The following is a 1,153,433-nucleotide window of genomic DNA, read 5'->3' as shown; positions in this document are numbered from 1 at the left end:
CCGCCGGTGTGTGAGTAGTGTGCGACCCCACCCCCATTTGTAACTTTAAAGCTCCCGTGAGCAGTGGGCTGACGAGCCTGGGATCCCGCACCTACGCGCCTGAGTGGTACTATACCTGGCAGACATTGGCAGCCATCGGCAACCCCAGTACACGGCCTACCCCAGCTGACGAGGGGTGATACCCCGAAACACGTGTCCAGGAATGGCGAAGACAGCGAAGATAGCAGAAGATCGAAAGATGATGCATCGCGAACACTTTACTACATTGACCAGAGTCCTTAGGGGTGACACCGCCGGTGTGTGAGTAGTGTGCGACCCCACCCCCATTTGTAACTTTAAAGCTCCCGTGAGCAGTGGGCTGACGAGCCTGGGATCCCGCACCTACGCGCCTGAGTGGTACTATACCTGGCAGATATTGGCAGCCATCGGCAACCCCAGTACACGGCCTATCCCTGCTGACGAGGGGTGATACCCCAAAACACGTGTCCAGGGATGGCGAAGACAGCGAAGATAGCAGAAGATCGAAAGATGATGCATCGCGAACACTTTACTACATTGACCAGAGTCCTTAGGGGCGACACCGCCGGTGTTTGAGTAGTGTGCGACCCCACCCCCATTTGTAACTTTAAAGCTCCCGTGAGCAGTGGGCTGACGAGCCTGGGATCCCGCACCCACGCGCCTGAGTGGTACTATACCTGGCAGATATTGGCAGCCATCGGCAACCCCAGTACACGGCCTATCCCTGCTGAAGAGGGGTGATACCCCGAAACACGTGTCCAGGGATGGCGAAGACAGCGAAGATAGCAGAAGATCGAAAGATGATGCATCGCGAACACTTTACTACATTGACCAGAGTCCTTAGTGCGACACCGCCGCTGTGTGAGTAGTGTGCAACCCCACCCCCATTTGTAACTTTAAAGCTCCCGTGAGCAGTGGGCTGACGAGCCTGGGATCCCGCACCTACGCGCCTGAGTGGTACTATACCTGGCAGATATTGGCAGCCATCGGCAACCCCAGTACACGGCCTATCCCTGCTGACGAGGGGTGATACCCCGAAACACGTGTCCAGGGATGGCGAAGACAGCGAAGATAGCAGAAGATCGAAAGATGATGCATCGCGAACACTTTACTACATTGACCAGAGTCCTTAGGGGCGACACCGCCGGTGTTTGAGTAGTGTGCGACCCCACCCCCATTTGTAACTTTAAAGCTCCCGTGAGCAGTGGGCTGACGAGCCTGGGATCCCGCACCCACGCGCCTGAGTGGTACTATACCTGGCAGATATTGGCAGCCATCGGCAACCCCAGTACACGGCCTATCCCTGCTGAAGAGGGGTGATACCCCGAAACACGTGTCCAGGGATGGCGAAGACAGCGAAGATAGCAGAAGATCGAAAGATGATGCATCGCGAACACTTTACTACATTGACCAGAGTCCTTAGTGCGACACCGCCGCTGTGTGAGTAGTGTGCGACCCCACCCCCATTTGTAACTTTAAAGCTCCCGTGAGCAGTGGGCTGACGAGCCTGGGATCCCGCACCTACGTGCCTGAGTGGTACTATACCTGGCAGATATTGGCAGCCATCGGCAACCCCAGTACACGGCCTATCCCTGCTGACGAGGGGTGATACCCCGAAACACGTGTCCAGGGATGGCGAAGAAAGCGAAGATAGCAGAAGATCGAAAGATGATGCATCGCGAACACTTTACTATATTGACCAGAGTCCTTAGGGGCGACACCGCCGGTGTGTGAGTAGTGTGCGACCCCACCCCCATTTGTAACTTTAAAGCTCCCGTGAGCAGTGGGCTGACGAGCTTGGGATCCCGCACCTACGCGCCTGAGTGGTACTATACCTGGCAGATATTGGCAGCCATCGGCAACCCCAGTACACGGCCTATCCCTGCTGACGAGGGGTGATACCCCGAAACACATGTCCAGGGATGGCGAAGACAGCGAAGATAGCAGAAGATCGAAAGATGATCCATCGCGAACACTTTACTACATTGACCAGAGTCCTTAGGGGCGACACCGCCGGTGTGTGAGTAGTGTGCGACCCCACCCCCATTTGTAACTTTAAAGCTCCCGTAAGCAGTGGGCTGACGAGCCTGGGATCCCGCACCTACGTGCCTGAGTGGTACTATACCTGGCAGATATTGGCAGCCATCGGCAACCCCAGTACACGGCCTATCCCTGCTGACGAGGGGTGATACCCCGAAACACGTGTCCAGGGATGGCGAAGACAGCGAAGATAGCAGAAGATCGAAAGATGATGCATCGCGAACACTTTGCTACATTGACCAGAGTCCTTAGGGGCGACACCGCCGGTGTGTGAGTAGTGTGCGACCCCACCCCCATTTGTAACTTTAAAGCTCCCGTGAGCAGTGGGCTGACGAGCCTGGGATCCCGCACCTACGCGCCTGAGTGGTACTATACCTGGCAGACATTGGCAGCCATCGGCAACCCCAGTACACGGCCTACCCCGGCTGACGAGGGGTGATACCCCGAAACACGTGTCCAGGAATGGCGAAGACAGCGAAGATAGCAGAAGATCGAAAGATGATGCATCGCGAACACTTTACTACATTGACCAGAGTCCTTAGGGGCGACACCGCCGGTGTGTGAGTAGTGTGCGACCCCACCCCCATTTGTAACTTTAAAGCTCCAGTCAGCAGTGGGCTGACGAGCTTGGGATCCCGCACCTACGCGCCTGAGTGGTACTATACCTGGCAGATATTGGCAGCCATCGGCAACCCCAGTACACGGCCTATCACTGCTGACGAGGGGTGATACCCCGAAACACGTGTCCAGGGATGGCGAAGACAGCAAGATAGCAGAAGATCGAAAGATGATGCATCGCGAACACTTTACTACATTGACCAGAGTCCTTAGGGCTGACACCGCCGGTGTGTGAGTAGTGTGCGACCCCACCCCCATTTGTAACTTTAAAGCTCCCGTAAGCAGTGGGCTGACGAGCCTGGGATCCCGCACCTACGCGCCTGAGTGGTACTATACCTGGCAGATATTGGCAGCCATCGGCAACCCCAGTACACGGCCTATCCCTGCTGATGAGGGGTGATACCCCGAAACACGTGTCCAGGGATGGCGAAGACAGCGAAGATAGCAGAAGATCGAAAGATGATGCATCGCGAACACTTTACTACATTGACCAGAGTCCTTAGGGGCGACACCGCCGGTGTGTGAGTAGTGTGCGACCCCACCCCCATTTGTAACTTTAAAGCTCCCGTGAGCAGTGGGCTGACGAGCCTGGGATCCCGCACCTACGCGCCTGAGTGGTACTATACCTGGCAGATATTGGCAGCCATCGGCAACCCCAGTACACGGCCTATCCCTGCTGACGAGGGGTGATACCCCGAAACACGTGTCCAGGGATGGCGAAGACAGCGAAGATAGCAGAAGATCGAAAGATGATGCATCGCGAACACTTTACTACATTGACCAGAGTCCTTAGGGGCGACACCGCCGGTGTGTGAGTAGTGTGCGACCCCACCCCCATTTGTAACTTTAAAGCTCCCGTAAGCAGTGGGCTGACGAGCCTGGGATCCCGCACCTACGCGCCTGAGTGGTACTATACCTGGCAGATATTGGCAGCCATCGGCAACCCCAGTACACGGCCTATCCCTGCTGATGAGGGGTGATACCCCGAAACACGTGTCCAGGGATGGCGAAGACAGCGAAGATAGCAGAAGATCGAAAGATGATGCATCGCGAACACTTTGCTACATTGACCAGAGTCCTTAGGGGCGACACCGCCGGTGTGTGAGTAGTGTGCGACCCCACCCCCATTTGTAACTTTAAAGCTCCCGTGAGCAGTGGGCTGACGAGCCTGGGATCCCGCACCTACGCGCCTGAGTGGTACTATACCTGGCAGACATTGGCAGCCATCGGCAACCCCAGTACACGGCCTACCCCAGCTGACGAGGGGTGATACCCCGAAACACGTGTCCAGGAATGGCGAAGACAGCGAAGATAGCAGAAGATCGAAAGATGATGCATCGCGAACACTTTACTACATTGACCAGAGTCCTTAGGGGTGACACCGCCGGTGTGTGAGTAGTGTGCGACCCCACCCCCATTTGTAACTTTAAAGCTCCCGTGAGCAGTGGGCTGACGAGCCTGGGATCCCGCACCTACGCGCCTGAGTGGTACTATACCTGGCAGATATTGGCAGCCATCGGCAACCCCAGTACACGGCCTATTCCTGCTGACGAGGGGTGATACCCCAAAACACGTGTCCAGGGATGGCGAAGACAGCGAAGATAGCAGAAGATCGAAAGATGATGCATCGCGAACACTTTACTACATTGACCAGAGTCCTTAGGGGCGACACCGCCGGTGTTTGAGTAGTGTGCGACCCCACCCCCATTTGTAACTTTAAAGCTCCCGTGAGCAGTGGGCTGACGAGCCTGGGATCCCGCACCCACGCGCCTGAGTGGTACTATACCTGGCAGATATTGGCAGCCATCGGCAACCCCAGTACACGGCCTATCCCTGCTGAAGAGGGGTGATACCCCGAAACACGTGTCCAGGGATGGCGAAGACAGCGAAGATAGCAGAAGATCGAAAGATGATGCATCGCGAACACTTTACTACATTGACCAGAGTCCTTAGTGCGACACCGCCGCTGTGTGAGTAGTGTGCAACCCCACCCCCATTTGTGACTTTAAAGCTCCCGTGAGCAGTGGGCTGACGAGCCTGGGATCCCGCACCTACGCGCCTGAGTGGTACTATACCTGGCAGATATTGGCAGCCATCGGCAACCCCAGTACACGGCCTATCCCTGCTGACGAGGGGTGATACCCCGAAACACGTGTCCAGGGATGGCGAAGACAGCGAAGATAGCAGAAGATCGAAAGATGATGCATCGCGAACACTTTACTACATTGACCAGAGTCCTTAGGGGCGACACCGCCGGTGTTTGAGTAGTGTGCGACCCCACCCCCATTTGTAACTTTAAAGCTCCCGTGAGCAGTGGGCTGACGAGCCTGGGATCCCGCACCCACGCGCCTGAGTGGTACTATACCTGGCAGATATTGGCAGCCATCGGCAACCCCAGTACACGGCCTATCCCTGCTGAAGAGGGGTGATACCCCGAAACACGTGTCCAGGGATGGCGAAGACAGCGAAGATAGCAGAAGATCGAAAGATGATGCATGCCGAACACTTTACTACATTGACCAGAGTCCTTAGTGCGACACCGCCGCTGTGTGAGTAGTGTGCGACCCCACCCCCATTTGTAACTTTAAAGCTCCCGTGAGCAGTGGGCTGACGAGCCTGGGATCCCGCACCTACGTGCCTGAGTGGTACTATACCTGGCAGATATTGGCAGCCATCGGCAACCCCAGTACACGGCCTATCCCTGCTGACGAGGGGTGATACCCCGAAACACGTGTCCAGGGATGGCGAAGAAAGCGAAGATAGCAGAAGATCGAAAGATGATGCATCGCGAACACTTTACTATATTGACCAGAGTCCTTAGGGGCGACACCGCCGGTGTGTGAGTAGTGTGCGACCCCACCCCCATTTGTAACTTTAAAGCTCCCGTGAGCAGTGGGCTGACGAGCTTGGGATCCCGCACCTACGCGCCTGAGTGGTACTATACCTGGCAGATATTGGCAGCCATCGGCAACCCCAGTACACGGCCTATCCCTGCTGACGAGGGGTGATACCCCGAAACACATGTCCAGGGATGGCGAAGACAGCGAAGATAGCAGAAGATCGAAAGATGATGCATCGCGAACACTTTACTACATTGACCAGAGTCCTTAGGGGCGACACCGCCGGTGTGTGAGTAGGGTGCGACCCCACCCCCATTTGTAACTTTAAAGCTCCCGTAAGCAGTGGGCTGACGAGCCTGGGATCCCGCACCTACGCGCCTGAGTGGTACTATACCTGGCAGATATTGGCAGCCATCGGCAACCCCAGTACACGGCCTATCCCTGCTGACGAGGGGTGATACCCCGAAACACGTGTCCAGGGATGGCGAAGACAGCGAAGATAGCAGAAGATCGAAAGATGATGCATCGCGAACACTTTGCTACATTGACCAGAGTCCTTAGGGGCGACACCGCCGGTGTGTGAGTAGTGTGCGACCCCACCCCCATTTGTAACTTTAAAGCTCCCGTGAGCAGTGGGCTGACGAGCCTGGGATCCCGCACCTACGCGCCCGAGTGGTACTATACCTGGCAGACATTGGCAGCCATCGGCAACCCCAGTACACGGCCTACCCCGGCTGACGAGGGGTGATACCCCGAAACACGTGTCCAGGAATGGCGAAGACAGCGAAGATAGCAGAAGATCGAAAGATGATGCATCGCGAACACTTTACTACATTGACCAGAGTCCTTAGGGGCGACACCGCCGGTGTGTGAGTAGTGTGCGACCCCACCCCCATTTGTAACTTTAAAGCTCCCGTGAGCAGTGGGCTGACGAGCCTGGGATCCCGCACCTACGTGCCTGAGTGGTACTATACCTGGCAGATATTGGCAGCCATCGGCAACCCCAGTACACGGCCTATCCCTGCTGACGAGGGGTGATACCCCAAAACACGTGTCCAGGGATGGCGAAGACAGCGAAGATAGCAGAAGATCGAAAGATGATGCATCGCGAACACTTTACTACATTGACCAGAGTCCTTAGGGGCGACACCGCCGGTGTGTGAGTAGTGTGCGACCCCACCCCCATTTGTAACTTTAAAGCTCCCGTAAGCAGTGGGCTGACGAGCCTGGGATCCCGCACCTACGCGCCTGAGTGGTACTATACCTGGCAGAAATTGGCAGCCATCGGCAACCCCAGTACACGGCCTATCCCTGCTGACGAGGGGTGATACCCCGAAACACGTGTCCAGAGATGGCGAAGACAGCAAAGATAGCAGAAGATCGAAAGATGATGTATGGCGAACACTTTACTACATTGACCAGAGTCCTTAGGGGCGACACCGCCGGTGTGTGAGTAGTGTTCGACCCCACCCCCATTTGTAACATTAAAGCTCCTGTGAGCAGTGGGCTGACGAGCCTGGGATCCCGCACCTACGCGCCTGAGTGGTACTATACCTGGCAGACATTGGCAGCCATCGGCAACCCCAGTACACGGCCTACCCCGGCTGACGAGGGGTGATACCCTGAAACACGTGTCCAGGAATGGCGAAGACAGCGAAGATAGCAGAAGATTGAAAGATGATGCATCGCGAACACTTTACTACATTGACCAGAGTCCTTAGGGGCGACACCGCCGGTGTGTGAGTAGTGTGCGACCCCACCCCCATTTGTAACTTTAAAGCTCCCGTGAGCAGTGGGCTGACGAGCCTGGGATCCCGCACCTACGCGCCTGAGTGGTACTATACCTGGCAGATATTGGCAGCCATCGGCAACCCCAGTACACGGCCTATCCCTGCTGACGAGGGGTGATACCCCAAAACACGTGTCCAGGGATGCCGAAGACAGCGAAGATAGCAGAAGATCGAAAGATGATGCATCGCGAACACTTTACTACATTGACCAGAGTCCTTAGGGGCGACACCGCCGGTGTGTGAGTAGTGTGCGGCCCCACCCCCATTTGTAACTTTAAAGCTCCCGTGAGCAGTGGGCTGACGAGCCTGGGATCCCGCACCTACGCGCCTGAGTGGTACTATACCTGGCAGAAATTGGCAGCCATCGGCAACCCCAGTACACGGCCTATCCCTGCTGACGAGGGGTGATACCCCGAAACACGTGTCCAGAGATGGCGAAGACAGCGAAGATAGCAGAAGATCGAAAGATGATGTATCGCAAACACTTTACTACATTGACCAGAGTCCTTAGGGGAGACACCGCCGGTGTGTGAGTAGTGTGCGACCCCACCCCCATTTGTAACTTTAAAGCTCCCATGAGCAGTGGGCTGACGAGCCTGGGATCCCGCACCTACGCGCCTGAGTGGTACTATACCTGGCAGACATTGGCAGCCATCGGCAACCCCAGTACACGGCCTACCCCGGCTGACGAGGGGTGATACCCTGAAACACGTGTCCAGGAATGGCGAAGACAGCGAAGATAGCAGAAGATTGAAAGATGATGCATCGCGAACACTTTACTACATTGACCAGAGTCCTTAGGGGCGACACCGCCGGTGTGTGAGTAGTGTGCGACCCCACCCCCATTTGTAACTTTAAAGCTCCCGTGAGCAGTGGGCTGACGAGCCTGGGATCCCGCACCTACGCGCCTGAGTGGTACTATACCTGGCAGATATTGGCAGCCATCGGCAACCCCAGTACACGGCCTATCCCTGCTGACGAGGGGTGATACCCCAAAACACGTGTCCAGGGATGCCGAAGACAGCGAAGATAGCAGAAGATCGAAAGATGATGCATCGCGAACACTTTACTACATTGACCAGAGTCCTTAGGGGCGACACCGCCGGTGTGTGAGTAGTGTGCGGCCCCACCCCCATTTGTAACTTTAAAGCTCCCGTGAGCAGTGGGCTGACGAGCCTGGGATCCCGCACCTACGCGCCTGAGTGGTACTATACCTGGCAGAAATTGGCAGCCATCGGCAACCCCAGTACACGGCCTATCCCTGCTGACGAGGGGTGATACCCCGAAACACGTGTCCAGAGATGGCGAAGACAGCGAAGATAGCAGAAGATCGAAAGATGATGTATCGCAAACACTTTACTACATTGACCAGAGTCCTTAGGGGAGACACCGCCGGTGTGTGAGTAGTGTGCGACCCCACCCCCATTTGTAACTTTAAAGCTCCCATGAGCAGTGGGCTGACGAGCCTGGGATCCCGCACCTACGCGCCTGAGTGGTACTATACCTGGCAGATATTGGCAGCCATCGGCAACCCCAGTACACGGCCTATCCCTGCTGACGAGGGGTGATACCCCGAAACACGTGTCCAGGGATGGCGAAGACAGCGAAGATAGCAGAAGATCGAAAGATGATGCATCGCGAACACTTTACTACATTGACCAGAGTCCTTAGGGGCGACACCGCCGGTGTTTGAGTAGTGTGCGACCCCACCCCCATTTGTAACTTTAAAGCTCCCGTGAGCAGTGGGCTGACGAGCCTGGGATCCCACACCCACGCGCCTGAGTGGTACTATACCTGGCAGATATTGGCAGCCATCGGCAACCCCAGTACACGGCCTATCCCTGCTGAAGAGGGGTGATACCCCGAAACACGTGTCCAGGGATGGCGAAGACAGCGAACATAGCAGAAGATCGAAAGATGATGCATCGCGAACACTTTACTACATTGACCAGAGTCCTTAGTGCGACACCGCCGCTGTGTGAGTAGTGTGCGACCCCACCCCCATTTGTAACTTTAAAGCTCCCGTGAGCAGTGGGCTGACGAGCCTGGGATCCCGCACCTACGTGCCTGAGTGGTACTATACCTGGCAGATATTGGCAGCCATCGGCAACCCCAGTACACGGCCTATCCCTGCTGATGAGGGGTGATACCCCGAAACACGTTTCCAGGGATGGCAAAGACAGCGAAAATAGCAGAAGATCGAAAGATGATGCATCGCGAACACTTTACTACATTGACCAGAGTCCTTAGGGGCGACACCGCCGGTGTGTGAGTAGTGTTCGACCCCACCCCCATTTGTAACTTTAAAGCTCCTGTGAGCAGTGGGCTGACGAGCCTGGGATCCCGCACCTACGCGCCTGAGTGGTACTATACGTGGCAGATATTGGCAGCCATCGGCAACCCCAGTACACGGCCTATCCCTGCTGACGAGGGGTGATACCCCGAAACACGTGTCCAGGGATGGCGAAGAAAGCGAAGATAGCAGAAGATCGAAAGATGATGCATCGCGAACACTTTACTATATTGACCATAGTCCTTAGGGGCGACACCGCCGGTGTGTGAGTAGTGTGCGACCCCACCCCCATTTGTAACTTTAAAGCTCCCGTGAGCAGTGGGCTGACGAGCTTGGGATCCCGCACCTACGCGCCTGAGTGGTACTATACCTGGCAGATATTGGCAGCCATCGGCAACCCCAGTACACGGCCTATCCCTACTGACGAGGGGTGACACCCCAAAACACGTGTCCAGGGATGGCGAAGACAGCGAAGATAGCAGAAGATCGAAAGATGATGCATCGCGAACACTTTACTACATTGACCAGAGTCCTTAGGGGCGACACCGCCGGTGTGTGAGTAGTGTGCGACCCCACCCCCATTTGTAACTTTAAAGCTCCCGTAAGCAGTGGGCTGACGAGCCTGGGATCCCGCACCTACGCGCCTGAGTGGTACTATACCTGGCAGATATTGGCAGCCATCGGCAACCCCAGTACACGGCCTATCCCTGCTGACGAGGGGTGATACCCCGAAACACGTGTCCAGAGATGGCGAAGACAGCAAAGATAGCAGAAGATCGAAAGATGATGTATGGCGAACACTTTACTACATTGACCAGAGTCCTTAGGGGCGACACCGCCGGTGTGTGAGTAGTGTGCGACCCCACCCCCATTTGTAACTTTAAAGCTCCCGTGAGCAGGTGGCTGACGAGCCTGGGATCTCGTACCTATGCGCCTGAGTGGTACTATGCCTGGCAGATATTGGCAGCCATCGGCAACCCCAGTACACGGCCTATCCCTGCTGACGAGGGGTGATACCCCGAAACACGTGTCCAGGGATGGCGAAGACAGCGAAGATAGCAGAAGATCGAAAGATGATGCATCGCGAACACTTTACTACATTGACCAGAGTACTTAGGGGCGACACCGCCCGTGTGTGAGTAGTGTGCGACCCCACCCCCATTTGTAACTTTAAAGCTCCCGTGAGCAGTGGGCTGACGAGCCTGGGATCCCGCACCTACGCGCCTGAGTGGTACTATACCTGGCAGATATTGGCAGCCATCGGCAACCCCAGTACACGGCCTATCCCTGCTGACGAGGGGTGATACCCCGAAACACGTGTCCAGGGATTGCGAAGACAGCGAAGATAGCAGAAGATCGAAAAATGATGCATCGCGAACACTTTACTATATTGACCAGAGTCCTTAGGGGCGACACCGCCGGTGTGTGAGTAGTGTGCGACCCCACCCCCATTTGTAACTTAAAAGCTCCCGTGAGCAGTGGGCTGACGAGCCTGGGATCCCGCACCTACGCGCCTGAGTGGTACTATACCTGGCAGATATTGGCAGCCATCGGCAACCCCAGTACACGGCCTATCCCTGCTGACGAGGGGTGATACCCCGAAACACGTGTCCAGGGATGGCGAAGACAGCGAAGATAGCAGAAGATCGAAAGATGATGCATCGCGAACACTTTACTACATTGACCAGAGTACTTAGGGGCGACACCGCCCGTGTGTGAGTAGTGTGCGACCCCACCCCCATTTGTAACTTTAAAGCTCCCGTGAGCAGTGGGCTGACGAGCCTGGGATCCCGCACCTACGCGCCTGAGTGGTACTATACCTGGCAGATATTGGCAGCCATCGGCAACCCCAGTACACGGCCTATCCCTGCTGATGAGGGGTGATACCCCGAAACACGTGTCCAGGGATGGCAAAGACAGCGAAGATAGCAGAAGATCGAAAGATGATGCATCGCGAACACTTTACTATATTGACCAGAGTCCTTAGGGGCGACACCGCCGGTGTGTGAGTAGTGTGCGACCCCACCCCCATTTGTAACTTTAAAGCTCCCGTGAGCAGTGGGCTGACGAGCTTGGGATCCCGCACCTACGCGCCTGAGTGGTACTATACCTGGCAGATATTGGCAGCCATCGGCAACCCCAGTACACGGCCTATCCCTACTGACGAGGGGTGACACCCCAAAACACGTGTCCAGGGATGGCGAAGACAGCGAAGATAGCAGAAGATCGAAAGATGATGCATCGCGAACACTTTACTACATTGACCAGAGTCCTTAGGGGCGACACCGCCGGTGTGTGAGTAGTGTGTGACCCCACCCCCATTTGTAACTTTAAAGCTCCCGTAAGCAGTGGGCTGACGAGCCTGGGATCCCGCACCTACGCGCCTGAGTGGTACTATACCTGGCAGATATTGGCAGCCATCGGCAACCCCAGTACACGGCCTATCCCTGCTGACGAGGGGTGATACCCCGAAACACGTGTCCAGAGATGGCGAAGACAGCAAAGATAGCAGAAGATCGAAAGATGATGTATGGCGAACACTTTACTACATTGACCAGAGTCCTTAGGGGCGACACCGCCGGTGTGTGAGTAGTGTGCGACCCCACCCCCATTTGTAACTTTAAAGCTCCCGTGAGCAGGTGGCTGACGAGCCTGGGATCTCGTACCTATGCGCCTGAGTGGTACTATGCCTGGCAGATATTGGCAGCCATCGGCAACCCCAGTACACGGCCTATCCCTGCTGACGAGGGGTGATACCCCGAAACACGTGTCCAGGGATGGCGAAGACAGCGAAGATAGCAGAAGATCGAAAGATGATGCATCGCAAACACTTTACTACATTGACCAGAGTACTTAGGGGCGACACCGCCCGTGTGTGAGTAGTGTGCGACCCCACCCCCATTTGTAACTTTAAAGCTCCCGTGAGCAGTGGGCTGACGAGCCTGGGATCCCGCACCTACGCGCCTGAGTGGTACTATACCTGGCAGATATTGGCAGCCATCGGCAACCCCAGTACACGGCCTATCCCTGCTGACGAGGGGTGATACCCCGAAACACGTGTCCAGGGATTGCGAAGACAGCGAAGATAGCAGAAGATCGAAAAATGATGCATCGCGAACACTTTACTATATTGACCAGAGTCCTTAGGGGCGACACCGCCGGTGTGTGAGTAGTGTGCGACCCCACCCCCATTTGTAACTTAAAAGCTCCCGTGAGCAGTGGGCTGACGAGCCTGGGATCCCGCACCTACGCGCCTGAGTGGTACTATACCTGGCAGATATTGGCAGCCATCGGCAACCCCAGTACACGGCCTATCCCTGCTGACGAGGGGTGATACCCCGAAACACGTGTCCAGGGATGGCGAAGACAGCGAAGATAGCAGAAGATCGAAAGATGATGCATCGCGAACACTTTACTACATTGACCAGAGTACTTAGGGGCGACACCGCCCGTGTGTGAGTAGTGTGCGACCCCACCCCCATTTGTAACTTTAAAGCTCCCGTGAGCAGTGGGCTGACGAGCCTGGGATCCCGCACCTACGCGCCTGAGTGGTACTATACCTGGCAGATATTGGCAGCCATCGGCAACCCCAGTACACGGCCTATCCCTGCTGATGAGGGGTGATACCCCGAAACACGTGTCCAGGGATGGCAAAGACAGCGAAGATAGCAGAAGATCGAAAGATGATGCATCGCGAACACTTTACTATATTGACCAGAGTCCTTAGGGGCGACACCGCCGGTGTGTGAGTAGTGTGCGACCCCACCCCCATTTGTAACTTTAAAGCTCCCGTGAGCAGTGGGCTGACGAGCCTGGGATCCCGCACCTACGCGCCTGAGTGGTACTATACCTGGCAGATATTGGCAGCCATCGGCAACCCCAGTACACGGCCTATCCCTGCTGACGAGGGGTGATACCCCGAAACACATGTCCAGGGATGGCGAAGACAGCGAAGATAGCAGAAGATCGAAAGATGATGTATCGCGAACACTTTACTACATTGACCAGAGTCCTTAGGGGAGACACCGCCGGTGTGTGAGTAGTGTGCGACCCCACCCCCATTTGTAACTTTAAAGCTCCCGTGAGCAGTGGGCTGACGAGCCTGGGATCCCACACCTACGCGCCTGAGTGGTACTATACCTGGCAGATATTGGCAGCCATCGGCAACCCCAGTACACGGCCTATCCCTGCTGACGAGGGGTGATACCCCGAAACACGTGTCCAGGGATGGCGAAGACAGCGAAGATAGCAGAAGATCGAAAGATGATGCATCGCGAACACTTTACTACATTGACCAGAGTCCTTAGGGGCGACACCGCCGGTGTTTGAGTAGTGTGCGACCCCACCCCCATTTGTAACTTTAAAGCTCCCGTGAGCAGTGGGCTGACGAGCCGGGGATCGCGCACCCACGCGCCTGAGTGGTACTATACCTGGCAGATATTGGCAGCCATCGGCAACCCCAGTACACGGCCTATCCCTGCTGACGAGGGGTGATACCCCGAAACACGTGTCCAGGGATGGCGAAGACAGCGAAGATAGCAGAAGATCGAAAGATGATGCATCGCGAACACTTTACTACATTGACCAGAGTCCTTAGTGCGACACCGCCGCTGTGTGAGTAGTGTGCGACCCCACCCCCATTTGTAACTTTAAAGATCCCGTGAGCAGTGGGCTGATGAGCCTGGGATCCCGCACCTACGTGCCTGAGTGGTACTATACCTGGCAGATATTGGCAGCCATCGGCAACCCCAGTACACGGCCTATCCCTGCTGATGAGGGGTGATACCCCGAAACACGTTTCCAGGGATGGCGAAGACAGCGAAAATAGCAGAAGATCGAAAGATGATGCATCGCGAACACTTTACTACATTGACCAGAGTCCTTAGGGGTGACACCGCCGGTGTGTGAGTAGTGTTCGACCCCACCCCCATTTGTAACTTTAAAGCTCCCGTGAGCAGTGGGCTGACGAGCCTGGGATCCCGCACCTACGCGCCTGAGTGGTACTATACGTGGCAGATATTGGCAGCCATCGGCAACCCCAGTACACGGCCTATCCCTGCTGACGAGGGGTGATACCCCGAAACACGTGTCCAGGGATGGCGTAGAAAGCGAAGATAGCAGAAGATCGAAAAAGATGATGCATCGCGAACACTTTACTATATTGACCAGAGTCCTTAGGGGCGACCCCGCCGGTGTGTGAGTAGTGTGCGACCCCACCCCCATTTGTAACTTTAAAGCTCCCGTGAGCAGTGGGCTGACGAGCTTGGGATCCCGCACCTACGCGCCTGAGTGGTACTATACCTGGCAGATATTGGCAGCCATCGGCAACCCCAGTACACGGCCTATCCCTGCTGACAAGGGGTGATATCCCGAAACACGTGTCCAGGGATGGCGAAGACAGCGAAGATAGCAGAAGATCGAAAGATGATGCATCGCGAACACTTTACTACATTGACCAGAGTCATTAGGGGCGACACCGCCGGTGTGTGAGTAGTGTGCGACCCCACCCCCATTTGTAACTTTAAAGCTCCCGTAAGCAGTGGGCTGACGAGCCTGGGATCCCGCACCTACGCGCCTGAGTGGTACTATACCTGGCAGATATTGGCAGCCATCGGCAACCCCAGTACACGGCCTATCCCTGCTGACGAGGGGTGATACCCCGAAACACGTGTCCAGGGATGGCGAAGACAGCGAAGATAGCAGAAGATCGAAAGATGATGCATCGCGAACACTTTGCTACATTGACCAGAGTCCTTAGGGGCGACACCGCCGGTGTGTGAGTAGTGTGCGACCCCACCCCCATTTGTAACTTTAAACTCCCGTGAGCAGTGGGCTGACGAGCCTGGGATCCCGCACCTACGCGCCTGAGTGGTACTATACCTGGCAGACATTGGCAGCCATCGGCAACCCCAGTACACGGCCTACCCCGGCTGATGAGGGGTGATACCCCGAAACACGTGTCCAGGAATGGCGAAGACAGCGAAGATAGCAGAAGATCGAAAGATGATGCATCGCGAACACTTTACTACATTGACCAGAGTCCTTAGGGGCGACACCGCCGGTGTGTGAGTAGTGTGCGACCCCACCCCATTTGTAACTTTAAAGCTCCCGTGAGCAGTGGGCTGACGAGCCTGGGATCCCGCACCTACGCGCCTGAGTGGTACTATACCTGGCAGATATTGGCAGCCATCGGCAACCCCAGTACACGGCCTATCCCTGCTGACGAGGGGTGATACCCCAAAACACGTGTCCAGGGATGGCGAAGACAGCGAAGATAGCAGAAGATCGAAAGATGATGTATCGCGAACACTTTACTACATTGACCAGAGTCCTTAGGGGAGACACCGCCGGTGTGTGAGTAGTGTGCGACCCCACCCCCATTTGTAACTTTAAAGCTCCCGTGAGCAGTGGGCTGACGAGCCTGGGATCCCGCACCTACGCGCCTGAGTGGTACTATACCTGGCAGATATTGGCAGCCATCGGCAACCCCAGTACACGGCCTATCCCTGCTGACGAGGGGTGATACCCCGAAACACGTGTCCAGGGATGGCGAAGACAGCGAAGATAGCAGAAGATCGAAAGATGATGCATCGCGAACACTTTACTACATTGACCAGAGTCCTTAGGGGCGACACCGCCGGTGTTTGAGTAGTGTGCGACCCCACCCCCATTTGTAACTTTAAAGCTCCCGTGAGCAGTGGGCTGACGAGCCGGGGATCGCGCACCCACGCGCCTGAGTGGTACTATACCTGGCAGATATTGGCAGCCATCGGCAACCCCAGTACACGGCCTATCCCTGCTGACGAGGGGTGATACCCCGAAACACGTGTCCAGGGATGGCGAAGACAGCGAAGATAGCAGAAGATCGAAAGATGATGCATCGCGAACACTTTACTACATTGACCAGAGTCCTTAGTGCGACACCGCCGCTGTGTGAGTAGTGTGCGACCCCACCCCCATTTGTAACTTTAAAGATCCCGTGAGCAGTGGGCTGATGAGCCTGGGATCCCGCACCTACGTGCCTGAGTGGTACTATACCTGGCAGATATTGGCAGCCATCGGCAACCCCAGTACACGGCCTATCCCTGCTGATGAGGGGTGATACCCCGAAACACGTTTCCAGGGATGGCGAAGACAGCGAAAATAGCAGAAGATCGAAAGATGATGCATCGCGAACACTTTACTACATTGACCAGAGTCCTTAGGGGTGACACCGCCGGTGTGTGAGTAGTGTTCGACCCCACCCCCATTTGTAACTTTAAAGCTCCCGTGAGCAGTGGGCTGACGAGCCTGGGATCCCGCACCTACGCGCCTGAGTGGTACTATACGTGGCAGATATTGGCAGCCATCGGCAACCCCAGTACACGGCCTATCCCTGCTGACGAGGGGTGATACCCCGAAACACGTGTCCAGGGATGGCGTAGAAAGCGAAGATAGCAGAAGATCGAAAAAGATGATGCATCGCGAACACTTTACTATATTGACCAGAGTCCTTAGGGGCGACCCCGCCGGTGTGTGAGTAGTGTGCGACCCCACCCCCATTTGTAACTTTAAAGCTCCCGTGAGCAGTGGGCTGACGAGCTTGGGATCCCGCACCTACGCGCCTGAGTGGTACTATACCTGGCAGATATTGGCAGCCATCGGCAACCCCAGTACACGGCCTATCCCTGCTGACAAGGGGTGATATCCCGAAACACGTGTCCAGGGATGGCGAAGACAGCGAAGATAGCAGAAGATCGAAAGATGATGCATCGCGAACACTTTACTACATTGACCAGAGTCATTAGGGGCGACACCGCCGGTGTGTGAGTAGTGTGCGACCCCACCCCCATTTGTAACTTTAAAGCTCCCGTAAGCAGTGGGCTGACGAGCCTGGGATCCCGCACCTACGCGCCTGAGTGGTACTATACCTGGCAGATATTGGCAGCCATCGGCAACCCCAGTACACGGCCTATCCCTGCTGACGAGGGGTGATACCCCGAAACACGTGTCCAGGGATGGCGAAGACAGCGAAGATAGCAGAAGATCGAAAGATGATGCATCGCGAACACTTTGCTACATTGACCAGAGTCCTTAGGGGCGACACCGCCGGTGTGTGAGTAGTGTGCGACCCCACCCCCATTTGTAACTTTAAACTCCCGTGAGCAGTGGGCTGACGAGCCTGGGATCCCGCACCTACGCGCCTGAGTGGTACTATACCTGGCAGACATTGGCAGCCATCGGCAACCCCAGTACACGGCCTACCCCGGCTGATGAGGGGTGATACCCCGAAACACGTGTCCAGGAATGGCGAAGACAGCGAAGATAGCAGAAGATCGAAAGATGATGCATCGCGAACACTTTACTATATTGACCAGAGTCCTTAGGGGCGACACCGCCGGTGTGTGAGTAGTGTGCGACCCCACCCCCATTTGTAACTTTAAAGCTCCCGTGAGCAGTGGGCTGACGAGCCTGGGATCCCGCACCTACGCGCCTGAGTGGTACTATACCTGGCAGATATTGGCAGCCATCGGCAACCCCAGTACACGGCCTATCCCTGCTGACGAGGGGTGATACCCCAAAACACGTGTCCAGGGATGGCGAAGACAGCGAAGATAGCAGAAGATCGAAAGATGATGCATCGCGAACACTTTACTACATTGACCAGAGTCCTTAGGGGCGACACCGCCGGTGTTTGAGTAGTGTGCGACCCCACCCCCATTTGTAACTTTAAAGCTCCCGTGAGCAGTGGGCTGACGAGCCGGGGATCGCGCACCCACGCGCCTGAGTGGTACTATACCTGGCAGATATTGGCAGCCATCGGCAACCCCAGTACACGGCCTATCCCTGCTGACGAGGGGTGATACCCCGAAACACGTGTCCAGGGATGGCGAAGACAGCGAAGATAGCAGAAGATCGAAAGATGATGCATCGCGAACACTTTACTACATTGACCAGAGTCCTTAGTGCGACACCGCCGCTGTGTGAGTAGTGTGCGACCCCACCCCCATTTGTAACTTTAAAGATCCCGTGAGCAGTGGGCTGATGAGCCTGGGATCCCGCACCTACGTGCCTGAGTGGTACTATACCTGGCAGATATTGGCAGCCATCGGCAACCCCAGTACACGGCCTATCCCTGCTGATGAGGGGTGATACCCCGAAACACGTTTCCAGGGATGGCGAAGACAGCGAAAATAGCAGAAGATCGAAAGATGATGCATCGCGAACACTTTACTACATTGACCAGAGTCCTTAGGGGTGACACCGCCGGTGTGTGAGTAGTGTTCGACCCCACCCCCATTTGTAACTTTAAAGCTCCCGTGAGCAGTGGGCTGACGAGCCTGGGATCCCGCACCTACGCGCCTGAGTGGTACTATACGTGGCAGATATTGGCAGCCATCGGCAACCCCAGTACACGGCCTATCCCTGCTGACGAGGGGTGATACCCCGAAACACGTGTCCAGGGATGGCGTAGAAAGCGAAGATAGCAGAAGATCGAAAAAGATGATGCATCGCGAACACTTTACTATATTGACCAGAGTCCTTAGGGGCGACCCCGCCGGTGTGTGAGTAGTGTGCGACCCCACCCCCATTTGTAACTTTAAAGCTCCCGTGAGCAGTGGGCTGACGAGCTTGGGATCCCGCACCTACGCGCCTGAGTGGTACTATACCTGGCAGATATTGGCAGCCATCGGCAACCCCAGTACACGGCCTATCCCTGCTGACAAGGGGTGATATCCCGAAACACGTGTCCAGGGATGGCGAAGACAGCGAAGATAGCAGAAGATCGAAAGATGATGCATCGCGAACACTTTACTACATTGACCAGAGTCATTAGGGGCGACACCGCCGGTGTGTGAGTAGTGTGCGACCCCACCCCCATTTGTAACTTTAAAGCTCCCGTAAGCAGTGGGCTGACGAGCCTGGGATCCCGCACCTACGCGCCTGAGTGGTACTATACCTGGCAGATATTGGCAGCCATCGGCAACCCCAGTACACGGCCTATCCCTGCTGACGAGGGGTGATACCCTGAAACACGTGTCCAGGGATGGCGAAGACAGCGAAGATAGCAGAAGATCGAAAGATGATGCATCGCGAACACTTTGCTACATTGACCAGAGTCCTTAGGGGCGACACCGCCGGTGTGTGAGTAGTGTGCGACCCCACCCCCATTTGTAACTTTAAACTCCCGTGAGCAGTGGGCTGACGAGCCTGGGATCCCGCACCTACGCGCCTGAGTGGTACTATACCTGGCAGACATTGGCAGCCATCGGCAACCCCAGTACACGGCCTACCCCGGCTGATGAGGGGTGATACCCCGAAACACGTGTCCAGGAATGGCGAAGACAGCGAAGATAGCAGAAGATCGAAAGATGATGCATCGCGAACACTTTACTACATTGACCAGAGTCCTTAGGGGCGACACCGCCGGTGTGTGAGTAGTGTGCGACCCCACCCCATTTGTAACTTTAAAGCTCCCGTGAGCAGTGGGCTGACGAGCCTGGGATCCCGCACCTACGCGCCTGAGTGGTACTATACCTGGCAGATATTGGCAGCCATCGGCAACCCCAGTACACGGCCTATCCCTGCTGACGAGGGGTGATACCCCAAAACACGTGTCCAGGGATGGCGAAGACAGCGAAGATAGCAGAAGATCGAAAGATGATGCATCGCGAACACTTTGCTACATTGACCAGAGTCCTTAGGGGCGACACCGCCGGTGTGTGAGTAGTGTGCGACCCCACCCCCATTTGTAACTTTAAAGCTCCCGCTGAGCAGTGGGCTGACGAGCCTGGGATCCCGCACCTACGCGCCTGAGTGGTACTATACCTGACAGATATTGGCAGCCATCGGCAACCCCAGTACACGGCCTATCCCTGATGACGAGGGGTGATACCCCAAAACACGTGTCCAGGGATGGCGAAGACAGTGAAGATAGCAGAAGATCGAAAGATGATGCATCACGAACACTTTACTACATTGACCAGAGTCCTTAGGGGCGACACCGCCGGTGTGTGAGTAGTGTGCGACCCCACCCCCATTTGTAACTTTAAAGCTCCCGTGAGCAGTGGGCTGACGAGCCTGGGATCCCGCACTTACGCGCCTGAGTGGTACTATACCTGGCAGATATTGGCAGCCATCGGCAACCCCAGTACACGGCCTATCCCTGCTGACGAGGGGTGATACCCCGAAACACGTGTCCAGAGATGGCGAAGACAGCGAAGATAGCAGAAGATCGAAAGATGATGTATCGCGAACACTTTACTACATTGACCAGAGTCCTTAGGGGAGACACCGCCGGTGTGTGAGTAGTGTGCGACCCCACCCCCATTTGTAACTTTAAAGCTCCCGTGAGCAGTGGGCTGACGAGCCTGGGATCCCGCACCTACGCGCCTGAGTGGTACTATACCTGGCAGATATTGGCAGCCATCGGCAACCCCAGTACACGGCCTATCCCTGCTGACGAGGGGTGATACCCCGAAACACGTGTCCAGGGATGGCGAAGACAGCGAAGATAGCAGAAGATCGAAAGATGATGCATCGCGAACACTTTACTACATTGACCAGAGTCCTTAGTGCGACACCGCCGCTGTGTGAGTAGTGTGCGACCCCACCCCCATTTGTAACTTTAAAGCTCCCGTGAGCAGTGGGCTGACGAGCCTGGGATCCCGCACTTACGCGCCTGAGTGGTACTATACCTGGCAGATATTGGCAGCCATCGGCAACCCCAGTACACGGCCTATCCCTGCTGATGAGGGGTGATACCCCGAAACACGTTTCCAGGGATGGCGAAGACAGCGAAAATAGCAGAAGATCGAAAGATGATGCATCGCGAACACTTTACTACATTGACCAGAGTCCTTAGGGGCGACACCGCCGGTGTGTGAGTAGTGTTCGACCCCACCCCCATTTGTAACTTTAAAGCTCCCGTGAGCAGTGGGCTGACGAGCCTGGGATCCCGCACCTACGCGCCTGAGTGGTACTATACGTGGCAGATATTGGCAGCCATCGGCAACCCCAGTACACGGCCTATCCCTGCTGACGAGGGGTGATACCCCGAAACACGTGTCCAGGGATGGCGAAGAAAGCGAAGATAGCAGAAGATCGAAAGATGATGCATCGCGAACACTTTACTATATTGACCAGAGTGCTTAGGGGCGACACCGCCGGTGTGTGAGTAGTGTGCGACCCCACCCCCATTTGTAACTTTAAAGCTCCCGTGAGCAGTGGGCTGACGAGCTTGGGATCCCGCACCTACGCGCCTGAGTGGTACTATACCTGGCAGATATTGGCAGCCATCGGCAACCCCAGTACACGGCCTATCCCTGCTGACGAGGGGTGATACCCCGAAACACGTGTCCAGGGATGGCGAAGACAGCGAAGATAGCAGAAGATCGAAAGATGATGCATCGCGAACACTTTACTACATTGACCAGAGTCCTTAGGGGCGACACCGCCGGTGTGTGAGTAGTGTGCGACCCCACCCCCATTTGTAACTTTAAAGCTCCCGTAAGCAGTGGGCTGACGAGCCTGGGATCCCGCACCTACGCGCCTGAGTGGTACTATACCTGGCAGATATTGGCAGCCATCGGCAACCCCAGTACACGGCCTATCCCTGCTGACGAGGGGTGATACCCCGAAACACGTGTCCAGGGATGGCGAAGACAGCGAAGATAGCAGAAGATCGAAAGATGATGCATCGCGAACACTTTGCTACATTGATCAGAGTCCTTAGGGGCGACACCGCCGGTGTGTGAGTAGTGTGCGACCCCACCCCCATTTGTAACTTTAAAGCTCCCGTGAGCAGTGGGCTGACGAGCCTGGGATCCCGCACCTACGCGCCTGAGTGGTACTATACCTGGCAGATATTGGCAGCCATCGGCAACCCCAGTACACGGCCTATCCCTGCTGACGAGGGGTGATACCCCAAAACACGTGTCCAGGGATGGCGAAGACAGCGAAGATAGCAGAAGATCGAAAGATGATGCATCGCGAACACTTTACTACATTGACCAGAGTCCTTAGGGGCGACACCGTCGGTGTGTGAGTAGTGTGTGACCCCACCCCCATTTGTAACTTTAAAGCTCCCGTGAGCAGTGGGCTGACGAGCCTGGGATCGCGCACCTACGCGCCTGAGTGGTACTATACCTGGCAGAAATTGGCAGCCATCGGCAACCCCAGTACACGGCCTATCCCTGCTGACGAGGGGTGATACCCCGAAACACGTGTCCAGAGATGGCGAAGACAGCAAAGATAGCAGAAGATCGAAAGATGATGTATGGCGGACACTTGACTACATTGACCAGAGTCCTTAGGGGCGACACCGCCGGTGTGTGAGTAGTGTGCGACCCCACCCCCATTTGTAACTTTAAAGCTCCCGTGAGCAGTGGGCTGACGAGCCTGGGATCCCGCACCTACGCGCCTGAGTGGTACTATACCTGACAGATATTGGCAGCCATCGGCAACCCCAGTACACGGCCTATCCCTGATGACGAGGGGTGATACCCCAAAACACGTGTCCAGGGATGGCGAAGACAGTGAAGATAGCAGAAGATCGAAAGATGATGCATCACGAACACTTTACTACATTGACCAGAGTCCTTAGGGGCGACACCGCCAGTGTGTGAGTAGTGTGCGACCCCACCCCCATTTGTAACTTTAAAGCTCCCGTGAGCAGTGGGCTGACGAGCCTGGGATCCCGCACTTACGCGCCTGAGTGGTACTATACCTGGCAGATATTGGCAGCCATCGGCAACCCCAGTAGACGGCCTATCCCTGCTGACGAGGGGTGATACCCCAAAACACGTGTCCAGAGATGGCAAAGACAGCGAAGATAGCAGAAGATCGAAAGATGATGTATCGCGAACACTTTACTACATTGACCAGAGTCCTTAGGGGAGACACCGCCGGTGTGTGAGTAGTGTGCGACCCCACCCCCATTTGTAACTTTAAAGCTCCCGTGAGCAGTGGGCTGACGAGCCTGGGATCCCGCACCTACGCGCCTGAGTGGTACTATACCTGGCAGATATTGGCAGCCATCGGCAACCCCAGTACACGGCCTATCCCTGCTGACGAGGGGTGATACCCCGAAACACGTGTCCAGGGATGGCGAAGACAGCGAAGATAGCAGAAGATCGAAAGATGATGCATCGCGAACACTTTACTACATTGACCAGAGTCCTTAGTGCGACACCGCCGCTGTGTGAGTAGTGTGCGACCCCACCCCCATTTGTAACTTTAAAGCTCCCGTGAGCAGTGGGCTGACGAGCCTGGGATCCCGCACCTACGCGCCTGAGTGGTACTATACCTGGCAGATATTGGCAGCCATCGGCAACCCCAGTACACGGCCTATCCCTGCTGATGAGGGGTGATACCCCGAAACACGTTTCCAGGGATGGCGAAGACAGCGAAAATAGCAGAAGATCGAAAGATGATGCATCGCGAACACTTTACTACATTGACCAGAGTCCTTAGGGGCGACACCGCCGGTGTGTGAGTAGTGTTCGACCCCACCCCCATTTGTAACTTTAAAGCTCCCGTGAGCAGTGGGCTGACGAGCCTGGGATCCCGAACCTACGCGCCTGAGTGGTACTATACGTGGCAGATATTGGCAGCCATCGGCAACCCCAGTACACGGCCTATCCCTGCTGACGAGGGGTGATACCCCGAAACACGTGTCCAGGGATGGCGAAGAAAGCGAAGATAGCAGAAGATCGAAAGATGATGCATCGCGAACACTTTACTATATTGACCAGAGTGCTTAGGGGCGACACCGCCGGTGTGTGAGTAGTGTGCGACCCCACCCCCATTTGTAACTTTAAAGCTCCCGTGAGCAGTGGGCTGACGAGCTTGGGATCCCGCACCTACGCGCCTGAGTGGTACTATACCTGGCAGATATTGGCAGCCATCGGCAACCCCAGTACACGGCCTATCCCTGCTGACGAGGGGTGATACCCCGAAACACGTGTCCAGGGATGGCGAAGACAGCGAAGATAGCAGAAGATCGAAAGATGATGCATCGCGAACACTTTACTACATTGACCCGAGTCCTTAGGGGCGACACCGCCGGTGTGTGAGTAGTGTGCGACCCCACCCCCATTTGTAACTTTAAAGCTCCCGTGAGCAGTGGGCTGACGAGCCTGGGATCCCGCACTTACGCGCCTGAGTGGTACTATACCTGGCAGATATTGGCAGCCATCGGCAACCCCAGTACACGGCCTATCCCTGCTGACGAGGGGTGATACCCCGAAACACGTGTCCAGAGATGGCGAAGACAGCGAAGATAGCAGAAGATCGAAAGATGATGTATCGCGAACACTTTACTACATTGACCAGAGTCCTTAGGGGAGACACCGCCGGTGTGTGAGTAGTGTGCGACCCCACCCCCATTTGTAACTTTAAAGCTCCCGTGGGCAGTGGGCTGACGAGCCTGGGATCCCGCACCTACGCTCCTGAGTGGTACTATACCTGGCAGATATTGGCAGCCATCGGCAACCCCAGTACACGGCCTACCCCGGCTGACGAGGGGTGATACCCCGAAACACGTGTCCAGGAATGGCGAAGACAGCGAAGATAGCAGAAGATCGAAAGATGATGCATCGCGAACACTTTACTATATTGACCAGAGTCCTTAGGGGCGACACCGCCGGTGTGTGAGTAGTGTGCGACCCCACCCCCATTTGTAACTTTAAAGCTCCCGTGAGCAGTGGGCTGACGAGCCTGGGATCCCGCACCTACGCTCCTGAGTGGTACTATACCTGGCAGATATTGGCAGCCATCGGCAACCCCAGTACACGGCCTATCCCTGCTGACGAGGGGTGATACCCCAAAACACGTGTCCAGGGATGGCGAAGACAGCGAAGATAGCAGAAGATCGAAAGATGATGCATCGCGAACACTTTACTACATTGACCAGAGTCCTTAGGGGCGACACCGCCGGTGTGTGAGTAGTGTGCGACCCCACCCCCATTTGTAACTTTAAAGCTCCCGTGAGCAGTGGGCTGACGAGCCTGGGATCCTGCACCTACGCGCCTGAGTGGTACTATACCTGGCAGAAATTGGCAGCCATCGGCAACCCCAGTACACGGCCTATCCCTGCTGACGAGGGGTGATACCCCGAAACACGTGTCCAGAGATGGCGAAGACAGCAAAGATAGCAGAAGATCGAAAGATGATGTATGGCGAACACTTTACTACATTGACCAGAGTCCTTAGGGGCGACACCGCCGGTGTGTGAGTAGTGTGCGACCCCACCCCCATTTGTAACTTTAAAGCTCCCGTGAGCAGGTGGCTGACGAGCCTGGGATCTCGTACCTATGCGCCTGAGTGGTACTATACCTGGCAGATATTGGCAGCCATCGGCAACCCCAGTACACGGCCTATCCCTGCTGACGAGGGGTGATACCCCGAAACACGTGTCCAGGGATGGCGAAGACAGCGAAGATAGCAGAAGATCGAAAGATGATGCATCGCGAACACTTTACTACATTGACCAGAGTACTTAGGGGCGACACCGCCCGTGTGTGAGTAGTGTGCGACCCCACCCCCATTTGTAACTTTAAAGCTCCCGTGAGCAGTGGGCTGACGAGCCTGGGATCCCGCACCTACGCGCCTGAGTGGTACTATACCTGGCAGATATTGGCAGCCATCGGCAACCCCAGTACACGGCCTATCCCTGCTGACGAGGGGTGATACCCCGAAACACGTGTCCAGGGATGGCGAAGACAGCGAAGATAGCAGAAGATCGAAAAATGATGCATCGCGAACACTTTACTATATTGACCAGAGTCCTTAGGGGCGACACCGCCGGTGTGTGAGTAGTGTGCGACCCCACCCCCATTTGTAACTTTAAAGCTCCCGTGAGCAGTGGGCTGACGAGCCTGGGATCCCGCACCTACGTGCCTGAGTGGTACTATACCTGGCAGATTTTGGCAGCCATCGGCAACCCCAGTACACGGCCTATCCCTGCTGACGAGGGGTGATACCCCGAAACACGTGTCCAGGGATGGCGAAGACAGCGAAGATAGCAGAAGATCGAAAGATGATGCATCGCGAACACTTTACTACATTGACCAGAGTACTTAGGGGCGACACCGCCCGTGTGTGAGTAGTGTGCGACCCCACCCCCATTTGTAACTTTAAAGCTCCCGTGAGCAGTGGGCTGACGAGCCTGGGATCCCGCACCTACGCGCCTGAGTGGTACTATACCTGGCAGATATTGGCAGCCATCGGCAACCCCAGTACACGGCCTATCCCTGCTGACGAGGGGTGATACCCCGAAACACGTGTCCAGGGATGGCGAAGACAGCGAAGATAGCAGAAGATCGAAAGATGATGCATCGCGAACACTTTACTACATTGACCAGAGTCCTTAGGGGCGACACCGCCGGTGTGTGAGTAGTGTGCGACCCCACCCCCATTTGTAACTTTAAAGCTCCCGTGAGCAGGTGGCTGACGAGCCTGGGATCCCGCACCTATGCGCCTGAGTGGTACTATACCTGGCAGATATTGGCAGCCATCGGCAACCCCAGTACACGGCCTATCCCTGCTGACGAGGGGTGATACCCCGAAACACGTGTCCAGGGATGGTGAAGACAGCGAAGATAGCAGAAGATCGAAAGATGATGCATCGCGAACACTTTACTACATTGACCAGAGTACTTAGGGGCGACACCCCCCGTGTGTGAGTAGTGTGCGACCCCACCCCCATTTGTAACTTTAAAGCTCCCGTGAGCAGTGGGCTGACGAGCCTGGGATCCCGCACCTACGCGCCTGAGTGGTACTATACCTGGCAGATATTGGCAGCCATCGGCAACCCCAGTACACGGCCTATCCCTGCTGACGAGGGGTGATACCCCGAAACACGTGTCCAGGGATGGCAAAGACAGCAAAGATAGCAGAAGATCGAAAGATGATGCATCGCGAACACTTTACTATATTGACCAGAGTCCTTAGGGGCGACACCGCCGGTGTGTGAGTAGTGTGCGACCCCACCCCCATTTGTAACTTTAAAGCTCCCGTGAGCAGTGGGCTGACGAGCCTGGGATCCCGCACCTACGCGCCTGAGTGGTACTATACCTGGCAGATATTGGCAGCCATCGGCAACCCCAGTACACGGCCTATCCCTGCTGACGAGGGGTGATACCCCGAAACACGTGTCCAGGGATGGCGAAGACAGCGAAGATAGCAGAAGATCGAAAGATGATGCATCGCAAACACTTTACTACATTGACCAGAGTCCTTAGGGGCGACACCGCCGGTGTGTGAGTAGTGTGCGACCCCACCACCATTTGTAACTTTAAAGCTCCCGTGAGCAGTGGGCTGACGAGCCTGGGATCCCGACCCTACGCGCCTGAGTGGTACTATACCTGGCAGATATTGGCAGCCATCGGCAACCCCAGTACACGGCCTATCCCTGCTGACGAGGGGTGATACCCCGAAACACGTGTCCAGGGATGGCGAAGACAGCGAAGATAGCAGAAGATCGAAAGATGATGCATCGCGAACACTTTACTACATTGACCAGAGTCCTTAGGGGCGACACCGCCGGTGTGTGAGTAGTGTGTGACCCCACCCCCATTTGTAACTTTAAAGCTCCCGTGAGCAGTGGGCTGACGAGCCTGGGATCGCGCACCTACGCGCCTGAGTGGTACTATACCTGGCAGAAATTGGCAGCCATCGGCAACCCCACTACACGGCCTATCCCTGCTGACGAGGGGTGATACCCCGAAACACGTGTCCAGAGATGGCGAAGACAGCGAAGATAGCAGAAGATCGAAAGATGATGTATCGCGAACACTTTACTACATTGACCAGAGTCCTTAGGGGAGACACCGCCGGTGTGTGAGTAGTGTGCGACCCCACCCCCATTTGTAACTTTAAAGCTCCCGTGAGCAGTGGTCTGACGTGCCTGGGATCCCGCACCTACGCTCCTGAGTGGTACTATACCTGGCAGATATTGGCAGCCATCGGCAACCCCAGTACACGGCCTATCCCTGCTGACGAGGGGTGATACCCCGAAACACGTGTCCAGGGATGGCGAAGACAGCGAAGATAGCAGAAGATCGAAAGATGATGCATCGCGAACACTTTACTACATTGACCAGAGTCCTTAGGGGCCACACCGCCGGTGTTTGAGTAGTGTGCGACCCCACCCCCATTTGTAACTTTAAAGCTCCCGTGAGCAGTGGGCTGACGAGCCGGGGATCCCGCACCTACGTGCCTGAGTGGTACTATACCTGGCAGATATTGGCAGCCATCGGCAACCCCAGTACACGGCCTATCCCTGCTGATGAGGGGTGATACCCCGAAACACGTTTCCAGGGATGGCGAAGACAGCGAAAATAGCAGAAGATCGAAAGATGATGCATCGCGAACACTTTACTACATTGACCAGAGTCCTTAGGGGCGACACCGCCGGTGTGTGAGTAGTGATCGACCCCACCCCCATTTGTAACTTTAAAGCTCCCGTGAGCAGTGGGCTGACGAGCCTGGGATCCTGCACCTACGCGCCTGAGTGGTACTATACGTGGCAGATATAGGCAGCCATCGGCAACCCCAGTACACGGCCTATCCCTGATGACGAGGGGTGATACCCCGAAACACGTGTCCAGGGATGGCGAAGAAAGCGAAGATAGCAGAAGATCGAAAGATGATGCATCGCGAACACTTTACTATATTGACCAGAGTCCTTAGGGGCGACACCGCCGGTGTGTGAGTAGTGTGCGACCCCACCCCCATTTGTAACTTTAAAGCTCCCGTGAGCAGTGGGCTGACGAGCTTGGGATCCCGCACCTACGCGCCTGAGTGGTACTATACCTGGCAGATATTGGCAGCCATCCGCAACCCCAGTACACGGCCTATCCCTGCTGACGAGGGGTGATACCCCGAAACACGTGTCCAGGGATGGCGAAGACAGCGAAGATAGCAGAAGATCGAAAGATGATGCATCGCGAACACTTTACTACATTGACCAGAGTCATTAGGGGCGACACCGCCGGTGTGTGAGTAGTGTGCGACCCCACCCCCATTTGTAATTTTAAAGCTCCCGTAAGCAGTGGGCTGACGAGCCTGGGATCCCGCACCTACGCGCCTGAGTGGTACTATACCTGGCAGATATTGGCAGCCATCGGCAACCCCAGTACACGGCCTATCCCTGCTGACGAGGGGTGATACCCCGAAACACGTGTCCAGGGATGGCGAAGACAGCGAAGATAGCAGAAGATCGAAAGATGATGCATCGCGAACACTTTACTACATTGACCAGAGTCCTTAGGGGCGACACCGCCGGTGTGTGAGTAGTGTGTGACCCCACCCCCATTTGTAACTTTAAAGCTCCCGTGAGCAGTGGGCTGACGAGCCTGGGATCGAGCACCTACGCGCCTGAGTGGTACTATAACTGGCAGAAATTGGCAGCCATCGGCAACCCCACTACACGGCCTATCCCTGCTGACGAGGTTTGATACCCCGAAACACGTGTCCAGAGATGGCGAAGACAGCGAAGATAGCAGAAGATCGAAAGATGATGTATCGCGAACACTTTACTACATTGACCAGAGTCCTTAGGGGAGACACCGCCGGTGTGTGAGTAGTGTGCGACCCCACCCCCATTTGTAACTTTAAAGCTCCCGTGAGCAGTGGGCTGACGAGCCTGGGATCCCGCACCTACGCGCCTGAGTGGTACTATACCTGGCAGATATTGGCAGCCATCGGCAACCCCAGTACACGGCCTATCCCTGCTGACGAGGGGTGATACCCCGAAACACGTGTCCAGGGATGGCGAAGACAGCGAAGATAGCAGAAGATCGAAAGATGATGCATCGCGAACACTTTACTACATTGACCAGAGTCCTTAGGGGCCACACCGCCGGTGTTTGAGTAGTGTGCGACCCCACCCCCATTTGTAACTTTAAAGCTCCCGTGAGCAGTGGGCTGACGAGCCGGGGATCCCGCACCCACGCGCCTGAGTGGTACTATACCTGGCAGATATTGGCAGCCATCGGCAACCCCAGTACACGGCCTATCCCTGCTGACGAGGGGTGATACCCCGAAACACGTGTCCAGGGATGGCGAAGACAGCGAAGATAGCAGAAGATCGAAAGATGATGCATCGCGAACACTTTACTACATTGACCAGAGTCCTTAGTGCAACACCGCCGCTGTGTGAGTAGTGTGCGACCCCACCCCCATTTGTAACTTTAAAGATCCCGTGAGCAGTGGGCTGATGAGCCTGGGATCCCGCACCTACGTGCCTGAGTGGTACTATACCTGGCAGATATTGGCAGCCATCGGCAACCCCAGTACACGGCCTATCCCTGCTGATGAGGGGTGATACCCCGAAACACGTTTCCAGGGATGGCGAAGACAGCGAAAATAGCAGAAGATCGAAAGATGATGCATCGCGAACACTTTACTACATTGACCAGAGTCCTTAGGGGCGACACCGCCGGTGTGTGAGTAGTGTTCGACCCCACCCCCATTTGTAACTTTAAAGCTCCCGTGAGCAGTGGGCTGACGAGCCTGGGATCCCGCACCTACGCGCCTGAGTGGTACTATACGTGGCAGATATAGGCAGCCATCGGCAACCCCAGTACACGGCCTATCCCTGCTGACGAGGGGTGATACCCCGAAACACGTGTCCAGGGATGGCGAAGAAAGCGAAGATAGCAGAAGATCGAAAGATGATGCATCGCGAACACTTTACTATATTGACCAGAGTCCTTAGGGGCGACACCGCCGGTGTGTGAGTAGTGTGCGACCCCACCCCCATTTGTAACTTTAAAGCTCCCGTGAGCAGTGGGCTGACGAGCTTGGGATCCCGCACCTACGCGCCTGAGTGGTACTATACCTGGCAGATATTGGCAGCCATCGGCAACCCCAGTACACGGCCTATCCCTGCTGACGAGGGGTGATACCCCGAAACACGTGTCCAGGGATGGCGAAGACAGCGAAGATAGCAGAAGATCGAAAGATGATGCATCGCGAACACTTTACTACATTGACCAGAGTCATTAGGGGCGACACCGCCGGTGTGTGAGTAGTGTGCGACCCCACCCCCATTTGTAACTTTAAAGCTCCCGTAAGCAGTGGGCTGACGAGCCTGGGATCCCGCACCTACGCGCCTGAGTGGTACTATACCTGGCAGATATTGGCAGCCATCGGCAACCCCAGTACACGGCCTATCCCTGCTGACGAGGGGTGATACCCCGAAACACGTGTCCAGGGATGGCGAAGACAGCGAAGATAGCAGAAGATCGAAAGATGATGCATCGCGAACACTTTGCTACATTGACCAGAGTCCTTAGGGGCGACACCGCCGGTGTGTGAGTAGTGTGCGACCCCACCCCCATTTGTAACTTTAAAGCTCCCGTGAGCAGTGGGCTGACGAGCCTGGGATCCCGCACCTACGCGCCTGAGTGGTACTATACCTGGCAGACATTGGCAGCCATCGGCAACCCCAGTACACGGCCTACCCCGGCTGACGAGGGGTGATACCCCGAAACACGTGTCCAGGAATGGCGAAGACAGCGAAGATAGCAGAAGATCGAAAGATGATGCATCGCGAACACTTTACTACATTGACCAGAGTCCTTAGGGGCGACACCGCCGGTGTGTGAGTAGTGTGCGACCCCACCCCCATTTGTAACTTTAAAGCTCCCGTGAGCAGTGGGCTGACGAGCCTGGGATCCCGCACCTACGCGCCTGAGTGGTACTATACCTGGCAGATATTGGCAGCCATCGGCAACCCCAGTACACGGCCTATCCCTGCTGACGAGGGGTGATACCCCAAAACACGTGTCCAGGGATGGCGAAGACAGCGAAGATAGCAGAAGATCGAAAGATGATGCATCGCGAACACTTTACTACATTGACCAGAGTCCTTAGGGGCGACACCGTCGGAGTGTGAGTAGTGTGTGACCCCACCCCCATTTGTAACTTTAAAGCTCCCGTGAGCAGTGGGCTGACGAGCCTGGGATCGCGCACCTACGCGCCTGAGTGGTACTATACCTGGCAGAAATTGGCAGCCATCGGCAACCCCAGTACACGGCCTATCCCTGCTGACGAGGGGTGATACCCCGAAACACGTGTCCAGAGATGGCGAAGACAGCAAAGATAGCAGAAGAGCGAAAGATGATGTATGGCGAACACTTTACTACATTGACCAGAGTCCTTAGGGGCGACACCGCCGGTGTGTGAGTAGTGTGCGACCCCACCCCCATTTGTAACTTTAAAGCTCCCGTGAGCAGTGGGCTGACGAGCCTGGGATCCCGCACCTACGCGCCTGAGTGGTACTATACCTGGCAGATATTGGCAGCCATCGGCAACCCCAGTACACGGCCTATCCCTGCTGACGAGGGGTGATACCCCGAAACACGTGTCCAGGGATGGCGAAGACAGCGAAGATAGCAGAAGATCGAAAGATGATGCATCGCGAACACTTTACTACATTGACCAGAGTCCTTAGGGGCGACACCGCCGGTGTTTGAGTAGTGTGCGACCCCACCCCCATTTGTAACTTTAAAGCTCCCGTGAGCAGTGGGCTGACGAGCCGGGGATCCCGCACCCACGCGCCTGAGTGGTACTATACCTGGCAGATATTGGCAGCCATCGGCAACCCCAGTACACGGCCTATCCCTGCTGACGAGGGGTGATACCCCGAAACACGTGTCCAGGGATGGCGAAGACAGTGAAGATAGCAGAAGATCGAAAGATGATGCATCGCGAACACTTTACTACATTGACCAGAGTCCTTAGTGCGACACCGCCGCTGTGTGAGTAGTGTGCGACCCCACCCCCATTTGTAACTTTAAAGATCCCGTGAGTAGTGGGCTGACGAGCCTGGGATCCCGCACCTACGTGCCTGAGTGGTACTATACCTGGCAGATATTGGCAGCCATCGGCAACCCCAGTACACGGCCTATCCCTGCTGATGAGGGGTGATACCCCGAAACACGTTTCCAGGGATGGCGAAGACAGCGAAAATAGCAGAAGATCGAAAGATGATGCATCGCGAACACTTTACTACATTGACCAGAGTCCTTAGGGGCGACACCGCCGGTGTGTGAGTAGTGTTCGACCCCACCCCCATTTGTAACTTTAAAGCTCCCGTGAGCAGTGGGCTGACGAGCCTGGGATCCCGCACCTACGCGCCTGAGTGGTACTATACGTGGCAGATATAGGCAGCCATCGGCAACCCCAGTACACGGCCTATCCCTGCTGACGAGGGGTGATACCCCGAAACACGTGTCCAGGGATGGCGAAGAAAGCGAAGATAGCAGAAGATCGAAAGATGATGCATCGCGAACACTTTACTATATTGACCAGAGTCCTTAGGGGCAACACCGCCGGTGTGTGAGTAGTGTGCGACCCCACCCCCATTTGTAACTTTAAAGCTCCCGTGAGCAGTGGGCTGACGAGCTTGGGATCCCGCACCTACGCGCCTGAGTGGTACTATACCTGGCAGATATTGGCAGCCATCGGCAACCCCAGTACACGGCCTATCCCTGCTGACGAGGGGTGATACCCCGAAACACGTGTCCAGGGATGGCGAAGACAGCGAAGATAGCAGAAGATCGAAAGATGATGCATCGCGAACACTTTACTACATTGACCAGAGTCATTAGGGGCGACACCGCCGGTGTGTGAGTAGTGTGCGACCCCACCCCCATTTGTAACTTTAAAGCTCCCGTGAGCAGTGGGCTGACGAGCCTGGGATCCCGCACCTACGCGCCTGAGTGGTACTATACCTGGCAGATATTGGCAGCCATCGGCAACCCCAGTACACGGCCTATCCCTGCTGACGAGGGGTGATACCCCAAAACACGTGTCCAGGGATGGCGAAGACAGCGAAGATAGCAGAAGATCGAAAGATGATGCATCGCGAACACTTTACTACATTGACCAGAGTCCTTAGGGGCGACACCGTCGGAGTGTGAGTAGTGTGTGACCCCACCCCCATTTGTAACTTTAAAGCTCCCGTGAGCAGTGGGCTGACGAGCCTGGGATCGCGCACCTACGCGCCTGAGTGGTACTATACCTGGCAGAAATTGGCAGCCATCGGCAACCCCAGTACACGGCCTATCCCTGCTGACGAGGGGTGATACCCCGAAACACGTGTCCAGAGATGGCGAAGACAGCAAAGATAGCAGAAGATCGAAAGATGATGCATCGCGAACACTTTACTACATTGACCAGAGTCCTTAGGGGCGACACCGCCGGTGTGTGAGTAGTGTTCGACCCCACCCCCATTTGTAACTTTAAAGCTCCCGTGAGCAGTGGGTTGACGAGCCTGGGATCCCGCACCTACGCGCCTGAGTGGTACTATACCTGGCAGATATTGGCAGCCATCGGCAACCCCAGTACACGGCCTATCCCTGCTGACGAGGGGTGATACCCCGAAACACGTGTCCAGGGATGGCGAAGACAGCGAAGATAGCAGAAGATCGAAAGATGATGCATCGCGAACACTTTGCTACATTGACCAGAGTCCTTAGGGGCGACACCGCCGGTGTGTGAGTAGTGTGCGACCCCACCCCCATTTGTAACTTTAAAGCTCCCGTGAGCAGTGGGCTGACGAGCCTGGGATCCCGCACCTACGCGCCTGAGTGGTACTATACCTGGCAGACATTGGCAGCCATCGGCAACCCCAGTACACGGCCTACCCCGGCTGACGAGGGGTGATACCCCGAAACACGTGTCCAGGAATGGCGAAGACAGCGAAGATAGCAGAAGATCGAAAGATGATGCATCGCGAACACTTTACTACATTGACCAGAGTCCTTAGGGGCGACACCGCCGGTGTGTGAGTAGTGTGCGACCCCACCCCCATTTGTAACTTTAAAGCTCCCGTGAGCAGTGGGCTGACGAGCCTGGGATCCCGCACCTACGCTCCTGAGTGGTACTATACCTGGCAGATATGGGCAGCCATCGGCAACCCCAGTACACGGCCTATCCCTGCTGACGAGGGGTGATACCCCAAAACACGTGTCCAGGGATGGCGAAGACAGCGAAGATAGCAGAAGATCGAAAGATGATGCATCGCGAACACTTTACTACATTGACCAGAGTCCTTAGGGGCGACACCGTCGGAGTGTGAGTAGTGTGTGACCCCACCCCCATTTGTAACTTTAAAGCTCCCGTGAGCAGTGGGCTGACGAGCCTGGGATCGCGCACCTACGCGCCTGAGTGGTACTATACCTGGCAGAAATTGGCAGCCATCAGCAACCCCAGTACACGGCCTATCCCTGCTGACGAGGGGTGATACCCCGAAACACGTGTCCAGAGATGGCGAAGACAGCAAAGATAGCAGAAGATCGAAAGATGATGTATGGGGAACACTTTACTACATTGACCAGAGTCCTTAGGGGCGACACCGCCGGTGTGTGAGTAGTGTGCGACCCCACCCCCATTTGTAACTTTAAAGCTCCCGTGAGCAGTGGGCTGACGAGCCTGGGATCCCGCACCTACGCGCCTGAGTGGTACTATACCTGACAGATATTGGCAGCCATCGGCAACCCCAGTACACGGCCTATCCCTGCTGACGAGGGGTGATACCCCAAAACACGTGTCCAGGGATGGCGAAGACAGTGAAGATAGCAGAAGATCGAAAGATGATGCATCACGAACACTTTACTACATTGACCAGAGTCCTTAGGGGCGACACCGCCGGTGTGTGAGTAGTGTGCGACCCCACCCCCATTTGTAACTTTAAAGCTCCCGTGAGCAGTGGGCTGACGAGCCTGGGATCCCGCACTTACGCGCCTGAGTGGTACTATACCTGGCAGATATTGGCAGCCATCGGCAACCCCAGTACACGGCCTAGCCCTGCTGACGAGGGGTGATACCCCGAAACACGTGTCCAGAGATGGCGAAGACAGCGAAGATAGCAGAAGATCGAAAGATGATGTATCGCGAACACTTTACTACATTGACCAGAGTCCTTAGGGGAGACACCGCCGGTGTGTGAGTAGTGTGCGACCCCACCCCCATTTGTAACTTTAAAGCTCCCGTGAGCAGTGGGCTGACGAGCCTGGGATCCCGCACCTACGCGCCTGAGTGGTACTATACCTGGCAGATATTGGCAGCCATCGGCAACCCCAGTACACGGCCTATCCCTGCTGACGAGGGGTGATACCCCGAAACACGTGTCTAGGGATGGCGAAGACAGCGAAGATAGCAGAAGATCGAAAGATGATGCATCGCGAACACTTTACTACATTGACCAGAGTCCTTAGTGCGACACCGCCGCTGTGTGAGTAGTGTGCGACCCCACCCCCATTTATAACTTTAAAGCTCCCGTGAGCAGTGGGCTGACGAGCCTGGGATCCCGCACCTACGCGCCTGAGTGGTACTATACCTGGCAGATATTGGCAGCCATCGGCAACCCCAGTACACGGCCTATCCCTGCTGATGAGGGGTGATACCCCGAAACACGTTTCCAGGGATGGCGAAGACAGCGAAAATAGCAGAAGATCGAAAGATGATGCATCGCGAACACTTTACTACATTGACCAGAGTCCTTAGGGGCGACACCGCCGGTGTGTGAGTAGTGTTCGACCCCACCCCCATTTGTAACTTTAAAGCTCCCGTGAGCAGTGGGCTGACGAGCCTGGGATCCCGCACCTACGCGCCTGAGTGGTACTATACGTGGCAGAAATTGGCAGCCATCGGCAACCCCAGTACACGGCCTATCCCTGCTGACGAGGGGTGATACCCCGAAACACGTGTCCAGGGATGGCGAAGAAAGCGAAGATAGCAGAAGATCGAAAGATGATGCATCGCGAACACTTTACTATATTGACCAGAGTCCTTAGGGGCGACACCGCCGGTGTGTGAGTAGTGTGCGACCCCACCCCCATTTGTAACTTTAAAACTCCCGTGAGCAGTGGGCTGACGAGCTTGGGATCCCACACCTACGCGCCTGAGTGGTACTATACCTGGCAGATATTGGCAGCCATCGGCAACCCCAGTACACGGCCTATCCCTGCTGACGAGGGGTGATACCCCGAAACACGTGTCCAGGGATGGCGAAGACAGCGAAGATAGCAGAAGATCGAAAGATGATGCATCGCGAACACTTTACTACATTGACCAGAGTCCTTAGGGGCGACACCGCCGGTGTGTGAGTAGTGTGCGACCCCACCCCCATTTGTAACTTTAAAGTTCCCGTAAGCAGTGGGCTGACGAGCCTGGGATCCCGCACCTACGTGCCTGAGTGGTACTATACCTGGCAGATATTGGCAGCCATCGGCAACCCCAGTACACGGCCTATCCCTGCTGACGAGGGGTGATACCCCGAAACACGTGTCCAGGGATGGCGAAGACAGCGAAGATAGCAGAAGATCGAAAGATGATGCATCGCGAACACTTTGCTACATTGACCAGAGTCCTTAGGGGCGACACCGCCGGTGTGTGAGTAGTGTGCGACCCCACCCCCATTTGTAACTTTAAAGCTCCCGTGAGCAGTGGGCTGACGAGCCTAGGATCCCGCACCTACGCGCCTGAGTGGTACTATACCTGGCAGACATTGGCAGCCATCGGCAACCCCAGTACACGGCCTACCCCGGCTGACGAGGGGTGATACCCCGAAACACGTGTCCAGGAATGGCGAAGACAGCGAAGATAGCAGAAGATCGAAAGATGATGCATCGCGAACACTTTACTACATTGACCAGAGTCCTTAGGGGCGACACCGTCGGTGTGTGAGTAGTGTGCGACCCCACCCCCATTTGTAACTTTAAAGCTCCCGTGAGCAGTGGGCTGACGAGCCTGGGATCCCGCACCTACGCGCCTGAGTGGTACTATACCTGGCAGATATTGGCAGCCATCGGCAACCCCAGTACACGGCCTATCCCTGCTGATGAGGGGTGATACCCCGAAACACGTGTCCAGGAATGGCGAAGACAGCGAAGATAGCAGAAGATTGAAAGATGATGCATCGCGAACACTTTACTACATTGACCAGAGTCCTTAGGGGCGACACCGCTGGTGTGTGAGTAGTGTGCGACCCCACCCCCATTTGTAACTTTAAAGCTCCCGTGAGCAATGGGCTGACGAGCCTGGGATCCCGCACCTACGTGCCTGAGTGGTACTATACCTGGCAGATATTGGCAGCCATCGGCAACCCCAGTACACGGCCTATCCCTGCTGTCGAGGGGTGATACCCCAAAACCCGTGTCCAGGGATGGCGAAGACAGCGAAGATAGCAGAAGATCGAAAGATGATGCATCGCGAACGCTTTACTACATTGACCAGAGTCCTTAGGGGCGACACCGCCGGTGTGTGAGTAGTGTGCGACCCCACCCCATTTGTAACTTTAAAGCTCCTGTGAGCAGTGGGCTGATGAGCCTGAGATCCCGCACTTACGCGCCTGAGTGGTACTATACCTGGCAGATATTGGCAGCCATCGGCAACCCCAGTACACGGCCTATCCCTGCTGACGAGGGGTGATACCCCGAAACACGTGTCCAGGGATGGCGAAGACAGCGAAGATAGCAGAAGATCGAAAGATGATGCATCGCGAACACTTTACTATATTGACCAGAGTCCTTAGGGGCGACACCGCCGGTGTGTGAGTAGTGTGCGACCCCACCCCCATTTGTAACTTTAAAGCTCCCGTGAGCAGTGGGCTGACGAGCCTGGGATCCCGCACCTACGCGCCTGAGTGGTACTATACCTGGCAGATATTGGCAGCCATCGGCAACCCCAGTACACGGCCTATCCCTGCTGACGAGGGGTGATACCCCAAAACACGTGTCCAGGGATGGCGAAGACAGTGAAGATAGCAGAAGATCGAAAGATGATGCATCGCGAACACTTTACTACATTGACCAGAGTCCTTAGGGGCGACACCGCCGGTGTGTGAGTAGTGTGCGACCCCACCCCCATTTGTAACTTTAAAGCTCCCGTGAGCAGTGGGCTGACGAGCCTGGGATCCCGCACCTACGCGCCTGAGTGGTACTATACCTGGCAGATATTGGCAGCCATCGGCAACCCCAGTACACGGCCTATCCCTGCTGACGAGGGGTGATACCCCGAAACACGTGTCCAGGGATGGCGAAGACAGCGAAGATAGCAGAAGATCGAAAGATGATGCATCGCGAACACTTTACTACATTGACCAGAGTCCTTAGGGGCGACACCGCCGGTGTGTGAGTAGTGTGCGACCCCACCCCCATTTGTAACTTTAAAGCTCCCGTGAGCAGGTGGCTGACGAGCCTGGGATCCCGCACCTATGCGCCTGAGTGGTACTATACCTGGCAGATATTGGCAGCCATCGGCAACCCCAGTACACGGCCTATCCCTGCTGACGAGGGGTGATACCCCGAAACACGTGTCCAGGGATGGTGAAGACAGCGAAGATAGCAGAAGATCGAAAGATGATGCATCGCGAACACTTTACTACATTGACCAGAGTACTTAGGGGCGACACCCCCCGTGTGTGAGTAGTGTGCGACCCCACCCCCATTTGTAACTTTAAAGCTCCCGTGAGCAGTGGGCTGACGAGCCTGGGATCCCGCACCTACGCGCCTGAGTGGTACTATACCTGGCAGATATTGGCAGCCATCGGCAACCCCAGTACACGGCCTATCCCTGCTGACGAGGGGTGATACCCCGAAACACGTGTCCAGGGATGGCAAAGACAGCAAAGATAGCAGAAGATCGAAAGATGATGCATCGCGAACACTTTACTATATTGACCAGAGTCCTTAGGGGCGACACCGCCGGTGTGTGAGTAGTGTGCGACCCCACCCCCATTTGTAACTTTAAAGCTCCCGTGAGCAGTGGGCTGACGAGCCTGGGATCCCGCACCTACGCGCCTGAGTGGTACTATACCTGGCAGATATTGGCAGCCATCGGCAACCCCAGTACACGGCCTATCCCTGCTGACGAGGGGTGATACCCCGAAACACGTGTCCAGGGATGGCGAAGACAGCGAAGATAGCAGAAGATCGAAAGATGATGCATCGCAAACACTTTACTACATTGACCAGAGTCCTTAGGGGCGACACCGCCGGTGTGTGAGTAGTGTGCGACCCCACCACCATTTGTAACTTTAAAGCTCCCGTGAGCAGTGGGCTGACGAGCCTGGGATCCCGACCCTACGCGCCTGAGTGGTACTATACCTGGCAGATATTGGCAGCCATCGGCAACCCCAGTACACGGCCTATCCCTGCTGACGAGGGGTGATACCCCGAAACACGTGTCCAGGGATGGCGAAGACAGCGAAGATAGCAGAAGATCGAAAGATGATGCATCGCGAACACTTTACTACATTGACCAGAGTCCTTAGGGGCGACACCGCCGGTGTGTGAGTAGTGTGTGACCCCACCCCCATTTGTAACTTTAAAGCTCCCGTGAGCAGTGGGCTGACGAGCCTGGGATCGCGCACCTACGCGCCTGAGTGGTACTATACCTGGCAGAAATTGGCAGCCATCGGCAACCCCACTACACGGCCTATCCCTGCTGACGAGGGGTGATACCCCGAAACACGTGTCCAGAGATGGCGAAGACAGCGAAGATAGCAGAAGATCGAAAGATGATGTATCGCGAACACTTTACTACATTGACCAGAGTCCTTAGGGGAGACACCGCCGGTGTGTGAGTAGTGTGCGACCCCACCCCCATTTGTAACTTTAAAGCTCCCGTGAGCAGTGGGCTGACGAGCCTGGGATCCCGCACCTACGCTCCTGAGTGGTACTATACCTGGCAGATATTGGCAGCCATCGGCAACCCCAGTACACGGCCTATCCCTGCTGACGAGGGGTGATACCCCGAAACACGTGTCCAGGGATGGCGAAGACAGCGAAGATAGCAGAAGATCGAAAGATGATGCATCGCGAACACTTTACTACATTGACCAGAGTCCTTAGGGGCCACACCGCCGGTGTTTGAGTAGTGTGCGACCCCACCCCCATTTGTAACTTTAAAGCTCCCGTGAGCAGTGGGCTGACGAGCCGGGGATTCCGCACCCACGCGCCTGAGTGGTACTATACCTGGCAGATATTGGCAGCCATCGGCAACCCCAGTACACGGCCTATCCCTGCTGACGAGGGGTGATACCCCGAAACACGTGTCCAGGGATGGCGAAGACAGCGAAGATAGCAGAAGATCGAAAGATGATGCATCGCGAACACTTTACTACATTGACCAGAGTCCTTAGTGCGACACCGCCGCTGTGTGAGTAGTGTGCGACCCCACCCCCATTTGTAACTTTAAAGATCCCGTGAGCAGTGGGCTGACGAGCCTGGGATCCCGCACCTACGTGCCTGAGTGGTACTATACCTGGCAGATATTGGCAGCCATCGGCAACCCCAGTACACGGCCTATCCCTGCTGATGAGGGGTGATACCCCGAAACACGTTTCCAGGGATGGCGAAGACAGCGAAAATAGCAGAAGATCGAAAGATGATGCATCGCGAACACTTTACTACATTGACCAGAGTCCTTAGGGGCGACACCGCCGGTGTGTGAGTAGTGATCGACCCCACCCCCATTTGTAACTTTAAAGCTCCCGTGAGCAGTGGGCTGACGAGCCTGGGATCCTGCACCTACGCGCCTGAGTGGTACTATACGTGGCAGATATAGGCAGCCATCGGCAACCCCAGTACACGGCCTATCCCTGCTGACGAGGGGTGATACCCCGAAACACGTGTCCAGGGATGGCGAAGAAAGCGAAGATAGCAGAAGATCGAAAGATGATGCATCGCGAACACTTTACTATATTGACCAGAGTCCTTAGGGGCGACACCGCCGGTGTGTGAGTAGTGTGCGACCCCACCCCCATTTGTAACTTTAAAGCTCCCGTGAGCAGTGGGCTGACGAGCTTGGGATCCCGCACCTACGCGCCTGAGTGGTACTATACCTGGCAGATATTGGCAGCCATCCGCAACCCCAGTACACGGCCTATCCCTGCTGACGAGGGGTGATACCCCGAAACACGTGTCCAGGGATGGCGAAGACAGCGAAGATAGCAGAAGATCGAAAGATGATGCATCGCGAACACTTTACTACATTGACCAGAGTCATTAGGGGCGACACCGCCGGTGTGTGAGTAGTGTGCGACCCCACCCCCATTTGTAACTTTAAAGCTCCCGTAAGCAGTGGGCTGACGAGCCTGGGATCCCGCACCTTCGCGCCTGAGTGGTACTATACCTGGCAGATATTGGCAGCCATCGGCAACCCCAGTACACGGCCTATCCCTGCTGACGAGGGGTGATACCCCGAAACACGTGTCCAGGGATGGCGAAGACAGCGAAGATAGCAGAAGATCGAAAGATGATGCATCGCGAACACTTTACTACATTGACCAGAGTCCTTAGGGGCGACACCGCCGGTGTGTGAGTAGTGTGTGACCCCACCCCCATTTGTAACTTTAAAGCTCCCGTGAGCAGTGGGCTGACGAGCCTGGGATCGCGCACCTACGCGCCTGAGTGGTACTATACCTGGCAGAAATTGGCAGCCATCGGCAACCCCACTACACGGCCTATCCCTGCTGACGAGGGGTGATACCCCGAAACACGTGTCCAGAGATGGCGAAGACAGCGAAGATAGCAGAAGATCGAAAGATGATGTATCGCGAACACTTTACTACATTGACCAGAGTCCTTAGGGGAGACACCGCCGGTGTGTGAGTAGTGTGCGACCCCACCCCCATTTGTAACTTTAAAGCTCCCGTGAGCAGTGGGCTGACGAGCCTGGGATCCCGCACCTACGCGCCTGAGTGGTACTATACCTGGCAGATATTGGCAGCCATCGGCAACCCCAGTACACGGCCTATCCCTGCTGACGAGGGGTGATACCCCGAAACACGTGTCCAGGGATGGCGAAGACAGCGAAGATAGCAGAAGATCGAAAGATGATGCATCGCGAACACTTTACTACATTGACCAGAGTCCTTAGGGGCCACACCGCCGGTGTTTGAGTAGTGTGCGACCCCACCCCCATTTGTAACTTTAAAGCTCCCGTGAGCAGTGGGCTGACGAGCCGGGGATCCCGCACCCACGCGCCTGAGTGGTACTATACCTGGCAGATATTGGCAGCCATCGGCAACCCCAGTACACGGCCTATCCCTGCTGACGAGGGGTGATACCCCGAAACACGTGTCCAGGGATGGCGAAGACAGCGAAGATAGCAGAAGATCGAAAGATGATGCATCGCGAACACTTTACTACATTGACCAGAGTCCTTAGTGCAACACCGCCGCTGTGTGAGTAGTGTGCGACCCCACCCCCATTTGTAACTTTAAAGATCCCGTGAGCAGTGGGCTGATGAGCCTGGGATCCCGCACCTACGTGCCTGAGTGGTACTATACCTGGCAGATATTGGCAGCCATCGGCAACCCCAGTACACGGCCTATCCCTGCTGATGAGGGGTGATACCCCGAAACACGTTTCCAGGGATGGCGAAGACAGCGAAAATAGCAGAAGATCGAAAGATGATGCATCGCGAACACTTTACTACATTGACCAGAGTCCTTAGGGGCGACACCGCCGGTGTGTGAGTAGTGTTCGACCCCACCCCCATTTGTAACTTTAAAGCTCCCGTGAGCAGTGGGCTGACGAGCCTGGGATCCCGCACCTACGCGCCTGAGTGGTACTATACGTGGCAGATATAGGCAGCCATCGGCAACCCCAGTACACGGCCTATCCCTGCTGACGAGGGGTGATACCCCGAAACACGTGTCCAGGGATGGCGAAGAAAGCGAAGATAGCAGAAGATCGAAAGATGATGCATCGCGAACACTTTACTATATTGACCAGAGTCCTTAGGGGCGACACCGCCGGTGTGTGAGTAGTGTGCGACCCCACCCCCATTTGTAACTTTAAAGCTCCCGTGAGCAGTGGGCTGACGAGCTTGGGATCCCGCACCTACGCGCCTGAGTGGTACTATACCTGGCAGATATTGGCAGCCATCGGCAACCCCAGTACACGGCCTATCCCTGCTGACGAGGGGTGATACCCCGAAACACGTGTCCAGGGATGGCGAAGACAGCGAAGATAGCAGAAGATCGAAAGATGATGCATCGCGAACACTTTACTACATTGACCAGAGTCATTAGGGGCGACACCGCCGGTGTGTGAGTAGTGTGCGACCCCACCCCCATTTGTAACTTTAAAGCTCCCGTAAGCAGTGGGCTGACGAGCCTGGGATCCCGCACCTACGCGCCTGAGTGGTACTATACCTGGCAGATATTGGCAGCCATCGGCAACCCCAGTACACGGCCTATCCCTGCTGACGAGGGGTGATACCCCGAAACACGTGTCCAGGGATGGCGAAGACAGCGAAGATAGCAGAAGATCGAAAGATGATGCATCGCGAACACTTTGCTACATTGACCAGAGTCCTTAGGGGCGACACCGCCGGTGTGTGAGTAGTGTGCGACCCCACCCCCATTTGTAACTTTAAAGCTCCCGTGAGCAGTGGGCTGACGAGCCTGGGATCCCGCACCTACGCGCCTGAGTGGTACTATACCTGGCAGACATTGGCAGCCATCGGCAACCCCAGTACACGGCCTACCCCGGCTGACGAGGGGTGATACCCCGAAACACGTGTCCAGGAATGGCGAAGACAGCGAAGATAGCAGAAGATCGAAAGATGATGCATCGCGAACACTTTACTACATTGACCAGAGTCCTTAGGGGCGACACCGCCGGTGTGTGAGTAGTGTGCGACCCCACCCCCATTTGTAACTTTAAAGCTCCCGTGAGCAGTGGGCTGACGAGCCTGGGATCCCGCACCTACGCGCCTGAGTGGTACTATACCTGGCAGATATTGGCAGCCATCGGCAACCCCAGTACACGGCCTATCCCTGCTGACGAGGGGTGATACCCCAAAACACGTGTCCAGGGATGGCGAAGACAGCGAAGATAGCAGAAGATCGAAAGATGATGCATCGCGAACACTTTACTACATTGACCAGAGTCCTTAGGGGCGACACCGTCGGAGTGTGAGTAGTGTGTGACCCCACCCCCATTTGTAACTTTAAAGCTCCCGTGAGCAGTGGGCTGACGAGCCTGGGATCGCGCACCTACGCGCCTGAGTGGTACTATACCTGGCAGAAATTGGCAGCCATCGGCAACCCCAGTACACGGCCTATCCCTGCTGACGAGGGGTGATACCCCGAAACACGTGTCCAGAGATGGCGAAGACAGCAAAGATAGCAGAAGAGCGAAAGATGATGTATGGCGAACACTTTACTACATTGACCAGAGTCCTTAGGGGCGACACCGCCGGTGTGTGAGTAGTGTGCGACCCCACCCCCATTTGTAACTTTAAAGCTCCCGTGAGCAGTGGGCTGACGAGCCTGGGATCCCGCACCTACGCGCCTGAGTGGTACTATACCTGGCAGATATTGGCAGCCATCGGCAACCCCAGTACACGGCCTATCCCTGCTGACGAGGGGTGATACCCCGAAACACGTGTCCAGGGATGGCGAAGACAGCGAAGATAGCAGAAGATCGAAAGATGATGCATCGCGAACACTTTACTACATTGACCAGAGTCCTTAGGGGCGACACCGCCGGTGTTTGAGTAGTGTGCGACCCCACCCCCATTTGTAACTTTAAAGCTCCCGTGAGCAGTGGGCTGACGAGCCGGGGATCCCGCACCCACGCGCCTGAGTGGTACTATACCTGGCAGATATTGGCAGCCATCGGCAACCCCAGTACACGGCCTATCCCTGCTGACGAGGGGTGATACCCCGAAACACGTGTCCAGGGATGGCGAAGACAGTGAAGATAGCAGAAGATCGAAAGATGATGCATCGCGAACACTTTACTACATTGACCAGAGTCCTTAGTGCGACACCGCCGCTGTGTGAGTAGTGTGCGACCCCACCCCCATTTGTAACTTTAAAGATCCCGTGAGTAGTGGGCTGACGAGCCTGGGATCCCGCACCTACGTGCCTGAGTGGTACTATACCTGGCAGATATTGGCAGCCATCGGCAACCCCAGTACACGGCCTATCCCTGCTGATGAGGGGTGATACCCCGAAACACGTTTCCAGGGATGGCGAAGACAGCGAAAATAGCAGAAGATCGAAAGATGATGCATCGCGAACACTTTACTACATTGACCAGAGTCCTTAGGGGCGACACCGCCGGTGTGTGAGTAGTGTTCGACCCCACCCCCATTTGTAACTTTAAAGCTCCCGTGAGCAGTGGGCTGACGAGCCTGGGATCCCGCACCTACGCGCCTGAGTGGTACTATACGTGGCAGATATAGGCAGCCATCGGCAACCCCAGTACACGGCCTATCCCTGCTGACGAGGGGTGATACCCCGAAACACGTGTCCAGGGATGGCGAAGAAAGCGAAGATAGCAGAAGATCGAAAGATGATGCATCGCGAACACTTTACTATATTGACCAGAGTCCTTAGGGGCAACACCGCCGGTGTGTGAGTAGTGTGCGACCCCACCCCCATTTGTAACTTTAAAGCTCCCGTGAGCAGTGGGCTGACGAGCTTGGGATCCCGCACCTACGCGCCTGAGTGGTACTATACCTGGCAGATATTGGCAGCCATCGGCAACCCCAGTACACGGCCTATCCCTGCTGACGAGGGGTGATACCCCGAAACACGTGTCCAGGGATGGCGAAGACAGCGAAGATAGCAGAAGATCGAAAGATGATGCATCGCGAACACTTTACTACATTGACCAGAGTCATTAGGGGCGACACCGCCGGTGTGTGAGTAGTGTGCGACCCCACCCCCATTTGTAACTTTAAAGCTCCCGTGAGCAGTGGGCTGACGAGCCTGGGATCCCGCACCTACGCGCCTGAGTGGTACTATACCTGGCAGATATTGGCAGCCATCGGCAACCCCAGTACACGGCCTATCCCTGCTGACGAGGGGTGATACCCCAAAACACGTGTCCAGGGATGGCGAAGACAGCGAAGATAGCAGAAGATCGAAAGATGATGCATCGCGAACACTTTACTACATTGACCAGAGTCCTTAGGGGCGACACCGTCGGAGTGTGAGTAGTGTGTGACCCCACCCCCATTTGTAACTTTAAAGCTCCCGTGAGCAGTGGGCTGACGAGCCTGGGATCGCGCACCTACGCGCCTGAGTGGTACTATACCTGGCAGAAATTGGCAGCCATCGGCAACCCCAGTACACGGCCTATCCCTGCTGACGAGGGGTGATACCCCGAAACACGTGTCCAGAGATGGCGAAGACAGCAAAGATAGCAGAAGATCGAAAGATGATGCATCGCGAACACTTTACTACATTGACCAGAGTCCTTAGGGGCGACACCGCCGGTGTGTGAGTAGTGTTCGACCCCACCCCCATTTGTAACTTTAAAGCTCCCGTGAGCAGTGGGTTGACGAGCCTGGGATCCCGCACCTACGCGCCTGAGTGGTACTATACCTGGCAGATATTGGCAGCCATCGGCAACCCCAGTACACGGCCTATCCCTGCTGACGAGGGGTGATACCCCGAAACACGTGTCCAGGGATGGCGAAGACAGCGAAGATAGCAGAAGATCGAAAGATGATGCATCGCGAACACTTTACTACATTGACCAGAGTCATTAGGGGCGACACCGCCGGTGTGTGAGTAGTGTGCGACCCCACCCCCATTTGTAACTTTAAAGCTCCCGTAAGCAGTGGGCTGACGAGCCTGGGATCCCGCACCTACGCGCCTGAGTGGTACTATACCTGGCAGATATTGGCAGCCATCGGCAACCCCAGTACACGGCCTATCCCTGCTGACGAGGGGTGATACCCCGAAACACGTGTCCAGGGATGGCGAAGACAGCGAAGATAGCAGAAGATCGAAAGATGATGCATCGCGAACACTTTGCTACATTGACCAGAGTCCTTAGGGGCGACACCGCCGGTGTGTGAGTAGTGTGCGACCCCACCCCCATTTGTAACTTTAAAGCTCCCGTGAGCAGTGGGCTGACGAGCCTGGGATCCCGCACCTACGCGCCTGAGTGGTACTATACCTGGCAGACATTGGCAGCCATCGGCAACCCCAGTACACGGCCTACCCCGGCTGACGAGGGGTGATACCCCGAAACACGTGTCCAGGAATGGCGAAGACAGCGAAGATAGCAGAAGATCGAAAGATGATGCATCGCGAACACTTTACTACATTGACCAGAGTCCTTAGGGGCGACACCGCCGGTGTGTGAGTAGTGTGCGACCCCACCCCCATTTGTAACTTTAAAGCTCCCGTGAGCAGTGGGCTGACGAGCCTGGGATCCCGCACCTACGCTCCTGAGTGGTACTATACCTGGCAGATATGGGCAGCCATCGGCAACCCCAGTACACGGCCTATCCCTGCTGACGAGGGGTGATACCCCAAAACACGTGTCCAGGGATGGCGAAGACAGCGAAGATAGCAGAAGATCGAAAGATGATGCATCGCGAACACTTTACTACATTGACCAGAGTCCTTAGGGGCGACACCGTCGGAGTGTGAGTAGTGTGTGACCCCACCCCCATTTGTAACTTTAAAGCTCCCGTGAGCAGTGGGCTGACGAGCCTGGGATCGCGCACCTACGCGCCTGAGTGGTACTATACCTGGCAGAAATTGGCAGCCATCGGCAACCCCAGTACACGGCCTATCCCTGCTGACGAGGGGTGATACCCCGAAACACGTGTCCAGAGATGGCGAAGACAGCAAAGATAGCAGAAGATCGAAAGATGATGTATGGCGAACACTTTACTACATTGACCAGAGTCCTTAGGGGCGACACCGCCGGTGTGTGAGTAGTGTGCGACCCCACCCCCATTTGTAACTTTAAAGCTCCCGTGAGCAGTGGGCTGACGAGCCTGGGATCCCGCACCTACGCGCCTGAGTGGTACTATACCTGACAGATATTGGCAGCCATCGGCAACCCCAGTACACGGCCTATCCCTGCTGACGAGGGGTGATACCCCAAAACACGTGTCCAGGGATGGCGAAGACAGTGAAGATAGCAGAAGATCGAAAGATGATGCATCACGAACACTTTACTACATTGACCAGAGTCCTTAGGGGCGACACCGCCGGTGTGTGAGTAGTGTGCGACCCCACCCCCATTTGTAACTTTAAAGCTCCCGTGAGCAGTGGGCTGACGAGCCTGGGATCCCGCACTTACGCGCCTGAGTGGTACTATACCTGGCAGATATTGGCAGCCATCGGCAACCCCAGTACACGGCCTAGCCCTGCTGACGAGGGGTGATACCCCGAAACACGTGTCCAGAGATGGCGAAGACAGCGAAGATAGCAGAAGATCGAAAGATGATGTATCGCGAACACTTTACTACATTGACCAGAGTCCTTAGGGGAGACACCGCCGGTGTGTGAGTAGTGTGCGACCCCACCCCCATTTGTAACTTTAAAGCTCCCGTGAGCAGTGGGCTGACGAGCCTGGGATCCCGCACCTACGCGCCTGAGTGGTACTATACCTGGCAGATATTGGCAGCCATCGGCAACCCCAGTACACGGCCTATCCCTGCTGACGAGGGGTGATACCCCGAAACACGTGTCTAGGGATGGCGAAGACAGCGAAGATAGCAGAAGATCGAAAGATGATGCATCGCGAACACTTTACTACATTGACCAGAGTCCTTAGTGCGACACCGCCGCTGTGTGAGTAGTGTGCGACCCCACCCCCATTTATAACTTTAAAGCTCCCGTGAGCAGTGGGCTGACGAGCCTGGGATCCCGCACCTACGCGCCTGAGTGGTACTATACCTGGCAGATATTGGCAGCCATCGGCAACCCCAGTACACGGCCTATCCCTGCTGATGAGGGGTGATACCCCGAAACACGTTTCCAGGGATGGCGAAGACAGCGAAAATAGCAGAAGATCGAAAGATGATGCATCGCGAACACTTTACTACATTGACCAGAGTCCTTAGGGGCGACACCGCCGGTGTGTGAGTAGTGTTCGACCCCACCCCCATTTGTAACTTTAAAGCTCCCGTGAGCAGTGGGCTGACGAGCCTGGGATCCCGCACCTACGCGCCTGAGTGGTACTATACGTGGCAGAAATTGGCAGCCATCGGCAACCCCAGTACACGGCCTATCCCTGCTGACGAGGGGTGATACCCCGAAACACGTGTCCAGGGATGGCGAAGAAAGCGAAGATAGCAGAAGATCGAAAGATGATGCATCGCGAACACTTTACTATATTGACCAGAGTCCTTAGGGGCGACACCGCCGGTGTGTGAGTAGTGTGCGACCCCACCCCCATTTGTAACTTTAAAGCTCCCGTGAGCAGTGGGCTGACGAGCTTGGGATCCCACACCTACGCGCCTGAGTGGTACTATACCTGGCAGATATTGGCAGCCATCGGCAACCCCAGTACACGGCCTATCCCTGCTGACGAGGGGTGATACCCCGAAACACGTGTCCAGGGATGGCGAAGACAGCGAAGATAGCAGAAGATCGAAAGATGATGCATCGCGAACACTTTACTACATTGACCAGAGTCCTTAGGGGCGACACCGCCGGTGTGTGAGTAGTGTGCGACCCCACCCCCATTTGTAACTTTAAAGTTCCCGTAAGCAGTGGGCTGACGAGCCTGGGATCCCGCACCTACGTGCCTGAGTGGTACTATACCTGGCAGATATTGGCAGCCATCGGCAACCCCAGTACACGGCCTATCCCTGCTGACGAGGGGTGATACCCCGAAACACGTGTCCAGGGATGGCGAAGACAGCGAAGATAGCAGAAGATCGAAAGATGATGCATCGCGAACACTTTGCTACATTGACCAGAGTCCTTAGGGGCGACACCGCCGGTGTGTGAGTAGTGTGCGACCCCACCCCCATTTGTAACTTTAAAGCTCCCGTGAGCAGTGGGCTGACGAGCCTAGGATCCCGCACCTACGCGCCTGAGTGGTACTATACCTGGCAGACATTGGCAGCCATCGGCAACCCCAGTACACGGCCTACCCCGGCTGACGAGGGGTGATACCCCGAAACACGTGTCCAGGAATGGCGAAGACAGCGAAGATAGCAGAAGATCGAAAGATGATGCATCGCGAACACTTTACTACATTGACCAGAGTCCTTAGGGGCGACACCGTCGGTGTGTGAGTAGTGTGCGACCCCACCCCCATTTGTAACTTTAAAGCTCCCGTGAGCAGTGGGCTGACGAGCCTGGGATCCCGCACCTACGCGCCTGAGTGGTACTATACCTGGCAGATATTGGCAGCCATCGGCAACCCCAGTACACGGCCTATCCCTGCTGATGAGGGGTGATACCCCGAAACACGTGTCCAGGAATGGCGAAGACAGCGAAGATAGCAGAAGATTGAAAGATGATGCATCGCGAACACTTTACTACATTGACCAGAGTCCTTAGGGGCGACACCGCTGGTGTGTGAGTAGTGTGCGACCCCACCCCCATTTGTAACTTTAAAGCTCCCGTGAGCAATGGGCTGACGAGCCTGGGATCCCGCACCTACGTGCCTGAGTGGTACTATACCTGGCAGATATTGGCAGCCATCGGCAACCCCAGTACACGGCCTATCCCTGCTGTCGAGGGGTGATACCCCAAAACCCGTGTCCAGGGATGGCGAAGACAGCGAAGATAGCAGAAGATCGAAAGATGATGCATCGCGAACGCTTTACTACATTGACCAGAGTCCTTAGGGGCGACACCGCCGGTGTGTGAGTAGTGTGCGACCCCACCCCATTTGTAACTTTAAAGCTCCTGTGAGCAGTGGGCTGATGAGCCTGAGATCCCGCACTTACGCGCCTGAGTGGTACTATACCTGGCAGATATTGGCAGCCATCGGCAACCCCAGTACACGGCCTATCCCTGCTGACGAGGGGTGATACCCCGAAACACGTGTCCAGGGATGGCGAAGACAGCGAAGATAGCAGAAGATCGAAAGATGATGCATCGCGAACACTTTACTATATTGACCAGAGTCCTTAGGGGCGACACCGCCGGTGTGTGAGTAGTGTGCGACCCCACCCCCATTTGTAACTTTAAAGCTCCCGTGAGCAGTGGGCTGACGAGCCTGGGATCCCGCACCTACGCGCCTGAGTGGTACTATACCTGGCAGATATTGGCAGCCATCGGCAACCCCAGTACACGGCCTATCCCTGCTGACGAGGGGTGATACCCCAAAACACGTGTCCAGGGATGGCGAAGACAGTGAAGATAGCAGAAGATCGAAAGATGATGCATCGCGAACACTTTACTACATTGACCAGAGTCCTTAGGGGCGACACCGCCGGTGTGTGAGTAGTGTGCGACCCCACCCCCATTTGTAACTTTAAAGCTCCCGTGAGCAGTGGGCTGACGAGCCTGGGATCCCGCACTTACGCGCCTGAGTGGTACTATACCTGGCAGATATTGGCAGCCATCGGCAACCCCAGTACACGGCCTATCCCTGCTGACGAGGGGTGATACCCCGAAACACGTGTCCAGGGATGGCGAAGACAGCGAAGATAGCAGAAGATCGAAAGATGATGCATCGCGAACACTTTACTATATTGACCAGAGTCCTTAGGGGCGACACCGCCGGTGTGTGAGTAGTGTGCGACCCCACCCCCATTTGTAACTTTAAAGCTCCCGTGAGCAGTGGGCTGACGAGCCTGGGATCCCGCACCTAGGCGCCTGAGTGGTACTATACCTGGCAGATATTGGCAGCCATCGGCAACCCCAGTACACGGCCTATCCCTGCTGACGAGGGGTGATACCCCAAAACACGTGTCCAGGGATGGCGAAGACAGCGAAGATAGCAGAAGATCGAAAGATGATGCATCGCGAACACTTTACTACATTGACCAGAGTCCTTAGGGGCGACACCGTCGGTGTGTGAGTAGTGTGTGACCCCACCCCCATTTGTAACTTTAAAGCTCCCGTGAGCAGTGGGCTGACAAGCCTGGGATAGCGCTCCTACGCGCCTGAGTGGTACTATACCTGGCAGAAATTGGCAGCCATCGGCAACCCCAGTACACGGCCTATCCCTGCTGACGAGGGGTGATACCCCGAAACACGTGTCCAGAGATGGCGAAGACAGCGAAGATAGCAGAAGATCGAAAGATGATGTATGGCGAACACTTTACTACATTGACCAGAGTCCTTAGGGGCGACACCGCCGGTGTGTGAGTAGTGTGCGACCCCACCCCCATTTGTAACTTTAAAGCTCCCGTGAGCAGTGGGCTGACGAGCCTGGGATCCCGCACCTACGCGCCTGAGTGGTACTATACCTGGCAGATATTGGCAGCCATCGGCAACCCCAGTACACGGCCTATCCCTGCTGACGAGGGGTGATACCCCAAAACACGTGTCCAGGGATGGCGAAGACAGTGAAGATAGCAGAAGATCGCAAGATGATGCATCGCGAACACTTTACTACATTGACCAGAGTCCTTAGGGGCGACACCGCCGGTGTGTGAGTAGTGTGCGACCCCACCCCCATTTGTAACTTTAAAGCTCCCGTGAGCAGTGGGCTGACAAGCCTGGGATCCCGCACTTACGCGCCTGAGTGGTACTATACCTGGCAGATATTGGCAGCCATCGGCAACCCCAGTACACGGCCTATCCCTGCTGACGAGGGGTGATACCCCGAAACACGTGTCCAGGGATGGCGAAGACAGCGAAGATAGCAGAAGATCGAAAGATGATGCATCGCGAACACTTTACTATATTGACCAGAGTCCTTAGGGGCGACACCGCCGGTGTGTGAGTAGTGTGCGACCCCACCCCCATTTGTAACTTTAAAGCTCCTGTGAGCAGTGGGCTGACGAGCCTGGGATCCCGCACCTACGCGCCTGATGGTACTATACCTGGCAGATATTGGCAGCCATCGGCAACCCCAGTACACAGCCTATCCCTGCTGACGAGGGGTGATACCCCGAAACACGTGTCCAGGGATGGCGAAAACAGCGAAGATAGCAGAAGATCGAAAGATGATGCATCGCGAACACTTTACTACATTGACCAGAGTCCTTAGGGGCGACACCGCCGGTGTGTGAGTAGTGTGCGACCCCACCACCATTTGTAACTTTAAAGCTCCCGTGAGCAGTGGGCTGACGAGCCTGGGATCCCGCACCTACGCGCCTGAGTGGTACTATACCTGGCAGATATTGGCAGCCATCGGCAACCCCAGTACACGGCCTATCCCTGCTGACGAGGGGTGATACCCCGAAACATGTGTCCAAGGATGGCGAAGACAGCGAAGATAGCAGAAGATCGAAAGATGATGCATCGCGAACACTTTACTATATTGACCAGAGTCCTTAGGGGCGACACCGCCGGTGTGTGAGTAGTGTGCGACCCCACCCCCATTTGTAACTTTAAAGCTCCCGTGAGCAGTGGGCTGACGAGCCTGGGATCCCGCACCTACGCGCCTGAGTGGTACTATACCTGGCAGATATTGGCAGCCATCGGCAACCCCAGTACACGGCCTATCCCTGCTGACGAGGGGTGATACCCCGAAACACGTGTCCAGGGATGGCGAAAACAGCGAAGATAGCAGAAGATCGAAAGATGATGTATGGCGAACACTTTACTACATTGACCAGAGTCCTTAGGGGCGACACCGCCGGTGTGTGAGTAGTGTGCGACCCCACCCCCATTTGTAACTTTAAAGCTCCCGTGAGCAGTGGGCTGACGAGCCTGGGATCCCGCACCTACGCGCCTGAGTGGTACTATACCTGGCAGATATTGGCAGCCATCGGCAACCCCAGTACACGGCCTATCCCTGCTGACGAGGGGTGATACCCCAAAACACGTGTCCAGGGATGGCGAAGACAGTGAAGATAGCAGAAGATCGCAAGATGATGCATCGCGAACACTTTACTACATTGACCAGAGTCCTTAGGGGCGACACCGCCGGTGTGTGAGTAGTGTGCGACCCCACCCCCATTTGTAACTTTAAAGCTCCCGTGAGCAGTGGGCTGACAAGCCTGGGATCCCGCACTTACGCGCCTGAGTGGTACTATACCTGGCAGATATTGGCAGCCATCGGCAACCCCAGTACACGGCCTATCCCTGCTGACGAGGGGTGATACCCCGAAACACGTGTCCAGGGATGGCGAAGACAGCGAAGATAGCAGAAGATCGAAAGATGATGCATCGCGAACACTTTACTATATTGACCAGAGTCCTTAGGGGCGACACCGCCGGTGTGTGAGTAGTGTGCGACCCCACCCCCATTTGTAACTTTAAAGCTCCTGTGAGCAGTGGGCTGACGAGCCTGGGATCCCGCACCTACGCGCCTGAGTGGTACTATACCTGGCAGATATTGGCAGCCATCGGCAACCCCAGTACACAGCCTATCCCTGCTGACGAGGGGTGATACCCCGAAACACGTGTCCAGGGATGGCGAAAACAGCGAAGATAGCAGAAGATCGAAAGATGATGCATCGCGAACACTTTACTACATTGACCAGAGTCCTTAGGGGCGACACCGCCGGTGTGTGAGTAGTGTGCGACCCCACCACCATTTGTAACTTTAAAGCTCCCGTGAGCAGTGGGCTGACGAGCCTGGGATCCCGCACCTACGCGCCTGAGTGGTACTATACCTGGCAGATATTGGCAGCCATCGGCAACCCCAGTACACGGCCTATCCCTGCTGACGAGGGGTGATACCCCGAAACATGTGTCCAAGGATGGCGAAGACAGCGAAGATAGCAGAAGATCGAAAGATGATGCATCGCGAACACTTTACTATATTGACCAGAGTCCTTAGGGGCGACACCGCCGGTGTGTGAGTAGTGTGCGACCCCACCCCCATTTGTAACTTTAAAGCTCCCGTGAGCAGTGGGCTGACGAGCCTGGGATCCCGCACCTACGCGCCTGAGTGGTACTATACCTGGCAGATATTGGCAGCCATCGGCAACCCCAGTACACGGCCTATCCCTGCTGACGAGGGGTGATACCCCGAAACACGTGTCCAGGGATGGCGAAAACAGCGAAGATAGCAGAAGATCGAAAGATGATGCATCGCGAACACTTTACTACATTGACCAGAGTCCTTAGGGGCGACACCGCCGGTGTGTGAGTAGTGTGCGACCCCACCACCATTTGTAACTTTAAAGCTCCCGTGAGCAGTGGGCTGACGAGCCTGGGATCCCGCACTTACGCGCCTGAGTGGTACTATACCTGGCAGATATTGGCAGCCATCGGCAACCCCAGTACACGGCCTATCCCTGCTGACGAGGGGTGATACCCCGAAACACGTGTCCAGGGATGGCGAAGACAGCGAAGATAGCAGAAGATCGAAAGATGATGCATCGCGAACACTTTACTATATTGACCAGAGTCCTTAGGGGCGACACCGCCGGTGTGTGAGTAGTGTGCGACCCCACCCCCATTTGTAACTTTAAAGCTCCTGTGAGCAGTGGGCTGACGAGCCTGGGATCCCGCACCTACGCGCCTGAGTGGTACTATACCTGGCAGATATTGGCAGCCATCGGCAACCCCAGTACACGGCCTATCCCTGCTGACGAGGGGTGATACCCCGAAACACGTGTCCAGGGATGGCGAAAACAGCGAAGATAGCAGAAAATCGAAAGATGATGCATCGCGAACACTTTACTACATTGACCAGAGTCCTTAGGGGCGACACCGCCGGTGTGTGAGTAGTGTGCGACCCCACCACCATTTGTAACTTTAAAGCTCCCGTGAGCAGTGGGCTGACGAGCCTGGGATCCCGCACCTACGCGCCTGAGTGGTACTATACCTGGCAGATATTGGCAGCCATCGGCAACCCGAGTACACGGCCTATCCCTGCTGACGAGGGGTGATACCCCGAAACACGTGTCCAAGGATGGCGAAGACAGCGAAGATAGCAGAAGATCGAAAGATGATGCATCGCGAACACTTTACTATATTGACCAGAGTCCTTAGGGGCGACACCGCCGGTGTGTGAGTAGTGTGCGACCCCACCCCCATTTGTAACTTTAAATCTCCCGTGAGCAGTGGGCTGACGAGCCTGGGATCCCGCACCTAGGCGCCTGAGTGGTACTATACCTGGCAGATATTGGCAGCCATCGGCAACCCCAGTACACGGCCTATCCCTGCTGACGAGGGGTGATACCCCAAAACACGTGTCCAGGGATGGCGAAGACAGCGAAGATAGCAGAAGATCGAAAGATGATGCATCGCGAACACTTTACTACATTGACCAGAGTCCTCAGGGGCGACACCGTCGGTGTGTGAGTAGTGTGTGACCCCACCCCCATTTGTAACTTTAAAGCTCCCGTGAGCAGTGGGCTGACGAGCCTGGGATCGCGCACCTACGCGCCTGAGTGGTACTATACCTGGCAGAAATTGGCAGCCATCGGCAACCCCAGTACACGGCCTATCCCTGCTGACGAGGGGTGATACCCCGAAACACGTGTCCAGAGATAGCGAAGACAGCGAAGATAGCAGAAGATCGAAAGATGATGTATGGCGAACACTTTACTACATTGACCAGAGTCCTTAGGGGCGACACCGCCGGTGTGTGAGTAGTGTGCGACCCCACCCCCATTTGTAACTTTAAAGCTCCCGTGAGCAGTGGGCTGACGAGCCTGGGATCCCGCACCTACGCGCCTGAGTGGTACTATACCTGGCAGATATTGGCAGCCATCGGCAACCCCAGTACACGGCCTATCCCTGCTGACGAGGGGTGATACCCCGAAACACGTGTCCAGGGATGGCGAAGACAGCGAAGATAGCAGAAGATCGAAAGATGATGCATCGCGAACACTTTACTATATTGACCAGAGTCCTTAGGGGCGACACCGCCGGTGTGTGAGTAGTGTGCGACCCCACCCCCATTTGTAACTTTAAAGCTCCTGTGAGCAGTGGGCTGACGAGCCTGGGATCCCGCACCTACGCGCCTGAGTGGTACTATACCTGGCAGATATTGGCAGCCATCAGCAACCCCAGTACACGGCCTATCCCTGCTGACGAGGGGTGATACCCCGAAACACGTGTCCAGGGATGGCGAAAACAGCGAAGATAGCAGAAGATCGAAAGATGATGCATCGCGAACACTTTACTACATTGACCAGAGTCCTTAGGGGCGACACCGCTGGTGTGTGAGTAGTGTGCGACCCCACCACCATTTGTAACTTTAAAGCTCCCGTGAGCAGTGGGCTGACGAGCCTGGGATCCCGCACCTACGCGCCTGAGTGGTACTATACCTGGCAGATATTGGCAGCCATCGGCAACCCCAGTACACGGCCTATCCCTGCTGACGAGGGGTGATACCCCGAAACACGTGTCCAAGGATGGCGAAGACAGCGAAGATAGCAGAAGATCGAAAGATGATGCATCGCGAACACTTTACTACATTGACCAGAGTCCTTAGGGGCGACACTGCCGGTGTGTGAGTAGTGTGCGACCCCACCCCCATTTGTAACTTTAAAGCTCCCGTGAGCAGGTGGCTGACGAGCCTGGGATCCCGCACCTATGCGCCTGAGTGGTACTATACCTGGCAGATATTGGCAGCCATCGGCAACCCCAGTACACGGCCTATCCCTGCTGATGAGGGGTGATACTCCGAAACACATGTCCAGGGATGGCGAGACAGCGAAGATAGCATGTTAGACGGACCGGGAGGGTCGGCCGAGGATAAGGGGAGAGGTCTCCGGGGAGAGCCGTCTCCAGTGAATCGTACAGACAAGTAACTTCCCCCCCACAGACGGACACCACACAATGATAAAGTTCAACGATATTTTATAGGCAATTCTTCAAGTACGGTAGAATGGTACAAGGAGGTCTGGACTCAGGGGTCCCCTCTATTCTGGTCTCTGTTTGGGAAAAGGGTAGCGGGACAGTCTTGTTACCAAAAAGATGGAAAATAGCTCTCAATCCTCGAGCTCGGTGGTGTAGATGAACGGGCCGCGGCGGAGCCAGCAGGTCCCGAGATGGATGAAGGAAGACGACGGTCCGCGGCAGAGCCAGCAGGTCCCGATGAAGGTGGTGGTTACAAACGGTCCGCGGCCACGCCAGCAGGTCCCGACGATGATGAAGGATAGGGTGGTTCCCAAAGCCGCGGCAGCGCCAGCAGGCAAGACGATGGTGCACAAGACAGAGCTACGGCAGCGCCAGTAGTCCGTCAAGGATGAGTTCTTCTTTGCGTCTCTCGACTCCAAGATACAACTGCCGTCCTGCTCTGGAGCTGCCCCAGTTATAGGGCGGGTGTGCTTTGATGTCCGGACCCTCGCACTTGGAGGTCGGGAGGTCCGGGATGAGGGGGTTCAGACACCCAGCAGGGGGGTGGAGCCAGCGCCCGGGGAGGCGATGGGCGAGCGGCACTTGGCGGGGGAGAGCCATCGACACCTCCTGCTCCCATTGACTGACCAAGTAGCCCGCTCACCTCCTGGGTGGATGTTGGTGCCGGAATGTCTGAGGCCTGGCCAGGCCCAGGGTTGAGGTCGATCGGGGGCCAGGCGGCCTCGTGGTGGAGTGTCCAAGATGGCGCCCAGGATGGGCGCGCAGGCCGGTAGTGGGTCGGCCTACGCGGTCAACAGGTTCGAGTGTAGGGGTCCCTGCGGGGACGGTGGACGTGCAATGGTGGTGTGTGGTACTTGCGTGGCTGGTTCGGGCCTGGTTGGGCCGGGGGAGAGCGGCCCTTCATGTGGCCTGTCCAACATGCGTCCCCCCCAGCTGAAGGCGGGGAGAGTTACCCATTCTCTTGGGGACTCTTCTCGTCGAGGCGGAAGAACCGGGACAGGCCATCTGCGTTGGCGGGATCGGGCCCAGGCCGATGTTCAACTGTGAAGTCCATCCCTTGTAGGGAGATGGACCAGCGTAGTAACTTCGGGTTTTCCCCCCGCATCTGCATCAGCCACTGCAGGGGTCGGTGGTCGGTCTGTACCCGAAAGGGTGTGCCAAAAAGGTAGGGCCGGAGCTTCTTGAGGGCCCATACCACCGCGAAGGCCTCCCTCTCTATGGTGCTCCAGCGTTGTTCCCGTGGTAGGAGTCGCCGGCTGATGAAGGCCACCGGCTGGTCATGGCCTTCGGTGTTCACTTGGGACAGGACTGCCCCAATGCCATGGTCGGAGGCATCCGTCTGGACGATGAACTCCCGGCTGTAGTCGGGGGCCTGGAGCACAGGGGCGGAGCACATGGCGGCTTTCAATTGTTCAAATGCAGCTTGACACTCTGGGGTCCAGTTGACTTTCTGGGGCTGATTTTTTGACGTGAGCTCTGTGAGGGGCCTCACGATAGTACCATAGTCTTTCACGAACCTTCGGTAATAGCCCGTGAGGCCCAGGAAGGCTCGTACCTCGGTCTGGGTAGTGGGGGGTTGCCAGGACTGGATGGCGGCAATTTTTAGCTGCAGAGGGGCCACCAGGCCGCTTCCCACCTGGTGCCCGAGGTAGGTTACAGACCCTTGCCCAATTTGACATTTGCTGGCCTTGATCGTGAGGCCAGCTTGCTGAAGGGCGTGCAGTACTGCTCGGAGGTGGTGGAGGTGCTCGGACCACTGGTTGCTGTATACAGCGATGTCGTCTAAGTAGGCGGCGCTGAATCCTTCGAGCCCCGCCAGGACCTGATTGACGAGCCGTTGGAACGTTGCTGGGGCATTCTTCATGCCGAAGGGCATGACTGTGAAATGGTAATGGCCATCGGGAGTGGAAAAGGCAGAACGTTCTTGTGCCCGGGGTGTGAGGCCGATTTGCCAGTAGCCCGCCGTCAGGTCGAAGATACTGAGGTAGCGGGCAGCTCCCATGCGGTCGATTAGTTCATCTGCCCGGGGGATGGGATGCGCGTCTGTCCTGGTGACCGCATTCAAGCCCCGGTAGTCGACGCAGGACCGGAGTTCTGGTGTGGTGCCGGGGGCAGCTGCTTTGGGGACCAGTACTACAGGGCTGGCCCAGGGGCTGTCTGAGGGCTCGATGACCCCGAGCGTGAGCATTTTGGCTACTTCCTCCTGGATGCAGGCCCGTACCCGATCTGGCACGCGGTAGGCCCGGTGGCGGATAGGGGGGCTGTCCCCCGTGTCCACATCGTGCGTACACCAGGAAGTGACACCTGGGGTGAGGGAGAACAGGCTGGCGAATTGTGACAGGAGAACTTGGCACTCCTGGTGTTGCTCTCGGGTGAGGGCCTCTGAGAGTCGGACCCCATCTACGGAACCGTCTTTCTCCCGCGTTCGTAGGAGGTCCGGGAGGGGCTCGGAGTCCTCTTCAGCCCCATTGTCTGTGGCCATCAGGAGGCTGAGTTCTGTCCGTACAAAGTGCGGTTTCAGTCTGTTAGCGTGGAGGACCCGGAGGGGGTTCCGGGAAGATTCCAAATTGATGAGATAGGTAGCCGGACCCTTGCGCTCGACCACTTTGAAGGGCCCTGTCCACTTGTCTTGTAGGGCGCAGGGTTCGGTGGGGGACATCACCCATACCTGTTGCCCAGGTTCAAATTCGATGGAGGAGGCATTCCGGTCATACCACCTTTTCATGTCCTCCTGACTGGCCTCTAGGTTGGCTTTTGCTAGTTCTCGGAATCGCCGGGTCTGGTTGCGGAGTGTTAGGAGGTAGCGGAAAACATCTGGTGGGTTCTTTAGAGGGGGCATCTCCCAGCCTTCCTTAACTAGGCTGAGCGGCCCGCGCACGGGGTGCCCATATAGCAGTTCAAATGGACTGAAGCCCAGGGACTTCTGGGGAACCTCTCGATATGCGAAGAGGAGGCACGGCAACAGTACATCCCACTGGCGACGGAGGGGCTCTTCCAACCCCCCGATCATCCCTTTGAGCGTGCGGTTGAACCGCTCAACGAGTCCGTTCCCTTGAGGGTGATAGGGGGTCGTGAACCGGTAGGTAACCCCGCACTGTTGCCAGAGAGATTTCATATATTTCGAAATAAAGTTCGTGCCTCTGTCACTGACGACCTCCCGGGGGAAGCCCACCCGGGAGAAGATCCCCATCAGAGCCCGGCCGACTACCGGGGCTGTCACAGTCCGCAGGGGAACAGCCTCCGGGTAGCGGGTGGCGTGGTCCACTAGCACCAGGATGAATCGATGGCCTTGTTTTGTGCGCGGGTCCAGGGGCCCTACGATATCGATTCCGACCCTCTCGAACGGGGTGGTGACCACGGGAAAAGGTTGCAGGGGGGCTTTCAGTTTGCGGCCGCTCTTCCCACTGGCTTGGCACGTGGGGCAAGATCGGCAATGCTGGTGTACATTGTCCCTCATTTTGGGCCAGAAGAAGTGGGTCACCAGGCGGCTATAGGTTTTGTCTTGACCCAAGTGTCCTGCCAGGGGGACATCGTGGGCCAGGTTTAGCAGAAAGTCTCTAAAACGGAGGGGTACCACTAGGACTCGGCTGGCCCCCAGCTCCGCGATTCTTTGCTCACTGTACAGCAGATCATTGTCCCAGTAGACCCAGTGAGTTCCGGAGGTATCCCCTGCGCTTTGGGCTAGCGCTTGCTGGCGGAGTCCCTCGAGGGAGGGACAGGTCTTTTGTTCTTGGCGAAATTGTTCTTGCGTGGGCCCCCCCTCTTGAGGCCACTGGTCGAGGTTAGCGAGGTCTGGAGGTTGAGCTGATTCGGGGGGGACGTCATGGTCGGTGGTTTCGGCGGGGGCGACCGGAGGCGGTGGCGCCGGCCATTCGAGTTCCTCTGGGCGGGTGTTGGCCCGGGCGGTCATGGACCGGGTGGTGACGCACGCCCAGTCCGGGACGCCCAGCATCCCCAGGTGCTCTTTTCGTTCGACTGCTGCCCATGGAGAGCTTTCCAGGTCATTACCCAGGAGGCAGTCTACGGGGGCATCATCTCGGACCGTCACCTTCAACATGCCGGAGACCCCTCCCCATTCGAAGGGGACGCAGGCCATCCGACACAGACTTTCTGAGTTATCGGCTGAACGTACAGGGCAGAGAACGTTTGGTAAGTATTGTTCGGGGGTCACCAGGTGACAGCGGACGGCTGTTACACTGGCCCCAGTGTCACGAAGGGCTTCAGCCCGGCGTCCATTGATGCCCACCCATTGGCTGTACTTCTGGGTATTAGCGGGTAGGGGGACCCGCGGGACCATGTCTCTCCCCCCTAGGCAGGCGAGAGCCATGGCGGCTGGCTCCCATTCTTGGTGTCCCTGTTCATATTCTTCTTGTTCCTCTGAGATCTGTTCCTCCCCCAGAGCAGCAGCGGCTACTTGGCGGGGTCTTGGGCTCTGGTACTGGGGGCAGTTTGGGTCGTTTGCATAGTGTCCGACTCGTTGACATCGATGGCAGGTAACATTGGCTCGATGTCCCGGTCGCGCTGGGGTGCTGCCCCGGTTGGCCGGGGGGGTGGGGCTGGTAGTGGGGGTGACCGGAGCGTTGCTTCTTCCGCGTCCTTGGCCTCCACCTCCTCGGGGACGGTGCTGACCATTGTTGTTCCGGTTCTGTTCGGAGGACCCATTTCGACTCACTCTGGTGATCTCCCACCGGTCTGCTTCGGCTGCGAGCTGCCGGGGATCCGTTAACTTGCTGTCGAGGAGGTGCTGGCGAAGTTCAATGAAGCAATTGTTCGACAGATGCTCCCATACCATAAGATTGAACAGTTGTTCGTAGGTTGTGACCTTGCTTCCTTTGATCCAGCCCTCGAAGGCTCGGCTAAAGTAATTGACATAGTCCACCCAAGTTGTACCTGGGATGCGGGTGCAGTCTCGGAACCTCTGACGGTACATCTTGGGTGTGAGGCCATAGCGGGTGAGGAGTGCAGCTTTCATATGGTCATAGGAGGTCATCTGCTGGTCCGGGAGTTGCAGCAGGGCGTCGCGGCCCTCATTGAGGAATCTCCCCCACAGACCGGCCCCCCAATCGCTTCTATCGATCCGGTGTGCAGTCATAGCGATTTCATAGGCCTTAAACCATTGCTGGATGTCGTCCTCTCGGAAGTATTCTCGAACGACATCCTTGGGGATGTGTACCTTCTTCTCTGTTGCCCCTGGAGTGTGGGGTTGCTCGGGCACCCCTGTTTCTTTATTCTGTTTGCGTAGGTCGATTTCAGCTAATTTCCGCTCATGTTCATATGCCAGTTTCTTTTCCTCGAGCTCCCTTTGTCTCTGTTTCTCCTCTCTTTCTTCTCGGAGACGCAGGTGCTCTAAGTTGATTTTCTGTTCGGCCAACTTTAGTTCAACGTCCATTTTGAGCCGGGCCATTTCCAGCTCGTGTAGTCGGGTTCTTTCTCGTTCCTGGATCTCGTCTGGCGAGAGACCCGTTCTTCGTTCTTCAGGGGCCATGGGGGTTTGTGCTGCGATGTCTTGATCGGGGGTTCCGGCAGCCCCGGTTTCTGCCCAAGATTCCAGGGCCTGCTTAAAGTCATCTTTGGTATTTAGTCCGGTGGTAGCGATACCTAATTCGATACAGAACTGTTTAAGTTCACGATGGCTGTACTCGCCCAATTTCTCCATCTGGAATTTCTCCGTTGATCCGCTGTCTTTAGTTGACATCGTGATTCGCCGTGGGGTGAGCTACTCTCTGTACGGTTTATGCGGTGATTCGGATCCCGTCGCTGGCCACCAATGTTAGACGGACCGGGAGGGTCGGCCGAGGATAAGGGGAGAGGTCTCCGGGGAGAGCCGTCTCCAGTGAATCGTACAGACAAGTAACTTCCCCCCCACAGACGGACACCACACAATGATAAAGTTCAACGATATTTTATAGGCAATTCTTCAAGTACGGTAGAATGGTACAAGGAGGTCTGGACTCAGGGGTCCCCTCTATTCTGGTCTCTGTTTGGGAAAAGGGTAGCGGGACAGTCTTGTTACCAAAAAGATGGAAAATAGCTCTCAATCCTCGAGCTCGGTGGTGTAGATGAACGGGCCGCGGCGGAGCCAGCAGGTCCCGAGATGGATGAAGGAAGACGACGGTCCGCGGCAGAGCCAGCAGGTCCCGATGAAGGTGGTGGTTACAAACGGTCCGCGGCCACGCCAGCAGGTCCCGACGATGATGAAGGATAGGGTGGTTCCCAAAGCCGCGGCAGCGCCAGCAGGCAAGACGATGGTGCACAAGACAGAGCTACGGCAGCGCCAGTAGTCCGTCAAGGATGAGTTCTTCTTTGCGTCTCTCGACTCCAAGATACAACTGCCGTCCTGCTCTGGAGCTGCCCCAGTTATAGGGCGGATGTGCCCGGACCCTCGCACTTGGAGGTCGGGAGGTCCGGGATGAGGGGGTTCAGACACCCAGCAGGGGGGTGGAGCCAGCGCCCGGGGAGGCGATGGGCGAGCGGCACTTGGCGGGGGAGAGCCATCGACACCTCCTGCTCCCATTGACTGACCAAGTAGCCCGCTCACCTCCTGGGTGGATGTTGGTGCCGGAATGTCTGAGGCCTGGCCAGGCCCAGGGTTGAGGTCGATCGGGGGCCAGGCGGCCTCGTGGTGGAGTGTCCAAGATGGCGCCCAGGATGGGCGCGCAGGCCGGTAGTGGGTCGGCCTACGCGGTCAACAGGTTCGAGTGTAGGGGTCCCTGCGGGGACGGTGGACGTGCAATGGTGGTGTGTGGTACTTGCGTGGCTGGTTCGGGCCTGGTTGGGCCTGGGGAGAGCGGCCCTTCATGTGGCCTGTCCAACATAGCAGAAGATCGAAAGATGATGCATCGCAAACACTTTACTACATTGACCAGAGTCCTTAGGGGCGATACCGCCGGTGTGTGAGTAGTGTGCGACCCCACCCCCATTTGTAACTTTAAAGCTCCCGTGAGAAGGTGGCTGACGAGCCTGGGATCCCGCACCTATGCGCCTGAGTGGTACTATACCTGGCAGATATTGGCAGCCATCGGCAACCCCAGGACACGGCCTATCCCTGCTGACGAGGGGTGATACCCCGAAACACGTGTCCAGGGATGGCGAAGACAGCGAAGATAGCAGAAGATCGAAAGATGATGCATCGCGAACACTTTACTACATTGACCAGAGTACTTAGGGGCGACACCGCCCATGTGTGAGTAGCGTGCGACCCCACCCCCATTTGTAACTTTAAAGCTCCCGTGAGCAGTGGGCTGACGAGCCTGGGATCCCGCACCTACGCGCCTGAGTGGTACTATACCTGGCAGATATTGGCAGCCATCGGCAACCCCAGTACACGGCCTATCCCTGCTGACGAGGGGTGATACCCCGAAACACGTGTCCAGGGATGGCGAAGACAGCGAAGATAGCAGAAGATCGAAAGATGATGCATCGCGAACACTTTACTATATTGACCAGAGTCCTTAGGGGCGACACCGCCGGTGTGTGAGTAGGGTGCGACCCCACCCCCATTTGTAACTTTAAAGCTCCCGTGAGCAGTGGGCTGACGAGCCTGGGATCCCGCACCTACGCGCCTGAGTGGTACTATACCTGGCAGATATTGGCAGCCATCGGCAACCCCAGTACACGGCCTATCCCTGCTGACGAGGGGTGATACCCCGAAACACGTGTCCAGGGATGGCGAAGACAGCGAAGATAGCAGAAGATCGAAAGATGATGCATCGCGAACACTTTACTACATTGACCAGAGTCCTTAGGGGAGACACCGCCGGTGTGTGAGTAGTGTGCGACCCCACCCCCATTTGTAACTTTAAAGCTCCCGTGAGCAGTGGGCTGACGAGCCTGGGATCCCGCACCTACGCGCCTGAGTGGTACTATACCTGGCAGATATTGGCAGCCATTGGCAACCCCAGTACACGGCCTATCCCTGCTGACGAGGGGTGATACCCCGAAACACGTGTCCAGGGATGGCGAAGACAGTGAAGATAGCAGAAGATCGAAAGATGATGTATCGCGAACACTTTACTACATTGACCAGAGTCCTTAGGGACGACACCGCCGGTGTGTGAGTAGTGTGCGACCCCACCCCCATTTGTAACTTTAAAGCTCCAGTGAGCAGTGAGCTGACGAGCCTGGGATCCCGCACCCACGCGCCTGAGTGGTACTATACCTGGCAGATATTGGCAGCCATCGGCAACCCCAGTACACGGCCTATCCCTGCTGACATGGGGTGATACCCCGAAACACGTGTCCAGGGATGGCGAAGACAGCGAAGATAGCAGAAGATCGAAAGATGATGCATCGCGAACACTTTGCTACATTGACCAGAGTCCTTAGGGGTGACACCGCCGGTGTGTGAGTAGTGTGCGACCCCACCCCCATTTGTAACTTTAAAGGTCCCGTGAGCAGTGGGCTGACGAGCCTGGGATCCCGCACCTATGCGCCTGAGTGGTACTATACCTGGCAGATATTGGCAGCCATCGGCAACCCCAGTACACGGCCTATCCCTGCTGACGAGGGGTGATACCCCGAAACACGTGTCCAGGAATGGCGAAGACAGCGAAGATAGCAGAAGATTGAAAGATGATGCATTTGCGAACACTTTACTACATTGACCAGAGTCCTTAGGGGCGACACCGCCGGTGTGTGAGTAGTGTGCGACCCCACCCCCATTTGTAACTTTAAAGCTCCCGTGAGCAATGGGCTGACGAGCCTGGGATCCCGCACCTACGCGCCTGAGTGGTACTATACCTGGCAGATATTGGCAGCCATCGGCAACCCCAGCAAACGGCCTATCCCTGCTGACGAGGGGTGATACCCCAAAACACGTGTCCAGGGATGGCGAAGACAGCAAAGATAGCAGAAGATCGAAAGATGATGCATCGCGAACACTTTACTACATTGACCAGAGTCCTTAGGGGCGACACCGCCGGTGTGTGAGTAGTGTGCGACCCCACCCCCATTTGTAACTTTAAAGCTCCCGTGAGCAGTGGGCTGACGAGCCTGAGATCCCGCACTTACGCGCCTGAGTGGTACTATACCTGGCAGATATTGGCAGCCATCGGCAACCCCAGTACACGGCCTATCCCTGCTGACGAGGGGTGATACCCCGAAACACGTGTCCAGGGATGGCGAAGACAGCGAAGATAGCAGAAGATCGAAAGATGATGCATCGCGAACACTTTACTATATTGACCAGAGTCCTTAGGGGCGACACCGCCGGTGTGTGAGTAGTGTGCGACCCCACCCCCATTTGTAACTTTAAAGCTCCCGTGAGCAGTGGGCTGACGAGCCTGGGATCCCGCACCTACGCGCCTGAGTGGTACTATACCTGGCAGATATTGGCAGCCATCGGCAACCCCAGTACACGGCCTATCCCTGCTGACGAGGGGTGATACACCGAAACACGTGTCCAGGGATGGCGAAGACAGCGAAGATAGCAGAAGATCGAAAGATGATGCATCGCAAACACTTTACTACATTGACCAGAGTCCTTAGGGGCGACACCGCCGGTGTGTGAGTAGTGTGCGACCCCACCCCCATTTGTAACTTTAAAGCTCCCGTGAGCAGTGGGCTGACGAGCCTGGGATCCCGCACCTACGCGCCTGAGTGGTACTATACCTGGCAGATATTGGCAGCCATCGGCAACCCCAGTACACGGCCTATCCCTGCTGACGAGGGGTGATACTCCGAAACACGTGTCCAGGGATGGCGAGACAGCGAAGATAGCAGAAGATCGAAAGATGATGCATCGCAAACACTTTACTACATTGACCAGAGTCCTTAGGGGCGATACCGCCGGTGTGTGAGTAATGTGCGACCCCACCCCCATTTGTAACTTTAAAGCTCCCGTGAGCAGTGGGCTGACGAGCCTGGGATCGCGCACCTACGCGCCTGAGTGGTACTATACCTGGCAGAAATTGGCAGCCATCGGCAACCCCACTACACGGCCTATCCCTGCTGACGAGGGGTGATACCCCGAAACACGTGTCCAGAGATGGCGAAGACAGCGAAGATAGCAGAAGATCGAAAGATGATGTATCGCGAACACTTTACTACATTGACCAGAGTCCTTAGGGGAGACACCGCCGGTGTGTGAGTAGTGTGCGACCCCACCCCCATTTGTAACTTTAAAGCTCCCGTGAGCAGTGGGCTGACGAGCCTGGGATCCCGCACCTACGCTCCTGAGTGGTACTATACCTGGCAGATATTGGCAGCCATCGGCAACCCCAGTACACGGCCTATCCCTGCTGACGAGGGGTGATACCCCGAAACACGTGTCCAGGGATGGCGAAGACAGCGAAGATAGCAGAAGATCGAAAGATGATGCATCGCGAACACTTTACTACATTGACCAGAGTCCTTAGGGGCCACACCGCCGGTGTTTGAGTAGTGTGCGACCCCACCCCCATTTGTAACTTTAAAGCTCCCGTGAGCAGTGGGCTGACGAGCCGGGGATTCCGCACCCACGCGCCTGAGTGGTACTATACCTGGCAGATATTGGCAGCCATCGGCAACCCCAGTACACGGCCTATCCCTGCTGACGAGGGGTGATACCCCGAAACACGTGTCCAGGGATGGCGAAGACAGCGAAGATAGCAGAAGATCGAAAGATGATGCATCGCGAACACTTTACTACATTGACCAGAGTCCTTAGTGCGACACCGCCGCTGTGTGAGTAGTGTGCGACCCCACCCCCATTTGTAACTTTAAAGATCCCGTGAGCAGTGGGCTGACGAGCCTGGGATCCCGCACCTACGTGCCTGAGTGGTACTATACCTGGCAGATATTGGCAGCCATCGGCAACCCCAGTACACGGCCTATCCCTGCTGATGAGGGGTGATACCCCGAAACACGTTTCCAGGGATGGCGAAGACAGCGAAAATAGCAGAAGATCGAAAGATGATGCATCGCGAACACTTTACTACATTGACCAGAGTCCTTAGGGGCGACACCGCCGGTGTGTGAGTAGTGATCGACCCCACCCCCATTTGTAACTTTAAAGCTCCCGTGAGCAGTGGGCTGACGAGCCTGGGATCCTGCACCTACGCGCCTGAGTGGTACTATACGTGGCAGATATAGGCAGCCATCGGCAACCCCAGTACACGGCCTATCCCTGCTGACGAGGGGTGATACCCCGAAACACGTGTCCAGGGATGGCGAAGAAAGCGAAGATAGCAGAAGATCGAAAGATGATGCATCGCGAACACTTTACTATATTGACCAGAGTCCTTAGGGGCGACACCGCCGGTGTGTGAGTAGTGTGCGACCCCACCCCCATTTGTTACTTTAAAGCTCCCGTGAGCAGTGGGCTGACGAGCTTGGGATCCCGCACCTACGCGCCTGAGTGGTACTATACCTGGCAGATATTGGCAGCCATCCGCAACCCCAGTACACGGCCTATCCCTGCTGACGAGGGGTGATACCCCGAAACACGTGTCCAGGGATGGCGAAGACAGCGAAGATAGCAGAAGATCGAAAGATGATGCATCGCGAACACTTTACTACATTGACCAGAGTCATTAGGGGCGACACCGCCGGTGTGTGAGTAGTGTGCGACCCCACCCCCATTTGTAACTTTAAAGCTCCCGTAAGCAGTGGGCTGACGAGCCTGGGATCCCGCACCTACGCGCCTGAGTGGTACTATACCTGGCAGATATTGGCAGCCATCGGCAACCCCAGTACACGGCCTATCCCTGCTGACGAGGGGTGATACCCCGAAACACGTGTCCAGGGATGGCGAAGACAGCGAAGATAGCAGAAGATCGAAAGATGATGCATCGCGAACACTTTACTACATTGACCAGAGTCCTTAGGGGCGACACCGCCGGTGTGTGAGTAGTGTGTGACCCCACCCCCATTTGTAACTTTAAAGCTCCCGTGAGCAGTGGGCTGACGAGCCTGGGATCGCGCACCTACGCGCCTGAGTGGTACTATACCTGGCAGAAATTGGCAGCCATCGGCAACCCCACTACACGGCCTATCCCTGCTGACGAGGGGTGATACCCCGAAACACGTGTCCAGAGATGGCGAAGACAGCGAAGATAGCAGAAGATCGAAAGATGATGTATCGCGAACACTTTACTACATTGACCAGAGTCCTTAGGGGAGACACCGCCGGTGTGTGAGTAGTGTGCGACCCCACCCCCATTTGTAACTTTAAAGCTCCCGTGAGCAGTGGGCTGACGAGCCTGGGATCCCGCACCTACGCGCCTGAGTGGTACTATACCTGGCAGATATTGGCAGCCATCGGCAACCCCAGTACACGGCCTATCCCTGCTGACGAGGGGTGATACCCCGAAACACGTGTCCAGGGATGGCGAAGACAGCGAAGATAGCAGAAGATCGAAAGATGATGCATCGCGAACACTTTACTACATTGACCAGAGTCCTTAGGGGCCACACCGCCGGTGTTTGAGTAGTGTGCGACCCCACCCCCATTTGTAACTTTAAAGCTCCCGTGAGCAGTGGGCTGACGAGCCGGGGATCCCGCACCCACGTGCCTGAGTGGTACTATACCTGGCAGATATTGGCAGCCATCGGCAACCCCAGTACACGGCCTATCCCTGCTGACGAGGGGTGATACCCCGAAACACGTGTCCAGGGATGGCGAAGACAGCGAAGATAGCAGAAGATCGAAAGATGATGCATCGCGAACACTTTACTACATTGACCAGAGTCCTTAGTGCAACACCGCCGCTGTGTGAGTAGTGTGCGACCCCACCCCCATTTGTAACTTTAAAGATCCCGTGAGCAGTGGGCTGATGAGCCTGGGATCCCGCACCTACGTGCCTGAGTGGTACTATACCTGGCAGATATTGGCAGCCATCGGCAACCCCAGTACACGGCCTATCCCTGCTGATGAGGGGTGATACCCCGAAACACGTTTCCAGGGATGGCGAAGACAGCGAAAATAGCAGAAGATCGAAAGATGATGCATCGCGAACACTTTACTACATTGACCAGAGTCCTTAGGGGCGACACCGCCGGTGTGTGAGTAGTGTTCGACCCCACCCCCATTTGTAACTTTAAAGCTCCCGTGAGCAGTGGGCTGACGAGCCTGGGATCCCGCACCTACGCGCCTGAGTGGTACTATACGTGGCAGATATAGGCAGCCATCGGCAACCCCAGTACACGGCCTATCCCTGCTGACGAGGGGTGATACCCCGAAACACGTGTCCAGGGATGGCGAAGAAAGCGAAGATAGCAGAAGATCGAAAGATGATGCATCGCGAACACTTTACTATATTGACCAGAGTCCTTAGGGGCGACACCGCCGGTGTGTGAGTAGTGTGCGACCCCACCCCCATTTGTAACTTTAAAGCTCCCGTGAGCAGTGGGCTGACGAGCTTGGGATCCCGCACCTACGCGCCTGAGTGGTACTATACCTGGCAGATATTGGCAGCCATCGGCAACCCCAGTACACGGCCTATCCCTGCTGACGAGGGGTGATACCCCGAAACACGTGTCCAGGGATGGCGAAGACAGCGAAGATAGCAGAAGATCGAAAGATGATGCATCGCGAACACTTTACTACATTGACCAGAGTCATTAGGGGCGACACCGCCGGTGTGTGAGTAGTGTGCGACCCCACCCCCATTTGTAACTTTAAAGCTCCCGTAAGCAGTGGGCTGACGAGCCTGGGATCCCGCACCTACGCGCCTGAGTGGTACTATACCTGGCAGATATTGGCAGCCATCGGCAACCCCAGTACACGGCCTATCCCTGCTGACGAGGGGTGATACCCCGAAACACGTGTCCAGGGATGGCGAAGACAGCGAAGATAGCAGAAGATCGAAAGATGATGCATCGCGAACACTTTGCTACATTGACCAGAGTCCTTAGGGGCGACACCGCCGGTGTGTGAGTAGTGTGCGACCCCACCCCCATTTGTAACTTTAAAGCTCCCTGAGCAGTGGGCTGACGAGCCTGGGATCCCGCACCTACGCGCCTGAGTGGTACTATACCTGGCAGACATTGGCAGCCATCGGCAACCCCAGTACACGGCCTACCCCGGCTGACGAGGGGTGATACCCCGAAACACGTGTCCAGGAATGGCGAAGACAGCGAAGATAGCAGAAGATCGAAAGATGATGCATCGCGAACACTTTACTACATTGACCAGAGTCCTTAGGGGCGACACCGCCGGTGTGTGAGTAGTGTGCGACCCCACCCCCATTTGTAACTTTAAAGCTCCCGTGAGCAGTGGGCTGACGAGCCTGGGATCCCGCACCTACGCGCCTGAGTGGTACTATACCTGGCAGATATTGGCAGCCATCGGCAACCCCAGTACACGGCCTATCCCTGCTGACGAGGGGTGATACCCCAAAACACGTGTCCAGGGATGGCGAAGACAGCGAAGATAGCAGAAGATCGAAAGATGATGCATCGCGAACACTTTACTACATTGACCAGAGTCCTTAGGGGCGACACCGTCGGAGTGTGAGTAGTGTGTGACCCCACCCCCATTTGTAACTTTAAAGCTCCCGTGAGCAGTGGGCTGACGAGCCTGGGATCGCGCACCTACGCGCCTGAGTGGTACTATACCTGGCAGAAATTGGCAGCCATCGGCAACCCCAGTACACGGCCTATCCCTGCTGACGAGGGGTGATACCCCGAAACACGTGTCCAGAGATGGCGAAGACAGCAAAGATAGCAGAAGAGCGAAAGATGATGTATGGCGAACACTTTACTACATTGACCAGAGTCCTTAGGGGCGACACCGCCGGTGTGTGAGTAGTGTGCGACCCCACCCCCATTTGTAACTTTAAAGCTCCCGTGAGCAGTGGGCTGACAAGCCTGGGATCCCGCACCTACGCGCCTGAGTGGTACTATACCTGGCAGATATTGGCAGCCATCGGCAACCCCAGTACACGGCCTATCCCTGCTGACGAGGGGTGATACCCCGAAACACGTGTCCAGGGATGGCGAAGACAGCGAAGATAGCAGAAGATCGAAAGATGATGCATCGCGAACACTTTACTATATTGACCAGAGTCCTTAGGGGCGACACCGCCGGTGTGTGAGTAGTGTGCGACCCCACCCCCATTTGTAACTTTAAAGCTCCCGTGAGCAGTGGGCTGACGAGCCTGGGATCCCGCACCTACGCGCCTGAGTGGTACTATACCTGGCAGATATTGGCAGCCATCGGCAACCCCAGTACACGGCCTATCCCTGCTGACGAGGGGTGATACACCGAAACACGTGTCCAGGGATGGCGAAGACAGCGAAGATAGCAGAAGATCGAAAGATGATGCATCGCAAACACTTTACTACATTGACCAGAGTCCTTAGGGGCGACACCGCCGGTGTGTGAGTAGTGTGCGACCCCACCCCCATTTGTAACTTTAAAGCTCCCGTGAGCAGTGGGCTGACGAGCCTGGGATCCCGCACCTACGCGCCTGAGTGGTACTATACCTGGCAGATATTGGCAGCCATCGGCAACCCCAGTACACGGCCTATCCCTGCTGACGAGGGGTGATACTCCGAAACACGTGTCCAGGGATGGCGAGACAGCGAAGATAGCAGAAGATCGAAAGATGATGCATCGCAAACACTTTACTACATTGACCAGAGTCCTTAGGGGCGATACCGCCGGTGTGTGAGTAATGTGCGACCCCACCCCCATTTGTAACTTTAAAGCTCCCGTGAGCAGTGGGCTGACGAGCCTGGGATCGCGCACCTACGCGCCTGAGTGGTACTATACCTGGCAGAAATTGGCAGCCATCGGCAACCCCACTACACGGCCTATCCCTGCTGACGAGGGGTGATACCCCGAAACACGTGTCCAGAGATGGCGAAGACAGCGAAGATAGCAGAAGATCGAAAGATGATGTATCGCGAACACTTTACTACATTGACCAGAGTCCTTAGGGGAGACACCGCCGGTGTGTGAGTAGTGTGCGACCCCACCCCCATTTGTAACTTTAAAGCTCCCGTGAGCAGTGGGCTGACGAGCCTGGGATCCCGCACCTACGCTCCTGAGTGGTACTATACCTGGCAGATATTGGCAGCCATCGGCAACCCCAGTACACGGCCTATCCCTGCTGACGAGGGGTGATACCCCGAAACACGTGTCCAGGGATGGCGAAGACAGCGAAGATAGCAGAAGATCGAAAGATGATGCATCGCGAACACTTTACTACATTGACCAGAGTCCTTAGGGGCCACACCGCCGGTGTTTGAGTAGTGTGCGACCCCACCCCCATTTGTAACTTTAAAGCTCCCGTGAGCAGTGGGCTGACGAGCCGGGGATTCCGCACCCACGCGCCTGAGTGGTACTATACCTGGCAGATATTGGCAGCCATCGGCAACCCCAGTACACGGCCTATCCCTGCTGACGAGGGGTGATACCCCGAAACACGTGTCCAGGGATGGCGAAGACAGCGAAGATAGCAGAAGATCGAAAGATGATGCATCGCGAACACTTTACTACATTGACCAGAGTCCTTAGTGCGACACCGCCGCTGTGTGAGTAGTGTGCGACCCCACCCCCATTTGTAACTTTAAAGATCCCGTGAGCAGTGGGCTGACGAGCCTGGGATCCCGCACCTACGTGCCTGAGTGGTACTATACCTGGCAGATATTGGCAGCCATCGGCAACCCCAGTACACGGCCTATCCCTGCTGATGAGGGGTGATACCCCGAAACACGTTTCCAGGGATGGCGAAGACAGCGAAAATAGCAGAAGATCGAAAGATGATGCATCGCGAACACTTTACTACATTGACCAGAGTCCTTAGGGGCGACACCGCCGGTGTGTGAGTAGTGATCGACCCCACCCCCATTTGTAACTTTAAAGCTCCCGTGAGCAGTGGGCTGACGAGCCTGGGATCCTGCACCTACGCGCCTGAGTGGTACTATACGTGGCAGATATAGGCAGCCATCGGCAACCCCAGTACACGGCCTATCCCTGCTGACGAGGGGTGATACCCCGAAACACGTGTCCAGGGATGGCGAAGAAAGCGAAGATAGCAGAAGATCGAAAGATGATGCATCGCGAACACTTTACTATATTGACCAGAGTCCTTAGGGGCGACACCGCCGGTGTGTGAGTAGTGTGCGACCCCACCCCCATTTGTAACTTTAAAGCTCCCGTGAGCAGTGGGCTGACAAGCTTGGGATCCCGCACCTACGCGCCTGAGTGGTACTATACCTGGCAGATATTGGCAGCCATCCGCAACCCCAGTACACGGCCTATCCCTGCTGACGAGGGGTGATACCCCGAAACACGTGTCCAGGGATGGCGAAGACAGCGAAGATAGCAGAAGATCGAAAGATGATGCATCGCGAACACTTTACTACATTGACCAGAGTCATTAGGGGCGACACCGCCGGTGTGTGAGTAGTGTGCGACCCCACCCCCATTTGTAACTTTAAAGCTCCCGTAAGCAGTGGGCTGACGAGCCTGGGATCCCGCACCTACGCGCCTGAGTGGTACTATACCTGGCAGATATTGGCAGCCATCGGCAACCCCAGTACACGGCCTATCCCTGCTGACGAGGGGTGATACCCCGAAACACGTGTCCAGGGATGGCGAAGACAGCGAAGATAGCAGAAGATCGAAAGATGATGCATCGCGAACACTTTACTACATTGACCAGAGTCCTTAGGGGCGACACCGCCGGTGTGTGAGTAGTGTGTGACCCCACCCCCATTTGTAACTTTAAAGCTCCCGTGAGCAGTGGGCTGACGAGCCTGGGATCGCGCACCTACGCGCCTGAGTGGTACTATACCTGGCAGAAATTGGCAGCCATCGGCAACCCCACTACACGGCCTATCCCTGCTGACGAGGGGTGATACCCCGAAACACGTGTCCAGAGATGGCGAAGACAGCGAAGATAGCAGAAGATCGAAAGATGATGTATCGCGAACACTTTACTACATTGACCAGAGTCCTTAGGGGAGACACCGCCGGTGTGTGAGTAGTGTGCGACCCCACCCCCATTTGTAACTTTAAAGCTCCCGTGAGCAGTGGGCTGACGAGCCTGGGATCCCGCACCTACGCGCCTGAGTGGTACTATACCTGGCAGATATTGGCAGCCATCGGCAACCCCAGTACACGGCCTATCCCTGCTGACGAGGGGTGATACCCCGAAACACGTGTCCAGGGATGGCGAAGACAGCGAAGATAGCAGAAGATCGAAAGATGATGCATCGCGAACACTTTACTACATTGACCAGAGTCCTTAGGGGCCACACCGCCGGTGTTTGAGTAGTGTGCGACCCCACCCCCATTTGTAACTTTAAAGCTCCCGTGAGCAGTGGGCTGACGAGCCGGGGATCCCGCACCCACGCGCCTGAGTGGTACTATACCTGGCAGATATTGGCAGCCATCGGCAACCCCAGTACACGGCCTATCCCTGCTGACGAGGGGTGATACCCCGAAACACGTGTCCAGGGATGGCGAAGACAGCGAAGATAGCAGAAGATCGAAAGATGATGCATCGCGAACACTTTACTACATTGACCAGAGTCCTTAGTGCAACACCGCCGCTGTGTGAGTAGTGTGCGACCCCACCCCCATTTGTAACTTTAAAGATCCCGTGAGCAGTGGGCTGATGAGCCTGGGATCCCGCACCTACGTGCCTGAGTGGTACTATACCTGGCAGATATTGGCAGCCATCGGCAATCCCAGTACACGGCCTATCCCTGCTGATGAGGGGTGATACCCCGAAACACGTTTCCAGGGATGGCGAAGACAGCGAAAATAGCAGAAGATCGAAAGATGATGCATCGCGAACACTTTACTACATTGACCAGAGTCCTTAGGGGCGACACCGCCGGTGTGTGAGTAGTGTTCGACCCCACCCCCATTTGTAACTTTAAAGCTCCCGTGAGCAGTGGGCTGACGAGCCTGGGATCCCGCACCTACGCGCCTGAGTGGTACTATACGTGGCAGATATAGGCAGCCATCGGCAACCCCAGTACACGGCCTATCCCTGCTGACGAGGGGTGATACCCCGAAACACGTGTCCAGGGATGGCGAAGAAAGCGAAGATAGCAGAAGATCGAAAGATGATGCATCGCGAACACTTTACTATATTGACCAGAGTCCTTAGGGGCGACACCGCCGGTGTGTGAGTAGTGTGCGACCCCACCCCCATTTGTAACTTTAAAGCTCCCGTGAGCAGTGGGCTGACGAGCTTGGGATCCCGCACCTACGCGCCTGAGTGGTACTATACCTGGCAGATATTGGCAGCCATCGGCAACCCCAGTACACGGCCTATCCCTGCTGACGAGGGGTGATACCCCGAAACACGTGTCCAGGGATGGCGAAGACAGCGAAGATAGCAGAAGATCGAAAGATGATGCATCGCGAACACTTTACTACATTGACCAGAGTCATTAGGGGCGACACCGCCGGTGTGTGAGTAGTGTGCGACCCCACCCCCATTTGTAACTTTAAAGCTCCCGTAAGCAGTGGGCTGACGAGCCTGGGATCCCGCACCTACGCGCCTGAGTGGTACTATACCTGGCAGATATTGGCAGCCATCGGCAACCCCAGTACACGGCCTATCCCTGCTGACGAGGGGTGATACCCCGAAACACGTGTCCAGGGATGGCGAAGACAGCGAAGATAGCAGAAGATCGAAAGATGATGCATCGCGAACACTTTGCTACATTGACCAGAGTCCTTAGGGGCGACACCGCCGGTGTGTGAGTAGTGTGCGACCCCACCCCCATTTGTAACTTTAAAGCTCCCGTGAGCAGTGGGCTGACGAGCCTGGGATCCCGCACCTACGCGCCTGAGTGGTACTATACCTGGCAGACATTGGCAGCCATCGGCAACCCCAGTACACGGCCTACCCCGGCTGACGAGGGGTGATACCCCGAAACACGTGTCCAGGAATGGCGAAGACAGCGAAGATAGCAGAAGATCGAAAGATGATGCATCGCGAACACTTTACTACATTGACCAGAGTCCTTAGGGGCGACACCGCCGGTGTGTGAGTAGTGTGCGACCCCACCCCCATTTGTAACTTTAAAGCTCCCGTGAGCAGTGGGCTGACGAGCCTGGGATCCCGCACCTACGCGCCTGAGTGGTACTATACCTGGCAGATATTGGCAGCCATCGGCAACCCCAGTACACGGCCTATCCCTGCTGACGAGGGGTGATACCCCAAAACACGTGTCCAGGGATGGCGAAGACAGCGAAGATAGCAGAAGATCGAAAGATGATGCATCGCGAACACTTTACTACATTGACCAGAGTCCTTAGGGGCGACACCGTCGGAGTGTGAGTAGTGTGTGACCCCACCCCCATTTGTAACTTTAAAGCTCCCGTGAGCAGTGGGCTGACGAGCCTGGGATCGCGCACCTACGCGCCTGAGTGGTACTATACCTGGCAGAAATTGGCAGCCATCGGCAACCCCAGTACACGGCCTATCCCTGCTGACGAGGGGTGATACCCCGAAACACGTGTCCAGAGATGGCGAAGACAGCAAAGATAGCAGAAGAGCGAAAGATGATGTATGGCGAACACTTTACTACATTGACCAGAGTCCTTAGGGGCGACACCGCCGGTGTGTGAGTAGTGTGCGACCCCACCCCCATTTGTAACTTTAAAGCTCCCGTGAGCAGTGGGCTGACGAGCCTGGGATCCCGCACCCACGCGCCTGAGTGGTACTATACCTGGCAGATATTGGCAGCCATCGGCAACCCCAGTACACGGCCTATCCCTGCTGACATGGGGTGATACCCCGAAACACGTGTCCAGGGATGGCGAAGACAGCGAAGATAGCAGAAGATCGAAAGATGATGCATCGCGAACACTTTGCTACATTGACCAGAGTCCTTAGGGGTGACACCGCCGGTGTGTGAGTAGTGTGCGACCCCACCCCCATTTGTAACTTTAAAGGTCCCGTGAGCAGTGGGCTGACGAGCCTGGGATCCCGCACCTATGCGCCTGAGTGGTACTATACCTGGCAGATATTGGCAGCCATCGGCAACCCCAGTACACGGCCTATCCCTGCTGACGAGGGGTGATACCCCGAAACACGTGTCCAGGAATGGCGAAGACAGCGAAGATAGCAGAAGATTGAAAGATGATGCATTTGCGAACACTTTACTACATTGACCAGAGTCCTTAGGGGCGACACCGCCGGTGTGTGAGTAGTGTGCGACCCCACCCCCATTTGTAACTTTAAAGCTCCCGTGAGCAATGGGCTGACGAGCCTGGGATCCCGCACCTACGCGCCTGAGTGGTACTATACCTGGCAGATATTGGCAGCCATCGGCAACCCCAGCAAACGGCCTATCCCTGCTGACGAGGGGTGATACCCCAAAACACGTGTCCAGGGATGGCGAAGACAGCAAAGATAGCAGAAGATCGAAAGATGATGCATCGCGAACACTTTACTACATTGACCAGAGTCCTTAGGGGCGACACCGCCGGTGTGTGAGTAGTGTGCGACCCCACCCCCATTTGTAACTTTAAAGCTCCCGTGAGCAGTGGGCTGACGAGCCTGAGATCCCGCACTTACGCGCCTGAGTGGTACTATACCTGGCAGATATTGGCAGCCATCGGCAACCCCAGTACACGGCCTATCCCTGCTGACGAGGGGTGATACCCCGAAACACGTGTCCAGGGATGGCGAAGACAGCGAAGATAGCAGAAGATCGAAAGATGATGCATCGCGAACACTTTACTATATTGACCAGAGTCCTTAGGGGCGACACCGCCGGTGTGTGAGTAGTGTGCGACCCCACCCCCATTTGTAACTTTAAAGCTCCCGTGAGCAGTGGGCTGACGAGCCTGGGATCCCGCACCTACGCGCCTGAGTGGTACTATACCTGGCAGATATTGGCAGCCATCGGCAACCCCAGTACACGGCCTATCCCTGCTGACGAGGGGTGATACACCGAAACACGTGTCCAGGGATGGCGAAGACAGCGAAGATAGCAGAAGATCGAAAGATGATGCATCGCAAACACTTTACTACATTGACCAGAGTCCTTAGGGGCGACACCGCCGGTGTGTGAGTAGTGTGCGACCCCACCCCCATTTGTAACTTTAAAGCTCCCGTGAGCAGTGGGCTGACGAGCCTGGGATCCCGCACCTACGCGCCTGAGTGGTACTATACCTGGCAGATATTGGCAGCCATCGGCAACCCCAGTACACGGCCTATCCCTGCTGACGAGGGGTGATACTCCGAAACACGTGTCCAGGGATGGCGAGACAGCGAAGATAGCAGAAGATCGAAAGATGATGCATCGCAAACACTTTACTACATTGACCAGAGTCCTTAGGGGCGATACCGCCGGTGTGTGAGTAATGTGCGACCCCACCCCCATTTGTAACTTTAAAGCTCCCGTGAGCAGTGGGCTGACGAGCCTGGGATCGCGCACCTACGCGCCTGAGTGGTACTATACCTGGCAGAAATTGGCAGCCATCGGCAACCCCACTACACGGCCTATCCCTGCTGACGAGGGGTGATACCCCGAAACACGTGTCCAGAGATGGCGAAGACAGCGAAGATAGCAGAAGATCGAAAGATGATGTATCGCGAACACTTTACTACATTGACCAGAGTCCTTAGGGGAGACACCGCCGGTGTGTGAGTAGTGTGCGACCCCACCCCCATTTGTAACTTTAAAGCTCCCGTGAGCAGTGGGCTGACGAGCCTGGGATCCCGCACCTACGCTCCTGAGTGGTACTATACCTGGCAGATATTGGCAGCCATCGGCAACCCCAGTACACGGCCTATCCCTGCTGACGAGGGGTGATACCCCGAAACACGTGTCCAGGGATGGCGAAGACAGCGAAGATAGCAGAAGATCGAAAGATGATGCATCGCGAACACTTTACTACATTGACCAGAGTCCTTAGGGGCCACACCGCCGGTGTTTGAGTAGTGTGCGACCCCACCCCCATTTGTAACTTTAAAGCTCCCGTGAGCAGTGGGCTGACGAGCCGGGGATTCCGCACCCACGCGCCTGAGTGGTACTATACCTGGCAGATATTGGCAGCCATCGGCAACCCCAGTACACGGCCTATCCCTGCTGACGAGGGGTGATACCCCGAAACACGTGTCCAGGGATGGCGAAGACAGCGAAGATAGCAGAAGATCGAAAGATGATGCATCGCGAACACTTTACTACATTGACCAGAGTCCTTAGTGCGACACCGCCGCTGTGTGAGTAGTGTGCGACCCCACCCCCATTTGTAACTTTAAAGATCCCGTGAGCAGTGGGCTGACGAGCCTGGGATCCCGCACCTACGTGCCTGAGTGGTACTATACCTGGCAGATATTGGCAGCCATCGGCAACCCCAGTACACGGCCTATCCCTGCTGATGAGGGGTGATACCCCGAAACACGTTTCCAGGGATGGCGAAGACAGCGAAAATAGCAGAAGATCGAAAGATGATGCATCGCGAACACTTTACTACATTGACCAGAGTCCTTAGGGGCGACACCGCCGGTGTGTGAGTAGTGATCGACCCCACCCCCATTTGTAACTTTAAAGCTCCCGTGAGCAGTGGGCTGACGAGCCTGGGATCCTGCACCTACGCGCCTGAGTGGTACTATACGTGGCAGATATAGGCAGCCATCGGCAACCCCAGTACACGGCCTATCCCTGCTGACGAGGGGTGATACCCCGAAACACGTGTCCAGGGATGGCGAAGAAAGCGAAGATAGCAGAAGATCGAAAGATGATGCATCGCGAACACTTTACTATATTGACCAGAGTCCTTAGGGGCGACACCGCCGGTGTGTGAGTAGTGTGCGACCCCACCCCCATTTGTTACTTTAAAGCTCCCGTGAGCAGTGGGCTGACGAGCTTGGGATCCCGCACCTACGCGCCTGAGTGGTACTATACCTGGCAGATATTGGCAGCCATCCGCAACCCCAGTACACGGCCTATCCCTGCTGACGAGGGGTGATACCCCGAAACACGTGTCCAGGGATGGCGAAGACAGCGAAGATAGCAGAAGATCGAAAGATGATGCATCGCGAACACTTTACTACATTGACCAGAGTCATTAGGGGCGACACCGCCGGTGTGTGAGTAGTGTGCGACCCCACCCCCATTTGTAACTTTAAAGCTCCCGTAAGCAGTGGGCTGACGAGCCTGGGATCCCGCACCTACGCGCCTGAGTGGTACTATACCTGGCAGATATTGGCAGCCATCGGCAACCCCAGTACACGGCCTATCCCTGCTGACGAGGGGTGATACCCCGAAACACGTGTCCAGGGATGGCGAAGACAGCGAAGATAGCAGAAGATCGAAAGATGATGCATCGCGAACACTTTACTACATTGACCAGAGTCCTTAGGGGCGACACCGCCGGTGTGTGAGTAGTGTGTGACCCCACCCCCATTTGTAACTTTAAAGCTCCCGTGAGCAGTGGGCTGACGAGCCTGGGATCGCGCACCTACGCGCCTGAGTGGTACTATACCTGGCAGAAATTGGCAGCCATCGGCAACCCCACTACACGGCCTATCCCTGCTGACGAGGGGTGATACCCCGAAACACGTGTCCAGAGATGGCGAAGACAGCGAAGATAGCAGAAGATCGAAAGATGATGTATCGCGAACACTTTACTACATTGACCAGAGTCCTTAGGGGAGACACCGCCGGTGTGTGAGTAGTGTGCGACCCCACCCCCATTTGTAACTTTAAAGCTCCCGTGAGCAGTGGGCTGACGAGCCTGGGATCCCGCACCTACGCGCCTGAGTGGTACTATACCTGGCAGATATTGGCAGCCATCGGCAACCCCAGTACACGGCCTATCCCTGCTGACGAGGGGTGATACCCCGAAACACGTGTCCAGGGATGGCGAAGACAGCGAAGATAGCAGAAGATCGAAAGATGATGCATCGCGAACACTTTACTACATTGACCAGAGTCCTTAGGGGCCACACCGCCGGTGTTTGAGTAGTGTGCGACCCCACCCCCATTTGTAACTTTAAAGCTCCCGTGAGCAGTGGGCTGACGAGCCGGGGATCCCGCACCCACGTGCCTGAGTGGTACTATACCTGGCAGATATTGGCAGCCATCGGCAACCCCAGTACACGGCCTATCCCTGCTGACGAGGGGTGATACCCCGAAACACGTGTCCAGGGATGGCGAAGACAGCGAAGATAGCAGAAGATCGAAAGATGATGCATCGCGAACACTTTACTACATTGACCAGAGTCCTTAGTGCAACACCGCCGCTGTGTGAGTAGTGTGCGACCCCACCCCCATTTGTAACTTTAAAGATCCCGTGAGCAGTGGGCTGATGAGCCTGGGATCCCGCACCTACGTGCCTGAGTGGTACTATACCTGGCAGATATTGGCAGCCATCGGCAACCCCAGTACACGGCCTATCCCTGCTGATGAGGGGTGATACCCCGAAACACGTTTCCAGGGATGGCGAAGACAGCGAAAATAGCAGAAGATCGAAAGATGATGCATCGCGAACACTTTACTACATTGACCAGAGTCCTTAGGGGCGACACCGCCGGTGTGTGAGTAGTGTTCGACCCCACCCCCATTTGTAACTTTAAAGCTCCCGTGAGCAGTGGGCTGACGAGCCTGGGATCCCGCACCTACGCGCCTGAGTGGTACTATACGTGGCAGATATAGGCAGCCATCGGCAACCCCAGTACACGGCCTATCCCTGCTGACGAGGGGTGATACCCCGAAACACGTGTCCAGGGATGGCGAAGAAAGCGAAGATAGCAGAAGATCGAAAGATGATGCATCGCGAACACTTTACTATATTGACCAGAGTCCTTAGGGGCGACACCGCCGGTGTGTGAGTAGTGTGCGACCCCACCCCCATTTGTAACTTTAAAGCTCCCGTGAGCAGTGGGCTGACGAGCTTGGGATCCCGCACCTACGCGCCTGAGTGGTACTATACCTGGCAGATATTGGCAGCCATCGGCAACCCCAGTACACGGCCTATCCCTGCTGACGAGGGGTGATACCCCGAAACACGTGTCCAGGGATGGCGAAGACAGCGAAGATAGCAGAAGATCGAAAGATGATGCATCGCGAACACTTTACTACATTGACCAGAGTCATTAGGGGCGACACCGCCGGTGTGTGAGTAGTGTGCGACCCCACCCCCATTTGTAACTTTAAAGCTCCCGTAAGCAGTGGGCTGACGAGCCTGGGATCCCGCACCTACGCGCCTGAGTGGTACTATACCTGGCAGATATTGGCAGCCATCGGCAACCCCAGTACACGGCCTATCCCTGCTGACGAGGGGTGATACCCCGAAACACGTGTCCAGGGATGGCGAAGACAGCGAAGATAGCAGAAGATCGAAAGATGATGCATCGCGAACACTTTGCTACATTGACCAGAGTCCTTAGGGGCGACACCGCCGGTGTGTGAGTAGTGTGCGACCCCACCCCCATTTGTAACTTTAAAGCTCCCGTGAGCAGTGGGCTGACGAGCCTGGGATCCCGCACCTACGCGCCTGAGTGGTACTATACCTGGCAGACATTGGCAGCCATCGGCAACCCCAGTACACGGCCTACCCCGGCTGACGAGGGGTGATACCCCGAAACACGTGTCCAGGAATGGCGAAGACAGCGAAGATAGCAGAAGATCGAAAGATGATGCATCGCGAACACTTTACTACATTGACCAGAGTCCTTAGGGGCGACACCGCCGGTGTGTGAGTAGTGTGCGACCCCACCCCCATTTGTAACTTTAAAGCTCCCATGAGCAGTGGGCTGACGAGCCTGGGATCCCGCACCTACGCGCCTGAGTGGTACTATACCTGGCAGATATTGGCAGCCATCGGCAACCCCAGTACACGGCCTATCCCTGCTGACGAGGGGTGATACCCCAAAACACGTGTCCAGGGATGGCGAAGACAGCGAAGATAGCAGAAGATCGAAAGATGATGCATCGCGAACACTTTACTACATTGACCAGAGTCCTTAGGGGCGACACCGTCGGAGTGTGAGTAGTGTGTGACCCCACCCCCATTTGTAACTTTAAAGCTCCCGTGAGCAGTGGGCTGACGAGCCTGGGATCGCGCACCTACGCGCCTGAGTGGTACTATACCTGGCAGAAATTGGCAGCCATCGGCAACCCCAGTACACGGCCTATCCCTGCTGACGAGGGGTGATACCCCGAAACACGTGTCCAGAGATGGCGAAGACAGCAAAGATAGCAGAAGAGCGAAAGATGATGTATGGCGAACACTTTACTACATTGACCAGAGTCCTTAGGGGCGACACCGCCGGTGTGTGAGTAGTGTGCGACCCCACCCCCATTTGTAACTTTAAAGCTCCCGTGAGCAGTGGGCTGACAAGCCTGGGATCCCGCACCTACGCGCCTGAGTGGTACTATACCTGGCAGATATTGGCAGCCATCGGCAACCCCAGTACACGGCCTATCCCTGCTGACGAGGGGTGATACCCCGAAACACGTGTCCAGGGATGGCGAAGACAGCGAAGATAGCAGAAGATCGAAAGATGATGCATCGCGAACACTTTACTATATTGACCAGAGTCCTTAGGGGCGACACCGCCGGTGTGTGAGTAGTGTGCGACCCCACCCCCATTTGTAACTTTAAAGCTCCCGTGAGCAGTGGGCTGACGAGCCTGGGATCCCGCACCTACGCGCCTGAGTGGTACTATACCTGGCAGATATTGGCAGCCATCGGCAACCCCAGTACACGGCCTATCCCTGCTGACGAGGGGTGATACACCGAAACACGTGTCCAGGGATGGCGAAGACAGCGAAGATAGCAGAAGATCGAAAGATGATGCATCGCAAACACTTTACTACATTGACCAGAGTCCTTAGGGGCGACACCGCCGGTGTGTGAGTAGTGTGCGACCCCACCCCCATTTGTAACTTTAAAGCTCCCGTGAGCAGTGGGCTGACGAGCCTGGGATCCCGCACCTACGCGCCTGAGTGGTACTATACCTGGCAGATATTGGCAGCCATCGGCAACCCCAGTACACGGCCTATCCCTGCTGACGAGGGGTGATACTCCGAAACACGTGTCCAGGGATGGCGAGACAGCGAAGATAGCAGAAGATCGAAAGATGATGCATCGCAAACACTTTACTACATTGACCAGAGTCCTTAGGGGCGATACCGCCGGTGTGTGAGTAATGTGCGACCCCACCCCCATTTGTAACTTTAAAGCTCCCGTGAGCAGTGGGCTGACGAGCCTGGGATCGCGCACCTACGCGCCTGAGTGGTACTATACCTGGCAGAAATTGGCAGCCATCGGCAACCCCACTACACGGCCTATCCCTGCTGACGAGGGGTGATACCCCGAAACACGTGTCCAGAGATGGCGAAGACAGCGAAGATAGCAGAAGATCGAAAGATGATGTATCGCGAACACTTTACTACATTGACCAGAGTCCTTAGGGGAGACACCGCCGGTGTGTGAGTAGTGTGCGACCCCACCCCCATTTGTAACTTTAAAGCTCCCGTGAGCAGTGGGCTGACGAGCCTGGGATCCCGCACCTACGCTCCTGAGTGGTACTATACCTGGCAGATATTGGCAGCCATCGGCAACCCCAGTACACGGCCTATCCCTGCTGACGAGGGGTGATACCCCGAAACACGTGTCCAGGGATGGCGAAGACAGCGAAGATAGCAGAAGATCGAAAGATGATGCATCGCGAACACTTTACTACATTGACCAGAGTCCTTAGGGGCCACACCGCCGGTGTTTGAGTAGTGTGCGACCCCACCCCCATTTGTAACTTTAAAGCTCCCGTGAGCAGTGGGCTGACGAGCCGGGGATTCCGCACCCACGCGCCTGAGTGGTACTATACCTGGCAGATATTGGCAGCCATCGGCAACCCCAGTACACGGCCTATCCCTGCTGACGAGGGGTGATACCCCGAAACACGTGTCCAGGGATGGCGAAGACAGCGAAGATAGCAGAAGATCGAAAGATGATGCATCGCGAACACTTTACTACATTGACCAGAGTCCTTAGTGCGACACCGCCGCTGTGTGAGTAGTGTGCGACCCCACCCCCATTTGTAACTTTAAAGATCCCGTGAGCAGTGGGCTGACGAGCCTGGGATCCCGCACCTACGTGCCTGAGTGGTACTATACCTGGCAGATATTGGCAGCCATCGGCAACCCCAGTACACGGCCTATCCCTGCTGATGAGGGGTGATACCCCGAAACACGTTTCCAGGGATGGCGAAGACAGCGAAAATAGCAGAAGATCGAAAGATGATGCATCGCGAACACTTTACTACATTGACCAGAGTCCTTAGGGGCGACACCGCCGGTGTGTGAGTAGTGATCGACCCCACCCCCATTTGTAACTTTAAAGCTCCCGTGAGCAGTGGGCTGACGAGCCTGGGATCCTGCACCTACGCGCCTGAGTGGTACTATACGTGGCAGATATAGGCAGCCATCGGCAACCCCAGTACACGGCCTATCCCTGCTGACGAGGGGTGATACCCCGAAACACGTGTCCAGGGATGGCGAAGAAAGCGAAGATAGCAGAAGATCGAAAGATGATGCATCGCGAACACTTTACTATATTGACCAGAGTCCTTAGGGGCGACACCGCCGGTGTGTGAGTAGTGTGCGACCCCACCCCCATTTGTAACTTTAAAGCTCCCGTGAGCAGTGGGCTGACGAGCTTGGGATCCCGCACCTACGCGCCTGAGTGGTACTATACCTGGCAGATATTGGCAGCCATCCGCAACCCCAGTACACGGCCTATCCCTGCTGACGAGGGGTGATACCCCGAAACACGTGTCCAGGGATGGCGAAGACAGCGAAGATAGCAGAAGATCGAAAGATGATGCATCGCGAACACTTTACTACATTGACCAGAGTCATTAGGGGCGACACCGCCGGTGTGTGAGTAGTGTGCGACCCCACCCCCATTTGTAACTTTAAAGCTCCCGTAAGCAGTGGGCTGACGAGCCTGGGATCCCGCACCTACGCGCCTGAGTGGTACTATACCTGGCAGATATTGGCAGCCATCGGCAACCCCAGTACACGGCCTATCCCTGCTGACGAGGGGTGATACCCCGAAACACGTGTCCAGGGATGGCGAAGACAGCGAAGATAGCAGAAGATCGAAAGATGATGCATCGCGAACACTTTACTACATTGACCAGAGTCCTTAGGGGCGACACCGCCGGTGTGTGAGTAGTGTGTGACCCCACCCCCATTTGTAACTTTAAAGCTCCCGTGAGCAGTGGGCTGACGAGCCTGGGATCGCGCACCTACGCGCCTGAGTGGTACTATACCTGGCAGAAATTGGCAGCCATCGGCAACCCCACTACACGGCCTATCCCTGCTGACGAGGGGTGATACCCCGAAACACGTGTCCAGAGATGGCGAAGACAGCGAAGATAGCAGAAGATCGAAAGATGATGTATCGCGAACACTTTACTACATTGACCAGAGTCCTTAGGGGAGACACCGCCGGTGTGTGAGTAGTGTGCGACCCCACCCCCATTTGTAACTTTAAAGCTCCCGTGAGCAGTGGGCTGACGAGCCTGGGATCCCGCACCTACGCGCCTGAGTGGTACTATACCTGGCAGATATTGGCAGCCATCGGCAACCCCAGTACACGGCATATCCCTGCTGACGAGGGGTGATACCCCGAAACACGTGTCCAGGGATGGCGAAGACAGCGAAGATAGCAGAAGATCGAAAGATGATGCATCGCGAACACTTTACTACATTGACCAGAGTCCTTAGGGGCCACACCGCCGGTGTTTGAGTAGTGTGCGACCCCACCCCCATTTGTAACTTTAAAGCTCCCGTGAGCAGTGGGCTGACGAGCCGGGGATCCCGCACCCACGCGCCTGAGTGGTACTATACCTGGCAGATATTGGCAGCCATCGGCAACCCCAGTACACGGCCTATCCCTGCTGACGAGGGGTGATACCCCGAAACACGTGTCCAGGGATGGCGAAGACAGCGAAGATAGCAGAAGATCGAAAGATGATGCATCGCGAACACTTTACTACATTGACCAGAGTCCTTAGTGCAACACCGCCGCTGTGTGAGTAGTGTGCGACCCCACCCCCATTTGTAACTTTAAAGATCCCGTGAGCAGTGGGCTGATGAGCCTGGGATCCCGCACCTACGTGCCTGAGTGGTACTATACCTGGCAGATATTGGCAGCCATCGGCAATCCCAGTACACGGCCTATCCCTGCTGATGAGGGGTGATACCCCGAAACACGTTTCCAGGGATGGCGAAGACAGCGAAAATAGCAGAAGATCGAAAGATGATGCATCGCGAACACTTTACTACATTGACCAGAGTCCTTAGGGGCGACACCGCCGGTGTGTGAGTAGTGTTCGACCCCACCCCCATTTGTAACTTTAAAGCTCCCGTGAGCAGTGGGCTGACGAGCCTGGGATCCCGCACCTACGCGCCTGAGTGGTACTATACGTGGCAGATATAGGCAGCCATCGGCAACCCCAGTACACGGCCTATCCCTGCTGACGAGGGGTGATACCCCGAAACACGTGTCCAGGGATGGCGAAGAAAGCGAAGATAGCAGAAGATCGAAAGATGATGCATCGCGAACACTTTACTATATTGACCAGAGTCCTTAGGGGCGACACCGCCGGTGTGTGAGTAGTGTGCGACCCCACCCCCATTTGTAACTTTAAAGCTCCCGTGAGCAGTGGGCTGACGAGCTTGGGATCCCGCACCTACGCGCCTGAGTGGTACTATACCTGGCAGATATTGGCAGCCATCGGCAACCCCAGTACACGGCCTATCCCTGCTGACGAGGGGTGATACCCCGAAACACGTGTCCAGGGATGGCGAAGACAGCGAAGATAGCAGAAGATCGAAAGATGATGCATCGCGAACACTTTACTACATTGACCAGAGTCATTAGGGGCGACACCGCCGGTGTGTGAGTAGTGTGCGACCCCACCCCCATTTGTAACTTTAAAGCTCCCGTAAGCAGTGGGCTGACGAGCCTGGGATCCCGCACCTACGCGCCTGAGTGGTACTATACCTGGCAGATATTGGCAGCCATCGGCAACCCCAGTACACGGCCTATCCCTGCTGACGAGGGGTGATACCCCGAAACACGTGTCCAGGGATGGCGAAGACAGCGAAGATAGCAGAAGATCGAAAGATGATGCATCGCGAACACTTTGCTACATTGACCAGAGTCCTTAGGGGCGACACCGCCGGTGTGTGAGTAGTGTGCGACCCCACCCCCATTTGTAACTTTAAAGCTCCCGTGAGCAGTGGGCTGACGAGCCTGGGATCCCGCACCTACGCGCCTGAGTGGTACTATACCTGGCAGACATTGGCAGCCATCGGCAACCCCAGTACACGGCCTACCCCGGCTGACGAGGGGTGATACCCCGAAACACGTGTCCAGGAATGGCGAAGACAGCGAAGATAGCAGAAGATCGAAAGATGATGCATCGCGAACACTTTACTACATTGACCAGAGTCCTTAGGGGCGACACCGCCGGTGTGTGAGTAGTGTGCGACCCCACCCCCATTTGTAACTTTAAAGCTCCCGTGAGCAGTGGGCTGACGAGCCTGGGATCCCGCACCTACGCGCCTGAGTGGTACTATACCTGGCAGATATTGGCAGCCATCGGCAACCCCAGTACACGGCCTATCCCTGCTGACGAGGGGTGATACCCCAAAACACGTGTCCAGGGATGGCGAAGACAGCGAAGATAGCAGAAGATCGAAAGATGATGCATCGCGAACACTTTACTACATTGACCAGAGTCCTTAGGGGCGACACCGTCGGAGTGTGAGTAGTGTGTGACCCCACCCCCATTTGTAACTTTAAAGCTCCCGTGAGCAGTGGGCTGACGAGCCTGGGATCGCGCACCTACGCGCCTGAGTGGTACTATACCTGGCAGAAATTGGCAGCCATCGGCAACCCCAGTACACGGCCTATCCCTGCTGACGAGGGGTGATACCCCGAAACACGTGTCCAGAGATGGCGAAGACAGCAAAGATAGCAGAAGAGCGAAAGATGATGTATGGCGAACACTTTACTACATTGACCAGAGTCCTTAGGGGCGACACCGCCGGTGTGTGAGTAGTGTGCGACCCCACCCCCATTTGTAACTTTAAAGCTCCCGTGAGCAGTGGGCTGACGAGCCTGGGATCCCGCACCTACGCGCCTGAGTGGTACTATACCTGGCAGATATTGGCAGCCATCGGCAACCCCAGTACACGGCCTATCCCTGCTGACGAGGGGTGATACCCCGAAACACGTGTCCAGGGATGGCGAAGACAGCGAAGATAGCAGAAGATCGAAAGATGATGCATCGCGAACACTTTACTACATTGACCAGAGTCCTTAGGGGCGACACCGCCGGTGTTTGAGTAGTGTGCGACCCCACCCCCATTTGTAACTTTAAAGCTCCCGTGAGCAGTGGGCTGACGAGCCGGGGATCCCGCACCCACGCGCCTGAGTGGTACTATACCTGGCAGATATTGGCAGCCATCGGCAACCCCAGTACACGGCCTATCCCTGCTGACGAGGGGTGATACCCCGAAACACGTGTCCAGGGATGGCGAAGACAGTGAAGATAGCAGAAGATCGAAAGATGATGCATCGCGAACACTTTACTACATTGACCAGAGTCCTTAGTGCGACACCGCCGCTGTGTGAGTAGTGTGCGACCCCACCCCCATTTGTAACTTTAAAGATACCGTGAGTAGTGGGCTGACGAGCCTGGGATCCCGCACCTACGTGCCTGAGTGGTACTATACCTGGCAGATATTGGCAGCCATCGGCAACCCCAGTACACGGCCTATCCCTGCTGATGAGGGGTGATACCCCGAAACACGTTTCCAGGGATGGCGAAGACAGCGAAAATAGCAGAAGATCGAAAGATGATGCATCGCGAACACTTTACTACATTGACCAGAGTCCTTAGGGGCGACACCGCCGGTGTGTGAGTAGTGTTCGACCCCACCCCCATTTGTAACTTTAAAGCTCCCGTGAGCAGTGGGCTGACGAGCCTGGGATCCCGCACCTACGCGCCTGAGTGGTACTATACGTGGCAGATATAGGCAGCCATCGGCAACCCCAGTACACGGCCTATCCCTGCTGACGAGGGGTGATACCCCGAAACACGTGTCCAGGGATGGCGAAGAAAGCGAAGATAGCAGAAGATCGAAAGATGATGCATCGCGAACACTTTACTATATTGACCAGAGTCCTTAGGGGCAACACCGCCGGTGTGTGAGTAGTGTGCGACCCCACCCCCATTTGTAACTTTAAAGCTCCCGTGAGCAGTGGGCTGACGAGCTTGGGATCCCGCACCTACGCGCCTGAGTGGTACTATACCTGGCAGATATTGGCAGCCATCGGCAACCCCAGTACACGGCCTATCCCTGCTGACGAGGGGTGATACCCCGAAACACGTGTCCAGGGATGGCGAAGACAGCGAAGATAGCAGAAGATCGAAAGATGATGCATCGCGAACACTTTACTACATTGACCAGAGTCATTAGGGGCGACACCGCCGGTGTGTGAGTAGTGTGCGACCCCACCCCCATTTGTAACTTTAAAGCTCCCGTGAGCAGTGGGCTGACGAGCCTGGGATCCCGCACCTACGCGCCTGAGTGGTACTATACCTGGCAGATATTGGCAGCCATCGGCAACCCCAGTACACGGCCTATCCCTGCTGACGAGGGGTGATACCCCAAAACACGTGTCCAGGGATGGCGAAGACAGCGAAGATAGCAGAAGATCGAAAGATGATGCATCGCGAACACTTTACTACATTGACCAGAGTCCTTAGGGGCGACACCGTCGGAGTGTGAGTAGTGTGTGACCCCACCCCCATTTGTAACTTTAAAGCTCCCGTGAGCAGTGGGCTGACGAGCCTGGGATCGCGCACCTACGCGCCTGAGTGGTACTATACCTGGCAGAAATTGGCAGCCATCGGCAACCCCAGTACACGGCCTATCCCTGCTGACGAGGGGTGATACCCCGAAACACGTGTCCAGAGATGGCGAAGACAGCAAAGATAGCAGAAGATCGAAAGATGATGCATCGCGAACACTTTACTACATTGACCAGAGTCCTTAGGGGCGACACCGCCGGTGTGTGAGTAGTGTTCGACCCCACCCCCATTTGTAACTTTAAAGCTCCCGTGAGCAGTGGGTTGACGAGCCTGGGATCCCGCACCTACGCGCCTGAGTGGTACTATACCTGGCAGATATTGGCAGCCATCGGCAACCCCAGTACACGGCCTATCCCTGCTGACGAGGGGTGATACCCCGAAACACGTGTCCAGGGATGGCGAAGACAGCGAAGATAGCAGAAGATCGAAAGATGATGCATCGCGAACACTTTACTACATTGACCAGAGTCATTAGGGGCGACACCGCCGGTGTGTGAGTAGTGTGCGACCCCACCCCCATTTGTAACTTTAAAGCTCCCGTAAGCAGTGGGCTGACGAGCCTGGGATCCCGCACCTACGCGCCTGAGTGGTACTATACCTGGCAGATATTGGCAGCCATCGGCAACCCCAGTACACGGCCTATCCCTGCTGACGAGGGGTGATACCCCGAAACACGTGTCCAGGGATGGCGAAGACAGCGAAGATAGCAGAAGATCGAAAGATGATGCATCGCGAACACTTTGCTACATTGACCAGAGTCCTTAGGGGCGACACCGCCGGTGTGTGAGTAGTGTGCGACCCCACCCCCATTTGTAACTTTAAAGCTCCCGTGAGCAGTTGACGAGCCTGGGATCCCGCACCTACGCGCCTGAGTGGTACTATACCTGGCAGACATTGGCAGCCATCGGCAACCCCAGTACACGGCCTACCCCGGCTGACAAGGGGTGATACCCTGAAACACGTGTCCAGGAATGGCGAAGACAGCGAAGATAGCAGAAGATCGAAAGATGATGCATCGCGAACACTTTACTACATTGACCAGAGTCCTTAGGGGCGACACCGCCGGTGTGTGAGTAGTGTGCGACCCCACCCCCATTTGTAACTTTAAAGATACCGTGAGTAGTGGGCTGACGAGCCTGGGATCCCGCACCTACGTGCCTGAGTGGTACTATACCTGGCAGATATTGGCAGCCATCGGCAACCCCAGTACACGGCCTATCCCTGCTGATGAGGGGTGATACCCCGAAACACGTTTCCAGGGATGGCGAAGACAGCGAAAATAGCAGAAGATCGAAAGATGATGCATCGCGAACACTTTACTACATTGACCAGAGTCCTTAGGGGCGACACCGCCGGTGTGTGAGTAGTGTTCGACCCCACCCCCATTTGTAACTTTAAAGCTCCCGTGAGCAGTGGGCTGACGAGCCTGGGATCCCGCACCTACGCGCCTGAGTGGTACTATACGTGGCAGATATAGGCAGCCATCGGCAACCCCAGTACACGGCCTATCCCTGCTGACGAGGGGTGATACCCCGAAACACGTGTCCAGGGATGGCGAAGAAAGCGAAGATAGCAGAAGATCGAAAGATGATGCATCGCGAACACTTTACTATATTGACCAGAGTCCTTAGGGGCAACACCGCCGGTGTGTGAGTAGTGTGCGACCCCACCCCCATTTGTAACTTTAAAGCTCCCGTGAGCAGTGGGCTGACGAGCTTGGGATCCCGCACCTACGCGCCTGAGTGGTACTATACCTGGCAGATATTGGCAGCCATCGGCAACCCCAGTACACGGCCTATCCCTGCTGACGAGGGGTGATACCCCGAAACACGTGTCCAGGGATGGCGAAGACAGCGAAGATAGCAGAAGATCGAAAGATGATGCATCGCGAACACTTTACTACATTGACCAGAGTCATTAGGGGCGACACCGCCGGTGTGTGAGTAGTGTGCGACCCCACCCCCATTTGTAACTTTAAAGCTCCCGTGAGCAGTGGGCTGACGAGCCTGGGATCCCGCACCTACGCGCCTGAGTGGTACTATACCTGGCAGATATTGGCAGCCATCGGCAACCCCAGTACACGGCCTATCCCTGCTGACGAGGGGTGATACCCCAAAACACGTGTCCAGGGATGGCGAAGACAGCGAAGATAGCAGAAGATCGAAAGATGATGCATCGCGAACACTTTACTACATTGACCAGAGTCCTTAGGGGCGACACCGTCGGAGTGTGAGTAGTGTGTGACCCCACCCCCATTTGTAACTTTAAAGCTCCCGTGAGCAGTGGGCTGACGAGCCTGGGATCGCGCACCTACGCGCCTGAGTGGTACTATACCTGGCAGAAATTGGCAGCCATCGGCAACCCCAGTACACGGCCTATCCCTGCTGACGAGGGGTGATACCCCGAAACACGTGTCCAGAGATGGCGAAGACAGCAAAGATAGCAGAAGATCGAAAGATGATGCATCGCGAACACTTTACTACATTGACCAGAGTCCTTAGGGGCGACACCGCCGGTGTGTGAGTAGTGTTCGACCCCACCCCCATTTGTAACTTTAAAGCTCCCGTGAGCAGTGGGTTGACGAGCCTGGGATCCCGCACCTACGCGCCTGAGTGGTACTATACCTGGCAGATATTGGCAGCCATCGGCAACCCCAGTACACGGCCTATCCCTGCTGACGAGGGGTGATACCCCGAAACACGTGTCCAGGGATGGCGAAGACAGCGAAGATAGCAGAAGATCGAAAGATGATGCATCGCGAACACTTTACTACATTGACCAGAGTCATTAGGGGCGACACCGCCGGTGTGTGAGTAGTGTGCGACCCCACCCCCATTTGTAACTTTAAAGCTCCCGTAAGCAGTGGGCTGACGAGCCTGGGATCCCGCACCTACGCGCCTGAGTGGTACTATACCTGGCAGATATTGGCAGCCATCGGCAACCCCAGTACACGGCCTATCCCTGCTGACGAGGGGTGATACCCCGAAACACGTGTCCAGGGATGGCGAAGACAGCGAAGATAGCAGAAGATCGAAAGATGATGCATCGCGAACACTTTGCTACATTGACCAGAGTCCTTAGGGGCGACACCGCCGGTGTGTGAGTAGTGTGCGACCCCACCCCCATTTGTAACTTTAAAGCTCCCGTGAGCAGTGGGCTGACGAGCCTGGGATCCCGCACCTACGCGCCTGAGTGGTACTATACCTGGCAGACATTGGCAGCCATCGGCAACCCCAGTACACGGCCTACCCCGGCTGACGAGGGGTGATACCCCGAAACACGTGTCCAGGAATGGCGAAGACAGCGAAGATAGCAGAAGATCGAAAGATGATGCATCGCGAACACTTTACTACATTGACCAGAGTCCTTAGGGGCGACACCGCCGGTGTGTGAGTAGTGTGCGACCCCACCCCCATTTGTAACTTTAAAGCTCCCGTGAGCAGTGGGCTGACGAGCCTGGGATCCCGCACCTACGCTCCTGAGTGGTACTATACCTGGCAGATATGGGCAGCCATCGGCAACCCCAGTACACGGCCTATCCCTGCTGACGAGGGGTGATACCCCAAAACACGTGTCCAGGGATGGCGAAGACAGCGAAGATAGCAGAAGATCGAAAGATGATGCATCGCGAACACTTTACTACATTGACCAGAGTCCTTAGGGGCGACACCGTCGGAGTGTGAGTAGTGTGTGACTCCACCCCCATTTGTAACTTTAAAGCTCCCGTGAGCAGTGGGCTGACGAGCCTGGGATCGCGCACCTACGCGCCTGAGTGGTACTATACCTGGCAGAAATTGGCAGCCATCGGCAACCCCAGTACACGGCCTATCCCTGCTGACGAGGGGTGATACCCCGAAACACGTGTCCAGAGATGGCGAAGACAGCAAAGATAGCAGAAGATCGAAAGATGATGTATGGCGAACACTTTACTACATTGACCAGAGTCCTTAGGGGCGACACCGCCGGTGTGTGAGTAGTGTGCGACCCCACCCCCATTTGTAACTTTAAAGCTCCCGTGAGCAGTGGGCTGACGAGCCTGGGATCCCGCACCTACGCGCCTGAGTGGTACTATACCTGACAGATATTGGCAGCCATCGGCAACCCCAGTACACGGCCTATCCCTGCTGACGAGGGGTGATACCCCAAAACACGTGTCCAGGGATGGCGAAGACAGTGAAGATAGCAGAAGATCGAAAGATGATGCATCACGAACACTTTACTACATTGACCAGAGTCCTTAGGGGCGACACCGCCGGTGTGTGAGTAGTGTGCGACCCCACCCCCATTTGTAACTTTAAAGCTCCCGTGAGCAGTGGGCTGACGAGCCTGGGATCCCGCACTTACGCGCCTGAGTGGTACTATACCTGGCAGATATTGGCAGCCATCGGCAACCCCAGTACACGGCCTAGCCCTGCTGACGAGGGGTGATACCCCGAAACACGTGTCCAGAGATGGCGAAGACAGCGAAGATAGCAGAAGATCGAAAGATGATGTATCGCGAACACTTTACTACATTGACCAGAGTCCTTAGGGGAGACACCGCCGGTGTGTGAGTAGTGTGCGACCCCACCCCCATTTGTAACTTTAAAGCTCCCGTGAGCAGTGGGCTGACGAGCCTGGGATCCCGCACCTACGCGCCTGAGTGGTACTATACCTGGCAGATATTGGCAGCCATCGGCAACCCCAGTACACGGCCTATCCCTGCTGACGAGGGGTGATACCCCGAAACACGTGTCTAGGGATGGCGAAGACAGCGAAGATAGCAGAAGATCGAAAGATGATGCATCGCGAACACTTTACTACATTGACCAGAGTCCTTAGTGCGACACCGCCGCTGTGTGAGTAGTGTGCGACCCCACCCCCATTTATAACTTTAAAGCTCCCGTGAGCAGTGGGCTGACGAGCCTGGGATCCCGCACCTACGCGCCTGAGTGGTACTATACCTGGCAGATATTGGCAGCCATCGGCAACCCCAGTACACGGCCTATCCCTGCTGATGAGGGGTGATACCCCGAAACACGTTTCCAGGGATGGCGAAGACAGCGAAAATAGCAGAAGATCGAAAGATGATGCATCGCGAACACTTTACTACATTGACCAGAGTCCTTAGGGGCGACACCGCCGGTGTGTGAGTAGTGTTCGACCCCACCCCCATTTGTAACTTTAAAGCTCCCGTGAGCAGTGGGCTGACGAGCCTGGGATCCCGCACCTACGCGCCTGAGTGGTACTATACGTGGCAGAAATTGGCAGCCATCGGCAACCCCAGTACACGGCCTATCCCTGCTGACGAGGGGTGATACCCCGAAACACGTGTCCAGGGATGGCGAAGAAAGCGAAGATAGCAGAAGATCGAAAGATGATGCATCGCGAACACTTTACTATATTGACCAGAGTCCTTAGGGGCGACACCGCCGGTGTGTGAGTAGTGTGCGACCCCACCCCCATTTGTAACTTTAAAGCTCCCGTGAGCAGTGGGCTGACGAGCTTGGGATCCCACACCTACGCGCCTGAGTGGTACTATACCTGGCAGATATTGGCAGCCATCGGCAACCCCAGTACACGGCCTATCCCTGCTGACGAGGGGTGATACCCCGAAACACGTGTCCAGGGATGGCGAAGACAGCGAAGATAGCAGAAGATCGAAAGATGATGCATCGCGAACACTTTACTACATTGACCAGAGTCCTTAGGGGCGACACCGCCGGTGTGTGAGTAGTGTGCGACCCCACCCCCATTTGTAACTTTAAAGTTCCCGTAAGCAGTGGGCTGACGAGCCTGGGATCCCGCACCTACGTGCCTGAGTGGTACTATACCTGGCAGATATTGGCAGCCATCGGCAACCCCAGTACACGGCCTATCCCTGCTGACGAGGGGTGATACCCCGAAACACGTGTCCAGGGATGGCGAAGACAGCGAAGATAGCAGAAGATCGAAAGATGATGCATCGCGAACACTTTGCTACATTGACCAGAGTCCTTAGGGGCGACACCGCCGGTGTGTGAGTAGTGTGCGACCCCACCCCCATTTGTAACTTTAAAGCTCCCGTGAGCAGTGGGCTGACGAGCCTAGGATCCCGCACCTACGCGCCTGAGTGGTACTATACCTGGCAGACATTGGCAGCCATCGGCAACCCCAGTACACGGCCTACCCCGGCTGACGAGGGGTGATACCCCGAAACACGTGTCCAGGAATGGCGAAGACAGCGAAGATAGCAGAAGATCGAAAGATGATGCATCGCGAACACTTTACTACATTGACCAGAGTCCTTAGGGGCGACACCGTCGGTGTGTGAGTAGTGTGCGACCCCACCCCCATTTGTAACTTTAAAGCTCCCGTGAGCAGTGGGCTGACGAGCCTGGGATCCCGCACCTACGCGCCTGAGTGGTACTATACCTGGCAGATATTGGCAGCCATCGGCAACCCCAGTACACGGCCTATCCCTGCTGATGAGGGGTGATACCCCGAAACACGTGTCCAGGAATGGCGAAGACAGCGAAGATAGCAGAAGATTGAAAGATGATGCATCGCGAACACTTTACTACATTGACCAGAGTCCTTAGGGGCGACACCGCTGGTGTGTGAGTAGTGTGCGACCCCACCCCCATTTGTAACTTTAAAGCTCCCGTGAGCAATGGGCTGACGAGCCTGGGATCCCGCACCTACGTGCCTGAGTGGTACTATACCTGGCAGATATTGGCAGCCATCGGCAACCCCAGTACACGGCCTATCCCTGCTGTCGAGGGGTGATACCCCAAAACCCGTGTCCAGGGATGGCGAAGACAGCGAAGATAGCAGAAGATCGAAAGATGATGCATCGCGAACGCTTTACTACATTGACCAGAGTCCTTAGGGGCGACACCGCCGGTGTGTGAGTAGTGTGCGACCCCACCCCATTTGTAACTTTAAAGCTCCTGTGAGCAGTGGGCTGATGAGCCTGAGATCCCGCACTTACGCGCCTGAGTGGTACTATACCTGGCAGATATTGGCAGCCATCGGCAACCCCAGTACACGGCCTATCCCTGCTGACGAGGGGTGATACCCCGAAACACGTGTCCAGGGATGGCGAAGACAGCGAAGATAGCAGAAGATCGAAAGATGATGCATCGCGAACACTTTACTATATTGACCAGAGTCCTTAGGGGCGACACCGCCGGTGTGTGAGTAGTGTGCGACCCCACCCCCATTTGTAACTTTAAAGCTCCCGTGAGCAGTGGGCTGACGAGCCTGGGATCCCGCACCTACGCGCCTGAGTGGTACTATACCTGGCAGATATTGGCAGCCATCGGCAACCCCAGTACACGGCCTATCCCTGCTGACGAGGGGTGATACCCCAAAACACGTGTCCAGGGATGGCGAAGACAGTGAAGATAGCAGAAGATCGAAAGATGATGCATCGCGAACACTTTACTACATTGACCAGAGTCCTTAGGGGCGACACCGCCGGTGTGTGAGTAGTGTGCGACCCCACCCCCATTTGTAACTTTAAAGCTCCCGTGAGCAGTGGGCTGACGAGCCTGGGATCCCGCACTTACGCGCCTGAGTGGTACTATACCTGGCAGATATTGGCAGCCATCGGCAACCCCAGTACACGGCCTATCCCTGCTGACGAGGGGTGATACCCCGAAACACGTGTCCAGGGATGGCGAAGACAGCGAAGATAGCAGAAGATCGAAAGATGATGCATCGCGAACACTTTACTATATTGACAAGAGTCCTTAGGGGCGACACCGCCGGTGTGTGAGTAGTGTGCGACCCCACCCCCATTTGTAACTTTAAAGCTCCCGTGAGCAGTGGGCTGACGAGCCTGGGATCCCGCACCTAGGCGCCTGAGTGGTACTATACCTGGCAGATATTGGCAGCCATCGGCAACCCCAGTACACGGCCTATCCCTGCTGACGAGGGGTGATACCCCAAAACACGTGTCCAGGGATGGCGAAGACAGCGAAGATAGCAGAAGATCGAAAGATGATGCATCGCGAACACTTTACTACATTGACCAGAGTCCTTAGGGGCGACACCGTCGGTGTGTGAGTAGTGTGTGACCCCACCCCCATTTGTAACTTTAAAGCTCCCGTGAGCAGTGGGCTGACGAGCCTGGGATCGCGCTCCTACGCGCCTGAGTGGTACTATACCTGGCAGAAATTGGCAGCCATCGGCAACCCCAGTACACGGCCTATCCCTGCTGACGAGGGGTGATACCCCGAAACACGTGTCCAGAGATGGCGAAGACAGCGAAGATAGCAGAAGATCGAAAGATGATGTATGGCGAACACTTTACTACATTGACCAGAGTCCTTAGGGGCGACACCGCCGGTGTGTGAGTAGTGTGCGACCCCACCCCCATTTGTAACTTTAAAGCTCCCGTGAGCAGTGGGCTGACGAGCCTGGGATCCCGCACCTACGCGCCTGAGTGGTACTATACCTGGCAGATATTGGCAGCCATCGGCAACCCCAGTACACGGCCTATCCCTGCTGACGAGGGGTGATACCCCAAAACACGTGTCCAGGGATGGCGAAGACAGTGAAGATAGCAGAAGATCGCAAGATGATGCATCGCGAACACTTTACTACATTGACCAGAGTCCTTAGGGGCGACACCGCCGGTGTGTGAGTAGTGTGCGACCCCACCCCCATTTGTAACTTTAAAGCTCCCGTGAGCAGTGGGCTGACAAGCCTGGGATCCCGCACTTACGCGCCTGAGTGGTACTATACCTGGCAGATATTGGCAGCCATCGGCAACCCCAGTACACGGCCTATCCCTGCTGACGAGGGGTGATACCCCGAAACACGTGTCCAGGGATGGCGAAGACAGCGAAGATAGCAGAAGATCGAAAGATGATGCATCGCGAACACTTTACTATATTGACCAGAGTCCTTAGGGGCGACACCGCCGGTGTGTGAGTAGTGTGCGACCCCACCCCCATTTGTAACTTTAAAGCTCCTGTGAGCAGTGGGCTGACGAGCCTGGGATCCCGCACCTACGCGCCTGAGTGGTACTATACCTGGCAGATATTGGCAGCCATCGGCAACCCCAGTACACAGCCTATCCCTGCTGACGAGGGGTGATACCCCGAAACACGTGTCCAGGGATGGCGAAAACAGCGAAGATAGCAGAAGATCGAAAGATGATGCATCGCGAACACTTTACTACATTGACCAGAGTCCTTAGGGGCGACACCGCCGGTGTGTGAGTAGTGTGCGACCCCACCACCATTTGTAACTTTAAAGCTCCCGTGAGCAGTGGGCTGACGAGCCTGGGATCCCGCACCTACGCGCCTGAGTGGTACTATACCTGGCAGATATTGGCAGCCATCGGCAACCCCAGTACACGGCCTATCCCTGCTGACGAGGGGTGATACCCCGAAACATGTGTCCAAGGATGGCGAAGACAGCGAAGATAGCAGAAGATCGAAAGATGATGCATCGCGAACACTTTACTATATTGACCAGAGTCCTTAGGGGCGACACCGCCGGTGTGTGAGTAGTGTGCGACCCCACCCCCATTTGTAACTTTAAAGCTCCCGTGAGCAGTGGGCTGACGAGCCTGGGATCCCGCACCTACGCGCCTGAGTGGTACTATACCTGGCAGATATTGGCAGCCATCGGCAACCCCAGTACACGGCCTATCCCTGCTGACGAGGGGTGATACCCCGAAACACGTGTCCAGGGATGGCGAAAACAGCGAAGATAGCAGAAGATCGAAAGATGATGCATCGCGAACACTTTACTACATTGACCAGAGTCCTTAGGGGCGACACCGCCGGTGTGTGAGTAGTGTGCGACCCCACCACCATTTGTAACTTTAAAGCTCCCGTGAGCAGTGGGCTGACGAGCCTGGGATCCCGCACTTACGCGCCTGAGTGGTACTATACCTGGCAGATATTGGCAGCCATCGGCAACCCCAGTACACGGCCTATCCCTGCTGACGAGGGGTGATACCCCGAAACACGTGTCCAGGGATGGCGAAGACAGCGAAGATAGCAGAAGATCGAAAGATGATGCATCGCGAACACTTTACTATATTGACCAGAGTCCTTAGGGGCGACACCGCCGGTGTGTGAGTAGTGTGCGACCCCACCCCCATTTGTAACTTTAAAGCTCCTGTGAGCAGTGGGCTGACGAGCCTGGGATCCCGCACCTACGCGCCTGAGTGGTACTATACCTGGCAGATATTGGCAGCCATCGGCAACCCCAGTACACGGCCTATCCCTGCTGACGAGGGGTGATACCCCGAAACACGTGTCCAGGGATGGCGAAAACAGCGAAGATAGCAGAAGATCGAAAGATGATGCATCGCGAACACTTTACTACATTGACCAGAGTCCTTAGGGGCGACACCGCCGGTGTGTGAGTAGTGTGCGACCCCACCACCATTTGTAACTTTAAAGCTCCCGTGAGCAGTGGGCTGACGAGCCTGGGATCCCGCACCTACGCGCCTGAGTGGTACTATACCTGGCAGATATTGGCAGCCATCGGCAACCCGAGTACACGGCCTATCCCTGCTGACGAGGGGTGATACCCCGAAACACGTGTCCAAGGATGGCGAAGACAGCGAAGATAGCAGAAGATCGAAAGATGATGCATCGCAAACACTTTACTATATTGACCAGAGTCCTTAGGGGCGACACCGCCGGTGTGTGAGTAGTGTGCGACCCCACCCCCATTTGTAACTTTAAAGCTCCCGTGAGCAGTGGGCTGACGAGCCTGGGATCCCGCACCTAGGCGCCTGAGTGGTACTATACCTGGCAGATATTGGCAGCCATCGGCAACCCCAGTACACGGCCTATCCCTGCTGACGAGGGGTGATACCCCAAAACATGTGTCCAGGGATGGCGAAGACAGCGAAGATAGCAGAAGATCGAAAGATGATGCATCGCGAACACTTTACTACATTGACCAGAGTCCTCAGGGGCGACACCGTCGGTGTGTGAGTAGTGTGTGACCCCACCCCCATTTGTAACTTTAAAGCTCCCGTGAGCAGTGGGCTGACGAGCCTGGGATCGCGCACCTACGCGCCTGAGTGGTACTATACCTGGCAGAAATTGGCAGCCATCGGCAACCCCAGTACACGGCCTATCCCTGCTGACGAGGGGTGATACCCCGAAACACGTGTCCAGAGATAGCGAAGACAGCGAAGATAGCAGAAGATCGAAAGATGATGTATGGCGAACACTTTACTACATTGACCAGAGTCCTTAGGGGCGACACCGCCGGTGTGTGAGTAGTGTGCGACCCCACCCCCATTTGTAACTTTAAAGCTCCCGTGAGCAGTGGGCTGACGAGCCTGGGATCCCGCACCTACGCGCCTGAGTGGTACTATACCTGGCAGATATTGGCAGCCATCGGCAACCCCAGTACACGGCCTATCCCTGCTGACGAGGGGTGATACCCCAAAACACGTGTCCAGGGATGGCGAAGACAGTGAAGATAGCAGAAGATCGCAAGATGATGCATCGCGAACACTTTACTACATTGACCAGAGTCCTTAGGGGCGACACCGCCGGTGTGTGAGTAGTGTGCGACCCCACCCCCATTTGTAACTTTAAAGCTCCCGTGAGCAGTGGGCTGACAAGCCTGGGATCCCGCACTTACGCGCCTGAGTGGTACTATACCTGGCAGATATTGGCAGCCATCTGCAACCCCAGTACACGGCCTATCCCTGCTGACGAGGGGTGATACCCCGAAACACGTGTCCAGGGATGGCGAAGACAGCGAAGATAGCAGAAGATCGAAAGATGATGCATCGCGAACACTTTACTATATTGACCAGAGTCCTTAGGGGCGACACCGCCGGTGTGTGAGTAGTGTGCGACCCCACCCCCATTTGTAACTTTAAAGCTCCTGTGAGCAGTGGGCTGACGAGCCTGGGATCCCGCACCTACGCGCCTGAGTGGTACTATACCTGGCAGATATTGGCAGCCATCAGCAACCCCAGTACACGGCCTATCCCTGCTGACGAGGGGTGATACCCCGAAACACGTGTCCAGGGATGGCGAAAACAGCGAAGATAGCAGAAGATCGAAAGATGATGCATCGCGAACACTTTACTACATTGACCAGAGTCCTTAGGGGCGACACCGCTGGTGTGTGAGTAGTGTGCGACCCCACCACCATTTGTAACTTTAAAGCTCCCGTGAGCAGTGGGCTGACGAGCCTGGGATCCCGCACCTACGCGCCTGAGTGGTACTATACCTGGCAGATATTGACAGCCATCGGCAACCCCAGTACACGGCCTATCCCTGCTGACGAGGGGTGATACCCCGAAACACGTGTCCAAGGATGGCGAAGACAGCGAAGATAGCAGAAGATCGAAAGATGATGCATCGCGAACACTTTACTACATTGACCAGAGTCCTTAGGGGCGACACTGCCGGTGTGTGAGTAGTGTGCGACCCCACCCCCATTTGTAACTTTAAAGCTCCCGTGAGCAGGTGGCTGACGAGCCTGGGATCCCGCACCTATGCGCCTGAGTGGTACTATACCTGGCAGATATTGGCAGCCATCGGCAACCCCAGTACACGGCCTATCCCTGCTGATGAGGGGTGATACTCCGAAACACGTGTCCAGGGATGGCGAGACAGCGAAGATAGCAGAAGATCGAAAGATGATGCATCGCAAACACTTTACTACATTGACCAGAGTCCTTAGGGGCGATACCGCCGGTGTGTGAGTAGTGTGCGACCCCACCCCCATTTGTAACTTTAAAGCTCCCGTGAGAAGGTGGCTGACGAGCCTGGGATCCCGCACCTATGCGCCTGAGTGGTACTATACCTGGCAGATATTGGCAGCCATCGGCAACCCCAGGACACGGCCTATCCCTGCTGACGAGGGGTGATACCCCGAAACACGTGTCCAGGGATGGCGAAGACAGCGAAGATAGCAGAAGATCGAAAGATGATGCATCGCGAACACTTTACTACATTGACCAGAGTACTTAGGGGCGACACCGCCCATGTGTGAGTAGCGTGCGACCCCATATGTAACTTTAAAGCTCCCGTGAGCAGTGGGCTGACGAGCCTGGGATCCCGCACCTACGCGCCTGAGTGGTACTATACCTGGCAGATATTGGCAGCCATCGGCAACCCCAGTACACGGCCTATCCCTGCTGACGAGGGGTGATACCCCGAAACACGTGTCCAGGGATGGCGAAGACAGCGAAGATAGCAGAAGATCGAAAGATGATGCATCGCGAACACTTTACTATATTGACCAGAGTCCTTAGGGGCGACACCGCCGGTGTGTGAGTAGTGTGCGACCCCACCCCCATTTGTAACTTTAAAGCTCCCGTGAGCAGTGGGCTGACGAGCCTGGGATCCCGCACCTACGCGCCTGAGTGGTACTATACCTGGCAGATATTGGCAGCCATCGGCAACCCCAGTACACGGCCTATCCCTGCTGACGAGGGGTGATACCCCGAAACACGTGTCCAGGGATGGCGAAGACAGCGAAGATAGCAGAAGATCGAAAGATGATGCATCGCGAACACTTTACTACATTGACCAGAGTCCTTAGGGGAGACACCGCCGGTGTGTGAGTAGTGTGCGACCCCACCCCCATTTGTAACTTTAAAGCTCCCGTGAGCAGTGGGCTGACGAGCCTGGGATCCCGCACCTACGCGCCTGAGTGGTACTATACCTGGCAGATATTGGCAGCCATTGGCAACCCCAGTACACGGCCTATCCCTGCTGACGAGGGGTGATACCCCGAAACACGTGTCCAGGGATGGCGAAGACAGTGAAGATAGCAGAAGATCGAAAGATGATGTATCGCGAACACTTTACTACATTGACCAGAGTCCTTAGGGACGACACCGCCGGTGTGTGAGTAGTGTGCGACCCCACCCCCATTTGTAACTTTAAAGCTCCAGTGAGCAGTGAGCTGACGAGCCTGGGATCCCGCACCCACGCGCCTGAGTGGTACTATACCTGGCAGATATTGGCAGCCATCGGCAACCCCAGTACACGGCCTATCCCTGCTGACATGGGGTGATACCCCGAAACACGTGTCCAGGGATGGCGAAGACAGCGAAGATAGCAGAAGATCGAAAGATGATGCATCGCGAACACTTTGCTACATTGACCAGAGTCCTTAGGGGTGACACCGCCGGTGTGTGAGTAGTGTGCGACCCCACCCCCATTTGTAACTTTAAAGGTCCCGTGAGCAGTGGGCTGACGAGCCTGGGATCCCGCACCTATGCGCCTGAGTGGTACTATACCTGGCAGATATTGGCAGCCATCGGCAACCCCAGTACACGGCCTATCCCTGCTGACGAGGGGTGATACCCCGAAACACGTGTCCAGGAATGGCGAAGACAGCGAAGATAGCAGAAGATTGAAAGATGATGCATTTGCGAACACTTTACTACATTGACCAGAGTCCTTAGGGGCGACACCGCCGGTGTGTGAGTAGTGTGCGACCCCACCCCCATTTGTAACTTTAAAGCTCCCGTGAGCAATGGGCTGACGAGCCTGGGATCCCGCACCTACGCGCCTGAGTGGTACTATACCTGGCAGATATTGGCAGCCATCGGCAACCCCAGCAAACGGCCTATCCCTGCTGACGAGGGGTGATACCCCAAAACACGTGTCCAGGGATGGCGAAGACAGCGAAGATAGCAGAAGATCGAAAGATGATGCATCGCGAACACTTTACTACATTGACCAGAGTCCTTAGGGGCGACACCGCCGGTGTGTGAGTAGTGTGCGACCCCACCCCCATTTGTAACTTTAAAGCTCCCGTGAGCAGTGGGCTGACGAGCCTGAGATCCCGCACTTACGCGCCTGAGTGGTACTATACCTGGCAGATATTGGCAGCCATCGGCAACCCCAGTACACGGCCTATCCCTGCTGACGAGGGGTGATACCCCGAAACACGTGTCCAGGGATGGCGAAGACAGCGAAGATAGCAGAAGATCGAAAGATGATGCATCGCGAACACTTTACTATATTGACCAGAGTCCTTAGGGGCGACACCGCCGGTGTGTGAGTAGTGTGCGACCCCACCCCCATTTGTAACTTTAAAGCTCCCGTGAGCAGTGGGCTGACGAGCCTGGGATCCCGCACCTACGCGCCTGAGTGGTACTATACCTGGCAGATATTGGCAGCCATCGGCAACCCCAGTACACGGCCTATCCCTGCTGACGAGGGGTGATACACCGAAACACGTGTCCAGGGATGGCGAAGACAGCGAAGATAGCAGAAGATCGAAAGATGATGCATCGCAAACACTTTACTACATTGACCAGAGTCCTTAGGGGCGACACCGCCGGTGTGTGAGTAGTGTGCGACCCCACCCCCATTTGTAACTTTAAAGCTCCCGTGAGCAGTGGGCTGACGAGCCTGGGATCCCGCACCTACGCGCCTGAGTGGTACTATACCTGGCAGATATTGGCAGCCATCGGCAACCCCAGTACACGGCCTATCCCTGCTGACGAGGGGTGATACTCCGAAACACGTGTCCAGGGATGGCGAGACAGCGAAGATAGCAGAAGATCGAAAGATGATGCATCGCAAACACTTTACTACATTGACCAGAGTCCTTAGGGGCGATACCGCCGGTGTGTGAGTAATGTGCGACCCCACCCCCATTTGTAACTTTAAAGCTCCCGTTAGAAGGTGGCTGACGAGCCTGGGATCCCGCACCTATGCGCATGAGTGGTACTATACCTGGCAGATATTGGCAGCCATCGGCAACCCCAGGACACGGCCTATCCCTGCTGACGAGGGGTGATACCCCGAAACACGTGTCCAGGGATGGCGAAGACAGCGAAGATAGCAGAAGATCGAAAGATGATGCATCGCGAACACTTTACTACATTGACCAGAGTACTTAGGGGCGACACAGCCCATGTGTGAGTAGCGTGCGACCCCACCCCCATTTGTAACTTTAAAGCTCCCGTGAGCAGTGGGCTGACGAGCCTGGGATCCCGCACCTACGCGCCTGAGTGGTACTATACCTGGCAGATATTGGCAGCCATCGGCAACCCCAGTACACGGCCTATCCCTGCTGACGAGGGGTGATACCCCGAAACACGTGTCCAGGGATGGCGAAGACAGCGAAGATAGCAGAAGATCGAAAGATGATGCATCGCGAACACTTTACTATATTGACCAGAGTCCTTAGGGGCGACACCGCCGGTGTGTGAGTAGTGTGCGACCCCACCCCCATTTGTAACTTTAAAGCTCCCGTGAGCAGTGGGCTGACGAGCCTGGGATCCCGCACCTACGCGCCTGAGTGGTACTATACCTGGCAGATATTGGCAGCCATTGGCAACCCCAGTACACGGCCTATCCCTGCTGACGAGGGGTGATACCCCGAAACACGTGTCCAGGGATGGCGAAGACAGTGAAGATAGCAGAAGATCGAAAGATGATGCATCGCGAACACTTTACTACATTGACCAGAGTCCTTAGGGACGACACCGCCGGTGTGTGAGTAGTGTGCGACCCCACCCCCATTTGTAACTTTAAAGCTCCAGTGAGCAGTGAGCTGACGAGCCTGGGATCCCGCACCCACGCGCCCGAGTGGTACTATACCTGGCAGATATTGGCAGCCATCGGCAACCCCAGTACACGGCCTATCCCTGCTGACATGGGGTGATACCCCGAAACACGTGTCCAGGGATGGCGAAGACAGCGAAGATAGCAGAAGATCGAAAGATGATGCATCGCGAACACTTTGCTACATTGACCAGAGTCCTTAGGGGTGACACCGCCGGTGTGTGAGTAGTGTGCGACCCCACCCCCATTTGTAACTTTAAAGCTCCCGTGAGCAGTGGGCTGACGAGCCTGGGATCCCGCACCTACGCGCCTGAGTGGTACTATACCTGGCAGATATTGGCAGCCATCGGCAACCCCAGTACACGGCCTATCCCTGCTGACGAGGGGTGATACCCCGAAACACGTGTCCAGGAATGGCGAAGACAGCGAAGATAGCAGAAGATTGAAAGATGATGCATTTGCGAATACTTTACTACATTGACCAGAGTCCTTAGGGGCGACACCGCCGGTGTGTGAGTAGTGTGCGACCCCACCCCCATTTGTAACTTTAAAGCTCCCGTGAGCAATGGGCTGACGAGCCTGGGATCCCGCACCTACGCGCCCGAGTGGTACTATACCTGGCAGATATTGGCAGCCATCGGCAACCCCAGCACACGGCCTATCCCTGCTGACGAGGGGTGATACCCCAAAACACGTGTCCAGGGATGGCGAAGACAGCGAAGATAGCAGAAGATCGAAAGATGATGCATCGCGAACACTTTACTACATTGACCAGAGTCCTTAGGGGCGACACCGCCGGTGTGTGAGTAGTGTGCGACCCCACCCCCATTTGTAACTTTAAAGCTCCCGTGAGCAGTGGGCTGACGAGCCTGAGATCCCGCACTTACGCGCCTGAGTGGTACTATACCTGGCAGATATTGGCAGCCATCGGCAACCCCAGTACACGGCCTATCCCTGCTGACGAGGGGTGATACCCCGAAAAACGTGTCCAGGGATGGCGAAGACAGCGAAGATAGCAGAAGATCGAAAGATGATGCATCGCGAACACTTTACTATATTGACCAGAGTCCTTAGGGGCGACACCGCCGGTGTGTGAGTAGTGTGCGACCCCACCCCCATTTGTAACTTTAAAGCTCCCGTGAGCAGTGGGCTGACGAGCCTGGGATCCCGCACCTACGCGCCTGAGTGGTACTATACCTGGCAGATATTGGCAGCCATCGGCAACCCCAGTACACGGCCTATCCCTGCTGACGAGGGGTGATACACCGAAACACGTGTCCAGGGATGGCGAAGACAGCGAAGATAGCAGAAGATCGAAAGATGATGCATCGCAAACACTTTACTACATTGACCAGAGTCCTTAGGGGCGACACCGCCGGTGTGTGAGTAGTGTGCGACCCCACCCCCATTTGTAACTTTAAAGCTCCCGTGAGCAGTGGGCTGACGAGCCTGGGATCCCGCACCTACGCGCCTGAGTGGTACTATACCTGGCAGATATTGGCAGCCATCGGCAACCCCAGTACACGGCCTATCCCTGCTGACGAGGGGTGATAACCCGAAACACGTGTCCAGGGATGGCGAAGACAGCGAAGATAGCAGAAGATCGAAAGATGATGCATCGCGAACACTTTACTACATTGACCAGAGTCCTTAGGGGCGACACCGCCGGTGTGTGAGTAGTGTGCGACCCCACCCCTATTTGTAACTTTAAAGCTCCCGTGAGCAGTGGGCTGACGAGCCTGAGATCCCGCACTTACGTGCCTGAGTGGTACTATACCTGGCAGATATTGGCAGCCATCGGCAACCCCAGTACACGGCCTATCCCTGCTGACGAGGGGTGATACCCCGAAACACGTGTCCAGGGATGGCGAAGACAGCGAAGATAGCAGAAGATCGAAAGATGATGCATCGCGAACACTTTACTATATTGACCAGAGTCCTTAGGGGCGACACCGCCGGTGTGTGAGTAGTGTGCGACCCCACCCCCATTTGTAACTTTAAAGCTCCCGTGAGCAGTGGGCTGACGAGCCTGGGATCCCGCACCTACGCGCCTGAGTGGTACTATACCTGGCAGATATTGGCAGCCATCGGCAACCCCAGTACACGGCCTATCCCTGCTGACGAGGGGTGATACACCGAAACACGTGTCCAGGGATGGCGAAGACAGCGAAGATAGCAGAAGATCGAAAGATGATGCATCGCAAACACTTTACTACATTGACCAGAGTCCTTAGGGGCGACACCGCCGGTGTGTGAGTAGTGTGCGACCCCACCCCCATTTGTAACTTTAAAGCTCCCGTGAGCAGTGGGCTGACGAGCCTGGGATCCCGCACCTACGCGCCTGAGTGGTACTATACCTGGCAGATATTGGCAGCCATCGGCAACCCCAGTACACGGCCTATCCCTGCTGACGAGGGGTGATAACCCGAAACACGTGTCCAGGGATGGCGAAGACAGCGAAGATAGCAGAAGATCGAAAGATGATGCATCGCGAACACTTTACTACATTGACCAGAGTCCTTAGGGGCGACACCGCCGGTGTGTGAGTAGTGTGCGACCCCACCCCCATTTGTAACTTTAAAGCTCCCATTAGCAGTGGGCTGACGAGCCTGGGATCCCGCACCTACGCGCCTGAGTCGTACTATACCTGGCAGATATTGGCAGCCATCGTCAACCCCAGTACACGGCCTATCCCTGCTGATGAGGGGTGATACCCCAAAACACGTGTCCAGGGATGGCGAGACAGCGAAGATAGCAGAAGATCGAAAGATGATGCATCGCAAACACTGTACTACATTGACCAGAGTCCTTAGGGGCGATACCGCCGGTGTGTGAGTAGTGTGCGACCCCATCCCCATTTGTAACTTTAAAGCTCCCGTGAGCAGGTGGCTGACGAGCCTGGGATCCCGCACCTACGCGCCTGAGTGGTACTATACCTGGCAGATATTGGCAGCCATCGGCAACCCCAGTACACGGCCTATCCCTGCTGACGAGGGGTGATACCCCAAAACACGTGTCCAGGGATGGCGAAGACAGCGAAGATAGCAGAAGATCGAAAGATGATGCATCGCGAACACTTTACTACATTGACCAGAGTCCTCAGGGGCGACACCGTCGGTGTGTGAGTAGTGTGTGACCCCACCCCCATTTGTAACTTTAAAGCTCCCGTGAGCAGTGGGCTGACGAGCCTGGGATCGCGCACCTACGCGCCTGAGTGGTACTATACCTGGCAGAAATTGGCAGCCATCGGCAACCCCAGTACACGGCCTATCCCTGCTGACGAGGGGTGATACCCCGAAACACGTGTCCAGAGATAGCGAAGACAGCGAAGATAGCAGAAGATCGAAAGATGATGTATGGCGAACACTTTACTACATTGACCAGAGTCCTTAGGGGCGACACCGCCGGTGTGTGAGTAGTGTGCGACCCCACCCCCATTTGTAACTTTAAAGCTCCCGTGAGCAGTGGGCTGACGAGCCTGGGATCCCGCACCTACGCGCCTGAGTGGTACTATACCTGGCAGATATTGGCAGCCATCGGCAACCCCAGTACACGGCCTATCCCTGCTGACGAGGGGTGATACCCCAAAACACGTGTCCAGGGATGGCGAAGACAGTGAAGATAGCAGAAGATCGCAAGATGATGCATCGCGAACACTTTACTACATTGACCAGAGTCCTTAGGGGCGACACCGCCGGTGTGTGAGTAGTGTGCGACCCCACCCCCATTTGTAACTTTAAAGCTCCCGTGAGCAGTGGGCTGACAAGCCTGGGATCCCGCACTTACGCGCCTGAGTGGTACTATACCTGGCAGATATTGGCAGCCATCTGCAACCCCAGTACACGGCCTATCCCTGCTGACGAGGGGTGATACCCCGAAACACGTGTCCAGGGATGGCGAAGACAGCGAAGATAGCAGAAGATCGAAAGATGATGCATCGCGAACACTTTACTATATTGACCAGAGTCCTTAGGGGCGACACCGCCGGTGTGTGAGTAGTGTGCGACCCCACCCCCATTTGTAACTTTAAAGCTCCTGTGAGCAGTGGGCTGACGAGCCTGGGATCCCGCACCTACGCGCCTGAGTGGTACTATACCTGGCAGATATTGGCAGCCATCAGCAACCCCAGTACACGGCCTATCCCTGCTGACGAGGGGTGATACCCCGAAACACGTGTCCAGGGATGGCGAAAACAGCGAAGATAGCAGAAGATCGAAAGATGATGCATCGCGAACACTTTACTACATTGACCAGAGTCCTTAGGGGCGACACCGCTGGTGTGTGAGTAGTGTGCGACCCCACCACCATTTGTAACTTTAAAGCTCCCGTGAGCAGTGGGCTGACGAGCCTGGGATCCCGCACCTACGCGCCTGAGTGGTACTATACCTGGCAGATATTGACAGCCATCGGCAACCCCAGTACACGGCCTATCCCTGCTGACGAGGGGTGATACCCCGAAACACGTGTCCAAGGATGGCGAAGACAGCGAAGATAGCAGAAGATCGAAAGATGATGCATCGCGAACACTTTACTACATTGACCAGAGTCCTTAGGGGCGACACTGCCGGTGTGTGAGTAGTGTGCGACCCCACCCCCATTTGTAACTTTAAAGCTCCCGTGAGCAGGTGGCTGACGAGCCTGGGATCCCGCACCTATGCGCCTGAGTGGTACTATACCTGGCAGATATTGGCAGCCATCGGCAACCCCAGTACACGGCCTATCCCTGCTGATGAGGGGTGATACTCCGAAACACGTGTCCAGGGATGGCGAGACAGCGAAGATAGCAGAAGATCGAAAGATGATGCATCGCAAACACTTTACTACATTGACCAGAGTCCTTAGGGGCGATACCGCCGGTGTGTGAGTAGTGTGCGACCCCACCCCCATTTGTAACTTTAAAGCTCCCGTGAGAAGGTGGCTGACGAGCCTGGGATCCCGCACCTATGCGCCTGAGTGGTACTATACCTGGCAGATATTGGCAGCCATCGGCAACCCCAGGACACGGCCTATCCCTGCTGACGAGGGGTGATACCCCGAAACACGTGTCCAGGGATGGCGAAGACAGCGAAGATAGCAGAAGATCGAAAGATGATGCATCGCGAACACTTTACTACATTGACCAGAGTACTTAGGGGCGACACCGCCCATGTGTGAGTAGCGTGCGACCCCATTTGTAACTTTAAAGCTCCCGTGAGCAGTGGGCTGACGAGCCTGGGATCCCGCACCTACGCGCCTGAGTGGTACTATACCTGGCAGATATTGGCAGCCATCGGCAACCCCAGTACACGGCCTATCCCTGCTGACGAGGGGTGATACCCCGAAACACGTGTCCAGGGATGGCGAAGACAGCGAAGATAGCAGAAGATCGAAAGATGATGCATCGCGAACACTTTACTATATTGACCAGAGTCCTTAGGGGCGACACCGCCGGTGTGTGAGTAGTGTGCGACCCCACCCCCATTTGTAACTTTAAAGCTCCCGTGAGCAGTGGGCTGACGAGCCTGGGATCCCGCACCTACGCGCCTGAGTGGTACTATACCTGGCAGATATTGGCAGCCATCGGCAACCCCAGTACACGGCCTATCCCTGCTGACGAGGGGTGATACCCCGAAACACGTGTCCAGGGATGGCGAAGACAGCGAAGATAGCAGAAGATCGAAAGATGATGCATCGCGAACACTTTACTACATTGACCAGAGTCCTTAGGGACGACACCGCCGGTGTGTGAGTAGTGTGCGACCCCACCCCCATTTGTAACTTTAAAGCTCCAGTGAGCAGTGAGCTGACGAGCCTGGGATCCCGCACCCACGCGCCTGAGTGGTACTATACCTGGCAGATATTGGCAGCCATCGGCAACCCCAGTACACGGCCTATCCCTGCTGACATGGGGTGATACCCCGAAACACGTGTCCAGGGATGGCGAAGACAGCGAAGATAGCAGAAGATCGAAAGATGATGCATCGCGAACACTTTGCTACATTGACCAGAGTCCTTAGGGGTGACACCGCCGGTGTGTGAGTAGTGTGCGACCCCACCCCCATTTGTAACTTTAAAGGTCCCGTGAGCAGTGGGCTGACGAGCCTGGGATCCCGCACCTATGCGCCTGAGTGGTACTATACCTGGCAGATATTGGCAGCCATCGGCAACCCCAGTACACGGCCTATCCCTGCTGACGAGGGGTGATACCCCGAAACACGTGTCCAGGAATGGCGAAGACAGCGAAGATAGCAGAAGATTGAAAGATGATGCATTTGCGAACACTTTACTACATTGACCAGAGTCCTTAGGGGCGACACCGCCGGTGTGTGAGTAGTGTGCGACCCCACCCCATTTGTAACTTTAAAGCTCCCGTGAGCAATGGGCTGACGAGCCTGGGATCCCGCACCTACGCGCCTGAGTGGTACTATACCTGGCAGATATTGGCAGCCATCGGCAACCCCAGCAAACGGCCTATCCCTGCTGACGAGGGGTGATACCCCAAAACACGTGTCCAGGGATGGCGAAGACAGCGAAGATAGCAGAAGATCGAAAGATGATGCATCGCGAACACTTTACTACATTGACCAGAGTCCTTAGGGGCGACACCGCCGGTGTGTGAGTAGTGTGCGACCCCACCCCCATTTGTAACTTTAAAGCTCCCGTGAGCAGTGGGCTGACGAGCCTGAGATCCCGCACTTACGCGCCTGAGTGGTACTATACCTGGCAGATATTGGCAGCCATCGGCAACCCCAGTACACGGCCTATCCCTGCTGACGAGGGGTGATACCCCGAAACACGTGTCCAGGGATGGCGAAGACAGCGAAGATAGCAGAAGATCGAAAGATGATGCATCGCGAACACTTTACTATATTGACCAGAGTCCTTAGGGGCGACACCGCCGGTGTGTGAGTAGTGTGCGACCCCACCCCCATTTGTAACTTTAAAGCTCCCGTGAGCAGTGGGCTGACGAGCCTGGGATCCCGCACCTACGCGCCTGAGTGGTACTATACCTGGCAGATATTGGCAGCCATCGGCAACCCCAGTACACGGCCTATCCCTGCTGACGAGGGGTGATACACCGAAACACGTGTCCAGGGATGGCGAAGACAGCGAAGATAGCAGAAGATCGAAAGATGATGCATTGCAAACACTTTACTACATTGACCAGAGTCCTTAGGGGCGACACCGCCGGTGTGTGAGTAGTGTGCGACCCCACCCCCATTTGTAACTTTAAAGCTCCCGTGAGCAGTGGGCTGACGAGCCTGGGATCCCGCACCTACGCGCCTGAGTGGTACTATACCTGGCAGATATTGGCAGCCATCGGCAACCCCAGTACACGGCCTATCCCTGCTGACGAGGGGTGATACTCCGAAACACGTGTCCAGGGATGGCGAGACAGCGAAGATAGCAGAAGATCGAAAGATGATGCATCGCAAACACTTTACTACATTGACCAGAGTCCTTAGGGGCGATACCGCCGGTGTGTGAGTAATGTGCGACCCCACCCCCATTTGTAACTTTAAAGCTCCCGTTAGAAGGTGGCTGACGAGCCTGGGATCCCGCACCTATGCGCCTGAGTGGTACTATACCTGGCAGATATTGGCAGCCATCGGCAACCCCAGGACACGGCCTATCCCTGCTGACGAGGGGTGATACCCCGAAACACGTGTCCAGGGATGGCGAAGACAGCGAAGATAGCAGAAGATCGAAAGATGATGCATCGCGAACACTTTACTACATTGACCAGAGTACTTAGGGGCGACACAGCCCATGTGTGAGTAGCGTGCGACCCCACCCCCATTTGTAACTTTAAAGCTCCCGTGAGCAGTGGGCTGACGAGCCTGGGATCCCGCACCTACGCGCCTGAGTGGTACTATACCTGGCAGATATTGGCAGCCATCGGCAACCCCAGTACACGGCCTATCCCTGCTGACGAGGGGTGATACCCCGAAACACGTGTCCAGGGATGGCGAAGACAGCGAAGATAGCAGAAGATCGAAAGATGATGCATCGCGAACACTTTACTATATTGACCAGAGTCCTTAGGGGCGACACCGCCGGTGTGTGAGTAGTGTGCGACCCCACCCCCATTTGTAACTTTAAAGCTCCCGTGAGCAGTGGGCTGACGAGCCTGGGATCCCGCACCTACGCGCCTGAGTGGTACTATACCTGGCAGATATTGGCAGCCATCGGCAACCCCAGTACACGGCCTATCCCTGCTGACGAGGGGTGATACCCCGAAACACGTGTCCAGGGATGGCGAAGACAGCGAAGATAGCAGAAGATCGAAAGATGATGCATCGCGAACACTTTACTACATTGACCAGAGTCCTTAGGGGAGACACCGCCAGTGTGTGAGTAGTGTGCGACCCCACCCCCATTTGTAACTTTAAAGCTCCCGTGAGCAGTGGGCTGACGAGCCTGGGATCCCGCACCTACGCGCCTGAGTGGTACTATACCTGGCAGATATTGGCAGCCATTGGCAACCCCAGTACACGGCCTATCCCTGCTGACGAGGGGTGATACCCCGAAACACGTGTCCAGGGATGGCGAAGACAGTGAAGATAGCAGAAGATCGAAAGATGATGCATCGCGAACACTTTACTACATTGACCAGAGTCCTTAGGGACGACACCGCCGGTGTGTGAGTAGTGTGCGACCCCACCCCCATTTGTAACTTTAAAGCTCCCGTGAGCAGTGGGCTGACGAGCCTGAGATCCCGCACTTACGCGCCTGAGTGGTACTATACCTGGCAGATATTGGCAGCCATCGGCAACCCCAGTACACGGCCTATCCCTGCTGACGAGGGGTGATACCCCGAAAAACGTGTCCAGGGATGGCGAAGACAGCGAAGATAGCAGAAGATCGAAAGATGATGCATCGCGAACACTTTACTATATTGACCAGAGTCCTTAGGGGCGACACCGCCGGTGTGTGAGTAGTGTGCGACCCCACCCCCATTTGTAACTTTAAAGCTCCCGTGAGCAGTGGGCTGACGAGCCTGGGATCCCGCACCTACGCGCCTGAGTGGTACTATACCTGGCAGATATTGGCAGCCATCGGCAACCCCAGTACACGGCCTATCCCTGCTGACGAGGGGTGATACACCGAAACACGTGTCCAGGGATGGCGAAGACAGCGAAGATAGCAGAAGATCGAAAGATGATGCATCGCAAACACTTTACTACATTGACCAGAGTCCTTAGGGGCGACACCGCCGGTGTGTGAGTAGTGTGCGACCCCACCCCCATTTGTAACTTTAAAGCTCCCGTGAGCAGTGGGCTGACGAGCCTGGGATCCCGCACCTACGCGCCTGAGTGGTACTATACCTGGCAGATATTGGCAGCCATCGGCAACCCCAGTACACGGCCTATCCCTGCTGACGAGGGGTGATAACCCGAAACACGTGTCCAGGGATGGCGAAGACAGCGAAGATAGCAGAAGATCGAAAGATGATGCATCGCGAACACTTTACTACATTGACCAGAGTCCTTAGGGGCGACACCGCCGGTGTGTGAGTAGTGTGCGACCCCACCCCTATTTGTAACTTTAAAGCTCCCGTGAGCAGTGGGCTGACGAGCCTGAGATCCCGCACTTACGTGCCTGAGTGGTACTATACCTGGCAGATATTGGCAGCCATCGGCAACCCCAGTACACGGCCTATCCCTGCTGACGAGGGGTGATACCCCGAAACACGTGTCCAGGGATGGCGAAGACAGCGAAGATAGCAGAAGATCGAAAGATGATGCATCGCGAACACTTTACTATATTGACCAGAGTCCTTAGGGGCGACACCGCCGGTGTGTGAGTAGTGTGCGACCCCACCCCCATTTGTAACTTTAAAGCTCCCGTGAGCAGTGGGCTGACGAGCCTGGGATCCCGCACCTACGCGCCTGAGTGGTACTATACCTGGCAGATATTGGCAGCCATCGGCAACCCCAGTACACGGCCTATCCCTGCTGACGAGGGGTGATACACCGAAACACGTGTCCAGGGATGGCGAAGACAGCGAAGATAGCAGAAGATCGAAAGATGATGCATCGCAAACACTTTACTACATTGACCAGAGTCCTTAGGGGCGACACCGCCGGTGTGTGAGTAGTGTGCGACCCCACCCCCATTTGTAACTTTAAAGCTCCCGTGAGCAGTGGGCTGACGAGCCTGGGATCCCGCACCTACGCGCCTGAGTGGTACTATACCTGGCAGATATTGGCAGCCATCGGCAACCCCAGTACACGGCCTATCCCTGCTGACGAGGGGTGATAACCCGAAACACGTGTCCAGGGATGGCGAAGACAGCGAAGATAGTAGAAGATCGAAAGATGATGCATCGCGAACACTTTACTACATTGACCAGAGTCCTTAGGGGCGACACCGCCGGTGTGTGAGTAGTGTGCGACCCCACCCCCATTTGTAACTTTAAAGCTCCCATTAGCAGTGGGCTGACGAGCCTGGGATCCCGCACCTACGCGCCTGAGTCGTACTATACCTGGCAGATATTGGCAGCCATCGTCAACCCCAGTACACGGCCTATCCCTGCTGATGAGGGGTGATACCCCAAAACACGTGTCCAGGGATGGCGAGACAGCGAAGATAGCAGAAGATCGAAAGATGATGCATCGCAAACACTGTACTACATTGACCAGAGTCCTTAGGGGCGATACCGCCGGTGTGTGAGTAGTGTGCGACCCCACCCCCATTTGTAACTTTAAAGCTCCCGTGAGCAGGTGGCTGACGAGCCTGGGATCCCGCACCTACGCGCCTGAGTGGTACTATACCTGGCAGATATTGGCAGCCATCGGCAACCCCAGTACACGGCCTATCCCTGCTGACGAGGGGTGATACCCCGAAACACGTGTCCAGGGATGGCGAAGACAGCAAAGATAGCAGAAGATCGAAAGATGATGCATCGCGAACTCTTTACTACATTGACCAGAGTCCTTAGGGGCGATACCGCCGGTGTGTAGTAGTGTGCGACCCCACCCCCATTTGTAACTTTAAAGCTCCCGTGAGCAGTGGGCTGACAAGCCTGGGATCCCGCACCTACGCGCCTGAGTGGTACTGTACCTGGCAGATATTGGCAGCCATCGGCAACCCCAGTACACGGCCTATCCTTGCTGACGAGGGGTGATACCCCGAAACATGTGTCCAGGGATGGCGAGACAGCGAAGATAGCAGAAGATCGAAAGATGATGCATCGCGAACACTTTACTACATTGACCAGAGTCCTTAGGGGCGACACCGCCGGTGTGTGAGTAGTGTGCGACCCCACCCCCATTTGTAACTTTAAAGCTCCCGTGAGCAGTGGGCTGACGAGCCTGGGATCCCGCACCTACGCGCCTGAGTGGTACTATACCTGGCAGATATTGGCAGCCATCGGCAACCCCAGTACACAGCCTATCCCTGCTGACGAGGGGTGATACCCTGAAACACGTGTCCAGGGATGGCGAAGACAGCGAAGATAGCAGAAGATCGAAAGATGATGCATCGCGAACACTTTACTACATTGCCCAGAGTCCTTGGGGGCAACACCGCCAGTGTGTGAGTAGTGTGCGACCCCACCCCCATTTGTAACTTTAAAGCTCCCGTGAGCAGTGGGCTGACGAGCATGGGATCCCGCACCTACGCGCCTGAGTGGTACTATACCTGGCAGATATTGGCAGCCATCGGCAACCCCAGTACACGGCCTATCCCTGCTGATGAGGGGTGATACCCCGAAACACGTGTCCAGGGATGGCGAAGACAGCGAAGATAGCAGAAGATCGAAAGATGATGCATCGCGAACACTTTACTACATTGACCAGAGTCCTTAGGGGCGACACCGCCGGTGTGTGAGTAGTGTGCGACCCCACCCCCATTTGTAACTTTAAAGCTCCCGTGAGCAGTGGACTGACGAGCCTGGGGTCCCGCACCTAAGCGCCTGAGTGGTACTATACCTGGCAGATATTGGCAGCCATCGGCAACCCCAGTACACGGCCTATCCCTGCTGACGAGGGGTGATACCCCGAAACACGTGTCCAGGGATGGCGAAGACAGCGAAGATAGCAGAAGATCGAAAGATGATACATCGCGAACACTTAACTACATTGACCAGAGTCCTTAGGGGCGACACCGCCGGTGTGTGAGTAGTGTGCGACCCCACCCCCATTTGTAACTTTAAAGCTCCCGTGAGCAGTGGGCTGACGAGCCTGGGATCCCGCACCTACGCGCCTGAGTGGTATTATACCTGGCAGATATTGGTAGCCATCGGCAACCCCAGTACACGGCCTATGCCTGCTGACGAGGGGTGATACCCCGAAACACGTGTCCAGGGATGGCGAAGACATCGAAGATAGCAGAAGATCGAAAGATGATGCATCGCGAACACTTTACTACATTGACCAGAGTCCTTAGGGGCGACACCGCCGGTGTGTGAGTAGTGTGCGACCCCTCCCCCATTTGTAGTTCCGTAGCATGTTGTGGGTTTTAGGGGAATAGGGTGGGAAGTAATTTAATTGAAATTAAAAAAATTAATAATTTATGATTAATAATGTTATGGTTAATAAATATTATTGGTAATTAAGTTAATTAATGTATTATTAAGTATTTAAAAAGTTATTAATAAACGTTTTAATTAATTGATAGATATGTAAAGTGTGTACATGTTTATTAATTAATAATTAATTAAATATTAATTATTAATAATTAATATATGAATATGTTACGCTATCCAACGCTTTCCCTACTGTTGCACTCAGTGGAGTGGGAATAGTAATTTTTACCTCTACGCTATCCAACGCTTTCCCTACTGTTGCACTCACTGGAGTAGGAGTAGTAATTTTTACCCTCCCGCTATCCAACACTTTGCCTACTGTTGCACTCACTGGAGTGGGAATAGTAATTTTTACCCACACGCTATCCAACAAATATTCTACTTTTGCACTTGGAGTGTGAATACTAATTGTATTCCCTTAGCTATGCAACATTTTTTATTTTGTTATATTTGATGTAGTGTAAATGATTAATTAACATTAAAGGTATTACTTTAATTTTTTTAATTATTACATGTTATTTATTTTTATATTTGTACAATAGGTTTATTTATATATATATATATATCTATATATACATATATATATATATATGTAAATATATTTGTAATAATGTTTTAAATATTTTATAATTAAGATTAATAATTATTTTATAATATTGTTAAGTAAATATATATGTAAAATAAATGATGTTTTTATTTAATATTACATTTATTATTTTTACATGTTAAGCTTTTTTACATTATTTTAACTATGTATTATTTAACTGTGTTTATTATTTAATTACTTTTATATTATTTTTAAAACATTTTAAAAATTCGATATTTTAGTTAACTATATTTTAAACATCGATATTTTGTACTCAATATTTTAGTACTTACCTGTTGTAGATAGGGACTCGATATTCTGTCCCTCGATATTTTGGCATTGATATTCTGGACAGTCGATATTCTGTCCCTCGATATTTAGTCACTGATTTTTACAAGATAAACCTACAGCAGATTTTGTTTAAATTAGGCAGCCAGACTGACGGTGTGGTAACGGAAAGCAACTACTCCTGCCTGTTGGAAATGGGATCCCCGGCTGGCCAGGGCTTTCGCCAAAGTCAGTCAGAGACCACCACACCCAAGTCAGGGCAAGGGAGTTACACGCCAAGATAACCCCTACTCACCCTCTAGGTAACGTGGCGCGAGCAGCAAGGCTAAACTTGGAGGCGATGTAGGTTAAGTATTTGCGCACGCACCCCAGCAACAACAACCAAAGGCCCACCACAAAGGAAACTCCACACAAGGTTATAGAAAAAATAGCCTTTGTATTACACCAAAACACATTAGATAAAACACACACTTTACATTGTGCCAGAGGCACGGGCAGAATTTACAAGGGATATGTACAAGACAGGGCCACCTGGACCACTGTCAGGAATCAGAAGTAGCACTTTCAGAAATAGTACTTAGTACATAGAATATAGCACAAAATAGCACACAACCAGTAATTACTGGTAACCAGGACCTCACTAGCACCACCTGTACTAGGGAGAAAACAACCACCTATGTATTACAATACCTGTAGGGGTGTAAGAGGAAAACACATGATGCAATGCATAACATTCATTCAGAGGTGTAAAGGCACATGACGCATAAACAATACATTCAGAGGTGCAAGGAACAGCAACACAATAGCGCAAAATCCACATTCGCCACCACCTGTGGCAGTCCCTGTGTCCCAATGTCAGGGCCTAAACGTGGCAGCTGCCCACAAAGTGCTGGGCAGCTGGGAAGTGATGCTGGGGGGGACAACGTTGGAGCCTCTCAGGCTCTGCACAAAGCACTTGTTTCCCCTTGAGCCTCGCTGGGCTCTTCACGCTACCACATGCCTCCACTGAGCCTCTCTGGGCTCTGAAACACAATGTGGGCACTCAGGGGCCTCTCAGGGCTCACACCCAAAAAGATGGAGCCTCGTTGCGCCTCGTGGGCTCGAAGAACAAATGCCTCCCTGAGCCCCACTGGGCTCTGCACACAAGGCCTGGAGCCCCTTTCCGGGCTCCGGACACAAAATGGGGGCGTAGTTGGAGTCCCCCTCCTGGGGACTCAGTGAACCAAGTAATGCCCACACGAGCCTCTCGGGCTCTCAAAACAACTGCTGCCCTGAGCCTTGCTGGCTCCAACAACAGGTAAGGCCCCCACGAGCCTTTTACTAGGGGGGAGGGGCGGGCACCGAAAATGCGCCCCGACGCCCCCTCCCCTCCCGGGCACTCACCGGTCTCTAGAGGCTGCAGCACTTTCTGCCTCTGACTCCTGGCGGGCGGGGAACTCCTCCTTCGCGCTCCGCCCGGGGCACACGTCCAGGCTCTGTCTCTCCCTCGGGGCTCGCCCTGCAGGCAGCAGCTTCCGCCTGCCTCTCTGTCCTGCCCCCGGCCTGCCTGACTTCCAGGTCGCGGGTGCGGGGCGGGACTTCCGGTCGGCCTACTTCCTCATTGGCCGGCCGGCAGGAACACTTCCGGGTCGTCGCGGGCAGCGCGGCGGCCCGTCTCCAGCACTTCTAGGCGGGGGACGAATTTACCGAGGGGTCGGCACCCTCGAGGGAAGAGCGAAAACGGGCAACAAGGTCCCTGGCAGGGTGGGCACCTGCCAGGCGACAAAGTAACTACAAATCAGCGAGGTGGCACTCGCTAGGGTAGGCAAAGCGCTCCCAAGCGCTATAGGCAGAATAAAGCGCTGTTAGGCGCTAGAAGGAAAACAAAGCGCTCCCAGGCGCTAGGAACCTCAGAAAGCGCTCACCAGCGCTAGCTATAGATAAGGGTCCACAAAACGTCCTTCAGCAAGGCAGGGGGGGCAAGGCTGGGCCCAGAGCCAGCACACTGGGTCTCCAGGCAGGGAGACACCCCAAGTGGCGGTCCTCTGGCCCAGCAGCAGCAGCAACAGCCCCCTCAGGATCCTGGAAAAGAACAACATCTGTGGGGACACAGCCCCATTTTTATACAGTGCATTCCTTTGTTCAAGGGTGTAGAGTGGGGGCGGAACCAGTCGCAGCTGGTTCTTGAGTACCCTGTTTACCTCAACCACCCTCTCTATTCACTGGCAGGGCTTGGGTCATTAGACACACCACAGGGGGGCGGAGCCAGCATTGTGTGGGGAAAACCCAGCCCATCCAGGACACAGGTACACTCCTCCCACACATCACTCATGCTAATCTCCCACTCACCACCGGGCAGACCCATCCAGACTTCCTGGAGCCTGGCATGCCAGCCAGCTCCAGCCAATCACACGCCAGCACCCTCACAGCACACGTACAGCCATGTCTAGAAATGGCGCTTCGCTACTAGACACATACAAGCCGCACATACCGTTGCGCAGCATTCATTCTCACGAGTTCACACATACCAGACTCAAGCCTGTACACCCCACGCATCAGGAACTACCAGGGACACATACATTCCCCATGCATTCCTATGGGCGGGCAGGCCTAGCTCAGCACATGCACTCAGAGTGCGCACGCACTTTCCACTGGGACACAGTGAAAGTGCGCAGAATCCCAAAATCACCATCTCCAGGTCACCATTTCAAGCAAAAAGTCTAGGGGTGAACCTGCCCTAAGGGCCAAAGTCCAACATAACCCCCTTCCAGCCAAAACGCAGGGGAGACCAATCACCACCGTGATGGACTTCCCTGCTTGGGGCGATAGAACACGGACGCGGGCCCACAACTGCAGGGACACCCTCCTGTTCTACGCCACGGTGAACCCATGGGATTCCTTCTAAACACACTGTCTGGACCAACTGGGCTACCCCACTGGTACTCCCAAGTTGTCCGCGGCCAGGACCAGGCCCTGGGCCACCCAGGTGCCACTGGTCCATGCCAATTCGCAGAGCGGGGGGTAGTAACCCCTGGCAAATAGGAGCCATTCTCCACTCTTCCTGTCTGCAAGGCAGGACTAGACTGCCACTGGTTCTCCAGCCTAAGGCCTACAACCTCAGGCGGACCAGGAGTCTCAGGGAAGGCTCTCCTCCCCCTACCTCTTCTCCTAGGGTTCCTCCTCCCTCTGCGAGTGGTACCCCTAGAACGCCATTCCAACCCAGGACTTATCCACTCAGGTTGCACCGGGGTCAGAGGTGGGCTCTCCCACCCTCTGCACCCCCTTCCAGAGGTCTGCCCTCTCCCACCTGGAGAAGTTCCTCTGGAAGAAGAACCGGTCAGGACACTGGTTACAGTCGTCCTACCCTTCAGGTCAGGCTGACCCTGAACCTGGCCTTCCAACCTCTGGTCTAAAACCTTCGGTGGAACAATTGCCTGGCACTCCAGGACTTCTGGGGACTTACACTCCATCCCCCTGAGGCTAACAAATGTCACATCTGTTGTGTGACTGTCTGTCTGGCGCAGATCTCCCGCCCTCTGTCCACCTGACAGTGCGTGACGATCCCCCAGACCAGAAGTGTTGTTACCATGGTCACTACACGGGAACCTAGCCCAACTGGGTAGTCCCTGACCCACTGGTCCTTCCACTGGGGAACTCCCCCAATCACTCCTCACTCTGGACTCCTGTACCCTCCCTACCGGAGCGGTACTGCCAGACTCTAGAACCACAGGAGCTCTGGTTACAGACACTCCAGGTCCTCTACTCACTAGGAGATCCTCCTCAAGTGGACTAACAGGACAGCCTAGGTCCCCAACCTGGTGTTCCCTCAAGAAACCACCCAGGTTCTGAGACAGGGCTTCGGGCCTCTGGGGGCTCTCAGCCACCCACTGACTCCTGCTCCACTGAGCCAGGCAGTCAGCCCCTACACCCTTCTCACTAACCAGGGACCTAGCTGGGCTACACTGAGCCTCTTCCACCACGCTGGGCTGGAAGATCCCCGACCCACTACTTTTGGAGTCACTCACCAATGACCCTAGAGAACCTCTGGCCCTTTCCCAGCGGTCGGCTTCCCTTGCCAGTAACTCTGTATCAGTAAATCCAACTTGCAACAGGTGTTGGCGCAACTCTGGCGAACAACCACTGAGCACCTGCTCTTTGACTATAAGATCAAACAAGACTTCAAAATCAGAGTCAGTGTGAACCTCTACCCAAGCCCACAGTGTATCACAACATTCATCCTGAAAGTCTACCCAAGACTGGTGAGACAGTTTCCTACTGTCCCTGAACTTCACCCTTAACTCCTCCTCTGGGGAAAAAGGTACCAGACTGGGGGAATTGGGACTGGGATTTCCTACACTGAAATCTAAATAGCTGCCACCACTGGACTCAACCCTCCCTGGGGAATCCAGACATTCAACACTGCGCGCAGGGGATAGTCTACCCTCCAGAGCTACTTTGCCTCTGGTGGCGGCCCTCTCAGCCTCCTCTATCCTTTCCTGCGCTAAGACCCTCTCGGTCTCCAGCTGTTGCTTTCTAATGCCCAGCTGTGCCATAGCCTGGGCATGCTCCAACCTGAGCCTCTCTAAAGCCAGCTGGTGCTCCCTTTCTCTCCTCCTATCTTCCAGCTCCTCTGGGGACAGGGAAAGGGATGAGGCGCTGCCTCCAAAACTGGACCCAGCAAGGGACTCCCTATCTATGGGGTCCTCACTATCTGCTGGCGTCCCTGTGCTATCATTTTCTTCCTCCTCTTCTGAATCTTCAGGGCTCCCCACAGACCCACCACCCTCCTGGTGTGAAGCCCGGGCCCTTTCCTCACTGCGCTCAAGGTCCCACTGACACTTTTGCCATAGGATCAGGCTGCTCCTAAGTTCGGACTGAGTGTCTAACTCATCCACCCCTATGTCTCTCTCTTCACAGAACCTTACCAACTCTCCCATACTGTATCTAAACAGATCACAGACATCAAAAGCAGGCTCCATTCTGGCAGACGTTCTAGAGAAGAGATCACACAGGGAACCTAGGGGTCTGAGCTAACACAGGAGTACACAATTCACAAGGTATCAGCGAGCTCTCTATCCCAGAGAACTCCACTCACTTGCCTAGTGCCAAACACCATTCATCCACACACAACCCCCCCCTCGGACTAGTAAGGCAGTTTCTACCACCCCTGACTTCTCAACCTGACCACAAGTGACACAGGTACCAGACTCTGGGCGCGGGGCAGGGGAACAAATGCACTGGACACAATTGCACAATGCTACCTTCAGGAGAAGAAAATATGAAACTTCCAAAAAAAAAACAATCCCCTTAAAATGTGGTCATCTAAAATGCAGAGTTTTGTGGTGCAGCCAGCCGCTACTAAGGTACAAGGCAAACACAAATCCTTATCCCACCGCTTGCCGCCAATGTTGGAAATGGGATCCCCGGCTGGCCAGGGCTTTCGCCAAAGTCAGTCAGAGACCACCACACCCAAGTCAGGGCAAGGGAGTTACACGCCAAGATAACCCCTACTCACCCTCTAGGTAACGTGGCGCGAGCAGCAAGGCTAAACTTGGAGGCGATGTAGGTTAAGTATTTGCGCACGCACCCCAGCAACAACAACCAAAGGCCCACCACAAAGGAAACTCCACACAAGGTTATAGAAAAAATAGCCTTTGTATTACACCAAAACACATTAGATAAAACACACACTTTACAATGTGCCAGAGGCACGGGCAGAATTTACAAGGGATATGTACAAGACAGGGCCACCTGGACCACTGTCAGGAATCAGAAGTAGCACTTTCAGAAATAGTACTTAGTACATAGAATATAGCACAAAATAGCACACAACCAGTAATTACTGGTAACCAGGACCTCACTAGCACCACCTGTACTAGGGAGAAAACAACCACCTATGTATTACAATACCTGTAGGGGTGTAAGAGGAAAACACATGATGCAATGCATAACATTCATTCAGAGGTGTAAAGGCACATGACGCATAAACAATACATTCAGAGGTGCAAGGAACAGCAACACAATAGCGCAAAATCCACATTCGCCACCACCTGTGGCAGTCCCTGTGTCCCAATGTCAGGGCCTAAACGTGGCAGCTGCCCACAAAGTGCTGGGCAGCTGGGAAGTGATGCTGGGGGGGACAACGTTGGAGCCTCTCAGGCTCTGCACAAAGCACTTGTTTCCCCTTGAGCCTCGCTGGGCTCTTCACGCTACCACATGCCTCCACTGAGCCTCTCTGGGCTCTGAAACACAATGTGGGCACTCAGGGGCCTCTCAGGGCTCACACCCAAAAAGATGGAGCCTCGTTGCGCCTCGTGGGCTCGAAGAACAAATGCCTCCCTGAGCCCCACTGGGCTCTGCACACAAGGCCTGGAGCCCCTTTCCGGGCTCCGGACACAAAATGGGGGCGTAGTTGGAGTCCCCCTCCTGGGGACTCAGTGAACCAAGTAATGCCCACACGAGCCTCTCGGGCTCTCAAAACAACTGCTGCCCTGAGCCTTGCTGGCTCCAACAACAGGTAAGGCCCCCACGAGCCTTTTACTAGGGGGGAGGGGCGGGCACCGAAAATGCGCCCCGACGCCCCCTCCCCTCCCGGGCACTCACCGGTCTCTAGAGGCTGCAGCACTTTCTGCCTCTGACTCCTGGCGGGCGGGGAACTCCTCCTTCGCGCTCCGCCCGGGGCACACGTCCAGGCTCTGTCTCTCCCTCGGGGCTCGCCCTGCAGGCAGCAGCTTCCGCCTGCCTCTCTGTCCTGCCCCCGGCCTGCCTGACTTCCAGGTCGCGGGTGCGGGGCGGGACTTCCGGTCGGCCTACTTCCTCATTGGCCGGCCGGCAGGAACACTTCCGGGTCGTCGCGGGCAGCGCGGCGGCCCGTCTCCAGCACTTCTAGGCGGGGGACGAATTTACCGAGGGGTCGGCACCCTCGAGGGAAGAGCGAAAACGGGCAACAAGGTCCCTGGCAGGGTGGGCACCTGCCAGGCGACAAAGTAACTACAAATCAGCGAGGTGGCACTCGCTAGGGTAGGCAAAGCGCTCCCAAGCGCTATAGGCAGAATAAAGCGCTGTTAGGCGCTAGAAGGAAAACAAAGCGCTCCCAGGCGCTAGGAACCTCAGAAAGCGCTCACCAGCGCTAGCTATAGATAAGGGTCCACAAAACGTCCTTCAGCAAGGCAGGGGGGGCAAGGCTGGGCCCAGAGCCAGCACACTGGGTCTCCAGGCAGGGAGACACCCCAAGTGGCGGTCCTCTGGCCCAGCAGCAGCAGCAACAGCCCCCTCAGGATCCTGGAAAAGAACAACATCTGTGGGGACACAGCCCCATTTTTATACAGTGCATTCCTTTGTTCAAGGGTGTAGAGTGGGGGCGGAACCAGTCGCAGCTGGTTCTTGAGTACCCTGTTTACCTCAACCACCCTCTCTATTCACTGGCAGGGCTTGGGTCATTAGACACACCACAGGGGGGCGGAGCCAGCATTGTGTGGGGAAAACCCAGCCCATCCAGGACACAGGTACACTCCTCCCACACATCACTCATGCTAATCTCCCACTCACCACCGGGCAGACCCATCCAGACTTCCTGGAGCCTGGCATGCCAGCCAGCTCCAGCCAATCACACGCCAGCACCCTCACAGCACACGTACAGCCATGTCTAGAAATGGCGCTTCGCTACTAGACACATACAAGCCGCACATACCGTTGCGCAGCATTCATTCTCACGAGTTCACACATACCAGACTCAAGCCTGTACACCCCACGCATCAGGAACTACCAGGGACACATACATTCCCCATGCATTCCTATGGGCGGGCAGGCCTAGCTCAGCACATGCACTCAGAGTGCGCACGCACTTTCCACTGGGACACAGTGAAAGTGCGCAGAATCCCAAAATCACCATCTCCAGGTCACCATTTCAAGCAAAAAGTCTAGGGGTGAACCTGCCCTAAGGGCCAAAGTCCAACACTGCCCATAAGGGGTCTGTCAGTAGGAAGCTTAAACCATGGGTCCAAAGGCTTTTATATTCTTCAACAGATGGTAAACATGGCATGGAATCTCTGGAATCGAATTTAAAGTCCAGATACAGTCCAAAATGTCAAATTGTGTCTAAACATGATTCAGATACATTCTTCTTTGTGTCCAAATAGCGCAAAGGTTTGTGAATTTTGATTACCAGGGAAGGTAAGATTGATGCATTCCTCCTACCTCAAATTATACTTGTCTATCTGCTCCCTTGGACCTCCTTGGGTAGCTTTTTAATGTCAGTAGTGCATCCTGAGCAGAAAGCAATGAATCCATTGAGCCTTCTCTAGACCTAATGTGCTTTTTCCTTTTGGCACCGCAACTTTTCCAATGTCTGTTTTTCCATGTGCGCACTCCTTCACTTCTCTTGCCGACCACATAGCAAGCTGCAAGAGCTCATCAGATAACTAACATTTCTGGAATTGCAATTTTTAAATATTATTTTAATAGTAGTGATCTGGAGTTTTCGAAATTTCTCTGTTGGAATGATGAAGCAACAGATAAAGATCAAACAAGTGATGATCCACACTTCAGAGGACAGTTGAAAGCACGGCTATTTCCAAGGTAACAACATAATCCCACAACTCAAAAATAGAACCAGAAGAGACAGTCACACCTCAAATCTCAACCTTAATCTTGCAGCCCATAGACAGGACATAACCCAACCAGAAAACTACCTTCTAAATGCAGGTAAGCTAAGAAGGACAGGTCTATGGCTTGCCTGGTATATAGTTATGTTAAGTCATTGTTAGAAGGGGCGACCTCAGAGGGCCAGGTTGTGCTCACCCAGTCACCCCAAGACCCACCTCTTCCCCAGAACTTGCCGAGTCTTGATTGTGAGGTCCTCACCGGGGAGGACTTTGAGTCTAGGATCGTACACACGGAGCTCACACCACACTATGAACAGACACCACACCGTTGGATTCTAGTAACAAGTTCTTTATATAAGCAATAAATGAAGAAAGCACTCTTATATACACAGTGATCGAGGGACCACAAAGTCTTTTAGGATTCGGGAAGGGGGAAGCGGGACAGTCTTTTAGTATCTGGGTCAGTACGAGGCGTACCCTGCGCACAGCTCTCAATCCTCGAGCCGGGGGATACGGGATGGTGGTCGTACCGACTGCTTCACCTCTGTTGGATCGGCTGGGTCGTGATGGGGGTCTCGATGGTCCAGCCGGACCAGAGTACTCCTCGAGCCGCGACGAGGTCAGTAGGGCTCGATCTGGAGAAATTCGCGAGGAACCGCGACAGCGTCAGCAGGGCTAGGGTGGTCTTAGAGGTCGAGCCGCGACAGCGTCGGCAGAGCTCCGATGGTTGCAGGTTCAAGCTTGAGCCGCGACAGCGTCAGCAGGGCTCCGGTGGTCTTAGAGGACGAGCTTCGACAGCGTCAGCAGGGCTCCGATGGTACGAATTCAAGCTCGAGCCGCGACAGCGTCAGCAGGGCTCCGAGGTCTTAGAGAGGAGGAGCCGCGACAGCGTCAGCAGGGCTCCGAGGGTTACGAGTTCAGTCTCGAGCCGCGACAGCGTCAGCAGGGCTCAGGTGGTTCAAGATGAGTTCTTCTTAGGGTCAGCCGCGATCAGATCAGCAGGGCTTCAGGTCCAAGATACAACTGCCCACTAGTTGTCGGGCGGGCCCAGTTATAGTCCTTTGGCTCTTTGATCTCCGGACCCTCACAGGCAGAAGTCTCCTGCCCGGGGGGGCTGGTCGTTGGCGGGGTCCGGTGGTCGGCTCTTTGATCCCTTTGAAAGATGGGTCCGGGAATTCCCAGACGCCCAGCGGGTCTGGAGCCAGCCCTCGGGGAGGCCAGAGGGGTGATCGAAACTGGCCCACAGGGGAGGGCCAAAGGTGTGACAGATACCAGCCCCTCAGGGGAGGCCGGAGGTGCCATCGAAACTCCCTGGCTTATCTCACTCGGGGAGCGCTTTACCCCCCGTCCGGGACTGGCGCGCCTTTGGAGTCTGGGTTTTGCTGGGGCCGGGGTCACGCTAGGCCCAGGGAGACAGGGATGTCGGGAAGGGAAGATGGCGTCCGAACCTTCTGGGGCATGCCATGTTAGGCGCTCGGAGCCGGACGTGGAGCGGGAAGGGCAGGCCTGGTCGAGGTTCTAGGGGGATCTAGGCTTAACTGGAATAGGACGACCAGGCTCGGGGTGCAGGCTACACTAACGGGGAGGCTGCGCCGGGGACTCGGGGTGCAGGCCTATGCTCACAGGGTGTGGAGGGACAGAGGTGAACCACGCCACGAGGCCGGGTCCAACACGCGTCCCCCCCAGCTGAAGGCGGGGAGAACTACCCATCCTCTTGGGGGTTCTCTTTGCTGAGGCGGAAGAATCGGGACAGGCCGTCTGCGTTGGCGTGGTCGGAACCAGGCCGGTGCTCAACAGTGAAGTCCATCCCCTGGAGGGAGATGGACCAGCGCAGCAATTTGGGATTCTCCCCTCTCATCTGCATTAGCCACCGGAGAGGTCGGTGGTCGGTCTGGACCCGGAAGTGAGTACCGAACAGGTAGGGCCTCAGCTTCTTCAGGGCCCAAACCACCGCGAAGGCCTCCCGCTCGATGGTGCTCCACCTTTGTTCTCGAGGGAGTAACCTCCGGCTAATGAATGCCACGGGTTGGTCTAGGCCGCTCTCGTTCACCTGGGACAGGACGGCTCCGATGCCATGCTCGGACGCGTCCGTCTGAACTACAAACTCTCGGGAGTAGTCGGGGGCCTGGAGGACTGGGGCAGTGCACATGGCGTCTTTTAAAGTTTCGAACGCCTCTTGGCAGGCGGAGGTCCAGCTGACTTTCTTCGGCTGGTTTTTGGAGGTTAACTCCGTGAGGGGGGCTACGATGCTGCCGTACCCCTTGATGAACCGTCGGTAGTACCCCGTGAGCCCTAAGAATGCCCGCACTTCCGTCTGGGTCGTGGGGGCCTCCCAGGCCACGATTGCATCGATCTTGGGCTGGAGGGGGGCTACGAGGCCGCTTCCGACCTGGTGCCCGAGGTAGACTACGGACCCTTGTCCGATCTGGCACTTGCTCGCCTTAATGGTGAGACCGGCCCTTCTCAGGGCCGTCAGTACCGCCCAGAGGTGCTGGAGGTGCTCGGGCCAGTGGGAACTGTACACTGCGATATCGTCCAGATACGCAGCGCTGAACGCCTCCAACCCCGCCAGTACCTGGTTCACCAGTGTTAGAATTGGGGGTCTCTGGTTGGCGCAAGTATGCACTTGTGACAAGCAGGGACCCTCTCCTCTAAGTCAGGACGAAGGATGACCCCTTAGAATTACCCTTGCTCACCCTCTAGGTGCGTGGCGTGAGCAGCCAAGGCTATTCTTCAGGCGTTATTCAGTTAAGCATTTGTAATCACACACACAGTAAAATGTACCAATCCCCCCACAAATGGACACCAGGCTGTGAATATATAAAAAATACGATTCTTTATGTAAAAATATATATATGTATCTCAGCAGACTTATCACAAGACCAAATAACGTTTTTGTTGCACCACAGGTTGTAAATAGGCAAAGGTTCTTGGTTGTAGCTTTCAATTGTTGTTTGTTTGTTCAAAGAAAATAGTTCGTTTTACTCTCTTTCTTGATGTCTTAAATTAGATAGTTCTCTCAATGCTCTTTCCTTTTCAAAGAAAGTCTCTCTCTGTTCTGGGGCTTTGGGACCCTCCCCGGGCCTTCGGCGTGCCTTGCAGCGCCTCTCCTGCCTTCAAGGGTGAAACTGACACAGCCCCTACCAACTCTCACGCATCGGGCGTGAGCACGCCTGTGCCGGCCCCGGCTCTTCCTCTCAGCTCGAGGACAGAGTTAAAGGCGGGCCGGCCCAGCGGTGCGGGAGGGCTCTGCAAGCAGTGCAGCAGGCAGGAGGCAGCTCGGGGTCCCTGACGGGGAGTACTGGCGGAGCACTCAGCTCTGACTCACCCGTGGGGGCTCCTGGGCACTCGGAGACTTCTCGGCTCGGCTCTCAGTCGAGCAACAGCTGGAGGGCAGGGAAGGAAAGCGTTGCGGGCCCCGAGCCCGAGGGAGACTTTGAAGAACACCTCAGTCACTTGGATCAGAGTTGGCACAGGCTTGTGCGACTCCAAGGATGGGGGCACTCTCGGATCTTGACGCCAGCGGGCGTATGCAGGCAGGCAGGCGCGGCCCGCGACCCTTGGCACGACGGTGCGGGGGTCTCCTCAGCGGGGGCGGCGCGGCCTGGCAAAACCTCAGGGATTGCGAAGCGGGGTCACAGGGCACGGACTGTGCAGCTGTCGACCCGGCGTGGATCACAATCCACCAAGGAAATTCCGGCGGGAGGGGGGAGAGCGCTTCAAGGCACTCCAGTAGCAGGCAAAGGGGCAGAGGAGCAGGAAGCCAAGCCTGGGGGCAGAGAGCGACTCCGGTCGGAGCGAGGCTCTCACAGGGCAGAGGCTAGCAAGCTCCCGAGTGCCACAGCCCTAGGAGGGGGCGATGAGGGGCGCAGTCTTCCTCCAGCAGGGAAGCACACACGGCTCGAAAATCAAGACGAGCAAAAGCACCAAGGACCCACTAGTCCTGGGGTCCAGGTCAGGGGGCAAGCTCAATCAAGCCCTTGGAGAATGTTTAAAGCACAAAGAAGCAAAGTCTTTTCTCAGCAAGTCTTCTCCTCTCCTTCCTCAGCAAGGCAAGCAGCAGGCCAGTCCTCCCAGCGTCTCTTCTCCTTCTAGTCGGGCAGAGGTCCTTCGTGGTAAAACAGGATTCTAATTTACAAGGAGCAGGGCTCCTACTTTTATACACAGTTTCTTTTGTTCTTACAGGCCAGGGGGGCCTTTGCATAACTGCTCCCAGCCCCTGAGTACTTGTGGTGGGTACTTCTGGCTTCTGCATTCAGTGTGAGGACAGGCACATCAGCCGCTCCCCAGGGGGGCGGAGCCAGCATTGTGTGGACAGGGGCAGCCAGGAGTACTTTGTTGACAAGCTTCGCCCTTCCTGGGCCAGATGCAGGCTGAGTCATCAGTCGCTCCCCGGGGGGGCGGAGCCAGCATTGTGGTGGCAGAGCACAGCCTGATGCATAGTTCAGGGAAACTCCCACCTCCCACTAAGGTGTCATCCTGCCATTCACCACCTGTCACCTCCCAGCCCTGTCACTCATACAACTCAGACAGTCAGATACACACAAAGCAGAGGCGGGCTGAAATGGTTAGGCAAGCAAATGCTATCTTTCTAAAAGTAGCATTTGCAAACACAGGATATTAAAATAAACTTTACTAAAAGAAGTATTTTATTATTCTGAGGTCAGGCATACTAAACATTAATTTCTACCATGTTCCCTGAACCTGCTGGGATTATAGAGTGTAATAATTCCAGCAGCCCATCTGGCCTAAAGGGAACAGGTAGCCTTACAATAGTGAAAAACGAATTTGGCAGTAATTCACTATTAGGACATGCCACACACATCAGGGCAGGTCCTACCTTACACTTACAATGCACCCTGCCCTTGGGCCTACCATAGGGGTGACTAATATAAAGTTAAGGGAAGGTTTAGGGGCTGGCAAGTGTGTGCACTTGCCCAGCCAGCATGACAGTACCAGACTGCACACAGGTTCTGCAATGGCAGACCCTAGATACATTTTAAAGGCTGCTTCTGTGGGTGGCGCAACCAGTGCTGCAGGCCCACTAGCAGCATTGGTATTTACAAGCCCTGGCACTCCTGGTGCACTTTACTAGGGACTGACAGTAAATCCAATGAACCAATCATGGACATCAATCACAGATACATTTTACAGTAGGGAGAGCATATGCACTTTAGCACTGGTCAGCAGTGGTAAAGTGCCCAGAGTCATTAAACCAACAAAAACAGGTCAGAGAGAATATTGGAGGAAGGCAAAAAGTTCAGGGATGACCCTGCCAAGAGGGCCAAGTCCAACACAGCTCTCCCACAATTGGATTACACAGCCCCCTAGCAGGGTTAACCAAACTATCCTTAACCTCACCATCCAGCGCCTCACACACATATTCCACACCATTCTCCTGAGACTGGCCAGACAGTAGCGGACTGTCTCTGTCACACAACCCACACTCCTCTGGGCGGTCCTTACACTCACCCACCAGGACCTCAACCATGGGGGAATCCCTCCCACCACTAGGACCATGAACTCCTACGCCAGCTACCCTATTCCCTTCAGGGACGCTGCGCACTACTGGAGCTACCTCATGCCCTTGAACCTCCTGGTGCAAGTTAACCCCCTCCAAGTCAGGTGCCAGATCTCTAGGTGCGCGCACTATGCTGTCAGCACTAGATACCTGAATGTTGCTGCCACCAGCTGAGCTGGACTCCACCTCCAACTCTGCAAAGCTCAATCCGCCAGCTACACAAATCTCTGGATGTTGGGCTGAAGCCCGCCTGGCTTCAAGCTGTAAATCAAGTTCTCTCATCCTCAAGTAGTGAGCTCTTTGGCGTTTTTGCGCTTCCATTGCCAATTTTTGCTTTTCCAATTCTATTTGTCCAGCTAACTTTGCCATCTCCATTGCATGTGCCCTGTCTGCTGCCCTGTCCGCCAACTCCTCTGGCGACAGGCATCTGGTTGCTGCCTTTTCCATCCTCACAGAACCAGGCATGACGTCTTCAAAAACACATGGAGATCTCCCAGCAAAAATTATAAAACAGAAAAGGAAATCTGTGGCTGCGTTATAGGTCTGCTCTCACTATGTGGTGATCAGCAATTCACTGTATGTCAACTACAAATGCAAATTCGCAAATCCTCACCGCTGCGTCCAATGTTAGAATTGGGGATCTCTGGTTGGCGCAAGTATGCACTTGTGACAAGCAGGGACCCTCTCCTCTAAGTCAGGGTGAAGGATGACCCCTTAGAATTACCCTTGCTCACCCTCTAGGTGCGTGGCGTGAGCAGCCAAGGCTATTCTTCAGGCGTTATTCAGTTAAGCATTTGTAATCACACACACAGTAAAATGTACCAATCCCCCCACAAATGGACACCAGGCTGTGAATATATAAAAAATACGATTCTTTATGTAAAAATATATATATGTATCTCAGCAGACTTATCACAAGACCAAATAACGTTTTTGTTGCACCACAGGTTGTAAATAGGCAAAGGTTCTTGGTTGTAGCTTTCAATGGTTGTTTGTTTGTTCAAAGAAAATAGTTCGTTTTACTCTCTTTCTTGATGTCTTAAATTAGATAGTTCTCTCAATGCTCTTTCCTTTTCAAAGAAAGTCTCTCTCTGTTCTGGGGCTTTGGGACCCTCCCCGGGCCTTCGGCGTGCCTTACAGTGCCTCTCCTGCCTTCAAGGGTGAAACTGACACAGCCCCTACCAACTCTCATGCATCGGGCGTGAGCACGCCTGTGCCGGCCCCGGCTCTTCCTCTCAGCTCGAGGACAGAGTTAAAGGCGGGCCGGCCCAGCGGTGCGGGAGGGCTCTGCAAGCAGTGCAGCAGGCAGGAGGCAGATCGGGGTCCCTGACGGGGAGTACTGGCTGAGCACTCAACTCTGACTCACCCGTGGGGGCTCCTGGGCACTCGGAGACTTCTCGGCTCAGCTCTCAGTCGAGCAACAGCTGGAGGGCAGGGAAGGAAAGCGTTGCGGGCCCCGAGCCCGAGGGAGACTTTGAAGAACACCTCAGTCACTTGGATCAGAGTTGGCACAGGCTTGTGCGACTCCAACGATGGGGGCACTCTCGGATCTTGACGCCAGCGGGCGTATGCAGGCAGGCAGGCGTGGCCCGCGACCCTTGGCACGACGGTGCGGAGGTCTCCTCAGCGGGGGCGGCGCGGCCTGGCAAAACCTCGGGGATTGCAAAGCGGGGTCACAGGGCACGGACTGTGCAGCTGTCGGCCCGGCGTGGATCACAATCCACCAAGGAAATTCCGGCGGGAGGGGGGAGAGCGCTTCAAGGCACTCCAGTAGCAGGCAAAGGGGCAGAGGAGCAGGAAGCCAAGCCTGGGGGCAGAGAGCAACTCCGGTTGGAGCGAGGCTCTCACAGGGCAGAGGCTGGCAAGCTCCCGAGTGCCACAGCCCTAGGAGGGGGCGATGAGGGGCGCAGTCTTCCTCCAGCAGGGAAGCACACATGGCTCGAAAATCAAGACGAGCAAAAGCACCAAGGACCCACTAGTCCTGGGGTCCAGGTCAGGGGGCAAGCTCAATCAAGCCCTTGGAGAATGTTTAAAGCACAAAGAAGCAAAGTCTTTTCTCAGCAAGTCTTCTCCTCTCCTTTCTCAGCAAGGCAAGCAGCAGGCCAGTCCTCCCAGCGTCTCTTCTCCTTCTAGTCGGGCAGAGGTCCTTCGTGGTAAAACAGGATTCTAATTTACAAGGAGCAGGGCTCCTACTTTTATACACAGTTTCTTTTGTTCTTACAGGCCAGGGGGGCCTTTGCATAACTGCTCCCAGCCCCTGAGTACTTGTGGTGGGTACTTCTGGCTTCTGCATTCAGTGTGAGGACAGGCACATCAGCCGCTCCCCAGGGGGGCGGAGCCAGCATTGTGTGGACAGGGGCAGCCAGGAGTACTTTGTTGACAAGCTTCGCCCTTCCTGGGCCAGATGCAGGCTGAGTCATCAGTCGCTCCCCAGGGGGGCGGAGCCAGCATTGTGGTGGCAGAGCACAGCCTGATGCATAGTTCAGGGAAACTCCCACCTCCCACTAAGGTGTCATCCTGCCATTCACCACCTGTCACCTCCCAGCCCTGTCACTCATACAACTCAGACAGTCAGATACACACAAAGCAGAGGCGGGCTGAAATGGTTAGGCAAGCAAATGCTATCTTTCTAAAAGTAGCATTTGCAAACACAGGATATTAAAATAAACTTTACTAAAAGAAGTATTTTATTATTCTGAGTTCAGGCATACTAAACATTAATTTCTACCATGTTCCCTGAGCCTGCTGGGATTATAGAGTGTAATAATTCCAGCAGCCCATCTGGCCTAAAGGGAACAGGTAGCCTTACAATAGTGAAAAACGAATTTTGCAGTAATTCACTATTAGGACATGCCACACACATCAGGGCAGGTCCTACCTTACACTTACAATGCACCCTGCCCTTGGGCCTACCATAGGGGTGACTAATATGAAGTTAAGGGAAGGTTTAGGGGCTGGCAAGTGTGTGCACTTGCCCAGCCAGCATGACAGTACCAGACTGCACACAGGTTCTGCAATGGCAGACCCTAGATACATTTTAAAGGCTGCTTCTGTGGGTGGCGCAACCAGCGCTGCAGGCCCCCTAGCAGCATTGGTATTTACAAGCCCTGGCACTCTTGGTGCACTTTACTAGGGACTGACAGTAAATCCAATGAACCAATCATGGACATCAATCACAGATACATTTTACAGTAGGGAGAGCATATGCACTTTAGCACTGGTCAGCAGTGGTAAAGTGCCCAGAGTCATTAAACCAACAAAAACAGGTCAGAGAGAATATTGGAGGAATGCAAAAAGTTCAGGGATGACCCTGCCAAGAGGGCCAAGTCCAACAACCAGCCTCTGGAAGGTGGCGGAGGCGTTTTTCATCCCGAAGGGCATCACCCGAAAATGGTAGTGACCATCCGGGGTGGAAAACGCGGATCTTTCCTTGGCTCCCTCGGTGAGGGCGATCTGCCAGTATCCACTGGTCAGGTCGAACGTGCTAAGGAAGCGAGCAGCCCCGAGGCGATCGATAAGCTCGTCGGCTCGGGGGATGGGATGCGCATCAGTTCTGGTGACTGCGTTGAGCCCGCGGTAGTCAACGCAGAACCTCAGCTCGGGAACAGCACCGGGGGCGGCTGCCTTCGGAACCAGGACCACGGGGCTAGCCCATGGGCTGTCAGAGGCTTCGACCACCCCGAGAGCTAGCATCTTTGATACCTCGGCCTTGATGCAGGCCCGGACTCGGTCAGGGACGCGGTAGGCTCTGTGCCGTACCGGTGGGCTGTCCCCGGTGTCCACGTCGTGGACGCACCAGCTGGTGACGCCGGGGGTGAGGGAGAAGAGGTCCGAGAACTGTCCCAACAACTGGCGACAGTCCTCGCGCTGCTCGGGAGAGAGGGAGGAGGAGAGACTCACCCCCTCTACGGAGCCATCTTTTTCTTTCACGCACAGGAGATCGGGGAGAGGCTCCGTTTCTTCTTCTTCTCCATCGTCCGTGGCGAGGAGCAAGCTCAACTCGGACCGGGCGAAGTGGGGCTTGAGGCGGTTCATGTGAAGGACCCGCAAGGGGTTCCTGGGGGACTCTACATCGATGAGGTAGGTCACCTGACTCTTGCGCTCCACTACCTTGAAGGGCCCTGTCCACTTGTCTTGCAGGGCACAGGGCTCCACGGGGGCCATCACCCAGACCTGTTGTCCGGGCTGAAACTCGACCAGAGTGGCATTCTGGTCATACCACCGTTTCATTTCTTCTTGACTAGCCTCGAAGTTGGCCTCGGCCAGTTCTCTGAACTTCCTCGTCTGGTTCCGGAGGGCCAGAATGTATCGAAACACATCGGGAGGGGGCTCTGGGGCCGCCGTCTCCCACCCTTCCTTGACCAGGGTGAGGGGTCCCCTGACGGGGTGCCCGTAGAGGAGCTCGAAGGGGCTGAACCCCAGGGACTTCTGGGGGACTTCGCGGTACGCGAAGAGGAGACAGGGAAGGAGGAACGTCCCACTTACGCCTCAGGGGCTCTTCGAGACCCATGATCATTCCCTTGAGGGTCCGGTTGAATCGCTCCACCAGGCCGTTACCCTGGGGGTGATATGGGGTGGTAAATTTGTACGTCACCCCACATTGCTGCCAAAGGGACTTCATGTACTTGGAGATGAAGTTGGTCCCTCGGTCGCTGACGACTTCTCGGGGGAATCCCACCCGGGAGAAGATGGCCATAAGGGCCCGCCCTACTACGGGGGCGGTCACCGTTCGGAGGGGAATGGCTTCGGGATATCGGGTGGCATGGTCCACCAAGACAAGGATAAAGCGGTGACCCAAGGTCGATTCCCACCCTTTCAAAGGGGGTACTGACCACGGGGAAGGGTTGGAGGAGGGCCTTGCGCTTCCCTCCGCTCTTTCCGCTGGACTGACACGTGGGGCAGGACTTACAATGGGCCTCCACATCGGAGCGCATGCCCGGCCAGTAAAAGTGGGTGACTAGGTGGTGATACGTTTTATCTTGGCCCAAGTGTCCCGCCAGGGGCACATCGTGGGCCAGGTTCAGGAGAAAGCCGCGGAAGCGTAGGGGTACCACCAGCACTCGGGCTGACCCTAGCTCGGCAGACTTTTGTTCGCTGTACAAGAGGTCGTTTTCCCAATAAACAAAGTGGGAGCCGGACTGGTCACCGGCGGCCTGGGCGGCGGCCTGCTGCCGCGGCCCAACCAAGGATGGACAGGAGGTCTGCTCCAGGCAGAATTCTTCCCGGGACGGCCCTCCTTCCTGGCGCCACTGGGCCAGCTGGGGAAGGTCGTCCAAGCTCGGTGTTGGTTCGACGCCAGGGCCGAGGGGCCCTGCGTCGGGGGTCTCAGAGGATTCAGGGACCTTGGGGTCCTTGGGGGTAGCCGGTGCGGCCTCTAGGGTCGCCCCTTCGGGGGTGGCCTCTCGGGCGGTCATCGACCGGGTGCTCACACAGGCCCACTCGGGCAGGCCCACCATCTCTAAGTGGGTCCTTTTCTCAACCCGCTGCCATGGGGAGCTCTCCAGATCGTTGCCGAGCAGGCAGTCCACAGGCATGTCTGAGCGGACCGCCACTCGTAACTCTCCGGAGACGCCCCCCCATTCGAATGGGACTTGAGCTATCCGGCAGGTGCGGACGGAGTTATCAGCTGCGATCACCCTGCAGGAGATGTGGGGAACAATCTGGGCTTCGGTGACTAGGTGCCGTTTGACGGCGGTGATACTGGCCCCAGTGTCTCGGAGCGCCCCTATGTGGTGGCCATTGACAGTCACCTGCTGTCGGTATTTCTCGGTGTTGTCAGGTAGGGGGGCTCCTGGGACCATCTCCCTATCACCCAGGGAGACCAACATCATAGCTGCGGGGTCCGCTCCCTCAAACTCCTCTTCCCCCTCCTCTTCTAGGGCTACTGAGGTGATGTGGCGCACTGGGGGCCCTGCAGCGGCAGGCTTCTTGAATAAAGGGCAGCGGGGGTCATTGGCATAGTGCCCTGGTTGCTGGCAATGGAAGCAGGCTTGGCTGACTCGGGGCCCTGGCTTGGCTGGGGGGAACCCTGCGAGCGCTGTGGGAGGTGAGGTGCCGGGCTGGTTTCTGGGAGGACTGCGCGGGGACCCTACCTGGGATCCCCTCTGTCTATTCTGATTCCCCCTTCCCCTCTGGCGGGACGATCCCTGTTCATTTCGGCCAGAATCACCCCCGGGCCCCCGGGGGACTCTGGTGCTCACCCAGCGATCGGCCTCGACGGCCAGCTTCTGGGGGTCAGCCAACTTGCTGTCCAGGAGGTGCTGTCGGAGTTCCACAAAGCAATTCAGGGACAAATGTTCAAATGCAATGAGGTTGATGAGCCCCTCGAAGGTGGATACCTTGCTGCCCTTGATCCACCCTTCCAGGGCCCGGCTGTAGAAATTGACATATTCCACCCATGTGGTGCCGGGGATTTTCTTGCATTCTCGGAAGCGTTGGCGGTACATTTCTGGGGTAGCCCGTACCTTGTGAGGAGGGCCTCTTTCATGTGGCTGTAGGAGGTCTGTTCGGCAGACGGTAGGTCGAGTAGGGTGTCTCTCCCCTCACTCAGGAATCGTCCCCACAGCCCGGCTCCCCAATCTTTCTGCAGAACTCGGTGTGAGGTCATGGCGACCTCATAGGCCTTGAACTATTGCTGGATGTCATCGTTTTTATAATATTCTTTGACTACATCCTTGGGGATGTGGACCATGGGTTCCACCGGGGCAACGGACTCTCGGGACGCTGCTGTTTGGTTGTCTTCATTCCGGGCCTTTAGTTCGATTTCCATTATGCTGCGCTCGTGCTCCAGCTGGAGTCTCTTCCCTTCATGTTCTCTTTGGAGTTTCTTCTCCTCTAGTTCTCCTTGCAGCCGCAGCTGCTCGATGGCTAGCTTCTTCTCGGCCAGCTTGAGTTCTCCTTCCATTTTCAAACGGGCTAGTTCTAGCTCGTGGTTTCGGTTGCGTTCTCGGTCGGTCATCTCTTCTCGAGACAGACCTCTCTCGTTGCTGTGAGTCCGCGTCGGGGACTCTGCTCTTTCTTGCTCTGGGGCGTGGGTTTCGATCAGGGGTGCTCCCCCTCCATCAGCTTCTGTCGGTGCTGGAGGTTGGGCTCCGGTCTCGACCCAGGCTGTTAGAGCTTGTTGAAAGTCCTCTTTGGTGTTTAATCCCGTTGACGGGATATGGAGATCTTTGCAGAATTGCTTGAGCTCACGGTGCGAATAGGCCTTCAGAAGCTCCATCTGGAAGGTGGTCTCGTCGTTTGTGTGGCTCATGGTTGTTCTTCGTTCGGGTAGTGTGTCAGTGCTGTACGATCCCTAGACGTAGGTTTTTATCGCGACGCTGCCACCAATGTTAGAAGGGGCGATCTCAGAGGGCCAGGTTGTGCTCACCCAGTCACCCCAAGACCCACCTCTTCCCCAGAACTTGCCGAATCTTGATTGTGAGGTCCTCACCGGGGAGGACTTCGAGTCTAGGATCGTACACACGGAGCTCACACAACACTATGAACAGACACCACACCGTTGGATTCTAGTAACAAGTTCTTTATATAAGCAATAAATGAAGAAAGCACTCTTATATACACAGTGATCGAGGGACCACAAAGTCTTTTAGGATTCGGGAAGGGGGAAGCGGGACAGTCTTTTAGTCTCTGGGTCAGTACGAGGCGTACCCTGCGCACAGCTCTCAATCCTCGAGCCGGGGGATACGGGATGGTGGTCGTACCGACTGCTTCACCTCTGTCGGATCGGCTGGGTCGTGATGGGGGTCTCGATGGTCCAGCCGGACCAGAGTACTCCACGAGCCGCGACGAGGTCAGTAGGGCTCGATCTGGAGAAGTTTGTGAGGAGCCGCGACAGCGTCAGCAGGGCTCGGGTGGTCTTAGAGGTCGAGCCGCGACAGCGTCGGCAGGGCTCCGATGGTTGCAGGTTTAAGCTTGAGCCGCGACAGCGTCAGCAGGGCTCCGGTGGTCTTAGAGGACGAGCCGCGACAGCGTCAGCAGGGCTCCGATGGTACGAATTCAAGCTCGAGCCGCGACAGCGTCAGCAGGGCTCCGAGGTCTTAGAGAGGACGAGCCGCGACAGCGTCAGCAGGGCTCCGAAGGTTACGAGTTCAGGCTCGAGCCGCGACAGCGTCAGCAGGGCTCAGGTGGTTCAAGATGAGTTCTTCTTAGGGTCAGCCGCGATCAGATCAGCAGGGCTTCAGGTCCAAGATACAACTGCCCGCTAGTTGTCGGGCGGGCCCAGTTATAGTCCTTTGGCTCTTTGATCTCCGGACCCTCACAGGCAGAAGTCTCCTGCCCGGGGGGGCTGGTCGTTGGCGGGGTCCGGTGGTCGGCTCTTTGATCCCTTTGAAAGATGGGTCCGGGAATTCCCAGACGCCCAGCGGGTCTGGAGCCAGCCCTCGGGGAGGCCAGAGGGGTGATCGAAACTGGCCCACAGGGGAGGGCCAAAGGTGTGACAGATACCAGCCCCTCAGGGGAGGCCGGAGGTGCCATTCAAACTCCCTGGCTTATCTCACTCGGGGAGCGCTTTACCCCCGTCCGGGACTGGCGCGCCTTTGGAGTCTGGCTTTTGCTGGGGCCGGGGTCACGCTAGGCCCAGGGAGACAGGGATGTCAGGAAGGGAAGATGGCGTCCAAACCTTGTGGGGCATGCCATGTTAGGCGCTCAGAGCCGGACGTGGAGCGGGAAGGGCAGGCCTGGTCGAGGTTCTAGGGGGATCTAGGCTTAACTGAAATAGGACGACCAGGCTCGGGGTGCAGGCTACACTAACGGGGAGGCTGCGCCGGGGACTCGGGGTACAGGCCTATGCTCACAGGGTGTGGAGGGACAGAGGTGAACCACGCCACGAGGCCGGGTCCAACAGTCATACATAATATTTCTGGCCCTCACTATTACTAAAACTATGATGCCCAGCTGGCGGCAGCCAAATGTGATTTACACCTCTTACAGTCACATGACATATCTGTTACAGTGCCCGTCCATTACCAGTATACTGCACCAGCCGATAAACTAACTATTATCTAATGAAGAGGCAGGGAACAACTGAAGAGATCAGTCAGACACTGCTGGGCAATTTAAGGACTTTAATCTAATTTACCATTGCAGGTCCCAAATAACTATACACTTTGACTGTTTCTTTATATATCACAATAATATGCAGAATTGAGATGATAGTAACAAAGCCATGTACATCCCTCCACGTTTTCTCTCTCTCCAGCCGGTTGTATGACATTACAACACATGCTAATACATCGTATTCCATTATATCGCGGTTTTTACAACGCAAGTCGTTACAACGAGTTGCATTGGAGGGCGCTGGATTTAGGAGTAGTATAATTTACTATTACAACTCCAGTCTACATACAGTAGGGAAGGTGTTCGATAGTAAATTATACTATTCCTTGTCCTAGAGCGCCATCCAGCGCAAGTCGTTGTAACGACTTGCGTTCCAAAAACCGCAATGTAATGGCATCGCGATGTAACGACCGCATTGTAAACGACGTTTCCCCTCCAGCCATGCCAGCTCAGGACTAAAACATCAAACAAAATTTCAGGTTGGACAACCCAATGCAGTAACCAGGCAAGAAGACTATAATCATAAACAATTCCATAAAGGCACCTGCAGAGCTGTTCTAAGCTACCAGCATACTAAAAAAACAATGAAATGCATGTCAGTAACACTTCATCTTTCATCACACTCCTACACGCTGCATTCCATAGCACTTCAGTGGTCATCACGCACGAGATGAAAACACTTCCCACATAGGATCAAAACAAAGACAAAATCCTTCCAAACAACCCCCCCTAAATGACGTAACGTGCTGCCCATATAGGTAAGCACTTTCTGCCCCACCAGCCTATAAGATTACTTCCGCATAGCCTATTAGATTGTTGCTGCATAGCCTATAATATTACATCTACATAGCCTATGAGAATATTTCGGCATATCCTTTAAGATTGCTTCTGCATAGCCTATAAGACTGCTTCTGCATAGCCAATACATTGCTTCCCCATAGCCTATAAAATTTGTGTCCGCATAGCCTGTAAGATTACTTCCACATAGCCTATAAGATTGTTTCCGCATAGCCTATATGATTACTTCTACATGGCATTACGTCCTCGTAGTATATAGGATTACTTCCGCACAGTCTATAAGATTACTTCCGCATAGCCTATAAGATTACTTCTGCATAGCCTATAGGATTGCCTCCGCATTGCCTATAATATTACTTCCACATAGCCTCTAAGATTGCTTCCACATTGCCTATGAGTTTACTTCTGCATAGCCTATAATATTAATTCTACATAGCCTATGAGATTGCTTCCCCATAGCCTATAACATTGCTTACACATAGCCTATAAGAGTACCTTCACATAGGATATAAGATTGCTTTTGCAAAGCCTATATTACTATTATACAGCCTATTTGATTTATTACGTATATCCTGCAAGATTACTTCTGCATAGCCCATAAGATTGCTTCCACATCGCCTAAAAAGATTGCTTCTGCATATCCTATAAGATTGCTTTTGCATAATCTTTACGATTACTTCTAGATAGCCTATAAGATTACTTCCGCATATCCTATAAGATTGCTTCTCCATATCCTATGAGATTGCTTCCATATAGCCTAATACATTACTCCTGGATAGCCTATAAGATTACTTTTGCATAGCCTATAAGATTACTTCCACATAGCCTATAAGATTACTTTTGTTTATCCCATAAGAATACTGCTGCATATCCTATAAGATTACTTCCACAAACCCTCTAAGATTACTTCCACATAGCCGATAAGATTACTTCTACGGAGCCTATAAGATTACTTCCACATATCCTATAAGAAAACGCCCACAATGCCTATAAGATTGCTTCCGCATAGCCTATAAAATTACTCCTACATAGCCTAATACATTTCTGCCGCATTGTCTATAAGATTGCTTCCACATAGCCTATATGATTGCTTTTGCATAGCCTCAAAGATTGCTTCCACATAGCCTAATACATTACTTCTACCTAGCCTATAAGATTACTTCTGCATAGCCTATAAGATTGATTTTGCTTAGCCTATAAGATTATTTCCACATAGCCTCTAAGATTACTTCCACATAGCCTATAAGATTCCTTCTGCATAGCCTATAAGATTACTTACACATATCCTATAAGAAAAATTCCACAATGCATATAAGCTTACTTCTACATAGCCTATAAGATTACTTGTACATAGCCTATAAGAGTATTTACACATGCCCTATAAGAAAACTTCCACAATGCCTATAAGCTTACTTCCACATAACCTATAAGATTGCTTCCCCATAGCCTATAAAATTACTTCAGCATAGCCCAATACATTTCTTCCACATAGCCTGTAAGATTGCTTTCGCATAGCCAATAAGATTGCTTTCGCGTAGCCTATAAGATGACTTTTGCATAGTTTATAAAATTGCTTCCGCATAGACCATCAGATTACTTATGCACAGCCTATAAGATTACTTCCACATAGGCTATATGATTACTTCTGCATGGCCTATAAGATTGCTTTTACAAAGCATATGTTACTTCCGCATAGCCTATAAGATGACTTACAAATCGCCTATAAGATTGCTTCTGCATAGCCTATAAGATTACTTCTACATAGTCTATATTACTTCCACATAGCCAATAAGATTACTTCCGCATTGTCTGTAAAATTGTTTATGCATAGCCTTTCAAATGAATCCTGTATTGCCTAATACATTTCTTCCGCATAGCCTATAGGATTGCTTCCACATAGCCTATAAGATTGCTTTCGCATAGCCTATAAGATTGCTTCCACATGGCCGAATACATTACTTCTGCCTAGCTTTTAAGATTACTTCCACATAGCCTATAAGATTGCTTCTGCATAGCCTATAAGGTTATTTACACATATCCTAGAAGAAAACTTCCACAATGACTAAAGCTTATTTCCACATAGCCTATAAGATTACTTCTGCATAGCCTATAAGATTACTTACACATATCGTATAAGAAAACTTCCACAATGCCTATAATCTTACTTCCACATAGCCTATAAAATTACTTCTGTATAGCCCAATACATATCTTCCGCATAGTCTATAAGATTGCTTCCGCATAGCCTATAAGATTGCTTTCGCGTAGCCTATAAGATGACTTCTGCAAAGCTTAAAAAATTGCTTCTGTACAGCCCATCAGATTACTTATGCATAGCCTATAAGATTACTTCCACATAGCCTATATGATTACTTCTGCATAGCCTAAAAGATTGCTTTTACATAGCCTATATTACTTCTGCATAGCCCATAACATGACTTACGAATTGCCTATAAGATTGCTTCTGCATAGCCTATAAGATTGCTTCTACATAGTCTATATTACTTCCACATAGCCAATTAGATTACTTCTCCTAGTCTGTAAAATTGCTTCCGGCTAGCCTACAAGATTGCTTCCGCATAGCCTATAAGATTACTTCTACATAGCCTATGAGATTACATACACATATCCTATAATAAAACATCCACAATGCCTATAAGCTTACTTCCACATGGCCTATTCAATTGCTTTTGCATAGACTATAAAATTACTTCTGCATAGCCTAATACATTTCTTCCGCATAGGCTATAAGATTGCTTCCGCATAGCCTATAAGATTGCATTCGCATAGCCTATAAAATGACTTTTACATAGCTTATAAAATTGCTTCCGCATAGCCCATCAGATTACTTCTGCATAGCAAATAAAATTACTTCCACATAGCCTATAAAATTGTTTCAGCATAACTGAAAAGTCAATTTCTCTGAGCAAATTGTAAGGTTCCATATCTTGATTTTCCAGTTCCACCAGGTCTTGCCCAGCACACAGATGGGGCTGTCCAGTCTTCCCCCCTTTCACAATCAGCAGTCTCGCAATTGCTGCGACGGGACATTTTATGAGGCATTCTTCTGTCGCGACAGATTTATGCCTAGCTTCTAGTCGTTTCTACAAACATACACGCCTTATCCAGGTGAATACGAAAGGTCCTTAGAGCTGCTTTTAATCACGTCCTACATTTCTGCTGAGAACAACCAGATCCGGATCACCAGGTATTATTTTGTTGGTTGTTTTTTTTTTAAGAAAAGCAATTAGTGGGGAATGCAGATATCCGCCACGCCTGTGAAAGCTATAGTGCTTGGTGCACCTCTTTTGCTCAGGAATAAATCCAGCAGCCTCGGCCCTGTGTCACCCAGAACCTGTTTTTTTAAATATGACGTGCCAGAGGCCAGAGGGGGCCGTTGTGAGCTCTGCGGGGAGCCGTTGGCTGCGTTGTAACCGGATCTCAGCGTGAGTTGTCTCGAGACGGCACTCTTGTCACAGTAGTATCTAAGAGCCCTCGGCCTTTTCCCAGCACAGGCCCTCTTTCTGTACATTCTAGTCAACGACAGGTGTACAACACACCCACGGCGACAATGCAGGTTGCTGATGGCAACGAACGGATTCTACGAGAGAGTTCCCAGGCTGTGAACTAGATAAGCTTTGGACCGGAAGTGTGCAATGTTTTGGTAAGGAGCCACCGGGGCGCTTCGGGATGTGCATGCCATATGCATGTGCATACAGTGTATGTAAAAGGGAATCCCTGACCTGATCAATGGTGTTTTCCAATGTCTGCCAGCGTTTTAGACACTAACATATTTGCCAATCCCTATTGACGTCAGGCAGGTCTCCCTAAAGTTACTTTTAGCTACATGTGCTGTTTACAATACCAATGCCTAGGGCCAGGTTTGAGTGGGTCGGCATTTCATACTGGGATTCCGGGAGGCCGGAATTACTGATTCTGGCCAGAATCTCCCATGGGTTAACTTCCAGGATACACGCAAAGCAATGAGGAATAACTGTGAGGACCCAGAATCACAGTGCAGAATTCCACACAGTATTCCCCAAGCTGTAGGAATTCCTGCATACATGCAGCACCTGCTCTGTGCGGGTGGTAAATGTGTGCATGGGGCCTGGAATAACACTGGAAGAGAGAGTAGGGTGAGAACACAGGAGAGGGAGGGGGAATAAGTGTTGTGGCAGGGGGGAGCATCATATGCTCCTTCCAGGGCCAGGATGGGAGCACAAACCAGCCCGGGGAATACAGCTGGACCGGCCGGGTGGTGCAGTGAGAAGCACTGCTGTGCCGCTTTAGCACTGCTGCCGCTTTTGTTACAGGAAGCCGATATTGCAGCACTGCTGCAAAACCAGCCCCCAGTAACCATCGCTCGGACACTAATGTTGTTCCACCGGATCATGACACACATGGATGGGCTTGACAGGTATAACCAGGGGTTTGCTATGCGGTACAAGACACAGTTGTTTGTAATGTTAGGGGCCGTCGTTTACAGACCCGAATTGACTATTTCCTTGTATTACAAATGCTATATAGAAGTCACATGCTATTAAATTATTATACTGATCGATTTATACTTCTGCTCCTTTGTAACATATGAGATTACTTTATCTGATGACTCAATAAAAAAGAGTTTAAAAAAATAAATAAAAGGCTACATGAATTTGCCCCCGGGATTCGGTCTCATAGAAGTCCCTCGTAAGCATCCAAAGTCCCTGTGCCTTTCGGACATTGCATTGTGCTCCAATTGCTCCTGTTGGTAGTCTTAGGCCCGAAATCCCGGATTCCCTCTTTGTTGATCAATTTCACAATAGCCATTTTGGGAGGCTCAAAAATGATTTCATTTTCTTCACTCACGACACCTCCTCTTGGTCCACCAGCTTTTACAATTCCCTTAACGTCACCTCCTCCTCCTCTATCCCTCATGGGAAACAGCTAAAAATCTCCCCCTCCACGAGTTTCAACGGTTACCTCACTATCTCACTCTATAACAACGGTACTGTCATGATCCAAGGCAATGACACCTGTCTTTCGCTCTTTGACCACCTCTTCCCCTCCCTACTCCCCTCCTCTGCGACCGGGTTTTCCCCCGACTCTCCTTCTAGCTCCACCGATTACTCCCTCTCTCCTCCCCTGACCCCCCTACACTCCTATTGGCTGCACTCTCAAGAATCACAGGTCGGCCCTCTTCCCGCCCCCTCCCCTGTGACCTCTTCACCTATTCCTCCCCCTCACAATATGCCCCCTCCCACTTTACTTCAGCCTCACCCTAGCTAATGCGCTCCTCGTTCAATCTGCATCATCCCGGTACTCCAATCTCTTCTCCTCCCCCATTTTCCTTCCAGTAAACCCCCTTTTTAGTCCACCTCTCCTCCAACCTTCTCCCCCAGTGAACTTTCCCTACGCTCACCCTATCCCTTCTTTCATACCTCCTATCCACCTCCCCCTCCCTTCGTTACTCACCCGGATTTCGCCTCAATCCCATTGTATCTCTCTCCTCCCTCCCACTCCTCCAGCAATGCTATGCTACTCCCTTTCCCACCCTGGTAACCCTGTCCATTTCCCTCCCTCGGGTCCAACAGTACCACTTCCTTTCCCCTACTTCCCTTTCTCTCAACTCCCCCACTCTGCCTGATGCCCGTTCCCTCACAGCCTCCTCTCCTACCTGACATGCCCTCCACAACCACCTCACCACTTCTCCTCCCAAACCTCCTTCATTCCCATGACTCCACACAGTCCTCTCCTCTCCTTCTTCCCTACCGCTGTGTTCCGCACCCTTCTCCCCCTAATGTTATCCCTAATTCCTCTCCTTCTTGCAACACCAACAAAGACAACTTTCCCTTAACCTCCGATTCAGTAACTCCCGCTCTCAACCTCCACCTTTCCCCACTTTTGAACCTTACACCCCAACACACCTTCTATCCCCCCACCTCTCCCTGCCTTCCACCACCAATTCCACCCCCACCTGTTTCCATCGATCCATCCAACCTTCCGTGCTCTGCATTACTCTCGCTGGAAAATAAGCTAGGTTCCCTTATCACCACCATCTCCCAGCTTACAGCTGCAATTTCACCTCTAAGCTCTAAGATTTCCACCTTTCCGTGCACCCCCGCTTCCTCCTAACTTCCCACGAGATGCACCTCGCCCCCTCACCTCAATTAAGCCAAGCTCAATCAGTCGTCTGCAAACTTTGTTAACTCGCACAAGCCTTTGAACGCCGCCCTTCCTCAACCTGCATACCCTAGCAACCCTACTATCTACACTATTCCAACCATCTCCTCTGTCAGAATCAAGCATCCACCTAAACCCTCCCGAGCACCCCCACATAAGCACAACATCCCGATCACCCTTCAGAGCCCAAGTGCCCCCGTAACCAAAACAGTCCTGACAGAGCTGCGCTGTATGCTCCACAACAGCAGATCTGCAGTAAAACACAAACTTGAAATCTCAGATACCATCACCTACCACAATATTGACATGCTCTTCCTCACTGAGACCTGGTTCAAAGATACCTCGCATTCTACGTTTGATCTCCTATTACCTACAGGCTATTCTATACTTAGGAATGACAGAACTGTCAACACGGGGGGAGGTGTTGCAGTCATCTTTAGAAACTCCCTTCAACTTAAGGCCTCTCCTATCAGCTCCTTCCATACCTTTGAATGCCTTTCTTTTGAGCTACAAGTGCACCACCGTTCACCCCTTAGATTCCATGTCATTTACCGCCCGCCTCATAGTGGCCCTTTGTTTTTGGAGGAACTCACTGACTTCATCAGTGACCAATACTCGCAATGTGACAATCAGACCTTCGTGGGTGACTTCAATCTCCACTGGGGCTCACCGCAAGACTTCTCCGCAAACTCCCTGGCCACCTTCCTCTCTGCTAACGATCTCATCCAACACTGCACAGAATCAACACACTCTAAGGGCTCAATCCTGGACCTTGTTATTTCTAAAGCAGGCATGCTTTCCATCACTACCCCTATTCATGTAGACTGGTCTGACCACCTCCTCATCCCATTCTCTTTTCAACTATCACACGCTATAACACTTGGCCAACCCAAGAGGGCTATCTCCTGGTTCCATGATGTTAAAAATATTGATGTTGGTCCCCTCTGTGAATCAGCTTTGCTATCTCTTCCAAGTCTAGACCAGAACCTAGACGTTGGCGATCTCACCTCCCAATGCCTCACAGGTCTTGCAGATGGAATTAACAACATCGCTCCACTCAAAAGCAAAAGGTTACGGCCCACCCCCTCAGCACCTTGGTTCAACAAATCCCTCTATGAAGAAAGGAAGCAGCTAAGATTCCTGGAGAAACAATGGAGGCAAGTGCCCTCCACCGATAACTTGTCCACGCTTCGCTCCGCAATATCCAAGTACCACAATCACATCTTCCTTGGGAAAGCGGCGCACTTCAAAACCCTCCTTGACTCAGCCAAAAATAGACCCAAAAAACTATTTGATCTCATCAAGAGTCCTGACTGCTCTCCCCCTTCCTCCAAGCTGGAGGATTCTGCAACGAGAGCAGCGTATTTCGCTATATTCTTCGACGAAAAAGTGAAATCACTTGTGGATCAGGTCGCTTACCCTACCCCTCCAGAGGAGTGCAAATCCTTAGCCATTTGGCAAAACTTTGATCCCATATCTGAAGATGCCCTTCTCAAGTGCATCCGCGAAACAAAGCCCTCCAACCATCATCTGGACCCCATCCCCAGTGCCATTGCCATTGACTTTTATACACTTTCCCTCTCCTACTGGACCACTCTGCTCAACCTCTCCCTCTATCAAGGCTCCCTTCCTGTCTCCTTCAAAACTGGGCAGGTCAGCCCGCTTCTCAAAAAACCAACTGCTGATGCGTCTGACCTCAACAACTTCCGCCCCATCACTAACTTACCCTTTCTTCCGAAGATTACAGAAAGATGTGTAGCGAAACAACTCTCTCGTCATATCAAGGACAATGATCTTCTTGACAATTTCCAGTCTGGCTTCATTTAAAACTGCAGCACTGAAACAGCCCTACTGCAAGTGGTTGATAACGCGCTGAGGATCCTCGACTCGGGGGGTCCTGTCTTCTAATTTTCCTTGACCTTTCTGCAGCCTTTGACACTGTCAACCACAACACCCTTCTCAACATTCTCAAACAGAGAATGGGCATGGAGGGCACAGTGCTTAAATGGTTTTCCTCCTTCCTCTCTGATAGATCACAAATGATCAAAATAGCGAACAGCCTTTCCTCTCCTGTGGCAGTAGGTCAAGGTGTTCCTCAGGGCTCGATACTTGCACCCACATTGTTCAACCTCTATTTAGAACCACTAGGAAATCTCCTAAGTAAATCCGGGATCCACTATCATCTCTATGCTGACGACACTCAAATCTACCTCAAGGTTGCCTCCACTCACAATCTCTCTATCCTAAGCTCTACTCTCGACTCCATTCATAACTGAATTGTTGGACCTGGCCTCGTGGCGTGGTTCCCCCTGTTCCTCAGCACCCTGTTAGCCTAGCCCTGCACCCAAAAGCCCCTGGTCATCCTACTCCCTGTACGTCCAAACTCCCTGCATGACCCCGCCAGCCGACGACCAGCCCCGCATGCCCCTGGCCTCCTTCCCGTTTCCGAGCGCCCAGATCTTGCATCACCCCACAGGGCCCCCGGCAGCCATTTTTCCTTCCCGAGGTCCCTGACTCCCTGGGCCTAGCATGACCCAGGCCCCAGCGAAACTTAGACTCCAAGGCGCACCAGTCCCGGCTGGGGGGTAAAGGGCTCCCTGAGTGAGATAAGACAGGGAGTTTCGATTGCACCTCCGGCCTCCCCTGAGAGACTGGTTTCTCTCACACCTCTGGCCTCCCCTGTGGGCCGGTTTCGATCGCACCTCTGGCCTCCCCGAGAGCTGGCTCCAGACCCTGCTGGGCGTCTGGGAATTCCCGGACGCATCTTCAAAAGGATCAAAGGGCCAACCGACGGACCTCTCGAACGACCAGCTCCCAAGGCCTGAGACCCCCGCCTGCGAGGGTCCGGACATCAAAGGGCCACTGGACTATATCAAGGCCCACCCAACAACTAGCAGGCAGTTGTATCCTGGACAAGAAAGCCCTGCTGATCTGATCGCGGCTGAACCTTGGGGAGAACTGAACCTCTGAACCCTTCGAGCCCTGCTGACGCTGTTGTGGCTCCTTCTCGTAACACGGAACTGGAACATCGGAGCCCTGCTGACGCTGTTGCGGCTCGTCCTCGCAAAGACGGAACAATTACCTCGGAGCCCTGCTGACCTCGTCGCGGCTCGAGCTTGAACTCTAAAGAGATCTTCGTGAAACATCCTGAGCCCTGCTGACGCTGTCGCGGCTCCTCAAGAACACCTCCGTATCGAGCCCTGCTGACCTCGTCGCGGCTCGAGGAATACTCTGGTCCGGCTGGACCATCGACGCTACCAACACGACCTGAGTCGACTCGAAGTGAGTGAAGCAGCCAGTACGACCATCATCTTCCGTATCCCCCGGCTCGAGGATTGAGAGCTGTGCGCAGGGTACGCTTCGTACTGGCCTAAAGACTGAGACTGTCCCGCTTCCCTCTTCCCGAATTCCTGAGACTTTACGATCCCTTGATCGCTTGTAAATAAGAGTGCTGATTCCTTTTTACTGTTCATAAAGAACCTGTTACTGAAAACCTACGGTGTGGTGTCTGTTCATAAGTGTGGTGTGAGCTCAGTGGGTATGATCCTAGATCCGACGTCCTCCCCGGCGAGGACCTCACGTTAAGACTCGGCATTACTTGTGGGAGAGGTGGGTCCCAGGGTGGTCGGGTGAGCATAACCTGGCCCTCAGAGATCGCCCCTTCTAACATTGGTGGCAAGCGACGGGATAAGAGCCTACGTCTAGGGATCGTACAGTAAACGACTGACACACTACCTGAACGAAGAACAACCATGAGTCTCATTGTGACAAGCGAAAAGACCACATTCCAGAAGGATCTTCTGGAAGAGTACACCCACCGAGAACTGAAGCAATTCTGCAAAGATTTCCATATCGCTACCACTGGGTTAAGTACCAAAGAGGACTTCCAAAAAGCCCTGACAGCATGGGTAGAGGCCGGAGCCAACTTCCCCTGCCAGAAGGAGACGGTGGAGAAGGAGGGGCACAGACCGAAACCCGCGATCAAGAGGGTGAGGGAATCGACTCCCTGACACAGAGTCCCAGCACGGAGAGAGGTCTGTCACCGGAGATGACAGATCGAGAACGCAACTGAAGCCACGAGCTAGAACTGGCACGCCTTAAAATGGAAGGAGAGCTCAAGTTGGCTGATAAGAAACTAGCCATCAAGCAGTTACGGCTGCAAGGAGAACTGGAGGAGAAGAAGCTCCAGAGGGAACACGAAGGCAAGAGACTCCAGCTGGAGCACGAGCGCGGCCTGAAGGAGATTGAACTAAAGGCCCGGAGCGGAGACAACTGAACCTCGGAGAACCGAGAAGCCGTTCCCCCGGCAGAACCAAAAGTCCACATCCCCAAGGATGTGGTAAAAGAGTATTACAAGAACGATGATATCCAGCAATGGTTCAAGGCCTACGAAGTCGCCATGACCTCCCACCGAGTTCCTCAGAAGGATTGGGGAGCTGGGTTGTGGGGTCGATTCCTGAGCGAGGGGAGAGACACCCTACTCGATCTACCATCCTCCGAGCAAACCTCCTACAACCACATGAAAGAGGCCCTCCTCGCGAGATATGGGCTCACCCCAGAGATGTATCGACAATGGTTTAGAGACTGCAAGAAGATCCCCGGCACCACATGGGTAGAATATGTGAATTTCTACAGCCGGGCCTTGGAAGGGTGGATCAAGGGTAGCAAGGTGACCACTTTTGAAGGACTCATTGATCTCATCGCCTATGAACATTTATCCACCAACTGCTTTGTGGAACTGAGATAGCACCTTCTGGACAGCAAGTTGGCCGACCCCCGGAAGCTGGCGGTCGAAGCAGACCGCTGGGTGAGCACCAGAGTCCCACGGGGGCCCGGGGGAGACTATGGCCGACACGAGCAAGGATCTTCCCGCCAGAGGGGAGGGAGAGGTCAGGGTAGACAGAGGGGGTCACAGGCAGGGCCCCCACGAAGCCCCCCCAGAAACCAGTCCGGAACATCTCCTCCCGCAGCGAGAGCAGGGTTCCCCCCAGCTAGACAAGGACCCAGAATCACCACCGCCTGCTACAGATGCCAGCAAACAGGGCATTATGCCAGTGACCCCCTGTGCCCCATGCTCAGGAAATCCGCTGCTACAGGTCCCCCAGCGCGCCAGGTAGCCACAGTAGCCTTAGAGGAGGAAGAGATCGAGGATCCAGAAGGGTGGGAACCAGCAGCTATGACTTTAGTCTCCCTGGGTGATAGGGAAATGGTCCCCGGAGCCCCCTTGCCAGACAACACTGAAAAATACTGACAGCAGGTGACTGTCAACGGGCACCGCATAGGGGCGCTCCGAGACACAGGGGCCAGCATTACTGCAGTAAGGTGTCACCTAGTCACAGAGGACCAAATTGTATCCCACGCCTCCTGCAGGGTGATCTCAGCAGACAACTCCGTCCGCACCTGCCGAATAGCTCAGGTCCCGTTCGAGTGGGAGGGCGTCTCCGGGGAGTTACGAGTAGCTGTCCGCACCAACATGCCTGTGGACTGCCTACTGGGTAACGACCTGGAGAGCTCCCCGTGGAAGCAGGTAGAGCGAAGAACTCACCTGGAGATGGTGGGCCTGCCCGAGAGGGCCTGCGTGAACACCCGATCCATGACCGCCCGACTGTCCACCCCCGAGGGGGTGGAATCCGAGAACCCTTGCCCGGTCTCTGACGACCCGGAGGGCAGCGGGCCATCCAGAGTCCCCGAGCTTCCCCCCAGTGAGAGCATTGACCCCGACGCAGATCCCCTAGGCCCTGTCGTCGAACAGACCACAAACTTGGACGACCTTCCTGAGTTAGCACAGTGGCACCAGGAAGGCGGACCTTCCCGAGAAGAATTCTGCCTGGAACAGACATCCTGTCCTTCCCTGGTTGGGCCGCGGCAGCAGGTCGCCGCCCAGGCCGCCGGTGACCAGACCGGCTCCCACCTTGTCTATTGGGAAAACGGCCTATTATATAGTGAACAGAAGTCCGCCGAGCTAGGTTCAGCCCGGGTGCTGGTGGTACCCCTACGCTTCCGCAGCTTCCTCCTGAACCTGGCCCATGATGTGCCCCTGGCGGGACACCTGGGACAAGACAAAACCTCCCCCGCCTGGTCACTCACTTTTACTGGCCCGGCATGCGCTCCGATGTGGAGGCCCACTGTAAGTCCTGCCCCACGTGTCAGGCCAGCGGGAAGAGCGGAGGGAGGCGCAAGGCCCCGCTCCAACCCTTCCCCGTGGTCAGTACCCCCTTTGAACGGGTGGGAATAGATATCGTGGGGCCTCTAGACCCCCGGACCTCCTTAGGCCACCGGTTTATCCTCGTCCTGGTGGACCATGCCACACGATACCCCAAGGTCATTCCCCTCCGAACGGTGACGGCCCCCGTAGTGGGGCGGGCCCTCATGGGGATCTTCTCCCGAGTGGGATTCCCGCGAGAAGTGGTGAGCGATCGAGGGACGAACTTCATCTCCAAGTACATGAAGTCCCTCTGGCAGCAGTGTGGGGTGACGTACAAGTTCACCACCCCATACCACCCCCAAGGTAACGGCCTGGTTGAGCGATTCAACCGGACCCTCAAGGGAATGATCATGGGTCTCGAAGAGCCCCTGAGGCGCAAGTGGGACGTCCTCCTTCCCTGTCTCCTGTTCACGTACCGAGAAGTCCCCCAGAAATCCTTGGGGTTTAGCCCCTTTGAGCTGCTCTATGGGCACCCCGTCCGGGGGCCCCTCAGTCTGGTCAAAGAAGGTTGGGAAACGGCGGCCCCAGAGCCTCCTCCAGATGTGTTTCGATACATCCTGGCCCTCCGAAATCAGACTCGGAAGTTCCGAGAACTGGCCGAGGCAAACCTCGAGGCCAGTCAGGAAGAGATGAAACGCTGGTATGACCAGAATGCCACTCTGGTCGAGTTTCAGCCCGGACAGCAGGTCTGGGTGATGGCCCCAGTGGAACCTTGTGCCCTGCAAGACAAGTGGACAGGGCCCTTCAAGGTGGTGGAGTGCAAGAGCCAGGTGACATACCTCATAGATGTGCAGTCCCCCAGGAACCCCTTGAGGGTCCTTCATGTGAACCGCCTCAAACCTCACTTTGTGCGGTCCGAGTTGAGTTTGCTCCTCGCCACCGACGACAGAGCGGAAGAGGACACGGAGCCCCTCCCCGATCTCCTGTGTGCGAAAGAAAAAGATGGCTCCATAGAGGGAGTGAGTCTCTCCTCCTCCCTTACCCCCGAGCAGCGCAAGGACTGTCGCCAGTCACTGGGACAGTTCTCTGACCTTTTCTCCCTCATCCCCGGCATCACCAGCTGGTGCGTCCACGACGTGGACACCGGGGACAGCCCTCCGGTACGGCACAGAGCCTACCGAGTCCCTGACAGAGTCCGGGCCTGCATCAAGGCTGAAGTCTCCAAGATGCTAGCCCTGGGAGTGGTGGAGGCCTCTGACAGCCCATGGGCCAGCCCCGTGGTCCTGGTCCCGAAGGCGGCCGCCCCCGGCGCTGTTCCCGAGCTGAGGTTCTGCGTAGACTACCGCGGGCTCAATGCAGTCACCAGAACCGACGCCCACCCCATTCCACGAGCAGACGAGCTCATTGACCGCCTAGGGTCTGCTCGCTATCTCAGCACTTTTGACTTGACCAGCGGATACTGGTAATTCACCCTCACCGAGGGGGCCAGAGAGAGATCCACCTTCTCCACCCCGGATGGTCACTACCACTTCCGGGTGATGCCCTTCGGGATGAAAAATGCCCCCGCCACCTTCTAGAGGCTGGTTAACCCGGTGCTGGCTGGGTTGGAGGAATTCAGCGCCGCATATCTCGATGATATCGTGGTGTTCAGTTCCCACTGGTCCGAGCACCTCCAGCACCTCTGGGAGGTGTTTATGGCCCTGCGGAGGGCGGGCCTCACAATTAAAGCAAGCAAATGCCAAATCGGACAAGGGTCCGTGGTATACCTGGGGCACCAGGTCAGAAGCGGCCAAGTAGCTCCCCTCCAGCCCAAGATCGATGCGATCGTGGCCTGGGAGGCCCCCACGACCCAGACGGAAGTGCGGGCATTCCTAGGGCTCACGGGGTACTACCGTAGATTCATAAAAGGGTACGGCAGCATCGTAGTCCCCCTCACGGAGTTGACCTCCAAAAACCAGCCGAAGAAAGTCAGCTGGACCCCCGCCTGCCAAGAGGCGTTCGAAGCATTGAAAGACGCCATGTGCACTGCTCCTGTACCCCAGGCCCCCGACTACTCCCGAGAGTTCGTGGTCCAAACGGACGCGTCCGAACACGGCATCTGAGCGGTCCTGTCCCAGATGAACGAAAAAGGCCTAGACCAGCCAGTAGCATTCATTAGCCGGAGGTTACTCCCTCGAGAGCAAAGGTGGAGCACCATCGAGCGGGAGGCCTTCGCGGTGGTTTGGGCCCTGAAGAAGCTGAGGCCCTACCTGTTCGGTACTCACTTCCGGGTCCAAACCGACCACCAACCCCTCCGGTGGCTAATGCAAATGAGAGGAGAAAACCCCAAACTGTTGCGATGGTCCATCTCCCTCCAGGGGATGGATTTCACTGTCGAGCACCGGCCTGGTGTTGACCACGCCAACGCAGACGGCCTGTCCCGATTCTTCCCCCTCAGTGAAGAGAACCCCCAAGGGGATGGGTAGTTCTCTCCGCCTTTCAGCTGGGGGGGGACGCGTATTGGACCTGGCCTCGTGGCGTGGTTCCCCCCGTTCCTCAGCACCCTGTTAGCCTAGCCCTGCACCCAGAAGCCCCTGGTCATCCTACTCCCTATACGTCCAAACTCCCTGCACGACCCCGCCAGCCGACGACCAGCCCCGCATGCCCCTGGCCTCCTTCCCGGCTCCGAGCGCCCAGATCTTGCATCACCCCACAGGGCCCCCGGCAGCCATTTTTCCTTCCCGAGGTCCCTGACTCCCTGGGCCTAGCATGACCCCGGCCCCAGCGAAACTTAGACTCCAAGGCGCGCCAGTCCCAGCTGGGGGGGTAAAGGGCTCCCTGAGTGAGATAAGACAGGGAGTTTCGATTGCACCTCCGGCCTCCCCTGAGAGACTGGTTTCTCTCACACCTCTGGCCTCCCCTGTGGGCCGGTTTCGATCGCACCTCTGGCCTCCCCGAGAGCTGGCTCCAGACCCTGCTGGGCGTCTGGGAATTCCCGGACGCATCTTCAAAAGGATCAAAGGGTCAACCGACGGACCTCTCCAACGACCAGCCCCCAAGGCCTGAGACCCCCGCCTGCGAGGGTCCGGACATCAAAGGGCCACTGGACTATATCAAGGCCCGCCCAACAACTAGCGGGCAGTTGTATCCTGGACAAGAAAGCCCTGCTGATCTGATCGCGGCTGAACCTTGGGGAGAACTGAACCTCTGAACCCTTTGAGCCCTGCTGACGCTGTCGCTGCTCCTTCTCGTAACACGGAACTGGAACATCGGAGCCCTGCTGACGCTGTCGCGGCTCGTCCTCGCAAAGACAGAACAATAACCTCAGAGCCCTGCTGACCTCGTTGCGGCTCGAGCTTGAACTCTAAAGAGATCTTCGTGAAACATCCTGAGCCCTGCTGACGCTGTCGCGGCTCCTCAAGAACACCTCCGTATCGAGCCCTGCTGACCTCATAGCGGCTCGAGGAATACTCTGGTCTGGCTGGACCATCGACGCTACCAACACGACCTGAGTCGACTCGAAGTGAGTGAAGCAGCCAGTACGACCATCATCTTCCGTATCCCCCGGCTCGAGGATTGAGAGCTGTGCGCAGGGTACGCTTCGTACTGGCCTAAAGACTGAGACTGTCCCGCTTCCCTCTTCCTGAATTCCTGAGACTTTACGATCCCTCTATCGCTTGTAAATAAGAGTGCTGATTCCTTTTCACTGTTCATAAAGAAATTGTTACTGAAAACCTACGGTGTGGTGTCCGTTCGTAAGTGTGGTGTGAGCTCAGTGGGTACGATCCTAGACCCGATGTCCTCCCCGGCGAGGACCTCACGTTAAGGCTCGGCATTACTTGTGGGAGAGGTGGGTCCCGGGGTGGTCGGGTGAGCATAACCTGGCCCTCTGAGATCGCCCCTACTGGTCAACCTCTCCCTCTATCAAGGCTCCCTTCCTGTCTCCTTCAAAACTGGGCAGGTCAGCCCGCTTCTCAAAAAACCAACTGCTGATGCGTCTGACCTCAACAACTTCCGCCCCATCACTAACTTACCCTTTCTTGCGAAGATTACAGAAAGATGTGTAGCGAATCAACTCTCTCGTCATATCAAGGACAATGATCTTCTTGACAATTTCCAGTCTGGCTTCATTCAAAACTGCAGCACTGAAACAGCCCTACTGCAAGTGGTTGATGACGCGCTGAGGATCCTCGACTCGTGGGGGTCCTGTCTTCTAATTCTCCTTGACCTTTCTGCAGCCTTTGACACTGTCAACCACAACACCCTTCTCAACATTCTCAAACAGAGAATGGGCATGGAGGGCACTGTGCTTAAATGGTTTGCCTCCTTCCTCTCTGATAGATCACAAATGATCAAAATAGCGAACAGCCTTTCCTCGCGGTAGGTCAAGGTGTTCCTCAAGGCTCGATACTTGCACCGACATTGTTCAACCTCTATTTAGAACCACTAGGAAATCTCTTAAGCAAATCCGGGATCCACTATCATCTCTATGCTGACGATACTCAAATCTACCTCAAGGTTGCCTCCACTCACGATCTCTCTATCCTAAGCTCTACTCTCGACTCCATTCATAACTGGATGTTTACTCATCAACTGATTCTGAATCCCTCCAAAACCGAATTTCTCCTCTTCTCCTCTTCAATCTCTCCTCCCCCGGTGCAATCATGGATGGATCAGTTGAATCTACTGAACACTAAACCCATCATTGCCGACAGCGCAAAATCACTGGGTGTCATTCTCGACAAAAAACTCAATCTAACCCCCCACATCAATTCCATTGCAAAGAATGCTCGATACCATCTGCGCCTTCTTTGGGGGATCCGTCGCTTCTTCCCGGAGCAGGACCTTATAACCCTGGTGCAATCGCTGGTCCTCTCCAGACTTGACTACTGCAATTCTCTTCTTACTGGCCTCCCCAAATCCCACCTGTCCCCCCTTAAATCTGTTCTCCATTCAGCAGCTCGTTTCATTTATGGGGCCAAAAGAAGCGACCACATCACACCGATGTTATCCAGCCTCCGCTGGCTTCCAATCGAGGCTAGAGCTATCTACAAGACTGCTTGTATCACCCACAAAGTCTTGCACTCCTCCTCTCCTCGCTACCTGGCGAATAAACTGAAACTCTCTGGAGGCTCTAGACCATCACGTAATGCGGAAAATCTTCTTCTTGAACCTCCCACTTTCAAGAAGGAAAGAACGATGGCACAATCCTTTTCAGGCAACGCGGTGAGAATCTGGAACTCCCTTCCGCCGCAGCTCCGGACCACCACCTCCTCCCAGGCCTTCAAAACTAACCTTAAAGTTCTCCTCCGTCTAAGACACTTCCAAATGTAATCTATGCCCTCTCTATTATCTGAAGGAAGCCCTTCCATTATTGAAAAATCTACTGTACATGACTTTGGAAGTGTCTTCCCAGTGTGTTCTTGTGGTTGGAGAGTCTGGCATTTATTGCGGTATTATCTCTCTACCTGTGTTTGTACTCATGTGTAACATGCACCCGTCACTTTCTCTTCTAACACACTGTTTTCTACCTCTTATATTTGTTTATGTTCGATACCTGCACAAGTGCCACCATGACCTACGTAATGTTTGTTTTTGTGCTTGAGGGTCTTCCATATATTGCAGTATTATATCTATGTTTACTTTGTAGGCTTTTGTAACCTGCACACGTCACTTTTTCCTCCTGTAATGCACCGTTTGCTACCTCTTATATTTTGTTGGTTCCCGATTGTCACTTTTGTATTGCACCGTTTGCTACCTTTTTTATTTTGTTGGCTCACGATTGTCATTATTGCTTCATTCAATGTAACGTTTGCTTTTTTTTTTTTTCTTCACTTGTAATGTTCTCATGTATCAGTTCTGTTCCTATTGTGAAGCGCTCTGACACCTCCGGGTAAAGTCCGCGCTATATAAAAACGCACAAATAAAATAAAATAAATACAATAAACTTTTAAGCTGCTTCCCTTCTCCCTGCTTCATGTTACGTGGGAGTCACGGAGTAGCCTACGTATCGGAGTTGCATCTGTAAGCACGCTTGTACTGCATTGCTATAGATGCTTCTGTACTTTTTTTACAATTGTATAAACTTTATACAAACACAGTTGTGGCTCTCATTGTAAGTCAGCGAGCGAGGGATAGTTTCTTAAGAGGAGAAGGAGGTGGCAGGAGATCCTTTTACCAGTTACATGTCTATGGAAGGCTCTCAGCACAACAAAGTGAAGCTGTGACTTTCCAATGCCTTAGAAAGGAGAGTGGTTTTAATCACAGCCATAACAAGCATTGGCAAAGCCAATAGATCGCGCCTATGCAAGAGCTATTGGCTTTGCCAATCTGTTTTAGCATTGTTGTACACCAGAGTGGATATAGTCAGCATGGCTAAAAGATAGTAGGGTAAAGGGGAGTGTTGTAAAGTGGAGTAGAGTGGAGTGTTATGGAGGGGTGTGTAGTGGCCTGGAGTGCTGTACAGTAGAGCTCAGAGGTATGGGGAAGAGTGAAGTTAAGTGTCATGGAACATCGCACAGTGTTTTGGAGTGTCGAGGAGGGAGTAGAGTGTCGTAGAGCAGAAGGGTATAGAGGTGAATGGCGCAAAGTGGAGTAGAGTGTCAGAGTTGAGTAGAGTGTCGTAGACTGGGGTGTTGCAGAGCAGCGTGGAGTGGCATAGAGGGTGTTGCATAAAATGGAGTAGAGTGTTGTAGAGTACATGGAGTGGAGTTGATTGTCATAAAGTGGAGTGTCACAGAGTGGAGTGGAGTAGTGTGTCTGTGAGGATGTACAGTTGTTGGAAACACCCGAAGAACAACTACCCACGTATTTCTCTCCCTCTTCCCTTATGTACTTGCAGCCTGCCACAGAGGGATACTTCCCCTTTAAATCCTTTGCTTTCCCGGATCACGGGACCCCGAGCCCTTGAAGACGGGAGACGCCGGAACAAGCTGGCGTCCTGTGAGCGAGGAAATACCGAAGAGAGAGGAGCGGCTCGTGGAGACTTTCACCGTGACCCCCTGGATGCTGACCGAAGACCGACAGGAGCAAGAGAAGGACGGCGACCGCAAGGAAGGGACCGCCAGCCCGGCGGCAGCAGAACCAGGAACAGAAGGGCAGCCAGACCCTAGCTGGCAACGCGAGAACGCCGGCCACAGCCACGGAGGCTCGTGGCTTTACAAGGTACGGGGCCGTTTAGGTTTAAACTGGGGCCGCGTACAGAGAGACCAGAGGGGAGGGGGTGTGAGAGAGGGCGAGTCCTGATGTCCTAACCACGTTTTCCCCTACGCCCAAAGCACTGGTGATGGTATCGGGTGATGTTCCTCCCACACCCCTTGCTACCCGCGACAATTTTTAAGAAGGAAATACCTCCCTTACGTTCTTCTTTTTCTGCTTTTCTTTTATGGTCTTTTGGGCATTGACGAGTTGCTGAAGCCAAGCCAACCCGTGTACTGGACCACAGCCCGGGATCCTGACTAAAGACCAAGAAAGACCTCAAGGGAAAGACTACATATCCCATAGTTCTTGTTTTTTTACTCTGAATAAAAGGGCCAAGTACCTGACACCACTCCTTGTCCTGGTCTGCTTCTCCACCGCGCTACAGTGTCATAGTATAGAGTGGAGTAAAGTGGCATGCAGTTGCACAGAGTGAATTGCGCAGAGCATTATAGAGTGGAGTAGTGTCACAGAATGGCATAGAGTGGAGTAGAGTGCTGTAGAGTGGAGGGGCATAGAGTGGTGTAGAGTGTCAGTGGAGCAGAGTTTAATGGAATAGAGCATCATAGATTCTAGTATCGTGGAGTGGAGTAGAGTGTTGTAGAGTGGAGTAGATTATAGTGGATTAGAGTGGCCTACAGTGAAGTGGCATAAATTACAGTGGTACAGAGTAGATTGGCATAGAATGCAGTGGCTTAGAGTGCATTGGTTTTGAATAAAGTGGTGTAGAGTATATTGGCATAAATTGGCATAGAGTGTATTGGTTTTGAGTACCGTGGTGTAGAGTCCATTGGCGTAGAGTGCAGTGGTTTAGAGTACAGTGGCATAGCATAGACTGCAGAGGCTTTGAGTGGCACAGCATAGAGTGCAGAGGCATAGAGTGGAGTAGATTGCATAGAGTGGAGTAGAGAGGCATAGAGTGCAGAGGCGTAGAGTAGATTGTTTCAGATATAGTTGAGTGGTGTAGAGTGGAGTGTTAGAGAGTAGTGGCGTAAAGTGTATTGGCATAGAATGCAGTGTTGCACAGTGGAGTGGTGTAGAGTGGAGAGGTGCAGAGTGGAGTGGCCCAGACTAGAGTGGTGTAAAGTCCAGTGGCAATGAGCACAGTAGTGCATAGCAGAGTGGAGTAGAGTGCACTGGCATAGAGTAGAGTGGTGCAGAGTAGAGCAGAGAGGCATAGAGTGAAGTGGCGTAGAGTGCAGTGCCCTAGAATGCAGTGGTGCACAGTAGATTAGAGTGGAATAGAGTACATTGGCGCAGAGTACAGTAGAGTGATGCAGAGGCGTAGATTAGATTGGTGCAGAGTAGAGTGGCACAGAGTAGAGTGGCGTAGAGTGCATTGGCGTAGAGTGGTGCAGGGTAAAGTGACAGAGTGAAATGGTATAGAGTGGAATTGTGGAGAAGCTTGGCTCAATGGTTAGAGCGGCAGACCCTGATGCAGAGGTCTGGGCCGGGACCAGGGTTCAATTCCCGCCTCGGCGGCTCTTGGATTCAATCTTCCCGGACCTGATAATTCTCGCCTCGGTGCCTAGTCTAATCATGGGTCCCACTCTGTGACTCTGGGCAATAGCTTGCTTAATCTCCACAACGGCCCCAGCAGTGCTTGGATGCCTGGCTTCACCTTGGGGGTGCCCAGGAGCGGACATTTCACATGGAAAAGCCAGGCAGGGTTCCACAGCGGTATGAGTGCAGCGCCGGGACGCCCCGTCGCATGGGCAGCCGTGCGCTTTACAAATACAACACATTTACATTTATAGTGTGCAGTGATGTAAAGTATAGTGGCAAACAGTGAAGTGGTGCAAAGTAGATTGGCATAGAGTGCAGTGATGTAAAGTGTATTGATTTTGAGTAAAGTGGGTTAGAAAGCATTGGTGTAGAGTGCAGTGGCATAGAATGCAGCAGTGTAGAAAGAGTGGCGAAGTATGAAGTAGTGCAGAGTGGACTAGAGAGACATAGACTGCAGTGGTGTAGAGTATCTTGTTTCAGAGTAGAGTGCAGTGGCATAGAGAGCAGTGGTATAAAGTAGAGTGTCATAGATTGCAGTGATGCAAAGTACACTAGAGTGGCTTAGAATTGATTGGCATAGAGTACAGAGGCGTGGAATGAAGCAGAGTAAATTGGTGGAGAGTTCAGTGGTCGAGAAAGTAGTGCTGCAAAGCAGAGTGGTGTAGAGTGCATTGGCATAAAGTAGAGTGGTGCGGTGGCATAGAGTGCAGTGGCATAGACTGCAGTAGAGTGGCATAGAGTGCAGTGGTATATAGTGCAGTGGTGTACAGTGCAGTGGTGTAGAGTGGTACAGAATAAAGTGGGGCAGAGACCAGTGGCATAGAGTAAAGTGGTGTAGAGTAGAATAGAGTGGCATATAATACAGTGTCATAGAGTGCAATGGTGTACGGTGACGTTGCGTGCAGTGGCATAGATTACAGTGGCATAGATGAGAATGCTGTAGAGTATAGTGGTGTAAAGTGCAGTGGTGCAAAGTAGTTGGTGTAGGTACATTGGTATAGGGTGCAATGGTTTTGAGTAAGGTAGTCTAGAATGAATTGGCGTAGAGTGCAATCATATAGAAAAGAGTGATGTAGCATACACTGCAGTGGTGTGCAGTGGAGTGGTGCGGGTGTGGTGACGTAGAGTGCAGTGGCATAGAGTGAATTGTTTCATAGTAGATTAAATGGAGTGGAGTGGTGCAGGGTAGACCCGAGGGGCGTAGAGGAGACTGGTGCAGCATTGATTGCAGCGGCCTAGAATGGAGTAGTGATGTAAAGTGCAGTGGCATAGAGTGCAGTGGCATCGAGTAGATTGTTTCAAAGTAGAGGGAAATGGCGTAGAGTGGAGTGGTGCAGGGTACAGTGGAGTGGTATAGAGTAGTGGCATATACTGCATTGGTGTAGAGTGCAGTGTTGCAGAATGGAGTGGCATAGAGTGGAGTTGTGCAGATTGGAGTGGCCTAGATTGGAGTGGTATAGAGTGCACTGGTGAGGAGTGCAGTGGTGCATAGTAGAGGGGGGTAGAGTGCACTGACATAGAGCAGAATGGTCCATAAGACATGAGAGGCGTAGAATGAAGTAGCGTAGTGCCAGTGTCACAATGTAGTGGTGCACAGTAGATTAGAGTGGAGTAGAGTAGCGTAGAGTGGTGCGGAGTAGAGTGGCATAGAGTTCAGGGCAGAGTGCAGTTTTGCAGAGTATAGTGTCTTAGAGTGCAGTGATGTAGACTAGAGTGGCGAAGAGTTCATTGGTGTAGAATTCAGTGTCATACAGTAGTGCAGAGTAAAGTGACTTAGAGTGGCATAGAGTGCAGTGGCATAGAGTAAAATATAAGGGCGTACAGTGCTATGGTGCCGAGTAGATTGCCATAGAGTGCAGTGGCATACAGTGTATTGGTTTTGAGTAACGTGACGCAGAGTGCCGTGGCATAGAGTGAAGTGTGGAGGTGTGGAGTGACGTAGAGTGGAGTGGCGCAGAGTGGAATAGAGTGGAGTAGACTGCAGTGAATTAGAAATGATTTTCTCAGATTAGAGTGAAGTGGCATACAATGCAGGGGTATTGAGTAGAGTGTTGCAGAGTGCACTGGTGCAGAGTAGATTAGAAGGGCTTAGAGTGGATTGGCGTAGAGTGCAGTGGCATTGAGTGGAGCGATGCAGAGTTCAGTAGCATAGAGTTCAGTAGCATATAGTGGTAAAATGTAGGGTTCAGTGGCAAAGAGCGGCATAAAGTAGAGTGGCAGAGAGTGCAGGGTTGCAGAGCATACTGTCATAGAGTGCAGTGGTGTATAGTAGAGTGGTGTGGAGTGCATTGGCATAGAGTGCAGCAGCACAGAGAAGAATAGCATAGAGTGCAGTGGTGCAGAGTAGAATGGAGTGCCATAAAGTGCAGTGATGCAGAGTAGAATAGAGTGGCATAGCTTGCAGTGACAGGGTACAATGGCGTACAGTGCAGTGGTGCAGAGTGCAGTGCCATAGAGTAGATTGCTCCATAGTAGAGCGCAGTGGTGCAGAGTTGAATAGAGTGGTGTAGAGGGGTTTGGCATAGCGTGCACTGGCATACACTGGAGTGATATAGAGTAGAGTGCAATGGCGTAGAGTAGTGCAGTTACACAGTGTGGAGTGGTGTGGTGCAGCGTGGAGTGGTGCAGAGTAGAGTGGAGTTGGGTAACCTGGAATGTGCATGGTATGGTAGCGTACTGCCATTACAGGCAACACATCTTCAATTCAAATGACCATTACATTTGCACTCACATACTGTTTTACTGATAAAAGTACACGGCACACAAACAATATGTGGAAATGTCATTACCCAATGTACGGATTTGACCATCCTTACAGTTCATTTACAGACATTAACATTTTGTTGTGTGCTAGAAAAAGAAATAACATTGTACAGTCTTCCTCAAGCAGACCCTCAGTAGCTAGCATGATTGTCACATAAATCCTCTCACTTTGAAGTCAGAGGAAGAAAAATAAACATTAAGCTCCATGGAAGACTCAGCCTTACATTTGACCATTGTCCTTGAATGCACAGCAAACGTGAGAAGATAAGAACAAGATTTAACCCCTCCCGTGCTCATGACGAGCTGAGCTTGTCATGAGGCACGGTGTCGCTGTGCTCATGACGAGCTCATGACCCACGAGGCGCTCACAAGCGGGGATAATTTCCCTGCTGTGCTGAGCGTTCTAAAGAAACGGGCGTGGTCACGACGAGCTCAGTGCCACCGTGCAGCGTGATGAGCCTAGCTCGTCACAAGCACCGTGGCGCTGCGCACGCTCCCACTCCCCCAGTGTCGTGGGGGAATTAGCCCCGCGACGAAGTAGTTAAAGGCCTGTTCACAGAAAGCGAGTTAATGGAATAATACAGTAAACATGGTTTGGGCAACGGCAGGGACAAACTCGAGCTGGCAAAGAAAGCCAGAAAATGTGTGTAAAGCACAAAGCCAGTAAGCAATGGGTGTAATGCATTAGTAGGTCAACTTTATGAATGTCCCCAAGATTTCTTTAGCAAACCGGACTGCTGCCCTGCCTGGTAGGCTGCAACCCAAAAAGGGCTAGTTAAGCATGAAGAGGCTTCCTTCAAGAGGCAAAGCTTGTAACTTCAGTGTAGAAGTCTTAACACCTTGGGTGCTTGAGAAGATCCTCTGCTGTGCTGGGCCATAATGAAAATGGGTGTGGTCATGAAATCTTTATTACCTGCACGCGCGTATATATATTGTAGCTTGTTTGCACAGCGCACGATCGTGCTGTCACACGGGCACCTTTGACATAAAATATTTCAGGGGATACAAACAGCCGTAGGACATACCCACACCATAATAGTGGATGCACCCGCACTTTGCGGGATTTAGACTGCTTGGCTGTTTGTTAGGCTTGCATCGCGGCGTTGGCCGCCATCTTGGGTAGGTGTTGTCTTGAACGGGCCGTTTGCTGGGCGCCATCTTGGTTGGCGGTCTAGAGGCTCGCATCGGTGGACTCCCGCGCTCAGAATCGTATTTAAGGAGTTATCCCCTCAAGTTCAGGTAGATCTTTATTACCTGCACGCGCGTATATATATTGTAGCTGCCAGTTTTTATCTTTTTAAAAAAAAACTTTTGCACCTCGCACAATGGCGCTGTCACACGGGCACCTTTGACATAAAATAATTCAGGGGATACAAACAGCCGTAGGACATACCCGCACCATAATAGTGGACGCACCCGCACTTTGCGGGATTTAGACTGCTTAGCTGTTTGTTAGGCTTGCATCGCGGCGTCAGCCGCCATCTTGGGTAGGTGTTATCTTGAACGGGCCGTTTACTAGGCGCCATCTTGGTTGGCGTTCTAGAGGCTCGCATCGGCGGACTCCCGCGCTTCACGGTGTTAAATAGGGATGGTGGGCCCAGCGCGCAGCGTGGGCGTGCAGCGGGCGCGGCGATGGAGCGCCGGAGGTGCGCCAGAGGTAAGCCCGTTTGCGCCCGTTCGCGCACAGGGCGCGCGGGCGGCCTGATTTGCTGCTCCTATGTCCCCCTCCCGTATCAGTTACATTAGCGATGAACTCCTCAGTCTGAAACCCCATGTTACTTCTGACCATCAGCCTCCCACAATCAGTAAGCGCCTGGAACTCTTGTCCTGTGGCCTGCTTAATGTGAGATCATTGAGTAGGCACCATGCGGAGATAGCTCTACTCATCGAACATCATGAGCTAGATGCACTCTTCATGACAGAGACTTGGACCAGGGTAGACAGCGCGGTGGAGTTAGGGCAAGCCTGCCCTCCAGGATACAAAATTAGACACAATCCTCGCGTTGGGGCTAGAGGAGGAGGAGTCGGACAGATATACAGGGAGTCACTGGACTTTTCCCAGTTGGAAATTAAGGAAATCCCGGGATGTGAGCTACTGGGAGTCTCCTTGAAGGGACAAGGTGGGGTTTTATACACTGGATTGTTGTGCTATAGACCCCAGGCCAGTGCTCTGTCTACCGTTACCGAGCTTACGGACTTGATTTACGATCTTTCGAACACCCACGCCAGATTTATGGTGTTAGGTGATTTCAATCTGTGGCCGGACGGACCGACAAACTCAGCTTTTAGTTATCTGGCTCAAGCGTGCTGTAACATCCATCTGGAGCAGCTAGTTCTTTCTCAGACCCACCTAAAGGGCCACGCCCTGGATTTGATCTTTGCAGACACAAGCCAGGTAATCGTAGGGAATATCCTACCGCAATGCTGGACGGACCATGCTCTCGTACAATTTTCCATATCGCTCCCAGCAGGCTACACTAAGAGCGGTAGTTTGGGAGCCACCAAGTTTGGCAGACAATGGTCCAGGCTCCTGAAGAAGGCAAGCCTGCCAAACTTGCTCTCTGGAGCCCTTACGTTGGGAGGCAGTGTGGACGACAGTTATAATTTCTTTAGCCAGCAAATTATCGTCTCCTTGGACACTCTGGCTCCGCTGCGGAAAACGCGGGACAGAACTAAACTCGCTATGCCTTGGTTCTCAAGGGATCTTCTTCAGCTCAAACTTCAGTGCAAGCGAGCTGAGCGTGTCTGGAGGAAGCAATACCTTGACTCTGATAAACTTCTTTACAAACAAGAACTGGCGACCTATAAAGCGCAGATCAAATGCGCCAAAGCTAGGTTCTTAGAGGAGACATTACTATCTGCCTCAAATAAATCTCAGGCCTTGTTTAAAATCGTTAAAGATTTGTCACGCCCGGCCTGCGCCGCAACTGCTATACCAGCTTCTCAATCGCTGTGTGACTCGTTAGCAAAGGCCTTCGAGGACAAGATCGCTACCATCTTGAGCAAGCTGAGTACTCCGTCAGATTCCAATCTCCAGCTGCCATCTCTTGTTGCACCGCCTTTTTCTATGGAGGTGGAGGCCGGGAAAGCCCGGCTTGATAGTTTCCACCTTCCTTCTTTGGTGGATTTCTGCGCTTTAGCGGACAGAGTATCCTCAGGCCCTCCCCTTGATCCACTCCCGCACAAATTTTGGAAATTGTTCCGTGACGAGCTCTTTCCTCCGCTCCATGCGATTTGTTGCCAGTCCCTGGCCTCCGCCCGGGTCCCAGATAGTTGGAAGCTTGCGGTGGTTTCCCCGCTCCTGAAGAAGGAAACGCTGGACTCTATGTGTCCAGCAAATTATAGGCCCATCTCATTGCTCCCCTTCCCAATTAAAATCTTGGAGAAACTGGCCACAAAACATCTGTCCAACTTTCTAGAGACCAATGCTTGCCTGGACGTGGCGCAGCTTGGCTTCAGACCAGCCCATGGGACAGAGTCGGCATTGGTGACCGTTTTGGACGACCTTCGTTCACGTGCCGATACGGTCAGCCATGCCATCTTGGTCAGGAGGCTGGAGGAGGCTGGGGTGTCAGGCTTGGCCCTGGACTGGCTGATCTCCTACCTTGGTGACAGACACCAGTTGGTCGCCTTGCCACCTTTAAATCTAACATCAAAAGGGTAGAACAGGGCGTGCCTCAGGGATCGGCCATCAGTCCCATCCTATTCAATCTTTACCTCCGCCCCTTGGTCAAGTTAATTAAATCTTTCGGCATTGCGGTCACCAACTATGCCGACGACACCCAGCTTATCTTCTCCTTTGAAGGTAAGAATGCGGTGTCACAGGAGAACTTCCACCATTGTATGACCACCACGGCGGAATGGTTGAGCAACAACTCCTTACAGTTCAACAGCTCTAAGACCGAGGTGTTGCACTGTTCGATGGACCGTATCTCCCGGCCTTTACCACAGGATTTCTGGACCCCCTCTTTTCAGGGTACGGTAGCGGTGGCAGACTCCACTCGGAATCTAGGGGTGATGCTCGAACCCAATCTCCAACTGGATGGCTTTGTGAATAAAATGGTGTCCACCTGTATGTTGTTGCTCCGCACCTTGCGAAAGATTCTTCCCCTGCTCCCGGCCCATGCCAGACCAGAAGTAGTGCGTAGTATCATCTTAAGCAGACTTGACTACTGCAACACACTACTTCTGGGGGCACCCATAACTTTGTTGGGCAAACTGCAGCGGGTGCAGAATTCTGCCGCCAAGCTGGCACTCTCTCGTCGGCGCTTTGATTCTTCCTCGGCAGCACTTACGGATCTTCATTGGCTGACAATCTCCCAACGTGTCGACTTTAAAGCCCTTTGCTTGGTCTTTCGGGCCCTCCACGGCCAGGGGCCGATCTCCCTGCAGGAGCTGTTCTCCTGGTACACCCCTACTAGATCCCTTCGTTCTGCCTCAGCCTACCTGGAGGTAGTTCCTAAGATCCTGAGGATGCGAATGGGCGGTCGTTCTTTCAGCTATACGGCATCAAGGCTGTGGAACGCGCTGCCATTGTCTCTTAGAAGCATGGGTGACTTATCCTCTTTTAAAAAGGGACTAAAAACTCATCTTTTCCCAAGGACATTGTAATTACAGCTGCCACTATAATATCGTGCTCAGGCCAATGAGGATCACAGCGCCAGGATACCCGTGGGGTGACAGTTGCGCTCTATAAATGTGCCATACAATACAATACAATGACGAGCTCAGCTCGTCATGAGCACATGAGAGGTATACCTCATTACGAGCTGAGCTCGTTATGAGCATCGAAGGGGTTAAACAGATGTATCATCATGAGTATAGAGGACTAGAATGGAATGGGTTTTGCACTAAATGATTTCTTATTTTGGCACCCTTACCCCGAGTGATCCCAGTTGCAGGTTATTTAGTACTCTGATCTGTTTCTGCTCAGCACTCATGCATGTACACTCAGACTAGGCTCCTCATCATGGTTCTGAGACCCCGAGCCAAGCTCTGTGGTTTGGAGTGGCACTCAGTTTGTGACCAATGTGCCACATTTGAAATTACACCATTTGTGGGGAGATAATTGGCATCATAGGGGTGCTGCTGCATGTTTTCTGGCATTAAAGAAACGATCAATGCTACATTGCTCTGTGTTATGAGAACCTAGGTTTTATTGAAAGAACTGGCTATTCCCCTAATAATTGTTTTTGTGGCTGGATGAAATGTAGTCTTTGGTGTAGATCCGTGATATCCCTTAGGGGGTGAGTGTTGCGCTTTATAAATACAGTAAATAAATTATAAATTCAGTAAATAAATAAAGGAGCACCAGACTTTGCTGCTGTCAATAGGTGTGACGTTGTCCTTAGGATAGTGAAATAATGTGGGATTGCCACATTTTTAATGCATTAGTACAGTGAGACTCTGAATTGTAAACGTGTAGAAAAAGCACAGACATCTGCTTACTGAGCATTTAACAGTGTTATTTGCTTACTGACCTTTTCTAAATGAGTGCCTTGGGGATGTCAATTTGATATTTGATGCCACCTACCCTTTTCTTTAAGGTCAACACCTAGTCAGCCTTTACACTTAAATGCCTTAGGTGACAGCCATTCATGATGCTAAGCCTGCACCAGAGAACTTTTGCTTTGATCAACACGTAAAATGCCTTTTTATCGATGGGAATGCCTCTCACTCACTGATGTTAACTAATATCATTAGCTTTTACTTCACATCAACACGTGTTCTGACAGTCTTTCAGATCAGTAGAGCTGAAAAGAAACAAGCACTGGGACAGCCATCAGTTTATAACTTTGGAAAGCATGTCATTTAAGTAATGTATTATTTTGCAGACAAATGCAATATAAAAAAAAATGCAAAAATATAATAAAATAATAATAATGTGGATGTCAACACATGTACACAGGCCATAAATCTTAGACAAGAATTATTAGCAATAGAGCTCCTTCAATTGGCCACGCTCCCAACTCATTCCAAGGGCCATAGTTTAGATCCTATTTTTACAAATATCTTGGCTATGATGGTGAAAGCTTCTTTGCCAAATCCATAGTCAGATCATTTGCTGGTTCAGTCTTCTATCCCCAGAACAGAAGTGCCCAAACCAATAGAGCTCAAGGAAAATCCACCAGACATTGGTCCAAATTGAATATCACGAGTTGGGAAGCAGCCCTGGATAATTCCGTCCCAGATTAGATGTTGACGCCTTTGCCTTGTATTCGACCTTCAAGGAATGGATCGACTTGACGCTGTATACGCTAATCCCTAAGAAAGCTTTTAACCTCCCCAAGCTAGAACTAGTGCCAAATGGTTCTCACCAGAGATAAGGGAGCCGAAGTAAGAGTGCAAAAGATATGAAAAAATTGGCGATACCAGGATGACGAGGGAGGTAAGGAAACGTATACTAAAGCTTAAAAAAACTATCAGTATACGATCCACAGAGCCAGGTTAAAAGATTTTACTGACAAGATCAGTCAGTCCTCACAGCCTTCCAAAGAAATATGCTATTGTCAATTATGTTTTTTTAACTTATATTGCAGGTGTGCCCAATTCCAAAGGAAGGTGTGAGCAGATGGCCAATTACTTTCTGGGAAAGGTCAGACTTATTTATAGTTCTTTGTTAGGAGCATAAAACCCAACATCAAAGTCAAATTCAGTGCTATAGTCTAAAAGCCTGTGATGGAACTCTCAATATTTCCAAAATTGAGTAAGAATGATGTTCTGACGGTAGCGAATACAGTCAAGTCTGGCTCGTCTTTGGACCTGGCTCCTATAGAGATCCTGTTAAAAGGGGGAGAAGCCATTATATTTGCTCTAACTGTCAGCTACAATTTATCCTTGGAGAGCGGATGTGTTCCTGATTAATGGAAACAGGTAATTATTCACCCATTGATGAAGAAACCTTCTTTGGACCATTACATAGTGGAGAGCTATAGACCCATTTCGCTACTACCGGGGGTCAGTAAAATTTTGGAAAAACTTTGTTTTCTTACAGAATTTTGGGATATTAACAACTTACTGCAACAGACACAAACTGGTTTTCAATCTGGTTGAAGTACAGAGACAGATCTCTTATTGGCCACAGAGGACCTTAAAAAGACACTGGGCCAGGGTGAGTCTGCTGCACTCTTCTTCTTGATTTGGGTGTAAAATTCGACTCAGTCTCTGTTAGAACTGGGGGTCTCTAGTTGGCAATGGTATACACCTTCGACCAAATAGGGACCCTTGCTTCTAAGTCAGGGAAAGGGGATTACACTACTGGATAACCCCTGCTCACCCCCTTGGTAGCTTGACACGAGCATACAGGCTTACCTCTGAGGCAGTGTGTTAAGCATTTGTGAACACACACAGTAATACAGTGAAAACACTACAGATGGACACACCATAGGTTTTATAAAAAAGAAGTATTCTTTATATAGACTTAACACAAGACCACAAACGACAAAAATCCACAATACTGTACTCAAAATAGACTTTTTAAAGATGGTAGAAGTAACTTAGTTCAAGTTGATAATAAATGCGACACGGTTTTCATAAAAGTACCTGGATGCGTAACGCAAAACAAACAAAAGGTTTGCAGGAATGGGAATGCGTTGGTTCCTTGCTTCAGGGGAGACAATGCATGGAGCCTCAATGCTTGCGCAGAGTAGGGTAGGTGTCTTGATCCTTACCGGAGAGGAGGTGATGCATTGATTCTCGTACTGCGTTCCGGTTACGATACGGCAAGATGGCGCCTCGATGCGATGCGACAATCCGGTGCGATGCGATAAGATGGTGCCCTTGATGCGATGCCACAATGTGAAGACGATGCCTGCAGGCCCGGCGGACGAGCGGCGAGCTCTGTAACTTTGGAGCCACGACAGGTCCTGCGACACACTGTCAGGTTTTAGACTCTCCGGTAAGCGCTGATCTGCCTATACTTGACTCGGAGGTTGAAGCTGGGTGAAAAAACTACATTTCCCAGCATGCTTGGGGTCACGTCGTGCTAGCAACATGTGGCACGCAAATGAGGAAACAAATCGTTGCAGTAGGGAAGCAGCGCTGCCGATAATTCTCGATGAAGTTCCTGATCGGTTTGTAGCAGCAAGGCGGTAAGAGCTTTTATTACTCTCTTTTGGATCCGCCATTCTTGAATCCGAATCGGAGCATCCTGGCCCCGATATTTCTATGGTGCGCTCTGTCTGGGGGCTAAGGCGCGTCCTGTTGGCCTCCATATCCTTGTTTACAGTCTTTTGGTTCGGTGAGCGCTTTCGGCTGAAAGTGCTTACATTTCCCCGTTGGAAGAGACCGAGTGCTTCCGAGAGTCTCATTGCAGGGAAACACGCTGCTCATCATACGCTTCCCCGTTGGTGGAGACATTGAAACTTTGTCTTTTGCGGGGAGGTATTTACTTTGGTGCATTTCTCAAAGGGGGCATTTTGGGCTCAAAATAGACCCTTCTTACACCACGGAACGCTAGGTGTCTAACCCAGCATATCGCTGTTACTGGGAACACTTTTGGACACCATAAACAATATCGTGGGGCAGACATCGTTAAGAATCATTATCTATGTCTGCTATTTCTGTTTGATTTCTTTCCACAATCCTTTATATATTTATCCAATCATAGGAGAAAGGAGCTTGGGCGTATCATATTGGAGGAACCTTACTGACTACTGCATTAGCACAGAATATGTTGGGTATGTTGTATAACCGAGTCTAGTGTGGATGGCTTGAGAAATAGTCAGTAGTTACAACGTGTTCTCTTGTTTTCCCTTTCTAGTTGGTAGGACTCCAGATGGCACTCTAGCCTCTCCTTAAACCTATAAACACCAGTATTTTTTCTTTACAGGTAGGAGAGTGGAAATACTCCATTGCAATCACAGGAGGGGGGGACTAGGTAGCATTTATGTTATAGATACTGATAGTGTGTGCCTTGTCTCTTTTGTGTCTTCACAGGTCTCCCTGCCTGCTGTCCCCATCCTTTCCTTCCCTCGCTTGACTATCCCGGTAGTCTGTGTATTTAAATTCAGACTCTGGGGCCGTCGAGAGGTGGACCCCTTATAGCATCGGCACAATCCCGGAGATATCTGGAAGGAGGAGCCTGACAGAATTATCGGCCCACGTATACTCATACTCCTTGATTGTGCCGAGGGAGTTCAATGGTGACTTTAGAAGATGTAATGGAGGCTCTGGCGTTGGTACAAAAAGAGTTAGCAGCTTCCCGACAGGTGGTGGCAGCGTCACGACCAGAGACAGCGCAGCTACAGAGTAGACTAGACCGGATACAAAGGAATCCCTTTGATGTTGGTAGCAACCCTCCCCAGCCGTCTTCCATAGTAGTGGAAATGCCAGCTCAAATACCCTTGGCTCCCCCTGAAAAGTTTTATGGGGATATTAAGAAGGTGCAGGTGTTCATGACCCAAGTGTTATTACACTTTACCTGCAAACCCAAGATGTTCGCCACAAACCAAGCCCGAGTGGCTTTTTTGATTTCCTATCTGGGGGGCATTTGCTGTAGTGAGACGTGATGACCCTCTTCTTTACGATTGGGATGAATTTTGCTTGGAGTTTGAAAAAAACATTTGACCGTAGAGCAGAAACGTTTTCTGCTGATCGTGATCTCCTGGAGTTGAAACAAGGTGCCTCTGATCTAGTGACATACCATAACAGTTTCCGTAGGTTGGTAGCAGAAACCGATTGGCCCGAATCTAAGCAATCCGCTATTTTCTATCAGGGTCTGACAGATGAATTGAAGGATGTGTTGGCACACATTGACCCTCAACCTCGCACTTGTTCCGCCCTCATTGAACTCACATTGCATCTTGACCACAGGATGAAAGAGCGGAAAGGCGATCACAAGAAGAGAGAAAGTTATGTTCAGCCATTTGAACGTTCCGGGCAAGGAGAAAAAACAGCAACGTCCACAGAACCTATGGACATAGGAGCCGTAAGAGCTTCATTGACAGTAAGCGAAAGAGACCACCGCAGAAAACAAGGCTTGTGCCTTTATTGTGGTAAAAAAGGGCACTACCTTAGGGATTGTCCTGTGAAACCCAAATATGGAAGATTCCGGAATGGACAATCCGCTGCTGGAATCACAGAGAAAGGGGTGGAAAACTCCAAAGCTTGAAGGAAGACGAAGGGGAACCCTAAAGCAAGAACATCATCCCTTCAATAACTCCGGTCAGTGTCCGGGAAGTGAATCATTTCTTTCTTCACATGTCCATAAATATAGACTCTGAGGAAAAAGACCTATGTGCTATGATAGACTCTGGAGCCACAGGATGTTTTATGGATTATGATGAAGCCCTTCACTTAGGAGCCTTCCTTATAGCTAAGAGTCATCCTCAAACTGTATATGCTGTGGATGGTAAAGAATTAGAATCGGGACCCATCCAATTTAACCCCCCTGACTATGATCTTACCTATGATGGTTATCACCATGAACGGCTGTCGTTCAACATCATCAAGGCTCCTCAATACGGAGTAATACTGGGGTTACCATGGTTACAACGACATGAACCCCTCATATGTTGGACTTCTAGATCAGTACGATTTACTTCCACATATTGTCAAGAGCACTGCAATCAAGACCTCAGCAATCCCTCTCGGGCATTGGCCTCGAGTCAACACATTGCCACTGCCTCGGAAAAGGCGGTGATTTTACCCGAGGAATACAAGGCGTACGAAGCAGTGTTCTGCGACGAGCAGGCTGAAATCCTTCCACCACACAGAGTATCTGATTGCCAGATCGACCTTCTCCCAGATGTTGTGGTCCCTAGTGGCCGGATTTATGCCCTCACAGTACCAGAAAACGAATTCCTACGGTCATATTTGGACAAATACCTAGCGTTAGGTTTCATACGACCCTCAAGATCCCCTGCGGCATCTCCTTTGTTTTTTATTCCGAAAGCGAATGGGGAAATGCGATGCTGCATCGATTATAGGGATCTCAATACTATAACTGTGAAGAATCAATATCCATTACCTTTGATTTCAGTTCTTTTGGAGCAAATAAGAGCCGCTAACATCTACACCAAGTTAGACCTCATAGGAGCTTATCACCTTGTTCGAATACGACATGGTGATGAATGGAAGACCACCTTTCAGACGCGGTACGGGCTTTTCGAATATCTGGTGATGCCCTTTGGGCTTTGTAACACCCCGGCTGCGTTCCAATACTTTCTAAACGAAGTATTGAGGGAATATCTTGATCTCTTTGTGGTAGTTTATATCGATAATATTTTGATATATTCTGCCACAAATGAAGAACACATCGGACACGTGAGCCGAGTCCTACAGGCTTTACAAGACAACCATCTATACTGTAAAATCACAAAATGTGAGTTTCACGTCACCACTGTGGAGTTTTTGGGGGTGATGCTCACCCCATCTGGTCAGGTCATGGCAGAGAGGAAGGTCAAGACTGTGATGGAGTGGCCTCGGCCCTGCAATGTGAAGGATATCCAAAGCCTGCTAGGTTTCGCCAACTTTTACAGAGGTTTATTCGGGGATTTTCTGACATGGTGACTCCTTTGACTCGGCTCACAAGGAAGAATACTCCTTTCATTTGGACCGAGACATCGCAGGACGCTTTTGATCGATTGAAGGCTGCTTTTTCCTCTGCTCCCGTTCTCTCACATGCCGATCCTGAGACACCCTTCATAGTAGAGGCTGACGCCTCCGAAGTTGCCCTGGGGGCCGTTCTGTCCCAAAGACAAGAAGATACTGGTTACCTTCACCCAATCGCCTTTATGTCTAGGAAGTTGAATTCAGCTGAAATTAATTATACCATAGCTGAGAAGGAACTACTGGCTATAAGGGATGCATTCGTCGAATGGAGACACTGGCTGTTGGGAGCAAAGCATCTTGTGACAGTTTATACTAACCATCGTAATCTGCAATTTATGAGAGCAGCTCGTCATCTCACGCCCCGTCAATTACGTTGGATGCAGTTCTTTGAAGAATTCCGATTTCTCGTAACCTACCGACCTGGAGCAAAGAACAAGAAAGCTGACGCGTTGACACGTCGGGAAAATCCTACAATGCATGCTGTGAAACCCGACAGAGCCATCATCGAACCTGCCAAGGTCTTGTGCGTTACGCAGACCATGGATTTCTTACAGGGGGTGAAGGCCGGAGTGCTGACTTGCGTGTGGAGGACTTGGCTACGACACCATAAGGAGTGGAAAATGCGACAAGGCCTGCCCATGAAGGGATCACAAGTGTTGGTACCTACCAAGGCATTGCAGAGGACTGTCTTTTCATGGTGTCATGACTCACCATGTGCTGGTCACCTTGGATACGTGAAAAAACTGGAGAAGGCGTTGAGACAATTTTGGTGGCCATCTATTCGCCCGGATCTTCGTCAATGGGTGAAGGAGTGTGCAACATGTGCTCAGATGAAACCTGATCGGCAACAACCCCAGGGACTGTTACAACCCATGCCTACCCCGGAAAACCCATGGGAGAGATTCTCCATTGACTTCATAGTTCGGCTTCCTAAAGACCAAGGTAAAACAGCCATTGTTGTGGTTATTGACTATCTCACCAAAATGGGACACTTTATTGCATGCAAGCAGGTTCCCACAGCTGGTCAGTTAGCCCATATCCTGTTGGTCAACGTTGTTCATCTACACGGTCTCCCAAGGGTTATAGTATCAGACAGAGAGGCCCAGTTCACAGCACGTTTTTGGAAAACATGGTTCAAGGAATTACAGATTTCATCCTCACTTTCTACTAGTTTTCACCCTCAAACAGATGGCCAGACAGAAAGGCTCAACCAAACACTCAAACAGTTCTTGCGTTGTTATGTACACTCTAACACAGATACATGGGTGAATTGGTTATGGGTGGCGGAAATAGTCTACAACAGCGCACAACACTCCTCCACATTACGCTCACCCTTTTTCTGTTCCTATGGATATCACCCTAGATTCAACCCTTTGTTGCTCCCAAGTGCCAACGCCAAGTTGCCGGACATTCAGGAGAGATTGTCATGTGTTCGCAAGATCTTGCTTGCCACACGTGGCAATCTCATGCGAGCCAAGGCTAGGTACAAAACGCAGGCTGATAGACATCGTAGGCCCTGTCCAGTGTACAAAAAGGGGGATCTGGTGTGGTTGTCCACGAAGAACATACGATTTAAAAGACACAGTGTGTTCAACCCTAGGTTTATAGGGCCCTATCGTGTCATTAAGCATGTGAACCCAGTAGCGGTTAAACTGCGTTTGCCGATGCATTTCAGGATACACCCTGTCTTTCATGTGTCCCTCCTGAAGCCTTCTCATAGCCCAGTTAGGTGAGTTCCTGTGCCGATCTGGGTCCAGCAGGACCAGGAATATGAAGTGCAGGGGATACTAGATGCCAAGCTAGTGAGGGGGCGGTTGTTGTACTTGATTTCCTGGAAAGGCTATGGTCCGGAGGAGATCTCATGGGAACTGGCTAGGGCAGTAAACGTTCCTCGTTTGGTGGCTAAGTTCCAGAGACTGCATCCTGGGTAGCCAGCCGCCGATCAACGCTCCTCGTGAGGGGGGATGTACTGTCAGGTTTTAGACTCTCCGGTAAGTGCTGATCTGCCTATACTTGACTCGGAGGTTGAAGCTGGGCACAAAAACTACGTTTCCCAGCATGCTTGGGGTCACGTCGTGCGTGCAACGTGTGGCACGCAAATGAGGAAACAAATCGTTGCAGTGGGGAAGCAGCGCTGCTGATAATTCTTGATGAAATTCCTGATTGGTTTGTAGCAGCAAGGCGGTAAGAGCTTTTGTTACTCTCCTTTCGATCCGCCATTCTTGAATCCGAATCGGAGCATCCTGGCCCCGATATTTCTATGGTGCGCTCTGTCTGGGGGCTAAGGCGCGTCCTGTTGGCCTCGATATTCTTGTAACAGTCTTTTGGTTCGGTGAGTGCTTTCGGCTGAAAGTGTTTACGTTTCCACGTTGGAAGAGACCGGGTGCTTCCGAGAGTCTCATTGCGGGGAAACACGCTGCTCATCATACGCTTCCCCGTTGGTGGAGACATCGAAGCTTTGTCTTTTGCGAGGAAGTATTTACTTTGGTGCATTTCTCAAAGGGGGCATTTTGGGCTCAAAATAGACCCTTCTTACACCACAGAACGCTAGGTGTCTAACCCAGCATATCGCTGTTACTGGGAACACTTTTGGACACCATAAACAATATCGTGGGGCAGACATCGTTAAGAATCATTATCTATGTCTGCTATTTCAGTTTAATTTCTCTCCACAATCCTTTATATATTTATCCAATCATAGGAAAAAGGAGCTTGGGTGTATCATATCGGAGGAACCTTACTGACTACTGCATTAACACAGAATATGTAGGGTATGTTGTATAACCGAGTCTAGTGTGGATGGCATGAGAAATAGAGTCAGTAGTTACAACGTGTTCTCTTGTTTTCCCTTTCTAGTTGGTAGGACTCCAGATAACACTCTTGCTTCTCCTTGTACCTATAGACACCAGTATTTTTTCTTTACAGGTAGTAGAGTGGAAAAACTCCATTGCAATCACAGGAGGGAGGGACTAGGTAGCATTTATGTTATAGATACTGATAGTGTGTGCCTTGTCTCTTTTGTGTCTTCACAGGTCTCCCTCCCTGCTGTCCCCATCCTTTCCTTCCCTCGCTTGACTATGCCGGTAGTCGGTGTATTTAAATTCAGACTCTGGGGCGGTCGAGAGGTGGACCCCTTATAGCATCGGCACAATCCCAGAGATATCTGGAAGGAGGAGCCTGACACACACTTCTCCGGTGATGCGACGGCAACCCTTGCAGTGGTGACACACTTCTCCAGTGATGCGTTGGGTAACAGCTTTGACGAAGACACGCTTCTCTGGTGATACGGTTCCCAGCAAGGAAATTCAGAGGGGAGCTGGTGGTTTAGTCTTTTGTCCTTGAGACTTCAGCAGGAGGCAAGCACAAGTTTAAGTCCTTGGAGAAATATTCTGCAAGATGATGAAAGTTCTTTGAAAGTTCCTGCTCCTTACCTTGGCAATAAAGAAACCACTGCAGGCCAACCCAGCAACACAGCACACTGGCAGGGGGGCAGTCCAAACTCCTGCAGCTTCCTTGGTTCTTCTTCTTTGCAAAGGTTTGTCTTGTTATTCCAGAAGTGATCTAAAGTCTTGGGGTCTGGGTCCCCATAGTTATACTGCAAAATCCTTTGTCCTCTGAAGGCAGAGGGTACTGTACCTAGTCCAACCCAGTTCTGTGAAGTCCTGGAACACTTTGTTTACATGACTCCTTCTTTCCTTTGGCAGGGTGGGCCAGGGTCATCAGACACACCACAGGAAGTGGAGCCAGCATTATGGAAGGCAGGCACAGTCCTATTCAGGCCCAGGTGCTACTCCTCCCACCCATCTACATGCAGATATGTGTATTCAACCTTGTGCTGACTCACCCTGTCTCCTGGAGCCACCCCAGCCCCTGTCACTCACAAAACCAGACACGCAATACACAAGCTAGCAGAGGCAGTCTCGGTGGTTAGGTAAGAAAATACCTACTTTGTAAAAGTGGTATTTTCAAACACAGAATGTTAGAACCAACTTCACTAAAAGATGTATTTTATCATTCTGAGTTCAGGCACACTAAATTCGAATTTCTACCACGTTCCCTGGGTCAGTGAGGATTATAAGATGTTATACTCAAACTGTCCATTCTTGCCAATGGGGACAGGTAGCCTTGCAATAGTGAAAAAAGAAATAGGCTGTAATTCACTATCAGGTCATGCCACACACATCAGGGCATGACCTACCTTTTGCATACAATGCACCCTGCCCTTGGGCCTATCTTAGGGGTGACTAAAATGTAGAAAAGGGAAGATTTAGGGACTGGCAAATGGGTGCACTTGCCAAATCGACATGGCAGTCACAGACTGCACACAGGCTCTGCAATGGCAGGCCTGAGACACACTTTACAAGCTGCTTCTGTGGGTGGCACAACCAGTGCTGCAAGCCTACCAGCGTGTCTCAAACAACAAGGGAACCCCAAACGAGTCAGCATAGGACCTCGGGGAGCAACTTTTTTGTAACAACAATGGTCCCATGCATAAGGGAATCAAGCGTCAAGATAAACACAGACAGAGTCGAATCTGTATTAAGTGACTTGTCCAGCCAGACAGAGGTCTAGATTTTTTACTTTAAACAGGAATACACAGAGAATTTCCTTCAACAATTTCACGTTGTGGGGCACAAGCCTGTACCCCAATTAAGCACAAACACCTTAGTACACTAAAAGTGAACAGGAAAGGGCTTTTTAGGCAGAAAGCTTAAGTGTTCTCAAAATCGCAGTTGGACATTTGGTAAGTGCCTCATTAGGCACTTACCAAATGTCCTGATGAGGATCCCTTTGAATCAAAAGTGGGGTCGAAACGCCGTCAACCAATTTATGTGCCTTATACAATGTTTATACCATGCACTATGTTGATGTAAAGGTGCATCTTGTGATTTCTATTCCAACTGCGATTTTGAGAACACTTAAGCTTTCTGCCTAAAAAGCCCTTTCCTGTTCACTTTTAGTGTACTAAGGTCTTTGTGCTTAATTGGGGTACAGGCTTGTGCCCCACAACGTGAAATTGTTGAAGGAAATTCTCTGTGTATTCCTGTTTAAAGTAAAAAATTTAGACCTCTGTCCGGCTGGACAAGTCACTTAATACAGATTCGACTCTGTCTGTGTTTATCTTGACGCTTGATTCCCTTATGCATGGGACCATTGTTGTTACAAAAAAGCAAGCCTACCAGCAGCATTTGAATTACAAGCCCCGGGCACACACGGTGCACTATACTAGGGTCTGACAAGTAAATCAAATAACCCAATCATGGAGTCACTAATCAATACATCAATTTAACATAGGGAGCGCATATGCACATCATCACTGATCAGCAGTGAAAAAGTGCCCAGAGTCAGAAAAACAGCCAACAACGGGTCAGAAACAATATAGGAGGAAGGCAAAAAGGATGACCCTGCAAAAAGGGCCAAGTCCAACAGTCTCCCATTCAATCCTACACTGTAGACTAGAAGAAGTTGGAATCACAAGAATAGTACTAAAATGGTTAACTTTATTTTCAGCTAATAAGAGCTTTCAAGTCAGTGAAGGGCCCTTTCTTTCGGAGACACATCATCAGTCGAGTGCCACAGGGCTCTTCTCTGAGCCATACGCTCTTTAATGTGTATGTTCACCCTAGACATCATTTGTGCGACAGGTTTTACCATGGTGTCATACGCTGACAACACTCAGATTGTTGTCTCCCTGTCACCGGACTGGGACTCGACTTTTTAAAGACTTGCAAGCTGTCTGGAACAGATGACCAGTTGGACGGTGACAAAGTGTATCAAGCTAAATGGGGACAAAACAGAGGTGAAGGTGATTGTTAACAACCCCACGCTTTGGGATCAACTTCTCTGGCCTCCGTATGTGGGAGAGTTCCCCTCCCAAACCTGAAGTAAAGAGTCTCTGAGTCATTTTGGCTAAAGATCGAAACATGGCCTCCCAGGCAAAGAAAGTTGCAGGTACTTTTATTAGCATCTTGAGATCTCTTAGGAAGACACACAAGTGGCTCCCTATGAAATGCTGTAGGATGGTGGTTCAAGGCCTTGTACTCTCAGGTCTTGGTAACAGCAATTCTCTCTATCTAGGCAGCCCCTCATATTTCATCAGAAAACTGCACGTCACCAAAAATGCCGCGACTTGAGCACTGCTGGGTTCACCTAAAATGCAAACAGCACGCACACAGCCCTCGCCAAACAACTCCAGTGGCTATTTATTCACAAAAGGATAGAATTTACGGCCTTATGCATTGCCCACATGATAAGACATTTACCTGGCACTCATATTCTTCGGCATCTTATTACCCCATACAGCGCCCCCAGAGGGCTGAGATAGAATGACCTCTCCCTTCTTGATGGCCCAAGAATCAAAAGAGCAAAAGGCAGGGGGTCGCTCATTTGCATATTTGGTCTCCAGGATCTGGAACTCCCTTACCATTCATCTTAGATCAAATGGAAACCTGTGAAGTTTTAGGAAGCAACTGAAAAATCACCTCTTCATTTAAACAATATATTTTCTCACTTTTCTTGTCAGCACTGGGAAGCCCGTTTCAGGATAGCCATGCACTCTGTAAGAACTGGTTATAAATAATAATCATAACTCTGGCAACACGTTTCGCCTGTCTAGTGCCGAACCAGTGCCTAGAAATTGAACTTGTATAATCAGCATTCTTTGATGTCCTATATGTTCATTTAATGACTGTGCAGAACCACTGTTGCCTATCACACCTATTTAGAATAATTTTGTACCTTAAGGTAATGGAGCGATGGCCTTGGTCTGGGTTTAATATTATGTTCACTCAACAAGTGTGCACATTTGCTGTGTAAAACATGCTGTAATAACAAGTAGAGCATTACATTGAAAGCTATAATATGTTTGGTGGGTTGCACAATGTTCCGAAAAGTTGGCAAACTTTGCACTTTCAAACTTTGTGAAGTTAGCTGAGTTTCCAGACTTCGCCCATTGTGACTTTGCAGGAGAATTCTTGCTGAAAATGTATTTTTTTGAGCAAACAAATCTATTTTGGTGGTACAATTTCTCCCTTTTAATTTTACAACCATACAATCTTTCTGAAACTCACAAGCACTACAAAGGCTTTAAAAGATAGAGAGACAAAAAGCTTAACAACTCTGCACGCTCATTGACCAGAAAAGTTGTCAATATTCATAATGCAATCACAATACAATAAAATAATGCACTGGAAAAGAAGCTGAACGAACCTGCACATTGAGATGCTGTTCAATGGTAAACGTATTCTTTGGTCACATTCACTGGAATAGACGTGGGAGTTTGTAGATTGATAATATGATGATAAGATGCCCTGTAAGTGTAAAGCAAGGTGTTACGCATGTCCCCTCCAAATATAAATAGGTAGCAAACATAGCATTTGTGGGAATCAAGGGACGTGTGCGAATCAATTACTAGGCAAATGCGCAAACTCTCTGTTTCCTGTGATAGGCTTTTTTGTTACAAATCATTATACCTGAGTCAAGGGAAGTAAGGAAAACCGTAGCTCTCAGAAACAAGCATTAGCAAAGCCAATAGGTCTCGCCTATACGAGAACTATTGGCTTTGACAATGTGTTTTCATGTTGTGCACAAGGGTACCTGCTGTTCAGCATGGCCAGAAGTTAGTGGCATAGTGGAGAGTGGAGTAGAGTGGAGTAGACTGTTGCAGAGTGGAGTGGCATAGGGTGGCGTAGGTTGGAGTACAGTGTCTTTGAGTAGCATAGAGTGGAGTGGTATAGAGTAAAGTAGAGTGTTGTGGTGTGTCATAGAGTAGAGTAGGGTGTCATAGAGTGGAGTAGAGTGGGGTGGCACAGAGTGGTATAGAGTGGAGTAGAGTGGAGTAGAGTTTCGTAGAGTGAAATAAAGAGTCATGGAGTGACGTAGAGTTGAATAGAGTGGGTGGGGTAGAGTGGACCAGGGTGGCATACAGTGGAGTGGAGTAGAGTGGAGTGTCGTTGAGTGGAATGGTGTAGATTGTTGTAGAGTGGAGGGACATGGAGTGGAATATAATGCTGTGGAATGAAGTAGCATAGAGTGTTGTAGAGTGGAGATACATGGAGTGGTGTAGAGTAAAGTAAAAAGGCATTGAGTGCTCTGTGGGCCTTGTATGTTATGGTATGGTATGGTACGGCTTGTCATTGTTTAATATACGGTAATGAGCTGTGCGTGTCCCTCAATTCCACAGTGGAGAAGAGGGAATCAAAGCCACAGCAATCCTTTGATTTGACTGTAGGGGCTGATTGGGATTAGATGAGAGACTGGGATTTCTTGGTGATCCTATAGCAAAGTCTATTTCAAGTTTAGGACTAACTTTTTGGGTTTGATGAATTGTTTTGCTTTAAAATCGTGAATGAAGGAATATTAGTGTGTGGGGTTAACTTTTTGAGAGGGAGTCAGTGAGCAGCTGAAAAAGACTGCTTGGGTTCGTGAGAATACATTGTTGACATTTATTGAAGAAGGACTTTGACTGTGTGGAGGAGTGGAAGGGGGTTTGGGGGGAAATGTGGGAATCTGGAGTAGTAGCTAAGTTGATTAAACAGGATTCATTAGGTTAAGGAATGGGATGTGCACTGTTTACACTATGAAGACAGGGAAGGGGCTATACGGGTGCATCTATGCAGTCACTGGCTCTCCGTACAGGGGTTGGATTTAGGCTAAATGATGTGTCTGCATTTTGTGCAACATTTGTGATTTAGTGCTAAAGCATAAAACAGATAATGAGCTATCTTTACATTGCATGTCACATAGGGAATTTAAAGTTGTTCAGTATAAAAGATCTCCTAAGAAAGAAGGCCATTTAGTCTTGGTGGTACAGAATGTGCACTCACCAGCTTGCAGGATAATCTACATGCAGCCTGTGTCCAGTAGGAGTATTCTGTGGCAGAACAGCAGTCTGACCCACCAGTGGGCTCCTGCGATGGTCCCCGTGGGCTTTTTAGGGGCAACTCACACTTCCCTAGCATCAGCAAGACGATGCACTGCAAGAGACTGGGTGGTGTGGGGTTCATAGAGGAGCAGGGATGCTATCATAGGATGAAATAAAAACAACGGAGGGTGGGACTAGAATGCAACACGAGGGACCTGAAAGCAACACCTCCGACGGTGAGTGAGAGGGGTACAGGGAAAGCAGCAGGAAGGAGGGTGCAATGGAGTAAGAAACACCATGAAAGCAGACCACAAGCATATGACTCCTGTGAATTTCAACAACTCCATTTTTTTTTTTAATTACCCTTGGAAGCCTTCAGAAGGTGGAAGGACATGGGCCGTGGACAGGAAGCTGTACTTGGTCCCTGCTCCACGATTGTACTGACAGGGGAAGAGGAAATGAAGCCAGAGGAGCAGGCCATTGAGATGCAAGAAAGTGAGAGTGATCTCAAGCCAATCAATAGTAAGAAACTGGTGGGGTCTACGCCCTTTTTAATTATTATTATTTTAGTGACAGCAGAGTTCCAAGGACAGCACATGAGCTGTCAAGGTGAGACCTAATAAGGGGTTGCCTAATGAATGGTCAAGCCTAGTAAACAAAGTATCCTGATGTCATAGCGTAGTATAATCCATGACACAGATATTGTGTCCATGGACTTATCATGGTCAGTAAGATTTAGTGGTTGGAAATGTAGATTTCCTGACAGTCAACTTGGTGGGCCCAACTAAAAAATGTAATACGGTGCGGAGTTTTAGTGTTTTATCTAATGATTAAGGCTCCCAATTTGCAGTTTTTACTGATTTTTACAATGTGGATCCTGTCTGTATTTTTTTTTAAGCGGAAAAATACAGAAATTGTGTGTCTTGTGAGTGACTCTCCCTGTCACCCTTCACTAATTTAAATGCAAAATGAACAATTGCTGGAAAGAATGTTGAACAATGTCAAACATTCACCCCAGTACATAAAACTGGGCCTAAATCCATAGTTTTTGCTCCCCATGCCATTTCAGTTTAAAACTCAGGCATATGCAAATCAGTTATGATCCTGCTCCCCATGGGAACAGTCCAGCCTGAACCACCAGGCCAGGTCCTCCCTGGACCGAAACAAGCATCCTGGGACCGTTTCTAAGTTTCACCCCTCATCAGCCAGGCTAGCTTGACTCCAGTGGCATCGAGAGCACGGGACCGACATCTGGACGTACCCGTCCCACTCGCGGTGAAAAGTGCAAAAAGTTTGTTTTCGGTTGAACAATGGCAAACATTTGTTGCCGCATAACTTTTTGCCCTAAGTGGGATGGGAATGCTCAGACGTGGGTCCTTTACTAACTGTGTCAGTGGATTTAAGCTAGCCTGTCTGATGAGAGGTTTTACCCAGAAACCGGTCTTGGGATGCTTGTTTGCGGTCCAGGGAGGACCCTGTTTGGAAGTTTGGGCTGGACTGCCCCCATGAGGAGCAGGGTCAAGACTGATTTGCATATGGCTGGGTCAAAACTGGTTTGGTGTAGTGAGCAAAAAACTATTTAACCCAGATCTCTTGACTGGGGTTGAATGTTTGATTAATTCAGCCTTCCATCCATCATTTGTTGCTGCAGCAGCACTTTAAGGCAACAGCCGAGCAGATAGACAGCACGGGGAGTTAAAAAACATGATATTTCTTTATATACAGGCTTATGTAAATATATATTTGGATATAATACTAATATTTACCTCTCTGTGTGTTTCTTTGTTATATTTGACTGCTAATTCGCTTAAATGTGACAGGCATCAAAGTATGTTTATCAATTAAATAAATGTGGAAATATACCATTTTAGGTCTCAATTTATCTCCAACTCACAAAATCAATCAATCAATCAGGGATTTGTGAAGCGTGCTACTCACCTGTGAGGTCGTCAAGGTGCTGTGGTAAGGGTGGGTTAGTGTAGCTTCGTCTCATCCGAAGAGCCAGGTCTTGAGGCTCTTCCTGAATGCTTTCACTGTGGGGGACCGTCTGATGCTGAGTGTGAGTTCATTCCAGGTCTTGACCGCGTTGTAGGAGTAGGCTCTGTCCAGCGTTCTGGCTCTGCGGATGCGTGGGTTTTCGGACAGGGTGAGGTCGGCGGAGTGGAGGCTTCTCATGGGTGCTTAGAAGGAGACTCTTTCATTGAGGTATTGCAGTCAGGTGTGGTGGATGGAATTGTAGGCGTGAGTGAGCAGCTTGAAAACTCTCTTTTCAACGGGGAGCCAGTGGAGGTCTCACAGGTGCTGGGTGATGTGGTCTTGTAGTGGGATGTGAAGGACAAGTCTGGCTGCAGTGTCCTGGATGGTCTGGAGTTTGCAGAGTAGAGATTTGTTAATCCCGGCATAGAAGGTGTTTCTGTAGTCCAGTTTGCTGGTTATGAGTGCGTGGTTGACGGCCTTCCTGGATTCAGGGGGGAACCATTTAAAGGTCTTGCGGAGGATGCGGGGGGTATTGAAGCATGTAGAAGAGACAGCGTTGATCTGTCGGTTCAGGGTGAGGAAGGAGTTGAGTATGATGCCAAGGTTATGGGTGTGTTCCGTGGGTGTGGGAGGGTTGCCAATGGCAGTGGGCCACCAGGTGTTGTCCCATGCACAGGTGGTACATCCGAACACGAGGACCTCCGTTTTCTCCAAATTGAGCTTCAGACAGCTGCTGCTCATCCATGATGCAACGTCTTTCATTCCTTCCTGGAAGCTGTGTCTGGTGATGATGAGTTTATTGGTGAGGGAGAGGATGAGCTGGGTGTCATCGGCACACAATACTATGCTGAGTCCATGCTTTTTGACAATGGTAGCAAGGGGGACCATGTAGATGTTGAAGAGCGTGGGGCTGAGCGATGATCCTTGGGGTACTCCTCAGCTGATCTCAATGGGTTCGGAGGGGAAGGGCGGGAGTCTGATTCTTTGGGTTTCGCCGGTGAGGAAGGAGTGGATCCAGTCTAGGGTAGTTCCCTGTATGCCGGCGTTGTGGAGTCTGGTGGTGAGTGTGGGGTGGGAGACAGCGTCGAAGGCTGCTGAGAGGTCTAGAAGGATGAGGGCCTCTGTGTGCCCCTGGTCGAGGAGAGTGCGGATGTCATCTGTAGCAGCTAGGAGGGTGCTCTCGGTGCTGTGGTTGCTGTGGAATTCGGATTCAGAGGAGTTGAGGATCGAGTTGGATTCTATGAAGTTTGTGAGCTGGATGTTGAACATCTCCTCCGTGACTTTGGCTGCGAAGGGGAGGAGAGAGATGAGTCTGTAGTTCTTGAGGTCCGTTGGGTCTATGGAGGGCTTCTTGAGGAGGGGCTTGACTTCTGAAAGTTTTCAATCATCAGGGAGCGTGCCGGTTTCGAAGGTGAAGTTGATGGTACGTCATAGCTCGGGTGCTATGGTGGCGGCAGCTCTGTGGAAAATGTGCAGCGGGCAGGGGTCAGTGGGTGGCTCCTGAGTGTATGCTCTTCATGGTCTTAGCTGGGTCTTCTTTGGTGACAGAGGTCCAGGTGGTGAAGGTAGGCTAGCTGGCATTGCTGGTGGTAGGTGCCGTGTCGGTGCCTTGTTTCTGTTAATTGAAGTTGTCGTAGAAAGACTTGATCTTGTGATGGATGTAGGAGCCGAGTTTGTAGCAGAGGTCATGGAAGGGAGGGCCGTCTGCGGTTTTGCTGGGGGGGTTTGGTGAATTCTTGTATGATGATGAAGGGTTCCTTTGGGTTGCGGGAGTTGGAGCTGATTCTGTCCTGAATGAAGTCCCTCTTTGTGGATCTGATGTCTTGGTGATGTTCTGTCATGGTGATTTTGTAGGTGGTGCATGCTTCTGGGGTTTTGCTGTTCCTCCATGCTTTCCCGAGACGTCTGCATGTGCGTCTGGATTCTCGGAGGTCGGTGGTGAACCAGGTGGCTTTCGTGGGGCGCTGTCTGTCGGAGGGGGCGAGCGTGTTTGCGCATTTGGCGATCCATCTGTGGAGTTCGTTGGCTGCAGAGTTGGCGTCGGTCGTGGTAGGTGGAGGAGAGTGGTTGAGGGCGGAGTTGAGGTGGTCTTCTGTGATCTTGCTCCAGTACCTGCGCATGGGGGCGAGATGCAGTCTTTTGTGCGGTGGGTTTTGAGAAGGAGAAATATAAGCAATGGTGGTCCATCCAGAGGGATTGGGTGGTGTGGCTGAAGCAGATGCTGTTTCCTACTGCGAAGATCGGGTCGAGGGTGTGTCTTGCCTTGTGGGTGGAGGTGGTGACGAGCAGTTTCAGTCCGATGTTGGCGAGGTTGTCCAGGAGGGCGTTGGAGTTGGGGTCGCTGAGGTTGTCAAGGTGGAAATAAATTTGGATAAACACCAATAGGATGACCAAAACATAAATATGGATAACTACAGGCAGAAATGATAAAACATATAAATATCACCAAACCAGGACTACTTATGATTAAAATGAATACCTTCACCATCCATGTCGAACCAGAAAAATATCCCATACAACTTACACCTAGGAGAGAACTGGGAAGATTTGTCTTTGTCCTGAAGAAGGTCGTTTTTGAACTACAAATATGCCACCAAACATGTGTCAATGTTATTTGTTTTTAAATATGATGTCTACCATCTGGTTAACAGAATGTAGCAAGAAGCATTTTTATATTTTATATTACCTCTTCTGCATTTGGGATTACGCTCTCGGACAAAATCATATGTTTTTCATATTTTTCAAATGCAGCTTATAGTGTGATATTTTGTAATTGATTATTGTAACATAGGTGTTAGACCTGGCACCTTGGCATGGGTCTCCCTTCCACTTTTTGTTGCGGTGCCTCATATGTTTTTGCTGGTGTTAGATGCTCAGAGCACTGTGCCACTGCCAACCAGTGCCACAGTGCAAGTGCTCCCTGTGTAAATTGCTATATTGATTGGATTCCTTGATTGGCTTATTTGGTTTACTGTCAAACCCTAGTACAGTGCACCTGGAGTGCCCAGGGCTTGTAAATCCAAATGCTGCTGGTGGGCTTGCAGCACTGGGTGTGCCACCCACAAAAGCAGCCTTGTAAAATGTGCCTAAGGTCTGCCATTGCAAAGTCTGCGTGCAGTCTGGTACTGTCATGCTGACTGGGCAAGTGCACCCACTTGCCAGTCCCTAAACCTTCCCTTACCTTCATGTTAGTCACCCCTATGGTAGGCCCAAGGGCAGGGTGCATTGTAAGTATAAGGTAGGACAAGCCCTGGTGTGTGTGGCATGTCCTAATAGTGAATTACAGCCATTTTCGTTTTTCACTATTGCAAGGCTACCTGTTCTCCATAGGCCAGATTGGGCTGTTAGAATTATTACATTCTATAATCCTAACAGTCTCAGGGAACATGGTAGAAATTCGAGTTTAGTATGCCTGAACTCAGAATGATAAAATACATCTTTTAGTAAAGTTTATTTTAATATTCTGTGTTTGCAAATACCACTTTTAGAAAGTAGGTATTTACTTGCCTAACCTATCCAGGCCTGCCTCTGCTAGGATGTGTATCTGCTGTCTGGTTTCTGTGAGTGACAGCGCTGGGGAATTCCAAAGGGCAGGGCTAGGTAGCCCAGTGGTGAATAGAGAGATTTACATCCAGATGGGTGGGAGGAGTGCACCTGGGCTCTGAATAGGACTGTGCCTTTCCACCACAATGCTGGCTCCACCTCCTGTGGAGTGTCTGATGTCTCTAGCCTGCTCCCTGAATATAAAGTCAGAGTCATATCAACAGAGTGCTCCAGAACTGGTTTAGACTGGGCAAAGGCTCCTCAGCCCCAGAGGAACAAAGGATTTAGGGGTATACGTATTGGGACCCTGCTCCCAAGAAATTAGATCCAGATCAGACAAAGATACTTCAGAAGCCTCTGTAGTTACAAGAAGAAACCTCTGCCTGAAGAGAAGGAACTGGGAAAGCTGAAGGGGGAATACTGTCCCTGACCTGGGGGATTGGCCTGCAGTGGTTGCCTTGCTGCTGAAGGAGAGGAGAAAGACTTAAATACTTTATTTTCACATGTGCAAAAGATCTCCAAGGACTTGTAATAGAGCTTGCCCCCTGAACGAAGTCCCAGGACCAGTAGACTTCACCCGCCTTGAGGAGAGCTGCTGGAAACGCTGTTTTCCGTGGCTGCTGAGGCAGGGAGCTGTGTGCTCCTCGTATGATCGACTTGTGTCCTGTAAAGCACCGTACCAAGTCCGTCCGCCTCAATCAACGCGGCTCTGCGCCCAATGACTCATACCAACGACGTCAACGAGCCGTAGCTCGCACCGTGACTGGCAGACAATGCAGCGTATAACGCTTCGCCTCATCGAATCGCACTGGTCGGAACGACGCGTACATTGCCCCTGATTTCAAGTCTACGATTGCACCTGGAGTTGGGTACGCTTCACACGTGTGCGTCGTACTGCCCGCCTCGCACCGCGTTCAAAGACTGTAAGACGCCGGCTCCCAAGGTACGGCTCGTACGCCGCAACGTAAACTGAACGCACTGCACCAAGCACCGTCCCCTCAATCAACACGGCTCTGAGTTCAACGACCCGCACAGACGACGTCAACGAGCCGTAGCTCGCACCGTGACTCGAGGACAATGCACTTTACAACGCTTTCTTTTTACATGGCGCCGTCCATGCCGGACGCACCAAGATAAGGTACTGTGTACGACTCGCACAACATTCTGAACGCATCGGACCAAAGCATCCGCTGCGCTTGCTAGACTCTTTATGTTCTTTTCATCACCGGGAGAGCGGACAAAGGGTACGAATCGCACAGAACTCTAAAAAATAAGCATTTTAACAAGAACTCTTTATTGCTGATAGTATCGTGGATTATTTTTGTCGTTATTTGGTCTTGTGCTAAGTCTTTATATAAAAGCTAACTATTTTTTATATACTACCAGTGTGGTGTCCATTTCTAGTGTTGTCACTTGATTACTGTATGTGTTCACAAATTCTTTACACACTGCCTCTGAGATAAGCCTATCTGCTCGTGCCAAGCTACCATGGGGGTGAGCAGGGGTTATTTTAGGAGTGTACCCCCTTACCCTGACTAGAGGAGAGGTTCCCTACTTGTCACAACTACCTACCTGTGCCAACTAGAGACCCCCAATTCTAACATTGGTGGTCAGCGGTGGGGATTCTGGACTTGCATTTGTGATTCATGTACAGTGATTGGTGAACACTACTTAGTGAGTGCAGACCATAACGCTACCACATATTTTTTAGGTCTCGACTTAAAGCATTGCTTTAGTAATGCTTGTTTGTCGAGATTTCTAGTAAGCGGTCTGAAAAGTCTGCCAACGGCGGATCACGCACAGTTCATGTGAGAAAGGCGCGTGCACAAACCAGCCACGTCACTAACCACCATTTGTCTGTGCCTCGGAGACTTCAAAGCTGCCGCTCCCCAGCCCGCCTTATCAGACATTAAAGGAATGCGCTCCCGCCCCACCCCCACCACAGCAATGCCGAAAGCTTGTTTACCATCCTTTTACCAAGCTGACTTTTACCAATACTCCTATTTCCCCTCCCACCTCCCCGTCCCCTCTTCCCCTGACCTCTCAGCACTGCCAATTTACAGCCCCCATCCCGCACACACACACACACACACCAGACAAAGCAGAGTCCTGAGCTATCCCCCATTCATAAATTCATAACGTAATTAGCTAATCTGTTTTTATAAAACACTGTGTTGATGTATGCTGTGAACATGTGAACATGTGAAATGATGCATGCTAAAAGCTTGGCTCAGAAAGGATAACAGCCTTCTCCCAAGACTAGGTCCATTTTGCTTGATTCATGTTCTGCACGTCTTAATTCAAAATATATTCTGATCAAGTCACACATAATATTCGCAGCCAGGTGAAAAAAGGCAGAAAGCAACAGAAAATCAAAGGACTGATGTTTCCATACATACCCGTAAAGCCGTTTTAAAGCTATAATGTTGAAGAAAGATTTGATGCATGCACCCGAGTCATCATGCCAGACTTGACTGTATTTCCTGACTTCCCTGCATCAGTTCCGCACAGCCTATTCCTGCTTGTTTACTTTTGTACTCGCACTCCGAACCTGCACTTCCTCCCAGTTTGCAAATTATTGCTGTCTGTGTATCCCCTGCACTGTGAAACGTTTGCATCACTCGCTACGTGCATGCATTGGAATCTGATGTTCAGTTCAAGAAACTAATGAAGGTCAGTTCAAGACACTAATGAAGGTCATATATCACAAAATGATCTCAAACACAACCCATTTAAGAAGAAATCGATCCTGTTTTCCAATTGTTCTCACTAAGCAGTTGCCTCTTCCTTCCCACACCAATGTGTTACTTTGCTCACGCTGTATTTTTATGGCTCTGGTTTTTGTACGACATGCAGTGCCCTCCCTCTATCTATCTATCCCCCCTCTATCTATCGCCCTCCCTCTATCTATCTATTGCCCTCACTCTATTGCCCTCCCTTCCTCTATCGCCCTCCGTCTCTTCCACCCACCTCCTTCTCTAACTCACTGTTCTATTCTCTTCTCCCGTGGTGATCTGCTACTCTCTTCCATTCTGCCTCCTTCTCTCACTCTACCGCCCTCACTCTACCACTCTACCGCCCTCACTCTACCACTCTACCGCCCTCACTCTACCGCACTCACTCTACCACTCTACCGCCCTCACGCCCTCACTCTACCGCCCTCACTCTACCACTCTACCACCCTCCCTCTACCACCCTCACTCTACCGCCCTCACTCTACCGCACTCACTCTACCTCCCTCATGCCCTCACTCTACCGCCCTCACTCTACCACTCTACCTCCCTCACTCTACCACTCCACCGCCCTCACACCCTCACTCTACCACTCTACCGCCCTCACAGCCTCACTCTACCGCCCTCACTCTACCACTCTACCGCCCTCACTCTATTGCCCTCACTCTACCACTTTACCACCCTCACTCTACCGCCCTCACTCTACTGCACTCACTCTACCGCCCTCACGCCCTCACTCTACCGCCCTCACTCTACCACTCTACCTCCCTCACTCTACCACTCTACCGCCCTCACACCCTCACTCTACCACTCTACCGCCCCCACACCCTCACTCTACCACTCTACAGCCCTCACAGCCTCACTCTACCACCCTCACTCTACCACTCTACCACCCTCACTCTATTGCCCTCACTCTACCACTCTACCACCCTCACTCTACCACTCTACCGACCTCACACCCTCACTCTACCGCCCTCACTCTACCACCCTCACTCTACCACTCTACCGCCCTCACACCCTCACTCTACCACCCTCACTCTACCACTCTACCGCCCTCGCTCTACTACTCTACAGCCCTTACTCTTCCGCTCTCACACCCTCACTCTACCGCCCTCTCTCTACCACTCTACCGCCCTCACTCTGCCGCCCTCACTCTACCACTATACCGCACTCACTCTACTGCCCTCACTCTACCACTCTACCGCCCTCACTCTACTGCCCTCACTCTACCACCCTCACTCTACCGCCTGCACTCTACTGCCCTCACTCTACCACCCTCACTCTACCGCCCTCACTCTACCGCCCTCACTCTACTGCCCTCACTCTACCACTCTACCGCCCTTACTCTACCGCCCTCACTCTACCACCCTCACTCAACCAATCTACCGCCCTCACTCAACCACTCTACCACCCTCACGCCCTCACTCTACCACTCTACCGCCCTCACTCTAACGCCCTCACTCTACCACTCTACCGCCCTCACTCTACTGCACTCACTCTACCACTCTAACACCCTCCCTCTACTGCCCTCACTCTACCACTCTACCGCCCTCCCTCTACCACTCTACTGCCCTCACTCTACCGCCCTCATGCCCTCACTCTACCACCCTCACTCTAACGCCCTCATTCTACCACTCTACCGCCCTCACGCCCTCACTCTACGGCCCTCACTTTACCACTCTACCGCCCTCACTCACTCTACCGCCCTCACTCACTCTATCACACTCACTCTATCGCCCTCACTCACTCTATCGCCTTCACTCACTCACTCACTCTATCGCCCACCCTCACTCTATCTATCTCCCTCCCTCTAACTATCTATCACCCTCCCTCCCTCTATCACCCTCCCTCTCTTCCACCCACCTCCTTCTCTAACTCCCTGTTATCTTCTCTTCTCCCGTGGTGATCTGCTGCTCTCTTCCACCCTGCCTGCTTCTCTAACTCCCTGTTTCCTTCTCCTGTGCTAATCTGCTGTTCTCTTCCACCCTCTTTCTCTAACTCCCTGTTCTCTTCTCCTGTGCTGATTTGCTGCTCTCTTCCACCCACCTCCTTCTCTAACTCCCTGTTCATTTCTCTTCTCCAGAGCTGATCTGCTGCTCTCTTCAACCCACCTCCTTCTCTACCTCCCTGTTCTCTTCTCTCATGCTGTTCTTCTGCTCTCTTCCACACCACCTCCTTCTCTAACTCCCTGTTCTCTTCTCTTCTCCTGTGCTGATCTGCTGCTCTCTTCCACCCCACCTCCTTCTTTAACTCCCTGTTCTCTTTTGCTGTGCTGAGCTACTGCTCTCTTCCACCGCCTCCTTCTTTAACTACCTGGCCTCTTCTCCTGTGCTGATCTGCTGCTCTCATCCACCCCACCTCCTTCTTTACTCCCTGGTCTCCTCTCTTCTCCTGTGCTAAACTGCTGTTCTCTTCCACCTGCCTCCTTCTTTAACTCCCTGTTATCTTCTCCTGTGCTGATCTGCTGCTCTCGTCCACCCCAACTTCTTCTTTAACTCCCTGTTCGCTTCTCTTCTCCTGTGCTGATCTGTTGTTCTCTTTCACCACGCCTCCTACTCAAACTCCCTGTTCTCTTCTCCTGTGCTAATATGTTGTTCTCTTCCACCACTTCATTCCTTAACTCTCTGTTCTCTTCTCCTGTGCTGATCTGCTGCTCTCTTCCACCCCACCTCCTTCTTTAACTCCATGTTCTCTTCACCTTTGCTGATCTGCTGCTCTCTTCCACCACTCCTCCCTCTTTTACTCTGTTTTTTTCTCCTGTGCTGATATGCTTTTCCCTTCCACCACCTCTTTCTCTAACTCCCTGTTCTCTTCTCCCATGCTGATCTGCTGTTCTCTTCCTCCCCCCTCATTCTCTAACTCTCTGTTCTCTTCTCCTATGATGATCTTTCTGCTATCTTCCATCCGCCTCCTTCTCTAACTCCCTGTTCTCTTCTCCTATGCTGATCTGCTGTTATCTTCCACCGCCTCCTTCTTTAACTCCCTGTTCTCTTCTCCTGTGCTGATCTGCTCTTCTCTTCCACCCACCTCCTTCTTTAACTCCCTGTTCTCTTTTGCTGTGCTGAGCTGCTGCTCTCTTCCACCTGCCTCCTTCTTTAACTCCCTGTTCTCTTCTCCTGTGCTAATCTGCAGTTCTCTTCCACCCGCCTCTTTCTCTAACTCCCTGTTCTCTTCTCCTGTGCCGATCGGCTGTTCTCTTCCACCCGCCTCCTTCTTTAACTCCCCTTTCTCTTCTCCTGTGCCGATCTGCTGCTCTCTTCCACCCGCCTCCTTTAACTCCCTGTTCTCTTCTCCTGTGCTGATCTGCTGCTCTCTTCCACCCGCCTCCTTCTTTAACTCCCTGTTCTCTTTTGCTGTGCTGATCTGCTGCTCTCTTCCACCCACCTCCTTCTCTAATTCCCTGTTCTCTTCTCTTCTCCCATACTGATCTGCTGCTCTCTTCCACCGCCTCCTTCTCTAGCTCCCTGTTCTCTTCTCTTCTCCTGTGCCGATCTGCTGTTCTCTTCCACCCGCCTCCTTCTTTAACTCCCTGTTCTTTTCTCCCGTGCTGATCTGCTGCTCTCTTCCACCCCGCATCCTTCTTTAGCTCCCTGTTCTTTTCTTTCATGCTGATCTGCTGTTCTATTCCACCTGCCTCCTTCTTTAACTCCCTGTTCTTTTCTCCCGTGCTGATCTGCTGCTCTCTTCCACCCCGCATCCTTCTTTAACTCCCTGTTCTCTTCTCCTGTGCTGATCTGTCGATCTCTTCCACCCCACCTGCTTCTTTAACTCCCTGTTCTCTTCTCCTGTGCTGATCTGCTGCTCTCTTCCACCCACCACCTTCGTTAACTCCCTGTTCTTTTCTCCCGTGCTGATCTGCTGCTCTATTCCACCCGCCTCCTTCTTTAACTCCCTGTTCTTTTCTCCCTTGCTGATCTGCTGCACTCTTCCACCCGCATCCTTTTTTAACTCCCTGTTCTTTTCTCCCGTGTTGATCTGCTGCTCTCTTCCACCCGCCTCCTTCTTTAACTCCCTGTTCTTTTCTCCTGTGCTGATCTGCTGTTCTCTTCCACCCGCTTCCTTCTTTAACTCCCTGTTCTCTTCTGTGCTGATCTGCTGCTCTCTTCCACCCGCCTCCTTCTTTAACTCCCTTTTCTTTTCTCCCGTGCTGATCTGCTGCTCTCTTCCACCCCGCCTCCTTCTTTAACTCCCTGTTCTTTTCTCCCGTGCTGATCTGCTGTTCTCTTCCACCCGCTTCCTTCTTTAACTCCCTGTTCTCTTCTCCTGTGCTGATCTGCTGCTCTCTTCCACCCACCTCCTTCTTTAACTCCCTGTTCTCTTTTCCTGTGCTGATCTGCTGCTCTCTTCCACCCCGCCTCCTTCTTTAACTCCCTCTTCTTTTCTCCCGTGCTGATCTGCTGCTCTATTCCACCCCGCCTCCTTCTTTAACTCCCTCTTCTTTTCTCCCGTGCTGATCTGATGCTCTCTTCCACCCCGCATCCTTCTTTAACTTCCTGTTCTTTTCTACCGTGCTGATCTGCTGTTCTCTTCCACTTGCTTCCTTCTTTAACTCCCTGTTCTCTTCTCTTGTGCTGGTCTGCTGCTTTCTTCCACCGCCTCCTTCTTTAACTCCCTGTTCTTTTCTCCCGTGCTGATCTGCTGCTCTATTCCACCCCGCCTCCTTCTTTAACTCCCTGTTCTTTTCTCCTGTGCTGATCTGCTGCTCTCTTCCACCCGCCTCCTTCGTTAACTCCCTGTTCTTTTCTCCCGTGCTGATCTGCTGTTCTCTTCCACCCGCTTTCTTCTTTAACTCCCTGTTCTCTTCTACTGTGCTGATCTGCTGCTCTCTTCTACCCGCCTCCTTCTTTAACTCCCTGTTCTTTTCTCCCGTGCTGATTTGCTGCTCTCTTCCACCCCACCTCCTTCTTTAACTCCCCGTTCTCTTTTGCTGTGCTGAGCTGCTGCTCTCTTCTACCCGCCTCCTTCTTTAACTCCCTGTTCTTTTCTCCCGTGCTGATCTGCTGCTCTCTTCCACCCCACCTCCTTCTTTAACTCCCCGTTCTCTTTTGCTGTGCTGAGCTGCTGCTCTCTTCCACCTGCCTCCTTCTTTAACTCCCTGTTCTCTTCTCCTGTGCTAATCTGCAGTTCTCTTCCACCCGCCTCTTTCTCTAACTCCCTGTTCTCTTCTCCTGTGCCGATCGGCTGTTCTCTTCCTGCGGGAGTTTGTCGACCGCAATTACGTGATCGCGGCTTGCCACCTTGCACAGCGAGATTTTGTCAACGCGAGTACGTCATAAAGGCCCGTGATCACGCATCGCGGGAGTAAACACTTGCGAACACGTAGATGCGGAGGGCAGCGACAATCTCGCAATTGCGAGATTGCAAAATTTGCAATTTCGCACAAGAAATCCACCAGCAGGCAGCATAAACCTTGAAAATGATGATTTTTATCAGAATAACTCCTCAGGTTGACATTTGCCTGCACTTTTTTTTGCAAGGAGTATATTTGGGGGGGGGGGGTGGGAGGAAGGAAGTGCCCCACAGTCTCCAACTTCCTGTTCTTGTCCAGCAGGCTCCTCCCAGTGCTTTGTTCATGTCCTGGTCACTTTGATTTGGATCTTGACCTGGAAGGATTACTTTTTGTGGATGCTGCTGGATATTTGGATTTGAGGCCTTTTTGACTTTCTTTGGATCACTTTTGGATTAGAAATTTCACAAGTAAGTTGATGTTGTTTGTTTGGGGCATTACAGTTGCTGCAACTACAATTTTGGAACTTTTTCAAAACATTAAATAAAATATATTGTGGGTAGCCACAGTATCCAGTGGGACCAGGGTTAGTTATGGGTGCATGATGCAACAGTTTTGTTGAATTTCAACATTATTTAGGGCATGGACTGAGTCTTTCTGTGGGGTCTCTTTAATGTAAACATCATGGAGGGCATGGATGGCATTGGATTGTGGTGATTTTGATGTGTTTTTCGATTTTTGGGCTGTTGTTGGGGCCTTTTGCCCAGGGGTACTCAGTGGTGCATGGGCCTAGTCTTTCTGTGGGGTGTCTTGAATGTATACACCATTGAGGGCATGGATGGCATTGAATTGTGGTGATTTTTGTGTGTTTTTCGATTTTTTGGCTGTTGTTGGGCCTTTTGCCCAGGGGTACTCAGTGGTGCATGGACTGAGTCTTTCTGTGGGGTCTCTTTAATGTAAACATCATGGAGGGCATGGATGGCATTGGATTGTGATGATTTTTGTGTGTTTTTCCGATTTTTTTGTGGTGTTGATGGGGCATAGCCATGTGGGTGGGGGCCATTTTGAGGACTGGTACAGGCAGGGCCTGGCCATGGGGTAGGGGTCAAGGGGGCATTTTGAATCCAGGCAGTGTGATTTGTGCCATAGGCCTGCATCCAATGTGCCTTGCTTTCATCCATTATGCCCAGGGGTACCCAGTGGTGCATGGGCCTAGTCTTTCTGTGGGGTCTCTTTAATGTAAACATCATGGAGGGCATGGATGGCATTGGATTGTGGTGATTTCGGTGTGTTTTTTGATTTTTTGGGGTGTTGATGGGGCATGGCCATGTGGGTGGGGGCCATTTTGAGGACTGGTACAGGCAGGGCCTGGTCATGTGGGTGGGGGTCTAGGGGCCATTTTGAAGCCAGGCAGTATGCTTTGTTGTGCCATAGGCCTGCACCCAGTCTGCCATGCTTTCATCCATTATGCCCAGGGGTACTCTGCCAGTGGTGCATTTTATTGGTCTTTCCATTTTGGGGGATGGGTATAATAAAAATGCTTACTTGCAAACTATTAATTGAAGCACTACATATGCAACATTTATTTAACTGATGTTCCTCTGGCTTCGTTTGCTTTTAGGTGCAGAAAGACGAATCATCAGCCTCATCGTTCCTCATCAGTGCCAGGAAGAAGTCCTGCTGTGGTGTGTGCAGCACAACGTCAGGTGTGGCTACAGACAACTCTGCAACTTGTGCAACTGCGGCCTGCTGTTCTGTCATCTGAAGAAGATGGCCCCAAAAAAAGTTGCCCATAGCTCCTCTAGCAAGAAAGTTGCCAGTAAGGAGCAAAAGAAGCAAGTGGCGCCACTTACCAAGGAGACTGGCGTGCCGACCGCCGCATTTTTTGGAAAAAAAAAGTACGCCTGCCGGAGCAGCGGGGTCTGCTGGGGACCAAGCTGGGAGCAGCACCTCCACTCCATTGGGCTCAGTGCCGCCACCACCACCACCACGCCAACTTAGGTCCAAGCCCTTGAGTGCTGCAGAGGCAGCCAGTATAGTTGTTCAATCACCATCGAGCAGTGATGTTGGCTCATCGCAGGAAAGTAGCAGCATCCCTCAATCAACACAGGTTTTTGTAACTCATCTGACGAGTGTTCAACAACCACAGCCGCAACAACAACCACATGTGAAAGTACAAGCCCAAGTACATGTGGAAGGAGAGGCGGCGCAAGGAGAGGCGCAAGCAGAGGTGCATGGAGCGGCACAAGTGCCCACAATAGTTGTTCCACCCGAAGTAGGGGCACATCAGGAAATCGACATTCAAGCCGAGGTATCATATGAGGAAGCCACTCCTCCTGATGATTCATTGTCTTCCAGATCCCCAGCAAGGAAAAGATCAAGGATGGTGTCTACATCTTCTTCAAGCCCCCTTCTTTCTGATGATATGGATGAAAATTGGGAACCACCAGTGCTGTCTGAGAGTGAGGCACACCATGATCTGACAAAGGTAGCTAAGCGTAAAAGGAAGGTCCCCGAAAGTCTCAGAGTTATGGAGTGTGATGATGACGCTGAACAAGAAGTGGCGTATACTCCTGCTGAATGTGCTGATGAAGACTCTCACGACGACGACGCAGTCATCATAGATGTCACTCCAGCCTCAGCGGGCATGCAGCAAACAGACATTTTTACCCTATCCCAAAATGCTGCTGAGCGTGATGCTGGTGACGTGTCAATGGGACCACCACCAATGCAGTTAACTAGTTCACCACCACCTACAGCTTCCATATTTTCTCGCCAGAAGGGACCTCCATCCACCTCGACCTCAATTTCCTCAATTAGTGGTGCTGTAAGTGCACAACGTACTAAATTTTGGCAACACACATCCTCCACTTCATCTGGCATTAGCAGCATTCCCAGTATTGCCTCCTCCACCCCCCACAGACATTTGAAGTCTGCAGTTTGGGACTTCTTTAGTGTTAGCCCAACAAGGGAAAACATAGCCATTTGTACCATTTGTAAGGTTCGAGTTAGTCGTGGTAAGCTTGGTACCAACTATGGTACCGGAGGCCAGAGAGGTCATCTTGAGAGACAGCACACTGTCAAATGACATGCGCACCTAAGGGAGATCAAGGCAGCCCGAATTGCAAGTCAACAAATTGTATCCGTTGATGTTTCATCTGCTGATGACGAGGAGGAAGAAGCGTCAAACATTTCTTCAGTTACACCCAGTACCCCTGTCAGCAGCACACCCCCTGGATGATATATGAGCCAAACTAAGAGTGTGGGAGAGAGTGAGACACCAATGCGAAAAAGTTCATCATCACTGAGCGTAACTGGGTCGAAGAAGTCATCATCATCCCGTAAAATGGTCCAGCCCACCATTAGAAGCATGTTGTTTTCAGATGCGCCATTTGAACGTAACCACCCAACGGCGCGTCTGTATAACACTAAGCTGGCTAAAATGCTAGCGCTGGACCTTCTCCCTTTTTCTTTTGTGGAAGGGGTGGGTTTTCTTGAAATGGTGGCAACGCTCTGCCCTAAATGGAAGGTTCCTAGCCGGTTCTATTTTGCCAGAGTTGCGGTTCCAGCACTACATGAAGATGTGCTGGAGGTGATTGGGGCAGCTTTGCAGAAGAGTGCTGCTCACACCATACATCTGACAACAGACATGTGGACCAGTTGCGCAGCCACTGATTACATGTGCATCACTGCACACTGGGTCTCTTTTTCAGGGGTTAAAGCAAAGCTAAACGCAGGTGTTGACACAGACAAAGTTTATAAAGCTGCTCGGAAACATGCAACAATAGCCATGTTTGCCATGGAGAAAACTCATACAGGAGAAAACATTTTGCATAAGTTTAACACAGAGGTCTTTTAATGCTGTCCCCAAGAAAACGCATGATTGGTTATGTTTCCACGGATAATGGCGCCAATGTCGTTAAGGCCATGGATAAGGGTAACTATTTCAGAGTGCCGTGTTTGGCGCACTGTATAAACCTGGTTGTTAAAAAATTCTTGAGTGAAAAAAGTCCAATTTCCGAGTTACTGACCACCTGCCGAAGAATGTGCACACATTTCAACCATTCTTTTACGGCCCGGAAGCAGCTGAGGTGCCTGCAACATGAACGTAAAGTGCCAGTGAAAGCACTCATCCAGGAGGTGGCAACACGTTGGAACTCAACCTTCTACATGCTTGAGCGTCTGTATGAGCAGTATGCGGTAGTCGATCAGTATTTCTTTAAACTGGGTACACCTATGATAGACATGAAGATACAGGTGGAGCAATGGGAGCTAGTTAAAAGCCTGCCAGACATGCTTCGTCCTTTTGAGGTCTTCACGCGTGCAGTCAGCAGGGAGGACTGTAATTTGGGAAAAGCTATACCATTGTTGCGCATGCTAGAGCACCAACTGAAGGCAGTGTCTTCTAGGTTTGAAAAAGATGGAAAGGAAGAAGCATTTGAGTTGGCGGAGAAGTTATTACAGCGCCTACTTCGCGATGAACGTCTTGAAAAGATCCAGACAGAACAGCATTACATTTCTGCTACTATTCTGGATCCACGGTACAAAAAGGCAGTGGCAGGCAGCGTATTCTTTCCTTTTGATGACGCAGATGTTACAAAGTACAAACATTGTCTAGCTGTGTCAGCCACTCGGTTTGAAAGAGAACGGCAGGAAATTGAAGGAAAAGGCAGTACATCAGCAGGCCATCCGCAGTCAAAAAAATCCACTTCTGCATATGTGGCTGTGGCAGAAGTGAGTGATTTTCCCTCTCAGCCGTTAACGACACCAGCAACCGTATCATCTGCACCAGACACAACAGTAATATTGTGTGAAGAAGAGGATTTGCTAACTGAGCTTGGGTTTGCTTCTCAAATGGTCCCAGAAAAAAGTAAGCAAAGTGGAGGAACCCTGGAGAACCTTGAGTCGATGGTGCAGGCCTATCTGAATTACTCAACAGAGGTCCATCTTTCTCATGACCCATTGGCGTATTGGCATGGGAAAACAGATGTGTGGCCAAAGATCACCAACCTGGCTATAAATTACTTGTCTTGCCCACTCGCAAGCGGGTCTTCTGAACGTGTTTTCAGTGCTGCTGGTGGCATTGTAACTTCCAAAAGGACCCGCCTCTCACCCAAAAATGTGGAGAGGTTAACAATGATCAAGATGAATCAGCACTTCATACCACCAGATTACAAAATACGAGAATGCACGCAGGAAGAAGACGAGGAGGACACCAACTTAGATGAGGGAAGTTCTTCCCTGTTAACTGTCCTACTCCCGTCTGAATTAGCAGAGTTTGAGGACGAGCTCTTCTTCCCTGACACCGAGCCCTGAAAATGAGTCAATGAATCACTAACTTTCTTTTTCGTCCTTATTCACTTTTATTCCTGTGTGTCTGTCTTTCTTTGTTTTGCAAAATCTATATAAAAAAAACTTTAATCACCTAATCACAAAAACAAGCCCATCAGCAGAACTGTCTTCACTTATTTGCTTATTGATTTGAAGGTGCCGCAGTCTGCATTCCTCAGGTTCACAAGTTCACAAGAACATGCTCCTCTATCCTCCTCCTCCAGACTCCTATTTCCCTCAAAGCAGATGGCTGGATTACGCCCAATGAAGAAAGACTCTGCACTTGTGGGGGTGTTCTACTTCTTTGCGGGTGAGTTGACGGGTCTGGGGCATTGCTGTGAAGGTCTAATACCGGCTAAAAATGTTTTGGAGAAAAAGTTTTTGCGCTTTTGATCACTTGACTGTCTCTGGGGTGCTGTTTGGGGGGCTTTTAGGTTGTTGGGGGTGGGTTTTGGGGTCTGTGAGCACTGCTGGCACATTCTAATGTTGATTGCATTTGTTTTACAGGAAATCCATGGTGGAAAAGGGGAGTTAGGGCCTAGCTGCAGAGCTCATTTGGACTGCATTCCAGGTAGGCCCACAGTTTCCTAAGTGTGGCTTTTCCCGGTTTTGCTTTTCGGCTTTTTGGGGGGGGGTGAAACTTGTTTTTGCCCGGGTTCACGGGTCTGGGGGCCATTGCTGGGAAAGTCTAATACCCGAAAGAAAGTGTTTTGGAGACAATCCCTGGGGAAAAAGTTTTTGCATTCTCTGAGATTTCGCTGTCTCTACCGTTTTCGGGGGGCTGTTTATGGGGGTACCTGGTGTTTGTGGGGGGTTTGCGAGTCTTGGAGCAATGCTGGGTATGGATAATTTTGCTTGCTTGCAAGTGGTTTGAATACAATCCATGGTGGGTAAGGGGGGATTTGGGCCTACTTTACTTTCAAAGTACGTTTGGTCACCATTTTCTACTAGGCCTCTGACAGGTAGCAGTATCGCACGTTTTTGAGATCTGATTGGGGGTCTTCTACATTTTTGCGACTGGGTTTAGTAAGGGTCTGGGAGCACTGCTGGGAAGGTCTAATTTTGTTCTAAAACACAGTTTACAGTACACCTAGCTTGAGGGGAAAGATCCGCTAAATTAATTCGCCCATACTTATTTATCCTTCAAAAGGAAACTCAGAGAGAGTACGCACTTTGAAAAATATTGTACTGTCTATTAGGAAACTCAAAGTGTGACTTTTTGCACTACACAGCGTACATACCTTATATTTATTTGTCAGTAGTGTTCTAATATAACTTCCTGTTTTTCCATCAATAATTACAGGCTGGGTTTCAGCCTGTGCAATGGGAAAAAAAGGATGAAGTCAGGCTTCACATTAGCGAGCCGCAATTCAGCATCCGCCAGGCAGGCAGTGGACAGGGTGTCTTCTGGTCACCAACATTGATGGACGGAGCGTCAGATGGAATGGAGGAGTCCCGCTAATAAGAGGAATGGTTGGATGCATGCAACTTCCCAAATTCAACAGGACAGCTACAACAACATACAGATACAGTATCCGTTCTTTTCTAATTATCTTTTAAGTAATGTTATTGCTGTGAACTTCTATGAGTGTGACTCTGCATTTCTTTGATCTCTACTTCTAAATTCATCCCTACAGCCATTGTATAGGTTTTACTTCTGCTATTTTTCAAACCTAATTTAATGTACGAAGTGTTACTCTGAGTGCAGAGATAGGCAAGTGAAAACGCATAATTACTGCAGCCCTGTACTGTCGCATTCTTTCATTCACGGTTGTCTAAAGTACTACTTACTTTTCAGTAACCATGCAGGCAGTAGTGCATGCACTTCCTTTATGTCACTTAAAAGATTTATGGATAGCTTTGTACCCAAAGATTTGTTTATCTTCAATTATTGTTTGTCCATGCGGTGTTTTTTTTCTTCTCTCAACAAAACTTTCCCCAAAAAACCCTTTCCCATCCATTTTCCAAACCCTAACCCTCTTCCCCCGGGCTGTGTGGTTTTGACTGATGTGTGACTAAATGACAGCAATAATTCCACACACTTGCTGGGGAGGATAAGGTCATAGCAACAGGCTGGTGAAGGAATCCGAGGATATATCTTACTCAGCTTGACACAGACCCATGACTATTGGCAAATGAAAGCAGATTTTCATGTGCGCCATCAACTTGATTGCTCATCAAGAACATCCTCCTCCTAGGCGTGGCAAATGATTACGCTGCTGTGTCCTTCACCTTCAGTACTATTTCTTGTAGTAGTAGCCAATGTCAAAGAAATTCAACGTAAGTTGTAGTTATACTTTCAATACTTTACCATTTGTTAGGCTACATTGTGGCACTGTTCTAGTGTACTGTCACCTGCTATATTCTCTATCGTACCGTTCTAATGCTACGGTAAGGACAAACAAGGTTTCATTTTCTTTTTTTTCAGATGCTGCAACTGCCACTGTGTAACACCACTAGTACCACCGCAATGATGACATTTCATCCGCCCAGGATTGCCAACCTTAATCGCCATTTCCCGTGCAGCCAGCCTTGTGCCTAGCCCTATTTCCAAACACAAATTACAGGTAAGATAAGCGTTTGGGGGGAGGTAGTATAATGGAGTATTAGGAGAGACGAGAGACTGACGGTCCTAGGACTATTGAATTCACATACTCTGTGAGAGGCACTTAGTTTTGAAAACATTTGGGCAATTACTTACACAACTTGAATCAAGATGCCACTTAAGTTTCAGGAAAACAAACTTACTGTTAAACCCCCACCCACCAGCCAGTCAAAAGCAGTAAAAAAGTAAAAACACGTATGCTAAGATAAAGTTTAAAGTATATTTATATCCCTAACATAAATAATCTCCCGCAAGACCCAACCCACCCCCCTCCCGAACCCCAACAAATGTCCGTGAAAACTAAGTCCAAAAAAGTAGAAAACCCAACACCCAATTCCCACCCCCAGAAGTCTTTAAAAAAGGGGCAAGGGACAGTCTCCTCCTACTGCTGGCTGCTGTTGACTTTTCGGGCCAGGTCGGCATGCTCCTTGCGGAGGGTCTCGAGCAGGGTTTTGGTGTTAAGCAGCTCCTGCTCGAGGTAGGACACCCTCAGTGAAAGGCGGTGCAACCTTTTTTTGGTACTGCTGTGGGGGGCAGCTGATTTTTTTGCAGCTCGGCGGTGGCGGGTGGCTGTGATACCCCGGCTCCGTACCGCTGGAGACCTGCACTGACTGGCTGACCCAGGGAGTGCGGAGGAGGATGCAGCTGTACCGGTCGATGTTGTGGTCGACTGCGTGTCCCCCTCCTCCTGGGCCACCAGCCGCCGATATTCGGCGACAGTCGCCTCCAGTCTCCGTTGCCGGGCCCTTTTAGCCAGCTCCTTCCGTGTTGGTTTGGAAGGAGCATCTATATGAAGAAAGAAAGACATAGTCTGTAACCAATGCTCTTTAAGATTAACACAAAATGATTCAGCAAAAAGTTGTCACAGTAGAACTAGCAACTTGCAAGCGCAGTACATAACTATTGTGGCCAGTATCTATCTAACCTCCCACTTCTTCATCCTTGCTCTAACATTAGTGGGAGTTTAAGGAATCAATTCTACGAGCACTATGGACTCACTCCATTAGAGTCGACTATGACAGTACACCAGTCTTATTCTTCTTCTTCTTCTCTCTTGTTTAGCAAAATTGGTACGTTAATTTCTGCAAGCCGGCATAATGCCAGCGCAGTCAACTTGCACCCGAGAAAAACAGACGCCCGCCATGATGAGTGAGACAGACTTGCGTTACTGTACCGGTCCAGTACATGCAGGTGGTGATGCTCTTACTTTTCTATTACGGGTGGCACTGAGAATACTCTGTTACAAGGGCTACTGCTTAATTAATTTAACTTTCACCCTACAGTGCCAATGAATACTAGAAAAGGAAAATGAAGAAGATAAATAATCTGATTATCTATCACTGCACATGGTATGTATTTGCTTACATATGGGATGACTTTAGGTGCTTTGCTTTTTATTGAGTGAACAGTGATACATCCACACATGAATGACCGAGTACTACTAAACTTATTAACAGAGGTAGTGAGTGGCCATCATAATAGCTGGATATATGCTGTGCTTGTAATACAAACTACTGCTACTATTCATGGTAGTATTCGGACAAAATTAAAACTTCTTTTCCTTGCCTTTCCTACACTGGAACGGACGTGCGGGTGCGGTGTTACATGCTCTTCAAGGTAACACTTACTTCATCCAGTGACCGCCTACTCTCTCTAGATACACATATGCTATCTAAGAGTCAGATAGTACCATGATCCAGGCATCCATCCATTCAAACTATATGTCAATCATTCTTCTTCATGTCTCTCATCTGGACAAACCTTACCTTTTCTCACGGGAAAACAACCTTTTCATTTTATTTGGGAAACCGCAAGCCATACATCCGTGCTTGACTTGCATTTGAATTTCAACCAAAGGATATATTGCGCACACATACAGTTTCTGTTTCACCCACCAAGGCTGTTCTCCTTCCACCCATCCTTGCCTCATCCTTCACCCAGCCATGCATCATATTCCTTCCCAGCCACCTCGGGCACCAATCAAACACGTATCATTCTTCTTTGTCAGTCATCATTACTTTTAACTTGCTCGTCCATCCACACTTACTTACACCCTTCTTTCGCTTTTCGTTCATCCCATCCATCAAGTTCATCTCAGATCTGATTTGGATTCTCAAAAAAAAATTCACCGCTGAGTTGAAGTACATTTAGAGGAGGCTACTACCTGGTTGATAAAAACTTTGTTCTAAATTTGAAAGTCTTCTTAACAGTATAGTAACTTAACTGTACAACATATATACTACACCCGTGCAGCGAGCACACTCTGCAGTCTGCAATCTCAATAAGTAAGGAATATAAGAGCTTACCACTGCCCGCCACTACCGTGGCAACCATCACAGCAGTTTCCTCCGGCACTTGCACCGCCTCCTCCCCAGAAGTGTCCTTCTCCACCTCCGCGCTGGCCCCGGCACCAGATGTTCCACCTACAAAGTACATTTAAGAATGTTAGATGTCATAGACATACACCACTCACTAGTATTTTGCCTAGGAATGAAGAAATGTGAATACAGAAACCAATCTAATAATTTGTGACTGTCTACTCTAAAGTAAAAACGTCCCTTTTTCCAGGGAAGGGTGTTGTCTTGCTGCACTTTTTGGCACAACTGATGAATGCTTGCTTTTTAATACGCACCATTTTTCTCATAACAGACAGAAGCTTCACCTCTAAGAACAAGAGGAAGATCAGATCATCATCACTAGGACGGAGTGACCAACGATTCAGCACCAAAAAGAAAAATTAAAGTTCAAACCAGGTGAGGGCTCGGCTCGCCCACAATAAATGTGTGAAATAAATCACTAAGCACTTTTCCATTTTTAATCAACCGTTTATGTTTTATGACAAACTTGATTTTTAATAAATGTTTTTACTTTTAATAAAGCTTTAAAACTTAAATAGACTCTGTGGTTTTGGTCAAGAGTGACTGAGCAAAAGGTTTTGCAATTTGCACGCATGAGTCCGTGCCTCTGACACTTCTGGACTCTGACTCCGTACTCTTGTCTTGCGTTGGATAATCATCATTGGGGATCAATCATCGATGAATTCGGGAGCTAAATGACTCTGCCACACTATCTAGTCAGTAAGGAGATTGGGGGTTCTTCAAAGTCTGTTATCACTGAGGTATGTGGAAAGTCTACCTGCGCCTATTATAATTGATAAACAATGCACTATTTAGTGTCCATAGTTCTGTTTGTGCAGATTTGTCCCTGCAACAGTAGTAGTATGGATTGTCCTCCTATCCAAACCAAAAGTAAATTAGTATCTTATTCTTTCTTGGTGGTCATTTGCATTTTATTGTTGGGAATTTTCAAAGCATAAACATTTTGAAGACTTGAAAAGACATTATGGACAATCCCAGAGGACTGCACTCAGTTCATAGAGCTATTGATGACTAGAATGGGAGTTTCGTTTGACACCTTTTGCCAACTGTGCAATCTTAGTTAGCTACACAGACAGACTAATAAGAATAATCTAGTAATACCACAGGGAGTCATAGTAGAGGCAGGATGAGAATTTAGATACAGTCTACAAGAAGATCAAAGACGATTTAGAAAAAATCGAATGAGGAACGCTAGGAAAAAATAGGTACTCTATATTAAAATGAAAACTTACTTGGGCCAGCACAGGAGCCCTCGCCAGACCGATCCTGGCCTTCTACAACAGCATCAGCAACCACCTCCTCCTCTGTCCTCTTGCCCCTGGGGGGAGCTGATGTACAACATGAACGAAAGAAAGACCCGAAAACATGGATAATTGTTGTCAACCAAATCAAACATTTCAAAAGAACAATAACAAAATATTTTGGCGAAATAGCAAATAGACAACTATTCCACAGGATATATTGACCTATCTCATGTGGTCTACTACGATATTAGTATTGCTTGATTTGCGGACCGTCGACTTGGAAAGTTATGTAACTCACTAAACAAAGTACTAAAAAGGTTCGCCTAGGACTGGCAGGCAGAAGTCCGCAGCACGCGAAGTGACATACAAACTCCATCGTGATTGCAGATCAGTGACAACACTAAAAAGTTTCCTACTAGATTACAGTCATAAAAATACTCAAACTATCAATCCACCACCACTATTTCTTCTTATTGCCAGGTGTACAAAGAAAGGACTGGACTTGAGTCTGTAGGGGCAGATTTACAAGCCCCTTGCGGCTCTTTTGCTCCGTTGTTGCGTGACTTTTGTGACGCAGCGGCAGAACAAAAGAGGCGCCATGGTGCGGCGTATATTAACAACGTGACGCATATGGGAGATGCATCACGTTGTAAAGCCCTGCGCCATCAGGGGGCGTTCCGGCGCAAGGGAGGGCGTTCCTGCGCAGGAACGTATCCTAAGAGTGGCTGAGGGAAATCTACAAGATTTCAATCAGTCACTTTTAGGACAATGATGCGTCACTCAAACCCTGCGCCTCCTTGAAGCAGACGTATGGCTTGACGCAGCATTGGGGAGATAGGGCACCCCAGAGCATTGCTGGAGCTGCGCCATCGTTGCGACGCAACTCCAGCAATGCGCCGCCTTTACAGCACAGATGCGTAACGCTTCGGTGACGTTTTGGGCCCATGTTGCGCCGCATTGTAAATACGGCGCACCATGGGTGGTGGTGGCGTGGCGCACAATTACTGGCGCATCCCTGCTACTTTGCAGGGATGCGCCGGTAATTGCAAATCTGCCCCTTAGTGTCTAGCATTACGCAGTTCTGTAAACTACACTCATACATAATTTCTCAGGCCAATGAAATTAACACAAAATCGAAAACAAATATGCATAGTAGCAACGCTACTGAGAAGGAGAGCAGTGCACCTGAAATGCACAGAAGATTTTGAAATATAATTTACCTACAATGTAATCGGCAGCATTAGTGCTCTTGATAAAAAACAAAAATTTGCAATATAATAACACACAGAGCAGGAGAAAACAGAGTAGTGATGAAATAGCTACTACTACTCACCAAGCCCGGGGATCTCGACGCCGAGCAGGTCGAGCAAGTCGCGTTCCCGGTCCCAGAGATCCGTCCAACGGTGGGTGGCCTGGTTGTAGGTGCGCCGGACCCGAGAGTGTTCAAACATGGCCCGGCACACCTTCTCCCACCGCTTCCGGCGCTACCGGAGCCCGGAGCCGCTTGCGATCTTGCCACCTGCCGCGATGGTCCTGGGGAGGCGGCGCTGTACAAAGAACACTAGTGCGGCCACCTCCTCCGCGCTAAAGATCTCCAGTGGCATCACTAGCTCCCCTCTCAAACGCCCGCACGGGAGCCAGGCACGGGGTACGGGACCCTTCCCCTTCTCGGGCTGCTTCCCGGCTCCCTTTACCATGGTCTGGGCAGAAAGGAAGGTAAATAATAAAGAAGAAATAGAATAGGGAAGAAGAAAAGAAAAGAGTTAAAAAAGTAGTTTAAAATTAACCAAAAGTAGCAGAAAACACAAAAATATAGAGCTAGAAAAATAGAGGGATAGATAATAAGTAAAATAGATTAAAAAAAACATAGATAGAGGATACAGAAAGGATGCCCAGAACCATAGCAATGAATGAAAAACAAGATGGCCTCACCCGTTCACGACCACGTGGGTAGGTTTGTGCGAGATTTCCCCCACGATCTCACGCGAAATTATACTAGCGAGCCGCACACTTTGTGAGATTACACATAGCGCCCGGAAACGGAAATACGTCACGCAAACAAGATGGCCGCGCACATGTACGACCGCTAGGGTAACTTCGCAACGTTGCGCTACAAGCGGCTTGCGAAAACGCAAAAAATCACACGAACTAACACGCCGCAAAAAGAACAAATCGTATATTCGCATGAATTCGCGGCTTCCGAAATCGATCTCGCGCGAATTTGCGCCCCGCGAATCACGCAAAATTGCAGAAAAACGATTTTTGAAGAACTGAAAGCACTCAGCAGGTGCAAAAGTTCAAGCACATCATTAGTAACCATTCCCTTCAGTGCTTCCTGAGGGGCCCCTCCAGAGTTCAGTTGCCTACTTGAAACTATTCTATGACCCTGCTCTGACCCTCACAGCAGGCTCAGAGAATAGGTACAAGTATGCCACAAAGGTCCTGTTAAAAATAATTACACTGCAACAGAAAGCAATTACAGATAAGGAATCAGGTGCCAGACCTGTAAGTTCAAATTCAGTGACACATTAATCAGCCCCTAATTTATTCATGTCAGTTGAGGCAGGGCAGGTGTGCTAACGAATTTTACAAAACTGAAAGCACTTAGCAGGTGCAAAAGTTCAAGCTCATCATTAATGAGGAAGCACTTACAGCTAAGGAAGCAGGTGCCAGCTCAAATTCAGTGACACATTCATCAGCCCCAAATTAATTCATGTCAGTTGAGGCAGGGCAGGTGTGCTTTTCCCCCCATAATCTACAGTGATGAACCAGAGGGTGGCATGGGTGAGCCAGAGGGTGGCAGTGGTGAAACAGAGGGTGGCAGTGGTGAAACAGAGGGTGCTGTGATGAACCAGACGTAGAAACAACATGCTACCCGACAAGTAAGTTCGCGTTTGCGAACTGGTAAAAAACCCTCGCGAAATGGCAGAAACACTTGCGAACACAAAAAAAATTCCGCAAAATTCGCGAGAGTTTGCGAATTTTGTGGATTGCGAATCCGTAAATACGCAATTTCGCGATTCGTGAATTCGCAAAATTCGCCCATATCTCTTCTCTTCTCCTGTGCCGATCTGCTGGTTTCTTCCACCCACCTCCTTCTTTAACTCCCTGTTCTCTTCTCCTGTGCTGATCTGCTGCTCTCTTCCACCCCACCTCCTTCTTTAAATCCCTGTTCTCTTCTCCTGTGCTGATCTGCTGCTCTCTTCTACCCCGCATCCTTCTTTAACTTCCTGTTCTTTTCTCCCGTGCTGATCTGCTGCTCACTTCCACCCCGCCTCCTTCTTTAACTCCCTGTTCTTTTCTCCCGTGCTGATCTGCTGCTCTCTTGCACCCACTACTTTCTCTAACTCCCTGTTCTCTTCTCCTGTGCTGATCTGCTCTCTTCCATCCGCCTCCTTCTTTAACTCCCTGTTCTCTTCTGCTGTGCTGATCTGCTGCTCTCTTCCACATACAGCGTTCTCTAACTGCACACACATACATAGAACCACGCACACACACACATACAACCACACACAACCACACACAATCTCTCACACAACCACACACACAACCACACACACACACACAATCACACTCAACCATACACACAACCACACACACAACGACACCCAACCACACACACAACCACACACAACCACAACCCCACACACAACCACACACACAACCACACACACACAACCACACACAACCACACACAACCATACACACAACCACACACAGCCACACACAGCCACACACAACCTCAAACAGCCACACACAACCACACACACACACAACCACACACAGCCACACACAACCACACACACCCACACACAACCACACACACAACTACAACCACACACACAACCACAAACACACAACCACAACCACAAACACACAGCCACACACCCAACCACACACACAACCACAACCCCACACACAACCACACACAACCACACACACACACACAACCACACACACAACCACACACACACAACCACACACACAACCACACACACAACCACACACTTTTATTAGCTTAACATTGCCAACTGTCGGTGTTATAAATCATTCTTGTTTTAATGCTCTGTTTAAAGCTATGCTGATTGAGCTTTTTAATCACCCATATGTCACAAGTAACCCGCATAACGCTATCTGGAAGATTTTCATTTAACTATTGCTATTTTACTGGTTCGGTTTTTTCTTGATAATGTGTATTGTTGTCAGAATCATTGTGGTGTTCTTTTAAGGATATTTTATATCCAAATAAAAATTATTATTATTACTACACCCAACCACACACAACCACACACATACAACCACACACACCCACACACAACCACAACCACACACAACCACACACACAACCACAACTACAGCCACAACCACAAACACACAACCACACACCCAACCACACACACACAACCACACCCAACCACACACACATCCACAACCACACACAGCCACACATACAACCACACACACACACAACCATACACACACACAACCATACACACACAACCATACACAAACAACCACACACAACCACACACACAACCACACACAACCACACACAACCACACACACGACCACACCCAACCACACACAACCACACACAACCACACACAACCACACACACATACAACCACACACAACCACACACACAACCATACCCAACCACACACACAACCACACACACACACAACCACACACATCTATCTATCACCCTCACTCTATCTATCTGTCGCCCTCACTCTATCGATCTATCGCCCTCACTCTATCGATCTATCTGCCTCACTCTATCGATCTATCTGCCTTGCTCTATCTATCACCCTCACTCTATCTATCTCTTACCTTCACTCTATCTATCTCTCGCCCTCACTCTATCTATCCCTTGCCCTCACTCACTCTATCTATCGCCCTCACTCTATCTATCTATCGCCCTCACTCTCTATCTACCTATCTATCGATCTATCTATCTATCTATCTATCTATCTATCTATCTATCTATCTATCTATCTATCTATCTATCACCCTCACTCTATCTATCGCCCTCACTCTATCTATCACCCTTACTCTATCTATCGCCCTCACTCTATCGCCCTCACTCTATCTATTGCCCTCACTCTATCTATTTATCTATCGCCCTCACTCTATCTATCACCCTCACTCTATCTATCGCCCTCACTCTATCGATCGCCCTCACTCTATCTATTGCCCTCTCTCTATCTATCTATCTATCGCCCTCACTCTGTCTATCGCCCTCACTCTATCTATTGCCCTCACTCTATATATCGCCCTCACTCTATCTATCTATCGCCCTCACTCTATCTATTTATCGCCCGCACTCTATCTATCTATCGCCCTCACTCTTTCTATTGCCCTCACTCTATCTATATATCGCCCTCCCTCTATCTATCTATCGCCCTCACTCTATCTATCTATCGCCCTCACTCTATCTATCACCCTCACTCTATCTATCTATCGCCCTCACTCTATCTATCTATCTATCTATCACCCTCACTCTATCTATCGCCCTCACTCTATCTATCGCCCTCACTCTATCTATCTATCGCCCTCACTCTATCTATCGCCCTCACTCTATCTATCAATCGCCCTCACTCTATCTAGCTATCTATCTATCTATCTATCTATCTATCTATATATCTATCTATCTATCTATCTATCTATCTATCTATCTATCTATCTATCTATCAATCTATCTATCTATCTATCTATCGCCCTCACTCTATCTGTCTATCGCCCTCACTCTATCTATCTTTCGCTATTTACAAAAGTTTAAGCTATTGCCATTATAAATTACAATAACTTTTATTTAAGTATTAATTATTTAAAAAACTTAAAAGCCATTGTTATTTGTAATATCTAAGTCACGTAAATACAAAACATGTTGCATTACAAATGCTATAGGTGTCACATTGGCAAAAGTTAACAGTATTGGCATTGTAAATGACAAAGCTAATAATTTTGCTTTTTTCAAAACCAACACATTAATAAAAAATGTGTCATTTACAAGACCAATTGCTCAAACTTTCCTAATGCGAGACCTATTGCATTGCAAATGCTTGTTTTGATTATTGCTTGCTAGAGATCTCCATTTTTACAAAGTCATGCCTGGTTCAGTCATTGTGGAGAAGGCAGCCTCTGTAGCCTCTGAGAGGGGTGAAGTAGAATGGGAAGAAGAGAGACTAGAGAGCTACACCCAAGCACAGCTGAAAGGCTTCTGCAAAAAACTCAAAGTTCCTCATGTTGGATGCAGAACCAAGTCAGGCCTCCAAAAGGCGCTGAGGGCCTGGATTGAGTCAAGGAGAGCACCTGAAGATTTGGTGGAAATTGAGCAGGCAGAGGGCAGCAATGGTTCAGGCAGAGGCCTGTCGCCAGAGGAGTTGGCAGACAGGAAGGAAACCTGGATGCATGAAACGGAGATGGCAAAGCTCAAATTGGATGGGCAACTGGAGCTGGAATGCAAAAAGCTGGCTCTGGAAGAGAGAAAAATCCAAATGGAGAATGACATGGCTTTGAGGGAATTGGAACTAAAGGCTAAGAGTTTAGAGCTTACTCCCTCTGGTGGCAGCACACCACCAGTGCAGGTAGAATCAAGGGTGTACATACCAAAGGAGGTGGTTAAAGATTGATGACATAGGGCAGTGGTTCAAGGCCTACGAGGTAGCCATGTCCTCCCACTGGTTCCTTGAGAAAGATTGGGGAGCGGGGTTGTGGGGACGGTTCCTGAATGAGGGGCGGGACACACTGCTGGATTTGCCCTCAGATTTTCATAATTCCTATCCCCACATGAAGGATGCTTTGCTGGCCAGGTATGGGTTAACTCCAGAGTTGTATAGGCAAAGGTTCAGGGGTTGCACAAAGATTCCTAACAATACTTATGTTGAGTATGTAACTTTTTTCTGCAGAGCATTGGATGGTTGGTTGAAGGGTAGCAAGGTTGGTGGTTTTCAAGGGCTTCTTGATTTAATTGCATAGAAGCACTTGTCCAGTAACTGTTTTCCTGAGCTACGCCAGCACCTCATTGATAGTAGGCTGACTCTTTTACATTTTGTCTGAAACCGTATAGGTGTCTATAGGTTTATAGTTGTATTGTTACATTCTTCTTTGTCTCCGTGCTTCTTATCGCAGTGTAAATATGAAAAGGATACTATCATACCTGAGATACAATCATACCTGACTGAGTGACCTGTGCTCCACTGTTGGACTTGGCCCTTTCTACAGGGTCATCCTCAGTCTTAATGCCTTTGCCCTCTACTTGTTGCTGATTCCTGACAGCTGCCACTATCCTCTGTTGATTACTGTCTTTACGGACAGAGTTTTCCCTGGGTTGAGGATAGAAGTTTGACCCAAGGGGTGGAATGGGCCATGGTGGTACTCTCTGCCTACTGGGAGGACGGTCTTTTCGCTATTTAGCTCCCCATGCTTGGAATGACCTCCCAATCTCTCTAAGGCAGGCTTCTAGCCTTCTGTCCTTCCGAAAGGCCCTTAAAACATGGCTTTTTCCTTAAATTGATGTTGCGCTCCTGCTTTTTGCGTGTCCCTTCAGTGTTATGTTCCCCCTTCTTTTGATGGGCACCTTCGATAAAGCGCCGGGATACTCCGTGGAGTGGCCGTGCGCTATAGAAGCACAAAAATAACATAACATAACATAACATCTGTGAGCAAGCTAAGGTTAAGTGCTGCACAGATGGGGTCCACAGATAAAGAGAAGGGTTCTCCATGGGTCAGTTCAGTGGCTCAAGAGAGTACAGACAGAGGGGTCAACTGAGTTGAGAGAGTCGTCGAACTGACAAGTGCCCGTACAATAGAGGGCCATTGGCCATGTTCTATCGCCAAATCAGGGATTCCATCGAGGTATTGATTAGTCTCCCCTGGCTTTAGGTTGGAGCTGCGTTGTGTTGGACTTGGCCCTTTCTACAGGGTCATCCCCAGCATTAATGCATTTGCCCTCAACTATTTTGTTGAATTTGTTTTTGCTGGCCTTAGGACCCTGTGTGATTTCCCACTGCTAACCAGTGCTAAAGTGCTTGTGCTCTCTTCTTAAAAATGGTATAATTAGCTTTCACCCAATTGGCATATTTCATTAACTTACAAGTCACTAGTAACATGCTACTACATGTACCCATGGCCTGTAAATTATATGCTACTAGTGGGCCTAAAACACTGATTGTGCCACTCACTTAAGTGGCCCTTTGAGCCCATCTCAAGCCTGCCACTGAAGAGACTGTGTGTGCAGTTGTAAAGTGCCATTTCGATCTGGCCAAATAAGCCTTTTGTCAGGCCTAAACCTTCCTTTTAATGCATATAAATCACCCTTAGGGTAGGCCCTGGACAGCCTAGAGGGCAGAGTGCAATGTATTTAAAAACCAAGACATATATATTTAAGTTTTGTATGCCCTGGTAGTGAAATTAATTATTCACTACTGCAAAACCTATCCCTCCTATAGGATTATCTTGAAGTTGCCTTATTACATTATATAAGTGTAATTTCCCAATGGGAAGAGATAACCAGTTCATGTTTGGTGTCTCTGGAATCACAATTTAAAATCCTAGCTTATGGTGATGTTGGATTTTGAATTGCAATTCTGACAATTACACGTTTAGAAAGTTGGAATTCTCTTGCCTCATCCACTTAGTGCATGTAGCCTGTCTCTGGTCACATGACTGGGTGTAGCTGACATCTGTGATTTGTGAATCCCTCCTAGACAGCCACACCAATAGGGAGCTTAGGTTTGCCTGGATGGGCCATCGCTGGCAGTATGAGAGGGAGGAGCTGGGCAGAGCCCTACTTTCACCTGAATAGTCTGTGTCCTAGCTTCACACAAAGGTCTGCATCCCCCCTGTTGTTAGTCTGGAGCTGGGACAGGGAAGGCATGATGTCTTGGGACTTCAAAGAGAAACCTCTAGAAGTTTCTCCCCCCTCTTCAAAGGTACAACTGGGTATAAATACTGGACCTCGGACAACAGCTCTCCAGTACACTTTTGGATCTGAGAATACTCTTCTAGGAAGAAGGACTTCTGTACTGTTACAAGGACAGCCACTTTGCTGGACTGCTGCTCTGAAGGAACTGCTGCCCTGCTGTGCTGACCTGCAGCCTGCTGCCATCTTGCCTGGGTGAGAAGAACTGGACCTGCAGCTCTTAAACCCTGAACCAGAGTAACCCCATGGGCTAGTTGGCTGGCCTCCTGATCTGAAGCCTCAGGGACGTAACAGGTTCGTAAGAACTTAGCATCTGCACATGGACTAAACCATCTGTAAGTCTTTTCTGCCAAGTGGTGCCATCCCAGTCTGGACCCTTGAAAGTAGGCTTAAGAAGCTTTGCCAGCATTTGTGGTACCAGTGGAACCAACATCTTTCCTCTGATGCTCAAAACTGAGCTGAACCAACGCATCTCTGTTGATGAGTGAATTGGACCGGCTGCAAAGACTTGCAACGCAACCACAGCCCACATTGCCTTTGGAATTGCCACTGTGGATGCACCTTGTTGAAGGCCCTTGCATCTGTCATTGACAGCCAGACTTTGCATTGCAAGCACAGTTGACAGGATCCTTGATGATGATGATGCAGGCCCTCTTGCCCCATCTCAGACAAGACGCATCACTTTTGGCTGCACAACGCATCTTTGACGTGGACCCCAGCAACGCTCTGCAAACAAAGAATAAAGGCACTCTGTTCAGTGGGCCGAACTCGGTCATTGTAGCCGTCCCATGCTCCATTGAAGTTAGTCTGAATTTTATCCGGGTTCGGCGCAACCAGAAATGCACAGTTGGCGCTTTACTCCTTTTGGTGCTATTTTCTGGAAAAACTCTTAAAATTCATAGCTCCGGTTCTACCAATTAGATTTTTGTTTGTTTTGATCTTGTTTTATTTGTTAAAAGATCTATTTTTTTAACCTTTTTGTGTGGTGTTGTCACAGTGTTACTGTTTGTAGTGTCGTGCAGTCGCACTAATATATTTCACATTGCCTCTAAGTTAAGCCTGACTGCATTGTGCCAATCTACCAGGAGGTTGAACACAGGCTAACTTGGGGTTTCCTTGTACTCCCCCTGACTAGGATTGTGGTTGCGGCTTGACCAGGGCTCACACCCCAATTAACAAGTAACCTAATTACCTACATCCACCTACCAAGTAGAAGACAGTCCCTGAAACTACAACCCTGAATATGCTTGAAAACTTCTCATGCCACAATAACCGTGAATGTGTTTTTGCACTCTGCCCCCCCTGCAAAAGGCAATTAATGATCTCTCTGTGCATAGCATAAATAACAACTGTAATCACCAGACATATCGTAACCATTAAGAACGGTGCTTAAGCTACACATCAGGTGACCTCTAGGAAAATGTAACCTATATGCTCATTTTATACACACCAAGGCCCGTATCAAGGGCTTTCTCGACATATAGAGGATCTAATCGGGGGCATAATAGTGGCCCCTGCAGCACAGGTGCCCCTCAACCCTTCAGAGAGCCCCTTTAAGCCCAATGCCAATGAATATCTGTAGGATATGGGAGACTCGGGCTCACCTCATCCCATTCTGCGGGGGGCGGTCATTCTGCGTTACGCCACTGGACTTAGATTGCGGCACCACTGCAGGCAGACAGATGGGTGTCTAGCGCAAAGATGCAGTACTGTGGGGCAGAGTTACAAGCCCCTTGCGCAACTTTTGCATCACTTTTAACATGAGGAAAGTGACGCAAAAGTGGCGCAAGGGGCTTGTAAATCTGCCCCTGAGTGTTTTTTTTCCGTCGTAAGGACTTCATTTAGTCTGTTTGCCACGGTCATGTGATGATAATGTGTAATACGAAACTTGCTCGGAAATGCTGCTCTGCTGCATTTTTGGCCTGGCCCGACAGTCGCGCGCTCAGCTGCGTGCTGGTGCTTCCCTTCCCCTCCCCCTCTTTGTTGACTTATGGTTCTCCTGGAGACTCAGCCGTGCAGCACAGCCAGCACTGTTCCTTGTTGCCTCCACAGAGGAATGTAGAAAACGTGTTACTGTCCCAATGGAGACATCATTTCTCAGTGCTGGCCTCTCTACTGGGTCGGACTGGCCAAAAGGCCAGCCAGGCAGAGCCGGATGGGCTGGTCTGTGAGATCACTGTGTGCATTGGTTTTTTTGGTTGTTTTATTTCTAGCAGCTTGAAGGCCTGTTTTATTGACAGGTGGGGCGCTTTTTCTGTTGATTTCCTTGATATTACCTGTTACTACCACAGGTATTGCCTGCAGCAAACCCAAAAGAATGCAATCTACCATACCTCGCAAATTGCCCATACACTGGTCTTAACAAGCTCAAAACTGGCATGGTGTGCAAAAGTGGGCCACTTCTTTTTTTTTTATCTATCTGGTTCACTTTTATTACTGTGCCCAGGCTTTTTTTTCTTTATTATAATATTTATATATTTATTTTATTTTATTTATTTTTTGTCCCAGTCGGACCCTGCCTCTCTACCGTACTCTTGCAAACAAAGAAAGCGTTTAAGTACACCACATGCTGAAACATATACGCCGATTCTCCCAGAGCCTGTCAATTGTTTTAAGAACAACAGGTATCAGTAATATATATTGCACAGCAGGTTCAATCAATCAATCAGTACTAGTTAAGCGTGACTACTCTCACGACTAGTGAGGGTCTCAAGGCAGGTTAATATTCCTGCTCTGAAGATGTACAGTCACCCTGCTGACTGCGACAGATCAATTACGTGTTTTACCCCTTTAAAAGTTGCTCAAATGCATTCATGGTGAGTTGTCTAATGTACACACTCTGTACAAGTTTTTGAGGCAGGGCAGTACAGTAAGTCACATTGGTGCTCTGCCCTGCTTCAAAAGGAAAGGGTAGGAAAGGTGTGTATGTATGATATACATTGCATTCCTGTCCTTTTCTACAGCGCTTCAGAGTTTTGGCTGCCCTGCTCCAACTCAGGCACCCGTGTACCATTATGCGAAAGTGCGTTGTAGATAATATTGGTTTTTTAGGGACACCTTCCTGCACAAAAACAATTGGTGTAGGCATTGTCCTCCCTCTATGTGATATGGAAAAAGGTAAAAAACGAGGAGAAATGAAAACACTTCAACTTGTTACACCTGCTCTGGGGAGGAGTAAGGGTTTGGCGCTGCCCCAGGTTTACTTGATCTTGTAAATCTGGGGCAGGGTCAAAATTCATGAGTGTTGCGTGGGTACACCCACGGCAACGCCCATGGAACACCTCCTTGATGCAGAGTAAGGCAACGCAGCACTTTGCGCTGCCTTGCCGTACTCCATATCTATGAGGCAATGGAAAGCCTCGCAGGGTGGCTTTGCATCACCCCATAGATATGACTGAAAGGCCAGCAGAACCAGAGCATCACAAAAAGAGATGCTCCGGCGTTGCAGGCTTCTTGTAAATCAGACCCTAAGTTTATACTACTGTCAAAACATGTGACTGTGAGTGCAAAAAAAACTATAAAGAAATAAGTTGGAATCATACCTCCTTACCTGTCAAAATTAGAAGTGATTTGTAAACAGGGTGCACGTGCGACTTATATACTGTGCATGTTGTAGGGTGCTGTGTCGTAGAATGTAAACGCATAGAGTGCAGTAGCATAGAATGGAGTAGAGTGGCGTAGAGTGAGTGGCGCAGAGTGCATTAGCGTAGAGCAGATTGTTTCAGAGTGCAGTGAAGTGGCGTAGGAGTAATGCCGGGTAGAGTGTAGAGATGTTCTGTAGAGTGGCGTTGTGATCGTGGGGTGATGGCGGACGGGATTAACAGGCGGGGAGGCCGTGTATATTGGGCGATGACTTCGCTTGTTTTATTGTTTTACACAGTATTTTTACGATTAGTACCGTTGAAAACAAGGAGGATGCAGGAAGGGAAGGGTCTCCGGGTCTTCGGTCGACTTGAGCCGGGCAGTGGGGTCCTCGCTCAGGGTGGTTCCCGGTGTGGTCCTCGGAGGTATAGGAAATGAGAGAGAAAAGAGGGCTGTTAGTTCACCTGACCGGGACTTGATCGAGTCCGTCTACCAACACCAGGGGTGTGCGGGAGGTTAAAGAGACTGTGAGGGAGTAAGGGAATCGGGTAACGGTTGGGAGGTGAAAAAAAAGTACGGGTGTGTTGGGGAGGTTAGGTGAAGGGATAATTACAACAGTGACCGTGTGACCCAATTCTGCTGTACAATGACTATGTACAGTGCACAAAGCGAACCCAGAAGTGAGGATGATTTGGTTTTAGAGGCTTATATACAGAACTATTTACACGACTATTTACAATCCCCTGTGGTGATAGAGGAGAAAGGGTACTCACTTGCCCCGCCGCAACTCTTCCGCGAGTTGCGGCCGCTCTCCAGCCACCTCCTGGGGACTCCACCAGTCCTCGCTCCAAACGTCCTTGTCTTCTCCTTCGGTCGCCTTCTCGGGTTCTCCGTCCTCTGCCACTCCTTCGGGCGCCTTCTCAGGTTCTCCGCACGCTGTCTCCTGCCACGAGTCCGCCGCATTGAACGCTCTTCTCTCCTTACTTCCTGCTTTTCCGTGTTCCGGCTCCAGGGCGTGGGCTGGCCTTCTGGGGTGACGGGAGAACACTTCCGGTTTTCCGTCCTTTCCGATTGGATCCTGTAAGAGGGGAGGAGGTCAGGCTGTCAGAGGTTTCTCAGTGTCGGGCCCCGAGGCCAGAGATCTTATCGGAGGATGCTGTTTCAGGGAGGTAGGGGACGCGCCCTTTCACATCCCCTTCCCCTAGCTGTCCTTCTTGTACAGGTTGGAGGGGGAGGGTACCGGGAGAGGTAGTCAGCGTTCCCTTGGTCTATACCCTTCTGGTGTAGGGTCCTGAACCTATAGGGTTGTAGGGACAGGAACCACCGGAGGACGTGATCGTTGTGCCCCTTGTTTCGTGCCATCCACTCCAAAGGGGCACGGTCTGTGTACAGAATAAAGTCTCGTCCCTCCAGGTAATAGCGGAGGCTTTCAATTGCCCATTTAATGGCAAGAGCCTCTTTTTCCACAACCGCATAGTTCATTTCTCTAGGAAACAGCTTCCTGCTGAGGTAGAGTACAGGTCGTTCGTCCCCGTTTTTGTCTTTCTGGGATAGAACCGCCCCAAACCCTGATCTGAAGCATCGGTCTGGAGAATGAACTGTTGTGAGTAGTCGGGGCTGATAAGAACAGGATCGGACATCAGGGACTGCTTAAGTCGATTAAATGCCTGCATCAGTGGGGGAGTGGGATTTTTCAGGGTCGCTTCTGTTTTTGAGGTCATCTTCAGGAGATCGGTCAGGGGAACAGCTAACTGGGAGAAGTTGGGGATGAATCGCCGGTAGTACCCTAAAAGACCTAGAAAGGCTCGGAGTTCTTTACGGGTCTGGGGAAAAGGGATGGACTGTATAGCAGAGATTTTGTTGTTTTGGGGGCGAATAACGTCCTCTCCCAAAAGATAGCCTAAATACTTCACCGTTTGTGCGGCCAGGGCAGTTTTGGAGGGATTGATGGTAAACCCAAACGAACCGAGGGAAGAGACAACTTTTTTCAAGTGATACAAATGTTGCTCCTAGTCGTCACTGTAGATGACAATATCATCCAAATACGTCCTGGCGTATCGGAAATGTGGTTGCAAAATCTGGTTCATGGCTCTCTGAAAAGTGGCGGGAGCGCCATGGAGGCCAAAGGGCATTACTGTAAATTGGAATAAACCATTGGGCGTTGAGAACGCTGTTTTCTTCTTGTCCTCTTTTTTTAAGGGGATTTGCCAATATCCCTTGCAGAGGTCAAGCGTAGTGATATATTTGGCTCTTCCTAGGCTCTCAACTATCTCGTCTACCCGAGGATGGGGGTATGTGTCAAAACATGAGATTTTGTTCACCTCGCGGAAGTCGATACAAAATCTTATCGAACCGTCCGGTTTAGGGACCAATATGATGGGTGAGTTCCAGCTGCTAACGGATGGTTCGATGATGCCCATGAGCAGCATTCGGTCTGTTACTTCATTGATAATGGCTCTACCGGCCTCAGGGACTCTATAGGGTCGTTGGCGTATCGTTTTACCAGGTTCTGTCGGTATGGCATGTTCAATGACAGTGGTGTGGCCCGGGAGGGAGGAGAAAACCTGTTGCAAGGGTAACAGAACGTCCCGGAGGTCGTGTTTCTGTCTCGCTGTTAAGTCTGGGTCCATACACATTTCATATGAGAGACTGGTTGTGGGTTTCCCACTAGACAGGACGGGTCGTGGTCCTTCCCATTTCTTTAGAAGATTTACATGGTAGATCTGTGTGGTTCCCCGAACGGGTTCCATTTCTACCTCATAGGTGACTGGTGTTACCTGTCGTAGTACTGAAAAAGAACCTTGCCATTGACCCAATAATTTATGGTCGGAGGACGGCATTAACAGGAGAACTAAGTCTCCGGGGTCAAAGGACCGGGCTTTCGTGCCTTTGTCATACTGGTGTTTCTGGGTTGTTTGTGCGGTTACCATATTTAACCTCACGATTTCTCGTATTTGTCCCAGATGGGTTCTGAGGTTATCAATGTACTCAGGGAGGAGTCTGGTTCGATCCGGCTCGGCCTCCCAAGCCTCTCAGGCCATGTCAAGGAGGGTTCGGGGAGGACGGCCATAGAGAAGCTCATAGGGAGAATACCCCGTGCTGCTCTGTACATTTGCAGCGGATTGCAAATAGAGCTAGGGGTAACATTTCTTCCCACCTCTTGCTCTCAAGTGCTAACAGTTTCTTTAGGGTGGTTTTGAGTGTGGCGTTGTATCGTTCGACAAGTCCGTGTTTGGGGGTGGTAAGCAGAGGTCCTTATTTGTTTGATGCCCAATTGTGAACACACCTGTTTCATAAGAGCTGAGACGAAAGGGGTCCCTTGATCGGTTAGGATCTCTCTAGGGAAACCGACCCTAGAGAAGATCGTGACAAGTGCTTTGGCAATGTTCTGGGTGGTGGGTTCTCGTAGGGGGTATGGCTTCGGGGAAACGGGTGGCGTAGTCGACCAGAACTAGGGCGTATCGGCACCCACTTCGGGAAGGTAACAGGGGACCTATGATGTCCATCCCTACTCGACTGAAGGGTATGTCAATGAGGGGCAAGGGTTGAAGAGGCACTTTAGGGGGGGCGATACCTGCTGTTCTTCTGGCATACAGGGCATTCCCGGCAGTATCGCTTTATTTGCTGATAGACGCTTGGCCAGTAGAACTTTTCTGGAATCGACTGCCCTGTTTTTTCATCACTGAAGTGACCTCCCACTAAGTGGCTGTGGGCAAGGAATAACACTTCGTCACGGAAGGGCCCGGGTATTATTAACTGAGGGGACTGTCGGGGCCCACCCTTTCTATAGAGTAGACCATTCTTTTTTATAAAAATAGGGACCTACTTGTAGAGGGTCTTCATTGTCTAGAGCACTGCCCCAGGCATCCTGTAGGACGGGATCTTCCTGTTGTGCAGCACATAGTTCTCTGTCCGTCTCCCATGGGTGTTCTTCCAGGTGTACCGGATAGGCGGACGTATGACTCCTTTTCTTTTGGGTTTTTGTTTTGTGGGGTCTTACAGTCGTCTCCGGGGAGGGATGAAACTGGGAAAAGGGGGCTTCCGACCACCATTTCTCTAAGTACTCCGTTGTCTCATGCAGAAGGTTGGGAAGTCCAGAGTAGTCGCTGCCCAGAATCGCCTGCTCCGGAAGGTTGGGTATGAGGCCCACTGTTAGCAGGCTTCCACGGTCGGAGGAGTGTTGAACCCGAACCCGGGCAGTAGGGTAACATTTGGTATCGCCATGTACGCACTGGATGGCCACAGTACCTGTTGTCGGGCCCACCGAGGTTGGCAGCTCCTGAGGTCGGATGACGCTTTGTCTGCATCCTGTGTCTGCGAGAGCCAGTACTGGGTGTCCCTCTATTCTCACCAGACAGTGAAATCGAGAAGGAGTAGCTTCTGGTGTGACGCAAACAAAGTTCCTGGCTAGTCCCACCTCCATAGGTTCCTCCTTCTGGGGACACACTCGGGCTATGTGCCCATAGCCCCCGCAATGGTAACACTGAGGTCCCGGAGGGGTAGGTCTGGGCATGACGGGATATGGGAGAAGGGGCATGGGTTCCGGTTTCCTGGGTAGAGGAGGCCTATGGGGCCGATTGATGCCGGGGTGTTGGGTTCGGGTGAGGTGGTCGTCCTTCCCCTTCTGGAAGTCTTGAGCGCGGCTGTAGGCGCTGGCGATCTCCACCGCATTTTCCAGGGTGAGACGCGCATGTTGTCAAACCCACTTCTGGGTGGAGGGGTGAAGGGAGGCCAAAAACTGTTCCAAGTAAATCTTTGAAAGGATTTCCTCTTTGGTGGAGGTGGCAGGCCTTAGCCAGTGGTTGGCCTGGTCCTTGATGCGGAAAGAGAGGGCCCGGGGAGTTTCCTGTGGTCCTTCTTTTGCTTGGCGGAGCTTGACCCTATAGGGCTCGTTATCGATTCCCAGACGCTCCAGGATACATCTCTTGATGTCCTTGTAAGGGGTCTGCCCCTGGATGTTAGCCTGTTGGTAAGCTGACTGTAGCTCACTGGTCAACAGGGGTCCCAGATACTGACCCCAGCAATCAGGGGGCCAAGAGGCTGCTTGTGCCAGTCGCTCGAAATTAGTAAAGAAATAGTCCGGGTCTTCCCCCCGGCACGTATTTCTGAAGAACCACCGAAGGGAGGGAAGCAACCGGTCTTTGTTGTCCTTGGACATCGGTGAGCCTCCCTATAGCCTGGTCTTGGGAAACACCCTGGCCCTTCAGGATATCATGCAATTGTCCCCGGTCGTCCTCGGCTGTTTTGAGGAACTGCTCCATTAGTTTCCCCAACTGTTCTTGGGTTTCCGCGGCCTCCATGCTTCCGGTTAATCCCACTTCTGACACCAGTTGTGATCGTGGGGTGATGGCGGACCGGAATAACAGGCGGGGAGGCCGTATATATTGGGCGATGACTTCGCTTGTTTTATTGTTTTACACAGTATTTTTACGATTGGTAACGTTGAACACAAGGAGGATGCAGGAAGGGAAGGGTCTCCGGGTCTTCGGTCGACTTGAGCCGGGCAGTGGGGTCCTCGCTCTGGGTGGTTCCCGGTGTGGTCCTCGGAGGTATAGGAAATGAGAGAGAAAAGAGGGCTGTTAGTCCACCTGACTGGGACTTGATCGAGTCCGTCTACCAACACCAGGGGTGTGCGGGAGGTTAAAGAGACTGTGAGGGAGTAAGGGAATCGGGTAACGGTTGGGAGGCGAAGAAAAAGTACGGGTGTGTTGGGGAGGGTAGGTGAAGGGATAATTACAACAGTGACCGTGTGACCCAATTCTGCTGTACATTGACTATGTACAGTGCACAAAGCGAACCCAGACGTGAGGATGATTGGTTTTTAGAGGCTTATATACAGAACTATTTACATGACTATTTACAATCCCCTGTGGTGATAGAGGAGAAAGGGTACTCACATGCCCCGCCGCAACTCTTCCGCGAGTTGCCGCTGCTCTCCAGCCACCTCCTAGGGACTCCACCAGACCTCGCTCCAAATGTCCTCGTCTTCTCCTTCGGTCGCCTTCTCGGGTTCTGCGTCCTCTGCCACTCCTTCGGGCGCCTTCTCAGGTTCTCTGCACGCTGTCTCCTGCCACGAGTCCGCCGCATTGAACGCTCTTCTCTCCTTACTTCCTGCTTTCCCGTGTTCCGGCTCCAGGGCGTGGGCTGGCCTTCCGAGGTCACGGGAGAACACTTCCAGTTTTCTGTCCTTTCCGATTGGATCCTGTAAGAGGGGAGGAGGCCAGGCTGCCAGAGGTTTCTCAGTGTCGGGCCCCGAGGCCAGGGATCTTATCGGAAGATGCCGTTTCAGGGAGGTAGGGGACGGCGCCCTTTCACAGGCGTATAGTGCAGTGGCATAGAGTGCAGTTGCATAGAGTGTATTGGTACAAAGTACAGTGCTGTGGCGTAGAGTGTAGTGGTACAGAGTAGAATACATTGGTATAGAGTGTACTGCGTAGAGTACAGTGGCATAGAGTGCAGAGTAAAGTGGTGTAGAGTGGCGTAGAGTGGAGTGGAGTGGCGCAGCATAGATTGTAGTGGCATAGAGTGCAGTGGCATAGAGTGAGTGGCGTAGAGTGCTGCATCGTAGAGTAGATTGTTTCAGAGTAGAGTGAAGAGGCTTAGAGTGGAGCGGTGCCGGGTAGAGTGCAGTGGCATAGAGTAGGGTGGAGTAGAGTGTAGTGGCATAGAATAGAGTGGCAAAGAGCGCAGTGTGTTAGAGTGCAATGGTGCAGAGTAGATTAGAGTGGCATAGAGTGGATTGGTGTAGGGTGCAGTGGCGTAAAGTGAAGTGTTGCCGAGTAGAGTGGGTGGACTGGAGTGGGTGTAGAGTGCAGTGGCTGAAAGAACAGTAGTAGTACAAACAGGGGTTAGGTACAAATTACCCAATCCAGGTTCTTTGTTGTTGTAATTTGAAAGAACAGTAGTGGCATAAAGTAGAATGGTGCACAGTAGAGTAGAGAGGTGTAGCCAGAAGTGGCATAGAGTGCAGTGGCGTAGAGTGGAATGGCATAGATTGGAATGGAGTGGAATTGTGTAGAGTGGAGTAGGGTAAAGTGGAGTCTGCATTGTGTGGTAGCGCACTGCAATTAAAGACAATACATTTTCAGTTGAAATGGCCATTACATTTGCACTGACATACAGTCTTACTGATAAACGTAGATAGCGCATAAATGATAATGTGTGTAAATATCATCACCTAGTGCAGGGATACTCAAAATATGGCCGAGGGGCCGCATGTGGCCCTTGTGACCCCCTGGTGAACAGCAGTACTGGACTGCCCCCATTCTGAAAACAATGCTATGAGCGAACCAAAAGGCAAGTCATTTGTCAGGTGCACCTTGTGTGTAGCCTTGTTTTTTATGTTTCGTGCCTGCGTTGCAGTGCGCAGCAGTGCTCGCGCAGCGAGGGACCTCTTGTAGGGAGTTTTAAAACAGAGCTAGGAATCGCACACGCTCATGCGTGTGCTTTCCTTTTGTGCAACGTTATTGGCCTTTCCGTGCGTCTTTTTATCAAAGACAGCGCGCAGTTGGCCAAAGGCGGGCGCATTGCACGCCCATGGCCTATTGGTGTCTGTTATGCGCACGGCTGCCATGTGGTTTCAATTATCGTGCCCAGACACGGGAGCGATAATAGAAACCACAGGTCTCGCTGTGGCGCGCGCGCACCTCTTGCGGGTTTTTTTTTTAATCCATTTCACAGGGAAGCAACTAAATGAAAGAAGGAAAGAGCGGTGGGCTGCTCGCGCGCATCACTCGTTTCCTTCATCTGTTGCTAGTTGCCTCTGCCATTCCTCCTCCCCTCTCTTTCACCCATCTCTGCCTGCACCACCCTCATTATATCTATCCACGCACATTTCTCTCTGCGTCTCTCCTGTCGCATCCCTCCCTGCGCCCTCCTCACGCACTCTCCCTGCACAGCTTTCTCCACGCTTCCAAACTGTCCCATTTTTCTCCCTCTCTATCTCCTGTTTTCATCTCTCTCTTCTGTCCTTGCATTAATCTCTCCTCCAATCCTTTTTAATCCATAAATCTCTTTCTCTGCCTCCACCTGTGTCTCCTCACCTCCTCTTCAAGGCTTCTCCTCCGTGCTCCCACCGTTCACAGACCCTCCTCCCCCCCAAGCTGTACTTCCTCCCCTGAGGCCCTCAGAGACCCAGCGTCTGAGGCTCATAATTAAAGAAGATTAGTGCTAATGGGTGGGCGGGAAGCGCCGGGGCCCGGTCTCCTGTGATCACCGGAGGGTCCCAGCTGCTCTCTCTGGCCAAATGCCACTTTCCGCAAGTTGATCAGTTGGGGCTGTGCCACAGCCTGGCACCCTCATTTGCACGGGCAGAGCAGGGGCCAGACGGGGCTCCTTTCACTGACTGTTTTGTGAGCCTTCAGTACAAACAGAGCCCTCTGTCGTCAAATAGCCTCTGGCCGCTATAATACCAGTAACGATCAGTTGCAGACTGATCTGAAGGGAAATAGGATGATTTCTTGACAGACAGGTGCCTCTACTTGTGCGCTCCTGACATGTAACTCGCTCGTTCGCGTCACACGGGGCATGGAACACCAGGGAGAGAGAGGTCTCCCATCAGGCCGTGGTGTAGAGAAGGTGCCATGGGCCCTAATCCAAGCAAGAAAATTGACCCTCCACACCCGAGTGAGTGAACTGAGGTACACCCATGATTGAGGTGCAGAGGGCCCCAAAGATCTCTGGCTCTGGTGCTAGTGCACCTGCGACCCCTTGTTTGAAGAGTCTTGGTTCAAATACAAAGGATAACAGAGCTTTCAGGTCCAAACTGTGTAATGACCGCTCTTGGCTTGAGGGATTTGTAATTTCAAAGTATTAAAATGTTAAGTCAAATCGCATGTTTTCGTCTTTTATTCATTTGCTCTCTGTATCTGTTACCAAGATGTCTTGGTGGAAGTAATACTGTGAAGCATTTCCTCCGGTCTGGGCACATCTAGTTAAAGCTGGTATTGCAATCATCATAGGCACCAGTGGTAATGGTTTAATCCGGTTCACATCATTTGTTGGTAATTGATCCGCATGTAAGCCACAGCCAATAGAAGGGTTTACTGCAAAACAATGTCTAATATCCCATGTATTGCTGCTGTTCCCCAAAGTATTTTGAGAGCTTTGAGTAACAGCCTGGTGAGCTGGAGAGGTTGCTGAAGGTTTTGTTGAGTCACACTTTAATGTCAAGAGCATCTTATTATGGACTTTGGCATCCTAAAAAACAAAAACAAATTTGAAAGTTGGAATAATAACCACTCCCGGTAGAAAAACAGGAAGTTAAGCCATTTCCAAACGTTTCTGACGTGTCTCTCACATAAATGATACAGAGTTTTTTGTGAAAGGAGGTTCTCTTGCCCAACACTTCTATTGGAGTAATTGTGAAGAGAGCTTATGTTTGCTCACAAAAAGTGCAGGTGGTGGGCGTACCGTTAAGGGCATTTTCTGCAGTGTTGATCAACCCAGTGGCAAGGGAGGTGGTTCCATGAGCACTTCAACAAAGAGGGAAGATGAAGATGGTGGGTGAGGAGACTCTTGTATTCTCAGACCACCATGCAATGAGATGGGGCCAACAAAGTCAGTGACCTGTTCATCATGGGAAGTAGGGGCATCTCCATGCCACGCTTGAAAGAGTGAAAAATATTTTTGACGGCAAAAACACGTTTTCCTCAGGAGAAATCTGTGGAATCTTCATGTTATATTGAGTGATAGGGTGGAATAGTTGGAGCGGGTATTGCGTAGTCCCACTGGACTGTTGCCATACAGGCTCTTCAGATTTGCATGATATTAGTTGCTGCATGAAAGTCGTGTTTATTTGATTGATGTATTCACTGATGCAGAGATCTCTGACTCTGGCTTGTCCCTAGCACTTATTTCCCTTGGCCCACAGGCACTCAACTAGTTCTGATGGGAGGGAGACAAATGCTATCCTAACAAGCATTTGCAATGCAATAGGTCTCGCAGTTTGAGAGTTTGAGCTATTGGCATTGCAAATGACAATGCCTTTTATTTATGCGTTGTTTTAAAACCTGTTAAATAAAAGGCATTGCCATTTATATTGCAAATGTGTCCTATAATTTTTTTTTAAGTGTTAGGAGAGAGCGTGTCCTGCCTGCAACAGGATGCAGGACAAAGCTATTTGAGAAAATAGTTCTTGGAAGCTGTAATTAAAGCCTACAGAGTAAAAACAAATGTAACAGGGGGTGTCGCCATGAGAGGTTACAAAATGAGAAAAGGTGGTACTAGGGAGGGACTGCTAAGCTATGAACAGCCACAATTTGCAGTTGACAATGACACAAGCCAATTAAAAATATGGGCAGAGCTTCAAGTGCCTACCTCAAAACAGCATGCCTCACAGAGCAGCGCGTGCGCTGCCCAGGCTCGACCTAAAAAAAAAATAAAGCCATTGCGAGACCTATTGGCTTTGCCAATGTGTGTTTTTAATGCACTTTGAGCACTGATAAAACATCACACATAACCATACTGAAAACCTCAAAATGTCAAACATAAACAGCCGGAAACTTGACACCTGGGTTGTTAATAACTACAGACAAGGGTAATTTTGAATGTTATTGTGAGTTTTAGATCAATTTATTTTTAATAGCTGGTTTGCTTATTTACGAATACAATAACTTACAATGATTTATTACATTAACACATTCAGTCGCACTAAAACTTCACACATAACCATACTGAAAACCTCAAAATGTCAAACATAAGAGGCGGAAACTTGACACCTAGGTTGTTAATAACTACGGACAAGCGTAATTTGGAATGTTATTGTGAGTTTTAGATCAATTTATTTTTCAATAGGTAGTGTGCTTATTTACTAAAATAATAACTTTCAATGATTCATTACATTAACACACTCATTTGCATTGCTGTTGCAAATAGGTGCAGCTCTTCCTCTGAAAGTCTTCTGACAGAGCGATGCTCAGTCAGAGCGCCGTTTGATGACGTATTATTAAGGGCGCGGGGCCAATCGAAATGCACGCTGCTTTGTTGCGACAGGATACGGCGAGGAGTCGGAGATGGCGTCGCAGCAGATGCAGGGACAGATGATGTAGATGAATGCTCAGATGATGAACGTAGCACCAGGTCCCAGTGGGGGTCCTGCACCCCCGGGGCACAATAGCACCTCTTCTCTGGTCCCATGGGCCCTGTTCAGCAACCGCAGCAGCTTCAAGATTTCGATCCTGTGCAAAAGTACAGGCTGCTTGTACCACAACTAAAGGAAAGCCTGCAGGTGAGAACCCTCGCTCGTTACGTTGCTGATTTGAGTTTTCGTTACTGGTGCATGTGAACTGTGATTTTTGTAGTCTTGAATCTATACTTTAAGCCAGTTGTACAAAAACTTTTGCTTACAGTTCATGTCAAATTGGTACCCCGCAGCTCGAAGCCTAATTTGTGGGTGACATGGAGCGTTCTGGTCATTTTAGCTAGAGTACCGCAGCAATTGCAGCCCCGTGGAAGGTACGAGGAAGACCGAGCGATTTAACATGGTGCATCTCGAAAGAAAACCTCTAATTTTTAACTCTCTTTTACAGGCACAGCCTTGTCAAACGAAATAACCCAGGCTAGAGTTGATGGTTAAAAATGTGACTTCGACTTATACATCTCCCTAACTTTACCTCTGTACTGCTCAGAAGATTTGTTTGGAGTTAGCCGCTTTAGAGAGTAGTAAGCCGAGAAAAGGGGTGCTAAAAGACTGCATGTCCCGCCAAGAACTCCCTTCTGTATAACCCAATGTGTGGGTTTAAACCTTTATGTCGATACGTTTTTCTTTTTGTGTGTTTCAGTAGAAGGTAAGGCAGAACGTTTTTGGGCCACAGTCGAGACCTGCCCGCGATTTGGGAAGGGGGGGCCGCATTGGCTTTCTCTCTATGTGTTGATGAGGGAATGGTCTAAGTGTTAGAGTCTCAAACCACTGTGCACGGTATTAACTTTGTTCCGCAAGTAGCAACGTCCAAATAAGTAGTTCAGTGTCCTAGAAAATATATCCTGATATTTGAAGATCAAATCATTCTGGGTGTCAGGATATTCTGAACGGATTAATCTAGTGATATTAATACGAACAAGACAGAGCGTGCTTGGATCGCGCGTGCGCATTACAAAAACGAAAGTGGAGCTTGCGATGACGGAAGGGAGATGTGCACATGCACGTGTTCACGGGTGCGTACACAGACCCCAATCGGCGCGTGCCCCGGTCTGTATCACTTGGCAGGCAAGACGGTAACAATAGGCCTCGCTGGCGACTGCGTCGCCATGTGCGAGACCCAAAAAGGGAAGCACGGTGAGAGACACAGATACTGTGTAGGGGTTTGGAACCTGCCCATGCTGTCAGATTACCTGAGTTGGTAAAGTTTCAATCTGTGCTTTTACAGCTTTTACACAGTTGTTGATTTCGGCTGTCCAGTCTGCGCTACCGAGGCCTGCGATGCGTTGTCCTGAGGATAGGTCTTTATTTGGGTGATGCTGGGTTGTGGCCCTAGATCCCTGGCTGTTGTGGGGTTTTTCCGCACAGTTTGTTTCCTCTGTGGTGGTTGACCTTCCCTTCCATGATGTCCTGTTGGACATCCTGACTTATGCATGGCTTACCGCAGATACGCAGGGTTTTCTGCATTTTTTGGGACGGCGGTTTCGCCTTGGCAGACTTTGTCTCTCACTTTTCTGCATTTCCATATGCTGCTTCTTCTTTTGGGGTGCGTGCTGACTCCTGTTCAGGCTGTACTTCACTGGTCCTTCTCATGGGTTGTGTGGAGTTGTTTGGCTGTTTACGGGCCCTCCTTCCTGTATTGGCTTGGTGGGTTGAGACTTCTCCTCGGCTGACGTGGCACTGGTGCCTTGGCCCACTGTCTGTTTTCTGTGGCTCCTTGGCTTTTTGGCTACCTCTACTGACAGTCTGTGTGGCGGTGCTCTGTCTTCCTCTCGGCCCTTTCGTGGGTGGGGGGGCTGTGTTCCGTTTGGTTCCCAGCCTCTGTTGCGCCTGCTGCTGCCCCTGGGTGTTGGTCATCTGGGGCTTTGGGTATTGTTGTGCCCTGGGGGGGTCTCCGTGACCTGTTGGTTGCGGTTGCGTCTCTTCTTCTTTGGGTCTGTGTCCTACTCTTGGTGTTCATCTGGTAGTGGGTTCCCTGTCTCTGTTGCTGTTGTTGTTGTGGTTTTGGGGGCTCGGATCCGTTGTTCATGGCTTGCTGGTCCGGTCTGATTTCCGACTGGTGTGTCCTGTCGGTCTTCACTCTTGGTTGCCGGATTCCTTTCCGGGCCGTCCCCCTTTTTGGGCTGTTTTCAAGGTTGCTCCGTTGTCCTTTGGCCTGTGTTGCGTTTTTCCTTCTTCTTTGGGCGTCGGCCTGTTTTTGGCTCTGGGCACTGTTGTGCTGGTTCCAGTGGCGGAGCGGGGCCAGGGTTCCTCTTCCTCTTTGTTCCTGGTCCTGGCGCCCGTTAGTTCCTTTCTGCACAGTTCTGTGTCCTGGGGCTTTATACCGTTTGGTGCTGCTGGGTGGTTGTTCGCCTTGCGGTCTGTCGTTCCCCTCTTCCTGGTGGGTGTTTTTTTTTGGCTTCCCTGGCTTTGGGAGTTGACTGTTTTTCACGTTCCATCCGTCCGGCTGGTCCGCGGTTCCTGCGGTTTGCTGTGGATGGGTTCCTTTCTCTGTTTTGTGGGTTGCCTTTCGGCCTCTCTCCTACTGCCCAGGTTTTTCCGCTGTGCTGGATCCTGCTGTGCAGGTTTTTTTCCAATTGGAAATTCCACCCTACTTGCACCTGTTCTTCTAAGTTGTGCAGGGTCAGGCCTGGTCAATACCTGGATGTGTGACCGTCTGGGATGGCGAGGTGCTGTAGGCTTTTCCCTATGTTTCTTTTGCCCGGTTTCTGCTTCCACCCTCCTTGTGGCTATTCTGTAGATGGTAGCGTTGATGGCCTTGTTCCGGTTTCTGGGGTTCGTATTGGTCTGGCCATTTTTCATCTGGTTCCTGTTCTGGGCCTTCGGTTTCTCTGGGCCTGTTCATCACTTTACAGGGGGCTGTTTTCTCCCTCTGGCTCGATTCTCTTCCCTGTTGACTCTTTTGCTAGTCGTGCTGGGTCGCCCTTCTGCCCTTCGGGGTTGGTTGTAGCTCCAGGGGGTGGTGGCTGCCTCCACGGCTGTGGTTCCTTGGGCTTACCTGCTCCTCCTGTCCTTGGTGTTTCTTCTGATGTACTCCTTGGGTCCTTTTCCATGCAGGTTACGTTGCTCTGGTTCCTTACTCCCCTGTTCTAGTTCCAACTTTGGCCTGGTGGCTTTGCTCTGCCAACCTGGTGTTTGGGGTGCGTTTCAGCTCCCTTCTCTCCTCTTGTTGTCCTTGGATGCCTGTCCTTGGGGGCCACGTTGAGGTCCTTGGTGGCCGACAAGTTTTTTGTTTCGTGCTGGCCTTCCTGTGCCTCATTGTTGCTTGGGCCTTCTTGGGGGGACCAGTTGCATGTCTCTGTTCCTGCTGGCTTTCATGTTTTGTTCCTACGACGCTATGGCTCCTTGGTATGTCTTGTGCCTCTGGTGGCACAGGCTTCCATGGCTCACTCTGGGCAGTGTCTACTCTGTTGGCTTTGAGTTTCTGTTCGGGAACGTCTGCGTTTTCGTTCGTAGACACAGCTTGGGCCGTTTCCTCCTGTCCTCTGTTTTGTGCCATCTGGTGCTCGCTTTGGTGGCGCATTTTCTTTGTTTGGTTCAATTTGGTATGGCCCCTGCACATTTCCTTGGCCTTCGGGCTTTCTGTGTGCCTTCCCTCCTATTTTTTCCTCCCCAATAGTCGGGGGATGTAAGGGGTGTGTGTAGGTGTCTGTATCGTTGGCCTCGCTGTCTTCGGTTTCCGCTCCTGCTGCTGCTGGCGGGGGTCGGGTTTGGCCGGACTCCATTGACTCTAGCTCCGCTTTTGGGTCCACAGCTGGTTTTTGCCTTGTCTTTGTCGCTTGCTTCTGACGGCCTGGCTCTTGTGCGGCTGTCGTTGGCGTCTTTGGGCTGTTCCTCTGTGGTGGCTCGTGGCATCCAGTTATCGTGTCGGCCTTCGACCCTTGGGTGCTGTGGTCGTCATTGGGGTTCTTTTTTCTCTTGGTGTTCTTCCCATTGGGTAGTTCCTGTGCTGGGGCATCTTACTTCTGTGTTGGATTTTCTCAGGAATGTTTTTTTTTACATGGCCTTCCCCCTTCCGCTTTGTCTTTTCAGTGGGCAGCGGTTCGTGCTTGTCGGGGTCCTGGGGCCTCCTTGGTGGTTTTTGCCCCTTTGGTGAGTCGGTTTCTTCTGAGCTTTCGGCTTCGTTGGCCGGTCTCTCCTGTGCTCGTGTCTTCTTAGGTTTTGCCTGCTGTTTTGGGGGGGTCTGATGTTGCCCCCTTTGAGCCCTTGCTGGTAGCGGACTTGTTCTGGTTGTCTGCTACTGTGGCTTTTTTGCTGGCCATCACCTCCGCTCGTCGGTGGGTGTGTTGGGTGCTTTGCTCGTTTCTTTTCTCTATTGGAAGTTCCCGCCGGATCAGGTTGTTTTGTGGCTTGTTCCGGCCTTTCTGCCTGTGGTTTCTTCCTGTTTCCTTTGACAGCTGGAGGTGATTCTTCCTGATTTGCCTGCTGGGGGTCCCTTGTTACCCCTTCCTTGGTTGTTTGCTGGACTCTCCGGTTTTTCCCTCCATCATTCCCTGGAGTTTTCGGTTTTCTCCTGCCCTGTTTGTCTCCTGTGGGGGTGTGGCTTGGGGGATGTGGTTTCCGATTCTACGGTTGGTCGGTGTGTGCGTTTGGCGGTCTGCCTGTCTTTTCAGTCCTTTGGATCTGCCGCCTCCGTCTCTGGTGCTGGGTCGTTCGACGCGTTCTGTGTCTGGTTCCTGGGCTGGGGCGGCAGGGGTTTCTATCCAGGGGTTTGGTGGGCAGCCACCTGGCTGTCCTGTCACGTATTTGTGCTACCTTATTGGCTTGATGTTTTACATGCCTCTGCTGGCTGTTTTTTTGTTGGCATCTTGAACGTTGCTGTTCGTTGATCTTTACAGATTTGTACTTTGCATGGATCCCTGGTGTCCTGCATTTTTTGTTGGTTCTCTGCTTGTGAGTTCCTCACGTTGTAAGGACTGGGACGGGGAGGACCCATGAGGGGGTAATGTCTTGTTACTTACTGGTAATCTTCATTACCCCGGTTAGGGTCCTCCCCGTCCCAGTCCTCTAACCTCCTGCCCTCCCGCTGTGTTTGTGTCGGAGTCTTGTTGATAACAGGCATGGCGGTAGGTGGGAGGGGCTTATGTAAGCTTTTGAATACTGGCGTTGTGATTGGCTGGGTGAAGGCAGGATTGCCCCACGTTGTAAGGACTGGGACGGGGAGGACCCTAATCGGGGTAATGAAGATTACCGGTACGTAACAAGACATTTTTCAATTGCAAGCCTTACGCATTAGGGATAATGTATAAAAAATGTGTTTAGCTACATGCGCAAGGTTTGCCACGTGAAAATGTAAATAAGAACAAAAAGACACGCAGCTTTTCAAATGCCTCTAAAACAGATTTCCCAATAAAAACAATTAGAAGAGAGACACGCAGCCTTTCAACTGGCCCCATTCATTTAACCTAATCACCATATGGCATCTGTGATTCACATCCTGTTTAAATGATGCCTTTCACCGGGCAAGTGCTGGTCACTTTTCTTTTTTTGTAACAGACTTTTAATAAGTGTTTTAGAAAAGGAAGTAAATATGGTATCTTAACATATTGTTTAAAGGCCTGGGCTAAATATTAGCAGTCACAGTCCTTTTAATGGGGGGGTCCCACACCAATCGCCACAAGACAACACTCCTCTTTCATTCACTCCAGACACCTCGAGTTGAGTGAATAAAGGGCAACAAATAGACAGTGTCGTGAACAATAATAAGCGCATAGCTTTTATTGTCTTGCTTATTTGAACTTAAGAGCAATTCACTTTAATATTTTTATAAATAACTGTCACACCTGCGCCAAACAGGATGTGTGTTTGGGAAAAGGTAGATGTATGCTGAAGTCACTGAATACTGGGACATTTGTTCAAAGTTTTGATCGTGTACTCTGCGCTATACACTAGAGTTGAAAGGCAGAAAGTGACATTTAGTCACGCGCATCTGCTCTGTAACATTAGTGCACTCCCAAGAGTGCACGAGCATAGACTGTACTATGGAGTCACCTGCATACATATAGCCAAGGTGCTATATGTAAAGACAAACTATAGCAACGGAACATACCAATAACGAGGGGTGCATAGTCGTTGCTTATGAGAAGCAAGGCTGGCAGTAATTGCACCTCTTTTATCCTCCACTTGCAGGTTTTCAAAACCTAAATAAAAGGAATTGTCATTTACAATGCCAATAGCTCAAACTCTCGCAAATGCGAGACCTATTGCGTTGCAAATGCTTGTTTCTAAAGAAATGACTAAGCTATTTCGATAGGTCGGTGTGAGATGTCCCCAAAGGGCATGTCTCTCGTCCCCTCGCTATAACAGACCAGAGAGTCCCGTGAGGTTAGACGGGTCTCAAGCAGATACCCGGCTTTGAATAAACGAGCTTGCCCTTACAGGCCCGCTGTTCACACACAGCACCCCGGGGGGACACCCTTTTATTGACGCACGTTGACAACAAGCTCACCTGCAATTATGCGGTCAAGTCATTGAAACCTGCATTTAAGACCACCTGCCTGCCCACCGACACGGCTAGGCCTGTGTGCTACATGTGCCTTAGACTACCCCCACACACTAGCCACTTGAGCTGCTTTCGGTGGCCAGGCAGAGACGGGCTCGTGCCTGCTCCGTTAGCAGTCATTTAACCGCATGCGTGCGGTGCAGATTTCCGCGCTGCGCTGAATTTTTAAAAAAACAGTGGTGCATGACGAGCTCAGCTCGTCATGAGCGTACGAGAGGCGTAACTCATGACGAGCTGAGCTCGTCATCCGCCTCGAAGGGGTTAATATACATGTCTGCAGGGGGGCAGGTGCCGCTTTAAGCAGGAATTGAGATGGAGACCGGTACACAAGTCTTCCTTTTAACAGCACAGGAGCTGATTACAAAATTCAGCATGTCCAGTATTATTGCGCGTGGTATTTACCGGGTGCGGTAATACCGCATCATTCAGTATCCTCACACTGGAAAGGTGTATAATGCAGTAGTATGGAATGTTTCTCTCATTCTGGGGTGCAAAATTTAGAATTTATTTTCCCCCAACATTTTATGCAAGGTGTAACATGCCAAAATTGATATGGGAGGGGAAAAAGCAGTATAATTATGATTTGGGAACCAACTCCTCTTGGTTTTCGCCTCTGGATTACTGCACTTAGAAAGGATGCCCTTAATGTGTTCTTGGGCCCTCGTTCTATCTTGCACAGGAAACACATCGGTAATCCTGTACCTGGAATTACAGATAATATGAGGTTTGATAATGCCCAGATACTGGACTACCACACTATTTCAGGTTTTCTCTAATTACTGGAAAATTATTATGGTTGTATATGGACACAATATCAGAAAACCTTGATGGTATTCAATTACCGCACATCTTGGAATAGCGCTTGGGCTGATAAGTCTTGTTACTGGCCATATTGGGATTTTCAAGGGTCTCATATCCTTAAAGTAGCAAAATTAGGACCATATTCCCAAGGAAGTGGCGGAGAGAGGCGTTAGCCTTCTTGGCTTAACACCCCTCTCCGCCACTTCAGAAACAAAAGGCTGCACCCTATTCTCAAGGATATGGTGCAGCCTGGCGTTTCCCCCTGCGATGGCGCTAAGTTTCACAACTTAGCGCCAACGCAGGCACCCTTGCACCAGAGTGCAAGAATGTCTGCAAGCAGGGAGGTTTGTCTATGTACAGGAAGGTGTCCCTTCCTGCACATAAACAAACCTTAAATGCCACTTTGTAACGTACATGTGTGCTGCTCCATGCAGCACACATGTAAGTTACAAAAGGGCATTTTAAAATAACGGTTTTTTTATGTACCTTCCTGTACATAAACAAACCATGGCTTTTTGTTTTTTCCATGTGTGATGCACAAGGCAGCACACATGGAAAAAGCAAAAACAAGGAGAAATAAAGCATTTCTCCTAGTTTCACCACCTTAAGACCAGATTTTTCCTGGTCTTAAGTTTGGCGCTGCCTCCTATTTATGCTGCCCTTGTAAATAGGAGGTAGTGTCAAACTTAATGGATATTGCGGTGGAACGCCCACCGCAACACCCACTGCACGCCCCTTTCACGCTAAAAACAGAGTGAAGGGGGCCCTATTCACAAGGCAAAGTGAAGCCGCTTAATGAGGCTTAACGCTGCCTTGTGAATAGGGCTAAGCCCCTATTGCCAATGTGGTGGTGATGGGGGCTTGAGAATATGCCTCTTAGTTTACGTCTAGTGAACCACCGAGAACACAGTGTTAGATTGTAATGATTATTAACGGGACTGCCCAAAATGGGAAAAATGAGGCACAAATCATATACTGGCACATGCATCAAAGCTTTTTGCGATCGCAAACGGTGCGATTCGCAACAATTGGCTATATGCATCAAGGGTCAAGGCCCTTGCAATTTGAGAATTCGCAATCCGCAAATTGAGAATGTCTTCCCATTCATTCCTATGGGCCTCTAGGCCCATAGGAATGAATAGGGAGGTATTCCTTAATTGCGACTCGCAATTTGCGAGTCGCAATTAAAGAATGTTTAGAAATCGCTGTTTTTTAAGCGATTTCTACATGCATAGGCTTTTGGGATTCCTTAAAAATCGCAATTAGGAAATCGCAAAAGCCAACATTGATGCATGTGCCTGATAGTCATTTTGTACTTATAAATTAGTAATGCTTGATTTATGGCTGCAAATATTCTTTAGAATCTCAGAAAACTTGAGTTTGCACTTGAAAAGGGATTTACTGCTGTGTAACACTACACAGGAATTGTGTAATTATATACATGGTGGCAGAGAGAGTGGCAGTGAAGGTATTGGAAGTCCAGCCCTGCTCCATTGGCTATTTAACAGGCACTGTTATTATGTCCTCACTGGATTTTACACACACTGGCTTGTGCCACTGTGGTTTCAGAAGAGAGGCCAGGACTTGAATGGGAATGGGGCATGAGATAGCTAGCTCACTTCAGGCCAGGACTGTGGAGACCCCGTGGTAGGGCAGTGTGCGCTGCTGGAGCCCATGCTGTACCAATACGTGCAAGGGCTGTTGTGTGTCAGCGCTGCTAATCCCATTGATTGCACGAGAAGCGTTTGTGTGTATTTTTTGTGATTTATAAGTACTCTCAATCAAAGATTAACTGGGGGAGAGAGGAGGGAAACAAACACTGCTTAGCTTTAAAAAGAACAAATTGCCTCTGCTATTCACAGGCCCAGCAGATGGCTTTCAAGCCTTTTGAATTAAATACTCAAAGTCATCTTAAGGACTTATTATCTGAGAAAAATTCAAGAAGAGAATTCGAGGGCCCTTTGGGAGTCACAAGTACTCAGGGCGAGAGCTCGCTGCAGAATTCTCAGGAATACGCCAAAGCCGCTCATATGGTGCAAAGAAGCAGCCTTTTCATGATGCATTCCATCATAAAAGAAAAAACACATATTTCTAACGTCATATTTACAGTGCTTTTTACACTTTGAAGCAACTTCAGTGCGCCCGCGTGCGAGAACACATGAAAAACACATTTAAAATACAAACAGGACTATAAAAGAATGAAGATAGGGAACATGTTTAGGAGTGGGGTCTAGTTATAGGCAGCGCCACTGGAATTAAGCAGCAGGAGATGACCAAATTAAGCGGCCGGGTTGACTAAATTATTCTGTAAAAAGAGCCAAATTAGGTGGCATAATACAGCACATTTTGTGATAGAATGACTTCAAAATGTTGTCATTTTCACCAATTTTAACACTGTTTTAGCAAAGATCTCACTTCAGTACCAATAAGCTACTGAAAGAGGACCAGTCAACCTTTGTGAAGTCTTTCCACTGCATGGCAACATGGGTTGCTGTAAGTAACGTGTTTGAATTAAAAACAATTTTCCCCCCAAATCTGTAAATTATGCAGCAGATTATGGATTGTGTTGCCCATGCGGCACATTCATAATTAGGTGGTAAAGGCTGAAAAAATTCATATAATTACAGTGGCCCTTATAGGAAGGTTTTTTGATCCTGATTAGTTGGATGGGCGTTAGAGCTGGGACTTTTTCATGGAAAATTCAACCTAACCCCAATGGATCCAAACACTAGAGTGTCGGGTGTGCCCTTCTCTGGCACTAAGGTGTGGGCCGCAGGCAGCCTCACTCGAGGGCTTGGAATTACTGCCAGTGGGAGACGCGTGAGCGCACCTGCGCACATAGAGAGCGATTTAGATTGTGTGTTAACGATGGAAAGCCCTAATACTTTGTTTATTCCTATTTCTTTGTATTCCACCTGGCTCGGGACCTCGTGATTGGTGTGCTTCCGGTACCAGGAGGTGTTCTGGTGTCAGATCTGGTGAGAGTTTGGCTGCTGACTCTCTGGTCCCTCGGGACGCACAGAGTGCAGTGTTGTGGAAACGGGCCACTTCCACGGAAAAAGGGATGCGCTGTGCGTCGAAGGCCGCGTGCTTCCTGCAGGAATGTTCGCCTGAGAGTCTTTGTTCACATCCATCCATGTCAGGGTCGAGGAGCCCCTCACAGGCTCTGAAGGGCCAGGCGTGCCCAGGAAAGGCGCACAGCACGCGCATTGACCCACACACAGGATGACACGGCTGCACTGCTCAGGATGCAGACATGCTTATACATCCAGGGTTGATGCTGTGTGGGACGCAAGGCGCGTTGACTCCACGTCACAGTGCGGCGCCGTGAATCACAACAAGGTCACAATCCGGGAGGCTGAGCAGGGCTATATAAGGCCGCGCAGGGCCCATAAGTCTGTCAGTCGGACATTGCGGTCAAGATGACCATGGGAGTCCGAGGGCCCGGCCCTCCTGACGAGGAATCAAGCTCTCCGGCCATGATGGGACTCTGCGCCTGCGGGTTTCGCAGGCAGATGAGGATACTGCAGGTAGTCTTCTGCCTGCTGGCCTTCGTGACGTGCCTGGGGTCCGTGATCTACCTATGCAGGCACTCACAGTTCCAGTTCCAGCAGCAGCAAGAGACTCTCTCTGCCCTGGTGGAAGTGGTGTATGAGCAGCGGTCCAGTCTGGAGCAGTCCCTTCAGAAGGAGCGTGCGGAGCACAAGACCAAGGAAGATTTTGGGGTACAGAACTTAAAAGCTCAAGAAGCCCTGAGCAAGGAGAAGGAAGGCGCCATGAACCACGACGCCGCCCTCCCCTCTCGGCACATGATCCCGAAGAACCAGTATGAAGGAGCCAAGAAGCAGCTCCTGGACTTACAGGCGCAGTATAACTCCCTAAAGCTGGAAAACCGGCGCGCCTTGGAGATCTACAACCAGAAATATGCCCAGCTCCAGCGGGAGAAGGAGAACCACGTGGAGATGCTGATGGATACGATATCGAAACTAATAGAAGACAGTACAGTTCTTCGCAATGCATTTGAAGAGGTCCGCTCTAAGCTGCATAGTGCGCAGGAGCAGCTGAATAAGATGCACCAGCTGAATGAAGCTCTTCGGACGATACCAAGCTACAAGCTGGTCCCAGCCCTGAGGCACCACCCATTGCAATTACAGACCCCAGATGAGAAGCCTTCCCGAGCCTTTGAAGCTGAATTGCAGCGCATTCGTGAACCTACTGGCCTACAAGCGAATACTCTGGAGACATCGACAGACTCTGGGAAGAAAACCCCAGACAGTGCTGCCCAGGCTTTTGAAACTATCAGAAAATTGCTTGTACCCCGGACGGGGTCTCTTGAAGTTCTGACAGTCCTACAAGCGAACACTCTGGAGACGCCGACAGGCTCTGGGAAGAAAACCCCAGAAAGTGCTGCCCAGACTGCAGTATCTATCGGAAAATTGTTGGTACCCCGGACGGGGTCTCTTGAAGTTCTGCCACAACCAGCCTTGCCTCTGTGGCTATCGAAGGATAGAGATAGCCGTGCTGTGCGTTTCTAGAGGACGGTGAATAGCGCCCAGGCTGGAGAGGAGCCGCTGAATGAATTAAAGAAACTATAAACTTCATCAGAAACAGCACCATCTACTATGATGAATTTGGGAACATGAATATTGGCTAAGACATTGTGACCTGGACAGTAGACAAGAATGGGATGCCTTTTACGCCCCGTTGGCGAGTACACAGGAAATCTGATGCCGATCAGATTCAGTGCCACACAGAGACAGCTAACAACCTTTGACAGCCCTATACTCCAGTGTGTGTGAAAGAGAAAGGGACTGTGCAAGCTCTCTATCAAAGGGGCCAAATTATGAATTTAAGGAACATTTGATTCAACTCTATTCTTGCAAGCCAGGTGCTGGAAGCAATATTACTCTCTCCTTTGCTGAAGACAGTAGTGGAACATCTCTTATTCCCGGCCAACCAGAAGAGACTAATGGAGGCCAGGCTACTCTTCATTCAAAGAGAATCCACTGACTCTCAGGCAGCAGAGATTAGTGGAAACCACTCTCCCTCTCTGTGGAGCATAATGGAAGCAATGCCATCCACTTCCACCCGAGAGAGAGTATTGGGTGCTCTTCTATTCTCCCCTTCCCGGCAGAGAGTAATGGAAGACATAGCTCTTTTTTCCACCCAGAAGACAGCCGTGGAAGTCACCCTACTCTTTCCGCTCAGAAGAGAGGAGTAGAATCTTCCTACTCACTCCAGCCAAGACTGACAAATGAAAGCCAACCACCTCTCCAGCCAGAAGAGAACAGCAGCAGCCAATGTAACCTTCTCTACCCAGCCGTTATACACTCCCCCTTCCTCACCATGGCAGTGCCAAGGGGCTTCAAATGTCCTTTGCAGACTTTTTGCCCACTTGTTTTTTTTAAAATTAGTTTAGCACTTTTTTGAGAAAGGTCCCTCTGCTGCCCTTTGTTTTACATTTTTTTGTCATGATGTCTCTCAGCACAGTGGTACCCTACACCTCCGCTATACTTTTTAAATACTAATTCTTTGTTACTTACCTTCATGATGGCTATTCCTTTCACCGTTCAGAGATTGCCGCTGGGCTAATGATCATCTCTAAATCTGAGGGACAGATCCATCAGCATGATGGAGGTAATGCTCTCCGCCACTCTGTCAAATAGAGCACCGTCTTTCAAATGCTAAATCAGCCCTCAGTAAGGAATAATTATACATGAACTCAGTTTGTGGAATCCCACACATTCAGTGATCCTTATGATCTTTAATAAAACATCAGAATTATTACTTTCACAGCCGCGCAGCCATTGCTTGTTTTATTTTAACTAGAGGCGCGCACGCGCATCTTGTTCCCGTATGTGGTGTGTCGTGGTGCGTGTGGAGGAGTATTGAAGTTTATTTTTAAGCCTTTATTTTCACGTCTGACTGTAGACCAGACCTTTACTTGTATCTTGCTTAATCTTCATAAACGGTAATGTTTTTCGTTTGAGACCACGGCAAGGAAGCCATGTTTTTTCCTTTCTGTCTACTGAACCAGGTACTCTGGTTTGAGCTGCAGATTTATGGTACACTAGAGCGCTCTAATCATGACCAGCTCAATCACCACAGTGCACTCCACTCCGCTAGATGGAGCCTGCTAATGGTTGATAACCAGAGATGTGGGATGTTAGCATAAACGCGATCTAAAATATAATATTTACAGCAGGTTTTTACATTTTGATTAATAATGCCTCAAAGTCAATCGCCATGACATCCTTGTCATTACATACTTCAGCACAAAACAGGGCTGGGGGTAACGTTGTGTTGAAATAGCTTAGAAGCCTTCTTTGGGTACCAGCCTGCAAACACCTGAACCTCTATGGTTAATTGCCCATGAAATTCTTGAGCCACGTGATGACTTTACAGTCTTCAGGTCAGAAACAATTACTTTGATATGTGTTCTTCATCATTGAAATGCTGTTTGTATCCCTCAAGCAGTAAAAGTAGTTATGGGTGAGATTTCCTACTTCAAGCTAGTCTAGTAAGCAAATGCTGTGCATGCAGAGTATTTTCACTAGATCCTTCACTTGTGATTATTTCATCTTAATATATTTTAGCCACAAAGTATTTCTCTTGCATTTTTGCTTCTTGGTCACTGCTGATTTAGCATATTTACATCCTTGGAGAGGGACAGATTTACTCCTCATTTTATTGTTGCCAAAAAGTGTTTAGTATTTACATTTACTTCCAGTGAATGCTTTGCGTGCAGGCTCACTTGCAACATGATGGACGTTAAAATAGATGCATATTCTTGTAATAGCCTCTGACTGAATGCAGTAAAATGCTGTATGGATAACCATTAACTTACTTGTGTCGTAGGAATCACTGTAGAAGGGCTTTGGGCATCAAGGTTTCTTCAGATGGAGTCTGGGTATCGGGGATGAGGGAAGGATTCATAGAAATGTTTGCTATACAAAGGGTAAAGTCAAGCAATCCGTAATAAGTGTATATGTTATATAGATTTTCATACCTGAGTCCCACAGTAGTAACAGTTTGGTTCCTAATTAATGCTGAAAGGTGAAACGAGAAAAGCGCCCGAGATTGGAAAGGTTGCGATAGTCTAGTAACTGGTGGAAGTCTTTTAAAAAAATCTTTTTGTGGGTGAAGTGGTAACATACATATTTCAGGCGACCGACCCGTAGTGTGAAAATTCCATCCTACAACATTGCATGTCGGGATTCATTCCTGACTCAAGGTTCTTTCTTATGACAAACCAATGGTAGGATAATGTGCTTATTATAGGAGAATGTATATATGGGAGACCTAAACACCAACAAAGGAGACTTTAACAGAGCACCAAAATATACTTTAACAAGCCTCACTTTATTTTTTTTTTTTAGATTTCTCTGCAATACCCCCTTGTACGTACTACAGTGGGAAATAAATGCTTTAGTTGTAATAGTGTGACCAAGATGAAAACTTTCTTACAGGTGTTGCTCCGGGAAAATGGGCCAAACGGATTATTGGTGCTTCTTTGCCATGAATATCTGGTTTAGGTGGTTGTTTATTAATTGTTTATGCTATTTTTAAGGCCCTTTTGCCTTCACTGTATGAAAAACAATATTGGTTTTCACAGTCCCAGATTACTTTTTTCTATTGGTTGATAAACATTTTATGCTGGTTGGTATGATTTAGAGACTGTTTAGTGTAACAGAAAACAAGTGTACTTGGTATTCTGACTATTAGGCACCTGCATATTTCTTATGCAATTGGCTGAGCGTTTCAATGTTAATGCATGACTTAAAAATCAAAAAGTCGTTGTATTATAATCTACTGCTGTCGTAGTACTACCTCTCAAATCAATTATACAATGTTTCAGAGTTTTAAAATGCTATTTTTGTTTCTTTTACCTGGCAGTTCTTTTAGTCATGTACCTCAAATGAAAATGTTATTTTCTATGTCTCTTACTTGATTGGTTACTGTCTCTTTTTGCAGTGAATGAACACATTGTTCAGTGATTTTGCTTCCCCGTTTGCGGGGAGTGCCTATTTGTGCGACAGGAACTGCATAATCACATTTACGATTTTTTATCCCCAAATTTTTCTTTGGTTTTAGGTCGAGTCTACTAGACTGCACATGCACTGTCTTGCAAGGCATATTGTGGCTACCAAAAACATGGAGGGACTTGGATCCCACCCATTGCTTAGCACTGGTTGGATTTCCTTGTCATTCTCATTTGCCTGCTTCTTATCTTGCCAGTCTTTTGTTTGTCCTTCCCATGTAGCATGCATCTTTACAATCTGCATCTTTACAATTGAAAATCACTTCTTTTTTCATTTTTATGAAGTACTGCTGTAAGTGAATGTGTTCTCATGCCTCTTCCCTCATGTACATATCTAACCACCCACTCGGTTAGCTCTGTTGCCTGACTGCTTCTCCACGCCAACTTTATCTCGCCCCTGTGCTTCAACTATTGCTTCCCCCAACCAGCACCCTCCTCTGTTGTGCTTCGACCCACCAATATGTTGCTTTCTGTTCTTCCCTTCCCTGTTGCTTTTGCTTACACTCCTGCCCTTCCCCTATTGCTTTTGCATTCCATCCTGTGTTGCTTAGCCGTCACCACCCCTTCTTCCTTCACCTTCCTACCCTCACCCTACCCATGTTGCTGTGCAGCATCACTCAGCGCCACCACAGCATCACTCAGCATCATCACACCATCTCTCAGCGCCACCACAGCATCACTCAACACCGCCACAGCATCACTCATAGCATCACTCAGTGCAACAGCAGCATCACTCAGCGCCACCACAGCATCACTCTGCACCACAACAGCATCACTCAGCACCACTACAGCATCACCCTGGGCCACCACAGCATCACTCAGCGCCACTACCACAGCATCACTCTGGGCCACCACAGCATCACCCTGGGCCACAACAGCAACACTCAGTGCCACCATAGCCTCACTCAGCGCCACCCCAGCATCACTCAGCACCACCACAGCATCACTCTGGGCCACCATAGCATCACTCTGGGCCACCACAGCATCACTCAGCGCCACCACAGCATCACTCAGCGCCACCACAGCATCACTCAGCACCACCACAGCATCACTCTGGGCCACCACAGCATCACTCAGTGCCACCATAGCATCACTCAGAGCCATCCAGCACCACCAAAGCATCACTCAGCACCACATCAGTATCACTCAGAATCGCCTTTGCACTAGTACACCAGCACATCATCATCACTCAGCAAGACCTGAGTATCATTCAGCATCACCTCAGCATCGTCTCCGCACCAGTCACCACCACTACCACCTCAGCATCCCCTCAGCCTGCTCTTGAAATCTGGCATCTGTTGATTCTCCCCTAGCGTCTGGCCGCTGCCAGTGTTATAATACGGGTACTAGTTCCCAACCTTCACCCTCTGATTGTTTATGCCTCCTCAAAAAAAAACTTTACCAAACAACCATTGGAATAGGCAGAAACAAGTTGCCAGCATTGCAAGAACAAAAGAAAACTGAGGACATTTTTTATTGTTAATACTTTTTTTAATATGCTCATTCAGTTCTACAGAATGCCTTCTTGGTCATATATAAGGTACAAAAATGCGTCTGACACTTTTTTATTAAACTTTTCAGCATGCTGCACAACAGCCACACTTCTCTACAGCACAGCTTAAAGGCATTGGTAAAGTCAATAGCTCTGGCTAAATACGTATAAGGCCCCAAAGGTGAGACCTATTGGCTATGCCAATGCTTTTCCTGTAATGTCACAACAACCAAAAAAAATTCTTGAAGAGTTTAAAGGGCACAGATATTCTACTCTGTATTTTTCAGACAATTGTATAAAAAATGCAGTTGAAAAAATCTGAGGTTTTGACTGTTAAAAATAAAGCAGGTGGATTTTCCATGAGGTTAATTCCTTTTTTGTGTCAAGATTGTGAGAAATCGTAGAAATGCTGCTGCTGAGGTTGATACTGAAGGTTTGAGTGCTTTCAGCATGATAAAAGCAGTATATGCACACTTGATTTTACTTTTACTTTTCAAGTAGTCCATATGACTTGCATATGGGAGGCAAATATCAATGGTTATGCTGTTTTGGCTAGCCCTCCCCATCATTCATGTACGATTGACTCTAAATTCCTCACTCCGCCCCATAATACAGTGATGGATCTGTATCCTTTGTCAGGAGGAGTGGCACCTCCCAGAAAGAGCGGGCATCCTTTGGTCTGGCCAATGGTATAAGACTCATCATGGCGGGCCTTGCTTGACCAACCAATCAGATTATTCCTCCGCCTATTCTCAAAGTCACTATCAAGGCTATGAGACCTCAGTGCTGCTAGAGAAGGAGGGTAATGAAGAACAGAGATATTAAGGAATGCACAACCAAATTCAATAATATTTAGAATATCTGAACATTGGAGGAGGACATGGGGGTAAACATAGATCAAGAAAACCTTCATTGAGTCCTCCAGCCACAAAACCCAGCTTGTTCCACTCTAAAGGATGTGTACATACAGCTGCTGTTTATACAGTTAAAGAGAAACCACTTCTGGTATTATTGAGTGAGACTGAACTGAAAGAATCCATTGCTATATGTCAGCTATATAAGGAGCAAAAGCACCTCTGTGTTCTTGTGTCCCACTGCAGGAACTAGTTTGTGAACCTTCCTAAAACGTTTAGTTTAAATTGGGTCGATTGCATATGAGTTGCATACATGAATACTTTTCTTCCTGCTAGGCATCTATTATGAATGATTTACTTTGATAAGTTTAGTATTCAATAGTTTTTGGGATGTTTAAAACACAGGACATAACAAAAACAGTGCATCCTCCAAGGTTGCTGTCACATTGGGAATATATATCTATGCTTGACCATAATTGAGATATGCATCAAGGTTGTTGATATTCCAGTGTATGTAGCCGGCTATCCCACCACAAATACTGCAGATACTGTTGGACCTCACATAGAGTAGAAATATCCCTAATGTCGTATATCATTGCACATTGACAGTGATATTACTGTAATCTTAATGTATCCATTTCAATATGTCAATTTAAAACAAAATATTAGTAAGTCAAACTGGTGGTCGCATCAGCCAATTAAACTGTTTCTATTACAGATTGAAAACATAATTATTTCTTGTGCAAAATCAAATGATCAAAGCAAACACACATTTTTATACCTTTGTCTAATGTCGATTAATGTATGTTAGCAATTGCACAAACAGTAAACTGGAAGTTTAGTTTAAAGTTCATTTTTCCCTTTAGGCTCTCAAACCTTCTTTTTTATAATTACAATTGTAGTACATGCTTATCGGTTTGAATGTTTTGTGCGATGAATGTTCAAAATGTATTAACTTATTTTGAAGAAAAAAATGACTGGACCAGTGCATATCTTCAATCAAGGACATCAATTAAAACATTTTTTTCCAAAGCGTGGCAAATTTGATGAATATTTTTTCAGTAATTTTTGCAGAAACTTCTGAAGCACGGTGTGGTGCAGAACTTAACATTACTAATAATGTGAGAAATTAGTTATTTAGAGTTGTCATATCGTGCTAAACCTGGAACCTTTTGCCAACTATTGAAAATGTTTTATTTGGATTCTCATAAAATGTTTTTGTTCTTTAAGTATCAGATCCCTGGGCTTAGGTGGATCAGAATTCTTGTTCTTGAAGTTGTGATTTGTGTTGGGCTACAAAAACACACCTCATGCTGTTACAACTTTATTCTATTCGACTTCATTGTTTAGGCCACAAGTTACTTTGTTTAAGGACCAGGCCACCAATTTACTTTGTTTCTGCACAAATTGTGTGTTGGATAATTTAGACCTAGTATTAAATAATCACTCTTGTAGGAATTTGACAACCAGACAGATGGAGGCATCAGTTGCTGTAATGCTGAATTTCTTTTCATTCTTTGGTGTACTGTACAGAGACACAAAAACACAAATGAAATTTCTTTCCAGGACTCACAATATCTGCAAATACATTCTGAACTGCATTTTTAACTATGTGTATTTGTTGTATCTTTTACTACACATTTAGATAATTCATAACACAAGTTAGGGAGTTATGCCTGTCATTTTTTCTACTTTAGTTAGATATTTTGTATTTGTTATATTCTTTTCCTCTGTCAACTCAGCAAGTCTGGCAGAAGTTGATGAACTCTAAAGGAACACACAGTTCCAACACTGCAGCTAGGAACATGCCATCGCTATGTTAGCCCATTTTAATTTGAAGTACCTAATTAACAAAATTAGTTTTCAACTGCATAGTCCTCTTGCGTCCTGATTTTGCAAAACTGTGAATTTTGATCTCATCCAGAATTGCAAACTGTAAAATATGCACAAATAAGGAATAGAGGCAAGCACACCCCTAATTGCTAAATTACCCCCTTATCCTTGTCTTTCCTTTACCTGACTCAGAAAGGACGGGGTGTAGGGGAAATCACAATGCATTAAGTGCAAATGTGTCCCCGACAGTCACTGTGCAAGCCCAGACAACAATACTCAGGCAAACGAAGGATGTTGATGTTTGATGTATAGTCAGAGAGAGAGAGAAGAGGATAGGGAACTCGTCCACCTTACCAAACAAGAACAAGTTTGCTACCTACTTAACTAAAGATTAGGAGATCAGGTTCTCATAATCCTTGCGGCAAGTGTGCCTTGGAACCCACAAGTTTGTTTTAAGAACCCTCACTCACCAACCTAGTTGGTGACATGCTTCATCAATATCGGGTTCCCGCCCCGCTCGCCAAATACTTCTAGGGTGTGCTATGCCACCTGATTACTGTGGAGCTGATTTTCTTTGTGATTGCGACAGTGAGTGTGGAGGTGGTGATATGTGATTTTAAATTGGTTCTGGAACTCCTAACATGTAGTGATTTTAATAATGGAAGCCCTGGTCAAACTTTAAAAACAGTGATGGATCTTCATGAGACTTAAATTGATCTCAATTATCCTCAACAATGCTTTATGTATATCATAGCACTGCCACCCATTCATAGGATGAGAAATTAAATTACTTGGAAGTGTAACCGCAGTGTTGGGAAATGCTTTCTACCATATATGTATTTGGGGTGGGTCCTCGCTTCACCAAAGTGGTTCATGGTTGTCAATGCACAGGAAAACACTGGATGTGGCTCTGATAGACACTTATGCGTCAATGCCACACTATGCACTGCATGTGCTACCAGCCGGTCACATACAATACACACTAAAAGCTTACAGGTCCAATTCGCCAAGTCTGTCCCGCTTGCTCCCGAAACCCAAAAAGCAACAGCTACCACAGGTGTTGAGAATCATCTAAGACTCAAAAAAGTCCTATCAGCCCACCCAATTGGCGGAGCATCGTCATGTAGGACCACATGGGACAAAGTCTGTGTGCCCTAGCCAAGATTGAAATGGCTATATAACATTAGACTATTGTCCAATAGATGGGCGATGTATTTTCAAGACTCGTGGTGCTGATAGAGTGCAGTGCAAAAATTAAGGAAACGTGGTGATTTTAAAATGACTGAGCAGACGGAAAAAAGATTTATTGGGATCCGTCTGAACGCCAACATAAAAACTAACTAACAGTGTACCAATATCACTGTTAATGTGCAATAGATATTGAAGGTCAACATGTTTCTGCCACAAAGGTGATTATTCACCGGCATTCGTCAGGACCATTATAGATAGAAAAAAAGCTACTGCAATGACAACACAATGTGTATGAATAAATCTTAATATAAAGAATATATATCACTGTGGTCTAATGACCACCCTACCATTACCTAGTGATTGGTGTATCCATAGAATATATCCTTTCTCAGCTTTATGTGGGAAGAAAGCCTCACCTCGCCCGGCAACAGCTCAGAGTAAGAGGGCCCCGCTCTATCCGTCGGTACCTCCGGTGGTGTGTCTAGCCGAAGGGGAGGTGACACCACTACAGACTGGTCACGCCAGTGAATAGAGAGCCCGTGGGTCAGGCAGGCATTCATCGCAAATAAATACTCATCACAGTTGAGCAACAAGTATGAAACACACCTGAACTATGCTTTTAATTATGATATGGAAGCGTTCCACTGCTTGGTGTCCGTTACTGTCCTAAAAATTTGAACATATATGACAACAGCATCCTGGTTTTGTGCTGGCAGCTACAAATGCAAATTCTGTATTTTTCAGACTTTTAGCAAAATGTCAGTAATGCAGCTAAAAGTGCTTCATTTTAAGCTTCTGGTTCATGGTTTAATTAGTCCGGAGGACAAACTAATTTCTGTTTAAATTATCGTGGACGCATTTTACTATTGTTTCATGGAACGCAGCACTGAAAGTTCTCCTGCTGGGCCAAGTTGCATGAAAGGGAGAGAGCAGAAATGCTCAATATATCAATCAATCAGGGAAATGTGAAGCGCACTACTCACCCGTGAGGGTCTGAAGGTGCTCGGGAGGGGGGTGTAGCTCCGAGTCAGCCGAATATACACAAAGATATAGAGGATTTCTGCTCTCTCTTTGAGCTGGCGCCCTGTGTGCAGCCTGGCACCAATGCAAGGGCACCGACTTTAAGGGCAGGATTCTTTTTTTGTGCAGAAAGGAATACCTTCCTGCCCAAAACAATCCAAGAGGCATTTTCCTCTTTCTACACGTGATGTAGAATGTATCACGCACAGAAAGAGAAAATGACGAGAAGGAAAAAATAATTTTCTTCTCGTTACGCCACTATCTGGGAGACGTACCGATTTTTTACAATCTCTGGTTTACAAACTTTATACATTTAGAATTAATTCAAAGCCATGGGTGGATGCATGGCAATGCCAATGCTCCACCCATGGAATGCTTCTGAGTGTTGCAATATGTTTTTACAAAGCCACGCTGCGCTAGTCACCCCATACGTTGTTTTGTAAATCTAAATTAAGGCATTGCCCTGTCTTGCGTCACTTTGTGTGTGAGGACAACACTACTATTCAATGAATCTGGCCCCAAATGTCTCAGGTCCATAGACCAGAGTGCTTGCCAATGGCACACTTAAGAGAGAAACTCAGTATTAAAACAATTAAATAAGGAGAAATGAGGGAAGAATTGACATATATATATAATTTAGACCACAAAAACCTTTTTTCGAACTAGTCTGTTCCTGTTTTACAATATTTTTTTTAGCTTTACGCCATAAAATACACTTTGGGCCTTTTCAGCATGAGTGACAGTGTCTCCTGTCTTCGGCATGAGTGACAGTGTTGCCTGTCTTCAGCATGAGTGACAGTGTTTCCTGTCATCAGCATGAGTGACACTGCCTACTGTCCTCTGCATGAGTGACAGTGTTGCCTGCCTTCAGCATGAGTGACGGTGTGTGACAGTGTCTCCCGTATTCGGCATCAGTAACAATGTCTCCTGTCTTCAGCATGAGTGGCAGTGTGTGACAGTTTCTCCTGTCTTCAGCTTGAGTGACCGTGTCTCCTGTCTTCAGCGTGAGTGACAGTGTCTCCTGTCTTCAGCGTGAGTGACAGACTCCTGTCTTCAGCATGAGTGACCGTGTCTCCTGTCTTCAACATGAGTGACAGTGTCGCCTGTCTTCAGCATGAGTGACAGTGTCTCCTGTCTTCAGCATGAGTGACAGTGTTTGACAGTGTCTCCTGTCTTCAGAATGAGTGACAGTGTGTGAGTGTCTCCTGTCTTCAGCATGAGTGAGTGTCTCCTGTCTTCAGCATGTGTGACAGTGCCGCCTGTCTTCAGCATAAGTGACAGAGTCTCCTGTCTTCAGTATAAGTGACAGTGTGTGACAGTGTTGCCTGTCTTCAGCATGAGTGACAGTGTCTCCTGTCTTCAGCATGAGTGACAGTGTCTCCTGTCTGCAGCTTGAGTGACAGTGTCTCCTGTCTTCAGCATGAGTGACAGTGTCTCCTTCTTCAGCATGAGTGAGTGTGTGACAGTGTCGCCTGTCTTCAGCATGAGTGACAGTGTCTCCTTCTTCAGCATGAGTGACAGTCTGTGACAGTGTTGCCTGTCTTCAGCATGAGTGACAGTGTCTCCTGTCTTCAGCATGAGTGACAGTGTGAGGCAGTGTCTTATGTCTTCAGCATGAGTTACAGTGTCTCCTGCCTTCAGGGTGAGTGACAGTGTCTGCTGTCCAGCGTGAGTGACAGGGTCTTCTTGTCTTCAGCGTGAGTGACAGTGTCTCCTGTCTTCAGCATGAGTGACCATGTCTCCTGTCTTCAGCATGAGTGACAGTGTAGCCAGTCTTCAGCATGAGTGACAGTGTTTCCTGTCGTCAGCATGAGTGACAGTGCCGACTGTCCTCTGCATGAGTGACAGTGTTGCCTGCCTTCAGCATGAGTGACAGTGTGTGACAGTGTCTCCTGTCTTCAGCATGAGTGACGGTGGGTGACAGTGTCTCCTGTCTTCAGCATGAGTCACAGTGTCTCCTGTCTTCAGCATAAGTGACAGCGTGTGACAGTGTCTCCCGTATTCGGCATCAGTAACAATGTCTCCTGTCTTCAGCATGAGTGGCAGTGTGTGACAGTGTCTCCTGTCTTCAGCTTGAGTGACAGTGTCTCCTGTCTTCAGCGTGAGTGACAGTGTCTCCTGTCTTCAGCGTGAGTGACAGTCTCCTGTCTTCAGCATGAGTGACCGTGTCTCCTGTCTTCAGCATGAGTGACAGTGTCGCCTGTCTTCAGCATGAGTGACAGTGTCTCCTGTCCTCAGCATGAGTGACAGTGTGTGACAGTGTCTCCTTTCTTCGGCATGAGTGACAGTGTCTCCTGTCTTCAGCATGAGTGACAGTGTCTCCTGTCTTCAGCATGAGTCACAGTATCTCCTATTTTCAGCATGAGTGACAGTGTGTGACAGTATCTCCTGTCTTCAGAATGAGTGACAGTGTGTGAGTGTCTCCTGTCTTCAGCATGAGTGAGTGTCTCCTGTCTTCAGCATGTGTGACAGTGTGTGACAGTGCCGCCTGTCTTCAGCATAAGTGACAGTCTCCTGTCTTCAGTATAAATGACAGTGTGTGACAGTGTTGCCTGTCTTCAGCATGATTGACAGTGCCTCCTGTCCTCAGCATGAGTGACAGTGTCTCCTGTCTTCAGCTTGAGTGACAGTGTCTCCTGTCTTCAGCATGAGTGACAGTGTGTGACAGTGTCGCCTGTCTTCAGCATGAGTGACAGTGTCTCCTGTCTTCAGCATGAGTGACAGTCTGTGACAGTGTTGCCTGTCTTCAGCATGAGTGACAGTGTCTCCTGTCTTCAGCATGAGTGACAGTGTGAGGCAGTGTCTCCTGTCTTCAACTTGAGTTACATTGTCTCCTGTCTTCAGCGTGAGTGACAGTGTCTGCTGTCCAGCGTGAGTGACAGGGTCTCCTGTCTTCAGCGTGAGTGACAGTGTCTCCTGTCTTCAGCATGAGTGACCATGTCTCCTGTCTTCAGCATGAGTGACAGTGTTGCAGTCTTCAGCATGAGTGACAGTGCCTCCTGTCTTCAGCATGAGTGACAGTGTGTGACAGTATTGCCTGTCTTCAGCATGAGTGACAGTGTCTCCAGTCTTCAGCATGAGTGACAGTGTCTCCTGCCTTCAGCATGAGTGACAGTGTCTCCTCTCTTCAGCTTGAGTGACAGTGTGAGACAGTGTCGCCTGTCTTCAGCATGAATGACAGTGTCTCCTGTGTTCAGCATGAGTGACAGTGTGTGACAGTGTTGCCTGTCTTCAGCATGAGTGACAGTGTCTCCTGTCTTCAGCATGAATGACAGTGTGTGGCAGTGTCTCCTGTCTTCAGCATGAGTGACAGTGTCTCCTGCCTTCAGCATGAGTGACAGTGTGTGACAGTGTCTGCTGTCTTCAGCGTGAGTGACAGCGTCTCCTGTCTTCAGCATGAGTGACAGTGTCTCCTGTCTTCAGCATGAGTGACCATGTCTCCTATCTTCAGCATGAGTGACAGTGTCGCCAGTCTTCAGCAAGAGTGAGAGTGTCTCCTGTCTTCAGCATGAGTGACACTGAGTGACAGTGTCTCCTGTCTTCGGCATGACTGACAATGTTGCCTGTCTTCAGCATGAGTGACAGTGTCTCCTGCCTTCAGCATGAGTGACAGTGTTGTCTGTCTTCAGCTTGAGTGACAGTGTCTTCTGTCTTCAGCATGAGTGACAGTGTCTCCTGTCTTCAGCATTAGTGACAGTGTGTAACAGTGTTACCTGTCTTCAGCATGAGTGACAGTGTCTCCTGTCTTCAGCATGAGTGACAGTGTGTGACAGTGTCACCTGTCTTCAGCATGAGTGATAGTGTCTCCTGTCTTCAGCATGAGTGACAGTGTGTGACAGTGTCTCCTGTCTTCAGCATGAGTGACAGTGTTGCCTGTGTTTAGCATGAGTGACAGTGTCTCCGGTGTTTAGCATGAGTGACACTGAGTGACAGGGTCTCCTGTCTTCGGCATCAGTGACAGTGTTGCCTGTCTTCAGCATGAGTCACAGTGTCTCCTACCTTCAGCATGAGTGACCGTGTCTCCTGTCTTGAGCATAACTGACAGTGTCTCCTGTCTTCAGCACGAGTGACAGTGTTGCCTGTCTTCAGAAAGAGTGACAGTGTCTTCGGTCTTCATCATGAGTGACAGTGTTGTCTGTCTTCAGCATGAGTGACAGTGTCTTCTGTCGTCAGCATGAGTGACAGTGTCTTCTGTCTTCAGCATGGGTGACAGTGTGTGACAGTGTCGCCTGTCTTCAGCATGAGTGAATGTCTCCCGTCTTCAGCATGAGTGACAGTGTGTGACAGTGTTGCCTGTGTTTAGCATGAGTGACAGTGTCTCCGGTGTTTAGCATGAGTGACACTGAGTGACAGGGTCTCCTGTCTTCGGCATGAGTGACAGTGTTGCCTGTCTTCAGCATGAGTCACAGTGTCTCCTGCCTTCAGCATGAGTGACAGTGTCTCCTGTCTTGAGCATAAATGACAGTGTCTCCTGTCTTCAGCACGAGTGACAGTGTTGCCTGTCTTCGGAAAGAGTGACACTGTCTTCGGTCTTCATCATGAGTGACAGTGTTGTCTGTCTTCAGCATGAGTGACAGTGTCTTCTGCATGAGTGACAGTGTCTTCTGTCTTCAGCATGAGTGACAGTGTGTGACAGTGTCGCCTGTCCAGCATGAGTGACTGTCTCCCGTCTTCAGCATGAGTGACAGTGTGTGACAGTGTTGCCTGTCTTCAGCATGAGTGAAGGTGTCTCCTGTCTTCAGTATGAGTGACAGTCTCCTGTCTTCAGCATGAGTGACAGTGTGTGACAGCGTCTCCTGTCTTCAGCATGAGTGACAGTGTCTCCTATCTTCAGCATGAATGACAGTGTGTGACAGTGTCTCCTGTCTTCAGCATGAGTAACAGTATCTCCTGTCTTCAGCATGAGTGACAGTGTCACCTGTCTTCAGCATGAGTGACAGTGTCGCCTGTTTTTAGCATTAGTGACAGTGTCTCCTGTCTTCAGCATGAGTGACAGTGTGTGACAGTGTCTCCTGTCTTCAGCATGAGTGACAGTGTGTGACAGTGTTGCCTGTCTTCAGCATGAGTGACAGTGTCTCTTGTCATCAGCATGAGTGACAGTATCTCCTGTCTTCAGTGTGTGACAGTGTCTCCTGTCTTCAGCATGAGTGACAGAGTGTGACAGTGTCTCCTGTCTTCAGCAGGAGTGACAGTATCTCCTGTCTTCAGCATTAATGACAGTGTGTGACAGTGTTGCCTGTCTTCAGCATGAGTGACAGTGTCTCCTATCTTCAGCATGAGTGACAGTGTGTGACAGTGTCTCCTGTCTTCAGAATGAGTGACAGTGTGTGGCAGTGTCTCCTGTCTTCAGCATGAGTGACAGTGTGTGGCAGTGTCTCCTGTCTTCAGCATGAGTGAGTGTCTCCTGTCTTCAGCATGTGTGACAGTGTGTGAGAGTGCCGCCTGTCTTCAGCATAGGTGACAGTCTCCTGTCTTCAGCATGAGTGACAGTGTGTGACAGTGTTGCCTGTCTTCAGCATGAGTGACAGTGTCTCCTGTCTTCAGCATGAGTGACAGTGTCTCCTGTCTTCAGCTTGAGTGACAGTGTCTCCTGTCTTCAGCATGAGTGACAGTCTGTGACAGTGTTGCCTGTCTTCAGCATGAGTTACAGTGTCTCCTGTCTTCAGCGTGAGTAAAAGTGTCTGCTATCCAGCGTGAGTGACAGTGTCTCCTGTCTTCAGCGTGAGTGACAGTGTCTCCTGTCTTCAGCATGAGTGACCAATTCCCCTGTCTTCAGCATGAGTGACAGTGTTGCCAGTCTTCAGCATGAGTGAGAGTGTCTCCTGTCTTCAGCATGAGTGACAGTGTGTGACAGTGTTGCCTGTCTTCAGCATGAGTGACAGTGTCTCCTGTTTTAAGCATGAGTGACAGTGTCTCCTGTCTTCAGCTTGAGTGACATTGTCTCCTGTCTTCAGCATGAGTGACAGAATGTGACAGTGTCGCCTGTCTTCAGCATGAGTGACAGTGTCTCCTGCCTTCAGCATGAGTGACAGTGTCTCCTGTCTTCAGCTTGAGTGACAGTGTCTACTGTCTACAGCATTAGTGACAGTGTGTGACAGTGTCGCCTGTCTTCAGCATGAGTGACAGTGGCTCCTGTGTTCAGCATGAGTGACAGTATGTGACAGTGTTGCCTGTCTTCAGCATGAGTGACAGTGTCTCCTGTCTTCAGCATGAGTGACAGTGTGTGGCAGTGTCTCCTGTCTTCAGCATGAGTGACAGTGTGTGGCAGTGTCGCCTGTCTTCAGCATGAGTGACAGTGTGTCCTGTCTTCAGCATGAGTGACAGTGCGTGACAGTGTCTCTTGTCTTCAGCATGAGTTACAGTGTCTCCTGTCTTCAGCGTGAGTGACAGTGTCTGCTGTCATCAGCGTGAGTGACAGTGTCTCCTGTCTTCAGCAAAAGTGACAGTGTCTCCTGTCTTCAGCATGATTGACCATGTCTTCTGTCTTCAGCATGAGTGACAGTGTCGCCAGTCTTCAGCATGAGTGAGTGTCTCCTGTCTTCAGCATGAGTGACACTGAGTGACAGTGTATCCTGTCTTCGGCATGAGTGACAGTGTTGCCTTTCTTCAGCATGAGTGACAGTGTCTCCTGCCTTCAGCATGAGTGACAGTCTCTCCTGTTTTCAGCATGAGTGACAGGGTGTGACAGTGTCTCCTGTTTTCAGCATGAGTTACAGTGTCTGCTGTCTTCAGCATGAGTGACAGTGTCTTCTGTCTTCAGCGTGAGTGACAGTGTCTCCAGTCTGCAGCATGAGTGACAGTGTCTCCTGTCTTCATCATGAGTGGCAGTGTCTCCTGTCTTCTGCATGAGTGACCATGTCTCCTGTCTTCAGCATGAGTGACAGTGTCTCCTGTCTTCAGCATGAGTGACAGTGTGTGATAGTGTTGCCTGTCTTCAGTGTGTAACAGTGTCTCCAGTCTTCCGCATGAGTGACAGTGTGTGACAGTGTCACCTGTCTTCAGCAGGAGTGACAGTATCTCCTGTCTTCAGCATGAGTGACAGTGTGTGACAGTGCCACCTGTCTTCAGCATAAGTGACAGTGTCTCCTGTCTTCAGCATGAGTGACCGTGTGTGACAGTGTCTCCTGTCTTCAGCCTGAGTGACAGTGTCTCCTGTCTTCAGCATGAGTGACAGTGTTGCCTGTCGTCAACATGAGTGACACTGTCTCCTGTCTTCAGCATGAGTGACAGTGTTGTCTGTCTTTAGCATGAGTGACAGTGTCTCCTGTCTTCAGCATGAGTGACAGTGTGTGACAGTGTCTCCTGTCTTCAGCATGAGTGACTGTCACTCATGCTGAAGACAGGAGACACTGTCACTCACGCTGAAGTCAGCAGACACTGTCACTCACGCTGAAGACAGGAGACACTGTGTCTCCTGTCTTCAGCATGAGTGACCATGTCTCCTGTCTTGAGCATGAGTGACAGTGTCGCCAGTCTTCAGCATGAGTGTCTCCTGTCTTCAGCATGAGTGACACTGGGTGACAGTGTCTCCTGTCTTCGGCATGAGTAACAGTGTTGCCTTTCGTCAGCATGAGGGCCAGTGTCTCCTGCCTTCAGCATGAGTGACAGTGTCTCCTGTCTTCAGCATGAGTGACAGTGTGTGACAGTGTCTCCTGTCTTCAGCATGAGTGACAGTGTGTGACAGTGCCTCCTGTCTTCTGCATGAGTGGCAGTGTGTGACAGTGTCTCCTGTCTTCAGCATGAGTTACAGTGTCTCCTGTCTTCAGCATGAGTGACCATGTCTCCTGTCTTCAGCATGAGTGACAGTGTTGCCTGTCATCAGGATGAGTGACACTGTCTCCTGTCTTCAGCATGAGTGACAGTGTCTCCTGCCTTCAGGATGAGTGACAGTGATGCCTGTCTTCAGAAAGAGTTACAGTGTTGTCTGTCTTCAGCATGAGTGACAGTGTCTCCTGTCTTCAGCATGAGTGACAGTGTGTGGCAGTGTCTTCTGTCTTCAGCATGAGTGACAGTGTGTGGCAGTGTCGCCTGTCTTCAGCATGAGTGACAGTGTGTCCTGTCTTCAGCATGAGTGACAGTGTGTTACAGTGTCTCTTGTCTTCAGCATGAGTTACAGTGTCTCCTGTCTTCAGCGTGAGTGACAGTGTCTGCTGTCTTCAGCGTGAGTGACAGTGTCTCCTGTCTTCAGCAAGAGTGACAGTGTCTCCTGTCTTCAGCATGATGGACCATGTCTCCTGTCTTCAGCATGAGTGACAGTGTTGCCAGTCTTCAGCATGAGTGAGTGTCTCCTGTCTTCAGCAAGAGTGACACTGAGTGACAGCGTCTCCTGTCTTCGGCATGAGTGACAGTGTTGCCTTTCTTCAGCATGAGTGACAGTGTCTCCTGTCTTCAGCATGGGTGACAGTGTCTTCTGTTTTCAGCATGAGTGACAGTGTGTGACAGTGTCTCCTGTCTTCAGCGTGAGTGACAGTGTCTGCTGTCTTCAGCGTAAGTGACAGTGTCTCCTGTCTGCAGCGTGAGTGACAGTGTCTCCTGTCTTCAGCATGAGTGGCAGTGTGTGATAGTGTTGCCTGTCTTCAGTGTGTGACAGTGTCTCCTGTCTTCCGCATGAGTGACAGTGTGTGACAGTGTCACCTGTCTTCAGCAGGAGAGACAGTATCTCCTGTCTTCAGCATGAGTGACAGTGTGTGACAGTGTTGCCTGTCCTCAGCATGAGTGACAGTGTCTCCTGTCTTCAGCATGAGTGACAGTTTCTCCTTTCTTCAGCCTGGCTGACAGTGTCTCCTTTCTTCATCTTGAGTGACAGTGTCTCCTGTCTTCTGCATGAGTGACAGTGTGTAACAGTGTTGCCTGCCTTCAGCATGAGTGACAGTGTCTCTGTCTTCAGCATGAGTGACAGTGTGTGACAGTGTTGCCTGTCTTCAACATGAGTGACAGTGTCTCCTGTCTTCAGCATGAGTCACAGTGATTGGCAGTGTCTTCTGTCTTCAGCGTGAGTGACAGTGTCTGCTGTCTACAGCGTGAGTGACAGTGTCTCCTGTCTTCAGCATGAGTGACAGTGTCTCCTGTCTTCAGCATGAGTGACAGTGTGTGACAGTGTTGCCTGTCTTCAGAATGAGTGATAGTGTCTCCTGTCTCCAGCATGAGTGACAGTGTCTCCTTCCTTCTGCATGAGTGACAGACATGAGTGACAGTGTCTCCTGTCTTCAGCTTGAGTGACAGTGTCTCCTGTCTACAGCATGAGTGACAGTGTGTGACAGTGTCGCCTGTCTTCAGCATGAGTGACAGTGTCTCCTGTGTTCAGCATGAGTGACAGTGTGAGACAGTGTTGCCTGTCTTCAGCATGAGTCAAAGTGTCTCCTGTCTTCAGCATGAGTGAAGGTGTGTGTGGCAGTGTCTCCTGTCATCAGCATGAGTGACAGTGTGTGGCAGTGTTGCCTGCATTCAGCATGAGTGACAGTGTCTCCTGTCTTCAGCATGAGTGACAGTGTGTGACAGTGTCTCTTGTCTTCAGGATGACTTATAGTGTTTCCTGTCTTCAGCGTGAGTGACAGTGTCTGCTGACTTCAGTGTGAGTGACAGTGTCTCCTGTCTTCAGCATGAGTGACAGTGTCTCCTGTCTTCAGCATGAGTGACCATGTCTCCTGTCTTGAGCATGAGTGACAGTGTCGCCAGTCTTCAGCATGAGTGTCTCCTGTCTTCAGCATGAGTGACACTGGGTGACAGTGTCTCCTGTCTTCAGCATGAGTGACAGTGTGTGACAGTGTCTCCTGTCTTCAGCATGAGTGACAGTGTGTGACAGTGCCTCCTGTCTTCTGCATGAGTGGCAGTGTGTGACAGTGTCTCCTGTCTTCAGCATGAGTTACAGTGTCTCCTGTCTTCAGCATGAGTGACCATGTCTCCTGTCTTCAGCATGAGTGACAGTGTTGCCTGTCATCAGGATGAGTGACACTGTCTCCTGTCTTCAGCATGAGTGACAGTGTCTCCTGCCTTCAGGATGAGTGACAGTGATGCCTGTCTTCAGAAAGAGTGACAGTGTTGTCTGTCTTCAGCATGAGTGACAGTGTCTTCTGTCTGAAGCATCAGTGACAGTGTCTCCTGTCTTCAGCATGAGTGACAATGTGTGGCAGTGTTGCCTGTCTTCAGCATAAGTGACAGTGTCTCCTGTTTTCAGCATGAGTGATAGTGTGTGACAGTGTTGGCTGTCCTCAGCATGAGTGACAGTGTCTCCTGTCTTCAGCATGAGTGACAGTGTGTGACAGTGTCTCCTGTCTTCAGCATGAGTGACAGTGTCTCCTGTCTTCAGCATGAGTGACCGTGTGTGACAGTGTCTCCTGTCTTCAGCATGAGTGACAGTGTTGCCTGTATTCAACATGAGTGACAGTGTGTGACAGTGTCACCTGTCTTCCGCATGAGTGACAGTGTTGCCTGTCTTTAGCATGAGTGACAGTGTCTCCTGTCTTCAGCATGAGTGACAGTGTGTGACAGTGTCACCTGTCTTCAGCATGAGTGACAGTGTCTCCTGTTTTCAGCATCACTGACAGTCTCTCCTGTCTTCAGCATGAGTGAATGTGTCTCCTGTCTTCAGCATGAGTGAATGTGTCTCCTGTCTTCAGCATGAGTGACAGTGTGTGACAGTGTTGCCTGTCTTCAGAATGAGTTACAGTGTCTCCTGTCTTCAGCATGAGTGACAGTGTCTCCTGCCTTCAGCATGAGTAACAGACATGAGTGACAGTCTCTCCTGTCTTCAGCATGAGTTACAGTGTCTCCTGTCTTCAGCATGAGTGACAGTGTCTCCTGTGTTCAGCATGAGTGACAGTGTGTGACAGTGTTGCCTGTCTTCAGCATGAGTGACAGTGTCTCCTGCCTTCAGCATGAGTAACAGACATGAGTGACAGTCTCTCCTGTCTTCAGCATGAGTTACAGTGTCTCCTGTCTTCAGCATGAGTGACAGTGTCTCCTGTGTTCAGCATGAGTGACAGTGTGTGACAGTGTTGCCTGTCTTCAGCATGAGTGACAGTGTCTCCTGTCTTCAGCATGAGTGACAGTGTGTGGCAGTGTCTCCTGTCTTCAGCATGAGTGACAGTGTGTGGCAGTGTCACCTGTCTTCAGCATGAGTGACAGTGTCTACTGTCTTCAGCATGAGTGACAGTGTGTGGTAAATAAATAATTAAATACCTGATCTATTTTTGACTAGATATACAATAACAGATAGCTCAATAAATAAGAGTCAAGATTCGAGGTAGCTGGAGTTTGCAGGTTTTAATACAGCATAAAGGACAGGAACAGGACAACCTGTACGGGAATAGGATGGCAGGGCCCGGCAGCTGCCGGGGCAGGATCTGGGATGAGCGTGCTAACTTTAATAACAGTGCACAACATATATATACTAAAACAATTGCATTAGAGTTCATACAGTAGGCGTAGCAGTGGGCGTATACATAGACATGTGATGCAAACGTAACAGAATATGTCATAAATGGGGCGGAAACATAGAGGGGGCTACCTAAGGAGCCGGGACCTCTAACCTAGTGGTGCGCGCAAGCTGGCAATGACGTGTTACTAGGAGGAACTGGGGGCTATGACTTCTGCGCTAGAAGGAGAGACTAAAGTCTGGAGAGTCAGAGCGACATGTACCTAAACACTATCTAGTATCTGATGTTTAGAGAACATGTTGATAGAATCCAAAAGTTATCAGGGCAAAGGCTAACAGACACTAAGACTGGTGCATGCATTATTCTACATGTAGTGCGTGTTGAGGAATATTAAATGACCATTAATACAGTATTTCTCTTACATGGAGACGTAAAAGCTAGACTGTGACGGAAACTATTGATGCGATTCAGTAGCTTAGGAATGCAGAGAAGGAGAGCTGGACTGATAACTAGAATCATAACATACTCTTGGCAGACTGGCAGGCAGAGCCAGGCCGAGCCGGGCACTGTGAGGCAGGAAGTAAGTGAAGGGTCAGGGATACAGGTGGGGGCTGTATCGCTCCTCGGAGAGGGTTCAGGAGACAGGAGCTGAATCTGAGTCCGGGCCCTTTTGAGGCCTAGAAACGGGGACTTTTATTGAATTAACGTGCACACTGTAAAACGTGGCAACATAACTTTACATAGGCCTAATACTCGTAGCTTTAACGAGAACTGAAAACTGGCATACTAGAGATGGACACAACTAAAATTGCGTCTTTAATCGATCATAAGGGAATACATATACATATTAATCATGCACATATAACATAAGATGGGGAACACGTAGGGACACAGAACATGGCAAAATTTACTTTTCCACATTCCCTCCTTGTCACTACGTTTCCATCAGGAAACATCAATATTCATGATACCATCTATCATTTCATACAGTATCATTTGCTCGTCTCGAATTGTCTTGGAACGGGACTTAGGACGGGACATGGGACTAGGAATACAAGAGGTAGCACAAATGCCGCAAATCGCAGGGCCACATTGTAAACAGAGGCAGCAACTGAATATGATCGCTACTGCAATACCTAGAAATGACAATACTTTCCATCCCCAGGCAGAAATTATACTCCAAAACCAACCGGACCATGTCCAGGTGCCTGGATTCTGGTGTAACTGATGGGCAATTTTATGAAGTCTGGTTATAGCTGAATAAACAGACGGCGCGTTATTAGGAATGAAAATGCAGCAACTAGGGGGCATATTATCAAGGGGCTTTATCTCCGCTTTTTTGGCTTTAAAAGCCAAGAAAGCGGAGATAAAATTATCTCCCTATTACCAAGCTGTCGCTAACACCAGTTAGCGACAGCTAATAGGAGATAGTGACCATCTTGGGCCCCGCTTTGCATGTCAGTGATATTTATCACTAATGACATGCAAAGTGGGCGTGCCAAGATGTTAGCGACTGAAAACAGTCGCTAACATCGCTATCTCCTATTACCAACTTTTGGAGATATTCGCGCTAAGCGCGAATATCTCCAAAAGCTAACACTTGCCCAGGAGCAGTTCTTAGCCATGTTATCCAATGGGAGGTGGATAACATGGCTAAGAGCATTTGCTCGATAATGCATGAATATCGCTGACTTTTCAGCGATATTCATGCATTGCGGCTGTTTTTTATCGCATTTGCGATAAACCTTGCTAATAGCAAGGTTTATCTGCGATAAAAATCGCCGATTTGCGGCGATAATTTTTGTCTCTAAATAAGTTAGAGACAAAAATTATCTCTATTGGTTGGTAATATGCCCCTAGATCCGATGACTCTACATGCTCCTCCTCTATCGGCCAGTATGACGTCAAGAACGAGACGATTTTGGAGCACGACAAATCTCATAGCAGATTGCTCTTCGGTTAAGTTACCTAGAGCAGAAGTAGTCTCATTCACTACTGCTTCAAGGGTTCTGGTTAACCTACGGATTAACTTACTATTCTGGATAGGTCCTATAAAGAAGAAGAAACCTCTATTGAAGTCTGTATACTGTTCTAGAGCAGTTTCAGTTTGATCGACAATCGGGGACTCAATCTCCCTTCTATGTCTAATGTGTACTAGATGTGTGTTTCTATGATAATCGGATGGGGCTAGGAAAACTGGTGGCAGTAGGAAGGCAATGTAACAGGTTCCATCCCAATCGAGGGGCAGACGAACATATGCGGTCTGACCACAAATAAAATATGAATGACGTGAAGCTTTGAAAATAGATTTCCCACTGTCACTATACTTAATAATGGTAATACAATCACTATGTCCTGCATGTGCGGAACCATTTTTTCTGACACATAATTCGCCTTTGACTGGTAGTACTGAAATAGCAGGTAAATCTGGAGTAGGATCAGACTGAACATTCAGGACCATAAAATTCGAAGAATAATTACCCAAATTATAAACTTCATTTTCTAGATCTAACCCTGTTCTGTGGGGAAGACCTTGCTTGTCTGGAAAACATGTATTGTTCAGAAGGGACATATCTGTTGAGGATGACGTTAACGTGGACCATGCTCCACACGAACCATTATGTGAAAACGGATAAGGAAACAGTGGCAGAACTCCCTTCGGTGTCTGGAAAGGGGGGAGTCGACCACACACCCAACAATAAGTGGCATTGCTGGTCTGGTGTGAATAATGTAACATACGGATAAATGTATTGTTGCGCATAGCAAGACGATAGGATAGTTCGTGAGGAGGCAGATCACTAAACGTGTGCTCTACTGTAGCATTAGAAAACATATTGACATGAGAAATTGGAAAACATAAATGAAATGCATAACTTGTACAGGTAATCATTAAACTCAAAAACAATATAAAACTTAGAAAAACGATACATCGGATAGAGTTTTGACTAACTCTCTCACTATGAGGGTCTATCTCATACATGTCAGATACCTGTCAAACCGTTTCACCCAGGGGGACTTAGACAATTAAACTGGCTGACTTATTTTACTAGACCGAAGCTTCTGTTTATACTCCTGCTGCGGAGTTTTCTCTAACAGGGAATCCTTTGAATCAGAGTCAATAGCGGGACAGTCCTTGATAATAGTATCTTGGCAGTCTTTAAAATCTTGACAATCCTTGGAAATGTTCTTGGAAACAGTTTTTAGTCGGAGTCCGTGAAATTTCTTGACATGCGACAGGTGCACCCACCCCTTCCTGCCTTCCAACTTGACGGCAGTACGGGTGGTCAGAAGGACTAACTTCGGTTCCTTCCAGCGAGGCTCCAGCGGACTTGAACGATCGAAATTCCGGATTAAAACCAGGGTGCCGGGAAGGACCTCGTGTGGCTTGACTTCAGTATTGTCGGGAAATGCAGCGGCAACCTGTGAACGACAAGAGTGTAGGGCAGACATCAAGGAAGCTAGGTAATCTGTCAGCATATTACTGGAAACATCTGTAATACTTCGGGGTCTAGGTGTACCCCACATATTCGGGGGCGGCCGAATACGACCTCATAAGGGGACAGACCTGATCTGGAGTGTGCGACCATGCGCATATAGAATAGGGCAACTGGCAGGGCTACTAGCCAGTCTACACCTTTCTCTTTGCATACTTTGGCAATACGGATTTTCAGGGTTTGATTATGTCTCTCTACAAGACCTGCTGCTTCAGGATGGCGTACACAATGGAACTTCCACTGGTACCCTAGTAAAAGGGAAACGTGCTTCATTAGTTCAGATGAGAATGGCTGGCCGTTATCAGAATACACGACCCTAGGGAGTCCATAGCGGGGGAAAAATTCACGAACCAACTGCTTGGCAGTGGTCGCGGCTGTGTAATCTGGGACTGGATATGCTTCTGTCCACCTGGACAAAGCGCATACAACTACAAGGACATACTTGAAACCTCGACATCGCTCCATCTGAATATAATCCATCTGGAGGACTTCAAAAGGGTGGTCAGGAGGCTGGAATCCCCCTTGTTCCACCGGGACACTTTTACCTGGATTGAACTGGCAACATATCATACAGGTACGGACTTTCTGCTTGGCTGCAGCTCGTAAATGCTTGTTAAACCAAATGTTCTGGATACTGTCTATCATGGCTTTTTCTCCTAAGTGTGCTGGACTATGTGCGGTATTAATAATGACTTGAACCATAGAGTCGGGGAGAAACCATGTGGCTTTTCCCTTCGTCACCCATCCCTGATCTGTCTGGACCCCTCCTTGTTCGGACCATTTCTTAATTTCTTCAGGAGTAGCATGTGACTGGATATCTATGACATCTTGAGTAGGGTCCTTAACTGTCATACATGTAGTCTGTTCTGGAGTGGATGTCGGTGTCTTGTTAACTGGAATGTCTGGTGTCTGAGCAGTAAGCTTGGCTGTTCGATCTGCTAGATCATTTCCTTGAGAAATAATGTCTGTGACTTTCGTATGTGCTTTGCACTTCATGATAGCGATAGCTGTCGGTAAATGTATTGCATCTAACAGAGCTTGAATAAGGAACCCATGCTGAATCTTGGTTCCATGAGAAGTCATGAAACCTCTCTCCTGCCAGAGCACTCCAAAGTCGTGTACGACTCCGAATGCGTAGCGTGAATCTGTGTAAATATTAACTTTCAGGTTCTTGGCACGTATGCAGGCTTGTGTCAGAGCGACTAGCTCGGCTGCTTGAGCAGACAGGGTGTCAATACGGTGTGTTTCAATAACTTCAGTCTCAGTAGTCACTGCATACGCGGCTACTAGTTCTCCTGTACTTGTTCTCATACATGAACCATCCACATAAAGTGTCAGGTCGGGATCTGGTAATGGAATATCTGTCAGATCTTGTCTTGGCTTTGTCATAGTGTTAACAACTTCCACACAGTCATGTGTGGCAGGTTTTGAAGTAACTGACGGTAACAGTGTAGCAGGATTTAGAACGTTGCAGCGTCTGATTTCTATGTGTGGCTGGAACAGTGTCAGTTCATAACCTGTTAAACGTGCAATTGTCAAGTGCTGGGTCTGTGTTCGGTTTAAAAGAACTTCCACAGAGTGTGGAACTTGTACTGTCAAGGAGTGTCCTAACACTATGGAATCACTTTGTCTAATAGCTAGTGCTGTGGCTGCAACTGACTTGAGGCACGCAGGCAGAGCCTGGGCTACTGGATCTAATGTACTCGAAAAATAAGCACAGGGCTTGTATTGTCCTGCTTGATCTTGTGTAAGAACAGATAATGCTGTACCATCACGTTCTGTGACGAAAAGTGTAAAAGGCTTACTGTAGTTCGGTGTAGCTAGAACAGGAGCTTGGCATAAGGCTTTCTTCAACTCATTAAAAGCAAGTGTATGTTCAGATGTCCAAGGGAGGACAGTCGATACGGCTGCCTCCTGCGTCGTTAACTGTATCAGTGGCTTGGCTAGAAATGCATACTGAGGAATCCATTGTCTGCAATAAGAAGTGAGGCCGATAAAAGCTCGTACCTCCTTCTGTGTCTTGGGCTGTGGAAGACTCGCTATTAACTGGATAAGGTCAGGTGTCAACTGCCTACCCCTCTTGGACAGTAAGTGGCCTAAGTAGATCACTTGCTGTACACAGAATTGAAGCTTCGAAGGGGACACCTTGTGCCCCATCTCGGCTAGGAAATACAGAACTGTAAGTGATGCTCGCTCGCAAGTACGTTCAGAACGGGCTGTGATCAGTAGATCATCGACATACTGGAGCAGGGCAGTGTCAGTTGGCATGTGAATATTGTCTAGTTGCCTTTTAAGTGCTTGACTGTAAATACTAGGACTTTCTGTGAAACCTTGAGGAGCTCGTGTGAATTTATAGCTCCTTCCATTTAAACAAAAACCGAAAAGGTACTGGCTGTCTGGATGAATCGGAACACTGAAAAATGCATTCTTGAGGTCGATTACGGTAAAGAATATTGCCTCAGGATCAATGGCTGTCAATAGGGATGAAATATCTGGAACAACTGGATACTGGGGAATGATACATTTGTTGAGTTCTCGAAGGTCAATCACTAATCGATATACTGGGGGTGCATTTGGATCAGTACGTTTCATGACTGGAATGATAGGAGAATTACATACATTGGAGTCAGTTTCTACAACTACTCCTTGAGCAATGAGCTCGTCAATAATTTTGGATAAGGCTGCTACAGCCTCAGGTGGCAATCTGTACTGTCTGATTCGTGGTAACACTACACCTTGCTTGAGAGTCACACGATGGGGTGTGATTTGCATAAAACCAACATCAGTTGGACCTTGCGCCCATAGATGCTGCGGAACATTAGACAATCTTGGATCAAAATCTCGTAAAACATAGTGACCCTTGAAGTCACGTAAAAACAAACGTATTCCCTCTGGGGAACAACAAATAACTGCACCTAATTCTTTCAGTGTCTTAATACCTAACAAATTTTCTGGACATGACTTCGTAAGTAATAGATCAGTAGTTCGGGACAATGGACCTACTTCTAGAGTAACTGGTTTGGAAATCTCGTTAACTATTGGTTTTCCTGAAAATCCAAGGGAAACATTTCTAGAGCCTGAGAGCGGAGCCCCTGGAACCTCGTCATGACTAATAGTAGTCCTACTTGCCCCTGTATCAATCAAAAAGTTTCTGTCTTTCCCTAATACTTGACTGTGAACATAGGGACCCTCTTGATCTACAGGTATCTCGATGAGAGGCAAGCCTACCTCCCTCTCTAGGCTGTTTCATGAATACGCTTGATACTCTGGATACTCTGTCTGGGCATACTGGTACATCTGCTGTGTAACATGCTGTGTTGCAGTGATAGGCTGCGGTGCTGTAACCGTCTGTTGTGCATTCTGTGGTGACTGAGAAGTCTGTGAAACTTGTTCTTGTCTAGGCGGACGTGGTCTTTCTTTAGTTTTACCAGTGGCTATATTGTGTTTCAGAACTGCACATTCGTTTATAAAATGACCTGGCTGTTTACAATAATTGCATGTCCCTTTAACGGGAGCTGTAGGATGACTGGCTTGATTCGGACCCCTCTTCTGACTGTCTTGTGGAACAGATTGTGCAACTAGTACTTTCATTTTCGTGTCTTTCATACGTTTCCTTTCGTGTTCTTGCTCTTCCCTGATTCTATTCTGGTGATACTGGAGCATCTGTAACATCTGGGACGGAGTACTAGCTTGCCATGTACTTTCGACTTTCAAAACTCGATTCTTAACTTGTGGACTTGAATTCTCGACTAGTTTAGTAACAAAAAGATGAGGGTATGACTCACTACTCGTCTTCAAACCACTGTTTATGCTAAAACATTTCTCAAATCTGGAATAAAAATCACTAGTGTCTTCGTCTTGTTTCTGTTTACAGGCTGAGATTGCATCCCAGTCTTCCTTTTTAGTGGCCAATAACCTAGGCAAAACTTGTATCAATAATTCTGGTAATTCTTTACATTTGTCTCCAAGACCGGTACCTGGTACTCGTATCTTATCTTCAGCTTCTAGAGCTGTCCAATCGATCTTTTTCTCTCCCACCTCCCAATCTTTTTCTTTGAGTTTTTCATATATGCCCGCAGGCAACAGGACTTTTAACATTTTAATAATATCTGGATACGTGTATTCTCCCATACGGAGCATGTCTTTTAATTCTCGGTGGAACCCTGCTGGATCTTTGTCGTGACAGGGAATTAATTTCTTCATCTCTAAGAGTTCCATCTTTGTAACTGGGGTGTAAACAAATACTCGTTGCATTTCACCACCCGTTGTCCTAACTGGGTGTACTTCTCGTAACGGATGCTGTCTATCTATGTAAAATGGTTTACTTTCTGGAGGTGAGACATGAACAAAATGTGGGTTCAGAAACGTTCTATATTTATGGCGCTGTTCTAGAATGACACTAATTAAATCGGTACCTAAACCTTTCCATCTATACTGGAGTAACTCGTTCAGGATATCATGTAACGGACCTGGATCAGAATGTTGACCCTCATACAGAGTAATGAGGTGCTGGATCATATACATACCCACCAGTCGCTGCTCGGCTGGGGGCAGTTTCAGAAACATTTGTGCCACTATTTCGTCTGGAAAAGTGGTAGAATCAGTAATCCATAGGACTGCTGATCGGGCTAGTTCTTGTTCATGCATGGTACTTAATTCACTATAACCGATTCGTGATTTCAGAATGTGATCGGTAGCTTGAAATACTTGTTCTAGAGAGCCTTGTTCTGGTGCTGGATGATGAAAGACTTTCTTGTGTTCTAGGCGTAAATGTCGGTCTGGAAATCTAGATTTACCTACATACGCTATTCTGGCGGTATTCTCGTCGTCTACCTCTTCAGTAGGAGAGTCATTTTCTTTCTCGCTTCCTAGAGCTTCTTTGCGTTGTTCGTGTAACCATATTATTTCTTTACGTATTTTCTTGTACATACTCTCTATACTATTGAGTGTCTTGTGCTTACCCTCGGCTATATTATCACTCCATTTTGTCAGGACTTTCATTTCGGTCGGATCTTTAGTCGGATAATCTTGTTCCCTTATTAAACAATTAATTAGAAACTTTAATAGCATGAGCTGAATCTCAGCTTTTCTTAGAAACATGACTTCGCCAATACTTTCTGGGTCTGTTCCTGTACGAATGAAACGATATATTCTGTCTAGATCTTCTTTCATATTTGGTAGGGTGTCCAAATACTCGGTCACCCGTCTTACACGTAATGAATATATAACCATACTATCATCACCTGGGACCGGATCATAACGGCATTCGGTAAGAGCTCGTCTGATATCTGCAACAGACTGATGTTTGGGCGTGCGCTGTAACGCACGTTCATGTAACTCGATTGACGTTACACGTTTGTGTGGCGGCGGGGTTCCCGGAGGACCTCCTCCCGCGGCCCCTAAACTGGAATCGTCGACTGATACTCTTCGTGCTGGCAGAGTGACCAGTGTAGCGGGTACTTGTAATGTAGGCTGGACCGGGGGTACCGTAACAGGTGCTGTAACAGGTGCCCCGGTGACTGGAGGAGCAGGATTTACATTATTTACAGGAGCTGGCGGAACAGGATTTGCATATTCTGGGACTGTGTCGTCCAAATAGGACGAGAGAAAAATATCAGCTGCGGTCGGTTTGTGACGTAGCTTGGTCGGAACTAAGGGTGGCGGAAAATTACTGGATGCCTCCGGGGTTGCTTTTGGCAAGCCCTCGGCAAGAAGAGGATACATACCCTTAATAAGGGCATTCCTCTGTCTGTCTGACTGTTCGGTTTTAACTCGTTCACCTATTTTGATTAGTTCCCTTTCTTGGGCTCTTTCTGAGGATTCTCTACTTAATTCTGACTTTCTGATTTCTTTTTCGGTTCTTTTATGAGATTCTTTGCGCCATAACTCGATGGCATCTTTCTGTGACTGTCTGGCTTTCTTTTTCCATAATGCTTCTTCTACTCGCATGATGCACTCGGCATCCCATGTACCCGATACGGGCCATCTATACTTTTCTTCTAACTGTTTGGTGTACTCCACCCACAAATCTAGATACAATATGGCACTTATGCCATGCTTTTGATACATAAAATGACCTGGACTGTCCCTAGGCGGGACAGGAACTGCTTCTTCTAACAGACCTTTTCTAGTTTTTAACTGACGTAACTTGGAAAACAATGGCATGACTGGGCTGGAGTCTAGACACAATACAATACACAATGAACACGATAATTACTGAAGAAACACCACTTTCATACCACGACATTGAAATACATGAATGACATTTAGGATAACAGTTCGGACAAAATACTACCTGGAATACTGAAAACAGAATACATGAATTTCTCGAGAACAGAACGGGCTAGAACAGAAACTAGATGCACTGCTAAAACAGTACGAAACTTACCGGTCTCATAAAGAGACACGTCAGGACCCGCATCCACCTAAGTGGACACTTCGTGTTGGATCTGTGTACCCAAACCCACGGACCAGAGACAATGCAATTGACCCTGTCTAGATACTACCCCAGCAACGGTACTCACCGGGCAGCAAGAACGGAAGGCCTCGGACTGGACTGGACTGCTACGACGACGGACGGACGAACTTCGGACTTCTGTTACGGGTGGGCCTCCGGATACCTCGGACTTTGGACTCTCGGCTTGGGCTCTGGTCGGGACTCGCCGCGTTCCTCCACCGCCTCGTCTGGATGCTGGACCGCAACCTCCGTCTCCTCCGTGGGCCTGAGGGATACTTGAAGCAGAAATATCTGCACGTGCACGGTATGGTTCCGTCACGGCTGCCGAGGATCAGGGGGCTTGCGTGGCTTCACCGGCGCGTGGGGAAAGGGCAAGTCCCTATTCGGGCGCCATTATGTGGTAAATAAATAATTAAATACCTGATCTATTTTTGACTAGATATACAATAACAGATAGCTCAATAAATAAGAGTCAAGATTCGAGGTAGCTGGAGTTTGCAGGTTTTAATACAGCATAAAGGACAGGAACAGGACAACCTGCACGGGAATAGGATGGCAGGGCCCGGCAGCTGCCGGGGCAGGATCTGGGATGAGCGCGCTAACTTTAATAACAGTGCACAACATATATATACTAAAACAATTGCATTAGAGTTCATACAGTAGGCGTAGCAGTGGGCGTATACATAGACATGTGATGCAAACGTAACAGAATATGTCATAAATGGGGCGGAAACATGGAGGGGGCTACCTAAGGAGCCGGGACCTCTAACCTAGTGGTGCGCGCAAGCTGGCAATGACGTGTTACTAGGAGGAACTGGGGGCTATGACTTCTGCGCTAGAAGGAGAGACTAAAGTCTGGAGAGTCAGAGCGACATGTACCTAAACACTATCTAGTATCTGATGTTTAGAGAACATGTTGATAGAATCCAAAAGTTATCAGGGCAAAGGCTAACAGACACTAAGACTGGTGCATGCATTATTCTACATGTAGTGCGTGTTGAGGAATATTAAATGACCATTAATACAGTATTTCTCTTACATGGAGACGTAAAAGCTAGACTGTGACGGAAACTATTGATGCGATTCAGTAGCTTAGGAATGCAGAGAAGGAGAGCTGGACTGATAACTAGAATCATAACATACTCTTGGCAGACTGGCAGGCAGAGCCAGGCCGAGCCGGGCACTGTGAGGCAGGAAGTAAGTGAAGGGTCAGGGATACAGGTGGGGGCTGTATCGCTCCTCGGAGAGGGTTCAGGAGACAGGAGCTGAATCTGAGTCCGGGCCCTTTTGAGGCCTAGAAACGGGGACTTTTATTGAATTAACGTGCACACTGTAAAACGTGGCAACATAACTTTACATAGGCCTAATACTCGTAGCTTTAACGAGAACTGAAAACTGGCATACTAGAGATGGACACAACTAAAATTGCGTCTTTAATCGATCATAAGGGAATACATATACATATTAATCATGCACATATAACATAAGATGGGGAACACGTAGGGACACAGAACATGGCAAAATTTACTTTTCCACAAGTGTGTGACAGGGTCTCTTGTCTTCAGCATGAGTTACAGTGTCTCCTGTCTTCAGCGTGAGTGGCAGTGTCTGCTGTCGTCAGCGTGAGTGACAGTGTCTCCAGTCTTCAGCATGAGTGACAGTGTGTGGCAGTGTCACCTGTCTTCAGCATGAGTGACAGTGTCTACTGTCTTCAGCATGAGTGACAGTGTGTGACAGGGTCTCTTGTCTTCAGCATGAGTTACAGTGTCTCCTGTCTTCAGCGTGAGTGACAGTGTCTGCTGTCGTCAGCGTGAGTGACAGTGTCTCCTGTCTTCAGCATGAGTGATAGTGTGTGACAGTGCATCGGTGCGACGGATGCCCATAAAATATATTTGTCTAGAAATATGTTTACTGAGGGTTTTGGCATAAAAGCGGGTTGTGAGGAAAAGCTTGGACAGTGGGGTGACTGGCCTCAGACTTAGGTATGTTGGTATTACAGAAGGGGCCTCAGATGCATGTGCGCCCCCTTTTATAATACAGATAGTGCTGGCACACATATGGCACCAGCCCTATCATTAGAGCACGTTCCCTCAGTTACATGGAGGCGTGGCCCCATGTAAACAAGGGAATCACTTTGCCTCTGGGCCCGCTTCATATTATGGACAAGGGGGCAGAGGCAAACATGCGTTTAGGAGGCGCACTGAAAGTGTGCCACCAAAAGATGCGGCACTTTAGGACGCCTCCTAAAGACAGCCCTTTGGAGAGGAGAAAGGGGGTCCCACTGAACCCCCCCACCCCGAAATCCCCATGCAGGTGGGTGCAATCACTCATTACACCCGCCTTCAAGGGATCTTTCTCCCCTCTTGAAAGTGTGGCTTTGAAACAGCTACTCCTTGTTTCACTTGAATGCGCCGTACCCAGCGCAGCGTGAGTTAACGGCTGCCCTGAGGGCATTACTTTTACCGTAATAGGATCACTTTCCCTGTTTGCACCCAGTGCACATGTTTGAAATTTTGCTGTGGCGCAAACAGGGAAAGGGTGCCCTGGAGGTAATACAGGCCCAGATATTTCCGGAACTTCTCACATGCAAGGCTGTTGATTAATTGTCACTGTGGCCACTGACATTATGTGACAGAGATGGCTCAAATGAAGCATCATGGTTGAATGAATTACATGTCATGAAAAGCCAAACTATTTGTCATACACAACTTATATAGTATACTTACTGGCATTAAGTACCATATTTGACCTTTGAACTCACAGTCAGTCCTTGTTACAAGAATAGATTGCAGTGCTTTAGAATATTGAGGTTTACTAAGAAAGACAGCTAAAGACATTCCGCTGATAATACACAAAATGATATTGTTCAACAAATGATATGTTTGTCTTACATTGAAGCACTGTAACACAATGTTATCACTATTGAGCTCGAAACTTCCCAGAGTACAGTAGTTTAGATACAATGTTTACAATCTTTCACTGAGCAGGAGGCAATTTACTTGCTTCATATACCCAAAGTTCTGCTTCTTTTATATTGCTCATCCAAACTATGACTTAAAACTTTGCTCCCAGAATTCCTTATGTGGTTTATTCAGTGCTCAGACCATGGGATGTCTGACAGACACCTCAGCTAATAGGGATTTCGCAGATTGCTATTTTACCACGAAATAGGTGGAGGACTGCAATCACCACAATTTCTAACACAAACTCAGCTTCGAGACATTCTGTCAGCTTTGAGCCCACCAATAGCTTACCATTGGTTGGGTTTATTGTCACTCTCAATTGTTTGCTCCTCTCTGGTCAGTGCATGCCAGCTTAACTTCCTCTTCTTGTGTTTGTCCTCTCAGAGAGCATGGCCCAAGTGCTGCTCCCTTGCCCATTGTCTTTCCAATTTTCACACACTCACAGCTATTTATTTCTTCTTGTAAAAGCACTTCATAAGAGTGCTCGTGTTTACTCACACTGTCAGTTGCGATGCTTGACCCTCTCACTCTCCTCCTGCTATCTGTCATGATACTTGCCTCCTCCCACCCTCCTCCAGCTGTCTGTTATGTTACTTGCCCCTCTTTCCTCCTTCTGTTACCACTGAGCTTCTTACTCCTCCCACTGTGCATCATGTTGCTTGCCCCTCCCACCCTCCTCCTGCTGTCCCTCATGTTGCTTGCTTCTCCCGCCAACCTTCTAGTGTCCATCATGTTGCTGCTCTCTCCCATCTTCCTATCTCTATGCAATGTGTTCTTGGCTCCTCCCTCTCTTCACACAATGAACCTTTTGTTGCTTGCCCTAGTCCTGCATTCAGTTTGTCCCTCCCTCATCCACAATAACAAACAAGCATATGCAATGCAATAGGTCTTTCATTTGTGAGAGTTTAAGTTATTGGCATTGTAAATGACAATGCCTTTAATTTATCTGTTTTGATAGTTAACATATAAATAAAAGGCATTGTCATTTACATTGCCAATAGATCAAACTCTTTTAAATGCGAGATCTATTTCTTTTCAAAGAAGCGACTGCCATTGTCTTAGGCAGCTTGGAAAGTGAAAGTGTGCATGGTGTGCTGAATGTTGTGGGAAAGCATGTCGTGCCTGCGGGAGGAAAAACTCATTTAAGAATAGTACTTATAGACTAAATAAGACTTGCCGTGTAACAACAGAAGTAAAAGGGCAGTCCTCATGAGAGGTTACAAATGAAGACAAGGCGGTACTAAGGAGGGGCGAACAAGCCTATTAACGAATCAGAAGCCAGCATTTACAAAGGAGAATGACACAAGCCAATGAGAAATATGGGCGGAGAGTGTGCGGAGCTTCAAGTCCATACTCAAATGCAGCATGCCTCACAGAGCAGCACATGCGCAGCCCAGGCTTGACCTAAAAAACCTTATGACTCAGCCATGACTTTTTTTCCAACTTTATTCTTAAATTTTTTCTTAAGCTGGGGTCTATGCCCCATTGTTGCTTGTCGCCATCCCCTCCGACCCACATTTTTGTGTACCCCTCTAACCATCCCACCCCATTAGGATTTCTTTAACCCCTTACTCCCCTCCCACATTTCTTGCTTTCTTGCACCCTTCGGCAGTGCTTTCCCCTCTCGTCCTGGATATGTATGTATGTGTGTGTGTGTATATATATATATATATATATATATCCGGCTCCTCCGTTCGCCATCAGCGGGGCACTTTGTTTGCTTCACCGGAAAAGCCCGCAATGCTGCCCCGGAAGGCATGGTCCAGCCGCACGCGAGCCGTCCACGTTCTGCTTGTCCTGGAGGGGGCGTGTGAACACTAGGAAGGTTCACGCATGGAGCACTTGGTGTCTGGTTCACGAGGGGGACATTTTCTCTGTCGAGAAAGAGGAAATACTACAGCCTGAGCTCTCGGGGGGAGCCGATAACAACTTCGGGGAGTTTGGTTCGTTTCGGACAGGAACTAAGTGTGCATGGACCGTCCTCCTGCTTTCTGGGTTGGCACCTTTCTGGAATTGGAAAAACCTTACACTGGGAACCCACAAATTGGAGGTCAAGTTAGCGGAAACATAAATAGCAGTGTGTCAACGTATACGTTTGTTTTTTTTACAACTGTAAAAAAAAAAAAGATGGCACTTAGGAGAAAGATCACAGTAAATTTGTTCCAAAGCAGACACAGAGGGGAGATCCCACCGGACCAGTCACTCGCCTGCTAGCTCCTGGGGCCCCAACGCTGCAAGTCTCGCCGCTACCGCTTCCCATCCCGCGGCTAGAGACTACAGCTCCCAGGGAGCATAGCGGCCACTTCCTGCATCCAGCCAGAGCGCGCCCGGAGGCGCTACATCAACGGACGCTCCCTCCGCGTCGCGGGACGCGCGCGGGTGTGCGCCGGGCTAAGCCCGGGCAAAGGGCGGGCCCTCTACGGCCCTCCAAGGCCAGACGAGGCTGATGACTGCGAGATTGTTGTTGGACTCTCGGACGGCGGATCGGCTTTCCGGACGCTGAATGTCTTTCTAAATTGCGGTGACCTGAAGAGCTGTAGCGACAGAGGTAGTTCCTGTCGACCTTAGTGAGGGTGTGTGATAAAGTCCAGGTGTGCGTTAAAATACACACCGTTGCAACTATCCGCTTTCACCCAGAATTGATAATTTTGAAGGAGAGCTTTAACTGATTGGCCCATAAGAGGAGGTCGCTTGTATCCCTCAGGGTGGTACCCCCGCATTCCCTCCGGGGGGGGGGCCACTTGCACTTCATTTCCCAGTACCCATGTCCTGATGAAGCCACAAGATACTACTGGCGGAAACGCGACCGCGACTGCGTCGACAGATAATTAATTGTGTTTTCTTTACCCCCCTGTTTTTCTTTTTGTTTAGGGTACATAGTTGTAGATTCTGTACATATTGTAATTACAAGTCTTGATTACTGTATATAGTTTGGTCACCTCCCTTTTTGTGATTCAATACTTGTCCTTCGGAAAAATCATATCATTTATTGTTGATAAAAAGATTGAAGAAAACAGGTTAATAAATTGTTTCCTGTTTTGAAGTAGCTTTTGCTTTATTTGTCCCTCAGTACCTTTTGTTCTACTTTTTCATCCATGTGATGCTCCTTGCCCAGGTATGGGAGGGTAACTTGGGCAGAACCCCTGTTCATTACGTAGTACCCAGGGAGCATAGCGGCCACTTCCTGCACCCGGCCAGAGCGCGCCCGGAGGCGCTACATCAACGGACGCTCCCTCGGTGGAGCGGGGGCCAAAGCAGACACAGAGGGGAGATCCCACCGGACCAGTCACTCGCCTGCTAGCTCCTGGGGCCCCAACGCTGCAAGTCTCGCCGCTACCGCTTCCCATCCCGCGGCTAGAGACTACAGCTCCCAGGGAGCATAGCGGCCACTTCCTGCATCCGGCCAGAGCGCACCCGGAGGCGCTACATCAACGGACGCTCCCTCGGTGGAGCGGGGGCCAAAGCAGACACAGAGGGGAGATCCCACCGGACCAGTCACTCGCCTGCTAGCTCCTGGGGCCCCAATGCTGCTAGTCTCGCCGCTACCGCTTCCCATCCCGCGGCTAGAGACTACAGCTCCCAGGGAGCATAGCGGCCACTTCCTGCATCCGGACAGAACGCGCCCGGAGGCGCTACATCAACGGACGCTCCCTCCGCGTCGCGGGACGCGCGCGGGTGTGCGCCGGGCTAAGCCCGGGCAAAGGGCGGGCCCTCTACAGCCCTCCAAGGCCAAACGAGGCCGGGCTGGGCCATACCACCAACCTTTGTCCTCCTACGAGGATTCGTCACACTGAAGGTACTGTCTGTTTGTTTGGTGTACTTTAAAGCGCAAGGGGAGACGGAAGTGGCATCGTCTCCAGCACCCGACCACTATTGATACAAATATATTTGTCACTACTAGGTCCACATAGTAGAGGGGGGTGACCCGTGTGTATTGTCGACCAACCATTTTTGAAATCATGAGGAGGGGGACCAAAACACACAGAATGCCCACGCTTAGATCCAACACCAGACAGAAAGTCGATCCACTGAAAATAGAAAAGGAGAAACAACCCTGCCTTGTGATATAAAGGTCCTAAAAATAGGATCCAAACAGTATATGCGGGGTGATTTATCTAAGGGCCAGCATTGCACATGACAAGAATCAGATCAATCCAAGTATACTCAAAGAATTTTTTTTAGAATATATATATATTTTTATTTTTTTTGTATTCCTAAAATTGATATAACAAAAGGTACAAAAATCGATTGCATTTTAAATCCACATAATATATTTTAGAACATCAACGAACATCCATTAGTGAGGGAAAAGATAAAAAGAAGGAAAATTCATCCTACATTGAGACCTACCCAGTAATTTTTCACACTTCATTCATACTCTCATACTTACTAATTTCAGTTCACTCGACCTAAAATTCTTTCATTCACCTTACATTCAACTTTCATTCATATAGTCCTGGTATATACAACACATAGATGGTACATTTGTTGTATAAGTCAGAATGTTATTCCAAGGGGCAGATAACATATACACGGTCCTGATGGATATAGGACAGTATGCCGTATTCCTGGAAACACAAGCCGACGCGCGTTTCGGTGACAGGCCAATTGGGCCACACCTTCGTCAGGGCTAGAAGATGTTTACTGGGAGGGAAACAGGTATAAAATCTATATTGGAATTCCAATCATAAGGGCCCAGTTACTTGTGGCTGGAGGTCCTAAGAACAAGAAGGGTAATGCTCTCTAATTCAATTCACACTGGGTGCTGGACGTTGTAGTCCTGAAGAATCCCTGAATGTACCCTCCAGTGGAAGTAGGTAATAGATAAAAATCCAGGGAACCGAACAATGTGGCTTTCGATAATAGTTCCTGAAGCACTATGTAGAGGATACAGTTCCGTGGACCACGGGTAAATAGTAGTGGGTGGGGCGCCCTGCCGACGTATGCTGCTATGTGGGTAGAACGCGAGTGGGTATAGATGGAGATTCCTTAACGAGAAGGAGAATCGTCCCTGAATTGGATTCCGTCAACTAGCGGGTCGACCGACCGCACCGAAAATTGCAATGGACACAATTCCGTTGAAGGCAGTCAGGTAGCAGTAGGTGGGGCGTCGTATTATCATTTGCTGCTAGGCGGATAACGAGCGAGTGGGTATAGATGGGAGTTCCTTAACGGGTAGGAGAATCGTCCTTAATTTGGATTCCGTCGACTACCCGGGTCGACCAACCGCACCGGGAGACAGGGCGCTCCTCAGAAAGTCGATCCACCACAGTCGCAGCCACTACCAACTTTAACTGCGATAGACAAAATGCTGCAACAGACTATTGGGGTCGTGGCAACCGCTATTCAAAACACCGAAAGGCGACTATCGATAGCACCTACAGTAGTTATACAGGATACAGAGGATGGCCCGGTGATAACTGTAACAGATTATCCGGATACAAGTTTTTCGCTAACATCCTCATTTGTAGATCTCCCATGTGCACAGCCAATTTCAGACACGCCCAAAAGCACCGCTAGAGAGGCAGACTCTGCAACTCGAGAGAAGTCACCCCGGGCTGCCCCACAAACTAGAAACCCTGGTAAAACTGCCCAGAGGTCTAGGAAGAACAGTGCTGGCAAACAGAGTAGTAAAAAGGGAGGGAACGATCATTCAAAGCCAAATCACAATCTCACAACCCCAGTGGCCAACACCTCATTTGGCATACCCTGTTGGGTAGCCAATATGGTGTCAGATCTAAAGGCAGAATTGGAGGAGACGATTAGCGCGCAGCTTAAGCCCCTAATGTCGAAATTGGACAGGTTAACATCTATAATAAATAACAGAGTGTTGGGTCCCACTAGATCGGGGACACAAGCACCAACTTCAATACCAGGGAATCAGGATATGGCTGGACAAGGGGCTGAAAAGACTGACTTTAACGGTAAGACAGCGCCTGATAAAAACCCTCTTAAACAAAACATAAGCGCTGCCCCACCCATTAAAACGCCAGCAAAAAATCATGATCATCCATCCTCCAGTGCAAATGGTACAGCCCCGCACGCAAGTAAAAATCAAGGAAAGAGCCTCCCACTATTAGGCAAGGATATAGAAAGGAACGCTAAAATAGGGAATTCCACCCAAGCACAGACCCCTTTTCCAATACCTCCAGTAAGGGCTAAAACAGGAGTGCGGTTCCATTCAATCAATCTACCGCCGGAAGCACTACCATACGTGGTTGTGCTAACGGGTGTACCTCCCCTTAAGGAAGGAAAAAGAGAAAAAGAAGTGGAGTTGAGGAACAAGTGCGTACAATGGCTAAGATCTAACCAACCACTGCCGCCACATATGTCTGGGGAAATATTGTTTGTCAGAAGGGGGCAGTGTGAAAACCATCGCGGGGGCTGTTATCACAATCAAATTTAGGGATACCTCTGTGGTTACTCACATATGTAACTCTCCCTCGGTGGGACCACACACCAACATATATCCCTTACCCTTATCTTACTTCTATCCCATGCCATCTTCACACAGTCCAATACAACCAAACAGGGTTCGAGCAAACAAAATCCCACACCCCCCGGGGCCACATAGAGCAGTCAATTGGCAGACTTCATGGCAGCCATTCCCCCTTTAGGATTCTGTAGCTGCTACACATGCACACTGGAATAGGTTCTCTGCCCTGGAGAATGTCGATTGACTCGATTGGAACAGTAATAGCCAACTTCATTTGATCGAGGGCAGCCCAGCGAAAAGAACCCGTGAAATAGGGTGCTTTCCACCTATGGCCCCAGTAGAGACAGTCTGTGCCTCGACGGCATCAACTGTCGAACCAAGAGTACTTGACACGAAGGACACATTGGGGTCGGGGCAGACATGTGAGCCAGGGAATGATCCCTTGCCAGATGGGACGGACCCCTCAGTGACAGGGGGGGAGGCACTAGTCAGCAGCAATATGGCGGCTGACTCAAAGAAGGTTGAGTCCAAGTCTGGCATAAGAGTTATATCCTGGAACATTGCAGGGGTGGCAGCCAAATATATCGTGAAGGAGTGGAGAGATTTCATAACCAGTTTCCACATCATCTGCCTCCAGGAGACCTGGGCTCTTGAACCCAACCAATTTTATTTGGAAGGGTTCAAAAGCTTTGGGGTCCCCGCAGTAAGGGCGCCCTCCGGAAGAGCTATTGGCGGTCTAATTACATATGTAGATCTGCGGATCTAGGGGCATTGGACAAATTTGAGCTGGGACTCCACAAATATGCAAGCGATCGGCTTCTCGCACAAGGGCTTAAACATCACACTGATAAACTGGTACAATGCAGTGGGCCCAGGTGACAGAAATAACACCATGAAAGAACTAGATGCTCACCTCAAAAATATGCTCTCATTCAATTATGCTAAGGGTTCACCATATACCATTTTAGCAGGAGACTTTAATTGTCACTTGTGTGAAATACTGAGACCAATAAACAAGGACTGGTCTCGGTGTACGAAGGCAAAGGGGCCACATTTTGCTCACACCATTGAAGGCAGGGAGATGGAGAAATTTATAAAGAGGCATAACCTATCATTTATAATGGACCTAATAATGATAGGCAACACAAGGGAACCTAATCCAACTTTCAAAGGCAGAGGTTGCCATTCTTACATAGACTTTGTCATGACGTCCCCAACCCTCAAAAATTGGATTACAAACTTTGAAATTAAAATTAGCCCTTTTAGTGATCATAATCCTCTGGTATTGGGTTTTAAAGGCATGAACCTTAGTACGGCAGAGGGTGTACCCGAGGCCATAGAACAGGTGACAGCTCAAGGAAGAAGGCTGAAGTGGGCTAAGACAAATGGAGAAATGTTTTACTTTAACCTTGTATCGAAGGGCCAAAAACAAATCCAAGTATGCCTGGATGAAAATATGGGTGGACAATCTGGGGTTAGGGCCTTTGAAGAAATCGCCCAACTAGTAGATTCCCTATTGAAATCTTCCCCCCGAAAAGGATTCACAGGGCCCACGACCCCACGCTGGTTCGATCATGACTGCACCAAGGCATTGAAAGACCTTAAGAAATGCCTCACTGATAAACCAAAGGACAAGGCCAAAATTGCAGGGTGCAGATCCAATTACAAAAAAACCCTGAAAATGCGCAAAAAAGCCATACAAAATCAGGCATGGGAGGATCTAAGAGAAGCAGCAGAAAGGGGCGACATGACAGCTTTCTGGAGAGTCATAAATGATCCATGTTTTAAAGATCCAAGGGGGCCAGATATAGTGAATGCCATTCTTCCAGATCAATGGTATAAACACTATCGTGATCTATATAACCACACTGGGACAGCATCACAAGAAGAAGGTGTAAAACCAGCAGTATCAGCAAGCCTTGAATTCTCGCTGGGTGAAATAAAATCAGCTATCCAAAGACTATCAAAAAACAAAGCACCTGGCCCTGATGGCATCCCCCCGACCTCTACCTGAGTAACACTGACTTATGGGCTCCCATTCTTACCAGAGTACTGAACGAGGCAGTAGTGGCAGGACTGCCCCGCTCTTGGTCCTCGGCAACTATCGTCCCAATTCATAAAAAGGGCAGCCGTGACGACCCCCAATGTTATCGCCCCATTTCATTGATAGACGTCACGGCTAAAGTTCTGGGACGAGTGATTTTAAATCATCTACAATCCTGGGCAGAGGACAATCATATTTTAACAGATGCTCAGTATGGGTTCAGGGAAGGGAGATCCACAACTGACCAGTGTTTAAATCTGTATCTCCTTACCACCAAATACACTATTGCCGCTAAGGGGACCATTCACATGGGGTTTATGGACCTCTCTGCGGCCTTTGATCACGTCAACAGACAGAAGCTATGGGCCCTGATGACTATCCTGGGGGTGGATCATGGGCTATTGGACACACTGAAGGCACTACACTGGGAGACCACAGCTGCAGTTCGTTATAATAAAGAAGGAATGAAGACAGAGCCTTTCCCCTGCACAAGTGGTGTGCGGCAGGGCTGCATTTTAGCCCCTTTTTTATTTTCCTTATATATTAATAATTTGGATCAAGAACTTATAAAGCTGGGAGTAGATTCCCCCATGATTGGTCAGCGTTCGGTACCCGTCCTCTTGTACGCGGACGACGCGGTGCTGTTAGCCCGCACTCCATTGGGTTTGCAAAAGCTAATCGATGGTTTTGTTAAATTTATGAGCTCACTGGACCTCTCAGCAAACCTGGACAAGTCCTTTGTCATGTCCACAGGCCTAAATTTAAAAAAGCCCTTTACACACAGCATAGGCTCCCACAGGCTAGGAAGAGTTAAGTCCTTCTCTTACCTAGGTGTTCTCTTCGATGAGAAACTGGATTTTAAAAACCTGGCGGAAAAACACGCAATTAAATTGGTGGCCTCAACGGGTGCGATAATGGCTTATGGAAGGAGGTTGGGCAGATGGTCACCAGAACAGATTCTGAACCTGTACAGGGCTGTTTCCTGTGCGAAGGTGTTATATGGAGCAGAAGTCTGGGGTTGCAAAACTAACCAAGTACACCAGATACAAGCTGAGGAAAACAAATTAAAAAAAAAAACTTTTAAAGGTTCCTCAAAGCACCCCCTCACACATAACACATAGGGAACTGGGCGAGCCATATATTGAGGACAAAATTATGGTTAGACCCATCCTGGCCTGGATTAAGATTTGGACAAACCCCGAGGCCAGCCTCAGCAGACAGATCATCAAGGATTGCCTGAGTCGGGATAGAGGGGGGCAGATCCCATGGCTCAAATACGTAAAGGACACCATGGAATGTATTGGCTGCAAGAACCTGTTCTCTGAGCCGGAGTTGATGACTGCCCAGAATAAAACTATGGCCAAAAGTCTTTTTAGTGCATGGGCAACAGCCAGAAGGGCCCACTCAGAAAATAGGAAAACATCAGTGGTGGCCCACGGCTCACTAACAACTACAAACTACAGAATGGAACCATATCTGGTGGTAATGTACAATGCGCAGGAAAGATTTTACATGACGAGGTTCCACCTAAATCTCCTTCATCATTTATTGGCCGTTCCCGCAGGTTTTACACGTACTGTAGAGCTGAAGGGTACCTGCGGCTGCGACACTAGGTCTCCGCAGGATACCCTTCACTTTGTTTTATTATGTCCTTTTTATTCAGAGCCTAGAAGGAAGTTTTTAGTAAGGATTTTGAAAAACCAAAGATTGAAACATGCGAAAGTAGCCCTTATGTTTTTACAAAAAGCCCCAGATCCATATACTTTGTTATGTGTTATAAGCTTCATTAAGGTTGCCATTAGACTCAGGAATACCAGGGAAATAAATGTCCACACTATCACTGCATAAAATGAACAAAAGTCAGCAGGAGACCCCTAATGATGAATTACGAACAATGCATTGCTCTCCTTTTTTAATTTTTATCTTTTAATCGAAACTTTTTTAACTGCTATTCAAAATGCTTTTAAACATTGTTTGTATGTATTTTCATGTTCTTTAATGGTATCTTTTTAAGTACCGAATAAAGAAAATTTGAATTTGAATTTGACTAAATAAGACTTGCCGTGTAACAACAGAAGTAAAAGGGCATTCCTCATGGGAGGTTACAAATGGAGACAAGGCGGTATTAAGGAGGGGCTAACAAGCCTATTAACGAATCAGAAGCCAGCATTTACAAAGGAGAATGACACAAGCCAATGAGAAATATGGGCGGAGAGTGTGCGGAGCTTCAAGTCCATACTCAAATGCAGCATGCCTCACAGAGCAGCACATGCGCAGCCCAGGCTTGACCTAAAAAACCTTATGACTAGGCCATGACTTTTTTTTCCAACTTTATTCTTACATTTTTTCTTAAGCTGGGGTCTCTGCCCCATTGTTGCTTGTCGCCATCCCCTCCGACCCACATTTTTGTGTACCCCTCTAACCATCCCACCCCATTAGGATTTCTTTAACCCCTTACTCCCCTCCCACATTTCTTGCTTTCTTGCACCCTTCGGCAGTGCTTTCCCCTCTCGTCCTGCATATGTATGTATGTGTGTGTGTATATATATATACTCAGTATACTTACAGAGAGGGAAACTCAGCATGTGAAAGGTTACCGCCTAAGCCGGCCGCCTCCGGTGTAATTACCTTGTCTCCCAATACACGCGCACAGCGTCTACACGAGGCATCAGTAACACTATGATACACAGGCAAACCAGATGGGCTACCATTGTGGGACCTTTATTGGGAACATCTATGGGAAGAATAGTATGAAAATTGTAGCATGTTGTGGTAACCACCATTATTTTCGTTTCACTAAATGATGTCACAGTGATTTGGAGGATGACCTTATTTCGGCTGTGAATTTGAACATGCTGTATATATAAAAAAATAGGTCATAATTATGCTGACACATAAGGGTTGGGTGATAATTGCAACAGTATAAACAATTTGAAAGTGAAAAATAAATTCTGAAGAAATGCTCGTCCTGGGTGTAAAAATGTAAAAATTAAAAAATGTAAAAATGTATAATAATTATATAAGACAGGTTTAGCCACATTGTAACCATGGCAATATCCAGTTTCAACCTGTACTATAATTGAATGACACGCCCAGTATGTGGTGCATATATAAACGCCCTAGATTCAAATGCAGATGTAGTGAACAAGGCGGCAACGCCGAAACGCGTCTAAGCAGACACTGATCTAGAAATAAAGTTTGGATTCAGACCCACGGAGTCAGCGCCTTCTTCAATCGTACGAGTATGGTATGAAAGAATAAATAGGGTGGAAGTCCTTGAAACCCAACGCTGACCCTCCTCGATGAGGCTGCTCTGAGCACAGAAGGACGCCTGCTGGTATTTCTTTGAAACAAGACACTCAGAGCCCCCCGGAGCCTGCAAGAGCCAAAACCCTGAGTAACCTGCCAAAACAGTGGGACGCTATCTGTCTGGAGATCCACGACGGCTGGAGAGTAGTCGGAGATTTCCAGGTAAGACGGCTGACAGCTGGAAGTAGCGGGAAGCGGGTGTGAAGTGTTCGGTTCATGGGAGAGGGAGACCCGGTGTTTGAGCAATATACACGCGGGCAGTGGATCTATACAAACTGGTACTATTAACAAAAGTATTATCAGTATGTCTGCCGAATGGGAAAGGGAGAGAGAGGAAGCAGCTGTTGATGTATTCACAGATACTGACACTGGCATAAGCGGCAAAAAAAAAAACCAATGCGCAGGCACAGCCTGTGACGCTGGATGAAACAAAGAAACTACTATTGGAATTGGAAAAACTCCGCAAAAAAGAGACCGGGAAGTGGTGGGAAGTCAAATCACTTACGAGGTACCTAGAAGTTGGGAGAATTCCCAGAGGGCTCAGAATCCTAGTAGCCCCCACTTATGAAGACCCCGACCCGGAAATGTTACAAAAGTGGGCAGATAACAGTGCTAAATCCTCGGAAAATATGCTGAAGATCTTAATTGAATTTGCAGTAAGTGATAGACAAAAAATGATATCCCGCATTAATGAAATAATGAAGTTACTCGAACAGAAACCAAATCAAGATGAAATCACTAAAAGCCTCAATGAAGTCAAAGAAAGAGTTCTTAAACTGGAAACAGAAATCAAAGAACGCAAAGCGATAAAATTCCAGCGTGATCGCAATGACTATATGAGCGGAAGAATTTATACATTCGCTAAAAAGTACGACCAAATAAGAAAACAACCCCCCCAAACCACAATCAAGTGAAGCAAATATGACAGTGGAAATAAGTGAGAATGAAATCAGCTCTGAGTATGAAACTGATGGGGAAAGTAACTATAGCACCGGCACTGGTACAGCGGGCCCGCCACCAACTCCGGCACAAGAACTAGCTTTTTTACGAACACAGCGCCTCAGAACGCTGAGGCCCCGTTTTCCTTCGAAACAAGAGTCAGGAGCAGACAGAGGGAAAGCACACAACAAAAACCAGAAACAACAACCAAAAGCCGGAGAAGAAAAAACCGACGGTGGAGAAAAACAAGGCCAAAATCGACAACAGAACAAGCAACAAAACAGACGATACAGACGCCGATAATGGAAGTACAAAATGAAATAGACAACACAGTCATTAATTTAACAGATATGGAGTTTAATGCACAGGAACTCTCAATTTTATCCCTAGGACTATCGTATTGTTCCAACACAAACTTTGATTATGCCCAGACTCGCATCGATTTGTTTCAATATGTTCGTAAACTAAAACTGCAAAAATACTTTATCAATGCTAAAAAACGCCCAATTATGACAGCACAAACGGAAGACCTAGACCGAAATCTATCAGTGGCTAACATGGAAGCTCTACAAACTTTAATTGATCTGGAACAAGAAACAGTAGGTGATGGTATCACACCTAGTGGAGCAGCCACCGTATCAGAATTTAGCATATATGAGTCAGTCAAAACAACATTCAAACCTAAATCACAATTTATGCCTTTGATGCCCAAAGACAATTTAGATCTATTCTCTGACAATGTCATAAAAGACCTCAAAGATTTGTCACTACAAAGTACAAGAGAGTATTGGAAAGAAAATGAAGACCACAGAAGGAAATACAACAACCTAATGACAAGAATTAAATCAAGATCAGATGTCGTGGTCAGATGGTCAGACAAGGGGGGCAATGTAGTACTCTGGCCCCTACAAATGTACAACATGGAAGCCCTCACTCAACTCCAAGACAAAGATTGCTACATGCGGGTAAGCCCCACCCACAACGTGGGCATCCAAGAAAAGTTTCACAATGAACTATACAGATGGAAAGGAATGGGCCTCATCAGTAAGGATGAGTTCAATTACCTGAAAAATGACTACCCGGTGACACCGCAATTATATCTAATTCCGAAGGTCCATAAAAATGAAGTGACACCACCCGGGAGGCCGATAATATCAGCGATTGGCAGCCTCTTTGAAAAAACCAGCATTTTTATTGACTCTTTCCTACAACCTGAAGTGAAAAAGCTGCCGGCTTACATTAGAGACACAAGTGATTTTTTGTCTAAAATCTTTGATATAGAATGGCAAAACAACTACAAATTCATGACATTGGATGTCCAATCACTGTATACCAGTATCAGACATATCGATGGACTCAAAGCAATGAAATACTACTTGGGCAGCAGACCTATTGAACTATATCGCCATACAGAAATGCTAATGGAAATGGCTGAGTGGTGCCTGACAAACAATACGTTTATCTTTGACAGATTACATTACAAACAACTACAGGGATCAGCCATGGGAACTTGCTTCTCCCCCAGCTATGCGAATCTGCATATGGGCTGGTGGGAGGAGCAGGTACTAAAAGTCCAGCACGCAGAAACTATGAAAAACAATGTAATGATGTACAAACGATACATTGATGATATTTTTATCCTGTGGCAGGGCAGTGTTGAAGAGGCAGAATGTTTTGCTTTGGCTCTGAATGAAAATGCCCTAAATTTGAAATTTACTTGTAACATCAATGCTGAAAATATCCAATTTCTCGATCTTGAGCTATATGTACAAAACAACAAGATACAAACACGCACATATAGAAAACCAACTGCAGGAAATTCCCTCCTGCATGCGCACAGCTTCCATCCAACACCACTAAAACAGTCAATTCCCTATGCCGAGTGCCTGAGAATGACTCGGAATTGCAGCACCACTGAGGGACTTTCTAGTGCCAAACAGGAACTTTTCACAAGACTCAGAAGGAGGGGGTACACAGCTAGCACTTGCCAGAGGGCCGAAGAGAAATGCAGAGGCAAAAACAGAAAAGATCTGATTTTCCCCAAACCTGTGGCGAATGTAGGGGATGAGAACAGTAAAAATCCCCCAAGACTCATAACTGGGTACAACAGATACCATAGCAATCTGAGAAAAATCCTGAGAAGACATTGGCCACTAGTTCGAGGTGATGCTAACATAGGCGACATAGTGGGAAAAAGCCCTTCGATAACATTTAGAAAGGCAAAATCAATGAGGAATGAGTTAGTCTGCAATGCGCCAGTTCTCAAAAAAACGAAAAACTGGCTAGATTCCCAGAAAGGTTTTAGAAAATGCTCTAAATGCAAGGCTTGCACGCACGGCGTAAACACTACCGCAGTGAAGGTTCCGTTTAGAACAAAACCTTTCATTCTGAGGGACTCATTTACATGCAAGACAGACTTTGCAATATATGTGCTGGTATGCACATGTGGCAAAAGATATGTAGGGTCTACAATTCACCCAGCACACGTACGGATCTTACAACACTTGAGAGCAATCGCCAATAATGATCCGGCATATCCTGTGGCTAGACACATACATGAGGCTCACCAAGGTAATGCCAATAACATACGATATTTTGTTATTGATAGCATCCCAAGGAACCCAAGGGGAGGTAATCGCCCATTGGCGTTACGCCGCTTGGAGTCAAGGTATATCTTACTCCTAAACTCCAAGATCCCATTCGGCCTGAATGCGGATGAAGCCCTAAGTGTCCACCTTTAGCAACAGCATCACCTTATGTCCTCTTCTCTCCTAGTACCATTCGTTTAACATCTGCAGTTCACGTACTACAAAACTCACGGGTATACACATGAGCACAACAGAGCACACTACTAGACATTTCATGCCAGTAGTACACATCACGTCTTCACATTCACTTTTAGTTTATTTATTTCCATTCACCAACACGTTTTAGTAAAATCCACCTCGTGTCTCTTAGCCACTTAGTCTTATATTAGATTAAACCCTAGATACTTTGATTCCCGAATATGCCCTTTTTGAAAACTCTGGCGAACTTACAGCTAACATGGATAGCATTGCTAAATAAGTTGACGCGCCTACCCGGCTTCGCACGCCCACTAGGGCAGGATTTAGCGATATGATTATTAACTGTCATTACAAACATGAGTCATGTGTGCCTCACCCACTCACACATTTGCTTCGCGGAACCACTGACCCAGAAGCAAGCTTATCATGCAGAATGTTTCCCGTTGTCCGGCGCCTGTGCGAGCGATAATTATTTGGTTAAACACATGAGCTTCGCATTCACTTGTAGCGGTATTTAAACTATCACGCACAAGCAAATCACTGTTTACGTTATATTCAGTACAATGTAAGTCAATCTACGCGCACATGTGCAGTACTCAGTATACTTACAGAGAGGGAAACTCAGCATGTGAAAGGTTACCGCCTAAGCCGGCCGTCTCCGGTGTAATTACCTTGTCTCCCAATACACGCGCACAGCGTCTACACGAGGCATCAGTAACACTATGATACACAGGCAAACCAGATGGGCTACCATTGTGGGACCTTTATTGGGACCATCTATGGGAAGAATAGTATGAAAATTGTAGCATGTTGTGGTAACCACCATTATTTTCGTTTCACTAAATGATGTCACAGTGATTTGGAGGATGACCTTATTTCGGCTGTGAATTTGAACATGCTGTATATATAAAAAATAGGTCATAATTATGCTGACACATAAGGGTTGGGTGATAATTGCAACAGTATAAACAATTTGAAAGTGAAAAATAAATTCTGAAGAAATGCTCGTCCTGGGTGTAAAAATGTAAAAATGTAAAAATGTAAAAATGTATAATAATTATATAAGACAGGTTTAGCCACATTGTAACCATGGCAATATCCAGTTTCAACCTGTACTATAATTGAATGACACGCCCAGTATGTGGTGCATATATAAACGCCCTAGATTCAAATGCAGATGTAGTGAACAAGGCGGCAACGCCGAAACGCGTCTAAGCAGACACTGATCTAGAAATAAAGTTTGGATTGAGACCCACGGAGTCAGCGCCTTCTTCAATCGTACGAGTATGGTATGAAAGAATATATATATATATATATATATATATATATATATCCGGCTCCTCCGTTCGCCATCAGCGGGGCACTTTGTGGTCGGGTGCCGGTACGCGGTGGCGTTCCGCGATAAGTATCTGGCTCGAATTTCCTTTTTTGGAAAGGAAAAGAATAGCACTCACGAGGCTTCTTTGGCTCAGCAGCTAAGGGCCAACAAAGTCCATTTTTTACCATTACCCCCATGTGACATGGTTTTCTTTAATAAAAATGGCCGCCAGTAAAAAGTTTTGGTAAACTACGACACTGACGAAGGATGTAATCCGAAACGCGTTTGTCTGAAATAAACTGCTGCTGAGCCAAAGAAGCCTCGTGAGTGCTATTCTTTTCCTTTCCAAAAAAGGAAATTCGAGCCAGATATATATATATATATATATATATATATATATATATATATATATATATATATATATATATATATATATATATATGTATTATCTTTTTATATATATATATATATATGTCAAATCAAGCGCACACAACAGATTCAATGATATAGGTAATCAAATTAAATGTCCTGAATGGATAAGATCACACAATAGTGTCCAATTTTCATTCTTGTTTTTTTATTTGGTGTATAAATGTTACTCCCATTCAGAGGAGATCCAAAAAAAAACAGAAACCAGCCGACACGTGTTTCGTCAGTAAGGGTGTTAACCCAATGACTCTTCAGGGCTGCACTATTGTATATAAATATGTTATCGGGGAACGGTGATAATTCCAAACCGCTCCTGTTCCGGGTGTCAGTTCTTACAGTGCAAAAGTCTGCACTGAGATAAGGTGCGTGGACCACGGGTGTTGATCGGCAAAAGGCGGGTAATGCCTATTGTCAGTATTCATGCGGCGGTTGGGCCGTAGTATGGATTTGAAGGTATTAACCGTTTCTGTTTTCTGGCTTTATTTGTTTTAGGTTGTCCAGCTTGAGTTAGTCCCTTCATGGAGCATAGCCTGTTTATTGGATTCTTCCACGAGTACTTGCATTCTGTAAACAGACCTTCACATTTTTTTCTTATCTTGGCACATTTGCTCTGCATTGAAAGACAGAGGTCACATGTCAGGCCCTGTCTCCTGAGGAAGCTTGGTGTTTCCTTTTCTTTCTCTGACTTCAAAGCAAGAGGCTTTATGAACAATCGTGCTGGCCACTGGAGTTGTGAAAGGAACTTCTTTTTTCTACCACACAACAAAATATAGATGTCTGGTAATGAATTGTGCAGATATTCCAGAATATATGAGAATTTGAAAGGCACAAAAGAAGCACATTATTTAGGAATTCTGAAGTATGGTGGAAAACAAATATTTGAATACGATCAAAACAAATCAATACACTAGGTGATGCCATATCCACAGATTATTTTTGTGCGCTGTACAGTTTTATCAGTAAAACTGTACGTCTGCGCAAACGTAATGGTCATTTTAATTGAAAATATGATGTCTGTTTTGGCAGTGCGCTACCACCCCATGCATACTCTACACCTCTCCACAACACTCTGCTACACTCTATGTCACGCTACACACCTCCACTCTGGTCCATTCTCCAACATGCCACTCCACTTTACAACACTCCACTCTATGAAACTCCACTCTACAATTCACCACTCCACTCGAGGACACTCCACTTCACGCCTAGTCACCCTGCTCCACTCTACTCTACGACCTTCCACACTACAACACGCCACTCCATACTATACCATGCCACTCCACCCTATACCATTCCATCCACTCTACGATACTCTACTCTGTGACATGCAACTCCACGACACGTCACTCTACTGACAAGCCACTCAACCACACACCACCCTGACATGCCACTCTACTGACACAACACTGCACTTTAAGCTACTTTGTTCTATGCCACTCCACTCTGCAACACTTTACAACATGCCACGCTACTCTACGACATGCCACTCTAATCCACAATACTCCATTTAGCTCTACGTGACTCCGTTCTACTCCATGGTACACTATTCTACTCTACAACATGCCACTCTATTACAAATCACTTCCTCGATGCCCATCCACTCTACACTCCTCCACTCTATGCCACAACATTGTACACCACTCCACTCTATGCCACTCTATGCCACTCCACAACACTTTGTTCCACTATCCAAAACTCCACTCTGCACTCCTTCACTCTATGCCACTTCACTATAAAGACACTTTATGCCCTCCACTCTACAACTGTACACATCTTTATGCCACTGTATGACACTGTACTCCACTCTAAGCCATTCTACAACACTCTACTCAGCTCCCTCTACACCACTCTGTCACTCAACTCCATGATACTCTATGCCACAGCACTCTGTGCCACTCCATGCTATCATGTGTCAATCCACTATCAATCAATCAATCAAGGATTTATAGAGCGCACTACATACCCGTGAGGGTCTCAAGGCGCTGGGGAGGGTGGCTGCAGCTAGCGGTCGAAGAGCCAGGTCTTGAGTAGTCTCCTGAAGGTCTGTGGGTCGTCTGTCTGCCGTAGGTGTAGAGGGAGGGCGTTCCAGGTCTTGGCGGCTAGGTGGGAGAAGGATCTTCCCCCGGAGGAAGTTCTGCGGATGCGTGGGACGATGGCCAGTGAGATGTCGGCTGAACGAAGTTCTCTGTTGGGTACGTATAATGACAGTCGGCTGTTGAGGTATTCAGGGCCGGGGTTGTGGAGTGCTTTGTGTGTGTGGGTCAGGAGTTTGAAGGTGATTCTTTTGTTGACGGGGAGCCAGTGCAGGTCTCTCAGGTGGGGGGTGATGTGGCCTTGGCGGGGGACGTCAAGGACCAGGCGTGCCGAGGCGTTCTGGATTCTTTGAAGTCTGCTGATGAGCTTGGCCGGGGCTCCAGCATAGAGGCCGTTACCGTAGTCGAGTCTGCTGCTGATGAGGGCCTGGGTGACGGTTTTCCGTGTGCCTGTCGGGATCCATCTGAAGATCTTTCGGAGCATGCGGAGGGTGTAGAAGCAGGATGAGGAGACTGCGTTGATTTGGTTGGCCATGGTGAGTTTCGAGTCGAGGATGACTCCCAGGTTGCGTGCGTGGTTGGTTGGTGTTGGGGCGGCGCCCAGGGAGGTGGGCCAACAGGCGTCGTCCCAGGCGGAGGGGTTGGGTCCGAGGAGAAGGATCTCTGTCTTGTCCGTGCTCAGTTTGAGCCGGCTGTCTTCCATCCAGTTGGTGACGGCCCTCATACACCTGTGGAGGTTGGCTTTGGCGGTGAGGGGGTCTTTGGTGAGGGAGAGGATCAGCTGGGTGTCGTCGGCATACGAGATCAAGTTGAGGTCGTGGAGTCTGGCGATGCGTGCGAGTGGAGCCATGTATATGTTGACGAGTGTCGGGGTGAGGGATGATTCTTGCGGGATGCCGGAGATGGTCTTGGTGATTCCTGAGTGGAACGGGGGGTGGCCGACTCTTTGGGTTCTGTCGGAGAGGAAGGAGGTGATCCATTCCAGGGCCTTGTCACGGATCCCTGCGTCGTGGAGGCGTGTGCGTAGTGTGCGATGACAGACGGTGTCGAAGGCAGCGGAGAGGTCCAGGAGGATGAGGGCTGCTGTCTCGCCGTTGTCGAGTAGGACTCTGATATCGTCTGTGGTGGCGATGAGGGCGGTCTCGGTGCTGTGGTTCTTGCGGAAGCCTGACTGGGAGGGGTCGAGGATCTTGTTCTCTTCCAGGTACCGGTTGAACTGGGTGTTGACGATCCTTTCGATGACCTTCGCCGGGAACGGGAGCAGGGAGATGGGCGGGAAGTTCTTAAGGTCGCTCGGGTCCGCCTTGGGTTTCTTCAGTAGGGCGTTGATATCGGCGTGTTTCCAGCACGCAGGGAAGGTTGCGGTCTCGAATGAGAGGTTGATGATGTTCCGCAGGTGGGGTGCGATAGAGCTATCGGCCTTGTTGGCGATGTGGTGGGGAAGAGGGTCGGATGGGGCACCGGAGTGGATGGTGTTCATGGTTGTGATGGTATCTTCGGTTATTACGCTGGTCCATGTGGTGGGGTGGTCGTGGTCGGTGGGTGATTGTGGTAGCGGTGCAATGGGGTTGGTGTGGTGCGTCCGGGGGTTGAGGCTGTCGTGGATGTCGGTGATCTCTACTCCTCTCTATACCACTCCACTCAATGTCATTCCATCCGCGACACACCACTCCTCTCTATGCCGCTTTTCTCTACAACACTCTACTCCACCCCATGTCACTCCACTTTTTGACTCTGATACACTCTACGCAAAATCCTCTATGCCAAGCCACACCACTTTACTCCACTTTACACGATTCCACAAACGCTATACCACTCAACTCTACGACAATCTACTCCACTCAATGACAGTCTACTCCAGTGTATACCCCTCCACTCTATGACAATCTACTTCCTCCAAGCCACTCTACTCCACTTGATACCACTCGATTCAACAACATATTACTCCTCTCTATGCTACTCTACTCTATAACACTTTACTCCACTATACACAACTTTCCTCTACATCATCACCCCAAGCCACTTTATGCCACGGCACTCCACTCTATTGCACTCGACCCCATTCCACTCTATGACACGCTATGCCACTCCACTCTAAGGTACTCTACTCAAACTCTGCAGCACTTCACTATACACTCTTCCACTCTACAACACTGTACACCACTCTACTCCCCTCTATGCCTCTACAATCCTCTCTATGCCACTCTCCTCTAGGTTGCTACCTTTTGGTCATGCTGAACAGCAGCCACGCTATTGTACAGCATGGCTAAAATACATTGGCAAAATCTACAGCTCTTTTATAGGTGAGTCCTATTGGCTGATATTACCAAGCCACTAAGAAACTTATTAACACAAGGTGCATTGTATGAATTGAATGATGCATGTCACAGTGATTTTGATAAGGTAAAATGGCACATTGTTGCTGCCAAACTCTTGAGAACATTCTTTATTAGGCATATTAGCATAATAATTATGAATGCTAGTTATTTTGCCTCAGGTGTGCTGTTCGTGCAAAAAAGTAGGAAATCATATAAAAGAGATATTTGGTTTTGCTTTTTAAACTCTCCGCAGTTCCGAACATCCATGTTCAGTAATTGAAAATGAGGCTTTGTGGTAGGGCACGCAGCATTTTTACATGCATGTTTGGGAAGTATCCTTTCTCCAGTATTGGGGTGTCTTTCATAGATTCACATGCTTAAATATTCCCCGTCGTCGAAGTGGGAGCCCCACAGTAAATAAAATAGCAATAAAAACCAATCATATATGTATATAAAAACATAATACATACATCCTAAAACCCATAAATACTCCTAAGTACCAAGGTTAGCATTAACACATAGAAATACATTAGAAGAAGAAAGGCACTGTAATAACATATCCATGTCATTATGCTAGTCCAAACTACAGCCAAGCACCCCTCTAGAACCTTCTCCTCAGAGGCTCAGGCCCTCAGATTTTCTACCGCACGTCTTGTGAAGGGAGTCTCCCTGAGCACTGCTCAGTTTTTTTCTACTTCCTTTGGATTTTCTTCAGCTTTTGGAATGTCTTCAAGTAAGAAATCTCTTTTTCGACCATGTGCTTCTTGTGGGAAGTTGCGGCTCTTCTCAGAGGACTCTCACAAGAAGTGTATTTACTGCCTCTATCCAGAACATGAGGTAGGCAACTGTAAAATTTGCAGACTTTCTCAACCAAGACCCTTAAGGACAGGGAAGGTCGTCTCCTTCTGTGGTTGCAGAGGTTGAAGGATAAGGATTCACCTCTTTCTGATGCAGAAAGCCTTGCGTCAGGTTTGTCTAGAGCCACTTCCAAGCGTAGCAGTGTGCAGGACTTGCCCTCTCCATTCTTAAAGAAGAGGAAGCTTCAGCTCCAGAAGACTCCTGCTGTGTCTTCACCTCTTCCTGCTATGCCTACGCCCCCGAGATCTGTCTCTCAGGCGTCCACGGCTAGTTCTGTGCATGTTTCTGCTAAGAAACGTTCCAAATCATCAACGGGAGCGTTGACAATCTGTCTGACGATGAGATCTGCCGTTTCTAGCTCTCTGACGATGAAAGTTATGACGACTTCTGCCAGCAGGTCGTCGACGGTGGCTGCATCGACGTCTTCAGTGTCGACGGTGGTGTGTGTGAGCCTCAAACCAGTCTTGTTGACGATTCCGATCTCCTCGTCGACATCAAAAAAGGGAGTCTCGTCGACGTCCAAATCTTCGTCTACGCCTTCTGTGAAAAAAGCCTGTTCGTCGGCGGGTGCTCCGTCGACGACGGCCCCGTCGGCGACAGTTTCGGTGGCTGCAGCTCCGTCGATGGTGGCTCCATCGACGGCGGCCTCGTCGACGGCGGTGGTCTCGTCGTCGATGGCTTCGTCGACGGTGGTTGCCCCGTCGACGGAGTTACGGTCGTCGACATCTACCTTCGCATCATTACCTCTGGTGCCGATTTCAATGTCCGTCTCCGTGACTCCTGCTGTTGACTCTCTGCTCCAACGTCAATGGGTCTTTGGATCGGCTTCCGATTCCACCACACTCTCAGCCTCGATCACCTCTTTTTACCACGGATTCAGAGCATGACTCTGCTTCTGATGAGGAGGAAGATGATAGATTTCGGGCAGCTCGAAGCCCTTCGGAGTTGGTCATCAAATGTCAGGACTATGAGGAGGATCAGGAGGAACTTTATTTTCATTAGGAGGAACCTTCTACGCAGGTTCCCACAGCACAAATACCGCTCTCCCTCATTTGTAATCTCCACTACATGTTGGAGGATTATAATAGACGATTTCCATCGTCTCACCATGGGTCTCCTCAGCCTAGGGTGCCTGCCACTACAGCGGCTCCTTCGTCTACTGCACTGCTGGGGCCATCTGCGCCATCTGTTCAGATTCAGGCAGCTGTTGATGAGGATGATGACGTTCACCCGGATCAGGAAGACGGCGAAGCGAATGATGATGATGGGACCATGGCAGATTGGGACGATTATCAGATCTAGACACCATCACCGCCTCCTTCGGGTCCTGGGGATTCCCCTCCTGTTGATATCGCTGGTTTCCACCAACTAATGGAAAGAGCAGTGCTACACTTTAAACTCCCTATGGTTCTGAAGGATTAAGATAGTTTTCTTTATGATTTCAAGAGTCAACCTCTTAAACAGGTCCGTCCAGTGCCCATAATTGACTTTATTTGGAACAAAGGTGTCAAACTGATGCAGACGCCAAATTCTATTCCAGCGCTTCTTCCACGTTTGGAGAAAAAATACAGGGCACCCCAGGATTCTCCAGCTTGCCTTGTAGCACAGCCTAATCCCGACTCCGTGATCACCCAGACTGCGCAGTGCCATTCCAGGAATCCATCTTCTCTTATTACCGTGCCTCCTGACCACGGGGGACGTCGTCTTGATGCCATTGGGCGAAAATTCTCCACTATGGCTTCTACCACCGTGAGGGCTGTGAATTCCCTTGCCATTCTGGGTCGTTACGACCGCCAGATGTGGTCTGATATGTCCTTTTTTATCGACCACATTCCTGAGCCTTCTAGAGCGGAGGCTCTCAAGATTCTTCAGGAGGGGGAGAGAGCGTAATCGGAGATTATCGTCCGCTCTGTGGACATTGCGTGTACTGGTTTTCATCAGCTTGCAGGGGCAGCCGTTGTACGTCGTCAGGGCTGGCTTCATTCCACCTCTTTTCGCCAAGAGGTTCAGGCGAAAATTCTCGACATGCCCTATGACGGCGAATCGCTCTTTGGCCAGCATGTGGATGACACACTTCAAACCATCAAAAAGGACACTGAGACGGCTCGGACCCTAGGCACTTTGCAGTTTCGCAAGCAGCCTTTTCGTGGTGCGCGCGGACTCGGCACCTCCTCTTCTTTTCACGACGGATCTAATCAGTACCGCTCCTACAGTCCAGGAAGTCAAAGATATTCCTTTCAATCACAACAATCTTATCGGCAACAGTCTACCAAGTCTTACAGAGGAAAGTCTTCCTACAGAGCCTCCACTTCTAAGAAGCAATGACTTGCCTCCCCCTCTCAAAGTTGGAGGTCGAATGTCTCTTTTCTTTTCCAATTGGTCTTTGATCACTTCGGATCGTTGGGTGCTAGACATTGTGTCAAAAGGCCATGCTTTGGAGTTTGTTGAGTTCCCTCCAAACACTCCTCCAAATGGTCCACCTCCAGCTCACCTCAAGGAGCTCTTTCAACAAATTCGACTCATGATTCAGAAAGGTGCCATCAAAGTGGTTCCCAAGTCTCAGAAGGGGATGGAATTCTATTCCCGTTTTTTCCTGGTCCTCAAGAAGTCCGGCGAATGGCGTCCGATCCTCGACTTAAGGGCCCTAAACAGGTACCTGAAACGCCAATCCTTCCGCATGCTCATGGAAATTCTCTGCCTTTTCTCGAAGGACGACTTCCTGACCACCATCGATTTCCAGGACGCTTATTTTCACATGCTGATTCTTCCAAGGCACCGGAAGTACTTGCGCTTCCGGGTAGGGCGCAGAGATTTTCAATTCAAGGTTCTGCCGTTTGGCCTTCGCTCCGCCCCTCGGGTCTTCATGAAAGTCCTGCCCCCGGTGGTGGCATATCTGCATTTGAAGGGTGTCCAAATTTTTCCCTACCTGGACGACTGTCTCATCAAGTCGCAGTCTCGTCATCAAGCATCTCTGGACACTCGATTCTGTCAGAATGTATTCCACTCCCTGGGTCTGTCCATCAACACCGAGAAATCTCAGGTCGATCCAGCTCCCTGCAGGACCTTTCAAGGGGCCACTCTGAATACCTCGCTAGCGATGGTATTCGTGTCTCATGAATGTCAGCTGCGGATTCTACGCCTAGTGGTTCTCATCCATTCAAAAGGGTCCGTTTCAGTTCGTGTATTGAAATCTTTTCTCGGGATGGCGTCCTCCTGTATCTCCCTGATACAAAATTGCAGTCTCAAGAGTCGTCCTATTCAGGGGGAACTGGACAAACAGTGGCGTCAGGTCACCGGCTCTTTCAACGATCTGGTCCTGGTGACCGCTCGAATGAGGTCCGCTCTCCGCTGGTGGGCTCAACCGTCCAACATCGCTGCCGATACTTTCCTGACCATCGCTCCAGAGCTCGTCCTTACCACAGATGCCTCCCTGGAAGGTTGGGGTGCACATCTTCAGGGGTTATCCATAAAGGGCAAGTGGACACTGTCTCAACGTTTCTGGCACATCAACAGACTGGAACTAATGGCCATTTTCTCACGCTCAAGTCTTTCCGTCTTCTTCTTCAAAGAGAATCAGTGCTCATTCAAACCGATAATACCACCAGTATGCACTATTTAAACAAACAGGGCGGCACCAAGTCACCGCTCCTCTCTCAGCTGGCACAGAGCATCTGGGATTGGGAACTCCGTCACCAAATTACCCTGACAGTGGTTCACCTACCAGGCATCACCAACATCCTGGCGGATTCCCTCAGCAGGTCCGCGTCCGCAACCCACTAGTGGGAGTTGCATCAGACGACTCTAGACTTCATCTTTCGGCTATGGGATCCCCCAAACCTGGATATTTTTGTGAGCCATGTGAACCGGAAATGCCCGTCTTATGCAAGCTGGCTTCCCCACCAAGGGTCGTGCGGGAATGCCCTTTTGATGGACTGGTGCAATCTATTCACCTACGCATTTCCGCCGATCCCGCTGGTTCCTCGAGGGTTGTGGAAGATACGGACGCAGCCATGCCACATTCTCCTGATCGCTCCCAGATGGCCTCGACACGCGTGGTTCTCGGAACTGCTGCTTCTATCACAGTGCAAACCCATCCTCCTTCTCACCCGGGTAGATCTCCTCATAATGGACAAGGGTCAGATCTGCCATCCGGACCCCTGCTCTCTCAAATTATCGGCCTGGAACCTGGGCACCTTGAATTTGCAAATTTGAACATTTAACTGGAATGTAGAGACGTTTTCGCCAATGCGAAGGCTCTATCCACAGTAAAGACTTACAAGTTAAAGTGGAAAAGTTTCTGTCACTGGTGTGCATCTGCCAACATACACCCCGTGCACTCTTCTCCTGCTCAGCTTCTGTCATGCTTTCTGCAGTTGGCTCAATCCAGACTTTCCCACTCCACTTTGAAGGTCTTCCTTGCGGCAATATCTCGTTTTTGGCAGGATGGGTCTTCCTCTCTCTACTCTTCCAGAGTCATTCGTCAGTTTTTCAAGGGGCTATTCAGGATGCTTCCGCCCATTCGGCATCCTCCTCCTACCTGGCATCTCAACATTGTTTTGGTGCAATTGATGAAGGCGCCTTTTGAGCCCCTCCACAAAGCGGATTTGAAATTTCTGACCTGGAAGGTTACCCTCTTTCTCGCCCTAACCTCCTCTCGTCGCGTGAGTGATATCCACGCCTTCACCATTCAGCCTCCTTTCCTTCAATTCAAATCGGACTGTGTTGTGCTTCGCACTAACCCGGCATTCATGCCTAAGGTGCCAACTGATTTTCACCTCAATGAACCAGTTTTCCTAAAGACTTTCTTCGCCAATCCCCAATCTCCGGCGGAGCAATGTTTACATTCATTAGATGTTAAGAGATGCCTTAAATTCTACATTGACAGGACAGCGCCTTTTCGTAGGTCTGATCAACTGTTCGTTGCTTACGGACGCATGCGCATAGGCCGTTCTGTTACCAAGCCAACTATTGCACGTTGGATTTCCTCAGCAATCTCATTCTGTCATCAGAAGACCGGCAAGCCTCTTCAATCTACAGTGAGGGCTCATTCCACCAGGGCGATGTCATCCTCTACTGCCCTGTTTGCTGGTGTGCCGATTCACCAAATCTGTCGAGCAGCCACGTGGTCCAGCAGGCACACTTTCACAAAGCACTACTGCCTAGAGACGATCAACGAAGCTGATAAAGCAGTGGGCCAAGCTGTGCTTTGCAATCTTTTTAAATAAGGTGAGCCTCTTTCCTTCCCTCCGCCTGTATGGGTTGTTATTATTATTATTGTCTGTCTGGCAGCGTTTTGTTATTTCATTGCATTTTATGCCACTGCACTGCTATTTTGTCTTGCGGCCAGCTATTACTGCTCACTACTCTATTCAAGCATGTGAATCTATGAAAGTCACCCCAATACTGGAGAAGAACAATTGTTACTTACCTGTAAACGGTGGTTCTCCAGTATTGGTGTCTTTCATAGATTCACATGCGACCCACCCACCTCCCCTCAGAGGCTCGCTTCTCCTCCTAGACTCTTTTGTCACTCTTGTGCTACGAATATCTGAGGGCCTGAGCCTCTGAGGAGAAGGTTCTAGAGGGGTGCTTGCGCCTGATTGGCTGTAGTTTGGACTAGCATAATGACATGGATATGTTATTAAAGTGCCTTTCTTCTTCTAATGTATTTCTATGTGTTAATGCTAACCTTGGTACTTATGAGTATTTATGGGGTTTGGGATGTATGTTTTATGTTTTTATATACATATATGATTGGTTTTTATTGCTATTTTATTTACCGTGGGGCTCACACTTCGACGACGGGGAATATTCAAGCATGTGAATCTATGAAAGACACCAACACTGGAGAACCACCGTTTACAGGTAAGTAACAATTGTTCTTATTGTCAATACTGATCACAATCCTTTAATTTACCTTTTCAGTACTAAGGGTGGTTTAAAAGCCATCCTAGAATTGCCAAACTCCAGTACTGTTAACAAGAATACAACTGTGGCATTTAATATGTGCCCAGGAAGAGGGAGATTGTTGGTGATTTTCTATCCAGGATGCAATTGGATGAATAGTATAAGTGGGAGTGTAAAGAAAATGATATATTATGTCAAACATATCATTGGGATGATACATTGCATGAGACTTTATCTGAAAATGAGTGAAGAGATGTTTAGGCTGAAGATGTAGAGCTGATGAAAATCATGGCATGGGTAGTTTCAGGTTGGCCAGGTGCAAGAATTTATCTCAAGATGTCAAACCATTTGCAGAAATTTTTTTGAATGGACATGTAAGAATAGAATCCTATGTAGGCTAGCTTAATCGGTTGTGCTGCCTTTGAGGAGAAAGGTGTTAGAACTAGCTAATGAGGGCCTTATTGGGATTCCTGCCTTGGAAAGGAGGGTGCGTGAAGATTTTTTTGCGGCCTGGCATTTATAAAGCCTTTGAAAATGTTGTTAAGGATTGCGGGCCTTGCATATTGAGTGATACATCTCAGGTGACTCTGCGATTGCCTGTCTTACTTGTAGATTTCGCTACTATATTTGCGTTGAAATTCGCCTTGCATATTACTGGTCCCATAAGTGGTTTGGGCAATAATTCTAAAGACGCCATAGTTTTGATAAGCTACATGTCTAAATGACCAAAAGTTAGCTTTTGGAGCAACATTAATACCAAATCTGACATTCAATATATACGGAAAATATGTATAAGGGAATGAATTGTAAATGATTTTGTAACTTCTTTCCACCATCCCAGGAGCAATGGTTTGGTAGAATAGTCCAACTACACTCTGAAGAATCAGTTACAGTTGGCATTTCCCAGCAAGTTAGATTGGAAAAATGTTGTGGAAGAAATGTTACGGACCTAAAGAACGACATCCAATATCTTCACCAGTGTATTGCCATTTGTACTATTGAGAGGTTGTATGTTGGGCTCCAAATCAAACAGGGAATATATGGGCCTCTGTTGTCTAGTATGTTGGATGTAGGAAAAAAGTTCAGGGTGCATATGCGCACAGAAGAGGCAGAAACCTGGGAATAAGAGGAATCGGGGGAAGGCACATAGCAGGCGGTCTGACTAAGGATCAGTCAGAGCATCCAAACCCAAGCCCATCCTGATGGGAGCAAGAACAAAACTGGGAACCTGTGCATTGTGCCGGGAAGCAAATAGGCCCAAGAAAGGCACACCAAACCTCTCGACAAAAAACCTCCGGGTTAGAGCCTGCTTGTGAGAGGGAGGGAGAAACTGACTGAGGGCATCCGCCACCCCATTGTCCACTCCTGGGACATGCACTGCAACCAGAGACTGAAGATTCTTTGCCCCGAAATGGAGTAAAAGCAGAACCACTACACTGAGAGACCTGGAACGAATCCCGCCTGGATGGTTCAGATAAGCAAGTTACCTGGTTGTCTGACCGGACAACCAGGTTGTGACCCCCCAGAAGATTACAAAAACTTATGACAGCCCTGTAGACTGTCATCAGTTCCCTCCAATTGAAAGAACGTCTCCCTTCCTGAAGAGACCAGTGTGCCTGCAGGGATCTGTCCCTCAGAGTTGCACATCAACCAAATGCACTGGCATGTGTGAGGAATGATTCAAGACATGTGTTAATTGGCCAGTGGGTTACGATTAAAAAACCTGATTTAGTGGCAAAAGGGGTATCCAAGTTTTCACCTCTTGTGCATGTTGAACGTGTTAGTTCTAATCGCAGTGACGTTAATGGGGTCACCGGCTTTGCAGACCTATACGTCCTTCCAAAGTGCTCGCTCTGATTCACCATATTGAACTCAACCTCTTAATTACCTGACTTCATCGGCATTTTTGAGTCAATAAGTTAATATGTATGCATGCATCCCCAAAAATGGTGTGTGTTTCCTTGCAGTTTCTAGCCAGGCTGGATAACTGGTAATTCTTCCTTCCAGCCAGGGCCGGCTTTAGCGCTGGTGGCGCCTGGTGAGATAATCATTCCTGGCGCCCCCACAACCCATGACCACCTCCTCGGATTCTCTCACTACCACTGGGCAAAAGTGCCCCTCATGTCTCCAATCATAAGTTATTACTAAACACAGCACCCCCCCCGCCCCCCGAGATCTGGGCCCCGTTCACAGGTTAGCGCTCAGTGCAGCCGCACCAGTCGCACTGCCCTATAGCCGGCCCTGCTTCCAGCCACCCCTATAAGGATACTGATCGTTTCCCCTCTGTCCTAAATGTGAAGTCCAGCCCTGCTCCATTGGCTATTTAACAGGCACTGTTATTATGTCCTCACTGGATTTTACACACTTCGGCTTGTGCCACTGTGGTTTCAGAAGAGAGGCCAGGACTTGAATGGGAATGGAGCATGAGATAGCTAGCTCACTTCAGGACAGGACTGTGGAGACCCCGTGGTAGGGCAGTGTGCGCTGCTGGAGCCCATGCTGTACCAATACGTGCAAGGGCTGTTGTGTGTCAGCGCTGCTAATCCCACGGATTGCTCGAGAAGCGTTTGTGTGTATTTTTTGTGATTTGTAAATAAGTACTCTCAATCAAAGATTAACTGGGGGAGAGAGGAGGGAAACAAACACTGCTTAGCTTTAAAAAGAACACATTGCCTCTGCTATTCACAGGCCCAGTAGATGGCTTTCAAGCCTTTTGAATTGAATACTCAAAGTCATTTTAAGGACTTATTATCTGAGAAAAATTCAAGAAGAGAATTCGAGGGCCCTTTGGGAGTCACAAGTACTCAGGGCGACAGCTCGCTGCAGAATTCTCAGGGATACGCCAAAGCCGCTCATATGGTGCAAAGACGCAGCCTTTTCATGATGCATTGCATCATAAAAGAAAAAACACATATTTCTAACGTCATATTTACAGTGCTTTTTACACTTTTTTACACTTTAAAGCAACTTCAGTGCGCCCACGTGCGAGAACACGTGAAAAACACATTTAAAATACGAACGGGACTATAAAAGAATGAAGATAGGGAACATGTTTAGGAGTGGGGTCTAGTTATAGGCAGCGCCACTGGAATTAAGCAGCAGGAGATGACCAAATTAAGCGGCCGTGCTGACTAAATTATTCTGTAAAAAGAGCCAAATTAGGTGCGATAATACAGCACATTTTGTGATAGAATGACTTCAAAATGTTGTCATTTTCACCAATTTTAACACTGTTTTAACAAAGATCTCACCTCAGTACCAATAAGCTACTGAAAGATGACCAGTCAACCTTTGTGAAGTCTTTCCACTGCATGGCAACATGGGTTGCTGTAAGTAACTTGTTTGAGTTAAAAACAATTTCCCCCCCAAATCTGTAAATTATGCAGCAGATTATGGATTGTATTGCCCATGCGGCACATTCATAATTAGGTGGTAAAGGCTGAAAAATTCATATAATTACAGTGGCCCTTATAGGAAGGTTTTTTGATCCTGATTAGTTGGATGGGCGTTAGAGCCGGGACTTTTTCATGGGAAATTCAACCTAACCCCAATGGATCCAAACACTAGAGTGTCGGGTGTGCCCTTCTCTGGCACTAAGGTGTGGGCCGCAGGCAGCCTCACTCGAGGGCTTTGAATTACTGCCAGTGGGAGACGCGTGAGCGCACCTGCGCACATAGAGAGCGATTTAGATTGTGTGTTAACGATGGAAAGCCCTAATACTTTGTTTATTCCTATTTCTTTGTATTCCACCTGGCTCGGGACCTCGTGATTGGTGTGCTTCCGGTACCAGGAGGTGTTCTGGTGTCAGATCTGGTGAGAGTTTGGCTGCAGACTCTCTGGTCCCTCGGGACGCACAGAGTGCAGCGTTGTGGAAACGGGCCACTTCCACGGAAAAAGGGATGCGCTGTGCGTCGAAGGCCGCGTGCTTCCTGCAGGAATGTTCGCCTGAGAGTCTTTGTTCACATCCATCCATGTCAGGGTCGAGGAGCCCCTCACAGGCTCTGAAGGGCCAGGCGTGCCCAGGAAAGGCGCACAGCACGCGCATTGACCCACACACGGGATGACAAGGCTGCACTGCTCAGGGTGCAGACATCCTTATACATCCAGGGTTGATGCTGCGTGGGACGCACGGCGCGTTGACTCCACGTCACAGTGCGGCGCTGTGAATCACAACAACGTCACAATCCGGGAGGCTGAGCAGGGCTATATAAGGCCGCGCAGGGCCCATAAGTCTGTCAGGCGGACATTGCGGCCAAGATGACCACGGGAGTCCGAGGGCCCGGCCCTCCTGACGAGGAATCAAGCTCTCCGGCCATGATGGGACTCTGCGCCTGCGGGTTTCGCAGGCAGATGAGGATACTGCAGGTAGTCTTCTGCCTGCTGGCCTTCGTGACGTGCCTGGGGTCCGTGATCTACCTATGCAGGCACTCACAGTTCCAGTTCCAGCAGCAGCAAGAGACGCTCTCTGCCCTGGTGGAAGTGGTGTATGAGCAGCGGTCCAGTCTGGAGCAGTCCCTTCAGAAGGAGCGTGCGGAGCACAAGACCAAGGAAGATTTTGGGGTACAGAACTTAAAAGCTCAAGAAGCCCTGAGCAAGGAGAAGGAAGGCGCCATGAACCACGACGCCGCCCTCCCCTCTCGGCACATGATCCCGAAGAACCAGTATGAAGGAGCCAAGAAGCAGCTCCTGGACTTACAGGCGCAGTATAACTCCCTAAAGCTGGAAAACCGGCGCGCGTTGGAGATCTACAACCAGAAATATGCCCAGCTCCAGAGGGAGAAGGAGAACCACGTGGAGATGCTGATGGATACGATATCGAAACTAATAGAAGACAGTACAGTTCTTCGCAATGCATTTGAAGAGGTCCGCTCTAAGCTGCATAGTGCGCAGGAGCAGCTGAATAAGATGCACCAGCTGAATGAAGCTCTTCGGACGATACCAAGCTACAAGCTGGTCCCAGCCCTGAGGCACCACCCATTGCAATTACAGACCCCAGATGAGAAGCCTTCCCGAACCTTTGAAGCTGAATTGCAGCGCATTCGCGAACCTACTGGCCTACAAGCGAATACTCTGGAGACACCGACAGACTCTGGGAAGAAAACCCCAGAAAGTGCTGCCCAGACTTTTGAAACTATCGAAAAATTGTTTGTACCCCGGACAGGGTCTCTTGAAGTTCTGACAGTCCTACAAGCGAACACTCTGGAGACGCCGACAGGCTCTGGGAAGAAAACCCCAGAAAGTGCTGCCCAGACTGCAGTATCTATCGGAAAATTGTTGGTACCCCGGACGGGGTCTCTTGAAGTTCTGACTGGCCTCCAAGCGAACACTCTGGAGACGCCAACAGACTCTGGGAAGAAAACCCCAGAAAGTGCTGCCCAGACTTTTGAATCTATCAGAAAATTGTTGGTACCCCGGACAGGGGCTCTTGAAGTTCTGCCACAACCAGCCTTGCCTCTGTGGCTATCGAAGGATAGAGATAGCCGTGCCGTGCGTTTCTAGAGGACGGTGAATAGCGTCCAGGCTGGAGAGAAGCCGCTGAATGAATTAAAGAAACGATAAACTTAATCAGAAACAGCACCATCTACTATGATGAATTTGGGAACATGAATATTGGCTAAGAGATTGTGACCTGGACAGTGGACAAGAATGGGATGCCTTTTACGCCCCGTTGGCGAGTACACAGGAAATCTGACCCTTGATGCTGATCAGATTCAGTGCCACACAGAGACAGCTAACAACCTTTGATAGCCCTATACTCCAGTGTGTGTGAAAGAGAAAGGGACTGTGCAAGCTCTCCATCGAAGGGGCCAAATTAGGAATTTAAGGAAAATTGGATTCCACTCTATTCTTGCAAGCCAGGTGCTGGAAGCAATATTAATCTCCTCCTTGCTGATGACAGTAGTGGAAAATCTCTAATTCCCGGCCAACCAGAAGAGACTAATGGAGGCCAGGCTACTCTTCATTCAAAGAGAATCCACTGACTCTCAGCCAGCAGAGATTAGTGGAAACCACTCTCCCTCTCTCAGTGGAGCATAATGGAAGCAATGCCCTCCACTTCCACCCGAGAGAGAGTATTGGGTGCTCTTTTATTCTCCCCTTCCCGGCAGAGAGTAATGGAAGACAAAGCACTTTTTTCCACCCAGAAGAGAGCCGTGGAAGTCACCCTACTCTTCCCACTCAGAAGAGAGGAGTAGAATCTTCCTACTCACTCCAGCCAAGACTGACAAATGAAAGCCAACCACCTCTCCAGCCAGAAGAGAACAGCAGCAGCCATGTTACCTTCTGCATCCAGCCATTAAACACTCCCCTTTCTCACCATGGCAGTGCCAAGGGGCTTCAAATATCCTTTGCAGACTTTTTGCCCACTAGTTTTTTAAAATTAGTTTAGCACTTTTTTGAGAAAGGTCCCTCTGCTGCCCTTTGTTTTACATTTTTTTGTCATGATGTCTCTCAGCACAGTGGAACCCCTACACCTCCACTATACTTTTTAAATTCTAATTCTTTGTTACTTACCTTCATGATGGCTATTCCTTTCACTGTTCAGAGATTGCCGCTGGGCTAATGATCATCTCTAAATCTGAGGGACGTGATCCATCAGCATGATGGAGGTAATGCTCTCCGCCACTCTTGTCAAATAGAGCACCGTCTTTCAAATGCTAAATCAGCCCCCAGTAAAGAATAATTATACATGAACTCAGTTTGTGGAATCCCACACATTCAGTGATCCTTATGATATTTAATAAAACAACAGAATTATTACTTTCACGGCCGCGCAGCCATTGCTTGTTTTATTTTAACTAGAGGCGCGCACGCGCATCTTGTTCCCGTATGTGGTGTGTCGTGGTGCGTGTGGAGGAGTATTGAAGTTTATTTTTAAGCCTTTATTTTCACGTCTGACTGGAGACCAGACCTTTACTTGTATCTTGCTTAATCTTCACAAACTGTAATGTTTTTCGTTTGAGACCACGGCAAGGAAGCCATGTTTTTTCCTTTCTGTCTACTGAACCAGGTACTCTGGTTTGAGCTGCAGATTTATGGTACACTAGAGCGCTCTAATCATGACCAGCTCAATCACCACAGTGCACTCCACTCCGCTAGATGGAGCCTGCTAATGGTTGATAACCAGAGATGTGGGATGTTAGCATAAACGCGATCTAAAATATATTTACAGCAGGTTTTTACATTTTGATTAATAATGCCTCAAAGTCAATCGCCATGACATCCTTGTCATCACATACTTCAGCACCAAACAGGGCTGGGGGTAACGTTGTGTTGAAATAGCTTAGAAGCCTTCTTTGGGTACCAGCCTGCAAACACCTGAACCTCTATGGTTAATTGCCCATGAAATTCTTGAGCCACGTGATGACTTTACAGTCCAGGTCAGAATCAATTACTTTGATATGCGTTCTTCGTCATTGAAATGCTGTTTGTATCCCTCAAGCAGCAAAAGTATTTATGGGTGAGATTTCCTACTTCGAGCTGGTCTACTAAAAGCAAGTGCTGTGAATGCAGTGTATTTTCCTTCACTTGTGATTATTTCATCTTAATATATTTTAGCCCCAAAGTATTTCTCTTGCATTTTTGCTTCTTGGTCACTGCTGATTTAGCATATTTAAATCTTTGGAGAGGGACAGATTTACTCCTCATTTTATTGTTGCCAAAAAGTGTTTAGTATTTACATTTACTTCCAGTGAATGCTTTGCGTGCAGGCTCACTTGCAACATGATAGACGTTAAAATAGATGCATATTCTTGTAATAGCCTGTGACTGAATGCAGTAAAATGGTGTATGGATAACCATCAACTTACTTGTGTCGTAGGAATCACTGTAGAAGGGCTTTGGGCATCAAGGTTTCTTCAGATGGAGTCTGGGTATCGGGGATGAGGGAAGGATTCATAGAAATGTTTGCTATACAAAGGGTAAAGTCAAGCAATCCGTAATAAGTGTATATAGATTTTCATACCTGAGTCCCACAGTAGTAACAGTTTGGTTCCTAATTAATGCTGAAAGGTGAAACGAGAAAAGCGCCAGAGATGGAATGGTTGCGATAGTCTAGTAACTGGTGGAAGTCTTTTTAAAACTTTTTGTGGGTGAAGTGGTAACATACATATTTCAGGCGACCGACCCGTAGTGTGAAAATTCCATCCTACAACATTGCATGTCGGTATTCATTCCAGACTCGAGGTTCTTTCTTACGACAAACCATTGGTAGGATAATCTGCTAGCAGTTAAGAATGTATTTATGGAAGTCCCACACACCACAAAGGAGACTTTAACAGAGCACCAAAATATACTTTAACAAGCCTGACTTTTTTTTTTTTTTTAGATTTCTCTGCAATACCCCTTGTACGTACTACAGTGGGAAATAAATGCTTTAGTTGTAATAGTGTGACCAAGATGAAAACTTTCTTACAGGTGTTGCTCCGGGAAAATGGGCCAAACGGATTATTGGTGCTTCTTTGCCATGAATATCTGGTTTAGGTGGTTTTTTATGAATTGTTTATGCTATTTTTTAAGGCCCTTTTGCCTTCACTGTATGAAAAACAATATTGTTTTTCACAGTCCCAGATTACTTTTTTCTATTGGTTGATAAACATTTTATGCTGGTTGGTATGATTTAGAGACTGTTTAGTGTAACAGAAAACAAGTGTACTTGGTATTCTGACTATTAGGCACCTGCATATTTCTTATGCAATTGGCTGAGCGTTTCAATGTTAATGCATGACTTAAAAATCAAAAAGTCGTTGTATTATAATCTACTGCTGTCGTAGTACTACCTCTCAAATCAATTATACCATGTTTCAGAGTTTTAAAATGCTATTTTTGTTTCTTTTACCTGGCAGTTCTTGTAGTCATGTACCTCAAATGAAAATGTTATTTTCTATGTCTCTTATTTGATTGGTTACTGTCTCTTTTTGCAGTGAATGAACACATTTTTCAGTGATTTTGCTTCCCCGTTTGCGGGGAGTGCCTATTTGTGCGACAGGAACTGCATAATCACATTTACGATTTTTTATCCCCAAATTTTTCTTTGTTTTTAGGTCGAGCCTACTAGTCTGCACATGCACTGTTTTGCAAGGCATATTGTGGCTACCAAAAACATGGAGGGACTTGGATCCCACCCATTGCTTAGCACTGGTTGGATTTCCTTGTCATTCTCATTTGCCTGCTTCTTATCTTGCCAGTCTTGGGTTTGTCCTTCCCATGTAGCATGCATCTTTACAATCTGCATCTTTACAATTGGAAATCACTTCTTTTTTCATTTTTATTTTTATGAAGTACTGCTGTAAGTGAATGTGTTCTCATGCCTCCTCCCTCATGTACATTTCTAACCCCCCACTCGGTTAGCTTTGTTGCCTGACTGCTTCTCCACGCCAACTTTATCTCGCCCCTGTGCTTCAACTATTGCTTCCCCCAACCAGCACCCTCCTCTGTTGTGCTTCGACCCACCAATATGTTGCTTTCTGTTCTTCCCTTCCCTGTTGCTTTTTCTTACAGTCCTGCCCTTCCCCTATTGCTTTTGCATTCCATCCTGTGTTGCTTAGCCGTCACCACCCCTTCTTCCTTCACCTTCCTACCCTCACCCTACCCATGTTGCTGTGCAGCATCACTCAGCGCCACCACTGCATCACTCAGCATCATCACACCATCTCTCAGCGCCACCACAGCATCACTTAGCGCCACCACAGCATCACTCAGCACCACCACAGCATCACTCAACACCACCACAGCATCACTCAGCACCACCATAGCATCACTCAGCGCAACAGCAGCATCACTCAGCGCCACCACAGCATCACTCTGCACCACAACAGCATCACTCAGCACCACCACAGCATCACTCTGGGCCACCACAGTATCACTCAGCACCACCATAGCATCACTCAGCGCCACCCCAGCATCACTCAGCACCACCACAGCATCACTCTGGGCCACCACAGCATCACTCTGGGCCACCACAGCATCACTCTGGGCCACCACAGCAACACTCAGTGCCACCATAGCCTCACTCAGCGCCACCCCAGCATCACTCAGCACCACCACAGCATCACTCAGCGCCACCATAGCATCACTCAGCGCCACCACAGCATCACTCAGCGCCACCACAGCATCACTCAGCGCCACCACAGCATCACTCAGCACCACCACAGCATCACTCTGGGCCACCACAGCATCACTCAGTGCCACCATAGCATCACTCAGCGCCACCCAGCACCACCACAGCATCACTCAGCACCACATCAGTATCACTCAGAATCGCCTTTGCACTAGTACACCACCACATCATCATCACTCAGCAAGACCTGAGTATCATTCAGCATCACCTCAGCATCGTCTCCACACCAGTCAACACCACTACCACCTCAGCATCCCCTCAGCCTGCTCTTGAAATCTGGCATCTGTTGATTGTTATAATACGGGTACTAGTTCCCAACCTTCACCCTCTGATTGTTTATGCCTCCTCAAAAAAAAACTTTACCAAACAACCATTGGAATAGGCAAGAACAAGTTGCCAGCATTGCAAGAACAAAAGAAAACTGAGGACATTTTTTATTGTTAATACTTTTTTTAACATGCTCATTCAGTTCTACAGAATGCCTTCTTGGTCATATATAAGGTAACAAAAATGCGTCTGACACTTTTTTATTAAAACTTTTCAGCATGCTGCACAGCAGCCACACTTCTCTACAGCGCAGCTTAAAGGCATTGGTAAAGTCAATAGCTCTGGCTACATACTTATAAGGCCCCAAAGGTGAGACCTATTGGCTATGCCAATGCTTGTCCTGTAATGTCACAACCACCAAAAAAAAATCTTGAAGAGTTTAAATGGCACAGATATTCTACTCTGTATTTTTCAGACAATTGTATAAAAAAAATGCAGTTGAAAAAACCTGAGGTTTTGACTGTTAAAAATAAAGCAGGTGGATTTTCCATGAGGTTAATTCCTTTTTTGTGTCAAGATTGTGAGAAATCGTAGAAATGCTGCTGCTGAGGTTGATACTGAAGGTTTGAGTGCTTTCAGCATGATAAAAGCAGTATATGCACACTTGATTTTACTTTTACTTTTCAAGTAGTCCATGCGACTTGCATATGGGAGGCAAATATCAATGGTTATGTTGTTTTGGCTAGCCCTCCCCATCATTCATGTACGATTAACTCTAAATTCCTCACTCCGCCCCATAATACAGTGATGGATCTGTATCCTTTGTCAGGAGGAGTGGCACCTCCCAGAAAGAGCGGGCATCCTTTGGTCTGGCCAATGGTATAAGACTCATCATGGCGGACCTTACTTGACCAACCAATCAGATTATTCCTCCGCCTATTCTCAAAGTCACTATCAAGGCTATGAGACCTCAGTGCTGCTAGAGAAGGAGGGTAATGAAGAACAGAGATATTAAGGAATGCACAACCAAATTCAATAATATTTAGAATATCTGAACATTGGAGGAGGACATGGGGGTAAACATAGATCAAGAAAACCTTCATTGAGTCCTCCAGCCACAAAACTCAGCTTGTTCCACTCTAAAGGATGTGTACATACAGCTGCTGTTTATACAGTTAAAGAGAAACCACTTCTGGTATTATTGAGTGAGACTGAACTGAAAGAATCCATTGCTATATGTCAGCTATATAAGGAGCAAAAGCACCTCTGTGTTGTGTGCCCCACTGCAGGAACTAGTTTGTGAACCTTCCTAAAACGTTTAGTTTATACTGGGTTGATTGCATATGAGTTGCATACATGAATACTTTTCTTCCTGCTAGGCATCTATTATGAATGATTTACTTTGATAAGTTTAGTATTCAATAGTTTTTTGGGATGTTTAAAACACAGGACATAACAAAAACAGTGCATCCTCCAAGGTTGCTGTCACATTGGGAATATATATCTATGCTTGACCATAATTGAGATATGCATCAAGGTTGTTGATATTCCAGTGTATGTAGCCGGCTATCCCACCACAAATACTGCAGATACTGTTGGACCTCACATAGAGTAGAAATATCCCTAATGTCGTATATCATTGCACATTGACAGTGATATTACTGTAATCTTAATGTATCCATTTCAATATGTCAATTTAAAACAAAATATTAGTAAGTCAAACTGGTGGTCGCATCAGCCAATTAAACTGTTTCTATTACAGATTGAAAACATAATTATTTCTTGTGCAAAATCAAATGATCAAAGCAAACACATTTTTATACCTTTGTCTAATGTCGATTAATGTATGTTAGCAATTGCACAAACAGTAAACTGGAAGTTTAGTTTAAAGTTCATTTTTCCCTTTAGGCTCTCAAACCTTCTTTTTTATAATTACAATTGTAGTACATGCTTATCGGTTTGAATGTTTTGTGCGATGAATGTTCAAAATGTATTAACTTATTTTGAAGAAAAAAATGACTGGACCAGTGCATATCTTCAATCAAGGACATCAATTAAAACATTTTTTTCCAAAGCGTGGCAAATTTGATGAATATTTTTTCAGTAATTTTTGCAGAAACTTCTGAAGCACGGTGTGGTGCAGAACTTAACATTACTAATAATGTGAGAAATTAGTTATTTAGAGTTGTCATATCGTGCTAAACCTGCAACCTTTTGCCAACTATTGAAAATGTTTTATTTGGATTCTCATAAAATGTTTTTGTTCTTTAAGTATCAGATCCCTGGGCTTAGGTGGATCAGAATTCTTGTTCTTGAAGTTGTGATTTGTGTTGGGCTACAAAAACACACCTCATGCTGTTACAACTTTATTCTATTCGACTTCATTGTTTAGGCCACAAGTTACTTTGTTTAAGGGCCAGGCCACCAATTTACTTTGTTTCTGCACAAATTGTGTGTTGGATAATTTAGACCTAGTATTAAATAATCACTCTTGTAGGAATTTGACAACCAGACAGATGGAGGCATCAGTTGCTGTAATGCTGAATTTCTTTTCATTCTTTGGTGTCCTGTACAGAGACACAAAAACACAAATGAAATTTCTTTCCAGGACTCACAATATCTGCAAATACATTCTGAACTGCATTTTTAACTATGTGTATTTGTTGTATCTTTTACTACACATTTAGATAATTCATAACACAAGTTAGGGAGTTATGCCTGTCATTTTTTCTACTTTAGTTAGATATTTTGTATTTGTTATATTCTTTTCCTCTGTCAACTCAGCAAGTCTGGCAGAAGTTGATGAACTCTAAAGGAACACACAGTTCCAACACTGCAGCTAGGAACATGCCATCGCTATGTTAGCCCATTTTAATTTGAAGTACCTAATTAACAAAATTAGTTTTCAACTGCATAGTCCTCTTGCGTCCTGATTTTGCAAAACTGTGAATTTTGATCTCATCCAGAATTGCAAACTGTAAAATATGCACAAATAAGGAATAGAGGCAAGCACACCCCTAATTGCTAAATTACACCCTTATCCTTGTCTTTCCTTTACCTGACTCAGAAAGGACGGGGTGTAGGGGAAATCACAATGCATTAAGTGCAAATGTGTCCCAGACAGTCACTGTGCAAGCCCAGACAACAATACTCAGGCAAACGAAGGATGTTGATGTTTGATGTATAGTCAGAGAGAGAGAGAAGAGGATAGGGAACTCGTCCACCTTACCAAACAAGAACAAGTTTGCTACCTACTTAACTAAAGATTAGGAGATCAGGTTCTCATAATCCTTGCGGCAAGTGTGCCTTGGAACCCACAAGTTTGTTTTAAGAACCCTCACTCACCAACCTAATTGGTGACATGCTTCATCAATATCGGGTTCCCACCCCGCTCGCCAAATACTTCTAGGGTGTGCTATGCCACCTGATTACTGTGGAGCTGATTTTCTTTGTGATTGCGACAGTGAGTGTGGAGGTGGTGATATGTGATTTTAAATTGGTTCTGGAACTCCTAACATGTAGTGATTTTAATAATGGAAGCCCTGGTCAAACTTTAAAAACAGTGATGGATCTTCATGAGACTTAAATTGATCTCAATTATCCTCAACAATGCTTTATGTATATCATAGCACTGCCACCCATTCATAGGATGAGAAATTAAATTACTTGGAAGTGTAACCGCAGTGTTGGGAAATGCTTTCTACCATATATGTATTTGGGGTGGGTCCTCGCTTCACCAAAGTGGTTCATGGTTGTCAATGCACAGGAAAACACTGGATGTGGCTCTGATAGACACTTATGCGTCAATGCCACACTATGCACTGCATGTGCTACCAGCCGGTCACATACAATACACACTAAAAGCTTACAGGTCCAATTCGCCAAGTCTGTCCCGCTTGCTCCCGAAACCCAAAAAGCAACAGCTACCACAGGTGTTGAGAATCCTCTAAGACTCAAAAAAGTCCTATCAGCCCACCCAATTGGCGGAGCATCGTCATGTAGGACCACGTGGGACAAAGTCTGTGTGCCCTAGCCAAGATTGAAATGGCTATATAACATTAGACTATTGTCCAATAGATGGGCGATGTATTTTCAAGACTCGTGGTGCTGATAGAGTGCAGTGCAAAAATTAAGGAAACGTGGTGATTTTAAAATGACTGAGCAGACGGAAAAAAGATTTATTGGGATCCGTCTGAACGCCAACATAAAAACTAACTAACAGTGTACCAATATCACTGTTAATGTGCAATAGATATTGAAGGTCAACATGTTTCTGCCACAAAGGTGATTATTCAGCGGCATTCGTCAGGACCATTATAGATAGAAAAAAAGCTACTGCAATGACAACACAATGTGTATGAATAAATCTTAATATAAAGAATATATATCACTGTGGTCTAATGACCACCCTACCATTACCTAGTGATTGGTGTATCCATAGAATATATCCTTTCCCAGCTTTATGTGGGAAGAAAGCCTCACCTCGCCCGGCAACAGCTCAGAGTAAGAGGGCCCCGCTCTATCCGTCGGTACCTCCGGTGGTGTGTCCAGCCGAAGGGGAGGTGACACCACTACAGACTGGTCACGCCAGTGAATAGAGAGCCCGTGGGTCAGGCAGGCATTCATCGCAAATAAATACTCATCACAGTTGAGCAACAAGTATGAAACACACCTGAACTATGCTTTTAATTATGATATGGAAGCGTTCCACTGCTTGGTGTCCGTTACTGTCCTAAAAATTTGAACATATATGACAACAGCATCCTGGTTTTGTGCTGGCAGCTACAAATGCAAATTCTGTATTTTTCAGACTTTTAGCAAAATGTCAGTAATGCAGCTAAAAGTGCTTCATTTTAAGCTTCTGGTTCATGGTTTAATTAGTCCGGAGGACAAACTAATTTCTGTTTAAATTATCGTGGACGCATTTTACTATTGTTTCATGGAACGCAGCACTGAAAGTTCTTCTGCTGGGCCAAGTTGCATGAAAGGGAGAGAGCAGAAATGCTCAATATATCAATCAATCAGGGAAATGTGAAGCGCACTACTCACCCGTGAGGGTCTCAAGGTGCTCGGGAGGGGGGGTGTAGCTCCGAGTCAGCCGAATATACACAAAGATATAGAGGATTTCTGCTCTCTCTTTGAGCTGGCGCCCTGTGTGCAGCCTGGCACCAATGCAAGGGCACCGACTTTAAGGGCAGGATTCTTTTTTTGTGCAGAAAGGAATACCTTCCTGCCCAAAACAATCCAAGAGGCATTTTCCTCTTTCTACACGTGATGTAGAATGTATCACGCACAGAAAGAGAAAATGACGAGAAGGAAAAAATAATGTTCTTCTCTTTACGCCACTATCTGGGAGACGTACCGATTTTTTACAATCTCTGGTTTACAAACTTTTATACATTTAGAATTAATTCAAAGCCATGGGTGGATGCATGGCAATGCCAATGCTCCACCCATGGAATGCTTCTGAGTGTTGCAATACATGTTTTTACAAAGCCACGCTGCGCTAGTCGCCCCATACGTTGTTTTGTAAATCTAAATTAAGGCATTGCCCTGTCTTGCGTCACTTTGCGTGTGAGGACAACACTACTATTCAATGAATCTGGCCCCAAATGTCTCAGGTCCATAGACCAGAGTGCTTGCCAATGGCACACTTAAGAGAGAAACTCAGTATTAAAACAATTAAATAAGGAGAAATGAGGGAAGAATTGACATATATATATAATTTAGACCACAAAAACCTTTTTTCGAACTAGTCTGTTCCTGTTTTACAATATTTTTTTTAGCTTTACGCCATAAAATACACTTTGGGCCTTTTCAGCATGAGTGACAGTGTCTCCTGTCTTCGGCATGAGTGACAGTGTTGCCTGTCTTCAGCATGAGTGACAGTGTTTCCTGTCGTCAGCATGAGTGACACTGCCTACTGTCCTCTGCATAAGTGACAGTATTGCCTGCCTTCAGCATGAGTGACAGTGTGTGACAGTGTCTCCCGTATTCGGCATCAGTAACAATGTCTCCTGTCTTCAGCATGAGTGGTAGTGTGTGACAGTTTCTCCTGTCTTCAGCTTGAGTGACAGTGTCTCCTGTCTTCAGCGTGAGTGACAGTGTCTCCTGTCTTCAGCGTGAGTGACAGACTCCTGTCTTCAGCACGAGTGACCGTGTCTCCTGTCTTCAACATGAGTGACAGTGTCGCCTGTCTTCAGCATGAGTGACAGTGTCTCCTGTCTTCAGCATGAGTGACAGTGTGTGACAGTGTCTCCTGTCTTCGGCATGAGTGACAGTGTCTCCTGTCTTCAGCATGAGTGACAGTGTCTCCTGTCTTCAGCATGAGTGACATTATCTCCTATTTTCAGCATGAGTGACAGTGTTTGACAGTGTCTCCTGTCTTCAGAATGAGTGACAGTGTGTGAATGTCTCCTGTCTTCAGCATGAGTGAGTGTCTCCTGTCTTCAGCATGTGTGACAGTGCCGCCTGTCTTCAGCATAAGTGACAGAGTCTCCTGTCTTCAGTATAAGTGACAGTGTGTGACAGTGTTGCCTGTCTTCAGCATGAGTGACAGTGTCTCCTGTCTGCAGTTTGAGTGACAGTGTCTCCTGTCTTCAGCATGAGTGACAGTGTCTCCTTCTTCAGCATGAGTGACAGTGTGTGACAGTGTCTCCTTCTTCAGCATGAGTGACAGTCTGTGACAGTGTTGCCTGTCTTCAGCATGAGTGACAGTGTCTCCTGTCTTCAGCATGAGTGACAGTGTGAGGCAGTGTCTCATGTCTTCAGCATGAGTTACAGTGTCTCCTGCCTTCAGGGTGAGTGACAGTGTCTGCTGTCCAGCGTGAGTGACAGGGTCTCCTGTCTTCAGCGTGAGTGACAGTGTCTCCTGTCTTCAGCATGAGTGACCATGTCTCCTGTCTTCAGCATGAGTGATAGTGTAGCCAGTCTTCAGCATGAGTGACAGTGTTTCCTGTCGTCAGCATGAGTGACAGTGCCGACTGTCCTCTGCATGAGTGACAGTGTTGCCTGCCTTCAGCATGAGTGACAGTGTGTGACAGTGTCTCCTGTCTTCAGCATGAGTGACAGTGGGTGACAGTGTCTCCTGTCTTCAGCATGAGTCACAGTGTCTCCTGTCTTCAGCATAAGTGACAGTGTGTGACAGTGTCTCCCGTATTCGGCATAAGTAACCATGTCTCCTGTCTTCAGCATGAGTGGCAGTGTGTGACAGTGTCTCCTGTCTTCAGCTTGAGTGACAGTGTCTCCTGTCTTCAGCGTGAGTGACAGTGTCTCCTGTCTTCAGCGTGAGTGACAGTCTCCTGTCTTCAGCATGAGTGAACGTGTCTCCTGTCTTCAGCATGAGTGACAGTGTCGCCTGTCTTCAGCATGAGTGACAGTGTCTCCTGTCCTCAGCATGAGTGACAGTGTGTGACAGTGTCTCCTTTCTTCGGCATGAGTGACAGTGTCTCCTGTCTTCAGCATGAGTGACAGTGTCTCCTGTCTTCAGCATGAGTCACAGTATCTCCTATTTTCAGCATGAGTGACAGTGTGTGACAGTATCTCCTGTCTTCAGAATGAGTGACAGTGTGTGAGTGTCTCCTGTCTTCAGCATGAGTGAGTGTCTCCTGTCTTCAGCATGTGTGACAGTGTGTGACAGTGCCGCCTGTCTTCAGCATAAGTGACAGTCTCCTGTCTTCAGTATAAGTGACAGTGTGTGACAGTGTTGCCTGTCTTCAGCATGAGTGACAGTGCCTCCTGTCCTCAGCATGAGTGACAGTGTCTCCTGTCTTCAGCTTGAGTCACAGTGTCTCCTGTCTTCAGCATGAGTGACAGTGTGTGACAGTGTCGCCTGTCTTCAGCATGAGTGACAGTGTCTCCTGTCTTCAGCATGAGTGACAGTCTGTGACAATGTTGCCTGTCTTCAGCATGAGTGACAGTGTCTCCTGTCTTCAGCATGAGTGACAGTGTGAGGCAGTGTCTCCTGTCTTCAACATGAGTTACATTGTCTCCTGTCTTCAGCGTGAGTGACAGTGTCTGCTGTCCAGCGTGAGTGACAGGGTCTCCTGTCTTCAGCGTGAGTGACAGTGTCTCCTGTCTTCAGCATGAGTGACCATGTCTCCTGTCTTCAGCATGAGTGACAGTGTTGCAGTCTTCAGCATGAGTGACAGTGCCTCCTGTCTTCAGCATGAGTGACAGTGTGTGACAGTATTGCCTGTCTTCAGCATGAGTGACAGTGTCTCCAGTCTTCAGCATGAGTGACAGTGTCTCCTGCCTTCAGCATGAGTGACAGTGTCTCCTCTCTTCAGCTTGAGTGACAGTGTGAGACAGTGTCGCCTGTCTTCAGCATGAATGACAGTGTCTCCTGTGTTCAGCATGAGTGACAGTGTGTGACAGTGTTGCCTGTCTTCAGCAGGAGTGACAGTGTCTCCTGTCTTCAGCATGAATGACAGTGTGTGGCAGTGTCTCCTGTCTTCAGCATGAGTGACAGTGTCTCCTGCCTTCAGCATGAGTGGCAGTGTGTGACAGTGTCTGCTGTCTTCAGCGTGAGTGACAGCGTCTCCTGTCTTCAGCATGAGTGACAGTGTCTCCTGTCTTCAGCATGAGTGACCATGTCTCCTATCTTCAGCATGAGTGACAGTGTCGCCAGTCTTCAGCAAGAGTGAGAGTGTCTCCTGTCTTCAGCATGAGTGACACTGAGTGACAGTGTCTCCTGTCTTCGGCATGAGTGACAGTGTTGCCTGTCTTCAGCATGAGTGACAGTGTCTCCTGCCTTCAGCATGAGTGACAGTGTTGTCTGTCTTCAGCTTGAGTGACAGTGTCTTCTGTCTTCAGCATGAGTGACAGTGTCTCCTGTCTTCAGCATTAGTGACAGTGTGTAACAGTGTTACCTGTCTTCAGCATGAGTGACAGTGTCTCCTGTCTTCAGCATGAGTGACAGTGTGTGACAGTGTCACCTGTCTTCAGCATGAGTGATAGTGTCTCCTGTCTTCAGCATGAGTGACAGTGTGTGACAGTGTCTCCTGTCTTCAGCATGAGTGACAGTGTTGCCTGTCTTTAGCATGCGTGACAGTGTCTCCGGTGTTTAGCATGAGTGACACTGAGTGACAGGGTCTCCTGTCTTCGGCATCAGTGACAGTGTTGCCTGTCTTCAGCATGAGTCACAGTGTCTCCTGCCTTCAGCATGAGTGACCGTGTCTCCTGTCTTGAGCATAACTGACAGTGTCTCCTGTCTTCAGCACGAGTGACAGTGTTGCCTGTCTTCAGAAAGAGTGACAGTGTCTTCGGTCTTCATCATGAGTGACAGTGTTTTCTGTCTTCAGCATGAGTGACAGTGTCTTCTGTCGTCAGCATGAGTGACAGTGTCTTCTGTCTTCAGCATGAGTGACAGTGTGTGGCAGTGTCGCCTGTCTTCAGCATGAGTGAATGTCTCCCGTCTTCAGCATGAGTGACAGTGTGTGACAGTGTTGCCTGTGTTTAGCATGAGTGACAGTGTCTCCGGTGTTTAGCATGAGTGACACTGAGTGACAGGGTCTCCTGTCTTCGGCATGAGTGACAGTGTTGCCTGTCTTCAGCATGAGTCACAGTGTCTCCTGCCATCAGCATGAGTGACAGTGTCTCCTGTCTTGAGCATAAATGACAGTGTCTCCTGTCTTCAGCACGAGTGACAGTGTTGCCTGTCTTCGGAAAGAGTGACACTGTCTTCGGTCTTCATCATGAGTGACAGTGTTGTCTGTCTTCAGCATGAGTGACAGTGTCTTCTGCATGAGTGACAGTGTCTTCTGTCTTCAGCATGAGTGACAGTGTGTGACAGTGTCGCCTGTCCAGCATGAGTGACTGTCTCCCGTCTTCAGCATGAGTGACAGTGTGTGACAGTGTTGCCTGTCTTCAGCATGAGTGAAGGTGTCTCCTGTCTTCAGTATGAGTGACAGTCTCCTGTCTTCAGCATGAGTGACAGTGTGTGACAGCGTCTCCTGTCTTCAGCATGAGTAACAGTATCTCCTGTCTTCAGCATGAGTGACAGTGTCACCTGTCTTCAGCATGAGTGACAGTGTCGCCTGTTTTTAGCATTAGTGACAGTGTCTCCTGTCTTCAGCATGAGTGACAGTGTGTGACAGTGTCTCCTGTCTTCAGCATGAGTGACAGTGTGTGACAGTGTTGCCTGTCTTCAGCATGAGTGACAGTGTCTCTTGTCATCAGCATGAGTGACAGTATCTCCTGTCTTCAGTGTGTGACAGTGTCTCCTGTCTTCAGCATGAGTGACAGAGTGTGACAGTGTCTCCTGTCTTCAGCAGGAGTGACAGTATCTCCTGTCTTCAGCATTAATGACAGTGTGTGACAGTGTTGCCTGTCTTCAGCATGAGTGACAGTTTCCCCTGCCTTCAGCATGAGTGACAGTGTCTCCTGTCTTCAGCTTGAGTAACAGTGGCTCCTGTCTTCAGCATGAGTGACAGTGTGTGACAGTGTCGCCTGTCTTCAGCATGAGTGACAGTGTCTCCTATCTTCAGCATGAGTGACAGTGTGTGACAGTGTCTCCTGTCTTCAGAATGAGTGACAGTGTGTGGCAGTGTCTCCTGTCTTCAGCATGAGTGAGTGTCTCCTGTCTTCAGCATGTGTGACAGTGTGTGAGAGTGCCGCCTGTCTTCAGCATAGGTGACAGTCTCCTGTCTTCAGCATGAGTGACAGTGTGTGACAGTGTTGCCTGTCTTCAGCATGAGTGACAGTGTCTCCTGTCTTCAGCATGAGTGACAGTGTCTCCTGTCTTCAGCTTGAGTGACAGTGTCTCCTGTCTTCAGCATGAGTGACAGTCTGTGACAGTGTTGCCTGTCTTCAGCATGAGTTACAGTGTCTCCTGTCTTCAGCGTGAGTAAAAGTGTCTGCTATCCAGCGTGAGTGACAGTGTCTCCTGTCTTCAGCGTGAGTGACAGTGTCTCCTGTCTTCAGCATGAGTGACCAATTCCCCTGTCTTCAGCATGAGTGACAGTGTTGCCAGTCTTCAGCATGAGTGAGAGTGTCTCCTGTCTTCAGCATGAGTGACAGTGTGTGACAGTGTTGCCTGTCTTCAGCATGAGTGACAGTGTCTCCTGTTTTCAGCATGAGTGACAGTGTCTCCTGTCTTCAGCTTGAGTGACATTGTCTCCTGTCTTCAGCATGAGTGACAGAATGTGACAGTGTCGCCTGTCTTCAGCATGAGTGACAGTGTCTCCTGCCTTCAGCATGAGTGACAGTGTCTCCTGTCTTCAGCTTGAGTGACAGTGTCTCCTGTCTACAGCATTAGTGACAGTGTGTGACAGTGTCGCCTGTCTTCAGCATGAGTGACAGTGTCTCCTGTCTTCAGCATGAGTGACAGTGTGTGGCAGTGTCTCCTGCTTCAGCATGAGAGACAGTGTGTGGCAGTGTCGCCTGTCTTCAGCATGAGTGACAGTGTGTCCTGTCTTCAGCATGAGTGACAGTGCGTGACAGTGTCTCTTGTCTTCAGCATGAGTTACAGTGTCTCCTGTCTTCAGCGTGAGTGACAGTGTCTGCTGTCATCAGCGTGAGTGACAGTGTCTCCTGTCTTCAGCAAAAGTGACAGTGTCTCCTGTCTTCAGCATGATTGACCATGTCTTCTGTCTTCAGCATGAGTGACAGTGTCGCCAGTCTTCAGCATGAGTGAGTGTCTCCTGTCTTCAGCATGAGTGACACTGAGTGACAGTGTCTCCTGTCTTCGGCATGAGTGACAGTGTTGCCTTTCTTCAGCATGAGTGACAGTGTCTCCTGCCTTCAGCATGAGTGACAGTATGTGACAGTGTTGCCTGTCTTCAGCATGAGTGACAGTGTCTCCTGTCTTCAGCATGAGTGACAGTGTGTGGCAGTGTCTCCTGCTTCAGCATGAGAGACAGTGTGTGGCAGTGTCGCCTGTCTTCAGCATGAGTGACAGTGTGTCCTGTCTTCAGCATGAGTGACAGTGCGTGACAGTGTCTCTTGTCTTCAGCATGAGTTACAGTGTCTCCTGTCTTCAGCGTGAGTGACAGTGTCTGCTGTCATCAGCGTGAGTGACAGTGTCTCCTGTCTTCAGCAAAAGTGACAGTGTCTCCTGTCTTCAGCATGATTGACCATGTCTTCTGTCTTCAGCATGAGTGACAGTGTCGCCAGTCTTCAGCATGAGTGAGTGTCTCCTGTCTTCAGCATGAGTGACACTGAGTGACAGTGTCTCCTGTCTTCGGCATGAGTGACAGTGTTGCCTTTCTTCAGCATGAGTGACAGTGTCTCCTGCCTTCAGCATGAGTGACAGTGTCTCCTGTTTTCAGCATGAGTGACAGGGTGTGACAGTGTCTCCTGTCTTCAGCATGAGTTACAGTGTCTGCTGTCTTCAGCATGAGTGACAGTGTCTTCTGTCTTCAGCGTGAGTGACAGTGTCTCCAGTCTGCAGCATGAGTGACAGTGTCTCCTGTCTTCAGCATGAGTGGCAGTGTCTCCTGTCTTCTGCATGAGTGACCATGTCTCCTGTCTTCAGCATGAGTGACAGTGTCTCCTGTCTTCAGCATGAGTGACAGTGTGTGATAGTGTTGCCTGTCTTCAGTGTGTGACAGTGTCTCCAGTCTTCCGCATGAGTGACAGTGTGTGACAGTGTCACCTGTCTTCAGCAGGAGTGACAGTATCTCCTGTCTTCAGCATGAGTGACAGTGTGTGACAGTGCCACCTGTCTTCAGCATAAGTGACAGTGTCTCCTGTCTTCAGCATGAGTGACCGTGTGTGACAGTGTCTCCTGTCTTCAGCCTGAGTGACAGTGTCTCCTGTCTTCAGCATGAGTGACAGTGTTGCCTGTCGTCAACATGAGTGACACTGTCTCCTGTCTTCAGCATGAGTGACAGTGTTGCCTATCTTTAGCATGAGTGACAGTGTCTCCTGTCTTCAGCATGAGTGACAGTGTGTGACAGTGTCTCCTGTCTTCAGCATGAGTGACTGTCACTCATGCTGAAGACAGGAGACACTGTCACTCACGCTGAAGTCAGCAGACACTGTCACTCACGCTGAAGACAGGAGACACTGTGTCTCCTGTCTTCAGCATGAGTGACCATGTCTCCTGTCTTGAGCATGAGTGACAGTGTCGCCAGTCTTCAGCATGAGTGTCTCCTGTCTTCAGCATGAGTGACACTGGGTGACAGTGTCTCCTGTCTTCGGCATGAGTAACAGTGTTGCCTTTCTTCAGCATGAGGGCCAGTGTCTCCTGCCTTCAGCATGAGTGACAGTGTCTCCTGTCTTCAGCATGAGTGACAGTGTGTGACAGTGTCTCCTGTCTTCAGCATGAGTGACAGTGTGTGACAGTGCCTCCTGTCTTCTGCATGAGTGGCAGTGTGTGACAGTGTCTCCTGTCTTCAGCATGAGTTACAGTGTCTCCTGTCTTCAGCATGAGTGACCATGTCTCCTGTCTTCAGCATGAGTGACAGTGTTGCCTGTCATCAGGATGAGTGACACTGTCTCCTGTCTTCAGCATGAGTGACAGTGTCTCCTGCCTTCAGGATGAGTGACAGTGATGCCTGTCTTCAGAAAGAGTTACAGTGTTGTCTGTCTTCAGCATGAGTGACAGTGTCTCCTGTCTTCAGCATGAGTGACAGTGTGTGCCAGTGTCTTCTGTCTTCAGCATGAGTGACAGTGTGTGGCAGTGTGTCCTGTCTTCAGCATGAGTGACAGTGTGTCCTGTCTTCAGCATGAGTGACAGTGTGTGACAGTGTCTCTTGTCTTCAGCATGAGTTACAGTGTCTCCTGTCTTCAGCGTGAGTGACAGTGTCTGCTGTCTTCAGCGTGAGTGACAGTGTCTCCTGTCTTCAGCAAGAGTGACAGTGTCTCCTGTCTTCAGCATGATGGACCATGTCTCCTGTCTTCAGCATGAGTGACAGTGTTGCCAGTCTTCAGCATGAGTGAGTGTCTCCTGTCTTCAGCAAGAGTGACACTGAGTGACAGCGTCTCCTGTCTTCGGCATGAGTGACAGTGTTGCCTTTCTTCAGCATGAGTGACAGTGTCTCCTGTCTTCAGCATGGGTGACAGTGTCTTCTGTTTTCAGCATGAGTGACAGTGTGTGACAGTGTCTCCTGTCTTCAGCGTGAGTGACAGTGTCTGCTGTCTTCAGCGTAAGTGACAGTGTCTCCTGTCTGCAGCGTGAGTGACAGTGTCTCCTGTCTTCAGCATGAGTGGCAGTGTGTGATAGTGTTGCCTGTCTTCAGTGTGTGACAGTGTCTCCAGTCTTCCGCATGAGTGACAGTGTGTGACAGTGTCACCTGTCTTCAGCAGGAGTGACAGTATCTCCTGTCTTCAGCATGAGTGACAGTGTGTGACAGTGTTGCCTGTCCTCAGCATGAGTGACAGTGTCTCCTGTCTTCAGCATGAGTGACAGTGTCTCCTTTCTTCAGCCTGGCTGACAGTGGCTCCTGTCTTCATCTTGAGTGACAGTGTCTCCTGTCTTCTGCATGAGTGACAGTGTGTAACAGTGTCGCCTGCCTTCAGCATGAGTGACAGTGTCTCTGTCTTCAGCATGAGTGACAGTGTGTGACAGTGTTGCCTGTCTTCAACATGAGTGACAGTGTCTCCTGTCTTCAGCATGAGTCACAGTGATTGGCAGTGTCTTCTGTCTTCAGCGTGAGTGACAGTGTCTGCTGTCTACAGCGTGAGTGACAGTGTCTCCTGTCTTCAGCATGAGTGACAGTGTCTCCTGTCTTCAGCATGAGTGACAGTGTGTGACAGTGTTGCCTGTCTTCAGAATGAGTGATAGTGTCTCCTGTCTCCAGCATGAGTGACAGTGTCTCCTGCCTTCTGCATGAGTGACAGACATGAGTGACAGTGTCTCCTGTCTTCAGCTTGAGTGACAGTGTCTCCTGTCTACAGCATGAGTGACAGTGTGTGACAGTGTCGCCTGTCTTCGGCATGAGTGACAGTGTCTCCTGTGTTCAGCATGAGTGACAGTGTGAGACAGTGTTGCCTGTCTTCAGCATGAGTCAAAGTGTCTCCTGTCTTCAGCATGAGTGAAGGTGTGTGTGGCAGTGTCTCCTGTCTTCAGCATTAGTGACAGTGTGTGGCAGTGCCGCCTGCATTCAGCATGAGTGACAGTGTCTCCTGTCTTCAGCATGAGTGACAGTGTGTGACAGTGTCTCTTGTCTTCAGGATGACTTATAGTGTCTCCTGTCTTCAGCGTGAGTGACAGAGTCTGCTGACTTCAGCGTGAGTGACAGTGTCTCCTGTCTTCAGCATGAGTGACAGTGTCTCCTGTCTTCAGCATGAGTGACCATGTCTCCTGTCTTGAGCATGAGTGACAGTGTCGCCAGTCTTCAGCATGAGTGTCTCCTGTCTTCAGCATGAGTGACACTGGGTGACAGTGTCTCCTGTCTTCGGCATGAGTAACAGTGTTGCCTTTCTTCAGCATGAGTGACAGTGTGTGACAGTGTCTCCTGTCTTCAGCATGAGTGACAGTGTGTGACAGTGCCTCCTGTCTTCTGCATGAGTGGCAGTGTGTGACAGTGTCTCCTGTCTTCAGCATGAGTTACAGTGTCTCCTGTCTTCAGCATGAGTGACCATGTCTACTGTCTTCAGCATGAGTGACAGTGTTGCCTGTCATCAGGATGAGTGACACTGTCTCCTGTCTTCAGCATGAGTGACAGTGTCTCCTGCCTTCAGGATGAGTGACAGTGATGCCTGTCTTCAGAAAGAGTGACAGTGTTGTCTGTCTTCAGCATGAGTGACAGTGTCTTCTGTCTGAAGCATCAGTGACAGTGTCTCCTGTCTTCAGCATGAGTGACAATGTGTGGCAGTGTTGCCTGTCTTCAGCATAAGTGACAGTGTCTCCTGTTTTCAGCATGAGTGATAGTGTGTGACAGTGTTGGCTGTCCTCAGCATGAGTGACAGTGTCTCCTGTCTTCAGCATGAGTGACAGTGTGTGACAGTGTCTCCTGTCTTCAGCATGAGTGACAGTGTCTCCTGTCTTCAGCATGAGTGACCGTGTGTGACAGTGTCTCCTGTCTTCAGCATGAGTGACAGTGTTGCCTGTATTCAACATGAGTGACAGTGTGTGACAGTGTCACCTGTCTTCCGCATGAGTGACAGTGTTGCCTGTCTTTAGCATGAGTGACAGTGTCTCCTGTCTTCAGCATGAGTGACAGTGTGTGACAGTGTCACCTGTCTTCAGCATGAGTGACAGTGTCTCCTGTTGTTAGCATCACTGACAGTCTCTCCTGTCTTCAGCATGAGTGAATGTGTCTCCTGTCTTCAGCATGAGTGAATGTGTCTCCTGTCTTCAGCATGAGTGACAGTGTGTGACAGTGTTGCCTGTCTTCAGAATGAGTTACAGTGTCTCCTGTCTTCAGCATGAGTGACAGTGTCTCCTGCCTTCAGCATGAGTAACAGACATGAGTGACAGTCTCTCCTGTCTTCAGCATGAGTTACAGTGTCTCCTGTCTTCAGCGTGAGTGACAGTGTCTGCTGTCTTCAGCGTGAGTGACAGTGTCTCCTGTCTTCAGCATGAGTGAATGTGTCTCCTGTCTTCAGCATGAGTGACAGTGTGTGACAGTGTTGCCTGTCTTCAGAATGAGTTACAGTGTCTCCTGTCTTCAGCATGAGTGACAGTGTCTCCTGCCTTCAGCATGAGTAACAGACATGAGTGACAGTGTCTCCTGTCTTCAGCTTGAGTGACAGTGTCTCCTGTCTATAGCATGAGTGACAGTGTGTGACAGAGTTGCCTGTCTTCAGCATGAGTGACAGTGTCTCCTGTGTTCAGCATGAGTGACAGTGTGTGACAGTGTTGCCTGTCTTCAGCATGAGTGACAGTGTCTCCTGTCTTCAGCATGAGTGACAGTGTGTGGCAGTGTCTCCTGTCTTCAGCATGAGTGACAGTGTGTGGCAGTGTCACCTGTCTTCAGCATGAGTGACAGTGTCTACTGTCTTCAGCATGAGTGACAGTGTGTGACAGGGTCTCTTGTCTTCAGCATGAGTTACAGTGTCTCCTGTCTTCAGCGTGAGTGACAGTGTCTGCTGTCGTCAGCGTGAGTGACAGTGTCTCCAGTCTTCAGCATGAGTGACAGTGTGTGGCAGTGTCACCTGTCTTCAGCATGAGTGACAGTGTCTACTGTCTTCAGCATGAGTGACAGTGTGTGACAGGGTCTCTTGTCTTCAGCATGAGTTACAGTGTCTCCTGTCTTCAGCGTGAGTGACAGTGTCTGCTGTCGTCAGCGTGAGTGACAGTGTCTCCTGTCTTCAGCATGAGTGATAGTGTGTGACAGTGCATCGGTGCGACGGATGCCCATAAAATATATTTGTCTAGAAATATGTTTACTGAGGGTTTTGGCGTAAAAGCGGGTTGTGAGGAAAAGCTTGGACAGTGGGGTGACTGGCCTCAGACTTAGGTATGTTGGTATTACAGAAGGGGCCTCAGATGCATGTGCACCCCCTTTTATAATACAGATAGTGCTGGCACACATATGGCACCAGCCCTATCATTAGAGCACGTTCCCTCAGTTACATGGAGGCGTGGCCCCATGTAAACAAGGGAATCACTTTGCCTCAGGTCCCGCTTCATATTATGGACAAGGGGGCAGAGGCAAACATGCGTTTAGGAGGCGCACTGAAAGTGTGCCACCAAAAGATGCGGCACTTTAGGACGCCTCCTAAAGACAGCCCTTTGGAGAGGAGAAAGGGGGTCCCACTGAACCCCCCACCCCGAAATCCCCATGCAGGTGGGTGCAGTCACTCATTACACCCGCCTTCAAGGGATCTTTCTCCCCTCTTGAAAGTGTGGCTTTGAAACAGCTACTCCTTGTTTCACTTGAATGCGCCGTACCCAGCGCAGCGTGAGTTAACGGCTGCCCTGAGGGCATTACTTTTACCGTAATAGGATCACTTTCCCTGTTTGCACCCAGTGCACATGTTTGAAATTTTGCTGTGGCGCAAACAGGGAAAGGTTGCCCTGGAGGTAATACAGGCCCAGATATTTCCGGAACTTCTCACATGCAAGGCTGTTGATTAATTGTCACTGTGGCCACTGACATTATGTGACAGAGATGGCTCAAATGAAGCATCATGGTTGAATGAATTACATGTCATGAAAAGCCAAACTATTTGTCATACACAAATTATATAGTATACTTACTGGCATTAAGTACCATATTTGACCTTTGAACTCACAGTCAGTCCTTGTTACAAGAATAGATTGCAGTGCTTTAGAATATTGAGGTTTACTAAGAAAGACAGCTAAAGACATTCCGCTGATACTACACAAAATGATATTGTTCAACAAATGATATGTTTGTCTTACATTGAAGCACTGTAACACAATGTTATCACTATTGAGCTCGGAACTTCCCAGAGTACAGTAGTTTAGATACAATTTTTACAATCTTTCAGTGAGCAGGAGGCAAATAGATATTTACTTGCTTCATATACCCAAAGTTCTGCTTCTTTTATATTGCTCATCCCAACTATGACTTAAAACTTTGCTCCCAGAATTCCTTATCTGGTTTATTCAGTGCTCAGACCATGGGATGTCTGACAGACACCTCAGCTAATAGGGATTTTGCAGGTTGCTATTTTACCACGAAATAGGTGGAGGACTGCAATCACCATAAATTCTAACACAAACTCAGCTTCGAGACATTCTGTCAGCTTTGAGCCCACCAATAGCTTACCATTGGTTGGGTTTATTGTCACTCTCAATTGTTTGCTCCTCTCTGGTCAGTGCATGCCAGCTTAACTTCCTCTTCTTGTGTTTGTCCTCTCAGAGAGCATGGCCCAAGTGCTGCTCCCTTGCCCATTGTCTTTCCAATTTTCACACACTCACAGCTATTTATTTCTTCTTGTAAAAGCACTTCATAAGAGTGCTCGTGTTTACTCACACTGTCAGTTGCGATGCTTGACCCTCTCACTCTCCTCCTGCTATCTGTCATGATACTTGCCTCCTCCCACCCTCCTCCAGCTGTCTGTTATGTTACTTGCCCCTCTTTCCTCCTTCTGTTACCACTGAGCTTCTTACTCCTCCCACTGTGCATCATGTTGCTTGCCCCTCCCACCCTCCTCCTGCTGTCCCTCATGTTGCTTGCTTCTCCCGCCAACCTTCTAGTGTCCATCATGTTGCTGCTCTCTCCCATCTTCCTATCTCTATGCAATGTGTTCTTGGCTCCTCCCTCTCTTCACACAATGAACCTTTTGTTGCTTGCCCTAGTCCTGCATTCAGTTTGTCCCTCCCTCATCCACAATAACAAACAAGCATATGCAATGCAATAGGTCTTTCATTTGTGAGAGTTTAAGTTATTGGCATTGTAAATGACAATGCCTTTAATGTATCTGTTTTGATAGTTAACATATAAATAAAAGGCATTGTCATTTACAGTGCCAATAGCTCAAACTCTTTTAAATGCGAGATCTATTTCTTTTCAAAGAAGCGACCGCCATTGTCTTAGGCAGCTTGGAAAGTGAAAGTGTGCATGGTGTGCTGAAAGTTGTAGGAAAGCATGTTGTGCCTGCGGGAGGAAAAACTCATTTAAGAATAGTACTTATAGACTAAATAAGACTTGCCGTGTAACAACAGAAGTAAAAGGGCAGTCCTCATGAGAGGTTACAAATGAAGACAAGGCGGTACTAAGGAGGGGCGAACAAGCCTATTAACGAATCAGAAGCCAGCATTTACAAAGGAGAATGACACAAGCCAATGAGGAATATGGGCGGAGAGTGTGCGGAGCTTCAAGTCCATACTCAAATGCAGCATGCCTCACAGAGTAGCACATGCGCAGCCCAGGCTTGACCTAAAAAACCTTATGACTCGGCCATGACTTTTTTTCCAACTTTATTCTTAATTTTTTTCTTAAGCTGGGGTCTCTGCCCCATTGTTGCTTGTCGCCATCCCCTCCGACCCACATTTTTGTGTACCCCTCTAACCATCCCACCCCATTAGGATTTCTTTAACCCCTTACTCCCCTCCCACATTTCTTGCTTTCTTGCACCCTTCGGCAGTGCTTTCCCCTCTCGTCCTGGATATGTATGTATGTGTGTGTGTGTATATATATATATATATATATATATATATATATCCGGCTCCTCCGTTCGCCATCAGCGGGGCACTTTGTTTGCTTCACCGGAAAAGCCCGCAATGCTGCCCCGGAAGGCATGGTCCAGCCGCACGCGAGCCGTCCACGTTCTGCTTGTCCTGGAGGGGGCGTGTGAACACTAGGAAGGTTCACGCGTGGAGCACTTGGTGTCTGGTTCACGAGGGGGACATTTTCTCTGTCGAGAAAGAGGAAATACTACAGCCTGAGCTCTCGGGGGGAGCCGATAACAACTTCGGGGAGTTTGGTTCGTTTCGGACAGGAACTAAGTGTGCATGGACCGTCCTCCTGCTTTCTGGGTTGGCACCTTTCTGGAATTGGAAAAACCTTACACTGGGAACCCACAAATTGGAGGTCAAGTTAGCGGAAACATAAATAGCAGTATGTCAACGTATACGTTTGATTTTTTTACAACTGTAAAAAAAAAAAAAATGGCACTTAGGAGAAAGATCACAGTAAATTTGTTCCAAAGCAGACACAGAGGGGAGATCCCACCGGACCAGTCACTCGCCTGCTAGCTCCTGGGGCCCCAACGCTGCAAGTCTCGCCGCTACTGCTTCCCATCCCGCGGCTAGAGACTACAGCTCCCAGGGAGCATAGCGGCCACTTCCTGCATCCGGCCAGAGCGCGCCCGGAGGCGCTACATCAACGGACGCTCCCTCCGCGTCGCGGGACGCGCGCGGGTGTGCGCGGGCCCTCTACGGCCCTCCAAGGCCAAACGAGGCTGATGACTGCGAGATTGTTGTTGGACTCTCGGACGGTGGATCGGCTTTCCGGACGCTGAATGTCTTTCTAAATTGCGGTGACCTGAAGAGCTGTAGCGACAGAGGTAGTTCCTGTCGACCTTAGTGAGGGTGTGTGATAAAGTCCAGGTGTGCGTTAAAATACACACCGTTGCAACTATCCGCTTTCACCCAGAATTGATAATTTTGAAGGAGAGCTTTAACTGATTGGCCCATAAGAGGAGGTCGCTTGTATCCCTCAGGGTGGTACCCCCGCATTCCCTCCGGGGGGGGGGGCCACTTGCACTTCATTTCCCAGTACCCATGTCCTGATGAAGCCACAAGATACTACTGGCGGAAACGCGACCGCGACTGCGTCGACAGATAATTAATTGTGTTTTCTTTACCCCCCTGTTTTTCTTTTTGTTTAGGGTACATAGTTGTAGATTCTGTACATATTGTAATTACAAGTCTTGATTACTGTATATAGTTTGGTCACCTCCCTTTTTGTGATTCAATACTTGTCCTTCGGAAAAATCATATCATTTATTGTTGATAAAAAGATTGAAGAAAACAGGTTAATAAATTGTTTCCTGTTTTGAAGTAGCTTTTGCTTTATTTGTCCCTCAGTACCTTTTGTTCTACTTTTTCATCCATGTGATGCTCCTTGCCCAGGTATGGGAGGGTAACTTGGGCAGAACCCCTGTTCATTACGTAGTACCCAGGGAGCATAGCGGCCACTTCCTGCACCCGGCCAGAGCGCGCCCGGAGGCGCTACATCAACGGACGCTCCCTCGGTGGAGCGGGGGCCAAAGCAGACACAGAGGGGAGATCCCACCGGACCAGTCACTCGCCTGCTAGCTCCTGGGGCCCCAACGCTGCAAGTCTCACCGCTACCGCTTCCCATCCCGTGGCTAGAGACTACAGCTCCCAGGGAGCATAGCGGCCACTTCCTGCATCCGGCCAGAGCGCACCCGGACGCGCTACATCAACGGACGCTCCCTCGGTGGAGCGGGGGCCAAAGCAGACACAGAGGGGAGATCCCACCGGACCAGTCACTCGCCTGCTAGCTCCTGGGGCCCCAATGCTGCAAGTCTCGTCGCTACTGCTTCCCATCCCGCGGCTAGAGACTACAGCTCCCAGGGAGCATAGCGGCCACTTCCTGCATCCGGACAGAGCGCGCCCGGAGGCGCTACATCAACGGACGCTCCCTCCGCGTCGCGGGACGCGCGCGGGTGTGCGCCGGGCTAAGCCCGGGCAAAGGGCGGGCCCTCTACGGCCCTCCAAGGCCAAACGAGGCCGGGCTGGGCCATACCACCAACCTTTGTCCTCCTACGAGGATTCGTCACACTGAAGGTACTGTCTGTTTGTTTGGTGTACTTTAAAGCGCAAGGGGAGACGGAAGTGGCATCGTCTCCAGCACCCGACCACTATTGATACAAATATATTTGTCACTACTAGGTCCACATAGTAGAGGGGGGTGACCCGTGTGTATTGTCGACCAACCATTTTTGAAATCATGAGGAGGGGGACCAAAACACACAGAATGCCCACGCTTAGATCCAACACCAGACAGAAAGTCGATCCACTGAAAATAGAAAAGGAGAAACAACCCTGCCTTGTGATATAAAGGTCCTAAAAATAGGATCCAAACAGTATATGCGGGGTGATTTATCTAAGGGCCAGCATTGCACATGACAAGAATCAGATCAATCCAAGTATACTCAAAGAATTTTTTTTAGAATATATATATATTTTTATTTTTTTTGTATTCTTAAAATTGATATAACAAAAGGTACAAAAATCGATTGCATTTTAAATCCACATAATATATTTTAGAACATCAACGAACATCCATTAGTGAGGGAAAAGATAAAAAGAAGGAAAATTCATCCTACATTGAGACCTACCCAGTAATTTTTCACACTTCATTCATACTCTCATACTTACTAATTTCAGTTCACTCGACCTAAAATTCTTTCATTCACCTTACATTCAACTTTCATTCATATAGTCCTGGTATATACAACACATAGATGGTACATTTGTTGTATAAGTCAGAATGTTATTCCAAGGGGCAGATAACATATACACGGTCCTGATGGATATAGGACAGTATGCCGTATTCCTGGAAACACAAGCCGACGCGCGTTTCGGTGACAGGCCAATTGGGCCACACCTTCGTCAGGGCTAGAAGATGTTTACTGGGAGGGAAACAGGTATAAAATCTATATTGGAATTCCAATCATAAGGGCCCAGTTACTTGTGGCTGGAGGTCCTAAGAACAAGAAGGGTAATGCTCTCTAATTCAATTCACACTGGGTGCTGGACGTTGTAGTCCTGAAGAATCCCTGAATGTACCCTCCAGTGGAAGTAGGTGATAGATAAAAATCCAGGGAACCGAACAATGTGGCTTTCGATAATAGTTCCTGAAGCACTATGTAGAGGATACAGTTCCGTGGACCACGGGTAAATAGTAGTGGGTGGGGCGCCCTGCCGACGTATGCTGCTATGTGGGTAGAACGCGAGTGGGTATAGATGGAGATTCCTTAACGAGAAGGAGAATCGTCCCTGAATTGGATTCCGTCAACTAGCCGGGTCGACCGACCGCACCGAAAATTGCAATGGACACAATTCCGTTGAAGGCAGTCAGGTAGCAGTAGGTGGGGCGTCGTATTATCGTTTGCTGCTAGGCGGATAACGAGCGAGTGGGTATAGATGGGAGTTCCTTAACGGGTAGGAGAATCGTCCTTAATTTGGATTCCGTCGACTACCCGGGTCGACCAACCGCACCGGGAGACAGGGCGCTCCTCAGAAAGTCGATCCACCACAGTCGCAGCCACTACCAACTTTAACTGCGATAGACAAAATGCTGCAACAGACTATTGGGGTCGTGGCAACCGCTATTCAAAACACCGAAAGGCGACTATCGATAGCACCTACAGTAGTTAATGAGGATACAGAGGATGGCCCGGTGATAACTGTAACAGATGATCCGGATACAAGTTTTTCGCTAACATCCTCATTTGTAGATCTCCCATGTGCACAGCCAATTTCAGACACGCCCAAAAGCACAGCTAGAGAGGCAGACTCTGCAACTCGAGAGAAGTCACCCCGGGCTGCCCCACAAACTAGAAACCCTGGTAAAACTGCCCAGAGGTCTAGGAAGAACAGTGCTGGCAAACAGAGTAGTAAAAAGGGAGGGAACGATCATTCAAAGCCAAATCACAATCTCACAACCCCAGTGGCCAACACCTCATTTGGCATACCCTGTTGGGTAGCCAATATGGTGTCAGATCTAAAGGCAGAATTGGAGGAGACGATTAGCGCGCAGCTTAAGCCCCTAATGTCGAAATTGGACAGGTTAACATCTATAATAAATAACAGAGTGTTGGGTCCCACTAGATCGGGGACACAAGCACCAACTTCAATACCAGGGAATCAGGATATGGCTGGACAAGGGGCTGAAAAGACTGACTTTAACGGTAAGACAGCGCCTGATAAAAACCCTCTTAAACAAAACATAAGCGCTGCCCCACCCATTAAAACGCCAGCAAAAAATCATGATCATCCATCCTCCAGTGCAAATGGTACAGCCCCGCACGCAAGTAAAAATCAAGGAAAGAGCCTCCCACTATTAGGCAAGGATATGGAAAGGAACGCTAAAATAGGGAATTCCACCCAAGCACAGACCCCTTTTCCAATACCTCCAGTAAGGGCTAAAACAGGAGTGCGGTTCCATTCAATCAATCTACCGCCGGAAGCACTACCATACGTGGTTGTGCTAACGGGTGTACCTCCCCTTAAGGAAGGAAAAAGAGAAAAAGAAGTGGAGTTGAGGAACAAGTGCGTACAATGGCTAAGATCTAACCAACCACTGCCGCCACATATGTCTGGGGAAATATTGTTTGTCAGAAGGGGGCAGTGTGAAAACCATCGCGGGGGATGTTATCACAATCAATTTTAGGGATACCTCTGTGGTTACTCACATATGTAACTCTCCCTCGGTGGGACCACACACCAACATATATCCCTTACCCTTATCTTACTTCTATCCCATGCCATCTTCACACAGTCCAATACAACCAAACAGGGTTCGAGCAAACAAAATCCCACACCCCCCGGGGCCACATAGAGCAGTCAATTGGCAGACTTCATGGCAGCCATTCCCCCTTTAGGATTCTGTAACTGCTACACATGCACACTGGAATAGGTTCTCTGCCCTGGAGAATGTCGATTGACTCGATTGGAACAGTAATAGCCAACTTCATTTGATCGAGGGCAGCCCAGCGAAAAGAACCCGTGAAATAGGGTGCTTTCCACCTATGGCCCCAGTAGAGACAGTCTGTGCCTCAATGGCATCAACTGTCGAACCAAGAGTACTTGACACGAAGGACACATTGGGGTCGGGCAGACATGTGAGCCAGGGAATGATCCCTTGCCAGATGGGACGGACCCCTCAGTGACAGGGGGGGAGGCACTAGTCAGCAGCAATATGGTGGCTGACTCAAAGAAGGTTGAGTCCAAGTCTGGCATAAGAGTTATATCCTGGAACATTGCAGGAGTGGCAGCCAAATATAACGTGAAGGAGTGGAGAGATTTCATAACCAGTTTCCACATCATCTGCCTCCAGGAGACCTGGGCTCTTGAACCCAACCAATTTTATTTGGAAGGGTTCAAAAGCTTTGGGGTCCCCGCAGTAAGGGCGCCCTCCGGAAGAGCTATTGGCGGTCTAATTACATATGTAGATCTGCGGATCCAGGGGCATTGGACAAATTTCAGCTGGGACTCCACAAATATGCAAGCGATCGGCTTCTCGCACAAGGGCTTAAACATCACACTGATAAACTGGTACAATGCAGTGGGCCCAGGTGACAGAAATAACACCATGAAAGAACTAGATGCTCACCTCAAAAATATGCTCTCATTCAATTATGCTAAGGGTTCACCATATACCATTTTAGCAGGAGACTTTAATTGTCACTTGTGTGAAATACTGAGACCAATAAACAAGGACTGGTCTCGGTGTACGAAGGCAAAGGGGCCACATTTTGCTCACACCATTGAAGGCAGGGAGAAGGAGAAATTTATAAAGAGGCATAACCTATCATTTATAATGGACCTAATAATGATAGGCAACACAAGGGAACCTAATCCAACTTTCAAAGGCAGAGGTTGCCATTCTTACATAGACTTTGTCATGACGTCCCCAACCCTCAAAAATTGGATTACAAACTTTGAAATTAAAATTAGCCCTTTTAGTGATCATAATCCTCTGGTATTGGGTTTTAAAGGCATGAACCTTAGTACGGCAGAGGGTGTACCCGAGGCCATAGAACAGGTGACAGCTCAAGGAAGAAGGCTGAAGTGGGCTAAGACAAATGGAGAAATGTTTTACTTTAACCTTGTATCGAAGGGCCAAAAACAAATCCAAGTATGCCTGGATGAAAATATGGGTGGACAATCTGGGGTTAGGGCCTTTGAAGAAATCGGCCAACTAGTAGATTCCCTATTGAAATCTTCCCCCCGAAAAGGATTCACAGGGCCCACGACCCCACGCTGGTTCGATCACGACTGCACCAAGGCATTGAAAGACCTTAAGAAATGCCTCACTGATAAACCAAAGGACAAGGCCAAAATTGCAGGGTGCAGATCCAATTACAAAAAAACCCTGAAAATGCGCAAAAAAGCCATACAAAATCAGGCATGGGAGGATCTAAGAGAAGCAGCAGAAAGGGGCGACATGACAGCTTTCTGGAGAGTCATAAATGATCCATGTTTTAAAGATCCAAGGGGGCCAGATATAGTGAATGCCATTCTTCCAGATCAATGGTATAAACACTATCGTGATCTATATAACCACACTGGGACAGCATCACAAGAAGAAGGTGTAAAACCAGCAGTATCAGCAAGCCTTGAATTCTCGCTGGGTGAAATAAAATCAGCTATCCAAAGACTATGAAAAAACAAAGCACCTGGCCCTGATGGTATCCCCCCGACCTCTACCTGAGTAACACTGACTCCCATTCTTACCAGAGTACTGAACGAGGCAGTAGTGGCAGGACTGCCCCGCTCTTGGTCCTCGGCAACTATCGTCCCAATTCATAAAAAGGGCAGCCGTGACGACCCCCAATGTTATCGCCCCATTTCATTGATAGACGTCACGGCTAAAGTTCTGGGACGAGTGATTTTAAATCGTCTACAATCCTGGGCAGAGGACAATCATATTTTAACAGATGCTCAGTACGGGTTCAGGGAAGGGAGATCCACAACTGACCAGTGTTTAAATCTGTATCTCCTTACCACCAAATACACTATTGCCGCTAAGGGGACCATTCACATGGGGTTTATGGACCTCTCTGCGGCCTTTGATCACGTCAACAGACAGAAGCTATGGGCCCTGATGACTATCCTAGGGGTGGATCATGGGCTATTGGACACACTGAAGGCACTACACTGGGAGACCACAGCTGCAGTTCGTTATAATAAGGAAGGAATGAAGACAGAGCCTTTCCCCTGCACAAGTGGTGTGCGGCAGGGCTGCATTTTAGCCCCTTTTTTATTTTCCTTATATATTAATAATTTGGATCAAGAACTTATAAAGCTGGGAGTAGATTCCCCCATGATTGGTCAGCGTTCGGTACCCGTCCTCTTGTACGCGGACGACGCGGTGCTGTTAGCCCGCACTCCATTGGGTTTGCAAAAGCTAATCGATGGTTTTGTTAAATTTATGAGCTCACTGGACCTCTCAGCAAACCTGGACAAGTCCTTTGTCATGTCCACAGGCCTAAATTTAAAAAAGCCCTTTACACACAGCATAGGCTCCCACAGGCTAGGAAGAGTTAAGTCCTTCTCTTACCTAGGTGTTCTCTTCGATGAGAAACTGGATTTTAAAAACCTGGCGGAAAAACACGCAATTAAATTGGTGGCCTCAACGGGTGCGATAATGGCTTATGGAAGGAGGTTGGGCAGATGGTCACCAGAACAGATTCTGAACCTGTACAGGGCTGTTTCCTGTGCGAAGGTGTTATATGGAGCAGAAGTCTGGGGTTGCAAAACTAACCAAGTACACCAGATACAAGCTGAGGAAAACAAATTTAAAAAAAAAACTTTTAAAGGTTCCTCAAAGCACCCCCTCACACATAACACATAGGGAACTGGGCGAGCCATATATTGAGGACAAAATTATGGTTAGACCCATCCTGGCCTGGATTAAGATTTGGACAAACCCCGAGGCCAGCCTCAGCAGACAGATCATCAAGGATTGCCTGAGTCGGGATAGAGGGGGGCAGATCCCATGGCTCAAATACGTAAAGGACACCATGGAATGTATTGGCTGCAAGAACCTGTTCTCTGAGCCGGAGTTGATGACTGCCCAGAATAAAACTATGGCCAAAAGTCTTTTTAGTGCATGGGCAACAGCCAGAAGGGCCCACTCAGAAAATAGTAAAACATCAGTGGTGGCCCACGGCTCACTAACAACTACAAACTACAGAATGGAACCATATCTGGTGGTAATGTACAATGCGCAGGAAAGATTTTACATGACGAGGTTCCGCCTAAATCTCCTTCATCATTTATTGGCCGTTCCCGCAGGTTTTACACGTACTGTAGAGCTGAAGGGTACCTGCGGCTGCGACACTAGGTCTCCGCAGGATACCCTTCACTTTGTTTTATTATGTCCTTTTTATTCAGAGCCTAGAAGGAAGTTTTTAGTAAGGATTTTGAAAAACCAAAGATTGAAACATGCGAAAGTAGCCCTTATGTTTTTACAAAAAGCCCCAGATCCATATACTTTGTTATGTGTTATAAGCTTCATTAAGGTTGCCATTAGACTCAGGAATACCAGGGAAATAAATGTCCACACTATCACTGCATAAAATGAACAAAAGTCAGCAGGAGACCCCTAATGATGAATTACGAACAATGCATTGCTCTCCTTTTTTAATTTTTATCTTTTAATCAAAACTTTTTTAACTGCTATTCAAAATGCTTTTAAACATTGTTTGTATGTATTTTCATGTTCTTTAATGGTATCTTTTTAAGTACCGAATAAAGAAAATTTGAATTTGAATTTGACTAAATAAGACTTGCCGTGTAACAACAGAAGTAAAAGGGCATTCCTCATGGGAGGTTACAAATGGAGACAAGGCGGTATTAAGGAGGGGCTCACAAGCCTATTAACGAATCAGAAGCCAGCATTTACAAAGGAGAATGACACAAGCCAATGAGAAATATGGGCGGAGAGTGTGCGGAGCTTCAAGTCCATACTCAAATGCAGCATGCCTCACAGAGCAGCACATGCGCAGCCCAGGCTTGACCTAAAAAACCTTATGACTAGGCCATGACTTTTTTTCCAACTTTATTCTTAAAATTTTTCTTAAGCTGGGGTCTCTGCCCCATTGTTGCTTGTCGCCATCCCCTCCGACCCACATTTTTGTGTACCCCTCTAACCATCCCACCCCATTAGGATTTCTTTAACCCCTTACTCCCCTCCCACATTTCTTGCTTTCTTGCACCCTTCGGCAGTGCTTTCCCCTCTCGTCCTGCATATGTATGTATGTGTGTGTGTATATATATTCACTGAAAAAACCATAGGTTATAGACCATATATAGTTAGGAATTAGCATTTAAAAAAACTTATTTTACTCACACAAAACCATTGAAATTCCATATATAGTTAGTTGCACTAACTATATATTGCGCACCCGCAATCCACTGCTGATCATGTCACATATTACATCATTCATGACATGGTCAGTGACATCACTGATGACATCACTGATGACATCTCAAATGACATCACTGATGACATCACTGATGACATCATCCAGTGACTGTGTGTTTCTGTAAAGTTTAAATATGTTTTAGATATTGAAGAATGAGTAGATGTATAACTGTCTGGACGAAGGATTTAGTAGGTGCATGACTGAATGTATGAGTGAGTGATTAAATGTGTCTCACTGAGTGCATGGGTTAGTGACTAAACTGTCTTAATTTGTGCATCATTATGTCTGTTGTTCTGTAAACTACTGCATGTGTTGATCAGTAGCTATATGATTAACTATATGGGTTATTGATTGATTGTCCAAGTATTTGTATGGGAGACTGAGTGTGTGTGTGGCTGGCTGGGAGGTGTGTGACTCTGTGCAGATCAATGTGTACTTGTATCAATGATTGTATAAGAAAGTAAGTATGTGTTACTATATGTTTGAAAATGTAAGGTGCTCTATGTTTAACTGTATAGACAAGAAAATGGAAGTGTGATTGATTCTTTACAGGACTGACTAGGTGTGTGAGTAACTCCATGGATGAGTGGCAGAGTGTGAGTGTCTGTATAGGTGTATGAGTGCATATGATAGTGTTGTAAAGATGAGTGATTGTATGTATGAATGATTGTATGGGTGAATGAGTGAATGTGTGTGTAGACGTAGGAATCAGTGAGTACGTATGTAGTAACTAGTATTGGTGTGTCAATGGTTTCAAAAATTATACTCTGTATTTAACACTGGGTGAAACAGAGGTTATATTAAAATGTGAGGAGATGCATTGTATTGTCACATGAATGATATCATCAGTGATGTGGTCATTGATGTCAAATGAGATGTCATCAGTGATGTCATCAGTGATGTCATTTGAGATGTCATCAGTGATGTCATCAGTGATGTCACTGACCATGTCATGAATGATGTAATATGTGACATGATCAGCAGTGGATTGCGGGTGCGCAATATATAGTTAGTGCAACTAACTATATATGGAATTTCAATGGTTTTGTGTGAGTAAAATAAGGTTTTTTAAATGCTAATTCCTAACTATATATGGTCTATAACCTATGGTTTTTTCAGTGAATTTTCAAGGTTTTGTAAATGCTAATTCCTAACTATATATGGTCTATAACCTATGGTTTTTTCAGTGAATTTCAATGGTTTTTTAATAGCAAATATCATAAGCTGTCGAATGTCAAGTACGTGGTAAGTGAAAACATTTTCGTGTTTATGCACACTGATCTGCTTTGAATGGTGCCCCCCCCCCCCCCTCATTTCTATTAGGAGTACTCTCTCTTTGCAGATAGTGAAAGGTAGTTAACGCAGGCCTTTGCCCCCGTTGTAATCCGTCGTGCCTGCTTCTCTCTCCATTTGATTGATTGTTATCCAAGTATTTACTGTTTTAGAATTAGTTCTCTTTGGTTCATTCTCTATTTACAAACAAACACAGAGTCGCAATACTCTGTTTAGTCTTTGCAGATAACGAAAAATCGTGTAAAAAAAAAGAAAAGGAATCGAGCAAAATCAGTAGGCCACTAATGGGATCTCTTTTTGACCTCGCTAAAATAGAAACATTAGGAACAACCCCTCATGACAAATACAAAACTAGTGAGATGAACTGAACTCCACACAATGATGGCTGCAAAACAGCTCGGCTCCGCCACCCACCCCGCCCAAAATAACGATAAAGAGCGGCTGCCATGATTGGTTGCGGAATGGCCACAACGGAGCTACGAAATGGTGCTGCTCTCATGCTAACCCCAGCTTCGGTCTGAAACATCCAGAAACACTGTAGACTACCAATTCGATCAGTTCCGGTAGCGCCCCAATGTAACCCGGTAGAGAAGAACTAGCCCTCCCCTCTTTGACTGATGGTTCTTGTTGCCTGTCCCTTCTGTTGTCATTTAACAGAACTATTTAGCCTGCTGAAAGGGGTTGTGTTTCGACCGCTGGTTGGTGGAGACATTTTGACTATATTCTGGACCTGCGTTGTCGCGTAATGCGTCATATGACGCGCCGCGTTAGCGCATCCGGAAGTCATCCGGGGCGCGCAGCGCGTAACGTAAGCATAACAAGTCATGTGACTTGTTAATAAAACTTTTCATTGGTTCATTTTACTTTTCTTATTCTAATGATGAAAGCCTTGGTCATATCACCTAAAAATTACGCTTTTAATTACTTCCGAACATTATTTTCTCTTAAATATATGTTATAATGTTCCAGGCTAATGTACTTTCCCGGAAATTTTACAACTGTCCTGCAAGTAAAATATATTCTTTTTTCGAGAAAAAGAGCGTTTCTTCGTCCCATGACGGAGCCGTTGAGCAAAAGAGGGTCGACCTGCTGTCTTAGTCGCCGATACGCCTGAATATGAGATTCTTATCGATCACTTTATGTTGCAGGAATAGAAAACACAACAGCCCTTGACCATTTATCTTTACTGCGTTCCTTCGTATTATACCTTTTACCCTTCATGTAATTGGTCTGCTTTATTTCACTTGCCTTTTAATGATTCTAAAACAGTGACTATTATTAAAAACTTTACCAATGTATACACTACTACCATGTTTTCTTTTAAAAACCTTTATTGTGAAAATTTCATTATACAAATACGAGCCTATAACCACGTGGGCCTGCCACGGAGCAAACTGTAATCGTATATGATGAATAGACATTTACACTGTAGAGGAACGTAACGGGCGGGCCATTAGGTTGCAAAAACTAAGGTGTCTAACAGTTACGGAATCGGTGGACGTACATTTTATAATTAAAATACGACAGGGCCAGTTACAATAAAATTATCTAGATATACATTTGCGGGCAAGTACCATGGGTGACGTTAATTCGAATTTTCAACAGTACAGTAATCAATAACACATCAGAACTTAATATCAATAGGGATGTCGAAATATTCAATCAATTCTCGTCCCCGCCCGCCATGTGCTTCAAAACTGCATACGTATCTCGTGATTTCAAGGTTCTGCAACCAGTACACAACAAGGAGTTACGAGTCCCATTTATTCCGGCGCCATTTTGGGCGACGACGGACAGGTCCAGGATATAGTCAAAATGTCTCTACCAACCATCGACTATGATGATGTTCATATGCTGTATTTATTAGAGTAACACTCATCTGCCCACATGAAATTAATTTACCACAATCTAAACATGTCATTTTAATCTTTCCAAAGTTCTTCTAAATATTTGGGACCGTTTCCCTTGCCTCTGAAGCTCTCAGTGCCACTTCTTTGATGAATGTACTAGCAGGTCAGGGGTTCTCCTCCAAATCTCTCTTTTATGCAGCACTATAATTAATTGGTGCCACCTCTCCATATGACGATGCATGGTATAGTTACCACAACTATATATTTTTTCGGTTCCTCTGGAGAGTTCATCGTGGCAGATGAAGCGTGTAACATACCGGGCATTTACCTTTTTTTGCATGTACAGGAAAGGAAAAAAAAATCGAGCGTTCGAGTTCTTAGGTGTCCCAGGGCCATTTTAGTGGACCAGGCCCAAATCCAAAGAACAGCTATCTCACAGGCTAATGGGGCGACCCACGCCGAGTTTCAGCATTGTAGGATGACCACACAAGTACAGCAACTTGCTAGACATCACCTCGGTGCCATCCGGATCTCGGCGCCCCACTGCAGATGAAGTGCCTCTCAACTATGAAACCACCACGGTGACATCCGGATCTTGGCGCGTTGTGCTGCCTAGGGCCTATTCGCACATCGGTCCGCTACTGACGCCATCTCACAGGCTAATGGGGTGACCCACGCCGAGTTTCAGCATTGTAGGATGACCACACCAACTTGCTAGACATCACCTCGGTGCCATCCGAATCTTGGCATCTCAACGCCTAGTGGTATCTTCCATACAGAAAATATTGTTACGCTGCCTTTGGCCCCATTCGCACATCAGTCCGCAACTTAGACATCACCTCGATGCCATCCGGATCTTGGCATCTCAGCGCCTTGTGGTGTCAGTCAGAAAATATTGTTGCGCTGCCTTTGGCCCCATTCGCACATCAGTCCGCTACTGACACCATCTCACAGGCCAATAGGGCGCCCCACGCCGACTTTTACCATTGTACGATGGCCACACCAGTGGCACAACTTGCTAGACATCACCTCGGTGCCATCCGAATCTTGGCATCTCAACGCCTAGTGGTATCTTCCATACAGAAAATCTTGTTACGCTACCTTTGGCCCCATTCGCACATCGGTCCGCAACTTAGACATCACCTCGGTGCCATCCGGATCTTGGCATCTCAGCGCCTTGTGGTGTATTCTCTTCAGAAAATATTGTTGAGCTGCTTTTGGCCCCATTCGCACATCGGTCCGCAACTTACACATCACCTCGGTGCCATCCGGATCTTGGCATCTCAGCGCCTTGTGGTGTCTTCTACTCCGAAAATATAGTAGAAAATATTGTTGCGCTGCCTTTGGCCCCATTCACACATCAGTCCGCTACTGACACCATCTCACAGGCCAACAGGGCGCCCCACGCCGACTTTTACCATTGTACGATGGCCACACCAGTGCCACAACTTGCTAGACACCACCTCGGTGCCATCCGGATCTTGGCATCTCAGCGCCTTGTGGTGTCTTCAAATCAGAAAATATTGTTGCGCTGCCTTTGGCCCCATTCGCACATCGGTCCGCTACTGACGCCATCTCACAGGCCAACGGGGCGCCCCACGCCGACTTTCAGCATTGTAGGATGGCCACACCAGTGCGGCAACTTACTAGACACCACCTCGGTGCCATCCGGATCTTGGCGCGTTGTGCTGCCTTCGGCCTATTCGCACATCGGTCCGCTACTGACGCAAACTCACAGGCCAACGGGGCGCCCCACGCCGACTTTCAGCATTGTTGGATAGCCACACCAGTGCGGCAACTTACTAGACACCACCTCGGTGCCATCCGGTTCTTGGCGCGTTGTGCTGCCTTCGGCCTATTCGCACATCGGTCCGCTACTGACGCAAACTCACAGGCCAACGGGGCGCCCCACGCCGACTTTCAGCATTGTAGGATGGCCACACCAGTGCTGCAACTTGCTGGACACCACCTCGGTGCCATCCGGATCTTGGCGCGTTGTGTTGCCTTCGGCCTATTCGCACATCGGTCCGCTACTGACGCCGCCTCACGTGCCAACGTATTTTCTCCGCATTTTACACCCTATGCCGCATAACAGGTCATGTGACTTGTTTATAAAACTTTTCATTGGTTCATTTTACTTTTGGTTTCCTAATGATGGAAGGCATGATCATGTGACCTAAAAACAACACTTTTCATAGGATGAAAACTTTTTTTTTTTCCCAAACGATGAAAGCCCCACCTTGTTTCTGGATGTTTCAGACTGAAGCTGGCGTCAGCATGAAAGCACCACCATCTCGTGGCTCCGTCGTGGTCATTCCGCGAGCAATCATGGCAGCCGCTCCCCACCAGAAGCCTGCAGGAGTCGGAGCCCCCAAAACTTTTGATGAATTCTCAAGGCGGAGGGGACGCTTTCGAGAATGGGGTCCAAGACCTAGCAGACAAGCGTCCGATTTCCAAGGTGTCCCAGGGCCATTTCAGTGGACCAGGCCCAAAAAGGAAACAGCCTGCCGCCATTTTGAGAGTCCTGTGACAGCCGCCTATCGCTGCACCGCAAGAGTGGGTGCAACTCAGCTGAATTGCGGCTTTTGACACAGTGGACCAAAAACGGACGGAATGGCAACTGAAACGGTAAAGGGGCGCCCCACTACAACAGATGACACTCCACCTGGAGAGGCCCGTTCACGCCGCCTCCCCCGGGGCGCTCCACGCCGTTATTCGGAGCAGCATTGTAGGATACCAAAACCAGTGCGGCAACTTACTGGACATCACCTTGGTGCCATCGTTCTGCTGCCTTGGAACTATTCGCGCAACAGTTTGCTACTGATGACCCACCCCCCGCGACGCCCCATGCCGTTATTTGCTGGGTGGCAACTTACTAGACATCACTTTCGTGTCATCTAGATTTTGGCGCGTTCTGCTGCCTTGGAACTATTCGCACAACAGTTTGCTACTGATGACCCACCCCCCGCGACGCCCCACGCCGGAAATCTGGACGTTGTGCTGCGTTGGGACTATTCGCACAGCCGACCGCTACTTCGTTGTTTTTCCCTAAAAATGTTTATATGTTATTACTATTTTTGTTTTCTTGTATATATTTATAAATTATTAAAGTTTTATAATCTTACTACTTTGTCGGAGTGCTATATATTTTTAATGTGACACATAATTGTAAAAACTTTGATGTACAAACAGTCATCCCTGGAATCTTCCGCTTCAGGCTCGGTCCCCTCCCCAATCACAATACAGGATGGTTTTCAGATAATAGCAACGCTTCTGCTGTGACGGATCTCATCGAGTGTGGGCCTTGATCTACTATAACTCCTTTGAAGAGGGGTGATTCTTTACAGCTGTGGCCATAAACTACATCTGCAGGGCTAGCTGATACCCTAGGACCAGCCTGGACAATCGGACACAGAGGAAAAGGAGTGTCAGAGGGTGCGGTAGTGAATAGGGCGAAAGGGAGGTGTCGGGCGGGCACAGGGTGTGATTCTCAGGGAACAGCAGCGCAGATGGGGGAGGTTTATTACCCATGCATAAGACAGAGAGCGGGGGTGACCACTGCCTGGGGGAGATGCTTGCGAGGGTGGGGAGCCATGCTAAGGATCGACAGCGTGCACAGAGTGGGTCTGGTCAAGGCATCTAAAATGGCTGCCGTGCACGACAAAAGTGTGGCATTTGAAAAAAGACAAGATGGCGCAGACAATGTTTTTCAACACTTCCTGATTTCCTTCGAATCGAACGTTAACAGACGTTGGGGCATATTACCAAAGTTAAGCGATATTTATCCCTAACGATGCTTAGCAACGATTTTTTTACCGTCAGAAATTATCGCAGATAAACCTTGCTATTATCAAGGTTTATCGGAAATACGATAAAAAACGACCGCAATGCATTAATATCGCTGAAAACTCAGCGATATTCATGCATTACCGAGCTAATGCTCTTAGCCATGTTATCCACCTCCCATTGGATAACATGGCTAAGAACTGCTCAGGGCAGGTGGTAGCTTTTGGAGATATTCGCCCTTATCTCGAATATTTCCAAAAGTTGATAATAGGAGATAGCGATGTTAGCGACTGTTTCCAGTCGCTAACATCTTGGCATGCCCACTTTGCATGTCATTAGTGATAAATATCACTCACATGCAAAGTGGGGCCCAAGATGGTCGCTATCTTCTACTAGCCGTCGCTAACTGGTGTTAGCAACAGCTAGGTAATACACATATAATTTTATCTCCGCGAAGCGGAGCGCTGTTACAGATATATATCTTGTTTCTGAACGTTAATTTCTCAAAATGCACTGAAGCACATATATTGAGACCTAGCAAAGGCACATCGGGCTACCAGTCCCTACAATTTTGCCAAGTTTCGTGCAAATCCATTCAGCTGTTCGATCCTACCGAGAGACAAGATGGCGGCCGCTACGGACTGTTTGGAATGTTTACAGACACCGGAGAGCCAATCAGCTTCGCTTCGCAAAGCTCCGTAACGCGAAAAGTACGCGAAGCGGTGCGCTGTTACAGATATATACCTTTTTTTGAACGTTAATTTCTCAAAATCCACTGGAGCACATATATTGAGATCTAGCAAAGGCACATCGGGCTACCAGTCCCTACAATTTTGCCAAGTTTCGTGCAAATCCATTCAGCTGTTCGATTATTATTATTTTTATTTTTTTTTGCCCCGCGGGGCCCTTTTAAAACCTCCACATCAAACCTAGGGGGTGAGCGACAATGTACTATGCCCCCTTATGGTCATTTGCCCCTTCGCTTTGGCCTCCTCTTGTCTCTCGATCCTACCGAGAGACAAGATGGCGGCCGCTACGGACTGTTTGGAATGTTGACAGACGCCGGAGAACCAATCAGCTTCGCTTCACAAAGCTCCGTTGCGCGAAAAGTACGCGTAGCGGAGCGCTGCCCAGTCCGCTGTTACAGATATATACCTTTTTTTGAACATTAATTTCTCAAAATCCACTGAAGCACATATATTGAGATCTAGCAAAGGCACATCGGGCTACCAGTCCCTACAATTTTGCCAAGTTTCGTGCAAATCCATTCAGCTGTTCGATTATTATTATGTTTATTTTTTTTTGCCCCGCGGGGCCCTTTTAAAACCTCCACATCAAACCTAGGGGGTGAGCGACAATGTACTATGCCCCCTTATGGTCATTTGCCCCTTCGCTTTGGCCTCCTCTTGTCTCTCGATCCTACCGAGAGACAAGATGGCGGCCGCTACGGACTGTTTGGAATGTTGACAGACGCCGGAGAACCAATCAGCTTCGCTTCACAAAGCTCCGTTGCGCGAAAAGTACGCGTAGCGGAGCGCTGCCCAGTCCGCTGCTACAGATATATATCTTTTTTTGAACATTAATTTCTCAAAATCCACTGAAGCACATATATTGAGACCTACAAAAGGCACATCGGGCTACCAGTCCCTACAATTTTGCCAAGTTTCGTGCAAATCCATTCAGCCGTTCGGGCTAAAAGTGAGGCCAACCGCCCTATGGAAATTAACATGGGAAAAACGCGTTTTGGGACCCCCCTTTTTTCTCGGCCCCCCCTTGACGAACCCCCCCAAAATTTTCAGGGGCTGCTCAGAAACAAAATGTGCCATTTTCCTGAAAATTTCAGCCAATTCCGTCCACAAACGCCAAAGTTATTAGACATAGAATTTTCAAAAAACCCATAGAGAAAAAATCCTAACTATATATACCTACTGGCGACCGCCAGTAGGTAATATATATATATATATATATATATATATATATATATATATATATATCCGGCTCCTCCGTTCGCCATCAGCGGGGCACTTTGTGGTCGGGTGCCGGTACGCGGTGGCGTTCCGCGATAAGTATCTGGCTCGAATTTCCTTTTTTGGAAAGGAAAAGAATAGCACTCACGAGGCTTCTTTGGCTCAGCAGCTAAGGGCCAACAAAGTCCGTTTTTTACCATTACCCCCATGTGACATGGTTTTCTTTAATAAAAATGGCCGCCAGTAAAAAGTTTTGGTAAACTACGACACTGACGAAGGATGTAATCCGAAACGCGTTTGTCTGAAATAAACTGCTGCTGAGCCAAAGAAGCCTCGTGAGTGCTATTCTTTTCCTTTCCAAAAAAGGAAATTCGAGCCAGATATATATATTCTAGAGAATTGCTTTTAAATAAAGCTGTTTCCTGAACTCCCCCTTGGGCCTCTGCTCTCTTCTTGTTGTTGGGAGGTTCTCGCCTATGTTATGCGCGCATGCCAGGATCGCGCTACAGGGGTCCCCGCATCGTCAAGTTGGCCTGGGTTCTGCTGGCTGCTGCTTCGGTGGAATTGAGCATATCAGGTTACTGATACCTACCCGGGTCCGCCTCCAGTTATCGGGAAGAAAAGTCAGCGGTGTTGCAGCCATAGTGCTGTACGTTGGGCAAAGCTGGACTTCTGGACTTACCCCCGCCATTTGGTCTTCCGGTACCTTGGGGGTTGATGCGGTTCAGGGGGCGCAAGGAGGCAACTTGTTTACCTGCAAACATTGGGACACACTGGGGAGTGGCAGCTTGGAATCCACGAAGCCGCACTTACATCCATCTGCTCCCGCTGCAGTCACCGCGCCACTACACGGCATGCTGGGTCCTGTAGTCCACAAGGCAGGCCTCCAGTCGTCAGGTGAGCTGCAGGGCGGAGTCAGATGTCACCCTATCGGTGTGCGGCTGGACACTACATCACTACGGCTCCCACCCCCATCCCCGTACATTTTCTCTAGGCGCTGAAGAAGGCAACACCCTTGCCGAAATGCATCCGCCATTCTAGAGAATTGCTTTTAAATAAAGCTGTTTCCTGAACTCCCCCTTGGGCCTCTGCTCTCTTCTTGTTGGGAGGTTCTCGCCTATGTTATGCGCGCATGCCAGGATCGCGCTACAGGGGTCCCCGCATCGTCAAGTTGGCCTGGGTTCTGCTGGCTGCTGCTTCGGTGGAATTGAGCATATCAGGTTACTGATACCTACCCGGGTCCGCCTCCAGTTATCGGGAAGAAAAGTCAGCGGTGTTGCAGCCATAGTGCTGTACGTTGGGCAAAGCTGGACTTCTGGACTTACCCCCGCCATTTGGTCTTCCGGTACCTTGGGGGTTGATGCGGTTCAGGGGGCGCAAGGAGGCAACTTGTTTACCTGCAAACATTGGGACACACTGGGGAGTGGCAGCTTGGAATCCACGAAGCCGCACTTACATCCATCTGCTCCCGCTGCAGTCACCGCGCCACTACACGGCATGCTGGGTCCTGTAGTCCACAAGGCAGGCCTCCAGTCGTCAGGTGAGCTGCAGGGCGGAGTCAGATGTCACCCTATCGGTGTGCGGCTGGACACTACATCACTACGGCTCCCACCCCCATCCCCGTACATTTTCTCTAGGCGCTGAAGAAGGCAACACCCTTGCCGAAATGCATCCGCCATTCTAGAGAATTGCTTTTAAATAAAGCTGTTTCCTGAACTCCCCCTTGGGCCTCTGCTCTCTTCTTGGTGTTGGGAGGTTCTCGCCTATGTTATGCGCGCATGCCAGGATCGCGCTACAGGGGTCCCCGCATCGTCAAGTTGGCCTGGGTTCTGCTGGCTGCTGCTTCGGTGGAATTGAGCATATCAGGTTACTGATACCTACCCGGGTCCGCCTCCAGTTATCGGGAAGAAAAGTCAGCGGTGTTGCAGCCATAGTGCTGTACGTTGGGCAAAGCTGGACTTCTGGACTTACCCCCGCCATTTGGACTTCCGGTACCTTGGGGGTTGATGCGGTTCAGGGGGCGCAAGGAGGCAACTTGTTTACCTGCAAACATTGGGACACACTGGGGAGTGGCAGCTTGGAATCCACGAAGCCGCACTTACATCCATCTGCTCCCGCTGCAGTCACTGCGCCACTACACGGCATGCTGGGTCCTGTAGTCCACAAGGCAGGCCTCCAGTCGTCAGGTGAGCTGCAGGGCGGAGTCAGATGTCACCCTATCGGTGTGCAGCTGGACACTACATCACTACGGCTCCCACTCCCATCCCCGTACATTTTCTCTAGGCGCTGAAGAAGGCAACACCCTTGCCGAAATGCATCCGCCATTCTAGAGAATTGCTTTTAAATAAAGCTGTTTCCTGAACTCCCCCTTGGGCCTCTGCTCTCTTCTTGTTGTTGGGAGGTTCTCCCCTATGTTATGTGCGCATGCCAGGATCGCGCTACAGGGGTCCCCGCATCGTCAAGTTGGCCTGGGTTCTGCTGGCTGCTGCTTCGGTGGAATTGAGCATATCAGGTTACTGATACCTACCCGGGTCCGCCTCCAGTTATCGGGAAGAAAAGTCAGCGGTGTTGCAGCCATAGTGCTGTACGTTGGGCAAAGCTGGACTTCTGGACTTACCCCTGCCATTTGGACTTCCGGTACCTTGGGGGTTGATGCGGTTCAGGGGGCACAAGGAGGCAACTTGTTTACCTGCAAACATTGGGACACACTGGGGAGTGGCAGCTTGGAATCCACGAAGCCGCACTTACATCCATCTGCTCCCGCTGCAGTCACCGCGCCACTACACGGCATGCTGGGTCCTGTAGTCCACAAGGCAGGCCTCCAGTCGTCAGGTGAGCTGCAGGGCGGAGTCAGATGTCACCCTATCGGTGTGCGGCTGGACACTACATCACTACGGCTCCCACCCCCATCCCCGTACATTTTCTCTAGGCGCTGAAGAAGGCAACATCCTTGCCGAAATGCATCCGCCATTCTAGAGAATTGCTTTTAAATAAAGCTGTTTCCTGAACTCCCCCTTGGGCCTCTGCTCTCTTCTTGTTGTTGGGAGGTTCTCGCCTATGTTATGCGCGCATGCCAGGATCGCGCTACAGGGGTCCCCGCATCGTCAAGTTGGCCTGGGTTCTGCTGGCTGCTGCTTCGGTGGAATTGAGCATATCAGGTTACTGATACCTACCCGGGTCCGCCTCCAGTTATCGGGAAGAAAAGTCAGCGGTGTTGCAGCCATAGTGCTGTACGTTGGGCAAAGCTGGACTTCTGGACTTACCCCCGCCATTTGGACTTCCGGTACCTTGGGGGTTGATGCGGTTCAGGGGGCGCAAGGAGGCAACTTGTTTACCTGCAAACATTGGGACACACTGGGGAGTGGCAGCTTGGAATCCACGAAGCCGCACTTACATCCATCTGCTCCCGCTGCAGTCACCGCGCCACTACACGGCATGCTGGGTCCTGTAGTCCACAAGGCAGGCCTCCAGTCGTCAGGTGAGCTGCAGGGCGGAGTCAGATGTCACCCTATCGGTGTGCGGCTGGACACTACATCACTACGGCTCCCACCCCCATCCCCGTACATTTTCTCTAGGCGCTGAAGAAGGCAACACCCTTGCCGAAATGCATCCGCCATTCTAGAGAATTGCTTTTAAATAAAGCTGTTTCCTGAACTCCCCCTTGGGCCTCTGCTCTCTTCTTGTTGTTGGGAGGTTCTCGCCTATATATATATATATATATATATATATATATATATATATATATCCACACAGTTCAGGTAGCACCAAACGAGGGAGGCCACAAGGAAAAATTGTTAAAGTTCCAACTTTAATGGTTGACCTCTTGCCAGCAAACATCGTACCAGTCTACATGCATCAATTCATCAATATGCCAAACGCGTTTCTGGAATTCATTTCCCTTCATCAGTGGCAATCCAGTGAATAATGAAAAGTGCGCTGCAAACGTGCTCATTTTAATGTCTAATCTCCCCGCCCGAAAGGCGTGGCTGTACCTCAGCCTTATGGATGTTGTAGTTTTGGTTAGTATTACCCCAGTGGGTGCGCTTTTCATTAGTGTCTTTTCACAAATATTAAACCAAGTGGGTGATGCACTGGGCTAGTGCTCTGCTTACCCCGCTTTTTAGTTGTCAACTCGAACTTCGTGTCGGTTACAGCCCTGGTACTGCTGCCGTGCACTTTTCCTCCTGATATTTCCGTTTCCATGCTACCTGAACTGTGTGGATATATATATATATATATATATATATATATATATATATATATATATATATATAATCTTTTTATATATATATATATATATGTCAAATCAAGCGCACACAACAGATTCAATGATATAGGTAATCAAATTAAATGTCCTGAATGGATAAGATCACACAATAGTGTCCAATTTTCATTCTTGTTTTTTTATTTGGTGTATGAATGTTACTCCCATTCAGAGGAGATCCAAAAAAAAACAGAAACCAGCCGACACGTGTTTCGTCAGTAAGGGTGTTAACCCAATGACTCTTCAGGGCTGCACTATTGTATATAAATACGTTATCGGGGGAACGGTGATAATTCCAAACCGCTCTTGTTCCGGGTGTCAGTTCTTACAGTGCAAAAGTCTGCACTGAGATAAGGTGCGTGGACCAAGGGTGTTGATCGGCAAAAGGCGGGTAATGCCTATTGTCAGTATTCATGCGGCGGTTGGGCCGTAGTATGGATTTGAAGGTATTAACCGTTTCTGTTTTCTGGCTTTATTTGTTTTAGGTTGTCCAGCTTGAGTTAGTCCCTTCATGGAGCATAGCCTGTTTATTGGATTCTTCCACGAGTATTTGCATTCTGTAAACAGACCGTCACATTTTTTTCTTATCTTGGCACATTTGCTCTGCATTGAAAGACAGAGGTCACATGTCAGGCCCTGTCTCCTGAGGAAGCTTGGTGTTTCCTTTTCTTTCTCTGACTTCAAAGCAAGAGGCTTTATGAACAATCGTGCTGGCCACTGGAGTTGTGAAAGGAACTTCTTTTTTCTACCACACAACAAAATATAGATGTCTGGTAATGAATTGTGCAGATATTCCAGAATATATGAGAATTTGAAAGGCACAAAAGAAGCACATTATTTTGTAATTCTGAAGTATGGTGGAAAACAAATATTTGAATACGATCAAAACAAATCAATACACTAGGTGATGCCATATCCACAGATTATTTTTGTGCGCTGTACAGTTTTATCAGTAAAACTGTACGTCTGCGCAAACGTAATGGTCATTTTAATTGAAAATATGATGTCTGTTTTGGCAGTGCGCTACCACCCCATGCATACTCTACACCTCTCCACAACACTCTGCTACACTCTATGTCACGCTACACACCTCCACTCTGGTCCATTCTCCAACATGCCACTCCACTTTACAACACTCCACTCTATGAAACTCCACTCTACAATTCACCACTCCACTCGAGGACACTCCACTTCACGCCTAGTCACCCTGCTCCACTCTACTCTACGACCTTCCACACTACAACACGCCACTCCATACTATACCATGCCACTCCACCCTATACCATTCCATCCACTCTACGATACTCTACTCTGTGACATGCAACTCCACGACACGTCACTCTACTGACAAGCCACTCAACCACACACCACCCTGACATGCCACTCTACTGACACAACACTGCACTTTAAGCTACTTTGTTCTATGCCACTCCACTCTGCAACACTTTACAACATGCCACGCTACTCTACGACATGCCACTCTAATCCACAATACTCCATTTAGCTCTACGTGACTCCGTTCTACTCCATGGTACACTATTCTACTCTACAACATGCCACTCTATTACAAATCACTTCCTCGATGCCCATCCACTCTACACTCCTCCACTCTATGCCACAACATTGTACACCACTCCACTCTATGCCACTCTATGCCACTCCACAACACTTTGTTCCACTATCCAAAACTCCACTCTGCACTCCTTCACTCTATGCCACTTCACTATAAAGACACTTTATGCCCTCCACTCTACAACTGTACACATCTTTATGCCACTGTATGACACTGTACTCCACTCTAAGCCATTCTACAACACTCTACTCAGCTCCCTCTACACCACTCTGTCACTCAACTCCATGATACTCTATGCCACAGCACTCTGTGCCACTCCATGCTATCATGTGTCAATCCACTATCAATCAATCAATCAAGGATTTATAGAGCGCACTACATACCCGTGAGGGTCTCAAGGCGCTGGGGAGGGTGGCTGCAGCTAGCGGTCGAAGAGCCAGGTCTTGAGTAGTCTCCTGAAGGTCTGTGGGTCGTCTGTCTGCCGTAGGTGTAGAGGGAGGGCGTTCCAGGTCTTGGCGGCTAGGTGGGAGAAGGATCTTCCCCCGGAGGAAGTTCTGCGGATGCGTGGGACGATGGCCAGTGAGATGTCGGCTGAACTAAGTTCTCTGTTGGGTACGTATAATGACAGTCGGCTGTTGAGGTATTCAGGGCCGGGGTTGTGGAGTGCTTTGTGTGTGTGGGTCAGGAGTTTGAAGGTGATTCTTTTGTTGACGGGGAGCCAGTGCAGGTCTCTCGGGTGGGGGGTGATGTGGTCTTGGCGGGGGACGTCAAGGACCAGGCGTGCCGAGGCGTTCTGGATTCTTTGAAGTCTGCTGATGAGCTTGGCCGGGGCTCCAGCATAGAGGCCGTTACCGTAGTCGAGTCTGCTGCTGATGAGGGCCTGGGTGACGGTTTTCCGTGTGCCTGTCGGGATCCATCTGAAGATCTTTCGGAGCATGCGGAGGGTGTAGAAGCAGGATGAGGAGACTGCGTTGATTTGGTTGGCCATGGTGAGTTTCGAGTCGAGGATGACTCCCAGGTTGCGTGCGTGGTTGGTTGGTGTTGGGGCGGCGCCCAGGGAGGTGGGCCAACAGGCGTCGTCCCAGGCGGAGGGGTTGGGTCCGAGGAGAAGGATCTCTGTCTTGTCCGTGCTCAGTTTGAGCCGGCTGTCTTCCATCCAGTTGGTGACGGCCCTCATACACCTGTGGAGGTTGGCTTTGGCGGTGAGGGGGTCTTTGGTGAGGGAGAGGATCAGCTGGGTGTCGTCGGCATACGAGATCAAGTTGAGGTCGTGGAGTCTGGCGATGCGTGCGAGTGGAGCCATGTATATGTTGACGAGTGTCGGGCTGAGGGATGATTCTTGCGGGATGCCGGAGATGGTCTTGGTGATTCCTGAGTGGAACGGGGGGTGGCCGACTCTTTGGGTTCTGTCGGAGAGGAAGGAGGTGATCCATTCCAGGGCCTTGTCACGGATCCCTGCGTCGTGGAGGCGTGTGCGTAGTGTGCGATGACAGACGGTGTCAAAGGCAGCGGAGAGGTCCAGGAGGATGAGGGCTGCTGTCTCGTCGTTGTCGAGTAGGACTCTGATATCGTCTGTGGTGGCGATGAGGGCGGTCTCGGTGCTGTGGTTCTTGGGGAAGCCTGACTGGGAGGGGTCGAGGATCTTGTTCTCTTCCAGGTACCGGTTGAACTGGGTGTTGACGATCCTTTCGATGACCTTCGCCGGGAACGGGAGCAGGGAGATGGGCGGGAAGTTCTTAAGGTCCCTCGGGTCCGCCTTGGGTTTCTTCAGTAGGGCGTTGATATCGGCGTGTTTCCAGCACGCAGGGAAGGTTGCGGTCTCGAATGGGAGGTTGATGATGTTCCGCAGGTGGGGTGCGATAGAGCTATCGGCCTTGTTGGCGATGTGGTGGGGAAGAGGGTCGGATGGGGCACCGGAGTGGATGGTGTTCATGGTTGTGATGGTATCTTCGGTTATTACGCTGGTCCATGTGGTGGGGTGGTCGTGGTCGGTGGGTGATTGTGGTAGCGGTGCAATGGGGTTGGTGTGGTGCGTCCGGGGGTTGAGGCTGTCGTGGATGTCGGTGATCTCTACTCCTCTCTATACCACTCCACTCAATGTCATTCCATCCGCGACACACCACTCCTCTCTATGCCGCTTTTCTCTACAACACTCTACTCCACCCCATGTCACTCCACTTTTTGACTCTGATACACTCTACGCAACATCCTCTATGCCAAGCCACATCACTTTACTCCACTTTACACGACTCCACAAACGCTATACCACTCAACTCTACGACAATCTACTCCACTCAATGACAGTCTACTCCAGTGTATACCCCTCCACTCTATGACAATCTACTTCCTCCAAGCCACTCTACTCCACTTGATACCACTCGATTCAACAACATATTACTCCTCTCTATGCTACTCTACTCTATAACACTTTACTCCACTATACACAACTTTCCTCTACATCATCACCCCAAGCCACTTTATGCCACGGCACTCCACTCTATTGCACTCGACCCCATTCCACTCTATGACAAGCTATGCCACTCCACTCTAAGGTACTCTACTCAAACTCTGCATCACTTCACTATACTCTGCACCACTCCACTTTACACTCTTCCACTCTACAACACTGTACACCACTCTACTCCCCGCTATGCCTCTACAATCCTCTCTATGCCACTCTCCTCTAGGTTGCTACCTTTTGGTCATGCTGAACAGCAGCCACGCTATTGTACAGCATGGCTAAAATACATTGGCAAAACCTACAGCTCTTTTATAGGTGAGTCCTATTGGCTGATATTACCAAGCCACTAAGAAACTTATTAACACAAGGTGCATTGTATGAATTGAATGATGCGTGTCACAGTGATTTTGATAAGGTAAAATGGCACATTGTTGCTGCCAAACTCTTGAGAACATTCTTTATTAGGCATATTAGCATAATAATTATGAATGCTAGTTATTTTGCCTCAGGTGTGCTGTTCGTGCAAAAAAGTAGGAAATCATATAAAAGAGATATTTGGTTTTGCTTTTTGAACTCTCCGCAGTTCCGAACATCCATGTTCAGTAATTGAAAATGAGGCTTTGTGGTAGGGCACGCAGCATTTTTACATGCATGTTTGGGAAGTATCCTTTCTCCAGTATTGGGGTGTCTTTCATAGATTCACATGCTTAAATATTCCCCGTCGTCGAAGTGGGAGCCCCACAGTAAATAAAATAGCAATAAAAACCAATCATATATGTATATAAAAACATAATACATACATCCTAAAACCCATAAATACTCCTAAGTACCAAGGTTAGCATTAACACATAGAAATACATTAGAAGAAGAAAGGCACTGTAATAACATATCCATGTCATTATGCTAGTCCAAACTACAGCCAAGCACCCCTCTAGAACCTTCTCCTCAGAGGCTCAGGCCCTCAGATTTTCTACCGCACGTCTTGTGAAGGGAGTCTCCCTGAGCACTGCTCAGTTTTTTTCTACTTCCTTTGGATTTTCTTCAGCTTTTGGAATGTCTTCAAGTAAGAAATCTCTTTTTCGACCATGTGCTTCTTGTGGGAAGTTGCGGCTCTTCTCAGAGGACTCTCACAAGAAGTGTATTTACTGCCTCTATCCAGAACATGAGGTAGGCAACTGTAAAATTTGCAGACTTTCTCAACCAAGACCCTTAAGGACAGGGAAGGTCGTCTCCTTCTGTGGTTGCAGAGGTTGAAGGATAAGGATTCACCTCTTTCTGATGCAGAAAGCCTTGCGTCAGGTTTGTCTAGAGCCACTTCCAAGCGTAGCAGTGTGCAGGACTTGCCCTCTCCATTCTTAAAGAAGAGGAAGCTTCAGCTCCAGAAGACTCCTGCTGTGTCTTCACCTCTTCCTGCTATGCCTACGCCCCCGAGATCTGTCTCTCAGGCGTCCACGGCTAGTTCTGTGCATGTTTCTGCTAAGAAACGTTCCAAATCGTCAACGGGAGCGTTGACAATCTGTCCGACGATGAGATCTGCCGTTTCTAGCTCTCTGACGATGAAAGTTATGACGACTTCTGCCAGCAGGTCGTCGACGGTGGCTGCATCGACGTCTTCAGTGTCGACGGTGGTGTGTGTGAGCCTCAAACCAGTCTTGTTGACGATTCCGATCTCCTCGTCGACATCAAAAAAGGGAGTCTCGTCGACGTCCAAATCTTCGTCTACGCCTTCTGTGAAAAAAGCCTGTTCGTCGGCGGGTGCTCCGTCGACGACGGCCCCGTCGGCGACAGTTTCGGTGGCTGCGGCTCCGTCGATGGTGGCTCCATCGACGGCGGCCTCGTCGACGGCGGTGGTCTCGTCGTCGATGGCTTCGTCGACGGTGGTTGCCCCGTCGACGGAGTTACGGTCGTCGACATCTACCTTCGCATCATTACCTCTGGTGCCGATTTCAACGTCCGTCTCCGTGACTCCTGCTGTTGACTCTCTGCTCCAACGTCAATGGGTCTTTGGATCGGCTTCCGATTCCACCACACTCTCAGCCTCGATCACCTCTTTTTACCACGGATTCAGAGCATGACTCTGCTTCTGATGAGGAGGAAGATGATAGATTTCGGGCAGCTCGAAGCCCTTCGGAGTTGGTCATCAAATGTCAGGACTATGAGGAGGATCAGGAGGAACTTTATTTTCATTAGGAGGAACCTTCTACGCAGGTTCCCACAGCACAAATACTGCTCTCCCTCATTTGTAATCTCCACTACATGTTGGAGGATTATAATAGACGATTTCCATCGTAGTGTGGCTCACTGGTTAGAGGCGGCAGACCCGAGAGCAGAGGACGGCCCGGGACCAGGGTTCGATTCCCGGCGCGGCAGGTTTCTGGACCAGGGTCAGCGGACTCGATAATTCTCTCGCCTCGGTGCCCACTCTGATCAGCGTTCACACTCGGCAACTCTGGGCATTAGCTTGCCTCATCTTCACTAACGGCCCCACCAGACCGCCGGGGATGCCTGGTCTCACCCTGGAGATACCCATTAAGGGACCATCTCTCAGGGAAGCCAGGAAGGGTTTCGCAGCGGTCGAAGCGCCTTGGGACCCTACGGGTAAGTAGTGCGCTATATAAATGCCTATACAAACAAACAAACAAACAAACAAACCATGGGTCTCCTCAGCCTAGGGTGCCTGCCACTACAGCGGCTCCTTCGTCTACTGCACTGCTGGGGCCATCTGCGCCATCTGTTCAGATTCAGGCAGCTGTTGATGAGGATGATGACATTCACCCGGATCAGGAAGACGGCGAAGCGAATGATGATGATGGGACCATGGCGGATTGGGACGATTATCAGATCTAGACACCGTCACCGCCTCCTTCGGGTCCTGGAGATTCCCCTCCTGTTGATATCGCTGGTTTCCACCAACTAATGGAAAGAGCGGTGCTACACTTTAAACTCCCTATGGTTCTGAAGGATTAAGATAGTTTTCTTTATGATTTCAAGAGTCAACCTCTTAAACAGGTCCGTCCAGTGCCCATAATTGACTTTATTTGGAACAAAGGTGTCAAACTGATGCAAACGCCAAATTCTATTCCAGCGCTTCTTCCACGTTTGGAGAAAAAATACAGGGCACCCCAGGATTCTCCAGCTTGCCTTGTAGCACAGCCTAATCCCGACTCCGTGATCACCCAGACTGTGCAGTGCCATTCCAGGAATCCATCTTCTCTTATTACCGTGCCTCCTGACCACGGGGGACGTCGTCTTGATGCCATTGGGCGAAAATTCTCCACTATGGCTTCTACCACCGTGAGGGCTGTGAATTCCCTTGCCATTCTGGGTCGTTACGACCGCCAGATGTGGTCTGATATGTCCTTTTTTATCGACCACATTCCTGAGCCTTCTAGAGCGGAGGCTCTCAAGATTCTTCAGAAGGGGGAGAGAGCGTCATCGGAGATTATCGTCCGCTCTGTGGACATTGCGTGTACTGGTTTTCATCAGCTTGCGGGGGCAGCCGTTGTACGTCGTCAGGGCTGGCTTCATTCCACCTCTTTTTGCCAAGAGGTTCAGGCGAAAATTCTCGACATGCCCTATGACGGCGAATCGCTCTTTGGCCAGCATGTGGATGACACACTTCAAACCATCAAAAAGGACACTGAGACGGCTCGGACCCTAGGCACTTTGCAGTTTCGCAAGCAGCCTTTTCGTGGTGCGCGCGGACTCGGCACCTCCTCTTCTTTTCACGACGGATCTAATCAGTACCGCTCCTACAGTCCAGGAAGTCAAAGATATTCCTCTCAATCACAACAATCTTATCGGCAACAGTCTACCAAGTCTTACAGAGGAAAGTCTTCCTACAGAGCCTCCACTTCTAAGAAGCAATGACTTGCCTCCCCCTCTCAAAGTTGGAGGTCGAATGTCTCTTTTCTTTTTCCAATTGGTCTTTGATCACTTCGGACCCTTGGGTGCTAGACATTGTGTCAAAAGGCCATGCTTTGGAGTTTGTTGAGTTCCCTCCAAACACTCCTCCAAATGGTCCACCTCCAGCTCACCTCAAGGAGCTCTTTCAACAAATTCGACTCATGATTCAGAAAGGTGCCATCAAAGTGGTTCCCAAGTCTCAGAAGGGGATGGAATTCTATTCCCGTTTTTTCCTGGTCCTCAAGAAGTCCGGCGAATGGCGTCCGATCCTCGACTTAAGGGCCCTAAACAGGTACCTGAAACGCCAATCCTTCCGCATGCTCATGGAAATTCTCCGCCTTTTCTCGAAGGACGACTTCCTGACCACCATCGATTTCCAGGACGCTTATTTTCACATGCTGATTCTTCCAAGGCACCGGAAGTACTTGCGCTTCCGGGTAGGGCGCAGAGATTTTCAATTCAAGGTTCTGCCGTTTGGCCTTCGCTCCGCCCCTCGGGTCTTCATGAAAGTCCTGCCCCCGGTGGTGGCATATCTGCATTTGAAGGGTGTCCAAATTTTTCCCTACCTGGACGACTGTCTCATCAAGTCGCAGTCTCGTCATCAAGCATCTCTGGACACTCGATTCTGTCAGAATGTATTCCACTCCCTGGGTCTGTCCATCAACACCGAGAATTCTCAGGTCGATCCAGCTCCCTGCAGGACCTTTCTAGGGGCCACTCTGAATACCTCGCTAGCGAAGGTATTTGTGTCTCACGAATGTCAGCTGCGGATTCTACGCCTAGTGGTTCTCATCCATTCAAAAGGGTCCGTTTCAGTTCGTGTATTGAAATCTTTTCTCGGGATGGCGTCCTCCTGTATCTCCCTGATACCAAATTGCAGTCTCAAGAGTCGTCCTATTCAGGGGGAACTGGACAAACAGTGGCGTCAGGTCACCGGCTCTTTCAACGATCTGGTCCTGGTGATCGCTCGAATGAGGTCCGCTCTCCGCTGGTGGGCTCAACCGTCCAACATCGCTGCCGATACTTTCCTGACCATCGCTCCAGAGCTCGTCCTTACCACAGATGCCTCCCTGGAAGGTTGGGGTGCACATCTTCAGGGGTTATCCATAAAGGGCAAGTGGACACTGTCTCAACGTTTCAGGCACATCAACAGACTGGAACTAATGGCCATTTTTCTCACGCTCAAGTCTTTCCGTCTTCTTCTTCAAAGAGAATCAGTGCTCATTCAAACCGATAATACCACCAGTATGCACTATTTAAACAAACAGGGCGGCACCAAGTCACCGCTCCTCTCTCAGCTGGCACAGAGCATCTGGGATTGGGAACTCCGTCACCAAATTACCCTGACAGTGGTTCACCTACCAGGCATCACCAACATCCTGGCGGATTCCCTCAGCAGGTCCGCGTCCGCAACCCACTAGTGGGAGTTGCATCAGACGACTCTAGACTTCATCTTTCGGCTATGGGATCCCCCAAACCTGGATATTTTTGTGAGCCATGTGAACCGGAAATGCCCGTCTTATGCAAGCTGGCTTCCCCACCAAGGGTCGTGCGGGAATGCCCTTTTGATGGACTGGTGCAATCTATTCACCTACGCATTTCCGCCGATCCCGCTGGTTCCTCGAGGGTTGTGGAAGATACGGAGGCAGCCATGCCACATTCTCCTGATCGCTCCCAGATGGCCTCGACACGCGTGGTTCTCGGAACTGCTGCTTCTATCACAGTGCAAACCCATCCTCCTTCTCACCCGGGTAGATCTCCTCATAATGGACAAGGGTCAGATCTGCCATCCGGACCCCTACTCTCTCAAATTATCGGCCTGGAACTTGGGCACCTTGAATTTGCAAATTTGAACATTTAACTGGAATGTAGAGACGTTTTCGCCAATGCGAAGGCTCTATCCACAGTAAAGACTTACAAGTTAAAGTGGAAAAGTTTCTGTCACTGGTGTGCATCTGCCAACATACACCCCGTGCACTCTTCTCCTGCTCAGCTTCTGCCATGCTTTCTGCAGTTGGCTCAATCCAGACTTTCCCACTCCACTTTGAAGGTCTTCCTTGCGGCAATATCTCGTTTTTGGCAGGATGGGTCTTCCTCTCTCTACTCTTCCAGAGTCATTCGTCAGTTTTTCAAGGGGCTATTCAGGATGCTTCCGCCCATTCGGCATCCTCCTCCTACCTGGCATCTCAACATTGTTTTGGTGCAATTGATGAAGGCGCCTTTTGAGCCCCTCCACAAAGCGGATTTGAAATTTCTGACCTGGAAGGTTACCCTCTTTCTCGCCCTAACCTCCTCTCGTCGCGTGAGTGATATCCACGCCTTCACCATTCAGCCTCCTTTCCTTCAATTCAAATCGGACTGTGTTGTGCTTCGCACTAACCCGGCATTCATGCCTAAGGTGCCAACTGATTTTCACCTCAATGAACCAGTTTTCCTAAAGACTTTCTTCGCTAATCCCCAATCTCCGGCGGAGCAACGTTTACATTCATTAGATGTTAAGAGATGCCTTAAATTCTACATTGACAGGACAGCGCCTTTTCGTAGGTCTGATCAACTGTTCGTTGCTTACGGACGCATGCGCATAGGCCGTTCTGTTACCAAGCCAACTATTGCACGTTGGATTTCCTCAGCAATCTCATTCTGTCATCAGAAGACCGGCAAGCCTCTTCAATCTACAGTGAGGGCTCATTCCACCAGGGCGATGTCATCCTCTACTGCCCTGTTTGCTGGTGTGCCGATTCACCAAATCTGTCGCGCAGCCACGTGGTCCAGCAGGCACACTTTCACAAAGCACTACTGCCTAGAGACGATCAACGAAGCTGATAAAGCAGTGGGCCAAGCTGTGCTTTGCAATCTTTTTAAATAAGGTGAGCCTCTTTCCTTCCCTCCGCCTGTATGGGTTGTTATTATTATTATTGTCTGTCTGGCAGCATTTTGTTATTTCATTGCATTTTATGCCACTGCACTGCTATTTTGTCTTGCGGCCAGCTATTACTGCTCACTACTCTATTCAAGCATGTGAATCTATGAAAGTCACCCCAATACTGGAGAAGAACAATTGTTACTTACCTGTAAACGGTGGTTCTCCAGTATTGGTGTCTTTCATAGATTCACATGCGACCCACCCACCTCCCCTCAGAGGCTCGCTTCTCCTCCTAGACTCTTTTGTCACTCTTGTGCTACGAAAATCTGAGGGCCTGAGCCTCTGAGGAGAAGGTTCTAGAGGGGTGCTTGCGCCTGATTGGCTGTAGTTTGGACTAGCATAATGACATGGATATGTTATTAAAGTGCCTTTCTTCTTCTAATGTATTTCTATGTGTTAATGCTAACCTTGGTACTTATGAGTATTTATGGGTTTTGGGATGTATGTTTTATGTTTTTATATACATATATGATTGGTTTTTATTGCTATTTTATTTACCGTGGGGCTCACACTTCGACGACGGGGAATATTCAAGCATGTGAATCTATGAAAGACACCAACACTGGAGAACCACCGTTTACAGGTAAGTAACAATTGTTCTTATTGTCAATACTGATCACAATCCTTTAATTTACCTTTTCAGTACTAAGGGTGGTTTAAAAGCCATCCTAGAATTGCCAAACTCCAGTACTGTTAACAAGAATACAACTGTGGCATTTAATATGTGGCACAAAGGGGTGTACAAAGTTCCCCGGGAAGAGTGACGAAGAGGGGTGTGTGTGCTGGTAAGTGGGGGGAATCCCCTAGTTGGAACTAGAACCCTCACACACCCAGCAAGCTAGGTGTCATGCTTCATCATATGGGCTCTGATCCTCGTCAGACTGGCGCTGCAATGTCTGACGGGCTCCCGAAACCGGGGCTCTTTATCGGAGATCTTTTGTTCCCGCCATATGGTGCATGTGTGTGAGAGGGCCTGGGGAGTGTGGTCGTGATGTGAGTGCTTGATTAAAAAAGGTGAGTCAATCCGCACACTAATTTCATTCCCGTGGTAGACTCCCTTGGTTAAAAACAAAGGGTGGTGGCGTATGATGGGAGAGACAATTACCCTAAAACTGTCAGAGTAAATTGGACTACTACCCTCAATTGTTGGTCAACATGTTTCTTGCCTGATTACCCTAAAAGGTTCCCTCATCAACCTGACGCCGCTCGTGGGGTAGGTGCATCGGCTTGGACTGCTGCCGCCGAAGGTACCATACCTCCCCAGCTGGTCCCACGGGAGCAGACTGCGAGGTCCATCAGGGAACCTTTTAGGGTAATTATACTGCAGCAGGACCGTCTGGCCTGCACCCCGGTATTACTGACTAAATAAGGTCGTATACCTACCTGCAAGTTTTGACCCTTCACTTATATATATTTTTCACTGTGTGGTACCATCTAACTAGGTCCTGAAGAATTGCCATCAGGCAAGAAACATGTTGACCAACAATTGAGGGTAGTAGTCCAATTTACTCTGACAGTTTTAGGGTAATTGTCTCTCCCCTCATACACCACCACCCTTTGTTTTTAACCAAGGGAGTCTACCACGGGAATAAAATTAGTGTGCGGATTGACTCACCTTTTTTAATCAAGCACTCACATCACGACCACACTCCCCAGGCCCTCTCACACGCATGCACCATATGGCGGGAACAAAAGATCTCCGATAAAGAGCCCCGGTTTCGGGAGCCCGTCAGACATTGCAGCGCCAGTCTGACGAGGAGCAGAGCCCATATGATGAAGCATGACACCTAGCTTGCTGGGTGTGTGAGGGTTCTAGTTCCAACTTGGGGATTCCCCCCACTTACCAGCACACACACCCCTCTTCGTCACTCTTCCCGGGGAACTTTGTACACCCCTTTGTGCCACAAGTCTATTGGACGAGTACACTGGACCCCGTAAAATATCGTCCTATCCTAGTCCCTCCTCTTTGTATTGAGGGCATTTAATATGTGCCCAGGAAGAGGGAGATTGTTGGTCATTTTCTATCCAGGATGCCAGTGGATGAAGAGTATAAGTGGGAGTGTAAAGAAAATGATATATTATGTCAAACATATCATTGGGATGATACATTGCATGAGACTTTATCTGAAAATGAGTGAAGAGATGTTTAGGCTGAAGATGTAGAGCTGATGAAAATCATGGCATGGGTAGTTTCAGGTTGGCCAGGTGCAAGCATTTATCTCAAGATGTCAAACCATTTGCAGAATTTTTTTTGAATGGACATGTAAGAATAGAATCCTATGTAGGCTAGCTTAATCGGTTGTGCTGCCTTTGAGGAGAAAGGTGTTAGAACTAGCTAATGAGGGCCTTATTGGGATTCCTGCCTTGGAAAGGAGGGTGCGTGAAGATTTTTTTGCGGCCTGGCATTTATAAAGCCTTTGAAAATGTTGTTAAGGATTGCGGGCCTTGCATATTGAGTGATACATCTCAGGTGACTCTGCGATTGCCTGTCTTACTTGTAGATTTCGCTACTATATTTGCGTTGAAATTCGCCTTGCATATTACTGGTCCCATAAGTGGTTTGGGCAATAATTCTAAAGATGCCATAGTTTTGATAAGCTACATGTCTAAATGACCAAAAGTTAGCTTTTGGAGCAACATTAATACCAAATCTGACATTCAATATATACGGAAAATATGTATAAGGGAATGAATTGTAAATGATTTTGTAACTTCTTTCCACCATTCCAGGAGCAATGGTTTGGTAGAATAGTCCAACTACACTCTGAAGAATCAGTTACAGTTGGCATTTCCCAGCAAGTTAGATTGGAAAAATGTTGTGGAAGACATGTTTCGGACCTAAAGAACGACATCCAATATCTTCACCAGTGTATTGCCATTTGTACTATTGAGAGGTTGTATGTTGGGCTCCAAATCAAACAGGGAATATATGGGCCTCTGTTGTCTAGTATGTTGGATGTAGGAAAAAAGTTCAGGGTGCATATGCGCACAGAAGAGGCAGAAACCTGGGAATAAGAGGAATCGGGGGAAGGCACATAGCAGGCGGTCTGACTAAGGATCAGTCAGAGCATCCAAACCCAGGCCCATCCTGATGGGAGCAAGAACAAAACCTGGGAACCTGTGCATTGTGCCGGGAAGCAAATAGGCCCAAGAAAGGCACACCAAACCTCTCGACAAAAAACCTCCGGGTTAGAGCCTGCTCGTGAGAGGGAGGGAGAAACTGACTGAGGGCATCCGCCACCCCATTGTCCACTCCTGGGACATGCACTGCAACCAGAAACTGAAGATTCTTTGCCCCGAAATGGAGTAAAAGCAGAACCACTACACTGAGAGACCTGGAACGAATCCCGCCTGGATGGTTCAGATAAGCAAGTTACCTGGTTGTCTGACCGGACAACCAGGTTGTGACCCCCCAGAAGATTACAAAAACTCATGACAGCCCTGTAGACTGTCATCAGTTCCCTCCAATTGAAAGAACGTCTCCCTTCCTGAAGAGACCAGTGTGCCTGCAGGGATCTGTCCCTCAGAGATGCACATCAACCAAATGCACTGGCATGTGTGAGGAATGATTCAAGACATTTGTTAATTGGCCAGTGGTTTACGATTAAAAAACCTGATTTAGTGGCAAAAGGGGTATCCAAGTTTTCACCTCTTGTGCATGTTGAACGTGTTAGTACTAAATAATCACAGTGACGTTAATGGGGTCACCGGCTTTGCACACCTATACGTCCTTCCAAAGGGCTCGCTCTGATTCACCATATTGAACTCATCCTCTTAATTACCTGACTTCATCGGCATTTTTGAGTCAATAAGTTAATATGTATGCATGCATCCCCAAAAATGGTGTGTGTTTCCTTGCAGTTTCTAGCCAGGCTGGATAACTGGTAATTCTTCCTTCCAGCCAGGGCCGGCTTTAGCGCTGGTGGCGCCTGGTGAGATAATCATTCCTGGCGCCCCCACAACCCATGACCACCTCCTCAGATTCTCTCACTACCACTGGGCAAAAGTGCCCCCCATTTCTCCAATCATAAGTTATTACTAAACACAGCACCCCCCCCGCCCCCCGAGATCTGGGCCCCGTTCACAGGTTAGCGCTCAGTGCAGCTGCACCAGTCGCACTGCCCTATAGCCGGCCCTGCTTCCAGCCACCCCTATAAGGATACTGATCGTTTCCCCTCTGTCCTAAATGTGAAGTCCAGCCCTGCTCCATTGGCTATTTAACAGGCACTGTTATTATGTCCTCACTGGATTTTACACACTTTGGCTTGTGCCACTGTGGTTTCAGAAGAGAGGCCAGGACTTGAATGGGAATGGAGCATGAGATAGCTAACTCACCTCAGGACAGGACTGTGGAGACCCCGTGGTAGGGCAGTGTGCGCTGCTGGAGCCCATGCTGTACCAATACGTGCAAGGGCTGTTGTGTGTCAGCGCTGCTAATCCCATTGATTGCTCGAGAAGCGTTTGTGTGTATTTTTTGTGATTTATAAGTACTCTCAATCAAAGATTAACTGGGGGAGAGAGGAGGGAACCAAACACTGCTTAGCTTTAAATAGAACACATTGCCTCTGCTATTTACAGGCCCAGTAGATGGCTTTCAAGCCTTTTGAATTGAATACTCGAAGTCATTTTAAGGACTTATTATCTGAGAAAAATTCAAGAAGAGGATTCGACGGCCCTTTGGGAGTCACAAGTACTCAGGGCGACAGCTCGCTGCAGGATTCTCAGGGATACGCCAAAGCCGCTCATATGGTGCAAAGACGTAGCCTTTTCATCATGCATTGCATCATAAAAGAAAAAACACATATTTCTAACGTCATATTTACAGTGCTTTTTACACTTTTTTACACTTTAAAGCAACTTCAGTACGCCCACGTGCGAGAACACGTGAAAAACACATTTAAAATACGAACGGGACTATAAAAGAATGAAGATAGGGAACATGTTTAGGAGTGGGGTCTTGTTTATAGGCAGCGCCACTGGAATTAAGCAGCAGGAGATGACCAAATTAAGCGGCCGTGGTGACTAAATTATTCGGTAAAAAGAGGCAAATTAGGTGCGATAATACAGCACATTTTGTGATAGAATGACTTCAAAATGTTGTCATTTTCACCAATTTTAACACTGTTTTAACAAAGATCTCACCTCAGAACCAATAAGCTACTGAAAGATGACCAGTCAACCTTTGTGAAGTCTTTCCACTGCATGGCAACATGGGTTGCTGTAAGTAACGTGTTTGAGTTAAAAACAATTTTCCCCCCTGTAAATTATGCAGCAGATTATGGATTGTGTTGCCCATGCGGCAAATTCATAATTAGGTGGTAAAGGCTGAAAAATTCATATAATTACAGTGGCCCTGATAGGAAGGTTTTTTTATCCTGATTAGTTGGATGGGCGTTAGAGCTGGGACTTTTTCATGGGAAATTCAACCTAACCCCAATGGATCCAAACACTAGACTGTCGGGCGTGCCCTTCTCTGGCACTAAGGTGTGGGCCGCAGGCAGCCTCACTCGAGGGCTTTGAATTACTGCCAGTGGGAGACGCGTGAGCACCTGCGCACATAGAGAGCGACTTAGATTGTGTGTTAACGATGGAAAGCCCTAATACTTTGTTTATTCCTATTTCTTTGTATTCCACCTGGCTCGGGACCTCGTGATTGGTGTGCTTCCGGTACCAGGAGGTGTTCTGGTGTCAGATCTGCTGAGAGTTTGGCTGCTGACTCTCTGGTCCCTCGGGACGCACAGAGTGCAGCGTTGTGGAAACGGGCCACTTCCACGGAAAACGGGATGCGCTGGGCGTCGAAGGCCGCGTGCTTCCTGCAGGAATGTTCGCCTGAGAGTCTTTGATCACATCCATCCATGTCAGGGTCGAGGAGCCCCTCACAGGCTCTGAAGGGCCAGGCGTGCCCAGGAAAGGCGCACAGCACGCGCATTGACCCACACACGGGATGACAAGGCTGCACTGCTCAGGGTGCAGACTACTTAGACATCCAGGGTTGATGCTGCGTGGGACGCAAGGCGCGTTGACTCCACGTCACAGTGCGGCGCCGTGAATCACAACAACGTCACAATCCGGGAGGCTGAGCAGGCCTATATAAGCCCGCGCAGGGCCCATAAGTCTGTCAGTCGGACATTGCGGTCAAGATGACCACGGGAGTCGGAGGGCCCGGCCCTCCTGACGAGGAATCAAGCTCTCCGGCCATGATGGGACTCTGCGCCTGCGGGTTTCGCAGGCAGATGAGGATACTGCAGGTAGTCTTCTGCCTGCTGGCCTTCGTGACGTGCCTGGGGTCCGTGATCTACCTATGCAGGCACTCACAGTTCCAGTTCCAGCAGCAGCAAGAGACGCTCTCTGCCCTGGTGGAAGTGGTGTATGAGCAGCGGTCCAGTCTGGAGCAGTCCCTTCAGAAGGAGCGTGCGGAGCACAAGACCAAGGAAGATTTTGGGGTACAGAACTTAAAAGCTCAAGAAGCCCTGAGCAAGGAGAAGGAAGGCGCCATGAACCACGACGCCGCCCTCCCCTCTCGGCACATGATCCCGAAGAACCAATATGAAGGAGCCAAGAAGCAGCTCCTGGACTTACAAGCGCAGTATAACTCCCTAAAGCTGGAAAACCGGCACGCGTTGGAGATCTACAACCAGAAATATGCCCAGCTCCAGCGGGAGAAGGAGAACCACGTGGAGATGCTGATGGATACAATATCGAAACTAATTGAAGACAGTACGGTTCTTCGCAATGCATTTGAAGAGGTCCGCTCTAAGCTGCATAGTGCGCAGGAGCAGCTGAATAAGATGCACCAGCTGAATGAAGCTCTTCGGACGATACCAAGCTACAAGCTGGTCCCAGCCCTGAGGCACCACCCATTGCAATTACAGACCCCAGATGAGAAGCCTTCCCGAGCCTTTGAAGCTGAATTGCAGCGCATTCGCGAACAGACTGGCCTACAAGCGAATACTCTGGAGACACCGACAGACTCTGGGAAGAAAACCCCAGACAGTGCTGCCCAGACTGCAGTATCTATCGGAAAATTGTTGGTACCCCGGACGGGGTCTCTTGAAGTTCTGACTGGCCTACAAGCGAACACTCTGGAGACGCCGACAGGCTCTGGGAAGAAAACCCCCGAAAGTGCTGCCCAGACTGCAGTATCTATCGGAAAATTGTTGGTACCCCGGACGGGGTCTCTTGAAGTTCTGACTGGCCTCCAAGCAAACACTCTGGAGACGCCAACAGACTCTGGGGAGAAAACCCCAGAAAGTGCTGCCCAGACTTTTGAATCTATCAGAAAATTGTTGGTACCCCGGACAGGGTCTCTTGAAGTTCTGCCACAACCAGCCTTGCCTCTGTGGCTATCGAAGGATAGAGATAGCCGTGCTGTGCGTTTCTAGAGGACGGTGAATAGCGTCCAGGCTGGAGAGGAGCCGCTGAATGAATTAAAGAAACTATAAACTTCATCAGAAACAGCACCATCTACTATGATGAATTTGGGAACATGAATATTGGCTAAGACATTGTGACCTGGACAGTAGACAAGAATGGGATGCCTTTTACGCCCCGTTGGCGAGTACACAGGAAATCTGATGCCGATCAGATTCAGTGCCACACAGAGACAGCTAACAACCTTTGACAGCCCTATACTCCAGTGTGTGTGAAAGAGAAAGGGACTGTGCAAGCTCTCTATCAAAGGGGCCAAATTATGAATTTAAGGAACATTTGATTCAACTCTATTCTTGCAAGCCAGGTGCTGGAAGCAATATTACTCTCTCCTTTGCTGAAGACAGTAGTGGAACATCTCTTATTCCCGGCCAACCAGAAGAGACTAATGGAGGCCAGGCTACTCTTCATTCAAAGAGAATCCACTGACTCTCAGGCAGCAGAGATTAGTGGAAACCACTCTCCCTCTCTGTGGAGCATAATAGAAGCAATGCCATCCACTTCCACCCGAGAGAGAGTATCGGGTGCTCTTCTATTCTCCCCTTCCCGGCAGAGAGTAATGGAAGACATAGCTCTTTTTTCCACCCAGAAGACAGCCGTGGAAGTCACCCTACTCTTCCCACTCAGAAGAGAGGAGTAGAATCTTCCTACTCACTCCAGCCAAGACAGACAAATGAAAGCCAACCACCTCTCCAGCCAGAAGAGAACAGCAGCAGCCAATGTAACCTTCTCTACCCAGCCGTTATACACTCCCCCTTCCTCACCATGGCAGTGCCAAGGGGCTTCAAATGTCCTTTGCAGACTTTTTGCCCACTTGTTTTAAAAAAAATTAGTTTAGCACTTTTTTGAGAAAGGTCCCTCTGCTGCCCTTTGTTTTACATTTTTTTGTCATGATGTCTCTCAGCACAGTGGTACCCTACACCTCCGCTATACTTTTTAAATACTAATTCTTTGTTACTTACCTTCATGATGGCTATTCCTTTCACCGTTCAGAGATTGCCGCTGGGCTAATGATCATCTCTAAATCTGAGGGACAGATCCATCAGCATGATGGAGGTAATGCTCTCCGCCACTCTGTCAAATAGAGCACCGTCTTTCAAATGCTAAATCAGCCCTCAGTAAGGAATAATTATACATGAACTGTTTGTGGAATCCCACACATTCAGTGATCCTTATGATCTTTAATAAAACATCAGAATTATTACTTTCACAGCCGCGCAGCCATTGCTTGTTTTATTTTAACTAGAGGCGCGCACGCGCATCTTGTTCCCGTATGTGGTGTGTCGTGGTGCGTGTGGAGGAGTATTGAAGTTTATTTTTAAGCCTTTATTATCACGTCTGACTGTAGACCAGCCCTTTACCTGGTATCTTGCTTATTCTTCACAAACGGTAATTTTTTTCGTTTGAGACCACGGCAAGGAAGCCATGTTTTTTCCTTTCTGTGTACTGAACCAGGTACTCTGGTTTGAGCTGCAGATTTATGGTACACTAGAGTGCTCTAATCATGACCAGCTCAATCACCACAGTGCACTCCACTCCGCTAGATGGAGCCTGCTAATGGTTGATAACAAGAGATGTGGGATGTTAGCATAAACGCTATCTAAAATATAATATTTACAGCAGGTTTTTACATTTTGATTAATAATGCCTCAAAGTCAATCGCCATGACATCCTTGTCATCACATACTTCAGCACAAAACAGGGCTGGGGGTAACGTTGTGTTGAAATAGCTTAGAAGCCTTCTTTGGGTACCAGCCTGCAAACACCTGAACCTCTATGGTTAATTGCCCATGAAATTCTTGAGCCACGTGATGACTTTACAGTCTTCAGGTCAGAAACAATTACTTTGATATGTGTTCTTCATCATTGAAATGCTGTATGTATCCCTCAAGCAGTAAAAGTAGTTATGGGTGAGATTTCCTACTTCAAGCTAGTCTAGTAAAGCAAGTGCTGTGCATGCAGAGTATTTTCACTAGATCCTTCACTTGTGATTATTTCATCTTAATATATTTTAGCCACAAAGTATTTCTCTTGCATTTTTGCTTCTTGGTCACTGCTGATTTAGCATATTTACATCCTTGGAGAGGGACAGATTTACTCCTCATTTTATTGTTGCCAAAAAGTGTTTAGTATTTACATTTACTTCCAGTGAATGCTTTGCGTGCAGGCTCACTTGCAACATGATGGACGTTAAAATAGATGCATATTCTTGTAATAGCCTCTGACTGAATGCAGTAAAATGGTGTATGGATAACCATTAACTTACTTGTGTTGTAGGAATCCCTGTAGAAGGGCTTTGGGCATCAAGGTTTCTTCAGATGGAGTCTGGGTATCGGGGATGAGGGAAGGATTCATGGAAATGTTTGCTATACAAAGGGTAAAGTCAAGCAATCCGTAATAAGTGTATATGTTATATAGATTTTCATACCTGAGTCCCACAGTAGTAACAGTTTGGTTCCTAATTAATGCTGAAAGGTGAAACGAGAAAAGCGCCCAAGATTGGAAAGGTTGCGATAGTCTAGTAACTGGTGGAAGTCTTTTTAAAAAATCTTTTTGTGGGTGAAGTGGTAACATACATATTTCAGGCGACCGACCCGTAGTGTGAAAATTCCATCCTACAACATTGCATGTCGGGATTCATTCCTGACTCGAGGTTCTTTCTTATGACAAACCAATGGTAGGATAATGTGCTTATTATAGGAGAATGTATATATGGGAGACCCAAACACCAACAAAGGAGACTTTAACAGAGCACCAAAATATACTTTAACAAGCCTCACTTTATTTTATTTTTTTAGATTTCTCTGCAATACCCCTTGTACGTACTACAGTGGGAAATAAATGCTTTAGTTGTAATAGTGTGACCAAGATGAAAACTTTCTTACAGGTGTTGCTCCGGGAAAATGGGCCAAACGGATTATTGGTGCTTCTTTGCCATGAATATCTGGTTTAGGTGGTTGTTTATGAATTGTTTATGCTATTTTTAAGGCCCTTTTGCCTTCACTGTATGAAAAACAATATTGGTTTTCACAGTCCCAGATTACTTTTTTCTATTGGTTGATAAACATTTTATGCTGGTTGGTATGATTTAGAGACTGTTTAGTGTAACAGAAAACAAGTGTACTTGGTATTCTGACTATTAGGCACCTGCATATTTCTTATGCAATTGGCTGAGCGTTTCAATGTTAATGCATGACTTAAAAATCAAAAAGTCGTTGTATTATAATCTACTGCTGTCGTAGTACTACCTCTCAAATCAATTATACAATGTTTCAGAGTTTTAAAATGCTATTTTTGTTTCTTTTACCTGGCAGTTCTTTTAGTCATGTACCTCAAATGAAAATGTTATTTTCTATGTCTCTTACTTGATTGGTTACTGTCTCTTTTTGCAGTGAATGAACACATTGTTCAGTGATTTTGCTTCCCCGTTTGCGGGGAGTGCCTATTTGTGCGACAGGAACTGCATAATCACATTTACGATTTTTTATCCCCAAATTTTTCTTTGTTTTTAGGTCGAGTCTACTAGACTGCACATGCACTGTCTTGCAAGGCATATTGTGGCTACCAAAAACATGGAGGGACTTGGATCCCACCCATTGCTTAGCACTGGTTGGATTTCCTTGTCATTCTCATTTGCCTGCTTCTTATCTTGCCAGTCTTGTGTTTGTTCTTCCCATGTAGCATGCATCTTTACAATCTGCATCTTTACAATTGAAAATCACTTATTTTTTCATTTTTATGAAGTACTGCTGTAAGTGAATGTGTTCTCATGCCTCTTCCCTCATGTACATATCTAACCCCCCACTCGGTTAGCTCTGTTGCCTGACTGCTTCTCCACGCCAACTTTATCTCGCCCCTGTGCTTCAACTATTGCTTCCCCCAACCAGCACCCTCCTCTGTTGTGCTTCGACCCACCAATATGTTGCTTTCTGTTCTTCCCTTCCCTGTTGCTTTTGCTTACACTCCTGCCCTTCCCCTATTGCTTTTGCATTCCATCCTGTGTTGCTTAGCCGTAACCACCCCTTCTTCCTTCACCTTCCTACCCTCACCCTACCCATGTTGCTGTGCAGCATCACTCAGCGCCACCACAGCATCACTCAGCATCATCACACCATCTCTCAGCGCCACCACAGCATCACTTAGCGCCACCACAGCATCACTCAGCACCACCACAGCATCACTCAAAACCGCCACAGCATCACTCATAGCATCACTCAGCGCAACAGCAGCATCACTCAGCGCCACCACAGCATCACTCTGCACCACAACAGCATCACTCAGCACCACTACAGCATCACCCTGGGCCACCACAGCATCACTCAGCGCCACTACCACAGCATCACTCTGGGCCACCACAGCATCACCCTGGGCCACCACAGCAACACTCAGTGCCACCATAGCCTCACTCAGCGCCACCCCAGCATCACTCAGCACCACCACAGCATCACTCTGGGCCACCATAGCATCACTCTGGGCCACCACAGCATCACTCAGCGCCACCACAGCATCACTCAGCGCCACCACAGCATCACTCAGCACCACCACAGCATCACTCTGGGCCACCACAGCATCGCTCAGTGCCACCATAGCATCACTCAGAGCCATCCAGCACCACTAAAGCATCACTCAGCACCACATCAGTATCACTCAGAATCGCCTTTGCACTAGTACACCAGCACATCATCATCACTCAGCAAGACCTGAGTATCATTCAGCATCACCTCAGCATCGTCTCCGCACCAGTCACCACCACTACCACCTCAGCATCCCCTCAGCCTGCTCTTGAAATCTGGCATCTGTTGATTCTCCCCTAGCGTCTGGCCGCTGCCAGTGTTATAATACGGGTACTAGTTTCCAACCTTCACCCTCTGATTGTTAAAGCCTCCTCAAAAAAAAACTTTACCAAACAAACATTGGAATAGGCAGAAACAAGTTGCCAGCATTGCAAGAACAAAAGAAAACTGAGGACATTTTTTGTTGTTAATACTTTTTTTAATATGCTCATTCAGTTCTACAGAATGCCTTCTTGGTCATATATAAGGTACAAAAAGGCGTCTGACACTTTTTTATTAAACTTTTCAGCATGCTGCACAACAGCCACACTTCTCTACAGCACAGCTTAAAGGCATTGGTAAAGTCAATAGCTCTGGCTAAATACGTATAAGGCCCCAAAGGTGAGACCTATTGGCTATGCCAATGCTTGTTCTGTAATGTCAAAACAACCAAAAAAAAATCTTGAAGAGTTTAAAGGGCACAGATATTCTACTCTGTATTTTTCAGACAATTGTATAAAAAAAAATGCAGTTGAAAAAACCTGAGGTTTTGACTGTTAAAAATAAAGCAGGTGGATTTTCCATGAGGTTAATTCCTTTTTTGTGTCAAGATTGTGAGAAATCGTAGAAATGCTGCTGCTGAGGTTGATACTGACGGTTTGAGTGCTTTCAGCATGATAAAAGCAGTATATGCACACTTGATTTTACTTTTACTTTTCAAGTAGTCCATATGACTTGGATATGGGCAGGCAAATATCAATGGTTATGCTGTTTTGGCTAGCCCTCCCCATCATTCATGTACGATTGACTCTAAATTCCTCACTCTGCCCCATAATACAGTGATGGACCTGTATCCTTTGTCAGGAGGAGTGGCACCTCCCAGAAAGAGCGGGCATCCTTTGGTCTGGCCAATGGTATAAGACTCATCATGGCGGACCTTACTGATTTTTCCTCCGCCTATTCTCAAAGTCACTATCAAGGCTATGAGACCTCAGTGCTGCTAGAGAAGGAGGGTAATGAAGAACAGAGATATTAAGGAATGCAGAACCAAATTCAATAATATTTAGAAATGTTGTGCCGAATGAGCCCGCTGAATAACTGTACATTGGAGGAGGACATGGGGGTAAACATAGATCAAGAACCCCTTCATTGAGTCCTCCAGCCACAAAACCCAGCTTGTTCCACTCTAAAGGATGTGTACATACCGCTGCTGTTTATACAGTTAAAGAGAAACCGCTTCTGGTATTATTGAGTGAGACTGAACTGAAAGAATCCATTGCTATATGTCAGCTATATAAGGAGGATGGGTTTGAAAAATTGAGCAAAAGCACCTCTGTGTTGTAGTGTCCCTCTGCAGGAACTCGTTTGTGAACCTTCTTAAAACGTTTAGTTTAAATTGGGTTGATTGCATATGAGTTGCATACATGAATACTTTTCTTCCTGCTAGGCATCTATTATGAATGATTTACTTTGATAAGCTTAGTATTCAATAGTTTTTCGGGATGTTTAAAACACAGGACATAACAAAAACAGTGCATCCTCCAAGGTTGCTGTCACATTGGGAATATATATCTATGCTGGACCATAATTGAGATATGCATCAAGGTTGTTGATATTCCAGTGTATGTAGCCGGCTATCCCACCACAAATACTGCAGAATACTGTTGGACCTCACACAGAGTAGAAATATCCCTAATGTCGTATATCATTGCACATTGACAGTGATATTACTGTAATCTTAATATATCCATTTCAATATGTCAATTTAAAACAGAATATTAGTACGTCAAACTGGTGTCGCATCAGCCAATTAAACTGTTTCTATTACAGATTGAAAACATAATTATTTCTTTTGCAAAATCAAATGATCAAAGCAAACACACATTTTTATACCTTTGTCTAATGTCGATTAATGTATGTTAGCAATTGCACAAACAGAACATATATGACAACAGCATCCTGGTTTTGTGCTGGCAGCTACAAATGCAAATTCTCTATTTTTCAGACTTTTAGCAAAATGTCAGTAATGCAGCTAAAAGTGCTTCATTTTGAGCTTCTGGTTTATGGTTTCTGTTTAAAATATCGTGGACACATTTTACTATTGTTTCATGGAACGCAGCACAGAAAGTTCTCCTGCTGGGCCAAGTTGCATGAAAGGGAGAGATCAGAAATGCTCAATATATCAATCAACCAGGGAAATGTGAAGCGCACTACTCACCCGTGAGGGTCTCAAGGTGCTCGGGAGGGGGGTGTAGCTCCGAGTCAGCCGAATATACACAAAGATATAGAGGATTTCTGCTCTCTCTTTGAGCTGGCGCCCTGTGTGCAGCCTGGCACCAATGCAAGGGCACCGACTTTAAGGGCAGGATTCTTTTTGTGCAGAAAGTAATACCTTCCTGCCCAAAACAATCCAAGAGGCATTTTCCTCTTTCTACACGTGATGTAGAATGTATCACGCACAGAAAGAGAAAATGAGGAGAAGGAAAAAAGAATTTTCTTCTCGTTACGCCACTATCTGGGAGACGTACCGATTTGTTACAATCTCTGGTTTACACACTTTTATACATTTAGAATTAATTCAAAGCCATGGGTGGATGCATGGCAATGCCAATGCTCCACCCATGGAATGCTTCTGAGTGTTGCAATACATGTTTTTACAAAGCCACGCTGCGCTAGTCGCCCCATACGTTGTTTTGTAAATCTTAATTAAGGCATTGCCCTGTCTTGCGTCACTTTGCGTGTGAGGACAACACTACTATTCAATGAATCTGGCCCCAAATGTCTCAGGTCCATAAACCAGAGTGCTTGCCAATGGCACACTTAAGAGAGAAACTCAGTATTAAAACAATTAAATAAGGAGAAATGAGAGAAGAATTGACATATATATAATTTAGACCACGAAACATTTTTCCGAACTAGTCTGTTCCTGTTTTACAATATTTATTTTTAGCTTTACGCTTAAAATACACTTTGGGCCTCTTCAGCATGAGTGACAGTGTCTCCTGTCTTCGGCATGAGTGACAGTGTTGCCTGTCTTGAGCATGAGTGACAGTGTTGCCTGTCGTCAGCATGAGTGACAGTGCCTACTGTCCTCTGCATGAGTGACTGTGTTGCCTGCCTTCAGCATGAGTGACAGTGTGTGACAGTGTCTCCTGTCTCCATCATGAGTGACAGTGGGTGACAGTGTCTCCTGTCTTCAGCATGAGTCACAGTGTCTCCTGTCTTCAGCATAAGTGACAGTGTGTGACAGTGTCTCCCGTATTCAGCCTCAGTAACAATGTCTCCTGTCTTCAGCATGAGTGGCAGTGTTTGACAGTGTCTCCTGTCTTCAGCTTGAGTGACAGTGTCTCCTGTCTTCAGCGTGAGTGACAGTGTCTACTGTCTTCAGCGTGAGTGACAGTCTCCTGTCTTCAGCATGAGTGACCGTGTCTCCTGTCTTCAGCATGAGTGACAGTGTCGCCTGTCTTCAGCATGAGTGACAGTGTCTCCTGTCTTCAGCATGAGTGACAGTGTGTGACAGTGTCTCTTGTCTTCAGCATGAGTGACAGTATCGCCTGTCTTCAGCATGAGTGACAGTGTGTGACAGTGTCTCCTGTCTTCAGAATGAGTGACAGTGTGTGACAGTGTCTCCTGTCTTCAGCATGAGTGAGTGTCTCCTGTCTTCAGCATGTGTGACAGTGTGTGACAGTGCCGCCTGTCTTCAGCATAAGTGAGTCTCCTGTCTTCAGCATAAGTGACAGTGTGTGACAGTGTTGCCTTTCTTCAGCATGAGTGACAGTGTCTCCTGTCTTCAGCATGAGTGACAGTGTCTCCTGTCTTCAGCTTGAGTGGCAGTGTCTCCTGTCTTCAGCATGAGTGACAGTGTGTGATAGTGTTGCCTGTCTTCAGTGTGTGACAGTGTCTCCTGTCTTCAGCATGAGTTACAGTGTGTGACAGTGTCACCTGTCTTCAGCAGGAGTGACAGTATCTCCTGTCTTCAGCATGAGTGACAGTGTGTGACAGTGTTGCCTGTCCTCAGCATGAGTGACAGTGTCTCCTGTCTTCAGCATGAGTGACAGTGTCTCCTGCCTTCAGCATGAGTGACAGTGTCTCCTGTCTACAGCATGAGTGACAGTGTCTCCTGTCTACAGCATGAGTGACAGTGTGTGACAGTGTCTCCTGTTTTCAGCATGAGTGACAGTGTCTCCTGTGTTCAGCATGAGTGACACTGTGAGACAGTGTTGCCTGTCTTCAGCATGAGTGAAAGTGTCTCCTGTCTTCATCATGAGTGACAGTGTGTGGCAGTGTCTCCTGTCTTCAGCATGAGTGACAGTGTGTGGCAGTGTCTCCTGTCTTCAGCGTGAGTGACAGTGTCTGCTGTCTTCAGCGTGAGTGACAGTGTCTCAAGTCTTCAGCATGAGTGACAGTGTCTCCTGTCTTCAGCATGAGTGACCATGTCTCCTGTCTTCAGCATGAGCGACAGTGTCGCCAGTCTTCAGCATGAGTGTCTCCTTTCTTCAGCATGAGTGACACTGAGTGACAGTGTCTCCTGTCTTCGGCATGAGTGACAGTGTTGCCTTTCTTCAACATGAGTGACGGTGTCTCCTGCCTTCAGCATGAGTGACAGTGTCTCCTGTCTTCAGCACGAGTGACAGTGTGTGACCGTGTCTCCTGTCTTCAGCATGAGTGGCAGTGTCTCCTGTCTTCAGCATGAGTGACCATGTCTCCTGTCTTCAGCATGAGTGACAGTGTCTCCTGTCTTCAGCATGAGTGACAGTGTGTGATAGTGTTGCCTGTCTTCAGTGTATGACAGTGTCTCCTGTCTTCGGCATGAGTGACAGTGTGTGACAGTGTCACCTGTCTTCAGCAGGAGTGACAGTATCTCCTGTCTTCAGCATGAGTGACAGTGTGTGACAGTGTTGCCTGTCCTCAGCATAAGTGACAGTGTCTCCTGTCTTCAGCATGAGTGACAGTGTCTCCTGCCTTCAGCATGAGTGACTGTGTCTCCTGTCTACAGCATGAGTGACAGTGTCTCCTGTCTACAGCATGAGTGAATGTGTGTGACAGTGTCTCCTGTCTTCAGCATGAGTGACAGTATCTCCTGTGTTCAGCATGAGTGACACTGTGAGACAGTGTTGCCTGTCTTCAGCATGAGTGAAAGTGTCTCCTGTCTTCAGCATGAGTGACAGTGTGTGGCAGTGTCTCCTGTCTTCAGCATGAGTGACAGTGTGTGGCAGTGTCACTTGTCTTCAGCATGAGTGACAGTGGCTCCTGTCTTCAGAGTGAGTGACAGTGTCTGCTGTCTTCAGCGTGAGTGACAGTGTCTCCTGTCTTCAGCATGAGTGACCATGTCTCCTGTCTTCAGCATGAGTGACAGTGTCGCCAGTCTTCAGCATGAGTGTCTCCTGTCTTCAGCATGAGTGACACTGAGTGACAGTGTCTCCTGTCTTCGGCATGAGTGACATTGTTGCCTTTCTTCAGCATGAGTGACAGTGTCTCCTGCCTTCAGCATGAGTGACAGTGTCGCCTGTCTTCAGCATGAGTGACAGTGTGTGACAGTGTCTCCTGTCTTCAGCATGAGTGACAGTGTGTGACAGTGTCTCCTGTCTTCAGCGTGAGTGACAGTGTCTGCTGTCTTCAGTGTGAGTGACAGTGTCTGCTGTCTTCAGTGTGAGTGACAGTGTCTCCTGTCTTCAGCATGAGTGACAGTGTCTCCTGTCTTCAGCATGAGTGACCATGTCTCCTGTCTTCAGCATGAGTGACAGTGTCGCCAGTCTTCAGCATGAGTGAGTGAATCCTATCTTCAGCATGAGGGACAGTGTGTGACAGTGTCTCCTGTCTTCAGCATGAGTGACAGTGTCCCCTGTCTTCAGCAGAAGTGACAGTGTCTCCTATCTTCAGCATGAGAGACATTGTCTCCTGTCTTCAGCATGAGTCACAGTGTTGCCTGTCTTCAGCATGAGTGACATTATCTCCTGTCTTTAGCATGAGTGACAGTGTGTGGCAGTGTCTCCTGTCTTCAGCATGAGTGACAGTATCACCTTTCTTCTGTATGGATGACCGTGTCTCCTGTCTTCAGCATCAGTGACAGTGTCTCCTGTCTTCAGCTTGAGTGACAGTGTCTCCTGTCTTCAGCATGAGTGGCAGTGTGTGACAGTGTCTCCTGTCTTTGGCCTGAGTGACAGTGTCTCCTGTCTTCAGCATGAGTGACAATGTTGCCTGTCTCCAGCATGAGTGACAGTGTCTTCTGTCTTAAGCATGAGTGACAGTGTCTCTTGTCTTCAGCATGAGTGACAGTGTGTGACAGTGTCACCTGTCTTCTGCATGAGTGGCAGTGTGTAACAGTGTCTCCTGTCTTCGGCCTGAGTGACAGTGTCTCCTGTCTTCAGCATGAGTGACAGTGTTGCCTGTCTTCAGCATGAGTTACAGTGTCTCTTGTCTTCAGCGTGAGTGACAGTGTTTGCTGTCTTCAACATGAGTGACAGTGTCTCCTGTCTTCAATAAGAGTGGCAGTGTCTCCTGTCTTCAGCATGAGTGACAGTGTCGCCAGCATTCAGCATGAGTGAGTGTCTCCTGTCTTCAGCATGAGTGACACTGAGTGACAGTGTCTCCTATCTTCGGCATGAGTGACAGTGTTGCCTTTCTTCAGCATGAGTGACAGTGTCTCCTGCCTTCAGCATGAGTGACAGTGTCTCCTGTCTTCAGCATGAGTGACAGTGTGTGACAGTGTCTCCTGTCTTCAGCATGAGTTACAGTGTCTGCTGTCTTCAGCGTGAGTGACAGTGTCTGCTGTCTTCCGCATTAGTGACAGTGTCTCCTGTCTGCAGCGTATGTGACAGTGTCTCCTGTCTTGAGCATGAGTGGCAGTGTCTCCTGTCTTCAGCATGAGTGACCATGTCTCCTGTCTTCAGCATGAGTGACAGTGCCTCCTGTCTTCAGCATGAGTGACAGTGTGTGATAGTGTTGCCTGTCTTCAGTGTGTGACAGTGTCTCCTGTCTTCCGCATGAGTGACAGTGTGTGACAGTGTCACCTGTCTTCAGCAGGAGTGACAGTATCTCCTGTCTTCAGCATGAGTGACAGTGTGTGACAGTGTTGCCTGTCCTCAGCATGAGTGACAGTGTCTCCTGTCTTCACCATGAGTGACAGTGTCTCCTGCCTTCAGCATGAGTGACAGTGTCTCCTGTCTACAGCATGAGTGACAGTGTCTCCTGTCTACAGCATGAGTGACAGTGTGTGACAGTGTCTCCTGTCTTCAGCATGAGTGACAGTGTCTCCTGTGTTCAGCATGAGTGACACTGTGAGACAGTGTTGCCTGTCTTCAGCATGAGTGAAAGTGTCTCCTCTCTTCAGCATGAGTGACAGTGTGTGGCAGTGTCTCCTGTCTTCAGCATGAGTGACAGTGTGTGGCAGTGTCGCCTGTCTTCAGCATGAGTGACAGTGTCTCCTGTCTTCAGCGTGAGTGACAGTGTCTGCTGTCTTCAGCGTGAGTGACAGTGTCTCAAGTCTTCAGCAGGAGTGACAGTGTCTCCTGTCTTCAGCATGAGTGACCATGTCTTCTGTCTTCAGCATGAGTGACAGTGTCGCCAGTCTTCAGCATGAGTGTCTCCTGTCTTCAGCAGGAGTGACACTGAGTGACAGTGTCTCCTGTCTTCGGCATGAGTGACAGTGTTGCCTTTCTTCAGCATGAGTGACAATGTCTCCTGCCTTCAGCATGAGTGACAGTGTCTCCTGTCTTCAGCATGAGTGACAGTGTCTCCTGTCTTCAGCGTGAGTGACAGTGTCTCCTGGCTTCAGCGTGAGTGACAGTGTCTGCTGTCTTCAGTTCTTCAGTGTGAGTGACAGTGTCTGCTGTCTTCAGTGTCAGTGACAGTGTCTCCTGTCTTCAGCATGAGTGACAGTGTCGCCAGTCTTCAGCATGAGTGAGTGAATCCTATCTTCAGCATGAGGGACAGTGTGTGACAGTGTCTCCTGTCTTCAGCATGAGTGACAGTGTCTCCTGTCTTCAGCAGAAGTGACAGTGTCTCCTATCTTCAGCATGAGAGACATTGTCTCCTGTCTTCATCATGAGTCACAGTGTTGCCTGTCTTCAGCATGAGTGACAGTGTCTCCTGTCTTCAGCATGAGTGACAGTGTGTGGCAGTGTCTCCTGTCTTCCGCCTGAGTGACAGTGTCTCCTTTCTTCTGTATGGATGACCGTGTCTCCTGTCTTCAGCATCAGTGACAGTGTCTCCTGTCTTCAGCTTGAGTGACAGTGTCTCCTGTCTTCAGCATGAGTGGCAGTGTGTGACAGTGTCTCCTGTCTTTGGCCTGAGTGACAGTGTCTCCTGTCTTCAGCATGAGTGACAGTGTTGCCTGCCTCCAGCATGAGTGACTGTGTCTTCTGTCTTAAGCATGAGTGACAGTGTCTCTTGTCTTCAGCATGAGTGACAGTGTGTGACAGTGTTGCCTGTCCTCAGCATGGGTGACAGTGTCTCCTGTCTTCAGCATGAGTGACAGTGTGTGACAGTGTTGCCTGTCTTCTGCATGAGTGGCAGTGTGTAACAGTGTTTCCTGTCTTTGGCCTGAGTGACAGTGTCTCCTGTCTTCAGCATGAGTGACAGTGTTGCCTGTCTCCAGCATGAGTGACAGCGTCTTCTGTCTTCAGCATGAGTGACAGTGTCTCCTGTCTACAGCATGAGTGACAGTGTGTGACAGTGTTGCCTGTCTTCAGCATGTGTGACAGTGTCTCCTGTCTACAGCATGAGTGACAGTATGTGACAGTCTCCTGTCTTCAGCGTGAGTGACAGTGTCTCTTGTCTTCAGCATGAGTGACAGTGTCTCCTGTCTTCAGAGTGAGTGACCGTGTCTCCTGTCTTCAGCATGAGTTACAGTGTCTCCTGTCTTCAGCGTGAGTGACAGTGTCTCCTGTCTTCAGCGTGAGTGACAGTGTCTCCTGTCTTCAGCATGAGTGACAGTGTGTGACAGTGTCTCCTGTCTTCGGCCTGGGTGACAGTGTCTCCAGTCTTCAGCATGAGTGACAGTGTTGCCTGTCTTCAGCATGAGTGACAGTGTCTCCTGTCGTCAGCATGAGTGACAGTGTGTGACAGTGTCTCCTGACTTCAGCATGAGTGACAGTGTTGCCTGTCTTCAGCATGAGTGACAGTGTCTCCTGTCTTCAGCTTGAGTGACAATGTTGTGAGAAGTTAGCCTGGTATATGATGTCCACTAGTTCTAGTGGGCACCTTGCACCAGTCTATTCGACCCTTATTGATGGTGCTTTTAAAGTCAACCTTATAGAAAGCTATCCTAGTGGTAGCATGAACCAGCAGTCTTCAGGCTAAGACTTCACAGGCTAAGACTTCAGTAAGCGAGTTAAGCAAGTTGTTTTACCATATATAATCCCTTGAATACCAAATGAAAGGACACCACACAAGGTATATATCAAATATATATGTTTCAAATCTAAACACAACCCCTCTGCACTCTTTATGAGGTCAGAGGTAAAAATACAATACAAGTCACACAGTTAATATACGTTAAGTTGCACAGTATACGTTTTGCCCTAGGAGCCTCACAAACCATATACTAAGAAAGTGGTATAAGTACCATGTGACAGTTAGAAAGCAGGCCTAGGGCCTGTAGAATCGCCGGGGCTACACTAAACAACCAAAGGTTAGGAAGTAGGAGACCCACGGGAGCCGCGTGCAGTGTCTAAACACAGGCGTGATTTCCCATATTTTTTTATGGAGTTCGTAAAAGATACAAAGTTACAATTTAAGGAAACTTCTGGATGGACTAGGATGGAACCCTTTTAAACTAGGACACTTCGAGAGTCAAGACCCACCAGAGCACCGGAGTACTCGTGTTACCTCACCCAGGGAATCCGGGTTCATAGGTGTCTTTTCGTGTCGGGTTTCGTTGTCGTTTTCTATGGAGAGCTGCAAAGAAGTGCTGCAGGCGACCAGAGGAAAAGTGTCCGGGTGGATCCAAGGGTGGATCGGAGATGTGAAAAACCTGAAGGTAGAGGGGACAGAGTCTGGGTCACTAGCCAGTGACCAGGAAGGTACCAGGAAGGAACCAGGCGATGTCAGGTGCTTTAAGGTGAAGAAGGTGAGTTTATCTCTTCAGCCACGAGGTCCGGGAGGCATGGACGATGCCCAGGAGCTGGATTCCGGCTGTTCCATGATGGATCTAGATGACTGCAGTGTTGGTATCCGGATTGGACCCAACAAGCCTTGGCAACCCCAACCCACGCAGGATGTCAAGATTGGCTCTTTTGCAGACCAGTAAGGTCTGTGGCACTTCTCCTTTTTAGGTAAGCTGAAGCAAGTCTGGAGCAACCAGGATTGCAAGTTAGATTCAAGATAGCATCTTCAGGGGTCTCACTAGCCAACGGGCAAGGAGCCGGAAAGACACGTCGAGCACAAATGTAAAGGTGGGGCCCATGGGACACTTGCGCAGTGTGGGGGTCTGAGCTTTGGTTCAAATGATGCTTCGGGCTAAGGCTTCTTGTACCCCAATGCACAACTTACGGAGGCTTCAGGAAAGGAGTGCAGGTAGCAAAATGCAGGATGTCCAAGATGTCCGGTCCCACGTATCTCGTGTCCTCCACGGGTCCCAGCTTTGCTGTGGATGTGCGTCTCGGTCAGAGAAGTCTGCAGTGCTTTAAATGGAAAAAAATAAGTGCAGGTACTCAACAAATTGAGATGTTAGCTAGGGGGTGGGGCTTGGGCATGGTCAAGGGGCGGGGCTTGGGGCAGGGTTAGGGGCGGGGCTATTGGCAGTCCAAAGGGATCCATCCAGGTGCACACATTTATTGTGATTGAGATTTAATTGGTGTGCAAATGTGCATAATGATACGAAATCATTTCTGGTATATTTTGATTATTCCATTTCCCTTATACATCAAAACAGTACATTTATTATTAAAGTGAGCTTTTCATGGTGCAACACCTAGATCACATATGACTTGCACAAGATATTTTCCTTAACATATTTTGGAAAGGTTTAACTATGGTTAACCCTCTTGTCTTTTACAAAGCAACACATGGCCACGTAAGGTGGCCTTCTGGTGTTTGGTAAATCTGACTTTAGTATTGTGTTGCCCTTGCAACATCTAGCATGATACAAGAGCAATGCAATTCAATGATAAATTGGTCCCTCTGTTTCAAACATAAATCCAGTAGGACAGATTCATAGAAGATTTTCAGGATTTTCAATTACGGGGGCACATCAGAGAAAGAATAGGCTAGTGTTTGTTTCTTCTTCAAACTTGTTGTCCTGCAAAGCAGGGAAAGCATGACAGAGAATACAGATCAGGTTAATGAAAATACAACACATGTGAATGCTGTTCGCTGTTGCACTCCAGGTGCTTTTAGGAGGAATCTAAAATAGACATATGTGTGTGTAGATTATATTCACATAATGTTGTATCTGTGATGCTAAAAGAAATGGCTAAACATGTTCAGCACTTGTCTCTTATATGTCCTGCGATCTACAGTTCACAAGTTCGAATCTCAGCAAGTTGAACTCAGCTTTTTATCCTTCTGAGGCCTGTGAGTTGAGGACCATTAAAATAGGTAGTAGTAATGCTGTATCACAAAAGAAGTGATAATGGGTGGTTTGGATCAGATGATCAGCAGAGAAATCAGTCCTGTTTTGAATATAATGCTTTAAAAATCCTATGTACTGGGTGCCCAGAGAACAGGATAGTGAAGTGATGGCGAGGATGTGCAAGGAGATGTACAAACTCTGTTGCTTAGCCTTTTATAGAAGATGAAGACCTCTGCTCTCTCCAGTACAGTGAATTTTAAGCTTACACTATAAACCAAACTTGGTCTCAAAGCGATGTTTCATGGTTCTATAACACCCTCAATAGTTTCAGGTCATAAGATGACAAACAAGAAGACAACCTCTGTGTTTTACACATAAAGAAACATTGGTACCGACTCATAAAATCCTTCTCCTTATAGGCAGGGCCACTGGTATTATGTGATTGTGCAGCTGTGGCGTTTTACGCACAATTGTAGATTTGACGCATGTGCCACATAATTCATACTCTGCTGCATAATCTGCAGATTTTAACTAAAAGGATGTTTCTAGCTCATACAGTTCAAAAGTTACTATAATTGCATCAACATATGTTGCCACGCAGTGAAATGCCCTTTGCAAAGGTTGACTGGCCACCTTTCTGTTGCTCATTGCTATATTTGGGAGTTAAACTGGTACTAATTCGGCGCAACCAATGCCCAGACTGTTAGGAAGTGTAAATATGACAAAAATAATAAAGTAATACTATCTCAAAATGTGCCGCATTATGCCTAATAATATGGTGTATCTAGCTGCATAATTAACTCAACCTTGCCACATAATGTAGCCATCCCCTACCGCATAATTCCAGTGTACTGCGTATAGGTGCATTTTGACCACACACAGATTCCCAAAGAACACTTGGAAGTTGAGAAAATGGGTTGCAAGGCCACATTAGCATATGCACTCCTTCCCAGGCAAACATTTTGTATGTGAGGACATGCCTACTTGTGTAACAAGCACCCCTGAAAGAACATCCTTCATTAAGAATAAGTGTGACACTTCTATAGTAAACTCTATCGTTTGCCTGGACTCTAGGAGCTGATAACGGGTGTTACCCAACTCAATATTACTCATTTTGTTGAGTTCAGCAGGTTAAAAGGCAGAGTGGACCCGTTGAAATTCGAACATAAGACTTTCAGGTGACACAAAGATCTCTGCAGTGGTTGCATTAGTCCACTGAACTATCTTATCACCTGCCAATTAGAAAGTAATGCTCTGCTGCACCTTCGATTTCTCTTTTTCGCATTAATACAGCAGAGAAATGCGTTGCAGTGTAGTTTGCAAACCCCATCCCACAGATGACATCCCAGAGTGGTGGGATGCTGACACATATCAGCTCCTTAGGACATATACATGTCAATGTGCTCCCTTGGTGACGTAGGCGCAGCGGCACCTGGGATGAGCAGGCTCTGCTCACTGCACCCACAAGGCTCACCTGAGCCCACGCACAATACTACTAATGCATGGAGGGCCAGGCTGACTTTACACGTATAGAATCTGTGCTTGCTGTGTCTAGTCTCTGCACAGAGGCCTCCATTGTGAATTCAGAGGGGAGTACCTTGCCTCACTGTGTCACAAATCGGCCGTTATGTTTAGACTTTCCTTTGCTCGAAATCCATAATTCTTGAACCTGACATGCCACCGCGCTAGCACCGGATGAATTTGTATTTTTTTATTCCTCATAACAGGGAAGTAAAGTTTGACGAAATTCTGTGAAATTCAATTCCACCGACCACGCAGAAAGAGGCCAACGCCCTGAGAAGTGACCTGTCGGGTACTTCATGGGGTTTTCTCTAATAAAATCAGACCCACAGACTACACAAACTGCCCAGTTAAGGGGCATTACGAGCTGCTCGTCTGGTTCGCCCTGAACCCCATTTTTCCAGGGAGAGCCACACAATATGCATTAACTGCCAAATCTAAACATTTCTCAAATTCACCACTGAACACATTTGTGCAGTGTTTGTGGCCCAGTTTTACAAGTTGATAAAAATGCAGATTTTTCTTTAAATTCTGGTCAACTCTTCTTTTACACATGTCACTTCTGTAATTTACAGGTATTGCATTATACCTGAGAATTATGGCTTTAATCCACTGCTGTTTATTAAACGGCAAACGCAACTCGCTGTGCTTTCACCTAGGAATTATATTTGAAGTTGATGTTTTGTCTTAATGGACATTCATTTTCAATTAACCTCCTGGGAAGCACACAACAGCATTTTTTTGTATGTCATTGTTTTTAACAGACATCTGTTTGTAGACACTTCTCAAGTTTATCTTAGATCAAAGTCCTTAAAATTTTACATGGAAATGCAACCTTACTGAAGCCGGTGTTCGGACTGTCACCTCCTGATCACGACACTTCCTGCCTTTTAGCCCCTGTCGTGGGGGATCCCTGGAAACCCCTACCTACATAGATACATCTCACATAGCCCCTCACCTGCTTCATTCAGCTCCTCACGAGCATACATACATCTCCATAGTTTTTCTCAAACATAAGTACATCTTTCACCTACTTAAATACAGCTCCCATCTGCATTCATACAGTTCCCGTTCCATCCCTGGCCTCATCTGCACAAATACATTCTTCATAATGCATAAATACAGCTCTTTTATACACCTCCCAGGCATTAAAAGAGAACCCACCTACTAAGGCTAGGCTGAGGACCAAAAGCAACCCTGGCACAAATGCTCAAACCCGTCCAGTTCCCTTCCTCCCTTCTGTCCATCCATCCAGTCTTACTCCCCTCTCTTTTCTAACCCCCTCACTTTGATCTCTCTTGACTTAAAGTTCCTGCTGTGCCTCTTGCAACTAATCGAGAAAGTGACATAAGTGCTAGTGGCCAGGACTTCATTACCTAGCCTCCTACCAGACGCGGTGCGTCCATTGGGGCGTAGGAGCGTAGCCCCACTAAGCCCCATGGACCTACCACGTCGTCACTAGAAGCCAAACACAATTATTTAAAAAAATCGCGCTATCTGCCGGCCGGGAAACCGGGAGACACCCGACCTTCCCGGAGTGCGCAAGGGGGGGGGGGGGGGGGGGGGAGGATCGGGCTGCTGCAGCTGCGCAAGTGTATTTTTGGGCACAAACATGCCCGCGCATGCGCAGATCGTTTTCCTGGGAATTCCCCCTTAGAGAGAGGACCAGGGGGCGGGCCACAGCCCCCGGGGTTACACAGGGCGATTGGGCGAGGAGTCATGGTGCCCCCCCAGCCAATCCTGGCGCAGGATTGGCTGGTCAATACATAGCCCGGTTACATAACCCCTGACGGATAGCACGGCCGACTTTGGTGCTGGGAAACCAGGTTCGAGCCTCTTATCGAACCATAAAAATGTATACATGACTTACTTTGGTGTTAAATAAATAGATATTTTAAAAAACAAATAAAATGATGTTCCGACTAAGGTGTGAAATTGGTGTCGAATAAATACATGTTTTAAAAACAATTAATATTAATCATGCATCATTGGCGCTGGAGTACAAGGTACGAGACTGGTATTAAACACTGACAAGCTGTGTGCAAGTTATATGGTCATAAAAATACATGAATGATGGATGCAGGATGGGTGGATGGGTGGATGCATGAATGGATGCAGGATGAATGATGGGTGGATGAATGGATGGGTGGATGCATGAATGAATGATGGATGCAGGATGGATGCAGGATGGGTAGATGAATGAATGATGGATGCAGGATGGATGCAGGGTGGATGGATGGGTGCATGAATGAATGATGGATGCAGGATGGGTGGATGGATGGATGGATGATGGATGAATGATGGGTGGATGAATGGATGGGTGGATGCATGAATGAATGATGGATGCAGGATGGATGCAGGGTGGATGGATGGGTGCATGAATGAATGATGGATGCAGGATGGATGGATGGATGGATGGATGGGTGGATGCATGAATGGATGCAGGAATGGATGCAGGATGGATGATGGATGGGTGGGTGGATGGGTGGGTGGATGGATGGATGCATGAATGAATGATGGATGGATGCTGGATGGGTGGATGGGTGAATGGATGGATGGGTGGATGAATGAATGATGGATGCAGGATGGATGGGTGGATGGATGGATGGATGGATGGGTGCATGAATGAATGATGGATGCAGGATGGGTGGATGGATGGGTGGATGGGTGGGTGGATGGATGGGTGGATGGATGGGTGGATGGATGGATGCATGAATGAATGATGGATGGATGGATGCAGGATGGATGGGTGGATGGATGGATGGATGGGTGGGTGGATGCATGAATGAATGATGGATGCAGGATGGATGGGTGGATGGATGGATGGGTGGATGCATGAATGAATGATGGATGCAGGATGGATGGTTGGGTGAATGCATGAATGAATGATGGATGCTGGATGGATGGGTGGATGCATGAATGAATGATGGATGCAGGATGGATGCAGAATTGGTGGATGGATGGGTGGGTGGGTGGATGGATGGATGGGTGGATGCATGAATGATGTATGGATGGATGCAAGGTGGTTCGGGATCGCTCGCTGCGCTCGCTGCGGTGCAATATGCAAATTAGTTTACGCCTTACCACTTTCAAATGTCACCAGCCGCCCCTGCCTCCTACAGATCTAGAGCCCACCCATTCCCTGTAACACACAAAGAAAGTGCAGCAAGCACAGACAGCCAGCCCACGTATCACAGGTTAGGTTAATGCATTTCAGTTCCTGTCCCGCATCACCCCACTGAAATGCAATGTCACACATTACCAGTGCCGCTTTGCTTCGGCATTCATTGCTGGAGTCGCTTGACGTCACAGCAGGTTACATCCAGCGTGATCTCCACTGCAGTGCCCAGAGGCAGTCAAGGAGCTCGGGGTCAAGCAGAGTTGAAAGGTTGCCATGGGTATTGTCATAAACCTGGACCCGGTTTGTTTTGATCACGTGGTTGCAGAAACAGTGCAACACACCGTCATCACCCTCTGTGCTCTGATAGGCCAGGCCACCAGTCAGCATAAAGAGTAGAGCTACTTCATTATCTGTGAAGGCCAGCCCTTCAAAGTGCCCCAGTAGCCCGGCAGATCAGCAAATTCAGCAGAGAGTGACCCGGTCTCTAACAAAGAGGCCTGGCTGTTACGAGGTCAGGTGCATACCAACATGGTCGAACTGGGAGAGAAAATATGCCCGAGCACCAGGAAGGTGACCCATGTTTGCAAACGGAGGCAGCTTTGAACTTGTAAAGTTTGTGTCCCACACAGCGTGAGTCTGAGAGCAGGTGTTGCGTGTCTTTAAAAGGCACAACAAGCACGGCTCTCAGACTGCGGTGCCACTTAGCAGATTATCTCACGGTCATCACTACCAGGTGGACACTGCCTCAGGCATCACAGCATGAGTCTTCCCCCTCCCAAACTTCCTGCCTGCCAAATGCTTAAGGGCCACGGCCCAATTAGCACATTGAAAGCGGTGATTAGCACTTGATCAAAGTGCTTCAGGAAAACAGACACTCGTTCTCAGCTGTATTGCTCTTCTATTTTTGTAAATGCCAATATGACTTAGCTTGGCCCATGAGTACCGGTACTCTCTATGGACAAAGAGAAGTTCCGGGACTCAGGCACCGAAAATTTAGAAGTGCCGGTACTCAGTACCGGTGAGTACCAGCCCATTTAAAGCACTGGAAGTCTGGAAGTCCAGTTCTTGAGTTGCAGAGTCTTCGTGTTCTGACGGGAGCCTTTGTTTCATAGCCATTACAGACCACTGGTTTAATTTCTAAGCAATCTAATAGGTATCGTACCAACGGATCTATATACATTGCAAAAAGAATGGGTGAACAGGGACACCCCTGCCGTGTCCCTCTTGAAATACAAAATGGTTCAGAAGAGCCTCCCATTAATTGGATCCTTGCTTTTGGCTCAGAGTACATTGCCCTAATTGCTCCCAAAATTTGGGGGCCAAAGCTCCTTCGGCCCAATATCCCCCACAAATAATTCCATGCAACACGATCAAAGGCCTTTTCGGCATCGAGGAGGATCATGGCCATCGGTCCCCCCGTGACAGCATGGACATCGAATAATGAGATGGCACATCTGATAGGGTCCGTGGTCCCATGACCCGGGATGAACCCATGCTGCCACTGAGAAACTGGACGACCACTGACCCCCCCAGCCTCTTGGCCTAGACCTTTGCGTAGATCTTGGTGTCCGAATTTATAAGGGATATTGGGCGATAAGAGCCAGGTTTCTCTTTAGGTTTGCCCTTTTTAGGGAATACAATGATATTTGTCTCTTCCCACGAGTGTGATACCTTACCGGAAAAAACAATACCATTAAATAGGTCCAACAATATGGGAGCAATTTCATTCTGCAGACTTTTGTACACTTCAAGGGGGATTTTATCTGTCCCTGAAGCCTTCCCTGGCGCCAGCTCCTGGAGTGCCTCTACTAACTCTTTAATATCTATATCTTCGTCGAGCCACGCTCTATCTATCACTGCCAACTGGGGACCATAGTCCCTAAATTCAGAATCCGGGCGAGCGGATTGTATCTCTTCAGTGTATAACTTCTGATAAAAATTTCGAAACACCCTCAAAATATCTTCTGGCTCTGTATAATTCCGGGCGCCCTCTTCTATATCAGTTATTATATTCCTGTTAAAACCCTGTCTTATTCTCAGCGCTAAAAGTTTCCCTGCCTGTTCCCCTGTCTCATAGAGTCTACACCTATAAGTCTGGTAATCATCTGCCGCTTTCTGTGCTATCCCCCTACATAACTCTGCTTTCATAGCCAAGATCTTCTGCCAACTCTCGATAGCGTAATTTCCCTGAATAATATCTTCTATGTGACGTTCTTCACTCACCACTAGTTGAGCATCTAATCTCTCATTATCCTGGCGCTCTTTTTTTCTAAGTCTTACAGCGTAACTTATAGTTTCCCCTCTAAGGGCGGATTTAAATGCATCCCAGACACTATTTCTGTTAGCACTGTACCGATTCATATCAAAATACTCTGTTGTCCATTTGCTTAGATGTTATATGAATAATGGATTAGCTAAGAGCTTTTTCTCAAAGGTCCAATTAGAGTAAATCCTAGGAGAGCTGCCTGTATCATACTGCAGAATAAGTGGGTTGTGATCAGAAATAAGCTTAGGTAGTTTTTAACTCCCAACCCTATTCAATTCCGTAGAGGTTATAAAAATATAATCCAGTTTAGTGTATTTTTTATATGGGTATGAAAAATAGGTATATACCTCCTTATTAGGCTCCTTATTCCCCCAGACATCCACCAGCCCATGTGATTTCAACAACGAGCTCAGGGCCCGATACACCTTGGGTTTACGGCCCCCATACATCGTATTGTTCATTAAATCAGCAGAGATATTCAGATCTCCACATAAAATTATTGGCCTTGGCCATTTTACTAATTCTATCTCCCAAAAATTAAAAACATCCGGGTCGTCTAGGTTTGAGCCATAAATTGTACAAACTGTACCTCCCATTTCCAATTCCACCAAAGCCCATCTCCCTAACCTATCCGCCAACTGGCGTCTAGATTTAACCCCATTGGATTTGGCTAGTATTGCTACGCCTCTGATCAATGAAGTCTGTGAAGAACAGGCCAAGAGATCATACCCCTAAGACTGAGTAAATGTTTTTTAGGCCAGGGAAGATGGGTCTCTAGCAGGCATATCAAATCCATCTGATTTGACCTGACAAAACACCCCAGGTTTTGCCTCTTCCTCCAGTCATTGAGACCCCCTATATTTATTGTGCAGATTTTAAGCATCTTCCAATTCTAATTCATTTCCTGCTGTTTTACAAAACCATATCGCAATTACATCCAGACCATGGACATGGATAAAAGCATCTCTATGTGACAGTCATACCAGGAATTTTTCTTTTTTTTCTTTTTGTTTTCCCTTCCCTCCCTTTCCCCCCAAACCTCCTCCCCTCCCCATCCCCTCACCACACCCTCCCTACCCCCTATAACCCTTACTCTACTGAGGCGCTCAGACCTTGGTCTGGGCATGTGATGCGCACAGCAGCAGCAAGCTAAGAGCACATAGATTCCATCTCTTTAATTCAAGAGCCCCTAAATCCCGATATAGCCATTACTTCATGGTAAACGAGTCAACCAACACCCGTGCCCATCTACTCACCCCTTCCCCTTGTCCCTTCCATAACTATGGCCATTAATACCCTAAAGAAAATGAAAGAGAATAGTAGTGGAAACATGGAATAAAGTATAGCATATAAGCAATGACCCCTATTCCTGACCACCCCTAGATCTCAATATGCTTCCAAAATTAGACTTTTCCTATTTATTTACAGTCTCTAAATAGTCTTTAGCTTTAATCTCCGATGAGAAGTAGTGTGTCTGTCCATTATGGACCACTTTAAGCTGCGCCGGGTTGAGAAGGTAGACTTGGATATTCTTGTCATGAAATGGTTTTATTAGCTGCCTCAATCTCCAGTGTCTCTCCACTGTTGAGTGGCAGAAATCAGGGCGGACAAAGAACGAGACCCCCCTCGGCTGTCCTCTTTGCTTCTGGCCTGGCTTTCTCTGATATGTCTTGTCTGAACAGAAATTTGCCTAGGAATATTAAAATGGCCCGGGGTTTATCTCCTTCTTTTGCATGCACTCGAGGTTTAAACGGAATACGATGGGCCCGTTGGACCTCCGTCACCCAGTTCCATTGACTCAACTTGGGGAAGGCAGATTTAAAGAGATTGATTATAAATGACCAGGGACCTGATGTAGGTAAAATAGATTTACCGATTTTTAATTACCGAATTTTACCGATTCGGTAATTAAAAATCGGTAAATCTAAGAGGTGGATATGTAGGTATTCCAGATGTGCTGGAATACCGATTCTGAAGAATTCGGTATTTACCGATTCGGTAAATACCGAATTGGTAATGCCCATTCATTCCTATGGGCTTTGAAGCCCATAGGAATGAATGGGCATTACCGATTCGGTATTTACCGAATCGGTAAATACCGATTTTCACAAGGGTGCAGGGGGTGTCACTTTGACACCCTCTGGCACCCCAAAAACAGGCTCGGGTGCCATGTGGCAGGCATACATGCCCTAAGGGCAGGTCTGCCTGTCACATGGCATAGGTGTGCATGCACACATGTGCATCCACACCGGAATCGGTATTTTACCATGAAATTGGATTTGATGGTAAAATACCGATTCTGTAAGGCCTCTGGGACTCTGAAGAGTCCCACCTACATCTCGGTGCCTCAGAATCGGTAAATTTACCGATTTTTTATTTTACCGAATCGGTAAAATTACCGAAATCGGTAATTTTACCGATTCGTTAAAATAATGCCCCCTACATACCTGTCACCCATATACCGGTCGGTAACGGCCGAAAATACTGATTTTCGGCCGTTACCGACCGACCCTTGTGTCTTGTCCTTCAACCCCTTCAGGGACACCCAGGACTCTGAGGTTATTCCTTCTCTGTCTATTCTCGGATTCTTCCAACTTCCATTGGATGTCACTGATTTGCGAGGTATGCGATTCGGAATGGACAAACGCAGTAGAGGCTTCTGCTTCCGTCATAACAATTCTCTCCTCCAGGTTTGTCACTCTTTCCCCAATGTTAGCACAAGCCTTGGAGAGCTTCCTAACTGTCCCTTGAATCTTCCTCATCGCTGCCTGGGCTTTCCTACTGTCATGAGGCGTTTCCTCCCTATGGGAGAGGATAGCCTGATGTATCACTTCAAGTGTCAGTGTAGCACCACTGGTTTGTGGCTGGGGGTTATCCGATCCTTGAACTGACAGTGGGGTGGTTGATGAATAGTCCCATTTAAGGTCTCTCTTTCTGTGCCCCTGGCCAGCGATTGAATTAAATTTTTGGGCCGTCATGGGAGGGTCCCTTTCAATTTATTCCTCTAAATCAGAATCTAGGTTGCTGGTACCTGGAGAAGAACTCTGATCCGACCATTCCCCTCCGTCTGAAAGTGAAAAAAAGAAGTCACTCCCTCAAATATATCTTTATCAGTGAGCACTACATCTGTAGCCCGAATCGTACCACTTATTTCTTTTTTTTTCCATGACCAGCAGATGGATTCCCTCACTATCAGCGGTTTCATTAAGCCCCGGCATCTCTTTGTCCATACTTTCTTCCACAGTCTGACCACTGAGTTGAGTGGCCGATGGGAGACCCGCTTCCTCTGACTTATCCCCTGAGTTATCCCCGCCATTACCATTATTCATTGTAGTTTGGGCACAGCACCCATCTACTGCCTGTCCATCAGTACCCGGGACTATTGGTATTACTGCAGTCGGGGTCCCGGGGGAATCAGGCACACTCACGCTCACCTGGATATCCTTTCTTTTAGGCGTCCCTTTCTCCGTCTGGGTCTGCATTCGCGTGTCTTTCCTGCGTGTAAGCATTTCTGCTATGGAGGCGGGCGTTGCTCCGCTCTTTGACGAGGTCCCGCCCTTCGCTCGTCTCGCTACACCAGGTGAGGGAGTCTGTCCCGGGCCAGTCATCGGCCGCTCCTGCTGCTCCGGAACCGAGAGTGCCGAGGCTGCCTGTGCTTCCCCACGAGTTTTCTGAACCGCGGCGGCACCCTTCACACTGGCAGTTTTCACGGCGTTCTTCGGCGCCATTCTCTCTTCGAAGCGGGAGCTCTCAGCAGCCAGGTGAGTCAGCTGCCACAGGTAGCGTAGGACCGCCCTCTCAATGAAGCCTCGTCCGACACTCCACTGGCACAGCCAGGGCGTGTTGCAAGAACTCCGTGAACCCAGCATAGGACAGGCGAAGGGGGGGGAGAATTTTTATCCTCCTTAATCTGTTCAAGGATGGCTCACGACGGTTGAAATTAGGGAGCTCTTCCTCAGCTAGTTTACCAGCCCATAGCTCACTGCTGGCGCTATCGACCTCTATGTGGCCGCCATCTTGCCTCTCGTCTTTCTCTTTTGGAGTATTGACATTCTCCCATTGGGATTTACTTCCTATGGGGTGTTTTGGCAAAGTAAATGGCCGGTGCTGGGATGGTGTACTGAAGTGAGGCTCCACTAATGTTGGGCTCAGCTTCCTCCAATCACTATCCACCATGTATGCCTTTCTTTCCATGACTGAGTTGCACTGTGCTCTCAGGGTCAACCTTTGGCTATTTACAGCTGGAGGTTGGGTCCCTTTGGTTGGGCCACTGTAGGGACAGGTCAGGTTTGAGAGCACTGGGTCCCAGATTTGCCTGTGTCCAACAGTGTTCATCTGGGGGAGTATCCTACACAAGGGTAAGGGAGATCCCTCAGATTGTTGAGGAGTTTTCACCTGGCTAGGGCTGCTAGACTGGGTGCCCCTAATCTGCTGACGGGGGGTTCCTTTGGACAGGGGGCCCTTTGGGGTCCACTGGCCTCCCTGACCTCTACAGCCCTGGGCTGACTGAGGCAGGGTAGAGAGGGGCAGGTTACCTGCTGCAGACTGGGTACCACCTTGGAAGGGTCCACTGACATCAGGGGCTCTGCCAGCCCAGGCCTGACTACCTCTGGGGCAGTTCCTTCACAAGGGGGTAGGGTCAGTTCCCTGAGGAGGATGACCCTCACCTAATGTCTGGTGGGAGGGAGACTTTTCTTCCTCCCCAATGCTCTCTGTCTGAGTGGAGTGATCCACAGTTTCAGGCTTTACAACACAAAAATCTGTTTGGGTTTGGGCTGTGATCCTCACAGCCCTACTAACTTTTTCAGGAAGACCTATCATTTTGGAATGGGCCTGTTGCTCTACCTCAGCCCAGGCTGAGATCTCAAGATCATTGCCCAGTAAACAATCTACAGGCAAGTTTGTTTATTACTGCCATGGCATGATCTGACCTGACTCCATCAATGTTGGTCACCTGGTATGTAAACCCAGGTAAAAGCTGTTCTGAGGGGACTAGTCTATCAGTCACCATGGTGATGCTAGCCCCTGTGTCCCTATAGGCCACAGCTGTCTGACCATTGATGTGGGGCTCCTGTTTGTACTTGCCCAAGGTATTGGGACAAGCAGTGAAATTGGCAAACCCCATGCCATTATCACAGACTAGAGTTGCTGTAGTAGGGGACCGGGTTGGGCCAGCGTCCACCTGAGTTCCCCAAGTAAACCCAGCCAAAGTTTTGGGGGCACTCCCACCACCTGAGGGATTACTACTAGTAGTAACAGGAGGTGTTGGAGTATTACTTGGAGGAATATTTTCCTTATTGTTGGCTTTTGGATAACTGCTGTCAGTTTTCCAGTGGCCAGGTTGCTTACATATATGGCAATAAGGTTTCTTAACATTAGAAGAAGGTGTTTGGGACCTACCCCCCTCAGAGGATTTTTGGGGCCCTGTAGTGGATTTGTCCTTAGATTCATCTCCACCCTTCTCTTGAGGTTTGGTAGAATCTTTCTTCTGGTCACCACCCTGATTTCTAGGCCTCACCCTGGTTTTGACACATTTGTCTGCCTTCTTTCCCAATTCTTGGGGAGAGGTCAGATCAGAGTCCACCAGGTGCTCATGTAGAAGCTGGTTTTGACAATTATTAAGGATCTGCTCCCTCGTAATCAAATTATACAATCATGTATAGTCTTGTACTATGCTGTCCAGTAACCAGCCCTCCAGAGACTTAGCAGCTGAATCTACAACATCAGTCCAGTCCTGAGTCTGTGTCTTCTGGGTGTCTCTGAACAGCAACCTGTATTGCTCAGTGGTTAAGCCAAACCCATCTATCAGAGCACTCTTCAGGACAGTGTAGTTGTCAGCATCCTGTTCACTAACTGTTAGGAGCTTATCTCTGCCTTTATCTGAAAAGGAGAGCCACAAGATTGCTGCCCACTGCTTCTTGGGGACCTCCTGCACTTTGCAGGCCCTTTCCAAAGCAGTTATCCACTTGTGGATGTCATCCCCAACCTGATAGGGAGGGACAATCTTGTTCAGGTTTCTGTGGTCGTGAGACCTTTCCCTATCTCTAGGTACTATGCTGCCACCAGTGGGCTCTAGCCCACACAATTTCTTCTCTCTCTCAAGAGCTAGGGTCTCTTTTGCAAGGGCAACTTATTGCCTCTTGATCCTAATCTTGACTTCCTTCATCCTAGCTTTGTGCTCTCTCCTCTGAGGGGAAGACATCCTCCTCAGAGCAGAGGCACTGGACCCTACTGAGGAATCAAAATGAGCAGAACCAATGGACAGTGATCTGAGCCTTCTGGTTCCACTGTTAGGCCTATTTGGAAGGTTATAGGGGGCCTACCATGGCCCTCTCCACCTCCAGACAGTCCTATGTTGCCCAGGGGAGCTTCATCAGCTGCATCATGGTCATCATCCTCACCAGAGACCAACGGATCATCTCCAGTGGTATTTTCCTCTGTTGAGAGATGGCCCCCTGTCTATCCCCTTGGTTACCTGGGTCTGATGCATTCTCTACATCATGAGCCACTAAGATATCTACCAGGTGGTTAAAGGTTGGACTCTGTCCTTGTCTCAACTTTCTGACTGCACACAGGCTTCTCAGTTCATAAAAAGTGAATGAGTCATTCTTAGAAGGCATCCTCTGGGTTTCTTCTTGTAGAGGTCCACTAGGGCCTTCTTCCAAGGTCATTTTCTAGTGAGGTGTGGTGTGTGCACCTACCTATACTAAATGGTTTCCTACTAGAACCTCTCTAGGAGTTGTAGTCAGGTTGTGCTAAGCACTTACCACCTACAACTACTAAGTTCAGTAGAACTTATGTATATAAGACTTGATGTATATGTATCTACAGGTATCTTGATATGATCTTTCAGATGATATTACAAGATTATTTAATAAAACAAATTGCAAGCTCTTATCCCAACCGCTGCACACCAATGTGAGAAGTTAGCCTGGCATATGATGTCCTCTAGTTCTAGTGGGCACCTTGTACCAGTCGAATCGACCCTTATTGATGGTGGTTGTAAAGTCAACCTTATAGAAAACTATCCTAGTGGTAGCATGAACCAGCAGTCTTCAGGCTAAGACTTCAGTAGGCGAGTTAAGCACGTTGTTCTACCATATATAATCCCTTGAATACCAAAAAGGACACCACACAAGGTATATATCAAATATATATGTATCTAATCTAAACACAACCCCTCTGTACTCTTTATGAGGTCAGAGGTAAAAATACAATACAAGTCACACAGTTAATATACGTTAAGTTGCACAGTATACGTTATGCCCTAGGGGCCTCACAAACCGTATACTAAGAAAGTAGTATAAGTACCACGTGAGAGTTAGAAAGCAGGCCTAGGGCCTGTAGAATCGCTGGGGCTACACTAAACAACCAACGGTTAGGAAGTAGGAGACCCACGGGAGCCGCGTGCAGTGTCTAAACACAGGCGCGGGTTCCCCCTGACTTTCTATGGAGTTCGTAAAAGATACAAAGTTAAAATTTAAGGACACTTCCGGATGGACTAGGATGGAACCCTTTTAAACTTGGACACTTCGAGAGTCAAGACCCAGGGGAGCACCGGAGTACTCGTGTTACCTCACCCAGGGAAGCCGGGTGCATAGGTGTCTTTTCGTGTCGGGTTTCGTCATTGTTGTCTATGGAGAGCTGCAAAGAAGTGCTGCAGGCGACCAGAGGAAAAGTGTCCGGGTGGATCCAAGGGTTGATCGGAGATGTGAAGAACCTGAAGGCAGAGGGGACAGAGTCTGGGTCACTAGCCAGTGACCAGGAAGATACCAGGAAGGAACCAGGCGATGTCAGGTGCTTTAAGGTGAAGAAGGTGAGTTTATCTCTTCAGCCACGAGGTCCAGGAGGCATTGACGATACCCAGGTGCTGGATTCAAGCTGTTCCACGATGGATATATATGACTGCAGTGTCGGTATCCGGATTGGATCCAACAAGCCTTGGCAACCACAACCCACGCAGGATGTCGAGATTGGCTCTGTTGCAGACCAGAAAGGTCTGTGGCACTTCTCCTTTCGAGGGAAGCTGGAGCAAGCCTGGAGCAACTTGGATGGCAAGTTAGAGTCAAGTTGGCGTCTTCAGGGGGCTCACTAGCCAACGGACAATGAGCTGGGAAGACGCGTCGAGCACAAATGTAAAGGCGGGGCCCACGGGACATTTGCCGAGTGTGGGGGTCTAAGCTTCGGTTAAAATGATGCTCGGGGCTGGGGCTTCTGGTACCCCAATGCACAACTTACTGAGGCTTCAGGAAAGGAGTTCAAGTAGCAAAATGCAGGATGTCCAAGATGTCCAGTCCCACGTCTCTCGTGTCTGCCACGAGTCTCAGCTTTGCTGTGTATGTGGGTCTGGGCAAGAGAAGTCTGAAGTCCAGTTTTTAAGTCACAGAGTCTTCGGGTTCCGACGGGAGCCTTGAAACTGCAGACTGGCGAAGTTGCTGTTGGTGCCTGTTTGCACAGGGTGGCCACTCCTTGACCACAAGGCATATGTCTTCCGTCTTCCAGTCAGAATGGAATGTCGAAGGTCCAAGATAATCTAAAGTCCCAGGGACACAGCTCCTATACTTATATTAAGGATGGGGGCTGGATTACCTGACTAGGTCCCTCCTATGGGTGGACCTGAGAAGGGGTGGTCACACCCCTTTCCCTTTGTCCAGTTTTGCGCCAGAGCTGGGGCTGGAGTGCCCCAGCAACTGGTTTGAACCGGGCTATGCATGGAGCACCTTGTGTACCCCAGGCAGTGTCTAGATGCATTCACTGAATGCAGCCCTCCCTGCCCCAATACACAAAACCCCAGGCTGGGGAGGTGCCAGCACCTCCCTGGACAGGAAACCTATTGTCCAGGCCTCCCCTGCCGGAGTTTTGTCCAGCAGCAGGAGGTCCAACTCGTGTCTGTGGCGGCAGCATCCATTTTGTGATGCTGAGGCTCTGTTTAACTTTAACCGGGTAAAGCAGTAACTTACATGTCTTTTCCCTCTAGAGGGGTGGAATGCTACCCCCGGCACCAGAATTGGCGGGGGAGTAGTAATCCAAAGTTTTTGACACCTTACACGACATGTTTTGATAAAGCCAAACCAAAGTTAACATTAACCGCAAGGATTATAATGCACTTAAGAGTATATGGTATGGCTATATCATAGAACAGCTATAAGGAGATGGTTCTAAAAGCTGCAGAGGGGCTCAGGTCATGCTAGGGCACCCTCTCACATAAAACCAAGCAATCTGCCTCCAGGATTGTCGAGGCCTACCATAGGAGTAGCTTATAGGTGTATATGTGTCTATATATAAAGTAAGGGGTGATTATACCACCTTACCCAGGCTGTGTGAACAGACCTGTGGTGTCAGTTTGGAAGGCAATCCAGGGGTGGCACAATACATGCTGCAGCCCCTGGTAGGCCTAGGGTGCACCGATGCCCTGGGTACCTAGGGTACACTATACAGGGGCTCACAAGGGTGAACCAGTAACCAATCTGGTATGTACCTAAAGTACATGGAGTCCATTTTATAGAGAAAGCAGATAGCCTGGGGCCCTGAATAGCAGGGTCCCAGGCCAACTATGTCAAAAACCCGCAAAACACCAGGAAAAAAGTTGGGGTAACCATATAGTCAGATTCCACCTTCCTACAAATGTCTCCTGTCTTCAGCATGAGTAACAGTGACTCCTGTCTTCAACATGATTGACAGTGTCTCCTGTCTTCAGCATGAGTGACAGCGTCTCCTGTCTTCAGCATGAGTGAGAGTGTCTCCTGTCTTCAGCATGAGTGACAGTGTGTAACAGTGTCTCCTGTCTTCAGCATGAGTGACAGTGTCTCCTTTCTTCAGCATAAGTGACAGTGTCTCCTGTCTTCAGCACGAGAGACAGTGTCTACTGTCTTCAGCATGAGTCACAGTATTGCCTGTCTTCAGGATGAGTGACAGTGTGTGACAGTGTCTCCTGTCTTCAGCATGAGTGACAGTGTGTGACACTGTCTCCTGTCTTCGGCATGAGTGACAGTGTCTCCTGTCTACGGCATGAGTGACAGTGTTGCCTGTCTTTAACATGAGTAACAGTGTCTCCTGTCTTTAGCATGAGTGACAGTGTGTGAAAGTGTCTCCTGTCTTCGGCATGAGGGACAGTATCTCCTGTCTCCGGCATGAGTGACAGTGGTGCCTGTCTTCAGCATGAGTGACAGTGTTGCCTGTCTTCAGCATGAGTGACAGTGTCGCCTGTCTTCAGCATGAGTGACAGTGTGTGACAATGTCTCCTGTCTTCGGCATGAGTGACAGTGTCTCCTGTCTACGGCATGAGTGACAGTGTTACCTGTCTTTAACATGAGTGACAGTGTCTCATGTCTTCAGAATGAGTGAGTGTCTCCTGTCTTCAGCATGAGTGACAGTGTCTCATGTCTTCAGCATGAGTGACAGTGTGTGACAGTGTCTCCTGTATTCAGCATGAGTGACAGTGTTGCCTGTCTTCAGCATGAGTGACAATGTCTCGTCTTCAGCATGAGTGACAGTGTTGCCTGTCTGCAGAATGAGTGACAATGTCTCCTATGTTCAGCTTGAGTAACAATGTCTCCTGTCTTCAGCATGATTGACAGTGTCTCCTGTCTTCAACATGAGTGACAGTTTGTGACAGTGTCTCCTGTCTTCAGAATGAGTGAGTGTCTCCTGTCTTCAGCATGAGTGACAGTGTTTGACAGTGTCTCCTGTCTTCAGCATGAGTGACAATGTCTCCTGTCTTCAGTATAAGCGACAGTGTCTCCTGTCTTCAGCACGAGGGACATTGTCTACTGTCTTCAGCATGAGTCACAGTATTGACTGTCATCAGCATGAGTGACAGTGTCTCCTGTCTTCAGCCTGAGTGACAGTGTCTCCTGTCTTCAGCATGAGTGACAGTGTCTCCTTTCTTCTGTATGAGTGACCGTGTCTCCTGTCTTCAGCATGAGTGACAGTGTCGCCTGTCTTCGGCATGAGTGACAGTGTGTGACAGTGTCTCCTGTCTTCGGCATGAGTGACAGTGTCTCCTGTTTTCGGCATGAGTGACAGTGTTGCCTGTCTTTAACATGAGTGACAGTGTCTCCTGTCTTTAGCATGAGTGACAGTGTATGACAGTGTCTCCTGTCTTCCGCATGAGTGACAGTGTCTCCTGTCTTCGGCATGAGTGACAGTGTTGCCTCTCTTCAGCATGAGTGACAGTGTCTCCTGTCTTCAGCATAAGTGACAGTATCTCTTGTCTTCAGAATGAGTGACAGTGTCTCCTGTCTTCAGCATGAGTGACAGTGGGTGACAGTGTCTCCTGTCTTCAGCATGAGTGACAGCGTCTCCTGTCTTCAGCATAAGTGACAGTGTCTCCTGTCTTCAGCACGAAACAGTGTCTACTGTCTTCAGCATGAGTGACAGTTTGTGACAGTGTCTCCTGTCTTCAGAATGAGTGACAGTGTCTCCTGTCTTCAGCATGAGTGACAGTGTCTCCTGTCTTCAGCATGAGTGACAGTGTGTGACAGTGTCTCCTGTCTTCAGCATGAGTGACAGTGTCCCCTGTCTTCAGTATAAGTGACAGTGTCTCCTGCCTTCAGCACGAGAGACATTGTCTACTGTCTTCATCATGAGTCACAGTATTGCCTGTCTTCAGCATGAGTGACAGTGTCTGCTGTCTTCAGCATTAGTGACAGTGTGTGACAGTGTCTCTTGTCTTCAGCGTGAGTGACAGTGTCTCCTGTCTTCAGCATGAGTGACAGTGTCTCCTTTCTTCTGTATGAGTGACCGTGTCTCCTGTCTACAGCATGAGTGACAGTGTCGCTTGTCTTCGGCATGAGTGACAGTGGCTCCTGTCTTCGACATGAGTGACAGTGTTGCCTGTCTTCAGCATGAGGGATAGTGTCTCCTGTCTTCAGCATAAGTGACAGTGTCTCCTGTCTTCAGCATGAGTCACAGTATTGCCTGTCTTCAGCATGAGTGACAGTGTCTTCTGTCTTTAGCATTAGTGACAGTGTGTGACAGTGTCTCCTGTCTTCAGCGTGAGTGACAGTGTCTCCTGTCTTCAGCATGAGTGACAGTGTCTCCTTTCTTCTGTATGAGTGATCGTGTCTCCTGTCTACAGCATGAGTGACAGTGTCGCCTGTCTTCAGCATGAGTGACAGTGTGTGACACTGTCTCCTGTCTTTGGCATGAGTGACAGTGTCTCCTGTCTTCGACATGAGTGACAGTGTTGCCTGTCTTTAACATGAGTGACAGTGTCTCCTGTGTTTAGCATGAGTGACAGTGTGTGATAGTGTCTCCTGTCTTCGGCATGAGTGACAGTGTCTCCTATCTTCGGCATGAGTGACAGTGTTGCCTGTCTTCAGCATGAGGGACAGTGTCTCCTGTCTTCAGCATAAGTGACAGTGTCTCCTGTCTTCAGCATGAGTGGCAGTGTCGCCTGTCTTCATCATGAGTGACAGTGTCTCCTGTCTTCAGCATAAGTGACAGTGTCTCCTGTCTTCAGCATGAGTGACAGTGTCTCCTGTCTTCAGCATGAGTAACAGTGTTGCCTGTCATCAGCAAGCCTTGCTTCTTGTAAGCAATGACTATAATTGCAAAGTCTGTGTTTACGCACTACTTCCATGTTTCATTTTTTTTCAATAAATGGCATTGTCATTTACAATGCCAATAGCTCAAACTCTCGCAAATGCGAGACGTAGTGCATTGCAAATGCTTGTTCTACCCTGCCATCAATCTGTGCCCAAGTACCTGCTTGTGTTCAAGACAAGTCCCGGACAGTCCTGAAATACACATTTATCCACTTAGTTAACCTGAGGGTTCACGGGGAGAGCAAAGTCCATTATTGTTCCAATGTTTCTTACTTGTACTGATGTTGATGGTTCATTGGGCCATGTGGTCAAGTATCTGCATAGAGTGGAATGGTGTAGAGTACAGTGAGATGGAGTGGCGCAGGGTAGATTGCAGGGGTGTAGAGTGGTGTAGAGAAGAATGGCACAGAGGGTAATAGAGTGGCGAACAGTAGACTGTTTCATAGCAGAGTGAAGTGCTGTGGAGTGTCGAGGCATAGAGTAGAGCATCGTAGAGTGCAGTTGTGCATAGTAGCTTATATTGGACTGGCATGGAGTGCGGTGGGCACAGTAGAGTAGCAATGTAATAGAGTAGTGTGTTGAGAGGAGTGGAGTGAAGTGGGTTAGAGTAGAGCGGTGCAGAGTAGAGTGCAGTGGCTTGGGAGTGCACTGCGATGACAGACAACGTATCTTCAATTGAAATAACATAAGATATATGTTCATTTGTAAAGGGCATGTTTACCCTAGGGTATCAAGGCGCTGAATAACAGATGTTTATTGTTACCCAACTCAATGGTACTTATTTTATCGACCTCAGGAGGATGAAAAGCTGAGTGGACCCCTGGGATTTGAACTTGTGACCATGATGTCGAACACAGGCCTCTGCAGTGGACGCAATAGTCCACTAAGCAACCAGAACTGGCTCCATTCAACCCATGACCATTAAAAGGGCAAAGGCATACAGATAAAAGTATACAGCGCACAGAAGATAAAGTGCGAAAATGTCACCACCTAGTGTATTCATTTGTTTTGATGATTTTAACATTTTTGTTTCAAACACATTTCAGAATTAGCCAAAAATGTGCGTCAAAATGAATTCATAAATATTAAAAAATGAAACCAAAACAAAAAGCCATTCTCATCTTTTAAATGTTTTTTTCTAGATATAGATCGCCTTTAACAAAACCAGGGCTATACTTTTGCCAAACATTTGGACTTTTTAATGGGAGGGCGCTTTTCAAATTCTAATATTTGAAATGAAATCCACCTTAAACAAATAGCTGTTCCTCGTGGCAAATGACTTGTTTAGAGTCGGTGTTTTGGAGCAGGTTTCCCCAAGGCTCACAGCCAGGGCTTTAAGTGGGCCGGGTCTGTCCGGGTCTGAGCACCGGCAGTTATTTTCAGGGGGCCTGGAACCGGGTCTCTATCGGGCTCTGTTTTCAGGCCTCCAAAGGTAGGTAGTCCGTTTTCTTTTTCTTTTTCCTCGACTGCAGTGAGAGCATGCACATGATGTGCCCATGCTCACCGACAACTTCAGAAGCACTGACTTCTTACTTTTTAACAGGGCCCCTTACAGCGCTTTCACTTTTACAGTAGCTGTCGCGCTGTCCCCGAATTCACAACACTCCCTCTCCAGTCTCCTCGCCCCCAGGGCCGGCGCAAGGCATTGGCAGTGTGGGCAGCTGCCCAGGGCCCCCTGCACACCCGACCAACGGGGGGGGGGGACCGCACATCTAAGACTGATGTAGCGCTGCGAGGCCCAGGACATCGCAATCATGTGCAGGTCTGGAAATAATAAGAGCAGGGACGCACTTCCCCGGGAATCGCCAGTCGCCACACTGCCATTACTGCGAGGTACAGGGAAGGAGCGCCTCATCCCATGGGCCTCGCAGCGCTACACCATCACTGCGATGCTCAGGGAACAAAGGGCCTCTCCCAGGGCTAATCACTGCCTGTACCTGGGGATCTAGTCTCCCGCGGCCCACTCAGAGGCACTGCAGGACACCCCACATCCCTCACGTTTAAGCCTTCAAATGATAAACAACTTTCTTTCAGCTCTTGAGGAGCTGTGGACGACATGCTTGTGGTAGGCATACAGGGAGGCGTTGCAGCACACCAGGGGTCCTGCATAAAGCAGCTTGAGAGCCTTCAGCTACTAACATGCAAACATACTTCAATGAGTATGTGAAACTTATTCCCACGACCTGCTCTGAAAGTATGCCCTGTAAGCTTATTTCAAAGTGCAGGGCCTGAATGTAACATGTCTGTGCAATTTAGAGGGGCCTCGCACATCCCCTTTCTGCCCGGGCCCCAAAAATCCTAGAACCGGCCCTGCTCGCCCCCACTACTCAGCAGCAGAAGCCAGGAGTAGCAGTGTCACAGGGTCACAACTCCATCTTGCAGGAAGACGAGCAGTAGGCAACTGCGTGGTAACTGGCACGGGATCATCTAAAAGCCCTTGGAATTAATTTTGTCCATGTGAAGAAGCGTTTCTTAGCCTTGCATTCCAATCTCCATAACTGATCACAAAACTACCCCAAAGGCAGTGTGTCCAAATGGAACAGCGTTTTCATTTAATTACTGTGTTTTTTGTCTCGGATCAGAAAGGCACAACAACATACCCTCAAATATTATTCAAACATACGAGTGTGCTTCCTTCGCCATATTTTTTTTATATAAAGTGATGAGCATAATTTGGGCAGACACTCGAAAAACAATGTGCAGGCACATTCATACCGTCAGCCGAAAAACCAAAGTCACCCCTCCCTCTGCCCCCACCTGCTGCAACTGCTTCGCACTTCCGTACCGGCTGCAACGAAAATGAAAAGTACATTTGGGTGGTTCCTTTCACCAAGTGTATTTCTGCCTAGGTTTAGACAGTTTCACAATTATTTCGGATCTAGTCACTTAGCACCCTTCCAACTGTGCCTGCGATCCTTTCATTAACAGCGCAGAGATGGGGTAAGCCATTAAAAACTTTTCTTTTCAAAGCTGGAACAGTATGATCCCCTGGCCCTGGTTTGTTATGTCTGTTATGAGCGCCAAGAAACCGTCTCGGTGTACGTGCGCGGTATAAATTATTTAACATAACATAAGCCAACCTCCTCACAACCATTTTTAAAAGGATTGACAGCGTATGAGGAAATGCAAAGTTGTGCACCTGCCCGTTGGGACAGGAGTGGGGTGGTGACAGGAGTTTTGTTGTGCTAGGGGACTCCATTTGATTTCATGGAAATAGGAAAGTTCACGTACCTACTACCTACAGAACGGATGTTTGCTGCGAAGTGCTGGTACTCTAGCATAAAAAATATTGCAGCACTGCTGAGAAGTGCAGGTACTCTTTCTCTCCCCTTCAACTTACAAAAGTGTGGGCACTCTGTGCGGGAGAGCACATGCCCGTTTGAAGCACTGGATAGTAAATGAAACTTTCCCTGCCAAGGACACACAAAAAAGGCCCCCGCATCTAGGCACTCAAACAAAGCTAATGTGTGCTATATTACTTTGACATATGTCATTGGTATTTTAGGCTTAGTGCATTTGTTTCATGTACTTTGTGCAACACGTTATTGCTGATATAAGGTGTTTAATGTAACTGCTCACTCAGCTTTGGTTGGCAGAGCACGGTTTGTGTTGCATGTTTAGTACAGGGCTTTAAGTGGGCCGGGTCTGTCCGGGTCTGAGCACTGGCACTGATTTTCAGGGGGCCTCGAAACGGATCTCTATCAGGCACTATTTTCAGTCCTCCAAAGGTAGTTCGTTTTCTTTTTTTCTTTTCCCTCGACTGCAGTGAGAGCATGCACATCGATGAGCGCATGCTCATTTTGCTCACTACTGAGCGGCGGAGGTAGTGAGCATGCCAGGTGAGCCGCGTTGTAGGAGGAACGCGGCTTTAAAGAGAGCCATTTTCTCTCAGGATTTCCCTTCATGCAGCGCAGGTGCAAAGTCTTCGTGGTGCCAGCCTTCACATTATGGGATGATTAGGAGAGAGACTACCACAGGCAGCCTGCTCCAGCACAACCCTGCTCTGACTTTTCACACTGAGCGTCAAGGCTGCAGTGTAATCAAGCAACAATTAAAACGCAGAGAGAGGAACTAGTCGGCGTGATCCTGCCCCAGCCCTAACGCAATGCTAGTTATCTTGATTTAGACCACGCCCCTACTTGGATTGGCCACGCCCCTTTGCGTGGTTTGCCCCGCCCATTTTAGAGCACCCCCAGTTTTTTTCTCCCACTTAAAGCCCTGCTCACAGCACAGAAGGATGTCCCTGTACCCAGATCCAGTTTAGAGCGACACAATTCCAGTCCTCAAAGACACGCCTTTCTTTAAATCCTTTCAGAAAATGTTTGCGCGCACAGCCGAGCGCTCGCGGTAAGCCACGCCCTCCCCCAGAGGTCTTAGACGCGTGAGTCCGCGAGCCGCTCGCAGCCAGGAAGAGACCATCCGAACTCAAGAGAACCTGCAGACCGGTGCAGCAAGCCGGGCAAGCTCGCGCGTGCGGCGCGGACCATTGAACAGCACCCGTGGGGGGAGCGAGCTGGCCCAATAAATAGCCCCCGGGCAGGCCCCGGGAAGGAAGACGTAATCCCATCGGGTGTTCGCGGCGCCGCCTCTCGCTTCTGGCTTTCAGATGCTGCGCGAACCATGGAAACGGGAGAGGGAAATGCCAGTTGCGGCTTAAAGCAGGCCGGCCCCTCGGTGAATGGGCAAGACCCGCAGATGCGGCCTCCGAGGATCAACGAGTGACAGCCATGCCCTGGGTCTGTAAGTAACTTCCGTTCACTCACACACATGTATGACTGCTTGGAAAAGATTGAGGGCGAAATAATATTCAACATTTCGAAGCCAACGTGATGATGTTCAGAACGTGTCCTTTTATCATGTAACTGGTGCTCGTGTAAAGCGCTTCAAACCCTTCGTGTCAAATTAAAGCTATATAAAACTGCAAAACAATTGTATATAGTTATCCACCAGAAGTGCCATGGTTCTAGGGTCATTGCGTGATGTTATGTTAGTTTGTATGTTGTTGTGTTATTTTAGATGTTAAGGTATGTCGCATTAAGCGCCATAGGACTCTGGTGTAGGAAAAGGGCAATTTTGAAGGATCTAAATAATTGCACAAAATCCCCAAAGTCTGAAAAAATCTAAATAAATCATATTGTTAATTTGTTTTGTGGACCGGTCTGGAAAGGGTGTTGTCTGTAAACCTTCCTTCCTTTTTAATATTCTTTCATTGAGAGATGTATTCCATTCTTGCCCCAACCTTTAGGGTTTCAAATTAACAATAACTTTCCGTTCCATCTTTGCCTGTTTACTAATTTGGGGTTGTCCTAACACCACCGTGCAATTTTTCATCTACTTGCACATTTCAGTACGAAAATATAAATTTTAGATTTTTCCTTTTTGCTGTAATGTATTTTTAAACTTTGACAAAATATGAGGTTTGTTTACAATATTCGTTTTATGGATAGTGTTTATCTTCTGTAATGAAATTGATACCAATTTGAAGAGGTCTGTGTACATTCAGTACCTAGAGAGAGGCATAACCGGGGCCACTGGAATTATGCGTCAGGAGAGGAACAAATTGTGAGGAAGGGTTGCCTAAATTATGCAGGATCAAAAACGCAAGTCATGCGGCTTAATGCGGCCCATTTTTTAAATACTATTACTTCATTATTTTGTCATTTCTAAATATGTTAACACTGGGCAGAGGTTTCACCTCATTAGTTCGAGATTAACACTCAAACACTTCGATAAGCAATTTAAAAGTGACCAGTCCAAATGTTCAATGGTCTTTCTATTGCTCTCAACATGCGTTGCTGCCTTTTCAGTAATTTTTGATCCATTTGATCTAGAAACTATTTCTTTATAAAATCTGCAGATTATGAAGTTGATGATGGATTATATGGCAAATGTGCCTAACCTGTAATTATGAGGAAAACAATGGAGATTTCATAAATTTAGTGGCTTTGAGTATAACCAATAGAAAAGGGAAGGTGGTATGGACGCTAGGGGGTGACAAGCTCTGCCCATGCTGTAAAGCTAATGATGAAGACGATTTGCACATAATGTTTTGTTGCCATGCCTACCGGAGCCCGAGGAGGCGCTGGTTAGCTCCTCTATGTCGGAACCTGGGCTTCAGGAAGTATTTACAGGCCTACAGGGTTATGAAAACTAACACCCTGGGCCACATTGTGTTTGCGGTTTCCAAATTCTTAATGGCAGCATGGATAATAAGGAAGAAAATGTCTGGTTAATTCATATTACCTTGTATTTTCTAACATTGCAGGTCCAGTAGGATTTTTATTGTATATATTGTGTTTTATCTATATGTATTTTTACTGCATCTTTTATGGCCCATGTGGCCGAAATAAAGAATTTTTGGAATTGGTAGGTGGTATTACCGCTGTGCTCATCACCGATGTGGTCACGTTCATTTTGTCAGTGACAAACTAATCATGACGTTTGCGACAGGTAAAATGCATTTTGGTATGAATGAATTTATAATTTGCGATTCGGCAACATGTTACCAAATCACAATTTGGAATTACCGATACATACTGATTCAATATTAGGAAGGTACGTGTTTAGGGGGTCCCTTCCTAATACCGAATCGTAGTGGTATGTAAGAATGTTTTGCGACTGAAATGGGGCCACAAAGCATTCACATTTTTCCACTGCAAGTAGGTGGTAACCCATTCGCAAATAGGAAGGGGGTTCACAGGAGAGCTCTTCACCTTTGGGAATGGTAGCGAAAACGTTTTTCTAGATGCAGCAGTGGTCCCACCAACCACTGCCTGCTCTTAAAAAAGAAAAAAATACTTTTCATTTTTCTTTTTTAAACGCAACCCGTTTTCCTTTAACCCGTTGATCCTGGCGCGAATTCCGCCGCGGTGCGGGTGACTTATGACAGGGCGTGGTCAGGACGGCCCTGGCCGTCCTCCGCATACGCCCACCGTGACGTTGGACGGCACACAAAGGGTTAAGGAAAACGGACTGCATAAAAAAAGATTGTTTTATATAAAAGCAATCAAGCACATGGCGGTCTGCTGACCCCAGCAGGCCACCAACCCCTTGAATTTAGCGATTCCTAATGGGTCGCAAATTGCTACCTACCTCATTAATATTAATGAGGTAGGTCAATTTGCGAACCACTAGGAATTGCTATATAAATCTCATGGAGTTTCATACATTAGGGATAGCGATTTTCTAATTGAGATTTGCAGAGAATCGCAATTAGGTAATTGCTATTTCCAGTAATGATACATATGGCCCAAAGTTTTATGAATTAAAGTTCAAGTTATTTTTTATGTTTAACTTTGTTTTATTGACATTTTGCAAGAAGGAAACCACATACATATTGGGCACCCCTGTACTCAAAACAAAATATATCCCCCCTCCCGTCTGAGCGAACAATCAAACTCGTCCATTGGGAGGCACTCGAGTGCCCATAGAGCGCGGCCGTGGGGTTGTTCTTTTGCCAAAACATATTGCGAGGTATGCCTCCTGCATCCATGTCAAACATTTAACATACCAACCACCCCCCCCTCCCTCTCCCACCCCCGAACTGGTGTGCCTAAGTCTTGTCCCCACCATGACTTGTGCAAGGAGCGCTAAACTAATGGCCATTCAGGCTGCCTCTCATGTCTCCCGCGGCTGCGTGGGTCGGAGAAGTCGCAGGTATTTCGGGCATGTCACCTCATTCATCTCCGTAGCCAGCAGGGACAGTAGGGGGACGCCAAAGTGTCTGCAATCCCTTGACGGGGTTAGTAATGGAAGCATGGATCTTTTCCATTCCTAAGATGTACCACAGCCTATGTAACCACCTGTGTATGATGGTCGAGTCTGCGTCCCCAATATGATAAGATGTGTTGAACTGCCGCCCCTAGAGCTAGCCCCATTTGTTTCCTCAGTATGGATTTCAGGGGGTAAGTTAGAGGGTTAGGTAGTCCCAGCACTACATGTTATGTTATATGTTATAATGAATTTGTAACACGCACTGTTACTCTGGAGTGTCCTGGCGCGATAGAGAGCTGGGGAAGGGTGAAAGCCAAATTAGTTTAGTTTGCTGAACAGGTGTGTTTTTAGATGCTTTTTAAAGGGTTGGAACTCCTGAGTAAATTGAAGGGCAGAAGGGAGTGAGTTCCAAGCTTCCGCAGCTTTGACAGCCAAGGACTGGCCCCCCAAGCGCACTCTGCGAAAGCGAGGAATAATCATCCGACGATGGGAAGCCGAGCGCAAAAGGCGGTTTGGCACATAAAAAGAGAAACGTTTCCTCAGATATGAGGGACCCAACCCATAAAGAGCGCGGTGAGCCAGAGTAATAGCTTTGAATTGCACCCGCTGAGCTACCGGCAGCCAGTGCAGTTCCTGTAGGAATTGTCGCGCGCTAGATCTCCTAGAGGCATTGAAAAGAAGCCTGGCTGCAGCGTTCTGAATAATCTGAAGCTTATGCAACAGATATCCAGGCAGACTAGTATACAAAGCGTTGGCGTAGTCCAGCCTGGACAAAATCAGGGCGCGGGAAATAGTCTCTTTAGCTACTCGCGGGAGGCGGGGGAAATTTTTGCTAAGCGTTTTGAGAGCACCAAAACAAGCTCCCGACAGTTTCCTTACCTGATCGCTGAAACGCAGGTCCTCACTAAACCAGACCCCCAGATTTTTAACAGGCCCGCCCTCGGACTGCGGCCTAGGGTGGTTAGACGGCCACAAGCGGTGTCTGAAATCTGCGGGGAACTGGCCAAATAGGAGGACCTCCGACTTCTCCTCATTACATTTGAGGGAGGCTTGAGCCATCCAGTGAAAAACAGAGGTGAGGCACGCCTGTGCCCCCAGTGTGTTCAAATCCGTGCTCCCCCAGGTAAAAAGCAGCTGTGTCTCATCAGCATAGGCCATGACTTTTGCGCCGAGTCCCAAAACAAGCTCCCGACAGTTTCCTTACCTGATCGCTGAAACGCAGGTCCTCACTAAACCAGACCCCCAGATTTTTAACAAGCCCGCCCTCGGACTGCGGCCTAGGGTGGTTAGGCAGCCACAAGCGGTGTCTGAAATCTGCGGGGAACTGGCCAAATAGGAGGACCTCCGACTTATCCTCATTACATTTGAGGGAGGCGTGAGCCATCCAGTGAAAAACAGCGGTGAGGCACATCTGTGCCCCCAGTGTGTTCAAATCCATGCTCCCCCAGGTAAAAAGCAGCTGTGTCTCATCAGCATATGCCATGACTTTTGCGCCGAGTCCCTCAGCTAGATAGATCAAAGGTGTTAAGTAGACATTAAACAGCAGGGGACTCAGCGTTGAGCCTTGCAGAACCCCAGTGGACAGGCTTCTAACTGATGAGACACAGGAGCCCATGCAGACCTGCTGCGTGCGGGAGTCCAAAAAGGATTTAACCCAGTCCCAGACCGAGCCCGAGATCCCAATTGCAGAGAGCCTAGCCAAGTGCCGCTGGTGGGAACTGTATCGAAGGCGGCAGATAAGTCTAGTAACACCAGAGCCCCCCTACCAACCCCATCGAGACACTCCCTGATCGCCTCCGAAACCTCCACCAGAGCAGTCTCAGTGCTGTAGGTAGCTCTGAAGCCTGACTGAGTTGGGTGAAGTGCCCCGGATGTTTCAACAAACGTCTCCAGTTGCCTAAAGGCCACCTTCTCGCAGACTTTGGCCAATGCTGGCAGAAGTGAGATAGGCCGATAATTGGCCGGCAGCAGGGGGTCCAGTGAGGGTTTTTTCAGAAGGGGTAGTAATTTGGCCCGCTTCCATTGGGTGGGTACATGGGCAGTCACAAGGGAAGAATTAACCAAGGCTACAACTGCTGGGCAAACTGCCTCAGCTATACCTGCTAAGACTCGCGTTGGACAGGGATCCGCCGGAGAGCCCGACTTGAGAGATCCCAGAATGGCTAAGATATCTGTCTCAGAGGTGGGACGAAATGAGGTGAAAAGGGCAGAGATTGCTGGCAGGATCGGGGACCACCTTGGGGGAGGGCTTTCCCCCTGTCCGGAGGGAGTGCCAATATTCTCCTGGATCTTCAGAACCTTGTCGGCAAAAAAGGTCGATAGCTCCTCACACCAATCAGATGATATAGGTAGCGCACTTTGTTCAGCATAAGGGGAAAGAAAGCTACGGACAATAGCAAAGATCTCCTTGCTGTTGTTCCGGGCCAATGCAATCCTCCCAGCAAAACACTCGCTCTTGGCTGTTTTAATGGCCATATAGTACTCCCTTTGAGCTAATCGCAGGACTGTCTTAGCTGTCAGGCAGTAATTCCTGCGCCAGCCGAGCTCCAACCTCTTGCACCCTTGTAAGCTGGGAACCGCTGTATCTATCAGTGTCTTCTAATATCTTGGTCCAGTAACCCGTCAGCCCCATACTAGGTGTATTAAAGTGCCCTCCTCCTCGCAGCCTCGCCAGCACATCAGACTACAGTCCAGATTCCCTTTATGCAAGCAGGCTGGTGTCAAATACCAGTAGGTGGCTACTTTGAGCGTGGATTTCCTGCTAGCGGTGTTGCGTGCCATGTGATTGGCCCTATAATATATGTCCCTCCATTTCCTCTCTGTTAGCTCCCTCCCCAATTCCCTCTCCCACCATTTCTGGCCGGCAGTGGGTCGTGAAGGGGCTGGGGGTCTTGGCATGCTGTACAATTCCGAGATAATTCCGAGATAATTTTCTTGTCGGTATGTTTCGTCACCAACCACTTTTCGTATTTTGTGAGGGTCCTGCTTACCTTAGGCCGCACTACTGACTGGACGAGCCAGTGGCGGAGTTGGAAGTATTAGAACCATTCCGATTCTGGAATGGTGTACACCTGTCGCACCTCCGAAAATGGGAGGATCCCATCCAGATCAAATAAGTGCCCGCTGCCTTGCAGTCCGAGTCCTGCCATGCCGAGAACGCTCCCTCCTCCGTCTCCTGTCTGAACTCCCGGTTGTCAAATAAGGGAGTTATAGGTGAGGGGAAGGATGTCAACCCTCTCCTGATGGCCACCCCTCCCATACTCGCAGTAAGGAATCCGTTTTGGGCGAGACCCTAAAATTTAGTGGTCTATCCGCCTTCTTCAGGAAGGGAACCTTCCACAGGGAGAGTTTCGCCAGCGCCCTATCTTGGAACAACCACCTCTTCTCAGACTCCGGTCTAGTCCACTCTACTAAGTATCTGAGCTGCGCTGCTCTAAAATATTCTAACATATTCGGGTTCCCCAAACCTCCTTCCTCTGGCGGCCGATATGCAAGGTCCCTACGGAGGCGAGGTCGCGTCCCAGCCCATACAAACTGGTGTATTGTATGCTGTAGTTTTTGGAGAGTCCTGATGGGGGCCAGACTGGCAGTGTCTGGAATAAATACAGAGCCCTAGGGAGAATAGACATTTTGATTGCAGTGACGCGCCCCAGCAGCTTCAGTCGATGCTGCTTCCAGTGCTGAAGGTCTTTCTTATTGAGGGTGACCGTCTGTGGTATGGAGGGAGCCAGATCCAGTCCCAGATCCAGGCTATAGGTTCCCAAGGGCTCCACCCCTCCCACCGAGGCCCCCCACCCCTCTACGGCCCACCCGAAGAGTCATGGACTTTCCCACATTTACCCGGAAACCAGAGACCTGGCCAAAGGCCTCCAGTTCGTGTAGAAATGCCGGCACTGATTGCTCTGGCTGCTCAAGGGTCGCAAGGATGTCATCGGCGTATAAGCTCACGAATGTCTCTCCCTGCCAAAAGGGATGCCTCGAATTTGGGGGTTATCTCTTATCTTCTAAGCCAGTGGTTCAATATAAATTGCAAATAGGCGGGGCAAAAGCGGGCACCCTTTCCTCGTGCCCCGGTGCATCTCAAAAGGGCCAGATGATACCCTTGTGACACTAATTGTCGCTGTGGGCGCACTGTAACAGCTCGCCACCCGAGCCCTGAACCGAGCCCCGAATACCAAAGTGGGCGAGAGTCTTATCCAGGAAGCCCCAGTCCACTCTGTCGAATGCCTTTTCGGCATCAACCGACAGTAAGAGAGCATCCATCTTCGTACGATGGGCTTTATCTACAAGGTGGAGAATGCATTTGGTGTTGTCACTGCTCTGTCGGTTTTGTATAAAACCGGATTGATCCAGTTCAATGACGCCGGGCATCAAGGGACCCAGTCTAGCCGCCAAACCCCAATGAACAGCTTTAAGTTGATATTGTGGAGGGATACCGGGCTGTAGGAGCCGCATTGAGTTTTATCCTTCCCAGGTTTGGGGAGCACCACTATAGCGGCCGCCAGCATATCAGGAGGGATTGTTCCCGGACCTGTAAAGGAGTTAAAAAGCAGTGTCAAAACCAGGGCTAGAAGCGGGCAAAAGGGCTTGTAAAAACGGCCAAGAAACCGTCCGGCCCCGGCGATTTCAGAAGCTTGAGGCGAGAAATCACCCCTATCACTTCTTCTATCCTGATCGGTACGTCTAAGGTCTCTGCCCCCTCCCTGTTCAATGCTGTTGTGCCTGCTCCTTGTAAGTAGGAGTCAATCTCAGTACTCGGTCGGGGGTCCCTTCGATAAAGGGTCGAGTAAAATTCCTGGAAGCCCCCGCATTTTTGGCATCGCTTTCTAGCCTCTCCCCTCCTGCATTTTGGAGCGCCTCGACTCTCATCTGCTGGGTGTGAGCCCTGAGCTTACTCACCAGCATACCGCCTGTCTTGTCTCCTCCGATATAGTAGGAGTGCTTAAGCCTGAGGGCCGCATATTCGGCCCTATCTAAGTCGAGCCCTTCCAATTGTGCCCTTGCCGTCTTCAATTGGCGCCAGACCCTTGGCTCTCCTGTCCAGCCATGGACCCTTTCCAGCTCCAGCACTTGTGCCATAAGGAGATCTCGCTTGTCTTTACGCTCCCTATTTTCTGCTGCTGAGATTGCAATCGGTTCCCTTTGCACCACCGCTTTAAGCGCCCCCCCATGAAGTAGCTAGAGGAGTGTCTGGGGTGTTGTTCAACGCTAAGTAGTCGATAATGCATTCGCAAATTTGTTGAGTCACTCCCTCCCTACGCAACAGGGTTTCTCGTAGATGCCAACTCCCTTTCTGTCTCGCTTCTCGTCTCTGCAGATGCAGTCCTCTCAGGTCTGTAGGCTGCCAAGAATGGAAGGCCTCACTCTTGACCCTCAGACCGATGTGATGTGTTGGGCCCACCAGTAGGCCCAGCGCTGTCACTTTGAGCCGGATGGTCTCCTGTAGGTGGTGAGCCGCAAACGCAGGCCCACCCGGGGCAAGTTACAACATCCACTGCTTTCTGGGCACCTCTGGCAGGTTCCATCGTGCCTCCGCCAGGCGACGACCCTGTCCGAACCCTATCCCGCACCACACGTCGGCCTAGCTTCCTGCTGCTTCACGGCGGGACTCCCGGCTGCAAGCGCGATCCTGTCCGCTTCGCTGACCACCAGGGCCTGAGTCTCTCCGCCTGGATGTTGCGACAGTGTCGTGCTCCCAAGCTCGCCCGGCCGTCGACATCTCGCAGCCGCCTGTTGTGTATGTCGCTGGCGGGGCCTCCTTACTGCTTCCCTGGAGGTGGCTATACGTGGCAGATGTTGTTGGGTCCAGGTGCCATTTTCCTGCGCCACTGCTCCGTGACTCCGGGCTGTCTAAAAGCGCCGATCGGGGCCCCCAGCCCCGCTGTGTACCCTCCGATACTGCCCCTTCACTGCTTCTCACAGCTCCACTGGCAGTAACAGCTCTCTCAGGGTCTGAAGCGCTAAAATGACTGAATGAAAGAGCCAGGAGCGGGGAGCCGCCGGGAAGTGCGACTCACCAGTCCGCCATCTTGGTCAGGCCCCAAGAGTTATTTTTTAAGAGTTACTCCTTTTATTCAGGAGTAATATAGGAGTACTATAAGATTAAGTCACAGGAATTTTTAGGTCTCGGCAACGAGAACTATTGTCGCCGAGTAAGCTCGCAAGGGAGTACAGAGCGGTGCACGAGCCGACCAGGGTCTGTGGACGCGCACACACAAAGGCAGGCAGGCAGGCACACACCAGACACACACAGACAGAAGACACACGCACACACACGCACACACACACGCACATGCACACATACACTCCCTCTCTGCCCACTCCCTCTCTGCCGCCTCCCCTCTATCCCCACTCACCGGGCTCTTTCCCTCCGCAGCGAGTCAGGCAGGCTCGGTGTCTTCTCCAGCGATCTTCAGCTGATGTGCACGCTCACGCTGCGTCTCGTGCGCGCCCACCACGCTGTTTCGCGCCTGTTGATCCTCAACTCCTTCTAACCCGGATTCTAAATGACTATTTCTTGGTTCTCTAACTCCACTCTGTTGATTCGTAACAAACTGATATTCAGCACATTTCACAGTCTCGCTTTTGCTTCTCATAAATACAATAAGATTATTTTAAGCAAATGTCTACCCTTCTTTTGGTCCTGTGCCTATTATGCTTCAGACTATAGAGTTTTAGAAAGTGTGGTGGAAGATTCCATGATATCGGCGGGACTATAGAGTTTTAGAAAGTGTGGTGGAAGATTCCATGATATCGGCGGCGGGCACAGTGCAGAGTGAGTGTGCAGAGTAGTGAGTGCAGAGTAGTGAGTGCAGAGTAGTGAGTGCAGAGTAGTGAGTGCAGAGTAGTGAGTGCAGAGTAGTGAGTGCAGAGTGAGTGTGCAGAGTAGTGAGTGCAGAGTAGTGTGTGCAGAGTAGTGAGTGCAGAGTAGTGAGTGCAGAGTAGTGAGTGTGCAGCATAGTGAGTGTGCAGCATAGTGAGAGTGCAGAGTAGTGAGTGTGCAGAGTAGTGAGTGCAGAGTAGTGAGTGCAGAGTAGTGAGTGCAGAGTGAGTGTGCAGAGTAGTGAGTGTGCAGAGTAGTGAGTGTGCAGCGTAGTCAGAGTGCAGAGTAGTGAGTGTGCAGAGTAGTGAGTGTGCAGAGTAGTGAGTGTGCAGAGTGAGTGTGCAGAGTAGTGAGTGTGCAGAGTAGTGAGTGCAGAGTAGTGAGTGCAGAGTAGTGAGTGCAGAGTAGTGAGTGCAGAGTAGTGAGTGCAGAGTAGTGAGTGCAGAGTAGTGAGTGCAGAGTAGAGAGTGCAGAGTAGTGAGTGCAGAGTAGTGAGTGTGCAGCGTAGTGAGAGTGCAGAGTAGTGAGTGTGCAGAGTAGTGAGTGTGCAGAGTAGTGAGTGTGCAGAGTAGTGAGTGTGCAGAGTAGTGAGTGTGCAGAGTAGTGAGTGTGCAGAGTAGTGAGTGCAGAGTAGTGAGTGCAGAGTAGTGAGTGCAGAGTAGTGAGTGCAGAGTAGTGAGTGCAGAGTAGTGAGTGCAGAGTAGTGAGTGCAGAGTAGTGAGTAGTGAGTGCAGAGTAGTGAGTAGTGAGTGCAGAGTAGTAAGTAGTGAGTGCAGAGTAGTGAGTGTGCAGAGTAGTGAGTGTGCAGAGTAGTGAGTGTGCAGAGTAGTGAGTGTGCAGAGTAGTGAGTGTGCAGAGTAGTGAGTGCAAAGTAGTGAGTGCAGAGTAGTGAGTGGTGAGTGCAGAGTAGTGAGTGCAGAGTAGTGAGTGCAGAGTAGTGAGTGCAGAGTAGTGAGTGCAGAGTAGTGAGTGCAGAGTAGTGAGTAGTGAGTGCAGAGTAGTGAGTAGTGAGTAGTGAGTGCAGAGTAGTGAGTAGTGAGTAGTGAGTGCAGAGTAGTGAGTAGTGAGTGAAGAGTAGTGAGTAGTGAGTGCAGAGTAGTGAGTGCAGAGTAGTGAGTGCAGAGTAGTGAGTGCAGAGTAGTGAGTGCAGAGTAGTGAGTGCAGAGTAGTGAGTGCAGAGTAGTGAGTGGTGAGTGCAGAGTAGTGAGTGCAGAGTAGTGAGTGCAGAGTGCAGAGTAGTGAGTAGTGAGTAGTGAGTGCAGAGTAGTGAGTAGTGAGTGCAGAGTAGTGAGTAGTGAGTGCAGAGTAGTGAGTGCAGAGTAGTGAGTGCAGAGTAGTGAGTAGTGAGTGCAGAGTAGTGAGTAGTGAGTGCAGAGTAGTGAGTGCAGAGTAGTGAGTGCAGAGTAGTGAGTACAGAGTAGTGAGTGCAGAGTAGTGAGTGCAGAGTAGTGAGTGGTGAGTGCAGAGTAGTGAGTAGTGAGTGCAGAGTAGTGAGTAGTGAGTGCAGAGTAGTGAGTGCAGAGTAGTGAGTGCAGAGTAGTGAGTAGTGAGTGCAGAGTAGTGAGTAGTGAGTGCAGAGTAGTGAGTAGTGAGTGCAGAGTAGTGAGTAGTGAGTGCAGAGTAGTGAGTGCAGAGTAGTGAGTGCAGAGTAGTGAGTGTGCAGAGTAGTGAGTGTGCAGAGTAGTGAGTGTGCAGAGTAGTGAGTGTGCAGAGTAGTGAGTGTGCAGAGTAGTGAGTGTGCAGAGTAGTGAGTGTGCAGAGTAGTGAGTGTGCAGAGTAGTGAGTGTGCAGAGTAGTGAGTGCAGAGTAGTGAGTGGTGAGTGCAGAGTAGTGAGTGCAGAGTAGTGAGTGGTGAGTGCTGAGTGCAGAGTAGTGAGTGCAGAGTAGTGAGTGCAGAGTAGTGAGTAGTGAGTAGTGAGTGCAGAGTAGTGAGTGTGCAGAGTAGTGAGTGTGCAGAGTAGTGAGTGCAGAGTAGTGAGTGGTGAGTGCAGAGTAGTGAGTGGTGAGTGCAGAGTAGTGAGTAGTGAGTGCAGAGTAGTGAGTGGTGAGTGCAGAGTAGTGAGTGCAGAGTAGTGAGTGCTGAGTGCAGAGTAGTGAGTAGTGAGTGCAGAGTAGTGAGTGCAGAGTAGTGAGTGCAGAGTAGTGAGTGCAGAGTAGTGAGTGTGCAGAGTAGTGAGTGTGCAGAGTAGTGAGTGCAGAGTAGTGAGTGGTGAGTGCAGAGTAGTGAGTGGTGAGTGCAGAGTAGTGAGTGCAGAGTAGTGAGTGGTGAGTGCAGAGTAGTGAGTGCAGAGTAGTGAGTGCAGAGTAGTGAGTGCAGAGTAGTGAGTAGTGAGTAGTGAGTAGTGAGTAGTGAGTGCTGAGTGCTGAGTAGTGAGTGCTGAGTGCAGAGTAGTGAGTGCAGAGTAGTGAGTGCAGAGTAGTGAGTGCAGAGTAGTGAGTGCAGAGTAGTGAGTGCAGAGTAGTGAGTGTGCAGAGTAGTGAGTGTGCAGAGTAGTGAATGTGCAGAGTAGTGAATGAGCAGAGTAGTGAGTGTGCAGAGTAGTGAGTGCAGAGTAGTGAATGTGCAGAGTAGTGAATGAGCAGAGTAGTGAGTGTGCAGAGTAGTGAGTGCAGAGTAGTGAGTGGTGAGTGCAGAGTAGTGAGTGGTGAGTGCAGAGTAGTGAGTGCTGAGTAGTGAGTGCAGAGTAGTGAGTGCAGAGTAGTGAGTAGTGAGTGCAGAGTAGTGAGTGCAGAGTAGTGAGTAGTGAGTAGTGAGTGCAGAGTAGTGAGTGCAGAGTAGTGAGTAGTGAGTAGTGAGTGCAGAGTAGTGAGTGCAGAGTAGTGAGTGCAGAGTAGTGAGTAGTGAGTAGTGAGTGCAGAGTAGTGAGTGCAGAGTAGTGAGTAGTGAGTAGTGAGTGCAGAGTAGTGAGTGCAGAGTAGTGAGTAGTGAGTGCAGAGTAGTGAGTGCAGAGTAGTGAGTAGTGAGTAGTGAGTGCAGAGTAGTGAGTAGTGAGTGCAGAGTAGTGAGTGTGCAGAGTAGTGAGTGTGCAGAGTAGTGAGTGCAGAGTAGTGAGTGGTGAGTGCAGAGTAGTGAGTGGTGAGTGCAGAGTAGTGAGTAGTGAGTGCAGAATAGTGAGTGGTGAGTGCAGAGTGGTGAGTGCAGAGTAGTGAGTGCTGAGTGCAGAGTAGTGAGTGCAGAGTAGTGAGTGCAGAGTAGTGAGTGCAGAGTAGTGAGTGCAGAGTAGTGAGTGCAGAGTAGTGAGTGTGCAGAGTAGTGAGTGTGCAGAGTAGTGAGTGCAGAGTAGTGAGTGGTGAGTGCAGAGTAGTGAGTGGTGAGTGCAGAGTAGTGAGTGCAGAGTAGTGAGTGGTGAGTACAAAGTAGTGAGTGCAGAGTAGTGAGTGCAGAGTAGTGAGTGCAGAGTAGTGAGTGCAGAGTAGTGAGTGCAGGGTAGTGAGTGGTGAGTGCAGAGTAGTGAGTGATGAGTGCAGAGTAGTGAGTGCAGAGTAGTGAGTGCAGAGTAGTGAGTGCAGAGTAGTGAGTAGTGAGTGCAGAGTAGTGAGTGCAGAGTTATGAGTGCAGAGTAGTGAGTGCAGAGTAGTGAGTGGTGAGTAGTGAGTGGTGAGTAGTGAGTGCAGAGTAGTGAGTGCAGAGTAGTGAGTGCAGAGTAGTGAGTGTAGAGTAGTGAGTAGTGAGTGTAGAGTAGTGAGTAGTGAGTAGTGAGTAGTGAGTGCAGAGTAGTGAGTAGTGAGTGCAGAGTAGTGAGTGCAGAGTAGTGAGTAGTGAGTGCAGAGTAGTGAGTACAGAGTAGTGAGTGTAGAGTAGTGAGTGCAGAGTAGTGAGTGTAGAGTAGTGAGTAGTGAGTGCAGAGTAGTGAGTAGTGAGTGCAGAGTAGTGAGTAGTGAGTGCAGAGTAGTGAGTACAGAGTAGTGAGTGCAGAGTAGTGAGTAGTGAGTGCAGAGTAGTGAGTAGTGAGTGCAGAGTAGTGAGTGCAGAGTAGTGAGTGCAGAGTAGTGAGTGCAGAGTAGTGTGTGCAGAGTAGTGAGTAGTGAGTAGTGAGTAGTGAGTGCAGAGTAGTGAGTAGTGAGTGCAGAATAGTGAGTAGTGAGTGCAGAGTAGTGAGTGCAGAGTAGTGAGTGCAGAGTAGTGAGTGCAGAGTAGTGAGTGCAGAGTAGTGAGTAGTGAGTGCAGAGTAGTGAGTAGTGAGTGCAGCGTAGTGAGTAGTGAGTGCAGAGTAGTGAGTGCAGAGTAGTGAGTGCAGAGTAGTGAGTGCAGAGTAGTGAGTGCAGAGTAGTGAGTGCAGAGTAGTGAGTAGTGAGTGCAGAGTAGTGAGTAGTGAGTGCAGAGTAGTGAGTGCAGAGTAGTGAGTGCAGAGTAGTGAGTGCAGAGTAGTGAGTGCAGAGTGCAGCGTAGTGAGTAGTGAGTGCAGAGTAGTGAGTAGTGAGTGCAGAGTAGTGAGTGCAGAGTAGTGAGTGCAGAGTAGTGAGTAGTGAGTGCAGAGTAGTGAGTAGTGAGTGTAGAGTAGTGAGTGCAGAGTAGTGAGTGCAGAGTAGTGAGTGTGCAGAGTAGTGAGTGTGCAGAGTAGTGAGTGCAGAGTAGTGAGTGTGCAGAGTAGTGAGTGTGCAGAGTAGTGAGTGGTGAGTGCAGAGTAGTGAGTGGTGAGTGCAGAGTAGTGAGTGCAGAGTAGTGAGTGCAGAGTAGTGAGTGCAGAGTAGTGAGTGCAGAGTAGTGAGTGCAGAGTAGTGAGTGCAGAGTAGTGAGTAGTGAGTGCAGAGTAGTGAGTGTGCAGAGTAGTGAGTGTGCAGAGTAGTGAGTGCAGAGTAGTGAGTGGTGAGTGCAGAGTAGTGAGTGGTGAGTGCAGAGCAGTGAGTAGTGAGTGCAGAGTAGTGAGTGGTGGGTGCAGAGTAGTGAGTGCAGAGTAGTGAGTGCAGAGTAGTGAGTAGTGAGTGCAGAGTAGTGAGTGCAGAGTAGTGAGTGCAGAGTAGTGAGTGCAGAGTAGTGAGTGCAGAGTAGTGAGTGTGCAGAGTAGTGAGTGCAGAGTAGTGAGTGGTGAGTGCAGAGTAGTGAGTGGTGAGTGCAGAGTAGTGAGTGCAGAGTAGTGAGTAGTGAGTGCAGAGTAGTGAGTGCAGAGTAGTGAGTGTAGAGTAGTGAGTAGTGAGTGCAGAGTAGTGAGTGTAGAGTAGTGAGTAGTGAGTGCAGAGTAGTGAGTGAAGAGTAGTGAGTGCAGAGTAGTGAGTGCAGAGTAGTGAGTGCAGAGTAGTGAGTGCAGAGTAGTGAGTGCAGAGTAGTGAGTGCAGAGTAGTGAGTGCAGAGTAGGGAGTGCAGAGTAGTGAGTGCAGAGTAGTGAGTGTGCAGAGTAGTGAGTGTGCAGAGTAGTGAGTGCAGAGTAGTGAGTGGTGAGTGCAGAGTAGTGAGTGGTGAGTGCAGAGTAGTGAGTGCAGAGTAGTGAGTGGTGAGTGCAGAGTAGTGAGTGCAGAGTAGTGAGTGCAGAGTAGTGAGTGCAGAGTAGTGAGTGCAGGGTAGTGAGTGCAGAGTAGTGAGTGTGCAGAGTAGTGAGTGCAGTGTAGTGAGTGGTGAGTGCAGAGTAGTGAGTGATGAGTGCAGAGTAGTGAGTGCAGAGTAGTGAGTGCAGAGTAGTGAGTTGTGAGTGCAGAGTAGTGAGTGCAGAGTTATGAGTGCAGAGTAGTGAGTGCAGAGTAGTGAGTGCAGAGTAGTGAGTGGTGAGTAGTGAGTGGTGAGTAGTGAGTGCAGAGTAGTGAGTGCAGAGTAGTGAGTGCAGAGTAGTGAGTGCAGAGTAGTGTGTGCAGAGTAGTGAGTGTAGAGTAGTGAGTGCAGAGTAGTGAGTAGTGAGTGCTGAGTAGTGAGTGCAGAGTAGTGAGTGCAGAGTAGTGAGTAGTGAGTGCAGAGTAGTGAGTACAGAGTAGTGAGTGTAGAGTAGTGAGTGCAGAGTAGTGAGTGTAGAGTAGTGAGTAGTGAGTGCAGAGTAGTGAGTAGTGAGTGCAGAGTAGTGAGTAGTGAGTGCAGAGTAGTGAGTGCAGAGTAGTGAGTGCAGAGTAGTGAGTAGTGAGTGCAGAGTAGTGAGTAGTGAGTGCAGAGTAGTGAGTAGTGAGTGCAGAGTAGTGAGTGCAGAGTAGTGGGTAGTGAGTGCAGAGTAGTGAGTAGTGAGTGCAGAGTAGTGAGTAGTGAGTGCAGAGTAGTGTGAGCAGAGTAGTGAGTAGTGAGTGCAAAGTAGTGAGAGCAGAGTAGTGAGTAGTGAGTGCAGAGTAGTGAGTGCAGAGTAGTGAGTGCAGAGTAGTGAGTGCAGAGTAGTGAGTAGTCAGCAGTGAGTAGTGAGTAGTGAGTGCAGAGTAGTGAGTGCAGAGTAGTGAGTGCAGAGTAGTGAGTGCAGAGTAGTGAGTGCAGCGTAGTGATTAGTGAGTGCAGAGTAGTGAGTAGTGAGTGAAGGGTAGTGAGTGCAGAGTAGTGAGTAGTGAGTGCAGAGTAGTGAGTAGTGAGTGCAGAGTAGTGAGTGCAGAGTAGTGAGTAGTGAGTGCAGAGTAGTGAGTAGTGAGTGCAGAGTAGTGAGTGCAGAGTAGTGAGTGTAGAGTAGTGAGTGCAGAGTAGTGAGTAGTGAGTGCAGAGTAGTGAGTAGTGAGTGCAGAGTAGTGAGTGCAGAGTAGTGAGTGCAGAGTAGTGAGTAGTGAGTGCAGAGTAGTGAGTAGTGAGTGCAGAGTAGTGAGTAGTGAGTGCAGAGTAGTGAGTGCAGAGTAGTGAGTAGTGAGTGCAGAGTAGTGAGTAGTGAGATGAAGAGTAGTGAGTGCAGAGTAGTGAGTAGTGAGTGCAGAGTAGTGAGAGCAGAGTAGTGAGTAGTGAGTGCAGAGTAGTGAGAGCAGAGTAGTGAGTAGTGAGTGCAGAGTAGTGAGTGCAGAGTAGTGAGTGCAGAGTAGTGAGAGCAGAGTAGTGAGTGGTGAGTAGTGAGTGGTGAGTAGTGAGTGCAGAGTAGTGAGTGCAGAGTAGTGAGTGCAGAGTAGTGAGTGCAGAGTAGTGTGTGCAGAGTAGTGAGTGTAGAGTAGTGAGTGCAGAGTAGTGAGTAGTGAGTGCTGAGTAGTGAGTGCAGAGTAGTGAGTAGTGAGTGCAGAGTAGTGAGTAGTGAGTGCAGAGTAGTGAGTACAGAGTAGTGAGTGTAGAGTAGTGAGTGCAGAGTAGTGAGTGTAGAGTAGTGAGTAGTGAGTGCAGAGTAGTGAGTAGTGAGTGCAGAGTAGTGAGTAGTGAGTGCAGAGTAGTGAGTAGTGAGTGCAGAGTAGTGAGTGCAGAGTAGTGAGTGCAGAGTAGTGAGTAGTGAGTGCAGAGTAGTGAGTAGTGAGTGCAGAGTAGTGAGTAGTGAGTGCAGAGTAGTGAGTGCAGAGTAGTGGGTAGTGAGTGCAGAGTAGTGAGTAGTGAGTGCAGAGTAGTGAGTAGTGAGTGCAGAGTAGTGTGAGCAGAGTAGTGAGTAGTGAGTGCAAAGTAGTGAGAGCAGAGTAGTGAGTAGTGAGTGCAGAGTAGTGAGTGCAGAGTAGTGAGTGCAGAGTAGTGAGTGCAGAGTAGTGAGTAGTCAGCAGTGAGTAGTGAGTAGTGAGTGCAGAGTAGTGAGTGCAGAGTAGTGAGTGCAGAGTAGTGAGTGCAGAGTAGTGAGTGCAGCGTAGTGATTAGTGAGTGCAGAGTAGTGAGTAGTGAGTGAAGGGTAGTGAGTGCAGAGTAGTGAGTAGTGAGTGCAGAGTAGTGAGTAGTGAGTGCAGAGTAGTGAGTGCAGAGTAGTGAGTAGTGAGTGCAGAGTAGTGAGTAGTGAGTGCAGAGTAGTGAGTGCAGAGTAGTGAGTGTAGAGTAGTGAGTAGTGAGTGCAGAGTAGTGAGTGCAGAGTAGTGAGTAGTGAGTGCAGAGTAGTGAGTGCAGAGTAGTGAGTGCAGAGTAGTGAGTAGTGAGTGCAGAGTAGTGAGTAGTGAGTGCAGAGTAGTGAGTAGTGAGTGCAGAGTAGTGAGTGCAGAGTAGTGAGTAGTGAGTGCAGAGTAGTGAGTAGTGAGATGAAGAGTAGTGAGTAGTGAGTGCAGAGTAGTGAGTAGTGAGTGCAGAGTAGTGAGAGCAGAGTAGTGAGTAGTGAGTGCAGAGTAGTGAGAGCAGAGTAGTGAGTAGTGAGTGCAGAGTAGTGAGTGCAGAGTAGTGAGAGCAGAGTAGTGAGCAGTGAGTAGTGAGCAGTGAGTAGTGAGCAGTGAGTAGTGAGTGCAGAGTAGTGAGTGCAGAGTAGTGAGTGCAGAGTAGTGAGTGCAGAGTAGTGATTAGTGAGTGCAGAGTAGTGAGTGCAGAGTAGTGAGTAGTGAGTGCAGAGTAGTGAGTGCAGAGTAGTGAGTAGTGAGTAGTGAGTGCAGAGTAGTGAGTGCAGAGTAGTGAGTAGTGAGTGCAGAGTAGTGAGTGCAGAGTAGTGAGTGCAGAGTAGTGAGTAGTGAGTGCAGAGTAGTGAGTAGTGAGTGCAGAGTAGTGAGTAGTGAGTGCAGAGTAGTGAGAGCAGAGTAGTGAGAGCAGAGTAGTGAGTAGTGAGTAGTGAGTGCAGAGTAGTGAGTGCAGAGTAGTGAGTGCAGAGTAGTGAGTAGTGAGTGCAGAGTAGTGAGTGCAGAGTAGTGAGTGCAGAGTAGTGAGTAGTGAGTGCAGAGTAGTGAGTGCAGAGTAGTGAGTAGTGAGTGCAGAGTAGTGAGTGCAGAGTAGTGAGTGCAGAGTAGTGAGTAGTGAGTACAGAATAGTGAGTACAGAGTAGTGAGTGCAGAGTAGTGAGTAGTGAGTGCAGAGTAGTGAGTAGTGAGTGTAGAGTAGTGAGTAGTGAGTGCAGAGTAGTGAGTGAAGAGTAGTGAGTGCAGAGTAGTGAGTGCAGAGTAGTGAGTAGTGAGTTCAGAGTAGTGAGTAGTGAGTGCAGAGTAGGGAGTAGTGAGTGCAGAGTAGTGAGTAGTGCGTGCAGAGTAGTGAGTAGTGAGTGTAGAGTAGTGAGTGCAGAGTAGTGAGTAGTGAGTGCAGAGTAGTGAGTAGTGAGAGCAGAGTAGTGAGTGCAGAGTAGTGAGTGCAGAGTAGTGAGAGCAGAGTAGTGAGTAGTGAGTGCAGAGTAGTGAGTGCAGAGTAGTGAGTGGAGTGCAGAGTAGTGAGTAGTGAGTAGTGAGTGCAGAGTAGTGAGTGCAGAGTAGTGAGTGCAGAGTAGTGATTAGTGAGTGCAGAGTAGTGATTAGTGAGTGCAGAGTAGTGAGTAGTGAGTGCAGAGTAGTGAGTAGTGAGTAGTGAGTGCAGAGTTATGAGTGCAGAGTAGTGAGTGCAGAGTAGTGAGTGCAGAGTAGTGAGTAGTGAGTGCAGAGTAGTGAGTAGTGAGTGCAGAGTAATGAGTGCAGAGTAGTGAGTGTAGAGTAGTGAGTAGTGAGTGCAGAGTAGTGAGTAGTGAGTGCAGAGTAGTGAGTAGTGAGTGCAGAGTAGTGAGTAGTGAGTGCAGAGTAGTGAGTGCAGAGTAGTGAGTAGTGAGTGCAGAGTAGTGAGTAGTGAGTGCAGAGTAGTGAGTAGTGAGTGCAGAGTAGTGAGTGCAGAGTAGTGAGTGCAGAGTAGTGAGTAGTGAGTGTAGAGTAGTGAGTGCAGAGTAGTGAGTAGTGAGTGCAGAGTAGTGAGTAGTGAGTGCAGAGTAGTGAGTAGTGAGTGCAGAGTAGTGAGTGCAGAGTAGTGAGTAGTGAGTGCAGAGTAGTGAGTGCAGAGTAGTGAGTGCAGAGTAGTGAGTAGTGAGTGCAGAGTAGTGAGTGCAGGGTAGTGAGAGTAGTGAGTAGTGAGTGCAGAGTAGTGAGTGCAGAGTAGTGAGTGCAGAGTAGTGAGTAGTGAGTGCAGAGTAGTGAGTGCAGAGTAGTGAGTGCAGAGTAGTGAGTGCGGAGTAGTGAGTAGTGAGTAGTGAGTAGTGAGTGCAGAGTAGTGAGTGCAGAGTAGTGAGTAGTGAGTACAGAGTACAGAGTAGTGAGTGCAGAGTAGTGAGTAGTGAGTGCAGAGTAGTGAGTGCAGAGTAGTGAGTGCAGAGTAGTGAGTGCAGAGTAGTGAGTGCAGAGTAGTGAGTGCGGAGTAGTGAGTAGTGAGTAGTGAGTAGTGAGTGCAGAGTAGTGAGTGCAGAGTAGTGAGTAGTGAGTACAGAGTACAGAGTAGTGAGTGCAGAGTAGTGAGTAGTGAGTGCAGAGTAGTGAGTGCAGAGTAGTGAGTGCAGAGTAGTGAGTAGTGAGTGCAGAGTAGTGAGTAGTGAGTGCAGAGTAGTGAGTAGTGAGTGCAGAGTAGTGAGTGCAGAGTAGTGAGTGCAGAGTAGTGAGTAGTGAGTGCAGAGTAGTGAGTGCAGAGTAGTGAGTAGTGAGTGCAGAGTAGTGAGTAGTGAGTGCAGAGTAGTGAGTGCAGAGTAGTGAGTGCAGAGTAGTGAGTAGTGAGTAGTGAGTGCAGAGTAGTGAGTGCAGAGTAGTGAGTGCAGAGTAGTGAGTGCAGAGTAGTGAGTAGTGAGTGCAGAGTAGTGAGTGCAGAGTAGTGAGTGCGGAGTAGTGAGTAGTGAGTAGTGAGTAGTGAGTGCAGAGTAGTGAGTGCAGAGTAGTGAGTAGTGAGTACAGAGTACAGAGTAGTGAGTGCAGAGTAGTGAGTAGTGAGTGCAGAGTAGTGAGTGCAGAGTAGTGAGTGCAGAGTAGTGAGTAGTGAGTGCAGAGTAGTGAGTAGTGAGTGCAGAGTAGTGAGTAGTGAGTGCAGAGTAGTGAGTGCAGAGTAGTGAGTGCAGAGTAGTGAGTAGTGAGTGCAGAGTAGTGAGTGCAGAGTAGTGAGTAGTGAGTGCAGAGTAGTGAGTAGTGAGTGCAGAGTAGTGAGTGCAGAGTAGTGAGTAGTGAGTAGTGAGTGCAGAGTAGTGAGTGCAGAGTAGTGAGTGCAGAGTAGTGAGTGCAGAGTAGTGAGTGCAGAGTAGTGAGTAGTGAGTGCAGAGTAGTGAGTAGTGAGTGCAGAGTAGTGAGTAGTGAGTGCTGAGTAGTGGATGCAGAGTAGTGAGTAGTGAGTGCAGAGTAGTGAGTAGTGAGTGCAGAGTAGTGAGTGCAGAGTAGTGAGTAGTGAGTGCAGAGTAGTGAGTGCAGAGTAGTGAGTAGTGAGTGCAGAGTAGTGAGTGCAGAGTAGTGAGTAGTGAGTGCAGAGTAGTGAGTGCAGAGTAGTGAGTAGTGAGTGCAGAGTAGTGAGTAGTGAGTGCAGAGTAGTGAGTGCAGAGTAGTGAGAAGTGAGTAGTGAGTGCAGAGTAGTGAGTGCAGAGTAGTGAGTGCAGAGTAGTGAGTGCAGAGTAGTGAGTGCAGAGTAGTGAGTAGTGAGTGCAGAGTAGTGAGTAGTGACTGCAGAGTAGTGAGAGCAGAGTAGTGAGTAGTGAGTGCAGAGTAGTGAGTGCAGAGTAGTGAGTAGTGAGTGCAGAGTAGTGAGTAGTGAGTGCAGAGTAGTGAGTGCAGAGTAGTGAGTAGTGAGTGCAGAGTAGTGAGTAGTGAGTGCAGAGTAGTGAGTGCAGAGTAGTGAGTGCAGAGTAGTGAGTGCAGAGTAGTGAGTAGTGAGTGTAGAGTAGTGAGTAGTGAGTGCAGAGTAGTGAGTAGTGAGTGCAGAGTAGTGAGTAGTGAGTGCAGAGTAGTTAGAGTAGAGTAGTGAGTAGTGAGTGCAGAGTAGTGAGTGCAGAGTAGTGAGTGCAGAGTAGTGAGTAGTGAGTGCAGAGTAGTGAGTGCAGAGTAGTGAGTGTAGAGTAGTGAGTAGTGAGTGCAGAGTAGTGAGTGCAGAGTAGTGAGTAGTGAGTGCAGAGTAGTGAGTAGTGAGTGCAGAGTAGTGAGTAGTGAGTAGTGAGTAGTAAGTAGAGTAGTGAGTGCAGAGTAGTGAGTGCAGAGTAGTGAGTGCAGAGTAGTGAGTGCAGAGTAGTGAGTGCAGAGTAGTGAGTGCAGAGTAGTGAGTGCAAAGTGGTGAGTGCAGAGTGGTGTGTGCTGTTGAGTGCAGAGTGTTGAGTGCAGAGTGGTGAGTGGTGTGTGTTGTTGAGTGCAGAGTGTTGAGTGCAGAGTGGTGAGTGGTGTGTGCTGTTGAGTGCAGAGTGGTGAGTGGTGTGTGCTGTTGAGTGCAGAGTGGTGTGTGCTGTTGAGTGCAGAGTGGTGTGTGTTGTTGAGTGCAGAGTGGTGTGTATTGACAATGCAAATGACAATGCCATTTATTTATGATTTAAAGAAAAAAAAAGAAATGTCATGAGCAATGCCAATAGCTCTACCTTTAATGATGCCGAGACCATTGCATTGTAAATGCTTGTTTTTTACATTGGCTACTACGAGAAGCAAAACTCAGAAAGCATGTTATGTTATGTTATGTTATGTTACACTGATTTATATAGCGCTCAGCTGCCCCAGCAAAGGGGCATCCCGGCGCTTCATGGCAGAAGAGCGACTGACTTCAAGGACAGGCTTAATTTCGGGGAAATAAGTAGGTTTTGACAGCCCTTCTGAAATCCAAAAGGTTTTTCCGTTCACGTATGTGTGCTGGTAGTGAGGTAGTATACATTAATTCATTGTTGAGACTGACTGATCAGACTGACTGCGCGGGTCTCAGTGGGATTTTAAGATGAGCGACAGATGAGCTGCCAGCAGTAGGCACTGGGTGTAGGCAGACAAGGTAGGCGCGCTGGAGCAGGGGTCCCCAACCTTGGTAGGCAGTGAGCCAGACTGAGGGTCACAAGCAGTAGGAAGCAACACCGTCATAGGTATGACGTGCCTACTAAATACAATTCAATACAGCTCTAGAGGTTTCGATAACTTACTGAGATAGTGTGCGATATTCAACCCAAGATTTATGATAAGAAGCTTATAATATAAGGGTTGCATCAATAGACATTCAGTTACCTCTGCAGTGCAAATGTTGCAAAAGAGGACGTTTCGGGGGCGGTCCCGTTTTAGGGAAAAAACGAGTCTTCAGAGCAGGAAAGGCAATCTTGAAAGTGAGTTGAATACTTGAGTTAACTTCCAGTGGGTTCTGTGGTAAAACCAGCAGCAGATTTTAAAACAAGCATTGCCAAAGCAAATAGTTCTGATCTTGTCAAGCCTGCAACTCTAAAAGAATGATTTCTTTGTTTTTGCAAGTACATACAATAGAGATTAAAAATGTAAGAAAAGGTAACAAAGTTGCAAATATGAAAATGTGTAAAGGTGGTGAAAAGATTGTGCAAAATAAGTAAATATGATATGGCTCGTCACAAATATACATCGTGGCGCGCGACATCATAAGAAGTGGCATCACAAGAAGTGACATCAGATCTTAAGCCCTTACATATATGTTTAGCAGGTCTATCATGAGTACACATGAGCACATTTTGAGTATATTTGCAAACCCTCCTGATTTAGTCAGAAGATTCACACTTTTGTAAGCTTCACATAAACCAATGTTGCCTTTTGTTAGCGTAAAGCTTCCTCTACCCATAGTGCTTTGAAAGAAAAAATAGTGATATTTGAATTATTACAACGCCTCCTCAGAAGTGTTATGTGCTATATAAATGTTATTTATTTTGTGCAAATACTGGGAAAGATCAACACATCTGGTGTTCTTACAGTGCAAGCATATCTCCTAAATAGAGCCTGAACAAAGTAAAATGCTGCCTCTCTTAAGTATGTGTGAAGTGCTAACAAGATGTCAGCCTTTGTTTCCCCTTTGCTGCATTTGCTTCTAGGTGTGAGGCTCCTGACTGCTTCCAGCCTGGAGACTCGAACAAAAGGAGGCCTGATGACTCCTCACATTGGGTCTTTGTTATGGACCCAGCAGGAGTCTGAACTAAGAAAGCCCTGTCCTCGCCTGCACGTTGTTGCCCATCGAAAGCAGACAACGTGCAGGCGCTGCTGAAAGTGTCCTGGTGTTTGAAAATTACACCGGGACGAATTCAGCATCTTTTTCAGAGTGGCCTAACTTTTTGGCAGGGTGGTTAAAAAATTGGGTGGACACCGCCATCTGCGTGTACCCCCGACTCGTGCCCTGTGGTGGATGGAACAAAAAATATGAATGTGACTTGTCCAAGAAACTGTGGTACATGCCAAATAGCGAGTTGCAAATTGTCAGTCGCAAAAGCGACGCAATTTGCGAGTCTCTATTTGGCAGGTCGTACAAGTGGCCCAAAGAGTAGGCCCAGCACCCAAAGTTGAGACACTACTTCATTGTGTCCATTCCGCGTCCAGCCTCCCACAGTGAGTTTGCCCATGCCCACTTTCTGTAGATAAACCCACTGTTGTTTACTACTTTTTAGGTCTCGCCTAGGTAGCGCTTGCTTTGTTTCTTTGAATCATGCTGTATTCAGGATATGGGCGTAAAGCTCCGGCCACTTTCTGCCCATCGTTTTTATTGGCTCCTGTCCCTGTCCTTTGTAAATGGTGGCTTTTCATTGGTCAATAGGCTTAGTAGTCCCTCCTTAGTACCCTCTCGTCTCTTCTTGTAACCTCCCATGAGAACACTCCCTGTTACATGTGTTATTACTCCCAAGGTTTTAATTACAGCCTTAAGGAACTATTTTCTTAAAAGGCTTCAAGCAGAACACACACTTGGTCCTAAACTAGGCTGGCTACTTAACTCACTAGATAATGTTATATTTATATGAGACCGTCTAAAAATTTCCCTTCATCAGCTCCACACGGAGTACAACCGAAATGAATGTAATAATACATCTTTTGTCACATTTCAAAGCTACCAATTGTATATATGAACATTGTTATTTGTACCAAATATACTTTATTTTTGTCATTACAAACATAAAAGAGCAACACATACAGTGAAATGTGAACAGTGCAGGCATATAAAATCAGCAACTGAAGGTTGGTCAAGACTATTTGAATGTACTCGGAAGTACTGTATTGCATGCAGTGCATTATGGGTAGGGTGGATTTACCATATCTTCTGCAGGGTGCAGTATCATATGTGACCAAAGGAGGTACCACATATGGTACTGAACCCTGCACCGTGGTTTACGGGGGCGTTGCGTATTGAACGCAGCCAGTGTAAGCTGGCTGAGAGGGCGTGGCGCTCTCAGTACGACGGGGAGGCCAGACTTACTTATAGGCTGGCGGTTAAAGCGTACCATCGTAATATTATGTGCGCAAAAAAGGAGTACCTTGCCAGGAGGATTGAGGCGGCCTCTAACTCTTGTAAGGAGATCTTCACCGTGGTGAGGGAGTTTACGGCCCCTAGATCCAATCTACAGCAAGTAGTTCCATCTGAGTCTTGGGTCTCTGACCTCGCCAGGTTTTTTACCGATAAAATTAGAACGATCCAGGCCTCCTTTTCAGCAGAGCCGGCAGAAGGGGTCGCTAGCATCGGGGTGGGACGAGTTCCATCGGCTACGCCAGACGTCTTTCTGGCGGAGTTCCCCCCGGTTTCCTATGATGCTTCCCTCTCACTCTTGGCCAGTCTCAAGTCAGGGTCGCCATTGGACCCCTGCCCTGCCAAATTTTTGGCTAGGATGGCGCTGCTGATGAACCCTCTGGTGAATCCTCTCATGAATTCATCCTTGAGAGAGGGGAGGCTCCCTCTGCCCTGGAAAAGGGCGATGGTGATCCCCCTCCTCAAGAAGCCGGGACTGGATACAGAGGTTCTGGCCAATTACAGGCCAATTTCTCTTCTTCCGGCCCTCGCGAAGCTCACGGAGAAGCACGTGCATAGCGTGCTTTCCGGTTTCCTTGAATCAAATGATCTACTGCACCCCTCGCAATCCGGCTTTCGGTCGAACTTGAGTACGGAAACGGCACTTCTTGAGGTGTCAGAGGCCATCCGCGAGACGCTGGATGCAGGAGGGAAGGCCATGCTTGTCATGCTGGACTTGTCGGCGGCCTTCGACACCGTCCCCCACGAAGCACTTCTTACCAGACTTTATGACATCGGTCTGAGGGGGACGGTGCTCAAATGGTTTACATCGTTTCTGGAGGACCGTCGACAAACGGTCTGGGCCTCTCCGAGCTCCGCTGAGATGCCGCCACTGGGAGTCGGAGTTCCACAGGGCTCTGAGTTGAGCCCGACTCTTTTTAACATCTTTATGACCCCTCTGGCGGCACTCGTGGAGGCTTTTGGGGCCCAGATTGTGTCCTATGCGGATGACACGCAGCTTCTTTTCACCTGCAGGAAAGACCAGTCATTTGACGGGGAGAGCATTCAGGGATGTCTGGAGAGGGTCTTTCACTGGTTCCAGCTGAATGGTCTTAAGGCCAACTCCAGCAAATCGGAGGTTCTGCTTTTTGGGTGTGCTTCGGAACCAGAATGGCGTGAGTGGTGGCCAGCGGATATGTGTCCTCCCGCTCAGCCATCTATGGCTGCCAAAAATTTGGGAGTCAAGTTCGATAACTGCCTCACGTTCAGATCGCACATTCTCGGTCTGACAGGCACCTGCTTTGGTATCTTAAAGATGCTCCGGAAGTTCTTACCCCTGCTTACAGAGGAGCATAAAAAGATTACTGTCCAAGCTCTAATAGGATCTAGATTGGACTACGCTAATGCTCTATATTTAGGGCTTCCGGATTATCTGGTCCAAAGACTACAAGTAGTGCAGAACTCTGCGGCTCGCGCCATTTTTGGCCTTCACAGGCGGGTGAGAACATCTGGGGTGCTACAGTCTCTTCACTGGCTCCCCATCCGAAAGCAGGTCATGTATAAAACTTTGTCGCTGGTGCATAAGGTACTCTCCGGTGCCGGAGCAAAGTATCTGCAGCGTAGACTGGCCTTTTATCGTCCGGTCCGCTCTCTGCGGTCGGAAACTCTCTTTCTGGCCGTAGTTCCCCGTGTGAGGAAGGCTCGCACTGGGGGTCGCTCCTTTAGCCTCAGGACCCCCCAGTTGTGGAACTCTTTGCCCCTCGCTCTACGCAGTATTCCCAGTCTGCTCCTGTTCAGGAAAAGCCTGAAGACCTGGCTTTTTAACCTTTAGCTTGTTTCTTTTGCTTTGTCTTTGCTGTTATTGTTATGTTTTTTAACTGCTGAGTCGCCCGCATAAAGCGCCGGGACACTCTCGCTGAGTAGCCGTGCGCTATATAAATAAACGTTTAACATAACATAACATAACATGGCAATGTAAAAAACATTGCCATTTATAATGCCAAGAACTCCAAGACATGCAGTGCTTGCGGTACTGCACCTATACATGCAGTGCTGGTGCCTTGCTCACTAGGGACCTCTAGGAGCAGCTTGCGGTACAGCACCGAGACATGCAGTGCTGGTACCCGGCTTACTATGGACCTCTAGGAGCAGCTTGTTGTACTGCACCTAGACATACAATGCTGGTGCCTTGCTCACTAGGGACCTCTAGGAGCAGCCTGCGATACTGCACCTAGATAGGCAGTGCTGGTGCCTTGGTCACTAGGAACCTCTAGGAGCAGCTTGTGGTACTGCACATAGACATACAATGCTGGTGCCTTGCTCACTAGGGACCTTTAGGAGCAGCTTGCAGTACTGCACTGAGGCATAAAAGGCTGGTTCCTGGCCCAATAAGCAAGCATTTGCAATGCACTAGGTCTCACTTTACTGAAAGTATGAGCTATTGGCGTTGCATTATTATTTGGTACGCCAATTCCTCAAACGATGAGTAATGAAAGACCTATTGCATTGCAAATGCTTGTTATTCTTTGAATCCCTGCAGCAAACCTGAGTGGTAGGCCAGATCAATGGCCTTAGAGTTGGCATTTAACAAATGGCTATCAGATATTGACAACTATGCTTCTATCGTTCATTATCTAATGCAGCTGTTTAAATCTAACACCCAAGAGAGACATCCTTTGCAAGCTAAAATGTACAAAACAATCATTGTCAAAGCCAGTAGGTCTAGAGTTGCCTGTTGATTTTTGTTTGTGAGTGTTTTTTGTTTAAAAACTCATAACAGGCTGGCAGGTGTGTTTGGGGATCTGCCAGATCCTTGCCTAAGTCAAACAAAAGTTAACTTTATTTTGAGGTTGAAGCCTACTAGACAGTGCATCTGTCTGGTTGCAAAGACATGCTCCGAAAGCTTCCCTAGGAAAGTATTCAGCCCATCGCTTAGCATTTGCCTTTTTGTTTTTGTCATTCACAGATGCTTTCTTTCTATTCACTGGCTCTACGTGTTTTAGCACTTCCAGCATGTGCTTGTTCTTCCCTTGGAAAATAGCCTCTTTATCACCTCTCTGATTGGCTTCTTTGTTTCTTCCACAAGTGCTTGCTTTTTGGGAACTCTTTTTAGGTTTTGCCTGAAAAGCATGCATGGTCTGTCAGCAAAATCTATTGTTAACCAAAAATACAATTAAAAAAGGGCCAGGATCTTGCCTATTACTTACTGTTGTCGGTTTCCATGTCACTCTTGTTTCCTTGCTTTCTGATTTGCCAGCTCCTCTGCTCCTTTCTGCTTTTTCCAGATGCTTATGGTGTCGGTCCCTGCCATGGAGGATGGACCTTTTACAGTTTCCTCTCTGCAGCCAGAGTCCTTCCACTGCCTGCAGGCTCCTGCAGGAACTTTTTAGGGCTCGGGCTCTGCGTACACTGCGCATGCAGTGTCGCGCAGCGAGAGTCCTATTCCCGGCGTTTTGAAAATGGACCTTGAAATTCCACATAGCTCGTGCTTGTGGATTTCCAAGGTCCATTTTCATTGGCCTTCGCGTGGTGCTGTTTTTAAACAGAACACGCAATAGGCCATAGGCGGTCGCGTAGCTCCACCTAGAGGCCATATGTTTTGAATTATCGCGGCTTGACAGCCGTGATAATTCAAAACATATGCTCGCAGTGGCGCGCGCGTGCACCACTGGCGTTTTTTTTTTTAGTTCGCGATCTCTTTTGATCGCTTTCATTTCTCGTTTGTCTTTTTCGCGGGCTTGTTAATCTTACTTCTGTAATATACGTATTAATATCTGCCAGTACAGTGTAAGTGCTTATGAAGGGAGACCTCATTCGAACTGAAATTTCCCCTTCCCGTTTCATAGTATCCTACTTTCCCCAAATTCTCAACCAGTGGACAACTAAAGAGGGGGAGTGGACTACAGATCCGCTTCCGGCCCGGGCGCTCTGTGAGTAAAGCCCAGCTCCGGTTTCAGAGAGCCTGAATTCAGCAAAGTAAGCGCCGAAAACAGACTCCGGCTCCCGGGGGACATTTCAGCCTCTCCCACTACAAAATGTTCTCTCTTCCCCTGCACCCCCCACACACCGTCAGAGGGAGCTTAAGTGAAATCCATATACACCGCTCACAAGGTCCCGCTGAGCGCATCTTCCACGCCCGGCGTCACTTGGGAACCAGGAAACAAAGCGGCCACGTCGCCTCCCCTCGCCCGCCCTCCCCTGTAGCCCTTTCTTGTGCCGCGGCTGCGGGTTGGCGCGGTGTAATGGTGAGGAATCCGGGAGGTGCTTTAATTAACAGCGCAGAGGCGGCTCCCGGCTCCTGTCAATACTGCAAGCCTTTGTTCTGGGGCCAGGGATTGGTTCTCTGTCGATGGCAGCCGGCTCCTGCGAGATGCCTCAGGATCAAACCGTGCATACTTTACCAGCTCCTCGAGGATAGCTCATAACAAAACCCTCTAATGGCGCTTTAACTGAGCGCTGACGGGTAGCATGAGACAGACAGCCCGACAGAATGACTTCAATTCACCAAGCCTGGGGGAGGGGACGTGACATCACACACCTCTGAACCCCGCCCACCCTTTACTACAGAAAGGCTGACCACTTCTCACACCTTTCACTTGTCGACTCCCATCTGGCTGCAGAGAGATGCAAGGGAAAGAACTCGGTTCAGCAAATAATTATGAAAGGCCTATGTAATTATTTATTTCAGTGTACCGGGGGCGCTCCTGCAGGCAAAATGATATTCTGCCTACACAGGCAAAATCTATACCCGTGAAGACGCCATGTTCTGCGACAGCTGAGGGGCGGCTCCGGCGTGCCTGGTCTGTAAACGGAGAAAAGCCAGTGAGAAATAAGATATACGGCTTAAGACGCGAACTGTTGGGAGTGAAGGGACGCCCCCATCCCTTTCACTATAAGCTGTTCCCGGGACTCCGCATGCTAATGAGTGAAACCGTCATAAATAACTCAGTTACTGCAAATGCTTCTTTCTGAACTGTACATTAACAAAGCCATCGACTTTTCATAGTTAATGTATTTTACAACCGAGCTGTACCTTTGCACATTGTTTTGTGTTACACCACGTAGAAAGGGTGCTCTTGAACCTTCACGTTGTTTTTACCAGTTGCCTCCTTAAAAGACAATGAGTGAGAGTGACAGCAGAGCGAAAGTGACAGCATGAGTGACAACAGAGTGAGAGTGACAGCATGAGTGACCGCAGACTGAGAGTGACAGCATGAGTGACATCAGAGTGAGAGTGACTGCAGAGTGAGAGAGACAGCAGAGTGAGAGTGACAGCAGAGTGAGAGTGGCAGCATGAGTGACAGCCGAGTGAGAGTGACAGCAGAGTGAGAGTGACAGCATGAGTGACCGCAGACTGAGAGTGACAGCATGAGTGACAACAGAGTGAGAGTGACAGCATGAGTGAGAGTGACAGCAGAGTGAGAGTGACAGCTGAGTGACATTGACAGCAGAGTGAGAGTGACAGCAGAGTGAGAGTGACAGCATGAGTGACTACAGAGTGAGAGTGACAGCATGAGTGACTACAGAGTGAGAGTGACAGCATGAATGACAGCAGAGTGAGGGTGACAGCATGAGTGAGGGTGACAGAATGAGTGAGGGTGACAGCAGAGTGAGAGTGACAGCAGAGTGAGAGTGACAGCAGAGTGAGAGTGACAGCAGAGTGAGAGTGACACACATGAGTGACAGCAGAGTGAGAGTGATAGCATGAGTGACAGCAGAGTGAGAGTGAAAGCATGAGTGACAGCAGAGTGAGAGTGACAGCATGAGTGACCACAGAGTGAGAGTGACAGCAGAGTGAGAGTGACAGCAGAGTGAGAGTGACAGCAGAGTGAGAGTGACTGCAGAGTGAGAGTGACACACATGAGTGACAGCAGAGTGAGAGTGATAGCATGAGTGACAGCAGAGTGAGAGTAAAAGCATGAGTGACTGCAGCGTGAGAGTGACAGCATGAGTGACCACAGAGTGAGAGTGACCGCAGAGTGAGAGTGACCGCAGAGTGAGAGTGACCGCAGAGTGAGAGTGACAGCAGAGTGAGAGTGACAGCATGAGTGACAGCAGACTGAGAGTGACAGAATGAGTGAGAGTGACAGCATGAGTGACAGCAGAGTGAGAGTGACAGAATGAGTGACTGCAGAGTGAGAGTGACTGCAGAGTGAGAGTGACAGCATGAGTGACAGCAGAGTGAGAGTGACAGCAGAGTGAGAGTGAATGCAGAGTGAGAGTGACACACATGAGTGACAGCAGAGTGAGAGTGATAGCATGAGTGACAGCAGAGTGAGAGTGACAGCATGAGTGACCACAGAGTGAGAGTGACAGCATGAGTGACAGCAGAGTGAGAGTGACAGCATGAGTGACCACAGAGTGAGATTGACAGCATGAGTGACCGCAGAGTGAGAGTGACATCATGAGTGACAGCAGAGTGAGAGTGACAGCATGAGTGACAGCATGAGTGACAGCAGAGTGAGAGTGACAGCATGAGTGAGAGTGACAGCAGAGTGAGAGTGAAAGCTGAGTGACAGTGACAGCAGAGTGACAGTGACAGCAGAGTGAGAGTGACAGCAGAGTGAGAGTGACAGCAGAGTGAGAGTGACAGCATGAGTGACAGCAGAGTGAGAGTCACAGCATGAGTGACAGCAGAGTGAGAGTGACAGCATGAGTGACAGCAGAGGGAGAGTGACTGCATGAGTGAGAGTGACTGCATGAGTGACAGCAGAGTGAGAGTGACTACATGAGTGACAGCAGAGTGAGAGTGACAGCAGAGTGAGAGTGACAGCAGAGTGAGAGTGACTGCATGAGTGAGAGTGACTGCAGTGTGAGAGTGACTGCATGAGTGAGAGTGACTGCATGAGTGACAGCAGAGTGAGAGTGACTACATGAGTGACAGCGGAGTGAGAGTGACTGCAGAGTGAGAGTGACTGCAGAGTGAGAGTGACTGCAGAGTGAGAGTGACAGCAGAGTGAGAGTGACTGCAGAGTGAGAGTGACCACCAACCATCAGTGCACGCTTTCCCCAAGCACACAGACACCACCAGCCATCAGTGCATGCTTTCACCAGGCACACACCACCAGCCGTCAGTGCACACTTCCACCACGCACACACACACCACCAGCCAACAGTGCACACTTCCACAAGGCACACACACCACCAGCCATCAGTGCACAATTTCTTCAGGCACACACACCACCAGCTATCAGTACACACATCAATTGTTACCGCATCCACAATTAACTATTGTAGCAATCGCAGTATTGCACACTTTACTTTTAAACATAGTCATCTAAAGCGCAGCATGCCACCATTGCTACAATTCCAATCCAACCCACATAAATCCACTACACATCACATGCATACACTCCATAACACATGGCGAAAAGACATTGCCATTTACAATGCTATTTGCTCTAACTCAAATAAATCCGAGACCTATTGCATTTCCAATGCTTGTTTTAAATTCAAATTTGTTTTTATTGATTTTAAGAACAGTAGCAGGCAGTACCATACAAAGGAAATGTATCTGGCATGAAAGGCAATCAAGACAAATAAGCACATATTCACCATGGATCAGATAGCTGGCTAGTTGTAGTTGACATAACAAAGGTATATTGCCTGAGCTGCAATTATCACATGCAATGAGGTAACGAGATTGTAGAAACAAGGACCAAAACCAGAACTCCCACCCCAATTCCCGCCCCCCCCACCTCCTCCACCCCACCCAGTGTGCCGAACATGCGAAACAATCATGGATGTCTTTGTGTGATAAATATCGCAGTCATCCGGAGGATCACAAGGGGTCATGTGTGGTCTCCGTGAGTCGTAGCAAGCGAAGGTACTTGGGGCATGTGACCTTGTTGAATTCTTTGGACAGGAGGGAAAGCAACGGGAGCCATACCTTCCGATAGGCAGCCGTGGAGTGTGTGAGCGTGGCGTGGATACGTTCCATCCCTAAGGTGAACCAGATTTTATGCAGCCATCCCATGTGGGTGGGCTTAGCATTTGAGCCCCAGAGGGACAGAACGTGTTGTGTTGCGGCTTGCATGGCGATCCCCATCTGGCGACCTCTGGGAGGCTTTAAGGGAAAGGTGATTGCATTAGGGAGGCCTAAGATGGTATAGGCTTGGAATCTAGGGACTTCAGTATCAAAGGTAGAGTCAATGTCATCCAGGACCTCCTTCCAATAGTCCTGGATTTCACGACACCCCCAGAGAAGGTGGGTCAAAGTACCCCTATCCCCGCAGCCCCTCCAGCAGAACGCGCTACGTGTCGGGTTGCCTTTGTTGAGCCATGCTGGGGTGAGATGCCAGTATATGGCTAATTTCACTGCCACCTCCCTACCTGCTGTGTTGCGAGTGGTGTGAAAGGCTCTATAATACACGGAACTCCATTCTTTGTGTGACAGGGTCCTCCCCAGTCCCTCCTCCCATCGCTTCTGGCCTGCTGTCTTGCCCGATGGAACGGGGGGTGTGAGCATCTTGTAGAGGTCTGAGATAAGATGCTTGTCCGAATCCTTCGTCACCAGCCATTTCTCAAAAGTTGTCATGGGTCTACCGACTAGGGGGGCAATGTCTGGATGCGTGAGCCAGTGTCTAAGTTGGAAGTACTGGAATAAGTGGGGGGAGATAACGTCGTAGCCCTGGATTATGTCTGCTAGGGTGAGAAAGCCCTGTAAGTCGAAGAGGTGACCGGCGGAGAGGCAGCTGACATCGCGCCATTGCGGGAATGCATTAGGAGCATTGCCTGGTGGGAACTCCGGGTTATCCAGGATAGGGGTAAGCGGAGAGGGGAAGGTAGTCAGCCCCCTCTTGACCGCGACCGCGTTCCAGATGTGCATGACAGTACGAGTAATGGGGGAGCGTAGGAGATAGCGTGGCCGATGCTGCCGGGGGAGGAACGGAATTTTCCAGAGGGATGTCCGGGCCATCGCCCTGTCCTGAAACAACCATCGTTTCTCAGATTCTGGTCTGAACCATTCCACCAAGTAACGGAGCTGTGTGGCTTGGAAGTATTGTAAGAGGTTGGGGATACCAAGGCCCCCCTCGTCCGCGCTTCTGTATGCTAGCCGTTTATGTAGGCGTGCCCGCTTGCCTTCCCCGATAAAATGATGGAAGGCGGCTTGTAGAGTCGCGATGGTGCCCTCTTGAGTGAACACCGGAAGGGTCTGGAAGATGTACAGAATTTTGGGTAGAGCAGACATTTTCCCAATGCTTGTTTTTAATACCTTTGGATATGCACACTTGAAAAGTGTATGTCGGCAGTCCCTCTCCCACCCCTTATATTTGGATGTTCATGCCAAAATGCATGTCAACAGAATCCCCAGTCTTTGTAATTTATGCTACCAGCATTTTGGTGTTCCTCATCACAGTTACAGAGTGGGACGTAAAAGAGATGTGACATCCTAATTAGAGTACTGTCTAAAAGTAGCCTGTGTCACAATAACAGATTGGGCCTAACAGTGCCTCAGCATCATGATTATAGTTGTTTTTAAAGGTGCTCCTGCATCATAAAAGCAGAATATGGCCTAAAAGTGTCCCTGCATCACAATGGCATTGTTGGGTCTAACAGTGCCTGAGACAGAAGCAAGCATTGGAAAAACCGATAGGTTTTCCCTATGAGAGATCTATTGGCTTTGTCAGTGCTATTTTAGAAATGTTGAACAGTAGTGCAAGCTGCTGTGCAACAAGGCTTAAAGAAACAAACGCAATGATGCCGCCAACATTGAGCCCGCCATAGAGCTTTTTTCTAAACGTTAAGCCTTGTTGAACAGCAGTCCCCGCTGCTGTGCAACATGGCTTACAAAGCATTGATGCAGCCAATGGATCTCACATGGGAGAAACCTATCGGCATGTCATCTACTTATGTTTGGCCCTCCCCTGGAGCAAGGACCAGGTACTTGTGTCCATCCACAGCTCCCAATTTTGGAACTACTTTTTTCTTTGTGTTCAAGCACTCCAAATGAGTGCTTGTGTATTTAGTCTGTCTCCCATATCCTCGTCTAAGTAGCTTCTTTTCCCTTCCACTTCCCTACCCTGCACTCTACACAACTGCACTCTACTCTACTATAAACCACTGCACTCTACTCTACACCACTTTACACTACAGAACTATAGCCAACTGTACTCTACTCTGCACCACACTACTCTACGCCACTGCACTCTACACCGCTGCACTTTGCGCCATTGCTCTCTACTCCACGCCTCTACACACTATTCGACACCACAGCTCTACACACCACTACACTCTACTCTGCACCACTTTATGCCTCTACACTGTATGCTACTGCACACTACTGTTCACCACTCTACGCCAGTGCAGTTTATGTCACTCTACTCTACACTTCTGCATTCTATACCACTATACCCAAACTGATTGCACTACACGCACCTGCACTCTACTCTGCACCACTCTACACCACTGCACTCTATTCTGAACCACTCCATACCTCTGCACTCTACTCAGCACCACTCTGTGCAACTGTACTCTTAAGTCACTGCTCTGTACGCCACTCTGCTTGTTTTTGTCTGGCCTTTGTTACCACCAATCTTTTGAGAAACCACCGACCTCAAGAAGATCACCGAACTCTGAGCAGAAGGAAAAACAGGCAACCAATAGGAAATAAGCCTAAATCATTAATGTGTGTGCATCGGTGTGAGGGATGCCCATAAAATATACACTGGGCATTTGTTTAGAAATATGTTTACTGAGGGTTTTGGCGTAAAAGCGGGTTGTGAGGAAAAGCTTGGACAGTGGGGTGACTGGCCTCAGACTTAGGTATGTTGGTATTACAGAAGGGGCCTCAGATGCACGTGCGCCCCCTTTTATAATACAGATAGTGCTGGCACACATATGGCACCAGCCCTATCATTAGAGCACGTTCCCTCAGTTACATGGAGGCGTGGCCCCATGTACACAAGGGAATCACTTTGCCTCTGGGCCCGCTTCATATTATGGACAAGGGGGCAGAGGCAAACATGCGTTTAGGAGGCGCACTGAAAGTGTGCCGCCAAAAGATGCCGCACTTTAGGACACCTCCTAAAGACAGCCCTTTGGAGAGGAGAAACGGTGTCCCACTGAACCCCCCCACCCCGAAATCCCCATGCAGGTGGGTGCAGTCACTCATTACACCCGCCTTCAAGGGATCTTTCTCCCCTCTTGAAAGTGTGGCTTTGAAACAGCTACTCCTTGTTTCACTTGAATGCGCCGTACCCAGCGCAGCGTGAGTTAACGTTGAGGATTAACTCGCGTGGGACACACAGACGTTTGTTGTTACTGTTCCCAAAGTGATCGCGGCTGCGGCACTACAGGCTTGAATCTCTAACCAGAAGGTAGCGTTTTAAACACTAAGATACAACGCCCTGAAAACCTTACCAATCTGTAATTCGATCTACAGCACCTTCCCCTATTTGTACACCGGACGGTGACAAATATTTGAGAATCAACGCTAGAACATAAGAACCACGAGTGTAGAGGCAGAAATAGGACGCCTATACCCTCTCTAAATGACGAAATCTCAGGTTGTCCCCTCTTCTTTATCGTCCTGATGAAGACCCGAACTGGTTGCTAATAAGACAGCACCGCATCCCAGGGTCGAAACGTCGACATTAACTCTTCAACTGGTCCTTGTTAAAATCACAGCAGAAAAATATAAATAATTGTACTGTTTGTGGACATTGATACCAACCTTGGACCGTGACTGCTTTTAATTTTTGTTGAAAAAATTTGTTTCACTGTATGATACACCCAAATCACTTGTTCACGTTCAATCCACTTGTGCACTTTGTTTTTGAAATCTATTGTATGGACAACCAATCTTTTAAGTGTTGAAATGAATTTCTGTAAAGAGGTTGACGAATAAGAACCTTTCTCTTGTTTATAAAAAAATGTGTGGTGTGTGATTTTCCAATCCTAATACTTCCAAGTATAACTGAGTGAGAAAAGTTATTGGAGTATATGCTATATAACTAAGAAATTGTTTACTCCCCGACAGAACCAATTTTTGTTTGCCGCAGCGTGAGTTAACGGCTGCCCTGAGGGCATTACTTTTACCGTAATAGGATCACTTTCCCTGTTTGCACCCAGTGCACATGTTTGAAATTTTGCTGTGGCGCAAACAGGGAAAGGTTGCCCTGGAGGTAATACAGGCCCAGATATTTCCGGAACTTCTCACATGCAAGGCTGTTGATTAATTGTCACTGTGGCCACTGACATTATGTGACAGAGATGGCTCAAATGAAGCATCATGGTTGAATGAATTACATGTCATGAAAAGCCAAACTATTTGTCATACACAAATTATATAGTGTTCGAGGCATGTGGGCTGCTAAATTCATATCTTAGCATTAGATCGCCGCCTAGTGTTGGGCTCGGATGATTGCACATTGTTGTCCTGGAAGAGTCTTCGAAGTATCCTGAGATAGGTGGCTCCTCCCCTGGACTACAGTGCGCATGGGCATCGGCTCCATCCCCAGATTGTTTTTTTCCGCCATTGGGTTCGGATGTGGTCTCGACGTCTTACTGTCGGAACCAAGAAAAACTAACTTTTAGCGGCCAAAAGGCCTCGATTTTCTTGCGTCGGTATTGTCTGCGCACGGTCTCGAGTCTTCCGTCTCTTGGAGCCGGAATAAGCGGAGTTTTCTTCGCTCTCGGAACTTTGAGGCCTTCTCATCGCGACACTCTCAAGCTTCGGCGCGCGATGCGCATGGAAGCTAAACAAGCGGCCCCGGATCCGGAGAACATCTTCGGCGACCAAGACGAAGAGGACCAGGGTCATCATCTCCAAATCTCCCCACCCGAGACGGAGGTCGAGGCGGATCCGGGAGACGACGACGGAGTCGCGGGTCAAGGCCTTGAATACGTCGACGAGGTAGGAGACGACGATGAGATTTATGGGGCCGCGGCGGATAGCTCAGGGGACGAGCTCTGCCCCGAAGGTTACGAGGATACCGACCGGGACACGGGATCGCCTGTCGGCCTTACCCAAGACCCGTTGCCGCAAGCCACAGCCCCGCCTTCGGGCCCGGCCACGGACTTACTTGCTGGGCAGACTGTTTCGAAACCGAAACCGAAACCATCGGGATCGACGACACCTAAAATGGCCGACCCGAAAACGAAACCGAAAGTTAAGGACTCGAGTGTCCCTAAGATGGCTACCGTGCCGGTGAAAACGACGGTGCCCGCTACCCCATCGACTCCGTCGACCTCCGGTCCGCAGAAGTCGAAGAAGTCCGTCGATTCCGATGCTGCGAAATCGAAACCGACGCCAGAGGAGGGGTCCTCCAAGAAAGATGGTCGGCACGGGACAGCGGCTACGACGCCGTCAAAACCCGCCAAAGTCGGCTCCAAGGAGGCTACGCAGGCACACGGAAAGAAGTCTGTGCCCCGAACGCAGGAATCGGAGGCGGTAAAGACAGGATCCGCGCCCAAAACGCACAAGGCCCACAAGGACGTCGGATCCGAGGGGAAAATCAGACCATCCTCGTCAGCGCCGACACAAACTGTGAGTGTGCCGTCCCCCATAGCCGAATCACTGAAAAGAATCAGGGAGAAGGCCTTTGCCCCGTCGGCTCCGATACCATCAACGCAGCCGCGAAAAGACACTCCAGAGAAGCCGTCTGGGAAACTTCTCTTTATTTTGCCGCCGAAGGAGGCGCCAAAAGCATTTTCAACCAAATCGGCACCGAAACAGGTGATTTCTTCACCGACTGGCCCACTTCCACGTCAGGTACTCGAATCCGAGGACGATTCGGAGCATTTCATCGACGCTGACACAGGCAAACTGACCCTCTATAAGAGGAAAATCACTTCGGAGCCAGTGGACCCCTATGTCATCCCACTAAAGAAGAAGAGGGTGCCCCTTGACGCCTCAGGCCTCACGGAACCAATCCAGCCTCCTCCGAGACGGAGCCCTACTCCCTCCCCAGAACACTCTGCGGGTGAGGGGTATGATGAGGACGAGCAGTACAATTTCCCAATCAATGAACCTGATGTGCAACCGGATTCATATGATGACACTGGTGACCAGAACACCCAAGGTGCGGGGCAGGACCCGCAGCCTTTTAATGCACGGGCATCCCCGACTGAGGATTCAGCAGGTTTTCATGCACTACTCGAAAGGGCGGCAGCCAATCACGATGTGGACATGCATGCCGACCCTGTTGAGGAAGACTTCCTTTTCGACACTTTTTCAGTCTCTGAAAGGACAGTAAAGACACTGCCTATGCTTAAAGGAGTCCTCAAGCATGCTGGGGACATATTTAAGGAGCCTACGAGAGCGAGAGTGGTCAACCCTCGCATTGAAAAAAAGTACAGACCTGCACCTGCAGACCCCGCATACATTCGGGGACAATTGCCACTGGACTCTCTTGTGGTCGCCAATGCCAGGAAACGTGCCAACTCCCAGACTACGGGTGAAGCTCCTCCCCCGGATAAGGAATCCAAAGTGCTAGAGGCAGGGGGCAAAAGAGTAGCTGCACAGGCATCAAACTTTTGGCGCATCGCCAATACACAGGCGCTCTTGGCGCGTTACGATAGGGCGCACTACGACACCCTAGAACAGATTGTACAACACCTGCCTCCACAGTTCCAAGAGGGCACCAAACTGCTTATTGAGGAAGGAAAGCTAATCTCAAACGCAGCCATCAAGTGTGCACTTGACGCTGCGGACACAGCTGCTAGAGCTATCAACACTAGCGTTATGCTGAGACGACAAGCGTGGCTCCGCATCTCAGGGTTTAAACCGGATATTCAGACAACAATTCTTAATCAGCCAGTCAATCCTGATAGTCTGTTTGGTCCGGATGTTGACACCACCCTAGAGAAAATAAAGAAAGACACAGAAACTGCTAAGTCTATGGGGGCCCTACAGTCACAACAGTTTCGTGGCAGCAATTTTCGTCGCTCAGGTGCACGTGGAGTCACCAGAGGACAAATGGGTCAACAATCCCAGTTCTCAAAAGGTGGGGCACAATCCTCGTTCACTAAACAGAACAAGGGAGGTTACAGGAATAACAGCAACAGAGGTCGCGGCAGAGGAAACAACAGCTCCCGCACCTCTACTCCAAGCAAACAGTGACTCTCTGTCACTGCCCCCCGACCACCTAACACCTGTCGGGGGGAGACTGCAGCAGTTCCTGCCCGTCTGGAGAAACATCACCACAGACAGGTGGGTGCGACAACTAGTCCAGTATGGTTATTGCCTAGAGTTGAAGTCCACTCCACCCAACATCCCGCCAAGGCAACGGCCTATGTCCGCAGAGCACTTGCTCTTATTGCAGCAGGAAGTAGTGGTGATGCTGCAAAAGGGAGCAATCGAGCTCGTGCCGGTGGGGGAGGAAGGCACGGGGGTATATTCCCTGTACTTCCTTATTCCAAAGAAGGACGGATCTCTCAGGCCCATTCTAGATCTACGTCCCCTCAACCTGTACATACTATCAGAACATTTCCACATGCTTACACTGCAACAGATTCTTCCCTTGCTAAACCAGGGAGACTTCTTAGCAACCTTAGATCTCAAGGATGCTTATTTCCACATTCCACTACACCCGTCACACAGGAAATACCTCAGGTTCACTATTCAAGGCAGGCACTACCAGTTCAAAGTCCTACCCTTCGGAGTCACAACAGCCCCGAGGGTGTTCACCAAGTGTCCGGCGACAGTAGCGGCGCACCTCAGGAGGCAGAACATCCATGTCTACCCCTACCTAGACGACTGGCTCGTGCAAGCCAAGTCAGAGCAACAGTGCGCCGCAGACATGTCGTCTACAATTCACCTTCTTCACGATCTGGGTTTCTCCCTGAACTACCCAAAATCGCATCTTCAGCCGGCGCATGTCCGGCAGTTCCTAGGTGCAACGATCAACACCCTGACGGCCATGGCTCAGCCAAACCAAGTCAGGATAGACAGCATGCAGGCTCTGATCCAAAAGTTCAGGCCACAACACTCGCTTCCAGCGAGAGTGTTCATGCAGTTGATAGGCATGATGGCCTCCTGCATCTTCATAGTCCCTCACGCACGGCTACATATGCGCCCGCTCCAGGAGTGCTTAGCGAATCAGTGGACACAGGCTCGTGGGCAATTGACAGACCTAGTGTTGGTTACCAGTCGGGCATACGACTCTCTGCATTGGTGGACTCCACACAACCTTTGCAAGGGCCGACTGTTCCAAGAGCCCGTGCCACAGATTGTCCTGACAACGGACGCATCTCTCCAGGGATGGGGAGCTCATGTGCTCACTTACACAGTGCAGGGACTATGGACGACGCAGCAACAAAAGATGCACATCAACTATCTGGAACTGATGGCAATCTTCATGGCGCTCAAGTCCTTCATTGTACATCTGTGCAACAAAGTCGTGCTAGTCCGGACGGACAACATGACCGCGATGTACTACATTCAAAAGCAGGGAGGCACCCACTCGCCACAGCTGTCTCATCTGGCTCAGAGCATGTGGAAGTGGGCCATTCAGAGGAACATTTTCCTCATGGCAGAACACCTCCCAGGAAAGGACAATCAGATGGCGGATCTGCTCAGCAGATACAGCCATCAAATGCACAAGTGGGAGATACACCCATCTGTTCTCCACCCGTACTTCCAGCAGTGGGGTCATCCGGAGATAGACCTGTTTGCCACAAAAGAGAACGCAAAATGCCAACTCTTTGCCGCCAGGTTCCCTCACCCACAGTCGCAGGGGAATGCGATATGGATGAACTGGTCAGGCAAATTTGCGTACGCTTTTCCGCCAGCCCCTCTAATACCGCTGGTCGCAAGAAAGCTAAGGCAGCACGAGATGACTCTCATCCTGGTTGCTCCAACGTGGGCGCGCCAGGCTTGGTACACCACGTTCCTCGAACTCTCAGTGGTGCCGCATCAAAGACTGCGCCTCACGCCCAGTCTTTTGACGCAGAACCATGGAGACATTCAGCATCCAGATCCACAACAGCTCAACCTGGCGATCTGGCTCCTGAAGTCCTAGAGTTTGGATACCTTAACCTACCTCCGGAGTGCATGCACATCATCAAGGAGGCGAGGAAACCAACTACTAGAGCATGCTATGCTGCAAAGTGGAAGCGTTTTGTCATTTACTGTACAGCCAATGACATCAACCCGCTAGATGCATCTATCCCCAACATCATCTGCTATCTGTTGCATCTTTACAAGTGCAATCTAGCGTACACTTCCATTCGGATACATCTATCCGCCATAGCGGCTTATCTCCAGAACAGGCAGCACCTCTCTGTCTTCAGGGTGCCTGCCATTAAAGCCTTCCTTGAAGGTCTGAAACGAGTCATTCCCCCAAGAACACCGCCAGCTCCGGTGTGGAACCTCAATGTCGTTCTCACCAGACTGATGGGACCGCCATTTGAGCCACTGCACTCGTGTGAACTCCAGTTCCTTACGTGGAAAGTAGCTTTCCTTGTAGCTATTACGTCTCTGAGGCGTGTCAGTGAGCTGCAGGCGCTCACAATCCAAGAGCCATTCATTCAAATCCATCCAAATAGGGTAGTGCTACGCACTAACCCCAAATTCCTTCCGAAGGTGGTGTCACAGTTTCATCTAAACCAAACTATTGACTTACCAGCATTCTTTCAAAACCCGCAAACGGTGGCGGAAAGAATGCTCCATACCTTAGATGTACGGAGGGCGTTGATGTACTACATAGACAGAACACAACCCTTTAGAAAAACAAAACAACTCTTTGTTGCCTTCGCACCACAACACAAAGGCAACCCGATTTCCAAAGCAGGGATAGCCAGATGGATTGTTAAATGCATCCAGATATGTTATCAAAAAGCCAAGCGCACTTTAACAATACCCCCCAGAGCGCACTCCACACGCAAACTGGGGGCATCCATGGCTTTCCTAGGGAACATTCCTTTAGAGGATATTTGCAGAGCAGCCACGTGGGTTACACCACACACCTTTACTAAACACTACTGTGTTGATGTGCATTCCAAGCAGCAAGCTGCTGTAGGACAGGCTGTTCTGAAGACACTTTTTCAGGTTTCTGCAGCTGGCACGGGCAACCGCCGCTGATGGAGGGACTGCTATGTATTCTATGCTAAGATATGAATTTAGCAGCCCACATGCCTCGAACTGAATATGCTACTTACCAGTATGCATCTGTTCTTGGCATGTAGGGCTGCTAACATTCATATCGCCCGCCCTCCTCCCCGGTGCCTGTCGCAGCTGCAGATATACTATTGTATTTATTCATTAGCATGGACATCCTTTACACTTTTCACTCCATCTTCTGCCACAATGGCGAAAAACAATCTGGGGATGGAGCCGATGCCCATGCGCACTGTAGTCCAGGGGAGGAGCCACCTATCTCAGGATACTTCGAAGACTCTTCCAGGACAACAATGTGCAATCATCCGAGCCCAACACTAGGCGGCGATCTAATGCTAAGATATGAATGTTAGCAGCCCTACATGCCAAGAACAGATGCATACTGGTAAGTAGCATATTCAATACTTACTGGCATTAAGTACCATATTTGACCTTTGAACTCACAGTCAGTCCTTGTTACCAGAATAGATTGCAGTGCTTTAGAATATTGAGGTTTACTAAGAAAGACAGCTAAAGACATTCCGCTGATACTACACAAAATGATATTGTTCAACAAATGATATGTTTGTCTTACATTGAAGCACTGTAACACAATGTTATCACTATTGAGCTCGGAACTTCCCAGAGTACAGTAGTTTAGATACAATTTTTACAATCTTTCAGTGAGCAGGAGGCAAATAGATATTTACTTGCTTCATATACCCAAAGTTCTGCTTCTTTTATATTGCTCATCCAAACTATGACTTAAAACTTTGCTCCCAGAATTCCTTATCTGGTTTATTCAGTGCTCAGACCATGGGATGTCTGACAGACACCTCAGCTAATAGGGATTTCGCAGATTGCTATTTTACCACGAAATAGGTGGAGGACTGCAATCACCATAAATTCTAACACAAACTCAGCTTCGAGACATTCTGTCAGCTTTGAGCCCACCAATAGCTTACCATTGGTTGGGTTTATTGTCACTCTCAATTGTTTGCTCCTCTCTGGTCAGTGCATGCCAGCTTAACTTCCTCGTCTTGTGTTTGTCCTCTCAGAGAGCATGGCCCAAGTGCTGCTCCCTTGCCCATTGTCTTTCCAATTTTCACACACTCACAGCTATTTATTTCTTCTTGTAAAAGCACTTCATAAGAGTGCTCGTGTTTACTCACACTGTCAGTTGTGATGCTTGACCCTCTCACTCTCCTCCTGCTATCTGTCATGATACTTGCCTCCTCCCACCCTCCTCCAGCTGTCTGTTATGTTACTTGCCCCTCTTTCCTCCTTCTGTTACCACTGAGCTTCTTACTCCTCCCACTGTGCATCATGTTGCTTGCCCCTCCCACCCTCCTCCTGCTGTCCCTCATGTTGCTTGCTTCTCCCGCCAACCTTCTAGTGTCCATCATGTTGCTGCTCTCTCCCATCTTCCTATCTCTATGCAATGTGTTCTTGGCTCCTCCCTCTCTTCACACAATGAACCTTTTGTTGCTTGCCCTAGTCCTGCATTCAGTTTGTCCCTCCCTCATCCACAATAACAAACAAGCATATGCAATGCAATAGGTCTTTCATTTGTGAGAGTTTAAGTTATTGGCATTGTAAATGACAATGCCTTTAATTTATCTGTTTTGATAGTTAACATATAAATAAAAGGCATTGTCATTTACAGTGCCAATAGCTCAAACTTTTTTAAATGCGAGATCTATTTTTTTCAAAGAAGCGACCGCCATTGTCTTAGGCAGCTTGGAAAGTGAAAGTGTGCATGGTGTGCTGAAAGTTGTAGGAAAGCATGTCGTGCCTGCGGGAGGAAAAACTCATTTAAGAATAGTACTTATAGACTAAATAAGACTTGCCGTGTAACAACAGAAGTAAAAGGGTAGTTCTCATGAGAGGTTACAAATGAAGACAAGGCGGTACTAAGGAGGGGCGAACAAGCCTATTAACGAATCAGAAGCCAGCATTTACAAAGGAGAAAGACACAAGCCAATGAAAAATATGGGCAGAGAGTGTGCGGAGCTTCAAGTCCATACTCAAATGAGGCATGCCTCACAGAGCAGCGCATGCACTGCCCAGGCTTGACCTAAAAAACCTTGACTCGGCCAGTGCTTTTTTTCCAACTTTATTCTTAAATTTTTTCTTAAGCTGAGGTCTCTGCCCCATTGTTGCTTGTCGCCATCCCCTCCGACCCACATTTTTGTGTACCCCTCTAACCATCCCACCCCATTAGGATTTCTTTAACCCCTTACTGCCCTCCCACATTTCTTGCACCCTTCGGCAGTGCTTTCCCCTCTCGTCCTGAATATGTATGTATGTGTATATATATATATATATATATATATATATATATATATATATATATATATATATATATATATATATATATATGTAAAGGACAGTTGCAGCAGATGGACATAGGCTATATAAGTGGCCACCATATACATTACAAAGGTAAAAGAACCTTAGGGGTAAAGTAGTCCCTTGTGGGCGTGGGCGTTGTGCTGTCAGCGATGGGCGTGGCAAACAAACCTTCACAGGACTCCCATGTGGGCGTGGGCGTTGTGAGAGGGGCGTGGACAAACAGCGCGGCATTCACGGGGCGCACCATTCCCCGTCATTACTGATAAAAGCGAAAACGGCATTGAAACAAAAAGCTCATTCCCTGTCATTACTGGTAAAAGCGAAAACGGCATTGTAAACAAAAAGCTTCTCATTACTCCGTTGTGGGCCTGGCCGTTGTCAGAGGGGCGTGGCAAAACCTGAATGGGCGCCGCATTCACGGGGTGCGCCTCGTGGATGTTGTAAGAGGGGCGTGGCCAAACACCAATGGGCAAGGCTTCACGGGCCGCGGTATTGCTACGGTGCTCACGCGGGGGCTCAAGCCACTCAGCCTCACAGCGGGGATCGCACAAGCGCACGGCCATATTGCACAGAAATTGCCAACTGACGTTCCCGTCTATGACCAACTTCAATTAACAGGTACATACCGACGTGTAAGCCAAATTATAAATAACACTCCTAAATATCCTTACCTTTTGTGATACTTACCTAATGCTGCTAACCTCACGATTTACTTTTTTCAAATGACTACAATAAAAAGGCTTTCAGAGGCACAGTTGCTCACACTTTCATTATAAATCACGTATGTGACAGGGAGCAAAACCAATTTATTCTCCGTCCCGATTCAAATGAAACTAAAACTGTGCTATACCGTGAGATCTTACAATAAATTTTGCTTCACTATTACAACCCTTTGCACACATTCTATTTCAGCCCTGGACAACGTTGGGACGGGCTACTAGTATATATATATATATATATATAATTATTTTTTTTAATATATATATGATTAACACAGTGCCATCCACACCGAGATAGAAAGGGACAATGTCTTTTGCCATTTCTGCAGCAAAGTCTTTAAACATAGGACGAGCACAGTGCAGTCCATGCAGAGCTGTAAAATGACAAAAAGCCAATTACCACTCCAGGTGCAGTATTACAGCTTTGAATTGGTAAAATATCAACCAAGCCAACCTGAAATGAGTTAAAGCAACCCCTGACACAGTGTTTCCCTCTACTTCGAGCTCTTCAGAGAGAAATAGCTATGGCCAGACACAAGGGAGCATCCAGTCAAAACAATACCCTTTCAGGCATAGAGTGATGCATAAATTCTGCAAAAAAAGAAGCAGAGAGCTCTGGGTAGTTGAAAAAACAACCGCAAAGGTGCACCACAACAAATAAAATAATAAGTGCAAAAAGTATTTGAGCACAATAAGGAAATATATCATGAAGAAATGTTGTTAGTCTTCTTTTAATCTTTATTTTTCAATTTGTGGTGAAACAGAAACAGCCGACGCGTTTCGTCCCAAGCCGGGACTTCTTCAGGGCTGTCGGTAAAAAACATATACATACAATCAATTTTGTGTACAACAAATGACTTACAATCTGACAATCTAAACAACAACAGACAAATTTAAAACCTTCCTACGATAGGGATTTATACCTTTTATCTTCAATGCAAATAGCAAAGCCTACTGTTTTCATTATCTGTGGGAACAGAGGCAAAGATGGCCGCCGCTTTTTCTTTACGCTTCCTACCTCTTACATTAGGGTTAATATCACCCATGTTTATTAGTCTCCCTTTACAAATGGGTTCACTTTTCCCATGGTTTTATGTTATTTTATTAGATAACACAAGGGGTGCCTATATCCGAGATTTATATAGAAATCGGATTCCTTTTTTATTCCTTTTTTATACCAATGCCCGTCGCACTAATATACGGACAGCATACAGGGCCGTTTACAGTTTTCAACTGGCCCTTTTTTGCTAGTATTAAGGGTGCACACTCTTTTGACAACGAGGCTCTAGGGGGTTAGGATGTAGTTATATATGCCTCTTTTTGCCACTCCAAGATGGCCGCCGCCATTCTATAGGCGTCTATAGGGCACTTTTGACGACTGGCGCTTCAGTTAGTACTACGCTTGGCCGTTCATAATTTAAGCGCCGTCTTACTAGTTTCATGCCCTTGACTTTTCTTCATTATTTTGTGGGACATGTGGACGTTATTTAGATCCTTTCAAAGGACCGTTTTAGCAACGAGGTCACTAGGAAGGGCGGACACTCGGTATATACCAAGGCTTTTGTGGTCCAATCACAGGACCGATTCCAGCATCGCGGTCACCAAGTAGGGCGGACAGCCATATGATGATAGGGATTATGGGGGTAAGATTGCATATATACACGTTCCATTTAGCCACTATAAGATGGCCGCCATCATTACACACACCCGTGTGTTGTCACTGCGGTTTATCGAATTCCGACGCTAAGGCGCCGGCGCAGCAATCCCAGGTGCGGACCCTTTACCTAATTGCTGTTAGTATATAACAGTCAAGATGGGCACACCACAATTGAACACAACGTCGCAGGGGTTGTTTCGCTGCAACGAGGGATGTGGATGGACGCCGGTCGGTTTATCAGGAACGGTGAGTGTGTCATGCTACTGGGTTACTTAGCTATCCTCCCTGGTAGTATTGGCTTGCAGGATTGGTAACTAGTTTAGGTCACTGTTCACATTACCTGCTCAGCAAGATCTGTTGTCATTGTAGTTTAAGTCTTCCATTACTTAGTTTTGGCATTTGGCTTAGGGGAAATGCTTGTTTATATTCCCAAAAATCTTTTTCCTTTAAAATTAGAAATTAGCATATCATCATGCTTAGCACCCCCTCTTTTGATATACCGTAGTAACCAGTTCACCAGGTATCTTATTAATATCAGTTACAGTTCTGGGCCACTATCCAGGTGTGTTAATAACGGACATTGTCTATAGGGTGAGACACTATTTTTGTAAACCCATACAGAAATGTATGTCAATAGATTATTAGTGTTCTAGTCACATCTCACCATATTACAACAACATATTTACCTTTTTATTCGCCAGACCTGCTGTAATACAGTGCCCACATCCGAATCTCATGGAGTAATAGGACCTCCTGTCCTCCACTAGATCTATAGATCACTCAGGTAATATTTATCTTCTACCAACCTTGGTTTCGGTGTCTTTTACATCTTGTTACCGGTTATAGAGTGTGATCAAACCTTCCTCTTTAATGTTTTGCAGTAGTTGACCAAAAAAGGTATACTATTAAGGTGGCAAGACCGTGCTCACCACTCAGGAAGATTTGATAAACATCGCCATCTTCGCCGATTGGCATGTTTTAAGTAAGTAGACTGTAGTAAAGTAATATTAGATCTAAATGACCGAGGTTCACTGTCCCCCCCTTGTCTGTCACCAACTCATTGAGCATTGACAACTCAAATATATAGATTTTAAGATTGGGACTTCTGTTTTTTTTTTGTGTCTCCGCCTAAGGTCCAAATATCTTAAATTCGACATTGTTAAGAAATAAAACACAACGGGAGTAAAGTTGCTGGGAAGACTATCCTTGGACTCCAGTTCACTTTACATTATCCTGCCTTCAAAAGCGACGTATTATCAAACTTAAAGGTAAATGACACTTTGCGTTCGGTTTAAATAAGGGCATTTGTCACTGGACGCAGTTGGTTCCCCCTCTCTTTGGGTTCCGCATTATATGGAACTAGTCCACTTTCGATAAGGGGTTTCCTCTTGTTTACCCCGTTTCCATCTTCAATTTTCTCATTCCCTTTCTCAGTCTGGTCCTTCTCAGTGCTTCAAGCATACACTGCAGGCCCACTGCATTTATCTATCCCCCGTCAGATAGAATATGTTGGGTTGATATACAATCACTACAAAAATGATCTCCTGCAAATGTAAATAATGTTTATACACCCGTTTTTTAACATAATAAATTGTTCCAAAAGATGTACAAATTCTGATGTTTGGCTGTAACCCTAAGAGTAAAGATCATCGGTGGGCTAAGGCCTAAGGATCAATGTAGATGGCTCCATGTCTATCGTAGGAAGGTTTTAAATTTGTCTGTTGTTGTTTAGATTGTCAGATTGTAAGTCATTTGTTGTACACAAAATTGATTGTATGTATATGTTTTTTACCGACAGCCCTGAAGAACTCCCGGCTTGGGACGAAACGCGTCGGCTGTTTCTGTTTCACCACAAATTGAAAAATAAAGATTAAAAGAAGACTAACAACATTTCTTCATGATATATTTCCTTATTGTGCTCAAATACTTTTTGCACTTATTATTTTATTTGTTGTGGTGCACCTTTGCGGTTGTTTTTCCATTGCATTTAAATTCCCCAGGGGAATAGGCACAGTGATGATGGGTGCCATTCGGTGTGCACACAATCCCCTTCAATAATTTAAGGGATATTAATTATCGTTGGGCGTAAGTTAGTCAGGTGCTGACTCTAGGAAGGGTCCATCATTTCAGTTTGTTGTTAGCTCTGGGTAGTTCTCAAGTTTAGGTGGAAAGCAGCTCCTGTAAAGAGCACTCTCAACACCAGCGACACTCTAGATCTGCTCACCTCAAATCTCTGCTTTTCTATCAAAATCTTTAAGCATAGGATTAGCACAGTGCCATCCACACCGTGCCGGTTCTACAGCAAAGTCTTTAAGCATAGGACTAGCCCAGTGCTGTTCATGTTGAGCTATAAAATGACAAAAGCCAATTACCACTCCAGGCATAGTATTACAGCTTTGAAATGGTTAAATACCAACCATGTTGTACAGTAGCTCGGCACACTACAATTGGTTCTGCAAATTTTGCAAGAAAATGTTTAACCCTCCATCAGCAACCAGTGCTTTGATCAAAGGTATAATACCAAAGATGAAACTAATAAAAGGTATCAATGCACCGACCACAATAAACAAGAATTAGCTTAGATCCTTTTTAGAATTAGCTGAATTTCACTCAAAGTGTATTCATCATTTTAGTTCGAAGCCTACAAGACAGTGGAGCGGCTTAGTTTGCAAAAGATTTCCTGAGGACATTTGAGCTTCCAAAGGAATACATTGCACCTATGGCTTACCATTGGTTTTGTGCATTGTAACTCACAGTTGCTTGATTTCTGTTTTCTGGCTTTATTTGTTTTAGGTTGTCCAGCTTGAGTTAGTCCCTTCATGGAGCATAGCCTGTTTATTGGATTCTTCCACGAGTACTTGCATTCTGTAAACAGACCTTCAAATTTTTCTCTTATCTTGTCACATTTGCTCTGCATTGAAAGACAGAGGTCACATGTCAGGCCCTGTCTCCTGAGGAAGCTTGGTGTTTCCTTTTCTTTCTCTGACTTCAAAGCAAGAGGCTTTATGAACAATCGTGCTGCTCACTGGAGTTGTGAAAGGAACTTCTTTTTTCTACCACACAACAAAATATAGATGTGTGGTAATGAATTGTGCAGATATTCCAGAATATATGAGAATTTTAAAGGCACAAATGAAGCACATTATTTTGTAATTCCGAAGTATGGTGGAAAACAAATATTTGAATACGATCAAAACAATCAATACACTAGGTGATGCCATATTCACAATTATTTTTGTGCGCTGTACAGTTTTATCAGTAAAACTGTACGTCTGCGCAAACGTAATGGTCATTTTAATTGAAAATATGATGTCTGTTTTGGCAGTGCACTACCACACCATGCATACTCTACACCTCTCCACAACACTCTGCTACACTCTATGTCACGCTACACCCATCCACTCTGGTCCATTCTCCAACACGCCACTCCACTTTACAACACTCCACTCTATGAAACTCCACTCTAACCACTCCACTCGAGGACACTCCACTTCACGCCTAGTCACCCTGCTCCACTCTACTCTACGACCTTCCACACTACAACACGCCACTCCATACTATACCATGCCACTCCACCCTATACCATTCCATTCCACTCTACGATACTCTACTCTGTGACATGCCACTCCACGACACGTCACTCTACTGACAAGCCACTCAACCACACACCACTCCGATATGCCACTCTACTGACACAACACTGCACTCTCAGCTACTTTGTTCTATGCCACTCCACTCTGCAAAACTTTACAACATGCCGCGCTACTCTACTACATGCCACTCTAATCCACAACACTCCATTTAGCTCTACGCGACTCCGTTCTACTCCATGGTACACTATTCTACAACATGCCACTCTATTACAAATCACTTCCTCGATGCCCATCCACTCTACACTCCTCCACTCTATGCCACAACATTGTACGCCACTCCACTCTATGCCACCCCACTTGGACACTTTACTCCACTCTGTGCCACTCCACAACACTTTGTTCCACTCTCCAAAACTCCACTCTGCACTCCTCCACTCTATGGCACTTCACTATAAAGACACTTTATGCCCTCCACTCTACAACTGCACACCTCTTTATGCCACTGAATGACACTGTACTCCGCTCTAAGCCATTCTACAACACTCTACTCAGCTCCCTCTACACCACTCTGTCACTCCACTCCATGATACTCTGTGCCATTGCACTCTGTGCCACTCCATGCTATTATGTGCCAAATCACTCTATGACACTCTACTCCACTCTATACCACTCCACTCAATGTCATTCCATCTGCGACACACCACTCCTCTCTGTGCCACTTTTCTGTACAACACTCTACTCCACCCCATGTCACTCCACTTTTTGACTCTCTGATCCACTCTACGCAACATCCTCTATGCCAAGCCACACCACTACTCCACTCTACACCACTCCATGAAACGCTATACCACTCAACTCTACGATACTCTACTCCACTCAATGACAGTCTACTCCAGTTTATACCCCTCCACTCTATGACAATCTACTTCCTCCAAGCCACTCTACTCCACTTGATGCCACTCGATTCAACAACATATTACTCCTCTCTATGCTACTCTACTCTATAACACTTTACTCCACTATACACAACTTCCTCTGCATCATCACCCCAAGCCACTTTATGCCACGCCACTCCACTCTATTGCACTCTACCCCACTCCACTCTATGACACTCTATTCCACCCCACTCTAAGGTACTCTACTCAAACTCTGCATCACTTCACTATACTCTGCACCACTCCACTTTACACTCTTCCACTCTACAATACTGTACACCACTCTAATCCCCTCTATGCCTCTACAATCTTCTCTATGCCACTCTCCTCTAGGTTGCTACCTTTTGGTCATGCTGAACAGCAGCCACGATAGTGTACAGCATGGCTAAAATACATTGGCAAAACCTTCAGCTCTTTTATAGGCGAGTCCTATTGGCTGATATTACCAAGCCACTAAGAAACTTATTAACACAAGGTGCATTGTATGAATTGAATGATGCATGTCACAGTGATTTTGACAAGGTAAAATGGCACATTGTTGCTGCCAAACTCTTGAGACCATTCTTTATTAGGCATACTAGCATAATAATTATTAATGCTAGTTATTTTGCCTCAGGTGTGCTGTTCGTGCAAAAAAGTAGGAAATCGTATTAAAGAGATATTTGGTTTTGCTTTTTGAACTCTTCGCAGTTCCGAACATCCATGTTCAGTAATTGAAAATGAGGCTTTGTGGTAGGGCAGGCAGCATTTTTACATGCATGTTTGGGAAGTATCCTTTCTCCAGTATTGGGGTGTCTTTCATAGATTCACATGCTTGAATATTCCCTGTCGTCGAAGTGGGAGCCCCACAGTAAATAAAATAGCAATAAAAACCAATCATATATGTATATAAAAACATATTACATACATCCTAAAACCCATAAATACTCATAAGTAACAAGGTTAGCATTAACACATAGAAATACATTAGAAGAAGAAAGGCACTTTAATAACATATCCATGTCATTATGCTAGTCCAAACTACAGCCAATTAGGCGCAAGCACCCCTCTAGAACCTTCTCTTCAGAGGCTCAGGCCCTCAGATTTTCTACCGCACGTCGTGTGAAGGGAGTCTCCCTGAACTGTGCTCAGTTTTTTTCTACTTCCTTTGGATTTTCTTCAGCTTTTAGAATGTCTTTAAGTAAGAAATCTCTTTTTCGACCATGTGCTTCTGGTGGGAAGTTGTGGCTCTTCTCAGAGGACCCTCACAAGAAGTGTATTTACTGCCTCTATCCAGAACATGAGGTAGGCAACTGTAAAATTTGCAGGACTTTCTTAACCAAGACCCTTAAGGACAGGGAAGGTCGTCTCCTTCTGTGGTTGCAGAGGTTGAAGGATAAGGATTCACCTCTTTCTGATGCAGAAAGCCTTGCGTCAGGTTTGTCTAGAGCCACTTCCAAGCGTAGCAGTGTGCAGGACTTGCCCTCTCCATTCTTAAAGAATAGAAAGCTTCAGTTCCAGAAGGCTCCTGCTGTTTCTTCACCTCTTCCTGCTACGCCTACGCCCCCGAGGTCTGTCTCTCAGGCGTCCACGGCTCCTTCTACGCATGTTTCTGCTAAAAAACGTGCCAAATCCTCGACGGGAGCGTCGACAATCTGTCCGACGACAAGATCTGCCGTTTGTAGCTCTCTGACCATGACAGTGACGACGACTTCTGCCAGAAGGTCGTCGACGGTGGCTGCGTCGACGTCTTCAGTGTCGACGGTGGTGTGTGTGAGCCTCAAATCAGTCTCGTCGACGATTCCGATCTCCTTGTCAACGTCCAAAAAAGGGAGTCTCGTCGACGTCCAAATCTTCGTCGACGCCTTCTGTGAAAAAAGCCTGTTGATCGGCGGGTGCTCCGTCGACGACAGTTTCGGCGGCGGCGGCTCCGTCGATGGTGGCTCTGTCGATGGCGGCCTCGTCGACGGCGGTTGTCTCGTCGTCGACGGCTTCATCGACAGTGGTTGCCCCGTCGACGGAGTTACGGTGGTTGACATCTACCTTCGCATCATTACCTCTGCTGCCGATTTCAACGTCCGGCTCCGTGACTCCTGCTGTTGACTCTCTGCTCCAACGTCGCCATGGGTCTTTGGATCGGCTTCCGGTTCCACCACACTCTCAGCCTTCATCACCTCTTTTTGCCACGGATTCAGAGCATGACTCTGCTTCTGATGAGGAGGAAGATGATAGATTTCGGGCAGCTCGAAGCCCTTCGGAGTTGGTCATCAAATGTCAGGACTATGAGGAGGATCAGGAGGAACATTATTTTCATGAGGAGGAACCTTCTACGCAGGTTCCCACAGCACAAATACCGCTCTCCCTCATTTCTAATCTCCAGTACATTTTGGAGGATTATAATAGACGATTTCCACCGTCTCACCATGGATCTCCTCAGCCTAGGGTGCCTGCCACTACAGCGGCTCCTTTGTCTACTGCACTGCCGGGGCCATCTGCGCCATCTGTTCAGATTCAAGCAGCTGTTGATGAGGATGATGACGTTCGCCCGGATCGGGAAGACGGCGAAGTAGATGATGATGATGAGACCATGGCGGATTGGGAGGATTATCAGATCCATACACCATCGCCGCCTCCTTCGGGATCTGGAGATTCCCCTCCTGTTGATATCGCTGGTTTCCCCCAACTTATGGAAAGAGCGGCGCTACGCTTTAAACTTCCTATGGTTCTGAAGGATGAAGATTGTTTTCTTTATGATTTCAAGAGTCAACCTCTTAAACAGGTCCGTGCAGTGCCCATAATTAACTTTATCTGGAGCAAAGGTGTCAGACTGATGCAGACGCCAAATTCTATTCCGGCGCTTCTTCCATGTTTGGAGAAAAAATACAGGGCACCCAGGATTCTCCAGCATGCCTTGTAGCGCAGCCTAAACCCGACTCCGTGATCACCCAGGCTGCGCAGCGCCGTTCCAAGAGTCCATCTTCTCTTATTACCGCACCTCCTGACCACGGGGGACGTCGTCTTGATGCCATTGAGCGAAAATTCTCCACTATTACTTCTACCACCGTGAGGGCTGCAAATTCCTTTGCCATTCTGGGTCGTTACCACCGCCAGTTGTGGTCTGATATGTCCTCTTTTATCAACCTCATTCCTGAGCCTTCTAGAGCGGAGGCTCTCAAGATTCTTCAGGAGGGGGAGAGAGCGTCATAGGAGATTATTGACTGCTCTGTGGACATTGCGTGTACTGGTTTTCGTCAGCTTGCGGGGGCAGCCGTTTTACGTCATCAGGGCTGGCTTAGTTCCACCTCTTTTCGCCAAGAGGTTCAGGCAAAAATCCTCGACATGCCCTATGACGGCGAATCGCTCTTTGGCCAGCATGTGGACGACACACTTCAAACCATCAAAAAGGACACTGAGACGGCTAGGACCCTAGGCACTTGGCAGTTTCGTAAGCAGCCTTTTCGTGGTGCGCGCGGACGTGGCACCTCCTCTTCTTTTCGCGACGTATCCAATCAGTACCGCTCCTACAGTCCAGGAAGTCAAAGATATTCCTCTCAATCACAACAATCTTATCGGCAACAATCTACCAAGTCTTACAGAGGAAAGTCTTCCTACAGAGGCTCCGCTTCTAAGAAGCAATGACTTGCCTCCCCCTCTCAAAGTTGGAGGTTGAATGTCTCTTTTCTTTTCCAATTGGTCTTTGATCACTTCGGACCGTTGGGTGCTAGACATTGTGTCAAAAGGCCATGCTTTGGAGTTTGTCGAGTTCCCTCCAAACACTCCTCCAAATGGTCCACCTCCAGCTCACCTCAAGGAGCTCTTTCAACAAATTCGACTCATGATTCAGAAAGGTGCCATCGAAGTGGTTCCCAAGTCTCAGAAGGGGATGGAATTCTATTCCTGTTTTTTCCTGGTCCTCAAGAAGTCCGGCAAATAGCGTCCGATCCTCGACTTAAGGACCCTAAACAGGTACCTGAAACGCCAATCCTTCCGCATGCTCATGGAAATTCTCCGCCTTCTCTCGAAGGACGGCTTCCTGACCACCAGCGATCTCCAGGACGCTTATTTCCACGTGCCGATTCTTCCAAGGCACCGGAAGTACTTGCGCTTCCAGGTAGGGCGCAGAGATTTTCAATTCAAGGTTTTGCCGTTTGGCTGGTGTGGGGAGGCAAGCATGCTAGGTTGAAATGGACGATCCTCATTAAGCCATATGCATCGGGTGGGTTTTGCTACATTAGTGCCCAGGCACACTATTCATACTTTTGGATATGACAACCCAGGTACATGCCACAATTAGCAGCAGAACACTGGTTGGCACACCCTATACCGAAAGAGAGCGCCGTGTATATGGTCATACCCGCTCGTGAGCGCACGCAGATGACAGTCAATGCTACAATCACGGCATGGCAAAGAATTACCAAACTTTTTGAACTTCCCTTCTTGTACTCGCCACTGCTTCCTTGACTTATCACCCAGACATGCCCCTTTTACAGGAGGCTATATTCCACAAGTTACAGACTCGCACTTCCATCGCAACATGGGGAGATCTGTACGCAGATGGTACATTTCGTAACGCAGATAGTGTATTTCAGGACAATCAGCGCACTCCACTGGATAGCTTCCTATACGTACGACTCAAACAGGGCATGAGAGCTCTTCACCCCAACTTTCCCGATGAGCCTCCCATGCTGCCGCCTCTGCAGGTATTATTACAGCACCCCTCACCTAGGCGGCTGGTCTCATTAATCTACCGTGTCACTCATACTAGACATAACATGGAACCCTCCCTGTCACGCTCGAAATGGTAGGCTGAACTTGTGGTTGAAATAACAGAAGAGCAATGGGAGTATTGTTGCTCGCAAACTGAACGCATATCTGCCAGCAGCCGACTTCGAATCATACATTACAAATACTTGCACAGGTTGTATTGCACTCCAGTTGGTATGCACAGACATAACCTGCGGGAGATAGACAGCTGAGAGAGATGCCATGCGCCGCGGGCTGATTTTCTACACCTGTCCTGGGACTGCCCAGCCATACATGAATATTGGGGACATGTTTTTACGGCACTTTTCCACATGACCAATGTACGTATAGACGCTACGCCACTGACTGCCTTACTGAGCTATGTTAAAAATGTACCGGTGGCATATCGTAAATACACAGCGCTTGCATTGTTGATGGCTAAACGCTGCATTGCCTGCAGGTGGGGTAGGGGCAGGGCACCCAAGTTTAAGGATTGGCTCACAGATATGATTTTTTGTCAAGAACAGTCTACCCTCTATGCTGAGCTATTGCCCTGTAATTCTCGACCCAGAGACATATGGGCGCCTCTAGCATCTTATTTACTATCGCACTCCACGGACGATACCCAATCACCAGCCACTGTGTAGACAACTGTATGTTGCCCGCATACGGGTAGATTTATTTAGTACTATCGCCGAACAACACTGTTCGACCAATGTGGTTCTTAACAGCCTGAGAAGCACAAGCAATTGATACTGACCTGATAGGTCTCCTCAACCTTCTTCCCCCCTTTTTCCTATGCTGCTTCAACTACGTTGTGTATGCTATGTTCTTGTCCATGAATATGTAGCGCTGTGCAAAGGACTGATCGACGACTGTGCAAATCAGTAATGTGCCTTGCAATTTGTCTCTGTGTGCCTCAAATATGTTCTCTTTTCCATTTTATTTTGTTACTTTTTTTACACATAATTTTATATTATTGTCATGTGGAACATCATTTATACGCGGCCGGCCCAAGGTGGTTGTAGGCGGCTTTCTGTGTTAATGTGCTCCGCTTGCTTTTTCTATTGATTCCTATCTGAGAACTGCTCGAGCGCTGCCGGCCACTTCGTGGTTGTAGGCAAGGAGCTGTGTTAATGCTCTCAATCACCAAAACACAGAGAATTCTCAAGTCGATCCAGCTCCCTGCAGGACCTTTCTAGGCGCCAGTCTGAATACTTTGCTAGCGAAGGCATTCGTGTCTCACAAATGTCAGCTGCGGATTCTACGCCTAGTGGTTCTCATCCATTCAAAAGGGTCCGTTTCAGTTCATGTATTGAAATCTTTTCTCGGGATGGCGTCCTCCTGCATCTCCCTGATCCCAAATTGCAGGCTCAAGAGTTGTCCTATTCAGGGGGAACTGGACAAACAGTGGCGTCAGGTCACCGGCTCTTTTAACGATCTGGTCCTGGTGACCACTCGAATGAGGTCCGCTCTCCGCTGGTGGGCTCAACCGTCCAACATCGCTGCCAATACTTTCCTGACCATCGCTCCAGAGCTCGTCCTTACCACAGATGCCTCCCTGGAAGGTTGGGGTGCACATCTTGATAAGGCTACTCTCTGCTGCGTGTTACCGCTCTGCTCCAAGCGCTGTGAATTTTTAAATGCCCGTTTTTCCATTTACTTTGATTTGTATTTTAAGTAAACCTTGTTTTTAAAACAATTGCCCACATACTTGCATTTAAACTGGGTCCTCACCGCGATTTAGCGGGTCTTTTGTCTGCTCCTCGTCACCCTTGCCGCCATCTTAGGGGTTAGAAAGGGACGCTTGAGGCCAGTGCAGGTTAGCGCTCCAGCAGTCAGGTTGACTGGACTGAGGCAAGCGTGAAGCGCGCAGTATACTTAAGAGCTGGCTAGAGGTAAGGTCAGCCTTGATAAGGCTACTCTCTGCTGCGTGTTACCGCTCTGCTCCAAGCGCTGTGAATTTTTAAATGCCCGTTTTTCCATTTACTTTGATTTTTATTTTAAGTAAACCTTGTTTTTAAAACAATTGCCCACATACTTGCATTTAAACTGGGTCCTCACCGCGATTTAGCGGGTCTTTTGTCTGCTCCTCGTCACCCTTGCCGCCATCTTAGGGGTTAGAAAGGGACGCTTGAGGCCAGTGCAGGTTAGCGCTCCAGCAGTCAGGTTGACTAGCCTGAGCCCTATATTAACGCAGGGATGCTAGCGCACGGCGCATGCGCACGGCGTGTGTGCCGCAGTAACGCCGGAGTCACGCCAGAGTCCAGCCCGTCTGCGCCCGTCCGCGCTACGGACGAGCTGGACGAGGGGACGCCCAACGGTCTCGGGACCCATCCCAGGCGGTTTTCATATCCTCTTGAGGTTTTGTTAGATCTGAAACCTGGGCGATTACCCTGCCATCACACGTTTCCCCCTGAGGCGGTACGATCGGCCTCCATCTGTGGATGCTGCAGGTCACACCGTATTGATGTTGGGCCCCCATGCGCATATACTAACCCAACCCCCCTGGCAGATCATCTTTCAGACACTACCAGAGAGCTTGGGTACCTGATCAATGCCAGATCGTTGATCAGGAATAATGTTTCGTTTAAGGATTTTGTGGAGGTATATAACCCCTCCTGGGTCTTTATAACGGAAACTTGGGCTAAAGAATCCTCGGGGCCGGACCTCTTCGAAGCGGTCCCAGATGGTTATACTTTGGTCAGGCTGGATAGAGTGGGACGTGTCGGTGGAGGGCTTGGCATCCTGCATAAGGACTCCTATTCGTGTCATACGACGCCCTTATCTGTTCCGGGTGAGGCTATTCAGGCTTTACATTTTTCCATCAACGCACCCCACTCCATCCCGTTTAAGGGGGTGCTTATTTATAGACCCCCTGGGCCTAGAGCGGATTTCACTCATCATCTGCTTACTATTCTGGAACCATATTTTGGATCCGAGTCAGTCACAGTTCTGGGAGACATGAATTTCCACTTGGAAAATCTCGAGGTAAATGACACCAAATGCCTCCTAGATACCTTATCGGCCTGTGGTTTGCAACAACTAGTCAAGGGTGCCACTCATCAGGCGGGCCATACCTTGGACGGAGTTTTCACAAATGATAGAAGGCTGTCAGTGGAAGCACCTTTGGCGCTCTCCTGGTCAGATCACTTCGCCGTCCCTCTGTTATTGGAGATGATCCCTACCAATAACATACCAAAGGGTCCCAGCAAAATGGAATTAAGCGGAATCTGAGGAAGGTGACCAATGATTCTCTGGCACCTTTAACCTCTACCCTTCTAACTTTAAGAGATGAGGACATTGATTCCGCGGTGCAGAGGTTCGAAGATGTTACCTCCGCAGCGCTGGATGTGCTTGCACCTCTCTCTTTGCGCTACAATGCTAGAAAAAGGCCTTCGGCCCCTTGGTATGTTGAATCCCTAAGGCTTTTGAGACAAGCCTGTAGAAGGCGGGAACGGTGTTGGAGATCTAGTGGGAGCATGCAGGATAGAGAATCTCATAAAAATCTTTTGAGGGAATACAGGACGGAGCTCATTAGAGTCAAACAAGAATACTTTTCAAATCTTACTGGGGCTCTTACTTCATCAAAAGAGCTCTTCAACATCGTCGACTCTTTAATTACCCTGAAGACTCCTGATCCTGTTACTAACTCACAGCAGCTGTGTGATAACATAGCTGAATTCTTTCAGGATAAAATCGACGATATTGTCGCGACTCTTGAGCTCCAAAGGATCTCTGTATCTCCACCTGTCCTTCTTGTTCCCCAGACCTCCCTCGATACTGAACCAGTCGGACATGCAAGTTCGAGCTCGCTGTCTACTTTTCCTCCACTTTCTTTACAGGAACTGGAAGTCCTGTTGAGTAAGACTAAATCTGGCTCGCCCCTCGATCCCTGTCCTCTCCATGTTTTTAACCAATGCAAGGAGACCCTCTTGCCCCCGCTACTTCAAATAATGAACAAGGCCTTAAGCGAAGGTACTTTCCCTTCCCAATGGAAGAAAGCGGTTGTGAAGCCGCTCTTGAAGAAGCCGTCATTGGACCCAGAAGTGCTGAAAAACTTCCGCCCCATTTCGCTGCTCCCAGCCCCCGCTAAGATGCTGGAAATCCACCTACACCAGCACCTTTCTTCCTTTCTGGAGACCGCCGGTCTCTTGGATCACTCGCAGCATGGCTTCCGGAGGGGTCATAGCACGGAATCCGCCCTTACCGTGGTGCTTGATAACATCCGCACCACGGTTGATAGGGGCGGAAGTACGTTGCTGATCCTTCTGGATCTCACAGCTGCTTTTGATACCCTGTCTCCCCTCGTCTTAACATCTCGTCTAAGGGAGATAGGGGTGGAGGGGCAGGCGTTAAGCTTGTTAGCCTCCTTCCTGGACCGGAGGGAACAGAGAGTGAAGCTGGGAGAGTTCCTATCTCCATCCCTGCCGCTGAATTGGGGGGTCCCACAGGGGTCGGCGTTAAGCCCGACCCTGTTTAACATCTATGTGACCCCCCTGGCCAGGCTTATTAGATCTTTTGGGATGGAGGTAGTATCCTACGCCGATGATACGCAGATCCTACTGTCTCTCGCCGAGTCTGTCAGCTCCTCTGCCTCCAAGTTTAGACTCTGCATGGAGGCAGTCGCCCTCTGGATGATTAACAATTCACTGCGGCTAAATGGCGAAAAGACAGAGATCCTCGTATTCGGCGAGAAGGATGACATCTGGTCGGCGGAATGGTGGCCGGAATCTCTGGGGACCTGCCCGGCTCCAACGCGGGCAGCACGAAATCTGGGGGTCATGATTGATCCCTCCCTTGACATGGCTCTTCAAGTAAGGCGGACCATATCTACCTGCTGGGGCATCATTGCAATCTTGCGCAAAATCAAATACTATCTATCTGTGCAAGCTCGAAAACAGACGGTCGTGGCCTTGATAACATCTAGGCTCGACTATTGCAATGCCTTGTATGCCGGGGCCAATAAAGGTCTGCTGCGAGGTCTCCAATCGGTGCAAAACGCTGCGGCGAAGTTTGTCCTGGATCTCCCAAAAAGGTCGTCTGCGACCGCTGCCAGGAAATCCCTACACTGGCTCCCAATTGAGGCTAGGATCTCATTTAAAGTGCTATGCCTGGCATACGGTGCGTTAAACAAGAAGGAGACCGGAGACATAAAAAACCTCCTCTCCTTGTACCCACCTGAAAGGAACCTCCGCTCCTCGTCGAAACTGCTCCTCACTGTACCTCGGGTGCGCAGAGCCAAATGGGGAGGCAGAGCTTTTTCTAACCTGGCCCCAAGATGGTGGAATATGGTTCCCCTGGAGATCAGGAGCCTACCTTCAATGCCTTCTTTCAGAAGGGCTTTAAAAACTTGGCTCTTTGGCAGAGCATATCCTTAGCCTTGGGTTTTAGCCTTTGTCTCTTTTCTGATTTTCTTTGTAGGCGCCTTGATGCCTTTGGGCAAAGTTGCGCGTTTATAAATTTATTTTCCATTCAATTTCAATTCATCTTCAGGGGTTATCCATAAAGGGCAAGTGGACACTGTCTCAATGTTCCTGGCACATCAACAGACTGGAACTAATGGCCATTTTTCTCACGCTCAAGTCTTTCCGTCTTCTTCTTCAAAGAGAATCAGTGCTCATTCAAATCGACAATACCACCAGTATGCACTATTTAAGCAAACAGGGCGGCACCAAGTCACCGCTCCTCTCTCAGCTGGCCCAGAGCATCTGGGATTGGGCACTCCGTCACCAAATTACCCTGACAGCGGTTCACGTACCAGGCATCGCCAACATCCTGGCGGATTCCCTCAGCAGGTGCGCGTCCTCAACCCACGAGTGGGAGTTGCATCAGCCGACTCTAGACTTCATCTTTCTGCTGTGGGGTCGCCCAAACCTGGATCTTTTTGTGAGCCCTGTGAACCGGAAATGCCCGTCTTATGCAAGCTGGCTTCCCCACCAAGGGTCATGCGGGAATGCCCTTTTGATGGGCGGGTGAAATCTATTCGCCTACGCATTGCCGCCGATCCTGCTGGTTCCTCGAGTATTGTGGAAGATACGGAGGCAGCCATGCCACATTCTCGTGATCGCTCCCAGATGACCTCGACAAGCGTGGTTCTCGGAACTGCTGCTTCTATCACAGTGCAAACCCATCCTCCTTCGCCCTCGGGCGGATCTCCTCACAATGGACAAGGGTCAGATCTGCCATCCGGACCCCTGCTCTCTCAAATTATCGGCCTGGAACCTGGGCACCTTGAATTTGCCCATTTGAACATTTCGCCGTTCTTGCCAATGCGAGGGCTCTGTCCACAGTAAAGACTTACAAGTTAAAGTGGAAAAGATTCTGTCACTGGCGTGCATCTGCCAACATACACCCCGTGCACTCTTCTCCTGCTCAGCTTCTGCCGTTCTTTCTGCAGTTGGCTCAATCCAGACTTTTCCACTCCACTTTGAAGGTCTTCCTTGCGGCAATATCTCGTTTTCGGCAGGATGGGCCTTCCTCTCTCTACTCTTCCAGAGTCATTCGTCCGTTTTTCAAGGGGCTATTCAGGATGTTTCCGCCCATTCAGCGTCCTCCTCCTACCTGGCATCTCAACGTTGTTTTGGCGCAATTGATGAAGGCGCCTTTTGAGCCCATCTACAAAGCAGATTTGAGATTTCTGACCTGGAAGGTTACCCTCCTTCTCGCCCTGACCTCCTCTCGTTGCTTGAGTGATATCAACGCCTTCACGATTCAGCCTCCTTTCCTTCAATTCAAATCAGACTGTGTTGTGCTTCGCACTAACCCGGCATTCATGCCTAAGGTGCCAATTGATTTTCACCTCTATGAACCAGTGTTCCTAAAGACTTTCTTCGCTAATCCCCAATCTCCGGCGGAGCAACGTTTACATTCATTAGATGTTAAGAGATGCCTTAAATTCTACATCGACAGCACAGTGCCTTTTCGTAGGTCTGATCAACTGTTCATTGCTTACGGACGCATGCGCAAATGCCGTTCTGTTACCAAGCCAACTATTGCACGTTGGATTTCCTCAGCAATCTCATTCTGTCATCAGAAGACCGGCAAGCCTCTTCATTCTACAGTGAGAGCTCATTCCACCAGGGTGATGTCATCCTCTACTGCCCTGTTTGCTGGTGTGCCATTTCAGCAAATCTGTCGAGCAGCCACGTGGTCCAGCAGGCACACATTCACAAAGCACTACTGCCTAGAGACGATCAACGAAGCTGATACAGCAGTAGGCCAAGCGGTGCTTTGCAATCTTTTTAAATAAGGTGAGCCTCTTTCCTTCCCTCCGCCTGTATGGGTTGTTATTATTATCATTATCTCTCTGGCAGCTTTTTGTTATTTCATTGCATTTTATGCCACTGCACTGCTATTTTGTCTTGCGGCTGGCTATTACTGCTCACTACTCTATTCAAGCATGTGAATCTATGAAAGACACCCCAATACTGGAGAAGAACAATTGTTACTTACCTGTAAACCGTGGTTCTCCAGTATTGGTGTCTTTCATAGATTCACATGCGACCCACCCACCTCCTCTAAGAGGCTTGCTTCTCCTCCTAGACTCTTTTGTCACTCTTGTGCTACGAAAATCTGAGGGCCTGAGCCTCTGAGGAGAAGGTTCTAGAGGGGTGCTTGCGCCTGATTGGCTGTAGTTTGGACTAGCATAATGACATGGATATGTTATTAAAGTGCCTTTCTTCTTCTAATGTATTTCTATGTGTTAATGCTAACTTTGACACTTATGAGTATTTATGGGTTTTAAGATTTATGTATTATGTTTTTATATACATGTATGATTGGTTTTTATTGCTATTTTATTTACCGTGGGGCTCCCACTTCGACGACAGGGAATATTCAAGCATGTGAATCTATGAAAGACACCAATACTGGAGAACCACCGTTTACAGGTAAGTAACAATTGTTCTTATTGTCAATACTGATCACAATCCTTTAATTTACCTTTTCAGTACTAAGGGTGGTTAAAAAGCCATCCTAGAATTGCCAAACTCCAGTACTGTTAACAAGAACTGTGGCATTTAATATGTGCCCAGGAAGCGGGAGATTGTTGGTCATTTTCTATCCAGGATGCCATTGGATGAATAGTATAAGTGGGAGTGTAAAGAAAATGATATAGTATGTCAAACATATCATTGGGATGATACATTGCATGAGACTTTATCTGAAAATGAGTGAAGAGATGTTTAGGCTGAAGATGTAGAGCTGAAGAAAATCATGGCATGGGTAGTTTCAGGTTGGCCAGGTGCAAGAATTTATCTCAAGATGTCAAACCATTTGCAGAAATTTTGTTTGAATGGACATGTAAGAATAGTATCCTATGTAGGCTAGCTTAATTGTTTGTGCTGACTTTGAGGAGAAAGGTGTTAGAACTAGCTTATGAGGGCCTTATTGGGATTCATGCCTTGGAAAGGAGGGTGCGTGAAGATTTTTTTGCGGCCTGGCATTTATAAAGCCTTTGAAAATGTTGTTAAGGATTGCGGACCTTGCATATTGAGTGATACATCTCAGGTGACTCTGTGATTGCCTGTCTTACTTGTAGATTTCCCTACTATATTTGCGTTGAAATTCGCCTTGCATATTACTGGTCCCATAAGTGGTTTGGGCAATAATTCTAAATATGCCATAGTTTTGATAAGCACAGTTCAAGCACCACTATTAGATAATAGTGGCATCCCTGTCATGTGGGCACACCTTGGGTTTTCGTGAAACAAGATTCCATACAAGTTGATGTCACCATTTATTCAAATATAGTCATTATTCTTCATGAAAAACTTTCAATTCCATATGATCTTCAATAGATGTAGTATACATTCTTTAAATCCATCAAATTTCGAAAAATGCCAATGCTCCAATGCAATTCGGGTCATTTACCCTTCATCTGGGAGCTCCATAACATAAACATAAAGATATAGCGCTAAGTTTGTGTCTACGAAATCAATAAATAACGTCTGTATATCGTAATTACCGTAGCAGGCAGGTGGGGAATCAGTGGGGAAGTGATACGAGTGATCGGCTTATAAAAACATGGCGTGTACATAAAACTGTGAGTGAATATTAATATAAAGGTTAAATGAAACGTCAATTGGAACATAACGTGAACGGGTGTATTAATGTGGCTATAAACGAAAAATGAAAACAGCATGTGCGGGACACGATTCAGCACACTCACGTAACATCAGGTGATGGAGGGATCTAGAGGTAAGGAAATAAACCCTAAGTTAGACGACATGTCCTAGCTCGTATAATTGTGGTCTAATCTTATAACAAAAAAACGCGGCACAAGTACCGACTTACTTAATAGTTCCTGGGTTGTTCGCCGAAGTTTGTATCCATCAACTGTAATGATCGCGGTTTTCAACCCGGAAGGGGAAACATAAGTAAAGTTTCCCCTTCCGGAAGCTACATGTCTAAATGACCAAAAGTTAGCTTTTGGAGCAACATTAATACCAAATCTGACATTCAATATATACGGAAAATATGTATAAGGGAATGAATTGTAAATGATTTTGTAACTTCTTTCCACCATCCCAGGAGCAATGGTTAGGTAGAATAGTTCAATTACACTCTGAAGAATCAGTTACAGTTGGCATTTCCCAGCAAGTTAGATTGGAAAAATGTTGTGGAAGACATGTTACGGACCTAAAGAACGACATCCAATATCTTCACCAGTGTATTGCCATTTGTACTATTGAGAGGTTGTATGTTGGGCTCCAAATCAAACAGGGAATATATGGGCCTCGGTTGTCTAGTATGTTGGATGTAGGAAAAAAGTTCAGGGTGCATATGCGCACAGAAGAGGCAGAAACCTGGGAATAAGAGGAATCGGGGGAAGGCACATAGCAGGCGGTCTGACTAAGGATCAGTCAGAGCATCCAAACCCAAGCCCATCCTGATGGGAGCAAGAACAAAACTGGGAACCTGTGCATTGTGCCGGGAAGCAAATAGGCCCAAGAAAGGCACACCAAACCTCTCGACAAAAAACCTCCGGGTTAGCGCCTGCTAGTGAGAGGGAGGGAGAAACTGACTGAGGGCATCCGCCACCCCATTGTCCACTCCTGGGACATGCACTGCAACCAGAGACTGAAGATTCTTCGCCCCGAAATGGAGTAAAAGCAGAACCACTACACTGAGAGACCTGGAACGAATCCCGCCCGGATGGTTCAGATAAGCAAGTTACCTGGTTGTCTGACCGGACAACCAGGTTGTGACCCCCCAGAAGATTACAAAAACTCATGACAGCCCTGTAGACTGTCATCAGTTCCCTCCAATTGAAAGAACGTCTCCCTTCCTGAAGAGACCAGTGTGCCTGCAGGGATCTGTCCCTCAGAGTTGCACATCAACCAAATGCACTGGCATGTGTGAGGAATGATTCAAGACATTTGTTAATTGGCCAGTGGTTTACGATTAAAAAACCTGATTTAGTGGCAAAAGGGGTATCCAAGTTTTCACCTCTTGTGCATGTTGAACGTGTTAGTACTAAATAATCACAGTGACGTTAATGGGGTCACCGGCTTTGCACACCTATACGTCCTTCCAAAGTGCTCGCTCTGATTCACCATATTGAACTCATCCTCTTAATTACCTGACTTCATCGGCATTTTTGAGTCAATAAGTTAATATGTATGCATGCTCCCCCAAAAATGGTGTGTGTTTCCTTACAGTTTCTAGCCAGGCTGGATAACTGGTAATTCTTCCTTCCAGCCAGGGCCGGCTTTAGCGCTGGTGGCGCCTGGTGAGATAATCATTCCTGGCGCCCCCACAACCCATGACCACCTCCTCAGATTCTCTCACTACCACTGGGCAAAAGTGCCCCCCATTTCTCCAATCATAAGTTATTACTAAACACAGCACCCCCCCCCCCCGAGATCTGGGCCCCGTCCACAGGTTAGCGCTCAGTGCAGCCACACCAGTCGCACTGCCCTAAAGCCGGCCCTGCTTCCAGCCACCCCTATAAGGGTACTGATCGTTTCCCCTCTGTCCTAAATGTGAAGTCCAGCCCTGCTCCATTGGCTATTTAACAGGCACTGTTATTATGTCCTCACTGGATTTTACACACTTTGACTTGTGCCACTGTGGTTTCAGAAGAGAGGCCAGGACTTGAATGGGAATGGAGCATGAGATAGCTAGCTCACTTCAGGACAGGACTGTGGAGACCCCGTGGTAGGGCAGTGTGCGCTGCTGGAGCCCATGCTGTACCAATACGTGCAAGGGCTGTTGCGTGTCAGCGCTGCTAATCCCATTGATTGCACGAGAAGCGTTTGTGTGTATTTTTTGTGATTTGTAAATAAGTACTCTCAATCAAAGATTAACTGGGGGCGAGAGAAGGGAAACAAACACTGCTTAGCTTCAAAAAGAACAAATTGCCTCTGTTATTCACAGGCCCAGGAGATGGCTTTCAAGCCTTTTGAATTGAAGTCATTTTAAGGACTTATTATCTGAGAAAAATTCAAGAAGAGAATTCGAGGGCCCTTTGGGAGTCACAAGTACTCAGGGCGACAGCTCGCTGCAGAATTCTCAGGAATACGCCAAAGCCGCTCATATGGTGCAAAGACGCAGCCTTTTCTGGTGAGAGTTTGGCTGCAGACTCTCTGGTCCCTCGGGACGCACAGAGTGCAGCGTTGTGGAAACGGGCCACTTCCACGGAAAAAGGGATGCGCTGTGCGTCGAAGGCAGCGTGCTTCCTATGTTCGCCTGAGAGTCTTTGTTCACATCCATCCATGTCAGGGTCGAGGAGCCCCTCACAGGCTCTGAAGGGCCAGGCGTGCCCAGGAAAGGCGCACAGCACGCTCATTGATCCACACACAGGATGACACGGCTGCACTGCTCAGGGTGCAGACATCCTTATACATCCAGGGTTGATGCTGTGTGGGACGCAAGGCGCGTTGACTCCACGTCACAGTGCGGCGCCGTGAATCACAACAACGTCACAATCCGGGAGGCTGAGCAGGGCTATATTAGCCCGCGCAGGGCCCATAAGTCTGTCAGTCGGACATTGCGGCCAAGATGACCACGGGAGTCCGAGGGCCCGGCCCTCCTGACGAGGAATCAAGCTCTCCGGCCATGATGGGACTCTGCGCCTGCGGGTTTCGCAGGCAGATGAGGATACTGCAGGTAGTCTTCTGCCTGCTGGCCTTCGTGACGTGCCTGGGGTCCGTGATCTACCTATGCAGGCACTCACAGTTCCAGTTCCAGCAGCAGCAAGAGACTCTCTCTGCCCTGGTGGAAGTGGTGTATGAGCAGCGGTCCAGTCTGGAGCAGTCCCTTCAGAAAGAGCGTGCGGAGCACAAGACCAAGGAAGATTTTGGGGTACAGAACTTAAAAGCTCAAGAAGCCCTGAGCAAGGAGAAGGAAGGCGCCATGAACCACGACGCCGCCCTCCCCTCTCGGCACATGATCCCGAAGAACCAGTATGAAGGAGCCAAGAAGCAGCTCCTGGACTTACAGGCGCAGTATAACTCCCTAAAGCTGGAAAACCGGCACGCCTTGGAGATCTACAACCAGAAATATGCCCAGCTCCAGCGGGAGAATGAGAACCACGTGGAGATGCTGATGGATACAATATCGAAACTAATTGAAGACAGTACGGTCCTTCGCAATGCATTTGAAGAGGTCCGCTCTAAGCTGCATAGTGCGCAGGAGCAGCTGAATAAGATGCACCAGCTGAATGAAGCTCTTCGGACGATACCAAGCTACAAGCTGGTCCCAGCCCTGAGGCACCACCCATTGCAATTACAGACCCCAGATGAGAAGCCTTCCCGAACCTTTGAAGCTGAATTGCAGCGCATTCGCGAACCTACTGGCCTACAAGCGAATACTCTGGAGACATCGACAGACTCTGGGAAGAAAACCCCAGACAGTGCTGCCCAGGCTTTTGAATCTATCAGAAAATTGTTGGTACCCCGGACGGGGTCTCTTGAAGTTCTGACAGACCTACAAGCGAACACTCTGGAGACGCCGACAGGCTCTGGGAAGAAAACCCCAGAAAGTGCTGCCCAGACTGCAGTATCTATCGGACAATTGTTGGTACCCCGGACGGGGTCTCTTGAAGTTCTGACTGGCCTCCAAGCGAACACTCTGGAGACGCCACCAGACTCTGGGAAGAAAACCCCAAAAAGTGATGCCCAGACCTCAGACTCTATCAGAAAATTGTTGGTACCCCGGACAGGGTCTCTTGAAGTTCTGCCACAACCAGCCTTGCCTTGGTGGCTATCGAAGGATAGAGATAGCCATGCGATTCTAGAGGACGGTGAATAGCGTCCAGGCTGGAGAGGAGCCGCTTAAAGAATAAAAGAAACTATAAACTTCATCAGAAACAGCACCATCTACTATGATGAATTTGGGAACATGAATATTGGCTAAGACATTGTGACCTGGACAGTGGACAAGAATGGGATGCCTTTTACGCCCTGTTGGCGAGTACACAGGACATCTGACCCTTGATGCTGATCAGATTCAGTGCCACACAGAGACAGCTAATAACCTTTGATAGCCCTATACTCCAGTGTGTGTGAAAGAGAAAGGGACTGTGCAAGCTCCCCATTGAAGGGGCCAAATTATGAATTTAAGGAAAATTTTATTCAACTCTATTCTTGCAAGCCAGGTGCTGGAAGCAATATTACTCTCCTCCTTGCTGATGACAGTAGTGGAAAATCTCTTATTCCCGGCCAACCAGAAGAGACTAATGGAAGCCAGGCTACTCTTCTTCATTCAAAGATAATCCACTGACTCTCAGCCAGCAGAGATTAGTGAAAACCACTACTCTCCCTCTCTCAGTGGAGCATAATGGAAGCAATGCCATCCACTTCCACCCGAGAGAGAGTATTGGGTGCTCTTTTATTCTCCCCTTCCCGGCAGAGAGTAATGGAAGACAAAACACTTTTTTCCACCCAGAAGACAGCCGTGGAAGTCACCCTACTCTTTCCGCTCAGAAGAGAGGAGTATAATCTTCCTACTCACTCCAGCCAAGACAGACAAATGAAAGCCAACCACCTCTCCACCCAGAAGAGAACAGCAGCAGCCAATGTTACCTTCTCTACCCAGCCATTATACACTCCCCCTTCCTCACCATGGCAGTGCCAAGGGGCTTCAAATATCCTTTGCAGACGTTTTGCCCACTAGTTTTTTAAAATTAGTTTAGCACTTTTTTGAGAAAGGTCCCTCTGCTGCCCTTTGTTTTACATTTTTTTGTCATGATGTCCCTCAGCACAGTGGAACCCCTACACCATATTTTTTAAATTCTAAATGTTTGTTACTTACCTTCATGATGGCTATTCCTTTCACTGTTCTGAGGGACGTGATCCATCAGCATGATGGAGGTAATGCTCTCCGCCACTCTGTCAAATAGAGCACCGTCTTTCAAATGCTAAATCAGCCCTCAGTAAAGAATAATTATACATGAACTCAGTTTGTGGAATCCCACACATTCAGTGATCCTTATGATCTTTAATAAAACATCAGAATTATTACTTTCACGGCCGTGCAGCCATTGCTTGTTTTATTTTAACTAGAGGCGCGCACGCACATCTTGTTCCCGTATGTTGTGTGTCGTGGTGCATGTGGAGGAGTATTAAAGTTTATTTTTAAGCCTTTGTTTTCACGTCTGACTGTAGACCAGCCCTTTACCTGGTATCTTGCATAATCTTCATAAACGGTAATATTTTTCGTTTGAGACCACGGCAAGGAAGCCATGTTTTTTCCTTTCTGTCTACTGAACCAGGTACTCTGGTTTGAGCTGCAGATTTATGGTACACTAGAGCACTCTAATCATGACCAGCTCAATCACCACAGTGCACTCCACTCCGCTAGATGGAGCCTGCTAATGGTTGATAACCAGAGATGTGGGATGTTAGCATAAACGCTGTCTAAAATATAATATTTACAGCAGGTTTTTACATTTTGATTAATAATGCCTCAAAGTCAATCGCCATGACATCCTTGTCATCACATACTTCAGCACAAAACAGGGCTGGGGGTAACGTTGTGTTGAAATAGCTTAGAAGCCTTCTTTGGGTACCTGCCTGCAAACTCCTGAACCTCTATGGTTAATTGCCCATATAATTCTTGAGCCACGTGATGACTTTACAGTCTTCAGGTCAGAAACAATTACTTTGATATGCGTTCTTCGTCATTGAAATGCTGTTTGTATCCCTCAAGCAGCAAAAGTATTTATGGGTGAGATTTCCTACTTCGAGCTGGTCTAGTAAAAGCAAGTGCTGTGAATGCAGTGTATTTTCACTAGATCCTTCACTTGTGATTATTTCATCTTAATATATTTTAGCCACAAAGTATTTCTCTTGCATTTTTGCTTCTTGGTCACTGCTGATTTAGCATATTTAAATCTTTGGAGAGGGACAGATTTACTCCTTATTTTATTGTTTCCAAAAAGTGTTTAGTATTTACATTTACTTCCAGTGAATGCTTTGCGTGCAGGCTCACTTGCAACATGATAGACGTTAAAATAGATGCATATTCTTGTAATAGCCTCTGACCGAATGCAGTAAAATGGTGTATGGATAACCATCAACTTACTTGTGTCGTAGGAATCACTGTAGAAGGGCTTTGGGCATCAAGGTTTCTTCAGATGGAGTCTGGGTATCGGGGATGAGGGAAGGATTCATGGAAATGTTTGCTATACAAAGGGTAAAGTCAAGCAATCCGTAATAAGTGTATTTGTTATATAGATTTTCATACCTGAGTCCCTCAGTAGTAACGGTTTGGTTCCTAATTAATGCTGAAAGGTGAAACGAGAAAAGCGCCCTGATGTGGAAAGGTTGCGATAGTCTAGTAACTGGTGGAAGTCTTTTAAAAAAATCTTTTTGTGGGTGAAGTGGTAACCTACATATTTCAGGCGACCGACCCGTAGTGTGAAAATTCCATCATACTACATTGCATGTCGGTATTCATTCCTGACTCGAGGTTCTTTCTTACGACAAACCAATGGTAGGATAATGTGCTAGCAGTTAAGAATGTATTTATGGGAGTCCCAAACACCACAAAGGAGACTTTAACAGAGCACCAAAATATACTTTAACAAGCCTGACTTTTTTTTTTAGATTTCTCTGCAATACCCCTTGTACGTACTACAGTGGGAAATAAATGCTTTAGTTGTAATAGTGTGACCAAGATGAAAACTTTCTTACAGGTGTTGCTCCGAGAAAATGGGCCAAACGGATTGTTGGTGCTTCTTTGCCATGAATATCTGGTTTAGGTGGTTGTTTGTGAATTATTTATGCTATTTTTTAAGGCCCTTTTGCCTTCACTGTATGAAAAACAATATTGTTTTTCACAGTCCCGGATTACTTTTTTCTATTGGTTGATAAACATTTTATGCTGGTTGGTATGATTTAGAGACTGTTTAGTGTAACAAAACAAGTGTACTTGGTATTCTGACTATTAGGCACTTGCATATTTCTTATGCAATTGGCTGAGCGTTTCAATGTTAATGCATGACTTAAAAATCAAAAAGTCGTATTATAATCTACCTCTGTCGTAGTACTACCTCTCAAATCAATTATACCATGTTTCAGAGTGTGAAATATGTATACTTCTTGTTGCAGACATAACCAAGATCAATCACCATTAAAACATAAACATATCTAAAACAATCATAATAAATATTTTCAGCTGTATGGAAAAAAAATGGAAAAACTCTAGATCAACAGAGAAGTAAGGAGGGACTCTCTGAGTGATTATTTAAATGCAGTGTCGCTTTAAACGTGAAGACATACATCTCTCAAGGAAGTTAAATCAAATCTCTATTACGTACATAACTTGAAGAGTTTAAAGGGCACAGATATTCTACTCTGTATTTTTCAGACAATTGTATAAAAAAAAATGCAGTTGAAAAAATCTGAGGTTTTGACTGTTAAAAATAAAGCAGGTGGATTTTCCATGAGGTTAATTCCTTTTTTGTGTTAAGATTGTGAGAAATCGTAGAAATGCTGCTGCATTTCTTATGCAATTGGCTGAGCGTTTCAATGTTAATGCATGACTTAAAAATCAAAAAGTCGTATTATAATCTACCTCTGTCGTAGTACTACCTCTCAAATCAATTATACCATGTTTCAGAGTTTTAAAATGCTATTTTTGTTTATTTTACCTGGCAGTTCTTTTAGTCATGTACCTCAAATGAAAATGCTATTTTCTATGTCTCTTACTTGATTGGTTACTGTCTCTTTTTGCAGTGAAAGAACACATTTTTGAGTGATTTTTCTTCCCCGTTTGCGGGGAGTGCCTATTTGAGGAACAGGACCTGCATAATCACATTTACGTTTTTTCTTATCCCCAAATTTTTCTTTGTTTTTAGGTCGAGCCTACTAGACTGCACATGCACTGTCTTGCAAGGCATATTGTGGCTACCAAAAACATGGAGGGACTTGGATCCCACCCATTGCTTAGCACTCGTTGGATTTCCTTGTAATTCTCATTTGCCTGCTTCTTATCTTGCCAGTCTTGTGTTTGTCCTTCTCATGTAGCATGCATCTTTACAATCTGCATCTTTACAATTTACAATCACTTCTTTTTTCATTTTTATGAAGTACTGCTGTAAGTGCATGTGTTTTTATGCCTCTTCCCTCATGTACATATCTAACCCCCCCCACTCGGTTAGCTCTGTTGCCTGACTGCTTCTCCACGCCAACTTGATCTCGCCCCTGTGCTTCAACTATTGCTTCCCGCAACCAGCACCCTCTTCCGTTGTGCTTCGACCCACCAATATGTTGCTTTCTGTCTCTTCCCTTCCCTGTTGCTTTTGCGTGCACTCCTGCCCTTCCCCTATTGCTTTTGCATACCCTCCTGTGTTGCTTCGCCGTCACCACCCCTTCTTTCTTCACCTTCCTACCCTCACCCTGCCCATGTTGCTGTGCAGCATCACTCAGCGCCACCACAGCATCACTCAGCGTCATCACACCATCTCTCAGCGCCACCACAGCATCACTTAGCGCCACCACAGCATCACTCAGCGCCACCACAGCATCACTCAGCACCACCACAGCATCACTCGGCGCCACCACAGCATCACTCTGCGTCACTCAGCATCACCACAGCAACACTCTGGGCCACCACAGCATCACTCAGTGCCACCATAGCATCACTCAGCGCCATCCAGCACCACCACAGCATCACTCAGAATCGCCTTTGCACTAGTACACCACCACATCATCATTACTCAGCAAGACCTGAGTATCATTCAGCATCACCTCAGCATCGTCTCCGCACCAGTCACCACCACCACCACTTCCACCTCAGCATCCCCTCAGCCTGCTCTCGAAATCTGTCATCTGTTGATTGTCCCCTAGCGTCTGGCCGCTGCTAGTGTTATAATACGGGTACTAGTTCCCAACCTTCACCCTCTGATTGTTTATGCCTCCTCAAAAAAAAACTTTACCCAACAACCATTGGAATAAGCAGAAGCAAGGAGCCAACATTGCAAGAACAAAAGAAAACTGAGGACATTTTTTATTGTTAATACTTTTTTTAATATGCTCATTCAGTTCTGGGAAACGGCCATTACAACGAAGCCTTTACAACGAAATCGTTAACCACGCATGCAGTACAACGCATGCGTGGTTAACACGAAAGCCTTTACCACGCATACCTTTACTACGAGGTTTGTAGTAAAGGTATATGTGGTAAAGGTAAAAAGTAAAAAAAGGGGGGCTTGGGGGGTCTCCCCCCAAAAAAGAAACTCACCTGAAGTCACGTCGGGTATCAGCGTCGTTTAAGAGAAAACGGAAAATAAACTTCCGCTTTCTCTTAACGACGTATGACGTCACCACGCTAGTAATTGTGGTAAATGTAATGCGTGGTAAACGAATTCCATTGTAACGCATGCGTGGTAAAGGCATGCGTTGCAACGGAATTTGTTGTAACGTCATATATTCTCAGTTCTACAGAATGCCTTCTTGGTCTTATATAAGGTAACAAAAATGCGTCTGACACTTTTTTATTAAAACTTTTCAGCATGCTGCACAGCAGCCACACTTCTCTACAGCACAGCTTAAAGGCATTGGTATAGTCAATAGCTCTGGCTAAACACGTATAAGGCCCCAAAGGTGAGACCTATTAGCTATGCCAATGCTTGTCCTGTAATTTCACAACAACCCCCACAAAAAATCTCTGCACGCTCGACGTGTTCTTGTTGCGCCATCGGTGGCTGCAGGCTGCACAAAGAAACTGTGTGAAATATGTATACTTCTTGTTGCAGACATAACCAAGATCAATCACCATTAAAACATAAACATATCTAAAACAATCATAATAAATATTTTCAGCTGTATGGAAAAAAAATGGAAAAACTCTAGATCAACAGAGAAGTAAGGAGGGACTCTCTGAGTGATTATTTAAATGCAGTGTCGCTTTAAACGTGAAGACATACATCTCTCAAGGAAGTTAAATCAAATCTCTATTACGTACATAACTTGAAGAGTTTAAAGGGCACAGATATTCTACTCTGTATTTTTCAGACAATTGTATAAAAAAAAATGCAGTTGAAAAAATCTGAGGTTTTGACTGTTAAAAATAAAGCAGGTGGATTTTCCATGAGGTTAATTCCTTTTTTGTGTTAAGATTGTGAGAAATCGTAGAAATGCTGCTGCCGAGGTTAATACTGAAGGTTTGAGTGCTTTGAGCATGATAAAAGCAGTATATGCACACTTGATTTTCCTTTTACTTTTCAAGTAGTCCATATGACTTGGATATGGGAGGCAAATATCAATGGTTATGCTGTTTTGGCTAGCCCTCACCATCATTCATGTACGATTGACTCTAAATTCCTCACTCCGCCCCATAATTCCTTGTTGGATCTGTATCCTCTTTCTGGAGGAGTGGCACCTCCCAGAAAGAGCGGGCATCCTTTGGTCTGGCCAATGGTATAAGACTCATCATGGTGGACCTTGCTTGACCAATCAGATTTTTCCTCCGCCTATTCTCAAAGTCACTATCAAGGCTATGAGACCTCAGTGCTGCTAGAGAAGGAGGGTAATGAAGAACAGAGATATTAAGGAATGCACAACCAAATTCAATAATATTTAGAAATGTTGTGCCGAATAAGCCCGCTGAATATCTGAACATTGGAGGAGGACATGGGGGTAAACATAGATCAAGAACCCCTTCATTGAGTCCTCCAGCCACAAAACCCAGCTTGTTCCACTCTAAAGGATGTGTGCATACCGCTGCTGTTTATACAGTTAAAGAGAAACCGCTTCTGGTATTATTGAGTGAGACTGAACTGAAAGAATCCATTGCTATATGTCAGCTATATAAGGAGGATGGGTTTGAAAAATTGAGCAAAAGCACCTCTGTGTTGTAGTGTCCCACTGCAGGAACTAGTTTGTGAACCTTCTTAAAACGTTTTGTTTATACTGGGTTGATTGCATATGAGTTGCATACATGAATAGTTTTCTTCCTGCTAGGCATCTATTATGAATGATTTACTTTGATAAGTTTAGTATTCAATAGTTTTTTGGGATGTTTAAAACACAGGACATAACAAAAACACTGCATCCTCCAAGGTTGCTGTCACATTGGGAATATATATCTATGCTTGACCATGATTGAGATATGCATCAAGGTTGTTGATATTTCAGTGTATGTAGCCGGCTATCCCACCACAAATACTGCAGAATACTGTTGGACCTCACATAGAGTAGAAATATCCCTAATGTCGTATATCATTGCACATTGACAGTGATATTACTGTAATCTTAATATATCCATTTCAATATGTCAATTTAAAACAAAATATTAGTAAGTCAAACTGGTGGTCGCATCAGCCAATTAAACTGTTTCTATTACAGATTGAAAACATAATTATTTCTTTTGCAAAATCAAATGATCAAAGCAAACGCACATTTTTATACCTTTGTCTAATGTCGAAAAATGTATGTTAGCAATTGCACAAACAGTAAACTGGAAGTTTAGTTTAAAGTTCATTTTTCCCTTTAGGCTCTCAAACCTTCTCAGAAAAATATCTCATTGAAACCACAAACTCGTAATAACGCACTAAACCAGAAAAAAAATGAAAGCAAGGTTTGTGAACTTTATCATTTTTAAAAACATGTTTACATTTTGAACAGATGTTTTATAATTCCAATTGTAGTACATGCTTATATCGGTTTGAATGTTTTGTGCAATGAATGTTCCAAATGTATTAACATATTTTGAAGAAAAAAATGACTGGACGAGTGCATATCTTCAATCGAGGACATCAATAAAAAAAAAATGTTCCAAAGCGTGGCAAATTTGATGAATATTTTTTCTGTAATTTTTGCAGAAACTTCTGAAGCAAGGTGCGGTGCAGAACTTAACATTACTAATAATGTGAGAAATTAGTTATTTAGAGTTGTTATATCGTGCTAAACCTGCAACCTTATGCGAATTATTGAAAATGTTTTATTTGGATTCTCACAAAATGTTTTTGGTTCTTTAAGTATCAGATCCCTGGGCTTAGGTGGATCAGAATTCTTGTTCTTGAAGTTGTGCTTTGTGTTGGGCTACAAAAACAAATTGTGTGTTGGATAATTTAGACCTAGTATTAAATAATCACTCTTGTAGGAATTTGACAACCAGACAGATGGAGGCATCAGTTGCTGTATTGCTGAATTTCTTTTCATTCTTTGGTGTCCTGTACAGAGACCCAAAAATACAAATGAAATTTCTTTCCAGGACTCACAATATCTGCAAATACATTCTGAACTGCATTTTTAATATGTGTTTTTGTTGTATCTTTTACTACACATGTAGATAATTCATAACACAAGTTAGGGAGTTATGCCTGTCATTTTTTCTACTTTAGTTAGATATTTTGAATTTGTTATATTCTTTTCCTCTGTCAACTCAGCAAGTCTTGCAGAAGTTGATGAACTCTAAAGGAACACACAGTTCCAACACTGCAGCTAGGAACATGCCATCGCTATGTTAGCCCATTTTAATTTGAAGTACCTAATTAACAAAATTAGTTTTCAACTGCATAGTCCTTTTGCGGCCTGATTTTGCAAAACTGTGAATTTTGATCTCATCCAGAATTACAAACTGTAAAATATGCACAAATAAGGAATAGAGGCAAGCACACCCCTAATTGCTAAATTACACCCGTAACTTTGTCTTCCCTTTACCTGACTCGGAAAGGACGGGGTGTAGGGGAAATCACAATGCATTCAGTGCAAATGTGTCCCAGACAGTCACTGTGCAAGCCCAGACAACAATACTCAGGCAAACGAAGGATGTTGATGTTTGATGTATAGTCAGAGAGAGAGAGAAGAGGATAGGGAACTCGTCCGCCTTCCCAGACAATCGCTAATATAAACCAAACAAGAACAAGTTTGCTACCTACTTAACTAAAGATTAGGAAATTAGCCCCCAGATTCATCATTGTAATGTTTTGCGAGTCCTTAATAGCGATTATTAAGGAATCGCTATTAAAGACTCGCAAAACGGCATTCATGTAGAAATCGCAAAAAAAATTGCGATTTCTACAGCTTCCTTATTTGCGATTAGCAAATTGCTAATCACAAATAAGGAATAACTCCCCATTCATTCCTACGGCCTGAGTTATAAATAAGGAATAACTCCCCATTCATTCCTATGGGCCTTATTGCGATTAGCAATTTGCCAATCGCAAATAAGGGTGCGATTTCAAGGGTGCCAGGGGTGTCCAAAGGACACCCTTTAGCCCCCCTGAAATGTAAATGTAGACTGATGTTGCCGTGTGTGTAACATACAACTTAGAAAAATGCACTAAAGTGCATTTTTCTAAGTTTTCGCTATTTACAGACTTCGCGGTAAATAGCGGTCAAAAATAGCGATTTCGCAATTTTTAAAAGGTTCATGAATAGCATTTAAGGAATCTCAAATTGAGATTCCTTAAATGCGATCGCAATTTGATAAATCGCAATTATTTGCGATTTTTCAAATTGCGAGTTCATGAACCATTGATGAATCTCTAATGCCATTTTTGCGGGCGCAAACGGCCGAATTTTGCGATTCGCACCGTTTGCGCTCGCAAAAATGCTTGATGAATCTACCTGTAAGTTCTCATAATCCTTGCGGCAAGTGTGCCTTGGAACCCACAAGGTGTTTTTTAAGAACCCTCGCTCACCAACCTAGTTGGTGACATGCTTCATCAATATCGGGTTCCCACCCTGCTCGCCAAATACTTCTAGGGTGTGCTACGCCACCTGATTACTGTGGATCTGGTTTTCTTTGTGATTGTGGCAGTGAGTGTGGAGGTGGTGATATGTGATTTAAAATTGGCTCAGGAACTCCTAACGTAGTGATTTTAAAAATGGAAGCCCTGGTCAAACTTTAAAAACAGTGATGGATCTTCATGAGACTTAAATTGATCTCAATTATCCTCAACAGTGCTTTATGTATATCATAGCACTGCAACCCATTCATAGGATGAGAAATTAAATTACTTAGAAGTGTAACCACAGTGTTGGGAAATGCGTTCTACCAACTATGTATTTGGGGTGGGTCTTCGCTTCACCAAAGTGGGTCATGGTTGTCAATGCACAGGAAAACACTGGATGTGGCTCTGATAGACACTAAAGCGTCAATGCCACACTATGCACTGCATGTGCTACCAGCCGGTCACACCACTACAGACTGGTCACGCCCGTGAATAGAGAGCCCATGGGTCAGGCAGGCCTTCATCGCAAATAATTACTCATCACAGTTGAGCAACAAGTATGAAACACACCTGAACCATGCTTTTAATTATGATATGGAAGCGTTCCACTGCTTGGTGTCCGTTACTGTCCTAAAAATTTGAACATATATGACAACAGCATCCTGGTTTTGTGCTGGCAGCTACAAAGGCAAATTCTGTATTTTTCAGACTTTTAGCAAAATTTCAGTAATGCAGCTAAAAGTGCTTCATTTTAAGCTTCTGGTTCATGGTTTAATTAGTCCGGAGGACGAACTAATTTCTGTTTAAATTATCGTGGACGCATTTTACTATTATTTCACTGAACGCAGCACTAAGAGTTCTTCTGCTGGGCCAAGTTGCATGAAAGGGAGAGATCAGAAATGCTCAATATATCAATCAACCAGGGAAATGTGAAGCGCACTACTCACCCGTGAGGGTCTCAAGGTGCTCGGGAGGGGGGGTGTAGCTCCGAGTCAGCCGAATATACACAAAGATATAGAGGATTTCTGCTCTCTCTGTGATCTGGCGCACTGTGTGCAGCCTAGCACCAATGCAAGGGCACCGACCTTAAGGGCAGGATTCTTTTTGTGCAGAAAGGAATACCTTCCTGCCCAAAACAATCCAATAGGCATTTTCCTCTTTCTACACGTGATGTAGAATGTATCACGCACAGAAAGAGAAAATGAGGATAAGGAAAAAATAATTTTCTTCTCGTTACGCCACTATCTGGGAGACGTACCTATTTTTTACAATCTCTGGTTTACAAACTTTTATATATTTAGAATTAATTCAAAGCCATGGGTGGATGCATGGCAATGTCAATGCCCCACCCCTGGATTGCTTCTGAGTGTTGCAATACAAGTTTTTACAAAGCCCACTGCGCTAGTCGCCCCATACGTTGTTTTGTAAATCCAAATTAAGGCATTTCCCTGCCTTGTGTCACTTTGTATGTGAGGACAACACTACTATTCAATGAATCTGGCCCCAAATGTCTCAGGTCCATAAACCAGAGTGCTTGCCAATGGCACACTTAAGAGAGAAGCTCAGTATTAAACCAATTAAATAAGGAGAAATGAGAGTAGAATTGACAAATATATAATTTCGACCACAAAAACATTTTTGCGAACTAGTCTGTTACTGTTTTACAATATTTTTTTCAGCTTTACACCATAAAATACACTTTGGGCCTCTTCAGCATGAGTGACAGTGTCTCCTGTCTCTGGCATGAGTGACATTGTTGCCTGTCGTCAGCATGAGTGGCAGTGCTGTCTGTCGTCGGCATGAGTGACAGTGCCTCCTGTCCTCTGCATGAGTGAAAGTGTTGCCCGCCTTCAGCATGAATGACAGTGTCTCCTGTCTTCAGCATGAGTGACAGTGTCTCCTGTCTTCAGCATGAGTGACTGTGTCTCCTGTCTTCAGCATGAGGGACAGTGTGTGACAGTGTCTCCCGTCTTCAGCATGAGTAACAATGTCTCCTGTTTTCAGTATGAGTGACAGTGTTTCCTGTCTTTAGCTTGAGTGACAGTGTCTCCTGTCTTCAGCATGAGTGACAGTGTGTGACAGTGTCGCCTGTCTTCAGCATGAGTGACAGTGTGTGACAGTGTTGCCTGTCTTCAGCATGAGTGACAGTGTCTCCTGCCTTCAGCATAAGTGACAGTGTCTCCTGTCTTCAGCATGAGTGACAGTGTGTGACAGTGTTGCCTGTCTTCAGCATGAGTGACAGTGCCTCCTGTCTTTAGCATGAGTGACAGTGTATGACAGTGTCTCCTGTCTTCAGCATGAGTTACAGTGTCTCCTGTCTTCATTGTGAGTGACAGTGTCTCCTGTCTTCAGCGTGAGTGACAGCGTCTCCTGTCTTCAGCATAAGTGACAGAGTCTCCTGTCTTCAGCATGAGTGACCGTGTCTCCTGTCTTCAGCATGAGTGACAGTGTCTCCTGTCTTCAGCATGAGTGAAGGTGTCTCCTGTCTTCAGCATGAGTGACAGTGTGTGACAGTGTCTCCTGTCTTCAGTATGAGTGAGTGTCCCCTGTCTTCAGCATGAATGAGTGTGACAGTGTCTCCTGTCTTCAGCATAAGTAACAGTATCTCCTGTCTTCAGCATGAGTGACAGTGTCGCCTGTCTTCAGCATGAGTGACAGTGTCTCCTGTCTGCAGCATGAGTGACAGTGTGTGACAGTGTCACCTGTCTTCAGCATGAGTGACTGTCTCCTGTCTCCAGCATGAGTGACAGTGTGTGACAGTGTCGCCTGTCTTCAGCGTGAGTGAAGGTGTCTCCTGTCTTCCGCATGAGTGACAGTGTCTCCTGCCTTCAGCATGAGTGACAATGGGTGACAGTGTCTCCTGTCTTCAGCATAAGTGACAATGTCCCCTGTCTTCAGCATGAATGAGAGTGTGTGAAGTGTCTCCTGTCTTCAGCATTAGTGACAGTGTCTCCTGTCTTCAGCATGAGTGACCGTGTGTAACAGTGTCTCCTGTTTCAGCATGAGCGACAGTGTCTCCTGTTTCAGCATTAGTGACAATGTCTCCTGTCTTCAACATGAGTGACAATGTCTCCTGTCTTCAGCATGAGTAAGAGTTTGTGAAAGTGTCTCTTGTTTTCAGCATGAGTGACAGTGTCTTCTGTCTTCAGAATGAGTGACAGTGTCTTCTGTCTTCCGCATGAGTGACAGTGTTGCCTGTCTTCAGCATGAGTGACAGTGTCGCCTGTCTTCAGCATGAGTGACAGTGTCTCCAGTCTTCCAAATGAGTAACAGTGTGTGACAGTGTCTCCTGTCTTCAGTATGAGTGTGTCCCCTGTCTTCAGCATGAATGAGTGCGTGACAGTGTCTCCTGTCTTCAGCATAAGTAACAGTAGCTCCTGTCTTCAGCATGAGTGACAGTGTCGCCTGTCTTCAGCATGAGTGACAGTGTCTCCTGTCTGCAGCATGAGTGACAGTGTGTGACAGTGTCACCTGTCTTCAGCATGAGTGACTGTCACCTGTCTTCAGCATGAGTGACAGTGTCGCCTGTCTTCAGCATGAGTGAAGGTGTCTCCTGTCTTCCGCATGAGTGACAGTGTCTCCTGTCTTCAGCATGAGTGACAGTGTCTCCTGTCTTCAGCATGAGTGACAGTGTCTCCAGTCTTCCACATGAGTAACAGTGTGTGACAGTATCTCCTGTCTTCAGCGTGAGTGACAGTGGCTCCTGTCTTCAGCATGAGTGACAGTGTCTCCTGTCTTCAGCATGAGTGACAGTGTTGCCTGTCTTCAGCATGAGTGAGTGTCTCCTGTCATTAGCATGAGTGACAGTGTCTCCTGTCTTCAGCATGAGTAACAGTGTCTCCTGTCATCAGCATGAGTGACAGTGTTGTCTGTCCAGCATGAGTGAAACATGTGTGACAGTGTCTCCTGTCTTCGGCATGAGTGAAAGTGTCTCCTGGCTTCAGCATGAGTGACAGTGTTGCCCGTCTTCAGTATGAGTGACAGTGTTGCCTGTCTTCAGCAAGAGTGACAGTGTTGCCTGTCTTTAGCATGAGTGACAGTGTCTCCTGTCTTCAGCATGAGTGATCGTGTCTACTGTCTTCAGCATGACTGACCTTGTCTCCTGTCTTCGGCATGAGTGACAATGTGTGACAGTGTTGCCTGTCTTCAGCATGAGTGACAGTGTCTCCTGTCTTCAGCATGAATGACAGTGTGTGAAGTGTCTCCTGTATTCAGCATTAGTGACAGTGTCTCCTGTCTTCAGCATTAGTGACAGTGTTGCCTGTCTTCAGCATGAGTGAGTGTCTCCTGTCTTCAGCATGAGTGACAGTGTATCCTGTCTTCAGCATGAGTAACAGTGTCTCCTGTCTTCAGCATGAGTGACAGTGTCTCCTGTCTTCAGCATGGGTGACAGTGTCTCCTGTCTTCAGCATGAGTGACAGTGTTGCCTGTCCAGCATGAGTGAAACATGTGTGACAGTGTCTCCTGTCTTCGGCATGAGTGAAAGTGTCTCCTGTCTTCAGCATGAGTGACAGTGTTGCCCGTCTTCAGTATGAGTGAAAGTGTTGCCTGTCTTCAGCAAGAGTGACAGTGTTGCCTGTCTTCAGCATGAGTGATCGTGTCTACTGTCTTCAGCATGACTGACCTTCTCTCGTGTCTTCGGCATGAGTGACAATGTGTGACAGTGTTGCCTGTCTTCAGCATGAGTGACAGTGTCTCCTGTCTTCAGCATGAATGACAGTGTGTGAAGTGTCTCCTGTCTTCAGCATTAGTGACAGTGTCTCCTGTCTTCAGCATGAGTGACCGTGTGTAACAGTGTCTCTTGTTTCAGCATGACTGACAGTTTCTCCTGTTTCAGCATTAGTGACAATGTCTCCTGTCTTCAGCATGAGTGACAATGTCTCCTGTCTTCAGCATGAGTGACAGTTTGTGACAGTGTCTCTTGTTTTCAGCATGAATGACAGTGTCTTCTGTCTTCAGCATGAGTGCCCGTGTCTCCTGTCTTCAGCATGAGTGAAGGTGTCTCCTGTCTTCAGCATGAGTGACAGTGTGTGACAGTGTCTCCTGTCTTCAGTATGAGTGAGTGTCCCCTGTCTTCAGCATGAATGAGTGTGTGACAGTGTCTCCTGTCTTCAGCATAAGTAACAGTATCTCCTGTCTTCAGCATGAGTGACAGTGTTGCCTGTCTTCAGCATGAGTGACAGTGTCTCCTGTCTGCAGCATGAGTGACAGTGTGTGACAGTGTCACCTGTCTTCAGCATGAGTGACTGTCTCCTGTCTTCAGCATGAGTGACAGTGTATGACAGTGTCTCCTGTCTTCAGCATGAGTTACAGTGTCTCCTGTCTTCATTGTGAGTGACAGTGTCTCCTGTCTTCAGCATGAGTTACAGTGTCTCCTGTCTTCATTGTGAGTGACAATGTCTCCTGTCTTCAGCATGAGTTACAGTGTCTCCTGTCTTCATTGTGAGTGACAGTGTCTCCTGTCTTCAGCATGAGTTACAGTGTCTCCTGTCTTCATTGTGAGTGACAGTGTCTCCTGTCTTCAGCATGAGTTACAGTGTCTCCTGTCTTCATTGTGAGTGACAATGTCCCCTGTCTTCAGCATGAATGAGAGTGTGTGAAGTGTCTCCTGTCTTCAGCATTAGTGACAGTGTCTCCTGTCTTCAGCATGAGTGACCGTGTGTAACAGTGTCTCCTGTTTCAGCATGAGCGACAGTGTCTCCTGTTTCAGCATTAGTGACAATGTCTCCTGTCTTCAACATGAGTGACAATGTCTCCTGTCTTCAGCATGAGTAACAGTTTGTGAAAGTGTCTCTTGTTTTCAGCATGAGTGACAGTGTCTTCTGTCTTCAGAATGAGTGACAGTGTCTTCTGTCTTCCGCATGAGTGACAGTGTTGCCTGTTTTCAGCATGAGTGACAGTGTCGCCTGTCTTCAGCATGAGTGACAGTGTCTCCAGTCTTCCAAATGAGTAACAGTGTGTGACAGTGTCTCCTGTCTTCAGTATGAGTGTGTCCCCTGTCTTCAGCATGAATGAGTGCGTGACAGTGTCTCGTCTTCAGCATAAGTAACAGTATCTCCTGTCTTCAGCATGAGTGACAGTGTCGCCTGTCTTCAGCATGAGTGACAGTGTCTCCTGTCTTCCGCATGAGTGACAGTGTGTGACAGTGTCACCTGTCTTCAGCATGAGTGACAGTGTCGCCTGTCTTCAGCATGAGTGAAGGTGTCTCCTGTCTTCCGCATGAGTGACAGTGTCTCCTGTCTTCAGCATGAGTGACAGTGTCTCCTGTCTTCAGCATGAGTGACAGTGTCTCCAGTCTTCCACATGAGTAACAGTGTGTGACAGTGTCTCCTGTCTTCAGCATGAGTGACAGTGTGTGACAGTATCTCCTGTCTTCAGCGTGAGTGACAGTGGCTCCTGTCTTCAGCATGAGTGACAGTGTCTCCTGTCTTCAGCATGAGTGACAGTGTTGCCTGTCTTCAGCATGAGTGAGTGTCTCCTGTCATTAGCATGAGTGACAGTGTCTCCTGTCTTCAGCATGAGTAACAGTGTCTCCTGTCTTCAGCATGAGTGATAGTGTCTCCTGTCTTCAGCATGGGTGACAGTGTCTCCTGTCATCAGCATGAGTGACAGTGTTGCCTGTCCAGCATGAGTGAAACATGTGTGACAGTGTCTCCTGTCTTCGGCATGAGTGAAAGTGTCTCCTGTCTTCAGCATGAGTGACAGTGTTGCCCGTCTTCAGTATGAGTGACAGTGTTGCCTGTCTTCAGCAAGAGTGACAGTGTTGCCTGTCTTTAGCATGAGTGACAGTGTCTCCTGTCTTCAGCATGAGTGATCGTGTCTACTGTCTTCAGCATGACTGACCTTGTCTCCTGTCTTCGGCATGAGTGACAATGTGTGACAGTGTTGCCTGTCTTCAGCATGAGTGACAGTGTCTCCTGTCTTCAGCATGAATGACAGTGTGTGAAGTGTCTCCTGTCTTCAGCATTAGTGACAGTGTCTCCTGTCTTCAGCATTAGTGACAGTGTTGCCTGTCTTCAGCATGAGTGAGTGTCTCCTGTCTTCAGCATGAGTGACAGTGTCTCCTGTCTTCAGCATGAGTGACAGTGTCTCCTGTCTTCAGCATGAGTGACAGTGTCTCCTGTCTTCAGCATGGGTGACAGTGTCTCCTGTCTTCAGCATGAGTGACAGTGTCTCCTGTCTTCAGCATGGGTGACAGTGTCTCCTGTCTTCAGCATGAGTGACAGTGTTGCCTGTCCAGCATGAGTGAAACATGTGTGACAGTGTCTCCTGTCTTCGGCATGAGTGAAAGTGTCTCCTGTCTTCAGCATGAGTGACAGTGTTGCCCGTCTTCAGTATGAGTGAAAGTGTTGCCTGTCTTCAGCAAGAGTGACAGTGTTGCCTGTCTTCAGCATGAGTGATCGTGTATACTGTCTTCAGCATGACTGACCTTGTCTCGTGTCTTCGGCATGAGTGACAATGTGTGACAGTGTTGCCTGTCTTCAGCATGAGTGACAGTGTCTCCTGTCTTCAGCATGAATGACAGTGTGTGAAGTGTCTCCTGTCTTCAGCATTAGTGACAGTGTCTCCTGTCTTCAGCATGAGTGACCATGTGTAACAGTGTCTCTTGTTTCAGCATGAGTGACAGTTTCTCCTGTTGCAGCATTAGTGACAATGTCTCCTGTCTTCAGCATGAGTGACAATGTCTCCTGTCTTCAGCATGAGTGACAGTTTGTGACAGTGTCTCTTGTTTTCAGCATGAATGACAGTGTCTTCTGTCTTCAGCATGAGTGACAGTGTCTTCTGTCTTCAGCATGAGTGACCGTGTCTCCTGTCTTCAGCATGAGTGACAGTGTCTCCTGTCTTCAGCATGAGTGAAGGTGTCTCCTGTCTTCAGCATGAGTGACAGTGTGTGACAGTGTCTCCTGTCTTCAGTATGAGTGAGTGTCCCCTGTCTTCAGCATGAATGAGTGTGTGACAGTGTCTCCTGTCTTCAGCATAAGTAACAGTATCTCCTGTCTTCAGCATGAGTGACAGTGTTGCCTGTTTCAGCATGAGTGACAGTGTCTCCTGTCTGCAGCATGAGTGACAGTGTGTGACAGTGTCACCTGTCTTCAGCATGAGTGACTGTCTCCTGTCTTCAGCATGAGTGACAGTGTCGCCTGTCTTCAGCGTGAGTGAAGGTGTCTCCTGTCTTCCGCATGAGTGACAATGTCTCCTGTCTTCAGCATGAGTGACAATGGGTGACAGTGTCTCCTGTCTTCAGCATAAGTGACAATGTCCCCTGTCTTCAGCATGAATGAGAGTGTGTGAAGTGTCTCCTGTCTTCAGCATTAGTGACAGTGTCTCCTGTCTTCAGCATGAGTGACCGTGTGTAACAGTGTCTCCTGTTTCAGCATGAGCGACAGTGTCTCCTGTTTCAGCATTAGTGACAATGTCTCCTGTCTTCAACATGAGTGACAATGTCTCCTGTCTTCAGCATGAGTGACAGTTTGTGAAAGTGTCTCTTGTTTTCAGCATGAGTGACAGTGTCTTCTGTCTTCAGAATGAGTGACAGTGTCTTCTGTCTTCCGCATGAGTGACAGTGTTGCCTGTCTTCAGCATGAGTGACAGTGTCTCCTGGCTTTGTCGTGTATTTCTATAGGTTCTGAATCGATCCCCCTATTCCTGACCCTATTCTGGTTAAACTACCTAGCTAGTTAACTAACAGTCAGCCCATGAGGCAAGAAAACCCCCATGATGCAGATACCGTTATCTGACGCAGTCACACTACGGCACAGGAACGTGTTATCTGATTAGGTCATAACGCTTGAGATCTAATTAGACAAGCGACATTCCTCCAGCCCCTGATAAGGCATACGACGTTCTCATAACAAATCAAACCTATGACAACCTGGATAATCCGTGCGGCCATTGTTTTGATTTCACAGAGAACTTTAGTAAAGAATGTGCTAACGAGCAAGTCGTATGACATCTTTATTGACGTACCTATGTCCATCCTTACGTCAATCCCGGCACCTTTAAGGTATAAATATTGCCGACCTTGCCCTATGCAAACACACGCGTGGTGACAAGACGGAGCAGCCATACTTGCCGAAGCCGAGAGCAGAAGCAGACCCCGCTGGCAGCAGCCCCGCCTTCCTGACGCGCTGAGAGACGCGCTGCTATCTCAAGCCGAGAGACCCAGCACCGGCGCTTCCGGGTAGCCCTCGCAGGCAGCCTGGAATATCGAGAGCAGAGAAAGAGATACCATTCCTCATTCATCCTAAATTCCAGGTACAGAACTGAATAACCCCTCACAGAGAATTCTTTAGTTATTCACTTGGCAAAAACGAACTTAACTTAAACTGTAACTTTCTATTCCCGCCCACGCATTAGACTTAGGTCAGGTACACGGGGTAGGCGTATTTAGAAACACCAGTTGAGTACGTTTAGTCAAATGTATATGTGTATGTAAATATATTTTAATCATTTTAAACATCATATGGCTCAGAAACCATATCAATGTTTTTACAGTATTATTTTATACTATTGCTTCTAATGTATGCACTTTACTTAACAATAAGTATTGCAATAATATCGATCCATTTCTCTTGTACGAGAAAAGAGACTGATCAATAAATAACATCTTTTATTGAACACGCCCGTCTCTTCCTTTTCTCTACATTCTGATGAGACTAAGAATGCACGTACTGACTGAGTAAAATAATTGCCTTGTGCTCACACGACTCTTGAGATTGACTCTTGATTAGGGGAGAGCAAAGTTGTCATGTTCTATGGTTGTCAGAAACTAAATCCCTTCTTGTCTAATCAGGGGAGTTAATCCTTCCTTGAACATTCGAGAAAGTTTCTAGCGAACTCTGAGCTTAGCTGGCAAACCCAAAAATTAAGTCTAGTATCGACAGTAGTAGACCTAGTTAACGTCTGGCCTAGGCCTTTACTGCTGTAGGTACTATTCCAATGCGCAGAGCCTATTGGGAAAATAGGAACTACACTACATGGCGCCCAACGTGTTTGGAAAGGGCGATAAAACTAACGTAAGACATTTAGAGTAACTCAGTCGTGCTTTCTCACTCAGACCCCTTTTCCCAAATACTCCAAAGACGTCTGGAGTGGGTGAAAGGTTATTATATCCTCCAAAACCTCGCAGGAGGGAACTCCTATGTATGGTTCTTGGTCTAGTCAACGTTGAAGGATAAAACAGTTCCAGAATATTGTGCATCTAATCTCTGTTTCCATAAGAAACCTGATCTGCAAACAAAAATAATACCATCCTGTCAGTAAAATGGGAGACAGTGATGGAGAAAGAGAGGCAATTAGATTAGCTACTGAAATAGCAGATGCTGATGCTACCATGCAAGCAGCAGACGCGGATATAATACTCATTCCGGTCATTAAAAGGAGATCTATAACCTTAAAACTTATAGAAAATGGACTGACACCTAGAGGTGGCACAGTCATATTCGTAATTGAGGCACACGAATATCGGCAGACAGAGGTATACTATACATGGATACATTTTCCAGCAGCAAATGCTGTAACAAAGTACTTCCACTATTACAAAGTAGAGGAACCTCCTGAAACGTACACTCCTTTCGAGGAGGTGGAAGTACCACTCAAATTCCAAGAGCATTTGCTCTTATTTGATGGCGCCCTAATACATAACAATCACATTACAAGGCTCGGTCCTTTAGGAAGACCAGGAGCAACGTGGCCGGTCTTAGCCGGATACACACCACATCCAGACATCGAAAGAATGCCTGCAGCAGAGCTGTTAATACAGCTAAAACAACTACTAAAAATTCACAGACAATTAGTTCAGTATGTAATGCGGACTTCAACAATTCAGCCAGCGATTAAACTTCCACAGCTGACCCCTCACCAGGGGAACACAAATAAAATTACACCACAGAACATCCAATCCTGCCTAGGTAAAGTTCCAGCTAAACGGGAACAGATACCATTCTGGTTGGCACAGAAAATTACCCAAATAGAGGCGGTGTTTCCTGACACCACCCCGCTGGAAAAACACAGGATTCTGACTATATGTCTCCCAATGGGAATCGCACCACACATTGAGGACTGTGACACTTGGGGTACAGTCTTTGCTTCCATCTATACAAAAACGCACGGTGTTCCATCCATTTCGGTAATACCAGATGTGCTAAAACAAATTCAAGATGAATACGGTCCAGAACCTGCTTTAACTCTTGGTATGAAACTACTGAAAGACTTCAAGCAGGTCTCGGCTATATTATTAGCCAACATAAAAGGTGAAGCAGCAAACGTGGCGATCCGCCAGAGGTTAAAAGAGACAGATATAGCAGACCAACCAGCTGAAATTGCCAGAATCATAGAAAAATCCTATGAAGAACTAGGCAGAGATAGTCTAGGTGGAATACCAGTAAAACCGCAACTGACTACAAGTCCAGAAAAAATGTTTTTTAATAATAATAATAATTCACCAAAAAAGAACTGGGATGGAAATAAACAATCCAATCCTAAAGAAAAGAAATTCCAGTCCAGAGGAAGGTCTCCTAGGCGAAGAGAGAAATCTCCAAACCCGAGACAAAGGTCACCCCAGAGTGACCCCTCTGGGAATAGATATAACCTTAGAAATAGGGATAATATTAAAAAACCTGATAGATATCAAGACATTGATACACGTCCCTCTCAATCTTTTCAGAATTCCTCGCAGAAATCGGAAAGAAGAGGACGATCAGAAGAGCACGCCAAGTCCAAAGACAAGGAACCTGCTCAACTGAAAAAGAAATCACAATTTCCAAAAAAGAAGGTAGCCAGTATCAAGGTAGTTAACAATGCCGAGAATACTGAGGACACAACTGAAAAACGGAGAGTGGGCTCAGACAATGCTAGACAGCGCAGCAGAGGTGAGCATAGCTCGCAAAGTCCTTATGAATCATCTGGAGACAGTGGACACGAATGAATACCTTCAAGTGGAAACTGCAGATACCAGAGTTAGCAAGCCCCACAAAATATACGAGATAACATTACGTATAGAGGGAGATAAGACTAGGAAAATTAGGGGACTATTTTGGGATAACCTCTCCAAAGGCTATGACATCCTTCTAGCTGAAAAAGACTGGCCACCAGAGTTTGTCAGGGAGTGCCCTCATGGCGAAGAAGTAATTATGCCTGCCTTCTCGAATCAAATACCGATTCATAAAAAATATACACTTGCTAGAAAGTGGGCAGTGGCCTCAGCACCTGCTTTATATAAAAATCATGTAGGATGGGATGAGGATTCTCCTCCTCACAAAATCCAGTTAAAATCACAACCAACTGCACAAAGGCAGTACCCAATTAAGCAAGAAGCTAAAAAACAGGTAAATGAAATACTAGACCAGCTAGAATACCAGGGGGTGATTGAAACTTGCACCTCACAAATGAACAATCCTTTGTTTCCAGTCGCCAAACCAGACAACTCATATCGTCTAGTTTTGGATTACCGACACCTTAACACATGCTGCAAAACCTTTGCAGTGCAAAACTCACACAGTGCTGCACTAATGAATAACATAGTGCGCAAAAAATACAAAACAACCTTGGACATCTCCAATGGATTCTTTTGTCAAAACATAGCACCAGAGAGCAGATATTTAACAGCTTTCTCAGTAAATGGCACTCAAAAACAATTCTGTCGGTTAGCCCAGGGGTACAAGAACAGCCCGGGGGTATTCTCAGCGAGAGTAACAGAATTACTACAACTATATGATGATGAAGCATTATCTTATGTCGATGACATTTACTTAACAGATGATGACTTGGAGACTCACTTGAAAAGAGTGAACACCATAATACTTGGGTTCGCTGCAGAGGGTTACAAATTCAACTTCAAAAAGTCCAGAATTGCCCATCTGACGGTCCTATTCTTAGGATATGAGCTATCAAGTGAAGGTAAAAGCCTGGCAGACAATTTCCTAGAGAAATGTGCCGTAATCCAAGCTCCTAAAACACTAAAAAACCTACAGTCAATTCTAGGCATCCTAAATTTCGGAAGAACATATATTGCAAATTACGCAGAAAGGGTCAAACCCCTTTATGATCTAATTAAACCAGACTTTAAAAGATCCAGTTGGACTCAAGCACACACAGAAATTTTGAGATCCTTACAAACAGACATGCTAATTAAAACAAAATTAGAAACCCGTGATAATACACGCAACCTTGTGATCCGAGTCATCCCAGGGAGATGCGGATTCACATACCTAACCTCTAATGAGGGAGATAAGGTACCAATTGCATTCAAATCACACTTGTACACAAAAGCTGAACAGAGATTCAGCAACAAAGGAAAAATTGTTCAAGCAGTTCAAACCGCAATAGCTAGAGAAAAAGACATAGCTGACGGTAGACATATCACAGTCAGAACAGCTGAATCAGCCTTCGAGGCACTAACAACACCGTGTAATTTACCAACAACAACATTGAATCCGGAATGGATACAATGGGTGAATTCAATCACAACGGACAAAGTATACTACTACTTTGATCCAGAACTAGAAGAATTGAAAAATCTAAAATATGAAAAGACGTATCCTCTGCCAATCGACATTCTGCCTCTACGACATTACGCCTGTGTAATCTATACAGACGGACATGCTCAACCCTCCGTTTGGGGAGAACATGCATACAATCCCACATGTGAGATTACAAAAGAAGTGTGGCGCGGAGGTAAACTAAGACCTCTATTAACAAAGACACACTCAGTAGAAACCAATTCAGAACAACAAACTGAAATATTAGCTTTGAAAATGGCGCTAGATAATGCGGATCGCGAATTCCCGACACTTATAGTGTCAGATTCATATTACTGCGTCAAAGCATATAACAAGGATTTGCAGACATGGATTCAGAACGGTTACAAAGATGACACAGATGCACCAATAAAGCAGAGACTGCTCTGGGAACAAGTAGCTCTTTTGAAAAAAGAACTACCAAAGACTCACGTGACACACTCACTGAGTCACCAGCGTGATGGCGTTCACGTTGTAGGGAATTCATTGGCTGAAACAGCCGCAGCGGCAGCCAGTAAACCGGGTCCCGTAGATCGAAAAAAGCGTACATTAAAATACATTGACGGCGAAACATTGCTGGCGGTGAAAACGTCATCAAAAGGCGACTGCTCAGCGTTACCGATCAATTATCCACTCAATTATACATACATAATCGATGCAAACTCCGTCCCTTTTGCTCGAATCCCTGGAGTGGGGGATAGAGTGATTCCAAACATGGACAGGAGAAACTTGTTAATCGCAGACGCACACATGGGCGAGGGACACAGACACCTTAAATTAAAAGATTCTCTGGAAGAATTACAATCACGGTACTGGTGGCCAGGCATGAGCCTGCACTACACCATGTTTGTAAAAAACTGCCCAAACTGCAACAGAGATCGCAGTTGGGAGAGAAGCAGTTTAATACCTCGTCGTATCAAGGCAGATAATATTACCAGCAAAAAGAATGGCTTGCGATTAACATATACAGGCTAGTTTCCACTTATAATGTAGATCACCAGCACTTGGCTGACGTCCGGACTATTATACAAGATTTGCGAGTCTAAATGGCATATACTCTAAGAGCATGCTACGTTCGACCATTTCTTTCACTCAAGCAAACCAGCCTGGGGGGGAAACATGGCCAAATGAGCACAGCCCAGCGGGAATCTTCTCACTTCCTTCCTGAGGGTATGGGACGGTGTAAAGAAAAAACCAAGGCAGAAAGCAATCTATAATAGAAAGGATATTAGGTTCGGGAGCTGGGTGGGTCAAACATCTAATAAGTGTCCAACGTAGTCTAAATAACTTGCCAAGAAATTCTCTGAAGGGATTCAGTCCGTACGAATTATTATTCGGAACTAGGATGTTGATCTCTGACCTTGATAGTCAGACTTCAGTGGTAATAGAAAAAACCTTTGATGTCAAAGACCGTTTGGCTATTTTGCAGGACTTAAACAAAACAAGAAAAGACCTGAGCAACATACAGTTGAAACAACAGCCAACAACCACTGAAGAATCACCACCTGTCCCAGCAAGACCTGTCTGGATTCCAAAAGTCGGGAATCTAGTCAGGGAGAAGATCGCGGTAAAGAAGGAATTTGGGCCTTCTTACAGAAAAGCAGTTCCTGTCTTGTCTGTCGACGGGACAAGATCAGTTGTACTACCGCCACTTGCTGGAAAAAAGGAGAACCGAGTTGTATCCATCGACCTGGTAAAACCACAACATGTGGCCGATAACAAACAGTAGGCCAAGTGGACTCCCAATAAGTAGCAGAACACCAAGGTTTGCTACCAGTACAGAGGTCCTATCAAAGAGGCTCATCACATTCGAAACGCCTACAGAAGAACAACAAGGACTATGCAACAATGCAATAGAACTAAGACCTCTGAAAACCCAAATAAAGACATTTAGCAGAGAAACACCAATCTATACTGAAGTACCAAGTGAAAATGCAATAAACAAAAATCCTGAACCAATTGGAACAATTGACAGAACTGCATCTGGTTACTTCATCAACTTCGATGATTCCTCTGAAGGCTCCAGTGAACAAAAGACACAGCCATCATCAAAATCCTTTAAAGACAAAGCTAGGGAACTTTTGAAACAACTGAAAGAAACATATCTGGTTTCTCCATGGATTGAATTTTGGGTGGGTTTTGGTGCATTTATCCTCATACTTTGGCTCATCATGGTATTTACTTTGGGACGCTTCATTGAGGGAAAATATGCTAAAATGGACACAGCAAGTCAGAACATCAACTTGGTCCTCAAACCACACACATCTTCACACGTCAAGAAACGAGAACTTTCTTCAGAACTTTCTTCAGCCAACTTCACAGCAATTCCAATACCTGGTGGGGTAGCCTGGGACAACACTGACTATGAAATTTATGGTCCGGTCGAGATCCTGAAATATCCACACCAAATCAAGATCTCCTTGAGTGATTTTGCAAAACCAAACTCATTTGCTGATGATTGGGACTTTGAAAGTATAAATAATATGATGTCTGACTTAGTAATGTCTGCTAAATTTACAAAACATGATTATTTGCAGGGTTCTACAAATTATGATAGTATGTATTGCTATAACCATTATGGTAACCATTTCTTGCATAAATCTGCACAACCTAGAAATGTTTTAAATTATAATCAATGGGAACATTGTGCTACACCTCCAAAAGGGAGCTCTAGAACCGTTTATGACAAATATTCATATTTTTCAGGTTTTAACATAACTAATGCTGAAACATTTTATTACAAATTGTCAAACAAGACAGGGATGAAAACCATGATAACCAACACAAAATTGATTTATTCTGATTCGTTCTTTGAAAAAATGAATACTTTTGGATTTGATTATTGGGACAAAAATGTTGATTTGAAAAGTGTTTGGGGTACAAAAGAATGGCAAGTACAGGGTTTAGAAGCTTTGTTTAGAGCCTGCATGATCCCAGAACAAATGATATTTTTAAATGACACTGTTCAACAAACCACCTGTCTTGGCTTAGCCAAAATCAAAGATTTAAATAACCTGTCTATTCCAAAGCCGACAATGTTTAGCAATAGCTCTGAAACAGATGAAGAAATAGACATAAACCATATACTTAACCAAAACAGAACACATCCTGATTGGAAACAATGGTTGATCTGGCCCACAGATACAAATAACTGTCAAGATAGATTCCTGAATAAAACACAGGGTTTCAAAATGACCAGGCCAGACCCTAGATATCCCCAAAGACATCACCCAGGGATAATAACAACCTACAGTGTGGGCAAATTATGCCTTCAATGGCTACAAACTTCCACACTGCCTGAAATTAAGCAACACCTAACTTTACTTACTGATGGTGCTGACTTGCGTGATTTCATACTGGGACCACGCAAACAGCGTCATAAGCGTTTCATAGCAGCCTCTGTATATGCAGCATACAATGAGGCCTGGAAGGTTACTCAAATTGAGACAGCAGAGAGAATACGTGAAATTGATCGTATTAATTTGGAAAAATCACTTTCTGTAGTGGACAATGGGTTAATGACTCTGTCCTCCAGAATTTTTTCATTGGACAGCATTGTGTCTTCAGCAATCGATATATTATCGCAAGACTTACTGTTATTACAACATGGACAGTCACAATTGCGTTCTATTGTACAGCTTGGCTGGACGTTACAAAATCTGCGTTCAGGCTATGTGCCTTGGCGTTTAATCAACACAACGTCACTATTCCAAATCTTTAACCTTACTGATAGACAAATCGGTATGGCGCAGAAGGGTGCTGATTATACAATCTTGAGCATTGAAAAACTAGAAAGATTACCAATGACAATGTCAGAACGACCTGTCAGTGAATGGATAATCCACGGAATCATAAATATTCCAATCTCAACCTTCAGGTTTCAATACTGCCAAAAATATATACAGGCTGGCATGTACGAGAAATTGGGAAAGGGGTACCTTAAAACAACTTGGAACCTGCCCTATTCACATGCATGTGTCAGTAACAAAGGACAGAAAGTGTTTCTTAGTGGCAACAATTGTGCTATGTCACTAAGCGGCACGCTTCTGTGTAACGGTATTAGTTTGCACGGAGCCTGTGAAGGGAATTCATACAACCTTTCATGTCACCAGCAAGGCGCACCTGCAACTGAAATAGAACCATTCTTTCAAAGACTCTATAATGGGAGTTACATTCTTATTGTAGACCGCAGATGTTGTAGTCTTATGCCCGGGACTCCTTATCTCGTCACTACGACGGCGAAGGTCAAGTGCTGTGGACGTTCTTTATTCCCCAGCTCCTTTCCAGACAGGGAGGCAAGGGCATGGCCCGGTTTGAAAATTACTTCTATTCGAATAGATACTTTAAGCAGAATGAAAACAGTGCTTCTTCAGACGCCTACAAGGCTCACGTCATCTAAAGAAACGTATGATCTACAAGTCGCAAGGACGACTGCAGAGATACATACATTATTATCAACTAATTCCCCCGTACATTTCGCGGAAATCCTGAGCGAAATCTTAAATATTTCTGATACCACTGGGGTCTCAAAGGTATTTAAGACAGTATTTTCGATGGCATTAACACCATTCAAAGCCATACTGGGTATTTTTCCAGATTTCGTCCATTCGATTTTTGGCGGACTTCCCCTGATCCTGGGACTAATTGCAGGAATCCTATTCCTAGTCCTTATTTTTCGTTATGGCAACCCATGTCACAGATCAAACTCTCGCGACAATGGAAGATACGATCCTAGCCATTGGATACCGGGACCGGATATCAAAAATCCTGGGACTCTCCCGGCTTAGAGACCTAAACATGACTTGGTTTCTATCATTTCGACCAATGTGGCAAAGGTGTGTTTTACCTGTACTAAGGTGTCTGCTATGCGGAGAAGAATGCGTGTTAGACACCTGTCTGACGCTACAATCGGATGCGCCGGTGGATGCAGATACACTGTTGGTTCCTACCAAGGTTCACGCACTGTGCTGCCCTCAAAGGCTGCCAATTCTGATGACGGCATTCCTGGAATCTTCACCACTACGATTGAAGAGTAGTGAAGTTCAAGATGAAAGCAGCATCGAACAGGTACGACCTTCTGTCAGCAATGCAAATCAGAATGTCAATGGAGACAATCATGCGCACGAATGCATGGTTACCCCTATTTCCGACTTAGAGGAACTTTCCCATGAAGCTGTTGACAGTTTTTTCGAAAGCCTGAATGATATGATGTTCTCTCCGGAACAGAAATAGAGACTTTTGAGTAAACTCGCACACGGCGTTCCCTGAATTCGGCCTTCAACTTTAAAAATAAAGTCACATGAACAATTACAATCCAGTTCACGGACAGCAACTTTTTTCAGCAAGCCCTTAAAATATTTTTCTATATATTTTTTCCCCGGGACACTGATCTTCTGCTTAAAGTAAGAAAACTATTCCTAGAGAACTAAGATTTCTATTTTTAGATACTTTATAGACTTTATATAGACTTTAGCTGCCCGCTGGTATGTTCACAAAATATATTATGTGATGAAATGGTTTCGACTTTTCTTTCTGTATAGCCATATTAAGAGCCATTTCATGTGTATTTCTCATATACCAACAAGCAATAATGCATAAAATGCGTGCTTACTTTTGCATTTAATTCATAGCTTAAGTGCATACAATATATATGACTGCAATTTTTCAGTATATTTGAAAATTTCAAAATGCATTTATGTATTTTGGGGTGGTAAGGTATACACTATACTCTATAGTATGTTGTACTATGTTATACTATGCATAGATTAGTAGATATGACCATAGTTAGCGTGGAGTGGGTGTCGTGTATTTCTATAGGTTCTGAATCGATCCCCCTATTCCTGACCCTATTCTGGTTAAACTACCTAGCTAGTTAACTAACAGTCAGCCCATGAGGCAAGAAAACCCCCATGATGCAGATACCGTTATCTGACGCAGTCACACTACGGCACAGGAACGTGTTATCTGATTAGGTCATAACGCTTGAGATCTAATTAGACAAGCGACATTCCTCCAGCCCCTGATAAGGCATACGACGTTCTCATAACAAATCAAACCTATGACAACCTGGATAATCCGTGCGGCCATTGTTTTGATTTCACAGAGAACTTTAGTAAAGAATGTGCTAACGAGCAAGTCGTATGACATCTTTATTGACGTACCTATGTCCATCCTTACGTCAATCCCGGCACCTTTAAGGTATAAATATTGCCGACCTTGCCCTATGCAAACACACGCGTGGTGACAAGACGGAGCAGCCATACTTGCCGAAGCCGAGAGCAGAAGCAGACCCCGCTGGCAGCAGCCCCGCCTTCCTGACGCGCTGAGAGACGCGCTGCTATCTCAAGCCGAGAGACCCAGCACCGGCGCTTCCGGGTAGCCCTCGCAGGCAGCCTGGAATATCGAGAGCAGAGAAAGAGATACCATTCCTCATTCATCCTAAATTCCAGGTACAGAACTGAATAACCCCTCACAGAGAATTCTTTAGTTATTCACTTGGCAAAAACGAACTTAACTTAAACTGTAACTTTCTATTCCCGCCCACGCATTAGACTTAGGTCAGGTACACGGGGTAGGCGTATTTAGAAACACCAGTTGAGTACGTTTAGTCAAATGTATATGTGTATGTAAATATATTTTAATCATTTTAAACATCATATGGCTCAGAAACCATATCAATGTTTTTACAGTATTATTTTATACTATTGCTTCTAATGTATGCACTTTACTTAACAATAAGTATTGCAATAATATCGATCCATTTCTCTTGTACGAGAAAAGAGACTGATCAATAAATAACATCTTTTATTGAACACGCCCGTCTCTTCCTTTTCTCTACATTCTGATGAGACTAAGAATGCACGTACTGACTGAGTAAAATAATTGCCTTGTGCTCACACGACTCTTGAGATTGACTCTTGATTAGGGGAGAGCAAAGTTGTCATGTTCTATGGTTGTCAGAAACTAAATCCCTTCTTGTCTAATCAGGGGAGTTAATCCTTCCTTGAACATTCGAGAAAGTTTCTAGCGAACTCTGAGCTTAGCTGGCAAACCCAAAAATTAAGTCTAGTATCGACAGTAGTAGACCTAGTTAACGTCTGGCCTAGGCCTTTACTGCTGTAGGTACTATTCCAATGCGCAGAGCCTATTGGGAAAATAGGAACTACACTACAGCTTCAGCATGAGTGACAGTGTCTCCAGTCTTCCACATGAGTAACTGTGTGACAGTGTCTCCTGTCTTCAGTATGAGTGTGTCCCCTGTCTTCAGCATGAATGAGTGTGTGACAGTGTCTCCTGTCTTCAGCATAAGTAACAATATCTCCTGTCTTCAGCATGAGTGACAGTGTCGCCTGTCTTCAGCATGAGTGACAGTGTCTCCTGTCTGCAGCATGAGTGACAGTGTGTGACAGTGTCACCTGTCTTCAGCATGAGTGACTGTCACCTGTCTTCAGCATGAGTGACAGTGTCGCCTGTCTTCAGAATGAGTGACAGTGTCTTCTGTCTTCCGCATGAGTGACAGTGTTGCCTGTCTTCAGCATGAGTGACAGTGTTGCCTGTCTCCAGCATGAGTGACAGTGTCTTCTGTCTTCAGCATGAGTGACATTGTGTGACAGTGTCTCCTGTCTTCACCATGAGTGACAGTGTCTCCTATCTTCAGCGTGAGTGACAGTGTCTCCTGTCTTCTGCATGAGTGACAGTGTCTTCTGTCTTCTGCATGAGTGATCGTGTCTCCTGTCTACAGCATGAGTGACAGTGTCGCCTGTCTTCAGCATGAGTGACAGTGTCGCCTTTCTTCAGCATGTGTGATAGTGTCTCCTGTCTTCAGCATGAGCGACAGTTTGTGACAGTGTCTCCTGTCTTCAGAATGAGTGACAGTGTCTCCTGTCTTCAGCATAAGTGATAGTGTCTCCTGTCTTCAGCACGAGAGACAGTGTCTCCTGTCTTCAGCATGAGTGACAGTGTCTCCTGTGTTCAGCATGAGTGACAGTGTGTGACAGTGTCTCCTGTCTTCAGCATGAGTGACAGTGTATTTGGTAAAAATGTTCGGGAGAACAGTCTCCTGAACATTTTTACCAATTTTGTGTATAACAATTTATTTTAATAACTCTGTGTATTATTTGATGATTATTGCATTTTTGTGTGACATGATTTTAAAGTTCCAATGATACGCCAATGGTTTATATAGTTGTATGAAATGAAATAAAATATATGTATTCCTTGTTTTAAACAAACTCTTGATAATAGTTTTTTGCCTTACTGTAAAAAGCCCTTTGGCACTGCGTAATTGCTTTAACCCTGTCAACACTCGCATAGTTCACCTCCCTTCAACCTAGGTTCCTAAAGGGTTTCATCATCCAACCTGCAATAATTTGCTCTAAATTGATTAGACTACATAGGGTAGTCTGATTATTTTGTGGGACATTGCTTGGTTTTGCTTTGTGTTTCCCCTGGTCCCAGACCAATCTAGGAAGGGGGCCTCCTTGATTGTTTTGGTCATGTTACTTGCCCCTCTTCCCTCCTCCTGTTACCACTGAGTTTCTTACTCCTCCGACTGTCCATCATGTTGCTTGCCCCTTCCACCCTCCTCCTGCTGTCTCTCATGTTGCGTGCTTCTCCCGCCAACCTTCTAGTGTCCATCATGTTGCTGCTCTCTCCCATCCTCCTTCCTCTTTGCAATGTGTTCTTGGTCCCTCCCTCTCTTCTCCCGATGAACCTTTTGTTGCTTGCCCACTCTTGCCCTAGTCCTGCATTCAGTGTGGGCCTGCCCTCACCCACAATAACAAACAAGCATTTGCAATGCAATAAGTCTTTCATTTGTGTGAGTTTAAGCTATTGGCATTGTAAATGACAATGCCTTTTATTTATCTGTTTTGATAGTTAACATATAAATAAAAGGCATTGTCATTTACAATGCCAATAGCTCAAACTCTTGTGAATGCGAGGACTATTTATTTTCAAAGAAGCGACCGCCATCGTCCTAGGCAGCTTGGAAAGTGAAAGTGTGCATGGTGTGCTGAATGTTGTAGGAAAGCATGTCATGCCTGCGCGAGAAACACTTGTTTAAAAATAGTACTTACAGACTAAATAAGACATGCTGTGTAACAACAGTAGTAAAAGGGAAGTCCTCATTGGAGGTTACAAATGAAGACAAGGCGGTACTAAGGAGGGGCTAACAAGCCTATTAACGAATCAGAAGCCAGCATTTACAAAGGACATGACACAAGCCAATGAAAAATATGGGCGAGAGTGTGCGGAGATTTAAGTCCATACTCAAGTGCAGCATGCCTCACAGAGCAGCGCATGCGTTGCCCAGGCTTGACCTAAAAAAATCTTATGACTTGGTGTTTCAGTGTGCATTTTAGGGCATCTGTTTCCCAAATGAAAGTCCAGAAAAAGTAGCAGAAGCGGGTTCTCAAGCTCTGTCCCAGCTTCTTATGTGGCTGTGCTTCCAGCCATAGCAGAAGCTTGTAGTCGGCCTGAGATGGGTCTTCTTGCTAATCCTAGCCCTGCTGGTCTAGTTCCTCATTCCTCGTTTCCAGTAGAGGAATCATGTCTTGGGGGCTCCTATGTCCAACTCTGGATCCCTGTCCTACTGCTGCCATGGTGGGGTTTCCAGAAGAGGAAGCAAAAAAGTGTTTATGCTGTGTTTGTGTTTGAGTGATATTGCAAGTGGGTGTGTTTGGGAGTGAATGACATTAAGGGCCTGATTATGACCACGGCAGTCCGATGGACCACCATAGCCACGGTGGCGGTGCGGGCACCACTGGTCCCTCTGCCCTACTGCAAGTATGGCAGTCGGATCGCCAAAGCACCGATGCAACCACTGGGAATCCATGATTCCTTGGCAGTGTTGCAGCGGTGTGAGGCCGCAATATGCTGGCAGGGCTGCTGTTACCACCGCCAAGCATATCACAAGCTTCCTCACACCCACCCTTTTCATGGCGGTGAGGAATCTAAAGGAGCCCTAAATGTCAGGAAGCGTCTCAGCCGCTCCTGCCTAACAGTTTAAGGACTACATTTCCCAGAAGGCTTCAGCCGGGTGTTCCTCATAAATAGGGGACGGAGCCTTAGCACGTTGTGCGTGATTCTAATTTCTTCGTCTGCACCGTTTCCTGCTCCAGGTCCTGGTGAGCAGCTTGCGGTTTTTGAAGTCAGGGTTCCTACTGATCAGCGCTTCGCTTGTGAGGTACGTTTCCTCCGTGAACGCTTGTTTTCATTCAGCGCTCGGAGCGCTGGAGGGGCTCTGCTGTCAGCTCTTCTGTTTTGAGTCAGAGAGACTTCTCCTTTTTGGTGTCAGCTCTGTGTAGTGACGAGGGCGGAATGCGGAGGTGAGTTCCTCGCATTGCCGTCACGAACGAGAAGCCTTAGGGGGCATAACATCGCTGGAGGTTTTAGTATCCCGCTACGCCTTGCCGTGTTCAGAGGTCATTTGTGGATTACAAGTACCAAGGCGGAGGACAGCGGTAGTATTACTACGTCTTGCCGAATTGGGGGGACATTGTAAAATGAATATGGATTTATGAATTGCTGTTGTCTACGCTATCATGAACATTTAAGTGCCAAAGCGGAGAACGGTGGAGAGGTTAACTACGTTCTACCGTGTTTGGAGTTTGTTCACATCTATGGAACTGTACTATACAATGTCTGGTTTCGTGGGGATCTACGAGATAACACTGTAACGTTATATACTTTATGTTTTTCTTGGGTCTCTGCCTGATGCTATTGAGAAATTATCACTTGCTGGGAGAGCACCCTCTTCTTTATTCTTTTGGAAAGGGAACAGATAGGGTAGGTTCCCAGAGTCCTTATCTTCCTATAAGGAATGTCATTTGCTCCATTGCCAGCCTTAACGTGTATGTTTGTGTTCCGTAGGGGAGAAGAAGTTACTGAGTTCTTTCAACTTCTTTGTTGGTATTGGGAGCATACAGGAAGACCTTCAGGTGAATAGGTCTTGTTTTAGTGGGAATACATGAGAGTAGTTGTTTATGCAAGTGCACATTCATAATCGTGTGTTTTATTTTACAGCTTCCCTTCCCCTGCTGTTCCCTTTCCTACCCGTCCCTCGCTTGATCACTCAAACACCCTGTGTATAGATATGTCAGGGTGTTGATGAGGTCAGGAGGTGGACATTCTTGCTACATCCTGGATCCTGCGGAGTGTGTCCTGACAGAAACACGCACCCAAGTATTTCACTCTGCCCGGTACAGGGGTAGCAAGCATGGCCTCCATGGAAGATGTGCTGCATGCCTTGGTTTTGGTTCAGCAGGAATTGGCAGTCTCTAAGGCAGAGACTGCCGCATTAAAGGATAAGGTTGAACAACTTAGCAGAAACCTCTTTAATGCCTCTTCGTCCGCGTCATCCATAAATGTAACAGTGCCCCCCCCCCCCATTTCTTTGGCCAATCCTGAGCGCTACTCTGGGGATCCGAGAAAAATACAGGTGTTTTTAACACAAGTGTTGTTACACTTCTCTTGCAAGCCTGCTTCTTTCCCTAACAACCACTCACGTGTTGCTTTTGCCATCTCGTATTTAGTAGGGGATGCGGCCAACTGGGCGGTACCGTTGGTAAAGAACAATGATGCCATATTATCGGACTGGAATGCCTTTAGAACTGAGTTTGAGAAAGTGTTCGACAGACGAGCCACAACCTTTAGTGCCGATAGAGAGTTGTTGGAGTTGAGACAGGGTAAGTGAGAGCTAATTACCTATATGACATCATTTAACCATTTGGTGGCAGAAGCAGAGTGGCCCGAGAAGAAGCGGATGTCTCTTTTCTATCAAGGGTTGCGGGAGGAGTTGAAAGATGCTGTGGCTCAGATAGATCCTCAGCCCGCATCATATGTGGACATGGTTAACTTAACGTTGAGACTGGACAGCCGCTTGTCAGAGAGAAGAGGCGATAGGCGGAAGTGGGATAGGAGTTACTATAGAACTGAGAATGTGACGCGTAAGGCAGTAGGAACACCTGAGATGCCTTCTGAGCCTATGGAGATAGGAGCAGTCAGACCTCCTTTGTCCAGAGAAGAAAGAGAGAGTAGACGGGTCCAGGGCCTATGCATGTACTGTGGAAAAAAGGGACATTACGTAAGAGAATGTCCATCCAAACCAAAGAACCCCAACCCTTGGAACCTAAACAAGAGGATAGCAGTATCAGCCACGAGTGTAGAGATAGAGAACAGGGCAGGTCAGACACAGGAGGCGGATACGAGACAGGACTGGATGCTTACTTCTCTGTCTACCATTGAGATAGGTGAGACTGAGTCGCATGTAGTAATCCCTATGACGTTGGAATGTAGGAATCAATGCCACCAGATACTGGTAATGTTAGACTCTGGGGCAACCGGCAACTTTGTGGATGATGGGTCGGCTACCCGTTTGCAGTTACCTAGAGTAGCTAGAGATAACCCGGAAGAGGTCTTGGCAGTCGATGGTCAGCCTTTAAAATCAGGGCGCATCACAGAAAAGACCAGCGAGATAGTGCTATCCGTGGAAGTCATGGGGGAGCAACATGTAGAGAAAATGTCATTGAATATCATTGAAGCCCCTCAGTATGAGGTTAAATTAGGTATGCCATGGCTAAGACATCATAACCCAACTATCGATTGGTCAACTAAAACTCTTCAGTTCTTGTCAGAGGCCTGTTAAGATTCTTTCCCTGTGTTACATCTCAGGTAGCTGTATTGTCCTCTCCGTTTTTTGTGGCCACCGCAGTAGAGACAGCAGTGGAACTGCCAGAGGACTATGCATCTTATAGGGATGTGTTCAGTGATACCAAAGCGGAATCGCCGCCCCCTCATAGGGAGTACGACTGCCGTATTGATTTAATAGAGGGGGCTACCATTCCTTCTTGTAGGGTGTATGGTCTCTCAGTGCCCGAAACTACACATTTGAGAGAATACATTGACCATTATGTGAAGATAGGGTTCATACGTCCTTCCCGTTCCCCTGCAGCCTCTCCTTTGTTTTTTATTGCGAAAGCTAATGGGGATTTGCGGGCGTGTGTGGATTACCGCATGCTGAATAGAAACACCATTCGGAACAGGTATCCACTTCCTCTCATCTCAGTGCTCCTTGACCAAGTGAGGGAAGCGAAGGTTTACACCCGGCTGGATCTAAGGGGAGCCTATCACTTCGTCAGGGTGCGAGAGAGGGACAAATGGAATATGGCCTTCAAGACGCGCTATGGTCTTTATGAGTATTTGGTTTTGCCGTTTGGGCTGTGTAATGCCCCGGCGGCTTTCCAATACTTCATAAACGACGTCTTGAAGGACTTTGTGGATCACTTTGTGGTGGTCTACATTGACGATATCTTGGTCTACTCGATGGATGAGTCATGTCACACTGATCAAGTATGTCAGGTGGTGGAGAAGCTTCGTGAGCATAGGCTCTATGTGAAACTGAGCAAATGTGAATTCGGTGTGACAGAAGTGGAGTTCCTGGGGGTGATGTTGAGCCCTGGGGGTTTACATATGTCCGAGCGGAAAGTACAAGCTGTGCTGGATTGGCCTGTTCCCAGTAATGTGAGGGAAGTTCAAAGTTTTCTTGGCTTTGCGAATTACTATCGCAGGTTTATCCTGCATTTCTCGCAAGTAGCAGTTCCCCTTACGAAGTTGTTGAAAAAAGGAAGGCCTTTTGTGTGGTCTAGCGAAGCTGGGGAGGCTTTTGAATATCTAAAAAAGGCTTTCATCACTGCTCCAGTGCTCTCTCATCCTAATCTGGAACACCCGTTTATTGTGGAGGCTGATGCTTCGGATGAGGCTATCGGAGCCGTATTGTCTCAGAGAGATCATAACACAGGACAGCTCCATCCGGTAGCTTATTTGTCCAAAAAACGGAGCCCTGCTGAACACAATTATACTATAGCCGAGAAAGAACTCTTGGCTATAAAGAAGGCATTCTAGGAGTGGAGGCATTACTTGTGGGGGGCCTGTCATACCATCACCGTGTATACTGACCACCGCAATTTGCAATACATAAGGCAGTCAGACACCTCACGCAGAGACAGATGCGTTGGATGCTCTTCTTTGCGGTGTTTGATTTTGTGGTAACATTCAGACCAGGCAGTGAAAACCGTAAGGCAGACGCCTTGTCCAGACAGGAAGTATCAGAGACATACACAAAAGAATCAGCGCAGGCAATAATATCCCCTGTGAAGGTGATCTGTGTGCTAAGAGCAGAGACATTCCTAGAGGAGGTGAAGAACAACAAAACCCCCGCAGGATGGGTGTCCTGGGCAGCACATAACAGGGTACGGAAGGTGAGACAGGGATTGCCTTTCCATGATAACAAATTATACTTGCCCACAGTAGAGTTGCAGAAAAAGGCGTTTACATGGTGCCATACGATACCTATGGCCGGACACGCGGGCATTCGTAAAACAGTATTCAAACAATTAGAGCCTCACCTAAATGCAACTGCATCCGTATAAAAGACCAACAAGATAGGAATACTTATCATTAATACTCCCCGGAGTATGTCCAATAACATAAGTCCTTAGGTCTGGATGCGTTCTTCACCAATATAAAATCACACAGGACCACATACAATTCACCCAGGAAAAAGTGTGAAGAATAGAGAGAGTACCTCACGGTAGAACAACCCGAGGGGGTTCCCGGTTAACAATCGCCGGTATACCCACTTCTCATCATTGGCCACTCTCTCTATGTGAAAAGACAAACGTGCACTAAAAAGGAAAGTAGTGCGGACATGAGAATAGTGATGGAAAACACATATAGTGACAAACGTATCAACACTGACACCCACTTGTAGTGTGCAGAAACATATAAATAGACCCCTAACCAACCACAAAAAGTAAATTGTGTGACAGGGCTTTGCTTACTTTACCGTTTTATTCTGACGCAGCAAACCCCACTAGTTAAAAAATGGTTACTTGTATACCATCATGAATTATGTCCTCAGTAAAGTAAGCAAAGCCCTGCCACACAATTTACTTTTTGTGGTTGGTTAGGGGTCTATTTATATGTTTCTGCACACTACAAGTGGGTGTCAGTGTTGATACGTTTGTCACTATATGTGTTTTCCATCACTATTCTCACGTCCGCACTACTTTCCTTTTTAGTGCACGTTTGTCTTTTCACATAGAGAGAGTGGCCAATGATGAGAAGTGGGTATACCGGCGATTGTTAACCGGGAACCCCCTCGGGTTGTTCTACCGTGAGGTACTCTCTATTCTTCACACTTTTTCCTGGGTGAATTGTATGTGGTCTTGTGTGATTTTATATTGGTGAAGAACGCATCCAGACCTAAGGACTTATGTTATTGGACATACTCCGGGGAGTATTAATGATAAGTATTCCTATCTTGTTGGTCTTTTATACGGATGCAGTTGCATTTAGGTGAGGTTCTAATTGTTTGAATACTGTGTGAGTGGGGGGCTGCCTCTCCTATTCCCCTCCCCCTCCACCCCTTGAGATTGTTCCATTCGTAAAACAGTGCCAATGGTTCAGAGATATTTCTGGTGGGAGGCTTTGGTTCGAGATGTGACTTTGTGGATATCTCGTTGTGAAGTATGCGCCAGATCCAAGGGAGAAACCACTAGGAAAAGAGGCAAACTCATGCCCATGCCTACTCCTCAACGTCCCTGGCAAAACATCAGCTTGGATTTCGTTTCAGGCCTACCTACAGATCAGGGCTGTTCGGCCATCCTGGTGGTGGTGGAGGACAGTCTAACCAAAATGGGGCACTTCATCCCGTGTAAAAACCTCCCCACGGCTGGACAAACAGCTCAATTGTTGGCTAGTCATGTCATACGAATACATGGGGTCCCCAAGGGGATTGTTTCAGACCGTGGTCCACAGTTTATAGCTTGTTTCTGGCGAATGTGGTGTAAAGGGCTGGGGATTGATTCCACGCTTTCCACCAGCTTTCATCCTCAGACAGACGGTCAAACGGAGCGGTTGAATCAAACCCTAAAGAAATATTTGAGATGTTATTCTAAGGAGGCTCAGGCATCATGGGTGGATTTGTTGTGGATGGCGGAACTAGCCTACAACAATGCTTGGCATTGCTCTAATGGAATGTCTCAGTTCAGAGCTAACTATGGATATGATGCAAACACTCTACCGGTGGACCTACCTGAGGGTTTAGGGAACCAGTCCTCTGTTAGAGGACAAGTCCTGTTGTTACGGAAGGTGCATAAGGGGGTACGGGAGCATTTGTTAAAGGCCAAACAGATATACAAACGATGGGAAGACCGTCACAGATTGTCAGGGCCTAGTTTCGCCATGGTGGATAAGGTCTGGTTATCCACCAAAAACATCAGGTTTAAACTACGAAGTGTGTTCCACCCTCGTTTCATTGGCCCTTACCCAATCATCAAGAAGATCAACCCAGTGGCCTACAAACTGAGGCTGCCTGGATCTTTGCGGATACATCCTGTGTTTCATGTCCAGCTCTTGAAACCAGCCCATACGTCAAGGAGGAGGGCTCCTCCACCGGTGGTGGGTGACGGGAGACTGGAATATGAAGTGAGGAGCATTAGGGACTCCAAACTGGGTAGGGGAGTCCTGTGGTACTTGGTGTCCTGGAAGGGCTATTCTGTGGAGGATGACTCATGGGAACCATGGAACAACGTGCATGCTCCCCGTGCGGCCCGCTCCTTTCATGCTAGGTTCCCCGCGAAGCCTGGTCCTAGAAGGCGCTGAGGCGGGGGGAAGTACTTTCAGGAATCGTCTCAGCCGCGCCTGCCTAACAGTTTAAGGACTACATTTCCCAGAAGGCTTCAGCCGGGTGTTCCTCATAAATAGAGGGCGGAGCCTTAGCACGTTGTGCATGATTCTAATTTCTTCGTCTGCACCGTTTCCTGCTCCAGGTCCTGGTGAGCAGCTTGCGGTTTTTGAAGTCCGGGTTCCTACTGATCACCTCTTCGCTTGTGAGGTACTTGGAGCGTTTCCTCCGTGAGCGCTTGTTTTCATTCAGCGCTCGGAGCGCTGGAGGGGCTCTGCTGTCAGCTCTTCTGTTTTGAGTCAGAGAGACTTCTCCTTTTTGGTGTCAGCTCTGTGTAGTGACAAGGGCGGAATGCGGAGGTGAGTTCCTCGCATTGCCGTCACAAACGAGAAGCCTTAGGGGGCATAACATCGCGGAGGGTTGTAGTCTCCCGCTACGCCTTGCCGTTTTCAGAGGTCATTTGTGGATTACAAGTACCAAGGCGGAGGACAGTGGTAGTATTACTACGTCTTGCCGAATTGGGGGGACATTGTGAAATGAATATGGATTTATGAATTGCTGTTGTCTACGCTATCATGAACATTTAAGTGCCAAAGCGGAGAACGGTGGTGAGGTTAACTACGTTCTACCGTGTTTGGAGTTTGTTCACATCTATGGAACCTCAACATAATCTCCTACGCTGACGACACCCAGCTGATCCTCTCCCTGACCAACGACCCCGCCACCGCCAGAGCCAACCTGCACGAAGGGATGAGAGACGTAGCCGAATGGATGACGACCAGCCGCCTGAAACTGAACTCAGACAAGACGGAGGTCCTCATCCTGGGCTCCACGCCCTCCGCCTGGGACGACTCCTGGTGGCCCCCCGCCCTGGGCACCGCACCCAAACCGACGGACCACGCACGCAACCTGGGCTTCATCCTGGACTCCTCCCTCTCCATGACCAGACAAGTCAACGCCGTCTCCTCATCATGCTTCAACATCCTGCGCATGCTACGTAAGATCTTCCGGTGGATCCCCACCGAGACGAGGAAGACGGTCACCCAAGCCCTCGTCACCAGCCGACTGGACTACGGCAACGCCCTCTACGCCGGAACCACTGCCAAACTCCAGAAGAGACTCCAGCGGATCCAGAACGCCTCGGCGAGACTCATCCTCGACATCCCCCGACGCAGCCACATCTCCGGACACCTGAGAGATCTGCACTGGCTCCCGGTCAACAAGAGAATCACCTTCCGTCTCCTCACCCACGCACACAAAGCCCTACACGACCAAGGCCCGAGCTACCTCAACAACCGGATCAACTTCTACACTCCCAAGCGCCTCCTCAGATCAACCAACCACGCCCTCGCCGCCGTCCCCCGCATCCGAAGAGCGACAACAGGAGGAAGATCCTTCTCCTACCTGGCCGCCAAGACCTGGAACTCACTTCCCACCAATCTGCGCCTGACCCAAGACCACCTCTCCTTCAGGAAGAAGCTCAAGACCTGGCTGTTCGAGCAGTAGCGGCACCCCCCCCCCCTCCCAGCGCCTTGAGACCCTACGGGTGAGTAGTGCGCTCTACAAATGACCTGATTGATTGATTGATTGATTGGAACTGTACTATACAATGTCTGGTTTCGTGGGGATCTATGAGATAACACTGTAACGTTATATACTTTATGTTTTACTTGGGTCTCTGCCTGATGCTATTGAGAAATTATAACTTGCTGGGAGAGCACCCTCTTCTTTATTCTTTTGGAAAGGGAACAGATAGGGTAGGTTCCCAGAGTCCTTATCTTCCTATAAGGAATGTCATTTGCTTCATTGCCAGCCTTAACGTGAATGTTTGTGTGCCATAGGGGAGAAGAAGTTTATGAGTTCTTTCGACTTCTTTGTTGGTATTGGGAGCATACAGGAAGGCCTTCAGGTGAATAGGTCTTGTCTTAGTGAGAATACATGAGAGTAGTTGTTTATGCAAGTGCACATTCATAATCATGTGTTTTCTTTTACAGCTTCCCTTCTCCTGCTGTTCCCTTCCCTACCCGTCCCTCGCTTGATCGCTCAAACACCCTGTGTATGGATATGTCAGGGTGTTGGTGAGGTCAGGAGGTGGACATTCTTGCTACATCCTGGATCCTGTGGCGTGTGTCCTGACACTAAAGGGCCCCAAGTTGCATCTGGGTCATGGGGATGCATGCAGTGGAGCGCATGTTGTGCCCCCCTGTATGCATGCACCCCTAGTTCCTGCACAGGCATGGACTTAACAGTCAAAGCCATGCAGGAACTTCCTTTGGCATTCCCATTGCAGTGCTTGCCAAAGCACCAACAACCAGACAATGAGAAAACTCCTAATCTGGCAGGTGATCGATGGATGTGTTTGGTGGTGTGGGAGTGGGGAGCTGGTGTGGCGGCCTGCTCCCACACCGCCAATCTCATGATCAGGCCCTAACTCTGAATCAGCGGGGCTCTGAGTGATTGAGTTTGAGTGTTTTTGTAAGTCTGAGTGTCTAAGACTGTGAGAGTGAGTGGGTGTGAGTATGGGTGAAAATGAGAGAGGAGACGGGAGACGCCGCGGCATCACTGCTCCATAGACACTCACCAGTGGAGCACCGGGCAAGCGGACTTGGGGAGCCCTGTGAGGAGGAAGCGGCGGGCGGACATCAGTGCGTGGGACTCGGTGTCCCGAAAGACAGCAGCGCGCACAGCCCCGCCCCCACCTACCGGGCATTTGAAATCAGACCTCGCGTCTCGCGGGAGACGCAGCGGCATCACTGCTCCATAGACACTCACCAGTGGAGCACCGGGCAAGCGGACTTGGGGAGCCCTGTGAAGAGGAAGCGGCGGGCAGACATCAGCGTGTGGGACTCGGTGTGCCGAAAGACAGCAGCGCGCACAGCCCCGCCCCCACCTACCGGGCATTTGAAATCAGACCTCGCTTCTCGAGACTCAGCGGCATCACTGCTCCATAGACACTCACCAGTGGAGCACCGGGCAAGCGGACTTGGGGAGCCCTGTGAGGAGGAAGCGGCGGGCGGACATCAGCGCGTGGGACTCGGTGTCCCGAAAGACAGCAGCGCGCACAGCCCCGCCCCCATCCTACCGGATATCATCAGCCTGCCATTTCCGCCCCGCGGGACGCGCGCGGGCGGCCCGTCTGAGGCCGTCCGAGGACGGTAGAGGCCGGGCCGGGCCCCGTCTCTTTAAAAGTTTGGGTTAGGATTGCGCTTTGTAGTTAGAAGGATACTGTTGTACTGATTATTCCCGGTATTATGGTTCTCCGGTCAGGAAAGGGGAGAAAGGTGACGGTCACGACCACCGATGGGGCAGTCACCGGGACGATGGATCAATTCCTAACACGTGCAACGGCAATCTTGTAGAAAGAAATAGCCCTGACAGAAAAAAGATTTTCCTTAGACTTTGTAACAGGAAAGCGCTCATCATTGGGCGCTATAGAGGCTGCCGTCTCTCCTAACCCAGATTTCCCAGACTTAACAGCTGCCCAACGCCCCGAAACAGGCTCTATATTGGTAGAGCTGGACTCAGTAGACATAGTAGAGGCTACCATAAATTCAACCATGATTGGCGGACTTTCTGGGTCCCCTTCTTTACACAGTATTTCCCTACCTATCTCTGCTACACTTAGTCCCCTTGTAAAAAACCCCAGTTTGGCTGTAAAAGATAACAACAAATCTAGGTCCAAATTAAACAATAATAACGGTAAAAGGAAAAGAGAGGGTGCTTCCCAGAAGGGGAATATAGCCAAAATCTCTAAAATAACCCACCCAGTGCTAGTACCGAGCACTCAGCATGATAGCCCACCCATGGGGCTTCCCACTCACATTAATCCCGCCTCAGATTATAGCGTAAACAATGAACTTCTGGGTAAAATGGAAATCTTACTGAAATCCTTAATGCTCCCCCTACTAGAACGAACTAGAATGCTTAACAACAAATTAGATCAGTTGGAAAATCTTGTGAAAGCTAATTCCAGTACTCTGAATAGGTTAGTGGAAGCTAAGAAGCCCAACAAGGTACTGTCGAACGTTAGCCAGACCCAGAGGACCCAAAGTGATGTACTTGCAGCTTTCCCCGTCCCAGCTGATAAACCTGTTAATATAACCCCTGCCACTGCCGTGCCCCTGCTCTGTAGCGATATAGTTGCTAGACCTCCATTGGCAGCCCAGGTTAATCTCACGAAGCCAGATGACTCACATAAAGTAAAGGTGCAAGCAGATAACAATATGAAGGGTAGCTAATTAACACCGGACCTGCCTCCAGAAGCTAACCCCTTAGTGGTTATACTAGCTGGAGTTCCAGTCCTGAGAGAGCATACAAAGGAACCCTTTGCTGCTCTAAAAAATAAGGTTACCAACTGGCTTAACTTAAATAGACCCCTGCCCCCCCAAATTTCGAGCGAGATTGTAATGGTAAGGAGGGTTCCATGGATAGGTAGAATGATTAAAAACATAGAAGGGGATTGTATTGTGGTCACCTTTAGAGACCCTAGAACTGTCTCCCATATGTGTGCATGGCCCAACCAAGTACTGGATGCAACTATCCAGTCATTACCATTAACTTACTTTTATCCGCCATACTATGCAGGGGAATCTAAGGGGAGGACCAATGAATGGACAAGAGTGGAAAGGAGGGGCGGGAACAGGGGGACATGGGGTAGACCGGTCCCTATGCATATCCCGGATCCCTTCTTTAACTATAACCGTTTCAGCTGCCTAGAGGCAGTAGATTGACTGCATCCTCCGATTTATGAACAAGGAATTCCCAAGGACGAGGAGGGAGCAGAAGAAGTACCCCTGGACCCTTTAGAGCTGCTAGACTGTGTGTAACCTAACACCATGGATTGTGGTCCTGCTGGAGATAAGGGCCAGGAGGGAGAAGAAGGATTACCCCTGGACCCCTTAGAGTTGCTAGACTGTGTGCAACCTAACACCATTGAGGATTGTGGCCCTACCGGAGTTAAGGGCCCAGAGTCGCACGAATATGCGGACCAGGAAGAGACAAATATCACTTGTCATTCTCATAAGCATGGATGTAGTAGTCCGACCCCAAACCCAGTAAATATTAGGGCCGTAGATGCCACATACAGGGACAGGGGTGCTATCCCCGAGGTCGGAACAGACAAAGATAGACGAGGGTACAACCTAGCAAGCTGGAATATTGCGGGCTGGAATAGCAAAATGGGTGTTCTGGGCTGGAGAGAATTTGTGGAAAAATATGACATTTTATGCCTCCAAGAGACATGGAGTGTAGATGATATCAGCTATGAGGGTTATGTCTCTTTTAAGCTACCAGCACATGGTTCGAATATGGGCAGAGCCAAAGGGGTCTACTCATTTTGCTTTCTGTTGATTTCCCGGGGCAAGCTATAAGATATGTAATGGTTGGAGATCATTCCCAATTGTTATGGTTGCGACACAAGAATGGCCGTAAAGTTTTATTGATTAACTTTTATAATAATTTACCCGATTCAATGCGATCTACTGCAGTTATCGAAGTTGAGAAGGCTCTGGATGGGATCGTCCGGGCTAATCGTGTTAATTTTGTATTCATCTGGGGTTGGGATTTTAATATCCCGCTGTGCCCTTTATCATTAACTAAGGTGTGCGGGATATATGATGATAGAGGAGAAGGTTGTACTCATTTTATACATAGCACCTATGGAGAGTCACTGAATTCCGTCCTCGCAAAATATGATTTGGCTGTGTTACAAACCGCAAGGGATAGAGATGGAAATCCCGTCCCCACCTTTACAGGGAGGAATGCTGCCACGGTCATTGACCATTTGCTAGTCTCAGATGATATTTGTAAGTATTGCGACACTCCGGTCGTACTGGATCTTGCAATCAGCGACCATAATTGTGTCACAGTAAAATTGTTTATCTGGGGTAATAAAGTATCAGCAGCCAAAACTGTTGTTACCGATATTGTCCCATGTAGACCAAACGGCCACAGGATAAAGTGGAAGGGAGATAACTCTGAAAAGTTGTTGGTTAAAATCGTGGTGGCCTACCTGCCCTATTTGCATCTCTGTCTGGATGAAAGTACAGATTCCCGGGGCATATTGACTAGTTTTAACAGGATTAACACCATTGTCGAAAATACCATGACCTCCTCCAAGCATACAAATTGGAAACCAAGGATAGGCTGGTTTGACTCCTTGTGTACAGAGTCACTGCAGAAGCTCAAGAAGGCTCTATCCAGCAGGCCCAGAGATAGGTCGATTATTATAAACCTCAGGGCCGCTTACAAGGGGCATTTGAAACGTCGGAAGTTGGAATTGCAGGAGGAAGCATGGGACAATTTAATCAGGGCTGTTGAACTATCGGACAGCAAATTATTTTGGGATACGGTCAATTGCCCCCTTCTGAAGAGTGATGACACGCCAGCCCTCACTGCCCAAGTTAGTGAGGACAGCTGGGTTACTCACTTTGCTAATATTTTCGATCCAGAGAGGGCAGCGGATTCATCATTGGGAGAGGCCGAACTATGGCCAATTGTCCCCCTAAGCATTACTGTACCGGAGGTAGATCTTGCCATTAGGACTAGTAAGGGAGCGAAAGCTCCGGGCCCTGATGTGGTGCCCATCGACCTGTATAAGGCAGATCCAACACTGTGGGGCCCTGTCCTGACTAAGGTCTTTAATGCGGCAGTTACGGAAAGCACCCCGCCTACATGGGGTGAATCTGTCATTATTCCGATATATAAAAAGGGAGATAGGTCGGATGCTAAAAACTACCGTCCTATCTCCCTTTTAGATTCATCACTTAAAACCATGAGCCGGGTGCTGTTGGCGAGGCTAGAAGAGTGGGCCGAGGGTAGTGGTATCCTTGCGCGGTCCCAATTTGGATTCCGAAAGGGCTTGGGAACAGTAGAACAATGTATAAATTTAGATCTTCTAATAGGGAAGTACACTCGTGCTAAGCAGGGCTCGCTTTTTCTGTGCTTCGCTGACCTAAGCAGCGCGTTTGATCTTGTTGATCACGCGCTGCTATGGTCAACCCTATTAGAACAAGGTGCCCCTGCTGGGATCATTTATTTTTTGGCCAGATTATATTCTAAATTATCTGCCCGCGTAAGATATGGCCAAGGGGGGGAATGCACTGACCGTATTAGTGTTAATTTAGGTATTAGACAGGGCTGTGTCCTTGCGCCCCTTCTTTTCTCCCTTTTTATCAACGCAATAGACTCTGAGCTCAAGCAGGTTAATTCTGATGCCCCGCTAGTAGACGGCCAGGCTGTACCCATTCTGCTTTATGCCGATGACTCAGTGCTCCTATCCAGAACCCCTTGCGGCTTACAGAGATTGATGGATACGTTTGCGGGTTTCATTATGGAAAAAAAACTCAAAGTTAATAATACCAAAACATTCATCATGCCATGTGGAAAGAAAATGAGGAAGTTGAAATCTTTCCATATAGAGGGTCAAAAAATAGAAATTGCAAACAAATTTTGTTATCTGGGTATAACATTTAGTAGCAACGGTATATGGTCACAGGAGATATCCAATGTAAAAGCTAAGATGTCTAAAAGCGCCTATGGAGTTTTTAAATTTGCAAATAAGCTTGGCGACCGTCGTATATATGATATGCTACACATATATCGCTGTAGATGTGTTGCAATTGCGCTCTACGGATCCGGTGTTTGGGGGTACTGTCGCCACGGGGATTTGCAAAATGAAGAAAACAGCTTCTTAAAAAGACTGTTATGTTTGTCTATGTCAGATTCCACTATAATAACACACCAGGAATTGGATCTGGAATTTTTATCTGACTTAATTTTTCTAAGACCATTGTTGGTGTGGAGAGTAATCTGGCATAAGAAAGAAACTAGTTTTATGAGGAGTATTATTAGTGATTGTCTCCGCCTAGACAAAAGCTCATTGATCCCTTGGATTAACTACGTTGTGACAACTACCAGGGATTTATTTAACTTCAATCTCCTGGAGGATCCGGAGAGCCTTTCCGATATTCCAAAGAAAGAGCTTAAGTGCTTTTATCTACATAAGAAAGCCCAAGCGCGTAGAGACGCTACTATGCTGTCAACCATCCCTCAGTACTACTACTCCAACAGTGGCACCTCTGGCTTCCCTAAATATTTAAAGGTAGTCACCAGACCATCTCACCGTTTTGTTCTTATCAGACTAAGATTTGGAATTGTCCACCATTTGGTGGCGTTTCCTCTTATGAAAAATTACCCCTCTATACCATGTCCATGCGATGGGGTCACTAAACAGAGTACTATTCACTTTTTATTTCTGTGTGATCTTTATAAGCACCTTCGTATTGCCTATATAAAACCTTTATTTTTTAAAAGAGCAATTACAACGGTAAAATCGGCAATGAGGTTGTTATTCTCCTTAGATGATCCCGACATTTGTTTTTTTACAGCTATGTATATCCTGAAATCTATGGCTGCAAGGAAAAGTATGGTTTTTTAATCATTTTGTATTTTTTATACTATAGAGCTGCATCACGTCTGTAACCCTTTTAACCCTTTTAATTTTTAACGATTTATCCTGTTAACTTTTATGAAGCAACTTTATCAGAGCTTACTAATATGAATGTATATGAATATATTTTGTACGCTTTTATGATTGTCTTTTAAATAATCGAATAAAGCTTTGAAACTGAACTGAGAGAGTGAGGAAGTGTGGCTGAGTGTGAGTGAGGCTGTGTTTGTGAGTCTGATGGAGTGAGTGAGTCAGTGAGTGTGAAACAGTCAGTGAAAGTGTTTATGTTAAAGTGAGTATTAGTGAGTGAGAGTCAGAAGGGAAATGTAAATGAGGGACCTTGTAAGAACAATTGAGTGATAGTTGGAGTGAGTTAGTGAGTATGACTGCTAATGAGTGACATGAGTTAGGGAGGTGAGTAAGGAGAGTGGGCTACATAGAATGAATGATTGTGAGTGAAAGTGTATGTGTGAGTATGTATTAGGCATGTGAGTCTGCTACAGGCCATGGTATACCTAAGGATATCCATGGCTTATGGGGCACTCATGACAACAATGTGGCAGTGCCATATTGGAGGTAAGTCCTATCTTAAGTGAGGGAATCTGTTGGCAAATTGCAGGCCTTTGCATACAAATGACATTTTTTGGCATATGGAGCACCCAAGGCAAATTGCAGACTTTGACATATTGTAGGTAGTTCTGAGTGTGTGGGTCGGTTTTGACAAAATGTTGATATTGGCATATTGGAAGTAATTATTAGGCTGAGATATGGTAACCATGGCAAAAAAGGGGTGTGGGAGCACAGGAGCTCAAACCATGAGAAACTGCTGGCCATGGGATACTGGAAGTACTTTATGACATCTGGGTAACGCTTGGCAAAAGACACCTGTCAATGCAAAATTCTGGTAGTGGCATGTTGTGCATAATTCTTGGCATAAAGGGTGTCCCTAGCATGTGGGTTGCTTCATGCCTATATACTTGCAGTGACCCACTGGCTACAATTCTTAACATATTAACATGGCACATTATGGGGGGGAAACTGTGGTCACCTTATGGTAAGCTTTGGGCTTCTCTGGCCCACCATGGACATTACAGAATGTTTCATAATTGCCCTCTGGCAAGTTTATGTGAAAATGTACCTTCTGTTCAGCATAATTTTGTCAAACCCACCTCATAAATTAGCCCTCCATTGCTACTAAACTCTGGGATTCTGCCTGCAATACAAGTTTAATTGTTCACTACATTTTTAAAGCTTTTTAGGTCTCGGGCCTAGCGTACACTGCACAGCAGTGTCGCGCAGCCAGAGTTCTTTTCTCGGGGTTTAGAAAATGGACCTAGAAATTCCACGCAGCTCGTGCGTGTTATTTCCTAGGTCCATTATCATTGGCCTTTGCGTGCGTGTAATTTTAAAACAGAATACGCAATAGGCCATGGGCGGTCGCGTAGCTCCGCCCATGGCCTATTGGTGTCTGTTACGCGCACCAAAGGCCATATATCTTCAATTATCGCGGTCAGACGCGGCCGCGATGATTGAAGACTCGCAGTGGCGCGTGCGCGCGCACCACTCGCTGGCTTGGTTTTGTTTTTTTACAAAAGCGATTGCGAAAGAGATCGCTTTCATTGCTGCTTTTTTTTATGGAGTGCTTTGATGCTGGTTTCCAAAAATACAAACTTGTAATCCAAAGCAGGAAAGAGACACTGAGCGATTCACCTTATTGCTATCTCCGGGTACCATTGCAGAAGTAACGATTATTTGAATTGGTTGTTCTGTCTTGTTTCTTAATTTTGTATTTGTTGTTTGTTCTGCGTAATCGAATTCATCCCGTCTTGTAAAGTACTCTGGTTCATTGAGTACATTTTGAACCACAGAAAACCACAGGCAGAATCGTGCATTGAGGTTGCAGGGTGAAGTCTGTTACGAACAGAAGTGGCATCTCCCTTATTCATTAAATATGTGAATTCTTTTACAGGAGGATGTTTTTTGAAAGCCTTGGCATTCCCATCTCCAGCGTTTTTTTTTAATTTGGCTGCAAATACCACATCAAATATGAGCATATGCAATACTTTGAACTCTTGAATTGTTTTAAGTAGTCACAATAGTTTTTTGTAACTGTTCATATTTCTTGCATATTTATTATGTCGCTGTATTGGGTGTTCCTTTCATGTAATGCCCGGTGCTCAGAATGAGCATGCGCGATGATATAATTACTTCATATGTTGAGACGGGTACCTATAGGAATTCTGAAAAAGTGTTTATGCTTTTGGGGGTTGCCATTTGCATTCACTGCTGGTCTGCTTTGGGGCATCTGTCTGCCTTGTGTCTGGCTGTTTTGACAAGCGTGTAACACTAATGAAGTGCTGTGCCTTTAAATGGAGGCCTCCGGCCTGACCCGGTGTTGTGTGGGGCTCTTGTTTGTCTGACTGCAGCCATTTTCTCACTTTCACAGTTCAGCTGAAAACAAAGGTCCCCTTATCCGTGCAGCGAGCTTTACTTTTAAGAGCTGACATCAGACTTTTCCCAGCAGGCAGCACTGCGGCGTTAAGAGCCCTCCTCGCGGAGAGCCAAGAGTCTCTGCAGCGACTGACTTGATACTGGTGTACGGCCAAGTAACACATTTTATAATATAGATGTCAACAGCACCAGCCTGTAATGCACGTCAAAAACTGTGTAAAGGTTGCGTGCGTTTCTGCTGTCCATATCTGAAGAACCTCTAAGAACAGTAAATTCCCGGAGCTTTTCTTTGTCCAAAGACTTATTGTCTGCTTCGAAGAAATGCAAGCACAACATTAATGCAATTTTGTATAACACGTGCACCCATGGCTTTAAGCGGGCCGGGTCCTGCCGGTGCTCAGCACTGGCAGTTCCAAAAAGCAGGTGCTGAGACAGATCCTTTTTGTGCTCTCCATTTTCGCCCTCACCTTCAGGGTGAAAAAAAAAATCTTAACTCTGCAGCAGTACCCCCCTTCACTGCCTTTGATGTAACTTCAAAGAGACTCGTTATAGTTCTATCACAGTCTCATCATTTCAGAACTGAAGCATTTTTTAAATATCCTATACAAGGAAGCCATAGTTGTTGCTAATTTCTCTTATGCAATTAACAACTATTGGAAAACCCAATAGTACTGGCTTATTGTAGGTGTAATGTCAGTTGTCGTATTATATCTGGATGCAATGATGGGAGCAGCAAATTACCAGTGGGTCGGCACACTATGCTAAGCACACACTTTTAGTTTACGTGTTTTAAGCCACGCCCTACATACGTCGACCACGCCACTTTGAAAGGGACCCACCCCCCCCAGTTTTTTCATACCACTTAAGGCCCTGCGTGCACCGTTCCTGGCTACTACAGCTGTATTCTGTTGAATGTAAGGAAAATGCTGATTTTGTCCTTATACGCAAATCTACATCCTTGTGCGTCCAGAGTGGGCCCTGGGAGAGGAGAGGTTGGGTATTTTTTCATTCAAAATCTTATCAAATGTAGCTTTGTTGCTTCAAGCCCCCTGCACTCCACAGACTCCCTTGCTTGGCAGGATTACCTCCGAGTGCTGCTACCAAAACGCCTCTGTCTTTGACAGCAGTTTGCAGCTTTTGAACGTAAATCTGGGGATTAGGCTGCTGCTGTAGATTAGTATAAATGGGCGCTCAATGTTTATTTTTATAACAAAAAGGCCCCTTTTTAGAAAATGTTACAACTCTGAAATCCTGCTGTAGTTGAACGTTCCAGTGGTCCGTTCCAGAGGTCCCTTCCAAGGGGCTCTCAAGCTGGCCGGAACCCTCTGCAAGTACAATTGAAGTTTCCAGAACTTGGAGTTTCAATAATTTATTGGTTGTGTACTGAGAAGGTGGCAAAGCTGCACTGGTGCATGTTTAGTCCTTGTCTCGGTGTGATGGGCTTTATTTATGGTTGCAGCCTAACTTGTTCATCTGATCCCAGTCTCGCCTTCAAAGGCGTAATTCTGTATATCAGTGTATCCATGCCCCATATCTTGAGTTTGTTACCGAACTTGGTACTTTTTAGGTCTCGGGCCTAGCGTACACTGCGTAGCAGTTTCGCGCAGCCAGAGTCCTTTTCTCTGGGTTTAGAAAAGGGACCTAGAAATTCCACGCTGCTCATGCGTGTTATTTCCTAGGTCCATTTTCATTGGCCTTTGCGTGCGTGTACTTTTAAAACAGAACACGAAATAGGCCATGGGCGGTCGCGTAGCTCCACCTATGGCCTATTGGTGTCTGTTACGCGCACCAAAGGCCATATGTCTTCAATTACCATGGCCAGACGTGGTCGCGATAATTAAAGACATATGCTCGTGTTTTTCTTTTTTTTTTTACAACTCCTTTTTTTTGTGGAGTGCTTTGATGCTGGTTTCCAAAAATGCGAACTTGTAATCCAAAGCAGAAAAGAGACAGTGTGAGATAGCTGGGGGGATATGTCAGGCACACAGGAGCTTCCAGTACAAGCCACCTCATCGGTATCTTACCCACTGCCTGTCTCCTGCAAATGGTAGCTAATTTTCAGGCCAATATTCCACCAACAACCGCTCAGTACTAATGCTACTACAGAGTGAGAGACAGCAGAGTGAGAGTGACAGCAGAGTGAGAGTGTGAGAGTGACAGCAGAGTGAGAGTGACAGCAGAGTGAGAGTCAGCAGAGTGAGAGTGACAGCTGAGTGAGAGTGACAGCTGAGTGAGAGTGACAGCAGAGTGAGAGTGACAGCAGAGTGAGAGACAGCAGAGTGGGAGTGACAGCAGAGTGGGAGTGACAGCAGAGTGAGTGTGACACCAGAGTGTGAGAGACAGCAGAGTGTGAGAGACAGCAGAGTGAGAGTGACAGCAGAGTGAGAGTGACAGCAGAGTGAGAGCAGAGTGAGAGCGTGACAGCAGAGTGAGAGTGTGAGTGACAGCAGAGTGAGAGAGACTCAGCAGTGTGAGTGTTCCAGAGAGAGCAGGGTATGCTTGTGCGCTTACACGGTGCACTGACACAGGAGCTAAAACAAAGAACAGCTGAACACGTGTCTTGGGAGCTTCATGGAGGCAGCCAGCCCTCTGTGAGGGGAGCAGCAAGGAGGGGACGCCCCAACCAATCAAGCACAACTACTCACAACCTACTGTACGATTACAACACAGGCCAAAAGGGCAGAGCTAGGTCTTTTCGCATTACGTAGGGTGAGCAGTGTGTGAGTGTGTAGGGTGAGCAGTGTGTGAGCGTGCAGGGTGAGCAGTGTGTGAGCGTGCAGGGTGAGCAGTGTGTGAGCGTGCAGGGTGAGCAGTGTGTGAGCATGTAGGGTGAGCAGTGTGTGAGTATGCAGGGTTAACAGTGTGTGAGCGTGCATGGTGAACATTGTGTGAGTGTGTAGGGTGAGCAGTGTGTGAGTGTGCAGGGTGAACATTGTGTGAGTGTGTAGGGTGAGCAGTGTGTGAGTGTGTAGGGTGAGCAGTGTGTGAGTGTGCAGGGTGAGCAATGTGAGTGTGTAGGGTGAGCAGTGTGTGTGTAGGGTGAGCAGTGTGTGAGTGTGCAGGGTGAACATTGTGTGAGTGTGCAGGGTGAACAGTGTATAGGGGGAGCAGTGTGTGAGTGTGCAGGGTGAGCGGTGTGTGAGTGTGCAGGGTGAACATTGTGTGCGTGTGTAGGGTGAGCAGTGTGTGAGTGTGTAGGGGCAGTGTGTGAGTGTGTAGGGTACGTAAAGTCGAACTAAGTCTGCCACACACACACATAACGCCACACACATAAGACACCACACACACCACACCACACACACACACCACACACACACACACACACACCACATACACACACACACACCACCACACACTCCCCTCCACACACTCACCACCACACACTCACCACCACACACGCAACCACACACACAAAACCACACACACAACCACACCGTCAGTGCACGCTTTCATCGGGCACAAACACCACCAGCCGTCAGTGCACGCTTTCACCGGGCACAAACACCACCAGCCGTCAGTGCAGGCTTCCACCAGGCACACACCACCAGATGTCAGTGCACGCTTACACCAAACCCACACACACCACCAGCCATCAGTGCACGCTTTTACCAGGCACACACCACCAGCCGTCAGTGCACGCTTTCACCAGGCACACACACCACCAGCCATCTGTGCACGCTTTTACCAGGCACACACCACCAGCCGTCAGTGCACGCTTCCACCAGGCACACACACCTCCAGCCGGCAGTGCACCCTTCCACCAGGCACACACACCACCAGCCATCAGTGCACAATTTCTACAGGCACACACACCACCAGCCATCAGTGCACACATCAATTGTTAACGCATCCACAATTAACTATTGTAGCAATCGCAGTATGGTGCACTTTACTTTTAAACATATTCATCTAAAGCGCAGCATGCCACCATTGCTACAATTCCAATCCAACCCACGTAATTCCACTACACACCACATGCATACACTCCATAACACATGGCTCAAAGACATTGCCATTTACAATGCCATTAGCTCTAACTCAAATAAATCCGAGACCTATTGCATTTCCAATGCTTGTTGTGTATTGCCTTAATACTACTTGTTTAGGTGATTGCCGTAATGTACCTAAAACAGGCGAAGGCAGCACCTTTTGTTTGTTTATGGGCAAGCTAAAATGACTGATACTCCTTTTTAGGTCTCGCCTACGCAGTTCGCATGCACTGCATAGGAGACCTTTAGCCATCGTGCAGCTGTTTTTCCAAGCTCATACTCGTCCTTGTGGCGGCATACAGCTTGCGGGAGTGCGCAGCGGTGCGCCACAAGCACGAGTGTGTGCTTGGAAAAAGAGCAAACAGCTGCTGCTTAGCGCGTGCATTCCCCCCACCCCTCCCACTTGTTTTCTCTGTTGTTACTGCCTCTTTCTCTCAGACACATGGCTCAGCTGTTTCTCTTAATTTTTATGCTTGTCCACTTCAGCCAAGTTCCTCTGCACAACAGTCTGCACCATCACTTCAGCTTGAAGTGTAGTGGTGCTATTTGCTCCTCTCTACTATACTCAACTTTTATCTCGCATTAACTCTGTATGGTAGGATCAAGGGTTGTTGTTGTTTTACACCACTCCTTGCTCCTGCTCAGACCCCAAATTTTTCATCATGGGTTGCGTTCCCACCATCCTGGATTAAACTGGCTCATCCAGGTCCCATTGTATTTTCATGCGAATATCCTCCACTCTGCAAGTTGTTGTAATTTGTTAGCGATCGGGGTTAGCATTTAGCTGAAGCCATCTTGTTTTCCGGCAGCCATCTTGCCATGTGCTGCCATGTACTCACCATGTGCTCTGTCCTACCTTTCTGTTGTCTGCTCTTGTACTCTGCCTAGAGACAGGTTATATTTAGCCTCTTCCACTCTGCAGATGCTCAGTTGAGCTTGCAGCTGTCTATGCAGCTGTTACTAGTCTGTAACTGTCAGGATGTGTTTGCTAGAATTAGCAACTGTTAGGTCCTCCCTCTTTTTGACTGTACATTTTCTGTATGACCTTATATGTATCTAAAGCCTTATTTTTGTACTTGTACCGCCTTCTTTTGAGCCCCTGTGTGGGTATAAAAGGACCATGCTCCTTCTGTTCAGTGTGCTACTTCATACACTACTGAAGGGTGTTGTGTGAATGTAGTTCCACCTCATGAGGTTAATACATTTTGTATTTTATATTCCAGTTTCCGTGCCAACTTCTATCCTATTGGGCTGAGGACTTGTGCAGAGAAGGGCGAACCCCTAGCACTGGTAGACCTTGCTGAGGCCCACCACCACAAAGTGATGTATCAGGAGCAGAGCACACCTTCTAGCCCTTCAAGGCCAGCCCATTCCGTTCACGATTACAGTGTTGGTAAAAGCATTTACACACTGTGGCTTTATAACTCAGAAAACCTAGGGCAAGTAGGTGATCTGTAAACCTTAGAGCAAAATATTTCATCATGTCAAGGGATAGCATACAAGTCTCTAACTAAACAAATATAATACCTGAAAGGTCTGCAGACTCATCATAAAACTATATGTAGTATCCTTGCTGCAGCCTTATTATGACATTGTTTGTCGATATTGGATAAGGTGCGTATAGCTATACAATATCAGGTTTTAGGAAGTGGCCCATGAGTTAAACATCAGCCTCAAGGAAAGGGCAGCAGTCGGAGTACTTTGTGATGTTGAGAAGCTGTGATATAGCTGTTCCAATTGAATATGAACGCTGCAGATAAATTATCCTTTAACACATCAGGAATAATCACAGAAAATCTCTCTCGCACAAAACAGATTGTTAGCAAAAAGAATCTGGAGCATTAGGCAGCGCTACCACAATATCACTCAGCGCCACAACAATATCACTCAGGACCACCACAGCATCACTCAGCACCACCACAGCATCATTCAGCACCACCACTGCATCACTCAGTGCCACCACAGCAGCATCACTCCTCGCCACCACAGCATCACTCCGCGCCACCACAGCATCACTCTGCGCCACCACAGCATCAACTCTGCACGACCACAGCATCACTCAGCGCCACCACTGCATCACTCAGCACCACCACTGCATCACTCAGCACCACCACTGCATCCCTCAGCGCCACCACTGCATCACTCAGCGCCACCACTGCATCACTCAGCACTACCACAGCATCACTCAGCACCACCACAGCATCACTCAACGCCACCACATCATCACTCAGCGTCACCACAGCATCACTCAGCGCCACCACTGAGTCACTCAGCGCCACCACTGCATCACTCAGCGCCACCACTGCATCACTCAGCGCCACCACAGCATCACTCAGCACCTCCACTGCATCATTCAGCACCATCACTGCATCACCCAGCGCAACCCCAGCATCACTCAGCACCACCACAGCATCACTCAGCACCACCACAGCATCACTCAGCGCCTCCACAGCATCACTCAGCACCTCCACAGCATCACTCAGGGCCTCCACAGCATCACTCAGCGCCACAGCAGCATTTTTTCAGGGCCACCACAGCATCACTTTGTGCCACCACAATATCACTCAGTACCATCACAGCATCACTTAGCACCACCACAGCATTACTCAGTTGCACCACAATATCACTCCTCGCCACAACAGTATCACTCAGCACCACCACAGCATCACTCAGCACCGCCACAGCATCACTCAGCACCGCCACAGCCTCACTCAGGGTCTCCACAGCATCACTCAGTGCCACCACTGCATCACTTAGCACCACCACAGCAATACTCAGTTGCACCACAATATCACTCCTCGCCACAACAGTATCACTCAGCACCACCACAGCATCACTCAGCACCGCCACAGCATCACTCAGCATCACCACAGCATCACTCAGGGTCTCCACAGCATCACTCAGCGCCACCACAGCATCACTCAGCTCCACCACAGCATTACTCAGCACCACCTCAGCATTACTCAGCTCCACCACAATATCACTCAGCACCACCACTGCATCATTCGGCACCACCACTTCATCACTCAGCACCACCACAGCATCACTTAGGGCCTCCACGGCATCACTCAGGGCCTCACAGCATCACTCAGGGCCTCCACAGCATCACTCAGGTCCTCCATAGCATCACTTGGCACCACCACAGCATCACTCGGCAGCACCACAGCATCACTCAGCACCACCACAGCATCACTTAGGGCCTCCAAAGCATCACTTAGGGCCTCCACAGCATCACTCAGGGCCTCCGCAGCATCACTCAGGGCCTCCGCAGCATCACCCAGGGCCCCCGCAGCATCACTCAGGGCCTCCACAGCATCACTCAGGGCCTTCACAGCATCACTCAGGGCCTCTATAGCACCACGCAGCGCCACCACAGCATCACTTGGCACCACCACAGCATCACTCAGCGCTACCACAGCATCACACAGCGCCACCACAGCATCACTCAGCGCCACCACAGCATCACTCTGCGCTACCACAGAATCAATCAGCACCACCACAGCATCACTCAAGGCCACCAAAGCATCACTCAGGGACAGCACAGTATCACTCAATGCCTCAAAAGCATCAGTCAACACCACCAAACATTCATTCAGCAGCACAACAGCATCAGTCAAAGCCAACACAACATCACTCAGCACCACCACAGCATCAGTCAGCACTTCCACATCATCACTCAACACCAACATAATATCACTCCGGGCCACCACAGCATCACTCAAAAACAACACAGCATCACTCAGTGCCACCACACCATCACTAAATGCTACCACGGCATCACTCTACAGCACCACAGCATCAATCAGCATCACCACAGCATAAGGCAGTAACACCACAGCATCATTCAAGACCACCACAGCATCACTCTGGGCCAGCACAGCATCACTCACGGCCAGCACAGCATCACTATATGCTACCACAGCATCAGTCTGCAGCGCAACAGCATCAATATTCATCAGTCAGCACCACCACAGCATTACACAGGACAACCACACCATCACTCAAAGCCAGCACAGCATCACTCAACGCAACCACAGCATCGCTCAAGGCCAGCACAACATCACTCAACAACACCACAGCATCACTCAGTGCTTCTTACACTTTTTACTTACAACTTCTCAGCATGCTGCACAGCAGCCACACGTCTCTTCTGTACAGCTTAGAAACATTAGCAAAGTCAATAGCTCTACCTAAACACTTATAAGGCCCCCCAATGCATAGCCAATAGGTCTCACCTTTAGAACATTATAAGTATTTAGTTATCCAGCACAATATCCTTGATTAAAAAACATCAAATGTTGCATGGCTAAACAATTATAAGGTCCCCAAAGCGAGACCTATTGGCAATGTCAATGCTTGTTATTGGTTCATTTAGCACTTGAGAGTCACTGTATTGGAGAGGGTGTAGCCCGATTTGCAATCCTTTTTGCTCTCCGAAATTTGAAAAAAATAAATGTATTTATTTCATTATTTTGTATAGTGCTTGTATGATACCAGGGGTCAGATGAACTACGAATTCATTCGCAAAAAAGTGGTCACAAATAGTGCACAGACTTTTTGTGAATAAAATAAAATGTTGTGAAGTGAGCTATGTACTAATAGGTTGGTTTAGCAATATCACCAATCAGAATGGTTGCAATTCGACCTACCTCATCAGTGTTCATGAGACGGGTCACAAATTGCAACTCATTATGACTGGATGCTGTCACACAATGGCGGCCTTCTGGGGTCAGCAGACCATCCTGTCTGTGATTGCATTTTAATTATTATTTTTTTAAAGACCCTCTGTCCTGCAATATGGACCCTCCTTTAAGACTACATCGTCTCTCCCACTTGGACTGTAGACACTCGCTACCTTCCCTTTTTTTAACCCCTTCGCTGCTAGGCCTTTTCCCCTCCTGTGCTAAGCCTTTTTTTGACGATTTAGGCTAGTGCGTGCTTAGGCCCCTCTAACTTTTTGACCACATAAGGTATCCATGCCAAATTTGCGTCCTTTTCTTCCAACATCATGTGGATTCTAAAGGTGCCCAGGGTTTGTGGATTCCCTTGGAGGGGTCCCAGAAATTAAGCAAAATACAGTGAAATTTTAGTTTTTTTCAGAAAAATGGGAAAAACGGGCTGCAAATGAAAGCCTCTGGGTTTTTTCCTGCAAATGTTATCAAAAAAGGGTTTGTGGGGCTGAAATCTCCATTTTCTCAGCTTTTAGGGAATTACAGTCTTTTGTCAGAGAACCAACATTTTTCACACAGTTTTGGCATTTTTCTGGGACATAGCCTATTTTTGCTATTTTTAGAGCTTTCAAACTCCTTCCAGTTAATGATAGAAATGAGTTTGAAAGCAATAATGGATCCTGGAAAGCTATACATTTTCGAAAAGTAGACAAAATTCTGAATTCAGAAAGGGGTCATTTGTCTAAATCCATGAAGGTTTCTCTATAGAAACTAACAGTTAAATATTGGAATAATTGAAAATTAGTTGAAAAAAACAGCCTTTAGTCCCAACGTTTTCACCTATAACTTCTTGTAATTTTGACAGCTCTTTGAAAGCAATATACCGTTACATCTGATTGACCTTCCTGGGTGTGGGGATATATAGGACTTGTAGTTCCACCAAGAACCCGACGAACCCAGAGCCAAAAACTGAGCTGCAACTTTCAATGGTATTTTATTATTTACTGGGTATAAAGCACTTATTCTTGGAAAATGTATACATGGAAAAATCGGTATGAAAGACACCTATGTATTTCTGAATTGGGTACAAATTATAGAGTTTAGAAACAGTATATATTTACACATTTTCAAAATTGGGAATACTCATACTAGCATGAGAATTACTGGTCATTTTTCAAAAAGATTTTTTATTTACACAATGTCTCTCATTGGGAAGGGAGAAATGCATGAAAACTCATTAGGTAATAACAGTTGATTTACAAATCTGAATTACCCTAAGTCTCCCGATAAAAACGGTACCTCACTTGTGTGGGTCGGCCTTGTGCCTGGGAAAGGAAACGGCGCAAAATGCAACGTAGTCACACCTCAATTTTGCAGTTAAAAATTGACCCTTTTATGGCAAAGTGCCTAGCTGTAGTTTTTGCACCCTAGCTCTGCCGGCACCTAGGGAAACCTACCAAACCTATACATTTTTGAAAACTAGACACCCAGGGGAATTCAGGATGGGGTGACTCGACTGCCTCCCACCAGGTTCTGTTACCCAGAATCCCTTGCAAACCTAAAAGATTTAGAAAAAAACGCATTTTCCTCACATTTCTGTGGTGGAAAGTTCTGGAATCGGCGTGGATCTTTAGATTTCCACCCACCCCGCGTTCCCCAAAGTCTTATGAGAAAAATGGTACCTCACTTGCCTGCGTCTGCCTAGTGCCTTCGACAGGAAACGGCGCAAACGCAACGTGGTCGCACCTCAATTTCGCAGTCAATACTGGCCCTTTTTTGGCTAAGTGCCTACCTGTAGTTTTTGAACCCTAGCTCTGCCGGCACCTAGGAAAACCTAGCAAACCTATACATTTTTAAAAACTTGACACCCAAGGGAATTCAGGATGGGGTGACTCAACTGCCTCCCACCAGGTTCTGTTACCCAGAATCCCTTGCAAAGCTAAAAAATTGTCAAAAAATGCATTTTCCTCACATTTCTGTGGTGGAAAGTCCTGGAATCTGCGTGGATGAACAAATTTCCACCCACCCTGCGTTCCCCCAGGTCTCCCGAAAAAAATGGTACCTCACTTGCCTGCGTCTGCCTAGTGCCTGCGACAGGAAACAGCGCAAAACGCAAGGTGTTCGCACCGCAATTTCGCAGTGAAAACGGGCCCTTTTTTGGCAAAGTGCCTACCTGTAGTTTTTGAACCCTAGCTCTGCCGGCACCTAGGGAAACCTAGCAAACCTATACATTTTTGAAAACTAGACACCCAGGGGAATTCAGGATAGGGTGACTCAACTGCCTCCCACCAGGTTCTGTTACCCAGAATCCCTTGCAAAGCTAAACAAAAATTGTTTAAAAAAATGCATTTTCCTTACATTTCTGTGGTGGAAAATTCTGGAATCTGCGTGGATGAACAAATTTCCACCCACTCTGCGTTCCACCAGGTCTCCCCAAAAAAATGGTACCTCACTTGCCTGGGTCTGGCTAGTGCCTGCAACAGGAAACAGCGCAAAACGCAACGTGTTCGCACCGCAATTTTGCTGTGAAAACGGGCCCTTTTTTGGCAAAGTGCCTACCTTTCGTTTTTGAACCCTAGCTCTGCCGGCACCTAGGGAAACCTAGCAAACCTATACATTTTTTAAAACGAGACACCCAGAGGAATTCAGGATGGGGTGACTCAACTGCCTCCCACCAGGTTCTGTTACCCAGAATCCCTTGCAAACCTAAAAATTTGTTTAAAAAAAATGCATTTTCCTCACATTTCTGTGGTGGAAAGTTCTGGAATCTGCGTGGATCAACAAATTTCCACCCACCCGTGTTCCCCAAGGTCTCCCGAAAAAAATGGTACCTCACTAGCCTGGGTCTGCCTAGTGCCTGCGACAGGAAACAGCGCACAACGCAACGTGTTCGCACCGCAATTTCGCAGTGAAAACGGGCCCTTTTTTGGCAAAGTGCCTACCTTTCGTTTTTGAACCCTAGCTCTGCCGGCACCTAGGGAAACCTAGCAAACCTATACATTTTTGAAAACTAGACACCCAGGGGAATTCAGGATGGGGTGACTCAACTGCCTCCCACCAGGTTCTGTTACCCAGAATCCCTTGCAAAGCTAAAAATTTGACAAAACAAACGCATTTTCCTCACATATCTGTGTTGGAAAGTTCTGGAATCTGCGTGGATCAACAAATTTCCACCCACCCCGCGTTCCCCGAGGACTCTCGAAAAAAATGGTACCTCACTTGCCTGGGTCTGCCTAGTGCCTGTGACAGGAAACCGCAAAACGCAACGTGTTCGCACCACAACTTCGCAGTGAAAACGGGCCCTTTTTTGGCAAAGTGCCTACCTTCCGTTATTTAACCCTAGCTCTGCCGACACCTAGGGAAACCTAGCAAACCTATACATTTCTGAAAACTAGACACCCAGGGGAATTCAGGATGGGGTGACTCGACTGCCTCCCACCAGGTTCTGTTACCCAGAATCCCTTGCAAAGCTAAAAATTTGACCCAAAAAAAATATTTCCTCACATTTCTGTGGTGGAAAGTTCTGGAATTTGCGTGGATTAACAAATTTCTACCCACCCCGGGTCCCCCCAGGTCTCCCGAAAAAAATGGTACCTCACTTGCCTGGGTCTGCCTAGTGCCTGCGACAGGAAACAGCGCAAAACGCAAAGGTGTTCGCACCGCAATTTCGCAGTGAAAACGGGCCCTTTTTTGGCAAAGTGCCTACCTTTCGTTTTTTAACCCAAGCTCTGTCGGCACCTAGGGAAACCTAGCAAACCTATACATTTTTGAAAACTAGACACCCAGGGGAATTCAGGATGGGTTACCTGACTGCCTCCCACCAGGTTCTGTTACCCAGAATCCCTTGCAAACCTAAAAAATTGACAAAAAAACGCATTTTCCTCACATTTCTGTGGTGGAAAGTTCTGGAATCTGCGTGGATCAACAAATTTCCACCCACCCCGCGTTCCCCCAGGTCTCCCGAAAAACATGGTACCTCACTTGCGTGGCTAGGCATAGTGGCTGCAACAGGAAAAGGCCCAAATCGTACGGTGGAGACTTTAAAATAACCTATAGCAAAACGACCTTCTTTTTTTGGGGCGGCACCTGAGTTTTTGGCCCGGGGCTCGGCGGCAAACTTGTGAAACTACAAAAACCAAACAGTTCTGAAAACTAGACACCGGGGGGAGTCCAGGGAGGTATGGCATGCGTGGGTCCCCCAATGTTTTCCTACCCAGATTTCCTTGCAAACCTTAAAATTAGGTAAAAAAATCACTTTTCCAAAATTTTTTGCATGGGATCTCCATGCCGGAACAAATGTTCTACCACCTAGCGTTCCCATTATTCTCCCGAGTAAAATGATACCTCACTTGTGTCGGTGGGCCAAAGCAGAACAGGCCAAAAATCTATTTTTAAGAAATTGTAGCATTCAGGATTGACAAATTAAGCACAGAGAATTCTACAGTTTTGGGGTCATCCTAGTTACAGGCCTTTGGCCCACCCACACAATTGAGGTATCATTTTACTCGGGAGATCAAGGGGAACGCTGGGTGGTAGGACATTTGTGCCTGCACGGAGATCCCACGGAAAAATGTATGGAAAAGTGTTTTTTTTAACCTAAATTTAAGGTTTGCAGGGAATTCTGGGTAGGAAAACATTGGGGTACCCATGCATGCCATAACTCCCTGGACTCCCCTGGGTGTCTAGTTTTCAGAACTGTTTGGGTTTGGTAGTTTCACAAGTTTGCCGCCGAGCCCCGGGCCAAAAACTCAGGTGCCCCCCCCAAAAAAAGAAGGTAGTTTTACAATAGGTTATTTTAAAGTCTCCACCGTACGATTTGGGCCTTTTCCTGTTGCAGCCACTATGCCTACCCACGCAAGTGAGGTACCATTTTATTCGGAAGACCTGGGGGAACGCTATGTGGGTGGAAATTTGCTGATCCACGCAGATTCCAGAACTTTCCACCACAGAAATGTGAGGAAAATGCGTTTTTTTTTGTCCATTTTTTAGGTTTGCAAGGGATTCTGGGTAACAGAACCTGGTGGGAGGCAGTCGAGTCATCCCATCCTGAATTCCCCTGGGTGTCTAGTTTTCAAAAATGTATAGGTTTGCTAGGTTTCCCTAGGTGCCGACAGAGCTTGGGTTCAAAAACGAAAGGTAGGCACTTTGCCAAAAAAGGGCCCGTTTTCACTGCGAAATTGCGGTGCGAACACCTTGCGTTTTGCGCTGTTTCCTGTCGCAGGCACTAGGCAGACCCAGGCAAGTGAGGTACCATTTTTTTCGGGAGACCTGGGGGAACGCGGGGTGAGTGAAAATTTGTGTGAGCCCAGTGATGCCACGCTTTTAAACACAAAAATGTTTGGAAAAAAAAAATGTTTCAGCTACATTTAAAGATTGCTATGGTTTCTGGGAAAAGGAACCTTGGAGGATCCATGCAAGCCATACCCCCTTGAAAGCCCACGGATGTCTACTTTCCAAAAAAGTGTGGGTATGCTAGGTTTCCCTAGATGCCAACCGAGGAAGGAGTGAAAAACCCATGTGACCCCCCTAGCTACACCAATTAGTTTTGACAAAATTAGTTGTTTACTTGTGCAGCGTGACAATTTGGGCGCAATATTGAAAGGAAATTATGACAGACATTGTGAGTTTTGCATGATATTGTGGATACAATTAATTGTTAGATTTCACCAGAGAGACATCACCATGAAGTCCCATGGGTTTTCAACAATATCTACAATTGGCAGGTTATTCGTAAGCGGAATGTACACCTTGGCACAGAGACTAAGAAAAACAAGATCCCTACACAGCCATCTATTCCTCAAAAACACACACATACTGGTTGGATTTGGCACGAGGGTGAGTGATGGTTCAGTATATATAATTTTATTAACATGAGTTTTCACAAAAATGAAATGCACTGTCAGTTACATGGACAAAAAAACTGAACCAATGACTCGCAGCTCGTGAGCTGTAAAGCCACTTCAAGGCACCAACCGCTTTACAGGCCATTCACACACCTTTCATACCTGACACACAGAAGACCATTCACACCACCAGGCACAAAAGCAACACATCACAACATTTACAAAAAAAGTGACAAGGTGCGTCCTGCTTTGAAAGAAAAAAAGAAATACACAGACATCAAGTTTTCAAACACACACACATACTGGTTGTATTTGGCACGAGTGTGAGTGATGGTTCAGTATATACCATTGTATTAGCCAGTGATTTCACAAAAAATGAAATACACTGTTAATAATGGAAAGGACAAGAAACTGAACCATTGACTCACAGCTCGTGAGCTGTACAGCCACGACAAGGCACCAACCGCTTTACAGGCCATTCATACACCTTTCATACATGTGACACATACAAAACATTCACACCGTCAGCCGCGGACCCATCACATTACTACACTTCCACCAGCAGACAACGCCAATCAAGGGCCCATCACTTTCACACGCCCACATTCCTGACACAGCAACTACACAAACTCATGGATTACATGGAGTGGCGCTCAACTAGCACTGTGTGTAGTAACCAGCATTAAGTCACTTCCCACACACCGCCAGCCAAGCACCAGTCCACGCACACCACCAGCCAAGCACCAGACCACACACACCACCAGTCAAGCACCAGACCACGCACACCGCCAACCAAGTACCAGTCCACACACACACCGCCAGGAAAGCACCAGTCCACAGACACCGCCAGCCAAGCACCAGTTCAGGCACACCACCAGCCAAGCACCAATCCAAACACAACACCAGGCAAGCGCAAGACCACACACACCACCAACCAAACACCAGACCACGCACACCGCCAGGCAAACACCAGTCAACACACACCGCCAGGACAGCACCACTGCACACACACACGGCCAACCAAGCACCAGTCCAGGCACACCACCAGCCAAGCACCAATCCAAACACACCACCAGGCAAGCGCAAGACCACGCACACCGCCAACCAAACACAAGACCACACACACCACCACCCAAACACCAGTCCACACACACCACCAGGCAAGCGCCACTCCACACACACCGCCAGCCAAGCTCCAGCCCAGGCACACCACCAGCCATGCATCAATCCCAACACACCACCAGGCAAGCGCAAGACCACGCACACCGCCAACCAAGCACCAGACCACGCACACCGCCAGCCAAGCACCAGTTCACAGACACCGCCAGCCAAGCACCAGTCCACAGACACCGCCAGCCAAGCGCCAAACCATGCACACCGTCAGATAATGGACACTACACGCAAACCAACATCATACTTTAGTTTTTTTTCAATACAAATAAAAAACAAAAACAAATTGATACAAATCTACTAACACAACAACTAAATCTAAGTACACTACACAAAGGCCAACTTTGAAACTGAACAATAAGTTTTAAAGAATAGAGACCAGCCTGTTCACTTTACCACTCATGGATGCTCCCAAAAATTATTTTGTGTGTGGTACATTCTAAAACAAGCAGGTACACACATCCCAGGGTTAGAAGGACAGTCGGGGCAGTACATACGAACCTCCTTCCGCAAATCTCTTCGCCAACAGACTCTACATCTCCGACTGGGAAAGTCTTTTGAGGTTGTAGGAGGAATTTGATCAGGAAAGTGGCGATCTTTCAATCTGGCAACATCCTCCACCACTCCAACTCTAGGAACACTTGCCTGTTCCACTAAAACAAGGCTGCCTATTACAGACTCCTGAAACTTTACAAAAGTCATCTTTGACTGAGGACAAGATTGCTGGAACACAACAAAAGCATTAAAGGTTGCCAAGTGGAAAAGATGGATAGCCAACTTCTTGTACCAAATGTAAGACTTACGAAGAGCAGCATACGGTTCCAACCTCTGATCTACTCTGTCAACACCACCCATGTGCCTATTATAGTCCATAATGCACACAGGTTTGCGCGCTTCTGCAACCTGACCCCAAACAGTCACCGCTTCAGTGCTTTCATCATGTATGGAAGTCAACATGTAGACATATCTCCTGTCTGAAAACTTCACAGCTAAAAGCTCCTCTCAACGCAATGCACTGCACTGTCCCCGAGCAAGCTTTTGACAAACAAGTTCTTTTGGGAAACCTTTACGGTTGGAGCGGATTGGGCCACAAGCAACAGTGTCCACTTTGGCCAATTCCCTGAACAACCGCACACCAGTGTAGAAGTTATCTACATATAAATGATGGCCTTTGTTAAAAAAATCCTCTACCAAGTTCCCACACAATTTTCTCAGTCACTCCAAAAGTCGACGGACAACCAGGGCGGTTAATCTGGGATTCCTTACCGGTGTACACCCTGAAATTAGAGACATATCCAGTCCGACTGTCACACAGCATATAAAGCTTAATTCCATAGCGTGCCCTCTTACTAGGAATGTATTGCCGAAATACCAAGCAGCCCTTGAACAACACCAAAGACTCATCCACTGCAATTTCTTTCCCAGGAGCAAAGATCTCAGGAAATCGATCAACAAAATGATCAATGACAGGCCGAATCTTGAAAAGACGGTCACAATCAGGGTGATCTCGATGCAAAGCTAAACCATTGTCAACAAAATGCATCATCCGAAGCAGAAGCAAATACCTACTACGACTCATGACTGCCGGAAATATACCTGTTGCCATCAAGGGCCTAGTAGACCAATATGAAGACATTGATGGTTTCCTAAGCAAGTCCATCAAAAAAGTTAAACCCAAAAACTTTTTCATCTCCTCCAAATTTGTGGGAGTCCACCGGGTAGCTCTAGCGTTGGGCTTAAGGCTGGCACTGTTCTCCCTCAAAAACTGTTCTGCATACAAATTAGTCTGCTCTACAATCTCTGCCAAAAACACATCATCCATAAACAACTTGAAAAAATCAATTGGCAAAAAGTTTTCAGTGTTCACTCTACATCCTGGAACACCAGTAAATTCAGGCAATGCCGGCTGCACCATGCCTGGGGCAACCCAGAGGTCAGAACTTTCATTGACAAGTCTTGCAGCCTCAGGCTGCCGTCCAGCTGCCTCTTGTCTCACTACACCAACTGGAAGTCTAGCAGCCCCAGGCTGCCGCCCAGCTGCCTCTCGCCACACTATACCAACGTGAAGTCTAGCAGCCCCAGGCTGCACCCCAGATGCCTCTTGCCGCACTATCGGCACAGCAATGTCCCCCTCTAACACAGGCACTTCATCCACACCAAAAATAGCTTCATCAGCACTCAGGGTATCTTCATCATCAGACGATTCCATGTGCAGAGAAAACTCACTACCAGAATCGTCACCTCCCACCTCTGCATCAGAATCCGAGTCACTCTCAGCACCATGGTCAGAGGAAGAATCAAAAAGCATTCCAACAACTTGCTGAGCGGTAATCTTGCGGCTAGCCATTATGCTCACTAAGGAAGGAGACTGCACAAACAACTCAACAACCAACACTGTGCAAAATAGGTAAAAAATGTAAGCCTTTATCATAAAGATCTATAAACTGAATAACTATACAATTCTCTTACAAAATACAGCCACACTCACCAGCACCTACTCTGCAAAGACACAGCAAATAGTCAACGATATCCCACTAGAAAGAAGAAAAAAAAACTTAAATCTACAAACAGTAAAATACACATCAAGCACAAATGCAAAACATGTTTCACAATCACAAAAAACAGAAACCAAACATACTCGTATTGCTACACACTTTTCAAAAAAAACATTTACATTAAAATTGTACAAAATAGGTCACTTACCAAACACATGCAACTACACAAACAGCAGAACCACCAGTAATGAAACTGCACACTGCAACAGTCTAAAGAGAAAAGAAAACATTACACTTTAGAAAACAAAAAATACACATTACAACAGGCTATGTCACAGGTTATGTCACAAATGGGGTGTCTGTCCCAATGGGGGACAGAATATAAAACTTTATACAATTTGAACCCCCTGGAAGCAACCCTTGCCCAAGGGGTCGCTTCCTTTGCTAAAGAAAAGACAATCCCTGGTGTCTAATGGGCTTTTCTACCCCCCCCCCCTGTGTCCAGATTCAGCCACAAAAACGGGCGATCTGCCCCCGGGGGGGGGGGCACAAAAGTCTAAAAAAAATGTTTGGCCCCCTGGAAACGACCCTTGCCCAAGGGGTCACTTCATTCTCAGAAAAACAATAATCCCTGGTGTCTAGTGGGCTTTTATGCCCCCCTGGGTCCAGATTCGGTAAACAAAACGCCCAATCTGCCCCCAGGGGGGGGCAGAAAAGTCTAAAAAAATTGTTTAGCCCCAGGAAGCGACCCCTGCCCATGGGGTCGCTTCCTTCGCAACAGAAAAGATAATCCCTGGTGTCTTGTGGGCTTTTCTACCCCCCACTGGGTCCAGATTCGGCCAGAAAAACGGGCAGGGGGGCAGAAGAGTCTAAAAAAAATGTTGGCCCCCTGGCTTTTCTGCCCCCCCCCTTCCCCCCCCCCCCCAGGCAAGATTCGGCGAAGAAACGCGCGATCTAGTCTAAACATTCACTTCAGGCCCCTGGAAGCGACCCTTGCCCAAGGGGTCGCTTCCTTTTTCAGAAACAAACATCCCTGGTGTCTAGTGGGGGCATTCCTGGTGCAGGATCGCGACGCGCGCGATCCTGAACCAGGAATGCCCTGCATTGGGACATCAGGGGAGAGGAAACAGTGTTTCCTCCCCCGATGCCTCAAGGCACCGAGAAACAGCCCCCCCGTACCACCGAAGAGCACAAACCTGCTCCTTCTCTCTGAACGCGCTGGAAAGAAATGACTTCCAGCGCGTCCAGCAATTCCTGATGACGTCGGCACGCGCTGACATCACCAGGAAGCGTGGGGGGGGCCCGGGGGTGGCAGCAGAAAGTCTTCCACTGGCACCCATGCTAAAATGACCAACATCGATGCCCCAGGGGGGGAGCGCCAGCGCTCCCCCCGAGGGCTGTGCCGATGACGGAGCGGTTCCGCCATCAGCACAGCCCAACCGATGCTGATGACGGAACCGCTCCGTCATCTGCATCAAAGGGGTTAAACTAAAGGACACGCTTACATCAGACTATGCAGGACCCTGAACTAATAGCTATTGGTTTCGGAGTCTTTTATGGACACAAAATTTCATGACATTTGCCTTCGACTGGCACTTATATTTGCCTTGAAAAAGCCCCAGGCCTGCGTTCTGTTAAAGAGGCGAAACGTGTTGGCTGGTTCATCAACCTTTACGCAATTCTAAAATATGTGTAATACAGTTTCAACCTATTACATTATGAATGTATCATTGACCAGGGGTTTACTTCAACTAATGTCTGTAAACATTGCCAAAACTGTTTACCCAGCTATATATAACTTTTTTCCGGTCAAGCATAGTGGCAGCGCGCATCCGCTGCTCGCTCCGCGAATCATGCTGAATTAAAGTATGCAATGGAACCCCCCACCCACTCTCCGCCCATATTTGTCATACGCTTGTGTCATTGTCCTTCGTAAATACTGGCTTCTGATTCTTCAATAGGCGTGTTAGTCCCTCCTTAGTACTGCCTTGTCTGCATTTGTGTCCGCCCATAATGACTGGAACTTTTACTTGGCTTGTTACACGCTCTCCATTAAAAGTGGATGAGCACTATTTTTTTTAATGATACTGATTGGGACAATGGCAGCCACTTTTCTTATAGAGCGCTATGCCGCTTTAGCTTGCATGCTGAGCGCGGGCCCGCTTGAACATCACGCTCAGTTAAAAAAAAAGATTTTTAAACTTTGATGTTGAGCGCTGCACTCACATCTGGGACATTGCGCTCTGTTCCATTGGAATTGTTTTAAACTTTAATACTGAGTGCGGCACTCACTTCAGGGACACAGCGGTCGGTTGAATTTTATTTTTTAAACTTCAATAATGAGTGCAGCTTTGCTTCAGGGACACCGCACTCTGTTTTTTTTTTTTTAAACTTTAATATTGAGTGCGGCACACGCTTCACAGACACCATGCTCTGCAATACCATAGGTATTGCTTTTGCAAAACTTTGAAACAATGGTATTGTAAAAGACAATGCCTTCAAATATTATAAAAGGCATTGCCATTTACAATGCCAATAGCTCAAAAACTCGCAATTGCGAGACCTGTTGTATTGTAAATGCTTGTTTAAATGCAGCCGTGTCTCTTAAAGAAAACTGGTCTGTCTTTAAGTTAAAAAAACACCTTTTACACTTAAAAAAAAAAGTTTCAGAGTCGACAGTGATCCTCTTGGTTACTGCCGACCCCAAAATAAACTTTTTTTTGTCATTCACAAAGGGGATGGGGTCTTACGCAAGCCCTTTCCTCTTTCCATATAGGCTACCACATCATATGAGGAGTTGGTAACCTATCAATGATTTGCGGCTGAAACTGCTGTCATAGACCATTAATGCATAGCATTCCGAATCGCAGTTTGGAAGGAACACCTAAAAACGCCCCTTCCAAATTGTGATTCAGAAAACATTTCTAAACCCCTAACCGGTTATCAAATTGCAAAATGGGTTTAGCACATTTAAAAAACCCACTCAGCCACAAACCCAATGATGTAGCATATCACAGGCTTTGCAACTTCTAAATGGCTTCGTACATCTGACCCCAGAAACCATCCTAATTCCCAGAGTCTTAGCACTTGAAATTTTCCTGCACAAAGTTTTCAAATACAATTACAATACAATGCAAGACAAATTAATATATTTGACAGAATAGTGATATTTCATTCATAATTGCAGGAGAATGGGAGTGAATGTGAGCAGTCTTCTGGTGGGGAAGGGCGTCGGTGGGGAGACTAGGGAACGAAACCCCTTTGTTTTGATATTGTTCCATTGTTTCCTTTTCTGTAATGAAACATTTAACTTAAAATCAATAAAATGAGTCAAAAATTGAAGTACATGCACTTATTCCTATTTCCTCATCTCCCACTTTAAATGGGGATGTAGAGAGAACCTAATAGAAACAAGGACAAGGGGACCTCTCTGATTTACTCTGATTTACTCCTCCCCATAGTAAGTGTGTATGTGAAGCAAAACTAATATTAACAAGGAGAAAGGCACTTCTTAGAGTTACTCTGATTTATGCATTTTCCCTATTATTTGGGAATGCAGGGAAAACCTAAAAGAAACAAGGAAAAATTCATTCTCCGATTCACTGCCCCCTCATAGTAATTGGGGATGTAAAGCAAAACTAATAGAAAGAAAGACAAAAGCACCTCTCCCGTTTACTCATGCAGAATATCCCAGCGACTTGATGTTGACATGGGCGTATTGTGCACATTTGTGAGTAATGTAATGAGGGACCATTGCTGCCATGGTTTGCCTTCCCTTCGAAAAGAGAAAACATGCTCCAAGTAATACATGTAACCCTACATAAGCCCCTATTTGACTTTTTTTCTAAGTCCTCTCTGATGTGAATTTGGGGAGCATATGACCACCACAGGTCACAGACTGATTTAATGAATATTTGATTTCGTACTGCATTCAATTAGTGCTTTCCGTGAGAGAGGGCCATGGGTATTGCACCTGCGAATGCAATGAAATTCAGAATTGAATTACAGAAACATTATGTTTAAAAATATTCAATTTTGGTTCAATAATCCCTAAGAAGCCATTCTGGGCTGACGTAGCAGGGTGGCAAGGGTGAGGATGCTAGATGTGCAAAAACATAGGAAGAATGTGAAGCAACCACAGAGCACATTTTATCAAAAGAATGTGGCATGGAGAAAACAAAAAGAAGTGAAAGAAGGTTCGCTTCCCCTTTCAAACAAAGTGCCCGACTTAATTCTTGGCGGTATAATTGCAACAGTGACGAAGTCTCCTCACTGCCATGAGCGCTGTCCACCCGCTGAATTAAGATGCGGGAGGACTTCGTGGTAATCAATCAATCAAAATAATTTGTAGAGCGCACTACCTACCCGTAGGGTCTCAAGGCGCTTGGGGGGGGGGGGGGGGGTGCCGCTACTGCTCGAACAGCCAGGTCTTGAGCTTCTTCCTGAAGGAGAGGTGGTCTTGGGTCAGGCGCAGGTCGGCCGGGAGGGAGTTCCAGGTCTTGGCGGCCAGGTAGGAGAAGGACCTTCCTCCTGTGGTGACTCTACGGATGCGTGGGACGGCGGCGAGGGCGAGGCTGGCAGATCGGAGGTGGCGTTTGGGAGCGTAGAAGTTGATGCGGTTGTTGAGGTAGCTCGGGCCTTGATCGTGGAGAGCTTTGTGTGCGTGGGTAAGGAGACGGAAGGTGATTCTCTTGTTGACCGGGAGCCAGTGCAGGTCTCTTAGGTGTCCGGAGATGTGGCTGTGTCGTGGGATGTCAAAGATGAGTCTGGCTGAGGCGTTCTGGATGCGCTGGAGTCTCTTCTGGGTCTTGGCAGTGGTTCTGGCGTAGAGTGCGTTGCCGTAGTCCAGTCGGCTGGTGACGAGGGCCTGGGGGACGGTCTTCCTGGTCTCCGTGGGGATCCACCAGAAGATCTTCCGAAGCATGCGCAGGATGTTGAAGCATGACGAGGAGACGGCGTTGACTTGCCTGGTCATGGAGAGGGAGGAGTCTAGGATGAAGCCCAGGTTGCACAGCGGAGGCTACTCTGTCTCTGCCGTGATTAACCCCCTCCGACCAGTGCTTAATCTGAGCTGGTGGTTGTTGTTGAGGGCACCAGCACTTAATTTTTGGGGTCAGCACTTATCTGCATCAGGCTGCTACTGCTAGCAGAAGGCACATATCAGAAAGATGGAGGATGAGAAAGACGGAGAAGCATCACAACTCAACGGGGGAACGCCTTACGTCTTCACTTAAAACTTGTCCATCTGTGCTCTGTTTTAGAAATAATATTAAGACACAGCTTTTTAATGTTTAGTTTGGAAATTCTTCACACTGTATCAATTTGTCTGTGATAGACTAGCGCCGAGACGCCCTTGGGCATTTGAGCGCTTTACAAAGCCTGTTTTTATTTCATTTCACAAAGGGAGAAAGCAAAAAGCCACAAGAGTGAGCTGAAAGGTCAGGAAGTGGCTGTAAATGGATTAAAGAGGCCCGAGATGGCTTTAGGATTACACTGCCTCAGTATTCTGAGCCCACTCATTGAATTGCAGCAGCCACGTGTTTCAGAGGACAGTTTTGGGCACCGGCACGTTTTCATTTACAAATTAAGCATTGTCTCCTATGTCCTCGGGAGCAAGGGCTGTCGGAGAAATACCTATATGTGCACCGACCCAATTTAGATCTGCGTTTATGTAGTCATTTTTAGATCTTGCACCTAGCGTTGCAGTGCGCAGCACTGCCCGCGCAGCGCAAGACCTCTTGAATGGGCTTCAGAAAGCTAACCACACGCTTGTGCGTGTGGTTTTGCTTTCTCCGGCTGTTATTGGCTTTCGTGTGCTTTTTAAAAAAAAAATACAGCACGCAATTGGGCAAAGCGGGCGCATGTCCCGGCTTTACTCCTCCCATTCCCACTGGTGGCTAGCACGCGCAGCAGCGCGTGTTCGAATCGCTGCTGCGCTCAATCCACCGCTCTTCTGTGGTGCACATGCTAGGCCCCGGAATCGCAGTCAGTAAATTGAGGAAGCGCTGGGCCGGGGATGTTGTTTCACACCGGTAACCAAGGTCACGGCTCGTGACTGTGACCCGACCCTGCAGGAAGAGGCGGGCGGGGGCACGGGCCTGTCAGCGCCGGGATGCGCTCATCATCCACAGTGAGGATCAAGCGGCCCTGGAGACGGCTCCTTTGGACGACCCGTGTGCGCCACGATGTCTGTGAGGAAAAACAGAACAAAGTGGTTGGACAGGATTATTCAAAAAACAATTACCTAGACACACAGTCAATCTGTACCATGTGACCACTGGATTATTATTCCAAAACAAATTTATTTTTATTTTTTATACATTTGTCAAAAGATTCTTCAAAAACAAGCACAAACAGAAACACTGTCAGATCAAAAAGGTTCATATATACAGTATCTACAAACGTACATATTTACAATTTTGCAACAATGAATCAATCAAAAAGTGATTAAACACGCCAAACAAAAACATTCACATATATGATAGTCCAAATCAATTGCAGTTATATACAGTGCAAAAATTAGTCCATAAACAAAAACAAGCACCAGTCCTAGGAGCTAAAAAACCAAGCGACAGGCGGGTTTGAGGTCGAAAACAAGCCTGCCTGTCTACAAAAGCCTGTGGTATAATGTTTTTTAGGGTTGCGAGGCTAGGGTACAGAGTGGTAATATGATTTACATCCTAGCGACACCCTTTGTTGTAGCCACAGGGTGGTATTGTCGACGCGTTTCGAACCTCAGTGTTCAAGGTTCTCTTCAGGACGGGGACTGGGGGAAGGATTCTGTAAGAGAATACATAATTGGTGTCAGAAAAGTACACTATAGTACTGTAAAGGGCCTGCTCGGACTCCAAGATGAGCATATTTACCTGCACGGTGGCACAAAGATTGCCGTAGTGTAGGTATAACGTAATTCACAGTCACACCTGAAAGACATGTGAAGAGGTGCTCAGTGCAGTGAAAATCGTAATAGGGTCACACTAAAGTGGCGAAGGGTCTAGCCTATGTATGCATCATACCTGCAGTGACGCAGAACAGGACTTTGGGCGTGGTGTCAGGCTTCAGAAGCATTCGGGGATCAGCGTGGCTCACATGTTTGTGCGCGTTGGTCTGGATGAGTGACAAAAAATATATATATATATATATATATATCAGCGTACATGCCCAGTGTATTGCACCCCCAACTCGCCAAATACATATGGCGCGAGGTTCCTACCTTGATCTTGGGACCACAGAAGGGGAAGCGGCCGGTCACTGACCCCAATTCAGGCCGGCAGGCAAAGTTCACCCGCTAAAAAAGAAACAACCTATTATGAGCGCCAAGCTCAGAGGACAATAGCGGAGCTGATTATAAAACGCTGCGCGCAAGATGCTTACGTTTGTAAAGGAATTAATCCAGCCTCAAGGATCTTTAGTTGCTCACTCTATCCCAATGACAGGTAGTCTGTAGGTGAAACGCCGGGACACCATTGTGTGTTTTAAACCCGGGTCAGAGTGTGAGGGGGTGTGGTCAAAAACGGAGTTGAGCCCCTATGGAATGCTGGTATCTGTAGTTCCCTGATATACTTGAAAGACCTGAACTCAAGCATGTCAGCTGATTTCTCACTTGGGAACTGCCGGAAGCATAGAATCAAGTATTTGTACAGCTTTTTCAACAGATTTCAATGACATTGCTCACCACGCTGGGGCATATTCACAAGGCCAATACAATGAAAACGTGTAACATTGGTTTAAAAGAGCAACAGTTTGAAAGCAGCATTTACACAATAATCCATTTTCACTAAAATAGTACATGTCATCAAACTCATCCGAACATGAAAATTCTGAATTCATTGTGCATTCTAATATTGGGACTGACACTTATGGCCCATCAAGTTCATTATCATTATAGGCAACACCATGGCTCAATATACTCGATAATAGACCTATGGGACCCAACAGATAGTGTTTAAAGATAGAATAAGAGGTGAAAGGAGAATGCGCAGTCAGAATTTATAGTAAAGCAGCACAGCCGAACTCAACGACATCGGTCAAGGACGAGTTCATAGATTGACAGTTTCTGACATCTCGTTCAAGCCAGAATTAGATGTATCAAACTTCAGGATAAGATACGCCTCTTTTTGAGAAAGGCGAAGGTCAGGATCTCCACTGCCACCCCTGATAACCGCCAATACAGTCCATCTTATATCCTGACTTGAATGTTTCTGTTGCAGGAAATGGGAGACGAGAGGAGCAGTCAAGTTCTTGTTATTGATTCGTGAACGGTGTTGAATGATTCTTTGGCGAACCTCCTGCGTTGTTTTGCCAATATACAGTTTTTTACAAGGACATTGGATTGCGTACACAGTGTATTTTGTCTTGCAATTCGTATGTTCGTTGTGGCGCCAGAACTTATTGCCATCTGTAAACAGGGATCCTTCTATTGTAAGGTCACAGACAGAGCATGTCCCACACTTCCGATGCCCCATGACTGGGGTGGCTCCAAAGATCGTACCTTGTAAATCCTTTTTCGGAGACGGGCGAGTAGATGTGATCATTTGGCCAATACTCCTGTTCTTTTTTAGGGCAAAGAGTGGTGTACCTATCTCTGGCAGTATTTCCTGCACCAAGTGCCAACTTTTTCTGATAATTTTTTGGAGCTGGTTGGTATGGGGACCAAAAGTGGACACACAGACCATCCTTTCCGTCGTTGGTCTGAGTCTCTTCTCAAGGAGATGTTCCCTTGGTGTCCATCTCGCTCTCTTCATCGAATGTTTTAAGAGCTTGCGAGGATATCCTCGTTCCTGTAATTTAGCAGTCAATCCTTGTCCATGCAACTCAAACTGTTGGATAGTGGTACAATTCCGTCTTACCCGAAGATATTGTCCGTAAGGGAGATTATCCCTTAAACTCCGCGGGTGGTAGCTCTTATAATGCAAAGCATTATTCTTGTCTGTTTTTTTCTGATACAGTGAACATGAGAGCACATCATTTCTCACTGATACCTCAACATCCAAGAATGGTAAGGACTTTTCGTGGTATGTCAGGCTGAATTTTATGTCTGGACTCCTGTTGTTCAGCCACACGTGGAATTCCTCAAGTTGTGTCGATGATCCGTTCCACACGCACCACACGTCATCGATAAAACGAAGCCATTGGGCAATGTGACTTCTATGGGGGTTGTTATTCAAGACATATTTCTCCTCGAATTGGCCCATGAACAGTATAGCCATCTCAGGGGCAAATGGACAGCCCATTGCCGAGCCTTTGATTTGTAAGAACATCTCGTCCTCAAAGGTAAAGAAATTCTTCTTCAAAGCCAAGGTTGCGAAAGAGATTATAAGTTCAGTGGGTACCCTATGGGGACGTGGGCGTTTCTCCAGGTATAATTCCATAACGTCCAGGCCGTCTTGCTGTGGAATCTGTGTATACAAAGATGACACAATGTCTGTGAGAGCGGAGCAGGCCGTCGATCCCCGGTGTAGCGCAGACAACCTCCCCGCGCTCCAAGCTGGTGGCGTTCAGCAGGCGCTGGCCTATAGCCAGCGACGACCGGTGTTACCTGGAGCCTTTGAACTCTTCTACCGGATCATTTGGTGAGCAGAGCGGCCTGAGTTTTACTACGCTGTGGGAGGTGACTTTGCCGTCGCACGTGCATGGAGTAAGGCACACACGGAGGTAAACATAGAGCTGTCAGTTCTACTCGCATGGGCGAGCCTCTGGCTGCTCTTCCCTGCTTAAGAGACCAAGGATGAATGCCCAGCATTTGGTAGCGGCCTCGCTGCTAAAAAGTCAAAAGTGAAAAGATTAAGCAATTTCTTATTTAAAACAACCCCTAAATTGGCGATTTACGAAAAGTGTCTCGGAGAGTGGCATTTGAATAATACAGGATGTACGAAAGCGCTGCAAAGATAGGGGCACGGCTCCCTGCCACGGGCATTTAATACCATTTTCACGGTCAATTAATTACTCAAATCAGGATGGATTTGCTTAAAAGTCAATCGTGGTAAAGCTGAGTTTGCCTATTTTATTTAAATGGCAACTAACGCCAGACATTGAGTGCTCTCACGTTTAACTATACCCACGATATTATGGGGTGTTTCTACAGTACTTGTATTTCTCGCCATGGTGCTATATTTTGAGGTGTCATCACTCACAAGAAAGGGGAGAGGGTCAAAACAAATCTCCACTACCCGAACCCCCTGGTATAGCATATAAACACACAAAGGGGTAGAGAGGGCAACACCCAACACAAGTAAACAAGCAAGCAGTGACGCAAATCGTGTGTTTTGAAAAACTGCCCTCACTCACACACAAATGTGTGTGACATGCTTCATCATCGGGTCTGCTTACAAAATGCCCTGGCGTAGCCACGCACAGGGCGGAGCATAGGTAGGGGGAAACAAAATACAAGACAAACACAACAGTAACAAGACAGTGATAATCAAATAAGTGTTACCCTAGGACTGGGTGTAGTGATAGACAAAAGTGCAGTGGATAGATTGTGCTATTAAAACTGGCTCATGGATACCTGTCAGACCTTTATTCATAGGTTCCACGGTCAGGATTAAAAATAGTGAAGGATGGGAAGTGTTTATAGAGAAGATCAAGTTCCCAAAACACCCCTCCTTAGACTGCAAAATCCAACATGTTTCGACCGTCTTATAGTGCCCCCACTGAATAGGTCACGTCGGTCTTCTTCAGGACATCTATCAGTCCCAGCCTATTATCCCCCCTTACCTCAGTCAGGAAAATTAATTGGGAAGTAAAAGGATCAATGTTGATCAAAACCATGTGGAGGTAAATCCCGCCATCACGGGGTACAAATACTGTGGAGAGACACAAACAAATATTTATAACAGTACACTATGACTCATACATGCCAATAGTAGACTTCCAATATCATAGGTATGCTTATCTTCGTGAGTCCCCACATTCATTTGTGTTGAAAAGAGGTACTCATTCAATTAACCTTCCCTCAAGCGCATTGTTTCATCACAAATACCCTCCTCGCCAAAGTATGGCTTTCATAATTATATGTATATATAGAAGACGTGTCTGTATGTATATACATTGCTGCTGCCAAACTTAACATTCTTCCTCGTTAAAAGGAACCAAATCAGGTGTTGCAATGATTTGTATCGTTAAGTACATGTATTATCAGCCCCATATCCTCACAACTCACCGAGTTTATTGGTAGATTAAACTCGAACAAGCGCCAGGCGGGGGGAGCTCCAAAGAACACAACCTGTGTTCGAGAGAGAGACATAAGGAGCAAATCTATTACCAAATGCAGGGATGTACAGTTGTAAAATACCTTCTCACACCTCGGTCTGCTCCCGCCATGACAAAACACTCCGCGATCAGTGAAAAGCCCCCCCAGGTGACCCATGGGTTAGCTCCCTCCATAGCCCGTAAAGGTATGGCCAACAAAGCACTCAACATTCAGCGTCAGGCCCCCCGCAGTTCTTACTGTTCCGATGGAGGTCCAAACACTACTCGTTCCCGCTCCTATGGCGCCGCGAAGGATACTCACAGGACGCCGGCTCCATCATTAAATGCGTCTCTTCCGCAACCGCCCACCGTTGCCCTACAGTGTGCGCATGCGTCAAAACGTCATACTACGTACGGGGCAGTTGGGAAATGTAGTGCTGTCTAGTTCTTGCTATGGTAACAGCCCGTCAGTAGTATTCCACCTAATGTACCGGACACTCAATCCCTCCGTACACGCTACGGCCAGCATGTGAGAATGTTTTATTTCAGTCAGTCAGTCAGTCAGAATATCTTTATTCGACTTATTCCAAGTCATACAAAGAAACAAAAAACAATAAAAACATGATAAGGAATACATGCATACATAACCCTACATTTTCCTAAAAAGCATCAATCTAGATGCGCATTATAAATACTATATACAAGATTAAAAGATACCTATTACAATTCATGTCAAAAGAAAAACACAACAACACTTAAAAGAAAAAGAAGACATTTTTAAGGCGAAATTTGGCCATCCACTTTTACCCTTGCAGCGGCACTAAAAAATTAGCAATACAGAAAGTTGTGCGGGGATTTGTCAGGAGCTGTAAGTAGAGCAGTGCGGGACGCACCTGTGTGAATCCCGCTTCTTTCAGGATGGGGAGCAAATATTTTTTCCTCTGCTCATGATACAAGCTACAAAACATGACAAAGTGCATTGTGTCCTGCACAGAAAAGTGATCACAACTGCATGGGGGGGCTAAGTCTGGCTTCTGCCAGCACTTAAAAGAACCTAAATAAAAATGTAACAGGTTAAACCTGAACTTAGTTAGTAAAAACCTGTGATAAGGGAATGTGACAAAACTAAGGTACGGTGAGATGGAGGGTACACTCACCAGGAGGTTGTGTGCCCTAACTGCTGGCTTCAGCAGTTCAACTTCCTCGCGACGCGCTTCCTTCCTTTCCCTAAATGACTTTTTTATATTGCCTATGTCCAGAGCCCTGATTTTTTCTGGGCTTGAAAAGAGTTCTGGACGACCCAATTCAGTAAATGATTTAGTTAAATAGGCCAGCCAAGGGATACTGCTATGTTTGTCAAGTGATAGGACATCCTTCAATATTATGTGGTTCAAAGGAAGGTCTTCATTCAACCACATTTTCAGCCACAGGGTCAGGGGCGCTAAACTCAATAAATCTGACAGGTAGGGTAAGCCCACCTCTTTGTGGATGGAATAAGTTGGGGTTGACTGGGGGACAGAGAGGAGAGATCTAATAAATCTATTTTCAGCTCTCTGAATGGGGTCAAGATTTACGTACCCCCACAAAGGGGATCCATATAGTGCAATGGCCACAGGCTTACACTTGTAGATTTTTAAAAGGGCTTCCATGGGCCTGGCTCCCAGCTTACCAGCAAAACCCAAGAGCGCTGAGGAAGATCTGGCGACCGCCAGCCTCTTTGCTCTTATCTGTGGCCCCCACGTTCCTTTCTGGTCAAACAGTACACCCAAATAGGGGAATGTGGTTACCTTAGAGACCGGGACCCCTCTGCAAAAGAATGATTTATGTCTTTTTTTGGTACACTCACGCCCCATTACCATCGTGTGTGATTTGGAAACATTAACCTTAAGGTCCAGATTATCCATGAAGGAGCCAAAAGCATCCAGGAGACGCTGGAGTCCTACACCAGTGCGGGCGATCAACACGGCATCATCCGCGTACAGGAGTGCCGGGATATGGACATCTCCTGCACGTGGAACGTCCGCGTCCTGGCCTCGCAGGTGTGCCCCCAGGCCGTTAATGTAGATGGTAAAAAGCGAGGGGGCTAAAATGCAACCCTGCCGTACCCCCTTTAGAGATTTAAACAGTGGGGTACATCTGCCATTATTTGACACTCGGACGGCTGCAAAAAGCTCCTGATGCAAAGTGGCCATGAACGTGACCAAAGCTTCGTCGATGCCCATCTCCATCAGAATTGACCATAGTTTTGACCTATTAACAAGGTCGAAGGCCGAGGAGAGGTCCATAAAAGCCAAAAACACAGAACCCTCCTTGGCCACCGTGTACTTAGAGATGAGCAGATGCAGATTAATACATTGTTCGATGGTCCCTTTTCTCTCCCTAAAACCATATTGCAGGTCAGACAACCCACCACAACCCTCAACGTTCTCCCTCAATCTGGATAAAAGGACTCTGCCCAGGATTTTTATAGTTGAGTCCAAGAGGGATATGGGCCTATAAAACGCGGGGTCGTCCCGCTGACCTTTATTTTTAAAAATGGGGACAATGGTGGATATGGCCCACGAGGCGGGTGCTGGATTACCATTAACTGCATTAAATACATTTGACATAACCTCAGCCCACAGTTTAGGTGAGTACATAAAAAAGTCAGCAGGGACTCCATCGGGACCAGGTGCCTTATGTTTGATGGTTGCCAGAAGAGCTTTTTCCACTTCTTGGGGGTTAAAGATGATGGGACGTGCAACCATATTGGGCAATAGACCCTTTTTGATTCCCTCATCGTCCCCCCCATAGACATTTTTGAAAAAAGACAGCCATTTTTCATCCGTTATCACACAGTCCATGGGTGCATTACTGTCATCAGAAAATAGGGGCTGTTTGATGATCTCCCAAAATCTCCTGCTGTCCTTCAGCACTGCCGCTGAAAGGAGATTATCCCATGTGTCGCGTTTGATGGTGTCTTTACGATTCTTTATGGCTGCCTTATAAGTTTTCCTTAGTCTCGAAATGTCAGCTTTGTCCCTTGGAACGTTTTTTAGGGCCACCAACAGTTCTCTGTGGGCTTTCGAGCATGCGGAATCAAACCATCGTTTATGTCCTTGTGCTCCCTGGGTGGGTTTGGCTAAAAGATCCTTAGAAACCTGGTTGCATATTGCCTCATAAGCTGCTACTATGTTTTTACCTTGAGTGCCCGGATTTTTACAGAGCTCCACATGATCTTTAATTTTAGGGAAGCATTTTTCATAAAAATTTTCCGGGATCTCTTTGGCCCACTTCAATCGTCTATGTTGGTCAGTGGTCCTCAGGGGATGTGCCGGTTTTGCAGTTAATGGTGGCGCCCCCATCTGGGCACCCCAGGCCACTTCAAGTAGTACTGGGTTATGGTCGCTGTAGTGTGTTGCGACTGTACGATAGGCCGTAGTCCGATTTAGAATCCCTGGTGAGACAAAAATATAATCAATAACTGTGCCATTTTGAGCGCCGATAAAGGTTGGCATTCTCAGGCCACAGTGAGGTTCGTATAGGTCATAGTTAGCCAATAAATCTTCAAGCTCCTGCCCTTCTGCGGAATGTTCAAAGTGGGGTCCCTGTAAGGCCGCATCGTCGACCTCATTGGCTCCTCTTCCCTTACAGGCTAAGTTACATAGATGGATATTAAAATCGCCTAATAAAATAAACTCAAAAACTAACTCGATATTCTGTGATACTGTATTTAAAATACTGTCCAGACTGGCGATATTGCGACCGCTGTAGTCACTGTTCCCAGAATTGTAAAAGTTGACATATAAAGTCCTGCTTGTTTTGTTAATCACCCTTTCAACCATTAGGATGTTATCAGAGTCAGAGCTGATCTGCCTAGAACTTCCTGTTAGATCCAAGGAAAACAGAATCGCCAATCCACCTTTTGCTCTACCCGCCCTGCTAGGGACTGCAGGTTTAGTAAAGCAGGTGAACCCGTCCCACCAAAGATTATTGGATGTATCCCAGGTTTCTTGCAAGGCGATGATGTGATGCTTTGAAACAAAGCTCAGCCAGGCATGGTCCTGGCGTTTTGCAATTAAACCTGCTACATTCCAACTAAGGATCTTACAGGAGTCAGTGGGTAACCTTAATTCGTTTACACCCTCTGAGTCACCTTCAACTATTAGTTGCAATAATGGTCCCTCGCTAGTTTCCGCACGACAAAGGCTCTGAGTGTCCTCTCCCAGCGTACTCGTTTTAGCACAGGCCACAGTCCGAGATGAAATTAATTGCTGGGCAAAATTAATTGGCACTTGAGACTCTAGTGCTACGTAGGGAGCAGGAATACTGAAGTGCTCAACAATATTAAGACCACCACATTTTGATATTGGGTTGTTCAACACCTCCCTTTCTTGATCGACTCCTGGTTCAAGTCAATCACAGGTATTTAAATCAGATAAAGGACCAAACCTATTTCCTGTAGCAAAATCCCACTCAAAGGGAGTTGCTGCCCGACCCTGTCCATATAGAGCTGAGTTCCACATAGGTTGCGGGGTATTTGGGCGTGTCAAAAACTGATCGTTTCTCAACCAATGTGTAGGCCTGTTGCCTCGAACACTATGTTCGTAACCCAGAAGGCCGGCACCCCAACCGTTTATACTTGGCTCCTGTGCAAGGACAGGCCTGTTGTTTAGCTCATTCAGGTAGTTAAGTCTTCCTGGCTCCCGGTATACTATGGGCTGAAACCAGTCATTAGAATGTCGAGATCTGGCAACCCCTCCCCAGCTGCTGGTGTTAATGTGTCTTTTATAACTGGGGATATTGGGTAAGATAGCAAACTGAGTCTCATCATAGAAAAACTTAAGGGTAAGGGGAATTATAGAACCACTACGACGTTGGGGTGGGAAAACATTGCTCAGGATATCCGGGAGGACCTCGGCATTAGCAAAGTTTAAAATAACACAATCCCCTTTAAACTTTTTTGGCTTACTGCCAATCCAAGATACCCTCCTGGTCATAACAATGTCCGCAGCCAGTTTATCAAATCCTTGTTGTGCCATGTGCATATTGTTAGTGAGCCAATGTAACGCTTTATCTTTTAGGCCCTGATTGGACTCTATTTTATTTTGTGATAGAACAGGGACATTTGCCAGCACCAGTACTACCGGTGAAGCTTCCAATATAAATTGGGCTGAAACATCCTCTTGATGTGTTACCACTGTGGCACCAGTAGTACTGTTGTCGGAGTCTCCAACGTCTACATCTTGACCAGGAGTAGGTAATGAGGGTAATACTGGCGGAAGCAGCAGCCCTTGTTGAATGGGCTGTGAATTGCTTTCAATTGGGGTAACCTCCACGTCCGTGGGTGTTATATTTGTGACGAGGGAGGATAAATTCTCTACCTCATCAACCAATTTGCTGTGTACCTCACCCAGCTTTTTAACCTCAGATGTTAATTTATCCAGTTTCCCGATCAGGGGTTTAATTATAGTCCTAATTTTGCTGTCTATCATGTCTTGAATCCTATTAAAAAGGTCATCATCGGAAATGCGTTTTGACTCAATATCAGTGTCGGGATCTACATATTTCCCCACCCGCCTAGGGGGTGCGGTGGCGGGCTTTTTCCTACCTAGTTGTTTCCCCCCCCTCTTTGCTGGGAGTCTTCTACAAGCTCTAACAGCCCGTGTGGCAGGCTGCAGTGGTTGTAGGTCTTCGTCCGTTGCGGCTATCTGGTGGTTTGGATCAGTAATAGCGTTATCCGATAAGTCTATTAAGTCTGCTCTATCTATTGGAGGGTCAGAGTCAGCAGCAACCTCAGTGCAGTTGTCTTGAAGGTTTGAATCTGCAAGATGTAACGGCGGATTTTCTAGCAGTGAATCAGATGTCGCTGTACTTAGTACGCTTGTGGAAGGGCTTTCTATAGGCAAAATGGGTGATTGACTCAGACCAAGAGATTGCCTTCTCTTATTATTAATGTTACTGACCACTTGCACAAGATAAGAATCTAGAGTGTTCACTGTCTCTACGGGGGCAGGAACCAGTTTTTTCCCCATAATTGCAGCTGCGACTTTAGGCAGCCTTTCAAAGCTCAACTCAAATGGGTTCCGTAGATGTTGACAAAACAATGTGCTATGGAAATCAAACAATCACCAGCAGCGAGATGGCAGGCCAATGACTCTATAGAGTATTTTAAGCAAAATATCAAAACTGGGGACAGTACCTTGTAATCCAAATGATAGCTGTCAAAGGGGTGGCCTAGCCTGGCCTTATCGTGCCTCTGAGGGCCACAGAGGGCCCGCCCTTTGCCCGGGCTTAGCCCCGGGCGTCCCGCTCGCGTCCCGCGTAGCTGAGGGCTTCCTGTTTTTATCCGCCCCTCCTGGCGCGTTTGTCACGCGTCAGGGAACGCGCCTCCGCCGCGAAGGGTGCCGGGACCTGAAGTCCCGGGGCGGCGGCGGCGTGCCTGGTGTTCGCGGTGTCCGAGCTGGCTCCTCCGAGTCGTGGTGCGGCGTTGCGTGGGACAGCTGCTTTCCCCTGGTTAGTACCGGCTCCCAAAGTGCTCCGCCAGACAGTATGTCGCTATTGCTCCCCCCGCTTCACCGAGGGCTTCCTGTTTTTATCCGCCCCTCCTGGCGCGTTTGTCACGCGTCAGGGAACGCGCCTCCGCCGCGAAGGGTGCCGGGACCTGAAGTCCCGGGGCGGCGGCGGCGTGCCTGGTGTTCGCGGTGTCCGAGCTGGCTCCTCCGAGTCGTGGTGCGGCGTTGCGTGGGACAGCTGCTTTCCCCTGGTTAGTACCGGCTCCCAAAGTGCTCCGCCAGACAGTATGTCGCTATTGCTCCAGACAGTATGTCGCTTTATTTCTAGTATGTGAGGATCTTATATCCTGAAGTTGGTGATGCTTTCTATAAAGGTAATTCCCCATCTCTCACGTGTACTTCAATTTCGAATTTATAAATCGTAGCGAAATACACGGAAACCAACTACCCAGATAGTTGAAAAAAAGGGGCAGACATAGTCCCCATAACACTCAATATGACAATTATTCATATGCTATTGTCTCTACCATCATGGGCATGTCGGATAAATCTACCTAGCTCCGCCCTGTGTGTGGCTACGCCAAGGCGTTTATAAGCAGACCCGATGATGAAGCATATCACACACATTTGTGTGTGAGTGAGGGCAGTTTTTCAAAACACACGATTTGTGTCACTGCTTGCTTGTTTACTTGTGTTGGGTGTTGTCCTCTCAACCCTTTGTGTGTTTATATTTTGAAGTGTGCCATTTTTCATATTGTGTTTCACTATGGGTAAGTATTAGTAATAGCACTTTTCACTAAGGCTGGAGTACTTTTTTATGTGCTGTTCCACTCTATTAACAGGAACCCTATACTCCAAATAGGGGTCTCCAGCTTTGCCTATGATGAGAGCTGCTTCTGATCAATGGAAACTGAAGCCCTGCAGACACATACCGTGGACTGCTTGCAGTCAGTCCCAATGTTTTAACGTACTGCTGGATTTCTCCTATTTGGGCTAGGAGGGGTGGGCCTCCCAAGGGATGCCAAACCTACAAATCCAACAATGCAGGGTGGTTGAGTTCAAGCCAGAATTAGTTAACCTCACAGTTCACACTTACCAAATGCAAAATGCAGTTTGAAATTGGCAAATATTTTCAGAACTGCGGTGTTTAGGCAAATGAAACTTTTCTAGAATGCTTCCTTTGATGAATGTATATGGCACATTGTACTATTAATTTATACCATTTATATTAGTAATAAATACCTGTGACGCATGTTGGGTTACAAGCAACACTTCTCCAATACACCCTTTAGTTGGCTTATCTTTTTTGCAGTGATATTAAAACACAAAGCAGGGGAAAAGGGCGCTGAAAAATAATTTTTATGATAATAAACTCTGGAAAATACAAATAGCAGTCAAGGGTTTGCATTCTTTGTTTAAGGAATCTGAAAGAAACAGGTTAGTATTAGATTCCTTACCTTAGAATATCCCCAGGCGTCAGACTGGATCCGGAAAATTTTATGTAGCAGTACCCCTGCGCGTCGATAGGCGTCGTCTGCGGCTCCGCGTCCGTCATTGGCGCCGGGACGACATCGCCGGAGTACTTAGACGCTGCCCTCGCGCGCTGACGTCAGTTCTTCTTTTTTCCGCGCCAGCAATCGCAGGTCCGGAGAAAGTGGTACCCTTTAGTCACTTTTTGACTAAGCTTTTTTGATCCTTTTGGATCCGTTTCGAGTCTACGACTCCATCGGTGCCGGTAGGGATGCCGGGGTTCAAGCCCTGTGCCGACTACAACCGACTGATGTCGGTTACCGACAACCATCGCCGGTGCCTACATTGCCTGGGGCCCGACCACGATGACAAGTCGTGCCCCGACTGCCGGGCCTTGACGTCGAAGGCTAGGCGGGAGCGGTCCCGTAAGCGCCTCGAGCTCCGGTAGTCGGCCCCGCGCCGCTCGAGGTCCCTGTCCGGAAGGAGGTCGAGGGATCAGTCGCAGGGCCGGAGTCATCACAGCTTGGCGAGTCGACACCACTCGTCGGGCTCCAAGTCCTCAGGTAAGAGGCACAAGAAGTCGAAGAGGCGACATCGATCTTCTGACTCCCACCGACGCTCGCGCAACGCGGCCGGGGGCTCGGGTGACACCGCCCACGCGGTCCGCCGGAGCCGCAGGCGTCGCGGCCTGCTTCATACCCGCCGGTCCCTGGGCAGAACGCGACGCCGGAGGAGATCGAGGCCTCCCTCTTGGCCATGAGGTCACTCACTCCTCCGTCGGGTTCTGCGGCGCCTTTGGGCCAAGCGGCCCCGACTGGGAGCCCAAGCGGGCCGGGTGCTTCGGCCCCGGTGCCGTCGGGTGCTTCGGCCCCGGCGCCGTCGGCGACTTCGGTCCCGACGCCGCTAGGCCCCACTGGATCCAGCTCCGGGCCGCTTCTGGTCGACCTTACGACCCCGCCGGTGTCGACCCCTAGGGTGTCGTCCCCGCACGACGCCATCCCTGGTCCAACGCTCGGCGCCGAATTCGGCACCGGCCGAAGAGGAATTCTTTGAGGATCTGGGTCCATCCTTTACCCCTGAATATCAGGAGATGGACGACGCGGGAGGCTGGGAGGGGTCTGAGGACCCTCTGGCACGTGAGTGCCAGTCATTTCAGGACTGGGCACAGGAACTAGGGGAGGCCAGTGGCCTGGATACCTCCCCAGACACTGGTTTTGTCTCCCCTCCTACTGTGGCTACGGAGAAGGGGGCTGCTTATAGTGTGGTGCTGATGAGGGCAGCCACGGCCTTGGCTCTTGAGCACCCCGTCGCAACAGTGAGGTCTAACATCCTCACAGAGGTCCTTAAACCGCAGGTAAGCTCCCCAGAGCCTCTACTGCCGTTTAATGAGGCTCTCACGGACGTTCTGTTGGGCACTTGGTCCAGGCCCACTACAGGTCCGTCTATAGATAGGAACGTCGCTAGGCGCCACCGCCCTGCTCCGGGCGACCCTAGTTTCTTGTCCACCCACCCCACCCCCGAGAGCCTGGTAATCCAGGCCTCTACTTCCCAATCCGCATTCCTGACCGCACCTCCGGATCGGGAATCCAAGAGGTATGAACAATTCGGCAAGAAGATGTTCTCCTCCCTTAGTTTGGGATTGCGGTCGGTCAACACCGCGTGCCTCTTGGGCCGTTACACCCACTCTCTGTGGGATACGGTTGCGGCCGTGCTGCCTGAGTGCCCGGAGGGAGCCCGGGTGAAGCTCGCTCAAGCCCTCGCGGTGGGACGAACGCAGCGCGGTACTCCGTACGATGTGGACTGGATACCATGGACTCGCTGGGGAGAGCGATTTTCACGTCTGTGGCGGTTCGCCGCCACGCCTGGCTGAGGTCCGCCAACTTCTCGGCCGATGTCCAAAACACCCTTATGGACATGCGGTTTGATGGCAGCCACCTCTTCGGTGGCAAGGCAGATCATGCGCTGGAACGCTTTAAGGACTTCAGGGCTACGGCCAAGTCCTTGGGCCTGTCGGCCCCGTGTCAGCAATCTTCTGCCCAGCGTTCCTTTCGTGGCCACAGAAGGGGCGCCCCCAAACGTCCTGCCAGCCACGGGCCGCAGACTACCATTCAGCTTGGAGGCGGGCGTGGTTACTGTCGCGGCGGTAACAGGGGACAACGGCGCGGCCAGTCCACATCCGCCCCCACAGCATCCGCCTCAAAGCTTTCCTAGTCCGAGCTTTCAGGCCCATTTGACGCCAGTGGGGGGCAGGGTTCGCCATCCCCTCCTCCACTGGCGCTCCATCACATCGGACAGGTGGGTGCTGCAAATCGTACGAAGGGGCTACTCCCTCCCCTTCGAGGCGACCCCTCCAGCCATGCCACAGCAGAACCACCGCGTGTCGGGGGATCACTTGAAGCTTCTGCAAGAGGAAGTTACGGCCCTCTTGGCCAAGGGGGCCATCAAGCGCGTTCCTCGGCCAGAAGTAGGGTGTGGTTGTTACTCCCACTACTTTCTGGTTCCCAAGAAGGGTCCGGAAGGAGAAGTTCAAGATGCTGACTCTCGCTCAGGTCTTAGCAGCCCTGGACCTGGGAGACTGGAGGGTAGCGTTGGACTTGCAGGACGCTTATTTTCACATCCCCGTCCTGCCGGCCCACCGGCGTTACCTGCGGTTCACGGTAGGCCACGAGCACTTTCAGTTTACCGTGCTCTCCTTCGGCCTTGCCAGCGCCCCACGGGTGTTCACGAAAGTGATGGCGGTGGTCGCAGCTCATCGGGTATCAGTCTTCCCCTACCTCGACGACTGGATGTTGAAGGCGGGCTCGCCCCAGACAGTCGTCAGCCACCTCCAGACTACGGCCGACCTCCTGCACCTGCTGGAGTTCTCCATCAATGTGCCGAAGTCGCACCTGTGTCCCTCTCAGAAGCTCCTCTTCATCGGAGCGGTTCTCGACTCGGCGCAGTTTCGAGTTTATCCTCCCGAACAGCAGGTTTGGGATATTCAGGCTCTGATTCCGATCTTTCAGCCATTATCCCGAGTCTCGGTCAGGTTGACGCTGCGGCCTCTGGTGCTGATGGCCTCCTGCATCCTTCTGGTGCATCACGCCCAGTGGCGGATGGGAGCTCTGCAGTGGAACTTGAAGTTTCAGTGGGCCCAGCATCAGGGCAACTTGTCCGACCATATCTTGATCTCGGAGGGCACTGCAAGACAGTTGCAGTGGTGGCTCACGGACCGCGATTGGGTCAGCGGCAGATCCCTCTCCCTACCCCAACCGGAGCACGTAGTTGTGATGGGCGCGTCCCTCCAGGGCTGGGGTGGCCACATGGGAGAGGCGGAGATCAGAGGACTCTGGTCTCCGGCGGAGTCCCGGCTCCATATCAACCTTTTGGAGCTGCGGGCGATCTGGCTTGCACTGAACGCATTCCTCCCCTCTGTCCGGGGGAGTATAGTGCAGGTGTTCACAGACAACACCACCGCCATGTGGTACTCCAACAAACAGGGCGGGTGGGGTCGTGGACCCTATGCTAGGAGGCTTTGCGCCTCTGGCAGTGGTTGGAACATCAGGATGTGACCCTGGTGGTTCAACACCTGGCAGGTTACCTGAACGCCAGGGCGGACAAACTCAGCCGTTGGTGTATGATGGATCACGAATGGCGTCTAAACTCAGACGTGGCGCAAGGTCTCTTTCAACAGTGTGGAGAGCCTTGGTGAGATCTACAGAAGAGAACGCGCAATGTCATCAGTTCTGCGCGTTGGAATTTCCAAGGCGGCACTCGCTCGGCGACCCTTTTCGTCGCGAGTGGAGTTGTGGTCTGTTTTACGCCTTTCCGCCTATACCACTTCTGCCCAGAGTGCTGAAGAAGATCAGGCGCGACCGGGTCCAAGTCATCCTTGTGGCTCCGGACTGGGCACGAAGATACTGGTATCCCGAGCTACTCAGCATGTCAGTCGTTCCCCCGATTCGTCTGCCTCTTCAGGAGGACCCTCTGTCGCAGCAGCAGGGGACGGTCCTCCACCCGAACCTGTCCAGCCTCCACCTCCATACATGGAGATTGAGCGGTGACAGTTGAGGCCATATGACTTGCCTCCTGAAGTCTGTGATGTTTTTCTGGCAACCAGGCGTCCCTCCACAAAATCGGTATACGCCTGCAGGTGGAACAAATTTGTGGCATGGTGCACAGCAAAGGCTGTGGATCCACTCTCTGCCCCTCTTTCCGAGGTTCTCCTCTTTCTTCTTTCTCTTGCCCGGCAGGGCTCTGCTCTGGGCACTATCAAGGGCTACCTTTTCCGCCTTCTTAAGGTTACCTGATCCGCCCTCTTTGTTTAATTGCCCAGTTGTAAATAGGTTCTTGAAGGGCATCACTCATATGTTCCCTCCTGTTCCTTTCGTGATGCCTCAGTGGGACTTGAACCTTGTCCTGACTTATCTGATGTGCGCTCCCTTTGAGCCACTTCATAACTGTCCTGTTCATCTTCTTACCCTTAAGACTGCATTCCTGGTTGCTATCACCTCTGCCAGGAGAGTGAGTGAGCTCCAGGCCCTTTCTTCTAAACCTCCTTTCCTTTGTGTCCATCCGGACAAAGTTGTGTTGCGGACGCGACCCTCTTTCCTGCCCAAGGTAGTCACAGCCTTCCACATCGGGCAGTCCATCACCTTGCCCACCTTCTTTCCGCCTCCGCATCCCTCGAAAGAGAAAGAGAGGCTCCACCGTCTGGACCCAAAACGTGCGCTCTCATACTATCTGGATCACACTCTTTGTTGGTTACATGGGCGCTAAGAAGGGACGGGTGGTGCACAAACGGACCATTTCCCAATGGATCGTCTTGTGCATCAAGGCTTGTTATTCTTTGGCTAAAAAGGAGCCTCCTTTGGGGCTAGGTGCCCATTCCACTCGGGCCATGGCGGCTACCACTGCCCTGGGTCGTGGAGTCCCCTTGCAGGACATCTGTCAGGCAGCTACATGGGCCTCGCTGCACACGTTCAAAGACACTACTGCCTGGACAGCCAAGACCGGAGAGATGGCTTTTTCGGCCGTTCCGTTCTCCAGGACTTTCTGGTGTGATCATTGGTTCGCAGACCAACCACCGGGGTTGGTATTGCTGGGGTATCTATTCTAAGGTAAGGAATCTAATACTAACCTGTTTCTTTCAGATGCACAAGTTACTTACCTTCGGTAATTAGATATCTGTAAGAAACAGTAGTTAATATTAGATTCCTTACCGCCCCACCCATCCTCCCCGTTCTGCGAACCGATATCTAGGGTTAAGGTCACCCCCTTTCAGGGCCCTAGTTTAATGGCACCAGTGTTGGTTTTTATCATGGCTCTGCGTTTCTGGCGAGGAAAGGCTGTGTATAAGAACTGACGTCAGCGCGCGAGGGCGGCGTCTAAGTACTCCGGCGAAGTCATCCGGGCGCCGACGACAGATGCGGAGACGCAGACGACGCCTACCGACGCGCAGGGGCACTGCTACACAAAATTTTCATGTAACCTCAAATACCTTTTCTGTGAAAAAACAGATCTCCAAATCTATGCACTTTCAATGGTTGAGAGGAAAACTGTTATATGCCCTAGCGATAAAGCAGCACACCCACTTTTACAATCAAACAGCATTAACGAAGCAACAGGAAAATAATTATAGGCTCTAGCCTCCCGGAAAACCTCTCATGTGCTCGTTAACTTTTCATTGAGGTTTTAGTTTCAATGTACACAGTCGTGTAATGCAATTTATGCCCCTTCCTCCACTTCTCAGAATGGGAAAAGCCCTTCTCAGTCTCCCATATCTCACACATTTTTGTTCTGCTTTTCTGACATTTTTTAGTGGAAGCAAATATTTTTGGGGGAGGAATGTGTGCACAAACAAAGGCCACCTTTCTTTATAATTGTTTCATCATTTTAAAACGTGGTAACACACTCCAGACAAATACACTCCACACTTTATCACATAACTTCAATCAGCATAATTACACACAAAGTAGTCACTAATAACATACCATCTGTAATCACCCAAGAAAGGAAAAGTTCATATTGCAAAAAAGGGGAAGATGCAGTAAATATTATCTTTTTACCTTATGTTATAAGGAAACTTAGAAGTCAACGAAACAGACTGAGAAGACACCTAAAGTGGACTCCGTCTAACAAAGATATCCGAGCCTCATTGGCGAATATCAATTGTAAACTAAGGAAACTGACATGGAATGAAAAGAACAAAGCAAGACAGGACCTATGGACAAAGATATTTCATGCAAGCTCAATGGCAAATTCAAGGGAGTTCTGGAGACTTATTAAGGGCTTATCTAGACCAAAGACTCTGGGAATTGGATCAAGTTTATCCGAAGAAAAATGGGTAACTTTTCTACAAACTCATCTCAATCCAAACCAACGGTCATTGATACAACCTAAAGTCGAAAGTTCTATAACAAAGAATTGCAAAGAAGGAGTGAAAGACGTGACTATAACTCCCAGCCAAGTGGCAAGATTGATAAAAAAACAAAAATATGGCGCACCCGGGCCGAATGGCATTCCCTTTGCATTATTTAAAGAATCGCCCGACTTCTGGTCTGATCATCTTACAGCTGTTTTTACTGATGTGGTCCAGAGAGGGGAAATACCAACCTTGTGGAAAGGTTTGCTTATAATTCCAATATTTAAAAAAGGCAACTGGCAACAGCCAGAAAATTACCGTCTAATTACCTTACAGGATTCAGATGCAAAGTTGTTTGCCAATATCCTTTTAATGAACTTAACGGAGTAGGCAAAAGAAGTGCAGGTAATACCCCCAAACCAAACAGGCTTTGTTAAAGGCCTTGGTACAACAACAAATCTTTTCATCTTAGCAATATTAATTGAAAAGGCAATAATTGAAAATCTACCTTTATATTTGTGTTTTGTAGATTTTAAATCTGGCTTCGACTGTGTTGATCGCAAGCTTCTTTGGACCAAGCTTGCAAAACAAGGAATTCCAGTCAAGCTTTTAAAAATGATTAAACTTTTGGATTCTGATACCTGGGTTAGAGTGAGGACGGGTAATGGCTCAACGGTAACTAAAATTATTCCAACATCGAATGGGCTTAAACAGGGCTGTGTGTTAGCTCCCCTCTTTTTAACTTATTTTTACCCGATCTCACCTCTGACCTTAATGATATCAACGCCCACCCACCAAGGCTGGCTCAAACTCCGATATCAAACCTGCTATATGCGGACAATGTTGTTCTAATGAGTTATACAAAGGTGGGGATGCAACGACTGATCGACGGCATATCTAAATACTCCAAGGAAAATGGTATGCACATTAATGACGCAAAGACTAAAATGATGGTAATCACCAAAAATGTTCGATTAAAGCATGCGCATACTTGGTTTTTGGAAGGTAAAAAACTGGAACAAGTAAATGTTTACAAATACTTGGGAGTAACTTACTATGATAATGGAAAATTCGTTCATCAGAAAAGTGAAATTACAAGGAAAGCGAATTCCATTACCGCCACATTTAGATCTATCCAGAAATCCATTGGAGATTTGTCTTATCGCCCCCTATTAAAATCAATATCAGCTAAACTATTGCCTTCCCTAACATATGGGAGTGAGGTGCTCAATGGGAGCGATGCAGAGATTATAAACACTTCGGTAGCAAAAACCTATCATCACTTATTTTCACTCCCTAAGAATGCCTCACAATCACAAGTAAGGTTGGAATTTGGTCTGAACTACCAATCTTGTGCAAGAAAAGGAAACATAATGAAGGTGTGGAACAGAATAAAAAATGATTATGACAACGAAATGTCCCGCCTTCTTTGGCAAGACGTAAGCACCAACCGTTCCCTAACTATTTTCGCCTATTTAAAATCTGCAATCAAGGACTATGGTTTAGCTTCTATGTGGAACTACACGGTCAAACAGGAGAGCTTAAAAAAGACAGTAAACAAAATCACGGACTATCTTTCTCTGATAAAGGACAAAGATAATTTCACTAAAAGACACCATGCGTGGCCAATAGTAAATGGTTTTAAGAAAAAGAAGATCCAAACCTATTTGGAAACATCATGGACCAAAAAAAATAAACAAATCTTTATGAATGCTAGGTTTGGTATCTTTCCAGGCTCATGTCATTTGGCATCATGGAAAAGACCTGAAGAATTTGGGGCGTGCACGCTTTGTAAATCGGGTCAAGAAAACATCATACACCTAATGTGCCTTTGCCCGAACCTGGAAGTCGAAAGAAAAGCTGTACTTAAGAAACTATTTAATGAACGTGGTATAAGGACCTGTAGACAGGCTCTTATGGCAAGCTTAGATCCCGAAGACCTAGCTATTAATTCAGCATTTGTGAAATTTCTTATATTGGCCAAGAAAAAGTTGGATGCTTGTGTTTGAATTTTGTGTAACTACTCTCAAGATGATTAATGAATAATTTTAATGGGTCAGAGTACTTTATTGTTTTATGAGAAGTATTTGAATATAAGCGATGCATCAATATTTAAGTATTGTATAAAAAATTTTAGATCCGTTTTGTAAGATTTTAATTAATCAAACAAATAAATAAACATAAACACTAAACGGCATACACTTCCACACTACACAATTCTACTCTACACATTTCCATTCCGGACCACATCATTCAAATACAAACTCATAACTCAACAACACAATTGCACAACACACAGCATACATCCAATCCAAACCGCAGAATTCCACTTCAAAACTCAAAATACCATTCCACTTAATTACACTCCATAAATCCAATACCACTCCACATAATTCCAATACACACCATGTCACATAATTCCACTACACAAATTCTATCCAATCCACACCACACAATTCCACAACTAACAATTACAATCCAACCCACATATTTCTACTTCACACCAAATACATCTACTCCAAACCAAAACATATGGGCAAAAGACATCATAATTTACAACACCAATAACTCTAACTCTCACAAATGTGAGACCTATTGCATTGCAAATGCTTGTTTACTGTTTCTTACCACCAGGTAAAAGCTGGCGGTAAGGAACAGATAAACATCTTAATGCCACCCCGCCATAGGAAAAGCTTCCCATGGATAGGGGAGTATTACTTTTTTTCTCTACAAAAAAAAATCCTGAAATAGGATTATCTTTATAAAAGAAAAAAAAAGTGCTGTTTGTTACCGGCTGTCTCCTTCCAACGAAACACTGTAACAAATTGTAAAATGTATTGACAAGAACTGCTGTGACTGTGGTTCCAGGCAATGCCTTTATAAATGCCTGCCAGATGGGCGGTTGTGTATACATTTGGCAGGACATGACGTCCTCCGCCAGGCCAATGGTGGCTACTTCATGCACCAAAAATTGAATCAGGCCCAAAGTATCAAACTGCACAAAAAATCTAAATTACCTCCAAAATCACAAAGTTAGAACAAACCAATTTTAAGTCATTGTTTCTGTCTTTTTGCTTTGGGTCCATAGGTCTCGCGTAGAGAGAGATTTACATGTCTCACTTGCCTCTTTTCATCTATTGTTGCTAAATTGTCATGGACGTTTCCCTTCCACCCAGTCCTGCATACAGCATGCACCCTAGGGTCTGACATTTTTTGCCATGGGCGCTCTCATGTTGGGAAGGCATTTTCCTAGTTCTAATGTACATATCTTACAGAAAAAGTAGTGCAGTTGTAGTCTAGGGCTTGTGGGGTAATCATTCTTTTTCTTACATTTTTTTGCCATTTGTTTGATTTTTGTACTTTTATTATTTCATATGCGGTAAAAACAAGCCCTGGCAAAGGCATTAGGTCTCGCCATTTTAACCTTTTCAATTTGCCATTGCTGGGCACCATGGCCAAAATTGCAAAAAGTCAACCAGCACTGGCCAAGCAAATAGTATTGTGTTGGCCGCCAGAGATTTGCCTGCGGCAAGTCTTATTTTGTTCTGTCATGGTTTCTGTAAAACTTTACTGTTGTGGATGCTCTCAGGCCATTATCCATCTTTAAAAAAAAAACATAGGCTAAACGTAAATGTTTTTTTTTTTTTTCTCAAATAGGCGCACAGTTCCATAGTAGCACTTTGCACTGAAGGGAACTACGTAGTGTCGTAAAAGGGCACTATGCCGTAACTCATAGTGAAATCAAATCATGGCTGATGTGGCTGACTCGCTACCCCCATGATGCATGCTGGAGTGGGTGAAAGAAGAATGTGAACGGCACAGTAACAGACTAATGGATGAAGTCTGGCTAAAGACGCCAATGCCTAACTATAAGCAAAATGAAAAGGTCTTGGCTAGCACCAGACATAAAAAAGCCATACATTGGCTGCCAGCTTCCTGCCTTTGGTAGTACTTTTCTCCTAATGTTTTTTGTATTTTTTTTTACAAATAGATAGAGAGGGTGGAAAAGATAGATAAATAGAGAGGATTGAAAATCAGATAATTAAAGAGGCTTGCGAAGATAGAGTTGATTAAAAGACAGATATTGTTGTATAGTTTGATAGAAATATAGCTTGACAGATTGATAGTTAGATAGACAGCCAGACAGGTAGATAGATAGACAGGCAGCTAAACAGATTAGACAGGTATACAGACAGGCCGATAGAAAGGTAGCTTGATCTGCAAGCATATTGGTAGACAGGCAGAAAGGGTTGCATAGATAGGTAGATACATTGGAATAAGCAGTACAGCTTGAATTGTTATTCTAATAGTTAAATGTCTCTCTCAGAATTTCATACAAGAGCAATGACCGCAAACTACATTGCCATGCAGCAGGGCATACAGATTAAATGAGGTTGCAAGTATAACTGTGGTCCGCCATTCTAAATGCACTTCATGCTTGCGAACTAAAAAGAGGCGCTAACTTTACAGAGAACAGGTTCACATTAACATATTCTGGCATGCTGTGAAATCGCGCACTCAGAAAAACAGTTCGCACTGTAGTAATCAAAAATCCACTTCTCAGGGATTCCACTGATACTTAGTCCATTTAAACCAACAAAGAAGAAATTGGCACAGAAGCTGAAATATAAAAGAGCATCTTTAATAAACTCAAATGAGTTGAGACTACGTCACACAGAAGCCTTAGCAACTGAATGGGGGAGTCTAAGGAGTACAGAAAACTGGGGCTTTATATATGCTTTAGAGTTACAAAGTAAGGATAAATGCAAGGGGCAGTCCTGGCTCATGTAAGCATGCAAAATGACTAAGATGGGCATACAAGATCTACTTGCTCAACAAAGTGGGAGGAGAGTTACTTCTCCATACAGCAGCAAAAATAGCCTGACAGTTATACTAGAGAGGCAGGTGCATTCTACTAGCTAGGCCCTTCTGGGCATGTGCGAAGTGGAAGATGCTGAATATAGTTTGTCTCTAGGCAGATTACAAGAGCAGTTAACAGAAAGGTAGGACAGAATACATGGCAGACAAAATGGCTGCCAGAAATACAAAATGGCTTTCACAAAGCGGATAAGATAACTTCTAAATACAAGATGGCTTCATCTAAATGCTAACCCATTGCTGTCAATTTACGACAGCACAACAGCATTAACAGGAAAGAGGGGCTGATAAAGAAGGAATATACCCTGTGCAACATGAAGAGCCTTGCAGAAAGTGTTCTCCTGTCACATCAAGCTCTAAACAAAAAGGCAACACTAAAGTAATTATAAAGTAAAAACAAAAGTACTGGGATGGAAGGGAACTACCTTGTGTATGGATTTGCCCTTTGTGAAAGGGCAAACTGCTGTTAGTGTGAAGTTAGACAGTGGATGAAGTAGGCTTGCACATTTCCCCATAATGTATTCCATAGTGCAAAATGTGAATGACACAACACCAGACTAATGGATGAAGAGAGCTAGCTGAAAATCCATCTTAACTAAATATGTTATGCAAATTATTTTAGTAAAAGGAAAAGCTCTTGGCTAATGCCAGACCTAAAAATAGGTACACAAGTCAATTCAAAGAAATTACAATTTTAAAAAGTGGCTACAGGAAGTAGAAACAACAAGAAGTGGGTGAGAGCAGATCATAAGGGAGAGGCAGAGAAGAAGAACACGAATAGATCAAAACAGAGAGGAGGGGAGTTTGGTGGGGGAAAGCAGAAGAGAGAGAACAGCACACCAGCGAGAAAGCAATACGGAGCACAGGAGTTGCTGATATTTGTTGGGGGAAAGCACACGAGGGAGATAGATGGAAAACACATGAACTCTCATGGTGTGCTTAAACAACAGGGAAAAAGTAGTTGTATAAACGTGAGCAGTGGAAGGTTACAGGGCAGCCAGTCAAAAGGATGGTAAAGAGGCTAGTCTCTTGGAAAGTGAGAAACAGAAGGGGAGGACGATGAACCATTAAATGAGATGCAAGCAAATGAGTGGCAATATCTCAAACTGATATTAAGTAATGGATGGGCTTTAAGCCCACTGAAAGTTTTTGAAAAGCCCACCAAAGGTCTTTTGCAGGCAAATCTAGAAATTGCACGATTGCCAAGGCAAGCCCATTTGGCTTTGTTAATGCTGGTATTGTTGGGAATTCCTCACACATATTCCTTCTTTAAAAGTTGTAATCTAATTTTGTTGCCCAACATATTGTCAACCTTACATCAGTACCCCGTACTCTGTTAACAACACGCGCTCTTCTACTGTTCTGTCGATAATGGTATACAATGGCGTCTGCATCTGTGTTGCCCCACCCAGCTAGGGTCTCAGCTCCTGTGCAAGGTGGTGCAGATCATAAACCCTTCATACACCATCACTGAATTCTTTGCTACCAGACATCACTGTACCAGGCATCAGTATGAGTGTGCTCAGACCTAAGTGGCAATTGACAAAACAGCCATTCTAGGAGCACAGCCAAATTAAACCAATAAAATGATATAGTACATCAGTAAATTTGGCATATATCTACTAATTGCATTTTCTTGATTGAAGAGGCTACTCTTTTGAGAGAAGGGAATTCATGTTTTAAATGTATTTCTAGAAAACCTCACAAATATATTATGTTGGGGACATTGTGATATTGAACCACGGTCTCCGGTCTTTTCAAGCACCTGGTCATTTTCTAGAGGCAACACAGTCTTATGGCTCCTTGAAAACTTCAACCTGATTTAGAGTTTAGTGCATGTGTATTTCATCACAAAAGTGCTGGATCTCCTGTCGCCTTATTACAAATGAATATAGATGTAACTCACTTGTAATAAGGTGGTACTCTAGATCATGGCTCTTAGATTCATCTGTCTTTTGGAGTTGCTCGTCACTATATCGAGGTCAACAATATCAAGCTATTAATAATATTGTATCCACTTCATCGGCCTATCATTACATCATAAGGTAAGTATATAACTACTGTTTGGAACTCCACCTATACTTTACAAGGTAAGCATAAGTGAATTAAGAATAGCAAATATATACTTACCTTGCAATACAGTGGTAGGTGGATGTAATGGATAGGATGTTATTGCACTGTGATATATGACATGCAATTTAGTGTTCATTGGGACTGATGGCTTGATTATATAGATGGTAGACATTTAGGAACCCATCTTTGGTAACAACCACACGAGAAATAAACATTTGCTTGCTCCCTCTGTCCACCCACTACCCAAAAAAATAGCTCCTAGTTCCTAGTAATAGGAACTCAAGCCAGTTTTTGACCAATCTTTTGAGATGTTTGTAGTTTTACAGTGTGTTGTTTCATATATTCCATATCTTAGTCAGGTGTTTCAGTCACTACCACCTATTTAACAACTGTGCCTTAGTTCATCCATGTGTGTATTTGAGTTTAGGAGGACCATCATCCCGCAGTGTGACAAATTCTTGACTTTCATGGTGAAATCAGCATTTTCTTGTGACTTAATAGGTGTAAAAACATGAACAGCTTGTTTTAAGTACTTCCCATATATATTATTTATATAGTGCACTCTATGGTGGATTGCCTATTTTACCTGTAACATGATATATCTGTAGATATTTTGCTCTGCTAAATTGACCTCGAGGAAAAAACTCTAGATGTCCATCAAATCCTTGGCCCTAGGTAACAAACTCACCAAGTTTCTAGTCATATTTGAATTTTACCTGTGATGCAAGTGCATTCATCGGTATCCATATCAAGATGATTGGTTATTCATTGCAACTGTTTCACTATGGGCTTATTCACACCAGTTGACTCATCTGGATTGTCAGTCATCTAATGCAGGCTGTCATACTCGGAGATTAATTTCAACTGTTCAGTAGTGAATGTCAGCTCAAGCTCACTTGGCTTTCCTAAATCCCTTAGGAGGCAGCTGACAGAAGCACAGTTATCTACTTGGAAGTGATAAGCAATTTGTCTGCTTGTGCGAAGCGTTACATACATCTAATAGAGTGTCAAATGAGGAGGCAAACCTGCTCCTAAGCAATATGGCTGTTTACAACGCATGCGGATACATCGCATGCCATTACAACATGGTTGTTACAATGACAGCGTTGTTAGAACGCATACCATCACATCGCAAGTCATTAAAACGACTTGCTGTAGGGGGCACGCTGGACTTGGGACTACTATTATTTACTATTCCTTGCGCCACAGCAGGAGAAGTGTTGGATTATAAATCCAATACCAGTGCGCCCCCTACAGCAAGTCATTGAAACGACTTCGATGTAATTGTATGTGTGGTAACAACACAGTTGTTGTAACAACCGCGTTGTAATGGTACGGCATTGTGGAGACAGCATTGTAAACGCTGATTCCCCTCCAAAGTAGTCAGTAGTCAACTTTATTTGTCCTGCAAATGGATATTAATGAAGGAACCTTCTGTACATTGATGTATTATTTGCCATCAGTGAGAACTACTCTTCTTCATTTCACCGCTTTGTTGTAATTCTCAAGTCCATGTTTTTTATCAGTTCATTGAAAGGGTCTCATTAAACATTTGATACGTCTGGTGATACACAAAAATTCAAAAATTTACAGACATTTTGTGATTGCTGTTACATTTCTTGTATTCTAATACAAGACAATTGGTCACTACATTTTTACGTTTTGTTGTATTGGAATGCTTTATTTCAAGAAAAAGTCTACGAGGTAGAGAGCACCAGATGCTTTGCATAGAGTTACTTTGCCAAACAAGTGATCCACATTGCTTATTGCTGTAAGCAAGGCCATCTAATGATCTACTGTACGAATTCAGCCTTAACTAGAAGTAGCGTATTGGGGCTGTTGAGACAGAAGTCAAAGGTACAAGAGTTCCATTGGATGGTATTAAGGTCACACATGTCCACAATTTTCTCACACAACCCATTCTTCCATACTGAAACACATGCTGTTGTTTCTCTGTTAACAGATGTTTATTGACCCATAACTTTTTATTTGGGGTGACTTCTGGTGATTTGGGCTTCTGTATCTATCTACACCTAGATGCTTGCTATATTTGGTATGTATAACTTGGGATTGATGATATCTGGATAGGTTCTTCACTCTTCTTGCCAATGTGTGCTTAGAAATAATTTTGTTGTCAATATGTGCGTATATTTTGTCCTATGTGATTATCTTTGTATGTATCATGAAGAGATGCTTACTTCGTGTGCAGTATCATTGTAATGTTTGTGCATTTGTTCGTATATGTCTCATGTATAATTGTTTTTATTGTATATAATGAGCCTTGAAATAGTCTTAGTATAAGATGAAACACGTGTCGGCTACCGTGTGCTGGGAACATTTTAAAGAAACGTTTTATACAGCTTGAATAAAGACTGCTGAACAGCAAGAATATTGTCTTGTCTGGATGCCTGATTAGGATCAATGAAGTTGTGTCTTGTCCCCTCTTGATTATAGGGATATGTATTATAGATCCCGATGTCTGTGATCTTCACGGTTTATGATTTGTATGTGACTTAAAGGAGTGCTGCTGGAGTCTCAATTTTTGGTCTTAAGGTCACACATGTCCACAATTTTATCACAGAACCCATTCTTCTATACTGAAACACATGCTGTTGTTTCTCTTTTAACAGATGTTTTTGACCCATAACTATGGATGGGGTAGTGGCAGCTTGGTGTTTACAACCCATGAGGTAAGTGAAGTCATAGTTTAGTAGTAATGTGTAAGTGTGGTGGTCAAGAATGGGCTCGAGTAACTCTTGACATGGGTTTGGCTTGGAAGCCTTTTGCCTGTGATTTATTTGATTTTACACAATTGTGTCTTCAATCAGTGGGTGAAATCTATTGACTTGAGCACTGCCATATTAATTTAGTAGGATGTGAATGTGTTTACCTTTCCTTCACCCTGAGCTGGAACCAAAACTAGCATCTTATACACCCAGATACCCTAAGTGGATTTTTCTTCGAGATGGGCTCTGTCTTACTGCACTCCATCTCTCTCCTCTTACTCGCTTTCTCTGCAGCTCCTGTGGCACACTTAGGTAGTGAAAGCAGTGTGGCCTGTAAGTTTAGCATCGTCTGTGTCACTCCCTGTCTCTCTTTCTGTTTCTCTCTAGTTCAGGGCCCTCCACCTGGAACTCTAACCCCACCTAGTGCTATCACCAGGTCAGATCTCAAGCTGAAATCTAGTGCTCCTGCATGAAGGGCCCCTTTTCTTTGGCGACCACCAGCAACTCTAGTTCACACAGCCACCCAGGACTGCAGTCAGTACTGTGAGTGGAAGTGCCTCTCAACTGCCGATAGTGTCTACCCACCACTGTACTGCAACTGTCTTTGCTGATATTTTGGGTCCATGTGGGAAGTTTGCACTGCTACTGCCCATTTGTAGTTCTCCGTGTCTTAATAAAGCATGAGAAAAGTTTTTCACTCTACAGGCCAAAACTATTGGCATTGTCTGTGCTCATTGATTCTTGGATATACAACAACACAGGTAAGTCTAATGGAGAGATATCTTATGGTGTAACGGAAGGCAAGATGTTCCAATTCTGCTAGCCATCACAAACATTTTAAGCATGATTCCTTGAGTTATAGATACACCCTTCAGTTTTTAGCTTCAAATTTGGTAGCAATCAACCTGCAGGTCAGACAGAGGTCCAAACCTACAGTTGAACTGGCTTCCTAGAAGCAAAAAGACATTATTAACCTGGAAATCCAGAAGAGATCCCCGAATTGATTGGAAGAATGGAACACATCCATATGATCCACCAACTTAATGGTAACTAATCACAAGCATCAATTAAGTAGACAAACATACTGCTTACAATTCTTAGGAGAGGGTGTGTGAGATCACATAGATGTGTTGTACAGTTCTCTCACAATTCAAAGCATTTTTACAGGCAGAATTTCAGAAATGCTTTGAAGGGTACCAATAATATCTTAAAGTATCAGGAAATACTACAACTGAAAAAAGAACTACGGTAACCAGAGAGATAAATACAACTAAAGCAACAACAGCAACAATGGACCAAACTTCATGAATCTATTATAAACTAAAACTCAAAGAAATTTTGGTCATTAATAGGATTAGGCCAGGACAGAAAAAACAAGTCAGTGTAGTATTATATAAATCACAATAAGGGGAAATTATACCTTGCAGATCAGTATGGCTCAACTGGTCAACCTCCAATTACACAAGTTGCAATCCCTCGATCATTTAACTTTTGAGTAGATAAGTACATGTGTTACAGAGATCAAAACCTCTTGTGCTCCTGATCCCAATGGTATCTTGAACGCCATATTAAAGAACAATGCATGCAATTGGTTTTAACTTCCTTGTTCAGTGTCATTCTGTTTATCGGTAATATTCCTTTGACTTGGACTGGATACATTTTGCATTTGTTATACAAACGAGGTCCTAAATCAGAATCACGCAGCCACCTTATGATAGCTTTACTCAATGTGCATGGTAAAATCTTCAGCAAATTATTATTAATGTACCTATCAACACGTGAGGATACTTCTTCGCTAATTTCCTCTCATCAGACTGATTTCAAATCAGATTGTTCGACAATTAATAGTATTGTGGCCATCAATTTTCTTGTCAAAAATACTTTTTATTTTAAAGGCAGAAAACTATACGTACCTTTATTGACTATTCTAATGCCTTTGACAGGGTAGATCTTAACAAACTATGGTCAAAATTGGCGCACTGGGAGATTGAGGGAACACTCCTGAACTTGATAATAGAGTTATATTTGGAAACCTGGTTCAAGTTAAATTAAGCAATGGTAGGGGTTTGACATCCAGCAATAAAAAATTTAATGGTTTAATTATTATTATTATTTGGAATTTTATAAAGCGCTTGGTTACGCTCACCGGCGTGTCCCTGCGCTAAATGTATTTCATCCCCTTTATTATTTGCATGATATATTGATGATTTATTTGCAACTGCAGACAATAAGGAGACAATGTCTGAAACCTGGCCACTCCACAATTCTGTTTCTTGTCTATACTGATAACCTGGTTTTGTTTCCTAAAACTCAATTAGGCCTTCAACTGCAATTATTTCACCTCTAGGGTGATAATCAAACAAACTAAAAAGTAACTAAGAGAAAACAAAGATCATGTGTTTGGGAAAATCAAAGTTGTCCTTCATGTGGGTAATGGATCAACAACATATTGAGCTTGTGAAGAAGTATACCTACGTGCATGACTCTCTGCACTGGTCACAGCATATTGATAAACTGAATAATGTAGTAAATCTTCAACTGTGTTCTTAAAATATTGCCACAAAATATGAAGTAGGTGCCATTGGTCTAACTATTATTAGTATTAAGTCAAAAATAGTTTCTTCATCAACATATGGTTTAATTATAATGAATTCTGGATTCTTAAGGAAAACATCTTGGCCCAGATGTACGACCCATTTTAGCGGTCGCAAACGGTAAACTGGCCTATTTGTGACCGCTAAAAAGGGTTGTGTGTATGTACAAACACTGTTTTGTGTGTCGGTAACCTATTACCGACTCACATAATAGGGTTTGCATGTACGATTGTTTTGTGACCGCAAATGCAGTTGTGAAACAATCACAGTTACCACCTACTTCATGTAGGTGGTAAGCCAGTCGCAAACAGGAAGAAGTTCCTAGGGGATCCTTCCCCTTTGTAAATATATGCAAAAATATATTTTAAGAACAGACAGTATGTCCGCAGACCACTGCTTGCCCTTAAAAAATGAAAAGGAAACTTTTCATTATTTCTTTTAACCGCATCCCGTTTATTTTAAGGGAAATGAGCTGCATTTGAAAAAAAAAGTAGCTTTCTTTAAAAAAGCAAACACAGACATGATGGTGTTCTGGGCCCAGCAGGCCGCTGTCCCTGTGATGTGTGAGATTCCTAAGGTGTCGCAAATTGCAACCTACCTCATTAATATTAATGAGGTGGGTCTTTAGCAACACCATTAGGAATCACGAACAGTGTCTGAGACACTGTTGTACATTCCATTTTGCTAGTTGTAAATTGCGAGTTGCAAAACGTAGCAATTTGCAACTTTCAAAATGGAATGGTCATATATATATGGCCCATTATATTGTATAATTGTCTTAAGAAATTATTCAATTACAGACAATATAAGCTGCATGTTAGGCTGCATTTGGAAGTGGAGGTTCTGTCAATTAACCCCTTCGGTGCTCGGCCTTTTCCCCTCCTGTGCTAAGCCTTTTTTTGGCGATTTGGGGTAGTGCCTGCTTAGGCCCCTGTAACTTTTTGACCACATAAGGTATCCACGCCAAATTTGCGTCCTTTTCTTCCAACATCATGTGGATTCTAAAGATGCCCAGGGTTTGGAGGGGGTCCCAGAAATTAAGCCAAAAAACAGTAAAATGTTTTTTTTTTTCAGAAAAATGGGAAAAACGGGTTGCAAATGAAAGCCTCTGGGTTTTTCCCTGCAAATGTTATCAAAAAAGGGTTTGTGGGGCTGAAATCAGAATTTCCCCAGCTTGTAGGGAATGGCAGTCTTTTGTCAGAGAACCAACATTTTTCACACAGTTTTAGCATTTTTCTGGGACATAGCCTATTTTTTATTTTTTTTGTGCTTTCAACCTCCTTCCAGTTAATGGTAGAAATGAGTTTGAAAGCAATAATGGTTCCTGGACAGCTATACATTTTCAGAAAGTAGACAAAATTCTGAATTCAGAAAGGGGTCATTTGTCTAAATCCATAAAGGTTTCTTTATAGAAACTAACAGTTAAATATTGGAAAAATTGAAAATTAGTTGGAAAAAACTGCCTTTTGTCTCAACGTTTTCACCTGTAACTTCTTGTAATTTTGACAGCTCTTTTAAAGCAATATACTGTTACATCCGTTAAACCTTCCTGGTTGTGGGTATATACAGGACTTGTAGTTTCGCCAAGAACCCAACGAAGCCAGAGCCAAAAACTGAGCAGCAACTTGCAATGGTATTTTATTATGTACCGGGTATAGAGCAATTATTCTGGGAAACCCTAGCTCTGCCGGCACCTAGGGAAACCTAGCAAACCTATACATTTTTGAAAACTAGACACCCAGGGGAATTCAGGATGGGGTGACTCGACTGCCTCCCACCAGTTTGTTACCCAGAATCCCTTGCAAAGTTAAAAAAGTGACAACAAAATGCATTTTCTCACATTTATGTGGTGGAAAGTTCTGGAATCTGCGTGGATCAATGAATTTCCACCCACCCAGCGTTCCCCCAGGTCTCCCGATAAAAAATGGTACCTCACTTGCGTGGGTGGCTCAAGGACCCGCAACAGGCAAGGGCCCAAAACCTAATGAGGCGACAACAAAATGACCTATCACAAGGCAACCTGATTTTGCAAGGGGGGTTCCCATGAGTTTTTGGCCCGGGGCTCGGCGGCCATCTAGGGAAACCTATGTAACCCACACATTTCTGGAAACTAGACACCCAGGGGAGTCCAGCGAGGTATGGCTTGCGTGGGTCCCTCATCATTCTCCTACCCAGAATCCACTGCAAAGCTTAATTTTTGCACAAAAAAAAGCTTTTTTTCCACATTTCTGTGTGGTAAAGTTGTGGAATCTACGTGGATCTTCAAATTTCCTCCCATCCTGCGTTCCCCCAGGTCTCCCGATAAAAATGGTACCTCACTTGCGTGGGTAGGCATAGTGGCTGCAACTGGAAAAGGCCCAAATCTTACGGTGGAGACTTAAAAATTACCTATAGCAAAACCACCTTCTTTTTGGGGAGGGGGCACCTGAGTTTTTTGTCCCGTGTTCGGCGGCCATCTTGGGAAACTACCAAACCCAAACAGTTCTGAAAACTAGACACCCGGGGAAGTCCAGCGAGGTATGGCATGAGTGGGTCCCCCAACGTTTTCCTACCCAGAATTCCCTGCAAACCTTAAAATTAGGTTAAAAAAAACACTTTTCCATACATTTTTGCGTGGGATCCACGTGCCGGAATAAATGTCCTACCACCCAGCGTTCCCCTTGTTCTCCCGAGTAAAATGATACCTCACTTTTGTGGGTGTCCAAAGCAGAACAGGCTAAGAATGTATTTTTAAAAAATTGTAGCGTTCGGTATTTACAAGAAAGCACCGTAATTCTACTGTTTTGGGGTCATCCTAGTCACAGGCCTTTGGCCCACCCATACAAGTGAGGTATCATTTTCATCACGCCTCTTCGCCAACAGACTCTACATCTTCTAGTGGGAAAGTCTTTTGAGGATGTGGGAGGAATGTATTCAGGAAAGTGGCGCTCTTTCAGTCTAGCCACAGCCTCCACCACTCCAACTCTAGGAACACTTGTCTGTTCCACTGGAACAAGGCTGCCTATTGTAGACTCCTGAAACTTAACAAAAGGCATCTTTGACTCAGGACAAGAATTCTGGAACACAACAAAAGCATTAAAGGTTGCCAAGTGGAAAAGATGGATAGCCAACTTCTTATACCAAATGTAAGACTTTCGAAGAGCTGCATAAGGTTCCAACCTCTGATCTACTCTGTTAACACCACCCATGTGCCTATTATAGTCTAAAATGCACACAGGTTTGCGCACTTCAGCACCCTGACCCAAACAGGCACAGGTGCATGTGCTTTCATCATGGATGGTGGTCAGCATGTACACATCTCTCCTGTCTGAAAACTTCACAGCTAGAAGCTCCTCACATCGCAATGCACTAGACTGTCCCTGCACAAGCCTTTTGCAAACAAGTTCTTTTGGGAAACCTTTACGGTTACAGCGCATTGTGCCACAAGCAACAGTGCCCACTTTGGCCAATTCCTTGAACAACCGCACACCAGTGTAGAAGTTATCTACATATAAATGGTGGCCTTTGTTAAATAATCCTCTACCTAGTTCCCACACAATTATCTCAGCCACTCCAAAAGTGGAAGGACAACCTGGAGGGTTAATGCTGGACTCCTTACCGGTGTACACCCTGAAATTACAAACATATCCAGTCCCACTGTCACACAGCATATGCAGTTTAATTCCATAGCGTGCCCTCTTACTAGGAATGTATTGCCTAAAAACCAAGCGGCCCTTGAACAATGCCAAAGACTCATTCACTGCTATTTCTTTACCAGGAGCAAAGATCTCAGAAAAACGATCAACAAAGTGATCAAGAACAGGCCGAATGTTAAAAAGACGGTCACAATCAGGGTGATCTCGTGGCAACGCTAAACCATTATCTACAAAATGCATCATCCGGAGCAGAAGCAAATACCGATCACGACTCATGACTCCTGGAAATATAGCTGTTGCCATCAAGGTACTAGTGGACCAATATGAAGACATTGATGGCTTCCTTAGCAAGCCCATCAAAAAAGTGAATCCCAAAAACTTCTTCATCTCTTCAACATTTGTGGGAGTCCACCGAGTAGCTCTAGAATGGGGCTTAAGGCTGGCACTGTTGTCCCTCAAAAACTGTTCTGCATACAAATTAGTTTGCTCCACAATCTCTGCCAAAACACATTGTCCATAAACAACTGAAAAAAATGTATCGGCAGAAAATTCTCAGTATTCACTCTACTCCCTGGAACACCAGTAAAATCTGGCAATGCCGTCTGCACCATGCCAGGGGCAACCCAGAGGCCATCCCTATCAATGGTAAGTGCAGCCGCCCCAGCCTGCAGCCCAGATGCCTCTTGCCGCACTACACCAACGGGAAGCCTAGCAGCCTCAGATACTTCTTGCTGCACAACACCAACGGAAAACCTAGCATCCCCATAGGCCTCTTGCCACACTACACCAACGGGAAGCCTAGCAGCCTCAGATGCTTCTTGCTGCACTACACCAACGGGAAGCCAAGCAGCCCCAGATGCCTCTTGCTGCACTACACCAACAGGAAGCCTAGCAGCACCAGATGCCTCTTGCCACACAACAGCAATGTGAAGCCTTTTGGGCGCAGCCTGCAGCCCAGATGCCTCTTGCCGACGTACACCAAAGGGAAACCTTGCGGCCCTAGGCTGCAGCCCAGATGCCTCTCGGCCCTCTACCGGCACATCAATGTCCTCCTCTAACACAGGCACTTCATCAGCACTAGAAGAAGCTTCATCATCCGATGATTCCATGCGAAGAGAAAACTCACTGCCTGAATCTTCTCCACCTACCTCTAGCTCCAAATAGGAGTCAGTCTTTGAACGATGGTCAGAGGAAGACTCAACAAGCATTGAAAATGCAATAGGTCTCGCCTTTGATTAAGTTAAAGCCATTTGCTTCGCTAATGGTATTGTATAGCAAAGCAAATGGCTTTAACTTAATGAAAGGCGAGACATATTGCATTTCTAATTGTTGTTCTCAGAAGATCTGTGTTCGGAAAATAAACAGGCAATGTACCTGCCACATTTGTTTTGTTTTGTGCTGCCAGGGGGTGCATGGCAGACTTGCTCAGGCAAAAAGCTGGCATGGCATCAGAAGGGCCACCTTAGATAAGTCATGTCAGCTGACTGAATTATTAACTTGATGGTGTTTCCAAGGACTGGTGGTTGCACAATTAGGGAGCACAGCATTCCCCGCCCTCTATTTTAAATGCGGAACTGAAGAGTTGAAGGGGCGGGACATTTGCCATTTGTAGACATCTGTTATAGTTCAGTCCAACAGTAAATGAGACGCTAATGGTAAATGTAGCGGATCTAAAAGATTCGCAAAAAAAGCCCTAAATGGCCTCTTTGCTCCAGATAGTGTCTATAAACCGTCCTGAAAGTCCCCTTGCTTGGGTCCTGTAAATCTCCATTGCGGGAACAATCGGAAACCATAAGGAAGGGCGCCTCTATGCCGTACACATGTGAAGCTATATTTCCTGCGATGTATGGGCGGGGGTTAGGGGTGGGGGGGCGGAGCGGCCAGCTGGGTACCTTCCCACAGGGAGCCACATGGGCTGCACCCACCACCTTACACCGTGCCCCGCCCACCCACCTGGCAATCACCGTGATTTCTGTTGGCTGCAGCTGTCTGGAGCAGGCCGCTTCAGCAGGAAGGGCAGGACGTCTCCTCAGGCCTCACGCCTCGTCGCCCCGTTTGGGCGTCTTGCAGCTTCAGCCCCATGGAGCCAAGCCCAGCCACCGGGCTCTACGTAGTGCCTCTTCTTGGGGTCAGTCAGGAGCCCTGAGCGCTTGGCGGCCAGGCCCAGCCGTCGGATCTCTCGCCAGGTCACATGGCTTGGGGGGTGTGCTCCACAACACTCCGGAGCTGGGAGCTGGCCCCAGCCCCCACCTCTTTCAACAAAGCCCAGTGGTGGCAAAAAACGTTTTTGCCGGTTCCGGTCTCCACTCAGCCATCTCCTCACTCGCGGTCCGCCCGACAGCCGATATCAGGAGGCCGCCTGGTAGACCGCTGTGCTCTGGGTCATCAGTCTCCCTCTGGCGCAATCCAGGGCGGAAAGAGATCACCGCTAGCTTCGGCGATGTAGTAAAGGACATTGCGGGAACAATCGGAAACCATAAGGAAGGGCGCCTCGATGCCGTACACATGTGAAGCTATATTTCCTGCGATGTTACAGAGGTTTTTTTACGTGGCAAGGAAATCTGGAAACTCTATGATTTTATAGAAAGCTACACTTTGTCACAAAGTACAATTTTTAGCCATCATTTAAACAGCGCACCTGATCTAAGCACAGTAAATAAAACGATATTTAATATTCTTAAAAAAATTAATAGTAGACGTTGCCTATTATAATTATGCAGTACTTCACAATAGGTTATAGTAAAAGCAGCAATTGTGTATCCCGGGTGCAAGTGAAGCGCGTGGGCACAGAGACGAAATCAAGGACAGCATGGAAGATGCTGAAGGAAAGAGCAGAGGCCTAGACGTTCACAACATGAACAAGTCAAAACGAAACCTAAGAGCCCCGCGCGTGAGCTTCTACCGTAGACAGCTCACGTCGCGCGGCTCTTAGGTTTCGGTTTCCAAGGCGCATGGCAGTGAAAGCGGGTGCTCAGAGACTGACGACAAAAAAAAAAAAAACCTGCCTGTTTATCAGCGCGGCGCGCTGGTATGCAGACTCCCCTGCATTCCAGAGAGGTGCGCGACGCGATCCGATCCTTTCCTGCCATGCTGTGGAGACAAGACCTGGCCGCGCGCACAACGTTATCCTATGGGGAAACGCTGCGCGCGGCCAGGTCTTGTCTCCCTTCGTCGGTCTCAGACTGCTAAGACGTCGACTATAGTTCTCGCTTCGAGAGCGCGCTTTCAGCGCGTTCGTCGTAGGCGAGACCTAAAAAGCATACCAACAACCTGCTGAGCAGTAATTCTGCGACTAGCCATTATCCTTACAAAGAAAGAAGACTGCACAAACAAGTGAACAACAACCAACACTGTGCAAAGTAAGTAGTAAACAAAGTAAGGCTTTAGCACAAAGATCTATACACTCCAAAACAATATAACTCTTACCAAAGATAGCTGCACTCACCAGCACCTACTCTGCTGAGACACAGCAAAAAGAAATGATATCCCACTAGAAAGAAAAAAAAAGTACACATTAGACAACAAAGTACACATCTTTTTTTTTTTTAATCTTTTGTTGTTTTTTTAATACATTTTTCATTTCATAAGTATCTGGACATAAATTAACCATTAAATACAAGCAGAGGGTTACAATACAGATATTCACCAATATCTAAATCATGACAATGATGCAAATGTGCAGGACTCTCTAAGCGATTACATGTATATCAGATGAACGTTCCCCATATTTTTTCCCTCCCTTTCAATGCCTTAGGGCCCCTACACTTAGCCAATGAGAACTCCATTGTATGTATTTCGTGAATAAGATTCCACCATTCCATGACACTAGGGGGTTCCTTTGAGATCCAAGTCCGCGCTATGACCAACCTGGCGCAGGCAAAAACAATAGATATCAAATCTTTATAGTTACTATTAGTATCTTGTATATCTAACAATATCAAATGTGCAGAGAGAGTTGGTAGTGTTATTTGCCTACTGTTGAGAACCGCTATTATTGCTTTCCAAAATGATGTAAGTTCAGGACACTGATAAAGCATATGCTCTATACCAGCAGCTTCCATGTTGCATTTTGGACATTTAGTACGCTCACTAGCAGCATTTCCAGAGGTCCAGCTAGCAATTCTTTGGGGCGTATAGTAAATTTGAGTGACCGTCCTATAAAATTGTTGCCTTAAATTTGAAGATTGGACCACTCGATTTGTTTGTCTGAGCGACCCTGCAATCTGGTTGGAGTTGATATTTATTCCTAGTCTGTTGGTCCATTTATCCGCCATTTTCGCGCAGTCTCCTGCCCGGCCACTATTTAAACAAGCATAACTTTTGCTAATAAGTGATTTCGTATAGCTAGCATAAATACATTTTAGAGTATCCGAATGTTCTATGCTCTCGATTTTCATTTTATTAACCAAAAAGTCTTGAATCTGTATATATTTAAAGTACATAACATCACTAATTTTATAAAGTATTTTTAACGTACTGAAGCTCAAGAGGCCATCCGACCCATATAGATCGCCTAAAGTATTTATGCCATGCCCTATCCATTGCATGCCAGCGCCATCAGAAAATATGCTTGGCATCCCTGGGTTCCCCCAAATTTGTAGCTCAGCATTAAAAAATGCAATCTTATCAATGATCATAATTTGTTCCCAAATTCTTTTAATGTCTTTCGTGGTCTTAAACTTGACCCTCTTGTAGTAATTGGGGTCATGTACACGAAACAAAAACTGGTTACTATCCGATCCTAGCATGAATTGGTGAAAAAATAGGGAATTCTCTTTTGACAGAAGACTACGTATGTGCTGGACAAAAGTTGCAAAAAAATACATTTTAAAATCCGGGAAATTTAATCCTCCCTTTTCTATTGAGAGTTTCAGTGTCGCAATAGATCTACGGGGTTTTTTATAGCCCCAAATGTAGCTACTACATATGGCTTCTATTTTCTTAATGTATAGATTGTTCAGTTGCAAAGGAATAGACCTAAATAAGTACAATAGCTTTGGTACAATCTTCATTTTTATTAGATTTATTCGTCCTACCAGACTAAGTGGTATTTTATGCCAAATTTTTAGAGTGGCTATTATCTCATTAAATAAAGGATCGTAATTCAGTGCTATAATTTTCTCTATATCTGCAGTAAGCTTGACTCCTAGATAAATAGCATTTGGACAAAGCCCCAATATTGGTTGCATAGGTTTATAGTTGGCAATTACTTGAGTTTTACTCACATTTAACTTATACCCCGATAGGTCCCCAAATTTGCTTGCTTCCTCAATTATCTCAGGGATAGCCAGTACTAGATCGGTGGTAAAGACAGCTATATCATCAGCAAAAGCTGTGATTTTCAAACTCTTGCCTCCATGCTCTACTAGAATTATATTATCTTGAGCCATTAATGCATTCAGAAATGACTCCAAAGCTAAAGCAAAAAGCAGGGGTGATAGAGGACACCCCTGCCTTGTCTCCCTTTTGATAGAAAAGTTAACCGAGTTGGCTCCTGCATAGCTAACTATTGCCGTTGGTGATTCGTACAAAGATCCGACCCACCCGAGATATTGCCCCTGTATACCAAATGCACTCAATGTTGCCCACAGATACTCCCACTCCACTCGGTCGAATGCTTTCTCCGCATCTAACATAACCATTCCGAGTGGGGTGAGGGTAGCTGCGGCAACATCGAAGGCAGTCACAGCAGTATTAACATGGGTAGTGGTGTCTCTCCCCACCACAAATCCATGTTGCTGGCAGTTAACCAAATCTGGCATAATAGGAGCAAGGCGGTTTGCCAAAACTTTGGCGAATACTTTTGCATCCGTATTAATTAATGAGATGGGCCTATATGACCCTCGTTCCTCTGGCGGTTTGTGCTTTTTCAAGAAGAAAACTATTTTTGCAGTACGCCATGATATTGGAGCACTTCCTGTTTGCCCCATAGAGTCTATCACCAACTGAAAAAGCGGGAGTAGTTCCTTTTCACAGATCTTATAGATCTCTATAGGCAAACATTCTTCTCCCGCAGCCTTACCAGAAGGCAGTGCTTGTATAGCTGTCTCAATTTCATTAGTTGTAATCTTAGAGCCAAGTTTTTTGGTTGCTTCCACATCTATTCTTACGGATAAATGTTTCTCTAAATATTGTCTCATTTCATCGGGAGTAGATGAATTTTCTGGAGTGTATAGGTGGCAATAATATTTAGCAAATTGATCTAGAATCTGCTCCGATTTTCTATATTCTTTAGAATCTGACCCTTTTATTACTTTTATTATAGTTTTCGCTTTTTTATCGGCTACCTTGTAGGCCAAAACTTTGCCAATTCTATCATCCCCTTCATATTGTGCCAACTTGTATTTATGTATTTTTGCACTGTATTTTTCCCTGAGGGTTTTTTTTAATGCCGCCCGCAGTGATACTAATCCTAGTCCTAGCTCTTCAATATTAGTTTTACCCTGTATTATAGCGTCAGACAATTGTTGTTCAGCTAATAAGATATTAGATGTAGTAAGCTTTTCTGCACCACGTTTTTCAGCATTGTCCCTTAAGATATATTGTTGTACATAGCCTCTAATACTGCATTTACAAGCGTCCCATACAAAATTAACAGTTGTTGAGTTGATATTCAATGTTATGAATTCTTTTATATGGGCTTTGATACCAAGAATAAATTCCGAGTCCATAAATAAATATCTAGGGAATGTGAACTGTCGGGGTGCTTGTTTCCTATCCAAGGTTTTAAATTCAAACAGTATCGGATTGTGGTCAGATGTAACTTTAGGGCATATTTCTATATTACAGTTCTCCAAGATATTATCTGTTGCCCATACCATATCAATTCTAGAACATGCTTTATGTGGCGCCGAGTAGTATGTAAAACCAGCTATAGTAGGATGTTTGGTACGCCATACGTCTTTCAAATTATGAATCCTGCCCAGTTCTATTATGGCTGCTCTGACTTTACCCATCCTGATTCTGTTGCCTTTACTTGTAGAGTCCATCTCATAATTCATAACACAGTTGAAGTCCCCCATTATCAACTATTCGCCATCCCACTCAAGTAGCTCCATATTCAATTGTTCATACAACTTAGGTTCATCTATATTGGGGCCATAAACAACACAAAATACATATGTTTTTTGATCAAATTGCACCTGTGCTATTGCCCACCTCCCCTTTGCATCAGCTGCAGTTTTAATAATATTCACTCTTAAATATTTCTGTTTCAAAATAGCTACCCCTCGAATTGATGCCCCTAACGTTGAGCAAATAACAAGATCGTAGCCCATTTGTGATAGAAGCTTGCGATCTTGAAACCCAATATGAGTTTCAGAAATAAATGCCATATGTGGTTTATACATATTCATTTCTTCTTGCACCAATCTCCTCTTACATTTACTATTGAGTCCAGCAACATTCCACACCAAACATCTAAGGAAAGACATATCCTATAGTTATATTTTTCAAACTCCTCTGCATAATGTATTGTTCAAAGAAAAGAGATAAGAGATCCTTGATATTTGCTTCTAACCATATTCTTTTCTTGCAATAATTTTTTTTCCCCCTTTTCCCACCCTTGCTGAACAGCGCACTACCCCCCCCCATCCTATAACTACCTACAGGTCCCTTCTCGTTCCCACCCCTCAGCTCTACCCCTGAGCCTGCCTTGAGGGCCCATAAATCCCTCCCCCCTGTACCTACCCGGAAGCCTCCCCTTATCTTCTGCTGCCGCTGGAAGGGCAGCCAGTCAGAGAGGATTCCCCAGGAACCCCATCCCTCTGTATTATTCTCATACAAAAAGAGAAAGCCCCCATGACCCAATTAAGAAAGAAAGCATAGATGAGAACTAAAAAGTATCCTAGTCAATTATTAATAACTGTAACATCCATGATAAATTGGTCTTGTGAATCTTGTTTTTTCTCCCTTCCCCTTCTTTCCCATTATTTTCTTGGTTAAGTTTTAGAAACCATTTTTGAAAGAAAGTGCTCCGCCTCTTTAACATCATGAAAAAAATAAGTGTGTCCGGACTTTATAACTTTGAGGCGGGCGGGTTCTTGAAGATACACCATTGCTCCACGAGACTTAAAGGGATCGATCAGTTTGCGTAGCCCCCATCTTTTGTCCATAGTAACCTTACTGAGGTCTGATTTTACAAAAACAGTTACATTATCGATTGTCACTGGGGTACTTGGTCTGGCTTTAATAGAAACTGCTTGTCGCAGCAAGTAGTTGCCGAAGTAAATTAAGAAAGGCCGTGGATATTTACTCTCTTGAGATCTGGGAATGATAGGGAGTCTGTGTACCCGCTGAAGCTGAGCGTCCCAGTCCCAGTCGGAGAGATCCGGGAATGCCCTCTGTAGTGTTTTTACAATGTATGCCCTTGCATCTGCTCCCTCCGATCCTTCAGGTATTCCAAAAAGTCTCAGATTTTGGCGCCTCTGCCTGTTTTCCAAGTCCTCCACTTTGTTCTGCAGAGTCTCTATTTCTTCGTTATGTCGATCTGATGAGACCGTGGTAGTGGCTAGGGTTTCCTCCACATCGACTACTCTTTGCTGTAGTTCCTTAATTTCTTTTGTTACTCCACTCAATTTGTTGGTAACTTCCAGAAGGCAGCTGTGCATTTTACTGTTATCTTCCCTTAGTTTTAAAAACTGTTCTTGTACCTCTTGACGATGGGCCAATAATGTTTTCAAGATTAGATCCAAAGATGAAGCATTAGCAGAGGTTGGTGGAGGTGAAATGGAAATATTAGATGGTACCATTACCTCACTATGGGGGGGTGTAGATACGAGGGATTTATCATTCTGACTCGATGTGATAGATCCGGTAGTACCGTCACTTCCCAATAGACAATATATTCACAGAAGCAGGAGAAGTAACTATGGTAGGCAACCTGTCCAGGTCTGGTCCTAGTAAGTCAGAGCTCTCGGGTAGAACAACTTGCAAATTTTTTAGTTCGTTTTAAGGCTCTCCCCTGCAATAGGATTGTTTTCTGGTACATCCAGTGACAGATTTTTGGGCCCTCTTTTTTTGATTTGAACCCACTTAGTCAGCGGGCTCTGGTCCATAATCAGTTTCCCTCCGCCGATAGTTGGTATAAGTGTAGGTAATAAAGCGGCAGGGTTCATATTTCTCCCCCCTTTTTTAACTTTGTTTTTTGCTTTCCCTCTTTTTTTGAGGGCAGAGGATTTGCTAATCTTTAATTGCACAGAGTTATATTCTATATCTTTGTCTACGTCTTCTGCACCTTCGGTGTCCCCTCCTTCCACTAATTCCTCATATTCCTCATCATCAAAGTTTGCCTCTGAAAGCATCTCAGTCTCGGTATCTTCATTTCTATCAATGCCATCACAGTGTTTGTCACAATAATTGTCAGCTCTCTCATCAGCTACAGTCGGATCTAAGACTGGTGAGGCTGGTGAGGCCGGTGAGGCTTGAGGAGGTTGTAAAACAGTTTTAGTAATAGTATCTACGGCATGTATCCCCTCCTCAATATTCTCATTAAGCACCACCTTATTCACTTTATACACAACACTCCTATCCCCCAAATCTGGGATATCTTTGTTGTTTTTAGTTAAATTGCCTGTATCAGTCGAATTGGTTAAAGCCAAATTATTAATTCCAGGATTGCTAGTATTATTGATTTCAGTGGTTTTAACAACAGACATTTCAACAGACGCTACTACTCCTTCATCTTTATCTTATTGTTTGTCTTTCTTTTTAGTAATTGCTGCTGTGGTGTTACCTTTTAAAGGAGTAGTTGGAGTAATTGAAGGAGGTTGAATGGTTAGTTGCTTACCCATTTGTTTCTCCATCAGGCGCGGAATCCTTGCTACTACTGCTGGCGAAATTGGTTTGAGCTTTGGTGAACTGGCCTCGTCCACTCCTTCTTTCAGAGGGGTACCTCTGACTACTCTGGTCTTGGTAAGCTTGGGCGCCATGAGCACTATTATTCCTCTTTCCACCTTTCTCCCGGCAATGAGAATTACTGGAACTAAAGAACAAAAAAAACAAGAGCAAAAGATCAAACGCTATCAACTACTGGCTGCTAACCCGTGTACTGTCCGTGTACACACCATACAAGCAGCCAGTAGCCTAGTTCACAGCGGCTGCCGTCCTTTCTCGTCCTTCTGCTCGCAGAATTTCCTCCTTTCCACCTCTTCCACGCCTTCCACGCCTCGACCAGACCTCGGGCTCAAACTGACTCTTGACCCCGCTTTTAAATATCAGGGACCGCAGTGGCAATACAGCAATGCAGCTTTTATATCTTTGTATTGCCTTTTTATCACCTAGTGTGTCCCGGTTCCCAGTTCCTGGTTCCCGGCTCCAAACTCCCAGTACCCGGCTCCTGTCTCCCGGCTCTTGACCAACTCGCGGGAGCCACCGCCACCGCCTTCTTCCTAATCTCCTATGACCCCGCTCTCCGAGCCTCCAAGCTTCGAAATCCCGAGTTCGCAGTACTCAGCAGCCTCCGCAGCCTCTGATACTCCAGTGCGTTCAGCCCTTGTGTGTTCAGCAAAGGTGTAGAAACCCGCACCACACCGCACCTCAAAGCTCCACAGTGGCAGCGGCCGCAGCAGCTGCGGCGTATTAGCGTGTTGGCGTGTTGCGTTGTTGCATTGTTAGCTTATAGCTCGTAGATTGTAGATTTGTAGATTATAGCACCTTAGTAAGCTTTTGTAGCACTCTAATTCTTCTCCACACCTTCTCCGCAAGAGAGTTTCTCAACAACAGAGCATCGGGTTGTAGTCGCGATAATTACCACAGCATTTCTCAGCTGTTAGCCGTTAGCCATCAGTAAAGTCGAGGGCCAGGGGTTCCTGCAGGAGCGTCCTCTCCGTGGCGTCTTTACACCGCCATCTTGCTTCCTAACTCGCTTTGTTCGACAATAAAGTACACATCAAGCACTAATGCAAAAAAGATTTTGACAATCAAAACACAGAGCCAAACAAACTGCTATAACTACACCTTTTACAAAAACACATTCATCTAGGGAAAGTAGTAAAAAATACATTCACTTACCAAGCACACGCAACTACACAAACTGCAAAATCAGCAGTAACAGAACCGCAACCTACAACAATCCAAACAGCAAAAGCCTTGAATTAGAATGAAATAGAGAAAAAAAAATTACTACTACATTTCACAAACATTATAACAATTAAAAATATAACACACAATTTTTGCCAACCAAATGGACATTCGGCCAGATGGGCCTTCAAATAGGGCTGAGACCAATGGGGATTAGGTGAGGTTTTCCACCAAGACACTGGTTATATTTTTGGATATTTTTTCTGCCTGCCCCCTTTGGTGCCAGTCGGTCTTTTTGTCCTTACTATACCCTCCTCACACGGGGGCAGTAAGGACAAAAAAAGACCGACTGGTACCAAGGGGGGCGGGCAGTAAAAAAATCCAAAAATATAACCACCTTTGGAAGCGAGCCTTGCCCAAGGGCTCACTTCCACACACTACAAAACACAATCCCTAGGGCCTAGTGGGCCAGAAAGGCCAATAAACAAAAAAAAGAATGGGCCAATTCGCCCCCAGGGGGGTGGAGGTGGAGCAGAAAAACATTCCAGCCATTACAAACAAAAAATCCCTGGTGCCTAGTGGCGTTTTTTCTGCCCCCCAGGGGGTAAAACGGGCGAAAAAACGGGCCGATTTGACCCCCAGGGGGGGGCAGAAAATGTAAATCAAAATTTAGCCCCCACCTGGAAGTGACCCTTGCCCAAGGGGTCACTTCCATTGCAATGAAAACAATCCCTGGTGCCTAGTGGCATTTTCTGCCCATCCCCTAGGGGCAAAATGGATGAAAAAACAGGCCGATTTGCCCCCCAGGGGGGGCAGAAAATGTAAATCAAAATTTAGCCCCCACCTGGAAGTGACCCTTGCCCAAGGGGTCACTTCCTATATTTCTACAATGAAATCCCTGGTGCTAGTGGTGATTTTCTGCCCCCCCTGGGGGCAAAACGGCCAATAAAACTGTCCGATTTGCCCCCACCTGAAAGTGACCCTTGCCCAAGGGGTCACTTCCATTGCAATGAAAACAATCCCTGGTGCCTAGTGACATTGTCTGCCCCCCCCCCTCCCTGGGGGCAAAATGGGCGAAAAAACGGGTTGATTTGCCCCGGGGCGGGGGGGGGGGGCAGAAAATCAAGGACATAATTATACCCCACCTGGAAGCGACCCTTGCCCAAGTGGTCGCTTCCTACAATCTACAATCTAAATTTAAATCCCTGGTGCTAGTGGGGGCATTTCCGCCGCTCGATCGCGACGCTGTGCGCGATCGTGAGGAGAAATGCCCTGCAAAGAGACATCAAGGGAGAGAAAAATCTCTTTCCTCTCCCCTGATGCCTCCTTGCGGCCCCAAACCCCGCCAGACACGCAAACACGAACCTTTTTCCTCGACGCTCAGGAAACAAATGGCTTCCCGAGCGCCGGGGACTCCCTGATGACGTCAGCGTGTGCTGTGCGCGCTGACGCCACGGGATTCCCATGGGGGGGCGGGGGGCAGCGGAAGCTCTTCCGCTGCCATCCCCACACCTGCGGCCACGATCGGACACCCTCGGGGGGAGCACCAGCGCTTCCCCCGAGGGAGGGGCTCATGACGAGCTCGTCATCAGCACACGACCAGTGTGTGCCATGACGAGTCCAGCTCGTCATCAGCAGGGAAGGGGTTAACTCACAGAGTAATATTAATTTATTAGAATGTATCTGTGATTGTGTTTCATCCAAAGAATCTACAGTAAAAGGTATGACACCTTTACTGGCCAAAATGGTTCAGGTCTGATTGACTACCTTCTAGTACATGTCAGAATGTGGTCATTGGTCAAGGACATGAGTGTGAGATCCAGACACAACAGTAATCACAATCCTATGGATTTTGTGTTGAATCTGCTAATGAATTCCACATCTGGAACCTCCATTAGCCCTATGGATGAAAGGTGATGCCTAACCCATAACAGACGGACAATCCACTTGTGCTCAATGATAAGATCAGATCAAGCAATGAGGTCCATCTACACCCATGTTCAGCGGTCACTTGTGAAAATATGTAATTTGAAACTGGTTTTTACACTAGATGATGTTAAGATAAAAATTGGGGGAGATACACTAATTCCTATACAAGAACCTAAAAAATAAATTTTTTAAGGCACCCAGGGCCCAGGGACAAAGGAATTTTGGTATGTCGTGGTATGAAAGTAAGTGCAGTAAAGCCAAAATCGCCCTGGTTAAGGCAATCAAAATTTAGAGCATGGGGAAAATCCTTAAGAGTAGAGCTAATTATAACAAGCATTGGCATAGCCAATAGGTCTCGCTTTTGGGACCTTATAAGTGTTTAGCCATGCAACAGTTGATGTTGTTGCACCAAGGATATTGTGCTGCATAACGGCGAGCTGTGAACCTGATAAGTGTTAGGACAGTGTGTGGGGCAGGGGGGTAAGCATGGGCAGTTTTTTTTTTGGGGGGGCTTTTAAAGCGCAACAGCTACCCAAAAAGGGTTTCCCGGCGCTAAAGAGACACTAAGCCATTTGAACTGATCGCAGAAATCAGGAGAAAGGCGGGTGCAAGTTACTGCTTAAAAAGCCATGTCTTTATGGCTCTGCGAAAGTGGAAATAACGAGTTTCAGAGCGTAAGTTCAAAGGAAGAGAATTCCAAAGCTTGGGGCCCAACAGGGAGAAAGATCTTCCCCCAATTCTAGCTCGGCGCACTTTGGGCACACTAAAAAGGCCTTGAGATGCAGATCTCAGGCAACGAGCAGGCGTGTAGGTGTAAACGAGGGCTTGTAAGTATCTAGGGGCATTGCCCCATTTGATTCTATGCATAACACTCAGTGCCTTAAATTTGACTCTGTTTTCAATTCTTAGCCAGTGGAGTGCCTTAAGATGACCAGACATGCGTTCCATTCTGTGACACTTACAAAGTAATCTTGCAGCAGCATTTTGCACAAGTTGAAGGCGTCTCATGACCGCCTGTGATGACCCCAAATAGAGGACATTCACGTAGTCTAAACGGGAAGTGATTAGCGCATTTACCACAGACTTCTGTGTGTCATCAGGCAACATCCAAATGATTTTCCTGAGCCACCTCAGAATGGTGAAACAGGTTGATGTTAAGTTAGTAACTTGGGGCTCCATAGTTAGGCCATTGTCGATAATAATGCCAAGATTGCGTACTTGGTGCGACGGAACGGGTAAGGAACCCATTTCCGAGGGCCAATGTCTTGGGCTCCAGAGATTCTGATTTGGACCAAATATTAGAACCTCCGTTTTACCTCCATTCAGTTTTAGCAGATTGTCCCTCATCCATGTTGCGATTATACTAAGATCTGACTGCAAGAGAGAGGAGGAGTCATGACTTCCATTTGAAAGGGAAAAGACAATCTGCGAATCATCCGCATAGGTGAACATGTTTAGACCTGCCGCTTCAGCGATCTTGGCAAGAGGGGTTACATATAGATTGAAAAGCAAAGGACTCAACACCGAGCCCTGAGGGACTGCATAGGGGGATAGATGGACATTTGAGGACGAGGTGTTGGAGGTGATCTGAAATGTCCTTAGTGTAAAAAATGATGCTATCCAATCCAATGCTTTGCCCCTGATGCCTATGGCAGAGAGAGATTCAAGCAGAATGTTGTGGGAGATGGTGTCAAACGCTGTGCTGAGATCATGTAGAATCAGCGCAGCGGAGTCTCCTCTATCTAACAAAAGACGAAGGTTTTCCATCACCCCAAGCAGTGTTGTTTCTGTCGAAAAACCAGGGCAAAAGCCCGACTGGGAGGGGTGAAGTATGTCATTCACCTCCGTATACCTAGCGAGATGACCATGGACGTGTTTCTCCAAAACTTTGGAGAAAATAGGAAGGAGGGAAATGGGACGAAAATTGGCCAGAATTTTAGGATCGGCTGTTGTTTTTTTTAGCAGAGGTGAGACCATGGCATGTTTCCACATGGACGGGACCTTTGCCGTGGAGAGGGATAAATTCAACGTCTGGCAGATTACGGAAAGTTGTGGAGTGTCCAAGAGTCTGAGTACGGAAATAGGGAGGGGGTCGATTGGAGAGACAGATTTCACTTTCCCTAAGATATCTTGAAGGCTTTGAACATTCATCCCAGGCCAAGATGTAAGTGGCTCATAAGACAGATCTGGCGAGAGGGAGCTACCCTCCTCCCTGGGGCCGAGATCTGAATTACTCACGGCATATGCCTGGTGCTGTTTGAGGATGTCCTGATAGATGGTCTCAATCTTATTAGTGAAGAACCGCGCCAATTCTTCACATTGATCATTATTCAAAGGAGAGGGTTTGGCTTGGTTTTAGAGCCTGCTAACTCTTTTACTAAATTGAACAATGTTTTAGATTTGTTTGTGGCCTCAGAGATTGTCTTCGCCACGTACTTGGCTCTAGCTGTAGTGCAGGCTTTATGATAGAGCTTAAGTTCGTTCCTGTAGATCAAGCCGGCAGCTGAAGAATAATTTTTCCTCCAGAGGCGTTCCAGACGTTTACATTTGGACTTTTCAGCCTTCAATGCCTCGTTATCCCATAGCGCTGGAGAATTATGGGTTTTGAATTTATTATGAGCCAGTGGCAGGCACGTGTCTAGGGCTCCCAAAAGCCACTTGTTTATCTTCGTGGCTACTATCTCCATATCCTCCGTGTCGAATATCTCACCAAGAGGTGCAGAATCTAAGGCTGAAATGAAGAGATTTATGTCCAGCTTCTTCCAATTCCTTTTTCCGGACTGTACTAACGTGCTGGGAGAAACAGAAGCCACTGAGTCAGGCACGCTGAATTTGGTAAGAAAGTGGTCTGACCAATGTTGGGGTAGGGCTGGAAGGCAGTGTAATAAGGGAAAGCTGGAAAAGATTGGGTCTAAAAGATGCCCGCCTATGTGTGTGGCTCCCGAGTTCCACAAAGTTAAATTCATGGCAGCAAGGTCATGAATTAAATTTCTGCTTGGCTTATTCAATGGGTCATCAAAGTGTATATTCAAGTCTCATATGATGGACAGGTTGCTATAGTTTACCAAGACCGATGCAGTCCAGTCAACAAATTGAGTGGCCCAAGATTGTACTGGACCTGGTGGTCGATAGATCAGAAGGCCAGGAAGAGTTAAATTCGGGTGTAATTGGAGTTTAAAAAGGGCCATCTCACAGGCGTTTAAGGAAATTGGTTCCAGAGTGCATTTCAATGATTTTTTAAAAATAATGGCTATACACCCCCCCCCCCCCCCCCCCTCCCGTTGATCTATCTTTTCTAACAATTGCATAAATTGACGGTAGGGCTTCCGCAATGTCAGGGCCCGCACTATCGTGTAACCAGGTTTCTGTGAGAAATAAAGCATCCAGTGTGTCGTCAGACAAAAGGTCGTAGATATTTCTTTTATGTTTGCTAAGAGACCGACAGTTCAGGCTCCCAAGAAGCCAAGTTTGTAACGGCTTGCAACCTGTGGATAAGTGTCGGCAAGACTGAGGGACCTCAAGCTGAAAGTTGCAAGTAGAGCATGAAATGAAACTTTGCCTATCGTTCGGTAGGATCTTACAGTTGTGATTAACAGGGAGTCGCAGGGAAAGTAACATATCAGATGGATAGGCCCTCAATGCTGGTGTATTTACTCCAGAGGTTTGGGGCCATGGGCCCGGCCTGGCGCGGACGGGCGCAGACGGGCTTGCCTTTGGCGTGCCTTCGGCGCGCTGACGGCACGCCCGCTGCGCGTCCGGGGAAAGCACATTGATGTAGGGTGGTAGGGGGCGTGGCCTCATGTAAGTGGGCGGGGCCAGGGCGCTTGGCGCGCGATGGCGGCGATGGCTTTCACAAACCCGCGGCAGCGCTTACATCCGCTGCGCGGGAGAATTACCACAGAAGTTAGAGGGGGAAAGTGCCCAAAAGTGAGTAGCCAAATCTATTAAAAACAATCAAATACAGTGCTTTTTTAAAATTAATCTGCAAGCGATTCTCCCGGCTTCCGCCTCAGGAGAGTTCAGTGTTCTAAGGCGCGGCTTGTAATCAGCGCGACTTTTGTAGGCAAAGGTGAAGGTGGGCGTGGCCTCACGTAAGTGGGCGTGGCCAGGGGGCTTGGCGCGCGATGGCGGCGATGACTTTCGCAAACCCGCGGCAGCGCTTACATCCGCTGCGCGGGAGAATTACCACAGGAGTTAGAGGGGGAAAGTGCCCAAAAGTGAGTAGCCAATTCTATTAAAAACAATCAAATACAGTGCTTTTTAAAAAATAATCTGCAAGCGATTCTCCCGGCTTCCGCCTCAGGAGAGTTCAGCTTTGAACCTGATGATAAGTGTTAGGACAGAGCGGGTGCAGGGGGGTAAGCACGGCGAGCTTTGAACATGATAAGTGATAGGGCAGAGCGTGGAGCAGGGGGATAAGCACGGCAATCTTTGAACCTGATGATAAGTGTTTGGACAGAGCGGGGGACAGGGGGATAAGCAAGGCAAGCTTTGCACCTGAGGACAGAGTGGGGGCAGGGACGATAAGTGTTAGAACAGAGCGGGGGCAAGCACGGTGAGCTTTGAACCTGATGATAAGTGCTAGGACAGAATGGGGGTAGAGGGTAGGCACGGCGAGCTTTGAACCTGATGATAAGTGTTAAGACAGAGCGAGGGGCAAGCACGGCGAGCTTTGAACCTGATGATAAGTGTTAGGACAGAGCGGGGGGCAGGGGGATAATCACAACGGCTTTGAACCTGATGATAAGTGTTAGGACAGTGCGGGGGCCGGGGGATAAGTATAGTGAGTTTTGAACCTGATCATTAGTGTTAGGACAGAGCGGGGGCAGGGGGATAAACACAACGAGGTTTGAACCTGATAAGTGTTAGGACAGTGCGGGGCAGGGGGATAAGCACGGCGAGCTTTGAACCTGATGATAAGTGTTAGGACCGAGGGGGGGACAGGAGGGTAAGCACGGCGAGCTTTGAACCTGATGATAAGTGTTAGGACAGAGCGGGGGACAGGAGGGTAAGCACGGCGAGCTTTGAAACTATGATAAGTGTTAGGACAGAGCGGGGGGCAGGGGGGTAAGCACGGCGAGTTTTGAACCTGATGATAAGTGTAAGAACAGAGCAGGGGGCAAGGGGGGGTAAGCACGGCGCGCTTTGAACCTGATGATAAGTGTTAGGACAGAGCGGGGGACAGAGGGGGTAAGTACTACGTATTAAGGGTAAAGTGGCCTACAGTTAAAGTGGCTGCTTCTATGACATACCTAAAGCTGCTGGTTGAGAAGCTTGAAATGGACCCAGCCTCCCTTCCCCTCCCCTCTGAAAAATGGCAGACTCTGACCTTGAAGCCTAGAGGTGGGGGCCAGAGGAGCGAACAGCCCGGAGTAGAAAGGGAGACAGGGACAATTGTTTTCAAGAAATGAAATGTACTGTTCATGCCCTATTGACAAACTTCCATGGCATGAATAGTGGTGAGGTTTGCAAACAGGAGCAGTTTTCCTCCTCCCTGTCCAAAGGGAGGGGTCGAGAGAGGAAAGAGCAGGCTGGAGAAGGTCAGGCTTGGTTGTTTTCAACTTCGGCGATGAGAATGGAATGCAGAAGGAGGAGAGAACAGCCAGGGCCTGTGACCCATGACGAGAGAGGAAAGCCATATGGCGCCTTTGCTCGTAAGTGCGTGCCCGTGCACATGCACCCAAGCTCTAGGCCACAGTGGTAGCATTTTCTGAAGCCCTTACTGAAAGTCTCGCCAGAGTATAGCTCATGCGCTTCTCTAGGCTAGTCCTAAAAAGGGAACAAGCAAGGCTAACAAGGAATGGGACAACAGGAGGTGAGATTAACTGCTTGAAGCCTCTAAACTAAACACTATTCTGGAACTTGGTTACAACTGAGTATGCAGAGGGCTCTATGACAATTGATAATAATATAGCAGCAGATGGTTGAATAGATCATATTTCTCGTCTGTATTCTTTAGGACCAGGGCAAGATGTGGATTCTAATAGTCTTGGGGTGCTAGCTTAGCCAGCAATGCAGAGAGCTGTGCTTACCACCCTATCAATCCTAAAGAGATTGAAGCAGTCATTAGAAAGACTGTACCTTATAATGCCCCTGGAATTGATAACATCCCAGGCGATTGTTCATATCTGGTATTGACATAATTGGTCCATATTTTACAATCATTTGTAATGCTATCCTAAATGGAATGAGTGTTCCCGATTTGGGGGCGGACGCTAAAATTATACCCATCTTTAACAAGCATTTGCAATGCAATAGGTCTCGCATTTACGCATTTGACATTGCAAATAATAATGCCTTTTATTTTTGTTTTAAAGACATAAATAAAAGGCATTGTTATTTACAATGCCAATAGCTGAAACTCTCGTAACTGCTTGACCTATTGCATTGCACATGCTTGTTAGAACTGCCTGTGCTCAGCACTGGCACGACCCAGTCCACTTAATGCCCTAGTTCAATGTTCCCAATGGTGGGACTACCTCAATATATAATGTTAGCCATGGACTGAGCTTGTTGCAGAAAAAAACAATGGCAGGAGTAGGCAGATTCTATGTGGAGTTGGTGTTGGGTGAGGGCACACCAGATGAGAGAAGTTCTTTACTGTGTGTACTGTCTTAGCGGCCACAGACAATCTGCCACGCCTGTCTAATTTTCCTAAGGCTGCAAATGAGGATGTGTAATGTGGACCTGAAATGTGTTGTTTGTTCTTTGGCAAAGTTACTGGTTTTAAAGTTTATAATATTGCTGAAAATGGAATAAAAAATATATAGAATGTCGGCATCTAAGCTGTTCATTAGATCTGTGCATTGAAAGTGCTGTTGAATTATGGAATCAATTGGCAGACTGCTGCTGTTGGAAATACACGTTTTACTCAAAATATCAGACTTTTCTACACACCTTGATAGGAGGGATATTTGTGAATTCATAGAAAAGTTTTCTTTGTTTTAGCTTCTGGTCCACTAGCATTTGCTGTCAAAGGTGCTTGCCTAATTCTGACCAGAGGTTCACATTTTTGTGGTGAGGTGGAATACACTTAGAAATTTGCCACAATTCCTCGAATTCGTGTGGCCTTCACCAATAAATGATTTACATTATGTATAAAATATGTTCTTACCATTTGTATATGCTCCCCGTTGTGCCCTCAAAAACTAGATGTTCACTACAATACATTTCAATGGAACACAAATTATCAACAAAATCCAACATCTATGCCAACTGTAACCTTCCACCTAAGTAGTGCCATGAAAAACTTGTCACCTAGCAACCAGTTTTGTGAATTTCACCCCATATTTCAAGGATCTGATTTACAATAGCAGTATTATCCAAGGGGGTAACTCCAGGTAGTAATTAACCAGAGAGGAGCCGGCCCTCTGGTTCGCCTCAGGCCCTCTGGCTAAACCCCAATCACTAACTCCTGGGAGTGCCCTTCCCTTTTGGACAATATTGCATAATTGTTGGCCCTCATCCCATCTGCAGGCCAGAGCAAACTCAGAAGAAACATAAAATGATGCACGAGAATGATTGGCAATGCTGACTCACTTCACTATAACTATGCAAATGGATCATGCGTCATGGATCAGGGCTATCACCTAATCCCTATCTCCTCTTTTTTTCCTCCCTTAATCTATTATTACAGGACATATATTTTTATATATATATATATATATATATATATATATATATATATATATATATATATATATATATATGTGTGTGTGTGTGACCAACAGTTCGGCAGCACTCAGGCACAGACGAGCTTGTCCCCAATTGCTTTATTTTGGTAAAAGCAGTCGTGCTAGTCCGTCGATTCAAACAGCCATCCGCAGCCCTGACGCGTTTCGAGTGTTTCTCTTTTTCAAAGGGAATTTGTGCTTGAGGTCAGCCTATAGTTATTCTCTGGGAGGCATTTCGTACCTTTTCCACTTCTATTCATGGCTCAACACTAACTGGGAGAAACCGGATGCAAATTAACCTTCAGGAACCACCAACGAGCAGGGGTAAAATGCACTGAGTTCTAAAGTCAGCAAAAATATAGGGTCCAGCAAAAGGCATAAAATCCAGAGTGACCACACAGGAAGGTGGATTTCGTGGAGGGAGTGTGAAGGGATAATTATTTGTGATTTCACTTTTTTATTATTCCTATATATGAATGCCCTAATGGTCCCGTAAATATTTCTAGTAATTGTTTACTTTTTCACAGGCCAAGAATTGATCAATTGCTATCTTCTTTAATTCAGTTATGAAAAAATGCATTTGCTCAAATCTATTAAGTTACATTTTAATTATTTTTACCTTTTCTTACCCCAACAGATTATTTGTTCCACGGTGTGAAGAATGTGAAGATGGTTGAAAGCAGTGGGAAATGGCTAGCACTTTTTATTCTGATGACTGGAGTGGCCAACGTCGCACAGAGCCAAATGACTTGCACAGTGAATGATAACAATGTTGCTTTATGTTCTGGCTTGAGCCTCAGTGAGGTCCCTAAATATTTATCAACTAGCATAGTAGAATTAGATTTGTCTTACAATAAACTTCAGAGTATCAGCGAAGAAGATTTTTCTGCCTATACAAACCTGACAATTTTGAACTTGGCCTTCAACAACATTTTCAGAATTGATCGCAACTCTTTTGCCTCAAATCTCCTTCTCAGAAAGCTCAACCTCTTCAACAACTCTCTGACGGAAATCCCTTCCCTGGCGATAAGTCCTTTGAAGCGCCTGACTGAGCTGGAAATGAGCAACAATTTGTATTTGAATTCAACCCTTGATGTTGTTTTTTACACCTTTAGAAGCTTGATGGTACTGTCAATGGGTGGAAGTGAGATCACTTGGATTAGGAAAAATGATTTTCTACCTTTGCAAAATATTTCTTTACAGAAATTTGCATTGAAGACAGCTTCCAGCCCTAAGCACTATGACAAAGGGACGTTCGCTGTGCTTAACACCTTTTCTCTTTGGTGCGACTTTGCATTGGACACAAATCCTTATGTGCTACCCTTGATCCTGGGAGACTTACGTGGAAAATCGATAAAACTCCTTCGTCTACGCAATTTGTTTGCAAACTCTTACTACACAGATGACATGGACTTGTTCAATGGTTTAGCAGACACTGGTCTGAAAGAACTTATTTTGTATCGGGGTAAGTTCAATGAGAACTTATTACGCCTCTTATTGATAAATGTGCAAATATCAAATGTGACAAATCTGTGTTTGATTGCCATAGACTTTGCAAGGTCTCTGAATTCGTCTGCTTCAAATGTCGGGATATCCACTTTGACGTTAAATAAGCTTCTGCTACAGGACATCAATAACCCAGACATACTGAGGTTCGACTGGACGTTCACTTGGTTCAGCAAAGTGAGCAATCTTCACATCATAAACGTCAACTTTAATTATGTTCCCTGTGATGCATGGGATGAAATGAAAAATGTTATTGTGCTGAACATATCAAACAACCGACTGACCAACGAATTTGTATACAACCCAACATGCAAAAACCCATCATTGCCTAAACTGGAATGTTTTAATGCCAGCAGCAACAAAATAAATAGCCTCAAAATTATTTCATTATTAAGCTTTAAATGGTCAAATCTCCGGGTTGTTGATCTTAGTCACAATGGCATTGGATCAAACAGTGAGTCCTGCAGCTGGGGACCTGCCATTACAAAGCTAATACTGCACCATAACATCATAAAAAAGATAATATTCAATTGCCTCCCTACAAGTCTGCACTACTTGGATTTGTCAAATTCTGAGTTAGATGGGCTGGACACAAACTATTTCGCCAAGAGTACTAATTTGAGTGAGCTGTTTTTGAGTAACAACAGAATTAAATTCATCCCCTCCAACTGGGAGATCCCCAACCTCCGGTTCCTGGCTATTGATGGTAACTCATTTGGAGTGATCACAACAGGCTCCTTCGACAAAATGCCAAAACTTGCAAAGTTGAAAGCAGGCAACAATCCTTATCATTGCACTTGCGAGCTTGCCATGTTCATTGAGGAGACCATGCAATATGGTGACCTCGAGTTTGCAGATTGGCCTCAGAACTATAAATGCTATCATCCACAATACCTGCTCCGTAACATGATAGAGTCTTACAACCCAGGTCGGCTGGAATGTGATGTCACCCTAGTTGTGATTATCTCTGTCACAACAACTGCAGTTGTGGTCATTATATCTATGCTACTCTGCTGGAAGTTTGATGTACCATGGTACATAAAAGCAACATGCCAAATCATTCAGTCGAGACACCGATCACGTAAAGGCATTCCTTGCAGGACATACAGTTACCATGCCTTTGTCTCCTATAGCTCCTCAGATGCAGATTGGGTTAGGAGGGAATTGCTGTACCGTCTGGAACAGTGCAACCCCCCTTTCAGTATCTGCATACATGAGAGAGACTTCATGCCGGGTAAGTGGATCATTGACAACATCATTGAAAACATTGAAAAGAGCCGCAAAGTCATCTTTGTGTTGTCCCGTAGCTTTGTCGACAGTGAGTGGTGCAATTATGAGCTGTACTTTGCCCACCAGCGTTGCATTGGCCATGCTTTTGATGATGTCATCTTGGTTGTTAAAGAAAACGTCAGCCTGGATTCCCTTCCAAATAAGTTCTGCAAACTGCGAAAAATGCTGAGCACAAAGACTTACTTGGAATGGCCTTCTGAACCAAACAAACAGGCATTTTTCTGGGTTCAGCTGAAGAACGTGTTGGGAAAATGCACCCTGGAGAGTGCTGATCAACAAAGAATTTCTTGGACCAACGACAGTGCTATATCCGAGTTGCCTGTTGCATCATGAGCTACACATTTGTTTACTAAGTAAATGTCCATACTTATTTATGAACCTCTAAAGAGAATGGTCTTGAAAGTGTTTAATGTTGTGCTCCCATATGCAAAATAATTTGCTAGCCACCTGCCCAAAAGTGACCAGCATATTTTCTCACAATTTTTATATGAAGTGTTAAATACTGCAAGCCGACTAAAGACTGTTCCTTGGGTTGTGAGAGCCCACACTCTAATATATACAGATAAAACTAAGACACTTAAGTACTTTTTTATATAATTAAATATATGCAGCATAAAACATTTCCAGGCAAATTTTTCAAGTAACATCACAAGGTAGATGCCTAGCTGGCAAATAAATAGCCCCATGTCATGAATCCTATATTGCAGCTTGTAAGCAAAAAATCACTTTGCCTCCTGTGTTTTTTATTCCCATACCTACAGTGTTAAAAGCAAAACTACAAACTCCAAAATACATCTTTTTTTTTGTTTAAAATACTAGAATGTGCTGAAAGTGTTGCACAAGACATGGAATCACTTGGTGGTAATGAACACATTTAACATTTCAAACATTTTAGTTATGTCCAGTTATTCCTTTTAAAAGCATACCCAAATGCATGGTGCCAGAATCACCAAGAATTTACTGTCAGTAGGTATTATCAACTCTTCTAATCCTTATGACTTACTCCGAAGTCCAGAAGAAAGTCAGAAATACCACTGAGAAGCCGACAGCTAAAGTTTTGTGGATTGGGCCCTTGATTACCAACATTATCTTTGCCGATCTGTCGCCCTAAAAATAATTATTCATTGGAATTAAGAGATTGAGGGCTATATGTAGGTAATCACATATTACCAATTCCTAAATACCGAATTTTACCGATTCGGTATTTAGGAATCGGTAAATGTGATGTAGGTAATCAATCGGTAAATTTTACCAATTCGGTAATATTCATAGGAATGAATGGGAATTACCGAATCGGTAAATACCGAATCGGTAATTCCCATTAATTCCTATGGGCCTGGAGGCCCATAGGAATGAATGGGAAGCCATTCACTATTACCGATTCTGTAAATACCAAATCGGTAATAGGGGGAACATATTCAAGCGTGGCAGGGTGTCACATTGACACCCTGTTGCACCCCTGAATCGTGCATGTGTGCACATGTGGCGCACATACATGCCTTAAGGGCATGTATGTCTGCCACATGGCACTTTTAAAAAAGCACAAAATTGCTTTTTTAAAGGTTTTCGATATTTACCACCAACTTGTAGTTGGTGGTAAATACCGAATCCTTAAATGAAAAATGCACTCACTTGAGTGCTCCCTACATTAAGGATTCGGTAATTTACCGATTCGGTATTTTAAGAATTCGGTAATTTACTGATTCTTTAAATTACCGATTCTTTAAATTACCGATTCGGTAAATTACCGAATCCTTGAAACCTGCCTCCTACATCTCTAATCCCTAATTACCAGTCGGTAATGGTGAATTTCACCGTTACCGACCGGTAATGCCCCACCTACATATGGCCCTGAGTCAGGATTATTTGGAGGGCCTCTTTGACTCGTACTACCAATCAGGCTATGACTGACAAAAGAGGATACTGATCACCAATTACAGGCTAGCTCATGGCAACTCTGTGTTCTTTCACTAAATCCAGCACCTTAGCATGACTTGTGTTTGCATTCACGTAGGACAGACTTAGGACTCCTTTTGGTTCCTTCACATCCGCTTGCATGCCACACAGTCTGAAGACCACATGTGTAGCGGGCGGGTGTAGGAGTGATAGTCTGTTTTTAAACCATCAGCGCTGTAAGAAAAAGTACGAGGGTCTAATCCATTGCCTTGCCACGATAATACATGGATTAGTGGCAAATGATGTTCATCTTTATCAGCAGCATATCTGAGTCTGACATTTCGAGTGAGGTAGTAATTTTGATTTAACCCTTGAGTTTTCCCCACACATCCACCTGCAAGGTTTAGTGGGGAGATAGGTCTCTATTCCAGGTTTTACAGGTCAAAACGGTCTGTAAGTCCAAAACAGCATGCAGTCTTTAATTTTGACTGACAGAATTCTGAATGGAGCGGTAAATTGACCCCAAGGAAAAACACATTGTGCGATAGTGGTTTCTCCACAGTTTATTTGTATCCCCTGATGTTTCTGCAGGACCCAGGACGAAGCTATTAGTATCCTATTAGATTTACTGTTATTAGAAGAGAGTCTTCTGGATTACATGCTTACCCAGAGAATTGGATGAGCATTGAAAATGGACAATTACATCATCTGATCTGGACACGCTAGTAGAGATATGCCATGTGTTATGTCTAAAAAAATGTTTAATCGATATCCCACATTTCAGTTTGCCTTAAGTCTACCCAGATATAAACAGTACAGTTTTATCTGATGTTTGCCTTGTTCCCTTCTTGCCACAAAATGCTGTCTGGTTTTGTGTTGCACTTGGATCCTACAACGGTCTTTTTGATCTATTTTCAGTGCTATTTGCTTACCCCTAACAACACACTTTACGAGGCAGGCATACAAACGACACATTGGGAAAACCAGTGGTAGGCAGGTGGTCAGTAAGCTGCTTTCACGGCTGAATGGAATAAGATATCCTCAGACTTTGGACCCTGAGATAAAAGCACAGCATATTGTTATAGAACTTGCATGATTTATTTCTGTAGTATAATAATGCTTCTGTGTTCCCTGCTAGATATTCAAATAATGAAACATTTTTTGTAATACTTTTCTCTTCAGAGATACTTGTGAAATGTTTGATTTATTTAACCAATTGTTTTGACAATTGTTAGGTGAAATAACTCATTTGACCCTATTTTTAACAAGCATTGGCAACAACAAGATGGCATGCCTTTATAATGCAAGTGCCGAGCTATTGGCTTTGCCTGTGTTTGTTTGTGAAGCATTATTTGAAGAAAAAAAGTAAACCAATTAAAAATATTGGAGGAAAGGTAAATGCACATCTTTAGGTATTTCAAAGTTGTACATTAAATTCAATATTTTATATAAATGACCTGCATTATTTTTCTAATACTTTTCACTCGGGAAACTCTAAACATAATTTAAAAAGAAAAAAGAAGTGACAGAATGTAATTTAAAAAACGCTTGCGAAGGTCTAATTTACCTTCCACAGGACTCCGAACTGAAACGTATGCCAGTCATTTGGTTCTCGGCAGTAGCCCCAGAAGCAGATTTATGAGCTTCCAGGAGAAGAGACAGCCCCTTTTCTGTCAGCCACTTTTCAGTCACTCTAAGAGTCTAAAGAAACTGTCTGCCTCAAACACCAACTGAATGAGTGCAGCTGCCAGTCCCACCCACAGCACCATAAAAACATTTATGTGCTAAGGCCTGTGCATTCATGTACATAGAATTTAGGACATAAAACAAAACCAACCATTAAAGTCTGCTCTTTAGTCATAATGCAGCAAAATATATCCATTGCTGTGATTTCACAGATATTTTGGGATGGGTGGGGAGCAATGCTCATAGCAAGATGGAGGCAGTTGCAGGTAGAGAGGGAGCATTGCACAAGTGGTGGAGCTAGAATGGGTGACTTATAGTTTGCCTTGGCATTATATAGTTATGTACCGTTATGGCATGCAAGAATACTAAGACACTAAGAGGCAGCAGCCAACAGTACATTGTAACATACACCTCTTAAATCCACATGAGACATAACTGCTTTGAGGATTATTCATCACCAGCACTGTACAGCCAGAAAACCAAACATCACTAAATGAACAGCAGCGGAGTAATGCAAGAGATCTGTCACACATTGCTGGAAAATTCAGAGGACTTTTAATATAATGCACCGCTGCAGGCCCCAAATATATATACAATCGGACCGACTTCTTTACATCTCACAAGGACACTCAGATATGGGATGATAATAGAAATGCCCCTCCCAACTCAGATGTGGGATGATGATAGAAATGCCCCTCCCAACAAATCGCTCCACTTCCAACCATGCCTGCTCAGGGCCACAGCTATACACAAAGGGCCAGATGTAGGTAGGCTTTTACCGGGTGGTAACGGCCGAATTCGGCCGTTACCACCTGGTAAAAGCAATTTGACATGTAGGTCCCTGTAATTTACAGACTCGGTAAATTTACCGGTAGGTAAATTTACCGAGTATGTAAAATACCGAGTCGGTATCATTACTGATTCCGGACAATTGGTATGTAGGTGGGACTCTTCTGAGTCCCACAAGCAGTACCACATCGGTATTTTACCATCAAATACTACTTGATGGTAAAATACCGTTTCTGGTGTGCATGCACATGTGTGCATGCACACCTATGCCATATGACAGGCAGACCTGCCCTTAGGGCAGGTATGCCTGCCACATGGCACCCGAGCCTCTTTTGGGGGTGCCAGAGGGTGTCAAAGTGACACCCCCTGCACCCTTGTGACAGTCGGTATTTTCCGATGTGGTAAATACCGACCGGTATATGCCCAATCAATCCTATGGGCTTCAAAGCCCATAGGAATGCATGGGCATTAACTGGTCGGTATTTACCACATCGGAAATTACCGACTGTTTCCGATTCGGTAATTGCACATCTGCAATTACCTACATCTCGGTATTTTTATTTTCCGACCTCTTAAATACCGAGTCGGTGTGACTCGGTATTTAAGAGGTCGGTAAATAAAAATTACCTACATCTGGCCCAAAGTCTCATAATGGAGAACCGTGTGCAGTAACCAGATAAGCAATTTATATCATAAGAAATAATATTATGGGACATGCAGAGCTATTCAAAGCTGCCAGTGTATTAAAAACCCTAAACCTGTGTGTGTGTGTGTGTCTCTCACACTTCATCATCCAGCACAGTGCTACACGCTGCGTCCCATGACACAATATCCACACCTTGGTGGTCATCACACACAACATGGAAACACTTTCCAAATAGGATCAAAACAAAGACAACACCCTTCCAACCACACACCCTACATAGTGTAGCATGCTACCCATGTAGGCAAGCGCTTCAGTGCCCCATACAGGGGTAGTAAGCGCTATGTATAAATACCACAATATAAAACAATACAATGCAATTAAGAATAGTACTCCTAAAAAAGAAAATTAAGATGGAAGAAAAGAGATTTTTTCAGCCATAAAGCAGATTCACGCCCTGTGTATTATTTCACTATCTAGAATTTTGGTCCGCAAGTGTATTTAGCTGTAAAGGTTTTTTAACTTTGAGGATAGATCAAGGCATACACATCATGACTGTCTCTATAAACCCCATTACTCCATTTAGATTCTATTTTTACACTTGTGGCTTCATAGGTATTTCACTAGCTTACAAGAAAATCATTAAAAAAATGGAAAAGCTTAGAGAATACACTTGTTATGCTAAATTTTGGAAATGATGCAATTAATGGAAACAAGCATTGGCATAGCCAATAGGTCTTGCCTTTGGGGCCTCATTAGTGTTAAGCAAGATCTATTCGCTTTGCCAGTGTTTTAAAGCTATGTTGTTAAGAATTATGGCTGCTGTGCAGCATGTTGAAAAGTTCAAATAAAAAGTATTTTGAGCATTTTTTGTTACCTGATATATAACTAAGAAAACATTATGTACTGCTGAAAGGCCCAATAAAAAAAGAATAAACTTAAAAAATGTCTTGTAGCTTTTTGACCTTGCAATGCTGGCAACGTCTTCCTGCCTATTCTAATGTTGACGTGGTGCTCAGTGATGCTGAGTGATGCTGTGGTGTCGCTTAGTGATGCTGTGGTGGTGGTGGTTAGACATGGTGTTCCGGTGGTGTTTAGGTGCTGCTTAGCTGGTGCTAAGATGGTGCCGAGTTCTGTTCAGTTGGTGTTGTTTTGAGATGCTTGTTTGATGCTGATGTTAGGTTGCGATGTAGAATATGAGAGCATATAAATTACACAATACATCATTTAAGCACTGAAATGCAAGCTCAAAGAAAGCACCAAGTTCTCCAAAACGGTCCCTATTGCAGAGAAACAGAAATGATTTTGGAAAGCCTTAAACCGAATCTGCTCGCAAAACACCTGTCTTTCACTCAAGATCAACAACCCTTGTGATTGAAGCATGCTTGCAGAAAACAGACAGCATAACATTACAGGAAATAGCTCTCATCTTGCAATGAAAGACTGCTATCCTATGAATGAAATGAAATGAAAAAAACTTTATAGAGCACGTAGCTACCTTAAGGCATCCCAGCGCCATTCACAGACACAGATAAGGGCCACACCTTATAAACAGTGACTTTGAAAAGTCATGTTTTAAGTAATTTCCGGAAAGACAGATGGTTGGAATCCTGACGTATGTGAAGGGAAAGGGCAGTCCACAACCTGGCCGCATTATAGGAGAAAGATCGTCCACCACTTCTTGCTCTCTTTATTTTTGGCACTGAGGCGAGCAGCACGTTCGCCGAGCAGAGGCTTCTGTTAGGGTGGTAGGGGATAATCATAGATTGGTTGCTTGCCGGTCCCTTTACCCAAAAAGACTTATGGGTAATACAGAGTGCAATATTGGCAGCCAGTGTAGGGCTTTCAACAGAGGTTTAGCCGATTGCCGATAAGTGACCTCTAGGATCAAACGGGCTGCGCAGTTCTGGATAATCTGAAGTCTGGTTGTGGTGGCTTTAGGAGCTCCTAGATAGAGCGCATTTCCGTAGTCCATGCACAAGAGGATCAACGCTTGGACCATTATCCTTCTAGTCAGGAATGGGAGAAGAGGAAGAACTTTCCAAAGCATCCTCATAATGCCATAGCATGTTGCCGACAATTTTGTTGTTTGGTGCCCATAAGTCAGAGAACGATCCAGCCACATGCCCAGACTTTTAATTTGATTCTTAAGTAGGTGTGGCAGGAGCAAAACAATTTGGCCACTGAAACTCTATTTTAGAAGATGGGGGTTGCCTGGGAGCATAAGCTACTTCTTGTCTCCATTCAGTTTTAAGCAGGAGAGCTCCATCTATTTGGCAATCTCCTCTAAGCAAGGGCCTATGCTTGCTGATGAATTGTCCAGGTGATTTAAGACCGTGACAAGTTGTGTATCATCAGTGCATGTCACGATTTTTATGCCAATTGGTTGAACTATCTCAGCCAGCGGTCTCATGTATATATTAAATAACGTAGGGCTCAGGCAGGATCCCTGAGGCACTTCGCACCCGAGGGCCGTATGCTTATTTTTTTTTTTTATGAACTTGTAGGGCGCAACAGCTACCCAAAAGGGTTTCCCGGCGCCAAAGACACAGCAAAAACATAGAGAGTGGAACGTCATAGGTCATTCAAAATTATTGGTCGAACAACCAGGTTTTTATTTCTTTCCTGAACTTAGAATAGCTCTCTTCTTTGCGTATGTGAATGGGTAAGGTGTTCCACATAGAAGGACCCTGATGGGCGAAGGATTTTCCTCCCATTTTAGAGAGCTTGAATCTGGGCACACAATATGTTGCCGCTGAGAGTGACCGTAAGTTTCTTTTAGGGATGTAGGGGTGCACTAGTGTCTGAAGGTATTTAGGTGCAGTGCCTGCTTTTATTTTAAACATATAGTTTAAGGTCTTAAATTTGATTCGGTTTTCCACTCTGAGCCAGTGAAGTTTACGCAGGTGAGGGGTTACATGGGTGTTTTTAGGTATTTGACAGAGAATCCTGGCAGCCGCATTTTGTATCGTCTGAAGTCTTTTTATTGTTCCTTTGTTGGCACCTAGATATAAGATGTTCCCGTAGTCAAGCCGAGATGTGACTAAGGCATTGACTACTGTTTTCTGCATGGAGATTGGCAGCATCCATAATATCTTTTTGAGCCATCTCAAGATGGTAAAACAAAGTCCGACCACTTTGCTAACCTGTTGCTTCATGGACAACTCGTTGTCCAGAATTACCCCCAGATTCCTAGCATGAGAGACTGGTGTTGGAAGGTTTCCTAACTGGGAAGGCCAGTGTGAGACATTCCATAGATCAGGATGTTTTCCCAATAAAAGAATCTCTGTCTTGTCTCCGTTTAATTTCAACTGATTCACATTCATCCAATTGTAGATGTTCTGGAGACCTTGTTTGAGCAGAGACGGAGATGAAGAGTTGGATTCTGATAGCCTGAAGATAATCTGGGAGTCATCCGCGTATGTCATAAACGTTAGCCCAGTTTTTTCGGCTAAATCTGCCAAGGGTCTTAAGTACAGATTAAAGAAAATAGGGCTCAAAATTGATCCCTGCGGTACTCCATGTGGGGAATCAAAAGATTCCGAGCATGCCAAAGATGAAGCTATCTGGAAAGTTTGTTGGTCCAGTAAGGATTTAATCCATTTCAAGGCATTGCCTTGGATGCCATTATTTTCTAGCATGCTGAGTAGCTTTTTATGTGACACAGTGTCAAAGGCTGCGCTTAAATCTAATAAGACGTTTGACCGTCGTCAAGATGTTTCCGGATTGTCTCGGAAACTCCCAACAGAGCGGTTTCTGTAGAGAAACCCGCTCGGAAACCTGATTGGGTTGGGTGAAGAAGGGAATTTTCTTCCACAAATGTTGTAAGGGCAGAATGTACATGTCTCTCCAGGCATTTAGAGAAGGCTGGGAGAAGGGAGATGGGTCTATAATTGGCTAGGATGTCGGGGTCTGCTGTTGGTTTTTTCAGAAGAGGGGTTACTATCGCATGCTTCCATAGGCTGGGTACTTCAGCGAGTTCTAAGGATGAGTTTAAGGTGTCAACAATGATGTTAAGGGAGGGACAGTCTAGCTCTTTCATGATATTCATAGGAATGGGGTCCTGCGGAGAGCCAGATTTGATAGACTTCATGATAGATTGAAGGGTATCAATTGTTAAGGTTTGATTAGTAGTAGGAGTGTTCAGCAGGTCTTGTTTATTGGTAGTGTCATCGCTATTCTTGTCTATTCCCTTAATTAGTTTCTCTATTTTCTCAGAAAAGAATTGGGCGAGGTCCTGACATTGCATTTTGTTCAATGGGCGGGCCGGAGCAGTGGTTTGAGCTCCCGCTAAATATTTAACCATATTAAATAAGGTTTTAGGTTTGTTCACAGCTCCCGTGATGGTGTTAGAAACATATACTGCGCATGCTTTCCTACATGCTGTATGATATAGGTTTCTGGCAGTATGATATTGTGTTTTGTCTTATCCGGAGCAAAATCTTTGCCCCATAGTCTTTCTAGTACCTTGCATTTGTTTTTTTCTTCTTTGAGGGAGTCTGTAAACCAAGGGACTGGAGGGCGGTGTCTTTCTCTCTTAGTATTTAATGTAGGCAAACACGACTCAGCCGCTTTGGCGAGCCATTGTTGAGTGGCATTTGCAATGCCTTCCATATCATGGATTTTATTGGGTATATTCAAGCAGAGTGCCGTGTTAAGTTTAGAGATGTCTAGCTTTTTCCAGTTTTTTCTAAATAAAACCTGAGGTATAGGAGGAGAAAGGGAATGAGACGGGGGATTTCAAACTAAGTTTGAACTAACTTAGACACTGCTTCTCCCTCAAAGACCTGAAAAGATCTGTGTTCTAAGAAGAATTGTAGCCAGGCAATAACTCCCCCTGACACTCCCAGTTTCCTCAGTCTTAAGAGTCAATATGTTATGGTTGACGGTGTCAATGCGGCGCTGAGATCTCGGAGAATAATGGCCGCTATGCCACCCTGATCCAAAATCCTCCTGGACTCTTCAGCCACCGCTACAAATGCTGTCTCTGTCCCATGTAGGGACCGGAAGCCTGTCTGTGAAGAACGAAGCAAGTTATTTGATCCTAGAAACTCAGATAATACTGAATTGACATGTTTCTCCAGTATTTTGCTGATTACTGGGGGGGCGGGAGACAGTCCGATAGTCCCCAGGGTCCCTGGGTCCAGATTTGGTTTCTTTAATAGTGCTTTTACCATCTCACCTTTCCATGGTAGAGGGACCACTCCTGAAGAGATGGAGGCATTGATCTGGTCTCGAATCACTGGGAGGATTGTACCCACTGCTAATTTTATGACGTGTAGGGGGGTGGGTCTTTAGGTGATCCATATTTAACCCGGGCCAGAATGGCTTCTAAAGAGTTAAGATCAAGTAAAGGGATATGATCCAGCGTTGGTTGAGTCCCGGGGGGGTATTCATTCATAGGATACGAGTACTTGTGAGTGTTTGTGCAAGGAATTGTGAGATATATAGCATGGATCTTTTTTGGGGAAAATTCTGCCAGGTTATTACAAAGGGAGAGAGTGCTATCTGGGGTATCCTGTGGTGTGTGGAGTTTAATAAGAGTTTTGGCAATACGGAAGATCTCCCACAGCGCATTGGAGGCCAGCAGGGTTTTTTCCCCATAGTATGTGTCCTCTGCCCTTTTGATTTCCGCCTGATACATTTTAATAGCCTTCCTATATTTTTGTTTACTGGGGGTTGCATAGTCCTGTCTCCATTTCCTTTATAATTTGTTACAGGCTTCTTTAAGTTCGCGGAGCTTCGGCGTGTACCATGGCGAAATCTTAGACCTAATTCCTTTAGGGCAGGATTGCTTAGGGAGAGCACGATTTAGCGAAAGCTCAATCCATGTGTTGATCATGTCATTGGACACAGTCGGTTTGAATCCATAGATGGTGTGGTTGCGTCCAGAGCTGAGATCCACTGTTGTAGTGTATTGTATTATATGGAGTACTTATATAACGCAGCTGCCACCCAACGGGTATCCTGGCGCTGAGATTACCACTAACAGACACTGTGCGTAACTGAAGAACTAATCAAGGGGCTAAGAGTTAATTTCTCAGAAAAAGTCTGTTTTTCAAATTCTTCCTAAACCTCAGCGAGGTGTTGCTTTGTCTAATCTCAATAGGCAATTAGTTCCAGAGTCTGGATGTTACCAGACTAAATGATCTGCCTCCTAATCGAGCCTTGTTAAAATATGGAGTATATATCAGATTAGGAGAGGAAGAGCGGAGGTTTCTAGTAGGAGAGTACCAGAGGAATTTCCTCTGCAGCGGCTTAGGTCCCATTTTGTGAACTGCCCTATAGAGGATGCAGAGTGCCTTAAACTGGACTCTCTGTGCCATAGGTAGCCAGTGGAGAATCTTTAAGGCAAGTGAGGCAGAAGCTCTGTGTTGTCTATTTAATGCAAGCTTAGCTGCAATCACTTGAATCCTTTGTAGCTTTTTTAACAGGGAGGCACGGGCTCCCAGTAGTAGCGCATTGCAGTAATCTAGTCTGCTCATAATAATGCTCCTTACCACTTGTGGTCTGGCTGAGATTGGTAGTAAAGGGAGAATTTTTCGCAAGGCTCGGAGCAGAGACAGACAGGTGCTCACTGTTTTGTTCACTTGGGAGTCCAGCTGAAGGTTACTATCTAGTAGTACTCCCAAAGTACGCGCTGTTTTAACAGGCACCGGAGGGTTGTTTACAGAGACTGGCCAGAAATCCAACGGTAGAGGCGAGAAATTTTACTTGTGGAACAGTACAGTATTTCCGTCTTATCTCCGTTGAATTGCAGAGAGTTAGCTCTAAGCCATCCTGCTGTTTCCTGCATACAGCTATGGAATTTTCCAAGGGAATTGCTTTATTGCCCTCAAAGGAGAAGACAAGTTGGGTGTCATCAGCATAGTTGATGACTTCAATGCCGGATGATTTTATAAGGGAAATAAGTGGTCGCAGATAAAAGTTAAAAAGGATTGGACTAATAGCCGAACCCTGTGGGAGACCATGTTTTACAGGACTATTCTGAGAGAGAAATGGCGTCAGGGTTACTTCCTGCTGCCTATCTGAGAGATAAGGCCGCAACCAGTCCAGTGAGTGCCTTCTCTCTAATACCATTCTCCTCAAGTCTTTTAATCAAGATCTTATGATTGACCGTATCAAATGCAGCCGACATGTCCAAAAGTACTAAAATGGCAGTTTTGCCATTGTCGGCCCGCATTCGAAGGTCAATAAGGACTGTCACCAGTGCAGTTTCAGTACTATGTCCCGGGCGGAACCCAAATTGAACTTCATCTAGAAGTTTATTTTCTTCCGAAAATTTTGAAATGGCCTTACTTACTATTCTTTCCAGGACCTTTATCGGATATGGTAACCGGGAGATCCGTCTATAATTAGATAGACACAAAGGGTCCAGTGAAGCTTTCTTTAGAAGAGGAAACACAACTGCCTTTTTCCAGCATCTTGAGACTATACCATTAGTTAGAGATTGGGAGCATAATTGGTGTAAATATGGGAAAAGCTCTGTTCCGAACGCTTTCCACAGCTTGTGTGGGATTGGGTCCAGGGGAGAGCCTGAGGAGATACCAGCTGCAATAATGTTAAACTCCTCTTGTGACGGAATCTGAAAGATCTCCAGAGTCGGCATGTGTTCTCTTATGGTTCCTTCATATGGGGTACTACTACTAGACAGCATCTGAGTATCTGCTGTGCTATCCTTCTCTCCTTCACTAGGAATATCTAACCCAATTAAAATGTCATTGCTTTTTCTTCAAAGAACATTGCTAGACTATCACACAACTCTTGTGAAGTGGGAATCTTATTCTTTGTGCAATCAGGGTTAGACATTTCCTTTACTATGTTGAACAGAGTTTTTGGCTTATTGGATGCATTTAGGATAGTTTCCTCGTGATATTTAGCTTTGGTCTTACACACCATTTCTTTATAAATATGTAACAGTCTTTTCAACGCAGCTTTATCTACCTCCCCATAATTCCTTCTCCATTTCCTTTCTGCCTGTTTACACTTGGTTTTCATCAGCCTCAACTCCTCATTGTACCAAGGAGCAGACGGCTTCTTTTTGCTTTTGATTTTTTTCAGTTTGGCCACTTGATCTAATGTATTAGTAATCTGATTGCTAAATTTCTCATAATTCTCATCCACCATTTTATTAATGTCAAAGCAGCTATCATTGACAAGTCGTGGGACTTCTTTCAGTTTTAATAGTTCAGACCACTCCCTACCCATACAAGTATGGGTCGGGTTAAAGGTATGTTCCTGTGTGGTAGTTAACCTTAAAAAGAAAGGAACCAGGAAGTGGTCTGTCCAACATAATTGGAGTATCTCCCCCACAACTGACTAATAATCTTATTAAATGAGGTTGGAGACCCCGTAATAGCCCATGACAGTGGGATCAAAAAGTGGTCTGACCATGGGAGTTGCGTTTGTGCCCCTAATGAGAGTTCCTCGTTGTTAGTGAAAATTGGGTCCAGAAGATGGCCTTTAATATGAGTACCTCCCACCACATTTTGATTGAACTGAAGAGCGAGGAGGTTTTCAACTAACTCGGAGATGATAGAGTTATTGAGGTCATCTAAGTGCAGATTGAGATCTCCAAAAACTGTGAAATTGGATGGAAAACTAGCTAAGTTTGCCACGGTTTCACTAAATGCTTTAAGAAAGTGTCTCGGGGTTCCAGGGGGACCGTAAATCAGTAATCCTGAAAATGTATGAGTAGGTGAAAAACTGCTTGAGAAAGCCAGGCTCTCACAGTTAGGTGCGGGTCGGTTGTAATACAGCAGTTAAACCGATCTTTGTAAATAACAGTGATCCCTCCCCCTTTATCGCCTTTTCAGTCTAATCTTTGGATGAGGTAACCAGAAGGAAGATTTTGTGCAAGAACTGGGTCGGACTGGCTAGTGAGCCAAGTTTCGGTTAAAAATAAGGCGTCAGGGAGCTCGCCTTCTAAAAGCATGGAAATTTCTGTTGCATGTTTCGGCAGGGACCTACAGTTCAAGAGGAACATTGGGCCCAAGAGGAGGGCAGCACAGACCACAGACTTGCTTGTTGGTGTGGAAAAGGCCGCTTTATTGGAAACAGGTGCACCTTACACATTAAAAACCCTTGGCCTGTGCCATACAAAGCTATACATCACTAAATAATGTCGTCCTATCCTTCCCCCCATCACCTCCCCTAAACATGTTCCGCCCTGCAACAATTATAACCATAACTTTCAACTTCCTAACTTTTCTTCACCTATCTAACTACTTAAATTTCTTATTTTCCTACATAACTGTAACTATACATAGTTGTGCCACAAATTGACCTCGGAAAAGCGCCCCAATAACCAACTTGCAACACACCAGAACCTGCTCCAGTGACAAAGCCAATACAAGCTTCCCCCCAATGCACCTGTTCCCAAGGAAACAACCTAGAAGAAGAAGGTAGAGCTGAATCGAAAAAAGGGGTACAAAACAGCAGGAAACAAAAAACTTGTGTAGGGAGGGAGGGCGGGACAAAACAAACCCGTCTGACCCTCCCAGCCGGCTGTCGTGTCACAAACCACCAAAATGGTGGCTCGTGACATGAGATGGCTGGCTATATAGGGACAAACTCAAAACTAGCCCAACCCCAGCCCAAGGAATCCCAAGGGAGCCCAACCAGCCCACTGGGCTCTGTCTGCCCCGGCCCAAAAACCCCCTCCAAAGCCCTATTGGGCCCAAGAGGGGGCAGAACAGACCACAAACTAGCTTGCTGGTGTGGAAAAGTCCGCTTTATTGCAAACAGGTGCATCTTACCATCAAAAACCCTTGGCCTTTGCCGTACAAAACTATACCTCACTAAATAATGTCCTCCTATCCTCCCTACCCACCCCCTCCCTAAACATGTTCCCCCCCTGTAACAATTATAACCATAACTTGCAATTTCCTAACTTTTTTTCACCTACCTAACTACTTAAACTTCTTATTTTCCTACATAACTGTAACTATACATCGTTGTACCACAAATTGACCTAGGAAAAGCGCCACTCGAAAGATCATCACCGATGGCTTTCGACCCCCCCAAACTAGGCCTCCTTATGCTTCGGGTATCCAGACACACCCATAGCCTTGTCTAAAGCCTCCTTAAGCTGCACTATCTACAATTCCATGCCATAGTGTGACAGATGTACCCCGTCTTCCCTGAAGAAATACACAGCCGCATAACGCAGCTCTGAATGTACCATCTTCCTCCACGCTCTGTCTATGACCGCCGGCCTTTCAGTCCCTCTCCAACATCTCCTAGGGATAAACTCAGACCAAATGACATGGCAACCTGCCCACTGTCGCTGAATCTCCAGCAAATCCCTCTTCATTTGTTTCAACAATGCCAGTCCCTTGCATTGCAACAAAGTGTTCTCACCCAAATGGATAACTAACACATCTGGGCAGGTGGCCCCCCTAACTACCTTACTCAAAGCCGGAAATAACTTGTGCCACCAAATGCCCCCTTTTCCTTGCCAATAACAATGAAACAGCCTAGGATCCAAGTCTAAATTCAAACTCCTGGTCTTGTCCTATTCGTAAGCTCAGCTCGTTTCACAAAGGAGTGTCCCAAGATGAGAATGGACAATCCCGCCACCTCTGGCCCGCCACCACATCTGAAAAGAAAAAGGCGAGAGACAAGGAAATGATGTCAGGCTTCCTCTTCCCCGAAAACCCGCCTTCTGATATAGGTCTTATAACAATCCGACTTCCAGCACCCCAATCTCCGCAGTTCGTCCCTCCCCCACCCTTTCCTTGCCGCATCCGTCGCCGCCCCTATGCGGAATGAGTGCGTTCCAAGACGTCTGGGATCCTCGCCCATGACCCGGAGGGCATGCCTCATGACCCAAAGCACCTGCGCCACTGTCACCCCGCTTCCTCCGGCTCTGCAAAAAACTTCACAGGCCTCCCCCCCCGCCCCGGACACCAAAATCCCACCCCAAAAGGCACGGCACACTGACCGATCCACCACCGGTCCCAGGACCACCCACTTCCCCACTCCCCGTTGGTCAGTCTTCAAGCCTCGCATGAGAACCGCCACCTCCCTGGTCCGCAATTCCACCTCCCCCCACCGCAACCACTGCTGCCCCGCGCCTCCAGTAGTTCTGACACCCGAAAAGCCCCAAAATACATCCACGACATTAGCGCGGAAAACAGACTGGCTTCCTCTGGGTTGCGGCAAGTCTGCGGCATGAGCCGTATCAAGCCTCTGAGAATACCCGCCGTTACAGGGCGACGATGCATTGTATTGGTGCCTCGTTCCTGTGCCCATCCTTCCATCAAGCGTGTACCCAGTTCACCTGCTGACGGTGCATAACCCCACCACAATTTCCCCATAAATGCAATGGATGACAGCTTGCCTGCCATCGTCACTTTGGACAATCCTTTGTCCATCATCGCCAGAAGAAATTGCACCACCTGCTAGCTCCGCACCCACTGACAGTTGTGCTGCGTCGCCCCACTGTCTAAAAATTCCCGCCAAGCTTGCTCGTATGCCCTCCAGGTGGAATTGGCCCCTGACCCTCTTACCAGTTGTATGATCCTTTTTCTCCTACTGACCACATCCCCGTCGGCACCGGCGTCTTGCAGTTGTCCGCCTCCGTGGCTAGCCCATGGAACCTCTGCCACTGTGAACAAAACAAAGCATCCGCTATGTCATTGTCCAACCCCGGCACATGCTGGGCCTGAAACAAAATGTCATGCTCCAAACATTGAAGCACAAACGCCCTCAACAACTTGAGTACCTGTGGGTCCCTGGCCAACTGCCTGTTCACGATATGTACCACTGACATGTTATCCACCTTGAAAATCACCTTTTTTGTGCGCTAAATCCCGCGCCCACACTGTCACTGCCACCACCAGGGGGAACAGTTCCAGAAATGCAATGCTTCTCCCTCGTTCTGCCACTGTGGTGGCCAATCCTCCGCGCACCACCTCCCTTGCCAATACAGGCCAAAACCGCCTACCCCCACAGCGTCAGAGGAGATGGTCACGTCCCATTCCCACTCTTCCGGAGGAGCCATCGGGATGCCATTAAATCGATCCAAAAACGCCCCCCACAATCGCAAGTCCTCCTTCGTACCTGCCGACAAGCACAGATGATGATGCGGTAGCGTCAAACCGGACAGGGACAACCCCTGTCGTCTGCAAAAAGTGCGCCTGCCCTCACCACTCGGCACGCAAAGTTCAAATGCCCCAAAAGAACCTGCACCTCACCCACCGTTACCTTCTGTTTCACCAACATGATGTCCACCAACAACAGCATGTGCGCCTTCTTGTCTCCCCGGCAAACGTGCCTCTATGGCCCCCGAGTCTAGCTCTATTCCCAGAAATGACAGCACCGTGCTGGGACCTTGTGTCTTCTCTGGCGCCAGGTGTACACCCAGGTAGCCCATGAGCTCTGTAAAACCATCCAGCTGTTGCTGGCAGTCTGCCGAATCGGGCAGTTCCACCAGGAAAAAGTCATCCGGATAGTGCGTTACCGTCTCTTTGCCTGTGCGCCCGAAAAAACCCACTGCAAGAAGGTGCTGAAACATTCAAACAAGGCGCACGAAATTGATCACCCCATGGGCAACGCTTTGTCCACATAGATAGACCCGTCGAACTGTATCCTCAGCAGTTGGTAATCCTCCGGGTGTACCGGTAACAGCCGGAAAGCCGACTTGATGTCACATTTTGCCATGAGGGTGCCCGTCCCCAGCGCGCCACCAAACGCCGCGCTACTTCCACTGAGGAGTAAGATACCGACGACAGTTCGGCCTCTATGTAGTCATTGACCGACGCCCCCTCTGGCCATGACAGATGCTGAATCAGTTGATACTGACCAGGATCCTTCTTCGGCACCACACCTATGGGGGAGATGATCAGGTCCTAAATAGGGGTATCTCGAGAAGGGCCTGCCATCCGCCCCTCCCGTACCTCCTTGCCCAGTTTTTCCCGGACCACCGTCTTATGCATATTGGCAGATTTTAGATTTTCGGCCCACCTGGCGATTCTCGGACCTTCGTACCCCTGCCGGAAAGCCTCCAGAAACTCTTTCCGTAGCAGCCCCGCGTCTTCGGTCCGTGGGTAAGATGCCAAGAAGGTTTCCAGCCGATCCTTTTTAACTGGCGTATGAGCCTTTTCCCAAAGTCCCCTGTCCTCCCCTACCTCCCCTGCCCCCTGACTGTTGCCCCGTCGGCACGGACTGCTGACCGTGACTGCCGCCCCCCAATCCCCCAGCATTGCACCACCGGGTGGCGCTGTGCGTATTTGGAGCATTTGTGCCGGAACTTGCAATATTGTCTTGCACAAGCGCCCTTGTTGTAATCCCAACACGCTCCCACTGGGCACCGACGGTATTCTTCACCCTGTACCGTGTCTTATCTGGAGTCAAGGCCGGCTTCCGCACTGGATCCCGCCGCCTAATCAGTCGTGCAGGTGGAGCCATCACTCTAGTTGCCTAAAATTCAATTTAAAAGATCTTTTTCTAGTAGTATAAAGCATCTAAAAGTGTCTTGCAAACAGTTAGTGTACCTTACTTGATCACGCGTCAGCTATACACCTACTCAGTGCCCCCCCCCCCCCCAAAAAATGTGGGGTGTTTTCCTGTGGATTGTCTGACAGTTTAGACAAGAACGTCTTTCTTTTCATTTGGGTTTTTGTTGGTAAATGGTGCAATCTCGAGTGTACCCAGTTGAATACCCTTTTTTGGGGGAGGGGAATTGCAAAGTGCCCACAAAGACCTATTTTATTATCTCACTTCCTATCATTCATGTTCGGACTAATGCTTGCAGGCTGTAAGTTGTAAAAGTAACTGGAGATGTGGTCTTTGCAGAAGAGCAGCTGGCAAAGGGTTTGTCAACTACTTAAGGAAACATGTTGAAGCAGTTGCATTTTTAGTATTTGGGAATGCAACAGCCGCGTAGCTTCGGAAACAGTAGTGGCATGTGACCCTGGAAGTCTTCATGCAGATCTGAAACGCTCCCACCCCTTCTTCCATAACGTCATGCCCTGAGGCAACATCTCCACGCTGTTAGTTCTAAATGAGTCGGTTCTTGTACTGTGCATTTGCCTGTCCCTTATTTAAGCTCTAAGGAGCGCGTGCCACAGCTGTATGGTACTGCTGCTTTGCCCACGCACGTGCGATGCAGTGTAGGAATGGATGTTTGGTGCCAGGGTTGGCTGAAAGCACGCACAGTGGCGTTTTAATGTCCGCCATGATGGCCACAGTGTATTGAAGAGACTGAGAAAATCCGAAGCAGTGGAGATGCCCTAAAAAAAGACCAGAATCTGTGTCACCTGATATTGTCCATGGAAAGTGAGGAAGATAAGGAGCTGTGTCCATGAAGGTGGCCATAAGCAGCACCCCGAAAGAGTGTAGATCTTTTTTTTTTAAGTGAATTTATGATAATGTACTTGTACTAAAGTTAAAGGCATCATCAATTGTTATTGTAATTAGTTATGTTTGGACACTTTAATGATTTTGTATGCATGGTTTCTATAGCGTAAAGCCGGGGCACTTCTATTTACATAATTAAGGTATCACTGAGAGGAGCGTAGTGCAGAAACACTAGTCCTTAGGAAACAAAGGGAGACTCACTCACACACAGAGCAAAGGAAACTCTGCAGTCTTGAAGGGGGCACCACGCTGAGCAAATGAAATAAAACGCTACACTTGTGGGAAGTGCTCATACAAATTTAAAACAAGTGGGGAAAGAGTGGATCAAAATATTAACACAGTACCTAAAGTAAACAACAAGAGAGCATGGCAGCTTTGAGGCAAGATCAGGCACTGCAAATGAAGCTGACTCACAAAGTAAGCAGAACACGAGCACTACACACAATCCAAAAGCCCGAGCAGATGCAGACAAACAAAAAGAAAAGAGTGCTCACAGTGTATCATAAATAATAGAGTTATAGCACATGTAACGGGTAGTCCTCATGTGAGGTTACAGAAGTCCAAAAGAAGGGACTATTTAGCATTATCACCAAACAAGATCAGACATTTACGAAGTGCAGGAACAGGAACCAATGATAAAGATGGGCGGTGCTTAAAGCCCATATTGTATAAAAAGCACGTCTTTAAGAGCCAGCGCATGCGCTGCCTAGGCAAGACCTAAATATTACTGAAAACCACAGTATTCACAGTTAAGAAATGTACTGTGAATGTACAGGAACAAGTTAACTCGAGCCAGAGTTGTTTGTTGTGTGTTAATTTAAATGTGTTCTTGCTCCAAAAATTGATGCGAGGAAGCATTTCACACTAGAATATAACATGAATTGATGGATTTGCATTTCACACAATTTTGCTGAAATTTAACGTAAAATTGGCATAAACAAATTATGCAAATTTCACATACCCCTATTAATGTGCACCTAGTTTGTATGTGCTGTCTTTCAAGAGACCATAACATCAAAAGACTCTAGAGAATGTTTTCTGCTTACGAGAAAAACGTTAATGCACAGGGATATGATAATGCTGCCTTATTGGGCAAAGATGGAGTGGTCTGGAGATATACATTAGTAAAAAGAAAAATGCTTTGATCATGCAGGGCATTGGTCTCCTGTCAGATGAGATATTCTTGCTTCAGAGGAGGTGTGAGTGGGGTAGCTTTCGCATTGTCAGATCCTGTGAACATTTTCTTCTATTCATTAGAGATCCAGGAAGTCAGTTCCTGAGAAACTTGTATAACCAAAGAAAAGGGACTGTGAATCCAAGGTGCTTCTACATAGATGATGTATTAGACTGATGGAAAAATGTCTAAGTCTGATATTTAATATTTGAAGATAACACCATCAACGCATAAAGTAAAAATATCAAAAGACAACCCCTTGGTGCGGAAATCTAGGCCAGTTGAGCGTGTCATTGAAAACCCTCTCCTGCTGGATCCTCTCAGAAAGACACCAGTAGGGAAAAGCTAAAAGGCGTTGACTCAACTTTGGGAAATGATTGAGGTTAAAAGGGGAGAGGGAGGTCATCAACGTAAACGGTTAAGCTGAGCAACATCACAGGACTCCCACCTTCAAAGTCAAGGTCCATGAAGGATAAATGCTCATTTCGCAAGGACTCTGATCTAAAATATACTGAAGAGTTTGACATTGACAAAATGAATACAACTGGCTGGGATGGCAGCCCACTTAGGAATGGAGTCAACTCATAAATACCTCTAACTGGGCGATTGTCAGATAAAAAGTAAGTCCCTTCCATTAATGTCAAAACAGCATTCAAAGGGTACCAGAATTACCGTAACAGCCAAGATTACCAATCAATTTGAAGAAATTGTTACCTTTCCCGCAAAAAGAGAATACCTCTGAGAGGCAACTCTGAACATACAGCTAGCTATTGCCTTTCTATATCAAGGTCGGTTTTGGCACTTTGGGACCAACCTCTTTTTTAACCGTCTGCTCTATCTCTCACAGTGAGACCAGTGATAAAGTCATGGCATAATGTATTGATTTGATATCAAATGGAAGACTTTTCCAAAACATCAATTCAGCAACAGCTGTGCATTTTGTGAAAACACTTTAACAGGTGAAACAAAGACAAAATACTGCATTTCAAAACTCCAGGCCCGGTGTAATCATCACAACAGAAGCAACACTCTTGTGGTGGGATGCCATCTGTCCAGTCTAAAGATTAAAGGACAATGGTCAGAATAGGCAGCAACAAAACATATAAACTATCTAGAACTAAAAGCAATCTCTCTAGTAATAAAAGCTCTCATAAGTCAAATCTAGGGCAAGACAGTGTAAATACCAGCAGACAATGTCACAGCAATGTTTCAACTAAGCAAAAAAGTGAGTTTCAACGTCATAACCACTCTTTAGGTTAGAACAAGGATGACTGGCCCTGTGCCATTTCCATACATATAGCATAGTTGGCAAATTATGTACCAGGAAAAGAAAATACCCAAGTTGACGTTCGCAGCAGACAAACAGGAATATCCCACAAATGTGATATAGTAAATAAAAGTAAGTCCCAGCTCCCAAAAAAGAGTGCATGTGTTCACCACCTGTAACCACTGGCACAATTTAGGCACTTGAACATATGTGTATGTGTAGATTTATAAAGGGTTATCTACTCGTCTTTTGTTAATAGTGTACTTTTGTGAATCGAAAATCTTAAGTATCTCAGGTTTACACATTGCTATACTAAGCTCCCAAAGTGGCATATAGGTTTCATTTGCACTGTTTCATTCCCTGAACCACTGCCAGAATGCAAGTTGCAAATATGCTGTAACATGTTTTTTTCGAAAAAGTTAATGTGTTCTTTAACTTTAATTGGAACTGAGACAATAGGGGCTTGATTATCAAACTGCATTTTGTTGTACATTTTGCTGTGCTACAATACGTACTGAAAATTGTAGTTCACAAACTACATGCAGAGTTTTATGACTCTGTACTGCCTATGCTTGTATGTGCGGAGTCCTCTGTCACAACTGAATCCTCCACACCTTAAGTGTTGCAGGGATTCTGCCCAGGAACAGAACTATGCTTGGGACCATAGAACATTGGCATGAAGGGACTGAATCACTCTACCACCTCAGTACCTATGCGCCAGAGTCCAACTAGTTATAGTGCCTCACTTGCCCTCCTAACCTTACCAGAGAAGTAGGTGAACTGGCACCCCAGAACACAACCCTCTCGACCCCCTCAGGGATCATGGAAACAAGACACACCCATTTTTTCTCTCAATCATGCACAATAGGATAACCATTCTAATCTATGCCACTCTACACCACTCAACTCTATGCAACTCCACTCTACACCACACCACTCTACCTACTCCATGCCACTCTACTCCACTCAACCCCACTCTGTCACTTTGCTCTTCGACACTCTGCTCTAAGCCACTTTTCTGTCTGCCATTCTACTCTGCTTTACCTCACTCTCCTCCACTCTATGCCACTCTACACCACTATACTCTACGCCGCTCAAATGTATGCCACTCTTCTCCACTCTATACAACTCTACTCCGCGCTAAGCCACTCTACTCTATGGCACTTCACTACGGCACTCTACACCAATCTATGCCACTCTGCTCCCCTCAGTGTCAACCTGCTCCATGCCACTCTGCGCTAATCCACTCCACTCCAATATACACCACTCTACTCCATGCTACACTACTCGATGCCACCCTACTCTACTCCACCCCACTTTGTCACTCTACTCTAATCCACTGCTCTGACTGCCACTTTACTTCACTCTATACCAATCTACTCTGTGCTGCTCCACTCTTACCCACTCTATTATATTCCCCTTATGCCATTCCACGCACTCTTCTCCAGTCTACGCCACTCTGCACTACACCACTCCACACAGTGCCACTTGAAAGCACTCTACTCCATTCCACTCTACACTACTCTGCACCACTTTACTTTATGCCAGTGCTCTAACACCACTCTACTCTTTGCCACTCCATTCCACTCTATGCCACTCTACTCTGCGCCACTCTACGCCACTTCACTTTGTCACTCTACTCTAAACCACTCTGCTCAACTCCACTCCATGTCACTCTAGTCTATATCAAATAACTTCACCCCAGTCTATGCCAATCCACTTCACACAATTCCACTCTGTCTCTCCAACCTATGCCACTCTGCGTTATGCCACTCTGCTCTATTCCACTCTACTCTATGCCAATCAATGCCACTCCTCTCAACCTCACTCCATTCCACTTTATACCTCTGAAATCTGTGCCACTCCATGCCACTCAACGCTATATCACTCTAAGCCACTCTAGTCTATCTCACTCCAGTCTACCTCACTCCAGTCTACCTCACTGTACCCTATGCCACTGTACTCTATGGCCCTTTTCTGTACACCACTCAACCAAACTTTGCACCACTTCACACTACTCCACACCATGCTAGTTTATGTCTCTCCACTCTACGGCTCTCTGCTGTATGCCACTCCACAATACTTTTTGCCATTCCATTCCACACTATACCACTCCACTCTATGCCACTCTGCATCACTCTCATTGACACCACTTTCCTCAAGCCATGCCACTCTATTTTACACCATGCCACTAACATTTGGCCATGCTCCTGTACAACATGGCTGAAAGATATTGTCAAAGCCAATAGCTATCACATACAAGAGCCCTATTGGTTTTTCCAGTGCTTGTTTTAAATGGGCTACCACTAGCATGGGGTTTTCTTTGCCCCAGAAGTTTCTAGTATTTTTCACAAATAGCTAGTTTTCTAACTAGATACTTTGGTGAGTTTCGGTTGCACAGCTTTGTTTCAGGAATGCTGTTTTAAATGAACATCTCATAATTATTGATTATTGGGGCTCAGAACAGACCTGACTGCGGGCTGTGGGGGCATCGGCTCCTCACCTCTTCCAAACGCCGTGACGGGAACGGCTGGACTCGCGGCAAATCTTGCAGCGCCGTGAGGGCAACAGCCGTAGTTCCGAGTAGGAAACTACACATCCCAGCAGCCCCGGGGGCGGCGCACATCCTCCATGCCACCAGCGCACCCGGAGGCGCTTGAAGAAGCCGGAACACCTCTCGCACCGCAAGTCGCGCGTGGTAGCACCGCGAGAGAAGCCCGGGACAAGGGCGGGGCCATCTGTGGCCATCAGGGGCCAGAAGAGGCCGGGAAGGGACACTCTCCTTGGCTTCAAAGATGGGGAAGCGCAAATTGAATACCAAAGATGGTGAAGGTAAGAACGCCAAAGTGCCCAGGAAGTCCGAAACAATAATGTCTTATCTAACATCGGCAGTTGGGGCCTTGAGCGCAGAAATTGCTGATGCGGAAAAGGAACTGAGGCTAGATAAACCTTCCAATATACAAACTGACACACAACCTCGGGATTTATTGGACTGTGCTCCCCCTATCCCACTAGAACCAGATATCGTACTGATGAATCCCCCGCTGGTTTATCATGTTGCACAAGCACCAAGGACCGACAAAGTGGTGCAGCCTGAGGGTCTGGAATCTGCCAATTGTAAAGGAAAACACAACGGTTCCCGCAAACAGCTTAAAGTAAGATCAGACAAAACACCCAACCCTAGCCTTCCTGCCCACTTGGCCGATCTGGTGGAAGGCCTATTTGAATCACGCTTGGAGCCGGCACTTGTAAGTATCGCAAAGGACATAGTGGACACCTTTAACTCTTGTGTGGCAAACCTCTTAAAGAAATGTGAACATATTGACGAGTTTATGAGGGAGTTCAGGGCACAACGGTATGACTCTATGCACGGAAAGGAGGAGCATGAGAACTTAAAGCTGACTGGTACCCAGAGGGCACCCCCAGAATTACGGCCCTGTCAAACTCCCCATACCCATACCCAGCCAACGACCCAAAAAACCCAAGGGATAAGGGTCGACTTAAACCCAGGGGGGCAGCTGACCAAATCCATGGAGTCTAGGCCATTATTGCCCAGTGGCTATGAGCGCCCTGCCGCTGGGCCTGGCCATACAAACCTACGTACATTAAACCTCCCCCCCGATGCTGCACCCTTAGTGGTAATTCTAACCGGGGTACCGTGCCTAGCCAATGGCTTTGTGGAAACTGATGTTGATCTTTTGAACAGGACAAAAAGGTGGTGTTCCCAGCTAAGCAGTGGGAGTGCTGATGTAGCATCAAATATCATCATGGCAAGACGGGTTGGGTGGGTAGGGAAGAGAGACAAATGTATACCGGGCGACTGTGTGGTGGTTAATTTTAACAGGCCAAATGTTGCAGATAGCCTGCTGTGGGACGGTTCGGAGATTGATGGTTCTGGCATCAGGCCGCTCCCTTTGGGCTATTTTTATCCCCCTCCTTCCCACTCACAGATTAAATCCCACATACCGAAAGTGCAACTGCCACCACGTCCCCACTCTAGAGTCCTTGATATGGAGCATAATTCCTATCAAACACGACAGGCCTTACTGAGGGAAGAGGGCCGGGTCTCAGACCCTCCAGGCTTGCCTAGCTCACACCACGCAGGAATGCACCCTGGATTAATTCTGTCAAACAGGTTCTCTCCCCTTTCCAGTTTGGAAACCAATGATTGACTATCACACTCACAGCAGGGTGGCATAGGACAGAATAGGCAGGTTGAACGTCATCCCACCCACAAATTACTAAGTTGGAATGTGGCGGGGCTGAGAAATAAAGCTGCAGATGAAAGGTGGACACATTTTGTGACACAACACGACATTATCGCACTACAGGAGACCTGGGATATAGGAAGCAACTACTGCCTGGATGGGTATTGTAGCTTCTCCGTGAAGGCGGTCTCGGGCCTTGGTGGTAGACCAAAAGGAGGGTTACTTACGCTCATATCTTTGGAATTAGTTGGCTCCTTCAGAAAGCTGGAGACGGCCTCAGATAACATTATGTGTCTAGAGTGGGTTAACCCCAATTATTCAACAGTTTTGTTGATAAATTTTTATAATGCTCACGAGAAGGATCTACGGAATACTCATCTAAGCTCCTTGGTGACTTTTATAGATGAATACAAGTCAAAATATAATGCTTCATTTGAAATAATTTTAATGGGAGATTTTAATATTCATCCATGTGGTTGGGATTGTTTGGTAGAACAGCAATTGGGCCCCCCTGGATCCATTACCACCCACTTCGAACACATCTCACAAGGGGAAGCGCTGGAAGATTCACTAGCTACTATGAATTTGTTCGAGGTAAATGCGGCCAGGTGGGAGGACAGGGTCCCGACATTCAAAGGCAGAGACGCTGACACAGTGATTGATTTTATTTGTGTCTCAGCCGGAATAGTAAATGTGGCCTCATCTTATGAAGCTATAGTCTCAGTTTTCAGTGATCACAATCCCCTGGTACTGTTGCTGACCTTTGGTGATGTTATTATCAGACGGGAGGGGAGCCTGATAGACACTAACAACTTAATACCCAAGGATCAGGGCAGGAGACTTAATTGGGCAAAGGTGGTTCCAGACACTTTTATGAAGGATCTTGCGTCCAAGGCTCACGCAGACATGGCAGTCTGCTTAGATAGCACAGCAGATGGTAAAGCCATTATTGGCGCTTATGTCGCCATCTGCACACAAATCAATCAGGACCTGAAGATTAATAGTAAGCGGAAAGCATCAAACCAACCTAGGTGGTTCGATGCTAACTGCTCGGAAGCTCACAAAAAATTATTGCAAGCTCTAAAACAAAAGCCCAGAATTTGTGAGCTTGTTGCTGGGCGAAGGAAAAACTATAAATTGGCCATAGCCAATCGTAGAAGGGCTATTAAAAGGGAGGCCTCAGATGACCTTGTGTCGACTGACGTTCTTAGAGACAGCAGCAAATTCTGGGCAATCATTAATTACCCTTATTTTTCTGGAGAAGACAATTCTGTTCTGGATTGTGTGATCCCAGATGAGAAATGGGTTGCCCATTTTAGCAAGATTTATGACACTGTGGAGGGAGCCACAGATGAGATGGGTCTTGTACATATGCATCCAGCCCCCATGCTATGTTTTAATGAGGTAGAGGTCCAAAGGGCTATAGAGGAGATGACAAAAAACAAGGCACCCGGACCTGATGGCGTCCCTGCCGATTTATACAGGACCCCACTTAAATTCTGGGCGAAGACATTAACCAACGTCTTCAATTCCACTAGTACATCAGGGTTCCCCACGTCCTGGCAACTTCCATAATAATACCCATCTTTAAAAAGGGCTTGAGGAGTGACCCCGCCTGCTACAGGCCGATCTCCCTGATTGACTCTGCCGTTAAGATCTTGGGCAGAGTCATTCTGCATAGACTGGAAGATTGCCTGAAGGAGAGAGGGGTCCTCTCTAACTTATAGTATGGGTTTAGGGCCAATAGAGGCACTCTTGACCAATGTCAAAATCTCCACATGTTAATTAGCAAATACACTCAGGCCAAGGATGGCCTGTTATACATGGCCTTTATGGACCTCTCTTCGGCCTTCGACTTGGTCAACCGAGCGAAGCTGTGGTCCATTTGACTTCACTTTGGGATTGACCCGTCACTAGTGAATTTTCTGGCTGACCTCCACCAAGGACTTTTAGCCTCTATTAGAGTCAACAAGGAGGGGGGATGCACCAGCTCCTTTAGGTCCAAACGAGGTGTCAGGCAGGGCTGCATTTTGGCGCGCCTCCTATTCACCCTATACATAAATTCACTGGTAAAATTCTTGGAGGTGGCCACATTAGACGTACCGCGAGCAGGGAACTCTGCAGTACCAGTTCTTCTTTACGCGGATGACGCAGTGCTACTGGCCCGCACAGGACTTGGGCTGCAGAGACTCCTGGACGCATTTGGGGAATTCATGCGCAGCCTGGACCTTCAGGTTAATAACAACAAATCGCATGTCATGGTCGCGGGTAAACGACCAAAGACCCTCAAAATAAAACGCTTTACCTGTAATGGGGCGAAGGTATCCAGGGTCCCAGTATTCACATATCTGGGTGTCATTTCCGACGAAAGGGGCACCTGGGGACCCCAATTGAAAGCTAAGGGCACTGCTGTTATTAGATCAACTTCAGCCCTTTTGGGCTTTGCTAAACGCTTGGGGTCTCGCCCTATTGAAGCTCTGTTAACAGTGTATAAGTCCAAATGTATGTCTATAGCATTGTATGGCGCCGCATTGTGGGGCTTTTTACCCCAAAGCAAATTGCAGATCACAGAGAACACATTTCTCAGATCCCTTCTAGAGGTTCCCCAATCCACCCCAGTATTTTCGGTGCACTCTGAGCTAGGACCCGGCTATATCTCCGACCAGTTACATTTGGCCCCATTGATCAGCTGGGCCAAAACTTGGCTTAATAATGAGATTACATTGAACCACACTATTCTAAAAGACTGCATAGCACTAGACATGGCACACAAAATTCCTTGGCTTGTATATATTAAATGAAATGAAATTAAATGAAAAATTATATTTATATAGCGCTCAAACTACCCGGAGGCCTCGCAGCGCTTAAAGACACCCTGTGTAAACTGGGACGCCCAGATTTATATACATCACCTAACTTGTTGCAGAAGGACGATGTAAACTGGATAAAGGACAACTTTCTGGGATTAGCTGTGCAAGAATGGGAGGTAGTGGAGGTGTTAAAACCTTGTGTCAGGGCGAATTATTTGCTTCTGACCACTCCACTTATTGAACCTTATCTAAAGATCGTCACTCTCCCGTTCCATCGTCACCTCCTTGTCAGATTTAGATTTAATATCATCCAGTTCTCCCTGGGTCATTTTCCAGTATGGGGAAAACCAGATCTGTCCATTCCCTGCAGTTGTGATAATTTCTCTGATCAATCCCTAATGCACTTTATCATGTTCTGTGACCACTATGCTGCTATTAGAAAACAGTTTCTGGTACCATTGCTGAGAGAGGCGGGTTTTACACACTGCGGCCCGCGCTCATGTATTTACAACTGTTGGGCAGCACCCAGGTAATATTTGGAGTTGCCTGTTTCTTGGTCGCAGCTATGCGTAACAAGGCCAAAAGATTGAAGGTGAACTTCGCTGAGGTGTGATTCAATTTTAGCTATTATTTTATGCTCCTGTGTATTGTGTTTTTATTCATTCCTAATGTATATTTATGATGGTGAACTGGTTTAAACTGTTTTTAAATTTCTTAATGTTGGAATAATGTATTGTAATCGCTTTTATGATTTTAATTAATCGAATAAAGCATAATTTGACATTGACATTGATTATTGGAAGACTATTCTTGCCCTTTTGGAACAGAGTTTTCAGATGCATAAAATGTCGTAAGCAAAACTGGCATGCTGAAATTTATTCGTAGGAACCAGATTTAAATAAGTAATTAGTGGCATTTGAGCAAACCCCACTGAATACGTTTAAACATGTTGATATCTGAACTTTGTTATCATTATCATCATAATAAATGTTTTCTGTCTACGTTGAACCATAAAAGTACTAAATAACATCAATACATTAATCAATCAATAATACCAAAATACATAAGCATTTTTAGATAAAAGCAATAATTTAAAATAAGCAAATTCAGGTTAATGCAATCAGATAATAGATCAACAATTCATTACTGAGCTATACATAATTAACAACTGAATGGACATTTTGTGCAAATTAGCCAAAAATATGAACCATCCACGCAATTCAATGCCAAAACAGTACATACTAAACTAAAACCCCTTAATAAATATCTTAAAAGCAGTAGATCACATAAAAGTGCATAACATTTAGATCCATCTAGCCTGACAGGGCCGAAAACAGTCATGAGAACTTTCATAACAGTAAAGTGCATATTGTATAACAGACCAGCTCAGCCCAAATCCTGTATTAAGCGACTTCTGCAGCCTCAGCAAATAGGCCAAGTAGCAAGCAACAACATAAGTTGTATAAACATCTTGAAGTGTCTGTGATACATAAGAGCATGCGTAACCTGAACAAAGTTCAAAGTCTTCAACAGAGGTAATAAAATAGTCTCACGAGGAAAATCATAAAAAGCACAAAAAAACATAAAGTGCACAAGATCCTGTACACAAAAACTCGACTGCGTATTCGCAGTACTAGGACTAGGGAGAGTCAGCAGCAGATTAAAATGATTAAATCAGAATCTAGTGAGGAGAAACTTTTGATGACCATTGGACACATGTTAGCAAATAGGGTTCAATACCTGGCCCTGCTAAGATCTGTACATGTCCTCGCACCGAAGGCTTCTCAAGTTCTACAACCTCTCTCACTGCTTTCTGCCATGACAAGGAGTTCTTCCGTGTCCAAAGAATGTCTGTCTTCAAAATATTACGTAGGGAATCAAACAGAGCTACTCTGCCTAGCTGAGCAAAGGTGTCGTATATGTAGGCTAGTATTTAATTGACCTCTAACATTTGAAGCTGCATACAATCCATTAGTATCTCCCTGTTAAAGTGATTCTTAGGCCTCACCCAAATGGTGAACCACCTAATCAGGGGATGCAGGGCAATAAGGTCTGACAGGTACAGCAACCCCAGCTCCTCATGAACCATAAAAGCAGGGGTAGATGCTGTGACTGCTTAAAGACGTCTGCAGAAGCCATTCTAAATCATAATCAGTGCACCCAGTGGCTTACTGCCAATTGTAAAGGGAAAAACTGCCCCAATAGAACGAGACAGGGATAATCTTTTGGATCTTTTCAATGAGACCCAGGAGAATCTATCGTCAAAGACCACACCTAAGTATGTGTAAGTCTGAACTCTGGACAACTTATCGCCCTGGACATGAAAGCATCTGTACTCATTACTCCTGGGGCCCAAAACCATCTCCTGTGATTTTCCATAGTTGGTTGACCGGTCAAGAATGTTCAAGTATATGACAAAACCATCAAGCAATATCTGACGGCCCAGTGCAGTTCTTGCCAGCAAAACGGTATCATCCACATATAACAATGTGGGAATCTGGCAACTACCTGCCCACGGACAGTCTTCCTGCTTCTCTAACAACCTGGCCCCCAGTTAATTAACATAAAAAGTGGACAGAAACAAGGCCAATATGCATCCCTGTCTCACCCCACTGTTTAAATAAAAGGCACTAGTGCAGGATCCATCCAAGTAACACCGAATATTTCTGTGCAACTCACGGACAAAATAGACAATGTCTATGTACATTCCCATATCCAGCAACATAGGCCACAACTTAGATCTGTTCACTCTGTTAAAGGCAGAGGACTGATACATGAATGCAATAAACAGTGACCAGGGGCTCGCCACGGTATACTTGTTAATTAACAGGAAAAGATGTAAGCAGTGATCACATGTGCCTAGACCCGGGTGAAAGCCAAACTGCAAGTCTGAGAGAATGAAACTGTCTTCCGCCCATGACATAGCCTTCTCTAAAACAACCCTACCCATCACCTTAAGTACCAAGTCTATCAGAGAGATGGGACTGTAGCAACTGTAGAAATTAAGCATTCAGTTTAAGATCGGGCCTAAAGTTCAGGTGTCATCTTAACAGAGCAGCAGGAATCCCTTCGAGACCAGGGGTCTTGTGAAGTGTCATATATCCTCTGGCTAATAGAACCTCTTCATCGTTTTAAGGACCTTATTACAATGTCAGGCAGACGCAACCATTTTTGGTGTTGGAAGCGACCGACTGTAGGTCGGCGGTTCTTACCACCAAATTACAATGCCACCGCACATGGTGCGGTCTTAAACTCCTATACAGAAATTGGAGTTTGTGTAAATCCCTGTACCGTACGGCAGTTTTTAGGTCTCGCCTACGCAGCGTGCATGCGCTACATAGGAAAAAGACCTTTAGCAATCAATCCCCTTTTTCAGGCAAAAACGTGCACGCATTGCATTGCTTTGAATGGCAACGCGTGCACGTTTGGCAATTCTTTTGCGGGAGCGAGCTTTAAAACCATCTGTTTTTTAATTAACAGCCCCCCTCCTCTCTCCCCTCGCCCTCCCGCCTCCTCCTCAAACTTGTTTTTTTTAAATTCTAGTGCGAGGCTCCCACGCTTGTTTGTAAAGCAGCAGAAGTTTTATTGCCCTCTGAGGTGGGCGCGCGCTAGATGGATACCATTAACAGCTGACCTGGGGGGCGGGGCCTTTGAGAAGTCCGCGAGCACTTAGACACTTTAGTCCATGTGGAACAGTTGTTTGATAAAAGCACCGACAAGGTAACGTTTTATTCTTTCTGTGTGCCAAACGAGGGCAGTGGAGTGGGATGGCAGACGCAAAGAAACATTTCCCTACATCAACACACGTATTTTCCAAGGAGAGCGGACGTCATTTTTAAAAAACTGATGCCGTCTTTTGCGATCTGCTCGGGTAGTGAGAAGCCCCTTGCAGTAAATACAATGTGCCTGCGCTATGAAACCCTCTTGGGTGGAGCTCGCACTACATGGGAGAACAAACAAATAACGGACGCACTTATCCCCTGTCCTGCTTCTCGGAACCTACCCCTGTTGGAATGGGCAGGATGCCTCTCAGGGGACGGGAGTGCTGGACAGACGAGTGAAGAGGCTTGTCACACTGCGGAGAACGGGGCACTGGAAGACAGCGTCACATTCCTGCCACAGAAGAATAGAATGTTTCGGTTATATCAGTATTAATGTTCCTTAGACCAATGCCCAAATAAATTTAATGAAACTTCCCTGTCTGTATTTTCAGTATTCCTGCCTGTTAAAAAATACGTTTCTGCAGCAGGCGCAGTTGTAAGCGGTGCAATGTCCAGTTAGCGCCAGCATCTGCCTGTTGTCATAATCTAGAAAAAACTTCTGGATAAGTGTTATTAATCGCACCTGATAAATCCCATGTCCCACCGTACGAGATTCCACCAGGTGAAATGAATGCCGACTACCCCTCGGGGGCCGTCTCATTGGCCCTTGCTGCTCTGGTGCCCTCTGTTCACGCCTCACCTCCATCTGACATTTCTAACAGTTTTTTCATGGTCTGAATTAGGTCTCCAACCTTTTTTGTACTGGAGTTACTTTTGCTCAAAGAAGCACATTGACAGCTACTAATATTCCTAGTGTTGTATAATTTCAATGTTTTATATAGCTCCACGTTACAAAGATTGCCAGTGAAGCGCTACTTCCTTTTTCTCTAATTCCGCACAAGTGTTCACTTCTGCTGCTCTGCCTCTTCCCCCTCTCTTTCCGCCTCTTCCTCTTATACCGTCTGTCTGTCTCTGTCTAGCTCGTCCTCACTTGCTGAAAACCATAACTTCCCCAAATGGCTCTCTTGCCTTCATTCTACATGCTTTACTGAATCTTGCATTCCCTATAACTGTTTGCTATTTCCAGGATGTTTTTACTTTTTTTTCACCAGGTAGCATATTACTCTGAACTCCCCTCCCTCATAACCTACTTCCCATTTCTAGTTGTCTAGCGCCTTGAGGTCATACCAATGGAAATAGCGCTATGCAAATATCTTCACTCCACGGCATACAAAACAAGCATTGCCATAGCCAATAGATCTCGCCTTTGTAACCTTATAAGTATTTAGTTATGCAGCACAACATCATTGGTACAACAGCATCAACTGTTGCATGGATAAACACTTATAAGGTCCCAAAGGTGAGACCTATTGGCTATGCCAATGCTTGTTTTACATGGTGCAGCGATTTACCAGAGGGCACCTTAGGTGTACCCGCGGCCCCAACCAGAGGTCGCAAGGATAAGGAGGCCCTGCTAGGGGCCCTCAAAGTCGCTTTCCAAAAGGCTTTTTCATATCGGAAAGCCCAACATAAAAAGCCTGTAGGAAACTAACATCTTAATCTCAATGGCGGGAACGCCTTCCTTTGGGGATTAAGTGCAGGTTTTGACTGGCCTACAGGCTCCATGAGCCCCTCGAAAGCCAGACGGAATGACCGGCCGGTTTCACTACCGACTGCCATCATTGTAATGTGGCCGCCAAAGTGAAACCGAAGATGTCGGTCGGAAAGCTTCCGACTGACATAAAAATGAGGCCCTGAATGTTAAGTTTCATTGGTGGATGGTTGGCAAGGAGAGCTCATGATGAACACCACTAATTGAGGAATGATAAATGCCCTCAAAATGCTCAATCCAGTTCTCCAGAAGGATATTTGAAGAAATGGTATTGGCCACTTTGTCATTAAAAAAGGGTGATTACAACCTCCCAGAATTTGCTGCTATCTGTCTTGAGTGAAGCCTCCATATGATCAGCCCAGGCTTCCTCTTTGAGTGCACTCTTTTTCTAATCTAGCACTTTCTTATAAGCAATGCTTCTACTAGCTATTAGACAACCATCTTTGGGCTGTGCTTCAAGGGCAGACTTAATCAATTTGTGTGCTTTTGAGCCGTCTTTCTTAAACCGGCAAGGGTTACTACTTGCTGCTGGTTTATGGAGGGAGTGAATACTTAGATTTAACCTCATATTGAATCTGTTGCCAAGCTTTCAAAAAAGCACTCACACCACGAGAGACCCCCATTATGAATCAAATTCTCCTCACTTAGTTTCCACAAGGCATTTAGGAAAGTACTCAGAGGCGATCTGCGACCACCTTAATCTTCCAACCTGGTTGGTCATTACACCATTCAGATGTATAGACGAGCCCTGTCCCAGGGCTCGTACAAGCAGATCAGTAATCCTAACGGAAATGCAATAATGATCATCAGAACCACAAACTCTTATGCCAAGATGATCTAAAACAATCCTGCAAAAAACAGAAACAAACATTAAATCTATTGTTGAGTGTGAACCTCGTCCAATAAAAGTGCAGGCAAACCTACCATCTGCGCTTTGAAACGTTTTGGTCAGGGCACACTTCAAATTAAATTCTGCAAAGATATTATTAAAAAAAGGAGCCCACGTGACTATGTGCCAAGTGGAAAGAGTCTTCATTATTCACCTGGTTGCAAGAAGTAAAAAGATGTGCAAAGATGGATATTAAAGGCTTTTTCATTGCTGCAGGTGTCATTATTCAACATTTGTTCCCTGAAAGTGGAAAGTGTTTCACAAGATGTAGGACCATGGTTGCATTAGAAACAGTTTTCTCCTTCTATGAGCTTTTGCTGTCCATCAACTAACTAAGGAGATGACGATCTTTTCCTCTCCCAATGATCTCCAATGGCAACTATCAACATCTCATTGGGCCATTGTGTGAATACTTCTTCTCCACTGGCCATCCACCTAACCAATAGCGAGCCTTAGCACTTGCAATGCTGCTCACGATCTACATTGGTAGTTCCCTTTACCGTGTTGTCATATTCTAAGATGTTTTTTTCATTTTTTACATCGTTTCCATTCATAATGATATTTTCGTACTTTTGATTTTTATACTTTGCAATTATGAAAACAAAATACCACGATAAAACATGACCTTGGACGCCCCTCTTGGCTGTCATTGGACAATGGGGCTAATACTCCATCCCCATTGACCAGCGCATAACCAATAGCGAGTGCTTACACACGCTGTAAACCTATCAGAGGTTGTGTTTCTACTGAGGGACTCCTCAGCGAGCAACGGTTTGTTTTCGGTCCGCTGAGATTCAATGAGGAGAGTCCCATACATCGCAGATGGTCTGTGCTCAATTGAAATTTTGCTCAATTGCAACTTTGCAAGTATGAAAATAAAACACCACCACAACACATGACCTTGGACGCCTCTCTTGGCTCTCATTGGACGATGGGGCTCATACTCCATCCCCATTGGCTAGCGATATAACCAATAGCGAGTGCTTACACCCGCTGTAAACCAATCAAGAGGCCGCTTCTCTACTGGCGGTCTGTGCTTAATTGCAGTTCCCTCTCAGGTCCTCCTAACCTGTATTTACACGGATCTCCCTGTCCGTCTAGTTACCTTCCCCTCGACTCAGTAGGGGCTTGAGGTACCGACGGACAGGTGAGTGTGCTAGAGGCTACAAACATGGGAGGCTTATACTCTTAACCCCATACTGTAACAGCTAGGTGGTTTACAATTTAAGTCTTGATGGCCACATTTTTATCTTGAGAACTTCATTTTTAATAAACTAAGTGACTAAAAACTAGTTATCTTGACTTGCAGTTCTCTCTTCATAGATCTGTTACCTTGTTTTTGCAGATCTCCTATTTGCTTAACCAAATAGGTGCCATTCAGGTTATTGAGCCTATTGTCAGGCCATGTTTGTTAAACAACTACAGACGCAAGCCGTCTTTTTCTTTTCACAAATTGAACTGATGAATGTCTTAACACCTTTCTGATCATCGGCTGGCTAGGCCAGCGAGGACTGCTGTTCTGCATTTCTGCCTTTCTGGAAAACCAGGAGATCTATGAAATGGATCCATATCATACATAAGCTGATGTTATGATATTTTTCTCCTTCTTTCCAATTTCTTTAGAGCGGGGCCTCATTACCTGAGCGAGCGCCAGGCGAGGTGAGGCCACCCCCAAGTAAATTTTGGGTGAGTGATTACATAATGAACATTAACTGAGCAATGACTCTGTGGCTGCTATATGTCTCATTACATATATGTTGTTTTCATATTTACACAATTGATATATGTGTCTGTCTTTACTATTTTTTGTGTTTTAGGAGCGGTTTAATTTTTTACACACCATGACTTCATTTCCTACCACAAAGTATACACACGTATGGTAGGTTTATTGCTTTTGCATGGTATGTACTTGGTACTTTTTATTATTTTTCACAGTTGCAGTAGTGTTACAATAGGTCCTGAAGAAAGCCTTTTAGGCTGAAACATGTCGACCAACTAACTCATCTATGGATGGTAATATTTGGCTTCATCCATCCACACTCTGCTTTAACCTTGTCAACATGGTGACCGCCAGAATAAAATTAGTCATTAGGCACCATGCTAGTCAATTTTAAATCACCACTTTCTATTTAGCACACACTTTCTTTGAGCACTGCAACTTTTTCATCTCCCACAGCTCATGATACACTGCTGTCTGGCTTTCCATCACTGGTGGATCCAATACTAGAGTTCCCTCACACTCTCCCACGGTGAGGTACCTAGTGGATACCATTTTGTATTCTAAAATCCCAGATGATGATGCTCCGCCAATGGGTGGGCTGATGGGTTTACTTTTCCTACTTCTTGTTCTTCCCCCTTTTCCACACTTATAGTTCATACATACACTCTTCCAATAGAAAACAGACACTTTCTAGCCAATATAGACCGATAGCACCTCTTTGTGTTTCTTACTAGTTAGATTAGGGGCAGGGTGCATATAGGTCTTTCATCTCTTTTTCCCCTCAGACCCTCTATTCACTGTTGTTTTTTGCATTAGAAACATGTCACAAAACAAAGCCACAGAGAGATAAACAAGATTTTTTGCATGTTGGCAGAACTTATTGCCATGTTCTTGATCCTACAATTTAAGGAAAGAGAAACCAAAATCAACAGACCTCTCTTTGGCTGTCTCCTTGTTGAAGGCACGGCAGGATGAAAATATGATTTGTAGCCTTCCTGAAAAAAAAAACCCTCAACATCCCACCACTCCTACAGGTGTACAATGGCAAAAGATCTTAGAAAAGCCATCCACTCAGGATTATTTCTTCTTTTGCTATATATAACTGCCTTGTTCCAGGATGCCAACCTAAGGGGATTAACGATGGGATCCCCATCGGTTGTCTGACATTCCAAAGTGTCATTGATACTGCAAAGATCATTCCCTACTGTGGTGGGATTTACACCGCTCGGTGTGCCCCTCCTGATGGCTAACAACTCTGCATTCCCAGAGACGGGTACCTCAATGCATGTCCCACTCCTTATAGTCCTTGCAGGCTGACCACCAAGAGCGTCCCCGTTAATATGACGGTCACCAGGGTTATTGCCATGCCTGGACGTTCATCAACAGCTCTCCGAAGCTAAAGTGGGCGTCATACTTGGCCTGTACATAACCGATTCCACTGAAATTAAAGCTGCTGCGGTGCCGCCTGGGCCGCCCACCTACATCATCAGAAAAGCCACATGGCAGTACTCTGGCGACAGAGGTTGACACCTATGCGAATCAAGCACAGAGAGCCTGCTGCATCTAACCTGCATCATCCCCGTGATAGGAGTAGAGAGTAAGTGCCTCCTAAAGCTTTCACTAATAAGTAAAAGGATTCGTACTTGCAGGCAGGCCGTAATATCGTGTCTAGAACCCGACGACCCCATTCTGAACTGTCGCTTCATAACATTTTTAAAGGAGCACATTGAGTTGCAGTGACAACGGACGCAAGCTGGAGGATGGCTATTAACACAAAAAAACATTCTAACATCAAAGCCTTGGTCTATCCTGGCTCCTTGGAGACCCTCGATAAAGTTGCCCGTATTACCTGAACACAGTTGCGCAAAGTTTCCAGTTTTATCAAGCAGTTTGTAAAAACATACTTCATCTTGGATACCTGCTTTCTAAATCAGATCCAGACAGCACCCATGCACTTTGAAGCTGTTAACTTGCAGCTTAATAACACTCTTGGCCCCCAGGAACTCCTGTATCAGACATGACACCAGAGCCAGGTTGCCAGCCAGGGAACAGACATTAACATCAAAATCTTGGGAAACTCCGGCAACTAAGAACCTTTCGACATAGTTGAATGCTTGATTCCAAAGACAGTTGTGTGACTCCTTTTCATTTTTCAAAGCAGTCTGATAAACTATTATCCTGTACCTGCACTTTAATCAAGTGTATAGTGAGGCCTCTTGGTAAGCCATGTGCCTGACAAACTCCAGAATGCATTTATGGATCTATTATCAGTTTTTTATCTTGCTCAGAGCCTATATTTTGTCATATGAATTTAAATTATTGTTTTTTCTTTGTGTAAGGTTTTAATTATTCAAAACAAATTTACTTAATTTCGTAAAGACTGTCACCAGGGTTATTGAGCAAAATATGGGGTCATCTATCCTCTAAATCAAGATGTACTTTGGTCTACAGAGCCCATTGTTCCCGCTGTCTGAATTAGCACCCTGCTATCCCAATTTCCGAACTCTCCATAATTAACTGCCTCTTATAATTCGGACTATGCAGTCAATTAAGGGAATCTGCCCCCAGAACCTCACATTATTTAGAGGTAGGTATGACAAAGTGACTAACCTTGGGTGGCCTCATAACCCCTTTGCAGGTACTTATGGTGCTGTCACTGGTCCACCCTTGAGTTTGAGCAGCCAACAGTCGATAAAATTAACCAAGTGGAAAAGCCTGGATAATAGAATTCTGGGCGAGCAGCCTGACAATGTTCAAGACCATTATGGTCAGGTACAGCTTAGACCCCCTCCTCCGTTGTTATTACTAAGACAGTAACACGTTTACCACAAGGAATTTTGGATTAAGGAGTCGTATTTATTAGCCTAAAATTAAATCAACAATTTTATATATAATATTTAAACAATACGCAGAAAACCATTACATTGATTACTTGGATAGGTACAGATGTCATTTTGCTAACCTTGTATACACACATGGAGGGGTGGAGAGACTAAAGGACAAGTGTAACTTCACAAAACAGAAAGAAATGCACCTGTTTTGAAAAACTGCCCTCACTCACACACCGAAGTTAATGAGGAAGTGCTCTAAAACTGTGCGGTGATCCGGAAACAGGCAGTGCGGAGAAGGTTCACCTCCGGAACAGTTGTGTTCTTGGTTGACCTCCCTGCCGGACGCCAATTCGAGTTTGGATTATTGATAAACTCGTATATGTATCCCATGTTGCTGGGACTCTCCACTATACGTGTCGATCTCCAGAGATTGTTTTTATTATATGGCATATTGACCGAATTGTGGTTGGGCCAAGACCAGGACTGGGAATGATAGACGTCCTGAAGAAGACCGGGGTGACCTATTGAGGCGCAGTAAGTCGGTCGAAACATGTTGGCACAAGCAGTATCAGGCAGGGTGTTTTGAGAACGTAATCTTCTCTTTTAACACGACCCATCCTATTTCTTTTTAATCCTGGTTGAGGAACCTATGAATAAAGGTTTGACTGGCATCCCCAAACCAGTTTTAGAGCACTTCCTCATTAACTGCACTTTTGTCGTATCACTATTCCCAGTCACAGGGTGATAATCACTATTTTTGTCACTATTTTTGTTATATATTTTTGTGTATGTTGTGTCTTGTGATTGTGTACATCTTTTATTATTTTTTACCCCCTCGCTTATGCTCCGCCCTGAGTGTGGCTACACCAAGGCATTTTGTAAGCAGACCCGATGATGAAGCATATCACACTCTTCGGTGTGTGAGTGAGGGCAGTTTTTCAAAACAGGTGTATTTTTTTTGTTTTGTGAAGTTACACTTGTACTTTAGTCTCTCCACCCCTCCATGTGTGTATACTTTGCTTAGGGGGTTTCGGGTAGTTGAGTTTACTTTTGACCCTCTCCCCTTCTTTGTGATTTGTGATTTTGCTAATCTTAACATATCTCTAATACAAATATATTCTAAACATACCATAATCAATAATCATAATAATGAAATTTCATTTCCTGCGTATCTCTATTTTGAGCCTACGGCAAGGTCATTAACAGGCGCCAGATCTGTATCAAATTCAAATTATGCCCGCACTCCAACCGTAGTGCATATGCGCAGGGGGCCCGTTTACAGTGAGGGTACTTCCCCCCCAGGTCACCCCCATACGCCCTTATGCCCGCCTTCCAACCGGAGTGCGCATGCGCAGAGGGCTCGTTCCCCATGAGGGTACTTCCCCCCCAGGTCACCCCCGTACGCCCTGTAAATTATCTCCATAAGGGCCCATTGCAGTTATGTGCCGTTTACTTGCGCCACTGTGCACGTGTGGGGTGGCCAAGCAGCCTACTGGAAAGCGCAACTCCCCCTCCCCCGCACCCATCCAGCCAACCGGCTGTAACTGCCCCTGGAGTTCTATGAGAGTCCCTCCCCCTTGGGCGACCCCATTCAAGAATGGCGCCGCCCTCGAAGGACCTTAAATTTACTGCTCGCCAATCATGACCTACCGCCTGAAAAAGGAATAGCACTAAAATACGACAATAAACATACCTGTTCAAGGAAACAATCTCCTAAAACAATGGGAAAGAAAAATCATCACACATATGATAAACATAACCATGTCAACCTGAAGGAATAGCACTAAAATACAACAATACACAACCTGTTCAAGGAAACAATCTCCTAAAACAATGGGAAAGAAAAATCATCACACGTATGATAAACATAACCATGTCAATGTGAAATAAAAATTCCTAACAATACACCTTGTAAACCCTGCTTTTAGGGGACGGTGGGTGGGGAAATTAAAATGCAGCCTCCTAGCGAGGCTGGTGTCCTTAAGGGCAGGCTGTGGGAGCGTCGAGCAAAGAGCTAGACTCCGCCGCTCCCCTGTCTTTTATTCTAACCCTAATTAACCTAGGCCTGGCCGGTTCTAACCGGCCTAGCGTTAATACGACACGTGCCCCTGAAGTGATTACAATCACTTCTGGGGCACGCACCAACAACCCAGACACCAATCGTTGGCGAGGCGCACCTGTCGCGTCACCGTTGCACGCGACAGGCCTGCCCCTGTGTGGTCATCAGGGGCCGGCACGACCGCCATACATGCGATGTGTCCGATACCAGCCCCGCCTTCTTATATGGCCAGGTACGGCCTAGACCGCCTTCTCCCTTGTTAATACTAAGACAGTAACACGTTTACCACAAGGAATTTGGGATTAGGGAGTCGTTAACCCCCGGCGGTATTTATTAACATAAAATGAAATCAACAATTTTATATATAATATTTAAACAATACGCAGAAAATTATTACATTGATTACTTGGATAGGTACAGATGTCATTTTGCTAACCTTAACATATCTCTAATGCAAATATATTCCTATCTGAATCCAAACATACCATAATCAATAATCATAATAATAACATTTCATTTTCTGCGTATCCCAATTTTGAGCCTACGGCAAGGTCATTAACTGGCGCCAGATCCTTATCAAATTATGCCTGCACTCCAACCGGAGTGCGCATGCACAGGGGGCCCGTTTACCGTGATGGTACTTCCCCCCAGGTCACCCCCATACACCATTATACCCGCCCTCTAACAGGAGTGCACATGCGCAGAGGGCGCGTTCTCCGTGTGGGTACTTCCCCCCCACAGGTCACCCCTGTACGCCCTATAAATTATCTCCATAAGGGGCCCTTGCATTTATGCGCCGTTTACTTGCGCCATTGTGCACGTGCGGGGTGGCCAAGCAGCCTACTGGAAAGCGTAACTCTCCCTCCCCACACCCATCCAGCCAACCAGCTGTAACTGCCCCTGGAGTTCTATGAGAGACCACTAGTCCCTCCCCCTTGAGCGACCCCATTTAAGAATTGCGCTGCCCTCTAAGGACATTAAATTTACTGCTCGCCAATCATGACCTTACTGCCACAGGCCTGCATAGTTGCCCGACTATCGGGCCCCCCCCCAAAACTCACTGAAAGGGCATGCCCTGCCCCTATACACAACTAACTAGGCCAGAAGATCCTCCATAAAGATTACAGTCCCTAATTTGGACAAATAGATGCCGTCTTTTAAGAAGCACGACTCCTCCCGGATGCACCCATGAGCTGTAGTCTGCAGGTGTAAAGCCCTAGATAGCCTCACCATTTTGTTAATAAATCTTTCACCGAGTGGCTCAATGCCCTCACAGACTCACTTCCCCCCCCACTGGAATCTCAGTGTTTTGACCTGTCCCCCCTTCTACCCAAGCGTACCTAGTCATTCCCCCCCAAGTGTACTATAATAATGCTAGTGCTGGCTTTGTAAGAGGAAAGTGACACATCATCTGGGAGCCACCAAATGGACTCAATTGATAGCAGTACGATGCGCTCGATAGACACTTTCCCCCAGGCAATGATAGTCATTGCTGGTGGAACTGCCCATTGTAATGCTACACCGGGAGTGCCCCGCAGGCCCCAAGATCTCCCATAAACATATCATGGAATCCATGAACAACTTACACCTGACCACTATGTTCTGGGATAGGTTCTGCGCAAGCTTCTCCCCCTACTACGGAGCATCCCAACACCGTGCAGTGTCCACTACAATGGCACCTGCAAGCACAGGCGCCGTAATGGCAGAATACCTTTTCACAACCAGGGGTGTTGGGGTTTCGCATCCGCCCGTTACACCAGGGTTTAGTCACGCTGGCAAGGCATACACCTGTAAAGTAGCGTACTGCTAAATTGCCCCGGCTGGCAACAACAAAAATGGTTGACACACCTATACTCAACCAATATAGTGCATGGGCCGCACCATCTCAACCATGCACGCTGGCACCTCTTGAGCTTTTCTTCTGATCGCCCATCACCCTTGATGCCGTCGGTTGCCACTCACGTTCCGGATCTTCCGGTCCCATTGCCTGTCCACATCTTGCAGTCATTGTGGTGTGGAGCGCCTCCCATTCATCACAGTCATGGATCCAGCCATACATAAATGAAAACAAACACAGACGATTAGTGCTTTCAGTCTTTGGATCAAAGATACAGTGTGGTACAATGTGTGACACAACACAGATGTAAGATAACATAGGCATCCAAAAACACTAAAAGTGCACAAGCAATGAGCGATAGGTACAGTGTAACACAGGAATAGAGTGCAGAGATACAGTGTGACGAACCATAGGCATATAATGCTTGATCAGGCACATAGGGTGCACCGGTACCGTGTGACACAACACAGACATCCAATGCACCAGCGTTCAGGCACCGGAGTGCAGAGGTACTGTGTGATAATACATTAGTATTATGCCTACAAGTAGAGCACACGGATGCACCGGTACCGTGTGACAAACCACCGGCATATTTTGCTGCACCCTCCCTGTGACATAACGTGCTTCTAATGCATATGTGTACCTGCAATGGGTGCGTAGATGCTTTCTGGCAGTCCCTAATTTGTATGTGTAACTGCACATGCGTGCTTAAGTACTCCTGAAGGTGTGACAACAAGGCATGGGACGTACTGATGTGACACCATAAGTGCTGATAATGCGCTTGAGTGACAACACCGAGGCCAGCGCCTCGCAAGACTGACCTCAAGACCGTGGAATGGGTTGTGGTCACATGAAGGCTTGGAATATCTAGATGTGATGTAAACACTAAGGCAAGTCACGTTTCGCACTGAAAACGCCAATGGTTTGCCCATTCCGGTGGCAACAAATTGCCCCGGTTGGACCTTTGGTACCAAATGCCTGCTGCTGACACACCTAGTATGTGATAATTAAAAACCCCCATGGGTGTGTAACTTTGAGGTCTTCATATTCTGATTAACCAGCCCCCTCATCACGCTAAGAGTAACTCCACAAGTCAGTAATAACACAAACATGGAATGAATGTGTAACCAACAAATGCTGAATCTATAACTACATAAAACATAGGAATGCATATTTCGCTAACATAAAAATTGCTAAGAAGGATTACTATACAAAAGTAATTAAGGATGCCCAACAAAGACAAAAAACGGTCTTTTCCATAGTTAAATCCTTCACCCACCCGAAAGCCCTCCAACTGGAAATTCCTCCGTCTCAAAGTTTCTGCAATCAAATCACTGATTACTTTGAGGAGAAAATCAAACTTTTACAGGATGAATTCCCACCTATCTCTCAACCCATCACCAAATACACAAAAGACACCACTTTAACAGCGGCAAATACTCTTAGAATGTTTAAACCAGTGACCCTTGTGCAAACCCGCGAAGCCATCCTATCCTGTAAATCAGGATCTCCATCTGACTCTTGTCCCCCGTTGATCCTTCATCAGATAATTGATATCGTGAATCCCATCATAAACACAATAGTTAATGCCTCACTTAGTTCAGGCATTGTCCCATCGGATTGGAAAAAAGCCATAGTGAAACCTTTAATGAAAAAACAAAATAAAAATACCACAGACCTTTCCAATCTACGACCCATATCCCTTCTCCCAGTCCATGGGAAAATAACCGAACACATGGTCCATCAAGAGCTGACGAATTTTGTGGAAATTATTAACATCTTACACCACCAACAATCTGGTTTTCGCTCAAAGCACTCCACCGAAACAGCTCTTATTGAACTTACTGATTCCATCAAAAATTTACAGGATGAAGGAAAAAACACCGTCCTGATATTACTCGACCTATCGGCGGCGTTCAATACCATTTCCCACAAAATACTCATTGGAAGATTGAGAGAAAATGGAATAACAGAGGGGGCTCTTGACTGGATAAGTTCTTTCCTGTCGGAGAGAACGCAAACCATTTCACTGGGACCATTTCTCTCAAGCGAGAAAAAAATCACTTCTGGAGTTCCCCAGGGCTCCATTCTAAGTGCGCTACTTTTTAATATTTACATGGCGCCCCTCATCACTCTAATTGATTTGTACGGTATACTAGTAACATCGTATGCCGATGATACCCAATTGATTGTATCCTTAGATAAAAACTCCACAAAGTCTGAACAGAATTTTCAGAACTGCCTGACCGACGTCTTTTCGTGGATGAATAACAACCATCTGAAATGTAATTCAAGTAAAACTGAAATACTGCCCATGGGAAAAAATGTCAATTTTAGCCCCAGTAAATGGTGGCCTAAGGGCACCACTCCGCCTCCCAGTTCGGTTGAAGTGGCCAGAAATCTGGGTGTTCTTTTTGACTCCTCCTTGTCTTTTGACCATCATGTAAGGAGTGTTGCAGGAAGTTGCTTCAACAGTATTAAATCATTGAAGAAATTCTTTGATTTTCTCCCCATCGAATCAAGAAAGTCTGTGGCAGTTGCTCTCATACTTTCCCGCCTCCATTACTGTAATGGTCTGATGGCAGGGATAAAAAAGCTTACGCTAAAAAAATTACAAAGCGTCCAACACGCGGCTGCACGACTGGTTTTGAAACTGCCTAGAAAATCTTCTGCATCTGCAGCCCTTAGGACATTGCACTGGCTTCCTCTTCAGAAAAGGATTCTGTTTAAAATCCTACTGACTACCTTCAGGGCACTAAATAACGTTGGTCCAAAGTATCTTTCAAGAAGATATACTTGTTACAACCCCACTAGAGTTTTAAGATCAGTTGGCTGTAATTTAATCAGTATTCCTAAATTTCATTACAAAACCAAGGGTGGAAAAACTCTTAGTGTCTTACCTTCTAGGGCATGGAATGCCATGCCTAAAGAACTAAGACTACTGGATTTAGAGACCCCATTCAGGAAACAACTTAAAACCTGGATTTTCAACCTGACAGATGCATACGTATTGGCCGCCATTTAGATCTCACCTCTGTTTACTCCCACTTCCCTCAGCGCCAGGATGCTCCTTTCGGAGTGACAGTTCGCGCTTTACAAATATTAAATAACAATAACAATAACTTGCATTTCTTGTTAAGCGCCCCAAAGTACATTTTTTCCATGCATGGTCCTCAGCCTGCGATAGCTGGCTGCCCCGAGACTGGCTTTTTAAAAACTTACATTGAAATCAGAATTTTTATTGCGATAGCCTGGCATAGCATCTGTTGAATTAAATAAGAAAGAATGAAAGCGGACAGTCAATAAGAGCGCCTAGCATCGCCCCCATTTGCATTACATGGGGGCTCCTTCATATTTTTTCGCTGGCGATTAAATGATCTGGAAAAACACGGGGGAGAGCAAGGGATGGTGTTCACCCAAGGTGAACGGAGAGTACTCCTGTTCCCCTGATCAAGGACTGAATTAAACAAAGAGAGGAGTACCACCAAAAGAAAAACAGAAGGTTTCCTAATGGGGTGTTTTGACTGACAAAAGGAAAGGATTCATCCTTTTGTAAAAAAAACCCTCACTCACCAGCCTAGTGGTGACATGCTTCATCATCGGGGTCCACCCTGGTGGCCTAGCGTCACCAGGGTGTGCTACAACACCTGAAGTACAGTGGAGCAGGTTGTGAATGTAAGTGCAAAAAAAGGTTGTTCAAATTGTCCTGGTTTAACTTATAGAAATATGAATTTTATTTTAAAGCAACTGGACAATATTAAAAAAGTGGGGCGAGATACTGAGAGGGAAGTTACGACCAGAGTATCTCTATATGTGTATTGGTCAACATGTTTCTACCTTACGTGGCAAATATCAGGTATTCTTCAGGACCATAAACAAGGAAATGGGCGGTATGTACCCCCTAAAAGGCACACCCTGTCCTAGATCCTCGTGTACCTATTAGCAAAAATCGCTAATGGTGGAATGCTCGGTCAAAAGTGGTTGAGCAAGTGTTGTAAAAAGCAAAAAACCTGTGGAGAAGAGAGAAAACAAACAAATATCAGGCGTGATCAGTCTTACATGCCTGTTACGTCGTGCTGTGTCCCTGTGCTTTCATACTTCATGCCACTGTCACTAGGAAAGCTTCGCGTGATTAAAACGTGCTGATCAAGTGTCCGTAGAGGGCTTATTGTTGTGCCAGGACATGTATGCTTATCAAGGAGTGCGTGCTCAATCGCATGCACTATGTTTATCTCAATCTCGCTCATTCTAGTAAATACATAGAGGCGCGATATCTTATTCTGTTAACCCCGCTATGGTGATCGGGATAATCGTTGTGCAAAGTTTGCCCGTAGAACTCGAGATAACACACAAGGACTAACAAACAAGTAACATTTAGGACGCACACAGGTGATTCATGGCGGGGAGAGGCTTACTCCAATTATGTTGTCAAAATGCTTCGGCGGGCAGGGGGTAGTCTTGTCATTCAGTGGAACATATTCTGTAATAATATGGAAACAGCTGATAGTGAGAGACGGATTTGTCAATGGGCGAGAACCGTAATAAATGCCAGACTCGGTACAGAATAAAGGGGTTCTGTGGGAAAAGGGGGGCGGAACCATAACGTTCTACTTACAGTTCTGTCGTGACGCGTGAGGTCAAATACCTACGTCTACCATCCGCTGCTCGGCTACCAGTGCCGGTGGGCCTGGGGTGGTTAAAGTAAGGCTGGCGGCTCACGGGTAGGGCGCGGTTGGTATCACGTGGTGGCGTAGTCATGGAGACGGGAGTGTTGCCGTGGGCTACGGGAGCCGAAAGGAGGCAAACTAAGTGGAAAGCTGTCGTCATCCGCGTAGGGCGGAATTAGAGGTCACATGGCGTGTAACCATGGAGACATGGTTAATGCCGAAAGTTTCGGGAGCCGTGGGACTCGCAAAAGCTGAATCGGCATGGAAAAGAGCTAACAGCTTGATAGTAAAAACAATTTGAGGCGTTTAGACAGTGTTTTAAGTCCCACATAGCGATGTGGAGAGGAAGAACCATTAAAATGACTATGCCCTTGGAAAGTATTCCAGTGAAGCAAATGACGTAGATCACCCCAGCTGTGGAGTGGTCAGGGTGTGGGGTGGTGACGTGGGGGGCGGGCGGGGGGGGGGGGGGTTTGTGCCACGTGAGGGACATTGAATGTACCTTACGTGGTATTTGCCACGTAAGGTAGAAACATGTTGACCAATACACATATAGAGATACTCTGGTCGTAACTTCCCTCTCAGTATCTCGCCCCACTTTTTTAATATTATCCAGTTGCTTTAAAATAAAATTCATATTTCTATAAGTTAAACCAGGACAATGTTTAACACCCTTTTTTTGCACTTACATTCACAGCCTGCTCCACTGTACTTCAGGTGTTGTAGCACACCCTGGTGACGCTAGGCCACCAGGGTGGACCCGATGATGAAGCATGTCACCACTAGGCTGGTGAGTGAGGTTTTTTTTACAAAAGGATGAATCCTTTTCTTTTGTCAGTCAAAACACCCCATTAGGAAACCTTCTGTTTTTCTTTTGGTGATTAAATGATCTGCCCAGCATCACCTGTGTTCCTTTTTATTGCTGAGATATGCAGTTGACCCGATAAATGCAACTTTTGAAGGAGAAGGACAGGTGACATCTCCCCTCTTGGATCCATATGAGAAAAGCTGCAAACAAAGCGACATGCACATTGCTAACCCACTGTGTCCGACGAGAGGGGCATGCGCAAGCTGGGCTTTTTAACTTACATTGACAACAGACGTCTTATTGTGAGAGTCCAGCCTAGCGTCAGTTGTATTACGTGCAGAACATTGAAATCGGGCTTTCATTGAGAACGCCTAGCATAGCACCAATTGCATTACCATCAGACTTTCAGCTGAGAGCACTTAGCATCGCACCAGTTGTAGTACTTGAGGAACGTTGACATTAGGCTTATAATGAGTGTTTAGCATAGCACCAGTTGCATCACAGGGGGACCCCTTCATATATTTCTGCAGGAGATCAAATCATTTTCCCAGCATCACCTGTGTTCTAGGTCATTGATGTGACCCGATAAATGAAACCTGTGAAAGGGCCAGGACGAGTGCCATCTCCCCTCTTGTGTCCCTATGGGAAGGGCTGAAAAAACAAAGTGAAAATGCCCATGGCTAACCCCCACCCTGTCTGATGAGAGGGGAATGCAATCCACTAATTTACTGATCACTTAAGGAATGCTACAACTAAAACGTTTGTGTCACACCCTTACAGGCAGAAACAAAATTACCCAGTGTTGCTGCTTTTCTATAGCAATCACATTACTCCTAAGCATGTTAGTGTATTCCAAACGCTTGTAGAGCATTAAGTCACACTGCAGAGGCTAAGGGAAAAAAACTGAAAGGCAATTGCATGCTAACAGTAGGGAGTGTATCATTCCAACATTTACAAGCCCCCGTGCAACCCAGGACTGTTCCACTTCTGCCCAACAAATGTGCACTTCAGCAAGAGACATTAGTCTAATGACACTTCTGGCTGTGACCTGTAGCGCTCTGAGAGGGGTGATGTCAGGCGAACGAAAATAAGAGAATGACTTTCTAATTTCATTACAAAACATAACCTGACTATAACTTGAGCAAGACCATTTAGCAAGATAAAGTTGTTGTGTACCCTGCAACATCACACAATAATCTGATATTATGCCCCATTAGTAACCTCCGATTTTTCATATAGTCACTTTGCACCCTTCATTGACGCTGCAATAGCAAACACGTGTTGTCGAGCCAGCTTTCTGAAAGCTAGTACCCGTGTCACACTTCAAAAGTCTCACCCAAAGCAGCCTTGGATGCCGGTGTAGGTAAATATTACCGGTCTCATAAGTCGAAATTTCACCTTTGTTTTGTTGCTTCATCATAACCGTAAAAGGCATCACTATTGGCTAAATAAAATGATGATGGGCAAAACGTAACCAAGCCTTCCTGACAATCAAACAAACAGCTTCTTTGGGTACCTATTGCTATGCAAGGGGGGGGGTCGCACAGCCAACCTTGGAGCAATCTTCAGTACTTACTCTAGCGAGCCCCCCTTGGTGTCTGCTTCATCCCCTGTCATCACATCCAGGACACCAGCAAGAAAATAAAAGCGGCAATTACACTTGCCGACGGCTGGTAAACGTGTATCTGAAGTAATCCACAGCCTCGATTAGATGTGTCGAATGTGAGGGGGAAAAAAAAAAAAAAACAACGGCAGTATGGAGCCACTGTCGCCCCGGGATCAGCTCCCCGAATGCCACCACCGCAGCACTCTATAGTTTTGGATACAATCTAAACAGTCAGAGAAAAGGAAAACTGGAAATTATGTACAATGCCCGGGTGAAATGTGGCTCTCTGGCAAGATGCAGCACTGTCTGCCAACTGTACATTACAACCCAGTGGGTGTTGCCCCCCAACCCCCCTCTCAACCCCACTCCTTCTGATCGACCTTGGAAGGATGACAGGTTAGTCAAACTCACTAGGAAAATAACCCAAAACCTGCAATGGTGAAACTATTTACATTTAACATTCCTTTACTACTCTAAGCCTAGCGGTTTACGACCTTATACTGAAACCCTAGGAAGATATCACTTTGCAAGAAAAAGGAGGGACGTTAAAACACAAATATTCACGCGTATCGTACTTAGTGCCTGATAACAACCGAGGGCACCTTTACACGGTGCCCGTAGGCGCGCCACGCCTCTGCTCATCAAATAAACATTGGGACTAATTCCCAGCCAGCATTGGATAGCATTGCCTTTAGCTATATTTGAAGAAACAGATATATTGAAACACCAGCAATTGAACACCTAACCTTGAGAATAATAGTCTAAGACCTAAACCATTAGGCCATCGGGACTCTCTTTTCTTCAATAAGTAATCAAATGCCACCCGTCCAAAGAATATAAATAGGTGATTTCCAGCTAACAGAAAAACTGGAAGGTACTCAGGTATCGCCTAGAAACAAGTTTGATGAGTCAATAGAGTTGCTCTCTACCGCCAAGGTCAATAAGCAACGGGGCGGATGTCAGGAACCCCTTACCTAGTTCCAGTACTCATGCAAAGAAATCCACCACCTGCGCCATGAAACCGCTATTGAATAAAAGACTCTACATTGTGAAAAGACTTAAGCTATGTTGGAAAACATCCTTGCGAACTGTATTGCGCCTATTGAGAAAATTCGTCATCCCAGGGAATGATTTTACCACGACCGCTTCCTGTAGCGGTGTGCGGTCTAATGTTTTTCCCTCGAGACATTTCAGAGTCAATAGTGCGCATGCACGAGTTTAGTGCGACGCACTTCAACTGTAAAAAACCTGAGGAGCGGTTTAGTTTTCGTGCCGCTCGTTTTCTGACTGAAATATTTCTGGAGTTTTTGAAGCGCTTGGTCTAAGTCTAAAAGGAGAGTTCAGTATAACTATTTTCTAGCATTTCTGACTTCCTAAGTTTATTGTGTGTTGTTAATACATTCCTCACAGAAAGTCGAGTGGAGTTCCAAGCATTTCCTTGCCAGAGAACCTGAGCAGTAAGGCTACGAAGAGTGAAGTAAGGAAATTACCTTCGGTGAAGAGAAGTAATTTCCAGCCAACAAGTAAGAGTATTTGAATATTACAATTGTCGCCAGCGTTGAATATCAGAGATCTACTTCCTGAAGAAGCAGAGTTTGATCCTTAAATTGATTTCTGAGGAGAACTGAATTCTGGCTTTCAATCTCAGATTCTTAGGATCTTTGATAGTACATATGGTACTGATTGAACATTGAGAAGCGAAAGAATAAATCTACTGAACTAGAGGAGACAATTTCCAATTACCAAAATACAGAGACAACTTGTAAAAGACTGTTCATTCACAAATCGCAAATTCTTTCAGTCAATCAAATGGTATTGACACCAAACGAAACATCCAGAGAGGGGATAATCTAAGTCACTTCTAGGTAAGAAGCAAGAATAGAAAGATAGGGATTGTGAATTCAGTTAGGAAGATAGGTTAGAGAAGATAACTGTTGTTTATGAATTTCAGATAAGAAAACCTCAAGAAAAGAAGTTAAGAAGAAGAGGTGTGGCCTGGTAGTCTCTCTTGTTTTGTCTTCCACTTCCCTTTTCCCCTGGACGTAAGTCAGGGACAGTTATCTTCACCTGTTGTTGATTTGGGTTTGGTGGATTTGGGGTAAGGTCATCTGCTCCTGAGGAAATCTCACTCCTTAGTCTGACAGATTGAAGTGCGTCCTCTTTATTGAGGATTCAGATTTCCCCTGAGCAGAACGACGGAAGGGTTTGACTTAAAGGCTTTGACCTCTATTTTAGAGGGTATGCAAAAATAAGTAGATAACACATTAGAAGAAAATAAATTCCTGCGAGAAGAGATTAGAAGGTCAAGTCAGGAGTCCCTTCAAACTCAGAAGTTAGATGAGTTTGTAGCTTCGGGTTTATTCTTCAAAGGGAGTTTGGGTTCTACCTCTATTCCCTACCCCTCAGACATATCCACTCAGGTCATTCATGCCATTTCTCCCATCAGTCCTTTAGCTCCCCCAGAAAGATATGGAGGTGATCCTCAAAAGTCTCAGAGTTTTTTTGACTCAGTGTTCCTTGCACTTTTTTTGTAGACCAGTAATTTTTGCTGAGGATCAATCCAAGGTGGCATTTATACTTTCGTAATTGAATGGAGATGCTGCTGCTTGGTCCATGTCCTTGGTCACCAGAAATGATCCCGTATTGTATTAATTTGAACATTTTTAGGCTGAATTCTCACGAATTTTTAATCGTCGATCTGCATCACAAGCAACGGATAATGAGCTTCTGGAAGTCAAACAAGGAAATCGAGATTTAGTGGGTTATTTGGCTCATTTTAACAAATTAATTGTCGAGACTAATTGGCCAGAGGAAAAACAGAGCGGCCATTTTCTACAGGGGTTTGAAAGACGATTTAAAAGATGCCTTAGCTCAAATACCTAACAGACCTACTGAGGTTTCAGAGCTCATAGATTTGGTGCTACAGTTGGATCATCGATTAAGTGAACGTCGAAATGAGAAGAGGAAAGATTTTTGTTTGCCTCCTCCTCGTTTTGATCGAATCAGGGCAGAAGGACATAACATTTCTGAAAATGTATCATCTGAAGAGGCCATGCAAATTGGTTCCATTAGAGGGCCTTTGTCTAAGGAGGAAAAGGAACGCCGAAGGTTGGGCCATTTGTGCTTATATTGTGGAGTGTCTGGGCATTTTGTAAAAGATTGTCCAAACAAACCCAAATCATCTCAGCAGGGAAAAGGTCAACTTCACCTGTAGAAGGAACTGCACAGGTGAAAGCAGAATCTAAGTTGATTCCAATGTCACAACAAGTAGTTAATACCTTACAATCTGCAGCTCCTCATTTGGTAGTTTCCTTCACAATTAAATTTCGAGAAAAAGAAGTGAATGGAGTATGTGTAATGATAGACTCTGGAGCGACCGGGAACGTCTGTGATATAAAGTATGCTCGGCAAAACGGAATACAATTTGTTGAGAAGAAATTTGTGGAGGCAGTTAGAGCTGTGGATGGTACTAACCTGTCCTCAGGACCTATTACTCATGAAACTGAGGTGATTCAGTTAACTGGGTTGAATGGTCATTCAGAGTTGATAACATTTCATTTGATTGATGCGCCACAGTTTCAGTTAATACTAGGTCTTCCCTGGTTGACTGAACACAATCTGCATATCGATTGGAATAAGAGATCAGTGGTGATAGACTCTCCCTATTGCTAAGAAAATTGTTTTAGAGAAAAGCCAAAGGTTTTGGAAGAATCCCCCGCTAAAAATTTGGCTCATCATCCAGTTGAGATTTGCCTTTTGGAGACGAAGGAAATTCCTCCAAAGTACAAGGATCTATCATCCGTCTTTGATAAAAAAGAAGCAGAGAAACAACACCCTCATCGTGCATACGACTGTAAGATTGAGATCGAGGCGGGAGCAATTTTACCTTGCAGTCGGATCTATGCTCTCACAGAGACAGAAAACCAATACCTCAAAACTTATCTAGACAAATATTTGGAAAATGGATTTATCCGCCCCTCCAAATCCCCAGTTTCCTTACCTTTATTTTTTATTCCGAAGAAGGATGGGGATCTTCAAACCTGCATTGATTATAGGGCTCTTAATCAAGTAACAGTAAAGAATCATTAGCCCCTTCCATTAATTTCAGTTCTTTTGGACCAGGTAAAAAATGCCAATATCTACACTAAGTTGGACCTGCGTGGAGCATACCATTTAATCAGGATTGCTCCGGGAAACGAATGGAAGACTGCGATCAGAATCCGTTACGGCTTATTTGGGTATCAAATTATGCCTTATGGGTTATATAATGCTCCAGCAGCGTTTCAACATTTTGTAAATGATATCCAAGGTCAATTTCTTGACAGAGTTGCAGTTGTCTATATTGACGACATTTTAATTTTTTCAGAGAATGTGAAAGAACATATTTCACATGTTAGATCTGTATTGATAAAATTATTGGAAAATCATCTCTATGTAAAATTGGAGAAATGCGCATTTCATGTGGAAAAAGTCGTATTTTTGTGATTTGTCTTATCTCCGGAAGGGGTTAGTATGGATTCAACTAAAGTTAAGGCAGTTCAAGAATGGCCATCTTCCAACAATGTAAAAGAGATCCAACGCTTCATTGGCTTCTCAAATTTTTACAGAAGATTTATTCCAGATTTCTCCAAAAAGGTGAGCCCAATCACCAATCTGTTAAAGAAGGGAGTACATTCGTTTGGGACCAGTCGACAGAAGTCCTTGTTTTTTGCAGATTTTGATTTCGTAATAACCTTTCGACCAGGTTGAAGCAACACCAAAGCAGAGGCCTTGTCCAGAATAAACTCAGATTCTCTGAACTCAAAGCCAGAGACACAGCTCATTCTCCCAGAAAAAAGGTTGTATCCACCGCAATTAAATTTGATTTTCCAACTAAAGTAAAGAGTTCCATGACAGATGAAGAAATTCATTAAAAGGAGCCAGATTCTATGATCGTGATGCCCTTATTCACAAACCCAGTAAGGAAAAAGAACCTCTTAAGAAGGTTGTTTTTATCAGCAAATTTTCAAACGTGAGCAATCAGATCAAAAATGTCATAAATAAGAATTGGCATATTCTTAATCATGATGAAGAAATGTCACTTGAGAAGCCTCTATTTGCCTATAAAAAGAACAAAAATTTGCGTGACCTACTTGTTCATACATATAGAGATGATGCACAGGTTAATCAGAGGACAATTGATAATACTATTGCTATTGGGAATGTAAGATGTGGCACTTGTAATATATGTCCCCAAGGTGTGACTGCCACCGAAATTACCTATAATGGACTGGTATTGAAGTCTAGAACTCTTAATAACTGTAGGAGCAAAAATGTTGTCTACCTTCTTGAGCGGTTTAGTTTTCGTGCCGCTCGTTTTCTGACTGAAATATTTCTGGAGTTTTTGAAGCGCTTGGTCTTAGTCTTAAAAGGAGAGTTCAGTATAACTATTTTCTAGCATTTCTGACTTCCATAGTTTATTGTGTGTTGTTATTACATTCCTCACAGAAAGTCAAGCGGAGTTCCAAGCATTTCCTTGCCAGAGAACCTGAGCAGTAAGGCTGTAAGTAAGAGTATTTGAATATTACGGTTGTCGCCAGAGTCGAATATCAGAGTTCTACTTCCTGAAGAAGCAGAGTTTGATCCTTAGATTGATTTTTGAGGAGAACTGAATCCTGGCTTTCAATCTCAGAGTCTTAGGATCTTTGATAGTACATATGGTACTGATTGGACATTGAGAAGCGAAATATTAAATCTACTGAACTAGAGAAGAGACAATATCCAATTACCAAAATACAGAGACAACTTGTAAAAGACTGTTTATTCACAAATCGCAAATTCTTTCAGTCAACCAAATAGTATTGACACCAGACGAAACATCCAGAGAGGGGCTAAAATAAAGATAAAGATAGGGATTGGGAATTCAGTTAGGAAGATAGGTTAGAGAAGATAACTGTTGTTTATGTATTTCAGATAAGAAAACCTCAAGAAAAGAAGTTAAGAAGAAGAGGTGTGGCCTGGCAGTCTCTCTTGTTTCGTCTTCCACTTCCCCTTTCCCCCGGACTTAAGTCAGGGACAGTTGACTTCACCTGTCGTTGATTTGGGTTCGGTGGATTTGGGGTAAGGTCATCTGCTCCTGAGGAAATCGCACTCCTTGGTCTGACAGCGGATTAGAAAAAAAGGTGCACGAGCAAGGGAGATACAGAGACGGATAAAGACTCTCCTCATAACAGGCCACGGTGCCATCATGCCTGGAAAGAGCGCCTTACTGAATAACCCCCCGCTGCTTGCTCCGACGCCCGCCCTTTAAATCAATTGCGCATCCCTACCACACACAAAGAAGCTTACTGCTTCCTATTGAAAGCACTTGTTTAAACTTCTCGTATACTTAACATTGCCAACGCTGGTGTCCTCTTCGTGCCCCCCGCCGCCGCGTCGAGAACGGGTCTTACTGCTGCTGGAACTCCTCAGCTGCCCTTCCGATCGCATACACCCCACCTGCCGGAATCCACACGAAAGTTGCTACGAACTTCAAAAACTGTTCAAATCGAACACTGCGATCCCCTCACGATCTCGTGACCTGTAAAATGGAGAAAACAAAGAAATTAAAATACAGCCACCTAGCGAGGCTGGTGTCCTTAAGGGCAGGCTGTGGGAGCGGCGAGCAAAGAGGTAGACTCCGCCGCTCCCCAGCCTTTTATTCTAACCCTAATTAACCCAGGTCAGGCCAGTTCTAACCGGCCTAGCGTTAATGCGACGCGTGCCCCGGAAGTGATTACAATCACTTCCATGGCATGCACCAACAACCCAGAGACCAATCGTTGGTGATGCCCTCTGTGGTCATCGGGGACCGGCACAACCACCATACATGCGGCGTGTCTGATGCCGGCCCACCTTCTTATGAGCCAGCTCCTAGACAGTCAAAAGTGATGATATATATATATATATGATATATATATATATACAATCCCTGTTTTAAAGACTTTGGGAGTTGGTTCAACCCAATCCACCCACCTGGCAATAATAAGCCTGTCGGCCAAAATTCGCCTTTCATCTCCCAGTTGGGGCAGCCAATAACGTATTTTATTTCGTTAACTGGAATAATCTTCTCTGACCACTTGTTTCAAAACAGAGACAACAGTAAGTACCACAACATAGGGGGAGAAGGTACTTGCAATGCCCGGCTCCCCCTGAAATAACGTATTTGCTGGGTTACACCTATGACCTCCCAAATGAGCCGCTAACTTTCGCTGCCCTAAAACACCAGACCGCACAGGCTGAGTTGGCAAATTCTCCTGACAGTCACATACAATTAGTGTGGAGGTTGGCAAAACTGAGAGCAGGGATTCCGTTCTTTGGATAAACCGGGTAAACCTGTTGACCCCTCTATAGGTGCCCTCACAGCCTTCTGCCTTGTCTACCCCATCCGCTCAGATGCATGGCTCAAAAGACCAGCCACAGAACCTGGCATTGACATTTTGGCTTTACAAAATTAAATTAGATTATTGAAACTGCCGCCAATGGATGAACATTTCTCTAGACATTTACCAACTGCAGCCTCTATCATTAACTGGACCTTAGGGACATATTCATCAAATTTAAATTGACAATATGATTTTGGACAGTTTGTGACCATTGCGCCGGGAAACCCTGTCCAGGGTAGCTGTGCGCAATATAAATTTAATTAATAAATAAATAAATAAAATCAATTGTCCTTTATGGTTGATGATGGAGCTAATCTGCCCTTAGCTTTGGACCCCAACTTCACTGTAACTGCATCCGACGGTTTGCTTTTTTAGGTCTCGGCATCGAGACCTATTGTCGCCGAGTTCGCTCTCAAGGGAGACAGAGCGGTGCATGAGCCTACCAGGGTCGGTGGACGCGCTTAGGCAGGCCGGCCGAAGGCATGCACACACACGCGCGCAGACTCACACACACGCAGACACACACGCACGCGCAGACACACACACACACATACACACACACACACGTGCCAAGCCCCCCAAGCCCCACTTACCGCCTCAGCCGCCACTCTGACTTCTGCTGCCACCGCTCCTCTGGGCCGGCCATCCACTCCGTGGGCGCATAAGACGGACGTGAGCGTGCACATCCCGACACCGGAAGTTCGGGAGAGTGCACGCTCACGGCTTGTTTTCTTTCCACGCTGTATAATGGAGTAGTCCATCGTTTGTCTCTACTGGTGTGAGTGTCTCGTTCTGATGGCTTATGTTCCAGAAAAAGCGCCTGGCGGTGGGTGACTTGTTTTTTCCTTTTTTTAAGATCAGGAGATGCTGAAAACTGTCCACAACTGGGAAAGCCAGATTGAATGCCCCTACACTGCCCTTAATCGAACTTCATTAAGTGCTGCAAAGCCGACACGCCTGAACACCTCAATTCATAGTTTGAACTGATTTGTTAAAGTTTAAGTCATTTGTTAAAGAGACACCCCGAGTCGGCATTGTGCAAAACACTATCCGTAGCGATAGATGGCCACATTCAAGACATCTCTGAAGGTCACCCCGCCCTTTGAGGCTGTCAGTATGTGCGCTCGAGCAAGGCCTGTGATCGAAAAGGGGGACAATTTGTTTTCGATAACCCAGAATCAGGCGTTTGCAGGAAAGGGAGCACATGCGTGACTATATTTTCCTGCCTAAGTCTATTAAAATCCAGGGGACGCTAGAATGGTCTATAACAACAGCCGCCAGCTGTGAAGTGCATAATCTGCAACCCAACGCAGCATATGCAATTACGGCAGCAGTCCACTAATTAATTCCAGGGTTTATAATTTGTGTCAATTATTTCTGCTACATCTTCCCACCGAGAGCTAAAAATGCCCATTGCCAAGTGCCCGACGATTTGTAATTCTAGCAGTGAATGAACGTTACATGCGTTTCTTTGACCCTGCGTTCTAATTGGTGTTCCACTCTCTTGTGCAAAACGTTGATGACCGCCTACCTACAGGCGCTACTTTAATGCAGGCACCAGGGTATGCTCAGAGGGGCAGACATAAGAAGTGGTGGGGAAAGGGTGCTTGTTAGGCCATTTATGATTGTCTGGAGGAGCAGGGGCTTCCGGGTTTAAAGGTCGAGACCAAGAAGACTTCCTCTTCGGACTTGCTACAGAACATGGAAATAAGCCCTAGAGTCCGAGCCTGCCTCTTTAGACTGCTCTAAGGGCTTGTGGGATGGATCTGAGGGGCAGTGAGGGAGCACTAGCTTCATAGGGAATTGTCAGAATACCCAACCATCCCAAAATCTCCCCTTCAGTTTAAGGAACTCTAGCTGTAGGGCTTGCAGTAAGTCCATCAAATTAGGATGAGCCTGTTACTAAAATCAGCTCAAGCGCTTGGTGAATTCTCGCCTGTTTTGGCAGTGTTTTTAAAAAGACTAGCCTTTAACTGAGCAAGCATTTTCTTTCGACGCTAAGCCCTGCCAAACAGCTAATTGCACCACAACAATTGATTCTCTAAGAATTATCCATAAGTATGACTAAAGCTGAGTAGGCCTAAATCACTAATTCTGTTCGTAAATCGATTTTTAAAAGTAATTGATTATGCACAAGACATTCCAATTAGACAGACCTAAATCATTAAACCAATGCAAAATCAATTAGACCCTGAAGCTGTTATACCCATAAGATTACGTTGCCAAAAGCTTGAGCTCAATAAACTATCACATGAAAGAAACAATGCTTATCATTGAGAAAAAAGATACTACCACTCCGCAAGAAAAGAACTCCCTCCTATGCCCGCAAGTAGCATAAAACAAAGGGCTAACCACTCTACACCACCAACACTCCTCCAGACAAATGGACTTCTTTACTTCGCCTGAAGAACTGCTTTCCCTCTCACCAATGAAGCCACAGAACTACCCCATCTACCATCTGAGGCTAGTGCTCTGATGGGCCTCCAGTAGCAGTGATGCAGAGCATGGTGGTTCTAAGTAGGACCTCCTTGTTTTAGGACTTGTGCCCTGTCCTGGAGTCTCGGGGGCGGGGCCTGGGGATAACAGGCACCCACAGGAGTGGTATGCACTGTCATCAGTGCACATGACAGTTTGGCGGACTGTCTCAGGCCGGCTACACCATCATGCACACTTTACATGTTCTCCATTCAGGCTGCTTTACAGCCTGGGTGGAGAACATGCCCAGGCTACAAATCCCTGGCTGTGCGCTGAACCACAGCGCTCTGACCAATCAACGCTGCATTGCAGACTTGTGATTGGCTCTGGAGTGCCTGGGAGCTTCCTGCTTTCAGCTGGAGCAGAACGAGGATAGGAGGGACGACGAGAAGAGACACAGCGGCAAGGAGGTAAGTTTAATTTTTATTTTTTTTACTACCGCCCCCCCCCCCCCCCCCACACACACACAACCAATTCGTGCCAGCCTCCATTGTATCACTGGCTGCCCTTGTGGGGCAGCAAGTGTTGCACTTGTTCAAGGCAGGGCCCATTTCCGGCGAGCTTCCAAATTCGCATCAACATCTAGGCCAAGGATCTTGTTAGCACGCCCCTTTGTTTATCCAAGGAGTGTTAATATTAGCCCATTAGGAGTACAATGTTCACATCTGCATTTAAAAGGCTATCTCTGCAGTTCACCCACTGGACTCTTGATTTTTGTTTCTAGTATCAAAAGGATCAACAGTTAAAAACAGCTACACATAAATCTGAGCAGTGGTAGATCCCTTGCAAAATGTAACCATACATGTTTCAGTTGCTGATAGCTCTACTCAGGCATTAAACTAGTACTGATGTGGTGCAACTTTGTCCAGACACTTTTATTAGTTGATAAAACGTCAAAATAAATTCTGCTAAATTTATGACCCACAAATTCCCTTTTATAGCCACATAATTTTGTCAACCGCTGCCGCATAATTCAAACGACCCTGCATATAATACCATCTCCTATTCCTGGCTTTGTATCAGCATGTTGCATTGTGGTTTGTACTTTTGCTTTCAGTCCTGTAATTATGGATCCAAAACCTTAGCATACAAACTGCTGGTGGCTACAATGTCAGAACTAGCCTAAGGTGTTATGCATGACATTAAGCCATTTACAGCTCTGTTTAAAATGTTTTCAAAGTAATGTCGTCAAATTCAATAACTGCTTGTTTCACATATAAAACCAAAAGTAAATTTTGCTAACCTATTTTGTGAGGGTTCCCTTTTTCGTTCATGTCATGTGTTAAAAAAAGTATTGGCAATGTGAATCGTTTTGACTTTCCTGTAGAATGAGCTTCACATAACAAAAAATGCACGATGGGAAGCAGCAGCACAGCTTTCAGTAACACACAGAATAAGTAAACAACAGGTCACAGAAGCAGGATGGACATCACACAGTTTTCCAGTTTCTCAAAAAATACGGAACTGGTACACTTATGAAGGAGTGAGGGGACTTAAATGACTGCTGTAGGCTCTCTGCGAACAGGCATAAACGTACAAGAACAGCACTCCTGGAAGAAACAGCCAAACCTCCTATAAAATGTCCATACGGTCATATACTCACATAGTATGATGAACCATCACCTGCTTATTGTAGTATACTTCATCAATGGGTTCCACATCTAGCACTAGGAAACATCTGAGTGCTAATGTGCAATGTTTGTGGAGTTTCTTAGTTACGGGTTCCCTTGTTTGGGTAAAGTTATGTCCCTCAAATCGATATATATGTTCTCGTTTGTTAAATGCAGATCAATATTAAAATTGTATAGGAGGGAGCTAATAAAAAAATGTGACTTGTGTCTCCCTATTACAAGATGAAAAACCGGTGGGTTGATCAACGAATACTGCTTGTCTGTCACCATTTATTGGCGCTCGAGTATTGCCCCTATGGAGCCAGGTGCTTTCCTCATGAGTCAGGCACTTTCCTAATGAGTAAATGTCTTGGTATCTCACACAAATTATTGTGAAAAGGTGCCTGATTCTTAGGACATTGTATGAAAGCACATTCATTATATCCTTTGCTTTTTCATAAGATAGGACAACATCAGTGGAAATAACCCTTCTCCATAGAACAGGCACATCTTGAGGTTGCCTTCTTTCACAGAAGGCACTAAATGCAATGCTCCATCCCTTCAGAACACCTTCATCAGAGCCGACTAGTACAAGCCTTCATCACTCACAGAACATGCTCAGTTACAATAGAAGAGACGTGTATGTTCCGGACAGATCCCTGGAAAAGGTGCTTAACCCAAAGGAATGAATAGGTGGCCTACTGACTGAATATGTGAGTTCTGACACCATTCTCACTTAGGTGACATTACATAAGCCCTGCTGAAGTCAATCAGAGACAGCTGTCACAATGGCAACTCCTGGCGCATTAGCGAGGAGCGGAGGAGAATCTCCCAGTGTTGGGCGAACTCATCAATAATGCCTTTGCAGCTGCTCAGGTTCCTATGCAATTGAAGCATGCCTCAGTAGTTCCGCTCTTAAAGAAACATTCTCTTGACCCCACTAAACCTCATAACTACAAGTCGATTTTGTTGCTCCCATTCTCTTCGAAAGTTGCAGAAAAACACGTTAACAACCGGCTTTCGGTGGTTTTGAAGCTAAGGCCTTACTGCACAGAACACAGTCAGGCTTTCGCCCTTGGTACAGCACAGAGTCAGCTCTTTTGCTTGCCTCCGAGTCTATGTGTGAGATTCCAGATGGGGTGACACTGCAGCATTGTTGCTGCAAGATCTGAGTGCGGCCTTCGACACCGTATCCCACAACCTTGTATTAGAGCAGTTGTGGAGGTGCTATGTCGGCAACAAGGCTTTGCAATGGTTTACATCTTTTCTGCAGGGCCACGCTTTTCCGTTCCTACAGAAACCTTTTCAATCTCATATCCTTCCATTGCAGCATGACATGAGTGCCACAGAGCTCATCTGTGAGTCCTACTGTATTCAATCTATATATGCGCCCCCTGGCATTTATCATTGAGCTTCACGGTTTTGACATAATTCATATGCCGATGATACTCAGTTGATTGTCACTCTATTGCAGAACTCTACTAGTGTGTCCGTCTCTCTGAGGGCCTGCTTGTCGGAGGTGGCCCAGTAGATGGACCTCAATTGCTTGAAATGAAATGCATGTAAGACTGAGGTCATTATCCTGGGCAAGAAGCATTACATCTGTTCCCCTGTTTGGTGGCCCGCGTCACTTGATCCTCTTCTTTTGCCGAAGTCTAGGATCAAAAACCTAGACATTTGGTTTGATAAAAATCTTTCATTTGAAAAACAAATCTTGGCCTTGGAAGGTAAATGCTTTGGGATTTTAAAATCTCCGAAGATTATCATTGGCCTTCTGTCTGGATCTGCCAAGAAAACAGTGATCCAGGCATCAGTTAACTCCTGGCTGGATTATTGTCATATCTTATATATGGCAATCTCTCAGTCTCAGCTGATGAGACTTTAACGTGTAAGAATTCTGCAGCTCGGTTATTGCTAAACCTTTTAAAGTGGCCCTCTATGGGCTCTGCGTTATACTAACTGCACTGGATCCCGCTGAAGAAACAGCTATCTTTTAAAGCCTTATGCTATTGCCATTGGGTTTTTATGAAGACAGGTGCTTGCTATCTGCACCCTCTCATTAAGCCCTACCTATTCCTGAGATGCTTCATGTTACTCCATGTCCTCACACCAAAGAAAGCTTGCTTTGGGGGCAGTTCCTTTAGCTTTTAACACCCCCGCTATGGAACTCTCTTCCACTTCATCTGAGGAAGTCAAAGACAGAACTACTGTTCCACACAAAATTAAAAACCTGGCTATTCAGATAGGTTATCTTTTCTTCCCTCTTGACTTTCGGTGACTCCTCTTCCGGGAGCTAGATTTATCAGCACTGGGACACTTCGGTCGAAGTAGCTACGCACTATATATGTTTTATTGTTATTATAATTCTATTGTGCAGTCTTTCTGCTGTCACTTTATTATGATCCATATGCTACTATTCACATGCTTATTTGCCGATGAACCTTAAATAGCAAAGGTTCAGCGCTTACTATTTAGACCTCCCCTACTCAAGGTGGAAAGGGAACTGAGGAAGCCACATGTGCCCAGTATGGCAGTTTAAAAACAATAGCAAAACAAAAAGCACTCCTCTATGTCACCCTTTTGGCCCCTCTCCAACATTGCCTTCTCTGCCTCCAAATGCTCTCTCATTCGATATTCATTCCTCCTTCTAATTATCTCTCTCTCTATCAACCTCTACCTCTTTCCATTCTCTCCATTCCTAATGTGTCCCCTTTTCTCATTCTATTTCCCTCCCCATCTCTCATGTGCACCTCTTTGGCTTGCAATTCTCTCTTTTCTCAGTTTCTCCCCATTTCTCTTGTATCACCATCATTTGTCTTTTCTGCCTTTTCTCTTACCCTTCACACCCTCACATATTTCATTCACATCTGCCTCCCGCTCTCTTGCCATCTTCCATTCCAATTAAATTTATCATAAATACCTCTGTTACATTCTTCTAATTTTCCCCGCTCTCTCGCCCCCTCTAACTCTCACACACCCACTCTCTTTCTTATTTGTCTCTGCTACTTGTATCTTGCCCTGCACTACTTGTGGACTACATAAGAATTGTTGCAATCCCTAGTTCAAAATACAGTTTTTCTGTACCACCCACTAGAGCAATGATGCAACATATGCAGATTTTGCTATAAATATGACACCCCCTGCTGGTGTCAGACGAGGTATCCACCTAGTATTCTCTTCCCCAAAAATTGCCCCTGCTCTCCGGTGCCTCAGCTCACAGATTAGCTCTTCCACTGCTACTCTCTTGAACTTTTGTTTATATCTTCTATCCCCTTCCTGTTCTAAACGCAAGAGCTTAGCACTTTTTTTCTTAACCCTGCACCTCCCTTTCTCTGTCTCACACTTTTCTTTTCCATTCCCATTACTCCTCATCCGCTGATACCCTGCTCTCAATATCTTGCTTGCATTCCTGAAGCTCAACACACACCACTCTTCCTGACATTCATCTCATAATTGTATCTCAGACTCTTCTTTCTCACATCTTCCTTTCACATATCTTCTTGTTTTTTTCAAATCCTTCTCTTAAAGACCTCTTTTCTACCCCACATGCTCCCCTAACCATTCCAGTTTTAGTCACACTCACTTCTCAATGAATTACTCCTCTTGCTAACACGTGGACACATTCCATTCTCTTTTACAACTCCTCTTTTCTCTCACAAAACCCCCATCCCGGCTCTTCTCATACATTTAAACTCCCTTTCTTTGTTTTCTTTCACTCAAATAATTCTCTTTCTCAACTCTTGTTTCGCACAGCCACATTCACTTTTTAGGTCTCGGCTGCGAAAGGCTGCGCTTGCGCAGTCTCGCTGGCGAGAATTTATGTTTTAGAGTTGGGGGCTTAAACTCGCCCCTCTTCTCCATTGGCTGGCTTCCTAAACGTAGGCCAGCCATTGGAGGAGAGGGGCATCACTCCGTTTAATCCCCGTCGTTTTCGGATTGGGGGCGTCTTTTTTTCCGCTTTTTTCTTGTTTTCTTTCTGTCCTCTTCCCATTGGCTGGAATTTTACATTCCAGACAATGGGAAGCGGAGAGAACGAAAACCACGCCCCCGAATCCGAAAATGTCGGCGCTTTGCTGAAGCCATTTCTGCCCGACCGCCGCCGGAAGAAGTAGAGATGCTGCCACGGGTGGTAAATCCATAATTGCTAAAAAGCGGCCGCCATTGTCCTCCGTGTCACCTAGCTGTTGCCGATCTCGGAGCTCGAGCCAGTACTGCCATCTCAATCTCGCCCCAATTTGTGGCAGCGCTTCCCTCCCTCCAACCGTGTAATCTTGTGACTTCGGAAAGCAAACTCGGAACTCAGGAGCTCCCTCCCGGATTTACACAAGCCCGATCCGGTGAGTTGTGATTTAATCCTGCGTGCTATCTGGCCGTTCCCTGTCACCAAAGGATTGCACTTTCTAAATGGCCATGCTCTTCTGTCGTCTCTGTGTGGCCAGGAGCCATTGTCTCTCCGTCTCACCTAGCTGTTGCCGATCTCGGAGCTCGAGCCAGTCCTGCCATCTCTATCTCCCTACAACCGTGTAATCTAGTGACCGCGGAAAGCAAACTCGGAACTCAGAAGCTCCCTCCCGGATTTACACAAGCCCGATCTGGTGAGTTGTGATTTAACCCTGCGGGCTATCTGGCGGTTCCCTGTCACCAAAGGATTGCACTTTCTAAATGGCCATGCTCTCTGTGCGTGCTTTGAAAACACACAGCCCGCACCAGCTCAAATCAGTGGATGGACTTGTGGTTTTAGCGTGTTTATGCCTGCTCCCCGCCCCCTCGCTGTGCTTGCTCCCCTGCCCCCTCGCTGTGCTTGCTCCCGTGTCCGTTGTGCTTGCTCCCCTGCCCCCTCGCTATACTCTTGCCCCTGCCCCCTCGTTGGTTGTGCTTGCTCTCCTGCCCCTGCCCACTCGTTGGTTGTGCTTGCTCTCCTGCCCCTGCCCCCTCGTTGGTTGTGCTTGCTCTCCTGCCCCTGCCCCCTCGTTGGTTGTGTTTGCTCACCTGCCCCCTCGTTGGTTGTGCTTGCTCTCCTGCTCCTGCCCCCTCGTTGGTTGTGCTTGCTCTCCTGTCCCCGCCCCCTCGTTGGTTGTGCTTGCTCTCCTGCCCCTGCCCCCTTGTTGGTTGTGCTTGATCCCCTGCCCCCTCGTTGGTTGTGCTTGCTCTCCTGCCCCCTCGTTGGTTGTGCTTGCTCTCCTGTCCCCGCCCCCTCGTTGGTTGTGCTTGCTCTGCTGCCCCCGCCCCCCGTTGGTTGTGCTTGCTCTCCTGCCCCCTCGTTGGTTGTGCTTGCTCTCCTGCCCTGCTATTGGCATAGTAAATGACAATGCCATTTATTTATGTTTTAAAAACAAAAACTTGAATAAAAATAATGTCATGAGCAATGCCAATAGCTCTAGCTTTAAGAATGCCGAGACCATTGCATTGTAAATGCTTGTTTATGTTTAGTGGCCAGGGGGCCACAGTCAGCCGTAGAGTTTCTGATCACAATCTCAGTCTCTGGTTGGTGAACATCTGCAATAGCAGTTACATCAGTAGCCCCCTCTGACTGTAACACACCACTCTTCCCTGTGGCGATATAACACATGAGGTCAGAGCAAGACATAGGAGCAGCTTCAGGCTCCAATGGAGCGGATCGAATACCCAACTTCTCATCCACTATACAAATTTCATCATTAGTTGCACTCACGGCAGTTGCTAAATATGAAAGAATTGAACACTAAGAAATTTGATTAGAGACCAATCCTTTGGGACAGCACCAGACTGTAAGTATCCTGTATCTGCTGAGATATTTTTGCATTTACCCCTTTCGATGCAAAGGAAAAATTACAAAATAAGGGAGAAAAAAAAGCAGGTGGTCCAGACAACCACTATTGTAAAACGGAAGCAGCCAACCGCTTTATACGCTTTATATACTAATGTGCTCCTCCAGCGAACTAATGAGATCTCATGGGACAACTAGTCTTTCTGCCCTTTTAGATGTCAGAGGGGTGGCCCAGCCCAGCCTCCTCAGGACTATGACAGGCCCAAGACAGGCCCGCCCTTGGCCCGCATATGTCCCTGCCATGGAAGATGGTGAAGCGCTATATAGTGCAGCGGTGCGGGAAATGCGGCTTGATGGCCCCTCCTTCAGGGCCTCAGGATTCTGGGATTAGGAGTCCCTGCCAACACAAACAGCAACAATGGCCAGCAAGAAAACAGAGCATCCATTTGTAATATTTTGTTTGGAATTATGTAATTATTGATGTTCCGAATTTCTCTGTCCGCTCTCCTATGGAATGGCAATGCATATTTGGCATTTTTATATTGTTTATCAGATCATTCCAGAACTATTGAACTTTGAGGGGGTTGTACATCAATCACAATTTTTACGTCAATATATCCAGCTGAATATATATATTTACTCCATAATATTATCTGCCAAAATAATGTAAAGGGATGTATACATAGGGAAGTACATATCAAAACTCCTAACTTTCCATTAACCCACTTTGACAGTATGTTGGATGTCAGCATTGAGAAACTGTTGTAAATGCAGGTTGATGCTAAAACTTTTAAATTGTAGTAGAACGCCCCCTTGGGTGTATGGCAACATCTTACGCCTTCCTTTTTTTCCCTTTTCGTCTGATCTATTGGTGTCAATATTTTAGAGTCTTTCCAGCTGAATAAGACCTTGTATACTTTTTCTTAAATCCACGCAGAAGAAGATTTAGCTGCTCTCCTCCAAAGGTTTGTTCCATCTGTCTCAACCATTTGCATTTATTGGTGTAAAAAATGCAGTTATTCAACAAACGTCTTGACTTTTTATCACAATTTCACAGATTTCACCTAAGAATAAAAAATTGTAAAATATGCTATAGTTGATTTTTATGAAAACTTCTAAGCAAAAAATCGCTTTTTGGTAGAAAAATCCTGCCACAAAACGATTTTGAAAAACAATTCTGAACCGAAACCTACATGAGCCTACATGCAATGTTAAATTTATGCAAAATAAATAAAATGCAGCAAACTTAAAAAAGTTTGTAAACGTTGTGAGTAAAATTTAGTTATCCCAAGGCTTGCCTGCTTCCCACTCTGGGTTATCAGAATTGGACTGCTATACCTGTGGCTGATAAAGGTTTTATGTTTTAATCCAAGTGCCTGTCTCACTCACATAGCTCGGGTGAATTATTTATGCATTAAGAAATCAGGGGCCAGATGTAGGAGAGCAAATACCGGTAATTTTATTTTCTGGAAACGGAATGGGGAAAATATTCCTCCGTGGTGTTTATCATTAATAATGGAAACCTAAAATGAGGTAAAGAGTAGAATTTATCGAAAGGGAATAGCCGATGTTTAACTATTCAAAACCAATGGTACTCATTGCATTGCTTAGGCGCTCCACACAAACATACCACAGGATGATACTATACAAATGATTAAGGATGACCTGAGTAATGAAGACGTTGACTTATCTATGCATGCGACCTTCATTACAGAATGTGTAGAGATTTTACTCAAAATAACATCTTCCTGTTTCTAACAGATTTTTTTAAACAAGTCTAGGGGACCAGCATGGGAGCAACCTGTGCTCCCAGCCTGGCTTGTCTTTACTTTGCCCAATTTGAAGACAGACACATCTTCAATGTATCTGCTCCATTTTATGAGAACATCTCGCACAGGACCCGATACATTGACAATGTTTTTTTCCTGTGGAAAGGAACAAGAGAAACCCTGTGTGAGTTCATAGAATGGCTTAACTTACGTGACACCAATTTGAAATTTACATCTACAGTGAACAAACATAGCTGTGATTTTCTTGATATTAAGATAAAAAATGAGGATGGTCTGCTACAAGTTGAACTATTCACTAAGTCCACCGACCGTAACACTATGTTACATTATAACAGCAATCACCCAGCTTGCCAAAAGTATAATATTCCTTTTGGCCATTTCTTAAGAGTGAGACGAAATTGTACCAATATTAATGACAATGACCAACATGCTGATAAGCTTACCAAAAAGTTCCTAGACAGAGGTTAGCCTAGGAAATTGATCAAACGAGCTTATAAGAGAGCAAGTATTTAATAGAGATTCCTTCTTTGAAAACAAACCAAACAATTCAGACCCACAGAATTTACCCTTAATTTTTGTAACAAATGTCAGCAATATCAGTAATCAAATTAAGAATATTATTATTAGAAACTGGCATTTAGTTATCGCACAGAGTAAAGAAAAACTGGCCAAACCGATGATCTCTTTCCGGCGTAACCGCACCATTAGGAACTGTCTGGTACATAATTATAGAAGTAATAATGAAAGTAAACAACTCAGCATAACAAATGCCCTTTTCCTGCTAGCACTTTTGCATGTAGTGCTTGCAATAGTTGCAACAATATAATTAAAGTACCCATGATTTCACACAATGGTGTGACTCATAAATTCAGAAGCTTCATCAATTGCAGAACAAAAAACCTGATCTACATTATCCTGTGTCCCTGTAACCAGGGGTACATTCGTGAAACATCCAGAGAGATAAGGATTAGAATTAATGAGCACCAATCTGCCATACGTACCAACAAAAAAATGCCCCCTTAGAAGAACATTGGTTGGAGATGCACCATAAAATTGAGGATCTCAGGTGGTGTGGTGTTGAAATAATCCAGATGACTGCCCATAGGGGGGGGACAAAACAATGAAACGAAAGAAACATGAACAATTCTACATGTCCCGTTTCAATATCTTTAGAAAAGGGTTGAATTGTAAAGAGGATTGGGAAAAACTAATCTAAGCACTATTTTTTAAGGTCAAATGTTTTTAAATGTTTTTTATGCTTGTGCGTGCTTTTGTGATTTTAAACGCTTAAAATCGAATAAAGCTAAATTTGAATTGAATTGAATTGAAGATAACCTCATTATATATTTATATATGGATTCTGGCTTAACCTTTTATATACAAGATTTTTTCCACCTGCCAGTCAAAGAAGGCTGCTGCAAAAACAACAGTTGATGGACAGAATGCAGAACAATGTCATACATTCACCCCAGTACAGAGATCTGGGCCTAAATCCATCGTTTGTTTGCTCACCACACCACCCCAGTTCAGACATGGCCATATGCAAATCAGCCTTGACCCTGTGCCTCATGGGAACAGTCCAGCCTGAACTGCCAAGCCATGTCTTCCCTGGACTGGAATCAAGCCTCCTAGGACCGGTATCTGGCTATCAGCCGTCTTCAGCCAGGATAGCTTGACCTCCAGTGGTCAAAGATGGCGGCATTTTTTGTGACAACCAAGTAGCCTTTGGTTGACTCGACAATGTTAGTTCAATGTTTGCTTAATGTAGTATGCCACAAGATGAAGTGTATTTGAATATGATGTAAATATGACTAGTAACATGGAGAATTACCACATGGAGATTTTGAACTTGGCTAAGTGGCAGACTCACTCTAAGCCATTTGGGGATTTAATGTTTTTCAATTTCCCTACTCCAAGATGGCGCTATGTTTCCAACCTTTCGATGACAATATATATGAAAATATATAGCATTTAATATATAGGCATTTGCAGGTAAAACTCATAATATCCCCAGAGCTTATTGATAAATAAACAGTTCTGATAAATACATTTTCTTAAAACTAGGCTGAGGGCTTAAGATTTTTTGAATATTTGTCTCCAGCGCGTATCATGTGGTGCACTATAAACTTATTTAACCAACCTTCCGGGTCATTGCTGTTACGTATCCTGACCCGGAAGACGTTCGTTGCAAGCAGGGAAGCCGAAGTGTTTTTATTAGGTAAGCGCTGATATAGAGCTAACCCTTGGGTTGTCCGCCATAAACGTACCATGCAGGCTGCTTTTATTTAATTGACGGACTCCCTCGGTTGTCCTTTTGTGAAAGGAAAGGGCCCCCCCCCACACGTATGGCAGGGCGCCGGCCCCACCTCCCCCCGCACTATCAGTGGTGGGGCATGCCTCATCCGCCGCGACTTGATGACGCAGCGGTCGCGCCCCACCACCGATTGGTGCCGGCTCCCCCATTGACCCGGAAGCAATCTAAGTGCTACTGGGTCAAGGGGGGGAGCCAGAGGGGGCGGTCCAGTTGTGACTGGTCTGCCCCCATAGACGTTAAAAGGCTGGGAGCACTCGCGAGGCGCCCTCTTGTTCCCGCGCTCCCCAGGCTTGCATCTTGCCCACCAAGGGGCGGTTTAATCTTTATTCTGTTTTATTTTACAGATCGCGAAGACGCTGCTCCACCGAGGAGGCTCCCGGGCCACTAGCGGCCCCTTGATTTGTATCTATTTTATTTTACAGACCGGTGGTGTTTCGTGTGCGGGATCGTGAAGTGGGAATACAGATCGCAATGTCGCTGCTCCACCGAGGAGGCTCCTGGGCCACTAGTGGCCCCGTGATTTGTATTTGTTTTATTTTACAGACCGGTGGTGTTAAGTGTGCGGGATCGTGAAGCCGGAATCCTGTCGACAAGAGTAAGACTTTGTAATCGATCGGGCCTAGACGCTGCCGAGAGCAATGAGCCAAGGGACTTTGTTTTCCAAGGGAGGGCGCTGCACTGCCGAGTCTGCAGGTGCGCTGGTGGGAGGCTGTTTTTTACCGCACGCTCGGGCTAGCGCTTTCATTTGAAAAGGTAAGGCAGCGTGAGCGCGAGCATTGACTTACGGAGTGTCCCGGGCCGAGCGGCGATATCATCTCCCAGAGCTAACGGAGCTGGCTCGTTGGGTTTGGTAATATTGTGTTGCACTGTTGTATTTGAGAAGCTTCGCGGGGGGCTGGATAGAGGAGGCTGCTTGGCTTGAAAGGATTGGGAGCCGGTTGTAGAGGCGAAGCAGGGTTGGGCCTGGTTAGTGTGTGGATGGGAGACCGCATGGAGAGTTAAATAAACACACAGCTACACAGGCCAGCGAGGTTGGTGTTATTAATAGCAGGCCTAGTGTAATTTGGTGGAGGTTAGCGCTGGCTTGGAGGGGGGACTGTTTGTTAAGGAGCACAATTCTGTTTGATTACCATTGAGGGTGCTTGACATTACTGTTCAGCCAGGGTCTTGCTGGCTTAGTGAACTACTGCCTGCACTATAGGGGCCTGTGTTCGATCTCATGGTCATAGGTTCAAATCCCAGTGGGCACACTTAACTTTTAAAGGGAGCTGCTCATAAGAGCAGGGCTTTTTGGGTAATATTGTGTTGCACTGTTGCTCAAGAAAAGGGGGCTTGGATTCAGCTACAAAGGGGGGACATTTTCTTTTAGGAGTGACAGTACTGTGTGCTAACTTTCTTTTCATCGTAGGCCATCATTGAGGAGGACACTGCAGGCTGAGCCAACGGAGAGTGGGGCGGTGGACAACGCTATCCGAGGATACAGGCAGGCCTGCATTTCACTGCTTCTGTTGGGCCGCCAGGCTTGAGTGGGCTCGCCCAACACTCAGGCTAGCTGGTGTCTCGCTGTCACAGTTGCGTGGTGCTTACGGCCAGCTTGTGTTGCCTCCAACTTGATACAGGTAAAAGCCAGGCAGGCCCTGGTGGGTACAAGAACACATCGCGCTCATAAGTTGGCATAAGTGCAGGTAGCTTACCTGTGGCAAGGCAAAAGAGGATGGCTAACGGATGTGGCACTAAGCGTTCCCGCATGGAGCGTATACTGCAGGACATGATGCGCAAAATGACAGCAATGGACAGGAGATTGGGGAGAGTAGACCAGTTGGGTAAGAACGTGGCAGAGCTCAGACAGAGGTTTGATGATCAGCCTGGGCCACCTGGGAGATCCAAGCGGATAATAGTACCCCCGCAGCCCAGGGGGGAATTAGATGTTTTACCCAAGCGGATCAGGGCCAAGAAGGTTAGCGTTCGGTCCCCAAGCCAAAAGGAGATGGGGGGCCGCCTGGGGTGGTCCCTGAGGGAGGGCTCAGTACCTGCTCCCCTAATCCTGACAAGTTTCCCGGTGACACCTGCCCCGGCCACACCGGCGCCAGCACCAAGCATAGTGCCCCAGGTGGTCCCAGCGGTAGTTCCAGTGGTGCCTGGGTTGAACTTGGCACTTATCCCGGTACCGGCACAGGATCCCCCATCCCATTTCCAGCACCTCCAGTGGTGGGTCCGGTACCCCCAGAACTGGCAGCGCAGCTAGCGGCTGTACTCCCCTGGCTAGGGATTGGTGGGGTTAACTTCTTCGGTGGGCGCTAAAGAAGCAGGAGAAGATCCCTCCGCGGAGGCCCAAAAAATGGTAGCGAAGATCATGATTGCTCAGGGCGGTGGGGCGGCGGGGGTGCAAGAGCGCCTATTTCTCCACGAGCAACATCTTCAGGCAGTGACACTGGAGAAGACAAGATTGTTGAACCAACGCAAGTCGCTGAAAGTGGTATGGAGGTGGCATTGCCAGTACTAGGGAAGGTACAATACCCTCCAGGAGGGAAAATCTGGCCCAACATGTCACACAAGAAGTGAAGGATTTGATCTGGGCGGGCAAATATGTCAATATCTTTTCCTTGCTAGTGGATAATAGGGAAATGGAGTATGCTAGGAAACAGAAAGACTGGATGTTGCCCAGCCAATGGCGGTGAGAAATGGCAAGGTTCAGGGTGGAGGAGACATTGATCAATTGGATCAGGGCCTTCTCAGTGTTCATGGCAATTACAGCGGAGCGTTCCCCTAATTTACAGGCAGAAATGGCATGGATCACAGCTTTTAGTGATAATTATGGGGGGGACGGGTGGAAGGAGTATGATATGAATTTCAGGAAGGCCAAGAGTTTTACCCCCTCATTGTCATGGGATCGGGTGGATTCTATTTCTTGGTATGGCTAGTTTAGCAGAGCAGCAGGGCAACCAGGGTACGCTGGGCCAAGTTGGAACAAAAATCACCCCGTCAAAGCCCAGCAGCCCTTTCAGCCTGCAAAGGGGGGTGGCACAGCCAATAAGTCAGGGAGCAGTAGTGGGCGAAAAGGGGTGTGTTGGGATTTTAACAAGCGTTCATGCACCAGGGCACACCCATCGACGTTCTTGCTATGACTTCTTGGCTGAACAGGTACCCTGATCATGCCTTTGCGAGGATGTTGCAAGAAGGTTTTTTGCAGGGCTTTAGGATCCCAGCGGTGGGATATACCAGAACACAAGAATGCAGGAATCAAATGTCAGTTAGGCACAACCCAGAGGTGGTGGTGACCAAAATTTCCAAAGAGTTGCGCCTGGGCAGGATAGCGGGTCTTTTCAATGACATCCCTGTGCCTAATTTTGTTTGCTCGCCCCTTGGCATAGTACCAAAGAAGGAGGAGGGCAAGTACAAGCTCATTCATGACCTGTCAGCACCTAGAGGCGCATCGTTAAATGACGCGATAAATGAAGAGATTTGTAGTGTTAAATATGCGTCTTTTGATCAGGCAGTGGTTATGTTGAGGACTCTCGGTTCGGGGGCCTTGCTAGCCAAGTCAGACATCGAATCTGCTTTTCGGCTACTGCCGGTTCATCCACTAGATCAGCATCTGCTAGGCTTCTCCTTTCAAGGTAAATTCTATATGGATATGTGTATGCCCATGGGTTTGCTCGGTGTCATGCGCCTATTTTGAGAAATGTAGTTCCTTCTTGGAATGGACTTTTAGGCAAACGACAGGAAACAATCATGTCATGCATTACCTAGATGACTTTCTCTTTCTTGGGTCAGCGGGCTCACAGGAGTGTGCGTGGGCATTGCAGGAATTTTGCGTGCTCATGCGGGCTTTTGGGGTCCCGCTGGCACCTGGAAAGACGGTCGGTCCAGCAACCACATTGGAATTTTTAGGCATAGAATTGAATTCAGTGGAGGGTTGTTTCAGGTTACCGAAAGACAAAATCACGAAGTTTAGAGCAGCTCTCCATCAATGTCTGGCCAAAAGACAAAGTAACGCTACAGCAGTTGCAGCAGACTGAGGGGCCAATTGAATTTCACACGAAGAGTTATACCCATGGCGCGCCCCTTCTCCTGCTCAATCTCGCAGGCCATGACGGGCCTGCGGGAGAAGTACCATCGCACTAGATTGCCAGCTGGGGTCCGCCAGGACATACGTATTTGGATCGCATATCTGGAGGACTTCAACTGTAGAGTAGTGTGGTGCGGTCCCCCCCACGATGTCTGCAGAGTTAGGAATATGGACCGATGCTACAGGCAGTGAGTGGTTTGGCGCCATACTTGGAAACAAGTGGGTGGCACAACGGTGGCCGGTGTGGTGGGAGGAGAGCGGCCTGACAGCTAACATCGGTTTTTTGGAGCTATTTCCAATCTGGGTTGCATTAACAGTTTGGCCTGATCAGTTGTGTAATCAATCTGTAAACTTTTGGTCTGATAGCATGACGGTAGTCAATTGTATCAACCAGCATGCAGCACAGTGTAAGTATATACTCCGCCTACTGAAGGAAATTGTTCTGGTTTGCATGAAACTCAATGTACAGTTTAGGGCCAAACATGTCCCTGGGGTGTTAAATAACGCAGCTGACACACTCTCTCCTTTAAGATGCAGGTATTCAGGAACCATCTACCATCAGCAGAGGCGACGCCTGCTCACTTCCCGGCAACACTCTGGCAAATTGGTGCCCCCGCTAAAGAACCTCGTGGCAGCTAGCTTAGAGCCCAGGACCAGAACAGCTTACGAAGGGGCGTTTTTGTCTTATTGCTCCTGTTTGGGACGGGACTGGGCAGAGAAATGGGATCAAGAGGGGAAGTTCACTCAGTACCTAGAGGCACTACATAAGGAGGGGCGCTCAGCGGCGACAGCTAGCAGACACAGGGCGGCCGTCTCTTTCTTTGCGCAGCTCAAGGGGGCCAGAGATCCCACGAATAGTTTCATCGTGTGGAAGGCATTAAAGGTGTGGCGGTGCCTATAAGCAACCGCCGCAGATTCAAGGCAACCAATAGGTTTTGAATGGCTGGCATCAGTATTGAATGCCTTGTTGGACACCTGCAGTTCATCAGCAGAGGTACTCTTGTTCAGGGCCGCCTTTACTTTGGCCTTTTATGGGTCATTCCGGGTAGGTGAACTGGTGGCTAGAAGCAAGCTGGACAGGTAGGGGGTCTTCGGCTGGAACACACAAAGGTATTAGGCGATACGCTGTTGATTACCATACGTAAATCAAAAACTGATCTGGAGGCCCGGGGCGATGGCCTGGTTCTCCATCGGGCACGGGATAATCCTTGCTGCCCAGTGTTCCACGTAGAAGCCTTTATCAGACAGCGGTACAAAAGGGGGTGGTGATGGACGGAGCATCTGAATCAATCAAACACTCACACCCAGTGAAAGGATCTGGGTTTAATCCATCACCGTTCTTTAGCCCACTCTGCCACCCCAGTTCAGACATGGCTTTATGCAAATCAGTCTGACCCTGTGCCTCACGGGAACAGTCCAGCCCGAACTGCCAAGCCATGTCTTCCCTGGACGGGAAAAAAGCTTCCAAGAACCGGTTTCTGGCATTCCAGCCGTCTTCAGCCCGGCTTGCTTGAATCCAGTGGCAAAGTGAGCAAGGGACTCACGTCTGAGCATACCCTGCCCACACTTATGGCGGCCAAAAGCGGTACAAAAGGGGGTGGTGATGGACGGAGCATCTGAATCAATCAAACACTCACACCCAGTCAAAAGATCTGGGTTTAATCCATCACCGTTCTTTAGCCCACTCTGCCACCCCAATTCAGACATGGCTATATGCAAATCAGTCTGACCCTGTGCCTCACGTGAACAGTCCAGCCCGAACTGCCAAGCCATGTCTTCCCTGGACCGGAAACAAGCTTCCAAGAACCGGTTTCTGGCATTCCAGCTGTCTTCAGCCCGGCTTGCTTGAATCCAGTGGAAAAGTGAGCAAGGGACTCACGTCTGAGCATGCCCTGCCACACTTATGGCGGCCAAAAGCGGTACAAAAGGGGGTGGTGATGGACGGAGCATCTGAATCAATCAAACACTCACACCCAGTCAAAAGATCTGGGTTTAATCCATCACCGTTCTTTAGCCCACTCTGCCACCCCAGTTCAGACATGGCTATATGCAAATCAGTCTGACCCTGTGCCTCACGGGAACAGTCCAGCCCGAACTGCCAAGCCATGTCTTCCCTGGACCGGAAACAAGCTTCCAAGAACCGGTTTCTGGCATTCCAGCTGTCTTCAGCCCGACTTGCTTGAATCCAGTGGCAAAGTGAGCAAGGGACTCACGTCTGAGCATACCCTGCCACACTTATGGCGTCCAAAAGCGGTACAAAAGGGGGTGGTGATGGACGGAGCATCTGAATCAATCAAACACTCACACCCAGTCAAAAGATCGAGGTTTAATCCATCACCGTTCTTTAGCCCACTCTGCCACCCCAGTTCAGACATGGCTATATGCAAATCAGCCTGACCCTGTGCCTCACGGGAACAGTCCAGCCCGAACTGCCAAGCCATGTCTTCCCTGGACCGGAAACAAGCTTCCAAGAACCGGTTTCTGGCATTCCAGCCGTCTTCAGCCCGGCTTGCTTGAATCCAGTGGCAAAGTGAGCAGGGGACTCACGTCTGAGCATACCCTGCCACACTTATGGTGGCAAAAAGCGGTACAAAGGCGGGTGGTGATAGACGGAGCATCTGAATCAATCAAACACTCACACCCAGTCAAAAGATCTGGGTTTAATCCATCACCGTTCTTTAGCCCACTCTGCCACCCCAGTTCAGACATGGCTATATGCAAATCAGTCTGACCCTGTGCCTCACGGGAACAGTCCAGCCCGAACTGCCAAGCCATGTCTTCCCTGGACCGGAAACAAGCTTCCAAGAACCGGTTTCACGGTGCTCAGACGTGAGTCCCTTGCTCACTTTGCCACTGGATTCAAGCAAGCCGGGCTGAAGAAGACTGGCTAGCTAAAACACGCCAAGGCTGCACCATAGTGTGGTTTCAGATGATTCCTAGGCTCAAATGGAGGAGGGGGACTGTGTCAGGGTGTTGAATCACTCGGTAAACAGGATCAACAACAAGATAGAGAAATTATTTCACCTCAACTACAGAATATACCACATGGGTGTATCTGGGGGGGACAGTTCTTCTTGCAAGACGCGGTCCACCTGACTAGGGCAGGCAACAAACTTTTTCGGGGAACATTTTAGCATGGCTGGGAGGCTTTTGTAAGTAGGCATGACCTTTCAGAGGAGAAGGTTAGGGGGGCCAGATAGTCGGTCAACTATGCTGGCCTGTGGCGGTAAGGTCATGATCGGTGAGCAGTCAATTTGAGGTCCCTAGGGGGCGTCACCATTCTTGCATGGGGTCGCCCAGGGGGTTGGGCCAGTGGTCTCTCCTAGAACTCCAGGGGCGGTACATACGCTTGGTTGGATGGGTGCGGGGGAGGGGGGAGTCACACTTTCTTTGGGCTGGTTAGGCACCCCGCACGTGCACTATGACGTCATTAAACGGCGCAGAGTGCAAGGGCCCCCCTCTTTGGTTAATGGAGTTCATGGAGCGTACGGGAGTAACCGGGAGGGGGGGAAGTACCCTCTAGGTAAACAGGCCCTCTGCGCATGCGCACTCATACGTGAGGGCGTAGCTGGTTAATAAGGATCTGACACCGGTTAGCGACCTTGCCGAAGGCCCCAAAGCTAGGATATGGAGAAAATTCAGAAGTGGGATGTTAGATTCGGTTAGGAAACACGCTGTATTAGACATTTGTTAAGGTTAGCCCTTTGATCCCTGTCAACATTGATTTGTAATCTAATGTAAAAAAAAAATCTGCATAAAACTGCTTGTGTAAATATTGTTTATTTAAATTTTTTTATTTTGTTTTCATGTTTTAATAAATACGCCTGGGGGGTCGTGAGACCCCCCGCCTTCCAAAGAAAACTCCTTGCATGTCCAATTGATTTAATTGTTTAATGGTGGTGGTGCACAAGACAGGGAGGGGGGTGGTCAATAGTCCCTGACCATAGTAACCTTAACTCGATTGCCCCGCTCATTTGCGGTTGGTGTCTATTCTTCTTTATGGCCGTATCATTGGTAAATGCAAGAAGAAGGTTTGTTGTTTCTGGTTCCTCTCTCCTTTTAAGTTTATAATATACAGAGAAGCTATGCTTAAGCCCATATTTTCACAGATAAAAACATGAGTGCAACTGAAAATATGGTGTTTCTGTTGTGCTGGATTCACTATTGTATTAATCTCGAGCACCTTCTGTTGTATTCTAAATGAACAACAGTACATCACAGCTAATGCTACATTGGCATATTGATTAAAGCTAGAAGAACAACTGATTGGTGCAATCCATTTTTTGCAGTCTAATACATTTTTTAATACGTATATTTCTTTAGTGGCAATATTATGTCAATTTTTTTATATTTTACGCTTAACAGGTTATATGAGTTTATAAGGATCAAATGAGGACAAAACAATGTTTTTCCTTTGTTATTACAGATTTTAATTCTTGCTGTTGCATTATTCTCATAGCCACCCTATCAGGTAACTATTAGGTGTTTTCCAGCAGTTAACCACTACAAGATAAACAAGATGTGTCCCCAATTAGTGTGATAAGTAAGCAAGTCTATTTCCATTAATGTAGTATTGCGTCGCCAATTTTTGAAAACGGTGGAAAAATCGGAAAAAAATCGGAAAATTGAAACTTAAGTCATGGCACACTTGTTGTTCTATGGACATATCAGTCTAGATATGGTAAGCTCCACTCTATACGGAATATATTTAATTTGAGCATACATCACATTAGGTTTGATTTGGAATTTGTATTGTTTCACCTAGGTATTCATGCTTTAATACTTATCCTGAGTGATTTGTCATCGGTGGCTCCAATGAACGCAACCCTCATAGAGTGGTTACTAATATTAAGGTATGCAATGAGTACCATTGGTTTTGAATAGTTAAACATCGGCTATTTCCTTTCGATAAATTCTACTCTTTACCTCATTTTAGGTTTCCATTATCAATAATAAACACCACGGAGGAATATTTTCCCCGTTCCGTTTCCAGAAAATAAAATGCTGAAACACTTTTAGGTAGGTTAAGACACTAGATGCTGCCCTACATTTCTTGGAACATGTGTTGTAGAATATTGTTGAATTGGTCTAACTAAATGCAGTATAATGTATATTAGCAGTCACTTGTATGTTTGTATTAAAAAAATTGTTTTTATCACAATTGTTTGTTCAATAGTGATAATAATAAATCGTTTCTCACTACTTAGAAAACTCTGTCCTGAAGAAGGTGAAGGAGATACATCTCAATGAAATGCTGCGTCGACCTTTGGGCAGTTTTCTTGTGATGTATACCAACAAAAAGGTATTGAGAATATGAGATGTTTTTAAACCCACATGTGACCACATTGTTTTAATTGTAATAAATTCCTTTGATACTGGTATATTAGTTTGTCTATCGTTTTTAAGTGACTTCTTTTTCGATTGATTGAATTTTATGTATTTTGGATAATTTTAATTTCGAATTGCACTGTACTGTTACTTGTCCAACACATGATCCATAAATTTATAACATTTTTGAATAGGGACTCATGTTGTTTTCTTTCCTAGGAAGTTTACCCCCTTCTTTGGTCGGAGGAACCTGTGGGAGAGCCAACAAGTTTTGCTTTACCTGTGTGGGAGCGCACTCCTCCACAACTATGTCAGTATCAGTGTCTGCGCTTGAGGTAACATGCTGTGGCGCTTCTATAGGAGGGGTGTTTATAGATGCAGCCTCAGCCCCCAGGCCTAGCTGCTCCTCTACTTTATGAATCTCGTCTGTTAATGCCCCTGCTGCTGTTGTTAGATAAGATATGATAGAAGCACAATTACGTGGTACTTCACTTTGTCCAAATCAGTACTACATGGACATTTGCGCTTACCCATGGTGACTTCTGGACGAAAGCGGGGTGGCCCAACCCAGTCTCTGTCATACGCTGATGTGTGCAGATGGGCCTGCCCTTGGCCCAGGCTTATCCAGGCACTTCCTGGGCACGCCCGTGTGCTGCGGGAGGCACGAGCCCTATTATGCGCTTCCGGATGTAAACAGGGTGCAAACAGGAAGTCGTGGTGGCATTTGGCAGCTCTCTGCCAGGATTTGGAGACACCGGTGTCTGTTGCGATTCCTGCGCTGTGGGAGGCCCCAAGCCCTCTCATGCGCCTCTGGGCACAAACAGGAAGTCGCGGTGGCATTGGGGTGCTCTGCCACAAGTGGTGCTGGCATTTGGAGTCCCCGGTGTCCGGTTGCACTTTCCTGTGCTGCGGGAACCCGCGAGCCCTCTTATGCATCTCCGGGCGCAAACAGGAAGTCGCAGTGGCGTTGGAGGCACTCTGCGGCAAGTGGTGCTGGGATTTGGAATCCCTGGTGTCTGGTTGCTGCATATCCTTTCTGTTGCAATGTGTGTGTTGTAAGAATTAATGTAATCTTGGCAATGACTGCTTGGCCATGTGAATTTGGTGCAGTATTTTGCACTATTTTGTACATGTATCTATGTTTGCAGAAAGGAGAGGGCTTTTGGTTTAGATGAAGGTTCAGTTTGTGCCAGCGTATCATTACTAAAGGGTCATTTGTGTCACTGCATACTCTTTAAGTGAGTGTGCTTGTACACTGCATTTTGGGGTTCTTTGGTGTATTGTTTACTGCCATTACTCACAGACCGGATACGGTCATGTTTTGTGTCAGTGCCAATATTTGATGTGATTTTGATGGGCATGCTGTTTAGTAAGTCACCCTAAGGGTTTGATTGTGTATGTGCTATGGGCCCTTAATTCAAAGGGCTTTGTTGTTTTTTTGTAGTTCTTTGGTGATCCTCGCATCGGTTTTGTCACCTGGCTCTTTGCTCTATTGCTACACAAAGGCATTTACGTTTCTATTTGGCCAAGTTGATGTTTGCGATTGGTGGGTGTCGCAGCGCTGGCGCCCATTGCAATTATACACCAACACTGAGGTAAGGATTGTACGTCTTACTTTATTCCCTGCCAGCCTCACACTGGCTTACAGACTAACTCTTTTCCTGTGTCCTCACTTCCTCTTCCTGCTGCCTGTCCTGTCTCACAGGAAGTCAGGCAGGACGACACTACATCTCCCCTGTTTTGCAAAGTCTCGCTTCCTCTATATCTCTTCGACCAGACGTCGAGGTTTCCTGATCAGACGTTGCGGACGTTCTCTGTGTCTCGGCAGGGGACTGTGGTGATTTGTAGTTTCCACCATTCGCGTGGGGCTGTGATGGCTTGGGTCACTGTTGTCACTCTGATTGGAAGAGTCGCTTGAGGGTAGATTTGACACGGTCTCATGGCAGCCGCGTCGATTGCATTTTCTGAAGTGTGAGATGTTTCTTGTTACTTGTTTGTGGTCAGCTTTGGCTGTGACCATGGTTCCTTTCTTCTTGGTGACTTGCATGGGAATGTCGAGGTATCGACTGTCTGCTTTGGATCGCCGATCACTTCGCACTATCACCCAGTCTCCTTCTTGTATGTTGGAGTCTTTGGCATGTCTGCGTTGATCAGCATATGTCTTCATTCTATGCTGTTTTGTGTGATCAATGTCCACAAGGGTGTTGTGATCAACCATGACTTTCCGTTGTTGCGGATTTTCATCTAGCATGGGCAGTCTTGTCCTAGGTGTCCTTCCTAGCATTACAGTTGCTGGGCACTGAGCTGTGGTGTTGTGCGGCGTATTCCGATACGCTCTAAGTACTTCATTTAATGTCTGCTGGACGTCTCGGTGAGTCAGTTCTGCTTGCTGGATTGCTCTTTTTAGTGTCCCCAAAAATCGCTCCACCATGCCATTTGCCTGTGGCCATAGCGGAGTGATTTTCTGGTGCTTGAAGTTTAAATGGGTTGCAAAGTTTGTGAATTCATGACCGTTGAAGGGAGGTCCATTGTCTGTTTTTACTCGCAGTGGGATGCCCCAGGCTGCAAATATCTCATCAAGCACTGGGATCACTGTCGTTGCTCGAGTTGATGATATCAGTTGTGCGAATGGGAAACGGGAGTATTCATCCATGGCAACAATGATATACTGTCCTGATTGTAGTGGGCCGAAGAAGTCGACCGCAATCTGTTGCCATACTCCATCCGGCAGTTCTGACATTTGTAACGGTGCCGGTGGTTCTTCCCGGCTGACTACTTGGCATGTGACGCAGTCCTTCAGGGTTGTCTCGACCATATAGTCAAGGGTGGGGAACCAGACTCGTTCTCTCAGAGCTTTCTTGGTTGCATTGATGCCTCTGTGTCCTTCATGTGCCAGGTTGATGACCCCTTGGCGCAGTTTGAGAGGAATCACAATTCTCCCCCCTCTTAAAAGGAGACCATTGTCACTGATGGAAAGTTCTTCACGCACTCGTTGGAATGCGGCTAGGTCTTGTCGGAGTTGAGCTGACTCGGAGGAGAACTGCTTCACGTCCCTCCATGAGTTGGAGCGAATGCGGGTCATCACTGCTTGGACGAGGGGGTCAAGTGCGGACGCCTCCTGGATGGCCTCGACAGGAACAGTGGGAGGACACGCAGCGTCGACAACAAAGTGAAGATATTCGTCAGCCACAGAAAGTGCAGAACGGGCACCCGCCAGCGGGTGTCGTGACATGAAATCAGCTGGGTTTTCAGCTTTCCCAGGTTTGTGGATGATGGAGAAGACGTAGTCTTGGAGGCGCAAACCCCACCGCTCAATGCGTGGTGGCATTTTCGCATTGGGGTTGCCAAAGATTGTAATGAGCGCCTGATGATCTGTAATGATCGTAAAATGTTTGCCATAAACAAAAAGGTGAAAGTGTTCGCACGCCCACACCACAGCTAGGCTTTCCTTCTCCGGCTGGGAGTATGCTTTTTCTGTATCCGTCAGACTGCGGCTTGCGTAAGCGATGATGTGTCGCTGGTCTGAGTCTTCGCGGTATTGGGCCAGGATGGCACCCAGGCCCACTGGACTGGCATCCACTGTGATTTCAGTTTTCTTCTTCGTGTCGAAGTACGCCAAATTGATAGCTGACCCCACGGCATGTTTGATGACGGAGAACGCATGTTGACACGCTTCCGTCCATTCGAATGACTGACCTTGGCGAGTAAGTTCCCGCAGTGGGTAGCTGATTGTGGCGTAGTCGCTGATGTACCTCGCGCAATAGCTTGCCATGCCAAGGAAGGAACGTAGGTCAGTGACGTCTCGGGGTTTCTGGGTGTCGGCCAGGGCCGCTACCTTCTCAGGGTCCGGTCTCATGCCCTCCTTCGAGAAGATGTGTCCATAACATTTTAAGGTGTCTTTATGGAATTCACATTTGCTGGCATTAAGTGTTAGGTTTGCCGTCATCAGTGCATGACAGACCCTGTCCAGGGCTGTGTCGTGTTCTGTTCGGTCCTTCCCAAATACCAGCAGATCGTCACTATAGTTGAAGGCATTTGGGATGCCTTGGATGACTCGCCTGATGGCCTCCTGGAAGATCTCGGCGGCCGAGGATATGCCAAAGTTCAGGCGTTTGTAGCGGAATAGGCCTTGGTGCGTGGTAAAAGTCGTGATATATCTCGACTTGTCGTGGAGCTCCAGCTGGTGATAACCTTTATTAAGGTCGAGCTTGGAGAATACTGTGGCGCCATTTAACTTGGTGATCATGTCACTGATATGCGGCCCAGGATGGCGTTCCCGCTCGATGGCGGTGTTGGGCGCGCGCATGTCAACACACAGCCTGACCTTGTTGTCCTCTCCTCGTTTCGGAACTACTACGACTGGCGATACCCACGGGGTGGGACCCGTCGTGCGTTCTATGATGTCTGTTCGAAGGAGGTCTTGGAGCTCGTCATCAACGGCTTTTTGTAGATGGAATTGCACCTTCCTGTGATGTTGGGCAACCGGTGTCACATTTTCGTTGATGTGAAGCTTTACCTTGAAGTGGTTGAGCTTCCCGAGTCCTTTGAATAAGTTGGGAAACTTCGCAACAATGTCGGGAGTGTCCTCCGTCATGTAGAGGAGTTCTACGAGTTTGAGTCTTTCTGCTGTGGGGAGACTGAGGAGACAGTCTGCCAGATCTGGTCCCTCCACTACATGAATATAGGCATCAATTGTCCGGTCCTTGAACGTGAGAGTGGTGCGGACGCGGCCTAAACAAGGCAGTGGCTTGCGTGACATCCACGTGAACACACGGACAGCAGCTGGTTCCAGTTTGGGCTTGTGTATCATGTTTTGATGTTCTAAAGCACAGATATAGTTTAAGGATGCTCCAGAGTCCAAAACAAATTTAGCTGGGTGGTCGCCTATCAGGATGTCGAGTTTTGGATATCGCTTCAGTCGATCCGGGTCAGCAACCATGCATATGTACTCATCACGATCCGGGGTTGTTACCATGCATATGTATTCATCACTGTCTTGTGATGTGGGGGTGCGCGATGGTGACTCACTGGATGTGTCTCTGCGTGACCAATAGGAGTCCGTCACATGACGCCTTGAGCGATGGCCACTTCCGGAACGACCTCTTGACTGATGCGAGTATGCTGACTGAACGCTGGAGTTGGACGAGCTGGAGGACCTGCTTCCCTTGTCTTTTATGGCTCGGGCGTGGTGGCGTGACTCATGCCCTTTGGTCGATGATCTGTGACTTGGTTGCTTGGCTTGGCATGCAATCTCAAAGTGATTGTCTCTTCCACAGCGGTGGCATCGTTGCCCGATGGCTGGGCACTGTCCTGAGTGTGGGTAGTCCTGCCCGCATCTATAACAGGTAGGCGAGGCTTTTGCGGACCTCGTGTGTCGTGAGCTTCGACGTGATGGTTGAGACCTGTGGGACTTGGAGGTGGGCTTGGTACTCTTGGAGGACCTGTGTGCCTGAATGCGCAAAGCATGGTCTTTGTGATCCGATGATTTCTGTGTCCCCATCCGCTTCGCGTAGTCCTCCGCCTGGTCATTAATTCTTGTTAGTTCCTCAATTTCATCTAGTGTGTATGGTTTTTTTAGAAGTCTCCGGCGCAAGGTTTCAGATGAGCAGCCGTCGATGATGCGGAGCCTCAGGGCGTCTTCCGTTTTGAAGTTGTCGAAGTCGCAGTATCGTGCGAGTCTACGTATGCGCATGATGAAGTCACTCATACATTCATCTTTCTCCTGCGTGGCAAGGTTGAACGTATGGCGCTCATAATCTACATTGCGTTTGTGGAGAAAACGCCTGTCAAGTGCAGCTTTGGTTTCATCATAGGTGGCTGTTGCAGCGTTAGGTAGTTCTTTGATGATTTGTGCAATGTCTGGACCAATCAGATTTCTCAAAGCAACAAGTTTTTGCTTGTTATCTTGTACTAGGGATCCGACCATGTAGTCCTCGAAATCTTCACTCCATGTTTTCCACGATGGGCCCATGCTGTTGCCCGGCGTCAGTGGTAAAGGCTGAGGTTGGCGCATGAAGGAGGCTCCAACTGGGTTGTTCGCCATTGCAGGTACGGTGGCGGGAGAAGCAGGGCCTCTTGTGCTGGGAGCTGGGCTTCCTGTATTAGGAGCTGGGCTTCCTGAACTCGCTGTGCTTGATGCACTTGACGCTGTGGTGGCAGTGCCTGAGGAGCTATCAGGGCCCGGATTGGACATCTGCACTTAGCTGGCTCTAAAAAGCTGTATAGAGCGTTATCTGGTGCTTATTTGCGGAGTATTGGCAGCATGCAGTGTTTATTTGTCACCATTCAGCTCCTTGAGCCTTCATGTATCTTGGTTGACTTTTTATATTGGCAATGTCCCTATTTAACGAGTGGCGCCTGACTTTAAGATGGCCGCCATGGAGAGAGCGCAGGTTTATTTGAGGGCGGGCGCCTGACTTCAAAATGGCCGCCGCGCGGGACAGTAGGCCTCGTGTCTCTGTCTCTGAGACTGGCAGACAGCGCGTGAGGGAAGCGGCAGGGTTTGGACTCACCCTCGCTCCTCGCGCTGCATTCTGTACTGGCTCTTCTCTTCTTGCCTGCGTCTGGGGTCGGGCGCTGTCTTCCGGCGCTGCATACTCGGCTGCTTCTTCTGGACACGTGGGGGCCGCGCTCTGGCATACGCGCCTACCTCCTGGTGTAGCAGTCGGGTGCTTGGGGTGTCGTTCGCGCACCCGCGCTCTGGTTCTTTCGCGCCTCTCTTCCCCGGGCAGTAGCGGCGAGCGTCTCTCGCCGGCAGCAAGCAGGTGGCGCCTCTCGCCGGCAGCGGTCGGGTGTTCTTGGCTTCGGCGGTTTTCTCCGCTGCAGGGTTCGGTGGTTGGCCACGTCGGGTGGCTGGGCAATGCTGCGTGTGGGCTTTACAAGCATCCCACCTTCGTCGCCATTGTCGCAGCGCTGGCGCCCATTGCAATTATACACCGACACTGAGGTAAGGATTGTACGTCTTACTTTATTCCCTGCCAGCCTCACACTGGCTTACAGACTAACTCTTTTCCTGTGTCCTCACTTCCTCTTCCTGCTGCCTGTCCTGTCTCACAGGAAGTCAGGCAGGACGACACTACAGTGGGTACTAAAGGAAACACATTTTAGCAAGATAAATGGAGCAACACTTACCAGACCTGTAAATAGTTGCAAGCTATCTACCCACAACTTTACACCCAGGATCTTCACAGTAAATCCTAGGTGATCCGGTAATCCTGTAAGAATACACTGCTCTGTGAGCTGACAAGAGCGAAGCCTCAACTACAATAAGTGAGGAAGTGAGGAGTGTAGAAATATGAATTGTGAAACACCTCATACAGCAGGATGGTGCATCAGTTTGTTATATAAATGGGCTAATGAAGTTATTTAGGGATTGCCAGCAAGAAGCTGATCTCATGATTTAAGTGCTAGGAAAATGGCAAAACATGACTTGCATGTACAATACATTTTTCACATTGATCATCTGTCTGATGTAAAACACGTCCCTTATTATTATTGGACTGTAGGGTAAATATACATAGCACACTGTGTCTGACATTAGCTCTGCACAAGTTAAAAAATCTGTCTTATGTGAAAACATCTGTAAACGTAAATGCAATTCATGTTAAAATATATCAAGGCCTGTAATGTATGTTCACATCAGAAATGTAGTACACATAGGGAGCAGGATACACCCACAGAAGTGAATAAATGGAGGGTTGGGTCTTGAAAAAAGCCAATAGCACATAAATCAGGTCATTTCTTAGGACTTAAGCATGTCGACATTCCTTACAAGTGTTGAACTATTACCCTATAAAGTTTTCAATTCTACCCACTTGGAACCTTAATAAATTTGTCGGATCCACCAGGAGTTCGTTTTACGAGATGTGTGGAACCAGGAGGTGATACATTGGGAGGCAGCAGAGGGCAGAGCCTTGCATAAAGAAGATCTGAAGGGCATGCGCAAGCGCCTTATTGCGGACGGGGTGGAGGGAGGTTCTATATAATTGGGAACATCCAAGCTGCTCCAATAGTGGAGAAGAGGAGGAGGGAGATACATCAACTAGCTCGGATGGATAGGCCTGTGTACAGGATAACTCTCCTCATTGGGGGTTCCCCCCCTTCCCCCGTGTGCGTGCTTTCCCCACCATCCATCCACCCACCCACCGCCACCACTGATGCTTGCCAGAACCTTGAGAAATACGTAATATTAATGAATGAGGGATAGCAGCCCCCCTTTACTTTTCCTTTCTTGCTCTCTCCCCCTTCCCCTGTCGCCACCCCCCACCCCCACTGCGGTCCCCTGTGAGGACACACACCGAGATGATACATTGCAGTGCGGGAGGAGGGAAAGGTGACCACGCTCACATGCACAGACTGACACGTTTTATTTGTTTGAGTTTAATTGTTTATTAGGTAATAATGGCGTATAGACTGCGTTAGTAAGTAAACATAAAACTATAAAGCATGTAAGAACTAATTGCATGGAGGCCCCAGGACTGAGGAACTCAGCCTATAAGGCACATAAGGATGGGGTTCAAATGGAGACACAACCTAAATAGTAGATACTCTGACACATGTGACGAAGTTCTTAGGGAGATGGGAAATGTGAGATATCGGGTCAATGTAGATTGAATGTTAGAGTGGTGCCTGATGTATTTCCATCATCCAAGCGAATAAGAAATGATGTATTAATATGCAATACTTCATAAATCTTGTGATAAATTACTGGGCCGAGCAAATGCTCCCACTCTTCGAGAAAATGTAGGTGGCGGAGCAAATCCCGAGCTCCTGGATGGGTTCAATCATCGCCCCGATATATAAAAAAGGCACCAGGAATTAAGCCAAGAATTATAGACTTATTGCCCTTATTGATATAGATGCCAAATATTTTTCGGGGATCCTACTAAAAGAGCTAACAGCTTGGGCATCAAAGAAAAACTTAATCCCCATTAATCAGACCGGCTTCCAAAAAAACATAGGGACTACAACAAACATTCTGGCCCTCTCACTGTTAATAGATTCTACAATCAAACACAAAAAACCGCTATATGTGTGCTTCATTGACTACTCAGCTGCATTTGACAGCTTAGATAGAGGAAAAGTCTGGGCCAAGCTCTCAAGCTGGGACGCAGACCCCAAACTGCTGAACCTACTGATCTTATTGCACACAGAAACCTGGATTCAAATAAAACTGGGGGCAGGCAACTGTCTATCAAGAAAAATAAAAACAACAAAAGGTCTGAAGCAGGGGCGCGTTCTCGCACCGACCCTGTTCAACCTCTTCATGTCCGACCTTTCCGATGACCTTGACAAATGCAACCATCACGCCCCAAAGCTAGGGGGCTTCACTTTGTCAAACCTATTGTACGCGGACGATTTGATACTAATAAGCCAAACCCCTGTTGGCCTTCAACACCTCATCAACACAACAATCAATTTCTCAGATAAGAACAGATTAAGTATAAACCTAGGGAAATCAAAGGTGATGACATTAAATCAAAAATTTTAAATGCGACACCCAAAGTGGTTTCTGCGAGATCAGAAGATGGAAACAGTCAAAGAATATAAATATCTGGGCATAATTTTCGCATCAAAAGGCTCTTTCAAAACAACAAAAAAAGGCAATTAAGAACAGAGGGATATCACTGGCCATTGCACTAAAGAGCATTAAGAACAAAATAGCTGGACCAAACCTAATCCACCTGCTAGACGTTCTACAAGCAAGATTACTGCAATCTATAACCTATGGTAGCGAATGTATGAGAGGGAGAGACGAGCCCACCTTAGATAAAGTAGTAGCAAAATCGATGCGAATACTCTTCAGTCTCCCACCGTACACCTCCCCAGCTCAACTAAGGCTTGAGTTTGGCCTACAGCAACAACAATTAGCACGTAAGGGTGCTTATGTAAAATGCTGGCACAAAGTAAAGAGTGCTGAGATGGGCACCCCGAACACTTACTTATGGAAAGAGCTGGAAAGAGACAAGGATAGCCCTGCAATGGCTTATCTCCAGGCAGCAATAAACACCCTTGCGCTAAAAGATCTTTAGGAAGCAAGTTGCACTCAAAAATGCTTCAATCGGCTCGTCAACAAAACTGTGAAGATTCAATCCCTGGAAGAAGACAAAGCAGCTCTAACCGGGAGGACTCACGGATGGTTCGTGATCCAGAGCTACACCAGGCTGCAACCACAGGCCTACCTAGGCACTGGCTTCTCAAGGGCGGCGAAGGAAACCTTTTTGCAGTTGAGGATGGGGGTAATAATATCAAAAGAACGTCTACCCCCGTGGAGACGCACGGATTCCAACACAAAGTGCAGACTCTGCAAAGATACAAAGGAGGACGTACTGCATTTGCTATGCAGCTGCAAAGCACTAGATATCGAACGAAGGAGACATTTAACACAGCTGTGGAACCAAAAACGCCTGCAAACCCACCGACAGGCATTGCTGGCTTGCATTAACGAGGAGGACATTCAACTAGCGTGCAGACTGGTTCGCTTCATGAAATCAGTAAACGTCGCGCTAAACCCAGCCATTAGTCCATGAATTGGAAAAACCACGACCTGCGAAAAACTCTTACATGTAAAGAACTTTTCACTTGCGAATGCTTGACAGAGTTTTTTTCTTTCCTGTTATCGCAATTACAAAAACCATTCACGGACAGTGCCTCACAGGTATCACTGGGTCTTTAACTTTTCCTTACTTAAGGATAGCAAAAGATGCATTTTTGCACATACTAATTATTTTTCATATTTATTAACATTGCTAATTAAGAAACGTTTTTATACTAATGTGACTGTATGAACTGTCTAACTTTTATCTTTCGCTTTTTATGCACTTTGCAAAGTGCTCAACCAAGTACTTTTTAGACCAATTGCAAAGATTTTTATGGTATGGTGAGAGCCATACCATATCATGGGTTGAATGATTTTTAGTATGCGATTTGGGATGGATTGGCGTTATATTCTACCAGGATCTGACTCAGGACCACTACGTTTGGCGCATGGGTCAGCGATCGTATTTTAATTTGCTACAATTGAGGGGATATTATTCTCTTCCTCCCTGATTACATGATTAGATGTTTCAGGATGCCATATATCTCGGTTGTGTGTCAACATACTGGTCATTTCTTTATATGTTTTTATATATTTTTTGATGACTCTAAATCTGTACACTTTTTTGTTTTTTGTTTTTGTTTTTGCATTACAGTCTGCAATTTATCATGTGCAGTATTTCCCTGTATGGGGCTCTTTCAGTTTTTCAACAGAGTGCGTACTTACGCGTTTTCTACACTTCTACATTGGGAGGTGAGTTTGGTGTTGCCTTATGATGGCTTGTGAGGGTTTTTGTGTGGCTAATTTGTGTCATCGGTTAAAGGAACAATCTCGCTCTCTTACCCATATGTTTACGTGCTTATTCTCTTCCAGCACAAAGTAAAACGGTGCTGTTTTGCTTATCCATCTTCATTGGCTATTATCTTCATTGAGCCGAATTCAATGGTGAGCCTGTCTTACATACGACTCGCCGTGCTTCTCTTAAGAAGTTAACTTAAAAGTATGGACATCTTCTTTTGTTATTTACGGAAAAGGAATTCAAGCCACATGCCATGTTATTTATTTGTATGTTATTTATCTGACACATCACAGGGCTTGTTTTACTTGTATCTTCATTATCACATTGTATTTTGTATTTCTTTCTCCCCAGTTTCTGTTTCATTTTTATCTTCAAATAATCGCTCATATTTGAATCAATCCCTTTGAGGTTTTGCTTTTGCTTTTTTCCTTCTCAAAACTCTTCTTTTGCTTTGTTCTCTTTCCATAAAATTGGCCTTCTCGAGTTCACTCATGTATATGGAATTTTTTGGGATTTTTTTAGGATTTTTAGGATTTTTTCTGAGTACTTCAGGAATATATGTTAGCTGTGCACGTATCTGAGAATATTCATGCTCGTATGGATACATAGGTGATCACGTGTAAATAGAAATGGTGTATGTGTTCTCATATGTATGTATATTTACGTATTTATGTGTCTTCCTTGTTGTTAAAAGATAGTCTTGTTAGTACAGCCTATTACACACAATATTTTAATTTTTTTCACTATGTGTTTTTAATATTACTGGGCCTATTTGGTCTTCCAGTCCCATCCTCTTTTGCATGTATATGTATTTGCATTGTATGTCTATATGTGAATGTTTTTGTAATATGTATATTTTTCTTGTGACTTTGCAGCCCTGGCGAAGTTCCTACAAGGAACGAAGTGCATTGGCTGTGTCAAGTGCTTGGTAGAAATTACCGAAATAAAGAAATATTTTGGATCATAAGAACTTTTGTTGATTTCCATTGAGTGCACCTTCCGACTTCCAAAGAACCTCCATAACAGGGCTTTACCTGCAACCAGGACTTGCCTAGAGCTGCGATCCGCCCCGGCAGCAGCAGAGGGAGTCAGTGCATCTGTCTGTCATCATGGGGGCGTAGCTCCCTTCCACACCCGGCTGCGGGCTCCTCCCATCCCTCTCGTCCTGGAAGCCTTCTCCTTTTCTTGCGGCACCCTCGCTCTCACTGGAGTCAGAACTTCCTCATCTTTCTTCATCATCTCCTCCCACGGTGTCTCCTCCCGCGGTGTCTCCTTCTGCGACGACTCCTCCCACAGCATCTCCTTCCCAATCGGCAGCCTTCCAAATCACCATTTGTCCAGTTTTGACGGGAGCCTGATGAGGTCCACCTGGTGAGCGTGACTGCTGCTCCTGGTCTCTCCACCCTCCGCTATCTCTTCGTGATGGTGTGAAAGGTCCACCGCCAGACTACACTGCCTCCCCTCCTTGAATGGATTCGGACCATTCAGTCACTGAACATCTCAAGAGGAAGTCCACGTTGGTTTGCAATCTTCCCGGGACATGGAAAGCCTGAAATGAGAAGGGCTGTAAGACTAAAACCAACAAAGTATTTTTGGGTTTGTGTCTTAATGTCGGGCGAGCAAGATAAGTGGAGCATGGTCAGTCAATAGAATGAAAGTATGCCCTCACAAATAATATTGAAATGCTTCCATTGCCCATTTTATCTCAAGGCATTCCTTTTCTATTGTCGACAACAGTGCTTCTCTTGGAAATAATTTTTGGCTCAATTAGAGGATTGTCTTTAGTTAGGCTGTGATAATATCGTTCCTAGCCCACGGGCTGAAGCATCCGTCTGTAATACAAATATTTTTTTTAAATTGGGACAGATTAGCAAAGGGGCCTGACAAAGGGCTTCTTTGAAGCAAACAAAAGTTTGTTCTTTTGGGGTGTCCCAAGAGAGGTGTTTTCCTAGAACTTTCTTTGACAAAAGGTTGGTGAGAGTACTTGCAATCTCTGAGAATTGATGAATGAACCGCCGGTAATATCCTACCAACCCCAAGAAGGCCTGCACTTCCCTTTTCATGGTTGGACGAGGAATTTATTTGATTGTCTATTTGGGCTGGTTTGTCTATTTGAGGACATATCATTCCTACCTGTACAGTATAACCTAAATACTCAATGTGGTCCGTGGCAAACACAGTTTTTCTGGGGTTATAGATAAACCAGCTTGATGGCGAGAGTTCAGGACACAGCCTAGCTGCTGCATATGAGTGTTCCAATCCAGGCTGTGTATCATATTGTCGTCCAAATATGCACCAGCATAGACTTGGTGAGGCCGTAATAGCATGTCCATCAATTTCTGAAAGCTTGCAGGTGCCCCATGAAGGCCGAACGGATGGACCTTGAAGTGGTATAGACCAGAGTGAGTCACAAAGGCTGTTTTCTCTCATGCAGAGGGAGATAAGGGTATTTGTCAGTAACCTTTTGTAGGGTCAATAGTGGTCATAACGTGGGCTTTGCCTAATCATTCTATCAATTCATCGACCCTGGGCATGGTATAGCTGTGAAAACGGAAGATGGCATTCACTTGTCCAGAAATCTATGCAGATTTGCAGGCTACTATCCCCTTTTGGGACAATAACTCATGGGATTACCACTCACACATGGAGGGTTTGCTTATGCCTGCCTGTAGCATAGCTTCTATCTCTTCCTCTACAGCTTGCCTGTGAGCAGCTGAGATTCGATGGGGACGTAGCTTAATAGGCTCATGCCCATCAGTCACAATATTGTGGGAAATTAGGGTTGCCCGACCAGGGTTAGGGGACAACAGCACCGGAAAGTGGGTTAGCAGAGTATGGTATTGATGCCGTTGCTCTATTGTCAGGTTAGGGCCTTTTTGTATTGGCTGTTGTACTGATTCAGTTGGGGGTGGAACAGTTTGGGCAAGTAAAAAGGGCCTACTGAGCCCTACTTCCTTCAGAAAAACCGGGGCTTTATTCCAGGCGTTAAGTAGGTTTACGTGATAGACCTGCCCATTTTTACCTCGGTGTGGCACTGACAATCTATGAGTTGCTGAAGTTCCCTTCTCTAGTAGGGTAGATGGGCCCTGCCTGGTGGCTAGCAGTTTCTTTTCTGAGGTACGGAGCATTTTCAATACTTCATCCCCGACCCAGAATTCCCTCAAGTGGGTTTCATTATCGTTTGTCTGCTTTTGTTTCGTTTGAGCATGTTCGAATTCTTCATATGCTTTCTCTCATAGGCTTGTGAGGGTTTCTTTGAGGGATGCGCTATAAGCCAATATGGTATTCCCTCATCCTCCTCTTCAGTCCACTGTTCGGCTGCCATATCTAATAATGTGCGGGGCTTCCTTCTGAATAAGAGTTCAATGGGAGTGAACCCTGTGGACTTTTGTTTGTGGGTACGTATCGCAAAGAGTACTAAGGGGAATTTCCCATCCCAGTTCCTTCCCGCTTCATCTATTATCTTTCTTAGCATGGTCTTTATGGTCCGGTTATAGCGTTCTACCAGACCATTGGTCTGGGGGTGATAAACTGCTGTGCGTATTTGCCAGATGTCCAACAAGTTACAGATCTGCGTCATCAGACACAACATAAATGGAGTCCCTTGGTCAGTTAGGAGCTCCTGCGGGAATCCCACTTGAGAAATGAAAAAGATCCTTGCCTGAGCAACTTCCAAGGTTGTTGTGATGGTTAGGGGTATGGCCTCTGGTTACCGGGTGGCATAGTCCACCAACAGTAATATATACTGTTGAGCCCAGGTACTGAGGCTCAAGGGGCAGACTAGGTCCATTTCCACCCTTTCAAAAGGTATATCTGTTATAGGAAGAGGGAGTAGGGAGTCTTCAATATCTTCCTTTGAGGAGAAGGTTCTAGCTCCACATTCCTGAAGGGAGCTTCCTTGAGCCAGTCCGTCACCCTAGAGGAGGAGGCTACTCGAGCTAGATAGCCTTCCAAATGGGGCAAGCCCCGGCCTACAAGGACCCTGTCAGCCAAATCGGGAATGACTCCTACAGTACACAGATGGGAGTCACCTTCTCCTTCCAGAATCACTTCTGCAAGTAGATAGGTTTCCTTTTCCCCATGTATACATATGATTTGGACATACTATCTTCGCTTGACCTAACCCTGGGGTATCCAGTTGGCATTAACAACAGTATGTTGGTACCCTGTGTCTAAAAATGCTTTCAGTGGCCGGACATTCAAATGGATGTTTATTTCGTAGGAGTCATTGCCTCCACTTGATGGGAGCACCCACCCTCTGGTGTAACCTACTTCCATGGGTTCCACTGGGCTAAGCCTATGGGGGCAATCCCGGGCTATGTGGCCTCATTCGTAACAGCTGTAACAATGGGGGTCCTGCTGATGGATGTACTCCTCCCCCCATGGATGGCTTGACTACTGATTCTGCTGTCAGGGTATATCTGTTCTCCCCCGGAGTTGCCTGCATTTTGGGTGATCGCTTTCCTGTTGGATTGCCCTGCATGGTATTGGGTGTCCTAAACTCAGGGGATCAATGGAAAGCGCAAGCCAACTCTTCTGCCGTGGGGGTGCTGCCTCACCCATGACCTGGTGTTCAGCGGAAGAGCCTCCAGATATTGTTCCAGGCAGACTAATTTAGTGGCTTTATAAAATCCTGGTCGGAGTCACCTGTTTCCCAAGTCTTGAATACAGAAATACAGGGCAATGGGTCATTTCCTGCACTCCATTTCTCCTTTCGAAACTGTGCCCTATAATACTACTGGTCGCAATAAGGCTTAGGATAATGAATGGGATTAGCACTGGGATGTTCCTTTGCTTGTTGCCTTTATTAGGGTATGCAAGTACACATTAGAGTAGAACATATTCCAAACATAATCTGTCTGTGGACTTCCTTCCTCTCCTTCCCAGTCTCTGTTTTCCCGTTAGTCCCCTCTCTACTTCCCGGGTACTATGCTTCCATCCTACTCCGGTTTCCCAGGTACTGGTCTCTCCCTCCTACTCCAGTCTCTGAGGTACTGGTATTTCCGCCCTACTCCAGTCTCCCAGGCACACAGGCTGGCAATGTCCCTCGACAACAAAAAAAAGACAGGTGTCTGGGCTGCTTGTTAGCTAGCCTTCCGTACCATTGCTCGCTCACCACCCCTTCTCCTCCCCCTTTGTCTTTTTAGGGCGTGTTCTCAAATTGGAAAAAAAGCGGAAAAATAAACAATAACAACAACATAAAGAAAGAATCAGGAATGAGGTACCTCCTCTCCTGTCTCTGCCCTCTGTCTCAATGCAGTGTTCCTTCTCTCCCCCAATCCACTTCAGTGAAATGCCCCTCTGTTGGTATTGTCCTCTCTCCCACCCCCACACTCTCTTGTGGTTTTAATGGCTCTACCTCCCCTCCCACCACCTCTGTAATAGGGCTTTTCCTGCCCTCAGGACTTGACTAGAGCTGCGACTCGCTCGGTCCGCAGGAGAGGGAGTCAACACATCCGCCTGTCTCCCCGGGGGCGTAGCACCCTTCCGCAACCGGTTGCCCCTGTCTCTCTCCTCCCGGCAGTCTTCTTTTCTTGCAGCACCTTTGCTCTCGGTGGAGTCACGACATCCTTGTCTTGCTTTGTCATCTGCTCCTGCCGTTTCTACACCCGGGTCGTCTCCTTCTGCGGCGACTCCTCCTGAGGCGTCTCCTTCTCCATCGGCGACCTTCCAAGCCACCATTATTCCCATTTTGCAGGGAGCGCTATGACGTCCACCTGGTGGGCGTGAATGTCGATGCTGGTCTCACCGTCCTCCGCTATCGTGTCAAAAGGGTGTGAAAGGTCCCTCACTGGACTACAACGATGCACGCCACCTCTTGATTGAGGTTCCTTCAACAGGTACACAAGCTCCTATTAGTTTTTATTCATCTTGGCACCATTGTCTTGGAAAGAGGAATAACACCTGCACAAGAAACAAACATGATTGCAGGGACAACCAGTGCTGATGTATGTAGAGTAATCAATGTCATAAGCTGGTTTCCACACAGCCGATGCAGTGATTAGCAGCTTTCCACGCATAAAGTAGATACTACAAAGTGGAACGTTGCGTTTATAGTGGATGATGTAATGGACATCTCAAAGGCCGAGTCTGGCCAGTGCAAACTGACAGTCTCCATTTATTTATTTAACAGATTTGTATTCACGTAGGTATGACTAGAGGTTTCCCGGCACAAGCTGGCAGAGACAGAAACATGGGTTTGTCTGCCTAGAAAAGCCAGGTCTCAAAGCCCTTGTTGAAAGCAAGTAATGACATGCAGGCCCTTAGTTGGCGCAGCTAGAGAAGCATTGGCCGTTGAAGTAGAGCGACTCCGTAGCTTTGACTACAAGACATATTCGACGAGGATGCATGCAGAAGGGGATAAAGCGAGCACGCTACTAGCATGGCTGGCCAACCCCACGAGGCGACACTTCCCCTTCCTGGCTTTGGAGGATGACGAGGGAACTATGGTGTACACACAGACTGGAATATTACAAGGCTTTACACAGTATTATGAGAAGCTATACAAAAGTATGGTAGCTGACGGAGACCCGGCTTTGGATGCTTTTTTAGACGAGCTGGATCTCCCACAAGCGGACCTCGATCAAGCAGAAGACCTAGGAAAGCCTATAGAGCTGGCGGAAATTCGTGGAGCTATAAAACGCATGGCTCGCAATAAAACACCAGGGCTGGATGGTCTGCCGGTAGAATTTTATTGCAAATATGTCGACTTGATAGCACCGAGGCTTTTGGAGGTATATAATGAAGCCAGGGAGGGGGGCTGTTTGCCCCAATCAATGAGGGAGGTGCTGGTGATCCCATTGTTGAAGCCAGGGAGAGAGAGTAGCGACAAGGCCTCATATAGACCATTGTCCATGTTAACAACGGACTATAAAATTCTCAGAAGTATATTAGCGGCCCGATTGCTGCCATGCATGACCTCGCTGATCCACGACAACCAGTCGGGCTTCATCCCTAAGCGCAACACCACCTCGAATATTCGGAGACTCATACGCCTCATGCGCGCCGACAACTCCGAAGCACAAGTGCCATTGATCCTCTCCGTCGACATAGAGAAAGCTTTTGATAGCCTGGAGTGGGACTACTTATATAATGTTCTGCAACGTTTCGAGCTGGGCGAAGAATATATAAAGTGGACGAGAGTATTATATACCTCGGCAACGGCGAGGGTACGGGTGGGGAGATTGATATCGCCCCAATACCAGGTGACACGAGGGACAAGACAAGGATGCTCGCTGTCCCCCCTCTTGTTTGCCCTCGCAATAGAACCTTTAGCCAGTGAGATCAGGACGGGAAGACATTACAGAGAGTTAGACGGCAGAGATGGGAGACACCTTATATCCCTATATGCGGATGACCTGTTGCTATTTCTAGAAAATGCGGAGGAAGCCTTGACTGGAGCAAAAAGACTATTGCAACGATTTGGGGAGCTTTCAGGCCTAAAAGTCAACTGGTCCAAGACATGTATGTTTCCTGTTCGGCAGGGAGAGCCTAGACCAGATGGCCACCCGATGATAAAATGGGAACCCACCTGTTTGAAGTACCTCGGGGTGTACATATACCACACACCGGCGGATTTGCTAGAAGGCAATGTGGGTCGCTGTGTGCGAGCATTGAAGAGCAGTATGGCCTTTTGGGCGACCCTCCCTCTATCATTGATGGGCCGGATCTCCCTATTAAAAATGGTAGCCCTACCGAGACTTTTACATTACTTACGCACGCTGCCTGTGTGGATACCCTGTTCCATATTCAAAGCATTAAAATCACAGATCTCCTCATATCTTTGGGGCGCGGGGAGTTGCAGGGTCGCCCAGAGCACGCTCCTTAGACCGAAGGATGAGGGGGGACTTGCAGTCCCGAATTTCGAACTCTATTATCTGGCAGCACAGTTGCAGCTATTTACGCAGGAGGTGGCGAGAGTGTTCAGAGGCCCAGAGCAGGAAAGAGAGGGAGGCATACCGCGACACGTCTTGGCTTACATAACACTACAACAGAAGCTGAACTTACGAGGCCTAACTATGGAGGAACAGATCCCAGCGCCTGGCGGGAATACGCCATCCGTACGCGCCGGAAATTCCGATCGGAATGGTGACGGCGTTACCGCATGGAGGGGACTGGTCGCAGCTGCAGGTTTGGGAAGAGGCGGGACTGCAAGTTGTAGGAGATCTCTACGAAGATGGGGCGCTACTGCCTTACCGGACGCTCCAGGAAAGATTTGAACTACCCAGGGGGGACTTCTTATTGCATGCCGCGATTACTAGAGCTGTGCAGGCACACTGAAAGGAGGGATTACTGGAACCCACGACGTCTATGGCCTGCCAGTATACCATGATGGCGGCAGGCACCTACAAAGCAGTTACATGCCTCTATGGCAGAATGCACCGAGAAAACTTACCACCTTTGACTGTGCTGAAAACCAAATGGGAAGCAGACATAGGTAAAGAGATCCTGGAGACAGCTTGGGCGCAGATAATGCCTGTAAGAGCAATAGGAACGCGCGCTTCCAACTAGTACACTTTTTCATATTGCATAGGGCGTATTTAACACCGGGGAAAATCCGTAAATATTTTGGCATGCATGAAGCGGCAAGCCCGAGGTGTACTAGAGAGGCGGTAGAACTAGACCACATGCTATGGACTTGTCCAATGCTGGGAGATTATTGGAAGGCGATAGGGGACGTGTTGAACGAGGTGACGGGGAGACAGCTGCAGTTTGATATGGCTGTCGGTGTCCTACACTGGTTCCCTCACACCCCCAAGCACAAGAACACCAGCAAATGTATTGACATGGGCCTTATATTAGCCAAACGCGAAATCACTCGGCATTGGAAGGCAAGAGCTGGTCCCTCGTATAGACGCTGGATGAGTGAATTCCTGAAATGGGCTACCTGCGAAAGTTCCCTCAGTTATCAGATGGCGCGTAGGCGACAGGATGACAGAACATTAGCTGCAGCGACGGCGTGGGAGGTATTAGTACAGGCCTTAAGGGATCTGGAGATACGAGATGAGGAAGAGGAGCAAGTCATTGAAGGGTAACCCCGACAACACACCAAGAATACATTACACTCCGAAACACCTAACGCTCCTGGTACATAGCACTAGAAATATACTGAGATAATATGTGGCAGTGGTGGGACTGTGGGAAGGGGAGGGGGGGTGGGGAGACCACATTAGAGCTCTACGGGACTGTAGATAGCACATCAGCGCCCCTTGGGTACGCTATAGGTGGAAACTTCACGACATACTATACAATATCACTAGATGAGCAAGAGACTCCCTAGAAAGTAATGAGGAAGCAGTGACACCTGACACAGAAATGGGGGGTTCCTGTTTGACATACTTACCCGATGGGAGATCCTTAAGGTTATGGAGAGTAAGGGAATTACAAGTTATATTAAGGCGCATCCAATAAATCATGACCGTTCCTTAAGTTCCCACTTTGATGATGGTTGTTGGGGGGAGGGGGGCTTCAAGTTGGAATGGTTGTTTATAAAAGGAAAAGCAGGCACGAGATCCTCCTACTAGATGGATGCCATGTAATTTATCCTGATAAACGCCGCCCGGCCTTCGGGATGTGGGCAAGTGGGCTGTGTAAAGAGATATCAGAAGATTGGCACAGCGCAACCACTAGATATGGAACTGTGACAAGACGTAACTTGTATATTGCCTGCAATAAAAACATATTAAAAAAAAATAAAAATGACATGCAGGCCCTTAGGTCCTTAAGTAGTCAAATCCACATTATGGACTCAAAGAACAAGTTCACTTCTGGAAATATAGTTCAAAATCAACCAACAAATGTAGCAATCTATGAACAGCTGAACTGGTGAATGTAGCACTGATATTAAGTTATATCAAGTAGAGCAAAATTGTTCCTCCAAAGATAACAATCATTTGCAATGCCTTTAGGACTTTAATAGCATTTATCCATGCAGCACAATATCCTGTGTGTTATATATACTGTTCTCATTTAGCCTTACACAATGCCCTGTACGTGAAACACTATTTGGAACTTGCAAGAAATGCACTGAAGCAACACATTTTTAAACTGCTTCAATGCCTCATAAGCTTAGGGGAGAGTGTGAGACAGCACGACTAACAGAGTGGAGGCAGGGCAAGGGGACAGTGAGAGACAGCACGACTAACAGAGAGGATGCAGGGCAAGGGGATAGCGAGAGACAACATGACTAACAGGGCAGAGACGTCGCAAGAGCTGTGGGAGGTGGGGCAAGGGGACAGTGAGAGACAGCATGACCAACAGAGCAGAGATGGCTTACTTTCCTTACTTTTTTGTGTTGAGAAAGTTGGCAACAAAAATAGGCTCCCTTGGATGTGTTTGCAGTGACAACACCAGCAGTGAGAATTGGCATGATTGACATTTGGAAAGCGCAGGTCTTCTGTAATGGAATATAGCTAGGCTGTCTGGTTTTAGGTTTAAACCTATAATAACTGATAAAAACCCACCGGAAGGGAAATAGCCCTCACCAGTGTAAACATATAAACACTGAAAAAAACTGTACACAACCACAAATTAAAAGCCATTCAAAGAAAGGAAAAGGAGAGTGAAAGAGTAATTTGTATTTCTTCCTGAAGGGGCCAATACAATGTAACTTTGTTATGTAAGGTAGCAGTAAGAAAGACTGGGCTAACATTATTCTGCTTGAGTTTTGTTTTCTAGGGATGTCTCTAAAATATTGTTTCTTATTATTATTTTTAGTTTTGTGGTCTTTGGTCTAAAGATACAGGGGTTAGAAGCATGTTTTAGGTGTTGTTTATTTATTTTTTAAACTGTAGAGAATCATGAAATATCCAAATCATGTTTGATTTTTTGGCTACATTTGAGTCTTTCACTGATAAGAAAAATATGTGTTTCATAAGAATCTTTCCCAATATGTATCATCACATTTTCCCACGGAGAATGGGTAAAAATCCTTGATACATCAGACCTCTTTTCTAGTGAGTTGATAGTAGGTGAATTGCCAAACACCCCAGGCTTTAAACATTCAATGCAAAGTATAGTGACAGGTATATATGAAAAGAGTGCAGTCACAAATCATCTGGGATACTGGAGAAAACATGACACCAAACTTTTGAAAAACATGGAACGCAGAGTCACTTGGAATGCTGCTGCAAAAAGTTTTACCAAGTTCAATAAAGACTGGAGTGATTTTGTTTGTATTTGCAGTGATTCTGGTACATATATGAAAACGTTGTGTGATGACCTGACAAAATCAATACCTAAGCTGAAGTGCTTCCATGTAGGAGATGCTTGCCACTTGTTAGATGGTATGCTGAAAGCATCTTAACACTCTTCAGAGTTAATGAAGAATGCTTGTGACCTTTTAGTCCTTTCTGGTGCACTGTTTTGTTATGCACGGAAACTAAAATGTAAATAATTGTCCTTTTGTGCATTGTGTGGCATCAATCAAAGAGTCATCACAACTGTGTCACCTAGCTGGTAGTTCTCAGTACTAGAGGCCACGAATGCTATATTATCCATGTGACAACCGCTTACAGAACTTTTGCTGAGCGAGGATGCCAAAGGCAAGAAATGTGAGGATCTTTGGTCACATATTGGTAGTGATTTAGAAAAAAGTACACTCTACTGCATTCTTAGATTTTTACAGGAAAGAATGACTGCTGTAGTGGACATAATAAAAAACTAGAGTTTGAAAACACCCTTGTCTAGCAAGTGTTCCGCATAATTGGTGTAGATGTGAATCATCTCCTTGAGAGTAGGCTGGGCAACACTTTTAGTGACTTTGGCATGCAACATATTCCACGTTAGAGTGCTTGCTACTTGGTAAGCAAAGCCATGTTGAGGGGCAATTCAGGAACTTTTATTTTACAGTGTTTGAGAAATAGCCCTTCACCAACCATGACATTTGAAGTCAATCGAGCCTCACTGTGGTACTCTGCACAAGTTATAGATCCCTTCTGTCAAGGGATATTTTCTCTGGAGTTTCAAAAGTGCTGCCTCAGTTTTTACCGCTTCAATAACTCTTAGGGCATACGCGCCCAGTTCAACACATATGTTTCAAAACCTGTCGCAGAGAATCACAATCTTCAGGTGCACCAGTATTGGCATGGAAAGCTATACCAGTGGCCAGAGTTAGCAAATTGTATACTGACTATTTTGGCTATTTTGGCTATTTTGGCGTTGCCTTTCTCAAGTGCCAAGGTTGAGAGGGCCTTTTCACAGATAAAAGTTTTCATGGGAAGGAAAGAGCGAGCTTGCATGACCAAAGACTCACTGAAGAAGTATTGTATGGTGTACTACGACGAGTTTGATTTGTAAAAATGTATTTGGACCTTATTTACACTGTACGTACATTTTCTATATACCATGCATCAGTGCAGAAAGCAAGCAATGATAAAAGCAAAATGTTCCATAAACACCAGAAAAACACTGTTTCTGTTGTTTTTAATGGCGCAAAAATGCGTAACCACTGATAACCTCTGTTTTTTAAGGTATTCAAATCACTTGAAAACACTGAGAAAAAACACCAGAATTTACCAAAAATAGAAACTGAAAACAGGAAAGCCTAAACATAGCATATATTTACAACAGACCTCGTGCTTAAAAAAAATGTGTCTGGAATGCAGCAAACTTCCTATTTTCATTGATATATCTTGTATTTTAACTCCGCAATATTGGAAATAACAATGTAAAAACAAAGTGTTGTTTATTTTTCTTAAATTAACCCCTTGAGTTTTTATATATGTCCTTAAACTAAGCCCCTTGACATTGTAGGGCAGCCTGGACGTGGTTCTGGTGACAGCCTATGGCACTTCAATGACACAAACGGACGCACATGTGGAAGCAGCAAGGAAGGTCACAGGTTATGGGCCTTTGCCAAACACACAGCAGGAGTGCACGCAGGCATTCACTGTGCAGGCGCAGAGGTCACGGACAGCTTGTTCCTCTGTGCAGCCACTGTCCCCGAGGTGGCCCCGTTAACTCTGCCCCACCTCGGGAGCCTGCCGCCTAGGGTAGTGGGTCAGACCCCAGTGACTGGAAGACCCTCTCTCGTTCAAAAGGAGGGCTTCAACTGAAGGGTGTGCTCAAGAGTGTTGCCTTAGGGTATCCCTGCCCTCCTTCCCACAGTGCAATGGGGCAGCAGCTCACAGTGTCTCCACCTTGCATCCAATCGTGGCCAGTAGTGTAAGAGGATGGGTCAGTGGTGGCAGTCTTGTTGATATCCAGAGCCCCGCGCCACCCAGTAGAGGTGGTAACGACGATGCCGCTAGTGTTTATTTTGTAACCTATTGTTCATTCATTGCTATCACTCCCTGCCTCTCACATGTCTCTTCTAGGCCCGGCCACTCGTGTGACCTCTCCTACTGCGGTGTCGTCCACCCTGGTAACTCTTTCCCTGCATTCCTCGTTCCTCAAGTTCTTGCAGCTGGACAGCATTTACAGCATTTAAGCGCATAACATAAGTCGACCCCGTGGCGTTTTTGAGTTTCATTCAATTTTCCTGGCATCATGTTTATTGCGTTTGCCTCTCTTTCAAATCGTTCGCTGCCAGAAGGGAGAACTTATGCCTGATCCGGGTGTGTCTGGCTCATGACTGCAAGTCAGCTGCCACTGGCGGTGGTGGGGCCGGTGTTAAGTCCAACTCAGTGAAACAGCGGCACTGCCGCGGTGGTGTGAGACACCCACCTCACTGAGGCACACGCCATGGAATGCCTTCTCTAACTGTGCTACTCACAAAAACATGAAAGTCTCTGTCTACCCCGTTCAGTGAGCCTATCGGATCTCCTCCTCGTCGGCCATTGCCGCACATGATACTGTCCCTCCCTGAGCTGCTCACTGAACGTCTACCTCGAGAAACTCAATAAAGAAAATAGTGCAGACAGACTAAAGCAGACATACGTACTGTGTGATAAGCAAAGTAAAGGGGCCAGTAGCCGTGGGAGGATACAAATGAAGACAAGACCATACTAAGAGGAAATACCAAGCCTATGAACCAATCAGAAGCCAGAATTTACAAAGGACAATCACACAAGCCAATGAAAAATATGGGCGGGGAGTGGGGGAGCTTCTCTCCCATACTGTACATACAAGAGATCACCAGAGCAGCGCTTGTACACTGGCTCAGGCTCAACCTAAAAATTGGAGTTATGTCTGGAAAAATTGTTTATGTAAAAATTGATTGAGATACAAAAATAGAGATTGACAACCAAAGTTGAATTAGAAACACTTATCCGTCCCGAATCCAATGACTTTTGATGAGTAGCTACACCTATATTGTTGATGTCATGAAAAATAGTGCCCAAAGCATCAATTAACTCAGTCTGTAGAAACTGAATTACTTGTGTTGCTGTCTGTGCTGTGTGCTATGTGAAATAATTAGCAGCACTGGTGAGTTGTATGTCTTACTTCAACAATAATATTATCTTTACTAATTTGTCAAGCTTTGCATACAAAAAGTATTGATGTTAAGCCAATGAAACAATGGCATTGCCTTTCAAAGTGAGGGAAGACTTTTACAATCACATCACTCAATGTAGTGGTTTAGAATTACTGAATCTAGTTTATAAGAAAATACACAAATCAGGGAACTGCAGTTGATAAGATCAATTTATTAGAAGTATAAAAACCTCCGAAATTACAGGTTTAGGTGTCACTATTTGTGAGCATTAGCTTCCTGGAACAGTAAAGCTACATCATGCATTTAATGATATCTGCTTTCAGATGAGTGAAGTCCCAATGAAATGGTGCATTCAGATGTGGTCACTAATACAGGTAAGCCATTCAAGATACAATAGAATTCCTAATCTAAAAACACCTCATTAAATTTAGTCTTTCACAGCCTTCGAAATTCCATGTTATAAAAGGAAGGCAAATTATATCATGTTCTAAATAAAAGCTTTTCATGAGCGGGAGGTAGATACAGTTCAATACCTTGTACAGACAATGAGAAAAAAACATCTGTTTTGCTTATTGATGCTGGTTGAACTGAAATAGAATGGACAGAAGGGCATATTTACAAGCCACTATCACCACCATTACGTCACTTTTCTCAACTTTGTGGTGGCGATAGGCGCTTCGCCTTATTCACAAGGTGGCGTTAAGCCACTTAATGTGTGCTGCATTGTGCCGCACATATAGAAGTTACAAAACACCATTGATGACTGTTTTTTTGGCAGGAAGGAACACCTTCCTGCCCATAAACAATCTTTCCCTGCAAGAATGGTGCGAGTGCCCAGACGTGGGTCCCTTGCTCACTTTGCCACTGGATTCAAGATGGCCTGGCTGATGAAGGGTGTTACCCAGAAACCGGTCCCAGGATGCTTGTTTCCAGTTCAGGGAAGACCTGGATTGGAAGTTTGGGTTTGACTGTTTCCATGAGGCACAGGTTAAAGACTGATTTGCATATAGCTGGGTCTGAACTGAGGTGGCGAAGTGAGCTAAAGAATGATGATGGATTCATCTCGGATCTGTGACTGGGGGTGAGTGTCTGAAAAGTTTCAGCGCTCCGCCCATCATCTGCTTGTGTTTGCTTTGCATTGGTGCTAGGCAGCTGCAATTAGCGCCTGCACAGAGTGAAACGCATGGCTACACTGCATTCTTGTAAATATGGTGCAGCACTGCTTTTCTGAAGTGGCGGAGCATGGCGAGCACAATGCAGCTCACATAGGAGTTACAAATCGCCATTTGCGATTGTTTATGTGCAGGAAGGGACACCTTCCTGCCCATAAGCAGTCTTTCCTTCAACGCAGGCACTCTTGCACTATGGTGCAAGGGTGCCTGCATTGGCACTAGGCAGCTAACTTAGCTCCAGCACAGGGGGAAACGCAAGGCTGCACCATATTCTTGTACATATGGTATAGCCCTGCGTTTCAGAAGTGACAGAGCACAGCGTTAAGCCAAGGAGCCAAATGTTGCGCTCCGCCATTTCCTTGTAAATATGCCCCAGAGCATCTTTCACGTTTGTAAAAAAGATTGCAAACACAGCACTGTACATTTTGTTTCCTTCTTAAAATATTCAATTTAATATGCAGATAAAGTAAACTAAAAAAAAAAGAGTTGGATCTGACATTTATTATGCATAGATCATTATTTTGGATTCTTAGTAAACCATTAACGCTATTAGGATCGGGTGCACTTACAAATTTAGCTTCTTCTCTTGAAGAATATGAATATATTTGCACAAACACTCTAATTGAAAGAGTAATCAAATCTTTTTTTGACCCAGTTGGACTCTACTGCCCTTTGAGTAAGACATGTACATCTGAATGCTCATCTAAAGCATTAATGTGTTCTATAATTGAAGCTAAGAAATAATCCTGGGAGCACACCAAAAAGAACTTGCCAAGACTATATGGTGTAACTTGAATCTTACCATACTTGAGATCGGTCTCTGTTTGCAAGAGGAGGAAAAATACTTTTTTTGCATATCTTAAATGATATTCATTTCTATTTAGGTTGTAAATACACAGTCCCTTCCAAGTGGAAGACACGGTGGCCCTGATAACAAATGGGACAGTAAATTCCCCTGTTTACGCACGGGTCAGAATTACTAGTTTTGCTGTATTTAACACATGCGATAATTATAGGATGTGTTACATACTTCAGCTGTCATAAAATTGCTGCAGGTTATGCCTGCTGAACTTCAACAGGGAAAATTGTACCATATTGACCATTCCATGCGGATTTTGGTGCGTTAAACACCAAATTCTGCATGTTATGCCCCACAAATGTGTGATAGGTGTTATTTATCACACAAGATAAATAACGTATCCCATGGTATCGTTATTTATCATTGTGATAAATAACACTCAAACTCGTAATCAGGGCTAGTCTGGATTTTACCATTACTAAGCAAAGGATGAATTAAAGTACAACACTTGAAAGCCAGAGTTTATTTAATGCATCTTTAATCTATATAGACTACCTTCCTTTATGCATTTCTATACCTTCCATGTACTTATGGATCTATATCTTCATTAGCTTTGGATCTATATATTTTTTACTTGTACTCATGTATTATTTTTCCTCTATTTCAGCATATCCAATGCACTACCCTATTTTTCACCCTATATCGCTCTCAATATATCCTCTACCTCAACTCTCTGACTCATCTCTACCTCTTTCTACTACTCTTTCCAACGCACTACCCCATTTCTCACCCTATACCTCTATCAAGTTATCCCTTACCTCCACTCTCTCATTCATCCCAAACCCCATACCACTACTATGATCCCCAAAATAATCCTTTCGAGACTCTTCCCTACTCCACCCTTCCTTGCATCATCTCATAACTCTTTGTACTATTCCGATCCCCCAAAACAAGCCTTTCTAAACCCTCCCTCTGAGTGTTCCCCCTCCACATCCTTTTTACTCATTCCCCTCCACCTCCCTTTACTCATCCCAGGCCTCCTCCTACTGCTATGAGCTCCGAGCTCCCAAAGAAAAATTCGTAATCCTTCCCTTCTTTCCCTCCACTATCCTTTTCAATACAAATAACAGACTAACATGTCCACCACTCAAATTAATTTCATTCACTATACTAATTCACCACTAATCATTTATGGGTTCCAGAGTAGCGTGCTATTCACGGAAAAAGCACTATATAAATGCCAACCTTTTTCCCTTCTTTATCCCTCCACTATCCTTATACATCCAAATAACTGACTAATATATTCACCACTCAAATGACTTTGATATTTTCACTATACTAATTCACCGCTAATCCATTATGGGTTCCGAAGTAGTGTGCTACGTGCCGAAAAAGTGCTTCAACACCCCTCTAAGGCTAGCATGCGCTATATAAATGCAAACCTTTTTCCCTCTTCTATCCCTCCACTATCCTTCTCAATCCAAATAACTGACTAGCATATCCACCATTCAAATTACTTTCATATTTTCACTATGTTAATTCACCACTAATCATTAATGAGTTCTGGAGTAGCATGCTACTCGATGAAAAAGCTCTTTAACGCCTCATCAGGGGTAGTAAGCGCTATATAACTGCCATTACAAAATACAAATACAAATGAATCAATATCTAACACAGTTTAGTAGTTCTTCCACTCCCTCCTCATTTTCCTTTAAGAAAGTGAGAATATTTTTGTCATAAAATTAAAGATGTTGTGCGATGCTTGAGAGAGATGAATCCTTGTTTGTTGTGTCTTGACATTCAGAAGCAGATAATGGCTCGGATATAAAACAATCGAAAAATGTTCTAAATATTTCAATGTTGCCATGTTCTCTGCCCTAAACAGTTAGTAATCAAGCATTAGTATTCTGCATCTCTTAAGACAAGTTAAATTATTAATTTAAAAAGGAAGGCGAGTATAATATTTTATGCCAACAAAGAAGCGTGCAAGTCCAATTGGGGCGAATTGGATGATTGCTTTGAAATATAGGGATTTGGCTTCAAAGATCACTATTACAACTTGAAGCAGAACAGGGCTCTCATTGCTATAAGGAAATGACACTTTATTGGTAGCCAAAGGATGTATGAAACTGTTTTCATACCTGTTAGAAGAATACACATCTTCATAATTATTGGTGTCAAAATATTGATCTGTTGGATTATAGACCCTTGACAATATTCTTAACAATGACAATATCCTAGTCAATTGCGCAATGTCGTCATGGAGCTCCGTCATCAAGGTTGATATTGGAAATTTTCCCAGAAGACCCTATGCTGTCATAGGATCTCTTGCTGAGAGCAGACACACTCCTCTCGGGACATGATAAGGTCTGTGGTGCAGCTGTGAATGTCATTGTTTACGTACAGTGAAATCAGGCAAATAATGTGCATGAGTTTGAGACACGCTGCCAGTGTGATCCAAGCCACATTTGATAGGTGTCAGGATCAACAAGACTTAAGTCAACGGACTTATTTGCATGTATCTGTTGATGCCTATCAATGGAGATAGCCCAGTGACAGGCCCATCCCTATGCAGTCACAAAGCTCAAAATCAAGCCATTCCTCTCCAGTGGCATACATGAGCTTGGCTGATGTAGGCTCGAGGGTAAGCTAAAATGGTGGTTGTCACATAAGTAAAAAAATCCCAATTTGTTGAAAAACCTATCCAGTACCAGCACTGGCGAAGGCTCCAGTTGTTTCAGATTAATCAAATAAAAACATAAAAATTGATTTGGAATGCTGATGCCAGCTACTTAGTACACAGTCACCCCAGACCAACAAACCACCTCCCATTTGCATCTGGCAAACATTCCCAACAGACCTCGCCCCCTGACTCAACAACTCATGCACGACATACGAGCTCCAACACATTAAAGTCCAGCGTTGATGCAGACACTCTTGCTAATAATTCCAAATGTGTCATTTCCATGGGAAACCTCACATGAAGTCAAAGAAAGTCATACGGCACAGGTAGAAGAAAAGCCTAAGCTCAGAATTGGAGCTTTAGAGGCAACAGATGGCAACCTTCATTGGCTTCAGAGCCCCTTTTTGAATTGCCTGCTCGTTTTAAAGGCTGTATGTGTCTCAGCTCTTGTTGGATGTGTATAGACTCATTATGTCTCAGTTCTGATAAACTGAGCTGCTTCGTAAACCCTGCATGTTTCGCAAAAGATGTCCACTTGGAGAGCTTCACAGACATTTATTACCATGATGGAATGAGAAAGCAGTGTCCTGCAGAACGCATCAAAGAAGAAATTGTGGTGGATTACAAGGGTATCCAATAACCACCAAAGTGAGCACTTTCTTGGGTTTCTATCAACTCTTGACTGTTGTGTTCCATAGGATACAGGGTAAGGGCATGGGACTAAGATCCCTTGAATATTTGCAAAGTACAGGCAAGACTGGCAAAAGGCTAAGTTGCAGCACTTACCAAGTGTCTGATATATAAGAAATCATCTGAAATGGCCACTAGTCAATAACCTTTCAGTTTCAGAATAGATGGGTGATCAATGGATGCCCTGCTCCACTATTCGGTGTACTCAAGAGGTATTCTCCATGCAAGAGAATACACTGCCTATAATATCTAAACAATCTAGATGTTTAATTGTACAACAGAGTACAGTGGAGTATGGCATGGAGTAATCAGCCTTGTCTTCAGGGTGTGTACACTGTAGGCTCTCAGTGGAAGTAGGTGTCATGGGTGGTGAGAGCATCAGGTAGAGGCTCTTTCTGGTGTTTGAATGTTATTTACTCATCAGGTAGGACACAGAATTTACTCCAGGAAGTTCATGCAAGCCCCTCTGTAGCACTTTTCATGGCCAGCATAATGGCCAGATCTACACAAAGCTATAGAGAAGGTTGCTCTTATCAGGCCACTGATATATATATATATATATATATATATATATATATCCAACATGGTGCAGTTACTCAAATTTGAAAAGACACACAGCAGCAGCAACTTCAGTCAGGGGATTTATTGGCATCCTGCTATCAGCCGCAAAACACAGTAGACACCCTCACAAAGTCAAAAAACGCCGGACGCGTTTCGGGAATCCATTTCCCTTCATCTGCGGCGAGAAAGGACTGCAAGCACGAGATTTTACAGCACAGCTTGCGGTGATACCTGCACAAAGGGCGTGGCCACACGCGAGGTTTTCTGGTTCTTGTGGTGCGCCAATCTATATCACAGTGGATGTGTTCACAGTCCTGATTAAAACATATTAACCCCAAGTGGGTGGAAGGAACATCTTACTGCGCTAGCGTGCCCAGCTTCATGGTGTCAATCCTGGGAGCAGGCAGAGGTACTGCATCCTCGTCCTGCCCCTGCTGCTTTCCATAATGTCCGTATATATACAGTCTTCGGGCAGGAAGCGTGATGTAACACGGGGTCTTTCCGCGACCAGAGCTGGCCGCTATAAATCCAACACGGTGCAGTTACTCAAATTTGAAAAGACACACAGCAGCAGCAACTTCAGTCAGGGGATTTATTGGCATCCTGCTATCAGCCGCAAAACACAGTAGACACCCTCACAAAGTCAAAAAACGCCGGACGCGTTTCGGGAATCCATTTCCCTTCATCTGCGGCGAGAAAGGACTGCAAGCACGAGATTTTACAGCACAGCTTGCGGTGATACCTGCACAAAGGGCGTGGCCACACGCGAGGTTTTCTGGTTCTTGTGGTGCGCCAATCTATATCACAGTGGATGTGTTCACAGTCCTGATTAAAACATATTAACCCCAAGTGGGTGGAAGGAACATCTTACTGCGCTAGCGTGCCCAGCTTCATGGTGTCAATCCTGGGAGCAGGCAGAGGTACTGCATCCTCGTCCTGCCCCTGCTGCTTTCCATAATGTCCGTACATATACAGTCTTCGGGCAGGAAGCGTGATGTAACACGGGGTCTTTCCGCGACCAGAGCTGGCCGCTATAAATCCAACACGGTGCAGTTACTCAAATTTGAAAAGACACACAGCAGCAGCAACTTCAGTCAGGGGATTTATTGGCATCCTGCTATCAGCCGCAAAACACAGTAGACACCCTCACAAAGTCAAAAAACGCCGGACGCGTTTCGGGAATCCATTTCCCTTCATCTGCGGCGAGAAAGGACTGCAAGCACGAGATTTTACAGCACAGCTTGCGGTGATACCTGCACAAAGGGCGTGGCCACACGCGAGGTTTTCTGGTTCTTGTGGTGCGCCAATCTATATCACAGTGGATGTGTTCACAGTCCTGATTAAAACATATTAACCCCAAGTGGGTGGAAGGAACATCTTACTGCGCTAGCGTGCCCAGCTTCATGGTGTCAATCCTGGGAGCAGGCAGAGGTACTGCATCCTCGTCCTGCCCCTGCTGCTTTCCATAATGTCCGTACATATACAGTCTTCGGGCAGGAAGCGTGATGTAACACGGGGTCTTTCCGCGACCAGAGCTGGCCGCTATAAATCCAACACGGTGCAGTTACTCAAATTTGAAAAGACACACAGCAGCAGCAACTTCAGTCAGGGGATTTATTGGCATCCTGCTATCAGCCGCAAAACACAGTAGACACCCTCACAAAGTCAAAAAACGCCGGACGCGTTTCGGGAATCCATTTCCCTTCATCTGCGGCGAGAAAGGACTGCAAGCACGAGATTTTACAGCACAGCTTGCGGTGATACCTGCACAAAGGGCGTGGCCACACGCGAGGTTTTCTGGTTCTTGTGGTGCGCCAATCTATATCACAGTGGATGTGTTCACAGTCCTGATTAAAACATATTAACCCCAAGTGGGTGGAAGGAACATCTTACTGCGCTAGCGTGCCCAGCTTCATGGTGTCAATCCTGGGAGCAGGCAGAGGTACTGCATCCTCGTCCTGCCCCTGCTGCTTTCCATAATGTCCGTACATATACAGTCTTCGGGCAGGAAGCGTGATGTAACACGGGGTCTTTCCGCGACCAGAGCTGGCCGCTATAAATCCAACACGGTGCAGTTACTCAAATTTGAAAAGACACACAGCAGCAGCAACTTCAGTCAGGGGATTTATTGGCATCCTGCTATCAGCCGCAAAACACAGTAGACACCCTCACAAAGTCAAAAAACGCCGGACGCGTTTCGGGAATCCATTTCCCTTCATCTGCGGCGAGAAAGGACTGCAAGCACGAGATTTTACAGCACAGCTTGCGGTGATACCTGCACAAAGGGCGTGGCCACACGCGAGGTTTTCTGGTTCTTGTGGTGCGCCAATCTATATCACAGGTGATGTGTTCACAGTCCTGATTAAAACATATTAACCCCAAGTGGGTGGAAGGAACATCTTACTGCGCTAGCGTGCCCAGCTTCATGGTGTCAATCCTGGGAGCAGGCAGAGGTACTGCATCCTCGTCCTGCCCCTGCTGCTTTCCATAATGTCCGTACATATACAGTCTTCGGGCAGGAAGCGTGATGTAACACGGGGTCTTTCCGCGACCAGAGCTGGCCGCTATAAATCCAACACGGTGCAGTTACTCAAATTTGAAAAGACACACAGCAGCAGCAACTTCAGTCAGGGGATTTATTGGCATCCTGCTATCAGCCGCAAAACACAGTAGACACCCTCACAAAGTCAAAAAACGCCGGACGCGTTTCGGGAATCCATTTCCCTTCATCTGCGGCGAGAAAGGACTGCAAGCACGAGATTTTACAGCACAGCTTGCGGTGATACCTGCACAAAGGGCGTGGCCACACGCGAGGTTTTCTGGTTCTTGTGGTGCGCCAATCTATATCACAGTGGATGTGTTCACAGTCCTGATTAAAACATATTAACCCCAAGTGGGTGGAAGGAACATCTTACTGCGCTAGCGTGCCCAGCTTCATGGTGTCAATCCTGGGAGCAGGCAGAGGTACTGCATCCTCGTCCTGCCCCTGCTGCTTTCCATAATGTCCGTACATATACAGTCTTCGGGCAGGAAGCGTGATGTAACACGGGGTCTTTCCGCGACCAGAGCTGGCCGCTATAAATCCAACACGGTGCAGTTACTCAAATTTGAAAAGACACACAGCAGCAGCAACTTCAGTCAGGGGATTTATTGGCATCCTGCTATCAGCCGCAAAACACAGTAGACACCCTCACAAAGTCAAAAAACGCCGGACGCGTTTCGGGAATCCATTTCCCTTCATCTGCGGCGAGAAAGGACTGCAAGCCTGAGATTTTACAGCACAGCTTGCGGTGATACCTGCACAAAGGGCGTGGCCACACGCGAGGTTTTCTGGTTCTTGTGGTGCGCCAATCTATATCACAGTGGATGTGTTCACAGTCCTAATTAAAACATATTAACCCCAAGTGGGTGGAAGGAACATCTTACTGCGCTAGCGTGCCCAGCTTCATGGTGTCAATCCTGGGAGCAGCCAGAGGTACTGCATCCTCGTCCTGCCCCTGCTGCTTTCCATAATGTCCGTACATATACAGTCTTCGGGCAGGAAGCGTGATGTAACACGGGGTCTTTCCGCGACCAGAGCTGGCCGCTATAAATCCAACACGGTGCAGTTACTCAAATTTGAAAAGACACACAGCAGCAGCAACTTCAGTCAGGGGATTTATTGGCATCCTGCTATCAGCCGCAAAACACAGTAGACACCCTCACAAAGTCAGGGGCTGGACGAGGATGCAGTACCTCTGCCTGCTCCCAGGATTGACACCATGAAGCTGGGCACACTAGCGCAGTAAGATGTTCCTTCCACCCACTTGGGGTTAATATGTTTTAATCAGGACTGTGAACACATCCACTGTGATACAGATTGGCGCACCACAAGAACCAGAAAACCTCGCGTGTGGCCACGCCCTTTGTGCAGGTATCACCGCAAGCTGTGCTGTAAAATCTCGTGCTTGCAGTCCTTTCTCGCCGCAGATGAAGGGAAATGGATTCCCGAAACGCGTCCGGCGTTTTTTGACTTTGTGAGGGTGTCTACTGTGTTTTGCGGCTGATAGCAGGATGCCAATAAATCCCCTGACTGAAGTTGCTGCTGCTGTGTGTCTTTTCAAATTTGAGTAACTGCACCGTGTTGGATATATATATATATATATATATATATATATATATATATATATATATATATATATATATATATATATCTATATATATATATATATATATGTGTATATATATATATATATCTATAAGCACGTGCATGTGATCTCTTCTTGATAAACTAAGGCCAAAACAAGTTTTTACTCATTTATACGTCTCGCTGCACGTCTTCCTACAACTGCGCACCAGCGGTTTACTCTCTGAATGAATCACTGATAGCTAGACACTAATGGGAAATTTGTAATTATAATCCTATGCGCCTATCATGTTCCACCACCTACACTCCTTGAGCTCCATGGAAGAGGAACTATGTTATCAATGTCATCCCTCAAAAACACACGGAGCTTGTCTAATTTCGCTCAATAGGATTTTCATCACTTGTATTATGATCTGCAAAGATGCTATCAAAACCAAAGCCTGCTCTATAAAGCCATGTTGCTGTCCATCATCAGATATGTGATGTACTGATCGCACATTGTGAAGGGAAATGTCTTTCTGGCTCACAAAATGCGCTCTGCAACCCCTAAGAACTTGCAAAACGAAGGGTGTTTGAAAGTTGTGCCCTCCTCCTCTGTTATTCACCATGGAATATATCATTGGTTTACAACCACAATGTCATTGAACAGATAGTAACTCCCTTTGCAAAGTGAAAGCTGTCCCCATGGTAGACCTTTCACCTTATGAATGTGGGTGTTTTGGCATTAGCGGGGTTAGCCAGCAGCCCTAGGGACAGCATGGTCACTCCTTCCTTAACATCATTTTTAAAATGACAACTTTTATTTTAAAGGAGTCCAGTCTCTTAAGGGACTTCTTTTTTTTTTTTAAACCTCTGCAGTCTGAATGAAAATACACGGAGGAGGACCGCTGTGCCTGCTATGTTTCCATCTGTGCACTCAAAGCCAAGGAATTGCAAATCAAATCTTGCCTCATACAAGAAGGGAAGGGTTTTTTGTGACTTGCCAATGTTGCTTTTGTGCTGTAAACCCATAATTTATATATATATATATATATATATATATATATATATATATATATATATATATATATATATATATATATATATATATATATATATATATATATATATATATAAATAACTTTATTTTTATCTGCAGAACAATGTTTATAAAAGTCTGTGTTGAAATGTGGGCCTAAATGTATTTTATGCTTTTCAGCTATTGAAATCTTCTTCAGTCTGGGTACATTGTGGTGGGTGATGTTGCAGAACACTCTACACGCAGAAGACGACAGCAATCAGAGGAGAGAATACAATTCTCGCCAAGCACCAATGTCAGTGGTGAGCACTGCCTGACAAGAAGAGAAGGAGGAGGAGCAGGAACTGGACAAGAAATAGGAGGAAGACATAAATGATTAAGGGAACATTGCTGCCCTCACACAAAACATCATGAAGACGGCCACTACATGACCCAGCAGCAGTGCTTCTCTGAATTAAATCAAAAGGTTGCCAGTCTCCAGCCATAAGATAAGCAGTCACAGACGCTTCTTCCATCTATGCACCAAACACCTCCAAACAGGCCTCCACTAACAGCTACCTCTGTACAAGATGATTGAGGGGCAAACTCGTGCCTTGGAATTCATTGAAAAAATGTTACCATGGCATTGCAAAGATGCATCAAGAATACCTTAGAACTTTTCAGGAAGAGTGTGCAAGGGAACATGCCTTGACCATGAAGATAAGAGAGACAGTATATATTTTAGTTCTACCAAACTTGTGTCCAATTTTCATCAGTGCTAAATGTTTGATGTTGCATTTACTACATATGAAAGTTGTAGTTATGTTGAATTCTTTGTTGATCTTCATTCAGGCCTGGAACACATCTTCTGATTCACTAAACATTTTATTTGGGTGACATATAATGCATTATTTACAAGAAATGTAAAGACCAAGAAAGAAATGAATGTTTGGATTGTAACAAAATATGTGTGTACATGTGTCTGTGTGTATATATATATATATATATATAAACCAAAGGTTACAGGGACCTTATAGTTAGGCTCAGATTTCACTCGTACAAAACCAGAGAAATTCAGCAGTTATAGTTACCTGAGCTGACTATAACTTAAGCCCCGGCAATGCACTGCTTATGACCTTACATATTACATCACTCATAATAGAGTCAGTGACTTCACTCATGACATCTCAAATGACATCACTAACGGCATCACTGATGACATCATCCAGTGATTCTGAGTGTTTTCTAACAGTTACTGAGTGTGAAACATATATTCTAAGTTATGTGGCTGTGGGAGTGCCTGTATGTGTTTGCGAGTTGGTGTGTAAGTGGGGTATAGAAGAGTAAGTGAGTATGTGAGAGACTGTATGCATGAGTGAGTTGGTGTGTGAAATTTTGTATTTGTGAGCGAGTGGGTGTGTCAGTCAGTGTATGAGGTAGTCAGTGGCTATGTGAGTATCTTATGGGCCAATGAATGCATGTTTAAGTGAGTTTAACGGTGAATGAGATGCTGAATGAGTGACTGTATGGGTCAGTGTATGGGTGTGTCAGTGGCTGTAAATGGTGAATGAGAGGGTGCATAAGTGGGTGTATGGGTGACTGAGCAGATACACATCTGTCTGTATGGGTGAGTGAGGGATTTCATGAGTGGCTGTATGGGTACATGAATGTGCATGTGAGTGAAGAAGTGTGGCTCAGTGGTTAGAGGCGGCAGACCCGGAAGCTGAGATCAGCCGTGGACCAGTGTTCGATTCCCCGCCTCGGCGGGTCTCGGGCTCAAAAATTCCACGGACTCGACAATTCTCGCTCCGGTGCCTACTCGACTCACGGGGTCACACTCTGCGACTCTGGGCAATAGCTTGATTAATCTCCACTACGGCCCCTTGCGGCGGGATGCCTGGCTTTCACCTTGTGAATACCCTGCCGGGGTATCTCTCACAGGGGAATACCAGGACGGGTTCCCTAAGCAAGCGCCTTGAGACCCCTGGGTGAAACGTGCGCTATATAAATCGAAATACATTTACATTTACAGTGATCATATGGGTGAGTGAGTAGGTGTGTCAGTGGCTGTATGGGTGAGTAAATGGGTGTGTATGTGGTTATATAGGTGAGTGAGTGTAAGAGAGGTTGTATGGGAGAGTATGTGCATGTCCCAAAGATTGTATAGGTGAGTGAGTACACATTACTGTATGTATGAGTAAGTGAGTGGGTATATGAGTGATTGAAAGGCTGTGTGACTGACGGCATTGGTGTGCGAGTAGGTGTTTGAGTAGCTGTATTGGTGACTGATCAACTGTGAGTGGCTGTATGGGTGTATCAGTGGGTATGTACGTGTCTGTATGTCTGTATGACTGGATGTGAGTGCCTGTATTTGTCAGTGAGTAGCTGCAAGAGTGGTTGTATATGTGAGACAGTGGTTACGCTAATTCCTCTATGGATATTTCTAAGGTTTTTTAATTTTATTTTCTAACTGAAACTTCTAACCTTTGAAGGTGAGTGTATGAGTGAGTGCATGAGTCTCTCAATGGGTATGTGAGTGTGTGAAATTCTGAATGGATATATGACTGGGTATGTGAGTATCACAGTGGGTCTATTGTACTACATAATTGTCTCACTGGGTCTGTGAGTGAGTGCATGAGTGTCTGAGTGGGTCTGTGAGTGAGTGCAGAGTGTCTGAGTGGGTCTGTGTATGGGGGTATAAGTCTCTGAGTGCATCTGTGAGTGGATGCGTGAGTGTCTAAGTGGGTCTGTGAGTGAGGGCGTGAGTGGCTCTGTGAAATGCCTGGCTTAAAATTCCACTCCATTCATGGAGTTTATGGAATTTGGTAACTCAGCGATCTATGGAGAACACAGAGTTCCCGATCAACTCCTCACTCTGTAATGCAGAGGAATTTTTTTTTGTTTTTTGTGCCGTAGGTGATTGTGATTGAGCGCGAGTAACCGCGGCTGCAACCTGTAGTGCAAAATTTGGCAGGCAACACAAATATCTTATATGCCACACATGCAATGGTAAATATTTCACATCAATGAATGCTCGTAGTTCTTCATTGGTCGAAATCGATCTTGAGCTTTATTTTATACTGTTCCAAGGAGTGCAGCTAACGCGTTTCACCTAACAAGGCTTCATCATGGCAAGAGATATACGCCAAAGGAACGCAGTAAGGCGTATATTTCTTCAAGATTAATAATCAGCATCATAAAACTCAAGATCTATTTTGACCAATGAAGAACTACAAGTATTAATTTAATGTGAAATAATTACCACTGAACGTGTGGCTTATGAGATATTTGATTGCCTCAATTTTTTTTATATAATTAGTTTCTAATGTATAGGCAATAGGCAGCTGACCATTGAGGTAGGCAGAGCTCCTCTTCTAATCTATTGATGTGACTATATCAGGCAGTGCAGACTTGAATTCCCTGGCTGCTTTCACCTTTGTTTTTAGTGTGCAAAGAGGCCCCTTTGCAAATGGTTAAGAAAGGTCGTGGGGCCTTCAACGACTTCCCAGCAGTCCCGCTGGGGGGTACTTACTTGTCGCAACAATAGGTGTTTTTGGCTCCTAATGACCCTCAGCAGCCAAGGGGATTTTATCCCCAACCAGTGGTGCACAAGATGGTGCATTTGCAGAGTGGTTGAGAAAGCCAGCGATGCCTCCAACGAGGTCTGAGCAATCCCGCTCTGGGGGACTTCTGGCAACAATAGAGGTTCTTGGCCCCGGGGACCCCATTCCAATGGGCCTGATCTATTTCCAATGAGGGTGACCATGTAGCCCCACTGCCTGGACCAATTTTGTACATGGGAACCCATGCCCCAGGGCCTGGCTTTAAAGAAATAAATGTTTTAACCCATTTGACCCTTGTGGCCCCCTTTTATTGCAGTACTTAGCCCTGGGTAGGTGTTGGTCCCCAGTGCTGAGGGGGGATGTGTGCTCCCCCCTTAATTTGAATGAATTGCCACCCACATTCATTTAATGTTTAGCCCTGGGAAGGTGGCAGTCCCTGGAGTGTAGACATTGGACAGGCCCAGCGGGCCTACCCACATACATATCTTTAAGTGCCCTGGGCAGGTGTCAGTCCCGGGGGCTGTGGTGAGTGCTCGTGAGCCACCCACAATACTTTATAACCATTTGCCCTGGGAGATGGTAGTCCCCCGGGTGAGGGGGATGCCACATGGGCACCTCCGTATACATAAAAAGCAATACTCCAGGGAGGTGGAGATCCCCGGGGCTTCATAAGCCCTAGGAAGGGGGCCCCTCTCCTACTTTGATGGTATGCCACCAGGACTTGGTGCACCCGGGAGTTATTTAAAAGCAAGCGCAGGACCCCACGCTTGTTTTTTTGTTCCTGCAAATTTGCAAATATCACACATTTATGGCAGTTTTTTTAATGCTTTTAAGTCATGGTGGGGTCCCAGGGAGACCCTAATCTCAAGGTTTGGGGGTCTGAGTGATCCTATTATGCCCCCTAACTATGACATCCATGTAGCCTTTGTTTTTTTCTGTGAATTTCTAAGGTTTTTAAAAATGCGAATTCCTAACTATAATGTCCCTGAAACCTGTGTTTTTTCCAGTGAATTTCTAAGGTTTTTTAAATGCTAATTCCTAACTATAACATCCCTGAAACTTTAGGTTTTTTCAGGGAATTTCTAAGGCTTTTCAAACAGTTTAATTCATTAAAAGATATTAGTAACTATTTTTTGCCGGGTTTTTTGTAAAATCTTCTATCTATTTTTTAAAACTTAAAAAAAAATTATGATCACGTCTTAAAAATATAAATAACGTAGCTGATTAAAGATTTATAGTGTTATTTATTTGAATGATTACAATTGTTAGTAAATTGAAATATTGCTCTATTGTTTATAATTTTGTATGTTATTACATGACAGAATTATGAATAGAAAAGAAAATTTGTATTTAATATTTTGGGGTCATTTTATTTACTGTTTTTTGCTAAATTAATTTTTTTATGATTACTTTTAATATTATAAAACATGTATTGTTGTGTCATTATGATAAATATCTTCATTATATATATTTTTTTGTTTGCAAAAAAGGGTTGCACACCGATCGCGAACCTTAGCGCTCAGTGCATGAATCCATTATACAAATGTAAGGGTAAAATCCATATTTAGAAAAAAATAATATGTATTTCCCAGGAAGAGGTTTATTACTGAGTGTAAAAATTTTGTATTTCAGAAGTTATATATTTGTTTTGAAATGTTTTAAACAGATTTTTATGGACGCCATGGTATCACGCGTTTGGTGCACGAATCCATTATATGAATGTAAGTATAAAATACGTATTTACACTGAAATAATATATATAGTTTAACAAAGAGGTTTATTACTGAATAGAAAAAACTAGTATTAGTGTAGTTGTAAAATATTTTTATGGCATTTAGAACACATTTTTACATATGCGGCACCATCATGCACTGGTCGCATAGGAGTCACGAACACTGACTGGAGTTCAAAAGCCTATTTCCAACAGTACTAGTATTATTTTTTAAGAACGCCCCACTTCTAAACATAGTACTGACTTGGGAAAACTTACTTTAAAAGTATATTGCTTATATATAACTTAATTTTTCATATTTTAAACCCACAGATAACTTGCAACCTTTCCCCCAAACTGCCTAATCCTAATTCCCATAGTACCAATTTCCGCAACATTCAACTGTACAGGCAGGCCACAAGTTCACCATATTTTCAAATTCAGCACACTAGATTACAAATGTAAATAGTAGGTGTGACTGACTTTTGCAAAATATTAGCTTATACTGTCTACTGTACCTTTCAAACTTTTTCTATAATCAATCAGAAAGATGCTTGTTTCTCAAAATAACATGCCTCCTATTTTTGAGTACATAATGTTGATGAACAGCCAATCAGTTACCTGCTTTTTCTAATGCAGAATCTTCTAAACCATTTTAGATACCTCTCATTCTACCAACTGACTTACTCAACTACAGACGTCATTTGATTCCTTCCACAAATCCGTTTAAAATGTTTACAGTATGGATTGTAGAATACAGCTATGTTTTCTGGGGCAACAGGTATGCTGAACACAGTGGTATTGACGAAGACCTAGGTTTGCAAAATGTGGATATTAAATGGTTTCCACAGAGAGGATTAAATGGCACCAATTGCTGTCTTTGGTTAAAACCTTTTTGCCTCTCAAACCCCCTGACCTCGTGATTGTGCACTGTGGTGGCAATGTACTGGGCACATTGACTGGAGTAGGATTGAAAATTATAATGAAGGATACCTTTGCACAACTGATGTCGCTTTTCTCTCACACTGTCTTTGCATACTCTAATATATGCCAAAGACAGAAATGGAAGTGGTCAAATCAATTTTGTCCACAGATTGACAAGGCTAGGAAGCATGTCAATAAATGTGTTTTTGCTTACCTCAGAGACCATAACATGGGCTCTATCTATAACAACAATCTACGTTTTGACATGCATAACATCTACAGAACTGATGGAGTTCACTTCACAGATGAAGGACACAGAGTGTTTCTTAACAACCTTAAGCTGTGCATCCGGACTTACATGTAGCTGTAACAAAGTCAACAAAGTCATAATAAACACAACAGCTCTTAGAGCCACCCTATAACCCAACAGTGAAAGTTATATATTTATAACATATATACTATTTTTAAACATTTTCCAGATTTGCGAATCCATCACGTATCCGCAAAACAAAAGCACGAATTTTATGTACTTCACCACATTTCACTTTTCAACTTTAACTTTTAATTTATAGTTTAAATATTATTACAAACTCTGTCAATTTTAATGTGATTATTATGAAGTTTAATCTCACTACCTCTACAAAAAAGTTCACAACTGAAACACTACCTTCTGATTTGGATAGTATTTAAATATTTATTTAAGATGGATCCGAGATTCCACTGTGATGTTACACTCGAGGGTCGCGACTCCTACCATGAGAGAAAAAAAAAATCATTAATGCCCCCCATTTCCATAGGCCCATTTCGGCCCCGGGGACTACATCGCCCGGGGCTGGCCATCTCTAAAGGGACCGCGGTGGAACCTGAAGGCCTCCACGGTCCCGGCCTGCTCCCTCCTCCTATGGGAGCTGGCATGGCTTTTTATCCCCAGGAAGCTGCTAACATGCAGCTTCCTGGGGGTAAAAAGCAAAGTGTACTTGCTTTGAACAAGCAAAAGCAAAGTGCCCTCGCTTTTTCAAAGCGAGTACACTGTTTGCTATGGGATGGTGGGACCATTTCATAGCAAACTGTAATATCCTGGAGTGGGCACCCCGGGATATTGCTGGAGCTGGCACTGAGGGGTGGCAGTCCCCAGGGCCACGGAAGGCTCCGTGGGGGGAAGCTTGCTGCCCCCCTCCAACATGTTTGAAACCCCAGAGAAGTGGTGGACCCCGGGGCTGCGGGGCGTGTTCCCCCCCACATTTAATAACTAGAGCCCTGGGGAGGTGGCGGTCCCCGAGGCTGTGTGGAGGGGTAGGAGCCCCCCACACATTATATACACAATAAAGCTCTGGGGAGGTGGCGGTCCCCAGGGCTGCGGGGGTAGCATGCCCCCTGCATTTAATGACTATTGCCCTAAGGAGGTGGCAGTCCCTGGGGCAGCGGGGGTCCCTGCATCATAATTTGGCATTGCCCCCAGGACATGGTCCACCCGTGGTCTTAAAAGAAATGAAGTGGGTTTTGCACACCCAGCATGATTTCTGCCGACATTTAAAAAGAAAATTATTTTTTGGGCACTCTGGGTCCCAGTGGGACCCCCTGAGTAGGCCTAGGGAGTCAGGGTATTTCTACCCTGCCCCTTTTTCTTGTTTTTTTACCGTTTTTTCTTGTGACTTGGTTCAACCGAGTCACAAGATGGCTACCAACACTTCTTAGTTTGAGGTGCTGGCAGCCAATCAGATCTCACGCTCGAGATCGGGAGGGTTCGCGGATCCTTCGCACCCATATTTGGATATCTGTAAAAATTAAAAATTCTCAGGAACTACTGATAGGATTTACACAGTTTAACAAAAGGAGTGCTTTCTAAACCAAGAGCTACCTTTTGCCAAATTTGGTGTAATTCCTTTCAGCAGTTTGGGCTGTAGCCGTGTCCAAAGTTTCCTATGGAAATTAACATAGAGAAAACACAGATTAGGACCCCCCTTTTTTTCTCGGCCCCCGCTTGATGAATTACCCCGAAAACTTTCAACACAGGAGCTGACCTGACTGCCCCATTAGTTTTGAAAATTTTGTGAAGATTTGACAAACGACGCTAAAGATATTGGCAAATAAAAACACATCTTAACTATAACTACCTACAGGTGACCGCCATATGGATATATATTACACAGTGGCGGGAGCTGCCGTGTAGTTATTCGTGAGTCACTACTTCAATAGGAAGATCGTTTTTTGTTTTGCTAATAACTGCAAACCTTCATGACACTTCAAAAAAATTGTTTGTCCACTTCAGTTCCTTCCTGGAAAGTTTCAGGGTGATCCATCAATCAGAGGCCTGGAAAAAATAGCTTCCCAAAACACTTTTCCCCTCATGAAATTTACATAGAAAAAATAAGACTACAATCAAATGCAGTGGGAAAAATGGCAAAAAATTAATTCTGATTGGTCACACACACTGAACCACATGATGTGACTAGCAGCCGTAACATGAAGAAAAATGTTGTAGCAGCCGCTACATAACCACATACTAAGAGGAGAAGATGATGCCGGTGCGGGGATTGTAGCTGGATTCCCTGATGGAATAAGGGCCTCTGGAGTTAAGAAAGGGCTAAGTGCAAGCTCAGATGGTGATGGGCTATGCTCTTTGGACACCATAGGTTGTTGCTCCTAAAGGCCTAGAGGATCCCAGAAATCTGCATCCTCCTGGCTGGTGGTGTCCACATCCCGCGTCCCCTCAGTTACCTCTTCAGTGTCCGACTGGAGTCTCTTGGTGACAGATCGTGTATGTCTTCTTGTAGGCAAATCTCCCCTGCTCGTGGTTGCCTCCTTCTCTTCACTGGTGGTGGAACGTCTTTGTGCTCACCTCTCATTCGAGGATCTTCATTCTTCCCCAGGTCCTGCTACATTGAAGCTTAGCGAGCCCGATCCGCTGACAATGAATTTGAAAACAGAGAGACCTTTTGAATTTATATGTTCAATAATGCATTTCAATATAACTATAAATAAAAGGGATCATTTATCCCATAATACAAGAGCTGACATTGTGGAGTCTTTAGCAAACTTGTTGCTATCGTATGCTTTGAAATTAATATTTGTGCCCTTCCAAATAGTTAGAAATTATATTTATTAAAATATCTATGGATTTAGGTATTCAAAGGAGGCTAAATGGTTGGGAGAAGAGCAATAAAGCATTGCAAACATTGTGTTTTAATTTGCATTTTATCAAAATATTTCACACATTATTCATTATTTGTGTGATTTTGGATTATAAATTGTACCACAAATATGGTGGTGATGTATGGTATGGTAAAGCTACACAATGTGTGCATCATGTAAACTACCTTTGATGAAATGGAAATGTAACATAACATAACTTTACTCCTTCGAGTATCTTGGGTCAGGATAACAAATATCTATTGTTACCCAACTCAAAGGTACTCCTTTTATTTACCTCAGACGGATGAAAGGCTGAGTGGAACCACCAGGACATGAACCTGTGACCATAAAGTCAAATAAAGGCTTCTTGAGTGGATGCATTAGTTCTGTGGTTCTTAACCTGTGGTCCAGTGACATTTAGGGGTCTGAGAAGCTTACTCAGGGAGTCCGCGACTGCTAAGAAAATTAAATAATATTAACAGGTTAATAAATTGTATATAAACAAAGAGGAAATTTTTTAAATTGAAATGTTTAACTGTTCTGTAAATGTAAAAGAATTTGAAATTGGAGGTTAAAAATTAAGTAAGCATCCTCGTATTGATTTGGAGAAGCAGAGCAAATGCATCAACCAGAATACAATATGGAACATGAGTGGCCTCAACTAAACTTAAAAAAGCTCCAACCTTCTTATTAAAAGTTTGATTATTTTTTTTGATTTGTGTGTGAACTAAATACAATTTATGTATTTGCTTGATGAATTCTTATTTCTGTAGTTTGTGTGTATTGTTTTGCATTTCAAATCATTGAAAATCCTTAGGCCGTGTTCCCTGGCTCCCACTAATGACTCATGGGGGTCTAGGGAATTCCCAAAAATATTGAATGAGGGTCAGCGGGTAACAGTACAGATTAAGTGAGGGTCCACAGAAGTTAAAAGGTTAAAAAGCACTGCAGTGGTCCACTGAGCCACCAGACCCAGCTAATCAGATCACTAATGCTGAAGATGGGTTTTAACTTTTACGTTTTAAAAAAATATAGATTTCTAACAGCATTTCCATAATGTCAAGATCAGATGATCAATGACGGTAAAGAAAAAAATACTGTACATTCATGTTAGAAATGTAAAATTTTCAAACCTTTCATAACACACAAATAACAGATGTATAACATGGAAGGTTGACAGGACACCACCGTCTCTCTCATACTCTTCCAGATGAGCATGAAGGGTCGGCCAGGCAGCTCTCATGACTCTCCTGAACAGGGGTGTCATGGTGGAGCCAAGAATGTGACTGGGAGGACAAGCCCATAATATTCTGAATTTGAATTTGAGCCCAACGACGAAGGTCCTCCCAGGGCTTGTGGTAGAACTTGCACTGACAGTTATGGATACCCAATGCACTGCAGCAGGTGATGATGTCCTGCCAGATTTGAAACCATGCTGCATTACTCAGCTGAGTCTCCGGACCCCCATCAAGCTAAGGGTAATTTCTGAGGGCCGCCTTGATAGACAATTCAGCATCAGTGAATAGGGTGTCGTCTCGTCAAGAGCCTCAGCCATGTTGGAGGTAAGATGAATGCAAGTAGCAGCAAGATACAGGGTGATAGGATTGTGGTGAAGTGAAGATGATTCAGAATGATCACAGAATGACTGATATCCTCTTCCCTTATGTAATTTCCTTTTTGTTATGTTAAACAGTAGTCTCCATCACCACCTAATGCGTCATCATCTACAAATGCTTCTGCCTAAATCCTACACATCTACACCCACACCAACACCATCATAAACTGCTATTCTTCACAGTATAATCATATATGCTATAAACTACCAGGTGTGTCTAACTCCACCATCAGCAAACACTGCCCTCAGCCACAGCCCCGAGCTACACACTACATACACTGACACCTACTCATTACAAAATATTGTATGTAAAGAATTTAGGCAATTTATAATTCTTAAGATTATAAACTGCCTAAGGTTTTTACATACAATATATTTCCCTGCCTTGGGAGCATTGATCATTAGCAGGGGGTCCTTTAGTCTTCAACTACCTACTCCTTACAATCCACCTACATTCCACCACCATTACATCTACCATACCCTTCCATACTAGCACCTACATTAACCTGAATCCCCTACACAACCAACCATACCATAGCCATGTAACATTCATTCTAATCCACCTATACTACATATGCAGCCACCACTGTCTTTCCTACAAAATCATACACATTGTTATCTATTCCTTACACCACACCTACACCACTATGTCAACCACATAAACCACAACCTAGAATTTACCTCCTACACCCTTTGCTTCTACATGAGCAGCAACAAAGCCTACCCCAATATGTTCCCAAAAACTGTCGTAACTTTACATCTCCTCCATCATTAACCCCTTATATTGCATACTGCAAAATCACACCACACTACTTATGGAGCAGTGTTTCGTGGAAAAGAAACTTGCCCGGATGCAATCCACTCGTTTACCTTACTAACGAAGTTATTAACAAAATGTCACGAATAACTAATACGCACCACATGAACACACGGGTTAGTGAAGCTTGCTTATATGTGTACTAAAGCGTATACATTGAGGAAGGACTAATACCGCTTTAAACGGGGAACTGTTGTGCGCATGCGTCAACTGCATCTACGTAGTATGATGTATTAAATGCTTGAATGGAAATTCTGGTGCATGAGCAGAAGATACTAAAATGGAGTCTTGAAGACTCGCGTGCATGACATCTTACTTGAAACGAAAACAAGCTATTTTTACTAATGTGAATGCGGGAGAAGTATTAATAAGTAAAGGGGAATAGAGTAGAGGTGATTGGTATACAGTGTAACCACTTTATTTGTGAAATTAATATTTGTATTTCTGACTTTATCATTAGTGCATATTTGGGCATCTCTCGTATATCTGGATTAAGCTGAGTGACGCGTAGTCCGCGCATGCCCACTGAGTGCAGCCATGAAGGCCATGACTGTGCTATTGAAAGGGAGCCAAGAATGAGTGTAACACCATGGGATCGGATGGTGAAGAGTTCAACGACAAAGGCTCGTATTCAGAATGTTATTAAGTTGTTTCAAAGTGAACTAAAAGATGTATGAGAACTCAATGTATGAATACAAATTAAGGGGATGGGTTTGCGAACAATAGTTGAACTGATTTTAATGACATGCAAGCATGGTGTGACAGAGCTTCCCCCTTGCCTGGCCAATCAGATTTCGTATTTTTACGATATTGAAACTTTAGTGGGTGGAACATTCAGAACGAAAGGTATAACTAAGATAGCTTTCGTTAGGTAGTCAGAACAGAGGGTGCAGATGATGATGAAGAATTGCTGAGATTGACGGAGATGCTGTTGCTGGGAGAGATGCTGTGAGATGCTGAACTGAATGCAGAACCTGAAGCAGAACCATCTATCCTAATTTACCTGGCTTAGATCAGAAGATTGCGGAAGAATTTCGAGGAGGAAGAGAGAGGAAGAGAGTGTCAGAAAGGGGTGGGCGCAATCGTCAGTATTCTAGAGAGGTCATCTATCCTGTCCTGGAATCTTTGTCTCCTGACCTATCCCGGGGGACCCTTACCAGTCCTTTGGCCAGGAGGTTGGTCTTTCATACAAGCATTGGTAAATATTATTTGCAGATGTCCTTTTCTCTCCCTTTCTGAACATTGGTTATTGCTTGAGTCCGAGGTACCTGTTGTTTGTATTTAATGAATTGAATTTTCTCTCCTATGGATGATGGTGACTGCACTGTATTTTGGAATTGTTCATATGCATTGATTTAGATAAAGCTTTAAAAACTTCATGAGTCTGGGGTTATTTACATTGAATAAAATAACAGTTAAACCTATGTTATTTTCACCATCAACTAGTTCAACTAATGGTCCACTGACCAGAGGAAAGAACTTTTTGATCAGTGAAAGGTTAGTTAGGAGTATTAAATAACTAATCCCGAACACTGTGAAAATTACAAACTTGACCCCAGCGGTTTAACGCACTGTGAGTTTATGGGCCGAGGTAAGTATATGATAGTGGAGTATCTGTTGTTGTTGAACCGCTGTATCTGTTTTCTGGTAGCAGAGTTATGGTTATTATTGACTAGTTTGGTCATAAGTATTGATTATTTATAATTGATTTATGTTCAATAAAAGAATTAGTGTCTTGTTTATGTTGTCTAGAAGCATAGGTACAGAGGTTGCCTGGGCATCCCGGGAATGGAATAACGGGTTGTGATAAAAGCCACACTGCAGGAGGTTACTCGTCTGTTGTCGTAACACTGAGAAGCTACAGAGGGCTGGCAATGTTGTATTAGGGACTATATTGTACGAAAATAGAGGACGAGTGATAGCAAAAGGGGTTAGCTGGTGAAACTTTGGTCTCATTTCACCCGATACGGGTGACACTAGAGAAGTAACAGGTTCTTCTGAGCTTGAATGAAGGGTAAACAGGGGTTTTCACTCGAAGTAAAAGGAATTCTGGAATAAGTTATAATCTATCCTGATTTAGTACAACAGTCATAGTAGCAAATGTTTTTATTTTGTTACTAAAGAAATTTCATTAAGAAAAGTTAAAAAAATAAGTTTTTGTATTACCTTGTGAAGGGAGGGTCAGTCGCAGGAGTTGAACTGATGTAGCAAAGAGCTGCACTGGGATTAGTCAAAGAAGCGGGCGTGAGAAAGGAGCAGATTGTAAAGAGAGGGTCAGTAGTGAGGAGCAATTCTGACATCACAAAAAGGCCGCGCTAGTATTGGTTAGAAGAGCAGAGCAAGCCTGAGCTTTGATTGGTTGCTAGATAGAAGCTTTATTAGGATTTGTTCAAAGAAAATTGTATGTTGGATTCTGATATGATATTTGGTGAGAGTCCCGCTAAAATAATACAAGACATAGGTAACAGAACTCAAGGATTTACAGAAGACTCTTTCATATATTGTGCATCTAGAATGTATGGAGAAAAGAGGAAGATATCCCCTGACTTCACTGCTCCTCCGTAGCTTATCCATTCCGAGCGGGCAGCTTCATTGTCCAGAATCTCTTCCCACTGGACACATGCAGTCTCCACCCGCCATACTTTCCCCCGACTTTTTTTTTTGTGTACTTTTTTTTTTTTTTTAAACTTTGTTTATTGGTGGTTTTTTAACAAAAGAGAACAAGACAATACACACAGCACGACATTACAGTGGCTGGGGTACAAGATTCACGGATTCTCATCCAAATGGAACACTGAATCACAGCAGAGTATAGTACATCAAGGCGTCCAGAGCATCAACAGTGCGACAGCAGGCAAAGGTCATACCATGATCATAGGCAGTACATTGGTGTTCATACACAGGGCATAAGCAAAAGGATCAGGTACATTACATCAAGGGGTCGACAGATGCATGGAAACACACATGTGCAAAAATAGGAATAGTTAATAGCGGAGCGGTAGGGAAGCATAGTAATACATGCATTTGTGAGGCAGCACAATAGTAATAATAGCATAGACAGTACAGAATCATTAGGTGACTGAAGTACACTTAAACCAGGTAACCATTACCGTCCCCAGTGGGATACCCCTAAGGCTCGTCATCACGAGCCGCCTGGGCTTGAAGATAGGTAACCAGGGGCTGCCAAATGTCACTCGGCCTGCTAGACATTGGGAGCAGGTCAGCAAAAGTCGTGTGTTGGTTCTGACTATATGTCATATCAGCAAGCCATTCTTTGAATTTGGGGGCCCTGCCACGACCCCATCTGCATGCTACGCGCCTTTTTGCCAGGAGGAGCGCGACATCTACAAACTTTCTGCAGTGTGATGGAATTTGCGGTGTGCGTCCCAACAGCATTAGTAGTGGGTCCGGTGGTATGGATGACCCGATCATGGATGTTAGGGCAGCATGTACCTGTTGCCAATAGATCTGTATGGAGGGGCATTCCCAGGCTAGATGCAGGAAATCGGCATGTTCTGCGTGGCAGCGGTCGCAGCGGTCTGTGTCAGATAATTGAAATTTATATTTTTTCACGGGGGTATAATACAAGCGCTGTAGGTATTTATAATGAATGATTTTGAGCCTACTGCTCGCCGATATACGAGCCGTAAGAGTACAGCAGTACATCCATTGGTCATCAGTGATATCAATAGCTAGTTCGGTAGCCCAGCGCGTCCTCGCTGAGGCCGTCGGCAACGGGCAATTCGCTCTTATGTGACGGTACATTCCCGAGACCAAATAAGAGCCATCACGGGAGCTCAGCAGGAAGTGAAGCGGGGGCGTAATGGCAGGCTCTGTGGGGTAGTCAGGAAGTATAGCGCGCATGCCCTGGCGAAGTCGCAAATAGTAAAATACCTCGAGAGGGGTACGGGCATGCTCATTGAAGAAAGCATCAGCAGATATAAAGCAACCCGCAGCGAAAAGGTCACCCCAGCAAGTAATCTTCAGGGCCGCGCACAACCTCTGAAAGCCTTTCTCCTGCAGGAGGGCAAGCTCGGGATGATATGTCAGTGGCAGTAGGGGAGAATATAATAGTTCGCAGTGCAGCCTTTTAGCCAGTCGGCGCCACGCATCAATTGTACATGTGACCGACGTATGAGGTGTCGTTATGGCCGAGGGCTGACAGTGCAGTAGGCCCTTCAAGGGCAGGGGGTTGGCAATCCAGTCCTCCACTGCCAACTGAGGCATAAAGGGAGTAGGGAGAAGCCAGTGGTACGCATAGTGCGCCTGCGCGCATAGATAATAGACTTCGAAATCCGGGAGGTCAAACCCCCCTTTATCATACGGTAGGATCAGCATCGACCATTTAAGCCGCGGGCCTTTGCCTCCCCAGAAAAGGCGGCAGAGTTCTGATCTTAGTGTTTTGAAGAAATAGGCTCCCGGGTGAAAGGGGATATTGAGAAAAAGATAGAGAAAGCGCGGGAGCACAACCATTTTGATAAGAGACGCTCTCCCTGCCATGGAAATGGGTAGAGAAATCCAGCGATCCACAAGGGCAATAAGTTTGGTCACAGCCACGCCATAATTGGAGCGGAGAATCTCATCCTTGTCACGTGAGATCTGTATGCCCAGATACCAAAGGGTCAGACCTGCACCACTCCAGAGGGTAATCTAGGGGAAAGTCGGGCACGGCATCTGTGAGCGGGAAAAACTGGGATTTTGTCCAATTGATCTGCACCCCCGACATTCTTCCAAAGACCACAAATTCGTTGGGCAGGGGGTTCAGGTTGTGCACTGGGTCCTTAACGAACAAAGTCATATCATCTGCATATAGGGACACATCGATCTGGCGCTGGAAACAGCGAATCGCTCCCTCGCCATGGAGCTGGCGGAGCCGGCACGCAAGGGGTTCGATGGCAATCGCGAATAACAGGGGGGACAGTGGGCACCCCTGCCGGGTGCCCCTGGAGATGTCAAGTGGCGTGGAGAGATGTCCGTTGATCAGGACTCTCGCGGCGGGTTGAGTATATAGTAATCGGACCCAGGAGATGAAGATGGCGGGGAACCCCATGCGGGCCAAGACGGTGAACAAATAGGGCCATTCAACAGAGTCGAACGCTTTTGAGGCGTCTAAAAAGATCGCCGCAACAGGGAGGTCAGGGTGAATTGTATGAAGCAGGGAGAAAAGAGTGCGCAGATTATGTGAGGTGGAGGGGCCCGGGACAAAGCCAGATTGGTCGGGTAAAACTATCCGGGACATAAGGAGTGACAACCTAGTGGCTAGGACTTTGGCCAGAATTTTAACATCACAATTCAGGAGTGACAGGGGGCGATACGAATCACAGGATGAGGGATTTTTGCCGGGTTTCAATAAGGAAGTGATAACGACTTCGCGCATGGAGCATGGGAGGACGCCGTCCTCGAAGGATTCCACGAACACCTCTCGGAGGACCGGGGCCATGACATCTATATAGGTCTTGTAGAATTCGGCAGGAAGACCGTCCAGTCCGGGCGCCTTCCCGTTACTAAGCGACATAATGGCATCCCTAATTTCGTCCAGTTCGAAAGGAGCGGCAAGGAATTGCCTGTCAACATCACTCAACCAGCATAAGGCCAGCTCACTTAGAAAGTCGTCGTAGTGCATATCAGGAGTAGTGACTGTGGTATATAGCGGGCGATAGTGGGAAACAAAGGCATCCAACAATTCATCTGAATCCCTGACAGTGTGACCTTGGCGAGTAACCACTTCAATGATAGTGTTGTCAACGCGCTGCGATCTGGTCAGTATAGCTAGCGCCTTGCCGGGCCCATCCCCCTCACAATATTTCCTCGCCTGCCAGTGTTTACTCCTAAACCTAGTCTCCCTGTTTGCTTCTTCTTCATAGTGTGTAAGCTTATCCCTGAACTCAGCATGAGCGGCAGTGCTATCGCCCTCCACCATCCGCGCCTCCAATGCCCGTAGCTCACCCTCGAGCTTCCGGATCGTACGCTGTATGTCGCGCAATACCCCAAAGCTCTTAGACATGCAGTGGCCCCTGATAGTGACGTTAAATGCCTCCCAAATAGTTTCGACAGATGCGACAGAACCCCTGTTACTCGGTAAGAAAGCAGTGATCTCATCCTCCAACTCAACACGGAAGACCTCGTCCAGCAAGGCCGCCGGTTGCAGGCGCCAACGTGGTCTAGAGCAATCCCAGCCGGGAATCAACAAAGACAGCAGAACCGGGCTGTGGTCCGAATAAGTTCTAGGAAGGTGTGTCACATTAGTCACCCCAGGTAGCAGTGCTCGGGTCAGAAAAAAGTAATCTAGGCGCGCCCATGTACCAGTCTGTGATGTAAAGTGGGTGCCCTCCATGCAGCCAGGGTGCAGCTGTCGCCAGGCGTCCAATAGGTTACCCTCCGAGAGCACACCCGCCAACGCCTCCCTTGATCTAGGCTTGTAAATGGTCGCGCCATCAGCTCTATCTAACGGAGGCACCAACGCTATGTTGAAATCACCCCCCCAAATGATATGGCGGGACCCCACATCTAATATTTTACCCCACAGTGTGGTAAAAAAACAGGGCACATCAAGATTAGGGGCATAGCAGTTAACCAGTGTGACTGTATCACAACCCAGCCGCCCCAGAGTAACACAAAGCGGCCATCCAGGTCCGCCAGCCCACCAAATACCTGAAAAGGAACATTACGTTTGACCAGGATGACAACACCCCGTGCATATGAAGAATATGACGAAAATGACCGAGTAGCGGCCCATTTACAGCCAAAAGTAGGGCGCCCCTGTGGAGCCAAGTGCGTTTCCTGTAACATAGCGATTTGTACCTGTTGGCGATCTAAATATGTAATAACATTTCTGCATTTTTTGGCATCGTTGAGCCCTCGGACGTTCCAAGACAAGCATTTCAATTGTACAGTAGATCCAGAACTAGCCATAACCCGGACATGAACTGACTAAAACAGTTTTCCACTGCAGAGTCCAAAGCTGCAGCATCTTATGTATGAAATCACAGAATGCTACCACCAGCCAGCCAAATGTCGACTTCAACAAACCAGACATTTCCGTAACAGGTCCCACCCCCCCCCACCCACTACCGCATCCCAATCATGCCAGCAGCCATTCAGTCCCTCACCCACCCACCTCCCATTCCCCAGAATCTCCCACAACTTGACTAGAACAGCGGGGTACTCCCGTAGGGGGAACATCAGCAAAGGCGCACAGCCACCCCCCTTCCCAATAGCCTCACATTTGGTACCGTCCATGGTTGAGGCAGGGATAGCGGGGGCGGTTCCTACATATCTCGCACCATTAGGGGGCTCAGTGAGGCTCAACTCTCAGTATATACATCAACGCCAATGTAAGCAGCAGGTGCAAGTCAATGACAACAAGGTAGTCCCAACACTGATACTTGCGAGGAGGGCAGAGTTCGTCAACCTTCATTAACCACCGTGGGCAACTCCTCCTGGGGGTCCTCATGTCCCTCTCGTCGATCTCTCTGTGCCCTGCGATGCTGTTTCAGATAATCCTCAGCTTTACTCGGATCCGTGAAAAATCGTTGCTTACCCTGGTGTGTCACCCTCAGCCTTGCTGGATATAACAGAGCATAATCTATCTGAGCCTCTCTCAGCTTTTTCTTGACAGCCAAGAACTTCCGCCTTTCCTCCTGCACAATGGGGGTGAAATCGGGATAGATAGAAAAAGCAACGCCATTATAGTTCAGGGTACGTTTGGTTCTGGCAGCTCTTAAGGCCACATCCCGGTCACGATAATTCAACAGTCTGGCAATGATAGGCCTTGGTGGCAACCCAGGCTGTGGCACAGGAGCCAGGGATCTATGTGCTCTTTCCACAATGAACTGAGGCGAGAAGGCATCCTCCCCTATGGACACCCGGAGAAGTGACTCGACGTATATTTCCATTCTTCCAGTGGCTGTAGACTCCGGAATACCCGTGACGCGGATGTTATTGCGTCGGCTACGGGCTTCCAAGTCCTCATTCTTGGCTGCTATGACCCTGAGAAGGTTATCCATACGAGCAAGTCGGGAGGTGTGGGTAGCAGTGAGGTCATCATTGTCCGATATACGTTGCTCCGTCGCGGTTATTCTTTCCTCGTGTTGGTCAACCTTGTGAACCAGTGCGTCTAGGCGGGAGGAAATCCTGTCCACCTTCTCTACCACAGTGGCAAAGCCTTGGCGCATTTCTTGGAACAGGCCCTGGAGATCAGAAGCAGTCGGGGGGGAGGGCGCAGCAGCAGGGTCCGCGCCGCTAGGCCCAGGATCCATCACGTTCGACTTCGTTCCCTTTTTGGCGCTCTCAAAGCTGAGCTTCGCTTGTCGGTGCTCTGGGCGCACCATCGTGCCCCTGCGCCTCTCTTGCGCCACCGTTATAGGATCTAACCAGGAAGGGTAGGGCCGCAATGTGATCAGGCAGGTCAGTCAATTCCAGGCCCCGAGAACCAAATGCCGTTGTAACTGGTCGGCCAGGCTAGGGCCATAGGCAGGATGATGCGGAGGGGAGGTGGGGAACAGTAGAACCAATGGTGCCTGCTTACTGCATACAGGTCGGATAACCCCAGGCCAGTCAATGCACCTCCAGGACCTCCAGCAGACCGTAAGCACTGTGCAGCAATCCCCCAGTTCAACCCGGATCACGTATATGGGCAGGCCAGGCCGCTGTGAGGGCCGAGCTCCTACAAAGAGCGGTGGGGGTGGGACAGCACGCCTCTCGGGGAGCAGAGGTAACACCGCCGCCGGGGCACCCGCACGTGCTAGTGAAGTCCGCTATGAACTGTCAGCGTTAGCAAGTCAATGCCCAAAGTATAGCCAGGTACTCACTGCGCAGCATGGAAGGCCTTATAGACAGCGGGAGCTCAGCAGGAGCAGGGCACCTCAGACTTGCCGTGGTCGGCGGCCGCCATGACTGGTTGGTCGGTCCCGCCGTGTATCGCGTCCCTCTCAGCCAGTTCCCGCAGCGACGTGGCGCGCAGGAAGGCAGGCGTGCGTAATCCCGCGAAGGCGTCCGCTGTAGCTGACGGCAGAGCCGGGGGCTCAGCCTGCCTGATGAGGCGCGGTGGGTTTCTGAGACGAGCCCCCAGCCAGGGGCCTTCCACCTCGTGGTCCGCACCGGCCTCGCGTGGGCGCCAGAGGCCGAGTCGCGCTCCTCCGCGGGGCCTGGGAGGATGCCGGTGAGAGTTACAGCTCCAATAACTTGACGGAGGTGGCCCCCAGCAGTCCGCAAATTGGACCGGGCGTAGAGGAGGCTGTGAGAGGTTGATTCCGCCGATTCAGGGAGAGGCGGCCCTCCAGACGGTGAGGATTAGTGCAGGATCAGGGTCGTAGGAAACGGGAGCTGCTTAGTTAAGCGGCCATTCCGTTTGCGCGCTAAGCCACGCCCTCATACTTTCCCCCCGACTTCACTAGGTCTCTCCCACTCCAGGATCCCAGGGACCTTGCCTCCCAATCCCATCCACACACCTCACTGGAAGGCCACCTGAGCGAGATAGCACTCTGCCTAAAACAACAACAGACAGAGATCCGCAGTCTACTACATATCATTAAGGCCTTGTCTGCAAACTCCAGTCCAAACTGCACCACCTCGAAAAATCACCATCTCCACTAGCTCCCTGATTGTGGGTGTTCCAGGTCCCTCCCCCCCTTGATGCACAGAGGTCACCGTTTCATGTCTCCCACATACCTCATAGGTGGACCTCCGCTCCGCTCCCTAATGACCCTGCTCGCCCCTCCAGATGTAGAGCTTCCCTGTCTGATACTGATATTCATTCTCTCCTACATTCTTATGTTCCATCTCCCCCACCCGCCATAGCAAACTTGCAACAAATTGAATACATCCCCACAGATCCCTTCAGGGAACCTAGGCCTAACACCAGAACCTCAAATGAGAACAACCTCATGCGAGTCACCACCCCGCTACCCGCTCCAACAGACGCCATCAATAGTCTCAAATGCGTGCTCTTAAATTGTAGATCAGCAGCTAAACACGCTGTGGACATTGCCGACCTCTCCCTGGCACAGGATCTTGACCTTGTAATGCTGACGGAAACCTGGCCTAATGACTCAGCTACCCTCTTCCTGGACCTATTAATACCTCTCAACTATGATATCATTAAGTTGGACAGATCCTTAGGGCAAGGTGGAGGCATTGCATGTTTACATCGGAGCAATCTTACAGTGAAGGTACTACAGACTGATCTTCTGCATTCCTGTGAATACCTATGCATTGAAGGGACCCGGAGCAATAATCAGTCCTACAAACTGCACACGTTTTACCACCGCCCTTGCGACAACCTTCCCTTTTTAGAACAGATCATTGACATTATTTCAGCCAATGTAGACTTCAACGGCTCCCAAATCTTCCTGGGAGATTTCAACCTCCATAGGAATGATGTAAATGTTGTGGTGGTCAATAGCCTTCAATCCTTCCTTCTTGACCTCCACCTAATCCAAATCTGTGACAGCCCCATTCATATGAAAGAAGCTATCTTAGATCTCGGCCTTGGTAAGCCCAACTCCATCCTCCTGGATTCTATCTTCCCTTGTGATTGGACAGATCACTATTACATCACCTTCCGTATCCTGGATTTGGTAAGAACAAGTAAAGCACAGCCCAAGTAGCCAAAACAGTTGAAAATATGCCTACGGAACATCAACCTGCATGATCTGACTACTCTTTGTGATAACATCCTGCCCCCACCACTGACAATGTCAGATGTCCACAACCTTACGGCCCATTATAATCATGCAATGCTGAATGTACTAGACTCAGTCGCTCCACTACAGCTCAAAAGAATCTCATCTAAACTTTCCAAACCATGGATTACCGATAGACTTAATTCAGAAAGTAAAAACCTAAGACTTGCTGAAAGGCTGTGGTGGTCCAATCCATTCATTGAGCATCTCTACCACCTAAGATACCTGAGAAGCACCTATAATAAACGCATCAGATGCTCAAAGGCCACCTTTTTTAGAACTCTGACCAAGCAAAAAAAGTCCTAAAAAACTGTTTGAACTCATCAAGTCCCAGGCAAATAGTCATTTGAACTCCACATCACTGGGTCAAGGGGCATTGCCCAACTGCGAAGAATTCGCAAATTTCTTCACAGATAAGACCAGTAAGATTGAAACTGAATTACGATTGGCCTGTAACCACCTGTCGATCAGTCCACTAACCCCCCTGTGCCCGCCTGGTAGGGATTTCATGGTCCCGGCGCAACCACACCTCCCCAAAAACAATGCCTCCTGGAGTCTCTTCCAAACCTTGGACGAATGCGCTATACGCAAAACGCTGTAGACTCTGAAACCTTCCAACCACTACCATGACCCACTGCCAACGAACCTTTTCCCGAAAGTTAGATCCTCCCTACTAACATTGTGGACTACGATCGTCAATGCATCACTGCAGCAAGGTGCTATTCCAGATTACCTAAAAATGGGTCAAGTCACTCTGATTTTAAAGAAACCCACTGCGGATCCCTCGGACCTTCATAACTTCTGCCCAATCTCCAACATCCCCACCTTAGCAAAGCTCCTGGAGAAATGTGTGCTTGCCCAACTCTGCAACCATATCGACCATTTCCAACTCCTGGACCAATGCCAATCTGGTTACCGCTCGGGCCATAGCACAGAGTCGGCCCTAACACACATTGTCGAGGACGCGTTAAGATTGCTAGACCACAGTGAGTCGTTCCTACTGATCCTTCTTGACATTTCGTCAGCATTTGACACTGTCAAACATGATAATCTAATTGACCTCCTTGTACCCAGGATGGGTTTGTCTGGGCCTGTGCTTAATTGGTTATCTTCGTTCCTCCTGAATAGATCCCAACACTTCTAGGTGAACCAATCCCTGTCCCATCCTGCACCAGTTTCGCTGAGGGTTCCCCAAGGTTAAGCACTCTCTCCCACTCTCTTTAACTTGTTCATGGAACCTCTAACAGAAATGCTGAAATCATCCAGCATTCACTATCACATGTATGCGGATGAAACTCAATTATACCTGAAGATTGCCTCCCCTGAGAACATTCAGTCCCTCAACTCAGTCCTACTGGAAACACAAAGCTGGCTGACACGTAACCACCTGAAACTAAATGCTCTAAAAACAGAATTCCTCCTTTTCTCAGTCCATAAGCAATCACCGGTCATTGAACAATGGTTGTATCAGTTTATGGCTCTTAACTGAAGACCTCACCTTGTGGACTCGGCATCCTCGCTTGGCATCATACTAGACAAGAGTCTGAACATGCAAAAACACATCAGTTCCCTCACCAAAGGAGCAAACTTCCAACTCAGCCTCCTTAGGAAGCTCAACCCCTATTTCCCTGCTCATGACCTAAAGGTTGCAGTGCAAGCATTGGTGAAAACGGCTCCCCTTAGGGTGACCTTCAATGCTGCGGCCAGGCTCGTAACGGGCACAAAAAATTCAACCACATCTCTCCGGACCTGCTAGTTCTGAACTGGCTCTCATATGAAGCTCGGCTACAGATAAAAATTGCATGCATGACACACAAAGCCATCCACCTCAAGACCCCGATGTACCTCACTCAGAAACTGGAGCTCTCATGTGGTTCAAAAACCTCTAAAAGTGCCAGCACCCTCTTACTCAAACCACAAAAATTAAAGAAAAAAAGATATATAATCGAACGTTTTCAGGTATGGTGCCAAGGATCAAGAACTCTCTTCCCCCCGAAGTCAGGGTGATCCCTTCCACTGTCCTCTTCAAATCAGAAGTTAAAGGGCTCTTGATGAAGAAATATCTGCCTCAGTCTGCCTTCCCCACTTGACTACCGGGCCATTCAATGCTGTTTTGTGTCCTAGATGCTAGGCTCATGAGAATGTTGGACATTCTAAGTCTATGTACTTTTCGATATGTTGATTATTTGTGTTTACAGATTGTGCAGTAGAACGAGTGCATGCAAAGTGCTTTGATACCCTTGGTGGTCATGTTCGCACTATATAAAACTTTCTGAATAAATAATAAAGAAAATTAAGATTTTTTTTTAAGAAAGATAAGCCTGTGTTGACTAGAGAGGGAATACTTATACCGCCGCCAAAGACGCCTGCTTCATTTATGATGATGGAGGGAGAATATCATACTTGTGTGTGATTGGAGAATTGGATAGAGTACACCAAAGGTGATGTGTTCTAGCTTTCCCCAAATATGGTACTTTTAATGGGAGAATCCTTCAAAATTTGAGAATCAGAATGAATGATCTAGAGCCAAGACCTAGGTTAACTCAGTATGAGGCTTTGGAAGAAAGGGAAATTGAGGCATTTGAACGAGAGAAATTCAGAAGTGAAAAGAAATTTAGAAGATTTTTACCTAGATATCCATATGAGTCATGTGAGGATCAGATGTAGCAATGGATAAGAGCTATGGTATCAGAAGGTATATATCCATTGTTAATGGCTGAAGAGCAGTCCAGAAGTAAGTGTAAGGAAAAGACGAAACACATGAATGTGTCAGGAAATGGTGAATCAGATGATGAATTGTTGTAGGATATTTTAATTAAAAACCCTCCACCGTATCAAGAGATACTAGTAAGGTCACTCCGAGTGCTCCAGTGTTGGGAATGCCCCTGGTTACACAGATTCTTCATGATCTATCAAGTGCTAGAGTATTACAAGATAGCGAGAGAGAAGCTTTAAACAAAACTAGAGGAGTTAGTGCAGAAAATAAGTCAGTTGAACTTAAGTTCTGAAGCGTTGACCGTGCCATTTACAATTGGTCCTGTGAACCCATTGTATGGAGATAAAAAGAGTATTTCAAAACCACAAACTGTAACAGTTCCTTTAGGTAATTTTAGAAAAGAAATAGTGATGTCTGATGATCAAGCTAGTGAAAGTGATTCGGTTATTTCAATAATGGATCCTCCAATTGTGGAACCTTTGACTGAGGCCCCAAAGGGAGTTACACCTGAAAAGGCTAAAGAAATGGTGTCTACAAGCCCTAGTGGAAAGGAAGGTTCAACCATGGGTACTCCGGAGGATTTAAAGAGATGGGCACAGGGTATAGAAAAACTAAATTCACAACCAAAGGTTGTAGATATTAGCAGATTCAAAGTAGATTTGGAAGAAATTATAGCTGGTAGTGTAAGTATAGAAAGACTGAATATTTATAGTGAAGAAGAATTGTTGTTTTTATGTAAGAGCATAACGAGGAGAGCAAAGATTTTTCATGAGAAGTTAACAGTGGTTGCTTCGGAGATTGGAATAGATATAGAGAGAACGAAGTTGTTGCAGAAACCATATTGAGTGGAGTTTACTGAAAAGGATTTAGAAAGTATAAATATTGCTGGTAAAATATTGCAGATAAAAGAATTGATGAACATTTTGAGAAAATGGGGAGACATTGATAAATGGAGTACTAGATGGACAAAGAGGAAGCCCAATCTAAAGAAGCATTGTCTGCATTCTCAATGAGAGAATCAGAAAAGATTGAAAGGGTATGTCCAATGAGCGAGGTACCTGGTGGTGGATATGTTCATGTTCCTTGGAGTAGACAGGATATTTTGTCATTAACGGATGATTTTCCTAGGTTGAGAGAAAAACCAGTTAAATGGTACAAACAGGTGGAAAGATTTGTAAAGGTTTCAAAGGTTTTGCCGAAGGATTTGGATGGTTTATTCGATATTGTGGTACCAGCTGATTTATGGGCAGAATGTAAGATTACAGTTGATTGGCCAAATGAGGAATATCCGAGGGATTCTAAAACAGTAGCGCCATTAGAGGAGGTGATTAAAAAGTATCACCAAGTAATTACTTTCTTGAAAGGGAAAATCCCTCAAAAAGAGAGCGATTGGGCTAAGATAGAAAGAACAGATCAGGAGCAAAAAGAGTCTGTACATGCATACTATGAAAGGTTGTTACTGGTCTTCAAGAAGTATAGTGGATTTGAGAACATTGGTGATAAGGAAATGGGACATTTTGTGTATCGGTTTGTGTATGGTCGAAACCAGAGATTAGTCAGAGGATTCAACAGCACATGTTGTGCTGGCAAAGTAAAACCATAGATGAAATATTAAAGTATGCAAAGTATTGTGAGGAATGACAGTGAGGCAAAACATAGAAAGTTGAAAGAGAAAATGATGTGGGCACAGGTGAAATTGGCAGAGCAGCAGGAAGCAAAATTAATTTCCCAGGCTGATAATGAGAATCAAGGTGAACATGTGTCAAGTGGTGGTAAAGGAAGAGGACTAATGAACAGAGAGGAAGCAAGGAATACATTTCCTTGTCATGCTTGCGGCAAGCTTGGACATTGGAAGAACGAGTGTAAAAATTTCCAGAATAATAATGGGACAAATCAAAATTTAAATCCGCAGATGCAGACTGAAGTGGTTGTGAAACAGCAACAACAGCAGCATGTAGTTACTCCACAGTATCAGGTGCCACAACCTCCTATACCAAACCATGTGAACATTCAAAAATACAGTGCGAACACCAGATTTCAAGGAGAAACTGGTAAGAATAACTCTGTGGTTTCACAGTATTTTTTGCAGAATGATAATGAATCGGACTATGTGCAATGACTGTGCCTGAGGGGGGAGGAAGAGAAGTGCGTGCTTTGGCGTATCCTTGCCGGTAGATCAGACAGGTCCATTTATTGATGGGAAAGTTGAAGGTAGTGACATCACTTTTCTATTGGACACTGGTGCTACCTGGTCTACTGTGAGAAAACCAGACATCCCAAACCTACCCCTCTCGGTAGAAACTATCCAAGTTGTAGGAGTCTCAAATAAACAGATTAGAACCCCAGTTACAAGACCAATAGAAGTGCATATTGGAAATTTTAAAGATATGCATCGGTTTGTGGTGTGAGATTCAAGTCCAGTGAATGTGTTAGGATGAGACCTACAGTGCAAGATGAAATGCACAATCTATTGTACTCCTGATGGTGTTGCTTTCCAAACACCTGAAGAGGATGTTGTTTACAAGATGATGTTAGCTACGTAAGGTACAGAAGTGGATGAAATGTTTTCATTAATAACTGAAAGCGAATTACCAGAAGAATTGAGAGACACCGTAAATCCAGAGGGGGCGGGATTTTACAGGAAAGGATGTTGGGCTAATGGCGAATGTGGACCCTGTGAAAATAGCGGTAAAAGCAGGTGTAGTTTATCCAAACATCTGACAGTACAAAATGAGTCCAGAAGTAAAAGCAGGAGTTGCTCCAGTAATTGATCAAATGATTAAACAAGGAATTGTGAAAGAAATAATGAGCAGTCCTTGTAATTCGCCAATCATGGGACTCAAAAAGCTTAGTGGAAAGTACAGGATAGTGAAGGATTTGCAAAAAATAAACAAAATTGTAGGGCCTTGTTGCCCAGTGGTGCCAAATCCAGTAGTGATTCTTTATCAAATACCCTGGAATGCAGGTTGGTACAGTGATTGATTTGTGTCAGGCATTCTTTTCCATTCCTTTGCACCCAGAAAGTGAGTATCTTTTCGCCTTCCGGTTTGAAAACTGTGTTTTGGCATGGTGCCGAGTTCCTCAATTTTCAATCAAATCCTGAAAAAGTGTCTAGAGTCATTAGTAATGCCCGGGAAATCAGTTCTGGTTCAGTACATTGATGACCTATTGGTGGTATCAAAGACACGACAAGATTGTGTCACTGACTCAATTGCATTACTGAACCATTTTGCCAAAGGAGGACACAAGGGGGCCGATTCCGATTCGGGAAAAAGCACTCCAAATAGCCGTTTCCCGTACGAATCGTACCCTGCAACGTCCCCGTATGTACATGGTAGTACGATTCTCACCCAATGCAGCTCCCTGTATGAATCGTACCAGGAACCGTACGACTCGAATTCCTGTACGAATCGCCGCCAGAACACGCAGCAAGCGATGTTTGTACGGTTCGCAGCAGGTTTTCCCGACCCAGCAAGTACGATTCGTCCCGCCGACCCTCCGTACGACTCTTTCCCTACGTGAGCTGAAAACTGTCGGAAAAGCAGAGTACGCCTCGAAACAGGTACGGAACGAACCCCCCGGGTATGGTGCGTACATCCCATGATGTCAGGGGTACGGTGCGTACCCCTGTGATCATGGGGTGTACGCACCGTACCCCATGATCGCAGGGTATACGGTGCGTACCCCATGATCGCAAGGTGTACGGTGCGTACACCCTGCGATCATGGGGTACGGTGCGTACACCCCATGATCGCAGGGGTATGCACCGTACCCCTGAGATCATTGGGTAAACGCACCGTACGGTATTTATGTAAATGTGTGACCCTCCATACGAATCGCACTTACCTGACGTATACCATACGAATCGCGTCTCCATTCCATGGTCCGGATCGTACTCGTCGGGTCGTACAGCATGTGTACGAATCGTACGGTCCACTGTGAGGGTACGAGTCGTACGGAATCTCCGGTCCAATTCGTATGGGTCGCGACGATTCGGACGGAAACTGTCCGTACTAATTGTACTACGCGATTCGGACGGACGTGTACGATTCGTACGGAGAGGGCTCCGGATACGATTCGGACAGACGCTTTTTTTCCCGAATCGGAATCGACCCCTAGGTGTCTCCATAGAAATTGCAGTTTTGTCAAGAAGAAGTTAGATATTTAGGGCATAAAATAGAAAGAGGATTTAGAAAAGTGACACCGGAAGGAATAAAAATAATCAAACAGATGCAACTACCTCAGACACAGAAAGAGATGAGAATGTTTCTGAGAGTGGTTGGGTACTGTAGGCAGTGGATAAATAGCTTCTCCCTGCTAGCAAAATCATTGATACAATTGACTAGAAAAAGTGCGAAAGCTCCAATTGATTGGAATGACAATTGTTTGGAAGCATTTGAGAAATTGCGAAATTTTCTGTGTGAGGCCCCTGCCTTAGGCATGCCTGATTATTCAAAAGAATTTGCACTATTTCAAAATATCCCCATGGCCTTTAGGGTTGATTGGCTTAAAAAGATCCAGTCAAAAATAACTCGTTTTATTTGGGCCTCTAAGGGTGTAAGAATATCATGGAAAAAGTTAAGACGGCAATATGACAAAGGGGGCCTAAGGTTGCCTGACTTACCCTACTATGCCTGGCTCTTTTTGTTAAAAGGAGGGAAATGTTTGTTTAATATACCAGATAGTTTGGAATTTGGGAAGATGTTTACAGCAATGCCTAGTGGCTTAAACGGGGGCGAGTAGGCTTTGTATATAAAAATGGAGATCCGCAATATTTTTAAAAGGTGCGTCTGAAAACCCTACAAGGCTTTGCAACTACATGGTATAAGGTCAGGAGAGAACTAAAACTTAACTACTATAGTGGAATGGCTCCTATTTTTGACTCTCCGGGATCTCCGTAATCGTGTAAGGACTGTTTGGCCAAGAGTTAGCTAACGGTCGACTGTCTAGATTTAATTATCTTCAAATAAAGAACTGGAGTCTTACGGATGGTCTTGGTGCGGGACTGTTTAATGAATTGGAAGTGTGCCTGACAAGTGGTGCAAAACTGAAAAAAGAGGTGGCAATATGGTACTGGCTGTTAATGGAGATATCAGATGGAGATTTAAAGTTCCCAACAATACTGTGGTAAAAGAACTTGCCAGGAGAGCAGATGGAAGATTTATGGCAAGTATCTTGTGACATGCTATACTCCACAGTATGTGCCGCAAATTTAAGGCAGAACCACTTTTTTGTCTCCACAGGGTTTATTGCACGCCACATGAATTTTCAAAACTGGGGAAAGGAGATATTCCAAGATGTACCAGATGTAGTAAAGAAAAAGGTGATGATATACATATGTTCTTGGAATGCCCGGCGATCCAAGGGTTCTGGCTGGATGTGAGTAAGACGCTAATTTTAATACTTGGAGAAACGCTCCAGGTAAGCAAAACTTTGGCTTTCTTTGGGATTCTGGGAAATCATGAATCCTTGTTAAAAAATACCAAAAAATGTATATTCTATCTAATATTGCTTGCCCGTAGGGAAATATGTAAAAATTGGGTAAAAACAATTCCCCCAACAAAAATAGAATGGTTGGCCTCAATAAAATATGTTAATTGGTTAGATAGAGCATGTAAAAGTAAACAAAATGAGTTCTGGCTCCTCTATGAGAACTGGGAACATTCATTTATATAATAGTCCAATGATTAGGCCTCTATACCATATTTCTTAAATACTCTGGTGGTGGCTTTACAGACAGTGTAGAGAAACTAGCCACCTATGGTAGGGTATAGAAAGTAAGATGTAGACTGCACCACCCCGGGCCTGAAAAAACAAAAGATCACCGGATGGTGCCATCTCGAGGGAGACCACGGTGTTCGGATAATTATCTTTCGTAAACCTGGACAATGAGTACTAAAACAAAAAGTTAAAAACTCAACATCGCCTCACTTATATTCCTCATAAAAGTCAGGAAATGAAAGGGTATATCGAAAATATTACAAAAAGTCATAAAGATTTGACCCAACTGGAGGTTGGCGGTGTATGGGGAAGACTAACAAAGAGCATTACATCTGTAGGGAAATGGTTCACTGATTTTGGAAAGAGTTTTCTAGTTCAACTAATATTACCAGTAGTTGTGATAATGACAATAGTATTGATAATGATGATTACATGCAAGTGTTGTAGAAGCAAAGGAAAAAAGAAGAATACATTTAGAAAAAAGAAGGGAAAGGAAGGAAACGAAAGAGGGAATATGAAGAAATTCAGCTGGAGTAAATAAAAGGAAAGCTATATAAAAGGATGAAAGATTTGAAAGGAGAAGGAGAAACTGACAAAGATCAGAGAGAAGGAAAAGAAGCTGAGGCATGCTAAAGTTGGCATCTGGGACGGGATGGGTAATTTTGTGATGGCTCAAAAATGCCATCAGAGATGGGATTGATGGAGCAAGGTCTTGTGGAAAAGAGACTTGCTCGGATGCAATAGACTCGTTTTACTTACTAACAAAGTTATTAACAAAATGTTGTGAATAACTAATACGCACCACATGAACACGCGGGTTAGTGAAGCTTGCTTATGTGTGTACTAACGCAGATAACATTGAGGAAGGACTAATACCGCTTTAAACGGGGAAGTGTTGTGCTCATGCGTCAACTGCATCTATGTAGTATGATGTATTAATGCTTGGAGGGAAATTCTCGCCCATGTGCAGAAGATACTAAAATGGAGTCTTGAAGACTAACGTGCATGGCATCTGCTTACTTGAAACGAAAACAAGCTATTTTTACTAACGCTAATGCGGAAGAAGTATTAATAAGTAAGGAGGAATATAGTAGAGGTAGGTGGTATACAGTGCGTCCACTTTATTTGTGAAATTAATATTTATCTTTCTGAATTTATCACTAGTGCGTATTTGGGCCTCTCTCGTATAACTGGATTAAGCTGAGTGACACGTAGTCCATGCATGCCCACTGAGTGAAGCCATGAAGGCCATGACTGTGCTATTGAAAGGGAGTCAAGAATGAGTGTTACACCATGGGAACGGATGGTGAAGAGTTCAATGATGAAGACTCGTATCCAGAATGTTATTACATTTTTTCAACTTGAACTAAAAGACGTATGAGAACTACATTTATGAATAGAAATTAAGGGTATGGGTTTGTGAACAATAGTTTAACTGATTTTAATGACATGTAAGCATGGTGTGACGGAGCTTCCCCCTTGCCTGACCAATCAGATTTTGTATTTTTACAATATTAAAACTTTAGCCATGCTTAGTTTGTTTTCATAAACATCTAATGTTCTATCTTTGTAGAAAAATCAGTTGAACATTCAGTGATTCCAAATATTGCCCGATGTGCCTCCCACACGTTCCACAGTACAGAAAGTCCCTAAAAAAAGAATGACTTAGACGAGGGGTCGCCAACATTTTCTGTAATAAGAGCTACTTACTTATGTTCAATGAACATCATTTCAAGGTACTAATATTATTAGTGTGGGAATAGAGACCACATCAGAAAAGATTATATTAGCAGCTACCCCATGCAAAATTAGGAGCACTGATCACCTCAGTACACCAAGCAGGGTTGCCCACAGTAATGTAAACATGCTTTAGGGAGGTAAAAATGTCTTACCTTTGGGAACAGTTGCATTTGCCAATAGTTTTAGCCATGCTGCACAGCATCCCTGTTGTTGTTGAACCGCTGGATCACTACCACCTGCACATACTATGCACACAAATAAATGATCACAATGCTGTACAGTTATACCAAAATACCACCATGTACCCTTTGACACACAGCTCCATGTATACACCAACATGCACACAAACATATTTCTACACGTATTCCGACATGTTCTTGTAAAATGTGTGATGAAACTGTGTGCCCCTACACCCACCACTGCACCTCCTTGTACCACCTATCTACATGCTATAAACCAATTATGTTATACACATTCATCTGCATTCTTCACTACCACCAAGTACACCCCACACTCCACTACACACCTCAAACTAACTCCCACAAGCTAAAGAGCCAACTGCCCTCCATCCCATGATTACACCCAACCCATCTGCAACATCACCATGGTTTCCTTGGGGTTTACTGGATTACGTACATTATCTACTCTATCCATTACTACTGTGATCTAGTTTAAAACTACCCCTAAAGTCTATACCAATATCACACCCCCTACACTACACCCACATTGTCACCTACAGCTCAGACCACCTCCTCTTTCTTCACTGCCTACTTACTACACTGTACACTTATACAATCTACTGCAGCTGCTATAGCTATAAGCTACCACAATATGCATCTTAAACCAGCGCATAAATCTTAGAGCACCACATACGACTTCCAACAGCATCAATAGAGCAACGTATTCTTAATTATTCACTAAATACTAGCCACATCAACCACAGGTTATAACACCTATGCCCACACCTGACCCTACCTCGCCTCTCACCTCCTTCCTTCACTTCTAAATATGAACTACACCAACCATGCAACACTCAACCATCTGCACTCTGCACCACCACCTGCACAACCACTACAACCTGCATACTACACGCCAGTTAACCAACCAACTACCTAAATCACAGCTTCCACACCACCACCACTATACAACACCAATTCCATGATACACCTTCTACATTCTACACTTCATGCTACAGCAAATGCACCTACCACACCACATGCCGTCCACAACAGCACATACACCCTTCACCATCCCCTACACCCTCACTCACACAACCACCTACACTCCAAAACCTTCACCAACTACACCCTACCTCCAAAAGCACATTATATCATACCGTATAAGCCGATTCCCCACACCACTTATGAACTGCATTACATGTACCCCACCATAGTACCTACAGCCCCAATGACAACCTCCGTTATGATCCACAATACCACATATAACCCACAAGTACCACACACTCTTCCTATAAGGCAACCTTCTCCCTGCATCACATGATAGTCTACATATACTGTATTTCTGTGGTTCAGGGTCTCATCCTAGCCCGGCTTGATTACAGCAACGCCGTCTACCTCGGCGCACCTGAGTTCACTTTGGCAAAACTCCAACGTACTCAAAATGCGGCGGCGAGGCTCATTATGAATCTCTCCCCCAGAGCCTCGCCCAAGCCTGCCCTTAGGGCCCTGCATTGGCTTCCTGTTCGCCAGAGAATAGAATTTAAGGCCTTGTGCACTTCCCACAAACTCATCAACGGTGTTGGTCCAGCCGCCCTGAAAGACATGGTCAACCCCTACAAAGCTCCCAGACTCCTTCGCTCTGACAACGAACACTTGGCCATTGTCCCCAAATTCAGGAAGGCCCGCACCGGTGGGCGACGCTTTGCGGTCAAAGCCTCCTCAGGATGGAACTCACTTCCCCGCAGCTTGCGTCTGGAATCCTGTCACGCCCTTTTTCGTAAAAAATTGAAAACGTTCCTTTTCCCCAAATAGTTCCATCCCCCCTCCCCCTTTTTGGTCTCCACTGATTTATAGCGCGGGGATGCCTCCGGGTCACCAGGCGCTCTACAAATCGCCAAATAATAATAATAATAATAATAAAATATTCTTCCAATACTCTACAACACCACATTCACCTTTCCCATCTAACAGCACCAACTGCACCAGAGACAATGGCATACTCCAAAATCTGCAGCACCATACACCAGAACCACTTATGCAACCTAGAAAATACACTACCCACAGCATACACCACCCATATTTTGCCCTACCATCTCTACCCTATTCAATCACCTACATATTCTGGCCTTTAGACCAATACCAACATTTGGTACCTTACACTCTACTCATGCACTTACCACTCACCTACAGCCTCCACCTACAAACTAATTTGCTTATAAACATTCATATTTTTACACTTATGAGCCAGGGGGCATCATTTTAGAACTTATCTGAAGTGAGTAATCAGTTATCCGTTGAACTTCATTTTCCTCTATCACCACACTGACTCTCTGTATTGGACAAGAGTGGCTTCTAGATGCACTAAGTAGCCCAAAATCCTCAATGAGTTCATGTGTTGCGCCGCGGACTGAACCGCAACCCGCGACGCTGCCCATTTCCTCTTCACAGGCCGCAGGGCAGCCTGCAACACCTCTCTTTCCTTCTCGAGTGAGTCGCGTAGCAACAGAGTGGTCCTCTAGTGCCGTTTTGGCCTCTCGGTGCGCCCCGCGATGCCTGCTGCCTCTTTGCATCGGGCACACCGTGGACTTATGTGGTGGCCCATTAGAGGTTTCACAAAACATCTTACGAATACCGCAGTTCCCAGGTGGAGACTGCAGCTTCCTATGCCTTTTAGGGGGCACTTGCACTTACCTTTTGCATGGTATTATCCTGTAGGTCATCTCCTTTGGGGTCATCTTGTTGTCTGTTCTCCTTCGCTCCTTCACAGTCGCGCTCCCAGAGGGCTTTGAGGAAAGGCTGTTATAACTTCCTAACATGGCGGCCTTCCTATTCAGCTCTTCACTCCTTTCCCTATCCAAGATGGCAACGGTCTTCTTCCGGTTTTGTTGCTTACTGTTCCTGTCTTGTCACGTTCTGTTCCTGTTTTTTACTTCCTTTTTCTTTCTTGTGTTGCAACACTCTTTGTTCCTGTTGGTGTGTCCTCACTCCTGTTGGTTCCCTGCTCCAGTTTTTGGCGGCCCTTTCCTTCTGTTGACGCTCTCCTTCCCTTGGCACCTCCTGGTCCAGTTTGAGTTCCTGTTTATCTCCTGCTCCATCTTTGGCTTCTGGTGTCTCTGTGTTTCGTGGCTCATATCTTCTCCGTCGTTTCTGGAGTCTCTTCATCTTCAGAGATTTTTCCCTCCTGGGTTTTTTTCTCTTGGAACTCCTTTTGGAGGGCACTGGCTACTTAGGCTTTTCATTGCAAACGGCACTGTTGCTACTGGAAGGGGTCACCCTTATCTCAGACAAACCAGGACCTACAAGAGCCGAAGTTGAGAACCGTTCCATTATTTTAAGACCGGTAAGAAATACTCCAAATGTGACCTCATGGGCAACATGATGTCTTTTTTTTTTTTTATTAACATTTTTATTGAAATTAAAACAGAACAAGCAACATAATACACTTCACAAGGCAAAAAAGTCATGTTCGGGAAGCACGTAGGGACGGGGAGCAAGTCCAGTACACATGTATACAGGATTTCAGTTATCGATTCCAAGGTGAGGTGGGGGCAGCAAGGAAACCATGCAATACATACATTTAAAGTGCGAGAACTAGGAATGTCATTTAGGGAGACAATGGGATATTAAGGGCAAAATCCTGAGGGGGAGTACATATATTCCCACGATAGGCATTCCATTGAGACCAAATTCTGCTCCACTTCTTAGGTCTGCCCCGGGACAAGTACACCGTCTTTTCTCTGAACATGCACCAGTCCATATTTTCCGTCCATGCAGATATAGTGGGCAGTCTGTGGGAACCCCATAGTTGCACAATGTCCCTTTTTGCAATCATGTTACCGAGGGTTGCCCAACAGATCTGTGCAGTATTGTAATCATTCGGTTCCCATACATTAAGGAGACAGCGTCTGGCCTCAGGCAGGAGTGTAACCCCCGTAACCCTTTCCATGGTGGTATGTACTCGGGACCAAAACCTAGCCACCTCAGGGCATTCCCACAGTATATGAAGGAAGGTGCCACTCATACCACATCCACGTTTACACAGACCATCCACCGAGTGCCCCATACGAACCAGACTCAGACCAGTGACATACACTCGATGTAGGATCTTGAGCTGGACGAACCGAAGGCGAGCAGGGATGGCCACCTCCTTAGGGGAGGACACGGCCATTTGCCAGTCCTCATCGTCCAGCTCCAACCCATCAGCAGTCCACAAGGCCCTAAGGCGCACAAGCAAGTCGACTCTGTTGTTAATGAGCTTTTTATAAGTCAGCGAAATCGTGCTGTCAGGTACATAGCCATCAAGGATACGGTCCTCCAGAGGCGAGGACTCGGGGATCTCCGTCCCCTTGGGGAAGGCAGACAACAAGGCATGCTGTACCTGGACATACCGAAAGAATTCCTTATCGTCAAGCTCATATTCAATCTTTAGTGCCTCAAAAGTCTTAACATTCCCCTTGGACCAAAGATCATCAAGCTTGCTTATACCTATCATGTCCCATTTAACAAAACCTTTCGACCGCCACAAATTGCCCAAACCATCCGAGTCAACCAACGGAGTTGCACGGGACAACCTATCCCTCCAACCCAGAGCAGCATTTGCATCACGCCACACTCGCACAGCAATTTTAGTGGGCCCGGCCAAAGTCTTATAGGGTTCTTTAGAGTACAGCGCCCTATTGAAATTTCCACCAGGCAAAAGACACTTATCCATTGCAAAGGCTGGCGTCAAACCGGGGGCATAGGTGGCATGGTTAATAGCACTCAGTTGAGAGGCCCAGTAATAAAGTCTGATGTCCGGGAGGGCAATACCGCCATCGTACCATGGAAGAGTGAGTTTGGAGAGGGCAATGCACGCACGCCCATCCCAAATCAGTCGCCTCTGAAGGCCCTCCACTTCTCGAAAATAGCCAGGAGGAATAGGATCGTAAGAGTTCTGGAGGGCATATAAAAATCTGGGTAGCGACATCATCTTGAAGAGAGCCGCATGTCCCAAGGGTGACAGAGTGAGCCGAAGCCATCTAACAACATCAAGCTGGAGCTGCTGAAGGGGGGCTCGAAGGTTACGGTCGTACCGAACGGCGGGATCCAAGGAAATGTAAATACCCAAATACTTAAAGCCGGACGTAGCTAACTGGATCGGGAATCTACTGGGCTACGGAGGAAGCTCTCCGGCCAAAACATAAACACAAGACTTGTTCCAATTGATGACAAGGCCCGAGTTCTTCCCGAAGGAGGTAAGGACATCAAAAAGCACATTAAGGGACTTCCGAGGGGACGTGAGGTAAAGGAGGATATCATCCGCATAGAGCGAAATGCGGTCCTCAAAGTCAGGAGTCCACCAAATGCCCTTCAGCGAGAACTCCCAGCGAAGCCACTCAGCAAACTGTTCCAAAGCAAGGGCAAAAAGCAATGGGGACAATGGACAGCCCTGCTTGGTGCCTCGGCCAAGCGTAAAAGTGCCAGAGACCCTCCCGTTAACAACCACCTGGGCCAGCGGCCTCTCGTACAGAAGCTTGACCCAGGCGATGAATGTCGGACCGAACCCAAACTTAGTGAGAGTAGCCCAAAGATACGGCCATTCGATGGTGTCAAAAGCCATAGTGGCATAAAGGGAAGCCAAAAGGGCCGGCTCAGTCAGAGTCCCAGCTCTCGCGAGAACTCCGTGGAGCCTCCGGAGATTAAGGGCGGTGTTCCGGTGCGGAATAAAACCGGATTGGTCCGGATGAATCAAATCACCAATAACCCTGATCAAACGAGTGGCCAACAATTTAGCAAGTATTTTGGGTTCGGCATTAAGCAACGATATAGGCCTATACGAAGCACAACAATCGTGTGGTTTACCCTCCTTGTGAATCACAACTATAGTGGCCAGACGCTGATCGACGGGGAGGACACCAGAATCAAGGGCCTCAAGGAACATGCTCCTTAAGTGAGGCGCCATTTTGTCTGGCTGCAGCTTATAGAGCTCAATGGGCAAGCCGTTGGGGCCCATGGCCTTACCCGACCGGAGGGCACGGATGGAGAGTGCGACCTCATCCACCGTGATAGGAGCATCCATTAAGGCCCTATCCTCATCAGAGAGGAAGGGCAAGGCAATATCGCGCAGCAAGAGCTGAGAGTCACGTTCATCCCGGTCACTGACCGAGGCATACACCGTCTGGAAGTGGTCCACAAAACACCCAACAATACCCACCGGGTCAGAAACGCGCTCACCAGTCAACTTCTCAATCACAGGCACGACTCGATTCATTCTCTTTTTCTTATCCAACCATGCAATCAATTTACCCGTTTTGACACCCACATCATAAATTCTACCTTGTTGCTCTCTATTCATGATTTTCGCAGCGTCAGTCACAAGGGCTCTATAGTCTGCCTGCTTCAAACTAAGGGAGTGCAATATAGCAGGGGAGACATCACCATCGAGATCGCTCTCAAGCACAGTAATTTCAGATTCGATGCGTGCAAGTTCTTCACATTTAGCCTTTTTAACAGCAGCAATCAATGACAATGAATGCCCACGAACCACAGTCTTGAAAGCCTCCCACAATGAGATAGAGGAAGAAACAGACACCACATTGTCAGTAAAGTAACAGTCAATAGCCTTCACCAGGGCGGAGCGGGTCGCAGGATTCCGAAGATACCACGGATTAATAGGAGCAACTCTACCTGCAGTACCCATCCCAGCCTCAACACTACACCAAAGGGGGGAATGATCAGAGATGCCCCTGGGAAGATGGCGGATCTCCCTAATGGAGGACGATTGCGATGCAGGCATAAGGAAATAATCAAGTTTGGAAAGGCTACCATGAGCCCCGGAATGGAACGTATATTGTAACTGTGTAGGATGCATGAGCCTCCAACCATCCGTTAACCCAAAGGTCTCAAGCAAGTCCCGGGGGGGGGGGGGGGGGGGGTAACGATCAGTAGGGCCGGAAACCACAGAGTTAAAGCCCCGCCGAGAATCAGAAAACCTTCAGGCAGCCCCAGGAGAAGCCGCCCCAGGTCTGCAAAAGTAGTGACCTGTAGGCCTGGAGGGACATATACGGTGACTACAGAGAGCGTCTTACCCTCCCATCTCCCAGAAAGCGCAGCATAGCGACCCCTGTCATCAAGCATGATATCGTCGATTTCGAGGGGAAGAGAGGACCTAATCAGAACCCCCACCCCTCTGGAGCCAGAGGTGAATCCGGCATGTGCGGCTAACCGATACCCACGTCTATTCAACGCTTGGCAAGCATTCCCAATTAAGTGCGTTTCTTGCAGTAGGACAATATCAGGGGAGTGGCGTCAAAGGATCTGCAGCACCACCCCTCGTTTTATTCTGTCTCCCAAACCATTGACATTCCAGGATAGCAGTCTCAACTCACTACCCCCCATCCCAAGAAAGAACCAGCGCCCCACCCCCACGAAGCCCCGCAGGAAAAGGAGCTAAGCAAACAACACGGTGCCTTGTGAAGGAAACAAAGGAACAAACACACCCAACCCCCACCCCCCAACAAAAACCCATTACAACACCCCCCACCCTGCACCCCTGCATACGAACTAGAAACCACCCCAACTTGCAGTGTGCCTGTCGCCCAATCATTAAACTAATCTACACAAAGAACCCCAGGAGGAGGAAAAGTCCCCTACACCCACGCCACCCCTGGACCCATCAAAAACAATAATAAAAGAACAAATAGCAAAACTCAGGTGAAAAACGATAAGGAACAGACGTCGGGAATCGCAATGTCACTCTTGATCCGACGCGCCCCCCTCGGCTCCACCGGGGTGCTCAGATCGATCATCCCTTTTCGGCAAAGAATCAAGCCAGTCACTGACACTGTCCGGACGGTCAAAGAAGAAGGTTCGTTCCCCATGTTCGATCCGAAGTCGAGCCGGAAACAGCATAGCATACTTGAGGCCCAGGTCGCATAGCCGTTTCTTCACCCCCTGAAACCCCAATCTCTGTCGCTGGACCTGAGGAGTAAAGTCTGGATAAAAGTTCACGGTGTTATTGTCGAACTTCAAGGGGCCATGTTTCCGAGATGCTTGGAGAATAGCGTCTCTATCCCGAAAATGGAAAAGCCTAGCAACAATTGGTCTCGGGGGGGCACCAGGCTGCACCTTCCCGCCCGAACATGATGTCTTTTGGTTAAGGTTACCCGATTTGTTAGGAAATGCTGACTTCACCACAAGAAAATCCCATCTTTCCTTTCCTTAGCTTTTTATTGGAATTGCACCAGATCTCTGTTTTGTTTCCTCTGCTGTTTATAAGAATTACTGTATGAATTAGATCAAAATAGCATAAGTGCACTATGATACTATTCCTGGTCCATAAACAGTTACACATGTGATTTAGTTGTGACCAAATACATTTAGTGAAGTCCATCATTTAGACAGACCACTAGTACCACAGCATGAAGTTATGTGTTTAAACAATAGTCAAGAGGCAATTTCAGAAAAGGCATATGTAAAAGCACATTGCCACATTAATAATAGAAAAAAATGAATCGAGAGGTCTTGATTGGTATGGTTCTTTTATTCAACGTCTTCATGCTGAAAAAAGAGCACTTCCGCTCAGCACATGCGTTTCGCCCAAAGATGGGCTTCTGCAGGGCCAAAGAAATTCCATTTATTTATTCACAGTTCCTAAATGACGAAAACTTTACGCAACTTGTCCCGGTCCATGCACTACTTATTTTTATGCACATCTTTGTCAATCACAGAGTGCAAGGATCTCAAAACAAAGTGTTCTTCAGGGCCACTGCGCATTTGCCACAGTCGTGTACATTGAAATTGATTTTTCTCAGTTCTCATGTCTAAGGCTGTGTTCGGTCATTCGGCGACCCACGTATTTGGCATTCATCAAAGTTCGTTCAACGAGGTTATATGGAACTAAAGCAGAGCAACAAGCTGCAGTAGAAGTAGGTCCCAAACTAACTCTTTATTTTAGGAGAGTTTTGAGCAAAAGTAGCTAGTGGCAGCTTAGGAAGACATGAACATAAAATGGTGTTTAAAGAGAAGTATTTTCAGTTCTATTTTGTATAATGCGTGGTAGGGGATGTTGCAAACAGAATGAGAAATCTAGCTCCAGATGCTCCTAGGAACATGGTCTACAAGAGGAGATGTATCTTCCAACTTTTCTATTAAGTTTTGACGTCAGATGTGTTGTATTCTTTCAGAGTGTAGGCATATGAGAATTAGTTGAGAGAAAACAAGGACCCCCTGGGTATCAATTATACATAGACTCCTAGGGCAGGGTAATAACCAGTGTGAGTAAAAAATAATAATCGAAAAATTGTTGTGTATATTAAAAAATATATATATTTAATAAGGCATAAATAAAAAATCATATAGAGACTTAAACACATAAGTCAAACTATATGGTACAGTATAATGGCGACATATAAAAACGTTTACGGACAGAGTTCAAAAAAATATAAACAAAATACATCATAATAACATTAAAAACCATAAGGAATCACAGATAGTTATACATTGAAAATTTAAAAAAGACAATTGCAATTATTACAAAATAGATTTTAAGGACTCGACGCGCGTTTCGGCAGAGAAAACGCCTTCCTCAGGAGCCAAAGGTGAAACTCTGAAAGAACATCATGAGAGGAATATTATACATCCAAATACAAATAATGTTTCACATAATTAATATATATTCCTAACAACATTACTATTAGTCTATTGCATGTATCAAAATTCGAAAACACTTATTCTATCTAGCAGGTTTAGACATAAGATTTGGTCACTTAAAGTCATATGATAGACACATAAGAATATAGTATCTAATGCAGTACTTAGCCAACATAAGGAGTAAACGATCAACCTCATAACATAGATCGATAAACTTATATTTACAGTGTTCTCTTTCGTTCCATTGATTTAGGGGAATCGATGAAAACTTCCTTTTTTTTAAAACAACTATACTCAGAGCCACTTGATAAAGGCTAATCCCTAAGCGGAAGACAAAATATGTAATAGTCAACAAACGTGGTTAAAAAATGGATGAGGACACTTTGAACACAATAGACCATCCAATGCATAACTAGATGTAGTCAGGGTTGTCTATACTAAAGAGGATGTAGAAATGTATAACATTTAGAGGCGATATGCCAGAAATAATGCGGTCATAGAGTCATTAAAATGCTTATTCCCGCTGATTTTTGATCCATTTCAGCTAGTTCTTTACATGCATGTCTAGACGTGCTGTAAATAGAGCCACTGCTTACTCAGAAAGAAATCTGTGATAATGGTACTAATATCAGCTGCCTCTCACCATGACTAAAAAACGCATATACAGAGGAAGGAAGGATAAGAGGAACATAGAGGAACTTAAATACTAAATTCAGAAAAAGGTTACCTAATATCTTCTCAGCGTTGCTTGAGAGGCCCACTGTATCGAAATATTTCATTTAGTAGGTGTGTCCAGATATTTGCATGCAGTTGTTACTGCAAAGGAAGATATAGGGAATGTAAACAATTCTAACGTTTATTTATGGTGTTTAATAAATCACATTGCAAAAACTTCCACTGAAGTGCAGCTTCGTGAAGGATTTGTCCAGATCCTATTAAATCTAAAGGACATGTGGTGTACCTTAGAGTATGGAGCTGATGGTTCTTCAATTGTAATTCCTTTTATTTCATTGGTATAAAAACGAATTCGTTTTTATACCAATGAAATAAAAGGAATTTGCAGTAACAACTGCATGCAAATATCTGGACACACCTACTAAATGAAATATTTCGATACAGTGGGCCTCTCAAGCAACGCTGAGAAGATATTAGGTAACCTTTTTCTGAATTTAGTATTTAAGTTCCTCTATGTTCCTCTTATCCTTCCTTCCTCTGTATATGCGTTTTTTAGTCATGGTGAGAGGCAGCTGATATTAGTACCATTATTACAGATTTCTTTCTGAGTAAGCAGTGGCTCTATTTACAGCACGTCTAGACATGCATGTAAAGAACTAGCTGAAATGGATCAAAAATCAGCGGGAATAAGCATTTTAATGACTCTATGACCGCATTATTTCTGGCATATCGCCTCTAAATGTTATACATTTCTACATCCTCTTTAGTATAGACAACCCTGACTACATCTAGTTATGCATTGGATGGTCTATTGTGTTCAAAGTGTCCTCATCCATTTTTTAACCACGTTTGTTGACTATTACATATTTTGTCTTCCGCTTAGGGATTAGCCTTTATCAAGTGGCTCTGAGTATAGTTGTTTTAAAAAAAAGGAAGTTTTCATCGATTCCCCTAAATCAATGGAACGAAAGAGAACATTGTAAATATAAGTTTATCGATCTATGTTATGAGGTTGATCGTTTACTCCTTATGTTGGCTAAGTACTGCATTAGATACTATATTCTTATGTGTCTATCATATGACTTTAAGTGACCAAATCTTATGTCTAAACCTGCTAGATAGAATAAGTGTTTTCGAATTTTGATACATGCAATAGACTAATAGTAATGTTGTTAGGAATATATATTAATTATGTGAAACATTATTTGTATTTGGATGTATAATATTCCTCTCATGATGTTCTTTCAGAGTTTCACCTTTGGCTCCTGAGGAAGGCGTTTTCTCTGCCGAAACGCGCGTCGAGTCCTTAAAATCTATTTTGTAATAATTGCAATTGTCTTTTTTAAATTTTCAATGTATAACTATCTGTGATTCCTTATGGTTTTTAATGTTATTATGATGTATTTTGTTTATATTTTTTTGAACTCTGTCCATAAACGTTTTTATATGTCGCCATTATACTGTACCATATAGTTTGACTTATGTGTTTAAGTCTCTATATGATTTTTTATTTATGCCTTATTAAATATATATATTTTTTAATATACACAACAATTTTTCGATTATTCTTCTTCGTCTACTGGTATTAGACTTTCTGGTCACTTATTTCTCGGATGGCCTAGGATTTTTTACTCACACTGGCATATGAGAATTAAGCATGCCATCTTCTATAGGCATCCTAAACTCAATGGAAACCCATTTTAAAGATCTAAGCATCGGTATTACGTAGTCAAATATTCTGTTTCTTGATTCCATACCAAGAAGCAGAATATTTGACTACACAATACCCATGCTTACAGCAAGTAGAGAGGTCCTCAATGGTGTTCAATGCATTCTGGGTATTTTAGAGGGAATTAAATTTGTTAAAATGTTAAGCTTCAGTAGAAAAGGTTTGATCCCTCTCATAAATTGAAAGTAGTAATTTTTCGCAATAACGTTTAAGTGTTTTTTATTAGAAACTAAGGTCTTTGGTGTACATTTTGTATTTTAAAGTTTATTTTAGTCCAGCTAAGATTGCACTAGAATGGTTGATGTAAGATTAATCAGTAGGAAGTAGGTGTTGATCGTTTTATGTTTTAAATAATGAGAGGACAGCCATGGCTGGATATCCACAACACTTTAGAAACATGACCAATATCCTCCAGAGAGGAAATTTCCCTGACAGGTTTATTGCCATTGGTAAATTGATGTTATGATATGCTGACATTTCTCAATAGAGCGCTGTTGTGATGGGCTAAAATAGAGTATATAGTGGCACCTTGGCCTTCATTACAAGTATGGAAGAATGTGCAATACTTATCGCACCTGATAAAATCTGATTCCACAATATCAGAATGTATTAGATGAGATAAATAGTCCCTATTGCAAGTTTTTCCACACTAATGGTGAATATCATTTGATATCATTTGATATCTGCACTAAAAGCTCCTTCTTATAGTACCTACTGAACCTATTTCACCTGTCAAATTTAAACAGGGGCTGCAGATTTTATCATTCCACATAATTCCCAGGTGTGATAAAGTCTGCACAGCTTTTAATTTCGACCCCTGCACACACAGGGTATTGCAAATGATTTGGAATTTTCCACACCCACTTGTAATGAGGACCCTTGTTGAAATTAAACTTTACAAGAAAGGCATGCTCCACTCTAATCTTTGCTGAGACATCTTTTAAGAGGTGGGATGTGAAACTAGTTTTGGTTAGAAACCTTCAAATGTATTTACTTTTGTGGCCTGTTGATAAAAATATTTCTGGGTATCACAGATAAAAAGGAGAAGATTGTGGATTAGTATAATCAATCTGGGGACTCTAAGAGTTATACCAATTTAGAACTTTTGTGAAATGTTTAAATTTATATTTTTATTAACATCTTACCACATTCTTTGGAAGTAATGCGACTGTCTAACTAATGTACAAGAAGGCAGGCATCACAATTCTATCATATTTGTGTATAATAGCAAATAGGATGGCAAGCTCATCTACAGCAGTGAATTATTCACACCAACAAATGTTGACATTTCATATATCTCACCCACCAGCTAAACTGTACATGTCCTTTCCCTCTAGCCCCATTTGATGACCAAGATGTAGTCCTATTGAAGCAGACCATTTGCAAATGTTCTTCTCATGGTCTAAGTCAGACCTTTGTAGGAGAGCACATGGGGGAGTGCGTGCATATAAAATGACAAGGGCTGCCATATCAAATGCTATTTTATTCTGTAGCCATCCTGCATAGCATCAGGGATGCTGTGCAGCGTGGCTAAAACTATTGGCAAAGGCAACAGTTCCCACAGGCAAGAAATGTTTACTTCTCCAAAGCATGTTTACATTACAGTGGGCAACCCTGCTTGGTGTACTGAGGTGATCAGTGCTCCTAATTTTGCATGGGGTAGCTGCTAATATAATCTTTTCTGATGTGGTCTCTATTCCCACACTAATAATATTAGTACCTTGAAATGATTTTCATTGAACATAAGTAGCTCTTATTACAGAAAATGTTGGCGACCCCTCGTCTAAGTCATTCTTTTTATAGGGACTTTCTGTACTGTGGAACGTGTGGGAGTCGCATCGGGCAATATTTGGAATCACTGAATGTTCAACTGATTTTTCTACAAAGATAGAACATTAGATGTTTCTGAAAACGAACTAAGCATGGCTAATAAACACCCAAGCATGTACATATCACACACACCAATACTGTGGTTCAATTATTTTTAAGGGATAGCTTGATGGGAAACTTTATAGCCATGGGTCTTGAGAATCCAAAGTGTGAAAGTGTTTCAGAGAATATTTTGATTTATTAGGTGACCAGTGCTGGAAAGTGGCAAAACAATATATTATTATAGCCCAATTAGTGGCCATAGAAGCTCCATTTTTTTAATACTGACTAGGCGCATCATTCTTCTTTATTGACTTCTGTGTATGTCACTCACTTTCGCTGTATTCAAATCCATTTTGTTTTGGGATGGTGACTGTGTTGGATTGTCATAAGGTCATTGTTACTGTGTTTTTTTTAGTTTTCTTCTCTTGTATTTTTCTTTGCAGTACCTTGTTTTTCGTCTGGTGGTTTTCTCAAAGTTGTGCTACCTCATTTTTAAGATTGTTACCAGCGATCGTAGTGGGTTTCTGAAAAGGAATTGTCCCTTGAGATAATCAAACATTGTGTTCATTGAGGCCCTGATTTAGATATTGGCAGACGAGCACTCAGTCACAAGCTATATCCACTTGTAATGAGGCACTGACAAAGAGGCGTATGAGTTAGCCGTCATGTTTGTGACAAGGTGCCCATTCACCACACTCTAAAAGAGTCCCCGAAAAGAGGAGCAAAATCGCCAAGAATGGTGCATAGTAGCATCTATAAAAATGGGTCCCCTGAGAGATTGGCATAAGGATTATCCTCTCCAGTCATGGAGACTGAAATTTTAGCTGTTTCTCAAAAACGATTTCGAGAAACAAGGGAACCCACTAGGTACGCAAGGACCAGGGGTACAAGTATTATCAAACAACAACGGTCCTTGACAATTAATTATACAACCTTAGAATAATTATAGGCCACAATCTGCACTATAATGAATGAGGTGTTCAGCCGGACCCTATAATTTAATCAATGAAAAAATAAAAAGCAAATACAAGAAGGCACATATATAGTGGGACACAATCCTGTATCCAAGACATACAACAAGGCAAGACAAAACAATATTTACAGGGTGAAAAGTTTCTCAGGCAATTTTCAAATTAGCGAGACGCTAGTGTAATAAAAGGAATCAACCTAGCTATACTCATGTAGTAAAAACACAATAACGTCACACAGTGGAGAACTATTGTTTAAACTACATCAACTGTCGACGGCGTTTCGATCCCATTACTAATGAAGGATCATCATCAGGACAACCAATGTATTGCCTGAATATGCAAGCCTGTAAGGAATTAAGGAAAACACAAGGGACATTTGTTTAGAAACACACCTCGACCTCCAATATATAGCATAAAGCAGTCTCACGCCATGCCTTAAGGTGTTAATTAACATCCGTGCGCATGTTTGCCATGCCCTGTGACATTCATCCAGTCAATTCAGGCTAGTGACCAGTGGGTGGGGCATTCAAGGGTCAGACAAACTAGGTGCCGCAGTGAATAGTGGGCCGTGCGTGTATTAGTTTAAAATTATTAGCTAGCTGGATGGTGTGGCAAGGAGTTACCTAAAGTACAGAGAACCAGGTCCCAGGAGAAATTACAGATGGGTCCGGAGTGCCGGTATGGTACCAAGGGGCAATAACGTGATCTTCAGAGTTGATCTAACCTAGAGGTAGCGGGAGGAGCAGAAAGTTAAGTAGGATCAGCCAGCATGTTAAGTAACCCAGCACGTCGGAATGGTAGCTTGGGCGGGCGTTTACCTATGAGTTGTAGGGTCAGAATCCCCAAGTAATGGCGCCGCTATGCCTCGGCTTCATAAGAGAAGAATAGGACCAGAAGGTCCTATCTGGGGGGGGGGAATTAAAATTATTCCACGTGCTGAGGAAGTGAGAGTGGGGGCTAGGGTGGAGCGTTAGAGTTACGCTTACCAAAAGTTACCAGGAACTCAGAAGGACAGTAGGTGAGGGAATTAATCTTCAATTGAAGAGTAACCTGGAGGCTGCGGGAGGAGCGAGAGCATGGTTAGGCCAACTTCCCATATCTTAACCAACGACGCTAACCGATCACAGATATAAGCGCTTACCTAAAATTAAAGGGATCAGTGTCCCCGGCGGTGGCACCGTTATGCCACGGTTTCTTGAGGAAGGAATAGAGATGCGAAGATCGTATCTGTGGGCGAGTGATTATAATTAAAACTCTGGCTGGAAACGTGAGGATGGGGGTTAGAGTGATGACAAAGAGAGCTCTTACCTATGTTACATAGGAGTGCACACCGTTGAACCGTAATGGTGGCAATGCCGGAAAGAAGATGGACCTATATGGAATTAAAAGAGTGTTAGGCCACTCGTGCGCGGAGCCAGGGCTGCACGACTATGGGACGAAGAGGGCCGCAAAGCTTACCTTGGTGTTCACAATCGAACAGTTCAAGACGTCTGGAGGGCAGAATCGCACAATTCAGACGAGCAGTTGCTCGCGTGCAGCATGGATATAGGGGAGTGGCCATCTAATTGAAGGCTGTATGACTCCCGCGTTGTGACAGGGGAAGCCATCTTGGACTGGGAGGCATTAGTATCAATGGCGGCCACCTTATAGTGGTTTCGAGAACGTTTCAGGCCGTATTCCAAAGTGGCGCAGTGAATAATTTTCTATTTCCCTATATATAGTCCGTGGCAAGGCCATGATAGATTATAACGGCGCAGTGAGTGCAGTGAACCACGTTAGAAGGATGGGACTGTGAAGGCCATATACAAATGGGGAGGAATTCTAAAATTTGGTACCGGCCATCTTGTAGTGGAGTTAGTGGACGTGTTGCCAACTAATCGGAAATAGGGGGCCGACGCAGTGAATTTAAGAATTATATACAATAGGTGACCAGGCCAGAGTAGTGTATGACGGCGCAGTGAACAAAGTGATTCAAGTCCATTATTCTATATAGCCCTTGAGTGGCACTTACCAGAGGAATTTGTAAGGTATATGCAGTTGACATTTTGCAATTTAAACATGTCCATGCACAATTCATCTTTCAATTGCCAATCATAACAACTGATACAATCCTGTATAAGCAGCCATAAACTGATGTAGAAGGAGGCTACATGGTTATAGAAGTGAGGTCCAGTCCTCATTGCGATGGAGGCCATTCCTGATGCTGTCCATGAGTAGAATCATTTTCAGTTCCTTTCTGTTCAATAGATGTGCAATATCTCCTCCACGCGGTGGTAACTTGACTGATTTAAGGACTGTCCATTTCAGATCATTGTCATTGTGTCCTCTTTCCATGAAGTGGTCAACCAAGGGGGCGTTGGGAGTCTTGCAGCGAATTCTGCTGCGATGTTGACCTATTCTCGTTTTGATCTTTTGCTTGGTTTGGCCAACATATACAAGTTTACAAGGACATTCAATCAGGTAGATGACATCACTACTATTACAGTTAGTGAAAGTTTTACAGTTAACCGTGACATTGTTAACAAGCATTTACAATGCAACGGTTTCGCCTTTGGAGAAGTTAGAGCTATTGGCATTGTAAATGACAAAATTTGTATTTATGTGTTGGTTTTGAAAACAGATAAATAAATGGCATTGTCATTTACATTGCCAATAGCTTAATCTCTCGCAAATGTGAGAACTATTGTACCCTACGGGCGAGCTCAGCAGACAGCAATTACTACCACACACACACCCAGAGCCACACACACACACACCCAGAGCCAGCCCCACACACCCAGAGCCAGCCACACACACCCAGTGCCAGCCACACCCAGAGCCACACACACACACACACCCAGAGCCCCACACACACACACACTGGAGCAGTCACACACACTGTTAGAAAGGCGACCCCGGGGGAGGCAGAAGATGTCTGACTGACCACCCCTAGGTCCACCTCTCCGTCGAGAAGTAGCCGAGCGTTACCGAGAGGCCTCCTGAATGAGGGCCCTCTCCTAGGATCGTACAGCAGAGTAATCACAACACTACAAACGGACACCACACAGGAGGTCAAGTTCTCAAGCTTTTATAAGTAATAAAGGTTGCGGGTTCTTGGCAGTATATACAGGCGGATCGAGGGATCCGTAAAGTCTCGAAAAAGGGGGGTAAGGTAGCGGGACAGTCTAGCTTCTGGGCGGAGGAAGGGATACCCTGCGCACAGCTCTCAATCCTCGAGCTGGGGGGTTCCGAGAGGTTCGAGCCACGGCAGCGCCAGCAGGCTTACAAGGTGGTTCAGCGAGGTAGGCCGCGGCAGCGCTAGCAGGCTCTCAGATGGTTCCGCAAGGTAGGCCGCGGCAGCGCCAGCAGGCTCTTAGATGGTTCAGCAAGATAGGCTGCGGCAGCGCCAGCAGGCTCTCAGATGGTTTCAGCAAGGTAGGCCGCGGCAGCGCCAGCAGGCTCTCAGATGGTTCAGCAAGGTAGGCCGCGGCAGCGCCAGCAGGCTCTCAGAAGGACGTCGGGTTACAGGAAGGATGAGTTTGTCTGGTGTCGGCCGTGACAGCGTCAGCAGGGCTTCCAGTCCAGGATACAACTGGCGTCCTACTCCGGGGCTGGCCCAGATATAGGACGGAGGTCCTTTGATGTCCGGACCCTCTCGCCTGGGGGTCAGAGGGGCCGGGATGATGGTGTCCAGACACCCAGCAGGGGGGGTGGAGCCAGCGCCCAGGGAGGCCGGAGGGCGACGGATACCAGGCATCCGGCGACGGCTGGAGGGCCATCGAAACTCCTCTCCCTCCGGGATCTGTCGAGTGGCCACTTGACCACCTGGGTGGATCTTGGTGCCTCGATGTCGGGGCTTCGCTGGGGCCTGGGCCTGGGCCGAGGCCACGTGGTCGTGACGTGGGGGACCCAAGATGGAGTCGGGCACGGCCTCGTGCTTAGGTCGTGCTGGGCCTACGCTGGAGCCAGGCCGGTGATGGGGATCCGGGATGGTAGCCGGATCTGTGGTGTTGGGGCGTGCAGGGTCGGGCCGAAGGGGCCGCCCGAGGTCCGGAGGAGGGCTGATGTCGTCCTGGGCCCGCCATGCGGGAGGGGTAGGACCACGCCATGAGGCCGGGTCCAACACGCGTCCCCCCCAACTGAAGGCAGGGGAGAGTCACCCATCTTCTTGGGGGTTCTCCTCGCCGAGGCGGAAGAATCTGGACAGGCCGTCAGCATTGGCGTGGTCGTTGCCGGGGCGATGCTCCACAGTGAAGTCCATCCCCTGCAGAGAAATGGACCAGCGCAGCAGTTTCGGGTTTTCTCCCCGCATCTGCATCAACCAACGCAGGGGCTGGTGGTCGGTCTGGACTCGGAAGTGGGTGCCGAAGAGGTAGGGCCGGAGCTTCTTGAGTGCCCACACCACGGCAAAGGCTTCCCTCTCGATGGTGCTCCACCGCTGTTCTCTTGCCAGGAGGCGTCGGCTGATGAAGGCCACAGGCCGGTCGATTCCTTCGGGGTTAACTTGGGACAGGACCGCCCCGATGCCGTGCTCCGAGGCGTCGGTTTGGACTACAACCTCTCTGCTGTAGTCGGGGGCCTGGAGCACAGGGGCGGTGCACATGGCAGTCTTTAAAGTCTCAAAGGCTGTTTGGCACGCAGGGGTCCAGTGCACCTTCTGGGGTAATTTCTTTGAGGTCAGTTCTGTGAGGGGCCCCACAATGCTCCCGTAGTCTTTTATAAATCGCCGATAGTATCCGGTGAGCCCCAGGAAGGCTCGGACGGCGGTCTGGGTGACCGGGGGCTCCCAGGCCCGGATGGCGTCTATCTTTGGTTGGAGGGGAGCTACTTGGCCGCTCCCCACTTGGTGTCCCAGATAGGTCACTGACCCTTGGCCTATCTGGCATTTGCTGGCTTTGATGGTTAGTCCGGCCCGCCGGAGGGCCGTCAGGACCTTCCAGAGGTGGGTCAGGTGCTCATCCCACTGAAGGCTGTACACCGCAATGTCATCTAGATAGGCGGCGCTGTATTCCTCTAGTCCGGCCAGCACCTGGTTCACTAGTCTCTGGAAGGTGGCCGGCGCATTTTTCATTTTGAAGTGATAGTGGCCATCAGGGGTCGAGAAGGCCGATCGCTCTTGTGCACCAGGGGTAAGGCCGATCTGCCAATACCCCGCCGTGAGATCGAAGGTGCTGAGGTATTTGGCGGCCCCTAGGCGATCGATCAGTTCATCCGCCCTGGGGATGGGATGGGCGTCGGTCCTGGTGACTGCATTCAGTCCCCTGTAGTCAACACAGAACCGGAGCTCTGGAGCTGTTCCGGGGGAGGCGGCTTTAGGGACCAGGACAACGGGACTGGCCTTGGGACTGTTGGAGGGTTCGACTACCCCCAGGGCCAACATCTTGGCCACTTCCGATTGGATGGCCCGAACCCGGTCGGGCACTCGAAAAGCTCGGTGTTTTACAGGTGGGCTGTCTCCGGTGTCCACATCGTGGACACACCACCGGGTGACCCCCGGCGTGAGGGAAAACAGATCCGCAAACTGCCCCAGCAGCTTCCGGCAGTCTTGTTGCTGCTCTGGGGTCAGGGTAGAGGAGAGCCGGACCCCTTCGAAGGAGCCGTCTTTCTCGGTGGTGCTGAGGAGATCTGGTAGTGGCTCGGAGTCGTCTTCAGCTCCGTCATCGGTCGCCAGCAGCAGACTCAGTTCAGTGTGTGCAAAGTGCGGCTTGAGCCGGTTAGCGTGTAGCACCCGGAGGGGGTTCCTGGGGGACTCCATGTCTACCAGGTAGGTGACGGGGCTCTTGCGCTCCACCACTTTGAAGGGCCCAGTCCATTTGTCCTGGAGGGCACACGGTTCAACCGGGGACATGACCCAGACTTGCTGGCCCGGCTCGAACTCGCTGGACGAGGCGTTCTGGTCATACCAGCGTTTCATCTCCTCTTGACTAGCCTCCAGGTTGGCCTCGGCAAGTTCCCGGAACTTCCGAGTCTGATTGCGGAGTGTCAGGAGGTACCGGTAGACATCCGGTGGGGCATCTCGAACTGCTGTCTCCCAGCCTTCCTTGACCAGGCTGAGGGGGCCTCGAACCGGGTGTCCGTACAAGAGTTCAAAAGGGCTGAACCCCAGGGATTTCTGGGGTACCTCTCGGTAGGCGAACAGGAGGCAGGGCAGCAGGACATCCCATTTGCGCCGGAGGGGCTCTTCTAGGCCCTTGATCATCCCCTTCAGTGTTCTGTTAAATCGTTCCACTAGTCCATTTCCTTGGGGATGATACGGGGTGGTGAACTTATAGGCGACCCCGCACTGTTGCCATAGGGATCGCATATGCTTCGAGATAAAGTTGGAGCCCCGATCACTCACGACTTCTCGGGGGAAGCTGACTCGGGAGAAGATGCTCATGAGGGCTCGGCCCACCACGGGGGCCGTGATGGTTCGGAGGGGGATGGCCTCAGGATAGCGGGTGGCATGGTCCACCAGGACTAGGATGAAGCGGTGTCCCTGCGAGGTGCGAGGGTCCAGGGGCCCTACGATGTCTATTCCTACTCGCTCGAAGGGGGTGGTCACCACGGGGAACGGCTGGAGCGGGGCTTTGACTTTCCCCCCGCTCTTCCCGCTGGCTTGACAGGTCGGGCAGGTTCGGCAGTGGTTATGCACATCGGTGCGCATTTTTGGCCAGTAGAAATGGGTCACCAGGCGGCTGTAAGTTTTGTCCTGCCCCAGGTGCCCGGCGATCATCATGTGCTAAGTTCAGGAGGAAGTCTCTGAATCGGAGGGGTACGACCAGTACCCGGCCGGCCCCTAGCTCAGCAATCTTCTGCTCACTGTAGAGGAGGTCGTTGTCCCAATAGACCCAGTGGGACCCCGCGGGGTCTCCAGCGGCCTGAGTAGCGGCTTGCTGTCGAATCCCCTCGAGGGAGGGGCAGGTTTTCTGTTCCTGCCGGAACTGTTCGCGGGTGGGGCCACCTTCTTGGCGCCATTGAGCGAGTTCTGGGAGGTGGTTGAGCTCGGTGAGATCTTCTTGGTCGGGCCCTTGGGGGCCGTGTTCGGGGTCGGCGTCCTCGGGGACGATGGGTGGCGGAGGTGCGGGCCACTCTGGTTCCTCGGTCGGAGCTCCCCCCGCTGGGGTGGAGGCTCGGGCGGACATGGAGCGGGTGGTCGCACAGACCCACTCGGGAAGGCCTAGCATCCCCAGGTGCTCTCTTCGTTCGACGCCAGCCCATGGGGAACTTTCCAGGTCGTTCCAAAGGAGGCAGTCCACGGGGGCATCGTCGCGGACAGTCACTTTCAGCATGCCCGACACTCCTCCCCACTCGAAGGGGATGCGGGCCATCTGGCACAAAGTCTCTGAGTTATCTGCGGACCGGACTGGGCACAGGACGTTAGGAAGGATCTGTTCTGGGGTCACCAGATGGCAGCGGACCGCTGTCACGCTGGCTCCGGTGTCACGGAGGGCTTCGGTCCGGCGACCATTGATGGTGACCCACTGGCGGTATTTCTGGGTGTTGCCGGGGATCGGACCTCGAGGGATCAGGTCGTGGGTACCCAGGCATGCTAAGGTCATGGCGGCGGGCTCCCACTCGGCCTGTTCGTGGTCGTCGTCCTCTTCCTCACTTCTTTCTTCACCCAGGGCAGCTGCCGCGATCTGGCGGGCTGGGGGCCCGGTGGTGCCGGGTCGCTGGTTCATCGGGCAGAGGGGGTCATTCGCATAATGACCCTGTCGCTGGCACCTATGACACGTAACGTTTGGGCGGGGCCCCGGTCTGGCTGGGGGGCCCCCTCTCCGGCCCAGGGATGGCGACGTGGAAGTAGGGGAGGACCCCTGGGGGGCGTCCCGTCCCCGGCTCTGGCCTACCCCGCCGCCTCGTGGTCGGTGGTTCCCCGGGGATCCCCGGCCGTAGTCTCCCATCGTGCTCCGGGGAACTCGGGTGCTCGCCCATCGATCCGCCTCGACAGCGAGTTTTCGTGGCTCAGTCAATTTGCTGTCGAGGAGGTGCTGCCGGAGTTCGACGAAACAGTTATTGGACAGATGTTCCCATAGAATGAGGTCGACCAACTGCTGGTAGGTGGTGACCTGGCAGCCCCGAGTCCACCCCTCGAAGGCTCTACTGTAATAGTTCACGTATTCCACCCACGTGGTACCGGGGATTTTTTTGCAGTCTCGGAATCGCTGCCGGTACATCTCGGGGGTGAGTCCGTAGCGAGTGAGGAGGGCGGTCTTCATGTGCTCGTACAAGGTCATCTCGGTATCAGGGAGCTCCAGCAGGGCGTCTCTCCCTTCGTTGATAAACTTCCCCCACAGGCCGGCGCCCCAGTCCTTGAGGGGTACTCGATGAGCGGTCATGGCGACCTCGTAGGCTTTGAACCATTGTTGGATGTCGTCGTTCTTATAGTACTCTTTGACGACATCCTTGGGTATGTGCACCTTCGTGTCCACCGGGGGGGGGGTGAGGTCTTGGCCCCGGCGGTGCCGGTCTCGTTTGCCTTGGCTTTAAGTTCCATTTCTTTGAGGACGCGCTCGTGCTCGAGCATGAGTTTTTTCTCCTCGAGGGCTAGCTTCCTTTCTGCCAGTTGGATTTCTCCTTCTTGTCGGAGTCGAGCCAGATCCAACTCGTGGAGCCGGTTCCTCTCTCGTTCTCGGGCGTCTTCGTGGGAGAGGCCCGTGTTTGGGGTTGCGGGTCTCCCTCCCGCTGGGTTCACCTCAGCCTCCGGGCCTCCGTTCGGGCCCGGGTTATCTTCCCTCGGAGGTGGCGCCTCGCCGGCGTCCACCCAGGCCTGTAGGGCCGATTTAAAGTCTTCTTTGGTGCTTAAGCCAGTGGTAGCGATGCCTAGTTCTTTGCAGAATTGCTTTAGCTCCTTGTGACTGTAGTCTTCCATTTTCTATTTCTGGAATTCTGTGCTCATGGTCGCAGTGGGTTTTTCTTGGTAGCGAGTGAATCACTCTCTGTACGATCTGCGTGGGCTCGGATCCCGGCGCTTGCCACCAATGTTAGAAAGGCGACCCCGGGGGAGGCAGAAGATGTCTGACTGACCACCCCTAGGTCCACCTCTCCGTCGAGAAGTAGCCGAGCGTTACCGAGAGGCCTCCTGAATGAGGGCCCTCTCCTAGGATCGTACAGCAGAGTAATCACAACACTACAAACGGACACCACACAGGAGGTCAAGTTCTCAAGCTTTTATAAGTAATAAAGGTTGCGGGTTCTTGGCAGTATATACAGGCGGATCGAGGGATCCGTAAAGTCTCGAAAAAGGGGGGTAAGGTAGCGGGACAGTCTAGCTTCTGGGCGGAGGAAGGGATACCCTGCGCACAGCTCTCAATCCTCGAGCTGGGGGGTTCTGAGAGGTTCGAGCCGCGGCAGCGCCAGCAGGCTTACAAGGTGGTTCAGCGAGGTAGGCCGCGGCAGCGCCAGCAGGCTCTCAGATGGTTCCGCAAGGTAGGCCGCGGCAGCGCCAGCAGGCTCTTAGATGGTTCAGCAATATAGGCCGCGGCAGCGCCAGCAGGCTCTCAGATGGTTTCAGCAAGGTAGGCCGCGGCAGCGCCAGCAGGCTCTCAGATGGTTCAGCAAGGTAGGCCGCGGCAGCGCCAGCAGGCTCTCAGAAGGACGTCGGGTTACAGGAAGGATGAGTTCGTCTGGTGTCAGCCGTGACAGCGTCAGCAGGGCTTCCAGTCCAGGATACAACTGGCGTCCTACTCCGGGGCTGGCCCAGATATAGGACGGAGGTCCTTTGATGTCCGGACCCTCTCGCCTGGGGGTCAGAGGGGCCGGGATGATGGTGTCCAGACACCCAGCAGGGGGGTGGAGCCAGCGCCCAGGGAGGCCGGAGGGCGATCGATACCAGGCGTCTGGGGACGGCTGGAGGGCCATCGAAACTCCTCTCCCTCCGGGTGGATCTTGGTGCCTCGATGTCGGGGCTTCGCTGGGGCCTGGGCCTGGGCCGAGGCCACGTGGTCGTGACGTGGGGGACCCAAGATGGAGTCGGGCACGGTCTCGTGCTTAGGTCGTGCTGGGCCTACGCTGGAGCCAGGCCGGTGATGGGGATCCGGGATGGTAGCCGGATCTGTGGTGTTGGGGCGTGCAGGGTCGGGCCGAAGGGGCCGCCCGAGGTCCGGAGGAGGGCTGATGTCGTCCTGGGCCCGCCATGCGGGAGGGGTAGGACCACGCCATGAGGCCGGGTCCAACACACACACACACACTGGAGCAGTCACATACACACACACACACACACACTCTGGAGCAGTCACATACACACACACACACACACACTCTGGAGCAGTCACATACACACATACACACTCTGGAGCAGTCACATACACACACACACACACTCTGGAGCAGTCACATACACACACACACACACTCTGGAGCAGTCACATACACACACACACACACACACACACACTCTGGAGCAGTCACATACACACACTCTGGAGCAGTCACATACGCACACTCTGGAGCAGTCACATACATACACTCTGGAGCAGTCACATACACACACACACACTCTGGAGCAGTCACATACACACACACCCTGGAACAGTCACACACACACACACACTCTGGAGCAGTCACATGCACGCACACACTGGAGCAGTCACATGCACGCACACACTCTGGAGCAGTCACATGCACGCACACACACACACACACACTCTGGAGCAGTCACATACACACACACACACACACACTCTGGAGCAGTCACATACACACACACACACACACTCTGGAGCAGTCACATACACACACACACACTCTGGAGCAGTCACGTACATACACACACACACACACACTCTGGAGCAGTCACATACACACACACACACTCTGGAGCAGTCACATGCACGCACACACACACACACACACTCTGGAGCAGTCACATACACACACACACTCTGGAGCAGTCACATACACACACACACACACACTCTGGAGCAGTCACATACACACACACACACACACACACACAAACACACTCTGGAGCAGTCACATACACACACACCCTGGAACAGTCACACACACACACCCAGGAGCAGTCACACACACACACTCTGGAGCAGTCACATGCACGCACACACTGGAGCAGTCACATGCACGCACACACTCTGGAGCAGTGCGCACATGCGCGGCTCTTAACCATATGACAGACAGCAGGCGGCAGCTTGTCATGCACCCCCCTACCCCGCACAGCGCACCCCTCCAGTAACCCACCGAGCTAATGAAGGTCAGTGGAGTGACGCTGACCGCCCCTCGTTACCACATTGTAAAGTTGTATCCGGCCTCATTGACGCCGGGGCGTCTTCAGTACAGTGTGAAAAACAATCTACTGACTGACACAGAAGACAAAGGATGTTAGGTGAGAAAATTCGGGATCACCGCAGATGGGGTTTCCCCTCCAACCCACAGGGTCAGCGGACAGAAGGGAACAAAGGTGACGACTGACTCCTGCACCGCCGGAGAGGTCGGCTATGGTGTCTGTTAGTAGCTGCAGCACACTAGGTGCTGCATGCATTGTCTCAAGTCGTTTGTGCGTGCAAGCACATTATATGGGACACTTAAGTTAAGCATTAGCCCGTCAGCAACCGAATGAAGCCCCTCATTCCAAGGCTGGGCACACTTACTTTTTTGCAGCAGCGACCGAGTGCAGCTGCAATTATTATTTCGTACAACCCAGCTTCCTGGCTTGCCTCTATCTCTGTGCCTTATCTCCGCCGGCCATCAGGCTCGCTTGGGCCGGCTCAGCTAGCTGCACAGTAAGGGGTCCCGGCGGTGTTCTGGGCAGGTGAACTGGGAAACTACCACCATGACAGCCACTGCAGTGAGTCCAGACCATGTTCAGTCACTGTCTTGCCTGCCGCCCGATGCATTGGTTCGGTGTCGGTCACGGGATTCATTGCAGTGCGAACTCATTGCAGGTGAGGCAGCAGCCAATAATCTAAATTCAACTACCTCCTGCTCGCATCACGGGCGGCAGCCTACGTAATGGCTCCACTCGCTGCTAACTACGAGTCTGACAGAAGCTCAGACCTCACTTGTTGAATATGTCGGTAGTATCCATTGACAGGCACTACTGACATGATTGTGACGTCAGTTAAATGTATGCCGTGTGGTGTAAGATTGAATGCAAATCACAGTGAGCGCTCTGCCTCTCTCAGTGAGCACTCTGTGCAGAGCTCAGTGACCACTCTGCAGCTCTCAGTGACCACTGCGAGCTGTTTACTGGCCATGCTGCATAAATCCCTGTGAGCATTCTGGGCAACATTCAGTGACCAGTTTCAATTTGTCAATGACGCTGTCAGAGCGCACCCTTCATGCCTATGAACAGTCTCACTGCGAGTAACCCTCCGTGGTCACTTACTCTTGGCGCTCCCCGACACCTCTCATAGTGAGCAACAGCGGTGTTACTCACCCCACTGTACAGTGTGAATAACGCTCACTGCACACAGAGTACCTTTAAACATGATCACAGTGATTACATCTCAGGGGCCGGTCTGAGTACCTTTCGGAGACTATGCAATCTTACAATGCTGCGCTCAGAGTGCCCGTCTCTCAGCGACCGGACTCCCTGCACAGCCTGGAGAACTGAAGGTGCCCTGCCCGTATGTCTGGAGTAGAAACCGGCCACGTTCCTTGGGCGGGCCCAGCACAGCGGATACATTAATGAACATGCGTGCATGGTCTGTAGTGCGTTCACCCCCATTCCTCACAGCCCCCTCCCAGTGGGGGCAGCGGCACGTGGCACTGGTTCTTACCGGAGATGTACTGCCGCCTGCCCTCGCCCAGGTGAGTGGAAATTACGTCCCCCCCATGGTGATCCCTGAGCCGGCAGCAGCTACCAGAGAGCGGCCCGGATCCGAGGCGCGGGTTCAAGTCCTCCGGCGGGCAGGAGACGCAGCGACACGGGTGACCCTCCTGCGGGCAGATCTGCGAGGGTAGAGGCAGTGGCACCTCACAGGGAGAGGACCCTCCGGATGAGCTGTGGGCAGGAGCCCTGGGAGCGCAGACGCTATGAAGACACAAGCGCCGCCTCGAAGCCTCCCTCGCACTGCTGCAGCGCTCACTCCACGCGCTCCCTCCCAGCTGCGAGCGAGACTCCTGCAAACAAATGAGAACAAGCACCTACGAGCACACGAGAGCGGGAGGGGGGGCGGGAAAGGAACGAACAGCGGGAGGGGAGGGCGGGAAAGGAACGAACAGCGGGAGGGGGGGCGGGAAAGGAACGAACAGCGGGAGGGGGGGCGGGAAACACGAATAAAATATGCCGCTTACCTGATAGCCGATGCCAGGCAGACGTCCCTCGTTGCGTGCCTTCCAGGAGAAATGAACAAAACAAACCCCCCCCCCCCCAAAAAAAGCACCGCCCAGAGCCGCATGACGTGGGCCAAAAGCGAAAAATTCTCGGGAACGCCCCCGAATCTGGTCCGGCCTTGACGGACAGATCCGGCTCCCAATGGCTAGCCTCCATTTATGGAGCTAGCCAATGGGAGCAGGGGGCTAGTCCCTGTTCCCCACTGTAAGACATAAGGTTTTTCTAGCGCATGCGTACTTCGTACGCATTTTGCTAGGCAAAACCTAAAAATGAAGGATTTGCCTTCCATTGTGAGATCACAAACATTACATGAACCACATTTGGCATGTCCTACAAGCGGTGTTTGGTGCCAAAGAGAATCTATTGTAACACATGATTGGGGACTAGGGAGTGCAGCCCTTACCAGATGGTCTTTTAGATTGGAGCTTCTTTTGCATGCAAACAAAGGTCGATCGATTTGTAGGGTGCCAGCATTCAATATTGGCCAGTGTTTAATTATACATTTCCTCAAGGCATTGGAAGCTGGTGAAAAAGTAGTCACACACGCTATTCTTTGATTAGATTCTTTCTGTTTGGGGCAAAGAAGGACCTCCCTTGGGCAATACCAAGCCCTTTTAGAAGCTCTCCGGACCAGTCTATTTGGGTAACCCCTGCCTTTAAGTTTGTTTGATAGGACTGTGGCTTCCCTGAAATAATCCTCTTTGGCATAGCAATTCCTTCTGATGCGGAGGAATTGCGAGTATGGTAGGGAGTCTCTAAGCGCTCTAGGATGATTGCTATTATAGCTTAGAAGTGTGTTTCTTTCAGTGGGTTTCTGATATAATCTAGTGTGGAGACAACCTTCAGATTGATAGATGGTGAGATCAAGAAAGGGAATGGAATTTGCGTCAACTGTACTGGTGAAGGTGAGTCTGCAACAATTATTGTTTAGCCAATGGATAAACTGATTGAGGCTGTCGAGGTTCGTATTCCATATTAGACAAATGTCATCGATATAACGCCGCCAGATAGAAATGGCAGACGAAAAAGGGTTAGAGGGGGTCAGTATGGTTTGAGTCTCAATTTTATCCATAAAGAGTATAGCCAGATTGGGGGCAAAAATAGCCCCCATCGATGTACCCTTAACTTGTTGGTAGTATTGCTGCTCAAATGCAAAGACGTTTCTTGTCAGGCAAATTTCCAACAATTGGAGGATAAAAATGGAGGGTACCCGATGTGGTCTGGGCCTGGTTTCAAGTATGTCTCGTATGACCATTAGGGCAGCAGTCTGGGGGATGTTCGTATACAAGGACTCAACGTCCAATGTACACAGCAACTGCTCCTCCACAGAGAAAGGGATCTCTTCGATCAAGTTAACCATGGCCATACTGTCCCGGACATAGCACTGGGTCAAAGGCACGAAATCTTTAATAAAGAAGTTCACAAAATGACCGAGAGGCTCAAGAATAGCTTATGCCCCGAGGAGGGATGGCCCTATGTTGAGGTTCTGGGCCTAGAGTCAGGCCGTGTTAAATGCATTTAGGCTAGGGTATATGCCCCCAGGTTCAAGGTTATTTAGGCCTGGTTGATTTTAGGTGTTCCATCCGGGGCTAAAGCTGTTGATGCCACTGAGAATCGCAGCAGACCCGGCCTCATGATTAAGGCCTCTACCTAATGTTGAGGCCCTCATGCTTTCATGCTCAACTAAATGTTCTTCCGGTGTGTCAGGGAATGGTTGTCCTATATATATATTGAAATGTTTTACTCCTGGTACAGGGAAGAGTGATTCCAGCTTATCGCTGCGGCGAATGAAAAGTCTTACATTTGAGAAAACGTTTTACATTGAAGGAAATGTTATATCCTCATTTAATGCACCGCTGATTCCTGCTGAAGGAAGTGGTTTATGCTGGCATAAGTAGTTTCATTCCAGGCCCAGGGTGATACTCCATGCTAAAGAGGTAACCTTATTGTGCCTTTTATTACAGGTATCCTGCCCCTATGCTGGCCTGACGTGTTATTCCAGGCCCATTGTTAGGCTCCATGCTAATGAGGAAGCCTTGATGTTTTATTGCAGGTGTCCCGCCCCGGGATTGAGGCCGATGCCTAATGTTGATGCCCTCATGCTTTCATGCAGGTCCCGGGCCGAGTAGTTATCCAGTACCGGTTGATTCCTAATATGCTGTTGAGGCCCTGTGTTCAATGAGTTTGTGCCTATAGTTGGATACCCACAGGTTTAGGCATTACAAGTTCTGCCTAGTGTTTTATTCCCACAGGTGGATGGTGGAGTAAACCTTGATGTGCCTTCTATGACAGGTGTTCCTGCTTGATGTAAATGCTGGGTGATCCCTATCCTCTTTGCAGGAGACGCCAATGACAGTTTTTTTGGGTTCTTACCCCTAATGTTTGATTTCATGCTTAATAGGCTCCCACGCCTAGTGTTTTCTTCCCTCATATTGATGACACTGACGTTACATGCCAAGTGCTAACCTTTTTATCTTGCAGCTGGACAATTTGGACTTATCTACCGTTTCAGCCTTGTTCCCAATTCCCTTGTAATTAATCCCCCGGGCATACACTGCCCTGGCGCTCGCTAGCGCCTTGTTGTGATTGCGGCCTATTTTATGTTTACCCTTGCAGGTTGGAGTCAATAGAGAACTTACTAATTTTCCACTCAAGCTGGTGTCGTGCCTCTTTTGTGGTGTGCCTGGTGAGTCGTCTGTGAGTACTGCGTGAGTGCTTCACATGTCCTCCGAAGTTTGGCCTGCCCGCTTGGTTCCGTGCTACCCCCCTGGAGATTTGGTAACCCCATTTCTTACAACCAGCTTCCAATGCCTTGAGGAAATGTATAATTAAACACTGGCCAATATTGAATGCTGGCACCCTACAAATCGATCGACCTTTGTTTGCATTAAAAAAAAGCTCCAATCTAAAAGACCATCTGGTAAGGGCTGCACTCCCTAGTCCCCAATCATGTGTTACAATAGATTCTCTTTGGCACCAAACACCGCTTGTAGGACATGCCAAATGTGGTTCATGTAATGTTTGTGATCTCACAATGGAAGGCAAATCCTTCATTTTTAACAATGTCACGGTTAACTGTAAAACTTTCACTAACTGTAATAGTAGTGATGTCATCTACCTGATTGAATGTCCTTGTAAACTTGTATATGTTGGCCAAACCAAGCAAAAGATCAAAACGAGAATAGGTCAATATCGCAGCAGAATTCGCTGCAAGACTCCCAACGCCCCCTTGGTTGACCACTTCATGGAAAGAGGACACAATGACAATGATCTGAAATGGACAGTCCTTAAATCAGCCAAGTTACCACCGCGTGGAGGAGACATTGCACACCTATTGAACAGAGAGGAACTGAAAATGATTTTACTCATGGACAGCATCAGGAATGGCCTCAATCGCAATGAGGACTGGACCTCACTTCTATAACCATGTAGCCTCCTGCTACATCAGTTTATGGCTGCTTATACAGGATTGTATCAGTTGTTATGATTGGCAATTGAAAGATGAATTGTGCATGGACATGTTTAAATTGCAAAATGTCAACTACATATACCTTACAAATTCCTCTGGTAACTGCCACTCAAGGGCTATTTAGAATAATGGACTTGAATCACTTTGTTCACTGCGCCGTCATACACTACTCTGGCCTTGTCACCTATTGTATATAATTCCTAAATTCACTGCGTCTGTCCCTTATTTCCGATTAGTTGGCAACACGTCCACTAACTCCACTACAAGATGGCCGGTACCAAATTTTAGAATTCCTCCCCATTTGTATATGGCCTTCACAGTCACTGTGAAGGCCATATACAAATGGGGGGGAATTCTAAAATTTGGTACCGGCCATCTTGTAGTGGAGTTAGTGGACGTACCAAATTTTAGAATTCCTCCCCATTTGTATATGGCCTTCACAGTCACTGTGAAGGCCATATACAAATGGGGGGGAATTCTAAAATTTGGTACCGGCCATCTTGTAGTGGAGTTAGTGGACGTGTTCACTGCACTCACTGCACCGTTATAATCTATCATTGCCTTGCCAGGACTATATATAGGGAAAATTATTCACTCCGCCGCTTTGGAATACGGCCTGAAACTTTCTCGACACCACTATAAGGTGGCCGCCATTGATACTAATGCCTCCCAGTCCAAGATGGCTTCCCCTGTCACAACGCGGGAGTCATACAGCCTTCAATTAGATGGCCACTCCCCTATATCCATGCTGCACGCGAGCAACTGCTCGTCTGAATTGTGCGATTCTGCCCTCCAGACGTCTTGAACTGTTCGATTGTGAACACCAAGGTAAGCTTTACGGCCCTCTTCGTCCCATAGTCATGATGCCCTGGCTCCACGCACAAGTGGCCTAACACTCTTTTAATTCCATATAGGTCCATCTTCTTGCCGGCATTGCCACCATTACGGTTCAACGCCGTGCACTCCTATGTAACATAGGTAAGAGCTCTCTTTGTCATCACTCTAACCCCCATCCTCACGTTTCCAGCCAGAGTTTTAATTATAATCACTCGCCCACAGATACGATCTTCGCATCTCTATTCCTTCCTCAAGAAACCGTGGCATAATGGTGCCACCGCCGGGGACACTGATCCCTTTAATTTTAGGTAAGCTCTTATATCTGTGATCGGTTAGCGTCGTTGGTTAAGATATGGAAAGTTGGCCTAACCATGCTCTGGCTCCTCCCGCAGCCTCCAGGTTACTCTTCAATTGAAGATTAATTTCCTCACCTACTGTCCTTCTGAGTTCCTGGTAACTTTTGGTAAGCGTAACTCTAACGCTCCACCCTAGCCCCCACTCTCACTTCCTCAGCACGTGGAATAATTTTAATTTTTTTTCCCCCCCAGATAGGACCTTCTGGTCCTATTCTTCTCTTATGAAGCCGAGCCATAGCAGCGCCATTACTTGGGGATTCTGACCCTCCAACTCATAGGTAAACGCCCGCCCAAGCTACCATTCCGACGTGCTGGGTTACTTAACATGCTGGCTGATCCTACTTAACTTTCTGCTCCTCCCGCTACCTCTAGGTTGGATCAACTCTGAAGATCACGTTATTGCCCCTTGGTACTATACCGGCACTCCGGACCCATCTGTAATTTCTCCTGGGACCCGGTTCTCTGTACTTTAGGTAACTCCTTGCCACACCATCCAGCTAGCTAATAATTTTAAACTAATACACGCACGGCCCACTATTCACTGCGGCACCTAGTTTGTCCGACCCTTGAATGCCCCACCCACTGGTTACTAGCCTAAATTGACTGGATGAATGTCACAGGGCATGGCAAACATGCGCACGGATGTTAATTAACACCTCATTCATTATAGTGCAGATTGTGGCCTATAATTATTCTAGGGTTGTATAATTAATTGTCAAGCACCGTTGTTGTTTGATAATAGTTTCTCAAAAACAAGCATGCTTTTAATTATCATAGTTAAGCTGTTTTGACCATCAGATAACATTCTTCCCCAATGGATAAACTGGATGACGGAACAAGCAAGCATTAGCATTTGGACTTTCAAGGTCCATTTCTTTTTTTTTTTAAATGTCTTTATTCGTGATTGTACATATATGGGAAAAACATACCTATAATCATCACACATTTAGCAATCACGTTTTCTATTTTCACCCCAACAATAGGTAAAACAGCAGTAATCCCCCTTTGCCGTGCCGGATCCATGTAACCTCTATAACCTCAGTGTGGCCTCCCGGCGTGTGGCGTTACCCAGCCTTCCATGGGCAATTCAACAGAAAGCGTCTATACTGCCACAGAGGCTGAAGGGAGAGACCCACACCCTCCCGCTCCCACCCAAACTATCCCACCCCTAGCCCTCCCATCTCCTGAGCGCAATTGTCTTATAATGGTACAATACTCCAGTTCACAATACTGACCACTCTAATGCAATAACAATACACAAACAGATACACCTCAACTGGCCTTGGTATGAGCAATCCCCAGCTGTTGTACCTCAGTGGATATCCTGCGATCTCTCACCCTGTGACTGCGCCGGCTCCAGTCTATCTAAGTCCAACAGCAGGACCTCCCAGTCCATTGCCATAGGGTTTTTCCGCTTCCCAGTGTCCTCCTCTCTCTTAAGGGTGATACTCTCCACCTGCCCCCACTTCACCACATCCCTCTTCCATATCTCCAAACTAGGTTCTCTAGGGGATTACCATCTCATTGTAAGCGCTCTGATCGCTAAGAGGAGGGCCTGGTCTACAAATCTCAATTTAACTTTCAGTGTTTTAGGGCGGTGGCGCGCTCCTACTAAGCAATACAACGCGGTCTCTCACACCTGCACATGTGTAACCTCTCTCAGTGTCTGAAACACCTCCCCCCAGTATCTCCTCAGTCGTGGGCACGTCCAGAGCATATGAAGGAGGCCCGCCTCATCTGCGCGGTACCGGGGGCAACAATGGGGAGAGTCCAGGAACATCCGATGGATCTTCTCTGGGGTCAGGTACGCTCTATGAAGAACTATGGTCTGAATAAATTTAAATTTCACATTCCGTGAGACTCTTTTAGGGTGTTCAAGTACCGTTTGCCACATCTTATCTGTTAACTCCTCTCCGGTCTCCCGTACCCAGGTGTCCCGTAATGTTTTCAAGGTCCATTTGAGGGGGGTTTTGCCTCCATCAGCGCTTCAGCCAGAGTATACATACTAAGGGAATTAAATCGGGTTCACCGCTCGATCCACTCCCTCCCTCCTCTTTGACTCAGATCTAATTGAAATGGTGGTTGGACTGCTCAAGTCCTCACTATGACAGGGATTTAATCCTGCTGGCCTGGAAACATGCCATGGACCTATTGATTTTAAAAAGGACACAGCACAGAATCCACACTCCAAGGGGTCACTGAACATTTGAGATAACTCCTGGATAAGGGCGTAACAGCTGCTTCACTTTATTAGATCTCATTGCGGCTTTTGACACTTTGTCCCATTCCATCCTCCTAGAAAGGTTAGGAAACAGTGGGACTTCAGGGCACAGCTTTAGCCTGAATCATGTCATTCTTGGAAAGCCATTCATTTCAAGTCGTCCCAGCTAGTGCTAGATCAGAGCCTCATGCTCTCACCTCTGGTTTCCCCCATGGCTCGGCCCTGAGCCCAATGCTCTTCAACATATATGTTTGCTCCCTACCCAATGTGGTGCAGAGTTGTGGCCTAACTCTGGTTTCATATGCAGATGACACACACATTATTTTCCCTCTGTCATTTGCTAACGGGTACCACACTGGAGCTTTAAATCTGTGCTTTAATAAGATCTCCACTTGGATGGGAATTAACGCACTCAAGCTCAACAGGGACAAGACTGAGGTCATGGTTTTAGGAAAAGATCCTTGGTTATGGGGCCCCCAGTACCAGCCAGAAGCTCTTGGAGCCTTAACAGAACTGTCCTCCAGGGTTAAGAACCTTGGCTTCTGGTTGGATGAGAGGCTATCTGTGAAACCATAGGTCGTTAAGGCTCAAGGTGTCCTCCACATGCCATGCAGTGCTGAGATGGGTCAAAAGGATCACAGGCACGATTCCATCGCCAGCCAGAAAACAGTGATCCAAGCTCTGATTCTTTCTAGAATCGAATATGGAAATATCCTATATCTGGGAGCAGGCAAGGCATCCATCTGGTGCCTACAAGTTGTGCAGAATGCTTTGGCTAGGCTACTGTATTACCTCCCAACGTAAGCTCAGATGTCGAATAGTCTCCATGACCTCCATTAGTTGACTGTGGATACATGAATACTGTTCAAACCCCTGTGCTATATGCACAAGGCCTTTTCCAGGCCCACAATATAATCAAGATCTAGTGGTGCCTTACCAGCCTGCGCTTACACTTCCATCATGGAACCAGTCTCTCTGTAAAGTGCCTAGAGTCCATATAGTGCACATGGGAGGTCAGTTCTTTGTGTACCTATGCCCGAAGCTGTGTAATGATCTTCCGGAATCTTTGCGAAACTGTACTTCCCTCATTGTGTTTTGAAAAAATGTGAAGGCTTGCCTGTTTTAGACATGGGGCTGATTCATCCTACATTGGTCCAGCACCGGAAAAACCCTTTGGGGTAGCTGAGCGCTTTACACATGAAAAAAAGAAAGGACATTTTTGTACTTTGTGCGTGGAATCTGAAATTCATGGTGAAATTAGAGTCAAGGACGTAGATTCCATTGGTGGAGCAGGTGCAGTGGCCCGAAGTCCAAAGCGGCCCACTGAACTCTTATTATTGCTGATTTTTTAAATCAAACAGCCACCAGGGGGTGGCAAGGCCGTGCTAAAGATGAGGCCAATATGCATAAACATTGTTACCTAGTCTTACAAAGTGCTTAAAAAAGGTTTGCTGTGAGTTTGCATGAAGGAAAGTCCTAATTGAATGAACGGTAGGAAGGCACAGATACCATCCCGGCAAATTGAAGACAACAAATTGTTATACTTAACAAACATAGGAAGTCAAGAAGTGATGTAAACCCTTTGACGGAACAACAAGTAAGACGCATGGACCATTTCCCATTGAACCATAAAGCTAAACTCTTTGAAGATGCCTCAGATGTCTTATGGAAGACAGACAACAAAGGGGTGATTGAATTACAGTCCAAATCACAGATGATAACTAATGAAAAAAGTCGTCATATTTTTGTTTGCAGCATTCTTGAAGAGGTGGTAAAAAAACTGAAATCCAAAGGGATCACATTTCATATTGAAGATGCTCCCATGCTGTCCATAAATGTACCCATCAATTGAATGGAACTAATTGTCATTTGAACAGTGGAATGTTGAAAGCTGTATTGAAGACAACAAAGTGGCACAGGACCAATAATGGCTGGTATAGATCATCAGCTCCATCATTCCAATGCAAGTCTTACTTTTTTCCCTGATAAATTTAGAAGATTCTGCCATTAGTGGGTGGATTGTTCTAATAGTATTATAGCCATTTGCCCATGCTATACCAGGTTTAAATGGCCTTTTCTTTTTCCTTGTTACAATGTCTCGCCTGCGGTTCAGTCTATAACTTGGGTAGAGGGCTTTTAATGAACGTCATAGTCCTCGTCATTGGGCTATCATGCTACAGGAGGGCCTTTACCCACCTCAAGAGCTAGTTTTGGATGTAGATCCATATTGGTAAATTGCAAAAGCTAATTGTTGCTGTAAGGCACCGTCTACGAAGCCAGGGTTCTGCTAAAAAAAGGACGGTGAATTAGGAGTATTATTGCAGGTTGTGACTTCATGGGCCAGGTATTTCAGATTTCTGAGGATTTTAATACATTGGAATTGTATGAAAGGGCGCCATCTTGTTTATGATGTTTTTTTTTTTTTTTTTTTATAAATCTTTTATTAATATAAAGGTGGTGCAATCAGTGAGAATGATACATACACTTGTCACATTTATGTTTGCATAACATCAACCTAGAAACATAAGCGGTAGCAATCTCGTTATAGCACAATCTTAATCTGTTCGCCCAAACCCCGCATATGGAGTTCCGTACATCAATACATATTACCAATAGTGCTTAACTTGTCAAGTAGTAGCGCCACGATGCCCAACCTGTGAAATTGTCTTGTAACTTTTAAGAAACATTCCCCCCCCATATCCCAACGTAGTGTCATCACTTCTAATTAGGTCGCATACTTCTCCTCACCCAACCATGCTTCTTTGCCCTTGTGTCTGAACTCATTGCCATCTTCTCATCACGCTGGTACAATTAGTACTGAAAAGCATAAACCCTTAGTCTCATCCCTCACTCCTCCCCCTCCTCAGAATCTAGGTCATCACCCTCCGGTAAGGGCTCACAGATTTCCCCCCTGTAAACATTCCAGTCTGTCCTCACCTTGTTCCATTTCCTGGGGGCAGCTCGAAGGACATACACAGCTCTTTCCGTGACCATTAGGATGTCCATGTGTTCAGCCCAACCTTCCACTGTGGGCACGTCCGGAGCCCCCCACTACTGTGCAATATCACGTTTCGCTACTGTCATGGCCAGTGTGGCCCAGATGATGCCATATCTGTTCAGGTCATTGGGGTCCCAAATGTTTAGAAGGCATTTACGCGGGTCTGGCACAGTGGAAACTCTAAGTGTCTGGGATATGGTGCGCATTACCCGTGTCCAGTATCCCCGTATTTTTGGGCAGTCCCAGAGTGTGTGGAACAGTGTTCCCTCCTCCCCGCAACCTCTCAAGCAAAAGGGAGTGGGCGCTCTGTGTATTTTGTGGAGTAGTGTCCTGGTGTAGTAGATGCGATGTAAGATTTTTAGTTGCACCAGTCTAAATTTGGCCGAAATGCCTATTTCCCTTGGAGAAGCCAAGGCCTCATTCCACTCCGATTCATCCATCATACCTACCTCCCCCTCCCAATGTTCCTTAAGTTTTGTCGTGGGGTCTTTTAAGTTGTTGATTAGTTTTTTGTAAGTGAGGGACGTGGCGCTCTGCTGCATATACTCTGTTAATAGCCTGTCCTCAAGTGGCGAGGAGTCCGGCAGTGCAGTGCCCTGCGGGACCGCTTGTAGCAGTGCGTGTCTAATCTGGACATAGTGAAACGTTTCAGTGGGTCTGAGATCATACTGCTGTTGAAGTTGCGAGAATGGTATCACTGTGTCATTGTCCCAAAGGTCCCCCACCGTGGAGATACCTATCAGGTCCCACTGTGTGAATCCCTTGCATGTTCTAAGGTTCCCCAGTGACTTCGTGTCCCACAGTGGCGTCATTTTGGTAATTCTGCCTGTCCAGCCCAGTCGTGCCTGTGCTGTATGCCAGAGGGCTGCTGTGTGTCGTGTCGGGCCGTGCAGATGTTTAAGCCTTGGTTTATTATACAGTACCGACAGCATGGAGTCTGTTCCTAATTGTGCCCAATCAGCCCTGTATGCTGGGTCGTTTCTCGGGGCGTGAACCCACTGGTTAATTATTTTAAGTTGAGCCGCCCAGTAATACACCTGAATGTTGGGAAGTGCGATTCCCCCCTCATACCAACTTTTTACCAATTTGTCGTAGGCTATTCGCGCTGTACCATTGCTCCAGAGGAGATTGGAGACCAATGCCGCAATCTGTGTAAAGTATCGCGGAGGGACAAGATGCGGGGTGTTTTCCAGTACATACAGAAATCTGGGGAGTGCCATCTGCTTGAATAAGGCTGCGCGCCCCAAGAGGGTGAGGGGCAGGGCCGCCCAGTGCTTAACGTCAGCTCGCAGGCGGTCCAGAGGCGGTTTTAGGTTGCTAGTGAAGAAATTTGTTTCAGAATGCACAATGACAATGCCCAGGTACCTGAAGGAGGTCACCGGTTCTGCTAAAGGGAAATCGACCGGCAGTCTCGGCGCCGGCCCCTTCAACATGTAGATCATTGATTTCGACCAATTAAGGGTATAGCCCGAAGTCGCCCCATGCGTGTTGCAAATGTCCAGAAGGGCTGGGATGCCGTTATCAGGGTCGACCATGTAAATGAGCATATCGTCGGCATATAGGGAGACCTTGTCTTCCCACCCCTCCTCCCATTGAATGCCTCGAAACAAGGGTGTGTGTCTGATCAGGATAGCTAAAGGCTCGAGTACCAGTGCGAAAAGCAGGGGCGATAAAGGGCATCCCTGCCTGGTACCTCTACTCAACGGGAACGCCGGTGAGATGTGGCCATTAGACACCACTTGCGCCACTGGGTTAGTATAAAGTAGACGTATCCAGGCGATATATTTCGACCCAAAGCCCATACGTGCGAGCACCTCGAAGAGGTACTCCCATTCCACTAGGTCGAAAGCCATTTTCGCATCTAGGGAAAGGATCACTGCCCTCTCAGTGAGAAGGTGTGATCTCGCCATTACCCCATGAACTCTCCTGAGGTTCAGTGCCGTGCTCCTATGGGGCAGAAAGCCTGATTGGTCGGGATGGATCAGGGTACTCAGGTGTGGCATCAGGCGGGTGGCCAGAAGTTTAGCCAGTATTTTGGCTTCCGCATTTAATAATGATATCGGGCGATATGAGGCACAGTCTTCTGGGGGTTTACCTGGTTTAGGTATAGCTACGATCGTGGCCGTGCGTTGATCCAGTGGCAGTTCAGCCCGTTCCCTACTGTCCAGATACATGTCCAGCAGGGGACCACTAAGTTCTGTGGCCATCGATTTATACCATTCCACCGGAAGCCCGTTAGGTCCCAGTGCTTTGCCTGATTGTAGTGAATGTATTGCCAATTGGATTTCCTGTTCTGAAGGATCTGCCTCTAACTCTTGTGCAGCCTCCGGCGGTATGCCGGGGAGGATAATGTCCGCCAGCGACGCCGCCGCCATTTGAGCAGTGACAACATGCTCTGGTGTATATATGGTGTGAAAGTGACGTGCCAAAGCTTGCACTATGTCCTCTGGGTGTGTTAGTACTTGGCCGTCAGTATTAATGAGTCTCTGAATTCCTCTCGCGCCTCCCTCCCTCCTATCTAACCACGCCAGCATTTTCCCTGCCTTGTCGCCTACTTCATAAATTCTATGTTTAGTGTTTGCTATGTAGCCCTTCTCGGTCGTTCTCAGGTGGGTCTGGTACTGCTGCTGCCGCAACTTTAGCGCGTGTGTCGTATCCGGGGAAGGGTCCGCCATGTGTGCCGCGTTGGCAACGTGGAGTGCCAATTCTAGCTCTGTGAGCTCCTTCCGGGAATCACGCTTGTGTCCCGTAATGGCTGATATCGCTGCCCCTCGCAGGACGGCCTTGTAGGCCTCCCACAGAATCGACGGGGAGGTCACCGAGCCACTATTCTCCGCAAAGTATTGTGTCGTCGCTAATTTCAATTTCCGTCTTAATTTAGGGACCTTCAGATAATTCGGATAAATGGGGTAGAGCCTTGCGCATTTTTGTTCTCCAGTAGTAAGGGTGAGCGTGACTGGCGAGTGGTCAGATATGCCCCTGGGTAGAATGTCAATCGTGTCAACCGTGCCCACCCCCCCCCCAGGAACAGAAAGTAGTCAATGCGAGATAGGCTATTGTGGACTGCGGAGTAAAAGGTGTACTGGGTCGCTGCGGGGTGTAAATGTCGCCATATATCCACAATGCCCAATGCATCTAAAAATTCAGGAAGAGGTGAAAGTCCCCTTGAGCGGGCCCCAGTGGGAAAGGCGTCTAACGCAGGGTCCATGGTGGCATTCAAATCCCCCCCAATGATTGTGTCACCCTCAGGGAGGTCCAGCAGGAATTTACCCAGTGCAGGTAATGTCACGGAGTGTAGTGCCGGGGGAATGTATACTGATACCACATTAAGCGGTCTACCCTCCCATTGGCCATGTATCGCTGCGAAGCATCCCCGGTCGTCTGTCGCATGGTGTGTGAGTATAAAGGGTGATGACTTTTTCAGTAGTATCCCCGTTCGCCTGGACCCTGAAGTAAAATCTGCATGTGTCGCCATCTTGTATCCGCGCCGATCAAGCGCTTTGCATGTCGTCCCCGTAAGGTGCGTTTCCTGTAGCAGAACCACATCTGGGCTCTGCCGTTTAATAGCATGCAGTACCAGGCCCCTCTTTATTTTGTCACCCAACCCCCTGACGTTCCATGTGAGCAGGCGCAGAGGGGGCACTCCCACCGTTACCGTGGCATTCCCAGCGGGTGGAGTCTGAGGTAAGTCAGCCATGAGACCGTTTGGAGATTGTCGTTAGCAATGTGTCGGTGACTGGCGTGATGAGAACGAGGAGCATGCCATGGCCCAGGGTGGTATCAGAACGTGTGAGGTGAGTGATGAACAATACCAAAAATGCAAACAGTAAAACATTAACCCCATCCCCCCTCCCTGCTCCCCTGCTCCACGGACAGAAACCCGCCCGTATCCCCAACTTCGCAGAGTGCTTTAGTCCTTCCCCAACTATCTTACTTGCTCGTGGGGTTGGTGAGGCCCCCTCAGGCACTAAATGTGTCCACCTTACTCAGCGGCATCAAGTCCAAGGTCCGGCGCGGCATCCCCAGGTCATCTCGTGCACAGTCAATCACCAGATCAGTGTTGGTCACCCTGGGTTAGCGGATCTTGTGTCGAGTCGGACTCCGTTGCCGCCGTGTCCTCGCGGTGAGGCGGGGGGTCGGTCTTGTCTTCCAATGGCGTGATGTTGCGATGATTAGTCCGATCTTTGCGTGGACGATGACGCTGTCCCACCTGTCGCCAGCCCTCCAGCCAGTCGTGAGCAGTCTCCGGCTTATCGAAGAACCACGTCTTTCCATCAGCCACTACCCGTAGCTTGGCGGGGAACAGCATGGAATACGGCAGTTCCTTGTCCCGCAGTGCTTTCTTCACCTCCGTGAACGATTTGCGGCGTCTGGCCACCTCTGCCGTGTAGTCCGGGAAGAAGGATAATGTCTCATTTTGAATCTTAACAGGTGGGGAGACCCTTGCTGCCTGCAGGACCGCATCCCTGTCCCTAAAATTGAAGAGTCTCGCCAACACCGGCCTCGGCGTCGCCCCCTGCTTAGGGGGCCAGCCCGGAACCCTGTGTGCTCTTTCCACCGAAAAGAAGTGTGATAGTCCTTTAGGTTTCAGCTTGTTCTTGATGAGGTCTTCGACGTAGAGGTCCATGGCCCCCTTCCCTTCTGATTCCGGAAGACCAAGGATACGTACGTTATTTCTTCGTGAACGCCCTTCTTGGTCGTCCAACTTGTCTTGCAGGAGTTTGGTGACTTTGTCCATGCGTTCCATGGCAATATGAAGTTCGAATGTGTCTTCTATCAGCGATTTCGTGACTACCTCCACCTGGGACACTCTTTCAGCCATTTTGTGAAAGTCTGCACGTAGGAGCGTGACTTCAGAGGAAATGGAGCCCACAGTCGCCTTGACCTCCGTAAGGGTGTTCATAATGTCCTCCAACGTTATTTTTGCGGACCCTTCCGTCGCCGGGGTGGCTCCCGTGGAGTTGCGCCCACCGTGCTGTGCCTGTCCGTGCTGGCTGTAAGCAAATTTTTCCAGTCTGACCTGCGTAGTAGACCCAGTCCTGGTGCCCTTGCCCGCCATGGCGTTGAGACTCGTGGATTTTGGGTCCTCCTCCTCGCCCGCCGCGGATCACTGAAGGTTAGCGCTTCTCCTCCCGATACGTACGCCAGGGGGCCGCCGTCGGGGGTGCAGTCCGACAATATATTCCAGTCCCCTCAGCGCAAGCACTTTAGTGCAGGATACCACCGGTGGGCATACGCGCGCCCGGGTGTTATCGCCGTCTGGAAGGCTTTGCTGTTCTTATCCACTATGTCCGGCGGGCAGAGTACCGCGTCGCGGGCAGGCAGAGGTCGTGCCGCGGTCAGGAGGGTGGCACGGTGGTAGAGCCGGCAAGGGCCCAGGCCGCACGCAGCCAGGCGGAGCACCACACTAGACGCACTCAGGCTCTTCAATGCGCGATTATGGCGTCGCGGTCAGAAAGGAGGGCAAGGACCCGGCAGGGTGCCTCTCACTGTGAGGCTGCAATATCAGGAGTGGGTCAGGACCGCCAGTCCAGCTGCCAGTGTGCTAGGGTTGTCGGGCGCTGGCCGTTTCCACCGCGGTCATACGCGGTACAAATTCTTCCTGAGCCGTCCCCCGGGGGCACCAGACTCCTCCGCTGTCGGCTCACCGCCCGCCCGCACAAGTAGACGCACTCACCCCGGGAGGCCAAGTCAGGCGAGGCTCCCCTGTCGGATCTCGTAGACGTCCCGCACAATGTGGCCGGAGGGGGGGGGGGCTCACCGCCTCTCCGCGTTCCGTGGCCACCTCGTCTCTCCTTCGTAACCGTGGATTTCTCCTCCCCGCCGCCGCCCCACGCCAACACCAGCAGGCGGAGTGGGGTTCACTGTACCCCGGCACTGGGCAGATGGCACCTCCGCTGCTCCGGTGGCAGTTTTTGTTGAGTGCGAGTCCCCAGCGGGTCTCCGGGCAGCGTCACTGTCCTCAAGCCGGTCCGGCCTCACTTCCGCCGGGGCTCGTGGGGCACGCGAGGCCGGTGCTTCTCCTCCAGCAACAGGCCCCGCACGTCAGGATCTGGTTCGGCGGGTTCCGGACCTCGGCGGCCTCCAGAATTTCACCTGGGGTATCCGCTCCGACCCCGGACCCGACCGCCGCCGCTTCGGGTGGTTGCTGTCCCGGATATATGTGCCGGATTAATGATTATGTCGCAGTGCCTGAAGGAGCTCTCAAACTAAGCTGTCGCCATGTTGGCTGCTAGCCACGCCCCCCGTTTATGATGTTTTAAAGGAGCTGTTGGGTCCGATGACCGGTTATTCTATAGCACCTTTGTGCTGTTCATAAAAATCTAGCTTTCCTGCCTGCAGGCTCCAGGAAATGCTCCATTGTTGTATTTTTAAAAGAGATGTCTTTCTTGGACTGACAAATGAATGTTTAAAATGGTACCGTTTCAGACCACAGAATGATATTCTTTAGAGATTCTCTGTGTAGTTATTGTTTCAAAAGGAGGTATTTTTAGTAACTGAACAGTCAAACCTACAACATCTGTCTTCTTGCTTTGAAAAACTCCTGATAAAAGATTGTGGAGGGGCCTGTGTTTCACAATAAGAAAAAGAGCCCTCTTTTCAAATGTACCCTATGATGGATGTTGCAAAGTAAGTGTACCCAAAGTGAGCAATACATTTCTAATCAGAGATCTGCTTTGTCACAATTAAGTGATTACATGTAGAAAAAAAAGATGTATTTACTCTGTCACATTAAAATGAAGTATTATATGTTTTCATTGGAGGTAATTCTCAACTGAAACCATATTTACATACTGCTTAATAAGCACATTTACAGATACAGAATGTAGTTCTAATAGAAAACAAATAAGGGTTTCCTTTTTAGGGAACTACTACAGTAAACTGTCAATAACGGAGCCATACTAGATCTCCTAAGAACCAAAAGAAAGCAAATCAAATTGTAATAATAATGAGGGATAAATGTGCTTTGTTATTTTACATCTAAATATATACCCATCTGTGTAATTGGGCATCGGCCAAGCAGGAAATAGCCAATAGCATGTAATGAACCTCCATCAGTTTCTGGCCTTCTAGCCCCACAGAACACTAGCTATTTTAGCTTATAGTGTGTCACAGATTACATGGTAATACTTGGCATGCATAAAGCTGTGTGTGTGCACCCAGGGTTGCCTCACTGCCTTTCAGCACTGCAAAAAAGGAAAAATAAAATGCTAATGATGCAAGATTATTATCATTGTATTTTTCCATGCTTCTCTGATGACAGGAGCGGGGGAGTGGTGAGAACACTTTGTAAGTGCGCATGAATGTTCGGCCAGCCGTCTCGGGTCGGCCTAACATTCATGCGAGCTGTGCATGTTCTCCATCTAGGCTGCATTACAGCCTGGGTGGAGAACAAGCCCAGGTTCCCATTCCCGGCCGGCAGCTAAGTGATCTTATTTTTTTTACACGGCCCCTCCCCACTCACCTCCCCACTACTGATTTGTAGGAACAGACGCCACTGTGTGCCCCTCTATTTGAGTTGTAACTGTCTGAATACATGCCCCTTTATAATATCTATCTATAGATTTTTTTCGGGCATGCGATTCTGTCTGTTTATTGTCTTGATGCAACGGTACCTGTGGGACTGATGTCTCTGCCCATTGCTCCCTTTTTACGAGTGGCCTCTTAATTCTTATGGGGCCAGTAACAGCTGATACTGACCACACCACAATCATGAGATATTTCCGATGTTTTCTAGAGCTGAAAACTTTGTGTGAAATACAGGGGAAAATTAGGGATGGCCTTGTGACCCGGATTCTGAAATACAGACTTCTTTATATAGTTTCCACTCTTGTCCTTCATGAGTCTAATGAGAGGCTACAGGTGGAACAAAGAGTAAACCCTGTGATGTCATTGGGGTGGCAAATGTGAGTGATGACACTTCTCATACCCTAGCGGTACAAAAGGGGGTGGTGATGGTCGGAGCATCTGAACCAATCAAACACTCACACCCAGTCAACAGATCTGGGTTTAATCCATCGCCGTTCTTTAGCCCACTCTGCCACCCCAGTTCAGACATCGCCATATGCAAATCAGTCTGACCCTGTGCCTCATGGGAACAGTCCAGCCCGAACTGCCAAGCCATGCCTTCCCTGGACCGGAAACAAGCTTCTGAGGACCGGTTTCTGGCATTACAGCCGTCTTCAGCCAGGCTTGCTTGAATCCAGTGGCAAAGTGAGCAAGGGGCTCACGTCTGAGCATACCCTGCCAACTTATGGCGAACAAAGCGGTACAAAAGGGAGTGGTGATGGACTTCTCATACCCTGGCATTTCGGTGACTCGAAGCCTATATCTTTAACTAGCTTTCTCCATTTTGCATGTGTTTATATGTATATATATATTCACTGAAAAAAACTAAAGGTTAAAGTAACAGTATAGTTAGCAGGGGCTGCTCTTTCACTAAGGCGGAAGATCGTCTTTCCCACTGCTTTTCAGCAGAGCAAAAAAGAAAGAATACAATTATGATAACTCAATGTTATCATTTTCTTTTTCCCTGCTGAAGTCAGTCTTGGGGCGCAGTGGGGTTCGGCTGCCCTCAGCCAGCAGGGGTAGGAGTGGTGAGTGTACTTAAGTGTGCATGATTGTTTGGCCGGTTGTCTTGGGCCGGTCAAACAGTCATGCGCACTTAGCATGTTGTCCAACGGGCTATATTGCACAGCCTGGATGGAGAACATGCACAGGCTCCCACTCCCTGTCTGAGTGCAGAACCACGGTGCTCAGACCAATCACAATGCTGCTGTCATGCTGGTGACAGCAGCGTGGTGATTGGCTAGGGGAGTCTGGGAGCCTGTGTGCTTCCGGTTCACAGAAGTACAGGATGGAGGAGAGGCAGCGTCCGGCTGGCAGGCAAGTGATCTGCTTATGACCTCACATATTACATCACTCATGACATATTAAATGGCATCATTAATTATATCATTTGATGACATCAAATGAGAGCTGAGGATCAGTGACAGCAAACTCCTTTCAACATCTATGAACAGATCCAATTTACTGGTGCGCTCCTTTAGGCATGACTCAAGTGACTTCATTTGCGATTCAGTTCACCAACACCTGTCCTTTATTCGGTCCAGCAGCAAGTCACCCGAGGAATTCTGGTACATGTAGTTACATGTAGTTTTATTAATCTCGTCCTCAGTCTTCAACAGGGGCTGGAGCCGCACAGCCATTGTGGATTGGTATCCTGATATTTGTTGCAGTGCCAGTACTGCGCAACTATGCTGGATATTTCTTTATGCACATTTCATCCTCATTAGCAATTACCAGAAGAAAATGTCCTGACCCTTTTTGAAGATGAAGGTGTTGGCATGAAGTTCATTCGTTTTATTTTCTTACAATACCTCCAGGAAAACAAATGCCCCTCCAGAAGGCACATTCTGTTAGCACACTGTCAGCCCACTTTTCAGCTCAGCAGCACTTGTGCTTTGTTATGCACAGATTCAATCCACCCCTGGTATTCTCGCCCTGTTAGTTTCAATTTAAGCAGCAACTCTCTTTTGCAAGTCATTTGCCATTGAATTCCTCAATGCACTGATGCTATTTATATAATCTTGTTTAAAATCCATAGAATAGGTGACATTGATTCATATGTACTTAGAAGGACCAGCTGGGCTACTCTGCAGTCAGAGTACTTCTGTTGTGTTTGGTACACGCATACATGTTTCAGGCCACACCTACAGCCTGCTGCAGGTGGGGCACAATTGTTTGGGATCCTGCAGAGATAAAACACAAGTACTCAGAACAAGTGTCCTGCAATTGAGCAGCAGAAGTTAAATACCTCTTCTTTTTGCTCGGAACCAAGTCAGTATCTAGCTCTAAGCAGCTGTGGGCCGGGTCGTGGGTCACGGTTAACAAACGGTTATCAAAGTCCAGTTTTTCACTCCTCTAATGTCACATTATCAAAACACTCTAGTCTAAGGGCACTGTTTAGAGTTTGACGGATGGGATACTCCGTCAAACGGTGACTGATATTCCTTACACAAAATTACAAGTACCATAGGCTATAATGCGCTTGTAATACGGCAGATGGGACCCCCGGCCCGTGTGTGAGGGAGAATTCTGTCCTCCAAACTCTAAATAAGGCTACAAGGATTGTTTTTACTGCATTGATATCACGAGACTCCCCTATAAAAAAATATTTTAACCAGGTTCCAGTTCCTAAATGTGAAGAATGTTTTAGGACACCAGCAAGAAAATAACCTTAAATAGAAAGGTACTTCTACACAACAACAAAAAGGCTCAGATATGGGTTGAAAATATTTTAGTTTCGAAAACAAAGACACATGACAACATGATCAGAAAAAAATAAATTAATTAAGTATAAAAAGGTCAGCACATCTTCCATAGGAAGTCTCTCTGACGAGTAACTGGATCAAAAAGCTGGTTATTCACTGAATTGATGTTACAATAGTACTAAACCAAAGAGGTTAGCTACTGTTGGGATTTCATAAATGAGAGCCTTTTGTTATGCAGCTTCCCGGGTCTCGCGAGATCACAGCTTGGTGGTGGAATTGCAGTTGGCAGTCTTATACACCTCCTTCCACCTCTTCCCCATGTCACCTCGTGGTGGAGACTGAATGTGAGCTCTGCTGTGCCTGTTCCGAATTCTTTCTTATTCGTCAGCCAGGTCTGGTCTCCCTGGCAGAAGAAAACAACCTGACGTGAGAAGCACCTTAGACAGTCGGCTTCTGCAAAAAGAACAATTGGTTGTCAGAATGCAGAACAATGTCATACATTCACCGCAGTACAGAGATCTGGGCCTATATCCATCGTTTTTTTTGCTCACCATGCCATTCCAGTTTGATCCCAGCCATATGCAAATCAGTCTTCACCCTGCGCCCAATAGGAACAGTCCAGACTGAAATGCCAGGCCAGGTCCTCCCTGGACTGGAACCAAGCATCCTATTCACCCCTCATGAGCCAGAATAGCTTGACTCCAGTGGCATAGCAAGCATGGGACCCACGTCTGGGGATACCTGTCCCACTCGGGGGTGACAAATGCAAAAAGAACAATTGGCTTCAGCAAGATGCTGGCTCCCAGCTCTCCATGTGAGGATGACAAAGAGGGTTGTCTGTGTGTGTTTGGGGGGGGCGCTGTAGGCCAGATGTTTCTATTTAAAATCTAGGTTTGTTTGGGGGTTGACAGTTTTCAGAGGGTGAGGGTGGTGTTTTGCTTGAGGTCTGATATTCACTTTTCAATTGGAGGTTAAAGCATAATTCAAGGGTGGGGGGGGCATAAGGTCCACTTTTAATGTTAAGTTTGCCCCACATTACCCCTGTGCTCCTGTTGGTATGCCGTAAGTAGGAACAGATGATCTGGGAAGGGAGAGACCATAATGTAGCAAAACTAGATGGCTAAAATGAGAAGAACTGAAATGTTTTTCACCTCAGAGTTCTGAGTGGCATTATAGACAACTCAAGCTTCGTTCTCATCTATTTGGTGTCACTCATAGTCCTTCAGAAAAACATCCCTGTTATTCACAGACACTCATCTATAATTCTATGGGGTAGATTTACAAACATTTTGCTATGGGTTAGCATCATAAAAGTGACGCTAGCCAGCACAAAATATTTTTTTCCTAATTGACTTTCCAGTGCAAAACTTGTTTTGCGCTGGAAAGTACCATGAAAGTAAGGCAAAGCAGTGCAAAGCACTGCTTTGCGTTACTTTGCACCAAGTGGGCATTACATGGTTGGCACTTGGGCATTCCCATGCCACCACCTATTCCTTTTGAAGAAACATCCTATCAAAAAACAATAGTAGACAGGGTTTAGTGCCAAATGTTAACGCAATGGAGTTATTTTCTGACTTTGCATGCATGCTGCACTGTGCTGCACTCATACAAAGTAGGAACAGTTCTAAAGTGTGTCTAAAATTGGAATTTTGTATAGATAGGATACTCTTCATGTCCAAACCCTATATTAGACTCAGGCATGCACCCCAACACTGTAGCGCTAAGGTGTGTGCTTGGTGCACAGCAGCTGAAATCAGCGCTAGGGAGAGAGTCATATCTCTGTAAATATGGCACTCTTCTGCCTTCCTGTCACACAACGCAGCACAGCATTTTTGGTTCTTGCGCCGCGTTCCGTGCCTTGTTTGAAAATCTGGGCATTTCTATTTGATGGGTGACTTCCATTTGTAGCCATCAGTGAAATAAGATATTTTTGGATATTTGGGCAGGGAAGGAGAGGGGCACAAGAGAGAATTTGATATGGGTGGGTAGCAGGATACAAGGTTTCTTTAATGTGGACAGGGAGGGAAGAGGACGTGCAGAAGTTGGTGGTGGTGTGTGTGAAAGGACATTAGGTGCATTGTTTTAATATTTGAGAGGGGGAGGAGTGGGTGATGCTTAGGGTGGGGTGGGTGGCAGGATGCAAGGTGGCGGTTTGGAGGGATGGCGTGAGGGTGGTGTGAGTTGGTGGCATGACACCAGGTTTAATGCTGGACAGGGGTATGCACCGGTGAGAGTAGACCATGGCATGTATGTCACCCCAACACTGCCCCACTACTACACAGCTGGTGACAGCAGCAGGAGATAAAATGGAGAGGCCCCAGATAACAAAGAAATAAATATGGGAAATTGTGAATAAAGTTGATATTTTTCACCTTTGGCTATGCTTGTGTTTTCTATTTGACATGACTCAGAACCCCTAAGTGAAAATTGGCCCAAATATTCGCAGTTATCCATATATAATACTATATACTATGACACCTGCCAAAATGGACAGGCCGGTTGGAGACTGTGGATCTCAGCACAGCTCACCAATCACACTGAACGAACCACCATAGTCAAAGTCAAAGTCATATAGTCTTCTATAGCGCAACATATCACCGTTAGGCACCATCAGCATGGCACCTGCACCTCTCTCTTTCTCAGAAATTGGAGAGTGTAGCACTTAGGCATTTTGGAAGGAGGAGGATAGACCAGACAAAGGTGGGGGATGGGTCAGAACCCCAGTGAAATGAAATATATGGGAAGTGGAGTTTGTTTCTTTTACATAGACAACCCAAGGTTATCTCTCTTATATAAAGCCTTAATCTGAACACTTGGTGGAAATCCAACCAATTGTCTATACTTACCTTGTGAAATTACATGGGTCTGTTTCACAAAGGTAATTGCAGGCATGTAGATTTACTCATGTGTGAATCTATTACTGCACCGGGGCGTAAATCTATTCTTTTTTGATGTTCACCATTTCCAGGTGTAAATTTAAATGACTCTATCCTCTCGTGAAGCCTCCAAAAAACAGGATTTTTGAGTGTAAAGTTACCACTAATAGCTTTGCACAAATAGACGGAGTTCCCTGCCACACTTGTGACATAATAATACTAATACTATAGTTTATTAGTCTTTAAAATAAAACTACAAATATTTTAACATAACATACAAATGGAAAAATATTGATCAGAAACTTAGAGCTATTAAATTAAAATGTTATAGAACATTAGTTCATCAAATTAAATGTGTTTTAAATAATGTATTAAAATACATTTGTTTCATTTATCAATAATAATTGCTAAAGAATAGTATTGAACACATCTCACCCATAGTATCGTGTTTTTATTCAGTATGCACTACATTTTGGTAAATGTTATGTATAGAAGTAAAGTAAATTATTTTTATTTAAAAAAAGTATTTTTATTTGTTTTGCACTTCAATTATATTTATATATTTTAACAAGAAACAACATGTATACAATTATAGATGTATATGTATGTGTATAGCAAAGAAAGAGAAGAGGCCAACTTGCCGATGCGGGGCCTTTGAAGCGCATCTTTGGCCACCGTGCTAAAATATCAAAGAAAGCTCCTCCAAAGAAAGAGAAGAGGCCGCAGTAGGGGAGATCATGGAGGCACCTTTATTCAGAAATCATACAGCAACGGCGAATGCATTTCGGCTAGGTAAGTCTTCCTCAGCGCCAGCAGTATTCAGGTGGTGTGCACGTCATCTTCTCTTTAAATGTCCTGCCACAAACTGTCTCGTTGTGATCCGCTCCGCACCCAAGGCCAGTGCCTTAGCTCACCTGTAGCAGACCACCTGATACCTGTGGACTGCAAGTCCCAGAATGCTGTTCTTTATCCAGGTAGGTACAGCGGGGGAAGTCCAGTGACTGTGCGGAATGCGGGGCATTACGATGATAGTGAAACCATTTTCCTGTTTCGCTAGAATTCTTGAAATCAGGTGCTCCCTTGGGTCCCCAACCTCATCAACCCCCAGTCCATCTCGCCCAGCGTGGAGTTAGTAACTCCAACACCGCTTTATCTCCTCCTGACCCCGGAGGAGGGCTCTGGCATATCCAATCCCTTGGAACATGAAGAAATCCGCCGCAGCAGAAACCCGAGAAAAACAGGCCAACTTGGCGATGCGGGGGCCTCTGAAGCGCGTCTCTGGCCACCACGTTAAAATATCAAAGAAAGCTCCTCCAAAGAAAGAGATATGTGTGTGTGTATATATATTCAGATTGGAATATGTTAAAATCTGACCCTATTATTGGACGTGATATTCCCGCACAACCATCTATAACATTCCGAAAGACCAGATCGCTCAAGGATTACCTGGTAAGAGCCACTTGCCCCCTGTTGCCAGAGGCATACAGGGTTTAAGTGGTTTCTACCCTTGCAATAAATGCAAAGCATGTGCGGACAGCAAGAAAGTTATATGCTATCCCTTACCAGGAAGGAGCGATCCGGTCGCCATCAAGAAATTTATGAACTGCCTGACACCTTTTGTGGTTTACTGTCTCACCTGCCCGTGCGGTCTTAGATATATAGGGAGTACAATACACCTGGCTAAAATCCGCATCTTGGAACACCAAAGGGCAATACAAAATAATGACAATAATTACCCAGTAGCGCGTCATTTTCTAACTCACCATAACAGTAACCGGAAACTTTTGAGTTACTTTTGCCTAGACCATGTAGCTCGAGACTCCAGAGGTGGAGATAGAGAGAAACGCCTAAGGAGACTAGAGTCCCGTTATATCATCGACTTAGCAACTAAAACACCTCTGGGACTCAATATGGGGGAGGAACTGAGAGTACACCTGTAAATACTGTATATAATATTTGCCATCAATTATCTTTTCTGCTTCACAATGGGATCTCAGGCTACAATCGATGAACTGAAGTTATAGATCAAGTGTGCTTTATTTTGTTTAGTTGCAGTAATTTATTTCTAATTGACTCAGTATAGTTTGATTTGAAGATGAGAACAATTGTGTTGTTAATTCAATTTTTTAAATGAAGTTTTATATCACTGCACTATCTAATCATGTGCCCATTTGAGGGCTTTATTTTTGGTTCGAAGTCGACATAGCTGGACAAGCAGCTGTGTTATGGAAATGTTAAGCACTGACCAACCACTCAATTTATGATAACTGTTGGACTCCGCTTCTAGAACCAAGTGCATTTATGCAATTATATTGTGATCGCATTACCTCCACAGGTTTCTTGCACACTTGGAATGTAAATACTTTATTTGTTTTTACTATGCCGACAATTGTATTGCCTGACACGATAATGGCGTCGCCACGAGACAGATCCCACGAGATTTTGTGGAGCAGTCATTGTTGTTGTGTGTATATTGCGCAGCGTCATGGCGGCCGCCTGATACTGATGAAGGCGTACCGCCGAAACACGTCTGTTTTTTTATTTCCTTTGTGCAAAATAAATCCGACTTGGATTTAAACCCCCTGTGAGTGCGAATCAATTTCTTCCTGGAATTCAGTATATATATATATATATATATATATATATATATATATATATATATATATATATATATATATATATATATACATAAATATATATATAAAACATTTTTTTATTAAAATAATTTTATTCTTTCAACATTATTTCCTACATGGCGTATTTTTAAGCCCCTGCCTCCATTATTAGCTGTGAGTGTATTCAAGATACATTTACTACTGTTTTGTTACCTCTAGGGCGGTAGTAACTTTAGAAGTGTAATATGTCAATAGCAATGGGTGGATGTTGTAGTAGCCTGTCCCACCCTAAATCACTGTAATTTTAAGGTGATTATTCCTAATTTTTAAGCTCCTCCCCTTCTACAGTTACTACTAAAATGTGAGTTTAAGAGCGTAGTGGCAGTGGTCTCGCCAGAGAAAAGTTAGGAGAGGGCTACATTTGTAAGTTGGTGAGCAGCATTTTGTAGCATGTAGTACTAAGGGGCGTAGCTTCTATTGGTGCAACAGGTGCAGTGACGCCAGGGCCCATCGGTCTTACAGGCTCCCTGAGCCCGGATTGTTGCTGTATTTTATAATTCAAACTTCAGCCGAGGGGCATTTCCTGCTCGCACAGGGGCCCATGACACACTGGCTTTACTACTGGTACTACTGTAGCATTACTGCTTCACAGTCTACAAAGTGCAGTTTGTGAATCGGCCCTTATATGATCTTTAGGCCCTCAATAAAACAATTGACAACGGCGAGGTATTCCAGTAAAGCTATTGAGTACACGACCACATCTCTCTGCTTTTAAGAATGTTTGCTGTGAGGTTAAACTAAACAAAAATGGGACTTAAATTCGAATATTGGTGATCTTTGCGGCTGAGTCCCCGTGGAGAGTGAAAAGTCTTCCTGCTCGCTCGGCTCAAGCGCCACTAAATCCTCGTCTTTACATTCCTCTGTTCTTTTAGCTAGAATGTATGGAACGGATGTGTGGATTATTTTTAGGTCTCGCCTGTCGATGCGCATGCGCATCGAGCTTGCGAGACTATGGGGGCTTAAACAGTCTTTAACCAACTTGCAAGGAATCGTGGCGATTCCTTGCAGTGCCCGTGAAATTCAAGCTCAATGCGCATGCGCATTGAGCTTAAAAGCGCGTGCACATGCCCCCAGCCGCCTGCCTTGCATGTATTTTCCCTCAGGCGCACTCCTCCCACACCCCCGCTCCGCCCCCTCCCCTGCCTGCCGTGTCGCATTTCTTCAGTTCCCTCAGCCGCACTCCAGGCCCCTGCTGCTTTCACACCCTCTCCCCGCTCCGCCCCCTCCCCTGCCCGCCGTGTCGCATTTCTCCTCCCCCCTCCCCTTCTCTGCCTTCCCTCCGTCTTGTCTCTTTTGGTCTTATTCTTGTTTTAACTTTTTTTTCATCTTGGTTTGCCTTTCTTCACTTTCTACTGCAGTAACACACTCAGTTTGTCCCTTCACGCGACAGCATCTCTCAAATTGCAGTAAGTCTACAGCGGGTTCTTTTTGATGCTCTACTTCGTTGCAGTTTGTATTTTAAATTTGCACACTTTTGAAGCGGCCGCTGCTTTCACTTTCGCGTGCACAGGGACGAGTCCTCTTCACATCCACCCCCTACAAGTGGTGCCTCCCGCTCACGTGCTGCTGGGTGGCTCTTGTTTACCCCACACTACCCAACCCCCCATCTTCGGGCCACTGCACTGTCTCGCCCGCCAGATTTGCATTTTGCCTAGCACCCTCGCCTTCAGTTCTCATTGACAGTAAATAATAAAGCGTTTCCGCTATGCCGGCTCTGCAGTGCAGGGCCATGAACCATGTATGATAACATCACCCAAAGTCGCCATTCACATATCGTCTATACTACCGACTTTCAAAGGCCCTCATGCTTGTCTGGCTCCTCCCTAAGTAAAGCAATCCAGAAGTACAACTCTGAATCAAAGACTCTCTGCCTCATCACCATTTGCCAGCATGCGGAGACTTCAAAGACTTCAAGCTGTGGCCTTAATCAGGCCCCCTGCTTGCCATAACCCCTCCCTTTTCCCCCTCCCTCCTGGACAGCCTCGCTCTCCCAAGCACCTCGCTTAGGCACATACATACACCACTCACGTGCTCCCCACCCCCCTCCTCCCCCGATCACTTTCACGTCCGTCCGTCTCCCTAGATATAACACAATTACACGCAAAACTGAAAATGTACAGCTCAGCTGTTGATCTCCCAACTCAATGCCGTATGTGCGACATCAAAGAGTTTAAATACCTATATTCCAAGTGCTACTGTTAATGCAGGTTAAGTGAAACTACTAGTTGTTTTGAAACTGGCATAATAAACTCATGTTTTAAAAATATTATTTTAATCTGTGCCAATTGATTGTAGTTTGCACTCGCCACAGGCAGCACAGTCACACACCCAATGCCACTCACACACGCAACGCCACTCACACACGCAACGCCACTCACACACGCAACTCATCCACGCAACCCCACTCACACACGCAACACCACTCACACACGCAACGCCACTCACACACGCAACGCCACTCACACACGCAACGCCACTCACACACGCAATGCCACTCACACACGCAACGCCACTCACACACGCAACGCCACTCATCGACGCAACGCCACTCATCGACGCAACGCCACTCACACACGCAACGCCACTCACACACGCAACGCCACTCACACACGCAACGGCACTCACACACGCAACGGCACTCACACACGCAATGCCACTCACACACGCAATGCCACTCACACACGCAACGCCACTCACACACGCAACGCCACTCACACATGCAACGCCACTCACACACGCAACGCCACTCACACACGCAACGCCACTCACACATGCAACGCCACTCACACACGCAACGCCACTCACACACGCAATGCCACTCACACACGCAACGCCACTCACACACGCAACGCCACTCACACACGCAACGCCACTCATCGACGCAACACCACTCATCGACGCAACGCCACTCACACACGCAACACCACTCACACACGCAACGCCACTCACACACGCAACGCCACTCATCGACGCAACGCCACTCACACACGCAACGCCACTCACACACGCAACGCCACTCACACACGCAACGGCACTCACACACGCAACGGCACTCACACACGCAACGGCACTCACACACGCAACGCCACTCACACACGCAACGCCACTCACACACGCAACGCCACTCACACATGCAACGCCACTCACACACGCAACGCCACTCACACATGCAACGCCACTCACACACGCAACGCCACTCACACACGCAACGCCACTCACACACACAACGCCACTCAACGCCACTCACACACACAACGCCACTCACACACGCAACGCCACTCACACACGCAACGCCACTCACACACGCAACGCCACTCATCGACGCAACGCCACTCACACACGCAACACCACTCACACACGCAACGGCACTCACACACGCAACGCCACTCACACACGCAACGCCACTCACACACGCCACTCATCCACGCAACGCCACTCATCCACGCAACACCACTCATCCACGCAACGCCACTCATCCACGCAACGCCACTCATCCACGCAACGCCACTCATCCATTTGCAAAACGAAAAAGGTCAAACTCTTCTATTGCGAGACCTATTGCATTTTCAATGCTTGTTATATTATTGCATTCCTTCTCGCCTGGTGTGCACAGGATGGGCGGCACTCCTGTAGTGCGGGTTTAAGAGGACTATTACTTTGATTTCAGCAGTTGGAAAAACGACGGTGAACTGACGTCCTCACCATAACGCCGATGTGAGTAAACGTAGTGGAAAAAAAGAGAAAGTCTACTCAGAAGCACGAAATAGTAAAAGGAATTCGGTCGATATTTTTTCTGTGGCAAATGTTTGTTTCTTCTGAGCCACTTTGAGGTTTGTGTGGATGTTTTGGGTATTTGTTCCGCTTTACCACGTTTAAATGTGTGTTTTTTACAACTTGAACTACTCCAGTTATGAGTCGGAGCATTGTTTGCTGTGATTCAGCGTTCTATAAATATCTCACCTGCGTTGCCAAATCGCTGAGGGAATGCACCTCGCGTACTGGGCTTCTCATGGACACCCTTGGGTACAACCCAAGCCCACCACGGGTTGAATATATACATGTGCCAGACAGTTCTCATATAGAAATAAGCATTGGCAAAGCTAGTAGCTCTTGATAAGCATCGAGCTGTATTTTATGTATTTATGCAGTGGGCTTTAAAAACCTTTCAGTGATTAAAAGTATAAATGCTGGCATCTGAAGGTGGCAAGGCATGCATATGCTAGCAAAGAAATAAGTAAAAAGTAAGCGATCCGAAAAACAATGAAAAATCATGAAATTAATGCTGAAATGAAAGGAGAGATAGGCCCGAGAGCACATTTAGGCGAAGGTGAACACACGATCAAGCAAGATGGCGCCACTCACAGTGAAGAGAGTCAATGGTCGAAGTGGACTGACCCATTCCCCCATGTTCTATGCTGTGGTTTGAGGAAGCAAAACGTGAATGAGACTTGAACAGGCCAATACATCAAAAGGGCTGACCGAAAGCCCCCCCTGCATGTTTATTATGATTTTTTTTTTAAACATGAGTTGGCAAAGCAGTTAAAGCTGTTTCGAGGCCAGGCCTAAAATCTGATAGGTTTGCAAAGTGGACCCTTGCTTTTAGCATAAATAGGTTCATATTCGTGGGGTGGTCATGTAGCCCTTTCTATCTCTCCCTATAAAGGTTTAGGCTGATCCAGGTAGATGTGGAATGGCTCCAGAGAGGAGGACATCTCACAAAGGGATCTAGATCACGTGGAGAGTGAAGTGTAGTGATAGTTTTCCCTCTGGCAGGGAACTGTGGCTCCATTAAATGCATCGAGCTGGCTACCTCACCACCCAGCAGAGACAACTGATTTTAGGTACGCTGGTTGGAGATATCTTTGTACAGATTCCGATGTTCTAGATGGACATTGGCAACCAAACACCGAGGTCACCACCATCCTGTGCAGCACGCACTTGTGGAGAGAAATGAGCATGGGCACTCACACATCAGGAACTTTTGTGAAACCAATCTTGGCACTGCCAGGGAGGTTCTTCACCTGAATGGCCCCCGCAAAGCAATGTTTCTTTACTGCACATTAGTACATCTCTCTGTATTCCTCCTTGCTCATGGAAATTGATGGCCTGGTGCACTGCCAGCAGTCTGTAGACACTTTGGGGAAGATTTACTAAGATTTTATGCCTTGTTTGTGTCACAAAATTGGCACAAATCGGCGTGAAATCTTTTGTTTCCGATTTCCTTTCCAGTGCTAAACTTTGCATTACGATGTACCATGCGTGGAGCATGGGCATTCCAGTGCAACCACCCAAGGTTTCTGAGCTAAACCCAATTTAATGTATTAAATAAAGTAGACATTGTTCATAGTCAGAAAACTGCGCCCTTTTGAAGTAGGCACAAGGAAGGAGTAATACTTTCATTTCTCCTTCCCTATTCGACTTTGTATGTTTGCTGCACTGTACAGCACACATACAAAGAGGGGAAATTGTTTAAGTCAGTCTATGCATGGTATATTGTACTGGAAGGGTTCTCTTCCAGTACAAAACCTATACTAGATTCACAGAGACACCATTGCACCATGGCGCAAAGGTGACTCCGCGGGGCACCGCAGTTGATTACAGCGCCGCTGTGGGGGAAAGGGGGGGAGAGAACCATATATCAGTAAATTTGGCGCTCTCCTCCTCTCTCCTTTGTTAGGACTTAAAACATGCATGCTGATATTAATGCTATTAGCCAACTTACAGTAGTGTGAGTAGGCAGTAGAGATACAGCAGGGAGATCAGGGAACAACAATGCTACAAAGAAACAACAGATGAGAAATAACAAGGAAGTGACAAAAAAAGCAGGCATCAGAGAGAGTGACCAAGCTGCAGTGACAACTGCAGAGACAGTTGGAAAACATATGCAAACAGGCAATAATAAAGCCAATAAGTTTGGCTTTACCATAACTAACATCACCTGTCATGCATAAAGCAAAAAACAGAACACTTATTTAAAAATGGAAACTGAAAAATGACTACAATGGCAAACCGCTATTGTAACCGTCGAACTTCATTAGTTTTGCTGAATTGAGCCACAACCATGACCCAGTTTTTAACTTTCTTATGTCCCGTACTTCAAAGGTTTTGCACATTTGAGCCAAAACCATGACACTTTTTTCAGCTTTGTGTTTTTTTCAGGATATATATAGACCACTTCAAGATATACCACTTACCACTTCTTTTTCTGCAACAAAAGCACCCAAATATGTTTAGGTGCTTTTATTGCAGACAATGCAGTGGTAAGTGTTATACAACTCATATTTCACAGTGAACAGTGAAATATGGTAAATATGTAATGCTTCTTTTTGAAATATGGATTCATTTCATCATCATACTAAAGCCCCACACCACTCTGCAGAACTTTACCATTATCTGTGCTACTAGGATTATGCAGTTTAGACAACCAAATTATGACGCAAGGTTTTCTTAATTATGATGCAAAAATTTAATTATCAGGCATATTCTCTGGCAGCATTATTTTTAATCATTTTAGCTAGAAATTTTTGTTGTTGCAAATTCTGAAAATCATCCAGCAAATTATGAAGCAAATGAATGAAGTCAAAATTAAATTGGTAAACACTACAGCCACAGAATCACATAAATCATCTGAGCCTCACCTTTGTTCATTGTTTTATCAACAATTTGTTCATCAGTGGCATGAATCACTGTGCCGCAATCAACTGGCGCATAAAGCCCGTCAGGTGCATAAGAATTAGGTCAAAGCATGGAGCACCTGGACCCAGGCCAACGCAGTCGTGGCATAAGCCACAAACATTGGTTGACAGCATTCCTTCAGGGTGGTGGAATTGTATCGTACTATTGGTTTCAAAATGTCATTTGTACTCGCGAATGGGGATGGATCCCACTGACATATGACACATGTTCATGTATGTTTTCTGATTATACATTAAGTTCATTCAAAAGAGTTTATAAAACAATTACACAGTTATATAAAAATCACAAGAAAGCAGTATTGAACCAGGGCAAAAATCTGGGTCCAAAAGGATACAAAGAGTCACAAAGAAATTGAGGCCCCGGTTTATGGAGTCATTGCATTGTACATGCGTCACACAAGGTGATGCAAAGACATTACAAAAGCTTCAGAAATACTAACAAAGCCACAAAAGGGGCAATTTGTGTCACCTTGCAAGACTTTGAAAAGAAATGTAATGCAACGCCCTGCTTGTGCTGCATTACGCTACATTATAGCTTAGGTGGCTTTCCATGGGTGGAACATGGATGTTCCCATGCATCCACCATGGACTGAGTGGCATCCTCAGATTTACTAAAACTAGTAAGCCTGGGAATGCATCAAAATGCTGCGCCTTTCCCAGTGAGGCGTAGAACGGAGAAATATTGTCATTTCTCCTTGATATTCCCTATTTCCACGTGTCCTGCATTCTGCTGCACACATAGAAAGAGAAAGACATGCAACCAATGATTATTTTTGTGCAGGAAGGTGTCTCTTCCTGTGCAAAAACAATCCTGCCTGTAACACAGGTAACCTTGCACCATGCAAGGTTACCTGTGCATGGGTGCCTGTGTTGGTGGTAGTCAGCGCACAGTGCGCCAGCGCAAGCAGAGAGCCCAAAGGCTTCATATTTTTGCAAATATGGAGTATTTCTGCTCTCTCCCTTTCACGCAACACAGAAACTTTCCTGCTAAACTGCAGTGTGTGAAATATTAGTAAACATGTCCAATATTTTGAAAGAAGGTGACTCAAACATATGGACTTGGCAAAGAACAAACATATATAGTTTTAGTGCTCCGGCTTCCACATTCCTCAGGTAGTACAAAAGTGTTTGCTCAATGATTGCACAGCTTACAGTCATGGACAGTGGTTTTAACCAGTACATCCAGATGGTTTCTCAGGAGTTGAGTATTACAGTAGTTCTGTCACGAAGACATGTTCTACAGGGAATATCGTCATATCTGACTGCAGGTAAGAAGTGTCAGCACGTATAGATATTTTAATTATAGAGGTGGCATCTGGAGTTTCATGGAGCAGGAGCAGTGCAGTAAATCAGTAGTGTTCCAGCCAACTTGTAGTTTGCTCACTGTAGTTAGAATGTGGGGAGGTGGTTGATTTCTAGTAGTTTCATTTCATTTTCTTTCTTTATTTCGATCAATTTTAGATCATAAAAGATATGCAAAACACATTCAGTTAAAACAGCAAGAGGGTCAAATCAAGATTACGCAACATTTAAGAGAATATTAGATTTACATAAAATCAGAACATTTCATTTATGCCAGCTCTTGCTCAAATTTTAAAAGTCGATTACGAATGTGCCACGTCGCAGTTAAGAATTTTGCCACCCCATAAACAATAATAGGTGAAAGGTCCGTTTTTAAAATCCTGTAAGCTGGGAGGTATCTTGTAAAGCCCAATTTTTTGAGGAGGGGGACAAGCCAGTATTTCCTTGGTCTTCGATAGGCCTTGCAAAAGAATATGATGTGCAGATCATCTTCCCGATGGTACGAGCAAGACGTACAATGTTCACTCAATGCAGTCTGGGCCCAGTGTTTTGTAAAATGCCCTTGTAGGGAGTGTGCCATATCGCCATTGTAAGAAGATTTTCCTTGTAAGGGCCGGGAAAATGTCGTCTAGCACACACTCGAACAAATACACTTCCTTAAACTTGAGAAACAATTCTGTCAAGGACCCCTCCCGTGCTTTTCCCAATGTAACAGTGAGCCTCATCTCGCTAAAATCCCTCGCTATGAGTTTGCGTGAGGTCCTCGTGCAAGCGTTAGCTGGATCTAGCCATAACTCTGGTCTGCCTATTTTCTCACATGTTTGTTTGATGTAAATCAACCATGGAATTTGTCTTGATTTAGGTAGACAGAGGATCTCTTGGAGCTCACTTCTATAGCTCGCAAGTTCTGGTGTGCTCCAGATGTGGCGCCAGAAGATGATTGGTCTTAAACCCAATTCCTCCACAATGGGCCTCAGACCTAAGTCGAGACCCAGCGGGAAGAGGGGGGTACTTACAGGTAGGGCCGCCATCTGCCTAATGAAATTATTTTCAGTTGTTTGTAGTTTTTGACTGGGAGAGTGACCCCACAATTCGCCTCCATATAAGACTGCCCCTCTGGCCTGCATTTTGTAAATTTCAATGGCAGCACTAAAGGGTTTGTAGGCCGATCTACTTATCATCCTAGAAATACCTCCGGATAATTGGACCAATTTCATGTGGGCCTTTGTCCGATGTGTGTCCCACGTCAAGTCCTGGTTGATAGTTACACCCAGGTATTCAAAGGTGAAAACACTCTCTAGTCTTGTTGAGCCAATAGTAGGGTTGGGGCATGTTAGTGGGGGGGGGGGTTGAGAATCATGAATTTGGGTTTTAACGCATTGATCTCAAGCCCCCTCTCCGCACAGAACGCTGAGAACCCATCCAGGACTCTTTGTATACCCATTGGTGATTTGGACAGCAGCAAGGTGTCGTCCGCAAACATAATTGCAGGCACCCTGCTGCCGTTCAACTTAGGGGCATTGATGTCTTTGATCCTGGTCAGGTGGTCAATTACCCCGTTGACAAAGAGGCAGAACAGGGTCGGTGCAAGCACACAGCCCTGTCTCACCCCCCTGTCAACGGAGAACCTGTCGGAGAGTGCCCCATTTCTACCACACCTGACTCGCGCGAAATTTCCCTGGTGTAGCCTTATCAAGATAGTCAGTATGTCCCCCGGAATACCCAACTTGAACAATACAGTCCAAAGTCTATCTCTGGGTACTAAATCGAAGGCGGCACGCAAGTCCACGAAAACCGTGTACATGCTGCCGCCCTCGAGTACCACAGTCTTCCAAAAGAGGAGGTTCAGGCGGAATATCTGATCCATAGTGGAAACCCCTCTTCTGAATCCCGCCTGGTAGGGACTAAGAATGGAATTTTCCTCCATCCAGTTTTGGAGGCGATCTAATATCAGCCTACCAAATAACTTCTGGGGAACATCGATAAGCCTAATAGGCCTGTAGTTGGCTGGGAGCAGAGGTGACCCCTTTTTGAGTATGGGAACGATCTCTGCGCCCAGCCAAGTACTAGGAGCCTCCATACCCCCCAGGACAGCGTTGAATATCACAACCAAGTATGGTGCCCATACATCAGGCTCATGCTTGAATAGATCGCCCGGGAGGCCATCCAGTCCTGGCGCTTTACCTGTTGCCAGCCCTGTGATGGCTGCACGTACTTCCGCCTCTGTGAAGGGTTCACCCTCAGTTGATGTATCAGTAATCAGTGATGTATCGGCAATAGCGTCGTCAGGGGCTTTATATAACGAGTAAAAGTGGTCCCGCCATATCTTGGCTGAAATGTTGGGTTTCATTGCCGGAGCTAGCTCCTCGGACCCCGTGTTAACTATACACCAGAATTTGCGGGAATCTCTAGTGACTAGTGTTCTTACGAGGTTTTCCCACTTTTCATGCTCCCATTCGCTTTTGGCATTAGTGATAAGATGTTTATAGTCCCTTCTTCTTGCCTGGACCACTGACCTATCTGCACCATCCTTAATGGATGTCAGAAGGTCCAATTTTGCCTTCCGGCAAGCCTGGTTATACCAGTTAGGTCGATCAAAATGCCGCCTCTTTCCTGAGGTAAAGAGAACCTCAGCCACAGACTCAATGAGATTCTCGTGTGCCCTCCCTAGCTCCTTGTGTATATCTGGAGGCATGGGGAGCTCCATTATCGTACACACCTTGTCAAGAGTCGGTATAAGCTGGGAGTAGAGTTCACCGAGCTTCTCCGTGTTAGAAGCCAACTTCTCCCACCTCACTCGCCGTCTATTATTAGTCAGTGTGAGCCCTAGGGCAACGTCATCTAGTTTACCCCCTCTATCCTCCAGGTCGTGAATCGCATAAACCAGTTCTAGGGCATTGTGATTGCTGTCTTCCCGAGGTGTTACCCGGAAGTCAATAATATCCGGCCACATGGAGAGATGGACCATGATGTAGTCCAATCTGGACTCCCTGCCCTCTTTGTGGTAGGTGCTTTTTGGTGGAATGTCTGAACCCACGCGTCCATTACATGCCCAGATGCCCCACCTCAGGGTAAGGGCTGTAATTTGAAGGGCTAAAGTTGTCCAGGCTCTAGGTGAAGGGGCTGCTGAGGGAGGTACCAACCATACAGCGTCCTCCTCCCGTGATAGACAGTCCAATAAGCCTGGGAGGGGCTCAAAGTGGCAGTTAAAATCGCCACCCACCAAAAATGGTATACCCTGTGGGATATCGTTTAGGAAGGCCGAGAGTTGGTCAATGGTATCTGACTCAGTTGTGATGTTTACTGGTCTAGAATAGATGTTTACCACGATCAGCCTATTCTCGTTTGGCCACTCCAGCAGGACCCCAAGGATGTCATTGGAGACTGAGGGAATCGGAGAAGCCTTGCTTCCCAGGTCAGCAGCTACCCAAGTTGCAAGGCCTCCGGAGAGGCGACCCTTCCCTCCCCATTTCGCCGGGATCGAGAAAGCAGCGAAGCCTGTTCGAGTTACTGCTTCTCTAGACCAAGTTTCCTGGAATAGGCATATGTCCTTGCCCACAATGAATAAACTCCATTCAGGACAGCTCAATTTATTTCCCAGACCAGCCACATTCCAGGACAAAATGTTAAGTGTTTCTCCTTCAGAAAGCAAAAAGCACCCCCCTCCCTCAAGCGCCTTGAGACCCTCTGGGTGAGTAGTGCGCTATACAAATTTCTGAACTTGAACTTGAACTTGAAGTGAGGATGGTCCGGGGTGCGAAGTTTGTAAATTAGATGTGAGTGAAGCCCTCCTGCTAGCCTGGTATAGCACACTCAAGGACTGTTCCCGTACCTCCGTTCTAGAATCCCCTAAGTTAGATGGTGGCCCCATATCATTTAAAAAAGTACCCGTGATCTTATTATCTGCCTCATCACAGTAATTGGTTTCCAGAGGGCTAACGGGAATTCTAGTCGGGAGGACAATGTTTTCTTCAATGTAAATGCCCCTAATATCGCCCACCTCCCCTCTCCTGCCCCATTTAAGTCAGTCCACCATGTCCAGACAACTATATCTGTTGAAGGTCAAAAAGTGGTCTGGCTGGTGCAGTTGGTATTGTCTGGGGTATTGGAAATTGCTTCTAGCTCTATCGTCCCTACCTCTCCCTCTCCTAGAGATAGTGTGCCAACCCTCGGCTTCATGTGGGTTGTGCACTGGTGGGTAAAAGAAGGAAAGGGGTAGCAATTGAATAGATGTCCCCTGTTCAAGGTGTGGCCATCTACAGATATGGGAGACGGTCCTAGGATCCCTGAAATTAACTATGACACAGTCTCCTTCAATCGACTTATCTGTGTGGCCCAACCATGGAACTCTCCTGACCGTGAGCACCTCGCTAGTAATTCCATATGGCAAAGGTCTATTCATAGAAAGCCAATTGGTGACCTTGTTCTTAAGAGCGGATGCTGATTCTATCGAATCTAGCCTCAGCTCTGGAACACCAGCCAAAATAACTGTGTAAGGACTAGCCTCTGGCGGAAAATTCACAGGCCTAATTCTTTTTGCGATAGCATTGGCATCTTGTTTGGGGACAACTTCTTTAGGTGGACGATTGGGCCTTAGGTTACCATCAGACACCTGAACTGTAGCAGTGTGTGCTGGCTGCGATAGTGTTCGCGGGGCATGATCAACAGCTGGAGTAATAACAATGTTTGCTAGTGGAGTAGGTGTTTGTGCTGTTCCTGGAGCTATCACAAGTTCATTATTCGGGGGCTTGGATATAATATAACCTTCTTGGTCCTGAGCTCGGTCCCACTTTTAGCTATAATATTATTTGTCTTGCTGGTATCAGCAAATTGTGAGGTTGTTTGCTCTATGGACGCTAGCCTACCATCAATCTTGGATAGATGTTTGACTAAGGGGCTTAGGAATGTTTTAAGGAGGCCTTCCATTCTGGCTAAAATCCAGTCATGTGCTTCTAGGGTTACAGACGGGGGTGGAATTGCCGCACTTGACGTATGAGATAGCGGTGAGACAATAATAGCAGGTGGGGCTTTATCAGTTAAAGTGAGCCCCTTTTTGCTTTGCCCCACTTTACTACCCTCTGAGATTTCGTTGTGTTTAGGGATTTTTGCTTTGCGCCCTCGACTATTTTGTGCCCCCCTTTTCCTTTTTGGTACAGCACCTTCCCTTTCCCCCTGCGTCAAACAGTCTGTGGATTCAATGATCACATCTATGTTAGGTGTAGTATTAATGGGAGAAGGAGGGGTCTGCTGTACTTGAGTGTGTGATATCGGCAGGGGTAGGAGACTAAGATCATCTGGAACACTCGTTTCATTATCAGTGTTGTACACAGTAAAATTATTTAAATTAGATAAGGCTAGCACCCCACCCGATACATTTTCCCCATTTTCTGGAACAACACAGCTAGGTCTATTTTCCGGGGTCTTTGCAAGTGCTAAGGGCCCTATAGAAGATCTCCGAACCCATTCTATCTCCTGTGATATGCGCTTTTCCTGTAATGTAATTTCATCAATCAGGGGAGACCATGCTTTGACGAAATAATTGTCTATAGTACCTTTTGCAGCTCCGGCAGCCAGCGCGCTCTTACTCCTTGTTTCTCTAGTCGCCATAATTTGTTATCGGAGCAGGGCGGAAGAGTCGTAAAACAATAACAGAAGCAAAGGGGGTGGCCCAGTCCCGGTCACGACCTTTCTCGAACGGCCTCAAACGGCCCGGCCTTTGCCCGTGCTCCGTCCCGCGCGCGTCCCGCGTGTGCGGCTATGGGCACTCCTATATACAGAGAGAGAGAGGGGTCGGGAAGAGTCGCAGGTGCGCCTGGTGGATTCGGCGCTCGGCCTGCTGGGTCTCGCAGTCCCGCGCCCGCTGGTCAGTGGTTAGCAGAGTCAGTCGGTCCCCAAGTAGATATGCCCAATAGATATGATAATCCTCGCTTGCTCAAGAGGAAGCGTTCTCCTCCTCAGTATCGGGAAAGTGTCTCACCACAGGACGGCTGCGAGCCGCGAGCCGTTTTCAGCTGCAGAGAGGGAGGGGGCGGGAAGAGTCGCAGGTGCGCCTGGTGGATTCGGCGCTCCGCCTGCTGGGAGTCGCAGTCCCGCGCCCGCTGGTCAGTGGTTAGCAGAGTCAGTTGGTCCCCAAGTAGATATGCCCAATAGATATGATAATCCTCGCTGGCTCAAGAGGAAGCGTTCTCCTCCTCAGTATCGGGAAAGTGTCTCACCACAGGATGGCTGCGAGCGGCACCCAGTTTCAACTGGCTCTGCCCTCAGTCACCCGATCTGACAGCCCATCTGCCCTAGGGCTGTCTGGTCAAGGTGAGGGTCATCCTGCCCTATGAAGGGAAAGGTCAACATCGTTCTATTTTACTCCCAGCAAAGTGAAAATCCCAGTTACATGGCTCCTTAAATAGGATACAAATTTACAACACCCATGAAGAAACAGATGTTGGTACAGAGGCAACTAGAACATTTAATTGAATTTCAAAATTGGAAGGAAAAAAGGAATGCTAATAACCATTTGGGTCATGACATTTATTAGAGCTCAACATCCTTATGTATCGTAGGAAAATAGAAAAATTAAGAAATCACATGGCAGCCTTAGAAGTAAAACTGAATGTGTATCTCATGACGTAGTACTTAAAGAATACACATAATAATGATGTAAAGGTATATCTAAGAAAATACCTACCCCCCCGTACAAAAGGTTCCGTTTGGTATCATCCAACATATTGTTGGGTTTACAAATATATATATCACTACAAAAGGAGAATTGACCAATCCTATACCACAGACAACAGAACATACATTTCCCCTCCTTAATTATTTTAAGTTTTTCCTAAGTTTCTACTACTATTGCATAAGGAGAGATCAAAATTGACAAGGATACATTTTAAAAACTTTGTTTTGTAATTGTGAGAATTAGTGTACAAAATAAGATTGCTTCACATATAATAAAAAAACAAAATGTTTGCATGCATACAGTTAAGGCACAATTCAAATACACATCAGAACAAAATCAAGTACAAATTGGATACTCAAGAGTGTTTTTCAATAAAAATAAACTGGGCTATGAACATTGCACATAACAGCTGATTTCCCTAAGTAGTATCGAGAAAAATACTAAAAAGTGATGTTTAGTTAAATGTATTTATATCATATTAAAAAAGGTTCCTAATGTGCATGTACAACTGTAGGCTAGGGCTCACACTCACCTAAAGGACTAATCACATTCCATATTTCATTTTCTTATTTACAGAGCAATTAGTGTAGATTTTATCTTGCTAACCACTCAAAAGGAGTTCATGGATCTAATGAAAAGAATTGTTGAAATAGGGTGTGTGGTGCGTCAAACAATGTCCTACAAAAAAATTATCAAAGAGCAAATGTATTATGAGCAGGACTATCCTATGATGCACCTGTATGAGTCAGATTTGTTTCATGTTCCGGAGGAGTGTAAACAGCACAGAGGAACAGGTTGATAAGGCAGAAAAATAAATTGGATTTGAAAGAACGAGTGAATGTCAGCTGGCTCTAAAGAGATAGAGGAAAATCAATCAGATTGCAGTAGATGCGAGATAAAGGCCGCTTCTCAAAAACCGTTTACCCACAATCTGTCTGATTAAATAGACATTGTCTGAATACTGGTTGGACAAATGGTCATATAAAGTCCTTATTTAAACTCTGAGGGCCTGGCTTGGACTTAGGGGGGCAGGTTTCTCCAATACAAATGTGACGAATACCCAGTCCGACATATGACAGTTGCCTTAGGATATAATGCATGTGTAAGACTGTGGACAAGATATCTGTCACATTTATAATGGAGTATCCCCTCCACCAAACTCTTAAGTCAAGCCCCAAGTCATGAGTGCTAGCCAATTATTTACAGCACTCACACGTGTCCCTTAAAAAAGTTATATGTCGTGCAGAAATTTGTCCATGTGGTTTATGGTCATCTGGGTTTGCAAGTATTTTTGGAGTGCCTTGAAACAACAATGTCCACGTATGTCTTTACAAGATAAATCTACAGCCGATTCTGGTTAAACTAGGCAGCCAGACTGACGGTGTGTAACGTAAAGTGACTACACCTGCTCATAAGGGGTCTGTCGGTGTGAGACCTAAACCCTGGATCCACAGGCTTTTATATACTTCAGAATATGTTAAACCTGGCATGGAATCTCTGAAATCGAATATAAAGTCTAGATACAGTCCACAATGTCCAATTATGCCTAAAAATGATTCAGACACATATTTCATTGTGTCAGGACAGCGCCAGGATTTGTGAATTTTTATTACCAGGGAAGATGAAATAGATGCATTCACCCTACACCAAATTATAAATGTCTGTCTGCTCCTTGAGATCTCCTTGGATAGATAGCTGGATGGCTTTTGAATTTCGGCAGTGAATCCTAAGCAGAAAGCAATGAATCAGTTGCGCCTTCACTAGACCAATGTGCTTTTTCATTTTGGCAACGCAACTTTGGCCAATGTTGGATTTTCCATGTGCGCACTCCTTCACTACTCTTGACAACCACATAGCAAGCTGCAAGAGCACATCATTCGATAACTAACGTTCCTGGAATTGCAATTACTAAGTATTATTTGAATAATAGTGATATTGAGTTTAGAAAATGAATGGTGAAGCAACAGATACAGATCAAACAAAGGATGATCCACACTTCAGAAGACAGTGAAAAGCACAGCTATTACTAAGATAACAACATCATCCCACAACTCAAAAATAGAAGATGGAGAGACAGTCGCACCTCAAATCTCAATCTTAAGCTTACAGCCCATCGACAGGAAACAACCCAACCCGAAAAATACTTTCTACATGTAGGTAAGCTAAGAAGGGCTGACCTATGGTTTGCCTGGGTATGGATCACTGAAAGAATATCGACTACCACAATATCGAGTACCCAAAATATCGAGGTGAAAATATCTACTACAAAAATATCGAGTTTGTATGTACAAACAGGTAAGTACAAAAATATCGACTACAAAATATCGTTTACAAAAATATCGTTGTAAAAAATATCGACTTTACTAAAAACAATGTTTAATTACATTAATATAAAAAATTAATTACTAAAATATAATTAACAATACTTAAAATAACTTTTAATAATTAAATATTTAATGAAAGTAAAAAAAAAAATATATTTTTAATCATATTTCTTAAAACATATATATATAGTAACAACATTTAATTAAATAATAGGCAATATTGTATATGTACCCCCAAAACCCAAAACTGACCCTGAACCCTAAAAATACCCCTTTACCCAAAAACTAAAAACTGACCCTGAACCCTAAAAATAACCCTTTACCCAAAAACTGAAAACTGACCCTGAACCCTAAAAATACCCCTTTACCCAAAAACTGAAAACTGACCCTGAACCCTAAAAATACCCCTTTACCCAAAAACTGAAAACTGACCCTGAACCCTAAAAATACCCCTTTACCCAAAAACTGAAAACTGACCCTGAACCCTAAAAATACCCCTTGACCCAAAAACTGAAAACTGACCCTGAACCCTAAAAATACCCCTTTACCCAAAAACTGAAAACTGACCCTGAACCCTAAAAATACCCCTTTACCCAAAAACTGAAAACTGACCCTGAACCCTAAAAATACCCCTTTACCCAAAAACTAAAAACTGACCCTGAACCCAAAAAATACCCCTTTACCCAAAAACTGAAAACTGACCCTGAACCCTAAAAATACCCCTTTACCCAAAAACTGAAAACTGACACTGAACCCTAAAAATACCCCTTTACCCAAAAACTAAAAACTGACCCTGAACCCTAAAAATACCCCTTTACCCAAAAACTGAAAACTGACCCTGAACCCTAAAAATACCCCTTTACCCAAAAACTGAAAACTGACCCTGAACCCTAAAAATACCCCTTTACCCAAAAACTAAAAACTGACCCTGAACCCTAAAAATACCCCTTTCATTTAACATAATTAGCAATTAATCAATTAAATAAAATTAATTACCAATTACATTTTAATTAATTAACAAACATTTTTTAATTAACAATTAATTAAATATTACTACCAATTATTAAATTAACATATTTAATTAATTATAATTAAATTACTTCCCACCCTATTCCCCTATAAACCCACAACCCGCTAGAGAAAATACATTATTTTAATTGACATAATTAGCAATTAATCAATTAAATAAAATTAATTACCAATTAAATTTTAAATAATTAACATATATTATTTAATTACCAATTAATTAATTATTACTACCAATTAATAAATTTACATATTTAATTAATTATAATTAAATTACTTCCCACCCTATTCCCCTATAAACCCACAACCCGCTAGAGAAAATAAATTATTTTAATTGACATAATTAGCAATTAATCAATTAAATAAAATTAATTACCAATTAAATTTTAAATAATTAACATATATTATTTAATTACCAATTAATTAATTATTACTACCAATTAATAAATTTACATATTTAATTAATTATAATTAAATTACTTCCCACCCTATTCCCCTATAAACCCACAACCCGCTACAGAATTAAATTACACAATAATTAAAAAAATAATTAATTAAAAAAAATAATAAAATAAATTGACACTTTTCACACATATTATAACATAAACACACTATAAATAACTAAATATTATTTAAAAAACTATATTTTTTACTATCTAGATTATATACTTGGATATTTTCACTGTCTATATTATTTACAGTCGATATTACTTCACTTACCTTAAAAACGATATTTTGGCTGTCGATATTCTGTCTAGTCGATATTTTCTCCAAACGATATTTAAAACTCGATATTCTGTCCAGACGATATTTTGGAGTCGATATTATGTCTGTGCACCCCTGGGTATATAGTTAAGTTAATTCATATATAATATTTCTGGCCCTCACTATTACTAAAACTATAATGCCCAGTTGGCGGCAGCCAAATGTAATTTACACCTCTTACACTCACATGACAGATCTGTTACATTGCTTGTCCATTACCACTATACTGTACCAGTCAATATTCTAACCATTATCTAATGAAGAGGCAGGGAACAACTGAAGAGATCAGTCAGACACTGCTGGGCAATTAGTTAATTCATACCTAATCACTAATTTATGCATAGCATATAAGATTATTTTGACATAGCTTATAAAATAACTTCTCCATAGCCTTTAAGATTACTTTTGCAAAGCCTATAAGATTGCTTCCACATAGCCTATTATATTGCTCCCTCATAGCCTATAAGATTGCTCCTGCATAGCCTATAAGATTGCTTCATCATAGCCTATAAGATTACTTCTGCATAGCCTATAAGATTGCTTCCACATAGCCTACAAAATTACTTCTACATAGCCTATAAGATTACTTCTGAGTTTCCTTTAAGGTTGCTTCTGCATAGCCTATAATATTGCTTCTCCATAGCCTATAAGATCTGCTTCCGCATAGCCTATAAGATTATTTCTGCATTGCCTATAAGATTGATTCCACATAAAATATATGATTACTTCTACATAGCCTGTAAGATTACCTCCTCATTGCACATAAGATCACTTCCACTTAGCCTATAGGATTGCTTCCGATTAGCCTATAAGATTGCTTATGGATAGGCTATAAGATTACTTCCACATCACTTATAAGATTGCTTCTGCAATAAGATTACTTCTACATAGCCTATAAGATTTCTTATGTATATCCTATGACATTGCTTCTGCATAGCCTATAAGATTGCTTCTGCATAGCCTATATGATTACTTCCACAGAGCCTATAAGATTACTTCCTCATAGCCTATAAGGTTACTTCTGCATAGCCTTTAGCATTGCTTCAGCATAGCCTATAAGATTGCTTACCCATAGCCTATAAGACTGTTTTTGCATAGCCTATAACATTTTTCCACATAGCCTATAAGATTTCTTATGTATATCCTAAAAGATTGCTTCCGCATAGCCTATAAGATTGCTTCCGCATAGCCTATAAAATTACTTTCGCATATCGTATGACCGCTACCGTATAGCCTATAAGATTACTTCTAAATAGCCTATATAACTTCCGCACAGCCTATAAAATTTCTTCTGCATAGCCTACTACATTACTTCTGAATAGGCTATGAGATTACTTCGCAAAAACAACAGTTGATGGACAGAATGCAGAACATTGTCATATATTCACTCCAGTAAGTTTTTTTGCACTCCACACCACCCCAGTTCAGACATGACCATATGCAATCAGCCTTGACCCTGTGCCTCATGGGAACAGTCCAGCCCGAACTGCCAAGCCATGTCTTTCCTGGACTGGAATCAAGCATCCTAGGACCGGTTTCTGGCTATCAGCCGTCTTCAGCCAGGATAGCTTCACTCCAGTGGTGTGGAGAGCATGGGACTCACGTCTGAGCATACCCATCCCACTGGGGGTGACAAATGCAAAAACATGGCTTGGCTGTTCGGGCTGGACTGTTTCCATGAGGCACAGGGTCAAGGATGATTTGCATATGGCCATGTCTGAACTGGGGTGGTGTGGACTGCAAAAAAACGATGGATTTAGGCCCAGATCTCTGTACTGGGGTGAATGTATGACATTGTTCTGCATTCTGTCCATCAACTGTTGTTTTGCATATGAGATTACTTCCACATAGCCTACAAGATTACATACGCATAGCCTAATACATTGCTTACGAATATCCTATAAGCTTATTTCCACGTACATTATAAGATTACTTCCACATAGCCTATAAGGTTGCTTCCGCATAACCGAAAAGTCAATTTCTCTGAGCAAATTGTAAGGTTCCATATCTTGATTTTCCAGTTCCACCAGGTCTTACCCAGCACAAAGATCAGGCCTGTCCAGTCTTCCCCCCTTTCACAATCAGCAGTCTTGCAATTGCTGCGATGGGACATTATATCGCACATTCTTCTGACACGATATATTTTGCCTAGTTTAGCTTCTAGTCGTTTCTACAAACACACACGCCTTATCCACGTGAATACGAAAGGTCCTTAGAGCTGGTTTTAAACACGCCCTACACCCATGCTGAGAACAACCAGATCACCAGTTTTTTTTTGGTTTTTTGTTGTTGGTTTTTTTCTCGACATAAGCAATTAGTGGGGAATGCAGATATCCGCCACGCCTGTGAAAGCTATAGTGCTTAGTGCACCTCTCTTTCTCCAAAAGGAGTCCGGCAGGCGCGGCCCTGTGTCACCCAGAACCTGTTTTTTGAAATATGACGTGCCAGAGGCCAGAGGGGGGCGTTGTGAGCTCTGCAGGAAGCCATGTTGGCTGCGTCGTAACCGGATCTCAGCGTGAGCTGTCTCGAGACGGCACTCTTGTCACAGTAGTATCTAAGAGCCCTGGGCCTTTTTCCAGCACAGTCCCTCTTTCTGTACATTCTAGACAACGACAGGTGTACAACACACCCACGGCGACAATGCAGGTTGTTGACGGCAACGAACGGATTCTACGAGAGAGTTCCCAGGCTGTGAACTAGATAAGCTTTAGACCGGAAGTGTGCCATGATTTGGTAAGCACAGAAGCCACCAGGGCTTTTCAGGATGTGCATGCCATATGCATGTGCATACAATGTATGTAAAAGGGAATCCGAATCGCTGACCTGATCAATGGTGTTTTTCAATGTCTGGCAGCGTTTTCGACGCTTACATTTGCCAACCCATATGACTTCACATTTTAGGTCCCGCCTACAGGTAGCTTTTAGCTATGGCTATGTGTGTTGAACACAGTGTACAATACCAATGCTTAGGGCCCGATTTGGAGTGGGTCGGAATTCCATACTAGGATTCCCATGGGCCAGAATCTCCCATGGGGTTTACTTCCAAGATGCACCCAAAGCAATGAGGAATAACTGTGAGGACCCAGAATTACGGTGCAGAATTCCACCCAGTAGTCCTCAAGCTGTAAGGGATTCCTGCATACATGCAGCACTTGATCTGTGCAGGTAGTATATGTGTGCATGGGGCCTGAAATAACACTGGGAGGGGGAGTAGAGGCGAGAGCACAAGAGAGGGAAGGTAATAAGTGTCACGACAGGGGGATCATTGTAAGCTGTTTCTGTGCTACAGAAGTAGGCTGGGGAGGGAGTCTGATGCCTAAAGCAGCTTTCTAGGCCAATTTTCTGACTGGTAAAGTCGGTCTGGTGTTCCTGCACCGGGCAAAACCAGGTTTGAAAACACTGGGCCACTCCTGGTCAGGCAGAACCGAATTTCCACCTTGTACTATCTTTTTTGTTTGACTCCCCCCCCTTGAGTGCATTTGTCTTCTTGCTCTCTCTCCCATGTGCTGCTTCCCCCTCATATCTCTACCTCATGCTCTCTGAGCTGAGTTGCGCCCAGCTCCTCTGTGATAGCGCTGTAACTGATATATTTTTACTGAGGTTTGACTACAGATCTGACTTTATTGGGTTTGCTTTCTTTTATCTCCTGCATTCCACATGTTGCCTGAAAGCCAAGACCCCGGCACACAAATGCACCAATTATGGCACTGGGGCAGGGGCAGGATGCTGCCCTTCCACAGTGGCATTGGAGGAAAAAAAGGAGTGCTTAGTGTACCTGAAAAAGAGACTCTTCTTCTTCCAGAAGCCCATACATCTGTTGCCAGGTTTGCTGCAAATCGCCAAATGGCCAGAGCATAGATTCCAGTTCAAGAGATTTGGAAATATGTTTCTTTAAGTGCTGACACTTCCTTATTCTTGGCCTCAGAAGGCTACATTGTTCTTCCAATGCTATGCAACTAGCCCTCTGTGTTGTTTTAAGCTGAATCATGTGCAACAGGCTTTTAAATGTATTTAAAAAAAAAAAAGGCATGCTGTTCATAAAGTTGGAAACTTTGCTTTGTTTAACAATGTATTGCAAACAAGCATTGGCAAAAGGAGTAGGTTGGGTCTTGCGTTACAAAGGTGAGGCCTATTGGCTTTGCCAATGCTTGTTAAGTTATTGCTACTAATTTAGTATCACATTCTTAGGACCATTACCATCAGCTCGAATCTCACTGTCCTGAAAGCTGGCACACATACTGTGTGCTCCTCTGCAGCAAACAAATACACACACATGCCTGTGCAGCCTGCAGTAGAACTGAGTTGTGGAAATATATTGGTATGATCACATGAGGGAACATATTTGTTACATCTATTTATACTACAGGTAAAAGGGTGGGAGGGTGTGGGGGGCCCCATGAAAACAGAGAGAACGTTTGATGGAACTTTGAAGAGAGGAATGAACAAGAGAGTGGAAGAGAGAGGGAGAAAAGAGAAAGAAATGGTTTAGGAGAGGTGCAGGAAAAGGGACAGACAGAGCCAAAGGATGGAAAGAAAGAAATTAGGAGTGATGGAGGTTGAGAGGGAATAGAAGAAGAACGGAGGCAGGGAATGCGGAAGAGATGGAACAAGAAATGAAGCATAGATGAAAGTGATGGAACATGTGGTGGTCTGGAGGAGACAGACACAAGCCCAAGAGTGAGGAAAGGTAATAAAGAGAATGGGAGAAAAAGAGGAAAAGGAAAGAAAATGGAAGTGGGAGAGAATTGAAAAGAGATTGATACAATGTCATGATGCCCTCTACATCAAAAGCTGCATGGCCCCTTCCTTTGATCTATGCCTAATACCATGGGATGAATTTTCCTGCAATACCATCCTCTTGTGTGATGTCATTTCCGACGATGTCATGATGTGCTTCAATGTTGTAGAAGCACACCAGAAAAGGGATAGGATTGATTGGGAGAAGGTTCATCGATAGGCCTCCAAATTGAATTGATTGATGGAGCAAGGTCTCGTGAAAAAGGAGACTTGCTCGGCGGCAATCTTCTCATGTAACCGCTAACCCCGTATTAAAACTTGTTTGTGGAAATAACATGCGTTTACACAACACTTTAGAATAAGACTGAAGCTTGCCTATGCGATTTACTAACCAGTAACTCAAAAGTGATGCTAAGATGGCCGCTAAGTGAAATTCTTTAGTGCGCATGCGTCTACTGCACCTACGTAGTGTGACGTATCTATGCTTGGAGGGAAACTTTCTGCACTTGCGTAGTGACTAACAAGATGGCCGCTTGAAACTCACATGCTTGCCACCTGCCTGCTGAAAAATTAATTCCAGCTATTTTACTAATGCTAATGCGGGAAGAATAATATTAAGTAAATGGGATTAGAGTAGAGGTTGGTGGTATACAGTGAAACATTTATTTTTGATTTTAACATTTGTCTTTTTGACTCTTTCAATAGTGCTTTTTATGGGCCTGCAGTTGTAAGCCACAGTCTATTCCCTCTTGTTCTGCTACGCATGCGTGATGCAACCTAGATGGAAGACGCCATGTTAACTTGAGCATCGGTCAAGGCTGAAAATTGTTACCTTCATGGGAACCGGAACAGCGGTCTACTGAAATGTCTGAGAACGACTGTTTTTTTTCTAAAATTGTGACAATTACATTGTGAATACGGGTGGGAATAAAGACTGATATATAAAACTTAAGGGGTGGGATTTTAAACGAAGATCTGAAAGAAAACATTAGAAAATAAGCATGGTGTGATGATCACCTCCCCTTGCCTGTCCAAACAGAGTTAGGAGTTTCATAAACTTGAAACATTAATGGGCGGTAGTAGCATACAGAAAGGTATAATTAAAGTAGCATTAGTTACTTAGTTAGTTCCAGAGACCGGGATGCTGTCGGAAGGTTTAGAGAAGTCCCAGACTGAGATGTTAAAGAAGAATCGCTTACTGAGCAAATTACTTTAAGCAAATTAAATTAGAAGAAGATCGCCGAAGAATCTCGAGGAGGAAGAGAGTGTCAGAGAGGGGTGCTACGCAATTGTCGGAGATAGAGGTCATCTGTGCTGTCCTGATTCCTGTCCTGAAGCCTTTGTTCGCCAGTCCTTTCCTGGGGGACCCTTTCCAATTCATAGGCCTGGGAGTTGGTTTTCACACCATACTTGGTAACTTTATTATATCTGTATTTGCGCTTATGTGCTTTTCTCTCTATCCTCTCCCTTTCATGCAGTGTCATTGCAGAGTATAAATGAATGTATCTTGATTGAGTTTTTGAGTCTTCTTTCCTGTGAGAGACGGAGTTTATTCTGTGCTGTGTAAGTGGTTCATATGAATTTTACTCTAAGAGAAAATTTTAAAAGACATCCCGACTCTGTGATCATTACCAATGTGTAAGTATATTGAAATTGTATGTCATTTCACCATCAACTAGTTCCAACTAATGGTCCATTGACCAGAGGAAAGAACTTTTGATCAGTGAAAGATTGGTTAGGGACTAGAGATAACTAATCTTGAGTATTATAAAAACATGACCCCAGCGGTTATTGCCAGTGTGTTGTGAATGAATGTATGGACCCAGGTGAGTATGTGGTGTTAGATTACCTGTTGCTGGTCACCCGCTGGATCAGATACATGGAACACTTCAGCTGCGACGGAAGAGTCAGCCAGCGAAGGGTATTTTCTTAACAGGAAAAGGAGGTGGCAGGAGATGCTTTTACCAGTTACGTGTCTATGGACGGCTCTCAGCACAACAAAGTGAGGCTATGACTTTCCAATGCCTTACAAAAGAGAGTAACTTTAATCACAGCAATAACAAGCATTGCAAAGCCAATAGGTCTCACCTATGCAAGAGCTATTGGCTTTGCCAATATGTTTTAACATTTTTGTACACCAGAGTGGATGTGGTCAGCATGGCTAAAGGTCAGTGGGGTAAAGGGGAGTGTTGTAAAGCGGAGTAGAGTGGAGTGTTATGGAGTGGTGTAGAGTGGCCTGGAGTGTGGTACAGTAGAGCTCAGTGGCGTGGAGAAGAATGAAGTGTATAGATGTGAAAGGCGTAGAGTGGAGTGCAGTATCAGAGTGTCGTAGAGTGGAGTGGTGTAGAGCAGAGTGGAGTGGCATAGAGGGAGTTGCATAACATGGAGTAGAGTGTTGTAGAGTAAGTCGAGTAGAGTGGAGTGGAGTAGTGTGTCATAGAACAGAGTGGAGTAAAGTGGCAACCAGTTGCATAGAGGGAGTTGCGTAGAGCATTGTAGAGTGGAGTAGTGTCATAGAATGGCATAGAGTGGAGCCGAATGCTGTAAAGTGGAGTGGCATAGAGTGGAGTAGAGTGTCTGTGGAGCAGAGTTTAATAGCATATAGTATCTTAGATTCTAGTATCGTGGAGTGAAGTAGAGTGTTGTAGAGTAGAATGTTGTATATTGGAGCAGAGCAGCCTACAGTGAAGTGGCATACATTTCAGTGGTGCAGAATATATTGGCATAGAATGCAGTGGCTTAGAGTGCATTGATTTTTAGCAAATTGGTGTAGAAGCCACTGGCGTAGAGTGCAGTGGGTTAGGATTCAGTGGCGTAGCATAGATTGCAGAGGCATAGAGTAGAGCAGAGTGGAGTAGAGTGGCAAAGAGTGCAGAGGCGTAGAGTCGATTGTTTCAGAGTGGAGTGGAGTGGCGTAGAGTGGAGTGGTGCAGGGTAGAGTGGAGTAGTAGAGTAGTGGCATAGAGTGTATTGGCGTAGAATGCAGTGTTGCAGAGTGGAGTGGTGTAGAGTGGAGTGGCCCAGACTGGTGTGGTGTAAAGTGCATTAGCAATGAGCGCAGTGGTGCATGGTAGAGTGGAGTAGAGTGCACTGGCATAGAGTAGAGTGGTGCAGAGTAGAGCAGAGAGGCATAGATTGAAGTGGCGTAGAATGCAGTGTCATAGAGTGCAGTGGTGTACAGTAGTACATTACATTGGCGTAGAGTACATTAGAGTGGCGTAGAGTGGTGCAGAGTAGAGTGAAGTGGTGCAGAGTAGAGTGGCACAGAGAAGAGTGGCGTAGATTGTATTGGTGTAGAGTGGTGCAGAGTAAAGTGACAGAGTGCAATGGTGTAGAGTGGCGTAGTGTGCAGTGAAGTAGAGTATAGTGGCATACAGTGTGGTGGTGCAGAGTAGATTGGCATAGAGTGCATTGACGTAAAGTGTATTGGTTTTGAGTAAAGTGGTATAGAAAGCATTGGTGTAGCGTGATTGCAGCAGTGTAGAATAGAGTGGCGAAGTGTGGAGTAGCGCACAGTGGAATAGAGTGGCATAGATTGCAGTGTCGTAGAGTAGCTTGTTTCAGTGTAGAGTGAAGTGGTGTAGAGAGCAGTGGTATAAAGTATAGTGTCATAGAGTGCAATGATGCAGAGTAGACAAGAGTGGCTTAGAGTGAATTGGCGTAGAGTACAGAGGCGTGGAATGATGCAGAATAGCGTGCCAGAAGTACAGTGGCAGAGAAAGCAGTGCTGAAGAGCAGAGTGGTGTAGAGTGCATTGGCATAGACTGCAACAGTGTAGGGCAACGCTGCGTGCAGTGTCATAGAGTGCAGTGGCATAGATTAGAATGTTGTTGAGTATAGTGGTGTAAAGTGCAGTGGTGCAAAGTAGTTGCTGTAGGTACATTGGTATAGGGTGCAATGGTTTTGAGTAAAGTGGTGTAGAATGAATTGGCTTAGAGTGCAATGGTATAGAGTAGAGTGATTTAGCGTACACTGTAGTGGTGTGCAGTAGAGTGGTGCGGGTGGAGTGGCATAGAATGCCTTGGCATAGAGTAGATTGTTTCAGAGTAGACTCAAGTGGAGTGGAGTGGTGCAGGGAAGAGTAGAGGGGCGTAGAGTAGAGTGGCACAGCATTGATTGCAGAGGCCTAGAATGGAGTAGAGTGATGTAAAGTGCAGTGGCATGGAGTGCAGTGGCGTAGAGTAGATTGTTTCAGAGTAGAGTGAAATGGCGTAGAGTGGAGAGGTGCAGGGTACAGTGGAGTAGTTTAGAGTATTGGCATATATTGCATTGACGTAGAGTGCAGTGTTGCAGAAGGGAGTGGCATAGAGTTGAGTGGTGCCGATTGGAGTAGACTAGATTGGAGTGGTATAGAATGCACTGGTGAAGAGTGCAGTGGTGCATAGTAGAGTGAACTAGAGTGCACTGGCATAGAGTAGAGTGGTCCATAAGACAAGAGAGGTGTGGAGTGAAGTAGTTTGAGTGCCATTGTCACAGTGTAGTGGTGCACAGTAGATTAGAGTGGCGTAGCCTGCAGTAGAGTAGCGCAGAGTGGTGCAAAGTAGAGGGTAGTTGCGCAGAGTAGAGTGGCATGGAGTAGAGTGACATAAAGTTTAGGGCAGAGAATGTAGTCCTGCAGAGTATAGTGTCGTAGAGTGCAATGGTGTGAACTAGATTGGTGAAGAGTTCATTGGTGTAGAATGCAGTGGCATACCGGGGTGCTGAGTAAAGTAACTTAGAATGGCATAGAGTGCGGTGGCATAGAGTAGATTATAGACGCATACAGTGCTATGGTGCAGAGTAGATTGGCATAGAGAGCAGTGGCCCACAGTTTATTGGTTTTGAGTAAAGTGATGCAGAGTGCAGTTAAATAGAGTGCAGTGTCGAGGTGTGGAGTGGCATAGAGTGGAGTGGCGCAGAGTGGAATAGAGTGGAGTAGACTGCAGTGGCATAGAACAGAGTTTTTCAGATTAGAGTGAAGTGGCATAAAATGCAGGGGTATAGAGTAGAGTGTTGCAGAGTGCACTGGTGCAGAGTAGATTGGAATGGCTTAGAGTGGATTGGCGTAGAGTGCAGTGGTATAGAGTGGAGCCATGCAGAGTTCAGTAGCATAGAGTTCAGTGGGGTAGAGTGGTATAAAGTGGAGTTCAGTGGCGTGAAGTGGCATAAAGAAGAGTGGCAGAGAGTGCAGTGTTGCAGAGTATACTGTCATAGAGTGCAGCGGTGTATAGTAGAGTGGCGTAGAGTGCATTGGCTTAGAGTGCAGTGGCACAGAGTAGAGTGGCATAGAATGCAGTGGTGCAGAGTACAGTGGCATAGAGTACAGTTGTGTAGAGTAGAAAAGAGTGGCGAAAGTGCAGTGACGCAAAGTAGAATAGAGTGGCATAGAGTGCAGTGATAGAGTACAATGGCGTACAGTGCAATGGTGCAGAGTCCAGTGCCATGGAGTAGATTGCTCCAGAGTAGAGTGCAGTGGTGCACAGTAGAATAGAGTGGCATAGAGGGGTTTGGCATAGCATGCACTGGCACAGTCTGGAGTGGTACAGAGTAGAGTGCATTGGCATAGAGTGCAGTGCTGCAGAGTAGGGTAGCGTGGAGTGGCATAGACTAGAGTAGAGTGCAGCGACAAAGAGTGCAGTGGTGCATAATAAAGTAGTGTGGGGTAGAGTACACTGGCATAGAGTAGAGTGGAGTAGTCTAGAGTAGAAGGGCGTAGAGCAGAGTGGTGCAGAGAATAGTGCAGTTACACAGTATGGAGTGGTGCAGAGTAGAGTGGAGTCAGGTATCGTTGAATATGCATGGTATGGTAGCGTACTGTCATTACAGGCAACCCAGCTTCAATTGAAGTGACCATTACATTTGCACTCACATACAGTTTTACTGATAGAAGTATACGACACACAAACGATGTGTGGAAATGTCATCACCCAATGTATTGATTTGATTATCAGCACAGTTCATTTACAGACATTTAAATGTTGTTGTGTACTAGAAAAAGAAATAACATTGTACAGCCTTCCTCAAGCTGAAACCCATTAGCCAACATGATTGTCACATAAATTCTCTCACTTCGAAGTCAGAGAAAGACAAATAAACATCAAGCTCAATGGAAGACTCAGCCTTACATTTGACCCTTGTCTTTGAATGCACAGCAAATGTGACAAGATAAGAACCTGATTTAAGGGCCTGTTTACAGAAAGCGAGTTAGTTTTAAGAATACAGTAAACAAGGTTTGGGCAACGGGAGGAACGAACTTGAGCTGGCAAATAAAGTCAGAAAATAGAAAGTCTGAAATGTGTGTTGCAAACCACAAAGCCAGTAAGCAATGGGTGTAATGCATTCATAGGTCAACTTTATGAATTTCCCCAAGAAGCATTTAGCAAACCAGACAGTTGTGCTGTCTGGTAGGCAGCAACTCAAAAAGGGCAAATTAAGCATGAAGAAGCTTAATTTAAGAGGCTATGCTTGTAACTTCATCATAGAAGTCTTAAAGAGCTGTATCATCAATGGTATATAGGTGCTCTTAGACTGGAATGTCCAATAAAAGATTTCCTATTTTGGCACCCTTACCCCATTTCGACAGACGATGACTAGGGAAGATGAATTATTTATTTAATTTCCCCTTGTCATCGTCCATTGAAATTCCCCCCCACCGGACCGCACCGCTCTTACCTGCACCGGCCGCGGCTGCTTGCAATACTGAAATAACGTGGGCCCGATTGCCACATTTTTGATACAGTGATACCATAAGACTCTGAATTGCAAACTCGTGGAAAAAGCACAGAAATGTGCTTACTGAGCATTTAACAATGTTATTTGCTTACTGACCTTTTCTAAATGAGTGCCTTGGGGATGTCAATTTGATATTTGATCCATATACCCTTTTCTTTAAGGTCAACACCTAGTCAGCCTTTAAACTTAAAATGCCTTAGGTGACAGCCATTCAAGACGTTAAGCCTGCAACAGATAACCTTTGCTATGATCAATGTTACACTTGACACCTAAAATACCTTTTTTCAATGGGAATCCCTCTCGCTCACTGATGTTAACTAATAATATTGGCTTTTACTTCACAACAACACTTGCTGTGACAGTCTTTCTGATCAGTAGCACCACAAAAGAAACAAGCCCATGGAAACCCAGCATTTTATGGTTTTCTAAAGCATGTCATTTAATTAATGTATTATTTTACAAACAAATGCAATATTAAATAAAGGCACAAATATAATAAAATAAAGGAGTGTCACTAAATCATAGGCACACAAGACCTGGCACTGAAGTGCGATCTTTTAAGGCAGATGTGCAGGGCTCGAGTCGGGGATACACGCGGGTGGACGGCGTCCCCCCACTCTTTTCACAGGGTGGACGCCGTCCCCCCTGCCAAGAAGCTGGGCCCCACAGAAATAAACTGAATGTGTCCCGGTGTAATTTTCAGACACTGGGACACGCTCAGCAGGTGACGTCATGAGGTCATTTGCAGATTGTCAGTCCCCCCACTTCTTTTTATAGGACTTGTGCCCTGCAGATGTGTACAAGTGATTGGGCAAAAAGTTGTCACCCAAAGCGCAAGACTGCCAATGGATAGAGTGGGCTGACCCAAGGCACATGCTGTATGCTGTGGTGGGCAGAAGTAATATGTGATACTTCAAAGAACAATGGTAGAAAAGGGCTTAGGCAAAATGTCCCTCGTATATGTAAATATATTTGCCATTATTTAATGATTTTTTGGGAAAACAGGAGAATGACGAGGCAAGAGGGCTATCTCATAACCAGAAGTATAAAGATGTTAGTATTGCCAAAATCGGTTGAATTCTAAGTTAGATGAGAATGATTTCACTTTATACATGCAGTATTTTAAGTATGAACAGGATCTCGATGAATTTCTTTTTTTAAATAAAAGATAACACTATTGACTGTGGCCTTGTTTCCTTTGATCGGACTGAAACAGAGGCTTGGGGAGAATAGTAACATCTGCTTTAGAGTTTTTCCCAGGTACATATAACATATATACAGGGGGCTTCATTTATGAGGCCCTGCGTCACTTTTACGCCGTTGGAGCGTCACTTTTTGTGACCCACCAGCAGTGTAAAAAATGTGCCTTGTGGCACCATATTTACAAAGTGACACATCTAGGTAGATGCGACACTTTGTAAACCCCTGCGCTACATTATACCTACGCCAGGTATAATGTATGCAGGGGGGGGGCATTCTGACGCAAGAAAGGGTCATAGAAGTGACGCAGTGAAATCTATAAGATTTCACTGCGCAACTTCTAGGACACAAATGCATCAATTTCTCACGCCTGCCTCACAGCAGGCGTAAGACTGACGCAGGCCCTTTCACATGGGGCTTGCCCCATGTGAAAGGACACATTGCTGGAGTTGCGTCACTTTTGTGACACATTCCAGCAATGCGTCACTTTTGCGCCATACAGATACGTCAGAAATACTGACGTTTCTGTAACTCCTTGCGCCATGATGCGTCATACTGTAAATATAACGCATCATTGGTGTCGCAAGGAGGGCGCAGTGAAAAGTGACGCATCGCTGTTTTCACGCAGCGATGCGTCACTTTTCATAAATGAGGCCCAGGGTGAGGGAGTGTGTGGTTACTAAAGATAATGACTGTTTGTAAATTATGGTAACCTATACTTCTATTCTGGAGACATCATTAATGAAACCACTTGAATAAAAGACCTTTTCATTCTTCTTCTTCTTCTTATATCACTTTGTAGTATAATTTATCTACAAATATTCATAACATTGTGGTGGATGCCAACACATGTACATAGGCCAGAAAACTTAAACTAGACTTATTAGCAATAGAGCTCGCTCAATCGGTCATGCTCCTCCCTCATTCCAGGGGCCATATTTTGGATCCTATTTTCACATATATCTCGGCTATGAGGGTGGATACTCCTATGCCAGTTCCATGGTCAGATCATTTGCTGGTTCAGTCTTCTATCCCCAGAACAGAAGTGCCCAAACCCAAATGAGCTCAAGAGAAATCCACCAGACAATGGTCCACATTGAATATCATGAGTTGGGAAGCAGCCCTGGATAATGAATTTCGCCCCTAGGTTAGATGGGGACGCCTTTGCCTCCTATTCGACCTACAAGGAATGGATCGACTTGGCGCTAGAGACGCTAATCTCTAGCAAAGCTCGTAAACTTCCCCAAGCTAGAACTAGTGCCAAATGGTTCTCACCAGAGATAAGGGAGCTAAAGAAAGAATGCAAAAGATATGAAAAAAATGGATATGACATAAGGAAATTTAGAAGAAAGCTTTAAAAAAAAGTATCAGTATCAGTCAGTCCTCACAGCCTTCCAAAGAATATTTCAATTCCTTTTGAAAGCCCAATATTGCAGGTGCGCCCCCCTCCCTTCCAAGGAAAGGAGTGGTGTGAGCGGCTGGACAGTTACTTTCAGGGAAAGGTCAGACTTATTTATGGTTTCTTGTCGGGAGCATCATACCCAAACAACAAAGCCAAAGACAGTGCTACAGTCGAAAAGCCTGAGGCGGAGCTCTCAATATTTCCAAAATTGAGTTAGAATGATATTCTGACGGTAGCGAATATAGTGAAGTCTGGCTCACCCTTGGACCTACCACCTATCAATACCCTGTTGAAAGGGGGAGAGGCCATTATATCTGCTCTAATGGTCATCTACAATTTATCCTTGGGGAGAGGATGTGTTCCTGATACATTGAAACACGCGACTATTCGCCCATTGCTGAAGAAACCTTCTTTGGACCCTGACCTAGCGGAGAACTATAGACCTATTCCGCTACGTCTAAGGGTCAGTAAAATTTGGGAAAAACTGATAAATGGTTTTCTTACTGAATATTAACAACTTACTATGCCAGACTCAAACTGGTTTTTGATCTGGTTGCAGCACAGAGACAGTTCTCTTATTGGCCACAGAGGACCTTAAAAAGACACTGGACCAGGGTGGGTCAGCTGCGCTCATTCTTCTTGATTTGAGCTCAGCTTTCGACGCAATCTAGTATTTAATCCTACACCACAGACTCGAAGAAATTCGAATCACAGGAATGGCACAAACATGGCTAACCTCATTTCTAGCTTATAAGAGCTTTCAAGTCAGCGAAGGGTCTTTCTTTTCAGAGACACACCAGCTGGAATGTGGAGTGCTGCAGGGCTCTTCTCTGAGCCCTACGCTCTTTAATGTGTACGTTCGCCCTCTATAAGGCATCATTTGTGCTTTAGGTTTTACCATGGTGTCATACACGCATGAAACTCAGATTGTTGTCTCCCTGTCACCAAACTCTGACTCAGCATTTGAAAGACTTACTACCAGTCTGGAACAGGTGACCAATTGGATGGTGACGGGGGTGAACAGAGATAAAGGTGATTGGAAACAACCTCTTGCTTTGGGATCAATTCCTCTGGCCTCTGTGTCTGGGGGAATGCCCCCACAAACCAGAAGTAAAGAGTCTCAGAGTCATATTGGATAAAGATCGAACCATGGTCTCTCTGGCAAAGAAAGTTGCAGGTGCCTGCTTTGGCCTCTTAAGATCTCTTAGCAAGACGCTCAAATGGTTCCCTATGGAATGTTGGAAGTCAGTGGTTCAAGACCGTGTACTCTCCTGTCTTGATTACGGCAACTCTCTCGATCAAGGCAGCCCCACATATGTCATCAATAAACTGCAGGTCACCCAAAATGCCACAAAATGCTACTAATTGGTTTACCAAACTCCATTGGCTACCTATAAACAAAAGGATAGAATTAAAACCTTATGCATCGCCTGCCATACAGGATAAGACATTTGCCTGACCCACATATCCTTCTGCGCCATATTACTATACAGCACCCCCACAGAGCTGAGATCAAACGACCTCTACCTTCTTGACGTTCCCAGGATCAAAAGAGCAAAAGGCAGGGTCGCTCATTTGCATATTTGGTCTCCAAGGTCTGGAACTCCCTTCTCACTCATCTTAGATAAAATACAAACCTGTGAAGTTTTAGGAAGCAACTGAAAACTCACCACTTCATTTAAAATAGTATATTTTCTAACTTGTCCTGTCAGCACTGGGAAGCCCGTTTGTAGACAGCCACGCTCTCTATAAGAACTCATTATTAATAATAATATTAACGCTGTCAACACGTTTCGCCCATCTAGTATGGAACCTTTGCCTAGGATTGCGAACTTGTATAATCAGCATTCTTTGTTGTCCTATATGTTCATTCAATGACTGTGCAGAACCACTATTGCCTATCACACCTATTTTGGATAGTTTTGTACCTTACCATAATGGAGCGATGACCTTGGTTTGGGATACATTTTATGTTCACTCAACAAGTGTGCACATTTACTGTGTAAAACATGCTGTAATAACAAGTGGAGCTTTATATTGAAAGCTATACTATGCTTGGTGGGTTGCACAATGTTTGGAAAAGTTGGCAAACTTTGCACTTTCAAACATTGTGAAGTTAGCTGAGTTTCCACCCATTGCCACTTTGCAGGAGAATTCTTGCCAAAAAGGTATTTTTTTAAGCAAACAAATTTATTTTGGTAGTACAATTCTCCCTTTTATCTTTACAACCATACAATCTCTCTGAAGCTCACAAACAATACAAAGGTTTTAAAAGATAGAGAGCTAAAAAGCTTAACAACTCTGCACGCTCATTGACCAGAAAACGTTGTCAGTATTCACAATGCAATCACAATACAATACAATAATGCACTGAAAAACCAGCTGAACGAACCTGCACATTGAGATGCTGTTCAATGGTAAACGTGTTCTTTGGTCACATTCACTGGAAAAGACGTGGGAGTTTGCAGAATGATAATGTGATGAAAAGATGCCCTGTAAGTGTAAAGCAAGGTGTTACGCATGTCCCCTCCAAACATACATAAGTAGCAATTATAGCATTTGTGGGAATCAAGGGACCTACCCGAAACAATTACTGAGCACATTCGCAAACTCCTAGTTTCCAGTGATTGGCTTTTTATGTTAAAAATCATTATACTTGAGTCAACGGAAGTAAGGAAAACCATAACTCTCAGAAACAAGCATTAGCAAAGCCAATAGATCATGCCTATGCGAGAGCTATTGGCTTTGACAATGTGTTTTCGTCATGTAGTGCACCAGTGTAGCTGCTGTTCAGCATTACTAAAAGTTATTGGCATAGTGGAGAGTGGTGTAGAGTGGAGTAGAGTGTCGCAGAGTGGAGTGGTATAGGGTGGAATAGAGTGTCTTGGAGTAGCATATAGTGGAGTGGTATAGAGTAAAGTCGAGTGTTGTGGTGTGTCATAGAGTAGAGTAGAGTGACATAGAGTGGAATGCATAGAGTGGTATGGAGTGTCATGGGGTGGAGTAAAGTTTCGTAGAGTGAAGTAAAGTGTCTTGGAGTGGCGTTGAGTTGAATAGAGTGAGTGGAGTGGCATAGAGTGGAAAAGGGTGGCATAGCGTGGAGTGGAGTAGAGTGCAGTAGCATGGAGTGAAGTGGAGTGGTGTAGAGTGAAGTGTCGTAGAGTACAACAGACACAAGTATAGTGTCGTGGAGTGGTGTGTAGTAGTGGAGTGGAGTAGACTGGGGTAGAGTGGAGTAGCACAGAGCGGTGTAGAGTGTCATAGAGTGGAGTGGCGTGGAGTAGCGTAGAGCGGAGTGGTGTAAAGTGGTGTGACATTGATTAGAGTAGAGTGGGGTGGCATAGAGTACAGTGTCAGAGTGGAATGACGTAGCGTGAAGTACAGTGCCATGGAGTATTGTAGAGTGGAGTGCTGTAGAGGTGAGTGTCATAGAATATACTGGACTAGACTGTTGTAGAGTGGTGAAAAGGGGCGTTGAGTAGCAAAGAGTAGAGTGGCATAGAGTGGACTACAGTGTCATAGAGTGGAGTGGCATAGAGTGGAGAAAAGTGGAGCGGCATAGAGTGGAGTGGCGTAGAGTGGAGTAGAGTAGAGTAAAGTGGAGTAAAGGGCCTAGAGTGGAGTAAAGCTGCATGGAGTGTTATGTAGTGGCATGGAGTAGCGTATTGTATAGTGGAATGGAGTGCAGTGGAGTAGCATAGAGTGGAGTAATGGAGTAGAGTGCCTTAAGAGTGGAGTTGTGCAGAGTAGAGTAGAGAGTTGTGGAATGAAGTAGCATAGAGTGCAGTAGAGTTTTGTATAGTGGAGGGACATAGAGTGGCATAAAGTGGTGTAGAGTAAAGTAAAGTGGCATTGATTGCTCTGTGGGCCTTTCATGTTATGGTATGGTATGGCTTGTCGTGTTATGGACGGACATGAGCTGTGCATGTCCCTCAGTTCCACAGAGGAGAAGAGGGACTTCCAAGCTCCCCCCATCCTTAGATTTGACAGTAGGGGCTGATTGGGCATGTGGATTAGATGAGAAACTATGATTTGGTGATTTGCGAGATTCTGCAACAGTTGATCCTATAGGACAGGCTATTTCAAGTTTAGGACTAACTTTGTGGGTTTGAAGAATCGTTTTGCTTTATAATGGTGAATGAAGGGATATTAGTGTGTAGGTTGATTTTTTGAGAAGGGGTGAGCAGCTGATAAAGACTGCTTGGGTTCTTGAGAATACATTGCTGACATGTTTTGAAGTACTTTGATAAGACCGGGACTATGTGGAGTACTGGAAGGGGGTTTGGGGGAAATGAAAGCGCTGCTAGTGGGAATCTGGAGTAGCAGCTAAGTGGTTTAGACAGGATTGTTTAGGTTAATGGATGGCTGTGCATTGTTTAAACTATGAAGACAGCGAAGGGGCTATACAGGTGTACCTCTGCAGTCACTGGCTCACAGTACATGGGTTGGATGTAGGTTAAATGTGGTCTTGGGCATTTTGTGCAACATTCGTGATTTAGGTCTAAAGCAGAAATCACATAATGAGATTTCCTTACATTGCATGTCACAAAGGGAATTTAAAGTTGTTCAATATAGAAGATCTCCTAAGAAAGAAGGGCAGTTAGACTCGGTGTGCAGAAGGTACACTCACCGACTTGGAGGACATTCTCCATGCAGCCGTTGCCCAGTAGGAGCATTCCTTGGCAGAATAGCAATCCGACCCACTGGTGGACGAATGTCTGACAAAATATCGACAGACAAAAGTCGACCTACAAAATTATCGACACAGAAATATCGAAGACAAAAATATTGAAGTCCTATCTACATAAAGGTAAGTACAAAAATATTGAAAAAAAATATTGTCAAAAATATCGATGTTAAAAATATCATTTTTTAAAATGTTGTAACAATAGTGTAAAAATAAGTAAATAATACATATAATTAAAAAAATAGATATAAATATTAAAACATTAAAAAAATAATAACTAATACATATAATGTTAAAATTAAGTAAACATCTACATATAAATTAATATAAAGACTCACTCCACATATTTAAAATTAGGGAAAGCGTTGGATAGTGTCAGGGTAAAAGTTACTATTCCCACTCCAGAGAGTGCAACAGTAAGGAAAGCGTTGGATAGCGTAGGGGTAAAAATTACTATTCCAACTCCAGAGAGTGCAACAGTAGGGAAAGCATTGGATAGCGTAGGGGTAAAAATTACTATTCCAACTCCAGTGAGTGCAACAGTAGGGAAAGTGTTGGATAGCGTAGGGGTTAACATTACTATTCCCACTCCAGTGAGTGCAACAGTAGGGAAAGAGTTGGATAGCGTAGGGGTAAAAATTACTATTCTCACTCCAGTGAGTGCAACAGTAGGGAAAGTGTTGGATAGCGTAAGGATAAAAATTACTGTTCCCACTCCAGTGAGTGCAACAGTAGGGAAAGTGTTGGATAGCGGAGGGGTTAAAATTAATATTCCCACTCCAGGGAGTGCAACAGTAGGGAAAGTGTTGGATAGTGGAGGGGTAAAAATTACTATTCTCACTCCAGTGAGTGCAACAGTAGGGAAAGTGTTGGATAGCGTAGGAGTTAAATTAACATACTTATCAATTAAATATTTTTTATAAAATAAATAACATTAATATTTATTTAACAAAAAAAGTATTAATAAATACCTATTAAATTCAATTAATATTTACTTAAATAACATTGAATTACTTCCCACCCTATTCCCCTATAAACACACAACGTGCTACACATAAAAAAGAACTCAATTAATTTAATTATCAATTAATCAATTAATAAAAATAATTACCAATTAATAATTAATTAACAATAATTTAATCAGCAATAACAACAAAAAAATTATTATAAATTAATTATAATTAATAGCATTTAAAAGTAACCAACTAATAAAAAGTAATTACCAATTAATTAATTAACAATACATTAATTATCAATAACAATAAATAAAAAGATATTAATTGATTAATTATATTAAAATTATTTCCCACCCTATTCCCCTATACACCCACAACCCGCTACACATTAAAAATAACATAATTAATTTAATTATCAATTAATCAATTAATACAAAATAAGTACCAATTAATTAATTTACAATAAATTAATTAGCAATAACAATAACTAAACATTAATATACATTTATTATAATTAATATACCTATAAATTAACCAATTAATAAAAACTAATTACCAATTAATAATTAATTACCAATAAATAAAAACATATTAATTAATTAATTAATTAATTATAATTAAATTACTTCCCACCCTATTCCCCTATAAACCCACAACCCGCTCTAATACTAAAACGCAAAAAAAGTTTTAAAAAATGACTATTTTCTAAACATTTAAAAAATATATTTAAAAATAATGAAAAAACATTAACAAAATCTTAAACATACATATAAAATACATAACACTAAAAAGAAATTCGATAATATTTACAACAATATTTTTGCTATCGATATTATTTACTTCGATATTTCTTACTTCAATATTAAATAAATCGATATTACTTACCTTGCAGTCGATATTCTGGTCAACAATATTCTTGACTTCGATATTCTGTCCCTACGATATTAAAAACTTGATATTAGTGTAGCTCGATATTAAAATTTCGATATTTTGACTGCTCACTCTGGTGGGTTACTGCAGTGGCCCCCGTGGGGTCTGTAGGTGCAGGTCACACTTCCCTAGCATCAGCATGACAATGCACTGCCAGAAACTGGGAGGAGTGGGGTTCACAGAGGAGCAGGGGTGCTATCATATGATGAAATAACAAGCATTTGCAATGCAATAGGTCTCGCATTTGTGAGAGTTTGAGCTATTGTCATTGTAAATGACAATGCCTTTTATTCATGTATATTTAAAATCTGCAAGCGTGTAAAAATACGCAGTTTGTTTTGATAGTCCTTGCTTACTAGAAGCAAGGCTGGCAGTAAAAGAGGTGCAGTTACTGCCAGTTTTGCTTTTTGTAAGCAACAACTATAACTACAAAGTGCGTGTTTACGCACCGCTTGCAGGTTTTCAAAACACATAGATAAAAGGCATTGTCACTTCCAATGCCAGTAGCTCAAACCCTCGCAAATGCGAGACCTATTGCATTGCAATGCTTGTGGAGCTCTAAGACGGAGGCGGCAGCAGCAATAGGAAGGCAGGGACCGTGATGCCAGGTCGAGCATTTCAAAAGCAGGAGGGAGGAGGAGGCAGCTGCAGCCAAAACTGACCTCGGTCTTTGAATGCACAGAAATTGTGGCTAGATAAGAGTAAGATTTATAGGCCTTTATACAAAAGAGCTCTGAAAACCACAAGTACTGTGCTCGACTGCTCCAGCTTAAAGAAAGAAATGGTGCTCACAAGCTCTGAGTAACAACTTATGTAACGGGGCAGTCCTTGAAAATGGGTCGAGCTTTTGAAGGCCAGATTCTGAATACGGCATGTCTCGCAGAGACAACGCAAGCACTGCCTAGGCGAGACCTAAAAAGGAATCTACACCCCCTGCACATTAAGCAAAGAAATACTCACCCTACATCGGCCTGCCCACCTTGCTGTTGTAACACTGGGATTAAGCACAAATTGTTACCAAGAAGAAGTTAGATAATCATACACTTTATAGTACAGAGGAAGGAAAGAAGGGGGAATGGCACTTATAAAGTGCAGTGGACACCAAACAGCATCTTGGCACCTTCAGGTAAAGGTACAGGGGTTATGAGATATGACCGTGTGTGCATAGTTTTATTAGCATCTTGACAAACATAGCAATTGTGCACCAATCTCTCAGCATCGCTGTCCATATACAGCCACCAATACTCGGACCCTAATCTTTTTGTTTGTTCCTGGTAATCCCATTTGACCCTCATGGGCCAATCTGAGAGGTTTGTCTTTGACATTTGATGCAGCTATCAGTCGAATATTTCTCATAATGATTGTTAGAAAGGTGACCCCGGGGGAGGCAGAAGATGTCTGACTGACCACCCCTAGGTCCACCCCTCCGTCGAGAAGTAGCCGAGCGTTATCGAGAGGCCTCCTGGGTGAGGGTCCTCTCCTAGGATCGTACAGCAGGGTAACCACAACACTACAAACGGACACCACACAAGAGGTTAAATTCTTAGGCTTTATTAAGAATAAAGGTTGCTGGGTCTCAGCAGTATATACAGGCAGATCGAGGGATCTGTAGAGTCTCGTAAAAGGGACAGGGTAGCGGGACAGTCTCGGTATGGATACAGGAAGGGGTACCCTGCGCACAGCTCTCAATCCTCGAGCCGGGGGTTCCGAGAGGTCGAGCCGCGGCAGCGCCAGCAGGATTAGACAGGTGGTCTTAACAGCGAGGAGGCCGCGGTAGCGCCAGCAGGCTCTCAAGATGGTTCAGCCGCGGCAGCGCCAGCAGGCTCTCAAGATGGTTCAGCCGCGGCAGCGCCAGCAGGCTCTCAAGATGGTTCAGCCGCGGCAGCGCCAGCAGGCTCTCAAGACGGTTCAGCCGCGGCAGCGCCAGCAGGCTCTCAAGATGGTTCAGCCGCGGCAGCGCCAGCAGGCTCTCAAGATGGTTCAGCCGCGGCAGCGCCAGCAGGCTCTCAGGTGCAGCAAAGGTGGGCCGCGGCAGCGCCAGCAGGCTCTCAGGGTTCCTTCAGGTTACAGGCAAGGAGTTCTTCTGGTGTCGGCCGTGACAGCGTCAGCAGGGCTTCCAGTCCAGGATACAACTGACGTCCTAATCCAGGGCTGGCCCAGATATAGGACTGGAGTCCTTTGATGTCCGGACCCTCGCGCCTGGGGGTCAGAGGGGCCGGGATGATGGTGTCCAGACACCCAGCAGGGGGGTGGAGCCAGCGCCCAGGGAGGCCGGAGGGCGATCGAAACCAGGCGTCCGGGGACGGCTGGAGGGCCATCGAACCGTCCCTTTTCTCCGGGGTCTGTCGACTGGCCACTCGACCACCTGGGTGGATCTTGGTGCCTCGATGTCTGGGCTTCGCTGGGGCCTGGGCCGGGGCCGAGGCCACGTGGTCGTGTCGTGGTGGGCCCAAGATGGAGTCGGGCGCGGCCTCGTGCTTAGGTCGTGAGGGGATAAATCAAAGGTTATGGTGGGTAGGTGCCCACCTAATCATGCACTGTTCACTTGGTGCGCCGCACCTTAAACAATAATGAAGTTTTAAACAACACTCCTTTGGATTCGTATTTTACACTTATTTGTGCATTTATTTGATTATTGCTCTACAATGTTTCTTGGCTTGTGTTATTAACATTATTCATAACAATTTCCATGAACATGCTTAAGTACATTCATAAGTACATTTTTCATAAGTTTATGTACATAACATTATACAAGCATTTTTGAATAAGCCCTATGCATTTCGGCACGCAAGACGGTGCCTTCGTCAGGGGCAACTCTGAAAAAATAAAGAAATTGAGTATAAGTGAAAAAGGTCATGTATATGGTGGGTCATGGGGGTAACCAGATATATTAAATGAGTGGCATACCTGATGTGAACTGGAATGCAGAGATAGTTATACTGCTGCAATGACTTGTATATCTAGAGCTCTGTGTGGGTAAAAGAAATGTGATGTTGAGGGCGGAGGTTGCAAAAGATATGAAACCTTAATGCTTGTATCTGTGATAACAACATACCTGGTGGTCAGTTTCCAGAGAATCTGTAATTGCAAGCATACGTTTTGTAAGTGCTTAGATCGAGTGCTAGAAACGGTATGATCGTATTGCTACGAAATGATCACCCTACCTTGTCTTCGTGTCTTGTAGAAGTTTATCTACAAAATAAAATGAACGCCGCACTATTACAGACGCATGTGTAATTAACCTGTCGAATGGCTCGCGTAATCTATCTTTGTGTCGGTAAATACCTGTAGAATGGATGATCTCGACCGCAATTGTGTTGGCTCTGCTCGCTTAACGTCTATGTGTTCGCGTCCCGAACGGTGATCTCCATTAATACCCGCTGTGTTCATGGCGTGGAGACACTATGGTAACTGAAGACGGACTTACTACGGCAGGTTCCACCGATTCAATCGTTATGGCAGGCGCCATCTTAAAGTTATGGCTGTGTGATGTACCGATTAATGCGTGTGGGTTGACTGGTAAAACGGGTAATGACTAATCTCTGCTGTACTGAAGTAATGGTTTCCCGCGCTCGGATTTGCATGCCAGGCGCGGAGGTATTTAGTGGCAATCAAGTGTCAGTGCCTGCTATGTTGAACATTGGGTGTGCAGTGGTGCTCCTAATAATGAGTTCCAAAGAATCAATGATGGGTTGATGAGTGAGTATAAATGTGTAGTGTCACATGTATACATAAATAATAAAAATAACATTGCATCAAAACGATATAAATCAAATGCGAACTCTAGATACCAGTATTGTATTAAATACATATTCGCCATCTTTGTAGGGCTGTCACATGTGAATCACATGATACTTAGGGTCTATTTACAAAAAATCATGTTAAATTTATATGGCACTGTGCATACATTTCAAAATAAGCATACAGATGATGCTGCCTCTAGTTAACATAAGACTAGAACATGCTCTAGATCCTGATATTGTTGGATATCATACTACTAGTAGTTATTGAAATGTTACTGATGAATAGCTGGGTGCTTCAAATCTGCTAACAAAAAATATTGACCAGCCATATCTGGCTCTGTCCTCCACCTTTGTGGAATAATATTAATGTGTAGTATCCATGATAGTGAACTTTACTGCTAGATAATGCCATCCCTTCAATCTATGTAATGCATTACTTGAAATGTGTCTACATGGTCAACAGGTGATACTCATCTCAGTTGATGCATTTTATAAGTAGCAGGCCAAATCGTATTTGTCATTGAGGCCTGTTGGGGCCAGGGTCTTTAAGTATTTAATCCAGAATAATTCTCGTTGCAGCAACCTTTGGTGATTGTCTATACCAAGTTGGATCTTTACTTGTTCAATGACACAAAATCTCAATTGGGAAATTGTATGGCTTGCTTCTTTCCAATGTGTCACGAGTGGTGAAGTCATGTTCTCATTGCGTATGCGACTTTTATGTTCTGTAATTCGTACCTTGATTTTGCGTTCCGTCTTCCCAATGTACATCTTGCCACATGGACATTTGATAGCGTATACCACGTTCTTGGTGTTGCAATCACTCGAATGCTTTAAGTTAATGGTTTTGCCAGTCATAGGGTGTGTGCAAGTGTTGCCAATAATCACATTATTGCAGTTTGTGCAGTTTAAACATCTGGTTGTTCCGGTGTAGTTAGTCACTGCTGTAGGTTGTTGTTTTCGTTTCAGTCTTTCCCTCAAATTTGATCCACGCGTGTATGCATGTAGAGGTAATTCTTTGAAAATTCCGTGGAAATCAGGTTCCATGGATAAGAGTTCCCATCTTTTATTCACAATTTTTTTAATCACTGGCGATAAAGTTGTAAATTTGGTGACAAATACCATCCTGTTAGGTGAAACTTTTTGACGTTGTTTCAACAAGTCAGTTCTATCCATTTGTTTGACCCTATTCATTTGTTCAGCTAGGAGATCTGATGCGTATCCTCTCTCTTGGTATTTTTGTACCTGTTGTTCCAATGAGGTTTGACATACTTGTTCATTTGAACATATTCGTTTGATCCTGATGAATTGGGATACTGGTAAGTTCCTTATAAGATGTTTTGGATGGAAACTTGTGTATGCAAGTGCACTGTTGCGATCAGTAGACTTGGTGTACAGTGATGTTTCAAAACCGTCAGTTGTTTTGGTGATCCTCACGTCTAAGTAGTCAATGATGTCCTTACTTATTTTATGGGTGAATTGGATCCTAGTATCCACTTGATTTAGGTGCCCAATCAATTGTTCTAGTGATGCTGGCGTGTCATCCCAAATTAAAAAAATGTCGTCGATGAATCGACAGTACATTTTCACGTGTCTCCACTCTTCAGATGACATCAAATTGTCTGCTTCATACTGCGCCATAAAAGTATTCGCGTACGCAGGAGCCCCTGCAAAGCCCATGGCAGTTCCGTTCAATTGTGCGAAGAACTCCTACTTCCATATGAAATGGCTGTTGTGTAAACAGAATTTCAGTAATTGTAGTATGAAATTTTTTTTGGTGGTAGGTAATTCTTCCATTTTCAGTAACGCCCATTCTGTCGCTTCTAATCCAGCTTGGTGCGGTATAGAGGTGTAAAGTGCCACCACGTCTATTGTGCACATTATTCAGTGTTGTTGGAATCCTTCTTCTATCCATTTTAAATGATTCAAAAAATCCGTTGTATCCCGTATATAGGATCCCCATTGTTGTACGAATTGCTGTAGATAGTAGTCGATATATTTACCAAGGGGGTCAAAGATCGACCCACAGCCAGATACTATGGGTCTGAAGGGTGGATTTGTAGGGTGCTTATGAATTTTCGGAATCATATACAATGTAGGTCGTCTAGGATTTTTTTGTGTGAGGTACAACACTGTTTGTTGGTCAATCCACTCGTTCTCTTCAGCTGTTTGTAAAATGGTATTTAACATTTGCTGTAATGTTGCTGTTGGGTCCATTGATAATTTGAAATAGATGTCTTGATCGGCCACATGTTCATTGATTTTGTACTCATAAAAGGTAGTATCCATTAAAACCAGGGCTCCGCCCTTGTCAGCCGGCTGTATCGTAATGGTTGGATCATTGGCCAAATTGTTGATGATGTTCACTTCCGCTTTGGTCAAATTGTTATGTTGAATCTTTTTATAATTCAGTGCTTGCAAGTCTTTCCTCACCATTACCTCAAATGTATCCAGCATTTTGTGGGATACTGGTGCTTGAAACATGCTTTTTGGTTTAAATGTTCTCTCTGTGGTTTGTGCACTCAATTCTGTGGGTTCCACCACATTTTCAAAATAATGTCTGAGTTTCAACGTTCTCATGAATCTAAAGAACGCCCCTTCAGTCTCCAATTCATTGGTTGCCACTGTAGGTACAAATGTTAGACCTTTATTTAATGTTTGTGTTTGTTGTTTAGTTAATGTCGTTGTTGATATGTTGATGACTAGACCAGAGTCCGTCCGCTCCTCAGCTCTTTTCCGACCGCTTCCTCGCCTGGTTTTCCTTTTGTTACAGGTGTTTCTGATTGTGATGTTGGTGGTTGACCTTGAGTTTGAGCCTGTGACAAAAAAGTTGGGTCCCTGCTAGTGGTGGCTTGATGACTAGCATCCGTAGATATTATGACTCCCTCTTGTGTGGCTGATACTGGTCCCCTACGTATGGATGTTTCTCTGTCTGTGACCAGACTCTCTTCCGACGAACGATTGGAAGGTGGTGTTCTTTTTGGTATAAATTGACGCCGGGCATAAATATCAGCCCATGTATATACTTCGTTAAGTTTATAATCTATAGTGTCGCGTTTATATTTGCGCAATTTGCCTTCCTGTAGTTCCTTTTCGTATTTGTCCAGTTTAATGTTGATGTTATCCAGACTGATCTTCCAGGTGTCTCCTTCCATTCTGGCCTCCAGTTCTGATTTGAGTGTATAAATTTCCTCTTCCAGTTCGCGTATTGTTTTGGAAAGTTCCTCAATGATAAGCAATATCAAATCCAGAGAACACTTGTTAAGTATGCTGAACCATTTGTCCATGAATTTTGAGTTTAAGTTGAAACGGAATAACATTGGTTTTATTGATTGTCGCAATCCTCTCGGTATCCGCTTAGCTCGGTGATATTGAATGAGTGTGGAAGCGTGCATCCTTTGGTTCAATTGACGCCTTGTCAGGTATTCGAGTTGTTTTAATTGCTGGCTGATAGATCCCCCATGAACATCCATACTTCTCACTTCTTTTATGAGAGAATAAATCTGATCCGCCTGATCATTTGTGTAGGCCATTGTACTGGCCCTATTGTCCGTCATGCCTGTAATTGTATCAAACTGCATCTTTCTTTGCTCACTGGGTGCCTCCTCGCTGGTTGACTAGTGTAAAACTCAAGGTAATAGGGGTAGTGAGGAGCACTCCGAAAATAAACAAGTACTTTAAGGTCGTGAGGGGCCCACGATGGAGCCAGGTCGGTAGTGGGGGTTGGGGGGGCCGGACCAGCAATGTTGGGGCGTGCAGTGTCGGGCAAAAGGGCTGCCCGATGTTGGGTGGAGGGCCGATGTCGTCCTGGGCCCGCCCTGCGGGAGGGGTAGGACCACGCCATGAGGCCGGGTCCAACACGCGTCCCCCCCAGCTGAAGGCAGGGGAGAGTCACCCATCTTCTTGGGGATTCTCCTCGCCGAGGCGGAAGAATCGGGACAGGCCGTCAGCATTGACGTGGTCGTTGCCGGGGCGATGCTCCACAGTGAAGTCCATCCCTTGCAGGGAGATGGACCATCGCAACAGTTTCGGGTTTTCTCCCCGCATCTGCATCAACCACCGCAGGGGTCGGTGGTCGGTCTGGACCCGGAAGTGGGTGCCGAAGATGTAGGGTCGGAGCTTCTTTAGCGCCCACACGACGGCGAAGGCTTCCCTCTCGATGGTGCTCCAGCGCTGTTCTCTGGCCAGCAGCCGCCGGCTGATGAAGGCAACGGGAAGGTCGATTCCCTCAGGGTTCACTTGTGAGAGGACCGCCCCAATGCCGTGTTCCGAGGCGTCGGTTTGGACCACAAACTCTCGACTGTAGTCGGGGGCCTGGAGCACAGGGGCGGTGCACATGGCAGTCTTTAGAGCCTCGAAGACTGTTTGGCACTCTGGAGTCCAGCGCACCTTTTGGGGTAGCCTCTTGGAGGTCAGTTCTGTGAGGGGCCCCACAATGCTTCCATAGTCTTTTATGAAGCGCCGATAGTATCCTGTGAGCCCCAGGAAGGCTCGGACGGCCGTTTGGGTGATCGGGGGCTCCCAGGCCGGATGGCGTCAATATTTGGCTGGAGGGGAGCCACCAGGCCGCTCCCCACTTGGTGTCCCAGATACGTCACGGACCCTTGGCCGATCTGGCACTTGCTGGCCTTTATTGTTAGTCCGGCCTGTCGGAGGGCCGACAGGACCTCCCGGAGGTGGGTCAGGTGCTCACCCCAGTGGCGACTGTACACCGCAATGTCGTCGAGATAGGCGGCACTGAATTCTTCGAGTCCGGCCAGTACCCGGTTCACGAGTCTCTGGAAGGTGGCCGGGGCATTTTTCATGCCGAAGGGCATCACTTTGAAGTGGTAGTGGCCATCAGGGGTCGAGAAGGCCGATCGCTCCTGTGCTCCAGGGGTGAGGCCGATCTGCCAATACCCCGCCGTGAGGTCGAAGATGCTGAGATATTTGGCGGCCCCCAGGCGATCGATCAGTTCATCCGCCCGGGGGATGGGATGGGCGTCGGTCCGGGTGCCTGCATTCAGCCCCCGGTAGTCAACACAGAACCGGAGCTCCGGGGGTGTGCCAGGGACGGTGGCTTTGGGGACCAGGACAACCGGACTGGCCCAGGGACTGTCGGAGGGTTCGACTACCCCCAGAGCTAGCATCTTGGCCACTTCGGATTGAATGCAGGCCCGTACTCGGTCGGGCACTCGGAAAGCTCGGTGTCTTACAGGCGGGTTGTCTCCGGTGTCCACATCGTGGACACACCACCGGGTGACTCCAGGGGTGAGGGAAAACAGGTCTGCAAATTGCCCCAGCAGCTCCCGGCAGTCTTGGTGCTGTTCTGGGGTCAGGGTAGAGGAGAGCGTGACCCCTTCGACGGAGCCGTCTTTCTCGGTGATGCTCATGAGATCTGGTACGGGTTCGGAGTCGTCTTCAGCTCCGTCATCGGTCGCTAGCAGCAGACTCAGTTCCGTGCGGGCGAAGTGTGGCTTGAGCCGGTTAGCGTGCAGAACCCGGAGGGGGTTCCAGGGGGATTCCAGGTCCACCAGGTAAGTGACGGGGCTCGTGCGCTCCACCACTTTGAAGGGCCCCGTCCATTTGTCCTGGAGGGCGCCAGGTTCAACCGGGGACATGACCCAGACTTGCTGGCCTGGCTCGAATTCAATGGATGAGGCGTTCTGGTCATACCAGCGTTTCATCTCCTCCTGACTGGCCTCGCGGTTGGCCTCGGCAAGTTCCCGGAACTTCCGAGTCTGGTTGCGGAGTGTCAGGAGGTACTGGTAGACATCTGGTGGGGCACCTCGGACAGCCGTCTCCCAGCCTTCTTTGACCAGGCTGAGGGGGCCTCGGACCGGGTGCCCATACAATAGTTCGAAGGGGCTGAACCCCAGGGACTTCTGGGGTACCTCTCGATACGCAAACAGGAGGCAGGGCAGCAGGACGTCCCATCTACGTCGTAGGGGCTCGTCTAAGCCTTTGATCATTCCCTTCAGTGTTCGGTTAAACCGTTCTACAAGTCCATTTCCTTGGGGGTGATACGGGGTGGTGAACTTATATGTGACCCCGCACTGTTGCCACAGGGATCGCATATGCTTGGAGATAAAGTTTGTACCCCGATCACTCACGACTTCCCGGGGGAAGCCGACTCTGGAGAAGATCCCCATCAGCGCTCGGCCTACCACTGGGGCCGTGATGGTCCGGAGGGGGATGGCCTCAGGATAGCGGTTGGCATGGTCCACCAGAACGAGGATGAAGCGGTGCCCTTGAGAGGTGCGGGGGTCCAAGGGTCCCACAATGTCGATCCCCACTCTCTCGAAGGGGGTGGTGACCACAGGAAAGGGCTGGAGTGGGGCCTTCACTTTTCCCCCGCTCTTCCCGCTGGCTTGACACGTCGGACAGGATCGGCAGTGGTTGTGCACATCGTTGCGCATCTTCGGCCAGTAGAAATGGGTCACCAGGCGGCTGTAAGTTTTATCCTGCCCCAGGTGCCCGGCGAGGGGCACGTCGTGTGCCAAGTTCAAGAGGAAGTCTCTGAAACGGAGGGGAACGACCAGTACTCGGCTGGCCCCTAGTTCGGCAACTTTCTGCTCGCTGTAGAGGAGGTCGTGGTCCCAATAGACCCAGTGGGACCCCGAGGGGCCTCCAGCGGCTTGAGTGGCGGCTTGTTGTCGGATTCCCTCGAGGGAGGGACAGGTTTTCTGTTCCTGCCGGAATTGTTCGCGGGTGGGGCCACCTTCATGGCGCCATTGAGCTAGTTCTGGAAGGTGGCCGAGCTCGGTGAGGTATTCATGGTTGGGCCCCCGAGGGCCAGTGTCAAGGTCGGCGTCCTCGGGGACGGTGGGCGGTGGCGGTGCGGGCCACTCTGGTTCCTCGGTCGGAGCATCTTCCGGTGGGGCGAAGGCTCGGGCGGACATGGAGCGGGTGGTCGCACAGACCCACTCTGGAAGGCCTAGCATCCCCAGATGCTCTCTCCGCTCGACGCTGGCCCAGGGGGAACTTTCCAGGTCGTTCCCGAGGAGGCAGTCCACGGGGGCATCGTCCCGGACGGTCACCTTTAGTATACCCGACACCCCTCCCCATTCGAAGGGGATGCGGGCCATCTGGCACAAACTCTCGGAGTTGTCCGCCGTCCGCACCGGGCACATGATATCGGGGAGAACTTGCTCTGGGGTCACCAAGTGGCGTCGGACCGCTGTTACGCTGGCTCCAGTGTCTCGGAGGGCTTCGTCCCGGCGGCCGTTGATGGTGACCCATTGGCGATATTTCTGGGTGTTGCCTGGAATTGGGTCTCGGGGTACCATGTCTCGATCACCCAGGCAGGCCAAGATCATGGCGGCGGGCTCCCACTCGGCCTGTTCATGGTCGTTGTCGTCTTCCTCGCCTCTTTCTTCCCCCAGGGCGGCGGCCGCGATCTGGCGGTTGGGAGGACCGGTGGTGCCGGGTCGCTGGTTCATCGGGCAGAGGGGGTCATTCGCGTAGTGACCCTGTCGCTGGCATCTGTGGCACGTCACATTCCGGCGGGGCCCGGGTCTTGCTGGGGGGCCCCCCCTCCAACCCAGGGATGGCGACGGGGAGGTAGGGGATGACCCCGTGGGGGTGTCTCGGCCCCTGCTCTGACCTCCTCCGCCGCCTCGTGGTCGGTGGTTCCCCGGGGATCCCCGGCCGTAGTCTCCCATCGGACTCCGGGGGACTCGGGTGCTCATCCATCTATCCGCCTCGACAGCGAGTTTTCGGGGCTCAGTTAGTTTGCTGTCGAGGAGGTGCTGCCGGAGCTCGATGAAGCAGTTGTTGGACAAATGTTCCCATATAATGAGGTCGACCAACTGCTGGTAGATGGTGACCTTGCTGCCTTTGATCCACCCCTCGAAGGCTCTGCTGTAAAAGTTCACGTATTCCACCCAAGTGGTACCGGGTATTTTTTTACAGTCTCGGAATCGCTGCCGGTACATCTCGGGGGTGAGTCCATAGCGAGTGAGGAGAGCGGTTTTCATGTGCTCGTACGAGGTCATCTCGGCGTCGGGGAGCTCTAGTAGGGCGTCTCTCCCCCTCATTGACGAACTTCCCCCACAGGCCGGCGCCCCAGTCCTTGAGGGGTACTCGATGGGCGGTCATGGCGACCTCGTAGGCTTTGAACCATTGTTGGATGTCGTCGTTCTTGTAATATTCCTTGACGACATCCTTGGGTATGTGCACCTTTGTGTCCAAGGGCGGGGGCGAGGTCTTGCCCCCGGAGGCGTTGGCATCATTCGTTTTGGCTTTGAGTTCTAGTTCTTTTAGGCCGCGCTCATGCTCGAGCATGAGTCTCTTTTCATCGAGGTCTCTTTGTCTTCTCTTCTCTTCCAGGTCTCCTTCTAGCCGTCGTTGCTCGAGCATGATTTTCCTTTCCTCCAGCTGTAGTTCTCCATCCAACCGGAGTCGGGAGAGCTCCAACTCGTGGAGCCGGTTCCTCTCTCGCTCTCGGGCGTCTTCGTGGGGGCTCGTGCCTGGATTGGCGGGTCTCTCCCCCGCTGGGGTCGTGTCGGTCTCCGGCCGTCCGCTCGGGCCCGGGTTGTCTTTATTCCAGGGGGGGTGTCATCGGTGTCCCCCCATGCTTGTAGGGCTGATTTAAAGTCTTCCTTGGTGCTTAGCCCAGTGGTAGCGATGCCCAGATCTTTGCAGAATTGTTTTAATTCTTTGTGACTGTAATCTTCCATTTTTTCTTTCTGGAATTCCGTAGTCGGTCTTGTCTCTTGCGTAGTCATGGTCGTGGTGTGTTTTTCTCGGTAGTGAGTGAATCACCCTCTGTACGATCTGCATCGGCTCGGATCCCGTCGCTTGCCACCAATGTTAGAAAGGCGACCCCGGGGGAGGCAGAAGATGTCTGACTGACCACCCCTAGGTCCACCCCTCCATCGAGAAGTAGCCGAGCGTTATCGAGAGGCCTCCTGGGTGAGGGTCCTCTCCTAGGATCGTACAGCAGGGTAACCACAACACTACAAACGGACACCACACAAGAGGTTAAATTCTTAGGCTTTATCAAGAATAAAGGTTGCTGGGTCTCAGCGGTATATACAGGCAGATCGAGGGATCTGTAGAGTCTCGTAAAAGGGACAGGGTAGCGGGACAGTCTCGGTATGGATACAGGAAGGGGTACCCTGCGCACAGCTCTCAATCCTCGAGCCGGGCGTTCCGAGAGGTCGAGCCGCGGCAGCGCCAGCAGGACTCGACAGGTGGTCTTAACAGCGAGGAGGCCACGGTAGCGCCAGCAGGCTCTCAAGATGGTTCAGCCGCTGCAGCGCCAGCAGGCTCTCAAGATGGTTCAGCCGCGGCAGCGCCAGCAGGCTCTCAAGATGATTCAGCCGCGGCAGCGCCAGCAGGCTCTCAAGATGGTTCAGCTGCGGCAGCGCCAGCAGGCTCTCAAGATGGTTCAGCCGCGGCAGCGCCAGCAGGCTCTCAGGTGCAGCAAAGGTGGGCCGCGGCAGCGCCAGCAGGCTCTCAGGGTTCCTTCAGGTTACAGGCAAGGAGTTCTTCTGGTGTCGGCCGTGACAGCGTCAGCAGGGCTTCCAGTCCAGGATACAACTGACGTCCTAATCCAGGGCTGGCCCAGATATAGGACTGGAGTCCTTTGATGTCCGGACCCTCGCGCCTGGGGGTCAGAGGGGCCAGGATGATGGTGTCCAGACACCCAGCAGGGGGGTGGAGCCAGCGCCCAGGGAGGCCGGAGGGCGATCGAAACCAGGCGTCCGGGGACGGCTGGAGGGCCATCGAACCACCCTTTTCTCCGGGGTCTGTCGAGTGGCCACTCGACCACCTGGGTGGATCTTGGTGCCTCGATGTCTGGGCTTCGCTGGGGCCTGGGCCGGGGCCGAGGTCACGTGGCCGTGACGTGGTGGGCCCAAGATGGAGTCGTGCGCGGCCTCGTGCTTAGGACGATGGAGCCAGGTCGGTAGTGGGGGTCCGGGATGGGGGCCGGACCAGCAATGTTGGGGCGTGCAGTGTCGGGCAAAAGGGCTGCCCGATGCTGGGTGGAGGGCCGATGTCGTCCTGGGCCCGCCCTGCGGGAGGGGTAGGACCACGCCATGAGGCCGGGTCCAACAATGATGGTTCATATAAGTGTTAATTCGTCATAAACTTTCCAATATGGTCTAATTTCTCAAACACTGTACTTTTCAAAACTAAAGAACCACTGATATTTCCCACTGATACGTTAGTGAGCTAACTATAACTTGTGACCCCATTATGCACTGCTTATTACTGCCCCTAACTGTAATGCCATTACCATAACCTTTGTTTTAGTCTGCTCATTGGCTAAAGCTGTGTGTAAGCCAGATCTAAAAAAAAAAAACAGGTGCTCTTATTTACTACTCAGGGGTACCCAGGCCACAGAGACCTCACCTGTTAATGGTGACGCAATAACAGCAATAGGAGAAAGGTCAGAGTATCAGAATAACAATCTGAAAACCCTCAGGACCGGAAATGGAAGTGTAACCTCAGAGAAGGTGATACAAAGCGGGTGTTGGGAGGAAAGCATGCCCCCTCGGGCCTGGCACGTTGGTGAGGCTCGTGTCTGCCTTCATGCAGGCAGGTAACAGCACGAGGTGTTAAGAGGGATGGGTGTGACTGTCTCACCTATGCCCAGAGTTACCAGTGTCAGGAGTGTTAATGCAGGCCCCTAGGAAGGGGGGGGCAGGACAGGTAGGGCTCTGTGGCGGGGGGGGCGGCAATTCTGCGGGGTGGCAATGAGAGAGGTGTGATGGGCTATGGGCTGAGCCTTTCCGGAGAAAGGACGTCCAGGGGAGACCTTCAAAAGAGTCCGCCAGGAGCAAAGGTAGAGAAATGGGGGGGGGGACACGGAGAGAACAGAGGAGTGAAGGGCGCGGAGGGGGAGAGCGGTGAGAGGAGGGGGGAGCGGATAACTCGGGAGAAAGAGGATAGGACAGAGGTAAGGGACAGAGAGAAGAAGAGAACGTAAAATGGAGAAAATAGACAAAGGGGAGAAAGAAAACAGTGAGACGGAAAGTAGAGTGAAAAGAGTGAGGCAGGGTAAAGGAGGAGAAATTGGGGAATCGAGAGAGAAAGAAGAGATGCCGGGCGGAGGGAAGGGGAGAGAAAGATGTGAAACAGGGGGAGAGGGAGAGACAAATGGAAAAGAAACTGCAGCAGAAAAGACGGAAAATAAGAGAAAGGTGGAGCTATGGAGGCCGTGGCACACAGGGAGGGATATAAGTTCATGTATTCAATTAAAAGCGAGTGAGGGAAGGGGCGAGTGAAACAAGGAAGAGAAGAACGTGAGAGGTGGGGGACAAAGCGAAAGCAGAAAAAAAGGTAGAGCGAACAGGAAAACCAGAAAGCAAGGCTGGATGTTTAGGGAAGACGGAAGGAGAACAATTGGAGGGACAGTAGTCTCAGAGGGTAGAGCATAATAAGCGCGATCTGGTGAGATTACGCGTGCGTAATATAAAGCATTGTACAGCCTCTTTTGTTGCCCATAGGATAGCCCAAATGCATGCAAGTCGCTTTTGGAACTCTTAGAAGCTCCCTAATTGCTACTACTTCCGCGTAAACATACCGAATACACACTGGAGGATGGTGTAGATCGGAAACGTCACTTCGGTGGAGGCGTGGAGGTTTGCACAGTCAGGTATAAGAAGCTCCAAGTTAGTAAGGAAGTATCTAAAAATCTATCTAAGACATTTAAAAAGTGCCCTTAGACACCCAGAAAGAATTAGTACCAAAGAAGGAGCCCAAGGCTAACTCCTGCATCAGTCGGTATATCTAACATAAGATGTGTTTGTCATTCCTCCCTCACCCCTCCAATTGTCAGCTTCCCTTGCAGCTTTGGACAACAAGCCACCTAATCAAAGCCAGAGGTGACGAAATGTCGTTTAGTGTAAATGAATCCCAGCTTCCAAGCTTGCCCGAATACTGTGTTTCTGAGGAAAAAATGGTGTCTCTCTGCACCACCTGTCTCTTAACCGCCAAAATCCATGAGAGCTAGCCTCTAGAGGTGGCTAAATTCACAGTTGGCACTACTAAGTATTGATTAGTAACTCTGCGCACTTTATGTTCCTGAGTGTCGTACTACGCGCCATAAAGTGCTTCAATGGGTAGTAGGTACTGTATAAACGCATTTACAAAAAAACACTTTCAGTCGGGTGTGACCAGCGCATATTGTGGACTGTTTCAGTCCTCTGAGCTCACTGAAAAAGGCAGAGGGAACAGGAAAACCAGAAAGCAAGGCTGGATATGTAGGGAAGACGGAAGGAGAGCGATTGGAGGATCAGTAGTCTCAGAGGGTAGACACAACGAAGAAAGAGTGAAAGCGGGCCATGTACGCGTTACTGCTGACGCCGTGCGCTGTGCACATCTCCTGTCTCCCTTCTGCCCAAAAAGCAACGGCAATAGATCTCTCCAAGTCGAGCAGCGCATGCGCTGCATCACTAGGCGAGACCTAAAAACAAAAGAGGGTGGGACTGGCATGCAACACGAGAGACCTGGCATGGGGGCAAACAACACCTCGGACGGTGAGAGGAGGGTGGGAGGGATACAGGGAATGAATGAATGAATTTTGGATTTATAAAGCGCTTGGATACTCCGAGGAGTGTCCCTGCGCTAAGCAGAAAGTCAGCCTGTGGCGAGTCCAGTACGAGTGGCCTAATAGCTCTGTCTAAAAAAACAGGTCTTCAAATCTTTCCGAAAGCTTTTCTCAGACTGTTCAAGTCTTAGGTTGATTGGCATAGAGTTCCAGAGCATGGCTGCATGCAGCCCAAAAGAGCAGTCCCCAGTCTTGCACGGGATAACTGCCAGCGCTGCTTCTCCCAATCTAAGTGTTCTGGAGGGAGTGTGAGCATTGATCAGGGGGAAGAGATAGCTGGGACCCTTCCAAAGCATTATCCTATGCGTAAAAAACAGGGCTTTATATGCGATGCTGTGTTTGACTGGGAGCCGGTGAAGTTCGACCAAGCCGTGGCTAATAGAGGACCATTTTGGTTGTTTCAGAAGTATCCGGGCTGCAGTGTTTTGTACTTTCAGTGAAACAGTGAAGGTTTTGGATCCTACATCTACCCAGCCCGGATCTCAACAACAGGGAAAACAGAAAAAGTTGGCTGGACAGCAAAAATTCACAAAGAAATTCTACAGCCACGCAGTCTATACGTACCACGTGACCACTGGATTAGTATTCCAAACACATTTATTTTGTCTTTTTTTGTAAGATTCTTAAAGTTCCAACAAAACAAGCACAAACAAAATGACCATCAAAAAAGTGGGTTCTTGTACACAGTATCTACAAAAATCCAATTTTACAAATGTACAATACTTACAACAATCGAGTCAAACGAGACAAATGATAACACACCAAAACAATAAAGCATGAAGTGATTCAATTAAATTGCAGTTATATACAGTGCAATAATAATGCATGAAACAGAGAGGATAACCAGTCCTTAGAACTATGAAACCAAGGGACAGGCGGGATTGAGATGGAAATGGGTGCCTGCCTGTCTACCAAAACCTGTGGTCAAATATTTAAAGAGGGTTACACTACTAGGGTCCAGAATAGTGAGATTAGTTGTATCCTAGCGGCACCCTTTAAAATTGCCACAGGGTGGGAGTGTCGACGCGTTTCGAACCTAGATGTTGTAGGTTCTCTTCAGGGCAGGGACTGGGGACGGTAAATCTGCACGAGGCCACAAATGTTGCCGTGGTGTGGGTAAATCGCAAAAAGCAGTCAATTCTGTAATTCACACAGAGATGGACTGAAAACGTAATGCCCGCCACGCGGTGCACACTCAGGGTCTATGAAGACTGAACTCCGAGTGGAAATGACCGATTGATTCCTTCTAAACGACGGGCTCCGGTGAAATTGACACCGCCTGCCGGCCTGAATTAGGTTCTGTGCCAAGGCGCCCGTATTACTGTCAGTTTGGAATTCAGATATTATCACCTGTGCTGCAAAATGAGAGCTGTCCATCAACCCTGAGTGTGCACCGCGTGGCGGGCATTACGTTTTCAGTCCATCTCTGTGTGAATTACAGAATTGACTGCTTTTTGCGATTTACCCACACCACGGCAACATTTGTGGCCTTGTGCAGATTTACCGTCCCCAGTCCCTGTCCTGAAGAGAACCTACAACATCTAGGTTCGAAACGCGTCGACACTCCCACCCTGTGGCAATTTTAAAGGGTGCCGCTAGGATACAACTAATCTCACTATTCTGGACCCTAGTAGTGTAACCCTCTTTAAATATTTGACCACAGGTTTTGGTAGACAGGCAGGCACCCATTTCCATCTCAATCCCGCCTGTCCCTTGGTTTCATAGTTCTAAGGACTGGTTATCCTCTCTGTTTCATGCATTATTATTGCACTGTATATAACTGCAATTTAATTGAATCACTTCATGCTTTATTGTTTTGGTGTGTTATCATTTGTCTCGTTTGACTCGATTGTTGTAAGTATTGTACATTTGTAAAATTGGATTTTTGTAGATACTGTGTACATGAACCCACTGTTTTGATGGTCATTTTGTTTGTGCTTGTTTTGTTGGAACTTTAAGAATCTTACAAAAAAAGACAAAATAAATGTGTTTGGAATACTAATCCAGTGGTCACGTGGTACGTATAGACTGCGTGGCTGTAGAATTTCTTTGTGAATTTTTGCTGTCCAGCCAACTTTGTCTGTTTTCCCTTTTGTACTTTCTGCAGCATTGCTAGCCTCCCTAAGGATGTGCCCAGATGGAGCACATTGCAGCAGCCCAGCAAAGACATCAGCAGGGCCTGTACTACTGTTTTTTGTGCTGCTGTCGGTATTAGCCTCAGGAGCTTCTTTATCATTTGAGGCACACCGAAGCATATGCCCACCGTGGCCCTGATCTGGCTGTCAAATGATAGCTGTGCATCAAAAAGGATACCTAGGTTTTTCACTTTGGGTTTTGGGCTCGGGGTGGGACCAAGATCAGCCAGCCACCATGCCGAGGACCAGATAACGGGCTGCTTCCCCACCACTAGCACCTCTGTTTTCTCTACATTCAGCTTCAAGCAGAGGGCCTGCATCCATGTCGCTAGGTCCGCGAGGCATAGTTTAAAATTGGTTGCGGCCCTCTCATCATCATTAGATAGTGTAATCATAAGCTGAGAGTCATCAGCATATGAGACCATCTTCACCCCATGGCTCTAGATAGCATTGACCAATGGTCGCAGGTAAAGATTGAAGAGGGTTGGGCTCAGTGCCGACCCCTGAGGTACTCCCCTCTGCAGCGGGATAATATCTGAGGTGTATGGCTTCTGGATGACTTGAAAAGAGCGCATATGAAGGACGTCCGCTATCTAAGCAAAAGCTCTACCCCTAATACCCTGTGTCCACAATCGATCCAGTAACACAGTATGTGAAACTGTATTGAAGGCTGCACTCAGATCTAGCATGATGAGAGCCCCTGATTTCCCTTTGTCAGCAACCCTATGTAGTGTCTCCGAGGCCAAAAGCAGGGCCGATTCTGTGCTATCCTGTGGCCTAAAACCTGATTGGGTCCTCATTTAGGAAGTTCTTCTTTGTGATAAACTCTGTCACTTGTGAGTTGATGTGTCTTTCAGCCAGTTTCGCCACAAAAGGTAGGAGAGAAATGGGGCGTAAGTTCTTTGGCAAGCAAGGTAAGCAAGGGTTTTTTCCAAGAGCGGGATCAACATGGCATGTTTCCACTCCACCCGAAGCTAGCCGGCCTCAAACGACATGTTGAGCACTGAATATAGCCTGGGTGCCAGTACGGGCAACCCTAGTTTCCAAATGGCTGGATTCGCCGGGTCTAGTGAAGAGCCCGATTTGATTTGAGCCACTAGTGAGTCCAGTTTTTCCACTGAGATGCCCTCAATCTTAAAAGCGCCATCGGTGAGGGGTTCAGACTTCCTCCTGGAGGGGATGCCAGAGTTGTTCACAGCCACCGGAAAGGAGGTGTATATCGCCGGGATTTTATCGGCAAAGAAGTGTGGCAATCTTATTGCAGCTGCTCCTGCTGGGGTCCGTGCCTGCAGATACGGTATCCAGGGAGGTAAGGGATTTTACCATTTTAAAGATCTCCCTCGGGGCGTTCTTGGCCTCATCAATTTTTTGTGTGTACAAAACCGTCCACGCCACCCTAATCTTTTTATGGTATTCTTTTAGCAGCTGTAAGTAAGCCTCTTTCTCTTGGGGACAGTAATACTTCTGCCAATTGCGTTCTAAGCGTTTGCATAATTTTTTAGTTTGTGCGAGGTCCTCTGTGAACCAGCTTGCTGAGGGTCTAGACTGTGCAGAATTTAGTGTTCTGCTTGTTGCTATTTTATCTAAGGCTAACTCTAGCCATGTTGGAAGTTTACGGTTGGCGTCCTGTGGGCAGTTTTCTAGGCAAGGAGGACTGTAGGAAGGTGGAATCTGACTGCATGGTTACCCCCACTTTTTGCCTGGTGTTTTTCTGGTTTTCGACTTATTTTGACTGGGATCCTGCTAATCAGGACCCCAGTCTATCTGATTTCTCCGTAATTTGCTTGTTCATGTACTTTAGGTACACTCCAGATTCTGGGGTATCCTTATAAGTCCCTAGTATATGGTATACTATAAACCCAGGGCATAGGTACCCCAGAGGCCTCCAATGGGCTGCAGCAGCTATTATGCCACCCCTGAGAGGCCACTCAAATTGACACCACAGGTCTGCTACTGCAAACTGTGTAAGGTGGTGCATGCACCCCTTACTTAGATATAGGTTCACTATATCTACCTTATCACTGCACATATAAACCTATCAGTCACCCCTATGGCAGGCCTTATCAATCCTGAAGGCAGGGTGCTGGGTTTTATGTGAGAGGGTGCCCATGCATGAGCAGAGCCCCTCTGCAGCCTTCGGAATCTATTCTCCGGGATTGTTCTGTGATGCAGCCATACCATATACTCTTAAGTGCATTTTAAACTCGCAGTAAATGCTAACTTTAAAACGGCTGCACAGAAACCTGTTGTGTTTGGTGTCAAACACCTTGGAATCATACCACCACACCAGTAACTGGTGTGGGAGGTATGATTCCACCCTCCTAGAGGGAGAAATATGACAACACCGGTACACCTGGTACCAGCTTTTTCGATCCTGGCATCACAAGATGGATGCTGCCAGCCACAGTCTGCCCTCCTGCTGCTGGACTAAACTGCAGCAGGGGAAGGCTGGACAATAGGTTTCCTGTCACAGGGAGGTGTAACCACCTCCCAGACGGGCTTTAGTGTATTGAGGCTGGGTGGGTGCACTCTGAGAGTGCTTTGATGTCTGCACTGGGGGCACATTTGGTGTCCTTGGGCATAGTCCAGCTATCAGACCCTGCTCTGGTGCGAAACTGGACAAAGGATATGGGTGTAGCCACCCCTCTGTCCTGACTCTCCCATAGGTGGGTCCCCAGAGTTTGTCCCACCCCTTCTTTGGGTATAAAGTAGGAACCCCTGGCTACAGGACTTTAGATTTACCTGGATGACACTCTGCTGCAGAAACCAAGTGCTTAGACGATCAACACTGCGCTAAGTGACTGAAGAATCTCCGTTGGAGTAAAGGAGTTACGCCCCTGCCAAGCAGGCACCAAGGACTCATCTGACCAGTTTGCAACTCCGAAGCTCCTGAGGACTCTGAAGACTTTTGCAACACAGGAGGTGGCTTTCCAAGTGTCCCCGAGGTCGGATAGTGTGCTCTGCAATCCTGAGACCCATATCCCTCGTGGGGACCATGCAACCCGAACCCCTGGGCACCGTGTCCATTTGCAGAAGCATCTGCTTTCCGGCGATCCCTGAAGCTGTGCTTTGGGCTACTTGTTGTCCAGACCCCGAGCAGTGATTCCACTGAAGATTACCGCCCACACTCCACGAGTGTTCAGTGGGCTGGTATTTTGTGATTTCTCTCGAGGTCCGTTGGCCTGTGGGTCCCTGTGAAGGCAACTTTAACTTTCAGTGGGCTTACTTGGTAGCTCCAGACGTGCCCTGACTTTCCATTGCTTGAGGTGTCCCCAGGGCCTTGCTAGTCCTCACCAAAGCATCTTTTCTCTGACCACGTGGGTTGCAGTTGCCAAGGCTTGTTTGTATTCAATCTGGACACTGACCCTCCAGCACTCCACATCCTTTGTGGTACAGCTAGCCTGCAGACTTTGGTCATCCTTGACATCTCCTGGTCCCCGTGGCTGCAGAGTCAAGCTTCACCTTTTCTCACCTGAAACACCCGACATCGGTGGGCATTCGTCTACCGAGCCCCTGGTCACTGGCAAGTGACCCAGACTCTGTCCCCTCTGCTTTCAGGTTTCTCAGGTTTTCTAAGCTTTTATCCAGGCTTGGATCACACTGGACACGTTTCCTTCTCACGGCGGCAGCACTTTGCAGCATCTCGCCATTGACAACAACGAAAATTCCCAACACCATTTGACACCTATGCACCCGGCTTCCCTGGGTTAGGTAACACAAGTACTCTGGTGCTCACATGGGTGCTGGCCTTAGAACCTTCTAAGTTTGAAAGGGTTTGCTCAAAGTCTTCTGCTAAGTGTCCTTAAACTTTAACATTTCAACCCCGACTTTCCCATAGAGTTGTACAGAGCTCGTGCCTGTGTTCTCAGACTGCAAGCGTTCCACATGGGTCCCCTGTGTCACTACCTTGGGTGGTTCCTTGGGGTCCCAGTGATTCTATGTGCTCTAGGCACTGTGTCTAGTCAAGTTGTGGTTGTTATACCACTTTCTTAGTATATGGTTTGGTCTCCCCCTGGAGCCCGCTGTGTATTGTGCTATTTACTGTCGTTCTAGTACTGTAATATTGTTTGCTTTGTTCTCTAATATCATAAAGAGGTTACTAGAGAGTGTTTAGTAATAAATACGTACCTTTTATATATACCTTGTGTGGTTCTTCTTTCATTTGGTCATCAGGAGGTTATAGACTGGTAAAACAACCTGCTTTACATTCCTTCGAGACTTAGCCTGAAGGCTGCTCTCCATAGCTACCACTAGGATAGCTTTAAATAAAGGTTGTCTTTAACCTTATCATCAATAAGGGTTGTTTGGACTAGTACAGGGCGCCCTCTTTAACCCCTCCCATGCTCATGACGAGCTCAGCTCGTCATGAGGCACAGTGGAGCTGTGCTCATGATGAGCTAAGCTCGTCATAACTGCCGCGGCCCGCCCACGCACGGCTAATTACCCGCCTGTGCAGGCGTTCTATTGGAGTGGGTGGAGTCATGACGAGTCTAGCTTGTCATGAGCACAGCTCCACTGTGCAGCATGACGAGCTGGACTCGTCATGAGTACTGCGAGCGGCCCCTCCCCCCCTGCACCTCGGGGGAATTAGCCCCACGTGCAAAGGGTTAATTAGTGGACAACATATACCAGGCCACTTCTCACAAGGACTATGATTCAGGGAAGAAGCAAGAGTCTCTTGACTGATCCTAGTCCAGGCCAGAACTTGTGACTTTGACCCAGTCCGGCGCAACGAGATAGCAACAGTTGGCGCCTTACTCCTTTTGGTGCTATTTTCTCTAAAAATATTTAAAATTCATTGCTCCGATTCTACTGATTGGATTTTTGTTGTTTTGGTCTCGTATTTATTAATTTAAGATCTGTGGGCCAGATGTACGACCATTCCGTTTAGCGAATCGCAAATTGCGCAGAATTGCAATTCGCAATTTGCGACTCGCTAAACAGAATGTACAACAGTGTCTCAGACACTGATTGCGATTCCCAATGGGGCAAGTGCAATTTGTAACCCCATTGGTAATAGCTAGCACTCACAGGGATGGTGGCCTGCTGGGGTCAGCAGACCACCATGTCTATGACTGCTTTTTCAATAAGTGGGATGGTTATGCTCAGACGTGAGTCCCATGCTCTCCACACCACTGGAGTCAAGCTATCCAGGCTGATGACGGCGGATAGCCAGAAACCGGTCCTTGGATGCTTGATTCCGGTCCAGGAAAGACATGGCTTGGCAGTTCAGGCTGGACTGTTCCCATGAGGCACAGGGTCAAAGCTGATTTGCATATGGCCATGTCTGACCTGGGGTGGTGTGGAGTGCAAAAGAATGATGGATTTAGGCCCAGATCTCTGTACTGGGGTGAATGTATGACATTGTTCTGCATTCTGTCCATCAATTGTTGTTTTTGCATTTGTCACCCCGAGTGGGATGGGTATGCTCAGACGTGAGTCCCATGCTCTCCACACCACTGGAGTCAAGCTATTCAGGCTGATGACGGCTGATAGCCAGAAACCGGTCCTTGGATGCTTGATTCCGGTCCAGGAAAGACTTGGCTTGGCAGTTCGGGCTGGACTGTTCCCATGAGGCACAGGGTCAAGGCTGATTTGCATATGGCCATGTCTGACCTGGGGTGGTGTGGAGTGCAAAAAAATGATGGATTTAGGCCCAGATCTCTGTACTGGGGTGAATGTATGACATTGTTCTGCACTCTGTCCATCAATTGTTGTTTTTGCATTTGTAACCCCGAGTGGCATGGGTATGCTCAGACGTGAGTCCCATGCTCTCCACACCACTGGAGCCAAGCTATCCAGGCTGATGACGGCTGATAGCCAGAAACCGGTCCTTGGATGCTTGATTCCGGTCCAGGAATGACATGGCTTGGCAGTTCGGGCTGGACTGTTCCCATGAGGCACAGGGTCAAGGCTGATTTGCATATGGCCATGTCGGACCTGGGGTGGTTTGGAGTGCAAACAAATGATGGATTTAGGCCCAGATCTCTGTACTGGTGTGAATGTATGACATTGTTCTGCATTCTGTCCATCAATTGTTGTTTTTGCATTTGTCACCCCGAGTGGGATGGGTATGCTCAGACGTGAGTCCCATGCTCTCCACACCACTGGAGTCAAGCTATCCAGGCTGATGACGGCTGATAGCCAGAAACCGGTCCTTGGATGCTTGATTCCGGTCCAGGAAAGACATGGCTTGGCAGTTCGGGCTGGACTGTTCCCATGAGGCACAGGGTCAAGGCTGATTTGCATATGGCCATGTCTGACCTGGGGTGGTGTGGAGTGCAAAAAAATGATGGATTTAGGCCCAGATCTCTGTACTGGGGTGAATGTATGACATTGTTCTGCATTCTGTCCATCAATTGTTGTTTTTGCATTTGTCACCCCGAGTGGGATGGGTATGCTCAGATGTGAGTCCCATGCTCTCCACACCACTGGAGTCAAGCTATCCAGGCTGATGATGGCTGATAGCCAGAAACCGGTCCTTGGATGCTTGATTCCGGTCCAGGAAAAGCATGGCTTGGCAGTTCGGGCTGGACTGTTCCCATGAGACACAGGGTCAAGGCTGATTTGCATATGGCCATGTCTGACCTGGGGCGGTGTGGAGTGCAAAAAAATGATGGATTTAGGCCCAGATCTCTGTACTGGGGTGAATGTATGACATTGTTCTGCATTCTGTCCATCAATTGTTGTTTTTGCATTTGTCACCCCGAGTGGGAAGGGTATGCTCAGATGTGAGTCCCATGCTCTCCACACCACTGGAGTCAAGCTATCCAGGCTGATAACGTCTGATAGCCAGAAACCGGTCCTTGGATGCTTGATTCCGGTCCAGGAAAGACATGGCTTGGCAGTTCGGGCTGGACTGTTCCCATGAGGCACAGGGTCAAGGCTGATTTGCATATGGCCATGTCTGACCTGGGGTGGTGTGGAGTGCAAAAAAATGATGGATTTAGGCCCAGATCTCTGTATTGGGGTGAATGTATGACATTGTTCTGCATTCTGTCCATCAATTGTTGTTTTTGCATTTGCTTTTTCAATAAAGCAGTGTTTTTTTTAAATGCAGCCCGTTTTCCTTAACGGAAAACGGGATACATTTAAAAAAGAAAAATGAAACTTTTCACTTTCATTTTTAAAGGGCAAGCAGTGGTCCCTGCAGCAGGAGGGTTTCTAGTGCAAAGGTGCAGTACTGTGTGTTTTTCCGTCATATGGATTTCATTAAGTGTGTGTGTCATGGTCATGTAATATTGTGTAAAATGAAACGTGCTCGGAAATGCTGCTCTGCTGCATTTTTGGTCTGGCCTGACAGTTGCACACCCAGCTGCGTGCTTCCCTTCCCCTCCCCCTCTTTGTTGACTTCTAGTTCAACTGGAGACTCAACCGTGCAGCACAGCCAGCGCTGTTCCCTGTTGCCTCCACAGAGGAATGTAGAACACGTGTTACTGTCCCAATGGAAACATCTTTTCTCAGTGCTGGCTTCTCTACTGGGTCGGACTGGCCAATAGGGCAGTCAGGCAGTGCCCGATGGGCTAGTCTGACAGATCAATGTGTGGACTGTTTTTTAGGTCTCGGCCTGCGTAGGCTGCGCTTGCGCAGTCTCGCTGGCGAGATTTTATGTTTTCAAAATGGGGCTTAAACAAGCCAGCTCTTCTCCATTGGCTGGCTTCTTAAATGGTGGCCAGCCATTGGAGAAGAGCTTTGTCAGTGACTTTAAGCCCCGTCTGTTTCGGATTGAGGGTCGTGTTTTTTCATGTTCTCTCTCTCTTCTTCCCATTGGCTGGAATTTTACATTCCAGCCAATGGGAAGAGGAGAGAAAGAAAAACACGCCCCCCAGTCGGAAAATGATGGGGCCTTTCTCCGAGGCATTTCTGCTTGACCTCGAAGAAACATGGTGGTCCTTTCCCCCTTCCTGTTCTTGGGGCTCTCTGAGTGTCTGTCCCTCGGGGTCCGGCTTGCTCCGGTACCGGCACCACACAGTGCCAACAGGGATCGCCGCCTGCTCGATTTCCGAGGGCCGAGCACGCCAATTGCAAACTCGCCACGATGCTTTCCATGCCTCACAGTCAGATAGGGAGCTTCTCGCATTGAGGCACGCCCGATTTGCACTGTCATGTAGAACTCCAGGGTGCAAAGTCTGCACAAGTTTCAAAGTGCTTCTCTGCTGTCTTCACCCTAAAGTATTCAACCAGGCCGCTGATCCGATGGGAACAACTCTTTTCCTAGCACGCGCACTTTAGCCCTTATGTTTGGGAGCGGCCACTCTCTTTCGCCGGCCTCTCCGGGCTCCCCTCTCCGCTGCCACGCTGCTCTCTGCTCTACTGAGGCTCTTGAGCTTACTTTGCGGGTCGGCTCCAGTCTCACTCCGGCACTCGATGTTGTGAGGCCATGTACCCCTGCCGCAGCTCCTGGCTCAGCTCAGCTGGTCGTTCGGGCCACTGATTCGTGCTGGGGGTCACCGGGTAGTTCCTCTCGATTTCCACAGCTGCCCCAGCACTTCAGGCAATTGATGGGGCACCGCTTCACAAAGCTTAAGCCGAAGGCCCTGGCCGGGAGGTAGAACGACGAGCGGGCACGTCCTACTTGATCTGTTTTCTAACAGTGTATTTGTCTCTAGTTTTCGAGGTGACATCGCGCACCCTACTTTGATACAAAATTCATAGTGTGCCTTACCACTGTTTGTCATGCTGTGATTGAAGCAATGCCTTTTTTGTGACATGTTTGACATTGTAATTCGCCCCACAGTATAATCTCAGTTTATTTCTGAAACTTTGGTAAATATAGCAACTGTAAGAGATCTGTAGGAAAGTATAAACGAGACAATACCTTCTTTGTTGAGAGGACCAGCGAAAGTATTGCATAATTTTCATTTATGGGGAAAAAGTGCAGGAGTTACAATCGGAGGTCACTCCTGCTTTAAAAATATTTGAGTGCCAGTATGTTGAGTAATTTTTTTTAAATGTGTTATGATAACTGCTTCTGACGTGGATTTTTATTCAAAACACATAGCTTGACTGGTCACCTTGCGTTTCTTATTGCTATATTCCATGGTTAAACTTGAAAAAATGAGGTGCAACCAATGCCCAGGTAGATTAAGCAAGTGTAAAAATGACACAATAATGGCATAATACTAGCATAATGTGTGCTGCATTACGCCACATAATTTGGCTTTGCCTGCCGCAAAATGTACTCATCCCTGCCACTGCTGTGTGTGTGTGTGTGTGTGTGTGTGTAGCTCTGTGTGTGGCTCTGTGTGTGTGTGTGTGTGTGTGTGTGGCTCTGTGTGTGTGTGTGGCTGCTTGTGGCTCTGTGTGTGTGTGTGTGGGTGTGTGTGGCTCTGTGTGTGTGTGTGTGTGTGTGTGTGGGTGCAAATGCAATAGGTCTCGCATTTGCGAGAGATTAAGCTATTGGCATTGTAAATGACAAAATGCCATTTATTTATATGTTTTAAAAACAAAAATAATGTCATAAGCAATGCCAATAGCTCTAACTTTAACAAAGACGAGACCATTGCATTGTAAATGCTTGTTGTTTTTAGCAGCTTGGAGCACTGTTTTGTGGTCAGGTAGGCAGGTTTTACTGTTGATTTCCTTGATATTGCCTGTTACTACCACAGGTATTGCCTGCAGCAAACCCAAAATAATGCAATCTACCATACCTTGCAAATTACCCATTCAGCGTGTCTTTACAAGCCCAAAACCGGCCTGATTTGTAAATGTGGGTCAATTTTTTTCATGTATCTGGTTCGCTAAGGGGGGGGGCATTCTTATTTCCGTGCCCAGGCTTTTTTTGTCCCAGTCTTACCCAGCCTCTCTACCTTACCCTTTGCAAACAAAGTAAGCGTTCAAGTAGACCACAGATGAAACATAAGCCTGTCAGCCCAGGACCTGTCAATTGCTTTTAGTATAACATATAACAGTGGTATATATTGCACAGCAGGTTAATATTCCTGCTGTAAAGATTTACAGTCACCCTGCTGACTACGACAGATCGATTATGTTTTCACTACTTTAAAAGATGTTCAAAAGCATTCCTAGAGAGTACGACAATGTAAACACTTTGAGGGCCTAATTTACAAGCGTTTGACCCTGGACAGAGTAGTAAGTCACTTTGCTGTGCTGCCAGGGGCGGCTCCTCCACTAGGGCGGAGGAGCGTCGCCTCACTGCTTTCTCGCAGTGCAAGAAGCAGAAACATAAAATGGTAATAACATTTGGTTGTTACCATTTTATGTTTCTTTGCGCATTGTGGGTGGGCGGGTAGGGCAGGAGTGGTTTGCCCACTACTGAGCGCACATGACTGGCTTGGTCGGCCCTCTCGGGCGGCGCCTTGCCTCTTGTAAATGAGGGCCTATGTTTATACTACTGTCAAAACACGCGACTGTGAGTGCAAAAAAAACTAAAGAAATCAGTTTGAATCATACATTCTTCCACTAAAAGAATGAAGGAACTCCAGCTATCTAAATATGTATTTGAATTCTATGTATCTGCCTCGTTACCTGTCAAATTGTGAAGTACCAGGTTATTTAGAACCCAGCGGTGCCTAGGGACACACCCAAAGACTTCGGATTCTCCTGTCTCAGACTACAGAAACACAGAAACTTCTTGGTGACGTCAAAGCTCGAATTTATTGGCTGCAGCCAGTAACAGGTATCCTAGAAGTACAACACGGTGTATGTTCTCAGGAGACTGCTCAACTTTACAAAGCTAGTCATCCCTTTTTATACCAAATATTATGCTTCAGGCAAACATTCCTTATTTTACAGTTGGCCATTCACATGTTTTCACGACAAAAAAAAACGCAGAATCATGATGACAAGCCCAGTTTTCAGTTTGTCCAGCCCACAATCAATTTTTGCTCATACCCAACATTCTTCATCAGACAAGTCGATCGAACCCACCATAAAAACGGGCACATCCCCATCGTAAACGGACCATAAAGAAAGGAGCAGAGACAGGTGTGAGCAAGATAAGACATAGCTGTGCGTAATAAAAGGTTTGATGGTGTCTTGTGTCGTGATCAGCAATCTTGATCAGCTACTGTGAAAGGAACTGGCTTAACAAGTTTGGCTTCAGGCAAGAGGGTCGCTTGCTCAGGTCATTCAGAAGTCAGCTAAAGTGCACGTGTGCTTGGAGACTCGATCGGCCACTGTCATCGGCCTAAGTGAGGGCAACCACAAAATGGCTGCCGTACACAAAATGGAACCCGAGGGTTCAGAACGGAAACTCTGATTTCACGGTGATCTCGTCACTCGAATATGACAAAAATACTTGTACACCTTACACTCGCCATTTTCGGTCTGATGCTACCAAAATCGTCATGATACGACGACTTTTATGGAACGGGTTCAGAATTTCAGTACCTCAGACCCTCCTTTTGCCCTTACATAGGCAATAACCTAAACCCATGTCAGTCTGAGTCCAGGTCTATACTCATCAGGTCATCAAGATGTTGCTGTAGCATCATCCTATTACTTAGCACGTCTCTTGATAGGGGTTTCCTTACACACGATGTAGCACAGAGGCCACGTATAGCAGGAGCACACTGTATGCACAGACAGAACAGAAAAAGAATGGCTAAGATCGTCCCAATGACCATCAGAATCCTCCATCCCCAGGTGGATAACAGTTCCCAGAACCATCCCATCAACGACGAATCTCCTTTATCCACATGTATAGATTCGGAGATCTTATGCAGTTTGGAAATGGCCTGGTACACTGTCGGAGCATTATCTGGAATGAAAACACAGCAACTTGATTGGATCACTTTACATACCCCACCTCGATCTGCAAGTATGACATCTAACGCAACTCTGTTCTGGAGAGTCATAAGACGATCCGACTGGAGCTCAGCAGTCAAGTTACTAAGGGCACCGGCAGTTTCAACTACGGTGGACTCAACCACCCTCGTCAATTGCCGTATGTTCCTGCTGTTAACCATAGGTCCCCAAAACGGCAGAAAACCCTTCAAGAAATCTCCCAATTCTTGTCCTGCAGTATCTTCCTTATTGAAGACACCTCTAACTACCCTTGTCTTGTGGTAATCTGCCGCAGCTGTGTAGGTGGGAGGCAACAGGAACGAGACAAAACATGTGCCCGAGAAATCAGGGGGCAACCATGTGTATGCTCTGTCATAACAGATGAAATAGGTACCCTTAGCTGCTAGGAACGATGGGGAAGTCTGAGATGCAAAAACATACGTCTCAGTGCAGATACTCTTCCCTAACTGAGCTCTTGGATTCTTGCCATTACCTTGCAGACATAGATGACCCTGATGGGGTACAATCCAAATCGGAGAGGATCTTTTTGCTCGCTGGTTCTCGCTCAGACTCGCTCCATATCCAGTCACGTTCCCTCCAATATACGCTAGTGTCTCATCTTTTGGGATAGCCTCATAGGAACTAGCTCCCTTTATCATGTCGACTACTCCCTTGACTAGAGCACTATTCTTTGGGTTGTCTTTCACAGAACGCAGGGGGTGGACTTCACGAGCATAAATGAACATCGTTCGGTATGCCCACACAGAACCATTATAGCTGAATGGCAGGACTAGGTAAGAAATACCTTTATCAGTAGTATGAGGCATAAGACCACACACCCAACAGTTAGTTGTGTTCACTACTAGTTGGTGTTGGTGTAGAAGCTAAACGAAGGAGTTATTGATAAACTCTAATCTTCTAACGGACTCATGTTCAGGTAGAGGGTGAAAAGAATGCGAGGAAACAGTAGAAGGAGGTATGGGCTGTGTAGTGGGTGCAAATGTCACTCGAAAAGAGAATAAAACATATCCCATTAAAAATATCATTACGCTAAGCAACAGGAAAATGCATAATATCAGAAAACGTTTTCTAGTCATTATTGTACACAGTTTGGCTCTAAAATTCATCTCTTTGACAGGTCTCTCCATCTCGAAACACTCCATCCTCTAACCTTGCTTTCGCGGAGGTAGGGTGTTCCGTGCTAAGGAATGCGCCTGTCAGTCCAGGGAACTCCCACGGACCAACCAGAACCGTCGACCTTGTGTCTTCGCTTGCACTCCAAAGACTTTGACGCCGCGACCCTACAGCTGAACCCGGATGGTTATTCGAAAAACAAAAATCGGTCAAAACAGTTTCTCAGATGGGAGAGCTGAACTTTACAAAAAACAGTAAAAATAATTTTTTTATTTGTCCATGATTCTTGGTCTCAAATTATAACGGCTTTTTCCAGATAACGTCTGGTCTTGGAATAGGAATTCACGCCCGGTAGTGTCCACTCGAACTGACGGTGGCACGGCTTCTTGCAAAAGGTCGTCACTTTCACGCTCAGAACTTGTCCCAATTAAACGTGCATCGCTGAAAGGCAGAAAACGAGGCACAGTCTCAGTTTCAGAATCTGCAATACCCTCCTGGACCCACCGGTCGTACGGCAGAGGCAAAGGGACCCTCTTACAGTGTACGCCGTGGATCCAGTTCTTTTTTCCTTCCACTCGCACTGCAGATCTCGTGGACAAAAGTACCAAGTATAGGCCGATCCAGCGGGGCTGATCGTTCTTTGTCCGCTGGAAGTTTTTGATCAACACCCATGAGCCAGGATCGATAACATGTCCTGGATCTTCAGAAGCCTGAGGCAAAGTATCGTGAACCGGTTGATGTAAAACACGCAATTTAGCCGTCAAATCATACAAGTAATCAAGCAGTATAGGGTGTTCAATCTCGCTGAATTTTGTCGGCCTCGGCACTCCCCATATGTTGGCCGGGCGACCAAACACAATCTCATAAGGACTAAGTCCTACTCGGGAATGTACAGTCATCCTAGTTGACAAAAGTGCTAATGGCAAAGCATCAGGCCATTTAAGGCCAGAGCTTGCTTGTATCTTGGCCAGTTTTAGTTTAAGAGTGCCATTATAGCACTCTACTAGTCCAGCTGATTGGGGTGATTTGCAGCATGGAACTTCTGGCGGATTCCTAGCCCTTCACACACTCTCTTCATCACTCGACCCACAAATTCACTCCCATTATCACTCCAAACCATTCTCGGCAAACCAAACCTAGGGAAGAACTCTTTGAGAAGGGCTTTCGCTGTGGACAAGGCAGTATTATCTTTCAGGGGATATGCTTCTACCCATCTCGAAAAGGCACAAATAACAACGAGTACGTATTTCAAGTTGTTGCACCTCTCCATGTGGATGAAATCTAGCTGCAAAACCTCGAACGGATACGTTGGAGGCGCAAAATGACCAGCTGGAGTTGGAGTTCCCTTACCAGGATTGTATTTCAGACAAACCATACAATTTTTAACCACATTCTCTGCACACTTAGGAATTCCAGCATTTTGCCATACTGGAGCCAACAACTTACAGATCCCTTTCACACTGATGTGAGCCATTCCATGCGCCATCGTAACCACTGCAAGCACGTACGCATCGGGTAACAACCATCGCTGATGCTCTGACAACTCAACCCAACAACCATTCACATCCAATTTACCCGTACTCTCTCTCCACACACTCAATTCTTTCTCTGTAGCTTCAGCTTGAATAGACTTCACACTCTCTATCGTATCTTCACACATTCCAACGTCACCAATCCATCTTGCAGGGCTTGCAACATACATTCGACCCATCACATCTCTTGCTGTTTCTTTTGCAACTTCATCCGCAAACGCATTACCCCGACCAACATCATCGGTAACCTTCTTATGTGCACTGCATTTCACAATCGCGACTTGCAACGGCAAAGTAAGTGACTCAAGAAGCTCATTCACCAACTGACCATGCTGTATCTTGGTTCCATGCGAAGTCAGAAACCCACGCTCTTTCCACAATCGTCCAAAACTATGAGCCACACCAAACGCATACTGGCTGTCAGTATATATGGTCACTTTCATTCCTTTTGATAATACACACGCTCTCGTAAGTGCAATCAATTCTGCTGCTTGAGCTGAATTATGTGGGATACGTGCAGCTTCAACAATCGTATGCAAAGTCGTAACAGCATATGCCGCAGTCGTATCACCATTCGGAAGCTTGAAGCACGAACCATCCACCCATAAGGTACCATCGCACTTCACAAGAGGAGTGTCCCTAAGATCTACTCTCCCTTTCGTTTCTTCTTCTGTCCTGAGAAAACAATCATGCTATTCAGAAACATCTGTCTTTGTTACCATCGGCAACAACGTAGCTGGATTCAACGTGTTGCATCTTTTTATGTGCACATGACTTGCTAAAAGTGTCAACTCATAACCTGACAACCGAGCACTAGTTAAGTGCTGTGTCTTGGTCCTGTTTAGCAAAGTGTCTACTGCATGTGGAACCATTATGATCAACGTATTGTTCATCACCAAACCAGCAGACTGCCGAATAGAAACAGCTGCTGCCGCTGTAGCTCTTAAACAACTCGGCAACGCTCTAGCTACCGGATCTAAAGTTGACGAGAAATACGCACATGGACGCTGCTTGTCCCCAAAAGGTTGTGTCAACACTGACAAGGCACATCCTTCTTTCTCCTGGACATACAGTGTAAAGGGCTTACTGTAGTCGGGGGTACCCAACACAGGAGCCGAACACAATGTATCGCGCAATTCCGAAAAACTTTTCTGACAATCATCAGACCATGGGAGAGGATTTGGTGTATCTTTACAAGTTAATGCCACCAAAGGTTTGGCCAGTAGGGAAAAATTCGGTATCCATTGTCTGCAATATGACGTGATACCCAAGAAAGCACGCACTTCTCTCTGTGTAACTGGCACACTCATTTTTGCAATTGCTTGAATTCGTTCTGGGGTCAATCTTCTTCCCTCCTTCGATAAGAAGTGACCTAAGTAGGTCACTTCTTGTCGACAATACTGTAATTTCGAAAAAGACACTTTATGATGCAAATTAGACAAATGACGTAACAACGACAAGGTGGCTTCTTTACAAATCTCCTCAGTATCTGCAGCGATTAACAAATCGTCGACGTACTGAATAAGAGCAGCACCATCAGGTAAAACAATCGTATCAAGCTGTGTTTTCAAAGCCTGACTAGATTGACGGACTCTCACAATAGGCTTGAGGAGCGCGCTTGAACCGGAAGCTTCGACCTCCTAGAGAGAATCCAAAAATATCCCTACTCTCCTCGGCAATTGGGATGCTGAAGAAGGCGTTTTTCAAATCAATCACTGAAAACCAAGTGGCGGAAGCTGGAATCATAGTTAATAAGGCAGTGATATCAGGAACAACAGGAAATTGTGGCACAACGATTTTATTCACCTCTCTAAGATCGATCACAAACCTGTAAATGGGTGGCTGAGAAGAGTCAGTGCGTTTTAAGACAGGCAAAACAGGGCTATTGCAAATATTACCTCTTGTTTCTTCAATCACATCCTTTTCAATCAAATCATAAATGATCGCTAGCAACGCCTTTTCACCTTCATTAGAGATCTTGTATTGGGGAATGCGCGGCATCTTAACATTCGCTTTCAACGTCACAACATATGGCGGTATTTCCAAAAGACCCACGTCATTAGGGCCAGTAGCCCACAGAACATCAGGAAGAGATGACAATTCTGCCGGAAGTTTATCCTTCGACAAATACATCGGGGAGACCACTTTCTTACCCAGTGTGAGTTGTACTCCCGAAGGAGAACAATACAATGTCGCACACAATCTTTTCAACAGATCCAATCCTAACAAGTTCTCACCACAACCTGTCATCAGAATAAGGGGTGCTTCGAATTCACAAGGTCCAACAGAAAGAGACATAGGACTAGAAATCGGGTTCCTAACCGGGGCACCAGAAAAACCTACTGAAACATTCGTCTCGCCAGACAAAGGTGCGCCAGGGAGTTTAGAGTGCATAATAGAACTCTTCGTAGCACCAGTATCCAACAGAAAAAGCTCTGACACACCTGATGTAATCACCTCAACATAAGGTCCACTCTGATCTACTGGAACTGAAACAACTCCCTCTCTTTGTCTATGGCTGTCGTAGCAATCATCATCTTCCATATTCTCACCTTCTGCATAGTAGTCATCAGCATAGTACTGAGTCGTCCTACCAGACGCGTTATTCTGCTGATCAAAACTATTCATTGAATTTTGAGGAGGAAATGGACGCGCGTTCTGGGGGAACCTCCACGTCCTCTACCTCTAGGAGCTTGTGGAACGCCCCAACCTCTTGCGCTAGAAACACAATTCATGCGCTGTAACAACACAGGGCAGCTACTTTTAAAATGACCCTCTTCTTTGCAATATGCACACTGATTAGGGACTACAGGAAAACGTTGTTGAGAATGCTCGAACCTTTGCGAATTGCGCTGAAACTGCTGAGGTTGCTGATAGTCACGCTGGTTACTACGGAGCGGATACGCTTGCTGTAAAAGAACCTTCGTCTTTTACTCTTTAGTTTTCTTGTCTGCTCTGTCCTTCTCATCCTTATCCCTATTTTCGTAGTATTGTGCAGTAGCCAATATCTGTGCTGAAGAGGAAACGGCCCAAGAACTCTCTGAATCTTTCAATTTCTTACACAACTCGGGAAGCAAATTGTGCACAAACTTGTCAACGAACAACCGTTGACCGCCTTCTGTACTCATGTCTTGACCACTGTGGTCGATAAACGTTTCTTCAAACCTAGTGAAGAAATCAAACACGGTTTCCTCTTTCTTCTGCTTGCATGCAGACAATTTATCCCAATTTACACGCATCGCAGGCATTAAAGTCTTCATGTAAGTAACGATCTTACCAGGGAGTTCTGCTACTAAAGGCTCAGGTTTAGCACCGCCTACTTGTCTGTCATTTGCCGCACTAATATTAGCCCATGTGTCCCCTAACTCCTGCGCATGATCTGTGTGACGAATCAAACCCCATAAAGGCGATGGGACCACGTTTCCAAACAACATGTCTATATCAGCTAAATTCATAACACATGAGTCTGCAGTCTGTGATAATTCCTTATAATAACCTGCAGGATTTTTACGGGGGTCAGGTAAGGTCTGTTTAAGAGCCAAGACTTCAGCTCGCTTCCATGGAACATGTACCCAAACACGCTGAAAATGAGGCTGAACAGGTGGATTAGCGGCTAGATCCCCTTCTTTCCAAACTGGGGGAACTTCTCTCATGGGATACTGTCTCATTTTCCTCCTAACAGAGGGATCAGGCTCAACCAAAGACCGAGAAATAGTCTCACTCCTAAACGACAACAATGTTGCAACTGCTCTCTCAACATCGGAACCCACAATCGTTCCTTTCGCAAACTCGAACCGTACACGGCACAACTCAGGTGGCTTGGATTCCAAACCATTATCCTCCAATTCTTCACAAAGAAAAGCACACATTTTGTCAAAAACATACCTCTGCTTCGGTGCTTCCCATTGGCGGAAGACATCCATAACAGACTCTAACTCATATCTTGTAGGGTCGGTAACCCATTTATGCGCCAAATGATCCAATACTCCCTTCTCTCTAGAATCAGGCAGCTGGCTATGCAACTGTTTATGCTCTGAAACGGGGGTCGTGCTCAATGACCCAAAGAAAGGAGACAGAAGACTAGTAACAGTATCTGTCATTCTCTGTCGGACAGAAGGAGAAGTTGACAGAACAGGAGATAGAGCGGACTGAGAAGAAGCTAATGTAGGAGTAGTGGCAGAGGAGGCAGCGAGAACAGGTGGAAAAGTCATAAGAATTAAAGACGGAACAGGTAGCAAAGTCGGCAGCCCTTGAGGAGGCTGCACCAGAGGAGTAGGAGCCAGCTGAAGAGGAGCTGGCGGCTGTGCAATAGCAAGAGGGCCACTAAAGGTTGCGGAGGTGCTGTAGCACTCTGCGCATAAGGGGGTGGCGAACTCAACAAATGTGACATTAAAGGATCTTTCTCGAGTTCCTTCGCTGCATCTTGCTGAAGAAGCGGCAGAACTGGATAGCATTTATCAATTGCCATTTTACGTTGCCTGTGCAACTGCTCACTCGCTTGTTCTTCTTCGTTATCTTTATACTGCATAGCTGCTTGCATTATCGAGATACCCTTCTCTCTTTTATTCCTCTTTGCTAATTTAATTTCTTTCTGTTTGGCTTCCTTTCGCCATAGGCGGAAAGAGTCAAACATCGCCGGCCGGGCTTTCTTCTTAAAAAGTCTAACCTCTAGATTATCTAGAATTTCTGTGTCAAAACTACCATATCGGGGCCATTGTAGGACACCGTCCTTTTTTGTGTAACGAATCCACACTTCGTTAAATGTGATGGGGCCCACGCCATGCTTCACATAAAGTTCATAGGTTGGAGTTCCAATTGGAGGAACCGGACACGAGTCCTCCAATCGGGAATCCCTATTTCGACCACAACAAAACAAATTTCCAAGTCTGCTAAGACCAGGCATCTTCGCTCTCTAGTCTAGCTTCAAACTTCAAGGGAATATCAAGAAACGATAGTCTAGTGAATACACGAGTCCCTCGGCTTTGGTACTTGCAAGCGCCAAATCAAAGATCACAAGGGGTTACCCAAAAACTAAGGACTGGGAGACGCTCCACTCATACTTAACTGAGGTATCGATGACGTCACCAGAAGACTCGTCTATCGTCTCGCTCTACAAATCATCAAAGGCTCCAAGACAGGGCGATAGTCAGGGCAGCAGTCCTTCGTAGCCGTCGGAAAGCAGGGAACCTCGCAGCAAAGACTTTCGGACCACGACGACATACAGGGGTCGATGAAGTGGTTGGCCTTCCTCCAGAATTTTCACACGAGGCTCCTCACGAACCTCAGGCTTGGACCGGTACCGCTGAAATCGCCCAACGTTGGGCGCCAAATGAAGTACCGGGTTATTTAGAACCCAGCGGTGCCAGGGGACACACCCAAAGACTTCGGATTCTCCTGTCTCAGACTACAGAAACACAGAAACTTCTTGGTGATGTCAAAGCTCAAATTTATTGGCTGCAGCCAGTAACAGGTATCCTAGAAGTACAACACGGTGTATGTTCTCAGGAGACTGCTCAACTTTACAAAGCTAGTCATCCCTTTTTATACCAAATATTATGCTTCAGGCAAACATTCCTTATTTTACAGTTGGCCATTCACATGTTTTCACGACAAAAAAACGCAGAATCATGATGACAAGCCCAGTTTTCAGTTTGTCCAGCCCACAATAAATTTTTTCTCAAACCCAACATTCTTCATCAGACAAGTCGATCGAACCCACCATAAAAACGGGCACATCCCCATCGTAAACGGACCATAAAGAAAGGAGCAGAGACAGGTGTGAGCAAGATAAGACATAGCTGTGCGTAATAAAAGGTTTGATGGTGTCTTGTGTCTTGATCAGCAATCTTGATCAGCTACTGGGAAAGGAACTGGCTTAACAAGTTTGGCTTCAGGCAAGAGGGTCGTTTGCTCAGGTCATTCAGAAGTCAGCTAAAGTGCACGAGTGCTTGGAAACTCGTTCGGCCACTGTCATCGGCCTATGTGAGGGCAACCACAAAATGGCTGCCGTACACAAAATGGAACCCGAGGGTTCAGAACGGAAACTCTGATTTCACGGTGATCTCGTCACTCGAATATGACGAAAATACTTGTACACCTTACACTCGCTATTTTCGGTCTGATGCTACCAAAATCGTCATGATACGACGACTTTTATGGAACGGGTTCAGAATTTCAGTTCCTCAATTGAAAAATGATTGGTAAAAAAGCAGCATTTGAGACGTACATACTGTGCGTGTTGTAGAGTTGGCGTGTCATAGAGTGGTGTGCCGCAGTGTCGTAGAATGCAATCACATAGAGTGCAGTGGCATAGAGTGGAGTAGAGTGCAGTGTGGCAGAGTGCAGTATCATAGAGTAGATTGTTTCAGAGTGAAGTGAAGTGGTGTAGAGAGGAGTGATGCAAGGTAGAGTGCTGTGGCATAGAGTAGAGTAGTGTAAAGTACAGTGATGTAGAGTAGAGTGCTGTGGTATGGAGTTGATTGGCATAGAGTGCAGTTGCATAGAGTGTAGTGGTTCAAAGTACAGTACAGTGGCGTATAGTGCATTGCCATAGAGTACAGTGGCATAGAGTGCATTGTTGCAGAGTAGAGTGGTGTGGAGTGGTGTAGAGTAGAGTGGAATGGCAAGCATAGCGTGCAGTGGTATTGAGTGGAGTAGAGTGGTGTATTGTGCAGCGGCGCAGAGTGCTGCAGCGTAGAGTAGATTGTTTCAGAGGAGAGTGAAGAGGCATAAAGCGGAGCAGTGTAGGGTAAAGTGCAGTTACATAGAGTAGAGTGGTGTAGAGTGCAGTGGCATACAGTAGAGTGACAAAGAGCGCAGTGTGGTAGAGTGCAATGGCGCAGAGTAGATTAGAGTGGCATGGAGGGGATTGGTATAGAGTGCAGTGGCATAGAGTGGAGTGGAGTGGCGCAGAGTACAGTGGATGGACTGGAGTGGAGTGGTACACAGTGAAATGGTGGAAAGTGCAGTGGTGCAGAGTAGTGTGTACTGGCATAAAGTAGAATGGTGTAAGCGTGGGCGTAAAATCCGTTCTGCTCGCGGATTTTGCGGATTTTCTGCAAATTCGCAATCCGCGAACTCTCAAATTCGCGCGAAGCGGATTGTTTTGCTTGGTCGCACTTGCCAAATAGAATACTATACAATTTTGCGGCACGCAGCGTTCACTTACCATCATTCAGCGTTTGAAGAGTTGTTTTTCTCCATGTTTGCGTGTGCTGCGCCATTTTGGATCTTGCTGCGGGATACCGCGGGAGTTTGTCGACCGCGATTACGTCATCGCGGCTTGCCAACTTGCACAGCGAGAGTTTGTCAACGCGAGTACGTCATAAAGGCCCGTGATCACGCATCGCGGGAGTAAACACTTGCGAACACGTAGATGCGGCGGTCAGCGAGAATCTCGCAATTGCGAGATTGCTAAATTTGCAATTTCGCACAAGAAATTCACCAGCAGAATGAAAAGGAGTAGTTTCTGTCCTGTAACTCCAGTTCTGTAGTAGGGGTATCTCTGTTATAGTCATAATCTAGTGAATAGTCCCGCCCATGTGCGTGGACCCCGGAGCAATCAAAAATAATCTCTTACAGTGTCAAAAAATGCAGAATGCATAGACACTTAAGAGAAAATTTTAAAGACAGATAATGCAGCCTAAAAAGGCTACACTGTCCAGTACTTCAACTAGAAATTCCACCATAAAATCCACAAAACAGCAAAAGCCTGTACAGATTTCCATTGCTTTAATAGCAAAACTCCCTCAGGAATGATAGAGAGAAGAACCTGGACAGACAAGCCCCATAGGCTGCCATTATGTGGCTCAAAACAGGATACTGTGCCTTTAAGAGAATCTTCCAGAACCTTCTCCCAGTATCCCAGAATGCATAGCAGGTCCAACTTACTTTCAGTTCTTTTTGAAGGCGTAACACGCCAGACCTGTAGCATTCCTTAAAGGAATATGTCTCTCTCCACCGGGGAGGAGGGAGGGCGCTTATGACTATAACAGAGATACCCCTACTACAGAACTGGAGTTACAGGACAGAAACTACTCCTTCTGTAGTAGGGGATCTCTGTGTATAGTCATAATCTAGTGAATAGAATGGCAAGCCCATCCCCACACCAAAGCGGCGGTGGAGAAAAGAGAATCAACACCACTATTGTGTGAACAGATTTCGCAGCGAAGCCTGTCCAACCTGAGCATCTGCCCTAGCATCAGTGTCCAGGCAGTAATGCTTAGCAAAGGTATGAACCGACTTCCAAGTGGCCGCCTTGCAGATCTCTGCAATCGGAACATTACGGAGCAATGCTGTCGTGGCAGCCTTGCCCCTGGTGGAATGAGCCTTAGGCTTACCTCCTAAGGTCTTATTAGCTTTTTGGTAACACAGCTGTATGCAGGGCACAATCCACCTAGAGATAGACTGCTTAGAGGTCGCAAGACCCGTCCTGACTGATCCATAATTGATGAACAATTGGTCTGACCTACGAATATCTCTGGTTTTATCCAGATAGAATTTCAGCACCCTCCTAACATCCAGGGAATGCAAAGACCTTTCCGCCGGAGATGAAGGATTCTGAAAGAACGTAGGTAAAGTGATAGTCTGATTGATATGAAAATCAGAAACAACCTTGGGAAGAAACTTAGGGTGAGTACGCATAACAACCTTAGCAGCATGAAATACAGTATAAGGTTCTTGTCAACACAACGCCTGAATTTCACTCACCCTGCGGGCCGATGTAATGGCCACGAGGAACGCCGCCTTCCAGGACAGGTGCTGCAACGAAGCCTTATGAATAGGTTCAAAAGGCTCCTTCATCAATCTGGACAGCACCACATTCAAGTCCCATGAAGGCGAAGGAAGCCTGACAGGAGGGAACACTTTCTTCAAGCCTTCCAGAAAATCTTTGATCACAGGGATCTGGAAGAAGGAAGTCTGTGAAGGGCATTTCCTGTAGGCAGTCAAAGCAGCCAGATGAACCTTAATGGAATGGACATTAAGGCCAGACTGCGCCAGATGTAGCAGATATGGAAGGATGACATCTTCCTTGCATGTCGTACGGTCGAAGTGCTTAGACTTGCACCAGATGCAAAACCTCTTCCACTTGTAAGCATAAGAAGTCCTAGTGGAAGGCCGCTTAGCCTCCTTCAGTATGTCCATACAATCCTCTGGGAGATTCAAATGGCCATATTGCACTATTTCAGGAGCCATGCCGCCAAACTCAAAGACGAGAGGTTGGGGTGCACCATCCGCCCCCCGAACTTCGTGAGAAGGTCCGGCCTGCACGGCAGCTTCATGTGAGGAAGGAGAGACCGGTGAAGCAGGTCCGTGAACCACCACTGTCTGGGCCATTCCGGGGCAATCAGAATCATCTTCGCCCTGGATTGGGAGAGCTTGATGAGAACCGCTGGAATCAGGGGAATGGGTGGAAAAGCGTACAGAAAGCTGTTCGACCAGTTGATCCATAACGCGTTCCCCAGCGTCCCCGGCTGGTAGTACCTGGAGGCGAAGTCTCGGCATTTGCTGTTTTCGGCGGTGGCGAACAGATCTACGTCTGGAGTTCACCACCTTGCGAAGACTTCTCCTAGTACTTCGTCGTTTATGACCCATTCGTGGTTTTCCTGAATCAGTCTGCTCAGCTCGTCTGCCTGAACATTCTGCACACCTGGCAGATGAGTGGCCGTTATCGAAAGTCCTCGAGCCAGAAGCCAATGCCAGATCGCCTGCGCCTCCTGAGACAGAGTGCGCGATCTCGAGCCCCCCTGCTTGTTGAGGTAATACATCGTGGTCGTATTGTCCGTTTGCACAAGCAGAGAGTTGGTCCGGAAGGACGGTTGAAAAGCCTTCAGCGCCAAGTGAACAGCCCTGAGTTCCAGGAAATTGATGTGGTACGTGGACTCCGAAGGGGACCACGTCCCTTGAATCTGCAGGTCTCCGGAGTGCGCTCCCCATCCCAGGAGAGAAGCATCCGTCACGATCGTCTGTGTGGGAATGTCCTTGTGGAAGGGAACTCCTCTGAGGAGATTTTCCGCTGAACACCACCACTTCAGAGACTGAAGAGCATGTAGAGACAGTCGTATCCTGTCGTCCCAAGATCCTCTCCTCTGGTCCCACTGATCTTCCAAGCACTCCTGCAGCGGTCTCATGTGCAGCCGCGCATGTGGCGTCAGGAAGATGCAAGAGGCCATCGATCCCAGTAGAGAAGACACCGTCCTCACTGTCGTGGATGGAGTGGACATGAGAGCCTGAGCCTTCCGAAGGAGTGATAAACGTCGCTCTTCCGAAGGAGACACGCTTGCCGACAGCGTATCGATGGAGGCTCCGAAGTACTGAATGCACTGGACCGGAGTCGGGACAGACTTGGACATGTTTATGTGCAACCCCAGCTTGTTCAAGAGAACGCACGTCTTCTGGAAGTGTGCTTGAGCTTCCGAGAAGGAGGAGGCCTTGATCAACCAATCGTCCAGGTACGGGTAGACAAACACCTTGTTCTTCCTCAGGTGTGCCGCTACCACTGCCATGCACTTCGAGAATGTCCTGGGCGCAGACTTCAGCCCAAACGGAAGTACCGTGTACTGATAGTGATTGGTGCCGACTTGAAATCGCAGGAACTTCCTCTGTTTGTGTGCAATGGGCACATGGAAGTACGCATCCTGTAGGTCTTTGGCACAAAGCCAGTCTCCCCGTTGCAGCTGAGGATAAATCTGATGCAACGACAGCATGCAAAACTTTTCTCTGCGAATCCATTTGTTTGCCTGTCGCAAGTCCAGAATGGGCCTGAACTCGTTCTTGTCCTTCTTGCGGACCAGAAAGAACCGAGAGTACAGACCTTTTCCTCTTTGAGACAGAGGTACATCCTCCATCGCCCTTTTCCTTAACAGGATGTCGGCCTCCGCCTGAAGCTCGCGCAGTTGATACTGCGAGCCGATCGGAGGAATCGATGGAGGAGGGCTGGTGAAACGAAGACTGTATCCATTGCAAACAATATTCAGCACCCACTTGTCCTGAGTAATTTTTCTCCACTCTGCCAGAAAAAACTGAATGCTTTGCCCCACTGGAGCGGGTAACGGACGAAGGGGAAGTAACTGCTCAGGGTCGAGACCCAGCCGGGCCCTTGTTCGCGGTAGAGGACTGTTGTGCACCTGTACCCCTCTGACATTTTTGGAAGGGTCTTCTGTACTGCTGCTGTTGTTGCTGCTGCTGATGTTGTCCAGAAGACTGTCCCCTTCCTCGACCCTGCGACCCGAACCGCCGTTGGAACTGGTGGTAGGGTTTCTTTTCTTTGGGCTTCTCCAAGCCCACCGCCGTCAAGGTTTCCGCCTCGGCCTTCATCCTGGCCATCTCGTCATCTGCGTGTTTCCCGAAAAGGGTATCTCCGGAAAACGGCAGATTTGCCACTCGTTGTTGCGCCTCAGGTTTAAGCGACGTCAACCGAAGCCAAGCATGGCGCCTCTGATTGATACCGTGGCAGTATCCATGCGCGGCCAGCAAGGAGATATCCGCCGCGGCGCTGATGGCCTGGTTAGAAACCAGCATCCCTTCCTGGACGATCTCCATGAAATCCTCTCTCCGGTCGCGCGGAACGAGGTCCGCAAACCGTTCCATGGAGTCCCACAGTGCACGGTCGTATCGTCCCAACAACGCCGAGTCACGGGAAGCCTTCATCGTTGTGGAGGACGTCCCACACGCCTTTCCTCCAGCAGAGTCAATCCAGCGGCTCTCCTTATCGGGAGGCACGGTGGAGGCAGGAGAGGTGGCATGGAGCTTCCGAGCCGCCGTCACGATCACCGAATCCGGTGCCGGGTCCTTTCGCAAGAAAGCCGGGTCCGACTCTGGAGCCCTGTATTTCTTGAGGAGCCTGGAAGGCGCAGCTTTCACCCCCGCCGGCGTAAGGAAGAGTTGTTCCGCCGGCTCAAGTAGTCCTGGCACCAAAGGCAGTAGAGGGCGAGACAGGTGTTTCTTATGCAATGTCTCAAATATCACTGAAGTTGAGGGCGTAGGGGCCGTAACCTCGATCCCCAACTTCGCCGCCCCGCGCAGGAGAACCTCCTGGAACGTGCCAATGTCATCAATCGGGGACACCCTCGTCTCTGGTGAATCTGACAACGTAGGTGAGTAGGAACGGGTCCCAGAGGCAGAACGAGACCTGGACCTATGCCTCCTATGGTGATGCCTGGATCTCGAGGAGGATCCGCGTCCACTCCGCGACCTGTCCCTTCTCCCTGAGCGTGACCTCGATCTCTTTGGTCTGGGACGCTCCGCTGGCCTCCCCGGGTCGGACGTCTTGGGCCCAGGAGGAACCTTCGACTTAGTAGTCTTCTTCGGGGGTGTCGGGAATTTGGGTATCGACACCGATCTCGGTGGAACCGGGGGAGGAGGAACAGTCGGAACCGGGGCCTGAGGAGCCGGTAGAGGAGGTAATGAAGGAGGTGTCAAAGCCCTCGGAGGTGGACCCTTAGGCAAAGGAGGCAAAGAAGGTGGTGCAGTATGTTTCTTCGGTGTATACACCTCGAAGTATGCCGTTCCCGGCGAGCCACCATCCTGTCCTGACTGTGGGTAGCCCCCCACAGTCCTGGGCCTGTCTTTACGACCTCCTGACGTCGACGATCGGTGCTCAGACGTCGATCGTGGTTCCTTTGACGGCGAGCGGCCCTTCGGCGTCGACCGTTTCACACTCCTCGGCGTCGACCGGCTTCTCCGCCTCGACGTCGACCCCGACCAGATGGACGAACCTCTGAATCTCGACGACGGGCGATGACGCCTCGACGGCGACCTCGACCGCCTCGACGACGACCTCTTCGATCGCCTCGACGTCGACCTCTTCGAGCGCCTCGACGTCGACCTCTTCGATCGCCTCGACGTCGACCTCTTCGATCGCCTCGACGTCGACTTCTTTGGCGCCGGAGACCTCCTCCGTCTCAACGGCGACCTCGACGACGAGGATCCCCTCGACGACGACGATGTCCGTGTCTTCGACGGCGAACGGCGTTGTCGCCTCGACGGCGAGCGCCGACGCCGAGCCCTCCGATGCCGTCCACTCGACGCCGACGGCGACGACGAGGAGATCGACACCGGGTTCGACGGCGGCCTGTAAACGTCCCTCGACGTCGTCGGGCGACGTTTTCTCGACCCAGAGCCCTGGGGAGACCGGGAACTGGCCGTGGACCTTCCTCTCGACGTCGTGGTCATAGCAACTGGACCCGACGGAGTGGACGTTCGCTGGACTTCCTGCCCCTGGGGAGCCCCCCAGAGGCCTCAGCATGGGCAGCAGAAGCCCTTCCAGACCCACCTTGAGCCTTCAGTCTTCTTTCTTCAAGCCCCTGAAGTCTGATTTTTCTCCTGTCCTTCAGGGTCCTGCCAGAGAAGCCTCTACAGATCACACACTCCTCTGGGATGTGGGAAGAAGGAAGGCAGAGGATACACACCTCATGGGGGTCAGACTTGGCCTTCTTCCTGGAGCACTCTGGGCATTTATCAAATAATGCAGGCATTATGAACAGCCAAAGAGAGCAGAAACCCAAGAAGAAAGTCACCAAAGTACTTTAAAAGTACACAAAATCGAAATTAGTGAAAAAACACCAACAAAACCCTTGAAAAGGGAGAGCTCAATGCTCCAGGGTCCTGCTTGCAGGAGCCGGAAAAAAGAACTGAAAGTAAGTTGGACCTGCTATGCATTCTGGGATACTGGGAGAAGGTTCTGGAAGATTCTCTTAAAGGCACAGTATCCTGTTTTGAGCCACATAATGGCAGCCTATGGGGCTTGTCTGTCCAGGTTCTTCTCTCTATCATTCCTGAGGGAGTTTTGCTATTAAAGCAATGGAAATCTGTACAGGCTTTTGCTGTTTTGTGGATTTTATGGTGGAATTTCTAGTTGAAGTACTGGACAGTGTAGCCTTTTTAGGCTGCATTATCTGTCTTTAAAATTTTCTCTTAAGTGTCTATGCATTCTGCATTTTTTGACACTGTAAGAGATTATTTTTGATTGCTCCGGGGTCCACGCACATGGGCGGGACTATTCACTAGATTATGACTATACACAGAGATCCCCTACTACAGAAAGATGATTTTTATCAGAATAACTCCTCAGGTTGACATTTGCCTGCACTTTTGTTTTTGCAAGGAGTCCATTTTTTGGGGGGGGGGTGGGAGGAAGGAAGTGCCCCACAGTCTCCAACTTCCTGTTCCTGTCCAGCAGGCTCCTCCCAGTGCTTTCTTCATGTGCTGGTCACTTTGATTTGGATCTTGACCTGGAAGGATTACTTTTTGTGGATGCTGCTGGATATTTGGATTTGAGGCCTTTATGACTTTCTTTGGATCACTTTTGGATTAGAAATTTCACAAGTAAGTTGATGTTGTTTGTTTGGGGCATTACAGTTGCTGCAACTACAAGTTTGGAACTTTTTCAGAACATTAAATAAACTATATTGTGGGTAGCCACAGTATCCAGTAGGACCAGGGTTAGTTATGGGTGCATGATACAACTGTTTTGTTGAATTTCAACATAATTTAGGGCATGGATGGCATTGGATTGTGTTGATTTTTGTGTGTTTTTTTGATTTTTTGGCTGTTGTTGGGGCCTTTCGCCCAGGGGTACTCAGTGGCGCATGGACTGAGTCTTTCTGTGGGGTCTCTTTAATATAAACATCATGGAGGTCATGGATGGCATTGGATTGTGGTGATTTTCGTTTTTTTCGATTTTTTGCCTGTTGTTAGGGCCTTTTGCCCAGGGGTACTAAGTGGTGCATGGACTGCGTCTTTCTGTGGGGTCTCTTGAATGTAAACATCATGGAGGGCATGGATGGCATTGGATTGTGGTGATTTTTTGTGTGTTTTTAGATTTTTGGGGGTGTTGATGGGGCATGGCCATATGGGTGGGGGCCATTTTGAGGCCTGGTCCAGGGCCATGTGGTGGGGGTGAAGGGGCCATTTTGAATCCAGGCAGTGTGCTTTGTGCCATAGGCCTGCATCCAATGTGCCTTGCTTTCATCCATTATGCCCAGGGGTACTCACTCAGTGGTACATGGGCCTAGTCTTTCTGTGTGATTTCTTTAATGTAAGCATCATGAAGGGCATGGATGGCATTGGATTGTGGTGATTTTTGTGTGTTTTTCGATTTTCGGGGGTGTTGATGGGGCCTTTTGCCCAGGGGTACTCACTCAGTGGGGCATGGGCCTAGTCTTTCTGTGGGGTGTCTTGAATGTAAACATCATGGAGGGCATGGATGGCATTGAATTGTGGTGATTTATGTGTGTTTTTCGATTTTTGGGGGTGTTGATGGGGCATGGCCATGTGGGTGGGGGCCATTTTGAGGCCTGGTCCAAAGCCATGTGGTGGGGGTGAAGGGGCCATTTTGAATCCAGGCAGTGTGCTTTGTGCCATAGGCCTGCATCCAATGTGCCTTGCTTTCATCCATTATGCCCAGGGGTACTCACTCAGTGGTGCATGTGCCTAGTCTTTCTGTGTGGTTTCTTTAATGTAAGCATCATGGAGGGCATGGATGGCATTGGATTGTGGTGATTTTTGTGTGTTTTTCGATTTTTGGGGGAGTTGATGGGGCATGGCCATGTGGGTGGGGGCCATTTTGAGGCCTGGTCCAGGCAGGGCCTGGCCATGTGGGTGGGGGTCTAGGGGCAATTTTGAAGCCAGGCAGTGTGCTTTGTTGTGTCATAGGCCTGCACCCAGTCTGCCATGCTTTCATCCATTATGCCCAGGGGTACTCTGTCAGTGGTGCATTTTATTGGTCTTTCCATTTTGGGGGGAGGGTATAATAAAAATGCTTACTTGCAAACTATTAATTGAAGCGCTACATATGCAACATTTATTCAACTGATGTTCCTCTGGCTTCGTTTGCTTTTAGGTGCAGAAACACGAATCATCAGCCTCATCGTTCCTCATCAGTGCCAGGAAGAAGTCCTGCTGCGGTGTGTGCAGCACAACGTCACGTGTGGCCACAGACAACTCTGCAACTTGTGCAACTGCGGCCTGCTGTTCTGACATCTGAAGAAGATGGCCCCAAAAAAAGTTGCCCGTAGCTTCTCTAGCAAGAAAGTTGCCAGTAAGGAGCAGAAGAAGCAACTGGCGCCACTTACCAAGGAGACTGGTGTGACGACCGCCACATTTTTTTGGGGGAAAAAAAGTACGCCTGCAGCAGCAGCGGGGTCTGCTGGGGACCAAGCTGGGAGCAGCACCTCTGCTCCATTGGGCTCAGTGCCACCACCACCATGCCAACTTAGGTCCAAGCCCTTGAGTGCTGCAGAGGCAGCCAGTATAGTTGTTCAATCACCATCGACCAGTGATGTTGGCTCATCGCAAGAAAGTAGCAGCATCCCTCAATCAACACAGGTTGTTGCAACTCATCTGACGAGTGTTCAACAACCACAGCCGCAACAACAACCACATGTGCAAGTACAAGCCCAAGTACATGTGGAAGGAGAGGCGGCGCAAGGAGAGGAGCAAGCAGAGGTGCATGGAGCGGCACAAGTGCCCACAATAGTTGTTCCTCCCGAAGTAGGGGAACATCAGGAAATCGACATTCAAGCCAAGGTATCACATGAGGAAGCCACTCCTCCTGATGATTCATTGTCTTCCAGATCCCCAGCAAGGAAAAGATCAAGGATGGTGTCTACTTCTTCTTCAAGCCCCCTTCCTTCTGATGATATGGATGAAACTTGGGAACCACCACGGCCGTCTGAGAGTGAGGCACACCATGATCTGACAAAGGTAGCTAAGCGTAAAAGGAAGGTCCCCGAAAGTCTCAGAGTTATGGAGTGTGATGATGACGCTGAAGAAGAAGTGGCGTATACTCCTGCTGATGAAGACTCTCACGACGACGACGCAGTCATCATAGGCGTCACTCCAGCCTCAACGGGCATGCAGCAAACAGACATTTTTACCCTATCCCGAAATGCTGCTGAGCGTGATGATGGCGACGTGGCAATGGGACCACCACGAATACAGTTAACTAGTACACCACCACCTACAGCTTCCATATTTTCTCGCCAGAAGGGACCTCCATCCACCTCGACCTCCATTTCCTCAATTAGTGGTGCTGTAAGTGCACAACGTACTAAATTTCGGCAACACACATCCTCCAGTTCATCTGGCCTTAGCAGCATTCCCAGTATCGCCTCCTCCGCTTCCCACAGACATTTGACGTCCGCAGTTTGGGACTTCTTTAGTGTTAGCCCAACAAGGGAATTTTTGTGTACCATTTGTAAGGTTCGAGTTAGTCGTGGTAAGCTTGGTACCAACTATGGTACCGGAGGCCAGAGAGGTCATCTTGAGAGACAGCACACTGTCAAATGGCATGCGCACCTAAGGGAGATCAAGGATGCCCGAATTGCAAGTCAACAAATTGTATCCATTGATGTTTCATCTGCTGATGATGAGGAGGAAGAAGAAGCTTCAAACATTTCTTCACTTACACCCAGTACCCCTGTCAGCAGCAGATCTATGAGCCACACTAAGAGTGTGGGAGAGAGTGAGACACCAACGCAAAAAAGTTCACCACCGAGCGTAACTGGGTCGCAGAAGTCATCATTATCCCGTAAAATGGTGCAGCCCACCATTAGAAGCATGTTGTTTTCAGAAGCGCCATATGAACGCAACCACCCAATGGCACGTCTGTATAACAGTAAGCTGACTAAAATGCTAGCGCTGGACCTTCTCCCTTATTCTTTTGTGGAAGGGGTGAGTTTTCTTGAAATGGTGGCAACGCTTTGCCCTAAATGGAAGGTTCCTAGCCGGTTCTATTTTGCCAGAGTTGCGGTTCCAGCACTACATGAAGATGTGCTGGAGGTGATTGGGGCAGCTTTGCTGAAGAGTGCTGTTCACACTATACATCTGACAACAGACATGTGGAGCAGTTGCGCAGCCACTGATTACATGTGCATCACTGCACACTAGGTCTCTTTTTCAGGGGTTAAAGCAAAGATAAACGCAGGTGTTGACGAGGACAAAGTTTATAAAGCTGCTCGGAAACATGCAACAATAGCCATGTTTGCCATGGAGAAAAGTCATACAGCAGAAAACATTTTGCATGAGTTTAACACAAAGGTCTTTCAATGGCTGTCCCCAAGAAAACGCATGATTGGTTATGTTTCCACTGATAATGGCGCCAATGTAGTTAAGGCCATGGATATGGGTAACTATTTCAGAGTGCCGTGTCTGGCGCACTGTATAATCCTGGTTGTTAAAAAATTCTTGAGTGAAGAAAGTCCAGTCTCCGAGTTACTGACCACCTGCCGAAGAATGTGCACACATTTCAACCATTCTTTTAAGGCCCGGAAGCAGCTGAGGTGCCTGCAACAAGAACGTAAATTGCCAGTGAAAGCACTCATCCAGGAGGTGGCAACACGTTGGAACTCAACCTTCTACATGCTTGAGCGTCTGTATGAGCAGTATGCGGTAGTCGATCAGTATTTCTTTAAACTGGGTACACCTATGATGGACATGAGGATACAGGTGGAGCAATGGCACCTAGTTAAAAGCCTGACAGACATGCTTCGTCCTTTTGAGGTCTTCACGCGTGCAGTCAGCAGGGAGGACTGTAATTTGGGAAAAGCTATCTCATTGTTGAGCATGCTACAGCACCAACTGAAGGCGGTGTGTTCTAAGTTTGAAAAAGATGGTAAGGAAGAAGCATTTGAGTTGGCGGAGAAGTTATTACACCGTCTACTTGGCGATGGTCGTCTTGAAATGATCAAGACAGAACAGCATTACATTTGTGCTACTATTCTGGATCCACGGTACAAAAAGGCAGTGGCAGGCAGAGTATTCTTTCCTTTTGATGACGCAGATGTTACAAAGTACAAACATTGGCTAGCTGTGTCAGCCACTCGGGTTGAAAGAGAACGGCAGGAAATTGAAGGAAAAGGCAGTACATCAGCGTCAGCAGGCCGTCCGCAGTCAAAAAAATCCACTTCTGCATTTGTGGCTGTGGCAGAAGTGAGTGATTTTCCCTCTCAGCCGTTACCGACACCAGCAACCGTATCATCTGCACCAGACACAACAGTAATATTGGGTGATGAAGAGGATTGGCTAACTCAGCTTGGGTTTGCCTCTGAAATGGTCCCCGAAAAAAGTAAGCAAAGTGGAGGAACCCGGGAGAACCTTGAGTTGATGGTGCAGGCCTATCTGAATGACTCAACAGAGGTCCATCTTTCTCATGACCCATTGGCGTATTGGCATGGGAAAACAGTTGTGTGGCCAGAGATCACCAACCTGGCTATAAATTACTTGTCTTGCCCACTCACAAGCGTGTCTTCTGAACGTGTTTTCAGTGCTGCTGATGGCATTGTAACTTCCAAAAGGACCCGCCTCTCGCCCAAAAATGTGGAGAGGTTAACAATGATCAAGATGAATCAGCACCTCATACCACCAGATTACAAAATACGAGAATGCACGCAGGAAGAAGACGAGGAGGACACCAACTTAGAGGAGGGAAGTTCTTCTCTGTTAAGTGACCTACTCCCGTATGAATTCGCAGAGTTTGAGGACGAGCTCTTCTTCCCTGACACGAGCCTTGAAAATTAGTCAAGGAATCACTAACTTTCTTTTTCGTCCTTATTCACTTTTATTCCTGTGTGTCTGTCTTTCTTTGTTTTGCAAAATCTATATAAAAAAACTTTAATCACCTAATCACAAAAACAAGCCCATCAGCAGAACTGTCTTCACTTATTTGCTTATTGATTTGAAGGTGCCGCAGTCTGCATTCCTCATGTTCACCAGTTCACAAGAACACGCTCCTCTATCCTCCTCCTCCTCCAGACTCCTATTTCCCTCAAAGCAGATGGCTGGATTACGCCCAATGAAGAAAGACTCTGCACTTGTGGGGGTGTTCTACTTCTTTGCGGGTGAGTTGACGGGTCTGGGGCCATTGCTGGGAAGGTCTAATACCGGCTAAAAGTGGTTTGGAGAAAATCGGATCAGAAAAAGATTTTGCGCTTTTGATCACTTGCCTGTCTTTGGGGTGCTGTTTGGCGGGCTTGTAGGTTGTTGTGGGTGGGTTTTGGGGTCTGGGAGCACTGCTGGCACAGTCTAATGTTGATTGCATTTGTTTTTCAGGAAATCCATGGTGGAAAAGGGGAGTTAGGGCCTAGCTGCAGAGCGCATTTGGACAGAATTGAAGGTAGTAGGCCCATTTTTGCTTTTTGCCTGTTTGGGGATCTTCTACTTCTTTCCGCCTGGGTTGACGGGTCTGGGGCCATTGCTGGGAAGGTCTAATACCGGCTAAAAGTGGTTTGGAGAAAATCAGATGAGAAAAAGATTTTGCGCTTTTGATCACTTGCCTGTCTTTGGGGTGCTGTTTGGCGGGCTTTTAGGTTGTTGTGGGTGGGTTTTGGGGTCAGGGAGCACTGCTGGCACAGTCTAATGTTGATTGCATTTGTTTTTCAGGAAATCCATGGTGGAAAAGGGGGGTTAGGGCCTAGCTGCAGAGCGCATTTGGACAGAATTGAAGGTAGTAGGCCCATTTTTGCTTTTTGCCTGTTTGGGGGTGTTCTGCTTTTTTGCGGGTGGCTGCAGGGGTCTGGGGCCATTGCTGGGAAGGTCTAATACCGGATAAAAGTGGTTTGGACAAAATCGGTGGGGAATTTTTTTTGCGTTTTTGCTGACTTGCTTGTCTTTGAGGTGCTGTTTGGGGGGGTTCGGTGTTTGTGGGTGGGTTTTGGGGTCTGGGAGCACTGCTGGGTATGGATAGTTTTTATTGCAAGAGGTTTGAAGCAAATCCATGGTGGCAAAGGGGAGTTAGGGCCTAGCTGCAGAGCGCGCGTGGAGTGATTTTGGAAATTTGCCTGAAAATTTAGAAGTCCCCATTTTTGTAGTTTTGCTTTTTGGCTGTTTGGGGGTCTTCTACTTCTTTCCGCCTGGGTTGACAGGTCTGGGGCCATTGCTGGGAAGGTCTAATACCGGCTAAAAGTGGTTTGGAGAAACTCGGATCAGAAAAAGATTTTGCGCTTTTGATCACTTGCCTGTCTTTGGGGTGCTGTTTGGCGGGCTTTTAGGTTGTTGTGGGTGGGTTTTGGGGTCTGGGAGCACAGTCTAATGTTGATTGCATTTGTTTTTCAGGAAATCCATGGTGGAAAAGGGGAGTTAGGGCCTAGCTGCAGAGCGCATTTGGACTGAATTCCTGGTAGGCCCAAAGTTTTTTAAGTGTGGCTTTTCCCGGGTTTTTCCTTTTGGCTTGTTGGGGGGTTAAACTTGTTTTCGCCCAGGTTGACAGTTCTGGAGCCATAGCTGGAAAGGTCTAATACCCGAAAGAAAGTGTTTTGGAGACAATCCGTGGGGAAAAAGTTTTTTGCATTTTCTGAGATTTCGCTCACTCTACCGTTTGTGGGGGTTTCTGGTGTTTGTGGGGGGGTTTGCGAGTCTTGGAGCAATGCTGGGTATGGATACTTTTGCTTGCTTGCAAGTGGTTTCAATACAATCCATGGTGGGTAAGGGGGGATTTGGGCCTACTTAACTTTCCAAGTACGTTTTGTCACCATTTTCTACTAGGTCTCGTTTTTGGAGATCTGATTGGGGGTCTTCGACATTTTTGCGACTGGGTTTAGTAGGGGTCTGGGAGCACTGCTGGGAAGGTCTAATTTTGCTCTAAAACACAGTTTACAGTACACCTAGCTTGAGGGGAAGGATCCGCTAAATTAATTTGACCATACTTATTTATCTTTCAAAAGGAGACTCAGACAGAGTAGGCACTTTCAAAAATATTGTACTGTCTATTAGGAAACTCAAAGTGTGACTTTTTGCACTACACAGCGTACATACCTTATATTTATTTGTCAGTGGTGTTCTAATATCACTTCCTGTTTTTCCATCAATAATTACAGGCCGGGTTTCAGCCTGTGCAATGGGAAAAAAAGGATGAAGTCAGGCTTCACATTAGCGAGCCGCAATTCAGCATCCGCCAGGCAGGCAGTGGACAGGGTGTCTTCTGGTCACCAACATTGATGGACGGAGCGTCAGATGGAATGGAGGAGTCCCGCTAATAAGAGGAATGGTTGGATGCATGCAACTTACCAAATTCAACAGGACAACTACAAAAACATACAGATACAGTATCCGTTCTTTTCTAATTATCTTTTAAGTAATGTTATTCCTGTGAACTTCTATGAGTGTGACTCTGCATTTCTTTGATCTCTGCTTCTAAATTCATCCCTACAGCCATTCTATAGGTTTTACTTCTGCTATTTTTTAAACCTAATTTAATGTAAGCAGAGTGCAGAGATAGGCAAGTGAAAAACGCATAATTAGTACTGCAGCCCTGTACTGTCGCATTCTTTCATTCACGGTTGTCGAAAGTACTACTTAATTTTCAGTAACCATGCATGCAGTAGTGCATGCACTTCCTTTATGTCACTTACAAGAATTATGGCTAGCTTTGGACCCAAAGATTTGTTTATCTTCAATTATTGTTTGTCCATGCTGTGCTTTTTTTTTCTTCTCTCAACAAAACTTTCTCAAAAACCCCCATTCCCATCCATTTTCCAAACCCTAACCCTCTTCCCCCGGGCTGTGTGGTTTTGATTGATGTGTGACTAAATGACAGCAATAATTCCACACACTTGCTGGGGAGGATAAGGTCATAGCAACAGGCTGGCTAAGGAATCCGAGGATATATTCTTACTCAGCTTGACACTGAGTCACTATTGGAAAATGAAAGCAGATTTTCATGTGCGCCATCAACTTGATTGGTCATCAAGAACATCCTCCTCCTAGACGTGGCAAATTAATATTACGCTGCTGTGTCCTTCACCTTCAGTACTATTTCTTGTAGTAGTAGCCAATGTCAAAGAAATTCAACGCAAGTGCTTTCAATACTTTACCATTTGTTCGGCTACATTGTGGCACTGTTCTAGTGTACTGTCACCTGCTATATTCTCTATCGTACCGTTCTAATGCTACGGTAAGGACAAACAAGGTTTCATTTTCTTTTTTTTCAGATGCTGCAACTGCCACTGTGTAACACCACAAGTACCACCGCAATGATGACATTTCATCCGCCCAGGATTGCCACCCTTAATCGCCATTTCCCGTGCAGCCAGCCCTGTGCCTAGCCCTATTTCCAAACACAAATTACAGGTAAGATAAGCGTTTGGGGGGAGGTAGTATAATGGAGTATTAGGAGAGACATTAGACTGAAGGTCCTAGGACTATTGAATTCACTTACTCTCTGACAGGCACTTAGTTTTGAAAACATTTGGGCAATTCCTAGTACTTACCCAACTTGAATCAAGATGCCACTTAAGTTTCAGGAAAACAAACTTACTGTTAAACCCCCACCCACCAGCCTCAAAAGCAGTAAAAAACACGTATGCTAAGATAACGTTTAAAGTATATTTATATATCCCTAACATAAATAATCTCCCGCAAGACCCAGCCCACCCCACCTCCCAAACTCCAACGAATGTCTGTGAAAACTAAGTCCAAAAAAATAGAAAACCCAACTCCCAATTCCCACCCCCCAGAAGTCTTTAAAAAAGGGGCAAGGGACAGTCTCCTCCTCCTACTGCTGGCTGCTGCTGTTGACTTTTTGGGCCAGGTCTGCATGCTCCTTGCGGAGGGTCTCGAGCAGGGTTTTGGTGTTGAGGAGCTCCTGCTCGAGGTAGGACACCCTCAGTGAAAGGCGGTGCGCACGTGCCTTGCACCTGCTGTGGGGGGCAGCTGATTTCTTTGCTGCTCGGCGGTGGCGGGTGGCTGCGGTACCCCGTCTCTGTACCGCTGGAGACCTGCTGCGCTGACTGGCTGACCCAGGGAGCGCGGAGGAGGATGCACGTGTCGCCGTGGATGTTGTCGACGTACTGTGCGTGTCCTCCTCCTCCTGGGCCACCAGCCGCCGATATTCGGCGACAGTGGCCTCCAGCCTCCGTTGCCGGGCCCTGTTAGCCAGCTCCTTCCGTGTTGGTTTGGAAGGAGCATCTATATGAAGAAAGAAAGACATAGTCTGTAACCAATGCTCTTTAAGATTAACAAAAAATGATTCAGCAGAAAGTTGTGTCACAGTAGAACTAGCAACTTGCAAGCGCAGTACATAACTATTGTGGCCAGTATCTATCTAACCTCCCACTTCTTCATCCTTGCTCTACCATTAGTGGGAGTTTAAGGAATCAATTCTACGAGCACTATGGACTCACTCCATTAGAGTCGACTATGACAGTACACCAGTCTTATTCTTCTTCTTCTCTCTTGTTAAGAAAAATTGGTACGTTAACTTCTGCAAGCCGGCATAATGCCAGCGCAGTCAACTTGCACCCGAGAAAAACAGATGCCCGCCATGATGAGTGAGACAGACTTGCGTTACTGTACCAGTCCAGTACATGCAGGTGGTGATGCTCTTACTTTTCTGTTACGGTGGCACTGAGAATACTCTGTTACAAGGGTTACTGCTTAATTAGTTTAACTTTCACCCTACAGTGCCAATGAATACTAGAAAAGGAAAATTAAGAAGATAAATAATCTGATTATCTATCACTGCACATGGTATTTATTTGCTTACATATGGGATGACGTTAGGTGCTTTGCTTTTTATTAAGTGAACAGTGATACATCCACACATGAATGACCAAGTTCTACTAAACTTATTAACAGAGGTAGTGAGTGGCCATCGTAATAGCCGGATATATGCTGTGCTTGCAATACAAACTACTGCTACTATTCATGGTAGTATTCGGACAAAATTACAACTTCTTTTCCTTGCCTTTCCTACACTGGGACGGACGTGCGGGTGCGGTGTTACATGCTCATCAAAGTAACACTTAGTTCATCCAGTGACCGTCTACTCTTTCTAGATACACATATGCTATCTAAGAGTCAGATAGTACCATGATCCAGGCATCCATCCATTCAAACTATATGTCAATCATTCTTCTTCATGTCTCTCATCTGGACAAACCTTATGTTTTCTCACGGGAAAACAACCTTTTCATTTTATTTGGGAAACCGCAAGCCATACATCCGTGCTTGACTTGCATCTGAATTTTATCCAAAGCATGTATTGCGCACACATACAGTTTCTGTTTCACCCACCCAGGCTGTTCTCCTTCCACCCATCCTTGCTTCATCCTTCACCCAGCCATGCATCAAATTCCTTACCAGCCACCACGGGCACCAATCAAACACGTATCATTCTTCTTTGTCAGTCATCATTACTTTTAACTTGCTCGTCCTTCCACACTTACTTACACCCTTCTTTCGCTTTTCGTTCATCCCATCCATCAAGTTCATCTCAGATCTGATTTGGATGCTCGGAAAAAAATTCACCGCTGAGTTGAAGTAAATTCAGAGGAGGCTACTACCTGGTTGATAAAAAACTTTGTTCTAAATTTGAAAGTCTGCTTAACAGTATAGTAACTTAACTGTAGAACATGTATACTACACCCGTGCAAAGAGCACACTATGCAGTCTGCAATCTCAATAAGTAAGGAATATAAGAGCTTACCACTGCCCGCCCCTACCGTGGCAACCCGCACAGCAGTTTCGTCCGGCACTTGCACCGCCTCCTCACCAGAACTGTCCTCCACCTCCACGCTGGGCCCAGCACCATATGTTCCACCTACAAAGTACATTTAAGAATGTTAGATGTCATAGACATACACCACTCACTAGTATTTTGTCTAGGAATGAAGAAATGTGAATACAGAAACCAATTTCATAATTTGTGACTGTCTACTCTAAAGTAAAAATGTCCCTTTTTCCAGGGAAGGGTGTTGTCTTGCTGCACTTTTTGGCACAACTGATGAATGCTTGCTTTTTAACACGCACCATTTTTCTCATAACAGACAGAAGCTTCACTTCTAAGAACAAATCATCATCACTAGGACGGAGTGACCAACGATTCAGCACCAAAAAGAAAAATTAAAGTTCAAACCAGGTGAGGGCTCGGCTCGCCCACAATAAATGTGTGAAATAAATCACTAAGCACTTTTCCCTTTTTAATCAACCGTTTATGTTTTATGACAAGCTTAATTTTAATAAATATTTTTACTTTTAATAAAGCTTTAAAACTTAAATAGACTCTGTGGTTTTTGGTCAAGAGTGACTGAGCAAAAGGTTTTGCAATTTCCAAGCATGAGTCTCTGACACTTCTGGACTCTGACTTCGTACTTTTGCCCTGCGTTGGATAATCATCTTTGGGGATCAATCATCAATGAATTCGGGAGCTAAATGACTCTGCCACACTATCTAGTCAGTAAGGAGATTGGGGGTTCTTCAAAGTCTGATATCACTGAGGTATGTGGAAAGTCTACCTGTGCCTATTATAATTGATAAACAATGCACTATTTATTGTCCATAGTTCTGTTTGTGCAGATTTGTCCCTGCAACAGTAGTAGTATGGATTGTCCTCCTATCCAAACCAAAAGTAAAGTAGTATCTTATTCTTTCTTGGTGGTCATTCACCTTTTTATTGTTGGTAATTGTCAAAGCATAAACATTTAGAAGACTTGAAAAGACATTATGGACAATCCCAGAGGACTGCACTCAGTGCATAGAGCTATTGCTGACTAGAATGGGAGATTCGTTTAACACCTTTTGCCAACTGTGCAATCTTAGTTAGCTACACAGACAGACTAATAAGAATAATCTAGTAATACCACAGGGAGTCATAGTAGAGGCAGGATAAGAATTTAGATACAGTCTACAAGAAGATCAAAGACTTTTAGAAAACATCAAATGAGGAACGTTAGGAAAAAATAGGTACTCTATATTAAAATTAAAACTTACCGGGGGGCAGCAAAGGTGCCCTCGCCTGACCGATCCTGGCCTTGAACAGCAGCAGCAGCCGATGACCCCTCCTCCTCTGTCCTCTTGCCCCTGGGGGGAGCTGATGTACAACATGAAAGAAAGAAAGACCCGAAAACATGGATGATTGTTGTCAACCAAATCAAACATTTCTAAAGAACAATAACAAAATACTTTGGCGAAATAGCAAATATACAACTATTCCACGGGATATATTGACCTATCTCATGTGGTTTACTACGATATTAGTATTGCTTGATTTGCGGACCGTCGACTTGGAAAGTTATGTAACTCACTAAACAAACTACTAAAAAGGTTCGCCTAGGACTGGCAGGCAGCAGTCCGCAGCACGCGAAGTGACAGACAAACTCCATCGTGATTGCAGATCAGCGACAACACTAAAAAGTTTCCTACTACATTAACCAGTCATTAAAATACTCAAACTATCAATCCACCACCACTATTTCTTCTTATTGCCAGGTGTACAAAGGAAGGACTGGACTTAAGTCTGTAGGGGCAGATTTACAAGCCCCTTGTGACTCTTTTGCTCCATTGTTGTGTGACTTTTGTGACGCAGCGGCAGAACAAAAGAGGTGCCATGGTGCGGCGTATATTAACAACGTGACGCATATGGGAGATGCATCACGTTGTAAAGCCCTGCGTCATCAGGGGGCGTTCCGGCGCAGGAACGCATCCTAGAAAGTGGCTGAGGGAAATCTACAAAATTTCAATCAGTCACTTTTAGGACAATGATGCGTGACTTAAACCCTGCGCCTGCTTGAAGCAGACGTACGGCTTGACGCAGCATTGGGGAGATAGGGCACCCCAGAGCATTGCTGGAGCTGCGCCATCATTGTGACACAACTCCAGCAATGCGCCGCCTTTACGGCACAGATGCGTAACGCTACTGTGACGTTTTGGGCCCATGGTGCGCCGCATTGTAAATACGGCGCACCATGGGTGGTGGTGGCGTGGCGCACAATTACTGTCCCATCCCTGCTACTTTGTAATTCAAAATCTGACCCTTAGTGTCTAGCATTACGCAGTTCTTTACACTACACTCATACATAATTTCTCAGGCCAATGAAATGAACACAAAATAGAAAACAAATAAGCATAGTAGCAACGCCACTGAGAAGGAGAGCAGTGCACCTGAAATGCATAGAAGATTTTGAAATATAATTTACCTACAATGTAATCGGCAGCATTATTGCTCTTGGTAAAAAACAAAAATTTGCAATATAATAACACACAAAGCGGGAGAAAACAGAGTAGTGATGAAATAGCTATTAATAGCTACTACTACTCACCAAGCCCAGGGATCTCGATGCCGAGCAAGTCCAGCAAGTCGCGTTCCCGGTCCAGGAGATCCGTCCAGCGGTGGGTGGCCTGGTTGTAGGTACGCCGGACCCCAGAGTGTTCAAACATGGCCCGGCACACCTTCTCCCACCGCTTCCGGCGCTCCCGGAGCCCGTAGCCGGTAGCGATCTTGCCGCCTCCCATGATGGTCCTGGGGAGGCGGCGCTGGACATAAAAGACTAGTGCGGCCACCTCCTCCGCACTAAAAATCTCCAGAGCTATAACTTGCTCCCCCCTCAAACGCCCGCAGGGGAGCCGGGCACGGGGTGCGGGACCCTTCCCCTTCGCGGGCTGCTTCCCGGCTCCCTTTACCATGATCTGGGCAGAAAGGAAGGTAAATAATAAAGAAGAAATAGAATAGGGAAGAAGAAAAGAAAAGAGTTAAAAAAAGTAGTTTAAAATTAACCAAAAGTAGCAGAAAACACAAAAATATAGAGCTAGAAAAATAGAGGGATAGATAATAAGTAAAATAGATTAAAAAAACTTCAAACAAGCAAAGGATGGCAGAGATTGACAGAGGATACCGAAAACATGCCCAGAACCATAGCAATGAATGAAAAACAAGATGGCCGCGCCCGTTCACGACCGTGTGGGTAAGTTCGCGCAAGATTTCCCCCGCGATCACACGCGAACATGTACTAGCGAGCCGCACACTTTGCGAGATTACACATAGCGCCCGGAAACGGAATTACGTCACGCAAACAAGATGGCCGCGCCCATGTATGACCGCTAGGGTAACTTTGCAAACGTTGCGCTACAAGCGGCTTGCGAACACGCAAAAAATCACGCGAACAAACACGCCGCAAAAAAAAACAAATCGTGTATTCGCATGAATTTGCGGCTTCCGAAATCGATCTCGCCCAAATTCGCGCCCCGCGAATCACGCAAAATTGCAGAAAAACGATTTTTGCAAAACTGAAAGCACTCAGCAGGTACAAAAGTTCAATCTTATCATTAGTAACCATTCCCTCTAGTGCTTCCTGAGGGGCCCCTCCAGAGTTCAGTTGCCTACTTGCAACTATTCTATGACCCTGCTCTGACCCTCACAGCAGGCTCAGAGAATAGCTACAAGTATGCCACAAAGGTCCTGCTAAAAAAAATTAGACTGCAACAGAAAGCAATTACAGATAAGGAAGCAGGTGCCAGACTGGAAGTTCAAATTCAGTGACACATTAATCAATCAGCCCCTAATTCATTCATGTCAGTTGAAGCAGGGCAGGTGTGCTTTTCCCCCCATAATCTACAGTGATGAAACAGAGGGTGGCATGGGTGAGCCAGAGGGTGGCAGTGGTGAAACAGAGGGTGGCAGTGGTGAAAAAGAGGGTGCTGTGATGAACCAGACGTAGAAACAACATGGTCATGACCATTGCTACCTGACAAATAAGTTCGCGTTTGCGAACTGGTAAAAAACCCTCGCGAAACGGCAGAAACACTTGCGAACTCATAAAAAAAATCCGCAAAATTCACGGGAGTTTGCAAATTTTGCGGATTGCGAATCCGTAAATACGCAATTTCACGGATTGCGAATCCGCAAAATTAGAGCTGTAGCCGGAAGTGGCGTACAGTTGAGTGGCATAGAGTGAATGGAGTAGAGGAGAGTGGAGTGGCATGGTGCAGAGTGGAGTGGCATAAAGTTGAGTCTGCATGGTGTGGTAACACACTGCAATCACAGGCAACATAGCTAATGCTTTATCTAGTCAAAATTACAGAGAAAGTTGAATACTAAAGGTTTACTTTCTCACCGTTTGGGTCAGTGTTCATTAATTTATTTGTCTTACTAGATATGTACCCCTCCTGGGACATATAATTGCTATTGAAGTATTAAGTACCATGTTAAATTGAAGTACTCCTCCCGACAGAACCATTATTGTTTGTTTGCTTATCAAGTAGTGTCTTACAGTTTTTGACTATCATGCAGTTTTCCGGTCAGTTTGAAAATATATGCTATTGGCAACTGTCATACATTTTGAACTAAGTGAATGTTTATGACAGTAGTTACTTTTGGCCTAATTACTCATGGGCGGTGGCGGTCCAGCCACCGCTAGACCGGCGGTCCGACCGCCCAATTACAGCATTGGCAGTTGGACTGCCATTGCACCGCCAGGAAAGCGATGTTTCCTGTCGGTGGCGCAGCGGTCAAGGGCTCCGCAATATGCTGGTGGTGCCACTGCAGCACCGCAATGCATATTCTGAGTTTCCGGACTGGAGGTCTTTACCCTATAAATAGGCTGGCGGGCCTTAAACAAAGGGGGCCCTGTAGGGTCCCCTATTGCCCATGTGCATGGGGATGCATGCAGAGGGGCACAACATGTGCCCCCCCTATGTGCATGCACTCCAGTTCCTGCACGGCATGGTCTTTACAGTCTGTTTTTGGTGTTCCCACTGCAGTGCCCATTTTCAGAGGCCCCACCATGGGACTGCCAAAAAAAGCCCACCTGACACGAGAAAACTCACGTACTGGCGGGCGGTGCACATACGGGTTTGGTGGTGTAGGAGCAGGCTCCCGGTGTGATAGTCCACACCCGCATCACCAAACTCATTATCAGTCCCTTAGTCATGCATTAGTAAAATGTATGTTTCAGTGCATGTTTTCATCCTGCATTGCCTGCATAGGTGTCATTCACATAGTTATTCAAATGATAGTTCATGCTTATTATGGCCTTCTTTAGAATCATGCAATTCTGTCAACCGGATCACCATGGGATTGGGTCATGCGTGGGTCACGTATTGTTATGTTGTGTGTCATAATCATACACAATTGCAATTCTGTTATTACAAGTTTATTCTTGTGAGGCAGTATTACTATTTGTAGTCATCATCAACATTTCTTTGTTTCGGTTTAACATAAAACCACAAAAAGTACATCATAAGTCAATGAACCATCACAATTTCCAAACAATCGAATCACCAGTCCCCAATACATTATAATACAATACATAAAACAGATAAATGGCATTATTATAAAATATGAAATAAAATCACAAAAAAATAAAAAATGTTTAAAAACCTGTAGCGGTACTTATCACCTTATAATCAGACCAACGCGATTACTTCAGCCACTTATGAGTTGCTAGAAGTGGCTCTGTATGGGGAATGATCTTTACAGTTCTTCGAATAACTTTCATGCTGTGGGTTGATGGTTAATGAGTAATACTGAGTAGCTGTGGTTTATTCATTTCCTGGGAGGAAAAGGGGCACATTTTTAGCATACTCCTGAATTCCATCCACGTGGTTGCTAAATGGCTCTTATCCTTGCAGAGGTGGGGTTCGTAGTGTGAGGCTTGCACTGAAATGTAGGTACCACCTGCAGTTTTTTTTGTAAGGTGGTATGATTAGCTGTAGTGTCAATCTGGATCAGACAGTCTTTAGAGTTTTACATGTAGAAAACTTTTCATTGCCTAAAGCAGAGTATCGGAAAGTGGCTAAACTAGTGACAGGGAGTTAGTGAAGACCTTTTAAAGCGAGAGAAATGTGGGCTCTTAGGTTTGCATATAGGAGTTATCTCCACACTGTGTTCCGGATTCTTTGTAGGCATCTTCTAGCTAAAAGTCAAACCCAGAACTACAGTCTATTTGCCTAGGCAAGTTGTGGTATAATGAGGAATGTGGTTGCCAAGATCATTTGAGGGAACCTCAGAAGTGGAAAGATAATTCTAAGTGCTTACATAGTTTCAGGACTTGCCCCCTGCGTTCTCGTGTCCACCACCAGGGGACAGAATGGTGCGAGTCCCCAGTGTTCTAATAAGCTTCCAGACCCTCCACTTCATGCATATACCGAGTTTCAGCTGTTTGGATGCTACTTGGAAATTGCCATACATTCCCAATCCATGCCGGGTTTTGGGGAAGCCAGCCTGCTCATTCCTGAAGCTCCATTACCTAGAATTCCCTGCTCACTGCTTTGCCTCCACTCCTGCAGGCCATGGATAGATGGAGGAATTCAGCCTGTGGCTGGCTGCGGCTTACCTGCTCACACCTGATGCATGTGATTACTGTGAACTCTTTTAAGCCCCCGCACCATTCAGTCCAGCGTTGGTCATTGTAGCTGTGTTCTGGTGAGACCGATCCTTGTTGCCTGAGCTTTTGATATCCCTGTGTCCTGAGCTCTAGTTAATACTTGTTGCTTTAGGCCTGAGCTATAGCTATTCCGTGTGCCTGAATTAGCACTGCCTGCCGTGTTACCTTGTTTCCTGAGTTCCTGAGCTATAGTTATTCCTTGTTCATGAGCTGCAGGTATTCCTAGTTCCTGATTTGCACTTCTTGCAGTGCTCTCTTGACTCCTTGAGCTGTAGCTAGTTCCTGTTTCCAGAACCAGCACTGTCTGACAGTGCTACCTAGATTCCAGGGCTATAAGTATTCCTTATTCCTGAATTAACATCGCTTGCAGTGCTTCCTAGATACCTTGATTCCAGAGCAATTGTTATTCTGATGCCTGAACTAGCACAGTCAGAGTGACCATGACTCCTAAGCCTTAGCTATTCCTTATTTTCTTGATTCCTGACCCAGTACTATTTTAGTGCACCCTTGTAGTCTCTCTCCTTCTGTATTTACCTTTCCTCAGTCCCTGCTTGCCTTGCCATTACATTTCTTCCTATTCCTGCTGTCTTGCTTCTAGTTACCTTGTATGTTTGTTACTTGCTTTGTTTCGAATGTGTCCTTTGTTGTCCTTTCGTTCATGTTATGCACCCATTCCTTGCTGTCTCTTTGTCTATTGTGGCTGTGCATTTAGTCCTATAACCTTGCAGTTACCGCCTTGCATGTTCCAGTTTGATTCAGTTTTCCATGGCTCAGATGCATTCAGCTAAACATGAACTTTCCAGATATTTCTGATTTTCTAATTTTAGGAAGTTCCAGTAGGGTGACCAACTGTCCGTAAATTTCACTGACTGCTTGTAATTTGGGCCTCTTGTCCGTTGTCCATGAAGAATTCTTTCACGGACGCCTTTTGTCCGTAATTTTGGACTTTAGAGCGAGCTGCCCCTGCAAGCAGCCTGAGAGTCCTGTAACTCTCATTGCAGTGGCCAGCTCGCGCTCCTGCTGTGATCAGTGGCCTGTAGCAGCCCCTCCCCGACCTGGCACAGGCTGCTATCGGCCCATTATCATTCTGTTTGTTGGCCCAGTTATCACATACAGAATGATAATGGGCCAGTGACAGCATTTGCTGGGCCTCCCCCTGCCAGAACCCAGGGCATGGCAAACTGCTTTTGTCTATGGGCTCCTGTCACCTCACCAGGTACCAACCTCTGGTGAGGGGGTGGAGGTTTCATTTTGGCGCATGTTACCCAAGTGCATCCAATATGCAAACGCAGGTATTTAAGTTTCACTCAGGCACACAACAGATGCAGTGCAAGGTTCTCTCAACCTAATATAAACTTATTTTGACTTGTGCTTGTGTTGGTTGTCTATTTACTTAGGTAATATTGTGCGGCCTCCTCTGATGCGTCTGTAAAATGTACCTTTTGTCCTGAATTTTTGTCCTGAATTTTGACCCTTTGTCCTGAATTTTTACACTCACTGTCCTGAATTTGCACCCATTCCAGTTAGTCACCCTGAATATAGCACGTGAGGTTGAAATATTTAACACGTTCCAAAAGTGGGCTAAGGTACACGTGAGACGGGAGTGGAGAAATGATTGAGCCTTGCAGTCCTCCTGCTTTGAGGTTGTATGGTGGGAAAGTCAATGGAAGTACTGAGATAACACTTGCTGTTTCTTTAAAGCATGAGGAGATTCTCCCAATAATTTCTCCTTAAAAACCTCTTTCTTTCAAACTGTTTGGGGAATCATGCTGCATGGTGTTGACAGGCGCAGATAGCTCCAGGAGCAGTGCTGTGGCTACCCAGTTTATGCCTCCAGTGTTTTTGAGGTTGTCCCAGATGAACATTAAGGTAGATTCATTACCTCTCCCTGGTCAAAAGCCTTTTTGTTTTCGGATAACTGTGTCTTCCGGAAGTTTGATATCTGGGTGAAGGCTGTAGTGGTTTTCCAAGGAACAGTCTAGTTGAGATTGGCCTTTAGTTGGTTGGTTCTACTGTGTCAAGGTTTTTTTTCACAATTACTGTGGATTGGTGTTGATAGTAAGATGTTGCTGAAGGTTTGTGAAGGCATGGTTCCAATGGTGAGACAGTAAGCCCACCAGAGCTCAACAGGTTATAGAATTCTGAAAAAGATAGTTTCTTGAAGGAAGTAAGCATAGTGTTTCAACTTTGGTAACAAAGTGATCTGCTATTAAGTTACATGAATCTGAGTCGTCGAAATAGATGTGCATTCAGGATTGTGGAACTCTGATAGTATTTTATGAAGTTCCGTAGTGGGGTACCTGGTATTGGAGATCTGGTGTGAGTAATGTGTTATCTTTGTTTTTTTGATGGTGGGCTATACACACTGTTGATTTTTTGGAGCTGTTTCTTGTGGACTATTTGATGTGTACTGTTGGAAGTGAATGGTGGGCATTTTGTGTCTTTATGTCTTTTATTTCACCATTGACCCATGGCACCTGGTATATTCATTTTGGGTTTATGGAAAATCTGAGTGGGGTTATTTTGGCAAATGCTGTAGTTTAATCCACCCTGTGCTAATTTGTTCTTGATTTGAGATCTTAGGGGTGCTTTGAGATCTTTTATGGTGAGTTTGTTCCACTTCCTGTAAAGTGTGGAGAATGGGGTAGCACTGCTAATGAGTTATGATTGGCTATGATGCTTGAAGGGGATGAGAAAGTTGTCATTCAGGGAATTGGATCAATTATTTTGATTAACTATGTTCCAGAGCTAAAAACAACGTTCTATGCATGTGCTGCTGTACTTATAGGTCTGTGATAAATTGGTGGAGAATGGTGGTTTGTATTGTGCTTTATGGTTAGCTCAGCGAGCTGAATTTTGGGCATTGGAATAGAGTAGCTGGAATACTGATGAGGTTGCCTAACCTTCCATCCTCCAGAAGGTCAGTAAATTAAGCGCCATGTGGGGTTAGTAGAAATATCTGTTATTTAAACTGCTTAGGATGGGCAGCAATACGTTATGGAGAGTTATATATAAAAAAAAACAAGCTATTTTTATTATTACACCACCTTGAGGTTGTCCCAAAGCACAAACAGGGCAAAAGAAACTGCTCCTACATGTCCAACATTATAAATGTTTTAGTTTAATTATGCTGTACAGAGTTTTCATATTACTGATGTTTTATGCTTATTCAGTAGCTAACATCATGTGAGTTTCACCTCCTGGCAGTGTAGTGTGAGGGTCAGGGAGAGAGAATGATAAGAAGCGGGAGAGGGAGCGACAGAGAGGGAGATTGCAAGGAGTGGGGGAGACAGCGAGCTTTCTGTGATTAAACAAAATGTGATGGAGTGGTTTTGTTGCGAATAAAAAATATGTAGCTCACCTACGTCATCACAACATGTTGGGGCAAACCAGACTGTAAAAGTATTCGACCTTTGTGTCGCATCATTCTTGTCGACAGGCATTTCACCGCCTGCACTGCACCATGTGAATAAACATCGCTGTAGATGCAGGTGGCAAAATGCCTGCTGGCAGGGTGGGAAGAGGGAGAGTGGGCATAGGGTGGCAGCCCCGTAATGAAACAAACATTCGCAAAGCCAATAGGTCTCTCCTATGCAAGAGATATTAGCTTTGCCAATATGTTTTAGCCATGTTGTGTACCAGTGTGGCTGCTGTTCAGCATGGCTAAAAGTTAGTGGGATAAAGGAGAGTGGAGTGGAGTGTCGTAAAGTGGAGTAGAGTGAAGTGAAGTGTTATGCAGTGGTGTAGACAGTCGTGAAGTGACATAGAGTGGAGAGAGTTGAGAGGCATTGGATGGAGTGTAGGTGAGTGTCATAGAGTGGAGTGTTGTAGAGTGTTGTGGTGGGAGTAGAGTATCAAAGAGTGGAAGGGTGTGGAGTACAGGTGAGTGGTGTGGAGTATTATTGTAGAGTGGAGTTGCATAGAGTGTTGTGGAGTGGTGTAGAGTGGGGTGGCAGAGAGAATGTTGCATAGAGTGGAGTGAAGTGATGTAGAGTAGCATAACGTAGAGCTGAGTAGATTGTCATAGATTGAAGTGGCATAGAGGGGAGTAGTGTAGGAGAGTGGAATGGAATAGAGTGTTTTAGCGTTGAGTGGCATGGAGTGGCATAGTGTCAAAGTAGAGTTGCATAGAGTGGAGTAGTGGGGTCAAGTAGACTGGAGTAGTGTGTCATTGAATAGAGTGGAGCAAAGTGGCAGGGAGTGTTGTAGAGGGATTTGCGTAGAGCGTGGTAGAGTGGAGTAGTGGCATAGAGTGCCATAGAATGGAGTGGAGTGAAGTGGCATAAAGTAAAGTGATGCAGAGTAGACTGGCGTAGAGTACATTGGTTTTGAGTAAAGTGGTGTAGAATCCATTGGTGCAGAGGGCAGTGACACAGAGTAGAGTGATGCAGAGTAAACTGGAATGGCGTAGCGTGCAATGGCATAGAGTGGAGTGGCACAGAGTGGAGTAGAGTGGCAAAGAATGAAGTGGCATAGAGTAGATTGTTTCAGAGTAGAGTGAAGTGTCATAGAGTGGAGTGGTGCAGGGTAGAGTGCAGAGGTGTAGAGCAGAATGGCATAGAGTACAGTGGCATAGCGTACAGAATAGGCAACAGTGGTGTGGAGTGATGCATAGTGGAGTAGCATAAGGTGCATTTGGCAGAGTGCAGTAGAGTGGCATAGAGCTGACTGGTGCAGAGTATTGTGCAGTGGCATGGAGTGCAGTGGTGCAGAGTAGAGTGGTGTTTAGTACAGTGAAAGAGGGCAGTCTTGCAGAGTAGAATGTCACAGAGTGCAGTGTCATAGAGTGCAGTGGCATAGAGAGCATTATCATAGAGTACAGTGGTGCATAGTAGACTGGGGTAGAGTGCACTAATATAGAGTCAAGGGGTGCAGAGTGGAGTCGTATGGCGTAGACTGATGTGGCATATTGTGCAGTGTCATAGAGTGCAGAGTTGCACAGTACATTAGTTTGACTTAGAGTGTAGTGGCATAGAGTGTAGTAGAGCAAGACCACTGACTCGTTGTCAGTGAAATTGCTCCACCATTAAGTGAGGCCTTCCCCCGAGCCCCTGCACTCTCGAGTGTTGGTGTTCGAGGCCCTCCTTCACCCGCAGGTTTCACCTGCGCCTCATCCCTGGTGGTCCAGATGACCTCTGTCTCCATTCTCTTGCTCCACTTTTCCCCCCTTTTTTACTCTTTTTTTCAGTCAATTCTATCTAACCCCTTCACTCTCCTTCTGGGTCTTAACCTCTGTGAGAAGTTGGCCTGGCATATGATGTCCACTATTCTTGTGGGCACCTTGCACCAGTCCAAACGACCCTTATTGATGGTAGGATTAAGACAACCTTTATAGAAAGCTATCCTAGTGGTAGCTGAGGAGAGCAGCTGTGGAGAGCAGCCTTCAGGCTAAGTCTTGAAGGAATGTAAAGCAGCTTGTTTTACCAGTCTATAATCTCTTGAATTATCAAATGAAAGTACACCACACAAGGTATATATCAAATATATATGTATTTATTCTAAACACAACCCCTCTAGTCTCTTTATGAGGCTAGAGGCAAAAGTACAATACAAGAACTTTAAATAGCACACAGTAAATAGCACAGTATACGTTATGCCCTAAGGGCCTCACAAACCATATACTAAAATAGTGGTATAAGAACCACGTGAGGGATAGAAGTGAGACCTAGGACCTGTAGAACCGCTGGGGCAACCAGGAAACACCCAAGGTAGAGACACAGGAGAACCACGGGGGACGCGTGCAGCGTCTAAACACAGCCACAAATCACCATTGGCTTCTATGGAGGGAAAGCAAGTTACAATTTTAAAGATTAAGGACACTTGGGAGTGAACTACGATGGAACCCTTTTAGACTAGGACACTTCGAGAGTTAAGATCCACGGGAGCACCGGAGTACTCGTGTTACCTCACCCAAGGAAGCCGGGTGCATAGGTGTCTTTTGGTGCCAGGGTTCGTCGTCAATTCCAATGGAGAGCTGCGAAGAAGTGCTGCAGGCGACCAAAGGAAAAGTGTCCGGGTGGATCCAAGGGTAGATCGGAGATCTGAAGAACCTGAAAGCAGAGGGGACAGTGTCTGGGTCACTAGCCAGTGACCAGGATGGCGACAGGAAGATGCCAGCCGATGTCGGGTGCTTTAAGGTGAAGTAGGTGAAGCTTGACTCTTCAGCCACGAGGACCAGGTGGTGTCGATGACAACCAGGAGCTGGAATCGAGTTATCCCACAAAGGATGCTGAGTGCTGCAGCGTCGGAATCCGGATTGGACCCAACAAGCCTTGGCAACAGCAACCCACGCAAGATGCAAAGATTGGCTTCGGTGCAGACCAGCAAGGTCTGAGGGACTCACCCTTTGGAGGGAAGTCAGAGCACGTCTGGAGCAACCAGGAAAGCTTACGAAACAAAGGATTGTCCTTCGTGGGGACCCACTAGCTAACGGACTAGAGATCGCAAAGGAGCCTGAAGCTGCGGTGAAGAAAACGGGGCCCACGGCACACCCGTGGAGTGTAGGCCTCTCAGCTTCGGTGCAAAAGGTGCTCGGGCAAGGGCAACAAATAGCCCAATGTACAACTTCGGGAAACTTCAGGAAGTAGGTGCACTTGCAAACTTGCAGGATGTCCAGGAGTTCCAGTCCCACGTCTCTCGTGATAGCTACAGGTCTCAGCTTTGCTGGGGACTCGTGTCCGCCTCGGAGATGTCTGAAAGTCCATTTCCTGTGCCGCAGATTCTTCGGGATCCGGCAGGAGCCTCGAAAATGCAGACTGGCAAGACGCTTCTTTGGTGCCTGTTTAAACAGGGGGGTCACTCCTTGACCCCAAGGGAGATTTCTTCCGTCTTCCAGTCGATATGGAATGTCGAAGGTCCAAGATTTCATCTTCAGAGTTTCGTCGAGGGTAATCCAAAGTCCTAGGGTCTGGGTTCCTATACTTATAGTAAGTTTAGGGGTTGGACTAACTCTAGGGTCCCACCTATGGGAGGACCTGGAGAGCGGGTGGTTACACCCCTTCCCCTTTGTCCAGTTTCACGCCAGAGCTGGAGCTGAGTGCTCCAGCAACCGGTTTGAACTGGGAAATGCATGGAGCACCTTGTGTGCCCCGGGCAGTGTCTGAAAAGCATTCACTGAATGCAACCCACCCTGCCCCAATACACTAAAGCCTGTCTAGGGAGGTGCTGGACAGAAAACCTATTGTCCAGGCCTCTCCGGAGTTTTCTCCATCAGCAGGGTGTACCAGTGTGTACATGTCTTCTCCCTCTAGAAGGGTGGAATTCTACCCCGCCGCCAGAACTGGCGGGGGGGGGGGTGCAGGATTCCAAAGTAATTGACACCAAACACGACATGTGTTGATAAAGCCAAACCAAAGTTAGCATTAACCGCGAGGTTTATAATGCACTTAAGAGTATATGGTATAGCTATATCATAGAACAGCTATAAGGAAAGGATTCCGAAAGCTGCAGAGGGGCTCAGCTCATGCTAGGGCACCCTCTCACACAAAACCAAGCACTCTGCCCTCAGGATTGTCAAGGCCTGCCATAGGAGTGACATATAGGTTAATATGTGTCTATAAATATATATATATATATATATATATATATATATATATATATATATATATATATATATATATATACACAGCAGCAGAATTCCAGTAAGTCCAAAAGAATTCAAACGAGCCCGTAGTCCTTGTTAGGTATTTATTTCGGCACAGCAAGCGATCGAGGACAACGCATTTCGAACAACCCTGGTTGTTCTTGGTCACATATATATAGGTAGATATAGGTATACTATGTCTAAGTAAGGGGTGCTTACACCACCTTACCCAGGCTGCAAGTGCAGACCTGTGGTGTCATTTTGGAAGGCTTCCCAGGGTTGGCATAATACATGCTTCAGCCCCTGGTAGGCCTCTGGAATACCTATAGCCTTGGTACCTAGGGTACCATATACTAAGGGCTCACAAAGCAACTAAGTAACCAATATGGTATGTACCTAAAGTACATGATAACGATTGAGAGAGGGAACAGCTAGGCTGTGGTCCTGATTAGCAGGGCCACAGCCAGACTAAAGTCGAAAAACCAGTGAAACACAGCAAAAAAGTGGGGGTAACGATAGGGAGCAGACCCTACTCTCCTACACAAACCCCCAAATGCAGGGACATTAAACTAACCTTGGCCAGTTGAGTTTTCATGTTCTAAGTGGAAATATCTAGAGAGTCCATCTGCATTGGCCTGGTTACACCCAGGTCTATGTTCCACTGTATAGTCCATTACCTGTGGGAAATGGACCACCTGAGCGATTTTCACCCTTCATCTGTTTTAGCCATAAGAGGGGCTTATGGTCTGTCTGAACTGTGAAGTGAGTACCAAACAAGTATGGCCTCAGCTTCTTCAGAGCCCAAACCACAGCAAAGGTCTCCCTCTCAATAGCTGATCAACGTTTCTCTCTAGGGGTCAGCCTTCTGCTAATACAAGCTACTGGCTGGTCCTGACCTTCATCATTCCATTGTGATAGCACAACCCCTACCCCCAACTCAGATGCATCTGTTTGGACAATGAATTCTTTGGAGTAGTTAGGACTTTGCAGAATTGGTGCAGTGCACATGGTCTGCTTCAGGTCATCAGATGCCCTTTGACAGCTGACTGTCCAGTGAACTTTCTTAGGCATTCTTTTAGAAGTTAAGTTATTCAGGGGTGTCACTATGGAACCATACCCCTTGTCAAATCTCCTAAGGTACCCAGTCAGGTCCAAGAAAGCTCCGACCTGAATCTGGGTGTTTGGAGCAACCCAGACCAATATGGTCTGGATTTTGCTCTGCAATGGTTGAATCTTGCCTCCACCTACAAGGTGGCCCAGGTACACAACCTGACTCTGCCCTATCTGGCACTTAGTAGCCTTGATAGTTAGGCCTGCTTTTTGCAGGCCCTCCAAAAAAAATTCAGGTGGACCAGGTGATCCTCCCAGGTGGAGCTAAAGACAGCAATATCATCAAGATAAGCTGCACAGTAGCTTTCCAGGCCTGTTAGGACTGTGTTCACCAACCCTTGAAATGTGGCAGGTGCATTTTTCAGACCAAATGGCATTACCACAAATTGATAATGTCCACTAGGGGTCGAAAATGCTGTCTTTGGCTTTGCATCATCAGCTAGTCTTATCTGCCAGTAGCCAGCTGTTAGATCAAATGTACTCAGAAACTTGACAGAGGCCAAAGTATCTATGAGCTCATCTGCTCTGGGTATTGGATGGGCATCAGTCCTAGTGACTGCATTGAGACCTCTGTAGTCTACACAAAATCTCATCTTTCTCATACCACCCTAGGTGTGAGGTTTTGGTACCAAGACTACTGGACTAGCCAAAGGGCTATCTGAGGGTTCAATAACACCCAGTTCCAACATTTTCTGGACTTCTGTCCTGATACAGTCCCTGACATGATCAGGTTGCCTGTAAATCTTACTTTTAACAGGCAGACTGTCTCCAGTGTCCACTTCATGAGTGCACCAGCGAGTCTGACTTGGAGTCAGTGAAAACATATGTCTAAACTGCTGTAGAACTTGTCTGCAATCAGTTTGCTGTTTTTCAGTGAGGTTGCCTGCCAAGGCTACTCAATGAACTGATCCATCATCAGGGTTCTGAGAGAGCAGGTCTCGGAGAGTGTCACTCTCTTCCTCCTGTTCTTCATCAGTAGCCATGAGCAAGCCCATGTCTGCCCTGTCAACATATGGTTTCAGTCTGTTGACATGAAGCACCCTATGGGGGCTCCTGGAGTTCCAAGATCTACCAAATAGGTAACCTCTCCCTTCTGTTCAACAATAGTGTGGAGTCCTCTCCACTTGTCTTGGCGAGCTGCTGGGGCCAAAGGCTCCAACACCCACACTTTCTGTCCTGGCTGGTAAACAGTCAGTACCGCCTTTTTGTCATGCCAGGCTTTCGGTAATTACTGGCTAGCCTCAAGGTTTTTTTTATGCCTTTTTCATGTACTCAGCCATCCTGGAGCGGAGACCAAGTACATAGTCCACAATATCCTGTTTAGGGGGTTAGAGAGGTAACTCCCATCCCTCATTCACCAGACAAAGTGGTCCTCTAACAGGGTGCCCAAACAGAAGTTCAAATGGGCTGTAGCCAACCCCCTTCTGTGGAACCTCCCTGTATGCAAACAAAAGGCTGGGTAGCAGAATAAATATACATAATGCCACTTATTGTCTGAATGTTTTAATATACTTGTGGTTGCTTTTGCAACAATGGTTTTATTCTTGTATTTCATGCGTATTATATTTCCTTTTCTTCCAAAAGAATGTATTGTATTTGATAAATGAATTAAAAAGCTTATGCTTTTTTATAATTGCTTCTCTGGAAATTCTGATTGTTCTCACTGAGTCCTTTGTTATTGTGAATTTTCTTATATAATGCCTAGGAGGATATACACATAAATGGGTAGCAGAATATCCCATCTCCGCCTGAGCTTTTCTGGGAGACCCTTAGTCATACCCTTTAAGGTCTTGTTGAACCTTTCAACTAGACCATTGCATTGTGGATGATAGGGTGTGGTGAACTTGTAGTTCACTCCACACTCCTTCCACATTGCAGCTAAGTAAGTAGACATAAAGTTTGCACCTCTGTCAGATACTACCTCCTTAGGGAAACTCACTCTTGAGAAAACTCCCAAGAGGGCTCTTGCCGTAACAGGTGCTGTAGTGTTCCTAAGGGGAATTGCCTCTGGGTACCTGGTGGCATGATCCACTACCATCAGGATAAACCTGTGCCCAGATGTAGTTTGGGGATCCACTGGTCCAACAATCCTACACGTTCAAAGGGAACCCCCACCACAGGTAATGGTATCAGGGGGGCCTTTGTAGTGCCACCTATTTTGCCACTAGCTTGGCAGGTTACACAGTAGCGACACAATTCCTTGGTGTCTTCAGACATGTGAAGACAGTGAAAGTGAGGGACAATTCTGTCCCAAGTCTTGTTCTGGCCCAGGTGTCCTGCTAAGGGAATATCATGGGCAAGTGTCAATAGGAAGCCCCTGAATGCCAAAGGTATGACCCACATCCTGGCTGCAACAGGCTTGGGGTCTCTACTCTCTGAATACAGGAGTCCATCATCCCAGTAGACTTTATGGGTGCCACTAGCATTCCCAGCAGCCTCTGCAGCAGCTTGCTGTCTGAGGGTTTCAAGAGAAGGGCAGGGCAACTGCACCTGACTCAGATCTGCCTTGCAAAGGGCCCCTGTCCCTAAGAACTCAACCTGATCAGGCTCAAGCTCCTCTGGGACAGTTCCTTCTTCAGGCTCACAATAAGCTTCCTCAGAAGACTTATCCCCTGGGGAACCTGTGTTCAATGCTCGCCAGGTGAGATTGCACTTTACTTGTTTATTTTCCAGCCAAATTTTAATAATTGTGTTACCTGTGTAAAATTGTGGCTTTTAAATTGGGGGGACTTGCAATCACTGGAGGCTCGTTTTAACCTTTGGGACTTGTAATTTGCGGCTTTGCACACTAGAGCTCTGATCCCAGGCTCAGCTGGGGTCGTGAACTTCCGGACCGGTTAGCGGTCTAGCGGTTCTTCAGGCTGGCCTATTTAGCACGCACAATATACAAGTAAGGAAGTGCACAAATTGAATTCAGGAGAAAGGTTATCACCATGTCCTAGGTTGTCTATGGATAATATCAATGACACCTTAAAGGGCTCCGTGTGTGGTTATTGTCAGTTACCGCATCCAACGATTCTGAACTTGCCAATTAACAGCCGGAAGGAAATTATACGGAACAATAAGAAGGCTCATGACAGTGAAGGGCCTTTGAAATTTATTTTATTTAATGCAAGATCGCTGTGAAACATAGTGTGGAATGTGCCCTCCTGTTGGAGGATAGTAACGTAAAAATAGCATTTATTACTGAGACATGAACTGATAGTTCATCAGGTCCTGATTTGGTAAACCGCCTGGTTTTTATTGCCACACGCTTGACCGACCACAAAAAAAGGGGGAGGGCTTGCTATTATCTATCATGAGTCACTTACCCCTAATTTTGTCTCGGTCTCTAATTCATTGTGTGAGGCTTTAGCTTTTAACATTTACTCTATAACCCATAAACCTTTTAAAGGTATACTAATATACCGACCTCCTGGTTCCAAAAGTGGGTTCTTAGATTCCCTGGGCTTGCTGTTAGAGGATGAGTTGTGCCTAGAAGCCTTTGCGTTGTTGGGGGATTTTAACTCCCAACTTGAAAATGTTAGTGATCCCGACACGTTCAGGCTGGAACAAATTATGAGAAAAGGAGGACTCAACCAACTGGTGATACCTCCCACACATGAAAAAGGTCAGACCCTAGACGGCATTTACTCTAACCATAAAGAGTTAACCGGCATCTCAATTTTCCCGATTTCATGGTCGCATCAAATTTGAACTGAGTAAGTCTTCGGTCTACCCTGTGAACCCGACACAGGCTCAGGAGATTATTACTAGGGAATGGGGTAAATTGGATGTTGAGAGCTTTGAAACTGTTCTTAAAGTTTCTATGTATCAGCAGTATAAAATGTGCATCTCTAACTATACACAAACACTTTTAGAAGCAAAAAGAGAGTATTTTTCCTTGCAAATATCTAAGGCTGAACCCAATTCAAAAGAATTTTTTAAGATCACTATTAAACTATCAAGTCCCAACACTCCTAAGAAACAGGGCGACCCATAATTCTGCAACAAGATTGCAGAATTTTTCAGATTGAAAATAGAAATTATATTTTCCTCTCTTATGGGTTCGATCAATAACAATCAGACCAATTCCAACATAAATGATGTGGAAAATATGGCCGTCCCTGTGAGATCATTGGATTTCTTTACCCCTTTGGATAGATTAGGTACAATAAAATTGCTGGATCTCATTAGATCTGGTGCACCTAGTGACCCCTGTCCGGTGTGGATTATTAAGCAAATCCCTGACTTAATAGAAACTGCACTTACACCTTTGCTTAACGCTGTTCTATCTTCTGGAATCTTTCCTAAATTATGGAAAAAAGCTTCAGTGTTGCCACTCCTGAAGAAACAGTCACTAGACCCTAAGGACCCTAACAACTATAGGCCGATTTCTAGGCTCCGTTGCCAGTGAAATTGCTAGAAAAAGAGATGAACAGTCAACTTAGCAATTTTCTTTCACTCAATAACACATTGGACCTATCGCAATATGGGTTAAGAGCTTTTCATAGCACAGAGCTGGCCTTATTAACATCTATGGAGGAAATAAGAGAGGCTGTGGATAGAGAAGGAAATGCTATACTAATCCTTCTGAACCTATCCGCGGCCTTTGATACCGTTCACCACAAGGTACTGCTGAACCGACTATCGGAGACAGGTGTAAAGGGTTCGGCCTGAGAACTGTTGCGATCGTTCCTGTCGGATAGGTCTCAAACAGTAGACCTTGACGGTAACATCTCAGAACCTTTTACACTTCAGGGTGGGGTGCCACAGGGCTCAATTCTCAGACCTACACATTTTATTATCTATGTGGCACCTCTGGCGGGTATCATCAGGTCTTTCGGCTTCCAGCTCACCTACAATGCTGACGACACACAAATTGTGTTGTCGCTGACGGAGGGAGTGGAAAAGGAGGCGGGTGATCTTTTCCATGACTGTATGAGTTCCATCTCAGCATGGATGTCCTCCAATTGTTTAAAACTTAATTCGGGCAAGACCGAGGTTTTGAAATTTGGCAACAATCCTTTGATCTGGACACCAGAATGGTGGTCGGAGGATCTGGGCCTGTGTCTTTTACCCTCAAGAAAAGCCAAGAATCTGGGGATCATTGTGGATAATATACTCACCATGGGGGACCAAGTGAACATGGTGACTTCAGCATGTTTTATGGTCCTCAGAAGGATGTATGACGTTACAACGCATACTTTTACCACCCATACCTTTACAACGCGGTTTTTACCACGCATACCATTACAACGCCTAGCGCTTAGAGGTGCTGGATAGTGCTAAGTATAATTTTCTATTCCAACTCCAGTCCCCGTGGACACTAGGGAAGGTGTTGGATAGAAAATTAAACTTATTCCCTATCCTAGAGCGCCCCCCAGCGCAATGCTTTGTAATGGTATGCGTGGTAATACCTGCGTTGTAATGGTAGTGCGTTGTAAAAATTTCGTTGTAAACGTTACATACCCCTCAGAATTATCAAGAAAATAAAGTTCTTCCTGACCAAAAATAATCTCAGGACAGTGGTGACAGCACTCATAATGTCGCATCTGGACTATTGCAACAGTCTATATCTCAATGTTCAAAAACAACATATGAACAGGTTGCAATTGGTCCAGAACACGGCAGCTATAATGATGACCGGAACATCCAGGTTTGCCTCTGTTAAGGCAGATCTTAAGAAATTGCATTGGCTTCCAGTATCATTAAGATCACGCTTTAAAGCACTGTCTATTGTCTTTAAGGCGGTCAATGGCATTGGTCCGGAGTTCATTAAGAAGAAATTCTCTTGGTATATCCCAGGGAGAACACTAAGATCAACCGGATCTAAACTCGTTCAAACTCCCCTTTTTAAAAAAACTAATTGGAGAGGTAGAAGTTTTGTCCATTGTGCATTTAAAGCATGGAATGAACTCCCGTTCCAACTCAGAAATGCTCCAGACCTCCTCTCCTTCCATAAGGGCCTTAAGACATGGCTTTTCTCTTACTGCTAGGCCCCACGCTCCTCAGGTAATCAGTACTTAGCGCCAGGACACCCTAGGGTAACCGCGCGCTCTACAAGTATTAATAACATAACATAACAAAACATCCTCACTCTGAGTCAGGGGGGAAGGCACTGCTTTAACTCTACTGCTCCTTTTCTTGGTAGGCAACTGGTCCATTATTCCAGAATCCAGTGTCTGTCCAGTGTTAGACTTTCTGACCTGTGATCTAGTCACAGCAAGGACATGTGCTGAGATTCCTAACATATCTGCATGGGTCCTAAACTCCACTTCAGACCAGGCTGAAGTTTCCAGGTCATTTCCAAGCAAGCATTCAACCGGGAGGTCTGCATTTATCACAACCTTCTTAAGGCCAGTTACCCCTCCCCAGGAGAAATTAACAACTGCCAGACTATGGTTGGTCCTGACATTGCTAGCATTGATCACTTGGTAAGTCTCTCCAAGTATGACTTGTCTAGGGCCCATAAAGTCTGGTATGCCATTGTGACACTTACCCCTGTGTCCCTGTAGGCCTCAGCCTTTTTCTCATTAATTAAAGGTGTTTGTACTTACCCGGATTACTGGGACTCACAGAGGAGGTCATATTCATGCCTCCATCACAGATCAAAACAGCTTGAGTTGGCACTCTGACTAGACCAGAGTCTATCTCAGATTCCAGGGTTAACCCTACTACACCCTTCTGTTGGGAACCACCACTTGTAGCTGTACTAGGGGGAACAGTTACCTTAGGGGCAATGGTGGCTGAGCTGCCTCCTTTTTGGTGCAATCACTGGTCCAGTGATTATTAACCTTACAAACTTTGCACCATGGTTTCTTTTGGCCTTCTTTCTTTTTAGATTGGGGATCCCCACCATTAAGCTTTTTGGGGACCTTGTGAAGACTTCTGATCTTTACCTTTCTCCCCACCCTTTTGGTCTTGCTTCTTTTGGTCACCACCTTAGTTCGGTACCTTCTGCTTCACCCTGGTTCTGACCCATTTGTCTGCCTTCTTTCCCAATTCTTAGGGAGAGGTCAGATCAGAGTCAACCAAGTGCTGATGCAACAGCTGGTTCTGACAGTTATTAAGAATTTGTTCTCTCATGATCATATTATACAATCTTGTATAGTCGCACAATTTACTGCCTAGCAACCAGCCCTCCAGAGCCTTAGTAGCACAATCAACAAAGTCAACCCAGTCCTGAGTCTGTGCCTTCTGGGTATCTCTGAACTGTATCCTGTACTGTTCAGTGGTTAGGCCAAACCCATCTATCAGAGCACTCTTCGGGACCTTGTAATCATCAGCATCCTCTTCTCTTAAGGTGAGGAGCTTATCTCTACCTTTGTCTGCAAAGGAGAGCCACAAGATTGCTGGCCACTGCTCCTGGGGTACCTTCTATACTTAGCAGGCCCTCTCCAGTGCAGATATCTATTTGTGGATGCCATCCCCATTCTGATAGGGAGGGACAATCTTGTTTAAGTTTCTATGGTCATAAGACCTATCCCTACCACTAGGGATATTGCTGCCACCATGGGACTCTAGTCCCATCTTTTCTCTCTCTCCAGAGCTAGGGTCTCTTTTTCTAAGGCTACTTCTTGTCTCTTTATCCTCGGCTGGGCTTCTCTCATCCTAGCTTGATGCTCCTTCTCCGCAAGGGTAGTCTTCTTCCTATGAGAAGAGGCAGAGGACCCTATGGATGTACCAGAATGGGTAGATTCCACTGAAGGCGACCATCTGTTCCTTCTAGGCACACCACCAGGTCTACTTGGGAGGACAAGGGGAGGCCCATGTTGGCCTTCCTCATCTCCAGGTAGGTCTGGATTCCCAACCCCAGGTCATTGTCACCTGGCTGGTCTTCATCATCTTCAGAGTCCTGGTGAGGCAACTCACCAGTGTTCTCTTCTTCTGATGTACCCACCCCACTGCCTCCCTTTTCAGGATCTGATGCTTTCTTAAAGTCATAAAGCATTAACACCTCTATAAGGCATTGGGTATTGGGATTCTGCCCTGTCTTTAAATTTCTCATGGCACACAAAGTCCTTAACTCTTGGAAAGGAAAGGTGTCATATTTTCGTGCCTGTCCTTGACTGACATCTGGAGTAGATCCACTGGGTCTCTCCTTTAAAGACATGACTAGTGAGGTGTGGTGTGTGCACCTACCTACACTATTTGGTTTCCTACTAAACCTCTCTTGAGTTGTAGAAAGGGTGTGCTAGGCCCTTGACACACAACTCTAAGTTCAGTAGAACTTACTGTATTCTAAGCATGATTTATATGTACCTACTGGTACCTTTAGTGATTTTTCAAATGATATTCTCAAGATTAGTTAGTTAAACAGTGCAAGCTGGAATCCCACACGCTGCACACCAATGTGAGAAGTTGGCCTGGCATATGATGTCCACTATTCTAGTGGGCACCTTGCACCAGTCTAAACGACCCTTATTGATGGTAGGTTTAAGACAACCTTTATAGAAAGCTATCCTAATGGTAGCTGTGCAGGGCAGCCTTCAGGCTAAGTCTTGAAGGAATGTAAAGCCGCTTGTTTTACCAGTCTATAATCTCTTGAATGATCAAATGAAAGTACACCACACAAGGTATATATCAAATATATATGTATTTATTCTAAAAACAACCCCTATAGTCTCTTTATGAGACTAGAGGCAAAAGTACAATACAAGAACTTTAAATAGCACACAGTAAATAGCACAGTATACGTTGTGCCCTAGGGGCCTCACAAACCATATACTAAAATAGTGGTATAAGAACCACGTGAGGGATAGAAGTGAGGCCTAACGCCTGTAGAACTGCGGGGGCACCCAGGAATCACCCAAGGTAGGGACGCAGGAGACCCATGGGGGACACGTACAGTGTCTAAACCCAGCCGCAAATCACCATTGACTTCTATGGAGGAAAAGCAAGTTACAATTTTAAAGATTAAGGACACTTGGGAATGAACTACGATGGAACCCTTTTAGACTAGGACACTTCGAGAGTCAAGACCCACGGGAGCACCGGAGTACCCGTGTTACCTCACCCAGGGAAGCCGGGTGCATAGGTGTCTTTTGGTGTCGGGTTTCGTCATCGATTCCAATGGAGAGCTGAGAAGAAGTCCTGCAGGCGAACAGAGGGAAAGTATCCGGGTGGATCCAAGGGTGGATCGGAGATCTGAAGAACCTGAAAGCAGAGGGGACAGAGTCTGGGTCACAAGCCAGTAACCTGGAATGGTGACAGGAAGATGCCAGCCGATGTTGGGTGCTTTAAGGTAAAGTAGGTGAAGCTTGACTCTTCAGCCACGAGGACCAGGAGGCGTTGACGACAACCAGGAGCTGGATTCGAGGTGTCCCACAAAGGATGTCGAGTGCTGCAGCGTCGGAATCCGGATTGGACCCAACAAGCCTTGGCAATAGCAACCCACGCAAGATGCAAAGATTGGCTTCGGTGCAGACCAACAAGGTCTGAGGGACTCATTCTTTGGAGGGGAGTCAGAGCACGTCTGGAGCAACCAGGAAAGCTCAAGAAACAAAGGATTGTCCTTCATGGGAACCCACTAGCCAATGGACTAGAAATCGCGAAGGAGCCTCAAGCTGCGGTGAAGAAAACGGGGCCCACGGAACACTCGTGGAGTGTAGGCCGCTCAGCTTCAGTGCAAAAGGTGCTCGGGCAAGGGCAACAAATAGCCTAATGCACAACTTCGGGAAGTAGGTGCACTTGCAAACTTGCAGGATGTCCAGGAGTTCCGGTCCCACGTCTCTCGTGATAGCTATAGGTCTCAGCTTTTCTGGGGACTCATGTCAGCCTCGGAGATGTCTGGAAGTCCGTGTCTTGTGTCGCAGATTCTTCGGGATTCGGTGGGAACCTCGAAAATGCAGGCCCGCAAAATGCTTCTTTGGTGCCTGTTTGAACAGCGGGGTCACTCCTTGACCCCAAGGGATATTTCTTCTGTCTTCCAGTCGATATGGAATGTCTAAGGTCCAAGATTTCATCTTCAGAGTTTCATCCGGGGTAATCTAAAGTCCTAGGGACTAGGTTCCTATACTTATACTAAGTTTAGGGGTTGGACTAACTCTAGGGTCCCACCTATGGCAGGACCCCTTCCCCTTTGTCCAGTTTCACGCCAGAGCTGGGGCTGAGTGCCCCAGCAACCGGTTTGAACTGAGAAATGCATGGAGCACCTTGTGTGCCCCAGGCAGTGTCTGAAAAGCACCCGGTGTACCAGTGTGTACATGTCTTCTCCCTCTAGAAGGGTGGAATTCTACCCCCTCTGCCAGAACTAGCGGGGGGGGTAGGATTCCAAAGTGTTTGACACCAAACACGACATGTTTTGATAAAGCCAAACCAAAGTTAGCATTAACCGTGAGGATTATAATGCACTTAAGAGTATATGGTATGGCTATATCATAGAATAGCTATAAGGAAAGGATTCCGAAAGCTGCAGAGGGGCTCAGCTCATGCTAGAGCACCCTCTCACACAAAACCAAGCACTCTGCCCTCAGGATTGTCAAGGCCTGCCATAGGAGTGACTTATAGGTTAATATGTGTCTATATATATAGGTAGATATAGGTATACTATATCTAAGTAAGGGGTGATTACACCACCTTACCCAGGCTGCAAGTGCAGACCTGTGGTGTCATTTTGGGAGGCTTCATAGGGGTGGCATAATACATGCTTCAGACCCTGATAGGCCTCTGGGAAACCTATGGCCTTGGTACCCTTGAAACTCATTTTACGAGCCAAATTCTCCAGTCCGGTCACGTGCATTTGACAGAAAAGTTCAGTTCCTCTGAAAGAAACACCTTCTGACCAAACGGAGATTTTTTTTTTATATGTGCTTGTTTGTTTACTAGGGGCTCACAAGGTAACTCAGTAACCAATCTGGTATGTACCTAAAGTACATGATAACAATTTAGAGAGAGAACAGCTAGGCTGTGGTCCTGATTAGCAGGGCCACAGCCAGACTAAAGTAAAAAAAAAACAGTGAAACACAGCAGAAAAGTGGGGGTAACCATAGGGAGCAGACCCTACTCTCATACAACCTCCATTTTCTGTTGTTTTCCCCTCATTTCAAGCTCCCCCTTCACTCTCCTGTGACTTTTCTCCATTTTTTACTCAATTTTTACCCTCATCTCAATCTCCCCCTTTCACACTCCTGTGTCCTCTGTGTCTTTACTCCACTCTTTCTTGCACTTTTGCTGCCTTATTTGCACTTTTCTCTCTTTTTGCCTTTTTGCACTTGCCTTTTTTAGCCCGTTTTTCCCCGCCCCTGCTGCCGCCACGGCCCCTCACCCCCAGCACGACCAGTGCGACTGGCCCAATCCAGCTACCCTCCCCGCTCCCGCCTTCCAGCTGTTCAGCCCTCCCCGACCCCTAATTAATGGCGCCACTGCGCGGCAGCACAGCAGCCGTGTCACCAAAGGCAAGCCCGTCTGCGACCAGCACCAGGAACCCTGGATCTCTGCTCCGCCAACGCTACGACCCAGCGGCACTCCACACTCTCAACCCAGGCTGCAACAACAACTGCAAGCTAGCATCACCAACCGACACCCACGGACCCTTCAGCTGTCATCGCTGCCGGCACACCTGTAGCACCACCAAGACCACTGACCCAGCGCAATCCACCCGCAAGAACACAACTGAACCGAAGACCCTGCAATGCATCCTTCTCAACGTCTGATTCCTCCACAAACACGCCACCGAAATCTGGGACCTCCTCGACAGTACTACCCCGGACGTAGTATTCTTTACTGAAACCTGACCAACACCACTTCGGGACCAGACATCACCATCGCCATTCCCCAAGGATACAGATCTCCAGGAAGGACCGCCCCACGCGCCCTGGAGGAGGAATCGCCATTGTCCACAAATCCACCCTCCGCCTGAGCACACTCCCCGATGAGCCCACAGACCTGATGGAACACCTTCACTTCAAGATACTGGCCAGCCCTACCTCCACCCTCTGTGGAACCCTCATCTACCAACCCCCTGGACCCCGCTGACTTTTTGCCAACTCCATCACCTTGACATCTCCCCGCATGCCAACTTCCACCTCGACAACCAACTGGACCCCAGCACCACATCCCTCCTGGACAACCTCCACAATATTGGACTCCGCCAGATCGTGACCGAACCCACGCACTCAGCAGGACACACCCTCGACCCCCTCTTCACAACAGGAAACTCCATCACCTTCAGTCACACCACCGAACTCCCATGGACTGACCATCGATGCGTCCACTTCACCTTCAGAACACCCACCATCCACAGACACCAGCACCTGCTCCCACAAAGAAACTGGACCAGAATCACAGACGACCAGCTAACCTCATCACTCAGCAACTCCACCCCAACCATTACGGAAAACGACGACGCCATCACCGCAGCCCGAACCCTGCACAGATGGATCTCTGACAGCGCCAACACCATAGCCCCCCTCAAGAAAAACAACAACACCCATGCCAAGAAAGCTAGATGGTTCACCAACAAACTTCGAGAGTCCAGACGCACTTGCCGCCGCCTCGAAAAGGCCTGGAGGAACACCAAATCCACAGAAGCTCACAACAACTTCTGAGCCGCCTCCAATGCCCACCACCAACTTATCAGAAAAACAAGGAAAAAAGCGATTGAAGACAGAATCTCCTCTCATGCGCACAACAGCAAAGAACTCTTCAACATCATCAAGGAGTTCCCCCAACCCACCAGCGAGTCCACCGACATCCCTCCCTCACAAGACCTCTGCAACAAACTCAGCATCTTTTTCCACCACAAAATCATGAGCATCTACGACAACTTTGACAAAGACAACCAACACACTGAACCCTCACCAACCACTCCGACACCCTGAAGCCAGCGATCGACAACTGGACAGCCCTCAGCACTGAAGACACACTGAAGACGATGAAGTGAATCCACTCCGGGGCCCGCACTGCCCCCTGCCCCCACCACATTTTCAACAGAGCCACCAACACCATTGCACCCATGCTCTGCCACATCATCAACCGCTTCCTGGCAACTGCCTCGTTCCCTGATGACTGGAAACACTCTGAGATCAACCCCCTCCTAAAGAAACCCTCGGCGGACCCCACCAATCTAAAAAACGACAGACCCATCTATCTGCTCCCGTTCCCAGCGAAAGTCATAGACAAAGCCATCAACAGCCAAATCGCCACATTCATCAAAGAGCACAACATTCTAGACTCCTCCCTTTCCGGATTCAGAAAAAAACACAGTACAGAAACAGCCCACCTTGCCGCAACAGACGACATCCGTACCTTACTGGCCAAAGGAGAAACAGCAGCCCTCATCCTCTTTGACCTCTCAGCGGCGTTCAACACAGTCTCTCACCGCACCCTAATACGCAGACTCCACCACGCAGGGATCCAAGACAAGGCCCTCGACTGGATCCGCTCCTTCTTCTCCGGCAGAACGCAGTGTGTCAGACTACCCCCTTTCCTCTCAGACCCTACACCTACCACCTGTGGAGTCCCCCAGGGGTCCTCCCTCAGCCCTACGCTCTTCAACGTCTACATTGCTCCGCTCGCCCCTATCGTCAGAACCTACGGACACAACATTGTGTCATACGCAGATGACACCCAACTCATCCGCTCCCTATCCAACGAACCCAACACCGCCAGACACAACTTTCGAGAAGGCATGGAAGCCATCATCAAATGGATGAAAAACAGCTGCCTCCAACTAAACACAAACAAAAGGGAAGTACTCATCATGGGCCCAAACCCAGACGCCTGGAACGACACCTGGTGATCCCCTGCTCTCGGAGGCCCGCCCACCCCCACGGACCACGCATGCAACCTGGGAATCATCCTGCACTCAGAGCTCAAAATGGACCACCAGATCAACTCTGTCTCGTCCTCCTGCTTCCACATCCTTCGTCTCCTACGTAAGACCTTCAAATGGATCCCCCTTGAACACAGAAAGACCGTCACTCACGCCCTGGTCACCAGCAGGCTCGACTACGGCAACGCACTCTATGCCGGAATTAAAAAAAAAACTCACCGCAAGCTACAGAACATCCAAAACGCAGCAGCAAGACTGGTCCTCAACCTGCCAAGCCACTGCCACATCTCCCAGCACCTGCGCACACTCCACTGGCTCGCCATCGAAGCTACAGTCACCTTCAAGATGCTAATCCACGATCACAAGGCCCTCCACGACACCGGACCAGCATACCTGAACAGCCGACTCAAATTCCCCGCACCCCAAAGGACCCTACGATCAGCCCAGCTCTCCTACGCCGTGGTCCCCTGCTCCAGAAAGACCAGATCAGGAGGCCGCTCCTTCTCCTTGTGCGCGACCTGTGCCTGGAACGACCTTCCGCTCCACCTCGGACAGATAACATAGCTCCATATCTTTGCAAGAAACCTTAAAACCTGGCTCTTCGACAGACCTCCTTCTTGATGGACTGGAACCTGCAAACCAGCCCCCCCACACCCCCAGCGCCTTGAGACCCTTACGGGTGAGTAGTCCCGCTTAACAAACACCTGATTTGATTTGATTTGTAGAGCGTTGCAGAGGAGAGTGCAGTGGCATAGAGTGTAGTGACACAGACAAGAGTGACATTGAGTTCAGTGACAGAGAGTGCAGTATTGCAGTGGAGTAGAGTGGTCTAGAGTGTATTAGTGTAGAGTGCAGTGGCGTAGAGTGGTACAGAATAAAGTGGCAGAGTGGAATGGAGTAGAGTAAAGTGGCATACAGTGGAGTGTAGTGTCTTAGAGTGCAGTGGTTCAGAGTAGATTAGAAGAGAGTGTAGAGGCTATAGTGAATTGGTTTTGAGTGCAGTGGCATAGAGTCCAGCGGCGTAGAATGCAGTGCTGCAGAGTGGAGTGGAGTAGCTTGAGGTGGCGTCAAGTTGAGTGACATAGAGTGGAATGGCACAGAATGGAATAGAGTGGCAAAGAGTGCAGTGGCATCGAGTAAACTGTTTCATAGTAGAGTGAAGTGCGGTAGAGTGCCATGACATGGAATAGAGCATTGTAGAGTGCAGTGGTGAAGGTAGAGGCGTGGAGTGAAGTGGCATAGAGTGGAGTGATGCAGTGTGGAGTGCAGTGGCATAGAGTAGAGCATTGTAGAGAGAAGTGGTGCAGGTAGAGGCGTGCAGTGAAGTGGCATTGAGTGCAGTGGTGCAGGGGCATGGAGTGAAGTGGCATAGAGTGGAGTAGTGCAGAGTAGAGTGCCATGGCGTAGAGTAGAGCATTGTAGAGTGCTTCAGTGCAGGTAGAGGCGTTGAGTGAAACGGCGTAGAGTGCAGTGGTGCAGGTAGAGGCGTAGCGTGAAGTGGCATAGAGTGGAGTGATGCAGTGTGGAGTGCAGTGGCATAGAGTAGAGCATCGTAGAGAGAAGTGGTGCAGGTAGAGGCGTGCAGTAAAGTGGCATTGAGTGCAATGGTGCAGGTAGAGGCATGGAGTGAAGTGGCATAGAGTGCAGTGGTGCAGGTAGAGGCGTAGCGTGAAGTGGCATAGAGTGGAGTGATGCAGTGTGGAGTGCAGTGGCATAGAGTAGAGCATCGTAGAGAGAAGTGGTGCAGGTAGAGGCATGCAGTAAAGTGGCATTGAGTGCAATGGTGCAGGTAGAGGCATGGAGTGAAGTGGCATAGAGTGCAGTGGTGCAGGTAGAGGCATGGAGTGAAGTGGCATAGAGTGGAGTAGTGCAGGTAGAGGCGTAGCGTGAAGTGGCATAGAGTGGAGTGATGCAGTGTGGAGTGCAGTGGCATAGAGTAGAGCATCGTAGAGAGAAGTGGTGCAGGTAGAGGCGTGCAGTAAAGTGGCATTGAGTGCAATGGTGCAGGTAGAGGCATGGAGTGAAGTGGCATAGAGTGCAGTGGTGCAGGTAGAGGCGTAGCGTGAAGTGGCATAGAGTGGAGTGATGCAGTGTGGAGTGCAGTGGCATAGAGTAGAGCATCGTAGAGAGAAGTGGTGCAGGTAGAGGCGTGCAGTAAAGTGGCATTGAGTGCAATGGTGCAGGTAGAGGCATGGAGTGAAGTGGCATAGAGTGCAGTGGTGCAGGTAGAGGCGTAGCGTGAAGTGGCATAGAGTGGAGTGATGCAGTGTGGAGTGCAGTGGCATAGAGTAGAGCATCGTAGAGAGAAGTGGTGCAGGTAGAGGCGTGCAGTAAAGTGGCATTAAGTGCAATGGTGCAGGTAGAGGCATGGAGTGAAGTGGCATAGAGTGCAGTGGTGCAGGTAGAGGCGTAGCGTGAAGTGACATAGAGTGGAGTGATGCAGTGTGGAGTGCAGTGGCATAGAGTAGAGCATCGTAGAGAGAAGTGGTGCAGGTAGAGGCGTGCAGTAAAGTGGCATTGAGTGCAATGGTGCAGGTAGAGGCATGGAGTGAAGTGGCATAGAGTGGAGTAGTGCAGGTAGAGGCGTAGCGTGAAGTGGCATAGAGTGGAGTGATGCAGTGTGGAGTGCAGTGGCATAGAGTAGAGCATCGTAGAGAGAAGTGGTGCAGGTAGAGGCGTGCAGTAAAGTGGCATTGAGTGCAATGGTGCAGGTAGAGGCATGGAGTGAAGTGGCATAGAGTGCAGTGGTGCAGGTAGAGGCGTAGCGTGAAGTGGCATAGAGTGGAGTGATGCAGTGTGGAGTGCAGTGGCATAGAGTAGAGCATCGTAGAGAGAAGTGGTGCAGGTAGAGGCGTGCAGTAAAGTGGCATTGAGTGCAATGGTGCAGGTAGAGGCATGGAGTGAAGTGGCATAGAGTGCAGTGGTGCAGGTAGAGGCGTAGCGTGAAGTGGCATAGAGTGGAGTGATGCAGTGTGGAGTGCAGTGGCATAGAGTAGAGCATCGTAGAGAGAAGTGGTGCAGGTAGAGGCGTGCAGTAAAGTGGCATTGAGTGCAATGGTGCAGGTAGAGGCATGGAGTGAAGTGGCATAGAGTGCAGTGGTGCAGGTAGAGGCGTAGCGTGAAGTGACATAGAGTGGAGTGATGCAGTGTGGAGTGCAGTGGCATAGAGTAGAGCATCGTAGAGAGAAGTGGTGCAGGTAGAGGCGTGCAGTAAAGTGGCATTGGGTGCAATGGTGCAGGTAGAGGCATGGAGTGAAGTGGCATAGAGTGCAGTGGTGCAGGTAGAGGCATGGAGTGAAGTGGCATAGAGTGGAGTAGTGCAGAGTAGAGTGCCATGGCATAGAGTAGAGCATTGTAGAGTGCTTCAGTGCAGGTAGCGGCGTAGCATGAAGTGGCATAGATTGGAGTGGTGCAGAGTAGAGTGCAGTGGCGTGGGAGCGCACTGCCATGACAGACAACACATCTTCAGTTGAAATAACATAGGATAACATGTTTATTTGTAAGCGCATGTTCACCCAAGGGTATCTCGGCGCTGAATAACAGATGTTTTTTGTTACCCAACTCCATGGTACTCATTTCATCGACCTCAAAAGGATGAAAGGATGAGTGGACCCACTGGGGTTTGAACCTGTGACCATGAGGTCGAACACAGGCCCCTACAGTGGACGCAGTAATCCTCTAAGCCACCAGACCCAGTTCCATTTAACCAATGACCACTACTCTTGCACAGACATACAGATAAAAGTATACAGCTAACAGATGATGAGTGGAAATGCCTTCACCTACTCTATTTATGTGTTGAGTGGTGTGGCTGTGGAGTGGTGTGGCTCACTGGTTAGAGGCAGCAGACCCGGGAGCAGAAGTTGGCCTGGGACCAGGGTTCAATTCCCGACGCGGCAGGGTCGTGGACCAGGGGCAGCAGACTTGACAATACCCGCCTTGGTGCCTACTCTAACCAGGGATCACACTCGGCAACTCTGGGCATTAGCTTGCCTCATCTCCACAACGGCCCCATCAACGCCAGGGATACCTGGCTCCACCTTGGGGATTCCCAGTAGGGACCATCCCACAGGGAAAGCCAGGACGGGTTCCCCAGTGGTATACAGCGCCGGGACGCCCCTTTGCTGGGGCAGCTGTGCGCTTTACAAGTATACATCATTTAACATTTTGCTCATATTAACAGTGTTGTTTCGAATGCTCTTCAGAATTACCAAAAAAGCGCTTCATTTCTGCTTTCCATACTGTGAAATATCTGCACAGTTCATTTACAGGCATTTAAATTTAGTTTTGTGATAGAAAAAAAAAATAACATTGTACAGCATAACCCGACCAGCCAGCGCGATCGTCACATAAATCCTCCCACTTTGAAGTCGGGGAAAGAAAAGTAAATACCAAGTTCCCTGGAAGACAGCTTGGCATTTGGCCTCTGTCTTTGAATGCACAGCAAATATTACAAGACAAGAACAATATTTAAATGCCTGTTCACAGAAATTCAGTACTGGGGTAAGAATACAGTAAATAGGGTTTGGGCAAGGGAAGGGCCAAACTCAAGCTGGTCAGCCTAAAAACATAAAGCCAGGAAATCGAAAGCAGGCAAATGTGAGTTACAGACCACAATGTCAATGGTGAGCGATGGGTAGAATGCATTTCCAGGGAAGTTATCTAAATGTCCCCAAGATGCTGTTAGCAAACGAGCTAAAAAAATAAGGGGGGTCAGTCATTCGCGCCTAGAGTGCATCAGTGTTTGTCCCACAGCGAAATATCCGTAAATAGACTGTAACAATTAATTATGCATACCATCTAACCCCCAAAACGGCTGATCCAAGGTAAATACGTGCCTGTGCCCACGGCCTATTGACTCTAACGATCAAGCAGAGATCTGCTCCTACTAATTTTCCTGCAAACAAATCACGTGCACAGCAGCGCTGAGTGGCTTGCTCAATCAGTTTGTACTCAATAACAAAATTAATCAATAATTATTAAAACACGAAGCCAAAATAATAAAGTCATTCTCATCTTTTAAATGTTTTTTCTAGATATAGATCGTCTATACTTTTGCCAAATATTTTGACTTTTGAAGGGGAGGGCGCTTTTCAAATTCTAACCTTTTAAATTAAATTCACCTTAAACAACTAGCTGTCTCTCGTAGCAATTGACTTGTTTTAGAGTCGGTGTTTTATCTGTCTTCCCCAATGCTCCCAGCACAGAAGGATGTTCCTGACCTGTACTCCGATCCAGTACAGAACAATTCCATTTTTCTCAAAGACACGCCTTTCTTTAAATCCTTTCAGAAAATGTTTTGCGCGTAAAGCCGAGCGCCTGCAGTAAGCCGCGCCCTCCCCAGAGGTCTGTCTCCCAGACTAGCCAGGAAGAGACCGTCCAAACTTCAAAGAACCTGCAGACCGGTGCAGCAAGCCGGGCAGGCTCGCTCGGCGCTGTCCTAGGCGGTGTTCGCGGCGTAGCCTCTCTCTCCAGGATTTTGGATACTGCGCGGACCATGGAAACGGGAGAGGGAAATTAAAGCAGGCCGGCCCCTCGGTGAATGGGCAAGACCCGCTGATGCGGCCTCCGAGGCTCAACGAGTGACAGCCATGCCCTGGGTCCGGTAAGTAACTTCCGTTCACTCACACACATGTATGACTGCTTGGAAAAGATTGAGGGCGAAATAATAATCAACATTTCGAAGCCAACGTGATGATGTTCAGAATGTGTCCTTTTATCATGTAACTGGTGCTCGTGTTAAGCGCTTCAAACCCTTCGGGTCAATTTAGCGCTATGTAATGTACAACTACGTAACAAATGTGTATGTTGAGGTAAACCACCATAGCTGCCATGGTTCAAGGGGCAGTGCGTGCTGTTCTGTTAGTTTGTATTTTGCTAGGTTATTTTATATGTTAAGTTATGTTGCATTAAGCGCCATAGTACTTTGGGGTAGGAAAAGGGTAATTTTGAAGGATCTAAATAATGTCGCAAAATACCCAAAGTCTCAAAAAATGTAAATAAATCATAATGTTAATTTGTTTTGTGGGCCGGTCTGGAAAGGGTGTTGTCTTTAAACCTTCCTGCCTTTTTTATATTGTTTCAAAGAGGGATTTATTCCTTTCTAGCCCCCCCCCCCCCCAACCTTTAGGCTTTCAAACGAACACTAACTATCCGTCAAATCCTTGCCTCTTTACTGATTTGGCTTTGCCTTGCCTTAACACCACCATGCAACTTTTTACCGCCCTCACCCTTTTTACCTACTTACACATTTTAGCACGGAAATACACATTTTTGAATTTTCCTCTTTTTTTTTGCTGTTATGTATGTTTTTTTAAACTTTGACAAAATATGAGTTTTGTTTTCAATATTTGTCTTTTAATATAGTGTTTTATTATATAATGAAATTGGATCCAATTTGAAGAGCTCTGTGAACAAACAGTACATAGAGAGAGGTAGAACCGTATCCACAGGAATTATGCGGCACGCGAGGACCAAATTATGAGCCAGGGTTGACTAAAGTATCCAGGAACAAAAACCAATGCGGCACATTTTTGGGTCTCACTAGGCAGCGCTTGCGCTTCTGTCTTCAAGCCATGGTATATATATATAAAGCTCGCCATACTTCCCGCCCCCACCCCCATCTATTTAATTAGCACCTGTAAATGGTGGCTTTTCATTGTTCATTAGACTTTGTAGTTCTCCTTAGTTTCTCCCTATCTTGTTTTGTAACCTCCCATGACAACCCCACCCTATTACATGTGTTGTTACACCCTAGGCTTTAGTTTCAACATTAAGGCACTATTTTCTTAAAGGCCTTCACTCAGGACACTCACTTGGTCTTTAACAATGTTGGCAGTGGTTACTTTATTCACTAGCACATCTCACATTTGTATTAGACCGTCTATACATTTCCCTTCATCAACTCCACATAGAGTAGAACCTAATCCGGAATTAATGTAATAATTTTTTTGTCACATTTTGAAGCTACTAATTGTATATATTGAATGTATTGTTGTACTGTCTTGCATGCAAAGCATTATGGGTAGGGTGATTCTCACTAGGGACCTCTAGGCGCAGCTTGCGGTACTGCACCTTCACATCTCACATTTATATTAGGCCTTCTAAAATTTCCCTTCAACAACTCCACATATAGTACAATTAATATAATAATTGTTTTGTCACATTTCAAAGCTATTAATTGTATATATGGGCATAGCTATCTGAATGTACATGTGGAACTGTCTTGCATGCAATGCATTAGGGCAGTACCATATTTGACTAAAAGTTTGATGCTCACTAGGAACCTCTAGGCACAGCTTGCCATCCTGCACCTACACATCTATATTAGACCTTCTATAAATTTCACTTCATCAGCTCCACATAGAATTCAACCTAAACCGGAATTAATATAATAATTATTTTGTCACATTTCAAAGTTACTAATTGTATATTTTGAATGTACTATGGTACTCTTTCATGCAATGCATTATGGGTAGGGTGGATATTTTTTTCCTTGTTGGTTCGTCATTTCTGGTTCAGATACATCAATCGTCAACTTCCACAACACCCTATTTATTTGTCAGTCATTGGTAACAAACTTGGCAACAAGTGCGCAAGCTATCCCATTGACCTTTTACCTGTGAAGGGAAAAGGTCTTGTTAGTCTAATACATACAGTAATTAACTACATTTACTCCACCTGTCTTCATCCGCCTTCTCCTCTCCCTTGTCGCCGCCCTCCTTAGTGCCTCCCATCAGGACTGGACCTTTTACATGTGTCCTTAGGGTATTGCTTGCATTAGCCCTTCAGGAGAACTCTTTGGTTAATTAATCTAAAGAGCATGGGACACCATCTTTAGCAATGGTCGCCGCATTTATTATTTTTTTTCATGTGCTGCGTGCTATGCACGCATTCAATTTCACAATTGGACCACACACCACTCACCGGATGGGCTGAGCAGCTAAACGTTTAAAAAAGAAACATTAACTCATGGCGGCAGCTCGTCTTGTTTTATTACTGTCATTGTGTTTTAGAGCCAGTCTTAGTTTCCATCCAGACAGGGTGGCTGCCAAAAAATATAGCTCTGTGGCTATGTCGTTTTTGGAATGCTTAGTCCAAGCCCCTAAAGGTACCAAGCATAAGTAAAGACAGCGTCCCAAGGGATATGAAAACAAGCATTTGCAATGCAATAGGTCTCGCATTTGTGAGATTGTGAGCAATTGGCATTGTAAATGACATTGTCTTTTATTTGTGTTAAAAAAAATCTGCAATAATAAAAGGCATTGCCATTTACAATAATAATAGGTCAAAGTTTTGAGATTGTGAGACCTCTTACATTGCAAATTCTTGTTGTAAATTGAGTACTAGGAGAAGCCAGGCTTAGAAAGCATGCAGGGTACACAAATTAATTGTTGAGACTGAGTGTTCAGACTGACTGCCTGGGTCTCTATGGGATTTTAAGATGAGTGACAGATGAGCTGGCAGCAGCAGGCACTGGATGTAGGCAGTCATGGTAGGTGCCCTGTTCCAGGGGTCCCAAACCTTGGAGGGCAGTGAGCCAGATTGAGTGTCAAAAGCAATAGGAAGTAACATCATCATAAGTATAAAGTGTGAAATTAATACAATTAAATACAGCTCTAGAAGTTTTGATAATTTACTAAGATGGTGTGCAATGTACAATCCAAGATTTATGAGAAGAAGGTAATAATATAAGGGCTGCAATAACAGACATTCAGTTACCCTTGCAGTGCACATGCGGCTGCCCGCGGCACGCCCATGTAAGAGGGCAGCCACCTTAGTGCCGCATTCCGGCACATCTCCATGCACTAGTCTTAAAGACCCACCCCTGGGGAGTCCTCCAAAGTCTGGAACATATGCTGCGTCACTTCTGGCACTGTGGTTCTGAAAATTCTGGACTTGAGAATAAAACTTCGTAGTAACATGACGAATTTAGTATCAAAAGACCGAAAATGACGAGTACACTATGTACAAGCATTTTCGTCATATTCCAGTGACGATTTCACCTCGAAATCATCATTCTCGTTCTGAACCCCTTGGCTTCCATTTTGTATACGGCAGCCATTTTGTGAGTTGCCCTTTACATAGGCTTATGATACAGCTAAATTCGATCCCAAAGGACGCGTACACCTTAATTGACTTTCCTGTGACCTGGGCAAGTTGGAACCATTGCCCCAGGCCGAACCTGTTTGGTCAGTTCCTCTCCCAGTGGCCGAATGAGATAGCATCAAGGCACAACAGGCCATAAACCCATTTCATCGCACACACCCTGCTGAATCTTGCTCACACCTGTCCCTGCTCTTTTCTCTCTCACTTGCTTTATGATGGGGAGGTGCCCGTTTTTATTGGGGGTCCATCGATATCTGATGAAATGTGGGGCCTTGCTGGGTGATTTGTTGTGGGCTGGACGAAGTGAAATATGGACATGTCATCATGACTCTGCTTTTCCTTTGTAACAAAGAATGTGAATAGTGTACTGTAAACTCGAAGAATGTTTGCCTAAAGTACAATATTTCGTATAAAAAGAGAAGCCTGGCTTTGTAAATTTGAGCAGTCTCCTGAGAATATACATCCCGTGTGTTGTACTTCTAGGACGCTTGTTACCTTGGTTGCAGCCAATAAAATCGATCCTTGACTTCACCTAGAAGACTCTGAGTTTCTGTGGTCTGAATCAGGAAAGAACCCGAGGTCTTTGGGTGTACCCTGGCACCGCTGGGTTACCGGTTTGGTACCGGTTCTGAAAAACCCAGTACCTCAGTTGGTCCCAGATTAGAGTTTATTAATAACTCCTTTGTTCAGTTCTTGCACCAACACCAACACCAACTTGTAATGAACACAACTAACTGTTGGGTGTGTGGTCTTATGCCTCACACAACGGATAAAGGTATCCCTTATCTGGTCCTGCCTTTCAGCCACAATGGTTCTGTGTGGGCATACAGAACAATGTTCATATATGCGCATGAAGTCTACCCCTACGTTCTGTAACAGACAATCCAAAAAATAGTGCTCTAGTTAAGGGTATAGTAGACATGATTAAGGAAGGTATTTCTTATGAGACTATCCCGAGAGATGAGACACTAGTATACATAGGATGGAACATAACCGGATATGGAGCTACTCTGAGTGAGAAACAGCAAGCTAAGAGATCTTCCCCGATTTGGATTGTACCCCATCAGGGTCATCTATGTCTGCAAGGTAATGGCACGAATCCCAGAGCTCAGTTAGGGAAGAGTATCTGCACTAAAACGTATGTTTTTGCAGCCCAGACTTCCCCTTCGTTTTTAGCAGCTAAAGGTACCTATTTCATCTGCCATGATAGAGCCTATACATGGTTGCCCCCTGACTTTTCGGGCTCATGTTTTGTTTCGTTCCTGTTGCCTCCCACCTACACAGCAGCGGCAGATTACCACAAGACGAGGATAGTTAGAGGTGCCTTGAGTCAAGAAGACACTGCAGGACAAGAATTTGGGGACTTCGTAAAGGGTTTTCTGCCATTCTGGGGACCGATGGCTAACAGCAGGAACATAAGGCAATTGACAAGGGTGGTTGAATCCACCGTGATTGAAACTGCTGGTGCCCTTAGTAACTTGACTGCTGAGCTCCAGTCCGATCGACTTATGACCCTTCAGAACAGGGTCGCGTTAGATGTCATACTTGCAGACCGAGGTGGGGTATGTAGATTGATCCAATAGAGTTGCTGTGTTTTCATTCCAGATAACGCTCCAACAGTGTTCAAGGCCATCTCTAAACTGCATAGGATTTCCGAATCTATTTATGTGGATAAAGGAGATTGGTCTTTAATGGGATGGTTCTGGGAACTGATATCCACCTGGGGATGGAAAATTCTGATGGTCATTGGGATGGTCTTAGCCATTCTTTTCCTGTTCTGTCTGTGCATGCAGTGTGCTCCTGCAATATGTGGCCTCTGTGCTGCATCATGTGTAAGGAAACCTGTATCAAGAGACTAGCTAAGTACTAGAATGATGTTACAGCAACATCTCAATGACTTTAGGAATATAGACCTGGACTCAGATTAGCATGAGATTAGGTTAAATTGCCTATGTAAGGGCAAAAGGAGGGTTTGTGGTTCTGAAAATTCTGGACTTGAGAATAAAACTTCGTAGTAACATGACGAATTTAGTATCAAAAGACCGAAAATGACGAGTACACTATGTACAAGCATTTTCGTCATATTCCAGTGACGATTTCACCTCGAAATCATCATTCTCGTTCTGAACCCCTTGGCTTCCATTTTGTATACGGCAGCCATTTTGTGAGTTGCCCTTTACATAGGCTTATGATACAGCTAAATTCGATCCCAAAGGACACATACACCTTAATTGACTTTCCTGTGACCTGGGCAAGTTGGAACCATTGCCCCAGGCCGAACCTGTTTGGTCAGTTCCTCTCCCAGTGGCCGAATGAGATAGCATCAAGGCACAAAAGGCCATAAACCCATTTCATCGCACACACCCTGACGAATCTTGCTCACACCTGTCCCTGCTCTTTTCTCTCTCACTTGCTTTATGATGGGGAGGTGCCCGTTTTTATTGGGGGTCCATCGATATCTGATGAAATGTGGGGCCTTGCTGGGTGATTTGTTGTGGGCTGGACGAAGTGAAATATGGACATGTCATCATGACTCTGCTTTTCCTTTGTAACAAAGAATGTGAATAGTGTACTGTAAATTCGAAGAATGTTTGCCTAAAGCACAATATTTCGTATAAAAAGAGAAGCCTGGCTTTGTAAATTTGAGCAGTCTCCTGAGAATATACATCCCGTGTGTTGTACTTCTAGGACGCTTGTTACCTTGGTTGCAGCCAATAAAATCGATCCTTGACTTCACCTAGAAGACTCTGAGTTTCTGTGGTCTGAATCAGGAAAGAACCCGAGGTCTTTGGGTGTACCCTGGCACCGCTGGGTTACCGGTTTGGTACCGGTTCTGAAAAACCCAGTACCTCAGTACATTCATTAGGCTGGGGCCAGGTCTTATACCTGCCCCTGCCGATTGCCTTCCTCTTTGTCCCTCCTGTCATGCTGTCGTGTCGTGTGATTATGGGAGTGAAGCCAGGAAAACACAAAGCGCAGTATTGCGATACAATGAAATAACTAGGGTTACCACATTCCCGTATCTAGGCGTTTTATTCAATGACAGGAGCTAATGGGCCCCACAAAGGAGTGCGAAGAGAAATGTCATGGTAAGATCCACAGGTGCAGTACTTGATTTCGCTCGGAGGCTGGGTGCTAAGCCTGTATGAACAATGTTAAATATATACAAAGCAAAGAGTATTGCCATTGCGAATTATGCATCCGAAACTGCAGAGCTCCAAACTGTGGAAAATACATTGGTGAGAACCTTGCTTTCAGTCCCCCAATCTATACCTTCTTATATTCTCCATCAAGAAGTGGGTGTTGGTTATGTGCTGATTTGATCAGAATGTCCCCCTTTCTTAAATAGATCTCGATCTGGTCTAATTCAAAACTTGTGATTAACCAAGAGATCATACGAGACTGTACCACACTAGATAGGGCTAGCAGCATCCCGTGGATTAGTCACGTGAAAAGCATAGCTAGGTTGTTAGGATGCCCAGAGGTATTTGGTAACCCGGAAACACTACGCAAAAAAGATCTGGGACCTCATTTCTACGTCTAGCGTCTGCAGAGAGAGAGGCAACTCAATTATCGAAACCCACTGTTCGGGCCCACCAGATTATAAAAACTACTTGTTTTATGGAGCCTTATTCGGAAATAATTACTAAGCCTCTACATTGTTTCCTCTTAACCCCTTCGACGCTGATGACGAGCTGGGCTCGTCATGAGGTAGCCTCCTGCTACGCTGATGACGAGCCCAGCTCGTCACGTAACATGCGCTTTCGCATATCTCAGCGTGCAAGCGGAATTCCGCCCGCACGCATGCGGTTAAAGAGATTGGGGTTTAACTATCTGCACGTTCTTTTAGCTGAACCACTGGGCTGGAGAAAGATAGAGGATCTGGGACTTTGCACTTTCTCCTGTTTTGTGATCATTATTTGCATATTCACAAACGTTTTATTCTTCCAATTCTAAAGGACAAGAGCTTTTTGCAGGCTAACATACTTGCAGATGCTGAATAATCCCTGGGAAATCTTCAACATTGCTAGCTTTTTAGTAGTGACAGTCAGAACAAGGGAACAAAAAGAGAGGGCCCTTGTGATCTGACGTATTAAATGTATACCCTTTTTTCTGTAATGTGAAATGGCCTTCTCTCTTATAATATGCACTATATTTTATCTTTTTAGAGAGATCTCTTTATCATGTGTATAATCTTTAAATCCTTAAATGTGATATGGTTTTCTCTCCTACAATATGCATTTTACATCACATTGTTTGAACTTTTTAGAGAGTTCTTTTTATCATGCGTATTTTTAAATGGGATGGTATTTTAATTATGCTTGATTTTTGTTTTATGATTGTGTAGTATCTGCTTTTTATGTGATGGATATTTTAACATGCTTTTATGGTTTTTAATAACCGAATAAAGTGATTTTGACTGACTGACTGCCCTCGGTGCCATGAAGTATTACGACACAGGGGGATGAACGTTCTACTTTCTGAACTTCCCGTTTGTGAGGGAGCGGCGCACCGGGATGTTCAGGTCAATTTATCGTCACAGGGCTTTCTAGCTGCTAGCCTCAGTCAACAGCAGACCTCGAGTAGTTGTTCAAGCACATGTTGGAAATGACAGATTTTGAGATTATGACTCAAGGGGTAAGTCGTGGCACACGGGGGAAGTAAGGTACTAGTGCAGACACCAGGCAGAAACAGCCCAGAGTAGCTGGCTGGGGAGAGCGGGGCGCAGTGGATAACCTTGAATCTATCTTTCCTACTCTCATGGTTGCGCTTTGAGAGTCACCACGGCACGTCCTACAGTGCAAACCGGTAGTAAACCACTGCTGGCGTCGGTTGTCGCAGAACCCATTTGGTAAAGTAAGTAGAACTTGGATGTGGTACAATGATCAAGGAAAATCTGGATGCATAAAACAAAACATGGAACTAGTTTCCAGAGTAGACGGAAACGGTGCTATAAGGGGACCAGCAAGCGGCATGAAGGGCGTGGGGGTTGATTTCACACACATTTCTCACCCTGCAGGATCTTCCATATCTGATGCTAGAGTACGAAGTCAAGGTCATGGATAGCCAGGGCTCACCTGCCTTTTCTAACATATGACAACAGTCGATGAGTCACAGCCCAGCACGTCTCAGGGTGCAGACTGGACAGCGTTCATGGATATGACGAGGACAAAAGGCCAAGAGTGGGTAAGGGGCATCATGAATGCACGAAAGCCTGAGAACTCCAAGGTCAAAGTTGATAGACCTTTCGCACAACAGCTTGCGCCAGCAGATGTAGGGCCCACAAGGCCGAAAAGGGCTCTCAGGCCACAAAACAAGGAAATCCCAGCTGAGGCCCCAATGAAAAATGCTCAAGCCCCGGTGAGACCGCTACGGTAGCAGCACCAACAGAAACTAGCAGCACAACACCACCAAGCATTGATTCCATGGACAGAATGGATAAGCTGATGGACTCAATGATATGATTTATGGCATACTTTGAAATCCGTTTAGTCAGGTTGGGGACACATACCCCCTCACAAGGGCACAACCACTGCGGGGGAAGGAGTAGCCACGATAGAAAAGTTGTGGAGGGGGATCAAGTTGGCGACAAGCAGGCACCGTGCACAGTTTCTCCCCCAAGCCTAGTGATACCAACCCGTCAGGCGGAGAGGCAGTAACAGGGAACCTAGGCTGCAGGCAACAATGCTGAAGCAAGCTGCAGCCTCACAGCACAGCACAACCAGCTTCCTTCCAATGGGGACACCACCCCTCAATCGGCATGGGCACAGGGCCACAATGTACAGGTCACAGAGGCAGAGGCAGTGCACTCGGTCAATACACCAGGCACAAGCACAGGGCTTCCCCCCCAACTTGAGTGAGGCGCCTAAGGAAATACACTGGGGTGGAGAAACTACCTCTGATAACAGGTGCCCCCCAGGTATCAGGTCGCTGCTATGGCAAGGGCCATTAGCAACTAAAGAAGGGATTTGCTGAGTGAATTTGTGGACATATTTACACTGTTGATGCATGGGAAGGATGGGACACAAGGATGATGGTGGGGCTGAGGAGGACGAGAAGGGTAGATACCAAGCATGACCAGACAAGTCCATCGAAAACTGGCTGGAGGCTTTCTCCATCTTGTCAGCAGTAGTTAGGGGAAAATACCTGGAACAGGGTCCTGGACACTTCCAGTATTCACCCACCATCCACAATGAGGCTATAATATCGAGAGGCATTGGGTGGTATAATTACGACAGGGGATTAAAAAAAAAATGTCCACGTGCCCCGAATTGAGCTGGAATAAGAAAGAGGTCCAGCTTTGGATGGAGCACATGGGCAAATTCACCGCTCCCACAAGGACTCATTCAGCAGAAACATGAATTGGCAGGCATCATTTAAGGCTCAGAGCAAAGCAGGGAGACACCTCTTTAAGGTCAGGTCAGGGGTGGGAGGTTAAATGGTCTTCCGCAGGCACTTGCAGATTATTCAACGCCAGGTCCTGCTCCTGGGGGAAAGCATGCAAATTCACCCACAGCTGCAACAAGTGTGGGGCACCATACCCAGCAGCTTCTTGCAACGGTAGGTGGAGGGCATCCCCCCTCACAACAAAAAACAAGATAGTTGAGCACCAACCAAAACATAAGGCCCGCCTCTCGTAACCACTCTTTCCAACATAGACAGCAGCACTGTTGCCGCCAGCACAGGTAAGGGCACCCCTCCCAACCCAGACAGCATCATAGCTACCACCAGCTCAAGAAAGGGCCCTTCACCGTTAATCCTACGTAACCTCCTCCCACTGCTCAGAAAATATCCCAACAACAAAGGCGGTCTACTGTGGGCAAATGGTTTTGTGGAAGGCTTCAGTATTCCATACATAAACTCACGAGGAAGCAGGGGTGCAGACAACCTGAAGTCTGCTAGAGAGCTCCCCTCTGTAACATAGAAGGCTGTGAAGGAATTAGCATTAGGGCGGGTGGCAGGACCATTCTTCTCTCACCGTTGGACAATTTTGTGATTTCTCCCTTGGTAGTGGTCCCCAAGAAGAAGCCAGGGAGTTTCAAACTGATCCCTCACTTGTCATACCCCGAGGGCAATTCAGTTAATCACTGGATGGCGGGGGGACTTTGTTCAGTTACATACTGCACGTTTGATGTGGCGGAGGACATGGTAAGGAGAGCAGGCAAGAGGGCTTGGTTGGCAAAGGCAGACATCGAATCAGCGTTCCGCCTGCTGCTGGTCCATCCAGACAGCCACCACCTGTTAGGTTTCAAGCAGGAAGGACAGTTTTATTACGATAGGTGCATGTCAGTGGGTTGTCCAGTGTCCTGTGCTTACTTTGAGGTCTTCAGCTGCTTCTTGCAATAGGCACTGCAATGGTCTTTTGGTGTGAAGGGGGTGACTCACTATTTGGATGATTTCCTGTTCATCAGAGAGGAAGGGACAAAGGACTGTACGGAGGCACTGCAAAAGTTTCAAGGACTGATTGACCACCCAGGGGTCCCCCTGGTACCTGTGAAGACCAAAGGCCAGCGCAGGTCCTGACATTTCTGCGTATAGAACTAGACATTGTGAAGGGCATGTCTAGACTACCGGTGGGAAGGTGAGGGCCCTGACCCAGAACATCTAGACAGTGTTAGAAAAAGAAAAAGCTTCCTTGAGTGCCATTCAGAGCCTACTGGCTAAAATTAATTTAGGGTTATCCCAGCATGTATGGTTTTTACCAGAAGGCTGGCCAGGGCCACAGCTAATGTTAAAAAGAAACACCACCTAGTCAGACTTAGCAAATGGTTGAAACAGGACCAGGGCCGGACTGGCTACCGGGCAGTTGTGTGTGCTGCCGAGCAGGGGGATGCTTTCGTTGATGGGGACCTGTGTGTGCAAAACGAAATTCGTTTTGCTTTTTTTTTTTTCAAAGCGCACGCAGGTCCCCATCAACGAAATACGCCCATACCACGGAGAAATCATCCCCCTGCTCGGCAGCACACACAACTGCCCGGTAGCCAGTCCGGCCCTGAACAGGACCTCAGAATGTGGGTGGAATTCTTAGCCAACTTCAACAGAACAATGATATGAAGACCCCCGTGGTGGGCCACCCTGAACTGTGCCTTTTCACTGACACATCAGGCAGGAAAGGTTTTGCTGCAATAATGGGGAGTGAGTGGTGCGCACAGAAATGGCCCAACTCTTGACACACAAAGAAAATCACAGCAAATGTCACAGTCTTAAAATGATTCCTTGGTGGCAAAAAGGGTTTTGTTTTCGTCAGATAACATGGCGGTGGTGCTGGCCATAAATGCAAAATCTGCAAAATGCCCACTGGTACTCTGCTGAGGGAACTTGTGAGGGCTTACCTATATAACAATGTGGAGTTTAGGGCTAGGCACATGCAAGGGGTAAAGCACGCGGCAGCTGCCATTCTCTCTCGTTTCCAGTGGCTCCGTTTCCAGGAGTCTTGGCTGCGAGCGAGATCAGAGATTACTCCTTTCCCTGCACACCTCTGATACCTATAGCAGTGGACGAAAGTTGAATGGAACTGAGCGAACTGTCCCTCGTACCCAGGACTAGGAGGCAGAACAAGACCTGCGTCTCGACTTTCTGCAGCGTGTCAGGGGCATGGGTGGGATACAGCAACCCTGGAGCACAAGGTGCAGCATTTTATTCTATGTGCCAGGGATCAGAGCAAGAGCTAGAGGAGAGACATGGGTAACAGATAACAGTTTGTCCATTGAATTCCACATACTACAAGGAATGATAGACTGTATGCACAGTTCTAAATATTCCACCGATGAGGCCAGCCTATTCGCTGCTGCATTCAGCCTGGCATTTTTGGAGGCCTTCAGAGTCAGAGAGTTGGAAGTCGGATCAAAAGTATTAAAGTGGAACGAGTCAATGGCAGAGATGGCCAGACGAAGCCACTGCTTACCAGCCTACCTCTGGGCTATGTCAGAGTATATGAGGGAGGGATGTATGACGTTACAACGCAGGCTATTACAACGCCTGCCTTTACAACGCGGTTTTTACATTGCAAACCTTTACAACGCATAGTGCTTTTAGGCGCTGGATAGTGATTTATTTAATTTACTATTCCAACTCCAGTCCCCGTGGATAGTAGGGAAGGTGTTGGATAGTAAATATATTCCCTATCCTAGAGCGCCCCCCAGCGCAATGCATTGTAATGGTTTGCGTTGTAATGACTGCGTTGTAATGGTAGTGCGTTGTAAAAGTTTCGTTGTAAGTGATGTTTCCCATGAGGGAGAGGTGTTATTAACAAGAAAAATCATGTTTTCGTCTGATAAACTTTAACTTGCTTTCCACAATTCTAATAACTGTATCAAATTTGAACAAGTATTGGCAAATCATTTGGACGGTGGCGTGAATGATATTTTATATAAATATATATTGCTGCATTAATGTGGTGGCCATATACTTGCAATAAAAATGTTAATGCATATCAGCATAATAGTATCTCCTTATTATGACGATACTTAACAAAAATTAAAACTGTGTGTTCGAATGATCACACAGCTTAAATACACACATATATATATATATATATATATATATATATATATATATATATATATATATATATATATATATATAAACTCATAATGCTTTTGGAAAAAAGCATGGCAGGGAAGTGGTAGGATGAATAAAAGGGCTACACAATATTTCTCCTCTGGCCACCCCGTGAGCCATAAAGGAAAGAACAGGAGTATGAACAAGAGAGGAAAAAAAGAAGTAAAGGCAATTAGGGCTAGGTGGAGCAAAGGGCAAGCGATATAATAGGGAACTATTTGGGAGGATGAGGAGAGAGCTACACTGCCCAGGGGAGGTAGGGGGGGTGGGATTAGGAGAGGGAGAACCCCCCCAAGAAAGGTGGGAGAAATGGGAAGTGTACATTTTGGGGAGCACAGTAGAAGACATTGGAAAAGCCAACCTAAAAAAAGACGACTTTTCACATAGAAAGATTATTCATCAGGTTGGTTTCTTTAGCCTGGTGAATGCTATTAATTTTAATACTCATCAACCGAAATTATGATTCTTACAGGTGCCAAGAAAATATACTATAGGCTTTCAATTACTGTAACTTTAGTACACAGTTTAATACAGAAGGACGCGTTTGGAGGGAGAGCAAAAGACACTGGTAAAGGAGAATATCCCCCAACGCCCACCCCCCCCACCCCCAGTCCTGGCATTGGAATTAATTGTTTTAGGTGGATGTGAACAGGTGATTAGGAATAGTGCACTAGCAGTGCAAGGAAGTCAGATCCATTGCCCCATGCCATATGCTGTGGTGGGTGTAAGCAAATTTTGACCCACACTAATGAATGCAGAGACCTGACCCAAATTCCCTCTATTTATGAATACATTTAAATATCTTTAAATATGTTTTATTTTGTTACGTGAGGCTGACCAGACTTAAAACAAAATGTCTTGCTAAACCATCATGGACTGTTACTTGAGTTTTACAATCTCTTAGAAAAGAGCCTATAAGAAAGAAAGATAGGGCCAGCACCCTCGTCTCAGGCCCACCTGCTGCAGATAAACCAAGTGCTGTTTACTGCTTTTAAGTCTTTGAATAACTGCAGCGAGCCTGTATGCCAGATCAATGGCCTTGGAGCTGGGACTTAGCACACAGCTACCAGATATTGACGCTTTTCTTCTATGGTTCATTTTCTAATACAGATCTTTAAATCTAACACCCTAGAGAGGCATCCTCTGCAATCGAAAATGTACAGAAAACAATCATTGGCAATCATTGGGGTGCTGGGGAAATATGACAGTGAGCACATTGGATACCACGCCCTCCTAGCTGTCCTGCCTGCAGATGCCTAGGACTCACACAGTTTGCGAGGGCTAAAAAGATTAGCATAAGCAGCATTAACAGTATGGTACTGGATATATCGCTCAAGTACGTACACCCCTGGCCAGGGCTCTACGAATCACTAACTGCAAAAGTGGTGGTGTAAAACTGCAATTGGGAATGTGATTAGCTTCAAGGACACTGCTTGATAGCTCTGCTTCCTTTGTGCAACGAAGCCATGTGTACCACCTCTAAAACGTTAAGTGGCTTTAGACCTACTATACTCTTTAGAATCCGGCATTTATTGACCTCCATTTGAACTTTACTTCACTTCTTCTGAACGCACCTCGGCTTTCCTTCTATGTCGTGCATGACTCTTGTGTATAAATCAATCTAAATGTCATATCTGTAGCTCTAACCCAAACAGTGGCTATTAATTCAAACAGGCATTTCTTTCTCACAAAGCCCCTGCGAAAGGTCACACCCAAGTAACTAATAAACGCAAGGCTAACCCCAAATAACCAATGGAGTGGCCACTAGTTTAGTGGCATGCTATGTGCCATAAGTCAATTCAAAGCCTTGTCTGGGGCATGAGCCATATAAATAAGTTTTCAATTCAGTTACGGATGTACACACTTCGAAACAAACAGTATTTCTAGTCCTAAAGTCCACCACCATTTGAGAAGGCACCAACTACAATGACTAGAGTAGTCACAACTGATGGACCTTTATTCCAGATAACATGCAGTTACGTAAAATCCCAAGCTGTGCTACAAAAGGAGAAATTTACTCTACACACAAGGCCACTGGAATACGAGATTATGCACAATTATGGATTTTGAATCTTAGAAACGCATCTTAAGGCTATAATTGAATAATAACTGCGCAAGGGGGGGAGGGTTTCCTCCTTAATACCAGTTAAATATGCGTAAAAAACACGTTAAGCCGCCTTCATTTGAGCTTTGGCTGTAGCTAGCGCATATTATGCAAAGAAAACAAACTTAAGGACAGCCTTTAAATTACAAACCTAAAGTATGTCACACCCCATCCTTTTTTTTAATGACTGCATGCGGAGGGTTGGTCCATGAATTATTCATTAAGGGTGCTAAACAGATTGCTTTGTGCAAAGCAAGCAAGTCAGGGAAGCGGTTGGAAAGTCCAGCAAAACGCCCAAACACAACGACAAGAGCGTAGTGGTGAAGCGCGTAATGCGTCACTGCTACTTTCTAATCGCGAGCGAGGGCTGGCCAAAAATGTCTTTCAGGGCCGTCATTGGTAGCGAGCGCCGCGCACGCTGCAAGATTGACGGCCCTGGACTCGGTGGGGGGGGGCAACAATGGTCCAGGAGTCCGAGAGGACACAAACGCGGGATTGAGTTAATCCGCCAGCATAGCTACCAAGGTTTCAGACTGCTTATGTGTGCCATTTTTATAATTTCAGTGTAATTATGAGTGACATTCTACAACTATGAGTGACACCTTCTAGCAAGCAAAATCAAGCAATGAAGACGAGGGAAATGTATAAATTCAGAACTTACACCCATTTGAGCAATGAGAAACACTAAGAAGATCTTAAAATCGCAGCAACGCACCGGAAATGGAAGGGCACTCTGAGACCCGACTGTACCAAACAGGATGTGAGAGGCCCTGCAGCTCTTGCCTGGTTGCTGCATACTTTTCTTTCCCAACACACACGGGTCCCGAGTTGGCAGGATTTTGTAAAATTAACATCTTGAGGGTAGCAGGTGTCGACAAGACTCGATCAGCTGTTTTCTTTTGATTTATTCCTGCAGGCATGCCGGGCGGCAGTGATGCCTTCCTGGGGGCCAGGCCGGCATGATTTTTAATAAAAAAAAAAACATCCTGGTGCCAGTCAATGACGCCGACCCTTTCTGGGCTGGCTAACGCAGTGTACTGCTAATGAGGCTGGGGTCATGACGCTACGTGTGTAGCAGAATTGCTAGCCCTGTCACTGAATCCGATCCGGTGCGAACCAATGGCTTTGTGGTACCAGACAATGTGAGGCCTAGTCAGGTGCATCCAACAGAAAAAATCTAAAAGTCAGCAGAGCTCTAACAGGCATGATCATGCTGTAGTAGCTCGGGTCGTGACAGACATCCGATGATGTAAGGGTAGCATTGTCTCCACCTGCACGCACTCCAAATGAGTTTACATTTTTACATTGTGCCATGAGTTCACGATATGGTCCAAGCCTTTGCAGTTGCTCCGTGCAGGCCGGCATTTTACCTGTAGAACGCATGCCTCATTCCGAGCCTCGGTGTCAAGGCGCTAGTGAATGCAAAGCTCAGTCAGTGTCTTGTCTCCTGGTTACTCGAGCCGACAGTGACAGTTTTTGTCCTACGCCGTCTCCCGGACCAAGGGGCTGAGCAAATGCAACATAGATTGCTTGTTTGTAAATATCCTGCACCCTCCACTCTATTAGAGCGAGATTCACTCTTGACCAGGCAATATTCCTTTCCACTCATCATCTAAGAGTGCGCTGCGCCCTAAATTGAGTCTTCACTGTCACAAGACTCGGGGGTGAGCAGACTATATTCTGACACGATTTTCATCATGATTATTTGTTTTTCGTTACAAAGAATAATGCTCTCCCTTATCTTTGCTATTGACACGTTGCTAAAGTGTACCCCTACGCGATAATAATTATCTAATTGTTTAATGTATGAAATTAAATATATAGTAAGCATTTACATTACCTGAACAAATCTGTCACTCGCAGTCTATCAGAGACACGGTACCTCGAGTCGGAAGGCTCATAAGAGGCTGCAGGCCCCAAACTTGACTCCGGCAGCCGTGTTCCGGTCTGGAGTCATGAAGCATCATTAAGGGAGGCTGCAGCACCAGTAAAGCCTCTCTCCAGCACTGCAGAGGCCACGGTCCAACTCTGATATGGACTCGAGCGACACTTTGAGAGGCTGCAGCACCGTGCACCATACTGACTGGAGGTACAAGCGGTGGAAACCGGGTGGCTCCGCTCCAGTTAAACTTTAAAACTATCTATCTCAAACTGCCTGCGCCGCTCCGTCGCCTCCCGCCGCAGGCGCTTCGCCTACCAGTCCTGTCTCGGCATTCGGCGAAAGTCGGACACATTGTTGCAGTCTCCATAGCACGTGAACGCCGAATGCGTTGGGTAACTGCTGCACAGTGCACACAAACGCGGGACTTAGTTATTTCCAAAAACGAAGTCCCACATTTGTGTGCACTGTGCAGCAGTTATCCATCCAACGCAGGTCAAGGAGTGCAGGCTGCAGCGCTGGCGGATTTGCACCTTTAAACTACGGCCGAGGCACTGGAGGCCAATTGCGGCCGCAACGGGCCTCCAGAGCCACGGCCGCCTCAACAATGGTGCCGCCTGGGGCGGACCGCCCCCCCCCCCCCGCAACCCCCTAGCTACGCCGGTGCTACTAGACAGTGCACCTGTCTGGTTGCAAAGACATGCTCCGAAAGCTTACCTAGGAAAGCATTCAGCCCATTGCTTAGCATTGGCCTTTTTGTTTTTGTCATTCACAGATGCTGTCTTTCTATTCACTGGCTCTACGTGTTTTAGCACTTCCAGCATGTGCTTGGTCTTCCCTTGGAGAATGGCCTCTTTAGCACCTCTCTGATTGGTTTCTTCATTTCTTCCACAAGTGCTTGCTTTTTGGGATCTCATTTTAGGTTTCGTCTGAACAGCATGCATGCGCCGTCTTTAAAATCTATTGTTATCTATTGTTAACAAATAATAAGCTTTAAAAAGGGCTTAGAGCTCGCCTATAACTTACTGTTGGTTTCTATGTCACTTGTTTCCTTGCTTCTAATTGGCCAGTGCCTTTTTCACCTTTCTGCTTCCTCCTGGTGCTTCTGGTATTGGTCCCTGCCGTGGAGGATGGATGTATGACGGTACCACGCGTACTTTTACAACGCGTACCGTTACAACGCTACTTTTACCACGCAAGTCGTTACAACGACTTGCGTGGAGGGGCGCTGGATAGTAAATTTTTTAATTTACTATTCCAACTCCAGTCCCCGTGGACTCTAGGTAAAGGAGTTGGATAGTAAATTAAACTATTTACTATCCTGGAGCGCCCCCCAGCGCAAGTCGTGGTAACGACTTGCGTGGTAAAAGTAGCGTGGTAACGGTACCGCGTTGTAAAAAATGCGTGGTTACCGTTGTATACCGTGGAGGATGGACCTACTACAGCTTCCTGCCTGCGGCCAGTGTCCGTCCACTGTTTGCAGGGTTCTGCAGGAACTTTTAAAAAAACTTTTAGACATGCAGTCTTGAAGAGTGCATGTCGGCAGTCTATGTTCCACGCCTTATATTTGCATGTTCTTTCCAAAATGCACGTGAACATGGCCACCAATCTTTGTAACCCAAGCTGCCAGTATTTTGGTGTTACTCATCACAATTACAGGATGGGACCTGAAAGAGATCTGACATCCTAATTAGAGTACTGTCTAAAAGCACCCAGTGTCACAATCACAGATGGGGACGAACAGTGGCACCACATCATAGAACCAGGCCTAACAGTGCCCCGGCATCATAATTAGAGTTATTTTTAAAGGCGCTCCTGCATCACAAAAGCAGGATCGGGCCTAAAAGTGTCCCTGCATCACAATGACTTTGTCAGGTCTAACAACGCCCCCGAGCCACAAGGAAGCATTGGCAAAACCAATAGGTTTACCTTATGGGAGATCTATTGGCTTTGTCAATGTTATTTTAGAAATGTTCCATAGTAGTTCGAGCTGCTGTGCAACATGGCTTAAAGTAAAGAAAAGAAGCAATGATGTGACCAACATTGAGCGCACCCTAGCGCTTTTTCTTTATGGTAAGCCTTGTTGCACCGCAGACCGCGCTGCTGTACAATATGGCTTACAAAGCAGTGATGAAGCCAAAAGATCTCGCATAGGAGAAACCTATTTGAATTACCAATGCTTGATTACTTTTCACAAAGCACTCTATGAGAGTGCATTTTTAGGTTTCATCTAGACAGCGCATGTGCTGTTTCTGCCGAACATGTTGTTTACACACAGTAGGCTTACAGCCCACACATAGCATACCATTTGTTAGCTTCCGCGTAGCTCTCATTTCAATTGTCCCCTTTTGTCACGATATGCAAGCGCCATGCTTTCTTCTTATGTTCGACCCTGCCCTGGAGCAAGGGCCAGGTACTTGTGTCCATCCACAGATCCCGTTTTTGGAACTACTTTTTTCTTTGTGTTCAAGCACTCCCGGTGAGTGCTTGTGTTTTTAGTCTGTCTCCCATATCCCCATCCATGTAGCTTCTTTTCCGTCTCACTTTTCTGCCCTGTACCCTACGCCCCTGCTCTCTACTATGCACCACTCTACACCTCTGCACTCTACACCACTGCACTCTACTCTACGCCACTGCACCCTGCCCCAATGCACTCTATGCCACTGCTCTCTACTCTACGCCTCTGCACTCCATTCAACACCACTGCACTACGCACCACTACATTCTGCTCTACACCACTTTATGCCTCTGCACTGTATGCTACTGCACTCTACTCTGCACCACTCTACACCTTTACGTCACTCTACTCTATGGCTCTGCACTCTGTGCCACTCTACTCTAACCCACTGCACTCCACACACCTGCACTCTACTCTGCACCACTCTACACTACTGCACTCTATTCCATACCACTCTACGACACTGCACTCTGCTCTGCACCACTCGGTGCCACTCTACGTCACTGCTCTGTACGTCACTCTGCTCGTCTCTGTACCCTGGATTGGTTCTCACTGCACTGTGAGGCTTGTAAGGTGATTGCCAGGATGCAGGCATACATGTTATTTGGACTCAATGTGAGCATTGTGAGACGCAGCTTTAAAAGTATCCGTTTTTAACAGCAAGGGAAGTACACCTGAACAGAGTTCTAGCACAGACTGGTCTATCAAATGCAATCCATTTATTCTTCATCTCTGTAGTTGCTCTTACACTACTTTTACACTTCACTGCTCTTCTGTTTCTGTCCTATATATTTCTGAGCTGTCATAGTAGTACTGGCTTTTGTTACCACCATCCTTTTGAGAAACTACCGACCTCGAGAGATCACCCAGCTCTGAACAGAACGAAACACAGGCAACCAATAGGAAATAAGCGTAAGCCCTCAATGTTTGTGTATCATGTGAGGGAGGCACGTAAAATATACACTGGGCATTTATGTGGAAATATGTTTACTCTGGGTTCTGTCGAGCATGGGTGGCATCAGACTTAGGTACTTTGGTATTACAGAAGGGTCCACAGATGCTTGTGTGCCCCTTCTGTCGTGCAGATAGTGCTGGCACACATGTAGCATCAGCCCTATCATTAGAGGGTGCTTCCTCATTAACATAAGAGTGGGCACATGCAAATGAGGGAGCCACTTTGCCTCTGTGCCAGTGCCGTATTATGGACAAGAGGGCAGAGGCATACATGCCTTTAGAAGGCACTCTGAAAGTGTGCCACAAAAAGTTGTCTCACTTTCAGAAGTTTCCGGAACCTCTCAGATGCCAGACTGTTGATTAATTATCACTCTGGCCACTGAAATTATGTTGCAAAGATGGCTCAAATGAAACTTCTTGGTTGAATGAATTACCTGTAACAAAAAGCCAAACTATTTGTCATACACAAATGATATAGTATAGTAACAGTTTCTAGCATTAAGTACCATATTTGACAATTGAACATACAGTCCTTGTTACAAAAATAGATTACAGTACTTTAGAATATAGAGGTTTCCTAAGACAACTAAAGACGTTCAGCTGGAACTACACATAATTATATTGTTTAACAAATGCTATGTTTGTCTTACATTGAAACACTGTAACACAATGTTATCACTAATGTGCTCAGAACCTCCTGCAGTAAAGTAGTTTGGATATCATTTTCACAGTCTTTCACTGAGGAGAATGCAAATAGATATTTACTTGCTTCATATACTAAAAGTTGTGCCTCCTTTATAATGCTAATCCCAGCTATGACTTTAATCTTTGAGGCCGGAACTCCTTATCTGGTTTATTCAGTGTTCAGACCATGGGTTGTCTGAAAGACACCTCATCTAATAGCGATTTTGAAAATTGCTTTTTTACCACGAAATAGAGGAGGACTGCAGAGATCGCATTTTCAAACACAAATGCTGCTTGCGAGACATTCTGTTTACTCACAGGGGGCTTAGAGGCCACCCATTGCTTACCATTGGTTGGGTTCATTGTCACTTTCAATTGCTTGCTCCTCTTTGGTCAGTGCGTGTCAGTTTAACGTCCTCTTCTTGTGTTTGTCCTCCCATAGAGCATGGCCCAAGTACTGCTTCCTTGCCCATTGTCCTTCCACTGTTCACACTTTCACAGCTACTTTTTTCTTCTTGTGTAAGCACTTCATAAGAGTGCATGTGTTACACTGTCCGTTGGGATGCTTGACCCTCTCACATTCCTCCTGCTTTCTGTCATGTAACTTGCCCCTTCTCACCTTCCTCAAGCTGTCATCTTACTTGCACCCTCTTCCCTCCTACTGATACCAATGAGTTGCTTATCCATCCCACTGTTGATTATGTAGCTTTAAACTCCCGCTCTCCTCCCGCTGTCCCTCATGTTGCTTGCTCCTCCCGCCAACCTGCTAGTGTCCATCATGCTGCTGTTTTTTTCCCACACTCCTCCCTCTGTGTAATGTCTCCATGGCCCATCCCGCCTTTCTCCAGATGAACCGTGTGTTGCTTGCCCCCTCCTGCCCTAGTCCCGAAGTCAGTGTTGGCCTGCCCTCACCCGCAATAACAAAAAAACATTATCATGTTGCCAGCACTTTTTTTCTAGCTTTATTATTATTTTCATTTACTTAAGCTGCGGTCCCTGCCCCATTGTTGCTTGTCACCATCCCCTCCGACCCACATTTTTGTGTGCCCCTCTAACCATCCCGTCTGCATAGTTGTTTGCCCCCACCACCCCCCCTACATTTTTTCCCCCTTCGTCAGTGCTTGACCCTCTTGTCCTGCCACACAAAAATATATATATTTGTGTGTGTGTGTGTGTATATATATATATATATCATAAATATGTATATATATATATATATATGTAAATATACTCACCTGAGGGCCCCACGAGGGCAGTATAAATGCATGCAGTTAATGGTGCCCCAGCGAGCATGTCAGTTTGAACAGCGCCATCCTCTGATGAAGGAGCCTCCGGGCTCTAAAACGCATCAGGATTTTGTATCTTTTGGAGCTGAAATGTCGGTTTCTGAATAAAGGCTTTGTTTAAGTACTCAACAGCGATGGGCATTCTTGCTTTTTGTGTGTATGTATGTATATATATATATATATATATATATATATATATATATATATATATATATATATATATATATATATATATCACAACACCAATTGTCCTGTCGCGGAGGGAGCACCTCAGAGTTGGTGCCGGAGTCGAGACCAGGACAGGGTCTCGCAATTATTTCATACAAAGAAAAGGATTACTCCGGCACTCCGCTTGGTAAATCACATCAGTTTATTAAACAACTGTGATGGCCATCACAGTTGTGTAATAAACTGATGTGATTTACCAAGCGGAGTACCGGAGTAATCCTTTTCTTTGTGTGAAATATATGTATATATATAAAATATACACAAAGCCAAATAACTCTCACATATGCAAAAACTCTATGGCTGTGTCAATGTTTTTTTAGCCATGTTGTACATCCTCAAGAGCTATTTAGCTTTGTCAGTGTATTTTTTAGCCATGTTGTAAAGTAGCTCGACACACTTCAATGTGCTCTGCAAAATTTGCAGGAAAAAGTTTAACCCTACACAGTGACAAGTGCGTGGATCAAAAGTATTAGACCCAAGATGAAACTTATAAGAGGTATCGATGCACTTTCCACAATGAACAAGGGTTATTAGCTTAGATCATTTTTAGGATTAGCTGACTTTCACTCAAAGATTATTCCTCATTTTTAGGTCGAAGCCTACAACACAATGGAGCTGCCTCGTTTGCTAAAGGCTTCTTGGGGTCATTCTGAAAGCCTCCAAAGGAATACATTGCACCTATTGCTTACCATTGGCATTGTGCATAGTAACTCACAGTTGCTTGCTTTCTATTTTCTGGCTTTGTTTTTGGTTGTCAGGCTTGAGTTAGTCCCATTGTGGAGCATAGCCTGTTTACTGTATTCGTCCACGAGTGCTTGCATTCTGTAAACAGACCTTCAAATTTTGTTCTCATCTTGTCACATTTGCTGTGCATTCAAAGGCAGAGGTCAAAAGTCAAGCCGTGGCTTCTGAGAAGTAAGCTTAGTGTTTAGTTTTCTTTCTCTAACTTAAAAGCAAGAGGATTTATGGACAATCTTGCTGGCCACTGGAGTTTTGAATGGAACTTTTTTTTTCTAGCACACAACAAAATATAGATGTCTGGTAACGAACTGTGCAGCTATTTCAGAATTAGGAAGGCACACATGAAGCATATTGTTTTGTAATTCTGAAGTGTGGTGGAAAGAAATATTTTAATTTGATCAAAACAAATCAATACCCTGGGTGATGCAAGGTATTATCGTTTGTGCGATGTATAGTTTTATCAGTAAAACTATATGTCTGCGCAAATATAATTGTCATTTCAGTTGAAAATGTGATGTCTGTTTTGGCAGTGCGCTACCACACCATGCATACTACACACTATGCCACTCCACTCTACACCCCTCCACAACACTCTACTACACTCTATGCCATTATACTGTGCAACACGCCACTCCACTTTACAACACTCCAATCTATAATACCCTCTCTACAACACACCACTCCATTTCACGCCAATCCACCCAGCGCCATTCTACTCTACGATCCTCCACTCTACATTCCTCCAACCTGTGCCACTCAAGGCTACCCTCCTCCACTCTACTTACACACCACTACAACACTCCCCTCTACTGACACACCCCTCAACGACACGCCACTCTGAGACATGCCACTCTAAGCTACTTTGTTCAATGCTACTCCACTCTGCGACACTCTACGACATGACACTCTACTCTACAACAGTCCACTAAACACTATGTGACTCTGCTCTACTCTACAGCACCCTACTCTAAGCTATAACATGCCACTGTACCACACTTTGCTTCCCTTGACGCCCCCACACCTCCATGCTACAACGCTGTGTGCCACTCCACTCTACAGCACTCTACTTCACTCTGTGCCACCCCACTCTATGACACTTTACTCCATTCTAACCTATGCCATCCTACTCTTCTCCACTCTATGCCACTCAACAACACTTTACTCCACTATCCAAAACTTCATTCTACGCTCCTCCTCTCTATGCCACGCCACTCTAAGACACTTCATGCCCTCCAGTTTACAACTGCACTCCATTCTAGGCCACTCTACGACACTAAACTCGACTCTAAACCATTCCATGACACTCTACTCAGCTCCCTTCACTCCACTCAATGAAACGCACTCTATATCACACCACTCCACTCAGGGAAACACAAATTCACGCCAATCCACCCTGCGCCACTCTATGACCCTCCCCTCTACAACGCTCCTCTCCATGACGTGCTATGCCACCACACTTTACTCCACTCTACCCCACTCTATGCCACTCCACTCTGCGACACACCCCTCTACTCTAAGCCACTCCACTCTACATTCCTCCAGTCTGTGTCACTCCAGTCTATGCTCCTCCGCTCTACTTACATGCCACTCTATGACACTCCACTCTACTGACACACCACTCAACACCATGCCACTCTAAGACATGCCACTCAACTGTAAGCTACTTTGTTCTATGCCACTCCACTCTGCGACACTCTACAACATGCCACGCTACTCTACGGCACGCCACTCTACTCTGTGACACGCCACTTAACTCTACACGACTCCGCTCTACTCTAAGGCATGCTTCTCTAATCTATAACATGACACTGTACCACACATCGCTTCACTCGATACCCCTCCAGTCTGTTTTAACACTGTCCACCACTCCACTCTACGGCAATCCACTCTACAACACTCCAGGTCACTCAATGCCTCCCCACTCTATGATAATTTACTCCACTCTGCCCTATGCTATTCTACTCTACTCCACTCTAGGGCACTCCACTCTATGCCAAGCCACAACACTTTATTCCACTCTCCAAAACTCCCTTCTACTCCCCTCCACTCTAAGACACTTCATGGCCTCCACTTTACAACTGTACTCCACTCTATGCCACTCTACGACACTGTACTCTAGTCTAAGCCATTCTATGACACTCTACTCAGCTCCCTCTACACCACTCTGTCACTCCACTCTGTGATACTCTATGCCACTCCACTCTGCAACACTCTACACTACTATGTGCCACTCCACTCTGTGAGACTCTACTCCTCTCTATACCACTCCACTCAATGGCATTTCACTATACAACACTCCACTCCTCTCTACGTCACTTCTTTCAATAACACTATACTCTACTGGTGGCCACACCACTCTGCGACGCTCTACTCCACTCTATGCAACATCCTCTTCGCCGCTCCACATCACTTTACTCCACTCTACACCACTCCACTGGGACACTTACCAACACTCTATGCCACTCCACTCTACAACATTCTACTTCACTCTATGGCAGCCTACTCCAGTCTATGCCCCTCCACTCTACACCCCCGCTCTACTTTCTCCAACGCACTTTACTCCACTCTATGCCACTCAATTCTACGACCCACTACTCCTCTCTATGCCACTCCACTCAATAACAATCTATGCCACTCTACTCTGACACTACTCCACTGTACACAGCTTCCTCTACATCACCCCACGCCACTCTATACCACTCCACTTAACTCCAATGCACTCTACCCCACTCTGCGACACTCCACTCTACGGTACTCTACTCCACTCTGCATCACTCCACTCTACTCTACACCCTTCCATTCTACAACACTGTGTGCCACTCCACGAACATTATGCTACTCCACTCTATGACACTTCATTCCAACCCATGCCACTCTCCTCTACGCTACTCACTTTTAGCCATGCTGAACAGCAGTCACACTGGTGTACAACATGGCTAAAACACATTGGCAAAGCCAACAGCTCTTTCATAGACGAGACCTATTGGCTTTGCCAATGCCTTTTCTGATATTACCAACCCACTAAGAAACTTATTAACACAAGGTACATTGTATGAATGGAATGATGCATGTCACTGTGCTTTTGATAAGGTAAAATGGCACATTGTTGCTGCCAAACTCTTGAGACCATTCATTATTAGAGGTGCTTGTGCCGAACATCTATACTCAGCAATTGAAAATTAGGCTTTGTGGTGAGGCACGCAGCATTTTAGCATGCATGTTTGGGAAGTACCCTTTATTGTCAATACTGAGCACAATCCTTTAATTTACCTTTTCAGTACTAAGGATGGTTGAAAAGCCAATCCTAGAATTATCAAATCCCAGTACTGTTAACAAGAATACAACCGTGGCATTTAATATGTGCCCAGGAAGAGGGAGATTGTTGCTTATTTTCTATCCAGGATGCCAGTGGATGAAGAGTATGAGTGGGAGTGTAAATAAAATTAGAGAGTATGTCAAACCTATCAATGGGGTGATATATATTGCATGAGACTTTATCTGAAAATGAGTGGAGAGATTATTTAGGCTAAAGATGTACAGCTGAGGAGAATCATGGCATGGGTAGTTTCAGGTGATCTGGGTCCACAAATTTATCTCAAGATGTCAAACCATATATCATTTTTTTTCCGAATTGGCATGTGAGGATAGTTTCTTATGTAGGCAAGGGGAATTGGCTGTGCTTACTTCATTGTGGAGAAAGGGATTCATGCAATGAAGAGGAGGGTGTGAAGATTTTTTTTGTGGCCTGGCTTTTATAAAGCCATTGAAAATTGTGTTAAGGATTGTGGACCTTGCATATTGAGTGATACATCCCAGGTGACCTTGAGAGTCTCAAGGCCCTGGGGGGGGGGATGCCATTGCTGGTCTTACTTGTATATTTCCCTAATATACTTGGGTTTAAAGTCACCTTGGATATTACTGGTCCTATTATTTTTTTGGGGCACACATTCTAAATATGCCATAGTTCTGATAAGCTACATCTCTAAATGGTCTGAAGTTAGCTTTGGGTGCAACCTTAATACCAAATCTGGCATTCAGTTTATACAGAGAATATTTATTAGGGAAGGATTTCAAATGATATTGTAATGGGTAATGGTACCCAGCTGGTCTCCTCTGAAATGAATACATTCTTAAACAACCATGGCTTCAAATGCCATAAGATTTCTTTCTACCATTCTAGGAGCAATGGTTTGGTAAAATAGTTCAACTGCACTCTAAAGAATCGGTTACAGTTGGCATTTACCATCAAGTTAGATTGGAAAAATGTTGTAGAAGAAATATTATGGACCTATAGAACGCTATCCAATATCTCCACCGGTGTATCGTCATGTGTACTATTGAGGGGCTGTGTGTCGGGCTTCAAATCAAACTGGGAATAGATGGGCCTTGTTGAAGTAGATACATCTCGGTTGCCTCTTGTGGTGGATGTGAGGGAAAAAAGTTCAGGGTGTGTATGTCTTCAGGCAAGGCAGAAATCTGGGAATAAGAGCAATCAACAGGAAGGCATTCATAAAGCAAGCGATCCGGCCAAGGTACAGTCTGAGCATCCACACCCCGGGTAACAGCCAGCTCGTGAGAGGGAGGGAAAAAACAACTGAGGGCATTCACGACCCCATTGTCAGCCCTCAGACATGCACTGCAACCAGAGTCTGAAGATGCCTCTCCCCCACAATGGAGTAAAGGCAGAACCACCACATTGAGAGGCCTGGAACAAATCCCTCCCTGATGGCTCAGATAAGCCTGGTTGTCTGACCGGACAACCAGGTTGTGACCTCCAGAAGATGATGAAAACCAATGACAGCCCTGTAGACTGCCATCAGTTCCCTTCAATTGGAAGAGCATCTGCCCTCCTGAAAAGACCAACATGCCTCCAGGGATCTGACCCTCAGAGTTGCACCCCAACCAAATGCATTGACATATGTTGTCAGTACCAGGGGCCGCAAAGGCATGTGTTCGGAATGATTCACGAGGTTCATTAATTGGCCAGAGAGTTAGGATTAAAAAAATCTGATTTAGGGGCAAATGGGGTATCCAAGTTTTCACCTCCTGTGCATGTTCAACGTGTTAGATCTAATTATAGTGATGGGACGTTTTTAAATGGAACAAAGTTGCCTTAATACCCTGCATGTGGTCATTTCAGTGAATAAGTAGTACGAGCAGATGAACACAAAGCACGGCACGTAAAATCAGGGAGACAAGTTCCTACATGTTATAAAGACTGTGGGCCACAAATATGAAGCCTTTTTAATTTTGCAAATGAGCCGATTTTCTGAATCTCCCCGTTTGCGAACCCAAAAAAGGCAATTCACATGTATCAAACCCAAATTGCGATTCAGTAACCTGTTACCAAATTATAAATTGTATTTTGCGATTCGGTTTTAGGAAGGGGCGTGTTTAGGGCGTCTCTTCATAATACCGAATCGCAACGGTATGTATGAATGTTTTGCGACCGAATGCAGTCGCTAAACATTTGCATTTTAACACCTACTTCAAGTAGACCAAGGACCCCTTCCCCTTTGTGAATTTTTGTAAAATCATTTTTTAGGACCAGACAGTGGTCCCATAGACCACTGCCTGCTCTTAAAAAAATTATAGGATAACCTCTCATTTTTTTTTCTAAACGTAATCCATTTTTCTTTAAAGAAAACGGGCTGCTTTACAAAAAAGAATTGCTTTATTTAAAAGCAATCACAGACATAATGGTCTTCTGACCTCAGCAGGCCACCATCCCTGTGATTTATGCGAATCCTAGGGAGTTGCAAATTGTGATCGACCTCATTAATATTAATAAGGTAGGTCGGTTTGCGACCCACTACGAATCGGTATATGAAACTCATGGAGTTTCATTCATTGGACATTACAATTACCTAATTGCGATTCTCAGGAAATCGTAATTAGTTAATCGCAATTTCCAATTTTGATACATGTGGCCCTTTGTTGTGTGTTGATGTGCTCCTCATAAAAGGGCACTATGCTGTAACTCATAGTGAAAACTGATAATGGCGGGGGAAAAATCGACCAGGCTGCTTTTTGCAGACGATACCCTCTTGATCTCTAAAAGCCCGATGGGTCTTCAAAACCTGTTGGATCGGTTCAGTCAGTTTTGTGTGTCCAGAGGCTTGTGTATAAACACATCTAAAACCAAGCTAATGGCCCTGGCCCCATCCAAGCGCTTTAGAAATACCATCAAGTTGGATGACTCCCCTTTAGAGATAGTCGAAGCATTCGACTACCTGGGTGTACGGGTCAACAACCTAAAGAAATGGAACTCCCATCTTGCAAAGATGCTACTGCACCACAAACGTGTGTCGGGGGCCATCGCAAGACACCAGCGCCTTTCACATAGCCGTCCCGTCGCCCCCGCCATCAAGGTTTATGAGGGGAAAGCCTTGCCTTCGTCCCTGTACGGGGCGGAACTGTGGGGTTTTGAGAACATCTCGGAGCTAGAGAGATCGGAGAACAAGTTTTACAGGAACTTGGTCTCACTTCCTCCATCGACCCCTCTGGTCCCTCTCCGCCATGACTTTGGAAAACACTCAATAAGAGACATAGCAAGGCTGTGCCTTCTTCTATTATGGGTATGCCTTAGAAGGACCCCAGAACTGTGTAACTATGCCGCCGGCCTGACTGAACTGGTCCGCATAGACACAGGCCATAAGATATCTTGGGTATCCAAATTGAAACAGCTGGTGGGGACCATTGGCCTAGCAGATGCCTGGGAAAGTCAGACCCCACCACCAAAGCAAGTAGTCAAGAAGGCCTATTGGGAGTGGGTGTCTAACGACGTTACACGAAATTTGAATCATGGCTCTCTGACGGAGACGTTTTTAGACTTCAAGCCTACCCCCAAACTGGAACCCTTCCTGGACTTTATTGAATCCCCGAGAGACAGGGTACTGTATCTGAAGTTGAGGTCTGGCACACTCCCCCTGAACGATTTTATAGCAGGGTGGAAACACACGAGGGAGAGAGAAAGAGGGTGCCCTGGCTGTGCTTCTCCCACGGAATCTATTCCTCATTTCCTCTTTGCCTGCCCAGTGTACAGACAGGCGAGAAAAAGATGGCTGAAACCTGTGTGTTCCAATCTGGGGGTTAAGAACTATAAGGAGGCACTGCGTATTCTCACAACGGATACCTCTGCCGGGGGCGTGGCTTAGGATCCGATGAGGATGGCTGCGTGAGCACGGAGCTCCGCGCCCGATCCTCCACTTTATCCTGCTGCACGCGTCTCCCGGGCCCCCCAAATCGAACCGCTTGAGTAGGGGGCGTCCTGGCAGCAACTGACGCTGGCATTCGCCTGGAATCTGGCCAGGCTTGACAGCGGTAGCAGCCGTTTGCTGGAGCGGGGCTGGCCACCGTTAAAGACAAGATGGCGCCCAGAGCTGTGGTGGTGATGTGAGTAGCGCTCCCACTATAGCGCGACACGCAGGGACGACTGTGGCCTGGTCTCTAGGCGGAGGTGAGCCCTGAGCTGTGGTGCGACGGTGTGGGAGGAGCTGCCGCCGCCGGAGGACCGCGATCTATGACTCGGCCCTCCGGGATCGTGGAGGGCTTGGAAGGTGGTCGAAGCGAGTGGTCGGGGCGCCCGGTGCTGAGACCGACTTGGAGCCATACCGATCTCCTTGGGCGTGCTTGGGCACCATCTGAGCCCCGCTGGGGGATCCGGTTTGAGAGCCCGGCCCTGCGGCACGGACCGGCGGGAGCCGGTGCTCACTCTCCCTGGGGGGCCCCTCTCCCGGTTGTCGCTGGAGGTGGAGGTCTGGTGGCTGGGCCGATTTGGATCTTTGGAGGCTGGCAGCGGAGACGCTGTAGAAATTGCGTGGGGCCCTGGAGCCGGGCGCTTTGGCTGATGCTGATTGCGAAGCTCCCTCCCTTTGCAGACCTGATGAATGTGAGTGCGGACAGGCGCCTGGGGCTGCGCTGCCAGGGATTGACGCCCTGGGGGGGGGGGGGGGCATCCTGCAGTTGCTGCTTGGTAGCTGGCCAGTCCTGCGATTGAGGGTTTAACACGACGGCGCAGCACCGGGGAGCCTTCCTGGGAGTTCCATCTGGTGTGCAGTGGCGAGGAGCCATTTTGGTCTGAAACGCTGGGGGGGCCTTGAGGGATTGACGACGAATGGTGGGGCTCGGAACCTGGTGTGGTGCGAACTGCGGATTCACGGGCGGCCCGCGTTGGATGGCGCACCGTAGCTGAGTTTTCTCCGGAGGGCTGTTGTTGCAGCGTGGGTTGGTCTTTGCGCCCCTGTGGAAGTAAGGATAGTATTTCCCCCTGGACTAGACCGGACGACCTTAGGGGCCAGCACTGTTGGATAGTTGTGCACTGCCGCCCGCGACCATGGACAAGCCCCGCGCACGGAAGGAAGAAGACCCGCCACCCTCTGGAGTGGGCTCTCCCTCCCACCCTGATGGAGATGAACAAGAATTGCCACAGGAACCGGGGATTCAGCTGCAACTAGACAAGATCCTGGCGGCCATAGCGGACTCTCGAGTCGCACTTCAACAGGACATTGTGCAGGTGGCTACGGGACTGGGCTTACTGCGGGCGGATCACTCGAAGCTGGCAGACCGTGTGAAGCAGGCGGAAACGGCGCTTCAGGAGGTGGGCCCTGCACAGACTGCGCTGTCTGCGACGATGGTGGGAGTTCTGGATCGCCTGGCGGTGTTGGAGTGGTGAGCTGAAGATGCGGAAGGCCGGAACAGACACAATAACGTTTGTGTAGTGGGACTGCCCGAAAAAATCGAGGGGCCAGACATGGTGAGCTACCTTGAAAATTGGTTTAAAACAGTAGTGGCTCCTGAGGGGCTATCGTGCTTCTACACATTGGAGTGGGCACACAGGGTCCCGGCTAGGGCGTCACTGCAGGGACCACCTCCGAGGCCGGTGGTGGCGCGGCTCCTCCACTTCCGCGACCGTGATCTGCTCCTTCAGAGGGCCCGTAGTGCCGGCCCCTTTCAAGTTGATAACAGTAATGTTACCCTTTTCCTGGACTACTCGTTTGAGACGCAACGGCGCCGCCTGTCCTTCCAGACCATCGAGAAGGAGCTGCGCGCAGAGGGGATTCAGTACTCTTTGTTCTTCCCAGCCAGGCACGAGCACGGGAACTAGTCAGACAATCGCTACCCCGCCGATCACGGCGGTTGCGGCGCCGTGGACGGGGCCTGCCGAAACCTACATACTCGCAGGCGGCGGTGGAACGGAGGGGTGACTTGGATGCGGTGACAGCGATATCCGGAGAACTGTTGAAGAATACACCGGAGGCGAGGGGCGTGGCCAACAGCATGGCCGAGTAAGACGTGCCTGTAAAGAGCTCCCGGTGAGCTGCCATAAATCCGACTTTTAAAGACGATCCTGAACCCCCCGAAACAGCGAATGTGAGTCCGATCTGAACGGGGAGCCCACGGCGACGGTGAAATCCTCAAACTAGTGCCAAAACGACCAAATTCACTCCGGCAGGAGACCGGCCCGGCGTACCTTTACAGAGATGGCGGCCTGCTGCCTTCGGACGGCGTAAGGGAGGCGATCGATCCCGGCCCGGACCTGACGACTGGTGTGTCCGAGGGCTCCAGAGACGACCAGAGGGCGGAGGCCCCTGTCCCTGCTGACGCTTGATCGGTGAGTGGCGGCGGCCCCATGGAGGCACTCGGAGGCTCCGCCGTGGTGACAGCCAGGCCCTCAGGCCGCAGGAGAGCCCCGCACTGGAGTTGCGGCGCCAGAGTTTGTGCAGGGCCGGGCGGATCCGGAGCTGCGGTGAGCCGGGGCCCTTCAACACGGCCCTGGAGTGGCCCGGGGGCGGAGCCGAGCACGGGGCAGGCCTGAAAATATTAACGGCCCTACTAGACACTGGGGTTGCGAGACGGATATTGCTGCTGGGGCTCCGTGGATGGTCCCCTGCCTCACTGACCTGTGCGCGGCCGCCCAGAAGTACTGGGGGCTGCGGGGAAAAAAGGCCCTCACGGAGCTGCGACCCTGATGGATGTGAGTCTCCTGGCGTGGGGTGGATATCAGGGCTGCAGCTCTCCACTATCTGCCAAGAAGCAGATGCCCTGAGGAGTATAGGTGGCAGTGGGCGGCATATCGCTTCGGACGCGGCTACCGAGGGAGACCCTGGATGTGCCTCCCTTGTCTTAGGGGACCCCAGGCCGGCGTGAGAGGGAGGCTGAAGTGTGGGACCCACAGGGTCCACGGCAAGAGAACGATACAGACCACTGCCGAGCCCCGCAAGACACCCGAGCGGACAGAAGACCCCATTGCGCGGTGCGGAACGGACAGAGCCGCCCCCCCAGAGGGACTACTCCAGCTAGCCGAGATTCGAGTAGGTGGAGAGTGCGTGTGAAGACCCGGAGCGACTGCCATTGGTCTTTGTGATCCGTGTGCGCCGCCGCAACCTGACGCACCGCTCGCCTCGTTTCCTCACCGGCGCAGTTTAATAGCTGGTGGGCGACGCGAGGACGATCAGCGCACCATCTGGACACTTATAAGGACGCTCAAGATGGGGAAAAAAGACCCAGTGGTGAAGTCCACACGGCAGGAAACTATTGACAGCTTTGCCACGGCCCGCCAACAAAGGGAGACACTTCCTACGGCCCAGGGCGCACGATCGGACACCGCCATGTTACTGGAAGCGATACAAGCATCCAGAACGGATATGCAGGACGCGAGGGCAGCTCTGGAGGTCAAGATAGGAGAGGTGGGCTCGGAGGTGCTCCTCCTGCGTCAAGACTTTCGTAACCTAACGGAGCGGGTGACGACGACGGAAACAAGAATTGGAGAAGCGGAGGATTCAATCACCACTCTCCAAAAGGAAATGGCGGAACTTCAGGCATCGTACCGGCAACTGCTGTGGAAGGTGGACGACGCGGAAAATAGAGCGAGATGCAATAACCTCCGCTTCGTAGGTTTTAGAGAAGGCATTGAGGGGACGGACGTGGCGGCCTATCTCTACTCCTGGCTAAAGACAACGTTCCCACAGGCGCAATTCTAGAACTGCTTCATCATCGAAAGGGCGCACAGGGCGTTGCTGGCGAAACCACCGGAGGGGGCACGGCCAAGACCGATAATTGCGCGCTTCCTCAATTTTGCGGATAGAGATCTTATCCTGCGGGAAGCCAGGAAGAAAGGGGAAATACGGCTGGAGAACACTAACATAATGATCTTTCCGGACTACAGCCAAGAGGTCCAGAAACAGAGACGTTCCTATGACACGATCAAGGCAAAACTGAGAGACTTAAACTTAAGGTACATGCTACCCTTCCCGGGGAAGCTAAAAGTACTATATGAGGGGAGAACGCACTTTTTCAAATGACCGGAGGAGTCATGGCAATGGTTGGAAGAACGTCCTATGCTACTAGGGGCAGTAGAGGAGGGCCGCAGGATCAGGGAAGAGATGGCGGCCGCTGGCTTACGTCGGAGTCCCCCTAAAACCCAAAGGATAAAGAAACTGTGGAGTAGGAGGCACACACAAACGACCCCATATCCGGGCCCTTGTACACAGGGTCGAAGAAGGTTGACTCCGGCAGTATCGGCGGGGGCAAAGGCGACGTCTGGATCCAGATACCACTGCTTGCCCGATCACAATGGCACGGAGGAAGAAGAAGACACAGGTGGCCGAACATCAGAAGAAGAGGAGGGAGCTGATCAATCCCTACATCCCCTAGAGAAGGCGATACGTGAGATGGAACAGGGGGCAAAGGGCCTCCCCGAAGAGCCCGACAATGAGACTCAAGACTCGCATTCCTGAAAAGGGGACAGGACTAATCTGTGACACTGCAGCTCATCGTAGAAGGGGCACGCAAGTTACACGCACCCCTTTACGTTTGTTGTTTATGATATGCACTTTTGCCTTGCAGACTGACTTGGCTGGAGGGGTATCGTCCCGCTCACTAAGGTGCAATCGTAAGTTCTGTGGGGGGATCCAAGGGTGGGCGACAGACCCTCTCCGCCAGTAGTCCGGGTATATGGGGGGGGGGGGGGGTAGGGGAAAGTTGTGGGTGTTTTCAGTTTCTGAGAGTTTAGGGATGGCAGGGGCGGGGGGAGGGAGTTTGTTTTGTCATGCACTGATTAAGCACACGCACATACTTCAACACAAATCCCGACATAGGGCATGTAATCCCAACGGCCCACAATGCAAGATTTGCCCATGGGTGACCCGCAAGGAGAGAATAGGCCTAGAGATGGCTTTAAAGTACTAACCTGGAACGTAAACGGCCTATGCTGTAAAATTAAACGGGGACTGGTTCACAACTACGTGAAAAGATCGGGGGCAGACGTAGTTCTCCTTCAAGAAACGCATCTGCAAGGTACTAAATGCACCTTCCTGGCGAGGGGGCAATATAGAGTCCTGGCACACGCGGGCTTCACTTCGGGTTCTAGAGGAGTGGCTATCCTGATTAAAAAGCATCCACCCATGACAATAGCGCAGGTTCGGACAGACTCACAAGGAACTTATGTAGGGGTACACGGTAGATGGGGAAGGAAGGAGTACACATTAATATCAACGTATGCCCCACCCAAACTCCAGGCAGGCACATTGCGGGGAGTCTCTGATATTCTCCTCGACACGGCAGACACGATCCAAATCCTTGGTGGGGACTTTAATGACGTAATGGATCCTACGCAGGATAGGACAGGCGACCGTGCTAAACCCTCACATGTGACACCGCTGGCCAACTCTATGTCCGCACTCGGACTACTGGATGTATGGAGGTGGCTCCACCCGGGCACCAGGGCCTACTCCTTTTTTTCGGGGGCCCACAAAGTGTACTCCCGCCTGGACTACATTTTCATGGCACGGCAGGCGCTGCAGGTATCGGACACAGCGGAGTACTGTGCGCGTGGCGTGTCTGACCACTCCCCCCTATTGATAGAGGTGGGTAGGAGACGGAGGGAGGGACCCAAGATACTCAGGCTGTCAGCGTGGGACCTACAAAACACAGAACTTCTCGGGGGCCTGAGAGCAGACGTGAGGGTGTACTTGGCAGAAAATACTGGCACAGTGGACTCCCGAGTAACTCTTTGGGAGGCACTTAAGGTGGTACTTAGAGACAGGGCACACTGTAGACTTGCAGAAGACAGGAAGAAAATCCAGGTTGAGGTACAGGAACTGGAAACACAGATTCTGACACTTGTGCACCAGGGACCCGGGGACACTTCAGCGACTGTCCGATCTGAAAACCCAATATAGGCAATTAGTGACGGGAGAAGCGAAGACACAGGCCCTGGCTACTCTGCATCACCTATACGATGTGGGAGACAAATCCGGGAGGCTCTTGGCTTGGCTAAGTAGGAAAGAGAGAGACGATCGGTGGGTAGACAAATTGAAAGATGATCGGGGGAAGTGGGCTGACACGGATGCTGAGATAGCGGAGGCATTCGCTGCATTTTATAGGTCCTTCTATGAAGCACGGGACCTGGGCTCAAAAGAGGATGCAATGCAATACATGACACATATTACTATTCCGGAGCTTGAAGAATCTGACCGAGTGACCTTAGAGGCAGACATAATGGAGGAAGAAGTTAGGGTGGCACTGACGAAGCTTAGATCGGGAAAGGTCCCAGGACCAAATGGTTTCCCAGCGGAATTCTTCAAGAAAACGGCAGATCTCCTGACTCGCCACCTGCTGGGCCTATTCCTTGATGCTAAGGAAGAGGGACAGTTCCCATTACGCATTAGCGTGACAATCTGCCCTATGGGCAATTCCTCTGAATACATCGGAATTGTTCCACAAAAGCTGCATTTGAGGGTCATGCCAAGACTTTGGAAACATATCTGACCGAGAAGAAGTACCCCCAACAGTTGATCCAGAGATCCAAAAAAAGAGCCTCCAATAACAACAGGGAGAGCTTATTAGAACTGCTGCCTCCAAAACCTAAACAGGAGCGGATCACATGTGTAAACACTTTCAGTACAAAATCAAACCAAATACAAAAAAATCATTAAAAAAACATTGGACAATCCTGAATACAGGTACAGACACCTTACCACCTCCTCTATTCGCATTTAAGCAGGGGCAAAACCTGAAAGACCAACTAATTCACACCAGACCAAAGACCAATATTCCCCGTGCAATAGGGACACTATGGGACATGCCTGCGGTGACGGGCCATCATCCCTGCGGGAGCTGTGCAGCATGTCCCCAAACCTCTACATCAACTCACATCGATATCGGCACTGATCGCCCGTGGCAGCAACGGCGGTTCACAAACTGTAATAGCCAGAACCTAGTTTACTTAATTACTTGTCCCTGCAGCAAGAAGTACGTAGGGATGACTACGCACAAAATAAAAGTGCGGATCTCTGAGCATAAGAGCTCAATCAGATGTTCAAAACAAGCCACCAGAATAACAAATCATTTCGTGGAGGTTGGGCATCGACCTACCGACCTGAGGTGGACTGTAATTGAACAACCACTGATTCCCCCCTATGTAACTGATGTGAGTAAGTTCCTATTCAAGAAAGAGCAGAAATGGGTTTATAAACTCAATTCAGACAAAATCGGGCTCAATGAAGACATTCCTTGGATGTCGCTTTAAAGAATGGGAAAGAACGGTAAATCTGTCTGGAACGTCTGCACTCTACATACTGCTACTGTCTGGATGTCCTTTCATACACCCAGTTCAAGGGTAACTACCTTTGGACTATTGAGACCGTGTTCCTGTAGTAGGGCTCTATGGTGTTTGACTCCATGATCAGTATATACCTTTAATAAAGAATACAGCTTTTGAGCCAAGCGGTAGGATGACATTCCATGTTGAAATATGTAATTGAATGAGAAATGCGTTTCTAACGGAATATACTAGCTTCGTTATGAAGAGATAATACAATTCACACCACCACCCGCGGATGTCACTGTAGATGACATCTGTAGGTACTTGTGAATGAATCTCCTCAAGAATTTAAAAATACCCCGAAGAGAATAGCAAGTTGCAATGTTGGGAAGCATGTCAGTGCATGATGGTTATTTCCACTGTTATAAAATCGTCCTCGTTCTTCAAATCATCGACCTTGCCTATAAAACGGCTCTTCACAAATTCACATTTGAGTTCTATACCAAAGAACAGCTTGAGTTGAAGGAGGAGGCTACAATAATGTTAAACTACCCTCTTCCTTGTATGTCCTTGTGAACTTTATTTGTTTAAATAAACACTACAAACCGAGAGAACTTCATTTCCCAGAATCCCTTGACGTCCCGAAACAATGACGCGCCAAGTGCGACGCAAAACACCAGAAACTAGTAGAAAACGCCGCTTTGATCGCCGTGCAGGTACCTCCCCGACAGCCCAGAGGGACGTCCGGAGTACCGACGGATAGGTTAGTGAAAGACGCGGCGGTAACTAGTTCTGCTTCCCCTGGAGGTGATGGTATCTATGGCCTCTATGTCTCCTACATGCGAGTGAACAGCTTTCTCGCATTGGACCAGCCCGCACGCGAACGGGCAGGCATTTGCAAACTTGGCTGCAAACTAGCAAGTCTTGGCACTTGTATGAGACATCAAATGTAGATCTAAATGGAACTGAGGAAGTTACGCCCGACCAAAGGCTACTAGCCATTGGCGTTTCTCTCGTTTGTTCAGTTTTCATAATCTGTATTGGCCCTGCTCACATACAGGCAAACACTGAGTTGCGATATAGCCATTTGCACATAGCCAGTTCTAAGCAAGCTAGGCTGGTTTATGAAACAGAGAGGTTATGCAACCTTGGACAACTCACAGCTATGGCAAAACCACTGGGTTGTGACGTAGCCTCTTTTTAAACAAGCCATGTAAAAATAAAAAGTATTGATTTGGTTCCTTCACTGACAGCTATGCAATATAAGTAACTAGATGTTTGTGTGTCACTTCTCCTTTTCTGTCTATTTGTCTTCTAGAGCGGTGCTCCGTTTACCTGCGCTGTAGCCAGGTGAGGTGGAGCTATTCTCTCCTACCACTTAGGTAAGCGAGTATATACAAGTGATGTATATGAGACCTGTATGATTAATCATAAAGATAGGCATATATTGGCTCTCAATGATGATTGCTTTCAAGATATTTCAAACACAGCGATCTAACCATAACAACATGTTGTGCGTTTTCTATCTATGTATTTGTTCTCTCATTTCCTGTGAACCATGAAGTAAGGAGAAAGACGATATAACGAACACTCGGGTAACTTTTTACCTTTTTAACAATCTTTTGTAGCAGTAGCGTTAATGGTCCTGAAGAAGCAGCAGGACACCGGCTGGGTCCAAAAAAGTCTGCAGAAACATGTCGATCTTTCATTCTCTTTAGTGGTTATTTGTTGAAGCCACTACACACTTTTTATTGATTTGGGAATGAAGGAAGGCATATTAAAGATTTTCCTTTCCTTCACTACCCAATTTTATTATTCCTAATAATTCACTTATTCACTCACACTTTTCACATCTCTAGCACTGGTTTTCAGTCACCATCAGACACACACCCCCCTTTGATACCTAAAACCACTGGGTCCCACAGGCTAGGCTTTGACATCTGCCAGTCAGCTGTGGGCATTCAACTCCATCAGTTTGGTTTAAAGGATCCCAGATGATGAAGGGCGGACTCGTGTGGTGACTGATGGGAATCTGGTCAAAGGGAGTGGATACCCTATGCGTGACTATAGTAGCACATATCATTAGTTTAACTTGACCAGTTTCCTCTCTTACTTCTACCTAGATAGTTTTTCTTTTTTGACTTCATGCTACCTAATGTTGGTTTAACAGTTCCCACTGGACCTCAGGCAGGCAACAATTGTCCCGATCTACAAGCAGGGGAAGCCGACGGACGACTGCTCGTCCTACCGCCCCATCTCCCTCCTTAATGTAGAGGCGAAACTATACGCCACGATCTTGGCACTCCGCATGCGACGAGTGGTATCAGGGTTGGTCCATCTAGATCAGACGGGGTTCATCCCGGAACGGGCCACCAGATATAATCTAAGACGGACCCATAACTGGCTTAAGGAGGTGGAGGACAGGACTGAGCCCCACTGGTTCCTCTCCCTGGACGCCGAGAAGGCTTTTGATGCTGTACACTGGCCCTTTCTAGAGGGTGTGCTGGAGCGCATGGGATTCGGGCCCAAATATAGACATAAGATCAGTCTACTATATACCAGCCCTAGTGCTAGGGTTAGGGTGAATGGGGCGTTATCGGAAGCCTTCCTGATTCAACGGGGTACCAGGCAGGGGTGCCCCTTTTCCCCCCTGTTGTTTGCGCTATCCATTGAAGTGCTGGCCTGTGCGGTAAGACAAAATGTAGGAATTACCGGGTTCCGGATGGGGCCAGCGGACGAAGCAGACGAGAAGCTGCCCTATACGCGGACGATGTACTGCTCTATGTCACACACCCGGACACTACCGTACCGGCACTGTTTGAGGAATTAGACCGTTACGGGAATAATTCAGGGTACCAGATTAACTGGCACCAGTCAACGCTATATGATCCGCAGGGTAGGGAGGACTGGCCCATGCTGCCCAAGAGACTGAAAACAACTAGAGAGGGGTTTATGTACTTAGGAATATTTGTCACGACCGTAATATCAGCCGGGTCCTACGCACTTTCTCAGACGACGCTAGTAGATGGCAACCGCTCCCTCTGACAATTCTGGGGCGGGCAGCTATGTTTAAAATGGTCACGCTCCCCAGATTTCTCTACGCATTCCAGAATGAATACTTTCCCTTGCCGTGCAGGACATTCCGAGACATCCATGCGGCATTAAGGTCCTATCTGTGGCTGGGTAAGCAGCCTAGAGTAGCTCTCTCGACCTTACAGAGACACCAATACGATGGTGGAATATCTTTGCCTGACCTAGAGGCCTACTACTGGGCAGAACACTTGGTACCCATAAATGAATGGCTCCACCCACCCGCCACACACCCCACCTATGCACTGGAACGACACAAGATGGGCATCCACAACTGTCTTCATTACATCTATGGAGGGAAGGGGCAGGCCAGACTACTACCGGCTACTAGAATCACGCTGGGAGCATGGAAGAGGGTGACAAAGGCAATACAGTGGGAGCACAAACCGACGAAGCAAACTCCACTGTGGCACCGCACCTGGCTGAAGGAGTTACACAAGTTGAAGGGGTTCCAGGAGTGGGATGCCATAGGTATCTCTACTCTAAGGGATGTGCTTCAAAAGGGGGTACTACAATCCTTTCCATTGCTCCAAAAGGAGTATGGACTCCACCACTCTCAGCTCTTTCAATATATGCAACTCAGACATGCATGGAGGGCGGAGGGGTCATCGCTGGAGGTACTCCCCGAATATGCCCCGCTAGAAGGCCGCCTATTGCAGGAACAAATCCCTGGGAAATTAGTGTCCCTGACATATAAAACCATCATGAATAATAGACCAAACAAATTAGAAGGCCTCAAGAACACATGGGAGCGGGAAGTGGGAGAAATGGATGATGTGGATTGGGGGTAGTACTGATGCACCCTAGAGAGGTAGCGATTAAATCACGCCTCCGTTTGATCCAGTTTAAGGTCCTGCATAGGTCCTATTTTGATAGGGTGAGGCTTTATAGACTGGGGAGCATACCTGACCCGGGCTGTCTGCGCTGCAGCCACGACAGGGGAGACTTCCTACACACCATTTGGTCCTGTCCCCGCATTCAAACGTACTGGGGGGAGATCTTAGCTGAACTGGGAGAGGTGCTGGAGACAAACATCCCGTCAGACCCGAAGGTAGTACTCCTGGGGATGACCAATGAGGTGGACTTGGCACGCCCACTCCTGATTTTTCTGGGGCTAGCCCTGGTAGTGGCCAAGAGGGACATAGCCAGGAAATGGGGGGCGCCTGATACTCTGCTGCTTGATGAATGGAGAAGGGGCATGGACCTCTACATGGCAGCCGAAAGGGTCACATATAAGGCGAGGGGCTGCCCAAAGAAATTTCGTAGAGTATGGGGCGAATGAAGACACTATCACGGCCTTGATGGAGGACTATGAGAGAACGCAGACACTTGCAAGCTTGGGTATCAGAGAAGGAGTGAACATTCACTTATTCACTCACACTTTTCACATCTCTAGCACTGGTTTTCAGTCACCATCAGACACACACCCCCCTTTGATACCTAAAACCACTGGGTCCCACAGGCTAGGCTTTGACATCTGCCAGTCAGCTGTGGGCATTCAACTCCATCAGTTTGGTTTAAAGGATCCCAGATGATGAAGGGCGGACTCGTGTGGTGACTGATGGAAATCTGGTCAAAGGGAGTGGATACCCTATGCGTGACTATAGTAGCACATATCATTAGTTTAACTTGATCAGTTTCCTCTCTTACTTCTACATAGATAGTTTTTCTTTTTTGACTTCATGCTACCTAATGCTGGTTTAACAGTTCCCACTGGACCTCAGGCAGGCAACAATTGTCCCGATCTACAAGCAGGGGAAGCCGACGGACGACTGCTCGTCCTACCGCCCCATCTCCCTCCTTAATGTAGAGGCGAAACTATACGCCACGATCTTGGCACTCCGCATGCGACGAGTGGTATCAGGGTTGGTCCATCTAGATCAGACGGGGTTCATCCCGGAACGGGCCACCAGATATAATCTAAGACGGACCCATAACTGGCTTAAGGAGGTGGAGGACAGGACTGAGCCCCACTGGTTCCTCTCCCTGGACGCCGAGAAGGCTTTTGATGCTGTACACTGGCCCTTTCTAGAGGGTGTGCTGGAGCGCATGGGATTCGGGCCCAAATATAGACATAAGATCAGTCTGCTATATACCAGCCCTAGTGCTAGGGTTAGGGTGAATGGGGCGTTATCGGAAGCCTTCCTGATTCAACGGGGTACCAGGCAGGGGTGCCCCTTTTCCCCCCTGTTGTTTGCGCTATCCATTCAAGTGCTGGCCTGTGCGGTAAGACAAAATGTAGGAATTACCGGGTTCCGGATGGGGCCAGCGGACGAAGCAGACGAGAAGCTGCCCTATACGCGGACGATGTACTGCTCTATGTCACACACCCGGACACTACCGTACCGGCACTGTTTGAGGAATTAGACCGTTACGGGAATAACTCAGGGTACCAGATTAACTGGCACCAGTCAACGCTATATGATCCGCAGGGTAGGGAGGACTGGCCCATGCTGCCCAAGAGACTGAAAACAACTAGAGAGGGGTTTATGTACTTAGGAATATTTGTCACGACCGTAATATCAGCCGGGTCCTACGCACTTTCTCAGACGACGCTAGTAGATGGCAACCGCTCCCTCTGACAATTCTGGGGCGGGCAGCTATGTTTAAAATGGTCACGCTCCCCAGATTTCTCTACGCATTCCAGAATGAATACTTTCCCTTGCCGTGCAGGACATTCCGAGACATCCATGCGGCATTAAGGTCCTATCTGTGGCTGGGTAAGCAGCCTAGAGTAGCTCTCTCGACCTTACAGAGACACCAATACGATGGTGGAATATCTTTGCCTGACCTAGAGGCCTACTACTGGGCAGAACACTTGGTACCCATAAATGAATGGCTCCACCCACCCGCCACACACCCCACCTATGCACTGGAACGACACAAGATGGGCATCCACAACTGTCTTCATTACATCTATGGAGGGAAGGGGCAGGCCAGACTACTACCGGCTACTAGAATCACGCTGGGAGCATGGAAGAGGGTGACAAAGGCAATACAGTGGGAGCACAAACCGACGAAGCAAACTCCACTGTGGCACCGCACCTGGCTGAAGGAGTTACACAAGTTGAAGGGGTTCCAGGAGTGGGATGCCATAGGTATCTCTACTCTAAGGGATGTGCTTCAAAAGGGGGTACTACAATCCTTTCCATTGCTCCAAAAGGAGTATGGACTCCACCACTCTCAGCTCTTTCAATATATGCAACTCAGACATGCATGGAGGGCGGAGGGGTCATCGCTGGAGGTACTCCCCGAATATGCCCCGCTAGAAGGCCGCCTATTGCAGGAACAAATCCCTGGGAAATTAGTGTCCCTGACATATAAAACCATCATGAATAATAGACCAAACAAATTAGAAGGCCTCAAGAACACATGGGAGCGGGAAGTGGGAGAAATGGATGATGTGGATTGGGGGTAGTACTGATGCACCCTAGAGAGGTAGCGATTAAATCACGCCTCCGTTTGATCCAGTTTAAGGTCCTGCATAGGTCCTATTTTGATAGGGTGAGGCTTTATAGACTGGGGAGCATACCTGACCCGGGCTGTCTGCGCTGCAGCCACGACAGGGGAGACTTCCTACACACCATTTGGTCCTGTCCCCGCATTCAAACGTACTGGGGGGAGATCTTAGCTGAACTGGGAGAGGTGCTGGAGACAAACATCCCGTCAGACCCGAAGGTAGTACTCCTGGGGATGACCAATGAGGTGGACTTGGCACGCCCACTCCTGATTTTTCTGGGGCTAGCCCTGGTAGTGGCCAAGAGGGACATAGCCAGGAAATGGGGGGCGCCTGATACTCTGCTGCTTGATGAATGGAGAAGGGGCATGGACCTCTACATGGCAGCCGAAAGGGTCACATATAAGGCGAGGGGCTGCCCAAAGAAATTTCGTAGAGTATGGGGCGAATGAAGACACTATCACGGCCTTGATGGAGGACTATGAGAGAACGCAGACACTTGCAAGCTTGGGTATCAGAGAAGGAGTGAACATTCACTTATTCACTCACACTTTTCACATCTCTAGCACTGGTTTTCAGTCACCATCAGACACACACCCCCCTTTGATACCTAAAACCACTGGGTCCCACAGGCTAGGCTTTGACATCTGCCAGTCAGCTGTGGGCATTCAACTCCATCAGTTTGGTTTAAAGGATCCCAGATGATGAAGGGCGGACTCGTGTGGTGACTGATGGAAATCTGGTCAAAGGGAGTGGATACCCTATGCGTGACTATAGTAGCACATATCATTAGTTTAACTTGATCAGTTTCCTCTCTTACTTCTACATAGATAGTTTTTCTTTTTTGACTTCATGCTACCTAATGCTGGTTTAACAGTTCCCACTGGACCTCAGGCAGGCAACAATTGTCCCGATCTACAAGCAGGGGAAGCCGACGGACGACTGCTCGTCCTACCGCCCCATCTCCCTCCTTAATGTAGAGGCGAAACTATACGCCACGATCTTGGCACTCCGCATGCGACGAGTGGTATCAGGGTTGGTCCATCTAGATCAGACGGGGTTCATCCCGGAACGGGCCACCAGATATAATCTAAGACGGACCCATAACTGGCTTAAGGAGGTGGAGGACAGGACTGAGCCCCACTGGTTCCTCTCCCTGGACGCCGAGAAGGCTTTTGATGCTGTACACTGGCCATTTCTAGAGGGTGTGCTGGAGCGCATGGGATTCGGGCCCAAATATAGACATAAGATCAGTCTGCTATATACCAGCCCTAGTGCTAGGGTTAGGGTGAATGGGGCGTTATCGGAAGCCTTCCTGATTCAACGGGGTACCAGGCAGGGGTGCCCCTTTTCCCCCCTGTTGTTTGCGCTATCCATTCAAGTGCTGGCCTGTGCGGTAAGACAAAATGTAGGAATTACCGGGTTCCGGATGGGGCCAGCGGACGAAGCAGACGAGAAGCTGCCCTATACGCGGACGATGTACTGCTCTATGTCACACACCCGGACACTACCGTACCGGCACTGTTTGAGGAATTAGACCGTTACGGGAATAACTCAGGGTACCAGATTAACTGGCACCAGTCAACGCTATATGATCCGCAGGGTAGGGAGGACTGGCCCATGCTGCCCAAGAGACTGAAAACAACTAGAGAGGGGTTTATGTACTTAGGAATATTTGTCACAACCGTAATATCAGCCGGGTCCTACGCACTTTCTCAGACGACGCTAGTAGATGGCAACCGCTCCCTCTGACGATTCTGGGGCGGGCAGCTATGTTTAAAATGGTCACGCTCCCCAGATTTCTCTACGCATTCCAGAATGAATACTTTCCCTTGCCGTGCAGGACATTCCGAGACATCCATGCGGCATTAAGGTCCTATCTGTGGTTGGGTAAGCAGCCTAGAGTAGCTCTCTCGACCTTACAGAGACACCAATACGATGGTGGAATATCTTTGCCTGACCTAGAGGCCTACTACTGGGCAGAACACTTGGTACCCATAAATGAATGGCTCCGCCCACCCGCCACACACCCCACCTATGCACTGGAACGACACAAGATGGGCATCCACAACTGTCTTCATTACATCTATGGAGGGAAGGGGCAGGCCAGACTACTACCGGCTACTAGAATCACGCTGGGAGCATGGAAGAGGGTGACAAAGGCAATACAGTGGGAGCACAAACCGACGAAGCAAACTCCACTGTGGCACTGCACCTGGCTGAAGGAGTTACACAAGTTGAAGGGGTTCCAGGAGTGGGATGCCATAGGTATCTCTACTCTAAGGGATGTGCTTCAAAAGGGGGTACTACAATCCTTTCCATTGCTCCAAAAGGAGTATGGACTCCACCACTCTCAGCTCTTTCAATATATGCAACTCAGACATGCATGGAGGGCGGAGGGGTCATCGCTGGAGGTACTCCCCGAATATGCCCCGCTAGAAGGCCGCCTATTGCAGGAACAAATCCCTGGGAAATTAGTGTCCCTGACATATAAAACCATCATGAATAATAGACCAAACAAATTAGAAGGCCTCAAGAACACATGGGAGCGGGAAGTGGGAGAAATGGATGATGTGGATTGGGGGTAGTACTGATGCACCCTAGAGAGGTAGCGATTAAATCACGCCTCCGTTTGATCCAGTTTAAGGTCCTGCATAGGTCCTATTTTGATAGGGTGAGGCTTTATAGACTGGGGAGCATACCTGACCCGGGCTGTCTGCGCTGCAGCCACGACAGGGGAGACTTCCTACACACCATTTGGTCCTGTCCCCGCATTCAAACGTACTGGGGGGAGATCTTAGCTGAACTGGGAGAGGTGCTGGAGACAAACATCCCGTCAGACCCGAAGGTAGTACTCCTGGGGATGACCAATGAGGTGGACTTGGCACGCCCACTCCTGATTTTTCTGGGGCTAGCCCTGGTAGTGGCCAAGAGGGACATAGCCAGGAAATGAGGGGCGCCTGATACTCCGCTGTTTGAGGAATGGAGAAGGGGCATGGACCTCTACATGGCAGCCGAAAAGGTCACATATAAGGCGAGGGGCTGCCCAAAGAAATTTCGTAGAGTATGGGGCGAATGAAGACACTATCACGGCCTTGATGGAGGACTATGAGAGAACGCAGACACTTGCAAGCTTGGGTATCAGAGAAGGAGTGAACATTCGGGGCCGGGAGATATCACTGCAATGGATTCTGATGTTCGTAATGGTGGGCTACTCAGGCGCCGGACGTTTGGGTCTGACGCATGGGGAGGGCGGGGAGGGGACAGGGGAGGAGGCGTTGGAGGGGTGCTTAATTATGACGTGCATGTTCTTTGTGTTTTCGGCTGCAAACGTAATGGAAGTGGTGCTAAAACAAACGAGGGGAAAGTATGGGATGGGGGAAAAAGTTAAAAGACTGTACTTTGTTCGTACTATCATAATGTTATGTGATATACTATGCAGTCGCAAATAAAGAAGTTTAAAAAAAAAAAGAATACACCGGAGGCATCGGAACAGGGCAGCGACAAGGAACCTTCGGAGGCGGAGTCCTCGGTGTCTGATGCTCCAGGCTTGCCAACAGTTACTCCCGGGACTGCAGACGAACTGCTAGATGAGTAGATGCGGCGATGGCAGGGATCTGGGAGTTTAGCTTTGGACTGTTGTATTATAGTCACTGCTTTCTCGTCTGCTTGGGGCTTATAGCGATGCAACGGGTGTGCAATGGTCCAGTGAATTGTGATGGGAGGGGTTAGGGGTTGGGGGGTGCAGGGGCTGAGGGGCTGAGGGGAGGGTTTGAGGGGGCCCGGGAGGCATACTACTCGTCGGGATCTGAGGGCGGACAATGGTTGCGTTGTTGGTTTAGTGCCAGCTGCTTTTTTGGCCCTATCCATCCCCCACCGGATGGTAGTAGTTTGTTCGCCTTAGCTTTGCACGGGGTGAATAGTTGAGGTAGTTTGGATGGGATTCACTATGTTGGTGCCTGTTCTGGGGGGGGGGCGGATGTATTAGGTGGGTTGGGGGTGTTTGGGGTTGGTTGTAATTTGGTTAAGGGACACTGTCTGCTGTCTAACTTGATTGAGGCTATGGAACCTTCGAGTGCTGTGCATTTGGGCATTGCTACCACCTCCCTGAGTTCGGTGGGTGGGGGTTGTCTTGAGTGGCTTTCGTGTTGTTGGAATGGGTTTGTCACCTGATGTGAAATGTATAACCTGGAACGTTCGGGGATTATACTCCATGCAGCGTAAATATACGATTCACTCCTACTTGGTTCGTAGGGGCGTGCAGGTGGCCTTTTTACAGGAAACACACTTATCTAGGGCCGAGGGGCTAGCATTGCAGCGCAGGTGGCGAGGGCAGCTTTATTATACTAGTTACTCAGCCTTTGCACGGGGAGTCCTGATCTGGGTCCGGGCTGGGGTTCCCTTTCAAATGTTGGAACAACTGATTGACCCTGATGGCCGCTACGTAGCAGTTCGGGGATGATTATATGGGCGTGAAGTGACCCTTTGTTCTGTTTACGCTCCCAATACAGATCAGGCACCCTTCCTGGAGACTTTGTCTTCTGTACTAGCAGGCTATTTGACGACACCAGTACTGATGGGGGGTCACCTCCCTGATGGACAGGGTGGAGGACGCGGAAGGGCGCTATCGCCGAAATAATATACGGGTGATAGGCCTGCCGGAAAGATGTGAGGGGGGGCAGGCTGCGGACTTTATGGAACATTGGCTCCGCGACCAGATCGCGCCAGAAGGGCTATCCCCACACTTTTGCGTTGAACGTGCACACAGGATCCCGTCTGGACAGCCTAGACCGGGTCGCCACCGCGCCCGTTGATAGTCCGTATCCTGAATTACAGGGATAGGGATATCCTCCTACAGAGGGCCAGAGAGAAGTCCGCCATCCACTTTGAGAACCAGAGGGTGTCCCTCTACCCGGACTATACAAACATGGTGCAGAAACGGCGTGCGTCGTACTTGGAGGTGAAGAGGAAACTCAGGAAGGCGCAGTTGAAATACGCGCTACTCTTCCCTGCCCGCCTAAAAGTCATACATGGACGGAAAACTCATTTCTTCGAGAGCCCCTCGGATGCTGACGAATGGCTGGAGGTGATGGGCATCGATGGCAGCCAGGACGACTCCCAAGCGGCGGCTGCTGACACTTCGAATGTAGGTTCGGACCAAGACGCCCGAAGGTCCCCGGGAGCCAGGAAGGAGAGGAACCAACAGGGCCCATCCCGGACACAACAGACAAAGGAACAGCTTGGGGCTTTGTTGATGGCTGGTAATTTTAGGGAAGATGCAATGAGAATAACCGGACTCGGAGGACGGTACACCACATTCGGACTCGGAGAACAGTGTAATCCTATTCCCCACGGTCACTCCCCGAGCCACGGACGAACTTATAGACAATTGACCGGCTGGCTGAAGAATCATAGTAATGTATCTCTCGATGCACTTCATTGTATCCTTTTTTGATATCATACTGTGTAGACCCTGTCTTAATTTTGAGCGGTTCTGTGTTTCTGGGGTGGGACACCTTCACGGGACCTGCTGATACTTGGGTGGTATCACCGAGTGCCCACCCTGGTTCCTAGTAGATGCACACAGGGGGTACTTGTATAAGGTGCTGAGAGAGGCTCACTGATTGCCCCGTGGCAACTGTTTCGGAAATGCTTTTGTATCCTTGATAAGCGATACTCCCTGGCTGGGCGGCCGCCCCCCCAATAGCGAAAGCACAAGACTCTGGACTTTTCTATTCTATTTGCACATGTTGGACTCAGCTGGGTTAAACGGCTGTGCAGAGTTAGTTCTGTTTCTGTTAACAATGTTGGGGTATGTATTCTCCTGGGCGCTTACTTTATGGGATCCTGGAACACGACCACTGACACTGACCAATCTGACGACTGATGATAATGGCTGAGAGGGCTGGGTCTTACAATCTCATAACCTGGAACGTGTGGGGTCTGGGAGCGGTGCACAAACGACATAGAGTTCACTCCTTTCTCCTCAGATAGCAGACACAGATAGCCTTCCTACAAGAGTCACACCTCACAACAACAGAGGCGCAAAAGCTGAGGAAAAAGTGGAGGGGCACTATATATTCCACGTCATACTCTGCTTTTTCTAGAGGGGCGACCATTTGGGTCCGCCACGGGACACCATTCGTAGAGCTGGAGAGGAGGATGGACGATCAGGGCTGGTACATCCTAGTCAAAGGCACCCTAGATGGCACACTGATCATTCTGGGCAGCATATACGCCCCGAATTACGAGCAAGATCTATTCTTCCATAAGGTTGGGAGGGAGTTGGCGGACTGGGCAGGAATCCCCTGGATACTTGGGGGGATTGGAATGCTGTACTGGATCTGGGCCTGGACAGATCGCACCCCCCCCCCCCCGTCCCCCCTTCAGGCGTCCGGAGCTACAAGACTGACTGACATATTTCCAATGTGGGCAGAGGGCTGGGGGCTAAATGACGTCTGGCGAACGCTTCACCCCTCCTATAAGGAATATTCCTTCTACTCCCCGGGGCATGATCTACACACCCGCATAGACCGGTTTCTGTGTTCCAGGGCTCTGGTCACAACGGTGGGTTCGTCCGAGTATCTGGCGAAAACCACAGGCCCTTGGCGATCACCCTCCACTGGGGTAGGGTACCGACCCCAGTATCAACCTGGAGACTTAACCCACGTCTCCTAGAGGACGGTCCATTTCGGACGACCTTGGCGGACGCCTTGACAAACTACCTGGAAGATAATTGGGACTCCGCTTCCTCTAATCTAGTAGTGTGGGATACGATGAAGGTAATAGTGAGAGGAGTAGCGATAGGACAATTGGTGGGGGCCAGACAAGAAATACACAAGAAATTGCGCGAGGTGGAGGAACGACTCAAGGGGATTGAACGGGAGGCGAGTGTAGACCCGAATAGAAAACAGGAACTACAGGCATTATACATAGATCACGCAGAAACGTTAGAGTCATTACAGAATATAGACTACAAGGCGTATCTGCGGAGACAACACACTGAAGCAGACCGCTCCGGGGCTCTCCTAGCCCGGTTGGTGCGGGATAGACCTGAGCCACCGACAATCACTCAAATACATAACCCGAGGGGTGCCCTAGTACACACTCAATCCGAAATTAATCAGGCCTTTCACGACCACCTACAGACACTTTATGCTCCTATGGGTTCCGAGGGCTCTGAGCGGATAGCTGAGTTTCTGCGCGATCTCCCCTTCCCAACCTTACCGGCAGCTACGAAGAAGGCACTTGAGGGGCCTATCTCGCAACATGAGATACGCGCTGCGATTAAACACTTAAATAGGAATAAGACGCCGGGTATGGATGGATTACCGGTGGAGTTTTATTCGCCATATGCTGAGACCTTGGTGCCGGTCCTAGAAAAGATCTATAGGACAGCGTTGGAGGAAGGGCACTTACCAAAATCCACCATGCAAACCCTGGTGATCTCCATACCTAAACCAGGTAGGGATGTTCTGGAACTGGCAAATTATAGACCCTTATCCATGCTGTCTACGGAATATAAAATTTTGAGCACAGCTATCGCTTTGCGGATTCAGCCTCACCTGCCTGCCCTTATTCACCGCGACCAATGTGGATTCCTACCGGGGCGTAATACCTCTCTGAATACGAGATGCCTGCATGCTCTAATGGCAGCATCGCCACAGGAATTGTGCCGGGTTGGGTGCGTTGCACTGGACCTAAAGCAGGCGTTTGACTCCCTCTCCTGGCCCTTTATGTTTGAAGCTCTGACTCGCTTCGGCTTCCCTGCCCCTTTCTTACGGTGGATCCGGTTGTTATACACCGATCCCACCGCCCGGGCATGAACCGGGCGATATGTCTCGGCAGAATACCCAGTGCATAGGGGCACCCGGCAGGGCTGCCCTCTGTCCCCGATGCTGTTTGTTCTGGCGCTCAAGCCCCTGGCCATTGCCTTGCGGATGCACACTGAGAGAATTGGCATCCCGGTGGAAGGGACCTGCCATCTACTTTCCGTATACGCAGACGACATGTTGTTATACCTACGAGACCTGGAAGCGGACCATACACAATTGTATGACACCTTTCGCAGGTTCGAAACGGTGTCGGGTTTGGCTATAAACCCAGACAAATCGGTTAGATTTTATTTTCGGGAAGCACCTCGCCCTCCTTCCATACCCCTCGGAGCCTACCGGATCCCGGTGGAGCAATCCACCTTTAAATACCTGGGGGTACGAATACATAGGACGACGGAGGACCAAATAGATGGCAACATCGTGAGAGCTATTACTGGTCTCCGCAGCAGCATATGGTTTTGGACATCATTACCTCTGTCCGTCATGGGTCGCATCGCGATAGCCAAGATGGTTATGCTCCCCCGCCTGTTATATTTTTTTGTTAACCTACCAGTCTGTCTTCCACAACGGGTCTTTAACACGATCAACACTCTGCTGACCACACTTATATGGGAGACGGGTCGAAGACGGATAAGTCTTCGCAAACTCCAGCTTGACACCAGACTTGGAGGCCTAGGAGTCCCAGATTTCCGAGGATACTATTACGCCAGCCAGCTCCAGTGGTTATCATACTGGCTGGCGGGTAGGAATCTGCACGAAATTGGTCTTACGCCTGAGGGATTGGATCGGGGAAAATTGCACAGCCTATTGATGCCAAAAAGTAAACTGCCACAGACGTGTCACCCACTGCTTCGCACGGCCCTCATTTGCTGGAAGAAGGCACTAGCGTACACGGCACCAGTTACACCCTATGCCGGGAAAATCCCTTTATTAGGCATCCCAACACCACAGGGAAGACTTACAAGACAGACACTACGACATTGGACGGAGAACGGGATTGGGGAGATCGGGAGTTTCTTTGGGGACGACACTCTCCTGGATTATGACACCTTTGTACAAGTCACAGGGACTTCTGTCAGACAATACTTGTTGCATGCCACAGTGTCCCACTATATTAGAACGACTTGGGCCCCGCAACGCACTCAGCCACCTAGACATGAGTTAGTACACCTGATGTATCTTATGGGGACTGGGGGACACTTGGTGAGATGGTTATATACCGGAATCAGACTACACGCAGCGATATCCCTCACTACATTACAGGACGCTTGGGCACAGGAGACTGGCGAGGAGATAGCGGATAATATGTGGCAGATGATACTCGAACATCCTAGAAGAGTTTCTCGGAATGTGAAATTTAAATTTATTCAGAACATGGTTCTTCATAGAGCATACCTGACCCCAGAGAAGATCCATCGGATGATTCCGGACTGCCCCCATTGTTGCCCTAGGTGCTGTGCAGATGAGGCGGGCCTTCTCCATATGATTTGGGCATGCCCGCTGTTGAGGAGATACTGGGGGGAAGTATGTCAGACACTACGGGAGGTTACACACATGCAGGTACAAGAAACCGCCTTATATTGCTTAGTGGGAGCTCGCCACCGCCCTAAAGCATTGAAAGCCAAACTGAAATTTATAGACCAAGCCCTCATCCTGGCGATTAGAGGGTTCACAATGAGATGGAAGTCCCCTAGGGCGCCTAGCGTGGAGTCATGGAAGAGAGATGTAGTGAAATGGGGCCAGGTGGAGAGTGTCACCCTTCGGAGAGAGGAGGAAACTGGGAGGCGGAAACACCCTATGGCACTGGATTGGGAGGTTATGCTGCTGGACTTAGATGGCCTAGACCCGGCGCTGTCTCAGGAGGATGGACCGCATAGTACACATTGAGGACGAACATGTGGGGATTGATCATGCAAGGACTGGGTTGATGTATATGTTTATGTATTATTACTGCATTGGAGTGGTCAGTATTGTAGCCAGGAGAATTGTACCAAAGTAAGGCATTTGCGCTCAGGAGATGGGAGGGTTAGGGGTGGGATAGTTGGGGTGGGAGCGGGAGGGTGCAGGTCTACTCCTTCAGTACTTTGTATAAGTTGAGATGCTCTCTAGCAAGCTGCCCATGGATAGCTGAGCAATGTTACACGCTGAGCGGTAATAATACAGTTATGGAGACTGCATAGATCCGAACTGTAGGTGAGAGATCATTATTGTTTTACCTGCTGTTGGGATGAAAAGAGAAAACCGTGATTGTTAAATGTCCAATGATTATAGATTACGCTGCTTTGTATGTCCAATCACGAATAAAGAATTTAATTTAAAACATTTTTTTTTTTAAAAACAGTACTGATGGGGGGAGACTTCAACTCTATCGCGGATGTTGCCTTGGATAGATCCCACCCTCCACTGCCCACGGCCCCGATCAACAAATTAGCTCGGTCTCAGACCCATTGGCAAGACAACTGAGGGTTCATTGATATTTGGCGAGAACAGCATCCGACTGATAGGGATTATTCATATTATTCGGCTTTACATGATCTGCATGTTAGACTAGATGCCATATTGTGTAGCGCTTGACTGGCGTCGCTAGTGATTGGTAGTGAGTACCTTACACGTACCATATCAGATCAAAACCCGCTGCTAGTGCACTTCTGCTGGGAGTTGGAACGCCCTAGAATCCCGACTTGGAGGTTATGACCGTAGATGCTGGAAGATCAGGCTTTTCGCGTGGAGTTGGGGGAGGGAGTGGAACGTTACTTTGCTGAAAATGCGGGATCAGCTACGACGGGGGCCCTGGAATGGGATGCGTTTAAAGTGGTGGTCCGCGGGATCTGTATCGCCAAATGGGTGGGGGTTCGGAAGTTACTGTTGCGGGATATTGAAGCGAGCGAGCTAGCTCTTCGCGAAGCTGAAAGGGCAAATTCAGGTGGCACTGGCACGCGCGACGAGGTTTTGACCCAGAGAGAGGTGGTGGCGGGGGGGTAGAGCGCCTCCGCTGCTTCGATCACAGAGCTTTCTTGGCTAGAGCGCATGCGGAACGGGACAAGGTGGGCACACTACTGGCTTGGCTGGCTGACCCTGTTCCTAGATGTGTACCCATTCTGGCGCTGACCTCCCCTTCGGGACGGTTGGACCATGAGCAGCACCTCATAAAGGACCATTTTAGATCCTTTTATGCGCATCTCTATACCAGCCAACTACGTACTGGTGAGGAGGAGGCTCTGGAGTTTCTAGAAGGGTTGGAATTACCAGCACTTGAGGAGGAGGAGGCGAGGGAGCTTGGCCAGGACATCACTTTGGCCGAGATTCGCTGTGCCATTAAACAATTGGCACGCAACAAAACACCACGCAGCGATGGTTTACCTATTGAATTCTACGCGACATATGTTGATCTCCTGGCCCCCATATTGTTGGGAATCTACCAGGAGTCCAGACGGACCGGAATTTTACCGGCCTCCACTCGAGAGGCTATCATTGTGCCTCTTCTCAAGCCGGGCAAGCCGCCAACTGACCCGGCGGCGTAGAGGCCTCTCTCTATGCTCACTACGGATTATAAAATACTGAGTCGGGTGCTGGCTACGAGATTCCTTTCTTTTATGACTCGGTTGGTGCACCTGGACCAGGCTGGCTTTATCCCGACGCGCAACACCGCCGGTAGCCTACGAAGGCTGATAGGAATACTGGATGGAGGCCGAGATATGGGGGGGCAGGCGCTTATCCTCTCTGTTGATATAGCCAAGGCGTTTGACAGCCTGGAATGGCCTTATCTGTTTTCAGTCATGACAGCGTTTGGGCTTGGAGCGGGCTATGTCCAATGGGCGGCGATTCTGTACTGAGCAGCGACAGCTAGAGTTCGGGTGGGGAGAGTTATCTCCTCTTCCTACCCAGTGGGGCGGGGCACCAGACAGGGCTGCCTGCTATCCCCATTGTTGTTTGCCCTTGCAATAGAGCCGTTGGCGCCGTGAGCTAGGATGGGGAGGGATTACAGCGGGCTCCAGCTCCGAGGTCATGCACATTATATTTTGCTGTATGCGGATGACCTCCTGATGTTTTGGGGGGATGCGGGAGAGGCACTGGTGGGGGCACGCTCCCTCCTGGCCTGCTTTGGAGATACATCGGGATTACGGGTTAACTGGTCCAAAACATGTGTTTTTCTGGTGGCTTCTGGGTGTGACCAACCACCACTGCCACCTGACTTGACGTGGGAGCCGAGGTGTCTACCCTATTTGGGTACGCAGGTGTATCATGATTAGGCTGTGGGGTTTTAGGTTTAAACCTATAATAACTGATAAAACCCCACTGAAAGAAAAATAGCCCTCACCGGTGAAAACATATAAACACTGAAAAACCACCTGCACAACCACAAACTAAATGCCATTCAAAGAAAGGAAAAAGAAAGTGAAAGAGTCATTTTGTTCTTACTGAAGGGGTCAATAAAATATAACTTTGTTATACAAGCTAGCAGTAAGAAAGAGTGGATAACATTATTCTGCTTGAGTTTTGTTCTTTAGGTATGCCACTAAAATATTATTTCTTCTTCCTTTTACTTTTTTCAGTTTTATGGCCTTTGGTCTAAAGATGCAGGGTTTAGTTTCACGTTTTAGGTTTAGTTTAATTATTTTATAAACTGTAAGGAATCAGGACATATCAAACTCACATTTGATATTTTGGCTGCATTATATTCTTTCACTGATAGGTAAAATGGCTAGTTTCATAAAAATCTTTCCTAATATGTGTCATCACATTTGCCCACAGAGAATGAGTAAAAACCCTTAATACATCAGACCATAGTTTCTTGTAGGTCAGTATTGATAGTAGGTAAATTGCCAACACCTCAGGCTTTAAACATTAAATGCAAGGTATAGTGACAAGTATATATATCAGCAAGCATCTGGGATAGTGGTGAAAACGTGACACCAGACTTTTGGATAACATGGAATGCAGTGTCACTTGTTATGCTCTGCAAAAAAGGTTCTTTCCAAGTTCAACAAAGATTGGAGTGATATTGTTTGCATTTGTAGTGATTCAGCTACGTATATAAAAAATGTGTGTGATGACCTGTCAAAATTGATACCCGAGCTGAAGTGATTCCCTGTAGGAGATCCTTGACACTTGTTAGATGGTATGCTGAAAAGCATCTTTACAATCTTCAGAGTTAATGAGGGATGCTATTGACTTTTTAGTCCATTCTGGTACACTGTTTTCTTATGCCCAGGAACTAAAACGCAAATATTTATCATTTCGTACTTTATGTAGCATCAAAGAAAGAGTAATCCCAACTGTGCCCCTTGGCTGACGGTTCTCAGCCCAAGGGGCTATGAATGCTGAGAGGGCCTTTTCACAGAAGTTTACATGGGAAGGAAAGCGTGAGCGCACATGACCAAAGACTCACTGAAGAAGTATTGGATGGTGTACTACAATAAGATTCATTTGCTAAAATCTCTTTGGACCTCATATACACTATACGTACACTGTCTATATACCATGTTCTTTCAGTGCAGAAAGTAAGCAATGATAAAAGCAAAAACGTTCCATAAACACCTGAAAAACACTTTTTCTGTTGTTTTTAGTGGCGTGAAAATGTGTAACCACTGATAACAACTGTTTTTTAAGATATTGAAAACACTGAAAAATCCCCACCAGAATTTACCTAAAATAGAAATTGAAAACAGGACAGCCTAATCATGATCAAGAGGACCTCTTCGAGGGCAACCTTGGGAGAGCGATGAGGGGTCTGAGAGGTAGCATGAAGTTTTGGGGGACTTTACCGTTGTCGGTAGGAGGCTGAGTGGCGCTCTTGAAGATGGTGGCACTTCCTAGCTTGCTATACTTCTTCCGGACTTTGCCGATCAAGGTGCCGGTTGCTTTCTTTTGACGGCTCCGTTCCGAGGTGGGTAGCTTCATTTGGGGGGCAGGACGTCGCAGGGTTGCGCTGGTTACTCTGAGGCGCCCGAAGGCTGAAGGAGGATTGGCTACTCCTGATTTTGAATTATACTATTTGGCAGCGCAATTTCAATTTCTCACTCAGGCGGTGGCGTCAGAGTTTCGGGGTCCAGAGGGGGGACCGGCGCCTGAGGTGCCGCGACACGTCTTATCCTTTGTGGTCCTGCAGCAGCGACTGAGAACTGCTGACTTATCCATGATAGAGGGCACTTTAAGGTACTGCTGGAAACGGTTCCATAATAGAATTGGGGTGCAGCGTCCTTATGCGTCTGAAATACCGCTGGATATGTGCACAGCGTTTCCACACGGCGGTGATTGGTCTGCCCTGGCGGAGTGGGAGCACCTAGGCTTGAAGATGGTGGGACACCTTTATGCGGATGGCAAGTTGGTGCCCTTTGGGGCATTGCAAGACACATTTGGCCTTCCCCGTGGCCATTATTTGATACATGCGGCACTGATCGCTGCCATACAGAAGCATTGGGACGCTGGCCTCGCTGAACCGGCAACGAGCGACGGGTGTCAGTTTGTAGTGATGGCGGCGGGCACACACAAGGCGGTTACCTGTTTATATAAGCGGATGCTAGGAGACGGGCTTAACCCACTACAGAAACTGCGGGAGCACTGGGAGTCAGACCTGGATAGGGCAATTCCGGACACAACCTGGTTACAGATACTCCAAAGGGCGTGGAAATGCACTAGGAACGCTAGGTTTCAGCTAATCCAATTCTTCGTCTTACACAGGGCGTATCTCACGCCAATTAAGATCAATCAGTATTTTCGGACTGACACTGCGAACTGTCTCCGATGCCAACTATGAGATGTGGACCTGAGCCACATGTTGTGGGATTGTACTCAGTTAGGGACATATTTGGTGGAGGTGGCTGAGTTGCTCTGCAAGGTGACCGGACGGCTGGTGGTATTTGATAAGTGACTCTGCCTACTGCACTGGTTCTCACATACCAGTAAAACTAAGATAACTAGCAAGTTTATCGATCTGGGGTTAGTGTTAGCCAAAAGAGAAATTACATCACACTGGAAGGCGGCGACTGGCCCTAGCTTTAGTAGATGGAAAGCGGCAATGCTTCTGTGGGCGGGCAGCGAGGGGACAGTGCGAATGCAGCAGGCTCACAGGTCCCATAGCGATAGGGCCCTGGAGGCAGCACAAGCGTGGGAGGCCTTGGTGTTGGAGCTCAAGTTGCCGGGAGGTGATTCTGGCGCAGATTCCGACACATCAACGGAGGGGGAACGATCGCAGGTGGCGTCCCCGGGCCCTGGGGAGGTCGCTGCTGGGGGGGATCCCTGAAGTTCCGGATGGTAGCAGAGATGTTAGTACCGGGAGAGGGACATTCAACATACTCTTCACACATTAATGTGGAACACTCATAACACTCGTAGAATGAGACAGCTTGGCAGTAGGGGGGGGGAGTGGTGTTATTGGATGTTAAGGATGGCCATATATGGAACGTTGTATACTAATTTAGAGCTTTGGATGACAGGAGTTAGTGTGTTATTGAAGGAGGCCGGTATCGTAATGTTGACTCGGATTTGAGATTTCAAGTGGCTTATTGACTTACTGGATTGTACAGAAGCCTTTCCAAATGTGTGAAGCGGAACTATCTGTATACATTGTGGTCACTCCTTATGTTTTGTCCGTGTTTCAAAATCATAAAAAGATTTTAAAAAAACAACAACAAAAACACAGATACCTCCGCCCCCAGTGCAATTTGTGGGACAGCAAAATATTTGGGTTGTGCCTGGCTAACTAGATCCAAGCTCCTACGGGCGAATACGTTGTAGATATGGAGCTCCAACAATGCCCATTCCAATGTTGTGGCTCTTACTGTACATAAAACTGTTCTTAAAATTTTGTGTAATTTTTTAACTGACTTTTTATACTTTTTAATGTCCCATTTTTAACTTCACTTCGTACCGTATGTATGGCAAACGATACCTTGATCTTCTATAATACTGATGTTTTTTTTTTAATTCACGAATGAACTGTGCACACTTTTATGATACTTGTATCAAATAAAGTCATACAACAACAGATAATGGCCGATGCGGCTGACTCACTACCCCTATGATGCATGCTGGGGTGGGTGAAAAAAGAATGTGAATGGCACAATAACAGACTCGTGGATGAAGCCTGGCTAAAGACGCCTATCCGTAACTATGCTATACACACAATTTAAGTAAAATTAAAAGGTCTTGGTTAACACCAGCTAATCAGTCTTACACTACCCCCAGCCTGCTGCCATTGTTCGTACTTTTCTTGTAATGTTTTCGTAAATTTTTATTATGAATAGAGAGGGTGGAGAAGATAGATAAATAGGGAGGATTGAAAATCAGATAATTAGAGAGATTTGCGATGATAGATAGAGTTGTATTAAATGATAGATGTTGCATAGTTTGATAGAAATGGATAGATAGATAGATAGATAGATAGATAGATAGATAGATAGACCGATCAGACAGATGGATAGACTGGCAACTAATAGATTAGATAGGTATACAGACAGGTCGATAGATAAGCAGATAGACAGGTAGCTTGATAATCAAACATATAGGTAGACAGGCAGAAAGGGTTGCATAAATAGATGGATGGACGGATTAATAGATAGATAGATAGATAGATAGATAATTGGAAAAAAACAGTACAGCTTGGATTAGTAATATAATAGTTAAATGTCTCTCTCATTATTGCACACAAGACCAATGAAAGCAAACTACAATGCCATGCAGCAGGACATGCAGACTAAATGGGTTTGTAAGTATAACTGTGGTCCTCTATTCTAACTGCGCTTCATTACTTGCATACTAAAAAGAGGCGCTAACTGTACAAAAAACAAGTTCAAATTAATACAATCTGGCATGCTGTTAAATTGCAGCACTCAGAAAAACAGTCCGCACCAAAAGGATTTTACAACAGCATTCGTAATGTACCCCAGTATAGGCCTCGGTAGTCATCTACCCTTTCACCTACATTTACCGTACCATTGTACTACATAACAGGTTTGTACTGACCTTTTACCTAGTTAATAAGGTGCTGCATAAATGTCATATTTTTTTTCTGATAACTAGCCTCATTTATTATGCGTGAGATTTCTCAGAATCACTGCAGGACTACCATCTTCTGCATCTCCTGCATAATAACTATGTATAAGGGTCATCCTATTGTCATCCTCGGTTGACATGACACAGCAAGGTAGAGCCCCTGAGGGTACCTCTTGGTGTTTATAAGAACTATATCTTTGCTGTGGCAGGCAGAGGTTGCAAGACACTGAGGTTCCTGTATGCAGACATTCCAGCAGTCAGTGGTCTGACATCCCTTGTGGGGTGTCCATCTCGAGACCTATACGGCGTCCTTTGTTCTCTCACTTCAGGTAATGGGGTTGGCTTTATCCTAGGGGGATTCTTGGCTATACACCTACATACATGCCAGGTACACTTAAGTACATCTAGTTAGGGTTAGCATTGTAGGAGTACACATTATAAATGTCCTGTATACCTATGCCTGCATATATCCATTGTTTTAGCACTATGGTAGAATTCTACCGTCTATTTACTCTCTTGGTGCTTATAACCGTATACATCTGTTTCGGTCTTATTGTTGTTGTAGCACACGTATTTTACACTAGAATGACGCTCTTTCAATAAATGCTTATTGAAAACATCCCCATCGTTTATTCTGTGTATCTCTCTGAGACAAAATGAGCACGATTGACTGAGAAAATTATACTGTACTGTTTCCACGATCCCTGAGGGGTCAGGGTTGTCATGTTCGATAGTTGCCAGAAACAATTCACTCTTGGTAAGAGGAGTACATAGTGGCACTGTGAGCTAGCTGGTATACAGGCGAACATATCCGGTGGGGGTGTCTGGAATAAGTCTGGACACCGATCCCACAGTTTATGTTGTTTAAATGTGCAGATCCTATATAGATTTTTAGGAGCTACATGACATGGCACCTCCAACGGTTTGGTTCTTATTTAACGGTCAAATCTGAGTAGTTCAGTCATGCTTTCTCAGAGACGTCTGGAGTGGGAAGGGAAAAATCCACCACAGCTGAGTAGGCATTTCCTATGTATTGGATGTAGGTTTATTGAAAGTTGAAGGATTATAGTTCCCTATTGTGCATAAAACCTTATCTAATTTTCCTTGAAACTCTTTCAACAATGTCTGTCGATGAGAATGCTGCATTACAGGCGAATGCAGAGGTGGACGGAGAGCAGGAAGCTGCGATAAACATTTCAGAAAATGTCAGGAACGCACTTACTTTTAAACTAGCAGAGTTCGGAGGCTCAGCATTAGGTGGGACTGTAACATTTGTGATTGAGGCACATGAATCATTCAGGACATAAGTATTATATTCATGGGTCAAATTCACACCTGCGGATGCACGCACAAATACATTTCATTCTTCCACTCCGTATGGAACACCGGAAGAATATTGTACATACGAGGACACTGAAGTTCTGCTCAGTTACCAGGAGCATATAAACTGGTTTAAAAGCGCCCTCCCACACACCACAGAAAATGTAAGACTCTGTTCGCTCAGCAGAGACGGAGGGACATGGCCGGTCCTAGCAGCTCATTTCTCTGTTATTATGAAAGGTTGCATGTTTCCCCATAGTTTCAAATGCTACCAATATGCCAATCCAGGCTTTTTTCCGCAGCACATATGTGAAAACGGTCCTAGCAGCTTACATGCCTCTTCCAGACATCGACACATTGCCAATAGCAGACTTACATCCACTTCACAAAGAAGTAATAAAACTTAACAGAAATCTGACAGAGTTCGTTATGAGAACAATCGCACAACAACCAACTAAAATTGCTCGAGAAGGTCAACTACAAGGGACCACAACTAAAATTACCCCACAAACACTCCACGCAGTTATGAGAAGAATGCTCACTAAATCTGAGCAAATGCCATTATGGATTGCACAGAAAATAGCACAGTTAGAGGCAGTGTTTCTTCACACAGGCCCACAAGAAAAACACAGAATACTGACAATATGCTTTCCTGATACGGACAGCTCCTCTGATAGAGGATTGGACCTCTTGGGGTACAGTTTTTGCTGCCATCTACACCAGAACTCATGGCATCCCTTCAAATGCAGCATTACCAGAAGTATTAAGACAAATACTGAACGAGTATGGAGCAGAACCTGCTCTAAACTTGGGGATGAAATTATTAGGCAATTTTTTTCAGGTATCAACAGTTTAGTTAGCAAACATAAAAGGTGAGGCAGCAGTGGTGGCTATAGGCCAACACATGAGGGAATTCACTCCTGCACAACTGGAGCAAGAAGTACCTAAAATTATCGAAGATACATACGCCGAATTAGGTAAAGATAAATCGGGAGCTAGAGCTAAGTAATGTTTAGTCCTGAAAAGGATGCCAGCAAGCAAACACCTGATTCTTCTAAGAAGAAATGGGAGAACACAAAACAAACCAATAAAAAGAATAGATCACAGTCTAGGGGTGGGTATCCTCAACAGGAGCCCTCCGAAAGGAGGTATAACCTTAGAAATTATGATAACATTAAGCAATCTGACAGGTATCAGGATACTGATACATGTTCCTCTTGTTCCTTTCAGGGTTCATCAAGAAACTCCGAGAGGGAAGGACGGTCAGAACACAGATCGGAAGAATGAACAAAGTCGAGAGATACACATCGTGCTTCAGACTATAATATCAAATAAGAAGATAAACCAAAATCAAAACCTCAATTTAAAAAGAAAAAAGTAGCAGGGCTTAAAGTAAGAAATGGCTATGCTGCTGATCACTCAACTTCTGAACAGGGGATAGGCTCTGACTATGCTAGACAGCGCAGCAGAAGTAACAATTGCTCGCCAGAACCTGATGGAATTTCTGGTGACAGCGGCGTTGAATGAATATATAACAGTGGAAGCACCTGATACCAGGGTAAGTGTCCCACACTCGTTATATGAAATAACACTCCAAATGGAGGGGGACAAACTCAGGAAAATTAAAGGTCTCTTTTGGGAGAACCTGACTTTGGGATACAACATCCTTTTGACTGAAAAAAGATTGGCCACCTGAGTTTGTTATGGATTGCCCAAAAGGGGAAACTGTAATTTTACCTGCTTTCTCTGACCTCGTTCCAAAATCACTATAATATTCATACACGCAGGAGTAGGCGGTGCCCCTGCACCTGAATTATATTGCAGCCCTGTAGGGTGGGATGCGGAGTCACCTCACCATGAAATCCCAGTAAAAACTACTCCATCTCCTCAAAGACAATACTCAACAAAGCAAGATGCGAATTAACACGCCTGGGAGATCTTAGATCAACTTGAATACCAGGGTGTAATAGAGAATTGCACCTCTTCAACGAACAATCCTTTGTTTCCCGTAATGAAACCCAATAATTCATATTGTCTAGTTGTAGACTACAGGCATTTGAACACTTGCACAAAGATATTTGCAGTACAGAATGCACACAGTACCACATTGATGAATAACATTGTGCGGAAAAAACTCAAAACAACACTAGATATCTCAAATGGATTCTTCTGCCAAAATATAGCACCTAAGAGCAGATATTTGACTGCATTCTCAGCCCTATATTTGACAGCATTCCCAGCCCTAGGCTCTGTGTCAATTCTTCTTGATTGCCCCAAGGGTATAAGAATAGCTCTGGGTTGTTCTCAACAAGAGTAACAGAGTCGCTTCAAAATTTTGATGAGGAGGCATTGTCCTATGTAGGTGATATTTATCTGACGGACAATGAATTATTGGATCACTTGACCAGGGTGAACAACATCATTTTGGGGTTCGCCTCTGAGGGCTACATATTCAACTTTAAAAAATCTAAAATAGACCACCTCAATGTCCTATTTTTGGGATATGAGTTATCAAGTGAAGGGAAAAGCCTAGCAGCTAACTTTTTAGAAAAGTATGCACTGCTCCAACCTCCAAAAACTCTGAAACATTTACAGTCCATTTTGAGATTTCTACATTTTGGCAGAACATACATTTTAGATTACGGAGAAAAAGTAAAACCTTTCTACGATTTAATTAGACTTGATTTTTCAGTTCAACATTTGACGCAGGGACACATAAATACTATGGGCCCGATGTAGGTAAAACGCATTTACCGATTTTAAAATACCGAATCATACCGAATCGGTATTTTGAAATCGGTAAATGAAATGTAGGTAAAAAAATTCGGCAAATTACCGATTCGGTAACAATCGGTATCGTGGTTCGATACTTACCGAATTGATATTTGCCGAATCGGTAAGTACCGAATCGGCGATTACCGACTCGGCAAATACCGAATCGGTAATTGCAATACACCCCCATGGACCAAAAGGCCTATAGGAATGCATTGCAAATACCGAATCGGTATTTACCGATTCGGTAGTAGCCGATTCGGCAAATACCGATTCGGTAAATACCGAATCGGCAAACACGGAATCGGCGAGAAAGAAAAAGTGAAACTAATGACAACAGCCAATGAGGTGGAAGCACCCTACCCCACCCTAGCAGGGAGTGGCTACCCAGGCAGGTGCAACTCATTAGAACTTTCTGGAGAGGCAGCCTGAGCTGAGCATTCAGAGTGAGCAGCAGTGGTAGCACTATCCTGAACTGTGTGGAAATGGCAAGCAGCTCTGAGAGCCAGAAGGCTGAGCGCAAGGCCAAGTTCAGCAACAAGGAGCTGCAAGTGTTGGTGGAGGAGGTGGTGAGGGTACACAGGCAGCTGTTTGGGAGGCTGTCCCTCACACTCCCAGAGAGCACCAAGAGGAACCTGTGGATTGCAATAGGTGCGAGTGTGAACGCAGTTGGTGTCACCCCCAGGAGCCTGGACGACCTCAAGAAGAGGTTTTACGACATTCGCAGCCTCACCAAGAGGAAACTGGCCGAGCAGCACAAGCAGGCAGGACTAACAGGTGGAGGCAGGAACCCCGCGCCACCCCTCACTGACCTTGAGGAACTTGTGTCCACGACAATTGAGAAAGAGAGTGTGGTGGGAGTTGGCGACCTGGACAGCTCATCCAGAGCCACAGCAAAAGGTAAGAAGCATGCGCAGCATGACACACCCTACCAGACACCTCCCCTTTAGCCCCAATGCACAGCCAAACCCCAGCCCAGTACTGCTAGCAACATACATGAGCAATGCATCATGGTAACTGTAGTCAGCTAATGTAGTAACAAATGCCAGTGCACATTCAAATGAAATGCACCTAGAAAATGAATCAGAGTATTGAAAATGGGATGTGCAATGCTTTTATTGTAGTGACTGTAAGACATTTGCACTCAGTTCACAAATGCTTCTTTATACCTAGGGGCACCATCAGGCAGTGGAGCAGCAGCTACACAAGCTCCAGCTCCAGCAGCATCAGACAGTGCGGTGGCAGGGCAAAGCAGCATTCTACCATCACAGGAGGAGGAGGAGGAGAACAACAGCAGTGCCGGGGGCACTGAGGATGACACAGGACATACCCTCTCATTTCCCCACTCCCCCCTACTGTCACTAACGCCCCCATTGCAGTTCTCACCCGAAAATTCCCCAACACAGACCCACCCAGCACCTGCCACATCTCCTGCCACATCTCCTGCCAGGAGGATCACCGTTGCACCATTGAACATGGAGGGAGCTGCGGCTCAGGCTCCAGCACCCACCCCTGCAACACCCGTGGCACACCAGCCCACACAGCAGGCCAGCAGCAATCGACGCAGGCCACGCACATCCAGCCCTGCTTTACCAGCACGGTAGGGCAGTGTATTCCTAGGGCTGGAGGGGAGTATGGTCCGGATCCAAAGGATGCAGGCCAAGTCGATCCTGGCTTGCCATCGCCAATTGCGGGAGCACAACCTGCACATGGGGGAGATGAGAAAGGGGTTTAAGAGTTTGGTTGAGAGCAACAAGGAAATAGCTACTGGACTGGGGCGCATGACTACTGCCATTACCCAGCTATGCAATAAGATGGAGGAGCACGAGCACTGTAGGCGCTGGGATGCCCGCATGCAAAACCGGTCACTCAACCGCCTTGCTGCAGCAACCGCCCAGCTATGCCGCCGAGGGGCTAACATGGAGGACTGCCTCACCAAGAACACTGCTGAGATGACCAGGGGCATGTCCCGCATAACCACTGCCATGGAGGCACTACTCATATCAAACACGGTGGTGAATCCTGCCCTGGACGTGGGCGAGGCTGGGGACAGCAGCAGCCGCAGCAGCCCGGCCAGCGCTGTATCTGAGCCGCGCCGGAGCAGCAGGCGCTCCGCTGAGGCAGCCGGACACACAGAAGGGGGTGAGCCACATCCAAGTGGGTCAGCTAAGCGCAGCAAGAAGTAAGACTGCCAGGGTGGGTGAGGCAAACCGGACAATTTACAATCCCCATCTATTCTGTTATAGTTAAATTTGTAGCACATCAGTGCAGTAACGTTGTGCCAACATTAGTAAATTTTTATATTTTCCACATGCATTGATGTGTCTGTGCATCTGTACTCACTCAGAAATAGTTGTCTGTTATCTCCTCACGTCTTTACCTCCCGTCACTTGGTGTAGACACTCCAGCAGGTTGTGTTAGTGGCACAGCTATGTCATCGTCAGGGTCCTCGTAGTCAGACAACTCTACCTCTGTGCCCTTCTTGACCGCAAGGTTGTGCAACATTGCAGATACAGCAATTATCTTGCAGCAGGTGATGGGGGTATATTGTCTAGCACCTCCGGTCTTGTGCAGGCATCTGAACCTGCTTTTCCCGATGCCAAAGGTCCGTTCAACTACATTCCTTGTGCTTTTGTGCGCACGGTTATACCTCCTTTGGCTGGGTGTTGAGGGGTTGAGGTAGGGGGTGAGAATGAATGAGCGGAGGGCATATGCACTGTCGCCTAGAAGAGAATGGGGTAACATTACTCACATGCATACATGTACTTCACACTGCTATTTAGGTTATGGGGGTCTGACACTGTGTCTTACCTAGGAGGTATCCTTCACCGAATTCCCCTGCCGTCAGCCGTGCGTAAATGCCACTATTTTGAAAGATATAGGAGTCATGGGTACTCCCTGGAAATTTTGCTACCACGTCAGTGATGACACACTTGGCATTACAAATCACCTGCACATTTATGGTGTGCGTTGACTTCCGATTACGGTATATGTATTCCGTGTCAGCAGGGGGACAAATCGGAATGTGTGTGCCATCTATGCAGCCAATGATGTGGGGGAATCCTGCCATCTGGTAGAAGTCTGCTTTTGTCTGTACCAGTTTTGCATGGGTTGCAGGGAAGGAAATGTATTGGTCCATCCTTTCGATCATGGCGTCTAGGAACTTGTGGAAGAACCGGGACAGGCAGCTCTGGCTCACCCCTCCTACCGCAGCTACTACACTTTGAAAGCTGCCAGACGCAAGCAGGTGTAGGCTGCATAGCACCTGCACGTGCACTGGGATTGCGTGTGCCCTTGGGGTGGGGTGCTGCAACAGGGGTTGGAGGTCGCTAATGAGCTCTAAGATGGTCTCTGGGTCCAGCCTGTACCTCTGTAGGATCTCTGCATCTGTCTGCATGGACAGGGTGAGACGCTCTCTATACACCTGCTCCTCTCTCTGCCATTCCCTCTCTCCATCCTGCTGTAGCCGTAGCCGTCTTGCTATGACATAAAAAGCTGCCATGGTGCAAGCAGAAATGCATTTTGGGTCCTTTTTTATAGGTTGCACCTGGTTACCACCTGATTCAAATCTATGGTAAATACCGATTCTTCAATAGCGATTTTGACGCTAAATCGGTATTTCAGAGCTTTCCTACATCTCAATCTTCAGTAGAATCGGTATTCTACCGAATCGGTAATTTTACCGATTCGATAACATTACCGATTCTGAATTTTTCCCTAATCTGTTTTTTCCGATTCGGTATAGTACCGAATCGGTGATTTTTTCGATTCCCTAAATTTTTACCGATTCTGTTTGGTTACCGATTCGGCATATTTGCCGATTCGGTTTAATTTCCGATTCGGTATACTACCGACACGGTAACTTTTCCGATTCGGAATATTTACCGAATCGGGCGTTTTTGGGACTCCTACATCCCGAAACCTCGATACCGGTCGGTAACGGCCGAAATTACCGATTTTCGGCCGTTACCGACCGACCTACATCGGGCCCTATGTTCCTTGCAAGCTGACATGATAGCTTCTAAGCACTTACACACACGTGTAAACACCACAAATTTGGTGATCCGTGTAGTTTCGGGTCAATCTAGGTACACATACCTATCTTTCAATGAAGGCGAAACTGTACCCATTGCATATAAATCTCATCTGTACACAAACGCAGAGATGCGCTTTGCATCCACTGAAAAGATTCTGGCAGAAGTACAGACTGCTGTAGTGAGGGAAAGAGCACTGGCACAGGGGAAACGAATAATTGTCGTGTCTCCGGTACCGGCCTTAGAGGCTGTTACAAAAGCTAGCATTCTGAACGCAAAAGCACTACATCCACTATGGATTCAATGGGCTAATTCTCTTACTGCCACAGATGTAGACTACAAATTTGATCTACATTAAAAGCACAAGCATTTCTGCAGTACGAATAAGAATATTCTCTCCCAAATTAAATAATGCCTCTAGATCAGCATGAATACATTATTTACACTGACGGTTCTGCTCAGCCTGTCATAGGAAGTAAACAACAATACAACGCAGCTTCTGCAATTGTAAAGGGATGTATGTTTGATGGCCGTCCTAGCAATACACAGACGCAGTCTCTAGGAGATTGCACTGCTCAGATGGCAGAACTAAAAGCTCTGATACTGGCCCTAAAAATACAGATCGATAATTCCGCCACACTTACTTTGTGGGATACATTTCATTGTGTCCAGTCATACAATGAATATCTTCACTACTGGGATCAAAATGCTGCACAATAAAGCACAAGTTGCTTTGGGAACAAGTGGCAGAGCTAAAAAAAGGCTTGGCGCTGGCTCACGTGATTCATATGCTAAGTCATCAACATGGTAGCATGCACGTTGAAGGGAATTCATTGGCTGATGAAGCCGCCAAGGCAACTGTGCGAACTGCTGCCATAGCTGCAATCACTTGTTCTCGCACGAGAATAGACGGAGACATAATGGTAGCTGTCATTTCTTCACGCAAAAACAGCTCGGCAGTGCCAAAAAGCTTTCCACTCAAGTACTCCTACAAGTTACATGCACAAAATATTCTCTGTGCTCAAATTCCAGGAGTGGGGGATATAGTAATACCAACCATGGATCGCAGATTAGGTTTAATTCTAGCTACACACGAGGGTCTGGGTTCAGCACACGCAGGGATTACTGCGACAGTTTCACTATTGAAACAACACTATGGTGGCCAGGTTTAATGAAACCGACATAAGCATTTCTCCTTAAGTGCGAAATCTGTCAGCAGATGAAGGCTTCCACCATAGCGTGTCAAACACCACTACTAATATCATACAGACCTCTCGCTTGTGTCTATTTGGACCACTGCGGCCCATTACATTGTGATGGGGCTTACAAGTATATCTTGGTGACAGTGGATTCATGCTCTAGATTCCTGTGGGATTGGCCCCAGCGCTCGGCTGACGCACGAACTGTTCTAAAGGATTTGCGAGTCTTCTTAGGGACATATGCCAATTTGCACAATACAGTCTGACCGTGGCCCCACGTTTAGTTCTCAGGCTTACAAGGAAGCCATGGGAAGTTTGGGTGTTGCATTGCAGTACTCTTCTCCGAATCATCCCGAGGGAAATGCAATAGTGGAGAGGAAAAACCAGGACTTAAAGCAATCTTTAACAGCAAGAGTATTAGCCTCGGGTGTTAGTTGGGTCAATCACCTATATGGGGTCCAGAGGGCACTTAACAACATGCCAAGAAGTTCCCTAGGAGGCCACACTCCATACAAGGTCCTATTTGGGACGAGAATGTGGGTACCTGACCTTGATTGTGGGAGCACAGTGGTGGATGAATAATGATTTGACATCGATAACTGGTTGGCTGTTTTACAGGAACTCCAAGAATTCCGGGCCCAAGTGAAACGCACTGCCACTGTGGAAGTAAAATCAGTAACGGTAGGGCCTGCCTGGGTCCCAACAGTCTGGAATCTGGTCAGAGAAAATATTGTGGAAAAGAAAGAATTTGAGCCATCTTACAGATTACCTGTACCTGTCCTGGCTGTCGAAGGAACAAGAACAGTACTTTATCCACCTCTTGCTGGCAAGAAAGAAAAGAGATTTGTCTCCATTGACCTGATCAAACCACACTGTGTGGCCAATTTTGAATAGCAGGCCGCGTGGGCTCCTGGGTAGCTGCCGATTTCCTCTCGCTATCATACAGGAAGTTCAGACAGAAAGACTGATAGCGTTTGAAGAGTCTTCTCTACTTCATAATGGAGTTACCAACAAAGGAATGGAACTTGTGCCTATTAAAATTGACCAACAAAGCACAAATGAAACACAGATCTCAATTCAGCCTAATAGCGACATCTATGTGAATATGCCTAAATAAGTCATCTGCCAGTTCAACTAAACCTGCTGCGCTACCAAAGATAGATCGAACGACATCTGGCTATTTCGTCAATTTTGATACCTTCTCTCTGGATCCAAATGAACCTGAGTCACCGCCAGCTCCAGTTTCCCACAAAAAACAACTTCAGGGTTTCTACCTTTGGCTGGAAAAAGACTTTCATTTTTTCACCCTGGCTACAGCTTTGGGTGTCACTTGGTATACTACTCTTAGTCCTCTGGATAGGTTTAGTGACTGCCTTTTTCTTGCTCATGAATGGACATTATCTCCCAGAGCGCTCCACAGTATCTCATGTGAATTTGATCCTGAAACCACATACGTCATGTCATCGTGAACAGAGACCTGTCCTTTGTGCACATTACAGCAGTTCCCATTCCTGAAGGAATAGTTTGGATAGGGTTTCATATAATGTATTTTGTCCTACTGAACTTTGAAAAATACTGCATCTATTTAATATTTCTTTGAATGCTATCATCACCTCCAGCACTTACTCAGACAATTGGGATTTTGAAACTGTAAATAGTATGCTGTCTGATTTATAACAATCTGCAGCATTTTCGAAAACTGAAATGTATGACGAGACATCTGCTTTTGACACAGAGTGTTGTTAACAACACTATGGTCATCATTTTCTGCATAAAACAAGTGCACCACGTAATGTTTTCACATACCACCAATGGGAACATTGCCCAGCACAACCAAAAGGTAGTTCAAAAACGTTTGCACAAATGTTTGCTTACTTTTCTGGGTTTAATACCTTGTGTATGGATGTGCCCTTTGTGAAAGGACAAAATACTGTTAGAGTGAAGTTAGACAGTGGGTAAAGTAGGCTGGCCCATTGCCCCATGATGTATGCCATAATGCAATATGTGAATGATCAAACACAAGACAAATGGATGAAGAGAGCTGGCTGAAACTCCATCTTAACTAAATATGTTGTGCTTTTCAAAAGTGGCTACAGGGTTCGGTCGCAATGGAGGAGCAGGTGGAGAGTGGGTGGGGTAGAAACAACAAGAAGTGGGTGGGAGTAATAGGAGGGGAAAGCAGATCACAGGGGAGAGGCAGAGGAGAAGAACACAAGGAGTTTGGAGAGGAGGGGAGTTTGGTGTGGGAAAAGCACACGAGAGAAAGCAGCAGCACAGGGGTTGCAGATATTTGTCAGGGCAGAAGCACATGAGTGAGATAGATGGAAACACATGAACTCTCATGCTGTGCTTAAACAACAGGAAAAGAGTAGTTGTATAAACGTGAGCAGTGGAAGGTTACAGGGCAGCCAGTCAAAAGGCTATTCTCTTGGGAAGGGAGAAACACAAGCTAGCGTTCTGAACGCAAAAGCACTACATCCACTATGGATTCAATGGGCTAATTCTCTTACTGCCACAGATGTAGACTACAAATTCGATCTACATTAAAAGCACAAGCATTTCTGCAGTACGAATAAGAATATTCTCTCCCAAATTAAATAATGCCTCTAGATCAGCATGAATACATTATTTACACTGACGGTTCTGCCCAGCCTGTCATAGTAAGTAAACAACATTACAGCTCAGCTTCTGCAATTGTAAAGGGATGTATGTGAGATGGCCGTCCTAGCAATACGCAGACGCAGTCTCTAGGAGATTGCACTGCTCATTCTGGCATTCTTGTTTGTCCGAATCCATGTCGGAACTCATGTTTCCGACCAACTCAGAAACATTTCCGACCGACCATTGACGATGCAATTTAACCGCTTGGTCTTTCTGAATTTGAAGAAACCGAGTCGGTCAGACCCAAATCGTACAGTTCTATGGACCGCCATTCCGACCAATGTATTTCGATGTCTGATTCAGACAGCCATTCCCAAATCGGTTTGTCCAACACGGATTGGCTGTCGGAAATGGACTTTGGGGGCGCCGAAGTAGGACCCCCATCACCCAGAGGCCTCCGGTTGGGGCCTGTGGGGGCCCATAGGACCCCTCTTTCCAACCATGCACGGTGTGACAGGCACCATGGGGTGCCTCCCACAGGGTGCAAGGTTTTCCGCACCCACCCCTTTCTTCCCTGGGAGCCTTTGTTGTCTGTCGGACACAGGCTCCCATTGAAGTCAATGGGAGTCTGACCGAGCGGTGTGTTTGAAACATCGTAATCGGCAAGTAGGACTCCCCGATTCCGAGTCAGTCTGAAACTATTCAGACAAGGAGTTTATCGGAATGCTTTCCAACCAACATCATAATGAGGCCCTTAGTATTCATTGGGACTGATGGCATTGATTATATAGATGTTAGCCATTTAGGAGCCCATCTTTGGTACCAAGAACACAGGGAATACGCATTTGCTTGATCCCTCTGTACGCCCGCTCACCAAAAATAGCTCAGAGTTCCTAGTAATAGGAACTCAGGCCAGTGTAAATTAACCAATCTTTTGAGATGTTTGTAGTTTTACAGTGTGTTAAATCAGATGTTGTTTCCTATATTTCATAAAGTATTTCAGTCACTACCACCTATTTAACAACTGTGCCGTGGTTCATCCATGTGTGTATTTGAGTTTAAGAGGAGCATCGTATCGCAGTGGGAGAAATTCTGGACTTTCATGGTGAAATCCGCATTTTCTTGTGACTTAGTAGGCGTAAAAACATGGATAGCTTTATTTTAAATACTGCCCATATTTATTATTTATTTAGCACACTCTATGTTGGGTTGCCTATTTTATCTGTAACATGTTACATCTTTAGCACTTTTGCTCTGCTAAAGGGACCTAGAGGAAAGAACGCTGGATGTTCATAAAATCCTTGGCCCTGGGTAACAAACTCAGTGCAGCACATTACTATGTGGCCTACATACACACAGGCACAATGGCTGCTGCCCACCTAGCTTCTAGTCATATTTATATTTTGCCTGTGATGCAAGGGCGTTCATCGGTATCCATATCAGGATGATTGATTATTCATTGCAACTAATTCATGATGGGTTATTCATCTTTCACCGCAGTTGACTCGTGTATTGTCAGTCATCTAATGGAGGCTGTCATACTCTGAGATTAATTTCAACTGTTCAGTAGTGAATGTCTGCACAGGCTCACTTGGCCTTCCTAAATCCCTTACGAGGATGCAGTTACCAGAAGCACAGTTATCTACTTGGAAGTGAGTAGTAGTTGGTCTACTTATGCCTAGGCTTACATACATCTTATGGAGTGTCAAATGAGGAGGCAAACCTGCTCCAAAGTAGTCAGTAGTCAACTCTAATTGTCCAGAAAATTGATTTTAACAAAGGGACCTTCTGTACATTGATGTATTATTTGCCATCAGGGAGAACTACACTTCTTCATTTCACTGCTTTCTTGTGATTCTCAAGTGAGTGTTTTTGATCAGGGTCTCAGTAAACATTTGATCCGTCTGGTGATACACAAAAATGTACAGAAATGTAGTGATTGAGGTTACATTTCTTGTATCCTAATAGAAGAAAATTGGTCACTACATTATTACATTTTGTTTATTGGAATGCTTTATTTCAAGAAGAGGTGTTCAAGGTAGAGAGCACCGGATGCTTTCAATAGCCTTCCTTTGTCAAACAAGTGATCCACACTGCTCATTGCTGTAAGCAAGTCCATCTAACGTGCAAATTCAGCCTTCACTAGAAGGAGCATGGTGGGAATGTTGAGAAAGAAGTCAATGGTACAGGAGTTCCATTAGATGGTATTAAGGTCATAGGTGTCCACAATTTTCTCACTCAACCCATTCTTCAATCATGAAAGACCTACTGTTGTTTCTCTTTTAACAGATGTCCATTGACCCATAACTATGGATGGGGTTGTGGCAGATTGGTGTCTACAAAGAATCAGGTAAGTGAAATCATAGTTTAGTAGTAATGTGTAAGTGTGGTGGTCAATAATGGGCTTGAGGAACTCTTGACATGTATTTGGTTCAGAAGCCTTGTGCCAGTGATTTATTAGCTTTTACACAATTGTGTCTTCTATCAGTGGGTGGAATCTAATTTCTTCAGCACTGACATATTAACTCAGTAGGGGGTGAATGTCTCTACCTTTCTTCACCCTGAGCTGGAACCCAAACTAGCATCATATACACCCAGATAACCCAAGTGGATTTTTCCTCAGGATGGGCACAGTCTTACTGGACTCCATCTCTCTTATCCTACTCGATCTCTCTGCAGCTCTTGTGGCACATGTAGGTAGTGTAAACATTGTGCCCTGTTAGTGACTTGTCAGTGTAGCATCTTCTATGTCTCTCTCTATCTCTCTTTCTGTTTCTCTCTAGTTCAGGGCTCTCCACCTGGAACTCTAACCCCACACAGTGCTATCACCAGCTCAAATCTCAAGCTGAAATCTAGTGCTCCTGCACAGAGGTTACCTTTTCTTCTCCTACCACCAGCAACTCGAGCCCACTCTGCCACCCAGGGCTGCAGTCAGTACTGTGAGGGAATATGCCTCTCACCTGCGAATAGTGTCTACACGCCATTGTACTGCAACTGCCTTTGCTGACATTTTGGGTCCATGTAGGAAGTTTGTACTGCTACTGCCCATGTGGTACCTGTTCTCTGTGTCTTAATAAAGCTTGAGAAATGTTTTTCACTTTTACAAGCCAAAATTATTTCCAATGTCTGTGCTTATTGATTCTTGGATATATAACAATACAGGTAAGTCTAATGGAGAGAGATCTTATGATGTAATGGAAGGCCAGATTTTCCAATTCTGCTAGCCATCGCAAACATTTTAAGTATGATTCCTGGGGCTATAGATACACCCTTCAGTTTTTAGCTTCAATTTGGGAGCCATCCACCTGCAGGTCATACAAAGCTCTGACGCATAGTTGAACTGGCTTCCTAGAAGCAAATAGACATTATTATACTGAAAATTGAGGAAAGATCCCCTAATTGATTGGAAGAATGGAACACCTCCATATGACTCCATCAACTTAATGGTAACTAATCACAAGCATCAATTAAGTAGACAAAAAATACTGCTTAAACCTCTTAGGAGGGGGTGTGTGGGATCACATAGATGTGCTGTACAGTTTTCTTACAAATGATAGCATTTCTACAGGCAGAAAATCAGAAGGGCTTTGAAAGTTAACACTAATATCTTAAAGGATTAGGAAATATGACAACCTTAAAAAAGTACTATCACACCATTGAGAGAAATAAAACATAAGTAACAATAGCAACAATGGACAAACTTCATGAATCTATTATAAACAAAAACTCAAAGAAATTTGGTCATGAATGGGATTTGGCCAGGACAGGAAAAACAAGTTAGGGATGCTATATAAATGACAATAAGTGGGAATTATACCTTGCAGATTGAGATGGCTCTGCTGATCAACCTCCAATTACGCAAGTTGCAGGGTCTCAAAGTTCCACCTTTTTTTATATAAGTACTTGTATTACAGAGATCAAAACCTCTTGTGCCCCTGATCCCAATGGGATCTCGAACGCCATAATAAAGAAAAGTGCAGGCATTTGGTTTTAATTTCCCTGTTCAATGTCAATCTGTCTATCACTGATACTCCTTTGTCTTGGAAAGGAACCATTTTGAAATAGTTATACAAGCAAGGTTCTAAATCAGAACTAAGCAGTCACCTTATAATAGCTTTACTCAATGTGCATGGTACAATCTTCAGTAAATTATTATTAATGTTTCTATCAACACAGGAGGACAATTCTTCGCTAATTGTCTCTCATCAGACTGGTTTGAGATCGGCTTGTTCAACAATTAAAAATACTGTGGCCATCAATTTTTATTGTTAAAAATACTTTTTATTTTAAAGGCAGACAACTATATGTCTGTTTTTGACTATTCTAATGCCTTCAATGGGGTGGATCATAACAAACTTTAGTCAAAATTGGAGCTCTGGGAGCTTGAGGGAACACTCCTGAAATTAATAATAGAGTTCTATTCGGAAACCTGAGTTCCGGTTAAATTAAGCAATGGTAGGGGTTTGACACCCAGCAATAAAAAAATGAATGGTTTAAAATAAGATGTATTTCAGCCCCTCTATTATTTGCATTATACATTGCTGATTTATTTGCTATTGTAGGCAATAAGAAGGCATTGCCTGCAACCTGGCCACCCACAATTCTCTTTCTTGCCTATGCTGATGGCCTGGTTTTGTTTTCTAAAACTCAATTAGGCCTTCAGCTGCAGTTGTTTCACCTCCAGGCTGATCATAAAAAAAAACTAAAAAGTAACTAAGATAAAACAAAAATCATTTGTTTTCAGAAATCAAAGTTGTCCTTCAAGTGGGTGATTGATCAGCAAAATATTGAGCTTGTGCAGAAGTACACCTACCTACCTTGGAGTAGAACTACAGGACTCTCTGCACTGGTCACAGCATATTGATAAACTGAATAATGTATTAAATCTACAATTGTGATTTAAAATATTGGCACAAAGTATAGAGGAGGTGCCATTGGTCTAACCATTATTTCTATTATGTCTAAAATAGTTTCTTCATTAACATATGGTTCAATTACAATGAATTCCGTATTCTTAAGGAAATTATATTGGGCCAGGTGTACAACCCATTTTAGTGGTCGCAAATGGGGAATCAGCCCGTTTGCGATTGCTAAAAAGGGTTGTGTGTATGTACAACCTCTATTTTGTGAGTCTGTAACCTTTTATCGACTCACAAAATAGGGTTTGCGAGTCGCTATTAGGAAGGGGTTGCAAGGAGCGTCCCTAATAGCGAGTCGCACTGGTATGTACAATTGTTTTGTGACAGCAAATGCAGTCGCAAAATAATCACAGTTACCACCTACTTCAAGTAGTTGGTAAGCCAGTCGCAAACATGCATCCTCTTTTCTTACAAACACTTTGGTAACCAGGTCAAAAAAGCAACAATAGGCGCTCTGCACTGCGTATGGGGAAAGTAGAAAAATAGAATTAGCTTAAACGGTGCTCAAAGGAAAAAAGATTTGGTTAACAAAACAACCATAAAATGTCCTGCAGAAAAGAGGGACAAACTGTATCAAACTAATCTGAGCACTCAGTTTGTGATAAAGAGTCAATGTTGATTCCAACAGTGAATGTTGTGAAGTCCACTTTAATCCAACTCATCTGTTCGGGTTTAAGGAGGGGCAGTCAATTAATCTTCACAAACAAGGCAGTTAAGTTTCATACAGCTAATGAAAAATCCAATCAATAGTAGAATTGTACAACCATCATAGAGTGATTCAGCCAATAGCACAGTTCAGCCAACAAGTGTTTTGTTGATAGACCTGTGGTACCTCGACGACTTCAGGGCTGGTATATCGATAGAGATCCCCTCAATCACATAAAAATGCCTTCTATGTCTGGAACATAAGCCATTGTATCAATGTATTAGTCTGTCGGCAAAGTAGTGCGTCAGAGAGAGTGCTCCTCGTGTACATGTGCTCGTGTAAGGAAAACGGGCTGCATTTGAAAGAAAAACGTTGCTTTCTTTAAAAAAGCAAATGCAGACATGCTGGTCTGCTGGCCCCAGCAGGCCACCATCCCTGTGATGTGTGAGATTCCTAAGGGGTCACAAATTGCAACCTACCTCATTAATATTAATGAGGTAGGCCTTTAGTAAGCCCATTAGGAATAGCGAACAGTGTCTGAGACACTGTTGTACATTCCATGCTGCTAGTCTCAATTTACGAGAAATTACAATTTACGCTCAGTAACCAGTCTTGCTAATATGTATAGGTCAATTCGTAGAAAGTTAATTAAACAAGCAATTATTTTAGTGCGATTTCAAGGGGATCAGGAGAAATGCCTGAGACTGAAAATCTTGCTTGGAACTGAAAATCAGTTGTTGCAAGTCTTTTCCAACCATCAAAATTATCTTGATTGACCATTAAATCTGTCTATGAAAAATTGCTTTTAAAGGTTTCGTCTTCTCTGTATTCTACTTGCCCTATTTGAGGGTTCTTTGAACAAAGCACTACATCATATTTCGTTATGTCATCTTTGCTCTACTCATATGGAGTACTTTGAACATGTTCTTTGCATTTGTACCGAGCTGTTAATATAAAAAAATAAGCCATAGTTTAGATTGCATGGAATGATAACACTTAAGGGTTCCACTAATTTTTATTTTAAGGTGATTGCAGGTAAAATAATCAGCTGTGTGATGAAATTGATAGCCATAACGGAAGAGCACTTCAAACATGCAATCTTTTAGGAATGCTTGTTAATATTGCACAGTTCTTTCTTAAATAGTAACATTCAATCTTGGACTTTTTTTAATATAATTTTTTTAATAGTATGGTATTTTAAAAAAATCACTTTTTTATAATGGCATGGTATCTGATAATTTTTTTACATTTTTTTCTACTTTCCTCTGACTGCATTATTTCAAATTAGTTTAAGAAATATAATCAATAAACTATTACAATTACAGCTCTGTGATTCAATTTCAATATAGCACCTTTGCATTACAACTCTACACAATGACACAGATAAAAAGGATTTCCCTGAGCTCAGCACCCTGGTAGCTATGGCACAGACAGACAGACTTAACTTGGGGTAGAGAGTAAAGTATTTATGCAGTTCCAAAGCAGTGAAAAAATCAAAATGCAAAACAATATAATTCCTAACCCAAATTAGAGAAATAGAGTACAATTTAAAAAATAAAATAACATCAAAATGAAACAAGCATTTACAATGCAACGGTTTCGCCTTTGCAAAAGTTAGAGCTATTGGCATTGTAAATGACAAAATTTTTATTTATGTGTTGGTTTTGAAAACAGATAAATAAATGCATTGTCATTTACATTTCCAATAGCTTAATCTCTCGCAAATGTGAGACCTATTGTACCCTACTGGACGAGCTCAGAAGACAGCAATTACTACCACACACACACACACACACACACAGAGCCACCGACCCAGGTGAGGAGCCGAATAAAACAGATAGTGAGAAAATACAATAGTGCAACATGCAGCGCACACAAGCCCAGTGAATCCTTTTTCTGCCGCCCTCAGCTCCCAGGCAGACCTGTACAACTTCACAGAAGGCAGATGGAGACAAATGAATGGCCGCCCTGCGCCAGACGTGGGCAGTGCCCAGGCTCGCTCTGGAATGCAGCGAATGACACAGGGGGGTGTTACTTCACAGTATTCAAGTAGACGGCCGCCAAGTGCCCGTTGCCTCTTCCCTGGGGGCCGACAGGAGTTTGGAGATGGGCTTCAGTCGGCTGAGCCCTGGCATTTTCATTTAACTTTTGATCACAGACAGTGAAGAATGTGACATATATATCAACAGACTTATCACAAGACCAAATAACGTTTCTGTAGCACCACAGGTTGTAAATAAGCACTTTTCTTCTTAGTTGCAGTTCAAAAATAGTTCGTTTACTTTACTTCAGTAAATAGTTCTTTGCGTGTTATTTCCTACACAGTTCCCTCAGTTCCAGTTACTTTAAAAAGACAGGATAATGCCCCAGTTCTTTGTTGGCAAGGTTGGAAGTCCACTAAAAATACTTCTGGGGCGGTTTCTAGGACTTCATGCCAGTCTTAGGCCTTCTGGGTGCTTCATAGCGCTTCTGTGCGCTCTAAACGGGAGAAATCGCGGCACCCTACCAAATCTCACGCATCTCGCGTGAGTCGCGTACCTACGGCCCTAGCAACTCTCACGCATCACGCGTGAATACGGGTACGCGACGTACTGAAGGAACGAAGCGTACTGTTCAGAGGGGTACGCAGCGTATCTTGCAAGGCGCACAGTCCACCCAATGTGAAGCGTACAGTTCAGGTGAGTACGCAGCGGACCGTACAATTAATCTGCAGGTGGGAGGAAACAGAACGCCCAGTACGTGGAGTACAATTCTAAAAGCGCTCAGTTGATTTAACGCTTTATGGGCAATGCGAGTGGTACTCTGGTCACCAGCACTACTGTGCGCCCTCGGCTACTCAAGCAACGCGCAGCTCGATCACTCATCTGAGTTTGAGCCACTCTATTACCACAGCCTGAGGCAAGGAATGCACATCCATCATCCTAACTCAGAAACTGGGGATAATTATAAACATGGAGAGTTTTGCTAACCCACCCAGGTGATGAGCCGATTAAACAAGCACTCACCCGAGGCGGCGGTCGAAGAGCTGGGGGGCGTGTTTTTCGTGCTCTCCCCTTCCCATTGGCTGGAAGGTAAAATTCCAGCCAATGGGAAGAGGAGAGGGCGGAACTTAAAAAAAGTGTCAGAAACGCCCACGATTCGCGTTCTGACCGGGAAAGAGTGAAGGACAACCGTGTCTTCCAATGGCTAGCCTCCATTTATGGAGCTAGCCAATGGAAGACGGGGCGTTTCCAAGTCCCTACTATTGAGATAACATTAGATTTCGTCCTGGCGTTGCAACTGCTACGCAGTTGCAACATCAGGACGAAACCTAAAAATCCAATAAGGGATACCTAAGATATGAATTTTGTAAGTTTTAAGTACAAATGGTACCATAAAGAAAAAAGTGTCAGTGAAAGTCAGTGGTCACAGTAGACTCTGACCTAGGTGCAATTTGAGGCTGACTGCGATAGAGTTCAGGTTGGCAACATCAACCAGGTGTGTCCTGGTCAGAGATTATACCTTTTGACTTAGTCTTTCAAGTCCCAACCCAACTCATGAGTACACCTTTAAAGCCCTAGGCTCTCAGGGAAGGTATTTAGAGACCCACATGGTGTCAGACACAGGCCAACAGCAGCGCACATACCCCATCTACTACTTCCAGAAAAGGCCCCTTGCACTTGTTGTCAGAGGAGGTCAGCCAACTGCCCTGAGCAATCCTCTTGTTTGTCCTGGGTACATGAGAGACAGGTACAGTCCTTCTGGGCTCCTCTCCGGCCACAGACAGTGGAACCAGTTCTCTTTGGAGCTTCTGCAGGTCCAGAAAATGTTCTGAAGTGGGTACCTGGAGGTACTAAATTTATGCCTGGCCCTTCCCATTACAATAGCATAAAGGTTCATGGTGGCCAACCCTATCCATTTTATCAGGGGGGGGGGAAGAGAGAGAGAGAGAGAGAGAGAGGGAGAGAGGGAGAGAGAGAGAGAGAGAGAGAGAGAGAGAGAGCAACTATGCTAATCTTCCAACATCTAACGACAATATTTAAGTCTGGTATAACAAAAACAGAGTCATTCAGAAACCAGATTAGAAATTCACAAGAATTATCTTGGTATCCAATTCTCTCACTTTCAAGTACATGCAACGGTTATATGTAACCCAGAGACGAGGTCTGGTAGAACAAAATCAGTGTCCTTCGCAACCACATAAGGGATCCTCAAGAATTGTCTTTGCATCCTTTTATCTCTCTTTATGTGTGCCCAAGAAGGATTTGACACCGTCCTGTTAAAAGGAAGTACATAGCCCCAACTCTGCATATTCGGCTGAATTTAGAGGAGTCATTTCTGCCCATTGAGGACAGCCCATACCTATTTCCTGGGAGGCATTTCATAACTTTTCCACTCCTATTCATGGCTAGTCCCTAACTGGGAGAAACTGGAGAGCCAATGCAAACAGCCTTCAGGAACTACTGGCTAGCAGGGGTAAAGTGCACTGAGTTCTAAAGTCAGCAAAAATATAGGGTCCGGCAAAAGGCATAAAATCCAAAGTGACCAAACAGGAAAGGTGGAGTTCCTGCAGGGAGTGTGAAGTGATAATTATTTGTAATTTCACTTTCTCATTATGCCTATGTATGAATGCCCTAATGGTCCAGAAAAGATTTCTAGTAAGTGTTTACTTTTTCACAGACCAAGAATTGATCAATTGTTATCTTCTTTAATTCAGTTATAAAAAAATGCAGTTGCTCAAATCCATCAAGTTACTTTTTAAACATTTTTAGCTGTTCTTCCCTCAACAGATTATTAATTCCACGGTGTGAAGAATGTGAAAATGGTCCAAAGCAGTGGGAGATGGCTAGAACTTTTTATTCTGATGACAAGAGTGGCCAACGTCGCACACAGTCAGATGCCTTGCACAGTGAATGAGGACAATGTTGCGTTGTGTTCTGGCTTGAGCCTCAGTGAAGTCCCTAAATATTTATCAACTAGCATGGTAGAATTAGATTTGTCTTACAATAAACTTCGGAGTATCAGCGAAGAAGATTTTTCTGCCTATACAAACCTGACAATTTTGAACTTGGCCTTCAATAACATTTTCAGAATCGATCGCAACTCTTTTGCCTCAAATCTCCTTCTCAGAAAGCTCAACCTCATCAACAACTCTCTGATGGAAATCCCTTCCCTGGTGATAAGTCCTTTGGAGCATCTGACAGAGCTGGAAATGAGCAACAATTTGTATTTGAATTCAACCCTTGATGATGTTTTTTACACCTTTAGAAGCTTGAGGGTACTGTCCATGGGTGGAAGTGAGATCACATGGATTAGGAAAAATGATTTTCTACCCTTACAAAATATTTCTTTACAGAAATTTGCATTGAAGACCGCTTCAAGCCCTATGCACTATGACAAGGGGGCGTTCGCTGTGCTTAACACCTTTTCTCTTTGGTGCGACTTTGCATTGGACACAAATCCTTATGTACTACCTTTGATCCTGGGAGACTTGCGTGGAAAATCCATAAAACTCCTTCGTCTACGCAATTTGTTTGCAAACTCTTACTACACAGATGACATGGACTTGTTCAATGGTTTAGCAGACACTGGTCTGGAAGAACTTATTTTGTATCGGGGTAAGTTCAATGAGAACTTATTACGCCTCTTATTGATAAATGTGCAAATATCAAATGTGACAAATCTGTGTTTGATTGCCATAGACTTTGCAAGGTCTTTGAATTTGTATACTTCAAATGTCAAGATATCCAATTTGACGTTGAATAAGCTTCTACTAAAGGACATCAATAACCCAGACATTCTGAGGTTTGACTGGACGTTCACTTGGTTCAGCAAAGTGAGCAATCTTTATATCATAAACATCAACTTTCGTTATGTTCCCTGTGATGCATGGGACGAGATGAAAAATGTTATTGTGCTGAATATATCAAACAACCGACTGACCAACGAATTTGTATACAACCCAACATGCCAAAACCCATTGGTTCCTAAACTGAAATGTTTTAATGCCAGCAGCAACAAAATAACTAGCCTCAGAATTATTTCATTATTAAGCCTTAATTGGCCAAATCTCCGGGTTGTTGATCTTAGTCACAATGGCATTGGATCAAACAGTGAGTACTGCAGCTGGGGACCTGCCATTACAAAGCTAATACTGCACCATAACATCATAAAAAAGATAATATTCCAGTGCCTTCCTACAAGTCTGCACTATTTGGATTTGTCAAATTCTGAGTTAGATGGGCTAGACACAGACTATTTCACCAAGAGTACTAATTTGAGTGAACTATTTTTAAGTAACAACAGAATTAAATTCATCCCCTCCACCTGGGAGAGCCCCAACCTCCGGTTCTTGGCTATTGATGGTAATTCATTTGGAGTGATCACTACAGGCTCTTTTGATAGCATGCCAAAACTTGCAACGTTGAAAGCAGGCAACAATCCTTATCATTGCACTTGCGAGCTTGCCATGTTCATTGAGGAGACCAAGCAATATGGTGACCTTGAGTTTGCAGATTGGCCTCAGAACTATAAATGCTATCATCCAGAATACCTGCTCCGTAACATGATAGAGTCTTACAATCCAGGGTGGCTGGAATGTGATGTCACTCTAATTGTGATTATTACTGTCACAACAACTGCAGTTGTGGTCATTATATCTATGCTACTCTGCTGGAAGTTTGATGTTTCATGGTATATAAAAGCAACATGCCAAATCATTCAGTCGAGACACCGATCACGTAAAGGCATTCCTTGCAGGACATACAGTTACCATGCCTTTGTCTCCTATAGCTCCTCAGATGCAGATTGGGTTAGGAGGGAATTGTTGTACCGTCTGGAACAGTGCAACCCCCCTTTCAGTATCTGCATACATGAGAGAGACTTCATGCCGGGTAAGTGGATCATTGACAACATCATTGAAAACATTGAAAAGAGCCGCAAAGTCATCTTTGTGTTGTCCCGTAGCTTTGTCGACAGCGAGTGGTGCAATTATGAGCTGTACTTTGCCCACCAGCGTTGCATTGGCCATGCTTTTGATGACGTCATCCTGGTTGTTAAAGAAAACGTCAGCCTGGATTCCCTTCCAAATAAGTTCTGCAAACTACGAAAATTGCTGAGCACAAAGACTTACTTGGAGTGGCCTTCTGAACCAAACAAACAGGCCTTTTTCTGGGTTCAGCTCAAGAACGTGTTGGGGAAATGCACCCTGGAGAGTGCTGATCAACAAAGAATTTCTTGGACCAATGACAGTGCTATGTCCGAGTTGCCTGTTGCATTATGAGATACACAAGTTTACTATGTAAATTTACATTAAAGTTGTCCATACTTATTTATGAGTCTCTAAAGAGAATGGTCTTGAAAGTGTTTAATGTTGTGCTCTTCTTATGCAAAATAATTTGTTAGCCACCCGCCCAAAATTGACCAGCCTATTTTCTCACAATTTTGATAGGAAATGTTCAATACTGCAAGCCGGCTAAAGACTGTTCCTTAGGTTGCGAGAGCCCACACTCTAATATATATACAGACAAAACTAAGACACTTTAGTACTTTTCATTTTTCATCATTAAATATATGCAGAATAAAACATTGCTAGCCACATTTTTCAAGTGACATCACAAGGTAGATGCCTAGCTGGCAAATAGCCCCTGTCTTGTATGACCGAATGCTATATTGGAGCTTTTAAAGCCAAAAGCACTTTCCCTCCTGTGTTTTTATGCCCATACCTACAGTGTTAAAAGCAAAACTACAAACTCCAAAATACACAATGTTGTTGTTTAAAATACTACAATTTACCGAGTGTGTTGCACAAGACTTGGAACCACTTGGCAGCAATGAACATATTTAACACGTCAAACATATTAGTTATGTTCAGTTATTCCTTTTAAAAGCATATCCAAATACATGGTGCCAGAATCGTAAAGAATGTACTGTCAGTAGGTATCATCAACTCTTCTAATCCTTATGACTTACTCCGAATTCCAGAAGTAAGTTAGACGTACCACTTAGAAGCTCACAGCAAACTTGTTGTCGATTGGGCCCTTTATTACCAACATGGTGTTTGCCAATCTGTCACCCTAAAAATAATCATTCATTGCAATTAAGAGATTGAGACCGGATTATTTGGAGGGCCTCGTTGACTCGTACTACCAATCAGGCTATGACTGACAAAAGAGGTTCACCAGTTACAGGCTAGCTCATGGTAACTGTTTTCTTTCACCAAATGCAGCACCTTAGCATGACGTGTGTCGGGATTCGAGGAGGACAGACTAAGTACTCCTCTTGGTTCCTTCACATCCCCTTGCGTGCCACACAGTCTGAAGACCACAGGTGTAGCTGGCAGCGATGGGAGCGGTAGTCTGTTAAACCGTCAGCTTTGTAACAAGTACGGTGGTCTAATCCTGTGCCTGGCTACGAAAATACATGGATTTGTGGCAAATAACGTTCATCTTTATTAGCGTCAAATCGGAGTCTGACATTTCGAGCGAGATGGTAATTTTGCTACAACCCTTGAATTTTCCCCCACACATACGTCTGCAAGGTTTAGTGGGGACATCGGTCTCTATTCCTGGTTTTGCAGGTCAAAAAGGGAGAAATCATGGAGTTTCACTACTCTGTGAATCCAAAACAGTATGCAGTCTTTCATTGTGACCGACAGAACTCTGAATAGAGCAGTAAATTCACCCCAAGGACAAACACAGTGTGCGGTATTGGTTTTCCCCCAGTTAATTTTTAACCCCTGATGTTTCTGCAGGACCCAGGACGAGGTTATTAGTATCCTATTAGATTTACTGTTATTAGAAGAGAGACTTCTAGAGTGCATGATTATCCAGAGAATTGGATCAATATTGAAAATTGACATTTAAGTCAACAGATCTGTACACCCTAGTAGAGATATGCCATGGGTTATGTTTAAAAAAAGGTTTACTCAGTTTCTCACATTTCAGTTTGCCTTAATCTACCCAGATGTAAACTGTACAGTTGTATCTGATGTTTGCCTGGTACCTTCTTTGCCACCAAATGCTGTTTGTTTTTGTGTTGCATTTGAATTCCCCAAAGGTCTTTTTGATGTAATCTAATAACACATTTGACGAGGCAGGCATACAAATGACACATCTGGAAATCCGCTGGTAGGCAGCTGGTCATTAAGCTGCTTTCATGGCTGGATGGAATAAGATATCCTCAGTCTTTGGACCCTGGGTAAAAGCACAACATATTCTTAGAGAACTTGCATGATTTATTTCTGCAGTAAAATAATGCTCCTGGGTTCTCTGTCAGATATTCAAATAATGAAACATTTTTGTACATTTCTCTTCAGAGATGCTTGTAAAATGTTTGATTTATTTAACCAATTGATTTGACAATAGTTATGTGAAATTACTCTATTTTTTAACAAGCATTGGCAGCGCCAAGATGGCGGGCCTTTTTAGTGCAAGTGCTGAGCTGTTGGCTTTGCCTGTGTTTGTTTGTGAAGCATTGTTAGAAAAAAATATTACAAAGATTGAAGGAAAGGTAAATGCATAACTTAAGGTATTTCAAAGTTGTACATTGAATTCAATATTTTATATAAAGGACCTGCATTATTTTTCCAATACTTTAAACTCAGGAACCTCAACATAATTTAAAAAGAAAAGAGAAGCGGCAGAATTTACTAGAAAACGCTTGCCAAGACATAATTTACCATCCCCAGGACTCTGAACTGAAACATGCACCAGTCAATTGGTCCTCCGCACTTGCCCCGGATGGAGATTTATGAGCCACCAGGAGAAGAGACTGCCCCTTTTCAGTAACTCTGTAAACTGTCTGCCTCAAACACCACCTGAATGAGTGCAGCTGGCAGTCCCTCCAGCAGCACCACAAAAGCATGTATATGCTAATGCCTGTGCGTTCATGGAGTACATAGAATGTAGGACATAAAACAAAACCAACCATTAAAGTCTGCTCTTTAGTTACAACACAGCAACATATATCCATTGCTGTGATTTTATAGTTATTTTGGAATGGGTGGGGAGCAATGCTCAGAGTAAGGTGGAGACAGTTGCAGGTAGAGAGGGGGCAGTGCACAAGGGATGGAACTAGAATGGCTGACCCATGGTTCGCTGTGGCATTATAAAGTTATGCACTTGCATATATAACTGTTATGGCACTCAAGAATACTAAGACACTAATATGCAGCAGCCAACAGTAAATTGCAACCTAGACGTCTTAAATTCATGTGAGACCTATCTACTATGAGGGCTATCCATCACCAGCACTGAACCGCCAGAAAATCAAACATCACTAAATGAGCAACAGTGGAGTAACGCCAGAGATCTGTCACACATTGCTGGAAAATTCAGAGGACTTTAATTTAGTGCACCACTGCAGGCCCCAAATATTTATACAACCTGACTGTCTTCTTTACATCTCACAAAGACACTCAAATATGGGTTGATAATACAAATACCCATCCCAACAAATCGCTCCTCTTCGCTTTCCCTCCAACCATGCCAGCTCAGGGCCACAGTTATACACAAAGTCTCATATTGGGCAACCCTGTGCCATAACCAGCTAAGCAATTTATTTAATAAGAAATAACATAATGGGGCATGCAGAGCCATTCAACGCTACCAGTATATTAAAAACCCTAAACCTGTGTGTCTGTCTTTCATACTTCGTCATCCGCGTTGCGTCCCATAACATAATACATCATGTCATCGCACATGGCATAGAAACACTTTCCACATTGGATCAAAACAAAGACAGCATCCTTCCAACCACACACCCTACACAGTGTAGCATGCTACCCACGTAGGCAAGTGCTTCAGTGTCCCATACAGGGGTAGTAAGCGCTATGTATAAATACCACAATATAAAACAATACAATGCAATTAACAAAAGTAATCCTAAAAAAGAAAAAATAGATGAAAAGAGATTTTGCAGCCAGAAACCAGATTCACACCCTGTGCATTATTTCACTATCTAGTATTTTGGTCTGGAAGTTTATTTAGCTGTAAAGGTTTTTTAACTTTGAGTATACACCAAGGCAGACACATCATGACTGTCACCATACACCCACAATGCCCATTCCATGACCTCCATTTAGATTCAATTTTTACACTAGTGCTTTCATAGGTATTTCACGTGAGCTCACAAGAAAATCATTGAAAAATTGGAAACGTTTTGAGAATTCAGCATTGGCTCTCATCAAGCCAGATAATGATTAAAATCAAGGATGTCAGATTTTTTTAGCAAAGGTTTTCGATTAGGTTAGAAACTGATTTTTTTGGAACTTTGTGGTCTTTGTGTCCTTTCAACGTCACCTTATAGTATGAGCAGTCTTTTTTTCAATTGAAAGTTTGCTGTTAATAATTAGGGCCGGGTTAATTTTACAGTATACTGGTGTAATTTTGGGAGTGTCATTTTACATTTGTTATGCTAAATTCCTGAAATGATGCTGCAATTACTGGAAACAAGCATTGACATAGCCAATAGGTCTCGCCTTTGTGAAAGTGTTTAGCCCAAACTATTGGCTTTGCCAATGTTTTTAAGCTATGTTGCAGAACATTGTGGCTGCTGTGCAGCATGTTAAAAGTTATAATAAAAAAGTGTAATAACCATTTTTGTTACCTGATATATATAACCAAGCAGACATTATGTACAGCTGAATGACCCAATTAAAAAAAGAATATGCATAAAACAATGTCTTTCCTTTTTTTTGTCCTTGCAGTGCTGGTAACTTTTGTCTATTCTAATGTTGAGGTGATGCTGAGTGATGTTGTGGTGGTGCTGAGTGAAGCTGTGGTGTTGCTTAGTGATGCTGTGGTGGTGGTGAGGTGGTGGTGTTGCAGTGGGATGTATGACGTTACAACGCATACTTTTACAACGCCTACCTTTACATCGTAAGTTTTACAACGCATACCATTACAACGCATAATGCTTTTGGGCGCTGGATAGTGAATAGTTTAATTTACTATTCCAACTCCAGTCCCCGTGGATAGTAGGGAAGGTGTTGGATAGTAAATTAAACCTATTCCCTATCCTAGAGCGCCCCCCAGCGCTATGCGTTGTAATAGTTTGCGTTGTAAAAGTTGCGTTGTAATGGTAGTTCGTTGTAAAAGTTTCGTTGTAAAGGTTGTATACCGTTGCAGTGGTGTTTAGGTGGTGCTTAGCCATTGCTAAAGTGGTGCTGAGTTCTGTTCAGTTGGAGTTGTTTTGAGGTGATGCTTATTTGATGTTGATGTGATGTTGTGCTGTAGGATATATATTTTTAAGAGACTGCATACATTACACAATACACCATTTAAGTGCTGAAAGGCAAGCTCAAAAGAAAGCATCACCACCTCCAACACCCTCTCTATTGCAGAAAAACAGAAATGATTCTGAAAAGCTTTAAAACAAATCTGCTCGCAAAACACCTATTTTTTACTCAAGATCAGCAACCCATAAAACTTGTGATTTAAACATGCTTGCACAAAACAGACAGCATAACATTACAGGAAATAGTAGGTTTAATCAAGTCAAGTCAAATTTGCTTTATTCGAGGTTCACTCATAAAAGCACATACAATCTCCAATATAAAACATTTGTAAAATGCATTTCAGTTAAAAGTAAGACTTGATTTACAAACAAATAGTTTAAAACGTAAATGTCGATACAAGATAAAAGTTTACAGATGAAACTTTACAGATAAAAATGCAGACAGACTATTAATACAATAAAAAGGACAATCAGCTGCCTAAAAACCTCTGTCTGATAGACCATGCCCATCCAAGGTATTTGGCGGTAGCTATTACTAAAGGCAGTAAAGTGCTAGTACGTATGATTCTTAAAGCTACAAAACTGCTAGTGGTACCTAAGTTCTTACACATTGGTATTAGCCAGATGCGCCTAGGTTCTGCATATAAAAAATGGCCAATTGTTTCCTTGTGAGCTCCACAAGCGGGACAGTTGCTGATAGATGAACCTCCCCACCTGCCTGCCAGGGATCTAAGGGGAAGGGCACCTGCTCTGATTTGGAAAAGGAGCTTCCTGTCCCTCGGTGTGGTTATAGCGTCCCAATAAAGTTCTAGGCTGGGATTCGGCTTTGCTTCTAGGAATCCTCCAGCCATAGTGGAGAAGTGTGGCTCAGGGGTTAGAGGCAGCAGACCTGGAAGCTGAGATCGGTCCTGGACCAGGGTTCAATTCCCCGCCTCGGCGGGGTCTTGTGCTAAAAATTCCACGGACTCGATAATTCTCGCCCCGGTGCCTCCTCGACTCACGGGTTCACACTCTGCGACTCTGGGCAATAGCTTGCTTAATCTCCACAACGGCCCCTCGCGGCGGGATGCCTGACTTTCACCTTGTGGATACCCTGCTATCTCACAGGGGAATACCAGGAAGGGTTCCCTAAGCAAGCGCCGGGAAACCCACTGCGGGTAGCTGTGCGCTATATAAGCTCAACTACATTTACATAGACGGTGCACTAGTACCACTCCAGTACCGAGCGGCCACCTTCTCCCAGTAGATTTCTTTTAGGACTTTTTTAGTTGGGAATGAAGCTCCCACTGGGTTTTCCCAAAGCATTCGAAGACCGAGATCACCCAGCGTTGTTCTAAGTACATTCAACCAACCAATTGTATGGAACACATCCGCTTTAATAATATCTAGAAACCCCTCAGCATAGTGCAAAAGCTCAGGTGTAGTCCAGAGCCTCCGCCAATATAAAATTGGATGAAGCCTGGCCAAATCTGCAACAGCCTTCCTGCCCAGATCATACCTAAGTGGCAGCAATGGAGTACTTTTGGGAAGGCCAGTAATAGTCCGGATGAACTTATTTTCCGAGGTTTGGAGTGACTGAAGCTACTCAAAGCCCCACAGCTCAGGGCCGTAAAGTGCAGAGCCGAGGGCCTTGGCCTCGTACACCTGTAGTGCTGGTTTTATTGGTTTAGTCATAGATTTTCTATGCTCTGAACCAAGAGCACCAGTCAATTGTCTGTGCCTTAATACTGTGATATCTATATGCTGGGACCATCTAAGATAATTTGATACATGAATCCCCAGATACGTAAAGGCATTAACTACCTCTAGAGGGCGATCATTCATGACTAGTTTCGATCTAAAACTTCGGTGGGGATTAAAAACCATGAGCTTAGTTTTAGCCACATTAACTTCTAAGCCATGCTCCCCACAGAATTGGTCAAAGATAGATAATGCACGCTGTAGACCACTCGGAGTCTTTGATAAAATCAGGGTGTCGTCTGCAAACATTAAAATAGGTATCTTAGTGCCAGCTAATGAAGGAGCATCCACATTTGCAGACAACATATGAGCGACGACACCATTAATATACAATGTGAAGAGCGTGGGAGCCATCGAACACCCTTGCCGAACTCCCCGCTCCACTGGGAAGTCTGCGGTGACCATTCCCTCCCCCCCCTCCACCAGATCTTAGCAAAATTTGCTTCGTGGAGCCTTATTAACATTGTCAATAGTTCTTCTGGTAGGCCCAAGTTCTTCAATACCAACCACAGCTTGGACCTAGGAACTAGGTCAAAGGCAGCCCGCAAATCGACAAAAGCCGCATACAGGCTGCCCTTGCCCAGCAACACAGTCCTCCACTGCAATAAAGTAAAACGAAAGACCTGGTCCACCGTACTGGTAGATTTTCGAAACCCCGCTTGGAATGGAGACAAGGCGTTATTCTCCTTTGCCCAGTCCAGGAGCCTATTGACAACCATCCTCCCGCCCACCTTTTGGATGGTGTCAATCAGGCTAATGGGCCTATAGTTTCCTGATTGGGATCGATCTCCTTTCTTGAATACAGGTATTATGACTGCACCTTGCCAAGATGTCGGTACAGTTGCGCCCTGAGCAACTGCATTGGCAAGAAGAAAGATGTACTTACTCCAGCGCTCTTTATCATTAATAAAGATGTCCGCCGGCACCCCGTCTAAGCCTGGGGCTCTACCACTGGTCACTGTACTAAGAGCCGTCATTACTTCATTGCTGCTAAAATAGTTTACTATGTAATAAACAGGCCTAAAGCCTAAAACATTAGGCGAGGTGTTTTTTACTCCCTCAGGCTTACCATTGACTAGAGTAGTTAAATTTATAATTAATGACTTTAATGACTCTATTTCGTCCCGCAAAAGAATGACAAGGTTGGTTAGGGTATTAACTTCTGCAGACACTGTTTCATCCCTACTGGTGCTGGTGTTGGGCACAGCGTCCAGACTGACTATCTGTTGTATCACAGTTTGTGGGGGGGGGGGGGCTCATTATGAATGTCAGCCAAAACTGCAAACCTGTTACCAAGAAGTACCTGGGGGGCAAAGGGCGGTGACAGGTTCTCACTTGCAGCATTAAGGGGGATATCCAAGCCCTCATTACAGAGAGCCTCGTTAGATGTAATCGGACAGCCCCCGTTATGACTATTAATACCATCCTTAGATTTTCTTTTTGCCCTAAACATTTCTGGAATTGTTGGGGGTTCGATAACATTGTTTACTGGTTTTAAAGTAGCACCCCCCTTATCAATTGTGGCGTCGCCGCTAGTATAGCCTTGGTCAGCCACAAGGATCTCCCTACAATCATCCACAAGATTGTTGATACGATCAATAACACAATTTGCAGCGGCGTGGCTGGCCCCCTTAGTTGGTTTCCTTCTTTTGCGATGTTTCGGGGGGTTGCCTGCCCCACTCCCCCCCTCCATTGATTTACGTTTCCCCATAAGACCTATAGATAGGCTGCTTTACTAAATACAGTACACCTAGAAGCTTGGCCCTGTCCTTTAGTAAGAACAACCTCAGTCCTTAATTTTGTTACGAGTACTTCTTACGATTTTAAGCCAATGGTAGATCTTGTGTAGCGGACGTTAAGGATAGAGGCCTGCCCTGCCTCGTCCTGCCCCGGACTGCCACAGACTGTCCCGCCCCTGTCCCGGGCTTCTCTCTATCCTTAAGGCACCTCCGGGCGCGCCGCTGACCTCACTCCCGCGCCGATAGCTGGGGCAGCTGGGAGTTGTAGTTTGACCCAGCCGTTGCCCTCACGGCGCTTGGCGGAGCTTGCGGGTAATGGCAGGAGCCGTTTCCCTCACGGCGCTCGGGGAGCTTGCAGGTGATGGCAGGGGTTAAAAGAAGCAGGAGCCGTTCCCCTCACGGCGTGTCCGCTCAGCATTTTTGATGAGGCCCCCTTTTTAACCTTTTCGGTGCGACCGCGTTTCCCCCTCCGGTGCTGGGCGGTAATAGAAACGGGCGTGGTCATGACGGAACGGTTCCGTCATGAGCCCAGCTCAACCGTAGCTCATGACGGAACCGTTCCGTCATGAGCATGGAAGGGGTTAAAAGCACCTTCCTATATGTTCTTAGCGCTTTTCTCCAAAAAGAAAGTTTCAAAAAGTCTCAGAGGTCAAAAGTGAGCATGATCTTCCCCCTCCTGGTAACAGCAGGCGCTTCGACGCTTATGCTTGTGACATTCTCTGCTCCCCAGCTGAGACACGTCTGCAGAGCCTGCAAAAGCTTTTCTCTGAGATGGCGGAGGGAGGAACACGAGGAGCGTAGGTTTGGCGTGGCAGGGCAGCGGTAGCGAAAACAAGCTCAACACAGGTGGTACTCACGGTGAAGCAGCAAGCAAGCAGGCTCGGTCCTGGCACTGGCGCCACTCAAAACGCGGTAGAAGCAGGCTCACTGCGGGTGCCACTCCACAGCAGAGAACAACCCCCGTGGCCGTCCAAGAATCGGCCGCGGGGCGCAGGACAGAGAATAGCAGGCTAACGGGTTAGGAGCAGACAGCGGCAAATCTCCGGATCACCGGAAGCCAAAACAGCCGAAAATGCGCCGCGTTGACATTACTGCCCGTAATCAGCAAAACAGCGGTCGGCAAGCAGCGTTGCATGTCGGGCGGCCATTAGCAGGCAGGGTGGGGCTTGGCCAGTAGGTTTAATATAACTCTCATCTTGCAATGAAAGCCTTCTATCCAATGCACCTATTCAATGCCCCCCACCCTCAAAGAAATGTGGGGTGTTATTCCAGTAGCTTGTCTGACAGTTAAGACAAGAACATCACTTCTTTTCATATGAGTTTTTGTTGGTAAATAGTTCAATTTCGAGTGGGCCCAGTTGATTTCTTTTTTTGGGGGAGGGGGAGTTGCAAAATAGAGACAAATTTATATATTATATTTTATTATCTCACTCACTATCATTCATGTTTGGACTAATGCTTGCAGGCTAAAGGTTGTGAAAGTGTAACTGCAGATGTGGTCTTTGCAGAGCAGCTGGCAACGGGTTTAACTACTACTTAAGGAAACATGTTGAAGCAGTTGCATTTTGAGTAGTCGGGAATGCAACAGCAGTGTAGCTACAGAAACAGTAGCTGCACGTGGCCCTGGAAGTTTTCTTGTGGATGCGAAACGCTCCCAGCCCTCCTTCCATGATGTCATGCCCTGAGGCGACGGCTTCATGCTGTTATTTCTAAATGAGTCTGCTCTTGTAATGTGCGCTTGCCCGTCCCCTATTCAAGCTCTCAGGAGTGTATGCAACAGCTGTAGTATACTGCTTATGTGCACGCACACGTGCAATACATTGTAGGAATGGCTGTGTGGTGCCGCAGTTGGCTGAAAGCACATACGGTGGAGTTTTAATGTCCGTCATGTTGGCCATGGTGTATTGAAGAGACTGAGAAAATCCGTAGCGTAGCAAGAGGAGGGGTTCATCAGGATCGACGGAGGAGCAGCGACTGACCCAGAGAACGAGAGCAGAGCGGCAGCCACCGCGAACGAGGAGGCAGCTACAGATGCCGAGACGGGAGCTGGAACCATAGCGGATGGGAGCCAGAGAACCGACGGCGAGAGGACTGGGGAAGCAGCCAATGCCACCAGCGGGAAGGAAACAACCCGAGAGGACAAGGGAAACCGGGAGGTCACCCCTCAGGAAGGCGCAACAGACAAGGCAGCCGTGACCCTGTTGCCGGATCACGGTATCAGGCAAGTGACGGCCGGGGCAAGGGGGGTGTTGCGCAGCTGGGTGTTTTGTCGGTGGTGTTCTTGGGGTATTAAGAAGTGGGACAATACGGGGCATATCAGGGCATAACGATGGTCTCTAGAGACTAGAAACCCAAAATAAGGCAGGCGGTTTAAATAGTCGGCACACAGGAACCAAGAGTGAAGATAGAACTTGTGGTTCTCTTTCCTTCCCTCACGGGTGGGCTTCCCTCACCAAACCCCCCCAGTACTCCTTCCTTACGCCAGGTGGAGCAACACAGCGAGAGATACATTGATTCCCCGGTGCACAAAGAGGGCGGGAGCAATAGACCATAAGCTCTGACCAGGTCACTTGCTGCCTCGTCAGTCTCCATTTTCCCGAGGGGGAGGACTCAGAACGCTGGCAACCAGAAGACTCAAAATAAAAGGACCCCGAGAAGAAGCCCAAAGGACCCAGTGAAAAAGCCCAATGGACCTCTAATACGAACAAAGAAACCCAACTGTCTGACAGTGTAACAATAAATGCATTGTCCCAGCAGTATCCTGGCCTTGTGTCGTTCTTGGCGCGAGACATTATGTTAGGGGACTTTAATGATTTTGTATTCATTATGTTTCATCGCATCAAGCCGGAGCACTTCTATTGATGTAATTAAGGTATCACAGCGAGGAGCGCAGTACAGAAATGCTGGTACCACTTGGTCTGATCCAAGTAGGTAAACAGAAGTTCCCGACTTCAGCGGACCTCGCACATAGAGGCTGCACTGCGGAAAGCAGTTGTCTCCTACTTCGGGCCCCGGGGGGTGGGCGGTCTGTCAAGTTTGCTCGGGGTGCGCTTGACAACATAGGAAACAAAGGGAGGCTCACTTGTGCACAGAGAGCAGAGGAAGCACGGCAGCCATGAAGCGGGCACCAAGCTGAGCAAAAGAAATGAAACGGTACACTTGTGGGAAGTGCTTGTGCAAAATTAAAACAAGTGGGGAAAGAGTGAATCAAAATAATAACACGATACCAAAGGAGATGATGGATGGAGCATTTGAGCAAATCAAACACTTACCCCCAGTCATCTGATCTGGGTTTATTCCATCACCATTCTTTAGCTCACTCTACCACACCAGTTCAGACATGGCCATATGCAAATCAGTCTGACCCTGTGCCTCATGGGAACAGTCCAGCCTGAACTGCCAAGCCATGCCTTCCCTGGACTGGAAACAAGCATCCTGGGACCTGTTTCGGAATCATAATCCTCATCAGCCAGGCTATCTTGAATCCAGTGGTAGAGTGAGCAAGGGACCCACGTTCGGGCATACCCTGCCAACTTGGGGCGAACAAAGCGATACCAAAGGGGATGATGGACGGAGCGTTTGAGCAAATCAAACACTCACCCCCAGTCAACTGATCTGGGTTTAATCCATCACCATTCTGTAGCTCACTCCACCACCCCAGTTCAGACATGGCCATATGCAAATCAGTCTGACCCTGTGCCTCATAGGAACAGTCAGGCCCGAATTGCCCTTTGGTTCAAAATAATAACACAGCGCCTAAAGTAAACAACAAGAGAGCGTGGCGGCCGTGAGGAAAGATCAAGCACGGCAAATGAAGCCGGTGCATGAAGTAAACAAAATACAAACACTACTCACAACAATCCATAAACACGAGCAGAGGCAGGCAAACAAAAGCAAGCATTGGCATAGCCAATAGGTCTCGCCTTCGGGGCTTTATAAGTGTTTAGCCCTGCAGAACATTATCCTGGGTGCTGTGCAACCAGGGATGGAAGAGCTATAAAATTACTAGACACTGGGTTATGTAGTGTGATTCAGGAATATATGCTTGCCTTAGGAAACATTTTTAGACACATCCCAAGGCTTTTTAACGCACAGCAGAAAGATAAGTGCATTGATGCACATGAACAGCCCTAGAACATTCTGTGCGTGAATGCAAAGTACTATGAAGTAACATTATAAAATCATGTACCTTCCCTCTTCTGCGTCACTTTGGATTGTTGAAGCAACAGAAAGGCAGTAAAAGTGCTGCCCAAGCTCCAACACAACGCACGCAGAAGAGTTATTATATTGTCAGCTTATGATGGGCCATAACCCCCGCACTGTGCCCATTCTGGATCATCCCCCCACTCCCCCATCCTTGTACCCTAATAAATTAGCTAACATGCATTGTAGTTATAGTGGTCGTTTGTTGGACGCAGTTTATTAGGATAATGTACATACTCATTTTCCGGGCATCATTAGTATGACCCCTGGTAATTTCTGTCATTTGCGAACTGCCATAACTTTGGTCATAAATCATACATATCCTTAGCATGTTATGCATATCATATTGCAGTACATTCTGTACATTTCCCCAGTTCGTAAATGGCACCCAAACCAGTTCTTTTGTTAGTTCTTGGTAGTCCTTCTTTTCTTGTCTCTTCTGTGACCACCGTTTGGTTGGTCTCCCACGCCCTTTGCGTGTAGGGAGAGGTAGCTTCGCCCTGGTGTTAGGCCCCAACTCTCTACCATTTTGTGCCCTGCCGTCCGGCCGGGTCTGGGCTGCGAGTGCTGTCTCCGTTTGCAAACCCCTCCTTGGCTCGGTCAACTCACCCTGCCGTGCGGCTTCCCAAAGTGTGCGACCCTCCTCCTGCACACCGCCCTGTTGGTGTGTCTTTTAGCCAACCATTGTACCATTATTTCTGCGCCAGCGTTCGTGTTGCTGTCCAGCCCTGCAACACTGCTGTTTTTCGTAGGTGCGGGTGGGTGGGTCTGAAAAACCAGTGCGCCGCTCCACGAAGTTAGGAGCTACCTGGGGGAGCGGTGGCTTATATCCCCCCCACACCTTTCCCGCCATGCGGTGCTGTCCCCCCCCCATTGGGGGGTTTGTATCTCGCCAGGCCACCCATTGGACAGGGGCCTGGGGCCACTGTGGCGCTAGTGGGTTTGGGGGACGTGGACCTTGGCGCTGCTTCTAGGTGCTTTTGGGCACCCAGAACCAGTTCTCCCCCCAGGGCTCGGCGTGGGTTATGGCGCCAACCCCATAGCCTCTCCCCCCTTTGGGGGGGCGGCGGCCTCTGTGATAACTCCCGCACTGTGCCCATTCTGGTCCATCCTTCCCCAACTCCCCCATCCTTGTACCCTAATAAATTAGCCAACATGCATTGTAGTTACAGTGGTCGTTTGTTGGACGCAGTTTATTAGGATTATGTATATACTAATTTTCGGGTCATCATTAGTAAGACCCCTGTTCATTTCTGTCATTTGCGAACTGCCATAACTTTGGTCATAACTCATACATATTCTTAGCATGTTATGCATATCATATTGCGGTACATTCTGTACACTTCCCCAGTTCGTAAATGATACCCAAACCAGTTATTTTGTTAGTTCTTGGTAGTCCTTCTTTTCTTGTCTCTTCTGGGACCACCGTTTGGTTGGTTTCCCACTCCCTTTGCATGTAGGGAGGAGTAGCTATTCCCCAGAGTTAGGCCCCAACTCGCTACCGTTTTGTGCCCTGCCGTCCGGCTGGGTCTGGGCTGCGAGTGCCGTCTCAGTTTGCTACCCCCTCCTTGGCTCGGCCAACTCACCCTGCCATGCGGCATCCCAAAGTGAGTGGCCCTCCTCCTACACACCGCCCTGTCGGTGTGTCTCCTTAGCCAACCATTGTACCATTATTTATCCGCCACGCTGCAGGGAGATTACCGTCTTCTTGCGGCTCCCCCCTGATTTGTTTGTCTCTTCTTCCTTTCTAAAAAATTTTTTTTTTTACTTACAACCTGCCAGGGCCAGTGCACCCCACATATTATCCCAGAAGACTCTCATCCCCGCTTCTGACAAGTGGACCCCATCACGGCCATATAGTTCAGGGTGCCCCGGATGGATAAGCCCCTGCCTGATGGATTCAAATCTGTTGGTCTTGCAGAGTTTGTGAATCGCTATGTTAATTTTTCTTCTGGAGTTATCCACCACTTTGTTTGATTCCATTCCCCTCCACTGCATTCTACTGATCACCTCAGACCATACAATGGTCGTGCCACCGAACCACGTGGCTGCTCCTGTAAGGTCCGCCTGTATGGCTTGCCTCAGAGCTTTCCTTCCCACCTGGGCCAGGTCGTTGCCCCCTAGGTGAATGATCAGTATGTCTGGGTGCCAAGATAAGTCTGCCAGCAGGTTCTTGAGTGTCACTGGTAGCGGACTCCATCTCATCCCCGGCTGAAACAACCAGCGAATGCATGTGCCTTTGGGTCATCCTGCCATCCTATGGCCTTCCCGCTGCCACCACGCCTGCATCCTGGACACGAAGGAGTGGCCTACTACCCAAACCAGAGGGGGGCGTTTCCCTGCTAGAAAAATGATCAAAATGGCAGGCCGCTCTTGCAGCGGCGGTGGTGCCCCAGCCCCCCGCTATCACCCTTGAAGTTGTCACCATCACCCTGCCGTGCGGCATCCCAAGGTGAACAGCCTGGCCACTCACCCTGCCGTGCGGCATCCCAAAGCGAAAGGCCCCCACCCTTGCGATCTAAAGAAACTGGGGCTTGATGTAGGTTTTGTATGCTTGGGACTGCCACCTGCCCACTGCCTGAATCCTTGCTTCCGACATGCCGTACTGCGATGCAGAGGTGGTCGCACCAATCCTGAAAGAGTGAAAGGCGAATGCCTCCGGGGACAGCCTGGCTTTGGCGAGGGCCTGGCGCATCACTGCTGTTATTTGGAATTTGCTCAGGTTGCTCTAGTCCTCATGTTTGAAAAATGGCCCGTCCCCTGCCGGGCGAGTTCCCATGTATTTAAGCAAGCAGCACACTGCACAATACTTGCTCCCCTGTATGCACTGCAGCCATATTACCACCCCCTTTCCTACCTGGCCCGTTTTGGACCTCCTCAGCACTATCTCCACTGAAGCTGCCCCAGGTTTGATGCCTGTGGCTTGGAGGCACCGCCTTGCAGGCCCATGTTTCCTGGGTGCCACCAGTTCGCTGATGCGGAATGCGCCAAAGAATGCAGTGGAGAAGGCTGCCTGGAACATGTGGAGCTCAAATATGTTCTTCGCACAAACTTGTAGTGCCTCCATTAGCTTGCCCAATTTATTGAAATCTATGGGACGCCTGCTGCCCCACATTAGGAGGTCCTGCTTGATCCCTGCCGCCAGGCAGACATGGTGGTGCTTGTGGGTGAGGCCTGTAGTTAGCTGGGTGAGGCACCTGGCAAAAACCCTTCCTGTGGAGATTACCCTAGCTGCAAAACTAAGCTTACCAATCAACCTCTGTAGATTTCGGAGAGTCGCTTTGTTGCGGCTGCATAGACCCCTTACTTCTGCTCTGAAATCAATACCTTGTCCTCTGGTAACCTGGCCGTCCCTGTGACTGAATCCAACTCAATGCCCAAAAACGTGATTTTTGTGGTGGGTTCCACTGTATTTTCTGCTGCCAGCGGGATCCCCAACTCCCCTGCAAGCTCCTCAAAGGCTGCCAGTGTGCTACCGCACTCTGGTGACCCGGCGGGGCCTGTAAACAGAAAATCGTCCAGGTAGTGCATCTTCCCCCCTGCTGGGAGTCTGTTGTGCAGGGCCCATTCTAAGAAGGTGGTGAACTGTTCAAAATATGCGCAGGATATTGCGCACCCCATAGGCATGGCTTTGTCAATATACATGTCCCCGTCCCACTGGAAACCTAACAGGTGGAAACTGGAGGGATGTACTGGCAGGAGGCGGAAAGCGGACTCAATATCTGCCTTAGCCATGAGTGCCCCATGTCCTGCTGACCTCACTAGGACAATTGTATCTTCCACTGTCGCATAGCCCACTGAGCAAACTTCTGCACTTAAACTGTAGTGTAGTTCCTATATTCCCAATAGGCTCTGCGCATTGGCATAACATAAACAATAGTTTAGACGTAGGACTTAGGTCGACTAGGTCTCTATTGAATATGTTAGACTTAATTATGAATGCCAGCTAGCTCAGAGGTCACTAGAAACTTTCTCGAATTCACAAGAAGGGATTAGTTTCTGACAACCGCATAAACATGACAACTTTGCTCCCTCAAGAATAAGGAGTATACCTCCAGAGTCGCGGAAACAATAGATAGCTATTTTACTCAGTCTATCGTGCATGCTTAGTTTCACCAGAAGTGCAGAGAAACAGAGAGACGGGCGTTTTCAATAAAAGAGGTTATTTATTGAACAGTCTTCTTTCTCATGCAAGAGAAGTGAATTGCTACAATTGCAATACTTGTCATAAAGTAAAGTGCGTACAGTAAAAGGAGTACTATAAAATAATTCTGTAAAAGCATGGTATGGTTTCTAAGCCATACGGTGTTTAAAATTGATAAAATACATACAATGATAAAAATAATGACTAAACGTACTCAACTGGTGCTTCTAAGATACGCCTACCCCAGTGTACCCAACCTAAGCCTATACATGGGAAGGAGTACGTGAGATGTAGTTTGAGTTAAGATAGTTTCTGCCAAGAATCTAAATCCAGAATTCTCTAAGGGTCTAATCAGCTCCGTACCTTGGTTATAGAATGAAGGAGGTCTTGTATCTCTCTCAGGACTCAATCTCCCAGCAACCCGCAAGGGTGACAGGGAAACACTGGAGCTGGATTTCTCGGCAGGAGAAAAGACAGCGTCTCTCTCAGTGCGTCAGCGGGAGGGTCGGCTTCCTTCGGCACTTGCTACAGCAGGGCGTCGGGCAAGTACATAGTCGATCTGCTCCAAACCACTGTGTGTTGCTAGGGCAGATGCTGGTATATTTATACCTGGAAGGTGCCGAGTTTGACGTAAGGTTGGACATAAGACGTCACTAAGAACTCGCAGTTCTTTCAGGACTCCGGGAGTTCTAGGACAAATCAATACAGAAGCAGGGGGAATTCCCGGGCTGCTGGAGGCTTGGTTTATCTAAGAACACGTTGTGCTTTCTAGGAGTCTATGGGAGTAGCCTTGCCGTATTTGGACTGCATTGGCTATGTCTTAATATGGGTATGATTCTTATGCCTATATAAGGATATGATTTGATATAACCACATAAGGACATAAATCGGGAATACTTAACTAGAGTCCTAGATTCGTCTACGACACCCACTCCTCGTATAATGTCCATCATTACTAAATACTAAGCAATTTGAAACATATCTATGCATTTGTTTTCCATCCTACCCCAAAATACATAAAATGCATTTGAAATGGTATAAACACGAAAAATGAGTATTATACTGTATGTTTTCAAGCAGTGGTATCATTCAGATAATATATTTTTAGTACATTGGAATATTGACTGAATGAAGCACGAAATTTACATTTATGAAATGGCTCTTAATACAGAAGAGAGGGTCAAGACCATTTCATAACATAATTATACAAGACTGTACATGTGTAGAGGCTAAGTCAAAATATTGTCTCTAGAGTTTTCAAAAATAGAAATCTTGTTCTCTAAGAATAGTTCTACTTTCAGCAGAGGATCATGTGCCATAAGGTAAATATTTTGAGAACGTGGAAAAAAATATAATTTCGCTTTCAGGGAAAAAAAATTGTTCCAGAGTTATTAGAAGTTCTGTTGATCAAAACTGAAGGCCGAATTCAGAGTTCAGGGAACGCTGTGTGCTCATGTTTTCAAAAAGCTATTCTCGTTATTAGGAGAGAACATTAACTCAGATAGGCTGGCAAAGAATTTGTCTACAACAGTAGGTGACAGTTGGACCATGTCCGAAAAAGTAGGTTACGAAGTGAGGCTGAAGTGGAACTTTTATTGGGAAGTTTGCAGAGTAGCCTCACAGCAGCATTCTGTACCACCTGTAGTTTACGTAGTGCTACCTTGCTAGCACCCAGATATAGAACATTACCGTAGTCCAGTCTGGATGTTATCAGAGCTTGTACTACGTTTTTTTGGGTGGATAGAGGAAGCATCCAGAGGATTTTCCTAAGCCATTTAAGGATGGCGAAGCAGGTGGAGGCAACTTTAACCACTTGTTGTTTCATGGTTAGTTGGTCATTGATGATGACACAGAGATTTCGAGCAGTTTGAGAGGGAGGAGGTGGTGACGCCATCTGTGGCGGCCAGTGGTGTGGGCCCCATAGGGTTTTGTTGTTGCCAAAAAGAAGGAATTCAGTCTTTCCGCCATTGAGTTTTAATTTGTTGGCATGCATCCAGTTGGCGATGTCAGAGATTCCGGATTGGAGTAAGGATGCATTGGAATTTGTGTTGAAGGAGAGTGAAACGATGAGTTGGGTGTCACTGTGTGAGTTTTGTACTGCAAATGTTTTGCAACAAGAGTTTAGGTGTCTGTAATCCAAAACTAGACTATATGAATCGTCTGGTTTGGAGACAGGAAACAAAGGTTTGTTCATTTGTGAGGTGCATGTTTCAATCACCCCATGGTATTCAAGTTGATCTAGGACGTCCCTGACTTGTTTTTTAGCTTCTTGCTTAACAGGATACTGCCTCTGTGCAGTAGGTAGATTTTTTAACTGAATTTTATGGTGAGGAGAATCCTCATCCCATCCTACATGATTTTTATATAATGCAGGGGCTTGGGCCACTGCCCATTTTCTGGCATATGTGTATTTTTTATGAATTGGAATGTGATTTGAGAAGGCAGGCATAATCATTTCTTCGCCATGTGGGCACTCCCTGACAAACTCTGGTGACCAGTCTTTCTCTGCTAGAAGGATATCATAGCCTTTAGATAGATTCTCCCAAAAGAGACCTCTTATTTTCCTAGTTTTGTCCCCTTCTATAAGTAATGTTATTTCATATAATTTATGGGGTACACTAACTCTGGTGTCTGCAGTTTCCACCTGAATGTATTCATTTGTGTCCACTGTCTCCAAAAGATTCATGAGGATCTTGCGAGCTATGGTCACTTCTGCTGTGCTGTCTAGCATAGTCTGGGCCCATTCTCCGTTCTTGAGTTGTGTCCTCAGAATCCTCTGCATGTTTTATTTTAATACTAGCTACCTTCTTTTTGGGAAATTGTAATTTTTTACTTTGATGAGCAGGTTCCTTGTCTTTGGACTTGACGCGCTCTTCTTTATGTTCTGACCGTCCTCTTCTTTCCGATTTCTGTGAGGAAGTCTGAAAAGATCGAGAGGGACGTGTATCATTATCTTGATATCTGTCAGGTTTTCTTAAATTGCCCCTATCTCTAAGGTTGTATCTTTATTCAGAGGGCTCCCGTTGTGGAGACCTGTCCCCTCGTCCTGGAGATCTATTTCTCCGTTGGGGAGACCTTCCTCTGGACTGAAACTGTTTTTCTCTGGGAGTGGTTTGTTTATTACCCTCCCACTTCTTTTTTGGAGTAATGAGATTATTCTTAATAAAGGTTTTTCCAGGATTTTCAGTTAGTTGTGGTTTTAGTAGTTTCCCACCCAAACTATCTCTACCTAATTCTTCATAGCACTTTTCAATTATTCTGGAAAGTTCAAAAAGTTGGTCTGTTATTTCTGTTTCTTTTAATTTTTTGCCGATCGCCACAGATGCTGCTTCTCCTTTTATGTTGGCTAGTAGTATAGCCGAGACTTGCTTAAAGTCTTTCAGTAATTTCATACCTAGATTTAAAGCAGGCTCCGGACCGTATTCATTTTGAATCTGTCTTAGTACGTCTGGTATAACCACCATAGACGGAACACCATGTGTTTTTGTGTATATTGAAGCAAAGACTGTTCCCCAAGTGTCACAGTCCTCCACATGTGGTGCGATCCCCATTGGTAGACAGATTGTCAGAATTCTGTGTTTTTCATGAGGTGTACTATCAGGAAATACTGCCTCTATTTGAGTAATTTTTTAAGCTAACCAGAACGGAATTTGTTCCCGTTTTGCGAGTAATTTGCCAATGACTGATTTTATAGTCTGTGGTGTCATTTTATTTGTGTTCCCCTGGTGAGGGGTGTGCTGTGGAATTTTTATTGCTGGTTGGACTGTTAAAGTCCTCATGACATATTGGACCAATTGTCTATGTATTTTAATTAATTGTTTTAGCTGAACTAAAAGTTCTCTGTCTGACATTTCTTCAATGTCAGGATGTGGTGTATAGCTGGCTAGAACCGGCCATGTGGCTCCTGGTCTACCTAGTGGACCGAGCCTGGTAATGTGATTTTGATGTTTTAGGGTGCCATTAAACCAGAGCTGATGCTCCTGGTAAGTTAGTAGAATTTCAACGTCCTCGAAAGGAACGTATTCCACCGGAGGTTCCTCTGCTTTGTAGTAGTGGAACTCGTGTGTCACAGCATTTGCTGCTGGAAAAGTTATCCATGAATAGAATACCTCTGTCTGCCGATCTTCATGTGCCTCTACCACAAATATGACTGTACCACCTCTTGATGATGCTTCATTATTTATAAGTTTGTATGGTACACTTCTTCTTATATTTATCGGGATCTTTATTGCATCCGAGTTATTTTGGAGGGCTGTGTCATCTAAGACTGCTTGAGCTTCTATTCTAGCTCTTTCCCTTTCGTCGTCACTTTCCGTCATTTTTGCTGACAGAAAGTTTGCAGAGCAAGTTTCAAGGAAACAAAGATTAGGTGCACAATATTTTGGAACACTGTATCCTTCAACGTTGACTAAACAAAAAACTAATTCATAGGATTCTCCTCCTACTAAGTTTTGGCGGATATTATCCTTTCACCCACTCCAGACGTCTATTGGAGTTTTTACGGGAAAAAAGGAGTCTGTGTGAAAAGCAGGACTGAGTTACTCTAGTATCTAGCGTTAAATTATCGCCTTACCAAATGTTGGGCGCCATGTAGTGTAGTTCCTATATTCCCAATAGGCTCTGCGCATTAGAATAACATAAACGATAGTTTAGACGTAGGACTTAGGTCGACTAGGTCTCTATTGAATATGTTAGACCTAATTATGAATGCCAGCTAGCTCAGAGTTCACTAGAAACTTTCTTGAATTCACAAGAAGGGATTAGTTTCTGACAACCGCATAAACATGACAACTTTGCTCCCTCAAGAATATGGAGTATACCTCCAGAGTCGCGGAAACAATAGATAGCTATTTTACTCAGTCAATCGTGCATGCTTAGTTTCACCAGAAGTGCAGAGAAACAGAGAGACGGGCGTTTTCAATAAAAGAGGTTATTTATTGAACAGTCTTCTTTCTCATGCAAGAGAAGTGAATTGCTACAATCGCAATACTTGTCATAAAGTAAAGTGCGTACAGTAAAAGGAGTACTATAACATAATACTGTAAAAGCATGGTATGGTTTCTAAGCCATACAGTGTTTAAAATGGATAAAATACATACAATGATAAAATAATGACTAAACGTACTCAACTGGTGCTTCTAAGATACGCCTACCCCGGTGTACCTAACCTAAGCCTAGTACATGGGAGGGAGTAAGTGAGATGTAGTTTGAGTTAAGATAGTTTCTGCCAAGAATCTAAATCCAGAATTCTCTAAGGGTCTAATCAGCTCCGTACCTTGGTTATAGAATGAAGGAGGTCTTGTATCTCTCTCTCAGGACTCGATCTCCCAGCAACCCGCAAGGGTGACAGGGAAACACTGGAGCTGGATTTCTCGGCAGGAGAAAAGACAGCGTCTCTCTCAGTGCTTCAGCGGGAGGGTCGGCTTCCTTCAGCACTTGCTACAGCAGGGCGTCGGGCAAGTAGATAGTCGATCTGCTCCAAACCACTGTGTGTTGCTAGGGCAAATGCTGGTATATTTATACCTGGAAGGTGCCGAGTTTGACGTAAGGTTGGACATAAGACGTCACTAAGAACTCGCAGTTCTTTCAGGACTCCGGGAGTTCTAGGACAAATCAATACAGAAGCAGGGGGAATTCCTGGGCTGCTGGAGGCTTGGTTTATCTAAGAACAAGTTGTGCTTTCTAGGAGTCTATGGGAGTAGCCTTGCCGTATTTGGACTGCATTGGCTATGTCTTAATATGGGTATGATTCTTATGCCTATATAAGGATCTGATTTGATATAAGCACATAAGGGCATAAATCAGGAATACTTAACTAGAGTCCTAGATTCGTCTACAACAAAACTGGCGTTTACTGATGACCCCTCAGGGAAGGAGAGATGGTGAATTAATCTGAATTACCTGGTTCCTTTTTGGGGACCACTCCAAGAGGAGAGATAACTAGACCTTTATGCAAATGAGGGGGTAGGGGGCCCTCTATTCTGCCTAAGGACTTTTCTTTTTCAAGTTTTTTGTTTACCACCCCTGGGTGTTCCAGTGCAGATTTGAGGTTGTTTGCCCCGTCTAATGGCAGTGGACCTACAAATGGTATCCTGAAACCTTCCTCAAAACCTTTCTAATATTGCTGCGCCTGTTCGGTTCAGGTATTTGTTTGCCAGCCTGCGAAGTTTCTGTGTGATAATTGGGGATGTGGCTGGCTGTCAGTTGTGTAACCCTTGTGGCTCCCCCATCACGTCCATGTTTGCGCTATTGTTTCCTCTTCTTATCCTTTTTGTCCCTCGTGTGGTATTGCTTGCGCCGGCATCTAGCCGCCAGGTGTCCACCCCACAAATGGAACATGCGTGTTGGAATTTGCATGATGAACCCCACGTGCATTCCCCCGGCATCATATTTCCAGCAGACTGCTGTTGCCCCACTGGAGCCCGTTAGTTTCCCTGTGCTATGCTTAGACCTGTGAAAGGACTTACCCTTCCCTTTGTAGAAGGACCCCCTAAAGTACTGATCACTTCTGCCTGCCCAAGACTTCACTTCCTTGGCTACTAACATTTTGTGTATGAACCCAGAGACGTCCTCCTCATTCCATTCCATCTATGGGTGCCTTTGCATTTTTAACCTGAAACCCTTGTTGTATTCCAGCCATGCGTCCCCGGGAAACTGCCTGTGCGCCCAATGAATATTAGCCTCATATAACCAAAGGTCTGCTGCACAGCGCGGGAATGTTTCCACTATTATGCACGCCATTATTCTAAAAGCGTCCAGCCAATTATCAAAATTTCTTTCCTTTCTCTCCTTGCGCCTCTCCCTTCTATCCTCATCCTTCTTATCGCAGGCCGTGCCATCTAATTGGATTTTTAGCAGGGAAAAAATGTCCACAAATTCTTTCCTCCATATTCTTTCCTTGACTGCCAAAGGGATGAGGCTTGCTAAACCTGTGGCTCTTGTGGTCATGGAGGCCGGACCTGGTTATGGTCTAGTAAACGCCTCCGTGACTGCTGCTTCTCGCGCTGGGTTGCTTGCTGTGCCAGTGTAACCCCAAGCTGCCAGTGGGGACCCCAGTTCCCCCCGTGTGCCCTGTGCTACCTGCCCCTGCAGCCTTTCCTGCAGCGCGTAGCCTGGGTCTAATAAATGCCACGGGAGTACCGATACCCCCTCTGTGCTTTGCGCCCCCGTGTCCTCAACCCCCTGTTACACCAGCCCCTTCAGTAATAGGGGTGCCATGGATTTTAAACATTCTTGCACAATTGCAGTAATATGCTCACCACTTGCAGTTCTCCTGTGGGTCTCACTGTCGACACCTGCCGGCGCCGGGATGGCTTCATGCGGCAAGTCTCTCTTCTGTGGCTTCTTTGGGAGGGAGGGCGAGGGGTGGGAGAAACGTAAACCAGAATTGTTTTGAGTGTGAAAAAGGCAGCTTTATTAGGAAACAGGTGCACATTACAAATATAAAACCTTGGCAACGCCTTACAAAACTATACCTCACTAAATAAATAATTAACTACAAACCCCGCCCCCCACCCCCTCCCCTAAAATTCTTTGACCCCTCCCCCACCCAACAATACAGCATTAAAACATTACAACAACATTATAAACATAACATCATCAATAAACATTACGTCATTAATCCAATCATTACGTCATCATTTAACCCCTTATTCATCAAACCCCAATCACATATTGAAAGCCAGGCCCTCTCTAACCATAAACCCTGCCTGACCCTTCACTCCTGCCAATACCCCCCAAAACCTGAACGGTCAAACAATGACCAACTTCCCCTGAACCTGTCAATCAAAGAATCAATCCAATACTCAAACAATCTACCATAAACAGCACCGGGGCAACCAAAAAACCCCGCCAGCACCTGTTCCTAGCGACAATACAAATCACAAGAAAAACCCCCTGCACACCTATATCTAAGAAAACAGCCTTAAAAAATTAAAATTATCAATAAAAGGAGGGAAAAAATTCTAACTTAACAAAAATTTGAAGGAAGAAAAACCCAGGAATAGGAAGAATAATAAATGGGAGGGAGGGAGGGACAAAAACGCTAACAGCCCTCCTAGCCACCAGGTCACCAAACCTAAAATGGTGGCTAGGAGGCGGGGACAGGAAAATTTATAATTGGGCTGGCCAGTCCTACTAGGCCAGCCCAATTCCAGAACATTCTGGCAGCTACTAGATGAAAAACCCCTCGCAGCCCTCCCAAACAGCCCGGGGGAGGAGACCTCCCTTCGGTCAGCTCCCTCCCCCAAGCCCCCCTTGGGAGGGAGGGCGAGGGGTGGGAGAAACGTAAACCAGAATTGTTTTGAGTGTGAAAAAGGCCGCTTTATTAGGAAACAGGTGCACATTACAAATATAAAACCTTGGCAACGCCTTACAAAACTATACCTCACTAAATAAATAATTAACTACAAACCCCGCCCCCCACCCCCTCCCCTAAAATTCTTTGACCCCTCCCCCACCCAACAATACAGCATTAAAACATTACAACAACATTATAAACATAACATCATCAATAAACATTACGTCATTAATCCAATCATTACGTCATCATTTAACCCCTTATTCATCAAACCCCAATCACATATTGAAAGCCAGGCCCTCTCTAACCATAAACCCTGCCTGACCCTTCACTCCTGCCAATACCCCCCAAAACCTGAACGGTCAAACAATGACCAACTTCCCCTGAACCTGTCAATCAAAGAATCAATCCAATACTCATCAAACAATCTACCATAAACAGCACCGGGGCAACCAAAAAACCCCGCCACCCAGAAAGGTAGGAGGGGGAGAGAAACTACACCACCTCCCTTTCTGCCCCCCCAACCGGTAAACTAAAAACAGAACAGAACCAACATTAACGTTGCATAGCTAGCGAACGCGCCAACACCTCACGTAACTCTAACAAGTATAGGTCCATACCCACTCTGGACAGGTGAACACCATCATCTCTGAAAAATTCCACTGTCTCAAACTTAATTTCCCTATGGGAAATCCTGCTAAAACCAAGACCACGGCAGCAGCGCGAAACCTCTGAGTTTACTTTCTTCCTAGCCCTGTCAACCGCCTTGGGGTTGACCGCTCCTCTCCAGATCCTACGCGGTATTAATTCAGTCCAAAATACATGGCACCCAGCCCAAAGCTCTTTGATAAGGCCCAAATCCTTCTTAATAGCTCGAAGTAACACTACACCTTTGGTAGCACAAAGATCGTTTTCCCCCAGATGGATGACCAGAATATCAGGACACAGCCCGCCCACCATATTGTTGTTAAGACAAGGGATTAACTCTCTCCAGAGCATCCCACCTTTCCCCTTCCAAACCACATTGAACATACTAGCGTTAAAACCCAGAAGTTCTCCAAAGTAACTCTGTGCCGCCTGGACTCGGGCCCACTTCACGAAGGAATGCCCAACTATCCAGACTGTCACCACAGGAGAACGAGGCCCAGCAACAGATCCTATAAAAGAAAACAGAGTTAGAGCTCATGGGAAGGAAGATGACGCATGCGCCTCCTCCGCTTGACTTCTCACGTAGCGCTGAAAGCAGTTTGAAGACCAACGCCCCAGCCTCATGATATCCCTTTGAGTCCAACCTCTGTTAAAGGCTTCAGTTGCAGCCCCAATCCGGAATGAATGTGTCCCATATAGGCTCCCATCCAGACCCAAGTGTTCCAACGCTTTGCGCAAAACCATGCGGAATTGGTATGCTGTAACCAGGGTGCCATCAATATGCTGAAAAACGAGTACATCATCACCACCCCCACACAAAGAGCGCCAGCGCCGCGCTAGTAGTAAAGGGCAAGTAAGCCGTGGGGCACGCGCCTGCAACCACACACCCTTCCCCTTCTTAGTCTGATCAGTTTTGGAGCTGGCTAACCATATATGTACCCCTTCATCCGAACAAAAAACATCCCGCCAAAATAGGCCACACTTGCATTTCGAGCCTAACAGCTCCGAAACCCTAAAAGCTCCAAAAAACATGAATGCCATTAACATGGAAAATAAGCATGACTCAAAGTCATCAGAACAAACCTCAGGGAGAACAGTTATCAAACGTGCCAGAATCTGCCAAGATAAAGGAGCCCTGAGTCTACTGGTGTGCCCTTGCTCTCTGGCCCAACCCTCAAGCATCCTCCTGCTAATCTCCCCTGCTGACGGAGGGTAACCCCATAGCAACTTACCCATAAACGCTACCCCTGCTAATTTACCTGCAATGGTCACCTTAGTCAGCCCTTTGTCCATGAGATCTAAAATGAAGTTCACGACATCCTCAGAACGGCGCCAAACCTTCTCACGCCTACAAGCGCCTGACTCCAGAAATTCCCTCCAGGCCAGAGAATAAGCAGAACGCGTGGACACAGACAAAGAACCTACCACCAGTTGTAAGACCCGACGTTGCCTACGTGCCACAGATGAATCGGCATCGGTGCTTGGTCTGCCTCCCTCGCCAGTCCACGGAATCTCCCCCACTGTGAACGAGACAGAGCATCCGCAATGTCATTGTCCACCCCCGGAATGTGCAAAGCACGAAAGTGAATGTCGTGTTTCAAACAACCCAGCACAAAGACTCTCATGAGCTTCAGGACCTGTTCATCCCTGGCAGACTGGCGATTAACGATCTCAACTACAGCCATGTTATCCACACGAAAAAGCACCTTCTTGTGTGCCAAGACCTCTCCCCATAGGGTCAATGCCACCAGCAAAGGGAAAAGCTCCAAAAATGTAATGCTGCGACCGCCATTCAACCACTCATCCGGCCAACGTTCAGCACACCATCTACCATTCCAATACAGCCCAAAACCATCACTGCCAGCAGCATCTGAAAACATTTGCACGTCCCACTGGAAGTCAACGTCCTGTACCAAAGGAACACCATTAAAAGAAGAGAGAAAAAATTTCCACATTCTCAAATCCTCTTTGACACCAGCCGACAAGCGAACCCGATGGTGAGGCAAATGTTGACCTGCAAGAGCCCTGCCCAATCTGCGACAAAAAGTCCTGCCTGCTCTCACAACCTTGCAAGCAAAATTGAGATGGCCTAGTAGCACCTGAACATCTTTCACCAACACTTTACTCTTTGATAACATGGTTTCAAGCAACTCCAACATTTTCACTTTTTTATCCTCAGGCAGGCGAGCACACATTGCCACAGAATCAATTTCAATTCCTAAAAAGGACAAGACCGTTGCAGGACCCATCGTTTTCTCGGGAGCCAGAGGAACTCCCAGATCCTCCATGAGCCCTTGGAAAGTGTCCAGAGCAGACTGGCACTCCGTGGAGCCCGGGGACCCGACAAAGAAAAAGTCATCCAGGTAGTGCGTTACCAGTGAGTGACAGGACTGATGAGTAAAGTACCATTGTAGAAAAGTACTAAAACACTCAAAAAGAGCACATGAAATGGAGCAACCCATTGGCAGAGCTTTGTCCACATACCATTGTCCTGAAAAATGTATGCCTAGGAGACACCAATCATCCGGGTGGACAGGCAACAGCCTGAAGGCAGATTTTATATCACATTTGGCCATCTCAGCGGCTGCGCCCGCGGTCACAACAAGTGACATGGCAACGTCAACCGAGGAATAAGAGACTGAAACCGCCTCTGGGTCAATAAAATCATTGACAGACGACCCTTCAGGCCATGATAAGTGTTGAATAAGCCTGAATTGTCCCGGATCTTTCTTCGGGACCACTCCAATGGGTGATATTATTAAATTAAGGATCGGCCAATCATGAAAAAGGCCAGCCATCCTTCCTTCATGTACTTCTTTGTTTAACTTGTCTTGCACCACTGTGCCATGCTCAGATGCTGATTTCAAATTAGCAGACCATCTCCTCCCCCTTGAGCCCATGTAACCCAGTCGGAAACCAAATTCAAAACCATCCAACAATTTTTTCTTTACTTCTTCATCTTCGTATTCCTGAAGCGCAAGGCGCAACCTCTCTAACTTAACCGGTGTATGAGCCCTTGGACCCAACACCCTTATAACCTCTGGATCCCCTTCCCCCTGAAAACTGTGAGGGCGTCCCTGAACCCCTTGTACTCGCCTGTGTTCCCTGTTGGCTTCCTGCTGGCTGGTTATCCCAGCATTTGGAAAATGGGTGTCTCCTACCACAGCCAGAGCATTCATGTTTAAACTTACAATATTCTCTGGTACAAGAACCCTTGTTAAACTCCCAGCATGCGCCAATTCCCGACTGTGTGGTTGAAGTAGCTCCCACCCCTCCCCGGGTGGGCTTGTCCTGAAAGGGCCGGTAAACTAAAGGGAAGCCACTTGCTGTAAAAATAGTCTTTCCCCCTGATGCAGACCCCATGGTATGCTGCCATAAGTCAAGATCTAACTCCCCCCACTTGGCCTCCGGATCCCAAGCCATCCTGGCCCTGAACTCCTCATCATATTGGGACCAAGCAACCCCCCCCCCCCAGTAATCTGCGTCTTGCGTATAACACCCATATATTTAAAAAGAGACACGCTGCGCTCTGGAAACTTTTCACAGTATACACTCGCATAAATAAGGAATGCAGCTGTCCAATTTTCAATGTTTAAAGGGACTCTAGGACGTTTTGCCAACTCAAACTCCTCTTCCTTAGACCCCTCTTTGGACCGGACTTCCCAGTGTAGGAGCTTAAGAAGCTCAACATACTCATCGTTCCAAATACGTTCTTTAGTAGTCAACATCAAATGAGCACCCAAAGGCTTTGTGACCCCCATATAAGGTAACTTTTTGATTTTCAATTCTTTACTGGCCAATGGCTCGTTAACTGTACTGGAAGCACCAGTGTTAGTACCACTCTCCACTTTACCAGTGACTTCCACAACATCATCAGTGCCCACAGCAGTGTCCTTCACGTAACGACCTTTGAGCAACCTCCCCCCACCCATAAGAACATCGGTTTCCCCTCCTGTGCCCACAGACACCATAGTAGGTTTGGCCTGTGCAGCTAACTGCTCACCTGGCAACAGAGAGACCACTCTCGAAGGCTCCACCCGTGGCGCCGAAGTCAATGTGTCCTGTCTGCGAGGCGCCCTAAACGATGGGCCGTGCTCTCTTCTCACTTGCACTTGACTCTGTACCACTGGAGCCTGAAAAACACTATCAGAGACATGAGAGGGCACCCCCCCTCTACGTCCCGCAATTCTCCTTCCTCTGGACTATCTTCGTCATAGTCCAAAACCACTGAATCAATACCAGTAGGCAAAAGATCACCACGGGTCTTACCTAACCCGGTATCAACAACAGTACATTTAAATGTTTTTGAAGAACCTCCAGGGGGGGGAGCAGACTATACACGCCTGTAGCTCCCTTTGCGTTGACTCTGCGGCTCCATAGCCGCCGGTAAGGTAGGACACCTATACCTGCTACTCGATGGGGCCAGCGGGGTCACGCCGGACCCTCGTGTGCTGGCCGCGGCGGGCTCCCTCGGTGGAACAGAGAGGGCCGCGCTAGGCATTCTCCTCGCTTCACCTTGGCGAAAGTGGACTGGACCGCGCCCTGCCAAGTCTGGACCGCCGCACCTATTCCTATCCTGAAAAGAAAAAGTTTGGACTGGTGTGCTAGGGTCCCTGAATACAACACCTGAAACAGACCTTGACCTCTGCAAATTAGCATCAACCACCATCCCTTGAAACCTATCCAAAGAACGCCCTCTAATACAGCCCCTCAAAGGCACTCCCCTGGCTGGAGAGTCGCCTATTATCTCTTCATCATCACTCTCAACCAAGTTAACCCCGCCACCGCTGAAGAAGAAGCCTGAAGAGGGGCCCCCGCACCCCAAACTTGGCCCTCATCATCCTTCTGAAAACCACGCTGCGCTAAACCTGCAGTACCAAAATGCTCCCATCCAGGTGAACCCCACATAAAATGTGGACCTCTTGCATCTCCAGTCCAACTTGGGACCGCATCTCGAACCCCCTGAACAGGCCCACCACTCACTTGCTTGAAAAACCGATCATGCCCCAAAGACGCGCCCGGGAAACCCACAGCCCCTGCATACCTCACACCAGGTTGTGAAAACCCTACAAAATGCTCCACACCTGGCCTTCCAAGCCCCGCCAACCCTGGGCCAGGCACAGGTCCAGCCCCACGTATATCACAAGAAAAGGCTCCATGACCCACCTGTGACACCCTCCTGCCATCCCTCTGCAAACATTCATCCAAAACCCCCTGACCGAGAAAGCTCCTGGCCCAAAGCAACAGCAGACATAGAACCACTTTCGCCCATCTGGGCCCACTCCCCCTCCCCCCTAGAACCCCCCCCAACAGACGACAAAGCAGCACCCACAGAAGAACCAGGGGTAGAGAATAATAAAGGGCTGCCCACATTACTTTCCAAATTCCCCTGCGCAGCACCAACATCATGTGAAGAAAAAACCTGGCCAGCATGAGGCTCCAAACCCACCTGTCTTTCCATTCCACCTGATACAGCCTGGCTGAAAACCAAATTATCAGCAACATTTAGCCCTGGTACAGTAAGATTAGAAGGGGGTAACAACATTCTAGCGCCTGTGTCGATATCAAGCTGAGTCTCTGCCACAAAACGCTCTGAAACATGTAAATCAGGCCGATCGTGCTGCTGAGCTGCCCCATGACCAACATCAAATTGCACAGAGCCCTTGCGTGCCCCATGCGCAGATACAACGAGCTCAGGCTCCACGCGACGCTCACAGAGAGGGTCAGATGCGGAGCGTTTTTTACTCCCTCTCTGCCCCCCCCCCCCCCCCCCCCCGCTTGGCCACTGGAACCGAATCTGAAGCAAACGCTACGACCGTCACACCTTGACCCACCCGCACCGCAGAGGAAAACAAACGCGCACCTGCCTCCTCACCCGACTGCCTGGGAACCTTGTGTGCTGCCACCGGAGCACCTTCAGCCCCAACCGGCAACCAAGGGCGTACCACAGGGACCGGTGGCGCGTCAGTAGCGCAAACCGCGGGAGCGCCTAATGCCAACGGAGCTCCCCCCTCCCCCGCCGCCACACGCGCCTGCAATGAAGGGGCCGGTTTCCTCGTACGGGACCGGCCCCTTTCGCTTACCTGTCCTGAACGCCGTTTTTTGGGCGAGGAACACGCCAGCACCGCCGCGGACACGCCAGCAGAGGCCTGGCGCTGGGGGCGCGCCTGCCCCCCTCCGACCAGCAAATCCATGCGACCCGCCTCAGATAGGAGGCGCATGGCTTCCAAAACACGATAATCCTCCATAATAATAGAATGAAGTACACTAAGTCACACAAAGCTACAATAGAAATATGTTATGTTATGTTATGTTATGTTACATACATTTGTAACGCGCACAGCTGCCCCAGCTAAGGGGCGTCCTGGCGCGTGTCAGGTAATATGCAACACCTACATGGAAACACAACAGATAAAAGACACAGATGGCGAGTTTATTAAAACAAAAAGGTCTTTAAAGCTTTGCGAAAAGCTAAAAGGTCATCTAATAACCGCAGCTCTGCCGGAAGGGAGTTCCAGAGCTGAGCCGCTCTGACACGGAAGAACCGGCCACCAGCCCGACACAATCTAAATCGAGGGACCACAGTAAGTGCGTGGCCCAAGGATCTCAGGGGCCGAGAGGGCACATACCAGGACAAAAGGTCCGCAAGAATTGGGGGACCCTCTCCCCTCAGGATCTTAAATGCCAGACACAGCACTTTAAACTGGATTCTGGCTCTGACGGGCAGCCAATGCAGAGATCTCAGTGTGCTGGAAACGGGGCTAGTACGGGGTAAGCCTACTATGGCTCTCGCCGCGGCGTTCTGAACACGCTGGAGGCGAACAACCTCAGCCAAATTGGAGCCTACCAAAAGCGAGCTTGCATAGTCCAGGCGAGATAACACAGTAGCCTGGACTATCAGCTGCCTGGTGCTGTGGTCAAAGAACTTCAGAATGGGGCGCAACGACCGTAAAATGCCGAAGCAGCAGGCCGCGGTTTTCTTAGAATGGACCTCAAAGGAAAGCACAGGGTCCATCCATACTCCCAGATTCTTTAATTCAGTGACCGGAAGAGGGGCCGGCCCCAGCTCCGCAGGCCACCACCTGTCCCCCCAAAGATCCGCCCTCCTACCGACGATCAAGATCTCCGTCTTCTTAGCGTTGAGCTGGAGACAGTTGTTCTTCATCCAGCTCGCCACCGCCCTAAGTCCACTCTGAAACCTGGGGGCATCCCGGTCCGGGTCCCCGCTGATGGAAACCGCTAGCTGAGTATCGTCAGCATATGAGACCATAGTCAAGTCCCATTGCTTGACGACCTCAGCCAGCGGTCTCACGTAGAGATTAAACAACGTGGGACTCAGCGAGGAGCCTTGCGGCACCCCCTGTCTCAGAGGATGGAATTGGGACTGGAACGGTGGGATGGCAACGCTAAAAAAACGATCGTCAAGGAAGGACCGGAACCACTGGAGTGCAGAACCACCCAGACCACTCTCCTCCAGGCGATGCAACAGGATGGGATGAGAGACAGTATCAAATGCGGCGCTCAGATCTAATAAAACGAGCGCTGCAGTCTGCCCCGCATCCATCACCGTGCGGAGATGTTCAGCCATGGAGAGAAGGGCGGTCTCCGTGCTGTGACCAGCACGGAACCCGTTCTGGGTGGGGTCCAAGATGTTAGCCTGGACAAGGTGAGCCGAGAGAGCTTTGTTAACGTGAGCCTCTAACACTTTGGTAGGCCAAGGAAGCAGGGAGATGGGCCGATAGTTTTCAGGTTTGTCTGGGTCCAAGGAAGGTTTCTTTAAGATGGGAGAAACCACCGCCCGCTTCCAGCTAGCGGGTACCGTGCCGGACTCCAACGAGATGTTGATCAAGGAGTGTATCACGGCCCGGCCCACGAATGACTGGTCTCTGAAGAGAGTGGAACTAAGCGGGTCGGCAGGGGACCCAGACTTAACCTGCTGCGCCAAAAGGTCAAACCCTGCAGATGTCAGCGGGGGTAACTCACGCAAAACGATGTCTCCATAGATGTTAATCGGAGACTCTACTGGAGGCCCTATACAAGGGAACGTCTTATAGAGGTTTTCGACCTTTTCCCGAAAAAACAGAGCCAGGGCCTCACAGTGAGTGGTGGAGCCGGTCGTCGGGGCGCCCGTTCGTTTTGCTAAGAGATCCTTCATCAGTTTGAAGATGGTTTTAGAGGGATTAGAGCTGCTGCGAACTTCGGCAGTATAAAAAGCTGCCCGAGCTTGGCAGACAGCCCGATGGTAAATTTTGACGGAGGCGAGATACGTAGCTTTTTTCCCGATATCGTACGCCTTCCGCCAAGCCCTCTCTGCACGCCTGCAACTACCCTTGAGTGTCCGTAAGGCGCCATCGTACCACGGACTTGCCTCCCTCGAGCTGGTTTTGCAAGCGGTAATTGGAATAAGAGCGTCCAACGCCTTGGAAATCCAGGCGCAGAACCCATCGTAACCTGTATCAACCGTAGAGAAAGGTTCTAAGGGCTCCGCGGCGAGGACACGATGTAGGTCTTCCAATCGTAATTTACTCCAATGTCGCCTCGCAACCAGCTTTGCAGGGGGGGTGATGATCTTACCCGGCAAGGGGGTACTGATGTCAACCAAAGAATGGTCTGTCCAGCCTAGGGGTGAAACGGCGATGACAGAGGCATCTACCAAATTGGTGAAAAAAGGATCTAGAGTATGGCCACCAGTGTGGGTGGACTGTCGGACCAATTGCATAAGCTGAAGGGCCTCCAGATCCGCAAAAATGCCAGAGACTGAAGGGATGCTGGGTTTGTCGAAATGTAAGTTAAGGTCGCCCAAGATGGAAAAATTGGGACAGCCTACCACCAAGGAGCTAACCACATCAGGAAAGGCAGCTCTAAACGCCGTTTCGCTCCCCGGGGGACGATAAACCAGCATCCCCGAGAGTGAAAAATGAGGGGTAACAAGAATCTTGAACACCGCACTCTCACACCCCGCAATGGACAAGCCCGACCAGCTGCAAGTAAGGCCAGATCGAATAGCAAGAGCAATGCCCCCTCCCCTCGTAGATCGATTCAGGGTAAAAACAGTAAAATCAGGGGGAAATGCCAGGTTAATGATAGCCGAATCATCATCCTTCAGCCATGTCTCTGTGATGGCCACGATGTCTGGGGCCTCATCCTGCAGCAGGTCAAACACGGCCTGATAATGCGACACCAGAGACCTGGCGTTAAGACTGAAGATGCGGAGGGCATAACCAGGGCGATAGCTCCGAGAAGCAGCTGCCGGGTTAAGATGACGAATTGGGGTGGGGGAATCCAAAGCCCACCTGCCGCAGGGGCACTGAAGAGGACCGGTTAGAGGGTGTATAGGAGGTAGACAACAACTTACAGACAGACGCCCAATATCCCGCAGGGTCTCGCTGGAGTACACCAACATGGCAAAACAAGAGGGACAGCTCTCCCAACCAGCAGAGTCTAGCCCGAGCCCCGCGCGTCCCTAGCGCGGACGGGCGCAGACGGGCAGGACTCTGGCACGACTCCGGCCACGCGAGGACACGCCCGCTGCGCGATCCCGCTGCGCTGGGAAGGAGCTTCAAATAGGCGTCCCTCGCCGGCACCTGCGCACTGAGCGCACGTAGGGAGTGGCTCCTCCTGAGCCAGCCAACCCGCTCCAAGATGGCGGCGCCACAACTTCCCTCCACGGAGCCCCCGGACCCGCCCAAGCGGCGGTGAACAACAATTAGAGTGCAGGTAGGAGGGCAGTTAAAAACAAAATAAAACAGACCAGAAATAATAAATGTGCAGAAACGAGCAATTTAAAAACAATGCGCAGCGAAGTGCTTCCAGCCTCAGAGGAATGAGCAGATATAAAATAAAGCGCGTCGCGCTTCCAGCAACGCTGCGCTACCTGACAAGGAAGCCTCGAAGGGGAACTCGCCTCAAATAGGCGTCCCTCGCCGGCACCTGCGCACTGAGCGCACGTAGGGAGTGGCTCCTCCTGAGCCAGCCAACCCGCTCCAAGATGGCGGCGCCACAACTTCCCCCCACGGAGCCCCCGGACCCGCCCAAGCGGCGGTGAACAACAATTAGAGTGCAGGTAGGAGGGCAGTTAAAAACAAAATAAAACAGACCAGAAATAATAAATGTGCAGAAACGAGCAATTTAAAAACAATGCGCAGCGAAGCGCTTCCAGCCTCAGAGGAATGAGCAGATATAAAATAAAGCGCGTCAAAACCCTGACAAAAACGCTAACAGCCCTCCTAGCCACCAGGTCACCAAACCTAAAATGGTGGCTAGGAGGCGGGGACAGGAACATTTATAATTGGGCTGGCCAGTCCTACTAGGCCAGCCCAATTCCAGAACATTCTGGCAGCTACTAGATGAAAAACCCCTCGCAGCCCTCCCAAACAGCCCGGGGGAGGAGACCTCCCTTCGGTCAGCTCCCTCCCCAAAGCCCCCCTTCGGGGGACTTTCCTCTGGGGCTGTTTGGGCCCTGTCTTCCTGCTTCTTTTGGGTGTTGGTGAACCATCGTCTCCCGGTGCTTGGTCCCCTGACACCTCGCTTCCTTACTGGCCCAAATGTGTTTGTAGCCAATCATCACCATGCACTGCAGAGACTGCCCGGATCTTCCTCAGCAGCTTTGTGAGTTCCTCTGGCTGCCCTCCTTGCGCTGCCATTGCTCCTGACAGGGTGCTGCCGCCCACTTGGATGCACCAAAGACCTCTTTTGCCTGTTGTTCCTCTCGCCTAGCTCGCCGGAGATCGACAAAATTGTGGGTGGCCCCTTAATTCTCCTACCTTGGAGTCACTGGACAGGGCTTGGTGGGTGCAGCGGTGCACCGTGTTGTTCGGCGCCAGGAACCGCCCGCCGGGAGTGCTGGCTGGTGTGAGCATGCTCCGGCTGGGGACTCCCACGCCGCTTCAGTGCCCAGCGGTACGGGAGAGCCGGAGCGTACCTTCAATTACTGCCGTTCACATCAGGGGCAGATCCCGCTGTGTAAGTCCAGCTCTCAGTGGCGTCACCCAACCCTTTACTATGCTCTTTCTCCACAGCCTAACTGGTGCGGCGTGCACCCGGTACAGTTGATCGCGGCTCCTGCCGCGGCGGGGACATAGAAGAGCGGGCGTGAAAGAGCGGACGCACTCCGGGCTCCGTAGTGGAGATGAACAAATCCCCGCACAGCTGCTCGCGGCTCGCGGCTCCGGCTGCGGCGATGATTCAAAAAATGGGAGTAGGTACCCCTAGGCCTGGCCAGGCAGTGCTCCCGAGCGACGAGGGAAGGGGGAAACTAGCGGTGCAGCTAAACGTGGCTCCGGCCGCTGCGGTGAGCCAAAGAGCGGGTGAACCTTAGGGATCCAAAAAACCTTGCTCGTCCCCGGGTCCAGTAGTGACTTCGTGACTGACCCGATGCTTCCTCCGGCAGCGCTTCGCCTCGCCTCATTCTGGTCGTAGAACCCGTCTGAAAAACCAGTGCGCCGCTCCACGAAGTTAGGAGATACCTGGGGGAGCGGTGGCTTATATCCCCCCCACACCTTTACCACCATGCTGGTGCTGTCCCCCCATTGGGGGGTTTGTATCTCACTAGGCCTCCCATTGGACGGGGACCTGGCGCCACTATGGTACTCCTGGGTTGGGGGACGTGGACCTTGGCGGAGCTTCTGGGCGCTTTTGGGTGGCCAGAACCTGTTCTCCCCCCAGGGCTTGGCGTGGGTTATGGTGCTGGCTCCTGAGCCTCTCCCCCCTTTGGGGGGGCGGCGGCCTCTGTGAAAACGCAGTTTTATGGCATCTGCAGTTCATGGCTAAATTGGTAACACAAACAAAATCCAGCTTTGAATATGGTGCTCTGTGTTTGACATGAGGATTTCAATAATGTGTGTAATATGCTGTTCAGTAAATCCAGCTAGAAACAATGATTCTCCTTGAAGAAAATGTGCATATAATCTAACCAATGTAGGCAGAAGGCAAAGTGAATTCGAAAAGCAGTAAACATTTATCTACTACAAAAAAAATGTGAAAACAAGCGAAGTCTTACCGCTTTGCGAGGCCACAGTTGTATGGCAGTAGTCGAGCACGGTAAAATTGTAAGAGACTAGGGCCCAGATGTAGGTAAAATAGATTTACCGATTTTAAATTACCGAATCATACCGATTCGGTAATTAAAAATCGGTAAATCTAAGGGGTTGAGATGTAGGAACATCCAGATGTTCCTGCTACCGAATCGGTAAAAATCGGTATTTACCGATTCGGTAAATACCGACCGGTAATGGCCCATTCATTCCTATGGGCTTTGAAGCCCATAGGAATGAATGGGGCATTACCGGTCGGTATTTACCGAATCGGTAAATACCGATTTTGACAAGGGTGCAGGGGGTGTCACTTTGACACCCTCTAGCACCCCCAAAAAAGATTCGGGGGCCATGTGGCAGGCATACCTGTCCTAAGGGCAGGTCTGCCTGTCATATGGCACAGGTGTGCATGCACACATGTGCATGCACACCGGAATCGGTTTTTTACCATGAAGTTGGATTTCATGGTAAAATACCGATTCTGTAAGGCTTGTGGGACTCAGAAGAGTCCCACCTACATATCAAAAATACCGAATAGGTATAAATACCGATTCGGTATTTTACATATTCGGTAAATTTACCGATTGGTAAATTTACCGAATCTGTAAAATAATGTGTCCCTACATACCGATTACTGAATACCGGTCGGAAACGGCCGAAAATACAGATTTTCGGCCGTTACCGACCGACCTACATCGGGCCCTAAAATCAGTTGTGAAAATGGCCCTTTGTGTATTGACATTTTTAAGAGGCGATCATAAATTTATGTGAAATGTTAGGTGAACAAAGCTAAATTAAAAGAAAAGATGTGTTCTCCTAAAGAAAGCGTGCATATACTGAAAGGAGGCAGATGATAAAGTTAACACTTCAATGTGCATTATAGCCAGGTATATTTATTCGTTTTGAACATGTCGCAAAACAGTATGTATTTATCCACCCCAAAAAGACATCAGAAAACAAATGAAGTATTTTCGCTTAACCAAGCCACCTTTGCATGGCATTACAGTTGTGAAGAAGGTGTTTTATGTTATTTAAGAGGGAGCAGACGTGTGTAAAGTGCTGTTAGGGGAACAAAGCGAAAAAAACGATGCAGTCCCCTAAAGAAATCTGCAGGTACTGAAAGGAAACCAATGTTAAAGTTATTATTTATTTATGACTTCAATGCACATTATAGCCATTTTATCTTTATTTGAAACATTATTTTTTATCATATGGAGTAAAGTTAGTCTGTAACCACTTGAGAATTGTTGTTGTCTACATACTATGTTGCTTAATAAACAAAAAACAATTGTTAGAGATTCCAAAAACGTGTTTAATACATTGGTGAATATTTTGGTTTTGTACTTTATGCTTTTGAAGTTATTTGCTTTAATAAAAAATATGTATACCTAATGGTAAATTGCAGCTTAGTACCTAGGCGCAGCCTTTTTCACCTCTGCTTTGTCACAGCAGGCCTGTCTCCATCCTGTAGCACCCACTACATAGCAAAGTGTTCTCAAAAGAGCCAAAAGACTTGGGGCCATTAACAGCTTCACAGCAACTTCCCAATCCACCCCTGCATGCTGTTACAGACTGATTTTTGTGGGTGTTATATAGGGCCTCAAAAGTGGCGTCAAACTGGGACATAAAGAATTGTGTGATGAATGAGAATGATCCTTGAGATGGGCCTCTAAGGTGGAGCAGGCTTGATAGGTGTTAGTTAATTGGTATGAAATGCTGTACGTTTGAAGGAGCAGTAATGTAAAGCAGACATTTCACTATATTTGATAAGCCGGAAAGGCTGGTGTTAAGTTTTACACTTGTGATGGAACTGGTGCTTGTGCATAGCAGATAATATTGGAAAACGTTATAAGTGAATAACATATGTATGCATTTTGCTACAGACGGTGTAGTTGTAGAGTTGCTCACTTGTGTGCGATTAAATGCGCAATTTATGAACCATGTTTACCATTTAGCGTGCTTTTCCTGTGCAAACACCCCAAATCCAAAAAACAGAGCCATGCCCCTACTTTGAACCTGGGGAACCTATTAAATGTACAGTGCTCTTCACGTGGGAAAGTCCCTAAAATAAATAGAGAGACATACTGATATTCACATTGAAAAGACTGTGGTTCATATCAGCAAGGGCTTTAGCTCTATCATTTTTGGCTTTAAAAGACAGAAAAGCGGAGATAAAACAATCGCCCTATCAGCAAGAGGGTGCTAACATGCATATTCGCATGTTAGCACCCTTTTGCACTACGCCTACCTTTGCATCTCTAATGAGATGCAAAGTGGGCGTTCCTGACATACACTACATATCAGGGCATCAATAGTGCGGCTTCGCGCTATCAGCAAGGATGCCCTAGCATTTTAGCAGACTTTAGTTTTTGGAGAAAACTGATGTTTGCTCCAAAAACTAACGTCTGCTAAATTCTTGACTTAGCCACCCCTAAAATACGGGGTGGATTCTACGGATACGACCACAGGGTCGTATCAGCAAGGTTATCGCCCTTTTGCTGGGAACATCGCTGGAAAACCAGCGATGTTCACTGCAAAACAGCGATTTCCCCCACTATCTCTGGAATTTCTATCGCCCTGGAGCAACGCGTTGTTGATAACGTGCTACCAGGGCGATAAATTCCAGAGATAGACAGCGATGAATAAGAAAGCGCTTAGCGCGCTTTGTGTTATTGATCGCCGTTCCTAGTTGATATGCCCCTGTATGGTTTGCAAGAAGATCGTTAGGCCAGCGATGTCATCAGTTGTTTATGTTATTTTTGATTTCAAAGGATTTTTATTAGAAGAATTTTACAAAACAGTACAGAGTAAGCCGAAACAAAGGCAATACTGGTTCTCTGTTGTTACACGCATGGATAATGATACAAACTGGCTTGCTAAGGCGCTAGAGTGATGGTTATACATAAAACAGCTTGAAACCTTGGCGTTACAAACAGGTACATGTGCGTTGCCACAGTCGGGCGGAAGAGATAGTGTATAGAGGTAAGTAGGACAAAAGACGAGTAATCGTCATACCTATATAAACTACTAAGGGTAAAAACATCCAGATTAAACAGTAAAGCCATAGAATACTGGGAAACACTACACGCCGGGCGCTTTAGCGAGAGAGAAAAAGCTCACCTTTGGTCCTCAGCAAGCAGGAACAAAGTTGTTTATGTTATTAAATGTATTGAAAGGAGCTGAGTTTCAGTGAGTTTCACTGAAAAAAAAATTCGGAATGTTTTTGGGAAAGGACGTAACATAACATCCAAAGCGGCCTATCGTTAAGCAGGAGAGCAGTGGTTAATGTTCAGCGTGCGCTCTCAGTGCAAACCAAAGCCAAAAATAAATGGCAAACACCTGCAAATAATTTAACAATAAAGCCCGATTCATTTTTACAGGGCTGGTTAAGGTGGGATTTCTTTGTGTGTATTTCTTGGACATAGTTGACACCTTAAGAACTGTGGAACTGTGTTAGATTTGATCAGGCAGGGGGCAGACGCAGGGCATACTATGGCTATGATAATGCTAGATCTGAGCGCAGCCTTCGACACTGTAGCGCATTACACCTTGCTGCAGTGTCTAAATAAAGGCGGTGTCTCAGGATCTGCTCTAAAATGGCTTGAGTCTTTTCTGACTGGACGTAGTTTCCAGGTTAGGTTGGGTGCTCACCACTCCAGAGACTTTGAGCTACAGCAAGGGGTGCCTCAGGGCTCGGCTATTTAATTTGTACATGGCCCCGCTTGCAGAATTACTGCAGGATTTCGGCGTGGGGGTCGTCTCTTATGCGGACGACACCTAGTTGCTGATCTCCCTATCACAGTCTCCGGATTTGGCTGCTTCGAATTTTAGGACGTGCATGCAGGAGCTTGCTTCCTGGATGGATAAGAACTGCTTGAAATTAAATGGCAGCAAAACGGAGGTGATGGTGGTGGGAGGCAGTTCCTCAAGCTGGTCGACTGAGTGGTGGCCCCCGAGCCTGGGTCCCACCCCTAAACCTTGCAATGAGGCTAAAAATCTGGGGGTTTGGGTTGACCTGGCTCTTTCTTATGAAGGACACATAAGAAGGGTAGTTGGCAAGTGTTTTGGTGTTCTAAAATCGTTACGTAAAACACTGGATCTTCTACCAACTGGGGCAAGAAAGACCATGGTACATGCACTCATTACCTCACGCCTCGACTATGCTAACATTCTCTATCTAGGGAACTACCGCAAAGAGTCTGGGTCGTCTGCAAGTTTTGCAGAATGCCACAGCACGGCTGATTTTAAACCTACCCAGGAGGGCAGCCTCGAAGAAGGCTCTCAGCGCATTACACTGGCTTCCAGTTAAGCAAAGAGTGGTATTAAAGTCCTTATGCATGTGTCATTGCATCCTTAATAATGCTGGTCCCTCCTATTTGAGTGACCTGATTACCGAATACGTGCCCAGGAGATTGTTGCGGTCTAAAGGTACTGGGCTAGTGGTGAGCCCCAACTTTAAGAGAGCAAGGATGGGTGGCCGCTCCTTTAGGGTGATGGGCGCTCAGGATTGGAATAAGCTCCCACAATCCCTTAGGCTGGAAAGCTCTGAGAGCACGTTTAGGAAATCACTGAAAACCTTTTTATTCGCTAGCAGAGAGTAGTGGATTTACTGAGGAGTCTCGGGTTGCTTCCTTCTCAACCAGCGCGGGGACACGCCGAGATGGCGTAACCATTGCGCTCTATAAATGTTTTATTATTGGTTGTATGTTTGAACAACGACTTCCCCCACCACGGCTTCCCTATCAACGAGGTCGCAACCACGACCTTGTCTAAACCACAAATTTTTTTACCACGAATTCCTTTACCACGATTTTTTGTCGTAAAGGAATGCGTGTTAAAAAAATGCTTTTCAACTAGCACCCCGATCCTCCATCCCTTAAAAACAAACCCCCCTTCCTAAAATACGATCTCAACACCCTTAAATCTAATTCCCCTTTCCCTTTCATTAATCACGAAACCCCCACCTCGTAATTATGTACTCAACCCCCTTAATTCGAATTCCCCTCTCCCTTTTAATAATTACAATACCCCCACCTCCTGAATTATATCTCAACCCCCATATATGTAAATTCCCCTCTCCATTTTAATATTCCCGAAACCCCACCTCCTAAATTCGAACTGAAACCCCATAAATCTAAATCCCCTCTCCCTTTAAATAATCTTGAACGCCCCCCCACCTCCTAAATGCGTTCTCTACCCCTATAAAACGAACTCCCCCCTCCCTGTAAATAATCACGAAAACCCCCAATACCATAATTACTAAATACTAATCCCAAACCCCTTTAAACTAACCCCTAACCCCTTCCCCATAACAAGCATTTTCAATGCAATAGGTCTCGCAGTTGTGAGAGTTTGAGCTATTGGCATTGTAAATGTGTGAGTGGCGTTGCGTGTGTGAGTGGTGTTGCGTGTGTGAGTGGCGTTGCGTGTGTGAGTGGCGTTGCGTGTGTGAGTGGCGTTGCGTGTGTGAGTGGCGTTGCGTGTGTGAGTGGCGTTGCGTGTGTGAGTGGCGTTGCGTGTGTGAGTGGCGTTGCGTGTGTGAGTGGCGTTGCGTGTGTGAGTGGCGTTGCGTGTGTGAGTGGCGTTGCGTGTGTGAGTGGCGTTGCGTGTGTGAGTGGCGTTGCCTGTGTGAGTGGCGTTGCGTGTGTGAGTGGCGTTGCGTGGGTGAGTGGCGTTGCGTGTGTGAGTGGCGTTGCGTGTGTGAGTTGCGTTGCGTGTGTGAGTGGCGTTGCGTATGTGAGTGGCGTTGCGTGTGTGAGTGGCGTTGCATGGATGAGTGGCGTTGTGTCGATGAGTGGGGTTGCGTGGATGAGTGGGGTTGCGTGGATGAGTGGGGTTGCGTGGATGAGTTGCGTTGTTTGGGTGAGTGGCGTTGCGTGGGTGAGTGTGGTGTTGCGTGGATGATAGCGGGCTTGCGTGGGTGTGAGTGGCGTTGCGTGTGTGAGTGGCGTTGCGTGTGTGAGTGGCGTTGCGTGTGTGAGTGGTGTTGCGTGTGTGAGTGGCATTGCATGTGTGAGTGGCGTTGCGTGTGTGAGTGGCGTTGCGTGTGTGAGTGGCGTTGCGTGTGTGAGTGGCGTTGCCTGTGTGAGTGGCGTTGCGTGTGTGAGTGGCGTTGCGTGGGTGAGTGGCGTTGCGTGTGTGAGTGGCGTTGCGTGTGTGAGTTGCGTTGCGTGTGTGAGTGGCGTTGCGTATGTGAGTGGCGTTGCGTGTGTGAGTGGCGTTGCATGGATGAGTGGCGTTGTGTCGATGAGTGGGGTTGCGTGGATGAGTGGGGTTGCGTGGATGAGTGGGGTTGCGTGGATGAGTTGCGTTGTTTGGGTGAGTGGCGTTGCGTGGGTGAGTGTGGTGTTGCGTGGATGATAGCGGGCTTGCGTGGGTGTGAGTGGCGTTGCGTGTGTGAGTGGCGTTGCGTGTGTGAGTGGCGTTGCGTGTGTGAGTGGTGTTGCGTGTGTGAGTGGCGTTGCATGTGTGAGTGGCGTTGCGTGGGTGAGTGGCGTTGCGTCGGTGAGTGGGGTTGCGTGGATGAGTGGGGTTGCGTGGATGAGTTGCTTTGCGTGTGTGAGTGGCGTTGCGTGTGTGAGTGGCGTTGCGTGTGTGAGTGGCATTGCGTGTGTGAGTGGCGTTGCATGTGTGAGTGGCGTTGCATGTGTGAGTGGCGTTGCATGTGTGAGTGGCGTTGCATGTGTGAGTGGTGTTGCATGTGTGAGTGGTGTTGCGTGTGTGAGTGGTGTTGCGTGTGTGAGTGGCGTTGCGTGTGTGAGTGGCATTGCGTGTGTGAGTGGCGTTGCGTGTGTGAGTGGCGTTGCGTGGATGAGTGGCGTTGCGTCGATGAGTGGGGTTGCGTGGATGAGTGGGGTTGCGTGGATGAGTGGGGTTGCGTGGATGAGTTGCGTTGTTTGGGTGAGTGGCGTTGCGTGGGTGAGTGTGGTGTTGCGTGGATGATAGCGGGCTTGCGTGGGTGTGAGTGGCGTTGCGTGTCTGTAAGTGTTGCTGTGTGGGTGAAAGTGGCACAGAGCCTTTGATGTGGCCACTTACTGATTAGCATTATTAAAATCTGCATGAAAATGTATTTTATTATTACTATTTATTCTTTGCCAAGCACTCATCACTGATCTGGGCAGCAGTCAAAGTGCATAAATAAAAGTAAGTGAACTCTGATCCTGGGGGATTTTGGTAGATGTTTACGTACAGACGTACACAATACAACGCACATACCTTAAATGGAAAATATAAATGCAACTTACCTTTATCTGTCGGAAAAAAAAATTGGGTAGGAAAACTAGTTTGGTTAATGCAATCACTTTAGGCCCCTGCATGCTACAAGCGGGGATGCATTTTTAGTTTGAAAAATGTGATAAGCTGAAGGAGGAGGGGGTGCGAGGGATGAGGGAACACGGCCTGGGGGAAGCTGGCTGGGGAGGGGGAGGAGAAATGCAAGGAAGTTAGGGGAGGAGAAGCCGAGAAGCCGCAGAGCGCACGCTGGGCGAAGCCCTTTGATGTGCTGTGCGGCAAATGGAGGGAGGCTGATGCGCGTTCATGTTTGAACACGTGGTTCACATGAACTGCATGAAAACGCCAGCAAAAAGCTGGTGGTTTCATGAGCATTTTGAGCACTTGAATTCTCGTTCTTCAATGCGCTTGCGCGCATTTAAGGTCACGAGACCTAAAAATGAATCCCTCTTACCTGTTTCTCCACGACTTCGATGCTCCTCCTAACTCCGTCCTGCCCGAACACTAGACCGACTCGGCCACAACCACGCACATGCGTGGTTAATGCTGAGTCGTTGTTCGGGCAAGTCGTTGTTCCGCTTTCGTGACTCCGGAACTCGTTGTTCCGGAGTCGTTGTTCAGGATGTTTCCCTTTATTATTATTATTATTATTATTATTATAACGTGCTGCCCACGTGCCAAACCATTAAAAAAAGAAGCTATGCCAAAATTAGAAATTTTAATAACTTTTACGTTGTACAGAGCCAGTAGATCTGATATTGCATCATTCAATTGCTTGGAATTTTAAAGCATTTAATGTATTCGTGTTCCAAATGTAATTCTTCTAATTGCTTTTGGTAAAAAAATGTCACATACCATCTTGAAATGCTGACCTTAAACCTGGGGTACCCATAACAAGTTTTGCCACGCCAAACCAAACTAGTCCTGTCACAGTTTTGGAATGTGGCTGTAAAAGTGCAGCCCCTTTAGGCCCCAAATGCTACGCAAGTTTTGCATTCTTGCTGCCGAATAAACACACAGCACGCCGTGGGAGGAGAGATAAAAGGGTGGAGGGTGGTGGGTGGTGTAGAGGCCTCGGAGCAGGAATGTACAGACTAAAATGAATGGACGGTGAGCCCAGGGAGAGGGGAGGAGGCATGCAAGGGGAGCCTGAGCTTTCACATGGTCGGTTATTTACAGTGTTCAACAAAAACCAATGAATGCATTATATGTTATTACCAGGCCAACAAGAATCGGCATACTGCAAAACAAATTCACCCATATATACATGTTTCTGATGACCTGAACCACCAAAGAGCTCTTACTTGGCTACCCACAGTCCTGCTGATAGGTGCTTTCTAGCAGGCTCTCCACTCCATCACAGCCATGGCGCACAGACTTCAGAGCAGAACGACGTGGAAAATCGCAATTTTACAGATCAAAACAGAGTACCCACATATTAAGCCATCTGGGAAGAATAGTGTATAAGTAAAACACAAGGTATGTTGTGAGTGAGACAAAATCACCACACCCTTCGTTGCACACCGGCTCAGTCTGAGAGCCTGAGAGGAACTGCAGAGACCAGTGGCCAGCGGGGGCGAGAGAACACAGCCCCTCCCCCTGAGCACCGGGGCACTTAAATCAGCGCCTCGCGTCTCCCGCTCCGCGGGAGACTCTTAGTTGCACAGCGGCTCAGTCTGAGAGCCTGAGAGGAACTGCGGAGACCAGCGGCCAGCAGGGGCGAGAGAACACAGCCCCTCCCCCTGAGTATCGTGGATTTAAAACTGTCCGCCAATCCCATCCCACGGATGCGCGCGGGCGTGCGCCGGGCCAAGGGCGGGCCCGTTTAAGCCTGGAGGAGACCGGACCGGGCCATCCCTCTGTCATCTGGCTCAATCTACCTTCTAGCCGCTAGGAAGATTCGTAAGTACCTACCTGGGTGAAGCTCTGCAATATGGCAGCGCTTGAGAGCAGGAGTAAGGCAGTAACTTCTAGCGGGAACTTAACAGGGACATTGGATAACTGTATAACTAGAGCTAACTCTGTCATTGATCTGGGCATAATTCTAATGGAGCGATGAGTTTCCCAAGATCTAGCCCTCGCCAAAAGATCCTCCCTGGGCTACCTCACAAACGCTCGTACACTGGAATTCGTTATGCGAGCAAACACAATTGTCGTTCCTGTGATTCTACACAGTCCACCAACCTCCCTGGGCCATATTCCCCAAGCTGAGCAGCTTCAATTGATAGAAGCTACTAATACTACCACTGTGTTAACCACGGCTAACTCTCCCGAAAGACCCAATACTTGGCAACTCCGGGAGAGACGCAAGAGGGCGATGCCCAAGAGGAAGAGGGGGGCCGGTATTGTCACTGGAGGCAGGAAGCCCAAATTAGCCAAAGGTACCGGTAACAGTGACATAACATGCAAGCAAAAGGGGTCAGATGCCCCAAACTGCACGGATATACATATTTCACCACCACTGCCTGTAACCTGTTCCGGAATAACTTCTCCTGGTGTGGATAATTCTATTGAGGAAACCCCGGCAGTGGAGGACTCATTCTTCGCAAAACTGTGCATATTATTAAAATCCTCTCTTCAACCACTTGAAGCGAGACTCACGCGGATTGAACAGCAGCTGTCCAAGATTGAACTAAATACACTAGAAACTGTGGACAGTTTGAAGTCAAATGTGTTGCATCCGGGTAGGGCACAATTAAACACTGTTCAGGGGGGGACTGTACCACAAAAACCTACCACCCCAGCAGAACCGCACATTCCTAAACCACCAATTGTAAATCCTCCTGTACCTGTGGACACATCCATAAAGACTTCAAGGGTGGGTATCTCCATACAGCCTAAAGAGGGTGGACGTGTTTTACCAGTCACAGACTCTTCTGGCGAGTGTATAATCGACTTGCCGCCAGAATCAAGTCCGTACCTGGTAGTCCTTACAGGGGTTCCCGAATTATATTCGAGTCTGAAATCATTTAGCTCCCTAAAAAATAAAGTCTCGGATTGGCTTAACAAAAATAGACCACTCCCTCGCCATATTACCAGTGAAATACTGATGGTGCGCAGGTTATCTTGGGTGGGGCACAGGCCAAAAACCATTACTGGTGATTGCGGACTGTGGAGCAAATTTGTAATTGGAGGTATCATAGCCCTGGGGCTACTATCCAAACCCTCCCACTGTCATACTTTTATCCTCCAACCCATCCGCCTGATACAGAAGGTGGATGGATCTTGGTAGAGCCCCGAGGTGCGGGCAGGGTTGTGAGGGGTAGGTTTGTGGAACCGCACACATTGAGCCAAATATGCACCCAAAATAGGTTCAGTGGACTGACTGACTGGAAATGGTCGATTGACTACAGCGTAGCCGGGAGGAAATGTATGGTAATCCTGGGGGAGTGGTTGAGTTAACGTCTGACCAATTACCTAGTCCTATCCCAGATCCCCAATCCATCACCCAGGGGACTTCTACAGGAAATGGCGATGTTTCATCCGGTAGAATAATGCAGGGTTGTTCACCGGAACCCCTTTGTGAGTCTGCATGGGAAAGTGTCCTGCTGGGGAGTGATCCCACCCGCCATAATGTCAGTAAACCAAAATCCCAGACATTTTTATCTTGGAACGTGGCAGGCCTATCCAACAAACTGTCGCGTTCAGAGTGGGGTTCCTTTGTGGACAAGATTGACATCTGCCTCTTTCAAGAGACCTGGGCGAGGGATGAACAATTTAGAGTGGGATTTGCCTCATTCCATGTACCCGCTCGTTGGAGGGGGAAGGGGCGACCGTCAGGGGGTCTTACCATCTGGGTTGGTTTACATCTGGGCTGCACGGCCGAGATTGTGAATACCCACTCAGATGACATTCAATGTGTTGTCCTGAAGTGGTCAAACTTCTTCAAGCTGGCAATCGTGAATGTTTATTCATGACCAGTAAGCATGTCCAGTGAGTCTTCTACCATTGAAGAGCTGTCGCTTTTTCTGCACACCATTACTAGTGACACTCATCTCCTGGTAGCTGGCGATTTGAACTGCCACTACGAGCCCCTTCAGGGGATGAACGAATATGCTCTTATGGCTAAGGACGATCATTGGGCGATACTCCCAAGCCAATCTCCAATACCCAGGTCATGGTCCCCTTTAGCGAGCCAGATTACGGCCCTTACTCTAAACCATTCCATTAGGGCCTGTAACGACTGTACCCCCTCGGATACCCCATCGAGGTGTACCTTCAATAAAACGGGACAGGAGTCGTGCCTTGACTATATTATGGTTGAGACGCGGCTGTGGTCGAAGGTTATTGATTTCAAGGTAATTACTAGGGCTGATAGCGACCACAACGCTCTAAGCCTGGAGATGGTTTTCCCTGGACCAGGAGGGGAAGTAGGGGGGACCAGGAAGATGCAGGAGACAATACAATCCTAACAAATAATAGCGCAGGGTCAAGTGGGAAAAGATAGTGGCGTCCCCAGTAGAACTATCTAAATTATACTACTCAATTCTTCCCTTGTTTGTGGAGGCTGATGCCTTAACCACTCAACCTCCCCTCCCAGACTTTAATGAAAAGATGCAGGCTCTGCACACAAACCTACTTTCCACCTTACTCGAGGTTCTTAACCCACAGGTGCCTAACCGGAGAAAGAGGGCTCTGGTATCTACCTGGTATAATGCTGCATGCCGAACGGCCAAGTCAGAGCTGCTTCAGGCCTTAAAGCTTGGCAGCAATAAACCCCTCATTCGTGCTATGCGTACCCAGTACAAAGAAATCATGAAACATGCCAAGCAAGACTGGGACCTTGACAAGTGGACAAATCTATCCTGTGCCCTAGATTCCAGGGATGCTCGCAGATTCTGGGCAATAATCAGTACGGGCAGCAGAGAACCAAAATCTGCCATTGAACCTAACATCGAGGCAAAAGTCTGGGAAGACCACTTTAAGGCCCTTTACTCAGCAGATTCGGGCACGGAACGTTTTTCGTTACCCCCACCTACACCTGATCAGCACGACGATTTAGAATTCTCCCTAGAGGAAGTATGTCTTGCAATAGCTAAACTCGCAGTGGGCACAGCACAGGGTCTTGACAAACTCCCGGGAGACCTTTTCAAACACCAACCTAGGATTTGGGGCCCCTACCTTCGTATCATCTTTAACGCAGTTCTGGGGGGCATGGAGGTTCCCTGTACTTGGCTGGGAGCAGAGATAGTTCCAATTTTTAAGAAGGGCTCTCCTCTGCTACCGCTCAACTACAGGCCAATTAGCCTCATTGATGTCCCGCAGAAATTTTTTGCGCGGCTGATATTAGACCGCCTCCAGGACTGGTTGGAGGAGCACACAGTCCTCAGCCCATATCAAGCGGGGTTCAGGAGGAACACTTCCACCATGCATCAAATCTTCCGCCTAATATTAGTCTTCTGGAAAACGGCGAAGATAGAGGGTGGCAGCCTCTACATGGTGTTTGTGGACCTCCGCTCCGCTTTCGACTTGGAAAAAACTGTGGTGCGTGCTCCAGAATATGGGTGTCCCACAAACACTCCTGAACGTGTTGATGAGGTTGCATGAGGGTAACTTCGCGCAGGTCAGATGTGGGAGAAATGGGGCGCTATCATCCAGGTTCCCTGTAAGTAGGGGGGGTGAGGCAGGGGTGTGTACTAGCACCTACCCTGTTCTCCAATTACGTAAACGGCGTAATTGCTCATCTGGATGATGTACCCAACAATGATGCGCCGAAGTTGGCAGGCAGCAGGGTGCCGGCGATTATGTTCGCTGACGACACCCTGCTGCTTTCAAAGTCTCCCATGGGGATACAGAGTGTGTTGGATGGTTTTGAGGATTTCTGTGGATGCTGTGGCTTGGAGATAAACGTTGACAAAACGAAATTCATGATCTTCAATCCACCGGCATCCACACGTCCGAGTCCTAGTCTGGGCAGAGTGCGTCTAGAAAGGGTAACGTCCTTTGCGTACTTGGGGGTAACCTTAAACGAAAACCTGTCATGGGGCCCCCAACAAGTAAAATCACTAATGAAACTGGCCCAGCTTGTGGGAGGAATCCTCAAGCTCCTCAACACATCGACATTCAAACCCATCAAACCCCCGTTGGAGATTTACAAGACCCAGGCGAGGGCTGCAGTCCTGTATGGGGGAGAGTTGTGGGGGTATTCCTGCAGGCCTGAAATTGCCAAAACGGAAAATACATTTATTAGACAGCTCTTGGCACTCCCCCAAAGTACCCGCTTTTACCCTTAAGGATTTTTGTCGATAAAAAACTCTCTGCTGCCCTGTCTATCCCCCACGCCAGCACCCTGACTACTCCTTTTTTTAATAATCAAAGATTTTTACTCCTTTGAGGATTTTTTTAATGTTATCTATCCCGTTGCATCAAGGAAACTTTATTTACAATGGAGATATGGCACTTTACCCCTAAGAGCTTTCACGAGAAAATGGACATCCTCTACTATTAAAACATGTCCAGGGTGTAGCTGTATTTCAGAAGAGGAACTACATGTACTCTTCTTTTGCCCAGCATACAGCAAACCCAGGAAGTACTGGCTAGTTCCTTTATGCAAAAACCTGGGTTTCGTACAGTGTACATATGCTTTTAGAATTTTAAAAACTGATACCTCTAGGCACATTGTATTTGCAGTCTCTCGGTTTCTGCTAGCTATGTGGACTAAGCGCAGACGATTAACTGCTAACAGGTGTTAAGGCTCATTTGATATACTGTAATCATGCACCATTTTTCCATGAATGATTTTACAATTCTATGTCTATCTTAATGAACTGTGCCGCTCTATCATGAATGATTTTATTAACACGGTGCTCATTTTAATGTGATTGTCATATTGAAATTGTGCCACATCTCCACGAATGATTTTACTAACATTGTATTGTGTTTATTTTAATTATTTTATCATTATTATTGTATAATGTTTTAAGCTGCATTCTTTTATGGCAAAATGCCGAAATAAAGATTCCTTGATGATGATGAAATCACCACAATCTGTTCTAGAGCTCTACACAACCACTAACCAAACAAGCGCACAGCAACTCAAACCACTAGTGCCAGTGTTCCGTCCAAAAACAAATTAAAAAAAATAGTGCACCGCAAGTCTGAAATGGCCAGAAGCGAAATGGCCCATTTAGCAGGGGCAGTAGCCATGGGCGTGACAAACACACACAAAGAAGGGATAAATGGCACCAATTCACCACACAAAAGAAAGGCAGTTGGAAAGGCACAGGAGGGAACCAATTGAAAGTGGTTAGTGTGGCCAAAACCCATAGAATACAGCATGCATCACAGACCAGCGCATGCATGCTGACTCAAGTCGCAACCTAAAAAGTGTGCTCACAGTGTATCATAAATAACAGAAAGAGTAAGAGCACATGTAACGGAGTTAGTCCTAGTGGGAGGTTACAAAAGTCCAAAAGGGGGGACTATTAAGCATATTCACCAAACAAAAGCTGGAATTTCTGAAGGGCAGTAATAGGAACCAATTAAAAAGATGGGCGGTGCTTGAAGCACATATTGTAGATAAAGTATGTCTTGAAGAGACAGCGAATGCGCTGCCTAGGCAAGATCTAAAAATTACTGCGAACCACAGTATTCACAATTAAAAACATACTGCGAATGTACAGGAACAACGGAACTCGAGTCAGAGTTGTTTGCTTGCTCCAAAAATTGATGCGAGGATGCATTTCACACTAAAATATAACATGTATTGATGGATTTGCATTTCACACAATTTTTCTGAAATTTCGCGTAAATTACGCAAAAACAAATTATGCGAATTTCACATACCCATATTAATGTGCACCTGGTTATAATGTACTATCTTTCAAGACATCATAATATCAAAGAATCTAGAGAATGGTCTCTGTTTATGCCAAAAACTTTAATACACAGTAATTTGATAATTATTGGACAAAAATCGAGAGGTCAGGGGATATACATTAGTAAAAAGGAAAATGCTTTGATCGTGCATGTTATTGGTCTCCTGTCAGAGGAGATGGTGGATATTCTTGCTTCTGAGGAGGCGTGGGAGGGAGGGTAGTTTTCGCATTGTCAGATTGCTTGACTGTTTTCTTTCATTCATTAAAGATCCAGGAAGTCAGTTCCTGAGACATTTCTCTAACCAAAGAGGGGCTGTGAACCTAATGTATTGTCCAAGTAGCGGACGTATTCGACTGATGGAAAAAATGTCTAAGTCTGATAAGAAATATTTGAAGATGACACCATCAACACATAAAGAAAATATTAAGACAACCCCGTGATGCTGAAATCTAGGCCAGTTAAGCGTGCCATTGAAACCCCTCCTTCTGCTGGATCATCGGGAAAGACGCCAGTAGGGAACAGCCAAAAGGCATGGGCTCGACTTTGGGAAATCATTGAGGTTCAAAGGGGAGCGAGAGGTCATCAACGTAAACAATTAAGCTGAGCCACATCACAGGACTCCCACCATCGAGGTCAAGCACCATGAAAGATAAATGCTTATCTTGACAAAAAGAATACAACTGACTGCAATGGCATCCCACTTAGGAATGAAATCAACTCATAAATCCCTCTAACAGGGCAATTGGCAGATAAAAGTGAGTTCCTTCCATCAATTGTAGTTCTGAAAATCTGGATTCATATATTTATTCTGGACTCGAGAATTAAAACTTCGTCGAAACATGACGAATTTGGTATCAAAAGACCGAGAATGACGAGTACATTATGCACATGTATTTTCGGCGTGTTCGAGTGACGATTTCACCTCGAAATCGTCACTTAACGTTCTGAACCCTTGACTCCCATCTATATGTTGCCCTTTACATAGGCCTTAATCCAGTAGAATTCAACTCCACAAGGACACATGCTCCTTGATTGACTTTTCCATGACCCGTGCAGGTTGGAACCATTGCCCCAGGCCGAACTCGTTAGGTCAGTTCCCCTCCCAGTGCCCGAGCAAGATAGCATCTAGGCTCAACGAACCATAAAACCATTTCAGCACACGCACCTGCCATATCTCGACTCACATCTATCTCCACTCTTTTGCTTCACTTACTTTATGGTGGGGAGGTGCCCGTTTTTATTGGGGTCCAGCGATATCTGATGAAATGTTAGGCCTTGCCGGATGATTTGTTATGGGCAGCACGACGTAAAATATGTACATGTCATCATGACTCTGCTTTTCTTTTGTAACCAGTAACTATAAAATGACATACTGCGAATTCGAAGAATGTTTGCCTAAGGCTGAATATTCTGTATAAAGAGAGAAGCCTGACTTCGTGAATGTGTGCAGTCTCCTGAGAATATACCCCCGTTGTACTTCTAGGACACTTGTTACCTTGGTTGCAGCCAATAAACGAATCTTTGACTTCACCTAGAAGACTCTGAGTTTCTGTAGGTCTGAATCAGGAAGAACCCGAGGTCTCTGGGTGTTGATTCCCTGGCACCGCTGGGTTACCGGTTCTGTGCCGGTTCCTTAAAAACCCAGTACCTCAGTTGGCGCCCAACGTTTGGGGCGATTCCAGTGGTACCAGTCAGCCAGAAGATCGTGAGGAGCTTCGTGTGGAAATTCCGGAGGACGGCCAACCACCTCATCGACCCCTGCATGTCGACGTGGTCCGAAGGTCTTTGCTGCGAGGTTCCCCGCTTCCCGACGGCTACAAGGACTGCTGCCCTGGCTATCGCCCTGATTTTGGACCCTTGAAGTTTCTTGGTATAGCGAAACACTGAGACGAGTCTTCTGGTGACGTCATCGATATTTCAGTTAAGTATAAGTGGAGCGTCTCCCAGTCCTTAGGTGGACTTACTTTGTGGTATCTTCTTGATACAAGGTTTTGTATTGGTACTTGCAAGCACCATAACCGAAGGACTCGTGTATTCACGAGAAATATCGTAATCGATAAATCCTTTGAAGTTTGGAACTAGACTAGAGAGCGAAGATGCCTAGTCTTAGACTTGGGAATTTGTTTTGTCTTGGTAGTAATAATAGGGACTCCCGATTGGAGGACTCATGTCCGGTTCCTCCAGTTGGAACTCCGACCTACGAGCTATACGTGAAGCATGGGGTAGGCCCCATCACTTACAACGAAGTATGGATTAAATACACTAGAAAAGATGGTGTTCTAAAATGGCCCCAATATGGTAGCTTTGATTCTGAAATCTTAGACAACCTTGAAGTAAAACTCTTTAAAAAGAAAGCCAGGCCGGCGATGTTTGACTCTTTTCGCTTATGGCGTAAAGAAGCCAAACAAAAAGAAATTAAATTAGCTAAGAAAAATAAGAGAGAAGGGGGACTATCAGTAATGCAAGCTGCTGTGCAGTTTAAAGACAATGAAGAAGAGCCGATGAATGAGCAGTTGCACAGGCAACGTAAACTGGCAATAGATAAATGTTATCCAGTTTTACCGTCTCTTCAGCAAGAGGCAGCAAAAGAGCGTGAAAAAGACCCATTAATGTCGCAATTATTAAGTTCGCCACCCCCTATGCGCAGAATGCCACAGCACCCCCGCAACCTTTAGTTGCGCAAACTACGCTTCCTGCTCCTCAACAGCACCCAACAGCTGTTCTTCAGCTGGCTCCTACTTCTTCGGTGCAGCCTCCTCCAGGCCCACCGACCACCTCTGTTTCACCTGTGTTTTCTACGATTTTGCCTACTGTATTTTCCACGTCGTCTGATACTCCCTCTACGATTTTACCTAGTGCCCCCTCTATTTCCCCTGATACCTCGTCTCCTATCTCTACCCCTACCTTATCACACCCCGTTCTTCCACCTATTTGTCCTTCAGTTTCACCTTCTATTCGGCAGAAAATGTCCAGCACTGTTACTAACTTTCTTTTACCGCTTTTCGGGTCGCCTACTACGACCCCTAACATGGGAAGAAGACAGTTGCGAAGTCGACTGCCTGATTATCAAGAGAGAGATTCACTGAATAGTTTAGCACGGAAATGGGTCATGGACACTGTAAGATATGATGTACAGTCTGTTATGGAAGTCTTCCATCAATGGGAAGCAGCGACCCAGAGATATGTTTTCGAACAGATGTGTGTTTTCCTTTGCGAGGACTTAGAAGACAACGATCAGGAATGCATCCCACAAGAGATGTGTCGTGTACGGTTTAAGTTTGGAGAGGGTATGATTGTAGGTCCCGAAGTGGAAAAAGCACTTGAAATGTTGTTATCATATCGAAGTAAGGGAAACAGTTCTGGGTCACCATCGGAATCTAGTGCGCCTAGTAGGAAAAAGGCACGCCAATACCCTATGAGAGAAGTTCCCCCACAATGGAGAGAGGGTGACACAACCGCTAACCCACCTATTTTGCCACATTTCCAGCGTGTATGGGTACATGTCCCGTGGAAGCGAGCTGAAGTTTTAGCAATTAAACAAACATTACCAGATCCGCGTAAAAATCCTGCAGGGTACTATAAAGAGTTACCAATAAATACAAAAGGAGGCACCTAGTCGGAGATAGTGTGTGCTGTCATGAAATAGAATAGTGTGGAATTACACTCGGCTGAAAAAATTCCCATCAGACCACCAATGTGGCGGATTCAATCGTCATCTGGGATACGGATGGTATAGTCCAAGTCTCACCCAACACATCAGTTGATGGTGTAGAGACAGGAAAATATTGATTGCCTTCTAGCCACAGTGTATTTCAAAGTGGTGTTTGATGAGTGTGCAGTGCTCGGTGAAAAAATATGTGAAAAAGAGTGTTTAAAAATAACTACCAGAACAGAAAATATGTTTATTAGGCACTGTACTGGTGTCATAAATTAAAACAAGCGCTGTACAGTTCAAAATTATAACTATAATATAGCGCCGTGCAGTGTGGTCGACATGTTTCAGCTGTCAAGGATATTACCCAGCTTTCGTCAGGACCATGGTGTCAAAGAGAGGCAACTGCAAAGTGTAGAATAACAACAATTCAAATAATAAACAGTACTCCTACCAGGAACTTGGAGCCCCAATGTTAGCTGGAGGAAACTATAAATGAATCGTCCTTTCCTAAGGAAACAAATACAGACAACAAGAGTAGTGTAAGACTTGCTATCCTTAGTGATCCACATCTAACAAAATAACAAGACAGGCAACACACATGTAGTGGTGAGCAAGAATATTCACCACTATGTCAAGGGACAAAATGTTCTCCTGACTCAAAAGTTAACAAAATGTTTATTACTTTGAAAAAAGTGTACTCACCCAACATTATGTGGGAAGTAACCTCACCTCACCCGGCACCCACTCGGGAAGTTGAGGCCCCGCTCTGAAAAAATAGGAAACATAGCTATACTATGAGGCTTTGCAGTATGGACAAGCTCCAAAGCTCAGTTTTGCTATGTATAAATTGTATTTCCTTTATTAAACATAACTCAGTTGTCTTCAAGTAAAATAGCTGACCCCTGTCAAAAATGGTGGCTAGCTGTAAGTTGATGAAAAGCTATAAGCTCTAAGCTCAAGCCTACTGATGGTGAAACTCAAATAACATTAAAAACATTAAGAGCAAGCACAGGGAGAAAGCGCCCACCTACCTGTCCGTCGGTACCTCTGGCGAGCGTCCAAGAGGGAGTGGAGGTGACGGACAGGAAGAAGGCGCGCCCTTAAATACTCGTGCTGGTTGGTCCAAGCGCGCCAAATTACGCGTTAATCGTGCAATCATCTCTATTGAATTGTGCCATGTGATTTGAAAGGGCGCATGCTCGGAGCTAGTGATGCTACCGACGCATGCGCGGAAGAGCCAATAGTTAACTATCTTCTAACGCAGGCGCAGATCGGATATCTGGCATTGCGCATGCGCTGTAACAGAATACCGTGGAGGCAGAATCCATGCGCGAGCCAACTTACCAATAGGCCAGTTCCTGCGCCTCAGAAGGAACTGCTCTTCCAGGGACCTGTTCAACAAGCATGCCAACCAACTAACCCAACAATTACAAGCGAGACACTATCCTAAAAATTTGGTTAAGAGAGCGTGGAAACGCGCCTCGAATAACCACCGAGACTCTCTGCTGGAGAAACGACCTCAGAAACCCCCTTTGGATCGACTGACTTTTGTTAGCACGTTTAGCGTACTTTCAAACAACATCCAAAAGACTATACGCAAACACTTGAGCTTAGAGCTTATAGCTTTTCATCAACTTACAGCTAGCCACCATTTTTGACAGGGGTCAGCTATTTTACTTGAAGACAACTGAGTTATGTTTAATAAAGGAAATACAATTTATACATAGCAAAACTGAGCTTTGGAGCTTGTCCATACTGCAAAGCCTCATAGTATAGCTATGTTTCCTATTTTTTCAGAGCGGGGCCTCAACTTCCCGAGTGGGTGCCGGGTGAGGTGAGGTTACTTCCCACATAATGTTGGGTGAGTACACTTTTTTCAAAGTAATAAACATTTTGTTAACTTTTGAGTCAGGAGAACATTTTGTCCCTTGACATAGTGGTGAATATTCTTGCTCACCACTACATGTGTGTTGCCTGTCTTGTTATTTTGTTAGATGTGGATCACTAAGAATAGCAAGTCTTACACTACGCTTGTTGTCTGTATTTGTTTCCTTAGGAAAGGACGATTCATTTATAGTTTCCTCCAGCTAACATTGGGGCTCCAAGTTCCTGGTAGGAGTACTGTTTATTATTTGAATTGTTGTTATTCTACACTTTGCAGTTGCCTCTCTTTGACACCATGGTCCTGACGAAAGCTGGGTAATATCCTTGACAGCTGAAACATGTCGACCACACTGCACGGCGCTATATTATAGTTATAATTTTTAACTGTACAGCGCTTGTTTTAATTTATGACACCAGTACAGTGCCTAATAAACATATTTTCTGTTCTGGTAGTTATTTTTAAACACTCTTTTTCACATATTTTTTCACCGAGCACTGCACACTCATCAAACACCACTTTGAAATACACTGTGGCTAGAAGGCAATCAATATTTTCCTGTCTCTACACCATCAACTGATGTGTTGGGTGAGACTTGGACTATACCATCCGTATCCCAGATGACGATTGAATCCGCCACATTGGTGGTCTGATGGGAATTTTTTCAGCCGAGTGTAATTCCACACTATTCTATTTCATGACAGCACACACTATCTCCGACTAGGTGCCTCCTTTTGTATTTATTGGTATGTCTAGGGTTGTGAGGCACTACGGTCAATAAACTAACCCACTTAGACCCCCCTACAAGTTGATATTTTTACTATAAAGAGTTGTCACAAACTGCTGGGTCATGTATAATGAATCTAGCCGATATCGATATGTTATTTGGGAATGTTATTCCACAGCCTTTATGGGGAAAAATTCGTCATATGGATCATGACCAGGAATTAGGTGACATATGGGCTAATATTACTGCTGCAGATGCCCGACAAGTTGGTGGTGCCAAGCCTGAGCCTTTGATAGCAGAATTCCCTGGTAAAATAGTAGATTACATGAAAACGATAATGCCTGCAATACGCGTAAATTGGGATAAGTTGTCTGCATGCAAGCAGAAGAAGGAAGAAACTGTTTCAGATTTCTTCACTAGATTTGAAGAAACATTCATTAACCACAGCGGTCAAGATATGACCACAGAAGGTGGTCAGAGACTGTTCGTCGATAAATTCGTGCACAATCTGCTCCCAGAATTGTGTAAAAAATTAAAAGATTCAGAAAGTTCTTGGGCAGTCTCATCTTCAGCCCAGATATTGGCTACCGCACAATATTACGAGAATAGAGACAAAGATGAGAAAGATAAAGTAGAAAAGAAAACTAGAGAACTAAAAACGAAGGTTTTGCTACAGCAAGCATATCCGCCACGTGGTGGTGGTAATCAAAATAATAATGGTCAAAACACTACCAAAATACCTTTCAGCAGCCTCAACAGTATCAGAGAAACTCGCCAAGATTTGAGTATAACCAACCCCGTGTATTTGTAGGCCCCAACCAGTGTTTATACTGCAAACAAGAGGGTCATTACAAGTATAATTGTCCTATTCTATCACAACGTACAAATGGAGTTTCTGGTGTTAGAGGTCGTGGCAGTCAGCAAGCACCTAGAGGTAGAGGGCGTGGAAACGCCCCACAGGACACACGTCCCCTTCCACCACCAAACTCTATGAACCGGTTTGATCAGCAAAATAACGTATCTGACAGGACAACTCAATACTACGTTGATGAGTATTACACAGAAAATGAGCAGTGGGAGGATAATGACTGCTAGGACAGCCATAGACAAAGAGAGGGAGTTGTTTCAGTTCCAGTAGACCAGAGTGGACCTTACGTTGAGGTGATTACATCAGGTGTGTCAGAACCTTTTCTGTTGGATACTGGTGCTTCAAAGAGTTCTATTATGCACTCCAAACTCCCTGGCGCACCTTTGTCTGGCGAAATGAACGTTTCTGTAGGCTTTTCTGGCGCCCCAGTTAGAAATCCAATTTTTGACCCTTTATCTCTTTCTGTTGGTCCTTGTGAATTCGAAGCACCCCTTATGCTGACAACAGGTTGTGGTGAAAATTTGCTAGGATTGGATTTGCTAAAAAGATTGTATGCGACTTTGTACTGTTCTCCTTCAGGAGTACAACTTACTTTAGGTAAGAAAGTGGTTTCTCCCATTTATTTGTCGAGAGATGCACTTCCAGCAGAATTGTCGGTTCTCCCAGATATTCTTTGGGCTACTGGTCCTAATGATGTCGGTCTTTTAGAAATTCCACCATATGTTGTGACATTGAAATCTAATGTCAAAATGCCACGAATTCCACAATACAAAATATCTAATGAGGGTGAAAAGGATGTGATTGAAGAAACACGAGGCAATGTTTGCAATAGTCCTGTTCTGCCTGTTTTAAAATGAACTGACCCTTCTCAGCCACCTGTGTACAGATTCGTGATTGATCTTCGAGAAATAAATAAGATAGTTGTGCCACAATTTCCAGTTGTCCCCGACATCACCACATTATTGACTATGATTCCAGCTTCTGCCTCATGGTTTTCGGTGATCGACCTAAAGAATGCTTTCTTCAGCATTCCAATTGCTGAGGAGAGCAGGGATATTTTTTCCTTCAGTTTAGGAGGTCGAAGCTTCCGCTTCAAACGCGCTCCTCAGGGCTACTGTGAAAGTCCATCAATATACAGTCAAGCTCTAAAAACACAGCTTGATACGATTGTTTTACCTACAGGTGCCACTCTTGTGCAGTATGTGGATGATTTGCTCATTGCGGCAGATACTGAGAAAATTTGTAAAAAGGCCACATTGTCATTATTGCGTCATTTGTGTAATCTGCATCACAAGGTGTCACTTTCCAAGCTTCAATATTGCCGACAAGAAGTGACCTACTTAGGTCACCTCTTATCGAAGGAGGGAAGGAAACTGACCCCAGAGAGAATTCAGGCAATAGCGAAATTGAGTGTGCCAAGAACACAGAGAGAAGTGCGTGCTTTCTTGGGCATTACATCGTACTGTAGACAGTGGATTCCAAATTTTTCGTTATTGGCCAAACCCTTGGTGGCATTAACGTGTAAAAATACACCCAATCCCATTCCTTGGTCTGAAGAGTGTCAGAAAAGTTTTCTTGAATTACGCACAGCGTTATGTTCGGCCCCTGTGTTAGGTACCCCCAACTACAGTAAGCCCTTCACATTATATGTCCATGAGAAGGAGGGCTGTGCATTGTCTGTGCTGACTCAGGTATAAGGAAATAGACAGCGGCCATGCGCCTATTTTTCGTCCACTTTGGATCCGGTAGCACAAGCATTGCCAAGTTGTTTAAGGGCCACAGCAGCAGCAGCTGTTTCTATTCGACAGTCTGCTGGTCTAGTAATGAATAATACACTAATCGTGATGGTCCCGCATGCAGTAGAGACATTATTAAATAGGACCAAGACACAGCACTTAACTAGTGCTCGACTGTCAAGTTACGAATTAACGCTGTTAGCGAGTCATGTGCACATAAAAAGGTGCAGTACCTTAAATCTAGCCACATTGTTACCAATTGCAGAAGAATCAGATGCTTCAGAACAACACAATTGTTTTCTTAGAACAGAGGAAGAGACGAAAGGGAGAGTTGATTTATCTGACACTCCTCTTGCTGAATGTGAGGGCACATTATGGGTGGATGGTTCATGCTTTAAACTCCCAAATGGGAACGTGACTACAGCATATGCTGTCACAACTTTGCACACAGTCGTTGAAACTGCACGAATACCACATGGTTCAGCTCAAGCCGCAGAACTAGTCGCACTGACGAGAGCATGTATATTGTCTAAAGGAATGAGAGTGACTGTCTACACTGATAGTCAGTATGCGTTTGGAGTGGCTCACAGTTTTGGACGATTGTGGAGAGAACGTGGATTCCTGACCTCGCATGGAGCTAAAATTCAGCATGGCCAGTTGGTGAATGAGCTTCTTGAATCACTGACATTGCCCCTGCAAATAGCGATTGTGAAATGTAGTGCTCACAAGAAAGTGACTGATGATGTTGGCCGGGGAAATGCATTTGCTGATGAGACCGCTAAGGAAACTGCAGGGAATGTGATGAGCCGAATGTATGTTGCAAGCCCTGGAAAATGGACTGGTGAGGTTGGAATATGTGAGGACACGATAGAGAGTGTGAAGTCCATCCAAACTGAGGCCACAGAGAAAGAGTTAAGCACGTGGAGAGAGAGTACAGGAAGAATGGATGCAAATGGTTGTTGGGTTGAATTGACAGAGCACCAGAGATGGTTGTTACCCGATGCATATGTACTTGCAGTAGTTACAATGGCTCATGGAATGGCTCATATCAGCGCGAAAGGGATTTGCGAGTTGTTGGCCCCAGTGTGGAAGAATTCAGGGATTCCCAAGTGTGCAGAGAACGTTGTCAAGAATTGCATGGTATGTCTGAAACACAATCCTGGTAGGGGAACCCCAACTCCAGCTGGTCATTTTGCACCTCCTACGTATCCGTTCGAGGTTTTGCAGCTAGATTTCATACATATGGAGAGGTGCAACAACTTAAAATACGTGCTCGTTGTTGTTTGTGCCTTCTCAAGATGGGTAGAAGCCTATCCCCTAAAAGACAATACTGCCTTGTCCACAGCAAAAGCCCTTGTAAAAGAGTACTTCCCCAGGTTCGGAATGCCGAGAATGGTCTGGTCTGACAACGGAAGTGAATTTGTGGGTCGTGTGATGAAAAGAGTGTGTGAAGGGCTAGGCATTAGGCAGAAGTTCCACGCTGCAAATCACCCCCAATCAGCTGGATTAGTAGAATGTTACAATGGCACGCTTAAACTTAAATTGGCCAAAATCCAAGCGAGCACAGGTCTTAAATGGCCTGACGCTCTACCCTTAGCACCCCTATCCACCAGAATGACTGTGCATTCGCGAGTGAAACTCAGCCCTTACGAAATTATCTTTGGCCGGCCAGCCAACATATGGGGAGTGCCTAGGCCCACGAAGTTCAGCGAGCTGCAACACCCTATTTTGCTTGATTACTTGTATGAATTGACGGCTAAATTGCGTGTTTTGCATCAACAGGTCCACAACACCCTGCCTCTGGTCTCTGAGACTCCGGGTCATACCATTGACCCCGGTTCCTGGGTTCTCGTCCGCAACTTTCAAAGAACAAGGAACGACCAGCCCAGGTGGACCGGGCCTCATCTCGTCCTTCTGTCTACAAGGTCAGCCGTTCGGGTGGAGGGGAAGGCAACTGGGTCCACGGGATCCATTGTAAAAAAGTACCCTTCCCTCTGCCCTCTGACCAGTGGGACCAGAAGGGTGTCACTGACTCAGACCTCACGGCTGTGCCACGTATTATACCTGTCAGTGATGACCGTGTAAAAGGAACTAACCGTGAATGTGAAAGCGAGAACATTTTTCAAGAAACTGTGCCACCACCAGAACAGTTGAACTCTTTGGAGCCTGAACTCCTGTTTCAGGACCAGACAGTACCAGGGAAAAGACGTTACAATCTAAGACCGAGAAAAACAAACTGAGAAAAGTGATTCCTTTTTAAGATTTTAAAAAGACCTATGGACTAATAAAGACCTTTTTTTCTCCCAAACACTTTTTGTGCAGCTCTCCCATTTAGGAAACTTGCTTATTTTTGTTTTTCGAACCGCCATCCGGGTTCCGCTGCTAGGGCCGCGATTGGTTAAAGTCTTCGGAAGTGCAGCCAACGACGTTAGGTCGGTGGTTCTGGTCGGTCCAAGGGAGTTGCCCTAGACTGACAGAAGCACTCCTTAGCAGAATCAACCTCCTCGTCGTGGGCAGCACCTTAGAGAGGATGGAGTTTCCTGATGTGGAGAGACCTGCTAAACAAATGAACTTTAAGCAGAGACTTTGTAACACGATGACGAAGAAAAGTTTTATAATATTGTGTATTTTTATGCTATCCAGCGTAATGATCTTTTTGATAAGTTATGTTTTATTCACTTTTCATGTAACATTTGCGCCCACTACATCACCCATACCTCCTCCTACTGTTTCCTCTCATTCTTTCCACCCTTTGCCTGACCACGAGTCAACTAGGAGATTAGAATTCATTAATAACTCCTTTGTTCAGTTATTACACCAACACCAGCTTGTAATGAACACGACTAACTGTTGGGCGTGTGGCCTTATGCCTCACACTACGGATAAAGGTATCCCTTATCTGGTCCTTCCTTTCAGCCGCAATGGTTCTGTATGGGCATACAGAACAATGTTCATATACGCACGAGAAGTCCAGCCCCTGCGTTCTGTAAAGGACAACCTCAAGACTAGCGCCCTAGTAAAAGGCATAGTTGACATGATTAGGGAAGTAACTTCTTATGAAGATACTCCGGATGATGAGATACTTGCATATGTAGGTTGGAACGTGAGCGGATATGGAACTACTATAACTGAGAAACAGCAAGCTAAAAGATCCTCCCCAATCTGGATCGTACCCCATCAGGGTCATCTATGTCTGCAAGGTATTGGCAGGAATCCCAGAGCTCAGCTAGGGAAAAGCATCTGTACAGAAATGTACGTTTTTGGATCTCAGACTTCCCCTGCGTTCTTAGCCGCTAAGGGTACTTATTTCATCTGCCACGATAGAGCCTATACATGGTTGCCCCCTGACTTCTCGGGCTCATGTTTTGTTTCATTCCTGTTGCCTCCCACCTACACAGCAGTGGCAGACTACCACAGGACAAGGATAGTTAGAGGTGTCTTGAGTGAAGAGGACACTGCAGGTCAAGAATTTGGTGACTTCGCAATGGGCTTTCTGCCGTTCTGGGGAGCCATGGCTAACAGCAGGAACATAAGGCAATTGACAAGGGTAGTTGAATCCACCGTGACTGAAACTGCTGGTGCCCTTAGTAACCTGACTGCTGAGCTCCAGTCGGATCGGCTCATGACCCTTCAGAACCGGGTCGCTTTGGATGTTATACTTGCAGACCGAGGTGGAGTATGCAAATTGATCCTATCTAGTTGTTGCATTTTCATCCCAGGTAATGCTCCAACCGTGTACAGGGCCATCTCCAAACTACATAAGATTTCTGAATCTATCCATGTGGATAAAGGAGATTGGTCATTAATGGGATGGTTCTGGGAACTGATATCTGCCTGGGGATGGAAAATTCTGATGGTCATTGGGATGGTGTTAGCCATTCTCTTCCTGTTCTGTCTATGCATACAGTGTGCTCCTGCAATATGTGGCCTCTGTGTCACATCATGTGTAAGGAAGCCTGTGTCAAGCAATGAACTAAGTACTAGAATGATGCTACATCAACATCTCAATGACTTTAGGAATATAGATCTGGACTCAGACTAACATGAGGATAGATTAAATTGTCTATGTAAGGGCAAAAGGAGGGTTTGTAGTTCTGAAAATCTGGATTCATATATTTATTCTGGACTCGAGAATTAAAACTTCGTCGAAGCATGACGAATTTGGTATCAAAAGACCGAGAATGACGAGTACATTATGTACATGTATTTTCGGCGTGTTCGAGTGACGATTTCACCTCGAAATCGTCACTTAACGTTCTGAACCCTTGACTCCCATCTATATGTTGCCCTTTACATAGGCCTTAATCTAGTAGAATTCAACTCCACAAGGACACATGCTCCTTGATTGACTTTTCCATGACCCGTGCAGGTTGGAACCATTGCCCCAGGCCGAACTCGTTAGGTCAGTTCCCCTCCCAGTGCCCGAGCAAGATAGCATCTAGGCTCAACGAACCATAAAACCATTTCAGATAAAATCAAGTCCTATCTGAAAGGTAATAGCTTTGATTTCAATGACCACAAATATGTGAGTTTTGGGCACTGGAGAGAGAGAAATCAAAGGTGATTTTTGGTTTATGTATTTCTCACAGAATCACCCTGTGCTGAATAAAGAACAGGTATAACGATTGGCAAAATTTGCATCAAGGTGGATAGCAATTGATAAGCTCCTCCCACCTAAGATACAGGTATATACAGCCGTTTCTTAAAATCAAAAAGAATTAATCTGCAACAAATCAGCTAATTGCTATCAGGTCCGGTAGTTCTATAGATTAACGACAATAGGTCTCCAAACTGGGGGAGGAGGAAGTAGGATGTCAGCATAAGATGATTAGTCCAGATAACATTTTGGTTAATAAGGAGGACATGGAAAATATGTAGTACACAATGATACTAAAACATTGTTATTCACTTGTAGATACGGAGTCAAATGTTTTAATGTCCTGATGAAGGTGCCAAGATTAAGTAACACCGAAACGCCGCGTCGACCTTTTTAAAGTTTTGACTGTAACCTTTTAATTTGTTGCTACCTTAGATGGTATTTTAAAATGTTTGAATTATGTTTTAGAATGTAACCCAGTTGGGAGGCTTATAATACATTTTGTGTATCCTTATAAACTGTTTGTATCATTTTTACCCTTGTGTCCTTGCTTAAAAATAGTTTAAAAATACTTCATTAAGTTAGCTAGTGTGTTTTGAGATATACCTACAAGTAATAGTAGATAAACTTACTACCTCCCCTTAGTTTTCCACCAGCGATCCCAGTCTGCTACAACTTTAACAGGGATTTTCTCTTTTTGGCCGTGCAGGTTGGAACCATTGCCCCAGGCCGAACTCGTTAGGTCAGTTCCCCTCCCAGTGCCCGAGCAAGATAGCATCTAGGCTCAACGAACCATAAAACCATTTCAGCACACGCACCTGCCATATCTCGACTCACATCTATCTCCACTCTTTTGCTTCACTTACTTTATGGTGGGGAGGTGCCCTTTTTTATTGGGGTCCAGAGATATCTGATGAAATGTTAGGCCTTGCCGGATGATTTGTTATGGGCAGCACGACGTAAAATATGTACATGTCATCATGACTCTGCTTTTCTTTTGTAACCAGTAACTATAAAATGACATACTGCGAATTCGAAGAATGTTTGCCTAAGGCTGAATATTCTGTATGAAGAGAGAAGCCTGACTTCGTGAATGTGTGCAGTCTCCTGAGAATATACCCCCGTTGTACTTCTAGGACACTTGTTACCTTGGTTGCAGCCAATAAACGAATCTTTGACTTCACCTAGAAGACTCTGAGTTTCTGTAGGTCTGAATCAGGAAGAACCCGAGGTCTCTGGGTGTTGATTCCCTGGCACCGCTGGGTTACCGGTTCTGTGCCGGTTCCTTAAAAACCCAGTACCTCACAATGTCGAAACAAAGGGTACCAGAATTAATGTGCAAGCCAAGATTACTAATCAATTTGAAGAAATTGTTCATTTTACCGCAAAAAGAGAATACCTCTTAGAGGCAACTCTGAACATATAGCTAGCTATTGCGTTTTCTATATCAAGGTTGGTTTTGGCACTTTGGGACTAAACTTGTTTTTAACAGTTGGCTCTATCTCTCACAATGAGACCACTAATAATGTTATTGTGAATGATGGCATTATCTATTCATTTGATTTCAAATGGAAGACTTCCCAAGAGATCAATTCAGTAACAGCTGTGCATTTAGTGAAAACAATTTAAAATGTGAAACAAAGACAAAATACTGTTGGGCTAACATTTAAAAGGTACAGCCCAGTGTAACCATCACAACAAAAGCCTCATTCTTGGGGTGGGATGCCATCCGTCCAGTCTAAAGATTAAAGGACAATTTTATTTATTTATTTTTATTCATCAAGTTTTATATAGCGCGAACTTGATCCCGAAGGATATCAGAGCGCTTTACAATTTGAGGCAAAGGTAACAAATCAGAACATCAGTCTAACATTGGGAATCTAATGGGCATTGAACATGTGCATTCATTCTGTGAGGGTCAGAATAGGCAGCAACAAAACATATAAACTATCTAGAACTAAAAGCAATCTTTCTATTAGTAACAGCTCTCCAAAGTCGAATCTAGGGTAAGGCAGTGCAAATACCAAGAGACAGTATCACAGCAATGTTTCATTTAAGCAAACAAGTGAGTTTCAATGTCATAACCACTCTTTAGGTTGGGACAAGATGACTAGCCCTGGGTGAGTTGCTGTATCCGATGTTGAGACGTAGCTTCGCTGCTTGTGCTATACAGGACTATTTCCCTATGACCCCTAAGGATCTATTTGTGGAGTTATCCCGCAACAGTTGAGGAAATCCATATATTTTGTGTTCTCTCTGATTACTTTATCAATTTGTTTGATCTTTTTTTCGATTTTTTCATGAATTGGACCTGCTACAGGCTCTCAACCAGAAGGGCCCTACATCATGCTTGTTTTGCCCCCTGATACTATTACTTGCTTCAGGAACTTTAGAAATTTTTTATCTAACGGCTACTTCTCTGCTGGGGAAAGTGTGTCTTCCCATGGATTTAGTAGACCCTCTGAAGAAAACGGATGTGAGCTCCATGCATCTTCCAATTGTTCAGTTTGGATGGCCTTTGCCAACTTATATGTAGCACGTCTAGCACCCTGATGAAGGTTGCATAATCCATCAAAGTGTGTCGTGTGTACCAAAAAGCGTGTCGGCGCAATTGTTCTCGTTGTTTAGTCTAACCTTTATGATTGTTAATGACATTTTCATTGTTAATAGATATATGTATGGTCTTTAAAAAAGGAAAAATATCACTCTACATGTATATTTATGTCAATTGATGCTAATAGGATATTGGCCAATTGATATTGCACTGGAGTATGTGTGTAATTTTTGAATAATGTTTTTAATGTTTGGTGTGTATGGTTTTTTTTTAGTACGAGAGGGTACGATTTACTCCAATTGTGAGCACGTGGCTGCTTTTTTGGTTTTTATTTTCTTTAGATAGGGAGCTCATAAGTATCTGTATGTTTATGTATTTGTTTAAATTGATAAATTTATATGAATACATTTTGAAGAAATAAAATATAAATTGAATTGGTCTGACTTGTGGCTTTAAATGTTTAAAGAGTAATTCTTACTTCAAATTCTTTGGAGATGCGTTTGTTCGCTTCATTGTGATTGTTTTTCCTGTGTTGCTTCTCCTTATTCATATTTTCAGGGGGGCTTTTATCCTGGGCTATTTCCATACATATAACAACATTGACAAATTATGTACCAGAAAAAGACACTACCAAGATGACTTTCGCAGCAGACAAACTAGAGTATCCCACAAATGGACTATAGTAAATAAAAAAAAGTCCTGGCTACCCAAATAGAGTAACCACTGGCACAATTTAAGCACTTGAACATATATGTGTGTGTAGGTGTTTAAAGGGACTGTCTTCTCACATTATGTTAATAGCGAACTTTTGTGAATAGAAAATTGTAGGACTTTCATGTTTATCCATATAGCACAAATGTTTCATTGGCACTGTTTCATTCTCTGAACCACTGCCAGAATACAAGTTGCAAATATGCAGTAAAAAAAGAAATCAAAAACGTTTATGCGTTCTTTTAACTTACATTGGAACTAAGACACTAAGGGGTTGATTATCAAACTGCACTTTGTTGTTCATTTTGCAGTACTACAAAACGTACTGCAAATTGCAATTCACAAACTATGGACAGAGGTTGATGACTGCACTGCATATTCTTGTATGTGCGGAGTTCTCTGCCCCAACTCCGGATCATCCACATCTTAAAGTGTTGCAGGGATTCTGCTCAGGATCAGAACTATGCTTGGGACCATAGAACTTCGGCATGTAGAGACTGAGTCACCATATCACCTCAGTACCTATGAGCCAGAGTCCGTCTAGCTATAGTGCCTCATTTGCCCTCCTAACCTTATCAGAGAAGCAGGTGAATTGGCACCCCAGAACACAACCCTCTCAACCCTCTCAGAGGTCACGGTAACAGGACACACACACCCTTTCGCTCTCCCACTTGTACTCGTCCACAATAAGATAAGCAAAAGATACGAAGGAAGTTTAAAATATTTATTTAAACTATTCTGCTCTAAAATGCAGTATTCGTGAAACAATTGGAAAACAAATGCCTACCAAAAATACTGTTAGCATGGTCTGTAAAATCATATATCATAGAAAGCCCTGTCATGTATAAGAAAGAGTAGCCTAAACCCACATTCTCTTTTACTAAAACTAAATAAATATAAAAAATCTCTGGGATTAATGGCGGACCCCATACCTTAGCATACACAGATAGACGTCCTACATCTCAGCTGACGTAACAAACTTGTCTCAGAATCCTCGCTCGGTTTGTTTGCTTAAACTCTAGTGCTCAGTTATATGACAAGACGTGTGCTCACTAACAGCAACTGCTTTCTCCTGTTGTGGCTAGTTGCTAGTGCCTGACCAGAAAGAACAAGGGGCATTGTTGTTTGTCCTTGTCTTTGGTGTTCAGACTTAACACCAGGAAAAGAACAGAACACAAAAACATATACAGGTTCCGTGTGAAAGTACAGTGTAGCACAAAAGCAAGCATGTTTATATAGTACCGTGTGCACAAGAAACTGCAGCCTACCCATACACAATTAGACGAACGTAGGGAAAACTACAATGGGCCATGCAGGAAACACATGACAAAAGTATACATTTTAGTAGTAAATGTGGGAGGGACTGGAGGGTGTAGTTGAGGGATGCAGGCGTCAGGGTGAAACCAGCTGTAAGCATACTGGCACTGTGCTGCAAGATAATAAAGAAAGAGGTCTGGGAGTCCAAAATCGCCGTGCTCGCAGGAAGAGCCGTGGTGTCCCACTTAATGCTCGGCCAATGCCCAGCACATATGAGCCATAAGAATAGACTATGCAAGATTAATAGTGGCAGACGTACAACTAAAAGAGATGGGTTTAGGGAGGAGTAAGAGGGGTTTAAGAAAGATATGGGTGGGGTTTAGGGATGGACATCACCTTCTTACAAAAGAGTAATTCAGTTGCAATACTCTGGGAGCGAAGACATACAGCTTACACTTTGTAGTAAGTTTACACTTAGAGTTTGTGAATAACGAAATAGTAAACTTACTACGAAGTGTAAACTTTCTTTAAAAAGTAACTTTTGTGAATCAGGCTCTGAATTTCAATATTGAAGAGAACACATTCACACTGGTGGCATTACCTACCTGATTTAGGGGTAAATGATAATGAGCAATCCTCCCATAACTCCTGGAAAAGCTACATCCAGCAGAATATGCACCAGCTGAACCTAATCCACCATTATATGCGTGTGGTGGAGGAAATTACACCAGTTGAATCCCTTTTGGATTCAGTATCTCTGCCAGTATTCAGAGGATTTTCCATAACCGTCCAACTGTAAGTCCAGCCATTCATCACCTCACTTCCCTGCCACAGCACAAAAGAAACAATGGTAATGACTGTATTTGAAGCCCTCTGTGTTTTTTTAAAGTGGTATGAGGCAAGTTATGTGATATGCTACAAGCTAGAAAGAAAAATCTACATTGATGGAGAATGTTAATGGCCATTTGCCTTCTCCATGGGATGTATTGGTGCCACAGTTCCACATAATGTATTTACAATTAATAATATAAGAAATTGAGAAATGTGCCTGCAGTGTCACATTGATGTACACTACACTGTTAGAGACCAGCATATGAGTGAATATCTTGTTTGATACAGCCAGTGTTACATTTTGTAAAGGTGTGATTTTTGCAGAATGCAGCACACACAGAAAAAGCAAACACGAGGAGAAAGTATTTATCGTTGTTTTGCCATTCTAACTCCTGCTCTTGCATGGAATTACTTTTTGGCTATGCCTCAGATTTACACATCCTTGGAATTCTGATGCAGCGCCAAAAAGCATTGGGTTTTGCAGCGGAACGCCCACAGCAACACCCATTGCACACCCCTTTCATACAGAAAACTGTGTGAAAGGGTACCATTTTTACAAAGCACCATTAAGCCACAAAAAGTGGCTTAATGCCACTTTGTATATATGGAGAAGGACATAGCGCCACCAGAACATCACTAAAAGTGACGTTCCGGGGCCGTATCACACAAAGTGCCCCGGGGGCGCCGCAGGTGTTTGCCCCTGCTTTGCACGCTCCCGGCGCACTTTGGTATAACAGAAGGGCCTGCCGATGCATGTGCGACCCCTTCTGTAATACCGATAGCACAGCTCACATAAAGCGCCAGCGCTATCTTTACGGGGTGCCCCCTCATTTGCATGGGGGTGTGCACCATGCAAATGAGGGAGTTCATTTGCCTCTGTGCCAGCGCCGTATTACAGACATGGGCGCAGAGGCAAAGAAGCTCTCAGGCGGCGCACTCACAGTGCGCACCCTGAGAGCAACCCTCTGGAGGTGGGAAAGGGAGTCCCAGGGACCCCCAACATACCCTAATAGGCGGGTGAGGTCACTGACTGCACCCACCTGCAAGGGGATCTCTAATCCCCTTTAAAAGTGCAGGTGAAATCTGCACTGTGAAAACACAGAGTGGCTTCAAAGCAGCCGCTCCGTTTTTCACTTGAATGTGCTGCCCCCAGGGCAGTGCGAGTTCACGGCTGCCTTGAGGGCAGCGCACTCATCATAATACAGTGCATTCTTCCACATTGTGCCGGGTACACCTTTTAAAAGGTGCGCCCAGCGCAATGAAAGAAAATGCACTGCTTGCACAATCTGGCCTCTGGTGATGCTCTCTCTTTTAAATATGCCCCTAAGACTGGATGCGAAATACAAGCCAGAACTACTGGTTTTGCTGATGCTTTTTCCATGTAGCATGTATTGTAGCACACTGGCAGGTGACAAAAAAATACCAAGCCACTGTTTAAAAGAACTGACTAAGATTAAATACATTTAGGTTCTCAGCACATGGAGTTGAAAAAAAAATGAAAAAGAAAGAGGTGTCAAATGGGCAACCAGAGAACATGGCAGTGCCATGAATGATAGTACTGACTTAGTACAGGATGTGAAAATGAGAACCTGTAGCTAGACTTTTTGAGGCGTTAAACTAATTCTAACAATTAATTAAAAGCGAATGAGGAGTTTATTGAGAATTGTTATACTATATTTGTGTGCAAGACTTTGGGAAAGAAGTGTTCTTTCAGATGTTGCTTGAAGAAAAATAGGGTTGAGGCCCATCTTCTTTATGTTAGTAATTCCATCCAAATGTTCGGGCATTGCTTCGGAAGTTCTGGCATGAGGGCATTTTTAGGTCTTGCCCACATAGCGCATGCTCTGTGCTGCGAGACATATTGTTTACAATTCAGTCGGCTTACAACCCACCCACAGAATACTACTTGTTTTTGTTGTCACTCTAATTTGCAGTCTTTTGATTGCTTAGCTACTGTGGTCTTCCCTCCCTTTCTTGTTAGCTCCTCCCTGGAGCATGGGCCAAATGCATATGTCCTTCCTCTTCTTTGTTCTCCCTCATCTTTTCACAACACACTATTTTGTTCATTTAATAAGTGTTTTGGTATTATTTCTGGATGTGCATTGTGCTTACCTACTTTTAACACAGACATACAGCTTCTTATTTCTGTTGCTTTCACCCTATCTATGACACTCTATCCTACGCCACTCCACTCTACACTACTCCACTCCATATAATGCCACTCCACTCTATGCCAGGCCACTTCACTGTATGTCACTCCACTCTTTACCACTCCACTGAACACCGTGCCTCTCTATGCCCCTCCACCCCACTCTGTTCTAAACCACCCTATTCCATGTCACCCCACTCTATGCCACTCTACACCACTCCATTCTATGACACTCCATTCTAATTTTCTCCACTCTGCAACACTCTTTGCTTCTACACCACTCTTGTCAATTCTACTCCATTCTACTCCAGTCAATGCCACTCTGCTCCACTCCACACAATGATTCTCTGCGCCACTCCACTCCACCCCACTGTAACCCACTCTATTCTACACCACGCTGTTACTCCTCATGTCACTCTACTCCATGCCACTCTACTCCACTCCACCCCACTCTATGCCAATCTACACAATTGTACTCTACACCACTCCTCCCTATGCCACTCTGCTCTACGCCACCCCACCCTATGCCACTCCTCCCCACTCCACTCCGTGCTATTCTACTCCACTCTACTCTGCATCACTCAACTCAATACCACTTTATTACACTCTGCTCCACTCAACTCTAGGCCTCTCCAGCCCACACCACACCACTCCATTCTACACAACTCCACTATAAGTCACTCCATTCCATTCTACACCACTCTGCTGTATACCACTCTATGGCACCATTCTCTGTGCCACCGTACACCACTCCCCTCTACTCTATGCCACTGCACTCCATGCCACTCCACTCAGTGACACTCTACAGCACTCTATGCCACTCCACTGTAAGAAACTCCACTCCACCCCACTCTATGCCACTCTACCCAACTCTAATGTATGCCACTCTCCACAACTCTACTCCGCTCTATGACACTCCATTATGCCTCTACTCTACACCACTCTGTCACTCCACTCCCCTCAATGTCACTCTACTCTATGCCATGCCACTCTTTGCCACTGAACTCTATGCCACCACTCCACTCTATGACATTCCACACCACTCTACTCCATGCCACTTTACTCCACACCATTCTACTTCACACCACCCTACTCCACTCAACCGCACTCTGTCACTCTACTCTTTGCCACTCTGCTCGAAGCCACTGTTATGTCTGCCACTCTACTCTATACAATCTACTCTACAATGCGCTACTCTATCCCAATCTATGCCCCCCTACACCACTCTACTCAACACCACTCTAATATACGCCACTCTTCTCCACTCTATGCCACTCTACCCCACACCACTCTACGGAACTCCACTATGCCACTGTCCTCCCCTCAATGTCACTCTACTCTATGCCATACAACTCTACTCTATGCCACTCTATCCACTCCACTCTATGCCACTCCACTTAACACCACTCTACTCCATGCCACTCTACTCCATACCACCCGACTCCACCTCACTCTGTCACTCTACTCTTCGCCACTCTGCTCTGCGCCACTGTTCTGTCTGCCACTCTACTCCACTGTATACCAGTCTACTCTACACTACTCTACTCTACGTCCCTCTATGTCATTCCACACACTCTACTCCAGTCTATGCCACTCTACTCTACACCATTCCACACAAAGCCACTCTACAGCACTCTACTCCACTCGACCCCACTCTACGCTACTCTCCACCACTCTACTATATGCCAGTGCTCTATACGCCACAGACAACAATGAAACAGCGACCCTAGTAAGCAACCGCACCTCCCTCGTAGTATCTCAAATAAATTCCAAAAGACAGTATTTTTAAGCCACGTAGTGTGCACTTCCACTTGCTCCCGCTGTTCCCAGAGAGCGATCCAAAGATCAAAACAAGTTCATCCACGAATGTGGAGTACACCACAGATACCGATTCCCACAGTAAGGTAATCCATTCTATCCATATTGTATGCCAAATATCCTTTATTTTTCACAAAACTAGCATAGAAACAGCCAACGCATTTCGTCCACTGCCCGTGGACTTAATCAGGGCGTGAGCAAATGTCATGCTGGTTTTGTCAGAAAATCACCAAAGAGTCGTCTCAAGACGTGTAATTCACAGTTGGTGAAGCATCTTTATGTCTTGTTAGGCTTTCATGTATCTAGGGCTCCTTGAGAGTCCTAGTGCAAATGTTTTAAACAATACAAACCCAGTCATCTGAGTAAGTCGGCGTCTCCCTGGGAGTAAACAGGGCCCCAGCGCTCTACTTTATGCCACTCTGCGTCCCTCTATATCATTCTACGCACTCTACTCCAGTCTATGCCAATCTGCTCTACACCACTCCACACAATGCCACTCTACAGCACTCTACTCCACTCGACCCCACTCTACGCTACTCTGCACCACTCTACTTTAAGTCAATGCTCTATACGCTACTCTACTCTGCGCCGCTCTACTCTACACCACTCCACGCCTCTCTGTTCTATGCCACTCTACTCTGCGTTATTATACACCACTCTGCTCTGCAGTACTCAATGCCACTCCACGCCACTCTATATCAAGCAACTCTATGCTACTCTACTCAATGCCACTCTACGTCTCTCCACTCTATGCCACTCCACTTCACACAATTCCACACTATTGCACTCTACATCTCTCCAACCTATGCCACTCCACTCTATGCCAGTTCACTCTATGCCACTGTACCCTGTGCCACTCTATTTTATTCCACTCTATGCCACTCCACTCTATACCACTCCACTCTACACCGCTCTACCCCACTCTAGTCCATCCCACTCCAGTCTACTCTACTCTATGCCACTCTACTGTACACCACTCTAGCAAACTTTACACCACCCACACAACTCTACACCATGATAGACTATGCCTCTCCACTCTATGCTACTCTACTGTTTGCCACTCCACAATACTCTATGCCATTCAATTCCACACTACACCACTCCACTCTATGCCACTCTACTCCCCTCTCCTCTACACCACTTTTCTCAAGCCAGGCCACTAAACTCTACACCATGCCACTGACATTTAGCCATGCTGAACAGCAGTCACTTCTGTACAATATGGCTAAAAAACATTGACAAAGCCAATAGCTCTCACATAGGCGAGCCCTATTAACTTTGCCAATACTTGTTTTAAATGGGCTACTACTAGCCTGGAGTTTTCTTTGCTCCAGAAGTGTCTAGTATTTTCAGGAATATCCAGCTTCCTAACTAGATACTTTGGTGAGTTCAGGTGCACAGCTTTATGTGTCAGGGATGCTGTTTTAAATTAAAAATTCATAATCGTTGAGAATTGGAAGACTATTCTTGCCCTCTTGGAACAGAGTTTTCAGATGCACAAAATGTCACAAGCAAAAGTAACCAAGCTGAAATGTATTCATAGGAATAATACAATTAGATTTATGTCTGATTTAAAAAGGAAATTAGTTGCATTGAGGAAGACCACACTGAATACCTTTAGACATGTTGATACCTGAACTTTGTTATTATTATCATCAAAATAACTATGGGGCTCATAAGGTCCGCCCGCCATCATTGTGGTGTTTGGGATCACCTGCCAGACATGCGGCGGTCCCACCACTGCAATTATGATGCGCCCGCCATATTGGAAGGCGTATCCACGGCATTTAACATGTCAAAATTGCACACTGTGCATTTCCCTGCACTATGTGGCAGGCACCACGCGGTAGCTCCCACACAGTGCAGGGAAATGCAGGGGGGTACCATGGGTACCCCCCGCCAATGCACAGCTACCTCCCCCCAACCCAAGGGGGGCCCACTACGTTTCCGCTTGTCTTTTCGTGGTGGGATGACAGCAGCGAAAAGACAGGCGGAAAGGGATATTGTAATCTCTACGGTGGTGCCTGCAAGGCACCGCCGCAATGCTGCCCTATGTTTTGGTTCCGCCAGGCGGGTGGAAAAGGACCTCCTTGCAGAACCGTGGTAGTCGTTCTTTGTGTCCGCCAAGCTTCCCTGAGGATTCCCCCCGCCATCATAATCAGGTGGGGGAAAATGCTGTCAGATGGCAGATGGCCAATCACCACACGGCTGGCGGTGGGGATCCCTCCGCCATCGCAATAAGCCCCTATATTCAGTCTAAGTTGGACAATAAAAATACTTAATAACATCAATACATTCATCAATCAATAATAAAATACATTAGCATTTTTTAGATAAATCAATCAAATAAAAAAAACAAATAAAGGTTAATGCAATCAGATAATAGATCAACAATTCATTCCTGAGCTATACATAATTAAAAACGAATTGGACATATTGTGCAAATTAGCCAAAAATGTGAACCATCCAGGTGATTCAAGGCCAAAACAGTACATACTAAACTAAACCCCCTCAAAACAGTATCATAAAAGCGGCAGATCACATAAAAGTGAATAACATTTGGATCTATCTAGCCTGACAGGGCACAAAACAATTATAAGAACTCTCATAACAATAGTAAAGTGCATACTGTATAACATACCAGGTCACCCCAAATCCTGTATCAAGCATCTTCCACAGCCTCAGCAACGAGGCCAAGAAGCAAGCAACAACATTAGTTGTATGAACATCAAGAGTAACTGAGGCACATAAGAGCATGCTTAACCTAAATAAAATTCAAAAATTTCAACAGAGGTACTAAAATAGTCTTACGAGGAACATCATAAAAAACACAAAATAACAAAGTTTTGCCATGACAAGAAGTTCTTCTATATCCAAAGAATGTCTGTCTTCAAAATATTATGTGGAGAATCAAACAGAGCTACTCTGCCTAGCTGAGCAAAGGTGTCCCGGATATATCCTAGCCATTTAATTGACCTCTACCATTGAAGCTGCATACTATCCATAAGTATATCCTTGTTAAAGTGATTTTCAGGTCTCACCCAAATGGTGAACCACCTAATCAGGGGACGCAGGGCAATAAGGTCCGACAGGGACGGCAGCCCCAGGTCCTGCTAAACCATAAATGCGTGGTAGTTGCTGGGACTGCTAAAAGACGTCTACAGAACCCATTCTCCTCCACTTGAAGCTCTCTGAGTGTTTAAGGCCACACAAATCAATGCTAAATGCGGCTACTGAGACCGATTTTAGTCTGGTAAATCTTAATCAGTGAACCCAGTGGCTTACTGCCAACTGTAGAGGGAAAGGAAAAAACTACCCCAATAGAACGAGACAGGGATACTCTTAGATCTCTTCACGGGACTCAGGAGGATCGATCGTCAAAGACCACACTAGTTTATGTAATTCTGAACTCTGGACAACTTACGGCCCTGGACATAAAAGGATCTGTAATTAGTTCCACTGAGGCCCAAAACCATCACCTGTGATTTGCCATAGTTGGTTGAAAGGTCAAGACTGTTCACGTATAGGGGGCGTGGCTTGGACGCCGAGAGAAATGGCGGCTTAGAGTACTTCTCCTCCCGTGGTACGGTTCTAAACAAGAAATTGGAACCTTTTCTGACCTTTTCTGACGATCCGCATTCATCACAGATGGCAGATCCGTGAATCGGATGATGAGCGGCAGGCAGTGAGTGAGCTTGCAGGCACGGATGTGATCGAGAATCACCGTAACTGATAGAGACCCAGAGCGCGGCCGCGCTCAGCACCAGGGAACGAACACGCTGCGGTTTCAGCCGATTCCTGCTGAGGGCTGAGTGATCTGCCCACACGCACCGATCCCATGCTACAAAGTCCGCCGGAGTTTGAGAGAGGCATCTGGGCGTCCATGGCTCACGAGTGAGTACCCTTCACCCCGGGGTCTGCCGCCATTAACCTGGCCCGTGTGGGTCATAAGCTGCGTAGAGAACACTTCCAAAATGGCGGGCGCAAGTGATTAAGCCCGAGAGAAGGGCTCCGTAATGTGCCAAATGAGCGACTGAGCTAACACGTGAAGTCCCTGTACCACCCAAAGGATATGAGGGATGAACCAACCTGCAGCCTGTCTGCCAGAACCGCCTTTATTCCCGATCACCTCATCCATTAGTGGAGCAGTACCTGCTACTAACGGCTCCCGGGGAGGATCTGGGGCTCCTAATACACCTGCATTTCCGCGCCTTACCAGGGCTTGTTATTACTAATATCGCACCCCGACTGATGCGTGTCCTGTAGCTGTGCACCGCAATTGAGTCCCGGCTTACGCAGCCGGCAGGAACGTATACAAAATAGCAGGCGCTGACCATCCTGAACAGAAGGGCGATAGACACGCAAAGTAACTGATGTTTGCGTCATCTCTGATAAAACGCACAACTATCATATGCAGCATTGTCTGAGCCAGGGTTGCAGGGCTGACAGAAGAAACATCATCAGAGTAGTCCTACACAATAATGCACGGACCTACATGGTCCTACACAGCAGAAGCAGGTCTGTCCGCTGAATGAGCGTATGCCTCCCGCGTAACGTGTCAAGTATGAGGTGGTCATCGAGATGGCGATAGTGTGCACGGATATATACTAGCTGGAGCCTCCTCAATTAGTCAAGTCAATGTGTATACCTTCTAAGTCACAGTAACCGCAGCGACATCTCACCGTCATACCAACGACATATCAGCGGCTTCCTGACCTGCCTTCACCTTCTCCACAAACGCAAGGATAGCTCCCCTAGAACTAGTGCCCGGTCCCTGGCTGTGAACCCTTCTCTAATTCTTTGTCGACCAGACATCCTCACGAGGACAACATTGACGCACTAGCAAGGGAAGGACCCACACGACTGCTCACGTTGTACCATAACCCACTGCCACGGTTGCCCACCTGTTCCACTTCTAGATAGTAAAGGCTAAGAAGCAGTAACCATGGAGACCAAAGAACAATCAAAAAACCTGAAAAGGGTAAAATCTGACGATTCCAATCCGGGGTCGCCCGTCAAGGGAAAGAAGGACAACAGTGATGCCATAGACATGATACTAAGCAGACTGGATGAAGTAAGAGACTTGGCCAAATCTACCAAGGAAGAGGTCGTGGCAATCAGGCAGGACATACGCGACACCAATGCAAGGCTGACAGAGACGGAATCAAGAATCAGCCGATTGGAAGATTCGGAAAGTAAAACCTGTGGGGCACTTAAGCGTCTGATCATAGCATCGGATCAAATAACAAGAAGGCTGTCTGAATTGGAGGACAGAAATCGGAAGGGAAACCTCCGCATTTTCGGCATACTGGAGGCATCCGAAGACTCACAGGGCTCCTGTGTACAGTTCTTGGAATCATGGTTCGCACAAGCCACCAACATGTAAATGTAAATGTAAATGTAGTTGAGCTTATATAGCGCACAGCTACCCGCAGTGGGTTTCCCGGCGCTTGCTTAGGGAACCCTTCCTGGTATTCCCCTGTGAGATAGCAGGGTATCCACAAGGTGAAAGTCAGGCATCCCGCCGCGAGGGGCCGTTGTGGAGATTAAGCAAGCTATTGCCCAGAGTCGCAGAGTGTGAACCCGTGAGTCGAGGAGGCACCGGGGCGAGAATTATCGAGTCGGTGGAATTTTTAGCCCAAGACCCCGCGGAGGTGGGGAATTGAACCCTGGTCCAGGACCGATCTCAGCTTCCGGGTCTGCTGCCTCTAACCCCTGAGCCACACTTCTCCATGACCTTCCATCAACCTTAGGAGTTTGATAGGGCTCATAGAGTCCCGGGCCGGATCATCAAAAGCCAGAAAGGCCCTAGGGCCATCATCTGCAAACCATTGCACTACCAGCATGTTGAACAGATCCTAGCCTTCGTCTGGAAGAACAACCACATACTATAGAAAAACTCAAAAGTATACATCTCACAGGACTACAGCAAGGAAACGGTGGATGTAAGGAAGGCATTTCTAGCGCTTCGCCCACAACTCAAGTCGATGGGGTATCAGTATGGTTTTATAGGGCCGGCGAAGTACAGAGTGATCATTCAAGGATCCCCACACATATTCACGGACCCCATAAGGCTAAAAAGACTGTTGGATGGTCACGAAGAGCAAGATATATCCAAACAACGCCGCTGCCTCAACGCTTGATCGTGAATAGGTATCCTTTGATTGAAATACTTGTTTAAGGACAGTGTTTCTGGTTTTCAGGTACTCAGGTTGTTGCGAGATGAGCCACTACTAGACCTTTTACGTAAAAGGAGTTCTGTAAGTGGTGCTATCCTTTCCACGGCACTATTGGTTCCTTGATCTCAACCTATCTACGTAACGATGTGGTTCCACGTCACAGGTCATTGTTGCCTATGCGGGCTATGTGTTAAGATAGCTTTAGTTTCCTATACTGACGCGCCCTACTGATACCAACCTTCATGCGGTATAATATGGTATACTACAACCTGGAATTAAAAATGTTGTTAATGCTCTGAATCTGTGGCGATGACAGGTAATGCCGTATTCGATGCACTTACTTCCGGAGTGGAATTTATGCATCTCTCTAGTTGTGACACAGAGTATAAGCCTGTTACACTAAGCAAGCACATTGCTCGAGTTTCGATTCATGTTCCCTACACGAACTGGCTTTTGCCTCTACTTTTCGTATGTTAGAAGTTATGATGTTAGAATACATCTCTAGTTGCTGTTGACAAAATGTTCACGTGACAACACAGTTCCAATGCTTACTATGAGGTTAGTGTAACCATGGGAGAATGCTGCGATTTTTCTCCAATCGCCATGCCTACACAGTATTTTGGGGGAGGGGTGGGTGGGGGGTTGATGGGTGGGGTCAGGGTTTGTGTGGTATGTGTCTTTTTATTATTCTTTCATATGTTATCCTGATACTATCTGTTTGTTGCATGTCAAATTTACAAGCTGCTACTATTACTGGCTGTCTAGGAGGGTCTGCCATGGCACTGGACGGGATTCCCAAGAAAGGCACTGCAAAAGCACGAAAGGGCCTATATATAGGGTGGTTGTTGCTCACATTGACAAGGAGCCTAGTTGTCCATTTTGGGTGTGAACACTGGTATGGGTTGTTGAAGCTTACTGAGCATGTCTCCTTTACTATGGGACATGTAGATCATATATTGATTATGTTATTTTTAGATGGTGCACTCCGCAATTAGTACACCACTTGGTGTGTCCACTATGGACAAGCTGAAAATACTCTCCCTGAATGTAAAAGGCCTGAACCAGCCTGTCAAGAGACAAAAATACTAGATTATCTTCGCAGACAGAAGGGTGATATTGTTCTCTTACAAGAGACTAAAATTGATGCAAAACAGTTTAACACACTAAAGAATAAATACTACTCTGAAGTTGTGGGGGCTGATGCGGTGGGTAAAAAGAACGGAGTACTGCTGCTAATAGCGAAAAAATCAAAGGTTGAACTACTATCCTCTACATCAGACAGTAAGGGGAGGTGGGTTACAGCCAGGCTATCCAAAGACAACACCGAATTCTTTGTCACAAACATATATGCCCCAAACACCAGCGACCTACGATTCTGGGCGGACCTAGCTAAACAACTTGGAACCATCCCAGACTCCGCCGTACACATACTGGCTGGTGACTTTAACCTCCCCATGGATCCTACCCTAGATAGGGACTCTAAATGTGCCTTTAGGCCTAACAAATCCCACAATGCCCTTATTAACCTATGCAAACGTTTTCACTTTGTAGATTCTTGGAGACTGCAGAATCCCACGGGCAGGGACTACACATTCTACTCCCCCCCACATGACTCTTATTCTCGTATCGATTACCTCCTTATAACACAGAATGGTGTCTCTAGATTGAAAGACACTTCCATAGAGCCAAGAGTTATGTCTGATCATTCATGCATCTCCTTATCCATCAATAATGTGAAGCCCTCTTCCCGACCAACGTCTTGGCGGTTGAATGACGAAGTGCTGGACAAGGAGCAGCATCGGACTGCTATCCAAGCTGCCATTGAGGCATATTTTGTCAAAGCAAACCACGTCGTCCCTTACCTTGTCTTGGCTGAAGCCCTCTTGGATGACGTGGATGATTTCGCAGAGACGCAAGGGACCAACTTCCCTAATCTCTAATCTAAACTTACTGATTTCAGAAGTACACAGCAAGTATTAAACTAGGAACCAGGGAGGAGGGCCGGTACTGGACGTTGAAGAGAAGACTTTGGTTCTTGCTGTCGACCTGCGAAGCAACAAGCACCAAAGACTTTAGTATTCAGGTCAGAAGGTTTTCTCCCCTAACTATGCTAAGGCCTCTTACAAACTCTATCTGTCTAGTGAGAATACCTAAAATCAGTGTGGCGACTTTTGCGATTCCCCTACCTGCGATCAGGAAGTTGTTGGCCTTCGTCCAGTATTTCTTTGATTGGTTGGGGTGACGAAGTCGTCAGACGTCCTCTAGGATTGGTGGTCAGCTGGTGAGATGTCGACTGGTTGGTCTAGAAATTGACGCAAAAATAGGAAGGATTACTTTACATTCTTTAAAAGACCCTTGCAAGTCGTCCTATCTACACCTAAAACTTACTTGATATTAACTTCTTGCTTCTTGGTCTGGGGGGTTCTTGTCGTTGTCTCTAGAAAGAACTATAAAGACAAACATAGACCAAGAGAACACCTAATCCTAAACGTCTTTCTTCTAACACCTTTTGTTTAGCAGCAGAAATTCAAACCATCATAATTATTAAAACAGTTCTCAGTTTAACAATTCAAGAAATGAATAGACAAATGTTCTTCAAAATACTATGATGCATAAAATGTCCCAAGTCTTCTTCTTGCATAATCTTCTGCAAAAGAATGTTCCAAAAATTCTGTTGACCTTTCTTGCGAAGGGCGCCTTAAATTAAGTAAAGTACTTAGCTTTCAAATTTTGAGTTCCAGATGCTTGCTCCGGGAAATGAGAAGAGCCGCCGTGAAGACTTGCCAGGATCGGATGTACCTTCCGGTGAGTCACTCCAGCAGACGCGACCTTCTCCTTGAGAAATCTGAAGGCAAAGCGCCTTCCAGAAGGCTGGGTGCGGTTTAAATACTGGACCGCACCCAGCCGCTCCCAGCTACGCACTAGAACGTGCGCGAAGACGTTGCCTGCAATCCCCCTTGGACGCGCACCAAAAAGGAGCGTGCAGGGATGCGGGGACAGGAGGCATGAGACCTTCACAGGGGCCTCGTCTCACTGAGTAAACGCGAAGGTTAGAACTCGGATACTAAGAGTTCACAAGCCCCTAAACCAATGTCACAGCACAAAAGTGAACAACAGGTACAAGACTAGGCAAGTTAAATATAAAAGAAACCTATGAGATGAAAGGCATGACTAGACAAGATAAACGTACACCAAATCACACTGACTTTTGATGCGTGCGGGGAGCACGGGACAGGGGTGGGTTTTAATAAGGGAAAAAACTCTGCACATGACTTCGGGATGTGTGGAGCACATCATGAGACTGGGGATGCAGAATCATGACAGTACTCCCTCCTCAAGATCCCCCCAAGAACAGTGGAAATGGGCCTAGGTTTCTCAGGGTGTCTTAGATGGAAGGATCGGACCAATCTAGGAGAGTTTTTCAGATGTTCCAAAGGTTCCCATGATCTTTCTTCTGGGCCATACCCTTTCCAATCAACGAGGTAAAAAAGTTTTCCCCTAATTCTTTTGGAATCTAAGATGGTCTTGACCTCAAATTCGGGGTGATCCTCAATCATGATGGAAGGCGGAGATTTAGAAACACGAGTCTGGGGATGGAATGGTTTGACCAGAGAGACATGAAAAACCGGGTGTATCAAGTATTTGCGGGGAAGAGTTAGCCTCACACAAACTGGGTTAAGTATCTTCTCAATAGGAAAGGGGCCAATAAATTTTGGATTGAATTTCCTGTTTCCCTTTAACTTTAAATTTTTTGTACTCAACCACACTTTATCACCAACAGTATATTGAGGTTGCTCAGATCGATGTTTATCCTTGGCTTCCTTTTGACATTCTTTTGCTTTAGCCAAGTTGAATTTAGCTTCTTCCTGAATGGTGAATACCTTGGATACATAATCAGAAATTGTAGGTACAGAATCACAGGTTTTAGAAATTTCGGGAATACTTTTGGGATGAAATCCAAAATTACAAAAGAACGGATACATTTTGATAGAAGAATGTTCTGAATTGTTATAGGCGAACTCTAAGGGGCTTAAAAGATCTGACCATTCTTCAGGAACACTAGGCAACATACAACGGAGATATTGCTCGATAGTTTGATTAGTTCGTTCGGTTAAACCATCAGTTTGGGGATGATAACTAGAAGATAAACGAACATCCATATGCAACAATGAACCCAGTTTTTGCCAAACCTTTGAAATAAATTGTGAGCCCCTGTCTGAAATAACCACAGAAGGAATTCCGTGTAATCTTATCACCTGTGTCATAATTACATGAGCTAGTTCTAAGGCAGTGGGAAGCTTTTTTAAAGGAATAAAATGGGCCATACGTGTGAACTGATCTACAACAGTTAGAATGGTATTAAATCCCTTCTTGGTTTCAGGTAGTTCAACAATAAAATCTAACGATATAGTATGCCAGGGTTGAGGTGGAATTGGCAGAGGCATTAACAATCCACTAGGAGGTTGATGAGAAGTCTTGTGTTGAATGCAAATACTGCAAGTTTCAACAAATTGCTGAACGTCTTTGACCATAAGAGGCCACCAAAAGGTTCGTTTGTTTTCAAGATACTGGGGTGAGCGGACAACATTGTGTCATGGTGAAGATGGATTATGGATTTTTGGATCCTTTCAGTGGGAACGAAAATCAAGTCATGTACCATCAACAAGTTATCTTTAACATATAGAAAAGGATGATCTTTTTTCCACATCTCAACATCCTTTTCTTTCAAAGCCTCTTTGATGTCATTGACAATATCACTCATGGATATACTTCCCTGAAAACAAGAAGTTGGGATTACAGGGTGGACAATTTCAGGTAGTTCTGGGCCTTTGTCTCCAATCCTAGATAAAGCATCCGCTTTTAAGTTCTCTTTCCCAGGACGATAAGTTATTACAAAATTATAGTCATTGAAGAACATAGACCAACGTAGCTGTCTAGCAGTCAGAGCTTTTACAGATCTTAGAGCTTGAAGGTTTCTGTGGTCCGTATAGATAGTTACTGGATGACGAGCCCCTAACAGGTAGTGGCGCCATTCTTCAAACACAGCCTTTATTGCCAATAACTCTTTATCGGCGATTGCATAATTCTGTTCAGCTTCAGACAATTTTCTTGAGAAGTATGCTATCGGGTGCATTTGGCCAGTATCAGAATTTCGTTGTGAAAGAATGCCTCCTAACGCATATTGAGATGCGTCTGCTTCTACGATAAACGGTTGGTTAGGATCTGGATGACATAAGATTGGGGCCATGGTAAACCTTTTTTTTAGGATTTGAAAGGCTTCATCAGCATCAGAGGTCCATAAAAATTTTACTCCCTTTCTCAATAACTTGGTTATAGGTGTAATGATTTGAGAAAAGTTTTGAATAAATCTTCGGTAAAAGTTTGCAAAGCCTAGGAAACTTTGAATTTGTTTCACAGTAGTGGGGCTTGGCCAAGTTGTTACTGCTTCTACCTTTTTTGGGTCCATCTCTATTCCTTCGGGGCTAATAATGTAACCCAGGAAGTCTACCTTGGAAACATGAAATAGACTTTTTTCTAATTTCACATAAAGTGAGTTCGAAAGCAGTTTTTGAAGAATGGCGCGGACCTGTTGTACATGTTCTTTCTCTGAGTCAGAGTAGATGAGAATATCATCTATATAGACTACGCAACAGATGTCTATGAATTCATGCAAAACTTCGTTTATAAAAAACTGGAAGGCGGCAGGAGCGTTACATAGACCAAAAGGCATGACTTGGTATTCAAAGAGGCCGAACTTAGTGCGGAAGGCAGTCTTCCATTCGTCTCCTTTTCTTACTCTGACTAAATGGTAAGCTCCTCGCAAGTCCAGTTTAGTATAAATCTTAGCTTTCTTAATTTGGTCCAAAAGAGTAGGAATCAAAGGTAAGGGGTACCTGTTTTTAATCGTGACATTGTTTATTGCCCTATAATCTATGCAAGTACGCAATTCCCCCCCCTTTTTTGGAATGAAAAAAAGAGCCGAAGAGACTGGAGATTTAGAATGCCGAATGAAGCCGTTTGCGAGGTACTCATCAAGGTATTCCCTCAAATGAGAGTTTTCAGCTTCGGTAAGAGCGTAAATGCGACTGCAGGGCAGGGTTGCTCCAGGCATTAGATCAATTCTATAGTCGAAATCTCTATGTGGGGGAAGAGTATTGGCTCTTTTCTTGTCAAACACATCAGATAAGTCCTTATATTCTGATGGAACCCCATCCAAAAGCAGTACATTGGGTGATTCGATTCCAAAATCAAAACCTTGAACCACATCCGTAGATCTGTCTAAGAGGAAACAATGTTCAGTACAAGTTGACGACTTAAAGGTGATTACCTTGGTTACCCAATCTATACTTGGGTTATGTTTTACTAACCAGGGTATGCCTAGAATCATCTTAAATTGGGGAGCGTCAATTATGTCGAATTGTATCCTTTCTCGATGTATAGGAGAACAATCCATTTCTAAAGGTTCAGTCTGTCTATTTACAAGCCCTGAAGTCAACTCTTTACCATCAACTGCTCTGAAAGTTTCAGGGTGATCCTTAAACACTGATGTAAAACCTAACTGTAGGAAGAATTGGGAATCTATAAAATTTCCTGTAGCCCCGGAATCTATAATGGCTTCAACCTTTCTTGTGTGAGATTCAGGAAGCAGACCTCGGAGTTCTACAAGGATAGAAAAGTGTCTAAAACCAATGGGAGGAAGAGTTGAGGCCAAACTAGAAAAACTACCCGATAAACTGACCTCTCCTTTTACCGAGTTTTCTAGTTTTCCGACTTTTCCTGAGTAATGGCTACATCAGAGGATTTGATCTTAAACTTATTTGGTCGAGTGGGACATTCCTTTACAAAGTGTCCTGTCTTCCCACAATATAGGCATTGATTTAAACGTCGCCTCTTTTCCTTTTCCTCCTTTGATAAAGGACCTCGGATAGAACCTATTTGCATGGGTTCAACCGAATCAGGTTTTGCACCAGTTTCACGATTGGGAGCAGATCTTTCCTTAAAGAAAACTACCTTATGCTCTGACTTCCCTCTTTCTCCCTTTCTCTCTGAAATGCGATGATTAAGCTTAACCACTAAATCTATGAAGGCACTTATGTCCTCTGGGGGCTCTAGGATCTGGGTTATCATGTCCTTTAATTCCTCCCTTAAACCTCTATAAAAGATAGAGACTCTTTTATCATAAGGCCAATCAGCCTCTAAAACCAATCGGTTGAAGGTAGATATGTAATGTAAAAGATCAGAAGATCCTTGCTTTAAACCTAAAAGCTCATTGTCTGCCGATTGAACAAAAAGATGTTTTGCAAACATCTTTTTTAAGGCCCTCTCGAAATCCTTAAAATTATACAAAATTCGATCATCATTCTCTACTAAAGGAACCGACCAAAGAGCTGCATCTCCACCCATGTAGGATAACATAAATGCAACTCTGGAGGAATCGTCTGGAAAAGCTGTAGTCTTAGCTATAAAATGTAAGTGGCATTGTTGTAAAAACACAGAGAATTTGTTACAATCCCCATAAAACCTCTCAGGAGGGGCTAAGGGGGTGGGGAACGGAGTCACCACTTGGATTCGTGTCGTGGAATCAGAACTAGAAGATGGACTCTGAAAAGTGGTTGGGTTCAAGACTGACTTCTGCTGAATTGAGTCTTGGAGAGAGGACACATCCCTACGTAAGGCTGCGTTATCCTGTCTAATTGCCTCTAATACTGCGGCCAAATCCTGCATATTCACGTGGTCCATTGCGTCCGGGCGAAATTATCTACGTGGGCTTTGCCTTCTGTCAAAGCAAACCACGTCGTCCCTTACCTTGTCTTGGCTGAAGCCCTCTTGGATGACGTGGATGATTTCGCAGAGACGCAAGGGACCAACTTCCCTAATCTCTAATCTAAACTTACTGATTTCAGAAGTACACAGCAAGTATTAAACTAGGAACCAGGGAGGAGGGCCGGTACTGGACGTTGAAGAGAAGACTTTGGTTCTTGCTGTCGACCTGCGAAGCAACAAGCACCAAAGACTTTAGTATTCAGGTCAGAAGGTTTTCTCCCCTAACTATGCTAAGGCCTCTTACAAACTCTATCTGTCTAGTGAGAATACCTAAAATCAGTGTGGCGACTTTTGCGATTCCCCTACCTGCGATCAGGAAGTTGTTGGCCTTCGTCCAGTATTTCTTTGATTGGTTGGGGTGACGAAGTCGTCAGACGTCCTCTAGGATTGGTTGTCAGCTGGTGAGATGTCGACTGGTTGGTCTAGAAATTGACGCAAAAATAGGAAGGATTACTTTACATTCTTTAAAAGACCCTTGCAAGTCGTCCTATCTACACCTAAAACTTACTTGATATTAACTTCTTGCTTCTTGGTCTGGGGGGTTCTTGTCGTTGTCTCTAGAAAGAACTATAAAGACAAACATAGACCAAGAGAACACCTAATCCTAAACGTCTTTCTTCTAACACCTTTTGTTTAGCAGCAGAAATTCAAACCATCATAATTATTAAAACAGTTCTCAGTTTAACAATTCAAGAAATGAATAGACAAATGTTCTTCAAAATACTATGATGCATAAAATGTCCCAAGTCTTCTTCTTGCATAATCTTCTGCAAAAGAATGTTCCAAAAATTCTGTTGACCTTTCTTGCGAAGGGCGCCTTAAATTAAGTAAAGTACTTAGCTTTCAAATTTTGAGTTCCAGATGCTTGCTCCGGGAAATGAGAAGAGCCGCCGTGAAGACTTGCCAGGATCGGATGTACCTTCCGGTGAGTCACTCCAGCAGACGCGACCTTCTCCTTGAGAAATCTGAAGGCAAAGCGCCTTCCAGAAGGCTGGGTGCGGTTTAAATACTGGACCGCACCCAGCCGCTCCCAGCTACGCACTAGAACGTGCGCGAAGACGTTGCCTGCAATCCCCCTTGGACGCGCACCAAAAAGGAGCGTGCAGGGATGCGGGGACAGGAGGCATGAGACCTTCACAGGGGCCTCGTCTCACTGAGTAAACGCGAAGGTTAGAACTCGGATACTAAGAGTTCACAAGCCCCTAAACCAATGTCACAGCACAAAAGTGAACAACAGGTACAAGACTAGGCAAGTTAAATATAAAAGAAACCTATGAGATGAAAGGCATGACTAGACAAGATAAACGTACACCAAATCACACTGACTTTTGATGCGTGCGGGGAGCACGGGACAGGGGTGGGTTTTAATAAGGGAAAAAACTCTGCACATGACTTCGGGATGTGTGGAGCACATCATGAGACTGGGGATGCAGAATCATGACATATTTGGAGCATAATAGACAAGGAGATACTTCTGAACTCACTCGATGGGAGGCCTTAAAAAGCACTATTAGGGGAGTGTGCATTAAGATTAGGTCAACAATGAATAAAGACCATAACATGAAATTGGAAACCCTGGAAAGAGAAATTTTAGACTTCGAAAACAAACATCAGGCAAACAGGGATGGTTCAACGCTAAATGCGCTAGCTAACAAAAAATATGAATATAATAAGATAGTGAGCGAAAGGGCTGGGGTGTGGTTGGATAGAAGGAAGAGATTCAAACTCTGTGAGTCGAATAAAGCGGGCAAGAGTTAGGCCGCATATTTGAAATTTAAAGTACAAAAGAACTCAATTAATGTCATTAAAGATGCATTGGGGGTTGCCCATTCAGAACCGGACAAAATAGCTGAAGTGTTTAAAGATTTTTATGGTACTCTATGTTAGGATTCCCGTCCCCCATAGTCCTCTTTCTCTTGCCATGTCCAAGGAACCCATGTGACAGGCTAGGTGGGGATATAAGGCTGTTTTTCCCTGCCCTCGGTGCTCGTTATCTAGTCGTGTGGTTCCTGGTCCTTGGCTAGGGGCTATAATTGAACTCTGGGAAATTTGCAGTTTATCACGGGCTCGTGATTTTTCCCTTCTTGTTTTTTGGCTCTTTGGACTCCCCTTCCCTTCTTTAGTTTTTTGGGCGCTTAGTTTTGTACCTTCCTAGGTTTGTTTGTGATCCAGCTTGTTTTTGTCTCTTCGTGATTTGTTGTTTACCTTGTTTGTCTTGTGTGTTTTGGAGTCATTTTATCCCGGCTGGGAACAAGGAGTGGCTGGGGCTCCGGCGCTTCTTGTAGGAATCGGTGATCCGGCTGGATTGCCCTTGTGATTCCTGGTTGTTTGTGTCCAAACTCTGCCCCGCACTTCCGCCCCCTTGTGCTTTCCATCCACATCGTTGTGTGGAGGCGGAGTACGGTTTTGGGCGTTTCCGGGTTCCTGGCAAGCGCACAACGAAGCCAGTGTTGTGCAGTGCATTTTTTCCCTGTTCTGGTCCCCATCTGCGGTACGCGAGGAGAAATCGACCTGGACTGTCCATAACGGAGGTTTTTTTAGTCGTTATCACGACTTTTTCCTCCATATCCCCATTTGCCTTCAAGTCTCCGGACGCGTAATCCCTGCCGCTAAGCCCTTCCCTCCCCTGTTCCCTTTCCTGCCTGCCGGACAGAAAGCACTATCTCCTGGACGGAGCACTCCACCCGGTAACCACCACAGCATTCGAGGGTAAGGAGGAGTGTATAGGGGCGGTGTGTGGGGGCATGAGAAGAGAAAGAGGGTCTATAGTGTTTATGTCTTCTGTTTTGTGTGGCAGACGGTGATTTATCCAGTCCCCTGTGGTTACAGCACGTGGAGAACCTTGGTCCTGGCAGAAGGTCCCTGGAAAGAAGACCTAGGATCCCTTGTCTGTCCATCCCTTTCTTCCCGCCCCCTGTCCCTTGCCAATCTGTTGACCCATGGTAATATCTATGGTGTGGGTCACGGAGTGGTAGGTTCAGAGGAACGGGATTATCGTCGCTCCTGCATTGCACGGGCATAGTTGGGCAGGAACCAACACTCTATATGCTAAGAATGAGTCGGTAGAGGAGGACAAAATTAAGGATTATTTAAACGAATGTGATCTCTCAACGCTCTCATCGGAAGAGCAGTTAAACCTCAACGCACCGATTGAGGCCACGGAGATTGAGGTAGCAATTAAATCATTGAAGTGCGGGAAGGCCCCTGGACCCGACGGGTTCATAGCGAAATTTTATAAAACCTTTCCCTCTCTTCTGGTTGAACCTTTGCTCCACCTCTTTCAGGAGATAGATGACACAGGAGAAGTCAAAGGGACACTGTCTGAGGCCATAATCGCGGTGCTTCCAAAGGAGGGTAAAGACCCTTCTCTCCCAAAAAACTATAGGCCCATTTCCCTCATTAATCTTGATTGTAAGATTCTAGCCATGATCCTCTCTGCTCGCCTTCAGCGAGTCCTACCCAAACTGATCCATCCCTCACAAGCGGGTTTCTTAAAGCATAGACTGTCCAGCGACAACAATAGGGTATTGGCACATGTCTTAGAAAAGGCGAAACTCCTAGACACACCTACAGCTGCAATAACCCTGGATGCCGAAAAGGCATTTAACAAACTAGATTGGACATTCCTGGAAGCAGTCCTAACTAAATTTAATCTGGGAGAAACATTCATGAAACTAGTTACGTCCCTTTATTTTTGCCCCACTGCAAAAGTTAGGGCGGGTGGATCCTTCTCCTCCTCGTTACGACTGCAACAGGGAACGCGGCAGGGGTGCCCCCTATCCTCCTCCTTGTTTCTGCTGGCGATCGAGCCTTTCCTTTGCCACATAAGAAGTAACGATGCTATTGCCGGTATTCCGTTTCAAGATTGCAATATAAAACTTACCGCTTACGCGGATGATGTGCTTGTCTTGTCAGACAGAGCAGGTGAAGCCATAACAGCGCTTATGACAACCATCAATGAGTACTCCTGAGTATCGGGTTACAAATTAAAACGGAGGTCAAATTACTCAACAACATAGGCGGTAAAGACATCCTTGGTAGCTCAGGCCTCACTAGGCAGCCACAGTGTTTTAAATACCTAGGCTTAGACTTTGATAAAGATCTGATATCTACACTGAAAATCAATGAAGCATCAACCCTGAAGAAGATCTCCACTTTACTGGACGGATGGTCACCCAAGTTCCTTTCCTGGTGGGGCAGGGCAGAAACGCTTAAGATAATGATCACCCCGTTGGTGAATTACTTGGCTAGCATGCTGCCTATGACTTTCACCGATGACTTCATCTCCAAAGTGGACAAACTGTTTGGTGGTTTTCTATGGCAGGGTAAGAAAGCCAGAATATCACTGAAAAAGCTACAATTAGCAAAGGAAAAGGGCGGCCTGGGTCTTCCCTCCTTCAGGAACTACCAAACAGCATTTCTCTGCAAGCAGGGAGCACAATGGCTGATTGACACCCCATCTTACGTCCCATTGTGGTTAAACATTGAGAAATCTATCATCGATCGCTCGCCCTTACCGACCCTACTTACCATGGACCTATCTCACTTACCTCACTCCAAATACATCTTGTTGAACACCAGGCGTGCTCTGTTAAGATTAGACCAGGTTCACGAATCTTACTTAAAAATTAGAAAATCCACGTTCATGGCCCTATGGAGGAACCCTTATTTTAAACATGAGGGAAAAATCCTCTACTGGGAAGCTTGGGCCGAAAAGGGCATTAATATGGTGACTGACCTTTATGACGGAACACAACCCCGTCCTTTCTCCTCACTCCAGAAAATACATGATTTACCTCCCTTGGCCTTCTATGAATTCCTGAAATTGAAAGCCATCATTTCGACACGTGGCCTCAACCCCCACACACCCTGGCTCATGTCCCATCTACCACGTCTCTTGGCGGCTGGTCACTTTGTATCCAAAGTGTACAAGTTACTCCTTCCTCTGCCCAGGAAAGCATACAGGCAGGCTGAATTCAAATGGGAGTCAGAACCCAACTCTACGGGTATTACGATTGATTGGGATTCAATCCATAGAACTGCTTTCTCCAACAAAATATCGCCTATCCTTGCCCAGACCCCGGATAGACTCTTTAAGCGCCAACTGAGGGACACCTCCTCGTGCTGGAATTGTCTGTCGGGGACTGGTGATCTAGCCCATATGCTCATTTACTGTCCCACCCTGCAAACATATTGGGAGAAAATCTTTGACTGTATTCAACATGTTTTCAAACTGCATCCAGTGAGGGAATTTATATACGTCATACTAGGGGCTCTTGAGCCATCCTTACGTAATGCGCAGGACTGCCAGCTACTAGACTTGATGCTCACTCTGGCATGTAAGGTGGTTTTATGCAAATGGAAAAATACCTCAGAGGTTAGTTTTAAGACCTGGCAGGACTGGCTTTCCTTCCTGAGAGGAGCTGATAACCCGGCACTGCACTCCTCCACCTGGCGATCCTCTAACAAGAGACTCTGGAAATAACTCGATATGTCTTCATTTCAATTTGACCCACCGTGAAATAGCGCCTAGTGATGTATATCTTTAGGGCGCTTTTGTGTGTTGCGACCTCATGTACTTGATTTATCTACGAGACAGCTTGGATTTGCATGTAACTGTACAATTATAAGTTACTTTGCTTCTGTGTATTGTATTATATTATTTATTTTTATTTCAGTTTTGTATTGTTGTCGACCAGTTACTTTGTTTCCATCACTGCATTGAGACCTAAATGTATTGTCCTCTTTTCCTTTGTTATTTTCTCAATAAAAACGATTTGAATTTTTAAAAAAAGACTGTTCACGTATACATCACAAAACCATCAAGCAATGTCTGAATGCACAGGGCAGTTCTTCCCAGCAAAACGGTATCATCCACATGTAAGAGTGCGAGAATATGGCGAATACTCAGCCACAGACAGTCTGCCCGTTTATCTAACAACCTGGCCCCCAGGTCATCAACATACAACATGGACAGAAATGGGGCCAATATGCATCCCTGTCTTACCACACTCTTTAAATGAAAGGCGCTAGTGCAGGACGCATCCAAGTTACATCGAACAACTGCTGTCATATCCCTGTGCAACTTGCGGACAAAATTGACAATGTCTATGTCAATTCCCATATCTAGCAAAATGGGCAGCAACTTAGATCTGTTCACTCTGTCAAAGGCAGAGGACAGATCCATGATTCCAATAAGCAGTGACCCGTGGCTCGCCATACGTGTTAATTTTTTTTTTTTTGTTTAAGTAATTTTTATTAAGCATTAGAACAATGATACAAGAAACATGTCATGAAAAATTAGGAAAAAGTACATATGAGTGTAATAATAATTGAAAGACATCAATCTACAGAAATTTATATAGAGAGAAGAAAGGCATTTAAAGATAGAAAGGAGAAAGAAGAAAGGAAAGGAGTGAAAAGGAGAAAAGAAAAGGAGGAAGGCAGAAGACAGGGAAAGAGAAGAGGAGAGAAAGAGGAAGATAAGGAAGTAAAACTAAGGGATCATAAGGGACAAGGAGCACGCGGTAAGGGAGAAGGATTAGAAGAGAGATAGGAAGTAAAGGGAAGCCATAATAAGTCAGATTTAATTTTCAAAGGGATAGAGGTAGAAGAGGCAATAGAAATTCTATGTTCATCACAGATATAATTCCACCATGTGTGGACCGAGAGTTTAGAATTGTCTTTCCAGCACGATAAGATAACTTTAAATGCAAGTGCAATAAAAAGGTCTAACAACTTAGCAGAAGAAGGTGTACTAATATCAATATCATCAGCTAAAGAACCTAAAAATATGTGTATAAAAGACAACTGTGAAGAAAAAGATAACATTTTCATACATATATTCCAAACTTCAGTCCAAAAGGATAAAACTGGGGAACAATAATAAATTTGGTGTTGTAGAGTACCAGGGTCTTCAGAACATGACCAACATAAAGGAGAGGAGGTTGGAGAAAATTTATGGATAGTAACCGGTGTAATAACAACTCTATGATAAATAAAAAGTAGGGATTGGGTAATGCGTGCAGCAACAGAAACTTTGAAGAGTCGAGACCATATACGATCCCACAATGCAGTGTCAAAGGAGACACCCAGATCTGTTTCCCAAGCAGTCTCCACTGTAGACTTAAAACGAACAGAACAATTAGATAATAAGAGTGAATATACAAGAGCAGCTTTAGGTTGTTGGGTAGAAAAAAGAGGGTAAAGTGGAGTGACAGGAGTAAAAGAAGAAAAAGAATCAGAGGAAGAGGATAGCGAGGATAAATGAGATTGAATAGCAGAGATTATAATAGAATATTCAGCAAGCAAAGAGGAGGGTAAGTTAATCTTAATTTGTAGATCCACAAAAGAAAGGAGATTAGAATCAAGAAAGAATTGATGTACAAACATTATATTCTTTTCTTTCCAGTGTTTAAAGTAAAATGATTTACCTTTATATCTAAGAAATTTGTTGTACCAAACTACAGATGATAAAAAACATTGTAAAGGGGAAAGGGAAGAGGAAAAAACATTTTGCAAGGTAGATTGGCAATATTTCAAAATAGGATACTTGGATATAAAGGTACAATTTGACATGAAAGGAACATGTTGAAATGAGAAATCTTTCAGAAAAGAGCGTTCCAGGAGCACCCATTTAGGAACAGGAGTATCAAGGAAATCATAAGCCAAGGAGAAGGATTGTTTGATAAGAAAGGCAGAATGATAAGAGCCAAAATCAGGGAAACGAACACCACCTTCATTTTTAGGGCGAACCAACTTATATAATCCAATGCGGGGATGTTTATTGTTCCACAAAAATTTTGTGCATATTGAATTAATACGGGAAAAATAGGATTTAGGGATTTTGAAGGGGAGCATAGAGACTGTATATAAAACATGAGGGGTGATCATCATTTTGATAGTATCTAATCTACCCCACCAAGAAAGAAATAGGGGAGACCAAATCTGCAGAAGGGATTGAATTTTCTTAAATAACGAATCAAATGTTATTTTAAGGGTATCTTTTAGAGAGGAAGAAAACCATATGCCGAGGTATTTAATTTTAGAAGGGCACCATGCAAAATCAGTATTATTAAACATATACTGAAAACACAAAGAGTTAAGGGGAAGCACTTCAGTTTTGGATAAATTGAGCTTATATCCTGATATTGAGGAATATAATTGAACTTCATCTAAAAAGGGAGGGAGGGAAGATTCAGGATTGGACATGTAAATGAGGACATCATCAGCGTATGCTGAAAGTTTGGTTTCGACAGAGGGGAATTTTAAACCCGTGATGTGAGGGTTAGAACGAATACGTTGCAAAAAGGGTTCAAGGCATAGGATAAATAATAACGGGGAAAGGGGACATCCTTGTCTTGTACCTCTCGTTAAAGAAAAAAATCTGGAAAATTGGTTGTTAACAAAAATACTGGCACGGGGAGAGGAATAAAGGAGTTTGACTAACGCTATAAACTTTGGTCCAAAGCCAAACCAAGTGAGGGTTCGAAACATGTACTGCCAATTAATACGATCAAAGGCTTTTTCAGCGTCTAGGGAAAGGGCTGCTAACGGGGATTTGACATTTTTGCTGTGCGAAAGGACATTGGAAAAAAGACGGGCATTATCCGCAGCAAGTCTGCCCTTAACAAACCCCACTTGGTCTGTGTTGATTAGGCGAGGGATAATGGAATCAAGGCGAGAGGCAAGGATTTTAGCGAAAATTTTACAATCATAATTTATTAAGGAAATGGGGCGAAAATTCTTACATTGGGAATGATCCTTATCAGGTTTCGGGATGATGACAATGAGGGCGTCCAAAAACGACCCAGAGGCCTTAGCTTCAAAAATAAAAGAATTAAATAACTGAAGGAGTTTGGGAGCAAAAAACGAATGAAAGGAGGAGTAAAATTCAATCGGCAGGCCATCAGGACCAGGAGCTTTTGATTTCTTAAGGGATTGAATAGCTGAGGTAATCTCTTGGAGGGTAATTTCACGTTCTAGATGTAAAAATTCAACAGGGAGGGCTGGGGGGGATGGAAGGCCTTCAAAAAAAGTCGTTAAGTTAGCATCAGAAGGGAGAGTATCATCGGTATATAATGCTTGGTAATAGTTATGAAAAACTTCAGCAATGTCTTCATCGGAGGTAACTAACTTGTTGAGTGAATCATTAAAAATTGGACCGATAGCTTTGCGTTCAGATTTGATTTTCAAGTAGTTGGCCAACATTTTACCTGCTTTGTTCTGACCCCCATGATATTTAGATTTTATTTTAAGGAGAGTATGACAAGCGTCATTAGTTATGATTTTATTAAGGTCTGATTTGGCATGGATCAAGTCCTTAAGGGCAGATGGGGATTTGGAGGAAAAGTAAGTGTGTTCAAGTGCTTTAATGTGGTTAAGTTGATCTTCATATTTTTGCTTATTAAGCTTCTTCTTGGCAGAAACATAGGAAATCGTAAAAGCACGAAAAGAAGCTTTAAAAGCATCCCAAGTGTTGGGAATGGAAGTATCCACAGGATCATTTAAGGAGAAATATTCATGAAAGAACTCAGTACATTTTTTCACAAAAGTGGCATCAGATAAAAGAAAAGAGTTAAATTTCCAACGACTAAAAGTGGAGGAACTAA

The 1,153,433-nt window shown here is 47.5% G+C and overlaps 2 protein-coding genes and 1 long non-coding RNA gene across 6 annotated transcripts; 2 read left to right on the top strand and 1 right to left on the bottom strand.

Annotated features, from left to right (window-relative positions):
- The first annotated feature begins 240,626 nt into the window (after window positions 1-240,626).
- LOC144798386 (toll-like receptor 2) lies at window positions 240,627-635,491 on the top strand. 4 transcript variants are annotated; one of them, XR_013603527.1, is made up of 5 exons: window positions 426,581-426,915; window positions 475,254-475,336; window positions 475,434-475,534; window positions 475,686-475,820; window positions 476,351-476,438. XR_013603527.1 is itself a non-coding variant. In XM_078669227.1 (4 exons), the coding sequence occupies exon 4, from the start codon at window positions 628,898-628,900 to the stop codon at window positions 631,355-631,357; it is 2,460 nt and encodes an 819-aa protein (XP_078525353.1). In that variant the 5' UTR covers window positions 426,581-426,915; window positions 504,749-504,832; window positions 601,283-601,342; window positions 628,866-628,897; the 3' UTR covers window positions 631,358-635,491. The 4 variants fall into 4 exon arrangements, 2 of the variants coding, with proteins under 2 accessions (XP_078525353.1, XP_078525354.1); XM_078669227.1 differs by lacking the exons at window positions 475,254-475,336; window positions 475,434-475,534; window positions 475,686-475,820; window positions 476,351-476,438 and adding exons at window positions 504,749-504,832; window positions 601,283-601,342; window positions 628,866-635,491; XR_013603528.1 differs by lacking the exons at window positions 426,581-426,915; window positions 475,254-475,336; window positions 475,434-475,534 and adding an exon at window positions 240,627-240,800.
- On the bottom strand, window positions 505,311-1,063,642 carry LOC144798388 (uncharacterized). The gene is made up of 4 exons (XR_013603529.1): window positions 1,063,518-1,063,642; window positions 870,996-871,096; window positions 611,034-611,097; window positions 505,311-505,427 (listed from the first exon to the last, which is right to left on the bottom strand). It is a non-coding gene; the product is annotated as an uncharacterized LOC144798388 (long non-coding RNA).
- Window positions 1,051,744-1,058,590, top strand: LOC144798694 (toll-like receptor 2). The gene has a single exon (XM_078669695.1). It carries the CDS (start codon window positions 1,051,767-1,051,769, stop codon window positions 1,054,224-1,054,226), a length of 2,460 nt encoding a protein of 819 aa, XP_078525821.1. The 5' UTR covers window positions 1,051,744-1,051,766; the 3' UTR covers window positions 1,054,227-1,058,590.
- Window positions 1,063,643-1,153,433: the final 89,791 nt, after the last annotated feature.

Source organism: Lissotriton helveticus, chromosome 12 (assembly GCF_964261635.1).
Source record: "Lissotriton helveticus chromosome 12, aLisHel1.1, whole genome shotgun sequence".
In the NCBI taxonomy this organism is placed as follows: domain Eukaryota; kingdom Metazoa; phylum Chordata; class Amphibia; order Caudata; family Salamandridae; genus Lissotriton; species Lissotriton helveticus.
The sequence above is the reverse complement of the archived record's forward strand: the minus strand, read 5'-3'. Positions and strand labels throughout refer to the sequence as shown.

Coding starts and splice junctions, on each gene's coding strand:
- LOC144798386 (XM_078669228.1), top strand. CDS start 628,898: ATGGTTGAAAGCAGTGGGAAATGGCTAGCACTTTTTATTCTGATGACT.
- LOC144798694 (XM_078669695.1), top strand. CDS start 1,051,767: ATGGTCCAAAGCAGTGGGAGATGGCTAGAACTTTTTATTCTGATGACA.